General features: G+C 46.0%; 1 protein-coding gene, 1 long non-coding RNA gene and 2 pseudogenes across 2 annotated transcripts; 1 reads left to right on the forward strand and 3 right to left on the reverse strand.

Moving 5' to 3' along the window:
- Positions 1 to 136,791: 136,791 nt before the first annotated feature.
- On the forward strand, positions 136,792 to 137,333 carry LOC147718483 (uncharacterized). Its single transcript, XR_015309980.1, has 4 exons — positions 136,792 to 136,827; positions 136,916 to 137,016; positions 137,093 to 137,182; positions 137,268 to 137,333. It is a non-coding gene; the product is annotated as an uncharacterized LOC147718483 (long non-coding RNA).
- Positions 137,334 to 287,442: 150,109 nt separating this feature from the next.
- NEXMIF (neurite extension and migration factor) lies at positions 287,443 to 707,579 on the reverse strand. The gene is made up of 3 exons (XM_086966730.1): positions 707,432 to 707,579; positions 369,078 to 369,202; positions 287,443 to 291,777 (listed from the first exon to the last, which is right to left on the reverse strand). Exons 1-3 carry the CDS (start codon positions 707,446 to 707,448, stop codon positions 287,546 to 287,548), a joined length of 4,374 nt encoding a protein of 1,457 aa, XP_086822856.1. The 5' UTR covers positions 707,449 to 707,579; the 3' UTR covers positions 287,443 to 287,545.
- A 12,094-nt stretch (positions 707,580 to 719,673) lies between these two features.
- Positions 719,674 to 820,066, reverse strand: LOC147718485 (uncharacterized; annotated as a pseudogene).
- Positions 820,067 to 823,069: 3,003 nt separating this feature from the next.
- LOC147718486 (uncharacterized) lies at positions 823,070 to 825,083 on the reverse strand (annotated as a pseudogene).
- Positions 825,084 to 1,153,433: the final 328,350 nt, after the last annotated feature.

The following is a 1,153,433-nucleotide window of genomic DNA, read 5'->3' on the forward strand; positions in this document are numbered from 1 at the left end:
CCCCTACCTAATACCATAATGCACGCTTTATCATTATTTAGCTTTCCTTTCAACACACATATTCACTAGAAACCACAGTTAACAAGCATTTGCAATGCAATAGGCCTCACATTTGTGAGAGTTTAAGTTATTGGCATTGTAAATGATAATACTTTTTATTTCTGTTTTGATAATTAACAAATAAATAAAAGGCATTGTCATTTACAATGCCAATAGCTCAAACTTTTGTAAATGAAAGACCTATTTCATTTCAAAAAAGCGGCCGTCATTGTTCCAGGCTGCTTGAAAAGTGAAAGCGTGCATGGCGCAGTGAATGCTGGAGGAAAGCATGTCGTGCCTGCAGCAGGAGAAACTCATTAAAGAAAATAGTGCTTACAGACTAATAAGGCATTCCGTGTAACAGCAAAAGTAAAAGTGGCAAACATCAAACATCAGGTTACAAATGAAGACAAAGCGCAACTAAGGAGGAACTAACAAGCCTATTAATGAATCAGAAGCCGGCATTTACATAGGACAAGGACACAAGCTAATGAAACTTATGGGCGGGAGTGGGCGGAGCTTTAAGTCCATACTCGAATACAGCATGCCTTGCAGAGCAGCACATGCGCTGCCCAGGCTCAACCTAAAAACTGACTCAGGGTCTCAACAAACACGGAAAACTACTGAAACTTACCAGTTTTGGTAACCAACGCACACAACCCTGGCCATAATTCACACTGGCTTCCTGCTCAAAACACCAGTTACCCAACAAAACAGAAACAAAGGAATGGGCAGCAACATACTGAGTGGCGCACGTTATGCCATGCATTGTATGTTTTGGTAATCATAAGTGGCAAATTTGACTGGTTGTTAGCTTTAACCATAACTCAGTTTTTAAACTCTGTTGTTTCACTTCTTCTTTGACCATCACCATTGCTGATAGTTATATTAACAATGTATTAAAGAAATGCAAAAAAATCCTAAATATTCTAATTTCCTCAGCGTCCACTGTTAGGTGGAATTTGAAGAAAATAGCTTGTTTAGGCTCAGTACCCAAAAATCACCATGCAATTTAAAAAAGACTTAACAGTTCACTTATGATATGGTCCTCTATTGCCATCTCTGGGTTCCAGTGGAATTTACAAACCACTCGATCTTTGGCTTCATGATTTATGATGTTACCAGAACATCTCGATGGGAGTATTGGACCATATTACACAATTAATGACCTGCTATGTATGCTATATGAATAGCAAAATAGTTTTGGGGCAAAACATTTGACATTTTTTAATTGAGTTGATGACATTTCAGCTACCACCCTGTGAAGTTAACTGGGTTTCTGTAGCATTAACCAGCCCACTTTTTGCCAGGTTTCTGATGCACTTTGACTTGATGTGCCCTTGGTCCCTGCCAATCAGGTTCCCAGGGCATGTGTTCTTTCCCAAAACTTTACCTTTGTTCCCACCATTGGCATAGCTCTGGCCACAGGAAAGCCCCTTATAAAATGTACCATGGGTACTGAGGGCGCTATGACCGACCAGGAAAGGCCTCTAAAGGCTATAGCAGCTATTGTGCCAACCTTAGAGACCCTGCACCTTAACACACACACACACTGTCACTGCAGGATGTGTGTTTTGGTGTAGAGAAAAGTGAAGAGTCGACATGGTACACATCCCTGTGTGCCATGCTTACACCCGACTGACTGTGGCCTAGGTAAGTCACCCCTCTAGCAGGGTGCACTGGACAACAGGTAAGGGTGCAGTTGCAGGAGCACTGTACCCCTACAGTGTCTAAGTCCATTCTTAGACATTGTAAGTGCAGTACAGCCATAAAAGAGTATATGGTCTGGGAGTTGGTCATTACAAACACCACAGCTCCATAATGGCTTTACTGAAACCTGGGAAGTTTGGTAGCAAACCTCTCAGCACTTTAAACCCACACTGATGCCAATGTGGGATTTAATGTAAAATGCACTCAGAGGGCATTTTACAGATGCCCCCTGAAAAACGACCAGCCGTGGTACGGGTCCGGAATGGCTACCTCAGTCACTTCATGGTTCACTCACTCACTTGTTAATTCACTGACTTGTAAACTCAAACTCACTAAGTCACTATCTGTGTCTGAATCGTTCAAGAGTGCAAGTTACTGCCAGTAGAGTGCAGCAGAGAGCTGCGGACGCCAAGCTTCACAGCTGCCTGCCACCGAGTAGCCGCAAGGAGGGAGAAGCCACGGCGGCTTCGGCGGCATTGAACCTGTTTTTCCCGGCAAAATCTGCTGCGAATCTGCAGCGGCGGCAAGAGTAAGCCAGGGCCAGGGACCAGGGTCCGGGACCGGGAGAGTCGCGGGAGAGCCGCAGGAGAGCCGGAGAGCCGCCAGAATCGGTCCGGGTGAGCGGAGAGGTGAGAGGCTGTCCTGAGGCCGCCAAGAGGTACTACGGGGGAAAAACTGCTAGCAAGCAGATAAAACTGTCAACCTGGGATATTGCTTGCTCAGCAGCATTACTCGGTGCCTGATTGAGTGGCGGTAGATGTTTCCCCGCTGGAGTCCGTCGAGGGTGTTTCAAAGCCAATGCCGCCGAGTTGTGCTATCCTTGTTTCTGTGTGCTCTATCCCCAATCTGTGGAGGAGTTGAGTGGTTCAGACAAGAGCACAACTCCGGAGCGACTTCCCAGGTCGTGTTTCTTCGAGCCTTCAAGACGCTGTTATCACCAGCTGAGGACACGCACTTGTGCAGGGAAAGACAGTGCTACGAACAGGTACTAGTCGTTTCCCCTTGAGAGTGGAAGACTGCGCCTGGAGGCGCTCTCCTCTCGGGGACACGCTGTGTTTTCCTAATTATAACACCTTGCAGCTCATTTTCTATTTTCCACTTTATATGAATATTTGACTATGTGCCAGGAGTAAAGTGGTTCGCTTGTCTGTTTACCATAACAGTGCATTCTGGTACCTTGAGTACGTGAGTCCTCTAACTGGCACTTTTGCGCTGGGAAAGCTGTAATTCTTTCTGCTCTTTCATAGTGATATTTTGAAGATCCCGGCAGGACTGCCAGGATATTTGGTTTCGAATTTCTTCTCACGTTATTACAAGGTTATAGGAATGTTCTAGAAGAGATCTGCCAGAGCATGCTTTACCACGCTTCCGAGAAGATTATGTCTAAAATTTAATTGAGCATTTTATGGAAAGAGGTCTGACTTTTACACGAAGCGGCTACAGAAGCTGGATTATTGCCTTGTGGAGAGCAGTGAACGAGGGAGATCGAGACTTGGGAGCCGCGAACCGCGTACACCGTACACGTACACTGTATATTGGGACCTTCAGCAGCAGGACGGTGAGAGTGGCACTGGGGGTTACGGGGAAGGGGACAGGAGAGAACTAGAGTGACTGCAATCCCCTCACAAACAATCTCCCAGGACCCCCCCCCCCAGTGCATTACCCCCGCTACTGACCACCGCTACTGAGGCAACCAGAGTCTAGTGAGCAGAGACCAGAGGAAGGAAAACAAACAAATCCTCTGCCCGGTGTAAAACCCAAGTATCACCCGACCATCGGAAAACATACTACCAATAGTCCCGGTGCAGGGAAATGGCCTTCAAGAAACTGAGATCACGAACCATCTTTATGAAAAGAATGGGAACAGAAGAGGCAACCAGAAAGACCTCTAATAAAGCGGTGAAAAGTGGACGTGTAACAGGAACCCCTGAAATAAGAAAGTACTTTACAACATTAATCACTGATGGGCAAATAGCAAAAAATCAGTCAAACTCAGCTATAGTAGCTGTTATAAAGGAGGATGGGGAAGATAAAGTGGGAACTATACAAGATCACCCCAAAGAACACACACTAAAAACTCCAGAGGCTGATCAAAAAACCATTCTAACGGAGCGGGTGGACTCACCTCTGGAAATAGAATCAACTGGCCATATAGTATTGGGCCTATCAAATATTCAACACAGCCCAGACTATAATCCCATACGGCCAGAAACCATTACCAAAGACGGAGACATGGATCTCAGGCCACAAATAGAGCCCGATGACATACACAATAGCACGCTACTAAAATCCTCGGATCGAGAAGGCCTCCTGGAATATTCACCAGATCTCTTTATGTTTAAGACTGCCAGTTTAACGAACAATTATACTCCAGTGTCTAAATCTCTTTTCACATTGCAAAAAATCCTGGACTCGGTCCTCGCCCATTTAGGTGATATTTTGGAGAACTCGGATCAAACACTCGATGTGCAAATAGGAATTTTATAGTTCCTAGTAGAAGAAAAGAGGAAAAAAGAACAAACCGAGTCAATAAAAACAAAAGGAACATCTGTTAACAATCAAGAAGCAACAAGTGATATCAAAACCACCAGTACCCATCTAGCTCCGGGTAAAAGAGAATTTGGAACACAAACAGGGAATAAATCATGCAAGGGAACTATGAGTAACCAGCGTGAAACTATCGTATATTCCCTAAGGAAACTCTTTAAAGAAGAAAACAATAGAGAGCCTAACCTATATCCTATATATAGGAATACCAAAAACAAACATATCACGACCAGTCCTGCCGGGGATCAAGAAATAAAGGATAGCATTGCCTTAAATAGCGAGGACGCGCGGGATTTACAAAATAGAAAAAATATAAAAAAGAAACAAGTGGAGGTAAAGAAAAAAAGAGGAAAGCCGCTAAGAAGATTCAAAAAGAAGAAAGCGCATAAACTCAAATTCCAGAAGACAACTGCTTCCCCTGATATCCAGCTCGACAATGAAGAAAGTACAAAATCGCCCACGCCATCAAAGATAAAAAATCGAAACTCGATGGTAAAATCTGCAAATAAAAACCCACAATAAAGCTCCGCGTTAAACCCAAGGGCAAAAGACTTCCTTTACGACCCGGCTAGCCCAGCATTAAAAGTCTACTTCAAAGGACCCAGAGATCATCAAAATAAATACTCAGGTCAGGAGGAGATAATATCAACACACTTACAAATAACAGAGCTCTTTCCCATAGATGATGCCCCTCTCAATCGAGGCCGAATTATTAATCTCCTGCAACATATTTTGCCGCTACAAACCTTAACACGAAAAGAAATTAATCTAGTAACCTTCCCAGATAAAGAAAACATGAAAACCGCCATGGTAGAATTTTGGTCACCTGTGCTGCCTGGAATTATCTTGAAGGAACAAGAGACTCTCCACAAATGTGGCTATGATTTAACCTCAGTACAGAAAACTACAGACTGTAACTCGAGAAATCGGCATAAGGGATCATTACGAAAAATTCCCAATCAGCCAAATAAAATGACCAATTACATAGAAGATGCAGCAGAAAATCTATTTATTTCCGTAAAGGACGGAGAAAGGGAAATCTGGAGCCAAAGTACCCAAAAAAAGGATGCAGCAAGAGTAGATCAGTCATGGTTATGGATCGCAGAGACTCTGAACAACAAAAAACAAGCACTGAACAAGAATCACTCTGTTTAACAATGGCCTATTGATATCATCCTGGAATATAGCAGGGAAAACAAAAGAAAAATGATTGAGCTCGCAAAAAATCAACCCGCTATAATTGCGCTACAAGAAACCTGGTCAACAAAAAGTTTTTATCAGGATGGGTATTTCACCTATGATATTCCTGCGCAGGAAGTTGACCGAGGTCATGCGAAGGGAGGGTTAGCTATCCTACTAAGCGAAGAGTATAATTGGGCGCAAGCAATCATCACTACAAAATCTAAATACTTTCAATGTATTAAGATCAGGCTGGGGACAGACCCCTCAGATCTGCAAAAAAATCTTTTACTTTTTAACGTATATATTCCACCTGGACAAAAAAATGATGGTCTATTTGTTGACATCCTGGATGGTATCCAGCAAATAATAGAAGCCCTAGCCTATTTGCCATATATGATCATGGGCGACCTTAATGGAAAACTATCAAGTAGTGAAATATCAAAATGGGCAAACTGGTATAAAGAACAAGCTCTGGAAATTTCAGTGCCGTTGTTCCCGATTAGAAACAAGGTCGATAAAAGGGGGAAAATATTATTAGCATCACTCCCACTATTAAACAGAACTATTCTAAACGGGAACGTGGAAGGTGACATTCCTGCATCTTACACGAGACGGGGAACTAATACCTTATCAATCCTGGACTATATGATCTGCAGCTTGGATATATTTGGGTCTACCTCACATCTTCGAATTCACTCTGTCCAGGGAAGCGACCATGCTATTCTGTCATTACTTACGCAATGGAAAACAATCACATGTCCAACTAGCCATATCATGTTTAAGCACAGTACAGTTATGGTAAAGACAAATCAAAGGCGAATCTATTGGAATTCATCTACGCTCAATAAAATAACCACCTTAATAAACACTAATCAACTTCTTCTGATAAAACACTCCTCCAACCCAATAACAAACTTTGAGTCAATTCTTGAGATACTAAAACAAATTCTTCAATACAAATTGCAACAAGCAGTACCAGCAAGGCACGGAAACAAAACCATTAAGTCATCCACAACCGCAAAAATGCTAAACAAACTGATAAGAGCACAGTTCCTGGAACTCTCAATGCCAAGACAGGCAGAAATCAACACATTGAAGAATCAACTCAAGAGGGAGAAACAACGAATAAAAAGTACAGCAGAAGATAAAAACTGGGTCGATCTGCGGATAGCAGCAAAGCAGTACAACCAACGCACTTACTGGTCCTTAATTGCAAATGAGACAGGCACAAAAAGGCCCTGCAAGATATCCCAGTTCCCCCTAAAGAATGGGATTTATATATAACCAACCTGTATAAATTAAATACAACCTATGAAATGTCTAGTAACCCCACAAGTAATTGCGAAGGAAACCCCTCGCCTATTGGAACTGCTTCCCCCTTCTCTACGGAAATGCACATAAGGAAGGCAAGATCAACAGGAGCCACCGGCCCAGATCAAATTCCAATCATGGTTCTTCAGGCTGACCCCAAGGGATGGAGTACGGTGCTTTCTCCCCTCTTTAATTTCATTCTCAAGACAGGGGAAATGCCAAAATCTTGGAAGGGGAGCATCGTAGTACCAATACATAAAAAGGGACCGAGACACCAACCTGGCAATTATAGACAAATAGCGCTATTGGACGCCACGGGAAAGATCTTTGCTGCAGAGGTCCTGGACCAACTTAAAAAGTGGGCATTCTCACTGGGACTGATTGCGCTCTACCAAGCAGGCTTCAGGCCAAAGCACTCAGTCATAGACAATATCGCGATGCTACAAACTATCCTTGACAAATATGTGGTAGTTAAATCCCAGCCTGTGTATGCAGCATTTATTGACTTTACAACAGCGTTCGACCGAGTGGACAGAGCGTTGCTATGGAACAAACTGAGGAAATTAGGAATTCCAGAACAGCTACTACGAATTATAATTGCCCTGCACACAGACACTTGGTGTCAAGTTCGAATGGGGAGGGAAAAGGGCCTGACCAACCCGATCCCGATGCCAAATGGACTCAAGCAAGGATGTCTCCTTGCCCCCTTGCTGTTTTCATTATATCTCAGTGATCTGCCGCAGCGTCTACAACAAGTGCGAAGCTTCCCACCAAAGGTAGCAGCTCAAAATATACATGCCCTACTATATGCAGACGATATTATAGTACTGGACCTAACCCCCTTTGGTCTGCAAAGCGATCTGGATGCCCTGTATAAGTATACTCAGGAACATTTTTTAATTCCTAATTTAACCAAAACAAAAATAGTCTCTTTTTCAGGGAGGAAAAAAAGCAGCAAATACTGTTGGAGACTGGGCGACAAAAAAGTCGAAGAGGTTGAGGACTACACCTACCTGGGCAGGATCTTTACTAAGTCTCTAAAAAAACAATCAACAGCTTCTAAACTTGTCCAGGAAATCCGAGGTACATGCAGGAGCTCTGCAAAGGTTATAGACGGCCTCTGGAAATAGACACTTCTCCTCCCTGCTAAAAGTCTACAGTGTGAAGATACCTTCAGTTCTATCATACGCCTTGGAATACATTCCAATCAAACAGTGGTCATTCCTGGACCTAAAAGAAGGAAAAATACTAAGGAGAATGTTAAAGGTATCACAATCTATTCCAGTACAAGCTCTCCGCCTTGAACTTTCACTTATGAGCTCTTACTCTAAAGGTATCGCCAACGTGATTAGGTGGGCATACAACCTGCTACATGTGAAGGATGGGACTCTTCGCTCCCTGCTCAAAGCAGAGACCTTTGACTGCGACTCATCGAAACATGTATTCTTCAAAAACATGTCTATTGCCTTTAAACTGGCGGATAATAATGTCAATCTGCTGCTAACTTGGACACCATCTCAATTGAAACGTTTTCTGAAATGCTATACCCCAAGACTTAGCTTTGAACTTGACTCCTCGCATTGCGCCAAATTAACTTTATATAAAAACATTTAGGAAACAGTGGTACGCAAGAAAACGCAGAAATATATAGATTTTAATATCACGCATGGCGCTAGGAGATCAATCATCCTGCTTCGGCTGGGCATTTTACCCGTCCAAACTATAACAGCGAAATGGCATCCAAACGAAACCAAATTATGCAGCCTATGTAATGGCGGGGAGCAAGACTTAGAGCATCTACTGTTCACCTGTCCCAATCCAAAAGTAGTAGCGGCAAGGGCAAAACATCTATACCCCATATATGTCAGATGCCGTATTACCACCGTAAAGGAATTGATTATAGTATGCAAATCTCCCCCGAATGAACTAGTATGTTATAAATTTTATAAATTTTTAAAACCTTTTTTATCTTTGTACTAACATGAGAAGTTCTAAATGCTGTAGTAATTGAATTTTATCTGTATAATATTTGTGGTCCTCAGTGGAGTAGCAAAACAATTAAAAATAAACTTGACTTGTGACTTGTGACTTGTGAATGGCTACCTGCCATTTGCCACCACCAGACAGGTTTCGGGACCCCTGGATGAATATATGATGTTAAAACGCCTACATTTACAATGTATGCCTTTACAACCCAGTTTTTACATTGAAACATCCTTTACAACGCATTATTTTACATTTTCAGAAACTACCTTTACAACGCATTCCATTACATCACATTATATCTTTACAATGCATACCATTAGAATGCATACCATTACATTGCATTTAAGGTAAGTGTTGGATAGTATAGGGGTAATAATTACTATTCAAACTCCAGTGAGTGCAACAATAGGGTACGTGTTGGATAGTGTAAGGGTAAAAATTACTATTCTAACTCCAGTGAGTGCAACAGTAGGGTAAGTGTCAGGATAGTGTAAGGGTACTATGCGTTGTAATGGTATGCATTGTAATGACTTGCGATGTAATGCCTGCGTTGTAGTGATATGCATTGTTACAACATGCGTTGTAGTGACATGCAATGTAATGGCTGCGTTGTAATGGCATGCGATGTACAGGATGTTGCGATGTAATGATTGCTATGTAAAGGTAGTGCGATGTAATGACTGCGTTGTAAAGGTTGTTTCTCCCCTTGGATAGAGGCCCTCTGCTCTCTGGGTCCAGAAACAAAGCCAATTATGGGTAGAGGTGTAATGCCTCATCCCCCAAGTTGGGCTGGGTCCATGAAGGGGAAGCTTCATAGGCCCGCTGCCTTTGTGAGCTGACCCTGCCTTTTGCTGCTTCCAGCAACTGGTTCCCATTGGTTCTGGCCCCCACTTTAGACAGAAGAATCAGGGGGAACATTAAGTAGGGAAGAGAGGTGTGCCCACATTTACCAATTCCATCCCTCGGGTGGGGGAGGCAAGGGGAAGCACACATCTCAGTCCCCTCCATCTTGAAGATGAGGGAACACAGCCAATTTGAGAGGCTTATGCCCCCTCCCAATAGGGGGTGTACTCACCCAAAGGAAGGGACCTGTTGGTACCAACCTGCACATCCCGGGAACTACCCTAAATGTAGTATTTAGGGGCAACCCTGAACCTTGCCTACTCAGATTTGAGGAAGAAAGAAGAAGGACCAAAGAGCTGTGCTGACCCAGGAAGAATAGGACACCAACTGCTTTGGCGCCAGCCCTACCGACCTGTCCCAACTCCGACCTGCTCACAGCAAAACCCCAGCATGTCCAGCAGCAATCCAGAACCCAGAGGCCCTGCCCTGCGTTCTACTGAAAGACTTTGTCTTCCGTGAGCACAGAATTTGCTCAATAAAGACTCTAACACAGAACTAGGATCCAGGCGGCTCGGCTGTTCTGCACAACTCTGCACCCGACACTCAGGGCCCGAGTTTGAGTGGCCGAACACCACAAGGTGTTCTCCCCAGCAATCCTGACCTACCTCGAGCTCCATACCGGTGCCTGCAGCCTCAACCTGAAGGATCCCCCGATCACGACTGGAGCTGGTAAGAAGATCTGCGCCTAAAGACACCCCTGCACCTGACACCCTACGGCCCGACAGTGGGGGCCAGAACCGATGGGAACCAGTTGCTGGAAGCAGCAAAAGGCAGGGTCAGCTCACAAAGGCAGCGGGCCTATGAAGCTTCCCCTTCATGGACCCAGCCCAACTTGGGGGATGAGGCATTACACCTCTACCCATATTTGGTTTTGTTTCTGGACCCAGAGAGCAGAGGGCCTCTATCCAAGGGGGGAAACATCCTTTACAACGCAGTCATTACATCGCACTACCTTTACATAGCAATCATTACATCGCAACATCCTGTACATCGCATGCCATTACAACACAGCCATTACATTGCATGTCACTACAACGCATGTCGTTACATTGCATATCACTACAACGCAGGCATTACATCGCAAGTCATTACAATGCATACCATTACAACGCATAGTACCCTTACACTATCCTGACACTTACCCTACTGTTGCACTCAATGGAGTTAGAATAGTAATTTTTACCCCTACACTATCCAACACGTACCCTATTGTTGCACTCACTGGAGTTTGAATAGTAATTATTACCCCTATACTATCCAACACTTACCTTAAATGCAATGTAATGGTATGCATTCTAATGGTATGCATTGTAAAGATATAATGTGATGTAATGGAATGTGTTGTAAAGGTAGTTTCTGAAAATGTAAAATAATGCGTTGTTAAGGATGTTTCAAAGTAAAAACTGGGTTGTAAAGGCATACATTGTAAATGTAGGCGTTTTAACATCATATATTCATCCAGGGGTCCCGAAACCTGTCTGGTGGTGGCAAATGGCAGGTAGCCATTCACAAGTCACAAGTCACAAGTCAAGTTTATTTTTAATTGTTTTGCTACTCCACTGAGGACCATAAATATTATACAGATAAAATTCAATTACTACAGCATTTAGAACTTCTCATGTTAGTACAAAGATAAAAAAGGTTTTAAAAATTTATAAAATTTATAAGATACTAGTTCATTCGGGGGAGATTTGCATACTATAATCAATTCCTTTACGGTGGTAATACGGCATCTGACATATATGGGGTATAGATGTTTTGCCCTTGCCGCTACTACTTTTGGATTGGGACAGGTGAACAGTAGATGCTCTAAGTCTTGCTCCCCGCCATTACATAGGCTGCATAATTTGGTTTCGTTTGGATGCCATTTCGCTGTTATAGTTTGGACGGGTAAAATGCCCAGCCGAAGCAGGATGATTGATCTCCTAGCGCCATGCGTGATATTAAAATCTATATATTTCTGCGTTTTCTTGAGTACCACTGTTTCCGTAATGTTTTTATATAAAGTTAATTTGGCGCAATGCGAGGAGTTCCTGAAGAACCCAACATATCTCTCCTGCCGGGGGTCGCATTCAGGAAACCTCCTTGCACGAGCCCGCAGCATTTTCTTCGAACCAGAGATCTCTATTGAAACCTACATGGCTCCCGACATCTTGGTGGCACTCTGCATGCTGCTACCTCCGTGCAGCTGGTGGTGCAGCTCCTGTTCTGGTGGTTGGTCCCTGCAGTGCTGATCCTAAACCCAGGAGCTATGCTCTCACATCCGAGTGGCCTACTCATGAGCAGGCCCTTACCATAGATCCCTACAGTCCCATTGGCTAACATTGGGCCCCTGCACTCTGCACTTGGCCGCCCTAGTGCAGCTAGGGATGCAATTTGAGTGCCTAATTGAACCTTCGGAAGCTTGGTTCTAAACCCCAAAAACTATTCTTGCAGGTTGTTTACTTACCTGCAAACCCATAACTTTCTGTTCTCCCATAGGAACCAATACAATACTTTTTGTTCCCAAAATTTTCTAGGTGTTGACTTAACTTTTTGTATGAAAACCAAAGTAACTTTCTTTGAATAAAAAAGTGCATTACTTACCTCTGTATTGTAGATACATGGTGTGATATTTAGGCACCCCGAGCAGTTGATGTTATCCAAACGTAACCCAGAAGTAATCAAAAGTAATTTCTATGTATTTTAAACTATTTTAAAAGCAAATACAAACCTGTAACAAAGTCAATTCCATTCACAATTGCATTTCTTTGTACTGTATTGCATTTGAAAATATATTCTACTTGCCTGTGCCAAGTCCTGCTTGGTTCTAGAAATTAAATATAAGTATACCTTTTTTATACTTACCTAATTGGTCTGGATTCTTTCTCTGAGTGTGTGCCATCAGCCTTGATTGAGTAAATACAATAAATGCTAATCACACCCTCCTGATAAGCCTAACTGCTCGACCACTCTACCACAAATAGAGCTGTTCGTGATGATCTAATTTAGCCTCTGCTATACCTCTGGGATCCCCTGGACTGTGAGCACACTATACCTTACTTTAGTATAGTATATACAGAACCAGCTTCCTACACCCTGGGATATACCTTTGGTTACAAAAACGAAGTTAGGTGAACCTTGATCAGAGATTTAATAATTTATAGGTTAAAAAAAATCTTTAAAAAATATACCTTATTGAGTTTTTTATTTTTTTATGTTCATTCATACAATTGCTATATGCAAAAAAGGAAGGGGTATCCCCGACTAGAGTTCCTAATTCGGGATATATACAGTGGTTGGAAAAACAGAATAATTAGGAACAGGTTTAACTAAAGGACAAGACCTGACATTAGACAGCAATAACTATAGATAAACACCGTGCATGGTACAAAAATATATAGGTTTTATTTTATTAAAGAGGTTTCTTTATAGTTAAAATACAAACATTTTTACTTTGTTTTATGTTTTTCTGTGTGTATGCCTCCACTATACATGTGATGGTTAATCTACATATACAAAGTAATATACAATTTTGTTCATAGTACAGTTCAATACATTTCAAAGAATTTCATTATTTGGGAACTGTATGGAAGCTATTTAAACACACTGATGGTTGTAGTTTAAAAACATGGCTAAATGTAACTACGCGCGTTTCGGCTGAGGGCCTTCATCAGGAAGCCATGCAAATGTCCAAATGAACCTTGGTATAGATAGTGCAGATTCTCACGGAGACAAAGGTCAAAATGATCCGGGGGGTGTGTGGCAGACTTTCTTGAAATACTGTCTTAATGTGCCATAGAAGGTCTAAGGTGTGGATATTGAACAGACAGATTATCCGTATAAACGATCCTTAGAAAAATTGCGAAGGGTCCTACGAGGGTTGAAATGTTGATTGTTACAGATCAGGTGCTCTCATCAATTGAATGATATCAAAGGAGCCTGTGATAAAAAGTTCCGCTTGCCTTCTTATGATGGAGTTTTCTGATATCTGAGGATCCAACCAGGTTTGGGAGCTGTTAAGGTAGTCCTACGGTGATGGAAGAGCTGGAGGCTACTGTACGAGTGCCGTCATCAGGGGAATGATACGGAGAAAGTCTGTTGAAATATGTCCGTGTGCCTTCCGATGTTGGGGTCTGTCGGCGTCTGTATGGACGCTGGCAACTACGGGACGGGTGCCGTCATGGCGGTAATTACACGGAAGGAATCTGATAGAGAGTTTCCGTTTGCCTTCCGATAGGGGGGTCTGCCGGCGTCTCTGTGAATGAGACCAGGTGTGTAAGTATACCTTTTTTATACTTACCTAATTGGTCTGGATTCTTTCTCTGAGTGTGTGCCATCAGCCTTGATTGAGTGAATACAATAAATGCTAATCACACCCTCCTGATAAGCCTAACTGCTCGACCACACTACCACAAATAGAGCTGTTCGTGATGATCTAATTTAGCCTCTGCTATACCTCTGGGATCCCCTGGACTGTGAGCACACTATACCTTACTTTAGTATAGTATATACAGAACCAGCTTCCTACACCCTGGGATATACCTTTGGTTACAAAAACGAAGTTAGGTGAACCTTGATCAGAGATTTAATAATTTATAGGTTAAAAAAAATCTTTAAAAAATATACCTTATTGAGTTTTTTATTTTTTTATGTTCATTCATACAATTGCTACCTTTTTGTGACATTACGAAAGGAAAATGTGGAGTCTGCTAAATGTACCTATTAAAAAAATAACCAAATATGAATATAATGTAGGCGAAATGGCACAATAAACCACATGTACCGTTGTGAGCAGTTTCATCTTCAAAATCTTAATACAGGTTAGTTTATATTTAGCAGAACTATGATACACAACTACCCACTCCACTTGACTTGTTCTCCCCACTCAGCTACGGATTATCAATTGTAGTGTAGTTTTTAAGTAACTGTAACTACTAAGCATTTAGCTAGCAGTACTGCTGCACATAACTACCCACTCCACTTGACTTGCTCTCCTCGCTTAGCCAAGCCCATTATGTTCCTCCTAGATCTTCCACATCCACATTTTGTTATTAATTCTTCCAAATATGCACAGGTGAGTCCTGGTGTATTGCACTAGGTGGAACATTTTCGTTTGATGCTGATGCAATCGCTTCCTTCCATAACCAATTGGGTCTGTGTCTTTATCCGATCTGTTTTTAAATCATGCATTTTTCTTTTATCTGTTTTTTCCATTTTAGCCTTGTGTAGTCTTTCCCCATGAGTAGTGACACTTCCAGCATTCCCATCTCTCCCTTAATGAAATAAGTAATAACAGCATGCCTGAGCTGCTAGTATTGAGTTTTCTGTCTGTTTTGTAACATGTATTTGGTTTGCAAATGTGTAAATGGTACTTAACGTGCACCAAGTGATCAAAGAGACTTTGTTCAGGCAAACAATACTATGGTGCCCTGTACTAAACAAGCATCAACACATACATGCTTAGGCTGGGCAACACAATACTGTGCACTCCATAGCTCTGCTTGCCCATTCATTTACTATGAAAACTTCAACAGGAGCTGAGGGAACAACGGGTGTACACTATGAACCCTAAAGCACATGTCTTGAGGGCACCATGAACCCTAAAGCACATGTCTTGAGGGCACCATGAACCCTAAAGCACATGTCTTGAGGGCACCACGACCCTTAAAACACACGTCTTGAGGGTACTGAAATACGCCAAGTAAGGTGCGTTTGGAAAAAAACATAATACTGCATTACACACACCTACAGAAACAATGAATAATTTGTGTGTAAATCAATGTATAGAAAATGTGGCAAAAGACAAAGGGGACGAAAAGGTGTAGGATTCACATGTCGGCCTTACATGTATTCTTTTTTTAAGAGTGCTTGGTCAGAAGAAGCAGAAACTCAGGATTCAGAACGTTGGGCTTACTAATAAGAATTGATTTCTATTCAAACACACCCTTTTTGGCAACATTAGGTTGAAGAAATACTGGGAAAAACAACTCTTTCTAACATGTACTGTGGAATTTGCATCCAGCCTTTTTGATGGCAGCTCGTAGCTCACTGCGCATGATTACGATTGCAATTTATGAAGTGTGCAGTAAAAAAAGAATCTATGTGACAAAAGCAGTAACCCACTGAGCCATGCACATAAAATACTGTTCTGTGATCTGCATGGTACTTCCATGCAGCAAGCATATTAACACTCTGTGCTACCTTGGATGAGTTAAAACTGTCACTAAGCAAATCTCTCTCTCTCCAGTTGGTACATTAGCCACCAGAGTTATCTTGACACTTATTGTTGCCTAGAAACTGCTAGATATACAAGGAAATCCGCAGCAGATGCTTTTAATACTACCCCACTACTACAAAACTGGCCTCTAGTAACAAAACTGCCCCCCACCTTTCCAACCTCCCTGGGAACTGCCCGAAGCCTGGTACTGCCAGTCTGCCCTTGTTTACCATCACCCATCTCTTCACTTTTGATACCTATCCTTCCCTCTACAATGCTTACTTTGAGTTAGTGGTTGCTGGTGTCGGGGTGAAGAGGGGGATGGGGGAGGCCGCTTCACTTATTTTTGGGGACTAGCACTTATTTTTCGCCTCAGCTATTTTACCGAGCAGAGGAGAGGGAACCCCCATAGATCAAAAAGACAGAGGAAGAGAAAGATGGAAAAAACACCACAAAGGGAGAAAGCAGGGACCTGCAAGAGTAAGATGAAAGGGCAGGGAGAGTCTGGTAGTGGAATAAAGCGGCAAGAAGTGTTCTAGGACTACAAGCCTTGGTACTAGGTGCAAAGTATTCTAATGGCTCTGGCTGAGGGCTTTTGAGCATTGCTTCAGCATGGCATTCATTCTTTTTCAAATTAAGTACTGTCCTTCTCTGTACCAATTTCATGTGCTACCCTCCTCTTCACTCAATATTTACTGACATCATCTTTTTTTTGCCTTTTCCCTCCCCCCTTTCTGAATCTCTCACTTCCTCTGTGCGTTTATCCAGAACTATTTCCCTCCTCTTCATCCTCTATTTCTCTCTTCTCTCCCTCAATTCTTTCTCCCTCTTTCCTCTCGGCCAGTCTGTTTGTCTCTATTCCCCACTCTGTCTCTAATTTTCTTTTTTATCTTTCCCTCCTTTGCTGGTCTCTCGTATGCTTTCACCTCTCCTTTTACTCCAAGAGATAATGTAAATTCGTTTTTTTACAGCAACATTGTCAAAAATGTATTGCATTTTACCCGATTATTGTCATATTTTTCTTTAAATGTAAAGTTATTTCAGTTCTTAGTGTTTTTTAATGAAGTTCCGTCCCTCTTGAGTTGTGCACGGAACCCTCCTCTTTCCATAAGTGGATGGAATTAAAAACCCAATCTCAACCTGGCATGTCAATGCATACTTTTTAACACAGGAAGTCTGGCACTAGGCACTTGCAGCTTTTATAGACGACCGTTTTGACTAAATCCCATGTCCAAGGCTTGTTAAGTGTACTACCAAAAGTAGCAACTCCATGATGCTTGAAACTGGCGTAGGTGCCCCACATGCTGCGCCTCCTTGTCCGTCCCAGACTCTGTGGTTTGCTCAGTCACACTCTTCTAAACTGCAACAGTCTTTCGGGTTGTGCGCCAGAGGGAAAGTCAGCCCAGGTATGCAGTATTGCTTTTCCACTTCTCATAGATGGCATACAAAGTGCATTGTGAAGTGTGAAGTAGTGTGGCTCACTGGTTAGAGGCGGCAGACCCGAGAGCAGAGGACGGCCCGGGACCAGGGTTCGATTCCCGACGCGGCAGGTTTCTGGACCAGGGTCAGCGGACTCGATAATTCTCTCGCCTCGGTGCCCACTCTGATCAGTGATCACACTCGGCAACTCTGGGCATTAGCTTGCCTCATCTTCACTAACGGCCCCACCAGACCGCTGGGGATGCCTGGTCTCACCCTGGAGATACCCAATAAGGGACCATCTCACAGGGAAGCCAGGAAGGGTTGCGCAGCGGTCGAAGCGCGGAGATACTCCTCCGGGAGTCGATCCTAGCGCTATATAAACCTGCAATTAATAATTAATTCTTCCCCCTCCCCACAGCATGCTTTACGAGAAGGCCCCCCTTCAACATCAAACTCGGGAGTCTTGCTTGATTTTCTGCAGTGTGCTTGTTTATTAAAAATTAAATTCACAGGTCAATTACTTCATTGACCCCCATTTCTTTGTTTATTAGTAAAAATATTCCATCACAGTATTTAAGGAAAAAATTTGCACTTATATACAATATACACTCATTTACCGCCCATTCTCCAATGGGCCTTTGGTTTGACTTCAGGGTTGCGCCAGTAGGCCACAACCCAGATCGCCTGCTCTCTTTACTTTAACCCCCTTCCGGTCAACAGAGCCGCAGGTCAATAATGTGCCCCCACTTGGGCAACCAGCGGCCTCCGGGGTAGGGCTGAAGAGCCAAGGCCACCAGCAGGTCAGCCCCAACTCTCCCGCCAGCCCAGAGTCCAGAATGATTTATAAAACCTGTTCAGAGGTAAACTGTCACTAGACAAGAAGTTCCCGTGGTATTCTTGTCCCGAACCCCACTACTGCCCTGCCTGAAGTCCTTATTATAGGGATGGGTGGGTGTCTTCTTCACGCGACGTCCGACTCCTGGGCGGTCAGCGGACAAAGAGGGGGTCTCTAAGGTGGTCGCAGGCTTTTATGCCTCGCGCCCTATGACTACTTCCGGGGCGTTCCGCCACCCCCCGCTTCCATTGGTCTTTGCACACTATTCACTTCCGGATCAGCTGCCTCGGAAGTGAACCTCCTCTGGGTCGGCCCTTTGGCTGCCACTAACGACGCCACTCCCCGAAGGGGGGTGGCGCCTTGCATAGATGGCATACAAAGTGCATTCTCCCCCCTCCCCACAGCATGCTTTACGAGAAGGCCCCCCTTCAACATCAAACTCGGGAGTCTTGCTTGATTTTCTGCAGTGTGCTTGTTTATTAAAAATTAAGTTCACAGGTCAATTACTTCATTGACCCCCATTTCTTTGTTTATTAGTAAAAATATTCCATCACAGTATTTAAGGAAAAAACTTGCACTTATATACAATATACACTCATTTACCGCCCATTCTCCAATGGGCCTTTGGTTTGACTTCAGGGTTGCGCCAGCAGGCCACAACCCAGATCGCCTGCTCTCTTTACTTTAACCCCCTTCCGGTCAACAGAGCCGCAGGTCAATAATGTGCCCCCACTTGGGCAACCAGCGGCCTCCGGGGTAGGGCTGAAGAGCCAAGGCCACCAGCAGGTCAGCCCCAACTCTCCCGCCAGCCCAGAGTCCAGAATGATTTATAAAACCTGTTCAGAGGTAAACTGTCACTAGACAAGAAGTTCCCGTGGTATTCTTGTCCGGAACCCCGCCACAGGGCGAGGCGCTTACTGGCGGACTCGACCTCCCCCCACCCCGCGCTCGAGAGCTTCGGAGATGGCCCCTAGGACTGTTTCTATAAAAATCTCAGTGCCCGCCTCAGAAAGGTGCACTCCATCCTCCACGTATAAATCCGGCCTGGACGTCTGTATCAACTTGTGACGAATAGTTCTAATACTAGATTTCTGTAGGATTTCTGCCACCGACTGGTTCAACCTTTTAACCGATTTGTTCACTGCCTTCATAGGCGCGCCCCGCGACCAAACCAGCCTCGGGATGACTTCGGACCATATTACTATAGCTTCCGGGAAAATGCTTTTGACCGCTGCTAAGGTAGAGAACAAGAACTCCTTCACTCCTCTCCTTCCGGCCGGAATCATATTGTTGCCTCCGCAGTGCAACACGAATACATCCGGATAAGGCATGCCTCTGGCCAAGGCCGCCTTTACATCCCTCGGGACGTCCACTAGGCGCTGCCCGCCTATGCCCACCCAATGATGATCACATCCTTGCATCATGTGTACCCTGTTTTTGAGCGTCTTTCCGAAGTGCGCCCCCGCCCTGCGACTGAAGGAGTGGCCACACTAACATATTTGGATTCTCTTAGGGGAGGTACCTATAGTAAACATTAAGAGACACGGTGAGAATGATCCTAGGCAGAAAGTGACGGAAAATTAATGATACAGACTTGTTAAACTAATTGCGGGCGGACATAACGTTGATAACATGCTGATTTCCAGCGACCCAATCTCCTAATCGTCTGTTCGGGCAGGCCTAGGCCAGCAGCTGTTGTCGCTGCACCAATTCGGAATGAATGGGATGTAAAGTCGGTGGGATCAACCCCGATCTTTGCCAGGGTCATTTTTACTACCCAAGTAAACTGGAACCTGGTGAGGGGTAGGCCATCCTTGTGAAGCAGCAATCTATCATCCGCTCCTTGAGGCCTGACTTGCATGAATCCCCTCAGTAAGTTAACTGGACAGAAGGGCTCCCCTTCTACCCTACCCAATTGTAACCAGGCCCCTTTACCTAAAGGGTCCGTTTTTGATCTACGAACTCTGAGTCTCAGGACATCTTCTGACTCAATTATGTCTGAGCACCTTAGGCCCCCCTCCCTATCTGTCTTAGACGCTGGGAGTAATTCAGAGATCCGCAATGCTCCACAAAAAGCTAAGGCGTAGGCCACCCGGAATAATTGGGTCTCGTATGGGGAAAGACAAACAAACGGCAGAGCCTCCAAGATTTTTACCAACTTCCCTACATCTATAGGTCTTCTGGAATCTTTTTCCCCAGGTGTCAAGCGCTCCCAACCCCTCACTGCTCTTCTTACCCTCTGGTCTTTTGTCGGGTCCGAAACTCCCTGTAACCCTGCATAGAAAGCCAATGCCGACAACTGCCTTTTCATAAATGCCACTGATTTCCCCTTCTCTTTCTGTTGTACTATGAAACCTAACAGCTCTGAGGCACAAAGGCGTCCACTAGGCCCGCTCCCCTTAAGTATGTCTTATAACAATCCCAAGACTTCTGATACATACACTTAGTCTTGGGGGCCAAGGATGCAGCTATCAACTCGGCAGCCGTGGGGCACCAAACTTCCATAGCTCCGCTGGGAAGGCTGTCATTGTCATCTCTGCTTGCGGCCAATGCGCCCAGAATTCTGTCAACTTAAAACGAGACAATGCATCAGCCGCTTTGTTCTCCACACCTGGAACATGTCTAGCAGTGAAATGGACATTGTGGCTCAGGCATTTCAATACTAACTCTTTTAACAGCCGGAGCACCCAAGTGCAGGTTGCTCTCTGGTTATTGATCACCATCACTACTGACATGCTGTCCGACCAAAATACAATGCGCCTCTTTGCGAGCATATCCCCCCACAAGTGCAACGCTACCACTATGGGGAACAACTCTAGGAAGGAAATGTTATGGGTCAGCCCTCGTTCTATCCATTCGTCTGGCCAGTGCTGCATGCACCACTTAGGGCCCAGAATCGCTCCGAAGCCAATACTCCCTGCAGCATCCGTGAATAGCTCAAGGTCAGCGTTTGAGGTGCTGGCTGACCGCCACAACACCGTGCCATTGAATTCCTGCAAGAAACATTTCCAAATCATTAAGTCCTCTCTAACCTCGGCTGACAACCTCACTCTGTGGTGTTTTGCCCGCAGCCCGGACATTGCCCTTGCTATACTTCTGGAGAAAGCCCTGCCCATTGGTATGACCCGCAAGGCAAAGTTCAGTTGGCCCAAGAGAACTTGTAACTGGTGTAAAGTTACCTTCCTTGCTCCTAGACAGCTATCAATTGCGGCCTTGAAGGCATCTACTTTAGTCTTTGGCAACCTGCACACACCTGTTCTAGTATCGATTTCAATGCCCAAAAAAGTTAAACATGTAGTTGGACCTTCAGTTTTTTCTGCCGCCAACGGCACCCCCAGCGCCTCAGCCAAGTGCTGGAAGCCCAGAAGGGCCTTCCTGCATGACTGGGAACACTCAGGGCCCATGAATAAAATATCATCCAAGTAGTGCACTACAGCATGAGATTTGTCTGAGGTCAGGAACTGCTCCACAGCCCATTCCAAGAACCTCGCGAAAGTCTCGAAGACTGCACAGGCAATAGAACATCCCATAGGCATGCACAAGTCTACGAAGTAGTTACCATCAAAAGTGAAACCCAACAACCTGGTATCTTCTGGGTGAACAGGAAGTAACCTAAAAGCCGACTCAATATCAGCTTTGGCCATTAAGGCTCCCTCCCCCAGTGCCTGCAATCTTTCAATGGCCGTGTCGAACGTGGTATACCGCACCGTGCACAGGTCTGGGTCTAACTTATCATTCACAGATAACCCTGGGGGGCTTGATAGATTATGAATCAGACAGAATTTACCTTCCTCTTTTTTTGGAACTAATCCCAACGGCGAGCAAACCAGGTTGGGGTTAGGTGGATCTTTGAAAGGGCCCCCGGCCCGCCCCAAGGATACTTCTTTCATGATCTTGTTTCGCGCTGCCTCCATATTCCGCAGCACTGAGCTTTGATTGCGGGGCGGGACAGTAGAAGGAGGGGCTGAAGACGGGATGCGGAAACCAAACGTAAAACCGTGAAGCAGGAATTGAGCCTCCACAAGGTTGTCATACTTACTGAGGAGGTGTGTCAGGACATGCCGTTTAATTGGGGTTGGGAGCTTTGTCGGAAGCTTTAGGTGGCTTTCCTTTTTGGGTGCTATGGCTGGGCTGTTCTTTGGGATTTCCGGTTTTCTTGAAACATCTGATTTCTGGATGGGATGTTCCCCCGCAATACGAACAGCAGTGTTTGAACCTGCACGAGACCCCTCTAGTACACTCATTTCTGTTAAACTGCCAGCAGGCCTGTTTTTTATCGCCGACTCCTTTGTCACCCCGAAAGGACTGACTCTGAGCAGGGTAACCAGTGTTAGACGTTGAGGGCGAGGAATAAAACACTGTGTGCCATAGATTGATCTCCCGCTGGTCCCATGATATACCTGGGTGGACTGCTTTCATCTGTCTAAACATTTTATCATATTTTAACCACCCCAGGCCTGGAAACTCGGCTGCCGCGCCATGTATCAGGGATATGTAGCTCATCATTTGAGGACCCAACACGGGATACTTTTCCAATATAACTGCGGCATAAATAGCAAATCCCGTGATCCAATTCTTCATGGACCACTCCACCCACGACTTCTTCTGATTATATTCACCCTCTTTCCCACCCTTGGACTTCCCTGCCGCTACCCCTGCATTAAGGAGGTCAAACACTTCCACATATTCGCCTCTGAGTATCTTTTCTTACATATCTGCCGGAACGTGCCAGGTAATCCCTGTGGATGTCGATAGGGTCATCGAGGATGATCCAAACATTAAAGGGCTGAATGCTAACATTGGGTGACCTGTCGGTTGCCCCCCAGCCCCCCTTGCATCTGGCTATTAGGAGACCCAGACAAATCAACGGCGGTGTTAACCATTGGGCCCTGTGGTGGACACCCTAAATTCGAGTAAGCATTCATCATTAAGGGGGCCCCATTTGTCGGGTAGGACATGGCGGGGATCATCGAGCTTACAGGGCCGTTACCAATTGCTTGCCCGTGCGACCCATATAATTGCATCCCTGGTAACTGTGCGACCCCTCCGGGTTGCACCCACACTTGCGACACTCCGCTACCTGGTTGCGCCATTACTGGCGGTAACATACCCTGCGAACAGGGCCCCCCCACATGAGTGACAGGGGGCCCTCCTATTTGTGTAGACTTAGCAGTCACGTGCTGTCCTTCAGCATCGTCTTTGTCTTTATCTGCGACTGAATTCAAGTCAATTGTCTCTAGCACCTCCTCCTCACCTGGTGAGGCTGGTTGGGGGTCTGCCGGCCTAGGCCGCTTGTCTTTTGTTGCACCTTTAAGCCTCTCTGGGATACGCTTCGCTCTCTTGCCTCTCCCTTTTTCTTCCTGAGAATTCGCATCTGCTCTAGCCCCTTCTCTATTGTTCTTTAGGACCCAATCCACGCCTTTTTCTCTCGTGAACTCCAGTAGCTCCGTAAAAGCGAGGTACTCATCGTTTTTGGCTGAGGGTTCTTTGCCCTTCGGTGCCCTCTTTGGCGGCATCATGCACTCAAAGAAAACAAACGTTAAAACCTTTAACTGACATTACATGCATTTGGGCAAGCCGTGCCGCGGCTTGAGTTAGTTCCCGGGAATCAGGTTATACTGTATGCGCATGCGCTCACCACCCTGGGTATGATGACAAAAAAGGAGGCCTCAAAAGCATTTAAAGTTACCGCGCTGTACCCGATCACACCGCCCGCCATTGTTCCATTCCATCTCGGAAATAATGCACTTACGTAGGGATCCCAATCACACCGCGACTGCCACACACAAGTTCAGCTACCTTCCCACGTGCGCGTGATTCACGATGCCTGCGACCCGTTTCCTAGTCAGTCAACTCGCTCCCGGAGAGGTTCGTTCCCCACCTCCGTTCGCTCCCTCAAAAAATCGTTCGAATCACGAGGTATGCATGCATCCGTTTCACCACAACCACACAACACACTGCACGGCCCGCTAACCTAGCTCACAAGTCGGATTGACCCTCGCCGTTCACTTCCACGCGATGGTCCCGCGATGTCTTCTTCACGCGACGTCCGACTCCTGGGCGGTCAGCGGACAAAGAGGGGGTCTCTAAGGTGGTCGCGGGCTTTTATGCCTCGCGCCCTATGACTACTTCCGGGGCATTCCGCCACCCCCGCTTCCATTGGTCTTTGCACACTATTCACTTCCGGGTCAGCTGCCTCGGAAGTGAACCTCCTCTGGGTCGGCCCTTTGGCTGCCACTAACGACGCCACTCCCCGAAGGGGGGTGGCGCCTTGCAATGGCCGTGGGTGGGCCAGGATCTTTCTTGGGTGGCCCAGACCCACCTGACCCACCTTCTAAACCTGGGCCTGGAATGGTCCCTAAATCGGCTTCACAGTTTAGGCATCAGGCACTGTATTTATCCCATATACAGGCTTTGAAAGCTGTCTTACCGAGAGCAACACAAACAGCTCCGATACACAGTTCTGCAGAGCCCTACGCAAATGTACATTTTCCCATTTGAGTACTCATTTTTCACTAAGAAGGGTTTTAGTGGACACTATTGTTATATAGCCCCCTTTTGGGGTCATTTGTTTATTCAGGCTGTAAGGCTTCAGTGGCCTTAGTCAGGGCCACTGGATTTATGCGGCAGGAGAGGCCCAAATTGTGCGGCAGAGTTGGATAAATGATGTTTGTGTGACAATAAAAGGCAAATTATGAAGTACTTTTTGGGATATTACCACTTAATTATTTTGACAGTTTAAACTTGCTAACACTGTCAGGGCATTAATTGACGCCTGCCTACCGCTGGGTGTACTGAGTGACGCCGCTGCCTTCTGCCTGCTGCCTGCCTGCCTCGGAGGTACCGCCTGCCGCTCTCTGATCGCCGCTGCTGCCCCTTACTCACCCGCTGACCGCCGCAGCTGACCCGGTCACTTGACCCCCGTTCTCCTGCCGCCGCCCCAGTCTCCTCCTCCTGCTCCCGCCTCCGCCTCCAGTCCCGCCTCCCCTCCCTGCCCATTGGCCACCCCGCCTGACCCTCCCTCCCGGCTCCTTATTTAAAGGGACTATGGCGGACTGGTCAGTGTGACCCCCTGTGCCCCCACAGCCGGTCGCTCCTACCCACTGCTCTGCCGCCTGCCTGCTCGCTGCTGCCTGACGCCTGCCTACCGCTGGGTGTACTGAGTGACGCCGCTGCCTTCTGCCTGCTGCCTGCCTGCCTCGGAGGTACCGCCTGCCGCTCTCTGATCGCCGCTGCTGCCCCTTACTCACCCGCTGACCGCCGCCGCTGACCCGGTCACTTGACTCCCGTTCTCCCGCCGCCGCCCCAGTCTCCTCCTCCTGCTCCCGCCTCCGCCTCCAGTCCCGCCTCCCCTCCCTGCCCATTGGCCACCCGCCTGACCCTCCCTCCCGGCTCCTTATTTATGACGCCCCCCCCAGCGACCGCGCAGCGGACGCGCGCAGCGGGAGCGCCGTTTGAGCGCCGAAGGTGCGCCAAAGGTAAGCCCGTCTGCGCCCGTCCGCGCCTGGACTGCGCCCAGCGCCAGACCCCCTGGCCCCCGCGCCCGCCAGCCCCCCCGCAGGACCTACAACTTCGCCACACTCATCGCGCTCAACACCGCCCGAGCCCCCGGATGCTACCAAGCATCCCCGCGACACACCCATGGACCCTTCGTCTGCCGATCCTGCAACTTCTCCTGCCACCGATCCTGCACCGCACCTGCCAAGACTGGAAGCAACAACCACCTCAAGTGCATCATGCTCAACACCCGCTCCATCCACCGCCACGCCGTGGAACTCTGGAACCTCCTCGACACCGCATCCCCAGACGTCGCCTTCCTCACGGAAACCTGGATGAACGCCTCCTCAGCCCCCGACATCGCCATAGCCATCCCGGACGGCTACAAGATCATCAGGAGGGACCGCATCAACCAGACCGGAGGAGGCATCGCCATCGTACACAAGAGTGCCATTCGCATCTCGACTGACTCCAGCATCACATTCAGCGCCGCGGAATACCTCCACTTTCAAATCCACACCGACCCCAAGACGACCCTCAGAGGCACCCTCATCTACAGACCCCCGGGACCGCGTTCACAGTTCTGCGATGACATCACAGACTTCATCAGCCCACACGCCCTCCCCTCCACCAATTACATCCTCCTCGGGGACCTCAACTTCCACCTGGAGAACAACAACGACCGCAACACCACCACCCTGCTGGACAACCTCGCCAACCTCGGACTCAAGCAGCTGGTCAACACCCCCACCCACTACGCCGGCCACACGCTCAATCCTATCTTCTCCTCCAGCAAGCACGTCTCCTTCAGTCACTCCACCGTACTCAACTGGACAGACCACAACTGCGTCCATTTCAGCTTCGCAAAGAACACGGTCCGCCACCACCCGAAGCAGGTTCCCCACAGGAACTGGAGCAAGATCACCGCCGACCAGCTCGCCACCTCCCTCAGCCAGAACCCACCCGTCAGAACAACGGACCCTAACACAGCAGCCTGCAACCTCACGCAGTGGCTGACCACAAGTGCTGACGACCTCGCCCCACTGAAGGACCCACTCACCAGACCCAGAAGCAAGAAGGCTCCCTGGTTCACAGACGAACTCAAGGACTCCAAGAAGGCCTGCCGCACCCTCGAGAAGACCTGGCTCCTCAACAAGACCACCGACAACATGACCGCCCTCAAACTCGCCACCCACAGACATCACCAGCTCATCCGCACCACAAAGAAGAAATCTCTGAAGGAACGACTGGACAAGAACGCCCATGACAGCAAGGAGCTCTTCAACATCGTCAAGGAATTCTCCAACCCCAGCACCGGCAACAACGACATCACCCCTTCACAGGACCTCTGCGACTCCCTCACCTCGTACTTCCACCGCAAGATCTCCGACATCCACAACAGTTTCAGCGCTCAACCCCCGCACCCACCGGTCGAACCTACGCACCCAGCCGCCATCCTCCAGACATGGACCGAGGTGACCCCCGAAGACACAACAAGCATGATGAACACCATCCACTCCGGATCGCCGACCGACCCATGCCCCCACCACATCTTCAACAAAGCGGCCCCCACCATCGCACCCCATCTCCGAGACATCATCAACACCTCCTTCAACACAGCCACCTTCCCTGAGAGCTGGAAGCACGCCGAGCTCAGCGCACTACTGAAGAAACCAACAGCGGACCCGACCGACCTCAAGAACTTCCGCCTCATCTCGCTCCTTCCCTTCCCGGCCAAAGTCATCGAACAGGTCGTCAACAAGCAACTGGCCGCCTTCCTCGAGACGAACGGATCCCTCGACCCATCGCAGTCCGGATTCAGAGCCAATCACAGCACCGAGACCGCCATCATCGCAGCCACTGACGACATCCGAGCCCTGCTCGACAACGGTGAAACAGCGGCACTCATCCTCCTAGACCTCTCCGCTGCATTCGATACTGTTTGCCACCGCACCCTAGTCCAACGACTCAACAACACCGGCATCCCGGGGAAGGCCCTGAACTGGATCACCTCATTCCTCTCCGGAAGAACACAAAGAGTACGCCTCCCACCGTTCCGCTCGGAGGCCACCGAAGTCATCTGCGGCGTCCCACAAGGATCTTCGCTCAGCCCCACTCTCTTCAACATCTACATGAAACCACTAGCAGCCATCGCCCGCAACCACAACCTGAACATCATTTCCTACGCCGATGACACCCAGCTGATCCTCTCCCTCACCAAAGACCCCGACAGCGCCAAAGCGAACCTTCACAAAGGGATGAAAGACGTCGCCGAATGGATCAACAGCAGCCGCCTAAAGTTGAACACGGACAAGACAGAAGTCCTCATCCTGGGAACATCCCCCTCCGCATGGGACGACTCCTGGTGGACCCCAGCCCTAGGCACCGCACCCAAGCCAACAGACCACGCACGCAACTTGGGCATCATCCTGGACTCCTCCCTATCGATGACCAGGCAAGTCAACGCCGTCTCCTCGTCTTGCTTCCACACACTCCGCATGCTCCACAAGATCTTCCAATAGATTCCCGCCGAGACAAGGAAGACGGTCACCCAGGCCCTCATCACCAGCAGACTGGACTATGGAAACGCCCTCTACGCCGGAACAACAGCCAAGCTTCAGAAGAGACTCCAGCGCATCCAGAATGCCTCCGCCCGACTCATCCTGGACGTCCCCCGACGCAGCCACATCTCGAGCCACCTGAGAGACCTACACTGGCTCCCTGTCAACAAGAGGATCACGTTCAGACTCCTCACCCACGCACACAAATCTCTCCACGACCTGGGCCCTAGATACCTCAACGACCGCCTGACCTTCTACATGCCCACCCGCCAGCTGCGATCGGCGAACCTCGCCCTCGCCGTCGTGCCTCGCATCAAGAGAGCCACCGCCGGAGGAAGATCCTTCTCCTACCTAGCGGCTAAGACATGGAACTCCCTGCCAGTCCACCTGCGACTGACCCAGGACCACCTCGCCTTCAGGAAACAGCTCAAGACCTGGCTGTTCGAGCAGTAGCAGACCCCCCTCCCCATGCGCCTTGAGACCCTTCCGGGTGAGTAGTGCGCGATATAAATGCCATGATTGATTGATTGATTGATTGCAACTCATTAGTACAAGTTTGGCGACAAAACACATCAATAAGTTACAGAAAGGCGACCAGTCAACCTTTGCACCCTTCCTCTGCGCAACAACACGTATCACAATGTTTTTAGTAACTTTGTCATCTTTTTGAGCTAGAAACAATTTGTTTGTTAAAATTAGCATATTATGCAGCAAATGATGGATTATGTGGTAAAAGCAGCAAATCTATAATTATGCGAAAATCGCCGGGCCGCACAATCAATCATTTCCAGTGGCCCTGGCCTTAGTGTTGCACTAGCTCTGAGCACAACATCACTGCCCGGCATCCCTGCTATTGACACAGATGCAAGTGCTCCTCCCCCCCCATTTGTGACGTCGGACATGACATCATGCGCTCCACGTTGAGCAGAGCAGACGGGTGACGCACCGGAGGACATGCAAGACACCACGAATCTCTTAAGCCTAGACAGCAATCCTCATACCACCAAAAGCTCTCGCTGCCCACCTAGATTTCAGAAATACTGGGAGTGCTTTTATTTATTTTAATAATGTGGTATTTCAAACTCGAAGTAATGCTTTAGTTAGAAAGTGAAATGCCCCAGGAAAATACCTTGACAGAAATTAGTTTGAGAATAAACTGGCAATGATTTAAAATAGATGTGTACACAATCAACAAGCATTGGAAAAGCCAAGGGGTGTGGCTTTGGTGCCGGGCATTGGCTTTGGCAATGATTATTGTTGTATGCACTGTACTCTTTTATAAAGCGCTGAAGCAGCGCTGGATGGGGTTGTGTCTATAGTTGCATGCCTTGTATGTCTCGTATCACTTGTGTATCAATCTCACCCAGTCACTTCCGTCACTTTGTCACTTTATTCACTCAACTTTTTGTCACTGATGTAATTTGCTGCCTATTGAATTGTGACAGCCATATATGATTTACAGAAAAGAAAAAAATTAAAAAATAACTTTTATATCATATAATTCTTGGCAATGATGTTCCATTCTGAAATCTACAAAGAAATTCATTAGATTTATCAACTTTGTTTTTGCATGATTAATACCACACAATTTCAAAGCAATTGCTCTACCCGACAGAACCATTTGTAGTTTATCAACCGAAGTGCTCAGCGGTGTGCGTGCCAACTACAGGTCGCGCCAGCACGAGTCCATGAGTTACTGGAACCCTACGTACACCTGTTCCTTGACTTTGAGAATGCCTTCAACTCAGTGGACTGGGGCTTCATGAGATCAGTGCTAGTCAAAACGTGCCTGGGTCCATTTCCCGGATACGTAGCTATATTGACCTTCTCTATTACCACCCACTGCCCTAGTGTTAACTAATGGAGTGCTCTCAGTCCCCTTTGCTATCGGCAGAGGGACCTGACCAGGGTTTCCCCCTTTTCACCCCTTCTGTTCACCCTCACCATCGAACCCCTCAATGGTCTCGTGCTAGTGCAGGTCCGAGGAGTTAATGAGACAACACACTGGCAAGCGTCTATACTTGTGCAACAACTGAGTTTCAAGTATCTGCAAATCTATATCTCCCTTATCAATGAGCTGACATGGAACCTCAACATGACACCTCTCCTTACCCTGGCGAGAGCCGACCTGCAACATTGGGTGGACTTCATCTTAACGAATTTGGGTCATACTGCTCTGTTTATGATGATGTTCCTTCTACACAGCCTCTACCTTTTTCAAAACTTCCTATTGCTAATTCCAGACCGATGGTTTAGAAATGTCACTTCCGTGGTCATGCCTTCCTATGGATCAACCGCCAATCTGGCATTGCCTGGTCTAAATGAGCTATAGGTATATGATAGTGGGGTGGCTTTGGTGGATCTCCAAATGTACTACAGAACCACGCAACTACTGGTGATTACCGTTTGGATGAAGGGGGGATAGGATGGCCTTGCATACCAGACCAAACTAGTATTATCAAACCTGGATATCGTCATGGGCGTGCTCTATGAAGATCCTATCCCTACAAACCTCATCCAGGTGACTAATGTAGTCTTCCAGACCTGGCGAGTGGCACTACGGTCTATGAGACGGCATGCTACACTTCCCCAGGAGACCCTGCTGTGGCAGGGTTGCTGCCTTTGACATACCTCCAGCAACTTGGGCTTTTAAGCTTGGGACAATATAGGAATATCGACACTAGGTGACTTGGGAGGGGAACCACAGCCAGTTCTTTCAGGACCGTCAGGCACAATACACCATCTCCAAGACCCAATTTCATAAATATCTGTAAATCAGATGTGCATTTGATGTGTATAAAGACAGCCCTGAATCGCTCCCGGAATATAATCAGTTGGAAGCTCCGATATTGATTTAGAAGATGAGAAGTAAGGGGTGTCACATATCTATCGCACCATGGTTAACACTCCCCTGACGTCTTCGTCCTATTAAGAGGGAAGTAGGAAGCCTGGGTTGGCCCCATAGAGGACAAAGACTGGTGATTTGCTTGCATGGCCCCCGTAAGATAGCTGTGTCCACTCATCTACAACGTGTTCAACTGAACTACCTTCGCTGCACATACGTCACTCCCTTGAAACTGGGGAAAGCGGGGAAGCAGAACTCATTAGATTCTTTATTTCGGCTAATATGCCATAAAAGACAGTGCATACATTACATTACATTTCATTAGTAATTAAAAACTTGTTATCACTTACATACATAAAACACAAGGTATAATATACAATACAAGTTGGATGATAATTTTAGCAGGAACATACATTCGTAAAAGATACAATGGACCATCATGTCAATCCCAAGCATCGGTTCGGTTACAATTGATGCCCTATTTTTTTCCTTTGATAAAAGATAGAGAGTAAAAATCTACTAACACTAAATATTATTTGTTGAGATGTGTTTGTTGTTAGGATTCTCAGAGCCTGAGAGCATGACCTCAAGCCTAAAAGTAAGCATATTGGTTTAATCCACTTCTTTCTAGCCTGTAGATAGAAGGGACAGAAAAAAAGAATATGCTGTTCATTTTCGGTCTGGTTTTGGTCACACATGGGGCAAATTTCATCCATTACTAGGGATGCTGGGTCGCGGTTTCTAGCCCACCGTGCCAGAGTAGTTTTAATCAATAAATTTCCATACCGAAATTTTAGGAATAAAGTTTTGGCAAGTGGCGGCTCTATCTCGTCCATAAACATCTCATAGAGCGGTTCATCCTTAAAGTTTAGGAACTTTGCAACTAAGGTACCACTGGTTGTAATATTTACAGTCCTACTTAACATAAAACTCCAAAAGGCTCTTTTTAGGATTAGTTTGGGGTTAGCAGGTAATTGTTCGGGATTCTCCCAAAAGTGCTTCAATCCTATATTATTCAACCATGTCTTAATGTGCCTTAGCCATGGAGTGGTACTCTGGCTGTCAAGAATCATAATTTCCTTTAACCCGTCTCGGTAGTCTTGAAGTTCGGGCACTTGCCATAGTCTCACCCACAGCATTAGAGGTCGAATCAAAACTTGGTGATCTGTCCTTTTGAAGTTTAAGTCAAGCTCCAGGGGAACTAATGGGGTGCCTCTAGGGACCCTTACCAAGCTACGCATAAAATTATTGTCTAAAACACTAAAAGACTCCCTGGACCCAGGACCCCATATTTCAGCACCATAAAGAACAGATGCTTGGACCTTAAATTTGAATAATTCCATCACTGGGGATACTGCTTTACTAGTGCTCATACTTTGCTCCCTAAGTATTGGTTTAACATTTTGCACAAAGGTTAATTTGCTTTTATCAATTTGGGCTTTCCAAGTAAAGTTTGAATCCAAAGTCACCCCTAAAAGGGAAAAATGTGGCACTGATTCAAGCGTCACTCCTTTTAATGTTAAACAGCCCTTGTCTGGTTTAATAGGATTTAGGGCCATACATTTGGTCTTCTTACCATTGATCTCCAACCCCTTTTGGCTACAATATTCATTAAAGGTATTTAATAATGTCTGTAAGCCATTTTTTGTTTGGGAGATCAAAATGGTATCATCAGCAAATAGCAAAGATGTCACCTTTTCGCCATTCAGTTTCGGAGAATCGTTTTTACATCTCCCTAAAAAGGAGGGGATGTTGTTTACAAAAAGGGAAAATAACGTCGGGGCCAGAACACAACCCTGGCGTACTCCACGTTCGATGGGTATTTTTTGGGTTAATTCACCATTTGGACCCCATCTAACTCTCGCAAAGTTCCCTTCGTGTAACTCTTTAATCTGAATGACAAGATTTTTTGGCATACCTGCTGCACTCAAGGTTTTCCATAAGAGACTGCGAGGCACCAAATCAAATGCAGCCCTTAAATCTACAAAGGCAACATATAAATGGCACCTCTTAATCACTACGTACTTCCAGTAGAGGCAGCAAAATCTAAAAATTTGGTCTATTGTGCTGACCTTAGGTCTGAAACCGGCTTGGAATTTGGTTAAAAAAGAATTTTCATCTAGCCAATTACTCACTCGTATTAAAATGTGTTGTGAGTAGATTTTCTGTAAAATGTCCATTAGACTTATTGGCCGATAGTTACATGGGTCCATCCTATCTCCTTTTTTAAAAATTAAAACAATATCCGCTCCCTTCCAACTTTCTGGGAATTCTAAAGTGCAAGAAAATGTATTGCACAGATAATTAATATAAGGTGCCCATACTTCGAGGTTATGCTTATATAGATCCCCCGGGATTTTATCCAAACCTGGAGCTTTCCCGGATTTAATTTGTGATATTGCCAGCTCTGTTTCCCCTATAGTAAAAACCAGATGCTCGGCTGGGGATTCAGGATTTTCTACACTCGTATTCATGTATGGGTCGTCGTATTTTTTGTATAAATTCGTGAAAAGTGTGACCCATGTTAGCTCATCCAAAAAAACATCTTTAGTTACCCTGCCTACATGGTTCCCATTTGCGACCAGCCTCCAGAAGGCCACATTGTCACGTGACTTGGCGGCTAGCAGCAAATCAGCCCATTTATCTTCCTCCCATGCTATCTTTGCGGCCCTTTGGACAGATTTGTAATTACTCCTTGCTCTTTTTACGTCTGTTGGAGATTTGGTCTTTATTGCCATTAGTAATTCCTTCTTTGACTCTCTGCAGGATCTGTCATACCATGGCTTACTATGGGACAGATTCTGGGTCTTCTGCTGGGTTTGTTTTGGCATCTTAGTGACTAGTAACTTTAGGTCAGCAAAAAATTTTTGGTGAATTTGGAGAAATGAAATGTTACTTTCGTTATCACCTATTATTTCTAGATAAGGACCAAAAGTACCTGCCAAAAGCGAATATATTTCACTTAAAATGTCACTATGATCCAGTATAAATGGCCATTTTAGGGATCTTCTATTATTGCTTATATGGATCTCAGAGTTAACAACTTCACCTTCCTCAGATGTAAGTTGTTGGACCATGTCATTGAACAAATAAGCATCCAGCATCAGGTTTAAGGGAAAATGATCACTTTCAAACCGTTCCATTACTTTGAAGTCTAAAAGATGAGGCCAGAGGGGAATAGAAGCAATCACAAAATCTAAGTTGCTTTTATAGTTGTTCCTGGTGAATGTTGGTTTTTTTGAGCTGTCGGAGGGTAACCGTCCGTTACATGCCCTAAGGGAGTGTTCCGTACATAGATTATTCAATTGTAAGCCCAATGTTGTACATTTGACCTGTTTTACATTCTCCAGGATAGGGATTTTGTTTGCTTGATCTTCATCATTAAAGATTTCGCTAAGGCCCGAGACTGGCTCAAAATTACAATTTAGATCACCAGCCAAAATAACAAAATCCTCCCTGGGATCTAATCTACTCAGAAAACAATCTAAATTAGCAATGGTCAGTGATTCTTTTGAGGAGGGTAAAGGCCTGTTATAGACATTTATAAGGAATAGGTTCTTCCCATTACAAGCTGTGAACTTTAGAGCTAATATGTCTACGGAGTTAGTGGGTATCTCCTCAATATTTACCCTTAAATTTATTTTCACCCATATCAAAAGTCCCCCTGACGGCCTACCACTTCTAGAGGGTATCGCACCAATCCCATAAGTCTTGTAGCCCACCCTATGAGGCATCTCCACTGCCCAAGTTTCCTGAAAGAGGCAGAGATCAAAGGACTCCATATAGCTAGCCCACTCCGGGTCCCTTAGATTTTTATCAACTCCAGCTATATTCCAACAGATCATTTTAATCGGAATTTCAGGAGTAACTAGTCTCTCAGGGAAAGTCCTAGGCATCTCTTCCTGAGAACTTGGAAGCCTAGATTGAGTTGCCAAGGGCATTGCCTCTAAGAGTGAATTGTTATGCGGAATAGATATCTGCAAAACCTCCTCCTCTGGATTTTTGACGTCATGGGATACGTTAACATTGTCGTAGGCAATTTTACCCACACAAGAGGACGCAGTATTAACCAATACATCATTCCCATCATCAAAAATCACAGTATTGGCCAGTGCATTCTGAGTGGTATTACTCACGTCACCACAACTCAATGTGTCTAACCCCGCACACCCCCACATCACATGGCATCAATCACAATCGTCTAGACCGCTAAAGATGTCATATCTATTAGAGGTTTCTAGCGGTGTAAATGGTTTAAGGTTATCCATCCTACCTTTCTGGGTGTTATGTGTTTTTGCCGAGACATAATTCCATCCCATCGGGTCTGGTGCTATCATAGGGCATGGTATGTAATGCATATTGTTTACATTCTGCAGAGGGGGGGGATATGACGCATAACAATTACTCCCAGCATTCTGTACAATGGAATGATTGTTTGGTTGAGTTGTGGGTATATGCTGTAGTGGTTGATATTGCGGCGGGTGGTGCTGTGATGGAAACACCACTGACCTCGGATAAAAGTAGGTTAATGGTTTAGGGATTATTATGTTATTTGTACTTCCTGCCTGCCAGTTCAATATGAACTGGACAGCGTTTGGGTCCCTAAAATTCACCACCACCACGTCACCATCAATGTCTTTGGGTCTACCCCCCAGCCATTGAAGGCGACGAACATGAACAATTTCACCATTAACATGATTTGCAATAGGCCTATATAAGCTAAGCCAATGCATAATCTTATTTTTTAGTTGAGCAAAACCTTCCCTCTTATTTGGTCCAAGCACAGGCACCCCTGTTAAAACTACCACATAGGGTACTGCCTCTGGTGGAAGTTCGGGCAGAGGTGTCCTTCTAGCTTTCCCCCAAGCATGTCTAGTATCCCCCGCCTCCCTTGTTGGTTTCCCCAAAAATGGATTGGGTGTGTTACCAGTGTTTTTATTTGTAACATTTGATGATGTTTGAACAAGGTTTTTTGGGTGTGGAGGATTGGGGGGTGGGTGAGTTTGTACAGTCGTCATCAGCGTGTTCCCCGTAGATTTAGAGGTAGATGCAATAGGGGGAGGAATATTGATAGGAGTAGTGGTGGCTTTAGGTGCTTGGGCTTTAGCTGATATGTTTTGTGAGACATTGACTACAGTTGTTTTGGTCACATTATTCAAACCGGTGGTAGTTACAACATCCTTATTACCCAATACACGCTCAATGTTACACAGCCTACATTCCACCTCCATCAACCTCTCCAGTATACTTGCTGAGTAAGACTTAATCAAACTCTCTATATCAAGTAAGGACACAGGATCCCTGCTCACGGTAGGTGCATTAACAGCCGCAGTCATGTCCATAGAATCTTCATTGGCTGACGGGGTAGTTGGCAAGGCAGAAGAAGTTACTGGAGCAATACCCCCCTCACTGTCTATATGTGGAGTACAAAGTTCTTTAACAACATTACTTATTTTCTTGCCAAAATCACAACAACTTAGTTTGGGTTGGAAAGGATCTCCCCTTTTCCGCTGTTTTTTATTCGGTGGTGGACCATACATTTTTTGAGGAGGAATCAGTTTTTTAACCTTAGTACGGGATGTTTTTACAACAGGCGAGGCTTCTCCTTTTGATGTACTTTGGTTATTTAAAAGTGAAGATAACCCATTCGCATCTGGGGTAGGTAAGGAGCTTTGTGTGAGCACAGTTACATTAGCTTCCAAGGGCTGACTGTCCAATAAAAAGGACGAATCATTTACTGTTAGATCAATGTCAGTATCATTAGAACCATTAGCTGGAAGTGAGGGCAAAGGAACTAAACCATTTTTTATATTTTCCACGGAGCGACGTCGGTCAGCCCTCCGCTCAGCCAGGACAGACTCCCTTGCAATGTCAGGGGATGATTTGGAGAAATAATTGTCCAGGGTACCGTTTAGCAACACTCCCAGTTTGTCAGGTGCAGGCTGGTCTAAGTTTAACGACGCCATTAGCAAAGGCTAGGTAAAGGAACCAAGGCAGTCAAAGGTAATAAGGGGAGATGACAAAACAAATAGTACCTTAAAGGCCAAGATTTATGGCCAGTCCAGTCTCCTCGGTTCTCGGAGGGTCTCAGAGGGTCCGCCCTTAGTCCGGGCTTTGTCCCGGGGTGAGTCCCGCACACGCGTCCCGCTAACGTGTTGCTAAACCAGGTCTTATACAGGCTGTAAAAAGAGGGGGCGGAGTCACGGGAAGAGGCGGCAGGTGTGCTCGATGGGACACGCACAGCCTGGTGGGCCTCGCAGTCCCGTCCTCCTGCAGCAGCAACTCCCCCACGCAGCTTCCAATGCCCAACGGGGCTCCAGGAAGGCAGCAAACAGCACGGGTCACAATCTCCTCGGCGAGCGGCTCCCGCGAAGCGGGGGCCGCGAGGAGTTATCAGCAGCACAGAGCAGGGGGCGGAGACACGGGAAGAGGCGGCAGGTGTGCTCGATGGGACACGCACAGCCTGGTGGGCCTCGCAGTCCCGTCCTCCTGCAGCAGCAACTCCCCCACGCAGCTTCCAATGCCCAACGGGGCTCCAGGCAGGCAGCAAACAGCACGGGTCACAATCTCCTCGGCGAGCGGCTCCCGCGAAGCGGGGGCCGCGAGGAGTTATCAGCAGCACAGAGCAGGGGGCGGAGACACGGGAAGATGCGGCAGGTGTGCTCGATGGGACACGCACAGCCTGGTGGGCCTCGCAGTCCCGTCCTCCTGCAGCAGCAACTCCCCCACGCAGCTTCCAATGCCCAACGGGGCTCCAGGCAGGCAGCAAACAGCACGGGTCACAATCTCCTCGGCGAGCGGCAGAACTCCATTCGCTTCAGTCGCCCTAACCTAGATGCAGATTTCTTTCACATGACATGGATGTGCCCCCCTGTCATTGAATCCTGGAAACAAATAATGCACTCCCTCCCCTGGGTCCTGGTGTTCACACTCACACTGTCACAGAGAGAGGATCTGCTGGGAGTTCTGGACCATCTTGATAATACTAGAGGGGAAAGGTACCTCATTGGGATGGCTCCAATGGTGGCAAAAAGAGACATCGCCATAGATGGAAACTGGCTATCGCACAGGCGATGGCTGAATGGAGGAAAGGGATGGACTGGTGCGCATCACAAGAGAAACCTATTTATGAGACGTGGGGTTGCCCCCACAAATTGTCTGCGGGTCAATATGTAAATGTTACTGGCGTGAATTAACACCACAACAGTTACCATCTGTACTACTATGTCAAATGCCACATTGGGTGCAGTTGGTTTGCGATGCCATGATTTACATACTAGTATACTGTTTTGAAATCAATAAAATTGGTTATTCCAAAAAAATATGTTGGTATCCAGGATATATAGGAAAGCAACATCTGTAAATACAGTGCCCCATGCAGTTACAGCAGATTCTATGAAATAGAAAGTTAATATTCTGTATGGAGATGTGTTAAATGCAAAGAGGAAGAGGGATTGCAGCTTTGAGAGTGACTATGTCACGGAAGAACCCATTACAGCGAATACATTTCTTCAGAGAGGTTATACATTTGCCCCCAGATTCATCATTGTCATGTTTTGCGAGTCCTTAATAGCGATTATTAAGGAATCGCTATTAAAGACTCGCAAAACGGGATTCATGTAGAAATCGCAATATTTATTGCGATTCCTACAGCTTCCTTATTTGCGATTCGCTAATTGCTAATTGCAAATAAGGAATGACTCCCCATTCATTCCTATGGGCCTTTGGGAATGAATGGGGAGCCATTCCTTATTTGCGATTAGCAATTAGCGAATCGGAAATAAGGAATCGATTTCAAGGGTGCCAGGGTGTCCAAAGGACACCCTGTAGGACCCCTGAAATGGTAATGTACACTGGTGTACACTGGTGTTGCGCACACACATGTCCAAAGGACATGTGTGTGTGTAACATACAACTTAGAAAAATGCACTAAAGTGCATTATTCTAAGTTTTCGCTATTTACCACGTAGTCAGACTTCACGGTAAATAGCGGCCCCAGATTGCGAATTTGCAATTTTTAAATGGTTCATGAATTGCATTTAAGGAATCTCAAATTGAGATTCCTTAAATGCAATTCATCGCAATTTAGCGATTTCTATAATTGCGATTTTTGCATTTGGATGATGAATCCCAAATGCAAAAATAGCGCTCGCAAAGGGCCAGATTCACAGAATCTGGCCCTTTGCGAGCCGAATTTCCTTTGATGAATCTGGCCGTTCATGTGTTAGAAAAAGCCAAAACAAGAGCTAAAGCGCTTTCCAGACTAGCCTTAGTCTAAGAAACTCAGATTTATTATGATGTATATTATGGATAATGATTTCATTTTTAAATGCTCGAGAAAATATTGGCATAGACTTCATTTAGATGACGCTTTAAAAAAGTATGTAACAGAAGGTCCTGTGATAACATACTCTTGAGCACCTACTTTAAAAGCAATTTTGAGCCACAGTGATGTCATAAGATATACCACTTAGGTGAAAGAGATACAGACAAAAACTGAACAATGGCTCCTAAGGATTCCTAATAGATGATTTAAATGTGGAAAGTGCAGTTGTTGCAAATTTCTGATAGATGGAGCCAGGGAATTTCAATTAAATGAAATACGGAAAACATACGAAATCTCACCTTTTATAATTTGCAATTTGAAAATTTCTGTACATGTAAATGCTTGAATTTGTGGTCTACGGTATGTTGGTTCCACAATAAGAAAACTGATCGAAAGATGGAGGGAGCTTTTGAGGGCCCTAAAAATGGAGACCTGAAATACCCAGTAGAAACACATGCACAGGACAAACACACTGGGGCATATTTACAAGGAGCTTGCGCTGCTGGTGCATCACTTTTTTTGACGTACTTGCAGTGCTTTCTTTGCTCCATATTTACAAGGTGACGCATCTAGGCAGATGCGTCACTTGTGGTCGGGATGCGTGTTTTTTTTCCTTTGTTGGAATGGGTTGTGTCGTGTTAGAATATATGCAAATTAGGTGTTCCTTCATAAAATTGCCCATAAAACTGATGCAGTGGTATTTATGACTTTTTCCAAAAGTCACGCATCGTCTGAAAGTGGCCTGCTGCGCTTGAGATGTGTCAAAATTCCTATGCCTCTAAAACCCAGGCGAAGGAACCTTACAAAGTTAGGTATTTATTTTTACAATTGTTTACACTATTTGTACTATATTTGGCATGGATTTGGATATAGTATAATTTTGTTTAAAGATTGATTAGATTTGATGGGATAACCTAAAGGGTAACAGCCACGAAGTAAACTTGCAATATGCAATGATTGCAAATCTAATTAATTTAAAGCACTCACAGCAGGATTATTAGATAAAGCTTCTTAGCCAGCAAGCTAAGATTCTGAGAAATGTAAAACGTCCCCCCTTTTTAATAGTAATTATAATTATGACACTCTTTCATTATTATAAAGGAATGGGCTATAGCTGATAATTTGATATAGATTTATAGCACAGACTGTCATTTGCAGTAGTTCCAAATCGAACTAGAGGAGTTTTAGACTGAGGGGTCATTTTACAAAATTAATGGATTAGTAGGCCTGTAGCATTTCATTGCATAAGAAAATATAAGAAGCAGCAATGTGTCTGACAAAAACTCTTGCTTAAGAAAATGAAATATACCTTATTCTTAATATGAGTATTGATTGTAAATACAAATTCTCACATTAGGAGACGGTTGGTGAACTAGTATACAAGGATAAATCTTAGGGCCTGAATACGACTTTGGCAGTGCCACACCGGGTCTGCCCAGCCACTCCACCGCCAAAGCCGTGGTCACACCACCCAGCAGATTAGGAGTTTCCTCCTGTCTGGAGGGCTTTGTTTTTGACGCTCCCACGGCAGTATCCTGAAAATGGGCACAGCAAAGGGGACCCCAAACACAGTTCCTGCCTTGAAGGAAATGGTGTGCATTCACATCCGCATGCAGAGGAGGAGCAGGGGACCCTGCAGCACCCCCTATGTTTTCTCTGCGCCACGGTGTTCATGGAGGAGGAACCTCCATGATACCGCTGGCGTAGAGGAAACTCGTAATTGCTTGGTGGGACCGTGGCAATCCCGCTAAGTATGTATGTATTGTATGTATGTATTTGCATACTTATATAGCGCTACACTGTCACCCAGAGGGTATCCTGGCGCTTTGACTCAGCATAGCCGAAACCATTGATGCAGAAATCACACTACTCTTGGAAACAGGTGGGTCTTCAGGATAAGGATATTGCAGCCTGCCTACCGCTGCAACACCGCCAGAGAATGGCAGTTCTCTGGCGGCTGCGGCAGGGCTGCGGTAGTCCAACCACCCAATTCATAATAGGACTGTCGGGAGACTGCCAACACCACACCCGCAGAGTCTGGCAGGCTGTGGTCCCCCAGACTTGTGATAGGACCCATACTGTTGATTACAGCAGCTATTAACCAAAAGGTAAGGGTTTCGTACTGGGTTGTTATTCAGCAGTATCAGTAGATTCAGCATATTTTTTGTCTGTAACAAACTTTACTTGAAGCTAGCGATATCGTCTGTAACGATCTGTATCTTTTTTGTCTTTTTGAAGATAAATCCTTATTAGGTGTAACTAAATCAATTAAAGAACTTTGGGAGGTACATTCTTACACTGAGTAGAGGGAATATGTCTTCACTCTTTATGCTGCAAAATCTTCCAGGTCACCAAAAACGTTTGATGGGAGATTCATTGGGTTTAAATAGTCAAGGAAAAAAGGTGCCTGGTTTATTACCCGTGATCAGAGCCAGCCCGTGAGATGTAGATTACACATACTCCTGGTAAGTAAAAGCGGCTTTCTGAAGGAGTCCCGCCAAGATTCCCACCATCCAGTGCAATCTGCCTTTCCATCGAGGCATCTGTGGCAGGGAAACTTCCAAGTACGAGTTGGCGGAATCAAAGTAAAAGAGTTGAAAACTCCTATTGGTGGTGGTATTGGTGGTGGTGGAGGTGGTGGTATTGATGGCGGTGGTATTGTTGGTGGTGGTGGTATTGGTGGTGGTGGTTTTGGTGGTGGTATTTGTGGTGGTGGTATTGTTGTTGGTGGTGGTGGTATTGGTGTTGGTGGTATTGGTGGCGGTGTACTGGTGGTGATGGTATTGGTGGTGGTGGTATTGGTGGTGGTATTGGTGGTGATGGAGGTGGTGATATTGATGGTCATGGTGGTGGTGGTGGCATTGCTCATTTTGGTGGTATTGGTGATGGTGGTATTGGTTGTGATATTGGTGGTGGTGGTATTGGTGGTGGTATTAGTCGTGGTGGTGCTGGTATTAGATTGGTGGTCTTGTTGGATTGGTGGTGATGGTGGTATTGGTGGTAATGGTGGTGGTGGTATTGGTGGTGGTACTGGTGGTGTTGGTATTGGTGGTGTGGTATTGATGGTGGGTGTAGTGGTGACATTGGTGGTGGTGGTGGTAATGGTGGTATTGGTGGTGGTGGTGGTGGTATTGGTGGTGGTGGTGGTGGTATTGGTGGTGGTGTTGGTGGTGGTAGTGGTATTGGTGGTGGTGGTGGTGGTATTGGCGGTGGTGGAGGTGGTGTAATTAATGGTGGTGGTGGTACTGGTAGTGGTGGAATTGGTGGTGGTAGAGGTGGTGGTATTGATGGTGGTGGTGGTATTGGCAGTGGTATTGGTGGTGGTGGTGGTATTGGTGGTGGTGGTATTGGTGATGGTGATGGTATTGGTACTGTGGTGATGGTATTGGTAGTGGTGGTACCTGTGGTGGTATTGCTAGTGGTATTGGCATTGGTGGTTATGGTATTGGATTGGTGGTGGTGGAGTTGAGGGTGGTGGTGGTGTATTGGTGGTGATGGTATTGTGGTGTGGTGGTATTGGTGGTGGTATTGGTGGTGGTGGTATTGGTAGTGGTGGTGGCATTAGTGGTGATATTGGTATTGGTACTAGTGGTGGTGGTATTGGTGGTGGTACTGATGGTGGTCGTACTGGTGGTGGTATTGGTGGTATTGGTGGCAGGTTTGGTAGTATTGGTGGTGGTGTTGCTATTGGTGGTGGTGGCGGTATTGGTGGGGGTGGTGTTATTGGTGGTGGTGGTGATGGTATTAGTATTGTGGTGGTGGTATTGGTAGTGGTGGTATTTGCGGTGGTATTGGTAGTGGTATTGGTATTGGTGGTGGTGTTATTGTATTGGTGGTTGTGATATTGGAGGTGGTGGTATTGGTAGTGGTACTAGTGGTGGTGGTATTGGTGGTGGTGGTGGTGGTATTATTGGTGGTGGAGGTGGTGGTATTGACAGTGGTTGTATTGTTGGTGGTGGTATTGGTGGTCATGGTATTGTTGGTGGTATTTGTGGTGGTGGTATTGGTGGTGGTGGTGGTATTGGTAGATATGGTATTGGTGGTGGTTGTATTGGTAGAAGTGGTGGTATTGGTGGTGGTATTGGTACTAGTGGTGGTGGTATATCTGGGTGGTATTGGTGGTGATGGTATTGGTGGTGGTATTGATAGTGGTGGTACTGGTGGTGGTATTGGTGGTGGCGGAATTGGAGGCGATATTGGTGGTATTGGTGGTGGTGGTGGTGGTGTTGGTGGTGGTGATATTGGTGGTGGTATTGGCAGTATTTGTGGAGGTATTGGTAGTGGTGGTATTGGCAGTGGTATTGGCATTGGTGGTGGTGTTATTGTATTGTTGGTGGTGGTATTGGAGGTGGTGTTATTGGTGGTGGTACTGGTGGTGGTATTGGTGGTGATGGTATTGGTGGTATTATTGGTGATTGTGGAGGTGGTGGTATTGACCGTGGTTGTATTGTTGGTGGTGGTATTGGTGGTGGTGGTGGTATTGGTGGTCATGGTATTGGTGGTAGTATTTGTGGTGGTGGTATTGGTGGTGGTCTACTGGTGGTGATGGTATTGGTGGTGGTGGTATTGGTGGTGATAGAGGTGGTGATATTGATGGTCATGGTGGTATTGATGGCGGTGGTATTGGTTGTGATATTGGTGGTGGTGGTATTGGTGGTGGTATTGGTGGTGGTATTGGTGGTGGTATTAATGGTGATGGTGGTGGTGGTATTGGAGTGGTAGTGGTGTTGGATTGGTGGTGGTGGTATTGATAGTAATGGTGGTGGTGGTACTGGTGGTGGTGGTATTGGTGGTGGTGATATTGGTGGTGGTGGTATTAGTGCTGGTGGTGGTGGTATTGGTGGTTGTACTTGTGGTGGTGGTATTGGTGGTGGCGGTGGTGCTATTGGTGGTGGTGGTGTATTTTTGTTTATAAAACAGGCTTTTGAAAGCAACTCGTCAGGTGGCTTTAGTAGAGATGACATGTAACACAGATGTGCTGTAGTCAGCTTAAGCCCATTAGCACCGGATTATGTGCTACCTGGAATTCACATGACTTAATTCGCTAATCATTTCTAAATCCATTTACTTGGGGGGGTTGAAACAGGCACATTCTAATGATGGGTTAAAGTGATTAAAAGCAGGGACCCGTGTTCCAGGGACAGCCGTGCTGCTTAAAAAACACACAGGTGGTTTCAGCTGAAACAGCGCATGTAGGGCCTGCAGTAAGAGAAACTCAATAAAGTAAATAGTGCTTACAGACTAAATCATAGGTCCCATGTAACAAGTAAAGTAAAAGTGCCAGTCGCCATGGGGGGTACAAATGAAGACAAGGCCGTACTAAGGAGGGACTAAGAAGCCTATTAACAAATCCGAAGGCAGCATTTACAAAAGACAATGAGATAAACCGAAGAAAAATATGGCAGGAGAGTGGGCGTGGCTTCTCCCCCATACTCTACTACAGCAGTCTCGCAGAGCGAGTAGTGCACGCACGTAGCCGCTAGGCTCGATCTAAAAAGGAGAACTAAGTGACAGTGATTCAGATCAACCAGAAACATAATCAAAAAGACTGAGAAAAACTCAATTAAACATATTCAGGTCCTGACTGGACCTACTTCTTAATGAATGACGCTGATTAAAATGATTTCCAGACTGACACCAGTGAGCCTCCATGCACCCAGAGACAGTACGTGAGAACACAAAGACTTTAAAAACTTGAATAACATGGCTGACGAGAGATTTGAGACAATTTACCTTAGGCAGATGGTTAAAGGACCGCACAGCCTATAGGCATCCAGTTGACATAGTCAAATATCACTGTAGGTTTTCAGTTAGGGTAGAGACAGTAGGGTAGGAAGAAGAGAACTAACAAGAACTAAACTGAAGCAAAAGACAGATATTCTTGTTTGCCTTGATCTGTAATGAGATTAACAAAGAGCAGATGTGCTGCAAAATTGTCCTAGTAGTTTGGACTGTTGCCATAGTAATTCCTATAATTGCCTTGCTGTTGGATTTCTATTTGTTGATGGGAGATTTCTCACCTAATCATAGTAGAGAATAAAATCATAGTGATTAAGCCAGAAAAATCAGTAAGTAGAATGTCACATGGTTAGACATCTGAAAATATTTTTGGCTATAATGTTTATTTCCAGATGCTTGCCAAATAAGTTGGTGCATGTAGAAAATAGTTTTGTCTTCCTACACATCAGTTCCTATCTTCCTACATCTGCAGCTGAAGGCTCAATGTACTACAATCTTCCCTTGTCCTCTGCATTTTCCTGTAGTGTTTTCTTGAATCTGTTATCATCAGGCCTCGCTTAAGCTGCATTATTAAAATTATGACTTGCCATTTGAGAATGTACATGTACCAGTCCTATGAATATGTGCATACTACTGACTAATCACATTCCAGGATTTTCGAACTTTCATAAACAGGTGAGTAACTGGTGAAATCTTTCTTGCCGCTTGCACATTCTACTTAACTAGTATGTAAACTCTCATTCAAAATTAACCATGCTGAGAGTGCCTTTGTAGATTAACATAACAAAAGGATACAAAAGGAAAACAAAGCTGCAATACAGAGAGTCAAGGAAGAAATAAAGGACGGATAGGAGAAAGGTGGAAAGAAAGATTTACATCTTAAATTAAATCTGGATTTGGTGAAGAAAGGGAAACTATGGTCTCCACACAATGTCGGGTGGGAGGCTTTTGCGCCCGACATGGTAGGTTTACAGTCCGACTGCCGTATTAGGATGACAGAGTTAAACCTGCGGGAGTATTCCGCTGTGGTTCCGAGAGGCTCAAGGAGCCCGTCGGTGCATCAGAAAGACAGCATACTCCCTTAATGACACGGTTCTGCCATCGGTGAATAGGCAATCTAATACCATTACTGTTGAAATGAAGGAATTACGGGTCCGCAAACAAATCCTCGCTGCCCATGAGCATTCCGATCAATACGAAGCGGACCTTGATACATCCGGATATCTATGTAAAGACGGTCTTAGTTATTTTGGCCGGGTCCAATGTTGCCGCCAAATAGATTGCCTATTCACCTATAGGGAATAGGGGGGCATATTATCAAGGGGGTTTATCTCCGCTTTTTTGGCTTTAAAAGCCAAGAAAGCGGAGAAAAAATTATCTCCCTATTACCAAGCTGTCGCTAACACCAGTTAGTGACAGCTAAAAGGAGATAGCGACCATCTTGGGCCCCGCTTTGCATGTCAGTGATATTTATCACTAATGAGATGCAAAGTGGGCGTGCCAAGATCTTAGAGACTGGAAACAGTCGCTAACATCGCTATCTCCTATTACCAACTTTTGGAGATATTTGCGCTAAGTGCGAATATCTCCAAAAGCTAACACCTGCCCTGAGCAGTTCTTAGCCATGTTATCCAATGGGAGGTGGATAACATGGCTAAGAGCATTTGCTCGATAATGCATGAATATCGCTGACTTTTCAGCGATATTCATGCATTGCGGACGTTTTTTATTGCATTTGCGATAAACCTTGCTAATAGCAAGGTTTATCTGCGATAAAAATCGCCGATGTGCGGCGATAATTTTTGTCTCTAAACAAGTTAGAGACAAAAATTATCGCTAGTTGTTGGTAGGGTTCTTTTACCACTTCAAACGTTTCCGGTTTTTCATATTGGATATTCTCAACTACAGGATTTAATTTAATCACCAACGGGATTATATCTCTAAGCCTTGAAAAAGCCCTGCGTGCGAAACGTGTGTCAGCTGCTGCTGTGTCTTCGCTTGTCTTGAAAATAAAATGAAACAACCTGATTTTGGAGTGTGGCTGAAACATTTCTTTGAAGCTTTGAACTTGGGACCACATCTTGAGGACTTATTGGAAATCCATTACATGGGAGCTGTTCATACAACTGTTGCAATGGAGAATTGAATATTGTCTCACAATTGGATTATAGATATAGTGATCGGTGGATGAGAAATATATTTTAGAACTCATAGAAAATGTGTCCTGATGTTAGTTTTCTAGAACATTAACAATAACTTCTATGACAAAAAGAGCCTCCTCATTTTGTTCCTTTAATACATTCTCCTCTGTAGGAAATGCGGTCAGTTTTACAGCTTTGATTCTCCAAGATGGCTTTCAGGTGCGCCACACATTTGTTGTACATACAAGACGTTAGCACTCTAGATGCTACTTAACATTCTGTGGTGATGCTGCAGCTGTATTATAAACATCTGCTGGTGTTGAAAGTACATTTCAATCTACATGTCAGAATATTTTACTGACATGGATGAGAAAGTTATTTGAAAACTCGTAGAAAATGTGTCCTTATTTGAGCTTTCTAGAGCACTAACCATAATTTCTAATACAAAATTAAACTCTTCATTTTGTTCATTTCTACAGAATATTCCTTGGGTTTTACTGCCTTGATTCGATCAAGATGACTTTCCGGTGTATCACACTTTTTTACATTGTATGAAGCTGCAATAGAACACTGGGTAATTGAGTGACAGGCTGCTGCTGCTGCTGCTGCTGCTGTTGGAAGTATAGGTTTTACTCAGAATATCAGAATTTATTCTCACACGACTAGGGAAGCTAATGTGAACTTATAGAAAATGTGCTCTTGTTTGAACTTCTGGAGCACCTTCCATAACCTGTGTAAGAAAATCATGAGAGAAAACAATTTACTCTCAAACGTGCGTCCTCAAATCTCAGATAGCATTTTTTCACAGGATTAAGTAACATGAGCACTCACCAGCATTGCTAAAATGAGTATAATAACCAGCAACAAATGATTTATATTGTCACAAAATCTGTTACCGCTCTTTATACATGCTTCTTTTTTGTGACTCCTCCCACCAAAACCTGGCATTGACAACAATTCATTTCAATGGGTGCCATGTTACAATTCCTATAATGGCTGTCACAACATGTTGTCTATGTTAAGGCCAGCCAACAAGAGGGGGATCTTTTTTGACCCCGAACCACACATGCAATTGGAGGTCAAGGTGCGGTCACCCGTATTCTTTTTTTTATTTCATTTTTGGAACTCAAGGACTGTTTAGCCATTTTTGTGGTAATGGAGATCAACATTTCCAATAGGAATTAAAATGAGAAATCCGAATTTTGGTGTTCAACCTTTTCTTGCCTCTGCCTGAGGGATCAGCACAAAACAGCACAGAAGGAGCCGAGGTGGAAGAACATTTTTTGGGAAGGTTTTGTGTAGATTTGTCAAATGGCACCAAAGTTATTAGCAAAACAAAAATGCTCTTCATATGAACACCCTGCCTAACTGTAACTATTACTCTATTAGTTGGATGTTGTAATATTATGTTAAGTTGCATAACATAAATAATAAACTATGGGCTTCTTGGCGCTGCAAGTAAATTAATCACATAAACACAGCACCAATCCTGCTGAGGGTGATCAAATCTGCTGACTTACAATGATGGTTAAATATATATAAGATGTTTATGTAGCATCAATCCAGCAGGGGAGCATAGGAGCTATCAGCCTGATTCATCATTGGGAGGTTTTGCGAGTCTGAAATAGCGAATCATAAGGAATCGCTATTCCAGACTCGCAAAACGGGATTCATGTAGGAATAGCAAAATTTTTTGCGATTCCTACTGATTCCTTATTTGCGATTAGCAAATTGCTAATCACAAATAAGGAATAACTCCCCATTCAATCCTTTGGGCCAAAAGGCCCATAGGAATGAATGGGGAGTATTCCTTATTTGCGATTAGCAATTAGCTAATCGCAAATAAGATAGCGATTTAAAGGGTGCCAGGGTTGTCCAGAGGACACCCTGTAGCACCCCTTAAATGCTAATTTAAACAGGTGTTGCGCACACACATGTCCAGTGTGTGTGCAACATGCAACTCAGAAAAATGCTTTTAAAAGCAATTTTCTGAGTTTTCGCTATTTACCACGAGGTTTGACCTCGCGGTAAATAGCGGGCCGAAATTGCGAATTCGCAAATTTTAAATGGATGATGAATTGCATTTAAGGAATCTCAAATAGAGATTCATTAAATGTAATTCATCGCAAAATAGCGAAATCGCTATTACCGATTTTTGCATTTGGGATGATGAATCCCAAATGCAAAAATAGCGCTCGCAAAGGTCCAGATTCTGAGAATCTGGCCCTTTGCGAGCTGATTTCGGCTTGATGAATCAGGCTGTAAGTGGGCATAATGCAGGTCCCTGAAACCCTTGTGGCTCAAGGGAGGCCTTAGCCCTTTAGAGATCCATTCAGCCCAAAAGCCAATGAATATCTGAAGCTTAGGGGCCCCTATTCACTTTCTGCAGTGGGGCTCCATCAATTTGCATTACATCATTTCTATTAGGGTGTTAGAAGAACACACAAGATCATGTACATGTAACTGAGATTTACCTTTTGTGATTAAATTAGATTTGGAATATTAATATTTTGAAGCACTGGAATATTATGGGCCCGATTCACAAAGGTAATTTACATGTAGTAAAGTTATGAGCGCAGAATCTCCACACTCGGATGGAATCTCTGCTTTGCAGGCAGCAAAAGGAGCAAAGCCCACTCTCAGGATCTGATGCCCTAATCACCATGTACCGCTTTACAGCACATAGTGATCACTGTCCCTTAAAGGGATCAGGCTCAAGCGTGGGCGCATGGTGAATGCTGCGAGTGAGGTCTGCTGTCCATGCAGGTCTCTGTCCAAAGATTCACAGCTGTGCACTAGGAGGCACATAACCAGTTTCCAACAGATAAATATTAATGACTTGGGAGGTGTGCTCAGATCAAATGATGCTAAAGAGCTTGAGAAGACTGAGGCTGCCAGCAGTGGCCTACAGATCATTGCACTAGGAGCAACTCTGGAACTGTCTGGAAAGAATTCATAAAGAAATGTTCTAGTGCTTCTTGAAGCTGCTGCAGACACATTCAGAAGAGGTCAGTGAAAGTTTTTGTAAATAAGGGTAACAAGAGTGTAACCACAAGAAGTGTGAGTGTTACTGAGAATCTAAGTATGAACCATGTCTGCACTCCTTGAAAGTACAACATTAGATCCAAAATGTCATACATTAAAAGTGTGTGTATACTGTCCCCCAACACACATGGAAAACTCAGTGATTGTTCGTAGTGACCAGGCTGACCAGTCCCAAGATGCATTACTGTGAAGGGCTCTTAGGCTTTTAGAAATGTATCATGATGTAAACTACTTCAAGCCACTGGCGTAGCTAGGGGGGTCGGTGGGGGCGGTCCGCCCCAGGCGGCACTATTTTGGGGGCAGCCGCGGGACCTGTGTGGCACTGGATTTATTTGGGCACATAGTCGAGCAGCACTGCACACATCACGTGTATGTAAGTGCAAGCGCACCTGGTCCCAGGGTCATCAACCTTGTAGCTCCCAAAAGTGCTACCATTAAAGGCCCTGGGCATCATTTTGGGCCAGCACCCGCACTGTGCTGTTAAAATGCAGCAGTGATGCGCACCCGCACGCTCGTGCGCCACCACTACGCGCTCTCGGGGTCTCGTCAGTGCAGCTGATCGATTTTCTGCAGACAGTGCAGCTAGATTAAGAACACCAGTCTCACTTAGTATGAGACCGACCACCACCGCTCCAAGCCGCCTACATAAGGAGGCCCTAGCCGCCTACATAAGGAGGCCCTAGGAAACCTTTAGTTTGGATAGGACTGCAGTTGTTTTTTTTAAACGTTCCCATGCCCCATGTGCGACACTGACTGCTCCCAAATAGTCAAATAAACAGAAAGGCACTCACTGTGCTGAATATCCGCGCTGCTCCTATGTTCGTCCCGCCCGTCTCTCTGCTGTCGTCTCCTCATGTGCTCTGGTATGCGAGGCTCCCAGCGCCACAATATGCAAAAATTCGGGGGCATATTACCAACAACTAGCGATATTTATCGCTAAATGGGCTTAGCGAGGTTTTTTTTATCGCCAAGCATCGCCGGATATTATCGCAGAGATAACGTGCTATTAGCAACGTTTATCTCTAAAGCGATTAAATATCCGGCGATAGCGGCGAAATGCGTGAATATCGCTGACAATACAGCGATATTCACGCATTAACGACAATAGGGTCTTAGCCACCTCCAATTGGATATAATGGCTAAGAACTGGTCTGAGCAGGTGTTAGCTTTTGGAGATATCCTTGCTTAGCGCAAACATTTCCATCGCGACGCCTGCGTTAATAATAGGCGATAGCGATGTTAGCGACTGTTTTTAGGCGCTAACAGGTTGGGTACGCCCACTTTGCATGTCATTAGCGATAAATATCGCTGACATGCAAAGCGGACATCAAACAGCTCGCTATCACCTCAAAGCTGTCGCTAACATCAATTAGCGACAGCTTGCTAATAGGGCGATATAATAATCACCGCTTAGCGGCCAAAAACGGCAGCTAAAGCGGCGATAATCTAAAATTTCCAGGCTTGGTAATATACCCCTCAGTTTATTACATTTTGTGGACTAGCAAGAAGGACACCAAACATGTCTGATGTAGAAACCGGAAGCACTCCCACAGCCCAATTTCCAGGGGACTGCAAATTGCGCAAGCTGTATCCGCTGTAAAAAAAATCTGCCTTTGGTTCAGTGCATGGTACATAAGGCCCATATCTGTTGCTAACTTAACGCTGGGAGTGGGTAGCTACGCGCTTTATAAAACCCTACGAATGGAATAGAATCATAGCACGGTGCAGATACAACCCCATTCATCCTTCAATCTACGTCACTCTGCATCCCACCAAAGGCCTTCCACTGTCCGTGACACATTGAGGTACTCACCAGGTACCATCCACCACCAGCTTAACTCCACCCATCCACTTGATACCCAAGCCTCCTTTCCATAGTCAAACCCGTCAGGGCATAGAGAGGCCCTACCGAATCAGCAAAGTGCTGCAACGCCATACCAATGGCACTGGCGTGCTATATACAATTTGTAGCATAACATCAAATCATGAAATAAAGTAAGAAGTACATCCAAGGGTTGGATTGTAATCCCAAAACAGAGCCGGTTAGTATTTTAAACCTGTGCATCGTAAGAGAACTGAAGAGACTGTAGTGGTTGTATGCAATAATACCATATACAGAAAATTGTCTGGCATAAATATGGTGTCCTAAATATTGTATCCAACACTATTGTGCCACTGGTTGTACATTTTCTATTATTAAATCCAACTATTTTAAGACAGTATATAGGATACAATATATGTATCAAACAATATATTTACAACAATATTCTGGGACGACACCTTTGTGGCGCTTTGCACTCAGGGCTGAATGTATCACGACAAAGGTACACAGATATTTTTTTAAATTTAAAGTGAGTGCTACTTCTCTTTTTAATAGTCAGCACATACTGCTTTATTTGTTGGAGAGGCGAATCAGTTGGTTTTCCATGCAGTAGAACATTTTTGTTATAACAATTGCTTGCTGCCAGGGGCGTTGTGAACCCCCTCTTTAGCAGCTACATGTTGGGTGGGGGAGGGGCGTTCTTTATGGGCAACTCTGTCTAACACTCGGCAGTCAAAAGCTCATCCTTAATGCAGGATACAGACTGACTAGAAGAGCAAGCAGGGGCGACGAAAACCGACAGCTGGGTAAATAGAACAGGGAAAGAAAGAAGGAATGTTGGAAGAAAAGGGTGAAAAAAAGGAGATAGGGATGAATGAGTAGGAGGATGAATGGATATTTGGATGAATGAGTGGGTGAAAGAAGAAGTGAGTGATGATGGATGGATACATGAAAGGATAGTAAAGTAAAGGGACGATTGGATAGGTGAGTGCATGAATGGATAGGTGGATGGACAAGTGAAAGGATGGAAGAGCAAATGGATGAATCGTTGAGTGAAGGAATAGGTGGAGGGACAGATGAAAGGAGGATAGAGTAAAGGGATGGATGAGTGGGCGAAAAGATCTGTGAATGGAAGTCATAGCGGATGGATGATGAATGGATGGCAGGGTGAATATATGGGTGGCAAAGTGAATGAATGTATTGGTGGATGGCAGATTGAATGGATGGCAAAGTAAATAGATGGATGCGTGGCAGCGTGAATGGATTAAAGGCAAAGTGACTGAATGCATGATTGGATAGCAGAGTGGATGGATTGATGAATGAATGGCAGGATGGATGGCAGAGTGGATAAATGGATGGATGGCTGAGCGGATAGATGGCAGAATGGATGGATGGCAGAGGGGATTGATGCATGGCCGAGTGGATAAATGGGTGGTTGAATAGCAGAGTGGATGGATTGATGGATGAATGAATAGCAGAGTGGATGGGTGGTTGGATGGATAGATAGAAGAGTTGATGAATGGATGGGTGGCAGAGTGGATGGATGGTGAATGGGTGGTAGAGTGGATGGCAGAGAGGGTGAATGACAGAGTGGATTGATGGGTGGATGGAAGAGAGGCAAGGAGGGTGGATGGATGGATGGCAGAGTAGGCTGATGGATGGCCAAGTGGCTGAATGGAAGAGTTAATGAATTGATGAAAGGATGGCAGTTGATCGATGAATGGCAGAGGTGATGGTAAGGTAACAGAGTGGAGGATGGATGGCAAAGAGAATGGATGGCAGAGTGAATGGATCTATAGGTGGCAGAGTGGATAGTTGGTTCTTAGACTGTATGGATGGGCAGATGGATGGCATAATAGATGGACAGCAAATTGGATGGATGGATAGAATAGAATGGGGAAATATTGAATGATGGATGAAAGAATGAATGGATGACAGAATCTAAAGGTGAAATAGTGGATGCCAGTAGGTGGATGGAAGGGTGAAAGAATGAATAGATAGATGCATCGATGGAAGAGACAAGGAAGCTGTTCTCTGCGGGTTTGGCTCACTTGCTTTGCTTGCTTGAAGGCATCAGCACTTTAATTCAAAGTAAAGGCTACTTTAATTTTCTGCAGAAGCAATTGTTAGGACCAATTAATGTCAATTCCTGCAACCTATAAGTCGCCACATTTTGTCCCTGGCCACTGCTCATATTTTCTCTACATTTTCATTATCAGTGTTCGTGGTACTATGATTTTTTTAAGAAACACTGCAGTGTGCATGTCAGGTCACCAGTGTCTGCTTCAGATCACCAGCTTCCTCTGAAGCTGAGAGGAGGGTGACTGAGGGGGCTGAGGCAGACCCTGAAAGTACTGGAATATATTTAATCATCGCCCCTTTAGTACCTATGTTTTCTTTTTTTGTAGCTTTAAAATGCACTATTTAACCCCATTTTTAAAACCATTTTCAGGGTGAAAAACCCTACCACAAAGTCCCCACAAGAAGTCAGACTTGCTCGCCGGAGTTCAGGGTAAGTATTTTACCCCATCACTTTCAAAGACAACCAGCTGCCACTGCATCCAGGAAACCAGTGATATCTTTATTAGAGCAGCATTGAGTCAACTGATTAGGGTATGCTTAATTTCTTATTGAAAGTTCAAGTTCTTCCATTGCTGTTCAGATACACTCATCGCTAAATATACCCTATAGAACCCTTGTAATTTTTTATCCTTTTTAAGATGCGTTCCTCATCTGTTGAGGCTATTGTAGGTCGAAGAGCCCTGTAATAGCGGAAGAGACAACTGAGATATTCAATAGATGCTCCTATGTTTTTAGTCTATTTGTGAATGAACAGAGTTATGCAATTCACTAAATGACCGCCGACATATGGCAGAGTGTCCAAGTGGGTAGACCATTTTCTTCCAGCGCAGTTACCTCTTAAAGCATTTTGGTCAGGTAGTTTTATTCTTCGACCTGTCTGCATGGTACCTTTCCACCTAAAGTAGGATGGTCCACTCTAAGCGCTATTTATTTATTTATATAGTTTTATATAGCGCGAACCAGATCCCATAGGATATCAGAGCGCTTTACATTAGGAGGGAAAGGAAGGACAATAATGCAAATACATCAACAGGTCGGGATAAAACCAAGCATGATCACAGATTACAATACACATATGCCACATGGAGGTTATATGAAACAATTGTACAAGGGTAGCGAAGGAGGGGCATAATATGTCATAAAGAAGCGTAGTAGTAAATGATGGTACCATGGAAGTAGGAACAAAGTCATCGGGCAGGAGAGCCTAGCCCACTTACGGAAGGAATTTATTCATCAGGAATCTTTTGACTTCCAATTTGAACACTGTTGTTGAGGAGATTCTGCGTACTTCCGGTGGTAGAGAGTTCCATATCTTTGGGGCAGCGCCAGCGAAGGCTCTGTGACAAGTTCTCTTTTTGCTTAGGATAAGTGGTTTCAGGAGGAAAGTAGTGGCGCTTCTTGAGGCTCTTACACCACAGGATAGTTCAAGTTTTTGCACCAGGTAGCTGGGAGTATTGAAGTGGATGGCTTTGTGCATCAGGTACCTGGGAGTATTGAAGTGGATGGCTTTGTGCGTCATAACGTCAATCTTTAACTGAATTCGTGCTTCGTAGGGGAACCAATTTAGAAATTTTAGGACTGGCGATATGCGCTCATTGCATTTGCAGCCTGTAACCAGTCTAGCAGCAGCATTCAGAGATGCCCTTAGTGGAACCAGTGTGTATTTGGGAAGGCCACAGAGAGTAGCGCTGCTGTAATCTACCCTCGGTAGAACAAGTGCTTGGACCACCTGCTTGAAATCATTAAGTGGAAGGAAAGGTTTGATGTTTTTGAGTGTCCTCATAAAGTGGTTTGCACCCTTACAAATATTGCTGATATGATTTTTCATATTCAGGCGCTACGATGAGAGGAGCGCAGTTGAAAGCAGTGAGGTGACTCATCCAGAGGTCTAACTTGGGGATGTGGTTCGGAGGGGAGATGAGCAGGAATTCCGTTTTTGAGGTGTTGAGCAGGAGATGGTTCTCAGTTAACCAGTTTTGAGTAGACGTTAGGGTAGTGCTGAGTGAGATGATGTTTTCCGGGGATGAGGTTTTCAAATGGAGTTGCGTGTCGTCAGCATATATGTGGAAAAGAATACCCGTGAAGTTTAGTGAGTTAGCTAATGATTCTAGGAAAAGGTTTAAGAGGATAGGAGATGAGGCAGATCCTTGGGGGACCCCCATGAGAACTGGAGAGGACTGGGGGAGAGAGAGTGGTTTGCCTTGACTCTTTGAGTTCTGTGGTGGAGGAAGGACGAGAATCATTGTAGCACCTGATCACAAAAACCCATCCTGTTTTGCAGAATGGATAGGAGGTTGTCATGATTAACCGTGTCAAAAGCGGAGGAAAGGTCAAGGGGGTTCAGGAGGCAGGATTCGTTTTGATCAAGCATTTTTAAAATGTCATCCATAACATGGGGGAGAGCCGATTCGGAGCTATGCCCCTTCCGAAAGCCGGATTGATGCTGGTCTAGGAGTTGGTAGTTCTCTATGTGAGCATAGAGTTTGGATTGAATTCATTTTTCAAGAAGCTTCGCTAGGGTGGGGATGTTGGAGATAATTCGGAAATTATTGAGATCAGTCTTGTCAGTGTTAGGTTTTTTTTGTATAGGAGATACCTGAGCTGCTTTTAGGCAGTCGGGGATCGTGCCTTGCGATAGAGAAGCATTTACAATCCTTGTCCAGGTGGAGATAAGTGCATTCTTGGTTTCCTTGAAGATGGCCGGGGGTAATGGGTCACTGAAGCGGTTGGATGGGTTAACATTCAGGAGGATCTTTTTGATGTTTTGTTCACTAAATGGGGTAAAGGTGCCCCAAGACGCATTGTTCTTGGCATTCTGGGGGGTAGAGTTGAGCTTTACTAAGAGATTAAGGGGTGATGCTGCCCTGAAAGAGAGCAGTAAAGCCTTCTTAGAGGCGAGGTCAGTGGAGATGAGTTTTGATTTCTCAATGAAGAAAGCAGAAAGTTTGTCGCAATAAGGTGAGCTGCCTATAGGTTCAGAGAGCTTTGGACTTACAACTGATTGCTGTTTGACCAATTTGAAAAGTTTCTTGGGACGGTTTGCCGCTTGTTCCAATTGGTGACTGAAGTAGTTAGCCTTGAAGCTCTTGATTTGCTTGTAGTAGAGCTTCCTAACCTCTCTTAGGAGTTTAAGTTGGTCTGAGGAGGGATTTGATCTCCAGGAATGTTCAACTGCCCTAAGGTTGCGACGTTCTGTGTTTAAGTTTTCATTATACCAACTTCTATCTGAACGGTCAATGGGCTTGTTCTTATTTTTCAGGACATTTTCCTTACTATTGGATTCCTCAGCCTTCGTCTCTTTTCTGTAATTTGTTTAATGATGACTACTTCCTTGCATATTCCTACTATTGCTTCCAGTGGCGGCTGGCTTGTGCCAAGGATGGTGGGGGTCACAAAAACAAACAACTAAATAAAATACAAACACTTACCTCTGCAGTGCGACTTCCTCCTCCCTTGGGTGTCTTCCAGAAAACTCCTGATAAAGAAAATTGCACTACCTAATCCTGGCGCTGCTTTCACAGCATAAAAGCAGCACCAGGATTGGATAGAGCAGGCCCTCTCAGCCTTTCTAAGAGCACTGAAGGCCTGCACTTTCTGTAACCCAGCTGTCTAAAACCGCTAGGTTAGAGATCTTCAAAATGTGCATGTCTGGCTGGCCGAACCAAGACTGCTAGTCAAACAGACATGCACATTTTAAAGCGGACAGCACCCTGCTGCTGACACGCAGCAACACTAGCCTCACCTGATCCTGACATTTAGTTAGGGACGGGTTGCTGAAAAAGAAAAAAACAATAATAAATAAGCTGTATTACATTTTGTTTTTCAGCTCTGGGACTTGTGGGGCGACGCTCCTCCGCTCAAATGGAGGAGCCACCCCAGATTGCCTCATATGATCTTGCTTCATGTGGGGTCAAATTGCACATGTCTGTAGATGCCACCTTCATACACAAGTTTTTTATTTCCTACAGCTCTTCACTGTCAAGCACACCAACCAATCAGGGTTCTGCATTGGCATTTACCATCTGCTCAGCATGTACATAAGCAGATTGCATTGCAGTTATTGAATGATGTTGACTCTGCTCATATACTCCAGTTGCTATCAGCAGTCAGATTTCCAAAACCTGTACTTAGGACCAGAAAGCCATGTATACACACAAGGACCTAATGATACCTGCCAGCCAGACTAGTCAGTGGCTCAAATTTCTGAAGGATCACCATGAGGTCATAGAACTTTGCCTCCTCATTCTGGAGCGTATCCTGCCTGCTGCAGATGACGTGGTAGAACAATGCACGGCATTAGGAGACAATACGCATGGATCTGTATGTGGGTGTGTGTGTTGGGTCCACAAGATGTATTTTAAGGTACTCCTTAAATTCCAAATTTCAAGCCTGAGCAGCAAACTCTTCATGGGTCTAGAGCATCAATTGAATGTCCTCAGAATTTCATGCTGACTGTCCCCACCGCTTCTGGTAGGAATCTTGGGACATTTGGTACAGGGTCTGCAAAATGGTAATGGAAATGGCCGAGGGGGTGCTCATAAAGGATGTGCCCAAGTTGCAACTCTTGCAGGGTAACTCAAGTCTGTGGGACACCTGACTCCCTCAGTTATCCAACCTAACTTGTGCAGCACAGCAGAATGTGTGCATTTATATATTCTATCAGCTCTTGAATTCTGTCACTAACAATGTCTGAAAGTGGACTTGGAGGGGCCACTAACAGATAGTGCCAGAACAACCTGTTCAGAGAACCCCATTTCTTAGTTTTTTAGTTTAATTTCTCTCTTACTTATTCATTCTCTCCTTATTTCAGTTTTCCCACTCTTTTTCCCTACTTGTTTTGCTTTGCTCTCACCCTCACCCCTCATTTCTCTTTTCCATTGTATTTCCCGCTAATCTCCCTTTTCCACTACTTACTCACTGATTTTGTTCTCTTTCATCTTTTGCTCCTGCTGTCTCAAATCCCTCATTTTCATTTTATTCTTCTCAAATCAATATTCTCTCTTTACAAAATTACATGCTCTTGATTTACTTTTTTCTCTAAGTCCCTTTTTTATTTTTTCTGCCCTTTCCCATCTTCGTAATCTTTTAATTTTTCTCTTTTCTTCTCTCTTAATCCTCTTTGTACTCTTCCTTTCACTCTCCTTGATCTTTTTTTCGGCTTACCTGGATATTGTTTTGATGTCTACTTTGGTACCACCAACCTTTCCCTTTGTTTTAGCTTACTTATCTTTGGTATACTTGTTCTTTTCCACTCTTGGGTTTGTTTAGGGAGTCTGAGCCATAGTTGATAAGCAATGAGAGCTGCATGGCTAGGGGAGAGGATATAGCCTAATTGCTAGAGGGCCGACCTCGAAGGTGGGGAACTGGGTCTAAGTCTCGGCAGGGACAGTCAACATCCTGTGGTTCTGAGCAAATTACAAAATCTTCCCTTTCTAACAAAATAATGTGTCACTCTGTAAGGCAACTGATGCTCATGTAAAGCGCCCTAATACCTTCGGGTCGAATTTGTGCTATATAAAACAAAAACAAAAAAATAAGTAAGAAAGAGGCCATGACCACAATAACGACCACACATCCCACCACCCAGCTGTAGTTAAAGGCAGGTACTATAGAAGAAGGGAATGATGCTGAAACCTAAGAGAGGCATAAGGATAGCCTTCAACATTGCTCTGTGTGCTTGAACTGCACTTGCTACTGTGGGTGAAGAATAGTTAAAACCAAGGACACCAGGACCAGTTACTTTAGTGGGAGATGCATAAATGACATTGGGGCGAGTGTGAGATGCTATAAAACAGCTATACCAGCAGTAGATGCAACAGAAGCATAAGTACCAGTGTGACATGCTGCATGAACTGAGGGACCCGCAGGAGACAACAGGAATGCTATCATTGATTATAGGAGGAGGGAGGTTAATTCTGCACTAACAGCAGACTTAATAGGTCTGTTGCATACCTGACTAAAATGGTGATGCTGTCAAGATCACTGTACTATTTCTCAAACTTACCAATTCCCAGATCCAAGAGCCTCTTCCTCATGCTGGATGCCATGCTAGGGGATCTATTTTGAAATAATGAATGGTGCAGAGTAGCACTTCCCTTTCCACATTGAAACTACCCACTGGTCAGGGAGGCCTGGGAGCCCTGCACTTCAAGCACTGCTATCTAGCGGTGCAACTTCAGCGGCCTTCTCATGAGCAATATTTTGCAGTGCAACTTCAGTGGGCTTCTCCAGAATGACTGTATATAGTGTGGCCCATGTGACATCGATTTCATGCATACGAATCTGAGGGGTGTTTTTTTTTTAATTTTTTATTGAAGATATTTGCAGTCTCTTAAAACGGATACAAAAAATATAAGTCTCACAGATGTACTATTAGCAATATAATTCTTACCATTATAAGGCATATTATACAGAAAATTACTCAAAATACAATCCCCAGATTTTTTCAAACTTTTTTATCCCACCAACCCGTTTTGCATACATTTGCTCGCTTTTCCTGACCCTTTTCATTTTATCAAGCCACTCGTGAAACGTCGGAACCTGTGATGAACACCAGTTCTGTAATAACAAAGATCTGGCAACTGCCATTACAATATAAAGCAATTTTGCCAAATAGTCTGAAAGTTTACAATCAGGATCAAAGCCAAACAGTAATAATTTTACGTTGCAAGAAATCGGAATCACATAGTAAGTTTTAAGAAATGCAAAAATGTCATCCCAGTATGGCTTAAGTTTTGGGCAGTAAGCCATAATGTGAGACCAATTGGCAGGGTCGCATAGAAGACATCTAAAGCAATTAGCAGACGTATTATGATACATTTTGGCAATAACTGCAGGAGTGCGGTCCAAAAGCCATTTGCTAAAGAACAACATTCTGCGCCAATTGGCGCCACGTAATGTTCCAAAGTTGAAAACATTAAAAGTTTTCCAAATATCGATAGATAACACTAAATTTTCTTGTACATGCCATTTACATATAGCTTTAGAGCTCAATTCTCCCTCCCTACTCTGTGCCAAACAATGTTTCCATACCCTGGGTTTCCTTATTGAAACATTCACAAAGAGATCTACTGCCAACGGGGAGGAAGTGCTAATATAACTAAGGTCTAATTGCGCCAGAGTTTTATTAATCACTATATAGGACCCGATTAACAAGGGGTGTTTCTTAAATGACATGCATGGAGTGGACCAAAAAGGAGATAACTATAGCTTTGCTTATGTTTCTAAATACCGTTGTAGTTTGGTAGAGTGTGGGTGTAGAGTGTGACCTATGTGGTAGTTGTTTTGGTGTTGTGCTTGATGTGTAGCGGGTGGTTTTACTGCTGTAGTCTTGTAGCAGCAGTTCAGTATGGAGTGGTGTAAAGAGGAGGAAGGGATACATTTACTTATGTGTTTAGCTACCATTTTAGTGCTGGTGGGCCTTCATCAACTGAGACTTGACCTTCGAGGTTTGCTCTATGCTTACGCTGCAGTTTCACACCCTTTCTAATTCAGTGAAATAGAGAGTGGCGTGGTAACTTAAACCCTGCCAATCCACCCCTGCTGCTACCGTCATTTTTCCGCAGATTCCCCCACCTCCCCGCCACTACCTGCCATGGGCGGCAATCTGGGGGTAGCCCCGGGCGCCAGAAGCTCTCGCTACGCCACTGTTTGCACCATCTTGCCTATACCATAAATCGCTACTTCAGCCGTCCCTGGTCCTGTATCCTTCAATGAGAACTCTCCTCCCATCTTGTTGTCGCATGTCTTCGTACCAGTTGCTGCTTTACACACCTCCCTATCTACTAAAAACAAAAGACCCGTCTCTCTTACCAACAAAGCCTTGTCCACCTGCAGTGGGAATACTAAATACATGTAACATTTCGACTGCAACAAAGAAATAAGGATTCAAATGTTAACTGGAACGTGTTTTTGAATTCAAATACATCTCAGGCCCACAAATTAGGCTAAGTTAACATGTGCATGGGTTACATTATGTGCACTTCTCTACACACAAATAAGTCAAATTTTCAACATATGCTTTAGTAATTAACGCAGTAATAATATGATTCTTTTAGTAAACAGCTCATTATACCACTTATACCACAGTGGAGAAGTGTGGCTCACCGGTTAGAGGAGGCAGACCCGGGACCAGGGTTCAATCCCCGACGCGGCAGGGTCTTGAGCTCAAAATGTCCACAGACTCGATAATTCTCGCCTCGGTGCCTACTCGAATCATGGGTTCACACTCTGCAACTCTGGGCAATAGCTTGCTTAACCCCTTCGATGCTCATGACGAGCTCAGCTCGTCATGAGGTACACCTCTCGTACACTCATGACGAGCTGAGCTCGTCATGAACAATGGGAATAAATAAGGGCCAGCACAGGAGGGGAATACCATCAGCATTGATGGTGTTAGTCTCCACTACGGCCCCACCGCAATGGGATGCCTGGCTTTCACCTTGGAGATGCCCAGTAGGGGTTATCTCTCAGGGAAAAGCCAGGACGGGTTCCCAAAGCAAGCGCCTTGAGACCTTACGGTGAAAGGCGCTATATAAGAACATATGATTTACGATTTATATTTACGATCCATGAGCACATTCGCAGACATTTCTCATGAAATATTAACCCCTTCTATGCTCATGACGAACCCCAGCCGTCATGCACTACGGTGCTCGTGTGCTCATGACGGCTGGGGTTCGTCACGGCCCGCCCCTGTTCATGCTGTTTACAGCACACCAGGGGAATCGCGGCCGCATCGAAGGGGTTAATACATAAGCACCACAATTCTATTAGTTACATCTCTAAACACACGCACATGTCATTAGTTTGCGAGGATATTTTAAATATGCAATACCCCACTGTTATTTATAGCATTAGTCACACGGAATACATGTGAGTACGGACTATATATGAATATAATGCACGACAAACACATCTCTCAGGGTAGAGTAATTTTTACACTACTCCAAGATCACAGAGTACGTGCGGGTTCAGGGGATAAACCTATAGCCGAGGAAGAGCAGTCACTCATCACTGAAGGTCCCTCAAACAAGGTATAGCACTTCGAAAACCTTACACTGTATCAAGTGCAACCAATCTAGCTTAGGCAGCGCTGGGGAAACAGGTTTTGGGGGTATGCACAGGCAGTCTGCAGGCACTGCAGCTTCTAGGCGAGGCAGACGGGGTACATCATAGTCTTTCATAGTCCTATCTGGATGCCAAGTCGATTATTGCCTCCATTCTATAGGTCTAGGCCCGGGTCTGGTCTAGGCCCGGGGGCTTATGTCTGAGCCGGAAAAAGCGGACTAATCGACTTTGGGTGCAAACATCTATTCTGCACTGTGTTGGTCAACTGTGCAACAGTTCCCTCAGGCAGTTTCAGGAGCAGTCACTTGGAGTGCCCTACCTGTAAATATCGCCGTTTAACTCCAGAAGCCATATTGCAGAAATTTGCACTGGCACTACCCAAAAAAAAAAAACCCACAGCAAACATTCTTCTGTCCTACTTTTACTGCTTATGTAATAAGAAATGGAACAAACTGAACCTGTACCATAGCAAACATGGCACACACTGGTTTCATAATCTATACAATAGAGGTACAGCACACAACTTGTCTTATTTATCAAATGAGGGAGAATGGGTTGTGTTTGGAGGCCAAACCACGTCTGTACTATTTACATTCTGTAAATAGCAAGGTGAAGGTGAAATCAGTTTGCTAATTTTTGTAGAAAGGATTATTCATGGAATTTTGTTTGTTTGTTAAAATCTCTACAGCATGGAGGAGCTACGCTGGCAAACAAGATGGCTGCTTAGGCTCCCGGCTCCGCCGACCTCCGTATCCTGTACATTATCCTGATTGAATTAACTGTTCCTCACTACGATGGTAAAATCCGGAAACTTTTATCGGCTGGTTTGACAAAGTTACATCGAGTTGAAGATTGTGGCCTACTCCAGCGGTGAAGCCGGGGCCTTGAGTATCTGCAAAGCCAGGCTGCAGTGCAACAACATCGGCTGAGAGACCCAGGTAGGGTCCGGTCAATCGTAGTGGAGGCTTCTTTTACACCTGAATTTGGCGGCAATTGTTTTCTTTGCTCAGCATTGATGGAGGAGTGACTTTGCTTGATGCTGACTGTGGGTGGAGGTCCCCGTCCCGCAGACCCGGTGTTGGTCCCCGCCGGGGGTCGGTGAGTCGGGGCCCCGGCCTGCGGCGTTGATCCGGGTGAATGCGGCTGCAGATAACGACGGGTCACCCTCCACATTTGCCCTTTCGTGATCCTGTTTGCCCCCCCCCCAGAGATGCCAGATTCACCCGGGGAGGTGATTGTGATTGGTATCGGGCGTGAAACTATGGATCGAACGGTGCCTGAGCCATCGCTGAGGTCAATATTGGCAGAGATTTGGGCGTTTCACTCACAAGTGAATGTTTTATTGAACAAGTTGGATGCAAGCCTCTCTGAGATGCAACTTGTGGTACCGGACCCTGCCCCACTGTTGGAACAGCAATCTGCAGCCATCCAAGCCGTGGCCATTTTGACTCAGTGCGAGGACCCCGTGGGGAAGAGAGTATTGAAACCATCGGATGGTGCCCTGGAAGACGGTGTTCCCGAGGTCGTGAGTGTCCGACCCAACCTTCCATCACTATTGACTTTGGAGGTATCGAAAGGTGTTTCCCCCCAGAGACTTGTGTTGTAGACTCTTCTTTCATCTTGTGGTCGTCTTCTCCCTTCTTGGAGATTTTACGACTCCGGGGCAAGATACATCGGGACTATCCATCTAGGAGAAGGAGACTTTCTGCGTCTGAAGTTCTTGTGGACTTACTATCTACGAGTGGTAACGGATTGACTCTCAATGACTTCCTTCTCCTCTATGACTCCTTTGTGCTTTTGGGTCTCGTTGGGGGGGTTCGGTTGCTGGTTCGGAAGGGTCAAGGTTAAGATCAATTAGATCGGGATGGTTTGGAGTGGGTATTATGGATGTTCAATCTGCAATTGTTTGATTTAAGAGGCTGGGCGGTGTATCACGGTGCCCCCTAATTTCTTTTATAAGGGTCATTCTACATCAGTCTTTTTGCGACAGGGGGTGTCTGTTTCTAGCGGGGGGACTAAAAGGGCTGGGAGCACGTACGGATATGTCCTCCTCCATTCTTTTTCCTACTTTTAGGGTTTTAGTTACTTGGGGCGACAGGCACACTGCTAGTGGGGTTAGGCTGTAGCCATCTGCAGGGGTGCAGGGTGGGGTTTTTTTATTTTTTTATTTTGCCTTTATTATTTTCTATGGCCTTTTTCTTCCTTCCCTTTCTCTCCTTTAGGATCAGTATAGCTTGCGAATTATTCTGATTTTGACTGTGTTCTGGAGTTTAGTGCTCATGCTTCTTACGTCATCCGGATTTCCGGGTGGGCAGGCCCCGAGAACTGGTGCTTATAAAAACGTATATTGTATTGTGGTTTACTCCGATTCATATGCTTTGGCACCAGAGTTCCAATTATAGCTGTTCCTAGGTGCATATCCTGTCTCTTGGCCTGTCCCCCGTACTCTTTTGTTTGATTGTATGGCACCTGATCCGTTTATTTAGATAATATTAAATAAAACCTTTATCACATCCTGTGACTTATTTATGCGTTCTAATACAAGTTTTATCCTGAATCGCTGCCGGACATCAGGGTTGTAGGCTGATGAGCTGTGTCGTACTGTGATATAATGGGTCCTAATTATGTTTAGCGGCCGGCCCCTGCGGTTGTAGGCCCATGCTTGTATTTTATAAATGCTGCAATAAAGGTTTTTCAAAAAAAAAAAGAAAAAAAATCTCTACAGCAAACTTGCATTCATTATTAAGCAAACAATGTCCCCATATGACCTCTCCTCCTCGGATTCCCTCACTACCACCTTTTTATTGCTGCCTGAAAGCTGGATGCACATCAAACTCTGCAGCAGGTGATTTTAAATCTTAAGTTATTGCTAAACACAGCTTCCCCCCAAGGTCAGCGCCCAGTGCAGCCGCACTGGTCGCACCGCCCTAAAGCTGGCCCTGGTCGACAGTCACAACTGTTAGCACAATTCTGTATTGCGGGATTATCAAAATTGTGCCAGTTGGGGTTTCCTTGGAATTTTTATGCAGGAAATGTTTCTGTGATACAGCCCTGCGGGGTCAAATTATATTAAAGTGCACTGGTGCAACAGTGAAGCAAAGGCAGGCTTTTCAACTTGTGAAATAAGGAATGAAGCCTAATTTTGTGTTACACTTGTTACACAAAATTCTCAAAATGATGCTCCTACGCAACGTCACGTAATTACGTGCCATTCACAGTAAATATTTCCCGCGAATGCAAGCAGGCAACAGAATACAAGTGGCCAATATTTTCTGTGCTTTTGTTTTTGCACTACTTTTTAGCACAAAGTCTGTCTTCGTCTTTAAAAATTAGCACAAAGAAGTATCTCGAGCTAGAATATAGTGCTAAGCAACAGATTTGCATTTTGTGTCAATACACATACGTCACACACTCCTTCTTATAAATGCTTCTATGTAAAAAATCAGCACAGCAACAGCTGACCAACAAGTTCCCTTAGTTAACAAAAGATTTTTTCTTTTCACAATTTCTGCTGCATTCATAGTGGACAGACATTGGCAAAGCCAAAAGGTCAGGCTTCAAACACAGTCATGCACATGCAGGCATTCACAAATGCTACTTACATGTGTTGCATTTGAAAATGCAGTTTTTTACATAAAGCCTGCCCTGGTGGCTATGTCTATGCTGGGACAAAAAGTAGCAAAAAAAGGCTGCTTTTGAGAAGGAATGCAAATACGATCTAAATAATTGAAACTGACAAATAAGGTGTTGATTGTACATTTCAGATGTGAAGTAATCTCTTATGCCAACCAATAACTGTTTTTCCTGGAAGGTAGAATGATACTCTAAAGAGCAATTTATTAGGACTCGTCTGCAACAGATCATGAGCTGCATAAGTTTTGTGTTTGCAAGAGATATTGTATACAACACGGGGCTTGCACCCTGCCCATTGCTTAACATTTGTTGGTTTCATTGTCACTCATACTTGATGCCTTCTAATTGGAGAGCATGTGCTGCATTCACTTCCTTTTCTTTCGGATGGAGCATGGACTAAGTACTGATTGATTCAGGTGGATTGCTGTCTTGCCGCTAATCGTGCGTTATTATTTCTTCTCTGTCTTCCTTGTGAATCTCTTGCCATTTGTAGCTGCGTTTTACTCTGCCACATGCACTTCAAAGAAGCCCTTTTCTCCTTTGAGATGGATGTTTATTGTGACAACAGTTGTTATCTGCTTCCAAATGTATTTTCACTAAAGCATTTATTTGGGCGCAATTGCTTTCTTCATGTGATAGGATTTTGTGCCAATTGTCATATTTGTTTTCTGTTTTACACATGGGGAGGAAGATTAACAAATTTGCTCAGAAGCACAGGGGTGTTGTGCCAAGACCTAACAAGCATTTTCAAAGCCAATTGATTGCACATTTAAGACTATTGGCTAAACCATTGCCTTTTATTCATGCTGCCAGCATGGGCAGTGATGACTTTGGGAATTATTTGCTGTATAGCAGCATTCCTGCTGTCCGGCATGGATAAAAATAATAACAAAAAATGGACTATGATGCATCGAGCGCTAATGCCTTTATTTAAAAAAAGCACATTTGCCCTGGCTGTGTCATATCGCTTTATAAAATTAGTTTTAGCCACACAGCACTACTGCATAACATTGCTTCAAAACATTACCGAAGCCAAGATATTTGCCAATGCTTGGTTAAAGATTTGATAAGGGGGTGTGGTATTACGGCAGAGCTGCTGACTTTGGAACTATGGAACCTGAGAGTTTGCCCAACACCCTGTGCTTCTGGGCAAGTCACTTAATCCTCCGTGCCTAAAAAAAATTAATCTGACCTTGTGTAATGTAATTGGTGTTCATGTAAAGCGCTCCAATCCCCCTAGGCTGAATTTGCGCTATATATAACTGCAAAAAATGGTAGCAATACGACAGCAGACAGCTGTGCTATCAGACCTAAAAAAAAGAATCAAACTGATTTGGCTTCAAATGTGGTTTCTTTCAACGTATTTTAAAATCAGAGAAACCTATATTTGTTCTTCTTTGCTATTAACATAGTAAAAATAGAATAGAGGGCATAATATTTGTTCTATTTTTTCACTGTGGTTTCACATTTTTAGGAGGAGGAAACCCTGCTTGCTCTATTGCCTTATACATATTCAGCAAAATAGTGCAACACAGTATTTGCTCCATTTGAGCACCAGTACAATTGTAGGCAGTCTTACCATTCCCCCAGCACATAAAGCTTTACCTACCCACCTGTTTCAGGCAACGAGCACTCTATGAAGGACTTAATAGGCTTATATCAAAGCTTTAACTTAATGGATAATTTGAGTAGAAGTGATGAATGGTCTTTTTAATTAATATGTTTATTTGGGTTTACTAAACAATGAACAGCAATAAAGCTACAGACATCAACCTATATGCATAGAAATCACAACCATATTTAGACATAGCTCATGCAGTCCAAATACGGCATGGCTACTTCCACTAGTTCCGAAAATCCACAACGATGTCTTGGGAAACTCGGCTTCAGCAGTTAGGGACTTCCCATTGCTTGAATATTGATTTGTCCAAGAACTCATGGAGTTTTCAAAGAACTGAGACTCTTTGATGATGTTATTATGTCCACCTTTACGTCAAACTCGGCACCTTCAAGGTATAAATATGCCCACACTTGCCATAGCAAACACAAGGGAGGTCGAGGGGCTCTGTCCGACGTTTTTTGGTCCCCAATCGGCCGAATTTGACGGCGAGCCGCAGCGAGGCCTGGCCGGGTGGCGAGGCGGGAGAGACCGGGACCTGCGACCTCTGGAGGGGTGCGAGTGGCCTGGGCTCTCTTAAGGTGCAGCGGAGGCGGTGCCTTCGGTAGCTGACGAGTGCCCTACGGCCCACAGATTCTAGCACATGAGACAGGGAGAGCCTCGTTCTTGGCAGGAGTGGGCCGGAAGCACTGAGGCCTGGTGGTGCCGAGCGGCGGAGGCGGAGATCTGTGGCGCCCGCCCCAAATGGCTCCCGTCGGAGCTGGTACCAGAGCAGAGGTCCCTGTGAAGTCCATGAGAACTGCTGCACAACGCTGTGGACCTCTCCATCTCCTCGGACGCGGGGGATAAGCGGAGAGAGCGCTGGAGGTGAACGGAGGTCTTCGGGGCTTAATCGCAGGCGCAGCCATAGGCCTGGAGGAGTGGCCGACGGGGAGCAGCCCGGTCTCTGTTAACGGCTGGCTAGAAGGGCCGCGGCAAGGCATGGAGTGAAAGGCCTGACCGGAGCTGCGGCGAGCACAGGACCTTCCGTCGAGAGCAGCTGCGGAGGTGGAGATACCCGCTCAGCGGGTGAGTGCTCCTGCGCAGTGCCGCATAACTACGGGATGAGGTGCAAGTGAGAGGCGACTAATTGGCACCGGGAGCGCTACAAGCTCTCGGCCCGCATTTCGGTGGACGGTGGGACCGGGAGGAGGGCCCAGGAGACCTGTGTTAGTGGCCAGGGGTGTCCAGCACTTCTGGACCTGTGCAGGAACGGACATTGAAGGGCCACGCGGATTGGTCAGGCACGGGGGAATCTTGACGCCCCCCATCTCCTACCACTGCCTGCATATCAATCCACCTAAATCCTGAATTTCGGCGAGAAGAGCGCCTTTGGCCTTTGTACAGCCTGCCCCTCTCGCCCCGCGCCGGTGTGCGGCGGAGCCCGATTGCCCTGCGGAGGACCTGGGTTAGGCCTCTCTTTCCCGAATTCGGCTGGACTGGCCATTAAAAGCTGAGCACGGGGCTAGCTGGCAGAGGGCAATTTGAAGTGGCGGCTATCTGTATCGTCGTCCCTGCTTTCAAGTGAGTGGGATGAAAGCCGATTCCTTTGACCGGGACCCCACTGTGGCAGCGTGGGTTGACGTATAAGCAAGGAGCGTCAGAGCAAGAAGCAGGTTGCCGGGGTTGGCCCGACTGACAGCATTGACAGGCGACAAGGACAGCGAACCCAGCACGAGTAGCAGTCATACCCTCGCCTCCACTGCGAGCCCCCAGCGGTGAGAAAATGGCGGCGGCCCGCACCAAAAAAGACAAACTACGAAGGACAGTAGCAAGAGGCCCGCCCAGCAGTCCGCCTCGCCGGTCTCTAACGTCTCTCCATGCCAGGCTGACAACGAAGCACCTGCGACTAAGGCGTTCATGCTGGAGCTATTTGCCGCCATCAAGGAAGATATTACGGAACTGCGCACTCAGCTTGCCTCGGATATGAGAGAACTACGACGCATGTAGACAATGTGGGGGAACGGGTCGCTACTTTGGAGGACCATGACCTAGGTACAGCTGAGGATATACACCGACTGCAGCAAGACATGATCCATCTCACGGAGCAGAACATGGACCTACAGGCCAACACCGAGGACCTCGAGAACAGATCTCGACGAAATAACATCCGGATCAGGGTGGTGCCATGGAAAGGTGAAGGTACAGACCTGCGAGAGTTTGTGGAGGCCCTTTTTAAGCATATTTTGCATGAGGATGATCTGCAGGAGATTAAAATGGACCGGGTACATCGTGTGTGTTTACCGAGGGGTGCCAAGTCCCCCCTCCGGATATCCTCGTCTGTGTGCACGACTTTCAACTTAAGGAGAGGATCTTGAGGTGGGTGTGCGTGACCTCATCCCCCTTCACTTTCGCGACCACCACCAGGTGTTGTTTCAAGACTTAGCAGCCTCTACACTACTCAAGCGAAGAGACTTTAAGCCTATCACTACTTTCCTGAGGGAACAGGGGGTCCCCTACTCGTGGGGGCACCCGTTTAGGCTTATATTTAAGTGGAAGTCTAAGCTGGTTCAGGTTCGGTCATTGGGGGAGGCACGCTCAATCTTGGGTTTGGAGAGACCGACTACCCCGTCTGAGACTAGCAGCTCCCCTGAGAGACGTCATAGGCGCTCCGCAGAATGGCAGAAGTTGGGCAAGCAAGCGCCAGCTTTGAAACCGGACAGGTTGCTAAGCTTGAAGGAGAGGGGGATGCGGTGGCTTCGGTGAACTTGGTGACGGACGCTCCCGGAGATGCCTGAGGCTTTACACCTATAGCGTGGCCTCTCAGGAATTTGCCTGGCGCCGGGGGGTCCGGATGAGAACCTCCTGAGGTACTTGTAAGTGCCCGTGCTGAAGGGAATGTCCTGTATCAGGAAGTGGGAATGGTTTGGGTGGCTGCCATGTTTCCTTGCCATTAGGGCCTATTCAACGGACTGTTGTTTATTCCTCTTTCTCGTTTTGTTATGCACTGATTCAATATGGTTTTCTTTAGCTGGGTGGGACGGGTGGGGTGGATCTGGTGGGTTTGGGGGAGGGAAGGGGGGGCTCCGCATCAGCTACCGGAGGGTTTAGTAACGAAGGAGGGGGTTTGGTCCTCCTGTATGAATGCGGAAAGAAAGGCGATGACTGACAGGTCGCCCTTGTGGTACATGCTGTGGACTGAGGTGGACAGTGTGATGGTGACTGTGGCCCTCACCCTAGAGTGGAGTGGAATGGAGCCTGATAGAGAGAGGTTTATGGCCCGGCGGCGATGTGTGAATCGCCGACGGGATATGTGTCCTCGTTGGGGCAAACCGGGCTTGGACATCGCATGCCTGTTAGCTGTGTTTCTCTTAGAATACGTTGCAATGACTAGAGAATTGAGAGTAGTGAGCCTGAATGTCCGTGGCCTCAATAGTCCTATGAAGCGTGCTGCGATTCTGTCTCTTTTGGAGAACTCTGATGGTGATGTATGCCTGTTACAGGAAACCCACTTGCTTGTCAAAGATGCTCAGCATATGCAGGACAAGCGTTTCCCCGTGCAGCTCTGGTCCTCTGGCCCAAACAAGAAGAATGGAGTGGCATTACTGTTTAGTAGTCGTATGCATGGAAAAGTGCTCTCTCAGGTGGTGGACATCAGAGGTAGGCTCTTGGCAGTGCGGGGCCAATGGGGCACGGCGACCTTCAGAAATAGGGTCCATATATGCTCCGAATGCTCAGCAGGAAGCCTTCCTTCGCGCTGCTCTTGCACAGGTCTTGGCATCCCTGGATGCATTGATCTTGGTTAGAGGGGATTTTAACCTTGTGATGGAGGGAGGGACTGATAGATCGGGACAGCGCTCGCAGCAGACTGGGGCAGGGTCACAGGATGGGAAGCAGTGGTTGGCGGAGGGAGGACTACATGATGTGTGGCGCGTTCAACACCCCCAGGAGCGCGATTTCACTTACTATTCAGCGGCATGCAGAACATACGCGCGTCTTGAACACTTTTTAGCCACGTCAGCCTTCTTACCTCATTTATCTGATGCAGACATTGCGCCTCGCTCCCTTTCTGATCATATCAGTAAAGGTCACGCTATGCAACACTTGACCCCCATCAGCTGGGTGACGACTTAGAGATTCTATGCTGCACTCTGAAGACGTCCTAACTAAGATCCGGGACACTATCACTTACTACTTTGCTGAAAATCCGGTAGGAGACACATCCTTGGCGTCAACCTGGGAGGCCCTGAAGTTGGTGGTTAGAGGGGATTTCATTGCACTGGCGGCCACTTATGCAAAGCTACGCAGGGAAAACCGCACAGAACTAGAGAAAGATGTAAGAGGCTTGGAAGCTATCCACAAGAGGACAGGGGCCCCAAGGGTATGGAGAGAATTGGAAACGAAGAGGCGCATGTTTAAACACCTCGACGTTGACTGGGCGGCATATGCTTTGCTGCGTCTGTGCCATACATTTTACAACTGTGGGGACAAGGGGGGGTAGGATGCGAGGGCACGGGTGCAGTCCCATGCCATAACCGAAATCAAAACGGTAGTGCGAAACCACACAACACTGACGCTGACATCCTTGGCACCTTCCGCCACTTTTACCAATCTCTATACACAGGGGAGGGGTCCACGCAGGAGACCATAGCGGAATACCTAGCGTCTTCTCACATTACTCCCTTCCTTCCTGACTAGGTTGAAATGCTGGATTCGGCGATTCGTATTGAGGAGATTATATCAGCCATCTCTCGACTCAAGCTAGCTAAATCTCCTGGGCCAGACGGGTACTCGGCAATATAATATAAAACATTCTGTAGGGAGCTGGCCCCCTTCTTGACCCGTCTTTTTAATTCCTTCCTTGATACCGGAGTAGTCACCCCCTCCATGACTGAGGCAGCCCTAACGGTGATCCTCAAACCTGGGAAGGAACCGACTGAGTGTGGCTCGTATAGGCTGATATCGCTCCTCAACATTGATGCTAAGCTGTTTGCGGGAGTGCTGGCGGCGAGGCTTAGCCCCTCAATGGATGGGGTGATAAAACCTGATCAGGCGGGATTTATACCGACCAGACAAGGCGAAGACAATCCTAAGAGGCTGCTCCACTTACTGGATCTGGTTCAACGCTCCAAGGCTCAGGCTTTTCTGTTGTCCATAGATGCGGAGAAAGCTTTTGATCGCGTGGACTGGAACTACATGTTTGAGGTATTGAAAGCCTTTGGCGTGGGAAACAACTTTTTACGTTGGATTTGACGCCTATATGTGGAGCCCAGGGTGGTGGTGAGAGTCAACGGCTGTAAATCTGCCCCCTTTTCCATCACTAGGGGGACGCGTCAGGGGGTCCCCTCTCGCCGCTGCTTTTCGTGCTCTACATGGAGCATTTTGCCCAGCGCGTTCGAGCTCACGCTCACATCTCGGGTATCCGCTTTGGGGCCGATACCCATAAAATCAGTCTATATGCGGACAACGTCATTTTGGCGCTGACCGACCCCCATACATCCCTGCGGTGCTTGTCCACTGAGCTCCGGGCCTTTCATGCGGCGGCAGGGTTCAAGGTCAATTTTGCTAACTCGCAAATCCTTAACATCTCCATTCCGAACTCTGATGTAGTAGATCTGCAGTGAGATTTTGCCTTTCAATGGGTGCATTCGTCTATCACCTATCTGGGTATACACCTAGCTCCAACACTACCCAAAACCCTGTCACAGAACTATTCTGTGCTGGTGGAGCAGGTTGCTAAATCCCTGGTTGAGTGGTCATGTCTTAAACTGTCTTGGTTTTGGCTGGCTTACCGCAATAAAAATGATGGTGCTCCCCCGTGTACACTATCTCTTCCAGATGGTGCCCCTTGCGCCTCCGCCAGGCATGCTAAGACGATTGCAAACTCTTCTTAACAAATTCCTGTGGGATAACAAGAGACCTCGCTTTACATTTGCGGTTACCACCTCCCCGAAGGCATCTGGCGGCTTGGGTTTCCCCCTACTTTCCGCCTACTTCCAGGCAACCTGTCTTTGATATGTGGTGAAATGGAACAGACCCATATTTTGTAAACATTGGTTATTTATGGACCAGGCGGTGGCCGGCTGTAATCTCTGGAGAGAACTTTGGCTCCCGCGTAAATGTAGGGCGTGGGGGCTTTACTCCTCGCCGGTTACGTCCCCAACAAACAAAGCATGGGATCAACTGGCTCTACGTAAGGGCTGGACCACTTTTCCCTCCCCATTGACACCAATCATGGATAACCCTGACTTCCCTCCGGGATGCTCATCGCCAGTTTTCCATCGTTAGCGGGAGAAGGGATGCAAAAGGGTGGGTATGCTCTTTGACCTGGAAGGCCTGATCCCATTTTCGACTCTGAGAGCGGATTACTTCCCGCTGGGTCCAGAGGATGAGTTCTATTACGCACAGGTGGCACACTGGGTAACCCGCCCGGCTCATGTGGCCCTTATGTCTATGCCGCTCACGACCTTCGAGCGCTGGCTGGTTTGTAAAAAAGATGACCGCAGCCTTATTTCGGAACTCTACGCGATGATCGTGCACAACCCCAGAAAGGAACGCATGAGGGCACAGGTTCGATGGGAAATGGAATTGGGAGGCCGCCTGACAGCCAAAGAATGGGAGCATTGTTCTACCGGGCACACCACATGACCTCTAACACCACGGGACCGAATCCGCCTATAAAACAATCACCTATTGGTATTATAACCCGGCGCGTGTGCAAGCTTGGGATAAAGCGAAGTCGGGCCTCTGCTGGAGGGGGTGCAGGATGTCTGGGACCCTGCATCATCTGCTGTGGCGCTGCCCGAAACTGGAAAGCTATTGGGCAACAGTTCTTGACGAACTGAACTCTGCTTTTCAGATTATATTGCCCAGATTGCCCAAGCATGTTTTACTAGGACTCCCCCACCCGAAATCCTTCCCCTTGCGGTCACTGAGAGGGAAACATATAGCGTTGGCTCTACTAGCAGCGGGATAGGTTCTTCTGGCACAATGGGTTGCCCAACGCTTCCTGACCCACGTGACTGGTTCCAGCGGCTTTGGCACACCCTTGCTATGGAGCGCCTGTCTCTGGGGATGGATGGGAAAGGTGCTGTCTATGCGGCACTCTGGGAGCCGTTTGTGGAGCTTTTGTCCAAGGACCTGCAGGAAGTGACGTGCCCGAAATACCTGCAAATATTACAGCTTATCCCTCTGGACCCTGCTGGGGCCTTAGCACGCGCCTGAGGTATGTGTTTGTTGTAATTACACAAGGAGAGACTGGACCTTGAGAGACCGGTGCTAGGTGGTTGAGCTGATACGGAGGGGTGGGTGGGGGATAGGGGGGCATGGGGTGGGTGGGGGAGGTAGGTAGGTGGGGGGTTTTGTTGTGATGTTCTTTTGCTTTCTCTTCTCTAAAAAGCGGTCAATATGCTTCTGGTGCGGTGGTGGGGATTCCTCAACTGCGCGGGGTCGGCCTCAGGGATGTAGACCCGAACGCTGTGTGTAACCATTGTGTGCATCCGCCCTGCCGGTGAGTCGATGTAGGCAACTGGGCTGTGTTCTATGATTTTCTGCCGCACAATAAAACTGTTTGATTCTAAATTTGGGAAAGCTGATAGATGGAAAATATAGTAAAATGAACACAGCAAGTAAGAACATCAACTTGCTCCTGAAGCCACACAAATCATCTCATCGTGAACAAAGAGACTGTAATCAATAAACATCACAGCCTGGTGGTATAGTATGGGATAGAACTGATTATGACATTGATGGGCCTCTCGAGCTGCTGAAAATTCCACACCAATTTATGGTTTTCTTGAGTGATTTTGTTTCACCCAGCACATTTTCTGATGATTGGGACTTTGAGACTGTTAATAACATGATGGCAGACTTAGAAATGTCAGCTAAATTTGCAGAACATGAAAACTTAGAAGGTTAATCAAATTATGAAGAAATGTATCGTTTTAATGATTTTGGTCATAAATATTTGCAGAAATCTGCAAACCCTAGAAATGTTTTAACTTATAATCAATGGGAACATTGTCCGACGCCACCAAAGGGTAGCTCTAAAACATTCTATGTAAAATTTCCATACTTCTCAGGCTTCAATGTCACAAATCCAGAAACTTTTTAGTTTAAAAATGTTAATACGACAGGCATGAAAAGTATGTTGACTAATACTAAGCAAATTTATTCTGAAGCCTTTTATGCTCAACTGTCCACATTAGGTTTTGACTTTTGGAAAGACAACATTGAGACAAAAACTATCTGGGGCACAAAAGACTGGCCGGTGCAAGGTTTAGAAGCCTTATTTAGAGCCTGCATAATCCCAGAACAAATAATGTTTTTAAATGAAACTGTTCAACAGACATCTTGTCTAGGCCTGGCTAAGATAAAAGATTTAAACAAACCGTCCATACCTAAGCCCACACCTGATAGTAATACCACTACAGAGGAAGAAGACGTAAATTATATTCTACAACAAAACAGAACTAATCCTGAATGGAAAAAATGGTTAATCTGGCCCACAGACACAAATAACTGTGAAGATAGAGTCCTGAACAAGACACAAGGATTTACAGTAACTAGGCCAGATCCAAGATATATCCAGAGACAACATCCTGGGATAATAACAACTTACAGTGTAGGAAAACTGTGCCTTGAGTGGCTACAAAAATCTGCCCTGCTGGATATAAAACAACACTTAACTTTACTGAAAGATGGCATTGATTTGAGAGAATACTTACTAGGACCTCGCAAACAACATCATAAACGTTTTATATACACCGGTATATACGCTGCTTATAATAAAGCATTGAAAGTCACACAAATGGAAACTGCAGAATGAATATGAGAAATTGATCGTATTAATTTAGAGAAAGATCTCTCGGTAGTTGACAAAGGGTTAACAACTCTGTCATCCAGAATTTATTCTTTGGACAGCATCGTATCATCTGCCATAGACATAATGGAACAGGACTTGCTAATGTTACAACATGGCCAGTCTCAATTGCGTTCTATAATGCTGCTAGGCTGGACCTTACAAAACCGTCCTTCAGGCTATGTGCCTTGGCGGTTAATCAACACCACATCATTGTTTACTGGATTTAACCTTACAGCTAAACAAATCTCTTTGGCACAGAAGGGAGCAGACTATACGGTGCTGAGCATAGAAAAACGGGAAAGATTACCATTAACCATTTGGGACCTGTACCTACTCCTAGTCAAGAAGCTAAAAACTTGGGTGTCTGGATAGACAACAAGCTATCATATGACAGCCATATCAAAAAAACGGTGGGCAAATGTTTTGGAGTTATGAAAACTCTTAACCGCACTCTAGATCTGCTTCCCCTGAATTCCAGACGCACAATGACTCAGGCACTTATCACTTCCCGTATAGACTACGGCAATGTACTTTTGCTGGGAACATCGGATAAAAACATTAGAAAGCTGCAAGTCCTGCAAAACTCAGCGGCTCGCCTTGTGCTGAGACTTCCTCGCAGGGCTCCGTCTAAACCTTCCCTTACCTCCCTTCATTGGCTACCCATCCGACATAGGATACTATTTAAAGCCCTCCTATGGTGTCACAGGATCATCCATCTAAAAGCCCCGTCTTATTTGTCTGACTTAGCCATACCATATGAGCCGAACAGGACCCTACGCTCTATGGGAATGGGGCTGCTTAAAACCTCGCGCATAAAAAAAGCCAGGATGGGTGGAAAGTCCTTCCGCACCCTTGCGGCTAGGAAATGGAATGCCCTCCCTGCAGCCATCAGATTAGAACAAAATGAGGCTTCCTTCAGGAAGCTGCTGAAAACTCATTTATTTACGTTATAATGTACTGTCTCTCTGTTCTCTGGCCATGACTCTCTCTCCACACAGCGCGGGGACACGCCGGGAGGCGTCACCAGGCGCTTTATAAGCCCCTTTAATAATAATAATAACCGTTTCTGAGAAACCAGCCGTTGAATGGATAATACATGCACCATCACAATACCAGTGACGATTTTCCAGTTTCAGTATTGCTTAAAACACATTCCAGCAGGCCTGTATAAAAGGTTAGGTAAAGAGTACATAAAGTCGACCTGGGATTTACCATACACACACAAATGTAGGAGTGGGGAAAAGGAGGTATTTCTTAGTGGTAAAAATTGCAAATCCACATTGAGCGGTACACTTCTATGTCAAGGCATTAATTTACATGGAGCCTGTGATGGTTCTTCAAACAACTTATCATGCCACCTGCAGGGTTCCCCGGCAGCAGTAATAGATCCAATTTTTAGGCAGCTTTCCAATGGGAGCTACATAATGTTAAATGATCACAGCTGTTGTTGAATGATGTCAGGAATAGCTTATCTCGTTAGTGTGCCAGCCAGGGTCACTTTTTGTATGCAAGTATTGTTTCCTAAAACTAAGACAGACGGGGAGTCGTCGCTATGACCTTCACTGAATATCTCTTCTATACGAATTGATACTTTAAGCAGAATGAAAGCCATTCTTTTACAAAAAACTGTGCCACTTACCCCGTCCAGAGAGACGTATGATCTGCAAGCTGAAAGGTCCTCTGCAGAGATTCATTTTTTTTTTTTTTTTTTTAAATATGTCCTTTATTCAATGCAGAGGAGAAAAGAAGGATACAAACATTTTCCATACAGAGTCTCAATATATGAAGATTCAGTATCAAGGTAATGCATACATGGATCATGGAGCAGTCTGCAGAGTATATCGCAACAGTTCGCCGAGAATTTCAGCGTTCAAATAGTGCTTGATCATGCTGTCTTAGTTGTTGTATCCTGTCAATCAAGCTACTTCAATTAAAACGTAACGGGGTGGGGGTGTCAAACTTGGAGTCGTGGGGCGTGCGGTGCAGCAGCTGGTGGGGCCTACGGTTGGGGGGGGGGCGATGAAAATGAGGGGGGGAGGACCTAAGGACAATGCTGCAGCAGTCTCGTGTCTGATCTTGCATGTGTGGGAAATACGTTGGCGATGCAGAAGGGTGACGGCATTCCTGGCGTGGCAGCTGAGCCGGGAGGGGGGAGCAGAGGGGGGGGGTGCCTAGGGGTCAGGTGTGCTAGCGTTGTGTCCGCTGTCTGTGGCACCTGGGGTGTGGTGGTCATCGCTGCGCTCCCCATCTGGGGGTGTTTGTCTCTCAGGAGTACCCTGTGCCTGGGGTCCATTATGAAAAGAGCGGATCATATCGTCCCAAGGCGCCGCTATGGGGTATTTACGCAGTCCCGCTGTCTCCTCATTATGCAATGATATACTTTCCGCTTTCGCCCAGTTATCTAGCGATGCGCGCCAGTGCTCCGCCGCTGGTGGTGCCGCCCGCTTCCAGTGCTTCGTAATGAGTCTTTTGGCTGTGATGAGGCCAAGGTCCCAGAAGCGGGAAGTCACTCTGTTCAGTTTGGTCCTATGAAAGAGGCCGAGGAGGCACGCCTCCCACGAGTGCGGGATCGACACTGCCGTGCATCGTTTCAGTGTCGTGAGTATCGAGTGCCAATATGCCCGAAGTTGGGGACATTGCCACAGCATGTGGAGGAGATCTGCTCCCTCCGTGTCACACCTCGGGCATTTGGCTCCCGTGCCCGGGAAGTACAAGTTTATCTTGTCCGGGGATAGATATGCGCGGTGTAGAACGTAAAATTGGATCTGCTTGAAACGTGCATTGCGGGGAATGTTGCGGGGGCCTGAGAGTATCGCCGCCCATTCCTTGTCCGTCCATGCCTTCCCTCTGTCCTCCGCCCATTTGTCCCGGAGAGGCTGCAATGTGTGTTGGGTGTGCGAGAGTAGCGCCTGTGTCAGCCAGCGTACCACGTGCGTCCCGTTGCCCATCATGTGCATGCACTGCACTAGCTGGTGCGTGGGCGGTTCGTCAGTGATGCTCCCCCATTTCCGTGTAAGCGTCCGCAGTATTGCAGCATGTTGCAGGAATTGTCCCGCGGGTAGTCCCGTGTCAGCAGTCAGTGCCTCGAAGGAGAGCAAAGCGCCATCTGCGTACAAATCTGCCATGGTCTCTATGCCTGCTTGGGTCCACTGTGTCAGTGTCGCCTCTGTCACGACTGACGTGGCTTTGGGGGTGCCCAGAAGCGGTAGCGCTGGCGCATACGGTATGGTGGGTCTGGTGAGACGCAAGCATCTGTCATAACATTTCGTGGCTACAGCCACGTGTAGCTGCGGGTGCTTCCTGGGGCTTGTTAGCGGATGAAATAGGGTGAGTACCTGCAGTTGGGAAAGGACGTCTGTGGCCGTAGCCGTGTCCTCGAGATTCCTGCCCGAAATCCAGGCCACTGCCCATTGCACTTGTGCTGCTAGGTAATAGAGCTCTAGGTTCGGGACTGCTGCGCCGCCCTCAGTGACCGGGTTGTAGAGTTTCGTCAGTGCTACTCTCGGCCTGCCTGTGTTCCAGATCAGGTCTCTGAGCATAGATTCTAGTTCTCTAAATATGCGGACCGGGATGTAGAGTGGAAGATTGGCAAAGTAGTATAGGAGCCTGGGGAGTATTATCATTTTCGTTAGGGTTACCCTGCTAGGTACGTTGATGGGGAGAGTTTTCCAGAAGGCGACCTGTGTGCGAATAGATGTTATGGCCCGTGTCAGGTTGCCGTCTAAGATGTCTGGGGGCGTCCTGTATACATGGATGCCCAGGTACTTGAACGTGGTCTGGTACCACGTCAGTCGTTCGTTATTAATGTGAAGTGCCGGGTCCGGAGCGTCGGGGGTGAACGAATATGCCCCTGACTTGGCCCAGTTAACTTTGAGGCCTGACATCAGTTCGAATGTGCGGAAGATGTCTGACAGTTCCTGCGGCACATTCGCAAGGTCTTTGATATATAAGAGTAAATCGTCTGCGTATAGCGACACTGCATGTGTGCCATCTGCTAGCGGGATACCCCACAGCGCTCCGCTGGTGCGCAGCCGTTCAGCCAGTGGTTCAATCGCCAAGGAGAATAGTAGTGGGGAAAGTGGGCAGCCTTGTCTGGTGCCTCTTCTAACCTTTATGGGCTCCGAGACCAACTTGCCAGTGCGTACCCTCACCTCAGGTTTCCCATATAGCAGGCCGACCAACTCCAGAAAGTCATCACCCAGGTCAAACTTGCGTAGCACTGCCGATAAGTAGGGCCATTCGACAGAGTCGAACGCTTTCTCTAGGTCCAACACCAGGCAACCCGATCTTGGCCATGTCTGGGCTGCGTATTCCTGCACCTGGAACAGCCTCCGGATGTTCTGGGAGGTGCATCTTGTTGGGACAAACCCATTCTGGTCCTTGTGTACCAGGGCCGGTACCAGGGTCGCTAGTCTACGGGCCAGTGCTGATGCCAGGATTTTGTAGTCCGTATTGAGCAGGGCTAACGGCCTATATGACCCGAGGAGCATCCCGTCCCTATTTGGTTTGAGAAGCGATACCAGGAAGGCGTCATTCATGGATGTTGGTAAGGATGAGTCGTCTAGAGCTGCCAAGTATGTTCTGAGCAGCTCGGGAATCAGGATGTCATGATATGCTTTGTAGTATTCTGCAGGCAGTCCGTCCGGACCTGGGGTCTTCCCGTTAGAGAGGGCGAATATGGCCTCACGTAATTCCTCCGCTACCAACGGGGCTCCGAGCTCATCTCGTTGGTCATCAGTCGGGGCGGGAAGTGTGAGTTCCTCCAGGTATGCCTGGATGTCCGGCTGCGGATTAGCCATTCGCGACTGGTATAGTGTCTTGTAGTGCGCTACGAAGGCTGCGTGTATGCCCGCCTGGGTGTACACCACGGTATCCGCGGTTGGGCTTATGGCCGTTACCGGGGCGGAGCGGTCTTCTCGTCTTATCAGCCAGGCTAGGAGTTTGCCCGGCTTGTCGCCGTAGCGGTGTGTGCGTGCTGAGTGCGCTGTGTAGTTGACTTGTTTTAGCCTGCCTATTAGCCTGTCGTGTTCTGCCCTAGCCTCGAGCAGTTCTGTATCATCCCCTCCCGTCGCCTCTTGCTCCTTGCGCAATAAATCCCTCTCTATCTTTTTCAGGTCTGCTTCCAGCTGTCGGCGGGTGTGTGCCTGGGTTCCTAGGCATAGCCCCCTCAAGACCACTTTGAACGCGTCCCACTCTATCTGGGGTGTGGAGGCAGTGTTATTGTTCTCCTCGAAGTGTTGTGCTGTTTGCGCCCCTATCGAGGATCTGAATGTGCCGTCAAGCAGGAGGTCTGGTTGCAGTCGCCAGGTGGGGATTGGTGGTCGCGGCTGCTCCCAGGCGAGTGTCATGAAATGAGGGTTGTGGTCCGAGTGCGTGCGGCCCATGTATTGCGTGTCTCGTATCGCCGGTAGTAAGTCTCTGGACACCATGTATCTGTCTAGGCGTACATGCAGATTATGCGCCCCTGAGTGGAAGGAGTAGGCCCTGGTGTCTGGGTTGTGGCTGCGCCATGCATCTAGCAGGTCCCATTGCGCGGACCAATCTAGGAGGGCTCGCGCTGCGTGAAGAGCTGGGGAGTTAGGGCGCGGGGGACGGGAACGGTCCAGAGAAGGGTTTAGCGTGCAGTTATAGTCCCCGCCCAGTATCCATTGTGTGCCGTGCCACGGCGCCAGGGTGTTGGACAGTTGTGTTAAGAAGTCCTGTATCCCTGTGTTGGGTGCATATATCGAGGCTAGCACTATCGGGTTCCCATCTATCCTGCCCCTGACTGCTGCATGCCTCCCCCCGGGGTCCACCAGGGCGTCCTGCATTATCCACGGGGTGCCCGGTCGTATCCATACCAGCGCCCCCTTAGCGTAAGAAGAGTGGTGCGTGGCGTATAGGTGGCCACGCCATCTGCGGCGTAGGGTGGCGACTTCCTTCGCACAGAGATGCGTCTCTTGTAAGAGAGCAACATGTACATTATGGCGTTTGAGGTATGAGAATATTTGATACCGTCTAGACGGCGTGTGCATCCCTCTCACGTTCCATGTGCATATAGTGATCACGGACATTGCTTTGTATTGACGGTCTCCCCAGGGTGTCCACCCCGTCCCCCCCCCCGCCCGCCCGCAGTTCGTAAGGAATAGTGATTGGTCCGCACGCCATTGCAGTCTTGTGAAGGGGGAAAACGGGTAGGTAACATGGCCAATAAAACAGGTAGCCAATGAACATCGCAAACATGCGAAATACCAAGAGGTCGGTGGGCAAACGTGCTCCCGTCCATGCTCTCAAGGAGAGTAACAAAGTTTAGTTCAGTTCTGGGGGCGGCCGTGCAGTGCTAGCAGTAGCAGCTGACCAAGTGTTCGTAGTGACATCGAAGGGGGGTCGTTCCCCTTCCCGGTGGGTATGTGAAGGCCCTAGTCGGCCCCAACTGTAAAAGTCATAGGTATAAAACCAACATTTAATGCCATACGTTACGTGTCTTGGCTCATGTGCAGCAGGGTGGCAGGCCACAGGAGTGGGGGGCCAGCCGTCCGGCGTCCGCTGGGCCATCGCCAGGACGAGTTGCAGCTCTCAGTTGTCCGGAGATCTCGTCGGGCCATTCGTGCTCAGTTCTGAGTCCGCAATCTCCATGTGAGTGGCCCTCCGAGCGTTCCTGTGGGGGGCTCAGTGTGCATGCTCTAGGAGACAGTTAGCCAATGTATTCCGAGGTCTGGGGGGTGACGTCCGGTCCGGGATCTGTCTCTGGAGAGTCCGACCTCCCGTAGATTGCTTCGTCGTCGCTTGGAGGGTCCTGTGTGCCGCTGCCAATTGGGTCACTGGGCGCTGGGGAGTTGCTGAGTTCCCGCACAAGGCGGAGGACGTCTTGTTTTTCCTGCTGCGTGGCGTCGGCAGGGGGTGACATCCTCCCCGGTCTGGCCGCGCGCCCCTGCGCTCGCTGCCTCGGGCGCCGTCGTCTCCTGTTCCCGCCGGGTTGGTATCTGTTCGCGCGGGTCGCCGTGGTCCTGGGGGCTGTATCTGTGCCACTGTCCAGCCACGCTTCCACTTCATCTGGGTCTGTGAAGAAATGGGTTTTCTCCCCGGCTATCACTCTGAGTTTCGCAGGGAATAGTAAGGAGTACTGTAGGCCCTGTTGGCGCAGGCGCGTCTTCGCGGCTAAAAAGGATTGTCTCTGCCTTTGTACATGAATGGTGTAGTCCGGGAAGAACATTACTTTGGAGTTTTCGATTCTCACCTCCTCTAGCTTGCGTGTTTCTCTCAGTATGGAGTCTCGGTCTCTATAATTCAGGATGCGGAGGAGCATGGGTCTAGGGTTGGAGCCCGCAGCCAGGGGCGTAGTCGGTACTCTATGGGCGCGTTCCACCACGAATTGAGGCGAAAGTGAGCCCTCTGGCAGGATGGATGTCAGCCATTTTTCCATGTGCTCCTCCGGTGTTCTCCCTTCCCATTTCTCCGGGACGCCGACCAAGCGTACGTTGTTCCTCCGCGCCCTGCCTTCCGCATCCTCAGCCCGGTCTTCAAGGAACTCCACTCGGTTCAGTAAGTCTTGTATTTGGGTATGCGACTGGCTGGCTTGGGGTTGGAGCTCCTTCACGGTTCCCTCCAGCGTCGAGGTGCGGTCAGCGAGTTTTTTGTGGTCTTCGCGGAGATGCGTGAGGTCTATGGCCACACTGTCGATCTTAGTGGCTAAGGAGGTGCGCGTGAGTTGAATTGATTCCTCTAGCCGCTCCATGGCTGCCAGCATGACGTCGAGCTTCGCCGCCGTCTGATCCTGGTCCGTGGTTTTGCTAGTTTTGTTCATGTCGCCTTTAGGCCTCGTGCCCCCAGTGCCAGTCCGCGCCCTGGTCCCGCCAGACATCAGCGTCCTATGGGGAGTCCGCTCTTCTCGTCCCGGCACGGTTCAGTCCCGCCTGGCCAACGGCGGGGAGGAGGGTGAGGGTCGTCTGCTGCTGGTCCAGGCCCGGCTGCTGGTGTCGCCAGGTCCTATCTGCGTGGTGCTCTCAGTCGCTCCTGAGAGTGCAGACAGCTGCTGGGCGCCTCGTGCTTCGGTACTGCGCGATATATCTGGGTGTATGGCACGGCTCCGTGGTGTGCCCCCTTTGTGTTGTGAGCCCGTTTATGGCAAGGGGTTCAAGGTCTGTGTGGAACCCAGTGAGTCGGATATTGCGCTGTCACGGCGGCTGATTCCGCTCGTGTGGCAGCCGCTCGGTGTCGAGCTTCGCCCTGATCGCGGGTGGTGCAGGCCTCCGTCCCCTCAAGCCGTCGCTATGTCCTCGGTGTGCGCCTGTGGTAGCGCCGGTGGGCCGCCGACCTCGTTGTGCTGCGGAGTCAATGGGCGCTGCTTGCGACCGGGGTCCCGTGTGTCGCGGCGTGCGTGGCCGCCGGCGAGTGTCGTGTTGCGTGCCCCAGCCTCCACCGCTCTCTAGCTCCTCAGGCAGCCAAAGCCCAGCCGTTCTCCCCTCCTCACCGCTATGATGCAGGGCTGGTGCAGCCCCCGATGCAGGGGCGACGCGTCCAGGCCCGGCGGTCAGGGCACTCCCGCCAGTCCGCCTCAATGTGTATTCGGGAAGCCCATCCGGGTTCCTGAGGTCATCTCGCCCCAGTTCCTCACCGCCATGGGGGGTGGGCGGCCTCCTGTGCCTTGGCGCGTGGTCCGCTATCTTTTGGTGTCGGCCTCTGTTCTGGGCCTACCGCAGCTGTTGGATCCCCGGTGTTTCCTGGGTCCGCGCCCGGGCCGGCTGCAACTTTCGCGGCCACGAGCGGTCAGCACCTCCCGGTGCGGTTTCGCGGGTCCGATCCGCGCCAAAGTCGGCCAGGCGCCGCGTCGGGTCTGTTGGGGCACTCGCCGGTGGTTTTCGGCGGCCTCAAGATAGAACTGTCCCGGAGAACAGCGTCGGGAAGGGGAACTCGGCACGGAGCTCTACCCGCAGGCGACCATTTGCTTCGCGTGCTAAGCCACGCCCCGTCCTCTGCAGAGATTCATGCCCTATTAGCAACAAACTGTCCCATACATTTCGCTGAAATGTTAGGTCATATCTTAAACATGTCTGATACAAGTGGTATTGTACATGAATCAATGAATGAATAAAGTATTTAATAAAGCGCACGGTGGCCGAACGGCTTCCTGGCGCTGGGGACCTAATCAGAGCTAAGCAGAGGGAACCCAAGGAGGATTAGGAAGGGAATGCCTGAGAGAAAAGAAAAGTTTTAAGAGCTTTGCGGAAGTGAGTGTAGATGGGAATGGAACGGATAGAGAGAGGAAGACTGTTCCAGAACTGGGGGGCCAGGACTGAGAACCGAGTGCCCCCCGTTTTGGATTTACGGAAGCGGGGGATATGAAGAAGAGAAAGAGAAGAAGAGCGGAGAGTGCGGACCGGGGCATGAGAAGAAACAAGAAAAGTGATGAACAGGGGCGCAGAGCGGAAATGAGCCTGAAAAGCTAAACAGGCCAATTTGAAAAAGGATCTAAAGTGAACTGGAAGCCAATGAAGTGATTTGAGAACCGGGGTGATGTGAGAAGATTTGGGGAGGGAAAGGATAAGACGAGCAGCTTGATTTTGAATGGCCTGTAGGCGGCGGGATTCGTAAGCCGGTATGCCCACGTACAGGCCATTCCCATATTCAAGGCGGGAGATGACAAGGGCCATGACTATGGATTTAAGTGCATCGGTAGAAAAAAAGCGTGAAATTTTCCGGATTAAACGAAGAGAGAGAAAGCAAGAGGACACGACGGAGCTGATCTGACTGTGCATGGATAAGTCATGACTGACTTTAATACCAAGAGTGCGAACAGAAGAAGCGGGCACCCGGGGGGGGGGGCCAAAAGAAAGGGGCCAATGTGCAGGGGACCAAGGGTTGGAGGGGCCACCAGTGAGAACAAGTTCCGTCTTGTCTGGATTGAGCTTCAGATGGTTAGCGCTCATCCAGTCAGAGATGAAGACTAAAATGGAGCAGAACTTGGGAAGAGAATCAGGGGAAGAGGAAAGATCAAAGACGAGCTGGAGGTCATCTGGGTAGTTGTACACCGAGACCCCCAGCTCAAGGAGAGAGGTGATGAGGGGATGAATGTAAAGATTGAAAAGGAGGGGGGAGAGAGAAGAACCTTGGAGAACGCCGCAAGTGACAGGGCGGGGGGGGGAGCAGAAAAACCGGGGAGATGGACTGCCTGGGACCTGTCCCGCAGAAAGGATGCCAGCCAGGAGAAGGCCGCGCCCCAAATGCCCTCTGCGCTGACACGGTCGAGAAGGATGGAATGGTCAACCGTGTCAAACGCAGCGGACAGATCGAGATGGACCAGGGCTTGGGGGAGGTTAGAATGTATTTAAGACGATTTTTTTCGGGACAGTTAGCACCCTTTGAAGCAGGCCTAGGCATTTTTCCTAACTTCATGTACTCTGTGTTTGGCGGCCTGCCCCTCATCTTGGGACTCGTAGCAGGGATACTATTTTTATTCCTCCTGCTCTGTTATAGCAAGTCCGGTCACCAGCGATACCCAGATTACCATGAAGAACGCTCTTCTGGCAATGCAGTATCGTGAACGCATAACACAGATTCTTGGCTTGGCTCGTTTGAGAGATCTGAATACCACGTAGTTCCTGTCATTCAGACCAATCTGGCAAGATTGCATCTTACCTGTTCTACGATGCCTGCTTTGTGGAGAGGAATCCGTGTTGGATATCTGTCTAACACTTCCATCAGCACTGCCAACGGATGTTGACGCTTTGCTTCGTTCGGTAACGGCTCATCCATTGTGTTGCCCCCAACGGCTACCAATCCTGATGACGGCATTCATTGAGGTCTCACTGGCAATTCCAGCTGAAAGTGAGATAAGCGGACCATCAGGCACACAGGTACATCTACTTCGGACATTGCTAATGCGACTGACACTGACGGCGATGCCTCTCATCTGTGTACGATCGATCTACTTAATGAAGTGGTTCAACTTTCATCTACTGTGGTAGATGATTTCTTTGCCAGCCTAGACGACTTCATGTTTTCTCCTGACACCGAGAATAACTTTTGAAATTAGCACACAGCGTTCTATGAACTCTGATTTCGAACTTCACTTTTCAAAACAAACACTTCTAGCTTTGGAACTCAATTTTTCTACGATTTGATTGGACTTTTTCCCAAAAAAAATTTTTTTCTCTTTGGCACAAAGTAATCTGCTTAAAGTAGAACTATTCTTAGAGAACAAGAATTCTTTGAAATCTTCATAGAAACAATATTGACCTAATTAACAAACCAAAACAGTTTGTGTATTCTGCTATGGGATGGTCTCGACTTTTCTTCTGTAACCAAGATCCATTTCATAAATGTAATTTCGTCATTCATTCGGTTAGCATTTCCAATATCATATTATATGCTTACGATGAAATTATTGCTTTTGAAAGCGTACTATACAAATGCTCATTTTATGTGTACATAACCATTTTCAAATGCATTTTATGTATTTTTGGGTGGGATTGTAAACACATGCTTTAGACATGTTTGGTGCTTAAATTTAGTAATGTCGAACATAATAAAATGGAGTGGGTGTTGTATAGCATTTTAGGACCCAGGTGTAATTTCCCCGATTCATGCCCTTATATAGGTATAAATCACCATATCCTTACATAGGCATATAAATCACAACCATATTTAGACATAGCTCATGCAGTCCAAATACGGCATGTCCAAATACGGCACTAGTTCCGAAAATCGACAACGATTTCTTGGAAAACTCGGCTTCAGCAGTTAGGGACTTCCCCTTGCTTGAATATTGATTTGTCCAAGAACTCATGGAGTTTTCAAAGAACTGAGACTCTTTGATGACGTTATTCTGTCCACCTTTACGTCAAACTCGGCACCTTCAAGGTATAACTATGCCGACACTTGCCATAGCAAACACACAGTGGTTTGGAGAAGTTCGATTCTCTACTTGCCCAACACATCCTGCTGCAGCAAGTGCGGAAGGAAGCCGACCCTCCAGCAGACGCACTGAGAGAGACGCTGTCTTTTCTCCTGCCGAGAAATCCAGCGCCAGTGTTTCCAAGCTACCCTTGCGGGTTGCTGGGAAATCGAGTCCTGAGATTGACCTCCTTCATTCTAAACCAAGGTACGGAGCTGAAAAAACCCTAAGAGAAATCTTGGATAGATTCTTGGCAAAAGAATACTAGATTTATGCTACTCTTCAGTTACTTCTTCCCTCGTACTAGACTTATGTTAGGTACACCGGGGTAGGAGTATTTTAGAAGCACCAGTTGAGTACTTTTTAGCCTTTGTTATTTATGTATGTATTTATCTATGGTCTAGAAACCATACCATGCTTTTACAGTATTATTTTATAATACTCTTCTTGCTGTACGCATTATACTTTGCAGCCAGTATCACAATTGCAGCAGTTCATTTCTTCTGCTCGGGAAAGAAGACTGTTCAATAAATACTTTTATTGAAAACGCCCGTCTCTCTATTTCTCTGCACCTCTGGTGAAATGAAGCACGCTCGAAAGACTTAGTAAAATATCTATCTATTGTTTCCACGACTCTGAAGATCAGTTTTATCTTAGGGAAACAAAGGTATCATGTTTATGTGGTTGTCAGAAATGAAATCCCTTCTTGTGAACTCGGGAAAGTTTCTAGTGACCTCTGAGCTAGCTGGCACTCACAATTAAGGCTAATATATTCAATAGCGACCTAGTAGACATAAGTCCTACGTCAATTCTATAAGATATTTTATTCCAATGCGCAGAGCCTATTGGGAATATAGGAACTACACTACACTGTGCAGAATTCCATAGACACATTGTAGGAAGCTGGCTCTGTATATACTATACCAAAATAAGGTATAGTGTGTACAGAGTCCAGGGAGTCCCCAGAGGTATAGTAGAGGCTAAATTAGACAAGTACTAACAGATCTCTTCGTGGTAGTGTGGGCGACCAGTTAGGCTTATCCAGAAGGTGTGTTAGGAATTTATTGTATTCACTCACTCAAGGCTGATGGGACGCAATCTGAGACTGAATCCAGACCAATTATGTAAGTATAAAAAGATATATTTGTATAATATTTTGTAGAACCAAGCAGAACTTGGCAAAGGTAAGTAAGAGCACTTTTAAATGCAAAGCTATGCACAGAAATGAAAATGTGGAATTTATTGGAATTGCTTTTAGATTTGTATTACTTTTAAAACTGTTTAAAACACAGTGAGATTACTTTTGATTACTCTTGTATTACTTTTCAGTTACTTCTTGGTCTTAAGATGATATGCTGAGGTATCACACACTGGCTGTTGTCATTTACAGGTAAGTACGTCAATTCCTAACTTAAAGCACAGTTACTTTATTTTCATACAAAACAGTGGATCAACGCCCTTTTTAGGAACAAAACTCGAAACATTGGTTCATATGGGAAAAATAATGTTATCTGTTCTCAGGTAAGTAAACAACTTATTAGTAGAGGTTTTGGGGGATAGGACCAAGGTCCAGTTGGGCACTCAAATCGCACCACCAGGGGCATTAGGGCGGCCGGGTGCAGAGTGCAGGGGCCCAATGTTAGCCAACAGGTCTAATGGGGCTTTCGGTCAGGGACTGCTTACGAGCAGGCCACTTGGTTGTGGGAGCAAAGCTCCTTGGGTTAGGATCACTACTGCAGGGGTCAACAATCAGCACAGGAGCTGCTCCACCAGCAGCCGGGTGCAGAGTGCCAAGGCGATGTCAGAAGCCCAGTGGACTGCAATGGAGATCTTTAGTTCAGCCAAGATGCTTCAGGCTTGGGCAGGGATGCTTCCTGAAGGTGACCATCAGCGGGAGAGGTAAGGTGGGATCCTAGGTGATAAGTGGAAACTGTCAGTATGGCCACCCTAAGCTGTGGGGCATCGGGTTCAGGGGTGTCTTTTGGAGTCGGGTTGTTCTTATAAGCTTTGGTTGCGGTCGGGGGAACCCTTCAGGTTGAGACTGCAGGCGTCAACTTAAGGCTTGAAGGAGTGCGTCTATTGTATGCCAACCCTCTTGCCAGAGTAGTGGTAAATAATCATGTCTGCTGACTTTCCCCTTGGCAGAGGCATGAGGCAAGGATGCCCCTTATCCCCGCTCTTGTTTGCTTTAGCCCTGGAACCGCTTGCAGCGTGGGTTCGATGGGACCGATCGGAGGACTGCGATGGACATTGGATTGGGAGGATAACATTTCATTGTGTGCCGATGATATTCTGCTCTATCTCACCAATCCAAGGGGTTCCCTGATATGTTTCCTGGATGTGCTTGCCATATTTCGGAAGTACTCTGGGTTTGCAATCGACTGGTCAAAGTCAGTGCTCTTTGTCCTCAGAGGCGACCCGCCGGTGATCCCGGAAAACTGCACGATACAAGTTGAGCCATTGGGGTTTCGATACCTCGGTAACTATGTTACACTTAACCCGAAATTACGATACGATAATTATTTGGGTCGACCTATGGCTCGATTTAAAAGAGACGTGATGTGTTGGCGGGCACTTCCACTGCCTCTTCTGGGGAGAGCAGTGCCCTTCAAGATGATGGCCCTTCCCCGATTTTTATACGTGCTCCAGAACGATATGGACCCCGTACCAGCGTCTTATTTGAAGGAAATAGAGCCTCTCCAGAGACAGCTTCTTTGGTATGTTAGACCCCGTATAGCCTTTTCCGGGAAACATCCTTTACCACGCGGATTTTACTCTGCAAGGCTTTAACAACGCGTCCATTACAACGCAAGTTGTAACCACGACTTGCGCTGGAGGGCGCTAGAGGATTAAGAATAGTATATTTACTATTGCAACACCTTCCCTAGTGTCCACAGGGACTGGTGTTAGAATAGTAAATTATACTATTCTCAATCCGCGCCCCCAACGCAAGTCGTGGTAACGACTTGCGTTGTAAGGGACGCATTGTTAAAGCATGCGTTGTGACGGTACGCGTCGTACCGTCATATATCCGCCTTTTCCAAGCTCACCCTCCCCTGGTATGATGGGGGAATAGGGATGCCTGATCTTCGGAAATATTACTGGCCTCCCAGATAGCAGCAGTAAATCACGTTATATACGGGGCCCCAATGGACCCCAGCTATGCGATTTCACCAGGGCACTGTATGCCAGATCGGGACGGTTTCCCCTTGCGGGTCCTACGGCACATACAGTACAGGTGTGGCACGCTGCCAATAGACACCTCAAGTGGGAGGGGAGACTAACGCTTGCCACCCCACTGTTGATTTCGGAGAAATTAGGAAGCCTTTGGAAATCTAAGGGTTTCGACAGGTGGGAAATTATCGGAATTACACAGATCAAAGACGTCTGGGGAAAGACACAATCCACACGTTCGATTCCCTTAAGCAGCAATATCACCTTTATGACAGGGAGCACTTCGCTATCGCCAGGTCAGACACGCATTACTTACACATATCCCCGTAGGCAGGCTACTTCCAGATGCTTCTCCCCTTGAGGACCGTGTGTTGGATGGTCTTCTCCCGGATAGGACCATCTCCCTAATATATAAAAACAAATTAATAATACGGAAGACTCGCTGGTACTAATTAGGACACAGTGGAGTGCAGATGGAATTGAGCTGGATGACGAGGATTGGCGGGAGGCGGTCTCCTCACCATGGGTAGTGGCAATTCAGAAGAGGCTCAGGTTAGGGCAGTTAAAGAATCTTCACAGATCCTATGTCACGGGGCCTCATGTGGTTCTAATGGGTAGATCAGAGAGTGGGGAATGTCGCAGGGGGTGTGGAGAACTTGGCTCTTTCATGCATATTTTGTGGCACTGTAGGGATGTACAGTTCTATTGGGTAGAGATCCATGATAAACTGTGGGATCTCCTGGGGGTAGAGATACAGCCAAAGGTTCGTAGGTGTATTTTAAATGTTTGGGAACCCACAGATCTGTGTGCGGATAAGCGACAGCTGGTAACGTTAGCATGCATGGTTGCCAAGCGCGACATCGCTCAGCTGTGGGGAGTGGGACAGCCCCCCCAGGTCGGGAAATGGGCAGAAGATATAGATTGGTGCATGTTTAGGGAGAGGTCGGTCTACATTTCTAGAGGTTGTCCCCAAAAGTGGGGTAAGGTCTGGGCAGACTGGAACCGCTACCCTGGGGACATTTGTACGCCTCTGATTAGTCTGGGAGAAGAGGAGGCGCAGGAGTCCCTCTGATCCCTTGATCACCATCCTGTATGTATAGTTTGATATATGGACCTGTATACTTGATAACTGTGTAGCTGGTCAATGTTACCTGATGTCTTTTGTTTGTTAACTGTTGTAAAAAAAAAAAGCTTGAGGGAGGTCTAAGATCACCAGATCCCAAGTCAGAATCACTGGGGATACCTCCTGTCATGTTGGGCCACTCGAACTCGACCCTTAGGCTTCGGGTGCAGAATGGAGCAAAATTGCAGACCCACCTGGATCTGGATTCTGTGAATGAGTCTTTGTTTGAGCAAATCCAGTGCTCACAGGAGATGAGGTCTGTAAGATGGGATCTCGGGGCTGCTGGCTACTGGACACGCCGGGGTCTTGCAGTAGTCAGGTCGGAGTAGGGCCAGGTCGGTAGGGCTGGAACCAAAGCAGTTGGTGTCCTCTTCTTCTTGGGTCAGCACAGCTCTTCGTTTCTTCTTCTTTCTTCCTCAAATCTGAGGAGGCAAGGTTCAGGGTCACCCCTAAATGCTAAATTCAGGGGTGTTAAAGGCGTGTGCAGGTCGGGAACAATAGGTCCCTTTATTGGGGTGGGTACACCCCCTATAATGCTACCCTCCAGTAGGAAGGGGAACTGAGCCTCTCCCTAATTGGCTGGGTCTCCTCATCTTCAAGATGGAGGGGACTACGTTGGGTGCTTCACCTCGCCTCCCCCACCTAGAATGGATTTATACTGCCAGATACAAGCACACGATATCGTCAGGGGGGCCGCCCTCGTAAAGGAGGACGGAGAGCTAATAGCCCCACGGATCGGACTAAAGGCACGTAGGGTAGATTGGCGATAGGGAACACAAACAAAATAGTAAGTATACAGGTTATCAAGTTAGAAGGAATATGATTGGCTGGATTACTACCAATGATAGGGTTGCATCCAGTCCAAGGTCCAATAGCGGGCGGAGATAGATGTACACCACCCGATACGAACATACGTCATCGACTGGCAGGCCACCCTTGTAAAAGAGGGGATGAGGCATTAGATTGGCGATGGAGAAGAAACGAGACTGGAGGCGGACCACGAAGGGAACTTTAGGTTGAAAGCAGGTGCTGACAATGTGCGGTCATTCCATGAACTAATTAGCAGAAGACTAGTGATTCAAAGGGTATATAAGCACAGCATGTTTAAGGTAACATTGGAAATGGAACCAGGCTGAAGACAGGATGTAGAGGAAGGCGACGAGCTAACAATAGAAGAGGTGAGGATATAACCATAAGGTATTGAAGGAAGGGAGATTATAAATTTGGTGTCCAGTGGGTTAATGGAGTGATCTTTTTCTTTGTCTAGTCCACTTTATGCATAGCCTGGACACTTGGAAAACGAAAATGGAGAACTAAGAGATAAGAAGGGTGCATTTTTTGGAATATTAAAAGAAGGTGGGAAACCCAGGGAATACTAGGATAGTACAGGGGCCTGGGTTGAGATGAATTTGAGTGCTCTTGGTTGGAAGGAGTTAAGCTCCTTTTCTTCTGATATTGATGTTGGGTGCCTATTGATTGTTGCAGGAAGATGAATTTAAGTAGGAATATATTGGCGGAACTTTGGATGTGCAAACTCTTGGAACTGATTACGGTTGAGTGCAGGACATTCTATGAAGTAAGTTATTTAATACGGTTGCAGGAAATTTTAAGTAGGAAGGGAGGCCATGATAGTAATCTGGCGGGTTGTCTATCCTTTTTATACAGTTAGAAGTATACACTGGATACAGGGATTTGCAGATAATAAAAGAGGACTGATTGAGATATCATAAAGAGGACCAGGTAAAAATGAATGTGAACAAGTGAAGAACTGCCTTTAGGGGGCATCCCCTGGTTAATATATAGATGGTAATTTTTTAAAAAAAATTACATGGGACTACATTTCCTACCCCCATACTGCAAATAGTGGGTTCTGTTAGTTGATAGAGTTATTTCTTCTCCCTTCAGATCTTAAAAAAAATAAATAAATACATTCTTGATCGGGGATTACTGCAGATTTTGGGTCGCCTTCAGAAACTCTGTGATTAAAAGGAGAAATACTGACTCATCAGGTCATATATTGGGTGTATTACAACTCTAAAAGGTGAGCGATGTAGAAATGTTCAGCTTGTTTAAAATGCAAGTAGTTGGAACAATTAAACCTAACTTGACTTACAGGATAAAAAAAAAATTCTATAACCCATTTGGGAAGTTTAGATTGTTCATTAGGCAGGTAGTGATGGGTATAGCTACTTTGTAAAGCACTACAGACATTTTGCACATGTTGCTCTGAGAGGACACATGTTGTAATTAATCATTTTATTTAAAGACATATCATTGTATATTTGTGGAACGAACAAGAACAATTTTGTGATTATTGTTTGTATATATTTTTTCACAGCCCTGAGGACGTCCCATCACGGGACGAAATGCGTCGGCTGTTGGCTGTTGAAATTGTATTGTTAACTTTGAAAAACTCTCTGAAAAGAATAAAAAAAATCAATGAAAAATTGAGAAGACGTCTCTATGGAGAAGAATTATTGTGAAATTTTCAGTTATATTTTTTGTGCATGTATGATCAGTACGCTCCTTCCTAGTTTGTGAATTTAACTTGTTTGTGGGGAGGTTGACAGTACCTATGAAGGGAGTTGAGCGTAAACAACAGATATTTTGGCAGATTGCCTGTTTAGTGTGACCAACCAAATAACCCCATTGTCGCCAGATTCTTGTTAGGACCTTTTTACAAAGGGCTTACCTGTGGCCAGATATGTGCCAATTGGGGGTACCAAGTACAGTTCTGGGTAAATAACAAAGGCCTTGGGAACCTGATTGGCAGGGACTCTGCACATCAAGTCAAGTTGATCAGATGTAAGGCAAAAAGGTGGGGAACCATGCAAAAAGGGGCGCTTTCCTACACACGTGTGGTGATCCATGTGCATGCTTACATCGTCATGCTTGCAGAATGACACGGCCACCAGACATTGCTGCGCCTTAATACATTTTTTCTCCTTTCATTGCATCTGCTGCACAGCATTGGCATATACAGTTTTGCATTTTTCTGATGCTCCGCAGCACCAGCAAAAACATGGACAAAGGTAATCGGTCACAAGGGCAAGTCCTAATGGCTTTGCCAATGCTTGTTTTCTACAATATTCCTAAGGGTGCAATTTGCAAACGGACAGATTGATGCTTTTTCCATAAGAGAACAGCACAACACACTTTTATAAAGTAGTCTCCAAAATCTGACTCACAGGAACTCCAGTTTCCTCTATAAAGACAAATTAACCCCTTCCATGCTGCTGACGGCCCCCAGCCATCATATATCATGCATCACGGTGGGCGTGAGCTGATGACCGCTGGGGGCCATCATGAGCCCGCCCACTCATAAAAACGGCCGCACAGGCGCAGATTGGCGGCCGCACCCAAGGGGTTAAAGGTGACAGTACTGTCCTATTATACAAATAACTTTATCCTAGGCAACTATTGGTTCCTGAGAAAATAGCAGGTACTATAAAACATCAATTATTGTAGCCAAGGAGTAAATCAACTAATGCAGTGCACATAGTAATATCAACAATAAGAAAAATTATTATTCATGATCAATTTATTGATAGTACAAAAATGATTAATTAAATCATTGACATAATTAAAAATCACACAGTTAATACATCATGAATGCACAGTTTTACAAATGACGACAATTTAAATTTAGGCATATATATTAAAAAACAAATTAAAAACCAAACAAGTGGAGTATTTGTTTTGTCTCTACGCGCGTTTCGGCGTACACACGCCTTCTTCTGGAGAACCACTTGGTATTTCTAAAAATAAATAAAATATATTTACATCTATACATGGTACATTTGATTACAATTTACGTGCACTGCATTTACAAACTAAAGGCTACATTTGTTGCTATTTGCTAGAGGCTCTGATTTACATTTTTCAGATAGCTGGCTGCGTATTAGTTGGAAACAGAATATGGATATACAGTTAATGTGTAGACTACATATTTCCTAAGAAGAAGTATATCCTCTATAGAAGTGTAATTAAATAGTTTCAATGAGTTCCTAAATCATATAAATTGGAGTTGAAAGGGCATTGTAGGTGAAGTTGCTTACCTAAAATATGAGTTCTCCACCATTATATAGTGCTAAGGAATCAACCCTCCTCTCTGCCATAAGAGCGGAGGAGGTTTTAAGGTCTAACTAACTCTTCACTAAAAAGAAGCAGTAAATCCACTGCCACTGCGATGAGTGATGCGATTAGGGTGGCTCTTGGCAGTGTCGTTTTTCCTTAATGTGAAATGCAATGCCTAAGCAACAATGAGGATATTTACAAAAGCTCATCGCCATCAAAACGTCACTTTTTGTGACATTCTGTTGGCGATACGCCCTTCGTCTTATTTACAAGGGTAGTAAATAATGCCCCTTTTAAGCAGAACTTAGCGTGAAAGGGACGTACGATGGGTGTTGCAGTGGGCGTTCCGCCACAACACACATTGCTTTTTGACGCTGCCCCCTATTTACAAGGGTGGCGTACATAGGAGGCAGCGCCAAAAATAAAACTAGGAAAAACCTGGTCTTAATCTGGCAAAACGAGGAGAAATAATTAATTTCTCCTCGTTCTGTTTCTGTGTGTGCTGTATTCTGCAGCACACATAGAAACTGCAGATGACCATCAGTGATTGTTCATGTGCAGGAAAGTTTTCCTTCCTGCACATAAGCAATCAGTGAAAATGACGAGGTGCAACTTCTATGTGTGCTGCACAATGCAGCACGCATAAGGGTTATAAATCGCCATTACTGATTGTTTATGTGGAGGAAGGGACACCTTCTTGCACGTGAACAATCATTCCCCGCAACACAGGCGCCCTTGCACTATGATGCAAGGAAGCCTTCGTTGGCGCTAGGCAGCTAAATTTAGCCCTGGGGAAACATATGGGTGCGCCCCATTCTTGTAAATACGGCGCATCCCTGCATTTGAATACAGTTGGAGCGCGTCATTAGCAATCTTGGCTTAACACCGCGCTCCAACATTTGCCTTGTAAATATGCTCCAATATCTTTTATGTTTTCTTTTAAAAAAGAGAGAAGCAATGCATGTTGTTTTTTTCAGTGGTTTTTATTAATATGTTGGCTTATGTTGCGATGTACCGATCACTGGTACAGCAGGTGCAGCTGCACCAGGTCCTAGAGGCCTGAGGCCTTATCGATGTATTTCACTTACACAAACAGTCATCAGGAAGCTAATTGCTACGCCCATGTGCTTAGGTGTCTAAAAGATGAAGAGGAAATGTTGCTTCAATATATGCATTTTTTGCTTATGACTTAAAAAGTATTTCTGGATCAAGTCGTTCTTGTTCTGATCTTCCAAGCCAAATCCGAGAGCCCCACTGTTCATCGGGCATGGATTACAAAGTGTCAACTATACAACTCAAAACGTAGAAAGACTACCGCAGTTTGAAACACTTTTTTTTTAGACATAACTTTCAGAATTAAGCTACCTCTAGGTCTCCAGTCTCGTTCAAACAAACGTATCACAGATATGATGATTTGATTTTTATTTTTAACTTCTGTGACATTTAATCAGCACATATTGAGAAGGAAGGCTTAGTTTTTCATTAAGTTCCTTAGCAGTTTGAACAGGCAGCTTAATGCCGGACCGCATGCCCAGATGGCGGGCGCCACGCTGCTCACACAGGCAGAGAACCGCCGGCAAGGTGGCGAAAATGTCTGCTAAAAAGACGACATTCTGTCTTGTTTTAAGGAGGTGAGAAGACGCTGTCGCGCCAGCTTGCTCGTTATTCTTTTTCTCAGTACTTGAACTTTAGCTGCGCGGTCTGTTGAACACTGTCGGCCATAAATGTACTGGCTGTCCAAGATAACTTGGAATTTAACAGCTGTGGTGTGCACTTGAGAGGACGAGACAAGAGAAAAAAACGCAACTCTACCCCCAAACCACTCACTCAAGATCCAGGGAGGAGAAAAGGCTATTAAATGTACACTCATGTATTCCCTGAGGTGAGCTTGGGTATGCAGGGCGAGGGAAGAACAATGGGGCAAATTACCAACGATTAGCGATATTTGTCGCTAACTAGGCTTAGCAATGATGTTTTTATTTCTAAGCATCGCCGGAAATTATCGCTGAGATAGCGTGCTATTAGCAACGTTTATCTCCAAAGCGATACATTTTACAGCGATATTCACGCATTAGCGACGAAATGCTCTTAGCCATGTTATCCACCTCTCATTGGATAACATGGCTAAGAACTGGTCAGAGCAGGCGTTAGTTTTTGGCGATAGCGGGAATATTTCCATTGCTACGCCTGCCTTGCTATTAGGCGATAGCGACGTTAGCAACTGCTTTCAGTCTCTAACAGGTTGGGTACGCCCACTTTGCATGTCATTAGCGATAAATATCGCTGACATGCAAAGCGGGACCCAAACCGCTCGCTATCACCTAAAAGCTGTCGCTAACTGCTGTTAGCGACAGCTTGCTAATAGAGCGATAGAATTATCGCCGCTTAGCAGCCGAAAATGGCCGCTAAAGCGGCAATAATTGCCTATCGCCCTGCTTGGTAATGTGCCCCAATGTCCTTCTTTGCATGTCAAGATTTAGTACAAGAACAGGTCCTCGTGCTGAGGAATAGTTACACCAAGGGCCAATTCCTGTAATCACCAAGACAGAGCTCATTCAGGGTTATCCAACAGATTTTCCTTTCAAATTAATTTGTGATTACAAAATAGAAACAACCTAAGGCTATAAAACTTGGTCCTGAACATTCAGCCATATGTACTTTAGGTTTGTTTGAGTGGAAGATTTAACTGGGATTCATCTAAGCTAGTCCAAATTCTACAACTGACCACCCTCTGAATAATTAATATCCATGATCCAGCAGTTTTTTTACTTCTTCAGAGTTCAGCCATGTGTCAAAATACTTTCTATGAATTTACATGGACCAAACCTATAGAATTGATTAAGGTTTCTGCTCATGATGATAGATGGCTGAATGATGAATATTTTATTCATATACAATGAAACCTAACCCCAAGCAACATGTGTACCATGATCAATTCTGTATGTTCCTAATCAGTTAGGTGAGAGGGTATTTCCAACTTCTCTACCCTGATGACGACTTGTGCAATGACTTATAAGACTGAAATGCCAACTACAGTAACTGAAGTTGGCCAGAATACCTCACTAAGGGCCAGATGTAGGAAGCGTAATTCCGGTCGGTAACTGCCGAAATTACAGAATTTCGGCCGTTACCGACCGGAATTAGGCTACTGAGATGTAGGTGCCCAAATTGCTAATTCGGGGGTTGAACGCATCTTGGGGGAGCTTTGTTACCTGAGCCGACCGGCAGCCTGATTGTGTGGTTCCCCGTCGCCGCAGACCAGCGCGGCAGCCTGAGCGGGAACTACACATCCCAGCAGTCCCTGGGGCGTCGCCTTCTCCCGTCATCGGACTTCCGCGCCAGGAGGCGCTTAAAGCCCAGCTGTCCCCCCGGCAGAGCGGGGGTTGAACGCATCTTGGGGGAGCTTTGTTACCTGAGCCGACCGGCAGCCTGATTGTGTGGTTCCCCGTCGCCGCAGACCAGCGCGGCAGCCTGAGCGGGAACTACACATCCCAGCAGTCCCTGGGGCGTCGCCTTCTCCCGTCATCGGACTTCCGCGACAGGAGGCGCTTAAAGCCCAGCTGTCCCCCCGGCAGAGCGGGGGTTGAACGCATCTTGGGGGAGCTTTGTTACCTGAGCCGACCGGCAGCCTGATTGTGTGGTTCCCCGTCGCCGCAGACCAGCGCGGCAGCCTGAGCGGGAACTACACATCCCAGCAGTCCCTGGGGCGTCGCCTTCTCCCGTCATCGGACTTCCGCGCCAGGAGGCGCTTAAAGCCCAGCTGTCCCCCCGGCAGAGCGGGGGTTGAACGCATCTTGGGGGAGCTTTGTTACCTGAGCCGACCGGCAGCCTGATTGTGTGGTTCCCCGTCGCCGCAGACCAGCGCGGCAGCCTGAGCGGGAACTACACATCCCAGCAGTCCCTGGGGCGTCGCCTTCTCCCGTCATCGGACTTCCGCGCCAGGAGGCGCTTAAAGCCCAGCTGTCTCCACCGCCTCGCGGGAGCGCGCGGGGCCGCGCCGGGCTAAGCCCGGGCAAAGGGCGGGCCCTCTTTGGCCCTCAGAGGCTGGAAGAGGTCGGGTCGGGCCACGGATCCTGGCTCCATGGTCTAAGAAGTACAAGTAAGACTCTGTTTCCCTCATTGCTATATATTGCACTACTGAAGAGTAACTGTTGCTCGAGACTGTGTTAAGATAGTTGCCCTGCTACCAGCTAATATGCCAACCATCAGCATGGACCCATCTACGTCGGGGCTACGTACATTGGACAACTTTGTGCTTAAAAAAGTCACACAAATTAACAATGAACGCAGGGCCTCACTGGGTAGTAAAAATCTTCCACCCTGTATGGATATTACATCTAATGAGTCCACAGAAGTGCCAGAATGCAACTTAGCACAGGCTGCTTACAGTACTGAGGCCCCCAGCGTAGTTACACAGGTACAGGTGCACTCTGAGAACCCAGTGAATCCAGTGGAACTGCTTGTTACTTCAGAGGAGGACTCAGCAGTAGAAGAACCACCGGAGGTCTCTTCTACACAAAGACCAGTGAGGAAATGCAGAAAGACCCAGGGGAGGCGTGGGGGAAAGTCTGCAAAAACTAAAACTCACGTCAACCAACCTAATAACACTAGGGACACTAACGTTAATAGTGCAAGCATACAGGTGATGGAAGAATCCAATAAAGAGGGCTGTAGTAACGAAAGAAGTGTGTCCTTGTCTGACACCAAGTTAGAAGAATTAATAAACACAATAGTAGGTAAACTGGAGGCTAAAATTGTACATTTAATTACTCCAATAATGTCCAAACTGGACACAATAGCCTCAGAGGTGGAAAGACTGGGTAGTTTGGTGGCGGGATATATGACCCCAGCACCAGTCCCACCACCAGCCGTGATATCACCTACAACCATTCCTGGCGGGAGTGTGAAGGAGCACTTGCCCAGGGGTCAGAGTACACAACAGAAGAGGCAGTCCAACCAAGAAACCGTGGCTGTTACTGTAGCCGCGGTTTCTACGGCTCCTGTGACTCAGCCGATTCATCAGGCCCCTGCCCCGTCCCCCCTGGGCAATTGCCCAGCAGCCCCTCAGAGGGCTAGACTTAGGAACGTAAATCTCCCCCCTGAATGCGTCCCATTTGTGGTTGTGCTGACTAATGTTCCGCGTTATGAGGAAATTGCAGCACAACCTCATGAAGAATCACACGACTCACTAAAAAACAAAACGGTGGCATGGCTAAATAAAAACTGTGGCTTCCCATCTCACTACTATGATCAAATTATATCCACTGTAAGAGTAAATTGGGTTGGACCTTCAAGGAAATCAACTTCGGGGGACTGTGTAATCGTTAATTTTCAGCACCCACAACACGTTGCTACAGTCTTGTTACGCGCATCCTCACTGGTTTACAACACAAACAGTGTCTGTGTGCGACCCCTGGGTTATTTCTATGCGCCTGACCAAAACTTACCTAAAAACCCCCCTAATACTTTCCGTGGGCACAGACCTATATCACAAATTCAGACACCAAATTCGGCAACACCATACATGTATAACAATGACACTAGGGGGCTACCTGGGTGGCAAACGCCAGCAGGAAACGCCAATGGCTGGCGGATACCACCTGCAAATTTTAATGCCGAGAACCTGAACAACAGAGGGTACAATATTCCTACACATAACCAATTTGATATGCTTTCAGGACTGGATGCCTGCGACTGACTGAGGGCCTTGGAGGGTCAGGAATACGACCAGTTGCCTGTAGCACAAACGTTAGAGGTGATTCCATCAATTACACCAAAAAATAATGTTTTATGTTGGAATGTGGCGGGCTTAGAGAACAAAATGCAGGACGATAGTTGGTTAACCTATATTAGAGGCTTCCAAATCATTTGTTTACAAGAGACCTGGTCAGTGAAATGTGATATTCATATGGATGGCTACAAGGCATATTTTGTACCTGCTATACCAGTAACCCGGGGTAGATCAAAGGGGGGTATGGTAATGTTTATATCGGTAGCACTGAAATGCACAACTGTAAGTAGGCCTTCAAATAATCATGGCATACAAGGTCTAGTTTTATCGGCGGGTAACTGCAAGGTTGGTCTGATCAACTTTTATAACTCTACTAATAATGTTACTAATTATGCCCATTCCCTAAGTGAGTATATAGGCACGTCAATGAGGGATTGTTCACACAACTTGATGATAATGGGTGACTTCAACACTCATTTATGTAGTGATCCCCTAGACAAAAGCCTTCTGGAACTGTATTGTCCCAGAATTAACGGGCTACATTTAGAACATACTGTGGAAGGGACACTTTTTAATAATCTACTAAATGAACACGGTCTCACGATTGCAATGAGTCTATGTGATCCCTCAAAGCGTTTTTGCACCCCTACCTTTAAAGGGCACGGGAAGGGGACATTTATTGATTACATGTTGCTAACTGCACCCATGCAAGTGTTTGTGCGTTCATTCTCTATAGATTGCAATCCACTCAGTGATCATAATCCCCTGACTATACATCTAGGGGGCCCCTGGGTGGAAAGAGAAGGACGTAATTTAAGTCGGGGTAGGGTCACAGCTACGGACGGTAGACGTCGTCTAAAATGGTCTATGTGTACCCCGGCCCTCATATATCAGAATATTCAAACTAATTGCAGTGAAATCATTGCCAGATGCACCCAAGTTGATTCAGACCCAGCCCAGGTTCTATCAGATTTCAAAACCTTAACTGATAACATAGCTATTTCAATGACAGAACCCCAAAAATATAGAGGTAAGGAGGGCCCAAGGTGGTTCAATAAGGATTGCTCCAAAGCAGCCCGTGATCTCAAAGCAGCCTTACTGCTAAAACCTCGCAACAAGGAATTAGTTCAGAGATCACGTAAAGAATATAAAACAGCTATTGTATCAAGAAAGGAGGCACTGAGGAATGAGGCCTGGGCCGAGATCCTGGAACCACAAACACTGAAAAACAGTGCTAAATTCTGGGCGGTGTTAAAGAAACCCTTCCTGGTGGAAGATCCAGGGGAAGGGTTAGAATGTGTCATCTCAAAAGAGGATTGGGTTGCTCATTTTAAACAATTGTATGGGGGGGGAGATATTAATGTGGTACCGTACGAATGCACTGTTGGGGGTCCTTGCATGAATGTTAGTATAGGAGAGGTCGTGATGGGTATCGAGGGGCTTACAGCGGGCAAATCACCTGGCCCGGATGGGATACCCCCGGATCTCTTCAAATCGGATCCTAATTTTTGGGCACCAATTGTCGCGGCAGTTATTAATGCAGCCTCAAGGGCAGGGTGCCCGACGTCATGGGGTCTCTCCACAATTGTGCCCATATTTAAAAAGGGGGACAGGGACAGCCCCCTTTGTTACAGGCCTATCTCCCTGATCAATTCTGTGGCCAAACTGGTGGGGAGAATAGTTTTGCGGCGATTAATTGAGTGGACACGGGACAAAAACATCATGTCCATCGCCCAATACGGCTTCTGTAATGGCCGCTCGACTACAACACAATGCCTGAATCTCTTCTTATTACTAAGTAAATATACCATCGTTAAAAAAGGCACAGTCTACTTGGCCTTCATGGACCTATCCTCAGCTTTCGACTGTGTCAACAGGGGGAAGCTGTGGGGGTCCATGAAGGATAAGGGAGTGGACAATGATATTATAAACTTTCTGGCTGACCTCCATAATAATACCAGTGCAAATGTAAGGTATTCCCAAGATTTATCTGTAACTGAGGATTTTAGAACCGGGAAGGGGGTTAGGCAAGGATGCATACTCGCCCCTTTCCTTTTTAATTTTTATATAAATGAACTGGACGGTGTTCTACGGGAGGTAAAATCAGACAGCCCAAGGGTGGGGACTAGAAGTATTCCAGTCTTGTTATACGCAGACGATGCGGTTCTGCTAGCAAGAACTGAAAATGGCCTTCAATTGTTACTGAATGCATTTAAAAAATTTATGGAAGATAGGGATTTGTTAGTGAACAACTCCAAATCGTTCATCATGCAGGTAGGGAAACAGCCAAAGAAACAATATACTTTTAAATTAGATGAGACAGTTATACCACTCTCAAGCACATTCTCCTATCTGGGAGTACTTTTTGACTCTAAACTATCCTGGGCCCCCCAACTCGCAAAGAAAAAATGTGATGTTTCAAAGGTTAATGCCTCCATTTTTAACTTTGCGTCAAAGCTTGGCAAAAAACCAACGGCTGCTATGATCAAATTGTATGAAGCAAAATCTGTAGCTACCGCAGCATATGGGAGTGAGCTTTGGGGCCATATGGTGGGGGAACAACTTCAGACCACAGAAAATCTGTTTTTTAAACGGCTTTTGTGTGTTTCGGCCTCTACCTCAAACTTCATAGTACATGAGGAACTAGGAGTAGGGTACCTGAGTGATATCCTGACCCTACGACCTCTGCTATGCTGGCTGAAAATGTGGCTATGTGAGGAAATCCCCCTAACACACCTAATTGTTAAGGATTTCCTGGCTCTTGAGCATGCTTCACGCACTCCCTGGTTGAAGTACTTAAAATCATGTTTTACCGAGATGGGTCGCCCGGAATTATTTGAACACCCAGAAGGAATTGTGAAGGCGGATGTTGACTCAGTTAAGCTGTTGTTCTTCCAGCGCAAGAAGGCTGAGAGGGAGGGTGTTGAGCTACAAAAAGTTAGTGTGAGGAAATTCATTATGGTAAAAACATGTTTGTCAACAGAGCCTTATCTACTCGGCACTTTCAGCACCCATGATAAATTTTTGCTTACAAGATTTAGATTTAATCAATTTCAACATCTGCTTATCAGACCCAAAAAGGAGAGCTTCTGTAAACATCCTCTGTCCTGTGGCTGCGACGGTAAGTCTCCACAGGACATGATGCATTTTATGTTCTTATGTAAATACTATGAATTCCCCCGTAAACGCTTTTTAATTGCCCTTTTAAAAGAAATGAATTTTAATCAGATACGACCAGCCTTTTTATATTTACAATTGCTACACAGCAACAGTGTCCTTCAAGTTCTTGAATTTTTAAAACTGACTCTTAAACTACGACTAGGCCTGGATCAATGAATGAATCACTGTATGTAATGATCACAGCTTTTTTTTTTTTTATCCTCTGAATCAACAATGTAATTTGATGTATGTACTGTATGTTTTTACTGTACTTTTATGGTTGAAATATTACCGAATAAAGTCTGTTTTGATGATGATGATGCTAATTCGGTAATTTACCGATTCGGTATTTAAGTAAATTACCGATTCCTTAAAATACAGAATCTGTAAATTACTGAATTAGCAATGTAGGGAGCACTCAAATGAGTGCTTTCCCCTTTTTGGGATTTGTTATTTACCACCAACTACAAGTTGGTGGTAAATAAAGAAAAAAAAACAAAAAGCAATTTTATGCAAATTGCTTCAGTGCCATGTTGCAGACATACATGCCCTTAGGGCATGTATGTCTGCAACATGTGCACCCAACACAATTGAGGGGTGCAACTGGGTTTCAAAGTGACACCCTGCCACCCTTCAATGATTCCCCCAATTACCAAATCGGTACTTACAGATTCGGTAATTGACATTCATTCCTATGGGCCTGGAGGCCCATAGGAATGAATGGCAATTACCGAATCGGTAAATACCGATTTGGTAATTACTGAAACTTAGTATCGGTATGATTCGGTATTGAAGAATCGGTAATCTGGGATTACCTACATCTGGCCCTAAGGGCCAGATGTAGGTGGCCCAATACCGGTCGGTAACGGCCGAAATTACCGAATTTCAGCCGTTACCGACCGGTATTGGGCATTTGGGATGTAGGTGGCCTAAATAGCAAATTCGGTAATTTACCGATTCAGTATTTTAAGGAATCGGTAAATTACCGATTCCTTAAAATACCGAATCGGTAAATTACTGAATTTGCAATGTAGGGAGCACTTAAATTAGTGCTTTTCCCATTTTAGGATTCGTTATTTACCACCAACTATAAGTTGGTGGTAAATAAGGAATACCTTTGAAAATGCAAATCTGTCCATTTTCAACTGTGCCATGTGGCATACATACATGCCCTTAGGGCATGTATGTGTGCCACATCTGCACACAAACACGATTCAGGGGTGCAACAGGGTGTTCACGCGATACCCTGGCACCCTTGAATAATTCCCCCATTTTACCGAATCGGTATTTACCGATTCGGTAATTGCCATTCATTCCTATAGGCCCCCAGGCCTATGGGAATGAATGGCAATTACCGAATTGGTAAATACTGATTCGGTAAATACCGAATCTTACAGATGCAGTAATTTTTACAGAGAATTTATCTACATCCAATTTACCTATTCTTAAATACTGAATCGGTAAAGTTCGGTATTTTAGAATAGGTAAATTGGGATTACCTACATCTGGCCCATATGTTTTCTGACTACAGTTCATTGAATATTTTTTAAACTTTGCCAAGCTCTTTATTTGTTGAGCAAACAATTGAAAACTTCTTGGTGCTCTTGAGACTGGCATAACTGAAATGAACTAAATGATACTAAAACCAGCTAGAAAATCATACAACAGTGGGACAGGACATCTATTAAAAGGCAAATAATTTAGAAACTTTCTGAATTTCAGTAAGTTTTGTTCATTGTGCAAAGAATAGTGGTCAGGGAGCTCCATTGTTTTACCGCTGCCACTGAGAAAGCTGTTTTACTTTAAATTGTTAAAGACAAACAGTGTGGCTTACCATGGTTAGGCACCTCAGTTTCAAAGTCAATTTATAAGTCCTTGGTTTGTGCACAGCGTGTCCGGAGCTCGCCACACATATGCTCCACTGTTAAACAGATACCAGAATTTTTTTAAGACAGGGACGGTGCACCAAGTAACAAAATTCTGAGAGCTTCCAATTTAGCCAAAATGAAGTCCCTTATTCTTTTTAATCTTTTTAAAAGGCCTCAGTCTTCGATTCGAATTGTGCCATATGAGTTGATCTTCCCAGAACTCATGTTTTTGAGAGTATACTGCATTATGCACTGTTGTCATTGCCCTGAGTACTATCATCTGACAAGAAGGTCGGTGTACCGTTCTGTACAGTGTTAGACACTAATTAACCTAGCTATGGGATTCATCCCTAGATGGATCCTGCATACAAGTTTGGTTGGGGCTTCCAAATAAATGACATTCTAGTGATCTACTATCAATTGAATTAATGACATTTTTCACCTGATGTGGCACGTTGGGTCAATAAATGGAAGCATCTTTTTAAGTGTCTTTATTTTAAAAAACATTGTTAACCTGGGTTTCTCATGGCAGGTTATTTTGAAGATGAGTGGTCGCATTTCGCACAGATTTAGCAGGAGGTTTTCCATGACCATTATCTGGAGTCAGCCCACCTTCTTCCAGATATCTGAGCCATAAGGCCCTCATGATCAATGCCTCCTTACAATGCCTGGAATTTTCACCCCAGAATTATTATTACGGGGGATCACCGTAGTTCCAGGGGGTTAGAGGGATGAACAATGACAGTAATAACAAGTTATCTGGGTATAAAAATTAGGAATCAGTGTTTTATGTGGACTTCTGCATGGTTTCCCTAGAGTTTCATAGCCTTTAGCAGGAGATATCTCTGAGTGAAATCCCATAACCTATCATTCTCCCAGTAACTCCCATTACTAGGCCTGTAAGAATAACAGGCCACCCGTAATGAGGGCCTTAGCGGTTAGAAGAATTTCTGTTTTAATAGGATTTGATTTCAAAAAGTTATTTCCCACCCACCGCCATATGAGGGTCAGGCAGCCTATGAGGTCCCCCGTTAGGTAACAATGTTCCTCCGACTCATGTTGGGTCTGCCATCAGTATAGATATAAAATGATGCTCTTATTGATGAAGTAGGATTTTGGACAGTAGCTACATTTTCTGGTTAAGGAGTCATGGCAGCAGAATAGATCATTCTTCAAGCCTACAACAGATGTATTTGGGTTGGAAGACAAATAAATACTAATGTCTTGAAGAAATGATTTGACCCTAGCCTGAGCAGTTCCTTCTAAGCCTGCTTTTCTGTCTTTACAGTATTCTAGCAAGTAAGAACAGCAGAACCACTTTAGAGGGCCGAGGGGGAGGGCGCTGGACAGCGGACTCCAAGATGGCTGAGGCTCATTGAGCCAGGTCTGAAATTGAACACCATCCTGATTAAAGCGAGAACAGTAAGCTCAGAGAATGGATGAACTCCACAGATCAAGAGCAGAGGACTCATTTGAAATAATAAAAAGCATTTACAATGCAATAACTCTCACATTTGCGAGAGTTTAAGCAATTAACATTGTAAATGACAATGCATTTTATTTATCGGTTGTGATAATTAACACATAAATAAAAGGTATTGTTATTTATAATGCCAATAGGTCAAACTCTTGTAAATGCGAGACCTACTTCATTTAAAAAAAAGTGCCGCTCGTAGTTGCGAGGGAGGACTCTGGTCAGCAGGAGCAGATTGCCAGTTTGTGGATTACCCCAGCGGGAGCAGCAACACCAGGAGTGCGTCTCAGCGGCAGGCGGCAGGAACGGAGGGACTGCGAGTCCCAGGAACTCAAGCGGCTTTCCAGCTGCCGCACCTGGAGGCTCTTCCCCCCTGACCCCGCCCCCATCCCGGGTCAGCAAAACCACGACTCGCAGGCCCCCGCTTTGCGGGGGCCGCTCGTAGTTGCGAGGGAGGACTCTGGTCAGCAGGAGCAGATTGCCAGTTTGTGGATTACCCCAGCGGGAGCAGCAACACCAGGAGTGCGTCTCAGCGACAGGCGGCAGGAACGGAGGGACTGCGAGTCCCAGGAACTCAAGCGGCTTTCCAGCTGCCGCACCTGGAGGCTCTTCCCCCCTGACCCCGCCCCCATCCCGGGGGTTCCGCCCCATTCTCAATTACAAGAGGAACAGGAAGAACGCGCATCGCGGGACGAGCGCGGGCCGGTGCCGGGCCAAGCCCGGGCAAAGGGCGGGCCGTTCTAGGCCGTTAGAGGCCAGTAGAAACCGGACCGGGCCATCCCTCTAACGCCCTGCCCCTACATTACTTTCTTTTCCCTTGTCTGTGGCTTGCGTCCCACAGGCGCCCTACACACATGGCCAAGAGAGAGTCCAGAAGTAAGGCCGCCCAACAGTTTTCTGGAACCATGGAAAAATTTCTTACCAGGGCTAACGCTGTGGTTAACAAAGGACTCACTGTGTAGAAAACCAACCAGAGGAGGGTGCAGATAATTTGTCATTGGCTTCTCCAGGTTCCTCAATTAATTCTAGCACACCTCTACTGCTTGATGCCACCCATCTGTCGCTTATGGATAGTATTGACCAGACTATTGAGTCAGTCCTGCAACAACTGAGGACACCTTCAACTTCCCACAGGGATAGAGACTCACTACGCCTCTCTGGGGTTGTAGAACCCTCCCCCAATGCTGATCTTGTAGAGACAGAGACGCGGGAGGGGGGTCCAGTTGTAGCTCCAACTGAACATAAGAGCAAAAGGGGGGGACCATCCATCTAAAAGGAAGAGGTCAAGAAAGCCAAAAGGTGCCAAAAAGGCTAAAGTTGACCCAATAATGCCCGCTCAAGGCGACAACACAGACATTGCGGCCCGTTCTGGGGTTACACCCACGAGAACCAGGTCAGAATTTTCTAGCTCCCCATTAGCTCCATCTCTACCGGTGTGCACGGGGCCATTTATTTTTGGTGGGGTCCCTCCTAACACCACAGATTTGCTCACCAGCTCACTTACGGATATCTTTAGAAATCTCCTGAATCCCCTGTCTGTTAAATTAGACTCTATAGAGGCTAGATTGACGGCCATAGAAAAACTCTGCACGGCCAATAGTGTTGATTCTGGGTTGGGGGTAAACTCACAAAGGGCCCCCAGGGACAGTGTTAGGATCAGCCAACTACCTCTAGTTACAATCACCCAGCCCCCAAATCTTCCACCAGTTCAGTCGGGGGAAGCTTCTAGAAACAGTACTGTACCCGTCCCCCAACCGGGTCCCTCAGTGTCCTAAACAGGGAGGCCTCCGGTACCTGCACCCAGAAGGTCAAAACAACTTGCTCCATCACAACAACTTAAGACAGGAGAGACCACTCAATGGGCAAACCGACTGTCCTATTAGCCCCAACACCAGGCGTAGGACAGTTAATCTGCCCCCTGAGGCAGTAGTTTATACTTCGATCTTGGTGGGAGTACCGGAGCTTACTAGTGGCGCAACGGAATCGCAGGATTCCCTACGCAATAAGGTAATTAATTGGCTAAATATCCACAGGCCACTCCCACCCAATCTAAAATGAGATGTTCTCATGGTCAGAAGGGTTCCATGGATTGGGCTACTCCCAAAAAATGTGTGGGCGATTGTATAATTGTTAGCTGTAAAAGTCCGCAGGTTGCCCCATATATTTGTAACTGGCTTGGCAGTGCTGGTAACACCTCTATTGAAGTGATGGCCCTTTCATATTTTTATCCAAATGCATGTAATTCTGCCATGAGGAGGGAAGAGGGCTGGACTAGAGTTGGCTTTGCAGTGGATGGTTCACGATATAGGCCGAAGCACAATGCTTTCCCTATTTATGGTAACTTCATCCACCCAAACAGATATTCTTGCCTTGACCAAGTTGACTGACCACAAAAGGGTGCTACCCAGGTCCCCCAAAAATTTTTCACCGGGGAGGCAGGCAGGGGGACAATGAGACCTGCTCGTAAGCATAATACCCGGGTGCAGGACTCCCCTAATAAGAAAAGGATATTACTTGGAAGCCCCGGGGGACAAGTAGCCAATTCTCCAAAGAGATTGACGGGTACGAATTTGATTTCGGTGGCCGTGTGTGCCCCGCCCTTGACACTAGTACATTTAAATGTCCCGGAAAGCCCTGACCCTCCCCAAGTCATTGTAGCAACTACATATGATGGGGTAGGAACATCACGTACTCCTCCTATGAGGGTCCTCTCTTGGAATGTGGCGGGGATTGCAAATAAGGTGAACACCATAGATTGGGATCTTCTGATAGATGGCAGTGATGTCTGCCTCTTTCAGGAGACCTGGGCGAGGGAACCCCTGAGTAGAACGGGGTATGACATTTTCGAAATTCCGGCCAAGTGGAGTGGCATAGGGAGGCCTTCGGGTGTCTTGGCGGTCTGGGTAGCAAGTCACATTGGGTGCCAGGCGGAAAGTATGACTACGCTCTCGCAGGACATCCAGTGTGTGCTGCTCAGATGGCCTGGCACAGTAACCTGGGCAGTTATTAATGTATATTCGCGGCCTGTAGCCATGGCCTAGGAGTCATCCACTTTAGATGACCTCTCATCCTTTTTGGGTCAACTGCCAGGTGATTACAAGATAGTGATGGGTGGGGATTTAAACTGCCATTTTGAACCCCTAGCAGGATTAAAGGAGGGTGCCCTCACCACTAAGGACGACTTCTGGGGAGTTCCACCATCTTCATCTCCACACCCCAAAACCTGGTCCCCTCTGGCAGTACAGATTATGTCCCTCACTCTGAATTACGCAAAAAGGGCCTGTAATGGGCGTACCCCGTCCGATACCCCCTCAATGTGCACCTTCAATAGGAAAGAGCATGAGTCCAGGTTAAAATATATTTTTATAGACATTATCATGTGGCCCAAAGTCCAGGATTTTAAGGTGGTACCCAGAATAGATAGCAACCACAGCGCGCTTCTACTGGAGGTGCAACATCCTGCACCTGTAGATGGGTCTTTAACTTCCACTACCACCGATGACCCTGGGAACTTGCTTCTCACTACAAATAGGCGTCGTGTTAAATGGGGGAAGTTGCTAAAGGCGGAAGGTGCCATGAATAAGTTATACGAAATAGCACTCCCCAGGTTCAAAGAAGTGGATGATCTTATAGATCAACCGAGACCCATAGATTATAATAAGAAAGTAGCGCAAATTCATGCGGAACTCGTGAGTGGTCTTGCTGAGGTTTTCTATCCAGTGGTACTCTCATGTAGGAAAAAGACTCGAACCCCGACCTGGTATAACTCTTCCTGCAGGAAGATTAAGTCTGAGCTAATTGCTACTATAAAAGCGGGCTCAAATAAGGTCAAGGTTGCAGAACTTAGGAAGGATTATAAAGCGGCAATGAAAACTGCTAGGGTAGAGTGGAATTGGGACCGCTGGCATGATCTATCTGATGCCCTAGACGCTAAAGACTCGAGGAAGTTTTGGGCTCTGGTGAATAATGGGACAGGGGAACTCAAATCAGCAGTGGAGCCCAATATTGCCTCCTCTGTGTGGGAGGCCCATTTTGGGACACTCTATCAAGACACTACCTCGCTGCTTGATGGTGCGGAGTCCGAGGCTTCTGCTTCCTCGGATGCGCGCCTGGAACTTACGCTTGGTGAGGTGATGACTGCAATGGAGAGATTAGCGATGGGGAAGGCCCCTGGTTTAGATAGAATACCGGGGGATCTGTTTAGACACCATCCTGAGATCTGGGGCCCGTACCTCCTCATCTTATTTAATGCCATCCTAGGAGGCATGGCGATCCCCTGTTCTTGGCTGGGGGCAGAGATTATACCTGTTAGAACTGGCTATTTCTGGTAGGCTAAGGCTGACGCCAAAGCCAGGCAGAAACCACCATTCTAGTCAGGGCAAGGAAGTCACACGCCAAGATAACCTCTGCTCACCCCCTTGGTAGCTTGGCTCAAGCAGTAAGGCTAAACTCGGAGGCAATGTGTAAAGCATTTGCGCCAGCGCACAACAGCAACAACATACTAGGCACACCACAAAAGAGACTCCACACAAGGTTATTATAAAAATAACTTTTGTATTATAAAACCACATCAGATAAAATCACACAATATACATGGTGCCAACTGGCACGGGCAATATTCACAGGGATTATGTACACCAGACAGGGCCACATGGGCGCCTGTCAGAATCAGATATAGTACTTCTAGATAAAATGTAGAATATAAAATCACTTCTAGAATAAAGAATAAATGTAACAGAAAATAATAATCAAAGATAACAACCAGTAACCACTGGTAACAGGAACCAGGACCTTACTAGGACCACCTGTACTAAGAAAGAAGAACCACCTAAGTATCACCACATTTAGGGGTACACCAGAACACATTACCCATGATGCAGGAACCACATTCAGAGGAGTAATAAAGAAGAACACATGATGCCATAAAATACATTCAGAGGTGTTAAGAATAGAGCACATGATGCAATAAAATACATTCAGGGGTGCAGCGCAAGAAGACACATGATGACTAAGCATTCAGAGGTGCAGCGCAAGAAGACACATGATGACTAAGCATTCAGAGGTGCAGCGCAAGAAGAAAGACACATAATGCATAAACCTACACATTCAGAGGTGCCAGAACATAAGTCAATAGCGCAAAAACACACAGTAGGCAATTACTATTAAAAACATAGGAATCACATTGCGCATAACTTACATAAGCCACCACCTGTGGCAGTCCCTAGGCCAACTGGCCTTGTTGGGGCTCAGATGCCCTGAGTCTCAATGTCAGGGTGCGCTGCCATGCAGCGCCAGTCCAAAAGTACCAAAAGCCTAAACGTGGCAGCTGCCCACAAAGTGCTGGACAGCTGGGAAACAACAAAACTGCGCCAAGGCCCTCACTGGCCCTTAGGCGCCAACTGCGCCACTGCTGGAGCCACACAGGCTCTGGTACTGTAAATAGCCAAACGTTGGAGCTCTCAGGCTCTAAAAACAAGGGTGCCCCCATGAGCCTCACCGGACTCTAACCCTCACACTCTGAGGCAGGAGGGGGCAGGCACCGGCAATATGCCCCGACACCCCCTCTATCTAATGTGGCCCTCTCTGGAGCCAAACAGGCTCTCAAACAAATTAGGGCCCCTCTGAGCCTTTCTGGGCTCATACATGTTGGGGCGACCCACTGCCAGCTGGGGCCGCCCTGGAAGCCCTCATGGCTTCAAACAAACAAGCAGCGCGAACTCGCGCTATTGGGGGGGCGGACACCGACAATGTGTCCCGGCGCCCCTCCCTTCTCCTCTGCCATTCGCTCACCGGTTCAGCTGACTCCTGCGCCGGCGGACAGTGCGGTACCCGCGGGGCTCCCTCCTTCCTGACGGGAGCTCCGCGCTGCTGCCAGCGGCCTCAGCCGCTATTTCCCGCACTTCACCCGGGCCGGCAGGATCCCCGGTCTCCCTCGGCACACGGGAGACCGGGAGGGCGATCTCCAATCAGGGCGCGGCGCTTCAAACGAGCCCCTCGTGACGCGGCAACTTCTTCCCGGGGCCCGCCAATCCCAGCGCGGCTCTCCGGGACCCGCCTCCAACAGCGGCCCAATCAGTGCGCGTCCTAACAGGACGAGCCTCCCAGGCGCGCCAATCACAACGCGGCACCTTCGCTCAGCTTCCCTCGGCGGCCATGCACCACAGCTCGGGCCGCGGCGGTGAACAAAGGGGCATAACGAGGGGTAAGCACCCTCGAGGAGTATCCGACATTCAGAAGCGAGGTGGGCACTCGCCAAACAATCCAACAAACGGGGTGGCACCCGCAACGAAGCAAATAGCGATATCGGGCATGAAGCAGGGTGGCACCTGCAAAACGTCACGCAAAATGCGTGATAGCGACACGCTCGCTACGGGTCCAAAATAAAGCGCTCTCAAGCGCTATGGGACAAAAATAAAGCGCTTCCATCACGCTGGGGACACTGGCAGGACCCACAGGCCCCTGGAAAGGACCCCTATAACAAGAAGGGTCCCAGCATCCCAGGTTAGGGTCTCCAGGGCAGAACAAAGTCCAGCAAAAGTCCTCAAAGATGCAGCCAGGCAGGGGGACAGCCAGGAAGAGTCCCCCAGCAGTCCATCAGATGTCCAGGAGCTGGGCAGGGCCCAGGGATTCCCCTGGGCCCCAGCAGCAGCATGCCCCTGGCAGATTCAAGTTGAAAACAAGAACATTTTGGATGGGGCCACAGCCCCTTCTTATACAGTGAAAAGTCTTTGAAGCCTTTGAAGTCTCAGTGTGAGAACCAGCTGGACTGGTTTAGAGGGAAGTCCCCTTCAGTATCAGGGACAGAGGTGTCAGTCGCCCAACGGGAGGTGGAGCCAGCTTTGTAGTTAGGCAGGCACAGCCCTTCACTATCAGGTGCCATCTCCTCCCACTTCCCTGGCAGCAGATGCTGCCTTTCATCCATGGGCTGACTTCAGACAACCTCCTGGGCTCTCTAGCCCCTGTCATCCTCAAACCAGACAGTCAATCCACAAGCAGTCCCAGGCACTCTGGGCCAGGCTCACCAGCCAATCACACGCCAGCACCAACTTACACAAATATGCCAACTTCCAAAAGTAGTACTTCTAGACTAGACACAGTCATGCCGCATACATCATTTTGCAGCATTCATTCTCAAGAGTTCATACATACCAAACTCGCCCCTGTACTCCCCACACATCAGGAACTACCATGGGCATACATATTCCCTATTCATTCCTATGGGAGGGCAGGTCACTCACCATTCATTCACAGAGAGCTCAAGCACTTTACACTGTACCACAGTGAAAAAGTGCGCAGAGGCCTAAAATCACCAACACCAGGTTCCATAAACAGGCTAGGAAAAAGCAAAAAGTCTAGGGGTGAACCTGCCCAATGGGCCGGGTCCAACACAACCCCCTTCCAGCCAAAACACAGGGTAGACCAATCACTCCACTGATGGGCTTCCTTGCTTTGGGCGACAAAAACACGGACACGGACCCGCACAGCAGGGACACCTTCCGGTTCTACGCCACTCTGAACCTACATGGTTTCCTCTAAACAATAACTCTCTGACACAACTAGGACACCCCACTGGTACTCACTAGTCATCCACAGCCAAGACCAGGCCATAGGCCGTCCAAATTACAGGTCCTAACCAATCCACAGAGTGGGGGGTAGTAACCCCTGGCACACAATAGCCATTCTCCACTCTCTCTCTCAGTGTAGCTACAACTACCACTGTGGTACAGTGTAAAGTGCTTGAGCTCTCTGTGAATGAATGGTGAGTGACCTGCCCTCCCATAGGAATGAATGGGGAATATGTATGCCCATGGTAGTTCCTGATGTGTGGGGAGTGCAGGGGCGAGTTTGGTATGTATGTACTCGTGAGAATGAATGCTGCAAAATGATGTATGCGGCATGACTGTGTCTAGTCTAGAAGTACTACTTTTGGAAGTTGGCATATTTGTGTAAGTTGGTGCTGGCGTGTGATTGGCTGGTGAGCCTGGCCCAGAGTGCCTGGGACTGCTTGTGGATTGACTGTCTGGACCTGAAGTCAGCATTTGACCTAGTCCCACGTAAGAAACTGTGGGAGGTATTGGAAAAGTTAGGGGTACCCACTCAGATATTAAATATTATAATCAGGCTCCACGATAATAACTATGCACAGGTCAGGTGTGGGAGGGATGGTAGACTGTCATCTAGGTTCCCTGTGCATAGAGGGGTGAGGCAGGGCTGTGTCCTGGCACCGACCCTGTTTTGCCTCTTTATTAACAATGTTATAGCCCATTTAGAAAATGTTAAGGATAATGATGCCCCACGTTTGGCAGGCAGGCGGGTCCCGGCAATTATGTTTGCCGACGACACCCTCCTTCTTTCCAAATCCCCAATGGGAATCCAGAGAATTTTGGATGGATTTGGTCTTTTCTGTAGTCAACATGGTCTGGAGATCAACACAGAAAAGACCAAATTCATGATATTTAATCCACCAAAAAAAGCCAGACCCAATCCCACCCTGGGTAATGCCAGCCTTGAGAGGGTAACCACCTTTTTGTATCTCGGAGTAACTTTACAGGAAAATTTATCCTGGGACCCCCAGATAATAAGATCACGGCTCAAACTGTCCCAGCTATCGGGTGCAATGCTGAAAGTGGCAAACACTTCAACTTATAAGCCCATCAGCCCGGCACTTGAATTGTATCAAACCCAAGCTAAGGCAGCTGCAACATGTGGGAGTGAATTATGGGGGCACAAAGTATGCCAAGAACTAGCAAGAGTGGAAAATAACTTTCTTAGACGCCTCTTGGCCCTTCCTCGAGGCACACCGCTCTTGCCCCTGAGATTAGACATGGGCCTCCCCCCTATTACTGAGGAGCTCGAGTCAAAGCCGGTGAGGTTCTGGCATAGGCTATGGTCCACCAATGAACTTCACCATTATAGGCAGGACCTTATCCATGTCATGACTCTGAACCAAAGTAACAAAATCCCTTGGCTCGCTTTTGTTAAAAAAGAACTGCACTTCTTGAATCTATCCGAGCTTTGGGAGGACCCCGAACAGGGCTGCCGAAGAGTTTCACGTAAAAGCCTAGTCCGAATGTATAAGGAAAAAAGACTCTCACTCCTGCTGAACGCACAAACCAGCGGCACTCTTACAGATCGGTTCCTGGAATACAAAAATTCCTATGTTTTTGAAAGTTTTATGGACCTTATCTTTCCCATCCTTGCGAGGAGATTATTTGTACAATGGAAGCTAGGTACACTGCCCACTAGAACATTTACTCACAAATGGCACAATGGTGGCGATATAATGTGTCCAAGCTGTAATACTTATAAAGAAGATGAGCTTCATATTATGTTTGTCTGTCCTGCCTACAGCAAATCTAGAAAGTACTGGTTAGCGCCCCTCTGCAGAAACTTGGGGTTCAGTAACTATTCACATGCATACCGAGTAATGAAAACCAGCACTCTCGCCCATATTGTGTTTGCAGTAGCCAAATTTTTAATGGCAGTTTGGCAGATTAGGAAAAAAAAACCCTCTAATGTGCGGACATTGAGATGGCTTGCTTTTAACCTCCCTTTTCCTTGTTAGGTGGGAAATTAATTTTAAGACTGTATGAAATGTGTTTTTATTGCAAGCAATGTTTTTATTGTGTTATGTACTGTATCTTTTATGGTCTATACGACCGAAATAAAGAATTTTTGTATTGGATTGGATTGGTTTTGTTATTTATAATGCCAATAGCTCAAACTCTTGTAAATGCGAGAGCTACTTCATTTCAAAAAAGTGGGCGCCATTGTCCTAGGCTGCTTGGAAAGTGTAATTGCGCATGCCGCGCTGAATGTTGTAGGAAAGCATATCATGCCTCCAGTAGGAGAAACTCATTAAAGAAAATAGTGCTTACAGACTAAAGAAGACTGTAACAACAGACGTAAAGGGACCAGTCCTCATGGGAGGTTACACATGAAGACAAGGTGGAACTAAGGAGGGACTACCAAGCCTATTAAGGAATCAGAAGCCAGCATTTACTAAGGACGAGGACACAAGCCAATGAAAAATATGGGCAGAGAGTGGGTGGAGCCTCAAGTCCATACTCAAATATAGCATGCTTAGCAGACCAGCGTATGCGCTGCCCAGGCTCAACCTAAAAACTGGGATTTAAAAGCATGCTGTAGTGAAAGTAGGGCAGAGCAATAACTCAAAAGAGTAAACCTGGCTTAGATCAGGCGTGCAGCACCCATTGGGCTTAGGGGGTATCCCCACCCCAAATCGGAGTTTGTGGGCAGGGCTGGACCGGAGGGCCTGTAGGCCTGACACCTCTAAAAGCATCCCTCTGGTCCTCAAATGGACGTTTATAAACTTCATAAGCCTCCGTTTGTTTATATTCTTTAAAAGCCTCTGCTCTAATCTTTACAACTCAAAGTTAACAGGCAGAAAAGTTCAATGGTTAAACTGAGTAGGAGAAAGGTGCAAAATCACTAGAGATTAATCTGTTGTTATTACATTCTTCCCCGTTCACAAGTATACATTAGGAGTACATAGCAACAATTCCACAAAAACAAAAGAGAATAAAGTTCGATCCAATGGCAATTAAAATACAAGACAGGGATAAGACAGAGGGATGTTGCCTTCAAAAGCCCAAACATATAGATTTTGGGGATCACTGACATAATATCGACAGTCAAAATATCAACTTGCAAAAATATCAAGGTAAAAATATAGAATGCCAGAATATCGACTTCCTATCTACAAACAGGTAAGTACAAAAATATCGACTCCAAAATATCGATAGGAAAAAATATAGACTGTCAAAATATCAAATTTTTTAAATATCTTAAAAGTAATTTAAAAGTAATATAATAATAAATTTTAATTAATTTAAACATACTTAAAATACTTCAAATAAACTTAAAATTAATAAATAATTAATGTAACTTTAAAAAAATAATAATACTTAATTTTAAAACATATATATATATATATATATATTATATATATATATACGAGCAAATGTCCCAGGTGGGGGGAGCGTTCTTTAGCTGGCGCTGGCGGCGAGGATTGGGACAACCTCGCTATACTTTTTAGATCAAGTTCCTCATCAAAGAAGACGCCGCGCACCACTTTATAGTTGATTATTGTGCTTTATTTTTCTGTAGGTTTCTCCCACCTACGCGTTTCGGACTATACCAGTCCCTGATTATAATTAAATTACTTCCCAAGCTATTCCCCTATAAACACACAACCCACTACAGACAATAATGTAATAAAAGTAACATATTTATCAATTAATCAACTACAATAAATTTCCAATTATATTTTAATTAATTACCAATTAATAATTAATTAACAATGAATTCTAAATAAATACCAATAAATAAATTAACATATTCAATTAATTATAATTAAATTACTTCCCACCCCATTCCCCTATAAACCCACAACCCGCTACAGAAAATATATTACTAAAATTAACATATTTATCAATTAATCAATTACAATTAATTACAATTATATTTTAATTAATTACCAATTACCAATTAATAATTAATTAACAATTAATTCTAAATAAATACCAATAAATAAAATGCCATATTTAATTAATTATAATTAAATTACTTCCCACCCTATTCCCCAATAAACCCACAACCCGCTACAGAATTATATTACACAAAATTAAAAATTAATATTAACTTACCTTAAATTCGATATTTTTGTTGTCTATATTATGTCTAGTCGATATTATGTCCATTCTATATTTTTGATTCGATATTATGTCCATTCTATTCGATATTAAAATTTTCTAGTCGATATTTTGGTAGTCTATATTATGTCTAGTCGATATTTTGTCTATTCTATATTTTTTACTCGATATTATGTCTAGTCGATAATTAAAACTTGATATTTTGTCTCTATACCAGATTTTGGTGTATGCCCTTGAACATATATTTTAATAGTTGTTTGTTTCATTTCTTTGTACTGTGAGACACATCATAAAGTGCAGCATTGTTATTTATGGTTTATGTATACTTTGATGGTTTGTATAAAACTTAATAAAGTTATTATGATGATTGTTGTGTTTGGTGGGCTTGTCCCACCCTGCTAAGGTACGTGCGTCACTGTCGGCACCCGTGAATCGGAACGTGGTGGTAGAGACCATGTAAAGGAGGGGCAAGAATGAGGGGAGGAAATAAAGGGGACCTGTACCCGAGCCTCGTGGTTCAGAGCCATACTACCACACCAAGTGTACATATCATACTTTGAGGCTGTTCATAAGTGTGGGCCCAGAATCCCTTACGACTGTCCCCCACCATACCTCCTCAACCGGCCTGAGAACCTAGCAACTGGCGACGAGGGTGGTTGAGCCCTAGTGACGTGCAAGTGCTCCCATCTGTAATTGAAGATGGCGGTCTAGCTCCTGTGCTGTGTCTCCTGCTTCGGGCTGACCACTACTGCTGCGGAGATGTGCTGCCTAAGGAGCATAGCCTCATCGCGTCAGCACAGGACAGACTGTCGCTGGCCCACCTGCCTCACTCACAGTTAGTGCCCACGCACAACGACCAAGCCCCCACGATTGCATGTCCTGGGGCCCAGCTACGTGGCAGCAGCTCGCATGTGTGGCGTGCAACTATTCAGTGGCTGGGCGCGGCAGCCCGCCCCTACTACCTGCTGCAGGGCTGTCTTACATCTCCAGTAGGCCTTGTGCCTCCTGCGGTCCATGTGCAAAGGATCCAGCCAGATCAAAACACACCTAGGGCCATATGTATCAAAAAAGAGTTTTGCGATTCTCAAATTGCGATTTTTAGCGAATCGCAATTAGAGAATTGCAAAATGCAATGTATGTAGGATTTGCAAAAAATGTTGCAAATCCTACGTATTCCTTATTTGGGAATCACAAATTGAGATTCGCAATTAAGGAATACCTTCCCATTCATTCCTATGGGCTAGGAGGCCCCTAGGAATGAATGGGAAGACATTCTCAATTTGCGATTACCAATGAGAGAATCGCAAATTGAGAATACAATTTCAAGGTTGCAAAGGTGCCAAAAGGACACCCTCTTGTACCCCTGAAATATGCATGTGTGCACATTTTGCGCACATACATGACCTAATGGCATGTATGTGCGACATATGGTACTTATTCGCAAAATAGAGAATCGCTAATTTTCTTTTTTGCTATGGCCTTTTATGGCCTTTTAAGATGATACATCCCAAAAGGCTTTTTCCAATACGCAAACGGGCCGATTCTGAAAATCGCCCGTTTGCAAATAGGAAAAAGGCTTGATACATATGGCCCCTAATCACAGGTGAGGGAGCACTCAGGCCTGTCAGGTAAAGCAGGCCTGCCATTGCTTATTCACTCCCAAGGAAAAAGAAAGGGAATACGGCAGGAATTGCCATTAGCGGGGAAGCGCACATGCCCATACCAAGGCCCTTCATGCCTGAACACCTATAAATACCCACACTCTGGTGTGTGAAGAGTGGATTACCACCAGCATTCTGACCCATGGTGGCACCCAAACCGACTTTCTCAGTTTTCACCACAGCCAGGGCCCGGATGCAAGCGCCAAAGCATTCTTCTCCACCGTGCATGGTCGAGGTTCCAACACTGCATTCCCGGAACCATAGTCACTCCGTTCAGCTTCTGCCAAAGTTGTCTGGAGCCTGTCTGCCTCTGTTGAGGGTACACACACACAACATGGTCACCGTGCCACCTGTCAAATCTTTTCTGCTAGAATGCCTGCCATCTGCGCAGGCGGCCCAGTGGAAGGACTGTCTTGAGCATCTTGAAACATACTTTGCGGCGGTGGATCTGAAAGCTGAAAGTCAAAGCCCTATGTTATTACACTTGGGCCGCACTACACAGGCTGGAAAAATGGGTGGCTGAGGCTGGCACACCACATACATACGCCATGCTGAAAGTAGCCCTGACTGCAAATTTTGAAACTCTTGTCAACCCTTACTATAAACGCTTCCTACTGCCGCAGGCGAGACAGATTCCTGAAGAGTCCGTGGACAGTTACTACACCTGTATCAAAGAGATAGTGAGCATGTGTACATTGCCAGACATCAATGACGAGATAAGGGTGCAATTCATTCACGGGTGTGCCTCCACCAAGCTTAGGGAACACATACTCCAAGTCCCGGGAATGTCAATGCCTGTCATGTTAACAATGGGGAGGTCTAAAGAACTATCGAAATTGCGAGCAGTGCACATGAAAGCAGCGTTGCAATGCCAGGTGAAGACGGAGCCAGTTAATGCCGTAGCACCAGGAATTTCTGCAAAGAATCCGGAGCGCAGCAAAAACACAACCCACTTCCAGAACATGCTATGGATGTGGAGGACCTTTACCCCACCAATGCCCGTGCCCTGGCCAAGGAAAGAGATGCTTTGCATGCAACTAACTCCACCATTTTGTGAAGGTGTCTCGCTCCGCCACACGGAGGAGACAGCAGAACAAACAGGTCAACACCATGAACACCTCCCAAACCATGGAAGACCAAGAGGACATGGACGACGACGATCTCGAGGGAGCCGTACAGGGACGGACTGGGAAACACCAGGGTTGCATGGGGGGGAGGTGTGTTGCAGCCAAGCTCTTTGCCAGGGCCGGTTTTCGGCACTATTGGCTGATACCACCCTGGTGTATTTTGACGCGGCCCAGGAATCTGAACTGTCGGTGGATGCAAGTCCTTTTGGCCTTGGGGCAGTGCTGTTGCTGAGACAGAAGGATGGAGAATGGGCGCCTGTAGCCTATGCAAGCCATGCCCTGACAGATGCGGAACGATACTCGCACATCGAGAAGGAGGCAATCGCAGTCCACTGGGGATGTCAGCACTTCCATTTATACCTCTATGGCCAGCCATTCATGGTCCACATGGACCATAAGCCGCTCCTTCCACTATTCATGGGAGTCTCCTCGAAACCTCCACCAAGGATTGAAAAAAGGGTCCTGCAGTTGCAGGAATATCAATTCCAGGTTGTCAATCGCGCTGGGGCGCATAACCCCGTCAACTTCCTATCAAGACATGTTAGATCTGCCACTGAAGAGGAAGAATCGGCGGCGGACGAGGTGGAGGAGTATGTCAAACTGGTGGTGGAACGGTCCAGTCTGTGGCCCATCTCATTGGAGGAGATTGTGAGGGCCACAACGGAGGATGCGTGTCTGCAGATGACCATCTCTGCAGTGACGTCAGGGAAATGGCACCTGATGCTTGATAAGCTGCCCTGCAGGACCGAAGAGGCACGTGCAGCGCTGAACGCATTACACAATGTTCGTGTATACCTAGCCGTGTCTCCAGAATGCTGCCTCATGAGAGGGTCCCGTCTAGAGATTCTCAGGACACTACAGCAACATCTGGTCGATCTGGCATACATAGCCCATCAAGGGATTGTGAAGACTAAGTCTTGTCTAAGCTGCAAAGTGTGGTTTTCCAACTTTGATGACATCGTGGAGCAGACAGTTCATTTTTGCCCTCTGTGTCAAGCTACAGGCCCCACTGAACCACCACCTCCAATAATTATGGAAGAAATACCACCTCACCCCTGGCACAGGGCAAGTGCAGACTTTGGAGTCTCCTAGACGGGAGACACATGTTTATTACATTATTGATGATTTTTCGAAATATCCAGAGGTGGAGCTCCTGAAGTCAAGTACGGCGAGTAACACCATACCATGTCTGGTAAAAGAACTGTGCACCAACAATGGTGCTCCCTTCTCCAGCCATGAAGCTTCAGAGTACTTGCAGTCTCAGGTGTCCAGCATCGTAAGATCACCCAGCGCTGGCCGCAAGCCAAAGGAGATGCAGAGCGCTTCATGTACACGTTAAATAAAGTTCTTTGGATTGCTTTGGCTCGTGGGCAGAACATGGAATGTGCACTGTATGCTTTTCTGAGAGAATACCGACTTACACCCCATTCAACGACCCAAGTCAATCAGGGGTCCCTCTACACCAATAGGGTGATGGGGGAAGTCATTCCCCAAGTGGATCATCCGCTGAATCTACAGGAAGAAGTAGTGGTGAAGCTGAAACAACAGCAGGTCAAAAATAATCACATTTCCAGGACCCGAGGAGCATAGGAGAAAGCACTAGCTGTTGGTGATGTGGTCATAGTAAAGAATTGGAATCCAAGAGGAAAATTCACACTCCTGTTTGAGTTGGTTCCTCGGGCAGTTCATGCTATAAAAGGAACGATGGTAACAGGCTAGAACGCAGGAGAGACCATCACAAGAAAACTGCGGTTTTAAAAAGTACCAGAATCCTGTGAGCTCAGGCACTGGGACATATTCTGAAATAGTGGACAGAGATACAGGGTCTCATGGTGTCTATATGTCTCCAGAGCCCAGTGAGGGGAGAGTCTCCTCACCTGCGCCACGGGACCTGGCATCTGCAGGAAGCGCAGAGACTGTCATATGCCTAACATTGGAGACAGTTTGCAAGAGTGTCCCTGATGAATGTCAAGATCTACGAGCGATTCGAGGAAGTGATGGATGAGGCAGTGATGGCCATGATGGGAGTGGGAGGTACCACCTCAGACCCAGTCCAGTGGCATATTCCCATCTGAGGGATTTTATGTTACTTTAACCCCTTAGCTGCGGCGGCAATTCCGCCGCAGCGCTAGGGGGGAGGGGAGGCCGAGCGGCGCTCACATGCTCATGACGGAACCACTCCGTCACGAGCCTCGGTTGAGCTGTGCTCATGACGGAGCGGTTTCGTAATGGACCCGCCCGCTCAATGGAAAGTCCAGCGCAGGCGCGGAATTCGCGCCGCTCAGGCGCACCGAGCCGGCCATGACGGAACCGCTCCTTCATGAGCACAGCTCAACCGATGCTCGTGACGGAGCGATTCGGTCACAAGCATGGAAGGATGTGTTTCTGATATCTCTCTCTCTCTTTCTTTCACTCTATCTCTCTCTCTTTTTCTCCCTCTATCTCTCTCTCTCTCTCTTCCACCATGTGGGGATGTTTTGGTACTGTTGTGTTTATTTAATTCAAAGGAGGAATATTATGCGTGGTGGGTTTGTCCCACCCTGCTAAGATAAGAGGGGTGTGTCACTGTCGGCACCCGTGAATCGGAACGTGGTGATAGAGACCATGTAATGGAGGGGCCGGAACAAGGAGAGGAAATAAAGGGGACCTGGACCAGAGCCTTGTTGTTCAGAGCCATACTACCACACCACGTGTGCGTTTCATACTGTTCATAACTTGAGGCCCAGAGTCCCTTACAACTGCCCCCCCCCCCCTGCCTGAGAACCTGATAGTGATGATGAAGTGTAGCACTACTTTAAACAAGCATTGCCATGCCAACAGGTCTGGCTTTCAAGGAATGTTTATTTCAATGTGAAACATTATAAGTATACAGCATGGGAACCATGGGTGACTGCTTCAATGTGAAACATTATAAGTATACAGCATGGGAACCATGGGTGACTGCCACCGAGTAGCACTGATGGGGCAAGGACAGAGGCAGGGGGATTGAAAAATAAATTTAAATGTGACTTACCTTGCTGCCAGACCGCTGCTTCGCATCATCCTCTTCTGTTCCTGCTTTGAGCAGGAAGCACACCCAGGCTCCCCTAAGCCAATTATAACGCTACAATGCAGAGTTGTGATTGGTCTGAGAGCCATAGATTGACACTCAGAACGGAATAGGGAGCCTGTGCATGTTCCTCACCAGGCTGTGTATTTCAGCCTGGTCAGGAATATGCGCAGTTAAGTGCCCACCACTCCTCCCCTTGCAGGCTGTGACGACAGCCAAGCCCCACTCAGCCCCGTAAAGCTGCATGATAAAGGGAAAATAAAATCATAATAACGTAGTGTTAGTATCATTTTATTTTTCCTTTTACCACTGCAAAAATGCAGTGGGCAGTGCTACTCTGCCTTAGCGGAGGACCCGCCACTTATGGGAACGGATATTTATTTGCATGAAAGCAAAGAACTGTAGAATAACTCGAGGTGCTTCTCTCAAGTCTGTTATTTAGTGTGATGAGTCGAAGTGAGCGCACTATCCTGCCAAAGAGATCACTACCGTAAGGGGCCCGATGTTACCAGTGACAGCGTCGCCCCACTGCTTTCTCCTGGTAAAAACTACAATTTATGTTTCTGCCTTCTTGCATTGTGAGAAAGCAGAAGTGCCTCTGTGCCTGGTTGGGGGCAGGCAGGTAGGCGGTCCTGCTCGAGGGCAGTGGGGAGTGGCTTGCCCACAGGGCCGGACTGGCTACCGGGCTGTTTGGAATGCTGCTGAGCTGGGGGGGTGATTTCGTTCATGGAGACCTGCGTGTGCTAAACAAAATCCGTTTTGCTTTCATTATTTCGAAGCACACGTAGGTCTCCATGAACGAAAGCAGCCCCCACTGCAGTAAAATCAGCCCGCAGCTCAGCAGCATTCCAAACTGCCCGGTAGTCAGTCTGGCCCTCCTTGCCCACTGCCCTCGAGCAGGACCGCCCACTCTCCCTTTTTAGGTCAAAGCCTGCATTGCAGGGCATGGCCCTGCTGCAGGCAAAGACCTATTGTGAACAGGGGGATTTCAGTACCCCTTTTTCCATTGGCAGGCCTCTGGAAACGGAGGCCTGCCATTGGAAAAAGCTCCTGTTTAGCAGATTTGTCTGCTCTGGATCCCGCCTCTCGAGGACTCCATGACCTGCCTAATGGTAGCACGACAATATTATCAGAAATATTGCCTTGGCAACCATGAGGCAGGTCAGGGAGTCCTGGAGGGGCGGGATTCAGTATCCTGTTTCCTCGGCGGTGGAGCAGGCAGGGGAGAGGCGGTGCTTGTTAATTTTAACTTGCGATTTTGATGTCCTATATCTCTTTCCGTTAGCTGAGCCAAAGTTATCGTTTTTCGATTTCGGATTTATGCCTGGAGCAACAGCAAGCTTGGTGGTAACCCAAAACAATGGTAATTACATTAACTTAACTGGGCCGCTATTTTGTGGACCTAAATCTTGAATCACAGGCTGCTAGCGGATAGTTAAAGTGGTGCCCAAATGGAGTGCCATTCACTCGCAAGTGTAAATAATCGGAAAAAGATAAATAACTGTATAACGATGTACCTGTGTAATGCCACTACATCGTCAATAGAGGTCAGACGGCGGGCTTTCTCTGATGAGTTCTTCTGCACCTCTTTCCCACGTAAGGGATAAACCAGACTTCAATGCTGTACTGCTGCTGGTTGCTTAAAAAGTGCAATTGTGCCTGAGGGGCAGCATCGAGTTGCGAGCCTCACCAGCACTTCAGTTATATGCACGGGACTACACACAGTGCTCCATGCAGGAATTCTGTAAATATAATGACGCTGTGTTGAATCCTGTCCGAGGGGGAGTAGCAAGGCTACGCTTCGTCTGGGGAAAATCCTTGAGAGGGGGGCTTGTGTGTTCATCCCCGGGCTCTATCATGACAACTCCGCAGCAAACGTACCACTGCCTTTTTGGCTCCGATGAAGGACGTAATCACTGCGGGACGGAACCATTGCCCATGCGAGGTCAGAGACAGCTGAGCCCTTCCTTCGCTGTCAGTCCAGGCTCCGTTCGGTGGTTGTGGAACAGCGTCGGCACAATCCGGGTTGGAGCTGGGGTAGGTGGGAGGGCTTTGTGCTAGGAGTCCAAAAGCAAATATTCCAGTCAAGCTCCCATTCGGTGATGAAGATTGGCTACCTATGCTCCGTACAAGCTCCTCTATGATGATGAATAGCTGCAAGTATTCCAGTCAAAGCTCCACTTAGGTGATGGCGATCCGATTCCAGTCAGTCCCACCTGAGTCGGGGGACTCCATGTTCACAGCCTTTAAAGAGGTAGGAGCCAGAGATAAGTTGCCAAAGTAGCCGTAAATGCGTGATTTCTTCATGTTACTCTTTGTTCAAAATTTCTTCCTGTTACACTTAGTTCAATCATTATTCATCAGAAGACCTCCAAAAAATGCCCACATGTAAAGTTACAAACTTGGACAATGAATAAGTGAGTGATTTTAGGGCTGAACCACCATCTGCTGGAAGGAGTATACATTCTTATCTCTATTCAAGGTCATTCTGCACGGTTTCTGCTCCCACTGACGTATGAGTAAAACTCTGTGAACAAGTTGTTGCACAATATTGCGTAATCACTTGGGCCTACCTAAATCATCATACAAAATGGCTGCTAGCAGTCTAATGCCATGCTATTCGATAATCAACATTATAGCTCAGTGGGTTGTCTACATACACAACAACTATCACTATAGTTAGCATTATAATGCTAATTCTAAATAGCGTAACATAAGGGGCATAGCCCTATGATTATTTTGAAACCTACAAGGGGTGAGGTCGTGCAGCTCCGATTCATACAAAGTGCCAGGTCTTGAGGGTCTTCCTGAAAGTGTGTAGAGTGGGGGAATGTCTGATGTTGAGCTGGAGTTCATTCTAGGTCTTTGCGGTGATGTAGGCTCTTCCACCCATTCTGGCTCTGCCTATGTGTGAGGGGGGTTGAGTATGATGCAGAGGTTTTGGGCGTGGTCCGTGGGAGTAGGGGAGCTGCTGAGAGTCAGACTTTCAAACTTTGTTATGTACTTGGAGCTAAACCTTTAGAACACATCGGACAAAGTAAATCTGGTTCCTCTGTTGTTGTGGTTAAGCATGTGGCTTAATCCTGACGCCTCTCTGTGCAGAGATATTACCACTGACTGTCTCAGATTGGATAAAGGTCATAAAGTTCCATGGATAGATTATATTTTCTAAATCTTTTGTGCAATGGATTGCCCGCATTGTTCACAGTTCCTTCGAGTATCAAATGTGGTAATAAACCAGGGATTGAACATCTTTTCTCGGAGCTTTGTGAGGCTAATAGTGTGCACACAGAATCCAGAAAGTGTTCTGTGCAGGGTTATTTTAGGTAATTGACTCCCACTGAACCTGCATTTTAACTGACCCTAGAACTTACGCAGTGGGAGAGATCTCTTCTATTCCGCTTCAGGGCAGGGACGGTTTGGCGGCTTCTGTGCTTTTAGGTATTAGATCTTTTTATTATTGGTAGGAAAAACATGAGATACATCAACAGCCTACCTACATCCACTGGCCGGTAGTGAGTCACGGAACTATAAGCATGTGGTATCAATAAAGTAGGATAGCACAAAACTAATAAAGACAGAGATGAAACTACAACATGTGTGCTGGGGATAGGAAGAGGGTACAATCCCATTCAGGATGTGTACTGGCTGAGATGAATAAAATGGCTGACGCAGCTGTGACGATTATGAAGGAGTGTCAGCTGAAGAAGTTAGAGAATCTGCAGATAGAGTGGACAAGACAACTCGCGATATTCCTCCGACAGATACTGAATGCATGGTTACCACATCTTGTCAATTAGGGCAAGTGGGTGTCGACTGCTGTTAACTTCTCCATTCTTAGTATTTCTCATAGTTTATGTACCCAATCTAAATGTGTGGTTATGACCTTGGTACCCCATTTAGAAAGAGCCTGTTTAGCGGCACCCAGTGTCAAGGCAAACGCTTTGCCCCTACATGATTTCAATGGATATGTTAGCGGGTTGGTGAGATCCGGTAACACATAGATGGGAAATTTAGGGTTGTCAGTATTGAATATGGTTTTCACTGCCTATAGTACCCCATCTCAAAAGGTTTCCAATTTAGTACACTGCCAGAACAAGTGCCTAAGCTGCCCACACTGGCACCAGCAATGTCAATCTTTGCTCAAAACCCAATGTTCGATCCTAGTTGGGGTGAAACACAAGTAGTGGGCAATCTCCTTACTAGTTGTTTTAAGGGAGGAAGTTTGGGTGAGGCGCAAAACGTCATTCCAGTTTTATGTCCGTAAAGGTACACCCACATTCCCCCTCATATCAAGTTCATGCAGCATATTTTAATGGAGTCCGAAGAGTGAGAAGAAAGGCATATATGTCAAATAGAATCCTCTTATCAGAGAGGCGAGTAAGAAGCCATTTCTCAAATGGCGTAAACACCCGGCTAGCATGAGGATGAAGCCATGGCTACCCAGTGACAAACTGCCATATATTGCCAATGACCCATAGCGGAGAGATCAGATGCTGATTGGAGCATTGGAAAGTCCATAAAATCATCCATATCAAAAAGCAGTTGGCCTCCTTCCAGTCTGCATTCCTCTATAATTTTGGAGGGAAATATGAGTTGCCCAATATCAGTGTTTGTGGGGACAGAGGGATAGAAAGCCCTTGTTTCAAACGTACCCCATCCCAAATCCCCACCATGACTAGCACCACCTGGGTGATATTGACTCCCGCTGGTCTATGGAGCTTTTGCAGCCAGGGCCCCTTCAAAATGGGGATGCCATTGACTATTTGGTCAATGAAGCACTGATATTTTTCAGTACAGAGTCGAGACCATTCCACCATATACCGCAGCTGTGCGGCCTGAAAATACGGGACCCCCAGTACACCAGCGATTGTGGAAGATACGCACGGGCCTTGGCCGTCCATGCATGCTTGCCCTCTCAAATAAAGTCCCAGATAAGGGATTGCTACTTATCTAATATTCGTGGAGGGGCTAGTAGGGGAAGCGTTTGCATTATGTAAAGGATTTGGGCAGAGGCGTCATCTTGACTATCACTAGGTGTCCCAGCCAAGTTAGGCCATGGCACTACCACCTAGTGACTTTCAATCTCGTGGTCACCAGAAGACTGTAGTTATGTGCTTCCATTCTTTCAGGGGTGGAGTATACCTGCAGACCTAGATACGATAGTACACCCATCTAACAGGAAATTGGGAGGCAAGACGAGTATGTTGGTTTTAAAACCGTACACTCCTTGAATGCTTCCAGTTCTGCCATTATTGCCCCCAGAGAAGTATTGGGGTAAGTATTGTTAGGAGGACATCATCAATATATCATATAATTTTATGCTCCCTACCTCCCATTCGAATGCCCGCAATCTGGGGTGTGCTGCAAATCCATTCTGCAAAAGATTCCTTATACCAAGCGAAGAGCAGAGGAGATAGGGGACAGGCCTGGCTAATTCCACGAGTGTTAGCGAAGGATGCGGACAGCAACCCATTCATCCATACCCTAGCCCAGGGGAAATTGTAGCAGCATTGGACTCTGACGAAATTGCAGGCCAAAGCCCATTTGAAGGTAAGGCCAATTAACCCAGTCAAAGGCCTTACCAAAATACAGTGTCCAAAATATTGTGATGTGAAAATATTGTCAATTAAACACAAAATTACCAACTGCACATTTCTTTTTTACCTCAAGGTTTGAGCAAAACAAACTGATATCAATCTTGTTTGTAACTTAGGTACCCTTTATTCATACCTCTTTATCTTGTTATTTTTAGTTATTTTCATTTTCATCAGTATCTAAGAAAAACACTGTACATTTTAACACACGAATACAATACAAATCAACATGCATACAATACAGTTACACAATACATATAAATGCTATATACACTTTATGTCCAATTTTCATCAGCAAACATCAATTATGTAAGGTGTTATTTAATGACACCAACGACAAGGCTACGTCCAATTGCACTGAATATTCATCAACAACAAACTAATGCAGAGAAAGAAATTCTATGAATTAGAAAAAATTCAAAAAGAGGGTTTCAAAGGGCCACAAATAAATTCATTGGTCCCATGGACATTCAAAGTCATTCTCTTTTAAATATGCCGACGCGTTTCAAACCCTGTGACATCAGTTTTCGGGTTCTCTTCAGGGCTCTGTCTTTTGTGTTTGTCTGTGAAATATACATAAACAAGCATTTGCAATGCAATAGGTCTCGCATTAGGAAAGTTTGAGCTATTGGTATTGTAAATGCCAATTTTTTTATTTATGTGTTGGTTTTGAGAATAGCGAAATGAATAGCTTTGTCATTTATAATGCCAATAGTTTTAACTTTCGCAAAGGTGACATGTTTAGCATTTGTAATGCAATATGTGTTGTATTTACATGACTTAGATGTATTGATATTACAAAGAACAATGGGTTTTACTTTTTTACAATAATTAATAGTTAAATAAAAGTTATTGTAATTTATAATGGCACTAGCTTAAATTTTTGTAAATAACTTTTGGGAAGATTATGTTCTTGGATTTTCGTCACAATAAAATACAATGAACAAAAGTGAAATATTAACATTTTTTTGGTGACATATGTAATAAAGCGTGAAACATTGAGCTAACATATTTGAACCAGTTGTTGCGTACCAGACTTTAACATCAGCCAATCGCGCTGATAAAGAGGTTTTAATGCGCACGATTCCAACGATTGTAAGTTGTGTACGATCGAATTTTGAGCAATATGTTCCTGTGACGTGCAGCAAGTTTTCCCTGTTGCAAAACACGATAATGGATAATGGATGCCTACTAGTTTTAAACGCCCCGCCTCGTACTCCCTCAAAACCATTGTTGGCCAAACTGCATTGGCTTCCGGTAAGGCAGAGGGTGATGTTTAAGATCTGCTGTGTCATCCATAAATGCCTTATAGGTAAGGGTCCTGGCTACCTCACTGAAAAATTCATCCCTTATGTTCCATCTAGATCGTTGAGATCAGGAGATCAGGAATTGTTATGCGTTCCTAGGGCCATGAAAGCTAGAAAGGGGGGTAGGGCCCTTTCTGTAGCCGGCCCAAAGTTGTGGAACCAACTCCCTAAGGAAATCAGGGTATGCAGGGAACATCTCCCTTTTAGGAAGAAACTCAAAACTTTTCTTTTTCAATCATTAGCTGGTTTAGGGCTCTGAATTAGATCATGACGAGCTGCTGTTCTTTAGTTGCTGCCAAAGGCGCGGAGATACTCCTTCGGGAGTCGATTCGCAGCGCCATAAAAACATGCAAATAAATAAATAAATAAACTATATAATGCGATATGTAATATTGCTCAGAGCTCAAAACGGGATTTTTGGCCCAATCATAAAGAGAGCGTCGGGGTTCAATTTTTGGAATCCTGATTCTTTTGGGGGGAAAAATTTACTTCACCCGCAGATGTATTGTTATTTTTGGTATAAAACTAAAATGTTGGGATTATTTATGTGTGTAGACTGAAACCATACATACATACACACTTCACCACCGCCCACGTCCTGTAAACTGTGCCCCAACTCGAAATCTATACTCTAAAATTAATTTACTCTCCAATAGTCTCACGGGCATATTTGCTCTGTGACCGCGGCGGCTGGGACACGCTAGTAGCCAGAAGGAGGCGTGCTCGCGACAGGCTGGGGAGCGCGCGCACAGGTTCCAGGCAGCGACGGAGGCCTGGCGCGCACCGCCTCCCTGTGCCGTGGGTCTCGTCCCCTTTTCCTCTTCCCAGTGTGCGCACCGCGGGGGCCTGTTTCCTATGCTGGGGGCCTACAACCGCCGCTTCCTGCGATGTTGGCTGAGGTCTGGCGGGGATGCGCCCCCGGTCTGGGGGAAGCTGCCGGTTTTGCAGCCACTCTGGGTCCTTCTCCTGAAGCCGGGCCCGCCTTCCCACCACTGCCTCCTCCACCCAGAGCCTCCGGAGCTGCAGAGGAGCCTGACTCTAGACGGGCCGGAGTACGAGGAGGAAGAGATGGTGATTCCGCTGACCGCTCTGGCGCCTAACTAGTAAGTACCGAGATTCGGGGGGATGGCAGATCTCTCGATGCATGGGGCGGGGGTGTGTGTCTGTGTGTGCGTGCAGGCGGGGGTAGGGGGCGGCGGCGTGTGTATATGTGCGTGTCTGTGCGTGTCTGTATGTATGTGTATGTGTGGTGGGGGTGGCGGCAGCGTGTGTACGTGTGCCTGTGTGGTATGTGTGCAGGGGTGTGGGGGCTGGCTGTGTGCGCACGGGAATATGAGGCACGAGATGGGCATGGCGCCGTGCGCGCCAACGAGGTAAAATCTGCACTTGTGCCCCTCTCGTGTCTACATTCCCAGAAACGGGCAGCAATAGGTCTCGAGCAGACTCTGCTCGACCTAAAAACAACTTTGTTTTAGTTTTCTATCCTTCCTAATATTTCTCCCCTCATCTGTTTGTTAGCGTTCGAATTTACCTGTACTCCAGCTTTTGCCGGTCCACAGGGTCGCTTCAGTGTATAGTCACTCGTCTAACATACTACCTACAAGACAAGTGGAAGGTATCATCACCATTTGTAGGGGTAAAAAGCCAGGTGGCCGTGATGTTCAATCCTCTCATAGACGTACCTGCACGTGTCTTCGGTTTAACGTAGACACTTCGTTTTATTCTTTCAGGCTCACACTTTTAGTCGTTATCAATTTTGTGGCCAAACAATCCTGCAAGCCACAAAGAATGTTTTCAGTGACATGTCGTCATTATATTTCTCTCGCATTCACGCGAAGTAAGGCATACCTGTTTTATCTGTTTGGCGCTGTGTACTTTGCGCTCTTCGTTTAGTATTTAAATCCGGATTTAGCAGCTTCCTCCAAGTGGGGCCATAGTATTCTACGGTTCCTATACGTGAACAAAGGTTTTTTGTTTTTTTTTAAACGCGCGAGTCTAATATTCCAATATTTAAGTTAAGTACTCAGGTCATTCTTCTTACCTGATTGTTAGGCAGACCGGGGACCACTGATTCAGTCTCTGGGTGACGCGGCCATCTTTTAGTGTGTATTTATGTGGTTCAGCAATGTACTAGACTTCGTGTTGAAAATGGCGGCCATCTTGGAATGTATTCCACCGCATTTACTTTAATGCAGAGGGATGCATTCATACCACCAGGCGGGACAGTTTGCTCTCATCAGTTTTTAAAGTCTTGATATTTCAGACAGGGCATTAAGCTCAGTTAATGCGCTGTCAAACTTCAGGATTAAGTACGCTTCCTTCTTTAATAGTGTTTTTTCAACATCAGCAAAGCTTTGTTGTTTGTTGATGGAAAACAATACTGACCATCTAAAATCATTTTATTTTCCATCAATTTTACATCCCTCTGCATTAAAGTAAATGCGGTGGAATACATTCCAAGATGGCCGCCATTTTCAACACGAAGTCTAGTACATTGCTGAACCACATAAATACACACTAAAAGATGGCCGCCCCACCCAGAGACTGAATCAGTGGTCCCCGGTCTGCCGAACAAACAGGTAAGAAGAATGACCTAAGTACTTAACTTAAATATTGGAATATTAGACTCGCCTGTTTTTAAAAAAAAAAACCTTTGTTCAAGTATAGGAACCGTAGAATACAATGGCCCCACTTGGAGGAAGCTGCTAAATCCGGATTTAAATACTAAACGAAGAGCGCAAATACACAACGCCAAACAGATAAAACAGGTATGCCTTACTTCGCGTGAATGCGAGAGAAATATAATGACGACATGTCACTGAAAACATTCTTTGTGGCTTGCAGGATTGTTTGGCCACAAAATTGATAACGACCAAAAGTGTGAGCCTTAAAGAGTAAAACGAAGTGTCTACGTTAAACCGAAGACACGTGCAGGTACGTCTATGAGAGGCTTGAACATCACGGCCACCTGGCTATTTACCCCTACAAATGGTGATGATACCTTCCACTTGTCTTGTAGGTAGTATGTTAGAAGAGTGACTATACACTGAAGCGACCCTGTGGACCGGCAAAAGCTGGAGAACAGGTAAATTCAAGCGCTAACAAACAGATTAGGGGAGAACTATTAGGAAGGATAGAAAACTAAAACAAAGTTGTTTTTTATGTATATTTCACAGACAAACACAAAAGACAGAGCCCAGAAGAGAACCCGAAAACTGATGTCATAGGGTTTGAAACGCATCGGCATATTTAAAAGAGAATGACTTTGAATGTCCATGGGACCAATGAATTTATTTGTGGCCCTTTGAAACCCTCTTTTTGAATTTTTCCTAATTCATAGAATTTCTTTCTCTGCATTAGTTTGTTGTTGATGGAATATTCAGTGCAATTGGACGTAGCCTTGTCGTTGGTGTCATTAAATAACACCTTACATAATTGATGTTTGCTGATGAAAATTGGACATAAAATGTGTATAGCATTTATATGTATTGTGTAACTGTATTGTATGCATGTTGATTTGTATTGTATTCGTGTGTTAAAATGTACAGTGTTTTTCTTAGATACTGATGAAAATGAAAATAACTAAAAATAACAAAATAAAGAGGTATGAATAAAGGGTACCTTACAAACTAGATTGATATCAGTTTGTTTTGCTCAAACCTTGAGGTAAAAAAGAAATGTGCAGTTGGTAATTTTGTGTTTAATTGAGAATTTGAAGATCCAACCAACTGCATGTCCCTGGACCTAACTCCGTTAATTTAACAAAGTGAAAATATTGCCAGCATGAATATAGTTGTCAAGAATAGTGTCATTAATATCTTTTTCAAAAATATAGTTGTTTAAAATATCGTTTTTTTATTATTATGTATTCATGTTGAATGTATATGCCATAAATGTTTTGTATAATTGTTGTAAAATATATTTGTTAGATTTTTACTAGTTATTTAATTTAATGTAACTCTTTTTAGGTCTCGCATATGCAGCGTGCATGCGCTGCATAGGAGGAGACCTTTAGTAATCGATTTACTTTTTAGGCCAAAAACGTGTACGCTTTGCATTGCTTTCAATGGCAACGCGTGCATGTTTGCAGGAGCGAGCTTTGAAACCATCTGTTTGTAATTAACAGATGGTTCCTGCTCACTCTCACAAGGGAAACAGGTGCAGGCCCCCTCCTCTCTCCCCTCCCCCTGCTGCCTCCTCCTCTCCAACTCTCCTCCTCTCCTCCTCTCCTCATCAAATTTTCTTTTTTCTTTTTTTTTACTTTCAGCACAAGGCGTGCTCGCTTGTTTTTTTGGGAGGGGGTGGAACTCTGTTGTGCATGGTTCAATATTGACGGAACGAACAATAAATATGGTTAATGAACTGTGCACTTATCTTGTCAAGGTTCTACAGTAAAACATTTTAACCAACTTGGTATATTCGCAGACTCAGATTGCTATGCACCACCACCACTGAACACAGCCTTAACTTGCTGACCATGCTCGTTTAATTCTAATCCATTAATTAAAGTATCCTAGTGATCGTGTGTGAACACTATAGCCTGCATCGTCCAAATTGTGTAATAGGCTATATATAGCCAACCACTTCCCCCGCCGCCACGTCGGTGAGATTTGGAGACCTCGCAATCCTTAACCGGAACTATTGAGTGATATTGAGGTCACTGCCCAAGTCTGTTCTCTCAAGAGCGCTGCAAACATAAAAACCTTAATTATGCAAGACGGATCCCTCCAGCTATAATCTTCCACCGTTAGTGTAGATGGAGTATGGGCTGGGTTGCTTGGCCATAGTGACATGTGTCAGTTTCAAGTCCGCCTAGTCAATGCTTTTTCACCTGCAAGGGGGAATGCCTCTAGCGCAGCCAATGTGCAAGTTCTCCTTGTTGATTTTGTAATTTGTGGCTATTATGACTAATTTGATCTGATGGCTTATTTTTCTGAGAGAATAGTGAAATAGAACTATACCCTGTATGTTTTTATGTGAAATCCGAACCGTCCACAGTTCTTGAACGGATCTGCCCTATTGCAGTTCTAAATCTACATTTAATCACGATGGAGAGCTCATTCTTTCTAATTGCTTTTGCCAAACAGCTCCTTTTTGTATGAAGAGCACCTCTGTTCAGTGCATCTCCACGCTGTTTCGTTTTGGTATGGTACCGGAGTAACTCGCCCCATGAGTACCTTTTTGCGTTGGGTAGTGTTAAAGCGTTTTACGTACAGCGATGGGCACGACAAAATAATGATGGTAAACTAGATTCCGACATGCTGTTAATAGTTAGCGAATAACTCTCACTGCATCACATACTTTCATTTTTGACAGTTAAGCAGGGGAGAACTACTTTAATGAGGGGCAGCTAATTTTCCAAAAGCATTTGACATCTTTTTCAGGGATTACTTTGTAACTATATATCAGAAAACTATCAATCTGAAAACCAAAGTAGCTGTAAATTTAAAGAATCAACAAACCTCTTGCCCTTGAAACGTTTCTTACCAAAGATCATTGTGCCTTGGTTTCATTCATCTTTCGAGTATTTGTTGTTGCACAAGACCACCTCCGCACACCCGTTGCACAATACCTGCATGGTACAATGCCCCACACCCCCCAACTGAAGTGAAGCCCTCCAAATGGCGGAGGAAATGTACAAAAAAAATACTTGGTGTGCCAATCAAGTAACACATTGCAATATATTTCATAAGGTGGCGCTAAATGGCTCCATGTTAAACCTGTGTATGCCAGTGGAATTATGCATATCTGCGGCAGTGGAGGTTTTTCGCATACATGATGGATTTGATGCATAATCCATCATCTGCTGCATAATGTACAGATATTAAGAAAAATTAAAGTTACATAAAATGTAGCAATATGGTTGCACAAAGCGGAAGCACCTTTTCAAAGGTTAAATAATCATCTTTCAGTAGCTTAGTTTTGTGTTTGGGCAAAGATTTCACCTCTATAGTATCAATTTGGCAGACAGTATTACAATATTTAACCAGCATTGGCATAGCCAATGGGTCTCACCTATGGGACACTATAAGTGTTTAGCCATGCAACGTTTGATGTTCCTGCACCAAGGATATTGTGCTGCATAACTAAGTACTTATAAGGTCCCCAAAGCGAGACCTATTGGCTATGCCAATGCTTGTTCTCTATGCAGAGAAAATGTCCCGGCTGAGGCGCTCTCCTGCTGCGCCTACCTACGTTTTGATTGGCTTGCGTATGGAAGGGAAGCTGCCTGCTGGCTGCTTCCTGCAGCAGGAACACGCGGACCCAGTTGCCGCTGCACCAGTACAGCGTGACCAGTCAGGAGCGGAGGCGGTGCGGTACCCCGGCACTCAGGTACATTTTATTATAATTGTTTTATTCACCGCCCATCCCTCCCTCGAGCATGCCGGCCGCCGCTGCTGTATCGGTGTATGAATTGTGGTTCCAGGTGCATGTGTGATTGCCTGCCACCCATGCACGTACAAAGGGAGGGTGTGGGCACACACACAGGCCTCTCTGTACACGGAGCACCATGTGATGTGCAGTGCAGCATACCGTCTGCTTGTGTTTGTGGAGCAGGCATGCGACACTGGGCGTGGAGCCTCGGCGTAGTCAGAGTCCGTGCCAAGAAAGTCAGGTGGATGGAAAATATTCAGTATTTGGGAACAGGAGGGAGCCATAATGTGGCCCCACCACAAATGGTCATTAGGGGGTGCGAGATTAAAATGGTTTGGGTGGAAATAACGTGCCTGGATGCAGGAGTTCCAGGTATGCAGCCCAAAGCCAGGGTTGAATCCAGGTGAGTCGTCCTCGGTTTAAAACGTCCAACTGGCCTGGCCCTGTGTATCCCTTTCGAGTCCTATTGCCCGCATGGACTCGGTTGGTTAAAATGTGAGCAGAGATGGAGCCAGCCAGGGTATTTTACCCAAATTAACAGTGATGAGAAAGTGAAGATCCACTCTCCTTGGAGCACCTCTATTTCTGCCCCGCGTGATGTGCCGTCTGAATGGTCTCGGACACTCGGTGTGACCCTGTGCAGTGTAAGGCTCCGTGCAGTAATTCCATAGGCAGTCAGTGGTGTGTTTTGGAAGCAGGCTACTGTACAAGTGTTTGCTATTTCCTAGGCAGGAAGATGCGGCCTCACTCCGGAAGGCGTAGCCTACAAAGCACTCACCGGGCTCTGTTGAAGTGTTTAATAATCAGGTGGAGGAGAGCCGTGACAGGCTCTGTGCTGCGGACCCTCATTGCACTGTTTTGTAGCACTTCTGCAGAGCTTTGTGCCTTTTCCTGAGTCCACAAAGTGCTAGAAAGACTCTAGACGCACCTAGATGCTTCAAGGGATAATGTAGCTCTTGGTAGCACTATATTCTGGAATTACACACACCTGGGGCTCGATTCCGATCCGGTAAAAAGCGCTCCGAATTGCTGTACGGAGCGTTTTTCCCCGTACAAATCGAACCCGAAGGCGTCCCCGTACGAATGTGCAAGTACGATCACAACTTAATGCGTCACTCCGTACGTCTCGTAAAAAACGCAGTACGAATCGAAAGTCCGTACGAATAGCAGTCGGCTGACGCTCGACGCTACGTCTGTACGTACATAAACGGCGTCTCCCGAACCACAAAGTACGATCCGTGTTCCACACACTCCGTACGGCTCTTTTTCTACGACAGCTCAAAACTACCGTAAAACCAGACTTCGGCACGACCCGCACCCTGGTACGCGACAAGCAGGACATGGACGCCATCGTCCGTGTAATCCCTATCCTGTACGCCCACCACCTCGTACTGAGAAACCGACGACGGCACAGAAGGTGAGTACAACGAGGTTCTACATACCTGTACGTCTTGCTACACGCGCACATCTCCATTACACGATTATAATGTCTGCCCATGTTGCGCCACACACTTCCGTACTACACCAGTGCAATAAGGAGACCAGGGGGTACGGTACGTCACCGCACTACACCAGCGCAATACGCCGCACCTACGTCATCGACCACGGGGTACGGCAGGTCACCGCACTACACCAGTGCAATACGGAGACCGGCCGTACCTACGTCATCGACCAGGGGGTACGGTACGTCACCGCACTACACCAGCGCAATACGCCGCACCTACGTCATCGACCACGGGGTACGGCAGGTCACCGCACTACACCAGTGCAATACGGAGACCGGCCGTACCTACGTCATCGACCAGGGGGTACGGTACGTCACCGCACTACACCAGCGCAATACGCCGCACCTACGTCATCGACCACGGGGTACGGCAGGTCACCACACTACACCAGTGCAATACGGAGACCGGCCGTACCTACGTCATCGACCAGGGAGTACGGCAGGTCACCGCACTACACCAGTGCAATACGGAGACCGGCCGTACCTACGTCATCGACCAGGGAGTACGGCAGGTCACCGCACTACACCAGTGCAATACGGAGACCGGCCGTACCTACGTCATCGACCAGGGTGTACGGTACGTCACCGCACTACACCAGTGCAATTGACGTGTGGCACATACGCCTGCAATGTGATTGTAAGTGAAAGTGGTGAGCAGAACACCCCCCAGTGCCCACCAGAGCCCAGCATCAGAGTGTGTGTGTGGCTAACACCCCCACCAGTGCCCCCCAGTGCCCAGCATCAGAGTGTGTGCCTAACACCCCCCACCAGTGCCCCCCAGTGCCCAGCATCAGAGTGTGTGCCTAACACCCCCCCCACCAGTGCCCACCAGAGCCCAGCATCAGAGTGTGTGCCTAACACCCCCCCCCCCCCAGTGCCCCCCAGTGCCCAGCATCAGAGTGTGTGCCTAACACCCCCACCAGTGCCCACCAGTGCCCACCAGAGCCCAGCATCAGTGTGTGTGTGTGGCTAACACCCCCACCAGTGCCCCCCAGTGCCCACCAGAGCCCAGCATCAGAGTGTGTGTGTGTGGCTAACACCCCCACCAGTGCCCCCCAGTGCCCAGCATCAGAGTGTGTGTGTGGCTAACACCCCCACCAGTGCCCACCAGTGCCCAGCATCAGAGTGTGTGTGTGGCTAACACCCCCACCAGTGCCCACCAGTGCCCAGCATCAGAGTGTGTGCCTAACACCCCCACCAGTGCCCACCAGTGCCCACCAGAGCCCAGCATCAGAGTGTGTGTGTGGCTAACACCCCCACCAGTGCCCCCCAGTGCCCCCCAGTGCCCAGCATCAGAGTGTGTGTGTGGCTAACACCCCCCACCAGTGCCCCCCAGTGCCCAGCATCAGAGTGTGTGCCTAACACCCCCACCAGTGCCCACCAGAGCCCAGCATCAGAGTGTGTGTGTGGCTAACACCCCCCCCAGCAGTGCCCCCCAGTGTCCAGCATCAGAGTGTGTGTGTGGCTAACACCCCCACCAGTGCCCACCAGTGCCCACCAGTGCCCAGCATCAGAGTGTGTGTGTGGCTAACACCCCCACCAGTGCCCCCCAGTGCCCCCCAGTACCCAGCATCAGAGTGTGTGTGTGGCTAACACCCCCCCACCAGTGCCCCCCAGTGCCCAGCATCAGAGTGTGTGTGTGGCTAACACCCCCTCCCACCTGTGCCCCCCAGTGCCCAGCATCAGAGTGTGTGCCTAACACCCCCCCACCAGTGCCCACCAGTGCCCAGCTGTTACATAACAACATACCATTGTGAACATCATTACCATCAGGAGATTGACACATGTTAACATACCTACATTTGAACATCACATCAGCTCCCAGGCACATAGCAGTTACAGACATTATCACACAAACTCTACTTCAGAAAATTAACATAAATGCTTTATTTAGCTGCTCCAAAAAAGAAAAGCAAATAAGAGTCCTTGCTCATTAAAGGCCAATGGCCAGTCCAAAAAAGTCCGAGCAACAATATGTGCCTCCATGGGTGTGATCACACACTAACTTGCCTGCACATGGCGTTTAATCCGCAGTGGTAACTATGGGGGCATCATCTGTGGAATCCTCCGGCACTGCATGGACAGGAGAGGGAAGGACAGGCGGAGTGGGTGCAGGTGTAGTGGATTCATCCACACTGGCTGGTGCAGCGACAAAAGTAGCTACGTAAACCTGGCTGCACACCTCAGCCAGTGTGGAAAAACTACCCCCTGAACCCGGGGACACATTGGGGGTGGAGGTAGAGGGCTGTGAGTCTGTACTCCTGGGTGTGTGGATGCGTGTGTGCGTTGTGTCCCCCCTCCCTGTGGGTGTGCCTACATCCCCTTGAGATTGCGTGCGTGGAGCTTTGAGCTTTTTCTGACGTGTGGGTGTGCTGGGTGTGTGTGACCTGTGGCGTCTGCGTGTATGTTGTGTAGATATGGGAGAGGCAGAGGTGGATGGGTCTGAAGGATGGGGGGGAGACAGAGGCTGCTGGGAGTACATTGCTGCCATCAGTGTTGACTCTATGGCAGCCACACTCCGACGTAGATCAGACATGGCTGACGACATGCCCTCCATGAACGACACCAACTGTGTAATCAGTTGTGTATGTCCATGGAGGACAGTCAGTATGGATGTCTGACCTACTGCAATCTGTCGGAGTAGGTCCACAGTCTCAGCACTGAGGGCAGCAGGGGACACAGGGGCAGGGGCTGCGGTGCCGGTAACAAAGGAGACACGGCTGCTAGCACGGACCCTAGGGACACTAATGACTGGGAGGGTGGAGATGGTACTGGAGGAGGGGACGCCAGCCAAAGATGATGGAGAGACCATTGCTGCATATTCTCCCTCCTCCTGAGAGTCTGACTCGGAGTTGTCGGCATGGTAAGATGTGTCAGTCACATGTCGTCCGGCCAGCAGACTCTCATCACCCTCTGTGCCACTGCCTCCCTCCGACTCCTCAAAGCAGGTGGCACTGTCGGTGTGTCCCTCTTCGTGGTCCGCGCCTGTGTCCCCTCCAGATTCAGATGATGATGCTGTGGGCAAGGAGAAGAATAATAACATATCAGTCACCTGTACACATCAGACATGTCAGCTACAATTCATTAGGCTTCATTTCTGAACATGGCATGCATCATGAGTCACAGGAGACTGAACACTGCACAATGATAAGTCTAGTTGTGGCCAATTGCGAGAGACACTACGCATAATGTATAGTAGGATACAAGCAACAGTGAATGGAAAAATCTATCATGAGCGACACAATGATGATTGACTGCCTGACAACAGGATAGCTGATGAAGCATCACAGCTCATTTACACACCCAGCCACCCAAACCAAGACCTGCACATGTTGAATTTCCTTACACCTTGTGCCACATGGGAAAAGTCCTTCCTGAAGTGACATGTTATGCCATCCTGGGACCTGAACCAAGTGTAACATCACCTCACACTGGCATCACAGCTGTTGACACCCCAAGCCTCATTGTGTGACTGACCATCAATAGTAATTACAAAGAACATTTGACTTATGTGGCAACTATGCACACACGCACTGTCCAGTGTGAGTATGCATAAGCCCAAAATATTGCACTTGTACATTGTGCACCTGTAGCCAACACATGACTATTTTAAAGAGTACCATGGACAAAGGCCACTGAGGCTGACTCGTGCAGAAGACGCATGTTTAGACTCAAGATCAGTGCCTAAATATGTAGAACAGCAGACACAGTGCACATGTGGTGCCACATGTAAGGTTCCAACAGGTGTCACAGACCCCCCCTCCAACATGATGATGTGCAAAGGAAGATGCATACATAGACATTGCACCATAGGAGTACATGTGAAAAACAAACATCATCCAAAGCGCAGGTCAAAAGTGGATTAGGGCAAGGCATGTAAAGAAGCAGCTGCAGAAACGGGGACATTCTGAGGCCAATGCATGGAGTGCCTGTCTGACCACAACACTCAAACTATGGGAGTGTAACCATGCCTTTGAGCACTGCAGGGAGCATGTGACACACATCACAACAAACAGACATAAACCTACTCACTACTTGCTGCTGTCCCTCCTGCAACTGCCTATGGAGGTCTGGGAACACCACTTCCAGGACCCGGAGCATGTTGGGGGTGAGGTGGCGGGTGCCGCCATGCCGGCGTGGAGCTTCCAGATTTAGCTGTACTCTGGCAATGCGGCGGCTCCAGCACCGGATGTCCTGACACCTCTTTTTGATGTTCCGGAGCCTCCTGCGAGGCCCCCCTCGCTCCTGACAGCCCTGGCGATGTCCAGCCAGATTTCACCCTTCTCATAGGCAGATACCTGTCAAATGTAAAGTAAAACAGCATCAGTACACCTGGTCCATGTTCCAAACACACACATATGTGCACAAAAAACTTGATGATAACAGGGCATTGTAAGATAAACACATTTGCACTGTTGGGCCCGAGTATGTGGCGTGTGAGCAAACACCACTGCATGACATGCCATTGAAAGGCTACAGATGACATGATGGGTGCTAAACACTCTCCCAGCATGGCACTCACTGAGCAATGTATGCTACGTCTGGGTGCACTGCAGCACGTGACACGCTGTCACACACCCCACTGCAACAAATAAGCCTCTAGTAACAACACTGTACCCCCTGGCACTCACTCCCAACAACATTGCATGTAGACACTATACATACACAGTGGCTATAATGTCACACACAAAACAGGTGCACACTCCAAGGTATTGCACACATCACTCACCTGATCCTCTGGTCTCCCATACAGCTTGCTGTAGTTAGGCAGGAGGGCATCCAGCAGCGCCTTGTTCTCACCATCAGTGAATGCAGGTGCCCTCTCCATGCTAAGCCAATCAGGGTCAAGAGGATTCAGAGACAGCAGCTGTGGTTACCACACCAATGTTGTGCAGGCAAGTGCCCTACCACAGCCACATGCTGCCTTATATCTGTGCTGCAGAGGGGCTGTGAGTCCAAGGAGTAGTGTCTGATAGGCCACCATAGTTAGCATCCTACGTTCCATCCAATCACTTCACACATAAGGACATGACACACATATGCATGGTTTGAAAACTGAGCCTGAGCTGAACAACAACTTTTGCAACATTGTATACTTTTGCCCAACTGAATTTTCTCTAACACCTGTAGGAGGCTCAAACAATTCAGTATCCATGACAACCTGGTTGCATTTTGATCTGTCCACTGTTCCCCTAGATGTCCCCTATGTATTTAATCAAATACCCACACAAGTAAGGTGACATTGCCCTTGCTAATGCAACCCATTCAATGGTGTAACGAGGCGTACACACGCACGTACCATTGGGGTACGCTTTGCTCGCGGAAACGAGGCGTACACACGCACGTACCATTGGGGTACGCTTTGCTCGCGTGGGGCTGAAAAGCTATAGGTAAACAAGCCGTACACACGCACGTACCATTGGGGTACGCTTTGCTCGCGGGAACGAGGCGTACACACGCACGTACCATTGGGGTACGCTTTGCTCGCGTAGGGCTGAAAAGCTATAGGGAAACGAGGCGTACACACGCACGTACCATTGGGGTTTGCTTTGCTCGCGTAGGGCTGAAAAGCTATAGGGAAACGAGGCGTACACACGCACGTACCATTGGGGTACGCTTTGCTCGCGTAGGGCTGAAAAGCTATAGGGAAACGAGGCCTACACACGCACGTACCATTGGGGTACGCTTTGCTCGCGTAAGGCTGAAAAGCTATAGGGAAATGAGGCGTACACACGCACGTACCATTGGGGTACGCTTTGCTCGCGTAGGGCTGAAAAGCTATAGGGAAACGAGGCGTACACACGCACGTACCATTGGGGTACGCTTTGCTCGCGTAGGCCTGAAAAGCTATAGGGAAACGTGGCGTACACACGCACGTACCATTGGGGTACGCTTTGCTCGCGTAAGGCTGAAAAGCTATAGGGAAACGAGGCGTACACACGCACGTACCATTGGGGTACGCTTTGCTCGCGTAGGGCCGAAAAGCTACAGGGAAACGAGGCGTACACACGCACGTACCATTGGGGTACGCTTTGCTCGCGTAGGGCTGAAAAGCTATAGGGAAACGAGGAGTATGTACAGTGCGTCAGACATGCTCATGTGAACGTTTGTGTAGGCTGCGTTCCTGACCTCCTTCATGTCACCATTGGGAGAGTGACTCCAGGAAATCACATAGCAGGGATGTACTCTACCCTCATGTTGACAATGTGGATGCATACAGCAGCATGGCATTCTCACATCAGCATGCCCCAAGTGTGGCAGACATTGAAGAAGCACAGGGACTGTGACCTAGTGCCTCAGTTGATGTGTGAACAGCTGGCAAGACTTGTCATTACTCCTTCAGCACATGTGCATCACATGCATACAACACTTTGCACCAGCGTAACGTCTACAACATATTGCGATGCACATGAACACTGGACTGCCACACCAATCAGTACAGGGAACTGGCACATGATGACAGCAACATGCCCACTGTGACAGAGGTGTAATAGACGCACAGCATGACCCAGAGTCACCACGTCATGTGTGTGCCATATGTGATATTGTGCCAGCTGTTTGCATATGAAATGTTCAGGACAGTATCATATTACTCACCTTAGAATATCCCCACGTGTCATCCTGGACATGCCAATTTCCGCTCAGTAGTACACTTGTGTGTCGGTAGGCATGTCCTGCGGCCCACCGTGTGTTGTTGGCGTTGTGTGTGCCGTGATGACGTTGTCTGGGTACTCATACGTGACCTCAGCGTGCTCACGTCAGGTCCTCTGTATTAACAACACCTGCGCTGGTCCCGTATAAGTGTAACCTAACTCAATTTTGAAACAAGATCATAGTACGATCACTTCTGACCATTTCACTTGGATTGTCTGACTCAGGACGGTGCCAATAGGGATGTCCATTTCAAAGCCTGTGAGGATTGCAACCCTCTCATGTTGGTGACTGACCCTCACCGTCGGTGTCTCCACAGTGTTCACGTCAAGCAAGACAAGTAGAGCTGCTCCGACTTCTGGGACCAGACATATGAATGCAGGTGTGATTGGTCACACATGCCGCTCAGATTCCAGCAGTTGTCCCTGCAGCACAATGGCTCATGGTCTGGACATAGGAGGAGTGCCTGGGCGTGGGTGTTGAGACATCATTGCCCCTGGATTTGACATCAGTCCTCCAGGGCCGAGTCGTCAGGTAACCCATGTATGTGAAAGAGATGTCATCACACTTCAAAATCTACACAATGCACGTGCAATGCTGCATGGGATTCGGGTGACACCGCCCACGCGGCTCTGTCAAATTTGCAGCCGTTGTAGCCTGCACCACGACCTGTGGTCCTCATGTCCATGATGTCCCTCACACCAACAAAGGCCTACGCGGCGGATTCTGGCCCAGCGGACCCATCTGGGGGCACTTGCGCATCTGGTGATTTGCCCGTGACGCCATCACTCACTTCGTCCCTGACGCAGGCGGCGCATTTGTGCCAGACCCGCTGTGACCGAAAGGATCTGAATGTTGATCCTGGTCCTCGCTGGTTCACCTCACAACCTCACTGGCAACTGTCCCCCAGGTGCCAGCCTTTGCGGCGTTCTCGGGTGGTGGTGTCCCCAATACCACACCCTGTACGGCACTGGCGTGGGAACTGTGCGGCAGTATACCGCCATTAATGCTGCAGTGGGGGGTTCAACTCCTACGAGCCGGCCACAGCTCATGACAGGCCTGATTATCATGAAATGTGTGTCAAAGAGTATTGGGAGGGTCGTGAAGACCCACTGACACATGAGTGTCGGTCCCAAGGTGACAGGACAGGTGGACTGGGGCATGCAAGTGGTCTGGACACCTAGCCAGACACTGGTGATGTCTCTACTCCAAACCTGTTAATGGATGACCGGCCAACGTACAGTGTAATGTTTATGTGTGCGGCCATAGCCTTGCCCAATCATTTCCCCGTTGCCGCGGTGAGGACCAACCTCCTCACTGAGGTCCTTCAAGTGCAGTCACGCTCCGCTGAGCGTCTGCAGGCCTATCCTAAGGAATGTACTGTATCTATATTGTTCTGCATGTACAGGCACGCTGCATGTTTGGCTGTAGATAGGCACGTTGTCAGACGACCACACCCCTCCCTGGACCGGCCATGTGCCCTGTCCTCCCACCCCACCCCAGAGAGCATGGGCATCCTGCCCGCCAAATCACAGACCACATTCCCCCTATCTCTGCTGTAGAGGGTATCCAAGAGGTCTGAGCAGTACGGACAGATGTCATCATCCTCCCTGAGTCAGGGACTGAGGTCTTACAACATCACATGCCTCTTTGTCTGCTTCCCACACTGTCTGTGGGACATGGTTGTGTAACTGCTGGCAGAGTGTGCGTTGTAGGTACGGGTAATACTTGGCCAAGCACTTGTAGGATGCCAGTCAGCAACACCGTATTTCATCCAGTGATGGCTCAATATCCCCGACTCACATAGATGGCATCCAGGGAGGCAAATTTGTCTGAAGATTGGTATGTATTCAAAGTCAGGAACATGCTACTTACTACTGTTCCATTATGATATTTTGTTACGAAAGGTAAGTAACCAGTTCATAAATTTCAGTACATCTTCTGTTGGAGCATCCATATTGTGTCCTTGCCGTGATTACAGGGTTTCTAATGTACGCACACCATGCCACTTGTGTTAATGAAGCGCTCATATGTGTGATGGCATCACAGACCATTTGTGACTAATCAAACATTAATGCAGTATGATGATGTTCAGGTAATAGTTAGGGAAATATCACACCGCAACATGACTATGTCAGAACTGTGCAAATGATGCCACATGTGGTGTGTGTATTGCTGTAAGCTGTCTGGATGTGCAGACAACCTCCTACTGACATTCATATGCCGTGTGTCACTGACATGATACATTGTCATGCTCAACCAGACCTTTCCATCAGATATTTTGTATGCATGTCATATCCATTCCACAGACCACAGGTCTTGTACTGTTCACGGAGGAGTGGCTGGGAGTTTGAACATGTTACAACAGTGTGTCTCCAACGCCACACTCACACTTGTCTAGATTTGTTGAAGCAGTGTTGCTTGTGCCATGTACATTGTTATTGTTTTAGTCAGACAGTTGAACACATTTCCTAATATATGTGTTTTGCAGGGCACCCCCTCTGGAACGGCCGTTACCTGACTTGGAAGCCATGAGGGAACGCAATTGCATCCGTCGTTATCGCTTCACCAGACAGATGATCAAGGACCTGACGGACAGACTGGAGGCTCACCTGCAACCACGACACAGGTATCCAACGGCGCTGACACCCAAGGTAAAGGTGATGGCAGCCCTCCATTTCTTTGCCACAGGTACGTTCCAATTGACCATAGCTGATGTGGGAGGGATGTCTCAGACCATGTTCAGCCGTGTATTGACAGATGTTTTGGCTGCGATGTTGCTCCACCTTGATGAATTCATCACATTCCCTACTCCAGAACAGTTGACAGATGTCAAGGGGGAATTCTATGCCCTGGGACGCATGCCACATGTTATTGGTGCAATTGATGGTACACATGTTAGTTTGGTGCCACCACAGGCTCAGGAGCAGGCGTATCGCAACAGGAAACACTACCACTCAATAAATGCCCTGGTGGTGTGTCTTGCCAACATGATTATCTCACATGTATCTGCACGTTTTCCAGGATCGTGCCACGATGCTTTCATCATGAGGCGTAGCAGGGTGCCACAGATGATGCTGCAGCTGCACAACCACCGGGCATGTCTTGTTGGTGAGTATACTCGTCAGCTATGTATGTCAGTATGTCACACCTTCTTCATCTGAATCATATTACACACTCATTTCCATGATGTGGATTTGCAGGAGACGCTGTATATCCAAACATGCCGTGGCTCATGACTCCAGTACGCAACCCCAGGACAGCTGCAGACCAGGGGTACAACAATGCTCATGGTAAGACCAGGCGGGTGATAGAGCGGACATTTGGAGTCCTGAAGAGCCGGTTCAGGTGCCTGGACAGGACAGGCGGAGCCCTCCAATACAGCCCACGCAAGGTGTGTGACATCTTCACTGTGTGCTGCATGCTTCACAACATGGCAGTGGAGAAGGCCGTGCCGCTCTACCTTGACCCTGATGAGCTGGAACATCCGCCCGTAGAGGATGAAGACCTTGCCCAGGATACCAGTGATGAGGAGGTAGAAGATGATATCCGGAGTCACCTCATCCGCAACTTCTTCTCATAATGGTGAGTCATAGCTGGTTATATGTAATACATGTATTAGAGAGTTGCATGGGTAGCATGATGTGTATGCAGCAGACTGTATGCAATGTCACTTGGATGTCTGTAGTGATGTGTCACACAGGTGCAGATGTAATGCAACACACATACGTGCTATGTGTATACTTGGAATGTACAGGCGTACTACAACAACTGGATATTGTACAGGACATTGTCTGAATGACATTGTACAGAATTTGACCCCTTGTGTGCCACTCTCATCCACAGCTCACCCTGCCTGTTGTCCGTTTGGGTCATTGTGGTCACCCTGCTATTGCTGAAGATGATTGCAACGTCAGCCTAATCAACGGAGCATGCATGGACATGTGGAGAAGTCATTTTGGGTAAGGACTCATACGAGGCTGTTTAGCGTTGGTATGTGTAGAAACATGTGGTACATGTTCATGTGCATGTAGTGCGACCATGAATACATGCAACAACAATATGTTACTTATTACATGTATGCCCACTCCCATGACAGGATAGTCACCCCATCTGACAGTCATCTGTTGTAGTTGTATACTCTGGTGGATGCATCAATGTGTGTAGACATTGCCACTGCAACATTGCACATACCATGGTTTGACATTGTGTCAGAGCTCTCAAACACGGACTCTGTGGGGGATTGCAGCATCACTGTGTGCATTTGAATGTGACTGGATCCTCGCCTCCACCTTGTGGGACAGTCCAGTTTGGTTGCCATTCCACCATGTCGTGTAGGTGTTGCCCACTGTATATTCCACATGTCCTGAGAAATGTCCTGTGAATCTGTGGACATGGATGCATTGCCCCTTGTTGCACTATTTCATGTCACTGTCATGTTGTTACCTCCGTGCAGGTTGAAAATACTGCTCCACCAGCCTTCACAGTGAGTAGCACTTCTGTTTTGAATCACATGATGCCATGTATGTTTTGCTTGAGACATGACAATGTTGGGATGATGCATATCTTAATTATTGTGTTGCACCAGTGGAGTGCGGTCATGCACATGATTCTCGAGTCCCGTGCAGCATTCATGTGCAATGGTAGGGTATCATATTGTGGTTTGGTTCAACTTGACTTCCAGTTGATATTTCTTCTAACAGCATCTCATGTTTAGCTTAGTAATGCTATGTTGATAGATCAAAAGACTGGCCACAGAGTGCATTTGTAGGAAATGGGACCCCCGGCCGGCCAGGGCTTGCGCCACAGCCAGTCAGAGACCGCCACTCCTATGTAAAGTCGACCCCTGCTCACCCTCTAGGTAACGCGTGTGGGCAGTCAGGCCTATCTCGGATGACATGTGTGAAGCATTTGCGCACGCACCCACCAACAACAACATCCAGGGCCTCCCACAATGTAATTAACTAATGTTGTGCATGACGTGTGTTCATATTGAAGATTCTGCCGCCTTCATGTCAACGGACATGTCCTTCTAATGTGCATGTTTAGTATTTGGCATGTAGTATGCTTATGCTTGTTGTGTTGACGTGTCCAGCGGGCACATGCATGGTGTATGGGAAGGCTGTAATACTATATTTTGTGTAAGGTCGATGGCTTTGTAGCAGCTGTTCAGCTTTCCACACCCTAGCTGTAGTCTACACTTGCTGACGCTGTGTGTCCTGTGCCCCACATGTATGTAAGGGCCCTGATACAGTGACTGTGATCTTTGGTCATTACTGTGCCATTTTATTTGCATTGACCCCGAGTGAGTCAGACACTCCTGCCTTCACATTCACATTTAACTCTGTGGCTTGCAAATGCCCTTGCGGTATGTGCCCATTTGGCAAGTTGTCACAGCCCTCCTGCCGTCATGTCTTCACTCATTGCTGCTGCATGCACAGGCACGATGCAGCACACACGATCCAGGTACACAGACACCCACAGGATGACCCTCCTTCCATCCTTTTGTAGAGCATGCTCCTGCCACCCTACACACAGACAACACCAGACAATCACCCTCCTGGTATCACAATGCTTCAGACTCAGCCACTGCAGCTTATGTGTCTGTGTGTGCAGCACATACTGGCACAACTATGCAGATTCACATTACATTGGGTCTACGTACCACCAGGTCATGTGCCGTGTACAGCACACACACACCTTCCATAGGCACAATATTGTACATTGTTACCTTGGCAACACCACAGCAGGAAAAATCATCTTGCTAACAGTCACTTGGCAGTACACAACCTGGTCACACCACTTCGACATAGCTGTCACAGTCAGTCAAGTTGCCACACGGGACACACACCATGACCACATCTCTTGGGTGTGGTGTGATTTACCCAGTCTGGTGTAGGTATGTGTCAGACGTGGGTAGTTGTTCTGTATGCGTTGCTCCCATAACTGGAGTCTAGTACTTGTAGCTACATAGGGGTAGGCCACCTAGTCAGGTGTGCTTGTGTAGAGAGCAACAGCCCATTGCCCACAGTCTGTCCTGCCACCCTTGTCCTTTGCGCCATTCATTACATCCACAGTACTGCATCATGTTGATGATAGTTCACATAACCCTAGGACACAATTGTAGGTACTCCCTACGTGGACAACTAGTTTTGTCACAATGATCTGAACACCTCAATGTGACTCTCCTGGGCCTGGCTGTGATAGCAGTTTGGCATCCAAACCCCCCTCCAGCATTTACTATCCCACACAGTTGTGTCTTGCCATCCATGTATGTAGTTGTTAGTGATTTCTGACCGATGTGTGTCCTCACACAGAATCTGATACAAGTGTGTGGATTGCTGCTGTTTGTTGCATACCCTTGCATTGTATACATTTGCACACACATAACATTTTATGCTGTGGTTCAAAGATAAATCGACAAATGCGTATGTGGTTCAGTGTATTTATTTGGTGATCTTGTGCTGGAAACGTGAATAGGTGCTGTACATAAAGGGGTTGAATCCAAAGTTCAGTGGTGGGGAGATGAGATGCCTTACAGTTACTCTCATCAGAGTCCAGGCCACAGTGCTTGGCATCATCGGGTAGACTGTGACCAGCAAGTCCATGTGGGAGAGTCGCATAGGGGATACTGTTGCACCCAGGGGCAATATGCCAGGTCCTGTGTCCTGGGAGTCGTGCATGGGCCACTGCCCCTCAACGTCTTAGCCGTGGACGACCAACCTTCCTTGGGGGGCCTTCAGGTGCCGGCCTGGACGATGCATGGGAAGCTACGTCAGAGAGTTCCTCCTCCTCCGCCTCCCCCCTCCCTGCGGCTGGTGTCACACTTTGCCGTGATGTTGATGGCCTTGTGACACAGGGAGGGTGCTGCATGTTGGCAGCTATCTGACGTAGCGATTGGCTCATTTCCCGATGCACCGTCAAGAGCTGAGCCAGACTTTCCTCCACCCGTCCATAATGTTGTTGTTGCCTGGCTATTTGCTCTGCCTGCTGTTCTTTCACCTGGTTGAGGACCTCCGCAAGCTGGCCTACCTCCCTGGTGTCCCGCCGGTATGCCTCCAGGATGTTAGTGAGTTCAGGCATACCGGTCCCTGCAGCTGGCTGTCCAGATTCCCACCTCTGCCTTGCACCTCTGCCACCACCCTGACCCACATGTGCACCGCCTGCACTTGTGGGCACATCCGGTCGACGGGCTCCCCGAGTGCTGGCAGAGTGGAGGTTGTCAGCCACCTCAGGGGCGCCCGACAAAGGGTGTCCCTCATCTTGAGACAGGCCCTCTGATGGATCATGTGCAAGGCTCTGACCTGTCTGCTGTGATGTGTTGGGAATGGTTCCGGTGGTTGGCAGAGAAGTTTCTGGTACAGTTGCTGCAGGTGTTTGGGATCCAGAGGTGCCAGGTTGGTTGGGGTCATCCACAGTGCGTTGAGTGGCCTGGCTGTCGGTGGGGTCTGTGTCCGACTGAGCCTGGGACTGGGATCCTTCTCCCCCTGGGGTGGGTTGGGCTCCACACGTTGCCCTGTGTGTGGGAGAGAGAGACACTGTTAAGGCACTATCAAGTGACATATTTTTTATTTATCCATTATCTGCATCACTGTTCCACATGCTTTACATTGTTGTCATTGTTCAGTTGTGCATGTAGTGGTAGTAAATTGACATGTACTCAGGGGTATTTTTCATTCTTCCAATCTCTTGACAATGACGGACACAGCCATTGCTGTGTCTTGTATTGCCGGCACAACACATGTTAAGCATTGCTCAGGTTGACGCAACATCCAGGATATGGTGAAAATCCTTATGCCTGCGTCAAGCATGCACAGAGTTTAGATGCAGCATGTTGATGTAACAGACAGGGCATCATAAATTAGCATGAGATCAACTACATTGGATGTATTTTGCTGTTCCGTGATGGCCACACAATGCCAACACCCCTGGACCTGTACACAGACTTATCGATCATTGCTATTGAACGTGTCACTTCTCTAAGACGCATCACCTTGTCAATACCCATGTCCATGTTGTTACTTACGTGCATCCACATCAGTCATGAGATGGGGCAAGTGCATTGTTTGGAAGGCACAATGGACTGGAGCTTCTGCAATGTGCATGTCTTACTTGTATGCATATTCATATGAATGAGTGTTTAGTTGTGATACATGACAATTGTGACATTGTTGCACTCCTATGCTTGTCCCCAGGTGATGAGTTTCTGTAAGGGGTGTGTATGACAGGCCATGTCAGTAGTTTGCGTGTGATTAGCAAGCCTCCATTGTTAATAATTTGGCTGCCCCCTGATGTGGCATGCTGGCATATTTGTGATTTTGGGTTCATCCACAGGATGTGTGACCTTGTCCTGGTGTTTGTGTTTGCAGTGATCACATGAGAGACTTGTGGTGCCTACACCTGTGCCCATTGTGTACTACAGACCATTCCCAAATGTGTGTCCTGACACAGTACATTGTCCACTGCAAATGGTGGGTGTGTTGCAGGCTATTAGTAGATGACTGCTGTCCCTGGACATTCATGTCTATGGTGTTTTGAATGCCTGTGCAGTGCTTGGGTGCAACTGTCTGCGTGCCCAGGGGGCTGAGGTGAGGTGACTGAGGCAGGTAGACAGAGGGATGGAGGCAGACTGAGGGAGGGAGGGAGTGCAACAGGGTGAGGGGGCGACAGGGGGAGGGGGCGACCGAGGGAGAGGGCAACAGAGGGAGTGGGCCACAGTGGTAGTGGGAGAGAGAGGGAGACAGGGATGGAGCCAGGTTGTTTGTGCATGCTTGCTCGCTGCACTGCCTTACTGTGCCACAAAATGTTGCTTCTCTGGAATGCCGGGCCCCGGGGGCAGCAGAGTCGCAGACTAGCCTTCCCCCGGGGTCTTTAGCGCAGGGGATAGGCCAGGTAGGGGAAGGGGAGGAGTCAGGGGGTGGGTATTTAGGCACGGGGGAGGAAGGGAACTTCCTCTTTCTGCGCCTGGCACCATTGTGAGGGAGATCAAAAGGAGGTTAGTTTAGGGCTAGTTATTCTTGGAGTGACCGTAGTGTCAGGTTTGGGTAGGAGTTCGTCCGGAGCTGTTTCACGCCAGCTGGGTATTTTTTTATACAAGCCTGTAGCATGGTTTTTGGCGAGCTGTCGGGGGTATCCGCAATACAGGTCCGGGAGGCCTTGCTGTTGCTCGCGAGGGCCGGTCGGGAAGACCTTATCCAGCTGGGGGTTTTGGTCCAGGCCTGGGTGGGGGCCACCAGGGGCTCGCGCGCTGCCTCGGCCGGGGTTAAAGCTGCGGTGGTGGCCTGCCAGGATGATGAGCAGGACGCTGCGGGCCCGGATTGATGAATGGAGGGGGGGCGGAGTGCCCAAGGACCCGGAGCGAGGCTGGAAACGCAGTAGCCTGCCCCCGCGGGCCTTCCCTCTGCTTGAGTTTTTGCCTGGGGCCTCGGGGGCGGCCGTGAGGGCCGCGCCCCCGCGCTTCCGCCCCAAGGGCCTCTGCTGGTGCCGGCCGGCGCTACGCAGGGTGAGGGCAGGCGGACAGCCTGTCTGGGCCTGCCCTGGAGCAGGCGGGAACACCGGATGGGGGGGGGGGGCCTGGGTTTTCCGGGCAGCCGGCTCTCAATGATCCTGGGGAGGATGTGCTTGGGGACGCCTTGCGAGAGTCTGAAGGGCTGGAAGAGGAGGCCCACATTGACCTGTCCACCGGCTCTAGGGCTGGCACGCCGGCCATGGCGAGGCAGGTGGCGGTGGGGGACCTGGGGGGCCGGAGTGGGACCCCCACTCTGGTTCCCATTGCCGGGCCTGGTTGGGTTCCTGGTTTTCCGCAGGTGGGTTTCTTCCCCCAGGAGGCTGATTTTTTTGGCTACTGCCCGCACCCTCCCGCTCGGATCTGGGGTGCCACTTCCTGGGAGGACAGGGCCCGGGGACAGAGGATCTTGGAGCATGCACCCACCAAAAACAACATCCAGGGCCTCCCACAAAAGGACTCCACACCAAGTAAATATGAAAATAGTCTTTGTATTAAGAAGGGCACATAGGAACACACATTGTACAAGGGGCCCAAGGCACAGGCCGGGGTTACACGGAAGAAGATACAGGGCAGGGGCAAGGGGCCCCTGCCAGGGGTATGCACATGGTAGAACTGGCATTAGAACACATATCCATTGGGAGCTTCCTAGAACTAGCAGTAGAACTCACTCTGACCAGGGATCACATACATGGGACATCGGGTATTCAGGAGGGAAGGGACAAGGTACATAACACAACAGAGGCCCCCATCAGCAGGGCAACACAGAATAATTCTCAGCATCACTTTGATATTAGTCAGTAGCACCCCATGGGCCAGATGGCCTTCCTGGGGCAAGGGCGCCTTAGATTCTCGATGTTCAGAGTGGGCTGCAAGGGGCACGGGGCAAACGTAAACGTGGCAGTGGCCCACGAAGTGCTGGGCCGCTGAGGGGCTTTGATGTAGCCTTGCAGGCTCGGGGGAGGATGACTCCATGAGGGAGCCTCCAGGGCTCCAGAGCAAAGATGCCGGGTGGAGCCTCGCCGGCTCGAGGGAACAGGGGGGTAATGGTGGAGCCTCTCGGGGCTCATGATGAGCGGGGGAGTCCCTCTCGGGGCTCGGGAAAGGAACTGTGGGCAGGCGGGGCCCCCCTCGGGGGACCCGGCGTCACTGGGGGCCCTGCGGGCCTCTAAGCGCATGTGGGCGGGCACCGGCAATGCGCCCCGACGCCTCGCCTCCCCTCCTGCAGCACTCACCGGTCAGCTGGCAGACATGCTGGTCTCTCCTCGCTCTCCGGGGCTCCCTCTTGCTCCTGGGGCCCCGGGGGGGGAAGCAGCAGTCTCCTGGGGGGAAAGCAGGGGCGCGGAGTAGGCTCCCGCGGCTCCCTGCATTCGCTCGCTCTCTCCTTTCCGCCTCCTATGCTCCTGGGGCCGCCGTCCAATCCCAGCGCGGCCCGGGGAGACGTCAGCAGCAAGTCCCGGGTCAGCGGCCAATCCCAGCGCGGCCCGGGACAGACAACACGAAGGAACCCGGACCGGTGGTGGTGACCTCGGGGAAACTGGCGAGGGCTAGGTTCCCTCAAGGGAGAAGGGCAGTTAGTGAGGTAGGCACTCGCTGGGGGAATAGAACACCCCAAAGAACAGGGCAAAAGGCCGGGTGGCACCGGCTGGAGGAAATAGTACCCCCAGGCGCTAGGACAGGATTACGGTGCTCTGCAGGGGAGGTAGAGCACTCCCAGCGCGGGTAAACTCCATGAAGAGCTCCAGGCGCTCGAGGGCAGAAAGCAGCGCTTCCAGGCGCTAAGTAGGAAGAACAGCGCTCCCCAAGTGCTGGGGGGTCAGAAGTAAATGCTGGAGGAAGAGCAGCAGTCCAAACAGAGTCCAGGACCTCAGGTGGAGCTCAGCAGCCCCTAGAAGGGAAAAAGGTCATCAGTAGTCCAGGAGTAGGGCAGGGCCCAGGGAGGCAAGCCAACCCTGAGCCCAAGCAGCGGCAGCCCCTGGTAGATTCAAGTTAAGAACAATAACAAGTCCAGAGTGTCACAGCACCCTTTTCATACACACATTCCTGGTCTGAAGGGGCAGGCAGGGAGAGAACCAGCTGTAACTGGTTATGGGGGGATTCTTTACACTGGCCAGGCTAGGAAAATCAGCCGCACCCCAGGGGGTGGAGCCAGCATTGTCTGGGGAAAACCCAGCCTCATTCATAACACTCAAACTAGACAGTCAATCCACAAGCAGAACCAGGCTCACTCTTCCCCTCACGTCAGCATGCTAAACACTCCATTCACCACCGGGGCAGACCCTCCCAGATCCTGGGAGCCAGGCTCACCAGCCAGCCTCAGCCAATCATACGCCAGGCACACATTCCACAAATATGCCAACTTCTAAAATAGGGACTTCTACACTAGACACACTCATGCCACATATACCGTTGCGCAGCACTCAATCTCACAAGTTCATACATACCAGACTTGACCCTGCACACCCTACGCATCGGGAACTACCGAGGACTCATCCATTCCCCATGTATTCCTATGGAAGGGTAGGTCGCTCTCTCTTCACACGCACTCAGAGGGGGACTCACCATCCCCAGGTTACATATACCATAAAAACTTCAGGGGCAGACCTGCCAGACGGGCCAAGTCCAACAGCCTTCATTGCATGTAGGTCATTAGCTTCCTCATCATATGTGATTCTTACAGCTGTTGTGGGTGAAGTAAATATTGCCTACATGGCCCTTATGGGTACACATGGTCAATAACAGATATTACAGTCTGCGTAAGTAGCATTGCCAACTGTTTTCATTTGTTTGTGAGGTCCACCGCATCTGAGCCAGTGAATGTATTTCTACCAACATAGGTCACATTGCATGGTTGCTCACTTGTGAGCGTTTCACAATACTCTAATGGATCACAGACTGTCCTAGGTTTTATGTGTCTGTGTCATTGGATTGTATCTGATGTGATAGCATGATGACTAATGTAATGTTGTCTCCAGTCATTTTACTTCACAGGTGTGACTGGTACAGTGTATCACATGAGGTTTTTGTATTAGCAGTGACAATGGAATGTACTCCTAATGGTTATTTGCCTCTGTTTCAGGTCTCCCTCCCAGCAGTTCCCATCCTCTCCTTCCGTCGCCTGATCACCCTTTTGTGTCTGTCATTTGTACTCAGACCAAGGGGCTATTTGGAGGTGGAACCCTTTGAGCATCACACCACTCTGATGAAGAAAGGTACGGCCAGTCCTTGACAGGCTTCTACCCAATATTACTGCTGCATTACAGGTGACATCATTAATAGTGTCAATTTGAGTCCTTGCCAATGCACATGTATGTTTGACAGTGCTCCATGGGCTCACAATGTAATTAACTCATGTTGTGCATGACGTGTGTTCATATTTAAGATTCTGCCGCCTTCATGTCAACGGACATGTCCTTCTAATGTGCATGTTTAGTATTTGGCATGTAGTATGCTTATGCTTGTTGTGTTGACGTGTCCAGCGGGCACATGCATGGTGTATGGGAAGGCTGTAATACTATATTTTGTGTAAGGTCGATGGCTTTGTAGCAGCTGTTCAGCTTTCCACACCCTAGCTGTAGTCTACACCTGCTGACGCTGTGTGTCCTGTGCCCCACATGTATGTAAGGGCCCTGATACAGTGACTGTGATCTTTGGTCATTACTGTGCCATTTTATTTGCATTGACCCCGAGTGAGTCAGACACTCCTGCCTTCACATTCACATTTAACTCTGTGGCTTGCAAATGCCCTTGCGGTATGTGCCCATTTGGCAAGTTGTCACAGCCCTCCTGCCGTCATGTCTTCACTCATTGCTGCTGCATGCACAGGCACGATGCAGCACACACGATCCAGGAACACAGACACCCACAGGATGACCCTCCTTCCATCCTTTTGTAGAGCATGCTCCTGCCACCCTACACACAGACAACACCAGACAATCACCCTCCTGGTATCACAATGCTTCAGACTCAGCCACTGCAGCTTATGTGTCTGTGTGTGCAGCACATACTGGCACAACTATGCAGATTCACATTATATTGGGTCTACGTACCACCAGGTCATGTGCCGTGTACAGCACACACACACCTTCCATAGGCACAATATTGTACATTGTTACCTTGGCAACACCACAGCAGGAAAAATCATCTTGCTAACAGTCACGTGGCAGTACACAACCTGGTCACACCACTTCGACATAGCTGTCACAGTCAGTCAAGTTGCCACAGGGGACACACACCATGACCACATCTCTTGGGTGTGGTGTGATTTACCCAGTCTGGTGTAGGTATGTGTCAGACGTGGGTAGTTGTTCTGTATGCGTTGCTCCCATAACAGGAGTCTAGTACTTGTAGCTACATAGGGGTAGGTCACCTACTCAGGTGTGCTTGTGTAGAGAGCAACAGCCCATTGCCCACAGTCTGTCCTGCCACCCTTGTCCTTTGCGCCATTCATTACATCCACAGTACTGCATCATGTTGATGATAGTTCACATAACCCTAGGACACAATTGTAGGTACTCCCTACGTGGACAACTAGTTTTGTCACAATGATCTGTACACCTCAATGTGACTCTCCTGGGCCTGGCTGTGATAGCAGTTTGGCATCCAAACCCCCCTCCAGCATTTACTATCCCACACAGTTGTGTCTTGCCATCCATGTATGTAGTTGTTAGTGATTTCTGACCGATGTGTGTCCTCACACGGAATCTGATACAAGTGTGTGGATTGCTGCTGTTTGTTGCATACCCTTGCATTGTATACATTTGCACACACATAACATTTTATGCTGTGGTTCAAAGATAAATCGACAAATGCGTATGTGGTTCAGTGTATTTATTTGGTGATCTTGTGCTGGAAACGTGAATAGGTGCTGTACATAAAGGGGTTGAATCCAAAGTTCAGTGGTGGGGAGATGAGATGCCTTACAGTTACTCTCATCAGAGTCCAGGCCACAGTGCTTGGCATCATCGGGTAGACTGTGACCAGCAAGTCCATGTGGGAGAGTCGCATAGGGGATACTGTTGCACCCAGGGGCAATATGCCAGGTCCTGTGTCCTGGGAGTCGTGCATGGGCCACTGCCCCTCAACGTCTTAGCCGTGGACGACCAACCTTCCTTGGGGGGCCCTCAGGTGCAGGCCTGGACGATGCATGGGAAGCTACGTCAGAGAGTTCCTCCTCCTCCGCCTCCCCCCTCCCTGCGGCTGGTGTCACACTTTGCCGTGATGTTGATGGCCTTGTGACACAGGGAGGGTGCTGCATGTTGGCAGCTATCTGACGTAGCGATTGGCTCATTTCCCGATGCACCGTCAAGAGCTGAGCCAGACTTTCCTCCACCCGTCCATAATGTTGTTGTTGCCTGGCTATTTGCTCTGCCTGCTGTTCTTTCACCTGGTTAAGGACCTCCGCAAGCTGGCCTACCTCCCTGGTGTCCCGCCGGTATGCCTCCAGGATGTTAGTGAGTTCAGGCATACCGGTCCCTGCAGCTGGCTGTCCAGATTCCCGCCTCCGCCTTGCACCTCTGCCACCACCCTGACCCACATGTGCACCGCCTGCACTTGTGGGCACATCCGGTCGACGGGCCCCCCGAGTGCTGGCAGAGTGGAGGTTGTCAGCCACCTCAGGGGCGCCCGACAAAGGGTGTCCCTCATCTTCAGACAGGCCCTCTGATGGATCATGTGCAAGGCTCTGACCTGTCTGCTGTGATGTGTTGGGAATGGTTCCGGTGGTTGGCAGAGAAGTTTCTGGTACAGTTGCTGCAGGTGTTTGGGATCCAGAGGTGCCAGGTTGGTGGGGGTCATCCACAGTGCGTTGAGTGGCCTGGCTGTCGGTGGGGTCTGTGTCCGGCTGAGCCTGGGACTGGGATCCTTCTCCCCCTGGGGTGGGTTGGGCTCCACACGTTGCCCTGTGTGTGGGAGAGAGAGACACTGTTAAGGCACTATCAAGTGACATATTTTTTATTTATCCATTATCTGCATCACTGTTCCACATGCTTTACATTGTTGTCATTGTTCAGTTGTGCATGTAGTGGTAGTAAATTGACATGTACTCAGGGGTATTTTTCATTCTTCCAATCTCTTGACAATGGCTGACACAGCCATTGCTGTGTCTTGTATTGCCGGCACAACACATGTTAAGCATTGCTCAGGTTGACGCAACATCCAGGATATGGTGAAAATCCTTATGCCTGCGTCAAGCATGCACAGAGTTTAGATGCAGCATGTTGATGTAAGAGACAGGGCATCATAAATTAGCATGAGATCAACTACATTGGATGTATTTTGCTGTTCAGTGATGGCCACACAATGCCAACACCCCATGACCTGTACACAGACTTATCGATCATTGCTATTGAACGTGTCACTTCTCTAAGACGCATCACCTTGTCAATACCCATGTCCATGTTGTTACTTACGTGCATCCACATCAGTCATGAGATGGGGCAAGTGCATTGTTTGGAAGGCACAATGGACTGGAGCTTCTGCAATGTGCATGTCTTACTTGTATGCATATTCAAATGAGTGAGTGTTTAGTTGTGATACATGACAATTGTGACATTGTTGCACTCCTATGCTTGTCCCCAGGTGATGAGTTTCTGTAAGGGGTGTGTATGACAGGCCATGTCAGTAGTTTGCGTGTGATTAGCAAGCCTCCATTGTTAATAATTTGACTGCCCCCTGATGTGGCATGCTGGCATATTTGTGATTTTGGGTTCATGCACAGGATGTGTGACCTTGTCCTGGTGTTTGTGTTTGCAGTGATCACATGAGAGACTTGTGGTGCCTACACCTGTGCCCATTGTGTACTACAGACCATTCCGAAATGTGTGTCCTGACACAGTACATTGTCCACTGCAAATGGTGGGTGTGTTGCAGGCTATTAGTAGATGACTGCTGTCCCTGGACATTCATGTCTATGGTGTTTTGAATGCCTGTGCAGTGCTTGGGTGCAACTGTCTGCGTGCCCAGGGGGCTGAGGTGAGGTGACTGAGGCAGGTAGACAGAGGGATGGAGGCAGACTGAGGGAGGGAGGGAGGGAGTGCAACAGGGTGAGGGGGCGACAGGGGGAGGGGGCGACCGAGGGAGAGGGCAACAGAGGGAGTGGGCCACAGTGGTAGTGGGCGAGAGAGGGAGACAGGGATGGAGCCAGGTTGTTTGTGCGTGCTTGCTCGCTGCACTGCCTTACTGTGCCACAAAGTGTTGCTTCTCTGGAATGCCGGGCCCCGGGGGCAGCAGAGTCGCAGACTAGTCTTCCCCCGGGGTCTTTAGCGCAGGGGATAGGCCAGGTAGGGGAAGGGGAGGAGTCAGGGGGTGGGTATTTAGGTGCGGGGGAGGAAGGGAACTTCCTCTTTCTGCGCCTGGCACCATCGTGAGGGAGATCAAAAGGAGGTTAGTTTAGGGCTAGTTATTCTTGGAGTGACCGTAGTGTCAGGTTTGGGTAGGAGTTCGTCCGGAGCTGTTTCACGCCAGCTGGGTATTTTTTTATACAAGCCTGTAGCATGGTTTTTTGCGAGCTGTCGGGGGTATCCACAATACAGGTCTGGGAGGCCTTGCTGTTGCTCGCGAGGGCCGGTCGGGAAGACCTTATCCAGCCGGGGGTTTTGGTCCAGGCCTGGGTGGGGGCCACCAGGGGCTCGCGCGCTGCCTCGGCCGGCGTTAAAGCTGCGGTGGTGGCCTGCCAGGATGATGAGCAGGACGCTGCGGGCCCAGATTGACGAATGGAGGGGGGGCGGAGTGCCCAAGGACCCGGCGCGAGGCTGGAAACGCAGGAGCCTGCCCCCGCGGGCCTTCCCTCTGCTTGAGTTTTTGCCTGGGGCCTCGGGGGCGGCCGTGAGGGCCGCGCCCCCGCGCTTCCGCCCCAAGGGCCTCTGCTGGTGCCGGCCGGCGCTACGCAGGGTGAGGGGCAGGCGGACAGCCTGTCTGGGCCTGCCCTGGAGCAGGCGGGAACACCGGGTGGGGGGGGACCCTGGGTTTTCCGGGCAGCCGGCTCTCAATGATCCTGGGGAGGATGTGCTTGGGGACGCCTTGCGAGAGTCTGAAGGGCTGGAAGAGGAGGCCCACATTGACCTGTCCACCGGCTCTAGGGCTGGCACGCCGGCCATGGCGAGGCAGGTGGCGGTGGGGGACCTGGGGGGCCGGAGTGGGACCCCCACTCTGGTTCCCATTGCCGGGCCTGGTTGGGTTCCTGGTTTTCCGCAGGTGGGTTTCTTCCCCCAGGGGGCTGATTTTTTTGGCTACTGCCCGCACCCTCCCGCTCGGATCTGGGGTGCCGCTTCCTGGGAGGACAGGGCCCGGGGAGAGAGGATCTTGGAGCAGATTCTGGAGGTCAGGTGGGCCGAGGAGACACGAGCCAGGGTGGGGGCTGTGTGGGGCCATGAGGTTGAGGGCCCTCCCACCCCGACCTCTGAGGAGGAAAGGGAAGCGGAGAGGGAGGAGGAGTCTAGGAGGGTCAGGGCCAGGAAGGCAGTGCAGGTCCACCCCCGCCAGGGGGGGTATGGCAGGTGTAGGGACGGCCAGGACGGCTTTGAGGCCCGATGGTGCTGGGGCCCGCTCACGTTTGAGCGACCTGAGGGGTGTGTGGGGATCCAAGCCGGCGGCTGTTGGCAGAACCCTGGGGTGCCTGGCGGGGTGCAAGACGGCTCCAAGACGCAAGACAGAAGCAGTAGGGCAGTCCGCAGCAGCTGTCCCTCCACCGAGGGCTCGGGCACCTGCAACGTGTGGCGGATCTGGAGTGTGTGGGCGGGGAGGTGTGCAGAAAGGTGTGAAACGTGCGGTGAAGGAGGTGGACAATGTGGGTGTGGATCTGGAACCGGTGCTTGAGTTGGATTATGGTGCCAAGAGTGATGAGCTGGAAGACGGGAAGGTGTGGGATGACTTGGAAGGCGTAGGCGGCGCAGCGGCCAACGGCGACCCTGGTGTGTTACAGGTCAAAACGGCAACAAAGACAAAGGCCGGATCGGCGGCAGTCCAGGTGACGGAGTCCAGAGGACGGCCCCGGGAGCGGACCTCGGCACTCACAGGTGAGGGTGCCTGGTGGGCAGCTTGGGAGGACGCCCCGCGGGGGGGGGGAAGGTCGGAAGAGGACTTGCAGGTCGGTGGATGTGGGGGACGGTTCAGTGCGGGAGGCGGTGAGGCCATCGGGCAATCCACCCGGGGATGGTAAGGAGGTGGATGGTAAGTCGGTACTTTGGGGGTGCAGACGGACAAAGGGGATGGTAAGGATGAGAAGGGAGTGAAGGTGCCTGAGAAGATCCCATATATGGGGCTGGCGATGCCTCTGGGGTTGCATCTCTCGGAGAAACTCAAGGAGCGGATCTGGAAACATGAGTTTGTCGATGTCTTTAAGTTGCTCCATAGGGAGGTACAGGCTATGGAGGGGTCTAAAGAAGTGGAGTGGGAGCTGACGAGGTGCCCTAGGGTGCCGGTGACGATGGAGAATTGGACGTCAGCTTTCTTAATCTATGCCAGTGTTTATTGCCAGAGGTATTTGGACAGGGCGATTGCACTTTTTGAGTACATGGATATCATTCGCAAGGCACAGATGCAGTTTGGAGGTTTTGCTTGGTTAAGCTATGATGAGGAGTTTAGAGCAAGGGTTAGCGCAAATGCCGAGATGTGTTGGGGGGAGGTGGATCAGGAGCTTTGGATGCAGTGGATGGCGTTGTCGCACTCCACGGCATCCACTCACACGGCCAGCGGCCTACCGGTGGTGTGTCGGTCTTTTCTACTGCGTCCCGCCCAAGGCGGGGCGGGGGGTGGAACAGTGCCCAGCACCATTGTCTTGGGGCAGCAGTCCAAGCAGGGGGGTTATTCCACAGGGGCCTGTTGGAGTTACAATAGGGGGTATTGTTCCAGGTATCCCTGTAAATTCAAACACAAGTGCTAAAATTGCTGCGGGAAGCATGCCCTTACGCTGTGCCTCACACTCGCCACCCCCTCGGAGCAATGGGGGAACACCAGGGGGCGGGGCCAACCTGGACCGAAGGGCGCCTACACCGGTTAGGGTGGAGGCGATGGCCCCGTGGCTCTCGTGCTACCCGGATCAGGAGGCTGCGGCGCGGCTCTTCTGGGGTTTCACTGAGGGCTTTAGGGTGGCCTACCAGGGTCCCAGGGAGCGCCGTTGGGCCGAGAATTTGAGATCTGCCAAAGAATTGCCGGGGGTAGTGTCTGGTAAGTTGAGGAAGGAGGTTGAGGAAGGAAGGGTGGCTGGGCCGTTTACTGACTGGCCGTTGCGGGACCTGATCATTTCCCCGTTGGGGGTGCTGCCGAAGAAGGAGGAAGGGGAGTTCAGGATGATTCACCATCTGTCATGGCCGGAGGGCCATTCGGTGAAGGACTTTATTGCAGTTGAAGATTCGAGAGTGCTCTACGCGTCGGTGGACAATGCGATCCACCTGGTCAGGGTGTGTGGGACGGGAGCGGAATTGGCGAAGTGTGACATCAAGTCTGCTTTCCGTTTACTGCCTATTGACCCTGCAGTTTTTTTGCTCTTGGGCATGCAGTTTGGGGGGGCCATCTACGTGGACTAGGTTTGGCCCATGGGGTGCGCCATCTCCTGTGCTCTGTTTGAGCTCTTCAGCTATTTTCTGCAGTGGGTCTTGGTGCGGGTCAGTGGGTGTCGTGAAGTCACTCACTACTTGGATGATTTCCTCTTCCTGGGACGGGCGGAGACCGGGGATTGCGGCAGGGCCCTGTCGTGGTTGCAGGAGATGTCCTCGCATTTTGGGGTGCCTCTGGCGCCCGAGAAGACAGCTGGTCCCAGCTGTCGCCTCACCTTCCTGGGTATAGAACTGGATTTGGTGCGTTGGTTGGCGCACCTTCCTGCGGCCAAAGTGAGGGAGATTCTGGCATGTTTGGAGTGGGCTGTGGGGGAACGGTGGATTCCTTTGAGGGCAGTGCAGAAGCTTCTGGGTTTCCTGAACTTTGCGTGTAGGGTGGTGCGGGCAGGGTGGACGTTCTGCAGGCGGCTCGGCATGGCCATGTCGGGGGCGGTGCTTCCACATCACAGGGTCAGGATCTCCATGGGTGTGAGTGTGGTAAATTTTATATTACCGTATCTGTTTTTGCCATATAATTACAAGTCATAAGGATAGCTCAAATGAGAGGCAGAGTCCGTGGTATCTGAGTCATACGGGCTTTAATATAATGCTTCGAAGCATGGGACATCGGGTTCCATCACCACTCAGGTTCAGGAAGGGACATTCAACATTTTATTAGCATCACACAATATATATAGTAAAACAGTATACATGGAAGTGAATACAGTAGGCGTAACAGGTGGAAAGAGAGGTGATAAGAACACATGTGCGTAACAGGAGGCGTGTAAGAAGGCGTACACATGGGCGTGCACTGGACATGTCAGAGAATCGTCACATAAAACGTCACAAGTGGGTGGATGCATAGAGAAAGTTGCAGAATCAGCAGAAACTTATGACCTATATGCGCGCGCAGCTGAGCATGACGTGTAACCGGGGAGAACTGGGGGCTTTGACTTTTGCACGAGTAGAGGAGACTAATGTCTGGAGTGTCAAAACGACCTGTACCTATAGCATATCTGATATCGTATGCTTTGAGGATGTAGTGTCTGGATCAAAAGGTCTCTCGGGCAGGGGCCGTTCAACACTGAATGCTAGTGCGTGCATACGGATCTTCATGTAGAGTGCGGGGGCCATGGGCCTACCATGGTAACAGGAGCAGTAAATTACTTGCATGGAGACAGGAAGGTAGGCCCTTTGCTCTGCAGCCGGGAATATGTTTACCTATTTCACTAGATTAGAATGTGTTTTCGAGGAGGCTGAGCAGATAACTTGTAGGTAAAACATCATCTTGGCAAGCGAACCAGGCCGAGCCGGGCACCGCTTGTCTGAGGCAGGAAGTAAGGCAGAGGTCAGGGATGCATACCTAAACGGCAGCATTCAGAGGGAGAAAAGAACTCGGAGCCTCGTTTAGGGGCCTAACTCGACTGGGCCAGAAAACGTGGCAGGAAAACGTGAAAGTGCACCATGTAAAGACGTTGGCACCATAGGCCTAGAAGCCTAATTAACAGGATATTTATGCATGGCTGGATAGCTGACATATTAACGTTGGACGCAAATATATTTGCGTCTCTCTAGCATGAACAGAAAAGAAGTTACACAACATAAAAGGAACATGGGTGCATGGATAGGGTGCGAGTGGGGGACACATTGGTTACCTGGAAATTTCTATTACCTCATTCCCTCCTTGGCCCCTACCAAACCCTTTAAGATATATCTATATTCATAAGACCATCTATCTGTTCATATAATATCATTTGTTCATCTTTTATCATTCGGGAACTTGGACTTGGAATACAGGCCGTGGCGCACAAGCCGCAAATCGCTGGCCCACATTGCAGACAGAGACAACAACTGAATACTATGACCAATATAATTGCTATGAATGATAGCAATTTCCATCCCCAAGCGGATATCACACTCCAGAGCCAACCGGACCAAGTCCAGGAGCCTGGATTCTGGTGAATCAGGTGAGCAATTTCGTGAAGCCGTGTGATGGCCTTATACACGGACGGCGCGTTATTAGGAATAAACACGCAACAACTGGATCCGATGACTCTACAAGCCCCGCCCCTATCGGTCAGGATGACGTCAAGGACAAGGCGATTTTGAAGAACTACAAGTCTCATAGCAGATTGTTCTTCGGTTAGATTACCTAAAGCAGAAGTAGTTTCGTTCACTACCGCTTCAAGAGTCCTTGTTCAGTCAGTCAGTCAGTCAAAAAACTTTATTCGGTTAATTAAAACCATAAAAGCAGTACATGATACATAATATCAGATTTAAAAAACAATTAAACAGATGAAAAAGAATTGATTGCTACTCCTTCTAAAAACAAAAAAAGGGCACATTCATTAAGAAAAAGGGATTTGATAGATATGGGGAACACCTATATCAGCATATAAAAGACATTCTCGCCAGAGTTTATACAGGAAGTCAAATTTGATGGTTTAGTGGTGCGGCAGCTCTTAGTTTTTTCTGTCTGGCGGCTGCTACTAAAAAACAAGCTACGCCATATGCAACCAGGACTGAGTTCAGCATCTGAAGGTATAGTAATGCTGGCCGTACCTGAACGAAATTCAGAGGTTTCAAGATGGGAACAAGGAATTTTTTTCGCGGCACCAGGTAGTGCTCACAGAACATGACCAAGTGCAAAGTGTCCTGTGTTGAAAAACAGTCACATGTGCAAGGGGGACAATTTTCTGGTGTACCCCATTCTGTGTGCGTGCCAAGAATAAGATGGATCAAATTAAATCTAAACCTTATGAGCAGAAAGCGATGGTAGGGCTTTGTGACATATTTTAAATAGGGTTCCATAGCTGTGGTTGTGGAAAGTTGAAAAAGTAATCTGACCGTAGGTTTGCTAAGTTCAGCCGATTCTCTTTCGCATTCCAACAGAGTCCGAAAGTGCTGCTTCACCCACTTTGCGTCCTCTTTTTTGAGGTGTTGCGGTAGAGAGTACATTTCCGGACGCCCTAGCCTCGCACATGCCGCTCTAACATATGCCAGCCACGGAATAGTATGAGCTTTGTCCAGAGATATACAATCTTTAAGGATGCAGTGATTCAAGCTGATTTCTTCATTTGTCCAGGTTTTAATCCAGCAAAGTACTGGGGACATTTTTAGAAGATCAGAGACATAACCCATGCCTATTTCATTATGGGTTGAATGTGTGGGAGAAGATTTCGGGAGAGTCAGCAGAGCCCGTATGAAGTTGTTTTCAGCAATTTGTATGCCTGGAGTTGGAACATAGCCCCAAATGTCTGCCCCGTAGGAAGCGATTGCCATACATTTGGCTCTGTAGATCCTGGTCATAGCTTCCATAGGTTTCGAGCCCAATCTTTTGGAGAAGCTCAGGAGTGCTGTTGTGGATCTAATGACTCCGTTTTCCTTGAGTTTCATTTGTGGCTTCCAAGTTCCTCTCTCGTCAAAAGTGACGCCCAGGTAACAAAAGGAGGGCACCCTCGAAATTGGTGAGTTGTTAGAGCTGAAGGATCTAATCTTCATATTTTTCTTTCGAGAGCCAACGACCATAACATGGGACTTGACGGTGTTAATTTTTAGATCAAGGGCTTCCATGAAAAGGCCGAAATGGTCCAAAAGTCTTTGGAGACCTATGCCAGTCCGCGCTATAAGGACAGCGTCATCCGCGTATAGGAGGACCGGGATAGGTAGCCCCCCATACGTGGAATGTCCAGGGTGGCTGGGTTCAGAAATTTCCCCAAGGCATTGATGTACAGTGTAAAGAGAAGAGGGGCAAGGATGCACCCTTGTCTGACCCCTCTCCCTGATCTAAACTTTGCTGTACACCTGCCATCCCTTGATGCCCTAACAGACGCAAACAAATTAAAATGAAGGTCATGTAAAAAGCTAACCAAGGTAGTGTCCAAACCCAAATTTCGTAAGATGGTCCATAATTTTGAGCGATTAACCAAATCAAAAGCGGAGGATAGGTCCATAAACCCCAAATAAAGAAGCCCCCCCTTCACCACAGTGTATTTGCTAATGATTAGATGGAGGTTCAAACATTGGTCAATTGTCCCTCTGTGTGCCCTGAATCCGTACTGCAAATCTGAAAGGATCCCGCTCTCCTCCAGCCAATCCCCCATTCTGTGCAGGATGACTCTGCCTAAGATCTTAACGGCAGAGTCCAACAGGGAGATTGGTCTATAGCAGGCCGGGTCCACCCTATTCCCTTTCTTGAATATAGGCACAATTATAGAGGTAGACCAAGAGGGTGGGAAGCCAGCTGTCGGAATAGCATTAAAAAGAATTGTGGGTACTGTATATAGAGATCTGCTGGTACCCCATCGGGTCCCGGGGCCTTGTGTTTGCTGGTATCTCTAATCGCCCTTTCGACTTCCATGGTGTTGAAATCCATAACCAAGTTGGAATGGTCAAGGGTTTTGGCAGTTGAGGCAGGGACTGTAGACTCATAGATTTTGCCAAAATGGACTAGCCATCTGTTATCCTCTATGACACAGTCTAAATCCGTTGGCCCATTGTCAGAAAAAAAGGGCTGATTTACGATGGCCCAAAACTTTTTACTGTCTCTCAGCACATCCACAGATAAAAGGCTATTCCAAGCTTCCTCCTTAATTTGGGTTTTGCGCTTATGGATTATGGTTTTGTATTCCCTCCTTAGCTTGGCCACTAATAACGTGTCTCTGGGTTTTTGTTTAATGGCTTTCAGCAGAGCACTGTGTATCCTCGAACATTCCTTGTTGAACCATTTATGGGTCTTTGTATTCCCTTGCCCAGCTGACCTTCTTTCCAAATTCTTGCTGATCCTGGAACAGATCTCCTCATAAGCGGTCAAGACCTTGGGGCCCTCAGCAGTTGGGTCCAAACACACTGCCATACTGGCCCCCGACTCTTGGGCGATCGCATGAAAGAATTCATCTGGAACAATCATCTCCCATTTCAGGCGCCTTCCCTGCTCTTTAGATTTCAAGTCCTTTGGGGCTGCCATACTTGGCGGACTGCCAGTACGGAAGCAGTCTAGATCCAAGGTCAGGAGGACAGGGTAATGATCCGATGAAATAAGGTCAACCACGCTATACTCATGTGCCTTTGCCAAGACCCCATTTGAAACAAAGATATAATCTATGACCGTGTTGGCATCTCACCCAACAAAAGTTGGGGCTCTGGGCTCACTAATGCCTTGATCGAATTCGAAGAGGTTTAGGTTAGCTAGTAGGTACTCTAGGTACTCGCCTTCGGTTGTATGCTCAAAATGAGGAATGGCTTCGGATGGTATACCCCCATATCTATCGTTAAAACAACCTCCCTCACAGGGGTGAATGTTAAAATCCCCCAGAATAACCAGTTCCGGGAGGGTAGTGCAATCACGTCTATAGGCTGACAAAAAATTTAAAAGAGAAATCAGATGTTCATTTACAATGGCGGACTCCTTTGAATTATAAAAATTTATCAGCAAAAAAGTCTTTGAGTTAGGGAGGGTCCACTCCACCGCAAGGGCATTTGTTAATGCGGTATCTAGTTTTTTGAAAACCCCTACTAGATCCAGGGAACACAAGATGAGTAAACCACCCTTTGCTCTCCCTCTTACGCCTGGAACTGCCGGAGTAGAAAAGCTGCAGAATCCATCCAGGGAAAAACTGTGTGTTGTATCCCACGTTTCTTGAAGTCCTAGGATGTGATGTTGTTTAATGAATCTTTGCCATGTTGGGTCTAAAGCCTTAGCGTTTAGACCTGCCACATTCCAAGTGAGGACTTTACAGAGAGCTAAGTCTGTGATAGGGGCAATCGATGTACCCACGCCCCGGCTCTCTCTCATCATCGGGCTAGTTCCGGGTGTGGGGGATAAATTAGCTATTATCGGGTCCGCTATGCCAACATCCTTGCGGGGACGCGTTGGATCTGCACAAACACCACATTCCCCTGGTGAGCCCTGGGTATGTCAGTCCACCCAATCTGTAGATGACAGACAATCAAAGCGATTTGCTATAGGGAAATGCAAGGGATTAGATGGGCCATTTAGTGGCTGCTGGTAATAATAGGGATGGATGAGTTGGGAGCCATACGAGGGGCCACCTTGACGTGGTCTACCTCCTCTAGTCCCCACCAAATTCCACCCCCCATCCCAGCCCTCCTCCCTGACTGGGGGTTGTATGTCCCAGGGGAAGTTAAGCCTTTGTCTAGGGATGCGATCGTGTGAACCTTTAAGCCAGCTCCAACGATTATCCGCTTGATTGTGGGGAAGATAGAAATACGAAAGAGGTCTAGCAGTCACCCTACTGGCCTGGTATCTTGGGGCCCTGCTGTTACAAATAAAATCTACTACCTCCGGACTTTCAAAAGTAACCACCACGCAGTCCCCTTGCAAATTTTTTCTATTGCCTCCTACCCAGGGAGCCCTCTCTATCATTAGAATGTCGGTGGGTATGTTTGGTGGGAGGGGATAATTATTCGCTAACCAGTGACAGACTTTATTTTTGAGAGCCTGATATGATTCTTCTTCTGGCGAGCGAAGTTCTGTAACTCCAGTAAGGATAACCACATAGGGTGCGGCATCCGGGGGGAGGTGAATATGTCTACGCTACCTAACCTTACCCTTATCCTGAGTATCAAGATTTGGGGCCTGGGATAGACCATCGCCGGGTGTGGGCTGGGAAATTGTATTGTTTTTAGAAGAGGTCAGAGTAGTGTCTGTTTTCTTAGTTTGCTCTGCAACGGGGGGTTTAGGTTTAGAACCTACTTGATTTGAAGTATTACTGGGTTTCTTAGCCGTCGTATTATTGGTCTCCAACGCTTTATTAGGAACCGTTATAGTCTTTGTGGGTTTAGGTAGGTTAGTAACCTGAGTGGGCTTTTTATTAAGAGTGAAGCTAGGGGCACTTATGTCCTTATGTATATTTTTTAGGACCGTTTCCAAACAGCGTAATCTTACCTCTATGGGTTCTAGTAAACCTTTTATCATGTTAAAGATTACTGTGTTATTTGAACTAGAACCGGGTTCCTCCAGTGGAGGTGTTATTATTGGGTTACCTGTAGGACCACTAAGTTGCAAAATGTCTTCCAGACTTTGGTCAATTAAAGTATCGTCTGGGAGACTCAGCAGTAGACCAGGGTTGTTGGGAGGTAAGCCCTCTATGGGGATAGGTAGACTGACTGAAGGTTTTTCAATATTACGAGAGTTAGGTAAGGTAATAGCCTTCTTCCCTTTCGCAGCCGTTGAGGTGTTGGTTTTACGTTTTTGTTTAGGGATTGCCCCTTCTACCCGGGCTCTTTCTATTAGGTTAACTATAGGGTTACTAGTGTTTGTCTCGCTACATTGCGTTCCACTTTCAATCAATATATTAAGGTTAGGTGAAGCCTCCAGGTCCTGGGCAGTATTTGGGGCATCCAAGTCCTCATTAGGTCCGGGATGATGTACTAAGACCTGTGCTTCTCGACGGGAATCCGTTTTCGGTGTCTGAGCCTCAGCGATGAGGCCAAGGGAAGAACGCTTGGCCATGGCCAGGTCTTGGGAAACTCTCCTATCCATGAGAATTATCCCTTCGTCGATAAGTGCATGTGTGCGGGTGATGAAGTCGTCCAGGGTCCCTGTGAGTTTTTTAGCTCCTGCAGCGGCCATACTTCTTGTTTCACAGCAGGACATAACCCGTGTATTCCAGATGAATGAGAGGTGGGTTGGGTGCTATATATACTCGACCAGAATTTCTGGCCCAGTCCAGTCTCCTCGGGCTTAGCCCCGGGCGCTCCCGCGCAGCGTAGATCACTGCTTTTAATGAGTGATGGTTGGGTTTTGGGTGGGCGGGGCAGTCAGGGAGAGCGGGCCAGGTGACTCGGCCTGAGGATTGCCGGGACTCCAGGGAAAGCGAGTCCCGGTTCCTACACTCGCAGCCCTGTCTCGCGCTCACACGCCCAGCAGCTACCTGTGATTCCGGTGACAGCAGCAGCGATGCGGGACCCGCACAGCGGGTTCCACGAGTTGTAGCGGTCCTTCCTCCTTCCTCCGTGAACAGCAGCAAAGTAAGGTGATTTCAGCGTCCCCACAGGCTATGGGAGGCAGGGTCTCTTAAGGTGCTTCAGCTGGGCGGGGCGGTCAGGGAGAGCGGGCCAGGTGACTCGGCCTGAGGATTGCCGGGACTCCTGGGAAAGCGAGTCCCGGTTCCTACACTCGCAGCCCTGTCTCGCGCTCACACGCCCAGCAGCTACCTGTGATTCCGGTGACAGCAGCAGCGATGCGGGACCCGCGCAGCGGGTTCCGCGAGTTGTAGCGGTCCTTCCTCCTTCCTCCGTGAACAGCAGCAAAGTAATGTGATTTCAGCGTCCCCACAGGCTATGGGAGGCAGGGTCTCTTAAGGTGCTTCAGCTGGGCGGGGCGGTCAGGGAGAGCGGGCCAGGTGACTCGGCCTGAGGATTGCCGGGACTCCTGGGAAAGCGAGTCCCGGTTCCTACACTCGCAGCCCTGTCTCGCGCTCACACGCCCAGCAGCTACCTGTGATTCCGGTGACAGCAGCAGCGATGCGGGACCCGCGCAGCGGGTTCCGCGAGTTGTAGCGGTCCTTCCTCCTTCCTCCGTGAACAGCAGCAAAGTAAGGTGATTTCAGCGTCCCCACAGGCTATGGGAGGCAGGGTCTCTTAAGGTGCTTCAGCTGGGCGGGGCGGTCAGGGAGAGCGGGCCAGGTGACTCGGCCTGAGGATTACCGGGACTCCTGGGAAAGCGAGTCCCGGTTCCTACACTCGCAGCCCTGTCTCGCGCTCACACGCCCAGCAGCTACCTGTGATTCCGGTGACAGCAGCAGCGATGCGGGACCCGTGCAGCGGGTTCCGCGAGTTGTAGCGGTCCTTCCTCCTTCCTCCGTGAACAGCAGCAAAGTAAGGTGATTTCAGCGTCCCCACAGGCTATGGGAGGCAGGGTCTCTTAAGGTGCTTCAGCTGGGCGGGGCGGTCAGGGAGAGCGGGCCAGGTGACTCAGCCTGAGGATTGCCGGGACTCCTGGGAAAGCGAGTCCCGGTTCCTACACTCGCAGCCCTGTCTCGCGCTCACACGCCCAGCAGCTACCTGTGATTCCGGTGACAGCAGCAGCGATGCGGGACCCGCGCAGCGGGTTCCGCGAGTTGTAGCGGTCCTTCCTCCTTCCTCCGTGAACAGCAGCAAAGTAATGTGATTTCAGCGTCCCCACAGGCTATGGGAGGCAGGGTCTCTTAAGGTGCTTCAGCTGGGCGGGGCGGTCAGGGAGAGTGGGCCAGGTGACTCGGCCTGAGGATTGCCGGGACTCCTGGGAAAGCGAGTCCCGGTTCCTACACTCGCAGCCCTGTCTCGCGCTCACACGCCCAGCAGCTACCTGTGATTCCGGTGACAGCAGCAGCGATGCGGGACCCGCGCAGCGGGTTCCGCGAGTTGTAGCGGTCCTTCCTTCTTCCTCCGTGAACAGCAGCAAAGTAAGGTGATTTCAGCGTCCCCACAGGCTATGGGAGGCAGGGTCTCTTAAGGTGCTTCAGCTGGGCGGGGCGGTCAGGGAGAGCGGGCCAGGTGACTCGGCCTGAGGATTGCCGGGACTCCTGGGAAAGCGAGTCCCGGTTCCTACACTCGCAGCCCTGTCTCGCGCTCACACGCCCAGCAGCTACCTGTGATTCCGGTGACAGCAGCAGCGATGCGGGACCCGCGCAGCGGGTTCCGCGAGTTGTAGCGGTCCTTCCTCCTTCCTCCGTGAACAGCAGCAAAGTAATGTGATTTCAGCGTCCCCCTGCGTATTAATTTACTGTTTTGGACAGGACCTATAAAGAAAAAGAATCCTTTATTGAAATCTGTGTATTGGTTCCACGTTGTCTCAGTCTGATCGACAATCGGGGTCTTGATCTCTCTTCTATGTCTAATATTCACAAGCCGTGAATTCCTATGATAATCAGGTGGAGCTAGAAAAACAGGTGGCAACAGGAACGCAATATGACATGTCCCATCCCAATCAAGGGGCAGATATACATAAGCAGTGTGACCACAAATGAAATAAGAATGGCGAGAGGCTTTGAAAGTAGACTTGCCTTTGTCACTGAATTCGACCACAGTATTACAATCACTGTGTCCTAGATGTACTGAGCCATTCTTTCTGACGCATAATTCACCTTTCACTGGCAAAACTGAAATAAACGGCAAGTTCGAATTAGTCTCGGACTGGACGTTCAGGATCATAAGATTGAGGGAAAAATTACCTAATTTATACACTTCATTTTCTAGATCGGTCCCTTTCCTTTGGGGAAGACCGTCTGCATCTGGGAAACATGCTTTATTCATGACTGTATTTAGGTTCCCCCAAATCCAATTGCCTTGGGAAACCTTGGACTTACTGTCTATGGAGGACATTAAAGTAAACCATGCACCACATGAACCATTATGTGTGAACGGATAAGGAAAGAGAGGCAGAGCTCCCTTGTATTTCTGATAAGGCGGGAGTCGGCCACATACCCAGCAATTGGTGGCATTGCTGGCCTGATGAGTATGGTGTAACATACGAATGAATGTATTGTTGCGCATTGCTAATCGATAGGAAAGTTCATGTGGGGGCAGGTCGCTAAAAGAGTGCTCTACAGTGTCATTAGAAGAAGCATGTATACGTGAATCAAGAGGGAAAAAAATATGTAGCATTAAACTTATGCATATGATCGTAAGACTCAGAAGAAACATGAAAATTAAAGCAATTACACATCGACTGTGCAAATTTTTACAGTATTGTTCTCGTTTCTTGATACGCCTATCTCTCTGACTACTTGGGTCTATCTTATACATGTCAGAAACCTGTCTAACCGCTTCACCCGAGGGGACCTTAAACAATTAAACGCTGTCTGACTTACTAGACCTTAGCTTGGAACGGTACTCCTGTTGAGGAGTTTTCTCTATCAAGGGGAGTTTAGAGTCAGAGTCCGATAGGGGGCAGTCTTTAACCAAAATGTCTGGACACAGTCCGTGAAATTCTTTAACGTGGCTGGAGTGTAGCCACCCTTTTCTTCCTTCCAGCTTGACCGCGGTCCTTGTCGTCATCAAAACCAACTTAGGCTGTTTCCACCTCGGCTCCAGCGGACTTGAACGGTCAAAGTTCTTTACAAGCACCAGATCCCCCGGAACGACTTCGTGCGATTTTACTTGGGTGTTGTCCGGGAAGGCAGCTGCAACCTGTGAACGACATGATTGTAGTGCAGACATCAAGGAAGCTAGGTAATCTGTCAGCATATTACAGTCAACATCTGTTATTCTACGAGGCATAGGCGTACCCCACATATTGGGAGGCCGCCCGAAAACCACCTCATAAGGAGATAGTCCGGTTCTGGAATGAGCAACCATGCGCATTTAGAAGAGGGCAACTGGCAAAGCTACTATCCAATCTACGCCTATTTCTGCACAGATCTTGGCTAAGCGTGTTTTCAGGGTTTGATTATGTCTCTCTACGAGACCAGCTGCTTCAGGGTGTCGTACGCAGTGGAACCTCCACTGGTAACCTAACAGGAGTGAAACCTGCTTCATGAGCTCGGACGAGAATGGCTGTCCATTATCTGAGTATACGACACGGGGCAAGCCGTATCGCGGGAAGAATTCACGAACCAGCTGCTTGGCAGTGGTCGCGGCAGTGTAATCTGGGACTGGATATGCTTCCGTCCATCGGGAAAGAGCACATACAACTACGAGGACATATTTAAAACCTCTACATCTGTCCATCTGGATATAATCCATCTGGAGGACTTCAAAAGGATGGTCAGGAGGATGGAATCCACCTTGTTCCACGGGAACACCTTTGCCTGGATTGAACTGACAACAGATCATGCAGGTACGCACTTTCTGTTTTGCTGCTGCTCGTAAATGTTTATTGAACCAGAGGTTTTGAATACTGTCTAACATGGCTTTTTCTCCTAAGTGTGCTGGACTATGTGCTGTGTTAATGATTACTTGAACCATAGAGTCAGGGAGGAACCATGTGGCTCTTCCCTTCGTCATCCATCCCTGATCTGTCTGGATCCCTCCTTGTTCAGTCCATTTCTTGATTTCGTCGGGAGTAGCATGTGTCTGTATGTCGAGTACGTCTAGAATGGGATCCTTCACTGTCATACAATGTGTCTGTGATATTACGTCAGTCTTTGTCATGTCCGTTGGGATGTCTGTCTGAGCTGTGAGTTTAGCTGTTCGGTCTGCCAGGTCGTTACCCTGAGAAATAGTGTCGGTGGCTTTAGTATGTGCTTTGCACTTCATGATAGCAATGGATACAGGTAAGTGTATTGCTTCTAACAGAGCTTGAATGAGGGGACCATGCTGTATCTTGGCGCCGTGAGAAGTTAAGAAACCTCTCTCTTGCCAGAGGATACCGAAGTCGTGAACGACTCCGAATGCATACTGTGAATCGGTGTATATGTTTACTTTCTTGTTCTTAGCTAGTATACAGGCTTGGGTCAGAGCGATGAGTTCTGCTGCTTGAGCAGACAAGGTGTCAATACGATGTGTTTCTATGACTTCAGTTTCAGTGGTCACTGCATAGGCGGCCACTAACTCTCCTGTGCTTGTTCTCATACATGAACCATCCACGTAAAGTGTCAGGTCGGGGTCGGGTAATGCAATGTCTGTCAAGTCTTGTCTGGGCTTCGTTACAGTATTGATGACTTCTACGCAATCATGTGGCGTTGGATCAGTTGTGCTCGAGGGTAACAATGTGGCAGGGTTTAATGTGTTGCATCGTCTGATGTCTATGTGTGGCTGAAACAATGTCAATTCATATCCTGTCAGTCTTGCTATGGTCAAGTGTTGAGTCTGGGTACGATTCAGAAGAACTTCCACGGAGTGTGGAACTTGTACTGTCAGGGGATGTCCTAACACTATGGAATCGCTTTGTCTGATTGCTAGAGCTGTCGCTGCAACTGATTTGAGGCACGCAGGCAGAGCCTGGGCCACTGGATCCAATGTACTAGAAAAATAAGCGCAAGGCTTATGGTGTCCTGCTTGATCTTGTGTGAGTACAGATAATGCGGTGCCATCGCGTTCAGTAACAAAAAGTGTAAAGGGTTTTCTGTAACATGGTGTCGCTAAAACTGGTGCTTGACATAAGGCTTTCTTTAATTCGTCAAAAGCTTGTGTATGTTCCTGAGTCCAAGGGAGGACAGTCGAAGTCGCTGCCTCCTGTGTTGTCAACTGTATGAGTGGTTTAGCTAGATAGGCATACTGAGAGATCCATTGTCTGCAGTAAGAAGTGAGGCCAATGAAGGCCCGTACCTCTTTTTGTGTCTTGGGTTGTGACAGATGTGCGATTAACTGAATGCGGTCTGGTGTCAGCTGTCTCCCCCATTTGGACAGCAAGTGCCCAAGATATACCACTTGCTGGGCACAGAATTGTAGCTTCGAAGGGGACACTTTATGCCCCTTTTCGGCCAAGAAATACAAGACAGTCAGTGACGCGCGCTCGTAGTCACGTTCGGTCCGTGCTGTGATCAATAGATCATCGACGTACTGGAGCAGAGCAGTGTCAGCAGGCATGTGGATACTGTCTAGTTGTCTCTTCAGCGCTTGACTATAGATGCTAGGACTTTCCGTGAACCCTTGAGGTGCACGTGCAAATTTGAAACTTCGGCCATTTAAAGAGAATCCGAACAAATACTGGCTTGCAGGATGAATGGGGACACTAAAGAAAGCGTTCTTGAGATCGATTACAGTAAAGAACGCTGCTTCGGAATCGATAGCCGTCAAAAGAGAAGAAATGTCTGGCACTACCGGGTACTGTGGAACAATGCATTTATTCAATTCACGAAGATCAATCACCAATCGGTAGACTGGTGGTGCATTTGGGTCAGTTTGTTTAAGAATCGGAATGTTCGGGGAATTACATACATTGGAGTCAGTTTCAATAACCACTCCTTGGGCAATGAGTTCGTCAATAATTTTCAGTAAGGCTGTTACAGCCTCGGGTGGCAATTTGTATTGTCGGATTCGGGGCAGTACAACTCCTTGCTTGAGAGTGACACGATACGGTGTAATGTGCATACAACCTACATCAGTTGGACCTTGTGCCCATAAATGTTTTGGTACATTCTGCAATCTTGGATCAAAATCTCGTAACACATAATGGCCCTTAAAGTCACGTAGGAACAATCTTACTCCTTCCGGAGAACAACATATTACAGCACCTAGTGCTTTCAACGTTTTAATACCAAGCAGATTCTCAGGACATGCTTTCGTAAGTAACAAGTCTGTAGTACGGGACAGTGGACCAATTTCAAGGGAAACTGGCTTTGACACTTCATTAACAATAGGCTTTCCTGAAAAACCCAGGGAAACATTCTGTGAGCCTGAGAGGGGTGCCCCTGGAACCTCGTCATGACTAATGGTAGTTCTGCTCGCCCCTGTGTCAATCAAAAATTTTCTGTCTTTCCCTAATACCTGACTATGTACATAGGGACCATCTTGATCTACAGGAACCTCGATGAGGGGCAAGCCAACCTCCCTCTCTAGGCTGTTTCATGTGTACTGCTGATAGTCGGGATAATCTGACTGTGCATACTGGTACATTTGCTGTGTGACATGTTGCGTGGCAGCAATAGGCTGGGGTTGGGGCACAGCGACTGTCTGTTGTGCTTGCTGTGGAGGTTGCGTGTTCTGTGGAATATTCTGTGGAACGTGTTCCTGTCTAGGTGGCCGTGGTCTCTCTTTCGTTTTGCCTGAAGCAATATTGTGTTTCAAAACCAAACACTCATTTATGTAATGTCCTGGCTGCTTACAATAGTTGCAGTTCCCTTTAACGGAAGCTGCAGATTGACCTGGCGGTGCTGTACCCTTTTTATGACCATCAGCTGGAACAGATTGGGCAACTAGTACTTTCATTTTCGTGTCTCTCATAAGTCTCTGTTCATGATCATGTTCCTCTCTAATTCTGTTCTGGTGATACTGTAACATTTGTAACATCTGGGAAGGGGTATTTGCTTGCCATGTGCTCTCGACTTTCAATACTCTATTTTTAACTTGTGGTAAGGAATTCTCGACTAGTTTGGTTACAAAAAGAAGTGGATATGATTCGCTACTTGTTTTCAGGCCACTATTTATAATGAAACATTTTTCGAATCTAGAATAAAAATCACTAGTGTCTTCATCTTGTTTCTGTTTGCAGGCTGAGATTGCATCCCAGTCTTCCTTTTTAATTGTCAATAACCTCGGCAAAACCTGTACTAATAATCCTGGTAATGCTTTAGCTTTTTCCCCAAGACCTAAACCTGGGGTACGTCCATTTTCTTCGTCCTCTAATTCAGCCCAATTAATCTTTTTATCTCCCACCTCCCATTCTTTCTCTTTCAGTTTCTCGTAGATACCAGCCGGCAACAATACCTTTAACATTTTCAGAATGTCGGAATATGTATAATCCCCCATTAATAACATGTCTTTTATTTCACAGTGAAAACCTGCCGGATCTTTATCATGACAAGGCACTATTTTCTTCATTTCTAATAGTTCCATTTTGCTTAGGGGTGTGTATACGAATACTCGCTGAAGCGTACCCCCTGCGGCCTGGACGGGGTGCACTTCTCGTAAGGGATTCTGTCTATCCATATGAAACGGTTGTCTTACTGGGGGTGGGACAGAAACGAAGTGTGGAGTCAAGAAAGTTCTGTATTTGTGTCGTTGTTCTAGAATGATATTAATTAAATCGGTACCTAGGCCTCTCCATCTTTTTAGCAGTAATTCTTCCAATATATTATATAGGGGCCCTGGATCAGAATGCTGACTTTCATATAGTGAAATGAGATGCTGGATCATGTACATACCAGCAAGTCGCTGTTCGTCTGGGGAAAGGGTCAAAAACGTTTGTGCTACTGAATCATCTTTATATATGCTATCATTGCCAGCCCATTGGACTGCTGACCGTGCTAATTCCTGATCTCGCATTGTACTAAGTTCATGGTAACCTATTCTTTCTTCAGTAATTTATCAGTGGCTTGGAATACATGTTCAAGAGAACTTTGTTCTGGTATGGGAGAAAGGAAACGTTTCTTGTTTTCTAGGCGAATGGGTCTGTCAAAAGGTCTATCAAAAGAATACTGTTTGGGAAGTTTCACTCTACCTACGTACGCTATTGTTCCTGGCGTTTCTTCTTCAGGGCTATCTATCTCTTCCTCCTCGGTTTCACTCTCTTTCTCAGCTCCCCTAGCTTCTTTCTCTTTTTCGTGTATTTTCACTATTTCTTTACGGATCTTTCTGTACATAGAATCTATGCAATTTTGCTTATCATGTTTACCATCAGCTATGTTATTACTCCAATGTATCAACATGTCCTTCTCTTCTTGGCTTGTACCTGGTCGATCTCGTTCCCTTATCAAACAATTAATCAGAAATCGTAAAATCATACTTTGTGTCTCGACCTTTTGATGTGCCATGGCCTCGCGAATGCATTCTGGTCTCTCCCCTGTTCTTATAAAGTGATATTTATTGTCTAGATGGTTAGTCATTTCTGGTAACAGAATCAAATAATCCGTGACGCGTCGTAGACGTAGCGAAGATAACATCATGTCCCCCTTACCAGGTACTGGGTCATATCTACAATCCGTAATGTATTGTCTAAGGGTTTCGAATGTAGCTGCTCTAGGTGTACGCTGTAATGCCAATTCTCTAAGCGTCGTTCGTTTAACTTGTGGCGGGTTGCGAAGATGACCTCCTGCTGCGCCTCCTGTAGCGGAAACCTGGGCGTGAACTGACTGGACTGAAGCTGTGGGAAGAGGTGGCATATGTACTGGAGACGGACTCTGGGTCACATCTGTCGCGAAAGGATTAAGAGGACCAATAGTAGGTGGGACAGTAACAGTAGCAGTAGCTGTAGGGGAAGTAACAACAGGCGCGGGAAGTGTGACTTGGGAGCGTGGAGGGGTCGTGGCTTGAACAGTGGGTTGAACAGACGGAGCAGGCTGCTGTGCATTATTAACGGGTGGTACGGGTACGTTAGTATATGCTGGAGCAACATCATCTAAATAGGAAGAAAGGAAAATATCTGCTGCGGTTTGTTTATGACGGAGTTTAGTCGGGACCAATGGTGGTGGCAGGTTATGAGGTGCTTCCGGGGTCGCCTTAGGCAGGCCCTCGGCAAGAACTGGATACAGTCCTGTAATAAGTGCATTTCTCTGTCTGTCCTGGTGTTCTATTCTGACTCGTTCTCCTTCTTCTAGTAACTCTTTTTCTCTAGCTTTTTCGATTCTTCTCTACTTCTTTCGGCTTTTCTGAGTTCTTTTTCTGTTCTTCTATGCGCTTCTTTACGCCATAATTCTATGGCATCTTTCTGGGATTGTCTGGCTTTCTTTTTCCATAACGCTTCTTCTACTCTCATGATGCAATCAGCATCCCATGTCCCTGAGACAGGCCATCTATACTTCTCTTCCAGACCCTTAGTGTAGTCTGCCCATAAATCTAGGTACAGTATGGCATCTAAGCCATGCTTATTATACATAAAATGTCCAGGAGTGTCCCTAGGCGGAACAGGAACTGCTTCTTCTAATATCCCTTTCCTGGTTCCTATCTGACGTAACTTCGAGAACAGTGGCACGGATTGCTTTAAACGTGGACACAGTAAACACAATGATCAATAGCAAAACAGTCATTCATACCACAACATTAAAACCACATTAAAACATTTTACCTGATACATAGAAAACACATAAGCACTGAAATCTCGAGTTGCAACACTAGAATACTGAATTACTGAATTACTGAATTACTGGATTACTAGATGCACTGCTAAACAGTACAGACAATACCGGTCCCATAAAGAGACACGTCGGACCGTATTCACCTAAGTGAACACGTCTGGACCAGGTCTGTGTACCCAGACCTGTCTTGACCGGGCACAAATTAATGAACCCGTCTAGATGCGTTCCCAACAACGGTACTCACCGGGAAGCAGAACTGAAGGCCTCGGAAACTGGACTGGACTGGACTGCTACAACATCTGGCTGCTACTACGCCGCATGCGCTTCGGAACAGGTGGGCCTCTGAATACCTCGGACCTTGCTCTCTCGGCTAGGGGCTCTGGTCGGGATCCTCCGCATTCCTCACCGCCTCGTCTGGATGCTGGGTCGCAGTCACCGTCTCCTCCGTAGGCCCGAGGGAGAATAGGAGGAAAACCCGCAGAAGTGCACTGGTTCCGTCGCGGCTGTAGAAGGGGTCAAGGCCTGCGGGACATCACCGGCGAGTGGGGAAGGGGGGGGTCCCTATTCGGGCGCCAAATTATGTGGTAAATTTTATATTACCGTATCTGTTTTTGCCATATAATTACAAGTCATAAGGATAGCTCAAATGAGAGGCAGAGTCCGTGGTATCTGAGTCATACGGGCTTTAATATAATGCTTCGAAGCATGGGACATCGGGTTCCATCACCACTCAGGTTCAGGAAGGGACATTCAACATTTTATTAGCATCACACAATATATATAGTAAAACAGTATACATGGAAGTGAATACAGTAGGCGTAACAGGTGGAAAGAGAGGTGATAAGAACACATGTGCGTAACAGGAGGCGTGTAAGAAGGCGTACACATGGGCGTGCACTGGACATGTCAGAGAATCATCACATAAAACGTCACAAGTGGGTGGATGCATAGAGAAAGTTGCAGAATCAGCAGAAACTTATGACCTATATGCGCGCGCAGCTGAGCATGACGTGTAACCGGGGAGAACTGGGGGCTTTGACTTTTGCACGAGTAGAGGAGACTAATGTCTGGAGTGTCAAAATGACCTGTACCTATAGCATATCTGATATCGTATGTTTTGAGGATGTAGTGTCTGGATCAAAAGGTCTCTCGGGCAGGGGCCGTTCAACACTGAATGCTAGTGCGTGCATACGGATCTTCATGTAGAGTGCGGGGGCCATGGGCCTACCATGGTAACAGGAGCAGTAAATCACTTGGAGACAGGAAGGCAGGGCCCTTTGCTCTGCAGCCGGGAATATGTTTACCTATTTCACTAGACTAGAATGTGTTTTCGAGGAGGCTGAGCAGATAACTTGTAGGTAAAACATCATCTTGGCAAGCGAACCAGGCCGAGCCGGGCACCGCTCGTCTGAGGCAGGAAGTAAGGCAGAGGTCAGGGATGCATACCTAAACGGCAGCATTCAGAGGGAGAAAAGAACTCGGAGCCTCGTTTAGGGGCCTAACTCGACTGGGCCAGAAAACGTGGCAGGAAAACGTGAAAGTGCACCATGTAAAGACGTTGGCACCATAGGCCTAGAAGCCTAATTAACAGGATATTTATGCATGGCTGGATAGCTGACATATTAACGTTGGACGCAAATGTATTTGCGTCTCTCTAGCATGAACAGAACAAAAAAGAAGTTACACGACATACAAGGAACATGGGTGCATGGATAGGGTGCGAGTGGGGGACACATTGGTTACCTGGAAATTTCTATTACCTCATGAGGACGGACTTGAGGACATGGGTTACCTTCTTGCAGGACTTCAACGGTGTGTCTTAGGACTTTGACGAGGAAAGGGCGGTCTGGCAATGCCAAATTTACTCAGATGCGGCTGGGTCAGCGGGGTTTGGTGTCTTGTGGGATGGCAGGTGGTGTGCGGAGAGCTGGCCGGCCTCCTGGATCAAACAGGGCAGGAGCATTGCCTTCTTGGAATTCTTCCCTTTGCTGGTGGCACTGGCGGTGTGGGGGGAGGAATTTCGAAATAGGTCAGTGCTCTTCCACGTCGACAATATGACGGTGGTGGGGCTGGTGAATCATCAGAGGGCAAGGGACCTGAGTGTGCTGCGACTGTTGTGGAGGTTCATGTTGGTGTGTCTGCAGTTGAATGTGGTGTTTTGGGCTAAGCATGTCCCTGGGGCGAATAATGACATTGCGGATGCTTTGTCTCGTTCGCAGTGGCAGCGTTTTCGACACCTGGCACCGGGAGCGGATACGTGCAAGACCGAGCTGCCGGCCGGCATCTGGGCCTTGGGGGAGTGAGGATGATTGGGCTGGTGGAAGGATCACTGGCTGCGACCACAAGGAGGACTTATCGTTTAGCATGGTCTGAATTTAGCACTTTCATGGGCTGGACGGTGGATGGGGTAGTGAGTGGGGAGTCAACTGTGGTACAGGGGCTGAGGAGTTACGTGTTGGCTTGCATGGATCGGGGTTTGACTGCGGCTACGATATCTGGAAAGTTGGCAGGGATATCGTTCTACTGTGTTTTGTTCCTGGGCTTTGACCCAACTAAGGATGTGATTCTGGCCAGAATGTTGCAGGGTTGGGGCAGAGAACGTGGGGTGGGTGGGGGTAGGCTGAGAGAGGCGGTGACGTTTGAGTTGTTGGTCAGGCTGGTGGGGGTGTTGCTGGAATGCAGTTGTGACCTGGGTGAGGTGGGTCTTTTCCGCTTGTGCATGATGTGGATGTTTTTCGGGGCCGGTCCGGGTGTTGAGCTTTTGGGTACGAGAAGTGGGGCTGGGAGGTTGTTTGAGGAGGTTCGTGTGGATGAGGGGCGCCTGGGTATTTGGCTGTGATGCTCCAAGACGGATCAATTGGGCAGAGGCAAGTGGGTATGGTTGAAAGAGTCTGGCGTGGCGGTTTGCCCAGTGTTGGAATGGCGAACTTTCCAGGGGACAGGGGGGGTGCGTTGTGGGGAGAATTTTTGTCATGCATCTGACGCGAGAGTGACGACGGGCCAGTTGTTGGCCGTGTTCCGTAAGGCCTTGAGGCGTTTGGGCATGGATGAGGCTGGATTTGGGACACACTCTTTCCGGATTGGGGCTGCAAATGCGGCGGCAAGGTTGGGTTGGTACAGGGATAGGATTAGGAGGATTGGGCGATGGAAGTTGCGCTGTTGTGAGAGGTATGTGAGGAAGTAGGATGGTCCCAGGCAGGATGTTGGTTGTTTTGGACTGTTTTTCTTGTTCTGACATCTTTTTCTTCGTAGGTTGCGTGGGTGGACCGGGCGGTAGGACAGTGACTTGGATTGTTGGCCACTCCTTCGTGCATTGGGCATCCAAATATGCGGAGCAGCAGGTTTACGGGCGTAACCTGGGACTGAAAGGACACTTGCACGAGGTACAATGGTGGGGCAGAAGTGGAATGCGATGGGTGGCACTACTGCCCTGGCTTGCAAAAAGTGGTCCCACAGAGGGGATGGCCGGATTTGTTGATCATTCTTCTGGGGGAGAACGACCTGGTGCAACTGTCTGCATTGCCATTGTTACAACTCATGCAGCAGGACCAGGAGGTTTTGAAATAGAGGCTTGCGGGGACCTGCATTGCCTGGATGGAGTTGGTCCCCAGAAAAGTGTGGAGAGGGGCTGTGAAGCATGGAGCCATAGAGAAGGCTCGGAGGAAGCTCAATAGGGCTGTGAGACTCTACTGTGCGGACAAGGACATTGAGGTTATTGCACATGGCGGGATACGACTGGAGGAGCGGTTAGTTTTCAGGGATGACGGGGTGCACTTGCCCCAGCTGGGCAATGCGTACTACATGATGGAGATGAGAGATGTGTTGAGCAAGTTGTGGAATGAGGCTATCTGGTGTCGCAGGGAGTGAATGGTGTGTGTGTGGTGGATGGGCAGCCCTGAGGGGGGGGGAGTAGTGAACCACCCTACAGGGGGTTCACTGGTTGTCAGGATTTTAAGGGACAAGGGGGGCAAGAGCGGGCACACCCATCCCTTGGGGGGGGAGTTCGTAGGGCGGATAGAAGCGTGAATGGCACGACGCAAGGAGTGGGGCTGGATGACGAGTGATTGGGGGGCAAGAATAAAGGGTGGTTGGAGCCTCTAGGGCTTGGTGATGAAGCGGGACGAGTGAAACGAATGAGGGGGCAGTGTGAGTGGGGGTTTGTTGTTATTATTATGTTGCTGTTACTGTTATGTTCAGATTTGCAGTTCTGGTCTAATGAAATGACCTTTTACGCTGACACTGCGTGGTCTGTTTATTGCGCGAGGTGTGTCCACCACATGAAATTGTTTGGCAACTGTAGTATACTATGTAGTGTGATATTTCCCTATCCCTGTGCATTGGGCATGGTGCTTGGGTGTGTCCCTGGGACATATGGGATGGGAGTAGCCTCCTACCCTCCACCTTCCACCCTTTGTGCCTCCCCCTTGCATCAATCCCCATGGTGTTTAGTCATGCTGGGACTCAAGGCCACCCACCCCATGCTGCTGGGCACTGTTGTAAGTCCACCCCTGTCACATGTTTTTCTTGCACACTCACCAGGCTCAACGGCTCCTGCTATTCCGTGTACTCCCACCGGTGCCAGCAGCTGCATGGCTTTTTGCTCCCAGGGATGGTATACAGCAGGTCTGCGGGGACCACCACCTCCAGTGTGGTGTGCAGCGGCGTAGTACTGGTCCATCTTCCTCCTGACCATCCTCCGCAGATCGTACCACCTGTTCTGGCAATCCGCCCTGGTGCGCCTGATGGGTGCAACAGCATTGACCCGGTCTATGATTCTCTCCCACAGGCGAGTTTTTTCTGCCATGCTGGTCTGTCTGACCAATGTGCCAAACAGCTGTGGCTCGACTCTGATGATTTCATCGGTAAGGATCTCCATCTCCGGGTTGGTGAACTTTGGATTCTTGGGTGTGCCCATGGTGTGGTGTGTATGTGATTGAGGTGGTGATGGTGTGTATGGATGAGGGTGTGTGGTTGTGATTGTGAAGGGGGTGGTGTGGGTGTAGATGTGATAGGGTGTATGTGTGAAGGTATGTGGCTGCAATTGTTGGTGTGCTCTCAGTTTCTTTGCTATAATGGGTATGTTGCAAAGGATGATGGGTTGTATGTGTGGAGCCTTTTATAGGTGAAGATGTGGGTGTGGCTTATTTTGAATTGGTTGGGTGTGTCATATATGGGGTGGGTGTCAGTGTTGACCTCTGTTTAGCTGTGACCAGTTCATTCTTACTCAATGGTGTGTACACAGGAGACATGTTTGGTGTTGTTGTGGTGTTTTGGGTTTTGGCGTTGTGTGCGTGCGGTACTTGGGCGTGCGATCGAGTTGTACGGGCCGTTGGCGGGTCGGGTGCTCGGGTACGCTTGTTGGGGGGTGTGCGTGCGGTACTTGGCCGTGTGATCGAGTTGTACGGGCCGTTGGCGGGGGGGGCTCGGGTACGCTTGTTGGGGGGTGTGCGTGCGGTACTTGGCCGTGCGATCGAGTTGTACGAGCCGTTGGTGGGTGGAGGGGGCTCGGGTACGCTTGTTGGGGGGGTGTGCGTGCGGTACTTGGGCGTGCGATCGAGTTGTAAGGGCCGTTGGCGAGTCGGGTGCTCGGGTACGCTTGTTGGGGGGGTGTGCGTGCGGTACTTGGCCGTTCGATCGAGTTGTACGGGCCGTTGGCGGGGGGGGCTCGGGTACGCTTGTTGGGGGTGTGTGCGTGCGGTACTTGGCTTTGCGAGCGAGTTGTACGGGCCGTTGGCGGGTCGGGTGCTCGGGTACGCTTGTTGGGGGGGTGTGCGTGCGGTACTTGGCCGTGCGATCGAGTTGTACGGGCTGTTGGTGGGTGGGGGGGGCTCGGGTACGCTTGTTGGGGGGGTGTGCGTGCGGTACTTGGGCGTGCGATCGAGTTGCACGGGCCATTGGCGGGTCGGGTGCTCGGGTACGCTTGTTGGGGGGGGTGTGCGTGCGGTACTTGGCTTTGCGATCGAGTTCTACGGGCCGTTGGTGGGTGGGGGGGCTCGGGTACGCTTGTTGGGGGGGTGTGCGTGCGGTACTTGTGCGTGCGTGCGAGTTGTACGGGCCGTTGGCGGGTCGGGTGCTTGGGTACGCTTGTTGGGGGGTGTGCGTGCGGTACTTGGCCGTGCGATCGAGTTGTACGGGCTGTTGGTGGGTGGGGGGGGCCTTGGGTACGCTTGTTGGGGGGGTGTGCGTGCGGTATTTGGCTTTGCGAGCGAGTTGTATGGGCCGTTTGCGGGTCGGGGGGGCTCGCGTACGCTTGTTGGGGGTGTGTGCGTGCGGTACTTGGCCGTGCGATCGAGTTGTAGGGGCCGTTGGCGGGTCGGGGGCTAGCGTACGCTTGTTGGGGGGGTGTGCGTGCGGTACTTGGGCGTGTGATCCAGTACGGGCCGTTGGGGGGGGGGTGTCGCGGTCGCGTAGGCTTGCGTGAGGGGTACACGTGTGGTATGTATTGATTACGCTTGCTGTGAGGCATGGGATCCCGTACGAATCCATCTTCATGCGTGACTAATTTGGCCCGTACGAATCGCGTACAGGGTTCCCCAACTGGATCGTACTTGTGTGGTTGTACGGCAGGTTTACAAGTCGTACGGTTACATTTCCGACGCAGAGTCGTACGGGGGCTTCGACTGTTGTTCGTACGGATGACTGATATTCGTACGGGAATATGCGCCAGAGGATCGTACTACGAAGGTCGGATGGTTTTTTACAAATCGCACGGATTCGGCTACGAATACGATGCGTACGGGGGATTTTTTTTACCGGATCCGAATCGACGCCCTGGTGTGGAAACCCCAGGTGTGTCTCGTTATCCAGCTCCCTTCGAAACAAGACTCTAGTAATGGGCAGCAATAAAATGCGCGCCCCTTTAATTCCAAGGTGGGCCAAGGTAATGCACTGAGTCAGGGTCCGATGAGGCTGACAGGGAGTAGCTGATCAGAGTGGACCGGCTACTTTATGTTTTAAAGAGCTGCTTTCCTTCCATCATGTTAAGGGCTGCAAGAGAAATTAAGGCCAGAAGTTGTCTCGTGAGTTTATAAAAAACCCAAACTGCGTTCAACACATGTAAAAGTGAAAGTATTTTTTACGAGTTTAATTTTTTTAAATTTAAGCAAACAATGAACCAAATTTGTTGGGGGGCAAGCACTAACACATATTCAACAATCACAGCCGTGTGTCGCCTGCCTTTGGTGCTCATCTCGGGTCACCGAGGCATCTTGCCCCCACTAAGCATAAAGCAGAGGCGGCTGTTGATTTCGCCTTTCCTTTGACCAACTCACATCAGCTATAAATGGGCAGGGAATGTTCTCTGGCCATGGAGTGGAATGAAATAGCAAAATTGAACATTTGTTTCATGTGGCACCTAAATTTGCTTGTAGGTATTAGTATACAAGGGAACCCAAAGTAATGGCCAAGGACCATGGGTTAAGTTACTTATTTTTATATTACAAAGGTCCTCGGATTTTTGTGATATCTAGAGGATTAATTTTCACAGGCTAAAAATAAAGACTGTGTTTTTTTCTTCAGTGTCCAGCCGGACCTAGAAGTATTTATTTTTGAAAATGGTAAAGATAAACAGAATAAAGTGAAACAATTCGCACATTAATAACTGGGCACAAGCCTGTACCAAGTCAGAGGGAGGCAATACAAAAAAGAGAAAGACAAAGAATTCACAGGCAAACAGGGAGAACAGGGTGGCTTATAATACAATGCAAGAAGTTCTTGAATAAGCACAAACCCACAGTAACTGCCGAGAAAATTAAAAATCATACAACGAGCAGTACTGCAAAACAGTCGACGAACGTTTCGATCCCTATCTCCAATAATATAGTGGGATCATCTTCAGGACTAAAATTTGACTTTGCCTGATTTGTCGAGTAAGCCTGTAGGGTATAAACAGGAAGAGAAAGAAAAGAAAAATTTCTGTACCAAATATTTACAGAGTGAGTGCTAAAAAGCTAAAGTGCTCGTCAACAACCATTCTTGTCATGCAAAATGCAACATGTGCACATGCAGTTGTGTGTTCCCAAAGGGCACGGATCTCAATGTGCTCGTGTTTGGGGTGCAGAAGACCGAGTCAAAAAAGGCATACCGCGTTCATTTATGTGGCAGTGGTGCTTAGTGGCGGGGAATATAGTGTTTGGGTGAAGAATTATCGTGGTGAGTGAAGCATAGGGTCATGGGAGTGAAAATGGGAGCCCGGTAAGAATTTTGTAATTACCACGAGCAGGGCTGGATGGGCCGGTCGTGGATGAAAACACTTCCAAGGCCAATCAGTTCCGATTACAGTTGATGCCTGTATGGAATTGTTTTGGTCATTATTTGGCGTGTAGCAGATAAATAAGACACAGGAAAAAATTAAAAACCATAGTTACCGGGTAGCGATTCAGAGGGATCGAAAGGAGGATTAATACCGGCCAAAAAAGGTCGAATTGGTTGTGACCTAGAAGGGAGGTATTATAATCCAAAATTAAAAATTGCAACAGTGGTATCAGGGAGGCGACTTAAGTGCAGTGAAGGTAAAACAACATTACCGATGGAGCCTAGCATTTAGCGTGGGCTCGATGTGGGACTCCAGTTTTAAGAGTTGTAGATCTTGACCTTACATTGTAGAATGTCCTACATTCTTTCGGTTTGTTTGCTTACTTTAGGAGCAATTTGGCTAACGGATTGCTCCATTCTTAGTTATTGGTAGCTTTGCTGTTTTGTAATGCTTCTATGAATTTATAGAGTTAGGTTGGGTTCTGCTTAGTGAGGATTGCTAAGTTGCTGTCACAGACATTCCACCATGGTATTTGGATTTTGGGTTGGTGTCGGCGTCCAGAGCGATGCAGTTTGCCAACCCAAGTGTCTTATAAATAATCCATTAGGGCCTTAGTTTGTCTTCATTTTGTTGGTAGTAAGGGCTTTTTTGCATTAGCAAATTGTAGTGGTTGGCTACCTCTGAGACAGGTACATAGGCACAAGCACGCTGGTGGCAGCATAATGCATAGCGATCAGAATTCATGAACAGCATCTTTTTATCCTCTGTGACTGGAGTGAGAACACCTTTTTAAAAGTTCCGCTGCTATGTGCTTTACTTACCCTTGGCCTATATCAGGTAAGATGTGGAGTGTGCCCACCGCAGAAGTAGGGAGTCTGCATGAGCTGTGTGTATGCCTGGGAAAGGTACAGTACAAGGATGGAGCAGTAATGTGTAGTGCATGTGTGATCAGTAAGTGTGGGTACTGGGTGTACGTAGCCCTTAGACGAATAGATTGCATTAGAGATGTAGTGCTGTGCAGTGTGTGCGCAATTAAAGCATGTGTTGGGTATATGAGTGCTCGAGTGAAGTACAATACATGAAGGGTGAAGTGTTTTGCAGTGCGTACATAGTGAGTGTGTGTGCTGGCAGTGTGTGTGTTGGTAAAGAGCACATCCTCATTAAATATGAACATGAATGAAAAGGTTAGAGTCAAAATATTGAGTTTTTATTATCGACTAGACATAATATCGAGTAAAAAATATAGAATTGACATAATATCGACTAGACATAATATAGACTACCAAAATATCGACTAGAAAATGTTAATATCGAATAGAATGGACATAATATCGAATCAAAAATATAGAATGGACATAATATCGACTAGACATAATATAGACAACAAAAATATCGAATTTAAGGTAAGTTAATATTAATTTTTAATTTTTGTGTAATATAATTCTGTAGCGGGTTGTGGGTTTATAGGGGAATAGGGTGGGAAGTAATTTAATTAAAATTAGTTGAATATGTTATTTTATTTATTGTTATTTATTAAGAATTAATTGTTAATTAATTATTCATTGGTAATTAATTAAAATATAATTGGTAATTCATTTTAATTGATTAATTGATAAATATGTTAATTTTAGTAATTTATTTTGTGTAGCGGGTTGTGGGTTTATAGGGGAATAGGGTGGGAAGTAATTTAATTATAATTAATTAAATATGTTATTTTATTTATTTGGTATTTATTTAGAATTAATTGCTAATTAATTATTAATTGCTAATTAATTAAAACATAATTGTTAATTAATTTTAATTGATTATTGATAAATATGTTAATTTTAGTAATTTATTTTCTGTAGCGGTTGTGGGTTTATAGGGGAATAGGGTGGGAAGTAATTTAATTATAATTAATTAAATATGTTATTTTATTTATTGTTATTTATTTAGAATTATTTGTTAATTAATTATTAATTGGTAATTAATTAAAATATCATTGGTAATTAATTTTAATTGATTAATTGAATATGTTAATTTTAGTAATTTATTTTGTGTAGCGGGTTGTGGGTTTATAGGGGAATAGGGTGGGAAGTAATTTAATTATAATTAATTAAATATGTTATTTTATTTATTGGTATTTATTTAGAATTAATTGTTAATTATTAATTGGTAATTAACTAAAACATAATTGGTAATTAATTTTAATTGATTAATTGATAAATATGTTAATTTTAGTAATTTATTTTCTGTAGCGGGTTGTGGGTTTATAGGATAATAGGGTGGGAAGTACTTTAATTATCATGAACTAAATATGCTATTCTATTTATTGGTATTTATTTAGAATTAATTGTAAAATAATTATTAATTGGTAATTAATATAATTGTAATTCATTTTAATTTATTAATTGATAAATATGTTAATTTTAGTAATTTATTTTCTGTAGCGGGTTGTGGGTTTATAGGGGAATAGGGTGGGAAGTAATTTAATTATAATTAATTAAATATGTTATTTTATTTATTGTAATTTATTTAGAAATAATTGTTAATTATTAATTGGCAATTAACTAAAACATAATTGGTAATTAATTTTAATTGATTAATTGATAAATATGTTAATTTTAGTAATTTATTTTCTGTAGCGGGTTGTGGGTTTATAGGATAATAGGGTGGGAAGTAATTTAATTATCATTAATTAAATATGCTATTTTATTTATTGGTATTTATTTAGAATTAATTGTAAAATAATTATTAATTGGTAATTAATATAATTGTAATTAATTTTAATTTGTTAATTGATAAATATGTTAATTTTATTAATTTATTTTCTGTAGCGGGTTGTGGGTTTATAGGGAAATAGGGTGGGAAGTAATTTAATTATAATTAATTAAATATGTTATTTTATTTATTGTAATTTATTTAGAAATAATTGTTAATTAATTATTAATTGGTAATTAAAATATAATTTGTAATTTATTGTAATTGATTAATTGCTAAATATGTTACTTTTATTACATTATTTTCTGTAGTGGGTTGTGTGTTTATAGGGGAATAGCTTGGGAAGTAATTTAATTATAAATATAAGTAATTACATTTTTTAAATATTTTTTTGTGTCTAATTTTTATTTATGTTTATATTATAAATTAATTTATTGGTAATTGGTAAATAATTACTATTAGTAGGTAAGTTTTTATTATTAGTTAATTTTTATTTGTAATTTTAATTGATAAAATTGTAAAATATTTTAATTATTTTGTAATTGGTATTAATATTGATGTTATTTATATTTATATATATGAAGTATTTACTTTCCCTACTATTGCACTCACTGGAGTGGGAATAGTAATTTTTACCCCTATGCTATCCAACGCTTTCCCTACTGTTGCACTCACTGGAGTGGGAATAGTAATTTTTACCCCTACGCTATCCAACGCTTTCCCTACTGTTGTACTCTCTGGAGTTGGAATAGTAATTTTTACCCCTACGCTATCCAATGCTTTCTCTACTGTTGCACTCTCAGGAGTAGGAATAGTCATTTCTACCCCTACGCTATCCAACGCTTTCCCTACTGTTGCACTCACTGGAGTGGGAATAGTAATTTTTACCCCTACGCTATCCAACGCTTTCCCTACTGTTGCACTCTCTGGAGTTGGAATAGTAATTTTTACCCCTACGCTATCCAACGTTTTCCCTACTGTTGCACTCACTGGAGTGGGAATAGTAATTTTTACCCCTACGCTATCCAATGCTTTCTCTACTGTTGCACTCTCAGGAGTAGGAATAGTCATTTTTACCCCTACGCTATCCAACGCTTTCCCTACTGTTGCACTCACTGGAGTGGGAATTATAATTTTTACCCCTACGCTATCCAACGCTTTCCCTACTGTTGCACTCACTGGAGTGGGAATAGTAATTTTTATCTCTACGCTATCCAATGCTTTCCCTACTGTTGCACTCTCTGGAGTAGGAATAGTCATTTTTATCCCTACGCTATTGCACTCACTGGAGTGGGAATAGTAATTTTTACTCCTACGCTACCCAACACTTTCCCTACTGTTGCACTCACTGGAGTGGGATAGTAATTTTTACCCCTACGCTATCCAACGCTTTCCCTACTGATGCACTTTCTGGAGTTGGAATAGTAATTTTTACCCCTACTCTATCCAACGCTTTCCCTACTGATGCACTTTCTGGAGTTGGAATAGTAATTTTTACCCCTACACTATCCAACGCTTTCCCTACTGTTGCACTCACTGGAGAGGGAATAGTAATTTTTATCCCTACGCTATCCAACGCTTTCCCTACTGTTGTACTCACTGGAGTAGGAATAGTAATTTTTGTCCCTACGCTATCCGACGCTTTCCCTTCTGTTGCACTCACTGGAGTGGGAATAGTAATTTTTACTCCTACGCTATCCAACACTTTCCCTTCTGTTGCGCTCACTGGAGTTGGAATAGTAATATTTAACCTTACACTATCCAACACTTTCCCTACTGTTGCGCTCTCTGGAGTGTGAATAGTAAATTTAACCCTCTCGCTATCCTATATATATATACATATTATTAACAAAACATATACAATATTTTTTCCGTAGGATAGCGAGAGGGTTAAATTTACTATTCACACTTCAGAGAGTGCAACAGTAGGGAAAACGTTGGATAGCGTAGGGCTAAAAAAAAAAAAAAACAATTTTTAAAACATATATACATATATATATATATATATATATATATATATATATGTTTTACATTTTTTTTTAAAGTTACATTAATTATTTATTAATTTTAAGTTTACATATTTTAAGTATGTTTAAATTAATTATATTTATTATTACATTACTTTCAAATTACTTTTAATACATTTAAAAAATGCGATATTTTGACTGTCTATATTTTTTCCTATCGATATTTTGGAGTCGATATTTTTGAACTTACCTGTTTGTAGATAGGAAGTCGATATTCTGGCATTCTATATTTTTACCTCGATATTTTGGCAAGTCGATATTTTGACTGTTGATATTCTGTCAGTGATACGAATGAAAAGCTTGAGTGCTGACAGTGCAGTGCGTGCACGCTGAGTGTGTGTCCTGAATGCATGTGTACATGTAATGGTAGAATGCATGGAGGACGGTGCTGGACTGAGTGATTGCTGTGGACGTGCACCGGGGAAGTGTGCTTTGAATGGTATATTACATGGAGTACACTCGGTTCTGTTTTGGGAAGCCTAGACCTACCTGGTGGAGAATGAGGAGGAGAAGAATCCCCCAGACAGATTTGAGTATTGCTGCATTCCTGTGAGCTGGGTGGGGACACACTGGAGGAAAAAGCAAGAGACTCCATTTACACATTAAAAAACAGCTCTTTAATTCAGTGCTCGATCACAAGGAACACATCTCAGTAAGGGAGATGGGGCTTATGAGGGAATCATAAAGAATATGGTTGAGGGACTTTTGATGCACATATCACTGTGGCTGACATCCAGGTGTGAACTCTGGTCACTACCAGGAATTATGTTGTGGACAATCAGCTTCGGTGTCGAGGCCTGCTGTGACATCTTTTATGAAGACAGAAGAAAAGGAAAAGTGCCCACTTCAAAAGAAGTAGAACCTCAACATAAAACTTCAAAGACCCAGACCCTAAATCACATTTGATGACTATCAGAAGGGGAGGTTGAGTTCCTCAAAATTGGTCATATTCCAAGCAGCCAGACAGGCTGAGTGAGAAGGGTAAACCCTGCAAAATGTAAGCCTGTGACCAGGACTCGGGCCAAGGCCTGCTGATCTCCCTGCTGGGTGAGGGGACATCACCCTGGGAAACCAAGACCACCTGCCCTGCAGCATCGGGCACCAGCACCTGCCTGCTTGTTAAGACCAGTGTGCCTTGTGAAGAGCATTGGAGGGAGCAAGGTCCAGTGGAAAGCCCTACAGTAGTACTCCCTGTGCAAAGTGTTTTGATTCGGCTGTGCACAGATCGGGCCGTCGTCCATGTGCAGGACTGTTTTCGGCAGCCCCTGTATGCTAGTAGAGGGCTGTGGTTGACTAAGCAGTGGGTTGTGAGCCATGTGGGCCTCGTTACACCTATACCCCCAAGCTATGGTGATGCCATATACCAGAAGGGCCACTTGAAAAGTTATCACTTCGAGGAGTGCCAAGACGTATGCCCGTGTGGGCCAGGAGGCTTGTGCTTGAAGGGCTTACACCTGTATAACCATGTACCGCAGCAACCCTGTATGCCAGGAGGGCTGACAGAACAAATTATGGCAAAGCATTTAGGCTGCCTCCTTAAGTAGAAACGGCGGCTACGATCAACGTGTTGGATTTTCACTGCTAGGGAAATGATTCCCCGACTCGCCACTTAGAACTGCTGGATAGGTCATGGACGATGTCGCTCCCTTGCTGGCTTCAGCAGGGAGCTGAAGAAAGAATTATATTGAGCAAACTCAACTTACTGCATTTTTGCTAGCTGGGAGCTGCTCCAACATCTGAGAAACCTCCGGCAGCGCCGTTGAGGAGAGACAGCCTGCGCCGCTGGGTGATGACGCCTGGGCCACAACCAGCCCAACTTCTCCAAAATGAGCAGAATTTGCGTGGGCGCGTGGAGGGCGCCCGGTGCATCGCAGAACTCTTCCGTGTTGTGAGAGTGGGCAATGTTTGAACTGGGTCAATCTGGCCCAGGGGGCACTATTAAAGGTGCTGCAGCACCATAGACACTTTTGACTAAATTCTTAAGGAGTCAAAGGGAGAACTCTTGATGTGGCCACCAGTGAATGAGGAATAATCCTGAATAATCCCAAAGACGTTACATGAAGGAGGGTGGGATACGGGATTTCCCTGACAACTACTAGAGCCCTGACTTCAAGGGGACTATGTTGTTGCTTCTGAATGACGTACTTCTTTGCATGTGCAGAGTCATAAATACAATACTACTTTCTTACAAAAGCAAGTATCTGGCTGAACCTTGATTTATCATGTTTGCTGTTTGCACTTTGAGTTATGAGTCATGTTCACTGACCTGTATATACATCCCACCCGACAGAGCCTTGACTGCCTGATCACATCTACCACTGAAAGTCAAGAGCATAACGGGTATTTAGCCAGTTGTGCATGATCCATAGTAGGTTGGGCAAGGGACATCAGGAGTAAAAGGCTTCAACCACCACAGTTGGGCCCAGTAACCCCTTCATGACCCCCTGAAAGGGGTTATGATAGCATATACTTGCATTTAACCCCTTCGATGCTGATGACGAGCTCAGCTCGTCATCAGCCACGGGGGGCGTGTGCGGATGACGAGCTGAGCTCGTCATCTAACACGGCTTTTAGAAAAAAGCCGCATAGCCGAAAAATAACCGCCGCATTGATGCGGTTAAGTAACCTCAAACTGTACACATACTGCAAAAGGTTACATGTTCCCATACTGGAACCACTGTCAGTAATGCAAGCTGATCTCAAAGCTCACTGCATTTCCTTTAAGTGCTCAGTCCAATAATAGAGGCTTTGCATTAAGGAATAATATATAGAGGCCTGACAACTTAAATACATAGATGCAAAGCTTGCATGAGTTGCTAACATTCCCTTTTTCATAGATCCATACTGTGAATCTATTAACTGGCAGCTAAAGGGTTTGTTCTGCAAGGGTTGAGGCCTGCCTATCCAGTGGACAACATAAACATGAAAATGACTTGTACTTGCCCCCAAACAATATGCCTTGGGTGTCAGGCTATAGAAATTGCACAACCCTGTTTTATGTTTTTAGTTTGCCATTTATTCCAGATTGACGGCAGAGAGCTGACTGGCAGAGATGACAATGAGGAATTGGGCTGAGAGGACCGAGGAGCTATAGATCTTTCCTCCAACTGGGAATTACGTTTTTACAAGCATTTTATAAACACGACCTAGTAGACCCTTTATGGCCCTTTGGCAGGTATGGACTAATTTAGTAATTTTGAGCTGAGCAGACAAGTTACGATCCAGGCATGTTCCTCAACTGAGGGTTGGTCTGTCGGCCGCAAGAACCCTGAGATGGCTGAGGCGTACCCTTTAACTGTGCCAAAAGCAAACTTTTTGCGGGAGAGGGATAATGCAAACAAAAATACTTCAGATAAGGGTGCAGACAGAGGATCAATGGATTTGGCAGCACACCTAGCCACATATTTGTTCCATCAACAGGCTATACAGTCTTGGCGGAGACACGTCTGGCTGCAAGATGACATCACATACTTCAGGAGGCAGATCAAAAACTCTCAGATGTCACCGTTCAATCTCGAGGCATGGAGGTGGAAAGTGCAGAGGTTCTGCTGTAGAGGTTCCCAGTTGCTACGCCAGGAGATCTTCAAAAAGAGGCACTGAGACTTGTGCTCAGGATCTTGGGATACCAAACACTCCCAGGCCAATCTGGAGCAACTAGAATGACATGAGACTGGATGTTCCTGATCTTCTTGAGATCTCTGGGCAAGAGTGATATCGGTGGGAAGGTGTACAGGAGTCGTGAGTTCCAATCGAGACAAAATGCATCTCCAAGTGAGAGCCGCCTTGGAAACTCCAATGCAGAGAAGTGCCAATACTGTGCATGCTCGGTAGACGCGAAGAGATCTAACCAAGGTTCGTCCCAATCGCTGAAGAGGCCTTGGGTCACATCAGGGCGAAGATGTCACTCATGATCTGTGAGGCATCGCTGGCTGAGCTTGTCTGCCTTGGCATTCAGAGATCCTGCCAGGCGCTGCACAGCTAGGAAGATGCCCTGGTTTTCCAGCCATGTCCTGCGGCACAGATCCTCCTGGCACCGTGTCCAGGACCCCATTCTGCCCTTTTTGTTGCAGTGGTGGTTTTGTCCATGAATACTTGAGCCAGCCTCCCCTTAATGCAAGGCTTTCAATGCTCCAATTCTAACATGTTGATGTGGAGGTGAGATTTGACAGGAGATCGAAGTCCTCTGATCTCTATTCTCTACCTCTCCCAGATGGCCACCCCAACCCAGGAGTGACGTATCAGTGACAACTGTGAGTTGGGGGCGGGGAAGGGAGAGGGGTCTTGTACTGATCCAATCACGGTTTGTTAGCCATCATTAAAGGTCCTTTGCAGTTCCCTGATATCTGGACCAGGTCAGAGGGATTCCCCTGGTGCTGAATCCACTGGGCCTTAAGGTCCCACTGCAGAGCCCACATATGCCAATAGGCATGCTTCACCAGCAGGATGTAGGAGGAGTGCAGCTGCCCTGTGCAAGATACTTTTAAAAACGTTTACCTTTTTAAGAATTGTCTGTAAACTGAATTTGATGTAATTTTTAAATATCTCACCTCTTCAGCCTGGCTGCTCGGTCACTCGACGTTGCGGTGCCGATTTAGTCATTTCCTGGTTGACGCCCACCAGGGCGTCCAATCTCAGAGGGCGGGAGGAGGAGTTAAGGCTGCAACCGGCCACTTAATGGAGGTCGCAGTGCGGGAGTGCAGCGGGTGCACGCAGCAGGTGCGCCAAAGGCAAGCCCGTCTGCGGCTGTCCGGGGCCAGGTGCCAGCCATTATGCCCAATTTTAATTCTACACCCCATCTGAACTAAAGCTATTACATTCAGGAAATTACCCTCTCAATCCCTCTCCTCTGTCTTAGACTGATTAGGTGTGGGATTATGGAAACATGGGTTCCCTTTCTAGAAATTGCCCCCTTCCCCCATGAAACAGGATACACCCAGGGAAGGGTTAAACACAGGCCCTCGGAACTAAATCTCCTATTTAAACACTCGCTCCCTGGCAAAACAGAAGCTAGATATATTTCACTTACTGGACTCAACTAATCCGGATGTTCTCTTCCTAACGGAAACTTTGGTCTCACAGGATTCTGATCCCAATATTTTGCCTGCCCTCACCAACAACTACTACATCCTCCAGGCGAATCGCCCAGCAGGTAAAATTGGTGGAGGGGTAGCCGCCATTATACTACAGGATTTAAAATTGACCTCACTAACCATGGTAGATATAACATTGGCGGATAATCTAGTTATCAAACTGGAGTCAGTCATGGCACCCTTAATTTGGGTACTATTATACAGGCCCCCCCAGAATATGCCCCTGTTCCCACAATCACTGGGTGAGCAGGTAGCCCACTTAATAACCTACCAAGCAAAAATGTTATTGATTGGCAATTTCAATTATTGGACCAACGACGCACTGGGTGGTTCCCACTCCGCTGAATTGACTGATCTACTTAATGGGTTGAATTGTATTCAACATGTAACATCCCCCACACACATCAAGGGACACACACTTGATCCTGTCTGGACAGGCAATCTTACAGTGTCTGCATTGCCAGTTTCACCTTGCACATGGTCCGACCACTACTTAATAAAGTTTGTAATTAACAACATGACCACGGATAAACCCCAGTAATAAAAGGGTCCATGGCAAGGAACTGGAACTGGATTGACAGAAAAGTCTTTTGTAATTTATTGGCAAACACAGTCCCAATTAATCAGCCCTCCATCAACCTAAGTGAGAAAAACATCACAGCGTGGCTAACAGTAGCTAGCAACGAACACGCCCCCCTCAGGACAATTAGATCAGCCAGGCATCAATGAGGCTCAGAGATGGTTCTCTACAGAGCTAAAAACCCAAAAACTAGCCCTATGCCAAACTGAAAGGAAATGGAGACGTAACTACTCCCTTGACAAAAAAGAGACCTATTTAGCTCAACTCAAGGAATATATAAAATCAATTTCAACGACCAAGGCCACTTATTTTTCTTCAACGATCCTTAGCTCCACTAATAGGTTAAAAGGAAATATTTTCAATCATCAATAAACTGTCCAACCCTGACAGAGTCACAATAAAAACTATACCTTCTCAAGCACTTCGTAACTCCCTGACCACCTTTTTTTAACAATAAAATTACCACGATTAAAGCTAGTATTCCTACCAGTCGCACTTTTGAGCCACTACCATCAACGTCGAAAAACTCTTGTTCCTTTCATTAATTACCGGCAATAAGCAGACAAGCGTTTCTGGACCTTCTAGCCACAGTAAAATCTGGATCGCCAATGACAGCTGTCCACCTCATATTTTGAAATAAGTTTTTTCTGTACTCCCCTAGCCTGCCCTCTCTCTCCTGAACGAGTCACTGTCATATGGTTGTGTGCCTCGAGCCTTCAAAAAAGTGATCATTGTCCCTTTTTTTTTAAAACGGGGGTCGAACCCCTGACCCTGACCAATTACCATCCAATCTCTCTGCTTCCCTTCTTAGCCAAGGTACCGGAATCTTGTGGCAAAATGCCTCTGTTCCTTTATTGAACAGTCTGAATACCTCAACCCCATCAAGGAGGGTTCCGTCCTTCCCACTCAACAGAGGTAGTAACATTAATTGTGCTGAAAAAGCCTCGGGAGGAAGCTGATAAAGGTCACTCCCAGGCCCAGTTCTGTTGGATCTTTCCGCAGCATTTGACACAGTCAACCATGGTATTTTAGCAGGCCGTGTCAGGGACGCAGGACTCCAGGGTTCAGCTCTCAGCTGGATTATGTCGTTCCTGGATGACACTCCTAGTGTGTGCGCTTATCACATTTTACTGCACCTAATATGAAAACAACATGCAGAGTACCTCAGGGATTCTCATTATCTAAGCACTTGTTCAACTTGTACTTACTCACACTGATCCGGTCTTCGAAAGAAAGGAAAGTGTACACATTTAACTATGAAGACGACCTGCAAATGATGTTCTCCATTGATAACACACCCGACTCTGTGTCCAAATTCCAAGACACTATGCTGCACATCCGTAATTGGATGAACAGCAATCACTTAAAATTAAACCCGGACAAGACCGAACTGTTCCTGACAGGGAGCATTTGGAATCCGTGGAGTTCACACTTCTGGCCAGATGAGTTGAGTTCTCCCCCTACTCCATCCCCCTCAGCTAAGAGTATCAGGGTCACAATTAACTGTGACCTTATTATGAAATCTCAGATCGGATCTGTATTCTCTACCTGCTTCTTTCAGCTAATGAAGATAAAGAAAATCAGCGCCTCAGGAAGCGCTGGTGCAGATTGTTTGAGCCATGGTCATGTCGCACATAGACTATGCCAACTCTCCATACTTTGGCCTACCATTATATCTAATCAAAAGTCTGCAACTTGTGCAGAATCAGGCTTCTAGTCTGATATTCCGCAGCCCAGATGGCAACACGTTTCCCCTCTTATGAAGAAGCTGCATTGGCTTCCCATACCACAACGCTGTGCCTTTAAAGTCGGTTGCCTAATTTTTACATCCTTGCACGGCACCAGCCCAAACTTCGGCTCTAGCTTTACTCAGACATACACTCATCCGTAATCTGCATTCAGCCCACATGAACCTTTTGGTCACACCATCCTACAAACTTAAGCGACTAGGGGCCAGATGTAGGTAACTAAATACCGGTCGGTAATGGCCGAAAATACCGAATTTCGTCCGTTACCGACCGATATTTGGTGTTTGAGATGTAGGGGCCACAAAATCGTACGAATCGGTAAATTTACTGAATAGGTAAATTTACTGATTCGGAAAATTTACCGAATCGGTAAATAAGAAATGGTAAAAATGACTTTTGAGATGTAGGTAACCTCTAAAATACAGAATTTACATGAGAAATTCGGTATTTAAGAGTCTGTATTTACCATGGATTCAAATCAGGTGGTAACCAGGTGCAGGCTATAAAAAAGGGCCTAAAACACAACTGTTTGACCAGAATGGCGGCATTCTACGTGATTGCGAGGCAGCTACGGCTCCAGGCAGAAGGAGAGAGGGTCTGGAGAAGGGAGGAGCAGGTCTACAGGCAGAGAATCACCCTATTCCAACTGACTGAGCCAGAGATCATACAAAGGTACAGGCTACACCCCAAAACCACCCTGGAGCTGATCAGGGACCTCCACCCACTTTTGGAGCACCCAACCCCAAGGGCGCACGCCATCCCACCCCATGTGCAGGTGATGTGTAGCCTACACCTGCTTGCCTCTGGGTGTGGTTGCGGCGGTAGGTGGGGTGTCCCAGAGCTGCCTGTCACGTTTTTTTAGGAAATTCCTAGAGGCCATGATGCAGAGATTACATTATTACATCAGCTTCCCTGCAATGCACGCAGAACAGCTCAGTACCAAGACAGAGTTTTATCAAATGGCACATTTCCCCACCGTCATTGAATTGCAAACAATTTGAAAATTATATTATTGATTTTTCGTAAAACATGATTAAAATGTTATGATAGGAACACTGCTTTCTTTGTAGTTGCATGTTAGAGTCCCAGCAGCCACCTGGGGCTGAGCCACTTTCAATGTTATCATATCAATGCTAGCAGGCATTAATCTAACATAGCACACATACCAAACTAGCTAGAATTATCATTCAATAAAACAGAGTGCGATCTCCACACACATTCAATGATTCACTATATCCTGCAAAAGTGGAAATCAGCACCACCCTCCAAAATGTCTTTTGAAACGATAGCAAACATCACAGATAATCGTGCGTCCACCAAAGCTTACACAGCCGATGAAGCAACAGAAATCTATAATCTCATAAAGGAAACTAAAACATTCGATGCCCAAAGCGGATCAATCTCTCAACAATTGCGTCAACTTGAATACCTCACAAGACGTGAACTTAATCAACGTTTACACGCCTCTACGCTAATTCAATACCACCGCGTGAAGGGGATCCCACGTGGTTTCAGGCTAGCAATTCGCCCTATGCTTTTTAGACTCAACAATAATCCACAATTTAGGGAGAAATGGTATAGCATCCTCAATAAGTGCTCTCTTGACCTGATTCTGCTTCTAATTGAAGAACTATCCAAGATGATAAAAGAATTAGAAGAAGAAATATTCAATGCCAAGCAAGACTTATCAGCTCGAATGGAATCGGAACCATGGGAACATTTTTGGGAAGATCTCAACACTCGACTAGACAAATACGGCAAAGAGACACAATTGACTACAAGCTGAATGAAGCTAACACCTGGGCGGAGGTCTATGCCCAACGACGATTCAGTGGCAAAAGAGCACAACCAGCTTCTTCTGAGGAAAGTGTAGTTTCTGATCACGACACAAATATATCCAGACAAGCACTGAGTCATGCCCCAAGCCACAAATCATCAGAAAAAACAAAAGAATCTACAACATCAGAGCAAGAAGCAACTAATATTGCCACCTCTTCAACTTCTTTTTTAGAGAAGGGTGGAGCACAAGGCAGACCACCGGATCATGCAACCCCCAAGCCACTCGAAAAAAAACAAGACGAGGAAGAGGACAGAGAAAAAGGAAAGAAGAAAGGCCTAAGAAGCCAGGGGAAGATCTCGTAGTCAATATCTCTCAACAACATCTGTCTAAATTCGAAGAACATCTATTGAATAAAGGTACAACATTCGTCATCACCTATCACACTACAGAACTAGAAACAGAGGTTTCCTTCTTTAAATTTATGAGAATTCTTCGTCTGAATCCCATCGAATCATTTGATGACTCTACAACTCAATTCAAACCAAAGAGCATTTTTCTTGCTCCAATATCCCACAAAAGTCTCGATACCTTCGAAACTCTAGTGAAAGCTGACTTAATTAAAATTCAATGTAAAAGAAACCTAAAAAATCTTTCACAGGCAGAATACAGTGCATTGCAAACACTGGCCAAGAACGATAAAATCACAATTCATAGAACGGACAAAGAAGGATGACTAGTCATAGTGGACACAGACTTCTATCTGAAAAAAGGCACAGAACATGTTCTGGATTCAGATACATATGCAAAACTAGACACGCATCCAACAACTGATCTAGCCAAAACACTAAGTACCATCCTAGACCAAGCTGAGAAACTGAACTGGATTAATACAAACACCAAAAGATACCTATGGCAAACTTACCCAAGGAGACCTAAAATGTATTTTCTCCCAAAAATACACAAAAACCTAAGAAATCCTCTCTTCATGCCAATAGTATCAGGGTGCGAATCAATCTTTGAAAACCCCGGGAGATTCATCGACAATCATCTTCAACCATTCATTCAACAATGTTCAAGCTACATAGAGGACACATCAGACTTTTTAAGACGTCTGACAACTATTCACCTCGAGTCAAATGAGAACTTCACTTTATGCTCTATAGCAGAGGTCTTCAAACTTTTGGATGCCGAGACCCCCCTGTCAACATTTTCAAACGTAAGGACCCCCTCCTGACAAAAATGTCTAAACCTCTATATTATGAGGAAGGTGAGGACCAAATTATGCGACAGGCTTGCCTTAATTGTGCGAGTAGAAAATGTAAATAATGTTCTGTGATGCTGCGTATTTTGGGGTAGCATTGCTTTATTATTTAGAATTTTTTTAAACACAGTAATACTGAGGAAAGATTTCACCCCATCAGTACCAGTTTATAACCAAAATACAGCAATTAACATCAGAAAGATGTCTAGTCAACCTCTGTGAAGGGACTCCCAATCCGCAGGAATACGCGCTGCCACATTAGAAGCTCACCTGGCCATGGCCGGGAGCACCAAGTGTGCATTCAAACCGTGGCGGCCTTGTGCAGAGTTAAACAGTTTACCCATGCCCCTTTCCTCTCACCCCCTTCCTTCCATCCCTCTCTTCTCTCCTCTCTCAACCCCGGATCCCTCTCTCACATTGCAGGCAGATGGTTATTAGCCCCAGGACACCTTTTGGTAACAGGAGCGCACTACAAATGTAAATAGGCAGAAGCAGGGGATCCACTAGACCCTAACTTGGGGGGGAGGGGTTAACACTCCCAGCCAGGGCTTGTCCAAGCACTGGTCGCACACGGTGGAAAAGTCTTTCCACCTTCTCCATGAATTCCCTCACTACCACTCACCAACAATACACCTCATCTCTCTAAGGCACCTGTCTGACAAACATTTCATTTTTTTATAGCGTTACTCATAGTTTACTCACACTCAGTTCTGTGATGTGCATGGTACATCTTCTTTGTACCAGGCACTTTAACCTTCTGCACTGTGTGGGTGACAAGAGTGCCCATGTGACTGCACTGTGAGCAATGCAACAGTGTGAGAGTAGGGTAAAAGGAGTGACTGCAGGGTGAGTGAGGTGACCATATGAATTTGGGTTTGGCTGTAAGTGCAGAGTGGGACGAATTAGTGCATGGTTAGTGATGGCCTTGTTTGAGTGAGCTACAGATTGAGCAGTAAGGGGGGGACAGGTGAGTGGAGTGTCACATGAGTGCAGGGTGAGAAGTGAGCTCGTGTGACTGAAGGGTGAGGTACAGAGTGAACAATGCAACCAAGTTATTAGTGCAGAGTGATCACTGTGACAGCAGGGTGAGCGGGTGAATGATGTGAGTGCATTGTGATCAGTGTGAGTGCATTGTGATCAGTGTGAGTGCATGGTGATCAGTGTAAGTGCATGGTGATCAGTGTGAGTGCATTGTGATCGCTGGGAGTGCAGGGTGAACGTGAAAGTGAAGGCAAGAATGAGAAGTGAGTAGTCTGAAAGCAGGGTGCATTCCCAGAAACTTGAAGCGTAGGGTTTCAGATATAAGTTAAACTATTGCTATAATGGCATTAATCAGGGTTCGAGGGTGGAGAAAATAAATAATGTGCTGATCCTGCAACAAACTTCCAGTCCAATGATTAGGGTTACCAGCTCATTATTTTGATGGCCAGAAATAAGCAGTCACCTACAGCTGTATTTTTTGCACTTCTCTGTGAATACTTAGAACAGCAAATATGAATAGAAAGCACTTTTAATTGTGTTCTAGGGATGCCTCAATGATCCATGACTAATAATTAAAGAGAATAAAGACAGAAAAGTCACATGACTAAATACTTTTTTTATTTATAACTCAATTTAGTGTCAAGAGCAGGTCTCTGCAGGATCTTTAAACAACACATAGCAGGCATGTTTCTTTTGGCAACACAACTTTATATTTCTTTTCATTAAATGCCTTCTCACACTACAGCATTAAGTGTAAAAATATAAATATAAGGAATAGGGAGAGTGGAGGCCCAGGGGGTACGGGAACCATAAAAAAACTAAGCTTTGGTAATTAGTTAACAAAGGCATGTAAATATGCTAATGGTCTTTAATGACCTGTGAAAAACTCCGGCTGGAGATAAGACTACAGACACTGCCCAGCCGAGGCTCCAGGAGCGCGATCTGCACTGCAGCAGCCCGGGCTGAGACACAGGATGGGGGAGGAGGGGGGCTGAAGCCCATGAGGCCAGGGCAGAAGTGACACTGTGAAGGCGAGACCCCCTTTGCATCGCTCCACGGCCCCCTGGGGGTCACGCCCCACAGTTTGAAGACCCCTGCTCTATAGCCATAGTTGCGCTATATACTTCTATCCCACACGCCCTAGGATTAAAAGCAATTGAATGGGCCTTGCTACAAGACAAACCCGAGACATTGAAGTGTTTCATTATTCAACTCCTAGAATTTTGTTTAGAAAACAATTACTTCATGTGGCAAGATGAATATTACCTACAACTCAATGGTACAGCCATGGGCTTTCCAGGAGCCTGCGTATACGCCAACATTTTCATGGCCAAATTCGAAAATGACTACATTATGGCAGATCAAACATGGCAAAATGGCTCGATCTACTACAAAAGATATATCGACGATATATTCTTAATCTGGAAAAACAGCGAAACATCATTGACGAATAACATTAAAACCTTAAACCAAGTGGATCCAAGAATTCAATTCACTCATCACACTAACAAGAGCGCCCTACCATTTCTTGATGTACTGATCGAATTGAAAAACCAACAAATTCAAACCAGTGTTTTCAGAAAAACAACGGATAAAAATACAGCACTACTCTATGAAAGCTTTCTCCCTAAGACTCTGATTAACAATTTGCCTATCTCCCAATTCATGCGAATCAAACGCATTTCTTCAGAACAACCAACATGCACTAAAACACTAGAAGATCAGAAGCAAAGATACCTCACACGAAGATACCCACCGGAACAACTAGATATTCAATTAGCAAAAGTCAATGAAAAACCTAGATCCAAACTACTTGAGAAAAAAACAAAAAAACCAAGCAAAAGAATGGTGTTCGTCTCAAAATACGGGAAATCCTTGAAACAGAGAATGACTTCGGACCACTTTTCAAAGAAAAGCCACTTTTCGCCTACAAACGGGCACCAAATCTGAAAGAACTTCTCACAAACGCATTAAGCAGCCAGAACTTGGAAATCAAACTAACCACAAAGGCACAACTAAATGCTGGAACTGTAAAAATTGCAATAACGCAATCACAGGCAACATTCTTCCACACCCCAGAAGCGGAGAAAAGATCCAATTAAGACATTCAGCGAATTGTGATTCAGAACACCTAGTGTACATGATCAAATGCCCCTGTGGACTTCTATACTTGGGCAAGACAGAGAGAAAAATGAAAATACGACTCTCAGAACACAAGGGTAGAATTCGTAACAAAAGCACTACATCACCACTGGCATTACACTGGACAGAACATCGTCATACTATTGCGCAACTCAAGTTCCAAATCATTGAATTGGTACCGCAAAAACCAGGATGGACAACTCAAAATCCTCCTTTCACAATGGGTACAATATTCAGTAAGATATTGGACATGTTCATACATATTTCAATAATGCCTTGTTTATAATAAATTAGCTTAACTGTTCAAATTGTTCGAGTTTATGTACACAATGATAAAGCCTCGAGGTAAATAAACCCCTATAAATGATCCCAATAAATCCCACCATCTCAATACAACTTGTAATATTGAAGCAAACAATAAAGCTTTGCCCATTCATTTATTTCTCAAAAAAACCACCACCGTCACAAAACATCTCCTAATCCACATAGTCCTTTTTCTATGGCTACAGCCAGTCAAAATTCCTGCTCTTTTACTTTACCCAGACAGCACCAACCGCGCTTCATAAAATACATCATATATATTTTTTCAAAGTCGATATTCTTCAATGTCGACATTTCGTAAAACATTTACATTATTACTTCCAAAGGCGATTTAGTCTCGTCTTTTTCAATACTCTTGTTCGATACGCTACCAACACAAGTCCTTTCTCAATATCCATGAATATTGAAGAAACATAAGCTAACAAAGAAGAAGGACTTCGTTATCGCGTTGCCGTTATGAGTAAGGATTACTTCGCAGAGAGACCGAATCACTTTATAGAGAAGACCGAATCTCTTCCCGGTAAGCTCGCTGTACGCTTTTTGATAGCAACCTCAGCACGATATCTCTAAAAGAAATAATACCCGCGGCTTTCTATTCACGCAGCTTCTTTATTATCCCGAACAGGAAAAACACACGTTACTAACAGCGCATCACTGCCTGCAGGTAAGACCAGTTCGTTGTTACACTATCACCTACCTGCACTTCTATGTTTTTAAAAAAACCTTACATGAGCAAACTCTTTTTCATTAAAACAATGCCTCTACCCTCAGGTCATCTCAATCAGCTTTATCGTCGTCACTACAACAGGTAAGCTTGATTTCATAACTAGTTATCAACCGCTCGAAGCGCCATCTGTATACTAAAAACCTCATATATATTATTTGTATACAGAAAATTCTGCCACCACTGGACATAAAGCTAGATACATCTGGTACCCCCGAAAATCTAATCATTTTTGAATAGGTAAGGGAATTTTATTAACAAAGGTCACTTCTATCAATGAGTTTAAAACATCACTTTATCTCATACCCTCCGATTTACTACTACATATTACCCATCATAATGTCTAAAATTGATCATAAATACAATTTACCCACTGTATAAATAGTTAAAACAAATAATGAAACAACGGCATCCTTTAATATGTTTTCCTTTAATCTAATCTCTCCACAGAACCCCTGACGAAGGGGCATTTTGTCCCGAAATGCATTGGGTGATTTGATTTTGTTATACATGCTATATATGTTGTATTATTGTCAAAATTCATGTCATGTTATGTGAAATGCAAACAATTTGAAAATTATATTGTTGATTTTTCGAAAAATATGATTAAAATGTTATGATAGGAACACTGCTTTCTTTGTAGTTGCATGTTAGAGTCCCAGCAGCCACCTGGGGCTGGGCCACTTTCAAGGTTATTCTTTGCCATTGGCTGGATCCTGCCTCCAACCAGCTGTCCATGATGGTGCAAGGACATATTAAAGAAGCTTTCAGGCTGGGGCTACTGGGCGGTCATGATGGGTGACCATGGTGGCTTGGGTTCAAATGACAAGGCTGGTAGCCCCTAACGTAGCAACTGTAGGAGCAACAGGCAGCTGGCGTGGGCCATGGTGAGCGAATGTGACAGTCCACGCCGGGACTGTGTTGAGTGCCAGGGACCCTGGTTCTCGGACCTTCCACCGCCATGACGTCAGCGCACCCCTCACATGTCCATAACATTCACTAAAAAGCCAGTTGATCTCAACCAGGCATAGTGTCTGAGTGCCACTGGCGATGCAAGCACTCTGCCGAACGAGGTGGTCGTATCCAGTCTGCAGCGTAGGGTGAACTTGGCTATGTTTGGGAAATAATGGCGCAGGCCTCCTCCAAGACCATAAGCAGCATTCACAACCAAATCCCATACAGTATGAGAGTATCGGCCCAATAAGCATGCTGTGTTCACTATTCCCAGACCAGTGGACAGTCCACTAACCTTTTAGTGGACTCGCTCCTTTCACAGTCTAGCTCTGTCTGGTAGCTGCTGCTGTCCCTTTGCTGCTGCTGACCCAGAGGTCAGGAGTTTGAGGACCTCCTCCACCCGCAAGCTCCTGCCTACGACTCATCCCTGGTGGTCCATTGGTAGTGCATCACTTCTCTTCTGATTGACTGGTCTTCTGTCTCTCGTTCCGCTTTTCTCTTGCTCTTGCTGCTTTCCTGTCTCTCTTTCTGCTTTTTATGTCTCTCTTTCTGCATTTCTCTCTCTTCTTTTATCTGTTCCTGCACTCTGGCATTTGGCTTTGCTTTTTCTTTCCTTTTCCCTTCGTTTTTCTCCTTTGTCGCCCTTATTGCTGTTATCCTCCACGGGCCGCCCCCCTCCAGTGTCCCTTCTCACGTTTTTCCGCCTCCCAGTTGTCCAGCACCCCCTTCCCCTTCCTCCGCAGCACTACTTAACGGGGGCTGCTGCAAAGTGAAAGTGCAGTCCTCTAGACTTTTAGTGGACTTGCTTCTTTCACACATCAGCTCTGTCTTGTAGCTTCTGCTGTCCCAGTTGCTGCTGCTGACTCGGGGATCAGGATATCGAGGCTCCTGCCTGCGCTTCATTCCTGGTGGGCCAGTGGTAGAGCGTCAATGCTCTATTGCTTGACTGCCCTTCTGTCTCTCTTTCTGCTTTTTCTGTCTCTCTTTCTGCTTTTCTCTCTTTTTATTTCTGCCCTCCTGTCACTCTTTCTGCTTTTTCGGCCTCTCTTTCTGCATTTCTCTCTCTCTTTTTATCACTTCCTGCCCTCAGTCTTTTGGCTTTGCTTTATCTTTCCTTTTCCCTCCCGTTTTCTCATTTGTCGCCCCACCCCTCCTATGTTATCTCACCTCCCAGCAGTCCAGCCCCCTAGCAGCACTACTTAATAGCTGCTGCACCAAAGGAAACCCACCTGTGCCCGTCTGTGCCAGGACCGCGCTGGTCGTCAGGGACCCTGGTTCTCAGACTTTCCACCATTACGAGGCTATCACCCTCCTCGACCTCAACCCTGGACGCCACGCCACCTGGTGTCACCAAAGAAGACCCATGGAGCTTTCGCCTGCCAAAACTGCAACTACGTCTTCACCCACGCGAACATGCCAGCTCCTCTCAAAGCCCAGCCAACCAACAGTGCACCCGACCGGATCAACTGCGTCCTTCTCAATGTGCAAACCCTCCACATATTCGCTGCAGAAATATCCTCGACACTACCTCTCCTGACATCGCCTTCCTCACTGAAACCTGGCCCAACCCCAGTTCTGAACCGGACATCGCAACTGCCATCTTAGATGGCTGAAAAATCACTTGCAAGGAGCGCACCGACTGTCCAGGAGGAGGCATCACCATTGTCCACAAGAAAACCCTCAGACTGACCACGCACTCAAACGACCCAACGATAACCATGGAACATCTCCACTTCCAGATCCAGACCAACTCCAAGACCTCTCTTCATAGCACACTCGTCTACAGGCCCTTGATTACCTGCCCGCCGTTCACCGACACCATCGTAGACCTCATAGCACCCCAGACTCTCACATCCACCAAGTATATCCAACTAGAGGATCTCAACTTCCACCTAGACAACCCCAGTGACCAGAACATCACCTCCTATTGGAGAACCTCACCAACATCGGACTCAAGCAGCCAGTAACTGCACCAACCCACACAGCAAGACACCTTCTCGCCCCGGTTTTCTCCACCAGCGGGAACATCACCTACATCCACACCTCCGAGCTCCACTGGACCAACTACCAATGCATACATCTCGCCTTCACCACATCCACCGTACACCACAGCTCTTCATCGCACCCTGCCGCAGTTGGAAAAAGGCCACTGAAGAACACCTGGTCGACCTCCTCAGCACAACTACCCCGCCAACACCAGCAGACGCCAAGATTGCAGCTTGCAACCTTCACCGATGGACCTCCAACTGCTCCAACACTGGCAACCCTCAAGAAGACACCACGCAAGTAACATTCCAAGAAAGCCAGCTGGTTCACCCCCGCCCTCCACAAGTCCAAACGCACCTGCCGACGACTCGAGAAGAGATGGAGGAACAACAAAACACAGGAAACCCACGCAACCTTCGAAACCGCCGTCAACGCGCACCACCACCTTCTCAAAGCCACAAAGTAAACAGACTTTCAAGACAAAATAAACACCAACCCACACAACATCAAATACGTCTTTGCCATTGTCAAGGAGTTTGCCAGGCCCAAAGGCGAGACCACAGACATCCCACCCTCCCAAAACCTCTGCAACACACTCAGCACCTTCTTCCACAAGAAGATCAAGCAGAATACGACACCTTCAACACCCAAGACCCCACCACTACGCCCAACACCACCGCAGGCATCCACGCTGCACCCCAACAGACCGTGCTCAATTGGACTCCGCTCACCACAGATGACACATTCAAGACCATGAAAAGCATCCATTCAGGAGCCCCATCGAATCCTTTGCTCACACCACATATTCCAATAATAATAATAAAAGAGTTTATAAAGCGCCTGGTGACGCCATCTCGGCGTGTCCCCGCGCTGTGGAGAGAGTAGCAGGACGCAGAGGCAGAAATTATAGGGTGAACAGGTAGGTTTTTAAGACTTTCCTAAAGATAGTTTCTGTTTCAGCTAGTCTGATGTTCATGGGAAGGGCATTCCAGTTTTTGGCCGCCAGCACGCGGAAGGAGCGACCTCCCATCCTGGCCTTCTTTATACGAGGAATTTTAAGGAGACCAGTTCCCATAGAGCGTAGTGCTCTATTTGGCTCATAGGGTATGGCTAAGTCTTTGAGATATTCAGGGGCTTTCATAGAGTTGATCCTGTAGCATATAAGCAGTGTTTTGAAGAGGATCCTTTTTTTTATGGGAAGCCAATGAAGAGCATCCAAGGTGGGTTTAGAAGGAGCTCTTTTGGGTAACTTAAGGACTAACCGTGCTGTCGTATTTTGTAGGACTTGAAGCTTTTTCTTGTTCTTTTCAGTTGTCCCTAAAAGAAGCACATTTCCATAATCAATACGGGAAGTGACTAGTGCTTGGGTCAGGGTGCGTCTGGCCTCTAGCGGAAGAAGGTCTAGAGTGCGATTTAAAGTTTTTAGCACCCCGAAGCACTTCCCTACCACTTTGTGGACGTGACTGTCAAAGGAGAGTTTGGGATCAACCCAAACCCCCAAGTTCTTGGCTTCCTTGGCAGGGGTAGGTAAAGGTCCTAGACAGGAGGGCCACCAATCCTGAGTCCAGCTGGTGTCGCTACCACCTATCACAAGAACCTCCGTTTTGGAGCCATTAAGTTTTAGGCAGTGTTGGTTCATCCAACCTGCCAGCTCCTGCATGCAATTTTTGAAGTTGGTTGCAGCTAGAGTAGGAGCTTGGGATAGCGAGATGAGCAGTTGGGTATCGTCGGCGTAGGATACTAATTTTATGCCATACGATTGTACCACATCTGCTAGAGGGGCCATATACAGATTGAACAGGGTAGGGCTCAGGGCAGAGCCCTGAGGCACCCCCTGTTCAAGAGCAATGCTGTCTGAGAGGAATGAGCCTCTTTGGACCTGAAAACTGCGGCCCAAAAGGAAAGCTTTGAGCCAACCTAGTGCCGTCTTGGTGACCCCAGCTTTGTTTAGACACTGTAGCAAGATGGAATGTGCTACAGTGTCAAACGCAGCGCTGAGGTCCAGCATGATGAGTGCCATTGTGTGACCCTCGTCTGCTCCTGCCCGAAGAGTTTCAGTCGCTCTTAGGAGAGCTGTTTCCGTGGAGAAGTTCGTTCTGAAACCAGATTGGGATCCATGTAGGGATTCCAAAGAGCAGCTGCCTCCATCGTCCGCCAGCTCCCCACACCATCAACGGCTCCATCGAAACCATCAATTCTGACCTGCCGAACACAGTGAGTCAGACCACCCTGTTCCTCTCAGAACCTGTAGAGATCAGCTGCGGAGTGCCCCAGGGTTCCTCCCTGAGTCCCACCCTCTTCAACATCTACATGGCTCTCCTCGCAGCCATCGTCAGAAGCCACAGCCTCAACATCATTTCATATGATGACACACAACTGATCATCTCCCTCACCAACAAACCCTCAATTGCCAGAAGCAACTTTCACAACGGGACTAAAGGCAGTTGCTACCTGGATGTGAGACAGCTGCCTGAAGCTCAACTCGGACGAAACTGAAGGAGTCATCCTGGGACCCACACCCTCAGTCAAGGACGACTCCTGGTGGCCCGTCAAGCTAGGAACCCCTCCAACCCCCATGGACCACACACACAACTTGGTATCATACTGGACTCCTCGCTCTCAATGAACCGCCAAATGAACGCAGTATCCTCATCCTGTTTCCACACGCTACGCCTACTTCGAAAGACTTTCAGATGGCTCCCAACAGAATCCAGAAAGACGGACACCAACGCACTCATCAGTAGACTGGACTATGGCAACACACTCTACACCGGCATCACCCTGAAGCAGCTCAGGAAACTACAGAACATCCAAAACGCTGCTGCCAGACTGGTCTTCAATATCCCTAGCCAGGGCCACATGACACAACACCTCAGACAAATCCACTGGCTCCCAGTCGACAAGAGAATCAACTTCAAGCTCCTCACACATGCCTACAAAGCTTTCCACGATACAGGACCAGCATATCTCAACCACCGCCTCAACTTCCACACACCCCCCAGACAACTCTGCTCCGCCCAATTTTCCTGGGCCTCCGTCCCGCGGATCCACAAGACTAGAACAGGAGGAAGGTCCGTCTCCTACCTCGCCGCCAAGACCTGGAACACCCTGCCCATCCACCTCAGGCAAGCCGTGTCGTTGACACAGTTCAAAAAGGACCTCAAGACCTGGCTGTTTGACTGAACCTACACACCCAGACGGACCAGCAGCCTCCCAAACCCCTCAGCACCTGAGACACTCACAGGTGAGTAGCCGTGTTATACAAACACCAGAATGATTGATTGATTGAGCTCTCCCCTGTGCGAGGAGCACTGCCAGCCTTCACCTCAGCTGCCTGATCTCTGCTTCTGGCTTCACCTGCTTAAGACGTCTGCGCGCTGTGCTCTCTGCTCTGCTCCTTTCCTTACTTAATCTCTGACTTAGCTTGCTTTCTCTTTCTCCCTTCTGCTCATTCCTTGCTCTGTTCTTTTTCTGCTCATTACTTGCTTTGTTCTGGTCATTCATTGGTCTCACTCGCTCTTCTCCCACCTGTTTTCCTGCCTAACTTCTGTTCACTCTCTCTCCGTTCTGTCCTTTCTTTCGATCTCAATCTCTGACTTTTGCTCACTTTCTCTCTGTTCTGTTCTTTTTCTGCTCATTCCTTGATCTCACTCCCTATTCTCCCACCTGTTTTCCTGCCTTTCACCAAATTCCTCTCCCGCTCGCTGTGTCCTGCCTCCCGCCTAGCCCCACTCACAGCCTCCCAGCACCCCACCTCCCCCGAGGACCTATTTAATGGAGGCAGCGCAGGGCAGCCAAAGGTAAGCCTGTCTGCACCAGTCTATGCCTGGCCTGCGCCAAGCGCCCAGACTCCAGGTCCTCGTACCAAACAGATCCAACGCTGACGCCCTCCATGTCTTGAACACAGGACGACTCAGTGAACGCTGCTGCCACAATGCACTCTATGGTAAGACCATTCTCCTACGCCAGATACACCTTCTTCTGCACAAGCATGACTACCTCCACATCACAAAACACCACTTGACATCTCGTCACACCAGAAACAACACAATGACTCAACTGTCTACTCTCCAACACACGCTCCATGCACAAGCACTCTACTGTTGTAAATGAATCTAGGACCCTAGTGTACTTTTCCTGATTCATGCCCTTATATAGGTATACTTTATCATATCCTTATATAGGCATAGAAATCGCTACCATATTTGGCCTAAGTCATACAGCCCAAATAAGGCATGGCTACTTCCACTAAGTTCCGAGAATCAACAACAATTTCTTGGAAAAACCTGCCTTCAGCAGCTAGGGACTTCCCCCTGCTTGAATATTAAGTTCTGTTAGAACTCCTGATGTTTTCCAAGAATTTAGCCTTTGAGTGACGTCATTAAGTCCAAACATGCGTCAAAGTATAAATATGCCTAGGTTTGCCCAAACACACGGTGGTTTGGAGCAGATCGACTATCTATTTGCCCGACGCCTTGCAGCAGCAAGTGCAGAAGGAAGCAGACCCTCCAACTGACGCACTGAGAGAGACGCTGTCTTTTCTCTTGCCGAGAAATCCAGCTCCAGTGTTTCCAGCTTACCCCTGCGGGTATCTGGGAAATCGAGTCCTGAGAGAGATATACAAGGCCTCCTTCATTCTAAAACCAAGGTACGGAGCTGATTAGACCTCTTAGAGAATTCTTGGAATAGATTCCTGGCAGAGAACTACTGAACTTAGGCTACTCCTCACTTACTTCTTCCCTCGTACTAGACTTAGGTTAGGTACACCGGGGTAGGCGTATTTTAGAAGCACCAGTTGAGTACTTTTAGTCATTATTTATTACTGTATGTATTTGATACATTTTATGCACTTTATGGCTTAGAAACCATATCATGCTTTTACAGTACTACTTTATAATACTGTGTGTATTATATGCCTTGTACTTTATAACCAGTATTACAATTGTAGCAGTTCATTTCCAATGCTTGAGAAAGAAGACTGTTCAATAAATACTTTTATTGAAAACACCTATCTCTCTATTTCTCTGCATCTCTGATGAAACGAAGCATGCACAATTGACTGAGTAAAATAGTTATCTATTGTTTCCGCGACTCTAGAAATTTGATTTCTTATTCTTGGTAAACAAAGTTGTCATGTTTATGCGGTTGTCAGAAACTCATCCCTTCTTGTTTATTCGAGAAAGTTTCTAGTGACCTCTGACCTAGCTGGCACTCACTATTAAGTTTAATATATTCGGTAGAGACCTAGTCGACCTCAATCCTACGTCTAAACTACAGTATATATTATTCCAATGCACAGAGCCTATTGGGAATATAGGAACTACACTACATGGCGCCCAACATTTAGTAGGGCGATAATTTAACGCTAGATACTAGAGTAACTCTGTCGTGCTTTTCACACAGACCCCTTTTTTCCGGTAAAATACTCCAATAGACGTCTGGAGTGGGTAAAAGGATAATATTCGCCAGAACTGAGTAGGACGAAAATCCTTCGTATTAGTGTTTGGTTTATTCAACGTTGAAGGATACAGTGTTCCAAAATATTGTGCGCCTAATCTTTGTTTCCTTGAAACTTTGCTCTGCAAAAACTTTCAGTCGATAAAATGCCGGACATTGACGATGAAAGGGAGAGAGCTAGAATAGCAGCTCAAGCAGTCTTAGATGACACAAATCTCCAACAAAATGACGCGGATGCAACAATCATCCCGGTAAATGTAAAAAAAAACATAACTATAAAACTTATAGAAAATGGGGTGGTATCATCAAGAGGTGGTAAAGTAATCTTTGTTATAGAGGCACATGAATATCAGCTGACAGAGGTATTCTATTCATGGAAGAGAGCCGAGCGCCGATCAGAGCAGATACCAGAGACCAGACCAGAGAGCAGAGCTAAGCAAGTGGTGCGGATCGCGCCGATCCCGAGGCGGCCGTCCGAGCAGGAAACAGGAAACGGGAAGCGGAGAGCTGCTGCCCGGTGAGCACCCGGTATCCCGACCGCCCCCCCCCCCCCAACCCGATTTGCGTCGCTTCTCGCACTTTACACCGTTAGAGGAGCAGGGGCGGCGGGGGAGCTTCGTGCGAACTCGTGTTCTCCCGTTTCCACTGCCCACCCTCTGGAACCCCCCACGGATTCATTTGCCCAACCCATACCTGCAACCGGGAAAGGGAGAAAGACTTTGCTCGCCTGGTCCCAACCTCCTTACTTGCACCCTGAGGTGAGGTGAGTGGGGGCGCCGCACTGCGCCTGAATCAAGGTCAGGAGGGAGAGGGGGCAGGGGACACATGGCGACACAGGATCACTCAAGGAGCGAGCGATGTGTGTACGTGCGAGCGCGGCTGCCGATAGAGGCGGCTGCTGAGTAAGAGCTCGGGGAGTGACTGGGAGGTAGCTTGACTAGGTCCTGCTACCGGAGGTTCTCCCCGTGAGCTCCGCTTGCCACCACCTCAACCATTCTGCCCTTTCCGTGCTCCCCAAGCCTAACCACTACAGACTGACATCGGCCAGCGGCTGCCTGTATCTAGTCGACAGCAACTAGCCATCCGGCCATCCAGACATTTATCAGCCATTCATCAGCCACGACCTAATCGGATCACTACCACCAGATCATCACCATCAATGGGAATTAAAAAAAAAAACGACAAATTACCAAAATACCAAAATCTTGCAGGAAACTAGAGCAATAGTAACATATCCCTCCAGGCTCCATTAGAGGGGGGAGAGTAACACTCCCCTGCCTATCTACTTCTTATACCTACTAGCTCATAAAAACACAATAACACAATACGGCTACAAAAAAAATAGAGCAATGAGATCTTGCAGAGTTAGGCAACAACCAAAACCAAAATCCAACTCTACTTCGAAATCACGGAAAAGGAAACTGGGGAAACCGGAGCCAACATCTCCAATAAACTCAAATAATCCCCAGGAATTCGGCTCAAACGCATGCAATAAAATTAATAAAGATGGCTCAATGTTTGCAATAATGGAAACATCGACATCAGTAGCAAATCAAAATTCATCCTCAATTCAATCTATAAATAAAACCGACCAAGTTAAGGTCCTTGCAGCATCACCTTGCCTAATTACTGCCCTCCAGCAATCAGAAAAGGGGGTGGTGATGAACAGAGTGTCTGAATTAAGCAGACCACTCTTACCCAGTCCAAAGATCAGGGGTTGATCCATCACCCTTATCCAGCAATCAGAGCAATGACAAAGATCCATACAACCTTTAATATATTCAGTACCAAAGTCCCCATTAAGGGCCTCAGATAATCTTGTAAGCATCGATGGAATGCCAGCAAAGAAAAGGATATGCTCATACTAACCTAAGATTTATACCAAGTTCTCTTTCCTTAAAGACCCTGGAACAGTTATTTACTCAAAGACAGGGACCATTAGAGGTCTCCAATCACCGCTTTCAAAAGACAAGCCTGATTGCAGCCGCATCAATAGTAGCCAAGTAGGCTCACCCAGACAAGCAGAAGTCTTCCATTCATCCACCATCGAGGCTGCTGCTGCCATCTCAATACCAACATTGCTGAATTAAGAAGAGCGGCAGCATTCACTCTTCTGGTAGAACAAGAATCTACCAATTTCAATATTCCAGAAGTGGCGTCGACCAGTAACATTTCCAGCAAAGTCTGGACCTCACCAATGAAAGCTAAGTCACCAGAGATAACATACGACCCACACTCAGTGAATCTGGGCGACACTTATTCTAGTAAGCTTAACCCATCATACCGCGGAAATCAAGACGCGATTATGGAAACTAAGGTACTGATTCACAAAGAGGAGGAAAGTGAAGATCTACCTCCTCCCCAATCAGTCAGCAGCCCCCCAAACTCAACAAAGGAAATCCGAGACGCTCGAGTAAAACCATCACCGGCAACCAAAGAGCAAGGAAGTGGAATTCAACCTCTGCAATTGCCAAACACCCTCCCGACTCAAACCACGACACACCAGCTAAACTTGAGTAGCATTTCTGAACAAATAACATCAAATAGTAAGTCAGTAGCGCAAGGGGCACCCCCGGGCTCCACTTTACTACCTCACAACGACTCTCAGTCCACAAATAACTCTTTAAACAGTGACATGTCTCTATAGCAGTACAGGAGTGGGAAGAATTAGTTGCTACGTATAACTACAAACCATCTGAAAAGAAACCTCTGGTCGATGCCCCATAGAGACTTGAGAGGAGTAACAACCCAGGAACATCAGTTCCCGACTCCATATGGGTAACAATCTTAAACACACTGCAACATTTGGCTACAGCCCTGGAATTCCAATATCAAAAAATGGACTTGCAGCTTTGTGTTCTGCAGACAATGGCTGATTCTATTTCAGGAATCGATTGGAAAATCTCGGAACTAAATGGCCTCATAAGGAGGGGTCAAGACACCGTACTTGCGGCCCAAAAAGCTCCACTACAACTACTAACTTGTGACCCAATTTTAGATAAATTATCATCATTACCATCTATGTTAGGGCCGATCAGAGCAGAGACCAGGGCGGAGAGCAGAGCGAAGTAAGCGGTGCGGATCGTGCCGATCCCGAGGCGGCCGTCCGAGCAGGAAGCGGGAAACGGGAAGCGGAGAGCTGCTGCCCGGTGAGCACCCGGTATCCCGACCGCCACCCCACCCCCCGAACCCGATTCGCGGCGCTTCTCGCCCGTTACACCGTTAGAGGAGCAGGGGGCGGTGGGGGAGCTTTGTGCGAACTCGTGTTCTCCCGTTTTAAAATCAACAGTTTTACAAACCTTAATTCAGCAAATATTTGACCCCCTCCCGACCTTCCAGTGACACCAACAGGCCTATTAACCGAGCCGCCGGTCGAGCTTCGGTCAGTTACCATGGCACCCTCAACCCAAACATCATCGCCCAGATTACTGGAAACTGAGTTAACTATCACTACTGCGACTACAGTTGAACCTACTTTAACAAATATTCAGGGATCCTACAAGACCCGCAGAAAGAAAAAAAAGGAAAGGAAGGAATCGGACGCTAATAGGCGCAAGAGAGAACTTAGAAGTACAATCTAACTCCTCTCCTTTAGCAGCAACCTTCGCCCGACCACCGATAGCCAACGAAGAACTATCTCCCCTGCACAAGGCTCCCAAAAGTATACCATCAGTGTCCCCACCGTTATGCGTAAAACCGATAATCATCGCTACTAAGAAACTTGCACCAAAAAAACTTAAAACAGAAACTTCTACAATTTACAAAAACTCAATCCGCACACAATTCTTTTAATACTGAACCACCACCATCTGAAATCGCTCCAATAACAGGAAGAGAGGACACCGTCATGGCCATCAACACGGAGTCACCCCAACACTCAACACGTATATCGAATAGTATCACCCGGAATCTGTGGACAGCCACTAATCAAAGTGAGCAGCTAAATGCCTTAGATACAGCAGGCCCAAGTAATTTTCCTCAACCCGCTCAACAGGGCGACAAGAAACCACAACCTGACCCAACAATACCGCAGCATTCGAATAGTCCAACATCAATCCTCTTTATTCCTGAATACATATCCCGTGGCAGGGACGACATATTGAATAGGGGAAACATACTAAGACTCCTGCACACATTAACAAACTTAGTAAACATTAGCTCCTCTGACCTTTTGCAAATACAGTTTCAGTCAAACACCGAGCCCCATCGCCCAGAGATAACAAAAGCAACATGGCACTCAGTAGAGACAGCATACAAAATTATGGAAGAAGTTGTGACGTTTCAGCAATGGGGGATAGAACTGAGACTCGAAGAGCGACCCCGCTATCCGACTCCTCTTCTACCTCCTGCCAGACCCTTGGCACAAAAAAGTACCAACTCAATATTAAAGGCAGCGATAAGCAGCTCGCCCAGGATGCACCCTCGAGACATAAAAAACCTCCAATTTGGGCAATACCAAAATCACAGCAGTTATCTTTCACCAGTCAATCCAACGCACAATCGTTACTACGACTGTCAACAATTGACAAAAAGGGAAAGAACTTACCAACCCCTCAGTGGGGTGCAGGGCCATTAGAATTTGCTCCTGGAACATCAACGGTCTTGTCAGTAAAATGAATGATCCTGAGTTTTTACAATGCCTAACCACATTTGACCTTATCCTGCACCAAGAAACTTGGGAAGAAAAAGCATTTGAGCTCCAAGGGTTCACGTCTTGCTGCATCCCGGCAAATAAAAACTCAACAATTGGACGAAGATCAGGAGGTCTGATGTTTTTCGCATCAATACCAACAATAGGCGAAATTGAGGCAATGGATCTCCACATACCCCCCCCCCCCCAAGTGCAATCCAGGTGGCAAAGATCTTACTTCGGCTAAAAAAGCAGCTCCAGGAAGTAATTATAATTAACATATATATTCACCCTAAACATAAACAAAAAGGGGCGGAAGACCTGGCCAAACTGGTGAAAAAAATTATGGAAGAAAGGGTGTCCGATTCATTCATCTTGGCCGGCGACTTTAATATGCTTCTCATCAACAAAGAGCAACTCAGCGACCTTACCCAAGATTTGAATGCAGCATGGGGCGTGCCGACACAAGGCCCAATAAAAAAAAAAAAACCTACGAAGCATTCAAAAAACTTACTACGACATCTGGAACAACTTAACTTAAGGGCCCTAAATGGTCGCTATGTTGATGACGACCCACCAGTAGCCACCTTCCACTCCAACAAACAATCCTCCCATCTTGATTACATGTTCACATCTTTAAACATGTTTTACTGGGTAACTTCCTTTAGAATAGGGACGAGCGATCTCAGCGACCATCTGCCTCAAGAGGCCGAAATAAGATCTATTTCTCATCTGGAAACTGAACCCCTTACAGGCGTCGATACAGATGCCAGCTCAAATTTAAAACGGCTTCGGTGTAACTCTTGCAAAATTGACTCCATTAGCTCCATGGCAAAAATTCTCTTCACCCAAATTGCCAGCTCCGTAACCAAGGTGACGGATGTCTGGCAAAACTTCTATAAAGCCATCAGAGAGAAAATGGAAAAAATTGTGCCCAATAACTTAAGTCAAGGTCAGGGGTCTTCAAATGGGAAACACTCATTCCCAGAAATAAAAATACAAAAACGACTAATAAATCAAACATTGAGACGGCTGTGAAAGGACCCTACAAACTATAGCTTGCAAGCTGTTCTACAGGAAGCAAAAAAACAGCTAAAACTGACAAAATGGGAAAATCAGAAGCGAAGTAACGAAGATCTATGGGTAAAACTTGTTTATGAAGGGAAGCAGAAAACAGCTCCAGATTTTGGCACATGATCAAAAGAATACAGAATCCTGACCACCCAAGTCAAAACTCGCACATAACAGAGGAGGTATGGACAAAACACCTATTGACGCATTTCAATAACAACGGGACCACAGAAGAGGTTGTTAGAAAGGATCTCCGCTCAAAAGTCACGAAGGTACAAAACAGAAGGAAAAGACAACTACTACACCGGCACAAATACCTTCAAAATGTGGGAGCATGAGGCCACGAACACATCCAAACTTGATAAATCAAAAACGGAAGGAAGCCCCGCGAAGGCTCTCGAGTCAGGGATAAAGACAATTTTCCCATCCGACATCAGACAGCAAATAACAAGGGGGAGACCAACCGGAGCTCCGGGGCCGAATGGCATACCACCTATGCTGTACAAATCAGACATAGAATTTTGGAGCGCATCTTTAGCACCAGTATTCAATAGTACAAGGCTTACCCAGACCTTTCCTGAGTCCTGGCAGGGGTCAGTCATTAGCCCAATTTATAAACACGGTAACAAGAGGCATCCAAACAACTATCAGCTTATTGCCCTACTAGACTTGGAGGCAAAGTATTTTTCAGGTATTATCCTGAGGAATTAAAATCATGGGCAACTGAGAACTCCATCATCCCAATTAACCAAACGGGTTTCTGCAAAGGCCAAGGGACCACAACCAATCTCATGGCACCATCGCTGCTAATGGGAGCAGCAAAAGAAATTAAGTCATCTTTATTCCTCTTGTTTATCGATTATACTGCTGCATTTGACCACGTGGACCGTAACAAACTCTGGAAGAAACTGGACAACTGGGGAATACCCAAACACCTCCTAGACCTGGATTAAAATCAAATTTGGGGCGGGAACACACCTCTCGAAGCCCATCATGACAATAAAAGGATTAAAACAGGGGTGCCTACTCGCGCCCATTTTATTCAACCTCTTCTTAGCCGATCTACCGGGGAAACTCGACAAATGCCCCAATCACGCACCTAAATTAGAGAAAATCACACTTTCCAATCTGTTATACGCGGATGACCTGTTGCTGATAAGTCGGACCCCAATGGGCCTTCAACACCTCCTGAACGCAACTCAAGCTTTCTCAGCAAAGAATGCCCTTCAAATTAACTTCAATAAGTCAAAGGTTATGGCTGTGAATTATAGGAAAAAAAGGAACCCTGGCTGGCACTTGAACGGAGAAAAGCTCGACCGGGTAACCACATATAAGTAGCTGGGAGTAATCTTGGACTCAAATAATACGTCTAGGCCACAGTTCAACTCCTTACGAGGGAAGGCCACAATGACCTATTTGGCATTAAAATCACAAAAGGCCAAACTACCCGACCTTACTCTCAAACCTCTCCTTGAAATTTTGCGTGCCAAACTACAACCGACACTTACCTATGGGAGCAAATCACATCACGGAAAGGATGCGGCATTGCTAGACACACTCATAGGTAACTCATATAGGGCTAATTTTAATCTTCCCAAATATGTCTCACCTGCTCAGATTCGACTAGAATTCGGCTTCCTGAAACAAACATTAGAAAGGCGGAGTGCGTATGTAGCCAGCTGGCACAAGATTCGCAACGCAGAGGCTGGCTCTTTATGTTCTAACCTATGGGAAGAGTTACTTCGGCATCGCAACTCCCTGCCGAGAGTCTATTTACATGAATCACTTGAAGTTCTAGGCTTGACCGATATTTGGGAAACATCAATAGATCTCTTGTCTTTCAAAAACAGTATCCAAAAAATCAGCACCTATTATTTCAGCGATTGAAGACAAGAAGGACCTAGCAAATAGAGTGCATGGATGGTTAACGCTGGGTGATTATGGAAAAATGCACCCACAAGTATACTTCAACATTGGCATGGAAATAAAAGTTTAGGAAAAATTCCTAAAACTACTCCTCGGTGTAATTCCCATACTCCCGCACCTTCCTCCCTGGGAGAGAAATAACCCTTCCCAACAGTGTCGCCTATGCAAAACCGGCAACGAGGACATTGTCCATGTGATTTGCACCTGTCCTAGCTTAAAGGACCCGAGGTACAACTTCCTACGTCCATCCTTTAACCTACATGCCGTTCGGACCTGCAGGCAGGCAGTCAAACTGTGCTTTTCCACCAGCGACACCAAATTGATCTGCCAGGTCGTGAAGTTCTTCGACTTAACAAGAAAGAGACTTAACAACGTCTGACGAACATTTTAATGTTCTGAGGATAATCATGAACTGATTCCAACAAATCTTGTATTTTTTAATGTAATTCAATTTGACAAATTCAAGTACAAATGGTTTCTTTTAACAAAGATTTTATTGGTGTTTTTATAATTTTGTAAAGATTTTAATTAATCATGCACAAATAAAACATTACTTACTTACTTACTTACTATTCATGGATTCTGTTTCCTGCAGCAAATGCAGTAACACACGAGTTCCAATACTACAAATTAGAGGAACCTCCAGCGGAATACGTTCCTTTCGAGGACGTTGAAATTCCATTAACTTACCAGGAGCATCAGCTCTGCTTTAAAGGCGCCCCACAACATCAAAATCACATTACCAGGCTCGGTCCACTAGGTAGACCAGGAGCAACATGGCCGGTACTAGCCAGCTACACACCACATCCTGACATTAACGGAATGACAGGTCCAGAACTGTCAGCTCAGCTGAAACAGTTAATTAAAATACACAGACAATTGGTTCAATATGTCATGAGGAATTTAACGGTCCAACCAGCTATAAAAATTCCTCAGCACACCCCTCACCAGGGGAACACAAATAAAATAACACAACAGTCATTGGTAAATAACCCGCAAAGAGGGAACCCTAGAATCCCTACCTCCTGAGGCGGAAGCCGGGAGTTTTGTCTTTTGCTGCTAATCATTTTAAATTGTATTGTGTACTTGTGTTTTTAAAACTATTCACTTGCACTTACCCCTGGCACCACCGCACTGCAGATTCTAATGCTTCCATGGGTCATTTGGTTGGGTTGCCGCCTCCCTCGGCACGCTGAGGCCACGCCCACCAACATGTAGGCCACGCCCCCTTTTGCATTCGGGTTTTTAGAGCGCGCTGACTCACTAGCGCAACCCTAGAATCCCTACCTCCTGAGGCGGAAGCCGGGAGTTTTGTCTTTTGCTGCTAATCATTTTAAATTGTATTGTGTACTTGTGTTTTTAAAACTATTCACTTGCACTTACCCCTGGCACCACCGCGCTGCAGATTCTAACGCTGCCGTGGGTCATTTGGTTGGGTTGCCGCCACCCTCGGCACGCTGAGGCCACGCCCACCAACACGTAGGCCATGCCCCCTGTTCTTTTTACCACTCACACCTTACATAACATGTGCCGCTTCCGGAAGCGCAGCGGACGAGCGCAGCGGGCGCGCCGTTTGCGCTTAAGGCAAGCTCGTCTGCGCTCGTCCGCGCCGAGGTAGCGCCATGGGCCACCCTCGCTGCCGGACTTGACCCCACATTTCAGGTGCATCTACCTCCCGGACCACCCTATTCTAGAGAGCAGCAATTCGATTGGGGCAGCTATATGCAGACAAAGGAATAGTTTCTCTAGCTCCTACGTCTTATCCCCGAGCTGATATACTATGTGACGACTTTCTGAACTGCGGCCTACTAAACGTTAGGTCCCTGCCCAAACACTGTACGGAGATCCAGCTTCTAGTGGAATCTCATGAACTAGACATTCTGTTCATGACAGAAACATGGACCCGGCCAGACTGCTTGGTCGATCCCGGCTTTGCTTGCCCTGACGGGTTCAAATTTCTCCACTCTCCTAGGCCTACTGGCAAAGGTGGGGGCGTAGGAGTGATCTTTCGATCCTCCTGCAACATTAATGTCCTTAACTTAGACCCAACCCTGGGTACTGAGATGTTGGGGCTTTCTATTATAACTCGCCCTGGGACAATTGTCACTGGCTTAGTCTGCTACCGCCCTCCAGGTTCATTTAACCTGTTACAGCAACAAGCGTTAATTACCACCCTGACCAATATCGCCATATCCCATCAAAAGTTACTTATCATTGGGGACTTTAATCTTTGGCGTAATGGTACACTTGACTCAGCTCTTGGAAACCTACTTCAAACCTGTGTCAGCTGTGGTCTCTCCCAACGGGTTTTTACAGACACCCACAAAGCTGGTCACCTATTGGATTTGGTCTTTGCGGGTCCAGATTTGGTGGTTATGGGAGACACCTTGCCAATGGACTGGACAGACCACTCCTTAGTTCAATTCTTCCTACGTAAGAAACTGGATTCACATAATGTACCGGCCCCAACTAGAGAAATTAAATATAGAGATTGGAAAACGCTCTCACGCTTGCACTCGTCTGGCGAACTGTTCCATCTGGAGTTGCTTTTTGATATAAACAAGGGTGCGGATGACAACTATAATTCCTTTTACACCAGTATTTCATCGGTCGTTGACTCACGTGCTCCTCTAAAAAATCGTATCTTTAGAGGTAGAGACTCTGCTCCTTGGTTCAACGACGATCTCAAAATTGCAAAACTGGACTGTAAACAAGCAGAGAGGAAATGGAGACGCGAGTACAATGAATCCTCTAAAGAAATATGGAAAAATAAGGGGCCCGATGTAGGTAATACGCATTTTCCGATTTTAAAATACCGAATCGGTATTTTGAAATCGGAAAATGAGATGTAGAAAAAAAAAATTCGGATAAATACCGATTCGGTAGGAATCGGTATTGTGATTCGATACGTACCGAATCGGCATTCACCGAATCGGAATTTACCGAATCGGCTACAACCGATTCGGCAAATACCGAATCAGTAATCGCAATACACCCCCATGGCCAAAAGGCCCATAGGAACGCATTGTAAATACCTATTTGGTATTTACCGAATCGGTAAGATCCGATTCGGTAAAATCCGATTCGGTAAATACCGAATCGGTGAATGCCGATTCGGCACGCAAGTCAAACTGAAACCAAAGGCAACAGCCCATGAGGTGGAACCACACTCCCCCACCGTAGCAAGGAGTGGCTACCTAGGCAGGTGCAGCTCATTAAGAACTTTCTGGAGAGGCAGCCTGAGCTGAGCATTCACAGTGAGCAGCAGTGGAAGAAGGATCCAGAGCACTGTGAAACATGGCTAGCAGCACTGAGAGCCAGAAGGCTGGGCACAAGAGGAAACCAAAATTCAGCACCATGCAGCTGCAAGTGTTGGTGGAGGAGGTGGTGAGGGTACACAGGCAGCTGTTTGGGAGGCTGTCCCTCACTGTACCTGAGAGCACGAAGAGGAGTCTGTGGAGCGAAATAGGGGAGAAAGTCAACGCTGTCGGTGTCACCCCCAGGAGCCGTGACGACCTCAAGAAGAGGTTCTATGATATCCGCAGCCTCACAAAGCGGAAACTGGCAGAGCTGCAGAGGCAAGCAGGATTACTGGTGGAGGCAGGAACCCGGCGCCACCCCTCACTGACCTGGAGGAACTAGTGGCGACTACCATCGAGAGGGAGAGTGTGGTTGGAGTTGGGGACCTGGATAGCTCAGCCAGAGCTTCAGCTAAAGGTAAGAAGCATGCGCATCATGACACACCCTACCAGACACCTCCCCTTTAGACCCAATGCACAGCCAAACCCCAGCCTAGTACTGCTACCAACAGACATGAGAAATGCATCATGGTAAATGTAGTCAGCAGAACTAGGCACAAATGCCAGTGCAGAAGCATAATTAAAAGAACTGTGAAACTGAATCAAAGTATTTGAAATGATATGTGCAATGCTTTAATTGTAGTGACTGTAATACATCAGCACTCAATTCACAAATGCTTCTTTATACCTAGGGGCACCATCAGGCGGAGGAGCAGGAGATAGTCAAGCACCAGCACCAGCACCATCTGCCAGTGCGGTGGCAGGGCCAAGCACCAGTCAAGCAGCACAGGAGGAGGAGGCGGATGAGAACACCAGTGCCCTGGAAAATGAGGAGGACCTTGGACATTCCCTCACATTTCTACACTCCCCCCGACTATCTGGCACGCCCCCATTGCAGTTCTCCCCAGATAACTCTCCACCACAGAGCCACCCTGCACCTGCAACATCTCCTGCCAGGAGTATTATTGTAGCTCCATTGAACCCCATCGAGGGAGCAGCGGGTCAGGCCCCAGCTAGCAACACAATTACACCTGTGGCACCTCAGCCCACGCAGCAGGGCAGCAGCAATCCCCGGAGGCGCAGAACATCCAGCAGTGCTCTTCCAGCACGGGTGGGCAGCGTGTTTCAAGGGCTGGAGGGCAGTATGGTAAAGATCCAGCGGATGCAGGCTAAATCCATCTTGGCCTGCCAGCGGCAGTTGCGGGTGCATAACCTGCAGATGGGAGAGATGGCGCAGGGGTTTAAGACATTTGTAGAAAGCAATAAGGACATTGCTACAGGTCTTGGCCGAATGACCACTGCCATCACGCAGCTCTGTACCAAACTGGATGACCACGAGCACTCTCGCCGCAGGAATGCACGGATGCATAATAGGGCAATCAACCGCCTTGCTGCTGCTACCGCCCAGCTATGCCAACGTGGGGCAAATATGGAGGCCAGCCTGACCCAGAACACGGCTGAGGTCACTAGGGGCATGGCCCGCATTACGACCGCCATGAAGGCACTTATAATTTCAAACACTGTTGGCAATCCAGCCCTGGACCTGGGCGAGGCTGGGGACAGCAGCAGCCGCAGCAGCCCGGCCAGCGCAGTGTCAGAGCCGCGCCGGAGCAGCAGGCGCTCTGCTGAGGCTGCTGGACATGCAGAAGGGGGAGAGGCACATTCCAGTGGGGCTGCTAAGCGCAGCAAAAAATAAGCTTGCCAGGGCGGGTGAGGCAACCCGGACAATTGACATTTAACAACTTTTTGTTTACATTTTCTTTTGTTGCACATCAGTGCAGTAACGTTGTTGCAACATTATTAAATATTTCATTTCCTAACATCCATTGACCTGTCTGTGCATCTGTACTCACTCAGAAATAGTTTTCTGTAATCTCCTCACGTCTGTATCTGGCATCACTTGGCATAGACACCCCAGCAGGTTGTGTTTGTGGCACAGCAAGTCGTCGTCATGGTCCTCGTAGTCTGACAACTCCACCTCAGTGCCCTTCTTCACCGCAAGGTTGTACAACATTGCACAGACAGCTATGATCTTGCAGCAGGTGATGGGGGTATACTGCCTTGCACCTCCACTCTTGTGCAAGCATCTGAATCTGCTTTTCCAGATGCCAAAGGTCCGTTCAACTACATTCCTTGTGCTTTTGTGGGCCCGGTTATACCTCCTTTGGCTGGGTGTAGAGGGGTTGAGGTAGGGGGTGAGTATGAATGAGCGGAGGGCATATGCACTGTCGCCTAGAAGGAAAAGGGGTAACATTACTCACATGCATACATGTATTTCACTTAGCTACTTTGTGTTATGGGGGTCTGATGATGTGTCTCACCTAGGAGGTATCCTTCACCAAATTCACCAGCCGTCAGCCGTGCATAGATGCCGCTCTGTTGAAAAATGTAGGAGTAGTGGGTACTCCCTGGGAATTTTGCAACCAGGTCTGTGATGGTGCACTTCGCATTGCAGATCAACTGAACATTGATGGTGTGCGTAGACTTCCTATTGCGGTATATCTATTCTGTGTCAGCAGGGGGGCAAATCGGAATGTGCGTGCCATCTATACAGCCGATGATTTGGGGAAATTGTGCCATCTTGTAAAAGTCAGCTTTTGTTTGTACCAGTTCTGCGTGGGTTGCAGGGAAAGAGATGAATTGGTCCATCCTGTGTATCATGGCGTCAAGGAATTTGTGGAAAAACCTTGACAGGCTGCTCTGGGCACCCCTCCTACCGCAGCTACTCCACTTTGATAGCTGCCAGACGCAAGCAGGTGTAGGCTGCATAGCACCTGCACGTGCGCTGGGATGGCGTGTGCCCTTGGGGTGGGGTGGTCCAACAGTGGTTTGAGGTCCCTGATGAGCTCCAGAATGGTGTCTGAGTCCAGCCTATACCTCTGTAGGATCTCTGCCTCTGTGAGCATGAACAGGGTGATCCTCTGTCTGTAGACCTGTTCCTCTCTTTGCCATTCCCTCTCTCCTTCCTGTTGTAGCCGTAGCCGCCTTGCAATGACATAAAAAGCAGCCATCCTGCAAGTTGCAATGCATTTTGGGTCTATTTTTATAGGTTGAAGTTGGTTACCACCTGATTGTAATCCATGGTAAATACCGATTTTGAAATACCGATTTTGAGCCAAAATCGGTATTTCTGTGCTTCCCTACATCTCTCTCTCTGTCCGATTCGGAGATTTACCGAATCGGTAACTCTACCGAATCGGTAGGTTATCCGAATCGGAATTTTTCTGATTCGCTGTCTCTACCGATTCAATACATGGACCGAATCGGTATTTTTTCCGATTCGGTGTCACTACCGATTCGGTACATGTACAGAATCGGTATTTTTATCGAATCGGTATGTTACCGATTCCTTCTGTTACCGATTCGGGGTATTTCCGAATCGGATTATGTCCGATTCGGTAGCCATTCCGAATCGGTATATTTACCGATTTTGACGATTTTCATTGCCCTACATCTCGATACCCCTTTACCGATTGGAAACAGCCGGAAATCGGTATTTTCGGCCGATTCCGATCGGTAAAGGGCTACCTACATCGGGCCCAAGATTTGTGCCTATAAAAGTCTCATTAAAAGATCGAAAGCTGACTATTACTCCTCTTTGATCTGTAATACCACCAATAATGCCAGGAGTATCTTTAACATCTTAAACAGCGTTACCAACCCGGACGCGTGCAAGAATGTGATTGTCCCGTCCCAAGATCTCTGTGACAATCTTGCCATATTCTTTAAAGAAAAAATCGATTTGATTCTTAAAGACTTAGACAGCCCCCTTGACAGTAACTGCCCCCCGGAATCTGGACCTGTTCCACCGGTTACCCCGTTACCAAACTCGGTTTTGACTCTGGAAAGCTCGTTGCTCAGGTTCCTGCCGCTCACTTTTGAAAAAATTTCTAATATAGCGAGAGGGATTGTTTTCGGCTCTCCTTTGGATCCGCTCCCCCCTAAAATTTGGAAGGAATTTGCAGACAAGCTTTTCCCCTCACTCCATCTTATCTGCAATCAATCCCTGGTGACTGGCACCGTCCCTGCTCACTGGAAACGGGCGTTAGTCTCCCCCCTGCTAAAAAAACCCTTGTTGGTTCCTGAGTGTGCAAAAAACTACCGACCGATTTCACTGCTGCCATTCCCCGCCAAGATAGTTGAGCGGGTGGTTAGCAACACTCTTTCCACCCACTTGGAACAACTTCTCCTACTTGACGAGGATCAATTCGGGTTTCGGCCGGCCCATGGGACCGATACAGCCCTCATCACCGCTATGGATGAACTTCAGAGGCGTGCAGACAGAAATCAGGCATCTTTCTTGATCCTGCTTTATATGTCTGCCGCCTTTGACACAGTTAATCATAAGATCTTGCTGAAGCGGTTGACTGAGGCAGGGGTGAGAGACTCGGCATTGAGTTGGTTCCATTCTTTTCGGCAGGGCAGGCAGCAGGCGGTTTCAATGCCCCCTTTTCAATCACCCTTCTCCCCGGTCCTGCATGGTGTGCCTCAGGGCTCTGTCATCAGTCCTATTCTTTTTAATGTCTACCTCAGGCCACTAATCTCGCTTATTAAAGGTTTTGGCATTCGAATTGTTAATTATGCCGATGAGACGCAGATGATCCTCTCCTTGGAAGGATAGGAGTCCATCTCTGCGGAGGTTCTACATAACTGCCTAAGGAACACTGCAAGCTGGTTAAAGGCAAACTCGCTTCAGTTTAATGCCGGGAAAACGGAAGTGTTTTTTAGCGCTGGAACAAGGATCCCTCGACCGTTTCCCAACAATTTCTGGCCCCCGGAATCCGGTTCCACCGTACGGCCTGCAGACTCTGTCCGCAACCTAGGAGTCATGCTGAACCATGGGCTCAGTATGGATACCCATGTACAGAAAACATCGGCCTGTTGTTTTGCCATCCTTCGCTCACTCAGGAAGGTTCTGCCCCTTTTACCCTCCCATGCTCGTGCCCAGGTGTTTAGATGTACCATCCTGAGCAGGTTGGACTACTGTAATGCCCTCCTGCTCGGGTCCCCTGAGTATCTACTGGACAGACTCCAAAGGGTCCAAACAGCAGCGGCTAAATTGGCGTTGGGGCTGCCTAGAAGATCTCATGGACCATTTGCCTTGGCAAAACTACATTGGCTTCCTCTTAGACAGAGGATCCAATTTAAAGCCCTCTGCATAGTGTTCAGGGCTCTTCACGGATGTGGTCCAGCTCCTCTTAGGTCCAAGTTTGTCTGGTATACTCCTTCCAGACACCTTCTCTCATCTGATGCTAAACTGGTAGTCGTTCCCAGATTTAGGAAGGTTATAGCTGGTGGTAGATCCTTTCATGTGACCGCCGCCAGACTCTGGAACACTCTCCCCATCGAGATTAGGGCTATGAATGAACTTATGCAGTTTAGGAAGAGGGTAAAAACCTGGCTCTTCCCTGGCTAGCTTTTCTCCCCGGATCTACTCTGATGCCTCTGATTCTATCTGGTTTGGATTTCTGTTAGCGCCAGGATGCCTGCAATGGTGACAGTTGCGCTTTACAAATTCTTAAAATAAATAAATAAAATAAATAAATTCCGTTCTGGTTCGCTCAAAAAATTACTCAGATAGAGGCAGTATTTCCTGATAGTACACCTCATGAGAAACACAGAATTCTGACAATCTGTTTACCAATGGGGATAGCACCACATGTGGAGGACAGTGACACTTGGGGTACAGTCTTTGCTTCAATCTACACAAAAACACATGGTGTACCGTCCCTGGCGGTAATACCAGACGTTCTGAGGCAGATTCAAAATGAATACGGTCTAGAACCGGCCTTAAATCTAGGTATGAAATTACTGAAAGATTTCAAACAGGTCTCAGCTATATTATTAGCTAACATTATAGGTGAAGCAGCATCTGTGGCAATCCGTTAAAAGAAACAGATACAACAGATCAACCATATGAGCTTGCTAGAATTATTGAAAAATCTTATGAAGAATTAGGAAGAGATAGTTTGGGTGGGAAACTAGTAAAACCTGAATTAACAGAAAATCCTGAAAAGGTATTTATTAAAATAATCTCACTACTCCTAAAAAGAAGTGGGAAAAAACTAAACAGACTCTTCCTAGAGAGAAACATTCTCAGTCCAGAGGAAGATCGCCCCAAAGGGGAGGTAGATCCCCCCAACGGGAGCCCTCTGAAAAAAGGTATAACCTTAGGAATAGGGATAATTTGAAAAAACCTGACAGATATCAAGATAATGATACACATCCCTCTCGATCTTTTCAGACTTCCTCGCAGAAATCGGAAAGAAGAGGACGGTCAGAACACAAGGAAGAACGCGTCAAGTCCAAAGACAAAGAACCCATTCACCAAAGTAAAAAAACTCAATTTCCTAGCAAGCATAAAAATCAGACATGCCGAGGATCTTGAGGACACCACTCAAGAACGGGGAGTGGGCTCAAACAATGCTAGACAGCGCAGCAGAAGTCACCATAGTTCGCAGGATCCTGAAGGATCATCTGGAGACAGTGGACTTGAATGAATCCATTCAAGTTGAAACTGCAGACACCAGGGTTAGTGTACCCCACAAGTTATATGAAGTAACACTCTGGATGGAGGGGGACATAACTAGAAAATAAGAGCACTCTTTTGGGAGAAGCTCTCTAAGGGCTATGACATTCTTCTAGCTGAACAAGACTGGCCACCTGAACTTGTCAGGGAGTGCCCACATGGCGAAGAGATAATTATGCCAAATCATAATCCAATTCACAAAAAATACACATAAGCCAGAAAATGGGCAGTGGCTCATGCTCCAGCATTATATAAAAATCATGTAGGATGGGATGAGGAGTCTCCTCACCATAAAATCCAGTTAAAAAAATCAACCTGCTGCACAAAGGCAGTACCCAGTTAAGCAAGAAGCTAAAAACAAGTCAGGGAGATTTTAAATCAACTTGAATACCAAGGGGTGATTGAAACATGCACCTCATCAATGAACAATTCTTTGTTTCCTATGTCCAAACCAGACAATTCATATTGTCTAGTATTGGATTACAGACATTTGAACTCCAGTTGCAAAGCATTTGCAGTACAAAATGCACATAGTGCAGCACTGATGAATAACAAAATGCACATAGTGCAGCACTGATGAATAACATTGTGCGCAAAAAATATAAAACCACATTAGATATTTCAAATGTGTTTTTCTGTCAAAACATTGCACCTGAAAGCAGGCCTCTGGCCGCTTTCTCAATTATGGGGATACAGAGACAATTCTGCCGTCTCCCCCAAGGATTCAAGAATAGTCCAGGGTTATTTTCAGCCAGGGTAACAGAGTTACTACAAACGTACGATGATGAGGCATTATCTTATGTTGATGACATCTATCTTACAGATGACGACTTGGACATACACTTGAAAAGAGTGAACACCATAATATTTGGGTTCGCATCTGAAGGGTATGAATTCAGTTTTAAGAAATCACGAATTGCCCACCTCAACGTCCTATTTCTAGGATACGAGTTATCAAGTGAAGGCAAAAGCCTGGCAGCAAACTTTCTAGAGAAATGGGCGCTGCTCCAAGCTCCAAAAACGCTGAAAAACTTGCAGTCCATTCTAGGTTTCCTGAATTTTGGAAGAACATACTTTCTGAATTACGCTGAAAGAGTTAAACCTCTCTACGAACTAATCAAACCTGATTTCAAACCAACTAATTGGACTCAAACACACACAGAAATTCTGCGTTCAGTCCAACAGACATGTTAACAAAAACACAGTTACAGACACGTGAAAATGTGCGCAATCTTGTGATCCGAATCATCCCAGGAAGATGTGGATTCACGTACCTGACCTTTAATGAAGGAGAAACAGTACCAATAGCATACAAATCACACTTGTACACACAAGCTGAAATGAAGTTCACTTCTACTGAAAAAATTCTGAGAGCGGTTCAAACTGCAGTAGCAAAAGAGAGAGCTCTCGCGCAGGGTAAACGCATAATGAGCGTTACACCTGTACCTGCCTTTGAGGCAGTGACGAAAGCAAGCATCCCAAATGCAAAAGCTCTACATCCGATATGGATACAATGGGTTAACTCTCTTGCTGCAACAGACGTTGTATACGTTTTTGACCCCAGCTTGAAAACACAAGAATTTCTCCAATACGAACACGAATGTCCTCTGCCGACCGAAATTCTTCCTCTGGAACATTACGGCTGTATAATATATACAGACGGATCAGCACAGCCCGCTATTGGAGGTAAACAAGCCTATAGTGCTGCGTGCGCGATTGTTAAAGGTCACTGGCGCAAAGGCAAATTCAGACCTATGGTCACTAAAACTCAATCACTCGGAGACTGTACAGCTCAGCGAGCTGAACTACAGGCTTTCAAGATGGCGCTTGAAAATACCGATCGTAAATTCCCCACACTAATAGTGTGCGATTCGTATTTCTGCGCTGAATCATACAACGAAAATTTGCAGAACTGGGTTCAAAACGGGTTAAAAAAATCCAAGGGGTGGCACGATTAAGAATAAAACGCTTTGGGAACAAGTAGTTCTTTTACAAAAAGAACTACTAAATACTCACGTGATACATACACTGAGTCATCAGAGTGATGACGTTCACGTTTCAGGGAATTCATTGGCTGATGAAGCCGCAAAGGCAGCTGTGCAAACGGCTTCCGTAGCTACAATCGCTCGCTCAAAAAGAGTAATAGTTGGTGAAACGCTATTAGCAGTAAAAGCCTCAATGGATGGCAATCTTGCAGCGTTACCTCTAAACTATCCACTCACTTATACATACATAATTGATGCAAACTCTGTTCCTTTTGCTCGTTATCCCTGGAGTGGGGGACAGAGTAATTCCAAACAGGAAGCAGAGAGCTTACTTGGTTCAAGAAGCACATATGGGAGAGGGTCTGACACATCAAGGGATCTTGAAATCTCTTATAGAGTTAGAAGAGATGTACTGGTGGCCAGGAATGAGCATCCACGTTTACGAATTTGGAATAAACTGTGAAACCTGTTACATATATCATAGCTTTGACAACCACCAGATACTTGACTGCAGTGTAGCCAGCCCAGTTCAGATAACACTGTTAGACAGCATTCGGCTATCTACACGCAGACGTCCCTACAGACAGATGTGATCCTACAACTACTAGGACAAGATTTATTTGGTTATGGCCCCAGCGCTCGGCTGATGCCAGAACTGTTATAAAGGATGTGCGAGTCTTTATCGGTACATACGCAATCGGCAAGCTACATTCTGACCAGGGTCCAGCGATTAGCTCTCAAGCTTACAAGGAGGCTATGGTTAGCTTGGGCGTTGCATTACGGTATTCTAGTCCCTTCCATCCTGAGAAAAACTGTGACATAAAGTAGAGAAGTGTGGCTCAATGGTTAGAGCAGCAGACCCTGATGCAGTAGTCTGGCCGGGACCAGGGTTCAATTTCCACCTCAGCGGGTCTTGGGCTCAACTTCCTCTGACCTGATAATTCTTGTCTCGGTGCCTATTCTGATCATGAGCCCCACTCTGCACCTCTGGGCAATAGCTTGCTTAATCTCGGCAACGGCCCCAACAACGCTGAGGATGCCTGACTTCACCTTGGTGTGGCCAGGAGTGGGCTCCTCACAGGGAAAGGCCAGGAAGGGTTCCTCGGTGGTATTCGTACAAGCGCCGCGATGCCTCTGGGTAGTCGTGCACTATATAAGTGCGTATTTAAAGCAATACTTAACAGCTAAGGTATTAGGTTCGGGTGATGGGTGGGTCAAACATTTAATAAGTGTCCAACGTAGTCTTAACAATCTGCCAAGAAATTCTCTGGGGGGAATTACTCCTTATGAATTACTGTTTGGTACTAGAACGATAATCGAAGACCTCGATTGTCAAACTTCAGTGGTGAAACTAAAACCCTTTGATGTCAAAGATCGTTTGGCTGTTTTACAGGACTTAAATGAAACAAGAAGAAGTCTGAGTAACACAACACAAAAGCCAACAGCCACTGAAGAAAAACCACCTGTCCCAGCAAGACCTGTCTGGATTCCAAAGATTGGGGATCTAGTCAGGGAAAAGATAGCGGTAAAAAAGGAATTTGGGCCTTCTTACAGAAAAGCAGTACCTGTCTTAGCAATCCAAGGAACAAGATCAGTAGTACTACCGCCCCTTGCTGGTAAAAAGGAGAACCGAGTCGTGTCCATCGACCTGGTCAAACCACAACATGTGGCCAATAATAAGTAGTAGGCCCAGTGGACTCCCAAGATGTAGCAGAAGACCAAATCTTGCTACTATCCAAGAGGCTCAGACTGAAAGACTTATCACGTTTGATAAATCTGCAGTAAGAAAAGAAGGACTATGCAACAAAGCCATGGAACTCGTGCTACTTGAGACCCAAATAACAGTCAAGAAACACCTGTCTACAATGATGTAGCCTCTGACTATACCAATATGACAAAGGAAGAAGCAACTCCAAAGATTAATAACAATCCTGATGCAATTCCAACAATTGACAGAACTGCCTCTGGCTATTTCATCAACTTTGATATATTTTCTGAGGATCCTAGTGAACCCGAAGAAACGCCAGCAAATAAAACTCTCAAAGAAAAAACAACAGAACTCTTTCATCAACTTGAGAAAATATATCTGGTTTCACCATGGATTGAATTTTGGATTGGTTTAGGTGTATTTTTTCTCCTGCTATGGCTGATTTTAGTTTTAAGCTTGGGACAAATGATAGATGGAAAATACAGTACAATGGACACAGCAAGTCAGAAAATCAACTTGGTCCTAAAACCTCACAAATCATCCCATTGTGAAAAGAGAGACCTGTCATCAGTAAACATCACAGCCGTTCCTATACCTGGTGGTATCGCATTGGATAGAACTGATTATGACATCTAAGGCCCGGTGGAGCTGTTGAAGATTCCACACCAGTTCAAGGTTTCTTTAAGTGACTTTGTATCACCCAGCACATTTTCTAATGATTGGGACTTTGAGACTACTAATTAACTATTAATATGATGTCAGATTTAGAAATGTCTGCAAAATTTACTGAACATGACTATTTAGAAGAGTCATCAGATTATGAACTAATGTGTTGTTTTAATCATTATGGTTACCAGTATTTGCACAAATCTGCAAAGTCCTAGGAATGTTTTTACATATAATCAATAGGAACATTGTCCCACACCACCAAAAGGCAGCTCAAAAACATTTCATGAAAAGTTTTCGTACTTCTCAGGGTTTAATGTTACAAATCCAGAAACTTTTTATTTCAGAAATGTAAATAAGACAGGAATGAAAACAATGTTGACCAACACTAAACAAATTTATTCTGCAAACTTTTATGCTCAGCTGTCTACATTAGGTTTCGACTTTTGGAAAGACACCATTGAGACAAAAACTGTCTGGGGCACGAAAGACTGGCAGGTACAAGGTTTAGAAGCCTTGTTCAGAGCCTGCATTATACCAGAACAAATAATGTTTTTAAATGACACTGTTCAACAGACTTCTTGTCTTGGCCTGGCTAAGATAAAAGATTTGAATAAACCTTCTTTACCTAAAGCCACTTCTGAGAGTAATGACACTACAGAAAAGGAGGTAGACCTACCATATATTTTAACACAAAACAGAACTAATCCTGATTGGAAAAAATGGTTAATCTGGCCCACAGACACCAACAACTGTCATGATAGATTCCTAAACAAAACACAGGGGTTACAACTGAACAGGCCAGATCCAAGATACTCCCAGAGACAACATCCAGGGATAGTAACAACATATAGTGTAGGAAAACTATGCCTTGAGTGGCTAAAGACATCCACACTTCCGGAAATCAAACAACACTTATCTTTACTTAAAGAAAGCAATGATTTGTGAGATTTCTTAATGGGGCCTCGCAAACCATGGCAAAAACATTACATATACCCCTGTATATACTCGAAGATTGGAAAATAACGCAAATGGAAACTGCAGAAAGAATACAAGAAATTGATCGTATTCATTTAGAGAAAGCTCTCTCTGTAGTGGACAATGGGTTAACGACTCTGTCCTGAAGAATATATTAACTGGACAGCATTGTATCATCTGCAATTGATATAATGGAACAGGACATGCTAATGTTACAACATGACCAGTCTCAATCATGTTCTATAATGCAGTTAGGCTGGACGTTGCAAAATCTTCGTTCAGGCCACGTGCCATGGCGTCTAATCAACACAACTTCATTGTTTGCTGTATTTAACCTTACAGATAAACAAATCTCTTTGGCACAAAGAGGAGCAGACTATACAGTGCTGAGCATTGAAAAACTGGAAAGATTACCATTGACAGTCTCTGAAAAGCCTGTCATTGAATTGATAATTCATGGCACCATCATGATACCAGTGACCATTTTCCAATTTCAGTATTGTCTACAGCATATGCCAGCAGGCCTGTATGAAAGGTTGGGTAAAGAATACATTAAGTCAACATGGGCTTTACCTTACACATACAAATGTTGGAACAAGGGAAAAGAGGTATTCCTTAGTGGAAAAAATTGTAAAAACTCACTAAGTGGTACACTTTTGTGTAAAGGTATTAATTTACACGGAGCCTGCGACAGTTCTGCAAATAACCTCTATTGCCAGCTGCACAGTACTCCCTCCACTGTGATAGAACCCAATTTCAGGCAGCTATCCAATGGCAGTTACGTTATGTTATGTTGAAGGATCTCAGCTGCTGTGGCATGATGCCAGGAAAACTTTATCTCGTTAGTGTGTCGTCCATGGTCACTTGTTGTATGCAAGTATTGTATCCAACACACAAGACAGACAGTGGGTCGGCTTATGGCCTTCACTGAATATCTCTTCTATACAAATTGATACTTTGAGCAGAATAAAAGCTATTCTTTTGCAAAAATCTGTGCCACTGACCTCGTCTAGAGAAACATATGATCTGCAAGTTGCGAGGACATCTGCAGAGATACATGCATTATTATCAACAAACTGCCTAGTACATTTCGCAGAAATGTTAAGTCAAATCTTAAACATGTCTGATACCAGTGGCATTGCACATGTATTTAAGACGATTTTATCGGGACTGTTAACACCATTTGAGGCAGTCCTCAGCATTTTTCCAAATTTCGTGCACTCTGTGTTCGGCGGTCTGCCTCTCATCTTGGGACTCGTAGCAGGAATTCTATTTTTATTCCTTCTGCTCCGATATGGCAAGTCCGGCAACCAACGATACCCAGACCATGGAAGGGGCCCTCCTTGCCATGAGGTATCGTGAGAGGATTACACAGATTCTTGGCTTGGCTTGTTTAAGAGATCTGAACACAACCTGGTTATTATCGTTCAGACCAATCTGGCAAGATTGCATCTTACCTGTTCTACGATGCCTGCTTTGCGGAGAAGAATGCGTGTTGGACATTTGTCTTACACTTCCATCCGTCCTGCCATCGGATGTCGACGCCTTGCTAGGTCCAGCAACGGCCCATGCATTGTGTTGTCCCCAACGGCTACCAATCCTGATGATGGCATTCATTGAGGTCTCACCAGTAAGTCTAACTGAGGGTGAGATACGAGGATCAACAGGCACACAAGTACTATCTGATGTGAACACTGCTAATGCGGCACCTGGCGCTGACGGCAATCTTTCTAATCGGTGCACATTTGATCTGCTTGATCAAGTAGTTCCACATTCACCTACTGTGGTAGACAAATTCTTTGCCAGCCCAGGTTGCTTTGTGGGCGATGCAGCGACCCTTACATTTTGCTATCTGATGGGGAACCAGTGCAGCTTACACAGCAGCGGGGTAGCGGGGCAACTTCTTGGGAGCCTGAAAATCATCCCAGCTGTGCCATTCAGTACCACCTGCAGTTTATTAATACGATTCTGGGGGAGGCCGATATACAAGGCATGGCCATAGTCTAACCTCAAGACAATAGTGGCTGACACAATTGTCTACAATGAGGTGGTTGAAAGGAGGGGGACAATTTTCCGCAGCTGCCTCATGAGACCTGTACATGTGCCGACCACTGAGGTCACCTGGTTGACCACGGAAAGCTCAGAATCAACTTTTATGCTCAGGTTTATCACCACCGGCGCTGGTGTGGTGGTGACACCTAGCTCCTGGAGCCAAAAAAGGTCACTCCGGTGGTTGCTTTTGGTGAGGATAACAAGGACTTCTGTTTTATCCGGGTTGATTTTTAGTGAATTGGCTGTAATCCAATTCACTGTAAATCTGAGAATGTTTTGTGCCAGATCATGCGCATGGGAAGAGTTGTCAATACGGAGGATGAGCTGGGTGTCATCCGCATAGTTGAAGACTCTGCAGTCCAAGCTGGCTAGGGCAGCTACCAGCGGCTGTAGGTACACGTTAAAAAAGAGTGGGGACAATTGCGCTGACATCATCGTCCCTATCAAGAGAAACAACCAGAGCAACCCCCCAAAAAGGCCAGATGGTGCACCAAACAACTCAGAACAGTGAAACAGGAGAACAAGCAGCTAGAAAGGAGCAAGCATGCCAGCAAGGGCACCTCCGACAGGGCAGCCTTCAAGACGTTACTCAACAGCTACCACCACCTGCGGAGGGCAACAAAGAAGAAACCCTTAGCAGTACACATTAAAACCAGCATCAAAAAACTTTTCAATATCGTTAAGGAATTCTCCAACCTGATTGCCAGTGAAAACAACATCACACCCTCACAGGAGCTGTGCGACAACCTTGCCTAATACTGCTACCACAAGATCATAAACATACAGAAGCTTTGAACCCACACCCACACCTACAAACTTCCTTGACATACAAGCCACCACCGCAGCTGACATAATCCACACACTGAACACCTGGAACCTCCTCTCCACCCAGGAAACCACTTCCACCATGAAATCCATCCACTCAGGTGCTCCCACAGACCTATGCCCACACCACATCTTCAATCGCAGAAACCAAAACATCAGCCATGAGCTCACTACCCTGCTCAACACCTTCATCACCACAGCAACATTTTGCTATGCCTGGAAACACGTCAAAGACAGACTGCTACTCAAAAAACCCTCCGCCGACCCCAGCAAACTCAAAAACTATCAGCAAAGGTACTAGAAAAGATCATCAACAAGCAGCTTGTGACACACCTGCAGCTGAACCAGCTACCCGACACGTCTTAATACGGCTTCCGCAGAAATCACAGCACTGAGACAGCCCTGACGGAGCCACCGACGACATCTGAACCTACCTCGACCGAGGAGAAATAGCAGCCCTGATCCTGATCAAGCTCTCGGCAGCCTTCAACACTGTATCCACAACACACTGATCAAAAGATTCCACTACATGGGCATCCAAGGGGATGCGCTCAGATGAATCACCTCCTTCGTCACCAGAAGAACCCAGAGGATCCATCTCCTACCTTTTACCTCCAAAGCCAAGGACTGCGGTGTCCCCAAGCCTCATCCCTCAGCTCTACGCTCTTCAACACGTTAGAAATGTAAGTCTCTAGTTGGCAATGGCTTGCACCTTTGTCCAAGTAGGGACTCTTCTTTCTAGTCAAGGTAAGGTAGTTACACTCCTAAAATGACCCTTGCTCACCCTTTGGTAGTTTGGCACTCGCAGTCAGGCTTATCTCAGAGGCAGTGTGTAAAGCATTGCACATAACTAACAGTAATACAGTGAAAACACTACAGGAAACCACAGTAGTTTAGAAAAATATCCAATATTTTTATACATTCAAAACAATAAGAGTCCAAAATTCAGTACTTAAAAATATAACTTTGCAGAAATATCTAAAATAAAACACAGTTCTTCCGAGTTGATAACTCTGTCCGGGGCAACTGCAATAGTGAAAACAACAGAATACAACAGTTCAGTCTGCGACAGACAGAGATGTCAGCAGACTCGTAAACAGTACCTTTTTCATTGCGGCCGACACGTTGGTGCTAGCCGGCCGTGGCAACAGTTGCGATGTGAAGTGAAACGGTGCAGCATGTGGTGCTCTCAAGGCACGCGCAGACAGCGACTCAGTGACAGTCATCCAGGGGCGGCAGTGAGACCAGGGCTAGAATGCAGAGTGAGTTGGTGCGTGTTGCGGTGCCGTCAGGTAACGGTGCAAGCAGCAGAGCCGCTTAGCGGCAGTCTGGCTTCGGCTGGCCAGACTGCTGTGTGGGACGAGGCGGTGCATCGTTAAACTTACAAGCGGTGCCCCTAGCAACGATGTGGTCACGGGTGTCGAAGTCAACAGGCGTTGGTGAGACAATGGCGGCAAAGTAAAGTGAGGGGGTGCTGAGTGTGGTGCATACAGGTCACTGTGCAAGCAGCAGCTCGGTGGTGGCGGCGTTGGTCGTCGTCGGTGAGACCAGGGTTGTGGTGCGAGATGCGGGGGTGCCTTCAAGACACGGAGCCAGCGACGGAGTAGGTTGCTTTTCCCTTCTATGTGTCAAATGAAACAATAGTTTCAGAAGTGGTACCCAGAGGATGGTGAAGTCTTTGCAGTCCCTGAGACTTCAGACCAGGAGGCAAGCTCTATTTCAAGCCCTTAGAAATACTCAGCACAAGTAAAGAAAGTTCAGTCCAGTTCTTTCACAGCCCAAGGCAGAAGCAGCAACTGCAGGCCAACCCAACAAAGCAACAACACAGCAAAGGGGAAGTACTCCTCTTCGCAGCTCATCTTTTTGGCAGGTTCCTTGATTCCAGCGAGTTCTATGAAGTCTGATCAGTCTGAAACTTCAAACTTCAAGCCCTTGGAGAAAACTCTAACAGCAGGATGATGAAAGTACAATCCAGTCCTTTCCCTACTCAAGACAGAAGCAACAAGCAGCAGGCCAACACAGAAAGCACGCAGCAAAGTGGCAGTTCCTCCTGACAGCTTTTCCAGCCCATCTTCCTGGCAGGTTCCTTAGTTCCAGAACAGGAATTCCCCTTTGGATAGAGTTATATATCACACATACTTACATTCACAACGCTAAATTCACAATAAGCAAGATGAACAAAGAGGAAATGTAAAAATACCTTCATAAAAATATACAATTTATTCAAGCAAATGTTAAAAACACAATATACCCTATCATCAGTGCACTATTAATCAATTAAAATGATACACATATAAATATACAAATAAATTCAACATACACAATAAAAACATAAAAATGGGAAACTAAAATAAGGAAAAATGGTTCCTATTAAAATAAGGAGAATACAATAGTCAACAGTAATTAGCTCTGACACATGTCACTTTTGTAGTCAGAGTAGTTGCTTCACAGACTTAGCGTATTATCACTCAAATATGCATCAACGCATTTCGGTGGGCAAGTATATAAAGAGCCAACACCTTCTTCAGGATAAAATATTTGATTCCAACATGAACATATTGTATCTGTAATACAAGAACAATAAAATACATAAAATATATGAATGAAACAATATATGACTAAAACAGTATCACAAAACACAATGTACACTTTTACATAACCTCAATGCTCCAAACTTTGTTCATTAGAAATAGCCAATCATATTCATAGCTCACATCCTCGCACTTCATCTAATTAACATTGATACGAATAGATAGCGTATGGTTAAGAAACCTACAATAGCTGCCATAAAGTACAACTGAATATTCTAGTGGGGTTAGAAAAGCCTTCATTTCTTGCCAAAGACAATATAAGTATATCCCCGGGATTAGGCTGAAAAACATCTGTGCATTTATATGAGAAAACCACTGTACTGGGGAAAAATGACCCATTTCCTGAGGCTAATGCCATTACTGATTTCTATCACTGTGTTGGTCATTACTACCTGTGAACATAAAGAATCATTGCTCACATTTTATCACATCTCATATTTAGATCGATAAGGGTACACAGTTAATTCTGGTCATGTGTAGTATTGATTCAAACTAAATATTGGAGCGGTTGTTGATGGTTTATAGAGTAAAGGATATCATTACCTATTACCTTTTATAAAACCAACTGTTGTTAAGTGGGGATTCACATGTAATTCCCTTGGGTCTTAAACAACCTCCGATATCCTGAATTTTCACTGCATGTACCACTGTATAGTTTTCTGCATATAGGGAAAACGACAACAAGACACTATTCTAGTATGAACCAGTCTATAATATATTGATGAGAATAGAAGTTGACATAGTTCTAAAACACACCTTAGTTGAAATTATTAGCTCATCTGTTTTATCCCAAATACGTTATAGTTTGTCAGTCATGATCTTGGTCACGAACAGCACCAACAACAAATCTGTAATGTAAAACATACCATATTTTGTCTATACAGCACAACAAAGACAGTCATTGTGGTAGACATACTCTATTAAAATTATATTGGTAGAGAATCGGCCATATTTTCTTGATTATTACATTGTGCAATGCACATCACAAAGTATATGCCCTTTCCAAAAGGAAAATATACACATATTGCTGCATAACATCGGAGTGCCTAGCTCTCGTTATCTTACTCAGATGACAAAAATTATAATAAGCCACGTCTTAATATAATACACACCTTTGTTGCGGTTATTAGTTCCACTGCTGTTTCCAATATGCGAAAATTCATCAAGCGTAGCTTTTGCAATACACAGCACCAGCAAAAATCTGTAACGCAGAGCATGTTATTATACATAGTCTACGAATTAAATATATTTGTTATGGCGAACGTAATCTATCGAGGCTAAAATCAAAATGGACAACCCCACAGTGTTATCGTGATTGCTATATTATGCAATGCACATTACGAAATATGTATGCCCCTCATTAAAGGAAATACATTTCCACATCGTTCCAACTTGCCTCACTACAGTTATCCAAAAAATATATATGGCAGGTGTTACCTTAAAATACGGTCAATTGGTTCTAGCCGTACAATCCAAATAGCTTAGGCATCACGGGTTACTTCGTAATCCCGATGTGATTGAAGGCAAAACCGCCAGCAGTCTGAGACCAAACAGAGAAAGATACCAAGTTAGATCATTCCCTCATTTTAGTCAAAGCTCTATTTCACGAAGTATAAAGCCTAGTTTCAGCGAAATTACCTGCCTGGATACAAAAAGCGGGCATTCAAGGCATACGCCTCAGTTGTTATGTAGAAAATGCGCCATATAAAACCCGAGTTTAAATACCGTCACCAACGCACATTTGCATCGGACGCCAAACAAACACTTCCGGTTTATTCGGATCAATCCGTTTCCGAAAAACAAGGAGACTAGAACGTCACCCGACTGCAGCGGATAGCGAAAAAAGACAACCTAGAAACGACCTTCTGTATGGACAAAGCTGATACCTAAATCACAAATGTTGGTTTACGCTCATGTGAGCAAGTTTATTACGTAATGATGACACTAAGAAAGGCGAGCATAATCATTTCCAAGACAGTTCTTTCAGTAACGGTTCCTAATCTTATTTAGAAGAAAGTGCGCTGTCATTCTTTTAATCCTAGTAACGATCGGCAACACACCCACTTGTTATATTGCCGAATTATGAACAGCACTACCATTTCTATAGTCTTACTGGTAATCAGCAATAGCACATCTACCTGTGACAAAGATAAATATGAAGCAATCCACACGCATAGCGTGACTAAATTCAACGCACAGCGTGAATACAATCTAAAAATTGAGGAGTTATCCTACCTATTAGTCGCTCCCATTCTTTTGAATTCAAGCCATTCCTTACAGTATTGACCCCCCAGGATATAGCGGCATGGATTGGCAAACTTAGCGGCACAAAAATGAAAATTTAGCGGCACAAAAATGGAAATTTAGCGGCATTTATCGGCATTTTATTTTGGGTTTTTTGCAACACCAAACACAGATATCTTACTGTTTGAGTTATTTGACAACATGGAGCTATGTACATTTTGTTTATTTACAATTCAGCCCATTTGTTTTAGTTAAAAGTCATGTTAATCTTGGCCATGTGTTCAGTTCTTCTGAGCCCCCACAGGTTTCAGACTAGGCATGCTGGAGGCAGAGACAGGTCTCGGAGTGAGTCGGACGGGTATGCTCAGACGTGAGTCCCGTGCTCTCCATGCCACTGGAATCAAGCTATCCAGGCTGATGAGGGCTGAAAGCCCGAAACCTGTCCTTGGATGCTTGTTTCCAGTCCAGGGAGGACTTGGCTTGGCAGTTCGGGCTAGACTGTACCCATGGGGCACAGGGTCAAGACTGATTTGCATATGGCTGGGTTCAAACTTGAATGGCATGGTGAGCAAAAAAACGATGGATTTTGGCCCAGATCTCTGTACTGGGGTGAATGTATGACATTGTTCTGCATTCTGTCCATCACCTGTTGTTTTTACAATCCACAATGTTTTAAGGCAAAGGTCATGCAAGAGCTGCTATATTTTCTAAGGAATGATTTTTAAAACGTTTATTGAATTGTTTATTGTTATGTAATTCTATGATTTTCAGTGATAAGTCGAATAAAGTTACTTTGACTAACGTTTACTGACTAACCTTCTTATAATTTGTTGGAGGTAGCAGCCCAGCTACCACCTCTACTCTGTGTTCCTCGTCCCACCAGAAAACAGAGCAGGAAAAGCAGGGGGACGCTAAGCCATTTAAAGTTCCCCGCTGAGCGGGGATGGGGGTTATAGTTGTCATTTTCTGTTCTGCTTCCTGTTCTTTGCCAATGGTGCATTCCTCATGAAATTATGACAGGGACGGGGATGAGGGTCATATAGGTACTGGCTATAGTGAAGAAAAGGTGAAAAGTAGGATGGAAGGGAGAAAGAATGAATGGATCAAAGCATGAAAGATTGGGTAGATGGAAGGGCACAAGGATAGATGGAAGAATGAAACGATCAAAAGATAAAAGGGTGAATTGCCGGAAGGAAGAAGACTGGGCAGATTGTATGGATCGATAGTGGAAGGAAGAATGGATGAATGATTGGATTCATATATAAATGGGGAAAGCATGAATTTATGAATTGATGGAAGGAGGATGAGAAACTAAACAACATTCACCGAAGGGAATGTTTGCTCACTTGGCATGCTGGGTGTGATCAGCGTTATATTTAAAGTGGAGGTATTTTCATTTTCTGCCTCCTCCCTGGAACCTACCTCCACAATATTTTGGCAGTAGATATTTTTTGTTACAACATTCTTGCAGCCTGATATTTCTTAGGTCGATATTCTGACATACACGTAGTGAAAGGAAAAGTGAGCAAGAAAGGTAAAGCAAGCTAATGAGTGAAAGAAAGAGGCAGAATGCAGCATAAAACAGGGAAAGAAGCACTGACAGCAATGCCGTGCTGAGTTTTATTTTGCCCTTGATAGAGGAAAGGGTGTCACTGCTCTCGGCGCAGGAGGGTTGAGAGGTATGGTAAACAGCTGTTCTGAAGTCATTTCCGACCCACAGAAATACTAAAAATAAAAGATTAAGGTCCCCCGAAGGCCGCCGCACACGGGGGACGCGGCGGGCCTCGGGGGACATTAATCTTTTATTTTAGTATTTCTGTGGGTCGGAAATGACTTCCGAACAGCTTCTTGTTCCCTGCTAACGGGATCCTGGCAGGGACGGACGTACCTCTTGTCTGTGTTCGCCGGCCGGCTGTTCTCCTGCTCCGAGTCCGCTTCCCTGGAGAAGAGGAAGAGACTTTGTGTGTGTCGCTGCCGCTTCTTGCTGGTCTTCTCCCTCTCTCGGCCGCCGTGGTCTTCTCCCTCTCTCGGCCGCCGTCCTCGACCTCCTCTCGCTCCTTCTCTCGCCGCGAAATCCTGGGGAATGGAAAATGGGTGGGCATGGGGTGGCGGAAACGGGCGGAAAACGGCGGAGACGGCAAATTTCGCGGGCTTTTGCCCAAATATCGCGGCATTTCAACAGATCGGCCGATTTCGCGATTTTTTTGCAAATCGCGAAATCGCGATAAGCTGGAGGGTCTGATTAAGGTAGGAAATGTACCATTGTTCAGGCATTTTCCGCTTTGATTGCATATTTCCTCCTCTTTTTCCAATTTTCACTTTCTCGAGGATGAACCACATAAAGTCATTTTCACTGTGACCTGACTCCATGAAATGCTTCACCAATGGTGCTGTAATCTTCTTGGTTTTAATGGCAGAACTGTGTTCTTGAAATCTAATAGGTGCTTCCAGTAGCGGTCGGCAGTAGGTGTTTCTATAGGGCGGTGACGTGGGCAGGAGGAGGGGCAGGGTGGGGGGAAATAATGTATGGATTACGGAGTTTTACAGGTAAGTAAACATTTAAATACATAAAACGAATTTCGTTGCGCACACTGCATCACCAAATGTGATGCAGTGTGCGCAACGAAATTCGTTTTATGTATTTAAATGTTTACTTACCTGTAAAACTCCGTAATCCATACATTATTTCCCCCCACCCTGCCCCTCCTCCTGCCCACGTCACCGCCCTATAGAAACACCTACTGCCGACCGCTACTGGGTGCTTCCCTGCCTGTCTCCCCAACGTAGCCAAGACCATACGGGCATAATAAAAAGTACACAACATTCCTGCTCTTACAGTTGCTAATGGTTTTGAATTTTAACACTAAGCCGTTATGTGTTATTTCAGTGGCTTGTAGGCATTGTGGACAGATGTTACATGTTACACACGTAAAGTTCCCTATTGCCACAGTTTTGTCCATAGCTCTCTGGTTAGGTTGGTTCTCTTCTCTGTATGTATGTACTAAGAGATCACATAAATTCTTATTCTTTTTAAAAGCAAACAAAGGCTTCTCCAGTTTGACATTTTCATCATGATTCAATATATGCCAGTTCTCATTGACTACGTTCTTAACCTCTTCAATGCTAATGACAAGGGAAACTCCTCATGATGCACTGGTTGAGCTGTGCTGATGACAAGGATAACTCGTCATGCATAATGGCAATCACCAAATGTCAGCACAGGAGGGGGAAAACCCCTTAGCATCCAAGGTGTTAATTTGATTGCTTAAAGTTGAGAATTTGCTAACAAATACAACCTTGTTAAGAGGCTCCTTCTTTTTCTCAGTCTTGTTGATGAGGGCATCTCGGTCATAGAACCTCGCTCTCTTCAATGAATGGGACATATGTTTTTTGGGCTAGCCCCTATCTTTAAACTTGCTCTTAAGAAGTGTTTGTAAAAGTCATCAAGTTCTGAGCAATTTCTCCTAAGTTGGAGAAACTGGCTAAAAGGGATGCTTTCTCTTTGTGATTTGGGGTGAAAACTCGAGAAATGGAGGAGGGTATTTTTAGCCGTAGGTTTAGTGAATAACTCAACCTCTAAAACTCCACTCATTTCCTTAATGGATACGTCCGTAAAATCAACTCTCGAGGTACTATGGTAAGACATGAACCTAAGGTTAGGATCACCCAAATTCAACCACAACAAAAATTCATCAAGAAGTTCAACTGAGCCCTCCCAAATAAAGAAAATATTGTCAATGTAGCGGTACCAGCCCACTACATTTTCAAAAAAGGGGGCTAGTTCATTATAAACATGTTTTGCCTCAAACTGTCCAACATAGAAGCAGGCCAGGCTGGGGGCACAAGTGGCCCACATACTGGTCCCCTTGAGTTGCTTAAAGTACTCATCCTTAAATAGGAAAACATTATTCATCAAGATGAGTCTTACGCATTTGGCAATAAAATCCTTATTTGCCCTCACCAAGGTACTGGCTCTCTAAGATACCCTCAATCACCCTAATGGTGTCTTCTTGTGGAATATTCGTATAAAGAGACTCAATGTCCAGGGTGACCAGACACTGAGTCTCTCTACAGAATTCCTTGCCCTCAATAAGTGAGATCATATGTGCGGAATCCCTCACATAAAATTTAAGACCACAAACAATCGGTCTCAAAGAATGGTCCACATACTTGCTAATGAGCTCAAGGAGAGAGTTAATACTGCTGACTATGGGTCTCATAGGTGGGTCAATACTGTGCTTGTGAATTTTAGGCAGACCATAAATAGCCGGAATCCGTCTGTTTTATATTAAGAAGTGTCTTATTATAATTTTTGTCATCTGAGTTAGATAACTAGAGCTAGGCACTCCAATGTTATGCGGCAATATGTGTATATTTTCCTCTTGGAAAGGGCATATACTTTGTGATTTGCATTGCACAATGTAATAATCAAGAAAATATGGTGGATTCTCTACCAATCTAATTTTAATAGAGTATGTCTACCAAAATGACTGTCTTTGTTGTGCTGTATAGACAAAATATGGTATGTTTTACATTACAGATTTGTTGTTGGCGCTGTTTGTGACAAGATCATGATTGACGAACTATAACGTATTTGGGATAAAGCAGTTGAACTAATAATTTCAACTAAGGTATATTTTAGAACTATGTCAACTTCTATTGTCATCAATATATAATAGACTGGTTCATACTAGAATAGTGTCTTGTTGTCGTTTTCCCTATATGCAGAAAACTATACAGTGGTACTGCAGTGAAAATCCGGGATATCGGAGGTTGTTTTAGACCCCACACAAGGTAATTACATGTGTATCCCCACTTAGCAACAGTTGGTTTTATAAAAGGTAATAGGTAATGATATCCTTTACTCTATAAACCATCAACAACTGCTCCAATATTTAGTTTGAATCAATATTACACAAGACGAGAATTAACTGTGTACCCTTATCGATCTAAATATGAGATGTGATAGAATGTGAGCAATGATTCTTTATGCTCACAGGTAGTAATGACCATCGCAGTGATAGAAGTCAGTAATGGCATTATCCTCAGGAAATGGGTTATTTTTCCCCAGTACAGTGGCTTTCTCATATAAATGCACAGATGTTTTTCAGCCCAATGCCGGGGATATATTTATATTGTCTTGGGCAAGAAATGAAGGCTTTTCTAACCTCACTAGAATATTCTGTTGTACTTTATGGCAGCTATTGTAGGTTTCCTAACCATACGCTATCTATTCGTATCAATGTTAATTAGATGAAATGAGAGGATGTGAGCTATGAATATGATTGGCTATTTCTAATGAACAAAGTTTGGAGCATTGAGGATATGTTAAAGTATAAATTGTGTTTTGTGATACTGTTTTAGTCATATATTTTATGTATTTTATTGTTCTTGTATTACAGATACAATATGATCATGTGGGAATCAAATATTTTATCCTGAAGGTGTTGGCTCTTTATATACTTGCCCACCGAAACGCGTCGATGCATATTTGAGTGATAATACGCTAAGTCTGTGAAGCAACTACTCTGACTACAAAAGTGACATATGTGTCAGAGCTGATTACTGTTTGACTATTGTATTCTCCTTATTTTAATAGGAACCATTTTTCCTTATTTTTGTTTCCAATTTTTGTGTTTTTATTGTGTATGTTAAATTTATTTGTGTATTTATATATCATTTGTATTGATTAATAGTGCACTGATGATAGGTTATATTGTGTTTTTAACATTTGCTTGAATAAATTGTAAATTTTTTTATGAAGATATTTTTACATTTCCTCTTTGTTCATCTTGCTTATTGTAAATTTAGCGTTGTGAATGTAAGTATGTGTGATATATAACTCTACCCAAAGGGGAATTCCTTTTCTGACACTTGCCTTTTTCGGTACCCTACCCCTTTGGTTGTTGGGTCCCTCTCTTTTATTAGAGGTTCCTTAGTTCAGCAGTAATCTAAAATACTGTAATCTGGGTCCCAATATTTGTACAGCAAATTTCTATTAATTTCTGTCCTCTCTTGTCCAGCTTCCCGACAGGAGGTTGAGATAGCATTGTCCAAGGCAGACAGGGCCTATTCAGGTGCAAGGGAACTCTCCTCCCTCCACTCTAAATGCAGACCAGGCCTATAAAGGTGCAAGTGAAAACTCCTCCCACTACACTCGATAGGTAATACTCCTGAGGCGGAATCTGGGAGATAGACTTTTTTATCTGTATTAACATTGCTAACAATTTGAAAATTGCTGTATTTTATCCCTTCACTCTATTCTTCCCTGGGCACTTGAAACGATCTTTTCACTGCACTCACCTCAGGACCGATCCCCTCTTGGGACTCCTGCCGTCCTCCTTGGGCGGATTCACGGGCCCCGCAGGATCATACTCCCCTCCTCCCCAGGCGCAGACAGCGGCCGCCATCTTGGGTGAGGGCCAGGACAGCGCGCTAGTGCTAAGGCCGATTTGGGGCCAGAGCACTATAAATTAAGCGCGAAAGGCAGCCTGACACTCGATAGGTAATACTCCTGAGGCGGAAGCCAGGAGATAGACTTTTGTATCTGTATTAACATTGCTAACAATTTGGAAATCGGCGTATTTTATCCCTTCACTCTATTATTCCCTGGGCACTTGAAACGATCTTTTCACTGCATTCACCTCAGGACCGATTCCCTCTTGGGACTCCTGCCGTCCTCCTTGGGCCGATTCACGGGCCCAGCAGGATCATACTCCCCTCCTCCCCAGGCGCAGACAGCGGCCGCCATCTTGGGTGAGGGCCAGAACAGCGCGCTAGTGCTAAGGCCGATTTGGGGCCAGAGCACGATAAAATGAATCACACTTTCCGTCCGCGCAGCGGGCGCGCTGATGGTGCGCCAGAGGCAAGCCCGTCTGGGCCCATCCGGGCACTGCCGGGCTCAGGGCGAGAATCTATGCCCGTTTATACCGATAGCACCATCTTTTATTCCCGAAGTGAGCTCCTTTCCTTGAGACCACGTAGGAATAGACATGTCATTATGTGCTTAAACATTAACACACGTACACGCGCTGCGATCTTTGTAGCACAGATCCTTTTGGATCGCGGCATTACTACCCAGCCATCACTGACCTACGTATGGCTTTACTGAACTGTAGGTCCCTCCCGAAACACTCTCTTGAGCTCAACTTTCTGCTACAGGATCATACCTTGGACATCCTATTTCTAACAGAAACGTGGCTATCCACCAACTCCGAGGCCGACATTGTCCGCGCTCTTCCCCCAGGATATCTTATCCAGTCGCAGATCAGACCCTCTTGTAAAGGAGGTGGACTTGCCATACTGTACAAAAACCATTTAACCGGCAGGATTAAGGACGGTGGAATTTCGGACTGCGAAAATTGCTACTTCCACTTCCAGCTCTCTCCTACCACGTCCTTCTCAGGCCTCTTAGTATATCGCCCTCCAGGGAACTCTGGTCACTTTACCCGCTCTCTCCTAGAAACGGTTACCGTCTTAGCTTCTTCCGCGCCCAATTTCACCATTTTAGGTGATTTGAATCTCCATTTCAACAAACCCTCAGACAAAGTAGCCACTGACTTGCTCCTTGATCTCTCATCCTATGAGATCCATCTCATGAATACAGGAGCCACACACTATAAAGGACACCTCCTAGACCCGATACTTTCCAATATCAGGTCACTTCAAACCAGCCCCCGTCTCCCCTCCCCTGGACAGACCATTTTCTCCTGAATTTCACTTGTCAGGTTGAGCTTAAAACTGTACAAACGCTCAGTACCTCCACTCATGATAGAACGTGGTCGAAACTCTCAGTGGAGAAGTGGATTGGCATCCTAGAAGGCCCCCCCCCCTTAACCCGCTCTGGACCCCGTTGTAGCCGACACCAACTTCAAAAACTGGCTCTCTAACTCATTGGACTTAGTCCTACCAAAAAAAAACCTGCGGAAAAAGCAGATCAGACCTGGTTCTGCCCCCTGGTTGACTCCTGAGCTCAGAATCCTAAGGAAAGGCTGTAAGAAGCTTGAGCATATCTGGAGAAGAAACTGGGATACTGCTAACAAAGACACCTATCGCGACTCGATCAGAGCGTACAAAGTCGCCCTCAGAAATGCCAAAACAACATTCTATGATCACAGAATCAAAAACGCCTCTGAGTCTACGAGAGAAACCTACGAGATCGTGAAAGAACTTTTGAAGATCCCTGATCCCCCGCTACCCCAAGACCCTTCATGGTCCAAGTGCAACGAACTAGCCACTTACTTTGGTCAGAAAATAAAAAATATTATATCCATCCTACCCCAAATGAAGAGTCCTTCATGTAATGAGAATTTGCCCCTGGACACGGACCCTCAGCTGAACGCCTTTAATCTAATCTCCGAGGAGGATTTCCTCAAAATCCTATCCAGCATCAAAGCGGCTCCCCCAGCGACCCAGTCCCAATGCGTTTCTTGAAACAGATAGCTGCCTCCATTGCCACCCCGGCAACTGAGCTCATCAACCTTTCTCTCTCCCAGGGCATTGTGCCGCCCAGTTGGAAAGGGGCCATTGTCAAGGCCCTTCTAAAGAAACCCCATCTCGACCCTCTAGAGCTTGCTAAGTTTAGACCTATCTCCCTTCTCCCTGGACTCAGTAAGATCACAGAAAAAGTGGTGAACTACCAACTCTCCCACTTCCTGGAGTCCAATGATCGGTTGCATAACTCCCAAACCGGATTCCGCCCAGGCCAGGGTACTGATACCGCCCTCCTCTCCGTCATCGAGGAGGCTAGGCGCATTCTGGATTCAGGAGGATCAGTGGCAGTGATCCTCCTGGACCTGAGTGCGGCCTTTGATACGGTCAACCACCGTATCCTGATCCAGCGCCTGGCCGAAGCAGGAATACGAGGGTCTGCTTTGACCTGGCTGACATCCTATCTTTCCAACCGCACCTTTCAAGTTTGGGAAGGCAACTCACAATCTGCCTTAATACCCCTCCAATGTGGGGTGCCGCAGGGCTCATCCCTGAGCCCCACATTGTTTAATGTGTAGATGGCCCCCCTGGAGGACGTGGTTGCCCCTTTTGGGATTAAAATAGTAGGCTACGCTGATGACACCCAACTGGTCGTCTCAGTTTCTCAACTCGACCAATGCCCTGACAATTTCCATTGGTGCCTGACAAAGATCCATGCCTGGATGTGTGACTCCTCACTCAAGCTAAATGGATCGAAAACAGAAATCATGTTGTTAGGCCACAAGTCGGCCTCTATGCCCTCTTCCATCTGGCCGGCTTGTCTAGGGGACCCACCCACCCCAAAAAAAGAAATCAAAAGCTTGTGGGTCTGGCTTGAGCAGGACCTCTCGCTCAAGACACAAGCGAAAAAGACAGCAGGTACCTGCTTCGGTCTACTCCGTTCTGCCCGCAAAGTCCTTCCCCTCCTCCCGCATCACTCTAGGAGGTTATTGATACAAGGTCTAGTTCTTTCCAGACTAGACTTCAGTAAGGCAATTTTCTTGGGAGCCCCTGAAGCCACAATCAACAAGCTTCAACAAACCCAAAATGCCGCTGCTAGGCTCTTAATGGGTATCTTCCTCAGGTCATCAACCAAACCTGTTCTCAAAGCGCTTCATTGGCTCCCCGTACGAGAGAGGATTATCTTCAAATCCCTATGCATCACCCACAAAATCATGCACGATTATGAGAAGCCTAGTCACCCCCTACAAACCCAATAGACCCTTGCGTTCAGACAATGGGTTTCTGGCTACGGTGCCTAGAATCAAGAAAGCTTGCACCGGAGGCAGCCGCTTCTGGGTGAATGCGGTCTCACACTGGAATTCTCTCCCATTGAAACTACGTGCAGAATCTGGCCATCTTCGGCTCAGGAAAAACACTGAGAACCTTCCTCTTTCCTAAATGATCCCCTCTCCCCTTGCCCCCACAGAGTATGACCCTATCTCAGCGCTGGGATGCCTTCTGGTAACCACGCGCTTTACAAAAATGCCATACATACATACATACTCTGAATATAAAACAGGTCTATTCAGCCCAGCCCTGATTCACTCAGGAAAGGCAGGACACACATCAACAGCCCCCAGCCCTAGTAGCCATCTGAGAGAATGCACCTCCCCAGTCCCTGTCACTCCAGAGTCAGACAGTCAATCCACAAACCAGCAGAGGCACACAGGATGGCCAAGCAAGAAAATACCTACTTTCTAAAAGTGGTATTTCCAAACACAGAACATAACATCATCTTTACTAAAAGATTAATTTTACATTCTAAGTCTAGGCATACTAAACTCTATTGCTCTATCTAGTCCAAATGGGCATTTATACTAAAAAGTAAACTCCCATTCTATCCTATGGGACACTAGTAAATCAAATATGTCCATCATGAAATCACCGATCCATAAACACAATTTACAGGAAAGCATATACTCTTTAGCACTGAATAGCAGTGGTATAGTGCCCAGAATCCTAAAACCAACAAAAACAGGGTCAAAAACAGGAGGTCAAAAAGTCTAGGGGTAAACCCGCTTTAAAAGCCAAGCCTAACTTGCTCATATATGACCCCATTAACCAACATCATCAGATCCCACGGCCTCAACATAATTTCCTACGCAGACAACACGCAACTCATCCTCTCACTAACCGACGACCCTACCTGCACAAGAACCAACTTCCACAGATGTATGACAAGTGCTGCCGACTGGATGAAGAACAACTGCCTGCAACTAAACACAGACAAGACGGAAGTACTGATCTTCAGCAACAACAGAAACACATGGAACAACTCCCGGTGGCCTACAGACCTAGGACCCGCACCCACTCCCTTAAATCACACCAGATACCTAGGAATCATCCTTGACAACAAGCTCTAAATGAAATCACAGATCAAAGCAATCTCCTCCACCAGTTTGCTCATACCGTGCATACTACATAAGATCTTCAAGTGCCTACCCAAGAACACGAGATGCACCATGACATAGGCCCTCATCACCAGCCGACTGGACTACGGCAAAGCTCACTATGTAGGAATCACCGCAGACCTACTACAGAGACTCTAGATCATACAGAATGCTGCAACCAGACTTATCCTCATCTTTCCCCGACGTACCCATACCACACTACACCGCAGGCAACTCCACTGGCTCCACGTAGAGAAGAGGTGTCAATTCAAGCTGCTGACCCACACACACAAGTCTCTATACAACCAAGGACCCACCTACATTAACCACCTCCTGAACTTCCATCAACAATCAAGAAGACTATGCTCTACCTCCCTTTCATTTACATACAGTCCCCTTCTCCCACATCGCAGCAAAGACCTGAAACAGCCTCCCCATGCAACTTCGGACCATCACTGCTCTTCCGGTAATCAGGATGGCCCTCAAGACCTGGCTGTTTGATTGAGCCCTTGATTTGATTTAAATATTAGTAAAGCTCAGCTGTCGCTCAGGAGGGAGCATCCAGTTGCTATGCGGAAGAGGCAAATGAGTCAGTATGAAAAATGATCATGTTTATACAAGTGAGGAGCAGAATGCATCAGTGACCCCGAATATCCAGGTTTTCAGTGGGACCTTGTAGTGCTTGAATACCCTATCTAGTGATTAGCCATGCTTTATAAATCCTGATTGATTGATTGGGTGCAAGGCTGGTGGAAGAGAAAACCATGTTCCCAAAGGTGTCCTGCCTCTTGAATACCCTATCCAGTGGTGTGGTAAGGAAAGCGCCATGGTTAACTTTGGATTTAGAGGCCTGGACCAACAGGCTTTCAGGGGTGTGATGCTGGGTGAGGAAGGCTGGGTCCCCAGGAATGGTGCACAATGGTGGGTGACTGTCCTGTGCACAGGCATGCTGTGCAGGACTTGGCCCAGGCCCCAAGAGGACATCAGTGAGGGTTTCATTAAAAGAGAGTAGGGATTTTGAGGGGGATACTCCTGGTTGAAGGACCTTTGTCAAGATGTTTGTCTTAACTTCGATTGTAGGCAACGTAAGGTCCAGGACCTCAGCCGTTCTACATACCACCATTGCGAAGGAGGCGAGAGAAGGCCAGCGTCTGGTGAGGTATCCAGACCAATGGCATCAGCCATGTCCTCATACAAGTTATTCTTGGCCCTGGTCTCCTCTAGGAGGGCAGGATAACTACAGGGATCCTCAAATCCCCTCCATTCATAACTCCCACAGGGCCTTTCAGCGAAATAAGGGTCTATCTCCAACTTGTACTCTTTGGGTCCGGTCAGTGCCGGTATCGAGTGATGCTGGTTCGGCTCTATGTCAGAGTATGGGATCGGCATCGCCAGGAACAGTGCCACGGCAACAAACTCTGGCTGAGGTCCTGGAATTGTGGCTGAGGTCAGTCCAATTGGGGCCACTTTCGGAACCATGGGGCCCAAAGGTGCTTTACAGGTCTGACTCCCCAAAAATGAAGTGCACTGCCTCATAAAATTCTTTTAGTTGGGCAAGGGTTGTTCTAGCATTTCTAAACTCGGGGAGGAGCAGAACAGACTCGGGCTCCATGGGTATGACGTGGGAGCTGGGCCTTGATCTGTGATGCAGTTCCACCACCCGCCCATCCTATGACGGGGACTGGTACAGAAAAGACAGAGAACTTGGACTTCTTTTTGTCGGAAATACCTGATGAAGTCTGTAATAGTGACAATGAATGGCGTGAGCCCTTCAAAAAGCGGTCCCAAGACCTCCCCCGCGACAGGGACCTGGAGTGATGCAGAGTTGCGTTTTGAGAAGCCAGGAGATTCAAAGCTTGCTCTCTGGATTGTCTTCAGATGCATGGTTTTGCAATCTGTGCAGGCCTTAAGAGTTGTGGTCTGGCTCTAAAGACAGATCAAGTGGGGGTCTGTCACAGATATTTGCCTGTGACAGACCAGTAATTTTTCTTAGGGAACATTAGTCCAAAAATGTTTAATACAAAGGCACACTAGTAACTTGTGTGACTAAAAGTTGAAAAACTCCAGTCAAAAAATGACTTGGAGGAGCTCGATCCGGATCTGCGCTGATGGTGAGGAAAAGAAGGAACCAAGGTCAGTGCTCTGGGGTGGCACCCAAATAGGCACCACGCACGTCACTACAAGGGAGGACGATGCCACGCGGTATCGAATGATACCACCTACCGGGACACAAGGGGACTGCTTGGAAAAAGTTTCCAGGTCCAGACTGACGCCTAGGGAAGGTAATGAATCTGCAGATAGAAGTTTCCATCAAATTATTGTGATTATCTGATACACAGTATAGAGCACTCTGTCATGTTAATCTATATGAATTGATGACCATCCTTAACTTTAATGCCAATGTATGGTTAATGAAAATCCAATGTAACTATTATTTTAGGTTTAGACCATCTCAGTGCCTCCCATTGGTTTTTACTGGCCTCCTGTAATTATCATTGCTTCCTAATGTTTGATCAATTGTTTTTGACCTTCTATTTTACCCCTCCAAAGGTGTCCTTCACTGTTTCCTGTCCTGATGATAACCTCCTAAAGCAGTAGTTATTAATCTTTAGACTTCTGTGGACGCCCACTGAATCATTTCTGGAATTCGGGGACCCCCACTTAATCATCATCGGAAGATGAGGACCATGGACATCATTTGAAGGTAGTCAGGGGTCGCAGCTATGACCTCTAGCTTGCTCCTTGCTACTCCTGGAATTCCTTTGCGACCTCTGGCCTCAGGACGGCGAGGGTTGGCCCCCATCTGAGGCCAGGGCTAGCAAAGGAAGTGCCTGAAGTAGCAGGGAGCAAACTAGAGGTCACAGCTGCGACCCCTGACTACCTCCAAATGATGCTCATGATGTAGGCCCACTGCCTAAATAACTTCAATGATTTGAACCTCAAAACAGTACACAAAAACAAAAAGACAAGTATCACCTAACAAATGCTCAAACATGGAATATCAAATATGGAGAAAATGGTCAAATGTTCACGTTTGCTAATTTATTTGTACATATTTTATTCATTTAATGTATTAATTTTAATATTATTTAATTTTGTAACACAGTTGTGGATCCCCTGAATTGGCCCTGCAGGCCCCCAGGGGTCCTCGAACCACAGGCTAAGAACCACTGTCATAAAGCAATTTACGGGGTCGAAATGTTGCCGGCATCACATGGTCTTCTTATACTCACCAATAGACCGAGCTTGACAAATATTGATTTCAGGCTCTATTATCTGGACCATAGTAATTTGTTACTTGTAAATATACATATATATACAGACTCACAGTTTGTTACTGTTTTTACGCTTTATAGTAATTTTGAATTACTGTTTTCATAATTAAAGATATTTTGGTTTATGTCAAAAATTCCCTGAAGTGATTGTTTCTAGCAATAGAGTTCCTATTTAACAAAGTAATTTATATGCAACCCCTTCCATGCTCATGACGAGCTCAGCTCGTCATGCAGAACACTGGTCGTGTGCTTATGACGAGCTGAGCTCGTCATGAACAATGGGAATTCAAAGAGTTCAGCATCCAAGTAGAATTGCTGCAGCAGTCAAGGTGTTAATCAGTCCTTAGTGATCCACAGGTTTCACATTCAAGTCACAGTATTTAACAGAATTCGACACTCACAGATAAACAGATGTCAATAGCACTGCAAGCAAAAGAATGACCTAGGCACTATGAACTTGTCTAATATTTATAAATGACCTCACGCTGTATTGTGTTTAGATGAGATAGAGGTTGGCAGATTTAGAAGGAGTAGTCCTTCTTTTGGTTTATTCCTACTGTGGAAGGGAACTACAGGATCAAGGAAGACAAGAGAGACCATAGTTACGAACCAAGTACACATCCACATCATCCTTTCCTCAATAGTTCACTTGCACAACATATACATTGTTGGGCAAAACTGGAAAAGGAAGCGGAAACATACATGCACAGACGCACTAACAGTGTTGAGAACAAGGTTCAAGAACATTATTACTAGAGGTTTTAAGCAGAAAGAATCCTGGTATTAGGCCTGAAACAAGAACAAGCAACAGAAATCGCACAACTTGCAAGGCGGGTGCATTTCTTGCAGACATGCAAAAGTTAATCCAAAGGGGCGACAAGACACTGATTGCACCAGGTCATTTGGTGGATAATCTGGATGTGGCCCATCACTGGTGGTCTACAGCAGCTCCAAATGTGGCTAAATGGATTAAGGGCATGGACCACTACGCATGGGTGGGAGAATTACTTTACAAGTTACATACTAAGATCTGGGGGAAATAGAGGGATTATCATCAACCCATTCGTTCATCCATTTATACATAGTATAGAAGGGAGGGTTCTGGTAGGTCGGGGGGGGGATGGGAGGCAAAAATTCAAGAGCTTCTAACAGTAAAATAGGGTTAAAATCAGGCTGAAACCAATTACAAAAACAAGTGAAATCAAGATAAGGGTCAGTGACACGAACGTAAACCTATGAGACCCAGAGGTGGACATTCTGGAAGCCACATGTGGCTTAGGCTTTCTTTATGAAAGCAACTCCAGTGAAAAGCTCTGAGGGCATCTTGAATGAAACCGAGTAGCCAGCCACAAACTGGCCAAGGCACACCCACTGCGGTCAATACAAGTAAAAGCAAGCATTTAAGGGCACTCTAGCGATCAACTCATGTTAATGGTGAACTAGGCAGTCCAAGGCACTAACAGCTCTCAAGCACCATTAAGATCTAAAAACTTCTTGGTTCAGAAATCTCATACAAAAGGCAAAGAAATATTTTAGATGAGACCTGCACATGTTCTCTAGGAGGCAAAATGCCACAGATTCCTGTAGCCACACTGAGAAACGCCTGGGGTGAAAGCCTGACTAACCAAACGCATCTAGCTAGCAGACATTACTTCAGAAGGAGTGTCTTTGTGCTGCTTACATCTCTGTGCTTAATGGGATAGACATACCTTAAGGTGGCATTTTAACACTGCCAAAGTTGTAGCCCACATGTCCGAAGGGAGAACATTCCAATTTGCTGCAGACAAGGATGCCAAACATCACTTCTCACAAGAGGAAAAGTTGAAAGAACATATAGCCATGAGACAACTATGAGGAATACTTAGGATTTGTATGTGTATATACCTAGGGACGCATATACAGCACAGACCTAGCAGAGAAGCAACTGAGAGCAGAACAGAGGGGAAGAGCCTTTGTGCATTTTTGGGGCCGGAAACAACAAACAAGTTTAGTGTTTAAGTATGACTTTTATAAATGCGGCAACCAGTTGTAATCTGATTCACTCTTTTTTATTTTTTTTTATTTTTTATTTTAATGATTTTTATTGGTATAACAATAAAGTAAATAAATTTCCACAAACTCAAACAAAGCATCATGAGGGAATACTTTGCCAGTAAAATTAAATCTGCAGATAACTCAGCCAAGGTACTCTTTCAAGTTGTGAAAGACTTTACCAACCCCGCTGCCCACTTGCACAAGACAGAGCCCTGCCAGGAACTCTGTGATAAACTATCAAATTTTTTCTATGAGAAAATTCATCTAATCTATGCCTCTTTTAATGTAGCAAATAGTCCGGACACAGGGGGTATACCCCCCATCAATCCCATGCCTAAGGACTCAAGGCTAAATGCGTTCAAACCCATCACCCTTGACACGGCACTGAAGAAACTTCAATCATGTAAATCAGGTTCACCTTTAGATCCCATGCCTGCTCAAGTTTTCTCCACAGTTGCTCCTGCGATTGTACAACCCCTTCTATCAATATGGAACTCCTCTCTTTCATCTAGTCAATTCCCGGAAAATTGGAAGCAGGCCGTTCTCATTCCTCTTTTAAAAAAACCTGAGGCAGACCCTGCTGTCCTCAGTAACTATTGCCCGATATCATTGCTTCCAAAACCAGCCAAAATTCTGGAAAGAATAGTCCAAGAACAACTCTCTGACTATGTTGAAAGCAATGATCTTCTACATGACTCGCAATACGGCTTTAGGAACGGTTATAGTACGGAGACAGCACTTCTGGAGGTGGCGGAGACCGTGCGGGAGACTGTGGACCGGGGAGAGGTAACCATGCTTGTGCTCCTCGACTTGTCCGCAGCCTTCGACATGGTCTCCCATGCCATCCTCCTGAACAGACTCCTAGAGATGGGGATCGGTGGAACTCCGCTAGCTTGGATAACCTCCTTCCTAACTGACCGCACACAACAAGTTTGGTGTCGACCATTCTGGTCTAAAGACAAGAAACCGCTTGGCTGTGGGGTGCCCCAGGGTTCTGCCCTCAGCCCCCTTTTTTTTAACGTTTACGTTGCACCCCTAGCAAAGGTGATTGTGTCCTCTGGGGTGAGAGGAATCACTGACGACAGTGACGCACGCTTTAATCCCCTCGCACTTGGACTATGCGAACAGCCTATACGTGGGACTCCCCGCCTATCTTCTTCATAGGCTGCAGATCGTGCAGAACGCCGCAGCCAGGCTGATCTGCAAAGTTCCCTATCGACACTCCATTTCACCCCATTTGAGGAAACTGCATTGGCTCCCGATCACTGCTCGCGTCAAATTCAAGGCCCTGGTCCTAGCTTTCAGATCCCTTTATGGAAAAGGCCCCAAATACCTTAGACACAGACTAAAACCAGTCCAATCCTCTCTTAACCTCAGGTCTAACCATCTTTGCCTTTTACTCACCCCCAGATTTCGCCTTGCTAGAAAGGGCGGCAGAGCTTTTGCAGTGGCAGTATCAAAACTATGGAACTCCCTTCCCATTAGCCTCCGTCTCATTGACATCGAATCTCAATTCAGGGGCAAACTAAAAACTCTCTTGTTCTCAGGCTGTTAAATCTCTTCTTCCCCTGGATCCGCATTCCTCAGCGCCGGGACACCCCCGTTGGGGGTAGCTGTGCGCTCAATAAATGTAAATAATAAAATAATAAATAATAATAATAATAAATAATAAAATAAGTATGCTCCTGCTATATGTGTATACATGACGGTTATGTGTGCATGTGCGCTCAATACTTAATCTAAGTATAGCAAAGAATCAGGAAGAATATGACTGTAAGGGAGATATGTAACTTCTATACTTGATGTGGGGGACTAGAGTGGCAATGAGTGTGCTTTATTTCCTCTTCACAGACTGACTGTATGCAGCGACTATATTGAGCCCTGTGAGAAATCCATAGGGGACACATCAGTTTCTTCTACGGGGGTGCCGGTATGCTAATGAATGGTCACGACCTGGTAAATAACCCATATCGGTTCTCTCTGAGATCCTGGTCTCTTATCTGTTAATTCCTTCTTTTACTTTGTGTAATCTGATGGATGTCTGATTTGCATGGTGACTCAGTGTGGTATGATATGTCTCTGCAGGTACAATAAACGGAGAAACAAGGTGCATTGAGGACGCTGACCCTAATACCCTGATGAAATTGCCTCCAAAGTATGCAAGGCAAAGAAACATGTTGGTTTTAACTGAGCAGGCGCACAGCAAGGAATAAAATAGAATATTCAGTGCTGCCGTGCTCATTTTAAAATTAGGTAATACCGCATTTCTAAATTAGATGGTGGTTTTCTGGTAGGGTCACTTATAGCAATACACTACACACTTTTTTGGTTTTTCTTATTCCTGCACTATCCACTCTTTAGTTCTAACAGTAGGCAGATGCTGATGATGAGAACCTGAGGATGGAGGCGAGTACCAGCTTGTTAACCTCCCTTGGTGTTACTCCCGTGAGGCTCTGCCTACTTTCTCTCAACTTTTTTCCTTTCTTCCTCCTTCCCTGATACCTTGGGTACACAAGGGAGGGGGTACTAGCAGTTACTATACCACAGTCTTTTGATTAAAGTAGTGATCTAGGACACAATGACGCAGTTGTGAAAATAAAAGCCACTCTGGTGACCCTCTAAACAGGGTGTCTGTATTGAGAGATATGTGGTGGCAATATTCCCACACATATAGCAGGAGCAGATGGTGTTGTATTGTAGGATAGAGTGGAGGGCGACCTGTCCCGATGTATACCCCCTTAGGCTCCCATTTGTTGATAATAACAATAAAGTATACCAAAGTTACATAAGATATAACATTAGAATAATAAAACATATACTATCCAAAGATATTATGGTAAGGAGCAATCTATTATGGTGATAATGAGAAAAGGGGTAAAGAAACCATTAAATCCAGTGATAGTGGAATAAATATTTAAGAAAAGAAAGAAAAATGGCAAAACGAGAAAAAGAAAAACATGAAGAGAAGAGGAGAGGAGAGGGGTAGGGGAAACATGAGCTAATAAATTAAGGTGCAGATGGGTGTGAAGATAGGAAAGTAGTAAAGGGAATTCAAAATAAGTCAGATTTGATTTCTGAGATAACGTTGATGATGAGACCGTAGAGATTCTATGTTCATTGCGAATAAGGTTCCCCCACATTAAAGTACAAACTTTAGAATGATCTTTCCAACAAGCTAAAATAGCTTTAAATGCAAGAGAAATAAAAAGATCAAAGAGTTTCAACTTTAGTGAGGTGTTGGAAAAATCATAGGACATGGATCCAAGAAATACATTATGTATTGATAATGGGATATTACAATAAAATATCTTAAAGGACGTAGACCAAATGGACTTCCAGAATTTAAAAACATTGGGACAGTAATATATTAAGTGTAACAATGTGCCATCCGAGGAGACACAAGACCAACAAAGGGGAGAGGAAGAGGGATTTATCTTATGAATATGTACCGGAGTGCAAACCGCTCTGTTGTAGAGGAAAAATAAAGATTGAGTAATGTTAGCAGCTCTTGAGGTAGTGAAAATGTTATGCCCTTATTTGTTCCATCCATTAGTGGAAAGAGATATAGAAAGGTCTTGTTCCCAAGCTAATTCTATGGTGGATTTTGGTCTATCACATATGGGAGTAGACAAAAGCTTGTATATAATAGAAGCTTTAGGAGTGGAGTCAGGGAGGATTGTGTTAAAAGGGGTCGGGATGCAAATGAAATGGGGTCATCAGAGAAATTGTTGGATAACAAGAATGGCTTTAGAGCATTTGATTTTTGTGAGTGTATTGGGGAGAGTAGGATAGGGGTAAATTATAACGTTCCTGTAATGCAGTGAAGGGTACGACAGAGTTATGGGATACTAGTTGATGAACATAAAAAATACCCTTTTCTTTGTTTGAAGTGGAATGATTTGTGTCGAAACTTAATGAATTTATTATACCAAATGGAAGAAATAAGAAATGCTTGCTGAAAGGTAGCACCATCTGTAAACAGTGAATGTATCAAATGTTGGGAATATTTTAAAATATTGAGGACTGAAGGTACATTGGACCTAGAGCAAATGTCGGAAAAATCAATAAATAAAGCTTTAGACTGAGTGATGATAACCTGCACAATTCAGTTGGTGTGAGCAGTGTGTAAATAGGTATTAGCAAAGAGCGCTCAAAAGTAATCCATCTGGGTATCGGTGAATCTTGATCCTGCTCTGATTCACTCTTTAATAGAGAACAAGTGGAATTCTCTTGCAGCTGTGCAAACTTGTTTCTCAAATTCAGCACCCGTCATACAGCTGTATTTGAAGCAATTTACAGGCAGTGAAGTAAAGTGGTGTGTGGCCTGTTTAGAGGAGGTTAGCATCTGGGGCTTTAAAGCAGCCCTGACCACGATAACCTTCATATTCAAAAGATAGAAAAGGGAGAATCTTTTTTAAATTGCCCAACTGAAAGAAGCAGCTGGATTACAATTGACCTGTGTTTTTTTATGCCATTTCAGCAATATTATTATTTTGTTCTTGATTTTCATTGCTGTGTGCAGTCTGCAATGAAAAAGAGAAAGATAATAAACATCTTGAAGGTTTTTAACTCCACATCAAGCTGTGTCAGGTGCAGTATGGCTGGAAGGGTAGGATCCCAAATGTCTACACCCACAACTAGAACCTTGTGGAAAACCCCTCGTCATAGGTCCTTACATGCATCTGTGCTTTGGCAGCAGATACTCAGGCAAAAAACTTACATGGATGATCTGTAGCTCTTTTGGTGATGACCCTTGGACAAAGCCTGGAATACAGAGCTTAACTACACTTCAGGAAGAGTTCAGCGTGGGTGAAAGAAGGGGCCAAATGTAATTTTTCAAGGGGTACTTTGTGCAAAGTCTTGTGTCTGGACACCAAATATATCAGGGGTCAAAGGACCCTGAAGAAATGACTCATGGGTCATCAGGAAACCCCGGTCTTAGGTTCAGAGGCCACTGTTTAGAGAAAGACTCAATAAATGAAGTCAAACATGTACCACAACACTCACTAAAAATACAAAACCGATGCACTGAACATGAGGAAGGCTTACTAAACTTGAAATGCAAATGAACAAGAGATACTGGAAAATAGGTTTTTAAGGATTGTGAAAGCTAACTAAAAAAACACCTGCACACAACTGCATGAAGATACAGTAAAGGCCTCACATTTTAACCTTTTTTCTTCTGGACAAAACAAACTGAGGGCCCGATGTAGGTAGCCAAATACCGGTCGGTAACGGCCTAAATTACCGAATTTCGGCCGTTACCGACCGGTATTGGGCTTTCCAGATGTAGGTGGCATTTTTTAAGGATTCAGTATTTTACCGAATGGGTAATTTAAGGATTCGGTAAAATACCGAATTCTTAACATACCGATTCGATAAAATACCGAATCCAGGATGTAGGAAGCACTCGAGTTAGTGCATTCTTCAGTTAAGGATTCGTTATTTACCACCAACTAGAAGTTGGTGGTAAATGGGGCATGTATGTCTGCAACATGTGCATCCCATACACAATTGAGGGGTGCAACAGGGTGTCGAAGTGACGCCCTGCCACCCTTCAATGTTTCCCCCAATTACCGAATCGGTATTTACCGATTCGGTAATTACCGAAACTTACCGATTCGGTAATCTTTTCAGTAAAATTACCTACATCCCATTTGCCTGTTCTTAAATACCGAATCGGTATGATTCGGTATTTAAGAATCAGTAATCTGGGATTACCTACATCGGGCCCTGAGTCTGGAATATAAAGAGAAAAACATATTAGTCCTTGCCTACATATTTATAACATTTCATTCATGGTATTCTCAGGCGTATATGGTACCAAAATGAACTCATAGCGTTGGTAACACACCACAATAAAGGGCCTCAATTGCAGAACCTTGCATGCTCATGACGAGCTCAGCTCGTCATGGGCCGTGGAACGCTCAGGTGCAATGAGAATTCCCCTGCTGTGCTGAGCGTTCCACGGCAGCCAATGCACCTGTGACGAGCTTAGCTCGTCATGAGCACAGGAGCACTGTAGCTCATGACAAGCTGAGCTCGTCATGAGCATGCGGGCGCTTTGCGCGCCCCCTCACCCCCAGCACAGCGGGGGAATTACCCCCGCAGCGAAGGGGTTATAGTACTAAGAGAAGGTCAGCAATCTGATATGCTTTCTCCCCAGGCAAGAACTGTAAACTCCTATTTTTGAATAATTTCTCATAAATATTCATAGGACTTGCTTTTGAAAGCCAGTAGCTACAAGAGTATGGCAAATCATGGGACCGAAACCATTTTCTAAATGAACTTAACACGAAATGTCAGCTGTGCAATGTCTTCCAATTCAAACTGGCTTTTGAATGTAACTGGTGAATTAGATGATTTAAGCTTATAACAAAACATCAATGAATATATATGTGTGTGTGTGTATGTGTATATATATATATATATATATATATATATATATATATATATATATATATATATATATATATATTTTGTTTTCAAACATTTTGATAAGGTTCCACTGACCCCTAATCATAAAGCAAGAGAAAGGTATTATTTTTGTTATTTTTTTTATTTATTTATTCCATAAACAATATAACAAAACTCAGCAAGGTAACAATATGACATTTTCACCATACAGGATCAATCACATATATTTAAAACCTTTGCAACAGGAACAACAAAACCCAAAATCTTACAAGAATAATTTACAAGAGAATCTATAAAACAGCAAGGAGCTCACAAAGTTGTCAATTTTTCCTTTACACAATATCACTACACTCTTTCACAACATTGTCTTTTATTACAAAATTTCGAACAAAATGGTACTTTTTCATTTGTATTTTGGTTTTTAAAACCAGAGACCTTTAAGTATATATCCTTTAATTAACACACTTGTGTGTTGAAAAAAGGAAAACTCACATACGAACACTTCACAGCACTTTTCTAAGAAAAATATACACTTACAAAATATTTTACAAATTGGCACACTCAAAAATATACAAGATTTTGTAGGTGTCTTAGAGTAGTCCTCAAGATTTATTCTTCAATAGACTTCATATTTATAAAGCTCATTCTAAAGGGGGACAAGTGAACAATTTTCAACAATGATAAAACTTTAGCTGTGTAATAATGTCAAATGTAAAATCATGTTACATTCATAAAAAGGGCCAGTCAGTATTTCTTAACGCATGGGGAGGGTTGCTGGAGATAAAAGGTTGGGTAGCAGCACAAAACACTATCAACACACAAAGTGCTGGAAATGTTCTGTGGAGTCAAGGAGAATTACATTCAGATATATGTAGGCAGTGGTCGATTTTAAACAGTCAATGTTTTATACTGTTAAATTTTAATGCCTTCCATCCCTAACTCACTTACCACTGAAAACAAATAGAATTCAGCGCAAATCTTTTCTTTATTACTCTCTACCTTTGTGCTTCTGAAACATACATTTTATAATCTCTCTCATGACAGACATCTTTTGTGTCATGCACACTTGTGCACTAAGAGCCCTGTACCATGTCTAGAAAAATCTACAACATTACCCTGTGATATAAGCAGGAGAAACATCCCTCATCTTTCATCCATGTTTTGTAAGATGGCTGTTGCTCCATTTTCATTTGTGTCACTTATTTACCTGAGAATCAGACAGAGCCTTTAATCTGTACACAAATATTGTACTTTTGTTTCTTTTTTTTGCACATGCTGGTGTCCTAATATTTGGGTCATGAGCAGTCTGGGGCAGGTTAACTAGATATCAGCACTCTGCATCTGTCATTACACAAGTGAAATCTGCTTGAGAAAGAAGACTGCTTCAGCAAAGGCAGTAGCAGATCCTACTCCACTGATATTTTGCCAGTTGTTTTTGAAAGAGGCATTAGTAGATTATGTAAGAGAAAGAAATTGAAATCTGCACAGTGAGAAAATTGGCATGCTATAAAACTGACAGGCTTCCTTCCTGGGGTATGGCTCCTTTGTTAATATTCATAAAACTTCCACATGAATGTAAGTTGCAACAGACACCTGGGGTAGTTGGCAAAGAGGAACAGTTGCCTGCAGCACTAAATGAGTACATATTTATCAAAAAATAAATATGGTAAATGCTCCAGGCGAACTAAACGAGTCGTAACAGAATGCTCTCCCTCTCTATGGGTTCCAACGGAGACTAACCATTTCCATTATTGAAGATGAACCCAGAGTGATTGGGTTGGGACCCAGATGGAGTGATAGGGGATGGTCAACAAGTTAAAAATGGGAGTGAAAGGATGGGAGAGAAAGGGGAAGGCAAGGAGCTCTCATTTCCCCCAGCCCACTATTATTGAACAGAAAACACCAGTTACAAAGGATGTAAAGGAAAATAAGTAGCCAATAAGTATTGCCCTGTGGTGTTCTCAATTGTTCTGCATGATGTTGTAAATTGTAAAGTTTTTCATGCGCCACTTTGTTATGACTGAGAAATGTCCACTTGGTTGAGCCATGGATCTGCTGTAAAAACTGGGGGAAAGATCAATAATTTGCAAATAAAGTGACGTTGATACCACAGCACATGCAGCAGATCTTTTTGTTAAATACTTTATAGTTATGTTAGTTATATGCGTACCTGCTCGTATGTGAATTTTCTATTTTGTTGTAGGAGAGGTTGGTTGTTTTTCACATCGCTAATGTAAATAATTAATAGAACACCAAGATGTGTTTGCATACATTAAAAAGGCCTTCTTAATGGCTTTGTAGCTTTCTGCAACTTTATCATTTTCCATCAAAAGCATGCTTGTGATTTGTAGTTTATACTGTTATTAGTAGTTCAGAATATCTAATTGGTACAGTACCGGTAGCAATACGCCCTAATGCATGTTTAACATACATTACTGTCATTATTATCACTGAATGGGCCTTTCATATTGATGACAAAATCCTAACGACCCACCAATGGTTTTACTGATATTAGCACACTCCCATGTACCCAGAATCTACTGTAACAGGTGTAACTCAGCTTACCAAAGATGCGTTTCTCAAGGGTTATTTTACCACTGTGGAATCAATCTTCTTAATTTATGTGTCCTCAGATCCCTTAGTTTTATGTAAAGTTGGTAGTGATAGAAAACTAATGCTACAGACTAATCTTTACAACTGACTATTTAGAAATGACAGTAGACCATTATGGAGATTTGAACTGGAGATTATTTGTAAAAGTTTATGGCGCATTCCAACAAGATTACAAAATGGACATACATTTGGCTAGAGGAAAGGAATGAACTTGGTAAGGATGCAGGGGTAAGGGAAGTGCAATCACCTGGCATGTTGATGGGAGCACATGTATAAATGTTAAAGGGAGGAAAGGTGAACATCTAGTCTGTGAATATGTTGCACGGGAAGAGATTGTAATACTAAAGTAACAAAATAAGTTAGTGGATGGACAGAGAGGCTTAGAAAAGGAAACCTGGAGAGATGTTGAAGATTAATTGGGAGTAAATATAAGAAGAGAGGATAAAAGTGAAGAGAAGGAGTTTCAGCGCTGTGAAATGCTTGAACTGCTTTGAGAGAAATACATAGCTCTGGAACCTGAGTTTCTAAAATGAATGAATATGGAAGACTCTTGTGGTGTGCAGGGGGATGACATGTGCTGGAGATCAACAACCAAGCATGCAGGAAGCCAAAATCCCAAAGATCTGTATAGGATTCTGTGTAGTTTGCAGACCAAATAACTCTGCTCCTATACTTCTTTAACTCTTTCAATATAGCACTCTAATAAAAGTGTATGTTTGCAAAGTGTTATTTATACCTGATATCATCTGGAAATCTTAACAGAACCCATCTCAAGCTTAAAGTGATCACTGAGTAGATGTAAAGGAAAATGTAAAAACAAAGATGGATCAGTAAGGTAAGGCATCAAAGCATGCTTACAAAGATTTATATACTTTGCCCTATACACTGTTATTCCTTGTATTCTCTTTTTGAGAGAGCACATAACAAGTCAGAGAAGATTGGAATCATCTACTGAGAGCGAACTACTCTTCCAACAGATGGGGAACACATTCTAACAGTGATTTTTTCAGTCACCAGGTACAACCATATACAATTAAGTTACATTCTTTATCAAACCGACTGTTTAATGCCTTCCTTGGTTTACTTCCAAATTTCTATACAGGAGGCTAACCATCATTAATCTCAACAAACATTTGACAAGCATATATACGGGGAGCTTTCTTCATTCTTTTAGTAAACAATAAGACATTAGAGAATTTGCTGAATAAAACTACGCCTCAACTTTGTAGATTACGAAATCTTAGAATCAATCAGTGTTTTCTCCACTACTGATTAGAACCCCCGAATTGAATGGTGTTACTATAAAGGCTAGCAACAATAAGATCAACAAATTCAAAAGTCTAAAAATTCAAACTGTTTGTTGGGACTAGTTAAAATGCTGGTGATGCTTCTTCATTTATGAACTTAATAAAAACTCAGGGCAGAGGGTTTTTTGACGTTTGAGGAGCTAAGCTTGACAGCACAGATTGATGCATGCTAAACAAACATTGTCCTTCATTGTACCGGAATTTCTTTAATGGCACAGGTATTAAAACTCGAACTGCCAAAACTGTCTGTACCACGTAGTCAGTATTTAAAAGAAATGGTATGATTCTAATAAATGAGAAGATGGCACTCTATGTGCAGAGAGGTATCACTGTTTGTTTTTTACCAAATACTTTAAGCAATATAAATATGTCAGTTTTGAACGCAAGACGCATATGAAATTCAATAAAACAATAATGAATTGTAATAGTCTAGAGAACAATTTGACAACATTGCAAGGCCATTTGTCGTCTGACGCCAGAGAGAAGAAACTGTACTACTAGAAGATATATGCTTCATATTGTTGCTGATATTTTCTTCCATTGACTGAGAGTTTTGTCAGTTTCTCATATGGCCAAGTATGATTTTGCAAATATTCAAGAACATTTCTAAGCAAGAAAAATCAGAGCTTTCGATTTTAGAATTCTTTTAAAAAAGGAAAAGCATATACATTTTTTTAAAGAAATAATAAATGGAAAGTGAATTTTCACATTAAGTGAAGATATTAACAAGTTGTAGAAACTCAGCCACCTAGGGCAAAGACCAGAAACTGTAAACTATCTGTAAAATTCATGCACGCATGAAACTTAAAGACACGCTGGAACCTCTGGAAAGATGAAACAATACATATTCAGGGCCATCCTTTTACTGACAAAGACTTTTTTTGATTCAGTGGGACTTGGCATTAACAGATACATCTGGCAGAGGTGGTAAATACTAGGAATGTCACCTGCCACATTGTAGGTGCCGATTAATGGAAAACCGCAAGCTCTAAAAAAGATTTTGTCAATGTGGATCAGTGATACAAAATGTGAGAAAGTGCAACATTTATGTAAGGCTCCATACTAAATTAGATGCATGGAAAAACAAAACATGGTGCTAGGAGAAGGCATGTATGGTCATGGCATTTGCATCAAGCTTTTAAAAACGATTCACACAGCTGAGAATTTGGTGAAGCTGGACAACGAAGTACCACAAATATGTAATGGTATATTTAAGGCCCCGTTGTTTTAATGCCATTCTCACATGTGGCTCAGAACACCACCCTTGTTCTTTTAACAGATTTAAAAAGTATCTGGAGTAGCACAATTATGGTCAGAAATCCCATCAGATACTCCTAATCTATCAGTTCTCTAAGGTCCCCATATATAAACCACTCAAGGTCTTGCAATTTCATGTTGCACCTCTCTTCATGAATGCATAAGCATTTTAAAAGTTCTGTCTGTGGTATTGACTATATAGGAGCGTTATTGATAATCAGTATAGCTGTGCAAGCAGGGTTGATAAATAACTGACTCAAGCTAGCCTGGATAAAGAAGTAAACCAAGATCAGGAATGGTTGCTGCTGCGGGTGCAAAGTGGTGGCAACATGAATTCCTCATAACTCGGAAAAAGTTACATCTCTAAGTGGTAAGGGGACTTGTGTAATGACAACAGAATATAATGTGGGGGGGGGGGAGGGGCGATGTACATCAGTTAACCTGACACAGAAGTGCTTATGCACATTGGTAACTTGATGAGAGGATGATGGGCAGTTGGTTTGTCATGGATTAATAGTAATTGCAGGTCTCTTCCATGGAACACAATAGTCCTATTCTATAGACCTAAATTGCCCAAAGTTGGTAGAGGTGGTGGTCTTAAAGATGTTATAATGTGAAGTAGAGACTGATGTGCGCTCAGTGGTAGGAAACGTTTTCAATGCAAATGTGGCACTTAATTTAATGTACCAATTGCAGCATAATATTTGTATTCTAATAGCCTTGTAATCTGCTATTTGAGGTGATTAGACAAATAGTCAATGCTCCATTGTGTGATGAAGCAGAGCATAGATTTCACCCTGAAACAATGACATCACTGTTGTACTGGCATAGGTAAAAAAAGTATTCAAACTGAACACAGCACATGCTCAGTGTACATTTTTAAATATTTTAAATCTGTTGAATTTTTCAACACTAGACTTGCATCTGATTTGAAATTACATTTGGAAAGTTCTCAAGAACTCAAGATGCCATTTGGTTTCGACATGTATTGGTAGGATGCAATCTTCATTATTAAATGCCCATTTTTTTTATATTAGCTTAAATTACGTAAAAAATCAGCTTCATTATATGAAATGCTTAGGTTATGAAGGGTATGAAATAAGCAACATTTAGTTTTGCACTTATTTATGCAGAGAGTAAGAAGATGGATCTTTTCAGCAGCATGCAGCACACACTGTAATTGCTGCTGCACAAACAACTATGAGTAATATTTTGATAATGGCAAATGTGTTATGTTCTCAGACCTGTTGATGGGTCTGCGAAATGGAACTGGTGTGAATTGCTGAATTTGTGCTTTTTACATTAGATTAATTATTGTGGAATGCAGAAAAACACAGCAACTTTCCGAGTCGTTACTCTTTATAATACACAGCAGGACAATAAACATGGTGCTACTAGCAAATCCATTCCAATGGTCTGGTGTGCTCTGTTAGGGCCGGGTCTGAGCTGAGCTTCACAGCAAACGTCGTGAAAGGGCAAGAGTTGCAGGCTCGTACCGGAAATTATCTATAAATTGTCCATAGGTCGCAATCTAAATGTGCAATCACAATTAACAATTAATCGGGCAATACGACCTGGGTAAAGAAAGGGAAAACTACCAAAATATTATATCCCGCAAAACGTTCGTATTGGTGTCACTATCGTGCTCAAATTGGCCATAAATTCCGTTCAATGAAAGGGTCTTATGTTCAAGGTGGATGTATCCGCCCCCTTACCTCTAGAAAAAGACGTGTACTTCACAAATTGAAGGAAGAAACAGGAGACTGTCCACCAGACTTCTGCATTAACATGTTTGATCATCAAGGCTAAAATGCATCCTTTCAATCAAAGGAATTGGCAGCTACAAGGAAAGCATTATTTACACTACAATGTCCATAATTTGAAAGAAAAATATATTTTTGGACACCTGGAAATGCTCTTGTATGAAATATGAATTACTTTGATATTGTTTAGAAAAAGCATTCCAGTTCATATTTTTTCTGGAGAAGTGTAATGAAGTCCGCTCACGTCATACAACCTATCCAAGGACCTATCTGAACTGATCGACAAATAATTAACAGCATTCCTTTATTGCAAATGCTCTCTTAAGGCATCACATAGAAGTGGCACATCGCTACTTTCAAATTATCACAATGTAGCCGATACTGTCATGCACATCAAGCTTACAGACTTTTTGTTCCAAACCTTACACTGCTTTATTGTTTCTCACCAAACCCCAACAATTTCAAGGATAGCTTTTGACAACAAGCAATAACTCTTGTCATTGGGCCTTGTAGTCAAGGATTGATAGCTGCTGGAGTGCTCCATTCATGAGTGATTTAATATGCATTGTACATATTAAAATTGTAGCCTGTGGCTGAGGAAGCTCAAAGATGAGATACATTATTAATTTTTACCAAAAGGATATTTAATTTGCGAAGGGGATACTGCTAGGGGCCAAGATACTTTCTCTAACACTGTTACTAATAAGAAAGTGGAGAGTTGTGAATGGTGGATATACATGAATCTGGATGGTCTGCGCCATGAAACCAATCAATGCATCTAAGCACTGATTTCCCTAAAAGACGCGACTGCATTCAACTATCAGAACTTTGGGAATATGGTCAAGTGACGTAGCATTCAGCTTACTAAAAAAGCTGGTCAAGTTTACAATTTTCAAAGTCTTCCTAGAGCTTGGGAATTTTTCTGTATCAAGAAAAAATATGATTTTCATCCCTAAATAGGCTGATTTATACTTTACTCTCAGTGAGTAAACTGAAGAGGCATTACTAATTTCTTTTGATTCATAGGTTTATGAACTGGTGTTTGTTTTGATTTTCACTTTTCCTGGTTCTAAAGAAGCAGCTGGTCCTGGAGCCGAAGGCTCCCTAATTACAAGTTGGGGTCCCGTTGTGCCACTGCAGGTAGCCCGGCAGGCTCATTCTAGTTCCCGTTTGTTGGATTTCAGCGGCACAAGGTTAGTCTCAAGTCAGAGTATCTGTGACTGTGTACTGCTCCCATACTCTGCTGGATTTCCTTCATTATTTGGCTGTACACACGGATAGCGACAGACTCACGAGCAGCTGGTAACCTCAAGTTGCCCACAGACGATGGCTGGGAATTCTGCTCTCAACACAGCTACAGATAGATTCTCTTTTGCCGCTCCGCAGGTCTTCTCTTCCTCATATATGTCCTGTGCCTGTTCTTCTCTCTTAGCATACCCCTCATCAGTCCTAAGTGCAGAAATGTACTCCTCGCCTGCCATGCCTACGAGCAGATATGTGTGACAGAGGTGTTATAGGTGGATGTGCGTGGACATGGTTAAGAAAAATGAGAGCGATTGTGGAGTGACGGACTCAGAGAGCGGAGGGCATGGGTTGGTACGATGAGAGGCACAGTGTTCACTTTTCAGTACCATTATACTGCAAGCTTCTTTATGCTGCTGCATGGCCTAGTAACAAAAATACAAAGAGCCTATCAAGGTTCCCATAAATATGCCTTCATTTCTAACACTGCTTTATAGTAACAGAAGCGTCAGAGGACAACCTACTAAACGAATAGAACAGCTGATAATATCAAATCGGTATGCTCTTTAACTAGGTTCATTGTTTCCAAAATAACCAATACCCCCAATGTATGCAGTGATAGTGTCATTTGCTCTTATCACTATAATGTACACTAAAATGGCACTTTAGGAAATGGGTTTAACATAATTATAAAAAAATATGATTGATGAAAAGGAAAGGCGACTCAGATATGTGACACATCAGTACAATAGAGATTCTGAGGCTTATCTCCACCAGGCCACCTAAATATATTCACTTTCTTCTTCCCTGTAATTTGTGTTAAGACCCCACTTTCATCCTATAAACAGCATCTTGGCAACAAATGTCTTATGGGTTTCCTCGCTGTGCAAGAATAAAATACTGTCAGTAAAAGAGCACACACAACCAAAATGAGTATGTGGGACAGGTCCCTCTAACTCAAAGAGGAATCCCTAAATTAGAGCACGGTGGTAAGAACTCAAGACACACAGCACTGTCGAGGCAGAAATGCCAGTGGCAGAATGCTGGTCAAAAGGCAGTAGCTAAGAAGCATAGTGACCCACCTCCACACTACCATTTCTGCAGAATGGGAGATAAAGGATATGTGCTCTAATCTAACTCTTGTGTCCATGATTAAGATTCATTTTTACAATCGTGCCAGGGCAAATAAATGCAAATATCTTGAATACACTTCATGGAAGACATACTTACAGCAGGGAATAGTCGAGACCGGAATCTAGAAATACTCGAGGCGGGCATAAGTGAATTACCATTGTTTTACTGGTGAATCATCTCTGCAATAAGTTATTTTGTAAGGGGTCAGTGTTTGCATTTACGCAAATATAACTGCCTTAAAGTAATCCACAAAAAGTACATGTTCTGGTGTTTTTAACCTAATTTGCAGATATTTTTCTCTTGCAATGTTAAAAAAGAAAACAACACATTCCTAGAAAATTGGAAAATGTTCTAAAGAATTTCATAAAATGTGTGGGATATAAGCCCTACAATTTACCAGTCTTTCTTTCAACCTGTATGTAAGTTACTCTACCAAACCCATGAAAAGCTGAGGACTGTTTTTTTCTGCACAATAGGCTGTCTGAGTGAGATTAGAAAATCAAATACCATAATTGAGGGATGAAATTTAGCCACAGCAAAAACGTTATTGGCTTTGCTGTCCAATACTATGAAACTACTTAGACTGGCCCAAAGGATGTGGCGGTGGACTATGCTGTGGGCATAAATTATAAAAAAGAACAAAATAAAAACCCAGGTGGCTCATGCAACATCAATATGCCCCTAGGAACTCGCCAGCAGACGAGCTACTTGCATATGTTTAGTATCTATGGTATGTTATCTACGCAAAGGCCAAGCGTGCAAGCTCCCAGCAGCAACAGGACCTAAAGCATTGTTCCTTTATTGAGTATGCTGCAGCATGATGATTGTTATACCGAAGAAGACCCCAGTCACCTACACCTGGCTCAGACATACAGATTCGGGAATAGCACAGCATTCCCTAGGGCACAATGCACTCAGTCGAAGAAATCAGTTTTGGCACGTAAATTGATATAGCTATTACATACATACATATATATAAAGTATATATACACACATGTATAGATATGTGTATATGTGCATCCATATATATTCTTTAAATTAATAAAACATTATTATTGGCAATACTGGTTAAACACTTCAAAAACATCATCGAAACAAAGACAAGAAAATAATTTGAATCAAAGGTTACGAAAACGGCTCCAGGAAAAGTAAGCTGCAGTAAACAAAAGTAATTCTAAAATGAGTGTGATTCTAGGTGCACAGAGTAAAAGGCTACTCTGTTTCTCTGGCTGCATGATGGCAGGTAAGTATTATAAAATATATAAAACGAGATCCAACATATTTTCAATAGAACTTTACACTTACAATGATCATCAGCTACACATTTTGCTTTCAGGAGCACGATCAGAAGTCAGTGTTTCGCATCATCTCCCCAGGAGAGATGTCTGAAACGTGCAGACATCAACTCCTGCGGTACCCATGGATAGAACCCTCCCCAGCATCCTGCACCATGAACACAATGGAAAGAGCACTGGTCATTGGTCTTCCCCAGAAGAGGACTTCCAATGTTCATGGGAAGCCTTCACCAGCTTTAAACCATAGGGTGAATCCATGAAATGAGGTAAGTACATTTGGCACACGTTTAGTTATCCTGTCCGCCGTTTTGGTACATTGTGTAATCGAGCACAAAAATCTTCTTGTTAGCTACAGGTGCTTTTAAAGGGAGTGGGGAAAGTAAATGTGAACACTAAAAGAGTGGAATGTTGGTATGAAATCAATAAAGGCATACTTTCAGAAAACACGACTCAATGCTGATATAGTAAAAATATGTACAATTACTTGATCATAGTTTGGCACATTGTCATCTGGATAATAGTGCATAATAGTACTGTACAACAGTATGACTATACAGTTTTTTCACAGAGAATACCAGATTAAGCTTCTTCTCAAACAAATGGTTCCCACAATGCAAACCTTTGCACTTTTAGCACTTAACATTTCGACAGACCACAAGGCATTATATTATTATTTTAAAAAAAGAAACAGACAAAATAAATCACGTTAATGTTTTTTTTTTCTTAGAAAAACAAGTCTCTTTAAAAATAGGCCCAAAAAAATGTTTCTGCTTCAAGAAGAACGTAGTACGATCTTCTGGCGAAGAATGTGATGCCCTTTTGAATACATGGAGTTTGGTAGATTTACCAAAGCAGGGTCACGTTGATTCTTGCATTCATGTAGCTGGTTCTGTAAGGTGTAGTTTGAGGTTTAACCAAACAGTAGAGACAGAGGTGCACAGCTCACATAGAAGCCACATGAAGAATAACAACATTTTAATATCTCATCCTTTCGGCCTATAGTTCAATATGTTTTAAGAAGCATTTTTCGTAAAAATAACAAAAACAGGTTCGGAAAAGAGTCTTTCCCGTTTAACGTTTTTTTTATAAGTAGCACAGAATAACTTTGTTTGCAATAAATAAACAATAACAACCGAAGAAGCAAAACATCAAAAACCACTAGCCTGGTTAGTAATTTGTAACCCTTGCCAAGCCAGAAAGTGGTCATTCTTTAGGTAGCTTGCAGGTTTAATTATTCTCATGCATATCATTTTGCAAATATTTTGCGTAAAAAAACGAAACACAAAAAAGTCTCTCGCTCATGCAGCTCTCCTTTTTTTTGTTAAGAAAGGAAAAACAAGGAACAGCGGGCTTAGGCAGGTAGAAGAAATGAAGAGGTTGTTTTTGAGCCGTTTTGGTTCCCCATTACCTCAGTTTCTCAAAAGACGCAGTCACTGTTGAGTTCTTGTGCACCGGATCCCGCTCAGGTCGCTTTACCTTGCAGTTCTCTTCTCGCATTGTTTTAGAAGTTGATTTGTGACGGTACAACTTTTTGTGGGTTGGTGCATTATTGCCTAAAGTGCTCAAATTGCAAAAGTTTTTATCAAAAAAGGTGGAATGAATGTCAGTGCTGTAAACAGTTGAACAATTGGGACGGCTCGGGTCATAGGCAGCTAATTTCATGTTTTTATGGGAGCCCTTGGTGGTTGCTTTATGGTTCTTAGTGGAGCCCGGGGAGTTGCCGTTCACTTTTTTCTTGGACTCCTGCTGCGTACCTGCCAAAATTTTAAGAGTTTTCAGTTTCAGGCTGTTTGACTCTGGTGATCGCAATATATCGGGGACACTATTATGGCCTATGGGCCCCCACAATGGCTCTATAGAGGCCATCATGAACCTCTGGACATCTGCCATGCCAGAGGCAATGTTCGACAGAATGTTAGACGGCTCCTCAAACTCCCTTTGATCATCATCAAGAAGAATGTTAGCGTTCCCTAACCTAGGTTCCGTCCAGCCTGTATTACCATCTTTGCCCAAATGCCATTCACTGTCATGCCTCCCTATTTTTAAAGAGATTGGTCCACAATGTTGAATGCCATCACCCACAGACTTGTTAGAGACTATGTTAAGAAAGGAACCAGCTGAGCCTATCATTAAGGATTGGTCTCCATTGACTAAATTTGCATTCTTTCCTTTCTTTGGGGTTTTGGAAGTTTGCTTGCTACTTTTGCTTGGTGTTTTATCAGTAGCTTTGTTGGCTTTGGGAGTTTTCTTCTTGCTGTTTTTCTGAGTGGTGCTTTGGTTATTTTTGTTGGCTGCGCTTTTCTTTTTAGGTTTTGCTCCCTTGCCAAGCTGACTGGCTTGTTCATGAAATGCGGAAAGGCCAGCATCTTTCTCAAGAAGACTAACAGGATCTTCATCATTAAACATATGGAACTGAAACGTGTGATTATCCAATTCAAATCCATTATTACTTGTTTCTTGTGTTTGAAGTCCAGAGCAGTTCCATTTGATTTTCTCATTATTTAGACCTGCTTGGAAACTTTCGTGGAAGCTTTTTAAGTTACCTATTGGTTTGATTTCGGAGCCTGTTATTTGCGGGGAAAGGTTGGGGGTGTCCGGAGGAGACATTTCTGAGAGAGACGAGTGCCTGAACTTATCAGGTGTGAAGTTGGAAATGTCTAAGAGGTCGCTGGACTCCTTCAAAGGAGTTATTTCATCAATACTTTGTTGAATGACTAGTTTTGGACTGCAGTGGGCCAAGAAATCGTCGTTAATGTCATCATCCCCATCCTTCTCACAAGACTTTAAGCTTAAAGAGCTATAGGTGCTTGAACTAACGGACAATGAGCCTACTGAATCAAAACTAATGAGTCTGCCATTATCTGTGCTGACAGTCCCCCGTTGGAAGTTAAAGCGACCATCTCCATTATTAAAGTTACAAGACGTTTGATAAGCATCTTCAGACTGTAGCTGGTTTTCATGGACATATTTCTTTTGATACACCCTTTTGCTGTTATTTACAAGCATTTCATTGTAGCCAGATGCATGAATGTGGCCAGCACTGGGGTTTTCTGCAGGGACACCAAACTCGCTGTTTTGGAGAGAGCGGTCCCTCACGTTGGGGATAAACTCAGGCTGGTTATTAGTAGGTTTAGAATGCCATATGTTACCAAAGCCTGCCTCCATTTCTAAGTGGTGTGGGGACTGCTGTAATTCAGATTCAGAAGGAGGTGAGAGCACACAACTCTGAGCAAGTTGTAGTGAGTGAAAATCATTTTCTGGTTGGACCACACCAACTGATTGATGCGCAGGAGGATTGTGATTAAAGTACGTGACAGCTGTTTGACTTGAATCCGAAGAATCAAGTAATGTCTGCAGATAACCTCCAGGGATAACAGCAACATTGGTGGAAATGTCTGCAGATGCCACAGGTTTGTCAAGAGAGCAGGCAGCAGCTGGTAAAGCTTCTGGATTTGCAGCAACATTAACCATGGGGCATTCAGACAGACTGGTGATGTCTGTGGTACAGTTAGTCTCTTCTTTTATGGTCGGTACAGGGTCATCATTTTCTGGAAGAGGAGATGTCACCACGGCATCTAGGTCAGCTTTCTCCTCATCTTGCTCAGCTTTCATTTTCCTACTTTTCAATCTGGCCTCGCTTCGAAATTTGATCCTCCGTAGCACTTTCTTCCCAACGCCCATGCATTCTCTCATTAATGATCTACATTTCATGGAGGCAGGACCCGGTATGTGGCCAAGGTATAATCCACTTTCACAGCTGGATGTGGCTGAGGTTAATGTATGAATGCCTCCGAGGCCTGGAACATCTTTGCTGCTGCAGCCATGCTTCTGATCATAGCTGGAAGGGCCATGTGGGCTCACTGCCTGCTCAATTGCTTGAATTCTTTGGAGCCTATGTCTGTTCGCAAGCTTGGATTTTCTTTTCCTGGGAAGCAGTGCTCCATTAGCACCGTTGATATACATATTCTGCCCCTCGTACATGGACGATTTCAGAAACTCAAGCCTGCTCTGCCGTCTATCTTGCCAATAACCCTTTAAAGGAGCCAGTTTGTCATATTTGTCAAGCGCATCTTTGCTGAGGGTAACACTTGGTTCATCTGCATCAATTTTGCCTAACTTCACCAACATATGCTTTTCTCCTTTGAATCGGTTTACAATAATGTATTTAATGACAACTGGTGGCTCCTTACGGGAAACTTTCCGTCTTTTCTTTGGACACCAGTCATCATCGTCTTCCTTCTTGGGCAGTCCATCAGGAACACCCTCTTTCTTCTCGGGGAGCTTTTCACTCTCTATGGAATCCACATCATACAAGTAATCATCATTGTACCTTACTTTTCGCTTCGCCCTCAGTCCATAGTTCTGTTGAATGAAAGAGCTTGGATGTTCCTTGGACAAGTAGCTGGTACAGTCTTTAATTTCCCTCAATGCATCATAGGAAGATTCTGTGCATGTGCTGTCATCACTGAACTCGCCAGAGTCTTCTGTTGAATTCACTGAGTCCAGGAAGTGGTTTCTTTTCGCACTAATGTACTGGACAACATCTGTGCTGTTACAGTTTTTACTTAAGGCAGATTTATCTTCCTCTTCCACCCCATCCCACAACCCCCCCACCACCTCCTCAGTTTTGAACTGGGCAGGGTCACTGGTCCTCTTTATTGCACTCTTGCTCTCCTTTTTTGTACAACTAGAAAACATGTTGGGGAAAAAATTCAATTGGGCATCTTCTTGCAATGCAGTGGTCTTCTCCCTGACGCTGTCCTGGAAAGATTCATATCTAATTTTTAAGGAGCAAACATCACTGCCTAGCGTTGAGTCATCATCGTCGAACATATAATTGTCCACATCTTCCTCAGAAAAGAGATTGACAGAGAGTTCATTCTTGGAACAGAGGTCAAGCAGCTCAATTTTGCTTTCACTAATAAAAGATTCAAAATAACCCCATTCCTGGTTGGGGTTTGCCAGTAAGCCGTCATCCCCATTGCACTTGTCCAGTAGCAATCCTTCGTAGTAATTTTTCGGCGTTGGGTCCTCTGAATCACTGTCGGATTTCTCTGCATCCCTTTTATCTGCAGCTCTTGATTTGTGAATAGGGAAGCTTAGGAGCTGGTCTGACAGAAGTTGATCTCCATATCGCATGGTTTCGCCCGTGCTCATGCAGTGGATTCCTATATCAGACACAGAGCATGCGTCGTAGTCCCTGTTCACATCACCCACCTTCAAGCTTATCCCAGGCTCTGCATCAATGCCATCTTTGGCCTCAATGAAGCAGCCCAGGCAGGTCCTGCTCTGCTGCATCAGGCAGTCTCCAGTTAGGGAAGATATAGCACCAGGCTCCATGATGGTGAATGGGGCTTTCTCGCAGTCAGTTGGCAGCGACCATGAGCTCAAGCCCTTGGTCACGCAGGACGTAAGGGAAATGGCGTTCGCCGAGGAGTCACTCGAAGCATGCTCAGGGATGTCTGAAAGTCTTAAGGGAGATGGAGGGCTCAGTATGCATGATTCCTTCGAGGTAAGAGGATTCAGGACTCGCTGGCACACTACAGTTTCCTTCTGTGCAATTGACAAGGCTGGAAAGGCAACTTCTGGATCTTCAGCAGTTAAACACTTCACATTGTTCTCCAGGTCATCCGATGCTGGATAAAAAAAAGAATATGGAAACATTTTTAGGACCAGGGTTTCCTTTCACATTGAATATGCAAGTGTTTACATTCTGTGATGCATATCAGTATTGATTTATAAAACATAGGATTATTACAACATCTGGCATGCAAACCTCAGGCACAAGATAACTAGGGCTTCCCGATACATTAACCTTTGTCCCTCGAAGACGCGCATTCATTTCTTATTACATTTTAACTGTCATTTTCAGTCTGGACAGCAAAAACATGTTAACCCTTTTAGATGTCTACCCCTCACTCAAGTATCCATCCAGAAAATACCTGGCAAAATGTTCACTAGCAGGGCATGACATTTACTTATGTTTATTAGGGTGAAATGTCTCAGTTTGCCAATGAGGATGAATCTTTAAGAGGCACGTTTAGCCTGAAACCTCCTTTTGAAATAAGATTAAACTATGAAAATTAATTCTGTAAAACTTTAATTTCTGTGAAAAAAAACAAAAATCAAAGTAACGTTATTTAGGTGAATTCATAAGTGACAACATTAATGTTTTTAACTTAATAAAAACATAGGAATTTACCAGTTATATTATGTAGAGTTAACCATAACTTGTGCCCCTGCTGTGCAATGCTTATGACCGCACATATTACATTACTCAAGACATGTTCTATGACATCACTCATGACATCTCAAATGATATAACTGATGACATCATCCGAAGGAGTGTGTTAGTTTGTTTTATAGTTTACATAGTGGCAGGTAGCTACCATATTTATTTTTTGCCTAATTTTGTACAGTCTGCGTCCAGCTAATGGGAGTAAGTGTTTACAAAATGCATCTGATTCTATTGCAGGACCCGGAGGCGAGGATTAGGCTTTCCCTTTCTTCGCTTTCATCACAGCAGCCTTTATCAAAGTACAAAATATTGGAACAAACTACATTTTCTATGGTACATTGGGGAAATCAAAGAGAAAGGGAAAGCCTAATCCTCGCCTCCATTTCTTTAATAGAATTGAAACTTTAAGTTACAATAGCTAGGAAACTTTCCATTCTAATACATCTTAGGTGTGTAGAGGTATTGAACATGTTATAAATCTTTGCATTTAAGAGTAACTCTGTGTGTAGATGAAAGTTGATGAATTGTGTCCAGTATGTTCCAGACAAGTTTTTTGGTTCAGTGGGAAATGTTTTCAACGGGGAAAGCTTCTATGTAGTAGATCCTAAGTATTGTAAGCAGTCTTGAGTTATAAGAAAGAATTGTTTCAGTATGACAATTTCTACATAAGATAGAAGACTGTGAGCACCAGACACTAACCTATGCACATGTGCTTCTTTTGTTTCAGAAGATGGGTTATCTGTAAAGTTTTCACCATGGTATGAGGGCTGCAGTTAGTACGATCTTTAGCACGTTCAGGCCTTGGTTATTTTAAGCCAATAGTGTCTTTTTTGATATTCTGCATAGAGAGTATACTATTCTTAGTAGATAATTTTTAATACGATGTGGTGTATTTCTCATGAGTTTCACTGTCTTTAAACAGTGTGGTACACAGTAAACTCTCTCCATAGAGTAAACACTGTTTACAGTACCCACTTTTCTACTCATATCAACGTCATTTCTCAATGTAGGTATGGTGACTTTGAGGGGTTTGATACATATAAAAGATGTCCATAGTGGGACATTAATTTTAGAACAGATGTTGAGTATCTTGAAGAAGTTAGTTTTCTCTGAACAGTCGTCAACATATTTAACACTGTGTGCCATAAGGGTTTCCCATATATCTGTGTTTGATTGTTATACAAGGCTACATGTGAAGTGTACGGAATAGGGTCAATATTACATAACACATGCTTGCTACATCCAAGGTAGTTGTATCTGTGATGGCATTAATGATGCTTTACATTATCCTGAGTTAATTTGTACTTACTTTCAGGCCTCTGATGCCATGCTGAGATGATGCCATCAATGATGTCATCAATGATGTCATTTGAGCTGTCATCAGTGATAATTTAAATGATGTCAGAACATGTCATGAGTAATGTAATATGTGAGGTCATAAGCAGTGCATGGCGGGGGTGCAAGTACTAGTGAATTTTGGCGTTTTGTTTTGTTCAAAACTTCAATGACAGTCACCTAACTATAACGTTACCTTAAACTTTGTTTTTTTCCAGTAAATTTCTATGGGTTTTTAAAAAACATAAACAGATATTTATATCACAGCTAATTGTACATTTCTTTAACCTTTGTTTTTCTCAGTGAATTCCTAGGTATTTTTGTTTGTTTGTTTGTTCAGCCATTTTTATTGGCATTTAAATTACCATAGTACAGTACGAAAATGCATAGACTTTGTGTCATACAGGATGCATAGCCGAGTAGAAAAAATTAATTGTATTACAATACATAGAATAGAATATGTGTGCTAGTATAACATATTACCAAAAATAGCATAGTCCAGAAAATATATAAAACAGGCACCAAGGCACCAGTAGCAGCCCCATATAGAATTATAAAAATGGTACTAATATAAGAGGGAATAGTCATGGGAGACAGTAAAATGACGCAGAGGAATATAGAAGAAATTCCCATACAGCAATAAAGTATAAGGTTGCATGCCTTTAACAATTCCTTATACTAAGGCTATTTGAAATAAAACAAGAAAAGATCTGAGATCATGTCTAAAGTTGGTGTGATGTGTAGCAAGGTGTAGCACCCGACCTTGTCAAGTAAACCATGAACGTAATGAAAAGGTCAGAGGGAAAGGGGGGAGTGCACAGCTAAATCCTATAGATTTAATATACATAAATTCAAGAATATGATTCATAATGTTTTGTTTTTCCTCTTAGAGAGAGCAAATGTGTCTAAGGTGACTCAGATAGGGGACGTCTGGGGGAAGGACTGTCTGTTTGAATGCGAGTTAACAGCACTTGTTAGGAATGAAACCTATGCCCACCAAGTGTGATAGGGGATGTGAGTAAATGATTTCCATTCAAATAGAATAACCATCACATCAACCGAGAGGAGTAGGTTGAGTACAGCCATATCAGTAAAGGTTAAGGTATTCAAAGATTTAGATGCCCAAGGACCCAATATAGGGTAGGGTAATCTAGAACTATCTGGAAATGGAAAATTGCTGACAATTGGTACTGGACTTGCTCTCAATAGGATTTGAGAAGACGGCACTGGTAGAAGATATGCTGATGGGAGCAGTTTTGTCTCAACAATTCCAACAATTTCCGTCTTCACAAAGCTTCAGTTTATGTAGCCTAGCAGAAATCCAATTCATAGCAAAAGGATTTTGCCTGGAAAATAGATGGGGCAATATTGTCCCTCACGGATAGTTTATTAATGGTTTGCCATCCTTCCTCTAAGATGTGTTCAATAGTTTCAGTATTAAAATGACTGGGCCATATAATGACAAGCGAAGACTGTTGTGACAGGGGAGACCTAGATAGTGTCCTATTTTAGAGGCAATGTGACTGGATATAAAACAGCACAAGGAATGGCCTGGTAAGGTAGGAGGTTCTGGTTTGCTAAGTTTGGATAGTTTGACTTTTAACTTTAAGAAGCTATAGAGGTCTAGTGCAAAAAGATTTGGAGTGTAAGCTACACTTGATAAGGGTAAGGGGAATCATTATCATTGAATAGATCTTTAATTTGTGGTATGCTACACGCCCATGACTGGACAAAAGTCAGTTGTATCAAACCTGGTTTTGGAGTTAACTATTATGTTACTTTAACCTTTGTTTTTCTCAGTGAATTTCCAGGTATTTTGCTTTAACGAAAAGTCATATTTTATCACTATAGGTAAAAGCCAACACCCCGCCGCACACTGCCTTTGTCCCTGCGCGGCGGGGATTTGACCACAGTGCCTGGCCTGCCACATGGCCGTGCGGAAAACCTCCCACATGTAGACAACCCAACGCTACACACGGTCTTCAGCCATGGACAGCAGGGAGTTAGCAACAGGGCCTGACCTGCGATTAAGCATGTGGCTAACCCACTCAGAGGCAACCAGTCCCTCTGCAGGCAGCCAGCCCTATGCTCTGCAAGACCTCCCATTGCATGTGGCATGGGGTTTGTCGCAGGTAGCCAACCCCACACTGCACACAGCCTTTGGTTGTGCGTGGTGCTAGCTGCGGGGTCCGTCTTGCAGTCATTCTCTGCTACCAATGCCCTGCATGCAGCCAACCCCATTCTGCGCACAGCAGGGGGTTGGCCATAGGGCTTGGCCTGCTGCCAGGCCCTGCAGCCTAACCCCAAACAGGCTGTCAAATCCCCACAGTCCTTGGCGTGCACAGCATAAGGCAGGCCTTTGGATTCTGGGTACCCCATCCCCTAGGGCCAAAATGAACAAGGTTCTTACCTTCGGCAACACCGTATCTGGTAGAGACATAATCTAGCCACAGATTCCTTAGAATTTTTCCAGGCGTTCGACTGGATCCAAAATATCTTTCTTCGAGTAATAACCCTGCGCACCGGTATGTGGTGTCGGTCAGCTCCGCATGACGTTGTCGGCATCGTCTGCGCCATAATGATATATGACCTATATAGGCACCACTTTGGCACGCTGACAACAGTTACTTTTCACAACTTTCCATGCCAGGAGCAATGAGCCTTGAAGTGCACGACATTGCTTTGTTTCTGAACAACTAGGGCCCTAAAAAGGATTAGCTCTGTCCCTAGAAATCGGTCTGCAGTGCTGAGAGGATAGGTGAGTCGGTAACGAATCTGCGGCTAGATTATGTTTCTACCTGATAAGGCGTTACTGAAGCTAAGTAACTTGTTCATCTGATAGAGACATCTAGCTGCATATTCCTTACCTTTTATTAGATACTCAAGCAATACCATTCCCGGAGGAGGGGCTGCGGACAAGTTAGACCAGAAAATCATGCAGGACGGAGCAGTCAAAGAGGCTTTCCCTGCAGACTTGACTATCAAGGCAGTAATGCTTGGTAAAAGTGTGCTGGGATGCCCATGTTGCTGCCTGACAAATGTCCAGGACTAGAACCCCATGTTGCAACTCGGTGATGGCAGCCTTAGCTCTGGTGAAGTGAGCCCTTAAACCTTCAGGAGGCTGCCTTTTGGCCAGAGCGTAGAACATTTTTATGCAGAGGATGACTCATTGCAATATAATCCTCTTCTGTACCGCACAACCTTTCTTCATTCCAGGGTACCCCACGAAGAGCTAGTCATCCACCCGGAAATCTTTAGTGCGGTCAAGGTAGAACGACTACACTCTTTTTGGGTCAAGACGGTGGAGTCGCTCTTCTTTAGAAAGATGCAGAGAAAGTGGGCAAAATGACAGATTGCCCCATATAGAATTGTGTCACCACCTTCGGAAGGAAAGAGGCTCTAGTGCAAAGCACAAATTTATCAGGGAATATTGTCAGGTAAGGAGGCTTGGATGACAAAGCCTGCCATTCGCTCACTTTCCTGGCAGATATAATTGCCACTAGTTTGATGGTAAGCAGCTAGAGGGGGCAGTTGCGCTAAGGTCTGAATGGAGCACACATCAGGAAAGTGAGAACCAAATTAAGGCCCGACTGAGGCGTAATGAAAGGGAAAGGTGTTATGTCCAAGACCTCTGAGGAATCTAATTACAATGAGAGATTTAAATAAGGAGGGTTGGTCTGGCAGCCTCAAGAAAGCAGACCGGGCGGAAAGGTACCCCTTCAGACTGCATAGAGAAGAGCCCTGCTGGGCAAGGGTCAAAATAAAAAGCAAAACATCCAAAAGGGAAGCAAAAAGAGGGTCAATAGTATTTTCTGTACAGTAAAATACAATTTTGTTCCATGAGCAGGCGTACACGTCATGGTTGTGGGACGTTTGGCTGCCAAAATAACATTACAAACTTCAGGAGGAAGGTTGAATACTATCAACTGCTGCTGTTCAATCTCCATACAATAAGGCGTAGAGTTGACAGGTTCCGGGGGAGGACCTTCCCCTGCTGCTGTGACAGAAGATCCTCATGAAGGGGCAGCCTGATCGGAAGATCGATGCTCAATTAGAAAAGCTCAGGATACTAGGCTCTCCTTGCCCATTCCGGAGCACAAGAATGACTTGAGCATTTTAGCTCCTGATCGTCTTGAGCACTCTTGACAGGAGTGGTATGAGTAGAAAGGCATATTAACGACCTGAGCTTTACTCGAGCCTCAAAGCGTCTCAAAGCGAGAGCCACCTTGGAAACTCCTGCACACAAAACTGCTGACACTGCATGTTCTCGGCAGAGCTGAACAGATCTAACCAAGGCTTTCCCCACTGCTGAAAGAGACCTTGTGCCACCTCCGGATGTAGACATTACTCGTGAGCCTTTAGGTATCGATGTCTGAGTTTGTCTGCTATGGCATTCACAGAACCTGCCAGGTGTTCAATCACCAGGGGTATGCTGTGCTGTTCCAGCCAAGTCTAGGGATGCAGGGCCTCTTGACAAAAGGTCCACGACCCCACCCACCCTCTTTGTTGCAGTACCACATAGCAGTGGCGTTGTCTTGGACACTTGCAATAGATTCCCCTTGATGGACAGAAGGAAGGCTTTCAATGCCAAACGATTCACTTGGAGTGCCAACAAGCTGATGTGGAGTCCAGATTCTGCTGGAGACCAGAGTCCTCTGACCTCCACCTCTCCCAGATGGTCGCCCCATCCCAGCAGTGACACATCAGTCATTAGTAGTTGAGATCTGGGAGGCCCTTGTTTGAGACATCTATTTAGGCCGGGGGCAGTGAATGGGCCAGTTGAGAAATGAACGGCGGACCATAACAATTCGGGGCAGACAGTGGGCCTGCCTGAAAAATAGTTGTGAAACCCTCGCCCTGAGCATCCGTCTAGGCATGAGAATGAATGGACGAATGAATAGCCAATTTGTATAGCGTAAACATATACCCGAAGGAGTCAAGGTGCTGTAACAATTAAACTATCTGGTAAGAGCAGTGAATCTTGGTAGGTCAGATTTACAAAGCAAAAAGCCAGGTCTTCAAGACCTTATGAATGGGAAGATGTGGTTCTACCCCGGAAATAGATTGAGGAAGAGTGTTCCATAGCTTGGCCGCTGCGACTGAAAGCTCTTCCTCCCCATCGTGACCTCCTATACCTAGGGACAACCAGCCGATTCTTACTGGCTGAACGCAGTTCACTGGTAGGGACATATCGGTGAAAGATGTGCCTGATGCTCTCTGGTCCTGAGTTGTGTGGTGCCTTATGCACAATACACAAGTCTTTGAACAAAATTCTTTTTTCTGCTGAGAGCCAGTGCAATTTCTTGAGGGCAGCTGAAACTGAATGGTATTTTGGAACATCTACGACCAGTCTTGCTGTCGCATTTTGCACCAGTTGTAGTTTATTGATGGAGGCCCTATTTATATCTAATCAATCAATCAATCAGTGACACTTATAGAGCGCGCTACATACCCGTAGGGTCTCAAGGCGCTGGGGGCGGGGGGGGAGGGAGGGAGGGGGGGTGCCGCTACTGCTCGAACAGCCAGGTCTTCAGCTTCTTCCTGAAGGAGAGGCGGTCTTGGGTCAGGCGCAGGTCGGTCGGGAGGGAGTTCCAGGTCTTGGCGGCCAGGTAGGAGAAGGACCTTCCTCCTGTAGTCGCTCTTCGGATGCGGGGGACGGCGGCGAGGGCGTGGTTGGCTGATCGGAGGTGGCGTTTGGGAGCGTAGAAGTCTAAAAAAAGGGCATTGCAATAACCCATCTTCGATAAAATCAAAGATACAGAAGCTTGCTTCCGTGAGGCAAGAGAAAGAAATGGGAATATCTTTCTGAGGGTTCCTATTATCCAAAAGCAAGAAGACATAGTTGTATTAACCGGGAGATTGAAAGATAGAAACGTGTCAACTATGACAACAAGATTTCTTGTAAATTAAAGCAGAGAGGGACAAGATCCCAATGTTTCTGGCCACCATGAGTGGGTCCATTTGGATGATGATTACTAAACATCAAAACCTCTGTTTTGTCGCTGTTTAATTGAAGGTAATTGTCTCTCATCCAGAATGCCACCAACATCGTACAGTTTTTAAAATTGCCGGCTGAGGCCTCTATATCTTCTATGATAGACACAATTAGTGTGTGTCATCTGCATAGGATATAACCTCCAGCCCGAATGACCTATTCAGTTTTGCCAATGGACAGACATATATATTAAAGAGGGTGGGGCTCAAGGAGGATCCCTGTGGGACTCCACAACAATTGAGGATTGGGTCTGAGTAAAATTGGTCCATCTTAACTTTTTTGTGATCTATCAGTTAGGAAGGAATTCAGCAGCTTCAGTGCACAATATTTGACCCCTATTTCTTGTAGCCAGTTGATCAACTTATTTGGTAAGATAGTAACAAATGCTAAAGACAAATCCAATAAGATAAGCAGTACAGTTTGCTCAGCATCAACCTAAGTGCATGAATTATTTAGGGCAGTTATTTAAGCAGTTTCAGACCCATGGCAGCTTCTGAATCCATACTGCGAAGGTTCCAGTAGTTGTTGTTGCTCCAAATAAGAACTCAGTTGTGTATTAGGATGTTTCTCCAGAATTTTGGCAGTTATCCTAAAATCTGCAAGGTCAAGATTGTCTTTTTTTAATAGAGGCTTGATGTTCGCTGTTTTCCAGTTAAGTGGATAATATCCTGTGTTGATGTCCAGATTAAGAGTCACTGTTACAGGGGGTACAGTAATCTTCCTGCCTAACCTCATCCGTTTAGGGGAGGAAGACTCCAAAGGGTTGCCTGATTTAATCTCTTCTAGAAGCTGATCTGTCTGTTCAATTGAAAGGGGAAAAAAGGCAGAAAGGCAGTGGTTCCTTTCCATATTGTGGGAAAGGCTATTGGATGAAGGATTGATATTTTGGTCACCGTTGGGAGACATGGCATTAAGATTCTCCAGAGAGGAGTGGATTTTGGCAATCTTGGAATGAAAATAGTTAGCCATTCCATGACAGAGTCTGTGAGCTCTCATAATGGCCTGAGATGGGAGGGTTAGATAATGTATCAATCAGTCTAAAAAGATCTCTAGGAGACTTGAGAGATGATGTCATCTGGGTATAGAAGGCTTTCATTTCAGCTCTAATGGCTAATTTATAGTCTGACAACTTAGCTTTATACTTTTTTTCCCCAATACGTCAAAATGTTTACGCCAAATGCCTTCTTGGCGTCAAAAGGATTGCTTAAGTGACTTGAGTTTTTCTGAAAACCAGGTGGCTGTAGGCTTTTTTCTACCTGTGTAAATTTCTTTAAGAAGGGCGAGAGTGTCAACTGTTGCCCCAAACCAATTGGAATATTCTATGGCCACCAAACTGGGGTCACTACAATCCGTTCATTGCTTAAGGACCAAGGGGAAAGTTTCCTTGTTGAAGCTTTTGAAGTTTCTTTTAATCAATTTACTGCTCTCATTTCTGGCGACCTCTTTAGTTATCAGGAGCACCAGAGAAAACGGTATTGGATGATGGTCTGACCAAGAAAGAGGGAGGGATTCCCCTACCCTAATACGCTAATCATTGGTAAAAATATGTAGAAATACAAAATACAATCCAGAATATGTCCTGCATTATCAGTGACAGTGCTCACTATTTGCGCGTAGCCACAACTCAGCTTAGTTCCTTTAAAGCTTTGCGAGATCTTGCATGAAGCATTATCAATATGGTAGTTTAAATCTCACAAACGAGTAAGGTTATATTTTCCCAGATGAATTCCTTAATAAAGGCAGGCGTAGGTCCCGGTGCTTGATAGGTCAAAATTCCTGCAAATGAATGTGTAGAGGACATTTAGTGAAGGATAAAGCTTCACAGATGTCTGAAACAGTGGACAGTGCATTTGTATGACAGGAAAATGAATCCTTATGGATAATTGCAAGCCCACCTCCACCTTTGCCTATTCTATCCAGTCTGGAGAGAATATAACTCTGGGGGTCCGCATTGACCAGATCAGTCCTGAAAACTCCTTAGCCCAAGTTTCTGTGATAAATATCTAATTTGACTTTTGTTGAGAGACAAATTCTGAAAAAACGATTTTATTTTTGATTACAGATCTAGCATCGATCAAAAACCCTGTATAGGTAGTCCCATATTGGCCTGAAAAAAGGGATGGGGTCAGAACTCGTGTGCAGTCTGATTTAAAAAATGTAAATTCATGGTGGCAGCCAGTGCAAATGAACCTACCCTCCTTAAAAGGTGCTTCAAAATGTATAGGGAGTTTGCATTCCTTTTTTCCGCAAGGCAAGAAGTTGCTCTTTAGAATAGCTACCACACTGTTGGTTTTCTCGTGGGTAAGAGCCAGGGGTTCTGGCGCTGGGCGTAGTCCAGGCGTGGACGGGCACAGTCTGGCTTGCCTTTGCGCGCCAGCTGCGTGCCCACTGCGAGAGGCCGGCCCATTGCCTGAATTTTGTAGGTGGTGCACTAGGCTGCTAACCCAGCCGGAAGTGCGCTATGAGTGGCGGGTGAGTTCCGCTTCCCCCCGCCCAAACGGCAAACCGTAGCAGACCGAGGGGGTGGGAACTCAAGATAGCAGTATCCAAAGGAATCAAAGCGAAAGGGCAGTCAAAGTGAAACCCCACAGCACAGAGGCAAACAAAAATAAAAGTGCTAAATTAAGCTAAAATAATCGAGCTTTATCTAAAAATGCTTAGCTTATTAGTATACCTCTACATCAAGATGCGCAAGCACCCTACCAGCAGGCTCAACAAGGATGAGAGACCCCTACCTACCTGACTGTGAACTTAGACTCCTTGAACAGAGTATCCACATCATAGGTGAGTCATTACCCCCCTGTCTGAAGCTTGCTCCGCTCAGTTATCATCGTTATTAGGGGGGCAGTCGGAGGTGACCAGTGCCCTGCCGGATTGAAGCAGCTGGTGCTACCCGGCGGCAGGAACAGGGGGAGTTAGTGTCTCCTAGCTCTGACTCGCTGTAGGGAAATATGGGCAAGTCTGCCCGTAGGAAGGAGTAGGACCCCGGAGGTCTGGCTGATATACTGGGTGGAGAGGAGGATGTTATTCCGCCCGGTGGGCTGCCCGCGAGGAGCTGGAATCTAAGATCGGTTCTATTGGAACGGACTAGGGCCTCCTGCGGGATGATCATAAGTGCCTCGCAGAGCGAGTTACCATGAATGGATGGACTCTGGAGGAACTCCGCCATGTCATGGAGACAATGCAGAAGCATTTGAAGGCAGTAGAGGCTAAGGTTAGAACAGGAAATACGTGTGTAAGATGCTTGTTGGACTTGGCCTTGTTGGCTAAAGTTCACTTAAACTTTTTGCTTTTCCCATAGACCGTTTCACTGACAGAGAGCTGTGGAGTTAGATGCTGTAGGTACTTGCCACTGCTAATCAGTACAGATGTTCCCTGTATAAATTGTAGTGGTCTTTGGTAGTCTCTGATTGGTATGTTTGCCTTACTAGCAAGATCCCTAAGTGATGTGCACTGTGTGTGCCAGAGCTAGTACTAAAGAAATGCGCAGAGAGGGAACACAGGTCTTCAGTGTAGAGCCTGCGCGCATTATGCTAAATTAGCATGTTGTCCTGAAAAGTGCTACCACTTGTCAGGCCTTACATTCCCTTTTGCATACACATGGGGCACCCCTGTAGGACGTCCTGGGTAACCCCTAGGCAGGGTGCAGTATAGGTAAAAGGCAGGACAGGTGCCAGTGTGGTTGCAAGGCCCTGACAGTGGAAAATACTCCATTTCATTTTCACTGGTGAAAGGCCATCCTGCCCATAGGACAGAATGGGGGAGGCTGGGTGTAGTATTGTTAGCCTAGTTTCCCAAGAATTGGAAATAGAACAATGATGTTTGGTTTGTCTGACCTGACAGCGTCATTTTTAAAAAAATTCTTTATTTGCGACTGCAGAACAGGATATTATACATCAGTGTACTTTTCAGAAATTTACAGTCTTTTCCATTTACTCCCCAGGCCACTGTGACAGGGTGAAATGACTACAATTACCCGCCACTCCTACAATTTAGTGTCAAACGGGCCATAACTTAATAATACATTCAAATATCTGTGATATCGGGTCTCGACCCCACTGTGTCCGGTAGTACCTTCACATTCCGCCATATCAAACGCATTTGAAATAACCTTCAAACTTCCCCTGTTTCACCCAACTTCCACCCTCCCCGTACGTCTCCCAGTCTCTCGGCCTACCGTGTCAGCTGTCTGCATTACAAAAGAAAGGTAAATCAATCTCACCTAGGGAAGCTTGTCTACACTCATCTGGCCAACCTGGATATGCACTGATCAATTCCCTTCGGACACCTCCACTGCCACCCCCCTCTGTTCCTTAGGATGTATTGTCTGCTTGTGATGGTATCAAATCTAGTTCCTCCACCTCCAACAGCATTCGGTCCCATTCTTGTGCAATTGGATACTTTCGGAGGCCTCTCCCTTCCTCCCAACGCAAAGCCCCACTCTCTGCTCCGCCCCATTTTAACAGGTCCAAGCGCCACGTCTCTACTTCTGGGGGCCTGGCGGACTTCCACCTCATAGTCAAGACTCTGGTTGCTAACAACAATGACAAATCTAAAAACTTCAATTGGGCTTTGTGGGTCTTGGGACGTTTCCTGTTTCCTATCAGACAGTGTGTCGCTTCCTCTGGGACCTGCAGGAATGTGACTGTGTGCAATATATGACAAATCGCCCCCAGTAGTTACTCAGACCGGGATACGACCACATCATGTGGAGGAGGTTGGCCTCGTCCGCCCGACAGCGGGGGCAACACTGTGGAGAGTCGGGGAACATCTTATGTAGTCTCTTAGGAGTGAGGTATGCCCTATGTAGTATCATCGCTTGTATAAATTTGAACTTGCCGTTCCTGGACACTCTTATGGGGTGTTCCAGAATAATTTTCCAGGCCCCATCTGTCAGGTCCCCTCCCGTATCCCGGGCCCAAGTGTCTCTGAGCGCAGTGAGTGGTAAGGCCGCGTGTTCCCTGATCCCGGCGTAAAGCCACCTCACTAAGTGTCCCGCCGTCCCCATGTAATAAAGGAGATGTACCAGCTCATGTTGCATAGGCTTGATGCGCTGTGGGGCCCAGGTGGTCCGTACATAGTGTGACACCACAGCGTGTAGGAGGTATAGTCGTGGAGGGGCCCCCGTGGACTGTGTAAAGGAACCATGGTCTAACAATGTATCGTCCCCAAATAAATCACCCACCAGTTCAATTCCTGCCTCCGTCCAAGGTGTCAATCTACGCTGCGTCAGTCGCCCCTGCGGTGTTGGCAGCCCTAACAAAGGAATATTGTCTGCGTAGGGTTTCACCCCCGATGTGTACGCTAGCGCCTTCCGCCAGCCCATCAGGGCGGTGTACAATAGGGGATGACAGTCTCGGGGGATCCTAGCCCCAGGCAGAAGGAGGGAATGTAGCTCTCAGCGGTTCAATTGGTCTATTGAGTAGTCAATTTCGTGCATGTTTCTGCCCGCCACCCAGCAAGACAACCACTGTAGTTGACTTGCATAATAATAACCCCGTAGGTCCGGCACTCCAAGGCCACCTGCCCTGGTCCCGAGCTGTAGTTTCCTAAGGCTTATCCTTCGCCGTCCAGAACCCCAGACTAGGTTAGTCAGGATCGTGTTCAGGGTTGTAAAGATATGCTGTGGAAGGATCACCGGTAGGTTCACAAAATAATATAACATACGGGGGAGCATGACCCTTTTTGAGACCGCTATCCTGCCCATAACGGACAGGGGTACGGAGGTTCAGAAGGCCACGCTACTACGGAGATTGTTAATGGCCTTTCGGACATTACCTTCGATCTGATCTTCAGGCAATCTATATACATGGATGCCCAGATACTTGAATGTGGTCTGTGCTATCGGTATCTGGTAGCCGCCGAATTGCATGTGGTGGGGTCGGCGCGACTCTTGGAAGTAAAAACCTACCGATTTCGCTGGGTTAATTGCTAGACCCGACACCGCCTCAAATCGGTCAAAGACATTCACTATGGGCGTGTGGTCCGCCCTTAGGTCCTGGAAATACAACAGGATATTGTCGGCATAAATCGATATCAGGTTATGTGTCCCCCTTATGGTGATGCCCACTCTATCCGCTCTAGCCCAGAGGGCTATCGCCAGTGGCTCCAATGTCAGGACAAACAACATTGGGGAAAGTGGGCACCCCTGTCGGGTGCCTCTGTGAATAAAGTAGTCAGCCGAGATATATCTACCTGTGCGTGCCCTGGCCGAGGGGTTCGTATACAATAATCGTATCCATTTTGTCAAGGATTCGGGGAAACCAAAACGTCACAAGACTTCAAACATGAAAGTCCATGAAAGGGAGTCAAACGCTTGTCTAAGGTCCAGCGCCACACAGCCGGCCCGTGGAAGGTCTTGCGGCGTAGCGGACATAAGGGCATGCAGTCTTCGCGTATTTTGGGACGTACTCCTCCCGGGGAGGAATCCGCATTGATCCGGGTGTATGAGGCCAGGGAGGTGGACCTGCATCCGCAACGCAATAGCTTTACTAAGGATCTTGTACTTAGTGGAGAGCATCGAGAGGGGTCTGTAATTAGTCAGATCTAGGGTATCTCTTCCAGGTTTAGGTATGGATGTCACCACAGCCTGCATCGTCGAGGCAGGCAGGTGACCGGACTCATATGACGTCTTATAGATTTTCTCCAGTATAGGTACAAGGGTGGAAGAATAGGTCTGGTAGAATTCCACAGGCAATCCGTCCATGCCGGGCGTTTTACCTCGGTTGAGTGCAGTGATGGCCACCCGGATTTCCTGCTGCGTGATAGGGCCATCCATCCCCTTCTGCACATCCCTAGGGAGGACCGGTAAGGGTAAGTCTCTCAGGAAATCTGAGATTCCCTCCGCGTCTTCATTGTGGAAAGGGGCATGCAGCGCTCTCAGGTGGTCTCGGAAGGCCAGGTTAATATCGGATTGAGTGGTCACTATCCGTCCTAATGCATCTCTAACTTGGGTAATCACCGGAGTGACAGGACTGTCCCGTATCACGCGGGCCAATAGGGCTCCTGATCTGTCTGTTTCGGCTTGTTGGCGCTGTAAATAGTCCTTGTAGTCTATAACTCTCAGTGTTTCCAAGAGCTCTGCGTGTTCTATATTGCAGTTCTGTAATTCCCCTTTCCGCCCTGGTTCTACACTCGCCACCGTTTCAAAGTGTTTCAAGCGGTCTTCGACTTTGCAGAGCTTCCTGTGGATTTCCTGCCTAGCCCCCACTAACTGTCCTATGGCCGCCCCCCTAATTACGACCCTCATGGCATCCCACACCATTAGGTTGGATGTTGCCGTGTCCCAGTTTTCCCGGAAGTAATTATCTAGTGTATCCGCTATTGATGCACGGAAGGGGCCGTCCTCTAACAGTAGGGGATTTAGCCTCCAGGTAGGAACCGGGGACGGTACTCTCCCCCACATCAAATCGAGCATTAGGGGTCTGTGATCAGAAAAGGTTTTGGCTAGGTATTCAGGGGATGCACATTTGGACAATAAAGAGCTGCTGCGTAGAAATCTGTCAAGGTGGGTATGGAGATTATGCACTGGGGAGTAACACAAGTATTCTCTATGGTTGGGATGTAATGAAAGCCAGACGTCTACCAATCCCCACCCGGTGAGCCAAGTCCTGAAACAATCCGCTAGTCTGTGCACCCCAGTCATCTGGAGAGGTGGGTGTGACCTATCTAGGTCTACGTCTATGACCATGTTCCAGTCTCCGCCCAATATCCAAGGGATATCTGCCCAGTCCGCCAACGCCCGTCCCACCTTAGCAAGGAATGTGTCTTGGTCAAAGTTCGGGGCATATATGCTGCCCAGGACTAGCAGTGTGCCATCCAATGTAACTTTCACCAGTATATACCTTCCCTGGTCATCTAATCTTCTCTCCAGTTCCACAAAGGGGGTACCATGCCGTACCCATATAGTAGCCCCTCTGGAGAAGGCAGAGTACGAGGTGGAAAATACAGTACGCCTCCATTTTTTCCGCAACGTTTGTGCTTCGGACAGTGTTAAGTGTGATTCTTGCATGAACACTATTGGAGTGTGATGACGGAGTAAGAATGCATGTATCCGATGCCTCTACTGTATAGCACCAAGTCCCCGTACTTTCCAGGTTGCCAGCCTGTAGTTCCCTATGATATCAGTCATAATCAAACTTAAGCTCCACTAGCATCATCATCATGCTCTTAGCGGCATGTAGTAACAGCCCTAGCCAGGAGACGTACACCCAACCACCCGTACCCAGAACATTTGTGGCGCAGCTTGAGAACATTGCTGTGCCGAACAACTGACAGCATCATAACGCATCTTTTTGGGTAGATGGTTTTGTTGCTGTGTATCCAGACCGCGCTGTTTGATAAAAATGGCTGAGTTTGTCCTTTAGACCTTTTTGTGTGTCTCAGCAGAATGTGAATTGCCTGCCTGGATCTGGGAGAGGTGAGAAAGCTGAGGGAGGTCGTGCCCCAGAGGAGAGGTGGAGATGGCGCCAGGCTGCCCTGCACCTGGAGCGGGAGAAGGAGAGGCTTTGCTAAGGTGAAGAGGCCTGGTTCAGAGCCATAAAACAATAGACCCATCTCCCTCGGAGTGATTAAAGATCCAGGCCCCCACTATCAAAGAGAAGACGGTGACAATGGGAGTGGGGGAGATACGCAAGACTGATTTAGGGAGGGGCCGGGGACCCCTGAGCACAAGGAAACTTCAAAGACAATGAGGGGTATAACTGGAAGAACTGTAACCCCAAGATTTTGGATATGTTGATGATGTTGTGGAGAAGGAGTAGTTTCTGTCCTGTAACTCCAGTTCTGCAGTAGGGGTATCTCTGTTATAGTCATAATCTAGTGAATAGTCCCGCCCATGTGCGTGGACCCCGGAGCAATCAAAAATAATCTCTTGAAGTGTCGAAAAATGCAGAACTGCACAGACACTCAAGAGAGAATTAAAGACAGATAATGCAGCCTATATAACCAGGCTACACTGTCCAGTACTTCAACTAGAAATTCCACCAAAAATCCACAAACAGCAAAGTCTGTCCAGATTTCCCTTGCTTTAGCAGTAAAAACCCTCTGCAATGATAGAGAGGAAGACATGGACAGACAAGCCCCATAGGCTGCCATTATGTGGCTCAGAACAGGATACTGTGCCTTTAAGAGAACTTTCCAGAACTTCACAGTATCCCAGAATGCACTGCAGGTCCCTTTTACTTTCAGTTCTTTTTGAAGGCGTAACACGCCAGACCTGTAGCATTCCTTACATGAAGATCTCTCTCCACCGGGGAGGAGGGCGGGCTCTTATGACTATAACAGAGATACCCCAACTACAGAACTGGATTTACAGGACAGACACTACTCCTTCTGTAGTAGGGGATCTCTGTGTATAGTCATAATCTAGTGAATAGAATGGCAAGCCATCCCCCCACCAAAGCGGCGGTGGAGAAACGAGAAATAACACCACTATTGTGCGAACAGATTTCGCAGCAAAGCCAGCCCAACCTGAGCGTCTGCCCTGGCATCAGTGTCCAGGCAGTAATGCTTAGCGAAGGTATGGACCGACTTCCAAGTGGCCGCCTAGCAGATTTCTGCAATTGGAACATTACGGAGCAAAGCCGTCGTGGCATCTTTGACCCTGGTGGAATGAGCCTTAGGTTTACCCCCTAAGGTCTTATTAGCCTTTTGGTAACACAGTTGTATGCAGGACACAATCCACCTAGTGATGGACTGCTTAGAGGTAGCAAGACCCGTCCTGACTGATCCATAATTGATAAACAATTGGTCTGACCTATGAATATCCTTGGTCTTATCCAGATAAAATTTCAACACCCTCCTAACATCCAGGGAATGCAGCGACCTTTCCGCTGGAGAGGAAGTATTCCGAAAAAACGTAGGTAAAGTTATGGTCTGGTTAACATGAAAATCAGATATAACGTTTGGAAGAAATTTCGGGTGAGTACGCATAACAACCTTAGCAGCATGAAATACAGTATAAGGTTCCTGGCAACACAACGCCTGAATTTCACTCACCCTGCTGGCCGATGTAATGGCCACGAGGAATGCCGCCTTCCAGGACAGGTGCTGCAACGAAGCCTTATGAATAGGTTCAAAAGGCTCCTTCATCAATCTGGACAGCACCACATTCAATTCCCATGAAGGCGAAGGAAGCCGGACAGGAGGGAACACTTTCTTCAAGCCTTCCAAAAAATCTTTGATCACCGGGATCGGAAAGAAGGAAGTCTGTGAAGGGTATTTCCTGAAGGCAGTCAGCGCATCAAGATGAGCCTTAATGGAATGGACATTAAGGCCAGACTGCGCCAGATGCAGAAGATACGGAAGGATGACATCTTCCTTACACGTCGTCGGGTCATAATTCTTGGACTTGCACCAGATGCAAAACCTCTTCCACTTGTAAGCATAGGAAGTCCGAGTGGAAGGTCGCTTAGCCTCCTTCAGTATGTCCATGCAATCTTCAGGTAGATTCAAATGGCCATATTGCACTATCTCAGGAGCCATGCCGCCAAACTCAAAGACGAGAGGTTGGGGTGCAACATCTGCCCCCCGAACTTCGTGAGAAGGTCCGGCCTGCACGGCAGCCGTATCTGAGGAAGGAGAGACCGGTGAAGCAGGTCCGTGAACCACCACTGTCTGGGCCATTCCGGGGCAATCAGGATCATCCGCGCCCTGGACTGGGACAGCTTGATGAGCACCGCCGGAATCAGGGGAATAGGTGGGAAAGCGTACAGAAAGCTGTTCGACCAATTGATCCATAGAGCATTCCCCAGCGTCCCCTGCTGGTAGTACCTGGAGGCGAAGTCTCGGCATTTGCTGTTTTTGGCAGTGGCGAACAGATCTACGTCTAGAGACAGTGCCAAGTGAACAGCTCTGAGTTCCAGGAAATTGATGTGATACGTGGACTCCGTCGGGGACCACGTTCCTTGAATCTGTTAGTCTCCGGAGTGCGCCCCCCAGCCGTGGAGAGAAGCATCCGTCACGATAGTCTGAGTGGGAATGTCCTTGTGGAAGGGAACCCCTCTGAGGAGATTCTCCGCTGAACACCACCACTTCAGAGACTGAAGAGCATGCAGAGACAGTCGTATCTTGTCGTCCCAAGACCCTTTCCTCTGATCCCACTGATCTCCAAGCACTCCTGCAACCGTCTCATGTGCAGTTGTGCATGTGGCGTTAGGAAGATACAAGAGGCCATCGATCCCAGTAGAGAAGACACCGTCCTCACTGTTGTGGACGGAGTGGTCATAAGAGCCTGAGCCTTCCGAAGGAGTGATAATCGTCGCTCCTCCGAAGGAGACACGCTTGCTGACAGCGTATTGATGGTGGCTCCCAAGTACTGAATGCACTGGACCTGAGTCGGTACAGACTTGGACATGTTGATGTGCAACCCCAGCTTGTTCAAGAGAATGCATGTCTTCTGGAAGTGTGCTTGAGCTTCCGAGAAAGGTCTTCTAGGTCTATAGCACATAGCCAGTCTCCCTGTTGCAACTGAGAATAAATCTGATGCAACGACAGCATGCGAAACTTCTCTCTGCGAATCCACTTGTTTGCCTGTCGCAAATCCAGAATGGGCCTGAACTCGTTCTTGTCCTTCTTGCGAACCAGGAAGAACCGGGAGTACAGACCTCTTCCTCTTTGAGACAGAGGTACGTCTTCTATCGCCCTTTTCCTTAACAGGATATCGGCCTCCGCCTGGAGCTCGCGCAGCTGAAACTGCGAGCTGACCGGAGGAATTGATGGAGGCGGGCTGGTGAACCGAAGACTGTATCCATTGCAAACAATATTCAGCAGCCACTTGTCCTGAGTAATTTTTCTCCACTCTGCCAGAAAAAATTGAACGCTTCCCCTCACCGGAGCGGGTAACGGATGTAGGGGAAGTAACCGCTCAGGGTCGAGGCCGGGCCTTTGTTAGCTGTAGAGGACTGCTGGCCCCCTCTACCCTTCTGGCGCTTCTGGAAGGGTTTCCGGAACTGCTGCTGTTGTTGCTGCTGCTGTCCCGAAGTCTGTCCTAGCCCTCTGCCCTGTGCACCGAACCGTCTCTGGAACGGGCGGTAGGCCTTCTTTTCTTTGGGCTTCTCCAAGCCCACAGCCATCAGGGTCTCGGCCTCCGCTTTCATGCGGGCCATTTCATGGTCCGCATGCTTGCCGAACAGGGTTTCCCCCGAGAAGGGCAGATTGGCCACCCGCTGCTGGGCCTCCGGCTTGAGTGATGTGAGCCTGAGCCAAGCATGGCGCCGCTGGTTGATCCCATGACAGTATCCATGGGCCACCAAAAGAGAGACATCCGCAGCCGCGCTGATGACCTGGTTCGAAACCAGCATCCCCTCCTTGAGGATCTCCTGGAAATCCTCCCTCTTATCTCGTGGCAGGAATTCCGTGAACTGCTGAAGGGATTCTCACAGGGCACGGTCATACCGCCCTAGCAAAGCCGCATCGCTAGAGGCCTTCATGGCCGTGGATGCCATCCCACAAGCCTTCCTGCCAGCTGAGTCGATCCATCGGCTCTCCTTATCAGGCGGTACGGTTAAAGACGGGGAGGTAGAATGTAGCTTCCTGGCCGCCGTCACTATAACAGAGTCCGGAACCGGGTCTATCCGTAGAAAAGCCTGGTCAGAATCCTGGGCCCTGTACTTCTTCAGAAGCCGGGAGGGTGCGGCCTTCGTCACTGCTGGCATGAGGAACAGCTCCTCCGCGGGCTCTACCAACCCAGGTACTAGCGGTAGTAAAGGGCGTGACAAATGCTTCTTGTGAAGCCTCTCAAATATCACGGACGTCGTGGGTGTTGGAGCCGTCACCGTGATTCCCAATTTCGCTGCCCCCCTCAGGAGAACATCCTGGAACGTGCTGATGTTGTCCACTGGAGACAACCTTGTCCCCGGGGATTCCGCCAAGGTCGGTGAATAGGTCCTGGTCCTGGAGAAGTCTGTGCGGGACCGCGATCCGCGCCTCCCATGGGGCCGTCTTGACCTGGTGGAGGATCTATGCTGACTCCTCGATCTCCCCCTCCGTCCGCAGTGTGATCGTGACCTCCTTGGCGTCGGTCGTTCCGCCGGTTCCACAGGGGCGGGCGACTTTGGTTTGGCTGGGGCCCTCGGCTGAGGGGTCCCCTTGGGAGGAGTCGGATATCGGGGCAGTGAGACTGACCTCGGAGGGATCGGAGGCGGCTTGTCTGCTGGCAGCTGAGGTTGAGGTAGAGGTTGAGGACGTGGTGGAAGTGGAGGAGGAGTAGGAGCCCGCGGAGGGAGCCCCCTCGGTAACGGAGGCGGGGGCGTAACCGGCCTCTACGGCGGGGTATACACCATGGAGTACACCGAACCCGGTGATCCGCCTTCCTTTCCAGCCTGGGACGTTGGCGAACTTTCCATAGGTATCTGGCGCCTGCTAGTCTGACTCCTGGTGCCAGACCTCCTTCCTCGTCTCCTCGGCGTCGAAGAACGGCGACCGGACGGCGAGCGTCGGTCCCTCGACGGCGAGCGTCTTTTCCTCGACGGTGACCTCTTTGCCTCGACGGCGACCTCCTTCGCCTCGACGGCGATCTTCTCCTCGACGGTGATCTTTACCTCGACGGCGATCTCCTCTTCGATGCCAAGGATCCACTTGACGACGACCTTCTCCTTTTCGCCGATGGCGAACGGCGGTGTCGCCTCGACGACGAGCGCCGATGCCGGGCCTCTCGACATCGATCACTCGACGACGACTCCGACGAGGACGATGACGAAATCGTCACAGGAGATCTCGACGGCGGTCTGTTCAGTTCCCTCGACGTCGAAGTCGCTTCGACCCAGAGCCCTGGGGAGACGGGGAACAGACTGCAGTCATCCCTATCGACGCCGTAGTCGGTGCAATCGACCCAGACGGAGAATGGGGACGCTTGCTGGTCTTCCTGCCCCTGGGGAGCCCCCCAGAGGCCTCAGCATGGGCAGAGGAAGCCTCTCCAGACCCACCTTGCGCCTTCAGCCTTCTTTCCTCAAGGCCCTGAAGCCTGATCTTCTTTCTATCTTTCAGGGTCCTGCCAGAAAAGCCCTGACAAATGACACACTCCTCTGGGACATGGGAAGAGGGAAGGCAGAGGATACACACCTCATGTGGATCCGATTTGGCCTTCTTCCTGGAGCACTCTGGACATTTGTCAAATAATGCAGGCATATTGACAATCAAAGAGTGCACCAAAGGATTAACAAGAAGAAAGGCACTAAAGTACTTTAGAAAAGCACTCAAAGACTTGAACAAAAGTGAAAAATCCCCAATAAACCCTTGAAAAGGGAGTGCTCAATGCTCCAGGGTCCTGCTTGCAGGAGCCGGAAATAAGAACTGAAAGTAAAAGGGACCTGCAGTGCATTCTGGGATACTGTGAAGTTCTGGAAAGTTCTCTTAAAGGCACAGTATCCTGTTCTGAGCCACATAATGGAAGCCTATGGGGCTTGTCTGTCCATGTCTTCCTCTCTATCATTCCAGAGGGTTTTTACTGCTAAAGCAAGGGAAATCTGGACAGACTTTTCTGTTTGTGGATTTTTGGTGGAATTTCTAGTTGAAGTACTGGACAGTGAAGCCTGGTTATATAGGCTGCATTATCTGTCTTTAATTATCTCTTAAGTGTCTGTGCAGTTCTGCATTTTTCGACACCTTAAGAGATTATTTTTGATTGCTCCGGGGTCCACGCACATGGGCGGGACTATTCACTAGATTATGACTATACACAGAGATCCCCTACTACAGAACAGTCTCGGTATCGTTCAGAGAAGTGCTGGGAGCGCTTTGAAGATGCCGTGGACTGGTCGAGTCTATGGCGGCTTTGACCTGTCCGTGATCGAGAAGAAAACCTCTGCCTCAGGTAGAGTTGCTGAATAGGCTGCGCGAGATACTGGACCCTTGCTTCGTGATCTGAGGCTTGTGGCAGTTGGTAGCTCTTGACCGAGGAGAGACTGAAGTGCGCTGCAGTGGGTCGTGTCCCCCCTTCTTCCTGAGCAGGACTTTGCTGTGTGCTGCGTCCTGTACCCCAAGGGCCCGAGGTGAGCTGGCTCCCTGTCTGGAAACACAGGAACATAAAAGTTGCCAGGAAGTTTCAAGTGGCGCGGTGGTGGGACCGTGTCGTTGCAGCCTGAGACCTCTGAAGGGGTGCCTAAGGTGATCGTGGGCACCCGGATCGAATCAAGACTCTGACGCGCAGGGTGTGTGTCTTGGTGCGGCTACAGGTGTTGGAGTGCCTGTGGATTGTGGGCATCGTAGAAGAGAGACGAGATTCGGGATGCGCAGCAGGTGCGTGTCGCAGTGCAGTCCAGGCACTAGTGAAGAGTGCCGGGACATCATGGGCATTAAGAAGGAGTGAGTCTCTGACACAAGGGTCGGCGTGTGGTGGTGCAGCCAGGGCGTTAGTGGAGAGCGCCTGAAGACCATGTGCACCAGGAGACGGAGTGAGTCTCGGACGCGCCTGGGGTGTGTGTCGAAGGTGCCACCGGACGTGCTGGTGAGGAGTACCGAGGAGCGGTGAGCACCAGGGAGTGAAGAAGTCCTAACAGTGCTGAAGAGGAGGGCCAAGTGATCGGGCCCTCAAAGGCAACGTGAGGTAGCACCAGCATCATGTGGAAGGCTTTGTGGAAGGATTTTGTGCTGAACGTTGGCGGCCCAGACCGGCAGCCCTGCAGGAGCTAGCTGAACTACCGGCCCGAGCGTGCCTTGCCCGTGGTGACAAGGTTCTGGAGTGAGGCCAAGCCACTGCGGCAGGAGAGGAGAGTGAGGTCGTGCCCCCCCCAGTTAAGATGGATCATCGCCTGGGCGGGGTGCGGACGCCGAGGGACACTCTCTTGGCCTCACGCTGCTGGCAGCTGTGTTCGCCTGTTGCTTCGGCCCAGATCTCACTGCCCGGACGGGGCAGTACAGGGGGGAGGGCCCGGAGTGGAACTTGGGTGTCATCGCTGATCCGTGTTGGGGGCAACCGGTCGCACAACTTCTAAGAATAGTTGTATAATACTTTGCATATTTGCTGCCTACGAACTATCGAACTATTGGACAACGTCCGACACTAGAGGTGCTTAACGAACTCAGGGGTTAGTGCCCTACGCACTACGTTATGTTTCTCTTGCAGGATACAGGATCATAGCATAGCGCACCTCATTGGTTGTTTACTGCACTGTACTGAATTGACTGTGGCGCTTTACCTTATTCCTTCCTTGCACAGGGCATGCTGGTAGTGATACGCATTGCATTATTTTCCTATCGCACTGTACGTAATTGGAGCGTGACGCATTGCTGTATTCCTTCCTTGAACAAGGCATGCTGGTAGCGAAGCGAGTTGCATTATCTTGTGTTGACTCAGTACATGATCTTGACGCTACGCTTTGCATTGTTTCACTGTTGCACTGTACAGGAACCCATCGTATGTGAATCTAGTGATACGACGTACCTAACCTGTTGAGAACGGCTAAAAGTCAGTGCAACTGTTGGTTAGAAGCAGTGGGAGTTATATCGCGTTGTCATTTCGTATATCTTTTTATATAAAGTATACTCGTTTTATACAAACTCGTGTGGAGTCCATTTGTGGTGACATCATTGGGATTGCTGTGGGCGTGGTTGCACATACTGCACTCTCATGCCTTGGAGATAAGTCTGGCTGCTTGTGTCAAGCTACTAAGGGGGTGAGCAGGGCTGTCATGGACGGTGTCCTTTCTTGGCCTAAAGTGGGAGCAGGGAGGGGGGGCCGGGGGGGGGGTCCGGGTCGTGCACTTGACAACAATGGTGTGCGCGGGAATGCTGGCTTCTAACAATGCTAAAAACTGCACCGCCGCAACAATATCCAAGTCGTGGCCCTGCCCGCGAAAGTAGAGGGCACAAACATGATGGATTATCTGAAGACATGGCTGCGCACAGAGATTGAAACTGAGGGCCTCTCCACATTTTCTGCACTTGAGAGGGCGCACCGGATCCAGTCGAGACCCCCTCAGCCCTGCGCCCCTTCAAGGCCGGTGGTGGAGAGACTACTGTACTCAAAGGATGGCAATCCTATCCTGGCACAAGCGTGACAGAAGGAGAAGCTCCGGGTCGAAAATTCTGCAGAGTGGATTTTCTGGACTTCTCCAGAGCTGTCCAAAGACAGAAAGCATTGTAACAGGAAGCCAAGAAAAAGTTACGAAAGCTAGACTTCAAGTATGCAATGCTGTTCCCTGCAAGGCTGCAAGTGAAGCTCTTGGAGGGGATGCAGTTCTTTCATTATACACCGAAAGCCTTGGATTGTCTGGATAGCCAGCGAGGACTGAGAACTGATAAGGTCCACGGACAGTCACGTGGTCAACGTGCTGGTCTCCGCCGCAAGCACTTACAGAGAAGTACTGCTGCCCCTTCACAGTCGGAAGTTCAGCTTGGTCCGTGAAAAGTGATGGAAGTCGCAGCCAAGATGAGTGAGAGACAGACGGGCTTTATGTTGCCGGAGCCGAGCCCTCCCACTCATGTGCTGGATTCTGACCAAGGGTCTAATGCCTCGGAGGACTCGAGCCTGGAGATGCCCAATGTGACACCAACATCGGCAGACTACATCATATGAGATACCTGATGACCTGATAATGTGCGGGGGACTTGTGAATAAGATGACCATGGTTGTCCCTCCTGGAGGGCGCCTACGTAAACTACTGGAAGCTGTATCATGGGCTGACCTTGCAATACTATTGAAATAAGATGGGTGGGGATCTGCTAGTTGAGATGGCTCACTGACCACCTCCCCTCACTGCTGAGCACTGTGGAAGAGCTTCCATGGCTTTCAGTGGTTTCTTTTGTTGTTTTGATGGGTGGTATCTTTCTGCTTGTCCTGGGGTGGGGGGGGTTAGGTTACTAGTTTTTGTGTTACATATTGAGAGTCACAGTACATATTGACTAAACTGTGCATGCTGAGGTGGTGGGGCAGGAAATTACAAAGGGGCTTGAGTAATGTCTTTTCCCCAAATGACAGGGCAAATGGCATATAAATGCTTAACGTGGAAAATCCAGGGAACGAAAACCATGACAAAACGTTATGAAGTGTTTTCTTACTTTAACAGAAGAGGTGTCCACATAGCACTCCTGCAGGAGACACATTTAACAGATAAGGAAGGATTGGCACTGCAGTACTGCTGGAGGGGCCAGGCGTACTATACTTTAAACGTAGCTTATGCTAGGGTGGTCCTCATTTGGATCTGGGCATGGGTAACCTTCCAACTGGTAGACAAATTGGTAAACCCTGAGGGTACATTTGGGTTGGTGCTTGGGGGCCTGAGGGCAGAGACATGACTACAGTGATTGTGTTTGCCCCGAACGTAGACCAGAGTGCATTCCTTGAGAACCCATCCTGATGACTGGCACCAATTATTGACTACTGCGTCTATAATCGGGGAGACTTTAAACGTGTGTCAGACACCCAGACGTGGGTCACACCCTCCACTACGAGATTCTCAATCTGTCCACACAACTAGGGAATTCAGGGACTGGGAACAGCACTGGGCTCGTTGATTCCTGGAGACGGTTACACCACGGAAGTGAGACTACTCATTTCTCTTCGGGCTCCATGAAGTGCATGCCCGCCTAGACCTCTTTCTCTGTACCCCTGATATACATGGCATGGTGGCTACTGGGGAGTATCACTAAATTGGATCGATCAAAACCCTGTCCTACTACAGTTGTGTTGGGCCCAACCATGGCCCTTGAACCCTATGTGGGGGCTTAAACCGGAGTCACTGGAAGACCAGTTCTTCTGTGAGTCGATCAGAACCAAGATAATTCAGTATTTTACTGATTTATTATTTTTTTTTTTGAAGATGTTTATTATCGTTCAAAAGTGCAGTACAAATAGCAAAGCCTACAACCCCGCGGGCCGGCTGCAACAAGTCGGTGGATCGTTGGGGCAAAGGTTTACAGGGGGAGGCGCTCTGCAGCATTTTACTCGCCTTCTGGTGTGCTAGACATCGGGTATTTTATTCATATCACTCTTGTTCAGCACACAATCATCTCTATAAGTGACGTCTTATTTTACATTTTTTCTATAATTAAACCGTTAACTCTGCAAACAAAAACAAAGCAGTTCGTATCGGTGTGTCCCATTGTTTCTTTTGTGGCTGCGCTGCGTCGTGCCTCTCCGGCATGCATAGCACCAAAAACCCTTTGAACGGTGCAATGGGCACTGAGAGTGTGTTAGTGGAGTGGGGGGTCAATGGTGTGCATGCGCAGATAGCCGTAGACCTGATGAGGGACAGCCTCGGTGAGCGGTAGTGCCCCACCGACTGTCGGCTTAGTGTGTGGTGCGTGCAGCAGACAGATGAAGTACCCTAGCTGTAGTTTTGGCGGACGCTGCCCGCGCCCGGGCTCGCTGCCGAATGCTCTGCTAGCGGCATCCTTCTATCGTGTTGTGGTAGTGGTTATAGCTGCAGCTGGAAAAAACAGGAGTCCGAAACCGTAAACGTGGGAGTATGGAAGGGGTAAAGAATAGGGGGGGAGGAGTGTACTCGTGGGGACGGTGTCAGGGGTGCGGTGCTGAGGGCAAGATTCGAGTCAGTGTACGCTAGAGAGCCCTCGTGTGGGTGGCTGGCTGTGTCCGTGACCTGCGCGCCTAAAGATCGGTGGTACGCTCTGGGGGGGGGTGCGATGCGCGGTCCTGTCTATGGTGCTGTCACCCCTGGGGCGCCCGCCCGTCTCAGCGGTCTCTGTGTGAGCCCTCTGGCCTCGCCCTCCCCCTGTAGGGACCCCAAGATGTCATCCCAGAGGTGTGCGATCGGGAACTGCCTCAAACCCGCTATCTCCTCCCGGCGCAGCGCCGTGCCCTCTGCCCTGGCCCAATTAGTGAAGGATGCATACCAGTGTGCGGGGGTTGGTGGTTCCCTTCTCTTCCAGTGCCGAGTGAGCAGTCGCTTGGCCGTGATCCCAGAACCGGGCTTGCGTTTTATTCAGTTTAGTCCTTTTGTACAACCCAAGAACGCATGCCTCCCACGTGTCAGGTAACCCCGGGCCTGTGCTGTGTGTCAGGAGTGACGTCACCTCCCCCCAGTATGTGGACAGAGATGGGCAGTGCCAGAGCATATGTAGGATGTCCGCGCCTAGCAGGTCGCATCTGGGACAGGCGGCAGTGTCGGTCGCGAAGTATTTATTTATTCTATCTGGTGATAAGTACGCCTGGTGCAGTATGTACAACTGAATGGTTCGGAAGCGGGAGTTGCGTGGGATGTTCACAGGGCTGGCCAGAACCAGGTTCCATTCCATATCCGTCCTGTTCCTCCCACGGTGGGCTGCCCATTTGTCCCTGATCGGCTGCGTGGGCCTCTGTGTGTGTATGAGTAGTGCCTGCGCCAGCCAGTGTGTAATGTGTGAGCCTCTGCCCATTACATGCAGGTACTGAATTAGGTGATGGATCGGTGGCTCCTCCTGGATATCCCCCCAGGATTCTGTATACGCCCTCAGTACTGACGCGTGGAGCAGGAATTGCCCTGCCGGCAGACCCGTGCCCTCCGATAGTTCCGCAAATGGAAGCAGGGCCCCGTCCGCGTACAGGTCGCCCATTGTCTCCACTCCGGCTGCAGTCCAGAGCTCCATGTTGCGTGGTGTCACCATCCCACTCCTCCGGGGGGTGCCCATCAGGGGGAGGGCAGGGGCATACGGCCTGACAGTCTGCGTCAGCTTCAGGCTACGGACGAAGCATTTACGGGCCACAGCCATGTGCAGGGGTAGAGGGTGGGGTCCCTTGGTCAGTGGATGAAACAGGGCGCACACCTGGGGGTGTGTCCACTGGTGATCTGCGTTGGCTTGTGTCGTCGAGGTGTGAGTCGCTGAGCCAAAATGGGGACTGCCAACCCTCCCTCCGCAGTCGGGGAGTACAGTTTCGCCAGGGCCACTCGTGGGCGCCCCGTGTTCCAGATCAAGCCGCGGAGCATTGATTCCAGTTCGCGGAATATCCTTGTGGGGACATACAGTGGGATATCCGCAAAGTGGTAGAGTAGCCTGGGTAGTGCTATCATTTTAGATAGTGCAATCCGGCTGGGCACGTTCAATGGCAAGGTCTTCCAGAAGGTCATCTGGGCCCGCAAAGAGGAGATAGCGCGCACCAGATTGCCCTCCAGTATGCTCTGCGGGTCTCTGTAGATGTGTAGCCCGAGGTACTTGAACGTAGTCAGGTACCATGCAAGCCGAGCGCCCCCAAGGCGCACGTCGCACTCCCCCAGGTCCGGGCTGAACGAGTATACTCCGGACTTGGTCCAGTTGACCTTGAGGCCCGACACATCCTCGAAGGTCCGGAAAATGTCCGACAGCGTGGCGGGCACCGCGGTGAGGTCTCGCACATAGAGCAGCAGGTCGACTGCGTAGAGCGAGACCGTGTGCATCCCATCAGCCAGCGGGATCCCCCATTCCGCACCCTTATCCCGTAGTAGAGCTGCCAGGAGCTCGATGGCCAGAGAGAATAGGAGGGGTGACAGGGGGCAACCTTGTCTGGTGCCTCTGCGTACCCGCACCGTCTCCGATAGCAGCCTGCCCGTCCGCACTCGGACGCCGGGCCTCTGATAAAGTAGCCCGACCATGTCCGCGAAGGCATCCCCTACGCCAAATTTGTCCAGCACCGCCCCTAAGAATGGCCACTCCACAGAGTTAAAGGCCTTCTCTAGGTCCAAGACGAGACACGCCGATCTCGGCCAGTGTAGCGTGGCCGCTTCTTGAACTCGGAAGAGGCGACGCAGGTTACGAGAAGTGCTCCTCGCCGGCATGAACCCGTTCTGGTCTGTATGTACCAGGGTCAGGGCCTCCAGGGCCAGGCGACGGGCCAACAGGGAGGTAAAGATTTTGTAGTCAGTATTCAACATGGCTAAAGGCCTGTAGGACCCCATGCACGTACCATCCCTGCCTGGCTTCAATAGTGAAACCAGGTTTGCCTCATTGAGCGAGTCCGGGAGCGTCGAGTCCTCAATTGCATTTTCATACAGCTTGAGCATCTCTGGGATCAGCGTGTCTGAACAAGCCTTAAAGAATTCGGCGGGCAGGCCATCCGGGCAGGGGGACTTGCCATTGGACAGTGCGAAAATGGCCTCGCACAATTCCTCCTGAGTGAATGGTTCTCCTAGATCCCCCTGTTGTGTGTCCGTTAGGGAAGGCAGTTGAATGTCTGCAAGGTAATCCGCGATGGTGGCCGCGGAGACCCTCAGTTGTGACTTGTACAGGGCTTGGTAGTGCCCCACAAATGCTTGATGTATCTTGCTTTGTGTGTACACTATCTCCCCCTCAGCTGTGCGGATAGCGGACACTGGCTCCGTGCGGGCCTCCTGTTTGACCAGCCAAGCCAGTAGTCTCCCGGGCTTGTCACTGTGTTGGTGTACTCGCGCAGAGTGGGCCGCGAAATTAATGTGCCTCAGTCTTTCCAGTAGCGCTGCATGTTCCGCACGGGCCTCCCGCAGCCGTTCTCCCGCGCCAGCCTCCCGCTCCCAACGGAGTAAGTCCGCTTCCACCCTACGTAAGTCCGCCTCCAATGTCTTCTGTATACTTCCCTGCGTGCCCAGGCAGTGTCCCCGTATCACCACCTTGAAGGCGTCCCATTCCACTCTTGGGGAGGACGCTGTGCCGGAGTTGTCCGTGAAGTATTGTGCTACGCGGGCCTGCAGGGAGTCTCTAAAGGGGGCGTCGAGTAGCAAAGCAGGTTGTAGTCGCCATGTGGGGATGGGTGGGTGTGGGCGTTCCCAAGCTACGTTCAATGTGTGTGGGTTGTGGTCCGAGTGTGTCCGGCCGAGGTATTGGGAATCAGTGATGTGCGGCAGCATTTCCGTTGACACCATGTATCTGTCAAGGCGGACGTGCAGCGCGTGCGCCCCCGAGTAGTAAGAGTATATCCTGGTGTCGGGGTTGTGCGCGCGCCATGCATATTTCAGGTCCCACTGTGCCGCCCACCGTGTGAGAGCCCTCGTGGCTCCCAAGGATGTTGCGTCTGGCCTGGGCGGGACCGAGCGGTCCATCACAGGGTCCAGCACCGTGTTGTAGTCACCTCCCAGTATCCAGGGGACGCTGTGCCAGGGATTCAGTATTTTACTGATATGGCTTATTTCCATCAGGTAGAATGGGATGCTTTTAAGGCAGTTGTGAGGGGGTATTGTTTAACTGAATTGAAAGGTATCAGACAGGCTATTAGGCGATATCCAAATTGCTGAGAAACTCTTGAGGGAGGTGGAGACCCAATGCCTGGGTCATCCTGAGTTACAACAGGAACTCCTGGCAGCTAAAGAGGAAGTGACGATACAGTTAGAATGACTCCGATGCTTGTACCATAAGCAGTACATAGACAGAGCGCATGCTGAGCGAGATAAATCTGGTTCCTTACTGGCTTGGTTGGCCAATCTGGATAAAAATTTAGCTCAGCAATAGTGAAGTCGGAGGACGAAGAGGGTACCAGGATATACTTGATATATTCACCCGTTACTACTCCACCCTATATATCAGCTCCCCCATATGGGATACTGACTCAATGCAGACATAATTGGAGGCCTTGCCATTGCCACAGATCACAGCAGAGGAGGCAAGAGATCTTGGGGCGGGGATGTCACTCTGCAGGAGATAACCTCTGCTATCAAGCATGTGGCATGCAATAAGACCCCAGGCACTGATGGGTTCCTGGTGGAATTCAACTCCACATACTCTGCCAAGTTAACACCCCAAAACGTGGACCTATATGCCGCAACTATGGAGGCAGGCTTATTGCGGACACTACTAGGGAGGGGGTGATAGTACCAAACCTGAAACCGGGTAAGCCTGCTTATGACCGACTGGCCTATTGACCACTTTTGATGCTGAACATTGACTACAAAATCCTGAGTAAGATTCTGGCAGCTCGGTTTTTACCCCTCATGACTAAGCTGATCCATCCAGACTAGGCAGGATTTATCCCAGGCTGTAATAAGGCAGGAAACATCCAGCAGCTACTAGCCATCCTGGAGGCGGAAAAAGTAAACCGTGGAAGGGCGGCAGTATTCGCTATTGACATCGAAAAAGCACTCAACAGCCTGGAGTGGTGCTAGTCGTATGAAATGATGGCTCGCATGGGGTTGGGCAAGGGCTTTATCGAATGGACTTGATTGCTGTATACTAGACCTTCTGCTAGGGTAGGCAAGGGGCGGGTCATTTCCAAGAGTTGTCTGGTGGGTCAGGAACACAGCAGGGATGCCCTCTCTCCCTCCTGTTAATCACCCTCGCTAAGAAGCCATTGGCGGCTTCTGCCAGATCTGGACAATTGTACAGGGAATTATGTACAGGACGCAATTGATGCCGAAGAACAAGTTACTTGCCTTTGGTAACTATGTATCTGTAAAAGACATGCATTAGTTATAGATTCTTTACCTTAAAATTACCCCCAGGTGCCAGACTGGATCCAGAGAAATCTTTCTTAGTAGTACCTCTGTGTGTTGGTAGGTGGCATCGGTCGACTCCGCATCCATCGTCGGCATTGTGGTCGCCGGGATGATATTGCAGTGCATATTTAGACGCCGCCTCTGTGAGCTGACATCTCTTTTGACAAGACTTTCCATGTCAGAAGCGCCAAGCCTTGAAAGACACTGGCCACTGGTACCCCACATCTAAGGTCTTGTAAGGGAGTCCCTATCCCTAGAAATCTGGTCGCAGAGCGGGGAGGATGGGTAGGGCGGTAAGGAATCTTTAACTAACATATGTCTCTTACAGGTACATTGTTACCGAAGGTAAGTAACTTTTCCATCTGAAAGAGACAGTTAGTTATAGATTCCTTCCCTAAGAATAGATACCCCAACAATAGCATCCCCGGAGAAGGGACTGTAAACTAAGTTCAAACCAGAAAATCCTGGAGGCCAGAATGGGCAAAATAGCCGTCCCTCCGGACTTGGCTGTCCAGGCAGTAATGTCTGGTAAAAATGTGCATAGATGCCCACATGGCCGCCTGGCAGATGTCAAGAAGTGGGACTCCACGTGCCAATGCAGTGGTTGCTGCCGCAGCCATAGTGGAATGAGCACGCAGCCCCACTGGAGGTTCCTTTTTCGCTAAAGCATAACAGATTTTAATACAAAGGACAACCCATCGAGAGAAGGTACGCTTTTGAACAGTCCAACCTTTACTGGGACCTACATAGCCAATGAAGAGTTGATCATCCACCTAGAAATCTTTTGTGCGGTCAAGGTAGAAGGACAGTGCATGTTTAGGGTCCAGATGGGGGAGTCTCTCCTCCTCCTTGCAAGGGTGCTGAGGTGAGAAAAAGGTGGGCAAAGTGATCATTTGTCCTATGTGAAATGGTGTGACCACTTTAGGAAGGAACGAGGGTCTCATCCTAAGCACCACTTTGTCCGGATGCACAGAGAAGAAAGGGGGCTTGGAAGATAGAGCCTGAAGCTCACTCACCCTGCAAGCAGAGGTGATGGCAACAAGGAAGGCAGTTTTCAGAGTGAGGAGCCTGAGAGGACAGTTGTGAAGAGGGTCGAAGAGAGGACACATAAGCTATGTTAGAACAAGATTCAAGTCCCACAGGGGCATTATGAAAGTAGATGGAGGAAAGAGATGAGTAATGCCCTTAAAAAATCTATTTACAACAGGGGACTTGAATAAAGAGGGCTGATCTGGAAGCCAAAGTAAAAAGCAGAAATAGCTGCAAGATAGCCTTTAAGAGTGCCCAGAGTAGAGCCCTACTGGGCCAAAGAAAGTATAACAAGAGGACCTCAGAGAGAGAGGCAGAAAGGGGATCCATAGCCTTTGCTGTGCACCATGCCACAAACATTTTCCATCTACAGGCGTATACCGTTTCAGTGGAGGGACGCCTGGCTGCCACGATGACGTTACAGACTTCGGGTGAAAGGTCAAAAGCTGTCAACTGTTGCCACTCAATCTCCACGCAAGGAGGTTTAGGCTGGACAGGTTCAGGTGAAGAACCGTCCCGTTGCTGCGACAGTAGATCCTCCCAAAGGGGCAGTCTGATTGAAGGAACGATGCCCATGCTGAGGAGAGCTCGGGGTACCAGATTCTTCTTGCCCAGTCCGAAGCCACAAAAATAACTTGGGCCCGGTTGCGCTTGATCTTCTTCAGCACTCGGGGAAGAAAGTGTACAGACGGAAAGGCGTGCAGGAGGCCACTACTTCACTCGTGACAAAAAATGTCACAGAGCAAGTGCCGCCTTGGAAACTCCAACGCGCTGAACTGCTGACATTGCATGTTCTCTTTGGTGGCGAACAGATCTAACCACCTTGCACCACCTACGAGTGAAGACTGCATTTGTGATCCACCAGGCACAAACGGCTGAGTTTGTCTACCCAGGCATTCGGAAAACCTGCCAGGTCATGCCCTGATGTCCCAGCCATGTCCGGAAGCGACATAGGATCCACGACCCCAGCCCGCCCTGTTTGTTGCAGTATCACATGACTGTGTTGTTGTCTGTGAAAACCTGCACCACTTTCCCTTTGAGAGAGGGAAGGATTGACTTCAGTGCCAGATGGATCACCCGGAGCTTCAGCAGATTGACGCCTCAGAGCTCCACCTCTCCCAGATGGCCGCCCCATCCCAGGAGTGACGCATCTGTCACCACTGTTAAATCTGGTTAGAGAAGGGAGAGGGATCTGCCTCTGACCCAAGCCTGGTTCGTTAACCATCACTGCAGAGGGAGTCAGTTGTGACTTCAGCACATTGATACCGAACCACAGCAAGTGCAGAAGTTCCACCTTAGTCTGGAGGTGGGAGACAACAGCCGGGGGAGAGCCCGCCTTCAACAGCCAGTCGTCGAGATAGGGGAAGACTGGAACCCCTCATCTGCGCAAATGACCTGCGACCACTGCCATCACTTTTTTTGAACACCCGAGGGGCACTGGGAGGGCTTTGGTGTACTGAAAATGCTTGTGGCCTACCGTGAACTGTTGATAGCGTCTGTGGGCTGGCAGGAAGTGAATATGGAAATAGGTGTCCTGTAAGTCCAGCGCCACCATCCAGTCTCCAGCGTCGAGGGCAGACAGGATCTGAGCCAACGTTACCCTCCACTCTTGCTCTCGGCCATTCCTCCCTGGTCCACCGAGAGACTAGCTCGTTTGTGTGGAGGGAGTTTGGTCCTACTTCCGGCTAAGAGGGAGGTTGGTGCTCAAGTGGCACAACCCCATCTACATAACCGGAGGCTCCACTCGTCGCGCAGCGGACGCACGCTGGCTGTGTGGCTGGTGTGTTTTGCTTAAACAGCCTGATAATTTTAACTTTGCGCTTGCACAATTTTAGTTCATGTCCAGTTCGTGGGACAGTTAAATGTTCTTCCTGTAAATCATGTACAAACATCTTAGGGGGTGAAGATTTCACTCACAATGGTTTCTCCACTGAAGCACTTGATATTTGGAATTGTAAAACCACAAATACTGTGTATTTCCTCCTATGCCCTTGTGGTCTAGGTTATGTTGGCGTAACCTCCAGATCCATTCAGGTTCGCCTAACCGAACACAGATCTGCCATTAGAACAAGTAAGCTTGCAGCGCCTCTAGTTAAACATTTTCTAGATAAGGATCATAAACCAGATGAATTTCAATGGCAGATTCTTGAAAAAATTAGAACACCGGACAGTAAAGGCGGATGTGCTATTCGTACAAAGAAAGAGGTTTATTGGATTTTTGTTTTGAATACTTTTTCTAAGGGATTGAACAGTGAAATCCCTTGGGAGAATGCGATATTTTAACCATTACCAGTAATCCCTTCTTTTCTGTATATGGAACCCCTTCTTTGACCCATGAAATCATTAATACCTGCCTGTATTCTATGATGAACAGGCTTTTTTATTTGATAATTATTATACCTTTGTATTGTTCTCTACATCTCTCTGTTAGGTGTACACTTTATATGTGTATAGATAACATCTTCATATGTGTATCTCTGTATATTACACATTACACAGGCATAATATTGAGTTCCTCAAGAGTTGAGTTTTTATGACTATTTAAATTATGTTACATTCGGAGGCTACTGCCTTTTTCTAAATCCACTTTTAAATAGTTGCATCCTGTAGGTAGTTGACACCTTCTAAAGTGTATCTTTATTATCTATACTTTGCACTGCAATGCTGGATATATCTAACCCCTTGACATTCAAGTTTTCTCGACTATTTAAACTGTTGTTATATTTGGGAATGACTGTTCTTTTCCAAATCATTCTTATAAGTGGTATTAACGTTACGCTTACATTTGAAGTTCATTATGATGATCAAAGCGAGTGTAAGCAGATTCCTTTGTGGCTTCTTTAAGGGAAACGTGTCTCGGCCGTTATAGTTTCTTTTATTTTAGTCGCTGTACCTTTAAGACACACAGGTATCTAACCACGTGCCTAATATCCGTAGAGTATTTAAGATTCTGGCCAGGTGCGTTTCTGTTGAAACCATCGTGATCCAGGGTGAAACGCTGCCGGTAACCTTCTGCGTGAGCGCCGTGCCGATTTTTAACATAGCTGCTATCTCGGTAAGTTCAGGTTTCGGATATTGACTTCTTATATGAAGTCTACAATGTATCGCCTCGCAGCTAGTATTTATGTCAGTTCTAAACTCGCTTAGAGCTTTCACTATATAATATTAGCCGTTTCGTCTTATTTTTATTTTCCGACTCGTATATCTTGAGTCTGGCCCCTCGTAACTTGAACGGGTGAGAAAGTTGATTTACGGTCTACATCAGCACTTTAAACACATCCCTGAACATCAATTTCGGAGTCATTTTAAAACTTTTCCACCATATATGGACGTTTTTATTAACTTCTCGGTGAGTGCTACTTATTTCTTCTAGCAACTGAGATATTTGTCTTCTCCTGATAAAAAAACTGTTTAGATGTTACATCGTGTGCTATGCTTCACTCTTTTTAGATATATTTATTGCAACGACTTGAAGCACAACTAATTGGAAAGCGCACAGATTACCCTGATTAATTATATGGAGCAGTTTGCTATCTATGTAACTGCACTTCCTAAGAGAAAGGTGAGCCAGCTAGGTCCTCTCGATAGTTTGAATCAGATATAATCGACGTTTTTATTCTATGATTAGGTGAACGATTAGGGGATTACAGGATCATATTGAATCTTCCCTGACTAGTTTGCTTGGCTTAATGTTCTTCTTTGCACTGCCAATAGATTTGGGATTAGCTTCTCTTTTTTAAAGTAAGTTAGCAACCATTAATAATGTGCATTTTCATATTTCTAAAACCAATTACAGTTAACCAGAATCACTCTTGGTTATGTCAGTATACTATGGGGCAGATGTATCAAGCCTTTTGCGACTCGCAAAAGGTCATTTTGCATGTTTTGGCATGCATCAAAAATTCGCAAAATAAGAAATAGCAAAAATTTGCGATTCCTTATTTTGCCATAGCATTTAAGGAATTGCAATTTTGCGATTACTTAAATGCTATGCATGAAGAATTTTTGAATTGCGATTTTTGTTTAAGAATTCGCAAATTACCACCAAGTTGTAGTTGATGGTAATTTGCGAAGTCTTTAAAAAATGCACAATGTAGCATTTTTGATGGTGGCATGTGACGCACACACATGCCCATAGGGCATGTATGTGCGCCATATGCACACACATGTACATTTCAGGGGTGCAGCAGGGTGTCTTTGAGACACCCCTGCACCCTTGAAATAATTCTCAAATTGCGATTAGCAAATTGCGAATTCGCAAATTGAGAATCACTTCACAATCATTCCTATGGGCCTCCTGGCCCATAGGAATGCATGGGAAATTATTCTTTATTTGCGAATTCGCAAAATGTGAATTCGCAAATAAGGAAGATTAAGGAATCGCAAAAAAATAGCGATTTTTTTCATACATTCCATTTTGCGAATTCTAAATAGCGATTCCTTAAAAATCGCTATTTAGGAATCGCAAAATGGAATCTTGATACATCTGCCCCCTATGTTACATAATGTTTGATGACCTTTGTACATTTTACATTTTTGTAGGCTGTTGACACAATATTTAGTTTTTGGAATGACATTCAACCTTATTGTGACGCACAGCGAATTTCTTCTGTGCCTATATTGTTGGTACTTGAATGCAAATGTTTTTTATCTTGATGCTTAATTATATGTGTACTTTTTTATTACTTAATTATGTAAATAGGGACTAGGTTATTCAACTTAGGAGGACATTCCATATAGTTTAAAAATGAGAATTGAATGTTCTTTATTAAATGTTATATTTTGGTGTTAAATCTGTTCACATATTTAGATTATGAATTGTTATTTATTTGTCTTTTGTTGTTTATTATGCATTTCAGAATTTTTTTTTTAATTTTTTTTTAAAAAAACCTTTATTGTACAGTTCAAAAAATTACAAGCACGGGCCAACAACCGCAGGGGCCGGCCGCAACACAAGAATAAGATCCAATGTATTATCTAACGACACAGCTTCTCAGCCGACAACCCTGAGGTCCGGCAGCAAATCAGGATAAACATTGTATTGAACTTATAACACGTTGCAGGATAAGACAAAGGTTTAATTTTATGTTTAACCCCACCCCCCAACCAGAAAAGCAAGGAAAAAGGATTAGACATATCTGGTACCATACCTTCAAACACAATGATAAAGTGAGCGGGTGAAAATAGAATAGTCACAGATCAATTTAAAGGGAACGACCTAGACGCCTGCGCTAGCAAACACAAGACAGGATATACGACCAAGCGATCTATAACACAACGCAGCCGCCCGCACTCAGACCCCGCCCACCCATTGACAATAGGATAGGAAAGGAAGTACGGTTACCAGATACTGGAAAAAATAAGTTCCGGATAATTCGCCCACGTTATGCCTATAAAGAGACCAAAAGAAAATAAAGGACAGAGAAAACATAAAAAAAAAAAAAAGGAACACGGACAAAATAATAAACCCATCCCCCCACCCTGCACCCCTGCATATGGCTCTCGCCTAACCCCAACTAGCAGTGTGCCTGTCGCCCCAGCTAACTAAGTTCTAAAAGAAGAAAAAGAGAAAGAATGGAGGAGGATAGTTCCAATCAGGCTCCCGGTCCTTTTCCCCCCGCCAGAAACAGTAACCCCTGAGATAAAGCAACAGTCTAACCAATAATGAAAAGAAAACAGATCAGGGGAGCACTTGAAAACACCGCCTGGCCTCCCGTGTGCCCAACAGTATAAATCCCACTTCCAAGAGGACCCTAATACTAACCCTAGGCCATACATCTGAGCCCTGACCCTTCCGCACCATCATACGAACCCCTCCTTTTAGAACCACTGAGTCGACACAAGCAGCCGCATGCCAAGAAAGTTCAAAAAGTGTGTGTCCGAGACAAATCCAAAACCTAGAATCCTGGACAACCCCATCAGCAGCGAAACTCTCCTTCAACAAAAGGCAGTCTCGATGTTGCTTCCTCCACAGCCACACCGCAGCCATGGGGGAACAGGATGAAGAGAAGGCACCAATACAGTCAGCGACAGGAAACTCAAGGAAAAAAACGTCAGTCAAGTCTCGCACCCACAATGGAGACGATGCACACTGCAGAACGTTCCAGGTATTAGGGTCACAATCTTCCGATGCACTGACCAAGGGCTCCAAACACTCTTGTAGCACAGGGTCCTCATTGGGAAACAACATGGCGGTCTCGGGTGTCGTAGCCAGGTCCCGCAAATCCTTTATCCGTTAAGCCCGCAATCATTCCGCACATCAGGGCGTTCACACGAGCGTGAGACGCCCCGATGGCTGCCATTACTGTTGCAAGCGACGGCTCACGCTCCGTCCGGTTCATCACTCCACTCACCGAAGCGAACATTTACGTACCCTCCAGAGACCCCAGGCTCTCCGGGGGGAGCGGACAATGGCAGTGCGGACGGCTTTAGAGGGTGGCCGCACACTTCCTACTAGTGCAAACAGTACCCCGCTGCCGCAGGCGGAGACCCCGACCACCAAGCCCCGGCGGGGGCCAAACCGGGCCCACGGGACGAGGACCTCCACCCACAGCCTCAGTGTTGCTGCTGCACTCCTCTCACCAAAGTTGAACACTCCAAAGTGATTGCCGTCAAAATTGGGCTCACAATACTTCCACCGCTGTAGACCGGACCCTGGTCGCGGCTGGCAGCCGATGTTGTTCAACTGCAGCTCGGCCAGACTAAAACTCGAGACTCCGGCTTTCCAGCTGAACTAGGCCTCAAACTTTAATTCGACATAACTTCGTCAAATCAGCGAATTAAGTTTCCGGGATAGCACCATCAGAGCACACATGGATTCGTACACCTTGAGGTCGGGCGCAAAATCAGGATTTTCATCAGGATCATCTGGCGGGGGACGGAGGTCGACGGAGGTCGACGGAGCCGGGAGCCTAAGCAGCCATGTTTGCGAGCGTAGCTCCTCCCCTGTACTTCAGAATTTTAAGTGGCTCCTGAAGAAGGCGTTTTGCTAAACGCCGAAACGCGCGTCGACTATATTAATTGCCACATTTATTATTATTTGTACTGTTTTTCTTACAATTCTGTTTTTATATTATGGTTTGAATTTCACTGTATTTTTCATTTATTTATGTTTAATATGAATTATGACCTTATTTATATTTTATTATAATTGTCCATCAAACACTATATGGTTTTATTATAGAGGTTGTTCCTTTATGTCCTCCAGTCTACACTTGTTCCCTATGTTTATGTTATGATTGCCTAGGATTTGTTACACATAATTTGTTTTCCCTGTCCTAGGATCTGTTCTATTTTCTACTCCGGGAGGCCTTGTTTTTCTCATATTTTTAGTCCAGCGCCACCATCCAGTCTCCAGGGTCGAGGGCAGACATGACCCGAGCCAACGTTACCCTCCACTCTTGCTCTCGGCCATTCCTCCCCGGTCCACCGAGAGACTAGCTCGTTTGTGTGGAGGGAGTTTGGTCCTACTTCCGGCTAAGAGGGAGGTTGGTGCTCTAGTGGCACAACCCCATCTACATAACCGGAGGCTCCACTCGTCGCGCTGCGGACGCGCGCTGGCTGTGTGGCTGGTGTGTTTTGCTTATACGGCCTGATAATTTTAACTTTGCTCTTGCACAATTTTAGTTCAATTGTGTTTTTACTAATATTGCTGCTAACTCTACACTTACCCTGCACTCTTGCTCTCGGCCGTTCCTCCCCGGTCCACCGTGAGACTTTGTGCAGAGGGAGTTTGGTCCTACTTACGGCTAATAGGAAGGATGGCGCTCTAGTGGCACACCCCCTCTTTATAACCGATGCTCCACTCGTTGTGCAGTGGTTGCGCCGGCGGATCTAGAATAGGACACAGGCCTTTGTCCTTCTTGGGCACCACCAGAAAGTAGCGGGAATAGAAACAACAACCTACTTCTGGAGCAGGGACCCTCTCGATAGCTCCCTTGGCCAAGAGAGCTAAGACTTCCTGGCAGAGAAGCACCAAATGATCCTCCGACATGCGATCGAAAGACGATGGTATGGATGGAGGGGTAGTCTCCAAGGGGAGGGAGTAGCCCCTTCGAACTATTTACAAAGCCCACCTGTCTGACGTGATGGATTGCCATGGGGGAGGTGATGGTGAATCCTGCCGCCCATTGGCCATTGATGGGCCTGAAACAAGGACAAGGAGGGTGTGCATGCTGCCGGGGGGTGTGTGGGTGGACGACATTGGTCCGGCCACTGGCTCCCAGATCAACGAGGTTGCTGAGTTCCACATCCTCAGCCACGCAGAGGCTGGGCAGCTTGCGTGAACCAGTGGCTATACTGGGCCGGACGTAGCTGGGTGCCACTTTCGTAGCCACAAAAGGGGCGAAACTCAGACTGGAGTGAATGGAAAGGCACAGCGAGACCCAAAGATTTGGCCGTGCCCAAGAATGTCTAAGGCGCTCCAGCGCCGAGTGTGCTTTGTCGCTAAATAAACGATGGACATCAAAGGGCATGTCCAGTAAAGTTGACTGGACACCCCCAAAAAGCCAGATGCCCTTAACCAGGCGTAGCGCCTAAGGGCTACCGACGTGGCAGTTGTTCTGCCCAGTGAGTCGGTGGTATCCAGTCCACTTCTGACTGTGAATTTAGCTACATTTCTCCCATCCACCACTTCCTGGGAGAGAATGGCCTGGGCACTGAGGCAGCACCAGCGCAACCATATCCCAGATGATGTGGGAGTATAGGCCCAAGAGGCAGGTGGTATTCACGGACCGCAGTGCCAAGCTAGAGGAAGAGAACATGCGCTTCCCAAGGTGATCCAGCTTCTTGGATTCCCTATCTGGGAGAGCAGAAGGGAATGCGCCATTTTGAAGAAGAGGCTTGGACCACTAAGCTCTCGGGGGAAGGGTGCTGGGTGAGGAAAACTGGGTCGCCCGGTGCCGGGCGATGGTGGCGGGCAATTGTCCTTTCCACAGGGGCCCCTGTGCTGGGCTTGGACCAGGTGCCCAGGAGGACGTCAGTGGGGGCTTCGTTGAAGGCGCAGATGGGGCTCAGAGGAGGTTGCTGCACGCTGAAGCACCTCTGTCAGGAAGTTAGTCCTGACTGCCACTGAAGGGAGTGCCAGGCCCAAGACCTCGGCCGCCCTTTGCACCACCACAGCGTAGGACACTCCTTGCTCCGTAGCCACGGTATGGGGAGAAAGAATGCCAAGGTCAGGAGAGGTCCCCAAACCACCGGTGTCACCCAGGTCCTCATTCCAGTCTGGTTATTCTAGCTGGTCTGCTAAAGGGTCCAGCGACCCTTCCCAGTCCTCATCTCCACATTCTGGGAACAAAAGCACCCCTGGTTTCAAGTCCAACGTCGACGGACGTCGGTCCAGCTTCGGGTACATCTAGGGGGTGAGGATGGGGTCGGCGCCAACTGGGGGCAGGGCTGGTGCTGGGGACATCATCGTCGGGATTGGTGCTGGGGAATGTTGAGTAAGATCGACTGGGGTCGTTCCGGATACAGGCCTGGATCCACAGAGCCCTCTGGTGCCAGAACGGCTGGCATCGAAGGCCCAGGACCCCTGACCGACTCTGCAGGGCTCGAAGGGGTGCCAGCAGTCAGCATGCACAAATTTTCGAAATTGGGCAGGCGATGCTCCAGCTCTCGGAAACGGGGGAAGGCGCCGACTCATCCCTGAAGTAGGCACCAAAGACTTAGATTAACGAAGCTCCAGGTCCAGCGTTGCGTCGGCCAAACGACGGGGAGAAGGCAAGGAGCGCTGGTGCTTCTTTGCCTTCTTGTTCCCGAACTTACCTGATGACCTTGGGAACTTTGAGTGTCACGAGGTGTGGTGGCTTTGTGGGCGATCTCAAGACCTTCCCCTCGAACGAGACAGGGAACTACGCAGAGCCGACCACTGGGCCTCTAATAACTTTCAGGCCCACTCCCGCAAAGTCTTTGGATTCATGACCCGGCAGTCAGAGCACGACTTCGGGTCGTAGTCGTGCTCCAGATACCAAAGACACACGAGGTGCGGATCCGTCACAGACATCAGCTTGTGACAGGAGTCGCAAAGCTTCAATCCGGTCTGGTGTTGGGACATCCCTCGCGCACCAGGAATCGAAGACTTGAAAAAAAAGTCGACAAAACATCAAAAACGCTAATCAAAAAATGACTCAGGGGTAGCTCTCTCCGGATCTGCACTAGGCTGGCACGGAATAAGAAATGAATGATGTCAGCACGCAGGGGTGGTGTCTAAGTAGGCACAGTGACGTCATCCCGGCGACCACGACGCCTGAGTCGACCGACACCACCTACTGACGCACCAGGAAAATTCTCCGGATCCAGTCTGACGCCTGGAGGTAATTCTAAGGTAAGGAATCTATATGTCTCTTTCAGATTTCTGCTTTACGCAGATGATCTACTCCTCTTCCTGAACAACAGAGAGGAAAGTCTGAGAGGAGCCCGATTCATGCTGCAGGAGTTAGGCCTGTTGTCTGGGCTGCAAATCAACTGGCAGAAATCCAGGTTCTTCCCTATGGTGCGGACAGAGAGTCCCGAATCCGGACTGACCCAACTGCAGCGGGAATCACAGTATTTGACCTATCTTGGGGTCAGAATTTATCAAGATTTGGCCGACCTCTATGAGGCAAATCTGGGGCGAGCTCTCATATCGCTAAGGGCATCCATTGACTTTTGGATACCCTACCGCTCTCAGTGGCTGGCTGGATAGCACTCCTGAAAATGGTGGCTCTCCCCGTCTTTTATACTATCTTGGCACACTTCCCGTATGAATCCCTAATACGTTATTTAGGGAATAGGACTCCCCGATCAGTGCGTTTGTCTGGGGTCTGGGGCGTTGGCAAGTGGCAGAGGCGACGATGCAACACCTGGTAACAGCTTGTGGGTTGGCGGTCCCTGACTTCGAGATCAATTATATTGAGACCCAACTGCAGTGGCTGGTCCAGGGACAGGCGCAGGACAAAACCCAGACCGGACCCCTTTGTACCACCGTTGCTTGACCTCCTTCAGGAGGTCCTCAGAGTACGAAGATTGTCTAAAAATGATTCACGAGAATTCAAATTGCTGGCTAAATGCTGGAGCAGAGGCTTAACGAAGATACACGCTAGGACTCCCTATTCCTTTGACTTGCCTTTAGAAACACTGAGGGGACTTCCACATGGTGGCAGTTGGCGAGGTCTCGTTCTTTGAATTGAGGCTTTGGCAATAAAAGTGGGGGGATCTGTATACAGATTCCGAACTGCTCCAGTTCAAGGAATTCTGCGCCAAGTTTGACTTACCAAGAGGGCATTTCTTTCTGCATACAGCACTTACATCAGCACTACGTAAAGACTGGCATATAGATCCTCGTGAATCACTGGTAATGCAGAGCTGTTACTATATGGCTCTTTTTGCAGGAACCATAAAGGCAGTCTCTTGCTTTTATGGAGTCCTGCATGCAGATCAACAACGGCCATTGGGAAAGCTGCACTTTCAGTGGGAGAATGAGCTGGGTATTCCTATCGCAGTAAAGGACTAGGATAACAACTTAGCTAGAATGCCCAAGATCTCCACGAATGCGCTCGTTAAGCCTATTGACTACTATGTCCTACATAGGTCCAATCTAACCTGGAATGCATAGGTAGATACTTTCAGATAACTGACCCGGCCTGTCCTAGATCCCGGAGGGGGGTACACAAATACTACACATGTTTTGGGCATGCCCCCTGCTGCACACATTCTGAGAAGAGGTCTTACGCAAAATCGAGTTGTTTATTGAGAGGGTGGTCCCCCACATCCCGGATCATTGTTTGATGGGATGGTTCCCCCACCCGTCTAAGACAAAGTCACAAGCAAGTTCCAAGGCTTGGCATTTATCCTTGACAAATGTGAGATATCGAGATATTGGAAGGCACCTGGGGGCTCTCAACTGCACATTTGGAGATGAGAAATGATACAAGGGGCAGGGTGTGAGGGGTGAATACTGCTGAGAGAGGCTAGGAGAGGGATAAGAAATATTGATATAGCACTGGCCTGGGGAACCATGGTAGAAAGTTTATCCAACCCGGAAATGGACACACCCATGAGGTAGCCTGCTGTGTCACCCTGAGTTTCTCCTGGTGGGTGGGGTCCCTTTTGCCTAGGGTTGTAGTGTCTACCTCTAAGTGGCTACTGAGAAGGAATGCCTGACTATAAATGCCCCATACCTCCTTGGTCATTATGCTGACATACTTCTTGAACCAAAATGTTTTTTCTTATTTGTACAATGCAGTACTGACTCATGGGGGCTAAGTGGGGGGGAACAAGTGTTGATAGCATTGCACGATCATGACTTGCTGTATGCATAGGGACTGTAAGTTTCTAGATCCAGGATGGTCAGCAATAAATGTGATGATTGTACTTTTGAATTTTGACAAAAATAATAAAATCTGTTTACAAAAAAAGAGGGAGCGCATATGAGAGGGAGCAGGTGTGACTTTGGCACATTGATGGTGAACCCCAGAGAGTGCAGGAGGTCACCGTAGTATGGAGGTGGTAGACGACAGTCAGGGGCGAGCCTGCCTTCAACAACCAGTCGTCAAGATTGCGGAAATCTGGCATCTCTGTTCTGCGCAGATGAGCTGCGACCACCGCCATCAACTTGGTGAACACCATAGGGGCACTGGTAAGACCAAAAGGGAGCATGTTGAACTGAAAATGCTCATGGCCAACTGTAAACCGCAGGTAGCCCCGATGAGCAGGTAGGACGGGGATGTGAAAATAGGTGACCTGCAAGTTCATCCAGTCTCCTGGGTCCAGGACAAATAGAACCTGAGCTAGTGTGAACATCTTGAACTTTTAATTTTTGAGAAAGTAGTTGAGGGCTTGTAGATATAGGTTAGGGCGAAGACCATTGTCCTTTTTCAGGATCAGAAAGTAGCAGGAACAGCAACCACAGCCTACTTCTGGTGCTGGAACCCTATGCCCTCTTGGCCAAAAGAGTCATAACTTCCTCCTGAAGCAAAATCTGATGATCCTCCAACAGCCGGTTGTAAGATGGACGCAAGAAGGGAGAGATAGTCTCGAAGGGGAAGGAATAGCCCCTTCAGACTATTTGGAGGACCCACCAGTCCAAGGTAATGGTCTGCCAGTGGTGGAGGTGATGGCTGATCTTGCCACCCATCCTGCCGGGGCCACGCTCAGTAGGAACATCACAGACAGCTTTTTCTTGGACTATTTGTCTTTTGAGTACTAACTAGAACACGCCCTTGAGGAATTGACGCCTCTCCCTCCCACAGGAGTAGAAATGTTGTTATCTAGAAGTTTTTGGGACAATTCCAAACACAATCATTGCCCTGAAGAAGTCCTGTGGATTTTGGGACAAAACGCATTGGCTGTGTTTTTTTGACATTTCCTGTCTCTTTGTATAATGAATCAAGAACATACGAATAAAAAGAAGAATGAACAAGGACATTAATTGTTTTTGGTCTTTACAAAAAGTAATAATTGTGTTGTCTCATATGATAACGGGATATTCCTATTCAGGAATAAAGGATATATGCCTTATTCTGTAAGTGTATGGGACTCTTGTGATGATACTATTGGTTCCTGTACTCCTCTACCTCTGGAAATGGGCAATCTATTAAGCATATAATACCTTATTTCTCTATGTTCAATAATAAAAATAAAAGCAAAAAATAAATACGAAGAAGCAAAACCACTGATGAAATGCACACCAATTCAATCTTCACAGTCTACAATGAGACTATAGATTGAACTTTTAAAACAAATAAAGAAGCTAACATATTTTTTTTTTTTTTTTTTTTATTGAACAATACTACAGAAAATGCAGCAACAAATAGCCAAGTGGGCTTTAAACTTGTGAGTTAAACTTATCAATCACATTTAAAATTTTGATTGGTTGGATTAGGGATGTAATCTTTTTTATGAGCCACCTTGAAACTCTTGAATCAGCTCCGACAATCATAAGCTGCACTGTCTAAAAAACAATTCCACAGCCATATGCGCCCAGCCCCAATGGTGGCCGACCCAAGGAGCAATGGTGAGGGGGAACCAGACAAATTATGTTAGATAGTTTTATTGAGTGCTGGAATTACTGAGGATGACTTGGCGCCAGCTACGAATGCAAAAAGAAGACGTGGAAAGGAAGACACCTATACAGTATTAAATAACCAAGTCTTGAGGGTCGTCATGAACATCGTGAGATTTGGAGAGATTTTAATGTGCATAGCAAGCTTATTCCAGGCTTTAGAGGCTCCCAATACAAAGCTGTGGTCACTCCAAGCCGCACGTTTGAATCTGGACACAAACACGGTCTTGGCAGTTGAGGATCTTAAAGGCCTATTTGGAATATACCAGTTGAAACTCTCTTAAAATTTTGCAAAGTTTGAAGTTTATTGAGAACGTGTTGTCGTGCGTTCAGATACATACGACTGCAATAGTCAAGCCTGGATAGTACTTCTGAAAATGTGGACAAATAAAAGGAAGTAACTTCTTCATCAACCTGAGGGTGTTGAAAGCCCCGGACAAGACAGCATTGGCTTGATAGGTGTAAGCCAATTTGACAATAAACAGGACCCCCAGGTTGAGAGTTTTGCTAACAGAAGTAGGAAGGGGGCCCAAATCCTAGGGCCATCAAGAGGAGTCCAAAACGAAGGATGGGCTCTGAAGAGCAAGACCTCGTTTTTCCTGAATTAATCTATAAGCAGTTCTCAAACATCCATTGGCTGACGACCTGCAAGCAGTTGCAGAAACTGGTCCCTGTGCCAGGTTTATCGTTGGCCAGAGAGAAGACAATTTCAGTATCGTCGGCATAAGAAGTGAGGGAAAAGCCAAACGGTTTGATTAACTAGGCCAATGGGGTGACATACACATTAAAGAGCATGGGACTGAGCAAGGACTCCTGTGAGACCCCGCTAGGGAGAGAGTAGGAATGAGAAACAAAATTGTTCAGTTGAACTGACTGTTCACGTCCATGAAGGAAAGAACTATGAAAGTTCCATGCAGTGCCTGTGATACCGATGTAAGCTAGACTACCTAGCAGTCGTCCATGGTTGACGGGATAAAACCCTGCCGAAAAATGTATTCAGATCAGGGCTGCCCTGCCTACCTGATCGAGGGACATCCTGATCTCTTCTGTCGCCTTAATTAAGGATGTTTCCATACTATGGCCAGAGTGGAAACCGGGATAGCATCCAGTAAATTGTGCACTTGAATAAACTCAACTAATTGAATATTCATTACTTTCTCCATAGCCTTGGCAGGCATTAGTAGGCATAAGGTGGGACGGTGCCTGTTTGGGTCCAATGGGTCTAAGCAAGGGTTCTTTATAAAAGGGAGAACTGAGGCTTTCTTCCAAATAGTTGGAAAAGAGCCAGACAGAAACCTTAGATAGAATATATGTCAGTATCGGAGCAATTGTATTAGCAAAAAGAGCAGTGACCCTGGGAGGACAGGAGTCTCCTGGGGATCCAGATCTGCTGGATTTGATCTGCCTTGTAACCTCGTCAATGGAGGGTTGAGTGAGTACTTTAAAGATAGGGTCGGCCAGGGTAAGGCGACGGCAGATAGATCTGCAATGGGAGGGAGCCGTCATCATGGGAAAAGTTTTGTAACTGTTTTCTATTTTCTGAAGACAAAAGCTAGCCAGAGAGTTGCAAAAACATTGACTGGAATTCATAGATTGCTTAGCATAAACAGTTGTGAGCTTAAGAACAGTTTTGATAGAAACGTCAATGGAACTCTGGGAAACACAGCCATTTTCGGCACATAACTCATGAGCCAGTGCAAATTAGATGATGGATTAGACAAACATTTCTTGCCTGACTGAGTTTCGGTCAATGTTAAAAAAAAAACTAAGACCTGAAAGGCAGGAATTCGGTGTCTAAACCCTTTTGCACACAGTTGACGTTAATGCGCAGCATGGGTTGGACAACATGGAATGCTGGCCACAGGACCTTGCTGCATGCCTGGCCCTTCCATTAACTTTTGTTGCACATGGCTGAAGGCCTGGTGCCGTTTCGGTTGCACTGCCAAACCTTGCAGCACGCGGCCAAAGGCTGGGCATAGCGGTGGTTAAGAATTAATTAACTCATAAAAAATATATATAGTTAAGTTCAAAGGTAAAAAAAACACACTGGAATTAACCACTTATGTTTAAAAGTACAATACATGACATTACTCATGAAAGCTGCCATACAAATAATGTTCTTAAGCAATGCCGCACTTATACAGAAGTAGATAACTCAAGAACAACACGGCATAAGACTGTGAGTGATGTCATATATTGTGTGCATTTTAAAACATAATTGGTTAAATTCAGTGGTTTTGTGTGTTTGATCGTTAAAAAAAACCTCACTTTTTAACTGTATTTTTTCAGGGACAATTTATTTATATTTACCCTTCAAATCAATTGGCGTAGAGTTTTGACAAGTCATAACTTACAAATATGGGCCGGGATGCCCGCCACCCCTTCCACCACCAATCCCAATGGGAGGAGACAGACACAGTTTGAACTTTTGGAAGGCAGGGGGCCTCACGACCCCCTCGACCGTATTTATTAAAATATGAAACAAAATGTAAAACTTTAAATTAAAACGTTTCATGTATCATGTACAAATTCAACTTTCATTACATTTGATGAAGACAGGTATTCAGGCTAACCTTAACAAATATCTAATACAAAGATTTCCTAACCGAGTCTAACATCATGACATAATGCATTTCATATGAATTTGTACATCCTAACGTTAGGGGCCAACGGCAAGGTCTTAACCGGTGTCAGGTCCCTATCACCAAATTCCCGACCTCACGTGTGAGTGGCGCATGCGCAGAGGACTTTACCCTCGTAGCCAACTGTAACTTCCCTTGTCGTGGGGGCCCCCTTTCACTCGACGCCATCTTAAGGTCATCCGAGTTCCCGTGCGGGGTATCCGTAAGAAGGACAGCGTGGACTCCCCCCCCCTTTCCCCGCACTCTCTTCCGCCGGGAGCGGATATCCGGCCCCCGGGAAATTCTGGGGAGGGGCATATAGCCGTCTCCCCCTGGGAGGGGCCTATGGCAGTCTCCCCCTGGGTGACCCATCCGTAATGGGTGCCGCCCCCCCATGGGAGGGGCCAATGGCCGCCTCCCCCCGGGCGCTCCCATCCGTAATGGGTGGCGCCCCCCCTAGGGACCTTGAAATCACTGCTCACCGATCATGACCTTACCGTCCGACCGAAGACTAAATAAATACGACAGTTGGTTACCTACTAGGGAGAAAAACCTATGCTTACTCTTAAAGTACAGCTCGATATATCCAATAACTTTAACATTGCTACAAAGGAAGAAAGGTCCTATAGCACAGAACGTTCTTTATTGTATACATTCCTTAACATTTCTACAAAGGAAAAAAGGCCTATAAGCAAGTATTCAGTTACATGCATACTCTTGGTATCGACTTACAATGAAGGCAACGATTCCCACAAGACATGTTTTATTACCAACAAATTGCAACTTAGAACTTTGTTTATTACCAAATTTTTGCAACAGGGGCTGGTGGGTGGGTCAAAAACTGCAGCTTGTTCCCTTGAGGGCTCACGAGCGACGAGTGGTGCAGCCTTCAGAGCGCAGGAACAAGAGGACGCTTTCCTGGATTCCCGCGCCTTTTATCCAGCAGCGGGAAGGCGGGGCCGCAACCCCATTCCGCCCATCTGTGCACGGACTTGCGGGTGTTTAGGACTACCCTTTTAGGCGGCGGGGGCGTGCTCTGACCACGCCGCTATGGGCATACCGGCCAGGACACGCCCCCCGCCCGCAACGGTTTCCCGGGGGATCGGGGCACCCATCCATACTTTCGGGGTGACCGAGTGGTCTCCCCTTTCCATGTGGGCCGGGATGCCCGCCACCCCTTCCACCACCAATCCCAATGGGAGGAGACAGACACAGTTTGAACTTTTGGAAGGCAGGGGGGCCTCACGACCCCCCCGGCCGTATTTATTAAAATATGAAACAAAATTTTACACTTTAAATTAAAACGTCATCATGTACAAATTCAATTTTCATTACATTTGATGAAGACAGGTATTCAGGCTAACCTTAACAAATCTCTAATACAAAGATTTCCTAACCGAGTCTAACATCATGACATAATGCATTGCATATGAATTTGTACATCCTAACGTTAGGGGCCAACGGCAAGGTCTTAACCGGTGTCAGGTCCCTATCACCAAATTCCCGACCTCACGTGTGAGTGGCGCATGCGCAGAGGACTTTACCCTCGTAGCCAACTGTAACTTCCCTTGTCGTGGGGGCCCCCTTTCACTCAACGCCATCTTAAGGTCGTCCGAGTTCCCGTGCGGGGTATTGGTAAGAAGGACAGCGTGGACTACCCCCCCTTTCCCAGCACTCTCTTCCGCCGGAGCGGATATCCGGCCCCCGGGAAATTCTGGGGAGGGGCATATAGGCGTCTCCCCCTGGGAGGGGCCTATGGCCGTCTCCCCCTGGGCGACCCATCTGTAATGGGTGCCGCCCCCCTGTGGGAGGGGCCAATGGCCGCCTCCCCCCGGGCGCTCCCATCCTTAATGGGTGGCGCCCCCCCTAGGGACCTTGAAATCACTGCTCACCGATCATGACCTTACAGCCACAGGCCAGATAGTTGACCGACTATCTGGCCCCCCCACACCTCCTATAGGTCATGTCTCTCCAACCCCACTAACCAAGCTATCATGTCTCCTATCAATAAGTCATTCCCCACCCTGGACAGGTGTACCCCATCATCAGAATAACAGTGATCGCCCCAGATGCACCCATGAGATATGCTTTGAAGATGAGCAGAGCGAAACAATTTCTCCATTTTATTTTTGAACCTCTTTACCGAATGGTTCAACGCTGTTGTGGACAAACCACCCCGCCATACCCTCCGCGGAATCATGTGAGACCAAGCTAATGTACATCCCGGGAGCGTCTTTGCTAACCAACTAACTGCAGAAAGTATGTGCTCAATTAAAGCTTGTCTGCCCAACATTACCAAGTCATTGCCCCCAATGTGCACTATGACTACAGATGGCGGTGACCTGTGCCGCCCTAATAATTCTTCCACAAAACCTTGCAGTTGGTCAATACACAGGCCGCCCTTCCCATGGAAGGACACCCTGAAACCATATTCCTCAGATGTGTGGATCGCATCACCTGTCTTGAATATGCCCCCGGCACGCCTCACGTATGAGTGGCCCACGACCCAGACCACTCGTCTTCCATTCCTTGTTCCTGAAGTGGTGGTTAGCTGACACTGGGCCGGTCCCAATTTCCGCCCTGTGTCACAGGCTCGTGAAACTGTAATCCAAACAAAAGACAACAAGCGTAAGTGCACTTCATCAGTAAGTTACAACATGTGCAGCCGCACGTACCGTTTGAAACAAGTCGAAGACCAGCGGCCTAACTGTTTAACATTGTCTGCCTGCAGACCTTGAGCCGTTGCTTCTGTAGCGGCCCCTATCCTGAATGAATGGGTCCCAAAATCAAACGGTTTCAAGCCCGCTGCTGCAATCGTGATTGCCAGCACCCTCTGAAACTGAAACTTTGTTAACGGGGTGCCGTCCGCATGTCGCAGCAAGGACCCCCCCCACGTTGTCAACCTCTGTTTTAGGTAGGCCTCAACATGCCTCACTGGACAACAGGAACTACCTGGAGCAGCTGCAACACAATGCTATTCCCCTGGGCCTCATGATCCGTCTTTGACCTGGCTATCGTGATCAGCAGAGAATCCCCCCTCACTTGCGTGTGATCCCTGCGCAGACCCCCCTCCGTTTGTTGGCAGCCACTAATTCACTCACCCGCAGGGCCCCATAGAAAGCCAACGCGAACGCTGCCGGGAATAATACAACCTCGCTAGGTGAGGAGCATGTCTCCTCCAGTTTAGCCAACAAGGAGGTCAGCCTGTCAAATCCTATTGGGTGCCTGGTATCCCTTTTGCGCCCCTCTAAGAGCTGCCAGCCGCGCAGCGCCTTCCTGACTACGAAGGAGTCCGTCGGGTCCCTGATGCCATGTAGCTGATATGGCGGCCTTATACCGACTGGCGGTTGCCGCCGACCGGCCCTCCTCATGAAGTGCCACTTAAAATTGGGTAAAGGACCCCTCCTGACCCCATCTATGCTCCCATGCCGGGCCCAAAAAGGCGCAGTACGAGCGGAACGCCCCTTCATAAGCTTTCCTTGTCCTGGGCGCTAAGCTGGCTGCCACGAGGTTTTGTAGTCCGGGGCGCCGATTTGCCATAATGCTTCGGGAAATGGCGCTGCCACTAGCTCCGCTGAGGGTAAACAATCCCTGAAAGCCTGCATTTTGAAACGAGAGAGCGCATCAGTTGCATTATTCAGTACACCCGCCACATGTTTTGCCCTGGATTGTACGTTTAATCTCAAGCATTTCAACACAATTTCTTTCAACAATCGCAATATCCATTTGCAGCGTGCTGCCTGCTGATTAATGCACTCAACCACAGTCATGTTATCGGACCAAAATACCACAGAGCGGTCTCTGAACTCCTCCGGCCATGCCGACAGGGCCACCCAGATGGGGAATAGCTCTAGAAAGCCAATGTTGCTCGTTAAACCACTCGTTTCCCACCATGCTGGCCATCTTTGGGCGGACCAACGGTTTCCAAGGATCGCGCCAAACCCCACGCTGCCCGCAGAGTCGGTCCATAAGCCTAGTTCAGCCGACGAGGCCGGGGCTTTGCTCCAGACTACTCGGCCGTTGAAATCCGCCAGGAATGCCAGCCAAATGAGCATGTCCTGGCGAACCTCTGCCGACAGTCTTGTGCGATGGTGCCCTTCCTTGAGGCCAACCATGGCCTGGGCAATGGATCGTGAGAAAGGGCGAGCCATCGGTATAACCCTCAATGCAAAGTTAAGCTGACCTACTGTTTGCTGTAATTGGTGCAGTGTCACTTTCTCGTTCCGAAGACACTACAACAAGGAGGCCCTGAATTTGGCGATCTTCTCGGCCGGCAAGCGGAAGCAACCCTCCACGGAGTCTAGTTCGATACCCAGAAACTCCAGGGAGGTAGTCGGCCCCACCGTCTTACCTGGCGCCAACAGTACCCCGAAAACCCCGCATGAGCACGCAGAAATCCAGCAAAGCCCGTGCACAGTCCCGAGAGCCCACTGGGCCGAGAAACAGAAAATCATCAAGATAATGCATCACATGTTGGTGCCCTGTGGCCTTCGAGAATACCCACTCCAGAAATTAGCTAAACATTTCAAAATAGGCACACGAAATTGAACAACCCATCGGCATACACATATCCATGTAGTGTTTCCCCTGAAATGTAAAATCCAGCAAGTGCTGATCCCGGGGATGCACCGGAAGTAACCTAAATGCAGATTCAATATCTGATTTTGCTAACAATGCACCAGGGCCTAAGCGATTCAACATTACCACTGCGTCATCGAAAGATGCATACCTTACACTGCAAATGTCTGGATCGATCGCCTCATTCACAGAAGCCCCTTTTGGTGCCGACAAATTATGGATGAGCCTGTATTCCCCCGGCTCCTTTTTCGGCACTACCCCTAATGGGGAACACACAAAGTCGGCCGTTGGTGGGTCACTAAAAGGTCCTGCAACCCGCCCCAAGCCAACCTCTTTGGCGATCTTTGTGGCGGCCACCGCCGGGTTGCGCTGAACGGATAGTTGGTTCTTACATGAGGGGGGCCCCCGAAAATCACCCACCGGGATCCTGAAGCCATACGAGAAGCCATCTCGCAGGATCCCAGCGGACACATAATCAGGGTATTTGTTCAGCCAAGGGGTCAAAGCCAGAATATCCACGGGCGATTGTTTGGACCTCCACGGCACCGTATCAATCCTGCTTGGTACCCCCTTTTCCTCCGGTACCATTGGCTCTGGATCGGCAGCTAGTTTCGGGGTGGGAGGTGTTACCACAACCAGAGCACGCATGCCTGAACCTACACGTTCCTTGAGGCCTGTTACACGTTCCCTTATTGAAACTCCAACATACTCCTCGCTTATTTCCGTTCCCGCCCGATCTAGGCTGAGACTCCCCCCCGATGGTTGCTCGAAAGGGCTGAGGATGTTTCTGTTGATAGGCCCTGGAGCCGTTTGTGCTCGACCCTGATCCACCCGCAGATCCCGTCAAGAACTGTGCATGCCAAGATACAGTATCCAAACAATCCCAAGTCAGTGTTTCATTAAACTCTTTCGCTTTTCTAAAAGCCATGTCATACCCTTTCCATTCTTCTCCTCCATACTTCTCATGGAAGCCTGTGATCCTGCTCTGGTAGCAAGCCAGGTCACTCAACAGGTCTGGTGTTCGCTCAGCGATTATTGCTACAAAAATAGAAAAAGCCCTAATCCAGTTCATCATAGACTCTTCCACCCTGAATTCTGCCATTTTTGCCCGCCATACACTGGAGTGCCATAAATCTTTCTGAGTCTTGGCATATTCTAACTCTCGATTATCAGTCAACCATGAAAACATGTTTATGTATTTATTAGCCCACACCATTTCCTTAGTTGCTAAAGGAATATGTTGCGCCAAGCTTTCCCGCCTTGAGGGTACAGCGCCCTCCCCATCATTGGGAGCGATCTCTTACCGGCTTCTGCCGCACCACCAGCCGTGTCCGTCGACTTATTCCGATTTTCAACCGCGACTTGATTCGCCACCTGTGGTTAAATAGAAGGCACGTTCGCTGTCCCAGCACCCCGTGACTGCCTGAGCTGCTCAACAATCTGCCTAGCTTCCTCGGACGGGTCTTCCACAGCCGCGGATCCCCCCGCTCCCTTCTTCAACCAGGGTAAAACAACCGCCAACTGAAGCGCTAGTTCAGGAGGCATTTGGTCATTATCTAGCGGTGTGATAACTACAGGGATTGGCAATCCCCCATCCGGTGTGGGTACCGGGCTGGACGCTGGTGCTACTGGGACCTCCATCGGGACTGGGGCTTCGCTAGGACCCGCTTTCCCCTTCCTATTTTTTCCCCCATTTCCCCCTGGGGTAATGTTTGGCAAAGCAGGCCCCACGATCCTCTTAGGTCGCCCTGAGGGCCCTGCTTGGGCCTCCACTTGTTCCCGGAGGGCCGCTAAGCCGCGACCTAGCTGGCCTACTTTACCGAATTTTCTGTCCATCACCGACACTTGGTTCACCAGTGTGCGCAGTATTCGTTCCATCTCGGTGCTCTTTCCACTCTTCTTGCCAGGCATATCTGCGTTCTGCTTTATCCCTGCCTGTTTTCAGCAGCGACTTAGACTCCAGCTACGCCTTGACGACTGAAACAGAAAAAACAACGATTACACGTTCAAAAACTGCAGCTTGTTCCCTTGAGGGCTCACGAGCGACGAGTGGTGCAGCCTTCAGAGCGTAGGAACAAGAGGACGCTTTCCTGGATTCCCGCGCCTTTTATCCAGCAGCGGGAAGGCGGGGCCGCGACCCCATCCTGCCCATCGGTGCACGGACTTCCGGGCGGGTGTTTAGGACAACCCTTTTAGGCGGCGGGGGCGTGCTCCGACCACGCCGCTATGGGCATACCGGCCGGGACACGCCCCCCGCCCGCAACATTTTCCCCGGGGATCGGGGCACCCATCCATACGTTCGGGGTGACCGAGTGGTCTCCCCTTTCCAATAGCCACACATACTATACCTCGCACACCAACTGCAATGCCCATTTTCACTAACACTATCAATTAGATGCCTACAAACATATTAACATTCACTGGTTTGTATACAAATTGTTATTTAATGATACTGTGTTTTTAGGTATTGTTACTTCTCGGGAAAAAAAATTGAGAGCATAGGCACTGCATTTGGTGTGCGCATTAAGGTTTGAAATCCAGCACCAACATTTCAATTTTTTAATTTAAAACAATTGTAGGTCCACTTTGGGAACCTGTCCCCGTGTATGTGAGTGGGTCAAGGGATACTTCCCCTGTCCATTTATGGCTCGTCTGATTTTTTTCAATTAACAGGAAACAGATACCATGTAGCAAATGAATAAGAGCCATTGTTGGATCCGTGGACCAGAATTTGACAACAAGAGCAAAAAGCTCCCTCATTGAATTGGGACTTTTAGTTTTTAAATTTAGGTCACCGGACAGTCAGCAAACTGGGTTTTGGGGTGTCCATAAACTAACATTCAATCCTTTCAAGGCCACCGGACACATTTTCCTAAAGCTAATTTCTTGAATAGTACTGAAAGGAATTACATCACACCAAGAAAAGATATTCCCCTGGGTAAAGTTCTAGTTTCATGCCAAATCAGGTGTTATTCCACTCATCATTTTTTGTTTCAGTGGAAAGCAAAGAATCCATTGGTAGATAAAATTGGAAACGCTAAACATGCTAATTGTCTGCCAAGTGTTATGACAGTGTAAAACTTTCAAAGTTACTAGCAAATACAATTTTATTTTTGCCATAAAATCTTTGAAAAGCCAGCATGAAAATGGTATCCCAAAGCGCATGTGAGCCTGCTTGCTGGTCAGGACAGATTCTATGTTATGTTAATTTTTATTTATCAAGCGATTATCACCAGCAGGTCTCTAAGCGCTGTCAAAACAGAGATCCAGCCTTCACAAGAGGGGATTCAGTTTGCGCCCCATGCCTTCACAAAAAGTACAGTTCTTAATTTCTTCCTGAACGGGAGAAAGGGTGTGTTCCTTGCGTATATTCTCCGGCAAGTTGTTCCAAATAAATAAATATGGGGGATGGATGAGGAGAAAGCTCTTCCTCCTTTCGATTTCGAGGAAACTGCTGATAAAGCGGCGATAATGGGCTTTATAATATGCCCTTGAGAATTCCAATAGAAGCTCATGTTCGACCAGCACATGGGCTTCTATGGGAATTCACAAGGCCATATTATCAAGCCCATTATCGCCGCTTTAGCGGCAGTTTCCAGCCGATAATGGCTGCGATAACGTATCGCCCTTTCTTGATAATATGGCCCCACGTTTCTTCCGTGTCTGACACGCTCTCTTTCCAACTGTCACCTTTTGTGCTTTCCTGGAAACACGCTGAACTCACCGCCCTTCTGAAAAAACCCACAGCTGACCCCACCGAACTCAAAAACTACCGCCCTATCTCGCTCCTCCCATTCCCGGCCAAAGTCATTGAGAAAGCTGTCAACAACCAGCTCGCCGCCTTCCTCGAAGCCAACAAATCCCTCGACTCCTCACAATCTGGCTTCCGAGCAAAACACAGCACTGAGACCGCCCTCATCGCAGCAACAGACGACATTCGAACTCTACTGGACAATGGAGACACAGTCGCCCTCATCCTCCTCGACCTCTCTGCAGCATTCGACACAGTCTGCCACAGCACCCTCTTACAACGCCTCAATAACATCGGAATCCAAGGAAAAGCACTTGAATGGATCACCTCGTTCCTCACCGGAAGAACCCAGAGAGTCCGCCTCCCACCATTCAAGTCCGAAGCCACTGAAGTCATCTGTGGCGTACCACAAGGATCCTCACTCAGCCCCACCCTCTTCAACGTATACATGAGCCCCCTCGCGGCCATCGCCCGCCAACACAACCTCAACATCATCTCTTACGCGGATGACACTCAGCTAATCCTTTCTCTCACCAATGACCCCAGCACCGCCAAAACTAACCTACACGAAGGAATGAAAGAAGTTGCCGAATGGATGAAACAAAGCCGTCTGAAACTGAACTCAGACAAAACTGAAGTCCTCATCTTAGGTACATCCCCCTCTGCATGGGACGACTCCTGGTGGCCGGAAGCCCTCGGAAAAGCACCCATCCCGACAGACCACGCACGGAACCTAGGCGTCATCCTGGATTCTTCACTCTCAATGAACAGACAAGTCAGCGCCGTATCCTCTTCCTGCTTCAACATTCTTCGCATGCTCAGAAAAACATTTCGCTGGATTCCCACCGAAACAAGGAAAACAGTCACCCATGCTCTGGTCACAAGCCGACTGGACTACGGAAACACCCTCTACGCAGGCACTACCGCTAAACTCCAGAAAAAACTCCAACGAATCCAAAACGCCTCAGCCAGGATCATATTAGACATCCCACGCAATGAACACATCTCTGGTCACCTTAATGACCTCCACTGGCTACCCGTCAATAAGAGGATCACTTTCCGACTGCTAACCCACGCACACAAATCACTCTACGACATCGGACCAGAATGCCTCAACTCACGACTGTCCTTCTACACCCCCTCCCGCCAACTACGTTCTTCCAGCCAAGCCCTCGCCACTGTACCTCGCATCAACAAGACAACCATGGGAGGCAGATCCTTCTCATACCTGGCTGCTAAAACATGGAACTCACTCCCCGCTTACCTTCGCCTTACCCAGAACCACCTAGCATTCAGAAAGCAACTTAAAACGTGGATATTTGACAAGTAATACTCCTCCCCTTTCTAAGCGCCTTGAGACCCTCTGGGTATGTAGTGCGCTATATAAATTCTCTGACTTGACTTGACTTGACTTGGTCTCTTTCCGTGTTTTAGTAGTGGCAATACCTTTACTGCTTGTAGTTACAGCTAAAGAGAAGAAGCAGCCAAGTCGTCAAATTGTACCTCTTTTGTATCCTTCCTTGAAACTGCCTCATTATCAAGCACAAATTCCTTTTTAGGTCGCGGCCTGATCCAGCGCATGCGCTGGTCTCGGCCTAGACATTCAGTAGGTGCTCTGAGAAATGCTTACTTTGCTGGCGATCAGCTTGCCAGAACGCGCACAAGAGAGCACGCTATAGCAAGCTAATCGCCAGCACTCGCTTTTTTTAAAATTTCATTTTGGGGCCGCCAATGCTTGCGCGGCCGTCAATGCTAGTTATATTTTTTATGTCGAAGATTCAATTCAGCCACATCTAGGCAGATTGAGTAAGTGTTTTTTTTTGTTCATATACATTTTTTTTTCTCTAATGATTGAATTGTGGCGGTCAGTACAACTATTAACATACATTTTTGCCCGACTTGGGCACCCTGTTTTTAGGTTATCTTCATTTGAGGATTACCTCTGTTTCTGCTCTGCCATCGATAGCTTCTTACAAGATGGCGACTGTGATCCTTCAGTGGTCTTGGTCTGCTACCATGTACACACGCTTTTGTTTTGGTGCATTTCGGGTCCTTCAGAGATCGTTATTTGTTTTTTGGTGTTATTGACGCTTAAGTAATATATTTAATTTGGGTAGCGGCTTATCGGAGGTTATTTACATTTTATATGGCGTTCGACTACATGTGGACTTCGTATCATGTTATTATGAGGTGTCCCTGGGACATATTTAGCATGGGCATCATTATGAGGTATTTTGTATTTGTGTTTATTTATGGAGCAAGTATGTATCTTTGCTCGATTTCCCCATTACAAGATGGCGTCTGTGTTTCCTTTTATATTTATCTCACGGGACGTCTGTGTAGTCACACATCTTCTGTGACCACATGACTCCCTGATTCCAGTCTTCAACTATAAGAGTGCGGTTGAATTTGAATTGAGGTTGGTACGCGAGCATTATCACTCGCGGCATTTTGGCGGTGGCTTAGGAGCAGGCAAGGTGAGTCTCCGGTTGTACGATGACATGTTTTACGTCTAGGAAAACCCGTGTAAGGCGGCCAGTCCGTGCTTTAAGGTTACTCTGTATATATTGCAGGACTTGAAGTATCATGGTCGGGCCGTATGTTTTTCAACCTGAACTCTTAGCTACTTTGAATTCTACTGTCCTAGGAGGTGAGTGCTATGGCTTGTGCACGCTGAATTCGCTGATATTTTAAAGATTTTTGACATAGAGGAGACGCATAGGCTTTTTTCCACACAGGGCCTTTTCTGACAACTTATTTTTCACTTCAGTTTGATCACACCTCCTGGAGTTAGATCGTCAGATTTGGCATCCACTCATTGGAATTGTTACACCTTTTAGGTGAGTTTTATTGGTCTTAGAGACCACCATGTCTCTTTTCTTTATTTCTATTTTTCTTTGTCTTACTGGTGTATTTCCCTACATTATGGATTCGTGCATAATAGCCTTGATCTATATGCTTGCTGACATTTCCTCTCAGGTGGCATGGGTGATTAGGTCCTTTATTACAGCTATGGACGTTATGTATTTTTTGATTGGTTTAGTTCACGTGCCAGTAATATGTGTACCAGTCAAATATCGCCTGTCTTTGTTGAATTTGTGGAGTTTATTATACATGTATTTAGGTATAAAAATGTTTTTATTTTGTCTATTTTTCCTTCACTTAGCTTTCTGGCTACACCAGCCATTCCCCCCTTTCTTGTACATAATATCAAACTGTACCTTCAGCTCAACCTACTGTTGGTGGTGAGTGATTTACATGGCTTTATGAATGTTGTATTGACATAGACGTCATCACCATGTGTTATCTATTAGTTAGTCACAAACTATTGCTCACTTTTTAGTGGGCATCAGCATCTTTACTAGTTCTTTGGAGCTCCATTAGAGCGCCCCATGACTTTTTTCATACTATTTTAGCAAGTCTGCAGACTAGGCTATTCCCGCATATTTTACTATCACTTATTTGGAATGGCTTTGCAATTCGTATGACACTAGCAACATCAATTTAATTTTTAGGTCGAGCCTAGAGCAGCGCATGCGCTGTTCTAGGAAAATGACCTCTTGCAATAGATCAGAACTTTTAACACACTCGTGCATGTGTAATCCCCATTGCATTTTAAAATCGCTCAGAAAGTGAAGAATTCATATTTATGCAAATGAAATCCATAGCCTCTTTGGTTTTCTGTCTCTCTTCCTTGCCATCCCCTCACCCCCACCTAACAGCCTTTCAGTCAGAGGCAGGAATATATTCACTGCGATTTCACTTACATGTAAGGCAGAGCCTGGGTTTTGTCAGATTTTAGCACTGAGTGAGCCATTAGCACACACTATGCAGCTCAAAGACAGAGATTACTAATCTCATTACAGCCATATTCTGCATGCTCTGGAGTCAGCTGTATGAAACCTGAATGCGGTCAATAAAACAATCCGTATATTTGAGATTTTGTGTTTTTCTTTTGCTGTGTTTGACGACTATCAAAACAAGAAAGATTGCTTTTACACTACCTCTTTATTGCTATGTATTCAAATATTGGCCACCGCTTTTACCTTTAACCCTGTAAAAACAAGCATTGGCGTAGCCTATAGGTCTCACTTTTTGGACCGTATAAGTATTTAGTTATGAAGCAGAATATCCTTGGTGCAACAACACCAACTGTTGCATGGCTAAACACTTATAAGGTCCCAAATCCGAGACCTATTGGCTATACCAATGCTTGTTTGGATAACTTGATCATCAGACTGCACTTCTTTCGCAACATGTTGGATAAATATTGAAACATCTATATTTGGAGACCTTGAAATCTCACCTAGCAAATCTAACTTTTCTGTGTGGTAACTCTAGATTTTACACCTTTTCTGGATCCTATTTTTGTCGCCTTTAGGGCTCTGTACACTTTACCACTACTAACAGTTGTTTACTGCATTTGCTTCCAGCGGCGGTTCCTCATTTAGGACGGAGGGGCGTCACCCAGCCTACTGTGAACAGCAGTAAACCAAAAATGAATACTTTATGAAAACAGTCTCAATCATTTCTACGATGTGCTTAAGTTGCTTCCAGCAAGTGTGGGGGCAGGGGCTATTCCTGCTGATTGACAGCAGCAGGGGGGATGACACTACAAGTGCAGAGCGTACAAGTTGTATTGGCGGTCTCGCTTATAACAGGCAGCCTGACATGCGCACTCCTGTCCCACCAATCCAGCAGCTGTGGAAGAGCCGTTGGATTGCAGACACAGGCCCCAAGTTGTAAAAGGAGTGTTGGGTTTGCCTGCAACATCCATTCTGGATGCTTCTATCATGCTGCAAACAGCATGGGAGCAGCTGCAGGATTGGTTATAGGTTTGAGTTGGCATGCCCAGACAGCAGTGCGGCCTTGGAGGTTGAGCAGCATGCTGGCTCTTGGAGCACACCTCACCTCTTTGTGGGGAAGTTAAAATATTAACGCATCCTGGAAATCGCTGGACAAGCCCGTGGGGGTTTCACTCCGCCATGATAGCCTTGCACAGTGACTCTACCTGCGACGCCGCTGGGTCTCTGATCAGAATGCCTCCGGCCCCTCACGGATGAAAGACCGTCGTCCATTAGAGTTGAGATATATGGTGAAAACTAGTGGCCTCCAACTCAGTGGGAAACAATGTGCAAAACCCTCAGTTGCGATGTACCAAATGAACATTACAATGCAGCAATAGGTTTATGACTTGTGATGCACACATTGCGACTCTTTATAACTCTCACTGCAGATCAAACAGAAAGAGGGCATTGAAGTGCCTTCCCCTTTCCCATGAGACTTGGAGGACATGTGTCAATGGTTTGTGACCAACACTACTGTTGCAGGCCATTGATGCTGACACCCTGCACAGGGTGGTGTCTATTCTCAGAGTGAAAGTGACATGTGAGGCCCGCTTCCAGGTGTGGGCAGCGAATGTCAGGGGAGCACATCATGGTCCAGGGGACGGATACATGCTTCCGATGTCCCATTCTTCTAATTTCATTGAAGCTCATTTAAGGGCCAGGGATGCAATCACAGGGTGTTGTGAATGTGCATGGAGTGGCCGGAGGTCTGCTGTCCCACACCGGCCCCGATTAATGCATTCATAGCCATTCAAAGGGATTCGCAGAGGAAATCCAGTCTCATATATAAACATGCGGCAATAATTCTTCTAATAGAACCAAATGGGCACTTTGCACTGCAGCCCGTTAGTACAGCAGTCCCATCGCAGTAAAAAGATCACATTGCAACGCACAACTTTGCAGAAAGCAACAGCTCTGAATGTTAGATGTTGTGATCATAATTGTGTGAAACCGCTACCGAGTATTTGAATGGTAGGTGACGGGGACACAGCGCATTGTTATTCTGGACAAGTCACACTGTGCAGCTGAAGGAGACAGAGCACACTGCAGAGACTGGTCAGCCTCTTCCTCACATCTCAAGACATGCAGAGGTTGTGTCGGCCCGATGGTAGCAGCTTTCAGAGCGACCCTTCCACTTGTAAGCAGAGCTCTTGGACTCGCACTGCGGCATTACAGCGCTTCTAACTTTTCCATAGAAGAGTCGCTGAGCACAAAGACATGAGCAGGGAACAACTTCACACCCCGTTATCAAGAAAACCTTCCTGCTGTAAAAGCACATGTCCTTGAGCTACACTATGCCCAGGATAACAATGCACTAATGTCTCCGGCACTGACCCACTTTATCTCTCTTTCTAACACTCGCTTCCATTCTCCCTTCCTCCCTCAGACTCTCTCTTCCACTCCCCCTGCCCCTCTCACACACTCTCCCTCTCTCTTCACCTCTCTCAACTCTCTCCCACTCTCTCTACAAAACTATCTTCAATTCTCTCCCTCATTCACACTCACTCTTCCACTTTCCCTCCCTCGCGCAGACACTCTCTTTCCCTGTGTCCCTCTCTACTTCTGTATCTATCTCTGATTCCAGGCCCTCTTCTTTCTCCCACCAATTCTCCTCCCTCCTGCTGTCCAGTGCCCAGACGGATCAGCAGCCCCCCATGCCCCTCTCAGAGCCTTGAGACCCTCATTGGTGAGTAGCTGATCTTTACAAACTCTGATTGATTGATCGCGAAACCTATTGCGCCAATCTGGGACATCTGGTCGCGCTTGACCAGTACAAAGTCATATATTAATACCATTTTCACAGCTGCTGTCAGTAAAAGGTCCATTAGGTCTTTAAGGAATCTGACTAGACAGCCTGGTCTGGGGAACATGATTTGGCCTTATCCAGCAGGGCTTGAATTTTCATCGAATCCGGAAACTTAACGGAGCCTGGGAAGTGATCAGAGTACAGTTCATCTGAGTATACTGTGTTATGTCTGGTGACATTCCTTTAATTTTTAAACCCTGGACAGATTTTTTAAAATCTTTGATATGAAAAAGCTAGACAACACATTATTAAAAGCGTGGTTTTTCATTATTTTCATTATTGCACACTGAGGCATAACGAGTGCATGAAGAGAATTAAACAGATCTTTTGCTGGATTTTAGGAGGTGCTCGTCTTGTCACAGAAATATAAAGATTTAGCATTGAAAATGCCTTGCTTATACAGTTACTAGCAGCCCGCCCCAGCGTTGCCTGGGGCAGAAAAGGGCTGGGGGCAGCATTTGATGCTTTTGTGCCCGTCCCTCTGTGCACACCCGCTCCCAACCCCCTCCCTCCTCGACTCCCGCCCCGACTCCACCCGCCCGTCCCTCTGTGCACACCCGCTCCGACCCCCTCCCGCCCGACTCCCTCTCGCCCCCACCCGCCCTGACTCCCTCCCGCACCCTCCCACCCCGACTCCCTCCCGCCCCCTCCCACCCCGACTCCCTCCCGCCCCCTCCCACCCCGACTCCCTCCCGCCCTGACTCCAATGTGCATTTACCTTACCTGAGCTGCCGCTTCCTTCCCGCGCTCCTCACTTCACCATAGCTCCATGTCCGCCGCTCCTCATGACGCACCTGAGCTGCCGCTTCTCCCCGCGCTCCTCACTTCTCCGCCGCTCATCATCACGCACGTCGCCGCCAGCGCTACGTCCCGGCCAGCACAGCGTCGCGGCCGGCACTACTTTCAGGGCACTACTTTTTTTTTTAAGTTATATTTTTTAATTTACGTTTTTTTTTTTTTTTATCGCCTATGTCCATCTGCACAACCTGACAATTTCTACAATGTATCGGGTGTGTGGATTGGCGCTGTGGTTCCCGAGTTTACCTGGCTCAAAGGTGTGTGTTCTCTCTTTATAATAGTAGTATAGATAATTGCTGCTTATTGCTGAAGAGCATTCTCACAACACGATAAATGTAATTTCCTTTCTAGCTGACAAACCCTGAACCTTACTTTCCTCATCTTCTCGCCGAACCATGGGAATGGAGACCCGGGTTTACTGTAATTCCTCAAGGAACAGGGAATAAATTGGTTGACAACGTTGACCAATTCCTCTCCACATTAGGATATTTAGGGAAATCATGCAGTGTTCCTTCTAAGGCTGAATTTACAGTATTAGGCGTGCCAGGATAATTAATTTGGTTCCAACGGTTGATTCTTCCCGCGGGTTAGGATAAGCAAGGTTTAGGGGCCAAAGCTACCTTACTTGACCCAATCACAAACTTGAATTTAATTAGCTTGAAGTTAGACCAGGGTAGGAATATTCTCTCATCAGTTGTAGTTGATATGCTCTCAGTCCACATACGGTCTCCTGTATGGCCTGTAGCATTATGAGGGTGGTGAATGATCTATTGCATACCAACTAAACTCAGAGTCATTTAACTGCAATGCTTAATGGTCTTTACCCTAATTATTTTGTAAATTAAAATCACCATGGCCACATTTTTAAAATATAGGCAAGAGTTTTCCAATAACTCAAGCAATTAATTAATATCCTGGTTGGGTGGATGATGTAAGAGTAAATAATAAATTGGTTGTGAATTTCTACAAATGAGTTCTTCGACAGAACCCAACATGTGTATAGGCACAACTGAGCAAGGAAACTGTTCTCGAAAAGAAAATCGCTATTCTCCTCTCTGCTAGCATTATGAATTGTATAGGCAGCATAATAACTGCCACAAAATCAGGAGCAGATTTATCATGTAATCAAGGCTCCAGAAATAACAAGAAGTCCCAGTTGTTAGAGAGGAGGGAATCTGTGATATGAACAGTAAGAGACCGAACACTGACTAGGCCTGCTAAAAGGAAATAAGCATCAACCAGAGTTGTTTAAATACTCAACTGCTTAGCATCTTGCTTATTCGGTTAGTTCTGCCGGGTCGTTAGGCCATTCACGCCCGGGAATGTATGAGGATACCACGCGTACCATCACAATGCGGTATTTCACATCGCGGTTTTGATAAGGCAAGTTCTTACATAGACTTGCATTGGAGGGCCCTGGACTTAGAAATAGTGTAAATTACTATTCCAACTCCAGTCTACGTACAGTAGGGAAGGTGTTGGAATAGTAATTCACACTATTCCTTAGTTTAGAGCGCCCTCCAGTGCAAGTCGATGTAACGACTTGCGCTGTGAAAACCACGATGTAACCATTACGCGTTGTAATGGTTGCGTGGTAAAGGATGTTTCCCACGCCCGGGTTTGCCATGCACAAACCATTCATTTACTTTACAAGGATCACTCCCTAATTAGAAGTATATACCTGTTATTCATAAGTGTACTTTCAAAGCAATGGCAAAAGTGGTAGAAGCATGAGCAGAGCTTAAAAGTTCTTTCTGGTGCAACATTTACTCCGGATCCACCTGGCCACTGGAGAACTGACAGCAATTCAAGCCTCTTCCACCAACTCTGCACAGACGGGCACATAGAGGCGGGCCTTTAGCACACCACTGGTGCAGGGTTGCAGATTACCCACATATTGAATATTTGGCCTGCTTGCACATGCTGAGTATTCATGAAAAATGTCAGACTGCTAACTTGCAAAATAGCAGTTAAGGTAAGAGCAAACGCATTCTCCTGCACCAACAAGAATTGGTGTGGGCAGACGGGGAAGCTCCGAAGATTCTATAGAGTAATTACACCCAAAAAGATTAAAACCCGGCAGTTTCCCCATAAAATGATAAGTACCATTAATAGAAAAACTCAAAGCCCTATTTATTGCAACAAAATCAATAGTAAAGCAAATAAAAACAGAAGTATTTACTGCTTTCACATGCTCAGTATGTAGGGGCAAGACTATACCGTTAACTTTCAAAATGGTGATTAAGGTAGGAGCTTACTCCTTTCCTATGCACTAACACCACTAGGTGTTGGAGAACCAGGGAAGATCTGGAAATTCTATAGAATAATTACCGAGCAACAGGATTAAAACTGAGAAGTTTCCCCCCAAAGTGGCCAGTGCTGATAATTTAAAAGCTCAATGTTCTATTCGTAGCAGGCATCTTACAGTAGAAATTCCTTGAATATTATGTAAATATACTGTCTCGTAGGAGTGAAAGGCAGAATCAAAGTGTTTTAGTAGTAAATATGAGTGCTTCATGAAAATGGCAAGCTGAGCTTGGAAAAATGGATTTAATAACAATTAAATACTGTCTTTTTTAGGGAAAACATAGTGCTTTAGAAAAAATAAACCGATGATAGGCTTTTGTTTGAAGGAATAGAGTTTCTGTCCCAAAATACAAAACCTGTCTGTCAGCAGAATGTGCAGGTTTTTTTAAACTAAAAAACCTGATATTTGGGGAAAACAACTGAATTTCTGACGGTCAATGTTTAAGTGATAATTCATGCTGAGTTTGGTTCACTTAGCGCTGCTTTTTTCATGTAAAGCAAACCATGTTAGAGAATGAATGAATTATATCTTATAATGCGCTAACTTAGCCCAATGGGCGTCAAGGCGCCTAAATCAAATAAAGAAACTAGCCAGGTCAGACAGCAGTATCTCATTGGTAGGCTCTGATGAAGTACCAGGTTTTGAGGGCTTTTTTAAACAGGTCGATGGAGGGTAAGGTTTTGATCTCCATCGGAAGAGAATTCCAGAGCTGAGGAGCGGCAACAGAAAAAGCTCTCGCTCCCCATCTGGTCAACCTAGCGCGGGGCATTACCAGTTGATGTAACCCGGCCGATCGTAGGCATCTTGTGGGTACATAGCGGGTGAGCAGGGTACCAAGTGCGTCTGCAGGGCCAGCCGCAAGTGCTCTATATGTGAGACATAGGAGCTTAAAGGAGATTCTAAACTGGACAGGGAGCCAGTGAAGGTTTCTCCTAGCAATGGTGGCAGATGATGCTATGCGTTCTGTACAGTTTGCAATCGATGGATAAGGCCCTTGTTGGACTCCACATAGAGAGAGTTACAATAATCAAGCCTGGAGCTAACAAGAGCAAATGCAATCTGTTTGCGCGCCTGGAAGGAGAGATAGCGGAGAATTCTTTTTAAGATCTTAATAACGCCCCAGCAAGAGAGGGAGAAAAGAGAGAGGAGAGGGGAGAAGGACATGGCGGAGAGGAGAGAGGGGTGGGGGGGATGCAATGAGCGATAGGGATTGAGTTGGAGGGGCTGGTTGGAACATTTTTGCCAGGGCGTCTATTGTTCGCCAGTCCAGCCAGCCCTAGCCACAATTTTCCATGGTATCAGACTCCCTGCTCGAATATGTCTTCTCCCAAAAAACCTCTTCTGAAGCTTTTTTAGCTAAATTTTACTTAGTGAGTGCTCTATTGTGAAACACCCTACCGATATTTTTTTATTTGATCTGGATGTCATTTCTTAATTAGTTTAAAATTCCCAATCTTGATTTAAGCGCTCAAACTGGAAAGGTCACCCCGTAATTAGCCACTCCTCACTTTTATAATGCCTGTAAACTACAACATTCTGTTCCACACCTGATTTTAAGATGTAAGCAAAGATCCAGAACGTCCTCATAGCTAAAGGATTTGCATTGGTTGCCGATTAGTCAGCGCTGTCTTTTCAAACCTCTCTGTCTTTGCTATTGTCCTGTGAACGTTTCTGCTTCCTCTTCCAGGTTGCTCTGCTCCTCATCTGCCAAATATGTGCAAATACTCAAGATTCGCAAAACGAGAATGGGTGACAGATCTTTTGCTTATCTAATGGCCAGAGTCTGGAATGATCTTCCTATCGCCATTCAGTTAAAAGATCTATATTTTGGCTTTATAGCCACAAAAGCGCATAAAAGAATCATACAATGCATAGATAAAACACGCTTTATTAGTTAAAACACACAAAGCAAAGTTCCCAAGAACATTTTTGTTGCAGTTGTCTTTAGTCAATGCAACCGTACATGCATCAGTTGCCCTTGGTGCTATAAAGCTAAAGGTGTAAATAAGATGGATAAAAATGAGATTCAAAAGTGGGCAGTGCCAATCAGGTTTTAGGCAGCAGGACTCCAGCGAAGAGAGTTAGTGCGGGGTGTGTGAATCATACGTCACGCATCAACCCTTTGACACTTGATTGCTTCTCAAGCAAGGCACATATTTTTAGATATCGCTGGCAAAAGCAGCGTGCATGCGCTACTTTCGTCGTATGAGAGCTTCTTGGAATCAATACAGATTCCAAAGCTCTCGGAGGCGGAGTTAAAGCCCCGCCCATCTTCCTCATTCGCTGGCATCATCCTGCATGCAAAACGCAGGCTCAAGATTGAAAAGGAGGCTTCTTAGTCCCTCCTTGTTGCCGCCTTGTCTCCTTTTAGCCCCGCCCACCGGGATTGTATCTCTCACTTGCAGCATTACACACTCTCCTTCATTAGCTGGGATGCACTATGTTTTTCACACAACGCCGACAGCTTGTTCCCATGGCCATGTTTAATCAATGGTTTAGAAGGTTGTGAGCAATTTTCTTGTACTATTCTTTCTGTACGCATTTCCGTGAGACACAAAGAATTCACTGCAAACGTAGAAAAGACACACATTTGCCAACAGAAAGCCTGGCACCACCTCGCATCAGATCCATAAAATATGAGACATCTCTCAGTATGGAGTGGGGGTGGAGGGGCGAACATATAATTAATCGCAAAGTTGAGCCTGAACCGATATAACTTAGATGTGGGACTAGAGTCTCTTCTCAATCCACCATTCCGTTTGTATAGTTCCACTTAAACCCCTGTCGGGTTCTGGAAACGCAGATGTTAAGACAGGGATTATAGGGGCAGCTTCTGCGTAGGCCCCTGTTTGCCTCTTGTGATTCTACAAAGACCGTGGCAGTGTAGGAAATCAACATCGGCAGCCATGGCTCCTATTATCCGGACCCAGGCGCAGCGTGAAGATGGGCACAGGTGAGTCCAGCGATAGTTTAATCACCCTACGAATAAGGCCATAAGCGGCCCGCAGATTGCGTTACAGCCCAATACCTTATGGGAGGCTGCATTTCAAGGCTTGCCCCCTAGTGAAGTCATGTTGTTTGCGTCAAAGCAGAAGTGTGACTTAAGTACATAGGTATATCTTTGTAAACAGTACTCTGCCTCTAGGCATAACAAGCTTTTGCAATGCAATAGGTCTTGCAGCATTAAAGTTTGAGTTATTGGCATTGTGTATGACAATGCGTTGCATAAACTTTTTAGCAAACTTTGAATTGGTGAGCAGTTTCAGTGTGTGCAAGAGTATGTTGTTGCTCACAGCTGTTATTATTCACACAGCTCTAATGATGTACCTCACCACAGGGCTGACGCAGTTATTATTCACAAAGCTCTGATGATGCACCTCAGGCACGGGCTCACAGCTGTTATTATTCACACAGGTCTGATGATGCACCTCACGCACGGGGCTGATGCAGTTATTATTCACACAGCTCTGATGATGCACCTCAGGCACGGGCTCACAGCTGTTATTATTCACACAGCTCTGATGATGCACCTCCGGCACGGGCTCGCAGCTGTCATTATTCACACAGCTCTGATGATGCACCTTAGGCACGGGCTCACAGCTGTTATTATTAACACAGCTCTAATGATGCACCTCACGCACGGGGCTGACGCAGTTATTATTCACAAAGCTCTGATGATGCACCTTATGGACGGGTTCACATCTGTTATTATTCACACAGCTCTAATGATGCAACTCACGCACGGGGCTGACGCAGTTATTATTCACAAAGCTCTGATGATGCACCTCAGGCACGGGCTCACAGCTGTTATTATTCACACAGGTCTGATGATGCACCTCACACACGGGGCTGACGCAGTTATTATTCACACAGCTCTGATGATGCATCTCAGCCACGGGCTCACAGCTGTTATTATTCACACAGCTCTGATGATGCACCTCACGCATGAGCTCACAGCTGTTATTATTCACACAGCTCTGATGATGCACCTCAGCCACGGGCTCACAGCTGTTATTATTCACACAGCTCTGATGATGCACCTCACGCATGGGCTCACAGCTGTTATTATTCACACAGCTGTGATGATGCACCTGACGCACAGGGCTGATGCAGTGCCAAGGCAGTGCAGCATGTTCGTTTGCTGCGATGCATGAACTCTTTGCAAATATACCCCTAGTTAAGTATGCTGCGAGGATTATTTGCGAACATCGCCTAAGGCACCATTCATTTGTCAGTTGTTTAAACTTGAGTCTTGGTAAAGTTCTGTGTGCCTGGTGGAAGCGTGCACTGACGGCTGGTGGTGTGTGTGCATGGTAAAAGAGTGCACTTGTGGCTGGTGGCATGTGTCTGATGAATGCGTGCATTGACGGCTGGTGGTATGTGTGTGTGCTTGGTGAAATTGTGCGCTGGTGGTGTTTGTGCCCGGTGAAAGCGTGCACTGATGACTGATGGTGTCTGTGGTTGGTGAAAGTGTGCACTGACGATGTGGTTCTGTGTGCGGCTGTATGTGGTGTGTGTGTGTGTGGTTGTGTGTGTGGTTATGTGTGTTGTTGTGGTTGTGTGTGTAGTTGAGTGTGTGTGGTTGTGTGTGTTGTGTTTGTGGTGGTGTGTGTTGTTGTGTGTGTGTGTGTGTTGTTGAGCGTGTGTAGTTGTGTGGGTGTGTGTGGGGCGTCCAAAAGTACAGCTACACCAGGAGACCTACAATAGATGCAAAGAGACAGAAGGGGTCAGAGAGAGGGAGATCATACCGTGGTGCAGAAGAGAACACAATGCGACATGGGACACACATGGTAAAAGTGACGAAGAAGAGACAGGGACATCTTGGTATACAGACTGGCAGAGAGTAGACACTCCGAATAGAGACACAACAGGGGTCGGACACAGGGAATACAATCAGCGGACCAGCAGAGGACAGATTATAGCACAAGTGAGACACAAACCTGAAGACATCCTGACAGAAATAGAAATGCCAATTTAAAGCGGTGCCCGTACTACAGTAAGTGGTTCAGTCCCCAATATATACTACATGCATGCAGTTAGATCCACTCCCTTTCACAATAGATTAGGCCAAGGCCCTTAAATGCAATGTTCAAGTTTGGGGAACTGAAACCATTCTATTTGTTAAAAATGCAATATCAATAGCAGGAATGAATAGGGAACTAACATTTTCTGCAAAGGAAGCGCTTGAAATAGCCTTCTTAAAGTGCCAGTAAAATCCTGAGTTCTTACTGCGGTCACGGAGTTTTTGCTGTGAGGAATCGAGCCGGCCATGGTCATTTTCGCCCAATTCCGTATTTTGTCTGCGAGTGGAGCAGGAGGTGTCTGTGGATGCCGGTAATGAGCGCCGTTGTGTCACAGCAAGGCACCAAGCTCCGAGGGGCCACAAGCTGTTCTGAGTTTGCATCTGAGCTCCTATCTGGACAGAGAGGACGGCGGAACGAGACGGGAGAAGCCCCGAGTTGCTGACACGGAGGAGGACGCTACGGCGTGCGCACTACTGAAAACGAAAGCTATGGTGGGGGCGGGACTTCCGTCTTGTGCGCGAAGCCCGCACCCACGAGTGCCTGGCCCGAGGAGCAGTGGTGACGCTGGGCTCCCATGCCCGAGGGAGAGCCCCGCGGAGGCTGCAGATCTCCGGAGTGGCGGTAAGTGCCCTTTCTTGTAGGGGGGCGGCAGGGGGGGTGCGCTCGTGTGTGTGTGTGTGTGTGTGTGTGTGTGCGCGCGTGTGTGTGTGTTTGTGTATGTGCGCGTGTGTGTATGTGTCCGGGGGTGTGTGTCTATGTATGTGCGTGCGTGCATGGGCGCTCGGGGGAATTGTCAGGAGAAGAGGTGCGGCGTAGACAGAGTGTGAGGCGAGGTGGGGGAGGGGTGGGTCTGGGGTGGGTGCAGTATAGTGGGCAAAGGAGAGAGCGGGTGAGGGCGAGGCACTGGGCAGCATGCGAAGGGGGGCGAGAGTGCCGGGATAGTGGGCAATTGAAGAACATCAGCGAGGTGAAGAGTGGGGTGGCATAGCGAGCGCTGAGCAGGGCTGCTGCGGAAGGGACATGAAAATGGTTGATCACTGCATGCATTATGACTGTCGACGGCAGAAAGGGGCTTCCTTGGATTGCTTGCCCAGGACGGTGGGGGGTAGACATGGCGCTATTGGGGGTTGGGTCCAGGGGGGGAGATAGACGGGCAGCTGCAGGGGGTTAAGCGCTGTCGGGTGATCGCAGAGCTGCACAATGGTGCATCAACACTGGCTTCGGCGGGGGGGGGGTTGAATTACGCTATTGGTGGCTTTATCTTTCAAAATTACCTTTGTTATGCAGGGGGAGGGAGTTGCGGAGGCCAAGTGGTGGAGAGTGATGTGCAGGAAGAGGGGGGATCGGCTTCGTGGCATTAGCATGGGTCCTGCTAGCTGATGGGGCAAAGGAACAGGCGAAGAACGGGAAGCGCGCAGAGTGGGTAATGCTGGTAAAATTTTAAAAGAAAGGGGGGCCTAGCAAAGGCTGAGCAGGGCTGTGGCGGAAGGGAGAAGAAGTGTGTTAGTCATTTCCCACAAGATTAGCGGAGTAGCAACGGCATAAGGGGCCCGTTTGCGGGAGAGTTTTTGAGAGGTGCGCATCTGTCGCGGGGGGCGAGGGTCGGCTCTCGTATTGGTGGCTCTGTTTTCGAAGGAAGGACTCGGGTGGAGACACGAGGTGGATGTGTGTGTGTGTATGCGCATGCGTGTGTGTGTGTGTGTCTGCGTGTATGCGCATGCGTGTTTGAAGCTTCCCAGGAGACAGCAGCTGAGCGCGTTCGCGAGCGCGTGGCCCGCTCAGATCGCCTCCTTGAAGAGGCAATGCGCGCGGCCAGGTGCTGTCTCCTGGGAAGCAGACCCAGTGACAAAAGATCTCCTGGCGGACACAGCGCTGACGCGCTGTTACGCCACGAGACCTAAAAAATGGTCAGCTCTGTTGCTTACGCTTTCGAAAGAACACTATTGGTGGGAATATATACGCTCGATTTGATAGCATCCTGGTTGAACTGGCATTGGTAGCCTTTAGGACGATTGCCTGGGAATTTTATATCCCTAGTTGTTTGATTCTTTATCTACTTTATATTGTTTGCCTTTGTAGGGTTAAGAGCCAGTGTTAGAGGCTGGCACTTTTCCAAACTGAATCTAAGGCTGTGATGAGTGCATTACTCAGAAGTACAACAAATGGGCTTTCAAACTAATGAAATATATGTTGAAATGTTTGTACAGTCGACTTATTAGCAATTTAAAGCTGTAAGGAAAAACGTGATACCCTACAGTCTTTCATTTCACACTTCGTACAGCAGGTTAGACAGTTCACTATACAAAATCCTGGAATTCTGCAGTCTGTGAAGGAAAAGTAATTGCAGACTGACTTCTGACCTCTGTCTCTGAACACAGAACAAATCCGACAAGATAAAAAAACAAGATTTAAAGTCATCTTTATGCTCCTTCATTTTGTGACTTGACAGACCGCCTGTTGTTTGTCAACTCGCTCGACCTGATAAAATCTGACACGCCATAGTGAGTAGATTTTTTGAGCCCTGGTATGGCTTGGCCTGTCATTGTAAAGCAGGGTATGGTATGTTATGGCTTGTCACTGTATAATATGGTATGGCATTCTATAGTCTGTATGGTATTGCCTGTCATTGTATGGTATGTATGCTATTGTGTGGCCTGTCATTGTATCGGATGGTATGGCCTATCATTGTATAATATGGTTTGGTATGGTATTGCGTGTCAGTGTATGGTATTGTATAGTACGGTACAGCACGGCCTATCAATGTATGGTATGGCCTGTCATTGTATGATATGGTATGGCATGTCATGTTATAATATAGTGTGGTACAGTCTGTCATTGTATCATATGGCATGGTACGGTTTGCCATATATTATCATATGGTATATCCTGTCATTGCACAGTATGGTATGGCCTGTCATTCTGTTGTAATGCATGATATATTATGAGTCGGAATAGCATGATCTGGTCTCATGGATGTATGAAGTTACAACGCATGCTTTTACCACGCATGCTTTTACAACACGGTTTTTACATTGCATACCTTTACAACGCATAGTGCTTTGGGGTGCTGTATAGTGAAAAGTTTAATTTTCTATTCCAACTCGAGTCCCCGTGGACACTAGGGAAGGTGTTGGATAGAAAATTAAACTTATTCCCTATCCTAGAGCGCCCCCCAGTGCAATGCGTTGTAATGGTTTGCGTTGTAATGCCTGCGTTGTAATGGTAGTGCGTTGTAAAAGTTTCGTTGTAAAGGTTGTTCACCTATAGTATGGCCTATCATTGAATAGTATGGTGTGTTGTGATATGGTATAGCCATTAAAAATGCAATAGATCTTGCCTTTAATTAAGTTAAAGCCATTTGCTTTTTTATACAATACCATTAGCAAAGCAAATAGCTTTAACCTAATCAAAGGCAAGACATATTGCATTTTCAGTGCTTGTTTGCCTAAATCTTCAAAGTGCCACAAGGAAACGGGTGAGAGCAAATATCAGCGGCTAGCTAGTGTCAGTTCTTAGTGTCCTTAGGGCAGCTTGATGCTCTCTAGTGCCCAGATTCCGGCACAGCGGAAGTATCCAGTAACACCTACTATTCATATAAGCCTTTCATTTAGCCGAGACTCTGCTTCAACTTAGAAAGCTGTTAAAAACTCATCTCTTCTCTTCTCCAACAAACTGCTATTTGCCTCTCACCAATGCTGTCTTAGTATCTAGCACGAGGTCATATGGTTCCCGAGTAATAATGTGCTTTATAAACTCCATAATCAATCAATGAATCTATCAATCCAACGAAACTATAAAGAGGTGGTTCTGGAAACAACTGCTTCAGTAGACAATTTCATAGCCAGAATTGTGAAATGCTCCCTTTCTAACAGATTTCTAGTTCGACAAATTTAACATACAATGAAAAGTCTGTTGATTGTAGGAATTAAGACTAACATACTAAAGCCACATTTACAGAGGAGTAAGGCACATTACATACGGGATAAAGTACCCCCTGTCAAACACTATAAGGATACTGCAATCCACAGACGAGTTCTACAGCCATATAGGTCAGCGTGGCCGAAGATCGAGGTCCATTATCAGGCAATGGAACTCTAAAGTGACTTGCGATATTCTTTTAGAGAGTTGACACAAAAAAGCAGATTCACAGTTCCTATAATGCACATGGATAGCAGCTGCGATCCAGACTCCTCGAGATAGGAGATGCGCAGAGACGCACACAATGAGAGAAAGGTCAGTTACATTTGAGGCTACCTTACCATTTTCGTTTACCCCATTAAGCAGGATTGCACTTGGCTCTGGTGTCACAGCATCCTTATCTTGTTGGTCATCCATCAATTTAACTTCTTGCTGTTCATTCCATGCCCCGCTGCATCTGTCCAACCTGCGAGATTACAAACGCAAAGGGTCAGTGTACTACAATCTTCAAGATCAGAGTGTAAATTCAGCAAGATTAAGGAAAAAAATCCAATATGTCGATTGCTAAAAAATATGTACCATTCGTTTACATATGAATATTACCATGAATATATTTTCAACGTTAGTCAATGCAGCTGATCATAGTCAGGACATCATACAAGCAGAAGATTAAAAGTTATCCCTGAAAGAATTGCTGTTCCTGGTGGATCGTGTTTCAGTGGAAGGTTGCACAGTTAAAATAGCTTCTAATTAAGCCAGATGTGGTGATTCAGTGGACAAATGCGTACATTTCAGGAATATGTTGGACTTCATGGTCACAAGTTAGAATTCTGACAGACCCGCTAAATTTTTAATCTTCTGAGGTTACTCAAACGAGCACCACTAAATTAGGTAACAAAAAACGGTCTTATTCAATGAAAAGTTACCCGAAGTGGTTAAAGAGCCCTTTACAACTTGTGTTATGTGAATTTCACTACGTTATTGTAAAAGTACCTAATTTTTTCTCACAATAACTGAGACATAATAGTTTTTGCACTTTAGACATATGAAGAAACATTGGATTATTACAGGAAAAATATAGGTTTATTATTCTTATTAAATCTTGCCTTAGGGGATGTCCAATACCTGAGATGGGTAGTTAAGGGCGCCTTACAATCAGTGGCAGCTGATGATCTTTGAAAGCAGTGTGGCATACAACCTGCCCCAGTGATGGAGGGAAGCGAGCGAGCCCAACTTCTTCCATGAGGATTCCAGGGCTTCCAGGGGGTTTTCCCCTCAGGACAATTTTGAAAAAAATGGGGTCAATAAAGCAATGGTTCTTAAACTGTGATCCGCTACTCAGGACTGCTTAGAAATTAAATACTGTTAACAGATTAATAAAGTGCATATAAATAAAAAAGCAAAATGTAAAATTGAAAACTTAAGGAACTTTTTTATAAATTTGAAGGAAATACAATTGGAGGCTAAAAGTTAAGTTGTATCCTCAGATTAACTTGTGGGAGCTGTGCAAATGCACGTAACTGTTGGAACCGGCCTCGTGGCGTGGTCCCGCTCCCCCCGCCTGGCGGGCCCTGGCCTACATCGCCCCTGTCCTTCGGGCTGAAGAGACCCTCTCCAACCCTGCATGAGGGCCGCCACCATGGGCGACCCCCGCTCTCCCCCCATCAGGACATGGCGACTCCGACTCGCCCACACTACGGGCCCGATACCTATCCTGGGCCACCCTCACAGGCCTCGACTCCATCTTGGGCGTCCCTCATCCAGGCCTCGTGGCCTCGGCCCGACCCCGGCCACGGCCCCAACGCAGCTCCGACATCGAGGCACCAAAAGCCGCCCAGGTGGTAAATCGGCCACTTGGCACCTCACGGAGGACAAGAGTTTCGATGGGCCACCAGCCGCCCCGGACGCCGGGTTTCGAACGCCCTCCTGCCTCCCTGGGCGCTGGTTCCACCCCCCTGCTAAGTGTCTGGTCGCTCTCATCCCGGCCCCTCTGGCCCCCAGGTGCGAGGGTCCGGACATCAAAGGACGTCAGACCTATATCTGGGGCAGCCCTGGAATGGGTCGGGAGTTGTATCCTGGAGTCGAGAGACACTGAGAAGAACTCATTTGAGACCTGCTGGCGCTACCGCGGTCCATCCTCGCTGAAACCACCTTTGGAGCCCTGCTGGAGCTGCCGCGGCCCATCCTCGCTGAAACCATCTTTGGAGCCCTGCTGGCGCTGCCGCGGCCCACCCTTGCTGAAACCATCTTTGGAGACCTGCTGGCGCTGCCGCGGTCCATCCTTGCTGAAACCACCTTTCGAGCCCTGCTGGCGCTGCCGCAGCCCATCCTCGCTGAAACCATCTTTGGAGCCCTGCTGGCACTGCCGCGGCCCATCCTCACTGAAACCTTCTTTGGAGCCCTGCTGGCGCTGCCGCGGCCCACCCTCGCTGAAACCATCTTTGGAGACCTGCTGGCGCTGCCGCGGTCCAACCTCGCTGAAACCATCTTTGGAGCCCTGCTGGCGCTGCTGCGGCCCAACCTCGCTGAAAACATCTCCGGAGCCCTGCTGGCGCTGCCGCGGCCCGACTCTAAGTAACCCCCCGGCTCGAGGATTGAGAGCTGAGCGCAGGGTATCCCGGTACCCGACTGGTACCAAGACTGTCCCACTACCCTACTCCCTCAGCTACCAAAGACTTAGAGGATCCCTTGATCCCCTTGTATTGTATTGCTAAAGATAATCTGCCTAGTTTACTGATAAAGACTTTGAGAACCTATCTTTTTGTGGTGTCCGTCTGTAGTGGCGTAGTGTTCGACCTGTACGATCCTAAGAGAGGAACCTCACTCGGAGGGCTCTCGACCGCGCTCGGCCAGTTCTCAGAGGAGGGGTGAGACTCGGGGTGGTCTGGCAGGGAACCCCTGCCTTCCCCCCTAAGGTCGCCTTTCTAACAGTAACAATATACACTGGACAATGATTGGCATCAATTGTATTTAGAAAAGCTCCAACCTTCCCAATAAATTTAAAATTAAGATTTAAAAAAATATTTGTGTGAGAATTAAAGACAATATTTCATCATTTGTATATTTGTTTGATGAATTCTTGATTGTGCATTTTTTGTGTATTATTTTGCTGTTCAAATCATTGAAAATGCTTAGGTCGGGATCTCCAGCTTCCAATAATGACTCAGTGGGGGTCCCCGGATTCCAATAATGATTCAGTGAGGGTCCCTGAGGTCCAGTAATCATTAAGTGGGTGTCCTCAGAATTCAAAAGGTTCAAATCTGGCAGTATACACAGATGAGAGCCATGAGGCCAAGATCTATTTACCAGGTCTTCCCTACTTCAGAGGATGATGTGAAGAATGTGGGTGGCAGAGTGATGGTTTTTAGACCCCTGTGCTCCTCCCTCCCTCTTTTCTTACAGGACGACTGTGGATGTGCCACTTGACCCCTGCATGGGCCCACACTGACAACCCCTACGCTGCAGGACACTGAGGTAAACAGAAACACTATGTTCCCCTTTCTCAGTGTCACTAACTTGATTTCGCATGTGAACTTTATCGGTTGAACCCAGGATGGACATGTATACAAGGTCTTGGTTGCTATGAAACACAGATGTAGATTATGAGAGCTTGTTATCTATGATCACCACCATACACCAAAATGTGGGATGCTGGACACTGCAGAAGAAGTAGGACTCTACTTGGCTGTGGGAGACATTTGTGAGTCCATGACAAATAATGTACATTGTGTGATGTTCACACTATAACTGCATTGCGGGATGGTAAACTCATATCATCTGGTACTTTCTGTATACACTCTCAAACTTCAATAAAGATCTACTGTGGAAAAAAAGGGTTAAGAGCCATGGAAATAGACAATTTAAAAACAATTTTCACAGATATTTGCTGAAAAGTCATTGGTGTCCAAGCCAGTGAAACCAGATGTTCCCCAGGAATTCACCCCATTTTTCCAAAATGTGCAGTTGGTGCCCTCATACTCCTGTATGTCAATAATTTCTCCACTGTAACAGAGTCAGTATTTTGCCATGCTACTGGTACTCCCTTCTACAAAGAACAATGGGTGATCCATATGTCAAAAATGATATCTGGTATGCAAGGCCAGAATTTGTTATGGTTGGCTTCCCTCCAAAACTTTGTGACCTGTTGCCAAGAATTATTTTCAGTATGCCAACACCAGCATTCTGTCAATGGTGCCCCATTTGGCAAGAATTAGCTAAGGTGTGCCAGGAGTGGCATTTTGCCATAGATGCCACTTATGTGATGGAGTATTTCTAACATGCCAACACCAGCATGTTATCATGGAAACGCCACATGGCAAGCATGACCTCCAATATGCCAGGTACCCCTTATTCCAAGAATTATGTTCGGTCTAGCAATCCAAAACATTTTGTCATGGTTATCCCTTATAGTACGAATTACTTCTAGAGTGCCTGTGCCAGCATTTTACTATAGGTGCCACTTATGTCAAGGATTACCTCTAGTGTGCCTGGGTCAACATTTTACCCCAAGTGCCACTTATGCCAAGAATTACCTCCAATATGTCAAAGCCAGCCTTTCGTAATCTGTACATCATATTTCAATTATGACCTCCATTATGCCAGGGCCGGAGGTAGCCTCACAAGCTGTCACTCACTCATACTCGCTTAGAGTCACTCACTTACACTGATTCTACGCAACTCACTCATTCTCTCTCATTGTCATTCACTCATGCTCACTTGAACTCACTCACAGTTTCATACTGGCCCACTCATTCTCGCTCAGTTACACTGTCACTTATTCTCACTCACCTTCACTCAAACACACACATTCTTGACAGATTTTTTTTGTTTACTTATATTCATCTGCCTATCTCAATATGACTCACCTCCTCAGCAGCTGGTGCTGGGACCCTCGGAGAAGAACACAGCTACCCCCTCAAGCCTCAAGCACTTAGGCGGGAAACTGAAAGCTGAAGTCTGCACACCAAATACAATACTCACTATTCAGGCTTCAGCTTTCAACCTCTTGGATTTTTCATTTCATTCTCTTCCAACTCGTCACAGGTGGGGTGAGATCAGAGAGGTTTCTGCACTCCCCCCCCCTATGACAAGAACGGATAGTGTGGCCTTAGCGGAGGAGCCGCCACTGTGCCCATGTAGGTGAATATGCAAAAACTCATAAGATGTGATTAGATCACTGGAATTATTTTTAATTGGTCAACTTGACTATCCATTGAGACCTGCTTCAGATCAGTAGTGAATGGTTACGTTCATACCACTGGCCATTACATGAAATTAGTATGGCCGTCTGAAACATGTTGCTGGCTAGTGCAAAAATAAGACTGCTAAAGGAAACAATTTAGTGAAGCCATCATCGTTAAGCTGGTGAAAAAGAAAACCTAACCGCTAAATCATACTTAATGCGTCTTAACGTTTTAACTGGCGTTTGAAAATGCAGAGTGGTGTAAAAATAATCTATGCCCAAAATCGATGTTTGACTGAAGCTTGAATTAAATTGGCTGCTACATTAACTGCAGCTTTGTGAAGCACATCCAGAACAGATTTATCTTTCTATTTAAGAAAACAGATGCTTGGGCTTTATGGATACGAACGAGTTCCAAAAAAGTGACTTAATTAGTATTGCAAATTGTACAGAACTATGGTTTATCTGCGATCATTTTTAGTACTGCAATTTTTAAGGCTTACCATTAAGAATTGATTGCACCACTGCCTTGAGTCATCAACATACCAAAGCCACATTTACAGAAGAGTAAAGCACATTACATATGGCATAAGGTACACCCTGCTATTCAGTATGGGAACTGCAATTCACAGAGAAGTTCTACGACCATATAGGAGAACAATGTCGAAGGTTGAGTACCATTATCAGGTCATGGAACTCTGAGGTGACTTGCAATATTTTTTTAGAATGTGGCAGAGGGTATTTTATTCCTTATAATACATAGTCACTCCATAACCAAAACCACAAACTGCTTAAATACTTGGGGGTCTATTACGATGGCGGGCGGACATCACCCCGGGAAATGGGACTGCCCGCTATGTTTGCGACGGTCCCGCATGTGCAATTGGGATGCACCCGTCACACTGGCGGGCGCATTCCGCATTTTTTGCATTGCGGCGGGCGGTGATGTCAGCAGCACCCACTGCAATTCAAAAAAGGCACTTGTGCATTTGCATGCACAATGAAGCAGGCACCGTGCGGTGCCTGTCACGTCGTCCATGAAAATGCAGGGGGGTACCATAGGTACCCACAATGTGCTCCCCTCACACCCCAACATCCGCCCCCAACTGATAAAATCTGCATGTCTTTCGGTGGCAGCAACGCCGTCACGGAAAGGCTGCTTCCCGCTGACCCTGTAATATGGATGGCGGTCTCTAGCAGACACCGCCACCATATTCAACCCTTTTCCGCCTGGTTGACTCAAGGACCGGGCGGAAAAGCGGCAGATGGTCTTCCCATCCGCTGCGGTACCCCCCGCAATCATAATATGGTGAGGGGAAAATGGGAGGCGGGCGGAGGATGAGGTCAGGCGGATCGCCAACGCCATGTGGGCGGTGGCGATTCGCCCGGCATCATAATAGACCCTTGGTGTCTAACTCCTTCATGTGAAAGAAATTGTATAGTTGCAGACAAGAATAATGAAAGCAGAATCTTTAATCTGAAATTAAGTACATCAAAAGACAGCTATCTGAACTTCCCGCTTGACTTCAAGCTGTTCTTGCTCCATAGCATGGAGGAGATTGGTGGGAACTGCTACAAACAGCAACTTTTGTTTTTGGGCCTCACGCTTGCCAAACAGGACTTCGCCCACCTGTCGAAAAGGACATCCCCGCCAACAAAGGGCGGGTGGAAGCCGGCTATGGACAGATGCATGGGGCAGAAGTTGCGGTTTATCAGGTGCACGGCTGCCCACAGAAACATAGGAAAATATGGTCCTGCTGGGAGACATACCGGGGTATAGACTTGCCCCCCCACCACCATCAGACCCCATAGAAAAACAGCCCATACATCTCCCTGACACTTAGATACCCTAGGTGAGCAGCTCTGTCGTCACAGCATACACACGTGGACATACTACGTTCAGTGAACTTGGTGGTAACCTGTGCCAAGTTTTAGTTATTGAGTCTGCAGGCTCACAGGTTATCGTGCTGTTTAAAAGTAACTGGTACTATCTCATTCGAAATGTATCAATAATGTATGCTTAGAGCTTCGCCCACTATGTACCACTAAACTAAATACATTTTATTATTAGAAAAAAAGACAGCAATCTGTTGCAAAAATATATTCAAATCAGGTTTATGTGAGTCAGAGTTAATGAAATGCCATAGCTCTGAATGTGTAGAAATATGCAGAGAGGTTCTATATTTCATGTAAAGACATATAGGGCCAGATGTAGGTAAATCCCTTTTACCGATTTTGAAATACCGAATTTTACCGATTCGGTATTTCAAAATCGGTAAATGGGATGTAGGTCCCAACATCTGGATATGTTACCGAATTCTTAAAAATTCGGTATTTACCGATTCGGTAAATACCGAATCTGTATTTGCTATAGAATCCTATGGGCCTTGAAGCCCATAGGATTCAATTCAAATACCGATTCGGTATTTACCGAATCGGTAAATACCAAATATGTCAAGGGTGCAGGGGGTGTCACTTTGACACCCTCTAGCACCCCCAAAACGGGCATGTGTGCAATGTGGCACACAGACATGCCCTAAGGGCACGTCTGTCTGTCACATGGCACATGTGTACATGCACAGATGTGCATGTACACAGGAATCGGTATTTTACCATGGATTTGTATTCCATGGTAAAATACCGATTCTGTAAGCCATGTGCCAATGGAAAATTGGCTACCCACATAGCATTTTCGGTAATTTTACCGAATCGGTAAATATTACCGATTCGGTAATTATTACCGATTCGGTACTTATTACCGATTCGGTAATAATAACGATTCGGTAAAATTACCGAAAATGTGCCCCTACATCTCCATAGCCCTTTACCGATCGGAAACGGCCGAAAATCGGTATTTTCGGCCGATTCCGATCGGTAAAGGGCTACCTACATCTGGCCCATAGCGTGCTTTCCATTAATATCCCCTCTCTGCTGATCCCGGTTTATTTTAGAAAAACAGATCTCATTTTTGTTGCTTAAACTGTAAATGTAATTAGGCTCTGTGACCTCCCTTCCGCTTTCAATAGTGGCAGCAAGACAATGCAACACTACTGCAATAACTTAATACATTTGAGAAGCTATGTCATTTTGTTATTAAAGGAGACTAGAGATGTCACAATTCAACTGCAATAAGGAAATTAGAGACAGGATTTTATAAAGCGGTGGGAGGTTCACATGAATTAGAAGAGATTAGAAATGCAAACATTGGTTCATCATGTGCACAGCACCTACTCCCATGCCACGTTGTGGACGCCTTAAGTGTGATCCTTTAGAAAAGGCAGGATAGTCCAGGGGTGAGCGCCGAGGTACAGCAAGGGTGGAAGATGTAAGAAGAACTGCTGAGGATAACAGGCATAGAGGAATCAGGCGACAGGCATTCTCTGACAGAAACAGTCAAGGTTGGGTGGAGGCATCACTCTGGAGTAGGGGAGGGGTGGAATGATGGGATGAAAGCAACGTCCACTGTGAAGTATGGGCAACTATCTGTGAGAACAGCTGGGGTGGGACAGAACTTGAATGAAGAGGTAGAGTTCAAGGTCATTCAGTAAAAGCAAGGTATTGGAAAAACAACAGCAACGTCTGTTGAGGAAATCCGGAAAGACAGTCACATTCAGAGGTATATAGGTCGACCACGTGATCTAATAACCATGTGTCAGATTTCAACGTGCCAGTCCAATTGTGGCTAACACTCAGTGGTGGAGAATCTCCACCCAATCATATGTACTTCAATAGATATGCATCTCAGTGTCCCGATGTTTACTGGCGAACTGTTTCCCTGGGCAAAAGTTCAATATATGCTGCCTTCGTGGACCTCAAGTCTGCTTTTGATTTAGTTCCTCGCCAAAAGCTTTGGCTCTCCCTTTCCAAACTAGGCATGCCTCTGGATATCCTGGCCTTTGTTATCAAACTCTACACGGATAACTATGCCCAAGTTAGATGGGACATGGCAGGCAGCACCACAGCTGAGTTTCCGGTGCAGAAGGGTGTAAGGCAGGGCTGCGTACTAGCGCCCACTTTAGTTTCAATCCATATAAATGGGGTTTTCTATTACTTTGAAAACTATACTACTGACGCCCGAGTTTAGCAGGAAAAAGGATACCCATCCTGATGTTTGCAGACGACACCCTCATTCTATCAAAAACAAGATAGGGACTTCAATGCGCCCTCTCAAGATTTGAGGTGTTCTGTGCGGACCCTGACCTCACTGTAAACGTAGACAAAACTAAGTTTATGGTCCTCCAGAATTCTAGCAAACCCATTGGCGAAGTCAGAACGCAGGAGGGCATTTTAGAACAAGCTGAGATTTTTTCATATCTGGGTGTACCGATCGACAAAAAACTCAGTTGGACGCCCCAAATAGATAGCCTGACTGTGAGGCATGCCCAACTCTCTGGAGTCCTACTCAAGGAGTAAAGATGTTCTTACACTAAACCCGTAGCTCCTGTACTACAGATCTAATAATCTAGAATTAGTGCTTCTATCCTGTATGGTGTAGAGCTGTGGGGGTATGGGAATTTGGAACCCCTAGCGGTGAGTCAAAACAAATGTTTAAGATCGGTGGTTGGGCTCCCGCAATCTACCCCCTTTATATATAGATCTGGGGTGCCATTCCATCAAAGATATTGCACTTTATAGGCTAGAGTATATTGGAGGAGACCCTGGGTGACACCAGAGCTGGCTAATTATGCCCAGGCTCAGTTAGAAGTCAGAGAGCGTGATGTAAACAAGAAGCTCCTCTGGTTCAGTTGTGTCAGAAACATTCTTTGTGAGTTGGGGCTGAGTTGCCTGTGTACTTCCCCGGCAACAAGCTCATTTCCAAGTAAAGCAGAACTAAAGGCTGCCTTTTGGCATATTGAAGTAACTCGAAATGGAAGCGTGAAATGTTTTCCTTAGTTTATTCCAGGTACAGTAGAAGAACAGCTTGTACAACCACCATGCTACAGTATCTTCACACACTGGCTCCCAACCGCCCATCCATAGAATCCCCAACAAGAATATAGAACATAGAATACAAGCCCAAGATAAACAAGTGAAAAGGAAACCCAATGAATACAACACACCTCCCCCTCATTAAAAACAAAAAAACAACAAAAATAAAACATGAAATTCATCAATATTTCACAAAATCTTTCATTTTTAACGGAGCATTCCTAGTACGACAACTCCTTCTAGGTTCACACACGAATTGGTATGCATCTTTAGAGGTACTATCAGCAACTCCCATTTCCCCAATCATACTATTCTGTCCCACAACAGGAGAAGGAGTTTGCTCAGAACCGTTCTCAATTTGGCCCCCTGAAACAGAACCAGGAACTAGACCACCATCTGAAGTAGGTTCATTTGAACTCTCTGATCCTGCCCTTGATGCACAAATTTATACTTATTCATTTTCCCTTGATAGTTTCATAAACGTTCTCTTGCTTGAGCAAAATCCACACCATCATCCTGTGAATACCTTCCTTTCAACCACCAAGGCAGAGGTTTCACCCCAGGTTTCCGGCCTCTCAACATTTCAAAAGGAGAATAACCAGTAACAGCACTCGGGGAAGTGCGATAAGTAAGCAAAGTAGCTCGCAAAGCTTTCCGCCAATCAATATTACTTTTCACAACCAGTTGAATAGATTCTTTGATAACTCGGTTGAAGCGCTCAACCTGACCATTCGCCTGTGGGTTATAATTAGAGACCCTATTGTGCACAATACCGTAAGTCTTTAAAAACAGTTCCATCTCCTTACTTGTAAATTGGGTACCATTATCCGAAACCAACTCTGAAGGTAAACCCTCACAGGAAAAAACATTATCAAGAAATTCAATTACTTGCGAAGAAGTAATTTTCTCTACAACTTTAACCTCTGGCCATTTAGAAAAATAGTCTAATAAAACCAAAGCAAAAACTTCCTTAGAAGAAGGCAAACACAAAGGGCCAATGATATCAATCCCCAGTTGCTTCAACAAACTCAATAGGCGATGTGGAAGTAGACAAAGGTTTGACAGATTTATCACTCTTGGAACAAGGAATACAGTCTCTAACCCATTTGTCTACAATACTGTCAATGCTTGGCCACCAGTAGAATTCTCTTAAACACCTCTTAGTACAAGACATACCTAAGTGTCCCTCATGAGCAATGGTCATTAATTTTTCTCTAACACCAAATGGAGGAACAATTTTGTCACCTCTTGTAACAATATCTTGTGAAGACATAAGTTCGTCCTTCACCTTAAAAAACGAACTCAACTCACCATTCAACTTCCTCTCTTCTGGCCATCCAACACGCAAAAATTCAAGCACTCTACACAAAACATTATCCTCACCCATAGCTTTTCTCCAATCATCCTCTGAAATAACTCCAGAAAAAACAATTCCGTTGACATCTTGAAAAGTATGTGCAACGCCAACACACTCTTCCCCAGAATCATTAGAATCCGCATCAATGGGTAGAGGTAACCGAGACATACAGTCAGCGTGGACATTCATACGGCCAGGAATATACTCTTGTAACTTAGCAGCCAATCTAGCCAAACGTGCAGTCAAAGTTCTTCCACCACCAGCATCTAACATGTTAATCAACGGTTTATGGTCCGTCCTTAAACAAAATTTCGTTCCCCACAAGAATTGTCTGAAATACTGTGCAGCCCAAGTACATGCCAATAGTTCTCGCTCTATAGTGGAATAACTGCATTCTGCACCACGCAATGATCTCGAGGCATATGAAATGATATGTTCAATTCCATTATTTCTCTGCATCAAAACTGCCCCCAAACCAGTCCCACTCGCATCAACAGCTACTACACATTCCTGTCCAACCACAAATGGTTTCAAAAACGGTGCTGAGCAAATCTCCTTCTTAAGAATCTCAAACTCAATTTGTTGATCTTTACTCCAATCAAATTTTGCATTTTTCTTTAACAACAATCTAAGATAAAATACTTTTGAAGCATTGTTCTGGATAAATTTGCTATAGAACACAGTAAGACCCAAAAATGAGTGTAACTGTTCTTTGTTTGTAGGAGCAGGTGCTTCAGCAATACTTTTAACGTGGTTAAGCTTAGGTTTGATGCCCAGGCTAGACATTTCATGTCCCAAGTATTCAACCTTTCCTTGTCTAAATTTGCATTTAGAATATTTAAGAGTCAACCCTTTATTCTGTATACTCTGCAAAACTTTCATCAAGTTGTTATCATGTTCCACAGAATCTTTGCCGTAGATTAGTATGTCGTCCTGAAAGGCTATCGCACCAGAACAACCTTCCAAAACTTCCTTCATCAATCTTTGGAATACAGATGCTGCGCTAGCTAAACCAAAAGGCATTCTTAAAAACTAGTGCAGATGGTTCAGCCTGGTTCGACAGCCTCTGAAGGTCATTTACCACGACCAGCACAGCTGTTTCAGTACTGTATAGGGGACGAAAGCCTCAATGGACAATGACCAGCACCTAACTCTGTGCCAATCCACATTCGTATTTTAGGGCTGCAAGACAGCTGGTAACAGCGGACTCCCTGAGTCTCACAATCCTGATAGTTTTAGAAATGAAGATATTGGCCATTGACAACACATCAGGATCTATGGTAAGGAAACTGTACATTTACCAATAAGTAACACAAGTACAGATAAGGATTCAGGCACCACCGTCATTGCAGAATTTAGGAACCCACAGCACAGAGAAAAGATCCTGAAAGAAGCAATTAACTGATGACAGGAAACCATTGAAAGCAAACATATTTTAACATTCACAGACTACAAGCAATTGCTGCAGATCCGTCATCAAAAGCGGCAAGGAATCAACAAGGAATGACCACATTGGGACTGACGGCGTCTTTATGGCACCCTACTAGGCTGAAAGTAGCTTGTCATGCTTTTACAAAGGTGGAAGGGGCAGAAGTCCTTCTTGCATAAAAGGATGTGAGTATGTTTTTCATGATGGGGTTACTCACTCTGAGATCTGAGATCTCTGACTGCTGTTTAATGTTGTTGGAAAGATTGCTCAAGTGCGATATAATGACTGAAACATACAGTGCAGTATCATCAATTATCCATCACTAGGTCACTTATTAGGTCATATAGTAGCTGTGGCAACAGAGCATATTATTGTGAGTTGCCCTAGAACAACAGAATTTATATTTTTGAGAGCTTCTTACCCCTGAGTCGACCAGAAAGATATCAGGCTTTCATTTCTAATTAGACAAGCACTGTTCAAGCTTGTATGTTCTACTGATTGGTTTGGAACTGTGAATACGTGTTATGGGCCTATAGTAGTGTTTTATTTTTTTGACCAGTATGGTTTACTCTCAGTTCTATTGAGATCCAATGATGGTTGAACTCTGCTCTGAAGGAGTTGGAGTTGTCATTCTAGTACAATTTTCATTAGCCATAAGGCTCTGATATGAATAGTGTTTGCAAATTGCACACAGACTTTGTAACCTGCCTGGGGTGGCATGGCTGAGCAGAGCATGGTCCACTTTGAGTGAATCAAGGTCTCAGTGTCATGCAGACATCTACACTACACAAATATACGCAATACCCAGAGGAAAAAAAAGGATGACCCTAAGGCACAGTAGCTGCATGAAATCACCAGAGATAAGCGGATTACAGCAGATTCGCCCTGAGTGACTTAACACCTACCTGTTCTATTATGGTGTCAACTGGGCTGTGCACTGGAAGAGCATAAGACTGAGCGACAAAGAGCCCCTTGGCCCAGGCTCTGAGAGAGCGAGGGACAGAAGCCCGTACACTGAGCAGAGGCACAGTTGGAGGAAAAGACACCCAGAAAAGGGCCACACTAGCCCGGTATTGCATATGCATGCCACAAACTACTTCAGAAGGCCAGCATGATTGATAAAATGAAGTCAGCAGTCGAGACGCGACCAGGGCTGTAGGAGGAGAAGGAGGTGCTGATCGCCACGCATCAGCACACTAGAGATGGACAAACACACTGGGCCTCAAGCACCAAGCCTGGTGCACAGTGGCAGGATGGTGGGATTGAAAATCTGAAGCCTCAACAGATTATGGTCTGCCAGTGGGGCCTAGCACCTGATTTGCCCCATGGCACGCCCTGAAAATACACTGCACAAAAAGCGTGTACCAAATCTCTGCAGTTGCCAGCATCTGAGTGCCGGTGGGGGACGAATCCAGGGGCCCCCACCTAGAGAGGGCTTCTAGCCTGTCCCCAGATCTTGGGCCCCCTGAATACAGCAGAAGGCTGTGAAATCCACACAGCAGTGGCTCAGAATTGTCCAGCATGATAGCCTCTGAGTTTGAAAAGGCAGCAAAAGCCTACTGGGTGGCTAAAGTAAAGTTTAAATGCAGAATGTTGACACAGCAACTCCCCCTGAGACAGCTTCAGCATTCCTAACACTTTGCACACACTCCAGCGTGATTAATGACCAAGAAACTACCCAGCATATTATTAGTGCCTCACAGCTCAGTGCACTGAGAGAAAATGTGAACATGATCCTAAAAGCCATTGCTTTCACGGTAGGGGCACTAAAATCCAAAATAGGAAATGCAATCATTGACACTGAGCTACTCCTAGAATGTATCCGGAAATTAGCTGACGGGGTAAAAGGATGGTAAGTACTGTTACACATGCAACATAGCATAGACAAGCTCAAATCCCCAGCACAAGAACTCACAGAAAGAATATGCTTCCTAGAGGGTTGGGCAGAAGACTTAGATGGCCTGTCTAAGCGCAACAACACCCATGTGGTGGGATTCTTGGAGGTAGCAGAGGGCTGAGACATGCTGGGATATCAAGACAGGTGACTTGAGACTGAGATTTCTGCCAGGGGGCTCACTAGATTTTACGCCCAGGACACAGCTCACAGGGTGCCAGTGAGCAAACCTGCCAGCTGCTCACCCCAGACTGGCCCTGTAAGTTTGCTGCCCTGCAGGGAGAGAGACATAATCCTGCTGACGGCCTGCGAGCTGGGCATCCTTAAGTTCAAAAGCTGGGCATCCTCAAGCTGTGGTGCATATAGTCCCAAACTACATGGTGAATGTTCATTGTCTACAGGCATAGAGCAGTAAAGAAATGCCTAAGAGAAAGTAACAGGAAATGAATGAACAACAAGGCAATACAACCTGGGGTTAACAATAACCATGGGCATATATCAAGCGATATAGAGACAAGGATCAACCACATGGCAATGAACACGACAGAGGGGCAACCAGCAAGCTAAACTGGCAAAACCAGACACTCCTTCACAGACTACACCCTGAGCTAGCATGCAAACTCTTTCTTATGTTAAGTTTCTTTTTTGATCAGTGTGCGGTTGCATTAGTCCCTTGGGAAATGGAAGTGGTGGCAGTATTTTTAAAGCTCATAACTGAAATATAAACCGCTGTGAAACAGGGGATTTGAAGACAGTGCAGCATCTAGAAAGATTCATACTGGTAAGGGGTGGAGCCCCGTTGGCATGGGAGACCTGAGTAGTACGAACTGTAACCATGGCAAATCCTACTAAATACAAAATAATGACATAGAACATCAGGTGCATACGCATGAGCACTAAATACTTCAAAATCCACTTGAAACGCAAGAGGGTGAACATAGCATTTCTTCAAGAAACGGACCTCACAATGCAAGAGGTGGTTAAACTATAACACAGTTAGAGAGGTCAGCTATTTGTGACGGGGTTCTTGTCCTATGCCACAGGAGCCCTAACTGGGATCAGACATTGTACACCATTCAAACCCTCGAATACGCACATACAGATGGAGGACAGATATGCTCTAGTTAAAGGATGGCTACGTGGAAGAGACATAATACAGGAAGCATATGTTTCATCAATGCAAAATAAATGGATTTTTTTGTGCTGCTAACCATGAAGTTGACCCAACGGCCACCCATACCAACACTCCTGGGGTGTTTCTTTAATTGGGTATTAAATGTAGGACTGAACAGCTCACACCCACACCCACTCCCACTTATCTCGAGAACCCAAGTAGAGAGGGAATCCCAACCCCTGGCTACTTACATGGCCCATTAGGGACTAACTGATGTGTGGAGGCAACTGCACCTGAGCATGTTCATCCTATTCCCAGGTACACAGCCTGCAAGCCAGACTGGACACGGTGCTATCCTCACACAACATTCAGCACAAGATTACAATTTCCATATATCTGTGCAGAACAATTTCAGATCATAACCCATTATTACTGAACTTGTCGTGGGACAACACACACACAACGATCCCTACTTGGAAACTTAAAGGCTTTATGTTAGATGACTGAGCCTACAAGGAACAACTGAGAGAAGTCATCCAAAACAACTTCGAAGAGAACAAAGGCACGGACACTGATGGGCTAGTAGATTGAGAGCCTTCAAAGTGTCATCCAAAGACACTATAAAATCACAGGTGTGGGTCATAAAACCAGAGAAAGGTAACTAAACAGACTAGATGTATCACTTTGAGCTCTGAAGGAAGTGGCGAAGGGAGATTCAAATAAACAGAAGCTGATGCTGGCTATGAGGGGGAAATATGCAAAAATTACTGAAAAGCTCCAGTGACTCAATTATAAGGAGTATCTGGAGCACTCCCACTCTCAAGGCGATAAGGCACAGCAATTCTTTGCATCGCTTATTAAGCTGGAGAGGCTTGGGCAATCAAATGATTAACTGGGTTAATCTACTCATCATTAACCCCTTGGCCAAAGTATGAATAAGACAAACGATTTCTAAACAACTTAAATGTACATGGGCACCTAACAGGGATGCCCTTTGTCTCCAATGTTATTTTCCCTCACTATGGAGCCACTATCGTAGATAATGAAAACAAGAGGAGATGGGGAAGAGGACATACTGCTGAAAGACAGTTTGCATAAAATATTGACTTATGCAGATTATGTGTTGTTATCTCTACACATTGGAAGGCCAGAACTAGATGTTATAACTAGGGTACTAGTAGAATTTGGCGAAATATATGGACTGCATGTGATCTGGGCTAAAACTCGCACGTTCGTGGTTAGACCAGATGATGCTGTCCTAAGTGCCCCACTGATGGTGAAGGGAATTGATGGGAATGGTGGCCATTGAGGAACCTGAAAGTACAGGCTTATCAAGCAGATGCTGCCACACGAAAAAAAAATAAAAGCTGTGTAGAATTTTGGAAAACACTACCTCAATTAGTTATGGGCTGCATTATCCAAAACGGTTATGCTCACTCAGCTGTTATACCATGTCCCTGTATTGCTGATTTGGGTCCCTAAATCCTACTAGAATTTGATGTACTGCTGCCTGACTTGACATGGAGTCCACATAGGTGTAGGACTGCACAGAATAAATTGAGACTGCAAGAGGAGGAGGGAGGCCTAGGCCCCATGATTTCGGATTATACAATTTGGCTACCCAGACACAATGGATCACCAAATGAGTGAACGTGGCCTGGATAGTGTGTACTGAGACACAAGAAACAAAAAGAGTCTGACCCACTTACTCACCAACACCCGACTGCCAGAGAACGGTCCAGACTGCTATGTGCTGCCCTGAGTTGTTGGAGAAGGGAGGCGAACGGCAAAGATGTATGCACTGGCCCTCCCTCTAGCTGCACCACCCAGCCCCAGAGGCTTCTACAAGGCAACTCAATTTCAAACATTGAAAGAAGCAGGACTGGTGATGGTGTAGGTTGTTACTAGTCAGGCACCTTTATGACTCTACAAGACTTAATAAACAATAAGGGCCTCCTAAGGGGACAATTTCTGCAATACAGTGCACTATGAAAAGCATTCCGGAGGGAGTGGAACAGAGCAGTCAGAACAGCAAACACAGGCAGTGCTGCTTTTGCAGTGGAAAACGAGTTATTGCAAGAGACTTGTGACGTGGATTTACAAAGCACATCAGCGGCGGCTCGGAGGAGCTTCGCCCCACTGCTCTGTGAGCAGTTCAAAAGGAAAACATATCATGATAATAACAAAATGTTATTATCATTTTATCCTTCCGACCTGGCTCAGCTGGTTTACATTTTAGGTGTGGCAGGGCTTGGCTGGGCTGTCGCAGCGGAAGGAGCAGTGGGCATTCTCCTAAGTGCGCATGGCAGTTTGACTGGCCGTCTTGGGCTGGCCAGACAGTCATTCGCACTTAGCATGTTCTCCACCTAGCTGTATTGCACAGCTTGGGTGAAGAACATGCACAGGCTCCCAGTACCTGTCTGAGCACTGAACCACAGCGCTCAGACCAATCAGGACTCTGCTGCCATGCTGGTGAAAGTTGTGTTGTGATTGGCTAGAAGAGTCAGGGAGCCTGTATGGAGGGCTGGTTCTATGATTTGCGAGGCCCCGGACCAAACGTCAAGGCGCAAGGCCCCTCTAATTTACTTAAGTGGCCCCTTGCAAGGAAACTATTCAGAGACACCGCGGGAGGCCCATTGTACAGGATTTGACCGCCCCCACAATTTTAACTTTCAGCCCACAAGCAAGTCTCACACCTCCAGCCTGATAGGTGTAAGAATTGCTTGTGGGCTATGAGTTGACACTGTGGTGGCGCTAAAATACTGTACAATGGGCTTCCCGCAGTGTCTCTGAATGGGTTTCCTTGGAATTGGGACATGGGGAAGCGTCTCTCTCCCCTAGGCCTTCAGACACCATCCCTGAGAGGTCCAGGGAGGGGACCCCTCCCATAGACCCTAATTGCAAGGAGACAGGGAAACAACAGGGCACACGATCGGTTCGGGCCCCATGCTGGTGGGCTGAGTGCGAGGCCCGGCAGCTGCCCACGCTGCCCATGCCTAGCGCCGGCCCTGCCTAGGTGCTTCTAGCTTCTGGAGTCGACTGAAGAGTAGCAAGAGGCAGCGCAGCGGCCAGCCCGCACGTAAGTGATTTTTTTTTTAATAACCCCCCTCACCCCCCACTACTAAAGCAAAACCTGACTTGAATAATTTGAATGCAAAATGGGAAGCACACACAGACAATAAATGTAATAGGTCACACAAGGGGTACATCTTAACGTACATGTATTATGTATCAAGGAATGCCTCCCTTACAAATACACAATTTTGTATGTTACACAGAACATATTTGCCACCCCAAAGGCTCACCAGGATACCAATATCACTATCTTCGACATGCCCCAGATGCTTGCAGAATGATACTGTGCCCTTTAACATAGTATGGAGATACCCTGAACTAACTCCTTTCTGTGTTTTTTGTTGAAAGTTGGTTCGTTGACAGGGTAGTGGAGCTCCAAGAGGAAATACACCCTATCCTAGTGCTACGTATCTGTGGTGTGGTGCTGGGGATTGTTTTGTCTTAAAGAATTTCTGGGTTGGGATAACTCATCACCGTGAAATCTCCATGGGATGAACTGGCCTGACATACCAGAATGTTGCTTGTTGGGCTGCTTTATGTGCCCGAAAACTAAGAAGGTGAGCACCTGATTTTTTTTGTTAGCACTACTGCTAGCAAAAGGGTCCTTAGCGCCATTGCCAGGGAGTTACCCAATGCCCCCACCTTTAGAAAAATGGAGGGTATGTGTTTGAATATACGAGGAACCTAAAAGTGTAACCCTCCATTGATAAGAAGCCAAGGCACTAAGAACAACAAGTACAGCAGCAGCCAGTGCTTAATTAGTAACAAAAAAAAAATATGGACGCCACTGCAGCTTAAACCAGTGACTGAATGACAGTACCAACACAACTGCTAACCATCACACTCCTACAAGTGTGACAATTCAAGGCCTTCAAAAATATAAGGATGGCAATTAGTAATTTTTAATGTATACTAAATTAATAATTAACTTGTTGTTGTGCTCATCTCTAAATGCTCATCTCTAAATTAGACAGACAGCACCACCATGTGGCAGACTGTCATAAGGGCCTCTTGTGACAATTGCCAGTGCTGAGAACCGAAATCCACTGGCTCAAATTAAGAACTGAGTACAGCCACCTGTGGGAGGAGGTATTACCATCCTTTCTTTATGAACCCGGTAATACCAGTCACAAACTGACTGTGACTTAAGTTCAAAACGGGAACAAGCCTGCTGCACAGAGATGGAGCAGCTCATGCTCTGTAGGACACAAAACACAACAATGACCGCTTTGCATAGGCAGTAGAATGGTGAGGGATGTGAAACTAAAACCGGACTCTCGCAATTAGGCAACAGGACCCCTGTTACGCCGACAGACGTCTGCCTCCACACGTCCCTCCCTCCACCACTGACACAGCAATAGAATGTCAAGCTACTTTGTACACACCACAACGCCAAGTTGTGAACAAGACCATGGTAAAAGTTTATGGTTTACATGTTAAGTTTACTGTACTCGGGACACACTATGCTCCAAACACAATCCCGTAATAAGAAAACGGATTACATATAAGTAAACATTTGAAGCAACAGAAAGTAAAAGAACACCAACAATATATTATATGGAACACTCAAAGTAGTAAACTCTGGAAAAAATTAAAGACAAGTGTTAAACTAAGATGTTAATCTATACTTTTGTTGACCTTGAGCTATTCATGACTTTTGTTGTAACAACAAATGCAAATTGTAACCTATAATGCAATACATTTCAATATGGAGTATTAAAAAAATATATTATATTCTTTCTGTGACCTACCTTTCATTTTGCCATGAGACCTATGTACTAATAGGTAGAGCAACAAAAGGTCCTGTCGCAACGGTTCGCAGAACGACCTGCCTAATGAATATTATTAATTAGGGACGTTGTTAACCTCAGTCCTATGTGACAGGCTATGAATACAGAAATGCTGCCCTGCAAAGAACAAGTAATGCAAAAAGAAAAATTGATGGACAGAATGTTGAACAATGCAACCATTCACCCCAGTCACAAATATCTGGGTTTAATCCATTGCTCTTTTGCTTACCACGCCATCCCAGTTTGGACCCAGCCATATGCAAATTAGTCTTGACCCTGGTCCTTAGGGGAACAGTCCAGCCCGAACTGCCAAGCCAGGTCATCCCAGCACCGGAAACAAGCATCCTGGGACCGGTTTTGAGGCATCACCCTTCATCAGCCAGGCCTGCTTGAATCCATTGGTGCAGCGAGCATGGGACCCACGTCTGTGCATACCCTTCCCACTTAGGGCGACAAATGCAAAAGGAACAATTGATGGACAGAATGTTGAACAATACAACCATTCACCCCCAATCACACAGATCTGGGTTTAATCCATTGTTCTTTTGCTCACCAAGCCACCCCAGTTTTGACTCAGCCAAATGCAAATCAGTATTGACCCTGTTCCTATGGGAACAGTCCAGCCCGAACTGCCAAGCCAGGTCCTGGACTGGAAACAAGCGTCCTGGGACAGGTTTTGGGGCATCATACTTCATCAGCCAGGCTAGCTTGAATCCAGTGGTGCAGTGAGTACAGGACCCAAGTCTGGGCATACCCTTCCCACTGTCCATCAATTGTTCTTTTTGCATTTGTCACCCCGAGTGGGACCAGTAAGCCCAGACGTGGTTACCGTGCTCTCGATGCCACTGGAGTCAAGCTATCCCGGCTGATATGGGGTGAAATCCCGAAACCGGTCCTAGGATGCTTGTTTCCAGTCCAGGGATGACCTGGCCTGGCCGTTCGGGCTGGACTGTTCCCATAGGGCGCAGGGTCAAAACTGATTTGCATATGTGTGAGTTCAAACTGGAACGGCATTGGGAGCAAAAAAAAACGATGGATTTAGGCACAGCTCTCTGTACTGGGATGAATGTATGACATTGTTCTGCATTCCCTCCATCAATTGTTCTTTTTTGCATTTGTCACCCCGAGAGGGATGGGTATGCCCAGATGTGGGTCCTGTGCTCTCCAAGCAACTGGAGCCAAGCTATCCTGGCTGATGAGGGGTGGAAACCCCAAAACTGGTCCCAGGATGCTTGTTTCCCGTTCAGGGAGGGCCTGGCAGTTTGGGCTGGACTGTTCCCATTGGGCACAGGGTCAAGACTGATTTGCATATGGCTGGGTTCAAACTGGAATAGATGAGGAGCAGAAAAACGTTGGATTTAGGCTCAGATCTCTGTACTGGGGTGAATGTATGACATTGTTCTGCACTCTGTCCATCAATTGTTCTTTTTGCGACCTGCAAAGAACAGCAGACCATCATCCCTGTCTTTACATTCCCAAACAAAAAAAGTATTATTTTTTAAGGCTGTGTTTGTAGTCCCTCACCCTCCCTTCACCCACCCTCAGTCCTGCCACCACAATTCCCACAGGGGAAGTTGGTGACTTTTCAATGGTTTGTGATTTGGACGGTGTCATGAAATCTATTTTGCCATTTGGAAACACTTTTCCAAATCACAAAAGGAGTTTAGTAAAAAAGCACTTTGCACTCGCAATCCCCGTGATTTTGCCAAACACGTGGTTTGCGAATGCAAAATGGCTTCGTATGTCATGCCCTGTACTCCTTATTTTAGGAAGAATTTAGCATTTTGCAGGAAGACTGGCATTTCAGTAGTTTATTTGCCTGCTGAAAGGTCCTGAATGTCATGCCATTTTACCTACTTACATTTCCATGGCTGAAGGCCTCTAAAAAGCCCACTGATGACTGACCTTCGTCTTCAGCTAACAGTCCCGCTTAGTCTCCTGCTATTAACCATCATTTATTGCTTTGATTGAAGGCTCTGGAGCAGTCTTCTATTCTCGACCCTCCTCTATTTCTATAGCTCTAGACACCAATCAAAATTCTGTGATCGAGCTTTGCCTGTTTCTATGATTGTGGGATCCCACACTGCATGACTACTGACTGCAAGTTCTTTCCAAGGATGAATCCAAGGAGAAACAAACCTTGTGACTGCCAACATTCTAAGTGTTGTGAATGTATCTATTTAAATTATTTAACTGCACACTTAAAAGAGAAGGCATTTTGAAAAGCTGTTGTAGCTGGGAAAGGAAGTTTGCACATAACCCTTATCACAAGGGCAAGACTGAGAACAAGTGGCAGCTCTGTAAAATGCTCAAACCAGCCGGATTCCTTCCTCCTCTCTCATCTCTTGCCTCTCCTTCTCTCTCTTTCCTGAAGAACACCGTTTCTCCTCTGTGCCTGCTTTAATTACCTGGGGAAGCTGGAGATAGTGGTAGGGGCGCCAGCTCTGGATCTAAAAAACAGCTTCAAGTAGCTGCAGCCCACCGGGGAAATGCCGGATAAAAAAGCTGCCAGTCTGGGCCTGCCTACCACCAAATGATATCTTCATTATGTGATAAGAAAGCCTGTTGAATGAATATATTTTCTCTTTTTCTTGAATAAAGTCAGGTGAGGTCTACTGCTGAGGTCTTATGGCAACGAGTTACAAAGTAGAGCAATCAACTTCTATTTCAATCACTGTCTGTGCCTCATTTGGTTGTAACTGGTTTATGCAATCAGGTTTGCTTTGCTTGATCTCAGGACAAAAATGGGTGTATAAGGAGGAAACAAGGCATATAAGTATTTTGGGGAAAGGCACTCCTGTGCTCTAAAGCCAGTACATAGAAGCCTGAATTCACTGGTTTGCACAACTGGCAACCAATGAGGGTCACTTAGAACAACAGAGATCTGATCTGATTTCTCTTTTAGTTTGCCGCAGTCTGGCTACTTGATTTTGTAGGCCCTGTAGTTTTCCAGTCTTTCTCTTTGTGGCCTTGTAAATGACGACACTACAACAGTTGAGTTTCAACTGCAAATAATGTCCTGGTTAGCTCACTCGAAAAAGGTAACGAGCAGGAACAGGTTCAAAGATCACATCCATCTAGTAGGCAATCTAACTGATATTTGAAAGCGGCATCATCGGGATTGTGTTGTGAAACTTCCAGTATATAAGAATGAAAGCAAAATGTAAGGCCGTTGCTGCTAGGAGTGTGATAAACAAGGGAAGAAAGGTAGCAGTGAGTGGATGTGAAGTTTTGCAAGTATTTAATAAACCAATCAGTAACTGCATTTCTAGAGCGTAGGGCTACTCAGAAAGAGTTTTCCAGTGCTTTCAGTATAGCAAGGGACAGCAACAATGTCATAATGGGTAAAGGCCCAAGATTGATGGATCCCCATTGAGGACTCCAGAGTTGATTAGAAATGTTATTTGTTGTTGTCATTACACAGTTAGGGCCACGGGCACTCTGCATGTTGGGGAGGCGGGAGGTTTTCTACTCACCGACCAGGGATGCAGGGAGGGGGATTGGGATATTGCTTAATCTTTGTTATTTTTTCTGATGTTCATAGCTCAGGACCAAAAGAGATTCACCACGCATGCACGGATGGGGGAATGGAGAGCCGGAAGGAGGGGCGTGAAACAAATTCTGGGGACCATTACTAAGACAGTGGAGAGGCCAGCACCACTCTGGGCCTGGACCTGGAATGTGAATATTCTGGGAAATAAAATCAAGCGCACTCTTGTCCTATTTTAAGAGGCATGCCCCAAGCGTCATAATGATGCAGGAGACACACCTCAGAGGGAACAAATAAAAGGCGCTGGATCGCTTTGGATATAGATTAGTGGCTCAATCAGGGTACACATCTGACGCCAGGGGAGTTGGGATCCACCCGGGGACTGCATGCCCGTTTATTGTAGAAAGGGTCGGGTCTGACGAAGCTGGCTGCTGTGTGGCTGTAGCGGGTAAATGGAAGGGAGAAGTGTAAACTTCTGCTCGTTTTATGCACCCCTGAGGCTCCAGAAGATTGTCTTCCCAACAATTAGTAAAATCCTTATAGGGCTCCAAGTGCGCACTCTCCTGGTTGGAGGCAATGCAAACGTAGTCTTAGATCCTGAGTTGGACCGCTCGAGTACTCCAGTGGGGCAGGGGGGTGAGAGCTTCCTCTTCAGTTTCCAGACAGCTCTGGGGTTAGTGGACATCTGGCGAGCTCAGAACCCCCAAAAGCCACAGTACACATACTATTCAGTGCTTCATGGATCGTTTTCTATGATAATTTATTCACGCAAAGCGACAGGATGGGAGACTTTCTGGCACCTACGCATTTGGCCAGAGGCGTCTCTGACCATTCCCCGGTGGGAGTCACAATCCAGGGGTCACCCGTTAATAAAGGGTCGTTCCCGAAGATAGATCCATGGCGATTGCGAGATCTAATGTTGAGGGACAAACCCTGGGACGGTACAGACTTATACTTCCAAGAGAATATTGGAACAGTAGACTCACAACAAACAATCTGGGAGACTTACAAAACGGTGGTGAGGGGTCAAGCTCAGGCACTTATAGGGGGTCAAAAGAAAGAAGAGGCGAAGCACATGAACTCCCTAGGGCGTGAAATATTTTATTTTTATTTATGCGTTTTTATATAACGCAGACTTTACCCGAAGGCGTCAGAGCGCTTCACAAAAGGAACAGAAAATTACAAATGAACAAATTACAAAAGCAGACGATAAGTTACATGAGGTAAAAGTGACAATTGTGAGCAAACAAAGATACATGAGGTAGCAAAAAGTGAAATACAGGAGGAGACGCAGACTTGTATAATGCCTTGGCTCTGCTTCAACACGAACTCAGAGCAGGGGCTGAGGGTGCAGCACGGGCGCATGCACTGGCAGTGCAATATCGCCTCTACGTGGTGGACAAGGCATCCAGACTACTTGCCTGGCTGGATAAGTGCGATAGGGAGAGGTTGTGGAGAGGTTGTGGATAGCATGTATTCAGGATAAGGACGGCATTCTCCAGGCCTTCAGTGTGGACATTACGGACGTCTTTGCTTCATACTACAAGCGTCTATCCGCCAGTAAGCACAAGATCTGAAAGTGTCTGCACTGGGTTCCTGAGGGACTTCTCATTGCCGGTAGTGTCGGCTGAGGCCTGTGAGGCTTTAGAAGCGGAGATCACGGATGAAGAGTTGTCAACTGCGTTGGGGTTCTTAAAGGTGGGTAAGGCGGTGGGCCCCAATGGCCTCCCAGTTGAGCTGTACAAGGGTCTAGCTTCAAAAATAGTCCCACTACTACTTAATATGCTGCAAGAGGCGCAAGTTGAGGGTCAGCTGCCAGTTGATCAACGAGGGCCCACTATTGTGGTGTTACATAAGCCAGGGAGGCCCCCAGATAAATGCAGGTCATACAGGCCAATTTCCCTCATCAATGTAGAGGTTATGGTCTTAGCAAAGACCTTGGCAAATAGGCTGATACCGATTATCACCAATTTAGTCCACAGGTACCGGTCAGGCTGTATGCCCAAAAGAAGTACCTGACATAATGTGCGCAGGTTGTATGGAGTGTTGCACAAGATACGGGATCCTTTCGGTCAGCAAAAATCGCTCATGTCACTCGACGCATCCGTGGCCTTCGACAGTATTGATTGGCCCTACTTGTTTGCAGTAATGGCTATGTTGGGCTTTGGTCCATATTTTTGTAAATGGGTGAGACTGCTCTATCAAGATCCGTTGGCTCAAGTGCGAGTCAATGGGGTGTTGTCACAGCAATTCCACTTGCGGAGAAGCACGAGGCAGGGCTACCCCCAGTCTCCCTTATTATTTGCCTTGACCTTAAAGCCATTGGAACACTGGATCAGGAGGGACCCTATGATATGGGGAATTGAGGCACCAGGGGGCTGGGAAGATCACATATCCCTATACGCTGATATTTTATTGTATCTCGCGAGACCCTATTAGTCATACGCCAGAGTACTCCATCTTTTTGACCTATTCAGGAGTTCCTCGGGGTATACCATCAATTGGGCCAAATGGGTGGTGTTTCCGCTGGCGGGCCTCCCCCATGAGATTGCTAGTGCAGGGCACGGCGCCCATAGTCAAGGAGGGCTCAAATACTTGGGCATTCAGATTGTTTGGAATCAACAGCTGTTCCTGGAGAGGAACCTCATCCTCCAGCTGGAGAGACTCCACATGGATGTGCAAAACTGGCGAGCCCTGCTGCTGTCCCTTGGGGGAAAGCGGCTCTTTTTTAAGATGATGGCCCTACCGCGCCTGTTATACATTCTGCAAAACACCCCCTGTCCCATCCCACCGACGGTTTTTAAAAAGATTGCTCAAGATACACAGGAAATGTTATGGCAGGCAGGTACACCCAGGATAGCACTGCATAAGTTGCAAAGAGGGGTATATGATGGAGGCTTGGCTATAACAGATGTTCGGCTTTATTACTGGGCATCACAGCTGTTAGTAGTAAAAGATTGGGTCTACGCAGATAGAGACGAGCCAGCGTACAGGGTAGATTGGGACACCATGCCAGCAGGAAACTGTGAGCCGCTGCTACACGCACAAAAGCATGACCCTAAATGGCCTCCACACACAGCAGTAATGCTGGCATGTTGGAGGAGGCCAATAGGGCACTGGGGTGGCAACATAAACTGACCAGCAGAACGCTGCTTTGGTCAAGTGCCGGGCTGAAAGAGGTGGCATCCTTACAAGGTTTTGCAGGCTAGAAAAATATAGGAATATAGGGGGCCCACTTCCATTTGAGGACCTGCATCAGGAATTTGACCTGCCTGAGACACAGAGATTTATTTATTTATTTATTTATTTAGCATACTTATAGAGCGCAGACCTGTCACCCAGAGGGCATCCTGGCGCTTTGATCAGAGAACCCCCGCACTAGACAAGCACAGACGCACAACCATTACTTGGGAAAGAGATAAGTCTTTAAAGCCTTCCTGAACTGAAGATAGTCCTGGTAGCTCCTGAGAGTGAGTGGGAGAGAATTCCACAATTTGGCTGCCGCCACTCTAAATGAGCGGCCGCCCATCCTCACTCTTTGAAACCTAGGCACCACCAGAAGGTGAGCCGATGACGACCGCAAAAGCCGTGGGGCAGAATACCATGCAAACATGTTTTGTAACGGGATAGGGCCCAGGAGGTGTACCGCTCTAAACACCAAACAGGCCGCTTTAAATTGGACCCGTAGATCTACCGGGAGCCAATGCAGATCACAAAGCGCAAGAGTAGAAGAGCTAGATCTGGGTCGTGAGAGGGCCAGTTTAGCAGCCATATTCTGCACCCTCTGCAGCTTCCCTATCAAGTTTTTTGGGGCCCCCAGGAGAAGACCATTACAATAATCGAGCCGACTTAAAATGGTCCCACGGACTATTTCCGGCCTGGACTGGGCGGGGAGCAGAGGCAAAACTCTGCGTAGCATACGGAGCAGCATCATACATGTTCCCGTGGTTTTATTGACATGTAGGTCTAGTTGTAAGTTAGGGCCAAACATGACCCCTAAATTACGAGCTGACTCCGATGCCAACACTGGTTCGGAAAAAGTGCTAGGCCAGAAATCGGTGGGTAGAGCCCGCGGGATCCGATCAGTGGAACAGTGGAGCACCTCCGTCTTCGAGCTATTGAATTGCAAAGAATTTGCTCGAAGCCAATCCGCTGTGGCTGCCATACAGCGATGGAAGGTGCTCAGCGAGATCGCATTGTTCCCTTCCAAGGAAAACACCAGCTGAGTGTCATCGGCATAATTAAATGCCGAGACCCCAAAAGATTTTATTAGCTGGACAAGTGGATGAAGGTACAGGTTGAACAATATTGGGCTGATGGCCGAGCCCTGTGGCACCCCCTGTCCGATTTTCCTTGGCTCCGAGCTGAAAGGCGGAAGTGACACCAGCTGTTGCCTGCCCTCAAGATATGAAATCAGCCAGTCTCTGGCCCCCTCGCAAATCCCGCACTCTTCCAGCCTCCGAGCCAGGGTCCGATGGCAGACCGTGTCGAACGCGGCCGACATGTCGAGCAGCACCAAAAAGGCTGCCCGACCACTGTCGACACACGAACGCAGATTGTCCAGCACGGTCACAAGTGCGGTCTCCGTCCCATGACCAGGTCGGAAGCCAAACTGGTCCTCATCGAACCACCCAATATGTTCCAGGTAGCCGGAAAGAGAGCGAGTTACCCACTTCTCCAAGATCTTAATTGGAAAGGGAAGTAAGGAGATCGGCCTATAGTTGGAAAGGCCGGCTGGATCCAAGGTTGGCTTTTTTAGCAGAGGCGACACCACTGCTAACTTCCAGCAATCTGGGACAGACGCCGATTTCAGAGATTGCAGACAGATTGAAAACAAAGGCGGAAACAATTCTTCATGAAAAGTTTTCCAAAATTTGGGGGGCAGTGGGTCAAGCGGGGATCCAGATGACACAGTGAAAGCCGTTTTACAAAATTCTTCAAAGGACGGGAGGGGGAAAGAGTTCAACCGTGGTGGACTGGGTGAGGTGCTCAAGTCCCCCGACCCAGAGGCCAAGACGGCCGTCTGGGGTCGACTGGGTGAGCAGCCACGAGCTCCCAGATCAGAGACTCCAGTGTGCGTCTGGGGTCGACTGGGCTGCTCCCCCGGAGCTCCCACACCAACCGGCTGGGGTCGACTGGGTGAGCTGCCCGGAGCTCCCAGATCAGAGACACCAGTATGCGTCTGGGGTCGACTGGGCTGCTCCCCCGGAGCTCCCATACCCAACGGTTGGGGTCGACTGGGTGAGCCGTTCGGAGCACCCAGATCGAAAGCGCCAGTGACCGTCTGGGGTCGGCTGGGCTGCTCCCCCGGAGCTCCCACCACGACCTGCTGGGGTCGACTGGGTGAGCTACCCGGGGCTCCACGCCCCCTGTCCGCGAGGCTAGCAGGGCAGGCCTCCTCAGTTGCAGGAAGTGTTAGGCCAGCCAGGATCTTGGCGGTCTTCTCCTCGAAAGCCAACGCCAGCGAGTCGCATAAAGCCTGAGAGGCCCGCACTGAGTTAGCCGCACAGACCGGATGGGACAAGTCCTTGACAATTTTAAACAGGGCTTGAGATTTATTAGGCGCCTGTAATAAGGACGTTTGTATAAAGGTCGCCTTAGCCTGCTTGATCTGCTCCTTATAACCTCTCAGTGCAAGTCTAAACAAGACTTTAGCCGAGGGGGAATACTCCCTTCTCCATGCTCTCTCTGCCCGTTTGCAGCTCAGCTTCAGGTGTTGTAGCTCCACCTACCTGAGGCTCACACATGCCCTACTGAAACATTTGCATGGCGACACCTTCCTGACCATTCTCTCCTCCAAGACAGACTACTCATTGATCCTATCCCTGAAAAAGCAACCTCAACAATATACCGGAAGCTTATGACCTGCCTGACCCTCTAACAACCGTAAGGGCTGCTTGGACTGACGACCTGGGTAACATCGATGATGAGGAGTGGCAAGAGGAACTCCATGGCCAAATGTAAATAGCGATAAGAGTACGGTTCCGACTGGTCCAGCTCAGGATACTACATCACTCCTATTACCCCTCGACGCTTTTACATAAGATTGGAAAGGCATCATCACCACAGTGCATCAGAGGCTGTCAGGGCGAGGGTACTCTCTTTCATACCCTGTGGGAATAACCTAAGATTTTGGTGCAATGTCACAGCAATAATGGCCAGAGTAATGGAAACTGATATTCTGCTAGATGCAAAGTGGCTTCTGCTTAGAATTAAGGCAGAGATAGCCTGGTCCAAATATGTAAACATCTGGCTCACGTTGGCAGCGGGAATCGTGAAACGTAATATTGCCAAGGGATGGGGAGCGCCGCTCCCCCCCTCAGTGACGGAGTGGGAGAAGGACCCGGATTGGTGTCAGAGGGAGGAGGAAACGGTGTATAAAAGTAGAGGGTGTGCCAAGAAATGGGAGAAGGTGTGGACACCATGGCGTATGTATAGGGGGTAATTGGAGAGCCATGAATCAACCAAAGGGGCCCTAGCTGACGGTAAAGGGGTGGTCCCTTAACTGTACATTTCCATCGAATGCATAATGTTGTCCGCTCCACCCATCCCCATATTCTCCTAAATGATGTAATTGAAATTCAACTGTGCATGCTCTGACGCATATTATTGTACTGTCTATTGAGCTTGTTTAATAAAAAGTTATAAAAAAATAAATGGTATTTGTATAATGTTCGCCTGTGTTCTGCATCAAGCATTCGAGTACTCCTTAGCAGCTACCTTCAGTTTAAATTTGGCCTCCACCCCATAAGACTTATACCACACTCATTCTAGCTGCTTGCACTTTAGTAGTAATAAAGAATCATTAAACTAGAGAGGAGGCACACTATGACTTAAATAGCTCTTATCCTACATGGCAAGATACTATCGAGGAAGGCACGAATTCAGGTGTTGATGGCAACAGCATCCCTATAATACCTATAGTAGTAGGACTTTCCTCCTGAAAATTGATTCTGAGTATTTCTACATCCAGTTTTGCCCATAGTGAATCGCTCCACATAGGGATAGCTAACGGTTGCACTAACCTATGAATCTGAAGTAGTAGAGGAACTGCACAGTGGTCCGCCCAATGTAAAGGTCGAGGATTGGCCGCTGAAAAAAAGAGTTCACACCGGAGAAGACCGAATCAAGAATAGGCCCCGCAGAGTGAGCTTGAGTATGCACTAGAGGCAATAAGGCGATAATACGAAAGTCCAAGGAGCGATTATCTCAGCTATCGCAGAGTACCAGCAGCTTCCTGGACCAGGTGGACGATATAGTAAGGCTTCTGACATTGTGTATTTCTCTGTTCATTTAGGCCTTCGTAATCAGGAGAAGTTAGGGTATTACCTTTGCTTCAGCGGTTGTGGATTGGAAAGGCATACTTCACAATTAATTACTTAACAGTTTTAATGAAAAGGTGCAGCCATATTTATGCTACCTCAAGAGGACTTGAAGGGGTGAACAATAAAGAAGCAACATCTATTGAATAGACTGAGGTATGGAGAAAGGTCTGATGTGGCAGTACAAGGCAAGATGGCAATTCACATTTTGAAAGAGCCTTCTGTGCAGGAGCCCAAAATCTGAGCAACAAATGTGAGGCCTCTCACCTCTGAAAGCTGAGAGATGTGCAGATTGATTTAAACACCATGGTATTTGGTCTTCTGTGACTAGTGAGCAGGCTCTGCTGAAAAGGTGCGAAGTGAGCTTCAACTCCCAAGGACATAGAAAGGCCCAACATAGATAGGTCCAACAAGCCTGCGGCTGGGCTAGGGATCTCATCTGACCACTCATGCACACCAGCTTCGTTCTCCATCCACCCTGCTTCTCACTACCATAGTTGATATGAAAGTTCACACTAATCTCCACCCTGAGGGTGAGTGGGGCAGTCTGATTTCATGGACGAATAACTTTGCTCTACACAATACTCTGAAGTAGTCTCATCCCTTCTTATCTGTAATGAAACCAGAGAGTTGCAAAGATGACATTCACAAAATGTCAACATTAACGAACATTTCTTCACTGATAATAAAAAAAACACACACAACGCCGGAAGCCTTAAAAGTCTAACCTGTGTTTAATGAAAAAATATCGAGCGACACAGCAAATAATCAGGTAATAACTATCATTTCTACCGACCAGAGCTCTCTCTCCCCAAAGATGAGAATCCGAGTCTGGCACATTGGGCAGAGATGTTGTCCTCATTCAACATAAGGACGGGAAGTCAAGCATATGTGCCCCTGGTTCAAATAAAGTGCACATAGAGAGGTATGGAGAGCGGGTGTGTTTAAAAAGACACCGTTTACATAGCCCGCCTATATGTGAAGAATGAAATAATTTTGGCTACTATTTGAAGCAGTGGAGAGCTTTCGCCTAGGCCGAGGAAAAGTAATGTCAACAAAAGCTGGAACTGGTGTGGCCTCGGGCCATTTTCTGCCATTGTCTTCTGTAGCTGCCCAGCCAATCCGCGATTGTACTACTGTGTGCTCCAGTGACACAACATGCCACCAAACACAGCTATCTGCTGACAATGACCCAGATCCTGCCTGTGATGTATCACCTGCTACTTTGGAGAAGAGCTTTTATGCAGACCTCTATGCCAAAAAATTTTTATGCAAAGAACATCATCAATTAATATATTTTCTTTAAAGGTAAATATTAGAACATCTAGGATCAAGTCTCCAGCGGCAGCCAGATTAACGTCTGTTAAGTACGGTCATCTTTCCCTTTGTGCACCTCTAGACAATAACCCTCAGGCCAGTCCAAGCGCTGTGCCTGAAAGCCAGTAGTAGGACATCAGCTTGATGCTTAAACAGAGAGAGCAATGCCTGGGAGCTGCCAAGGAAGGAGCATTTCACATTTTTAGGTTGGGCATTCAAGACCATTATATATATTTTAGTATATACATATATACACACACACACACACATATACATATATATATATATATATATATATATATATATATATATATATATATATATATACACATTTATTCAGGGCTTTAAGTGGGATGAAAAACTGCGGGGTCTCTCAAAGGGGCGTGGCCAATGTAAATAAGGGTGTGATTTGAAAACACATACGCTAAAAATCTGTGATTAGCATAGTGTGCTGCCAGACTTCATTTTGCTGTTTCTGTCATTGCATCCAGATATCTGATGCAACAAGTAACATCATACCTGCAACAAGTCAGGACTATTGCCTTTGTAAATGGTTGTTAGGTGCATAAGATAAATAAGTAGCAACAATGGATTGTATATAATATTGAAAAAGCTTCCACTTAAAGCCCGGGTGACACCACAACAATGTTGCTGCTCCCGAGTTTCAAAAAGAGAAGGGAAATCCAGAGAGTAAACGACTCTCTTTAAAGGATTTCCCTTCCCCTATAACGCTCACCTGGCATCACGTCAAGCTGTAACTTCTCCACTAGTGAGAAGTGAGCAGTGTGAGCACGCGCACATCGATGTACCTGCTGTCACTGCAGTGTGGAAAAAACGGACCGCCTGTGCACGAATAAGAGCCCGATAGAGACCTGTTTCAAGGCTCCCTTTTAAAAACTGCAGGTGCTCAGCACTGGTAAGACCCGGCCTACTTAAAGCCCTGTATATGTATGTGAGGACCTCAGGACCCAAGTGGACTTCATCCCCCGAGCAGCAGTGCATCAGGAGGAGCGTTTGTAGAGTGGTGTAAAAAGGGGACGTGGCCTCGCGCCACTCTCAGCAATCCAGCTGTATGGGGCTTACTGGAGGTCTCAGAACGGCTAGTTGGCCCCTAGGGACCCTCAGGAGGAAAGGAGACTTAATCCCCCAACTTAGAACACGCCAGGAGATGCGTTTGCAGAGTGGTGAAGAATGGGAGCGTGGCCTGTGTCCACCTCTCAGCAATCCTGCTGTGTTACTTACTGGACTTAGGAGGGGTAGTTGGCCCCCAAGGATATCCTTGGGGGCCAAGTACCCCTCTTGTTACCTCCAGTAAGTCCCACACAGTAGGTTTGTTAAGACGTCTCTGGAGGCCATGCCTCCTTTTTCCACCACTCTACAAACACTCCTCCTGGCAGACTACGGGATGGGGGATGAAGTCCACTTTACTCCTGAGGGACTTTGAGGGCCAAGAAGCCCTTCTGGTACCTCCTGTAAATCCTACGCTGCGGAATTCCTGACCACTGGTCGGAGGCCCAGCACCCTTTCTCCACCATCCAGCAAACGCGAATACTAGTTAAAGAAGTGTTTGCAATGTAATAGGTTTCGCATTTGCAAGAGTTAGAGCTATTGGCCTTCTAAATTTAAAAGTATTTTACTAATGTTTTTTTTTTTGTGGAGTGGATGTATGTTGTGTGTAGTAGATATATGTGGCATGTTGTGCTCTGAAATTATGTGGAAAGAAAGTATGTGCTATTTAGTGTATAGGAATTATGTAGAGTAGGATTATGTGTTATGGAGAGTAATTATGTGATATGGTAGTCTGTGTTGTGGAGTGGTAACCTCAGGTTTAGTCTTCCTCATTTCCATAGAAGCTCAACTATGAACTCAGTGAGACAAAAAAGAAGGAATCACTGAGGAGCACTTGCGGACCTACTCAGAGGAATGAGCAGGGCCATTAGAATTATGCGACTGTTTGGCTGCACTGACTTTCGCTCAATTATACATTTTCTGCATAAGCCACAAAATGAATCTGCTCCCTAATCTGCAGATTTGAACCAAAAAGCCTTGTTTCTAGCTCACGTTACCAAAAATGCAGCGACAAGTGTTACAGCGTGGTGGAAGGTCCTTTCTAAACCTAGAATGGTCGCCTGTTATTTATTGCTAAATGTGGGTGTTAAATTTGTACAAATGGTGTGCAAGACACTCTTGCTTCCTTCTGCGCCTCTCTTGCCTCTTTCTGCATTTCTGTTGCTTCTATCTGCATATTTCTTTTTCTGCACTTCTCTTGCCTCTTTCTGCAAATCTTTTCTACTTTCTGCACCTCTCTTCCCTCTTTCTGCATGTCTGTTGCCTCTTTCTGCACCTCATTTGCTTCTTTCCGTACCTCTCTTTCAGTACCTCTGTTGGTTCTGCACTGCTCTTGCTTCTTTCTGCACTTCACTTGCCTCTTTCTGCACTTCTCTAGCTTCTTTCTACACCTCTGTTGCTTCTTTCAGCAATTCTCTTGGTTCTTTCTGCACTTCACTTGCCTCTTTCTGCACTTCTCTAGCTTCGTTCTACACCTCTGTTGCTTCTTTCAGAAATTCTCTTGCCTCTTTCTGCACTTTTCTTCCTTCTTTCTGAACCCCTCCTGACTCTTTCTGTACCTCTCTTGCCTCTTTGTGCACCCCATCTACATTTTTCTGCACACCTCTTGCCTCTTTTTGCAATTCTGTTGGTTCTTTCTGCACTGCTCTTGCTTCTTTCTGCACCTCATTTGCCTCTTTCTGCACTTCTGTTGCTTCTTTCTACACCTCTGTTGCTTCTTTCATCAATTCTCTTGCCTCCCTCTGCACTTCTCTTATTTCTTTTTTGCACCCTCCTGCGTTTTTCTGTACCTCTTTTGCCTCTTTGTGCACCTCTTCTACCTCTTTCTGCACCCCTCATCAGTGATGTCACTGACCATGTCATGAATGATGCAATATGTAAAGTAATCAGCAGTGTCTTGCGGGGGCGCGAGTTATAGTTAGCTCAACTAACTATAACGGCCGAATTTCTCTGGTTTTGTACGAGTGAAATGTCCAACTAACTATAATGTCCCTGAAACCTATGGTTTTTTCAATGAATATATATATATATATATATATATATATATATATATATATATATATATATATATATATATATATATATATATATACACACACACACACACACACACACACACACACACACACATACATACATGTGGGCTATACTTTGTAGGCTCACAGCCCGCCCAATGCTTTCATTTGTCTGTCTTAGTGCCCTTTAAGAACCCTTACTTGTTAGTGGTCAATCCTTACTTTTGTCCCTCCTTTTTGTCTTTCATTTCCACCAACATGGAGCATTGACCTATTATGGTATCCTTACGCTTTTGAGGGACTATTTTTTGTTGTTGTACTGTTTGCCTGTGTTCATGTTTGGTGCCCATAGCTGCTTGAATTTTAATGCAGCATTCGTCCCTCCCAACTCCTTCCAAGGCGCTCTTCACACAAATGTTCCTGTGTTTCACTTGATTAGCGCGGCCCTGCTTCACAAACGTCACATTTCAACTTTGAGCAGGCTCCCACTTCGGGAGGCCACGCCCCTTTCTCGATTTATGTATGGCATGATGCCGCTTGGGCCGCCCACCAAGCCATAAAGATTAAAAAAGTTGGCAAACCTATATTTGTATTATTTCCTAGCAGTCAAGGGGTTAAATCACCACAGCTGCCCCCGATTGCCATAGGGCTCAGCGCTTTTGTTGTGTATTCGTGCATTTATTCGCTCCGATCAAGTGTGCACTTTACATTGCCTTTGGGGCACAAGCAGGGACCGATTAGAGAGTTTATGTGTCAGCACACACTCCACGGTCCCCCTGGGGCACAAGCAGGCAGTAACTCTAGTCTTAGAAGGGTGGTAAATAAAGCCTCGCTCCTGGATTGGTCCTGGTGTTGCCACGTGGTCAGGATTATTGTCTACAATTCACACAAGGTGGTGCTGACCCTCAGATCAGGCTCCCTCACAAGCTTCTTTAGGATTTGTGCCCTACATATCTCACTTTACCATTTTCATTTCTCAGGATTAGAGAAGCTACTCTGCAGCAGGTGAGGCCTCTTAGCCGTAACCATACGGATAACTTTCAAGATAGTTTATTCATTTACTTTCGGTGAAGATGAGATTGAAAACATTATAGATGGTGTATTGCACTTGTAATTTCACATATACAAAATTAATAAATTCATGTGCCTTAGAGTCCAAGCCCTTTAAAGCGAGTTTGTGGTGCAATAATCTTCTTACCACATGGGCACTTCATATTTCAAACACTTATTGTTTACCGTTTTGCTGCGTCTCATCCTCGTTTCCACGTGCCTTGTGTGCACTGGAAAATGGGAGTGATGAAAGTATTTAATGTTCTTTGCTGACCTCATGTGGCTGCTGTTAATATGACGTTATGTACACATTTTAACTTTTAACGGCATCAGGTCCTTGTGGCTTCTTCCCCGCCCACTCCCCTGACCGTTTTCCTTCGTCCTTTCCCATCTCTGCATTTGGCATTATGGTTACAATCCAAAATTTCAAACACCCACATTTCGACATTTATAATTATCCAAGCAATTATATTGCCACATTGTTATACTTGGCATCAAATGAGTTTTCATATGTGGCCTCTTTGATATTATTGAATAACTCATATACAACATCACATCGCACGTCATTCATGGCATCTCTACCAATGATGATTCCTGAGAAAAAAAATATTGGCATTTCCGCACATAACCTAATGTGTAGACTTCGCTTCTTGCCTCACCTAGGGTAGCCTCACGTATATTAACTGTAACTTAATTTTAGATACCCCGGTATGTTGCAGAAGATTCCTGGAGAATTCTGCTGCCATTTTTGTCCTTGATTATCTCTCTCTACAGAAACATGGGCAGGTGTATTTAATGAGAAACAAGGTTGTACAACTAGCATATATTCGTCCATACAGCGTTCAGTGCTAGTTCTTTTGTTTAGCTTTTATGTCTCTGACGGTATAATACAAAAGCCCACTCCATACCACACAATTCCACTCCACAGAATTCCTAACTAACAAGTCCAATCCAACCCACATCATTCTACGACACACCACACACACACAGTCCATAAATATGGGTAAAAGACATTGCCATTTACAACGCCAACAGCTCTAACTCAAGTAAATAAGACCTATTGGATTTCCAATGTTTGTTAATAATCTCATACTTTCTTTTGGTTATAATGAAGATCCAGCACTCACATTTAAGTGAATAGGGTGCAGTGATAGGTGAGTGAAAGAAAAAGTACATCACATAAAAAAGACATATGATTCCTTAGGTTAATTTTATACAATGCAATATGAGTCTATATAAGTCTACTGTCAACGGTGTTTCGACCTCTGGCAATGTGAGGTCATCATCAGGACGGGACGTGTGCACTCAATAACTGGTAGGTAGATAAGGGGAGTCAATCAAAAGAAAGCATTACCTAAGGAATGTGGGCAGGGAGGCAAGGGAGTCCCATTGACCCTGAGCGAAGAACAATGCTGGTGAGAATATTGGATGGTAGGCTCAAGCCAGCCGGTTAGAGCGTGAGGGCGAAGTGCGCTCATTGCTGGTGGGGTGGGGTGTTTGAGTAAGCCCTTGGCAATCTGGTCCTCATGGTCAAGGGACCTGGCGACGGGTGCTCCAACTAAGCAGCGAGATTCTGACAGAGTGAATCTTGCTGTTTGGTTGGTCCAGGATCTGCGCTTGACGCAGTGCCATTTATTGTAACCCTTCCCCCAGGACACGTGCCATGGGTTGCTACTCAATAGAAGTCACCGTACACCACGAGTAATTCAGTGGTCACCTAAGCAGCTCCCTGATGCGTCAACCCCTCCTATACTGACTTAATCTGCAGTAATTGCATTCTTCAAGCCCTAGTTTCCAGGACAGTGTAGCTACTTCTACACCTCCCTGTTTTCTACCTATTGGAGCACCCTTTGTTCAATCAGTCACTCATTTCTTGTAAAGCATGACTACTCACCCGTTAGGGTCTCAAGGTGCTGGGGGTGGAGGAATCTGCGGTTCATTCAAAGAGCCAGGTCTTGAGGTCCTTCCTGAATTGTGGCAGCGATGTGATTGCCTGAGGTGGAGAGATGGGGATGGGGAGGGGGGCGGGGGGGCGGGGGGGGGTTCAGGTCTTCACAACAAGGCAAGAGAATAATCTTCCTCCATCTGTGGTCTTGCAGATCCATGGGATGCTGGCCACGCCCAGTTGGGCAGAGGTTTTGTGTGTGGTCCATGGGTGTGGGAGGGGGGAAATCCAAGCGCTGCGGTCCAACAGGAGTCATCCCAGGTGGAGGGGGTGGAGCCCAAGATTAGGACTTTGGTCTTGCCAGAGTTGAGCTTGAGGCAGCTGTCCTTCATTCAGGTGGTGACTGCCTTCATCCCGTTGTGGAAGTTGCTCTTGGCGGCTGTGGGTTCATCTGTGAGGGAGAAAATCAGCTGGGTGTTGTCAGCATAGTTTACTATGTTGAGTCTGTGGCTTCTGACGACGGGTGCTAGCGGGCCACGTCGATGGCGAAGAGTGTGGGGCTCAGGGAGGAACCCTGAGGCACTCTGTAGCTGATTTCTGTGGGTTCTGAGTAGAACGGTGAATGACTGACTGTCAGTGCTCGGCCAGTGAGGTTGAAGCGGATCTATTCTAGAGCTTTGACGCAGTTGCCGCATCATGGAATCTTGTGCAGAGGGTGTGGTGGAAGACGGAGTCAAATGCAGCTGAGAGGTCAAGGAGGATGAGGGCAGCTGTCTCACCATGGTTGGGGAGGGTGTGGATGTTTTCAGTAGTGGCGAGGAGAGCAGTCTTGTGTTGTGCTTGCTTCTGAAGCCCAATTGGGAGAAGTGCAGGATGTGGTTTGTTTTGATGAACTCTGAGAGCTGGGCGTTGATTGCTTTCTCAATGACTTAGGATGGGAAGGGGAATATAAGAGATGGGTCTGTAGTTCTTGAGATCTGTCGGGTCGGCAGAGGGTTTCTTCAGCAGGGGGTTGATCTCTGCGTGCTACCAGCCTTCAGGGACGGTGGCGGACTCAATGGAGCAGTTGATGGTGCCGCAGAGTTTGGGTGTGATGGAGGTGCAAGCATGCTCTGCTGAAGATGTGGTGAGGGCAGGGATCTGAGGGGGCTCTTGAGTGGATGCTCTTCATGATCCTGAGGATGTCATCAGAGGTGAGGGTGGTCGCTCACTAGGTGATGGCCTCACATAGCCAGAGGTCGAAACTCAGTCAACAGTAGACTTATATAGACTTGTATTCCATTGTATAAAACTAACCTAAGGAGTTGTGTTGCTTTTTTAAGAGATGCACTTTTTTTCATGTACCTATCACCTATCACTGCACCCATCTTCAGTTAAATGTGAGCACTGGATCTTCGCGATAACCAAAAAAAGCATGAAAATATTGAAAATGTGCAATGAATGAATTAATTGCAATACAGCATTGGTTATCTGCCTGCTTTTACTTGCCTTGGTAAATTGATGTGTTTGTCTTTAATTAATTAAGACAGACTGGTTCTCCATTGAGACTATTGTCTTAGTGGACCATTATTTCCTTCAATATATAGTATTAACCCAGGATCTCAAAAGTTGTGGGGTCACCCTTGCTGAAATATACAAGGAAGGAGAAGGCGCAGCCCACATGTATACCCAGGTGAACAGTGAGTGTAGTCAGGGCCGGGCTGGCGTAGTGGGCACAGGGCATTTCCCAGGTGGGGGGACGGTTGTGTACCTGCAGGGGCCGGCTTTGTTACTGGGGCCAGATCAAGGAGAACTTGAAAGCCTCTATATGAAGGGCATGGCGGGGCAAACAGAGCAGAAGTGGAAACAGGGGCAAGTGAACATAAGGCATGCTTCACAGCAGAAGAAGCCATCAGTGGCAGAAAGAAAATATACTGAGTGACAGGGCAGGAGTGCAGAGCAGAGAGGTTGAACAGTCTGGTGCAGCGATATGGGGTACGAGGTGTGGCTTTGATAGAAATGTATTGTCCGTAGATTAGGTACTGCATAAGGTGTTAATCAGCCTTTCTCCTTCTATATAGGCAATTAACAGTTATTATTGCTCAGAGCACCATGCAGTAGAGCTTAACTACACCATTTAAATGTTAACGTATTCACTGAAAAAACGGAGCAGCAAAGGGCAATACTTTCTGATATAGGCCTTCTGCCCACTCTATCTCAATGATTTATTTAGCTTTTACGGATCTTTACAAAGGGCAAACAATTGGACACTAATAACAGCGTCGTTCTGTTGTATTATGAAGTACCTTCCACTGCTACAACTTTCACATGTGCATTTAACACCTGCTACAGCTCTCGGTGGTAAGTGGTAAAGCAGTTACATTCACAGCCTGTGGCCTGTGAAGTTCTGCTGCATGTCACAGTGAGGCTTTTGGTAGGAGAGGACATGTATCAACATTTACTAGAGACTTCTGTGTAAATTAAATATGCCAGTTAGGTGAATACCAATTCGATGGCTACACGGTGTAATACAAGCAGTGTGCAACAACGTTTACAACTGAATAGGCTATCAGCCTCACTCCACTGTACAGAAAGAGTACAGAAGCATCAAGGGAAGAGCTTATGAAATAGGGTCCTTAATTGCTACTTGGATTAATAGCAATTGCGATAGACTTAAGATCTTCATATCGTTTGTTTTGAGAGTTGAGAAAAGAGGGAAATGAATGACCACTAATGAAAAAGAACACATGGCCAGTGAACATGGGCAGATATTTGCTAGACTGAAACATTGCCACTCAGAATTGCAAAATCCGTAGATTAGTACTGAACCTGCCCCTTCCCAGCAGCAGACTCAGGATTTAAAGTTAAAGTATGGCTGTAAGGCCTCTGGGATCCCAGGTTCCCAAACAAATGTGTGCCCATTCGTTTTTGGTTTGAAGAGAGAGTGGCATGCCACACAGGTTTGTTATAGGCACAGCTCCCTCCTCGTGTCAGAGGACTCCTCGACCCTGTGCGCTAGGCACCGCTCCCTCCTAGTGTCAGAGGACTCCTCGACCCTGTGCTCTAGGCACCTCTCCCTCCTCGTGTCAGAGGACTCCTCGACCCTGTGCTCGAGGCACCTCTCCCTCCTCGTGTCAGAGGACTCCACGACCCTGTGCTCTAGGCACCGCTCCCTCCTCGTGTCAGAGGACTCCTCTACCCTGTGCTCGAGGCACCTCTCCCTCCTCGTGTCAGAGGACTCCACGACCCTGTGCTCTAGGCACCGCTCCCTTCTCGTGTCAGAGGACTCCTCTACCCTGTGCTCAAGGCACCTCTCCCTCCTCGTGTCAGAGGACTCCTCGACCCTGTGCGCTAGGCACCTCTCCCTCCTCGTGTCAGAGGACTCCTCGACCCTGTGCTCGAGGCACCTCCCCCTCCTCGTGTCAGAGGACTCCTCTACCCTGTGCTCGAGGCACCGCTCCCTCCTCGTGTCAGAGGACTCCTCGACCCTGTGCTCTAGGCACCTCTCCCTCCTCGTGTCAGAGGACTCCTCGACCCTGTGCTCTAGGCACCTCTCCCTCCTCGTGTCAGAGGACTCCTCTACCCTGTGCTCGAGGCACCTCTCCCTCCTCGTGTCAGAGGACTCCTCGACCCTGTGCTCGAGGCACCTCTCCCTCCTCGTGTCAGAGGACTCCTCTACCCTGTGCTCGAGGCACCGCTCCCTCCTCGTGTCAGAGGACTCCTCGACCCTGTGCTCGAGGCACCTCTCCCTCCTCGTGTCAGAGGACTCCTCGACCCTGTGCTCGAGGCACCTCTCCCTCCTCGTGTCAGAGGGCTCCTCGACCCTGTGCTCGAGGCACCTCTCCCTCCTCGTGTCAGAGGACTCCTCGATCCTGTGCTCTAGGCACCGCTCCCTCCTCGTGTCAGAGGACTCCTCGACCCTGTGCTCTAGGCACCTCTCCCTCCTCGTGTCAGAGGACTCCTCGACCCTGTGCTCGAGGCACCTCTCCCTCCTCGTGTCAGAGGACTTCTCGACCCTGTGCTCTAGGCAACGCTCCCTCCTAGTGTCAGAGGACTCCTCGACCCTGTGCTCTAGGCACCGCTCCCTCCTCGTGTCAGAGGACTCCTCGACCCTGTGCTCTAGGCACCTCTCCCTCCTCGTGTCAGAGGACTCCTCGACCCTGTGCTCGAGGCACCTCTCCCTCCTCGTGTCAGAGGACTCCTCGACCCTTTAGCTCGAGGCACCTCTCCCTCCTCGTGTCAGAGGACTCCTGGACCCTGTGCTCGAGGCACCTCTCCCTCCTCGTGTCAGAGGACTAATCGACCCTGTGCTCGAGGCACCTCTCCCTCCTCGTGTCAGAGGACTCCTCGACCCTGTGCTCTAGGCACCGCTCCCTCCTCGTGTCACTCCTCTACCCTGTGCTCTAGGCACCGCTCCCTCCTCGTGTCAGAGGACTCCTCTACCCTGTGCTCTAGGCACTTCTCCCTCCTCGTGTCAGAGGACTCCTCTACCCTGTGCTCGAGGCACCTCTCCCTCCTCTTGTCAGAGGACTCCTCGACCCTGTGCTTGAGGCACCTCTCCCTCCTCGTGTCAGAGGACTCCACGACCCTGTGCTCGAGGCACCTCTCCCTCCTCGTGTCAGAGGACTCCTCGACCCTGGGCTCGAGGCACCTCTCCCTCCTCGTGTCAGAGGACTCCTCGACCCTGTGCTCTAGGCACCTCTCCCTCCTCGTGTCAGAGGACTCCTCGACCCTGTGCTCTAGGCACTGCTCCCTCCTCGTGTCAGAGGACTCCTCTACCCTGTGCTCGAGGCACCTCTCCCTCCTCGTGTCAGAGGACTCCTAGACCCTGTGCTCTAGGCACCTCTCCCTCCTCGTGTCAGAGGACTCCTCGACCCTGTGCTCGAGGCACCTCTCCCTCCTCGTGTCAGAGGACTCCTAGACCCTGTGCTCTAGGCACCGCTCCCTCCTCGTGTCAGAGGACTCCTCGACCCTGTGCTCTAGGCACCTCTCCCTCCTCGTGTCAGAGGACTCCTCGACCCTGTGCTCTAAGCACCTCTCCCTCCTCGTGTCAGAGGACTCCACGACCCTGTGCTCGAGGCACCTCTCCCTCCTCGTGTCAGAGGACTCCACGACCCTGTGCTCGAGGCACCTCTCCCTCCTCGTGTCAGAGGACTCCTCGACCCTGTGCTCTAGGCACCGCTCCCTCCTCGTGTCAGAGGACTTCTACCCTGGTCTCTTGTCATAATCCCTGTTCCTCAACTGAACTGTCAGTGCAGGTGGTCAGGGTGTCCTTGCTTGTCAAAAAATGATTCAATTAACCTCAATTTGGAAGATCATTAGGAATACAAAGAAATGCGGCCACCGGACAAATATGCCGAATTGCCTTCAGTATAAATGTAAAATACACCAAAAGGCTACATGGAATGGGGAAAGCACGGACCGGCCGGCGTTCGTTCTCCAGGCGCTTTAATTCCTCAACTCTGCTCCCTGCTGACTATTTACTGAGACGTGATTTATTTCCTCAGGAGGAAGGATTCTGGGGTGGCCCTGAGCGCACAAGGCGGCCCTGGCTTCGCTGAGGGCGGATCCAGCACAGTGTTTCGTTTAATCCGAGTGTGGCGTTTGCCTGCAGTTTCCTCTTGCCCGCACTGAAGCCTTTCTGATGCTTCAGGCGCGTCAAGTCTTCCTAATGAAACAATTAGAGTCGTCCTGCTGCAGAGCGCGGGAAGGCTGCTGCCGCGAGTTCCTAAAATTCTCTTAACGCTTTAATTGTTGTGTTTTTCTCCAGAGCTACTGCACGGAAACCTTGCGTGTGTGGGGTGAGGACGGAGGGGCCTACTGGCTCATTAGCCGGAACGAGCCGGGGCTCTAACGATGACTTGATGCCCACTAGAGTGCCAAGGCGAGCTGCCCACATGCGTGAAGCCATGCGGGCCCGAGCGGTCCGACTGTGCACTGGAAGCCTGTCAGATCATTACGCCGCCTCCCACTCCCCGCCAACGCCCGCGAGAGGCGCGCTTGCACCCATTAGGCCGCTAATCGCATCCTGCCAGCGCCGGGCTGACAGCGGTACAGCCTGTACCCGCTGTTCATGAGGACTGACAAGGTCAGGGCGTCAGATGGCTCCAGCTTCACGCCTTGGACCTCTGTGAGGCGCCATAAAGCAAGCAGAGGGGACGCCATCGCTTCTGCGCTGCAGACTTGCTGCCTGCTCTTCCCAGCTCCAGGCAGCTGGCCAACTCGTGGACTCCTGCCTCGCACATCATGCGGAATTGCTTGCTGCCTGCTCTTCCGAGCTCCAGGCAGCTGGCCCACGGACTCCTGCCTCGCACATCATGCAGACTTGCTGCCTGCTCTTCCCAGCGCCAGGCAGCTGGCCAGCTCGCGGACTCCTGCCTCGCACATCATGCGGACTTGCTGCCTGCTCTTCCCAGCTCCAGGCAGCTGGCCAGCTCGTGGACTCCTGCCTCGCACATCATGCGGAATTGCTTGCTGCCTGCTCTTCCCAGCTCCAGGCAGCTGGCCCGCGGACTCCTGCCTCGCACATCATGCAGACTTGCTGCCTGCTCTTCCCAGCTCCAGGCAGCTGGCCAGCTCGCGGTCTTGCTGCCTGCTCTTCCCAGCTCCAGGCAGCTGGCCAGTTCGCGGACTCCTGCCTCGCACATCATGCGGACTTGCTGCCTGCTCTTCCCAGCTCCAGGCAGCTGGCCATGGCCAGCTCGCGGACTCCTGCCTCGCACATCATGCATATTTATTTATATCTAGGGAACTACTCTGTTATCGGACAGACGACCGGTGAAACGCGATCAGGCGTTCCGAGTTCTTAGAGCAGGCATTTTCCTGTCTTCTGCATCCTTACATTCAAGTTCACCACGGATTCCATCGACAGTGGCATTTTCCTGTCTTCTGTTGCCAATACCGATTGCCAGCCTTTTATTCAAGATTACCACGGTATCCACCGATAGTGTGCCCGGCTGGGTACACTGTAAGTCAATTCCAATTTTTTATCACGCATGGGTTGCATTAATAAAAGACTAAGCATGGGCGAATTTTGCGAATCTCGCGTTCGCGAATTTTGCGGATTTGCGAACTCGCAATCCGCAAAATCCGCGAATTCCCGCGAATTTGCGGATTTTTTTTTGTGTGTTCGCGCGTGTTTCTGCCAGTTCGCGAGGGTTTTTACAATTTCGCAATTTGCGAACTTACCTGTCGGGTCGCAAGTTTTGCGAACTTGTTGTTTCTACGTGTCCAGCCTGTTTGGGACACTCTTCTTCATCACTGCCACTCTCTGTCACCACTGCCACTCTCTGACTACTCATGCCACCCTCTGGCCCACCCATGCCACCCTCTGTTTCATCACCACACCCTCTGGTTGTCCAGTGTACATTATTTTCGGCAAAGCAAAGCACACCTTCCCTGCCTCAAGTGACCTGAATTAATTTGGGGCTGATTAATGTGTCACAGAATATTTTTTTAGCTGGCACCTGCTTCCTTAGTGCTTCCTGATTAGTGATCTTTTGCACTTGCTAAGTGCTTTCATTGTTGCAAAATTAGTTACAACACCTGCCCTGCCCCAACTGACAATAATGAATTAGGGGCTGATTAATGGATTTTAACTTCCAGCCTGGCTCCTGCTTGTCTCCCTTAGCTGTAATTCAGGACCTTTGTGGCATATGTGTAACTATTCTGAGGTTCAGAGCAGGGTCACATAATAGTTGCAACTGGCAACTGAACTCTGGAGGGGCCCCTCAGGAAGCACTACAGGAAATGGCTACTAATGATGAGCCTGAACTTTTGAACCTGGTAAGTAGTTTCAGTTTTGCTAAGATCGTATTTCTGCAATTTAGCACTTACTCGCGGGGTGCGAAGTTGTACTGGCAAGCCGCGAACTCACGCGAACAGTGCGAGCAAGCCATAAAATCCGCTGCTCGCGGATTTGCGGATTTTGCGGGAGATTCGCGGATCTCGCGGATTGCGAATTTACCGAAAATCCGCAAAATCCGCGAGCGAAACGGATTTTCCGCCCATGCTTATAAAAGACACCACAAGATGTCCCTCACTGTCTAGTCCTGACGAGACCTTTACTGAGCAGGTCGAAACGCCGTCGACGCCATAGGGAATGAACCTTTTCAAGCACAGTGTTCTATGATTGTAGATAGTCACTGTTAAGAATTGCTTTATTATTGCGCTTGGTCATTTTCCCTTTGTAAATATTCATAATAACAAAGTTGTACAGATCACTTATTATTTCATGTTCTGTTTTTTGTTCACAAACCACTGGGGACACATTGCACAATTTTTTGTAAATATGTCGCTGTTATAACTATTAGACTGAGTGTCTGAAAGATTGAAATACAAAGAATAATTTCTTATAAAATTGGTATATATGTGTGCTTCTTTCTTTGCCAGACCCTTTTCTGTTACAATTTAATAGTGCTTATCTAAGCTGTTATATTAAATATTGTGTTAAATAAATATGCCACAGGAACCATTGTTCTTTGGATAAACATATTGCCCTGGTTCCGCTGTGAGTAGGGTTCCCTTGTTTCCCCCTTTCGCACATCATGCAGACTTGCTGCCTGCTCTTCCCAGCTCCATGCAGCTGGCCAGCTCGCGGACACCTGCCTCGCACATCATGCGGACTTGCTGCCTGCTCTTCCCAGCTCCAGGCAGGCAGCTGGCCAGCTCGCGGACTCCTGCCTCGCACATCATGCGGCCTTGCTGCCTGCTCTTCCCAGCTCCAGGCAGCTGGCCATGGCCAGCTCGCGGACTCCTGCCTCGCACATCATGCGGACTTGCTGCCTGCTCTTCCCAGCTCCAGGCAGCTGGCCAGCTCACGGACTCCTGCCTCGCACATCATGCAGACTTGCTGCCTGCTCTTCCCAGCTCCAGGCAGCTGGCCAGCTCACGGACTCCTGCCTCGCACATCATGCGAACTTGCTGCCTGCTCTTCCCAGCTCCAGGCAGCTGGCCATGGCCAGCTCGCGGACTCCTGCCTCGCACATCATGCGGACTTGCTGCCTGCTCTTCCCAGCTGGCCAGCTCGCGGACTCCTGCCTCGCACATCATGCGGACTTGCTGCCTGCTCTTCCCAGCTCCAGGGAGCTGGCCAGCTCGCGGACTCCTGCCTCGCACATCATGCGGACTTGCTGCCTGCTCTTCCCAGCTCCAGGCAGCTGTCAAGTCAAGTCAAGTCAAAAGATTTATATAGCGCGCTACATACCCAGTGGGTCTCAAGGCGCTTGAAGAAGGGTGGGGAGTTACTTGTCAAATATCCATGTTTTGAGTTGCTTTCTGAATGCTAGGTGGTTCTGAGTAAGGCGAAGGTGAGTGGGGAGTGAGTTCCAAGTTTTAGCTGCTAGGTAGGAGAAGGATCTACCTCCCATGGTGGTTTTGTTGATGCGAGGTACAGTGGCAAGGGCTTGGTTGGAGGATCGTAGCTGGCGGGAGGGGGTGTAGAAGGATAGTCGTGTGTTGAGGCATTCAGGTCCTATTTCGTAGAGTGCTTTGTGTGCGTGGGTTAGGAGCCGGAAAGTAATCCTCTTATTGACGGGGAGCCAGTGGAGGTTTTTCAGGTGATCAGAGATGTGTTCTTTACGCGGGATGTCTAATATGAGCCTGGCTGAGGCGTTCTGTATGCGTTGTAGTTTTTTCTGGAGTTTTGCGGTGATGCCGGCGTAGAGGGTGTTTCCGTAGTCCAGTCGGCTCGTGACCAGAGCGTGGGTGACTGTTTTTCTAGTTTCGGTAGGGATCCAGCAAAATGTTTTTTTGAGCATGCGAAGAATGTTGAAGCAAGATGAAGAAACGGCGTTGACTTGTCTGTTCATCGAGAGTGAGGCATCCAGGATGACGCCCAGGTTCCGTGCGTGGTCCGTCGGGATGGGTGCTTTTCCAAGGGCCTCTGGCCAACAAAAGTCGTCCCAGGCGGAGGGGGAGGTACCTAAGATGAGGACTTCTGTTTTGTCTGAGTTCAGTTTCAGACGGCTGTGCTTCATCCATTCGGCTACTTCTTTCATTCCTTCGTGTAGGTTGGTTTTGGCCGTGTTAGGGTCTCTGGTGAGTGATAGGATCAGTTGAGTGTCGTCGGCGTAGGAGATGATGTTGAGGTTATGTTGGCGTGCGATGGCCGCGAGGGGGCTCATGTAAACGTTGAAGAGGGTGGGACTGAGTGAGGACCCTTGGGGTACGCCGCAGATGACTTCAGTGGCCTCTGATTTGAATGGTGGAAGGCGGACTCTCTGCGTTCTTCCAGAGAGGAACGAGGTGATCCATTCCAGTGCTTTTCCTTGGATTCCGATGTTTTTGAGGCGCTGTAGAAGGGTGCTATGGCAGACCGTGTCGAAGGCTGCGGAGAGGTCGAGGAGGATGAGGGCGACTGTGTCTCCATTGTCCAGTAGAGTTCGAATGTCGTCTGTTGCTGCATGAGGGCGGTTTCGGTGCTGTGCTTGGCTCTGAAGCCGGATTTTGAAGAGTCGAGGGATTTGTTGGTTTCGAGGAATGCGGCGAGCTGGTTGTTGATAGCTTTCTCGATGACTTTGGCCGGGAATGGAAGGAGTGAGATAGGGCGATAGTTTTTGAGTTCGGTGGGGTCAGCTGTGGGTTTCTTCAGGAGGGCGCTGAGTTCGGCATGTTTCCAGCTTTCCGGGAAGGTTGCGGAGTTGAGGGAGCAGTTGATGACATCTCGGAGGTGCGGTGCAATAATGGAGTCTGCTTTGTTAAAGATGTGGTGAGGGCAAGGGTCTGTGGGGGATCCTGAATGGATAGAGTTCATCAGACGAATGGTGTCCTCAGTGGAGATTGGCTTCCAGTCATTGAGGATGTTCAGGGGGGGTGGGGGTCCTGCAGTGGATTGGGTGGGTTGGTCTCCGGGTTGGTTGTCGAAGCTGTTGTGGATGTCTGCAATTTTGTTGTGGAAGAATGAGGCTAGGGAGTCGCAGAGGGCTTGAGAGGGGGTGATGTCGTTGGAGTTGGCTGAGGGATTGGTAAATTCCTTGACGATGTTGAATAATTCCTTGCTGTTGTGGGCGTTGTTATCTAGACGGTCCTTGAAGGCTGTTTTCTTGGCATTTCGGATTAGTTGGTGGTGTATGCGGGTGGCGTTTTTGAAGGCGTCTTTGGTGCTGGTGGTTGGGTCTTTTTTCCAGGCCTTCTCGAGGGAGCGACAGAGTTTCTTGGATATCTTAAGGTCATCGTTGAACCAGGAGGCCTTCTTGCTGCCTAGTTTTATTTGGCCAACTCGCGGACTCCTGCCTCGCACATCATGCGGACTTGCTGCCTGCTCTTCCAGCTCCAGGCAGCTGGCCAGCTCGCGGACTCCTGCCTTGCACATCATGCGGACTTGCTGCCTGCTCTTCCCAGCTCCAGGCAGCTGGCCATGGCCAGCTCGCGGACTCCTGCCTCGCACATCATGCGGACTTGCTGCCTGCTCTTCCCAGCTCCAGGCAGCTGGGAAGAACAAGGCAAGTCCTTCTCCCATCAAGCAGCAAAGCTATGGAACACCCTGCCCGTTAAGCTTCGGCTTCAACCTAATAAGAATAGCTTCCGAAAGGCACTAAAGACCTGGCTGTTTACCACGCTCTAGCTAATCAGCAGAAGCCTCACTTCTCTCGCAGCGCCAAGACGCCAGGGCATAAGTGCGCGTAACAAATAATTCAGTCAGTCAGTCAAGAGACACGAGAAGGGCTGCAAGAATGGCACAAAAACACAATGATGAAAGTGCACGTCTTGGGGGTGGAGCATGCTGAATATAGGGTCTGGGCAAGCATGGGTATGTGCCCCATGACTACATCATTTTATTTTAGTCCTTTGCCAATGGTGTACGTTTCAGTGTTCATTTCTAACCAGCAAATATTTGCATGAACAAACTATTCAGAGTGCTTAGCTAGCCAGCAAACTTACTATATATGTACCGTCGCTGATAATGTCTTGAAGGGAAAATAAACACTATAGACATTTCAATCATAGCAGTGCCAGCCTCGTTTGAGACTCGCTGTAACCCATATAGTCAGAGTCTGGGTGAAGAAGCCAGGGTCGGTGTCAGGCTCCAAGTAGCACGTGGGTCTCTCAAACATGAGACAACCACGGAAAGCAGTGGATGAACACGGACCATGGCGAACTCAGCATGCACATGCACCACAGTCCACTCAATGTGGGCCAAAGTTGAAATCCCTCTTTGGAGGACCAGTCTGATACACACAGGGGAGCATAGGAAATCTCGCAGGAAACTTAAAACGAAAAGTAGCTTTTTGCATTGGCCTGGGGCTGAATAGGACTCTCCTTTTCATGTGATGTTTGGTTTTCAAATGGTTTTATCTCAGGCAGCAGCTTGATTTCAGAGTTACGGCAGCATTTGATAAGTTGGCGCATTCCATATTGGCAGATCGTCTTGAAGCTTCAGGTATTGAGGGTGTGACTTTGAGGTGGCTGATCTCTTTTTTTAAAGATTGCTCGTTCTAAGTTTTAGAGAAATCAATGGGAGAGCGAGGGTATATGGGGAGTGTCCTGTTTCCCCAGAAGCAAACTATATTTTAAACAATGTGGACGGGCCCACTATGTGCGTGTAGTTACTTTAGTCACTGTTTGTGGCATGAGCTTGGACCCATTAGGTGTTATTAAAAGACCCCTCACACAGGATAAGGGGGTACCCCAGGGATCTTGTCTCAGCCCCACCCAATTTAATACTTACTTAGCTCCCCTCGCCAAGGTGATTCAATCCTTCGGCTTTGAGATTATCTCTTACGCCGACGATACGCAGCTACTATTCCCAATCGGTAATAACATCACTGAAGAAAAACAACGCTTTATGGATGGTATGCTCGCGATCGAAAACTGGATGGAGGAGCAATGTTTACAACTCAACCCGGGGAAAACAGAGCTAATGCTGCTAGGGAAGTCTGCAGCCCTTTGGACCCCAGACTGGTGGCCCCCCCAACTGGGATCAGCACCAACACCGTCTACCTCAGCAAAAAGCCTGGGAATCCAACTGGATGTCAAACTAGATATGAAGGAAAATGTGACAAACATTGCAGGCTCATGCTACTACAATCTACGCCTATTACGCAGAATTATTCCCTATCTACCCCTGGAACACCGCAGAACTGTAGTTCAGGCAATGATAGGAAGCAGGCTAGATTATGGGAATGCCCTACTGGCAGAAGTAGGAATCACCACCCTAACAAAGCTACAAGTAATACAGAACACTGCGGCCAGAATGGTCCTGATTTGCCCCCCTTGAACCCTATCCCTCCCCTTGCTCAGACAACTGCACTGGTTGACAATTCAAAAACGTGCCATGTTTAAAATCTGCTGTTTGTCGTTCAAGGCTTTAAGATGTGAAGGTCCAGCATATCTTAAGGACAAACTGGTCAAGCACGTTAGTTAGTGCAACCTAAGATCAAACGCTCTTGCCCTCCTAAACATTCCCCGGATACGGCTAACCCGCACAGACAGTAGAGCATTCTCATTTGTACCACCAAAATACTGGAACTCCCTTCCAGTGATGCTACAAAAATCTCCAACGTACCTGATCTTCAGGAAACAATTAAAAACCTGGTTGTTCTGAACCTCTAATCACAGGTCCTTTCCCCTCTCTGGTAAGCGCTGAGATGCCCCTGGGTGAGTCATGCGCGATAAAAGAGTCATTAACATAACATTAACATAACACCAACTAGGTTGGTGTCATGCTTCATCATTGGGGTCCCAACCGGGCGGCCGAATGCCCACCAGTTGTGCTACGATGCCTGATTACAGCGGAGCTGGTGTGGGTGCGAAGATGTGATGTGATATAATACAGTTAAAAATACCTCTGGGAATCCTTTCCTTTATATTTAATTTGGCGCCCAGGATATCATTAAAATATACGTGTGGTGCAACTACTTAAGGGGTAATTTACTTATGAGTTGGCTTATGTGTCGCGGTCTACATGTTTCAGCCCCCGCTGTGTGATAAACGGAGCTTTCTTCAGGACCTGAACAGTGGTAAGTGAGTGGCGAAAGGTGAAAATAGCCACGTGAAAAACCAGTGTTGTACCTACACACGCGCTACGGTGTGTGGTAGGAAAAAATGTCGGCGTACTCACAGACACAAATTCAATGCAAAAAGTATTATGGCAGAAATCGGGGCTCGAGGGAAGAGGCTCATCCCGGATCCAATTTGGTATCGATGAGTCCTCTGCTGCAAACCTAGTGTGGTCCCCCATGGTCACCCATGATCCTGGCTGGTCGTTCTAAGTTTTTTCACACACCACAAAGTCAAGTCCCGTAGCATTATCTTCAGGAATGCTGCAAGGTTCGAATTTAAGTCCTCTCCTTTTTAATCTCTATGTACGCCCTCTGGTGGACATTGCTGAGAAGTCAGGACTGACTATTTTTTCCTAAGCATGTGAAACCCAAATCATCTTTAATCTCTCAGCGCTCAGCATCAGGAACCTACCTTGCTGCAGCTTGGACTGAGTATTATCTCGGTGGATGACCCGAAATGCCTTGAAGTTGAACGGTACTAAAACAGAGATATTTGTTCTGGGAAACAACCCCGAACTTTGGTAAATTAACCATTGGCCCGACACTTTTGGATCTTTACCTGCTCCGGTCCCTAAAGTTAAGAACCTGGGTTTTACTATTGGTAACAACTTCTCCCTCAAAGCCCAGGTCTGTGGAGGCATTGCAACCTACTTTGTGTTTCTCTTGTGGTTTAAAAAAAAATTGCAGGTTAATTCCACCTGCAGCCCAGAGAACGGTAATGCAAGCAATGGTGATTTCCAGACTAGATTATGGAAATATATTGTACATGGACGCAGAAAAACTTCAGTCCATCGCTTGCAACTCATACAAAATGTGGCTGCACGCCTCCTTTTCCGGCTACCTCAACATGCTTCAGTCTCACCTTTGCTTCATAAACTCCATTGGCTCAAGGTGAACAAATGCATCAAATTTAAGGCCTTATGTTACGTGTTCCGGGCCAAACCTGGTTTGGCGTCTCCTACATACATAGTCTGGTCAAACCTTACGTGCCCACCTGACGGTTTACTCGTATGAGAGGCCACTGGTTTTCTTACTTAGGACCAAAACTGTGGAACTCTCTTCCAATGGAACTTAGGATGTGTCATTCACTACTAGCCTTTCGTAAGAATTTAAAGACTTTCCTTTATAGCCAAATATAATTCCTTATCCTGTGCTATCATTTGCAGTCTGTGGCTTGATTGTTGTCCTTGCTCAGCGCCGGGAAACCCTGTTGGGTAGCTGCATACTCTATAAATCTATATTAATAATAATACATAAAGGAGAAACCCTGACAGATATGACATTGTATAAAAAGAGACAAGGTCCAAAAAAGGCAGGTGTAAACATGCCATTCCAGAAGTTAAAAGAGGGTTGACTGGAGAAATCAAATGCAGAGTGCGCACTGAAGACAGTATTGTACAATCAATATACATAGATTGCATCTTGGGAATATAACATCAGAGGGTGACTTCATTGGCAAGAGGTAACAGCAGAGTAAATCTAGAAGTGATGAAATGTGCAAGATACAAGGGGCTTGGTAAATAACTGGAAGAGAAGGGAGCTGGGCTGATGGAAGCGATGCCTGGTGAGGGACTGGATAATATATAAGTACAACGTTTCATTAGCCAAGATAAATCATGATGTGCAGATGACACATTTAGAAACATGAACTGTTTGGAATTCAGAAAATGAGCTCGTTATATGAGAAGCAAAAGATTTGTATACTGGCAGCTGGAGCTTTGCATAAAATCTAACAGCTTCATCTAGCAGAATCTTTCAACAAAGGTAACTGTCCTAGCAGCTGTCTTTCTCAGTTGTCATATCAAGAACAAATTGACAAGCATATGCACTGAATTCTGTGTGATGACAGGTTCCAGACTTTTACTGCTTTTGGCCATTGTGCCCTTTAGAGTTTCCTCTTTTGGCTAAGGCAGCTCTGAAGTTCTCCAATCGCTCAAATTTCTAACATGCGGGTCTCAACATACAAGACTTTCTCTTTGAATTGTACCAGAGGACATGTTCAATGCAGCAGCAAAGCACTTTATGGCAAGACCTGTTAAGTAACCACGCAGTTGGATTACTTTAGTATCTTTATTCAAGTTGAAGATAGGAAGAACAGGTAGTGCCAGGAACACATCTAGAAGGCTTCACAGTCAGTCAGCAACTGCCTGTTAACCTGGAACACACTTGTACATTGCTATCAGTTCCAAGATTCAAGAGGAAGAAGCATGGCGGCCTCAGGTTTTCATTTTTAGCTCCCTCTTTTTGGAACACCCTTCCCTTTCCTCTTAGGTTGCCCCCCCCACACACTACGTTCAGATCCCTTCTCAAGACTTTCCTCTTCATTGAGGCCTACAATTAGTTCTCCCCCTCACGTTTCTTTCACTGTCCTCAGCACAAGCGCCAAGAAACCTTAAGGTGTTAGCTGCGCTTTACAATTTTTTTTAACATAACATAACATAACATAACATAACATAACATACATTCTAATGCTCTAATACACGAGCCTTAAAGAGCAAGGTACAATAATAAAGCAACAACATAACACATTCCCCCCTTTACAGAATACAAAGAACTAAAGGAAAATAAAAAAAATAAAACTAACAAAAATATAATAACCGTAGAACAGTCATTCCAAAAGGCTCACATGACATAGTCATTTAACCACAAAGGTGGCGTCCTCTTTCTCTTGGTACAAATAGTATCTTCCACAACACCAGGCTGCATGTTCCCATTAGCATCACAAACACCATCCTCCAAGGTTTGGTTCACACCACCATCCTTATCCACCAACACATCCCCTTCCTCTAATTGAGAAGGCACAGCCGAGACATCCCTACTACAAGGGCCAAATTGAGACTGTACATCATGTCTCACCTCCAAATCCAAACGAGATTGCAAATCACTATTATCGAAATAATCCTCCACCCAATCAGAGTCCTTTACCACATCATCACTAGATTCTACTCTATCATGGTCCAAACTGATATCAAATGCAATATCCTTGAGATTCCATACTTTCCCGTCATCCAACCTAACTGAGTTTCTAAAAACTTCAACCACCTGTTTAGCCACATCAAATTTGTTCTCACCCTTCTGAACTCTAAAAGTCTTCTTAACACGAATCCAATCTCCAATTTTGACATGAGTATCTTTGGTACTATGAAGTTTGTCATAATAAACTTTGCTTTTAGAATGTACATTCTCTAAATTCTTCTTTACTTCATCAATAGACCAATTTTCCAACTTACCCTCAAACATCCATCCCGGGCTAAACTTACACCTTGGTGACCTGCTTCTCAAAATCACGAAAGGAGATAACCCTGTACTATTATGCACAGTAACTCTGTAAGACCATACAGCCTTCTGTATTTGTATCTTCCAATCTAACTTCTTGTTAATTGCAGCTTGCAGAATTCCTTTAATTACTCTATTGAACCGTTCCACAGTGCCGTTACCACTAGGATTGTACAGAGCTGTGGTCTTATGTTTAATTCCACATCTTCCAAAATATTCTTTTGCCAAATTCGATAAAAATTGCACACCATTGTCCGTCAAGATGTTAACTGGTAACCCTTCCATTATAAAAAGCTTGTCCAAAAACTTAAGAACTGTTTGGGTATCAACTTTCTCTACAAATTTAACCACTGGCCATTTTGAAAAAAGATCAATAGCAACCAATCCATACTCTCTGAGTTCCCCCACCGGACCAAAAATGTCCACAGCAACTGTCTCCCAAGGAAAACTAGGAATTAAGCCTTCACTCATCATAGGTTTCAAAGTCCTCAAAGACTTGTCAGCAGAGGTACAAACCAAACACGCCCTCACAAGATCCTCTACCTCCTTATCTACCGTGGGCCACCAAAACAGCTTTTTAACTGCAACTTTAGTCCTGACAATCCCAAAATGCCCTTCATGACACATTTGTATAATCCTTTTCCGTAAACTTACCGGTGGAACAATCCTGTCACCTCTGAGTAATACATCTTTCTCAAAGGACAACTCCAAGCGTACTTCCCAAAATGGTCTCAATTCATTGGTAATAAACTTCTCCTTAGGCCAACCTTTGCAAATAAACTTAGATACATCAACTAAGATCTTATCTTTACCATGCTCTCTAGCCCAGTCCTCCTTATTGATAGCAGGAACACCAGAATCCTGAACTAGAGCCACACTAAAACTTCCCCATGGATCATCTACACATTCCTCCAAGGGCGTAGGTAACCTGGATAAACAATCTGCTACTACGTTATCCTTACCTGGCATGTAACTTAACTTGTAAATATACTCTTTCATACGCATCGAAATTCTTGCAAGTCTGGCTGATGCTTTTGCAGTCCCTTCTGTAGATAAAATATGAACCAATGGTTTGTGGTCCGTTCAAATATATACCAACTTGCCCCACACAAAAGCACGAAAATGCTCTAAAGCCCAGGCACAAGCCAGTGCTTCTCTTTCTATGATAGGATATCTTCCCTCAGCTGGTGACAAAGCTCTGGATGCAAACAGAATAATCCTTTCTCTACCATCCTCACCCATTTGCGAAAGTACTGCACCCAAACCCTTATCACTTGCGTCAGTAGTCAGTAAACAATCCAAATTGGGGTCAAAACTTGAGAGTGAATTCACTTTCTGCAAATCCATCTTAATTTCAACAAACTCCCTTTCACATTGCTCGGTCCATTCAAATCTCGCATTTTTCTTAAACAAGGATCTAATGTTATCAACTTTCGAAGCAAAATTTTTAATAAATTTTGCGCAATATTCCGCCATCCCTAAAAATGATTTAATCTCATCTTTAGTTTTAGGAGCTGGCGCAGCCAAGATATTCTCAACCAAGGAGACTTTAGGTCTGACACCATCCTCACTGATCACATGACCCAAGTAAGAAACACTTCTTTCACCAAATTTACATTTTGTCAACTCTACAGTCAAACCGGCAGAGCTCAAAACCTCAAACACTCTCATCAATTTAGCATCATGATCTTCCTTGTTATTTCCAGTAATGAGAACATCGTCCTGGAAAAAACCTACACCCTCCATTTCACCAAATAACTTGTGCATCAAACGCTGAAAAACAGCTGCCGCTGACGCCAAGCTGAAAGGCATCCTCTTAAATTGATAGCACCCAAACGGCGTAATGAACGCCGTAAGGTGTCTTTATTCTGGTTCCAAAACTACCTGATGATAGGCAGCAGAGAGGTCGATCGTAGAGAACCATGTTGCCCCTCTTAGAGATGAAACCATCTCATTTATTTTTGGTAAGGGGAACCTCTCTACCACAATGCTTTTATTTAAATGGAATAAATCAATGCACAAACTAATTTTTCCGTTGGGCTTCCTTGCGACCACAATCGGAGAAATCCATTCTGACGTGTCCACATCCTCTATGACCCCCTTAGACAACAGTCCCTGAATTTCCTTCTTCACTTCTTGCCTTATTAATAGGTCTGACCTTGTGTACTTTTGGTTGAGCATCTGCCTTAAGCATAATCCTGTGTTCAAATCCTTTCAATTCCCCCAATTTTTGACTAACAACACTGGCAAACTTATTCTTTAAAAGATCTTCTATTTTACTGCCCTCATCTAGTACCAGCACCTTGTCTTTACTATTTGGATCTAGGATGATGTGAAGGTTTTTCTGATCATACCATCCTAATACAGATGGCCCCTTATTTGCTATATATAATTTCCCTCTTGTCGTCCTTCCTTTAAATAAAAACGAAAGCCATCTGAAACCTAACAAATTTATCCTCTCGCCTGTGTATCCTACTGGACTCACATCAGATGCATTCAAGTGATCTCCTATTTTGTGTACAAATTTCTTTTTCCACACCTCTTCATTTACAATGGTATACGGGGAACCAGAATCAGCATACACCTTGACCGTTACGCCACCCAAAGACACATCACACATTGGTTTCCCCTCCATTGCCTCATCAGTAATATTGAGCATATAGTTTCCTCTTATATTCTTTATACACTCATCATCATCACAATCACTTTCTCCTGCATTCGATTCCTCACTCCAAATACATTTAACGTTACTACGTCTGCGACACATTTTACTAAAATGTCCAACTAATCCACATATGCCACACTTCTTCTTTAGAGCAGGACACATCTTGCTGAAAGCCAAATGTTCCCGGCTGTCACAATGGTAACATCTCCTTTCCTCTGTATTCCTATCTCTCCCTTGACTTTTGAATGGTAGGCTAGTTGATTTCCCTTGGAACTGTCTGTTAAACACTGCTGAAGTTGATTTTTCGGTATCCTTCACTGTGTCTTTAATTACATTTGCACATCTACCTGACATCTCAGATTTTCTCATAATGGCAAGTATGTCATCCAACGGTGTGTCACCATTCACCCATAATCGGTCTTGTATAGGTGAATTGTCATTATGCATGACCAGTTGGTCCCTGATAAGATCATCATGAAGATTACCAAATTTTCAGTCAATAGCTAATTTTTTAAAATCATCTAGCCACTCATCTACTAATTCCTCCTTCTTTTGCTTCCTTTGGAAGAATTTATGTCTTACAACACCGATGCACACCTTAGGTGCAAAATACCTGTCCATATCACTCAAGGCATTTACAAAGTCACTTAAATCTGCATTCACCACTTTTTGCATACGTGAAAAAGTCTTCAAACCCTTAGGACCAAGTGAATGTAATAATATTCTCTTCTTTTGTTCAGGCTTCATTTTCCCTGCTTCATCGATAGCACAAATGTAATTAGTGAAATATTCCTTCCATTCCACCCACTTGATCTCTGGTTGTGATCCCGCGGACCAGAAAGGCTGTGGAGGACTAATGGTAAAATTGTTTTGAGCCATTGTCTCTTCAGTTTCAGCCCCTGTCTGATCACCTCCGTCCATAGAACAAGTTTACAATAAAGCCAAGTCTTTAGACTGCTTCCTTTAATCTTTCCTTTTCTTAATCCTTCTTTTTTTTTTAAAGGTCACACAAAAAAATATATAAATTTTACAATGAATTTTTTTTTTTAATAAAGTGTCCCGACTTCCTCACCTGTTCTTCCCATATACATATGTATTATATTCGGTAAATTTTCCTCCAAGAATGACATTTCCACACTCTAATCCAGCTTGAAAAGATCGTGTCGGTGAAAATCTCTCTTCCGATGTAAAATGCAATTTCCTCTGCCTAAAATGGCCGCCACGCAAGGGTCACGCTACGTGACCTTCGCTATGACATCATCACGCAAGTCGATCTTTCAATGTCCGTGATGCGAACGTGCCATCATTCGCGCAGGAATTGTTTACTACGTGCTGTAACACTCGCGCCGGAGGCTGTTTACACTCGCGCTACAACGACAACTTCAAAAGATGCAGGTCAGTTCAATTGACCTGAAAATATACAAAATATTTTTTTCCTACCTTGCGAGTGTCATAGCCGGCGCGCGCAAAGCTTAATAAAGGATATGATGAATTCTTGAAGGAAAACCCCGTTTTCTTAATTTTCTTTAAATTCAACGATTCCTTTGGAAAAACTCCGTTTCGTTTTTCTTTTTAAAATCCTTTGCTTCCAAATAAATGCCGGTTTCCCTCGTCGCCACTTGTTAAGTAACCACGCAGTTGGATTACTTTAGTATCTTTATTCAAGTTGAAGATAGGAAGAACAGGTAGTGCCAGGAACACATCTAGAAGGCTTCACAGTCAGTCAGCAACTGCCTGTTAACCTGGAACACACTTGTACATTGCTATCAGTTCCAAGATTCAAGAGGAAGAAGCATGGCGGCCTCAGGGCCTCAGGCCTTTAGAGTTTCCTCTTTTGGCTAAGGCAGCTCTGAAGTTCTCCAATCGCTCAAATTTCTAACATGCGGGTCTCAACATACAAGACTTTCTCTTTGAATTGTACCAGAGGACATGTTCAATGCAGCAGCAAAGCACTTTATGGCAAGACCTGTTAAGTAACCACGCAGTTGGATTACTTTAGTATCTTTATTCAAGTTGAAGATAGGAAGAACAGGTAGTGCCAGGAACACATCTAGAAGGCTTCACAGTCAGTCAGCAACTGCCTGTTAACCTGGAACACACTTGTATGATACATTCTAATGCTCTAATACACGAGCCTTAAAGAGCAAGGTACAATAATAAAGCAACAACATAACAAGACCAATGAAATATTACTTTCCAGATAACAGCAGTCAGAAAACAGAGCTGGTGTTGGCAGTTCAATTGACTTTTCATAAATCACTTTTTAACAACATTAGGAATCTCCACTCCTGGGTGATGTGCTGTTTTCTCAAAGGTGAGATGGCCTGCTACAACTCTTTCCAACTTCTTGTCTTACTGAATTAACCCACCAATTGACTCCTTTGTTGATGGGTGCAAAGTATGCTGCAAGTCCACAAAAACTGATTCAATATTAGAATCTTTTAAATTTGTCTGCGGGTGCCCATACTCTTGATATTATAAAAAAAATTACATACATAAATTACTTAATCTGTTACTTAACTTATATCTGATCGATTTGTCAAATAATATGTTATTCATTTTTCATTTATTTATATTTTACGACTGCCTTATAAATCGAAAAAAAAATGAAATGAAGTATATCTCTATATCTTTCCCCTATTATCCCATCTCGAGAATATTACAGATCTTCATTTCTATTCTCACATACCACTGCATAAAGACTCGCTGATTAATTCAGTTCACAAACTCTTAAGAGCGTCCAAATAGAGCATCCAAATATCTCATCACCTCGGTGGGCATAATCTTTGTGTTAGACCAGTATTTACAACCCCGAACAGAGTACCCCATTTATTTTCAAAATCCACAGCTTGTCCCTCCAATTTGTGCGATAAATGTTCCATTATACATATTAATGATGATGGATTAATACTTTGTCGAACTATGTCATAGTTATCATCAAATAGACTTATTCAGTCAAAAACTGTAAAATCACTTAAAAATTAGGACATCCTCCAGTGTTGCAGATCACATGTTAAACAAGCATTTGCAATGCAATAGGACCACAGTATGTAGCGGCGGCAACCTAACAGAGTGTAAATCTCTCTGCCGCTGTGGGGGTCGGTGGGTGATGTCTGTCTGTCCAAGGAAGGGATCTTCACTTGCAGGCAGGTGTGAATGACCCCTTATTGGCCTGGGCAGGAAGCAATCCGATCTGCTGTACTGATTTTAAACCGTGTATTGAACTGCGTCCAATGATTGCCGCTAATGAAGTGACCCGTAGTGGGAGCTAAGTGCCATCTTCCAAGACCCGCTGCGGGCAGTGACCAGAGTCGGAGGCTGGGGCACCGCCCACCCGTGTCCAGCGTGACTCCAAGCCAGGGAGACGGGCCTGACTAACGCCAGGGTCAGGCACCTCCAGTAAAGAACACTAGACACGCGAGGCCTCAGTCAGATCGAAAAATCCTGGCAGCATACCTACTTTTCATCGCCTTGTGCTATCTTTATGTCACTGCTCACTAAGGCTTCACCATGGTGAAAGACAAAACAGTCAGATGTACTTAGAATTGTAAGATAATACAGTATGTGGTGACTATGGAAGACAAGCAAACCCATCCATTCACAAGGTCCCCCAGCCACCGACCAATGAAACACAACCACGTGCTGTATCTGTCGGCCCTGCAGCTTCAGATTCAATAAGCACGAAGAGAGATTCACATTCTGCCCTGAAATGCAGAATTGATACTATCTCGGGTTAAGGCGACTTCTAACACCAAGTGAATATGTAATCCGATCACCCTGCTACAATAGAGCGGAAATAGCCATCATGGTGGGACTTGGTGAGGAAATCTACAGTATGTAGAGTCGGGAACCTAACAGAGAGTAAATCTCACTGCCACTACTGAGCGAGAAGGGGCGTAAACCACGGGCAGAAGAGGTGTGGGGAGGGGATCGGAGCACACGGGGAGGGAAAGATTGGAATTTAACCGTTCTGGAGGTTGGGCAAAAAAACTGAAAACATCCATCAACATGCGGTGCAGAAAGGGAACCCGCAGTGGCATTAAAAAAGGTATGCGCCCACCACAAAGGAGCGGAGGAGGGAGCACGGCAGCGAGGCGAACGCGTGCTGCTGTGCGTGCTAGCCACTGTCGAGAATGGGCATTGCAAAGGCGGGACATGCGCCCGGCTTTGCCCAATCGCATGCCTTGAAAAAAAAAACACATGAAAGCCAATGCCTGACTGCGAAAGGCTGATCACAATCACAAGCGTGTGGTTAGCTTTCAAAACCCCATACAAAGGGGCTCTCGCTGCGGGACACTGCTGCACACTGCTACGCAGGCGCGAGCCCTAAAAATACACTAACCAACAAATAGCACTTTACAAATCATACATTCGCTGACAATTAACTAGTGATGACTATAACATTAATAGTTCTTATAGCCAACTTCTCATTAAAAGTGTCACCTATATTCAATTATTATTAAAAATACACTAAGGGTGGCTTGATAAATAAATTGGGAAAGCAAAATCTAGAATAAACCCCACCCAACAGAACCATAGTGATGCCTACAATATTCCCCACACACTTCGACATCTCTCCCGAAGAAATTGTGCAGCAGGAAATTGAATGGACGCTTCACGGCTTTGGCAGCGGGGACTACACGCCCAGAATCCCGGCGAAGGCGGCCGGCGAGGACAGCAGCCCCTCCCCCTGACACCGGGGGCTTTATCAATGCTTCGCGGCTTTGTCAGCGGATGACCAGCGGGGACTACACCCCCCAGAATCCCGGCGAAGGCGGCAGGTGAGGACAGCAGCCCCTCCCCCTGACACCGGGGGCTTCATCAACGCTTCGTGCCTCCCGCTCCGCGGGAGATGCTTCACGGCTTTGGCAGCGGGTGACCAGCGGGTACTACATGTCCCAGAATCCCGGCGATGACAGCAGCCCCTCCCTCTGACACCGGGGGCTTAATCAACGGTTCGCGCCTCCCGCTCCGTGGGAGACGCTTCACGGCTTTGGCAGCGGGTGACCAGCGGGGACTACATGCCCCAAAATCCTGGCGAAGGCGGCCGGCGAGGACAGCAGCCCCTCCCCCTGACACCAGGGGCTTTATCAACGCTTCGCGCATCCCGCTCCGCGGGAGACGCTTCACGGCTTTGGCAGCGGGTGACCAGCGGGGACTACACGCCCCAGAATCCCGGTGAAGGCGGCTGGCGAGGACAGCAGCCCCTCCCCCTGACACGGGGGCTTTATCAACGCTTCGCGCCTCCGGCTCCGCGGGAGACGCTTCACGGCTTTGACAGCTGGTGACCAGCGGGGACTACACGCCCAAGAATCCCGGCGAAGGCGTCCGGCGAGGACAGCAGCCCCTCCCCCTGACATAGGTGGGGTATTAATCTAGAAGGACCATCCCGCCCCGCGGGACGCGCGCGGGCGTGCGCCGGGCTAAGCCCGGGCAAAGGGCGGGCCGTCTGTGGTCGTCAGGGGCCAGAAGAGGCCGGGCCATACCCAGTAAACCGACGAAATGGGTGAGCGGAAACAACTCTGTAATGGAGGGCAAGAGGGCCAAAAGACCAAAGTACCCCGGAAATCTGACTCAATTATCTCTTACCTAACATCTGCCGTGAGTGTATGAGTAAAGAAATTGCTAACGCTGAGAAGGAGCTAGGTCTGTCCTCTCTTGCAGCGCTGGAGGATGGCTCGAGAAAACCTGAACTTACTATGGATGGGGGAAATTTAGATATCCAGCAAGCCCAAACAGACTCTCTAGTAATAATAAATGCTGATGATACTATAGTGCATGATTTAAGCGTAGATAACCTGGCCTCCCGGCCTCGTCAAGAGGAGATACCTAGCTCAAGCTCAAGCGCCCAACAGACTAAGGGTAAACGAAGCACCAGGAAGTGCACAAGAAAGACTAAACATGTCACCAATCCACCTAGGAATATTGAAGAAGTTATTTTGAACAAATTGAGGGATAAAATAGAGGAAATGTTTAACTCTCGCCTAGAGCCTGTTTTAGTGGGCATTGCAAAAGATATTGTGGACACGTTAAACACTTGAGTTTCTGGATTACTTAAGAGATGTGACGCTATTGACACTTTTGTTCAAGAATATCGCGGGCAGCATGATTTAGTAAAGTACCCCCAGAAACCACATACGTCAGGTATAGGGCTTAAGAAGGGCTATTCCACTAATGCCAGGCTAATCGATACTCAGATTACAGTAATTCCGTCTAATGCTAGTAAAGTTTCAAGTGCTACCCCCATGCTCCCATCACCCAACGCATTGGCCGTAGAAAATGGTAATAGTCCAAAATTGGTAGATGGCCACCTAACCGTAAGTAAGAATCCCTTAGCATCCTGTGAGACTAAGTTGCATCTTCTCCCTGAAGCAGCCCCTTTGGTGGCTGTATTAACAGGGGTCCCACCGCTGGTACTGAACAGTAAAGAAACCACCCAGGAGCTCCTAAGAAAATCTAGGAATTGGTGTAGGCAGTATTCTAGTGGTGATACAGACATTTCCTCAAGCATTAGCATGGTAAGAAGGGTAGGATGGGTTGGCCCTTGCCATAAGAGTCTGGAAGGAGACTGCATTGTTATAAATTTCAATAAATATAATGTAGCCAACAGATTATTTTGGGATGGATCTGACTTGCCTAACACTGGCATTAGGTCGCTACCCTTGGGCTTTTTTTACCCACCACCATTAAAGCAGACATGGTACCCTGCCCCCCGGATAAGTAAAACTCTTGTCTCTCATCATACTAACACTCACCCATCACAGATCTCCCCAATGATCCGGACTACTCAGACAAGGTTTGAAAGTTCCCCGGGTGTGGGCTTAACCCTGGCCAATCGTTTCTCTCCTCTGTCCCATCTGGAGATGAACAATTGACTAGGAGCCACCCCAGGGTCAGAAGAAACAGTCCAGACCCAAGTTCCGCCTGTAGAATCCTAAACTGGAACACTGCCGGAATAAGGTAAAAAATCGGGGATGACAACTGGGTGGTTTTTAAAAAAAAATTATGACATTATAGCTCTCCAAGTAACTTGGGATTCGTCAAATAGTTTCTTTTTAGATGGATATAGTCGCTTCTGTATCCCTGCAAAATCTGGCTCGGTGGGTAGAGCTAAGGGCGGCTTATTAATTTTTTTCACACTTAAGTTAAAAGGTACCCTTAAACAGCTCGACTCAGGCAGTCATAATTGCTTAATAGTGGAGTTGACAGCTTTACAAACATCTAAATTGATATTCATTAACTTTCATAACTCCTGCGAGAGAGTTACTATATAAATCAACATTTAGTTTTACTAGAGCATTTTTTGTCAGTATATAGTTCTAAATCAAGCACTTTTGAGGTCATCCTTATGGGTGACTTTAATATTCACCCATGTGGACAGCACTGTGTTGCTGATGAACATGAAGGACCCCTTTACTCGGTGCCTGCACACCTTGAACACACTAAGCAAGGGGAGGCACTGGAAAATTTCTTGGCCACCATAAACCTCTACGAGTCAGGGTGCGTGGAGGATTATCCAAGGGCTCCCACGTTCAAAGGTAAAGACTCGGGAACAGTCATAGATTATATTTTTTGTCAACTTTTGTTTTAACTAGGGTTTTAATGTATAAGGTTGAGGTCTCTGCTTTTTGTGACCACAATCCTGTGATAATAGAGGTGGTCCCATGGGACATTTTGGGCTTTATGGTAGTGTTGAATAGGGGCAGTAGTGATATGACACTTAAAGATCAGGGTAGAAGACTTAAATGGTCAAAAGTGGTACCGGACACCTTCCTGAAGGAAGTCTTGACCATGGTTGAACCTGAGGTAGCTACTTGTTTGGACAACAAGGCATCAAGATTAGAGATAGTTGGTGCTTTTGACACCATCTGTATACAAATAAATAACAGTCTGAAGAGCGGAAATAAACAGAATAGGCACAAAGACAAAAGATGGTTTGACAGTAGCTGTTCTAAGGCACACTCTGCTCTACTTAAAGCCTTGAAAGTATGTCCCAGAAACAAGGAGCAGATAGCAAGTTTGAGGAAATTATATAAACAGGCTATCCAAGTAAGGAAACACCAAATAAAAGAGGAAGCCTGGAGTAATCTCCTATCAGCGGAGGTTCTGCGAGAAAGTGGGAAATTTTGGTCGACCATAAACCAGCCTCTGTTTTCGAATGAAGAGAACTCTCCTTTAGATTGTAATATAACAGATGATCAATGGATAGCCCATTTTGGGAATATTTATGGGCACCAGAGACATGAGATTCCCCCAGAGGCTACCACGTCCCGAAATGTAACCGCTCCAGTAGTTTTCCAGGTAACAGACGTGGAAAGGGCCATAGAAGAGACACAGAAGAATAAGGCGCCAGGACCCAATGGGGTCCCCGCTGACCTGTTCAAGTGTGCCCCTAAATTCTGGGCCAAAATCCTGACAAATGTGCTTAACGCATCAGGTCCAAATAGTTTTCCTGTATCTTGGGCTAAATCTATTATTACCCCGGTTTTTAAAAAGGGGCATAGGGAAGACCCCTCTTGCTACAGGCCTATTTCCTTGATAGACTCCGCAGTTAAAATTCTGGGAAGAGTCATCTTGCACAAACTGACGGAGTGGCTGGAAGACAGAGGGGTCTTGTCAAATGTCCAGTACCCTCGACCAGTGTCTTAATTTACAACTTTTAATTAGTAAATATACTATAGCTAAAGAGGGGTCGCTGTATATGGGGTTCATGGATCTCTCTTCAGCTTTTGACCTGGTGAACAGGTCAAAGCTGTGGCAAATTTTATTGGACATGGGCATTGACCTCTCCCTAGTCAATTTTTTAGCTGACCTTCACTGCGGTCTTTTAGCTTCGGTTAGGGTTACCCAGGAAGGGCGATGCACTAGTCACTTTAGGTCAGAGAGGGGGGTCAGGCAGGGGTGCATCCTGGCCCCTCTTCTCTTCACGCTATATATCAATGCTTTCGAGCCAGCTTTAAGAGAGGCCTCCCTTGATGTGCGGTTATCCCAGTTCTCCTCTACGCAGACGATGCCGTTCTTTTAGCTCGCTCGGGGGTAGGTCTAAAAAAGCTGCTGGATACTTTTGGCACCTTTATGGAGACCCTGGATTTGAAAATTAACATTAAAAAGTCCCAAGTTATGATTGTAGAGCAATGTTGCAGAAAGAAAAAGGTGAAAACCTTTTTTTTGTGGAGGAGAAGAAGTCAAGAGGGTGCCCACTTTTACCTATCTAGGGGTCCTTTTTGACGAAAGAGGGAATGGGAACTGGGGTCCGCAATTAAATAATAGAAGTAATGTGTTTGCTAGATCTACCTCAGCCCTCATGGGATTTACAAAAAAACTGGAGGCCAGACCAATGGAGGCAATCTTGAAGGTTTATAAAGCTAAATGCTTAGCGATTGCCACATATGGTTCCTCAATTTGGGGCTACACCCCCCCCAAGATAGAATCCAGGTGACTGAAAATAAATTTCTAAGATCAGTATTAACAGTGCCACAGTCCACCGCCCCTTTTACTATTCACACAGAGTTAGGGGTGGGGTATGTTGCAGATCTAATAAAAATTGCCCCCTGACCTGTTGGCTGAAGACCTGGCTTAACCAGGAAATTTCTCTGAATCACATGATCCTTAAAGATTGCCTTTCGTTGTATAGAGCCAGCAGGATCCCATGGTTGGCCTACAGTAAATCAATATTTTCCAAAATAGGGAGACCTGAGCTTTTCTCCTCCCCGAGATTATAACAAGAGAAGATGTCGGACAGACAAAAAACACATGGTTGAATCTGTTGTCTCTAGAGAGGGAGGAGATGGAAATGAGGAAACTCACCGTTAGAGCCAATTTTTTACTTAGCTCCCCTGGACTCAAGCCCTATCTTATCCTGGTGACCCGTCCTTTCCATCGGCACTTGTTAACAAGATTTCGTTTTAATTTATTTATCTGACATTGGGCTCTTTTCCTACCTGGGGCACCCCAGAAAATTCCAACCCTTGTACCGTTGACCCTGTCACCAGGTAGGTCGCCCCCCCTAGCCACCGCGTGGTCCTCCTCGTGCTGTGTGCTGCGCTCTGCCCGCTGGTTTCCTTCTGCATTTCTCGTCTTCCCTGTGCCTGTGAGTTCGCCGTTTTACCCCTCTGTGAGTTTGCCGTTTTACCCCTCTGTTTTGTTTCATTAGTTTTCCCTTGTTCCCCTTTTGCCTTCTGTTACCTGTTGTTGTTTTAATTGTTTATTGTTAATTGGTCTTTCCCCTCGCTCCCCCTTGCCTTCTGTGCCCTCCCGCCTCCCGCCTCGCCCTTGGCTTCCCGCCCCTGCTCCCAGCGGCCCCGCCCCCCGCAGCTCCCATTCGCCACCCCGCTCCCGCCTCGCAGCAGCTCCTCCCTCCCTCAGCCCCTCATATGGAGGCCGCACGGTGGTAAAGGGAGTGACCGTTGACCCTGTCACCAGGTAGGTCGCCCCCCTAGCCACAGCGTGGTCCTCCTCGTGCTGTGTGCTTAGCTCTGCCCGCTGGTTTCCTTCTGCATTTCGCGTCTTCCTTGTGCCTGTAAGTTCGCCGTTTTACCCCTTTGTGAGTTCGCCGTTTACCCCTCTGTTTTGTTTCATTAGTTTCCCCTCGTTTTCCTTTTGCCTTCTGTTACCTGTTTTTTTTTTGTTTTAATTGTTTATTGTTAATTGGTCTTTCCCCTCGCTCCCCCTTGCCTTCTGTGCCCTCCCACCTCCCGCCTCGTACTCGGCTTCCCGCTGCTGCTCCCTGCAGCCCCCCCCGGCGCTCCCATTCGCCACCCCGCTCCCGCCTCCCAGCTGCTCCTCCCTCCCTCAGCCCCTCATATGGAGGCCGCGCAGCGGCCGCGCGCTGCAGGTGCGCCGATTGTGCGCCGAAGGCGCGCCAAAGGAAAGCCCGTCTGCCGCTAGCCCGTGCCTGGCCCCGCAGCGCCAGTACCCCTGGTCCTCGTCGATGCCAGCGCACCCGACGAACTTACGACGCCGCAACCCTCCACGCACTCAATGCTGGCCGGAACCCCGCCTGCTATCGAGCCACCCCAATACGCACCCACGGACCCTTCACCTGCCAAGACTGCCGATTCACCTGTCTCCGAACCTGCACCACACCTGCCAAGCCGAGCCCCAGCAACAAACACCTCAAGTGCATCCTGCTCAACGCCCACTCCGTCCACAGGCACACCGTCGAACTCTGAAACCTCCTCGACTCAACATCACCAGACGTCCCCTTCCTCACAGAAACCTGGATGAACGCCTCCTGGGCCCCCGACATCGCCATTGCCATCCCGGATGGCTACAAGATCAGCCGGAGAGACCGCGTCAACCAAACCGGAGGAGGAATCGCCATCGTCCACAAAAAAACCATCCGCATCACTACCAACTCCGACGACACCCTCACCGCCGCCGAACACCTTCACTTCCAGATACACACCGACCCCAAGACCACCCTCAGAGGCACCCTCATCTACAGACCCCTGGGACCGCGCACACAATTCAGCGAAGCTAATGCAGACTTCGTCAGTCCACACGCCCTCACCTCCACAGATTACATCCTCCTAAGGAACCTCAACTTTCACCTGGAGAACAACAAGGACTGCAACACCGCCGCCCTGCTGGACAACCTCGCCAACCTCGGTCTCAAGCAACTGGTAAACACCCCCACCCACTACGCCGGCCACACGCTTGACCCCGTCTTCTTCTCCAGCAAGCACATCTCCTTCAGCCACTCCACCGGACTACACTGGACAGACCACAGCTGCGTCCACTTCACCTTCAGGAGAACCACGACCCACCACCACCCGCAACAGGTTCCCCGCAGAAGCTGGAGCAAGATCACCGTCGATCAGCTCACCTCCTCCCTCAGCCAGATCCCACCCACCAACACAACGGACCCGACGAAGCAGTCCACAACCTCACACAGTGGCTCACCGAATGCGCTGACGAACTCGCACCACTGAAGAACCCTCCCAGCAGACCCGGCAGCAAGAAAGCCCCGTAATTTACCAACGACCTCAAAAACTCCAAGAAAGCCTGCCGCACCCTCGAGAAAGCCTGGCGCCACGACCAGACAGCAGAACGCATGACCGCCCTCAAGAACGCCACCCGCATCACCAGCTGATCCGCACCACCAAGAAGACAGCATTCAAAGAACGACTGGACAACAACACCCACAACAGCAAGGAGCTTTTCAGCATCGTCAAAGAGCTCTCCAACCCCAGCGCCTGCAACACCGACATCACCCCCTCGCAAGACCTCTGCGACTCTCTCGCCTCGTTCTTCCACAGCAAGATCGCCGACATACACAACAGCTTCGGCGCGCCTACCACGCACCCAACCACCGAACCAGCGCCCCCCACCACCACCCTCCGCACCTGGACCCCTGTCAGCACCGAAGACACCACCCGCATGATGAACACCATCCACTCCGGCTCCCCTACAGACTCTGCCCACACCACATCTTCAACAAAGCCGACACCGTCATCGCACCCAAATTCCGGAACATCATCAACAACTCCTTTGCATCCGCCACCTTCCCGGAGAGCTGGAAACATGCCGAGCTGAGCGCCCTCCTGAAGAAACCCACTGCGGGCCCCACGGACCTCAAGAACTTCCGCCCCATCTCGCTCCTCCACTTTCCAGCGAAAGTCATCGAGAAGACCGTCAACAGACAACTCTCCGCCTTCCTCGAGACCAACGGTTCCCTCGACCCCTCACAGTCCAGCTTCCGAGCAAACCACAGCACCGAGACCGCCCTCATCGCAGCCACCGACGACATCAGGTTCCTGCTCGACAACGGGGAAACAGCTGCCCTCATCCTCCTGGACCTCTCAGCAGCCTTCGACACCGTATGCCACCGCATCCTAATACAACGCCTCAGCAACACGGGAATCCGAGGAGCGGCCCTGGAGTGGATCATCTCGTTCCTTGCCGGAAGAACCCAGAGAGTCCGCCTCCCCGCGGCCACCGAAGTCATCTGCAGCGTCCCGCAAGGATCCTCACTCAGCCCCACCCTCTTCAACATCTACATGAGCCCTCTCGCAGCCATCGCCCGCCAACACAACCTCAACATCATCTCCTACACCGACGACACCCAGCTGATCCTCTCCCTCACCAACGACCCGGCCACCGCCAAAGTCAACCTCCAGGAAGGAATGAGAGACGTTGAGGAATGGATGAAGATCAGCCGTCTGAAACTGAACTCAGACAAGACGGAAGTCCTCATCCTCGGACCTTCTCCCTCCACCAGGGAGGACTCCTGGTGGCCCCTGCCCTGGGCAGCGCACCCAAACCAACGGACCACGCACGCAACCGTGGCTTCATCCTGGACGCCTCCCTCACGATGACCAAGCAAGTAAACGCCGTCTCATCATCCTGCTTCAACACCCTGCGCATGCTCCGAAAGATCTTCCGATGGATCCCCACCGAAACCAGGAAGACGGTCACACAGGCCCTCGTCACCAGCCGTCTGGACTACGGGAACACCCTCTATGCTGGAACCAGAGCCAAACTCCAGAAAAGACTCCAGCGCATTCAGAACGCCTCAGCACAACTCATCCTGGACATCCCTCGCCGCAGCCACATCTATACCCACCTGAAAGACCTTCACTGGCTCCCCGTCAACAAGAGGATCACGTTCAGACTCCTCACCCACGCACACAAGGCTCTCCACGACATGGGCCCGAAGTACCTCAACAGCCGCCTCACATTCTACACACCCACCGCCAGCTCCGATCCGCCAGCCTTGCCCTCGCCTCCGTTCCACGATTTCGGAAATCCACCATCGGAGGAAGATCCTTCTCCTACCAGGCAGCCAAGACATGGAACTCCCTCCCCACTCACCTTCGGGTGACCCAGGACCATCTCTCCTTCAGGAAACAACTCAAGACCTGGCTGTTCGAGCAGTAGCGACCCCCCTTCCCTCAGCGCCTTGAGACCCTTACGGGTGAGTAGCGCGCTATACAAATTTTGGTGATTGATTGATTGATTGATTGATTGTAAATGTGATAATTTCTCCGCACAAGACACTTTACATTTTATTATGTTCTGCAAATACTATTCAGACATCAGGAAGAAGTTATTGTTGCCTATCCTTAGGGAGGCAGGGTTTTTACAGGTTAGGCCAGCCCTCCTGTACTTACAACTGCTAAGTAGCCCCCCGCATCATATTTCACGTCGCCAGTTTCCTTGTAGCTAGAGTGTGCCCCAATTATCTCAGCCCGATTTTTATTGTTTGGAATGTCTATTTTAGACTTATGATGCTAATGTCTTGTCAATTTGAATTCGATATCTTATTTTTTCACATTATGATGAATTAAAAAAAAAACTTGTAACATTTTTTAAATTTACAAATTTTTTAATCGTAAAACTATTGTTTTTTTACTTTATCTGTATATGATTGTACCTGTCTCTATTTATGATATTAATTTATCGAATAAAAGTGTTTGACTGACTGACTGACTGAATGGACTTGCTATGCATTTGGGAAAGATTCAAAACATCAGCTTTTTCGTATTCCCAAAATTGCTGTAAAGTAAGACTAGCCAGCAAGTTTTTATATTAACATAAAAAGTGCAAAATAGGAGAATATCAGGGACTGTCTTATGATAGTGACTGTCTCAGGAGAGGCTAGCCCCGACCTGTTGGTCGGGGCTAGCCTCTCCTGAGAAGGCAAGCAAGTGTGAAGGTACCCTGTCTCTGCTAAACATATCCCCGCCACAGACCAAGGGATTCAGTCCTTTTAAGTAACCTCCTTTGATCATTGCATTTTGACTTCCAGAGAGTTGAGCCCCACCTGTGGTATATTTGTCACTTGCAAAGACTACAAATATGCCTGTTTAAAAATAATGCATGCAGATTAATCTCCAAGCAGACCCAAAACAATAAAGCCAGAGTGTAGCTATAACTTACAGGTTTCAGTTGCAAAAGAAAGATAAGTGTACACAACAATTCATCATTTCCAACGTTCTGCCCCATACTATGCACTTGCTATTCACCGCCTGTGCTGGAGACACATTCTTGGGTGCTGAAAGCAAATATTCCTCAAGTTGATTTGAAAGCCTATTACTAAGCAAATCGCTTCTCTCAATGAAGACTTTTCCAACTAGAAGCAAAAACATTTAAGCAATTTGGGTTGTAAATAAAATGTTGTGGCGTTCGCATTACAGGCATTGACTGTAACTATGTCTAATGGGAACTTCTGTTACTTTATGAATGGTTGTTTCAGCATTTACTGTTTTAGTAAGTCTTTTGCTTAGTATTACGTCTGCAGGCGCAGGGTTGCCAGAGCAGCTGGTGAGCCAAGCTGACACACAGTCTCCTGATTAGCCCTCCCTAATCCGATCCTAGTCGTTGATATACCCGAGCCAGGCTCAGATCAATAGTCAGCACTCAACCCTAATCGGAAGATGGTCACAGACCCAGCCGGGGCATCAGGCAGTAAGGCAACTGCAAACAGCACAGCGTGTGTGTGGAGGACTCCAGGGGTAAGTACGCCTATCAGCAAAGTACCCAAGGCAGTGCAGTCCTAGATTATAACATCAACGGTCCTGCAACAACACAAGTTAGTGGGTGGCAGGGGTATAACACAGGCCCCTGATTCACAGTCGTCACCACCCCTTCTTCAGGGGCCCCCACTCAGCCAAACGTCTATTGATATCTGTGAGTTCTGAAGGCTCAACTGGCCCAGTCATTTTGGGTTATGCCACTAGTGGGTGGTGAAAGCGTGCTATGGTCTCTTGCAGAAGGCAAAACTTCCCGCCGGCAGCTTAAAGCCAGTCTTGAATGCGACCAGACCATAGAGGTTCATTTTGCATCTCCTTCTGGCCAACCTGAACAGGAAACATGTGAGAGGAGGGATTGGGGGCGATATACTGACAAGTTATGAAAGAAGCCCTTGGTATGGACTTCATGCGACAAGCAACATACACTAACATTACAAAGTTAGAAGGGGCAGGGCCACATACAAACTACATGGAGCCCCACGCCCCCCTCTCGACTCAATCAGGACATGTCACGCTAAGGTTCTGTGCTGAGGGCCCCCCCCCAGCACCGCAGGAGCTGAGGGGACCTTTAATACGCCACTGGAAATATATGTCTTTCAGGTAATAGAAATCAGACCTACAGTCAAGGCAGGAATACATTACTATTTTTCAATGGTTGAATATCTGTGATTTTATCCCTGAATGTGCAACCATAACACCCAGCAGGAGAAAAAAAAGGAAAAGGGATTGTTGGTGCCTGGTATTTGCTTAGTGCACGGAAGACTAACCAGTACCAAGGAGTTTTAGAGGCAGAGGCAGCTACATAATGGCACTCTTAAGGTTAAATGCAGCATGGACAGTGTGCAGTGAAATGGTATAAAAGGATAAATGCAAGCACATGTGGCAGCAATGTCAGAGGGGAGTCAAGACCAGTGGCTTCTCTTCCGCTAAGGCGGAGGAGTGTCGCCCCACTGAGCAGGTCAAAGAGAAAAAAAAATAATAATAATAACTCATTGTTATTCTCATTTTATTTTTCCCCTTGCTCAGCGTTGTAGGGGCAGGACTGCTCTGCTCGCAGGGCAGGGGAGGAGTGGTTTGCCCACTCCAAGTTCGCAGGAACCTTTGGCCGGCCATCTTGGTCCAGTCAAACCGTCATGCGCACTTTGTATGTTCTTCATACAGCCTGCATTACAGCCTGCATGGAGAACATGCCCAACCTACCATTCTCTGTCTGATTGTCAATCCATGGAGCTCAGACCAATCACAACGCTGCATTGCAGTGTTGTGATTGGCTATTGGGAGGCTGGGAGCCGGGTGCAGAGGGAGAGGAGGCCTCCAGGTAAGTGTTTATTTATTTCTTCATCCCCCTGCCCCGGCCCGCCCTCCTATTGCCTAAATACCAGGCGCTACTGGTCAAGACATGCAATGCCTGGGTGCCTGAGGGTGTCTGTTCCTCGCTCCATTTTCTGAACTTGTTCTACTCCTAGTGAGGTTCTTTTGGGCCATCCAAACATCGAGGTCTATCTATTTTGAAGGTGTTTACGACATAACTGTATGATTTTACTAATTTTGTCTTTGGTTTCAGTTTGCAGTCATTCCTTATAATCACTTACTGTGGGCCATGTTCATTAGTCACTGTATTAGTAAGGTGCCATCTTATTGATAAACTGCCTCTTGAACTGTGAGAATTGAAATGATAGTGGTCAGATCTATTGCTTGTACCAAGCTTGTTCCATCACTCGTGTCAAAGGTAGCTTTGACATGAGTGATGGAACAAGCTTGGAATGGGGTTGAAGGTCCAGCTGCAGACATAAGGCTACCTCACCAACGTCAAGACGTGATTGAACACTTACTTCCTCAAAAGTAAAGTCAAGGAAAACACATTCCTGAGTATCAATGGTGATGTAGATGGGAAACACATAGAAAAACCCAAGTATACCATCATCTACTGACTGTCCTTAGTTTTCAAAATAAATGCCTTCCTGAACAGTTCATGGGCATGTTCTATTGAAAATGGTTTATAGCAAGACGCTCATCAAAACCTTCATCAACCAACACTAATTCTATGGAAAAATAATTTTCAACTTGGCAACCAAACGATCATTCTCATACTCTGAAATAGAGTCCAACTTCCCATTAAAACAATAGTATGTTTATAAAGTTTATGTATTATACTTGGATGCTTTTCCTAAGGTACCCCAGACCATCTTGTGTCAAAAATGACCACACATGGCTAAAACTAACCTAGTTTATGCTTACTATCATTTTTCCAACCAAACTAATAAAAAACACAAGTTGCCTCTTTCAGAGCAGGCACAAATGCAACATCCTTACACTCAATATTCAAAACAACTGATGACAACGATTACCCAAGAAAAGTAAACCCCTCTGAGGAACAATAGATTATTGCCATCTCTATAGGGAGAAATACTTTTATTTGATTTGTTAAAATCGTAAAAGGGTGGAACATACCACTATGTGGTAAACAACAACATATAGAATAAAACATTCCCTGTGTGCTGGCTAGCATTGCACAAATGTTCATGATGAGTAAAAACAAGGAGAGTGCTTTTAAATATACAAGGAGAATAAAAACAGGAGTAGCACTTTATAAGGCAATGGCCCTCTCATTGGAAGATTGGGGCCAGCAAATGACTATTATAATAACTATTATAACAAGGGATGCAGCACATGTTAGGGCTTATATTTGACTAAATGTGTCTGTCCCCCCTGTCTCAAGTAGAGTGCTTGCAGTGTCTTAGAATAAAAGAGAAGAGGGAGGAGAGTAGGCTGTGAAGTGCATCAACGAGGATCTGGGTCCCGCTGCAAAGTGTCCATATGTCCCAGTTCCTGTTTTGCTGCTGCCTTTTCTTTTAAGCTCTTGAGCCGCAAATGTCAAGAATTTTATCGTTTTGCAGGAAAGTTGTATCGTAGACCCACTGAGGCATTTTATCACAGCCCACAGGTCCTGACTTGTGTTTCTCTTAGGGTTGCCTCAGGAGGATATTCCTTAGATTGTGTAAGGCAAATGCATAATAGGTGTGATAGCGACTCTTCTCCCTTGTCACAGAGGGAACAATCCAAAGATGGCCAAGTCCGTAACCATTTTGGGGTAAGATCTTTGATCGGAAACCACCCCAATCTCAGTAACCTTAGTTTCCTCTTATAGTGATCCCTGAAGCATTCTTGTAAATAGTATTTTTGTTTCAGTTGTTTATACGTTGGCATCCCAATCCAGGCATGACTTTTGCCAGCACTAATGCTTTGTCTATTTGCAACAATGTTTGTTTGATGGCTTTGTGAGTGATTTGTTTAAAAGCAAGATATGACATTGGTGAATGCCAAGCTTCTTCCAAGTTTAGCAATAGAAGCGCTTGCCTAAGAGTCTAGCAAGTGGAATTGGTCTGTCTAGCCTGTTTTTAGACCTCTACGCAGCAGTTATGGGCTCACGTGTTATCTTCAGCGGCCCTCATATGCCAGTAATATTTGGCCAGGACCCCATCTGGCCAGTATCTGGTTTGTTAATCCGTATTCCAGGCGTATTTGCGCTTGGGAAATATGGCGCAGAATTAAGAACAGTTTTGTAAGCAATCTTGATTAGGCAAGATTTACCGTTTTAGAGTCCTTGGTGTCCATCATTTCCGAGCCATATGTGATTGAGGGCAGAAATTTTGCTGCTACAATCTTTAGTAAGTGAATATGTCGGTGATGAGTTTAGAATAATACCCAGGAAGTGATGGCGCTCTTGCGGATAAGTGTAAAGGATATGGTAGTGAAAGTAAAGTATACGGTGCAAACAGGTCAGGGGAGAACAAACCCAAAACAAAACAACCCCTGCGTTTGTGTGGCTATTAGTCCACACGTACAAATGAAACAAAAGTCCTGTGCACCCATGTGTATGTGAAGGGTTTACAGTAAAACCGGTTTTTCAACACTTGAGAATGTCCAAATAATGCAAGATGAGACCTTGAAAGTTTCAGCAAATGGATTTATAAGTCAATCCAGATCAGTACAACGTACATTCTACCAGCCAACACATGTATCGTCAGAACATGTACAATTGTGACTCTTCAGGGCTGGGAAGGACAAAAAAAAAAAATGAAAGGAAACTCAACAAAATAAACAAACTGTAAAGTGAAAATAAAATAAATAAAAGGCGCGAAAAACGGAAACACCCTGTTGACAGTGGGAACCCTATAGTGAAAAGATGCATACTGATGGTGACTGTCATAGAGAACCAAATGTGTCCCGAGCACGTAAAATATGAAGGATGTATGAAACCAAATGCTGTTATGGCAGCGCAATTTGTTAGACCATCTAAAAGAAGACAAAATATCATCTGCACAGTGGCTTAGTGGCATGAATTTTAGGGTAATTATGAGGGTTTGAATGGTGAAATGTCAGTATCTAAGAGAAGACCAAGAAACAAGGTATCTACCGTATGAAAATTTAGACAATCATGATTTCGGTACTGAGAAACAAGGTATCTGAACGCCTGAAAATATAGACAATAATGATTTCGGTACTGACACATTATGGCTGGATAGCAATTTTAAAGATTTTCTGTTCTTAATAAAAACAAGAAACACCATAAGAAACACCATAACGGTATAGTGACCAGTGGCGTCACTAGGGGGATGCGGGGGTGCGGACCGCACCGGGTGACACCATCCAAAGGGGTGACACCATGGTCCGTGCCAACAATAATCTTGGCCGGCGGCCGGGTAAGGTTTAACAGACAGTAATATTATTTTGCATTTTGGTTTCACGGAGTCCATGACACCAAAATGCAAAATAATATTTCTTTCTGTTCTGTCAAAATTATTGCCCCAATTAGCATCCGGACGTCAATGACGTTCGAAACGTCACTCACGTCATGACGTGACTCCCGGACCTGACGTTTTAAAAATCCAAATGCTACAAGTAACAGCGCGGGCTGCTCAGAAGCCCGGACTCTTTGCTCATCATGCCAGGCAACGAGGGCTCCAGTTTCCTGCCCTGGGCAGTCCGAGCACAGAGCAGCATATTATTCTGGGAGGCGGAATGCTGAAGCAGAGGCAGCGCTGCCGATGCCTGTCTCCACAGTGACTGATGGCTTTCTCCGAGTCCTGCCTGCCTCTCCTAACGCTTCAGGGTGAGACATTCAGAGGGCCTCTCCCCTAACCCTTCCTGCAGTGGCGATCCTCGAGCCCCAAAAAGTTTATTTATTATTTTTTATATAGCGCGGACTTTACCCGAAGGCGTCAGAGCGCTTCACAATAGGAACTCTGTTACATGATGATTAGAAAATAACAAGTGAACATATTACAAAAGCAAACGTTAAGTTACATGTGGCAAAAGTGACAATTGTGAGCAAATAAAATACATGAGGTTGGTAGCAAACGGTGCGAATACAGGAGGAAAAAGTGACATGTGTACAGGTTACAAGAGAAACAGTACAATTAGAGGTATAATACTGCATAATCTGGCAGACACTCAAGCACAAGAACAAACGTTACGTAGGCAATGGTGGCACTTGTGCAAGTATCTAAAGCAAACAAAATGTGAGAGGTAGCAAACAGTGTGCTACAAGAGAAAAGTGGCGTGCTAAACACTCTAAGGCCTCAAAAATCTTACCCGACCCAACACCAAAAAAGGGGAGGATGGATTCAGCCCCTGAGATTCTTGCGAAGCGGGCAAGAGGAATCATTTCAGGAAAACCAAAGGAAAAAGAAATGCAGGCTGAACTCTGGCTAACCGACCCAGGGAAGTGAACCAGGGTTTTGCAGCGCCAGGTGCACGCTTGTCTTTCTCTGCAGCTGGTAAGTGGCACCCCCGTTCTTCCCTTCGCTGTGTTTGAAAGTATGCCCTTTGAGGATTACAACCTGTGCTCCTTGTGTCTGAGCGTGCGATATACGCAGTAAACTGCTTTGGTCTGTAGTTGCGCTATTGTGTGCAAGTGTAACGTACTGCCCACTGGCTATGAGTTGCACATGGGTGTCATGTTTCCATAAGTTACTGTGCGCATCTTTCTGAGTCCGTGCAGACGTAACATGCTATGCCCGGAAACAGTGTAGCCCTGAACGGGCATGTAGGGTTCTTGTGCTGCCAGTAAACCTGTGTCTAACTGGGCATGGGTAGACTGGTGCCATGCGTAGTGTGTGTGTCCTGTACTGTCCAGGACATGTGTGTAGCTGCACATGACACGCGGGTGCCATGTGCATTTTAGTCCCTTTGTAAAGCTGTGTAAGGGTATCTGGGGGGCATCATGGATTCATGATGTAAGTCATGAGGGGGTGACACCATGAGTTACCCGCACTGGGTGACACCAACCCTAGTGACGCCACTGATAGTGACCAATTGTCAGCAGTTACTAAAGTGAATCAAAATGCGATAGATATCGGTAATGGCACATAATGGGAGGAGCGCGATTGTTTAGGATTGTCTGCTGTAAAAAAAACAAGAAACATCATATCTGTAAATGTGACCAAAATTTCCACAGTTACTGTAAGAATCCTCATGCGATAGAATGTTCGCTAATTCCTGAAGTACATATACAAACCAAGAGGAGAAGTCATACATGCATATAGAATGAAGACATAGCCATATGGCTGGAACTGAATGTTATGTCTAAGCACTTCATAAGACTGCAGAGGTTGTAATACAAGCACGATGCTACCAGGCGAAATTCAACCATGAAATACGTGCAGAATACAACAATGTGAAAAATCATAATGTCCGCCGCAGTGAAGATGCTATGAGTAGCGAGCATGAGAAAAGGTAGCGGGAAAAAGTAAAGACAACAGTAAGATTTGTAGCCTCAAGTGCGTGTTCTAGCTAGGTTTGAAAAGGAGTGAAACAGTTAGTGACCTAATCACTGTAGCGGAGGAATGAGGTAGAGAGCAAAATGAATGAAACAGATTCCTATGGGCCTTGAAGCCCATAGGAATCAATGGGAAATACCGAATCAGTATTTACCGAATCGGTAAATACCGAATCCTGGCAGGGGGAACGGGGTGTCACTTTGACACCCTGAGGCACCCCAATTACAGGCTTGTGTGCCATGTGGCACACATACATACCCTAAGGGCATGTCTGTGTGTCACATGGCATAGGTGTACATGCACAGATGTGCATGTACACCAGAATTCGGTATTTTACCACCCAATAGGATTGGGCGATATGAATGTCAGCAGCCCTACATGCCAAGAACAGATGCATACTGGTAAGTAGCATATTCCGTTCGAGGCATGTGGGCTGCTGAATTCATATCTGTGCATAGAATGAATAGCAGTTACCTCCTTAACGGCGGTTGCCCGTGCCAGCTGCAGCAGTCTGAAAGAGAGTTCTGAGAACAGCCTGTCCTACAGCAGCTTGCTGTTTGGAGTGTACATCTACGCAGTAGTGTTTGGTAAATGTATGTATGGTGGTCCATGTGGCTGCTCTACATATATCCTCTAGAGGAATGTTCCCTAGGAAAGCCATGGATGCCCCTAGCTTGCGTGTGGAATGCGCTCTTGGGGGAACTGTTAAAGTGCGTTTAGCCATTTGATAACAGATTTGTATGCATTTAACAATCCATCTGGCTATACCTGATTTGGAAATAGGGTTGCCTTTGTGTTGTGGAGAGAAGGCAACAAACAGTTGTTTAGTCTTTCTAAAGTCTTTTGTCCTGTCGATGTAATACAGGAGAGCTCTTTTGACATCTAAGGTGTGCAGTGCTCTGTCTGCCACTGAATCTGGGTTTGGAAAGAAAACTGGCAGTTCTATGTTTTGATTAATGTGGAACTGCGAGATTACCTTTTGCATGAACTTGGGGTTGGTGCGCAGAACTACCCTATTAGCATGAATTTGTAGGTAGGGCTCTTGAATTGTCAGGGCTTGAAGCTCACTGACTCTTCGTAGCGATGTGATGGCTATCAGAAAAGCCACTTTCCATGTAAGAAACTGTATCTCACAAGAATGAAGAGGCTCAAAGGGGGGGGCCCATGAGCCTGGTGAGAACGATGTTTAGATTCCAGACAGGCGAAGGAGGGTGTCTGGGAGGGATTACTCTTTTAAGGCCTTCCAAGAAGGCTTTAATGGCAGGCACTTTGAAGAGGGAAAGGTGCAGTCTGTTTTGAAGATAAGCGGCCATGGCAGCCAAATGTATCCTAATGGAACTATACGCTAGATTGCATTGATATAGATGCAGCAAGTAACATATGATGTTTTGCGTGGACGCATCTAGCGGATTAATGTCATTGTTGGAACAATAGATGACAAAACGTTTCCATTTGGCTGCATAGCACGCCCTAGTTGTAGTATCGCCTTGCCTCCTTGATGATGTTCATACACTCAGGGGGCAAGTTGAGGTAGCCAAACTCTATGACCTCAGGAGCCAAATAGCTAGGCTCAACTGTTGCGGATCTGGGTGCTGAATGTCTCCATGTCTCTGAGTGAGGAGGCTGGGAGTGAAGCGCAGCCGTTGGCGAGGCACCACTGAAAGTTCCAGGAATGTGGTGTACCAAGCCTGCCGTGCCCACGTTGGAGCAACCAGGATGAGCGTCATGGAGTGCTGCCGCAGTTTGCGCGCCACCAGCGGTATGAGTGAGGCTGGGGGAAAAGCGTACGCAAATTTGCCTGACCAGTTCATCCATATCGCATTTCCCTGAGACTGCGGGTGTGGGAACCTGGCGGCGAAGCTTTGGCATTTTGCGTTCTCCTTTGTGGCGAAGAGGTCGCTCTCTGGATGACCCCACTGCTGGAAGTATGGTTGGAGCACTGAGGGGTGAATCTCCCACTCGTGCATCTGATGACTGTGCCTGCTGAGCAGGTCCGCCATCTGGTTGTCTTTGCCCGGGAGATGTTCCGCCATGAGGAAGATGTTCCTCTGAATGGCCCACTTCCACATGCTCTGGGCTAGGTGAGATAGCTGCGGGGAGTGTGTGCCTCCCTGTTTCTGGATGTAATACATGGCAGTCATGTTGTCCGTCCGGATCAACACGACCTTGTTGCACAGGTGCAACTTGAACGCTTTCAGTGCCATGAAGATTGCCATCAGCTCCAAAAGATTGATATGCATCTTTTGCTGCTGCGCCGTTCATAGTCCTTGCACAGTGTAATGGAGGACATGCGCTCCCCAACCCTGGAGAGATGCGTCTGTCGTCAGCACTATCTGTGGGACAGACTCTTGGAACGGTCGTCCCCTGCAAAGGTTTTGTGGATTCCACCAATGCAGAGAGTTGTATGCACGACCGGTTACCAACACTAGGTCTTTCAGATGCCCATGAGTCTGGTTCCACTGTCGTGCTAAGCATTCTTGAAGGGGACGCATGTGCAGCCTCGCGTGCGGGACTATGAATATGCAGGAGGCCATCATACCGATCAGCTGCATGAATACCTGCACTAGGAGCAATTGTTGAGGCCTGAAGTTCTGAATGAGCAGCTGCATGCTGTTGACTCTGGCAGAATTTGGCTGCGCCGTTGCCGTCAGAGTGTTTAATGTCGCCACTAGGTACTGCTGCACATGGGCGGGCTGAAGGTGCGACTTTGCGTAGTTTAGTGAGAACCCCAGACTGTGAAGGAGGTGAATTGTACGTGACATGTGGCTGGCACACTGCTGGGCTGACTTTGCCTGAACAAGCCAGTCGTCCAGGTAGGGATATACATGAATGTGTTGTCTCCGAAGGTGCGCAGCCACAGTCGCTAAGCACTTGGTGAACACTCTGGGGGCAGTGGTGACCCCGAAAGGCAGGACCTTGAATTGGTAATGCTGATTGTTGATGGTGAATCTGAGATATTTCTTGTGACTTGGGTGAATGGGAATGTGGAAATATGCATCCTTGAGGTCTAGGGTCGCTAGGAAGTCGCCCTGACCGAGCAATGGCAGGACCTGCTGTAAGGTTAACATATGAAAGTGTTCTGACAGTATATATTGGTTGAGGGGTCTGAGGTCTAGAATGGGCCGCAGGGAACCGTCCTTTTTTGGGAATAAGAAGTACAGAGAGTACATCCTGTACCTCGTTCTTCTGCAGGCATGGCCTCTATTGCCCCGTTTTGCAGCATGGAGAGTACTTCTTGCTGCAATAAGTGCATGTGCTCTGCGGACATAGGACGGTGCTTTGGGGTAGGTTGGGGGGGGTGGAGGTTAGTTCTAGACAATAGCCGTATTGGATAAGTTGTCTCACCCACCTGTCCGTGGTAATGCCTTCCCAGACTGGCAGGAACTGCTGGAGTCTTCCCCCGACAGGTGTTAAATGGTCGGGGGGCAGTGACAAGGCGTCACTGTTTGTTGGGAGAGGAGGATCTGGCATTGTTATTACCACGTCCTCTGCCCTTGGCGCTGTTCCCACGATATCCACCCCTGGTATTCTTTGTATAGGTGGTTTGCTTGCTCCCTTTGCAGTACTGGGCTTGTTGTAAATCTTGTCCTCTAGAGGCTCCCCTATTACCGGAGCGACGAAAGGAACTGCCCCGAAACTGCTGTGACTGCAGAGCCCCCATGGATTGTGCTATCCCAGTGTCCTTTTTAATTTTTTCGAGGGTTGTGTCTACCTCGGGACCATAAAGGAAGTCTCAACATTACACTAGTGTTAATGGCCCTAGCTGCCGTGTCTGCCGCATCCAGTGCGCATTTGATGGATGCATTAGAAATTAACTTCCCCTCCTGTATGATCATTTCTGCTCCCTCTTTGTAAACATCAGGCAGGTGTTGCAACAACTGTTCCAGTGTGTCGTAGTGAGCCCTATCGTATCTAGCCAACAGGGCCTGTGTATTTGAAATCCTCCAAATATTAGCAGCCTGTGCTGCCACTCGCTTCCCTGATGCCTCCAAGATCTTTGATTCTTTGTCCGGAGGAGGAGCGTCACCACTAGTTTGTGAGTTTGCCCTTTTGCGAGCATTGGCCACTACGAGGGAGTCCAATGGGAGCTGGCCTTTGATGTAGGTGGGGTCCACTGGAGCAGGCCTATATTTTTTTTCAATCCTAGGGTTGATAACCCTTGCTTTTGTGGGCTCTTTGAAAATGTCCGCAGCATGCTTGAGGACTGCAATGTCTTTGTAGATCTTTCAGAGGTGGAGAAAGTATCAAATAAGAAATCTTCTTCCACAGGTTCTGCGTGCATTTCCACGTCATGGTTGAGGGCTGCCCTTTCTATCAAAGCGTTAAACGCCGCCGTGTCTTCAGTAGGCGAGGTTTTGACATTGTAGGACTGAGTGTCCGGTGCAGCTTGTGGATCATCAGGGTCTACAGCATCAGTCCATTGCTGAGGTTCTTCCTGATCAGTGTCAGCCTGATAAGTGAAGGCCGCCTGACCGTATTCATCACCCATGTCCTCCTCGCTTTGTGCTGGAGAATATGCCATTTGTTGTGAATAGCTCTCAACGTGTTTAAAGAGAACTGGTGAGGTAGTCGAGTCTTTTTTCCGTTTAAGAGGGATTTTATACGCCTCCAAGGGATGTTCAGGTGCGATCTTCCTTTTATGGATGGTAAGCCTGCCCGATTCCGAGTCGATGAAGAGTTTCGACTGGTTGTCGTACGAGGGTTCTTGGAACACAACCTCCTCAGGGGTGGACTTCGAAGGCGCGGACACTGTCTTTGATGGGTCGGTGCCTTTGTGGTGCTCGAGATGCTTGGCTCGAGCCGTCGTGGTAGACCGTATCTAATCGGAGGGTGTCCTGTGGACGGGCCGACCTTCTAAGAGCTTGCCGTAGTATTCGATCCGAGCTGCTTCAGCGACTCACTAGTATGCTTGCTTCCTTGCGTCGACTCGAGCTCACGGTGCGTAGCATGCACGGCCTTGGGCGTCGATGCAACCTGCTGCTTCGGGTCGGCTTTGGACTTCGACTCGAGAGGTTTGCCCAGTAGCGGCTTGAGGGCTGAAATCTTCGGCTCAACAGCCTTTTTGGTCTGGAGGCCTTTGGTCTTGTCGTCCAGCTTGGGCGTTGACGTCGACGCCGACTGCGTCGAGGCGACGTGCTTGACTGCAGAGCCTGGCTTCGACAATCCAGTCATCGAGGCGACGCCCCCTTTCGACGCCGAAGGGTCGGCGACAGTCTTCGACTTGACTGGCGTCGACGTCGATCCGACGACCACTTTTAGTAGTTTCAGTTTCGGTTTTGGCTCTGTAGGTTTCGGTTTCGATCTTGAAAGATCGACCGATGGCTCTTTTGAAGTATTCTTAGCCTGGCCTGGACGCGGGGCTAAAGAATGTGGAGTAAGATCTTGGCTAAGGCCTTTCGGCGATGCCTCGACCTGAGCCGTAGGGAGCGTATTGTCAGTAGTAGGCCCTGCTACTGCAGTTGGGCCCGGCTCATCACTGGAGTCGTCATCGACGGCCCCGATGGCCTCATCGTCGTCCCCTACCTCGACGACGTCTTCTTCATGGACGTATTCCTCATCCCGCTCGTCCACGTCGCAGTTGGAGTCACACTCCGACGCTGGGTCCGACTGCTCGTCAGGATCTTCTTCTTCGTCGGCGCCTTCTTCGTCACCGGCCTCGAAGATGTCGACCGGCTCGAACTCGAAGCGTCTTCTTGGAGCGGAACTTCGAGCAGGCCATACAGCTGGCCTCGTCGTGCTCCGGGGATAAACATTTATTGCACACTGGGTGCACATCAATGTGGGGGTATTTCGAATTGCAGACGGGGCATCGTTTGAAGGGGCTCCGATCCATCGTCGTCGTAGTTTGGGCCTATGGTGTCGAAAGCGAAAAACTGCCTTCGACGTCCGGTTCGAGAAACTGGAGAAGAAACAGGCACCGAACAAGACAATACCGACGCCCCGAAGGCATTTTGGCCTTAGTAAAGAGTTATAACAAAGTTTCCGAACTAGAGTCCAGAAAGTACATCCGAACCCAATGGCGGAAAAAACAATCTGGGGATGGAGAGGATGCCCATGCGCACTGTAGTCCAGGGGAGGAGCCACCTATCTCGTGATACTTAGAAGACTCTTCCAGGACAACAATGTGCAATCATCCGGACCCAACACTATGTGGCGATCTATGCACATATATGAATTCAGCAGCCCACATGCCTCGAACAATAAGTTCTAAGCACCCAAAATTAACACGTAGCAGCCGGTGCTTAACTATGCTTGAGACGCCGGTCTCCTCACTGGTTCTGTTGTATCCGCACGATACAATACAAACCGGAAGTCTATATGGGTGAGCCAGCCCGGAACACTAGACAGAAAACCACCAATGCTAGCGGTGACCCGGAAGTGAGTAGGAATCATCTTTTTTTGCCGACTCATTATTAAAATGAGTCGGCAAAAAAAGATGATTACGTTCCGGTGTTGCCGATGAAAATCAAAGCAAAAAATAGTGTGAATAAAAGAAAATAAAGAAAAATTATCTCGGACTAGCACGAGAATAAATACTGATGGAGTCAAACAAATGGGCCTGACTATCATGTAAGTGGTGCAAGGAAACAGCACATCGGTGCGAGGAAATGACAGTAAGATGACATAAAGGTGAAAAAGAAACGGATGATTAAGACAATATAGCAAGTTCAATTAAGAGAAGAGAATGACAGTGCAAGGGATAAACAGATGACATGCTTGGTGGCGGACACCATACCGCCTGTAACTCAACATTTTAGTGATTACATTAAGAACACTACAATATGATGCATCATGTCAAAATAAACAGTTATGCATACAATCAAGATATACATATAGATGTTTGTGGTAGGTGGATACCACTGTGTTTGAGCATGACAGTATTGCAAGATACATTAAATAATCAGTAGTGTGTTATAACGTAAAGGGAAAATAGAAGGAAATCCAGTAGCCATGTTATGGTTTAAGATCCTAAGAAATATTGCAGTTCCTGGTCGATGTTCTGAGTACTGTTCTCCAGGAGAACTACTTTGAATTTAATAAATCAATGTACAAACAGATACTCGGAGTGAGTATGGGCGCGGCATGCGCACCTAGTGTGGCAAACATTTTCATGGGCGCATTTGAGGAACGATTTATTTTTAAGGAGGTGGCCCCCTTCTTTGAGAATATCTATAAATTGCATCGATTTATAGATGACATTTTTTTCATTTGGAGGGGCCCAGAAGAACAACTAAATGAAATTATCCTTTCGATTAACCTGTGTGACCCGCATCTGAGGTTTAGTACGAAGACAAGCAAACATAGAATAGAATTTCTTGACATCTGGATTCAAGCTATTGAGGGCCATATTGAAGTCACATTATATACTAAGCCTACAGCACGTAATACACGTTTGCAATACCAGAGCTTTCATCCCCGCAGTCAAAAGGATGGTATTCCTTTTAGCCAGTTTTTAAGATTGCGTCGGAATTGCACTAATTTGAGAGAATTTGATATTCATGCTGATCAATTAAAATTAAAAACTACTCTCGCGTGGTTATCCGGCAAGACTGGTCCGTGACTCCTTTAAAAGGGCAAAATACTACGATAGAGCTGCCCTCTTACAGAACAGTAAAATAAACACTGACCCCAAACTGGTATGTGTGACTCAGCATTTTAACATTAATAATGAGGTACGCAAAACCATTTGTTCCAATTGGCACATCTTGAATGGAGACAATGACGACTGTAACTTACCCAAACCGATGTTTGCATTCCGTAGGAATAAGAACCTACGTAACCATCTGGTACATTCCAAGTTCACTAAGGATGAGAAACTATGTCAGAGATCAATCACAGGAGACAATCCTGTTACGGGTACGCATAAATGTGGCAACTGCCACGCATGCAGCTCAGCTATTACCTCCAATGAATTGGTGTGGGGTAAGAGTAAGTACTTCTTTCATGATATGACCAACTGCAGATCCTCTAATGTCATATGCTTGATCATATGTCCATGCTCTAAAGGCTATGTGGGTGAGACTAGCCGTGAATTTAGAGTCAGACTGAGTGAGTATAAAGGGAGCATAAGTCCTCTATTAGAAACAACAGGAAAGGAGCCCCACTGGTATTGCATTGGCAGGAAAAACAACATACCCTTACTGACATTAGATGGATCATTCTGGAGAAGGTGCATAATCCCAAAGACAATAACATCAATGGTTTTAGAGGCAAGAGAGAGGTGTTTTGGATTTACATCCTACAAACTGCAGAGAGTGGATTAAATGAGTCTATACCATGGAACAATGCCATTCTCTAGTGGCTCCTCCCCCCCTCTGTACCCATGTGCCTCTATACGAGTTCTGTGGACCTGAGGGGTGAGACTTGTCCCCCCGGGTATATTTATCTGAATGACTTTGCCCGTTTGTTCCGTTTTTTGACAGGACTACATTAACTGACCAGGATTGGCCCCCCCACATTTATATAATTCTTCTTGATGCAATGTTCTATCTCGCTCTGACCGAATTCGGTGGATTTTGACCTTTCCAATATGGCGCAGGTTTTCTCAAGTTACAGTCCTTCCTCTATCTCTTGGCTGTCCGTATTACCAGGTGATCCATGTTTCGGCCGGTGAGGGCGGACTATAAGACCCCGATCGCGATAGGAGTGGGTTTCCGATCATTTGGCATCCCTTTTGAACTATCGACGGACCGCTGCTCGTTTTCCAGGTATGTGGTATTACTGGACCCCGTGAGACCCGAGTGAGGTGGAGGCTGGGAAGTTTATAGAAGCCCAGTATATCCTGTGCTAGCCCCTTTGGGTACTCGTGCCGGCTTAATTCAATCTTCGCTTACTGAAGGCTTTTTGTCCTACGTGAGTGGGCTGTTTCCTCTTTTTTATTTTTATTTTCTTATCTTTTCCGTTCTAGCTTTAAAATTGTCTGACACGTTATCCGACGTCTTGGAAACTACTCTGACCCCGTGGAATTGATTCTTTGGGAGGCTGACCCCTGCCCGGTGGTCGTTTTGATTGAGGACCGACATTCGCTCTACCTATTAAATAGTCGGGTAAGTGTCCCGTCTACTGATTGTACGTGTGTACTTTCTTTATCATCAGCCATTTAGATCTTGGTTTCGAATTTATGGGGGTTACTCTCTTCCTCTCTTAGGTCCAGTTTGGTCTTAAGTGACCTGTTTCTCATCGTACTGTCAGTAGTTTGATTGTTGCAATCATTAGATCATCTTGTAAACGAGGAAGCGTCTGCCCGTTTTTTGACCTAGGGTCTGTTACTTTTTATAAAATAGGTAGCACGTTCACGACAACTGTTAGCTATCTACTGCTCTCTTGGTTCCTGGTCTGTGCTAGGTGACCTGTATCCCACTGTACATTCAGTAGTTTGATCGTCCGCACTATTAGACCCATTTTTTAACTAAGAGGAGACTGCTCGTACTATGCCTAAGGGTCTGCTATTTTTTATCAACCTACAACTGTGAGCCACTGACTGCTCTATAGACTGAACGTCTGAATTTACTAGACCCGGTTTTCGTTACTCGTGCCATTCTTCATTAAAATGGGGTATGTTATGTATTCATTATGTTGCATACGTCACTGACTTTCTTACCATAACGGATAACGGACTCACTACTGGGTGTGGCATAAGGGTCTGTTTAGTCTATTTCCTTCCATGTTTCTGTGTGACACGGCCATGTGAGAGGTTGGACGCTGTACACCCTTTTCTGTGTCTGAACACACACAATTTTCTGACTTATCCCTTTGGAATATTCTCTGAACACTTGTGATATCATGTACTTTCTATACTTATATTTCTGCCCATTTCAGCTACGCCTAATAAGGATGTTTTAGTTATATACTGTGATTTATAATTTTGGTTTCATTGTCCCCTACAGATATGAATTCAGATTATTCCTTTGAATTAGGATTGTACCGCCGCATGACCATTAATTTGGAGTATTAACTTGGTACCTATAATTCCAGAACAAGAAATACATATATGGAACCTATGATTTATTTGCGCCCTGACGAAGGAGTCTAGGACAAAAATTCCTTCACGAAACGAGCGTCGGCGCTTCTTTTGCTTTTCCTATGTTTTTGTACTTCATATTGATGTGAATTGTTATCTGGAGCTTTTTTCTATATTTTTGTATTATATATTGATATGAATTGTTATCTATGTTTACATTTTGAATATTGTCTGTTGTGAGTTGGTGATTGTGGTGAAACTGGTTGTTCGGATGAAATGTATGATTGATTCTGACTGACTGGGTATGTCTGCCGGTGAATTTGGTTTTTTGGGGGGTTCTTCTTTGTGTATATAATATAAATATGTATATATAGAACAATTGTAGTGTTGTGTGGTCACGAGTATGAGTTTATGTTGCTATTATGTTCAAAAGTATCAGAAAAATATGTAAATAAAATTTGACAATATTTTTTGAATAACTTCTGTTTGTGGGACAATGTTATTCTTCATGCGAATGTAGGATGCACCACCGACTTTAAAGTATTTCTAAGTGAGGGGCCTGTTCTTGCTGTTCATTTTTTCCCTGCCTCCCGATCACTGTATCAGTTATCAGGGACCCTCTTGTGTTACTGTTGAAGACCTGGTCGATGTTCAGCCCATAATTGACGGACTGAAGGCACATAATCCAAGTAGCTTCTAGTCTTCTTAGTCGCAATTCTCGATTGCCCCTCTCAAACTGGGATCGCAGATATCCATTCCAAAGAAAGCCAATGTCTTATTGGTGGTTTGTGTGGGACAAGAGGATATATGGGACCTTTAGTAAGTGACAGGTTGAGCTTCCACTTAGTTTTTTCTGCATAGTTTTGAAAGCGAATTGTAGTTGTTTCGATTTTGTTTTCGCAAGGTCTAAATGATGTTTATAGTCAAATTGGCGATCTAGTAGGATGCCCAAATATTTATATTCATCCACCTGGTTAAGAGTACGAGAATTTATTCTCCAAAAAATTTTGATCGTTTTTTGCGAGTACTGGAAAAGCATAGGACATTGGATTTTTTAAGGTTTATTGTTAAATGTGGTTTGAGATGTACAGCGTGAGTTGTGAAATCAGCCATTGTAAGCCATGTGGAGTTTGAGAGAGAAGCATAATACCGTCCACATATTGCAGGCTCGCTATAATGGTTTGTCCCAATTTCGGTGGGTCACCATGGATTGTGCGTAGGTTGCTCTCTAGGTCGGCAGTATATATGTTGAATAGGCTAGGAGCCAGCACACATCCTTGCTTTAGCCCATTTATTGCTGGAAATTTCTTTGTTAGCCGCCGACCGCCCCCTTTTTTTATTTGGACCCAGGTATGCGAATATAAGTTGATGATTGCTCCCAATAGGTTAGGAGGGGCACCCCAAGCTTTTATTTTGGCCCATAGTTTGGCTCTTGGTACTTTATCAAAAACTGCTCTGACGTCTTGAAAACATGTAAATCTATGGGGCTTCCACTTGCATAGACATTCCACCTACAGTCAATCTCAACAATAACCATCATGTCTATATTGCTGTTAGTTCCAAGCTGCACTGCAACCAATAAAAACATTGGGGATGAGAATGTCTTGTTAAACTGTCACAAGTGTAGATGGTCATATCCAGCTACTTGATCCACCGCGGTGGAGAGCGTCACACATTTCTCCACTCATTCTAAATTCCTATTCTGTTAAATAATTAAGATTTTATAGGGTTCTGCAAGTATACAGCACTATTTTGTGTGTAAATTCTGACTCTCTTGCTCAGCGTGCTGATGTCATAGAGGGTCTTGCCCATGACATGTAAACAAATAAATAAGTATAGAGTGGCAAGAAATTGGCTTTGTCACTATACAAGAAAATATATTCCAAAAATATAAACAAACAAAAAACTTGAGTACATGACTAATACAGAAATAAAACAGGATGAGGCAACCACTTTTATTTGACGCTGTCCATGAATTGTTCTTTTTGCATTTGTCACCCCGAGTGGGATGGGTATGCCCAGAAGTGGGTCCCGTGCTCTCCATATCACTTGAGTCAAGCTAGCCTGGCTGATGAGGGGAAACCCCTAAACCTGTCCTAGGATGCTTGTTTCCAGTCCAGGGAGGACTTGGCTTGGCCCTTCGGGCTGGACTGTTCCCCTTGGGAACAGGGTCAAGACTGATTTGCATATGGCTAGGTCTAAACTGGAATGGCATGGGGAGCAAAAAAACGATGGATTTAGGCCCAGGTCTCTGTACTGGGATGAATGTATGACACTGTTCAGCATTCTGCCCATCAATCGTTCTTTTTGCATTTGTCACCCCGAGTGGGACAGGTATGCCCAGACGTGGGTCCGCGCGCTTCATGCCACTGGAGTCAAGCTAGCCTTGCTGATGAGGGGTGAAACTGCGAAACCGGTCCTAGGATGCTTGTTTGCAGTCCAGGGAGGACGAGGCTTGGCAGTTCGGGCTGGACTGTTCCCATGGGGGACAGGGTCAAGTCTGATTTGCAAATGGCTGGGTCTAAACTGGAATGGCATTCGGAGCAAATAATTGATGGATTTAGGCCCAGAGCTCTGTACGGGGGTGAATGTTTGACACTGTTCAGCATTCTCTCCATCAATTGTTATTTTGGCATATTTAGGTAATGGCATGTTTTTTATTTCGTTTTATTTGGTAATTCTATTTAATTTTTGTGGCATATGGTTGCAATACATTTTCTTTTAAAAAATAGCCACCACACTAGATTGCCTAGTAACACTGCAGCTAACTGATTTGAGTACTTGGTCAGGTGGTGATTTACGTTTGTCCCCTTGGTTTTATGTGTATTTCCCGTCGAGATATTAAAAAGCACTGTCTTTTGTTAGTGGAAGTATTTAGGAACAGTTAAGTAATTGTGTCATGCCCCCAGTTGTCATAAAAAGATAATTTCATAATGAAGCAATATCTTCTGCTACGATGTGAAAAATATTTTTAATACACTATATGTGCTTCTGTTTTACTTTACAAACAAAAAGGCTGTAAATCCAACAATACGAGAACATGACCGAAAAGTAGAATAGCTGAACATGCCACTGTGATTAGTAAATAGCCCTGTGTCTTTATTACAGGCTAGGGCTGTCAAACGACATGCTCTTCCTACACAAAAAAGCAAAAAAACCCAGAATTTTTAATTCCATTGTGTGAGTAAAATAAATACATCAGCTAGCACACATTGGCGTTAGTTTATTTGATGCCACATCCTAAACCCCTAATGAGAACACAAATGAAACAATGTAACTATCCACACAGAGCAATTGTCTTGAAGGACATTCAAGAAATAACAATGAAAAACACATGAAAGCCAATGCCTGTAGGGGACTTACCCACAGTCTACTCTCGCTTAATTATGATTGTGCTTTTTTGAAAAATTTATGACATATGGTCTTTCTACACCTAAATATGTATGTATATGCATATAAAAAGGAAAAAGTACAAAGTACAAAACCATCACATTAAAAAAAAACTTTGTTTCAATAAGTGCCCTCCTTAAATTATTACCCACGATCCTTCGTTAAACAATAATCTGCCATCTAATCTCTTCTTTCATTTGGACAGCTGCACTACCTACCTCAGACCATCACAATTTCTCACCCCCAAAATAATCTTCACTAGGGGAAGAGATCCATTAAGGCCACAGAAGCAGCTGCATGGCGCCACCACATGTCACAAGAGGAAAACGGATTGCAACAATTTGTCGCAAACCGGCCTAATTACTAGGGGGAAATGGAGTGCCCAATTTGCAATGTCTTGTTTTGCCTGGGGCTCCGAAATGTCTTACATCACAGCTGGCATTCTCTTATCTAGTATGTGAGCTTTATAGACCGAATATGTCCACTGATTACATTTAAAATATAACAGACTTACACAATTTGTATTTATTTTTAATTTTATTTATTGAGTGGGACAGATATACCAATGACTGTTACAGCATGATATAGCATTTAGCATACAACCATCGCGTACATACATTTACAAGTTGTAGTCGCAATCCATAATAACTTCTATGGAGACCAAGCCATCTAGTCACAGTTACTTGGGAGTGATACACATCTTACAGCCATAGAGTTTCAGCCACCGCACCTCCCTTCACCGTAGCTCCAGGATGGGTCTCCAGTGACACCCTGACTAGGCTCGTCTCAGCACTAATAGATTCTATGGCAGGACCGGAGGCTTCTGATTATGCTTTCTCATTTCTTTACTGCAACAACAGCAGCCAATGAAAATGAAAGTACACATGTAAAAAATAACATTTCTCATGAGGCTTTGAACCACGCCTCTCTTACAACAACCAATCACAAAGGTATCATGTCTATAAATCCTGGAGACACTAGTCCGGCCTCCTCTTTTTTTGCTGCTCCGCAGCCCAGATAAGTGCTCTTTTCTTTCATGTTAATTCTATTACTTGTGCTTGATGCCTGTACATTGGTTGATGCCATTGACTATTGTTTCTTATTATTCATGTATATTGCATACTTTGATTGATCGCTTTACGCTTTCTTGGCACTGTTTATTCATACATTGTCCGCTTTGCTCTTAGATTGGGGCCGGAGCTTCGCTCTGTTCCCCGCTTCCCCGTGGTGGCGCGTGTTGCGCACCTAGGCCCGTCCGATCCCTTCCCTCGACTTCCAGTCGTCGCTGCCCGCGGCGCAAGCTTTGGCTAGCCGCACTAGTGAGGGGTTAGCCCCCCCCTCGGGGACGAGCGTATGTAGGTGCCGTTGAGGCCTTACGCACGTCTCGGGGAGCCCGCGCACGCCGTGTTGGCACGCGCAGTTCTCGAAGGTGCCAGAACGACGCTCTGCCCCCGGCTGAAGTGGGGATCGACGCAGCTTGGGCCAGGAGCCGTGGGCGATTTCTGTGCTTTTGGGCAGCTTATATTGGTTCAGGCGACACCATTGTTCCTCCATTAGTCCTAGAGTGGGACTTGGCCTTGCTCTTGTTTTTTCCCTGGTATTTCCGGCTCCTGCACCTGGCACCCCCCACCCTCGACGTCCTTGCTCGGGCTGGTCTTTGCTTCCCGCTGGGGACTAGAGTTGGAATTTCGGATTCCTGATTGCGATGGCAGACACTGAGTACTGCGAAGAGGAGGATGCTGCTTATGGTTTTCAGGGACAGCAGGAATTCTATGAAGGGGACTCCATGGAGGAGATCATAGACAAAAAACTCGATGCCAAATTGGATAAAGCCCTTTCCTCGGCCCTCTCCCCTCTGGCCAAGAAGTTGGATCTGCTGGTCCCGGGTAAGCCGATGCCCGTTCCGGGCAAAAATCCCCTTCACCCCCCTCCCCCGAAGAAGGCGGCTCTTGACCTTTCCTGGCCGCATGCCCAGTCTTACGACAAACTTTATAGGTCCCAGGAGTCTCGATCCCAAGACAAGCCTGTTACCCCTCCCCCCACTTCCCCCTGGTTATCACCACAACGGATACTGGCACCGATACCGATTCCTCGGATGCCGCTCAGCGCAAATGCACTAAAAAGCGTAAACACACTTCCCTGGTCATTCCCACTCCCTTTTTATTTGATCCGACGGACATTGTCCACCCCAGATCATCCGACTGGGTTCCCCCTCCGGCGGTGGCGACCTATCTGGAGACTCATCTCCGCAAAGGGTTCGACAAGGAGGTTCGTGCCCGCCTGAAATCTGAATGCCCGCGCCCCGATTTGCCCCACAAAGTGGCTCTCACTCCGGACATAGACCCTTCCATGACCACTTTTCTTAAAAAGTATAAAAAGGACCCGAAGAAAGGGATTGATCGCGCGCTCAGAGCGTGCCAAGATAAGGTCCTCGACCTTTTGGGCCCGTTGGCCAAGATCCTGGAATTGGCCCTGCAGGCGCAAGAGACTGGTGCCGCCATACACCCTGAGGTTTTGGCGGGTTGGGCTCAGAGGGCCATTTGTATGCTGGGCAACGCGAATTGCGCCCTTGCCTCGGAACGGCGGAAGTCCGTCCTTCTCCGGATCGACCCCCAACTGGTGGAATTGGCTTCCTCGGAGCCGGGTCCTTTGGCGGAAGGACAATTGTTTGGGGATAATTTCGTTAAGGATATTGCAAAATTTGTGAACACTTTTGCTTCTTTGGACAAGTCTCAGGCATTGCTGAAACGAGTTCTGAAGGTCTCTGGTAGGGCCGTGGTAGGGCGTGGTCTCTGGTAGGGCGTGGTAGAGGACGCTCGACCGGCCGCTACTCAAATCCCAGTCCTCAAAGAGGCTACGCCCCTAGACGGGGTAGAGGGTGCACGCAAGAACCGGATCAAGCCGGATTTTATCCGTCTCGATCACGCGGCTTCAGGGGCCGCTACAACAAAGGAATCAATCGAGGCTACAAAAACTTCGGTAACCAATCTTCCGGTAAGTCTCTCTCTTCCTTTACTTCCGTTAGGGGGAAGATTGCGCCATTTTGTCCAGAATTGGGCAGCTCTCACTTCAGATGTGTGGGTCCTTCGGACCGTCCAGGGTTACGAGATAGAGATGGTGTCTTGCCCCATTCAGCCCTTCCCCCCCCGTCCTCTCCTTTTTTCCCATCTCGAACAGAGTTTTATAGACTCAGAACTGGACGAGCTTTTGGCAAAACAGGCCATTGCTGCAGGACCCTTCCTGCCGGGAGGCTTCTGCAGCAACGTCTTTCTTGTTCAAAAGAAAGGAGGCGGTCAGCGCCTCGTGTTAAACTTGAGGGATTTCAACCCCTTTGTCACGTATCAACACTTCAAGATGGAGGGCATCCCTCTTTTGCGAGACCTTCTCTTGGAGAACGACTGGATGGTCAGACTGGACCTGAAATATGCCTACTTGATGGTCCCAGTCTGCCCATCACATCAAAAGTTTTTGCAGTTCCCCTGGAAAGGGCGTTGGTTTCGTTACGAGGTGCTTCCTTTCGGGCTGTCCTCGGCCCCTTGGGTGTTCACCAAACTACTCAAGCCGGTGGTCTCCCGCCTCCGGGAGATGGGAGTTCGGTTGATTGTCTATCTAGACGATATGCTGATCCTGGCACAAGACCGGTCCCTCCTTCTCACGCATTTGGAGTGGACGACGTCCTTATTGCAGAATCTGGGATTTGTGATCAACACCAAGAAATCGGTGCTGATACCGGATCGGCAGATGGAATTCCTAGGTTTCCTGATAGACTCGGTCTCGGCCCAGCTTCTCCTTCCTCTGCCGAAGATCAGGTCGATCAAGAGAGAAATCACAGCTACCCTGGCCAAAGAGAAGATTTCTTTGAGGGCTCTGGCACGGATTGTGGGCCTTCTGGCCTCGTCGATTCAGGCCATTTTTCCCGAACCTTTGCATTACAGAGCCCTGCAGAGGCTCAAGATCTTCTACCTACAGAGAAACATTCACTACGACCATTTGATCCCTCTCTCCTCCGAGTCCAGGGAGGAGCTTCAGTGGTGGTTGGACCACTTGTCAGCCTGGAACGGCCGAGCTATATTCGGCACAGCCCCGGATGTAGTGGTGGAATCCGATGCCAGCCAGTGGGGCTGGGGCACTCGCTGCGGCGAGTTTGCCACAGGAGGACGTTGGTCTGCAGACGAACTTTCACTTCACATCAATTGTCTAGAGCTTCTAGCAGGGTCTTTTGCCATCAGGTCTATCTCACCGCTGAAGAGCAATTGCTGTATCCTCCCTCGGATGGACAATGTCTCCGCGGTGCGATACATCAATCGATTGGGCGGGACGAGGTCCCGGATGCTGGTGCACATTGCGAAGGAATTCTGGCACTTCTGCCTGGATCGCAAGATCTCCGTGGTGGCGGAATACCTTCCCGGGAAACTCAATCAAGTAGCGGATTGGCACTCCCGATTTCTCCGGGACTCCAGCGATTGGAGGCTTCATCCATCGCTGTTTTCCTGGATCATGTCGCTACGAGGCCTGTGTCGGATCGACCTGTTTGCCTTGCGCCTCAATGCCCATCTTCCCCTGTTTTACAGTTGGAGACCGGACCCAATGGCCCTGGGGACGGACGCGTTCCTTCATCATTGGGGACAACAGAGGAATTATGCGTTTCCACCGTTTGCACTGATCCCGAGAGTGGCGGCATTGCTGCGCCGACAGAAAGCGACGGTGGTGGTAGTAACGCCTTATTGGTCGACTCCGTCGTGGTTTCCCACACTGTTGGAATTGTCAGTAGACCTTCCCTTCCGGCTCCCAGTCTTCCCAACGCTTCTGCAGGACCCAGTGGGGACGTGCCACCCTCTGGTCCTGCAGAACCAGCTGTCACTAATGGTATGGACGCTCTCCGGAGACATGAACGCCTTGCAGGCCTTTCACGAGAGGCTTCCAGCTTTATGCAGCAAGCGTGGGCTCCTTCCACCCGAAAACGATACTCTTCTTCGTGGAAGAAGTGGGTGGGTTGGTGCCTTTCAAAACAGGTGGATCCCGTGGGATCAAATATAACAGAGGTACTGAATTTTTTGTCAGAGTGTGCGACTTCTGGCCTGGCCTACAGGTCGGTGAACAACTTCAGGTCTGCTATTTCTGCTGGTCACGACCACATAGACGGTAAACCTGTGGGGATGCATCCCTTGGTATGTAAGTTACTTAAAGGCGTGAGTGTGGCCAACCCTCCTCGGCCCAGGTATTCCACCATGTGGGACGTTAATATGGTGCTGAATTTGTTGGAATCCTGGCCCGATAATGGGGATTTGTCTCTGAAACAGCTTTCTGCCAAGCTTACTATGCTATTGTGCCTTATTTCATGTCGGAGGGTTTCAGATGTCAGAGCTTTGGATTTGGCTGGGAGGATGTTTTCACCCCAGGGTGTATCCTTTGTCATTACTAGACGTACTAAGACCATGTCTCGTTCAGTTGATTATCCTGCCTTTCCTCATAACGGCAAGATGTGTGTTCTTCAATGTCTTAAATGTTATGAGGAGCGTACTAGTGTACACAGGGCGGATCCTCTGGGGCAGTTATTGATCTCTATTCAGAAACCGTTCAAGCCAGTCGCTGCTGCTACTTTAGCCAGATGGGTCAGGTGGATCATGTCAGAAGCCGGCTTTGATATCTCTGCTTATGGGGCGCACTCTGCGAGGGGTGCGATGGCTTCTAAGGCTTACCTATTGGGTTCCCGCTTGGAGGACATTCTGAAGGCAGCTGACTGGTCCTCAGATTCAATGTTTAAGGTGTTTTATTACAAACCGATTCCTCATGTTTCTGATGCTGTGATTGACGAGCTTTAACGTGAGCTTTGAACCAGCATAATCAGAAGCCTCCGGTCCTGCCATAGAATACAAAATTTTCTAGCTATCGCGACAAGAATTTTAGATTCTATTAAGGACACGGAGGCGAGGATTATCCCACCCGTTGGGACTGTTATACAACTGTTGTTGTTTACGTGGTTTTATCTAACTGTTTTGCCCACCCTTACAACGATCTAGGTTGTGGTGGAAATTTTTCTCAAACTTCCTTTTTATGTTCTAGGAAACGACTCCAACAAGAGTTGAAGATCGCCGGTGCTTTGGTTGCCGCTCCTTCTGGATGGAGGTTTTCCTTTTCTGTTCAAGATTTCTCCGTTGGGACTTCTGCTGGATCTGTTTTCCGTTGCAGTATTAAACTTTTCAGTGTGTTGAGACTGTTACTGACTTTCGCGCAAAGAAAGAGGAGGCCGGACCAGTGTCTCCAGGATTTATAGACATGATACCTTTGTGATTGGTTGTTGTAAGAGAGGCGTGGTTCAAAGCCTCATGAGAAATGTTATGTTTTACATGTGTACTTTCATTTTCATTGGCTGCTGTTGTTGCATTAAAGAAATGAGAAAGCATAATCCTCGCCTCCGTGTCCTTAATAGAATCTAAAATTCTTGTCGCGATAGCTAGAAAATTTTGTATTCTGTTCACTCTGCTTGCGTTGCCTGCTCGAATGTCTCAGGAGTCCCTATTTCGTTACTATCCTGTTCGCCTTCAGCCTCCTTGTCTCCTTACCAACTAAGTACATTTGGTATGAGCTCCAGTAATTGTTGGGACGACTTTGGGGTGTCAATAGTTTGCAATATTCATCCGACTGCGTATTACAATATATTTCTGTGTGCAATTCCTTTATTGTTGTTGTAATTAGTCTTAAAAGCAAGGCTCACAGTGCACTTCTGCTTCTGTTATTGCTGTGTCCTGTTTAGAGGAGCGTAACTCAAGTTTCAGAATGTTTTCAAACTTGTCCTACAGATACAATTGCTTAGATCCCCTGAGCTCACTGCGGTTGTCTACAGTTCTGGTTCCAAGGGAAATCGAAATCCTAAGCAAAATAAAAATGGAGGTTAAGCTTTTACCTGTCTCCTGCAAGAAAACATTGTAAACTCTGTTCATGTATTTCTATTTACATTTATGGTATTTCTAGAGTACATTAGACCAGGAGGTATCAACGCGCTATACAAGAAGAAGAACAGACTGGTGGAAGCCTGTGGCTGACAAAACCCCTTGAAGAATATCCCCTAGCCGACCTAATCCGCCAACAGACAATTTTTTATTTGCTTGTGGAACATCCGGTGCGAACTCTGGCTCCTGATATGATCAGGCGTGGAGTTCCATAGCCAGGCAGTCGCCACCGTAAAGGTGTGTTCCCCCCACCTGACTCGATACAACTTTATCTTCCGGCCTTTGTAGTTACCTGAAGGTTTCTTTCCATTAACGTGTTTACAAAATATGTTCTATATACATGCACCAGGAATATTCGGATCCAGTTTTGAGCCTATCGCATTCCTCCGGAAGGGCTACTGTAAGATAGTCATGTACCAATTATCATCCCTAAAACTTTAAGATGACTGATTCTGGCTGGGCCCTGAGCCTCTTTTATTTATTTATAGAATTTATAGAGCGCACTGTTACCCAAATAGGGCATCCTGGAACTGTAGAAGATCAGGTCACCCAGTAGAGGTAGAAGGGAGGATAGTGGTAATAAATTGCCAAGCTCTGAGCTGTTTCCTAAACGGTAGCAATAAAGATATCATGCACAGTTCAGTGAGCAAAAAATTCCAATATTTTGTGGCAAGAAAGAAGAAGGACCCTCGCTTTTAATTTTCAGCATATTAAGCTTTAAACTTCTGGTCTCCGGCATGTTTGCAGAAATAGTATCCCCAAAAGTCAAGGCATTGCTGGAGGGGGTTGTATGAATACAGGGATCTTTGTGCACCTACTATGGCAGTGCCCACAATTGTACCCTATATTGGAAAAAGGTATCAGATAGCCTCAAAAAGATCATGGACAATAAAATCCCACGCTTTCCAACTTACATACCACTACGTCTCCCCAAGAGATTGACATACCCTCTGCATTTACTCAAGCCTAAACATATTGCTCTTGCACTATGCACAGCAACCCAGATGAGTCTATCCCTATGGGGTACAGGTAGAATCATGGAGCATGGCTCCACAAAATATGGGGTTTGTTGGATATGGGGAAGCTTACAATGTCAACTGATGCTTCAGATACAAACTTTCAAGAATTTGGGCCCCCTTCCTTTAATTTTTGTCCACAGAATTTAGAGAACTAACATGCCCCCGTTACCAGAAAATGTTGCATATACTTAAGACACCACCAGAAAATAATTTGTAACTGGGTACTAGTTATAAGCGGCCTCTAGGCCCCCACAAAGGAATAACCAAAGTAGCCTTCTTCACATTGCCATGGTTTTGGCAATGCCATAATCGATTGTATGTGCAGATGATAACAAACAATGCTATGTTTCTGGTTAGGCTGGAGGATAGTGGAATAAGAGTGGTGTGATAACTCAAGACATCCGATTGGGTTGTAGGCAAGAATCTTGTATTTATCTGTCTGAAAATGATAATTAACAAAAATGATCCATACATTTCTGATCTCAAAATATTACTGAATTATTTGCAGCTCTTTTCACAACCATCTCTTGCTGCACCAATACCAAAGTGTCTAAATATGAAATTCAATTAAGGTTATCAAGAAAATGTCTCTCCTGAGTCAATCTAAGGTCGCCATAATTTAGATAGATTTACATAGTCGAGAGCCTGACAAAGATTAAGGAATGGCATAGAGAGGTGTTATTTATTCTGCTTCATGTAATAATCAACCAAAGTTCTCAAATCCAACAGTAACCTATGCTTGGAAATCCCTCTCAAAATAATGCTTGGCTATATTTGAGTATCCTCTTATTTATTTCCCACTCACTGTCACCAAACCCCATTCATTTCGAGTGCATTGTCTTTGATATATCTAACAGTGATATCAGTTTTAATGCAGCTGGTTCCTGTTTCTCCATTTTAGGTTTTGCCTGTTTCTCCATTTTAGGTTTTGCTGTGCTAGCAAAACTCTAAAAAAATATATAATAATAATCTTAAGGCTTGGAGCCCGCCCATTACCTACCATTACTTTTCATTGGTTGCCGTCCACGTCCCTCTCGTTTTCTTGCTTCTTATTGGTCAGCACCTCCTCCTCTCATTCGACTTTCTCCTGCATCTTCTTTTGTATGCCTGCCTTGGAGCATGGACCAAGTACAGCTACCTGTTTGCAGTTAGTGTCCTTTTACCAACTGCATGTTTCTACAGGTACTCTTTTTTACATGCACTCTTAGAGAGTGTATGTGTCTGCAGTCCCTCTCCCTCAACCCTCACCCTCCTCCTACTGTCCGTTGTGTTTCCCCACCCCCTGCCCTCCCCCTACTGTCTCTTGTGTTTAACCTTCCAGCTGTCCACTCGGTTTATCCAACCCCTCCCGCTGTCTGTCCGCTGCTGCTGCCCACACTGCTGTGTAACATGTTAAAAAAAAAACACATTGACAAAGTTAATTGATCTTGTGTAGGTGAAAAATATTGACTTTGCCAATGCTTGATTGGTCTGGCCTTTGAGAAGGCCTTAGCTGTTTCGCCAGAAAATTATTTTTTATTGGTCTGCCTCCACACACCACAGCATCCAGTAAGTGGCAGTGGGCCCTCCGACTTTACCTACCAACTCCTTTCACTTTAAGTGACTGCACAAAGTATGGGCAAATTGTTCACATTCTCTTGAGTGACAAACTGGTTCAAAGTATTTTTTTAATTAACTTTCAATACTGGCTATTTATTTTGTTCATGTTTTGGACGCCCAGTTAGATGGTGAATTATTTTCCAGGTCTTTGAGGCAGGGTTGTTTAGGCCAATGGCTTCACTCACTGGTCTGTTAAGCTGTTCTACACATTTTCGCTAATGCCCACTACAGCATAGAGCAATGGGTCAGCTTAATCTACCCACTAGCTCCCTCCACTTTGAATAATGCACAAAGCCTGTGCACACTGATCACACCTGCCAAAACAAGTTCTTTTCCCTGCAGTATCAAAGCTGGATTAAAGTATTGTTTATATTTAATTTTATATTAACATTAAATAGAGGCTTGGGCTGCTCTTTTACACATTTTATGTTATAAAGTGAAGTGGCTAAGTGACACTGTAACACTGTAGCTGCCTGATTTCAGTGCTTTGTTAGTTTGGTGGTTTATTCTTGGGTCTTGCTGTTTTAAAAGAGTGTTAGTAAAACTGTTGCATAGGTGATGATTTTTTACATTTAATTTTATTTGTTTATTCTATTTTATTTATAAGATATAAGATTGCAATGAAAATGTTAAAAAACATAGCCATCATATCAGATTGCCAAGGCAATATTGACTTTGCCAAAGACAATTAAGGTTGCTGTTGTAAAGTGTTAAGTAACATTGTAGCTGACTGTGATTAGAGTGCTTGGTTAGGTAGCAATGTATATGTGTACCCTTAGTTCAATGTGTATTCAACAGAAGACCTACTTGAAGAACTGGTTTTGTTGAATCAGTTATGACATTCTCCAAGAGTAGCTTAGGCCCATCTTGTTTTGGAGGAAGCGAAGAGCTACTGCGGAACTAACCCCCAATGCGGATGCTCTGCAAGAGATTACAGAGTGGATAGGTTCCAGTGGCGGCTGATGAAGTTTGAGAGTGGTAAGGCTGGGTTAAGCTAGGCTGGGGGTAAATGGGTCACTTTAGGGGGACAAGCCATAATTTGGGAAGCTAGTCGCTATTTCCTGTGCAAATGTTATTTAACCAAAATGAGATAAAATTATGCAGCTTGTTGGAGTGTGCTCATTTATAATATACACTAAAAAATTAGGAACAGTGACATGCAATCACACTATACTGTACAGACAATGTACACATACATTGGGAAAACACAATGTGCAGGCACAGTATGCCACCCAGACTGTACAAACCCTGTATAATATACAGGCACAGCAACAAAATAACTGTACGTTAATAATATGCACACATACTGTACTCATGCACAGGTCACATGAAAATATACTGTATAGTGTGTGTGTGTGTGTGTGTGTGTACGCACTAACTAAATAAACCAATATTATTATTCTGAGCACAGATAGTATTGTCACTATATATACTCTAAAAAATCATGTACAAGCTAATACTGATCACAATATGCTGAACAAGTAGGGCATATAAACACACAGCAATCTCAAAACCTGCAAGATACACACTGAGCGAGTTACGCATGCATGCCGACTGTTCAGCACTTAGAAAATGCAACAAGCAGAACTAAATAAAAAAAAGACCTTTTTTATTTTAATGTGCACCCACAAACTGATGTGGGTTTCTGCACATGCAGAAAGCGCTCACAGCATTCAACAAAGAGGTGGCAGGAGGCTGAGGTACCCAAGCTGCTCTTGGAGAAGACAAAAGTAAAGTATTTTAAAAGTCAATAAAGAACATCACCTACACAAATCAAAAGTCTTTATAGAATCCCCCCAAGAAAAAAAATGGAAGTTTTATTTTCAATCTGATATTAATTTAGGGTCTTAGTCAGAGAGATTGAAAATAAAATGGGAAACACTCCATTGCTCAAACGTAAAATAAAATCCCAACTTGTCTCGCCCAAGTACGTGCAACCCAATACACATATTGCTTAGACACTGAAGGGCACAGCTTTCAGGCCCGAGCTATTTACACCTACTGGCTGCTGGCTAAAAGAAAATAGATAAGTGACATTAGCATGTGTCACGTCCACATCAAAGACATCCAATAGAGCTGAGCAACAGATAGAAATAAACAAAGTTTACTTGTTGCAATGCCCCATCAGAGAAAGACAAATGTAATCCGATATCCTGCCGCTTGAAATTAACTGCAGCACAATTATTTTTCTTACTTAATATGTCTCGTAAGTGGCTAAAGGTACCCGGAGGTTAAACTTTGACTGCTGTCTCTATATGGAAAATGTTTTCAATATACGTGCCGTCCCCAGCCTCCCATTTTAACTCTGTGTTGATTAGAGTACAACAAATTATTATGCTTTTTGGGAGTCACAAATATTTATCCAAATAATCCAAGTGATTCAAAGTGATGTATTTACGTCATCCTGCTCACTGACCACATTTTTTTGTAGAGTTCAGAATAGAAACTCGTCAAGCGTCTCTGCAAATCCCACAAAGATAGTTCAATAAAAACAGCTGCTGTCTTTCAAAACCCTCCAAAAAGCATGTGAGAGGTAATAATCATGCAAGCAACGAGGCATTCATTTTAGCAGGCCAGGCCTCCAATAATTACAACGAATCAAATCGCCCAGCTGGCATTTTTTGTACCTCACCTAGTGACATGGAGGGACGCTTCAAGACAGACGAGTCGGCGATGCGGACTCCTTCACATAAACACAGACACCTCCAGTGGGTAACACTTTGTCCTTCGTTCCACGTCCCCATGAGTCTGTTGCTGGCAATAAATCTGAGGACATGTACGGGCTCAAATGGCATCTTACTGCAGCAGGGGAAGCAAGACACCTTGAGTCTGCACAGTGTGTCTTCAAACCAGACGACAAACTGCGCAGACTCAATTTCTTGGCTTCCTACCTACCATTAGGCTTGTACCATACCATTTTCCACCCTGTGGCGAGTTAAAAAAGGGTGTGGTGGGGGGCGTGGCTAGCAGCCGATCATGGCGGCAGCATAAGTGACGAGCTCCGCAGCGGAAGCGGCCTCTTCGTCTATCCGACAAATAATCCGGCACAATTTTCAAGCCCCACAGGAGGGTACCAGAGCCCAGGACCGGGTGGTGTAAGCAGCGACAAGCGGCGTTACAATCCGACGTCTGGAGACCGAGAAACGTCGTGGCTGCGGTTTGGCCTACTCCGACATCCTGAGCCGGGGTCTCCCTTGGTCGAGTGGCCCAGCAGGAAGTGCAGGCGGACCTGGGAATCTGGACCGGAAGTGCCCGCAGACCGCGCAGGACGGCAAAACGAGTGCCTCCCGGACAGCCAGACGCGACGAAGCACGCAGGCCACAGGAGAGTGGTGGACAATAGCGTTATCACCGGTGCCCCGGCCGTCCCCGATATCGAATAGCCGGCTCTAAGTGTGAAGAATCCTGTGACGGCGAGGGGCATCCGCCATTTTCTAGAACGAGGAAGGTGCTGCGCACTTGGTGACTACTGGCACTCTTAGCCCTACGGAACACCCCACCGAGGCTTGAACACAATATATTTGGTTTGGGTGGAGCGACCACACCGCTCCGGACACCCTGGAGCGGAGAGGTACGAGGAGCACGAAATCCAACGGTATGGCGGGGAAAGGTCCCAAGGGCGGCGCCACACAGACCGGCATTGAAAGGTACACCTCCGACAAGCCAACCACCTCCCCGGCAACGGGGAAAGATCCGGGAGGCAAGACGGTTGACACCCCGGGAGGTAAGAAGGCGACACTGGACGATGTAATGCATGCTCTGGCTCAGCTACAGACGACAGTGGGTGCGATTTCCACGGATGTCACCTTGCTCAGAGCAGACCTCCACAAAATGTCGGAGAAGGTTAAGAACATGGAGGTGGTTACGAAATCCCTGGTGGAGGACGTCTCCGAACTTCAACGGGAAATGGGGAAGATGGCACAAGACAATAAAATGCTCCGGGAGAAACTTGATGAACAGGAAGGGCGTTCGAGGCGGAACAACATCCGTATTATTGGGGTACCGGAGTCGGAAGGAATTAAAGCCATGGACCTATTTGTGGAGAGCCTGATCACGGACGAACTTAAGCCGAAAGGCTTGTCAACTTTTTTCTCCATTGAAAGGGCCCATCGAGTACCGGGAGGCCAACCAAAGCCAGGGGCAACTCCGCGGCCCATAGTAGCCCGTTTATTCAACTTCCGCGACCGGGACGCCATCTTGCAGGCGGCCAGAACTTCTCCTCCCATTAAGATACAGAACGCTACTATCGCCATCTTCCCCGACTACACGGCGGAGGTCGCACGGCGGCGACGAACCTTCTTTGATGTTAAAAAGGAACTGAGGTCACGAGAACTACCGTACTCCATGCTCTTTCCTGCAAGACTTAGAGTGGTAGCCGAGAACAAAACATGGTTCTTCGACAACCCGGAGACGGTACAGGAATGGCTGGAAGGCTGGAGGCCGGGACAAAATCCACGACGGACAAATCGACCCAAGAAGGATCGAAATGCAGGTCAACGCCAGGGCTCCCAGGCTTCGGGAGATGGATTAGAGAGTAGCGGATCCTTGGGGGCAGACAGCGGCCAAGAAGAGAATGAGGAACAGTGATCTTCAGACTTTATTACCTTTATAGACATTTAATGCTGCACAAGCGCTTCCCGCCATTGGACACTGGGTGAAGGGCCTCCCAGGGTGTCACTGAGAGACTGCCGGCAGCGGAGAGTCCCTCACCCCAACGCGCAAGTACACTGTTTTGGGGATGGGATATGCACTCTGCTCAGTTGGGGGGGCGGGCAGTTTTGAGTCCGTGCAGCAGGGGGGCAGGGAGGGGGGTGGGTAGGGACTGGGGAAGGTTTGCAATACAGGGCCCTTTGATCTTGCGAGTTTTTGTTCTATGCACACATATGCTTATTGGTATGTTTCATTTTTCTGGTAACATCTTGTCTATTTGGAACAGTGAAGAATGGGAATGTTGGAAGGATTCACATCTACCCTGCACTTGCCTCCGTACGCCACCTCGTTCACGGCGGGAGGGCCTCATGGTTGTTCACCACTTTTCTCATGGCCGGAATAGATAACCATACGACACCGACCCCTTTGCACGTCATGTCATGGAACGCCAGAGGTCTAGGGGATAAGATCAAGAGGGGTCTGGTGCTACAGGGAATTAGAAGACAGGGGCCTGCCCTAATTCTTTTGCAGGAGACACACCTTACGGGGGCGGCCACGAGGGCTCTGGATAGGCGAGGTTATCATATGATAGTGCATGCGGAATTTACTTCAGGGTCTCGTGGCACGGGTATTTTACAGAAGAAATCCTCCCAATTTATAGTGAAATCAACAGCAGCCGATGAGCAAGGCCGCTTTGCAGCTGTCCATGGCCAGTGGGAGGGGAAATTGTTAAATGTAGTTTCCGTATATATACCGCCGGCACTACACTCGGTAGCCCTGCCGGACCTTGGCAGATTTTTGCTGGATCTCCCTGACGGGGACTTGCTCATAGGTGGGGACTTCAATATGACACTCACAGACACCCTCAACCGATTCCCCTCCCGAACAGACACAGTTGGTCCCAGCAGGTTACAAACTTTTCTAGACGTACAGGGTTTGGTGGACATATGGCGTACATTACTCCCAGGTCAGCAACAATATTCCTATTACTCGGCCACCCACAATAGTCTTTCAAGGATCGACTACTTTTTCACATTGGGCAACGGACATCTTACCGTGGCCGAGGCAAACATACAGCCGAGGGGTATCTCGGACCACTCACCGATCACTCTGACAGTCACCACCACAGGCACTAAACGGCGACGGATATTCCCGATATTCCCGGGATGTCTTAAAGTCCCGCAGATAAGTAAGGACCTGAAGAAAGCTACCCGGCTTTACTTTGAGGAGAACCGGTCCTCGGTGGACTCCCCCTCTACATTATGGGAAGCGTACAAAACCGTGCTTAGGGGCCAAGCCATTGCCATTATTGCGAACCACAAGAAAACACATAGGAAGGAAGCCTTAGATTTGGAGTTGGGCCTCGAAAGGGCCAACACCGCCCATATGGCAAGCCCATCGGAGGACACACTTCACAATTTACAGGTTCACCAGCGTCGCCTCACCGACCACTTGAGAAGGGTCACTTTGGCGGACATTGCCGCGACCCAACACAGAGTATACGATATTGAGGACAAAGCTAGCAAACTCCTGGCGTGGCTGGATAAGAAGCAGGGGGGAGGGAGGAATATTCTACAGCTCACTGACTCATGTGGCGTCGTCCACACCCACCCAGGCGACATAGTGGAGGTCCTGGCTGATCATTTTAGTGAGGTATATACTCCTGCGACAGTGGTGATGGAGGATGAGGCTCGGGATGCCCTCGAATGTGTGCCTCTGCCGAAATTGACGGACGAGGCGTCGAAGGATATCGACGCACCCTTGACTGTCGATGAAATCCAACTGGCCATCGGCTCCCTTCATTCGGGTAAGGCTCTGGGCCCCAACGGGGTACCCATTGAATGGTTTAAAACTATGTCAGACTCCCTGAGTACGCCCCTTCTTCAGATGTACAAAGAGTGTAGGTTGAAGGGAACATTACCGCCGGACCAACGGATGGCGACTATTGTGGCCATCCCGAAACCGGGTAAACCCCCCTGCAACTGCACGTCGTATAGACCTATCTCCCTCCTGAACCCAGAGGCCAAAATAATAGCCAAAGTACTGGCGAACAGACTCCTGCCGTGCTTTACTCAATTGATCCACCCGGACCAATCCGGCTTCATGCCGCATCGAAGTACGGCCCTAAACCTTCGCAGGGTACATGGGGTTGTGGCGAGGCTCTCGATGCTGCGGGAGCCGGCCGCAATCCTATCATTAAACGCCAAGATGGCGTTCGACATGGTAGAGTGGAATTACCTCTTCGCAGTGCTCGCACGTATGGGCTTTGGTTTGGTGTTTATCTCCTGGATACGCATGCTTTATAAAGACCCCATAGCCAGAGTGGTAGCTAATGGCCATATTTCTCGAACCATACATTTAGGACGTGGCACGCGGCAGGGATGTCCACTTTCGCCCCTCCTTTTGCTCTGGTTCTGGAACCGCTGGCGGTTACCATTCGTACCACGCAGCTCCTGAAGGGGATCCAATGGGATCCGCAATGGGAGGATAGAGTGTCCCTTTACGCGGACGACATGTTGATATACCTCACTGACCTAGAAGACAGCCTCCCCAACCTCCTGGCTCTATGTAATTCACATGGGCGAATTTCGGGGTACACCATCAATTGGGCAAAATCGACAATCTTTGAGCTCAAGGGGCCACTTCCGCCACTCCCGGACTCCTGTCCGCTGGAGATAGCACCCTCTTCCTTTAAATATTTGGGTGTCCATATTACCCGCGACGAGGCGGAGTTTGCACGGCTTAATTTACAGCCTCCCTTGCTCCGACTCCGTAACGACGTGCAGCACTGGAAGGAACTCCCACTAACATTGCTGGGAAGGGCGGCGTTATTTAAAATGATGGCCCTGCCGCGCTTTTTATATATTCTTGAGAACGCCCCACGCTTGATACCGGACAGCTTCCTCCAAAAGATAACGGCACGGATCACAGGCCTGCTCTGGGGAAACCGGCCAGCCCGGATCTCACACACAAAGCTGAATAGGAGTTGGTACGATGGGGGCATCGCATTGCCCAATATACGACTGTATTATTGGGCGGCCCAACTTAAGATCCTTAATCAATGGATACATGCCCCGCAAGAGGATCCAGCATTCAAGGCAGACAGGGCACAACTGGGCACGAACAGCCTGTTGGCCCCACTGTATCACCGCGGTATTGCAGCAAAACTCATGGGACCCACGAAACACACAGTTCACCTATGGTACAAGGCGCAAGCGAAACTGAAATGGGATGGGACCATCACAAAACTTACACCTTTATGGGACACAAAGGCACTGGGACATCTGCGGCGCACTAAGGGCTTTACCCAATGGGACAACATCGGGATTTCAACTGTGGGGGACATGTGGACTAGAGAGGGGGTGGTTTCCTTTGCAACCCTTCAGGAACAGTACGAGCTGGGGGATAACGAACTATACAGATATGTACAGATTAGACACGCCCTACAGGCGGCAATCCCACCAGACACATCCCCGCCAGAATCCTCTCCGCTAGAAGACCGTCTGCTCACGGACTTCTTACAGGAGGGTGCAACCTCACTGACATACCGCAAATTGATCAATAACCTACCTGACCCACTAGAGAAGCTGAAAGACAAATGGATGACTGATGTCGGCGACCTAGACGAGTCCGACTGGAATGCAGCCATGGCGTCTCCCCGTGAGGCGGGTATATCCTCCAAATTCCGTCTAGTGCAGTTAAAAATTCTACATAGGATTTACTACACCCGCACGACACTACACAAATTGCAAAGGGCGGAACATCCCTATTGTCTCAGAGGCTGCGGGGCGGAGGGCACGTTTATACACACGCTGTGGGAATGCCCATGTATTGTTAGTTATTGGCAGCGGGTTCTACGTACCATCGCACAGACACTTCACACCTCACTCACACTGGACCCGCGGATGTGTCTACTGAATGTGTGGGGCCCTACTGACCTTACCTTTTACGCAAGGGCGTGGACCACGATAGGGCTGATCACGGGCAAACGAGACGTAGCACAGAAATGGGGGTCGGCTGACCTTCCCACATTGGCGCAGTGGATCCGGAATATGGACATGCTCATGCTGACAGAAAGAGCGGTCTACAAACTACGGGACAACCCTCGTAAATGGAACGGGGTCTGGCAACCTTGGAACTCCTACAGGGGGGACATCTGTGAGCCGCTGGATGAGGAGGATCTTGAGGGTTCTGATGATGAAGAAGAACACTGAATGGGGATCGGGGCAAGATGATGGGCGACACATAGGGAGGAATGGGATGGTTGAGTAATGGGGGCAAATGGCGGGAGGGATAAGGCAGGGCTTAGGGTACGGAAAATGTATGACTGGTCCTTCACATGACAAATATGATGCTAGATGCTATATCGAGTCCAACTTAACGACATGCTGATTCATGTGTGCGATTTCTCTTAGTTTATGTTCAATGTTACACAAAAAACACAAAACGCAAATTGTAATTTTTTACGGTACATTTATACGCTCCATTCATCTGATCACTTTTGATAAATGATGCTGCTACACAGTCAGAAAAGGCCCGGAATCATACGTACTGTTTGATATTTACCTTGTGTCACGAGCTGGCCTCAGGGATGTAAGCATTTATGTGATTGATGATGATGATAATATTTCATTTTTGCAACAAAAATTAAAATTAAAAAAAAAAAAAAGGGTGTGGTGACAATGCGTTCCACTCCCTGATTGACGTGGAGACCTAGTGCCACAGGTCTTGAGACTTAAACGCCCAGGGCTAACTTTACCCACACGTCATCAGGGGGTGAAGCCTGGTCATGGTTCCAGAGTCTTTGCCGAGCTGATGACCTCACAGGCCTCAGGGCTGTGAGATTTCCAGCCTGGAAAATACTCTAGAGTTTGAGCTCGCCCAAGAGAGTATAATTAGGGAAAGCATCATGTCACTGTCATCACTGCAACGAGTACGGTGAGTGGGAGTGTACAGCAGCTCACAGCAAGATAATTCAATGTGTAGTGGGTATACGTTTTTATTTGTATTTAAAGAAGCAGTTTACCATTGCTTCAAAGCTTTCTTTTGACCGTGAATGTAAAGGGGGCAGAGCCCCGAAACCCTGGAAAAGAAACCGCCACTGATAGGTTTCATAAAATGGAGTGGCTCAGTAACATTAATAAACTGTTGAGTTCTTTGAGCTTTCATGATTTGTGGGACTTTTCCTCGACTGATGGCTTCCCGTCTAAAGAAATAATAAAAGAACTATACTGGTCTTGGAATGATGCCAGTAACATAAATAGGGGCACAATTAATTTGCTACATTTAAGACCCACAGCACGTTCGTACCCTATCTGGACTTCATCACTTACCCTATAGACAGGAAACTATACATCCACTTTAGGCTAGGAACATTGCCTCTTAACACATTCTACCTCTTCTTTGCCAGTGCTACCATATCCAGCCTGCAATGCCTTAAAAGAAACTGTAGCTCACGTTTTGTTTGCTTGCCCTGCCTATACCCACCCAAGACTGTCATGTATCAAACCAGTTTGTTATGAGATGGGCCTCCAAAGATATGATGAAGCTCTAAGAATTTTAAGATTGGACCCCAGCCCATTGCATGCTTGTGCAGTAGCGACATTTCTGAGAAGGGTTGTAGTTAATAAGATGGAAAACTAAGACAACACACTCTTAACATCTGCAGCTTATGTGTTTGCCAATAGCTTGTAGAGACGGAATTGTTATCATCTGAAGAGCATCTACAGATTTATTTACATCCGGATGGATATCACCCTTATTATACATAGCAGACCCGTGAAGTGATTTTTGCAGCATGAGTGAGCACGCTGAATCCAGATAGTCTTTTGCCCACCTAGTCTTTCTGCCCCTGGCATCAAAACAATTTCATAATTGAGCATTTAGAATTTTACAGCTTTTTGCCCTCTGCCTAGGCCCCTAGAAACTTGAGTATGTGTTGGACCTGGTACTTTTTGCAGGATTATCCTCAAGCGCTTTGCCTTTTTCCTCCTATTTTGTCTGATCTGTTTTTGTTGGCTTTAGGACTCTGGGCACTTTACCACTACTAACCACTGCTAAAGTGCATATGCTCTGTGTGTAATTTGTATTGGTGATTGGTTTATCCATGATTGCCATATTTGCTTTACTAATAAGTCCCTAGTGAAGTGCACCTGGTGTGCCCAAGGCCTGTAAATCAAATGTTAATAGTGGACATGCGGTACTGATTATCACAGTCACATGAATAGCAAACATGTCTTAGTACTGCCACTGCACTGTCTGTGAATGCAGTTTTAAACTGCCATTTCGACTTTGCAAGTGCACCCACCAAACCTTATATGCAAAATGGCCCAGCACACTATTGTACATTAAATATGACAGTGATGTGATAATCAAAGAGCAGAGTAATTTCAAAGATGAGTCGATGTTGTATTCAGAAAAAACCTTTATTCATTCCTTGTTAAAAAGCTTTTGAAACCGCCAACGCGTTTCGTCCCATCAAGGGACTTCTTCAGGGCTGATAATGTGTAGGAAGACAAGTTTTCTGCATTGTATTGTTCATCAGATGTATAGATATGAAAGAAAAGTTTGGATTTCCAGAAAAAGTGTTTTATCTCCATTAGTTAAGGATTTCCATATTATTGCCCACGATGATTCTCATGGAAAGGCAAAGTATCCCAATTCCGAGAATCGGTTCCGTGCGTGCATCGTAGTGACGTCTTCCTACACATTATCAGCCCTGAAGAAGTCCCTGGATGGGACGAAACGCGTTGGCGGTTTCAAAAGCTTTTTAACAAGGAATGAATAAAGGTTTCATCTGAATACAACATTGACTCATCTTTGAAATTACTCTGCTCTTTGATTATCACATCACTGTCATATTTAATGTACAAAAGTGTGCGGGCCATTTTGCATATTTGGTTTTGCGCAAGCTGGTTTTGACCTGCTTCCCAATTTTTGGGGGTATAGGGGATTGGGCCTCCAGCCCGTGTTTTGCACCTTTTTTCAAGCTACTAAAGAAATAAATTTTGGACTTGTGCAAGCATTTATGCTTTGACCCACCAAACCTTCCCTTTTATGACCTGTAAGGCACCCCTAGGTAGTACCAAGTCCTAATAGTGAAATACTGCTAATGTAGTGTTTCCCAATTCCAAGGGGTGTCTCTCATATAGGTTATCACTGGAGCTGACTAGTACCTCATACAAGTGTAACTTCCAATTCGGAAGCAATAGAGATTTGGAGTTTGGGGTCCCTGAACTCACAATTTAAAAAAAAAAACATCTTTTAGTGAAGGTGGTTTTTAAATTCTGTGTTTGAAAATGCCACTTTTAGAAAGTGGGCATTTTCTTGCTTCGCCAATCTGTGCCTCTTCCTGCCTGTGGTAGGGTGGCAGTTGGGCTGTTTATGAATTCACTCCAGACAGTCACACAAAGGGAGCAGAGGTGAGCCCTGCATATCCTTGTGCCCCATCACCAGGATGATGGAACTTCCTGAGCTAGAGTGGTGGGAGGAGTTGTCACTAACACCAGAATATGGCTGTGCCTGTTGTCACACAAAGCTATCTCAACCCCCCTCTAGTGTGTCTGGAGCGGATGAATGACGGTACAATGCGTGCTTTTATAACGCGTACCGTTATGACGCACGTTTTACAACGCAAGTCGTTACAACGACTTGCGTTGGGGGGCGCTGGATAGTGAATAGTTTAATTTACTATTCCAACTCCAGTCCCCGTGGATAGTAGGGAAGGTGTTGGATAGTTAATTAAACTATTACCTATCCTAGAGCGCCCTCCAGCGAAAGTCATTGTAATGACTTTCGTTGTTTAACCTGCAACGTAACGGTACTTCGTTGTAAAAGTTCCGTTGTAAAGGACGTTCCCCATCTGGAGCCACGTCAGTGAAAGGCAGGGTCTAGTGCACTAGAGAGACTTTCCTTTGAAGTTTGCCTACTTCAAAGAAAGCAACTGGTTTAAGTACTGATGCTGTGACACAATAACTTCAGAACACTTCTGAACTAAGAGGACATTCTGCCAGGAAGAAGAGTTGGATGCTGTAGGAGGAGACTGACACTCTGCTTGTTGCTTTTTTGTTCTGGCCTGCTGCTTGCTGCTTTTGTCCTGAGAATGAAAAGGACTGGACTTTGCTTTCTACAGCCTGCTTTCCAAGTTTCTCCAAGGCTTGTGTGGGTTTGCCTCCTGTTAAAATTGTCTTAGGGCCATCAAAGACTTCATCTGCAGGCCCCAAACTCTTCTGCTGGGATTTCTAACCTGCCAAGTGGTGTCAATTCCAGTCTAAGCCATTGGAGGTGGTTTTGGTGCTAAGAAACAAGAAAATCCACATATCGACTCTAAGTGCCTGTATTTTTCTGACGCTGCACCGCTGTGCAGTTGAAAAACCAACGAATCGCCGCCTGCGGCCAATTAAGTGACACAGCACCAGCTGTGCGGATGAAAGATCACCGAAACCCGCGTTCCGAGCACCGGATAATATATGGTACACGCTCCAACTACGGCGCAGGCCCTGCTGTGCCGCTGAAGAGGGCGGCGCATCACCTGCTTCGTGGCACGGAAATCGATGCAGCACCTGTTCTACCGCAGCATCAACCCAGCATGTCTGGATCTTTGGTCGTCCCTGTGCACCAAGTTCTTCATCGACGTGGCCCAGCAGTAAAGAAACGAGGCTGTGAGTCCGGAGATCGACGCATCACCTCCCCTGACAGTAAGGAACCGAAGTGTCACCTCCCCTGACAGTAAGGAACCGACGGATCACCTCTCCTGACAGTAAGGAACCAACTCATCAACTCCCCTGGGAGAAAGGAACTGACTCATTGCTTTGCTTTCGAGACACCTCATCTCCCATGTGCCTGTTTTTGTCTTTGATTTTGACGTATCCCAGGTACTTTGTGGTTTCTTATGGACTGAACTACTTTAACCTTTGTAAGTGATATCTTGATTTGTGTATGTTGGATTTTTGGTCTGGTTTTATTCAGATAAATATTAGTTATGTTTCTAAACCTGTCTGGTGTCCATTTGCAGTGTTTTCATTGTGTTAATGTGTGTGTTTGTAGAAATGCTTTACAAATTGCCTCCGAGTAAGCCTGACTGCTCGTGCCAAGCTACCAAGGGTGTAAGCAGGGGTTATCTTGACTTTGTGACTCCCTTACCCTGACTAGAGTGAGTGTTCCTACTTGGACAGGGTGCAAACCCCTGCCAACAAGAGACACCCTGTTCTAACAGATGCTTTACACAGTACAGAACGTTGTTGGCAGAAAGGGGCTCTGATCTATTGCTCCTTGCACATCTGCAAGTGAATGCTCAGTGCACTTTTGATTTTATAGTCATTGAGTTTTATGAAGCGCACATATCCCCCGGAAGTGTCTCAAAGCACTCTAGCGAATACAGGTGAAGGCAAAGATAAAACAGCTGAAAGAAAAGTGAGGGTGGACGGTCAAAATAGCCAGGTTTTAAGCTTTTTTCCAAACTGTTTATGATCCGAAATTGAGAGAAGCTGCATGGGAGTGCATTCCAAAAGCGGGGGGCTAGATGGGAAAATGATCGGCCATTGTGCCTGGCGGTACGCACCCTGAGTAGAGTGAGAAGACGTTTAGTTCCAGACTGGAGGTTCCTGTGGGGGAGATACCAGTTCATTTTTTTGGCCAAGTAGCTCGGCCCATTTCCATACAAGGTTTTATGTACCAGACAGCTGATCTTAAAACAGATCTGTTTCCTAATTGGGAGCCAGTGGAGAGTTTTCAGACTTGGCACCGACGGAGACCAAGGTGGAAGGTTTAGTACTGGCTGGAATCCGTGTTCTGCAAGACTTGGAGTCTGGTGACAAGCTCTTCGTTAATTGAGGCCATCAGAGCATTTCCATAGTCTAGACAGCTGATGATTAAGCCTTGAACAAGCGGTTTTCTTGTCTCTAATGGAATCCATTGGAAGATCTTAATAAGACCGCTCATCAGACTATAACAGGTGCTAATTATTTGGTTTACCTGGTCTTTCATAGATAGTTTGTCGTCGATTTTTACTCCAAGTTGCATACCATGGGTTTAGGAGAAGGACAGGGGCCAAGGCTTTGGGCCACCAGCCTTTAGACCAGTGTTCATGAGCCTTGCCAAATAAGATGATCTTGGTCTTACTGGCATTAAGCTGCAGATAGTTAGTTTGCATCCAGAGGTTAATATGATTCATATAGTTTTTGAATCTAATTCTGGTATCAGTTGGATTGGGACAGAGGGTGATTAGTAGCTGGCTGTCATCAGCGTATGACAATATGTCAATCACATATGATCTGATCACCTTGGAGAGGGGTGCCACATAAAGATCGAAAAGCATGGGACTAAGTATTGACTCCCTTCTCTACCATCCAGCTACGAGAAGTTAGGGTGCCCGGTTGTACGATGGTGGTTTAGTCTTTTAAGTAGCTTTTGAGCCAGCTTAGGGCTGTTCCTTTGATACCCATCTCCCACAGTCGTCGTTCTAATTTTATGTACTATATACATCATGTTTATTACTTGGCATTGACAGCCTATTCCAATGATGTGACCTGTGATAATTCCTTTTGACCTAAAGCAACCAAAGAGCTACAGTGTCAGAAATTTCCAACGAAGCACCATTCTTGAAGTGTTTGGGAGCAGTGACCAACCGCAGTCCATCCGGTTGAGGGAATACATCAAAGACTGGATCACAGCTGTGCTCAATAAAGTAAATAGAAAGAATATGGAATTAATACAACCACTTGCACGCAGAAGACATGCAACATCTGAAATGAAAAGGCTGTAAACTATAAAGACACTAGCTTCTCCATTAATAAGGACCTCAGAACCTTGCATCTGTGAACACAAGGAAGCACTGACCAGGGTTACAAAGGTGTATACATAGTCTCTCATAGCAAAAGAAGGAAATTCATCTAAATATAAAGTCTCCATTTACCACGAGCTCTCTTATCTACTTCCTCACCAGCTACTTCTTGGAAGCTGTGGTAATCCAAGTCATTCATTAAAGCCAAATCAGACATCTTATTAGCCATACCAATCATGACTCCGAAGTGCATTAAAAAACAGTCTGGGAAGTGAGCATGGGGAGAGGTCAAAGGCGTGGATACAAACAACTCAAAATTTTCTGTAACTATATTTTTGGTCCTTCGCCTTCAGGTATGTGCATATAAAATAGCATTTTCAATGCAATAGATCTCGCATTTGTGAGGGTTGGAGCTATTGCCATTGTAAATGACAATGCCTTTTATTTATGTGTTTGGAAAAGCTGCATGCGGTGCATTAAAACGCTCTTTGTACTTATAGTCCTTGCTTACGAAAAGGAAAGCGGGCAGTAAAAGAGGCCTAGTTACTACCAGAGTTGCTTCTCGCAAGCAATGACTGCAAGTACAAAGAGCATGTTTACGCACCTCTTGCATGTTTTTTAAACTACACAAATAAAAGGTATTGGCATTTACAATGTCAATAGCTCATACTCTCACAAATGCGAGACATTGCATTTCAAATGCTCGTTTTCTTACTGCGTAGTAGAATTACCCTTTGTGGAAAACAACAATCATGCCCCCAACTTGCCTAATCTTCAGCACCCATCATTCACCCTTTTTCTGCAGTTTTACAAAGCATGAACTTGACTCAAAGTTATTGGAGCGATTTACATAAGCACCAGTTAAGTTACACAAGGACACATTCATTTTGGTAGGCCCAGGGGGATTTAATGATTTGCCCAGAATCACAGGATGTTGAGCCAACCTGTTGCCCCAGCTCCAAAGTCGGCAGCTCTGGCTTTTATGCCACATTGCTGCTGTGAAGAGAAAGTAGACCTATCTCCACACACGTGGCTTGCTGCTAGAAGTAGCGTCACTGGGCCAACATTGCTGGTCATGCACATGAACAGTGCGTCCCTTACTTGCTTTTTGTCCCTGAGGGTTCACTCATAAAGTTACCAGTTTAAAAATGGAAATCGAAGACAACTTTAAGTCTCTTATCATCATTTACTTTTAAATCAGGCGGTACAGCTTTGTGGCACAAGGTCAACTGTGCTGAGTTTTAACACAACATTTAAGGTCTGATTTTAAAATGAACACAATTATGTGCACTAATTTCGTACTCGGTAATATTACACATGGTAAATGCTGGCACAGTGTATACGGTCTTTACCAGATGAGGTATTACTTTATGAGATTGAATTTGGCACCACTGAGTGTTAGATAATTCAATAATATTGTGAGATCTCCCCGAAGGACAAAAGCATGAATAACGATTTTTTTACTATTTCTATGGTATTCTAGATTTACAAATTGCTCCATTCAGCTCACTGAGACACCATATAGCAAACCTTGTATGAACCACCAAGAGCTGTTTGGGAGCTGTAGTCCCGATACACCTCAATTAATAAAACTGCACCGAAGTTCCACATTACAATTACTTGCATATGGAAAGCCCAAGGACGGTCCACGTAGCATAGAGTCAGGTGGTATCCGTCTGTTTAAATTAGGTGATCGTGTGAGGGCATTTGTTTAAAGAGTGTCCACTAAGTCAGTTTTTCTTTTTGCGTTGATCAGAAGTACAGAGGGGATTCAGATTACAGACCATTGTTTAGATAGTTTAGAGACATTAGCCCTGCTTATGTCATGGCAGCCCCTTCACATGGAGTTTCCCAACCTTGTATTCGTATAACATCATGTATTTAGAGGAAACTACGGAATCATCTGAAAATGCACATCTCACATATCTAAATACTCTAAAGATCTCAGTGTGCATTGTCATAATGTAAAACTGCAAAACAAAAGGAAATCAGAGGCAGTGAGCCTATATAAATGCAATTGCAATTACGTTGAGTGACGGGGGGTAGAGGGGCTCACACATATTGTGGCTGCTCGCCTTGGATTATGGCAGAGCCTAGGTTACGGCCCTGAATCACGTGGGACAAGGGATCGCTGCATAGCCTGGATCAGAAGTAAAGAGTGGATTCAGAATACAGACCTTTGTTTGCAAGGTTTAGAGACACTATCCCTGCTTATTTCATGGCAGCCACTTCACGTGGAGCGCCCCAACTCTTTATTCAGAAACATCAGGTATTTAGAGTAAAACCAGGAATCATGTGAAAATGTGCAACTCACATCTAAATACTATAAAGATCCCTGTGTGCCATGTGTGTCACAATATACTACTGCAAAATGAAAGGAAATCATCTCGGACTCGCTGAAAAAGCGCTACTACGCCTCGTCAGAGGTAGTAAGCGCTAAATAAATAAAATACAATTGCATTGTGTGACAGGGTGGGGGGGGTAAGAGGGGCTCACACACATTGCGGGAGCTCACCTTGGATTATGGCAGGGCCCAGGTTACACCCCTGAATCACATGTTTAAAGGGTTAGCTGCAGCGCTCAGCCTGCCACAGTAGCGTTTGTGGCCAATTAACAGCATCAAAGTGAGACGCCGACTAGGAGCCGGGTCTACCTTCCCGGGTGCAGTGCGCAAACAGAAGGCTCCGGATGCTGCCTGGGCTGGCAGGGACAGAATTTAGACGGCAACAAGAGTTTACCAGAGCGGGCAGTTATTTCAGGAATCTCCCTTAAAGACTTTGACGAAAGGATCAATAAGAGGAGGTGGGAGGCGAAGAGGGCACACAAGGAACACCAGTGTACTTGTTGGAGGAAAAACCGAGAAGCGGCCGACAATATTGTTACAGCGACCTTCGTCCCCATGGCGTGAGTGCGTGCCAGCAGGAAGATCACCAGAGACAGACAGACAAACGGAAGAGTGGTGTGTGCACATCACTTCCTGTTTTGCATAGTGTGATACTTTTGGCGCATGCGTATAACATAAGTTAGCACGCTTATGTTACTGCGCACTATTTCTTTTAAAAAACAATTGGCGTGATGAGATTGTAGTTAGGCTATGCTGCTTCCATTTTAAACGGAAGTTACATATTGGATCAAAACCTAATAGTGAGCAGGCTAACAAAAAAAAGAGAAAAGTTAACCAATGACAAGCAGGGAGATATTATCCGGCAATAGGCAAAGTTTCGGTACCCATATAGATTACTAAATTTCTCGGAGAGACAGCGCCTGCGCGCTGCCTAGCCGAGACCTAAAAATTATAGGAAACAAATTTGATGTTTAACTAATCAGTGAGACAGGCACTTAGGGCCGGCTTTAGGGCAGTGCGACTCGTGCGGCCGCACTGGCCAATGACCTGGAAGGGGGGGTGGAGGGGGGAATGGCGGGAGCTGTCTTTAGCAATAACTTAAGATTTAAAAACACCTGCTGCACAGTTCCTTGTGCATACAGCTTTCAGGCAACAATAAAAAATGTCAAGATAACTCTTTTGATTAATGTTCCTGCTAGAGAGAGATCGGAGATTTGCCTAGTGGCAGTTTTGACTTGTCATAAAGTAGCGCAGCGGGTTAATATGCCTGCTGCAAAGAACAGATCTGTGATTTATGTGGATAGTTGAGTGGATTAGTAAAGGTAGCCTTTACCAGCACTTTAGCACAAATGAAATGTATGTTTGAGAGGGGCAATAGAGAAATGAGGAGCACTTTTGCCAGGTGGTAGTGATCAATCCACAGAGGTCGCCATGGCGGGGGGAAAAAGATTGTCGCACTGGTCGCCATAATTGCTAATGATGGCCCTGAATGCACTGTTGCACACAGTATAAGATAAGCTGCCACAAAATGAACAACAAGATTTAGGTTTAAAATACAAGTGCTACAAAAATGCAAATTTCAGTAAAATGCAGATTTTACCCCAGTACAAACATTTTTTTATAACTGTCCATGGACAGCACTCCCTCCGCAGATCAGCTGGTAGCATCCTTGCAATACCTCTCAAAAAGAATACGTTTGTCAAGTGAGTCCATCAACTAAAAGCCAAAACTGACTTCCATTAGCTTATCAACCGAATGCACACATTCATGTTTCTTTCAGAGAGGGGGCACCCTGACAAGAAGGCTTGTTCCTTGTTTGGCTCCTCTGTCCTCTTCTCTGCTTCACAGCACAGGAGACTCCCTACCTTCTACTTCAACTGCCGCGTCTCAACTATAAATTAACCGTACCAGGACGGTTCTCTTAATTACGCCACGCCTTGATTCCTTCTCCCCAATCACCAGGAAGGGATTTCTTAAAATGCTCGGATCAATAAAAAGCGGGTCCCCGGTCGACCAGGCACCAATGAACATCATGAAATTAGTGTCACCAACCATCACTCCATTAGCCACTGATCTAATCAACTACTCCTTCTCCCAAGGTATTGTCCCGCCTAGTTGGAAAAAAGCCATAGTAAGAGCCCTACTAAAGAAGCCACAGTTGGACCCCTCAGAGATGTCCAACTATCGACCCATCTCCCTACTACCAGGGATTAGTAAGATTGCGGAACAATTTGTCAACCAACAACTGTCCGCTTTCTTGGAAGCAGATCAATTGCTGCGCAGCTCTCAGAAAGGCTTCCGCCCTGGTCAGGGCACAGATACTGCCCTGACAGCGGTGGTTGAAGAGGCTAGGCAGATCTTGGACTCAGGAGGATCGGCAGCGGTGATCCTCCTGGACTTAAGCGCTGCCTTCGATACGGTTGATCACCGTATCCTTATCCAACGCCTCAGAAGTTTAGGAGTTTCGGGCTCAGCCCTGGCATGGCTAAAATCCTTCATAGACAACAGAACCTTCCAGGTCTCTGAAGGCAGCCAGCGCTCCAAATCTATCCCCCTCCAGTGTGGCATACCACAGGGCTCATCCTTGAGCCCGACACTCTTTAATGCTTACATGTCCCCACTGGAAGACATCGTCACCCCTTTTGGGATTAAATTGATCACCTACGCAGACAACACACAACTGGTCGTCTCTAATACCCAATCAGACCACTGCTCCCTGAACCTTCGATCCTGTCTTTCAGAAATCTTCGGCTGGATGAACAAATTCCTCCTTAAACTGAATGGAGATAAAACGGAGCTTATGCTTCTGGGACATAAGACCACATCTTTTCTTAACTCCATGTGGCCCACATGTATGTGAGCAACTCCCCTACCAAAAAGCGAAATTAAAAGTCTTGGAGTCAGGCTCGACCAAGATCTCTCTCTCAGAACCCAAGCTAAGAAAACTGCTGGCGTGTGCTTTGGCCTACTCCGTACTGCACGGAAAATCCTTCCTCTCTTACCTCCCCATTCCAGGAAACTCCTCATACAGGGCCTCATCCTTTCTAGGTTGGACTATAGTAATGCCCTATATCTGGGTGCCCCAGAATCCACCATAAATAAATTGCAACTTATTCAGAACCCGGCAGCAAGGCTGTTAACAGGAACATCAAATAAACTCTCAGCTAAACCCGCCCCTTCACTGGCTGCCAATACGGGAAATAATTAAATTTAAATCCCTGTGTATCATGCACAAATCCTTACATGGCAAGGGCTCCCCCATCCTAAGAAGTCTGGTTAGGCCCTACAAAGCCAACAGGGCACTCAGATCCGACCACCTTTACCTCTCAAATGTCCCTAGAATAAAGAAGACACGAACAGGAGGACGTCTCTTCTCCGTCAATGCCGCAAACTCTGGAATTCCCTTCCCCTCAATATCCGCATTGAGCCCAGTCTTCTGAAGTTTCGGAAGCTCGTGAAAACTTTTCTTTTTCCCTAAGGTGTCCTTAAGCTTCCATCAACTCTGCTGAAATCTCTACTCATAGCGCTGGGACGCCAACGGGTAGCCATGCGCTTTATAAATCCTCATCCATTGAATTCCATTTCATTCCAGGAGAGAGAGGAGACAGAGAGAGAGGTATATACAGAGAGCGAGCACAGACCCCAGAGTGCTGCTGTCGGCACTCTTCTGCTGAGATTCTATTGTGAGCGTCACTGTCAGGCACTCCTGCAGCCCAGGCAGAAAGGGGGATGTGCAGAGAGAGAATGGAGGGAGCAAGAGAGAGAGAGAGAGAATGGAGGGAGAGAGAGAGGTATATACAGAGAGCGAGCACGGATCCCAGTGTGCTGCTGTCGGCACTCTTCGGCTGGGAGTCTATTGTGAGCGTCCCTGTGAGGCACTCCTGCAGCCCAGGCAGAGAGGAGGATGTGCAGAAAGAGAATGGAGAGAGAGAGATAGATGGTGAGACAGAGAGAGATAAATGGGGTGCAAGAGAGAGTGGAGAAAGAGAGAGAGGCATATACAGAGAGTGACGACAGACCCCAGCGTGCTGCTACAGGCACTCTTCTGCTGGGAGTCTATTGCGAGCGTCCCTGTCAGGCACTCCTGCAGCCCAGGCAGAGAGGAGGATGTGCAGAGAGAGAATGGAGATAGAGAGAGAGAGTACTAAAAGGGGTGCAAGAGAGAGTGGAGAAAGAGAGAGAGGTATATACAGAGAGTGAGCTCAGACCCCAGAGTGCTGCTGTAGGCACTCTTCTGCTGGGAGTCTATTGTGAGCGTCACTGTCAGGCACTCCTGCAGCCCAGGCAGAAAAGGGGATATGTAGAGAGACTGGAGAGAGATAAAAGGGGTGAAAGAGATGGAGAAAGAGAGACAATTATATACAGAGAGCGAGCTCAGACCCCAGAGTGCTGCTGTCGGCACTCTTCTGCTGGGAGTCTATTGTGAGCGTCACTGTCAGGCACTCCTGCAGCCCAGGCAGAAAGGGGATGTACAGAGAGAGAATGGAGGGAGAGGGAGATTAACGGGGTAAAAGAGAGAGAGGGAGAGAAAAGGGGTGCAAAAGAGAATGGAGAGAGAGAGAGTGGTATATACCGAGAGCGAGCACAGACCCCAGTGTGCTGCTACAGGCACTCTTCTGCTGGGAGCCTATTGTGAGCGTCCCTGTCAGGCACTCCTGCAGATAGAGAATGGAGGGGGAGAGAGAATGACAGAGAGAGAGAGAGAGGGAGAGAGAGAGAGGGAGGGAGGAAGAGAGGTATATACAGAGAGCGAGCACAGACCCCAGAGTGCTGCTGTAGGCACTCTTCTGCTGGGAGTCTGTCGAAAGCGTCCCTGTCAGGCACCCCTGCAGCACAGGCAGAAAGGGCGATGGGGAGAGAGAGAGATATAAGCCGTGCAAGAGAGAGTGGAGAAAGAGAGTGAGGTATATACAGAGAGTGAGCTCAGACCCCAGAGTGCTGCTGTAGGCACTCTTCTGCTGGGAGTCTATTGTGAGCGTCACTGTCAGGCACTCCTACAGCCCAGGCAGAAAGGGGGATATGTAGAGAGACTGGAGAGAGATAAAAGGGGTGAAAGAGATGGAGAAAGAGAGACAATTATATACAGAGAGTGAGCTCAGACCCCAGAGTGCTGCTGTCGGCACTCTTCTGCTGGGAGTCTATTGTGAGCGTCACTGTCAGGCACTCCTGCAGCCCAGGCAGAAAGGGGATGTACAGAGAGAGAATGGAGGGAGAGGGAGATTAACGAGGTAAAAGAGAGAGAGGGAGAGAAAAGGGGTGCAAAAGAGAATGGAGAGAGAGAGAGTGGTATATACCGAGAGCGAGCACAGACCCCAGTGTGTTGCTACAGGCACTCTTCTGCTGGGAGCCTATTGTGAGCGTCCCTGTCAGGCACTCCTGCAGATAGAGAATGGAGGGGGAGAGAGAATGACAGAGAGAGAGAGAGAGGGAGAGAGAGAGGGAGGGAGGGAGGGAGAGAGGTATATACAGAGAGCGAGCACAGACCCCAGAGTGCTGCTGTAGGCACTCTTCTGCTGGGAGTCTGTCGAAAGCGTCCCTGTCAGGCACTCCTGCAGCACAGGCAGAAAGGGCGATGGGGAGAGAGAGAGATATAAGACGTGCAAGAGAGAGTGGAGAAAGAGAGTGAGGTATATACAAAGAATGAGTCCAGACCCCAGCGTGCTGCTATCAGGAGTGTCCCTGTCAGGCACTCCAGCAGCCCAGGCAGAAAGGGGGATGTGCAGAGAGAGAATGGAGGGAGAGGGAGATTAAAGGGGTAAGAGAGAGAGATATAAAAGGGGTGCAGGAGAGAGTAGAGAAAGAGAGACAGGTATATACAGAGAGCGAGCACAGACCCCAGTGCGCTGCTTTGGGCACTCTTCTGCTGGGAGTCTGTCGAGAGCGTCCCTGTCAGGCACTCCTGCAGCACAGGCAGAGAGGGGGATGTGCAGAGAGAGAATGGAGGGAGATTAAAGGGGTGAGAGATAAAAGGGGTGCAAGAGAGAGTGGAGAATGAGAGTGAGCTATATACAGAGAGTGACCACAGATCCCAGCGTGCTGCTTTGGGCACTCTTCTGCTGTGAGTCTACCGTGAGCGTCCCTGTCAGGCACCCCTGCAGCACAGGCAGAAAGGGCGATGGGGAGAGAGAGAGATATAAGGTGTGCAAGAGAGAGTGGAGAAAGAGAGTGAGGTATATACAAAGAGTGAGCCCAGACCCCAGCGTGCTGCTATCAGGAGCGTCCCTGTCAGGCACTCCAGCAGCCCGGGCAGAAAGGCTCACGTCAATAGAAATGTTATAAAGATAAATTGGCTGCTGTAGGCAGCAGAAGAGCACTGCAAGTTATCTCATGCTTTGCTATCTCACAGCCATAAATCCCAAAGGATCACAGAATAAATGGGACATTACACATAATAAAGCAGAGATTAAGGTCTGTATTTATAATTTTAAGGCTTAAATCAATGGCGATGACAACGCAGCATCAGTGAAGTCAGAAAGAAGCAAACCCTGTGTAAAGATATGCTGGAGACGACTCAGGCATGAAAAATGTATGTCATTGGCATGAATGGGAGAGAGTGGCCACACACAAACACACAAGACGGGTTAGTCTTCACTCATGGGACTGGTAATAGCTGCTTTTTTAGCACAATGAATTCTAAGGCTTGGGACCAAGTACCCGATGTTTGAGGTGCGACCAAAGGGTGTCAGTAAGTGTCGGTTTCATTGTACTTTCCCCTAACACCTGGGGGCCCATTACGATAACGGGCGCTAAAAACCACCGCCCACTCCTAAATTCCCCCCGCCAGATTACCATGGCGGGGGGACCTCGGCAGACGTAAAGACCGTCCGCCGGTTTTACGGCCGGTCGCAGAGTCGACCGGGCGGAAAAGCAGCTAACATGGTGGCAGTGTCTGGGAGACACAGCCATCCATATTAGCATGTGTGCGGGGATGTGCCTTGCCGCCACGTAAAGGCAGGCGGTTCTGTCATTGGGGGCCCGTTGCGGTGAGGGGTGAGGGTTGCACATGAGGGGTACCTATGGTTTCCCCCAGCAGTTCCATGCACAACATGCCTTCCTGGCATTGTGACCCTGTTAGGGCCCCATTAGGATGGCGGGAGGACTTTGTCCGCCCGCCATCCTGTCGTGAAATGGGACCACCCGCCATAAGGGCGGGGGTCCCGTGGGGGCCATTAGGATGTGCCCGCCATAGTGGCGGGCGCATCCTGCATTCCTGACATTGTGGCGGGCGGTGCACTCAGCACCGCCCGCCAGAATGCCAGGAAGGCATGTTTTACGCACTTCCATGTACAACATGGCAGGCACCGGGCGGTGCCTGCCATGTTGTGCATGGTACTGCTGTGGGGTACTCTAGGTACACCCCATGTGCACCCCCCACCCTTCTGAGTCCCCGGGGACCCACAACAGGCACCCAATGGCAGAAACCGCCTGCCTTTCCATGGCCGCAAGGCACATCCCCGCACACATGCTAATATGGATAGCGGTGTCTCCCAGACACACCGCTACCATGTTAGAATTACGTCCGCCGGGGTCCACCCCGCCATGGTAATCTGGCGGAGGGAATTTGGGAGCGGGCTGTGGTTTTTAGTGGGCGGATCGCCACCGCCATATGGGCGGTGGAGATCCGCCCATTATCGTAATGGGCCCCCATCTGTCCAACTACCGCCAATGGCTGCTTGTGAACTCGGAAAGTCTTGAGCTATACACATTCACTAAAAAGGTTAGTATTTGTTCAGCCTACACAAAGCCGAAAAAGCCTCGACATTCACCAGCTGGCAAGGCACAACGCATACCATAGTTCATGCCATCAGCGGATGGTGAGAGTTATGGTGCGCGTTGTATTTCATAACTGGTGAATTTTGGGGCTTTTTCGGGTTTATGTTCGGTCAACAATAGGTAACCTCTCCTTTTTATTGATAAAATTCACACTGATCAGAAACCAATGAGGACAAATGAATCATACAGAAGTGATCTACTCTCTACGCTGCACCCCATGGGAGGCGATTCAAAGTGTTGGGCTACAACACTTGGCGCCCTCCTTCCCAAAGAATCCCACAAAAGCCTGTGTGTAGACAGCATTATCAGTACAAAGCGGAGGACACTGGTGCAAACGAGGCTGTCCTATGGGTGTCAATTTACTAAATGTTAGGGGTAACAGAAGCGTCATCACAAAATCAACCTTTACCCAAATGCCACCCATCTCATGATATCTGACACTGAACCTTCAAAGCTAGCGATGTCAAATGACCTTAATCCTGATGAAATCACAATAGCTGACTTTACTGAAGTTAGAGCTTCTTAACCCCTTGGGCGCGGCCGCTATTCTGCGCCTGTGCGGTGCTTTTATTAAGTGGGCGGGTTCATGACGGCCCCCAGCCGTCATCAGCACACGCCCACCGCAGTGCATGACGGACGGGGCAGTCATCAGCATAGAAGGGGTTAAACCCACAAGTACATAATAAGACAACAGTTACCGACAGAAAAATTTCCCTTTTATATACAATCTACATTTTAACTAGGGAGCTGACGTGATAGGAACATTACACATTTCTCTTTGAAACTGAATGACAAAGTATTTGTTTGTTGGAATAGGAGCATACAAAGTGCCACAAAAACATAAAACACCTCTGGGGAGCCAGTGTTCCAGTAGAAGGCTGTGTGCCGAAATGTATAGTCCCTCCATTTCACTTGCACTAATTGCACCTTAAACTTTGGAAAACTCCTAAGAATGATGAAAATGATGAAATAAAAATATTTATAACCTGAGGCTAAGAGTGCCTTACTTCTCGTCAGAGGTGACGAGATTGTGAAAGTATATATATATGTATATATATATATATATATATATATATATATATATATATATATATAGATATATTTGTGATCTTTATCACAATTCTCACGATGTAATGGTTCGCCTGGTGTAAACCACAAGCATAAAATGTACGGAATTAAAAAAAAAACAATAAAGGTTTTGTCCACGTCTTTTTCTTCATGTACACCTAATATCGAACCTGAACTAAGTTATTAAGATAAATTATTGCTGGACCCACCTTCCCTGCATTGCCTGAGTACTCCCGCCGCCGTGCTAACATCACAGCCGGCCGCTGAGAGGAGGACTCGGCTACCCAGGTTACCTTGCGGCGGCGCAGACCTTTCCTGTCACCATCGGCGCCTGGAGGCGCGATAAAGGTCAGCGTCCCCCGCAACGCGGGACGCCGGGCGAAGCCCGGGCCAAGGGCGGGCCCGTTTAAGCCCGTTCAAGACTGGGCAGGTCTGGACTGGGCCACGGTATTTTCCTTTTAATTTTCAAACTGTTATTTTTACCTGCGATCCCCTGTTAGATACCGTATTGACCCGCACTTATCACTGAACTTGTTGTATTCTGCGCAACAATGAATAAGAGTACCAGAAGCAAAAAGACCCCTAAAGTTACCGATATAACTGGCCCTATAGACTTATTTATCACCAAGACCAATGAGGTCATAGAGAAAAGTATACATATGCTAGAACGTAGGGTATCACACGAATTGGAGGTTGCAAGAAGATCGTCTATGGGCCCCTGGCTTCTGCCCAAACTCCTATCCAACAGGGACCAATTATACCACTGTTTAATCAAGCAGAAAATACTAACGCACTAATACACACGGTCCCAAATATTGTGGATCTATCCGCCACCCAACTGTCATTAGGGTCTAACTACAGTGAGGATTTAGAAAAAACACCAGATTTACAACTCTCCCATAACCACGTGGATATCTTAGACCCCAATTCCACGGGCAAGCGGGAGGGCGCCATAGCTAAGAGGCAAAACACAGAGATGACCTCACATGAGACCACACTTCCTCCGCATAACATTACGACCTCCCTCAATCCAATTAGTGCTACAATTCCGTTAGACCAACCGATCCCTACCAACAGTAGTGCTGATTATATCTTGACCTCTCAAGATACTGGTCTCCGAGAGTTGACAGAGGACCAGGGATTCGGGGGTGGCACACAGAAACAATGCACTGCATGTGTAACAGTACACGATTTCCTCATAAAAAGCATGGGGGAGTTGCTAAAACGCCATCTGCAACCCATGGAAAAGAGCATTATGATTATCGAGAAACAATTAGCAAAATTAAATACCCCAGCATTCACACAGAAATCATTAGGCACACTTGCAAAGGGGGCGGGGACATCTAAAGACTCAAATAAACCGGCCCAACCTTTGTCCTTACCAGTCACCCGACCGAAGCCTCCGTCGCTCGAAAGAGTTGTAAACTCCGAAACTTCTAAAAGTGACAGGCAAAACAATCAAAATACCTCAAAACCCGCCCTAACAGAGGGGAATGGAAAATCAAATGGCATTATTGATAATTCCCAAAAAACCCCGGCTCCTGTGGAGCCAAACATTCAGCCAGTCAAGCAGAAGGGCACCCCACAGATAATACACAAAGCTCAACCATCCCAGCCACAGGCCAACGAGAGGAAAGGCGCTAGGTATAGGCGTACAATACATCTGCCGCCTGAGGCGACCCCATACACCGTCATTCTTACTGGGGTCCCCGAGTTGGCAGATGGTACAGACGAACCCCCATGGTCACTGCGTAACAAGGTATTGCAGTGGTTGAGCCAAAATAGACCTCTCCAACCATCTAATCACAGTAGAATCAACTCAATGAGAAGAGTGTTTTGGATTGGCGATACCAAAAAAAGTTTGCAGGGCGACTGCATCATACTCAACTGTGAGGACCCTGCTACAGCTGACTATATTTCCTCATGGCCAGCTTTGGAAAAAGGGGGGGGGATTGACGTACAGCGTCTCTCCTTCTTTTACCCACCTTTAAATACTTTTAACTATGGCGACTCTACCAGTTGGGAGGAAGTCCAGGACTGGCCTTGGACACAGGTGGGGCACTACAATAGAAATAGAAATAGGAACAGCAATAACTACTGGAATAGAGGGTGGGATGCTCGTCCCTGGTTACCTAGAAGAGAAAATCTAAATCCTGACTATTGGAGGGGGGCCCCAACAAGGAATAGGTATGACTGTTTAGACATGGTCGATTGACCAATAATGACAACAAATGGGAAAGGAAATAACTTAGTCACCTCAGCTGAGACCCACAACGATGATCCCCAGACTCTTAACGTTAATATCCTGCCAATAGGGAATATACCCGATTCTCCAGCGGGGGAAGCACTATTACTAGTCCAGCAATCACCAGATCAATTAATTAAGGTCTTAAGAGGGGAAGGATCTTTAGCCCAAGAGAAATTCAATGGTGGGTCTATACTCACAAGCTTGCGGGACACTACACAAACCCAAAAGGAGGTAGAACATAGCATAGAGGGCATTGAGATGTTAACTCCTCAGACGCTGACGGCAGAAGCCAGCTCACATAAACCCAATTTAAAAATAACTTCCTGGAATATTGCAGGGCTAAATAAAAAATCAAGGGACCAGTTATTTTTAACCTTTATGGAAAAGCAGGATATAATTTGCTTACAGGAGTGCTGGGATCAGGAGGAGACCCATATTGAGGGCTTTAGCACCTTCTATATACCGTCGATACAGGGCAATCGAGGCAGAGGGTCTGGGGGTCTGTGTATTTTTGTCTCTAGTTTGTGTAATACAAAACTGACCACACACGAGGCGAGTGGATCCAAAGTAGGTGTAGGTAGATCACTACAAGGACTTATGATTAAAGCAAATGGGCGGTCCCTTTTTCTGATTAACATGTATATTAACGTGCCAAAAGCAGATCTCAAAGCCTTAATAGCTGAGCTCACTACAATGCTTAAGAGAGGCGGGCAGGACGCAGATTGTACCCTCATAGCAGGAGATCTTAATTGTCATCTATGTCCTTACAGTGCCACAAAAAATTGTGGCATTTATAATTTAAGAGGGGATCCCACCACACATTTTGAACATTCTACTCTGGGTAACATGTTAAATCAACTTATGCATGATTGGGATTTGGGTTTTGCTAACGAACTCTGTGAGCCACCTGTAACATTTCAGACAACCTTTTTTGGTCGAGGGTCAGGCACTGTAATCGACTACATCTTAGTGTCAAATAGGAACCAGGGCTGTTTGGAGGAGTTTAATACGGAAGATCTGGCATTAAGTGATCATTTTCCGATTAGCGCCAGTATCTCTGTAGGAAAGCCCGGGAGCCTTACAACAAGTACATCTAGTATCCTTCACGGTCACTCGGTGTCGTTGGCAAGGAAAAATGGATACGTCATAAAATGGGCAAAAATTGACTCCACAAATTTCTTGAAGGACTTAGTCCAGAAAGAATTGAAACAATTCTCGACCTGCTTAGAATTTAATATTAATCCCCAGCTAATTATAGTGGCCTATGGCAGGATAATTGCCACTATAAATGACAAGCTAACTAAAAAACAAAAGACAGGGGTAGAAAGGAGAGCATGCGGCTGGTTTAATTCCGCCTGCACCAAAGCCCATAAAGACCTGCTACAGGCATTAAAGACTGTCCCAAAAGACAGTAGCTTGGTTAAGGACGCCAGGCGAGCCTACAAGCAGACCCTTCGAAGTAGACAGGACGAACTGAAAAATCAAGCCTGGGAAGCCCTGATAAAGGCAAGTGCCTTACGGGATAACATCTCTTTTTGGAAAGAAATTAATGCCCCCTTCTTCGCGGATAGCAAGGCTGACTCTATGGAGATAGCCATAACGGAAGATGTTTGGGTTAATTACTTTACCTCCCTATATAAGAAAGATTTAATAGCAACGACCCCACAAGATGATTTGAATACCAGGCAGGTGGAACATGCACTGATGCAAGGTAGTTTCCCATTAAATGTAGTTATTACCCCTCTAGAGGTTGAGCTAGCAATTACCCAGAGTGCTAATTTAAAGGCCTGTGGCCCAGATGGAGTTCCCATTGATTTATTTAAAGAAAATGTAGATCTTTGGGCTCCTCTACTAGCAAATGTAATAAATGCGTATAGTAAAATAGGTTTTCCCCGATACATGGCACGAAGCTATAGTAATCCCAATATTTAAAAAAGGGGACAGGCAGGACCCAAAATGCTATCGCCCTATTTCCTTGCTAGATACCCTGATGAAAGTCGCAGGTAGAGTGTTGTTAACTAAATTACAAACCTGGTCCAAGAGCAAAGGGATTCTTTCGAAATTCCAATATGGCTTTAAAACTGGTGTAGGCACTGTAGAGCAGGGTTTAAACCTGGCCCTAATAATGAACAAATATATTGGAGTAAAAAAAGGGAATCTGTTCCTAACATTCGTCGATTTAACCTCGGCTTTTGATTGTTTAGACCATAGTGTGCTATGGAAAACCTTGGTTAAATTGGGGATAGATAAAAACATTTTTATATTTTATACAGGAATTGTACAGAGATGCAGGTGCCACGGTCAGATACGGCAAAAACGGAGAGCGAACTAGAAAATTCCCAATAGAAAAGGGTGTTCGACAGGGCTGCATCGTTGCGCCATTCCTTTTTAATTTATACATTAATGAGGTAGCAGACTTTTTAAATGATCTTGTAGTGGATTACCCTAAAATAAATGGCATCTCAGTACAACTACTATTATACGCTGATGATGCGGTGATCATGGCTCGCACACAGCTGGGCCTCCAGAAGGCCCTAACGGGATTCTCAACTTTTATGAGCACTAGAGGTCTAAAAATAAATGAGGGAAAAACATTCACAATGTCATGTACTATGAGAAAAAACATACCAGACTGTAAAACCTTTGTCAACAACACAAAGATAGCCATGACTAAAACATTTTCTTATCTAGGTATCATTTTCAATAATAGGGGCACATGGTCATCAGCAATAACCTCCCGGAACCTGGCCTTTTCTCGCACGATAGGTGCTGTTAAACAATTTGCTAAAAGACTGGGCGGGAAACCTGTAGATATATTACTCAAGATCTACGCAGCTAAATGTGTGTCCACTGCTGTATACGGGGCTGGCATCTGGGGACTGGCAGATTGCACACAAATACAAACAGTGGAAAATGCTTTCCTGAGGCACCTCTTATCAGTCCCTCGTTCTACATCTACCACCATATGCCATAACGAACTTGACAGAGTTCATATCACCGATTTGATAAAGATAGCGCAAGTTATGCTGTGGTTTAAGATCTGGACATGTGAAGATACAGGTTTCAATAGGGAAGTAATTCAAGACTGTTTAAATCAATCCACTTCTAGTAAGCAGCCATGGTTAGCCTATGTTAAAAAGTTCTTGAACTCTATTGGTAAACCAGATCTCTATCTAAATCCCACATCATGCTCACGAATATCAAAAAAAGCTTTAAAAGTGGCATGCCTTGACTTATTGGAGGAAAGGAGATGGTATCTAGATGGGAATAAGTCTACCATTGTAGCCCACCGTAGCATCCTTCATGGTTTGGGCCTTCATCCATATCTGGCGCCAACCTATTCGCGCTACCATAGAATGCTTTTGACACGAATGAGGACTGAGTCTTTTTATAGGTTAATAACATTTTCTGCTCCGAATGATTGGTCTGTTAACTTGATAAAATGCCCGTGCGATGATCTATCTAACCAGTCAAACATACACTGCATTTTTTTCTGCAAGTATTATCAGTGGGGGAGAAAAAGATACCTGTTACCACTGCTAAAGACATGGGGCTTGAGAAATTGCAAAACTGCACTGATCAGACTGTATATGATGCAAGATGAACTTACCATTGTGACAGCGATAAAATTCTTGACCTTCACCGTAAAATGCAGAGGGACCATGTGTAATGATTAGGACCTTATGGATAAAAATGTATTACATGGTGCCTAATTACATCAAATAATACATAATTATGAAAATGAAATATGTATCCCAGGAGATTGTATGAATTTTATGAACTTTTTAATGAATTTTAGAACTATTTTATGCATCTTAAGAATTTCATCTGTTTTGTGTATATGATGTGTATTTCTGTAATAAGTTTTTAATGAGAAAGTTACTTAGTCTGCCCACGTTTGTATTTTGTATTTATGTCTGCTTTTATGTTTTTTTTGTCAAAATACCGAATAAAGCTATCTTTGAATTTGAATTTGAATTTGAGATAAATCATTAAGTAGTGCCTACATTTTTTTATTCGCATCACTTCTAATACTTTATCACTTACTCAAGCACAGAGGTGAGAATTTTATTCAAACATCATTTTCCTTGGGTTCACAACAATGAAAATTGTCTATATATTTTTTAGAAATGTGTACTCTATTTATTTTCTTAATTGTATTCAGTAGAGTACAGTTTCTATTGCTGTATGTATTTCGTGTGCGGAGCCAAGAGGTTAATGCCTAATCGCTTGCGGAGCTGTTTACCTCCTTTTCTTGGCATTGTCTTTGCCACCTCTGAGGGCAGGGGTCGCAGAAGCAGTACCTGGGGTCGCAAGGGGCCAGTGAGCAGTCGCAGCTGCGACCCCTAAATGAGTCCATGGGCTGTATGAAGATGAAGGGCTGAACACAAGTCTTTTGGAGCAGTACAAATCTTTTCTCTTTGGAGTCCTCATAAAAACAGCCTACCGACGGTTTATCACACTTAGACAATGCCCAGATTTAAAAAGGGAATAAATTATGTACGGGAAGGAAAATTATTCAAAGACAGTAAAATTATGTTCGCATAATTGCATGGTCCCCTGGGGAGTTTCGGCACGCACGCAGAGTCATCTTTTTCGCAATAAAGTCCCAGAACCATCCTAATTAAAGTGCCCTTTGTCAGGCAGGAGGCGCTACCTCAATTCAGAGGTCTGTCAGGCAAAAGAAATAACGAGGCTTTCCGCTACTCTGTCTTTTTATTCGTAACATGCGCCAAGATCCATTTCTACCACACTGGCTGCAGAACAAAACACTGGCACAAACCCCAGAACAACTTTTCAAAGTACATCTCCTTTTCGTAATGTTGGCTTCAAGTGGAAGCTGAGCAGTTTGCCTTTTTGAATATTGCATGGTCACAACACGGTGAGAATGCCTGGAAACCAATACGTGTGGCTATTCTAGTTCACCTGTTACAGAAGCTTTTTTACTGCATCCAGTTGCGAATATATTAGTTTTTGGTGTGTCTACTCAATTGTTATGGGAAATTCCAGTTATATCTTAGAAAAGGATAATAGTTTTAAAAGATGTGTATTAAATTCCTTTGGTGTCTTAAACGTTGCACACATTATGTATTCGGCATGCCACACTAGTTTTCATATATGTATGCACAAAGGCGCTGAGCTGTGTTTCAGAGTAAATGCAGTAGTCTGCTGAGGAAAGGAACCCTGAGATAGCTTACGCACTCAGGCACCTGGAAGGCGACAATGACATTTAGGGGCGAGTGTGGTGTTGTGGCCCTTCATGGGCTTTTCTCAAGTCTTCTCACAAGGTCCCTTCAGAAGATTTAAATGGTCTCAACTATATGATTATATTTGATGTTCTTACAAAAGGGGGAAAGGGGAAAGAAACCAAGAGCGAATTAAGGTCCAGCCTACATGCTCCAAATTAATACTAATAATCTGATAGGTATGCAGTTCTTGTAGGAAAGGGGGAAAATAATATATAGAGAAGTCCTAACAAGTCGAGTTGTTCATGGAACCATGAAGGTGGTTCCCTTTTGGAATTAGAGCCCACACACACCCTAACAGAGTGTCATGCTTCATTATAGGGTCTTTGCTCCTCATCAAACCGGCGCTGAAATCCTCAATGGGCACCCTCTAGGGGGCTCTTTAGCGGAAATCTTTTATTCAAAGCTGTTTGTGAAGTGCCTGTGTGGAGCCCTAGGTGTTGATGTGTGCTGGAAGTGTAGGTTTGAAGAAAAGTGGAGGTAAGTGGCTAAAAAAGATCAGGTAGTGTACAAGACAAATTTTTTTAATTCTGTGTGTCCACCTGTTTTTTTTAAATATGAGAGTGTCTGGCCTCCATCACACTACTGAAGAGGAAGGACTTTAGAGAGGTGACCCCTCATCTGAGAGAACAGGGGGTGGCCTATTCCTAGGGTCACCCTTTTCGCCTGTTATTCAAGTGGAATGGCAAGCTGTACCAACTCAGGTCCCTCCAAGAAACTTGCAAGATCCACGGATTGGAGTACCGGAGCCCAGACGAGACACCCAGCATCACACGTAGGTCATCGAGGGAAGGATGGCAAAGAGTGGGCCACAGACACTCGCCCACCCTCTGACCACCACCGGACTCTGACACTATAGCACTGGAGAGACAGTCATTAAAGATACCACCGCACCGGTTCACCCGTGACTTTAACAGGGGTGTCGGATGGCATTGAAATTGAGCTGACCGAGGTGGGGAGGCCGGGGGCGTGGGGCTAGAAACTCTTGGACCACACGTACTCCCCAATTTTCTATTCCCCACATGCCCACGTCCTTGAATGATGGGCAATGGACTATGTTGGAACCCTGGGTGTTTCCAGTTGGTATTAGGAAGGGAGAGGGAGGGATCCGGGAGGTCATGGTGACGGGGGGGGCACGCAAGGGATGGGGGGAGGGTGGGAGAGAGCGAGACGGACTTGGGACGAGCACCAGGGGAGGGGGAACTGTTTCATGCTTGTTTGTTGGGGTTAGGGAGGGGGGGAGGGAACCGGTGTGCTGTTCAGGGCAGGATCGAAGCAAGGGCCTGGTTCAACGAAAAACGACGTCAGGGCATGTTGAGATCCACACTTCAGATAATCACCCTTAACCCCTTGCATGTTCATGACGGCTCCACGCCATCATGAGTGACGGTAGGCGTGTGCTCATAACGGCGTGGAGCCGTCATGCCGCTGCCGCTCCGCCCACGCTGCACTAATTCCCCACCTGTGCGGGCGAATTAATGAGGCACTAGGCCGTCATGAGCACACGCTACCCGTGACTCATGACGGTGTGGAGCCATCAAGAGCACCGAAGCACCATGCCCGCCCCCTAGCCCCCCGCGCCGTGGCAGAATTTGCAGCGCAGGGAAGGGGTTGATGTGATGGAGCTAAATAACCCCATTAAGAGGAGAGCCATTCTGTCCCACCTAAAAGAACTCAGGGGCAGCTGTGTGCCTCTTACAAGAGACCCATCTCCTCCCCAAAGACTGGCACCGGATGAGGTCCCGAGCCTTTCCCCAACCATTCTACTCCTCCGCACCGAATAAGAAAGCAGGGGTGGCCATACTGAATGCCAGAACGTTCCAGGGTACGGTGGGTGACAAGGTGGCGGAAGTAAAGGTCGTCTACTGGCCCACAAACTATGGGTGGGGGGTGCTACCCTGGTAGTGGGCACCCTCTCTGCCCCCAACTCAGGACAAGAAAACTGCTTTAAGGCAGCCCCGTCGGATGTCCTACGCTCACAAGACAGGAGACTGGTGGTTGGAGGAGACCTTAAACTGGTTATGGATGCAGAGAACGACAGGTCAGGCCAACGTTACGGCAAAACGGGAGCACTGTCCAAAACAGGGAGGGAATGGCTGAGAGACAGGCGCTTAGTGGACATATGGTGGGTAGCTCATCCTCAAGTCACACAATTTTCCTTTTACTCCAATGCACACCATACATACGCAAGACTAGATCATTTCATAGGCTCTACAGAACTGAACACACTGGTAGATACAGTGAACATTACACCAGTAGCGCTCTCAGACCACAATGCAGTGACATTGATTCTTTCTATGCCGCCGACTCACAGACTGACAGGGACGTGGCAACTCAGGGAGAACCTATTTCAACAAGCGGGAGTGCCTCAACAACTCCACAAATGCATTACTGACTACCTAGCGATGAATGACTCCCCAGACACTCCTCTAGCAGCACTATAGGGGGGCTCTCAAAGCCGTTGTGAGAAGCGAACTTATCGCCATTTCCGACGCCGAAGCCAGAGAGCATAAGGAAAAGACCTTCGCACGGCACAAGTGGTAGAACTACTAGAGAGGGTCGAACTTGCGCGCCTAGGGCATGGCGCCAATTGAAAGCAGCGAGGGCGCAATTAGCTAGTCTTGACCTAGACAGAGCCCAATACATGGCCCTTCGGCTCAAGCACTCCTACTATATAGGGGGCGACAAAACCGGGCGTCTCCTAGCAAGTAAACTAAGCCAGTGCCCGATGCTAAAAAATTCTAGCTCTTCAGAATGCCAAGGGGGGGACAGCTGAACGTGACAACGAGATTGCAGAAGTCCTCCAGGACTTCTACTCCACATTGTATGGTAAAGACTCACAGCTGAGCGCAGACGGGGATGCCTACCTTCAGGGAGCCGCCGCTACGGCACTGAACACAGCGGGGGCGGAAGCTCTGAATGGACCTATTAGGACTGAAGAAGTGATAGGGGCAATTTCTTGCCTCAAGCCTCTGAAATCGCAGGGGGCCCAATGGCTTTTCAGCGGGTTTCTATAAATCCCTCTGCCCACTTCTTGCCCTGATCTTAACGCTGCATTTTAACTCCATTCAAGGTCCTGGAACCATCCCCCCTGATATGCTGGCCGCTGATATCGTAGCCATTCCTAAACCCAGGAAGGACACGACCCAATGTGGCTCATACTGCCCGATTTCCCGTCTAAATTTGGATTTGAAGCTGTTTACAGGGGTTTGAGCGGCCAGATTGGGCCCACGTATGCCCATTATCATCGAACCAGACCAATCCGGCTTCATTCACAATCGTCAGAGCAGTGACAACACCAAGCGCATACTGCACCTTGTAGACAAAGCCCACTGCACCAAGATGGATGCTCTACTGTTGTCGGTTGACACCAAAAAGGCCTTCGACAGAGTAGATTTTTTTTTAGACAAAACACTAGCTCAATTTGGCCTTGGGGACCGATTCAGGGCCTCGGTGGCGAGCTGTTATGATAAGCCCAAGGCTACGATCAGGGTAAATGGGATAACCTCACAGCCTTTTGAGATCCAGAGGGGTAAGAGACAGGGATGCCTGCTTTCGCCCCTTCTCTTTGCACTTTACGTGGAGCACCTAGCACAAGGGATCAGGGACAATCCTGACATCTTAGGCATCCCATTCGGAGGAGAGATGCATACGGTGAGCCTGTAAGCCGATGACATTCTTGCGACCTTGAGAGTCCCCGGAGTGCTCTGTGCCAGCTTTTCTCCCGGAATTAACCTCTTCTGGCCAGGTCTCCGGTTGTAAGATAAACGTGGGGAAATCTATGGTCCTGCACCTTGGCTGAAATGAGGACCTGCCAAGGGAAGGACAAACGTCCTACGGAGAGCTCCAGACCCGAGACACAATTATCTACCTGGGGATAGATTTAGCTCCTTTTATCATGTGACAGTAACGCATAATTATACCAAACTCCTCTTCCAAATCCAGAAAGATCTCCGACAATGGCAAAAACACTCATTGTCGCTAATTGGCCGTAGTTGCAGCTACAAAAATGTCTATCCTGCCCAAAGCACAAATGGCCAGATGTAGGAGGCCAAATAGCGATTGAAAATGTCAAAAGTTGCAGAATTTCAGCCTTTGCGTTTGCAATTTAGCTATGAGCAATGTAGGTAAGATTAAACCTACTCGCAAAATAACGAATCGCAAAAATTGCGATTTCCTATTTTGTGATTGCAATTAAGGAATCCCAAATTGTGATTCCTTAAATGCAATGTAAGTAGCACAAAAGAAAGTGCACTTTAGCCTTAAGGAATCGCTAATTACCACCAACTTCAAGTTGGTGGTAATTAGCGATTTCCTTTAAAAAAGCACTTTTTTGCTTTTTAAAAGTGCATGTGGCACACATTCATGCCCTTAGGGCATGTATGTGCGCCACATGTGCACACATACACATTTCAGGGGTGCAACAGGGTGTCCTTATGGAACCATTGCACCCTTGAAATTGTGCCCGCAATTTGCGAGTGCCTCTTGGTTACTCGCTAATTGCGGCGCAAATCTTATTCATTCTTATGGGCCTCTTGGGATGGTATTCCTTGATTGCGAATCTCAATTTGTGATTCGCAATTAAGGAATATTAAGGAATCGCAAATATTTTTTGCGATTCCTACCTACATTCAATTTAGCGAGTCCTTAATAGCGATTCGGTAAAAATGGCTATTAAGGACTCGCTAAATTGAATTTACCTACATCTAGCCCTAAATGTTTTCCAGACCGGGGACCCTGCACAAGTTACAGAGAGCAGTGCAACAACTCATTTGGGCAGGGGTGCGTCTTCGCATGCGTAGATATATTTCCCATAGACCTCCGGACGAAGGAGGGATGGGTATCCCAAATTTCCTGGAATATTTTAGTGAGACGCAACTTTGGCATCTGGTGGAGTGGAGCAGACCTGAGTCTGAAAAAAGGTAGCTGTTACAGGACCGAGCGCTAGCAAAGCTCTCTTTATGGAAGGTGCCCTTCTTGAAGAGGCCGGATAGACCACCAAAACTCAAGAGTTCTCAAATCACAAACACAGTGCTTCGAGTCTGGGACGCAGTTGCAGTCAAACACGGACTCACATCTTTCCCCTCACCATTAACACCACTATTTGATAACCCAGAGTTTACACCAGGGCTAGAGGAGCGAGCGTTCTCGCAGTGGCGGGTCACTGACTGCAAGTCAGCGACCATCTGTTCGATTTGGAGGGGTTCCTCCTGTTCTCTGAAGTGAAGCAATCCTATGCAATAACAGTACCAAACCGATTCCAGTACTTCCGACTCCGTCATTGGCTCCTCCACCCCGAGGTACGGCCGGTAGTGAGCAGAAAGCTCAGGACCTATAAGAAATGTCTCATAACAAAATACTCTGACAAGAAGATGATGTCTGAACTACACAATATGCTACGTCCACCAGCCTCCTCCTTGCCCTCAGCTGGGCAAAAAATGTTGGGCGCTGGAACTGGGGAGAGATCTGACGTAGAAAGAATGGCGTGATATCTACTTCAGGGCCAACCACATGGCCCGCAATACCGGCAGTAGGGAATCGTGGGTCAAAGTGGCCACATACTGGTACTTCACACCAGCCAGACTGAACAAAGGGAACCCGGACCGTAGTCCGACATGCTGGCGAGGCTGTGACGAGGAGGGCAATCTGACTCACCTACTTTGGGGCTGCAAGAAATTGACGGGGCACTGGGCCGCCATCCTAGACGACATTGACAGACAATTTGAGGCTGAAGTCCCCCGCTTTCCCGCCTACACAATCCTGGGGCTTTCTAACCCAATCACATATCCACTGAAGTCCATCAGGGGGAAACAGATGGGCCTGGCGCTAGGAGCAGCTGTCCAAAATATCCTCTCCCTATGGGGTACATGGACTCGACCGACCTACACAGGTTGGCTACATAAATTATGGTATATCCTAGGCATGGAACAAATTCAAGCCACTTAAACAAACTCAGTAGATTCATTCGGAACCACCTGGCATGCCCTACTGTCCCTGCTAGCACTAGAACTGAATGAGGTGACATGTCCCAAATACCTTCGCCTTCTCAGGCTCACCGAAGAACAGTCAACGATCGCGACCACCTGATCTGCTACCCAAAGACAACCCTTTACGTAGGGCCCTAAAGAGGCGTTTACCCAGCACACCAGTTCTGGGGTGGGGGGGAGGGGAGTTGTTTTGGGGTTCTTAGACTTTTATTAATGCTTGACCGGGTCAGACCCATGTCTTATATCAACAGTTACTGCCCCCCTGATCGCACCAAAAAGACTTCCTGGGGCTCCTACATGTATATGTTGGTCTGGCCAGATTGGGGGTGAAGGGATTTCCTGATGACGAGATACGGGAATGCCCGATGCATGCAATGTACTTTCTCATATGCTGGAAAATCAATCAAACAAAGTTAACCATAAAAATATGGGGGCCACAGGCAGAGGCAATGATCTCTGGTGGCTGGTTTATTGTAGGGTCGACATGTTTCTTGCCTTATCTTTGTCAGTAAATGATCTACGGCAATTCTTCAAGACAAATGTGAAAAGCTAATTAATTGAAGCATCTACACAGTACCAGGACCCAGAAGTGTAATCACCGTGGTCCAAGCAACAAACTAGAGCTAGAAAAATACTCTGTTACTGGGAAACCCTGGTTAGGCTTTTCCGATTTAGCGCCCAATGAGGAAGACCTGTTAGGACAAGGGAAAACGAACAGCAACGATCAACACAGTTGAATGGGTGTGTTGGGCATGGGAGGGTTTGAGAAAGTGGGCCGGACTATCGCTTTTATATGCCCCCTCCATCGCACTTGCTAACAATCTCACATTACCACTGCTAGAAGATTAAGTAGCCATAATGCGTGCGAGTAAGAGGGATATCAGTGTTTTCGGACTTGTACCCCAATAATCAGTTATCCCATAGGTTGATGGTGCATCATCCCCGGTCCCTGCCTTATTGGACACATTATTATACTATCAACTACGTGCTACATGCCGCACATTACATGCCACCTTCCTTGCCTCCACCGACTCTCCCTGCACTGGAACACATGTTCACCTACCCATCACGGCGCAAACTATTCACTCGCCTATATAATAACATGCAAAGCTCTTCACCAATCACCTCCACAAAGGCTCGGGAGGCATGGATCTCAGACTTAGACTCTCCCCTGTCAGATGTGCAATGGTCCTTTTGCTGCAGCCAATTAGAACAGCTATCACCAAACTATCGGCTGCATCTCATACATTTTAAATTTCTACACTGATTATATCACACTATTCAGAACGGGGATGATCCCTAACTCCCGATGTCAGCGTTGTCACTTGCCACAGGCCACATTTCTAAATCTCGCATTGGATAGCCCGACAGTGGCAGACTTTTGGGAGGAGGTCTACACTATTGTACAGACGGCCATTGGTTCCCCAACCCCCTAAACCCCTGTGGTTGGATTACTCAGGTAAGTAACAGACACACCGACTATGCACCGCCGACTAATGGCTCCTGTTGGCTAAATGCAGAGTGACCATTCATTGGGGTAGAAAGGCGGCACCCACCATCGAGGCATGGCTCAGCAATTTGTCCTAATGTCAGGAGCAATTAACTAACTATTTGGAACTTATGCCGAACTGATCTAGGCCCAAAGACATATGGGAACGTTTCACCACTTTCCACTGCAAGACAGACTCAAGACTCACTGAATGATGGGCCTGGGGATGAGGAGGGAGGCGCTGGTAGGGTTGGCCGGTCATTACCAGCTCCGCCAGTTTAGGGACCCTACGAATCGTACTGTTGGCATGAGGCCCTCAGCCATCCTGGGCGCCCTCTAGGTGAGTGTCAGCTACTTCTGATTTCTGTGTTAGTTTGCTAGCCTAGTGATTTTCTGCTGCCATTATCATGATGATTTAAGGTCTGCTCTTGGTCCTACCTTAAGTGTGATAATGTTGGGGTTACCACATGCATAATGTATATGGTTCAGATGGGTGCAACGTGTGACTGCTCTTCAATTCAGCATGACAGTTGTGTTATGTTATTTCTTTTGATAAACACCAATAAAATTAATTTAAAAAAACATTTTGTGAGCCTCAAGCGCAACACAGTGTTTAGAGGGAAGCTGTGGTAAGAGTGATAAAGGATCTCAATGGGTGGAGGGGAAGGACGTGGTGAATGGCCTTTGGGAGAAGCTGTATGAATGTGAACAGACATTGTTGAAATGGAGAATGCATTGTTCTAGAGTGTTATACAAATTACAAAGTTCCTCTCTGAAAAAGGGATTAAAACATCTCTTGTAAAATGAACACTAGCAATAAAACATCTAAATACTAACTTCTGAGCTTTCATAACAAGGTTTCACCATGCAATCAAACACAAATTTAATAATGCTCTACTGAAGAACACCCAATGTTTCCCCAAGTCCTGCTTCCAAGGGTGTGTCTTTTGCTTAAAGTTGTGTCACCTTTACCTGGGTTTTCTAAAGCTGTGCACTGTCGCGCGGCCGGGAAGGGGGGAATTACAGACCAATGCCATGATGAGTTATATTATGTACTGCTGTGTGGAGGATGCTGCCATATCTTGGTGCATGAGTAGGGTGACCAGATTTTAAGAAGCGAAAACTGGGACAGGTCAGACATAAAAGTAGGACTAAAGGCTTTCATACTACCTTTATGTCTGGCCTGGTTTTTGCGTAGCCGTGTAAATGCATGTGTGTGTGTGTATATATATATATATATTTGGATATTTGTAGCATATATATATATATATATATATATATATAATATTTTCACACACATTTACAGGGCTACTTTATAACATTAACTGTGGCTGGACCTCCACCCCGAGTCCCCCTGCCGTTCTCCCCACTCTGTCTTCCCTCTGCAGTGAGCTTGCAGCCAACCTTCTCCTGTGCTGCCTGAAAAACAGATAATAAATTACATCACTTTTGAGACGTCTCTTGAAAGGAGAGGACTGTTTCATTTCTGCTTTGCAGAATGACTTATTTATATATATATATATATATATATATATATATATATATATATATATATATATATGTCAAGAATCAAGACGAGACAATCTAACAAAAACGCAAAGAGCAGCTCTGAATGCATGATCTGCAGATCAAAGCAACATTGTGAAGCCATCAGACAAGGGTGGCAATATTGTTGTTATGGATGTCCAACAATATGATCAGGAGGCTAAACGACAATTACAAGATACGAACTGTTATGAAAAAATTGGGAGGGATGATTATATTTCATCAATCACAAGGTATCATGATTTACTGAGAGACTGGTGGACTAATGGTTTATTGGACAAAGATGAGTATTTATTTCTGAAAACAGTTAATCCACGCATACCTTGTTTCTACCTATTGCCCAAAGTGCATAAACACCCCACTAGACCACCAGGGAGGCCTCTAGTATCCTCCAATGGAGGCCTCCTGGAGAATACATCTATTTTTCTCGATTTGTTTTAAGCACCCTTTGTTGTAAAATTACGTTCCTATTGTAGTGACATTTCCGATTTTTTGAGATGCATACACGCTGTCATGTGGGAGGATTCCCACCAAATGATAGCGTTAAATGTGTGTTCATTGTACACATCGATAGATCAATAACAAGGGGTAGATTCCTGCAAATACTTCTTCCGTGAACGACAAATCTTATTTCTTGATCACACACTAATGTTGAAGAACATGATGCTCTATTGTCTGAAGGAGAACATTTTTCTTTATGAAAAGACTCTGTACCGCCAAATATCAGGCACAGCGATGGGCACCTGTTTTGCCCCTAGCCTGGCAAATCTTTTCCTGGGCTGGTGGGAGGAATAGGTGGTCTGGACCGATGCTAAGGAGAGGTTCACGAGCACATCCCTATCTAGATCAGGTATATTGATGACCTGTTCCTGATATGGGATGGGCTGGTGGACCAAGCCCAGGAATTCATCACGGAATTGGGCAGGAATCAACTGAATTTGAAATTCACTCATAAGATCAGTTCCACCGATTGTGAGTTCCTGGATGTAGCAGTTAAAATTGATAATGGACATATTGTGACCAGCCTCCTCCGCAAAGAGACTGCAGGCAACACACTACTTCACGCCAACAGTAATCATCTCATCCCCTTGTGCAATAGTATTCCGTATGGGGAGTTTCTACGGGCCCGCAGAAACTGTAATACAGATGAAAGCTTTGCAAGGGAAAAGCAGGTTATGAAGGAGAGGTTCCTGCAACGTGGATACAAGAATAGTATAGTTGCAGCAGCCAGCGACAAAGTTAGCAACCTCACACAGAATGAGACTTTTTTCTCACTAGAACAGAAAAAAGCCAGGTATAGCAAGAATGTAACTAAGGCACCTTGATTGATCACTACTTACAACACCCAATCCACGGCCCTGAAGCAAATGATGAAACGACAGTGGGGCCTACTGTTAACTGATCCTGTTATAGGATCTTCAGTGGGCACAACATCGTTGGTGACCTACAGGAAATCCAAATCACTAAAAGATCACCTCGTTCATAGCTATCGAGGTACACCCAACCACACTACTTGGCTAGGCATGCTAAAGAGCTCCAGGAAATGCAATTGGTGCAAAGTGTGCAAGAATAGCTGCAACAGAGATAGCTATAATGCAGGCAAAGGTAAATTTAAGAAAATCAATAAACTGATCACATGTACCAATGACTTTGTCATTTATGTCCGGCAATGCCTGTGCGAGCTGAAGTATGTCGGCAGCACAAAGTTGCAATTTAAAACTCGGGTCTTGCAACATATGAGAGCCATCTTTAATGTTGATTTGAGCTACCCAGTGGCCATACATTTTCAAGAATAACACCAGATTAACTGCAACCTCTTGGGGTGTTTTGGCATAGATAGAATCCTGGCACACCCTAGAAGAGGGGATCGAGAGAAACTCCTGAGAGTGACAGTAACACCAAATGGCCGTGTGGGATCAACTCAGGAGAAGAGCTAGCAACCCAGATTGGGCAGAAATTATGGAATTGCTTTTACCATCCTTCCTGACTACTTACACGTATGACTCTATTCAGCTTTGATCTGATTTTAATGTCATTTTATTTTAACATGGGAGGGACGATAATACAGTCCTAGTAGTGAATACATTCCATAAAATCTAATGCTTTGATACTAGTGGTATTGATCTATCACACTATCGTGGGAAGCTTACTGGTGTCTATATCAAGACCAGTAACCTCATTCCCTCAATATTGTCTGCCATCACTCCCCTTCCATTGGAATTCCTGTTCGTAGATTTAATTTACTTTAAGTTCACTTAGGTGCATCACATTTATTTGGTACCAGCCCATTATTCGCCATGCGTAATAAAGAAGGATAATTTGATGATTTGGAGTCGATCAGGATGCAACTCTGATCAGTTGATCAATGAAATGTTAATGCAGGATTTATCAATTAATGGTTCTGTGATTTATGTTATGACGGCTATAAGTTTGTAAACCCAAATGGTCAATCATGCGTATGTAGCAACATTGTATGCCTTGGGCTGTTTATAAAAATTACTTATAATTGGTAAGGGGTACATTACCCACAACACAATTGAATGAATTATGTCTATAGGATTGATTTTATGCTTCTGCCTATGCAGCAATAACACTGTGGTTTTGAAACGTATTTCTGAGGGGGTACATTACCATAAACAAAGCTGGAATTAATTATGCAGACCGTCAAAAAAGGTATGCCTTCGCTCACCTAGGAGACATATTTACCTACTAGTACATACTTTCTAACTCGAGGCGAATTAATATTAATACCGGTGAGGACATGATTGGTAAGGTCTGTTTTCTATGTTTATAAACATCGATGTCACTTAACAAAATGAAACCAACTTTGGATAAATCCCGAAATGTTTGTGCGATACTACAAATTTCATTTATTATGAATGTAATATTATTTGTTTTCGTGTTGCACTAGAAACTACTAATATACAATGACAAGCTGTCTGATATATATATAAAAAAATAAAAAACGCTGCATTTATAGAAAAGTAGGCAAAGGGGCAGGTATCCAGGACTGTCCTCCAAACTCCGGGACTCTGGGGAAATCCGGGACGTCTGGTCACCCTATGTATGAGCCACTTGGTTGTTATTGTATTAAGTGATTGTGCATCGCTACAAATAAGGGGAAATATTTTCGAAAAGTGCACTGCAGGACTTGTTTCCTCCTGGAGAACTTGGATCTGATTGGGAAGGCGGGAAGTCGGGTATTGGGCGATGGGCCGTTGCCTAAAGGTGACCTGTGCGCCGGTGAGTTTTAAAGGTCCTCTGCTTCATTCCTCCCCTGCCCGGCCACCGCAGTTCAGGCTATGGTGAGTGGGAGAGAGGGTGAGTCCGAGAATGTACCTTGTTCCGAGGCACTCCTGCACGCTTTGCCTGTCACCATTGCACATGTGGAGCTGCGGCCCAGAAGCACTGTATTTCACCTGACCCTTCCCCCACCAGATCATTGCATTTAGGCAACGGTGAGCGGGGGAGGGTGGAAGTATGCAGGGGCATCACTGGGGGGCCAATATACCTTGTGGCCAGGGGCCATCTATAACTTACACCCCCCTGGAGCAGCAGTATCTGTGTGCTTTTTCTTCACCTCTTCCCTGCCAAGCCATCGCCCTGAAGCTATGGTGGGTTGGGGTGTGGTGGGGTGAAGTAAGAGAGGGAGCATCGCTGGGGGCAGGTGCTGTCATCTTAGTGCCAATGTCTTTCAGACCTTTCCGGAGGGGGTGTGTGTGTGCGCATTTAATTAGCCCTCCTTGAGAAGCAACCCTTATTAAGCCTTTATTAAACTAGAGAGGATGTGTCATTACAGCCAAAGCTGGCAACTTTGGAACTGGGAAGCCAGCTTCCAGTCCCAACGTCGGCTCAGCACCCTGTGATTCTATGGCAATTCCCTTAATCTCCGCCTGCCTAAAGTAAAAATGTATTTGATCTTGTGTACCTTAAGTGGTGCTCAGGTAAATCGCTACAATGTGCTTGCGCTGAGTTCACCCTATATAACACTACAAAAAAGCAATAAAAAGGCAATTTATTAATGTTTTAAGAGTCTGCTAAGGCCAGAGCATGATAATTAAAGTGCACTCTTCATATAAAAAAAGTCCATATTCATCTTTTACCATGGCTTTTCTGTCTTTGTTTAGTTTAACTATTAGTCACGGATGAATAAGGTTGCTTTAGAACACCTGCCCTAATCAACGCCTAGATATCCTCACAGGTGATTAGCCTCGCTCTACAAATTCACAACACATTTCAAAGTGCTTTCGCATCACGTTGACTGTTTAAAATACTGATCAGAGGAAAATAATATCGACTGTGGGTGATTTTCTTCATTTTCATACAAGTCCAGATAATAATATACTGGCCATGTGGATAAAAAAACAGTCAGGTATACCCTAGCCAGATCAGGTATTGTGGCCCTAGGGCTATTCTATTCGACCTTGCCTGCCTGGCCGAAACACAGTGCTTCTACTTTTCACCAATCTTACAGGTTCTGTTGGCTTTAAACTGTTTAAGTTACCAAACATTTCTCTAAAAATGAGTTCAATGAGACTAACCAAATGATGCTTCATGAAAGGGTACAATATATGAATGTGGGCCACCTTTTGGGACGGCCCGGGCGTAATTGCAATCCCAATCTGACCCAGCGGACAAACTACAACTTGGGCTTTGAATCCGAACAGCAGCCTTTTCCCTGAATGGGTTAAATGTAACTGCATGCTCAGGAACTTCTCATTGGCCAATGATGTCCTCTGATATTGAGGGTTCTGCATTCAAGTAATAGTATGTGATGTTAGGGAAAGTGGCTGCAGAACCGAACGCAGACTATTGTTTTCAGTAAATTTGCCGGGCCTCTAAATATTGCTACACAAACAGACTGCTAGATATAGAACATACTGAGAGCGGGCTGCTATCATCCACACATAGTGACTTCAAACACATACACAATAAAATAAGGAGAAACTAGACATGTATTCAGATAATCACACGACTAATGTCTTATTTAGTGCCATCTCAAATCCTACCATTACTGTTTTCCTGTACTTTGTAAGATCAATTAAGATCTGCATTTAAGGATGTACTGTTAATAAAAACTCAAAGTCACAAAGAATACATCGCCAAGTTGTATTTAGGAAACTGGCCATAAGGAAAAGTAGCTACATTGGAGAACATCGAAGAAAATAGTTTTCATGTGGGCTTTAGAAAGGAGAAGACGGTATAAGCAAAAAGGCACACACCTGTAAGAAAGGTTTAGCAGAGTGAAACTATACCGGATTCAAATGCTGTGCATTATTCCGGCGCTTTGAAAAACATCTTGACGTTTCTAGGCGTCAACCACCAGCATAGTTTCTGGCTCGTGATGACACCAACCCTAAGCACTAAATACTTCATATCATGGAGACCATCTCCAAATTCTATATTTCCTGCAGGCCAACGGAGAGGACTCTAATCCACCAGAAACTGAATAGTGAAAATATCCTGCACCAGGTGGCAGGCCATTCTAGACCGGTCTGAAGAGGCAGCACTATGTTTACAGGAAGAGAAGCATGCATACCTCAGAGAGGCACTTTCACCAATGAAACCTGAAATTAACTCAGTGGGTTCAATTGTGAGAAGAAGAGCAGCATTGCAGAGTGAACAAACGTTTGAGGTAGTCCAATAGCTACTGAATTCGTTTAAAATCCTGCACAATAGATGTATTGATGTATTTTAGCAAAGACAGGTTCCTGAAGCCATCAAGCATCTTCATGTACAGCAACAGAATGAAACCAGAGGCAGGGCTCGGCTCTTTGCTTTTATTTTATCTGTTAACTGTCTATTTATATAAAGGTGAGATGTATGGACAGGATTGAAAAACGATGATACATTAACAGGACGAAGTAGAAGACAAGCAGGGAAAACTGGAAAGGCACTGCTGAGCCCACTGTAGTGCAAGGGGGTACAAATAGCCTTTTCTGATGTAGTGACAGGACAGTAGTGTTTTGGCTTCCTTCCTGAATGATAGATAAGAGGAATGGCTCTGCATTTGGTAAATAAGGGAGCAGGTAAAACATTTATGTTCCGTCGAATCACAAAGATTCCACAACTGCTTATTAGATTTTTAAATTCAGTATCTTAGGATGCTGCGGCTTCTAGAAACACTGCACAATTTAAGAACTTATGGGAGCTACATTTCAGTAGGCAAAGTCTTAAGTTTGCCTTTATAATTATTAGCCTTAAATCGAAGGTTTAGCTGTAGTGGACATCTAGCACAAAACCAATACATCTAGTTTGAGAGGCTGATGTAGCTGTGCTGTGGTTTTCTCTACTTAAAATAATTCACTCAAAGTTATCTCGCTTGATGGTAAACCCTGGGTGAGATTGTGCGGTATCCGGTCTCTTGAGCAATACATGTCAGAAGATTTTCCAAACAGGCAACTGTAGTTCATTACACCCAGGTTTCTGAACACTGTGGTACTGATTTAAATTGCATTCCAAAGGAGGGGTTTACAAAGAGCACTGCTGCAATTCTGGATCTCAAAAGTCAATACAATATGAACTTACCCTTTGTCGAACAGGTTTTTTGTATGCATTTAAAGTCACCTAAAATGGACAATCTTATGCACAGAGCAGCATAATTGAGCTGCAACTCTGAAACATTTGACACAAATTTGACAAGCCCCTAAGTAGTCACGCAACCAACACCACAACCCATCATCCCCTTAATTCCTCTCTCTCACCCACTAGCAAAAAGACAATGTATCTATAGTTCTCTTTGTAATACTCTCACCCGATAAAAAATACTACCCAAACCACAATATGTCAACTCTTCACCGCTTACCATTCCCACACCTAGTTAAGAACCTGAAAGACCAAGCCGTTTCCAGCTATCACCCCCATTCGAAACCATAACCCATCCATAACTAGCAAGCATCTCATCTAGTGCTATAATTCTTCCTTTGTTACTCAATGGTTTGTCAGTTTGATACTGTGCTTCTATTAAGGCAGTCTGGCAAATTACTGTTGATCTTGCTCATCCAAACTTTCAGCGATTCTTCATTATCATACCTAGCTTACAGCACCATTTTCCCTATTATGAATAAAAGACTACATCTACCTAGGAATCATGACCTTCTCATGTTGTTCCATTTTGTTCTATGCAGTATGCCCGGTCTTATTCTCTCCTCATTCTACTCGCCACCAGAGGCAGGGCCTTCTCCGTTCTTCGTCTCTCCTTATTCTACTCGCCACAGTGGGACCAACTATGTAACATCATGGGTTTCTCCGTTCTTAGTATCTCCTCATCCTACTTGCCCCCAGAGGGACCAACTATGTATCATTAGGCATGGGATGCTCCAGTCTAAAGGCCTGATTTAGAGGTTGCTGGACAGGTTACTCCGTCACAAACATGACGGATATCCTGTCCACTGTATTACAAGTGCCATAGGATATAATGAATGAAATATAACAACAGTGCCCCCACCAACCAAAATTTCAAACAATTATTTTAAGGGTCAAACCAAAAAATTCATTTCAGTTTTGGCCGGGTACTTTTATTTATACCCCTCCAATTTACACAATTCTTTTTATAAACGTTTTTTATCTCATTTATGAATGAAAAAAGAAACATATAAACATTCAATGCTATTTACACAAATATATACAACACATACCAACTACATACCATTACTTGATACACAAAATAAATACAGTCCATACATCCTACGTGCAATACAAACAATATCTTAATGCATTTATATTCAAACAATCAATATTCAAAAATTAATTATAGACAAAGTCAAAACAGTTGACAATATCACCAAACGGTGACCTATTTTTTAGAGCTAGCAGCTGCTAGTTCATCCAACCAATGATATTAATTGCTCCTTAAGTTTTTGCCAACGCGTTTCGAATCCAAGTAAAAAGCTTCCTGGATTCTCATCAGGGCTTTGTCACTTATCTGCAATAAGTGTAAACAACAATAGAATATTTACTTGTTGGTTGCAAGATGCCTCTCTTGTACCCCCACACTTTTGTACCCAAGAGTTGTTCTATATATCTACCTACAGGGATTGGGCCAACTATATCTTCTTGAGACTCGGATATAGCTTTTACTGGCTACTCGGTTGTGTCAATGATTCCTGTAAAAAAGGGGGAGGAGTTTTTATCGCAAGGGGACATTCAACTTAGGCTACGAAATCCAATTGAAGTGGCACCTGTAGTAGCAAGGGTGATCGTACCTTTATATTGATGGAGGCGGGCTCAGGTTATTCAAGATCCCCACACGTGGTCTATGGAGATCTATGGAAATTAATACCATACGATCACTTATAGAGTCCCATTAACAGCATATTGCATGTCTATAGTTTTGGATAAGGCACATAGCTTCCTAACTTAGATGAAGGCCGTCTTTTTCACACACCATTTCTTTGAATATTTATTCTTTCTCTGGCTGGTGGGCAAAAAATACGATGAAAACAGTCAGTGTCTGCCCTAGCTAGAACAATTTGGTTGTCATCTAAACTGCAATATTACAAAACCTGTTTTAATTTATATTATACACCCAGTAGTATTATTAAATGGGGGGGAAGGTAAAGGGACGCTATGTTCTAGGTGTCAGCTGCACCGTGCAGATCGTGGTCACATATTTGCTACTTTTAGCTGGAGTGAAAGAGGAGACTTCTAGATATTGTAATAATCTTTTGCAGTTAAAGATTCAGCTAATCCCAGCACTAACTCTACTCAGAATACAAGCAGGGGAGGGGGACAAAAGGGGTAGACCCTTTCTATTTATAGCCATGACAATCTGGTGATTATGTATTGCTTCTGCCTGGTTGGATCCAAAATCCCCCCCACCCTTCCCCCTCTCTCTACCCCCCCTCCCTCCACCCCACCTCCCCCCAGCATTTCAGCAATGGCTAGCCTGGGTGCTGTCGATTTATAATTGAGAAAAAGCCATATATGCAAGGAAAGGGTCTCGAGCAGGGCAAAACGGTTGAGGATATGGACACCCCTGACTGACTGGCTTGGGAGGGGCCAGCATCCCGTGGACAATGTAAATGCTGCTAGTTAATTTGGCTTTTTAGCTTGTATTCTAATAACTTGAAATACATTTTAAGAACTATACCGATTAAATATTATGATAAATTGTTGTGTTGCATTTTTACAGATCTGGAATTATGTTATACTGTCTTAGGATGGGCCATTCAATGTGTAGGGTGGGTGGGCAGGACGTTGCTGGGTTGTTGTATATTTAAAACGCATAATAAAAAAATATATATATATATATTTTTTTAAATGAAGACTTTCATGTAGCTCGGAAGATTCTCGCCATTTTGACACTTATTAACGCATCTGAAAAGAACGTGCTGTTTACCTCGATGGATCCACGGATAATAATCAGATGGTAGTGCCTCATCCTCAAGGGCATCGGCTTATTAAAGACCAAGGTCAAACTCAGATTTCGAAGAATTTACTAGACCTTTTACATTGAAATACTGTGAAGTAACATCTGTAATGAAAGACTGCTGCTTGGTTCTTATGGAGAAGGTAGCATGCTCTGTGGTAACGAGGATAGCTCCTCCATTCAATAATTTTTTTTTATATACAGACAAAAGGGAACCATTGGTTTACTTTTCAAAATATCACTTTGTCATTTCCCAATCTACAGGTTCTCTGTTTACAGCTTTACTGAGTGCACTGTTGCTCACCGTATTCTCTCACTTTTAATTTCACCATTTCCTCTTTCCTCACCATAAGTTCTTTAACCATGTATTTCTCTTGCTCATGTAGGTCTACTCAGGTCTTTTTTAGGTCTCGCCTGCGTAGGGCGCATGCGCTGATAGGAAGAGACCTTTAGGAATCGATTCCGTTTTTGGCCCAAAAACGTACACGTTTTGCATTGCTTACAATGGCAACACATGCACGTTTGGCGATTCCCGTGCGAGAGCGAGCTTTGAAACTATCTGTTTGTAATTAACAGATGTTTCCTGCTCGCTCCCGCAAGGGAAACAGGCGCAGGCCCCCTCCTCTCTCCCCTCTCCCTGCTGCCTCCTCCTCCTCTCCTTGTCTTGTTTTTTAAAACTTTCTATGAGAGGCGTGCACGCTTGTTTACTTTAGCCTGATCTCCATTAATTTCCCCCTCATTATCACCATTTCTTCCTTCAGGTAAAATCTCCCCCCCCCCAATACTTTAATACAGGTCTCTCATCTATTCTAGTTGTCCCTCTCTTTTATGCTACATTTTCTTTGTGCATCTCTAGCAATGTCTACCACTGCAAGTGGCCGTTCTTGCACCCGCCCCCTCGTGCTCTGCCAATGTATTTCCAAAGTGCGGCACGTTAACCTGTCAAGAGGCCATTAAATGACTCGTTACCCTTTGCCATAAAATGAACTCTGTGGAAATATTTCACAATCTGAAAATAATTGGGGGCAAATGAATGCCCCCTCTCCCACTTCAGTCCCTGCCTCCCCCTTTCTGTTAGAGCATGGAAGTTAAGCTGCGGTCCTTACCTCGCAGCGCCAGCAGCCCTTGCTCTGAGTTCCTGGTACAGCGAGTGCAGAGCCGGGCGAGCTAGCCACGTGTCCCCCAGGTGCGAGCAGCAGTCCAGCGGTCCCGGCTCCCCGTTAATCACTGAACACGGATCACACCAATTTCTGCAGAGCCACTCTCAGCTATACTGTAAAAGTAGGCGCCGCCACACAGGATTAATGCACAGCGCCCGGAACACATTTCCGCTGCTTCTACTCAGCGATGCTGCTCACATCGTGCCCAAGACAGCTACTCAAGCACATTCATGGGCATTACCCAAAAAACAATATGCTAATTCGGCATCTCGAGCTACCGCCTGCTAAACTGGGTCCAGCTGCATATGAGAGCACGCTGGCGAGGGGGACGTGAGTCAATGACATAGCCTATTTAAGATCATGAATAATGCAACCAAAATAAAATGTGTTTCACAATGCTCGTAAAATAATACGGGATCAATCACACGTTCGGATTCCTGGCGGTGGAAAAGGCGATGGAGTCAGAACCTCTGAGCCCTGATGGTATTGTAACAAGCCCGTTGTCTTGTTTAGACTCATCAAGGTGCTGAACCCACGGTGTTAAATGGAGCCCTGAAACATTCTCAGCAGGATGCGTGCACTCACTGCGCGGCATTTTTATTACGAATTTGATTATCTGCCTTTTTCATTAGGGAGGAGGGGTTGTGGGGGTGAGGGGGCGGGCAACCATGAATATCCCCTGTTTATTTACAATTTACCTTCCCCTATTGGCAAAAAGCGTCATGGGGAGAGGGTTTTTTAACCAGAATGTATTTTATTTTATATTCTAAACACTGCAGGCTGCAGGTGACAGTAACTTGATGGCATTTCAGGGTTTGCGACTGATTTTACATGTCATGCACGACAGCCCACCGTCGGAACCAAGAGCAGCTTCCTTGATTTCGGTGGTGGCTACTGACATTTTCATACTGGCAAGAAATACATTCCTGCAGTCTGTATGTTAGGCTACGCCATGCCCAGGCCCCGTTCTCTCCAATGAGAGGCAAGCAGGAGGCGTCGGGGCATCTTACAACATCTATCATCTCGTTGCTCCATTAACAGTTCGGAGTTACATCCGTATATAACATTGTCGAAAACAAAACAATGCATCCGCTCCACGTCTTTACACACCAGAAGTCGAACACTCTGTTTCTAAATATAGCCAGTGACAAGGCAACAGCCATTGGCCATTCCATTTGTGGGAGCTCTTCAAGACCATCACTTGTGAAGTTATTACTTCCGCCCTCACCTGTTGCAAGGAGGTGCAGACATTGCAATAAGCCAGCACGAGCAGCATTCTCCTCCTGCATTGGGGCGTTATGTTAAACCTCTGGGATTGAGCCCTCGGATAATGTACATTGAACCATTTTGCAAAATATTACTTGTATGAATTTGCCTTATCCATTTGGTGGTAAAATGAATCTCAAAGCTAAAACTAATAGCAAATCTGCGAAAGATACTCACACATGACTGGATTGGCATAGCCAATAGGTCTCGCCTTTGGGACCTTATAAATTTAGCCATGCAACTGTTGAGGTTGCTGCAACAAGGATATTGTGCTGCATTACTAAATACTTATAAGGTCCCAAAAGCGAAAGCTATTGGCTATGCCAATGCTTGTTTAGTAATGCCCTGTGTGGCTTTACTAGGATTCCACAGCCATCCCTAGACTCAGGGGCCTTTAACCGTGCGGTGATGCATCCTCCACATGGGCGGCTGGTGCCTGATTCACAAGCTTCTCAAAGTTCAACACCCCAACAGAAAGCCCTTCCTGCCACTGCCAAGGCCGCGGACTAGTCGCTCATGTTTTTTCTCTGCATCAACATTACTACCAATTAGCCCAGCTTTAATAAAACTGGATAAAAATTAATTTTGTGTAACTTGGGCAACCAAAGTTTTTTGCACTGCCAAGTTATCTTACCACCACCTCTACAGAATTGAGTCTGCTTCTCGGTTTATAATTGTTCATTAGCAGTTTTCTGTAGCAAAGGACTAGGTCCAATGTGTGACACAGGACTTTACAACATGGCAAGTTACAAGATAATGGTTGTGAGAGTGCACACGTCAGAAGCAAATAGGTGGAGCCAACAGGGATATAATATAACCAAATAACAACAATAATGCAAGTGACCTTCCAGATTAGATGGAGCTGCGCACACTGTAAAAAACTGGGCAAAGAGTCCATTTACCTAATCAAGGGCGGCTCCTCCGTTTCAGCGGAGGAGCGTCGCACCACCAACCAAAGTGCCCCCAAAAGCCCAGAGATGAAAAATAAAATGGTAATAAGGTTAATGTATTACCATTTTATTTTTTATCCGAGTGTCAGGATGGGGTTGGGTCGGCTGAGTGACAGCAGCCGGGAGAAGGTTGGAATGCCTAGGCACTTCAGTTCAAAGTGTGCAGGTCCCTTTGGCCATCGGTCTTGCCGCCGGCCACGCAGACATGCGCACTTTGAGAGTTTTAACCCAGCTACAGCTGAGTTAGACCAAGCCCAGGCCTCCAGTGCCCTTGTGAACACCAAAGAAGGCCGCTCCATAAATGCTGGAGCTGCTCTTATGCTGGTTAACAGCATGAGAGCAGCGCCAGGATTGGTTAGGAGAGTTATTAAGGGCCCCACGTTGGAGGCAGAGGTGAGAAGAAGAAAAACACCAGACCGGAGCGAGGAGGATGTTTGTGCAGGTAAGTGTCTATTTTCTTTATTTAATGTGTAAAAAAGATTAACATTAAATTATTGTATAAGAATAGGTATTGTATGGATGTGTGGCCAAGCCGCCGAAGGTGGTGAAGCTCTCTGCACAATGCACATTTCCAAGGTTCAGGAGGAGGGGCTGCGAGCCACAGGGGCACTAGAGGACTATCCCGAATAGATAAGAGCTCTCCTTTGCGGGCATGTGCTGATAGTTCCAGCAACTGAGGTCACTCTCTGCCCTGCCCACTGCTTCGGATGTTCTCCAGATAACAGGCTGACAGTGGTGTGGTGGTGTGAGAAGGCAGAATTGAGCAGAACTGGGTGGGCTAAGAACAGCAAGAGTACATGGCGAAAACAGCAGCATCTGGGACCGAGGGCACAGGAAGGTCCTGAGACTGACTGCCACTTGCAAGAGGAACAAGATCAACACAGAGGAAAATAGCAGCATTGGGGACCGAGGGCACGGGGAACCCTTGAGAGGGTATGCTACCTGAAAGAGGTAGAGAAACAAGATCACATAGCAGTCACCCATCCATTTGCCCACCTCACCACTCTCTAGTGCTGCCAGCCGCCACTGACAATAACGAGTCTCTGGGCAAGTTCAGATACTGTGGCCTAAATCTGTCAGGAACTACAAATAGTTCACTTTATTTATTTATTTATTATTTATTACATTTATAAAGCGCCTGACTCACCCCAAATGGGGTATCTCCTCGCTAAGGACAGAAATTACAGCAACACAAGGGGAGAGGAAGGTTAGAAGAGCTGGGTCTTGAGTTTTTTCCTGAAAGACAGGTAGTTGCCTTCCTGACGAAGGTCTAATGGCAGTTGATTCCACAATTTGGGGGCCAGATAAGAGAAGGATTTGCTTCCTAATCTAGTCTGCCTAATGCGAGGAATAGTGAGCAGGCTTTTGCCTTCAGATCGAAGTGAGCGCATAGGGGAATATTTAACTAGTTTTTCTGTCAAATATGTTGGGCCCATAGAATTAAGGCCTTTAAACACAAGCAGCACACTTTGAAATTAATTCTCTTGCGGATAGGAAGCCAATGTAGGCTGTGCAAGAGAGGAAGGGAAGGGGCACGATAGGGAGCGCTAGTCACCAGGCGGGCCACAGTATTCTGCATCACCTGCAGGCTTTGTAGGTCAGAGTCCTTAGCGGATATCAGCAAGGCGTTGCTATAATATAGTCGACTCAGGGCCAGAGCGTGAATTAACGTTTTGCGTGTTCTCATCGGCAGAAAGTGGAAGATCTTCCGGAGCAGACTCAGAGCATAGAAACAGGATCTTTTGACTGCTGCAATGTGACCCTCCAAGTTAAGGTCTCTGTTGACTAGCACTCCTAGGTTTTTGACTTTCGAAGTTTAAATCTATTGACAATGCCACCTGTCACTCAGGTTTTTTTATGACGCTGGAACAAAAGAGAATTTAACTCTTTCCAAATAGGTCATACGAAAACAATGACCTGATGTCTGGAAGGATGGATCTCCAGGCCATAGGCTCAAAACCAGCAGACTGCAGATGGGCTTGCACATCACAGCAGCAGTCGATTCGCAATGAATGTACATACAGTAGAAGAAAGCCGTAATTCTCACATGTTTCAAAAAACACTTAAGGTCAATGAAAAAATTAATCATATACCATGAAATTGTATGCTGATATCAAAGCAAGACAGAGCCCAATTCCCAATGGCCAAATATCAGTATCAGAAGGAAGTCAGGCCAAAGGGGATATTATTCTCAAAGAAAGAGGTAGGGGTCAAGATGAGTGCCCAGAAGTGCGTTAAATGACATATCTGATCAGTTACTATCAGAACATGGCTTTCTTTTTAAAACCCAACATAGCTCTTGCCTTCAGAGTTAAGAGACACACGTGATGAGGTATGTGAGGTGTTACTCTGAGAACCGGTAGCAGGTCGTGGGTGTGCCTGCATGTTACATGTGCCACGTCTGTGTGTGAGTTTCGATACCAGACTTCGAATATTCTGAAACCATCGAATGGAAGTGCCTACAATTCCGGATGTACCACTGGAAGGGCTGCAATTCCTTCTGAAGGGTCGCACATAACTGGGGTCCAGGGCAAGTCTGGCTCTGACACACGCAGTGGCTCGTCATTGCTTGCAGTGAAGAGGAGGCCCTTTGCTGTCAGCAAGACTTCAGATCCACCAGCCTGGAAGCCACTGGTATGTTATGTTTATGGAGAAAAGGCCTATAGTAAAAGTCTATTAGTCCAGACAATGCACACCTTCTGACTTCTGTCCCCAAATAAGCAAAGATCTGGACCTAGATGTGTACCCAGAAAGTGGGATCATTGACAAGATGTGGGCACAGTGGCTTGCAAAATATTGATTTAGATGTTATTAACCTCCAAGATGCACTCATCTAGTTGCTGCAAAGTCTTGTAACACTTTACTTGTCCACATATAAAACAAAACATTTTGAGGAGTCTAGACATTTCTGAAGGGTGGTTGTATGGAGGTGGATGGATGCCTGAGTCACAGATTCGGAGGATGTTTGTTTCTTTGCCACCTAACTTGCAGCTAATCTTAAAACCAGTACTTAGAACAACGGGGCCACATTAACAAGACAAAACAAAAGCGGACTGGTCAATCCAGCTGATCGAAACTGTCCGTAAATAATTCTGTAGTTTCAAAAGTGTGCATTGAGTGTGCTTTATATACACCAGTGCTGCATTCGAATTGTATTGCACAATCAGTGTCAAATGACGGGCTTTGCTTTCTGAAGTCAAGTGGCGGCGCTCTGCGCGCAGTGCCAGAAGGCAGGCAGCCTTCCCTTCTCCCCAGCAGCACACACATCACATCATGCTGTTAGCAAACGATAAATTGACTATGCGGCTGGAATAAATACCCGCCGTTCAGTCGGCTCTTGGAATGCATATGTCACTTTCTTGTGTATTAAGTAGGCTCCTTGACTAACTATTCCAATTCTGTGTGACAGAAATGCTTCTCAGGGAAATCCATTGTCCTTAACCGGGGAAGAGAGACAATTGGAAACGTACATTAGGCGGCGACTTTTACAAACGTGATTTATATGAACAACTTCGTGGCCCAGAGTAGCTGAGCTAAGTGCATTATGAAGCTGAAACGGGTCTGTGTGACAGGGGGGAGGGCCCAGGCTTCTTCTTCTAAAGAGGCAACTAAATGCAGACTTTATCAAAGAAAATACTGATAGAGTCGGGAGGCGGTGCTTAGTCTGGCCGCACTATTACCTAATGCTTGGGGCGTCACTGCACAGGTTTGCAGATAAGAGGGCTTAACCCTAGCATGGATGTGAAAGAGTTACAATTGGAATTTGTGGATGGAAGTGAAGAAGGAGTGTGACAGTAATGAATTATAGAACTCTGGGGGCACCAGTGGTCCTCAGTCGTGATCCAGGCTAATGAAGGAAACATAAATGTTCACCATTATCTGAACAACAACTTAAATGAAGGTACAAAATACCATAGAGCTCTTTATTTGCTGCCAGAAGAATGGTAGACAGTGAAGGAATGTGACAGTGCTTAATTTGAGCCAGTGGTTGGGTGGGGACCACGGACGGTAATTTTTTGGAACCTGCAGTTGTTTTTTTTAGACTTTGATCCAGAGCAAGATAGAAAAAAACACACAAGAGGAAAAGAAAAAAGCAAGAGCCAGATTGAAAAACTATATTAACAGGAGAAAGCAAAGAAGAAAAAAGAACCAGCAAGAGTAGGATAAAGAGGCAATGAGGTGAATGAGGTGAAATCAACAGTACGTCGCATTAGTGTTCAGCAAGCCAGTACTTAATTTGAGCCGGTAGTTTCCAGTGCTCAGCACCCGCACTTAATCACCAACACCGGCGCTTTTCATTAGCACACATTTATCTGAGGTAGGCATGAGGAGAGTAAGTGATTTGCCCTGAATAACAGGATGTTGAGCCAACACCGAGACTCTAACCTGGTTCCCCAGCTCAGAAGTCAGCAGTTCTGGCCATTACGCCACATCCTCTCCCCAGTTTTATGGCAAGTAGTTGGCTCTGTTTTAGGCGGCGCTAACAGGAGAAATGGGCTGGTACAAGCTGCCTACTTACGAGAGCTCCAGCACTTATTTTATAAATTAATGACTCCAGCAAGCCAATATTTATTAGTGTGCAAAACCTTGGGCCCCAGCACTTATTCTCTCACAAATTAAGCACTGGCAGGGTGAGTGATTGCGTATGGCTCACCTTTATCTGACCAGACCTCCTCTCCTCCATTGAAGAAGGCTTAAATTAGGAAAGGCAAAGAAAGGTAACCATCTTTAATCTAGAGACCACTTGCCTTATGAGTATAAGCCAACCAAGGAGGAAAGCATATATGGAAAGGGGCGACCAATCGGTCCCCCCGAACGTATGGTTGAGTACCACGATCCCCCCGGGAAGCCATCTTGGGCGGGAGGCGAGTCTCGGCTGGTATGCCCGAAGCGGCGTAGCCGGGGCGCGCCTTTTTCCCGCCCTAGAGTGGGCTGGCCTAGACACCAACACGGCCGGCCACGCCCTTGGAGGCAGGCGGGGGCAGGTTCACGCCCACCCCGAAGACGGATAAAAGGAGCGGAAGCCAACAAAGCATCCTCTTGTTCCTGTGCTCTGAAGCTGCACCTCCCCGCTGCACGTGAGCTCGAGACGGAACGAAGAGCAATTTTGAGCGTTGTAATCCCTCTTTTTGTCTTACAGATATCCCGTCTAAGAATGCCCAAGAAGGTCGGAAAGCGGGTCGGTACCGAGGAGATGCTCCGCATGCTCATGAAGGAGATAGCCGATCTGAAGAAAAAGGTTGAGGCTAAGGACGGGGAGGGAGGACCGAAACAGCCTTTACAGGGAACAATTCCCGGTGGAAAGAGCAAGAGGCCCAGAAGGGGAGCACTTGGGGGGGAGACCCCGGTTCCCGAAGCGCCACGAGAGGAGCCAACCCCGGCGCAAAAGGAGGGGAACCCAATCCCTGTGGTGGTCACCCCTGCGAACAGGGGGGATATGCCCCCCGAGTTAGCGGCGCAATTGGCAGCGTGGTTGGGAAACGATAGCGAGGGCGCCACGGCTGACGACGCCCGGGCAGTGATGAGGCAACTGCGGGAATCTAGGGAGGCTGCGAAGACTCCATCTCCTGTTCCCCCGCAGGTCCCAGCGGTTGGAAGTACAGCAGGCCCAAGTTCGGCGACAAGCGTGGGGTCTACTTCGGGTAAGCGGCCATTGCCGATTGCGGGGGGGGGACTCTGCACCTTCTCGAAAGGAGAAGATTGCCCAGCACGTCCCACTAGAAGTCAAGGAATTGATTTGGGGGGACAAATATGTAAACATGTTTTCATTGCATACCGACCATTACGAGATCGAGCATGTAAAGAGTCAAAAGGAGCTCATGCATCCGAGTGTTTGGCGCGCTAAAATGGCCGCCTTTAAGGTTGATGAGACCATTGGTACTTGGGGCAGAGCGTGGGGAATTTTTACTTCCATCATGGGGGAGCGCAGACCTGAGTTACTGACCGAGTTACCCATTTATCAGTCACGTATTATGGAGTATTCTGTGGCATATGGGGGCAATCAGTGGTTCTGCTATGATAATCTGTTTAGAAAAGCTAAGGAACACAACCCGTTGTTGTCCTGGGACTGTTACGACTCTGTGTCTTGGCAAAAAATGGAGAGTACAGGGATGTTGAAGGTGCCATTAGTAGGGAGTAACGGGGGGGAATCCTCCCGCCAAAACTCTGGGACACCCTTTCGGACGGGTACAGGTAACGAGTCCCACACGAAGCCGAGTGGCAACACAGGTAAAAGGGGGATCTGTTGGAATTTTAACAGGGGCAAATGTACCAGGCCCCAGGGGTCATGCAAATTCAGACATGAGTGTGGGGGATGCGGGCAGCCATCCCATCCTGAGTCCATGTGCAGAGCCAAAACGGGTGATAACGGTGGTAAGGGAGGCGCCAAACAGGTCTAATATAGTCCGAGGGGCGCCTTTACCGACCCCGATTGATACCATGGCAATGATTCCTTGGCTCAGCGAATACCCAGATTATGCTTCCGCTGGGGTGTTGCGGAACGGGTTTTCATATGGTTTCCGCATCCCAGTGGGGGATTTTCAGGGGGTACCGGACTGTAAGAATCAAATGTCGGTCTTACAGCACACGGCGGTGGTGCAGGTAAAGATTAGGAAAGAGGTGACTCGAGGTCGTGTCGCCGGTCCATTCGATTTGCCACCAGTTGCTAATTTTGTGTGTTCTCCTCTAGGGGTGGTTCCCAAGAAGGACCCGGGTGAGTTTCGGCTGATACACAATTTGTCAGCCCCACATGGTCTTTCCGTGAATGACGCGATAGACCCGGAAGTATGTTCGGTGCGGTACGCATCTTTCGATGAGGCCGTTGCCATGTTGAATCGCCTGGGGCCCGGGACGCTGATGGCCAAATCGGACATCGAGTCAGCGTTCCGGTTGCTCCCGGTACACCCAGACGATCAGCGTCTCCTTGGTTTTCAGTTTCAGGGTCGCTATTACATGGATAAATGTATGCCTATGGGATGTTCGATTTCATGTGCCTATTTCGAGAAATTCAGTTGTTTTCTGCAGTGGGTATTCACGAGGAAGACAGGTTTTCAACATGTTATGCACTATCTCGATGACTTTCTGTTTCTGGGGGCAGCCGGGGATTCTGAGTGTGGACAGGCCTTACATGAATTTTGTGTCCTAATGAATCAATTTGGTGTGCCATTGGCGCCAGGTAAGACGGTGGGTCCCTCGACCTTAATCGAGTTTCTGGGGATCGAACTCGACTCAGTGGAAGGTTGTTTTCGTTTACCTAAAGAAAAGGTGTTAAAATTCAGGTTATTCCTTGAGACATGTATTCGTGCAACGAAAGTGAACTTACATCAATTGCAACAGGTGGTAGGTCAGTTGAATTTTGCCCTAAGAGTAATGCCGATGGCACGCCCCTTTTCCCGCTCGATTGCACAGTCCATGGTCGGCTTGAAGGAAGGACATCATCGTACGAGACTCTCGGCAGAGGTTCGCCAGGACATGCGCATTTGGATTGCGTTCCTGGCGGATTTCAATGGTCGAATTGTCTGGAATAAACCAGCAGTGTCTTCCGAGGAGTTGGGACTATGGACAGACTCGGCGGGGAGTGTGGGTTTTGGCGCCATATTGGGTACACAATGGTCGGCTCAAAAATGGCCGTCATGGTGGCATGAGTGCGGGTTGACGAGTAACATTGCTTTTCTCGAACTGTTCCCTATTCTGGTGGCCTTGAAAACATGGCCAGAAGGGTTTAGGGGTCACTCTGTGGTTTTCTGGTCTGATAACATGACCGTGGTTGAGTGTATCAATAGTCAGGCAGCACGTTGCAAATTGATTCTAAGACTACTCAAGGAAATTGTGTTGTTGTGCATGCAACTAAATGTACTGTTTAGGGCGCGGCATGTGCCGGGGGTGATGAACCAAGCGGCTGATGCGCTCTCTCGTTTCCGTATGCAGGCCTTCTGGGGTTTTCTGCCCACAGCGGACCCGGTGGCGGCACCCTTTCCCGAAGCTCTCTGGTCTCTCGGTGCCCCGAACTACAAAACCTCGTGGGAGAGAGTTTAGCACCCAGGACGAGGAAGGCATATGAAGGGGCGTTCCGTTCCTATTGGGCCTTTTTGGGTACTGCCGGGAGGGAGCTTTGGGGTCTGGAAGAGTCTGTAGTAAAATTCCTGCTCTCTTTACGTCACGCAGGCAAGTCAGTAGCTACGGCCCAGAGGCATCGGGCCGCCATTTCCTTCATGGCAAGAGCTCATGGGATCCAGGACCCGACAGCGTCTTTCGTTGTGCAGAAAGCGCTACGGGGGTGGCAACGCCTTGAGGGTCGCAAAGTAGACGATAGGCACCCGATAGGTTTGGATAGGTTGACCCTGTTATTATCCGTGCTACCGGTAACATGTTCATCCCAGTACGAAGCAGTGTTGTTCCGAGCCGCATTTGCATTAGCATTCCATGGGGCTATGCGGGTAAGCGAATTAGTGGCAAAGAACAAGCAGGATACGATGGGGGGACTGTGCCGGGAACACATTCAGGTCAGAGAGGAGACGATGACGGTCTCGTTTGTAAAGTCCAAATCCGATCAGGATGCAATCGGGGACTGTGTAATCATCCAGAGGATCCCCGGGTCTGCCATGTGCCCTGTTGGGTGCGTAGAAGCATATTTAGCGCAGAGGGTGGCAGCATGGGGGGGGACCTTGTTAAGACACGCTGACGCCACCCCACTGACGAGGTTTCAGTTTCAGCGGGTGCTTGCGATGTCGATTTCTGCCGCGGGCTTGAACCCCGGCGACTTTGGGACCCATTCCTTTCGGATAGGGGCTGCTACGGAGGCTACAGCCAGGGGTCTGAATGTTGATCAAATAAAACGTGTGGGGCGTTGGTCCTCGAACTGTTATAAGAGGTATGTACGGTTGCACATGTTGTGAAGCTGTAACGATGTACTCACGCTTCTTGTTTTTGTTTGGTTTTCAGTGGCGCAAGCCTACGAGGCGGGGCGGACTGTCCAGTCGACCCGACACCGGGGGGCCAGCGGTCAGACATTACCGGCTGTGAAAAAGGAGGTGTGGGTCGTGGGCCACTCATACGTGAGGCGTGCCGCGGACGTATTCAAAGCAGGTGACATGACTCACGTGGCTGGGGAATACGGGTACAGGGTGTCCTTCTACGGAAAGGGCGGGCTCTGTATTGACCAGTTTCAAGCATTTTTCGAGGTTTTGTTAGGGCGGACAAGGTCACCGCCGTCTGTAGTCATAGTACATCTTGGGGGCAATGATTTGGTGACCACTGGTAGACGACTTCTTTTTGAGGCGATGCTTTCCACGGTAAGTTGGTTAGCGAGAAGAGTTCCAGGGTGCACAATTGCTTGGTCCCATATGATCCCACGGAAAGTGTGGCGGGGGGCTATTTCTGTTTCTGCACTGAATCATTCAGTAAGGAAAATTAATAATAAAATGAGTAGATTGTTTCGTTCAAGTACACTGCATTCTGTTTCGCATGGTTGTATTAAAGGGGACAGTATGTATTTGGGGGACGGTGTTCATTTGTCCCGGGTGGGGAACGAATTACTCATAGGAGACTTCATAGCATGGTTAAGGAGTTTACAGCATGACCTTTAGGTAGGAGTGTTTTGTGGGGGGTCCGGATAGCCGGTCAACTATCCGGCCTGTGGCGGTAAGGTCATGATCGGTGAGCAGTAATTGGAAGATCCCTATGAGGGGGCGTCACCCATTACGGATGGGAGCGCGCGGGGGAGGTGGCCAATTGGCCCCTCAATGGGGAGGCGGTCCTGTCTAAGGAGAGGCCGCCGGAAGGAAAGGAAAGGTGGTCAAGGCCCCTTCCTGGATAGGAGGGGCTACGGCCCCTCCTGGGGAATTTCCCGGGGCCAGGACATCTGCGACGGCAGATGGGTAAGTTGTGTGGGGTGCGGGAGGGGGTTTACGCTACCTTTTAGACACCTCACACGAGTCCTCGAACGACCGTTAAATGGCGTCGAGTTTATTTGGGCCCCCGTCAAGTACAAAGGGAAATTGGTAAATGCACTTGAGGTACGCCTCTGTGCGGTCGCCCCTCTCACAAGTGAGGGGGGTATTTCTGGTTTAGGGATCTGACACCGGTTACGACCTTGCCGTTGGCCCTTAACGTTACGATGTACAATTTCAAGTCAAATGTTTTGTAGGATGTTAGTTCGGCTAGGAGAACCTTTGTATTAGAGATCTGTTAAGGTTAGCCAACATCGTAATGTGGAAATGAAATTGTACATTATATGAAACTGTTATTTTAATGTTTTCTTTTGTTTCATATTTTAATAAATACGGCCGGGAAGGGTGACTCCCTTCCCGCCTTCCAAAAGTTCAAGAACTGTTTCCGGTTTCCCAATTCTTGGGGATTGTGTTGAGAGGGGGTGGCGGGTATCTCGGCCATATGGAAAGGGGCGACCAATCGGTCCCCCCGAACGTATGGTTGAGTACCACGATCCCCCCGGGAAGCCATCTTGGGCGGGAGGCGAGTCTCGGCTGGTATGCCCGAAGCGGCGTAGCCGGGGCGCGCCTTTTTCCCGCCCTAGAGTGGGCTGGCCTAGACACCAACACGGCCGGCCACGCCCTTGGAGGCAGGCGGGGGCAGGTTCACGCCCACCCCGAAGACGGATAAAAGGAGCGGAAGCCAACAAAGCATCCTCTTGTTCCTGTGCTCTGAAGCTGCACCTCCCCGCTGCACGTGAGCTCGAGACGGAACGTAGAGCAATTTTGACCCACCCACCAGCCCCTGAGGACAGCGATTCGTTGTAAATACAGTTGATATAGTATCTTTGGTTTTCTCTGCTTTCTTACAGGTTGTGATGGTTGTCGTGAAAGTTCTTAGCGATGCAATAAAGATTGATTATTTTCAGTATGTTTTGCTAATAAAGTAATTTTGAACAAGGATCGATCAGTATTTACGCTTGGTAATAAATGCTGTTTTGCTTTAGAGATCTTAGTAACTTAGGTAGAACTGTCGTATTTATTTTTGGTCGGGCGGTAAGGTCATGATCGGTGAGCAGTAATTGGAAGATCCCTATGAGGGGGCGTCACCCATTACGGATGGGAGCACGCGGGGGAGGTGGCCAATTGGCCCCTCAATGGGGAGGCGGTCCTGTCTAAGGAGAGGCCGCCGGAAGGAAAGGAAAGGTGGTCAAGGCCCCTTCCTGGATAGGAGGGGCTACGGCCCCTCCTGGGGAATTTCCCGGGGCCAGGACATCTGCGACGGCAGATGGGTAAGTTGTGTGGGGTGCGGGAGGGGGTTTACGCTACCTTTTAGACACCTCACACGAGTCCTCGAACGACCGTTAAATGGCGTCGAGTTTATTTGGGCCCCCGTCAAGTACAAAGGGAAATTGGTAAATGCACTTGAGGTACGCCTCTGTGCGGTCGCCCCTCTCACAAGTGAGGGGGGTATTTCTGGTTTAGGGATCTGACACCGGTTACGACCTTGCCGTTGGCCCTTAACGTTAGGATGTACAATTTCAAGTCAAATGTTTTGTAGGATGTTAGTTCGGCTAGGAGAACCTTTGTATTAGAGATCTGTTAAGGTTAGCCAACATCGTAATGTGGAAATGAAATTGTACATTATATGAAACTGTTATTTTAATGTTTTCTTTTGTTTCATATTTTAATAAATACGGCCGGGAAGGGTGACTCCCTTCCCGCCTTCCAAAAGTTCAAGAACTGTTTCCGGTTTCCCAATTCTTGGGGATTGTGTTGAGAGGGGGTGGCGGGTATCTCGGCCATATGAAAAGTAGTAAGCACAAGGGTGCTCTTTTTGTGCATTTTATTTAAATCTGGAAGGTTTTAACTAAAGTTTTGTGTTAAAAAGGGGAACAATTCAATAAAGAGTTTAAATGAGTTTATTTAACTGTGTATATTCGGTTTCAGGGTGCTGAATCTGTTTCATTTCATATACCAGTGTTTTTAATGTTATAGGAGAAGGATTTCAAAGTGCAGATGGCCATTTAAAGTTTGTACTTTTGATCTACCCAGCCTAGGAGCTAAAAGTGTATTGAAGCGCCTCTGTCCTAGCAAACAGAGAAGGCCCGAGTAGCGCCCAGGTTATCTCGACAGGGCCAACAGTCACCTGACCAGAGGGTGTCTTCCCCCCCACTGAAGCAGGCCTTAAGTTTAGTGCACCTGGCGAATAGGGCCAGTGTTTCGATTGGCCATAAATCACCAACACTGCACTACATAGATCAATCTCGATCTTTGGATGTGTATCTCTGCACTCCAAAAATATCTAATCTCTTCTCACATAGCCATTCACCCCACAAGCCATGAATTAACATAGATCTCGCTAATAAAGACATGTAACTCTTAAATGAATCTACCACAAACAAATGCAATAAATGCATGGGCTGGCTTCCTTGCTAGCGCAATACTAATCCCTAAACCAAAAATAAACAATAATAATCAGTCGAGCCAATAACCAACTGGTAACCAATAATAACCAATGGGTTAACCTCAATTGTTGGGCTCCGGAGTAAAGAGCTATCTGCCATAGGGTGTTTTAATGCCCCATCAGAATGAGAAAATGCAACATAAATGCAATTACAATACAATACAAGGATTGTAAGAAATACTATCAAAAGGCTTAACACAGGTTGGAAATGGCTTGAATGACGGAAAGTCCTTACTATCAGTTTCTATGAGTTGCTGCCTATTGACATGGCAAAGGCGGTGGCAGCGCTCGCACCCTTCATCGCTGGACCAAGCAGCTTGGTTATTTATCTGTGACTAGATACATCAAGACAGTAGTGTTGATACCAGAGACGTGTGGCTCATCTGTCACTAACATCACCGAGGGCTCTGGCTAGAGGCAGCAAGGTGATTGTGGGTGAACACTCTAATGTAGACGAAAACATGAGCTCAGTTATTGCACAGGCAATGTCTTGGGCCTGCAAGCAGCATCAAGGGTTCTAAGACAGTTAGCAGCCCTAAGTAACAACTTTTGTTTTGGGTTTTCGAGAACTATTATTATCTTATTCTGGTCCGAAAGACATTTCAACTGGGCAATCTGTCAGATGGCTAGACTTTCCTTGTTAATGAAGTCTGCCTCTTTTCTGCAATTAGTCTCGGTTTCAACCCCTCCTGAGGCATGCATGGTTCGCTTCACTATTTGCAGTTTCTTGAATACTTTATAAAGCAGGAGATGATTCTATGGTGCTGCCGAGGGCATGACCATTTTACATTCTCTTTCCTTGTTCTGTGTTCTTCTGTACTCAACACGCTTGCATTCAGCTTTACGCACTCCAGCATTTACAAATATCCTTAAAAAATCCACATGGGCTACCAACTTTATGGTGTAACACACAGAAACACTTTCAGTAATCAAATTATCTTTATTTCGATTGAAAGAATCATAAAAGAATATTTAGAAATGTGATCATTCAGTAAAAACATATCAAACATTTTCCAATGGAGACTAAGTAATCAGTATTGCACCTTCAAATTCAGATTATAATCTCCAACAGATTTTCAACCATTCACAAAAAATATATTATTAACAATTGAAGAAAACGAAAACGTACTCAACTGAGTTTTTTATTACCTTTATGTGTGAATCTCTGAAAACTTTAGCTATAATGGTTGTGAATTCATGGGCCAGTGACATATGAAAAGGCATAGCTCTGTCTCATTCGGATAAACCAGCAGCATTTTCTTATCAAACTAGGATAATTGAAATGTTCATCTATTTGGGTCTGTACTGACCAGTGAATGACGGACTAAAGATGTTACCATGCGCGTAATCTGCACAAGAATCCCTTAAAGGTGCATGACAACATTAACACGGAATAGGAAGAGAGGCCCACTCAGGGGCCTTATGCCAACATGTTGAATTGGCAAAGCCAAGTGCTCTAGTAATAAAACAGCACAGTGATTCTTCATTGTGGCATACACGCGAGTGCTGAGTGCTCCCCTTGTTTACACAAGTGCATCTCCTGGTAGTTTGCATTGGGCCATTTTAATAAAGTGCAACAGCCAAAATCCATGCTTTGAAAGGGGCAGGAGGGAGGTGGTTGGGGTGATGACCAGTGGAGGCCCCCTTGTGTTGAGGTCTCTGCAAACCAACAACATCATGAAATCTAATGAGAAGAATATTGGGAGGTCTCACAACTTGCTTTTGTTTTGCTTTTCTATTATACATCCAAACGCAACATGGCTACAAAGCTCCGCCTGCAAGAATAATATCCCGAGAATGAGATCTATGGACATGTTCTCCAGTAGGAAGAACTTATGCCCATACACAGTATAACCCCATGACAGATTTTCCTGCAGCACTAAGTTTAAGAGTAGTGAACGTGTGTTTTTATGGCAGGGTAGAGAGACTAAGAAACACCCAAAAAACAGCCAGGAGAGCCCAACGTTGTTTGCAAGGTTCACCCAATCACTAATTCACGGTGTTTGCTCAACAGTGTTTAAACACCACATTAAACAAGTCTTCTGAATTGATCTTTTTAGCTAACAAAAAAGGTTACTATGTATTTATTAATCTGATTAACATTATGGACAATGGTACGAGGAGCAGAATGAAAGCAACTAGGAAAACATCTGTATTTTGAAAATAGCTCGCGCAAGCCAAGGCCGCCCGCCCCTTCACTGCTCTGCAGACACAGCAGACTTTCTCCACATGTACAAATGTACATGTAAACGTACAGGAATTTATATAGCGCAAATCACCAACCGGTCTCTAAGCGCTTGCTTAGGGAACCCGTCCTGGTATTCCCCTGTGAGATAACCCCAGCAGGGTATCCGCAAGGTGAAAGCCAGGCATCCCGCCGCAAAGGGCCGTTGTGGAGATTAAGCAAGCTATTGCCCAGAGTCGCAGAGTGTGAACCCGTGAATGGAGTAGGCACCGGAGCGAGAATTGTCGAGTCCATGGACATTTTTTAGGACTCAAGACCCCGCCGAGCCGGGAATTGAACCCTGGTCCCGGGCTGACCTCTGCTTCCAGGTCTGCCTCCTCTAACCAGTGAGCCACACTTCTCCACATGCACTGGGCATTAGGGAGCTACTGTCCCAAAATGATAGAGCTGGTCTCCTCCATCGCTGTAAAACATTTCAACCCTAATTAAGGGGCTGTGGCCCTTAAAAAACCACAAAGTAGCATCCTGCTTTGTCAATCTAGCTCTCTGTACAGCTAAACAAACTATTGCCAAAAACTGGAAGGGCAGCCTTTCTTTCGAATACTGGCGTAGTGCCTTCATTGAGTGGATAGAGTGGGCAAAGGCCGATAACAAAGCCTTACATGAGGAAAAATCCAGAAGACTGCACGGAACCTCATAGCGGCGGCCCGGGATACTCTTCTAGAGAACCTGAAAGCATCCTTTCCAGTTGGTGCACCCCCCGTAGTTTCTCTTTCACCCACAGTTCATCCACAAAGCAGCCCCCTTCCCTGCTATTCTCACAGTCAGGCAGATCACCACTCCCCCATCCCTTGAGCCACTGTCACTTTGACTATGTATTAGTATGCTAAACTCAGCCCAATCTTCCAGTTGCCAATTTCTCAGCCCATCAGGCTTAACGTTGACAGAGGACCCCTCTCTCTCTCTCTGTCCCCTTATTAATATCTTGCGCTTACTCAGTTTTTAGGTCGAGCCTAGAGTCAACGCACATGCTCTGCTCTAGGGGAAACTTGTTGTAGTGGAGTATGTAATGGAAGATCCGCCAACTCTTTGCCCATATTTGCCATTGGCGTGCGTCAGTGTCCTTCGTAAATGCTGGCGTCTGATTTGTAAAGAGGCTTGTTAGTCCCTCCTTAGTACTGCCTTGTTTCCATCTGTACCCTCCATTGGCGACGGGCCCTTTTACTTAGGATGGTACACGGTCCGTCCTTTTTAGTCTCTGAGCACTATTTACTTTAATTAGTTTCTACTGTAGGAATTAGGTGCTCTGCTTACATTGAGCAAGCCATGCGCGGACAATAGCAGCATAGGTCTCGCATTTAAATGCGAGACCTATTCCATTGTAAATATCTTTTTTCCTGCCTGCTGCGCTCTTCCACATTGCTTTTAATTTATTTATTTAACGAGAACGGCAAGCCTCAGTTGGATTACTGGCAGCCGTGCCTTTCGTTTGTTAGTTGTAGACAGGCATTCCGAGGGTGCCTTTTCCGTGCACTTCCTCCTCCTCTATCACTTGTTTACGAGATGCAGAGGAGCGCCTGAGACCCGGGGCGCTGTGGACAAAGTGAACTTTCTCGCCATATTTGTGTAACACCACCGAAACTCGTCGACAAAACTAATAGACTAAATCTGTAGAACTTACTGGCATGCTTGAAGAAAACTCCAATCAAATGCTGGTTATGAATATATACACGGATTAGTTAACAAACTGTATTTGCTTTATCTCTCTTTTCTTTTCATTTCCGTTCTTTCCTTCCATACATCTGTAGGCTTTTTATTGTATTATTAATATGAAGTAACATATACGCTGACTCACCGATTGATGATTTGCACCCTATAGAATTTTTTTGGGGTGTCTTTCTTTTTATGGATGAAAAATTATCATGTTTTAGAATTTATATAAAAAAGTTTTCCATTGTAATTTTTTTTAGCATTTAAGTGTGCCTAATAGTGTCACACTATTTTTAATACATTGATAAAAATGTTCACTCTATCTGTCTGTTTGCGGCACCAAAGTAAAAGTGGAGTTTAGATGTATATATGAAATGTGATTGATTTATAACTGTACGAATGGAAATGTTTGGCTAGGTTAAAAACCAAAGGGAATACCAATTTCACATTACAGTGAAAGAGTTGTTAAATCTTAAAAAATTAAACCACTGGATTGTATAAACTTGGATCATATTTCCCATATCCCTTGGCTGCATTACATTATGAGTAATCTGAGAGACTTTGACAGACTGGACCTTTTTTTTTTTACCCCAACCACATTGTTAAAGCAGATATTGATTGGGTCAAGCAGGCCTTAAATGCCTGGGTGGGAGCGGAGCATAAGGCTTTTGCTTTGACTAAGCGTTCTACAAGCCACTTTATTCTAGTCAAATCAGTGAGTGGCATGGAACCCTATTAGACTCCTGACATGTCCTGCTATCATAAAAGACTGCTGACCCTCTTCAGAATTAAATTGAATCTGTGGGTATTTACAAGATATCAAAAGCCTCTGCCACACTAAACGTGGGCACTAGGGGGGTGAGTGTGGGGAGTGTACTATTGTAATCCTCACACATCTATCACGAAAATCCAGTTTATGGCAGCCACTGTACTCCCAATAAACCCAGAGATAGAAGTCTGGTGGAACAAAGCAGGGATTTCCAACAACCAGACAGTGGATTAAAAAGACTTGTTTTGTCATACTGTTTCCATTCCTTTCAAGTACGTCTTCAGTGTTACATGTAAAGACCCAGCAGACATGTCTAGCAGGATTTGATACTGTAACGTCAAAAAGAGGTCCACTGGTTGGGACAAATGAAGGGCCTTTCACATGTGTTTGCTAACATTTGCCTGTCACGGGGGAGGCCTCTTTAAAGTTAATCCAGTTTCTGGGCTCAACCCCACTGGTTATCCCGTCAATAAAAAAAAAATCACCTACACACACCCAGGTCTTTGTTTGATGATTTGGGGGCAGTTTTCACACCTCTTCAAATGCCAAATAACAGCTAGCAGAAGTGGGGGTACAAATGCAAATTGTGCCTCCAGGAACTTAGGCAGGGAAAAGGAAACCTTCTAAAGTATTTGGATTTCTAATCTGTACTCTGGTTTTCTACGTAGGATAGCTAGGCCTCCAACTGTGAAAAATAGATTTTGGGTGCTAGTCACTATAAGGACCTGGTATCATTACATTTCTGCGTGTCCTACTTTGCACCCTGCCTTGTGGGTGATAGGTCTATATAGAGGTGACCTATTAAAATTAAAAAGGGATGTCTTGACCTGTCAAAAGAGTTTATTTTGACAGGCTGAATTGCAGATTTTACACTGCTACTATCAGGCTACACAGATATTTCAGAAGCCATGCTTTGCATTGTCACTGTAGTGGATGGCATAATAGGTGCTGCAGTCCATTACTGACATTGACCTTACCATGCCCTTGGTACATTTTGTACCATATAATAGGGACTTACAGATAAGTTAAATACCCCCAAATAAAAAATGCCAATTTGACCATATTTAAAGGGGGAGCACAGCACTTTACCACTAGTTTTATGTGCACCGAGGTCTAACACCAGCAAAAATATATGGTACACAAAAAGGCGAAAAATATGAGGGTAGCCTACAGAAAAGGTGGATTTCTTACTCATGCCACCCCAGCCAAGATCTAGGGTAGAATCATTATTGTCTTGATGGACTTCCATGCTCAGACGTTATTGTTACCATGCCCTTACAGTAACTAACAGGAGAGAGGGTTTCATAGGAGAACTGACCACTTAGGATCAGGGTTAAAGGGAAGAACAAGCCCACAAACAATAGATATATTAAAACAAAGAGAACTCACCCATATAATAGCGAGGGTTTCCAGCATTCTATACCAAATGTCTCAATTACATAAAGTCATAACCAAGAAATAGCAAAATATTGCACCACTCGGGTCATCTGGATCAAAGAAAATACATATTCCGAGCTCAAGATACAGCAGGCATTTAACAGGAATGCAATATTTTCTCCCAGGTACAACTGATCAGTGACATGCATGTGAGCATATATATGAGATCTTTAAACTATATTGGGTTTTATAATTCTTCTGTAATACAGAGTCTGCACAAGAACAGAGAGATGAATTCTTTGATAAAGCCACAGGATTATTTCAGGTAGTCGAACTGACCACAAAAAGTTGACTATCACTCGCAGTGAGTCCTTATGTTTCAACAATAAAACTATCAAATACTTTGTAAGTTTGCATTAATTTCTGCAGACTCAAAATTGACAGCTATCTCTGTGTAAGATGGGGCAAACTCGTTCGGTGAGGTGGTATTGCTTATATCTGTACATACTTTACATTATCATGTGCTTGATCCTCTGTAGTGCAAGATACCTTACAGGCATTCACGTGCTTTATTTATCCAGTCACCATCGGTCAGAAATAACCATACATTAGCTCTCTGGACTCAGTAAGCATAAAAATACAACACCAACTATGACAACTCATCGAAAGTACTTTAAATGCAGAAACTGCCACCACAATTAATCTCCAGCTATTTTACTGGCAAAATTATCTGTTGGACCATGAAGCTGCGGTCACATGATAAGCACATGAGCAGGGCCCTGGGTAATACTTCAAATAAGTCCTACTCATAGATTTCCAGAGATAAAGAGGCTTCCACAGGAGCAGCCAGTCCTACATGACATGCTGCTTTCTTCTTCCAACTCCAGCTATCACTCTATCACTCAAACAATGAACACGGTATGTGTCCAAACACACATAAACACTTTACTTAAATGTATGTAGCTCCCAAGGAATAAAACAAAGCAGCGACAATGTACCAAAATCTGAAAGAAGCAGTGAACAAAGGAGACAATATATTTGTAAGCCCTACATCAACATCTCCAAAAATGTTCACAAGAGCAGCAATTATATGCGGCACATTTTCACACAGGCTGCATATATATAAACATTTATTAAACTGTAATGAGTCATGATTCCTTGAATTAAGAACCTATTCTCCTAAAGTTCATCCCAAAAACGCAGGGTGCATACCAAAAGCTCATAAACAATACATTATTTGGTGAGCTCTTATACTGCAGGGGTAAGCACTAGTATCAACAGTACCTATGCACTGATTCTTAAAGATGCTTTTCTTTCGGTTGCCTAGATAGGATGCTTGTATAAGAAAGTAATGAATGCTTCACAAGAAGCTGAAATTGACGTTATTATCTCTAATAAGCACACAGATTTGAAGCATTCAATCCTGATCCGTGAGGGCCAGATCCATGTCTGAAATCTAGGATTTCTGGATGATACACATTTACATTTCGTGAATCGAAATGGGAATAATTTGTACACTCACGGATTATGTAGAGAAAAGTGGTGCAGTTCAGCCATTGTGGTCCAACATTCGAAAATCCTGTTTTGGACTGTCAGGTTATGTTTTGTGCAAGCAACAATAATGATTAGATTAGAAACCTTACAACATATTTTTGTCTACTATTTACAATAAGGAAGGATGCTGGGCAGTACAAGAATGCATCTGAAGTTAAATAAGCAGACTAGCACACAAAGTTGGTCAATGAGGGAACAGGTCGCCACTCCAACTGAGCGAGTAGCAAGAAATGCACAGAAGAAATGGCTGCAAAAAATGTTTCATGCAGTACTGACTACATATTTTTTGAAGCAGTGCAGTGTATGAACTACAGATCTATGTGAATGTTATTCACTATCATCTGCATTACAAATTTCCACATCCATTAGCCAACAATTTGAGTATAAGCAAGCACTATAAAGAAGGATATTCATAAGAGATTCAGAATAAACAGGGAACAAGTCTTGCCTGTGATTTGGACGGCCAGATTACCCCGTGCCTGAGGGACACTACTTATTGTGTCCTGAAATTGAATTTTAGAAGTCAGTGAATTCTTGCAGTTCTAGTCTTCATTCACTTTTTTTCTGAAGCAAGTGGACTAAGAATCCCAAACAGAACGAATTGATAAAAAGACAGCCCAGGACTGTAAAAGTGATGTCCTACTAGCATGGGATGATCATGCAACCTCCCTAGCTAAACAGTTGATTATCTCGATTTAGCCACATAAGGGCTCTTCATTACTAAAGTAACTCAGGTGGCAGCTTGTTGGAATGTATGTTTTGCGTCCGTGAACTGCAATCTTTCCAAACCAACATTCAGTTAGACTATTGTATTGCTGAACCTATATCATAACCCTCAAAATACAGCCCAAACCGCTGATGGTTCCCACTGGCATGTGAGTGACATAGAGGCGCAGGAGCACTATGATAGCTTGAGCTAGTATTTATGTTCATGCTGAGTAGGAAGATCTGATTAGCTATAGCTGATATTCCGGAATTTTTACCAATTAGGTGCCTCGTTTCATTTTCTATCTTCTTTTGCAATTTCCCCATGGACATTGCCCTGTAATATTGGCTTTATGTTTAGCTTAGCATCGCCCCGAAGTTATGCTGAAATTACCTTTCCTCTAACGTATTTCATTTTAAGGTAGAGTTCTTTGTACCTGGCAGCATTCTCCTCTCAGCGTTCAAGCTCACAAGATGGATTTTTCTGAGGCAGCTAGATATTCATAGTCATCCTTTCAGGAAGAAGCATACCACTGTCAACATCACGGATTAGCGAGAAATGAATACGGTTGGATGGCTGACCTCTTCAGACCTTTCCATGGATTTGATCATTCCTGCACTCCTGGAGGAATGACCTTTTGCATATGCCTTCTGTCATACATAGCCCCTAAATGAATCCTGACTGTGCATCCCTTCCTCAAATACAATGAGGTTTTTCAGAGTACGACGTTTATTCCTGCTAAAATCTTGGAGAGCTATGGAAACGCTTGAGCTTCAGTAACAGCTGAAGCTCCGAGGAGTAACGCAATCTGACAAGTCCCTCTTAGAACTGCAGCGTATTCGTCGGTAGCAAAACATGAAGGCGATCCGGAACTATTGCTAAACAATCTAGCGTAGAAATGTCTGGAAGCACGTATGCATAGTGTAGCTCTTAAGAGTGATGCTCATCAGGAGCCACCCAATGAAATACACAATTGCACCAAAGCAACACAACTGGTGGCCTTGTTTCCTTCACATTCACGTCTCCCACATTTCCCTTACCTTTTGGATTTAATATTCTCACCACTTTTATCTACTTTACTTAGGAAATAGCACAGCCATCCTGCTCCTCCTCCTGCTGCAATACGTGAACCATAGAAGCAACCTACTGCAGCTTTTGTCTATTACCTAACTTTACATACGCTTGCTAGCATAGTAAATATTTCTTTTCTGGTATGTTACTTTCTGCATACAAGTACAGTTAATCAAACTTTAAAATGTTGCTGATGCATTTTTAAAATATAGGAGAAATTGGAATATAGAACATGCCAAAGTGTTTGTGTTCCACCTTAATCACCAATAGGTGCTTAAATATTCAATGAATATATTTATAATTTTAAGGTGGAGGCTATAATGCTTCTCCTCCCACATTCATGCATGCTAATGTTGTGCAGGGACATCTCTGTAAAGCGCTCCGATATCCTTCGGGATCTTGTTCGAGCTATATAAAACTTTATAAATAAATAAATAAACGAGTATGAGCCTAGTCTGAAACACCATCTTTGTGATAGTATATTTAGAGTAAGACATGCTGAGTCAATTTAACATTATGCCACAGAAGCCTTACCCTGAGGAAGGATTGCATTGATTCTTACGAGACTCTTACTATCAGACTTCACATTAGCTAATTTAATGAATACACATTTTAAAATGGTTTTGTATTTTTCTATTGCAAAATACGTAAGGCCTCCTATTAGAATGACTATGTCCTGTGATTGAAATAGAATACCCTTTATTCTATGAATATATTCTTGATCATTTGAGTTAAGGAGTGATTTTGTCAAATTATGAAGTATTGATTTATTCACTACATTTATATCTTGCAAGTTCATTCTCACTCAATAACAATTTTTTTAGAGTGTTATGAGGACAAATGGAATTCCTTATTTAATAATTGTCATAGTTGTTGTACACCAGCGGTGGAGTATATCAGGCCACCTGACCCGGATCCCCAAGACCTAGAGAAAGCAGACAGGCAGGGTTGAACAGGAATTGAAGCTGCAATTTTTGCAATGGATTGAATATAATGTTTCTACATCTTTTCGAAACATTCTGGATGTGTCAGATACTTTCTGATGAGAGATTCTAATATCTGAGAAGTAAGAGGATTGACAGGGTGGGGTTTGCTTTCCTGATTCGATGGTATGCAAGTGCTTTGCTGCATCTGAACGATTGTCAAAGGCTGCCAAAGAGAACGGATTTTCAGCAAAGAACTCAAACAGTATGTTCTAATAGGATGTAAACTACCGTACAACACAAAGAAAGTCAGTAAAGAGAATTTTCGATGAATTTGTGGATGATCAAAGCTTTTTGGGTTTACCGAAAGTCAATATTTTATGGGGCAGGTGCTATAACTGGGCGGTGCAATAGCTTACCAGATGAAGGACCGGAGGAGACACCCTGCAGCCAATTTTCGAACAGCTACAAACATAGGTGTATGCCCCAGTCTTTCAGAGATTTTTATCTTATCCGCTTCATAAAGCTGCAGTGCATACCAAAGAAAATATGATTATAGTGTGTTTCAATGGCATAGACGTGCTTGTCCTCACCCTTACGTTTGTGGATTATTCTTATAAATGCAACAGGTGTAGGCTTTAGGTTACGCTAGAAATCTTCAGTTACTTTTCATGATTCCTTCAGATGGAGTTAAGATTTAAACCCTGTGCTGCAACAATAGAGTTGCTTACATGTATCAGGTCTAGTAAGGTGTAAACTCAGAAGCACAGAGACGTTGAGTGCAAAGTCAATATGGCCAGAATTTTCGCACACAAGTTGCTTTTTTGTTTGTTTAATAACGTGCAGCATTTACGATCTATTATGGGTTCCACGCAATGACTCCTTATACTTAATGTGATACTTTACATGTCAATGCTATGTTACTATAATCGCAACTGCCTTTACCTAATCTGTTACTTTACAAGTCAGTGCTATTTTACTACAAATTGTACGCGTCTTTTACCTAATGTAAAACTTTACATTGCAACTCTGTCAGACCTTTTTCTACTGTCTTGAAGACACTCAAATACTCTTCCGAGAATGCTTCTAACATCTATCACCCTACTACCATATGGTGATAGCTGCCACCTCCCCAGCACCTCAAAACACTAAGCCTGAAATCTTTAAACCTAAACAAAGTCCTATATTAACAATATACAACATTACACAGTTCTCTATGAAACCCAAACGATATTTACCAAACACAACAAAATATCCTGAAGTGTAAAATAAAAAAAATAAAGAAAAAATAAAGAAAACTCAACGCTGGGAGCGGAAAAATTAAATGATACTGTTTAGTTATTATAGTTTTATTTTTCCTCTGCACTGCTCGTAAAGCAGTAGGGCAATGCTTCACCGCCTTAGCGGAGGAGCCGCCCCTGGGCTCACAGCACTTGCCCTAGTATTCTGGTTCCAACTTGGAGAGATGTGAATGATCTCAAGACGTGCGTTTCAATGAAAATGTGAGCTGAAGACAAGGTTCTCGAACATTCTATGCCATGGTCCCAACTTTTAGAGAGTGAGCCTACAGAAACAGGGCATAAATAAAATATAGCCATTTAACATCAATTTCCCCTCACATTTGGCTAATGGATTTCTGTGGCGTCTACCCTAATTTTGTGTGACCACACTAAGGTCACAATCACACCTTGTAAAATACTGAGCAAAAGGAAATGTGCCATGGCTAAAGAGGGTGAACAGGGTAAGAGTAGCTACAAGGGATTTTGTTTTGAATCTTACTCTATTGATTTTTAGATTCCTGGTTCTTACAATGGAACCAAACGTATCCTCAGGATAACTCCACAAATTTCTAAACACTACGATGAAAAAGTGATACATTCATTATTGAAAACTTTGATAAGTAAAAAGGCACACAGCAGGGAGGGTATTATATTAAAAAGAATTGTTTATATAGATATAAATCATAAAAAATCACAGAAGTAAATTTCGATGGGGATACAGATTGAGCAAAACTATACAGAAACTATTATGAATGGCAGTAAACAAAAATTGAAATGACAATTCATAACAGTAACATCAACTCCAACAGATAAAAAAGGAAACTCAAATTCATAGATGCATCTTGATGTCCTATGGCAACAATGCTTATCAAAGTTTTCAATAATGAATGTATCACTTTTTCATTGAAGTGTTGAAAAATTTGTGGAGTTATCCTGAGGATACGTTTGGTTCCATTGTAAGAACCAGGAATCTAAAAATCAATTGAGTAAGATTCAAAACAAAATCCCTTGTAGCTACTCTTACCCTGTTTACCGACCTCCCTAGCCTACAAGGGTACATTGGGTTTCCACGTTTGTATAAATAAAGAGGGTAAAAGCAGAGCGCTGGCACCGCCTCTACTTCCGATGTACACAACCCCCTCCTGTTGCAAATCGACGGTGCCATTTGTGTGCTGTTGTGGTGGGGAATACGATTTGCATTATTACTCACTGATGCCCTTCATACAGCTTAGACGTTCATGCGCACCTCGAACTTCTGTGAAAATGAAAAGCTACAACTCGGTCTTATTTACATGAGGGCAGGAAACCTTGTAGAGACCAGCGCTGCAGGGTGGCTAGGCGTTGAACCTACTATTCCAGCACTCCAACTTACAGCTCTTCCCAAGTTTCTTTCTTTTTATAGCAATTAACAAAATGTTGATATTGCAACACCTGAAATTAAAAAATCCTACTGTGCTTGTGTTAAACGGATTGTTTAAAACTCAGTGTGAGGTGACATACCCGAGAAAATTAACCTTGTGCAGTGGCGTTTGCGACCTTTCGGCTACCACGTGCCTAGTTATGCAGACGGTTAAAATATCACAGGAAGAATGAGGACTTTTTTCAGGAAGAAAAAGCAACAGAAAGAACCCAAAACACATGTTATCAGCATCCAGAGACAAGGCCAATGATTATTGTTAATACATGCAACATACTAAACCGAAGGAAGAGGACTCCATCCGTTCACCCGGTGATCTCCAAAAGGACCTCCAGTCAAGATCCAACAGAAGATGCCAATTCAACTATTGTGAACGCATCTGCATACGTGGATTCCTTCAAGGTACCACTCTGGGACTCATGGAGTTTGCGCTGTAGTGTAAAACACAAGGATGCACAAAGCAACTCTAATTCATATATTCATGTTTCCCTGATCAGATTCCAGTGCAACAAGCTGTCCATTTTGGATACTGACCTACATTGTGCACTTACTGCCCACTATCCTGGAGCAGGGGACATCGAATGTCCAAATCCAGCAAGACCAGGTTAAGTAGAATACATTTTGTTTGTAAGTAGCTATTCTCCGATCTACTTTCTCACAGACAACAGACATCTAAAACCCTTTTGTTGCAAAACTGGACTGATGGGTGACTTCATCATCCTTGAATCTGAACCAAAATAAAATGTAATCCCCTTTCCTATATTTCGACCAATATGCACTCATGACTGGTGGAATATAAACCTCTGGACATTGAGCCCATGTCAGCATAGTCCTTTTTATCATTAACTTGGACCTAAACTTGTAAATTCAAAAATCAGCTCGGTTACCTCCTCAACTACTGAAGACAATATAATTAGTCATCCTGTCAGCAGACTTCCATTGGATTATCTGTTACTTTCAAAGACTCCTCCTCCCCCGAAGTTTATGAGAGTCAAATCCAGTATTGTCATTTGTGCTCAGGAAGGTTGGAAAAAGGTAGAGTTGGGTTGTATGGTAACTCCTCTAAAATTACACAGACTGGCCAACTGAGTATATTTTAGCCTTGAAGGAAAGTTATATCAAAAATCCTTGTGCACGAAGGCCTAGCTGAAATTTATAGTGAAAAAGATGTCCCTGGCATGGATAGGAGTACCAATATGTGAACATTCTGAAAGCTCTCTTTAAGAACGCTTCCTGTGAGTTACAGAAAAGGCCATCAGTGGGTTAGCAGATGCAGCCATGTCAAAGAACTATCCTTCAATAGAACACTGGAATGTTGGGGGCTCCATTGAAGGCAATGCAGTGCTCCGGGCTTCTGATGGCCAGTAGAAGCCCGGCGCACCATCAGTCCAATGCTGTCCTTCACAGCAGATGCTGTGGAAAAAGGCCTCATCTGTGAGGTCTTTATTTTATTTGTTAGAACATTCTGCCTCTAGTGGTGGAATGTTCTAATAGCCTTATAGCCCTCCATAGCTGGGCTATACTGGCATTAAAGTCCCGCTCCCTTGTTAAAGGCCCTCGCCTTCGGCCAGGCTTTTAACAGTGGAGCGGGCCTTTAATGGCTGCATAGCCTGCCAAGGCGGGCTATAAGGCTATATTAAAACATTGGAATGTTGAGCGCTCCATTGAAGACACTGAAGTGCTCTGGGCTTCTAATGGCTGGTAGAAGCCCAGAGCATCAACATTCCAATGATTGTTCACAGCTGTTGCTGTAAACAAAGGCCTCAAGAAGCCTGAGGGGTTTTCAACTCCCTTGGACTCCTTGAGGCCTTTGTTTACAAAATTGCAACATTCTGTCCTAATCGAGCAGAATGATCTAATAGCCTTAGAGCCCGCCATAGAGGCTCTACCAGCCACTAAAGGCCTGCTCCCTTGCTAAAGGCCCGAGCCGAACGTTGGGGTGGGAGAACCCGCTATGGTGGGCTCTAATGCTATATTTTACTCTCGGAGTTCTGAACTTACTGTAGATTACAGAGCTCCCTTCCTTCCAATTTCGGAATGTTATACTTAATCCATATTACAAAGCAGTTTCTGATTTAGAATAGAAGGAAGAATTCGGAAATCCAGTTCGTGAAGGTGATCAACACAAAAAAGAAGTTGCAACTGCTCCAATATTATAGGCACTCAGCAGACTTTCTTGCTACCGTATATAGTCTTTCGTACATAGTTTCTCACCCTGTCGGAGTCTTTTCAGGGCAGTTACTAGGTAGGAAAGCTTAATCTTTATAGTTTTTCCCATAATTAGGGGCGAGCTGAGATAGTCTGCAAAAACCTTAAAACATCACAGGTCCGGTTTGTCATCTTATAGAAAAAAGTAACAAATGCTATTCACAACACAATACTTACCATCTCTAAGCACTGCAAATTACAGATATTACTATTACCCAATTCAGCACCACTAAATTTTATCAGCATCGGTTGGATAAAAGATCCAGTCATGATTCGAATTTGTATACGTCCAGTCACACGACTGTTAGCAAGAAGCTTTTAACTCAATGGGCCATCCTCCTAGATAAAATCCAGGTCATCGAGTATCTCACAACGATCAGGAAAGGTCAGACATACTCTGGGCTCTTTCTGAACCATTTAAGTGACATTACCATAAACCCATTGTTGCCCACTCTGGGCACAGCGACTGCTCAAGGACAGATGGGGAGTGTGTGGTGGGAGGATGCGCATTGTCTGGTTATTGACTCTGCAGTTCCTAACAAACAGAACAGAACATCCAGCCTGTGCACATTTTGTACCTTCAATGCTAAACAACATGTATGCGTGTATAAAGGAACGCTACCTTTGTATAGCCGTTGTAGCTGTTGTAAAATCTCTCAACAGCGAATGATGCATCTCGCAATAAACCCTTTGCAAAAAAACTCTAAAACCTGCAAGGACGGGAGGGCTAAAAACAAATTAATAAAAACCAAAAGGAAAACTTAAAAAAAGAACGTAACCCAAAAAATATTTATATTCAGGACATAAACGTGCTATTGTGTTTTAGACCAAGACAGACACAGTCTTAGCACAGTCCTATCAATTCTTCCATAGAGAGGCTTATAACGACCAGGGGCCATATTATAGAAGATGCCCGGGTAGGCTCTATTTGTAATGAGGTTGGTGCGCCCGTATGATCTCAACGCGGGATGTGGACATCACTACATCGGATCATTACATTTTCTTTTACATTTTCATTATAATTTTTAAGTGTATTTTACTTAACATTACTTTTTGCTTTTCAATTACCTAAACTTTGTTCCTACCTATTGCATTACTACCCCTTTGGAGATGTAATCGCCCATGATGTAGTCAATGTGAATGTGATGTAGTAGCAGAACATGTGGTGCCTCTGATGTAGTAAGGATGCACCGTGCAACTGATGTAGGCACCGAGACAAAGGCTCTGTTTAATCGCATAGAAGTGGCGCACAGTTAATGCAACCCCTGAAGGAAGCGCTTGTGAGGAGGCACTGGTGTCCCCCTGAACCTTCACACTGCCAGCGGGGAAGAACCCCTCACCTTTGTCTATGTCTAAAGTCCATCTGCGTGTACAGACAGTCCAGTCGTAGAATGTTAAAAAGGTATAGATGCCAAGATGAGCAGAATGTAAATTGTGGAGTGTATGGGACACTTTTTTCTGTTTGCATACACTTTATAGCAGTAGCTTTATTGTTTATTGAGGTCCTGATGAAAGCACAAGGTTTATCTTTACCTCCAAGTCCTGAAACATGTCGACTGAATCTTGGTCTCTGGTGAGCTATTCCCTATCTTTCTCCGCTTTCTAGACAGTGGGATATATCATGTATTTATAAGTTATGATGGGGCTGCATATCCCGGTTAGTCTTTAAATTTTGGCCTCTGACCCTATTCAAAAAAATGTTTGTGTGTTTTGAAAAATAAAATAACTCACACATAACGGATCGATTGTTCTTAATATTAACTGTAATAAGAAGAAATTCTAGACCTGGAATCCAGTTCTTGGCTATTGTGGAGATTGCAAAGCCATCCGTATAGATAACTGCCAAGCCACCACCTGTCCTATTTTGACAATCTAGGCATAGGATTTAATAGTCCTAGTGATACCCAGTAATAGGCTCAGCTTGAGTTCCTCTTACATTCTTGAGCTAAAAGCGAGTCGAGCCAAGAAGCTTCAGCCTGCCCTGAATCCACCACATTCATATAACTCTCCAAGCCAGCCTGCGTGCAGCAAGAAGGGGTAAGGGGCTATCTAACAGTGAGGCTATTTTCATTTCTGAAATGAAATTGCAAAAGTCCCATGGAATTGGCTAATGCCTCCTCTGCTGCACCCAGTAGGCTTGCAAAATGATGAGATGTACACAGGAGGGATGTTGGGTAGGTAGAAAAGAAGAGCTGTTGGCCTCTGGGTAGGCAGAGGAAGATGACTGAAGGCATTCCCACTGAACTGGAGATCGCATTGCAGAATGGAGCAATAGAGAGGGAGAAAGGTAGAGGTTAAGATATTGGGGCATATGAGTGAAAGATGGCAAAGAGAACGAGAGATAAAGGGATAGCAAACAGAGTAAGAAAGAAAGAGAGTAAAGAGAACGAAAGTGGAACCGAGAGGGGACAGAAGAGTGAAAGAAAGAAAGATGCAGAGGTAAAAAACAAAGAAGGGGAAGCAAGAGACAGAAAGCAGGAAAACATAAAGATAAGACATAGCAAGATAGAAGATGAACAAGATTTACATGCCGATTGTTTTTCTGGCTTGGTTTTTAAAGCCAGCACGGATTCCAACTCAGCTCTGTCTCAGTCCTTTTAATTAATTCCCTGTACTTGCCCACTCAGGGGTGTAGCTTCGTGGGGGTGGGGGAGGTGTATGGGTTGGAAGACCCACCCCCTCCCCAAATAACTGCTCTGTCGGTTACGAACCAGCGTAATCGGTTCTGCTGCCCGTAATCATGTCATGTATTTATTTTACTAAGATTACTGCGCCCAGTAGGAGGGAGACCGTAAGTGAGAGCAGAGGCAGGAAGGGCCCGAGCTCAAAGCGCACATCAGACTGAAATTGGCAAAACTGCACCTGAGCAATGGGCCTCTCTCAGCCGGTCACTCACTGCTGGTGCTGGGGTGACCCCTAAGTGGCCTTTGTCAGCCAACAAATGTCTCTGCATGCTGATTTCATCTACAACTGGAATTCGACTTAAGTGTATTCTGGGACTCAGGAGTCCTGTGCTGCTAGTGAGAGGGCAGGTGGACCAGGCAGGTGGGGCAGACTGATAACGGTCTTCAGGTGTGTATTTGTTTTACAGTTTTATCTACCAGAGGCCGCATGTGCAGTGCACCGTTCATGTTTATGTACTTAACTGACTTGTTCGGAAACTCTGATGCATGAGTTTCATGTTTGTATGTATTGTCCTGCCAACAAGTGCTTGTCAGGCAATAAACACCGAATTTTAACATGATTCTGGTAACGTGCATCATTTTAAAAACTGGTGCATGTCGTGTTGGGTGACCAACAGCTGGACATCGGACAGGGCCGGCTTTTAGGGTGGTGAGCAGTACACCTGGGGCTGAGTTCGGTGGCACGGAGTTGGGTGGGCACTGTCTGTGTTAGAAAATAAGTTGGTTTAAAAGTATCTGCTGCAGCAGGATACCTTGTGTGTTCCAGCAGGATTCAGGCAACAACAGAAATGTCAAGATAACACTGGTGATTAAGCTCAAGTTCCTGCTGGAGAGTGGTTTTGCCTAGTCTCAGTCTTGACTGTAGCGCAGAGCGTTAATGTTGCTTCTGTAAAGAACGTGACCCATGCAGATCCCAGAACTGAATTTATGTGGATAGCTCAATATGTTTCTGTTTTTGTCACAAAGATTATTTTTTTATTTACTGATCATAAATTACAATCCTAAGTAATAAAGCACAGTGACCTATGGAATGTCATCAGGTAGCTTTATGTAAACTGCATTGTATAAGGTAGCATGTTTTGGTTTTTCCCCAGTCTTTCATTATCCTAATGTTGCTAAAAAAAAAAGGGTTGGTTTGGATAGAAATACATTCTTATTAGTAAAGCCAATCGCAAAGGTATGTTTTAAATCCTACGTTTGTATTTCTTAAGACCAATCACTCTTAAAATATTCTGGCTATTAGTTTGTAGACATGATTCCTACACCTTGTAATCGTCATTGTTTTATATACCATTTCCTACAGGCTAATTTACACGCGTAGTGTGATGTCAAGTGCTCCAACGCCCTACACTGGCATGAATAGTGCTATAAAACATATGAAATGCATTTGCCAGAGTGGCTATGGAGAGATGAAGTCAATGTTGGATGACTGTAGTGAGAAAATCCATGGAGTAGGAGGTCATTTGGGGCACAGTGAGCCAAAAAAGATTGTCGCACCAGGCGCCACCAACGATGAAGCCAGCCCTGGCATTGAAATAAGTGGCATAAACAAGAGACAAAAAAAAGAGACTCAACCCTTTTATAGTGTACTTTTTCAATTGTAACTTTTCATTCTCTTGTGACAGGGTGACTTGAGTGTAGGATGGAACTTAAAACACTCAACGTTTAACTCCCAGTCACTAAAACTGAGCTTCACAAAATTGGGTCGCATTTGAAGATCTAGTATCTGCACCCATGCACGGCCTGTAATTTTTGAAAGAGTCCCAAACAATGCAAAAGTTTGGGCGTTGCAGGTTTTAACTAAATGCTTTATTTTTTTAGGTCTTCTAAAATTGGTTGAACTGTGTAGCTATAAATACTATGAAGGGGCAAAATATTTGTTTGTATAGATATGTATAATTAGTAATTATTAGTGTAATAACAGGCCCAATGCTTTTGTTTGTTGCATGACCTACCTTTTTCACAATTCCTTCTGTCTGATCTAATCTGCACAGGGGACAATGGACATCTGATAGCATTGCCCTTGCCTCCCATATTGTGCTTGGGCCCATGTTTAGCCGTCTTTGCTTACACGGGTGGAGTGGGATTTGGTTGTCATTACTTCTTTCCAACACTTTAACTAGCTGGAGTGGGCCAAGGTGATGAGCTCCAGCCATGTACAATGTCCATCTTGATGAACTTTGTTCCACTTGCTGCTCTCCTTTTGCATTTACCTAAAGGCCATTTATCATCTGCTGCGGGGCAGTGGGGGAGTGTGGGGGTTGACTTGGACTCAATGTTTCTCTTTCTCTTCCTGCTTCTGGGTATTTTTTAAATACCCTCACTATTGTAATGTTTGTTCATGCCAGGCTTGTAGTGTCATGTGCTTGCATCAATGCCTGAGGTGGAAGAGACACCTCTTGGGGCTATCATGCACATAAATTAGATACTCGCTATCCGACCGACTCAGTGTTGTCTAGCTCATTAGAATAACTAGATCAAGTCATACATACTCATATCCCTATAACATAAGTATACATTAGACATAACTTCCAGTATCATCACACAAAATGGCCCTAAATTATACTGTTGGCTAAGTGTGTGTTTCCTCAACGGGCACATAAGGATCAAAACGTGCTTATCCATCACCACACGGTAACCCACATCCTGTCACAATCATATGCACAATACAGCTTCAAGCCTTAGGGAGGATAAGCATTTGTTGTCTCATCCTGTAGAAGTAAAAGGGAGCCTGGCACACCCACAACCACATTCATTGGCATAAAAGCCACATAATTAGTAAAGATACCTGAAATCTTAGCAACCAGTAAAAGTTGTGCTAAGGTCATCTATAAACCCTAGTAGCATGAACGAAACGTCAATGTTTTTGTTCACACAGATCCATGCACATATTCTTTATATTTTTCAATTTGTGATATAATTTGTATATTTTTTTATTAAAAGGGGCAGCAAAGAGGGTTTACTGGTCAGTCCTGGGCTTTAGGGTGCCTTTATCATTACACATTGCTAGGTATCTTGCATAATTTTAGTCTGTTTCAGTTATTTCACCTAGTTTGCATTCTATGACCCTTTTATCTTCTTAAGCTGCGAAGCATGACTTTCTGCAGGGCTTGGGATACTATAAGGTCTGTTCTTGCAGCCCTTCCTTTGCCTGCTGTTAGGTCTGGGCTGGCGCTGGGCCTGCTTTTCTTGGCCTCCCTGCCTATGTTACTGTGCATAGGAACTGGACCACAGTGGCCAGCATAGTCCAGACTATCTCACTGAGGCCCTGCACTGACTGCCTAGACTGTCCTCACTCTCGGATCTTGGAGGTGACCTGCCCAACAACAGACTGAGACCAGATAAGCTATGAATTCACTCCCCAGTCTGCTAACACATCACTTGCTAATCTCAGGTAAGGCAGAATGGTGGTTTTGAGGTTAGGATAAGGGTTTCAGCGATCAGATGTTTGCTCTTGTTGCTTTTTTTAAAATTTCTCCTGTTGCACATCTTGGCCCGGCAACGACTTGCTAAGTTATGTTGCAGGAGGGTATTTTTTTTATTTAGGGCCAACTTAAAAAAAAACACTTAAAAAATGCACAGTTGACTCAAGCCAAACAAGTAGAAGTGTCACAAAGCAAAGCCATTTATGAGCACATATAGGGCATATCATGTGAATTTTGCTTGCATTATGCCACTTTGTAATTGCAACACTTAGTCATCAGTGTCACATTTGGCATTGTCTAGTGTTTATTTGTTGTTCACCTCAATGTTTCTTCCTTTCGAGTTTGGTGTATTGAGTAATATTAAATTAGATAACATTATTGTTTGTATTTACGATGCTTAGAAAACAACAGAAGTGCAATATGAAGTGCTAGGCGAAAGAAAAAAATGATTCTTTTTAATTTTTATTGTTATTGTCTATATTAATAATATGCATAAACATCATCATCATTATTTGCGACCGTGATTAACCAGGACTAAGACAGACTTTGTGCCTTTCTAAATAAACCTCCTCACTACCAAGAAAATGCCAAAAAACAAAAGAATTAAAATTCAGTGTTTACTGTGCAACTCCATTTTTGACAATGACTGTCTGAATCGGCACCATGAAACATTTCATCCTGAAAGACAAGGGCACCGTTGTCTGCTATATTGAGTTCATGGAGCTGCAGCTAATTAATTTGAGGTACACCAAGTCCACATACAAAAGTTATTGCTCCTGATGCAAAATGTACCAATTTCCAAACCCATTTTTCTACATGAAAAACTATTTCTGTACAATCATTGAGGCTGGTAACATTGAATCTTTGATAGGCACTTCTTGGTTTAATAGAACTTTGCTACCAATTTAGAAAATAATTTTAGGTTATTTTACTTGTTTTACGGTTGTAGCAGCAAGTATCACTTCTAGGCGTACAGCTAAAATGTCTCTAACAAAGTTTCCATCTCCTAAGCTACTTCAAGAATCAACGACCATCAAGATTTTTCATTCTGAGCCACCAACCGTGACTGCTTCTCTAGAAGACACTGCTGAACCGACGTTAGGTTAGAGTAATAACAGTATAGTATTAAAGAGCAAAGTAATAAATGTGAAAATGTATTTGTAAAAAACCTCAGAAACTTCATTAGAGCCGTTTCAAGCAGCCACAACCTCATAGATGGCCCAAACTGAAAAAGATGCCGCTCAGTGTGTGGAAATAATACCTTTTGGGTGTACTATGACTGTGGATAACTGAGAAATGCCCGAGCAAAATCATGATCCACAAGATAGGACCGTTCCTGCCTCAGATTCTGTTATTGAGGTAGCTGCCCTACTGTATGACTTGCTTACAGTAATGAAATAAGGAACTGAATTAAAAAATCATAAACCTTTTCAATTTGTGTAATGGATGGTGTTGCATACCTTCACTGTATCGGATAAGCCTTGGATGCCATTGTAAGCTGTGATCCAGCAGATCAGAAAACACAAACGGTGACTGAAAGGCAAAGTTTATCCTTGAGTGAAATGGACCTCATCAGCCATGTAAACAGCAGTACCCCAAACATTCAGAACACTTTCAGTGCAAAATGGTTTGATGAGTATCCCTATCTCAAATATAGTGAGCAAGTTGATGCAGCATTTTGTTTTGCATGCTATGTCTGCCCATCTTCAGTTGGACAAGAGAAAGATACTAATGCATGGATTCAGAATACTGTACAAGAGTGGCACAAAATTAAAAGTCGAGGATTAAAAAGTGCTGGAAAATGGTCTCTCCATTTCAATAGTGACAGACATGATAGCTGTTGTAAAAATTCATGTCTTAAGTACAACAGCAAACAGATAGATGCCCCACTAAGTGCTCACAAGATACATGAAATTGCATTTCAAGAGCGTATCCGTCTCTAAACCGTGAGGTAATACTAATTCTGTTGACTGTACATGCTTGCTCAGTAGACAGGCACCTGCACTTCGAGGAAGGGATGATGACAAAGATGGCAATTATCATCACTTGGTGAAGCTGATGACTTACTGTGAGCCATCATTAAAGAGTTGGTTAAATAATGCAATCCTTCGACCACACCAAGTTAGATATATGAGCCCCACAGCTCCAAATGAATTCCTAAACATTTTGGGAAATTGCAACTAGGAGGAGGTTGTCAGCTGGAAGCAAGAATGTTGCCTGTTTGTTGTGATGGCTGATACTACCCCAGACGTGTCTCAACATGATCAGCTCCCAATAGAAATTTGGGAGGTCTCTTCAATTCCAGCTTGAATCATTTTGAAGAAGCCTTAAAAAGGTTGGCAATAGGCAGCTGCCAAAATTACTTTCAAAAATTCACACTGGATTATGAGATGTGATTCTGTTAAAGCAGTATGGGCTTCTTTTTTTATTCAGGTTCTTCACTACATGAAAGAGGAGGATAAGACATTTGATAAAAGAGTTAAAGCTAACTGCAAATAATGTATGGGATCAAATGATCTCGTTTGAATTTGTGTTGCCCATGCTGCTGATGAAAAACCTTGTGACTAAAAACAAAAATTGCTGTTGAACTCTTACAACAAGAGGAGCTTGATATTTTGCAAGCCAGGGATGTGGTGCGCCAAGCGGCAGTGGTCCCGCAGTATATGTGAGAAAATGAGGACGGCATAAAAGGCCTTATACAAGCTGCTTCAACCATTTGTGAAAAGGTAGTTGTGGATGCTGAAATGCAATTTCGCATACACCATAGACCACGTAAAATTCTAAAACGCTTTCATGGTAATCTAGATACTACTGTGCACTGGACTTCGCAGATGTTTTACAAAGCTGAGATTTTGAAAGTAATTAATTGATTGAAAATAGAGTACCATGCCACACAGCAGCTACTATCTGAGTGTATCAAGTTCATGCTGGTATTATTTCCTACCAATGTTCACAGGGCAACTTCGGATGATATCAAGAATTTATGTTGCCTTTTCCCTGACTACTCAATGGAATCTAATTTTGATGTTTGTGAGACAGAAATCGAAATGAGGAGTAGAGACATTACTAAATTAGGTAAAACGACTCTCTATGAAGCAGCAGAGCTCTTATTGGCAAAGCTAACATTTACTCACATCATGCTTCGGCTTACAAATTGGCACTGCTTGTTCCAGTTACTGTTGCCAGCAATGAGCGTAGTTTTAGCTTACCTAAACTGGTAAAGAATCACTTAAGCTCCTCTATGACAGATGAGTGCTTAAATCATTTAATGCTCATCACTTGTGAAGAAGATATCACGGATTAACTGAACTTGGACAGTATAGCTTCAAAGTGGAGCATTTCAAAGGATCGGCACGTTTCAGTTTAAGGTCCCAATTTATTTTGCTCGGATCCCCAAACAATGCTTTATTTTTAATACAGGTTCTACGTTTTATGATTTCGGTCCTCTGCTTTTTTGTGAATTGGGGTTTATCTGGCCTAAAGGATTTATCATGGCAAAGAGAAACGGATCTATAGAATTCTCCAAAGGACACACAAACTAATATAGAATGATAACAGACTATTGAATGCTAATAAACAGCGTTTTGATAATTCGAGACCTATGGAAAAGAATCAATAACATTAATTTTTCAGGTAAAATCTGTTTTCAATTATGTGTTCTATTGCGCCTTTTAAGTACATGCTAAAAAAACGTCATTTATACTCTACCACAGTTTGCAAATACATAGTAGACACTTTGAGTTCTATGCTAACTCGTATGGTGGCTAAAGAAGTCCTTGCTTAACAAATAACTTAAAACGAATGCCCTTAAGAGTGCCCATTGTTGGCGGTCATGGACCTCAGTTAGGTCCAGGATGCTGCTATTAGGAAATCTCAGACTCACCCCCTTCTAACGTTTTTGACTACGCTGCACCCCCGTGCCCACTTCTAACTTGCAGGTGCAGATACCTGTTTTGGTGGCACATACGCTTTACTTGGGCATGACAAATGTTTTGCGAGTAATACCCCCAGCATACAAGATAAGCCTTTAAGCTGTAACAGAAATCCTTATGTGCTAGTCTCCTAAGCTGTCTGATGAGCAATTTAATACGTAGATGTTATGGGACTTTTATTTCATATTATTTGTCAAAATGACTCCATCATTCTGTCTTTGTCTCTGGCTCAACCTTTACTAACCTTCCTGTATTTAACCCCATCTATGTCTGCATCAGGGTCCCTTCTTGACAGTGCTTGTGTGCCTCGACTCTACTCTGAACTACGCTATAGGCAACATATGGCGTCTAATATAGAAGGGAATGAAGACGCCCTGCAATAAATATCTTCTAAGCCACAATATCACTGCTCTTTATAGTAGGAAATATATTTAATGAAACTTAGGCGCATACTATTTATTATATGCGTTCTGAATGACACATTAGTTATTTTTGGATATTGTTTTATTGATAAAGCACGATCTACAGTTCATGGTTTCAGTGCGTAGGCTGAATTGAAGCATGATCATTGAAGGCAGATATTATTACTAAGTCTACAAACATGCACACAAAAACAAAGCTCTCCAGCTCGTGGCGTTAGAAGACCGCACAACCGCACCTGCTCGACAGAAGCGAAATGCGCACAACATTCAAAAGAGGCTGCAAAGTTCAACGTCTCGCCATCTGATTCGCTGGCAAGTCTCTGGCACTTTATAATTGGCTTGGTGTTTAATTACATAAGGTCATGGAACATATGTTCACATGTGCTTTTTAATTGGGCAGAGTTTAGTCATACAAGGTCAGAAAACAGCATGCCTCTGCCGACTAATTGGCAACTACACCTCATTTAGACAAGAATATTTCAGCACAGAACGAATTGTTTTCTCTTTATGACAACGTTTGAGATCATCGTTTCACTTTCAATCGTAGGTTCTTCTTTCAACCCCCACAAATGTTAGGTTTCAGAAAGATCAGAGAAAGCTTTTCACCTTACATGATAATCTGATGCAGGATTGGAAATATGAGAGGGAAAACTTCACTGCAACATTATTAATCCTCGACATCTCCTGTACGTCTCATACAGAACAAGATCTTCACCAACAAGTAGAGTTAGCTCCTCTGATGTTGTTGGGAATGTTGACTCTCCTATATGTCCTCCTGATTATCTACTCTGGGTGCCCTGCAAGGCCCGCTTACTGTATAAGTTGTCAATAATAAAATTATGTTATGAAAAGTAAAAGTATAGTTGGCGAATGATTGATGAACTTATCAGACAATCTATTTAAACATTCCCGTCTACCATTTCTTCTTTCATCGGTTTGTTAAATCAGGTGTCTGGCCACTGTCATGTCAGTGGACGAGGAGTAAAAGGGTGTGGGAGGATTTTGGGCAAGTCACCATCTATTGAGAGGAGAATGGATCAGTTTCGAAGGATTACTAAAACTAGTAGGATAACCTGTAAGAACAGTAGAGATTGAACAAAAATGTGTACAGCAGTACCAGGGGGCAAAATATTTTACAAAAAAACATAATCTGCTATTTCTTTTGTCAGATGACGAAGCAAAATTATTATTTAAAAACTCACCAGTATTCACTTTGCATGTAAGGCATTTTCCAAGCCAGCAAAGCTGCCTGATTTAGGCGTCCACACTTCCCTGCACCATAAAATATGGTCATACTTAAAACCTCATGTAGCCAGTAAGAATCTAAATGCCAACCCAGAGCACAACAATTTCAGATTTTTTTTTGCTTTTCTTGGTCATAACGCACCAGTTACTCAGGAAGACCATAACTGGTCAACCAGACAACTGTTATTCCAGCTACTGTTTTGGTCCTTTTTTCAAAGAATTAAAAAAATATGCCAGTTTTAGGCTGGTTCTGAGTGGCTATTTTCAGCCTCTCATAATGGCACTCGGTTGAACTGCCCTGACTTACGTGTGGAATAGTAGTTCTCAGCAATGGGTGGACCTCTGCAAGATTACCTCCTGCTATTGCATGTTGCTAGTAGGCCATGGTAGGCAGTTGGAATCTCCTGACGAAAATGCAGACAGAAATGAAGAGTTACAGTGGAAACCAGGTGTACGAAATACAACTGTCCCACTAATTGCTAATAGTATTCTGGCATAATTCTCCAAAAATATAGACTAGACGATATGTATCAAAACAAGAATGACCTTCCTAACACTACCTTGCAGCACCCCTGGAAAACAGGCTTCTGCTTAACATGTCTAAATAGAGAGGAAAAGAGTAGCCTTGTAGACTTGCATTAAAAAAGACTAATAAACACACTGTCCCTGTAAGAATTCAAAGGCTACCGCATTCCATGATGCCTTGTACTGCTTTACAATATGTTGTTTTTTCCAGCTCATTTGAAAAGGATCTTAGAACACTGGGTGATTTCAAGCCTGTCTTTTTTCTCGAAATTCCTGTCAGAAGCTACAGTTTTCTACTTCGCTCAACATCCTTAAATGTTAAAATAACATTTTAAGGTGTTTGCCTTTTAGTTCCATCAGTTTTCTACGATGTCTTCATGTTTTGTAAAGTGCCCTACTAGTGCAAGGAAATAAGCTGTCACAGACTATCATAAGGTCTATGTGGTCTGTCTCCAAGCGCCATATTTGATCGAATTCTGTGAATTTTACCAGAAAATGTTCAAAACTTGAAGGGCAGAGAAGGCAAAGGAAGCTGGAAGACCTTACGACTAAGGAAAATAGTAACAAAGCTGCCCCTGAAGTCCCAACTTCTACTATTACTTTACCTTCTTCTGGTCATAGGGAGAGCCAAAGAGAGAACGTTGCCAAAAGACGAAGAAAAAATCCATCATTAACAGTGCCATTCGAGGTCAAAGGTATCAATGTTGGAGAAGGAGACAAGACAGATTTGCTCACTGTCGAGGATGGAGTCATTATCAACATCACCCCTGTCACCATCATCACTCGCCAAGTTTATGCCATAAAAATTCTCAAAGCCATATTATTTGCGTCAGCCATTTTGACGTCACCACACCCGTCAACGGCATACCAAGAGATGTCTAGACAACACTACTTGTCAAAGCTACATTCACTGTAAAGGTGTCACTCGATGTGAGGCCCCACTCACTAGCAAGGCTTTACTCAACCTCAACGCACCACTTGACATCACTGCCAAGGTGACCCTGACATTGGCGCACAATTAAGACGTCACATGCCATATCAACGGACACCACGAGCAGAATCACATACGCCGAGAAACAGAGAGACGGGAGCGTTTCTAATAAGAAGCCCCTTTTGAGACAGCGGAATGAGCAATGTGAATCAGATGCACGCACTTTAAACAAGCCTGGATACACCACAAAAGAAAAAAAGAAAAAAACAGACGACCCATAGCGATACCCACGAGCTATACCGGCAGTGAATCTCCATCAAGAGTACCCTGCCATAAAAGTCGATTGAACACTGTCCTACCCCATATCTACCTTGCCCTGATGAAGACCTTTATAAAAAGTGATGGTCCAGAATCCACAAGGTCTAAACGCGTTGGCATAATTTTTTAGCGGACCAGAGTTGAAAAAACATCAAGGGACACTGTTTATTTGGGCTCACTCTAATAAGCCCTATTACAACCTCTGACCCCTAATAGGACCCCAAATATAGAAAGTGCCTAGAAGGAAGAAGTTTGGTTCAGGCAGGAAAACAGTAGGATTCTAAAGAAACTTGGGGAACACATTTAGATTTTGGCGATTCCCCAGATACGAGTGTAGTAACGCCAGGATTAAATTAGAACCTAATATAGCAAAAGTGAAAATCAAACCTTCGAATTATTCTTTCTGTTTATGCATTATTTTTTCTGTGTATGTATTTTGACTGTGTACAAATTTGTTAATAACGGTCTTTTTTGTTTAGTAAAGTTTATGTTTTGTACATGTGTTGTGCATAATTGTGACATGAAATACTGTTGAGATCACTATGTATTAGATGTATTAGATGTAGCGTTAAGAAAGCTTTGCCAAAGAAAAAGAAGTAAGAAGTACAATCGCAGAGTCAATTAAAGGAATATCTGTGTTTGAAAATTTTGCGTGATTTATGGTGTCAGAGGTAAAACTGTTGTTAAAGCCATTTGACATCACAGCCAAGCTCGACATCTCAAGACGAACTGATATCAAGATATCAAGATCGACATTTATGTTTTCCACTTTGAACCATTCACCAGGTTTGACCACTCAACTGGGGATTAAGATTCACTCCATCACTTGCTCAGTCATTGAGTGCAGTGGGGTTTTTGCATTTAATCATCCCAGTGGAATACCCATTGCATCTACAGCGTCTCGATTTACTAACTACTGCCAAAGTCTGCACAAGTAATGAGACACGAGTCCATGTCTCCTGCTATACTTCACGGAAGAAACCCACTGCTTAGGTACTCTCCTACAGCTGAGCCTGGTAAAAGAATGTGTTACAATTGAGATGTGAGACTTAAAACAGTCTTTGCCTAAACCTAGGTGTAAAAGATCTAATAAAAGCCATCCACCAAAGACCTCTGGTTCTGAAGTGGACAAAACACAATCCCAGTTCTCAGGCAGCCTCTACCTCTAGGATTTTGCCTGTTGATTACATTAACACTTTTCAGGACTTGCTAATACAGACAATGGCTTCACCCAGACCTTTGTTGCCTCTCGTTCCTGGCTTATTAGACACTGCAGAAAAAACATTTTGACTTTTCCTATGATAAAAATAACCGAACCCCTCACTTACTGTAAAAATGCAAGACTCCTAGAGCAGCTCCAATATTTTTTTGTGATCAGATCCGAAGTCGTATTCACTACCTGTGTGTTCAGTTTACAGAAAGCACTCTTCATTTCCGGAAAAATCGATACTACGAGATGCAGGGCTCCACCTAAAGACATTGCAAGAAAGGAAATGTTTGGGCTGGCCTCTACCACAACAACAAAAAAATGGAGGCAGTCACCTTCACACTCAAAACAGTAAGCGCATTGGCTCTGTTGGGCACATATGGCAGAGAGCAGTGGCAGAGTGTACAGAGGTTTGCAAAAGATTAACCCTAAGACAGTTTGAGTTGTGGGGGGTGGGTTGTGGTTATGAGGTTCTGGCTAAAAAGAGCATCATGCTGATAACTCCCGCATCAGCCCCACTCCCTCGCCCTTTGTGTTCCCTGCAAACAGTACCCGTCTCCTTGTAAATAAGCCATCATACACATTTCTTGTGGTGGTCATTTGTTGGCCGCAGTTTTTATTAGGGGTACATATCATTTCTGGGTACTCAGTACCGCCTTTATTCGGCTGTCAATGGCAGTGTGGCATGACATATTTGCAAACATTACTTTTTCTGACAGGTGATTCGGTTAGTTTTGCTTTGACATCTGCGTGAAGGGGGGGTGTAGCAGCTGTCCCGGAGTTAAGCCCAACTCTCTACCTTGTCGGACTCCTGTTGTGCCCTGCCAACTGGCTAGGGCTGGGCTGCGATCGCTGTCTCTGTTTGCTACCCCTCTTGGTAGGCCGACTCACCAAGCCGTGAGGCATCATAAGGTGAACGGTACTACCCGCCGTCCTTCAGTCCCCTCGCCCAGCCGTGAGGCATCCTAAGGCAAGTGGTCCTGTCCCGGCACACCGCCCTCCGTTGTGCTTCTGTGCCAACCATTTTTCCCCTAAGCCACCAGGGGGCTTCCGTCTTCCTGGGGGCTCCCCCTCACCCCGGGGAAAAGTCTTATCTGCACCCTGCCATAGTCTTGGCGCCCCACAGGTTACTCCAGAACATGCGCATGCCCTCCTCGGACAGGTGCACTCCATCCTGTGCGTAGAACTCCGGGCGGCCTGTGTGAATGAGCCCATGCCTGATTGCCTCCAACCCGTTGATCCTGCAGAATTTGCTCACAGTCAGGTTCAGTTGCTTCTGCGAATTCTCGACTGCTTTTGGGGATTAAGCCCTACGCCATTCGCGCCGGGTGATCAGCTCTAACCAGATCACGGTGGTGCTCTTAAAGGCTCTGGCGGCCTCGGTGAGGTCCCTCTGAATGTTGTGGAGGAGGGCTCGCCTCCCCAGTTTGGCCAAATCATTGCCCCCGAGATGGATGATCAGGATATCTGGGCGCCGAGCCGCCTCGCCTGTAATTCAGCCAGGGTCGCCGGGAGCTGGTCCCATCTCCAACGTACCAACGTACGCATATATCCACTGGCCGTCCCTTCCGCTTGTGGCCCCCATGTCGCCACCAGGTGGGCATCCTGCTTATGTATGAGTGGTCCACCACCCATACCAGCCGTCGTCTTCGTCCTGCTGGAGAGAGGACAAACACATCCATCACTTGGTTGTCCGCGTGCCGGAGGCGCACTGCATCTCCCTCCCCCCAGCAGGTCCCATTGCCCTATAGCAGTTGCGGCCGTACGTAAGTGCTGTACCCCTTTGACCGCCATCTCCCTACCGCTTGGATCCCTGCCTCGCTCATGCCCTGCTGTGCCGCTGTTGTGGCTGCCCCTATCCTGAATGAATGGGACCCGAATCCTGCAGGCGGCAGGTCTGCTTTGCGGAGCGTGAGTCCCAGGATCGCCTCAAACTGAAATTTGCGCAGGTGTGACCCTTCTCTGTGCCTGAACAGGGGGCCCTTGCCGGCCGGGCGTATGGCCATGTAGGCCAGCAGGCAACAAACTGCACAACAAGCCTGGTCCCTGATGCAATGCAGTCTCACTAATGCCCCCTTGCCAGCCTGATCTGTTTTAGATTGAGCAGGATCTCGACTTCCCCTGCCTTTGGTACCACATCGCCCACCTGCAGGCAGCACTTCGCCGCCCCTATCTTGGCTGGTGCCACCAGCTCGCTGAGACGGAATTCCCCAAAAAAGGCTGTCAAACATGCTGCCCTCAATAGGCAAAGCTCAAAGGTGTCTTTCGCAATGCATTCCAGTGCCCCCAGCAGAACTCCCAGCTTGGTGTAGTCTATTGGGCGCCTGCTATCCTTCTTTGTACCCTCGGCGCGTCGCCATCCTTTCATAGCCGTCTTAATGTAGTGTGAATCTGTCGGGTCCTGCCCTGTCACTAGCTTACTGTAATGTGCTATTGCGGATAGCCATATGAATGCCTCGGCTGCCCTGCTCGCTGCCCCCGCGTCGCTCAGTGACCGGATGCTGCCTACTTGCATCACTGTGGTGGCGTACTTCCTATACCTCCTGGCTTCCTATGGGGCGATAGCTTGACTGATCAGTTCTGACAAGTCGACCCGCCAGGTCCCGCAGTTGGTCCGGAAAGGAGGTCATGTTCTGGTCCGCGCTGGGGGCTAGCTCCCTGAACTTCGCCATTCTTGCTCTGGACAGGGCGTCCTCCACTTCGTTGTCTACTCCCGGGACATGACGGGCTCTCACGTCTATGTTGCCCTCCAACTGCAATTTGATCAGTTGGCGCATTAGTCTCACAGTGTCAGGGCACCTGGCTGTCCCCCTGTTGATTGCCTGAACCACCCCCTTGTTATCTGACCATAGTGTAAGCTTCATATTTCTCAGTGAACGCCTCCATATCGTGAGTGCAACTATGATGGGGAATATTTCTAGGAAGGTGATATTGTTGTTCACCCACTCCCTGTGCCATCTACTGGGCCACTGCTCTGCACACCACTTGTCGCCCAAGATTGCGCCAAAGCCTGTGCTGCCCGAAGTGTCGGTGAACAGCGTGATCTGCTTGTTAGATACCCAGCCTTCCCTCCATATCAGAGTTCCGTTGAAGTCTTTTAGGAAGGTGTCCCACATGAGTAGGTACTTCTTGACCGCTCCCCCTAACCTGACGTGATGGTGTTTATGGGTCACTCCGCATGTTAGCCGTGTCAAGCTCCTGGTAAATGCCCTGCCTGCCGGGATCACCCTTGCTGTAAAATTCAGCTTACCTATAAGACTCTGTAGCTCCCTAAGTGTGGCTTTCTCGCACCCGCAAAGGCCCTTGATTTCTGCCCTGACGTTCGCCACTTTTTCTGGGGGAAGCCTGGCTGTCCCGGCAAGCGAGTCTAACTCTATTCCCAGGAATGTCATGGTTGTCGCTGGGGCTGCTGTCTTATCTGCCGACAGGGGGATGCCTAGTTCTCCTGCCAAACCTTCAAATGCTGCCAATGTGCTCTCACATTCAGTCGACCCTGCCGGGCCTGTGAAGAGGAAGTCGTCTAGGTAATGCAGTTTCCCACCCGCCGGGTGTCTGTCATGTAGCGCCCACTCTATGAAAGTGCTGAACATTTCGAAGTAAGCACAGGCGACTGAGTACCCCATTGGTATGGCCTTGTCGAAATACACTTGTCTCTCCCACTGGAAACCTAGCAAATGGAAGCTGTTGGGGTGGAAGAAGAGTAAGCGAAAGGCGGACTCTATGTCTGCCTTTGCCATGAGTGTCCCATTTCCCGTTGTCCTAACTAGGTCAATGGCGTCATCTATTGAGGAGTAGCTAACGGAGCATACTTCGGTATTAATCCCGTCATTCACTGACGCGCCGTCGGGGAAAGATAAATGGTGTATTAGCCGGTATTGCACCTCCTCTTACTTGGGCACGGCCCCCAACGGGGAGACAACCACGCCCTTTCACCCTTCGGGGGGGAGGGGGCCTTCTATTCTGCCTAAGGATCTTTCCTTCTCCAATTTCTTAGTCACCATCCCTGGGTGTAGTAATGCTGATTTCAGGTTCCTGGTGCTGTCCGGGGGCAGGGGGGGGGGGGGGGGGGGAGGAAGGGGGTGACCGAGAAAGGGATGGGGAACCCTGCTTCAAAACCCTGTACTAGTGTCTTTGCTTCTGTTTTGTTGTGATACCTGTTTGCTAGCTTGCGTAACTGGTGGGTTCTCCCCCCCCGCCGCCCCTACGGCCTCGCTACTGCTTCTTTGCCTCCTTCTTGTCTCCTTTCTGATCTTTCCTACGCTTGCATGCTGCTGCTGGATGCCCTCCCCAGCAGGATGAGCACGTGTGCTGAAACGTGCATGCCGCTCCATAAGTACATTTGTTCATTTCAAACTTCCAGCATATTGCTGGTGCCCCGCTAGTATGTGCTGTCCTCCATGTGCTGGCCTGTCTGGACCTCTGAAAAGGCCTCCCTCTCCCTTTGTGGAAGGAGGTTCGAAAGGGCTGTTCGCTCCGCCCAGCCCATGACCTAGCCACCAGCGTGTTGTTCTTCCTGAGGCGAAAAGCCGGGAAGCATTATTATTTGCACATCGGAATAGCGTGTTAAAAGTGTGACTTTATTTTTCAACTGTGTTCTCTATTTTTAAACTTTTAAAATTTGCCTATTTGCACATACTTAATTGTGACACTGTTCACACTGTTTTCTGCTCCCTCCTCGGACCGCACAGCAGATTGAACGCTGTGGCGGCTCGAACCGGGGTCAGCCGCCATCTTAGGGAGGTGCAGGGATCGCGGTCTAGGCTTTCAGACCCTCCCGCCCTCCCGGGGTATTTAAACGCTCGACTTGCACTGTCTGGTGATTGACACCAGCGTGTTGTTCTTCCTGAGGCGAAAAGCCGGGAAGCATTATTATTTGCACATCGGAATAGCGTGTTAAAAGTGTGACTTTATTTTTCAACTGTGTTCTCTATTTTTAAACTTTTAGAATTTGCCTATTTGCACATACTTAATTGTGACACTGTTCACACTGTTTTCTGCTCCCTCCTCGGACCGCACAGCAGATTGAACGCTGTGGCGGCTCGAACCGGGGTCAGCCGCCATCTTAGGGAGGTGCAGGGATCGCGGTCTAGGCTTTCAGACCCTCCCACCCTCCTCCTGTATAAATGTGCATCATTTCCCGTCCGCGCAGCGGGCGGGCGCAGCGGGCGCGCCGATGGCGCGCCGAAGGCGCGCCAAAGGCGTGCCCGTCTGCGCCCGTCCGCGCCCAACCGGGCCCCGGGGCCATAACCCCTGGTTCTTTTCCATCGGCTTCGCTTCCTTATTCCAGAAAACAATTACTTGACTTAAGATCTGTCAATACGCATATAACGCACTCTTTTGATCTGCTCGGTAATTTTCCTTTGCACTGCCCTGATTGTCCTTTCCTTTTGAATACTCCTGACTTATGTAAAAGTCAACAACACTCAGTTACCAATCTTTCTCCTCCTGGTTTTACCTTCATCAGCCATAACTGTCGCTCTCTACCCAAACATAAACGCAATCTCTTTGATTTGCTTACTGATGAGGCGCCTGATGCACTATTCATTACTGAGTCTTGGCTCAATGATAATTCTGGCCCTGATATTGCCGAAGCACTGCCCAGTGACTATGCTATTGTCCGTTGTGACCGACCTGTAAGGACAGGTGGCGGTGTGGCAATAATTTTCAATAAAAAATACCAATGCCATGCTGATTCCATTACTTTGAGCAAATGTGAGGCTCTCCACTTCAAGCTCACTTTAAACCCCAATTTTACTATTACCGGACTTTTAATGTATTGTCCCCCTGGCACTACTAATTCCTGGTATACTCAATTCCTGGATTATATGGCTTCTGTGCTCGTATCTTCCAGTAACTTCTTCGTCATTGGGGATTTAAACTTACATTTGGACAACCCCAATGATAAGGCTGCTGATAGCTGCATCACTGATCTTGCTGCTATGAATTTAACTCTACATAACACGGGCCCCACCCACAGGGATGGACATCTTTTGGATCCTATTTTTTCAAACTCCTCATTTATAACAAGTTTTCCTGCCTTACCTGTCCCTTGGTCAGACCATTATCTAGTTAAATTCACGGTAGTTACCAATAAGATTCAGGCCACATCCAATTCCTCTTTCAATCTTAAAAGGAGAATCTGGAAGAATTTGGATATTACAGCTCTCAACTTAAAACTGCTTGATCTTTTGCCTAAATATCAACTCAACTTAGACAATATGAACTTAGCTGCTAATTCGGTGAACTCCTGGCTCTCTGATGCTATAAATATTTGTCTTCCTCTTACAGACAAAAAAAATGTTGTCCATAATTCTCCCGCCCCTTGGTTTAATGAAATTCTTCGCCTTCATAAAGCCCAATGTAAGAGACTAGAACGGGCTTGGAGGAAAGATTACTCTACTGCTGCCGGGCTTACGTATAAAGCCGAACTGAAGCTATACCACAAGGCCTGTGCTCACACCAGAGCCACCTATGCCACAAATTTGATTACAGAAGCCATGAATAAATCTAATGTTTTATTTAAAGTGGTAAAAGACCTTGCCCGCTCTCAGACAGTCGCTATACCCCCTCCTCTTTCGAGTAAGAAATGCGACGAACTTGCTCAGTATTTTACATCTAAAATCGACATAATCTATAGAGATATTAAATCTCTCGAGGAATCTACTGACTGCCCTGGGCCATCTCCTATTACTACTGTTCCTCCCTTGGCCTCTCTGCAGACCTGGCCTGATCTTGTACCTGCCACTCTTTTAGAAATTTTAAACAATATCAAATCTGGCTCACCCATGGATCCCGTACCTATTTCGGTTCTACGCCAGCTTGAATCCTCCCAACTTGAAGTGATCTGCTCTTTGCTTAATGCTTCCCTTGCTTCTGCCACGGTCCCCCATTGCTGGAAGCATGCAATGGTTACTCCGCTCCTCAAGAAACCCACTGCAGATCCTAATGTCGCTGCAAATTTCCGGCCTATTTCATTGTTGCCAGCTTTTTCAAAAATTTTGGAAAAACACATTCATCTACATCTCTCACGTTTTGTCACCTCTAACAATCTTCTTCACTCATCCCAATCTGGCTTTCGCCAAGGCTTTTCTACAGAAACCACCCTATTAGGTGTTACTGAGAACATTCGCCAATTATTGGATCAGGGTCAAACAGCTGCACTGATTTTGCTTGATCTCAGTGCAGCTTTCGATACTGTCTCCCACAGTATTCTTCTCGATAGCCTTGCCTCCTTTGGCATTTGTGACAAAGCCTTACTCTGGTTTTCGTCCTTTCTTTCTGATAGGACTTTTCAAATCTTTTCAAATACTTCCACTTCGAACATCCACTATTCCCCTCACGGTGTTCCCCAAGGTTCTATCCTTAGCCCTCTCCTCTTTAATCTGTATGTCGTTCCGTTAGCCCATGTTGCACAGCTTTCTGGTCTTAATCTTTTCACTTATGCTGATGATTCTCAGATTGTTTTTTCTTTATCTCAAGCTGATCCTTCTTCACCTTCCTCTTTGCAATCCGGTCTCAGCGACATCTCTCGTTGGATGAGCCGTAATTTTCTAAAACTTAATAGTGAAAAGACGGAGGTGCTTGTCTTCGGTAACAAGCCTGACCTTTGGAGTCCGAGACACTGGCCATCAACCATGGGCGTTCTACCTACTCCATCTGAACGTGCGAGGAACCTCGGGGTTCTCATTGACAGGGATCTGTCGATGAAAGACCAAGTCAATAAAGTCTCAGCCACCTGTTTTACTATTCTTAGATGGCTGAGAAAGATCTTCTGGATTCTGCCATCTGACACCCGGAGATCTGTTGTGACGGCCTTGGTGACCTCTAGATTGGATTACAGTAATGTGCTCTATCTGGGGGTTACCAAGGCGGTCTTGCGTCGTCTCCAATTGGTCCAGAATGCTGCTGCCCGACTCCTGTGTGGATGTCGGAAATATGATCCTATCACGAAACGAATTAAGCAACTTCATTGGCTTAATATCGAAAATCGTGTAAAATTTAAGGCACTATGCTTTATGCATAAGATTAAAATTGATGTTGCTCCCACTTATCTTCGAGCACTCGTCAAGCCTTATCTACCCATCCGCTCACTCCGTTCTTCTTCCCAACATTTGTTCTGTGTACCTAGATTCAGACTTTCTAGAATGGGAGGCCATTCCTTTACTGTACTGGGACCCAAATTGTGGAACTCTCTTCCCATGGACTTACGAATGGAGCAGTGCCATCTCCGTTTTCGAAGAGCCTTAAAGACCTGGCTATTTGCCCAATAATTCTTCTCTTCAGGATCAACTATGTGCTTACTGTTAATCAGCGCCGGGAAACCCTTATTGGGTAGCTGTCGCGCTCTATAAGATTAATTAATAAAATAAATAAAATAAATTGGCCACCATCATCTTATGGATGAAGCCCGATAAGTCTTCCTCATTCCACTCCATTTCAGGGTGTGTCTGCATCTTGAGCCTAAAGTCCTTGTCATACTCAAGCCAGGCGCCGCCAGGAAATTGCATCTGGGCCCTATGAATGTTGGCCTCATAAAGCCAAAGGTCTGCCGCGCATCGCAGGAATTTCTCTACTATTATGCACGCCATGATTCTGAACTCATCTAGCCAGTTGTCGAAATTCCTTTCCTTGCGCTCCCTTCGCCTCTCCCTTCTATCCTCATCCTTCTTATCGCATGTTGTCAGGTCAAGCCCCTCTAGCTGTATTTCCAAGAGGGAAAATATGTCTATGAACTCTTTCCTCCATATTCTCTCCTTTATCGCTAGTGGTAGGAGGCAAGCCAGCCCTGTCGCTCTTGTCATGAATGCTGGTCCTGGGGAAGGCCTTGCGTACGGGTCAGCCGCTGGGGGGGCTGTTGCATTGCTGCCTAGTGAGTTTGTGTCCCCCCAGGTTGCCAGTGGTGCCCTGCCGTCCCCCCCGGGCCCTGACCCCCCTAGCGCAGGTGCTCGTGCTTGTCCTGAGTCTAAGAGATGCCATGGCCGCCCAATCACATCCCCCTCTGGAGCCGCACCTGCACCGCCTGCCCTGAAGCTTTTTAACAACAGCGGTGTCATAGATTTTATGCATTCCTTCACCATCTCACTAATATGCTCATGATTCGTTGCCGTGTCCCTGGTCACTGCGCTTGGTCCCGCCGTCGCCGTTGTGGCTCCAGATGGTCGGGCCTTCTTCTGGGGGCCTTTTTTGCGGGTGCCGCATCCGCAAACTTGGCTGGCGCCTTCCTTGACCTCTTAGTGGCTTGCCGGATGGTGTCTGCCTGGTGCTGCCCACTTGACCCCTCGTCGCTGTCGTCACTCGACGCAAAGCGGTCCATCCAGTCGCTCCCATGTTCCTGTGATGCCGCCCGCATCCTCTTTATCAGCTCTCCTAGTTCTTCCTATTGCCGCTTGTTGCCCCTCCGTTACATCCTGCGTGCTCCTTGTGATAGCCTCCTCGCAGATCCTGCTTGCTGTGCCCTTGACCAAGAACCGCGGGGTATTGCCGCCTCCAATATGCACCAACCAGTGTTCCCAGCCTGCTGACTTGTGTGGGGTGCTGCCACTGCGTGTTCACACCAAGTTTTTTTACCCCCGTTCTGTTGGGACAGCCTGTGCTTGTTTGCTTGCCCCTTTCCTAGGGGATGGGGCTAACGAGCCGCCTGTTCACCCGCTCCCCTCCTGTTTGTCCTGTTCGTTTGGTGCCTGGTGGGGTGCACCGCTGTGTCCTCCTGCACCAAAATGTAGCCTGATGGAAGGGGGTGAGGGGGGCGAGTAAGGCGCAGTTGCTGTTGTTGCGCCTCACCCATGCTGCTGCCCCGCTGCTGTGCCTCCTCCGCAGGGGGTGTGGGGGGTGGGGGGTGTAGTGGAGCTACCCACGCTCCTTGCGCTGGCCCCAAACAGACGGGATCCGGCTGCCCCGCACGAGGCGCGGTTGTTGCTCTTGCCGCACCTCACACGCGTTGCCTGGCAACCGCTCCCGCCCGGGCCTGCCTTGGGGTGACACACCTCCTGAGCCGAGGCCGCGGAGCAAACCCGATCTCCACGCTCGCTGCGTTTCCCTCGTTGCCGGCAGTCCTCAGTCTGGTGAGTTGGGGGGGGGGGGTGTTGTCCTTGGTGTTGCTGCCTTGGTGCGGGGGGAGGTGGGGGGTATCGTCGCCCCAGCGCTCGACCCCCGCCCTCCCGGCCTGGGAGATCGTTATTACTGGCGCCCTTGCTGTTCCTCTCCTCCCTGGTCTGTGCGATCTGATCTGATCCGCCGCTGGCCTCGTGGTCCTGATGCCCCGGCGCTTTGTCACCATCCTGGTCCTAAGATTGCGGGCAACAACTGTCCTCTCCTCTCCGGTCCAGTAGCGCGGTAGTTTCTCTACATTTCTCCAGTTCTCGTCAACGATTCCTCAACGCAACGATTCCTCTCTCTGCCCGGGTCCCCCGCTCCAAAGATAGGAGCCACCCTGGGGAAAGCAGGCTTATATCCCCCCAAACGAAGGTTGTTGCGGTTCGCGCTCTACACCCCCATTGGGCCGTTCGAATCGTGCATGGGGGCCCATTGGCCAGTGGGGTAAGCGCCGCTGCGGCTACCCAGTGGGGTGGTGGGGGCTCCTCCCGCTCTCTGCGTGCTCTTTCGCCACTAAAACTGATTCTGGCTGGGGGGGGGGGGGCTCAGCGTCTGTTGTGGCACCAGCCTCTTATGCCCCCGTTGGGGGCTGGCCTCTGCGATAACAGGGCTTTGTTTGAAGTAGGGAAAAATTACCTGCAGTAAATGGGCCATCAATTTCATCTTTTGTCATTTATATCCAAGCTGGGAGTATGTGTTAAAGGGGAAGGAACTCCAAATATTTTTTAAAACCTCCACCCCCTTTTCTAAAAATCACAGTTTGGATACTTTTTCATATTAGTAAGGCTTGCCTGACCAGAATAGTATGTTTGGCAATAATGTATCTAATTGCATTTTTAAAAAGGCAACACAACTTAACTGCAGTGTTTAATTACGTCTAGGCATATTTAAACATTGCCAATTTAATAGAATAATTGGGCAAAATTCTGAGGGGCTGATTATTGTTTTGGTGGGGGCATGGCATAAAAGAGTTTGAAGATCACTGCTCTACAGGATTTGTAAAACAGGCACACCAATCTTGGCAACACAGTAAAATGTCAATGCAATAGAAACCACAAATACAATCTATTTAAAGCACTTGTTTGGGAGCATCTGAAAAATTCTACTCATTGTTTCTGATTTATAAATAATGATAAAGTCTTGTCAGCCCTACAGCTCAGTCTGCTCTTAAACCTATAGATACATATATATTGAATAATAATAAAAAACTGTTAACGCTGGATTTAGCAAACCTCTAAAATGCATCACATAAACTTCTACGAACAGAAACAAAGCATCATAGAGAAATAAATACTGCACACAGGCTCTGAACGGGTCTTTTGGAAGAAAACACTCTGCAGCAATGACTGCCCCCTGGATGGAACGCCAGCTGTGCGCCTCATCTTGGCGCCATTCCCTCCCTCCATGATGCACACTTGCAGCTCCTCAGTTAGGACATGAGCATGCTTCTGTATCATTTGGGAAGGGGGCAGCACAACAACAATATCTACACACGAACCGAACTGAACTCTTGACGCATATATTTTTAAAACCACGCTATCTGACACAGTTAACAGTAGCGACGAGGGTGGCTTCTGGGACACGGCTACATTGGACAGACAAAGGATGCTCCAATACAAAGAGGGAAAGAGCAAACGCTGGGGAGAGAAAAGCCAGCGTGGGAGGCAGCAGAGCATGGGTAGATTCTCAGTAATGACTACCGTCCTCCTATCAGTGCTGCTCCCAGCGACAAACACCATAAACTATCTAGCTGTCTAAGACACTTTAATAGAATTTCAATGTAAGGTTTGTGCCCTGAAAGTTCAACCTCGAGCAGCTGGCTAAATAAACAAAATGACCACAGCTGTGTTGACTTCAGGTACTTTTTTGTGGAAGCACACAACTTCTGCCTAATCAAAACATGCACTCTTGGTTCCCAACATGAGGGCGGAGCCAAAGCCCATCCCTTGGTGGTTTTCTCATAATTGCCTGGCGACAGCTATGCTGTCAGGACAGACCATAAAAAGGGTTCTGTAACTCATAAACCCCTGCTCAATAAAGTAAATGTCTTCAGATGTGATGGCTCTGCATGTGCGTGACATCTTGCTTGCAGTATCTCGCAATATTTAAAGATGTGCATTGTTTCATAAAAACAAGGTTGAGTTCCATACTCTGTGCACGTACCCTTGCCATGCTGTGAAGACCAGCCTTTGATTTAGAAACATGCCCCCCCCCCTCTTCCACATGTCCTTGTAGGGACATTACTGAGACATAATGCTGAGGAGCCGCTTGATGCTCGCGGTACCAGCATCTTCCTGCGCCTACAACGTCCTTGCGTTCGCCAGATTCTTCAGTGCTGATCTGCAGGACCTCTGTACGGTTTGTTGACGAGTGTCCCCTGCACCCAGATAGCCAGTTGCAGATGAGAAGATGGCAAGTCCTACTTACAGAGGCAGAGGACATGGGGCAGCAGCTGATTCCTTCAGAACAATAACAGGAAGCTGTGATCTGCCTGGAGGCCCACACTGAAACAGCTGTTTGCCTCTAAAAAACTGCTAGAGCGGGTCATAAATCCATTGTCATCGCTTTCTTTGGTCAGGAGGAGAGGAGCATCGTAGTGGATCTGGGAGCCCGCGGAAAGAATGCACTAACGAATATGAACTGCATTTCAAATGCTCAGGGCTGGGGCAAGGTGGCAAGGAGATGCCAAGCATTAACCTACATGGCTTTTTAGGTCTGACTTAACAGTGCATTCAGAAGCCAGAACTATTAGCATTGACAATACTTGTTCAGATCAGGCCTCTATTCTCTTTAAGTGGCCCATCCAGTGTACAGAGTGTAACATACTACCTCCAACTTGAGGAGAACAGCATACTGGTTGTGGAATACTATACATGCTATGGACATTGTATCAGGTAAGCTGAACAACCAGGGTATAAAGCATAAGCAACTGCGAAGCCCGGACGACTGCGTATTTGTGCAGGAAGGACTAGAAAAATACGAGCATGCAGTAAGAGGCAGAGAAAAGGATGCAGGTGAGCGTTCTTTAGTTAATCTAAGTGTCAAAACTGGAGTACAGGACTGCAAAGACGACAGTAGGTGCAACTGACACCGGGACACATGGACAAAATCTGTCTAATCTACCCCGCTTCTGAGCAGTAACCCAAGGGGAATGTCAACCTGAGTAAAAACGAAACAATACAAGTTGTATTGTGAACACAAAACTAAAAATAATCACGAGGATATACTGTAAGTATCTACTATATATACCCTGGTCGTGCATGCTATAGGACGTGTGCACATTTCACTGGTCCTCACGAATGACACGTTGACCCTCTAGGTCTATGCAAGTGGCTGAAACATGTAGACCACACCCAGGATAACCTAAATAAGGATGCATGAGATCAATCTGATATCCCATATACATATCCACCATCAATTGTTAACATTGACCGGGAATCCTCAATCCCCAAAATAAAGGAAATTTCGTGAGCCTCCAGAGCCAATTTTAACTTTTCACCACGTCACTTGCACACAAGTTAAAAAAAACAACCAGCTCTGCAGTAATTTTGGCGTTGCAGCACACCCTGGAAGCATTCAGCAACCAGGGTGGGAACCTAATGATGGAGCATTACACCTACTAGGTAGGTGAATGAGGGTTCCTTTAAAAAACCCTCCGGGTTTCTGTGTCCCCCCAGAAAACAAACACAAGAAGGGACATAAAAGGATCAAAGAATAAACGCCAGGTGGCTGATCCTTTTTATTTTTGTTGTGAAGTATAAAGCATAATCAACTGCGAAGCAAAAACGGAACCGTGTGCACTATATCAATGTTAGCACTCACCACCTCAGGTATGAACTGCGTGCATTATAAAAAATGTCAGTACTATCTCGGGTATGAACCATATGCACTATATAATGTCAGTACTATCTCAGGTATGAACCGTGTGCACTATATAAATGTCTGTACGATCTCAGGTATGAACGTGCACCCTATATATCCAGGATCTTTGTCTGAACCTCGGGTCTAAAAGTAGTCACTTTAAGCCAACTTTGGCGCCAAAGAACTGCTGCACCAGCTAACTGCCGAAAACTTGTGTTGGCGATGTCCAATGCACAATCAATAGTTTCGGAGGCAGAACACTCACCCGCTAATAAAATCTTCTGAGCATCCTCTCTTTGATCCTCTGGGATAAGTCTATCAATCCTGCTATATCAGATATCAGACCACATTTGGCCGTCATAACGGCCAGTAATTGCCAAGGCATTAGCAGCCCTAATTGATGCTGCAGCCATGGAAGAGAATGTCTTCCCCAAAAGGTCCATACGGCATCCCTTTTTGTCTGGAGGAGTGGTAATGGGTGTTGCAGGGCTTTTTGAAAGCCGATGTGCAGCCTGAGATTTGACCGAATCTGGCCTTGGGTGACCTACAAGGCAAGATGGACTGTTCTCTGGAGCGCTGTATTTTTTCTCTAGTCGAGGTAGCACAGCCGTTATGGATGCTGGCATTTTCATGATTTTCACGCCCTCCTGCCAGATATAATCAATGATTGGGATAGAGCGTATGATCTTTCTAATATCCTCCTTGAAGTCATGTAAGAAACAGTCTGTTTCTTTGACAGTAATAGGGAGCTGGAACCTAGTGGATGCTCCCTGCATCAAATTATGAAATCCTCCAATGTCTTCAGGAGGAGAATCAGAGGGTAAATGCGGAGGCGGTGTTTCGATGATATAATCGTGTCAGCGTTAGGTAATTTGCCTTCCTCAACTTCTCCATCCGATGAGGAAGTGTCTGTGAAAAACCAAAGGTTGAGCATACCCTGCCAACTTAGGGCGAACAGAGAAAAACCAAAGGTTTTGGCAGGGTATGCTCAGACGTGAGTCCCTTGCTCACTTTGCCACTGGATTCAAGCAAGCCGGGCTGAAGACGGCTGAAATGCCAGAAACTGGTCCTCGGTAGCTTGTTTCCGGCCCAGGGAAGGCATGGCTTGGCAGTTCGGGCTGGACTGTTCCCATGAGGCACAGGGTAGACTGATTTGCATATGGCCATGTCTGAACTGGAGTGGCAGAGTGGGCTAAAGAACGGTGATGGATTAAACCTAGATCAGTTGACTGGGTGTGAGTGCTTGTATTGTCAACGCTCCGTCCATCATTTCCTTTGGTTTTTCTTTGTTCGCCATAAGTTGGCAGGTTAGGCTCAGACGTGAGTCTCTTGCTCACTTAGCCACTGGATTCAAGCAAGCCGGGTTGAAGACGGCTGAAATACCAGAAACCGGTCCTCGGTAGCTTGTTTCCGGTCCAGGGAAGGCATGGCTTGGCAGTTCGGGCTGGAATGTTCCCATGAGGCACAGGGTCAGACTGATTTGCATATGGCCATGTCTGAACTTGGGTGGCAGAGTGGGCTAAAGAACAGTGATGGATTAAACACAGATCAGTTGACTGATGGTGAGTGCTTGTATTGTCAACGCTCCGTCCATCATTTCCTTTGGTTTTTCTTTGTTCGCCATAAGTTGGCAGGGTATGCTCAGACGTGAGTCCCTTGCTCACTTTGCCACTGGATTCAAGCAAGCCGGGCTGAAGATGGCTGAAATGCCAGAAACTGGTCCTCGGTAGCTTGTTTTCTGTCCAGGGAAGGCATGGCTTAGCAGTTTGGGCTGGACTGTTCCCATGAGGCACAGGGTCAGACTGATTTGCATATGGCTATGTCTGAACTGGTGTGGCAGAGTGGGCTAAAGAACGGTGATGGATTAAACCTAGATCAGTTGACTGGGGGTGAGTGCTTGTATTGTCAACGCTCTGTCCTTCATTTCCTTTGGTTTTTCGAAGTGTCTTTGTTTTCAGTGTCAGGTGGACCTTGTGCAGGAACCAGGTAGAGTAGGTTCTGGTACTGGACCAGGAACCTCTACCTGCGGAAGTGGGTTCTCTGTTGGAATTTGTTGCGGAGAAAATCTCTGAAAATAATCTACCAACATAGCCTATAGGTCTTGAATACGTGCTGGAAGATGAGCCATTTCCCTTTGACGAGATTCCTGTCTTTGATGGAACTGGTATGTATGACGTGGAGCCATATATTGCTCATGGTAATAATGCTTCTCTTGGTAATTATCTTCTCGTCAGTGCCTTGGCACTTAACGTTGAGCTCAGATGGACTATGAGCCCCTCTGTATGGATCCTCCTCCTCTTCCTCATCATAATCCTCATCCTTTACGAAGCCCGCTAACAGGTGGGATGGTGGTAGAGGAGAAATTTTAATATAGCCCTGAAAAGGCCTCTGAATTGTCTTTATTTGATAAACTCTTGGCGACTGGGGAGGTCAACGGTGCGGAAATATGGATGTAGGAATGCCTCTCGTCGCCGGTTCTGTCGTTGATGGTGGTAGGATCACAGGCACCTTCTTAAACAATGTCTGCGGTATTGTCGTTGATGTCTGTCCCGTCGACCGTGTCGTCGTCGACGGCGTAGTTGGAATCTTCGTCGATGGTAGCCTCGTTGTCAGCTTCTTCGTCAACGGTGTGTCGTCGACAGGCTTCGACGATGGTCTCGTCAAAATAGTAATCCTTGTCGGCGGGATGAGAGATAAAATAGCTGTAGTCAAAATAGTCGCTGTCGACTATGGCGTTGACGATGTAACACACCATCGACAATGTGGTAAAAGTCGTTGTCGACACAGATTTTTTGGTTTTTTTACTCATGGTTTCTGAAGAAGATGATCTTGGACGCTCTGTGAATGGAGTAGAAGGCGAATATGATGCTGGCTCAGAGGAGTGTTTAGAACTCTTCTCTTTGTTAAGAGATTTTTCCTGGGAAGTTGTCAGATGTTTTCTTTCCTCACACCTGAGGAGCCTTCTTGAGACCTAGCACTCTTGCTAGATGTGGAAACTCGGTCCTCTTCCTCAGCCGAAGAAGAAGGACGTTCTTTAGATTTGAGCCATCTTGCCTCTCTGTCCCTCTGAGTCTTGCTGGGAAAGGTACGGCAGATTTAACAGTCATTAGCCTCATGTTTTGGGTAGAGGCAATAAAGCCAACCTTTATGAAGATCATCAACATGGACCCTCTTCCTCCCACAAGTCCTGCAGGAGCTGAAGAGGCCCTTCCTGTCAGACCTACTTGCTTGAAGAGCTGAAGAGAAGAAAACTGAGTAGCACTTAGGGTGACTCACTTCCACACGACGTGCAGTGAAAATCTGAGGAGAACTGCTTCTGTTGGGAGTGTTCTAGAAGGTGTTAATGGCTGATTGGTTGGAGCTGACTTTTGGTCCTTTTCCTATAAGGACGTAGATAGACTACTAAGATATGGCCTTTGCCCTCTTTTGGCTTATTTGTTATTTATAGCACTACTGTTGTATTTTACAGTGGGACTCATATCTCGGCGACGGGGAATGATTCAGGCATGTGAATCTATGAAAAATACCCCAATACTGGATAAATGTCATTATTATCTCAGTTATGAACAGAGTGAACTATATAAATGTCAGTACCATTCTGGTATGAAATGTGCGTATTATATACATGTCAGTACCATTCAGGTAAGAACCATGTGCACTATATAAATGTCAGTGTTACCTCCGGTATGAACTGTGTGCATTATATAAATGCTAGTATTCACCATTTCAGGTATGAACAGCGTGCACTATATAAATGTAAGTACTATCTCAGGTATGACCCGTGTGCACTATACAAATGTCCGTGCTACCTCCGGTATGAACCGTGTGCATTATATAAATGGTAGTACTCACCATTTCAGTTATGAACCGCGTGCACTATATAAATGCCCGTGCTACCTCCAGCATGAACCGTGCGCATTATTTAAATGTCAGTACTCACCATTTCAGGTATGAACGTATGAACGGCGTGCACTATATAAATGCCTGTGCTACCTCCAGAACCTTGCTCATAGCGCATTAGCTGCTGCGCCTTTTATTCATAATTTTATAGTGTTTTTTGTGCTTTTATCGCGGCGCTTAAAGCTACTTATTAGCGCATTACTGCTCATCTTGCTAGCGCTTTAAAAACTCTCCCTTGCTAGCGCTTTCTGGTCAGTATTCCCCGAGTAACTTCATTTGGTCGGCGTCCGTAGGCCGGGGAAGTTTGGGAGGCTCACCTGCATCTAAGTTTACATCTCCTCGCACTCGGCGAGGACAGACAGTCTAGCTGGGTCCGTCATCTTGGGTTGGGCTGTGAGGCGAGGCACTCCGCGGCCATCTTGCGTAAGGCAAGAGGCTAGTAGGCGGTCCTCCGCACTCTGAGGTGCTACATAAGGATCTTGAGGTAAGGTCAGTTAGAACCTTGCTCATAGCGCATTAGCTGCTGCGCCTTTTATTCATAATTTTATAGTGTTTTTTGTGCTTTTATCGCGGCGCTTAAAGCTACTTATTAGCGCATTACTGCTCATCTTGCTAGCGCTTTAAAAACTCTCCCTTGCTAGCGCTTTCTGGTCAGTATTCCCCGAGTAACTTCATTTGGTCGGCGTCCGTAGGCCGGGGAAGTTTGGGAGGCTCACCTGCATCTAAGTTTACATCTCCTCGCACTCGGCGAGGACAGACAGTCTAGCTGGGTCCGTCATCTTGGGTTGGGCTGTGAGGCGAGGCACTCCGCGGCCATCTTGCGTAAGGCAAGAGGCTAGTAGGCGGTCCTCCGCTCAGCGTAATAGTACTTGAAGATGGATGGATCGACGCGCAGCGCTCGCGCGCAGCGGGCGCGTCGTAGGCGCGCCGGAGGTGCGCCAGAGGTAAGCCCGTTTGCGCCCGTTCGCGCAACGGACGCGCTTAGGGCCGCTACCTCTGGCCCCTCAAGTTCAAGCAGCATAGCTTACACTCGGAGTGAGCTCCTCGCTCTCAGACCTGGTCAGAACCCGGTCAGACTCTCCACTCCCAAGCCAATTACCTGTGGTTTGCTTAATGTCAGATCCCTCTGCAAGCACCACACGGAAATAGCCTTCCTCATTGAGTCTGAACAGCTCGATGTCCTCTTTCTTACAGAAACGTGGACTCGGGAGGACTGTGAGGTTGAGCTGGGCTTAGCCTGCCCATCAGGCTATAAAATCAGCCATTCACCGCGCCCACTCAATCGAGGAGGGGGTATCGGATACATTCATAGAGACTCGCTTTCCCTCTCCCAGTTAAAGATTCGAGAGGTACCGGGATTTGAACTGATGGGTTTCTCAGTCAAACAGCAAGAGTCGATCTGCTGCTCAGGTGTCCTCTGTTACCGTCCCCCGGGACCAGCACCATCCATTGCTCTTCTCATTGACCTGATTTATGAACTTGCCAGCTCCCACTCCAGGTTATTAGTTCTTGGAGATTTCAATCTGTGGGCAGGCAGCTCGCTGGACAATGCATTTTTCTCTCTTAGCCAAGCTGGTACAGATCTCAATCTAGTACAGCTGGTGAACGCCTCCACGCATCAGAAAGGCCACATTTTGGACCTGGTGTTTGCGGATCCTCAATGGGCATCACTCGTGGATATCAAGTGCCAATATTGGACGGACCATTTTTTGATTAGGTTTTCCCTTTGGCCGGAGGATCCTACTTCACGTAAGGCTGGACTACCTCTAGCTAAGCTAGAGAGACCTTGGTCCCGCATCCTAAACACGGCTCCATTGCCGAACATCTTAGACGAGGACTTCGAATTGGGCAATACAGTCGAAGAAAGTTATACCCTATTCTGTCAATCTATAGCTAGCTCGCTGGATAAGTTAGCGCCCCTTCGGAAGTCGCGAGGGAGGGTGAACCGAGCTAGTCCTTGGTACACGAGCGAACTTCGCCAGCTCAAACTTGATTGCAAACGCGCGGAAAGGGTCTGGAGGAAACAGTACCTAGACTCTGAGAAAACCGCATTCAGGTCTGCGATGCACAAATATAAAGCTCAAATTAAGATAGCGAAAGCGACCTTTCTTGAACTTACTCTGAATCAGGCCCCAAACAAGGCTCAGGCCCTTTTTAAAATCGTTAAGGACCTGGCTCACCCTACGTGCGTGGCCAGTGCTGTCCCCTCGTCGCAGGCTCTTTGTGACTCTCTGGCGGATGCCTTTGAGGAAAAAATCCGTAAAATCCTAGCTGGTCTGCAAGACCCACGGAACTCCACCACTGAGGCGGGAGCTCCGGAGGAGTTGGCCAGTCGACCCCTGCAGAGGGTTATTAATCTCTGTCAGGAAGCTCCGGTCATGCCCTCCAGTCGACCCCGACCTGATGAGCAGCCCCCCAGCTTGGGAGCTCCGGCGGCGGAAGCCAGTCGACCCCTGCTGAGTAGCCCTCCTCTCTTTCTTTTGGATCAGGCCCTCAGCTTGGGAGCTCCGGCGACTGCGGCCAGTCGACCCCAGCTGAACTGTTCTCCCCTTGCTGCCCCCGATCCGGCTCCCTGCTTGGGAGCTCCGGCAATTGTAGCCAGTCGACCTCAGCAGGGTAGCCTTCTTCTTCCTCCTGTGGAGCCGATTCTTAGTCTGGGAGCTCCGGCGAGTGAGGCCAGTCGACCCCAGCTGAGTGGCCCCTCTGTTTCCACTCTGGATCAGGCCCTCTGCTTGGGAGCTCCGGAGATCGTAGCCAGTCGACCCCAGCACAGGAGTCCTTTTTCTTCTTTCTTGGAGCCGACTCTCAGTTTGGGAGCTCCGGCGAGCGAGGCCAGTCGACCCCTGCTGAGTGGTCCCTCTGTCTCCACTTTGGATCAGGCCCTCTGCTTGGGAGCTCCGGAGATCGTAGCCAGTCGACCCCAGCAGAGGAGTCCCTTTTCCTCTTCCTTGGAGCCGACTCTCAGTTTGGGAGCTCCGGCGAGCGAGGCCAGTCGACCCCTGCTGAGTAGCTTCCCCCTTCCATCCCTGAAGGAGTTTGGCGACTTAGCCTTGACGATTTCTTCCGGTTCGCCTTTGGATCCTCTCCCTCCAAGACTATGGAAGGTGTTTCAAGAGGACCTCTTCCAACCTTTGCACGCTATCTGCTGTCAGTCATTTGAGACAGCTACTGTCCCAAGCTGCTGGAAGAAGGCAGTGGTATCCCCGCTGTTAAAAAAACCTACGCTCGACCCCGCCTGCCTTTCTAACTACCGGCCAATTTCCCTGCTTCCTTTTCCGGTTAAAATTATGGAAAAGTTGGTCACCCGCGCTCTGTCCAGTTTTCTAGAAGGGAACAGCTGGTTGGATGAGACGCAATTCGGCTTTCGCCCAGCGCATGGGACGGAATCCGCGTTGGTGACCGTGCTAGACAATCTGCGGGCGCGAGTCGACAGTGGTCGGGCAGCATTTTTGGTGCTGCTCGACATGTCGGCCGCGTTCGACACGGTCAGCCATCCCACCCTGATTTCTAGGCTGGAGGAGTGCGGGGTCAGTGACAAAGCCAGGGATTGGTTAATCTCCTATTTGGACTGCCGTCAGCAACGGGTTTCGTTACCCCCCTTCAGTTCAGAGGAGCGGAGAGTGGGACAAGGAGTACCTCAGGGCTCGGCCATCAGCCCTATACTCTTTAATGTCTACCTCCGCCCCCTAGTCCAGCTCATCAAAACCTTCGGTATCTCCGCATTTAATTATGCGGATGATACCCAGCTGATCTTTTCTCTGGAGGGACAGGATGCAGTCTCATTGGAGACCTTTCACCGGTGCATGCAGGCGACAGCGGATTGGCTCCGGTTGAACTCGCTACAGTTCAACGGAACAAAGACGGAGGTCTTACACTGTTCCGCGGATCGGGTTCCTCGCGATCTTCCAGTGGACTTTTGGCCTCCGTCCTTCTCAGAGACAGTGTCTGCGGCACAATCAGCGCGCAATTTGGGCGTCACTTTTGGGCCCAACCTGCAGCTGGATCTACATGTGAATAAGATCTCCTCAACATGTATGATGTTGATCCGCATGTTGCGTAAGGTCCTTCCTCTCCTCCCTGTGCAAGCCAGACCAGAAGTAGTGCGTTGTACCATCCTAAGTCGACTTGACTATTGTAACGCACTACTTCTGGAGGCCCCGGTAACACTTCTGGGCAAGTTGCAAAGGGTGCAAAATATTGCTGCTAAACTCGCCCTTTCTCGCCCCTACCACAGCTCTTCGACGGCAGCATTGCGAGAACTCCACTGGCTGCCAGTTCACCTACGAGTGCGCTACAAAGCAGCGTGTATTGTGTTTAGGGCTGCTCATGATTTGGGCCCCATTCCTTTGCGGCGAATGTTTGCCTGGTATTGTCCAGCTAGAGCTTTACGCTCCTCGTCAGCCAGGCTACTAGTAGTTCCCCGATTTCAGAGAGCGAGGATGGGGGGCCGCTCCTTTAGAGTAGCGGCATCCAAACTCTGGAACTCTCTGCCTATATCCTTGAGAAGCCTTGGAGATCTCTTATCCTTCAGAAAGGCTCTAAAAACGTATCTTTTTCCTAGGATAGGCTGAGCTATTGCTTTCTCTCTGAGTACGGGTCAAAGCGCCAGGATGCCCTTTGTGGTGACAGGTTGCGCTATACAAGTATGCCACAATACAATACAATACAATAAACTGTGTGTATTATTTAAATGTCAGTACTCACAATTTCAGGTATGAACCGCGTGCACTATATAAATGCCTGTGCTACCACCGGTATGAACCGTGTGCATTATATACATTTCTGTGCTACCTCGAGTATGAACCGTGTGCATTATATAAAGAGCAGTACTTGACATCACAGCTTTGAACTGCGTGCGCTATACACGTCAGTACTCATCATCTCAGGTAATGGACATGCACACTTTATAACTGTCCCGCTCCCAGTATGACATATGTACCTAAATGCCAGTAACCACTATCTCAGGGATGAAATGCGTGCTTCATATAACTACGTAGCTGAGACTTTGTTGCCAGTCGCGTCTAACAACAGACTCCTTTTCCCGAGGGCTCGAATGGTACGCAGCAGATTGACTCCCGCCTCTCTGCCCGGATCTTTCCGCGGCTCGGCCGTTTCCCTATGAACTCAACCCGGGTTCAGCCTTCTCAAAAATTACACTGTCACAAAGAAAACGAACATGCTAGCCGTTTCCTGAACAGCGCACCGTGATCTGGGCGCTCGGTATCCAGACACCCCTGATACCACAACAGAATACTCACTTGATGCCCAACTTCCATTCCTCGTGCAGCTTCTGTGCTGTCTGACAAGGCAAACGCTTAACCAGTCCCTGTCCTGAGGAGAACCTATACTTAAGACGGTTCGAAACGCGTTGACCCCCAGCCTGTGTCAAGAAAGAAGGGTGCAGTTAGGGATTAACTAATACCACCTGTGTGGGCCCTTTCTGTCAATCTATAAAATTTCCTACCACAGGTGTTGTGAGACAGGCAGACAAATCCATTCTTGATCCGCCTGTCCATTGGTTTTTTACTCAAAGGACTGGTGCTCTTCACCTACAAATTGTTTTTCTCTGTAAAGACTGTTGATGTTGTAATTACTTTGCAATGTAATTTGTTTCAAAGGCTTTTGTTGGTGTCACCTAAATCTTGATTTTTCACCTTAAATGTCTGTTTATTTGTATATATTGTACATATTCTTGAATGTTTTTGAACTGACTGTTTAGATAGAAAGTTCTTTTAATGTCATACCTCCAATGGAGTAATGCAAACTGATTATAAAAAAATAATAAATTTGTTTGGAAATATAAAACCATTGGCTACGCAGTACGGTCTGGCTGTGTGGACCTTGATTTCTCTTGAAACAACCCTGATCAGCTACGTTGTTCTGTTTTTCAATTGTTGAGATCCAGGCTGATTAGTAGTAGGATCCAATACCTTCATTTGTACACTGCTTCATATAACTGCCTGCGCTTGTTCACCATCTCAAGTTTGGTACTTGTGCTCTGAAAAATTCATACTCACTCTCGGGTATGAAATATGTGTATTACGTAAATAGCGGTACTCACTACTCCAGGCATGAAATATGTGCACTATATAAGTGTCAGTACTCAATAACTATTCCGGGTACACACTATGTGCACTATTTAAATATCACAACTAACTCACTATTTGAAGAATGAAACGATTAACCATTGTGGTGCAGAGAGGCAATAATGTCTTGCACCTCAGCTAACCTTCCGGTTCTTTGTTAATTCAAGAAATCATACTTGCGCCTGGGTCTGAACAGTCATTCAAATATTTCTACTAATTGTTTGAGCCAGGCTCTCTCCTCGGGCTAATTTTAAATGAACTCCTAGTTGAGAAATTGGAGTATTAAATCTTTCACATTTATATTGATTTATCTTTTAATATTCGCGTTGTATGCCCATGCACATTTGCTTCCAAGTTCCTTCACTGTTTAGCCAACGAATTCACCTGTGGGTACTACATAATGAATTTACCCAATATTCATCAGTAATGCATTAATTTCATCCTGTTCATTTCCATTCACTTAATCTAATTTTCCAGCTCATTTGTGTTTGATTTATGCCTTAGGTCTTCTCCTGCGGGACTGGCTAAATCTTTTTTTTTTTTAACTCTCTGGCACTTGACTGTCAGAAAGAAGGGTCTGTGATGCGGAAGGAGCTGAGCTCTGGACAAGGCCCACCCTCCGAGTACTATGGGGTGGGCGGACTTGGTCAGGCTTGGCAGCAGTCCTGTCTGTACCTCTCATTGCAGACGGGGATGTAATGTCAATGCAGGGACCACTCCTACTGGCTATTCACAAGTTGGTAAAACGAACCAAAAGTTAACTTCTTCACCAGAGGCGTAAGTCAGACCTTTGCAGGCCCTCAAGGAACATATCCTGCCTGGTCCTGTCTTTGAGCCCCAAATTCCATTTTAAGTTCAACCCAACTCTTTTATATTTGCGAGATGACAGACTCTATGGGGGCTTCATATTTTGCAGGGTTTGGGGGGAGGGCAAGATGATCATCATTTTACATTAAATGGACTTTCCTTCATGCCCTCTGGTCCGCGCCATCCCTCTCGAAAGTTCATAGTGAATAAATCTCATTTGTAAAGTGCTGAGGCTGGCACACACCAAAAGCCCATGTGAAGATTTGAGGTAAGCAAACAAACATAAATAAATAGTGCAGATAAAATGAAGGTTCAATGACGTTACTAGTAACTTAGGATGTGGGACTTGTAACAGTAAGGGAAGGCGGCAGAGACATAACCATTTTAAGAGATGTGGATGAGATGTAGAATCAGCCCCCTAATCCAAACATTGGTTTAACTAATGCTGATGTATTCGTATCATGCGTACCCCTAAATTACATTGTTCTTCACACATAACACCCCTTCATGGAAAGTTGTCTTCTGCATTATCTCCGATATGTCTTCTGCCCTCAATTAATCATCTCACCATCATCCTCATTACATCTGACCCTCCCAACTTGCAGCAATGCTCGCAGTACCTCTCAAATTCAGAGGACTTTTATCTCTGCCTTGGTGACTGCAATTTCTGCCCCTCAGTGTTTAACTTGGTATGATGGCCACGTAGAATGAGCACGCAATCAGAGACCAACAAATCACAGGCTAGGAGCTCAGCAGCATCTAACTCTACATAGTATCCTTCTGACATCGATAGAAAGAGAAACCTTAAGAGCTTGGTGGCAATTCAGTCTCTTCATTTACAAAAAGTGAGTACAAAGACATCAATGGGTCCTCCTAATCTCTTAAAGGCTAGGGGGTCAAATTAATCTATAGTATACCAGATTGTCACTGGTTGAAGTAGGAGACAAAAACACACGCTAACGGCTGGTAGACACAGCCTTGTTGTAGAGACTGGACCAAATGGCAGATGGTAAAATGTCACTTGAACACACACATGGCATCTAAGCTGCATAAAATGTTATCCCTTTACACATATACAGCTCTACAAAACAAAACACATGAACATGGCGAAAACTGCTACCCTCTCCTCCCAAAAATGATCACTAGGTTACCATGGACCATGCGCAGGAGGTACAGTCAACACATGAACACACAACTAACTAAAGCCCTTTTTTTATGACCTTGAGAAAACTCGACAGTTTGCAACAGGAACTTAGCAGGCCTTTTTTAGGGGGGTTTGGGTGTTCATTTACTGATAACTCAACATTAGCATGAAAAGGAACATAAAGAGCTAGCAAAGGTCAAATCTTAAATGACCGTGATTAATTTTGCTGAGCAGCGGTGTGCCATCCATACAAGCTTTACCTCTTGGAATGTTCCTCACCATCACACATTTACCAATAACGCTGGAGCAGGCCTTTAATAGCCGGAATAGCCCGCTATGGCGAGCAATAGGGCTATATTGTTCTCCACAATTCCTTCCTCCAAAAAGATCTGGAACTACATACAAGTCAACATCAGACCTACTTATAGCCTCCTGCAATTCAGGAAGGTAGAAAAGACACTATTTCCACCACCTCTTTGTGTTTTTAAGAATCAGAGGTTGTTCTTTATGTGCCATTCTTGGATAGCTCAAGAATCTTGAGATTTATATTCCAAGACAGCCTCATGGTCAGAGTTCTCCAAGGGAGCTGCCTCTGCCTTGAGTATATGAATGGTGTTAGCTATTCTGCTGCAGCAGAGCCTGCACTTTATGGCTTTGTATTATCAAACAGTCTGCTGCATCATAAATGACCTCTTGCAAACCCTCTTCCAGATGGCGAAAGGGAGTATTCGCCTTCCAGTGTCCTTTCTGCCACACGGGTGTGACAAATGCGGACACAGCTACTCAAAGGGAAAGGATTTTACAAATGGGTGTTAATATATGCTTTGACCTGGCTCATTGCATAGGAAGAGGGGTGGATACGATTGGAGAAGCGTCAGTGTTCATATCACAGCTCGTGCACGGTCCGTCTGCCGGCTGGCTGCTCCAGAAAGTCATCTCACCCTCTCCAGGTAAGTACATTACGAAGCAGGAAAGTGGGTGTAAGCTCTGTGGTAAGAGACCTTTACATTGTCTCATGGCAAAACGTTCCACGAAGCTCAATCCATGTGTCAAAACTGGTCAGAAAGTGAGAAATTGGAGAAAAAGTAAGAGCGCTATCAGTAGCTCATGTTATTTGGGGGGAACTAAGTGTTATCACCTGTAGGGCAGTAGCAGGGGTGAGCAACAGGGTTCTGTGGCAACGTTGTGCTTAGACTAGTGGGCAGCAAAATATAAGGCTCCAGGTGAAATGCTGCACAGCGCACATCTCATCCAGGCAATGTGTTTTTGGGCTAATAATCTGACGCTAGAGATAATCATTAGTAGGACAGTAGAAGCAATAAAAGGTGGCAGACAGACAGGAATGTGTCAGATGGAGCAGACGATTAGTTCACATATTCCACAAAGAAAGCACGGTCGAAATCAGTTCTATGATTAAGTACAGTTGATGGGCTTAATATCAGACTTGGCATTTGCAGTGGAAAGAAAAATTATGAAGTAAATCAGAGCAATTCTGATGTGAATAAATTGGCTGGGACTCAATTTGTCTGAACTGAGTTGGAAGAAGGACTGCGAGCTGTGGGAGGGAGGATGTAGTTCAAAGTAGAAAAAATATGAGAAATAATGTAATATTTAACTGAAATTAGATGTAGTGTCCACTGGGTTAAGTGTAGTTTACAAGAGATGAAGAGTAATAACTCAAGTACATTGGGAATTGCTTTATATTGCATCCAGTTGGGGCATAGGTGGGAATATATGTATCAACACTTTAATATGCTAATGTATGCATTTATGAAAATGAACTTATATAATTGCATGGTAGAGTCATCCCTCGCGTACAACATCATTAGATTCAAGAAAAGACAAATATCGTAGACTAAAAGAGGCCATCTTTAGGCCACAGTGGATTCACAGATGGTGGGTGAAGCCTGGTAGATGAAATAGAGCTTTATGGCCCCATGGTTCCAAAATCTGAAGCCAAGATGTTTCTGTGCCCAATACCTCAATATGGTATTTGCTGTGTCTGCCTCCATGATCCTGATGTCTAGCGGTTCATGGTGCCTTTTACACTGGGTCTATTTGTGTCTAACACCCAGATGTCTTTGGAGCCCCAGGCCCAAATGTCCATCAGTCTACTATCAAGGTGTATGTTGTGCTCCAGGTTCAGATGTTTACTGTGCCTGACACACAGTGGTTCACTCTGCTTGCTGCCCTGATATTTACCCTGTATAATATCCAAAAGCCTTGAGCCTGATGTTTAATTTTCTGTGGAGCAGGAAGCTGCTGTAATTTGCCAAAAGCACACGCTCAGTAAAGTATGAAGCCAGGATTCAACACCGCAACTCCAGCCTCCAATTACTCTAACTGCCAAAGCAAAACTTCTGCCAAGGCTACGAGGCGCCTTGCAAAATCAGCGAATTTACAGCCATCATTTCTACACTAACTTTCCGAGTTAAAAACAGCTTTTTGATGCATCATTTATATGCGGATAAGTCAGCCAACTTCTGAGATAAATATGGATTTGAACATTATGAGCACGTATTCCTTCATTCCAACTAGTACACAGAGTTCAGTTTGAAGAAAGAACCATCTGACGCCCGTGGTTTACCTTTCTCGTGCCTTATTGTAGGTCAGCTGTATTACCTCTCCGAGGGACAACGCATAACCACTGAGATCCCGCTCGTGGTAGAAATAACTGAAGCTAACACACTAGTTAGCTACCCTAAAACTAATACCCGCATTTCAGTAACTCAAAAAAATTAGAATAATATTTAGGACTGCAATTCTAAAAACATAATTCTGAAAGGCAGAAAAAAGTAAAAAACTGAATGAACCTATGGTAACCTGGGCCCAGCTCTGCTTGGACCCTGATCCTAAAGCTAATCCTAAATCGATCAGTAGTACTGAGCCCAAGGCTAATGCTATTAAAGTAAGTGAAGTTCTACTTTCATGCTAAGTTTTAAATAAATGCATTCAGCAATGCCTGCTCCATCATTGGCCAAATTTCCCATGCGAGCTAAAATTGGAAATTATACACTTTTCACCCCCTCTTAACTTTTTTCCCCTTATGGATCTTTATGAAATGTGCCATACCAAAACATAGGTTAAAGAGTAAGAGGGTGGCCAAGTTTATTGCAGATCTGTCCATGGAGATAAATGTTACATTTTTATCACATATTTTTCGTGGCATTTGTTGCCTAATTTCTATCTTTTTCTACATGGTCATCCCAGATTGCTCACCTTTTCATTGACTCTTGTTGCTGGCTTTAAGGCCCTGTGCACTTTACCGCTGCTAAACAGAAATAAAGTGCCTGGGCTCCCCTCTCTAATCCATGTGCAGTACATTGGAACTACGTATTTGGCCTACCTCCTTATAAATACATTGTAAATGGTGCCTTAAGGGCATCTATAGCATGGAAAGTTAAATGTCATATGTGGGCTGCTGCAGTTTGTTTTTACACCACTCACATATATGACAAAAATATATTTTTGCCAGGTGCACCACTGTGCTCTGCTAGGCTGCAGTTTAAATGCACTGCAGTGAAACATGACAGGAAAACATGCGTTTGCCATGTAGTAAACATCTATTCTTATATTTTAATAAGTCAATGCCAAAATTGCTTTGTAAGCCCACAAGGAGGGTGCTTACATGTAAAAATAGGGGACAGCACATATTGGGGTTAATGTGCCCTCATAGCGAAATACAACTCAAAAGATATTTCATGATGTGGGCCAGGCTAGAGCTTCCCTAACGATCCCAGGTGGGATTAAACTCTTTATTCTGCACTTAGAAAAAGGCTAGAAAAAAGTTTAAAGTTATTTCCTGCTTCGTTTTTACATTCTCATTGAATGTTGAAATTGGATTTTTGATAATTTAAGTAGAAAAGTAACTATTTTAAAAATGTACCCAAGGCTACCCGAGTCAGAACTAGCTTACAACCAGTATGTCATTCATCACATTTCCATAGCTGGAATACATTTCCCTGGCTAGGAGAGTCAATAACTCTGGCTCAGAGGACAATGACTTGCCTCTGGGCCCAAGAAAGGCCAACAGCTGTTAACAGATGACCACTTAGCAGGGTTTAACTATCTAGATGTGGATAGGAACAGATAGCAGAATAAAGGGATGCTTCAGCACTACCTTTATTGACTTGGAGATAACAATTAGGGCTTAATCTATTCATGGTCAGGACCCTCCTTTACAGTTGGGCTCCAGCCACAGTAGGAGGAAAAATTGGTTTTGACCCTCTGTCAGATTAAAGCACGGCACAGAGGTTGAAGACAGGACTGCCAGGAGCAGCTCAGTTCCACCATGTTGAAACAGGGGCTCATGGGTAATTTTTTTAGTAAGGCAAAAAGGAAGTGCTGCAAAAGGAAGTGGGAGGATTGTGAGAACATTGTTAGGGTTGGGCGGTAAAATCCCTCTGATCACTGGCTGGTGCACAGGATAAATCTCACACCTCCACCACTACCTCCTCAGGACATTCCTGAACCTGTGAAGACTTGTTCTGACGAAGTCGACCCTGCTAGAAGCAGAATCGTGGCTTCTGACTCCTGGTTCCTTACGTAAGAAGAGGACTCACATAAGGACACTTGAGTCTAGTTGTCACCTAGGGACTGAAACTGCTCTACAAGGCTCAAGTGGTTGTCCTCCCATTTACCTGCTTTTGGGACACATACAGCAGAAGGACTTCAGACTCCAAGAGGATCCAGGTGACTAAAGAAGACTATGCGCAGCAGGAGATCGAGCTAGAGAGACCTGGTGCCCATAAGCCTTCCCTAAGGAGCTAGATGCTATGAACTGACCAAAATAATCCCTTCCAGCAATTGGAGACAGAGTATGCAGATAATTTTGACTGCGATAACCCACTTGGTGTATCCTATCTCTTCACCATTATGGGCGGCCTGAAATTGTGCCTAAATGCTGAAACACTGTAAAATGTTTTTCCATACTGCTTAACTTTTCATCTGTGCTTTCTGCCTTTAAAAATCTGTATTTCAGGTTCCCCTTAACCTATTTTGTGATCTTGCTGTTTTTTCACTCATTTCATCTTTCTCTATTTTTCTAAATTGATTTAGGAATGTTATTGTGTTGTGTTCTTTACTTTAAAAGTGTTGGTACTGCTTGAACTTAGCATGCACTTCTCTAGGAACTGCCTGCTGATTGTGCCATAGCTATAACAGGCTTAGCAGAGATTCTCCTTCAGAACTGTGTTTGACCTAACCAGTGTGGGTTTGTTGAGTTAAAAGGGGTGCCTCGATCTCAAATTAATACCCCATTTCTGACAAATTCATTGCTAAAATCAAAAACACAGACGCACATGTTCAGGTGGCATATTGCCAACAATCACTGTATGTGGCACCAACTCCAAACTGCCCACCTCCAGTCTTATTAGCCATTTTTCTGTGCATAAGTCCCTTGTGAATGTGCGGGCCTCAGAGACGTCTGATATACTGTGGGTAAATCAAACTACTGCTATTCTCTCTACTGTTTACATGCAACTAAGGTATTCACCTGTTACAACGCAATTTTCACAACGCACTACCACTACAACGCAGGCATTACAACGCATACCATTACAACGCATTGCGCTGGGGGGCGCTCTAGGATAAGAGGTAAGTTTAATTTACTATCCAACACCTTCCCTAGGGTCCACGGGGACTGGAGTTAGAATAGTAAATTATACTTACCACTATCCAGCACCCCAAAGCGCTATGCGTTGTAACGGTATGCGTTGTGAATACCGCGTTGTAATGGTATGCGGAGTAAAAGTATGCGTTGTAACGTCATACATCCGCAACTAACAATAACAATCCTAACAATTATAATAAGGTCGTGTTAACTTGAAATATATATACTGGGCTGGCATTTTCAGTTCTTCATACATATAAGTGAACAGTCCCACACCACAAAAACAGGTGAAAATTCCTGCGTGTGCCAGATGTACCAGTACACTGTTATAATTTACTTATAGCCGATTCACAACATTTTCCTGCCGTGCTATTTGTAAATTAAGAATGTCTCATGCCGTTTTCATAGCTTTCCACAAGTGTGTATTCATGGCTCTAGAATACCTTGAAAAAGTTTTATCGTTTTGATATCATTTTCCTTATTAATTTTTTTTCTACTATTATCCATGGTTCCCAAAGCAAATTGGGCACAGTCCGATTAAATTATTTTATGAGAAAAAAACAAAAACTGCATAGATAAAGCTGCAGCGTCTGCGTCCTTGTGTGTTTTTAACTAGTCTTTATCGCTTTCATTGCATTCATCTGCAGCTTAGCTGCATTTTATAACTGTACTCACTGAGCAGTAGTGGCGGTTCCTCCTAACAGGTGGAGGAGTATCGCCCCACCTGCAGTGAGCGCCACAGGTAAACACACAGAATAATAAAATAGTCATTACCATTTTTTTATTCTGTGTGATGCAGTGCAGGTCCGCCCTGATGTGTGTGAGGGTGGGGCTACAATAGCAGCATAATGACTGCTCTGCAATAGCAGCATAGTGACTGCTGCCAGAGCGCAGGCCGGATAGGCCAGCTGTCTACGATCATGGTGAAAACAGAGTAAGAGCAGCTCCAGGATTGGTTGTTTGCAAGCCAGAAAGTCGAGCACCACCTTCCTGTTCATCACCCGGGAGTCGGGACATGGAGGAGGAGAGACATGCAGCATGGGTGAGTCTTTTCGACATCAAGCCACGACTTGCCACTCCATGTTTAAATAATAGTAGCTGCCACTGCTGAGCAGTCTCTCTTGCCTCATCACCCTTTCTTGCCCTTGCGGCCAATTAAATCTCACCCATTCACACTTTCTCCATACACTCTCTTGCTTTCGTCCTCCATACAGGCATCCTCTCACAGAGATAGTGTATGTACCACTATGATAGTACTTCGGTGAGCGATTTCCACGCAGCCATAATAATAACTCCTTTTATATATAGTGCTTCATACCGCAATCCACAGTTTCTAAGCACATCAAATAACAAGTATTGCTATTACTCGGTGTAATGGTTCTCAATTCCCTACCTTGGGAGAATAAAAGGTTGGGTTATCCTTACTGGATCGCAATAGGTGTCAGCTCACTGCGCCACCTTCACAGATAATGACCCACCCTCTCTAGCCAGTGGCTTGGGACTCAGGATCACATGAAATCACAGTCCCAGCAGACAAAAGAACTTTCATAGGGATTTGAAAAACAGGCCACACACCTGGAAAGAATACACGCAAATCACTACCAGTGCTGTGGTGTCACGTGGTGAGGTCCCGACTCCAGAAAACACTTGCGGCTTTCTCTTGGCGGTCCTGGCAGCAAATGTTCCACGTATTTCGTCTGCCTACTACAGCTGTGCTATGACATTAAATCCTAAACTTAAGATCTTCAATTCCAAAAGAAAGTGCTGCCAGCTCACATTCATTTGCTGGGTGCACGGCCCCCATTCCCATCTGTTGCTACTATGCACCTCCTCACTGGACTCCCAAGTCCCTTTACTATGCCTTGCTGGAAGTTGCTACCCCTGGATGGAGAGTACTATGCGTTGCACCATGACTGCGTGGACTGACTAGAGCAAGTAACATGATGGCTTTTGCATTGCTCTTTCCCATGTGTTGGCAGGTCAAAGTGGCACTGTGGCTGATTGCGTAAGGATCGCCACTTTATGGTATGCCCACAGTGAACCCATTAGATCGTATAACATGGCCATGGCCACTGGAATTATGCAGCAGGGGAGGGCCGAATTATATGGCAGGGTTGAGTAAATTATGTGGCACGAAAAAGCTAATTATGCAGCGTATTGCTGCACATTATGTGATCGTAATACTTCATTCTTTTCGCATTTTTATGCTTATTTACACTGTTGGGTGTTGGTTGCATCTCACTATACCAGTTTAACACTCAAATATAGCAATAAGCAACAGAAAGGTGGCCAATTAGTCCTCGCAAATTCCCATCCACTGCATGACAACAGGTGTCGCTGCGTTATTAGTAACTTTTGAACTGTTTGAGATAGAAACAACATTTTTATTTTATTAACATCTGCAGATTATGCAGCAGATGATGGATTATGTGGTAAATGCGGCAAACCTATCAATATGCAAAAAAACACCATGGCTGCCCAATCTCATAATTCCCGTGGCCTAGACTACGGCTAGCTGTATAATGCCTGTTTCCAAAGGTGGCTCCCAGTCACTCTTGGTTGAACTCCTCAGAGCAAGTATACTATGGCCAGTTGCATAATGTTCATTTCCTTGGGTTGCTACCCGAACACACCGGAATGGACCCTGAGGCGTATAATATGGCTGAGTACATCAGGGTTGCATGTCTATCGCTCCATGGTGTACTTATTAACAGAGCACTTACTATGACTGGCTGTACAATGCCTGTTCTGATTGCCTGCTACACCAAGTGGACTCCTCAGACTACATACCATGGCTGGTTGCATACTGCCATTCCAATGGGTTGCTCCTCTGCCTGTGAGGCTCCATAGAACATTTAGTAGATTATGCAAGATAGCACCCCTCCCCCCCCATCACTCCCCTAACCCACAATGGTAGCATCCTATCACCCCAGAATAATTTCTAGGCTCATATTCAATGTGATTTAAGGTGGCATGATAAAGATCACTCGAAAAACTGACAGGTATCCGCATGCATGCAGAATCTAACCTACTGGCTTTTCGTAAACTACTAAAGACCCTTCTCTTCTCAAAACTCAGTTAGGTTTCCAGCCCACCTCTTCTGCTCACAATGTCTGTTAGCGCTAGAACGCCTCAGGGTAACTATCGCGCTCTATAAATCGTCTTTCCATTCCATTCCATGCACAACCACATTGTCATAAGTGGCAGGGCTTTCCTGGTATTACATATACATCTTACATACTAGTCAGATATGATTGTATGGCAACATGGGCACACAAATTATATTATTAGGGTATTTGGTATTACTCTTTGACGGCGATGCGAGCAAATGTCTGTACAACTGCCATGTTTTTATTTTTGAAACCCCACAGTGTTCACGTAAGCATGACATAGAGTGATTTCTCGTCTTTGAGCGCGTGAGGTGTTTGCAGCCTCTAGGCCAACTCCTCCTGTACAGATTTAGCTATTAAGGAAGCAAAGTTGTTACATCGCTGCCTTAGCAGCATTATTTACATACAGAAGTAGCTTGAACAGGAGGGTCTTTGTCTCCATCTCATAGGAAATCACTGGATACACGTTTAAAGAGACAATAGAAAAGGAAGGAGTTAAACACACGGACTAGATGCTGAGGAGGACAGGCTGAAAGATCATATTCCAACTGCAGACCCAGCCGGATTTGGTGTGCTGGAAATTGTTTAGGTCATACAGTCAAGTAATTATATGGATGGAGATACTTTAAAATAATAGGTGCGCATTTTAGACTAATAGAAATATAAAGGTTCAATGCGACATGCTGGAGTCTTTCCTTGGGTTGCCTGTAGCTTACGTTATGAATTTTGTGATTTTAGTAATAACCATCATAATTCACACACGTTTTATAGATGATTTGTACACATAAGTAACCTTCCACCTTAAAATACCAATAGCTGTGTATGGCTTCTGTTTCCAGGTGCCAGGGTGAGGGAATCTAATGTTTTATTGCGTCAAGTCACCTTTTCCTTCATTATCGCATATGAGAGCACCTTCAAATATGTGAGTTCAGCAAGTCTGCTGTACAAAAGCTTTTTTGTTTAATTTAGTAGACTAAACGTTTGCTCTATGTATAATATCCCACATACAGGGTGCGTAGGTCAACCCCTGACTTGCATCTTAGTTCACTTAGAACATTTTCATAAGGGCAGGAATGCTTCTCAGGTCACGTTTAAAAACTCTCACTTTTAATAATTATATTACTAAAGGATGATGTGATATGGCACTGTCATTTACATTCAGCATATTTTCGATTAGAATGGCCACAAACTTTCCCATGGACCAGCCGCGGCCGGTAGTGGGAGTACGGGCTGGGCGGTGACTTGGGGAGGGACAGGGTGGGGGGTAGTAATGTGTGGATTACGGAGTTAACCAGGTAAGTAAACATAAAAATAAATCAAACAAATTTCGTTGCAGTGCACGCAACTAAATTCATTTATTTTTTATTTTTATGTTTACTTACCTGGTTAACTCTGTAATCCACACATTACTACCCCCCACCTTGCCCCTCCCCCTCCCCACGTCACCGCCCAGCCGGTACTCCCACTACCAGCCGCAGCTGCCATGGACATCCATTTTTACTGATGAAACTATGTAACATACCAGTGATAATTTGTGGAAACCAGGTTTCAGCAAATATTTATAATTTGCACATCACAAAGTACAATGTTCTGATTTGTGTTAACCCTATACATTTTTTAATAAAAGGGACTTTCCTAACTGCCGATATATTTTGAAATATGTATTCAGTTCATTTACAAGCTATTTAAAAGTTGTGAGAAAAGATAACTGATGTCCAACAGCCTTTCATTTTACACTCCTTGTTTTCCAGACGATTGCCAGAGTCCACTTTACAAAATCCTCTAACTTTGCAGTCACAGTAAAACAAAGTAAAGATCAATCTCCAGGATAAAATATGCAGCAATTGTAAGAAGACATTAGCTGAAATTTGACTTCTGGCTTTGGATGCACAGCAAATGTGACAAGATTAAAACAAAGTTTGAAGGCATCTTCATTGCTCATTCACTTTCTGAATCAACAGAACACCTGTTCTTTGCCAGCTCGAACTCTTGCCAGAACGGGATAGTAGGCCTTAAAAAACGTGTCCTAAACTCTGACCCGCCAAAGTGAGTTGGTGAGTACATTTTTGGAGGCCTGTAATAATATTTATTGCACAGTAACGGTTGCCAATGTGTACTTATGGTTTAGCCTCATTTCCAACTGAAAAGTGATTTTTTGATTTGCCTATAACTTTTGACCTTGTTAATAGATATACATGAAACTTCGTAATCTACAGTCAGGCAACTTTTGGCATTCCAAGTTTCACAAAGATCCGTCCAAGGGGAGAAAAAGTTAAAAGAGGAGGTGGAAAGAGTATCATTTCCCATTTTAACTCCTTTAGGAATTTTTGATGAAACATGGAACAAACACCACTGAGCAGATTTGCACCGAATTTGGCATGAAAGTAGAACTTCACCCAGAAAGCATTGTTTGGTGTAAATCCATTCAGTATTGTTGGACATATTATTGTTTAAAAAAGGTGCTGGGTGACATTTAAAAGGGTTAACACTTAGTGTTGCTCTGTCATTTAAACATGCAAGTTAATCCTATAAATCACTGTTTTAATTCTTTATACAGTGTGATTGGCTGAATTATTTCTGGTCACTTTAAAACTCACAAGTCGGTGCTTACTCAAGAATTTAGTGATGCGTAAAAAGTTTCCACAGTCATGTAGGTCCAGCCCCAAAGAAGACATACCCCTGGGCAGTAACGAGGTATACACATTACCCACAACACAAGTTACGTGTTTCTAGAGGGTTAAAAAACAGAAAACATGCTGGGGTATTTCCTGGGAATCTGTGGATCTGTGTGGGAGTGGTGCACAAAGCTCCCACTCCCGGCTGGTCGCAAAACCCCCATTGAGGACCAGGGCCTTGAGGGTCACAAAAGGAGTAGCGCCAATGTACTTCCGAGTCTGAAGGCTCCTAGGCAGGACCAGAGCAGAGCACCCTGCCCCCGCCCATGCAAATTGTGGGCAAGAGAGACAAGACCTGCTGGCTTTTGCGATGATCCTAAAAGGTGGGATGGGGGCAAGGGAAAAAATAAGAGCCAGGGCTTTTATCAGGAGGCCACTGCACCTTGCACCTCACAGTGCACCTATCATGCTGCCAATGATAGTAACTGTAAAAACCACAGTTGATCGACAGAATGGAATGGAACAATGGAAACTGTGTGTGACAATTTGGACTATTTCAGGCCCCCATAAGCTATAAGAATGGCTTGAGCAGCAGGTAATAGTAATTTTAAATGTATATTGAATTAATAATTAACTATTGTAGTCATCTGTAAATTAGCCAGACAGCACTATCTTGTGGCAGACTGTCACAAGCACCAGTGTTGACAATTAAGTGGCAGTGCTCAGCACCAGAAACAACTGGCTTAAATTAAGCACTGCCTATAATGCATTATTAGAATATTGGAATGTTGGGAGCTCCATTACAGACAATGGAGTGCTCCGTGCTTCAGCGGGCCGGTAATGGCCAGCGGAGCAACATTCGAATTTTTACAAAGACGTCTCGGAACTCGAGGGGATTTAAATCACCTCGAGCTTTGAGAAGCCTTTGTTTTATTTATTAGAACATTCTGCCCTCTAGTAGGAGAATGTTCTAATAGCCTTATAGCCCTTCGCAACAGGGCTATACCGGCTATTAAAGTCCAGTCCCTTGTTAAAGTCACTCGCCTTCAGCTCGGGCCTTTAACACGGGAGTGGGCCTTTAATAGCTGGTATAGCCCGCGGCGGCGGACTATATGGCTATATTACTAAAGGGAACAATGATTCATCACGTTTAATAATGAATGCCATTCCATAAGGGTAGCATCATGAAATATTTCAATGTTGCTTGCAATGTGTTTGATTGTTGAGGTGACACCCAGACAAAGCTAGAAGGCCTGAATTTAATGAGTCTACTTCATTTTACTGTATATAGTGTGGGTGTGGGGTATTGTGGTTTTGGAGTTTATAGCATACTGGGATATCAGCTGCCGGAGGGGGTTCACAAAAGGTATTTCCACCTGTCATGCCAACTTGTATATGGTTATGAGTTAATGAGTAGTATTTAGCAGTATGTTTGTAATAAATACCTTTGCATTTTTAGATAAAAGCACCATCTGTGCAATGATTTTAGTGTTGTTTGTTGCCTGTCTAGGGACTTTGGTCCTAACCCACACCACCTTCTCAGAGTAGGCCTTGCACTGATTGGACTGCTCTGATGTGCTACCCTGAGTGGTGCTACAAAGGAGTGCTTGGTTCGCAGTAGAAGGGAGATTGCAGACTTATTAATTGTGAAGGCCCCACATCCTTCACAATTAATAACCCCAAATATCCTTGCACAGGCCATAGTTAGTTGGTGAAAGGCCTGCGTCCAACCACTGCTACGCACCAGGGATTGAAAATTAAGAACATTAATTAAAAAACTATGAAATTCACTGAAAAAACACTGTAAACAAAGGAGTTATGGTTCTGGCTCAAACTCATAAAACCGCTAACATTGCAAATTATGGTTAGCATCACACACAAAGTACACATCATAACTTGTGTCACTTGCCAAATTGTTGTTTTGAGCATGGCTGGTAGTTATGGTGTGAGTTGTGTGCGTTTTTTAACCATAACTGGTAAATTTCAGTGGTTTTCTGAGTTTGAGCCAGAACCTTAACTCTGTTTTTCCAGGGATTCTATCTATCTATCTATCTATCAGGGTGTGTGTGTGTATCTTCCCTTGAATACAAGCAATTCTCTAGCAGTGTTGTCTGACTCATACCATTCAGAATCTGGATTAACCTAACTCATCACAGAGGTGAGAGGGAAACACCTTTCCATTCTGCCTTTCTAAATAAGGGCTGTGACATGCAGTAGTCCTATGTGACTGATGAGATCAAGGCAGCGGTGTATTTCCCCTACCCCCCAAACTCTGAGGTTCATAAGAGCATCTTTTGCCACACTTTTCTTCTACACATACGCTTAACTGAAGGAACATGTTTGCTGCGAGACAGTTTAAGCAACGTCTGTCTTACAATACAACCAGAATAGTAAAACACTTCCCACATAGATCAACTGCAGTCACAAACTTTCTGTCACTTCATGCACTAGCATTCACGCTTAAGAGTCCTACCTCTCACTCCCTTTTTGCTTCAATTTTGTGTATAGGAGCATCAACAAAGCACAATAACTGTACAACTCTAGTCCTCATAACAATTGACGGACATGCAACAGCACTATAGGGCCCTGGTTACAGAGGAGGCTATAATGCAGACGCAGGTGACTTTCCATAGACTTTATGATGTCGGAGACAAATCTGGCAAGCTCCTGGCATGGCTTAGTCGCAGGGAGGCGGAAGCCCAGTGGGTAGACTATGTGGTGGACCACCAGGGGCGGGAGTATAGAGGGGATGCGCAGAAAGAATGGAAGTTCGCCAACTATTTTAGAGTTTTTTACGACCACCCGGGAATTGAGTACATCAGCAGCGGTATCAGCGTACCTAGACACTATCCAGACCCCAAGACTAGATGTTATTGAGAGAGAGGCGCTGGAAGCGGATATAAAGATGGACGAACTGAAGGACGCAATCACTAACTTGCGTCCAGGAAAAGCCCCAGGTCCGTACGGATTCCCAGCTGAATTTTACATATATATATATTTTAGAAAGGGGCAGACCTCCTGGCGGTACATCTCTTAGCACTGTTCCAAGACGCGGTGATCATTCCCATTCATAAACCGGGAAAGCCCCCGGAGGAATGGGCCTCCTACCACCCAATCTCACTCCTCAACATAGAGACAAAACTCCTGGCGACCATCTTAGCCCTCCGTCTAGGCCAAGTAATTTCAGACTTAGTCCACCCCCACGAGACGGGTTTCCTGCCAGAGCGGGTGACCAGACAGAACTTGGGGAGGGCCCCTAATTGGCTCATGGAGGTGAAGGGCCGTGACGATCCCCATATGTTTCTTTCCCTAGATGCTGAAAAAGCGTTTGACGCTGTACATTGGCCTTTTTTAGAGGCCGCTCTGGTCAAATTTGGTATTGGACCCACATTTCGAAAGTGGGCCGGACTTCTTTACAAGGACCCCCGAGCGCAGGTTAAGGTGAATGGACTGTTGTCGGATGACTTCCCCATCCGACAGGGATGCCCCTTCCAGACAGGGATGCCCGTTCTCCCCCCTACTATTTGCCCTCACAATCACAATAGTGGCGTGTGAGATCAGACAGAACGGGGAGATACGGGGGTTTCAGATCACACCGTCCGTCACGGGGAGGAAAAAAATCTCATCATACGCAGACGATATATTGCTATATGTCACTTGACCGGAGGAAACGGTCCCCGCCCTGTTTGAACTCCTGGACAGATATGGGCCCTTCTCGGTCTATGCCATTATCTAGCACAAATCGGTCATATACAGCCCAAAGGACAGCGAGCCGTGCCCCCCCCCCCACCCTCACCCCCCTCCCGGTGCACTGCAGATAGCACAGACGGGGTTTAAGTATCTGGGGTTACTTTTAACCACAGATAGACTGTCATACCAAAACAATATTCAACGGGTCGTAGCGAATTTCGCAAATGACACCCAGCGGTGGAAGGCACTCCCCCTTACGTTCCTCGGCCATGCCGCGATGTTCAAAATGATCACCCTACCCCGCCTCCTCTATGCTCTCCAAAATGAGTACTTCCCACTCCCCGGGCGGACGTTCCGGGCAATTGACGCGGAACTACGCTCCCTGTTGTGGTTAGGGAAGCATAGCATAGGTTCCTTTAATGTAAGTTCCTTCCAAGATATTAAGTACAGAAGAAAGATAGATAAAACCCCACCAGGAGCTAGCTCTCATCAGCTCAGCCTGAGTAGATCAACTGACGTTAAGAGCCAGAGAGTCACCCCAGGCATTCTATGATGTCATCAACATTCCAATCAGTAGAGCACCACAGAGAAGTAGTTTACTACACACACCATGTCTAAAACACATTGGCAAAGTCAATAGCTCTCATATAGGTGAGACCCACTGGCTTTGCCAATGCTTGATGATAAAATGGGCTTGAGCACTTTCACACCATCCTTTGTTGTGACTGTAAGGTTCTGAGTCTTGAAAGCGTAGTTTCCTCTGTCTGCTTCCCTCGGTGCACTGCAGGTAAAGAAGGGTACATTTACTGTCTGTCTCCCTTTTAATATACATGCCCCTCTTGTATCAGAATATGCCAAGAGTACAGAACGCAAGCGGGCAGCAAGTCGTCTCTTATTAACTCTCCAGTCAACGTGTGCTGGCCTTTTTCCCCTCCAAAGCTGATCTTTTCAGCAGGCTGCCAGGTCCCGCGGGCTCGCCGGATTGAAGGGGCGGAGAGGATACCTGCCATGTATTTCCGCCAGCAGCCTGCAGCTAAGTGGAGTTTAATGCCAGGCCTGTCGAACCACTAATCATATTTCAGCTGTCAGGTCCCGCCAATTCAGGGCACTCGTTCAGGAGAATGGGAGGAAATCTCTGCTTCGTGGTCGGCCGTCCAGTCCACAGATGGCGCGAGGTGGCGAGGCGGCGGACCCGCGGCTACCTTTAAATGTACAGCGAGGCCGCGCCTGAGAGCGGTCATATCCCTCCGCTCCTGCATACAGTGTACTTTATCCCTCCGCCCCTGAACACAGTGCACTTTACTTCAAAGAAAGGCTCGTTCCCATGCCGTCAAAGGTCGGTGACACGCGTGTCCAGGGAGCATTTGGTGGCAAAACCTGGGAGTTACTCAAGGACAAGACAGACTAGCAGAGGCTGGAGGAGCACTGACCTCACAAGTGAGTGTCTTACTTTCGCAGGGGTGAATCCAAGTCCATCACATCGGGATGCGAGTATGAGATTCCCAACAAGAAATGTGGCAGGCTGAGCAGCAGGGAGGGAGCTAAAGGTTAGAGTTTGGGTGCACAGATCTAGGAGCAATCGTGTGGAATGAGTACAGAACGTTTCAGGGATCAACAATATGTAGCTGAAGTTGTAAGCCACACCACAAATCAACAAAGGACATATAGAGATACATGTATTCATTGTGTTAGCCATGCCAGGCTGCAGAAGGATTCCTCTCCAGCGTGACCTGCCTGCAAATGAACTTTTGTGAACAATCGGGCTTTCCTTTGCTGATTTGTACCCTGGCTGAAACCATTTCAAGGTCTAGCAAAGCAGCTGGACCCTCACTCACATATTGCCACCAGGCTCAGCAGCCCATCAAGGGAAACAAAGATGCACTCACTGTTTACCTTCACAAATTATTAAGAGATAAACTAGGAATTATTTGGGTTTACTCTAAGATGTAAGCTTATTTGTACTCTTTATGAGGGCAAAATAAGCCTGTTTGTGTGTGTTCATACACTAATAAAAATATATATTGTGCACGATACAGGCTCACCTTTTTGGCACTCATTACTTCGCAAAATTAATTTTATAAACCAAAGAATAACAAAAAGTAACCTGTCACCTCATTTTACATACAATTCTCTCGATTTGGTACATTAACTTTCAAAGCTATATTGTGATGTTTCAAACCTCTAACCAGATATCACACACGGATCTCCCCAGCAACTGCATTCCCCCCTCCAACTCCCCTTATTTATCTTGCTACTGTTATGCTCTAAAATTGCGCTGGATAAACATAGAGCCCTGGGGCACGTGCCTTAATTATGCATATTACAGGAAGAGAAAAAGCAGACTTTGAACTCTTTAAATCACATTCGCCCTGTTGCCAATTTCTCTGGTGGGCAGGGCTTGTAAAAATAGAACTGATGCCACTTCTTTGCCCTGACCTCCATTTTGTGGATTTCCGGGCCGAGTACGATTGTTACATTTTCTATCTGGGTGAGAGCGATGGGAAGCAAGTCTTCAGTGTGTTAAAGAAGATTTGAACGACTCTGTAAAGTGTTCAAGGAACTGAAAATTAGACCCCAAGCAGGGGGCATGGTACTGGATGGCCATGAAGGATGCAGAGCATGGGACTACTATTGCCAGCTTTAAAACCACATTAGCAGGCCTCTGTGAGCTAGTCTAAGGTCACAGGCACATGGCCTAGACTGCAGTACAACAAAACAATAGGAACAGCTGCACTATGCAATGCAAATGTTGGTAACATAAGCTAATCCGCGAGAAGGCCTCTTTTCAGAGAGCTCTGCTTGTTATTGAAATTGGAAAATGATGGGCATCTAGTCAGGGAATGAGGGAAGTGTTTACATGAATTTGCTCCGAAGGAGCTACAGAGGTGGCTCAATAATACCCCATGAAATGCCCTTGCACATTTTCTCTCTCCTTTTTCACAGCTGGATGCGCACAAGACTAATTTCCTTGTCAAAGATAGATTTTCCATCTCTCAGATATTTTGCTTGTGTGTGCCAGTGGCTCTAGCCTGGCCTGGCCGATGCTCCCGACTTTCTCTCAATGATCCTCGGATTAGTAGTCGATCCCTTCCTGAAGTGCTATTGTACAGTGTGAGGTTTATCTGCCCTGAAAGGCGTGGTGAATAGCATAATGGTTATGCACTCCATCCATGTATAAGAATAGATCTCTGCTCGCTGCAGTGACGGTAGCTACCAATCCCCAGAGTTCCCTGCTGCGGTGTCAAGATGCTATATGTTAGTAATTCTCCCAGACTGCCGTAGCACTGACAGATCCAGAATGGAGTTTCACTACACGCTGGATACCTTCAGCCCTGATAGGTATAGTAGGCACCTACTACCATGAGCTCGCCGGGGCCCTGACATGCACAATATAGGATGCACAACATGGGCTAGCGGCAACCCTAAATCGTTCTGTGAAGCCCTAATGGCTTCTGCTAGAGCCCCGGGACCTCTGCTGTCTTGATGGTTGCAGTGAGATATTAATACTCTAGATCTTTACAGGTCGAGCACATACAGGATGGAGATTAAACGCGGAGATTTACAGAGATGCGTAGAAACATGACGGCTACAGAGAGAGGTTTATAAAGTGAGCTATGCAGCTCAAACTGGCTCAGTTTGGTTGGGGCAGTTGAGATCTCTACAAGGTTTTTACTGTAATGAGATTGTACCCATGTCATGCACTGGGGATACCACATGAGGCTCTGCAGTAAAATCTCTGAATTTGGGGTGTTTGTTGAAGAGGCTTTGGACTATCATCTGCTGAAGTGGGGACATTTAAGGGAATGATGTGGAGTCCAGTCTCGTGAGACATCTCACAGATGAAACGTTACAATGACATACATAAGCCCCACCACAGCTCCTTAAACACGAAGGACGAGACATACACATCCTCCGCATCACCTCGTTAATCCAGAGGACATGAACGTCTCATCCTCTACATTGAGCGATAAAATCCTTCTGGTGCAAGGACCAGAAGGATTTACCTTTTTGGAACGGACTTCAGAATGCGAGGGAACAGTTATGTTTTTTCATTGTGTGATGACCAGAACACTCCACGGGCTGCCATCACACAATGAAAGTGGAAGAAGTCATAAAGTGTCAACTGCTTTCACTCTGATCAGTTCTCGGGGGGCAATGGTTCCAGCCCAATTGAAAAGTGCCCAAGGGAATAAAAGGCCAGTCCAGCCTTGCACAGTACCAACTCTAAAAGTCCCACGGGCGCAAAGCTGCTATGCTATTGCCATCAGGTTGCTTAAAGACCGGCTCATTAGATCACCTATCCTAGCAGCCTGTAATCAGTGCCTGACCATGAATTGCTCTTCTGTCACTTCAGGGTGGACCAAAAAGGGTATACACCTGTTACAACGCAACTTTTACAACTACCTACCGTTACAACGCAACTTTTACAACGCATACTATTACAACGCATTGCGCTGGGGGGCGCTCTAGGATAGGGAATAAGTTTAATTTACTATCCAACACCTTCCCTAGTGTCCACGGGGACTGGAGTTGGAATAGTAAATTATACTTACCACTATCCAGCACCTCTAAGCGCTATGCGTTGTAATGGTATGCGTTGTAATGGTCGCGTTGTAATGGTAGGTAGTTGTAATGGTATGCGTTGTAACGTCATACATCCACCAAAAAGTGTATTACTATTGGCTGACTGCAACCTGTGCCAGGTGTGCACTGTTCTTCTCTTGTTCCTGGGCTGGCTCTTCATGGCATATATCCTAACAGCTTGTATCCAACTGCATGCTACTGGCTGCTTCCCTGTCGCTTCTGGGTGGACTTTACAGGGCATTAATACTGCCTTCCTAGCTGGACATAAATGGGCATTTATCCAAACTGCATGAAATATGAAATCTGTTAGGCATTGCTAATTCTCGAGAAACTTGTGTGTGCTATTTGTAGGTGCTCGGAATTAGGCCATATTTCAACTGGCTGGTGTAATTTAGATCGCTTGTGGGCCTGCATGCCTCTGGGGCCCTATTGTCTTGCTACCCAGGCATGCATACGGGTTGCCACACCTTTGCTCCAATGCAGTCTCTTAAGAACAGCCACTATGACTGCATTTCTCCTGTGCATAACTGTAGGTTACTCATCAGTGCTCCTGGACATACGCTTATCACTCTCCTGTCACTCCTGATGGACTCTATGCAGTTTTATTCAGCCTTTTTGTAACCACTGATTTCCTATAGAACTAAGTATAGAGCCTCAGCTTTTGACTAAACATATCGAGTGCATGCCATAGGCGGCTTTTCTTTCACTCCTGGGTGGATTGTAAAGACATCAGCACAATCAGGCACAACAACAAATTAATCGGAAATGCATCCACTCCTCACTCTCTACTTCTTGCTATCAAAAGCCTAGGCACATCAACATAAGACAGGATAAGAGCACCACTCGAGTCTATCCAGCATGACAGCAAAACACTGCCCAACTAGGCCACACAGCATCTCAGCACACTTCCAACAAAGCATTCCCCAAAGCCTATCATGCTGCAGATCGGTAATGCGGGTTGGTGTCTGGTAGGGAAGCATTAAGCTCTACATAAATGCAATTACTATGCATTAGAAAAGATGGCGACAGTAGCTGATGTGTCCAACTACTTCATTATGGACACAGAAAGAATTCATAGCCAATAGCCTAGGGCCTACCTTCGACCTATGTTTTTCCCTTTCTCTGCTCACGGATACATACACCCTTCTTCCCCAGCAGTGTAGAGTCCTTTTTAGGTGGTAAGTGTGCAACGGACTAACAGCATCAGGCTGTTTATATATATATATATGATTATATAGGATACTACAAGTCACCAATACGTTTTGTGGCAGTTGAGAGGAACACTGTGCAGGCCGAAGGTCATTATAAGACCAAGACACTTCCAGGTGACTTGCAATAAATATAGTTTTAAATGTATTATTGGCGGTAGATTATTCCTTGATATTAATATTTTTTTTCAGTAATGCACAGAACTCTCAAGATGTCACAGGTCACAGTACTTTTTTATCTTTCTTTTAACATAGAATTACAAGCCCCAGAAAATAAAGGAAAGGAAGACTTGAATGCACTGCTGAATGAAGACAAATTGAGTACATGGCATCCTTTCTTTGCTCCTTGGTATGTTTTCTGAAGGAGAAAGTAAAAATGGCTTGGCGTAAGAGGCAGGAAAAAGTAGGCGAGCAGAGTGCAACCCAGTGCTACTGAAAGAGCTACCTTGTCCCCTGGGTGAGGGCAAAGAGTGGAGCCCAAGTACAGAGGCACTGCAGGTCATCTGAAGCAGCAGGTAGGGGACAGGAAGCAGGCAGGTGTCAGCAGAAGTGTCCTTCATTACAGAAACGGCTCTGCCCTCCCACAGGGGAAGCAGAGGAAGGGCAGGACAGCATGCCTTACAAAGCAGTCACGCAGCTTCACTGAACGCAGAGGATATCGTGGCAGGTAAGACCTACCTGCAGAACCGTTCCCAGCTGAAAGTGGTCCCTGTTTCTGTGGATGAGTTCATAGAGGTGGCGAGATGCGGCGTAGAAGGCAGATGCTTGAGTGATGTCACTACACACTTGTAATAAGTTAATACTGCGAGGAGTGGTGTAATTTACATATACAGGGATGCTCCAACATCCCGAAGGATCTAGAAATAAAAATTAAACTCCAAGTGACCATAAGAAGAGAACAGATTCCTACGTCTTGTATACTGTTTCACCACATCTCTTTTATACTCTAGGTCTTTCTTGCCTTTCCTTCCCATTGGTTATCTGGTTTTACATGACTGCATCAGTTCTCCCCACACATGGGTGGATGCTTTGAGTCCCCCCTACTTTTTATATGCTTGAAAGATGGGACTGCTTCTATTTCAAAGAACTTAGCAGAGTGTGCAGACTCAATTTTAATTTGTATATATACTTTCGACCTTGCAGAGTTTTTTGGCCGAATAATAAGATACTTATTTTAAAATTGAGATAGAGATTTACTGAGAGGCTGCTAGTTGAGCGCTCAGTCGTTTTTAGCTTTTAAAATTATTGCTCTTGATTTTTCCTTTGTGTCCGATCCCCCCCCTGCATTTGCACTACATTTAGGATTCAGGCTAAGAAATTTTTTTAAATTCTTTTTAAAAATCTTTTTAATTGAACGCTCCTACCCTCATTTGGGCTTAGACTTCATCGAGGCATTTCCCTCGATCCCCGATCCCTGGGTGGTGAATTTCTACCAGGTCCCGGGCTCGATCCGGTTTTGGCGGCCATCTTAGGTGGGGTCACATTCGCCGAGCGGTCTAGTCGCCCTATATAAACGGTCCCTTATGGCTCCGCGCAGCGGACGCGTTCAGCGGACGCGCCGGATTCGCGCCGGAGTTCCGCCAGAGTTAAGCCCGTCTGTGCCCGTCCGGGCCCAGACGGGACTAGGGCCAGCTGCTATGCCTGATGCGAGCCCCCAACAAGCCGCTAGGATCAGGTACACGAAGAATGATCTTTTATCCTATAGACTACCTAAGTTTGACACATGTAGCTATATTGCAAAAGGGGGAAAGCGCTTTAGGGGATGTAGAGTTTGTCAACCAGGAATAGGAGAAACTACCCCTACCATCTTGCGTCGTCTCGCCCTGCTGAATTGTAGGTCTCTCCCCTGCCATGCTACGGAGATTAACTACCTAGTCTTGGACCACAAGGTTGATGCCTTGTTTCTTACTGAGACTTGGCTATCTGACACCTCGGGTCCGGACGTGGTTACAGCATAGGCCCCGGGATATTTGATCTACCATCTTGACAGAGGCGTAGGGAGGGGGGGGGGGGGTCTGGCCATTATCTACAGGGATTCACTGGGTTGCAAGGCACGGGAGGCAGGGGTGAAAGACTGTGAGAGCTGCCAATTCTCCCTTCAATTCTCCCCTACCAGCACGCTGACAGGCCTCCTAGTCTACCGGCCACCTGGGAGTGCGGGTGATTTTATATCTTCACTAATGGAAACTACCACGCTCCTGGCTTCGGCCTCGTCCAACTTCATCCTGTTGGGAGACCTCAATTGCCACTTTGATGAAGCAACTGACCCAATGGCAACTAATCTGATGAGCGAGCTGAGCGCCCTGCAGATTAAATTAATGAACACTGGGGCCACACATGTTAAGGGTCACCTTCTGGACCCTTTCTTCGCGAATATGGCGGGTATATCAGCTATGCCCCCCCTCGCTCTTCCCTGGTCCGACCACTCATTGATTATGGCTAGTTGGGAAGTAAAGTGTGACGACACTCTCCCATCCAGGAAATTTAGAATAGACAGGGCATGGTCAAGGCTCCCTGTAGAGGCCTGGAATGCCCGCTTGGAGGTCACCCTGCCTGAGAAGGGTCGGGATCCGGTGACTGCAGATGCCACTGTGAGGAACTGGCTGACCAACGCAGTGGACCATGTGCTTCCACTCAAGAAGATGCTTATCAGGGATAGGAGAGTGGGGTCCGCCCCATGGTATACCCTAGAGCTCAGAACCCTGAGAAAGAACTGTAAAAGGGCTGAGAGGACATGGAGGAGGAATTTGGGGACGGATAGCAGGGAAAAATATCGCATGGAACTAAGGACATACAAACTTGCAATACGTGCTGCAAAGGCCTCCTCTTATGGGGAGAGAGTTAAGCACGCTGCGTCCTCATCCAGGGAAGCTTTTCTAGTGATGAAGGAGATTCTTAAACCGCCTGATCCCCCACTTGTCCACGACAGACCACAGGAAAAATGTCTGGAATTGGCCACTTATTTTAAGAATAAAATTGACACCATTGTAAGCTCTCTTCCCCCGGTTATGGGGACTCCGGCCTCGTTTGGGGACTCGAGCATCTCGGAAAAGCGACTGACGTCATTTGGCCCTGTAACCTCAGGCGAAGTACTGAAGGTCATCGGGAGCCTGAAAAGTGGCTCACCCCGGGACCCTGTCCCAATGCGGTATTTAAAGCAGGCCGCCTTGTCGATAGGAGAGCCCTTGACCGATTTGGTCAATCTCTCCTTCGCCCACGGGACTGTGCCGCCTGACTGGAAAAGTGCGGTTGTCAAAGCGCTTCTGAAGAAGCCCGGCTTGGACCCGCTGAACCTGGCCAACTTCAGGCCCATTTCCTTGCTACCAGGGGTTAGTAAGGTTGCCGAGAGGTTGATAAACCGACAGCTATCCAACTTTCTCGAGGAGAATGGCTGGTTGAGGGACTCCCAGACGGGATTCCAACCGGGTCATGGAACAGACACGGCTCTGCTAGCAGTGGTAGAGGAGGCCAGAAGCACTTTGGACGCAGGGGGGTCAGTGGCAGTGATCCTCCTGGACCTTAGTGCGGCCTTCGATACGGTCAATCATGGAGTGCTGATACAACGTCTAGCAGAGTCAGGTGTCACAGGAGTGGCCCTGGAATGGTTGGCCTCCTTTCTGGAGGGGCGTACCTTCGAGGTTTGGGAAGGAAACGCAAAATCTCCTCCCCTCCCACTTAACTGCGGGGTGCCCCAGGGCTCATCCCTGAGCCCCACATTATTAAACGTGTATATGGCACCCCTGGAGGGTGTGGTGTCTCCGTTTGGCTTCAAGACCATAAGCTATGAGGATGACACCCAGCTAGTGGTGGGTCTGACTCAGCTGGAGAAACAGCCTGAGATGCTCCACTCATGCTTGGGAGAGGTGTTTGATTGGATGTCCAGGTCATCGCTCAAACTGAATGGCTCAAAAACAGAGCTGATGATCTTGGGCCAGTCAAGTTTCGCCTTCTCGCCGAGCAGCTGGCCCAACTGCATGGGCACTCCGCCTGACCTCAAGAAGGAGATCAAGAGCCTGGGGGTCTGGCTGGAGCCGGATTTGTCCTTTAGAACACACGCCAAGAAGACCGCTGGCGTGTGTTATGGAATGCTCCGGTCGGCCCGTAAGGTTCTCCCCCTGTTACCAGAACTCTCTCGGAAGCTGTTAGTCCAAGGTCTAATCATCTCGCGCCTGGACTACAGTAATGCGCTCTTTCTCGGAGCGCCGGAGTCAACGTTCAAGATCCTGCAACAAGTGCAGAATGCGGCAGCAAGGTTGCTGCTGAAAGTTCCGGCCAGGCAGTCAACCAGGCCTGCTCTAAAAGCACTCCACTGGCTCCCTATCCGAGAGAGAGTCACCTTTAAGGCCCTCTGTATTGCCCATAAGAGCATACAGGGGACAGGACCAGCCATCCTGAAGGATATGATCCGGCCTTACAAGCCTACAAGAGCTCTATGCTCTGACAACAAACACCTCCTTCAGACGAAGAGAGTTAGGAGAGCTCGTTCAGGCGGCAGGAGCTTTTCCATCCATACAGCGCGGGCCTGGAACTCCCTCCCACTCTTACTACGTTCTGAACCAAATCTTCTCAGGTTCCGGAAACATTTAAAAACCTATCTATTCCCGGTATAACTTTAGCTCTTTTGCTCTGCATGTGCAGCTCGCTCTAGGTCTATATAAGCGCTGGGATGCCCCTGGGTAACCGTGCGCGGTACAAAATTCGTTAATAATAATAAAAAAAGGTAATAAACTGTGCTATGGCTAAAAAAAACAACAGCAAAGAAGAAAAGCACGGGAATCAAACAGACAGAAATGCGGGCTTTGGAGCCCTAGATTATAGTCACTTGCTCGCATAAATGTCCAAGTCTGGAATTACAAGCTATACCTCGCAGATCATTCTAGTGCAAAAGTAAAGTGTGTTCCAAGAAGTATACACAGGGGATGCAGCTGCAACACAGAGCGAGATTAAGGAATGGCTACAGCAAGATAACCTTCCAGTGTGAGCATAGACCAAAATGCATTTCTAAATCAGGAAATTGCCAAGGAAGATATAGATGAGATCATAAATAATCTCCGAATTGGGAAGGCCCCTGGCTCAGATGGTTTGCCAAATGAGATATATAAGGCATTAAGGGTGGAACGTATCCGCCATTTATTAAAGTTAATAAATGGGATATACATGGACCATCTTCCCCTGCCCCCCTAATGGAATTAGGCAATAATAACATTAATACCTAAACCTGATAAGGACCGCAAAAAATATGAGGCATATGGACCAATATCCTTGCTAAATTTGGACTATAAAATGTTTACTCAAATTCTTGCTAAAAGGCAGGATAAGGTCCTGGGAAGTATAATATATACCAGAAAGGTTTCATGAGGAGAAGACGATTGGCAGAGCTTACCCAAGATCTGGTATGTGCAATTGACGTGGCCTTGGTTTCAGGAACTCCCTTAACCATAATAATGCTTGACGCCGCTAAGGCTTTGATAGAGTCAGTTGGCCTTACTTATATGAGGTAATAGAGGAAAATGGATTAGCGGGAAATTTCCTTGGGGCAATTAAAAGCATCTACCAAGCCCCAACAGCAAGGATATTAATTAATGGGTCATTAACCTTGGCTTTTGGGATAAGCAGCGGCATGAGACAACGGTGTCCGTTATCCCCGGTACTATTTAACATAGATATAGAACCTCTAGCTAGAATATTAAGAACAGAAAGGAGAATTCTCCCTTTACATTATCTTGAATGGACTAAGAAAGAAGCCCTCTCTCCCAATCTCTATTCAAGGAAGAACTAACATTGTAAAAATTATGATTTTACCAAAATCTACATTCCTCTTTAACTCCCTACCTCTATATTTTAAGCCAGAATTATTTAGAAAATTACAGGGAGAACCTAGCAGTTTTATTTGGAGTTGTAGAAGTGTAAGAATTGCTTGGTAAAAGCGTACAAAGAAAAAGTTAGATGGTGGTATCGTACTGCCGGATTTTCAACTCTACTATTGGGCTTTCGCACTGAAAAATGTAAGGAAACTGTTGATGGATTCTAGTGACACCCCAGCATACCTAAGGGCTCTAACAAAAAATTTTGCGGAAGAAGGAAACTTCTTTTTACATACATTTGTACATCCCAAATATTTTAAAAAGAAAATCAAGTTTAAAATATTTATTACAGCATGTAAAATATGGATACAAGTTAAAAGATTACTGGGAATCTCATATTACAGTGCAAAAGCGCCGATTTGGAATTCCCCAGTGACACCTCTCTGCCTCCAAGACAATTTAGCAACACCTTTGTGGGTGGCTGGTATTGAGAGATTGGGCCAGTTAGCTGAGGATGGTGCTCTACTATCATGGTATGGATTACGGATAATCACGGAATGTAGACTATTTAGATTCAAATATTACCAATTAGCAGGCTGGTCTCGAACCCAGTCGAACTGTTGGCAAGAAACAGAAATTGAAGATGAGCAACAAAGTACTCAGAAATACAAGAAGAAGTTGCTAGATGGTACTGGGCGCTGGTACAGGGAGAAGATAATTCACGGGCTTTGCTGGAGGTGATTTGGTAGATGGATATTGTTAGACCTGTCTGGCTTTTTGACGTAGTCCCTCTTATTCATTATTTATTTTGTCCCCTTTTTGCCCTTCATATCCTTAATCATTTTTGTCCACTGACTTTTTATAGGTGTTGGCCAAGGGGATAGGTGTTCTTTTGTCCCTCATAATTTTTCACCTCAGGCCCAGAGGCCTGTTCTGACAGGAAAAGTTGGAACCACACAAAATGGTGGCTACCTACTGCCCTAACTGTCACACTCAGAACTTGGCCATAGCCTAGCATAGGGCGTTCCAGAACCTTCTGGTCCATTCTGGACCACTGAGGGTCAGCCTATATAAGGCGGAATGCGGGGCAGCCATTTTGTCTGTCAGTGAGGAGCAGCTAGAGTGAAGGCTGAGGTCTGGTAGGGGTAGGATCCTGAAGGGTGGTTTCCTCTACAAGAGTAGCCCTCTGTCAAGGCTTTTCCACCACCCATTCCTGTTGTCCTAGCCAAGCTAGTTCATCCTGCTGACCCTGGACAGTTAGTTAGGGGTTAACTTTTGGGATCTAAGAACTGAACTTTGAAGACTCCTGTCCCCCTTTATCTGCCCAGTAAGGAGGGCTGGTGGACTAGTGCGGAGAAAGTGCACTGTGGCCGTAATCTGTGGAAGCCCCCTTTGTTTCCCCCTCCCTTCTGAGGGTAAGAAGAAAGCTTTTGGCCTGGGTGGCGCTGGACACCCCTTACCTGTGGAAGAACTGGTAGCGAGCCGACCCTCTTCTTATTGTTAAGGTGGTGAAGGGTGGAGAGAGGTCCCATCTGATCTGGGAAGTCCTGTAGGCTTCCGCCGTGATCGGGACCCCGGGGGCGCCTTCCGCGCTGTAGTCGCATTGTTTTGAAGCGACCCGGTTGCCAGGGAAAGCCAGGGCGAGACGCTACAAAAAGGCGCCTTCGCGCATGCCCAAAGCGGTTTATTCATTCCCTCAGGAGGGGCCTAGGATCGGGCAGGCCCGTGCGTGAAGCGTCCTTCCTGAGAGCAGGCGCTGGGTGGGGAAGCACCAGAGTGAGCGCTCCCGCGCATGCTCGCGGGAACAGTGGCCCCGCCGATCAACGCGAGGAGGAAGCACCGGAGCGAGCGCTTCCGCGCATGCCCGCGGGAGCAGTGACCCCGCCGAACAACGTGAGGAGCCGGCTGCAGCCCGAGTGAGTGTCTCCCTGTTCCCTCTGCTCGCGCGCCACGCAGAGAAGCTGGCCGAGCCGTGAGAGGGAGCTGAGGGACTCGGTGGCTTTTTGGGGGCATTGTGTAATCGGCCCTGCCCTTCGCTCGAGCGCCCAGCAGAGGAGAGCTGGCCCGAGTGAGGAGAGAGCAGGGGAGTTTCAAGAGAGCCTTCGCCCCATTCAATTGCTTGGCCACCTCGGTGGTGTATTCAGCCCCCCCCCCCCCCCTGCTTCTGACACAGAAAAGGACCCAGCAACGTGGTGGAAACAAGTAAGGAGGTGAATTGCAGGGGAAAGTGGCGCTAGAGCCTACCGTGGAGCGAATTAGATACTGGTCATTCAATCCCTGCTCAACACAGGTTGGGGAGTAGCATAAAGAAGCCTGTTGGCTAAGTGAAGGCATAGTTCCTTACAAAGATTGCTGATTATTAACTAAACTTCAGGGTAAACTGGAATTCCTCACTGAAGCCAGATTTGGCCAATGTTGTGAACTGATTAAATGTATTATTAATGATAAAAATTGAGATAAGTTAACATCCCTGAAAGTAGAGCTACTATTTATATGTCATCTACATGTAATGAAAGATACTATTGATGTGGATTTTTAATGCCAGTTCACACTGCTAAAAAGATCTCTATTAATTCCATGAAATCTGCATTTACTTATATTGAGTTGTAGTTTTCTCTCCCAAGGCTTTAGCGGATTATTATTTCACCTGATTGATTATAAAGTACTGAACTGTGAATCCTAAAGTAATAAGTTTAAGAGTACTGAAGAAGTTAATTGATAATTTGCTTAGCAGTTTAAGTGATATAATTGCTGGTACTAAAATAACCTGAAAAGTCCTAAGCTGTATATTTTGAAAACAAAGAGTATATTATTTTTATAAAGCAGTACTTATTTTTCCACATTTTTGGTGTAGCGTCATCTTTTTGTGTGTTATTGCGTGGTTTTACTGTTGGGTGGTCTGCAACCTTCACACTGTGCCTCTGAAATGTCTGTCTTGCCCTAGGCCAGGCTACCCCAGGTTCTAACAGATTGGTGCCTAGCGGTGGGATACTGACTTGGTTGCAGCTACTCAATAGTAATTCAACGTAATACACTAAACCTACACCAGGAGTTTTCTCCTTGCGGCCCTCCTAATTTGTCTTTTGATTTTTCCAAATTTGTTTCTGGTGGTGGGTGGAGGTTAACCTCAGGTCACTGCTTGGTTTTTCCCCGTGTGTTAGTTCTATTCCATAATAAAAGATGGAATTAAATTTTGAGGAGCTGGAATCCTACACCGTGACCCAACTCAAGGAGTGGTGTCAGCAACAGGGGGTATTCTTTAAGAAAGGTGCCAGGAAAGGCGAGTTGCTGACCAGCATAAGGGCATGGGTGGAAGCTCGTTCAAGGGAGGAACTGGACACGGAAGGAAGTGACAGGGACACTGTCCTTGAGACTACCATGTTGTACCAAGCTGGAGGGGGGAATCTGTTAACAGGTCCCAGGACACCTTCAAGGGTGAGCAGCAGCGTCTCAGAGAGGGGTTTTACTGAAGCTGAGCTGGAAGATAGGAGGGAGGAGAGGAGGATGAGGTTGGAACTAGCTAGGATGGAGATGGAAAGGGAGGACAAGAGGTTAGCTCATGAGCGAACCATTAAAGAAATGGACCTCCAAGCTTTAACCTTAAAGTCTCCCAACCCAGATAATGGTGGCAGCGAAACCAAGGTGAACACCAGGGAGTCCAAACCCTATTTACCCAAAGATGTTGTCGCCAGTTACACCACGGGCGATGACATTGCCAAATGGTTGGCCGCCTACGAAGTTTCTTTAAGGGCTCACGGGATCGCAGACACTCACTGGGGGGGGTGGACTGTATAAATACATGCCCCCGGCAGGCAGGGACACCTTGTTGGCTCTGGAGCCGGAGGAGCAAACCCACTACCCCACGATGAAGGTGGCCCTGGTGAAGAAGTTTGGACTTACCCCTGAAAGGTACAGACAGAAATTCAGGGGAAGTCAAAAACTGAGTACCCAGAATTGGGTAGACTTCTTAGACTATGCCAAAAAAGCTTTGGAGGGTTGGGTCAAGGGCAGCGAGGTGAAAGATTATGAGGGGCTGTACGATCTATTTTTGAAAGAACACCTCCTCGAGAAATGTTTTCCCGAGCTGCGCCAACACCTGGTGGACAGCAAGCTGACCAATCCCCGGAAGCTTGCAGAGGAGGCGGACACTTGGGCAAGTACCCGGGTGTCCTCAAAGGGGACTGGAGGGGATTCTCAAAAAGCCGGACAGGGCGCCCCCCAGAAGAAGGAGGGGGGAGAGAAAAAGAAGGAGTTCTCTAAAGGTCCCCAAAATAACTTCCAAGGGAAGGGAGCAGGTTTCACCCCTAGGGCAAACCCGCCCAGAAACCCTAATCCTGGCCAAAGCCAGCAGCCAAGGGTTCTCCACTGTTTTGAATGTGGTGGTGTTGGACATTATAAGGGGGATGTCAGATGCCCAAAGAGACCACCCCCTCCCACCGGAGGAAAGTCACCGGGAGTAGCTAGTGTAGCGCTCGGGGAGGAGTTGCCCTTAGATAAGGGGGGTGAGTGGGCGGGTGTCACCTTAGTGTCCCTGGGAGAGCGGGAGATGGTTCCAAAGATCCAGGTGCCCCCAAATACTACAAAGTATGGGCAATGGGTTACCATCAATGGCCAGAGAGGGGAGGCTCTGAGAGATACAGGAGCCAGTATGACTATGGTGAGAAGTCAACTGGTGTCTCCAGAGCAGGTTGTTCCTAATGTACTCCACCCCGCCGCGATGGCTGACGGCAGAATGGGCCACTATCCAGTGGCTGAGGTTCCCTTTGAGTGGGAGGGGGTTGCAGGTTCACTTCGAGTTGCCGTAAGCCCTGCCGTGCCAGTCGATTGTCTGTTGGGGAATGACATGGAACACAACACTTGGAGAGAGGTGGAATACTGGACGCATTCTGCGATGCTGGGGACACCTGACTGGGCCTGTGCAAGCACACGGTCTGCGACTGCCCGGAGAGGGAGTTCGCCTGGGTTGGAGCCTGGAACAATGACCCAACCCGCTGCTAAGAAGGGACAGACCCGGAGACAGAGAGAGCCTGTTCCGGCTTCCACACCCCATGTGACAGATCGGCCACCTGCGGTGGTGGACCAGGAGTCCGTGGAGGGGGAAGTAGGCTCTCTGGAGGATTTACCCATCCCCGCTGAGTGGCATGTGGAGGGAGGTCCTACCAGAGAGGAATTCTGTAAGGGGCAGAGGGAGTGCCCCACCCTTGAGGGACTGAGGCGACAGGCTGAAGCCCAAGCAGCAGGTGATGTTACGGGACACTACCATATTTACTGGGAGGATGGACTCCTCTACAGTGAACCCAAGGTACCCTTGCCTGGTTCATCAAGGGCCTTGGTAGTCCCGCAACAGTACCAAGCCTTTCTTTTGGAATTGGCTCATGCCATACCCCTGGCAGGACAGTTAGGCCAGGACAAGACCTTTGCACGGCTTGTCCTCCACTTTTACTGGCCTCAGATGAAAGTGGCGTCCAACACTTACTGTCGGACATGTGTAACCTGCCAGGCCAGTGGGAAAACAGGGGTGAAGCTAAAGGCTCCCCTGGAACCACTTCCAGTCGTTAGCACACCCTTTGAGAGGGTGGGCATCGACATTGTAGGGCCTTTGGATCCACCAACAACAGCTGGTCACAGGTTTATCCTGGTTCTGGTGGATCATGCCACACGGTACCCAGAGGCAATTCCTCTGAGGACAGTCACTGCACCTGTAGTGGCAAGAGCCCTAATGGGAATCTTTACCCGAGTGGGATTTCCCAAGGAAGTTGTGTCTGACAGGGGGACCAACTTCATGTCAGCTTACATGCGGGCAATGTGGAAGGAGTGTGGAGTGACCTACCGGTTCACCACTCCTTATCACCCCCAGTCGAATGGACTGGTTGAGAGGTTTAATAAGACCTTGAAGGGCATGATCAGAAGTCTGCCCGAAAGCCTGCGGAGGAAATGGGACGTCCTCCTACCCTGTTTGCTCTTTTCCTACAGGGAAGTGCCCCAGAAGGGAGTGGGCTTCAGCCCCTTTGAGCTTCTGTATGGGCACTCTGTACGCGGTCCTCTCAGCCTGGTGAAGGAAGGTTGGGAGAAATCTCCCAGGAAACCCCCCCAGGATGTGGTGAGCTACATGCTGGCCTTCAGGAGCCAAATGGCGAAGTTGTGGAAGCAAGCTTCTGACAACTTGGAGGCCAGCCAGGCAGTCATGAAGGAGTGGTATGACCACAATGCTCACCAGGTGGAATTGGAGCCTGGCCAGAAAGTGTGGGTGATGGAGCCTGGAGAGCTTAGTGCCCTCCAGGATCGCTGGACAGGCCCCTTTGAAGTGTTGGAGAAGAAGGGAAAGGCCACATACCTGGTGGATCTTAAGACCCCTCGACAGCCCCTACGGGTGCTGCATGCCAACCGTCTCAAGCCCCACCATGAGAGGCCCGAAGTCATGTTGATGATGGTGACTGACGGGGAAGAGGAAGCGGAAAGCGAACCTCTCCCAGATCTATGTTCGTCTCAAGAGAAGGATGGGTCAGTGGAGGGAGTGATTCTCTCTCCTACTCTAACTCCTGAGCAACGGGAGGACTGCCGCCAGATCCTGGAGCAGTACTCTTCGTTGTTCTCCCTTGTCCCGGGAAGGACTCACCTGTGTACCCATGACGTGGACACAGGGGACAGCCCACCAGTGAAGTCGAAGACCTACCGGCTGTCTGACAAGGTGAAGGCTAGCATCCATGGAGAGGTTGCCAAGATGCTAGAGCTGGGAGTTATTGAACCTTCCAACAGCCCTTGGTCCAGTCCGGTGGTGCTCGTGCCAAAAGCCGCACCACCAGGCACCACACCTGAACTGAGGTTCTGTGTGGATTACCGAGGACTGAACTCAGTGACAAAGACTGATGCTCATCCGATCCCTAGAGCGGATTAATTAATTGACCGGTTAGGAGCTGCCCAATATTTGAGTACCATTGACCTCACTTCAGGGTACTGGCAGATCTCCTTGACAGATGGAGCAAGGGAAAGGTCAGCCTTCTCCACGCCTGAGGGACACTTCCAGTTCTGTGTGATGCCCGTTGGGCTCAAGAACGCCCCTGCCACATTTCAGCGGCTGGTGAACCAGGTCCTCTCTGGAATGGAGAGTTTCTCTGCTGCTTACCTGGATGACATTGCTGTCTTCAGTAGCAGTTGGGAGGACCATCTGCAGCATTTGCAAGCAGTTCTCCAGGCCCTGAGACAAGCTGGATTGACAATCAAGGCCAGCAAATGCCAGATTGGGCAAGGGTCGGTTGTGTACCTTGGACACTTGGTGGGTAGGGGGACTGTGCAGCCCCTGCAGGCGAAGATTGAGGCAATCATGGCCTGGGAACCCCCCAAGACACAGACTGAGGTCCGAGCTTTCCTGGGCCTCACAGGCTACTACCGTCGCTGTGTGAAGGGGTATGGCACTATTGTAGCGCCCCTCACAGAGCTCACCTCGAAGAAACAACCTCGACGGGTAGTTTGGACGGGAGCTTGTCAGCAAACTTTTGAGAAATTGAAGCAGGCGATGTGTGCGGCACCGGTCCTGAAGGCCCCAGACTTCTCCAAGGAGTTCATTGTCCAAACAGATGCATCAGAACATGGCATTGGGGCAGTGTTATCGCAACTAAATGAAGAGGGCCTGGATCAGCCTGTAGTCTTCTTATCCAGGAGACTGCTTCCCCGGGAACAGAAGTGGAGTGCCATTGAGAGGGAAGCTTTTGCGGTGGTGTGGGCTCTGAAGAAGTTGCGGCCATACCTCTTTGGCTCGCACTTCCTGGTTCAGACTGACCACCGACCCCTTCGTTGGCTGATGCAAATGAAGGGGGAAAATCCCAAGCTGTTGAGGTGGTCCATCTCCCTACAGGGAATGGACTTCCGGGTGGAACATCGACCTGGAGTGGACCACGCCAATGCAGACGGTCTCTCCAGGTATTTCTGCCTTAGTGATGAGGACTCCCAAGGGGTTGGGTAGTTCTCCCCACTTTCAGCTGGGGGGGACGCGTGTTAGACCTGTCTGGCTTTTTGACGTAGTCCCTCTTATTCATTATTTATTTTGTCCCCTTTTTGCCCTTCATATCCTTAATAAGTTTTGTCCACTGACTTTTTATAGGTGTTGGCCAAGGGGATAGGTGTTCTTTTGTCCCTCATAATTTTTCACCTCAGGCCCAGAGGCCTGTTCTGACAGGAAAAGTTGGAACCACACAAAATGGTGGCTACCAACTGCCCTAACTGTCACACTCAGAACTTGGCCATAGCCTAGCATAGGGCGTTCCAGAACCTTCTGGTCCATTCTGGACCACTGAGGGTCAGCCTATATAAGGCGGAATGCGGGGCAGCCATTTTGTCTGTCAGTGAGGAGCAGCTAGAGTGAAGGCTGAGGTCTGGTAGGGGTAGGATCCTGAAGGGTGGTTTCCTCTACAAGAGTAGCCCTCTGTCAAGGCTTTTCCACCACCCATTCCTGTTGTCCTAGCCAAGCTAGTTCATCCTGCTGACCCTGGACAGTTAGTTAGGGGTTAACTTTTGGGATCTAAGAACTGAACTTAGAAGACTCCTGTCCCCCTTTATCTGCCCAGTAAGGAGGGCTGGTGGACTAGTGCGGAGAAAGTGCACTGTGGCCGTAATCTGTGGAAGCCCCCTTTGTTTCCCCCCTCCCTTCTGAGGGTAAGAAGAAAGCTTTTGGCCTGGGTGGCGCTGGACACCCCTTACCTGTGGAAGAACTGGTAGCGAGCCGACCCTCTTCTTATTGTTAAGGTGGTGAAGGGTGGTCCTGTAGGCTTCCGCCGTGATCGGGACCCCGGGGGCGCCTTCCGCGCTGTAGTCGCATTGTTTTGAAGCGACCCGGTTGCCAGGGAAAGCCAGGGCGAGACGCTACAAAAAGGCGCCTTCGCGCATGCCCAAAGCGGTTTATTCATTCCCTCAGGAGGGGCCTAGGATCGGGTAGGCCCGTGCGTGAAGCGTCCTTCCTGAGAGCAGGCGCTGGGTGAGGAAGCACCAGAGTGAGCGCTCCCGCGCATGCTCGCGGGAACAGTGGCCCCGCCGATCAACGCGAGGAGGAAGCACCGGAGCGAGGGCTTCCGCGCATGCCCGCGGGAGCAGTGACCCCGCCGAACAACGTGAGGAGCCGGCTGCAGCCCGAGTGAGTGTCTCCCTGTTCCCTCTGCTCGCGCGCCACGCAGAGAAGCTGGCCGAGCCGTGAGAGGGAGCTGAGGGACTCGGTGGCTTTTTAGGGGGCATTGTGTAATCGGCCCTGCCCTCCGCTCGAGCGCCCAGCAGAGGAGAGCTGGCCCGAGTGAGGAGAGAGCAGGGGAGTTTCAAGAGAGCCTTCGCCCCATTCAATTGCTTGGCCACCTCGGTGGTGTATTCAGCCCCCCCCACCCCCCCTGCTTCTGACACAGAAAAGGACCCAGCAACGTGGTGGAAACAAGTAAGGAGGTGAATTGCAGGGGGAAGTGGCGCTAGAGCCTACCGTGGAGCGAATTAGATACTGGTCATTCAATCCCTGCTCAACACAGGTTGGGGAGTAGCATAAAGAAGCCTGTTGGCTAAGTGAAGGCATAGTTCCTTACAAAGATTGCTGATTATTAACTAAACTTCAGGGTAAACTGGAATTCCTCACTGAAGCCAGATTTGGCCAATGTTGTGAACTGATTAAATGTATTATTAATGATAAAAATTGAGATAAGTTAACATCCCTGAAAGTAGAGCTACTATTTATATGCCATCTACATGTAATGAAAGATACTATTGATGTGGATTTTTAATGCCAGTTCACACTGCTAAAAAGATCTCTATTAATTCCATGAAATCTGCATTTACTTATATTGAGTTGTAGTTTTCTCTCCCAAGGCTTTAGCGGATTATTATTTCACCTGATTGATTATAAAGTACTGAACTGTGAATCCTAAAGTAATAAGTTTAAGAGTACTGAAGAAGTTAATTGATAATTTGCTTAGCAGTTTAAGTGATATAATTGCTGGTACTAAAATAACCTGAAAAGTCCTAAGCTGTATATTTTGAAAACAAAGAGTATATTATTTTTATAAAGCAGTACTTATTTTTCCACATTTTTGGTGTAGCGTCATCTTTTTGTGTGTTATTGCGTGGTTTTACTGTTGGGTGGTCTGCAACCTTCACACTGTGCCTCTGAAATGTCTGTCTTGCCCTAGGCCAGGCTACCCCAGGTTCTAACAGACATGCCGGGCTGAGACGTAACAAATTTATGGCATGTATCTGTATCTATGCTTTAGTCCTCAGTGAAGTCTGCCCCACTCAGGAGTAATCACTTGTTTACACTATACAATACAGGGTGTATTGGTCGTTAAAGAAGCTAGCAAAGATGGGGACGGCAAGAGGAGGTATTGTCTGAAGTGTGCTATGGAAAATGCGAACAACGTTCATCTCTTCTGGCAGTGTCCGGCTATACACTCATTCTGGCAAGAAGTTGAGGAAGTATTAACCAAAATTATGGGTATAAACACTACGGTAAGCCTCCCTTTAGTCATCTTTGGGACACAGCATAGGGAAGGGGCTCGTCTGGGAAGGCTTAGAGCACAGTCAATTTTTAATTTGATGGTTATAGCACGGACAGAAATGTATTTGAAATGGATTTCAGAGTTACAACCTACCTGTGAAGGATGGAAAGCCTCCGTCGTCATTTTGCTAGACTTGACTGCCAATCTGGCTCAATAAAGAGGGAAAGAATGTGGGCACCTTTTTTCTCACTCTAAAATGTTTGATTGAAATAATTTATAGTATGGGGGGAAGAGTACTTTAGGGAAGGATACAGAAGAAAGTCCAAGGTTTAAGACAAACTTCAACCGGTTGCTGAGGATATTGGTGCATACCACAAATTACTCTCCAACTATTGGTTGGAATAAGGAAAAGGATGGGTAAAAGAGTCTGCTAAGGAGGTGTTAAACTGTTCTCCCTTGACCATCCCTTAGATATGACTCTTACCTTTTCTCTGATTCCGTATGAGGCCAAAAAAAAAAAAAAAAAAAAAGTAAAGTGTGTTAACTGTCAGACAGTGCACTCTGCTCCGGACAATCCCCAGGAATCAACGCAAGTCTTGCCACTACCATGCGAGCCAGCTGGACGAACCACTGGTCGGGGGTGCATGTGAACCACAGACAGGATTCTCTGCTCCAGACAATCCACAGGAATAGATGCAAGCCCGGTCTTTACCATGCTAGCTGGATGGATGAACGACTGGACTAGGGGGTGTGTGTGAACCACAGACAGGATTCTCTAATGCAGACAATTCACAGGAATAGATGCAAGTTCCGTCTTTACCAAGCTAGCAGAATGGAAGACCACTGGACCAGTGGCGTCACTAGGGTTGGTGTCACCCAGTGCGATAAATCATGGTATCACCCCCTGCTATTTACTACGCTAAGAAACATGAGTTGTACAAATGTGGGTTTGTCTTGTGCAAACTTCTGGTAATTTAATGCCACTCAATAAATGCTGCCAGATTATCAGTATAAATGTATTTGTTTTAAAAAAAAATCCACTTACTGCTGCACAATCTACAAATGCAAAATCTACTGTTGCACAAAATAAGGCATGGAGCTGAGGATAGTCTTTATTTTTATATTTGCATAGCAGTTGACACATTCTGTCACAAAGCATTGATAAGTTGTTTACAAGCTAGTGAAATAAAGGGAGACGTCCATTACATGTTCCGTTTCCTTTCATATTTTATGTGGGTCGTTAAGTGTGCTCTGCAAGTCAGTCACTTTGACAACTTGTTTTTTCATCTGAAAACGTTTTGCGAATGGCACACCCACCATGCCACCCCTCTCTGACAAATGCGTGTCAGTGTGCTGAAGTGCGAGGTGGGTGCTGTTGGGATAGGATTTCCTGTGAACTATCAGGATTGTTTAAGGGGTGATGAGAGTAGATAAGATGGATGAGGGTGAAAATGCTCTCTGGAGGGGAGGGGGAGCTCAGAACTTCAATAGTGCGAGAAGAGTCCTGCTCGGTTTTATTGAAAGCCTGTGGAAACAGTGGCATAGCTGTGGGGGCATCGGCAAGTGCAACTTGCCCATGGTACGTTAAAAAAAATAAAAAGTATTCTCGCTCGTCGTCTGTCGCCTAACCGGCACTGTCCCTCCAGACCTTCCCCCGGGTATCACCCCAGGTGATGGAGTCACCCGGTGCGCTCCGCACCCAGCACCCCCCAAGTGACGCCACTGCTCTGGACTGAGGGGTGCGTGTGAACCACAGACAGGATTCTCTGCTCCAGACAATCCACAGGAATAGTTGCAAGTCCTGTGTTTACCATGCTAGCAGAATGGATGAACCACTGGACTAAGGGGGGAGGGGGTGGGGGAGTCAACCACAGCCAGGATTTATCTGTTCCAGACAATACACAGGAATAGTTGCAAGTCCTGTGTTTACCATGCTAGCTGGATGGATAAACGACTGGATTAAGGGGTGCGTGTGAACCACAGACAGGATTCTCTAATCCAGACAATCCATAGGAATATATGCAAGTTCCGTCTTTCCCATGCTAGCTGAATTGATGAACCACTGGACTGAGGGGTGCGTGTGAACTACAGACAGGATTCTCTGCTCCAGACAATCCACAGGAATAGTTGTAAATCCTGTGTTTGCCATGCTAGCTGGATGGATGAACCACTGGACTAGGGGGTGGGTGTGAACCACAGACAGGATTCTCTAAACCAGACAATCCATAGGAGTAGATGCAAGTTCCGTCTTCTACATGCTAGCTGAATTGATGAACCACTGGACTGAGTGGTGCGTGTGAACCACAGACAGGATTCTCTGCTCCAGACAATCCACAGGAATAGTTGCAAGTCCTGTGTTTACCATGCTAGCAGAATGGATGAACCACTGGACTGAGGGGTGTGTGTGAACCACAGACCGGATTCTCTGTTCCAGACAATCCATAATAGTTGCAAGTTCAGTCTTTACTATGCTAGCTGGATGGATGAACCACTGGACAAGAGGCTGCATGTGAACCAGAGGCAGGATTCTCTGCTCCAGACAATCCACATGAATAGATGCAAATCCCGTCTTTACCATGCTAGCTGGATGGATGAACCACTGGTCAGGAGGGTGAATTACAGAGATAAATCTCTGCGCCAGACAAGCCACAGGAATTGATGCAAGTCCTGCCACTACCATGCTAGGCAGCTGGACGAACCGCTGGATGAACAACTGGACTGGGGGAAGGTGAGGAAGGAGGAGTGTCTACTGCCTTCATGCTACCCAGACAATCTGAGTCTTGAACCGAAGAGTTTTGTCTCCCACATCTTCATCCATATTTTGTTGTGGTCATGGCTTTCACATCTATTGTGCAGGAGAGAGGGATGACAGGGTTGTCCTTGATGGGATCCTGGGACACTGAATTCAATAGGAGTTCAAAAGCTTCAAACAACTGCAATAAAAGTGCATGAATGACCCAGAGTCAATGTTATATCTGAATCACTGATTCACGCTTTCCATGTATCACAGCATGGATCCGATGAGTATCAATATCAAATACACTTTCAGGTACGGTGCATACTTTGTGCTATGGTTCATCTGTGCGCGTCCCTCACAGATCCATTACCAAACATAGATGTTTCTTTATTCTAGCAGTACCTCCAATAGGAAACGGCATATTGTACTTAATAAAATTAACAGGCTCCCCCAGCTCTCTCTCTTCTCTTAACTCCACAGTGATCCTGCCAGACCCGCCAGGAAAAACTGAGGACCGACATGTTGCTTTTAATTCAGCCGTTTGCAAGTTATTCTCTCCTCCTTTCATTCTCGGCGACAGTAGTTAATTTTTTGCCAAAGTACAGCAGCTCAAAAGTCACTGTCCATTGTTAACTGAAGGACATGTAAGCTCTGCCTGCCAAACATCTGCAAAAGAGATCTTTGCTTAGCTCTCAACACAAAGATCCCCATGTGGCATTACAAATGAATGCCTGCAACTAATGATGAGGAGTTCAGCCTTTATATATTCCGACTGCAAATGAGCTACACAACTGTCATTATTGAAAATGGATTTGGCTTGGGAATGCAGCATTCGGGTCATAGCTTCGTTTCACTCAAGTGCACAGAAGAGGAACTTCTCTTCTCCTGTATCGTTAAAGTATGGGGTTCCACAGCATAGACGTCATATGTGGGGTTGCAAATTCTATGTCAGGACCGGAGATTCCGATTATGCTTCTCTTTTCTTCACTACTCATTAACAGCAGCCAATAACAATAAAGCTTCAACCTTACTACATTTCCCATGAAACCATAGTATCAAACGACTAACCATAGAGCCATTGCCCTATAAAAACACCACACATCATCTCAGTGTCCTCTTTCCTTATTATCCTTTATTAGGGGATTGAGTATGTACTTAGTGCGTATCTGATATTTAAAAGGTGTTAATGTTGCTAGCGTGACTCACGCTGTCTAGTTTCTGTGCAAGGGTTGTATAATAAGGCATAGGCTCTGCCTAGAGTAAATGGCAAGCCCTCCCTCCAATAAATATTTCTCTTATATACAGTCTTCTGAATTTGCTTGCCTGGGGCTGGTTCTACTCCCCCTCTGTTGCTCCTGATTTGGGTGTACTCACCTTAACCTTTTCCAGCAGCCTGTTGTTCCCTTCATCACTTGTAATGTATTTTGACACATTTGCCCCCACCCCAATATAATCTGTAAAAATCTGGATGACAGTGGGGAGCACTGTGCAACTTTAACGTCAGTTGACCAAAATGCCAAAGGTAGCGGATGTGACATGAAATGCGCTTTCACCCCTGATGACATCACAGGAAGTGGTATGCCTCAGCCTCTGAGGCCAGGAGTTGAAGTACGATGCCAAGGGTCTCGAGGGCAGCGTCTGGGGTAGCTGAGGTGACATCACCAGCGCTTTCACCTATGATGACATCACAGGAAGTGGCATGCATTTCAGCTTCCAAGGCCAGGGGTCATGAGGGAAGTTCCAGGGGTAATTAAAAATTTGCAAACATTCGTGACTAGAATTTTCAATTCTATTAAGGACACGGAGGCAAGGATTATGCTTCTCTTTTCTTTCCTACTCATGAACATGCTTCTTTAATCAACTGCCAGAAACTCCCCTCCCCTTTCATTCACTCTTGCAGGTCCCCGCTTTCTCCCTTGAATACGGGTTTTCCGTCTTTCTCTTCCTTCTTTCATGTTTGTGTGTATTTCTCTCTCTTGCTCTCGGGAAATGTCGGATGAGGAAAAATAAGTGCCGGTGGCCCACAAAGACTCTATTTAACTACTGCTCCCAGACAAGAACAAAGTAACCCTTTTGGAAATGAAAACACACATTTTTTTTTTTACTATTATAGCAAAAGAGAAGCATCTAAGAGTGCTCGGCGATTTGCTCAAATTGTAACCCCAATTAGGACAATGCTATTGTATGCTAATATTCATAACACTACTATTATTTCCACACTCTTTAATTTATACAATTGTTTCCTGGCACACGTCTCATCATTTCTACCACACTGGTGATCGCCAACATTAGCAGACACAAAAAATAAACATTTTCTGATCAAAGTAAAAAAATAAAAATCATAAAGAACATTTTTGCATTCCCCTAATCAGTTTTTTATTTATTACTTCTTTTTTTAGTTTGAGTTCGCTCCATATCAGCCCAAAAACTGATCAAATTAGTGATGACGTCTCCTTTTCCAGTATCTGATTCCAATCTGCACCACCTGACATTTCTTTCCTAGCAGGCCTTTTTCCACATCTATACTCCATTACCCCCAGGTCCATACGTCCTCGACACCTTCCTCACTAATGAGATTATTACTATCTCTGACAGAAAAAAGAAAAAGAAGGAATGCTGGACCTACCCTCCCCCTCCCGCCGGGAGTACAAAAGGGTACATGTCCCAGCATTCCCTCTGTTTCTTTTTTCTGTCATTCTGACAGGGATTGCTGTGGCGCGTGGAGCATGGAATCGGCTCCTGCGTCGAACTTACCTCCGCTGGGGCTTCGTTGTCCTCGGCGGCGTGGATGGCCTCTCCCTCCCTGCCGGGCTTAGGGGAGTGGCGCAGGCTTCTTTTGGCGCTCCTGGGGGCCGCGCTGTGATGTGGGACCGCGTGGGCCTCGCGTCTGCCCGATGGCCGCCCCTCCTTCCTGCCGGGCTTGTTAGGGGGCGCGGCCGACTTTGCGTCTTGGGTTGGCTGGTTGGATGATGCCTTCCTGTGACGTCGATGCCTGACTTCCGGTTTGGGACAGGGTCAGGCGTTTCTGCCCGGTCGTTTTTTCCTGATTATAAAAACGAGGGCAGCTGGTGAGTACCGCGTAGCGGTGTTACTTTCCTGTGCATTTTTGCTGGTTGCTACTGCCTCCTGTGTTGTTCCTTGCTGTTCAGGATGGGGAAGAGTTCGAGGAAGAGGTGTCACAGGGAGAGGTCCTCCTCTTCTTCTTCTTCTTCCAGTGTCTCACGTTCTCCTTCTCCTGCCCGGTCCAGACGCCGTGGTGGGGGTGGGGATGCGCGCTTGAAGCGCTTGATCAGGGAGACCCTTACAGATATGGGTTCTGGTGGTGCCGGACGCAAGGTGCCTGCTGCGGCTTCTGGTGCTTCTGCTTCTTCTGGTGACGAGTCGGCTGGGGCTGGTGACTCTGAGCTGAAGGGGAAGTATATTGAAAAGGACGCTCTTCCGAGTATCCTGATGCACGTGAAGCAGAATATGGGCTTTGCTGATGACGCTGTTCCCAGTACTTCTGGGGGTTCTTTGCTCCGCCAATTCCAGAGTTCTGCAGCGGTGGATGTTCCTGTTCATCCCTTTATTAGGGATGTCCTGAAGAGGGAGTGGGCGGATCCGGATCGCATTATGGTTCCGCGATTTATGGCCCGTCTTTACCCCCTCCGGGATATGGCTACGGATCTTCCTGATTCGATCCCCATTGACTCGTTTGTTGCGAGTTTGGTGGGTCGCACTTCCTTATCTGAGGACGCTGTGCTGAAGGACCCTGTGGATAAGAAGGCTGACGGGGCTCTGAGGAAGGTTTATTCTGGCTCTCATCTGGCCTTGAGGGCCGGTGTTTATGGTACTTATTTGTCGCAGTCTCTGCTATCAGACATTAAGTCTCTGTACCAGTCAATGGACGATGCCACGGACTGTTCTGGTCTTCTTGAACACATTGAGCGGCAGGTGAAACTTCTGTCCGATGTGTCTTTTGATGTGGTACGAGCTGCTGCACTTTCTGGTGGGGCCTGTGTGGCGGCTCGTCGCAGTCTTGTTCTTAAGGACTGGAAGACAGACTCTGCGCAGAAGGCTTGTGCCTTGCGTTTGCCTTTTCAGGGTTCTATGCTGTTTGGGGGGGAGTTGGAGACCAAACTGCACAAACTGTTTAAGGAAAAGAATCATTCTTCTTCTTTTAAGGGTTCTGCTTCTGCTACTGCTTCTTCTGCCCCCTCTAAGTCTAAATCTTTCTTTCGGCCTTCCTTTCGTGGGAAGTTTGGGAAGGGCCGTGGGAGGTTTTCTTCTGGCGGGGGTTGGGACCGTAAGGCTAGGTCTCCTCCTCCCCCGAAGCCTCGCTCCTGACTCTTTCGCTGTGGTTCCCGGGTTGTTGGTAGGAGGGCGGCTGCGCTTCTTCCTAGATGCCTGGGTTCAGTCATGTTCAGACGCTTGGGTGTTGGATGTTCTGCGGGAGGGTTACGAGGTGGAGTTTTCTGTTCCCCCTCCAGATTCCGGCCTCCGCCCGACTCCTTGGCCTGCTTGCCGGTCCAGGAGGGCCCACCTGGTTCAAGGGGTGGAGGATTTTCTTCGGAAAGGGGCCATTCAGGCGGTTCCTCCTTCGGAGGTGGGGTCGGGCTTTTATTCCCTGATTTTTCTGGTGCCCAAGAATACCGGGGGTTTCCGCCTGGTCCTGGATTTAAGGGTCATGAACCGATGGGTGTTGCGGATTCCCTTCCGCATGGAGACCTTGCAGCGGATCATTCCTTTGGTTCTGCCGGGTCACTTCATGTGTACCCTGGATCTGCAGGACGCCTATTACCATGTTCCGGTACATCCCAGGTCCCGTCGGTTCCTGAGATTTTGTGTTCATGGGTGCCACTTTCAGTTCCAGGTTCTGCCCTTCGGCCTTCGCTCTGCCCCGAGGGTTTTTACGAAGGTTGTCGCCCCCTTGGTTGCCTGGCTTCATCTCCGGGGGGTGATGGTGTATCCCTATTTGGACGATTGGTTAATCCATGCTCCCTCTCGGGACCTGTTGTTGGAGGCGAGAGAGTTGGTGTGCTCAGAGTTGAGGCGGCACAGGTTTCTGATCAATCTGCCGAAGTGCCGCCTGACTCCCTCGCAGGATCTGATGTTCATTGGGGCTCGGTTTCGCACGGACCTCAACCGTGTGTTCCTGCCGGATCCTCGGGTTGTGACCCTGTTGTCCCTTGCTCGAAGATTCCGGGCGGGGGGTTCCTTTCGAGTGCGCCTCTGGTTGCGTCTTATGGGTCTGATGGCGGCGACTGTCTTTACGGTGGCTTGGGCTCGGTTTCACCTCCGCCCCATGTGGTGTTACCTTCTGTCTCTCTGGGATCCGTTGTCCCGCGATTGGGAGTGTCTGGTGCCAGTGTCTCCTGTAGCTCTGCCTGCACTGCTTTGGTGGTCGGATCCGGTCCATCTGTCTCAGGGGCTCCCCTTGCAGCCATCTCCGTCGCTGGTTTTGACGACGGATGCCAGCGCTTTGGGGTGGGGGGCGACCTTGGGTTCTCAGTCCCTTCAGGGTCGCTGGTGCCGGATGGAAAGTCGCAAGTCTTCCAACTGGCGGGAGTTGACTGCTGTGTCCCGTGCCGTGATGGGTTTTCGGGTGTGTTTGCTGGGCAGGAACGTCCTGGTGAGGTCGGACAATATGGTGTCGGTGGCCTATCTCAACCATCAAGGGGGGATTCGTTCGGCTTCCTTGAACGCAGTGGTGGTTCCATTGTTTTGTTGGGCGGAGGGTCATCTGCTGTCTCTGACTGCGATTCATATCAAGGGAGTGGACAGCTGTGCGGCGGATGTCCTGAGTCGCTGCTTTCCGGCTCCTCTGGAGTTGTCTCTCACCCGGGTTGCGTTTCGGCTTGTGTGCGGGAAGTTTGGGCGTCCCTTTCTAGACCTCTTTGCCTCCCGGCTGAATGCGCAGCTTCCACGCTTCTGCTCCAGGTTTCGGCAGGAGGGTTGTTGGGGGGTGGATGCCCTGTCGGTTCCCTGGCCATCCCGCCTGCTCTATGCCTTTCCCCCCCTGGCGCTGATCCCCAGGTTTCTGTCCCGGCTGTGTCTGGAGGATCGGGAGGTGGTTGTGGTTCTGCCCTTTTGGCCTCGGAGGTCTTGGTTTCCGACTGTGCGTCTTCTGGCAGTGCAGGGCCCTTGGTTCCTCCCTCTGTCCCCCTCTCCCCTGCGGTCCTCCCCGCCCCTGTCTCTTCTCCGCTTGCGGCTGTCGGTGTGGAGGTTGAGAGGCAGGGGTGGCGGCGGCGCGAGTTCCCGGAGCATTTAGCTGCTGCCATCCAGGGTTCCCGTAGGCCTTCCACTCTCCTGTCCTATGATCGCCACTGGGGTAACTTCAGTCGTTGGTGTTCGGCCTTGGACCTTTCCCCTTTGCACTGTTCTTTGCAGGCGGTGCTTCAGTTTTTGTGGGAAGGTTTTGAGAAGGGTTGGGCTGTGTCCACCTTGCGTGCCCAGTGGGCGGCTGTCCGGGCTTTTCGTTCCCCGTGGGGTAATCTTTCTGATGATGAGGATTTGGTCTCCAGGCTGCTCCGCGGTTTTTCTCTTTCTCGTCCGGTTTCCCGGCCTTCCTTTCCCCTGTGGGATTTGCCCTTGGTCCTTCGGGCCTTGATTGGTCCTCCGTTTGAACCTTTGTCGGAGGTGGATTTGAAGTTTGTGACCTTGAAGGTGGTATTCTTGGTGGCCATCACGTCTGCCAGGCGCCTTGGTGAGTTGGGGGCCTTGATGTCTCGGGAGCCTTTCCTGTCCTTTTCGGGGGGCGGGGTGGTGCTCCGCCTTGATTCCTCCTTCGTACCTAAGGTCGCTTCACAATTTCACCGGTCCCAGGAGTTGGTCTTGCCTGAGTTGGGTTCTGTTCTGGATTCCCGGGTGGTTCATGTTGGTCCTTGTTGGATGTGTGCCGAGCTTTGCGTGTTTATCTGGAGCGCACGGCGGCTATCAGGTTGACTGACTCCCTGTTTGTCTCTTTTGGGGCTGCTTGCCGTGGGCGTAAGGCTTCGTCTGTGTCCATTGGTCGCTGGCTGAAGCAGGTCATTTCCTTGGCCTATTCTCTTTCTGGGTCCCCTCCTCCTGTGGGTGTTCAAGGTCGATCTACGAGGGGGGTGGCGGCCTCCTGGGCTGAGATCCGGGGTGTCCCTCTTTACGAGATTTGTAGGGCGGCCACTTGGGCGTCTTCCAATACTTTCATCAGGCATTACCGTCTCCTCAATTTGCTGGGTGATGAGGGCGGTTTTGCTTTGGGGGTGTTGGGTTGTGTTCGCCCGTGATTTCTGTTCTGTGCTCAATAAATGCCTGGTTTTTGCTGTACAGGTTGTTTGTTGTGTTTTGTGGGATGAATGCCGGAGTTTGCTTTGGTATGTCTCATTAGTGAGGAAGGTGTCGAGGACGTAGGGACCTGGGGGTAATGTCCTATTACTTACGGTAATCTTCATTACTCCGGGTCCCGTAGTCCTCGACACCTTCATGACTTCCCTCCCTCCCGCCCTGTTTGCCGGCCTTCATCCTTTGGCTTGGTATTTCAGAGGGAATGCTGGGACATGTACCCTTTTGTACTCCCGGCGGGAGGGGGAGGGTAGGTCCAGCATTCCTTCTTTTTCTTTTTTCTGTCAGAGATAGTAATAATCTCATTAGTGAGGAAGGTGTCGAGGACTACGGGACCCGGAGTAATGAAGATTACCGTAAGTAATAGGACATTTAACACGGATTCCGTAACAGAATTGGTTTTAGAAAAAACAATGATAATGCGGAGTTCAATTAAGCCCTGGGGCATAAAATTCATTAACAAATTCTTGTTTTAACAGATTTCTACTGACAACCACAGGAACATAAAATCTAAGTTGAGTAATGTCACATTTATCTTTTAAAAATGGCTTGCAACTGTAGATTTCCGATTTTTAGACCTTATATCAAGGTTAAATTCAGTGGCGGTTCCCCCATTGGGGCATAGGGGCGTCGCCCCACTGCTTTCTCACAGTGCGAGAAGGCAGAAACATAATGTTTCTGCTTCTCGCACTGAGAGAAAGCAGAAGTGCCTGGTTGAGGGTGGGCGGTCCTGCTCTCTGGCAGAGGGGGGGGTGGCTTGCCCACCGTTGTGGGTATTGACTGTTTGGTCAGCCCTGGGGCCGACCAAACAGTCAATACCCACAACATTGGGCAAGCCACTCACTCCTGCCCGAGAGCAGGACCGCCCACTCTCCAATTTTCTATGTAGGCTGCTTTATAGCAGCCTACATAGAGAAAATGGTCCCGGTGGGGCCCGGTGGGGCTCGCTCCGTTGCAGTGTTGTGATTGGGGGAGGGGAGGGAGGGAGGCTGCCTTTCTGTGATGATGACGAGAGATGCCCCCGGAATTGAAAAACGCAGGATGGCCGGAGTCGGGACACATCCAGAAGTTTAGGACGGTAAGTTTTATTCTATATTTTTTTTATTCAACCCCTCCCCCTTCCCTCCTGCAACAACCCTATTTCCACCCTCCCTCCCCCATGCTGTTATTCCGGCCACGACTACGTTTCTGGTACGGCATTACTTCCATAAATTATTAGATCGTTATTATTAGAATTAATTTCTGTTTGAATTAGGTCAGATCCTTATGATGACTTGGACAGTGCTTTCTTTACCTGGTTTTGTCTTCCAGTATCAGTGCATCAACTGTGTTTTTTGCAATTTTCACCCCGAGTGGGCTGGGTATGCTCAGACGTGAGTCCCAGGCTCTCCACATCACTGGAGTCAAGCTATCCAGGCTGAAGAAGGCTGATAGCCAGAAACCGGTCCTTGGATGCTTGATTCTGGTCTAGGAAACACATGACTTGGTAGTTCGGGATGGACTGTTCCCATGAGGCACAGGGTCAAGGCTGATTTGCATATAGCCAGTGTCTGACCTAGGGTGGTGTGGAGTGCAAAAAAACGATGGATTTAGGCCCAGATCTTTGCACTGGGGTGAATGTAAGACATTGTTCTGCATTCTGTCCATCAACTGTGTTTTTTGCAATTTCCAGTATCAGTGCAACAATCCCTTGCTCCTTCTGGGGCGTGTAGTATACACAGAAGCTCCCCTTGTGAGCAGGGCTTATTATTTCTCATGTGATGTGGAACGTGTATTTGAGACCAGACCCGCAGTTGACTAAATTTTGGCCTAAAAGAAGTGGCCCACCTGAATTGGGTGTATTTCATGGAAGCAAGGTACCTTTCTAATCCTGCCTGGCCTTATTGTAACATTTGATACCAGCATCACCAAGACGATGGAAAGGCGTGTTTACTTATCCATTTGCTTAATGACGTGCTACATTTACCTTTTTAGTGCTTCACAGCACTACAACAGATAATAAGAGTGATTTTAATTAAAGTGAAAAGGGAAGTTGGAATACAATCAAATGCTATTGGTACCCATGTTCAGTGTTTTTCAGTCATTTGACCACTGCTCAGTGCCGAGTTAAGGTTAATGGCCAAGGTGCATTGTGGGGGCCAATTTCTGTAGATGTTCGAGACCACAGCCCCAGGGTTCTTTTTAGACAGGACAGATAACTTTCAATGTAAATACAACCAGAGGACAGCCTTCAGGGCAGACTTCACGTGCTCGTGTTTGCAGAGGTTTAACTAGCATCACACTGTGATCACTGATTTGATGCGTATATTTTTGTGGTGTTATAATTTTTTGTGCCCTGTGACAGGACAGTATCATGTACAAAAATGTCATGCGGCAAAGACCATTAGAAGCACCAAGATTCTACAACCAGACTCCATCATGCAACCGCCTTTGCAAGGCTGTCACCTAGAGATTGTATACTTCTGTGTGTGCCAGATTTGTGAAATACTGCTGCTTCTGACCACATCCGGTGGAGATATTTTTGTGTATTTATAACTGAGAAACCAGACAACAAAGACGCATTTCAATTTGCCACCTTCCATCATTTACTCTTTGTTTTTACTCTTCATTGCATTGCCTAGATTTTGAGAATCACGTAGCACGCATTGTAGGATTATTGTGTGAAAAAGCATGACAAAAAAGGCCCAAAGCCTATCTTTTTACTTTCACTGTAATGGACCATCGATCGTTATTCTTTATGTTTTTGTTGGGGTTTACTAGAGTAGATGAACTTTCATTAGGCAAATTACGTTTTCTTTCGACAAACGTAGGGATCTGTTTCCGTCATTTCCTTAGTATCTGTGTGACATCCAATCAAGTATTTCCATAAGAGCAGACTGACTTCCTATTTGAATGCATCCACATTTTGTCATCAGGTAGCTAGCTAGCTCTGTGTGTTAAATCAAATACATTCCAAACTTCGAATTAAGCAACATGTTCTACACTACATGTCAGTCATTCGTGTTACAAATTCTCTAAATGTACGAATCATGAGGTGAACAGTCTTATGTATAACCAGGCATTTCCTTTGTGTGATATTCTGCTATGCACACTAGGGCTATTTAAGCGGAATGGAACGAACTTAAACACAAAAGGAGAAAGTCTTCATAACAAAGCATGCTGATGACGAGGGATTTCGAGAGGGAGGCCAGGATAGTTCAAAGGGTGGGAAATGGAGTACAATACATCTGTTCATGTATTTCGAGTCGTATATTTCATTTCACTCTAATCAGACTCTGGCCTATGAGGAGGTACCAATTTCTGTGACGTTTTGCTTCTATCGAGGGCCACTTTTGACCTCTGTAAACTATAAATTCGGCGAACCACATGGAATTACAGCACAGGTGAGATGATATCTTTTTGAAGATACCTTGAGAAACTTAGAAGAAAACACTTTGAGTGAATAAATATACGAGAGATGTCTGTGTTCTGGGTGAATGGTGTAAACACCCTAACTTCCTTTCCAAAATTGTACACACATCGATATATGCATACCAGTTCTGTGTGTTTGGGAAGAATATGCTATAGCTGTTGTATATTTTTATGTGTGAGAGAGAGCGAGAGAAGCTTGCACTACCGCATCTGCTTGCGCTGTTTCTTGCTGTTGGTGATGTTTTGTCTGCTGCTGTGCTCCCTGTTAGTGAATCTAGTTAAAACCCTCTGACTGATGTGGGGTTTTATGCAAATACCTTGTCTGCTATAATTTTAATCCTCTTAAAACTGTCCAAACCAAATGAAACTACAAGTCCCAACATGCACAGTGTTGTTCGCGCAAAAGCCAGGTATAGTGCCATGGTATGACAAGAGGCTCTGACAGGTCTCTTAGATGATTGTTTATAGCCATGCTATGTCTTATTTCACAACACTCTACTCATCCCTCACAGCTGCCTTTAACATGGCCTTCCAATCACAATACTGTACTGAATCCCTTCCTTCTGCATTTAGCATAATCATCAAAAGATATACTGTGCTGTATCCCTCACAGCTGCCATAAGAAAGGTTCTCATCACTATTCTGTGCTTTATTAAATGAAACGACTTTTTTTCCATGGTCTTCCTCCCCCATACTGTGCCTTTTCTATCACAGCTACCATTAGCATGGTTTACCTTTACCTTACTGTTCGTTATCCCTCTCCACTGCTTTAGCATAGTCTTCCATCACCAGGAGCTTTGAGGGGCAGAGAAGGAGCTACCTAAGACTTTAGCTCCATGTGCCTCTAGTGATGGTCGGCCTTGCTTGCTCCGCTCCCTCTCCATAGGGCACACATCCCGAACCTTTACGCCCTACCACTTTCAAATGTCAGCAGCCGCCACTGGTTATATTCATTTATCTGTAACTTAAGTTTTCTCATTGTTTGGCCGATTCCGGGTTTACGGCGTAGCTTCTTTAGCATGCAGAGTACTCACTCTGTCTCAGAGATTGCATAATCCTTTCAATAGTTCACTTCTGTTTGCTGATGTCCACAAACCATTAATAACCTTGCCTCACTTGCTGCACGCGGAACATGCACAAGTCGCCATCGGTTTGCTGTAATGAAGTCAAGCAACTTCTTTGAGTGTAGTTGCTTTCTGGTGCCCCTTTGGAGTGTTAATTTATGTATATTTGAACAATGCCTCTGTAGCACTAGAAAAGGAAGTTCCCAAACACAACACGCCTAAGAGCTGGAATTCCTGAAGGGAATTAATTTTCTTACTGTGGGTAAATCTGGCGGCTGACATGGGGTTAAGAATAGGGATGGTTGCCCCTATACGCATTGTCACTGGCATTAAATGAACATTTATTATTAAGAGATGTGTCATGAAGTTGATCAAAATGGAGACAGCTGCATTGTTTTCATACAGTGTTTTCTTCAAACGAGGGATGTTTATTTAAGACAGTAGGTGAAATAGTTGACTTTGGTTGGTAGTAGAAAAAAAGGAGATGGCGAATTATGTTGTTACAAGGTAGATTTCCCAAAATACACCCTCTATTTTGTTACACACATTAAGGGCCAGATTTTATTCCTGGCGTTTGGAGTATTCTCCCTTGGCCCAGCGGAGGACTTAACGTCCGCCAGGCCGAGACTACTCTGCTCACCAGATTTATAAATAACTGCCTAGTTGGTAGTAATTTATAAAGGCTTTGGCAGAAACTGCTTTTACGGCGGTTCCTGTCAATGCATTTTACTCTCTGCTACGGGGCTGCATCAGCTGGATGCAGCCTTGTAGAATAGAGTATTTCATTTTGGGCTTCAAAAAGAAAATCACGTAACAGAATTTTCTTTTTAAGAATAAACAATACAATGCTCCCTTCATCATGGGAGCCTTGATTTTGCTGTTTCTTCCTGGCGGTAAGAAACAATAACAAATGACCACTTGTCCGCCCACCAAAACTGTGCAGGTGGACATGTAGCCGTTTCTCTGATGGCCTTTATTCCCTAGAGCTGTCATAGAAGTTTGGCCATGCTGGAGACAGAGTAGTTTCCACCGTGGCTAAACTGAAGATCCGCCATATTTAAATCAGACGGGCGGCCCTTCAAATTGGTGGTATGTATACTCTGTTGCCACTGTGATGGAGGTTTTAGTGGAAAGCTATGTCACAATTCACTCCCTGAAGACATTCAATGGTGTATCCTCCACCCCCCCATTAGAGATCATAAAAGACACCATGTCTACCTATCCCACAACATTTTTTTAATGTTTTAACCCCTTCGTGGCTACTGTGCTCTGGGAACCATTCTGTCATGTGCAAAGGCGCACAAAATCCCTCTGCTGCAGACAGCAGAGGGATTTCTTTTTTTCATTTTTGCCTCAGGAGGTGAGGAGAGAGCTTCCCCAACCTTCCGAGGCTTTTTTTTCCCAATGTAATGACGATCGCGCACAAGGCGCACAAACGTCATTACATTGAGCTATCTCAGCCCCCGCGCACTGAATTACATGGGATAGATATCGTTGGATGGGGAGAATGTCCCCTTTCCACTGGTACCCTTCCCTAGTGGTTCCCTGCTTGGAGGGGGGAGAGACCCCTTGGGCAAGGGCCTTTGCTTCCCGCTCAAAAAAGTGGCATAATCAGTCATTCTTATTTTTTTAGGTCGGGGGGGTGAGGGTGCCCAAAATGGGCATGCTAATACCCCCACCTTTCCCCACCAAAAAAGGCACACAAGTGAGGGATCATTTTGCTCTGGAGACTGAGGGGAACGCTGAATGGTAGGACATTTGTGCCGGCGCGGTGATTCCAGCCAGAAAAGATGTATTTGAGAGCCGCTTTTACCATTTAGACATACAAGCTATCACACACACTTCCCGTTTACAGTTTCGAGTAAAGTGTCTGTTTCGAGAGGCAGTCTCCTGAGGTGCCCTGATTAGACATCACTGAATATTAATTGATTTTTAATATTATTGTAACAGAATGTGGGTTTGGAAAGTCTTCCCCCCTCAGCAACAATCGAAAAGAACCATGCCTATTGTACCAACTGAATTAGGCTTGAGAGGATGGGTTACTCCGTCACAAATATGACAGATATCACATCAGCCGTATTACAAGTGCATTATATCCAACGGCACTTGTAACACAGATGATAGGATGTTTGTGGTGACTCGGTGAAGTTGACATCATCTCTAGGATGTAATATGAAAATCACACAACTTTCAGATCACTGCTCTAACAACTGCTCTGGAACATCTCCTTCCTACTATCCCTGCTCGCTCACAAAAAAACATTGCGACTGAACAAATGCAAATACATCCATATGTTACTCTCCAAAAAAACTGCTTGACAAAGTGTTATGCCCTGCATAGTTACTGTATTTCCTACACCTAGGGGCCCGATGTAGGTAGGGCGTTACCGATCGGTAACGGCCGAAAATACAGATTTTTGGCCCTTACCGATCGGTAAACAGCCATCGAGATGTAGGGAACAAAAAACATAAAGAATCGGAGTGAAAACTGAATCGGAATGAGTACCGAATGGGAAAGAATCCGATACGTACATACCGAAAATCGGATATGTAACGAATCGGAAAAACACCGAATCGGATGCAAACACCGTATCGGTCCATGTACCGAATCGGTAGTGACACCGAATCGGAAATTCACCGATTCGGTCCATGTACCGATTCGGTAGTGACACCGAATCGGAAAATCACCGATTCGGTCCATGTACCGAATCGTTAGTGACACCGATTCGGAAAATCACCGATTCGGTCCATGTACCGATTCGGTAGTGACACCGAATCGGAAAATCACCGATTCGGTCCATGTACCGATTCGGTAGATAGACCGATTCGGACATGAGCCGAATCGGAAAACATGCCGAATCGTATGAATCGCCGATCGGGAAATTCCCCGATTCCGACAGATGGGGAGATGTAGGGAGGCACAGAAACACCGAAATCGGCTCAAAATCGGTAGAATTCACTCGGTATTTACCATGGATTGCAATCAGGTGGTAACCAACTCCAACCCATATAAACAGGCCCAAAATGCATTGCAACTTGCAGGATGGCAGCTTTCTATGTCATTGCGAGGCGGCTACGGCTACAGCAGTAAGGGCAGAGGGAATGGCTAAGAAATGAACAGGTCTACAGACAGAGGATAACCCTGTTCATGCTCACAGAGGCAGAGATACTACAGAGATACAGGCTGGACTCTGACACCATACTTGAGCTCATCAGGGATCTCAAGCCATTCTTGGACCACCACACCCCAAGGGCACACGCCATCCCTGCGCACATCCAGGTGCTATGCAGCCTACACCTGCTAGCGTCTGGCAGCTATCAAAGTGGAGTAGCAGCAGCAGGAGGGGTGAGCCAGAGCAGCCTGTCAAGGTTCTTCCACACATTCCTTGACGCCATGATACACAGGATGGACCAATACATCTCTTTCCCTGCAACCCACGCAGAACTGCTACAAACCAAAGCTGACTTCTACCAGATGGCACAATTTCCCCAAATCATCGGTTGCATAGATGGCACGCACATTCCGATTTGCCCACCAGCGGACACCGAATACATATACCGCAATCGCAAGTCTACACACACCATCAACGTGCAGGTGATCTGCAATGCAAAGTGCACCATCACAGACCTGGTAGCAAAATTTCCAGGGAGTACCCATGACTCCTATATTTTCCAACAGAGCGGCATCTATGCACGGCTGATGGCTGGCGAATTTGGTGAAGGATACCTCCTAGGTGAGACACATCATCAGACCCCCATAACACATAGTAGCTAGGTGGAATACATGTATGTATGTGTGTAATGTAACCCCTTTCTCTTCCAGGCGACAGTGCATATGCCCTCCGCTCATTCATACTCACCCCCTACCTCAACCCCTCCACACCCAGCCAAAGGAGGTATAACCGGGCCCACATACGCACAAGGAATGTTGTCGAACGGACCTTTGGCATCTGGAAAAGTAGATTCAGATGCCTGCACAAGAGTGGAGGTGCAAGGCAGTATACCCCCATCACCTGCTGCAAGATCATAGCTGTATGTGCAATGTTACACAACCTTGCGGTGAAGAAGGGCACTGAGGTGGAGTTGTCTGACTACGAGGACCATGACGACGACGAAGCTGTGCCACTGACACAGCCAGCTGGGGTGTGTACGCCAAGTGATGGCAGATACAGACGTGAGGAGATTACTGAGAACTATTTCTGAGTGAGTACAGATGCAAAGACAGCTAAATGTTGGTTGGGAAAAAAACAAATTTTAATACTGTTGCTACACAGTTACAGCACTGATGTGCAACAAAAAATGGTGTATAGGAAAAAAACAAAAGTCCAAGGTTCAGGTTGCCTCACCCGCCCTTGCAAGGCTATTTCTTAGCCCGCTTGCCAGACCCACTGGGGTGTCCCTCAGCCCCCTCTGAATGCCCAGCAGCATCAGCGGAGCGCCTGGTGCTCCTACGTGGCTCAGACGCAGCGCTGGCCGGGCTGCTGCGGCTGCTGCTGTCCCCAGCATCACCCAGGTCCAGGGCAGGATTGGAAGCCGTGTTCGAAATAATCATGGCCTCCATAGCAGTGGTGATCCGGGCCATCCCCCTTGTGAGCTCTGCCGTATGCTGACTCAGGCTAGATTCCATGTTCGCGCTGCGATGGCACAGTTGTGCCGTCGCCGCAGCAAGGCGGCTCATGGCGCGGTTCAGCACCCGGGCATCCCGCCTGCGCACCAGCTCATGCTCCTCCTGTCTGTTAGATGATTGGGTTATGGCAGTGGTTAGCCTGCCTAACCCTGCTGCCACCTCCTTATTCGATTCCACAAATGCCTGAAATCCCTTTACCATCTCTCCCATCTGCAGGTTGTGCTGCAGGAGCTGGCGTTGGCAGGCCATCGTGGATCTTGCCTGTTGCCTCTGAATCTTCACCATCTGTCCCTCGAGGCCCAGGAATACACTGCCCTCCCGTGCTGGTGCAGCAGTGGTGGTGATGGTACGGCGCCGGGCACTGCTGCTTCCGGCCTGCTGAGTGGGCTGGGGTGCCACTGGTGGGGGTGTGGTGCTGGCCGGTCCCTGAGCCCCTGCTCCCAGGACAGGTTGTACAGGTGGCAAGGCCATGGTTGTGGCAGGAGCTGGTGTAGGCGGAATGGTGTCCCTTGTAGGGGAGTTCTCTGGGGAGAACTGCAAGGGGGGTGTGCTGGCCATTTGTGGGGAGTGCAGTGCATCGAAGTCTATCACCAGGTCTCCCTCCATACCTAGCCCTAGGGTGTTTCCGTCCTCCTCCTCCTCCTGGCCAGCCTGGCTGGTGCTCGGCCCTGCGAGTGCAGTGTCAGACGATGCTGCTCCCTCTGATGTCAATGTTGTTCCGCCTGATGGTGCCCCTAGGTACAAAGAAGCATTTGTAAACTGAGTGCCGATGTATTACAGTCAGTACAATTAAAGCATTCCACATGTCCTTGCATCTCCTTACACTGTGTCACACTGTTTCCTGTCTTGTGATTCTGCACTGCCATATTTAGCTAACTTCTGCTGACTACATGTACCATGATGCTTGTCTCTTGTATGTTGGTGACAGTACTGTGCTGGGGTTTGCCTATGCATTGTGTCTAATGGGGAGGTGTCTGGTAGGGTGTGTCATGATGCGCATGCTTCTTACCTGTAGCTGTAGCTCTCGCAGAGCTGTCCAGGGTCCCAATTCCACTGACACTCTCCCTCTCAATGGTGCTGGAGACCAGTTCCTCCAGCTCGGTGAGGGGTGGCGCCGGGTTCCTGCCTCCTCCAGTGCCTCCAGCCTGCCTCTGTATCTCAGCCATCTTCCTTTTTGTGAGGCTGCGGATGTCGTAGAATCTCTTCTTGAGTTCTTCTACAGACCTGGGGGTGACACCCGCAGCATTCACCTTTTGGGCGATTTCCGCCCAGATCCTCCTCTTGGTGCTGTCTGGCACATTGAGGGACAGCTTTCCAAACAGCTGGCGGTGCACCCTCACCACCTCCTCGACCAGCACCTGAAGCTCGGTGGTGGTGAACTTCGGCTTCCTCTTCTGGCAGGACTTCTGGCTTTCGCACTGCTCTGCCATGTTCTTCAGTACAGTTGACAACAACCTCCTACTCCCACTGCTGCTAACTGTGAGTGTTGAGCTCAGGCTGGCTCTCCAGAAACTTCTTAATTAGCTGCACCTGCCAGGGTTGCCACTCCCTGTTTGGGTGGGGGAGGGGGAGCCACCTCATTGGCTGAATCGGCTTTTACCGATTCGGATATTACCGAATCGGTAAAATCCGATTCGGTATTATCCGATTCGGTAAAAGCCGATTCGGTTTCTTCAATGCATTCCTATGGGCTTTTTCGCCATGGGTGTGTTTTCATGGCTACGAATCTATGATTGCCGATTCGGATTTTACCGAATCGGCTTTTACCGAATCGGTGTTCGCCGAATCAGGACTATCCGATTCGGTGTTAGCCGATTCGGTAATTTCCGATTCGTTGTTAGCCGATTCGGTACTTCCCGATTCGGTCCGTGCCGAATCGGAACGTACCGATTCTCATTACCGATGCCGACCGAATCGGTATTCATTCGCTTTTTTTCCCCTACATCTCGTTTTCCGATTTCAGAATACCGATTCGGCCCGCCTCGGTATTTTGAATTCGGAAAATCGCGTTTACCTACATCGGGCCCTTAATCCTTTCTTCCTGCTGCTCAGCCAAAGTGCATGTTTACTATAGAATGTTGATAATGCAGTGATGCATGGAATGTTGGGTGTCTGTGTGAGTGAGGAATGACAGTTCGAGAGAGAGAGCAAGCTGCTCCTGGTGGGGTTTCCTACTACAAGGGGATTCCTACTACCTTGAACTAATGGCTTGACTACTGGTTCATCTACTTATACTTCGCCTGTTACCTGGACTACCTGTCTGTTGTACTTGCCAACCATCTGGATGTACTTGAACCCACTACAGATTAAAGGTACATGTTAAATCTACTTGGCTACCAGTGTCTACTTCTACCACAGAGCACAACATATTTTGGCGACGAGGATGGGATGCACAACACAAAGCAAAAGAGTGCAATGCTACTAGTCACACATTTGGTCTACTTGACCTAATATAGAACAACCATATCATGTTCTCCCAGGGTCCCAAGTCGAAAAGAGATTGTCCTTCTGGAGTCTACAACATACAGCTGGACACCAGGTTGCAGAAAGCGGAGTCTCGCGACAATAAGTTGTACTTGGAGGGCCAAGACTAAGTTGTATTGAAGTTAGCAGCTTCTGGTGGAAAGCAAAACAGGATCGCCCGACAAGGCGTTCAGGGCATCACATTTGAGGGTTTTGGCAATTCACTCCACCGCTTTACAGAAGGGCTCTCTTAAAGAGACTATGAAATCTTTCACTGCTCATCTATATGTCCGAGACTGTCCCATATATTAAAAATATAAAAAATGCTAACAGCCTACAGATGCAGAAAGGACTTGACAATGCAAATCTAAAATGGGGTGAGTGGCTGTGGCGGCGATTCGTGGAGGTGCGGCACGACAAGACCCAATATTTAAGAAAGCAGCTATCTGAAAATACATACATACAATTTTGGGAGAAATGTCAGAAGTCAGTCACGCCACCCAGCCCTAATGACAGCAGCTTCAAGATCGTAGGCAAGACTTCCTGGTTCAGAGATGTCCGATTCCATAAGAAGCCCTGTCAAGCTGAAATTGGTAAACGGAGATGCATTATTTATCTTTACCATAACCAATGGTCGAAATGTTATGTGTAATTATTTCTAATGATAGTAGTAACTTCTCCTTACGTTTTTTCTCTCCAATATTCCTCTCTATTTTGCCAGAACTCTCACTGAAGCCACGTTTAATGGCAGTTTGGGACAGGGAAGTGTATATTTGAATGGGTTAGTATGGATCATTCTGTTATGGCACAAGTGACAGCGCTTTCATATATGTATTTCTCCCTCTGCCTACTTTCCAGCTTTTTTCCTTTTCTTTTCTTAGCTTCCAAATCCATTATTTTGAGTTGTATTTTATACCATGGCAAGTGAAATGTAACCGTTTAAGAAGAATTGTGGGTTTTTGTGGAGCTCGAGTTTCCCTTCTGTTGAAGGCTAGTATAAATTATTCCTGTCTCTCCCTTGAAGGTATTTCTCTTGACTAAAACGCAAATTTGACATTCCAATAATAAAAAAACAAATATGTTGTATCGGCTACCAAACTGACACTGTGGAATACTCATATAGATTCATCAAGCAAAATTGCGATCGCAATATCTGCGAATTAGCTATTGCGATCGCAATTAACAGAAAAGCAATTCATGATGTCAAAAACACAGAAACTGCGATTTCGCTAAATTAAAATAGCGAAATCGCAAAATAAATCGCAGAATCTAGGAGGAACCCCTATAGCGAATCGGAAATAGCGAGAATCCATGGATTCTGCGATTTATTGTGCGATTTTGCTAAATAATCGCAAACGCAATTCATGAAAACTCGCAATTACCGAAAAATCGGAAAATCGCTATTTGCGAGGCGCAATTTAAGGAGAAGCAAAAGCAGGTGGTAACCATGAAGGAAAATAAAAAAAAAAAAAATTTAATCTAACGAGCCACAGGTGCAGTCCTGAACAAACACACTTAAGGAAGTAGGAGCATGAGGACTCTCACAGTGCCAGGACTCTACATGGTGGTCAGGCGGCGAAGGCTCCAGGCTGCAGCACGGAACAGACGCAGGATCCAGGAGCGAATATTCCGGCAGTGGGTCACCCTTCTGGGCCAAACTACGGAGCAAATTTACTCCAAGTACCGCCTGAATGGGGCAATGATCATCAAGCTGATCTGGGACCTAGACCCCCTGATGCAGCACCCAACAAGGAGGACCGATGCCTTGCCCACACATGTCCAGGTCTTGTGCAGCCTGCACCTACTGGCCTCCGGAAGCTTCCAGGGGATAGTCGCTGTTGCAGGGGGATATCCCAGAGCACCATGTCTCACTGCCTAAGGAGTTTCCTGGAGGCAATGCTGACCCGGCTACACCACTACATCTCATTCCCGACCACCCAACAGGACTTGAATGAGACCAAGCTTCAATTCTACAACTTTGCGCAATTTCCACATGTAATAGGATGGATTGACTATACCCACATCCACATCTGCCCACCAGCACAAACGGAATACATGTACCGCAACCGCAGGTCCTACCACTCCCTCAATATCCAGATGGTGTGCAACGCTAAGACTCTCATCACGGACATAGTGGCACAATACCCGGGGAGCACACATGACTCCTTCATATTCCGGCACAGCGGCATGCACACACGACTGGCCAGGGGAGACTTTGGCGAAGAACACCTACTAGGTAAGTACACATGCCCCCAAAGAGTACACTGTGATCATGTAGCTGCGCAGAACAGGCTCTCACCCTGTGCTTCTTTTATTCAGGTGACAGCGCCTACGGTCTCCGTGAGTACCTCCTCACCCCATACCTCAACTCTGCAACACCACAGCAACTGCGTTACAGTGCTGCACACATACGCACAAGAAATTGCTTTGAGAGGACATTTGGCCTTTTGAAGAACCGATTCCGCATACTTCACAAGACTGGTGGGGCCATCCAATATGAGCCTGAGGTCTGCTGCCGCATCGTGGCCGTGTGTACTATACTCCACAACATTGCTACCAAGCGCAGGATACCTGTCGAGATCTCTGGCAGTGAGTCGGAAGGGGGCAACCGGCCACCTGCACATGTGCATCATGCACGCGGGGAAAATCCTGCAGAAGGACACAGGCGCCGCAACCACAGCACTATTAACTGTTTCTAGTGCACCCATTCCCCTCACACAACATTGCACTCATGCATGACAAATGTAATAATGACATGAGTTGGATTTTCGTGAGACCATACATTTTTATTGTTAAATCACAATAATGTGGCCTTTGTTGTCCATGATTTCACATGAGGACAGTATTACGTCATACGTCCCCGTGCAGGGGTAGAGGGCTTCCTTATAGATCCAGCATGGCCCTGCAGAGTGCAAGGTGTCACTGGCGCCTCCGTACAGACACACCGAGTCGCCTCTCAGAGTCCTCTATGACAGTGTTGGCCTGTGATGCTGTAGTGGGCCTGCTGCTGCGGCGGCGTACAGTCACCGGAGGCAAGGACATGCTGCTGTGGCTTGACGTGCCCTCGCTGGCATCATCACCCCCCCCTGTTTCACCATGGGCAGTCGGCTGCAGACTATGCACTGCTGCTGTCACCTGTTCCAGTGCTCTGGCAACGTCCTGGCAACACTGGACCATTTGAACCTGCATTGCAAGGGACCGGCCGGAAAGTTGTGAGGTTGCATTGCCAATTATGTAATTTGACCTGGTGTAGGCTGACAGGTGGGTCAGCAACTTACGGTGGCGGCGGGTGATATTCTGCTGGGATACCAGGATCTGGCTATTCTCTCGAACAGCTGCGGTCATCTGTCCAACATTTTGCGTATTCTGCAGCTGCAGATGTATGGCTGCCAGGTGACGGGCCTGTGTCTGATGTACCGCGAGCATGCGGCGTTCAATGGCCAGGCCAGGATCCTGTACATGGACAGCCCAGCCCCCGCGTGTTGAGGCATCACGCTGCTGGCGCCTCAGTCCGCTAGACTGCGATCTGACTGCCACTGTGCGCCTCGTCTGCCTCCTGGCTGCTGGTGGTGTGGCCTGTACCACTGCCGTGGGTATCAGTTGGGGTGGTTGCTGGGCACCTGTGGCTGCAGGGGTGGCCCTGTCCACATGGGGGGGTAGTGGTGGTACTGCTGCAGGTGGCTGTGATGGTCCTGGTTGTGGTTCAGGTTGGCCCTCACCCTCGGTGTCCTTCGGGTACTCCTCAATATGTAGGGCCTCGCTGTCGGTGCTGGGTTGTTCTGCAGCACCTGTGATGTAAATGGGTGCATGATTAATGATATGTATCTTGCACATGAGATGTTGCTACATGCATGCAGGCTTGCTTTCCCTGACTGGCTTTTGGAATTACTTTTGGAATTACTTTGAATTGACAGGTCTGGCTGTGTTGGTCTATCTGGGAATTTTGATTACACTACAACTACCACAATGCATTAGGGCATTTCAGGTGTGCATGGCCTGCATTACTGGGGTTGTGATATTGCTAGCTCAGGAGTCATGGGCATTGTTAGGGGACGGGGTCGCAGTCGCATGGCACTTACCTTGGGATTGTTGGGTGGGTCGGGACGAGTCAAGCTGGGTTACCCCCACGCAGGCTTCTGGAGTCAGGGTGTCCTCCACAAGGTCCTCCAATGGAGTGTTGGGTGTGGCAGTGGGGTCCCCTCCACCGGTGGCAAGTCGCTCCCCAAGCCTCTCGCCGATTCGCTCTTTGGCACGCCCTCTGAGGTCGTACCACCTCTTTTTTAAATCGTCTATTGACCGCTGGGTCACCCCGACAGAATTGACTTTGGCGCGGATGCGCAGCCAGATGCGGCGCTTGTCAGCCTCTGGCACCCTCCGGGAGTCCTTGCCAAACAGGCGTGCATGGTCCTTACAGACCCCCTCAATGAGGAACTCAAGTTCTTGCTCCGAAAACTTTATCTTCCTCTTCCTCGGGCACTGCTCCCTGCTGCTTCCTGGGAAATTTTGATCGTGGTTAATGTCCTGCTGTGGTGCTGCAAGTTGACTGTAGTGGAGCTCTTCCCAGTACTGCTTCCACTTTCAAGCTCAGTGATCTGAATGAGGGAGGGAACAGCCTACTTCCTGGTTGTGATGTCATCAATGGGCTCGAAATGTGACTTCCCGTTTTTGCGATCTCGCAGTTAGCGAGATCGCAAATTACGATTTCGGTAATCGCGAGATCGCAATTTCAACATGGAAATCGGGCGATTCTGCGATTATTATGCGATTGGGGCAAAATCGCAATCGGCAATTGCGACCGATTGCGATTCGCTTTTTTTATCGCATTTCTTCATGAATGCCATTCTGCGAATTCTAAATTGCAATTCCGTAATTATCGCAATTTGAAATTCGCAGAATGTTGCATTGATGAATCTATGTGACCGTTCCGTATACTTGGGGTGTGGAGAATGCTTTTTAAAGTTCAGGCGAGATCTGAAAACATGGCTCTTCCCCTCGGCTTGCAAACATGACCCTCCCTCCTTTCTTGCCACTAAAGATCCAAGCCGGACCTCTGAGTCAGTGGTCACCGGTGTAGACACCAAGATCCCTAGGGCAAACCTTGACTTCTAAAATCTAACCACAGAAGCGTTTACTTCAAGTTGGCATGCAGGGGTTCTTATGCCACTTGCTGACCCTGGCTGTAGCACAACTGTGACACTCCTATATGATTCTATCAGTAGTACTTTAGTATTCCAGCAGACCACTTTACCATGAACCCAGGACAAGAGTCTCTGGACCGTCAAGCACCAAACAACTGTTCCACAGTCACGGAGCGCCAGTATCTTTCTGCATTTTTATACAGCGCCAGTCAGGCCCGAAGGCATTATAGGGCTTTACATGAGTACCAGCATATATTATACATATTTAAGGCACAGGGAGAACAAGTGATATGAGCGGGATTCAAACTCGGCCCCCCAATTCGAAAGTCGGCAGCTCTGCTGAAAGGACAGCTCTCTTCCCCTACCAGAGAAGACGAGGCGACGCACGCAGAACGTGGGCACGCACCAGAAGCAGGGGACTTTAGGGCACGCTCACGTTTAGCATTCTGTCTCGGCCTCACCCACTGGGGAAATAACCCTTTAATCCGGCGCAGGATATTTCATTTAGAGCTGCGTTATCTGCTTCAAAAATGTTATGAAAGAGCCCCCCAGGGAGAGGAAAGATTTTCAAAAACAACAGCAGTTTGAATGCAATGCAGCCGTTCCAAGGAGGCGGGAGCCTTGGAAGGTGACCTTTGCGGGCCTCCCAATGCCAGGAGCTGTTGTTTCTTAGAATGTCACACCGAATTAGAATACCCTTCTCCCTACTTTTACTTTAATTAAAGCATATGTCAAAGCTAACGACGCTCTGGCGGAAATCGATACCAGAAAAGGGATACTCCTGTTCCTCACTAGCTCCTTAAAGCTGCTGTCTGTGTACAGGTACAAATAGAGACTGGGGAACCACAGACTCCTCTCAATAAAGAAACTCATGTTCCCACAAAGCCTGGATGCAGCACTTGCAATGTAGAAATCACTGGCATCTTCCCAATATCCGGAAACAGCTATTTAAAGGATACACGTATGTCCCAGTAAATGGCGTCAAGCTGTAAAAGCATTCAACCTAGAAGTAATTGACAGGTACAATGATTTTCCGCTCACCTACTCAGGATTTCCTGACAGACTTCTTGGATGCTTCAATAACTGTTCTTTCTCCACTTCTAGAAGGCCTAGAAATATCTGCAGACCTCTGTAGAGATTGTACACAGGCAGCATTCCACTATTACAGAACACCTGTTATGTTAATAAGATGTATACAGTGCACCATTACCCAGAAGGGTATCCCAGTTCTGAACAGATGAGTCTAGCCACATCTAGGTCCTAATGAGACTACTCAGAAGCTAGTTCTTCAGCGTTTTGCAGAATTCAAGAAGACAGAAAGATGCTCTTACGTGTGGCAGAAGGTCGTTCCACGTTTTAGGAGCAATGTAGGAGAAGGCAGAAGCTCAGGATCTGGTTTTCCATATGCGTGGCATTTGTTCAAGGAGGAGTCCAGTTGAGCGGAGGTGTCTGGAACGTTGTTAAAGGTATGCTGGGCCAGTGTTATATAGTGCCTTAAAGTGTGAGTGAGAAGTCTGACTTTTGAGAATTTGTGAATGGGGAGCCGGTAAAGATCCTTTAGGTGTGGTGTGGTGTGATGAGAATGCGGCGTGGGAGTCTGAGAGTGATTCTGTGGCCAAGTTCTTAATGGTCTGCAACCTTCTGGTGAGTTTTTTTTAATCCTGGCATACAGGCTGTTCCTGTAGTCCTGATTGTTTGTGGCAAGATTAGTGTGATGGTTTGAGACCATTTGAAAATCTTCCTCAGCATCTTCAGAATATGGAGGCATGGGGTTGGGACGGCAGTGACTTGGGTGGTCATGTTGAGTTTGCTGTTGATGACGACCCTGAGGTTCTTGGCGTGGGTGGTGGGGATGGGTGTCGGTCCTAGCTCTCAGACGCACATGGGTGGAGTCCTCTGGTGCTCTTTCCAAAGATCATGATTTTGGTCTTGTCAGTGTTCAGGCAGTTGTTATTCATTCAGTGGGTGACTTCAGTCATGCAGGCACTGAACTTGCATCAGAACTTGAATGGATACTAGCCGTTTTGTTTGTGAGGGAGAGAATGAGTTATGTGTTGCCGGCGTAGGAGAGGATGTTGATGTCGTGGGAGCAGATGATGTAGGCTGGAGGGATCATGTATGCATTGAAGAAGGTTGGGCTCAGGGAGGATCCTTGCGGAACGCCGCCGATGAGGCCATGGGCGTCCGGAATGTACAGTGTTAGGCTGACTGACTGCGTATTTCCAAAGTGGAAATAACAGATCCATCAGTGTGTTTGCCCTTGGATTTAGATGTCGTGCAGGTATTGAATGAGAATGGTGGGAGGCTGTGTCAAATGCCGCTGAGAGGTCCAGGAGGATGTGCAGGGCGGGACTGGGTACCGGGCGGTTGTGTGTGATGCGAGCTGGGGGCTGATTTCGTTGATGGGGACCTGCGTGTGCTGAACAAAATTCGTTTTGCTTTTTTTTATTTCAAAACGCACGCAGGTCCCCATCAACGAAATCAGCCCCCACTGCAGAGAAATTAGCTCCCAGCTCGGTAGCACACATAAACGCCTGGTAGTTAGACCGGCCCTGAGGATGTGGGTCGCCCAATCTCCTCTGTCCAGTGTCATGCAGATGTCATCTTTGGCGGCAATAGGGCAGTTTCAGTGCTGTGGTAGTGTTGAGGAGTTGCCATTCGTTGAGGTATTCCGTGAGGTGTCTGTTAATGATTTTCTCTAAGACCTTGGCATGAGATGGTGGCAGGGAGATTGGTCTGTAATTTGCCAGCGTTGAATGGTCTTCCGAAAGATTCTTCACAATGAGAGGACAGTTGGAAGTTTCCAAGAATCTGAGGTCACGGAAGAGGTGGAGGCATTCAGAAGGGGTTTGAGCATGGCTATGATGGGTTGCAGTCCTCTGGATTAGACATGTTGGGGGCAGAAATCCAATGGAGTCGCTAAGGGGATGGACTTCATGGTGGTGGTGGTTTCTTCTGGGATGATGATACGACATGTGGTTAACATTGGTTATTTAGATAAAGTTGCGAGTTTTTGGCAAGGTCGGTCGGATCCAGTTGCAGGCTGAAGTTGTTGTGGTGTTGTTGTGGTGATTTCGTTTTCTGAAAAATTGAAAGAGACTGTTGCAGAGGTCCTGAGAGGGAACAATTGATTTGGGAAGGGCTGATAGGGAGGCAACATCTTTCACAATGGCGAAGGTTTCTTTGTTTCTGTTGGTGCTGTCATCAATGTGGTCCATCAGAGCAGCACGTTTGGTGGTCTAGATCATTTGGTGGTAGAGTCTGAGGGCGTATTTGAACATGTTCTACTCTGGATTGTCCTGGCTCATTCTCCATTTGGCGCTCCAGTTGTTTGCTGTGGTGTTTTATCAGTCTGAGTTCCTCCATGTACCAACTGGCTTAGGGTCTGGAACTTGTTATATTGCTGTGTTTAAGGGGTCCAGGGATTGGTGCAGGTGATCCAATTGTTGAAATTCTAGATGGCTTTGGGGAGGATGTTGCTATTTGCGGGTTTGTGGGTGTCGAGAGTGGTGTTCTGGTTACTGTCAGTGCTGCTTGTTAAGTTTTGGTGGCCTGGTCTGGTGGTGGTGCCTGTGCATTGGACCAGGATGGGTATGCTAAACTTGACAAGGATATGGTCTGTTCGGGGGACTGATTTGGGCTCGTCGATTCAAATGTTGTCAAAGTTGGTGCAAACAGAGTCTAGGAGGTGTCTGGTGATGTGGGCATGTCCCTTTACACGTTCTTCCAAGGTCTTCATTGAGTGCTTTTGAGTTGGGGTCGGCAATGAGTTCAGGTCTCAATAGGATGTAATTGCTAGCATTGATGGAAAGAAGTGCAACAAAGTCTGTGATTGTGTCAGTGGAGATGGTGCATTGTCCTTGTGGTTTTGTAGACGAGAGTGCCACTTAGGGTGAAGTTGGCTGTGATGTGGAGCTTGAACGATAGGTCTTCATGTTGGAGAATGACTTGCCCGTGGACATGGTGCAGCTACTGGTGTTCTTGTGAATGATGGCAATTCCACGTCTGGACTTGTGAGGTCTGTCTTGACTGGCAATCTCGTAGCCGGGGATGTCTGTGGCGATGTCAAGTACTGATGTAGGGATCAACCTGGTTTCTGTGAGGGAAAGTAGGTCAGGAGCATAATCGTGCAGCAGGTTCCAGATCTCTGTGGTGTGTTTGGTGAATGAGGGGTGTTGAGGAGCAGGCATGCGTGTGTGGAGTGTTGTGTGGGTGATTGTAGGACTGTGTGAGAGAGTGGGGTGTTGAGTGCTGTCGCAGTGAGTGTTGGGTGTGTGTAAGTGCATGAAAACTTGCAGGACGCATAGGAGAATGCTCCCTTTGTGCTGTGTGGTGTGGTGCGGCAGCAGCGTGTAGTGCAGTGAGGCAGAAGCGCGTGGGAGCGGCGCCCAGGTGTGAGGGCACATACGGTCACAGTTTGGTAGCGGCGGGTAGGACCAGGGTTCCTGGTGCTGGGATGGTCCAGGAGAAAACAGGCGCAGAAGGGCTTGCCTATACATCTTAGAGGCAGGGTTTTGTCTAGATGGGATGTAGATTTGGCTTGCCCTTGTACTATATCATCTCTCACAGATGAGGTTAGAAGGGTATAGACCAAAATAACGCTCTCAGTCAAAATAAAATATAGGACGTAGTAACAAACAATATTTTAGAATGCATTTTTTGGAAAGCAATCCAACAGACATGGGGTCTGTACGGAGTATGCGAAAAAAAAGAAATTCTCCTAAGATTGGTAAACAGATGTATGCAGTGCTTTTTTTGTAATATAACAAGTGACAGTAACCAAAGTTTTGTTTAGAAGCCGTGTACGGCATTTTCTAAGTTTATGGTGCCAAATACCAAGGCTACATTGTCTTATTTCCTCTCATTTCTTCTTCAATCAGGCACTCCATCACTCTTTATCTCACATTTTCAGGTCCTTTTCATACTTGCTATTCCTTTTATCACTGTTTTGCTGTCTTTTCCTACCTCCTTTCCCATTTCGTTTTTTACGTCTGTCTTGTTCTTGGAGACAGTTTGATGAGGAAAAGTAAGTGCCAGTCTCCAAAAATACTTACCGCTGGGCCACACCTGCAACCACCGGCTCAAATTAAGCAGTGAATGTATGTACAGCTGCCAAAACTGATATTCAAGGCCAAGTATACTAAGAACTTCAAGACTCCACTGGTCAACTTTGCCTCGTGTAGTAGGTGCCAGGGCACAAGTTGGGGGTGAATGCAGGTGGACAAGGTTGGGACTCTATTGCCCTTAGCCTGAGACTGAGATGTGGTATCTTGTGCTCCAGCACTGCAGCTGCTTGCATTTGCAAACCTCCATCCCATTGGCAGCACACCCTTTCTTTTTGAGAATGGCCAAGGAGAGGTTATCTTTTAATCTCTTATCAGAAGGACGGATGAATGGGCATAATGAACCCTTCAATTGCTTAATGCACTGCGAATGGTAAACACGTTTGTACTTTGGAACTTGATAAAGAACACCAGCAGGAAATAAATACAAATCAATAGTAACATTATTTCTTCACAAAAAGCCATTGAAACATTAAAATATCAGGTTCCACATCTGTTTATAAATATTGTCACTTTCAGCCATTTCCAAGCTTAGTTACAAATTAATATGTGGAAAAATACACGTGATGTATAAAAACTAAAACCAAGAATGTTCTTTTCACATTCTTTTGTGACTATGTTTATTTGTGGTTTTCGTAAAACAAACCCTTGACTTTTTAAGTGAGAATGATTATAAGGGCCTGACATCTCTTCTTGTGATGTCATTGTAATTGCATATGATAATTAGTCTCCTCACTATTTTCCTTAGGACTTGTGCCATGGTTGGCGCACACTGATGCCACTGTATCCATCTCATTTAAAGAAACATGGATTGAAATAGCTAATGCACTGCAATTGAAGGCAATGATGTAGCCTTCATTATGCAGGTCTTTGACCCTGGATTCACAGCTTGTTCAATATTCTACACTTAATGAGGTTGCCTTGCAGTAACTCTTTGAAGACATCCCGTTTGGTCCGACTTTGTTTTATGTAGGCACTATTGTGCAAACATTGTGGAATGGCGGGATGATGCAGGGTTAGGCTGCATTATCTTTCCAGGAGACATTACTGTCACTATTTTTGAGCGTTTCCAATTGACTCCTGCATCACCATAAAATTCTAGACGGCAGCGTAGAAGATTCCTGTATCTTCTGAGATTGTTCCACAATGGAATGCTGTGGCTTCCTCTATCTTTGCCGAACCACACAGGACAGGTCTTTCGGATCATTGTTCAATGTATAACCAAAGATATTCCCGGGATGAAAGGAAGGAAGGTACTTGATGCTTCTGTAATGGGCAGGTGGGAGAGTTGCAGCTGGGATTCTGCAGTTCTGGGAAGTAACTACAACAGATCAACAGATACTAACACCAAGTGTTACCTCTCTACCTATTTCAGGCCAGAATGTTCCCTATTTTAAATTACCGCTACCATAGTGACATCCCACTGAAGGATGAGGCTGCAGCGGAAACGCTATATACAGATTAATCAAGACCAGTTGTCTTAACCTGGGGTCCCAACACCCACTTGGAGTCTGCAACTTGTTTAGAAAATTAAATATTAGCAGATTAAAAAGTAAGTGTACATACAAAAGCAAAACTGAAGACTTAAATTTCTAAGAACATTTAGCAATTTGGAAACAGAGTATACAAATTTACATTGAGGATGACATGAACCAAAACAGGGAATGAGTTGAGAGGGCAGTTTTTCTAATAGACACTTAACCATTGTAGACTGGGTTATCACTTCTATATATTGCCATGGCAAGATCAACCTTCTATTTCTACTGTACTTGAAATGCATGATTTACCTGTATCTGTATGGGATTGATCGGATCGGGGACCGCAATGGCCGCTTAGAACTGTTGCTCCGTGCCAACCCTGTGCACCACATCCCAAAATGATATTTAAAACCCACCTAACACCTGCAAGAAACAGAGATTCCGGGATCAGAAGATTCACAGCAACGGCGGAGCCGTAAATCATGGGAGGAAATCGACGTTAGCACCCATAATTAACCTTGGCAAAATCCAGGGACCTCACAACAAACAAGCCTGCTGCTTGCTAAATCGGTGTGAACGGCGCCGAGAGCTGCTGTTCAACCCTACACAGGATCGGGCTCCAGAGCGGCAACAGGTACAAATAGTCTTGGGACTAAAAGGCGATCCCCATTTGCGCACACCACCGGAGCCTGAGTCATTGTGTGCGGCTCCGAGACCGGGCTAAACTAAGATGCAGCGCTACACCCGTGTCCGCTTGTATGACCCGTCCGCTGCGTCTGATAAGCAACCCTTGGCCACAGCGGACAAGCCAGCTAGTTTGCCCGGAGCCCAGAGGCACTTGTTGCCGAAGATCGAGGTGAGCGGTCCCCCCTACGCCCCCTGCACGAGGCAAAATGGTGGCTCCTACTGCACTGCCCACCGTAATGCGAGATGTGTCCCAGCGCACCTACAGGGTCTACGCTTCGCCACAGCAACGCCGGGGGTGATCTTTGTGGCCTGTTTTAAGAACTAATGGTCGTCCGACCCTTCCCTCCCTGTAAAGCTCTGTCACACTCGACACACTCTCTGTTTGGAACAGGGTCCAAGGATGCCTGACCCCAACATGGCCGACAATGATGACTTTTCCCCCCTTGCTGAACTTTGACTTACTCTACCCGTCCAGGACTGTGCCTGACCTCAAGAGGACGTCTGGAATTCTTTCGGACCATGGCTCCCACACCACACTTTTCTGACAATCCCTGAGTACACATGACCTTTATGCTGACAGCGGAGTCCGAGCATTATGTCTGACGCCCGATGGAGCTGCTCTGTTTAGCTTATGAGGAGATTGGCCTTGGTTCACCCCCTGACCGTCACCTGCCCAGCCGGACCTTGGGCACAGTTTCTCCCCTTCTCCCTGTCTCGCCCCCTTCGTATTTCTGACGCCCTGCCTTTGCCCTATCTCCTTTCTATCCACCTTTCTGACTGATGCCCATTGGAGCTTCCTTTGAGAGCTATAGGGGAGACTGGCTTTGGACTACCTCCCTGGCCGTCACCTTCGGTCTTTGGGCTGACTTTCCCTTGTCTCTTATTCCGTCCTCCCCCTCGTCCTCTCCCTTCTCACCCCCCCTCTCTCTTCCTTCTCTATTTGTCTCTCCTTCTACCCCGTTATTGTGTCTCATTTATTTGATGTAACGTGAACTTGGTATTATTGTTGTAACTTTGCCCGTAGGTATCAGAGCGCTTTACATAAGGTATGCAAAGTGCTCTGATACCTACGAGTCTAGCCAGCGCTATATAAAACTGTTTAAATAAAAAAAAACAGTCCCACATACAAGTAATGTTCAAGTAACATTCCCTGTTAATCTTCTCTAGTAACACCTACAAGTTGTACATTTCATGCCCCCTATAGCTTTCACAGTAACTCTTACCAGGGTATGTAATGTTTAGTCTCTTCGATGCAGTCTGGCAGTACCCCTTTGAGAGGGCCGCGGGGCACGCAGGTGCCACTGGGCCCAACCGTGAGGGTCGAGGCTTTTACTCCTGATGTCCGGGGCCAGCCCTACTATGGATCCTACTCAGCTGAGCCACGTACCCCTTCTACACATCTCTCACATCTCCAGACCCAAGACCACCACCCTTGAGTGCAACACCACCTGAACACCAGGCTGAACGATGGCAAGAATTTCCTGCTCTGTAAATATGTAATATATAATTGTCCAAGCCTAATCGCAGTTAAAATGCCATCCTGAGTGAATTTGCTATTTGTGTGTCTGTATATATATATATATATATATATATATATATATATATATATATATATATATATAGATATATATATATATATATATATATATATATATATATATATATATATATATATTCACTTAGAAAACCATAATAAAAAAAAACATAGGTTTCAGGCCTTATATAGTTAGGAATTAGCATTTAAAAAACCATTGAAATTGCTCCTATATAGTTAGTTCGTGCACCTGCAATCCACTGCTGATGATGTCACATATTACATCATTCATGACATGGTCAGTGACATCACTGATGACATCTCAAATGACATCACTGATGACATCACTGATGACATCTCATTTGACATCACTGATCACATCACTGATGATATCATTCATGTGATAATACGATGCACCTCCTCACACTCTAATATAACCTTTGATACACCCAGTGTTAAATACAGACTACCATTCTTGAAACCATTGACACACCAATACCAGTTACTACATATGCACTCACTGATTCCTAGGTCTACACACACATTCACTCATTCACCCATAGAATTACTCATACATACAGTCACTCATCAATACAACACTATCATATGCACTCATACTCCTACTCAGCTGCATTACTTGCATTCTGAAAGTAAGTTTTTAAGATTACCGGTTCATTTAAATGAAGGTCAGATGATCCCGTAGAAATAAAATAAGGGTCAGTTCATGATATGACTATAATCTCTGAATTTTAGAAAGGGTTCTCTGATCATATAGGCTGTGCTTCGCTTACCTTTCAAGCAGTAGACAGTCGGAATTCAGAGCCAACAGAAGCACCGTCTTTCATGAAACAAATTTCAAATCTGCCTTGTGAATTGGTTAGAGAGGACTAGGACAATTAGGATAGACGTATATTTGAAAGAAACAGGTTAGAATTAGATTCCTTACCTTAGAATATCCCCAGGCGTCAGACTGGAACCGAAATTCTTTTCGTAGCAGTACCCTTGCGCGTCGGGTAGGCGTCGTCTGCGGTTCCGCGTCCGTCGTCGGCGTCGTGGGCGCCGTGATGACGTCATCGGAGTACTTAGAAGCCGCCTCCTCGTGCTGACGTCAGTTCTTCTTTTTTCCGCACCAGCAGCGCAGATCCGGAAAAAGTGGTACCTTAGTCACTTTTTGACTAAACTTTTTTGAGATCTTTTTGATCATTCTTCGAGTTTTCGACTCCGATCGGTGCCGGTAGGGATGCCTAGTTTTAAACCTTGTGAGGACTGCGACCGGCTGATGTCGGTCACCGACCCTCACCGACGGTGCCTCCACTGTCTCGGCGTCGATCATGACGACAAGACCTGCTCCGACTGTTGGGCCTTAACATCGAAAGCTAGGCGGGAGCGGTCCCGCAAGCGGCTCGATCTACGGCAGTCGGCCCCGCGCCGTGAGAGGTCCTGGTCCGGACGGAGGTCGAGGGACCGGTCGCGGGGGCGGAGCCATCATTACTCCGAGAGTCGACATCACTCCTCAGGTTCGAAGTCGTCAGGTAAGCACAAGAAGTCGAAGAGACGTCATCGCTCTTCCGACTCCACCCGACGCTTGCGCGATGCGGCCGGAGTTCGGGTGACACCGCCCACGCGGCTCCTTCGGAGTCGCAGGCGTCGCGACCTGCCCCATACCCTCCGGTCCCTGAGCAGCAAGCGACGCCGGAGGAGATTGAGCGCTTCCTCATGGCCATGAGGTCCCTCATTCCTCCGGCGGGCTCCGCCACGCCTTTGGGCCCAGCGGACCCGTCTAGGGGCCCTAGCGGGTCGGGTGCTTCGGCCCCAACGCTGGCGGGTGCTTCGGACCGACGCCGCCGGCGCCTTCGGACCCGGCGCTGCAGGGCCCCACTGGATCCGCTTCTGGATCCGGATCGTTGCCGGTCGACCTGACGACCTCACCGGCGCCGGTCCCTCAGGTGTCACCTCCGGTGCCGTCCTCGGGCGGGGCCGTCCCCGATGCCTCCCTCGACCCCGTATCTGGCGCCGCTTGGGGAGTTTTACTTCAATGAACCGGCCCCATTATTTGACAACCCTGATTATTAGGGGATGGGTGATGAGGAGTATTGGGAGGGGTCAGAGGACCCTCTGACACGTGAGTGTCAGTCACAGGAGGACTGGACAGGTCTTGGGGATGCCAGTGGTCTGGACACTTCACCAGACACTGGCTTTGTCTCACCTCCTACCGTGGCTACGGAGGAGGGGGCATCATTCAGTGTGGTGTTGACGCGGGCGGCCAAGGCCTTGGCCCTTGAGCTCCCCGTCGCGACGTAGAGACTAACCTCCTCACTGAGGTCCTTAAACCGCAGTCAAGCTTGGCTGAGCCTCTGATGCCGTTTAATGAGGCCTTAACTGACGTCCTTTTGGGCACCTGGTCCAGGCCCGCAACAGGACAGCCTGTAGATAGGAACGTGGCCAGACGCCACCGCCCGGCCCCCGGGCGACCCTGCTTTCCTGTCCACCCACCCCACCCCAGAGAGCCTGGTCATCCTGGCCTCTAACTCCCAGACCGCATTCCCGTCGGCTCCACCTGATCGGGAATCCAAGAGGTATGAGAATTATGGAAAGAAAATATTCCCCTCCCTTAGTTTGGGACTGGGGTCTTCCAATACCGCATGCCTCTTGGGCCGCTACACCCTCTCCCTGTGGGACACGGTCGCGGACGTGCTGCCACAATGCCCGGCGGAGGTCAAGGCTAAACTCGCCCATGCCCTTGCGGAGGGTCGAGATGCAGCACATTTTTCAATCCGGTGTGGACTGGATACCACCGACTCACTGGTCAGAGCGATGGCAACAACAGTGGCGATTCGTCGCCACGCCTGGTTGAGGTCTGCCAACTTTTCTAAGGATGTCCAGAATACACTCATGGACATGCCGTTTGATGGCCGTCGCCTTTTCGGCGACAAGGCAGACCATGCGCTTGAGCGCTTAAAGGACTCCAGGGCTACGGCCAAGTCCTTGGGCCTCCTTGCCCCTCGCCAGCAAATGGGTGCCTTTCGCTCCTTGCTCTTTTCGTGGCCAAGGAAGGGGCGCTCCCACACGTGCTGCCAGCCAAGCACCGCAGACTAACATCCAACGTGGTGGCGGCCGTGGAAACCGCCATGGAGGCGGTCGGGGACAGTGGCGAGGCCAGTCCACACCTTCCCCCGCAGCATCCGCCTCAAAACCTTCCTAGTCCGTGCTTTCAGGCCTAAGTGACGGGCAGGGTTCGCCATCACCTCTCCCATTAGCGCACTGTCACATCGGACAGGTGGGTGCAGCAAATCATCCGAAGGGGCTACTCCCTCCCCTTCGTGACGACCCCTCCAGCCATGCCACCACAATACCACCGCGTATCGGGGGATCATTTGCGGCTTCTGCAGGAGGAAGTTACGGCCCTCTTGGCCAAGAGGGCCATCAAGCACGTTCCTGGGCCAGAAGTAGGGTGTGGTTGCTACTTCCACTACTTCCTGGTACCCAAGAAGGGCAAAGGGGGCCTACGCCCTATCTTGGAACTACGGAACGTTAATGGCTTCCTCCGGAAGGAGAAGTTCAAAATGCTGACACTAGCTCAGGTCTTGACTGCCCTGGACCCAGGAGACTGGATGGTAGCGTTGGACTTGCAGGACGCTTATTTCCACATCCCCGTCCTGCCGGCCCACCGGCGCTACCTGCGGTTCACTGTAGGCCACGAGCACTTTCAGTTTACCGTACTCCCCTTCAGCCTTACCAGCGCCCCTCGGGTGTTGACAAAAGTGATGGCGGTGGTCGCAGCTCATCTGCGCAGGTTAGGGGTTTCAGTCTTCCCCTATCTCGACGACTGGTTGTTGAAGGCGGGCTCGCCCCAGACAGTCGTCAGCCACCTCCAGACGATGGTGGACCTCCTGCACCTGCTGGGGTTCTCCATCAACGTGCCGAAGTCACACCTGTGTCCCTCTCAAAAGCTTCTCTTCATCGGAGCGGTTCTCGACTCGGCGCAGTTTCAGGTTTATCCACCCGAGCAGTGGGTTCGGGAAATTGAGGCTCTGATTCCGATTTTTCAGCCTTTACCCCGAGTCTCGTCAGGTTGACGCTGCGGCTTATGGGTCTGATGGCTTCCTGCATCCTTCTGGTGCAACACGCCTGTTGGCGGACCTGAAGTTTCAGTGGGCCCAGCATCAGGGCAACCTGACCGACCATGTCCTGATCTCGGAGGGCACTGAGAGACAGCTGCAGTGGTGGCTCACGGACCGCGATTGGGTCAGAGGTATATCTCTCTCCCTTCCCTAACCGGAGCACGTAGTTGTGACGGACGCGTCCCTCCCAGGCTGGGGAGGCCACATGGGAGAGGCGGAGATCAGAGGCCTCTGGTCCTCGGCGGAGTCACGGCTCCATATCAACCTTTTGGAGCTGCGGGCGATTCGTCTTGCACTGAAGGCATTCCTCCCCTCTGTCCGGGGGAGTGTAGTGCAGGTGTTCACGGACAACACCACCGCCATGTGGTACTGCAACAAACAGGGCGGGGTGGGGTGGTGGACCCTCTGCCCGGAGGCTCTGCGCCTCTGGCAGTGGCTGGAACATCAGGCCGTGACCCTGGTGGTTCAACACCTGGCAGGTTCTCTGAACGCCAGGGCGGACGAGCTCAGCCGCCGGTGCATGATGGATCACGAATGGCGTCTAAACTCGGACGTGGCGCAAGGTCTTTTTCTGCAGTCGGGAGAGCCTTGGTTAGATCTATTCGCCACCGAAGAGAACGAGCAATGTCATCAGTTCTGCGCGTTGGAATTTCCAAGGCGGCACTCGCTCGGAGACGCTTTTCGTCGTGAGTGGAGTTGCGGTCTGTTGTACGCCTTTCCACCTATACCACTTCTGCCCAGAGTGCTGAAAAAGATCAAGCGCGACCGGGCCCAAGTCATCCTTGTGGCTCCGGACTGGGCACGAAGGTACTGGTAACCCGAGCTACTCAGTATGTCAGTCGATCCCCCGGTTCTTCTGCCTCTTCAGGAGGACCTTCTGTCGCAGCAGCAGGGGACGGTCCTCCACCCGAACCTGTCCAGTCTCCACCTCCATGCTTGGAGATTGAGCGGCGACAGTTGAGGCCTTTTGACTTGCCTCCTGAAGTCTGTAATATCATTCTGGCAGCCAGACGTCCCTCCACAAAGTCGGTATACGCCTGCAGGTGGAACAGATTTGTGGCATGGTGCACAGCAAAGGCTGTGGATCCTCTCTCTGCCCCTCTTTCTGAGGTTCTTCTCTTCCTTCTTTCTCTTGCCCAGCAGGGCTCTGCTCTGGCACTATCAAGGGCTACCTTTCTGCCCTTTCAGCCTTTCTAAGGCTGCCTGATCAACCATCTTTGTTCAAGTCCCCTATTGTAACTCGTTTTCTGAATGGCATCACACACACGTTTCCACCTGTTCCATTTGTGATGCTTCAGTGGGGCTTGAACCTGGTTCTTACTTATCTGATGTGCGCTCCCTTTGAGCCACTTCACAACTGTCCTCTCCGCCTTCTTACTCTGAAGACTGCTTTCCTGGTTGCCATCACCTCTGCCAGGAGAGTGAGTGAGCTCCAGGCTCTTTCCTCCAAACCTCCTTTCCTTTCTGTCCATCCGGACAAGGTTGTGTTGCGGACTAGACCCTCTTTCCTGCCCAAGGTTGTCACGGCCTTCCACATCGGGCAGTCTATAACCTTGCCCACCTTCTTTCCGCCTCCAAATCCCTCAAATGAGGAAGAGCGGCTCCACCGTCTGGACCCAAAACGTGCGCTCTCGTTTTATCTCGATCGCACTCGCCAGTTCCGGGTGGATGATCAACTCTTGGTTGGTTACGTGGGCGCTAAGAAGGGACGGGCGGTACACAAGCAGTCCATCTCTCGGTGGGTTGCGTTGTGTATCAAGGCATGCTACTCCTTGGCTAAAAAGGAACCTCCTGTTGGGCTGAGGGCCCATTCATCTCGGGCCACGGCGGCTACTACTGCCCTGGGTCGGGGAGTCCCCTTGCAGGACATTTGTCAGGCAGCTACGTGGGCCTCGCTGCACACGTTCGCAAGACACTACTGCCTGGACAGTCAAGTCCGGAGGGATGGCTTCTTTGGCCGTTCCGTCCTCCAGGACTTTCTGGTGTGAGTATTGGTTTGCAGACCCACCATCGGGGTTGGTAATGCTGGGGTATCTATTCTAAGGTAAGGAATCTAATACTAACCTGTTTCTTTCAGATGAACAAGTTACTTACCTTCGGTAACGATATATCTGTAAGAAACAGTAGTTCATATTAGATTCCTTACCGCCCCGCCCATCCTCCCCGTTCTGCGAACCGATATCTAGGGTTAAGGTCATCCCATTTCAGGGCCCTAGTTTCAATTGCACCAGTGTTGGTTTTTAACATGGCTCTGCGTTTCTGGCGCGGAAAAGCTGTGTCTAAGAACTGACGTCAGCACGCGGAGGATGCGTCTAAGTACTCCGACGACGTCATCACGGCTCCCACGACGCCGAGGACGGACGCGGAGCCGCAGACGACGCCTACCGACGCGCAAGGGTACTGCTACGCCTGGGGATATTCGAAGGTAAGGAATCTAATACTAACTACTGTTTCTTCGAAGGTAAGTAACTTGTTCGTTAGTTTCCTATGGTTTAGGAGGATGTCTTATTGTTGGAAAGACTCTGAAAAGACCTTTGAAAAATTCCTTAATGAGCAAAACAATTGCTAGTTCAGTGTCCGAAAGCGTGAAATGGCATCCATATGGACTTTGACTGCTGCAGGACTTAGGATGCTAAGTGAAGTAGGTATGGTAATACTTGCTGCAGAGAAGACGATATTGGGAGGAAACTGTGCTGCCACAGAACCACTTCCATTTTGCCCCATAGGTCTTATTTGTAGAGACTGTTCCGACTTTACATAGTATATCTCTGATGTCCTCCAAAATTTCGAAGAGGTAAAATTTGTTGACTTCGGGAGCAAAGCCATCAATTTCCGAGAGCTTGAGCCCAGATGCAGGATCTGGGCGCTGCTGAGAGACAACAGATTTAGGAGCATATTACCAACAACTAGCGATAATTATCGCTATGTTGGCTTAGCGGCAATATTATTATCGCCGAGCTTCGCCGATTTTTATCGCAGATAAACCTTGCTATTATCAAGGTTTACCTCAAAAGCAATAAAAATCGGCCGAAATGCATGAATATCGCTGAAAAGTCTGCGATATTCATGCATTACCGAGCTAATGCTCTTAGCCATGTTATCCACCTACCATTGGATAACATGGCTAAGAACTGCTCTGGGCAGGCGTTAGCTTTTGGAGATATTCGCGCTTAGCGCGAATATTTCCAAAAGTAGGTAATAGGAGATAGCGATGTTAGCGACTGTTTCCAGTCGCTAACATCTTGGCATGCCCACTTTGCATGTCATTAGCGATAATTATCGCTGACATGCAAAGCAGGCCCCAAGATGATCGCTATCTCCTACTAGCTGTCACTAACTGGTGTTAGCGACAGCTAGGTAATAGGGTGATAAAATTATCGCCGCTTTAGCGGGAAAAATTCCCGCTAAAGTGGCGATAAGGCACTTGGTAATATGCCCCTTAGTGACTATTTCAGTAGAATTCAAAGCTGATCTGAAACGATTAGCAGATCTGTGAACCAGTGCTGTCTGGGCCACCCTGGAACAATCAGAATGAGACACCACAAGGACCTCCTCATCTGACAAAACTCCCACAATCAGGGAAAGTGGAGGAAAAGCATATGAATAAGTTCCTGATCAACTGCGTGCAATAGCATTTCTCCACTGCTGGCGTAATATTGGCATTTCCAGCGCAGATTGGTTGTGAATAGATTCGGATTTGGGTTGTCCCGGCGGTGGAAGACGTGGCACAGTTGTGTTTGATTCAGCTCTTAGTCGTGACACTCTTTTGGTTTTCTGTTGAGGCTGAAGATCCAGGAGTTGGTTATGCCTGTTACATGCTCCACAGTAATTTGGATATGATTATGTATGGCTCACACCCATATGTTCTGTGTTTCCTCAAAAGCAGATAGGAACATATTCCTTCACACTTGTTGACGTAGTACCTTCTTGTATTTTCTGTGCGCACCAGCACTGAGGATTTCTTTATTCTTGCAAAATAGTAGTACAGACCCAGTACTATGGCTCCAGTTTTGAGGACACTCATATGTAGTTATCCCTCTTTGGGTGACCACTTGCCTCTGACTGCTAGGTCTGGTAAGCACACATCCTAACCTTCTAGGGAGGTATCCGTCATAGCAAAGCAAGCATTCACCATGAGAAAAGGCAATCTGAAAATGATATTTTGTGTTGTATCCACCAAGGTAAGACTTTTTTCACTTGATTTGTCACCTTTATGAGGTAGTCGAATAAGCCTTTGCTTTGGAGCTACTGTTTGTCAATTTCTTATTGTAAATAGCCTCTTGTAAAGAAGGTAGGCAATCAAAGGAATGTAGGAGAAATTCATCGCTAAAAAGGATTTTAAGAGTCGGACAGTAACTGACGTTTCTTTTTCTAAAGGTTTGGCCAACATAGTTAGAAGTACTATTCTGTCCTTGGATGGAAACACTTCTTCTTTTACATCTTAGTCTTACTCCCAAAAATTGGATTATCCTGCCAAGAACTAAAGACGATTTGCCTTTGTTTAAAGCAGTCTCTGGTAGCCATTGTTGTGACCATAGGAGACAATTGATGGCCTTCCTTTATTAAATGTGCCATGCACTTTGTGAAAATTGTCTGGGCTGGTTTGAGGCCTAACAGGTCACTTTGAATCGCCAACATTTCCGATTACTGGGATGGATTGGTATACGGAAATATGCATCCTATAGGTTCAGAGATTTCATGTCATCAATCTCCTCGCCGGAGAAGTAGGTGAACGTATTGCAATGTCACTTTCAAAATGTTAACATTTTGAGAAACTTGTTAAATATGTATTTCCAAAATTGGTCTCTACTCACTTAATTGTTTTTATAAAAGAAGAGAGAAGAATAAAATCCTAAAATTCGCTGGAACCTATTTGGTTGCCTCTTTCTTTGACCTGAATGAGAAACATGGCTTGTAGCAGACAACAAAGATGCTTATGGGGCCTGTTGAATGGTGGTATAGGCAGTGGTTCTGGATGAACTCTAGTGTGTGGCCAAACTTTATAAGGTCCAGGATCAGCGATCTGATGTTATATCGGCTCACTGTTTTTAGCAAGATGAGATTTTCCTTCCTACAGGAATATCTGGATTATTTGTGATTGTCACCTCTACAGAATCACTGTTGTCAAGAGCAGTCCTTGCCTCTTGACTGATTTCCAGCATTTTTACCAGAGGCCTGTCTATGACTGGACATTGGTGGTGGCAGTATGTACTGTTGCGTATAACCATAACCTTGGGATGTCGGCTGAGACAGCTGGTATGGTTGTTACCTACAAAGCTGGTGACCTCCGCAGTAAGAATATTGGCCCCTTCCATAGGCTCCATCAAAGGGCTGCGGTAACATTTGTGGAATGACTCGTGGAGATCTTTGCTGTGTCTGATTTATTAGACTGGATAGCTTCAACTAAATGTCATCCAAACAAGAATTTTCCATCATGCAGCATGTACAGCCAGTCTAATAGCAGTGGAACGTTACCACCTCTGCATGTTTAGGACAGCTGCATCTGCCAACTGCCTAAATGTAGTTGTTGTGATACCTATTACTGTATCAATGATTACAAGCAATGTTTTTGCAATCCATTGAATATTGCCTATGTTTCTGCCTTTTTCGTGGGTGGTCCAGCTATGGTCCAATACCTGACAGTCATATCAGGTAAGAATTGCCAGTGCCTTGGCAGACTTGACAGATATTGATGCAGTTACAGAACACCTTTTACCAATGGTGTGATGTCTCCTGCCCTCTCTATTAAGTGATGCAGGACATGGAGATGTAGGGTCTCTTGATAGTCGTTGAGCCACCTGCATCAATACCGAATCTGCACGGGGTGACCAACGAAGCAGGCTGGGGTATTTTCAGGCACCAAAGCTACTGTGACAGGATTATTTATAACACTTAGGTCTTCAGACCAAATATGGTCAACTATTAGTTTGGCTGTACAGATGTTGGTGCATACGTCATAAAGACAACAGTCATTTGCTTTCATTGGTAATGGCAAATCAAATCTCTTAAGACAATCTGTTGATGAGTTGGTCAAAGCCTTCAATGTCATCTGGAGGAGAGTTTTGTGTAGGAGGGGTGAAATGGGTCTTCCATATTTGTCCCATTCTGAGCCAGTAGACTATGGAGTGCTGTGGCTGCTAATAGTTGACCTTTTTCCTGATCGTCATCTTAGTATGGGTTATTCCTAATTGGTGGTATGGATTTGTTGCCAAAGAGAAGTATTGTGGCAAAGGAGTTGAAAGACCTTGCAGTAACAGCTCATCACAGCACAGGCAAGTGCTTATAATAATGTGCAAGGTTAAGTTGTAGATCTCTTTCCAAAGCTATAGCGACTTAGATGATTGATTCCTGTGAGATGTGAGTTGTCTGATCATCAGGGCCACATGCATACTGCCACATATCCTCTACATTATCTCATTGCTCTTCGTATCAGAGTCTTCCATCTGACCAGGATCAGTAGAAAAAAGCCCTTCCATTTCCTTATTTTTCCTCGTCTAGGTCTTGGTATTTTACTCTTAATTACACTGAACTTTATCCATGTCTGCATCAGATCCTTCTGTATCCAGAAGCTGCTGTGGTGGATCTGGAGATACCTTGTTTGGTGATTTGTGTTCAGGCAGAAGTGACATCCGAATGCCCTTTTCTGATATTGAAGTAATTTTTGAAGATCTTGGCATCTTGTGCAGAATTGGTTTGATGAAGGAGTCAACATTGACAGTATAGATGGGATTGTCCAGCATACCATTGTATATGGTATTGTTATTTAACCAGTCCTAAACAGTGTTGTCATCAACGGAGTCTAAGTCGTTGATGGAGGTCTCATTGGCGGTGTTATCTTCAATTACATTTTCCCCTAGATAACTGGACTTCAGCTTTCTTCATCAACGATGGTGCCATTACTTTTGCGGTCTTCGAGTCATCCCTACAATTTGGCGACGTCTGGAGCCCTGACACCATCACAAACCCTTTGGCGTGCTTCTGACTTTTCTGCTACACATCTTCTGCGGAGGGTCGTCTTCCATGAACCTGCTTCAGTGGTTTCCTCGCCATCCTGCTGTTTCCTGCCGGCGTTTATGTGCGAGTGGTCATTTCCTTAGACCTGCTTGGCGAAGTGCTGGCCATCCTGTTGTTCCAGTCCTGTGGGGCATCTGCGTGTAGGCAGTTTGGTCGTGCCGTGGTTCTGTGGCGAGGTCAAGGAAGGCTGCTGCAGCGACGCAACTTCGCATTGCCGGTGAGATCGTTCTCACTTTATTCTGCTTGACTGTTCGTTGCAATTTTTTTTAAGTGATTGATCTGACGAGAAGGATTTTCCTCGGGAGCAATTCCACTGCGTAGTTCCCGCCTCCAAACGTTCCTGTCAGTGCCTTTCCTCTGCTGGATTCCGTCACTGGAACGCATACGTCAGGAGACGTTGGGCGGCCATTTTAAGGTTGCAGTCTGCAGATTCGACGCGTGTCAAACTTACCGGTGACACTCACACCTACACACCAATTTAATTCTATGGCGATCATCTTGCTTTGGGGATAGCGATTTCCACGTGTGTGACCTAGCGGTGACACGCACTCCTGATATATATTTTTATATTCATCCCTTGTTAGCGCTCAACCTTTGTGTTTAATAACAGCTGATTCCACATTGCTATTCATCGGCATATTCTACGCGTGTCAAGCCTAACGGTGACACGCACACCTGTTCATTCTATTTGCTGTCTGCTTTATATTTGTTGTCAGTGGAATCTATGCGTGTGACCCTACGATGATACGCACACCAGAAATATACATATATTTTTTATTCTTAGTGGCACTCTATTTTAGTGTTGGATACAGTTGGCTCTTCATTGCCACACATTACGCGTGCCACACCGGTGACACGCACACCTGACTATTCTAGAGCTGGATTTCACGCGTGTTCTTCATTACAGTGACACATGCACCTAGTTGGTTTCAACACTATTCTGGCTTGTTCTGGCTAACGCTATTCCTTTGCTTTATTCCAGTTTATATTAGTCTTTTCTGCCAGTTTGTGAATATAGTACAATAACATTCATTTTCCTCTTCTATAGTAGTACATCCCTCTAGCCTATTATTATTTTTTCTCAAGCCTCCACGTTTTTTTTTCTCTTCACTTTTCCTCAACATGGCTTCGGGCAATATATGGAACCTTTCTCCTCCACAGCCTTTTAATCCATCAACAGGTGATGACGCACTTAAATGGGAAGAATGGCGAGAATATTTTGAAAATCATATTTTAACTTTTGAGGATGAAGAGGAGCTCACCCCTGAGAGGAAGAAAAAAATACTTCTCTATTGTTTAGGTGCTAAAGCAATGAAAATCTACAATCGTATAAATAAAAAACCCAGAGAAGGAGATGTATACACAATTGCATTAGAAGATCTTAATATGTACTTCAAACCTACAATTTCAATTTCTGTTAACAGATTCAAATTCTTCCAACGCAAACAAGCTCTGGAAGAATCAGTAGAGGACTTTGTTGCTGCATTAAAGAATTTGGCACTTACTTGCAGGTTTGGCTCGTTGCATGACGAATTTATTCATGACCAAATTGTCATGAGATCTTCCAATAAAAATATTCAAGAGAAATTGTGGGCGAAGGGAGAATTGCCACTAGAAGAAGTCATTGAGATTGTCAAATGTACAGAAATAACTGGTAGATGCGCTAAGGCAGTGTTGCAAGAAGAGAAATTCACCACGGATGACAAATCCACCATTACCAAAGTCATTCCTTCTAAGAGTTCTTACAATAAACCCCGTTCAAGTTACGTACAAAAGAAAGATACGGGCTCTAAGACAAAACTATCTGATGATAGGAAATGTTTCAGATGTGGTAGTAGATACCATTTGGCAAATGGCAAAATGTGTCCGGCATTAAAGCAAAAATGTTCTAGATGTGGGTTAATTGGGCATTTCCTAGCAATGTGTCAAAAGAAACAGAGAGGAGGGAGGAATGCAAAAGCGGTGGTACCAGAGGAACATGATGATGCATTTTCTTCGGATAACGAAGATATGAATTTATTTGTATTGAATATTGATGATGTGTTAAACAAAAAGAAGAAACCAATATGTCATTTAAATATTGGAATTGTGGATATTTCGATCGTTGCTGATTCGGGGTCTCCTTATACTATTGTAAATGAGAATGTGTGGTTGGAAAAATTTGTCCCTGTCATTGGCAGAAAATGACTAAGTCCTAATATTTTTCCTAAGACATTCACAGGGGAACCTATTGAAATGCTGAGTTTCAGGGAGCTTCAGTTTCAATTTAAAACTCATCAAATGTTAGGAAAGCTGTATGTCTCTAAGGTTGGTCCTTCTGTTTTAGGATGGATCCACCAAGGAGAGGTGGGTATAATTCTGGACCCTAACAGCCCTGATCCTGTGCTGGTATTGCAAACTGAAGAAGATTATAACAGCTTTATAGTCAAAAGGTATCCCAATGTATTCTCTGAAAACATAGGAAAACTCAGAGGATTTGTTCATGAGATTAAGCTTAACACCTTAGCTGCGTGTAAACATTTCTCCCCAGTGCTGCGCTGTCCATTAGAACTAGTGCTGAATGGACGTTCAATGGTCGTGTGCAGCACTGGGGAGGTAGCGCTGCTGACGACCATTGGCCGTCAGCAGCACTTAAGGGGTTAAGGAAAATGCTGCCCCTTGCATAGATAAATCTAGAAACATCCCGTTTTCCATCATTGGTGAAGTGGAAGAAGAACTTATGAGGTTACAAAAGGCTGGTATTATCGAGCCTGTAGAGTCAGCCGAGTGGGTTTCGCTTTTGGTAATCGCTAAGAAATCCAATGGCAAACTCCGCCTATGCGTTGATCTATTCAACCTTAATAAAAACATTTTGGTAGACCAATTTCCCTTGCCAAAAATTTGTGAAATGCTGTCCTACACTAATGGTGCCAAGTGGTTCTCCACAATTGATTTAAGCTCGGCCTACCACCAGGTGGCGTTACATCCCAAGTGTAGAAGTCTCACCACCCTTGGGATGTTTTAGATTTAAAAGAGTACCATTTGGGCTTGCCTCAGCTGCAGCCATGTTTCAAAGATTGATGCGCACGCTCTTTAGAGAAGAAAATAATCTCCTCATTTTTCAGGATGATATTATGGTAACGGGCACCAACAGGAAGGAACATGACGAGAAATTAAATAGAGTTTTGGGCATACTTGACCGTCATGGTCTTACTGCTGATGTTCGAAAATGTAAATTTGTCACCAAGGAGGTCACATACTTGGGGCATGAGATTAATGGGAGTGGCATAAAACCGAAAAAATAGCTACTATCCGCTATTAGAGAAGCCCATCCACCCAAAAACAAGGAGGAAGTTAGGGCCTTCCTAGGCCTTTCTGAATTTTATGCCAAATTTGTACGAAACTTCTCCTCAAAAACTTTTACTTTAAGGAAACTTATTAAACAAAACAACAAATTTGAGTGGAATACTACATGTGAGGAGTCTTTCGAAAGGATTAAAAATGACATTTGCAAAGCCCCACCTCTCCAAGGATTCAATCCCTCACTCCACAGCATTGTAACCACGGATGCTAGTGGAACTGGTTAAGGCGCTGTGCTTAACCAGATTACGGAGGAAGGCAAATAAGTAACTGTGGCTTTTGCCTCTTGCTCGATCACACCTACTGAAGGAAGGTACTCCGTGATCGAGCGTGAGGCCCTTGCATGCGCCTGGGGTTTGGAGCACTTTAGGCAGTATATATAGGGGTTTCAGGTTACACTTAGGAGTGACTATAAACATTTGATCAAGGTGCTTTCTTCCAAAGGTCTACAATGTGCTTCCCTGGTATAAAGAATCGGGTAACAGACTGTTTGAGTTAGTTAACTTTACCCAACACTAATGATCAGACCTCGGATATAGAAACATTTTGCATTGCCAACATTATCGATGAGGTACCCTGCATTTCACATTCTGATTGGGCATCAGCTATGGAGGAGGGTGCTACCATTCTTGAAGTAAAGAAATATATAAAAGCTGGATGGCCTTTGAAAAGAAGTATTCCCAAACATCTGTATACCTTTTGGGAACTCAGGGATGAATTATCCATTGAAGGAGATTTGATACTTAGGAATGGTAAGGTCATTCCTCCCACCTGTTTACGTGCAAAACTCCTAGAAATTTGTCATGAAGGCCACCTTGGCATAGGGAAAACCAAAAGTAGAGTTAGGAACTCGTATTGGTGGCCTGGGTTTGATATCGAAATTAAAAGGAATGTCAGGAACTGCGTTGCGTGTGAGAATTCTGACAAATCTCAACACACACTTAGACCACCCCTTCAGCCACTTTCTTGTCCTTCCATGCCATGGGTCAGACTAGGCATTAATATTTGTGGTCCTATTTGGGAACATGGGGAACAATTGTATTTCATTGTCCTAGTGGACCATTTTTCGAAGTGGCCTGAAGTGGAGGTTGTTCAGAACGCGGATGCCAAAACTATTGTCAGTTTCTTGCGGAAGTTGTTCCTTAGAGAAGGTCTCCCAATTTGCTTAGTGTCAGACAATGGCCCGCAATTTGTCTCTACTATTTTCAAGTCATTCCTAAAGGAAAATGGCATCTCTCATAAGACTACTTCTTTATACCATCCTGCAGGGAATGGTGCCGTTGAGAGATTTAATTGTGTGATTAAAGGAGTGGTCCAATTAGCAAACCAAAATGATCTTTCATGGAGAAAACAACTCATCCACAATCTTTGGGCTTTTCGTGTGACTCCTTGTGAATGCACAGGTGCGAGTCCTTTTGTACTATCAAGAGAGAGAACCCCCATCACTAAAGATAGTGTGGGTTGGGTCACCCCAAAAAGAGTTTGTTGGTCCCCTGTTAAAGTGAAAAGAAGTTTACTACATTCACAGATGATCAGTAAGAAATATTATGACTCTAAACATGCATGCAAAAAAGCTTTCATTCAAGTGGGAGAAAGAGTCAGAGTGAAGAAATCTAAGTTCACAAGTAAAGGGCAGAGTCGTTACTCTCAACCCATGGAAGTTAAGAACGTTTTCTGTAACTCTGCCCTCTTAAGCGATGGCAAAACTTGGCACTTTTCATCATTATTGTTGTGTAGGGATGGTGTTGTTGCTTCGCCTGCTCATTGCATTTCTGATAACCAAGGTTTTTCGTTTCCTCAAGACTACAATTGGATTCTGGATGGTGATGCTGGTAGGAGTTCTTTCCCACAGGGGACAAGTAATGCGTCTCCTGATGGTGAGAGTGCTCCTGGTGGCACACCCGTTCGTGAGTACAGTGGTAGTAGCTCGAGTGAGGAATTATCGGAAGTTGACAAAGATGATCAGAGCACTAGCAATACAAATGATGAACTAGATGGTTCAGTTGAAGAGGACGTAATGTCTCAAAACAGCATTGTTCGGAATGAACCTACGGTGAGCAGATACGGGAGGGTTGTAAAGCCACCAGCTAAGTTACACGATTTTGAGTGTGATTAGTCCTTTGGTTCTGTTTCCTTCTTGATCTGCCTCATCTGGTATCATTCCTATGGTTCTCTATTTTTCATTATTGAGAAGGAGATGTGCTGTGTTTTATCTATTTTCTATTTGCCCATCATATGTCTTTCCCTCGCGCTGCTGCCGCTGCCACCCGCCTTGCCCAGGCTTCTATGACGTCACTGTGTTCGACTGTAGAACCTTGGGCATGGGTGACAGTTGGTTTGGCAGTTGCGGCGAAGAGTTTCTACAGGTGGTGTTAGGGCTGTATTTGAATAAACTACGCTGAACCTACCTTCTGCCTCCGAGTCATCTCTACAAAACGCAAATGGGGTTCTGTTAACAGCAATGATGTTGACATTTTCATTTCTGGTTCTGAGTCCTCAGAGATCTTCTTTTTAGAAGTGGGTGACACAGAGGACAGCTTGCGGGCTGACTTTGAGATGATTTATTTAGTCAGCATAACTACCTCATGTGTGACTTTTTGTGAGCTTTTCATGGAGGTTCCTGAGAAGTTGAGGATTTTTCTTCTGATGTTGATTCTGAAGAGCACTTAAGAGTGTGAATGAACCCTTTTCTGAGGACTTTGATATCTTTCATAATTCCACTTCAGAAGTGTTAGTTTCGCCTGATTTTGATTTTTGAGTCCTAATAAAAGCCTACCCTGTCGGTCTATTAGCGGTTTTGAAGAAAAAGTACAAAAAGTTTGCAATGTTTTGCTTTGTAGTGAATATATATGAACTAGCATTGCAGCACCTGCACTACTGCTAATAGCCTAGATGTTTCCTTTGAGGGCATATGAGCCACTATACAGGATTGTGTTCCATGGCTGATGCAAACCAATCTCTGCATTGAAAGAGGACTATGGGTAGCCTCACAACTGGTAGCTTCAGACCCAAAATTCCTAAACAGGATATGGCCTCCACCAAGACAGTGTTTCAGCACCCAACACCACCAGACTGGGGCCACAACAGTACTCCAGGTATAATGCTGCTTCACAACCTGGTCCTATGTCCGGCAATTGCCCATATATTTTTTTGTACATGATGCCAATTAGCACATAGTACATATGGGCTAAAAGAGAGTCTTAAGCAATGACATATAGTCCTTGCCTGGCTGTAATACATGGTCCTGTCTCACCAAGATATGCATTAAATATTATGTGTCATTATGAGTCTCCGTTTATAGCTCCCAAGAGGTAAAGGAGGAGATTAGTGAGAGAGCGTATTTCCAAGTTGGAAGTTTTCGGAAATAGGTAACCTATTGCCTCTACAGTGAGGTGGTCATATTTAAAACATAAAAGGAATTATTAGGGAAGGTAAAGCCGAACTCATACTTTCGTTTTCTGAAGAGCAGGCAACCTTCCACGGCCTGACCACACTGATCCCCACTCCATTCCCTTTGGAGCAAAACCACAACCACTTTCTCATAACAAGCCTCTTACAACATGGTATAACCATTATGAGGTTTCAATTAAACTGCTTTCTAAACAAGACAGGCAATTTGGTTCTTTATTTTCATTCAACTACATGTGTTGACACTAACTATATTTTCATATCATCTTAAACAATAAAAGCCACACATGTGAATTTTACCGTTTACAGTTGGTACTAATCGCTTATTTTGGACCAGGCACTCATCACCAGGCTTAACTCACACCGGAATCGAAAACCATTAACTTGGCTTAACTGTGCCAAAGAAATGTGTGGGAAGCAAATATCAAAAGAATCAAACAATTGCAGAGTGCCCTGGTAATTCATCATCTGACATTATTAACAGCAAGGGGACTTACTAAACAGCCGTGAGGTGAACGGCCAGCGTGTTCAACGTGTCCTTGCTCCAGCGCTCCTGCACCGCCGTGAGGGAAACGGCCAGCGCTCCAAACTACAATACCCAGGTGCCCCGGCGGCGGGAGTAACGCCGCACGAGCGCCCGGAGGCGCCATAAAGCACGGAGCGGCCAGAGCTCCTTGGGGGGACTTACTAAACAGCCGTGAGGTGAACGGCCAGCGTGTTCGACGTGTCCTGGCTCCAGCCCTCCTGCACCGCCGTGAGGGAAACGGCCAGCGCTCCAAACTACAATACCCAGGTGCCCCGGCGGCAGGAGTGACGCAGCACGAGCGCCCGGAGGCGCCATAAAGCACGGAACGCCCCTCGCATCCGCGAGTCGCACGCGGGAGCTGCCCGGGAGAAGCCCGGGACAAGGGAGGGGCCATCTGTGGCCGTCCGGGGACGACCAGGGACGGGATGGGCCACCCCTCTTGGCTTTAATTGTGAGTACGAGCCCAATTTTGGCCGGGCTAGTGGCAATTTGTTTATAAAACTTTGATTGTGACCTGATAACTGTCCGTGACTTTCGAAATACCCCCAACATGTCTATTCAATCTACCCTACCGGATAACTATCTACTGAAAGTAGTCACTAGAATTAATAGCGACAGAAGGAAATCGCTAGGTAAAGGTAATTTACCTGACCTCCCTTTGGTTTCATCTCTGGACCCTAATAATGCGGATATTAATATCACCAACGATACTATTATAGCAGCTGAGATCGATAACACCTGTATTAATGTTGAATCCACCGAGGCCCCTGATGATCTTACTGTGGTGGAAGATATATCGAATCCATCTGAGACTCTTGAAGGCACCCCTCAACAGTCTACCAGGGCCACAACATTTATGAGAGCATGTAGGAAAACAGCTCCTAAACGGGGAAGCCACTCTGCCAGGAAAAAAAAAGAAACCATACATAAGGAGAGTATTGGTGAAAAAGGGGCACCAGCTAAAGACAATTGTGTTTCCATTAATACTAACCAAATTGATCTGCTAGTGAGTACTATTGATGATAAATTGAAGTTGGCTGTGGAGCCTTTGTTAGTTAAAATTGATGAATTGTGGGCAGAAGTACTGAGACTGAGGGGTGTGGTGGATCAGCATGTAGTTAATTTGGACAAATCCATACCAATTATAAAAGATACCACATGCCCTCATCCTGCACCTAAACAAGATAAGGGAAGGCCTCGCCACGTTAATAGCGCCCCTCCTGTTACTAATGTAGGAAAACAACCACCAAAGGAGACACCTGTATTGGCACGCCCATTAGTACATGATAGGGGTCGACCTTCGCAGGTACCGGCGGTTGCGTCAGCAGCCGTAGTGCCTGTAGGTTTAAACTCTGATGTAAGAACACTACCAGCACCAAATAGAGACAAGACTGTGTCGGTGCCAGCTGTGTCAGCCATACCAGCTGCCATAGGGGGCACTGATGGGGTACCTGTAAGGATATGTAGACGACCAGTAGACCTTCCCACTGAATGTGTACCCTATGTTGTAGTCTTAACTAACGTCCCGGCCCTAACCCAGGCCCCGTATACCCAGGAGTCTGGGGATTCCTTAAAAAACAAAACAACTTCATGGTTAAACCGCCATTGCGGTTATCCAGTTGGCTACTCTGATCAAATTATATCTATCAGAAGGGTCAATTGGATTGGTAATACCCGGAAGACCTGCGGGGGTGATTGTGTGATCATTAATTTTAAACACCCGCAACATGTTGCGACGGTCTTGCTCAGAGCAGCTGCATTAACGCAGTCAGAGACAGATGTCGTCGCAAGACCATTGGGCTATTTCTATAACCATCTTAACAGGTTGCCTTCTGCTAATTGTAGGGAGGGGGCTAATAATTTTAATTTTTCATCTATTGGAAATAGACCTGTGTTGCCCACCTTTAGCCCTGGTTTTTCGGATGGCAGACCCATCCTGCCTATGCCTATGTTGAACCCTGTTCCCGGTGGGAATAGATTTATAACACACACCCCCAATTTTGTACCCACTTGTGATAGCATTTTTTCATCTGCTAATGGGATGGTGTACCAAGTCCCAATCCAGAACAGGTACCAGTCATTGAGTTTTCTGGACCAAAACGACTTACATCAGATGGGCCCTGGAATTGGGAGGGATGTTAACAAAAATTATAATGGAGATTCAACCATGTCTGAAAATGAACTGATTAATAATGTGACTATAGATTGTATGTCCACTGGAGGAAAAGATGAGAATTTTAGGTATAACATTCAGCTTTCTAATTCAGATGAGAACATGTCCATATTTAGTGATGGCCCACCTAATGTTAGCCACTGTAGGAAAAGGGAAACTTGCAATATCGCCAGTTGGAATATTGCAGGCTTGACGGCCAAGGAGGATATTTTAGGATGGAAAGAATTTATTGGTCTATTTGATATCATTTGCCTACAGGAAACTTGGTGCAAAAATTTCAAGGGCAGTGATGGCTTTGTATCCTATGAACTTCCCGCCTTGGCATCGCCCTTTGGCAGAGCAAAAGGGGGGTTGTTGGTTTTGATTTCAGTCAAGTTACCAATTTTGGTGAAAAAGCATGTATTAGTGGGGGCTCACTCCCAAATTCTATGGCTAACACAAGAAGCGGGTAGAAATATCCTCTTGATTAATTTTTATAATAATATATTTGATGGTACCAGGCACACAGTAATTAACGACTTAGAAAATGCGCTAAGTAGTATTGTGAATAATTTTAATGGTGTTTATGAATTTATTTTTGTGGGGGATTTTACCATTTCAGTTTGCCCCTTATCATCTCAGTAGTTATGTGGTGTCTACGATCGTTCAGGGGATGCCGATGTTCACTTTCCCCATAATTTGTATGGAGAAACACTGAATAGCTTTCTGATAGATTATGACATGGAAATTTTGGAAAATGGAAAGAATGACTTGGAAGAAAGTTTACCGACTTTCAAAGGGAGGGGGGCTAATACTGTCATTGATTTTATGTGCATGTCCTCTAACCTAATCACCTTGTGCTCAGAACCGAAGGTGGTTGATGTTATGCTAAGTGACCATAACTGCCTACCTATTGAAGCCATGATCTGGAAACCTGCCCCCGTTTCCGATATGGGTACTGTTGTTAATATTGAACCCCATAGACCAAATGGTTTCAGGTTGAGGTGGAAAGGAGATAAAGCCGAAATAACATCTGACTCTATCATTAATAGCTGTATGACAGAAATTACGGCGATCCTCGAACAGGACGAAATCATGGCTGACAGTATTGATCACTTTGGTAGAATTAATGCAATCATCAATAAGAAGTTCACCAGAGTAGCTGGGCACAAGAGTAGACAAAAAAGGGGGTGGTTTGACCATGCCTGTTCTACCGTCCGGAAAGACCTCAAAGAGGCCTTAGCAGTTAAACCTAGAGATAAAAGTCTGGTGACACAACTTAGGCTGGATTACAACCTGACCCTTAAGCGCAGAAAGGCCGAACTCCAGCAGGAAGCGTGGGATAATCTTAGCCAAGCAGCAGAACTGAAGAATTGCACACTGTTTTGGGCCACTGTGAACTGTCCATTTCTTAAGGACGAGAAGGTACCGGAGCTAACATCAAACGTGAGTATGGAATCATGGATTCAACATTTTTCCATTATCTTTGATTCTGGTAATGGACCGGTCTCCTTTGGAGATGGTTGGCCTATTGTTGCCTTAAATATCACCATACCAGTGGTCATGGATAGTATTAGAGCTAGTAAGGGAGGGAAGGCCCAGGGACCAGATGGGGTGCCTATGGATGTGTACAAGACTTCCCCGGAGATATGGGGCCCATTGTTCGTTAAGATTTTTAATGCAGCAGTTAGTTGTGAGATACCGTCAACATGGGCAGAATCAATAATTGTTCCCATCTTCAAGAAAGGTGACCGGGGTGATGCAAAAAATTACCGGCCAATATCCTTACTGGATTCATCCGTAAAAGTTATGAGCCGGGTCCTTTTAGTCAGATTAGAGGAATGGGCAGAGACCAACGGGATTTTAACCAACAGTCAGTTTGGGTTCAGGAAGGGCCGTGGCACCATAGAGCAATGCTTGAATTTAGAACTTTTGGTAGGGAAATATACCCAGGCCAAAAAAGGGTCTATTTATTTATGTTTCGCTGACCTAAGCAGCGCTTTTGATATGGTAGACCACGCTATACTCTGGGCCAAACTGATTGAAATGGGAGCTCCCAAAGGTATAGTCTACTTCTTGGCCCGCAGGTACGAAAAATTATGCACCAGTGTTCGGTATGGACCTAATGGGGAGTGTACGAGCAAGTTCAGGATCGGAAGGGGAATAAGGCAGGGGTCTGTTTTAGCACCCCTGCTCTTCACACTCTTCATTAATGAGGTGGATTCTGTTCTACAGACAGTTGCGGCAGACGTCCCGAGAGCTAACAACCTTAACATTCCTGTGTTACTCTATGCGGATGACGCCGTGCTGCTGTCCAGGACCCCATTAGGTCTTCAACGTTTGATGGACAGGTTTGTACAGTTCATCAAAAGTAGGAAGCTGGTGATTAATAGGACTAAAACTTATGGTATGGAGTGTGGGTCAGGACGATCTAAAACGAAATTTAATTCCCATTATTCCATAGAAGGTGAACCGGTCCAAAAAGTTAATAACTTTTGCTACTTGGGTATTACATTCTCTAAAAACGGCTGCTGGGATACAGAACATAAAGCCATTAAAACAAAGATGACGAGGAGTGCTAATGGGGTATTTGTATTCGCTAAGAAGTTGGGGAATAGGCGTATTAAAGACATGTTAAATATTTTTCAATCCAGATGTCTTTCTGCGGCCCTCTATGGGGCTGGAGTATGGGGTGTATCACCAGCCGGGAGTCTGCAGGTAGAGGAGAATAATTTTCTGAAAAGGCTCCTGTGTTTACCCAAATCTACCTCCAACAACTTGGTTCATAACGAAATGGGGATTCAATTTTTGAATGACATGATTATGTTAAGACCCCTATTATTGTGGCGCTCGGTATGGCTGAATGATGGTACCTCCCTGAACAGAGCCATCATCGATGATTGCCTTTTCTTTGGATCAGCATTTAAAGATCCCTTGGATCAAATATATTATTGATAGTTTTCAGAAGGTTTTTGGGTTTAATATGTCCAATGATCTATATTGTGCCTCTGACATTTCCAAGTCTAATTTGAAAGTCACTTTCTTGAACTATTGTGCAGAGAGGCGTGCTTTGGAGGAATCAAATCTCTCTACTTGTATGCTGTATAACAGTATGTATGACTTTATTGGACTCCAACCGTACCTGACACAGGTGACCAGAGTCTCGCATCAGTTTGTGCTGACCAGGATGAGGATGGGAACAGTACATTATCTGGTAGCGTGTCCCAATGTAAAAATGCGCACATCCGGACCCTGTGCTTGTAATAATGATGCTGAGCAAAGCACTATGCACTTTCTTTTATTGTGTCAATTGTATGGTGAACTACGGAAAATTTTCCTAAAGCCTATGCTGAAAAGATTTGGAGTAAGAACAATTAATGACTCCATGAAACTGCTTTTTAATCTGCACCACCCGGACATCTGCTTTTTTACGGCTACTTTCCTGCTTAAGGCAATCGGTGCTAGGAAAAGTATGCATTTTTAATTATTTTAATTATTTATTCCATCCCCTTCTGGATAATAATGTATTTTGTGTTTCTTTTTTAAATCGATCAAATGTTCTGTATTTATAACTGTGTGTGCTTTTATGGACATGTTTTCTATGCTCCGAATAAAGCTTTATGAAATGAAAATGAAACAACAAATATCCAACTAAAAGAATTCAGACTGTCTTCAAGTAAATTAGGCCTAGTTTCTTATACTTTGATTTCGAACCAATTACTTCTCCCTAGTCTCTGCACTTGCATTGTTGAACTGAGCCTACCCAGGGGCGTAACAAAAGCCCCTGCAGTGCGGGGGGCCCTAAGCTCCAGGGGGCTCCCTCAGCACAGTACCCTGGCCTGAGAGCTCCTGAGTGAGTCCGGGGGTGGGGCGGGGGTCTCCATGTACTTTGCAGGGGGACCCCTAACTTCTGTTACACCACTGACCCTATCTCTTAAAACAAGTCCTACTTTGCCAATGTAGAATCAATTAAATTGCTCTCTAATCCATCACGCCCTTCCCCTGGTCAGGGAGAAACCGGAAAAGGAGACATAGCTGCAAATCCATCTTGTATAATAGCCATTGCTGATGCAGGGCTGAGAGGCATGACTGAACTCATTCCCTAGTCGAGTACAAAGCAAATTGCAACCTCAACTTGGTTAATGTCACCCTGGAATGAAAAGGCAGCTCGATCATAATGCACTGAAGAGAGCAACCTGGGTCTGAAATTCAGTGTCACTCCCATCACTCCTATCCAGCTAGAGGACAAACATGGAGGGTTCCTCCCTTATAGCGCTAATGTAGACCACAGAGAAAGATGCACCAAAGCCTTAGCCCAAGAATTGGACTTTCCCCTAGCAGACCTCCGCTGCACCAGGCTAAGAAGGACAAGCTCTGCCTTGTCCTAGGCCAACACGATAAACATCTTGATACAAATATTCCTTGTACGAGGGACACATTTCCACACATTTTTGGCACATTAAAGTTCACAAACAAGTCATTGTAGTGAAGGTAGGTGGTCATGCTTGGCAGATACAATACCACTGACCCTTACATTCAGGTGATTAACCCTTTCACTGCCAAGTATTATGTGTATTTTTAGATGCATTTATACATCAAAAGGCAGTGAAAGGGCTGTGACAATGATCAGCATCTTCATCCAAACAAGGAAACATTATGGAAAAACCACAATCTTCTGTTTCAGATGTAAGGAAGGTCGCACCCGTAAATAAAGCTGGAAGCACAATGCAGAGCTGGATGCTATTGAAATGTCCACTTCTGGAATATGGAAGACAGACAGGCATAGGATATGATGCTGCAAACCAAGGCCTGCAGGGATCCATAGGAGTACCACTAAAGACAAAGTACAGACCACGTCAGAGCGAATGCATAGCAATGCTGGCTACGCCAGCATGCACACAAAACATAGCAAAATTAAATGACCCTCGTCCGGTACCGTCTTATAGAAACAGACAAAAGATATGGAGGGGTGGGGACTTTTTCATGGTCCGCTTCTAGGAAACTGAATTATCTTTACATTTTGCATGAATTGAAGTGCTTGTTTTGTAAAAGGCCCACCTCAATGATACAAGGACAAGAACATGGAGGGTAATGGGGAGGTAATCCCATCTTTAAGCAAAGTGACACAAAAACCCACAAGGGTGAGGTCAATGGACTTGAGAAAAGGAGAAACATCAAGCGGGTTTGGAGTGTTGACATAGTTAGGTACAAAGTTCCAAAACGGGTAGAGCTGCAGGTTTTTTTCAGAGAACATTGCCATCCAAAGACTAGTCCTGACCCAGCAATCCGTGTGCCAGAAAGAGTTTAGGAATGACAAAGTGTATGAGTAAAAACTAATTCCTCCTCTTTACTTAGCCTCTCCTGTATCCTGATACACTGCCCACAGAACACAGCTGGCATCACATTCAAGAAAGCAAGAACAACTCAAGTGCTCTAGGGAACGCTACAAGCACATGAAACAGCTACTGCAAAGCACTGCCGTCAAGCCAACTCACAGTACGCAGCAAAGACATACCAATTGCTATTTCGAATAAGACCAATACAAATATCATTTACGAAACAATGAGCAGCAACTAGAGCAATAAAGGGCGTCTAAATAAATAAGTAACATACAATTGTATTTTGGAGACTTTTAAAAACTTGCTATTTGTGAATCATGATAGAACCTTTAGTAACTAACAGTCCTGGGAAGGTTAGGTAAACACCCTTAGTTCCACATCGATGAAGATAGGATGCTTAGTGGCTCAGAAATTACCCATCCCCTTTACAAACATGGCGCGAGGGAGGTTGAATTCTTTGTTGTATAGGCCATGCCATAAGACATGCACAAAATATATATATATATATATATATATATATATATATATATATATATATATATATATATATATTGCCGCTCTCCACACACCAGTGCGTGGCACTCCCAGGCGGGTGCTGACAAGCGAGGGTGCACTCGCTAATCAATTGACGCTCCCAACTCCAAAGTAGACAGTAATCCACAGGAATAAAGCACTCGCGGGGGCCGTTTGAATCAGTTTATTGAGACAAACACAGCAACCAGCAAACATAAAAATAAGTAAAAAATGTTCCAAAAAACAATAAAAAAAATATAAAACAACAAAAAGAATAAAAAAAACAGTTCTTTTTAGAACTACCTCCAATTTATAAAAAAATTCTACATTTTTTAAAAACTGTCATTCTTTTTTCCCCATGGTACGCTCCCCGGTACGCTCCGCGGTGTGCGTACCGGGCGCTCCCCCCGCGCAAATCGAAAAAAAAAAAATAATTGTGGCCCCACATCAAACCTAGGGGGTCAGGGGGGGTCTACCCTGCCCCCTTTTGGTCATTTCCTCCTTTGTTTTTGCCAACTCTTGTGTCTCGATCCTACCGAGACACAAGATGGCGGCCGCTCCGGACTGTTTGGAATGTTGACAGACACCCTGAGAGCCAATCTGCTTTCCGCTCGCGAACTCGCGTAGCGCGCTGGAGCGCGCCCCGGTGCGCGTACCGGGGCGCGTTTATAGATATATATATTTTTTGGAACCTAAATTACTCAAAATCCACTGGAGCACATATCTTGAGACATAGCAAAGGCACATCAGGCTACCAGTCCCTACAATTTTGCCAAGTTTTGTGAAAATCCATTCAGCCATTCGAGCTAAAAGTGAGTCCAACCGCCCTATGGAAATTAACATGGGGAAAACACGTTTTGGGACCCCTCTTTTATCTCTTGACGAATCCCCCCCAAACTTTCAGGGAAGGAGCGAAGCGCAGCGAGGCAAATTTAAGGAAAATTACAGTATCAGTGATGTCATGAGTGATGTCACTGACCATGTCATGAGTGATGTAATACGTGACGTCATCAGCAGAGCATTGCAGGCGCACAAGTTATAGTGAGTCCAACTAACTATAACGTGGGTCTTTCAATGGTTTTATGTCAGTAAAATTTCCAGCTAACTATAACTGGTGTCAAACCTATGTTTTTTTCAGTGAATATATATATATATATATATATATATATATATATATATTCCACAACTCCCTTCTTCAAAGAGAATAAGTCAGCACTCACAAAAGGTTCCTTTTCCCAATCCTTTATTTCGTTGTCAATACTCCAGCATCGCAAAGTACAAACCTACGCGTTTCGCAACCAGCAGTTGCTTGATCACGGTCAGTGTGATAGTGTTCATACTCCTCCTATATTTCGAAGGACCCGCCAGAACTTCTGATCTCACTTCCTGTTGAATTACAGGAAGTTAGATGGGAAATGTAGTTTTTTGTCAAAATTCACAGATTTGTGTTTTTTATGTGTATGTATGTTTCTAGACACAAAGTAACTGGTGTGGCAGGCGGTAATTATGTTTCTGCGATATTGCCTCGCATATCTTATGCCCTCATTTTGAATACGCTATTTCGACATATTTATGCAAATTATACATCATTTGCGTCAATCAATTATTTGCAAGAGACAATATAGCTCTCCAGTGGGCAAACATTTTGCTATTCGACCGTATTGAGCAACATTACAAGGCTTACATAAAAGGAGCGACATTCTCATATTAGAGCCCTCTGGTGGGCATAAATTACTGCTATGAAAATTTACAAGCCCTTTTGTGGCGGCTGTGTTTTCACTTATACGACCTTCTGTAACATATCTTAACCACTTTGGTAATCGTAATTCGATTTACATTCTTTTGGGTTATGTTACTGCATCAATCGCTATGTATATGTAGCCACCCATTCCACACGAATTCACTGTGTCCAACATAACATCATAAAACAGTTTATCATTGTGTCTACATTTAACATTTCTTTGTTTTCTATTTCTACTATTGTCTCTTTTTCTGTTCCAAAGGACCATCTGTTCTCAGACACAACCCTCCTTAGACGACTTATAAATGTACATAAAGTTCTTCACTCTGATTTAATCCCCAAAGGGTCCTTGTTCGGAAATTCAGGATTTGTCTTGATTCTCTACATCTCAATTGTCGTTCCTGATCTCCACCCCTTTCATGTGGCAATATACACTCGAGTGCATATGCTTTCAAAAGTTTCCAGTCGCTGTTATGCGCCACCTCCATATGTTTAGCGACTGCATTACTCCTGTCTTTGTTAGTCGTCGCAATGATGTGCTCTAGGATGCGCTTTTTGAATTAATTTTTTGTGCTTCCAATGTATTTAAGCGAGCATGGGCACTCAATTACATATATCACATGTGTGCTCATGCAGTCAATTAATTGTTTTATCTGCCACATCTTTTTATTGGGTAACATAACTTCTTTTCTGTTTACTGCGATTCGGCAAACCTAGCAATGTTGACATTTTATAAATCCTTTGGTGTTAAGCCATTGGATTCCTTTTTTCTTTTTTGTATAGTCTTGATGGTGACTCTGAATTAGTCTATCTCTTAGATTCCTTGCTCTCCTGAACGTGACCAGGGGATGGTTTTCCATTATTTTTCCAGGTATTTGGTCTAGATGTAACAATTTCCAGTTTTTCCTTAGAATGTTTATGATCTGTTTGGATTCCCTGGTGTAGTCTAGGATCATTCTTACTTTTCTTTCCTCCGATTATGAATCCTCCGTGGTATTTCTTATTTCCTTTTTGGGTTAAAGCATCCTTCCGATTTTTCTTGTTTGCTCTTTGCCATCCTTTCATTATGATGTTTTTGTGGTATCCTCTGTTTTTGAATCTTTGGGCCATAGTTTTACTGGTTTTCACCCATTCACTCTCCTCTGAGCATATTCTCCTCAATCTGAGGAATTCCTCATATGGTATGTTTTCCTTTAAAGATGGTTTATGGAAACTGTCAAAATGTAGAGTAGAATTAGTAGCAGTTTTTTTCCTGTGTAATGTTGTTTCTACTTTGTTGTTACGGATATAGATCTCTGTATCACACACACATGTAGCTACTCACCAACCCATGCAGCCACTTATACACAAAGTGAAACACTGATACAAACATTTAAATATTTAAACAATACTCGCTAATATATGTATTCACTAAGATACACTTAATAAGCCAGTTAACCAATCAATTTAAAAAAAAAAAAAACCATCCATTAAGACACTTATTTAAACATTTATTCTTCCATCGACCTTTACATATACATATATAAAACATATTTATTTTTCAGAAAGACACACATTCACTGGATGGTGTCATCAGTGATGTCATGAGTGATGTCACTGACCATGTCATGAGTGATGTAATATTTGACGTCATCAGCAGTGCATTGCAGGCGCGCAAGTTATAGTGAGTCCAACTAACTATAACGTGGGAATTTCAATGGTTTTATGTCAGTAAAATTTCCAGCTAACTATAACTGGTCTCAAACCTATGGTTTTTTCAGTGAATATATATATATATATATATATATATATATATATATATATATATATATATATATATATATATATATATATATATATATATATATATATATATATATATGATCAAGGGTGGGAGCGCCCGAAACGCGTAGTGGCAGAAGTGGCTGTATAAAGGATATTGACTGCACAATACTTTGGGTCCACGCTCGTTTTTTTTCTACAAACGAATTGTAAGTTCGAGCAAGAAGCTATATATATATATATATTTTTTTTAATTATTATTTTAACTTTATGGTCCCAGTATACAGTACATGCATCATAGTATTTGTTGAAGTATAACAACTTAGCACAATGTCGGCTTTTCTCGAGCAGCAGATAATGTATACATTCCATCTCTCAGCTTTTACGCCGTTGCCAACCACCCAGGGCCAATTGGCCGTACTGCCGTCTACCCATTCCAACTGATCTAGTTCGACTTCATGAGATACAGTTAAAGGATGTATGCACTTATGTATAGTATGAACAAACGTTTAGTCCGGGTTTTGTTGTGTATTCAGTACATCTTGCTTTCTTAGGAGGCATGCGCAATATATTTTATTTCCACAGCACCTGCACTTCTTTTCTTTCTATCACCAGGCTTCAAGTTAAAAAAAGAATAACATTTGTAGTCAGTTTCGCTTTTACCTCTGAAAAAATAGGTATCAGAAGAAAAGAAAGTCTTTACTTATTATTTGGCTCAACCAATAATCACTGTCTAATATTTATTAAATATAATAACTTCAAGGTTGAAAGATAAATTCACTTAAATATCGCAACCCTAGTTCGTGTATAGGGATATTACATATTTAGATGGCATTTACGTTGGTATGGCAACTGGACATGTTACGAGAAAAAAGAACACATTCTCGAAGATTTCTTCTGACATGCAGCTCTCTTTACACTACCCTACATGTGGGTGATTTGAATTAAGAGGCTTAAAGTAGGTTTACACACTATTTCGAGTTGGAGCTATTTAATTTCTGTCTCATTACAGCTTACATTGCTATGAGAAAATGGTGTTATAGCTGAAGGCTCAGAACAAAACAGAAAAACTCAAATTATTACGTGGAATACACCTTTTTCACAGAGCCTGTATGGGAGAGTAACTTTCAGCCAACTTAAGGCCATTAGCTTTCTGGGAATTTGTCATTTTCAAGAAACATAAAAAATTAAACACACTAACACATCTTGACGTATATCGCGGTTGATGGTACATGCTTTTGTACACTGCACGCCAGTTTGTTAGCCTTTGAACTGCAGCGGTTCAGAACCACAGCGATGCAGTGTCCTCTCTTGAGCTCGGCCTGTGTGTCAGTGCGGCTCACCATTTTATCAAAACATATTGATGATGAAGATGTGAGTTTCACTCAACCTTCACCTGGTCTCCGAGGATTGGCTCTCTTTGCACAATATCCTACTCTTCCAAGGAATTCGTTGACATAGACCATTATCAGCTCTACAACGACCAAACCAGCTGCAATGCTTGGCAGTTTATAGCCCAATTTAACACTATGCAATGGTGAGACTAGGTCTACGTCACCGCTGATGCATGCTCTAAGTTGGAAAGCAACTGCTGTGGACTAAAGAGCTCACTCTAGGTGCTGTGTTGAGGCCATCAGTGTCAATATACTACATGTGTGCAAGGTGCAGCTATTTTAAATGCACAAGTCCATGTTTCTAATATATGGCGCAGTCAACCAAGCGTGTTTTCAATGCATCCCACTGGATCCAGTCAGCCGTGAGACCGACCATGTTTGTTGTCAACTAAGAAGTTTGGAGAAGTATCTGCATGCAATCATGAGAGTTTCACCCAAAGAAAAAAGGCTTTCTTATTTATTGATATAGGACAGTGGCTCTTCACCTGGAGTCCACAAATCCTGCGAGATCGGAAACACCAACTCAGGGAATCGTGATTGTTCAGAAAACTGAGTATATTTAGCAACATAATGAAGTATATGTACATAAAAAAATGTTACATCGAAAATTTTAAAACGCTCTGTAAATATAAAGGAATGTGAAACTAGAGTTTACAAATTGAGTGTGGGAGCAGCCAAGTACATAAAAAAGAGTGTGGCGGATTGGTGGCTAGAACTAAAGCACTGGTATGTGCCAACAAAAACAGAACATGTGTTAAGAGCATAAAAGATAAAACGATGTTTGAGAGTCTAGCATATTGCTATGTCTTTTACAAATAAAAGTAAATATTAAAAAGCTCCAACTTTCTCATTAAAATTCCGATTTTAGTATTTTTTAGAGAATTAAATAAATGTTTTCATAATTTATGTGTTCGATCTATATTTGTTTCTGTATTGTGGTGTATTGTTTTCAGGTTCAAATCATAAATATTGCTTAGACAGATGTCCCCCGCTATCGGTAGTGATTCACTGGGGTATCCATAAGCCGAAAGGTTAAGAACCACCAATCCAGGAGATGGTGGTCAACTGGTATTTGACAATTCACCCAAAATCGAATCGCCACAAAACCAAACTGATATTTGGAATGAGTATAAAGAGGCTTTAGCAAGCCTTGAAAAACAATTTACAAGAAGAACCCGGCATGTTCCAGAGACACAAGCTCTTCACCCCTAAGCATGAAACAGTGATGGAGTACATCGCGGCACTTCACCTACTGGCAGCAAGCTTTGAATTGAAGCACACTTTTACCATTTTGTTTTTGGTTGCTTCTATTAAAAAAATCTAGGAGAGACTGCTGGGTTGCCCTAATCCCTTACATAACTAAGTCTTAGACATAGCTAAGAATACAGAAAGATCCATTGCATTTTTGAAGGCTCTAAGTGGTAAGGATAGAAGAGAAGGTATGCCTGTCTGTGCAGTCAGTTGTGAATCTGAGCCTGTTTGTGCCACTGCTAACACTGCTTGCCTGTCCGGGAGACTATAAGAAGAGGCAGGTTTTCAGAATTCTCCTGCAATCATAGTTTGAGCTGAGGTTCAAATGTGGTAGGGGAGTTTGTCCAGGCTTTTGGGGTGGGGTAGGAGAAAGCTTGAAATCGGCTCTAGCTCGGCAGATGCCGGAAAGTGAGCGAGGAGGAGGCTGGCTGAGCGGAGGGAGTGAATGTCTGGCAGGGGAGTGAAAATGGCTGTGGCTTTGGAGGTATGCTGGGCCTGGTTGCATAGTGATTAGAGAGGTGAGTGAGACAAGTCTGAAAAGGGAGTGTTTGTGGGTAGGAAGCAAGTGGAGGTCTTTGAGTTGTTTGGATGCAACCTGGTAGTTTTGTGAGGTTTGGGATTATGTTTTAGATTAGTAAACTATGGATTCACTTGGTTGAAGTTTCAGATGTATTTGTTTTTGTATTTTATTTAGTTTAGGGAAAATGTGTTGTAATCACAATGTGTGGCACATGCTTAAGTACAATTATTGCAAGTCAATAGCGCTTGCCTTTGTTGGTCTTCGAATCACCATCTGTTCCTTGATAGTTGAGTTGTTCAGGCCACAGATGCAGCGTTCTGAGCTTTGCTGGTGTGAATTAAAACTCCTGTTTCTCAAGGCATTTGCATCTGCATGGCTCACCATTTCGATCACAGCAATACCTTCCTTTTACAAAGCCATGTCAATTCAGAGAAAATAGCAATAGTGCTTTGCATACTCACAGTATTTTCCCTAGGTGGTGATTTATGAATGTATGTATGTATGTATGTATGTTCTTATATAGCGCTCGATCACCCGAAGGGTATCTCGGCGCTTGCCTTGGGAACCCGTCCTGGCTTTTCCCTGTGAGATAGCCCCTACAGGGCATCCCCAAGGTGAAAGCCAGGCATCCCGCCGCGGGGGGCCGTTGTGGAGATTAAGCAAGCTTAATGCCCAGAGTTGAAGAGTGAGAACCCATGATTAGAGCAGGCACCGAAGCGAGAATTATCAAGTCCGTGGACATTTGAGCTCAAGACCCTGCCGCGTCGGGATGCAAGATCCATGTTTTTTAAGGGAGCCTCGTAGGTTTGACAATAGTATTTTTTGGTATTCTGAAAAAAATGCTATCACTCCTGATTTAAACAATTCTCAACACTGTCCACCTTCATCCTACTGCACCTGGCAGTCATGTCTGTCTCTCCCATGCTAACCTATTATACTGCTTGTGACTGGCTGCCTGTCCTTCACCTCAGGAGCTATTAAGGTAGGAGCCAGCCTACACCTCCATGCATGCTGCAAAGGACAGATTCGCTGAATTGCAGGAAAGGAACCCCAGATTTAAGCTACTTTTGAGGTCTAATCTTGAGAACCGGCTACAATTGTCAGTACTTATTCTGCTCCTTTTTAAACGTTCCTCTCATCCGACTGCCTGCTCTTCAGAAAAATGGACAATGCCAAAAACGAGCGTAATTAAATCTAAATGATGCTTAAAGTGCTTTTTTTTACTATTGCACTGCAACATTTTTGTAGCACTTACTATCCCCTTTGTGGGGCACTGAAGCGCTTCAGAAAGGCTTTACGAAATACATCCATGGCATCGAGTGCCAACTTGTTTCCATGACATAAGCTCCGAAATGCAAAAAAACAATATCCCACTTCACCTCCTATTTCTTCAGTTATGCCTATAAGGTGCTTGGTGTTCTGATTAAGAAAACGCTACACAATAATTCGTAAGTACTCAAATCCTTCAGATACACCAGGAGCCTACGAATTATGCATCACAGATGGACTATTTTGTGGATGTCCTGCTTTTCAATGCAGAACTCAGTTTAGTCACGACCTGATGTTAGGGCGTGATTCTAGCAATAGGAGAAGAGAGTATAAATACCGTAGAAAAAAATTCTGACTTTGAGTAATGCCCTATCAGACTCGAGGAGTATATAAAGAACTAGTAAAGTGTGTACAAACGTTGGTATCTGATCCAGACAGATCTGGATAATGGTACTATCCTCCACTTGGCTACCCATTGAAGTAGTTGCATTTTTGTGTGATCCAGAATCGGGTTTTTGGATGAAAATAATTTCCACACCAAAACCTGTGTCGACAGTTTTTAGAAGTGAACCTAGCTCACAACACCACAACAGATGAAACTGAACACCTTTTCCCGTTGGATTTCTTTCTGGGTATGTGTAGGGTGGCTGGGTCTGGTCTTGGTTTGTATGGATGGCTTGATAAGTGTTTTTAGAATGATGTATGAGTGAGTGGATTGTAGGATGGGGAGTAAAGAATTTCAGATGTATAGGAATTTATTATAATGTGTCCAAATAAAGCTGTGTATAAAAAATATATGTTAAATGATTTGAAATTACAGTGGACAGGTAATGAATACATTTATTGGTGATAAGTAACAGAAAAAGAAAATATAATAACGGAAAATATATAGATTTATTTTTACCTAACAAGTATGCATGTTGTGTAGAGTTTTCTTGGTCAGGCACTATGCACTTTGTAGGCATATTAGAAGAAATAAGAAAAGCAGGTCAAGTAATATATTGTTTTTTGCATTCCGGTTCTGATTTCCCCTCGTCCCAGACCTTAAATCATTAGGGGTTGCCTTCCTTGTTCTATTCATGACATACGCTCCACCCTTGAATTCAGTATGTGGTGAAAAGTGGACATGATGATTAAAGAAGAATGGAAAAGGGAGTACTTGTTAGTACAGGTCCACCTAGAGCAGAGGAAATGCAAGGTCCCTGCGAAGCTCACCAGATGGTTCCACATCACTGCAGATACTATGTTCTACTTCTGGGTATTCATTCATAAGCCCAATACATCAGCTGACTTCAAGAGACCAAAGTATTAAATTACAAGGGCATACCAAAGGAAACCTAGAACATGATGTCTCAAGGGACGTTAAAACATATGGTAAGTCTGGCTAATGTACCTTTCATTAAAACACCTGCTCTTCTCACAACTCAAATCTTTTTCAATGAGTCAACAGTGGATAATACCCACAGGACAAATAACTATTTTGTGATACTAGATTGGAGCTTGCCCATTTATGTCCTGAACTCTAAAAACAAAAAATAAAATAAAAAAGCTGCCCCCCCCCGCCCCAATCTTCAAATCATTTGCACTGTGCACATACATTATTTCTTTTAAGTGCTTATGGCTCCTTGCTCATGAAAGATGTGTGCCCTCTGAATGCAACAAAGGTAAGTTGTCTATGTCTCCATTTCACCCACTTACAGTCTTTTAGCTAGTGTTGCTGATGGCTTTTGATCCCATTTCTAGTCATGCATAGTGTAGTTGAACAAACTCCCCTTGCTACATCTTCTAACACACACTGCTCACTCTAATCACACTTACCTTCCTAAAGTGCCTTCAACTCAGAGAGACACCTGACCTGGGAGCCATCAGTCATAATTTGAGAGTTGTTAATTAGCACGCCAATGAAGATACAACCACTTTTGCTCTAGTTGATATCTACCAAGTATACACTGTCCACAAACGAAATCATAATTAGTGCTAGGTTTCAAATGGGATCATATGTTTTGCTGTGATAGAAGTGAAAGTACCCTGAGGGCAGCACTATTCAATAATTAGATTAAAGTATCAATCACAGAAAGATTTTGGACAAAATATCAAAGATTTTAGTACGATGCTCCTTGGGGCAAAAACATTTTCGATGATCCTCTGAACCTTAGGATGCTAGATGAGATCCTTGGCTCTACAAGGAAAGCATTCCTCTGATTCTCTCTTCTACTATAAGTAACGGAAAGAGCGCAGACAAAGAATCAGAGTGATTTGTTAGAAAATAGTAATTGTTTAGAACATTTTTTATCTACTGCTGAACTTAAGATGTTAGAGAAGCTGCTTGGTTCTAAAAGGACCACACTACTGTAGTTCCCTGTTTATACCTAAATATGTCCCATCTAAAATGAATTGTGGGTGAGACAAACTTGATCAGACTAACAGTAAATTTCACCATGTTCAGGTTTTAACCAACAATGTGAAAATAGTCTCCCTAAACGTCTGCTGACCCATAAGTCTTTTACATTTAGTGAATATAAAATGTGTAGAGAACAAACTGGATGCAACTTATCCAAGGAATTCATAAAAAAGTTAACTTCATCTCAGTCTGGTTTTCCAGGATAGAGTGAAGACTGTAATTTAACACAAAATCTCACTTATGTAACCAGAAGCAAACTTAGCCACAGAAATAAATAAAAAGTGACAACTTTTGTGGGTTTGAGAAAAGGCATGACAGGCTTATCTTCCTCAATCCAATGAAATGGGCACCATTAACAGGAATAATAGTGACGTGTGTGAGCAACACCTAGGGAATGCTCAATTCAGAGTGCATTAAGTACATTTTTATTATCAATTATACCATTAATGAAAACAGATGTAATAATGAGCTCTTAACCTCAAGGTTACATATCAATATAGATCGTAAATATTTGTGCTCTACTTTCACTTAGATCTTTACATCAGCTTTCATGCCTGTCCCAAGCCTACGTGGATACCTCATTTTGAGTAATCAATGGAATGCACAGCTGCTTCTTAATAATTAATTATTAAAGACATTTGTTGGCAAAAAGTCAGAAGATAGAAGTAGTCCCTACATTCTGAGGTACTAGATCAAGAAAATAGCCCTGCCTGCTCAGCAGGAACACAACCTGCTGTAGAAATTCAAAACTAGTCTGGCTGTTGATAAGAGAACAGAAAATGGTAGGTAATAGAAACATTCACAGTTAACAGCTGGATGTGAGCATTACTGAGAGCAATTTTAGGTAAGTGCTTTAAAAAAAGCACAAGAACGCTATTGGAAAAGATAGCATTTTGTGGCAAAAATAATTGATTTAGACATTTCTAAAAAACTGAACATAAGTTAACTTTCTAAGCAACTTAATTTAAAGGTCAGATCCTTAGAAACCGGTCCCAAACGTCTGATTTCCAGTTGACATCAGATTTCTAAATAGATTTTCCATTTAGTCCTAAGAGCTTTAAAACTTTTTTGTCATACTTAAGAATACTTATATGATATTTCCCCTCAGTTCCCTCAAGATCTTTCAAATCTACTTTCATAAAATAAACTGATATTTAAAATACCAGTTCTTAAAGAGCTGCAGACAACCTTATTGCACCGCAGGCGCACTGAACAGCACCACGGAGACAGGTCTCCATTTATAATCCTATATTCCTCTTTTAATCAGTATGACATTTTGCATAAGTAATCTCCTTACACTTACGTCTTCACGTCAAACATTTTCTGTTGATATTCGTGACCTGGTGGTTTGCTGCTGAGGGATCACTTCCTTGCTTGTGACCGAAGGCATTTATTTGACCATTACTGTTTGAAGCACTGCAGGCAGAGCAGCAACTGAAACCTTAGTTTCTCTGTAAATCAGTAAAAACCATGAAAGAACATAAGGCGATTGCTTATGAGCAAATACATACTGGCTTTAAATTGGGAATAAACATGAAAAAATGATGATGGGAAAGACTGCAAGCAACAGAACACACTAGGGGCCCCCCTGTAGACCAACATCTGAATTCTATAAATGCAGAAGTTCCTTCCTTTGTAAGCAAACTTATCTTCCACTCCTAAAAAATACACTTTCTAACACTGTGCGTTTAATCTTTTTATTACAGTTTTTAAAACAATTGCTTTTACAGGCCCGTACTCTGTAATGAATTCTCATCTGCTATTCTATTGTTGAAAATCTACATACCACCTTTTCCTGTAAGTGCACCCACTCAATCTTTCATACCAGTAGTTCTTAACCGTTTGACTTCGGTAGATTCCCACTGCAACATAATTCGAATCCGGGGACCATAATGAGACATTATTGGGAGCTGGGGACCCCTCATCTAAGCAATTTCTATGATTTGAGCTTCAAAGTAGTACTCAAAACCACAAAAACAAGTATACACCAAAAAAAACTCAAATGCTCAACATTAAATACTTTGTTTATTTCACAATTAAATGTAGAAAATGTTTTCAACTTTCCAAATTTGCTGCCCTATTTGTAAATACTTTATTAATTGTAATTATATTCATTTTAATATTATTTACATTTGTAAGGCATCGAGGACCCCAGGAGTCCTCAGACCACAGGTTAAGAAACACTGCTTCATACTAACAAAGTATATGCACACATACTTACACAACATTTATATTGTCTTTCTTTATGAGCACTGGGATGGACACAATTGGGCATTATGAGCTGAAAGAATACACTTTTATTAATACACTCTTCATAAATAGCATTTGAACTCCAAATTACTTAAGTTGGATTTTTTGAGGGTGATGGGGACGGGTAGATCTGGGTTGTCGTTAGCACTCGGCTGATACCTCATGTTCACTGTTGATCTGTCCTGATTGTAATGTCTGGTTCTTCTTGTGGTCCCAATGTCCGATTTTTGCCCAGCGATATTTGTGTCCCTAATGTGCCAAAATGAGGTTATCGTTCTGTATGCAACAGTTCATGTATGATGCCGCAATTGGGGGGGAATGTTTATGTTCGATGCATAACCAAAAATAAAGTTAAATTAATTTTTTTAGATTTTTTGAAATGTTTTAATAAAGCAAAAGTACAGTAGTAAATTACAAACTCTGAACCAAACAAGTGGCTCCAAAAGCAGACACGTTTGTTCCTCTTAAACTATGAAGAATTATCATGATTCACTGGATAATGATGAGTAACATGAGAAACTCAAGGGTCAAAGTCTGGTTAAAAAGATATTGTGGAGGCACCACTCGTTTAGCTGGAAAAGCAAGTAGGAAACTAGTTCTGTCCTGGCTTAACCTAAAAATATGACAATACTAAGGGACAAGAAAGGGCATAAAAGGAGCAGAAGTGAAGGTGAGTGGCAGAGTCAAAGAGGGAGCATGGAAGAGTAGAGGACAAAAGAGAAGCAGGGCACAGAGGGAACAGTGCAACAGCATTCAGGCTAAAGTCAAGGGGTCTTTTATTTTCTAAAGTTTCGAAATCTTTAGTTGCGTAAGCTTGGATGCTGTGCCAGACAGATATGGCTTTGTGCATTGGATGTGTTATTTCAATAGCCTCCATGGATTCAAAATCCCTTCCAAAAACAGTTCATTGCCGGAAAAAACCTCAACACTGAAGTAGTTGAGGCTGAGCAATTGTTCAGGGAGTCTAGACAAGCTGTCCATGTTCTGCAAGAATTAAAGTCTATACTATTCCATCTAGTTCTGGTATTACTGCTACTTGTAAGCAACGTTCGCAAATCCTCAGGCTGGCTGCCTGGCTCCTGAGATTCCAGTCCACGGTTCCTCGTAAAACGTAGCCAGTGGTCCACTGGAGGTATTTCAGGCTAGTAAGAGGGATTGGGAGGGGTCCACAGGAAGGACTGTGACTCCCTTTAGCCCTTCAGACATAGAATGGCAGCACCAGTCCCGGAGCAAAACACTAGAACCATGAGATGGACACAGGCCTCTCAAACAGTGGTGGTTCCTCCATAGTGGTGTGGGGGCATCGCCCCACTGCTTTCTCGCAGTGCAAGAAGCAGAAACATAAAATGGTAAAACTTCCATTTTATGTTTCTGCTTCTCACACTGCAAATAAGCAGAAGTGCCTGGAGTGCCTATTTGTGGGCAGGCAGGTGGTATTGCTCAAGGGCAGGGGGGGAGTGGCTTGCCCACTGTTGGGGCCGACCATAGCAGTCATGCGCACTCTTACTTTTCTCTATGTAGGCTGCATGCAGCCTACATAGAGAAAAGGGCCTCCCATTAGTTGCTCGGCTGGGACGCTGTGCCATTGCAGTGTTGTATCGCCCGCAATTCCAGAGGGTTGATGTGAAGCAACCTTTACTCTAGAGACCAAAGTCCCTTGACCTCCAGATCCCCCAGATGAGCACCCCACCATAGAGTGGATGCATCCATTATCACTGTGGCCACAGCTGGAGGCAGATGAAAGGGCTTCCCTTGAGACAGGTTGCCTTCCACTCCCCACCAAGTCAGATCCGCTGCAGTTTCTCTGGAGATCCTCGCAGACTCCCTAAGATCTCAATTGTGTTGATACCACTGCCTGCGGAGGCACCACTCGAGTGCCCTCATGTGCCAGCGTGCATTGTTGACCAACAGAATGCAGGAAGCCATCAGACCGAGCAGGCGAAGGACCTTCAGGACTGGAATGACCGCTCCATTAAAAAATAAAGGAATCAACTCCTGTATGTCGCGAATCCTTTGAGGAGGAAGAAACGCACAACACACAGTTGTATCCAGTACCGCACCTACACCTATGAACAAGTTGCGCTGGGATGGCACCAGGTGAGAATGAAATGCGTTACTTACCTGTAACAGCAGTTATCCAGTATTGGTATCTTTCATAGATTCACATGCCTGAATCATTCCCCGTCGTCGGGGTAGGAGTCCCCGGTAAATAACAATAGTAATGTCACATAGACATATACTTAGTACTAGGCCAGAGGCCTCACATTAGTAGCCTATCTAGGTCCTTATGTAAAAAGGACCAAACTTTGGCCAGGAGCCAATCAGCTACCATCACCCTTCTCACCTTCCTGGAAGGAGCCCTAGTCCCTCAGATTTTCGTAAGCACAGTGCTACTGAGAGGGAGAAGGTGAGCCCTTCCAGGGGAGGTGGGTGGGTTGCATGTGAATCTATGAAAGATACCAATACTGGATAACTGCTGTTACAGGTAAGTAACGCATTTCTTATCCAGTATTATGGGTATCTTTCATAGATTCACATGCCTGAATCAGAATAGCAAGCAATAATGAGCACATTTCGCATAATACATTCGTAAAGACATAGCAATCTTATCATAAGTTGTTACACAGTTTACATGATACTCACAACCTGATAAGAAATGTGCGATAAATTACCTGGAAGGTGGGATGATAGGAAGAAGGCTCACCACTAATGAAATAGATGACGTAAGACAGCCTGTCCCACTGCTGCATCCTTCATAAGTTCAGAGTCCAAGCAGTAGTGCTTCGTGAACGTATGTGGTGTCTTCCATGTCGCCGCCCTGCAAATGTCGACAATGGATACCCCAGCAAAGAGCGCCATGGAGGTGGAAACCGCTCTAGTGGAGTGTGCTCGTACTTTTGAAGGCAGAGGGTGGCCCGCCTGTTGGTGACAGAAGGCGATGGCCGCTGAAATCCATCTGGAAATGCTCTGTTTTGTTAAGGCTAAGCCTTTCCTGGGTCTGCTAAATGCAACAAACAATTGGTTGGACTTTCGAAATTGCTCCGTCCTGTGAAGGTAAAATTTGAGACATCGTTTGAGGTCCAATGAGTGAAGAGATCTTTCAGCCGCAGATGATGGATTCGGGAAGAAAGATCGTAGGACAATAGGTTCGTTGAGATGGAAAGAGGACGGAACCTTCGGTATAAACTTAGGGTTAGTCCGTAGAATGACCCTGTCGTTCTTGAACTGGATGAAGGGGTCTTGCACAGAAAAGGCCTGCAGTTCACTCACTCTCCTTGCTGACGTGAGCGCCAGCAAAAGAGCTGTTTTCCATGACAAATATTTTAGATCTGCTCTGTGGATTGGCTCAAACGGGTGTTTCATTAGTTGAGCTAGAACCACATTTAGTTGCCATGTAGGTGGAGGCGCTCTAACTGGAGGGAAAGATCTGAATAATCCCTTCAGAAACTGTTTGATTAGTCTGTTGGTCCATAATGAAGCTCCACACGAAGATCGTCTGAACCTGGATATGGCCGCCAGGTGGACCTTTATTGAAGCATGTGCCAGTCCAGAATTGGCTAAGTGGAGCAAGTAGGGCAGAATTTGTGCTGGAGTAGAAGTGAATGGATGCAAATTCTGAGCTCTACACCACAAACAGAATCTTTTCCACTTGAGGGAATACGTCTTATTAGTACTTTCAGCCCGAGCCCGGGCTAAGACGGCCCTGCATTCCTGTGGAATATCTAAATCCTGGAACTCTCTGAACTCAGGAGCCAAGCTGATAATTTTAGAGATGTTGGATCCGGATGCTGGACTTGTCCCTGGTTCATTGTGAGGAGATGTGGGCATGTCCTGAATAGAATTGGAGGTTCCAGCGATAGAAGGTGTAGCTCCGTATACCAGTGTTGGCGCGGCCACGCTGGGGCTATCAGGATTATGGTACAACTCTCTGCTTTCAGTTTCCGGAGAACCCTGGGGATCAGGGGAAACGGTGGAAAAGCGTAAGCAAAGACGTTGCACCATGTCATCGAAAAGGCATTCCCTAGGGACCTTTTCTGGGGAAGCCAGCTTGCGTAATGTTGGCATTTCGCGTTCACTTCCGTCGCAAAGAGATCCAGGTGAGGTTTGCCCCAACGGGAGAACACCGAGTCGAGCGTCTGCTGGTCGAGCTCCCACTCGTGGCAAAGTGAACGCTGCCTGCTTAGCGAGTCTGCCAGGGTGTTGTCTACTCCTGGGACATACTCTGCCCGCAGAGAAATGTCGTGTTGTACCAGCCAGATCCAAATTTGCTGAGATTCTCGAGACAACGTCCTGGATCGAGTACCCCCCTGCTTGTTCAGGTAGTGCATTGTGGTGGTGTTGTCCGTCCTCACAAGCACTGGGGAGTTCCTGATTCGGGGCAGAAATGCTCGAAGTGCCAGGCGCACTGCTCTCAACTCTAGCAGATTGATGTGGAGTTGTTTTTCTGCCACTGACCATTGACCGTGTACTTGCAGTTCCTGCAGGAACGCCCCCCATCCTTCCAGTGAAGCGTCTGTGGTAATCACATGAGGAGAGACTGGGAGAAGAAAAGGGAGACCCTTGTTTAAGTTGTCGCCCAGAAGCCACCATCTCAGAGCTTTCTTCATGACCTGAGTGATCCTGATCCAGTCGTCGAAAGACCCTGTAGATTGGATCCACTGATTTGTTAAGGCTTCCTGTAGAGGCCGCATGTGTAGGCGACAGTGAGGAATGAGAAAAATGTTGGAAGACATCATTCCTAGCAATGATTTGAATAGTCGAACTTTGACTCTCTGTTTGGCCTGAATGTGGACAGCCAGGGTCTTCAGCTTGACCTGACGTTCTCTGGAAGGAAAGGCTTTCTCTTGTTGTGTATCCAACGTTGCTCCCAGGAAATTGAGACGTTGTGACGGTTGGAGAGTTGACTTTTCCTGGTTGAGTGTTAGGCCCAGATTTTTGAATAGATGAAGGCAGGCCGAAGAGGACTTGGCTACGCCTGACCGAGTCGGAGCTTTGATGAGCCAGTCGTCTAGGTAGGGAAAGACTTGGTGATGATGCTGGCGAAGGTATGCCGCTACTGGTGACAGACACTTCGTGAAGATGCGTGGAGCTGACTTCAGGCCGAATGGTAAAACTCTGAACTGGTAGTGCCTGCCTGCCACTGCAAACCTCAGAAATTGTCGATGACTCTTGTGAATGAGGACATGAAAATAGGCATCCTGGAGGTCTAAGGATACCATATAGTCTTTTGGATTGAGTAGATGTAGTACCTCCTGGAGGGTAACCATACGGAAGGACTGCTTCTTGAGGTATACATTTAGGTTTCTCAGATCCAGTATTGGTCTCCATTGCTTCTTCTCCTTTTTTCTGACCAGGAAGAATCGGGAATAGAATCCTTTCCCCTTCTGACCTCGAGGAACTCTCTCCACTGCTCTTTTCTGGAGCATTAGAGAGAGCTCTTGTTGAAGTAGGCGTAGATTCTTGTGCTGCATAGGACATGGTGGGTTCGGAGGAGGATGTTCCACAAACTCCAAAGTGTGTCCGAAGCGAACTAATTGCAGCACCCAACGATCTGTTGTAATTTGCTTCCAATTGTGAAGGAAGTTGGTAATTTTTCCTCCAACTGCGAATTGTGGAGAAGAGGTGCAGGCATGCTGGAGAAAGCAGTCATTGGCGTCTGTAATTATCCTTCTTTCCTCCTTTCCCTCGAAAGGACGACTTGTTGTAGGAAGCTCGTCCTTGTTGCTGTCGCTGCTGATATTGAGGCTTGTACTGCTGAGAAGAGTTATAAGCGGACTTGTAACCTTGATAGCTGCCTCGATTCTGCTGCCCTCTACCTCTGGATCCTCGAAAGGAATTAGTTTTGTATTGTAGGGTGCCTAAGGCTTTCGCCGTGTCGGTATCCTTCTTAATACCTTGCAGCATATCATCGATATGTTCACCGAAGAGCAGTTCTCCATCAAATGGCATGTCTAGAACTTTGGCTTGCACATCAGGCCGGAATGCTGTGGCTTTGAGCCAGCCCTGGCGTCTCAAAACCGCTGCTCCTGCCAGTTGACGAAATCCTGTGGAAGCGATATCCAAGGCCACATCGATCATTTCTGAGGCAGAGCGTTCGCCCTCCAGTAAAATTTTCTTAACCTCTTCTTTCTGGTCTTCTGGGATTTCCTCTAGATATGGGGCTATATCTGCCCAAATCTGTCGATTGTAGCGACCTAGTAATGCTAGAGAATTTGCAGCCCTGACTGATAGGGCGGACATAGAAGAAAATCTTTTGCCGATGGCATCAAGTTTTCTTCCCTCTTTATCAGGAGGCGCTGTTATTGCCGCTGACGGGTTGCTAGACTTCTGCTGAGCGGCCTGTGATATGACTGAGTCCGGTTTAGTTTGGCCAGTTAAACATGCGGGAGCAGTGTCTGGGGCTTTGTACTTCCTTTCAAGTCTACCTGGCACTGGAATGAGAGAGGAAGGATTTTTCATAATTTTAAGTCCTTGCTCCCATATATAATCGATTACTGGGATGGATCGAACAGATCTTTTGAAGGATTCCTTAAAGTCATGGAGGAAACAGTCCTGCGTTTCCGAAGCTATTTGGATGTTGAATCTTGCAGCCGCTCTCCCTACTATATTATGGAATCCCCCTAAATCTTCAGGGGGTGAATCATCCTGTACTTGCTCTGGGGATGCCGGATCCTGGTTGGCGTTGTCATCAGAATCCTCATCATGTATTTCACCTTCCTCATCTTGGACTTCATCATGTCTCATTTCTTCCTCATATTCATCCTCATCAGAAGAAATTTGAGGAGGCAATTTCTCTTGCTCCTGATGCACAACCAGCGGAGGTGGTCGCTGGCGACGTTGAGGGGTTGGAGCTTCCTGCTGCGCTGGCACACCTGAAGCAGGAGCAGAAGACGGAAATCTTTGCCTATAGTCTGAAATCAGAAACTGTAGGTCAGAGACAATTGACGCCGGAAGGCATACCATAGGCTGAACAGTGGTATGCTGTCGAACTTCTTCTTGAATCGTCACCTCTTCAAGATCTTCACAGTCTGAACTCTCATGAACCTTGATGTTAAGATGAGAGGGACTGGATGCTATGGGAAACATGTTCTCCACGTCAGGGTCTTCTGCTTCTAGAAACTGCGTTGGCAGCAGTTGCTGGACTTTGCTAGGTGAAGTCATCTCTGGTGTCACCATGCATGATGACATCTTAAAATGGGTATAGGAATACTTCAGTGATGGAGAGCCCTTTGAGTGTAGATTCATTGTAGCGTCTGATGGAGCGTCTACAATAGTTGACATTTTATCATACATTTTCATCGTCGACTGCATCGACGTCGATGATGTCCTCGTCGACGTCGACGACAATGCCCTCGTCGACGGCGGCGTCGACACTGCAGAAGTCGACGACGATGGCTTCATTGACGGTGTCGTCGTCGACGGGCTCGTCGACGATGGGGTCGTCGTCGACGGTGTCCTCGTCGACGGTGTCGTCGTCGACGGTGCCCTCGTCGACGGTGTCCTCGTCGACGGTGTCGTCGTCGACGGTGCCCTCGTCGACGGTGTCGTCGTCGACGGTGTCCTCGTCGACGGTGCCGTCGTCGACGGTGTCCTCGTCGACGGTGCCGTCGTCGACGGTGTAGTCTTCGTCGACGAGGAAGTCTTCGTCGACGGTCTCGACGTCGACGGTGTCTTCGTCGACGGTGGCTTCGACGACGATGAAGTCTTCGTCGACGATGAACTCGACGTCGACGATGGGTTTTTCGTCGACGCTGGAAGCCTTGCCTTCGTCGATGATGAAGCAGACGTCGACGGGAGCGTCGTCGACGGTTTTGTGAGAGGAATAACAGAAGGTATTGACCTACCCATCGTCGACGACGTTGTGGCAGTGGAAGCCATGGAGAAAGTAGACGCCGTGGATGTCGAAATGGATACTGTCGACATCGTCACAGGCAGGCCAGAAGATACCACAGCAGGCTTTTTGAAGGTTGTCATCTGAAGAGAAGGCTTGACCTTAGGATGACCCTCCATAGATTTTGGCTTCTTGTGAGGAGGCACAGCAGACTGACCTGGAGATGTCTGTCGAGGCCTTTTAGGAGAGGAGTGGAAACTTCTGAAGGAACACTCACTCTCACCTGAGGAGACTTGGTCCTTGTCCTTCAGTCTCTGGAGCCACAGAAGCAGTCGCCCTTCCCTGTCTTTCAATGTCTTGACCGGGAGAGTGCGACAAATCTTACATTCCTTGGCAGAATGCTGAGGATAGAGGCAGTACAAACATTCTTCATGCTTGTCCTCTATGTGTAACCTCATTTTACTACATGAGGCACATGGCCTAAAAAGACCTTTTTTAGGAGTAGTAGACATATTAAATACTAATACTCCTTTTCCAACTAACTCTGAAGAAATAGTAGGCAAAAAACCAAAGATATAGGAAAAAACCTGAGCAGAGCTCAGTGGAGACTCCTCTGCACGACGTGCGGTAGAAAATCTGAGGGACTAGGGCTCCTTCCAGGAAGGTGAGAAGGGTGATGGTAGCTGATTGGCTCCTGGCCAAAGTTTGGTCCTTTTTACATAAGGACCTAGATAGGCTACTAATGTGAGGCCTCTGGCCTAGTACTAAGTATATGTCTATGTGACATTACTATTGTTATTTACCGGGGACTCCTACCCCGACGACGGGGAATGATTCAGGCATGTGAATCTATGAAAGATACCCATAATACTGGATAATGGGTACATTTATCGAAAAACCCAACCTGTGTAACAACTGAGTTGTCTCTAGCAAATGATGGAGCACTATCTCTGGAGACTCTGCTTTGATCAGCCAGTCGTCCAGATAAGGGAATACCGGAATCCCTGACCTTCTGAGATGTGCAGCCACCACAACCATCACCTTGGTGAAGACTCGAGGCGCAGTAGTAAGACCAAATGGAAGGACCGCAAACTGGTAGTGTTGCGAGCCCACCGTAAAACGGAGATACTTCCTGTGCGACTTCAGGATTGGGATGTGAAAATACGCATCCTACAAGTCGATTGACACCATCCAGTCCTCTTCCACCAGCGCCTGAAGAACCTGTGCAAGGGTGAGCATCTTGAACTTCTCCTGCTTCAGGTAAAGGTTCAAGATCCTGAGATCCAGGATTGGACGAAGTCTGCCATCCTTCTTGGGGATCAGGAAATACCGGGAGTAGCACCCCTGACCCCTTTCCTGCTCTGGAACCACCTCTATCGCACCCTTTCTGAACAGTACCTGTACCTCTTCCTGAAGGAGCAACAGGTGGTCCTCCAAGCAAAAATCCTGGCGAGGAGGGTAATTGGGAGGGAATTCCCGAAAGGGAAGAGCATACCCATTCTCTACGAGATTGAGAACCCAAAGATCTGATGTAACCGATTCCCAATTCCATAGTAAATAAGTAAGCCGACCTCCTACAGGACCCACATGATCCGGAATGGCGGATCTAGGGCTGCTTTGCTGTTGTAGGTGGGGGGGTGGGTATTAGAGAAGGAAGTGGAGGAGGAGGAGGCTTGACGTCCACGAGGACGACCCCTTTGTCTACCCCTGTAGGACTTGTACAAAGGATTTTGTTGCTGCAGCTGCTGCTGGTCCTGCTTATAGGTACGAAAAGTAGACCTTCCAAAACCCTTGTACTTCTTGGTGAAAGAGCCTCTAGTCTGCAGACCTAGAGATCTTGCTGTCGCTCTGCTATCTTTAAACCTTTCCAAGGCAGCATCAGCTTTCTTTCCGAAAAGGCCTGTGCCATCAAAAGGCAAATCCATCAGAGCAGCCTGGACATCAGCTGAAAACTCAGAAGTCTTTAACCAAGCAGCTCTTCTAGTGACAATTGAAGACCACGTGATCCTAGCCACTAAATCTGCTGTGTCCATACCACTTTGTATGACCTGACGAGCTGCAGCCTGCGTTTCAGATATCACTTCACTAAAGTTCTTCCTATCCTCCTCAGGAAGCTTAGATGATAGCTGCTTCACTGTGTCCATCAAAGCATGGACATATCTGCCTAGCAGACAAGTAGCATTCGTGGATTTAAGGGCCATACTACTTGACGAAAACACCTTTTTCGCATTTTGATCTTGCTTTTTAGAGTCTTTATCTCCAGGAACCTGGGGAAAAGCACCAGCCGATTTCTTTGAACAAGCAGCTTGGACCACCAAACTTTCTGGCAGAGGATGAATAGACAAGAATTCAGGATCTCCAGGTGCCACCCTATAGCGCCTAGCAACTGATATTGACACCGCAGGAGCAGTAAGAGGCCTGTTCCAGACTTCAAAGTAGGTTCAGTAAGTGCCTCAGTAAATGGTAGAGTTGTCTCAACCACAGAAAACGGAGAATGGAGAACCTCCTTAAGGATGTTAGACTTGAACTCCACAGATGGTAAAGTCAAATTTAAGAGTTCAGCAGCTTTCTTAATTACCACATGGTAAGGAGCCACATCCTTTGAAGGTGCATCAGACACAGCAGGTAACTCCCATTCGGGAGAAAGGTCCAAACCACTTGCATCCTGCAACTCTTCGAAGTAATCCTCCTGATCCTGAAGTTCGCCTTCTTCAACCTCAGGTTTCTCATAATTTCTCTCCTCCATAAGGCGCTGCGCTCTACACCTCGACCACTCCATTCGAACCGATGTCGTCAGATCCGGTAACAACTCCGACGGAGCCAGGGCCGGCGTTGAACGAGGAGCTGGAGCCGCCTTAGAATGGGAAGCTGGAACCGGATTTGACTCCTCTTGTTCCTCGAGTTGGTGAACTGGAGCCGCCGAAACCTGAGGAGCTTCAACTTTCTCTTCTTCATGCACCGAAGACTGGTACGGATCCGGAGACGGATTCGATTCCGGATTCGGAGTCGGCTCCTGAGACTGTAAATGCGAGGCCTCACCTTCAGGCTTACGAGCTGGAGAGGGAGATATCATGCCCTTATGATGTCTTCGAGATGATGACTTCTTTTTCGAGTCTGACTCTCTCCCGGAATGGTGTCTCGAACTGTGCTTCTTCCTCTTATGTTTCTTCTTCGAGGAACCCGAAGCATGCCCCGAAGCCGACTTCGAAGCCGACTCCGATCGAGACCTCGACCTCGTCTTTGACTTCGACCTCGATTGTCTTGATCTTGACCTCGAAGTCCTCTTGGCATCCTTACCCTTAATTTTGGCAAGAAGGAGTTTCGCCTCCCGTTCTCGAAGAGCCTTTGGATTAATCTTTGAACAGGAACGACAGCCCTTGACATCATGATCCGAGCCCAGACACCACAAACAGTCACCATGTGGATCAGTAATGGACATCATTCTGGCACACGAGTCGCATGGCTTAAATCCCGTCTTCTTTGATGACATCTTCGACGGAAGACAGCACTGCAACAGATACAGAATTAAAGTTCACAATAGTAACAGAGTTACTATCCACACAATAGAAGATCCCAAGAAACCGTTAGCGTCGACGACGCGGAAAAAAGGGAACTGATGTCATTACGTCGACGTAGGCCTAATAAGGGATCGGTGATGCCAGTCAGAGTCGCGCGCGATGCCGTGCTCCTATGACGTCGTCCACGCCGGCGTGCTACAAAAGAATTTTCCGAACGTTGCTGACGCAGGGGGATATTCACAAGGTGAGGAATCCACTGGCAGATGTATCTATCAGAATGCCAAACCACAAGATGAGCCATAAAACGAGTCGGCATGTAAAGGATACAAAAAACGAGATGTGAAATATGATATTCTTAAAGATTAAAACAGGTTATTTCTTGACCGCCTGTATTCCTTTAGTATATTAGATTATATCACTGCATTGACAGATTTTAAAATTAATAGTTAATTTTAAACCACTTCCAGTGCCCTAAAAACGCTGCCACGAGTGAGCCAGCTGTCAGTTTGCATATTCGCTTTATATTGGTCCATATTGTTGTCATAGGTGGAGCAATACATACACAGCAACACACACGCGCACTCATCGTATCCCTTGCACGTACTAATTTAAATTATTTTGGAATATGTGTTCAACACAAGGAAACCGGCAATAACACCCACTGTGCAAGTACCAGAGAAATATCATGTGTTGCACCTCAGGCCCATTCAAGGTTTGATTGATAACTACCATTTTAACCATTTACATAAACACATGCACTTTACTCTTCACAGTCAAAAAGGAGGTGAGCGTTGGCCTAGACTAATTATTAATGAATAGTAAAGTGCATGTGTTCTCAAATTTGCTTGAAAATGCCCCATTTTCCCACTCATTTTTCAAACTTTTCTCGGGGGAGAACACCCGCCCCCCCCCCCCCACCCCTCCCAAACCCTCCTTAGATCATTTAGGCTCGCTCGCTTATCACGGTATGCTCCACCACAAATTTTACACCACCACCACTTTCAAATCTCACCAGCTGCCACTGCCTAAGAGTGATGGGAGCAGAAGGGGACCCTAAGCGTGATGGGACTTGGAGAAAGGAGCCACAGATGGGGACCCCGAGAACGATGGGACAAAGCACGGGCCTGAGAACGATGAGTGAAAATGGGAGGCACTGGTGGCAGGGACCACTGATATAAAGTGAGCAGTGAGTGCAAGAGTGTGTGAAAGCAGAAACAGAGGGGGTTGGAGACAACTGATTAGAAGTGAAGCCCTAAAGAAAGAGCCACAGAAAGAGAGGGAGAGAAAACAGTCTCTCCTGCACTGTGGTGCAAGAACTGGATAGAGGTTTAAAGACCATAAGTGCATGAGACAAAAGAGGCTAACGCCTGTGGGTTGTGGGATGATTATCAGTATCCAAAGCCAGTGGCTGAAACTGGAGGCCAAAATAAGCCAAATCTTTATGTGAGTCTCTCTTCGACCAATTCAGTTGGACCCAGGTGACACTTGGGCTCTCCCTCTCTCTCAAATTGGTCAGGAAATTCCATCATGTGAAATACAGGTTTTCCAAGTAATGATCAGTCCTGTTCCCAGTCTGCATCCTCTCTATAAAGTCCCCACACTAGCCTAAAACAGAGATTTCCCAGATAAGGAGTGGTTCTGTTCCCAGTCTGCACCCTCAACTGACGAATCCCTACCAGGCATTTATAAAGATTTCCTCATCCTTCCCTTTTCCCTTTCTCCTCTTTCCAGGTATCCATTGGCCGCCACCCCCCCTCTTCCCCAAATAATCTCCTCATTTAGGCTCACTCGCTTGTCGCGGTGTGCTACACCACACATTTTACACCACCACCACTTTCAAATCTCACCAGCCGCCACTGCCTAATAGTGATGGGAGCAGAAGGGGACCCTGAGCGTGATGGGACTGGGAGAAAGGAGCCACAGATGGGGAACCTGAGAACGATGGGACAAAGCAGGGGCCTGAGAACGATGAGTGAAAATGGGAGGCACTGGTGGCAGGGACCACTGACATAAAGTGAGCAGTGAGTGCAAGAGTGTGTGAAAGCAGAAACAGAGGGGGTTGGAGAGCACTGATTAGAAGTGAAGCCCTAAAGAAAGAGCCACAGAAAGAGAGGGAGAGAAAACAGTCTCTCCTGCACTGTGGTGCAAGCACTGAATAGAGGTGTAAAGACCCACAGTGCATGAGACAAAAGAGGCTAACGCCTGTGGGTTGTGGGATGATTATCAGTATCCAAAGCCAGTGGCTGAAACTGGAGGCCAACATAAGCCAAATTTTTATGTGAGTCTCTCTTCGACCAATTCAGTTGGACCCAGGTGACGCTTGGGCTCTCCCTCTCTCTCAAATCGGTCAGGAAATTCGATCATGTGAAATACAGGTTTTCCAAGTAATGATCAGTCCTGTTCCCAGTCTGCATCCTCTCTATAAAATCCCCACACTAGCCTAAAACAGAGGTTTCCCAGATAAGGAGTAGTTCTGTTCCCAGTCTACACCCTCAACTGACGAATCCCTACCAGGCATTTATAAAGATTGCCTCATCCTTCCCTTTTTCCTTTCTCCTCTTTCCAGGTATCCATTGGTCGCCAGCCCCCCTCTTCCCCAACTAATCTCCTCACTCTACTTCTATTGTTTCCTGCACCTTTACGCTCTTTCCCATACAAAATACATGAACTCGCAGCACCTACAGTGAAGTTATGGCTTTCCCGATGTTTCCTCTGCAGTGTGCCTGATATTCTGGCTTCCTTACAGGTACGAAATATTGCAATTCACTGTCCCTGCATTTCTCTGCCCTGCACGCTGTCCTGGAATTATGCACTCAGTTTATGCCTGTTACTCACTTCGCCAAAACACTGGTCTTATTCTGGGCTCTCATCCACTCATTTACTGTAATGCTACCTACTACAGGAGCCTCTGCCTTTTCTGAAAACACCTGTTGTTGAGGTCGATCTTTGGGGATATACTGAAGTGCAACTCCTTACAGTGGTCCTAACCGTTATCTGACATATCAAAGATGTTCAGAATCAGACTTGAAGTTCTTCCATCTGGGCAACTCTCTAGGCCCTGCTCATCAAAACAGGCCTTAATTTTCTCTTTTGCCACTTAGATTAATTCAGCAGACTACAAAGGCTTTGAACGCGGCTCTTTAGATGGTGTCTTGGGTGGCAACAAATGCACCGGAACAGTGCCTTGGAGGGCACTGACTTCTTTTGAGGCTTTGAACCAGATGGTGTCATGGTGCTAGGTTGCTTGCTGTTGGGGTCAGAGTCACCAAAGGATCAGGTTCACTCTTGGGGAATGGACCAGAGGCTAATGGAACCGTCCTGTATACTCAACCTGTGCATGGTTAGCTGATGGGCCAGAAATCCTGGCTCCATTTTTTTCACAGTCCAAATTGCCTCAGACAACGAAGAAGAAGCCCACGCTGGGGACTGGTGTGGAGGCTCCAAAGGTTCCAGAGTTTTCTTGAAGTAGATGATTTGTTCTTCCTGTGATCCTTTTTGTGAGACAATCTCTTGGAAGATTATTCCATATAAGGGGACTTACCTGAACGAAAAGGGTAAAACTTTGGCATATCACTACTGGTATTGCCTACAAACAGCATAGTGTTCTTCTCCCTGACAGCCTTCAGGTGGTTTATGTAGGAGACATTTGATATAATCGTTGTTGAAAAGCTGAGGAATTTGTTTGAGGCACCGAGAAGAGCTCTAGACCTGCATCGATGAAGTGCTTAAATACTTCGTTGTCGTCACATCCAGCGCTGAATAGCGCCATATGATGATGCAGGAGAGCTATTGCTGGGGAAGTAGTTTCTGAATTTCTAAGGCTTGCAGGAAGATATATTCACCAGAACTCATTTAACATTATTTACATTATTTCTTACGCAGCTAGAAGCATGATTTGTAAGGAGGTGAATCGCAGTGTGATCATCTATTGTTCCACTTAAGGTACAGCATAGTTATAAGTGAAATGGCAGATCTATAAAAAGCAGCGCTCCTAGAGAGAAGGAACGTTAACAAGTTCATCCTGACAGTCTAAAACTGTCACCGCGACAGAATGATCTAACTTACTAAGCACACATATATGACTCGTATCAGTAACCTCATTTGCATATGTTCACACTGCCTTCTTCACAAATGCTCAAACCTTTATGAGCAAGATTTTATGAAGTCTCCCACAAATCTAATTTTGTCTTTATGCTGCAGCTAATTGTTTCCTGGGCAACCAATGCACTTTGCCCAAGAAGAACTACAAATCATGAGAATTCTCGATCACACAGCCCTGCCCACAGCACGCAATGCAAAAGGATGCCATATTGACCACGAATGGAGAATCTCGATCGCCCGTTAGTTCTAGTTTTGTGGAAGAGAATTACTGTCAGCCTTCTTTCATGCCAAGAGAGCATTGCATACATTTAGTCAGTTCTTTTGGTGCTGCCTCCTCGAGGAGCTGTTGAAGTCTCATGTTCTGAACATTGGTTAGGTTGAAGGTAAGAGACTTTTATAGTACCCTGTGCAAGCATTTTGACATACTTGGTTGGGTTTGATGCCAACTATTGGCCCGGTTGAGAGAACCGTGGAACTTCGCAAACCCATACATTTATCAGCAAAAGGAAAAAGAAACAACTACAATTCTAAAGGAAAGTGACTGGTAAATCAAACCTGTGTCTGCTGGTTGTCACAAAGAAATAAGTGGCCTACTCATATTTACCGGTTCACAATCTGACTGTCACATTTGTCACCAGAGGCTACTTCCATGCCACTGTGCAATCTCCATCACTAGTGAGACGCCCATCTCTTGGGGAGTAGTAAACTACACGTGTGGCCATGGTTCTACAACAGCTGCCAATGATGAAAGTGTGGGGTAAGGCCCAAAAAGCCTCCTGGGCACATCGAGGTGAGACTAATGTCCTGCTACCTGTTGTGTAAAACATTATTCCGGTTTGATACAACGAAAAAACAAATGCATCTTTAAAATCTATAAGGCAAAGTGAAGCAGGGTTGCTCAATGATACAAATGTGCTGAAAATCAACAGATCAATAAAAAGAAGAATAAGAGTCATTCTAGATCAAGGTGGCACAGCAGCAATCATTTTGCTGGATCCAAGTGCTGCCATCTACACTGTTTCTCATGATAAACTCCTAGTCAAACTGCAGGACTGATGAACCAGAGGACAGGCGTTTAACTGATTCTCCTCATTTCTTAAAGAACGTTGCTTGCATGATTTTGAGACGACTTCCTACTCTGATATTATTCCCATGGAGTGCAGAGTCTAGCTGAGTCCACACTGTTTTATATTTAACTACATCCCTTGGCAGACATCGTACAATCTATTGCTTCACACTCCTCTCCTATGCAGTTGGTCTTCACTTTGTCCTCAGTCCAAGGCACAAACTCCAGCCAGCTATGAAATTGCCTGGTTGCCGTCCACCTTAGGCTCCTTTTCACATCCTAAAGCCTCGATAAAAGACTTGGGGGTATGTTTCGATAATATGCTTTCTTTTGAATCTCATACTGGAAAGTTAACCACATGCTGTTTTGGTCGTTCAAGATACTGAAGGCAAATGCTTGGCCTCTTCCCTAAAGCACACAGAAAACTAGTGCGGGTGCTGATTATACAGTGGGAGGACTATAGAAATGTTCTCAATTTGAAATTACCCAAAAACTCCTAACTAGGTTACAGATCATTCAAAACGCAGCTGCACGGGTACGTCTTCACACTCCCAAGAGACAATTGGTTTCTGGTCATCTGTTCAGTCTTCATTGGCTTGCACTTGGTAAGCAAATTGAATTTAAACCTTGCTTTTTGTCCAAGGCAAGACACTGGACCAGGCTACCTTAGGCATTAGGTTAAACCATATATGCCCTCAAGACAATTAAGATCTTCAAATGGCAAGCTAGCCTCTGTTCCCAGAACTAATAAAATAAGACAAGGAGGTTGTTCCTTCTCGTATTTGGCCTCCAGACTCTGGAACTCTTTCCCCTGTCAGTTTTGCTCCACTCCTGATGAGGCTTCATTTAGGAACAAGTTAAAAACACAGTTACATTAGCCCATTCAGAGACCCACATTTCAGGTTAGGATGATTTTAGCACTGGGAAGCTTCGTTTTGGTGACCCATACGCTTTATAAAAAATATAAATAGATATAAAAATATGATGCCTAATAGGTAGACTCTTTAAAGTTAATACAGTGACAATTTAATTGTTAGCTGGCTGATCATGTGTGAAACACGTAAAAATCCACATTGTGTTTAAATGTATTTAACAAGGAGCAACAGTTCATTTAGAGTTTTAATTAAATTTTCGATTAGTTGGGAAAATTAAAAAAAAAGAAAGACAAAATGCTGGATGAAATATAGACCACACAACACTGCCTTCCTAATTTTAAGGCTACGTGGAATATCGATGCTCCACCTTCTACCATCGGATTGCAAAACCACGCATATTTATTTTACTTAGTCACATCTATTCCTGTTGGCAGAACTTCACATTCTTCACCTTCTAGTGGCTTCTTGGACTGTGACAAACAGCACGGCTTTCTTAGGCACAACCCCATTCTAACTGTACTGGTGACTGTTATGCTCCTCCGATGGTTAGTGGTTAGTCTATTACTTTCCTTTAATTCTTTCACCCAGATTTTCAGCTGATATCTTTTAATCTTGTCTTCTTAAAATGAGCCATTCCATGCATTAAATCTATGCTCTTGCTCGAGGGGACATAGTCATGACCAATGTTGCTCTCTAATTTATTTCCTTTATGTGTAGCAATAAAGGTGATTCGTGCACTGCAGACAAGGCTATGTGCACTGAAGACAAGCAACAACTTAATATGCAAGTATGTGCTGCGTGCAAGATACCAAAATCAGTGGCATAGCAAGGGTACCATCTGCCCTAATATAAACCAGAACAAAACTGCCCTCCCTTCACCTTTGGGAAGGTATTAAAAGACACCCATTACAGGGGCGCATTGGGCTCCTTACACCTATAAACCCAGTGACACTGAATATATTTTCTAATCATTCTAGATATCATTCCTCTCTCTTCGCTATCCTCATGAATCTTTATCTCCTCCTCCACCTTTTCGTATCCCTATCCACTTCCACTCAACCTCTCTCGCTTTTCCTTATCTCGTCCCTCCCTTTCTTAAAGTTTTTGTCTTCTCTGCATGGCCCTCATTAGCTTTCCCACTTTTCTTTTTCACTTTCCGCTCTCCTCTATTTCTCCCTCATCCTGCTTCCTCTCTTCAGTCTACATCCTACCATGCTCTCTTTTCCAAACTCTCTCTAATCTCCCTGTCCTCTCTCTCTCATTCTACACTTTCTCTATCAAATCTATATCTTGACTATGCTTCACTTCTACTCATCTCGTTCATAATCTTGGAGCTCCTTGGTTGTCTACTTTGTCCACCTATCCCATTTAAAAAAGAAAAACCTGTTTTATTCAAGTTTTCAATTTGTTGCATTTGAAGAACACACCTACACTACAACCCATTTCGGATGACAGATTCATGTGCAAAGCCACTTAAATAATGTACTAGTGAATTTCGTTCCCAAGGAGATTAACCCATTGACCTAGTTAGTGTGTGTTGCTGCCCTGTTAGTCTTCTAATTGTCCATTTCAATCCTTTTCCATGCCTCTCTTGTTACCTATCGCCTTTTGTTCTTGTCAACCTTCCTTCCCCTTTTCTCTCCTTTCTATGTTTCACACCCCTTTCTTTTCCTCTGCATTTCTTGATTATTCACTTCTTCCTTTTTACTGTCTCACTCCCTTATTTCATCCTCTCCATTCATGCACCCTTTTCTCTCTACACTCAAATCTCCCCTTTCTCTCGCCCTCTCCTACAAATATTCTTCTCTCCATCTTTCTATTATTTCTATCATTCCATTTATTACGCTTTTTTATCCTGCACCTTTTTCTCTTTCCAGTCCCGTTCCTCATCTTTTCTCCTTTTCCCTACTCTCCCATGTTTAATTTCATTTTGTCTTTCCCACATACGTCCTTTGTCCATTTTCTAATGCTCTGACTAGCTTGCCTTTATTCCCTATACTTCATACTCTATTCTCACCTTCCCTTCTATTTCTTCCTTTATTTCCATCACTCTTAGTTTGTTGCCCACTCCTCCTCCCAACCTCTTTCTATCCCGCTCTATTGAGTTCCAAACTTCTGTTTTTTCTTGATTTCCGTTGTGTTTTCAACTCATCTATCAACTTGCAAACTGTACCTCTAGTGCTGAAATGGGTATGCCTAGCTAATCATTCTCATGACACTAACAAAACAAGCATTTGCAATGCAATAGGTCTCGCAGCATTAAAGTTTGAGTTATTGGCATTGTAAATGACAATTCTTTGCATTAATTTTTCTTTAATTTGCAATTGGTATATAAACATTGTTTGTGAATGGCAGAGGGAGGCAGAGACAACTGCACATGAGAGAGGCTGAGAGGGTCAACACGAAGGAGGGGGCAGATTGGTGTACACAGAGGGACGGAGACAGGGGGTGTAGAGGAGGACACAGGAGGGCATAGGGAGGCACAGAGGTCACACGGCAGAGGGAGAGAGGAATGCACACAAGCAAGGCTGAGTGGTGCAACACGAGGGATGGGGCAGATTGGGGCAGACAGAGGGACTTAGACGGGGGTGTATAGGTGCACACAGGATACAAGAGAGTCCAGGAGGAGTGCATAGGGAGGCACCGAGGTTACACAGCCGGAGGTACAGAAGAATGCACACAAGAGAGGCTGAGAGGTGTCACACAGGCAAGGGGGAGCAGATTGGCACACACAGAGGGAAGGAGAGAGAGAGATTGAGCACATGGGGACAACCCAAGACAGGGGATGGCCCGCCGCGGGAGGGGAACCCGGGTGCCCCTAATCCAACCAACGAGGACCACAGAGGCAAGGTGGCAGTGGAACTCCCCTGCCCCCAGGGGGAGTGACTGCTTCCGCTGGAACATATCGCATCAGCTTGCAAGTCTGGATATTTGCAACATAAATACTGCACCAATTGACCATACTATTATAACATTCCAAACAAATGACTTACATCAAGGAGGAACAAATAAGAGTAAGGAATCCCAAAGGAGACAGGACACATTTGTAACATCCAGGAACCCATGGTCACTCGTGGTACTGTATCTGTCTACTTAAAGCTAGTTTTGCCCACCATACTTTCTCCCCCTCAAGGTTCGTAGGGGCAGTAGCAGTACCTTGTGGAAGCCAAGTTGAATACTGCTGAGACCCATCATGACTACTAAAGACAAGTTGTTCATAGGTCCTAGCAGATCACCAGCCCCACAAAATAATGGAAATTCATAGTCATAACCCAGTCTGCAACACAGGTGCTGACCACAGACTACTTTTTTTAACATGTCATTTCTGGAAGCAATAATTATGTACCCAACATTTTTTTCTAAATGTCAATTAAGTTTAACTGCCACCTATAGTGAAATTAAGAACAATGTATATGAGAGTCCGGTTGTTGCTTTACAATGCAATCTGTCAATGGAAAATGATCTGCAATGATCAAGTTCCACGCAGGGTGAAATATGTTGGGGCTGTTTTTATTAGTCCTCTGGCCTTTTTGATAGCTTTATTCAATAATAAAGCTTTTGATATGTTTTATAAACCTGGCTTTTCAAACTTTGAAACTACTTGCTTTGAGGATTGTGTCAGAATGGTGGTTTAGCCTGCAGCATCAATAGGGAAGATTTCCTTAATTGGATTAAAGACACTTGGAGTGTGGGATCCATGAGCAAGTCATTCAGGCCCATGACATCGCATCATACAGGGGTCATAATGCAAATATGAGACATCTGTTTAATACAACTTCTGCCCATCAACGAAACAGTTGAACAATAAACTCCTGCAGAGATATAAAAACAGGGGCAGTCATTGTTAATGAAAGAGGATGGAAGATATGCAGTATGGTAGACAGTGAACCTTACAAAATGAATTGCAAATTGAACTACTTCAAGTCCCCCACAGCAAATGTGAATAATATATGGTGCTTCAGCCAGACACTTTCAAGGGTTCAGTTAGTCAACAAAAACTTCAACGGTACTATTTAAAGTGAGTCTCTTACATTACCTTGCTGCAAAGCTATTTACCAAACATTTTAAATGTTTAACTTAATAAATTCAACTTGTTGATTGGACACCATATAGTGCACATACAAAACATTCCTCAGCAAGCCGACGTGCTGTTTGGGACCACGCATAGTTCTGCATCTTTAAGGTACCGGTCAGTTAAACTCTTTAAGGAGTAAATACTAAATACTACGAACCGTACATAGTTTTGAAATACGCCATGTTTCTCAATAATAATCAGTTCTAAAAATTACATGTGCATATTTACAAACAGTAAAGTAAGAGTCATGCCTTGCAGCCAACTGCAAGTAGGGCATGAAGAAGAACTATCGTCACTACAGTTGCAATCGCAATTCGTCGGTTGTCATCTCGAACAGCTGGCCAAAAGGTCAGGACCAATACAGACCCTGAAATGCACATTGTAAGCACAACTAATATCCACCGCATCGATTCAAAAGGAAAAATCCACAGCAACTAGAACAAGCTTGGTGCAGGGCAAATTTAAAGCAGTAGCATCCTAAATGCCCCCGAAAGCCCGCCGTGGCCGCCCCGGAAGTCAGGCACGGTCGCCTGTGACGGGGGCGGGGCCACGTCCAGACCGGAAGAGGAGGCAGGCAGAGTCGATGCGTCTCGCGGCCCGGGGCTCCTGTGAGCGGTGTAGAGCCCCGGGGCCGCGCCAGCAGGAGGTTGGGCGCCGCGTGCTGAGAGCAGAGTCCCCGACATTGGCCAGGTAAGTTCCAAAAGGCTGGGGGGGCTTGGTGCACTTGTGTGTGTATGCTCGTGTGTGTGTGTATGCATGTGTGTGACGATGACGGCGGGAGAGGGGGGGCCTCGGTGCACTTGTGCGTGTGTGCGCACGTGTGTGTATGTGTGAGGGGGGTTGTCTCTGTATGTATGTATGTATGTGCGTGCGTGCATGGGCGCTTGTGTGTGTGTATGCGCATGCGTGTGTGGTGTTGCTGCTTCCCAGGAGACAGCAGCTGAGCGCGTTCGCGAGCGCGTGGCCAGCGGAAATCGCCTCCTTGAAGAGGCAATGCGCGTGGCCGAGGCTGTCTCCTGGGAAGCACAGTCCATGACAAAAGATCTCGGCGAGAACAGCGCTGACGCGCTGTATCGCTACGAGACCTAAAAAAACGTACAGCTAGAAGTTCCAGCTTGAGTAACTGTTATCCCAGGCCAACTCCTCCACTTGGGTGGAGGAGCGTCACCCCACTGCTTTCTCGCAGTGTGAGAAAGCCAAAACATAAAATGGTAATACTGAGTTATTACCATTTTATGCTTGCTTTGCACAATGCGAGCGGGAGTGTGGGTGTTGCTGCTCTGCTCTTTGAGCAGGGGAGTAGTGGTTTGCCCACAAATGAGTGCACAAATTCTGTCTGGCCCAAAACAGTCATGCGCACTCTGCTCTTCTCTATGCCTGCATGGAGAACATGGCCACTCCATTAGCCCCTGGCTTGCGCGGCGTCCCGAAAAATCACAACGCTTCTTACAGTGTTGTGATTGGCTTAGGGGAGGGAGCCTGGCTGCCTGCTCCCTGTTCCAGGCAGAAACGTATGAGCCTAGAAGACACTGTACCCAACGGAAAGGTACGTTTAATTTTTAATATTTTTTTTAATTTCCCCCCAACCCCCACTTCTTCCAATCTCCCCCACCCCACCCGCGAGCAATGCCGGCTGGTCTGTTTATTGACCTTAGAAGGATGAAAGGCTTACCTTAGATACTGAGCTCAAAATTCACCTTAATATGGCTCATTATTCCAAGAATAGGGCCAAAGGCGCGCCAAAGGAAAGCCCGTCTGCGCCAGTTCGCGCCCAGACGGGGCTAGGGGTAGGAACCTATGTCGGATCTGAGAGAGGAAAGATGACCTTCTAAGCGGCAAAGATTCATGAGGAATAAGGTATGGATGAATTGTGCACATGTCCTGTTGGCAGACATTAATTCGCATTGTACTAACTGTAGATTTCATTTCCAAAAATCCCTCCCCACTTCAGCCACCTCCTACAATGGCAGAAAGTTCATTATGAGCCTACTCAATTGTCGCTCGCTTCCTAAGCATTCAACTGAAATCCATCTGCTTTTTGAAGAGAAGAATTTAGATGTTTTGTTTTTAACTGAAACATGGTTGAGTAGGGACACTGATTTTGATGTTGTACAATCGCTCCCACCTAATTATGCCATTCATAGGTTGGATCGTAGATCAGGCAGGGGAGGAGGCTTGGCCATAATCTACAAGACAGTAGAATAAATGAGAATCCAGTTCCTGATTGCGAAAGCCTTTCCTTTGTGATTGACTTAACATCTACGTTCACCTTCTCGGGCATTTTGATATATCATCCACCAGGTCCTCTTGGTCGGTTCAAGAAAGACCTGCCAGAGGTGGCAGCTAATTTAGCTAGCTCCTCCCCTAATCTTACAATCCTGGGAGATTTTAATTTGCATTTAGAGTATGAGTCATTAGCCTCCACACAAGGATTGGTGGATGAATTGGCTTTATTGCAACTCCAATTGAAAGTGAACAGCGATACTCATTTTAAAGGCATCTGTTGGATCAGATATTTTCCAACATTAGTCATCTTTTAGTTGGAGATGCTGATCCTATTATATGGTCAGATCACTTTATACTCCCCTTTGTGCTGATGCTATTAGAGGCGAATATATGTACGGCCAGAGGCACGAAAATCGCTCGTCGGTGGTCCCACGAGACACTTTCATTGATAAATTGACCAACACTGTTCCCATAGGCCATCCTAACCCGATCGTAGCTAATGATCATTTTAATAATTGGATTGATCAGACTCTTAACTCTGTCCTCCCTAAATCAGAAATCTCAGAAAAACTGGGAGAGAAAAATAATCCTTGGTACTCCCGTCACCTAGGCCAGCTGAAACAGATATGTAAAAAATGTGAGAGACAATAGAGGAAAGATTTTTCTGCATTGAGCAGAATTAAATATCGAGAAGCCATTAAAATATATAAAAAGGAAATTAAAAACGCACAAGATCTTTACTACCAGGGAAAGAGTCTCGCGGCGAGATCTTCGCGTGAGATATTTAAAATTGCTAACAAACTTCTCTCTACTGCCATTTCCTCTGTGGTTACAGAGAATATCCAACTGCGATGTGACCAAATTGCTGATTTCTTCGATGAGAAGATACAAACTATTTATAATTCATTCCCCCTGCTACTGTCTCTCAAAGGCCCGTACCAAGTGGTGGAGCCGACTCGCCCTTCCCCAGCCCGCAACTTGAATTTTTTCCCCTCTTGGATCTTGAGACCTTGGAAGGACTACTTAAAGAACTTAAATCGGGCTCTCCTTTAGACGTCGCGCCCCCCAGTGTTCTTCAAAAAGTCTCTGAAGTAGTGCCACCTGTTATACGTGATTGTATAAATTCTTCATTGAAAACTGGGATTGTGCCATCGCAATGGAAACATGCCAGAGTTAAAGCTTTTCTTAAAAAAACCTAACCTTGATCCCGAGAATTGGGGAAACTACCGTTCAATTTCCTTGCTTCCAGGGTTAGCAAACTTACGGAAAAATATACCAACTCAATTTAATCCGCATTCATGGAAAATAATAAACGGTTACATGCCACACAGACTGGATTTAGACCCCGACAAGGAACAGAAACAGTCGTGCTGGCGGCAGTAGAAGAAATCAGGAAGACCCTTGACGGTGGAGGCTGCGCTGTCCACATCCTGTTGGACCTCAGCGCAGCCTTCGATACCGTCAATCATCACCTCTTGATACAAAGATTGAGGGCTGCTGGAGTGACTGGGATGGCACCTAGGTGGCTCTAGTCCTTCCTTCAGGAGAGGCTTTATTCGGTTTTTGAAGGAGATTGCTCTTCGAAAGCTATCTCATTGACTTGTGGTGTTCCCCAGGGATCTTCCCTGAGCACCACGATGTTCAATGTTTATATGAGTTTGTTGGCAGAAACAGTACTCCCACTTGGGGTACAGGTCGTTTCCTATGCCGACGATACTCAATTGATAGTCTCCTTAAACCAATCTGACCTGGACTTGGCTACTTGTCTTCAGAAAGTCTTGGAATGGATGAGCAGCTCCTTCTTGAAGCTTAACGGAGCCAAGACCGAGCTCATGCTCTTTGGAAAATCTTCTCCTGTAAACATTGACCATCTGTGGCCTCATTGTTTGGGCTCCACCCCCGGTCCCAAAAAATCGTGTCAAGAGTTTAGGAGTATAGATTGACTCCAATCTAGATTTTGGAGATCAATCCCATACACTGGAAGCACATTGCTACGGATTGCTTAGAAGGTTTAGAAAGATACTTCCTATACTCCAGTTTGCAGCAAGACGATTATTGGTTCAGGCCATTGTATTGTCTCGACTCGATTACGGTAATGCATTATATTTGGGAGCCCCCTAGGCTACCATTAACAGATTACAAATTGTACAGAATTGTGCAGCACGTATGCTAATGAACATCCCCAAACGCACGTCTGCTAGGCCAGCCTGTTCTTTCTTCATTGGCTTCCTCTCCAGCAAAGAATACACTTTAAGGCTCTCTGTATTATTATTCATAAATCTCTAGCAGGTAAGGGCACGCCCATAATTTGTACTTGGAGTCAACGGTATGTACCTAATAGGACCCTTAGGTCAGGTGAAAAAGGCCTTCTGTGTGTGCTGAAAATCAAACATGCGCAAAGTGGAGGGCGACTGTTTTCATATAATGGTCCGAGGCCTGGAATAGTATTCCATTGTACATACGCTCTGAACCTGACCATCTTAAGTTTAGAAAACTTGTGAAAACGTTCCTCTTTCAGTAGCTGCCTCATGGATCACAGGGTATCTTAGAGCTGGGATGCCCCAGGGTAACCAAGCACTCTACAAATGTCTTCCCAAGACAACACATGCATCCTCTCCCTATCCCTCTTTTGATGCCCTTGAGTATGACATACTCCGAACAGTGGAGAGAAGGTAGTGCATCAGTGAAATGCTGCTGGTAGAGGGATAAAAGGGGTAGCGGGGTGAGGCGGCAGCAGGGGGCTGAACTGAGGGCACCCTCAGGAGAGAGACTGGGACCAGAGCCTCAGCAGTAGTTTAGAAATACAGAAGTGCTCTAAGCTGGGGCTGCTCTATCAGACCTACTGAACTACTGCCTCATGGCCTCAAATACTGTACAGCTGCCTTTATTTGCTCTTCTGTGATAGCTAAAAGTCGGACTAGGGGAGGAATCTGGAGTTCTTGACTGACAATGACTAGACTCCTGTTCTTCTGGGTGACTACTTTGGGAAACATGATTCAGTTTCCAGGCAAAACACACACATTTTTCAACACTGACTGATTACACCTCCAGGCTCCTTCCAAACAGAGGCAAACAGATCTTGAAGCTGTGCTTTTCTAGCCCTACCTGTGGCTGCTGAAGTGCAGGGCTTGGCCTGGATTAACACCAAGTACAGTGATAACTTTACATTAAGATAAAAAGTTATTCAATTTTAAATTTGAAAAAAAAATGCCTAAGGTAGCACATGTAACAAACTGTTTTTCGTGACCCCCAATGATGTCCTTATCCATGGATTCCCTCACTATCACCCTCCAACAGTGTCCATCTCTCAAACGCCCCTTTCTCACAAACCATAAATTTGTTGTATAGCACTACTCTTACCAGTGTAGGGTGTCAGAGCACTTTACAACACACACATACATTGTACAGAGACAATGAATCATATGTGTGTAAATCAGTCTATAGAAAATGTTACATAAGATAATGAGGATTAAAATATATAGGAATTGCATGTCATCGATACTAGTAGGCTGTATATTTTAATAGTGTTTGGTCAGTAGAAGCACAAACTCAGGATTTAAAACAAACCCCAGTGGTTGGAGTTACCATTACTAATAAAACTATTTCCACCCAAACAAACCCTTTTTTAGCAACATTAGGATAATGAAAGCCCAGGAAAAAACACACTTTTAACCTGTACCATGCAGTTTGCAAGCAGCTCTTTGATAACAAAATTCATAGGTGACTGTGCTATATTAGGATTGTAACTTATGAATTGCAAGTAACAAAAGGATCTCTGTGACAAAAGATAACAACTTGAGCTATCCGCATAAATACAGTTCTGTTATCTGCATGATGCACGTTCTTCGCAGCAGGCATATTAAACCTCTACACTACTTTATAAGTCAATACTACTACTAGACAAAGATCAATCTCTTTCAAGCAAGAACATTAATCACCAGTTATCTTGACATTTTATTGTTGCCTGAAAACTGCTGAACACACAGCACAACTCTAAAACCAGACTTGCTCTATAGCCATCCTAAAATCACATATTTGAAGGAGCTCCAGTATGAAAATGAAAACTAAGCTTGAGAAAAAAAGTATTGCATAGTCTTTTAAACAAAACAGTTAAATGTGTTTATTTCACACTGCCCTGGATTGGCCTCTTGAAATGCTCCATTCTTTAATTAAATGAAGCAGCAGCCCCTTTGACTTTGGTGCACATCCTAGGACCCCAGCAGCACAGCCTGCCACACAAGAAAGAGTATTTCACATCTGTTGAAAGGGACAATAAAAGGACATTTAGTTGACGCCAAATGGGCGCTTTAAAAAAAAAACACACCTTGCTGCAGCCGCTGCCGGGTCCTGTGTCTTCTCTCCTGCGTCTGACTCCAGGTCGGAACAGGAAGCAGGCAGCCAAGCTCCCACCCCTTAGCCAATCACAATGCTCTAATGGAACGTTGTGATTGGTCTGAGCGCTGTAACACTGCGCTTAGCCAGGGGCTGGAGGGGTGGGCATGTTCTCCATGCATGCTACAGCCTACATGGAGAACAGGGGGGTGCGAATGACTGTTTTGGGCCACCCCATAGGACCGACCAAACAGTAATTGTGCACAGGAGTGTTCTACTACTCCTCTTCTGCAGCTCCACCCTGCCTCCCCATGCGCTGCTGCAGCAGGAGGGCAAAATAAAATGATAACAACATTCCGTTATTATCTTTTTTCAAACAAATTTGTATTGGTTTTTCAAAATGATGCCATAAAAAAAAACAGTCCAGGGGGTATTACATTCTGTTATTATCATTTTATGTTTTTTCCTTTCTTTGCTGCTCCTGGCAGTAAGACAACGCTCCTCCGCCTTAGCAGAAGAGCTACCACTGGTCTGTACACACGCTCACAATCATACAGCTGGTTTTGTACCTTGTATATGAGTCTTCCATGAGAGGCCCTATGCACCTCTACAGGTGTCACTGTTGCCCTGTGCCAGAGTAGACACTCCTTTGCCACTGTATGAGATTTGCCAATCTGCCTGTGCGAATAGGAGTGTTTTATATTAAACAGGGTTGCACCCAAATTATGTCACTGGGACCTGGGTAGATAAGTGTTATGGACAAAGAAAGGTCCCGGACTGAAAAACACGAGATACATAAACAGAAATAAAGCCCCGATTTAGGGGGACCATTTCAGGATTGTTTATATGAATATTGGATAATGAACTTATGTGTCACGTAAATGAATATTGTTTTCTTCACCAAACTTCACTGAATTCCCTCACATCACTTTCCCCCTCCCCTCATCTTTTCACTCCTATGTGGGCACAAAATATTTTGAAAAATATAATTTCTCTTTGATATGCATTCCACAACCAATGATAAGGTGTAATAAGTGCTTTGTGAATAAAAACATAGCACTCTGGATTTGTTTTCTTCCGTTTTTCTTATCTGTGCGAATAGGAGGTCACAATGTTAGAGATGTTATGCAAGGCCGCTAGTACTTCTGAAGGCATAATCATCTATCACCCGAAATGATTTGCTCACTGTTTGCCAAAGTGCAGACCAGCAACATTCGAGATTGGAACATGCCTAGAGCAAGTGGATCAAGTGATAAGTTTAGTGGCAATTAATCTGGGCTTACGCCTGCCTTCTGAAATTCGGCAGGGATCCAGTACTACTCACAAATCATTTTCTAGTATACTGACTTCAGTCTGGTCGGAGTTAACAGGAGGGCTGACCAAGTGTCGTTGTTGTAAGGAACTGGCTTATTAGTTGGGGGGACTAAGTATCCAAATCAAGTAAAAATTACAATCCTTGTCAGGGTTGAATCACGAAAAGCATTAAACAAACATGAGCTCAATCTCCTGTTAGCTGTGAAACAGAACAGACAAGCCCAACTCAGAGGCAATGTGAAAAGTATTTATGCAGTACTGAAACAGTAATAACGTCGAAATGCAAAACAATAAAAAAAATCCACAAATAAATTACAAAAATTGAGTAGAATTCATTAAACAAAATGGCACTAAAATGACAAAAATCCAATAAGGAGAACCGGATATAAGACCTTTTATTATTTCAAGTAGCTATAGCGGGAAGAAGCATAAACTGCAAATGATAGCCTTTGGTCGTGGTAAAGCATGACAGGCGCAATTTGATACTGACCCTGATGGAGTGCGGGTAAAACACTACCCAGGTTCGCCATGGTCAAAGACTTTACCCTCAGACTTTAGCCAAACTTTAAGTCCCAATCCACCACAAGAGTACACATCTAAAGCCACCCAAGATCTCAGGGCAGGCACATAGAGACTCACTGGTTGGCAGGCAGAGTCCAGCCCAGAAACCATTAGTGACTGATCAGGTGCAGAACAGGCCTCTTGTAGTTTGCTGTGCCCTGTAAATTTAACAGGGGGTCGGCCTTGTGACCTTTGGAATAATGGTTCCTGGGGCTAACCCTACCCACTTTGGGCTTTTTCAAGATGGCCAAAGTCTTCTGCCACACTAAACTTGGGCGCTGAGGGTGTACATATGCTGTGTACTATGGTAAATCTAGCGTCCTCCCACATCCTACACCAAAATCCTGTATGTGGCAGTCCCTGTACCTACAACAATCTCTGAGACAGAATTCTGGTAGAACGAAGGTGAGCTTTCAGCAACAAGAAATGGGATGCAAAAGAACTGTTTTGGCCTCCTGCCTTCACCCTTCGAAGGGAAAATCCAGCAGACCTTTTCAAATAGGCAGTAAATGTAATGTAAAAAAAAGGAGCCCACTGTGATCGGCGCCTGTCTAACTTTTGGGGGGAGGTGGGGACGGGGGAAGGGAGAGACACAAAGGGGAGCAAAAAAGTCCCAGCTGAAGTGTCAGTTAACATTTGCTTGTGACAGGGGAAGGACTCCTTGGAGTGTACTCCAAGTGTTATATGAAAACCTCAGTAGCCCTGTCAAGCATTAAGTGACATTTAAGCAGAGCTTTACTGTGAAAAGGGACCACCCCCCTTTACATATTCTGTCAGGTGCAGATAGGTTATCTCTGCCCATTCAGGTCAGCCTACTGTTTGCTCCTAGGAGCAAGCTCACACTTTATTCACACCTATTTAAATGCTAATTAGTGACTGACTGAAGTGGAAGAGCAAAATGCAGATTAAGCTTCCAGGGATTTCTGGCAGGGCAAAGGAAACTTTCTAAAAGTTACTTTACCGTAATATTATTTTAGCAATCTGAATTCATCATTGTATTGGAATGTAATTAACTATTAAAATAGCTGGCTAATTATTTTTCTATAAAGTGCCATTCCTGAGATACAGTATTAGTATTTAATATTGCATTCCAATAATTTTCTATGCAACAGCCAGCCTTTCTACAGTGAAAACAGTTTTGAGGTGCTAGTCATTGTAAGGCATGTTTAACATGAAACATTTATATGTCCTACTTTTAAATACCATGCACCCTACCTTATATCGAAAAGGCCTACATTGAGGAGGCATAAATATTTAAAAAGAATGTTTATGCCTGTCAAAAGGGGTTATATGGACAGGTCGAATTTACAGTTAAAACCTGTGAAGCTAGGCCACTGGAAGCAGGCCTGCAGTCATGTTTACATTGGCAACGTAGTGGATGTCACAATGTGTGCTGCAGCCCATTAGTGGCATTAAAGTCATGGGCCCTATGTACACAATGGTATTGTTTAGTTGGGACTTATTGGTAAGTTAAATAGGCCAATCAGTTGTAAAGAGGAGCAGAAGCAATTCACCCCTGGTTAGCAGGGGTAAAGCGCACAGTTCTAAAGGATTCAGCAAAAAGGCAAAGAATCTGGAGTGACACTGCGGAAAAGGAACATTTCCAACAATCATGTTGCCCAGCACAGTCAGGTAAGTTCCTCAACTTGGATGAATATAGTTATAGAATTAAATGGCCTTAAAGTCCATCAATAGCAGGATAGGTCATCTATAGGTGTTGAATGACACCACTGATGATGCAAGGCACAATTGGTGATAAACAAGGTGTCTGTGACAGTCCATCCTTCAGACAGTGCTTTGAAAGTATGTACTTTCAGTGCATTAATTGAAATGAGCATTGCTTACAGAGGGAGGAGTTGATACAACCACCCTTGAAAAAAAATCAGAGAAGTTAGACAAGATTAATATACTGTCTTATGAGGGTTGTAGGAGAAAACCAAAACCTCTGTAACTGGTATGAGTATCATACTTCAACTTGTAAAAGAGCAACACATTGACATAAAGCAATCTGGTATCTCAACCATTGTCTACACTCCCTACTTAGACACAAGGAGTTATGATTTCAAGAGAGATATGGCACCTTTGGGCACTTTAAAAGCCACCAAGAATGCAATGCCAGTAAAAATAAGTGTGGCCCCACAAACATTATTATTTGGAACAAGTATACTAATAAATGAACATTCATATATTCTACATAAGCCACATTCAATGGTATTGCTCATGCTCATACTAAACAGATCTGCTATTTCCAGATCCTGTGTTATGGTTGAGATTCAACTCCTGTTAGGAGTAATATGTTACCATTGTTAAGGGAGAAGAAGACCATCATAATCCAGTCAAGACTTCACTTCTTGCTAGTCATGGCCGCTCCCCGAACACAACATTAAATATAATATTAGGGCTAGGCCTTGGTTAAGACACGGAAGGAGGTGGTCTCGCAGAGCTCCAGAGCCTGGGTCCCATTTTTGCAGAGGTGGCTCCACTGATCCTACTGAAATGGTTGAATGGGAAAAAGTGTTAGTAAACTGAGCTAATAAATAATCCTCCATCTGCTCCTCTGCAGAACCCAACATGGCTGCCGAATCTTATAAGAAATCCAACAGGCAGAGGACTGCAGAAGGAGGATGCTTGGAGTTGTGCAGAATACCTCTTTCAGCCTCAGGTGCCAAAAAGCTGCTTGGGTCTGAGCAGCAGTAGGAGATACACTTAAGACCTGGGAGGTCGCTGTCAGTGTGGTGGGCGTGTTGAAGCTTTTTCCAAATGTGCAATTTTGGGTGACAAATTACCTTTGAATACTGATTATTTTTAAGATAAATATAGTCTTAACCGATTAATATTGCACTTTAAAAGTTTAATTTAGAGGATTAGAAGTGTGTTTATTAAGTAGTTTAGTAGTGGCACATGTTTGCAGGGACTTCATTTTATTGATATGGGTGCTGTTTTGGTGTTCTGCTCATTTTGCTTGGTTCATTATTACTCCCCATTTAAGGCGCCCTGCATGTCTTCTATCCCCACAGTTTTCACAGAGCACAGGGCACTATGAAGCAATTGGCTATTTTTCTTAGGGAGCATGTATTGTGAATGAAGCTTTTCTTTGTGTGTTGGATGTAACAGATTCAACGACACTTGCGCTGGAAGTTTTGATGTGGACCTACTAGAACACTGTAGTGTATGAGTCTTTGTTTGAAAAATGTTTCATATTGTGTTGCACATCTCTAGACTATGCTGTTGTTGTCGGAGCTAATGGAGTTTTCCTTTCCTTAGAAATAGGTTAGTGTTATATGTGTATTTGTGACGATCTATTCTGATTCTAATCAATGTGTTATCACTAGTCATGCCATACTGAATTTGCAGTTTTGCCCATTTTGAATTCATAAAATGTGCATAAAAACCTCCTTGGTTTTGGGGATGAGCCAGAGACTTTCCATTTGCTTCTAGAGATACTCTTGGTGTTCCTTGTGAAACTGACAGATTATTAGAGACTGTTCCCGTTCTATTGGGGAGGCTGTCTATTTATTTAGAGATTTCTTATCCCATTACAGATGTTTTTTTAATGCTTTTTGCTGCATATTGGATCCTAGAACAATTCTGATTCCCAACAACGTACTCTGTATCTGAGCTAGCATGGAATTTATTGCATTTCTCTGTATTGCCTACTTTTTAGATTTTTTATTAAACCATTTTTTATTGCTCTGGAACACGGTTATTGATTGGTCCCAGATACAATTTCATGTACTCTGCTAATTTATTGGGCCTGATGTCAAGGAGAGGGGTGACTCTTATCCCTTGATCAAGGGTTCTGGAGCTGAGCTGCTAGAGGTATAATTTGGGGTGATTGAAACATTGGGGTTCAGTGAATTACTGGGATGCAGCTCCCACAGACGCATCCTACAGCAGAGCAGCACCTGCGGTAGCACTGTTAGCGGACCCCTGGTGTAGTAAAGAAGTCACCTTGAGGAGTCTCTGTTGAATGTGGGGTGCCCGCGACATGAGTCGTCATGGGACAGCAGCACGAAGTAGCAGATATGTGGAGGAGGAGGCTAGCACACCAGCAGAGGGGCAGCTGAGATGTGGAATGTGATGGCTGGGGCTCTGAGAACATCTCAGACCTGCTAAAGGGGTGTCTTTCATGCACTGTTGGAATCCCCTAAAACCCTGCTAAGCCTACAAGTTCCCAAAGACAATTATTTACAAGGATGACATCGATTTAACACTGGATATATGTAGCGAGTGCAACTTTTCAACTCTTGGAGCACAATGAATAACTGGGAGTTTTGCTAAATGTCTTGAGTCTTATGGTGACCCCCTCTCTTTTGGCACACAATTTCAGGATTACCACACAAGTGGCACATCACGTCGTCATGGGTTCAGCTAACAACAAGGTGGCCAGGAACTCCTCAATAATACTCAATTATAAAAAAACATTCTCCAATCCCTAGGCAGACAGTAAACTGCAGACACCCTCCTCTGGCTCATCTGAGAATGCTTCAAAACTATTGTTGGACACAACTGTTTTGCAGACCCCTCAGCAAAAAGGGACATACAACTCCAAATGCAAGAGTTCAGAAAGGCTATTAAGGAGCTGTGCATTGATTTTGTTAAGGCCTGCCTTCCAAAACGTAGAAAAAACAAGTGGGTTACCTGGAAGTATCGACAGCTGAACAAGTGCACAAAAGGACAGACTGCTACCGTCTTGACCAGAATCGGTGGTTACTGCTGGAAATGGTCGATGAGGAAGAAAACACATTGATGCAGCGATCTGTAAACCAGAGGAATTAAGACAGATATCCAGAACTCCACTATTGAATTTTAATCACAGACCTTGTTTCGGAAAATAATGAAGGTTCAGGATGACAATTTAATCGTGTTGGATTATCTCATGAAGCCTACTCGGTATTCCAACAAAAGAAAAAATTGCCCCCAATCTCACAGGAGTCCATTGTTTCCCACTCAAAGAGGACTATAATGAATGTCTAATGTAAGATGGATCACATCCAGTTTGAAGGTAACAACATTAAAGGTTTTTAGGACGTCAGCACTTCCCCTCAATAAATGAAGGAGCTAAAGGAATGTTAAGTTTCAGTTACAGAATGAGCAGACTCCTTAATGAGGAAGTTTTCCCATTTGCCTGATCTTTAACTTAAGTAGGAAACATCATGTAGACAAGACATGTGAGGAAGAGAGATACCTGGATTCTTCTGTGCCTCCACTGCAGAGGAGCAAATGAGTTCTGACCGATGGCAGAGACAACATACAAATTGAGAGAAAAGGAAGAACCAATGACAAAGGAGTTTAGAGACAAAAGAAACTGAGGCTTTATTAGAAGAAGGCTGACTTCAGTACGAAAGACCTTGAGCAAATATGAGCCATCATTTTATTCCTTGAACGTCACTGTGACTCTGGTGCCTCGTTTTGGAGGTCTGCTTTATTCTATGTGGTTGACACTTAGCACAACAGGTTTTAATGATAGGAGGTGGATGAAGGATTGTGTAATGAGACAATATACCCATTAACACATGTGGCAGTGCTGACCCGGGCCCGGCTACTGATCTGTTCAGGCGACCCCCCCTTGGTTTTTTAAACACCTCTTATAATGAATGTTTTGTTTCGCTATTGTTTGGGGGTCACTACACTTAAAACCTATAAGTCACCCCATAGCAGGCCTTTCAGTCCTGAAGGCAGGGTGCTTGGTTATAAATGTGATGGTGCCTGTGCCTGAGCAGGACATCCCTACAAACCCCGGGGTCGATTCTCCAGGCTTTGTAAGTGTGGTCAGCTATTTTGATACATAAAGTGGATCAGTCATTAAGAGTTGTCTAAGTATATAGCGGCTGCACCAAAAACGCTGACTTCCATTTAAATGTTAGATTTGCATTTTAGTGCAATACATTTTCATTTATTTAGATGGTGACATACCTGGTCAGTTCTGAGTACCTGCACTTCTGTGCCACATTACATGTAATGGGAGAGTACCAGCACTTGTCAGAAGCAAACAGGTACTCCGGATAGTGAGTACCAGAACATCTCTATTTCTATTTAAAGCCCTGAATATACCACAATTTCATGGTTTTAATATCGACTGGCAAAGTTATTGATTCAACAATCTCAACTATCATTACATCATCAAGGTAAATAGATATGGAGTTGAAAAGACTAAGGGCCAGATGTAGTAAGTATTTTACCAGTCGCAAATGGCCCAGCTGGCCGTTTGCAACTAGTAAAATAAATGTTGCCATGTACAAAAGGCAAAATGCAACTCGGTAACTTGTTACTCAACCAGAATTTGCTTTTGCGATTCGGTATTAGGGAAGGACATGTTTAGAGCATCCCTTTCTAATACTGAATAGCACATGTATGTGTGAATGTTTTGCGACTGAAATGCGGTCGCAAAACATTCATAATTTGGTATCAAACGTGTTGGAATAACACCCAAACACAGATTCCAGTGTTGGAAGTAAAATCTCATGTTCTGGGGTGCTCCCTTGGGGTACCCCACAGTACTCCTGGTGCCTATCTTTCAGGGTCTGACAGCAAGCAAGTGCTGCTGCCGACCGCAGACATGATTCTGCCCTCTTGCTGCTGAACCAAGCTCGAGCAGGAGAAGGTAGAACAATAGGTTTCCTGTTGCAGGGAGTTGTGATCACCTACTAGACAGGACTTACTGTATTGGGCTGGGGGTGCTTGCCAGCACCACCAGACTGCTTTGAAGGGCACATGTTTTGCCCTCTTTTCATTCTCCAGTTTGAGCCAGTTCAGGGAGCACTTGGCTCCAGCTCTGGTGCAAAACTGGACAAAGGACATGGGAGTACCCTCCCCTCTGTCCAGCCCCTCCTCTGGGAGTGACCCTGAGTCATCCTAAACACTTTCGTAGGGTATTTAGGGGCTTACCTATGGGTGGGTCCTCAGATTCGTTGTGGGACAATACTCAAGCCTGAAACCATGTCACTCTTCAACCGTGATCACTTGGACTTCGCCTGGAACCAAGATTGCATCAAGGAAGACTGCTGCTGCTCCTGGTGTCGCTGTTCTGCAAGTATTCTTAATCATCTGTGTTTCTTCCAGGGTCCTCAATAGACCTGTGGGCATCAAGGATACCAAAGTAATCTCCCTTGGAGTGAAGGAGTCACTCTCCTGCATCTGCAGGCACCGCAATGAAATTGACTGGTCTGCTGTTCCTGAGGTCCCAGTTACTTCGAAAGGCTCAGCAACACAGGTGGTGGTATACCTCCCCGGAACTGCTGGGATCAACCCCCCGCGCATGGCGTCGACTTGCCATTGACAAGGCTTGTTGGCTCTGCACTTCAAAGATCTTCGGGCTACAAGAAGCTCCAGCCTCTCTTCCTGCCAAGTACAGCATCCTCACCACATCCTCTACACCGCGAGCCTTCTTGCTTGGTGAGCATCTCAAGGTCCTCTTGGCCTGTGGGTCCTGTTGAGGGTCTTCTTCTGCTCCAGTTGGCTCCCCTGCTTGCTCGGGCCTGCTCTGACTCTCCTGTTTGTGGTGAGTCCCTTGGACCTTAAAGGTCTCAATGTTGCTCCTCCTACGCTCTCCATGCCTTTGTGCTGCCAAGGCTTAATGGTGCTCCTGCCGGACACCGACGCCCTGGTTCTCGACTTCCGCCGTGGAACAGCTCGTGCACGGCTCCTTGTCTTCCACAGCATCACCTGGTCCTCACAGCTGCAACAAGATCACTGCCTACACTTCTGAACCATCCTACTTCGGGGGGCATTGCTCTTCGGTGCCTCCTGGTCGCCTGCAAGTGGCATAGACCCTTTCTCCTCTGGTTACAGGTTTTCCTCTTCAATATTCCACCCATGGATTCCACAAGACTCTTGCACAGTCTTTTCCAGCTGCATCTTTACTGAAGTTCCCCATTGCGGTCTACAGCGGTTTCCGACATCAATCCAACCTTCTGTCTTCCACAGGTTTTCTTCAGGATCCACTGGGAAGGGTCCTTCTTAAAAAACTGCCACTGTGACTTCCCCATTGACTTCAATTGGACACGCAGTTGTGTTTCCACTCTGTACACAGCCTCCATGGGGTTCCTGGGTACTTACCTTGAGTGGTCCTTTGTGTCCCCGGCTTCTCTGAGTCTCATGGACTAAATACCGGATTTGGTCGCAGTTAGCATTCCACTTTCTTATTATAAGGTTTAGGCTCCCCCAGGAGACCACTCTATTATGTGCTACTTACCTTGTTACAATTTAAGTATTATTGTGTATTTGTGTTTATATCTCAGGGTAAGAGATATACCAATGTGTTAGTGAGTCTTCTTTAACAAATAGACATATTTTTAGGTCTCGGCCTGCGAAAGACTGCGCACATGCGCAGTCGAGCTGGCGGGATTTAATGAAGTTAAGCCCCGCCCCTCTTTTCCATTGGCTGGCGTCACCGTTCATGCTAAACGGTGGCCAGCCATTGAAGAAGAGGTCCTAGTGACGTTCTTCTTTCCCTTTTAGCCCCGTCCTTTTCAGACGGGGTTCCTTGACTTCCTTCTGCTGTAAAAGATTTGTTATCTTTATGGGGCCTGTCCCATAAAGATTAGAAACCTTTTACAGCAGAAGGAAGTCGGGGGATGAGAAAAGTCTATGTCGCTGCTCCTCCTCCTCTCCCTCGTGTCACCTCCCCTGTTTGCCGTTTTCCTTTCCTTCCCTGCTCCTGCTACGCCGCCCACCGTGCTCGGGACTATGACAGTTTCTGCAGCGCCTCCACCTATCGTCCGTCAACTGCGTGGCTCCCTACCCTAATAGTGCGTAACTTTTGCAGGTCTCGCAGTCAAAGAAATGCCTGTTCAGGAGGCTCTGCCCCATTTTGACGTCACGCCACTCTGGGCGGATCCCTTGTAAGGGTGCAGCCCGAGCCGGCCGCCACATTAGAGCTTGAGCTCAGAGTGCGGCGCATGGACATTGTTTACTCTCCGCACTTTAAGGCACTTGAACGATCCAAACGGCCGGCAGCGCAAGCACCAGGAGAGCAGCATCGGCTCTATTCCGAGTCCTAGTAGAGGCGGACAGCACGGGGCTTCAGAGGGCGGCTTGCTACGGGCATGGAGTAAGGTAAGAGTCCAGTGGGCACAGATGTAGAGAATTGGATGGGGCAGGGGCGCTTTAAAACCTTTGAGTAATGATACATTTTGAATTGACTGTAGCATTTCCTTTGCTTACCTTCCTCCTTACGGATGGTCTAATCCCTGGCTTATTTTTGTAGTATCGTGGGTGGCGTATTCGTAATTTTATTTCGGCTACATCTGGTTACTTGAACGTGTAGCTTTAAGGCCTTGCGTGTAATGGTGATTACTTAGGGGTGAATACAGGCAAGTTTGAGGTGACCGTCTTGTGGGAGGGCCTCTGTCATGTTGGGGCGTCTCTCTCATATTTTGTGAGTCGTGGTTTATTAGTGGGGTGAAGTTATTAATACAAGTGTTGTTACACATTTGTGAGGTGGGAGTAACAGTAGGCTTGTGGGGCAAAATGACCAGATGTTAGGGTGTGACAAGTGAGTCTGAATGACGGGATGACACTTCGGTTATGTTGTGGAGTAGCATTCCATGAGGGGTGAGTCTTTCTGTGGGGTGAATCTGATGGCTGTGTGATTTTTTAGTGGAGATTGAACGAATACCTTGCAATGGCATTGTCAAGGTAAGCGTGTCACTGGATGGTAGGTGCTGGCTTCAGCCTCCGGCATCTTTTGAAAGAGACCCAGTGGAGGGGAGGAGTCTGTCTCTCAGTGGGGGATTAAAGCCCCTCTTTGTGTGGGCTTTGGCGCTCGTCAGGTGAATACCGCGCTCTTTCTCTGTGAAGTTGGCGGCGTTGTGTGTGATGTGACCCTACTGGAACATGTTATGTTATGTTACGAGGGGTTTTATAAAGTGCTCAGCTACTCGGACAGAGTGCCCCGGCGCTATCAGACCTAGCGGACAAAGAACAGGAGAACCGGACGACATTATTGACCAAACAGCCATGTTTTAAGTTCCTTCCTAAAGGCAAGGAGGCTGTCAATCTTCCGCAAAAACAAAGGCAGTTCGTTCCAGAGTTGGGGTGCCAAACGTTTGAAAGAGTGACCCCCGATACGGGCTCGCCTAATTGCCAGAACCGAGGCCAGAGCTAACGATGCAGAACGTAGTGATCTAGAGGCGTCATATTGGCGTCTGGCGTCTGATAGTCCGTTTCCCTGCTGGTCTTGGTAGGCAGACCGCGCTTGGTCTACGCCTTTACGATTGCTCCGTGCTTAATGTTTTGTGTACTGGGGCCTTGGAACATTCATAAGTTGGCTGTGTTTCTTGTACAGACACAGGCCTGGCTACAGCTATTAAACTAAACTGAGGCTCCTTTACGACGCCTGAATGCTTTCTGGCCCCTTCCTGCTTCTTTTGGAAATTCCACAGATTCTCTGGAATTTCCTAGAAACTGGCATTTCAGAGGCCTGAGAGGGGGCGGCGGAAGCTTCCCTCTCCGGGACCACCCACAAGCTGCAGGAGGGGCCTCTGTCTGGTGGTGCATTACTTTCGGACCACCCCTTTCACAAGCTGTCTCAGCGTGCTGCATTTTTTAAACACTCCACCCTAAATGAAAACTGGACGTAACCTGTTTGTAGGCCACCAGGGCTAGACTTACCCATAGCGCGCTGCCGAGCACTACAGTTTCTGAATGGTCGCTCTCGTCTCTCCCCTGGTTACACAGTGCACTCTGCGCCCCCTTGAATAGAAGAAAAATCCATATTTTTGCCTGCCCTCAATTTGGTCAATATCTTGGTTTTCTGCTGCGCCCAGTGCTCTGCTCCCATACATGTAAGCTTGACTTGAGGTGGGACTAACACGTGTGAGGGGGATTTACAACTTTGACAGGTTGATGTGGCCTACGCCACACACTTGTTGCCGTGTTAACCATTCAATGTCCCTTCCCACTACACACGCGACGTTGTGTTCACTACAGAACACCCGCACTAAAACGATAAAATGTTTGCACTGCTTCCGTAGGTCCGCCCGGGTCAGCCAGATAACTGTTAGAAGTGCGCAGAGCTCCACCAGATAAGTGAGCGGGTTGAGGAGGCAGGAATCTCCCTCCACTTTGGTGGCTATTGTGTCCCTGGGGTCATCAGTTTTATTCTCGGTCACGGGCTTGGAGCCGGTATGTGAAGACCCAGGGCAGGCCTCTCATGCACTCCTGTGTACCCTTGCTGCCCCGACAAGAACAGCACATTCCTCTTCTCTTTTGTTTTTCCAGGAAAGAAGTTAGTCATCTGAGTTTCTTGGACGCAGCAGCATGAATCATGAGAATGTGGCACTTGCTCGGGTGATCGTCCCTTTGTAGTCTTTCTACTTAAATTGTTGCTCTGTGGCAATAGCCAGGTGTGCATAACCGCGCCATACACGAATTAGTGAAAATCTCTTGCTCAAAGTACGTGTAAATCCCCCAGGGGTGGCGGGGCACTGTCTGTAGTGTGCACTGGGTAGGCAGCGGTTACAGTGCCGCCGTGTAGAACCTATGCAATCGTTTTGAAGGCATGTGTTTTGCTTCATGCCAGGTTACGGCCCGTAACTGCATATCTATATAAATACCAATATTAATGCATACATACATATACATACATATGCATGGTATGTACATAAATGTTTAAAACACGCCGTTTCCCTGTGGTCGCTGCTGACACTGCTTTTCGCCAACAACTAGCCGCAGCCGCTCCGCGGGTGCCGCGTCGCAGTTTTGGGCTTGTCTGGCTGTTGGGAGCACGTTTGCTCACAGCCCACTTGAAGAACTTGAGGGAGCAGGGATCACGCTCGCACCATCAGCGCCGCTGCAGGGACTCTCCTAACCAGGAGCCCCTGCTTCCCGGCACACCTGCTGACCTGTTGCCCCTCCCACCCCTCGCTCAGAGGGTGAAAAGGATTGGAACTCCTCACTCCAGCGGGACACTCACACGCCGAGGGCTTACCGGCGTTTCCCTGTGGTCGCTGCTGACACTGCTTTTCCCAAACAACTAGCCGCACCCGCTCCGCGGGTGCCGCGTCGCAGTTTTGGGCTTGTCTGGCTGTCGGGAGCACGTTTGCTCACAGCCCACTTGAAGAACTTGAGGGAGCAGGGATCACGCTCGCACCATCAGCGCCGCTGCAGGAACTCTCCTAACCAGGAGCCCCTGCTTCCCGGCACACCTGCTGACCTGTTGCCCCTCCCACCCCTCGCTTCACGCCCCCTTAAAGGGACGCCCCTTCCCCGCTGTGCGGGAGCACGCGGGAGCATCGCGGGAGAAGCCCGGGACAAGGGCGGGACCATCTTTGGCCATCAGGGGCCAGAAGAGGCCGGGCCGGGCCACATCTCTTGGCTCTGCTAGGCGGGCACGGGATTTGTAAGAGCATGGCCACAGGCACTAGAGCAAGCAAATCTAGAAAAGCTGCGGGAGACGTAGTTATAGGTACAATGGATCAATTTATAACTCGGGCTGTCTCCATTGTAGAAAAGGAGATAATCTTAGCTGAACGAAGACTATCCCGGGGTTCCAAGGGCCTGTCTCACAAGCGCTCATCCTTGGGCGCCCTTGCCCTAGCACCTAGTCCACTAAATGTACCACTTACACCACTTGTGGTAATTGACTCTCCGGATATTGATGAGAGGGTGAGTCGGATCAGGGCAAGCTTAGAAAGGGTATCGACCATTGCACTGGACATTGCCCATGACTCAACACACCCTAACCCACCCGATCCAATTGATCCTTTGCTGGGGGCCCAAAATCATGATCCCGATCGTGATATCAACAATGCCCAAAGTCCTTCTGTCACGCCCAACGTAGCATTACATCCTCCCCCCACAGCTGCACCTACTGAAGTCAGTACTTCCCTAGTAGCAGCTTCAGTAACTTCCCCATCAGGGAAATCAGCATCAGGACTTGCTGCACCCAGGAAAAGAAAGCGCCCTGTTAGCCTACGCAGGGGGGGCTCTCTAAAACCATACAGCAAAGTAAGTAGGCAGAATGCGACTAAAGGGGGTATTCCTTCAAATCACATTCTACACCCAAAAACAACTAACACCCACACTAGAGTCATACTACCTAAGGGTCCTGTTTGCCCGCCAGGCATATCAGGCCCGTTAGCGTCTCTTAGTCCCACCCCATTCCCCAGGCTGAGCACACCGACACTGCCACTCTACCCCTAGATGTTGAGAGCCTAATCAAGTCTGTGGTGATGCCCCTTGCAGATAAGATCGATTGTCTCACACGAAAATTAGCCACCCTTGAGCAATCAATGCTGGATAATTTTTATGCTGTGAAGTCATTGGTTAAATTTCACTCCAAGATGCAGGGAGAAGACAATGGAGGGTCAAGGAGAGGTACTGCTACACTAGTACCCTCGGAGCCAATGTCTCGTCAAAAAGTGCCTGTACTGGGGGAGGCCCCACAGACACAGACACTACAGTCTAATACAGGAACCAGCCCCGCCCCACAAACATCAAATCCTAGACCGAGTTCGGGCCCTCCAAGGAAAAAATCTAATACCCAAGCACCGAAGGCCCCCAAGGTTAACTTTGCTCCTAACCCTGAGCCTATAGCGTCAACCTCTAAAGTAGCTGAAAATGCGCCAACCAAGCCAAATGGAAATATAACTCCATCTATTCCCATTCCTGGCAGCCAGGTTGCGCCTAAACCTTTAGCTAAATCTCCAGCTAAACTATCATCAGACAGGGCAAAAACAAATACACCCAATGCTAGCCTCCCCCCTGGGTGCCAACCGTATGTGGTAATTCTCACAGGGGTACCGGAGCTTGAAGAGGGTTCTTGTGAGTTGTACTCTGACCTCAAACACAAGACCCTCTCCTGGCTCAGAGCAAATAGACCCCTCCCAGGGCATATTGATGGCAGAATAGCCTATGTCCGTCGTGTGGGGTGGATTGGCAATAGACGCAAGGATTTAACTGGGGACTGCGTGCTGATAAACTTCAACGATCCTAGAGCAGCAGGCATGATCTGCAGCCAGCAGTCGCTATACAACTTTTGCGACATCCAAACCAGGGACCTGGGGTACTTCTATCGTCCTCCCCCGTCATCTAGGTTTAAGAAGTTTTTGCCGGATGGGGGTAGAGGTGCATGGCACCCCCACCATCCAACCCTGGATGTTAGGGCAAGGGCATGGACGCCGACTCAAGCGGCTCCACCCCAGGGATGGGGTTGGTGACTTGGCGATCAAGTGGAATCAAACGCCCCCCCACCTAAGGTTAATGTATCATACACAGTCGAGAGGGTCTCTTCGATACTAGTTACCCCCCCTGCGTCCCAACCCACGCCCACCTCCCCCACTCCCTCCCCCCCAGGCTGTGGGACTGTGTTTACTGAGCCCACGGAAGGAGCAGAAAACCTGGGGGCTCCGAGTGGGGGTGCTGGATGTGCTGGGTCTTCGACTAGCCCTACCCTGAAGGCTGTCAGCTGGAACGTGGCAGGCTTAAATAATAAATTGGATGCCCCGGAATGGGTGGCGCTTACTGAGCCCCACGCAGTCTGCGCATTCCAAGAAACGTGGTGTGTGGAACCAAGGCACAGAGTAGGGCATGCTACCTTCTCTGTCCCGGCAGGTATCCCAGTATCAGGAAGAGGGCGCCCATTTGGAGGTCTTTTAGTCTGGGTTGATATATCACTAGGATGGCGGGTGCACCATCATCCCCAAAAATCACCAGATTTGATGTGGCTCACTGTAAAATGCCCAAACAAAGTTGAGAAGCTGGAGATTTTTAATATTTACACACGAGGGGCTTCAGGGAGGGCCTCGTCACCAACCCTCCTGGCTCTAGAAGCAGCCTTGGGGGAGTGCCGTGGAGACTCTCTAATTTTGGTAATGGGGGACTTCAACTGCACATTCGAGCCGTTGATGGCCGATGAATCCTTGGACCTGCATGACGAAGACTCAAGGAGAGGCGTTCCGTCCCTCGATCTCCCAATTGTCAAAAGATGGACACCCAAAATCGTACAATTAAATTCCCTTACACTAGAGTATGGCTTGAGAGCAGCCAACGGGAGAACACGGTCAGACCTAGAGGGGGCACACACGTATAATAGGGTGGGTCACTCATCTAGGATAGATTACATTCTCTTAAACTTTCCTTTGTGGGCTTACATGGATGACATGATAGTTCTGCCTTCCTTGGAAAGTGACCATAATGCACTTTCATTATCCCTAACTCATTGGTGGAGGGACAGCGGTTCATTTCCTGGAGCTCCTGACACATCTGAGCAGAGGTCGTTGGGGGGGGTGGTCCCCTCAAATTGTCTCAGACGCCTAAAATGGGACAAAGTGGCTATTGATGAAGAAAAACTATCCTGCATCAGAGCCGTTATTGCTGCAGCTTCTGAAATCCGGGAAAATCATCCCCATAGCCCGCCCAAGATTTCAGCTATGTTTAGCGAGGTTTCGACATCGATAGGGGACTTGTTCTTGGTTAAACTAAACACTAAGGGAAATAAAAACCACGATAAGCGACAGGGCAAATCAGGCTGGTACTCATCTGCGTGCCGTACTGGGAAGAGAGCCTTAATCATGGCAGTAAAGAGTGGTGATGCATTAGCAATAGCTGCTAAACGCAAGTCCTACAAATCTGTAATAAAGGCAGCCAGGAGAGACTGGGAAGACGCCTTCTGGCAGGAGCTTCGTGCAGCTAGCGCAGAAAAAAATGCAAAGGGCTTTTGGGACTTGTTACGAAGAAAAAACAGACCTTTGGACACTGTCATCACATGTAATATAACCGAAGATCTGTGGCACTCACACTTCTCAAAATTGTATACTGCACCTGCTGTAGAAGCGTTGGACTTTCCATTACCTCAGATCCACCAAGGCGATGGCAGCCATGAGGAAATCTTATTTTCCAGGAAAGAGGCTGAAACCGCCATAAAATCCCTGGTACCCCGCAAAGCAGCTGGACCTGATGGTCTACCTGGCGACCTTCTCCGTATGGACACAAGTGAATGGGCTACACTGATTGCATCGCTACTGAACGCAGCTATGGCAGGCGCCCCCCTCCCTGCTTCCTGGATGGCAGCTGAGGTGGTCCCCCTGCACAAGAAAGGCGCAAGAGACGACCCAGCTAATTATAGACCAATTAGCTTAATAGATTGTTCCCAAAAAGTGGCGGGGAAGGTCCTCTTATCTAGGGTCCAGCAGTGGGCAGACGAAAATAAGATACTTTCGGACTTTCAGGCTGGGTTCAGGGCCGGTACAGGGACGATAGAACAATCGCTAAGGCTACTCATGATCTACTGGAAGGTCGTCACGATTGGGAAGGGTACCTTATATCTGGCCTTCATCGACCTCCGGACGGCCTTCGATTTGGTGCCTAGAAACAACTTGTGGAAGGTGCTGTGTGACCTCGGCATGCCACCCTACCTGCTCCATCTGATCATGAGGTTCCACGAAAAAAACTACGCCCAAATACGCTGGGGGCCAAATGGACAAAAGACCTCGAGAATAGAGGTGTGCGGCAAGGCTGTGTACTTGCCCCAACCCTATTCTCCCTATATGTAAATGGGGTGGTGGACTTCTTGACCCAGATACCAGCAGACGCGCCCCGTCTGGCAGGCCGCTTAATCCCCACCTTGCTCTTTGCTGATGATACTTTACTTTTGTCAAAATCTCCTATGGGCCTCCAGCAGCTTCTGTCTCTTGGTCCTTCTGTCCCCATCCTACCCTTACAACTGGACATGGGCTGCCGGGCGATCGAAGATCAAGCAAAATTACGCCCCCTGCTACTGTGGGCCCGCATCTGGAGAGTGCCAGAGCTCTCAAGCTATGCGGATGGCCTACGGGAGATAATTAATTCTACTAGTTGGGCAAAAATAAAATGGCTAAGGGACATCAAGGCTCTACTCGCCAATCTAGGGCTGGAAGAAGCATGGCACCAACAGTCAGCCCCACCTAAATCCATGCTAAAAAAACTCTACTGGTCATGGGTGGCCAGCAAAAGAAACTCTTCCTCAATGTCTTGTAAGTCCACCAGAAATTTCGTGGAGTTTAAAGATGTCCCCATCAGAGAATTGTATCTGGACATTATCACTGCCCCATGGGATAGATCCCTGTACTTCAAATTTAGAGTGGGTCTTCTCCCCGTAATGGAGCTCACATGCCATTGGAAAATTCCATACCAGTCTGCGCCATGGTGCCCATTTTGCCCTCAGCGTCGTGAATCTGTCCCCCATCTGTTATTCGAGTGCCCTGCCTATAAGGTCCCTCGCAAAAAATGGATTAAACCAATGTGTCTCACCTTGGGTACCAGACATTGTAACGTGGCACTACGAATTTTAATTACAGACACTCGTCCATTCTTCGCATGCGCCACCTCGAAGTACCTAGGTTGGGCATGGCGAATACGGTCAAAAAGACTTAGGCAAATTGTTTAATCACGATTTTAACATATGGTCTGTTTTTGACCCATTACCTTTTTTAGCTAATTTAAATAATTTCCCCTTCAGAAATTGCAGAAAAAACGCTGAGTCGTAGTATATTAAGGGTTTTTTTATGCTTTTTATCCTGTAATGTTTTAAATGAATTTATCATGTATGTATGCTTTTTAAGATATTTCTATGTCGAAATAAAGCCTATTTGACTTGACTTAAAAAAACAATAATAAAAGCAAAGCTAAAAGCAACATAATTACATACAGAATTGCTTAAGCTTAACTAAAGCCGAGACCGTTGCATTGCAAATGCTTGTTATATATACACTGTGATGTTCTTTTTCATTTAAATTACACTACATGATTAGCCTGGTAAAACAAGCTGCTTAACACCCCTTCAAGATACGCCTGAAGCCCGCTTCCCACGGCTACCACTTTGAGAGCTTTTAAAGGTTATCAAAGACCACTAAAATTACCATAAGGGTTGCCTGGATTAGTGCAAGGTGCATCACTTAAATAAGTGTGGACCATATACTAAGCCAGCTTTCTACAATAGGTGATCACAAAGGTACACAGGTTCAAGTTAGGAAGCACCCTTCGGGAATGCTACATCAATATGTTCAGGAAGTGGGGGGGGAGTAGGGAGGGTACCTGCAAATTGTTAGCTAGGAGGTAGGAACAATTAATACATTATGATGTAACATTATTGCTCTAAGAGATATCCTTACACTCAATGCCCAAGGCTTGAACTCTCCAATCAAAAAGAAAGCCTTCTTAGCTAGCTGATGCTAAAATAGGTTACAAAAGCGCTTTTGCACGAGATCCATATGGTAAGCTCAGACAGCTCACGATTGGTCACCATTTACCAACTGCAAATTCACTCTTTAGCTTCCCCATAACTAACGGATTCTTGATTATCTTTCACAAAAGTAGACGATTCAAAGTAGAGGAAACCTATCGAGATAGGGAGTGACAGGTTATGGTTGTAAGGGACTAGTTGGAAGGAAGAATGCCTTGCTAATTTGCTGAATGCTTCTTGGAGGCCCTGTAGAAATAAACACACATCATAATTCCGATCAAGGCTGATCATGAATCCATTCACAACGTTAGTTTGATTAATTTATTAAGAAAAATGTTAAATTGTGCAATTTTAAATACATTAGTCGTCAAATGCAACTTTAATCTTTGCACTATTCTACAAACGATATTTCTTCAGCTCTAGTGTAGAGCTAAAGTAACTTAGGAAGTTATCAATACATATCCATGGGAATGTTTAAGATATCGAGTAGAAGGGTAGCTGTGTGTAAAAGTGTCCTGTTGGATCTGCTTGTGACAGTGACAAGGAAGGAGTGTGCATCCAACTGGTCTCCTGCCATTTCGGTCCTCTATGCAGTGGCAAACACTCAAAGTACAGCAAATGCGGAGGTCAATAAAAAAGCCACCCCAGCCCCAAGCTACCAATCACTGCCCTGCATTCAAGGCTCTGCGCTCAAAGCAACCTCCAGCCCGTTTTACGCAGTTGTAAAGGCGCTCTGAAGTCAGTATAGAGTGGGAGGATGATCTTGCAAGTGCTGCAATTCTCGATTTCTTGCACTTTCACTGGCTCCACTTCTGTAATTACTGGTAGAGGTTTTCTGCTCAGAGCCGATCATTCATTCAATCACGTATTTATTAATTTCAATGGGGGTGAAGCAAGGGAGCTCCACAGTGCTAACAAGAAAAGAAAACATAATATAAACCGTGGTCGGAGAACACTGTGTTCTAGGTGCAGGGGTAACACGACACCACAATGATTTTCTAAAATGCTTATCCTAGGAGGAGACTATTATTCGAAAGAAGCAGGAGTGAACCCCTAATAACGGCTACAGGAAAGGAACGTGTAGCTCCTTATCTAACCACCATAACCAGGCCTGCCAAGTGTCACTCAACAGGTGTGACACTCACGCATTTCAGTGTGGTGGTCCGCACCACCGCACTGAAATGCATTGTCACGCATTTATAGCAGACTCAGACTGACTAGCTAGTACCGGCAGGGTGGCAGTGCGCGCCGCTGGTGCTGTGCCCCGGCTCTGCTGCTCCAGTCCCGGCACAGGTGCTGCCAGCAGGGATCAGAGTGCCATGCGCTCTGTTTCAAGCAGGGTTTGGGGCATAGATGAGTCCGTCTGCTACACTGTAGCAGAATTCACTACACGCACGCAGCATGATTGATGACTTTACATTCATGCGTCATGACGCTACAGCGCTGGGAGCGTGAACGGGCGGCTACACTTCAAAAAAAAAACTTGTGGCAGGCTGCATACAATGGTAGGGCTGCTCGCAGCATGACAAAGTTGTACAAGGGACGGTTATTGTATCAAGCCGGGTACGGACCCAACTGGCGGCAATACTCCCCCTACCCCCCCACCAATGCAGAGGAGTCAGTGATGACCAGGGTAATTACCGCGGCCCGCGGTGGCTCAAGGCCTAAGCCTGCCTTGCACACGCTGGGTGTGAATGGTCTGCAGTTAATTGAGCGCCACCGTCCTCCGGTCCAAGTAAGTACCAGCCTGAATTTTAAAATGACAAATTTGCAAAACATATGGCTGCCTGCGAGCGATCAGGCAGCACACTGTGCCTCGCGGTGTTAGTTCCTCTTAGCCTAGGTGACAGAAATAGGCCGTTCGGTTTACAGACTAACTATAAAGGTGATTTATAGTTTGACATAGGAGTCCCCGATAATATTACCTTCTCTTTTTTATCTACTACGTCATACGTCCGTGAGCCTCAATTCTACCTCGTGAGGAGGAAAGTATGTAAGGGAGGCCTGACCCGATGATGTTTGCGAGCGCCTTCACTCACTGAGCCATTTTACCACGCTGAAACCGGATCGCCCGAGTATGCAGATCCTGATTTACAAACACGACAGAGTTACAGCTTGAAGGTCCAGATGCTGCCAGTCCAGATGCAGCTGGTGGGGAAAGTGGGGGAAGGAGTAATCATCACCCCAGGTCTCACAGGGGTGAGGGGCAAGAAGGGCAAGCTGGGGAAAAGTAGTTTTTAAATGAGAGAAGATAGCATTTCTACACTAATAATAAGTTGTTTTTTGTCATAAGTTGTAGCTTAGTGAGCAGTTGTGCAATACCAAGCTACAACTTATAACAAAAACAGCTTATTATTAATCACATAAACGAAACCAGTGTATTACTAATGCTTGTTAGGATATGGCTGCACACTTGTTTTTGATAAATTGATTGTTTGTCACACTAATTTATTTGCTGCACACACGTAGCTGGTTCATTCGTCATGATGTCAAACACCTGATGTGAATGGTTCAAGCAGGACTGAGAGGTCACGCTACTAGTCACATTACTAATAAAAGGGAGTGAAAAGAAAAAGGAAACTAATGTGATGGGTCTTGCAAGGTTGGCACACACACTCATACATCCTGCAGTGTCCTTAGTTCCCAGGTGCTATGCAGCAGTTTAAGATCTTTAATGGTTTTTTGTTGCTCAAATGAGTGTAATTTCTTATATTTATATGTTTACCGTTTCCTCATTGCTTCATTTTGATCTTGAGAAAGTGTCACTCATAGTCGTCGAATGTCACTCATAATTACACTGAAAATATGGAAATGTCACACATAAGCAATCTTAAACCTTGGCAGCTATGCATAACCGATATGTTGTTGGCATGCAGAGAGGAAAAATGAAAGCAGGTAGGGGAGGGCCTGCTTCCCAATCTACCCAAGGATGGCCTGACATGAAACGGTTTCCCGCTTTTTTCAGCACTGCTTCACGTGGATTCCAATTATCCAATTAGACCTATCTAAAAAAAGCAATCTGATTTGATTGTCAGGAAACTCCTTTTTGAACCTAAAACCGATTCCATTTAAACAAGCAGTTTGACTACTACAACGGCCTTGCAACATCTGCCACCACAAACTACAACCCAGACATTCACTTTATATATTTATAAATAAGACCGAAACCTCATACAGACACAACAAAGGAATAGTACCTTTCCATCACACGTAGTAGCTGTGTGATGTGATAATTCTTTATTGTTCAAGTTATTTAAAGCCATAACACTATACCAATAAAACTAAGTGTGTTACAACAGATAAAGTATACATATTAAAAGTTGTTGTGATTTGCCAATGATATTAAAAGTTTTGATTTGCCAATGATACAGTAAAAAGAAAGGAAGAGGTATGTAATCGGTTTTGTGCAGCATGATCTTAAGGTGCTATTGTGCTTTTCCCATTAGTCTGTTTCTTAGTAATTTCTCGTTCAGAAGTAAACATTTTACAGAGTTACAATTAAGCTGTGGGTTATTTGGATAGAGACATTTTAATACTGCAGATCTACAAGTGCGGATGCCCCTAATGTTAAAAAGTGTTTTTAATATTAAACGCCGGTATGAGTTTAACACTGGGCAAATGCATATTAAGTGGATGAAGTCTTGCTTTGACGCTCCGCAAAGACTGCATACATTTGGTCCATTATATTTCCAACTTGGTTGGTCTGCATTGGACGGTAATGATCCAAGACGTATTCATAGTAGCTTTGTTTTTAAATAGAGGGAGTATGTCAAGCAAAAGTATGTTATAGGTTGCAGTTTTGTATACGATTGCAGGACCATCCATGCATGGGCGCGCTTACTCAGTGTTTTTTCGTCTTACATTAACAAGTGCATTCTTGCCTCTTTCTTCAAAGTTTGTTGAAAAGATGAGAACTGTAAATTCTGTTGCCATGGACCTGTTGCGTTTGTGAGCTTTAAAGATGCCTGTAAATACTTTGTGTAAACAGACTGAGGGTCATCTTCTTCTGCCCCCCAGAGGGCTTTGTTGAGTGGGTTTTGCGATTTATCCAGATTTTGTATCATGTTTTTATTGATACATATCTTCTATCTAAATACTGCTGCTGCAATCCGAAATCCAAACGAACCTGCACCTACTGTTTTATATGTCTGTATTTTGAGACTTTCCAGGATTGCTACGTCTTTCCCATGCTGGGCCTCACTTGCGTAGGCTACAGTCTGCAAACGTTTTGCTTTAATGACTGCTAGTAATGGTACAAACAACGGTCCTTTTAAGCTCTTTGCAACTGAACAGAATGCAAATATTAGGCCATTTCCTTTTTTCATTAGATTCTTGTTGTGTATTTGGAAAGTAAGTCAACTGCCTATATATAAACCTAGGTGCTTGTAATTGCTGACCGCTTCCAGTTTTGTATTGCCAAGTTTGAATGGCAGTCGTTTCTGGGCACGTTGACTTATAGTCAGACTTTTGTTTTTGTTGGGTAAATTTCTAGCATATTTGCCTTGGCAATGTGCCCCAGTTCATTGATCGCTCCTTGAAGGTCTAAATGACATTATTATTGTTTTTAGGACTTATACATTCTTGATCCTTAAATAGCATGTGGAATACTATCCCTCATATTGGCACTGTCACTCTTTTTTTCTCTCTCTTTGATGTAAATACACGTGATATTTAGTTCCATTCTTTCAAAGGAAAATCTGAAGCTTCCCTTTGGAATTTTAATCAAACAAAAAATGAGAAAATATCTTATCTAAATACTTCATCATATAACCTTCTTGTTTCACTGATTTTCTTGCACTCTTGTTTTTTTTCATCTTTGCTCTTTTGGGGTCAACTGTTCCTTTAATACAAAGTAATTTTAACAAAATACACTTTACTTTTGTTTGCAGCCTTGAGAAAGCCCTGACGTCACTCCCAACATAGGGCGAAACACGTATCGGCTGTTTGTGTTTAATGTCGAATCAATAAAGGAATTTTTGGGAAAATGTCATTGAAGATGGAATGAATTCTTAACATTCGAATGGTGTTTGCAACTACGAGAAAAGGATTTAACCTTGAATTAATCCGCCTACAGAAAAGGACATATACTCATACTTATCCTAAAACCACATCCTTAACCAACTTGCGCAGAACTTGCATTCATCAGAACATGTTTGGCTACAAGTGTTGGACAGCTTAGTAAAATGGATAAACTTATATGTAATCTAAAAAATTCCATCCTTGTGGAATTCTCACTAGAGGAGTGAACGTTAAATCGTCGCTATTGCCAGTCTACCCCAAGACTGATGGATTTCACTACACACAAAAGTGCACAACATGGCCCAATTTGGCATATCAACAAATTGGCACCACATCCTACTCTGTTCTCGCGACCCTCTGATGCCTTACTGATGGTATCAAAGTCTCTTTAGTATATAGCTCGTACACCTGAGCTTAGGCATGCATGCTCCTAGTTCATCACTTCCCTGTATTTAGGAACACCTCGAAGTCAGGAGACTCATTGTCAGAGTACACTGTCTGTAAGTGTCACCGGAGGAGGCATTTAATACCACTACCCGGAACAAGATCTGCAGAGCCCTTTACAGCCCTTTAAACCTCTGCTAAACTGGGACCTGGGGTTGATCTGACTGTGGACAAATACCGTGGATAAACGATCCTTCTCACCCCAATATGCACTTTTTCCAAAGCAGTGGTTGAAGTGGGCAGGATCTGAGGTGCACGACGTGCCATACTTTTTAACTTTCAAAAAATCATAGTTTCCCTACTTTTTTCTAATTAAAAGGCCACTGTGGGAGGGCGGTTGGATAAACAGGCGAGGAGGCTGTATACGTTTTCAAAAAGGAGGATTTTTATTTTCAGTATTTGAAGGTAGCGGGTGGGTAGATGGTTTTTCCTCTGGTTCCTCTTCCGAACTGTCGGGTGATGAGCTTGCTCTTGACAAGGTTCTCAGGCTGGGTGATTCTTGCTCCTCTTCCTCTTTGTCAAGGTGATCTCCCCGGAGGCTCATAGGAGGAAAGAAAAGAGGAAGCCTTGAGATAAAAGTTTGAGGTAAGGCTTTTGTGAGGTATACCTTCACCACACCCTTGGTGTTGAAAGAGCTTTCTTTGGTGATAAGTTTTAGTTTAGTGAGGGAAGGGACTGTATTTAGTGCCTAAGGAGTTTTTGGGCGGTGCTTGGGGAAATGCTACTGAGGTTGTATTGGTATCGTAGTACAGAAACTATTATGCACTAGTCCCTACAACCTTCCTTGATCATATTGCCACGATGTTCCTGCAAGTTAGGGTGAAATTACAAGAGAACTCCCCCGCTACCCGTAACCCGCCCGGTACCCCTCTCTCTTCCCACAACCCCACTCCCGGTTCCCTCGAGCCGCTGTCACTCACCGGCTCCACTGCAACTCTCCAGAGTTGCGGCCGCTCCCCAGCATCCTCCGGGCCCCACCAGTCTTCATACCAGCTCACCTCCGGCTCCTCTGTGTTTCCTGATGGTCCCGCGTCCTGCAACTCGGGTGCCGCTGCTTCCTTCTCCGGTCCCATGTCTTCTTTCTCCACTCTGTCTTCCGCACTCTTCCGTTCGTTCGTCTTCCATCCTGGTCTTTTCGCGACCCGGTCACTGACTCCTCCCCTTGATATCGGCCGTCTTTTATTGGGCCGTCGTGAGTGTTTCCGGGATCCCTCTGGGTTGCTTCCCAGTTACCCTCAACGCCTGCGTCTCTCTGTGGATAAACATGAGAGGGGCATGGATGTTGTAGTCCATGAGATTCTTGGTTTTGACACTCAACTCGCCTCGGTGACTCCCCCCATGGCGACACCTCGGTAAGTCCTTCTTCTTTTCCCCGGTCTTCTTCACAGCCACCTTCCCAGGACCTTTAATTCCGCAAGTTGAAATGCTTCAACTAAAGTGTAGGGCAGGGCGTTTCCTGTGCTGTGAAACAGAGTGCGGGCAGACAGCTAAACAAGCCTTCATACCAGGGTGCCTGCTTGCCTGTAAGAAATGTAAATGTGCACAACTTAATCTGCAATTGTAAAGGGTGCTTGGAAGCCAGTATTAGCTTTCATTGATTAAATCGCTTCAAGCATTCTGAAAATACAGATTTACTCTTTTTGACCTGTATTGCAATGGAGTTACCAGCTGAGCTTTGAAGTGTGTGCTTTTAAAGAACAGTTATTAAAAAAAATGGCACTATAGACAGTTTGAGGGATTACTAAAATTTATATTTTGGAAGCTTTTTTTATCTTAAACCTTTTTACACATTTTATTACAGCCTTTCTTTGACTATGTGTAATGCAAGTTTAAAATAATGACTTACACATTTATAGTGCTTTATGTCACAGATTGACTAAACATACACAAGTCACTATTATCCACTGCACCAACCAGGGCTCCATTCTGTGGCTCTTTGTTTGCAGGCACAGACCTCTGTAGTGCATTAACTGAGAGAGGTTTCATAATGTACGATAGTGCATTTCCCACTGATTATCTTTACTTGCATTTATTCTTCATTTCATGCGGTATATTTTATATGCAGTTACCTAAAGGTGAAAGACTGGAAAAAATTACAGAATATTTTAATTTTTTTAGCCATGCCTTTGACCCCGCCCCCACTCTCACTCACCCTGCCCCAGTTTGCATGCAGACTCACAGTACCCATACTTTTTTGGTCTCGCCTAGACAGCACTTGCGCTGTCTCTTCGAGACATGCTGTATTCAGGTATGAACTGTAAGCTCCACCCATTTTCCCGCCCATCTTTTCAATTGGCTCCTGTTACTGTCATTTTTAAATGGTGGCAATGATTTGTTAATAGGCTAAGTAGTCCCTCCTTAGTACCTTCTTTTCTCATGTTGTAACCTCCCATGAGGACAACTTCTCTTACATGTGTTAATTTACACTCTGTGTGCACTATTTTCTTCAATGACTTTCTCCTATCTGCTGTTACAGGCATGACATGCTCTCCTGCAACAAAATGACTATTTTTTGCAACACAGAACACCATGCATGGATTTTAACAATTGAAGCCGCACAACTTTTCTATTCTTGCATGCAGTTCACCCAACTCTATTTCTGCAACATTGTATGTTTTTTTTTCCCCAACATGGCAAGGCGCACTACATTTTTTACAATGGCGGCCATGCGCCTTTCTTTTCAAAATGCCTGGCTCGTCCGACTTGCACCTTTGCTGAAACTTGTTGGTTTATAAAAAAATATATTTTCTTTTTGCAGCATGGCATGCCATGCCTTAACAATAGTGGCCACGAGCCTTGCTTTTCTTCAGCATAAGCAGGGGCTGGGACCGGTACCTCGCCACAGCTTGAGAAGTCCTCAAAACGGATCCGATGACGCCCCTACTCGCTCTCCTCCAGGGCAGCTGATGTCGCCTCAGACTCCCGCCAAGGCTCTAGTTACGCGGCTCGCCCAACTTGCACCTCTGCTGAATGTTGTTGTTTTATAACAAATGCTTTTTTGGCCAGAACAGCACGCTTTAGCAAAAGTTGCCGCACACCTTGCTTTTCTTCATTGTAAGAAGGGGGGTGGGGCTGGCTCCTCGCTATAGCTTGAGGAGGAGTCCTCAAAACGCACCGAGGACGCGGCTCCCTGCTCTCCTCCAGGGCAGCCGGCGCTGCCTCATAGCCCCGCCAGCACCTAGGAGCACGCTAGCGCTGCAGTTGCTTGGCACTGTGTGACCATGCACACTCCACCCGCAATACCCCAGCTCTGATTCAGACATCCTGGGAACCACAAACTGTTCAAATTTTCAAGTTAGTTGGCAGGCGGAATTTGCATTTTGTTCCAAGCCTGCATCCTGACTGGGACTGCCTGTTTCATCAAATGGTAGTCATATTTACTTTTTTATTTACAAAATGTGTTTACACAACAAACACAGAGCACTGCAGTGCAGGCAGCAAAGTGTTTCCCTTTGTGGCAACGTGACAATACTTCACACACACAGCACTGCAGTGCTGGCAGCAAAGCCTATCATTTTGTGGCGACGCAACAAAACTTCACTGTCAAGTGACAAAAAGCGCCCGGCTACATGGTGCTAGCACCCACCTTTATGTTCAAAAACAAGTTTTCTTTTTTGATTAGTTTAAAATAATATATTAAAATATAACTGCATGAACCTGGTCTTATATTGTATTTTTTAAACTTTGCACAACACGTATGTTATGTTTAGGGGCTGGCTTGTGCTCTGCGCACACCAGTACATTATCTCCAACTTTTTTTAACTGTTTAATGCACCATAACTTTTGATTAATGATTTCATCCCTAATGTTTGCTTAGCTTTGTGGCCCTGCACCATATACCATTGTTGTTGTGTTGTGGCTAAGCCAAATCTCTTTACTTTTTCAAGTAAGGTAAATACCGTAATAGCCCAGTATAAATATCAGATTTGTAAAAAAAAAAAAGAAAAAAAATACCTGTGTTAGGCTACACTTCATATGTGTATGTCTAACACGTATAAGGCCCCAAAGGCACTCCAAACCAAAACATAGGTAAAAAAAATGTCATTTACAATGCCAGTAGCTCTAACACTCGCAAATGCGAGAGAGACCTATTGCATTGAAGATGCTTGCTTTTTAATGCACTTCGACCACTGTTCCAGACATGCCTCACCTTCCACCCTCCGGCCCGCACCCCACGCTGCATGTTTTTGCACTGCAGTAAACAGACTCATCCAGCACGATTCTTACATGGGGGGACAGGCACTGCAGCAACCAGATCGTTGCTATCGTTTAATTTTACACATTTCTACAATGAAGCCCAACCATTTAAGCAGATAATAAAGGACGGGGTGGGGTGGGAGGAGGGCAACTGGGAGGAAGTAGAAGACAAAAATTGAATCGATGAAAAAACGGCTACTTGTGTTGATTTTCCGAGGCATGGCAATTATGTAAAAATATATATATTTGGGTTCCATTGTGTGCTGTGACAATGTCAGCGCAATCTGCCAGCTTTTTTAAAGCTTTCAGCAGAACATGCATTTACTCGTGCATTCTCAAGCACCAGAGGCATCTATTTAAACACGGCATCTAATTATGCCCGTGTCCCTTTTTTCAATACCCAATCAGAATGGAAACAAGACATAATTTACAGAAGGACAAAAATATGGACATGTAATCTGAGGATTGAAAAAGAGATGCTCCTTAATTGGGGCTTAAAGCATACCTATGAAAATGTATCAGAGAGCTGCAATGATCCCGAAACACTTGTCAGACTAAGCAAAACAAGCACTAGCAAAGCCACAAAGTCTGGCGTTGGCTACCAGCATCTTGCCTTTTTCAATGCTTGTTTTAGTTTGTCAGATTTTTAGTAAAACTTTTTTGTTGGCAGAGCTGAGGGAACCTTGGTTAAAAGCAACGATATTTTTTGTGACTCAAAAAGCACACTTTGCCATTTGCCATAGTACTGCCTGACATTATTCTTCCTGCTTAAGAGAGCCTTCTCTACATTAATGGAGCCAAGACGAGGTCACGAAGAACAATAAGCAACCAGCACCTGTTAGCGGGTATCCCCTTCTCACTATACGTCTACCACAGTCAACCATTGAGAAAGTAAATAATTTAGGAATCCATTTCAAATCTGAGATTTCTGTTTCTTTCCCCATGAATGCTGTGGTCAAGAGTATTCATTTTCAACTTTTCGGCTCTGGAAATCTTTCCCTCTCTTCCAAACGAATCACACAGTTGAGGTGATGAGTGCCCAGGTGAGGGTTCGCTTTGATCAATGCAACATAACCTAAACCGGTCTAACACAGATATTCCTCAGCAGACAGAAAGGCTCCAAAACCAAGTTGCCAGAATGAGCCTCATCACACCAGACCTTCCCTGAAGGCACTTGAGAGGCTCCCAGTCAGGAGAGAGTCAAATTTAGGTTTTCTTTATCTTACAAAAAATGCATTTTGTGTCAAGATCCCAGTGTAGTTACAGACAGGGGGGGGGGGGGGCATCTCCCCACTACTTTGAAGCAGTGGGAAGCAGAAACCTAAAATAATGACTTTGCATTATTATAATTTTTCCTGCTGCTTTGCCGGCGGGTGACTGGGCGGGGCTTCTCTGCTCTTAGAGCAGGGCAGGGGAGGAGTGGTTTGCGCAATCCTAAGTGAGCAGTGACTGTTTGGTCGGCCCTCTCAGGCCGCCCAAACCAGTCAGGTGCACTTTCCACGTTCTCCATGGAGGCTGCATTACAGCCTACATGAAGAACAAACCCAGGTCCCTAAACACTTTTCAGACTAAGCAAAACAAGCAATAGCAAAGCAACCAAGTCTGGGCTCCTAGATAATCTACTCCAAAATCAATCACCTAAAGACCCTTTAAGCGACTGAAATATGGAGGGAAGACCCTTGGGTTTCAGGGTTCTAGGTTGTGGAACACCTGAGGTTCATTTATGAGGTCATGACGGTCAAGGCTTTGAAAATTAAAGCTTTACTTATCATAAACTAGTGGACTCCACCTTTTTGGGGGCTGGGACGAAGAACACCAGACAAAGCCTTCATTTTTTAGGTCTCGCCTGAGTCAGCACACTCTTCGAGACATTTAGTAAGCGGCTTTTTAAAGTGCTACCACAGGCTTTTAATGGCCTTCAGCTTGCGTTCAGGAGCTCGTGCACGTGCACATCTGCCATCTGTGTTTTTATTGCTGTAATCACGCTCCTCTGCTTGCACTAAACCCTCCCTTCTCCCCCTCCCTCCTGGTCAGTTTCATTTGTGTCTTCTATCACTGTGGGTGCTCCTGCTTCCACCCGCACACACACTGTCTTCTAGCAGTGAATCATGCTCCTCTACTCGTACTCCCCCTACCTTCTCCCCCTCCTCTTCCTCAGTTTCATTTGTATCTTCTATCACTGTGAATGCTCCTGCTTCCACCAGGCACACACATCATCAGTCGTCAGTGCATGCTTCCACCAGGCCCACACACCACCAGCCATCAGTGCACGCTTTCACCAGGCACACACACCACCAACCGTCAGTGCAAGCTTCCACCAGGCACACACACCACCAGCCGTCAGTGCACTCTTTCACCGGGCACACACACTACCAGCAGTCACACGCTACTGCTCGCACTCCCCCTCCCTTCTCACCCTCCTCGTCCTCAGTTTCATTTTTGTCTTCTATCACTGTGAATGCTCCTGCTTCCACCAGGCACACACACCATAAGTTGTCAGTGCACGCTTTCACCAGGCATACACACAAACAGCCGTCAGTGCATGCTTCCATTAGGAACACACACCACCAGCCGTCAGTGCATGCTTCCATCAGCCACACACACCATCAGCCGTCAGTGCACGCTTCCACCAGGCACACACATCACCAGCCGCCAGTGCATGCTTCCACCAGGCACACACACCACCAGCCATCAGTGCACACTTTCACTAGGCACACACACTACCAGCCGTCACACACTACTGCTCGCACTCCCCGTCCCTCCTCCCCCTCCTCCTCCTCAGTTTCATTTGTGTCTTCTATCACTGTGAATGCTCCTGCTTCCACCAGGCACAGACACCATCAGCCGTCATTGCACGCTTTCACCAGGCACACACACCACCAGCCGTCAGTGTACGCTTGCACCAGGCACACACACAACCAGCCGTCGGTGCACGCTTCCTCCAGGCACACACACCTCCAGCATTCAGTGCACTTCCACCGGGGCACATACACCACCAGCCATCAGTGCACGCTTTCACCGGGCACACACACCACCAGCGGTCAGTGCAGGCTTTCACCAGGCACACACACACCACCAGCCGTCAGTGCACGCTTTCACCAGGCACACACACCACCAGCCGTCAGTGCACGCTTCAACCAGGCACACACACCTCCAGCATTCAGTGCACTTCCACCGGGGCACATACACCACCAGCCGTCAGTGCAAGCTTTCATCTGGCACACACACCACCAGCCGTCAGTGCACGCTTTCACCAGGCACACACACCACCAGCCATCAGTGCACGCTTTCACCGGGCACACACACCACCAGCCGTCAGTGCACACTTCCAGAACGCTTGAAAGGCTGGGTTTTCACTAACTAGACAGAAAATTAACTGAACAATGGGTAATAAAATGAAGTGATGTACATGAAAACATTGATTAGACATTGTATGAATAACAGGAGGTAACCAAGTGAAAAGATTTTTCTGGAAATGCGTTAGAATTTGAAATAGGTGTGTAAAAAACGATTCATAGATTGCCATAAACTATGTGAATGGACCTGTAAAAGTTTTAGGAAAGGATTACATATGAAAAATTTTGATGGTTTTCTTAAATGGTGGAAATTTACAAAGAGGCACTATATAACTGTGCTTATGGGTTGCCCTGTTATTAAGGAAGAGAGGAAACTTTGTCGCAAGTATACGATAAGAGTTGAAACATTTACAGGCGAGATTCCATCATAATGACAAGCTCAAAAATTTAATGGTAGCACTTGTAAACGATGAGTCAGTATTAATATTTTACTTTATTTTATTGTTAGTAGGCATATACTAGGAACTAAAGCTATGTTTTATTCATGTATTAGGTGACACACAGTGTATTGGAGAAAACAAATAGAGACTGTCCTGAAGAAGGGGGCCACTATCATCTAAGATTCCCGAAACGCGTCGACGCATTTAAAAAGAGTCACATTCGGAGTTGCCAACAAACTTTTTTGGTCATAAGGAAAAACTATTCCTCCCATTGTTGTCAAACTAGGGCCCGAAGTGACTAGATTAAGACAGATACTAGTGTCTTTCCCCATCTTTTCTCCATTTCCACATTAGGTGGTTTTAACTTGTCTCACTAATTGTTTTTAATTACAAATGCATAAGAATTCATATGTTTTTTATTGTAATAAATTGTATATTTTTACATACACATTGTTTTTTCCTTCTGGTAAGTGTCTCCCAAGCCAACAGACTGAAAGTGTAGTGAATGTTGTGGATTGAGTATGATAGAACTCTGAATCTGGTTTGGATCTGAGAAAACTGGATCTCCCATAGGGAAAACTCTTTGTTTACTTGACAGTATATTGGTGCTCCATTTCCCTTTGGGTAATTACGAGCCCCTCTCTTTTGATTACAACCACTTCCACCAGGCACACACACCACCAGCCTTCAGTGCACACTTCCACCAGGCACACACACCACCAGCCGTCAGTGCACGCTTCCACCAGGCACACACTCCAACAGCCATCAGTGCACACTTTCACCAGGCACACACACTACCAGCCGTCACACAATACCAGCTGTCGGTGCATGCTTCCACCAGGCACACACCACCAGCCATCAGTGCATGCTTTCACCAGGCACACATACACCACCAGCTGTTGGTGCACGCTTCCACCTGGCACACACACCACCAGCCGTCAGTGCAACCTTTCACCAGGCATACACACCACCATCTGTCAGTGCACGCTTCCACCAGGCACACACACCACCCGCCATCAGTGCATGCTTTCTCCAGGAACACACACCACCAGCCATCAGTGCACGCTTCCACCTGGCACACACACCACCAGCTGTCAGTGCAGGCTTCCACCAGGCACACACAGCAGCAGCCGTCAGTGCACACTTTCACCAGGCACACACACTACCAGCCGTCACACACCACCAGCCGTCAGTGCACGCTTCCACCAGGCACACACACCACCAGCCGGCAGTGCAGGCTTCCTCCGGACACACACACCATCAGCATTCAGTGCAGGCTTACACCAAGCACATACACCACCAGCCGTCAGTGCACGCTTTCACCGGGCACACACACCACCAGCCGGCAGTGCAGGCTTCTACCGGACACACACACCATCAGCATTCAGTGCACGCATACACCAAGTACATACACCACCAGCAGTCAGTGCACGCTTTCACCGGGCACACACACCACCAGCCGTCAGTAGACGCTTTCCCCAGGCACACACACCACCAGCCGCCAGTGCACGCTTCAACCAGTCACACACACCACCAGCCGTCAGTGCACACTTTCACCGGGCAAACACACTACCAGCAATCACACACTATTGCTCGCACTCCCCCTCCCTTCTCACCCTCCTTGTCCTAAGTTTCATTTGTGTCTTCTATCACTGTGAATGCTCCTGCTTCCACCAGGCACGCACACCATCAGATATCAGTGCACGCTTTCACTAGGCACACACACCAACAGCCGTCAGTTTATGCTTCCACCAGGAACACACACCACCAGCCGTCAGTGCACGCTTCCATCAGGCACACACACCACCAGCCGTCAGTGCATGCTTCCACCAGGCACACACACCACCAACCGTCAGTGCACGCTTTCAGCAGACACACACACCACCAGCCGTCGGTGCACGCTTTCACCGGGCACACGCTCCACCAGCCGTCAGTGCACACTTTCACCAGGCACATACCACCAGCCGTCAGTGCACACTTCCACCAAGCACACACACCGCCAGCCTTCAGTGCACACTTCCACCAGGCACACACACCACCGGCCAGCAGTGCATGCTTCCACCAGGCACACACACCACCAGCCGTCAGTGCACGCTTCCACCAGGCACACACACCACCGGCCAGCAGTGCATGCTTCCACCAGGCACACACACCACCAACAGTCAGTGCACCCTTTCAGCGGGCACACTCACCACCAGCTGTCAGTGCACGCTTTCACCAGGCACACACACCACCAGCCGTCAGTGCACGCTTCCACCAGGCACACACTCCAACAGCCATCAGTGCACACTTTCACCAGGCACACACACTACCAGCCTTCACACACTACCAGCTGTCGGTGCATGCTTCCACCAGGCACACACCACCAGCCATCAGTGCATGCTTTCACCAGGCACACATACACCACCAGCTGTTGGTGCACGCTTTCACCTGGCACATACACCACCAGCCGTCAGTGCAACCTTTCACCAGGCATACACACCACCATCTGTCAGTGCACGCTTCCACCAGGCACACACACCACCCGCCATCAGTGCATGCTTTCTCCAGGAACACACCACCAGCCATCAGTGCACGCTTCCACCTGGCACACACACCACCAGCTGTCAGTGCAGGCTACCACCAGGCACACACAGCACCAGCCGTCAGTGCACACTTTCACCAGGCACACACACTACCAGCCGTCACACACCACCAGCCGTCAGTGCACGCTTCCACCAGGCACACACACCACCAGCCGGCAGTGCAGGCTTCCACCAGACACACACACCATCAGCATTCAGTGCAGGCTTACACCAAGCACATACACCACCATCCGTCAGTGCACGCTTTCACCGGGCACACACACCACCAGCCGGCAGTGCAGGCTTCCACCTGACACACACACCATCAGCATTTAGTGCACGCTTACACCAAGTACATACACCACCAGCAGTCAGTGCACGCTTTCACCGGGCACACACACCACCAGCCGTCAGTAGACGCTTTCACCAGGCACACACACCACCAGCCGCCAGTGCACGCTTCAACCAGTCACACACACCACCAGCCGTCAGTGCACACTTTCACCGGGCAAACACACTACCAGCAATCACACACTATTGCTCGCACTCCCCCTCCCTTCTCACCCTCCTTGTCCTAAGTTTCATTTGTGTCTTCTATCACTGTGAATGCTCCTGCTTCCACCAGGCACACACACCATCAGATATCAGTGCACGCTTTCACCAGGCACACACACCAACAGCCGTCAGTTTATGCTTCCACCAGGAACACACACCACCAGCCGTCGGTGCACGCTTCCATCAGGCACACACACCACCAGCCGTCAGTGCATGCTTCCACCAGGCACACACACCACCAACCGTCAGTGCACGCTTTCACCAGACACACACACCACCAGCCGTCGGTGCACGCTTTCACCGGGCACACGCTCCACCAGCCGTCAGTGCACATTTTCACCAGGCACATACCACCAGCCGTCAGTGCACGCTTCCACCAAGCACACACACCGCCAGCCTTCAGTGCACACTTCCACCAGGCACACACACCACCGGCCAGCAGTGCATGCTTCCACCAGGCACACGCACCACCAACAGTCAGTGCACCCTTTCAGCGGGCACACTCACCACCAGCTGTCAGTGCACGCTTTCACCAGGCACACACACCACCAGCCGTCAGTAGACGCTTTCACCAGGCACACACACCACCAGCCGTCAGTGCACCCTTCCACCAGGCACACCCACCACCAGCCGTCAGTGCACGCTTCCACCAGGCATACACACCACCAGCCGTCAGTGCACTCTTCCACCGGGCACACACACCACCAGCCGTCAGTGCACGCTTTCACCGGGCACACACCAACAGCCGTCAGTACACGCTTTCACCAGGCACACACACCACCAGCCGTCAGTGCACCCTTTCACCGGGCACACACACCACCAGCCGTCAGTGCACACTTCCACCAGGCACACACACCACCAGCCGTCAGTGCACGCTTCCACCAGGCACACACACCACCAGCCATCAGTGCGCACTTTCACCAGGCACACACACTACCAGCCGTCACACACTACCAGCTGTCGGTGCATGATTCCACCAGGCACACACCACCAGCCGTCAGTGCATGCTTTCACCAGGCACACACACACCACCAGCTGTTGGTGCACCCTTTCACCGGGCACACACACCACCAGCCGTCAGTGCAAGCTTTCACCAGGCATACACACCATCAGCCGTCAGTGCACGCTTCCACCAGGCACACACACCACCAGCCATCAGTGCATGCTTTCTCCAGGCACACACAGCACCAGCCGTCAGTGCACACTTTCACTAGGCACACACACTACCAGCCGTCACACACTTACAGCTATCGGTGCATGCTTTCACCAGGTACACACTACCAGCCGTCAGTGCACGTTTTCACCGACACACACACCACCAGCCGTCGGTGCACGCTTTCACCGGGCACACGCTCCACCAGCCGTCAGTGCACATTTTCACCAGGCACATACCACCAGCCGTCAGTGCACGCTTCCACTAAGCACACACACCGCCAGCCTTCAGTGCACACTTCCACCAGGCACACACACCACCGGCCAGCAGTGCATGCTTCCACCAGGCACACACACCACCAACAGTCAGTGCACCCTTTCAGCGGGCACACTCACCACCAGCTGTCAGTGCACGCTTTCACCAGGCACACACACCACCAGCCGTCAGTACACGCTTTCACCAGGCACACACACCACCAGCCGTCAGTGCACCCTTCCACCAGGCACACCCACCACCAGCCGTCAGTGCACGCTTCCACCAGGCATACACACCACCAGCCGTCAGTGCACTCTTCCACCGGGCACACACACCACCAGCCGTCAGTGCACGCTTTCACCGGGCACACACCAACAGCCGTCAGTGCACGCTTTCACCAGACACACACACCACCAGCCGTCGGTGCACGCTTTCACCGGGCACACGCTCCACCAGCCGTCAGTGCACATTTTCACCAGGCACATACCACCAGCCGTCAGTGCACGCTTCCACCAAGCACACACACCGCCAGCCTTCAGTGCACACTTCCACCAGGCACACACACCACCGGCCAGCAGTGCATGCTTCCACCAGGCACACACACCACCAACAGTCAGTGCACCCTTTCAGCGGGCACACTCACCACCAGCTGTCAGTGCACGCTTTCACCAGGCACACACACCACCAGCCGTCAGTGCACGCTTCCACCAGGCACACACTCCAACAGCCATCAGTGCACACTTTCACCAGGCACACACACTACCAGCCTTCACACACTACCAGCTGTCGGTGCATGCTTCCACCAGGCACACACCACCAGCCATCAGTGCATGCTTTCACCAGGCACACATACACCACCAGCTGTTGGTGCACGCTTTTACCTGGCACATACACCACCAGCCGTCAGTGCAACCTTTCACCAGGCATACAAACCACCATCTGTCAGTGCACGCTTCCACCAGGCACACACACCACCCGCCATCAGTGCATGCTTTCTCCAGGAACACACCACCAGCCATCAGTGCACGCTTCCACCTGGCACACACACCACCAGCTGTCAGTGCAGGCTACCACCAGGCACACACAGCACCAGCCGTCAGTGCACACTTTCACCAGGCACACACACTACCAGCCGTCACACACCACCAGCCGTCAGTGCACGCTTCCACCAGGCACACACACCACCAGCCGGCAGTGCAGGCTTCCACCAGACACACACACCATCAGCATTCAGTGCAGGCTTACACCAAGCACATACACCACCAGCCGTCAGTGCACGCTTTCACCGGGCACACACACCACCAGCCGACAGTGCAGGCTTCCACCTGACACACACACCATCAGCATTTAGTGCACGCTTACACCAAGTACATACACCACCAGCAGTCAGTGCACGCTTTCACCGGGCACACACACCACCAGCCGTCAGTAGACGCTTTCACCAGGCACACACACCACCAGCCGCCAGTGCACGCTTCAACCAGTCACACACACCACCAGCCGTCAGTGCACACTTTCACCGGGCAAACACACTACCAGCAATCACACACTATTGCTCGCACTCCCCCTCCCTTCTCACCCTCCTTGTCCTAAGTTTCATTTGTGTCTTCTATCACTGTGAATGCTCCTGCTTCCACCAGGCACACACACCATCAGATATCAGTGCACGCTTTCACCAGGCACACACACCAACAGCCGTCAGTTTATGCTTCCACCAGGAACACACACCACCAGCCGTCGGTGCACGCTTCCATCAGGCACACACACCACCAGCCGTCAGTGCATGCTTCCACCAGGCACACACACCACCAACCGTCAGTGCACGCTTTCACCAGACACACACACCACCAGCCGTCGGTGCACGCTTTCACCGGGCACACGCTCCACCAGCCGTCAGTGCACATTTTCACCAGGCACATACCACCAGCCGTCAGTGCACGCTTCCACCAAGCACACACACCGCCAGCCTTCAGTGCACACTTCCACCAGGCACACACACCACCGGCCAGCAGTGCATGCTTCCACCAGGCACACGCACCACCAACAGTCAGTGCACCCTTTCAGCGGGCACACTCACCACCAGCTGTCAGTGCACGCTTTCACCAGGCACACACACCACCAGCCGTCAGTAGACGCTTTCACCAGGCACACACACCACCAGCCGTCAGTGCACCCTTCCACCAGACACACCCACCACCAGCCGTCAGTGCACGCTTCCACCAGGCATACACACCACCAGCCGTCAGTGCACTCTTCCACCGGGCACACACACCACCAGCCGTCAGTGCACGCTTTCACCGGGCACACACCAACAGCCGTCAGTACACGCTTTCACCAGGCACACACACCACCAGCCGTCAGTGCACCCTTTCACCGGGCACACACACCACCAGCCGTCAGTGCACACTTCCACCAGGCACACACACCACCAGCCGTCAGTGCACGCTTTCACCAGGCACACACACCACCAGCCGTCAGTGCACACTTCCACCAGGCACACACACCACCAGCCGTCAGTGCACGCTTCCACCAGGCACACACACCACCAGCCATCAGTGCGCACTTTCACCAGGCACACACACTACCAGCCGTCACACACTACCAGCTGTCGGTGCATGATTCCACCAGGCACACACCACCAGCCGTCAGTGCATGCTTTCACCAGGCACACACACACCACCAGCTGTTGGTGCACCCTTTCACCGGGCACACACACCACCAGCCGTCAGTGCAAGCTTTCACCAGGCATACACACCATCAGCCGTCAGTGCACGCTTCCACCAGGCACACACACCACCAGCCATCAGTGCATGCTTTCTCCAGGCACACACACCACCATCTGTCAGTGCAGGCTTCCACCAGGCACACACAGCACCAGCCGTCAGTGCACACTTTCACTAGGCACACACACTACCAGCCGTCACACACTACCAGCTATCGGTGCATGCTTTCACCAGGTACACACTACCAGCCGTCAGTGCACGTTTTCACCGACACACACACCACCAGCCGTCGGTGCACGCTTTCACCGGGCACACGCTCCACCAGCCGTCAGTGCACATTTTCACCAGGCACATACCACCAGCCGTCAGTGCACGCTTCCACCAAGCACACACACCGCCAGCCTTCAATGCACACTTCCACCAGGCACACACACCACCGGCCAGCAGTGCATGCTTCCACCAGGCACACACACCACCAACAGTCAGTGCACCCTTTCAGCGGGCACACTCACCACCAGCTGTCAGTGCACGCTTTCACCAGGCACACACACCACCAGCCGTCAGTACACGCTTTCACCAGGCACACACACCACCAGCCGTCAGTGCACCCTTCCACCAGGCACACCCACCACCAGCCGTCAGTGCACGCTTCCACCAGGCATACACACCACCAGCCGTCAGTGCACTCTTCCACCGGGCACACACACCACCAGCCATCAGTGCACGCTTTCACCGGGCACACACCAACAGCCGTCAGTGCACGCTTTCACCAGGCACACACACCACCAGCGGTCAGTGCACCCTTTCACCGGGCACACACACCACCAGCCGTCAGTGCACACTTCCACCAGGCACACACACCACCAGCCGTCAGTGCACGCTTCCACCAGGCACACACACCACCAGCCATCAGTGCGCACTTTCACCAGGCACACACACTACCAGCCGTCACACACTACCAGCTGTCGGTGCATGATTCCACCAGGCACACACCACCAGCCGTCAGTGCATGCTTTCACCAGGCACACACACACCACCAGCTGTTGGTGCACCCTTTCACCGGGCACACACACCACCAGCCGTCAGTGCGAGCTTTCACCAGGCATACACACCATCAGCCGTCAGTGCACGCTTCCACCAGGCACACACACCACCAGCCATCAGTGCATGCTTTCTCCAGGCACACACACCACCATCTGTCAGTGCAGGCTTCCACCAGGCACACACAGCACCAGCCGTCAGTGCACACTTTCACTAGGCACACACACTACCAGCCGTCACACACTACCAGCTATCGGTGCATGCTTTCACCAGGTACACACTACCAGCCGTCAGTGCACGTTTTCACCAGGCACACACACACCACCAGCTCTCAGTGCACAGTTCCACCAGGCGCACACACCACCAGCCTTCAGTGCACGCTTCCACTAGGCCCACACACTACCAGCCGTCAGTGCACGCTTCCACGGGGCACACACACACCACCACCAGCACGCTTTCACCAGGCACACACACCACCAGCTGTCAGTGCACGCTTTCACCAGACACACACACCACCATCCTTCAGTGCAGCAGGCAGGCTCTTCTCAGAGTTTTTGGTAAATATGTGTTTGATGCCTGGGAGGGAGTGGGTTGAGTTTCCCTAAACCATGCTGAGTATGCAGGTGCAGTGCATGTACTACTGTGTGAGTGAGTCATGCTGCCTGGGGCTCTCTCACTTCACACTTGTAAATTGCGCCTGCACCATGCTTTTTCTCATTTGCAAAGTTTGGCGCATGCGCACAGCTAGGCAGCCGCCCACCCCCGGGAATGACTGCTTCCTACAACCCGAATGGAAACAACTTTTAGAGCAATGAAAATAAGTTCATTATGTGCAAAGAACTGTTAACAAAAACCATGTCCAGCTATTGTAGATCTGGTAACTTAAACAAAACAGCAACAAAAAACAAACAAGCATTGGCATAACCAATAGGTCTCGCTTTTCGGACCCTATAAGTATTTGGTTATGCAGCAGAATATGCAACACCAACTGTTGCATGGCTAAACACGTATAAGGTCCCAAATGTGAGACCTATTGGCTATGTCAATGCTTGTTCTTATTGGAGCTGAATCTCTTTCTCACACCGCTTCCTACTGCACCTCTTCTATTCAGCATTGTGCTCTGAAGTAACCACAAGGCTACAAATAGCACCTTTCAAAATTTCTGTAAAAATAAGTAAAGCTGGCATTTAGTGAGGCGAATTGCAATCTACACGAAAGTTCAAACACTGGCCGCTCTATAGATACAGCAGTCAGGAATACCAAGAGTTGAAAATAACCATCTTATGCATGGCATTCCCCCAAAATTTGGCCTTCTTTTGCGGAATCTGTTTTTGTTGACCATATGACCCTGCACAATTCACTCCTGCTAACCAGTGGTAAAGTGTATGTGCTCTCCCTTTTAAACCTAGTAAAATTGACATATACCTAATTGGCACCTCAAAATTACTTCTACATACCTAGGATATGGTACCATATGTACCCAGCGCCTGAAAATTTAATTCTACTAGTGGGCTGCAGAATTCATTGCGCCACCCACTAAAGTATCACTGTAAAGTGTGTCTCAAGGCCTGCCTCTCCAGCCAGGCTGTGCAGTTGTAAACTTAAACTGCCATTGCGACCTGGCAAAACAAATGTTTTGCCTGGCCTAAACCTTTCTCTTTCTTACCTAAAGTCACCCCTAAGGCACACCCTACTTGTCAACAGAGCAGGGTACGTGGTATAGGACACATATATTTAATATTTTACATTTATTTTATTTATTTTAATTTATGGGTTTTATATAGCGCTGGCTAGACCCAGAGGTATCAAAGCGCTTTACATGAGGTTCCACAAAATTATATCAGTTACAATTTAAATCAGTTGCTAGAAAAAAACATTACAAGAGCATAGAAGACGAGAATAGTGAAGTGTAGAGGGGAAGGGGGTAAGGTTAAAGGGTAAACAGGTAGGAGGGAGATAAGGCAGAGAGACGAAAGAAAGTCTTCCCAAAGTCCGGGTGGGTAGGTGACGGTCGAGGGGGAAGTCCAAAACCCATCTCCTCTATAGCTATCAGGTAGCTCCACCGGGCATTGGCCAAATAGCTAGGTCTCAATGGGAAAACATTTAAAGAATATAGAGGACAAAATAAATGGAGCGTAGAGGGGTAATGGGGTAGGGTAAAGTAGTAGGAGGGAGAATACAACAAAGAAACGCAGCAAAATCTGCCCAACGCCCAGCTGGGTAGGTGACAGCCGAAGGGGAAAGTCCACAGCCCATCGCCTCTTTAGCTACCAGGTAGCTCCAGTGGGCATCGGCCAGAAAACTAGGTCTCACTGGTCGGGGGTAAGGTTTATTTATTTATGTGTTTTTATATAGCGCAGACTTTACCCGGAGGTGTCAGAGCGCTTCACAATACGAACAGAACTGATACATGAGAACATTACAAGTGAACAAATTACACAAGCAAGCGTTACATTACATGAGGCAAAAGTGACAATCGTGAGCAAACAAAATACACGAGGTAGCAAACGGTGCATTACAGGAGGAAAAAGTGACGTGTGCAGGTTACAAAAGCGTACAAAGTACAAGTAGAGGTATAATACTGCAATAAATGGAGGACACTCAAACACAAGAACAAACGTTACGTAGGCAATGGTGGCACTTGTGCAAGTATTGAAAGCAAACAACATGTAAGAGGTAGCAAACAGTGTGTTACAAGAGAAAAGTGACCTGTGCATGTTACAAAAGAGTACCAAACACAGGTAAAAGGGTAATACTGCAATAAATGGCAGATTCTCATACCACAAGAACACACTGGGAAGGCACTTCCAATAGTGATGGAGAATAGAAATTTTCTATACTAAAAGTTCTTCCTTCAGATAATAGAGAGGGCATGAATTAACTTTGGAAGTGTCTTTGAAGGAGGAGAACTTTGAGGTCAGTTTTGAAGGCCTGGCAGGAGGTGGCAGATTCAATGTCCTGATGGGTAGGCCGGATGGGGGAAGGGTCAATGTCAAGTTTAATATCCCATAGTAGGAGCACAACGTGGAAGGGACCACTGTGGCAGCCATCTTGGGGTCAGGCAAGGAGTTCTGACCTTGGTGTTAACATTCAACCGGTCCCCATTTTTATCTTTTGCTCAACAAGAAGGGGTGAGGAGGGGAAGTGGGGTTTGGGGGGGAGAGTTGTTGTGCAGAGGAGCAGCTTGAGGTCAGAGCCAGTGTGTTGGACCTGGGCCTCTTGGCAGGGTCATCCCTAAACTTTTTGCCTTCCTCCAATACTCTCTCTGACCTATTTTGTTTGGTTTAATGACTCTGGGCACTTTACCACTGCTGACCAGTGCTAAAGTGCATATGCTCTCCCTACTGAAAAGTGTACATGTGATTGATGTCCATGATTGGTTCATTGGATTTACTGTTAGTCCCTAGTAAAGTGCACCAGGAGTGCCAGGGCTTGTAAATGCCAATACTGCTAGTGGGCCTGCAGCGCTGGTTGCGCCACCCACAGAAGCAGCCTTAAAATGTGTCTAGGGTCTGCCATTGCAGAACCTGCGTGCAGTCTCGTACTGTCATGCTGGCTGGGCAAGTGCACCCACTTGCCAGCCCCTGAACCTTCCCTTGACTTCATATTAGTCACCCCTATGGTAGGCCTGAGGGCAGGGTGCATTGTAAGTGTAAGGTAGGACAAGCCCTGATGTGTGTGGCATGTCCTAGTAGTGAATTACAACTAAATTCGTATTTCACTATTGTAAGGCTACCTGCTTCCCTTAGGCCAGAATGGGCTGCTGGAATTATTACACGCTATAATCCCAGCAGGCTCAGGGAGCATGGTAGAGAGTCATGTTTAGTATGCCTGAACTCAGAATAATAAAATATTTCTTTTAGTAAAGTTTATTTTAATATCCTGTGTTTGCAAATGCTACTTTTAGAAAGTTAGCATTTGCTTGCCTAACCATTTCAGCCCGCCTCTGCTGGTATGTGTATCTGACTGTCTGGGTTGTGTGAGTGACAGGGCTGGGGGATGACAGGTGGTGAATGCGAGGATTACACCTTAGTGGGAGGTAGGAGTGGCTCTTGACTCTGAATCTAGCTGTGCTCTGCCACCACAATGCTGGCTCCACCCTCCTGGGGAGCGACTGATGCCTCGGCCGACACCTGGCCCAGGCAGGGCGAAGCCCCATCAACAAGGTACTCCTGGCTGCCCCTGTCCACACAATGCTGGCTCCACCTCCTGTGGAGCGTCTGATGTGCCTGCCCCTCACACTGAAAGCAGAAGCCGGATTGCACCCACCAGAGTACTCAAGGACTGAAAGTGGCTATGCAAAGGCCCCCCTGGCCTGCAAGAACAAAAGAAATGCAGTATAAAAGTAGGAGCCCTGCTCCTTGTAAATTAGATCCTGTTTGGGCTACAGAAGGAACTCTGCCCGACGAGAAGGACCGGGAAGGACAAGGCGGAGTGCTGTCTCTGGCCTGTGTCTGGTGCCTTGCTGCCGAAGGAGAGGAAAAGAAAAGACAACAAGAAGACTTTTGCTTTTATTGAACTTTGTGCCAAACTCTGCTGAAAGATCTCCAAGGGCTTGCTGCTGAACTTGCCCCCTGACCAGCGCCCCAGGACCAGTGGGCGCTACACCCTGAAGGAAGCGACTGTGTGTGCTGCTTATCGCTGCAGCGCTGACTGAGGAGTCCGGGAGCGCTGGGCAATCCTGCCACGCTCCCCGTAATCCAAGGCATCGACATCCCCCCAAGCACCGTGACCGGGGCCCCAAGCAACCGCGAGAGCAACGTGAGGTCCAGCCGCCGCTGGCCCGAACACCGTGACCGCCTCTGCGCCGGGAGCCCGAGAGCAACGTGAAGGAGGACCCGTCCGGTCCAAGCTCCCGGATTGACTGCGCTTCGAGCCGTCAAGCCACCTGCGAAGACGGACAGCCGCCCTGTGATAACCCCCCTCTGGTCGGTATCCTGCCCGACAGCTCAGCTGTGAGCGCACAGCTGCAACCGGCACTTTGGCTGGGTACGTCCTGCACTTGGGGACCGTACTGCCACTTGCCGCCACCACACAGCCGCCGACTCCAGGGTCGGAGCGAACGACAAAGGAAGGACCCTGCCGCCACTGAGCACCGCCGCCCCGGATGACCCGTGACCTGCCCGGCTGAGAGCCGCAGCGACCAGCGACCCCGGAGAAGCAACGCGACGTGGGACAGCTCCCCTGGAAGCTGCCCGCTCCACAAGAATTCGAAAGGTACTGTGTTGTATCCTCACGGTGCGAGCGTCCTGCAACTCGAGCTCGCACCACGCTATCTGCTCCCAACGCGAGCCGCCTCTGTAACCAAGGCTCGCACAACTCCTGGTCCTCGGAGCCCACGCGGAAAGCGTGAGCTTTGGCCGGCCGGGCCCGATCTCCTCTCTGAAGCACGCGGAGACAGCGGAAAGCGTATTGAGGCGCTACAAGACACTGAACCTTGTTGAACCTGGGCAGAAGGCCCAAAAGATTGCTTATTGCTAAGAAAGAACTGTGGCAACCTGAACTTAAGTAACCTGGAACCGCTATTGAAAGTTTGACAACTGTATTTACAAGCCTGCTTGAAATTTATATAAAGATATATATTTTTACAAATACAGTTTGGTGTCATTGTGTTTTGGGTTGGTTGTGATGGTGTAATATTGCAAATGTTTAACCCTATGTGCCCCAGAGATTAGCCTAAGACTGCTTAAGCCACACTACCTAGAGGGTAAGCAGAGGTTGTCTTGAAGGTAACCCTCAGCCCTGACGAGGAAGAGAGAGTCCCTGCTTGTCGCTAGTGTTGCACTGCGCCAACTAGAGCCTCCCCCTTCCTACACAGTGTCCGCTTGTCTTCCGAAGTGAGTATTTCCGAGTTGTAATTGCTAGGGGGAAAGACAGGCGCCATTTTAGGATCAGGCTCAGGTGTCTTACTCGGTTGATCTTAAAGCTGACTGTCGTCTTCCCTAGAGGTCGGAGCTGTTGCTGCCATACCATCCACCCCGTGGCCACTATGCTGTAGGTGCCAATGGGGGCCTCCCTTGGGGTGTCGCACCCCTGGCGACGATCTTCTGTAGGTGCCATTTAGGGGTCAAGTGCGTTAAATAGAGGCTTTCGAATACAGCTTAATGCCCTAAAAGACCAAGGAGGACAGTGTTGGGAGCCCCAGCCTCGTGGGCTCACCACCAGGACCCCTAGCGCTCCCAGCGATGTCAACAATGTCCCCGCTCACTGTCTCTCACCTCGCGGTGAATGTCTGCAATGGAGAGCGTGATCCCCATAGGATCGGTACTATCTCCGCCCCGTGCTGTGTGTGCCCTCTCTGCAGCGGCAGGCCTCTCACTTCCCCTCCACTGTGTCACTCCTAGAGGGTCGCTGCGGTCTGTGCGGGAAGGTGTTGAGCCTCAACTGATCTGCTTTCTCGGGTCAGACGAGCCCGGGGAGTGCCGACCCCGTTATCTGCTTGTTGTGACTGTGCTAATAGGCTGGCTCTCTCATAGGAAAACACTGAGTTACATTATAACAAATTATAATGCTCAAATCTAGTTTGAGAGCAGCTAGAAAAATTATTCATGAACTCATTTTAATAGCAATTTAAAATGTAACTTAACTGTCAAATTGGATTTTATATTACTATTTTAGAAATTAATTCCATTAAAAAGTTGTCATTTTCCTGCCCAAGTCAAAAGGGCCTTTATGCCAGTGTCCATTGTTACCTGGTTCCGGATGGTTCCCCATGCGGCAAGAAACAGCCAGGAGTTTCACCCCCCCACCCCCCCCAAGCTTGCACTGGGCATAAAGGTGGCATCCCCAGTACACTCCTCAAAACACTCCGAGACATGTGAAGATAGGAAGCATGACAGCCCTAGTGTCTGAACTCTGAAGGAAGACTGGAGCTGCTAACCTTGAATCTAGGACCCCAGAAGTGGCTCTAATAATCAGTTGGCTGACCTCCTGTTTGAGCTACAGGAGCACAACGAGCTTCCAGAGGTCCTTCTCCTTGTAACTACCCAGCTGACCAATACCATTCGGACATGCCCTGGACCCTGCTGTTGGCCTCTGTTGGAGTGAGTCCTAACTCTTAAGTACTGCCCCCAGGTCCTGCATCCTTTGCTGGTGTTGGAGTGTATTCCTCCTTTTCCCAAACTGCAAGAAGTGGGACTTGGAAATTTTTTCCAACTTTCTGCCTGGAGAACTAACACACACTGGGATCACCAACAAAACCGCTACTATTGACATCAAACCACTGGTTGGCCTCAGGTTTCTGGGTTGCTCTGCTTAAGAAGATCTGAATTCCACAAACGTTTCTGAGTGTGAACATTGAGGGCTTGATTTGTACCGATGCTGAAAAGTATCCGATCAACGTCGAGGCCTTCTGGACTTCCAGATTTCACTCACTCTGAGCTTTCACACCTTCGAGAACAGCTACACTAGGACTCCGTGCTTCAGCAACCTGCAGTTGTCAAGCCCTGCCCTGGGTCCGGCCTGCAGCTTGCTCTATCAACAATTCACCATTGACCACATTTTCTTCAGAAAAGTTTCGAAGTCTAAAGGTAAACTTTTCACCATGACGAACCCAGTCCCAGAATCCGACCAGGGCTCCATCACAGTTGGCCTTAGCCTTTGACATTGTCTAGCATTACCAGATAACCTTGGTTGGTGCTTTGTGCTGTTGGTGCTATTTTAATTCAAAGTTTTAAAATGCATATCTCTAGCTCTTGGATTTTTACCATTTTTGCATCATTGTATTGACTAAAATTGACAGTATTTTCCTAAATCGGCGGATGTTTGGGAACATGAATATGACAAAAAAGAGCAACAATGAAAAGACAGCACATCAACAGATTCATAAGTGACTGTTGTCCTCCCTTTCAGAGACACCAGAAAATACCACTTTGGTTGTATCTGCTTTCCAATAAACCGGTTATAGAGGAAGACTCTACTACACATGCTGGATGCACCATTCTTCAAAATGATGCGCAATCATTGAAACGCTTTATTGATCGTTTAGGGCCATATATAGGTAAATGGCATTTACCGATTCGTAAATACCGAATTTTACCGATTCGGTATTTACAAATCAGTAAATGCTATGTAGGTATTTTTACCGAAATACTTACCGAATCGGTAACATTCGGTAATTACCTAATCGGTATTTACCGATTCGGTAATTGCCATTGATTCCTATGGGCCTTGAGGCCCATAGGAATCAATGGCAATTACCGAATCGGTAAATACCGATTCGGTAAAATTACCGATTTTACAAGGGGGACAGGGTGTCACTTTGACACCCCGTTGCACCCCGGATTCAGGCTTGTGTGAATCTTTCCTACAACTTGCTCAGGTCCTCACTATTTCATTGAAAGGGATTACCAATGTGAGAATGATGGACCAAGGCGCTCTGACACACCGAATCGTGCAAAAGCCACAGCGCTGTTGAAGACATACCAGGAATAACCCCATTTGACTCTAGTCATGGTTAACGTCACCTGGTTAGAGCAGCAAATATGTTTCACGCTGGGAAGAGACTAAGGTGATCAGTGTGGCCGAAAGATAGTGGCAGTGAGATCTGGCGCCTCTTACTTGTGTTAAGTGCAAGATCTACAGAGACCCGAGGAAGCCAGGGGGTGATATAAAGTCCGTAGTGACCATTGTTGAGAAGGTTCATGTCCTCAGATTCATATCTGCAATGTGATCAAATACAAGCCCTTAGGGCATGTATGTGTGCCACATTGCACAGGTGTACATGCATAGATGTGCATGTACACAGGAATTCGTTATTTACCATCAAATAGAATTTGATGGTAAATAACGAATTATTTAGGGCCTGTGGCACTGTTTTCAGTGCCACCTACATCCCATATTACCGAATCTGTAAAGCCAGGGGGTGATATAACATCCGTAGTGACCATTGTTGAGAAGGTTCATGTCCTCAGATTCATATCTGCAATGTGATCAAATACAAGCCCTTAGGGCATGTATGTGTGCCACATGGCACAGGTGTACATGCACAGATATTTACCATCAAATAGAATTTGATGGTAAATAACAAATTATTTAGGGCCTGTGGCACTGTTTTCCGTGCCACCTACATACCATATTACTGAATCTGTAAATTTACCGAATTGGTAATTTACAGATTCGTTAACATTTTGGCCCCCTACATCTGAAACTCCAAAAGCTGGTCGGTAACGGCCGAAATCGGCCGTTACCGACCGGTATTTGGCCTCCTACATAAGGCCCTTAATAATTTATTTTGTTAACGTTCAGACAACAGGTTGAATTATTTTGAGCACCATCAACTTTGTGCCTCAAAGCTATAGCCTCGTCCTATACTGCTTCTCAAAGCATTACCTTTCACACTGGCCCGTTTTTTAATTGATTTAAAATAAATAAAATGTTTGTTGCACTTTTCAGAAACAAAAGATATTTCGATTGTAATGGTTGACCACTGTGCCACGTGGGCTTCTTTGTTCTTTGCTTAAAGTGGAAGGCAAAGGAGGGAGGGAGTAGGACAGTGATAGGAAGCAAAGAGGTAGAGACAGAAAAAAGTGTGTGTGTGTGTGTGTGTCTGTGTGTGCGTGTGCGTGTAGTATGTCATGTAAAATAATATTTGATATGTGCCTCAGAGATGGAGGATTCATCTCCGCGTCTATGGATCCCACATCATGGTGGAGCATACATGTGTTAATATATTAAATATATATGTCTGTTGTCTCTGTAATGAACAAATAATAATTAAGAATCTTTCCTACACCTTGCTCAGGACCTCGCTATTTCATTGAAAGGGATTACCAATGTGAGAATGATGGACCAAGGCGCTCTGACACACCGAATCGTGCAAAAGCCACAGCGCTGTTGAAGACATACCAGGAATAACCCCATTTGACTCTAGTCATGGTTAACGTCACCTGGTTAGAGCAGCAAATATGTTTCACGCAGGGAAGAGACTAAGGTGATCAGTGTGGCCGAGAGATAGTGGCAGTGAGATCTGGCGCCTCTTACTTGTGTTAAGTGCAAGATCTACAGAGACCCGAGGAAGCCAGGGGGTGATATAAAGTCCGTAGTGACCATTGTTGAGAAGGTAATGTCCTCAGATTCATATCTGCAATGGGATCAAATACAAGCGAGACAATTCAGGTTTGACCACATCCTTTCTGCACCGGCCTGTGTGTAGCACCTCCTATTAATGACAGTGTTCTTATTCTTGGAGGGTCCGCGCCAGATGACAGAAGAGTGAATATTGGCATTCACAGAGCGTTTTTGGACGTGTGAACAAGCTCCTAATTTCTTTAGCATGCAAGGACTGCTACAGGCGCAGCTTTGGTAAGAGGCGCTGCAAGAGACAAAAGTGTACATGAGGCACACTTGCCCATCCATGCAGCACAGCAAAGATATGCACCTGCTTAAAGTGCTTGAATGCACTTACCCTTTTGTCGGCTGCAATAAGTAGCTCTACCAGCTCGACAGCTGGGCTGCTGGTGTATCTTTAATTGACACCTTCGGGGAAAGCATCCAGAATCATATATGTTGCACTATACTTTAAATAAAGTATCAGAGGGAGGTGACCTGGAAGAATACCAAACTGTTGACATTGTGTGTGTGCCTGCCTTATGGTCGTGCCAGAGATGGACAAACGTGGGGGCATATTATCAACAAAGTGGCTTAACGCCTCTCTCCGCCACTTCGGAAACACTAGGCTGCACCATATCTGTGCTGCTTTATGCAACACACATGTAAGTTACAAATTGGCATTTTTAAAAAGAGGTTTGTAGCTTTAAGCCACGTTAATTGACTTAACGCTGCCTTGATAATAGGGCGATGCAAATATTGCTGCGTTATCGGCGGAAAAGTGCTGATAACGCGGCGATAAGGGGCTTGATTATATGCCCCGTTGTGTCTGAAGAGACAAAAACACGTGGAATTTGCCATGGAGTCCAGTATGGACTGAAGGGTGTGAGCCCAGGGCAATGCCACTGGAAATTCAGCAGACTCCTTACAAGGAACAGAGGGGCATATTATCAACATCAGTGCGTCTATAATTCCTACAGGTTTGGTTTTAAAAAATGAGAATTTATTCTATAACAATGTTTAATATTTATGTTGCAGTGCTTTTGTTAGGAAAATCAAAACAAATGGGAAGGGGCAGCTGAATCATTCTTCACTTTTTGCTCCGTGGGTGTGGAATTTTATAAAATATCTACTTGTCCAATGCAAAGATGCTTCAGAAATCTACCTGCGTAGTAAAATATCCATTTGGTGTCATGCAGCAAGCTGTAAATGTATGGCTGCATTACCATTATATGAGAGCTTTGATAATGCCAGGTCTCACATTAGGGTCAAAGGCTGGATTATAACTAGGCTCTGATTAAGTCACCTTGATGACTGTACCAGATTCTGAATATACCGGGGATCTATTAGCTCATGTCACTAAGTATGGACAGGCTCTGGGTAGGCAGAGTTTAGGATAACTTTTTGATGATGCTAGGGCTCTGAATAAATTAGCGCGTTCATTAAGCTGAAGTGCAGATTACAGAAGAGTTCAGAATATATAACTGTTCTAAATGCATCATTGCTCTGTTTACGTCTATACATGTTGAGGAAGCGTCTTGTGAATTGCTCTGATAAGTTTAATTTTAAGCGTTCATTCAATTTCACAAAATATTATTTTAAATAACCCCAGATTATACTTGTGGTTCACCACATTGATTTCCAGGTGAGGATAAATGAAACCACTCACAATCGGACTTTCTTTACTGTAAAACACTGTGTGCGGTTTGGAAAAATAACTTAATCTCACTGTGCCTCAGGCCCTTTGTCAACCAAGCACTTTGTCAATGACTGGGATTTATATTTTCATATAACTGAACTCTGCGAGGTCTTCTTAAGAATCAAAATGTTTTGGGCCTAACTCTGAAATGTATTTACACACGTATGTTTGGGTGTAATGTGCTAAACCTGGTTTTGGACTCATAAAAGGGATTTATTCACACAAAGCTTTTCATGCGAAAAAATCTACTCACGCGCTGGAACGAGATAGGAGGTAGCAGTTCCAATGCAGGAATGCCAAGTGAGAATGTCCACACATAGGGCTAGATGTAGGAAGGCAAATACCGGACAGTAACGGCTGATTTCGTCCATTACCGACCGGTATTTGAAGATGGAGATGTAGGGGCATGTTAAAATACAGATTCGGTAATTTTACCGAATATGTAATTTTACCGATTCTGTAAAATACTGAATCGGTAAAATTACCGATTCTGTATTTTGACATGTAGGTAGCACTGCAATCAGTGCTACAGGGGTTTAAGAATTCGTTATTTACCACCAACTAGAAGTTGGTGGTAAATAATTAAAACCCTTTAAAAAGCATTTTTTTTGCTTTTTAAACAGTGCCATGTTGCAGACATACATGCCCTAAGGGCATGTATGTCTGCCACATGTGCACCCATGCACAATTGAGGGGTGCAACAGGGTGTCAAAGTGACACCCTGCCACCCTTCATTGTTTCCCCCAATTACCGAATCGGTATTTACCGATTCGGGAATCGACATTCATTCCTATGGGCCTACAGGCCCATAGGAATGAATGGCAATTCCCGAATCGGTAAATACCGATTCGGTAATTACCGATTCATACCGATTCGGTAATGAAATCGGTAAAATTACCTAAATCCCGTTTGCCAGTTCTTAAATACCAAATCAGTATGATTCGGTATTTAAGAATCGGTAATCTGGGATTACCTACATCGGGCCCCTAATGCCTAGGACATATTGTTTGAGGACTAAAACAACACATTTTCATGTTTGTTTTGTCCACTGGGCAAATAGACCCAATCCAAACCTGTGAAGCACTAGCCCTTTGGCTGTCAGTTTACACTGCCAAAGTGTGGTTGTGGGAAAAAAGATTGCCTGGAGCAAAGGAAAGATAGGCATCCTTATGTGAGGTTTTATGCATCCTTATGTCAGGTTTTCAAAATGGTGTATATGATTTATTAATGAAGCTTTTTCTGCTGGGGTGAGTGCTCGAAGAAATGCAGTGAGCTGTGAGCTCAATTTGCATTACTGATAGTACTTCCAATATAAAAATGTGTACAGGGTTCCAAAATGTAATGTGTGGCAATTCATAATGCTCCGACAATGGTCCTTTATTATATATAATTAAATACAGAAGAATTGAAACTAGAGTGGTAATTGTTTTCTTTCAAACGAAAAAGTATCTACCTAGCGCCAAGAAACCAATCAGTGATAGTGCGCTCAATAAATAATTTAATAACATAACATAATAGTTGCAATTTGAAATACAAAACTTATGAAGGTTTCACTCTTTTTTGCTAAACTTTTGTGCAATTTGCTTTAAAAAAAAAATACCCAGAAGATATTTGCAGTTTGATAAAAATGCACAAATGTTATATACACTTTTGCTAAACTATTATGCAATTTTTAAAGACAACTTTAAAGATCATTGTTAAGGCATCGTTCAAGAAAATGTGTTGGATGGCGATACTTAAAAAAAAAAAGAAATCGAATTAAGAACCAGTGTAAAGGCATTATAGGCGACATGTAATAAAACAATTAAGGGCGTCCTTCTTAAAGAATGTCACAAAAGTGCTCCCACATCACTATGCAGATTTACTACTTTGAGGAATTCATGATAGTTTATTGTTGCAGGTTTGTTTTCAGTTGCAGGTTTTTAGACATACTCATAGCAAGCGTTTATGAGTTTCTTTTTTACATGACTAAAGGCCAGATGTAGGTGTCCATTTACCGACCGGTAACGGCCGATTTCGGCCGTTACCGACCAGTAAATGGTCATTCCTGATGTGGGGGCCCTATTTTACCGAATCAGTAAATTTACTGAATCAGTAAAATACCGAATCAGTATTTTTACCGATTCGGTAAATTGGAGATGTAGGTGGGACTCTTCTGAGTCCCACAGGCCTTACAGAATCGGTATTTTGCCACCCAATCCAATTGGGTGGTAAAATACCGAATCCAGGTGTGCATGCACATGTGTGCATGCACATCTGTGCCATGTGACAGACAGACATGCCATTAGGGCATGTCTGTGTGCCACATGTCACACGTGCCTGAATTCGGGGTGCTAGAGGGTGTCAAAGTGACACCCCCTGCACCCTTGCAAAAATCGGTATTTACCGAATCGGTAAATACCGATTCGGTAATGACCATTGATTCCTATGGGCTTCAATGCCCATAGGAATCAATGGGCTTTACCAATTCGGTATTTACAGAATCGGTAAATACCGAATCTTAACGATTCGGTATTTACCGAATCTGAAATACCTACATCCCCCCCCCCCCTCCATTTTACCAAATACCGAATCGGTATGATTCAGTATTTAAGAAGTGGTAAAATGAATTTACCTACATCGGGCCCTAGGTATAGTAATTCGACACCTCCGGTCGCTGCCCGTGCAGCCTAACTGGGACACAATTTTCCCCCAACTTTGCAGGAGTCCAGGCACCAAGGTAAGGTAGTGTGTGGCTGACGTGTGGAAAGATTCACCTGCTTCGGGGCTTGATTGCGCTTGTGACAATGATGCCTGCTCATCTGCCCTGCCTCTGCATGCTGTCCTCACACACAAGAGGATCATGTGGGTACACTTCTACTTCACCCTAACATAAAAGAAATGATAGGGGTCCATACGGATGGTTGGCTGCCCACTTTGCCCCTCTATTACATACTAATGAGGTAATCCAAAATGCGTCCAATGACCTGGGTTCAATGTAGTAAGAACAACAAGAGGCCCTGACGTCCCCCTTTGGAATAGCCAGAGGTTGTGACTCTAGAAATTAATGAGCTCATACGTTTTATCAGCCCGAAAGTGGATGATGCATTCCGAGTATTATTCCAGCATCATTTGTTTATCTGTGATATCACTTGCAAAGTGCTGAGGACTGGATGGGTGCAGAATGGTACGCATTGAGTTGCAAAGCTAAACATACCAAGCCATTTCAGTACTTTTTAGGTTTGAAAACAAGCACAATGTCACTTTAACTGAAGCATTTTCAAGGAGTTTCGTTCTTTGCTTACATACGCCAGTTTGTGATTTTACGAATGAACCACAACGTACCTTTAGCCAGGTTTTTTTGTAGGCAAGACGTCACAGGGTTTGATGTTTAATGACACGCGGTGCTCAGGCCAATTCCAGCAGTGGGCACTAGGCTTATCCTGAAGCATTAATCCATGTCGAGTGTTAAATTACACGGTCTGCCTTACACACTTGATACGACTAGAGAAGACTGAGCACGGGCAAAAACCCATACCTGTGGCCGTCAAACTTACTGAACAAAGTTAGATGGACCCATTTTGTTTCTGGAAAGTTTTGTGCAGATTTATTGAATGGGACCACGGTTAAAAGAAGGTTGAAAGCGCTCTTTCTGTGGGTGAGTGCAGCACCAGTATGCACCATGCAGGCACTAGCAAAAGATCGGTAGCAGGGCCTGGCCTGGTCCTGCTGGATATAGTATAACTGCACAGAGCAGTAGGGTCAAGATAAAGGAGATCATTGGCAAATTGTTGCGTGGAAGCTGGTGCTGACACACCCGGAGGTTTTAGGTCACTTCCATGCAATACTTCAAATTGGGAATTTGAAAGGAACAAATAGGTTTTGAGACCCCTATTGCGGTTCTAGCTACACTACTGCTACCCTGTTAACCAATCAGAACTACGCTTTACAAAAATGTATAGCTTAGGTAAAAAATGTCGTTAAGATATGACAATAAAACGCTTTCCCTAGACTAATTTTTGAGTTTGAGTTTGAAAGGTTTTCTAAAGCGCTCATACGCCCAGCGGTTTCTTGGCGCTACCTGGCTACTGCTACTCAGGGGGTCGAAAGGATGGGGAGTCTGACCATTTTAAGATGGGAAGGATTGGGTGAAGAGGAAGGTCTTGAGGCCTTTACGGAACAAAGGGTACTGGGTGCAGGTTCTCAAGGAGGATGGGAGGGAATTCCAAAAGGTTGGGCCAGTGGTCGAGAACTTGGAGCCCCCCCACTTCTTCCGTTTGAAACGGGGAACCACGAGGAGGTGGTGGGAAGAGGATCTAAGATTTCTCGAAGGAGTGTAGTTTTGAACAGCTGAGTTGATAAAGGCAGGGGCAGCACCTGTCCGGGCTTTAAAGATGGTACAGCCTAGCTTGAATAAGGCACGTTGCCGGACAGGGAGCCAGTGCAGGGAGTGGAGAAGCGGTGTGACGTGCTGTGATTTTGGTAAGTTGAAGACCAGCCGAGCGGCTTGGTTTTGGACCAATTGCAGACGCTTCATGAGGTAGTCGGGCATGCCATTGTAGAGGGCATTGCCGTAATCCAGGCGGGAAGTTACCATGGCCAAAAGTATAAGCTTGAGCGCCTCGGAGGAGAAGAACCGTGAGACTCTACGTATTGTCCTGAGGGAGAGGAAAGCTGAAGATACCACGGCGGAGACTTGAGAGTGTAGGGAAAGTAGGTTGTTGGTTTTAAACCCAAGAGTTTTAACGGAAGAAACAGGAGTAGGTGGGGAGCCTAGGGAAGGGGGCCAAAAGGAAGGGGACCAAGGACTGGAGCAACCACCTGTCAACACCAACTCCGATTTATCAGGATTGAGTTTCAGGTGGTTGAAATTCATCCAGTCCTGGATGAAGGTCATGACGGACTGAAAATTGGTTATTGTGTCGGGGGAAGAAGAGAGGGAAAAGATGAGCTGGAGATCGTCTGCGTAGTTGTACACAGAGACCTCCAGTTGCTGTAAAGCAAAAATAAGGGGGGCAATGTAAAGGTTAAATAAAAGGGGGGATAAGGAAGATCCTTGGGGGACCCCACACTGGATGGGTCGAAATTCAGCTGAGTACTCTCCCAACCGAACTGCCTGAGTCCGACCTCTCAAGAAGGAGGATAGCCATAGCAGGGCTGACCCTCCGATTCCCGCCGCCTCGACATGTGAAAGTAAGATGGTATGGTCCACCGTGTCGAATGCGGCGGAGAGATCCAAAAGGATCAGGGCCTGAGGTTGATTGGTATCCATTCCTTGTCGCAAGTTATCCAGAACGGATATTATTACGGACTCAGTTGAATGAGCCGGGCGGAAACCGGCCTGTCTCGGGGCCAAGACACCATGCTTTTCCACAAACTCACTCAGGATTTTTACTATGTGCCGTTCCAATACCTTTGCCAAGAAAGGCAGAAGAGAGATGGGGCGGAAATTGGCTGGATCTGAAGGATCCGGCCCAGGTTTTTTTAGGATCGGAACGATCACTGCCGACTTTAATGCTGGGGTAACAATGCCCTGGGACAGCGAACTATTGAGAAGGGTTAGGGGTTGTGAGGGACAGTGAGAATAGATCTGTCTCAAAATATGAGCAGGGCAAGGATCCAGCGGAGAGCCGGATTTAACCAGTAGAAGGATGGAAGAGAGTGAATCAATCATGAGGGGCGAAATTGAATCAAGATGTGCTGTGGCTGGTGGGTAGCAGGGGTCGGTGAAGGCTACGGAAGGCGGGGGAATTTTGGCTTTGATCTTACTGATTTTATCTAGAAAAAAAGAGTTAAGAGAATCGCATAGTGGTTGTGACGGGGAAGGTTTGAGTGAGGCTCTGTCAGAGTAAGCGAGTTCTTGGACGATGGAGAATATTTCTCTTGGCCGGTTCTCCGCGAACTGGATTTTGGATGAGAAATAGGCTTTTTTTGTTTCCAGAATGGATTTCTTGTATTGTACAAGAAGATCAGTGTAGTGGGTTTTGGAAACAGGGCAATAGTTCCGTCTCCACTGTCGTTCCGCGCGGCGGAGGTTAAGTTTCTGGGTCTTTAGATCATCCGAAAACCAGCGGTTAGCGTCTTTGAGGCGTTTAGACGAAATGCGCCTTAGAGGGGCGATGGTGTCACAGCCCGCTCTCAGCCAGTTGCTAATAGTTTCTACTTGTCCAGAGGAGGGTAGTCCAGTAAGGTCAGGGCTAGAAGAGGAGAGGGTGGTAGATAGGGCCTCAATATCAACACGGTTCCATGAACGTGCCCAGATGTTTCTCGCCGGAGTGGGTTTAGGTAATGACAAGGGGGATAGGGAGAAGGTGATCAGAGAATGATCTGACCAAAGACAAGGGGAGATGGATAGTGAAGTGACCGGGCAATCGCGGTGCCAGATTTGGTCAAGAATGTGTCCCAGCCTATGCGTGGGGGCCTTAACGACTGAGGTGAAATTGAGCGATTGAAGTGAGTCGGAGAACTCTTTGGAAGTAGCACATTCCGCTGGGTCAGAGGGCCAAAAGTTAAAGTCTCCCAAGACTATAATGGAAGAATGATTGACTGCCAGAGTCGCCATTAGGTCTAGGAAGCTGGGGAGAAACGTCTGAGGGGGTGATGGAGGTCGATAAATAAGAACGCATGTGAGTGGGGGGGGTAAGAGAAGTTGAGCGTACAACTAGACAGTCTGATGTTCCCATGGAAGGGGAGACTAAAGGATGGAACGTGAGTTCTTTACGGGCGATCAAAGCGACCCCTCCCCCAGGCCTGCCGGAGGTGCGGTCGGCACGAATGGCGTAGTAAGAAGGAGGGAGTATAGCCAGCAGGGAGGGGAGAGAACTGTCCGAGAACCAGGTCTCGGTAAGGAATAAAACGTCGGGTTTCTGGGAATCGAGTAACGTGAAAAGGTCGAGCTGGTGTTTGACTGCCGATCTGGTATTGAGGTACATTGCTGTTACTGCTTTGGGGGAAGGGCCAGCCGAGGATGTGGTTGGGGAGTGGTGAGTTGGAGACGAGGCCGTGGGGTTAGTATAGCCCTGGTTATGAGAAGACAGTAGTCCCAGATTGGAGATGCGGGCTATGGTGGTAGCAGGTAGAGACCACTTGCCTTGCAGATCGATGAGTTGCAACGGGGAATATTGCTCGGGAGAGGCAGAATGAGTGGCCTCTGGCCTCGGAAGGTCGCGGAAGGTCGCGGACGGGCTTTCCCTAGGCGCGCCTTCGGCGCGCATACGGCGCGCCCGCTGCGCTCGTCCGCTGCGCTTCCTGGGGAGGCACATACTTATGGGATAGTGAGTAGATGGGCGGTGGGCGTGGCCTCCAAGGGGGGCGTGGCCTATCGATCGGTCGATGCGCTGGCAAGCGTTTTACACGCCGGTTTCTGCTAAGCGGAGGGTCCGCTTGTCAAATACAGAAGACTGGGGTGAGTGAAAGTGATTTTAAAACACAACACAAGATAACAATTTTAAAAATAAAGCACTCTCCCGGCTTTCCGCCTCAGGAGCAGCGTGGTAGCAGGTGGAGACGCTAGTGATCAGCGTCGCTTTTAAGCTGTGGGCGGTGGGCGTGACCTCCAAGGGGGGCGTGGCCTATCGATCGGTCGATGCGCTGGCAAGCGTTTTACACGCCGGTTTCTGCTAAGCGGAGGGTCCGCTTGTCAAATACAGAAGACTGGGGTGAGTGAAAGTGATTTTAAAACACAACACAAGATAACAATTTTAAAAATAAAGCACTCTCCCGGCTTTCCGCCTCAGGAGCAGCGTGGTAGCAGGTGGAGACGCTAGTGATCAGCGTCGCTTTTAAGCTGTGGGCGGTGGGCGTGACCTCCAAGGGGGGGCGTGGCCTATCGATCGGTCGATGCGCTGGCAAGCGTTTTACACGCCGGTTTCTGCTAAGCAGAGGGTCCGCTTGTCAAATACAGAAGACTGGGGTGAGTGAAAGTGATTTTAAAACACAACACAAGATAACAATTTTAAAAATAAAGCACTCTCCCGGCTTTCCGCCTCAGGAGCAGCGTGGTAGCAGGTGGAGACGCTAGTGATCAGCGTCGCTTTTAAGCTGTGGGCGGTGGGCGTGACCTCCAAAGGGGGCGTGGCCTATCGATTGGTCGATGCGCTGGCAAGCGTTTTACACGCCGGTTTCTGCTAAGCGGAGGGTCCGCTTGTCAAATACAGAAGACTGGGGTGAGTGAAAGTGATTTTAAAACACAACACAAGATAACAATTTTAAAAATAAAGCACTCTCCCGGCTTTCCGCCTCAGGAGCAGCGTGGTAGCAGGTGGAGACGCTAGTGATCAGCGTCGCTTTTAAGCTGTGGGCGGTGGGCGTGACCTCCAAGGGGGGCGTGGCCTATCGATCGGTCGATGCGCTGGCAAGCGTTTTACACGCCGGTTTCTGCTAAGCGGAGGGTCCGCTTGTCAAATACAGAAGACTGGGGTGAGTGAAAGTGATTTTAAAACACAACACAAGATAACAATTTTAAAAATAAAGCACTCTCCCGGCTTTCCGCCTCAGGAGCAGCGTGGTAGCAGGTGGAGACGCTAGTGATCAGCGTCGCTTTTAAGCTGTGGGCGGTGGGCGTGACCTCCAAGGGGGGGCGTGGCCTATCGATCGGTCGATGCGCTGGCAAGCGTTTTACACGCCGGTTTCTGCTAAGCGGAGGGTCCGCTTGTCAAATACAGAAGACTGGGGTGAGTGAAAGTGATTTTAAAACACAACACAAGATAACAATTTTAAAAATAAAGCACTCTCCCGGCTTTCCGCCTCAGGAGCAGCGTGGTAGCAGGTGGAGACGCTAGTGATCAGCGTCGCTTTTAAGCTGTGGGCGGTGGGCGTGACCTCCAAAGGGGGCGTGGCCTATCGATTGGTCGATGCGCTGACAAGCGTTTTACACGCCGGTTTCTGCTAAGCGGAGGGTCCGCTTGTCAAATACAGAAGACTGGGGTGAGTGAAAGTGATTTTAAAACACAACACAAGATAACAATTTTAAAAATAAAGCACTCTCCCGGCTTTCCGCCTCAGGAGCAGCGTGGTAGCAGGTAACCATAAATAAGTGCATTTATAGATAAATGTTAAGAGGAGGTCCAATGATTGGTTTTTCATACTTGTCGAGGTACTGTTGAGGACTCTAATATCCACGGAAATGTTTCCTCAATTTTGTGAACCCGATATGTTATAAATTATAATCTACGTTTTCTTTGAAAGGTCACATAATCTATTGGAAAGGAAGCCTTAGGACTAAATCATAGCACTACACAGATATTAACTGAAGTCTGGGTGATGAAAATCTGCTACTCCATTCAGCACAGATGTTTCAACAGGATTGTTGGGCTGGCTGTAAGAGCATGCTTAGCAGATTTGCAGAGGCCGCCCCCGCAGGGGGCCTAAAGGGCCGCGCCGGGCACCCCCCCTCACAGAGAAACCGGTTCGGGGCACTCCCTGAAGCGGGAAAGTCCGTGCCACCCCTCCAGAACCCCCCGCTAGCTGCGCCAGGTAGGCGCCAGCCAATGGGGGCATCGCAGGGGGGCAAACCCCCAATAGGAGAGAGGGGCCAGCTAGCCGGGTATGCAAAAATGGGGGCATAAAAGAGCCGCGCCCGAGTCCAATAGACATCTCGGACCCGGGGCGGCAGCAGCACGGCGTTGGAATCTTGACCCACCCACCCACACCGAAGAACAGCAATGTCGCAGTGCTGGAACACGGGCAGGGAAAGGGGCAGCAATATGGCGGATAAGGAAGAAGCGATGGCGGAGAATAAGGAAAACAATGGTTGCTACGGAGGGCAGTGTGTAAGAATGGGCACCCTCACACTGGGATGCCGAACGGCAGGGTGAGGGGCCACCCACGAGAAAGGGGGTAGCAAACGGAGACGGCACTCGCTGCCCAGCCCCCGCCGGTTGGCAGGGCACAACAGAAACCAACAAGGTGGTGAGTATGGTCCTAACTCCGGGAAGGAAGCTACCCCCGCGCAAAGCAAGCGCTGAGACAACCCAAAAGAACTAATGAACGAATTGCCAGTCCAAAGGGAACGGACGTCAGATGGGATCAGCAAACACGGACTGATGATTTATGACCATGTATGACAAATTACTAAATGATATTTTATGGCAAGAACTACATATGATGTATGACAAACAGTATTTCGCATGTATTGCAATAAAACTGCGGCCAACACTGACCACTAAAGAACTAAAGCAGGTGTTGGCTTGTTCATTCAAGGGACCGGGGTAGGTCCTATGCATGTGTGTACAGACGCTGGTGGGGGCTGGGGCACAGTGCGAGGGTTAATGTGTGCTATTAATGTTACGCAGAACAGCCTAATATATGAGAACCATTTGGCACCGGGCAATCCCCTGGTGCGCCGCACGGGTGGGGGAGGGCGGTTTTTGGAACCTGGGGGCCTTTTTTGTTACAGGGCCGTTTTTGCAGCGCAAAATCTGGCCTGTAACAAAATCAGCAAGAAGTCTGCAAAGCTGCGAATCCGGACAAATCCAGGCAATCATGTTGTACTTGGATTTAAAGGATATAAGAAGAGCCGCAGGAGATGCTCATTCCGCAGAGCGTGGGGCGGACCCCATACCAGGCCATGCCTTGCTTGCAGAGGGAAAACCATAAAGAATATCTCTGCCTGATCCGACCCGATGCTCAGAGCAACTCTTGCAATGGTGAAAGGAGGCGTGGCTTTTGGGGACATGCAGCAAGGGCCGGCTTTGCCCAGCGCCATCCCCACCCCCATGATCTCTTCTTTGATTCTATCACTTCCACCGGGCAAAAGTGCCCCTTATCTCCCCACTCATAAGTTACTGTTAAACACATCCAGCCCCTAAGGTCAGCGCCCAAGCCCCCCACCCCATAGGGCAGCGCCCAGTGAGGCCGCACAGTCATGAAGCCGGCCCTGAATGCAATGGCATAAGCAGCTAAGCACCCGAACATGATCAGATCGATCGCCCGCCCCCAACCCACGAGCCCGCATTAAGAAAGCGGAGGACGTCAGGGCTCTGTGATGTTCATTGCTGGGATGCAGCCAGCAATGAGATATGCAATTCCAGCATTTTTTCAGGAAAGGATGAAAAAAGAATAAAAAAACCACAACAGAGAAGTGCAGTGGTAATACAGATACTCTATGCTGTCAGAAGTAATATACTGCTCTGGCAATAAACAATGAACGATATATGTTTTCCTCGAGTGATATTTAGGAATCCCAGTAAAGTTCCCAGAGTTACGCTAGCAAAGCTATAATATAGCATAACCCTATGACCATTAGCAAAACTTTAATGCTTTACTCTATAAACTATTAGCCTGATTGTGAACATAAGGACAACTATAGCATAACTTTATGATCATTAGAAAACGTTATAGCATAACTGGGAACCTCTACCATAACTCTGTAAGCACTAATACAACTACAGCAGAACTCTCTATTCATTATCAAAACTTTATGGCATAACTCTAGCAACATCTAGCATTAGAAACACTTTATAGCATAACTCTCTCAACTTCTAGCATTAGAAACACTTTAGAGCATACCTATAGCAACTTCTAGCATTAGAAATACTTTATAGCATAACTCTACAACTTCTAGCATTAGAAACACTTTATAGTATACCTATAGCAACATCTAGCATTAGAACCATTTTATAGCATAACTCTCTCCACTTCTAGCATTAGAAACACTTTAGAGCATACCTATAGCAACTTCTAGTATTAGAAACACTTTATAGCATAACTCTATCAACTTCTAGTATTTATCTGGCATGGTCCGGATCGCATGGAATCAGGCCATGGTCAGAGCCCTATTGAAAAAGCCCAATTTGGACTCCAATGACCTGAGCAACTACCGCCCCATATCCCTGCTCCCATGGGTCAGTAAGATCCTGGAAAAATTTATAAACAAACAACTAACAATCTACCTGGAAGATCACCATCTACTGGACCCTACCCAGACGGGCTTTAGACCTAAACATGGGACCGAGACCGCCCTCCTCATGGTTACTGAGGAGGCTAGAAAAATCCTGGATCAGGGAGGATCAGTAGCAGTGATCCTCCTTGATCTCAGCGCGGCCTTTGATACGGTCAGCCATGACACTCTGCTGCACCGTATGTCCCAGGTCGGGATCAGGGACAAAGCATGGTCTTGGTTCCAGTCCTTTTTAGAGGACAGATCCTTCCGTGTGTTTGAAGGCGAGTCTGTCTCCACCAGTAGACCTTTGAAATGTGGAGTCCCTCAGGGATCATCTCTAAGCCCCGCACTTTTTAACCTGTACATGAGACCACTGGCTGATGTCGTTCGCCCATATGGGATTAAGATCATCTCATACGCGGACGACACGCAGCTGGTGGTCTCCTTGACACAGGAAACTAATCCATCTGTACCGGGCGGGCTTAGAGAATGCCTTGAGGAAGTGAAGACCTGGATGTCCCTTCGTCTTTAAAACTGAATGGGGACAAAACTGAGCTGATGCTCCTGGGCCCCCCAGACCTCAGCATCCCCCCGTCCCTGTGGCCGCCTCGCTTGGGTCCCCCGCCAACTCCCAAAAACAGCATCAAGAGCCTTGGAGTCTGGCTGGACAGATCTCTGTCCTTTAATATACAGGCCACAAAACTCTCAGCCACATGTTTTGGCATCATGAGGATGTTAAAAAATATCCTCCCTCTCCTTCCCTCGGATGCCAAACAAACAGCTGTACAAGGTCTAATTCAAGCACGACTTGATTTTAATAATGTACTCTACCTTGGCGCCCCTGAATGCACTCTGAGAAGGCTTCAGATAGTGCAGAACTGCGCAGCACGTATTCTACTCGACCTTCCCCGCAGACAGTCAGTGAGGGCCGGATTGGCAACCCTCCACTGGCTACCGGTGCGCCAGAGAGTCCTGTTTAAGGCTATGTGCATAGCTCACCAGGCCTTCTGGAACACTGGCCCCAAAATCACTCGGGACTTAATTACTCATTACTTGCCCAACAGAAGCCTCTGCTCCAGTCAGACCTTTCTTGCAAAGGCCCCCAGAATAAAAAGATCTAGATCCGGAGGTAGGACGTTTTCCTACAATGGCGCCAGGGCGTGGAACGCCCTCCCGCTACACCTCAGAGCCAACCCCAATCTCTCGGCCTTCCGCAAACAGCTGAAAACCTTTCTATTCCATCCAATCTAGTCAACCCCTACTTTTCTCTCCTCTTGGGCCTTTGTGTGGGGCCACGGTATTTCCAGCGCTTGGACGCCTCCGGGCAGCAATTCGCGCTTTATAAATGCACATCCAATCCAATCCAATCCAATCCAATCAACACTCTATGGCATGCCTATAGCAACTGCTAGCATTAGAAACACTTTATAGCATAACTCTCTCAACTTCTAGCATTAGAAACACTTTTTAGCATACCTATAGCAACTTCTAGCATTAGAAACAATTTATAGCATAACTCTATCAACTTCTAGCATTAGAAACACTTTATAGCATATCTCTATCAACTTCTAGCATTAGAAACACTTTATAGCATACCTATAGCAACTTCTAGCATTAGAAACAATTTATAGCATAACTCTATCAACTTCTAGCATTAGAAACACTTTATAGCATAACTCTATTAAACTTCTAGCATTAGAAAGACTTTATAGCATACCTATAGCAACATCTAGCATTAGAAACATTTTATAACATAACTCTCTCAACTTCTAGCATTAGAAACACTTTATAGCATACCTATAGCAACATCTAGCATTAGAAACATTTTATAACATAACTCTCTCAACTTCTAGCATTAGAAACACTTTATAGCATACCTATAGCAACATCTAGCATTCGAAACATTTTATAACATAACTCTCTCAAATTCTAGCCTTAGAAACACTTTATAGCATACCTATAGCAACATCTAGCATTAGAAACCTTTTATAGCATAACTCTCTCAACTTCTAGCATTAGAAACACTTTAGAGCATACCTATAGCAACTTCTAGCATTAGAAACATTTTATAACATAACTCTCTCAACGTCTAGCATTAGAAACACTTTATAGCATACCTATAGCAACATCTAGCATTAGAAACATTTTATACCATAACTCTCTCAACTTCTAGCATTAGAAACACTTTATAGCATACCTATAGCAACATCTAGCATTAGAAACATTTTATAGCATAACTCTCTCAACTTCTAGCATTAGAAACACTTTAGAGCATACCTATAGCAACTTCTAGCATTAGAAACACTTTATAGCATATCTCTATCACCTTCTAGCATTAGAAACACTTTATAGCATAACTCTATCAACTTCTAGCATTAGTAACACTTTATAGCATAACTATAGCAACATCTAGCATTAGAAATATTTTATAGCATAACTCTCTCAACTTCTAGCATTAGAAACACTTTAGAGCATACCTATAGCAATTTCTAGCATTAGAAACACTTTATAGCATAACCCTATCAACTTCTAGCATTATAAACACTTTATAGCATAACTCTCTCAACTTCTAGCATTAGAAACACTTTATAGCACAACTCTCTCAACTTCTACCATTAGAAACACTTTATAGTATAACTCTCTCAATTCTAGCATTAGAAACACATTATAGCATAACTCCGTGTACGCTGGCACAACTTTATACAAAAGCAGTTTGAGGTATAAGACAGATAAATGAAAAAGTACACACGACCAAACCATAACGAAATACATACACCTGTCATGTTGATAGATTTCTTGCAGCAAATTTGCATACAAATATTATATAGGTTTCGTATGAGATTCGCAGACATTACCCCGGGATGAGGTATTTACCGGCTGTGCTAAATACCTCCTCTTCGAAGTTTTCAACTAAAAAAGGAGGCATAGCATGAGGAACTGGCATTTAAAATCGCCAGATTTTGCATGTTTTGCCTTTTTTCCAAGCAAGCACACTGACACCCTTAAATTCGGCAGGTTTGACCGGCCGAACTCTATGAGCGGAAATCTGTTGTGTTAATTATCACATAACTTTTAATTACAATCACCACACAAACTCCTGTTTGCACAGGGGTAGGAATTTCGCACTAAACTTGCAACGAGGATCAGTTTTTCTGTTTATAGTGAAAAGTCTTGGTGTGGTGAACATGGACAGGTGTTTTGTTTTATTCTACAATATAGTAACTTGGAACGGACAGCACTGTTAAAGAGGCTGATCGTTCAACAAATACAGCATATGACTTCATAACAGATGTACCAAAAGATATTTTACAATTCTAATGATGCCAGTAATTGTCAAAGAGAGACAGGAAGGGTGCAGTACATACAGAGCTGGGGACTAAGGTAAGTCCACAATGTTGTTCGGGGCAAGGTAACAGGCAGAGAAGTGAGGCAGGCAATGGCTATTTCACAACTTATCAAAATTAGTGCAACTGCTTTACAACTCCATTTATCACACATCACAATTATGGGGTTTGTGATAATAAAACTGGTTCAAACCTCACAATATTTAAATACCCAGTATTTACCTTACATGCATATTTTGGTGCAGTAAGCACCAAAATCCACGTTGTATTCACCTCAAAGGCATATTTGGGTGATGCATGTGAATTAATGGAAAAACGAAAACTCAGAAAACACCACTGGAAGAAACCAAATCATGGAAAACCAACTTTAAGGATAAGGACAAAAAATACCGAAAAATAAAGGAATCCTTTTAGAAGAAAGATAATTCTAATGACACATTCAAATTTCAAGACACTTTTGTGGAGTTTAGAACTAGTGTGGGGTGCTTGGGTTGAGGGATGGGTAATGTTTAGGGTGATGAGTAGTTTTTAGGGATCAAGGATAATTGGAGTTTGTGTATAGAAAGGGGTTTAGGGTTCAGGGACGGCTGAAGTGTAGGGGTAGTGCAAGTTTTTTTATGTCTCAGGAATGGGTGGAAGTTAGGGATGGTGATGGATTTTAGATGTGAGTTGTGTTTTTAGGGTTCAGGGATGTGTGAAGTTTAAGGGTGGTGAGAAGTTTTAGGATTTATGGATGGGCAGAGTTTAGGGCTTGTGAGAGTTTTTAAGGATTCAGGGATGGTGGGATTTAGGTGAAGAAAGTGTTTTTTAGGGTTCATGGATGGGTAGAATTTATGAATTCTAGAATTCTATGACTCTTTCCCACCAACCTTTACGATTTTGGTGTTTTCTCTCAGTCCAGTGAGTCTTCTTTTTTGCACACCAGTTCCTTCCCATTAATCCACTTCCAATTTGTCTCTCTTCACCATTAAGCCCTAAATGCAATCATTGCTGTGTAAATTAATTTCTCTCTCTTCTCGGCTCAGAGCCGTGGCTTCATCATGACCGAACAAAAAGACAGCAGTTATGCTAAAGAATTGTTTGGACCTGTACAATATCTCACTCTCCCATCATTCAATTCTCTCCCCAGTCTCTCTTTAGCTCCAATTTTCCCCTTGCATTTCTCTTTGACTTTTTTGCTCCCCTTCTCTTTTACCCATCTTCTTTAAAAAAGCTTGCATTCCCTTGTTTCTCTAGTCTCCAGCTCTGCTCTGTCCCCTCTCTTATGGTCCGATTCCTTTGCTTTCTTTCAACCTTTCGTTGCTTCTGCACGATTCTGTTGAGCACTTTTCGAAACCTGGACCCAGATCCCTCCAGTCTACATGTGGAAAGTACTTTTGTACTGCCAGCCTTATGGGATGTTCGCTAATACCAAGACAATGAACGAGTGGTGACTGCATTCCCAGGGGGCATAGTTCCCTGTGAGCAAGGGTCCCAGGTGACTTTGCTTAGCAGGTTGGTTCTGCTTGTCTTATTTCCTTTCTGTGAACGCCAAAAGTAGTGTAAGCAATGCCAGGATATTTACTTATCTAATTTTATAGGGACTTCCATCAAAGTCTACAGCCTAACTAAATGATTTGCTGTGTGATTTGCTATGTATATGTTAGTAGAATAATTGCAGGGTCTCTGCTCATGCTTCTTCCCCGTTGTCGCACCAACCGTACTCGCTAAACACAACCTCTGACGTCATCATGTCCATGATGTGACTCTAAGCCATATATCTGATGAGCCTTTGCCTCCTCAGCAGCACACCAGATCACTTTATAGTCACACAGGGGCTACAAAAACAATCCACATTAAAAACACCATCATGCTCATATCATGGCTCCAAGCTATCTAGATGCTAAGTATTTGTCACCCTCTCTAAACATACTCCTAGACAACCTTGTCTTTTATGCAAAAAAACAACTTGTCTCTCATCTCTGTTTTATTACCTATAACACTTTACACCAGTACCTTCTGAGCAGCGGGCAAGCCCATGCTAGAAGTATAAAATCTACGTCAAGATTGCCACATCTCGCAAAGAGGGAATCTGTCGTCAATATATATTTCAAATACTTTTTAGGACTGCTGTAGACTTGATGTAGAAACTTGATATGCAGGAATTTGGACCAACCAACAAGTAGTCAGAGGTCCCATCGGTCGGAATCATATCTTTTTCCAATGCGGCTTGTGCTGCGCCCTGAAAAGCACAAGCCACAATGGGCAAATGGATGTTGGCAAACATCCATGACTAGGCGGTGGCTGGAACACAATGCATGGATGTTTGCTAGAGACCCTCAAATTCCCTTTCCAGCTGCCTTTTCATGGTGGTCAGGCCGCCATGAAAAGGCAGTTGAATGGGCCATTGTAATCCCTACGGCGGTGCCTGAGCAGGCCCCCCCCCATTGTAGGGTATTACGTTGTGATCTACGATTTAACGGGCTCCTTGAGCCAGTCGAAAGTGTTGTTTGGGCTCTCTGCGCGCTGCCTCTGAACGCCAAACATCATAATGTCGGACCACAGCACCCGATGCCGGATGGACCGTGACCCACAGGCTGTCGCTCGTGGTCCGTCCGATCTCATAATCAGGCTCAAAGTGTTTATTCGATATGAGGGTGACCATCACAGTTAGGACCTTACTTAGAGCTCTTAAGGAAACGGCAGATAGCAAGCCAGGCACAGTGCTCCATGCTGGAAGCATGTTAAAGCGTCTAGAATAGAGTAAACACTCCTATTTGCAATGTGAACATTCAACTAATTGGCCAGCAATGAATGCATCTTCTATTTTGGTTAAATCCCAGCCTTGCAGTCCATGGAGGGACGATTTTTCAATGAGACATTGATAAAATGGGTATTGGTCAAGTGATCTCCATGGGCTATAAAGAATAGGGCAGGACATCCTTTTCCAAAACCCATCTCAGGCAATCTGTGTACTAGCAATTGAATTGATATCTGTGTGAATGTGAAACTATTAGGAATCTTTCAGCTGGGAACTATGCTGCAGAGTCTCTGCTCAACTTAGTGACCAAGCCTTGCATCCATAGATTCTATAACACTAGGACAGAGGAACAAACTTATAGAGCCTTATTTACATTTTGGCGAACAGGGTGGATAGGGTACTCCGTTACATATGCTCTGGAGTTCCCTACCCACCTTAACTTAGGCCCATCTGCTACATTTAGATGAAGTAGGGTCAGTTGGATGAGGGTGGATGATGTAATGTCTTTATTTTTCTGTCCATCATCCCCACAAAAAACGTGGCGGACAGGGACCGAAAAAAAACCTGATGCCTGAAACCTGATACAACCAGGGTGTGGAGGTCATTAGTTTATTTGCTTTTCAGAAACTACTGTGCAACTTTTTTTCCGAAAACAAAAACTTTGGAAAAGGTTTGGTGAAAAGATGTAAAAAATGATGGCAGATGTCCACCAAACATTTTGAACACTGAAGGGAACAGAAGTGAGAGTGGTGCCTTTCAATGTACAGAGATGGCAACTGGGCTGTAAGTCATCTCTAAATCTGAAAGATGGTTGTCCATCAGGGTGGTAATGTCATCTGCCACCATGACAGGCAGAGTTCTGTACATCAAAGAGTGAATCAGGCCTATAATTTCCAAACAAGGTATATTACATTCCTCTGTCTGGCACCTCTCACTCATTACATAACATAAAATAAGTGTTTGTATAGCGCACGTTCACCTAAACTGGTATCATGGCACTGAATGAAAGATGTTTATTTTTACCCAACTCAATGGTACTCAATTTATCGACCTCAGAAGGATAAAAGACTGAGTGGACCCACTGGGATATGAACCTGTGGCCATGAGGTTGAACAAAGGCCCCTATAGTGGGCACATTAGTCTACTGAGCCACCAGACCCAGCTATAGGTAAAATGATTATGGTAAACTGGACTACCACCAAAGGCAGCAGACTACAGCTGCACAGTTGGCCATATGTTATCAGTTTATACGGGCTCAATGGCAAAATAAAGGTTTGTTTATATATAAACAAAATAAGTTAGAAAATTACATATCTCCACTATTTTAACTGCCTTGTATTCCCCACCTGCAAATAAATTCCAGTTCCTCTTAGAAGTTATATCAGTGGTTGAACATCTACTTTATTGTTTTCTGTTTACACTATTATGATACATCAGACTGTAGAAACCCTATTACTTTCAACAGTAATCTGGACCCTTTAAAATAGCTATTCCTGGTGAGTCAATAGGCGGTATCCTGCATAATCACTAAATACACTAGCACTTGTAGCCCTTGAAAAACGAGAGAATGGGCCCAGGAACATGGATTCCCGCCAAAAAAGTCCCCAAGTGCATGTTAACAGGGAGTACTAATCCCCCCAATTAATAGTGCTAACCTCTGAGTTATGTGAAGGGAAGTGGGGCCATTTATGGTACATTTGCATTTCCACCCTTAGTTACCGATTTACCCGAGCAGTTCCCTACTTTGATACTTGCGAGATGTAGGCTTTATCTTTCCCAAAACAGCAAGAGATATGTTCTAACAAGGATACATTATTTGTTATACAATAAGCTCAAGAACCTCTGATCTTCCATCTTGGCAGGTTATGTACCTTTCCCTGGTTTGCTAAAATCACAAGCTTCTCCAAATAATATTAATTTTAAAACACTATTGATGACTAATAAAATAATTCACAAACACTATAGATGATTGCAATTACAGGTGAACTTAAAGCACATGCAATCTTACACCAGAGTATAAAATGTCCTCCTGTCAGAAGGGGCGTTTAGAGTCGAGACATAAACTCCAGCAGTGAGTGAAATGAAACAATTGTGTTTGCATTGTATCACTGACAATACCAATTTTTGTCAACTCACTTAAGAGAGATCCAGAACGAAATCTGGAGAAAAAAAACGTCATTTTTCCTTTAATTGTTGATAGTAAAGTTGTTGCATCCTTTCAAATTCTATTATTAGCAATATTCCATTCTCGGTCATTCACTGCTCATATGAGCTTGAGCTCCTGCCAGGCTGGTTCCCAAGCCTGGTAAGAGATTCACTGGGTGGAACATGACATAGATACAAAACGTCCCAAAGTATCAACAAGGTATCAACAACCTGGCTGAACCAACATAAAAACATGGATAGGACCCTCTCACCTCTTTTCTTTCATAATATCCCTTATGTACATTCATGATCTCAATCTCAAATGCAGAGCGCATCACTCTGCCCCTTTGAGCCCATCTGTCCAACATTAAGCACATATGCCTTGGTAAAGAAGGTTTGGTGTCCTTAAAAACTGGCTAATATCCTGCCTTCTTGAAGTACTGAACAACTCACTAAGGTAACTCTCTCAGAGAGTGGGCGTGGAAGGGAATGTGAAAAGAAAAAACTACAGAAGTTTAAAAACAACTAAAAGAACAATAACCCATTTTTAGATTATAAAAAGATAAAAGAGGTGTAATGTCAAGTTTAGGCTAAAAGCCTGTGGTATGCACTTCATTACATTTGGCATCAAATAGTCTGGCTGTCTCATTCCTCAAGGGTAGCCATCATTGGCTAGGAATCAGGCACAGCTTTCTTGATATTTGCATTGTCACACTGATAAAAGCAGATTGCTTTACCATGTTCACTGTGAACTTTTAAACTAAAAAAATTGCTGCAGACAATGTAAAGTCACATAACGTGAGTGTCCATAATGGTAATTATTCGTTATAAGGACATCCGGTTTTAACCAGGAGAACGAAGCTCTGATCGTGGAAAACATTACCAAAGCTGAAACTGTTTAGTAGTAAAATCACGGGTCACCTGAATCTTCAAATAGGGTGATCAAGAAATGAGGCCTAACGCGAGTCTGCCTTTACCAAGGTTTTACTGGCTACAGCAAAGCGAAATTAAATTGCGTGTATATTTAGCTTGGTTCAGTTGAAGGCCCAAAGGTGACAGTGGATGATCAATCCGGGGAATAAGTGATCACCAATGGCACTGATCCTTCAGGCACATCCATGACGGATGCTTCATTAACCAGGTTTCTAACAGGCATTTTGGTCGAAAAAAACTTTTTTCCTCTGTGATAATGAATGGACAGGCTACAGGCCATTGCTTTTGCTATCGGCCTCGGTCTGGTCATTAAGTGCTGGAGGATTTCTTTATAATGGTCAATAATGATTACCAATTATTGTAACATTTTAAACGCCTGCCAAGCTTAAGTGTTTACTATGCGCTGCTCTGCATACGAAACTGCTCTCCTGTTAGTATCCCTGCTTTCAGCCTTTCTATGTTCCCAAATACTCCCAATCTCATATGGAAGTTTCTATTTATTCCAATCAGCTTCTTGAAGCCAGGCTGGTGCACTGACTCAGCCTGTGTTGAGGCCCAAGTGTGACTGGAAACATGTCTGTTGTGCCCTAGGCCCATAACTCTGCTCCCCAGGTTACCGTGGAGTATCAAATGGCTGGAGCATTTGTTCCAGTACCTAGTCTTGTAGGAAGTACATGGAAATAATTTTCCTTTTAAACCTGACACCTCCTCTGACAGATATTATGCTACAAGCTAGTCCTTTGTGTTATTTGTAAGCTAGATAAGGTGAAATAGGCTTTTTATATTCTTTTCAGAGTTTACTGTGTGACATTTCCTACATAAACCATGTCCGGACTGTAAATATTAGGGCCTATTCATAGTATTACGAGTGTAGAGTAACTTCTCACACTTAGGTTTAAATCTCCCTATGGGAGATGAAGGGGAAAACTATTAAAGGTTATTATTCATTTAATATAAAAGTGTAAACTAATGTTAAATATTAAATTGTAACTTAGAGCTAATAAAATAAGAAGTCACAGCATATTAAAGCATCAAACTAAAAGAATATTAAATAATTCATTTAAAGCCCACTTCAGTATGGAGCTAATGCTGTGGGACTTGGCACCCTTTAGAAATATAGATGCTGACATGTCCATGGCGCGGTGGCGGAGGAGCAAATGCCAGGCTGTGGTGGATATATACTCTAGAGCATCGTTGATCACATTTTAGGAGGCCCAGGACACATTTGAGATCAATCATGCTCACTTCCTGCAATTTACCAAATTGGAAAGTGTTGCGTGGGAGGTTTGGACGGATTTTCCAGATGCTCTGAAGCTTTCCAGGGTGCTTGACTGTCTTCTCCAGTGGGGAAAGGGCAGACACCTGATCACTCTCTTCAACAGAGACCTAAGGGGTGAAATGGGGCACAAACAGTTTACAGCTCTTGGGACGTGGGACTTGGATCTGTGCTTACTTATTTTGGATCCAGTTTGAGAGAAAGCAGAGGTACTGGTGTGCGCAGTGTTGTGCAATAACAGTTTTAATATTTGTATTTTCACTTCTTATACCACACTTATATCTCTCCCCATAAATGTAATTAAAATGTATCCTGGTAGGGCAGCGAAATGTTCTAGACGCGGGGAAGTTGGTGCTACTTTTCAGCATCTGGCCTGGGAATGTGGCCAGGGTTTAGGAGTATTGTGGAGAGGTCCTACCATTTATACCGAAAGCCACTGGCCTGCTGATGCCTAGAACACCACTTGCTTGTTTTCTGGGAGCGGTAACCAGACCAAAAAGTCGAAAATCACTTATAAATTGTCTCAATTGGCTATATTGTTGGCCAAGCGCTGAGTGGCTACTAGGTGTTTGGGGTCGAGGGTCCCAGGTCTTAAACTTTGTTTGAAGGATCTAATTTAGTGGGGGAAGGGCAACACTTACAGATGAGGGAGCAGCTGACGAGATAATGCTATGGGCCCAACTACTTATTAGGTTTAAGGAGGGTGATGTCTCAGGGACCGACAGTGGCTCTGAACCACTGGAGTGAACGTGGGTTGGCCATTGTTTGAAGCGTTTATACCAGTAGACCGACTATGTCAACGTGGAATCCATTATTATGTCTGGTATTGGCCTCATTGTGTTTCTGATTGATATACCCTTTTGTATATTCCTTGATGTAAAGCTGTATGAGGACCAGATCGTTTGCACTGTATGTTTTATGCAAAGTCAATAAAATGCAGTAAAAAAAGTTCAATCAATTTTTTACGTTTATTATTAACTTTTAAAATACAAAAGGAATTAGTTACTTACCTGTACACTATAGTTCTCCAGTATTATCTTTCATAGATTCACATGTTTGTATCTTCCCCGTCGTTATGGTGGGAGTCTCACGGTAACAGAATGAACAAAGCAGTATCATAGAGAAGAAAACTGCATAGAAAAGCCCATAGGGACTGTAGTATTTAGTAACCAGACCTCCTCATTGTTTGGTCCAAAAGTCAGCCAATCAGCATTGCTGCCCTGCCCTCACACTCCTCAGCAGAAGCTTCCTGCCTCAGATTTCCGTCCCCGAGTGAGAGACATGGATAAATACCGAGAAAACAGGTTCTGGCTAGAAACGGGGAGGTGGGCGGGCGCATGTGAATCTATGAAAGATAATACTGGAGAACTATAGTGTACAGGTAAGTAACTAATTCCTTCTCCAGCATTACATCTTTCATAGATTCACATGCTTGTATCAGAGTAGTAAGTAGTGCTCACAAAACCTGCAGCGTTTCCAGGATAGAACCCAGAAGGAAGTTCTGCAGCTGAAGCAATGTTAGAATAGGATCTTAAAATACACAGGTCAGACAGGAATAAAAACCAAATTCCCCTTTATACCATATTGTGCAAGTTCTTGAAAGAAAACATAATAAAACCATCTATAACGATAGCATATTTTATATATATATATATAGATATATATATATATCTATATATATATCTATATATATATATATATAAATGCACTGTATAGAATATTACCAGATAACCAAAGTATACCTTATTGAAATAGACGTTTCAGAACAGCTTGTCCCACTGCCGTGTCCTCTTTCCACGCAGTGTCCAGACAGTAGTGCTTCATAAATGAATGCACACTCTTCCACGTCACCGCTCTGCAGATGTCGGGCAGCGACACTCCTGCAAACAAGGCCATTGATGTTGCCATCTTCCTTGTGGAATGAGCCTTCACTCTGGAAAGAAGTGGCTTTCCCGCTTTTTCATGACATTTCATGATAGCCGATGATATCCATCTGGCAATACTCAGTCTTGACGGAGGAAGCCCTTTCCTTTGTCCTTCAAATGCAATAAATAACTGTTTGGATTTGCGGAATGTCTTTGTTCGTTCAATGTAGAACTTTAAACTTCTAGCTATGTCCAAAGAATACAACGCTCTTTCTGCTTCAGATGAGGGATTGCTGAAGAAAGTAGGCAAAATAATTGGTTCGTTGAAGTGAAAAGAAGTAGGGACCTTGGGTATAAATGTAGGATTTGTCCGTAATACAACCCTGTCCTGGCGAAATTGAAGAAAAGGCTCTTCCACCGAAAAGGCTTGAATTTCGCTAACCCTCCTTGCCGATGTAAGAGCGCTAAGTATGGGCGGAAAATCCGTTCCGCTCGCGGATTTTCGGTAAATTCGCAATCCGCGAGATTCGCGAATTTCCCGCAAAATCCGCAAATCCGCGAGCAGCGGATTTTATGGCTTGCTCGCACTGTTCGCGTGAGTTCGCGGCTTCCCAGTTCAACTTCGCGCCCCGCGAATAAGCGCTAAATTGCAGAAATACGATCTTAGCAAAACTGAAACTACTTACCAGGTTCAAAAGTTCAAGCTCATCATTAGTAGCCATTTCCTGTAGTGCTTCCTGAGGGGCCCCTCCAGAGTTCAGTTGCCTACTTGCAACTATTATGTGACCCTGCTCTGACCCTCAGTATAGTATCACATATGCCACAAAAGGTCCTGAATTACAGCTAAGGGAGACAAGCAGGAGCCAGGCTGGAAGTTCAAATCCAGTGACACATTAATCAGCCCCTAATTCATTATTGTCAGTTGGGGCAGGGCAGGTGTTGTAACTAATTTTGCAACAATGAAAGCACTTAGCAAGTGCAAAAGATCACTAATCAGGAAGCACTAAGGAAGCAGGTGCCAGCTAAAAAAATATTCTGTGACACATTAATCAGCCCCAAATTAATTCAGGTCACTTGAGGCAGGGAAGGTGTGCTTTGCTTTGCCACAATAATGTACACTGGACAACCAGAGGGTGCTGTGATGAAACAGAGGGTGGCATGGGTGGGCCAGAGGGTGGCATGAGTAGTCAGAGAGTGGCAGTGGTGACAGAGGGTGGCAGTGATGAAGAAGAGTGTCCCAAACAGGCTGGACACGTAGAAACAACAAGTTCGCAAAACTTGCGACCCGACAGGTAAGTTTGCGTTTGCGAAATTGTATAAAACCCTCGCGAACTGGCAGAAACCCGCGCGAACACACAAAAAAAATCCGCAAATTCGCGAGAATTGCGCCAAAACTGTATTGAAGTGCCAGGGCACTGGCGGGCGCTGAATGGGTGGAAAAACTCTAAAGAACCCTCTAACAAACTCTTTTATTAGTCTATGAGACCAGAGAGACGGCTCATCTGGCACTCTCCTGAATCTTGATATTGCCGCCAAATGCACCTTCAATGAGGCATGTGACAGACCTGCCTTAGATAACGACAACAGGTAAGGCAGAATACCTTCAGGGGGTACCGTCAACGGGTGTAGATTTTGACTGGCACACCAGTGGCAGAAACGAGTCCATTTTGCTGTGTATGTCTTGTTGGTGGACATAGCTCTAGATTGCGATAGAATTTGTCTGCAGTCCTGCGGAATGCTCAAGGCTTGGAATTCCCGCTCATGAGGTTCCAAGCAGGTAATTTTAGCGATGCTAGGTCTGGATGCAGAATCTGGCCGTTGCTCATTGAAATAAGGTTCTGGAATGTCGGGAATTGCACTTTGTTGCCTTTTGACATCTGCAGCAGATCTGAAAACCATGCCTGTCTCGGCCAAGCTGGTGCTATCAGAATGACATGACACGGTACTGACCTCATTTTGCGAAGCAGTCGCGGTATTAAGGGAATTGGTGGGAACGCGTAAGCGAACATTCCCGTCCAGTCCATGTGAAACGCATTTCCCTTGGAATCTCGCTGAGGATACCTGGACGCAAACTGGACGCATTTCGAATTGTCTCTGGTTGCAAACAAGTCGAATGTGGGTGCGCCCCATTTTTGAAACACTTTGTGAAGCTGAGTGTCGTGCAGTTCCCACTCGTGCGTCACACTCGCCGTGCGACTCAGGACATCTGCCCGTGTGTTGAGGATGCCCTGTATATGTTGTACCTGAATTGAAATGACGTGGCTTATCAGCCATTTCCAGATTCTTTGCGCCAGCGCAGAAAGTTGTTTGGATCTTGTTCCGCCTTGCTTTAGAAGATAAAACATAGTCGTGGTGCTGCCCGTTTGAATGAGCAGCGACGAACCCCGGATTCTGGGCAGGAAAGCTTGGAGTCCCAGAAACACCGCTTTGAGCTCCAACATATTTATGTGAAGCTGTGCTTCCCACTCTGACCAGCGGCCCTGGATCTCCAGCTCTTGAAGGCGCACGCCCCATCCTTGCAACGAAGCGTCCGTCGTCATCACATATTCGTGATTCGGAGGTACAAAATTCAGACCCTGATTTAAGTTCTTCTGAACCTTCCACCATGACATGGCCACCTTCATACGGTGAGTGATGGTAATCCGATCTTCCAAGGTTCCTTTGGACTGAACCCACTGCTCGTCCAGATGCTCCTGCAAGGGTCTCATTCGAAGACGGCAGTTTGGAACCAGTGGGATGCAAGAGGACATCATCCCCAACAAAGATTTGTACATCCTCACAGAAGTGAACCTTTTTGTCTGAAGGGATGTTGCTAGGCCCATTATCTTCTTCATCCGTTTCTCGGACGGGTATGCTTTCGCTGCCTTGGTGCATATCCATGCCCCTAAGAAGTGGATGCCCTGAGCTGGAGTCAGTGAAGACTTTTCCAAGTTGGTCCTTAGGCCTAAGCGATGGAACAGCCGGATGCAGCACTGAAGGGACCTTCTGGCCCCTGTGAATGATGGACCTGTCACCAGCCAATCGTCCAGATATGGGTAAATGCAATGCCCTCTTAACCTTAAGTGGGCCGCCACAGGGGCCATGCATTTGGTAAACACCCTCGGGCCGATTTTAGGCCAAATGGCAACACCTTGAATTGGAAATGGCGACTCTCCACAGCGAATCTTAAAAACTTTCTGTGCTTCTGATGAATTAGGATATGGAAGTACGCATCCATGAGATCCAATGAAGCCATGTAGTCTTTCTCTTTTAACATTAGAAGGATCTCTTGCAATGAGAGCATTCGGAATGGAATTTTCTTTATGTATTGATTCAGATCCCTCAAATCCAATACCTGTCTCCACTTCAGAGTTTGTTTCTTTTTGATGAGAAAGAAATGCAATAAAAGCCTTTCCCTCTGTGTTGTTGCAGTACTTCTTCTATAGCCCCCTTCTGCAATAGTGAATGGACGTCCTTTTGCAGCTCCTGACGATGTTGGTGGTGTCTGAGCACCGGGGGGTGATCTGGTGGCATTTCCACAAACTCTAGGGTATGGCCTCTGCTTATTACGTCCAAAACCCATTTGTCTGAAGTTTAAGGACATCCAATTGTTGAAGTATGGAGACAGATAGTGGTCGTTTTCCGGCATCTGCTGTGTGGGGAGCGCCGGCCTGAGATCAGTCTGTTAGACTGTTGATTCTTCCCTCTATTGGAAGACTTGCCTCTAGACTGCTGCTGGAAAGAGGAGTTGGAGGGCCTGTACTGATTGCCTGTATTGTATTGCCTATATCCTTGTTGGTTATAAGGCTGATATCTGTTGGTCTGATATGAAGACCTCTGATTAGATTGACCCCTTGCACCTCTTTTACGAAAGGACTGGAACCGTCCTTGCTGAAGGAATCCCAGCGCTCTAGCTGTATCCGAGTCTGATTTGATACCCTGTAGTGCTTCGTCTACGTGCTTTCCAAATAGATTTTCACCATCGGATGGCATGTCCACAATCTTCGCTTGCACCTCCGGACGAAAGGATGTTGCCTTTAGCCAACCCTGTCTCCGAAGCGAAAATGCTCCTGCCATCTGCCTGAACGCCATAGAGGAAACATCCATGGCAATGTCAATAGATTCCACTGCCGACTTTGCCCCGTCTCGGAGGATAGCTGCTGCCTCTTCTTTCTTATCCTCCGGTAGTGCAGACAGAATGGGTGCCAAATCCTACCACATTTGCCTGTTAAAACGGCTAATAAGGGCCATAGCATTGGCTGCTTTAATCGTAGAGGCTGCCATGACGGCAAACCTCTTCCCGGCTCCATCCATCCTCCATCCTTCTTTGTCTGGCGGCACCAATGAAGTAGCAACTGGATTCTTTGAATTCCTCTGCGCCGCCTGCGTCACCACCGACTCCGGTCTCGGGTGTCCTATTAGACAGGCCGCAGCAGACTCTGGTGCTCTATATTTCTTTTCGATTCTAGGAACCGAAACCGCGATGGAAGCCGGTGTCTTCAAAATTTTTAGGCCCTCTTCCCAAATGTGAGGGATAATCGGGATTGAGCGAGCAGATTTCCTGGTGTCATCTTTGAAATCATATAAGAAACATTCCGTTTCTTTAACCTCCATTTCCAAATCAAACCTCTTAGCTGCTTTCTCCATAATGTCATGGAACCCTCCAATGTCCTGATGAGGAGAAGAGGTTGGCGGCGGAGTAGGTGAAGGGGCCGACGGCAAGATGTACTCATTCCACTCCTGTCCCGTAGAATCTTGTACAAGCTCACCTTCCTCAAGTTGATCATCATCATCAGAATCCGTTAGATCGTCCCTGATTGTTATCACTGGTGGTGATCTCACAACCTGCTCATGAGGAGTAGATTGGGTCTTTGGAGGTTGCGTTGTAGCCACCGGCGTAGATGACGGAGGCGCATTTGCCTCTGGAAAACTACCATAATAGTCGTTAATCATGAACCTCAGGTCAGAGACAAGAGAAACAGGTATGGAGAGTGACTCTTCTCGCGACTCCTCTCGCGACTCTTCTTGTTGCTCGTCTTCCTCATTATAATTACATGTTTCCTGGAAAGATTCATATCTTGTAGATTGAGCTCTCTCTTTGAAGGAAAACACCTCTTCCTCGTCTGTGTCCTGGCTCTTTATTCTGAGTTGTGAAGGGCTGTAGGCCGCTCCTGACGACTCCTCTCCTTCTGAATCCTGTTCCAGTAAGGAAGATGGTGGTAGAGGCGAAATCTGCGTCCAAGACGTGAATTCTGCAGATTTGCTTATGGTCTCCGAACCCCTCGACGACTGAAAAGAGCGAATAGAGATCAAAGTCTTCGACTGTGGTGATTTAAATGCCTTTGCCGTTGAAATTCCAGTCTTCGTCAACGGTGTCGTCGACGACATAGCCATCGTCGACGGAGCCGTCGTCACCAAAGCCATCGTCGACGGGATCGCCGTCGACGGGGTCTCCGTCGACGGAGTCATCGACATCTTCGTTGCTGAGCCTTTCGTCGACGGGATGGTCATACTGGTCGACGTAGTCGTCGTCGACGCTGCCTTAGTTCCTGTCGTCAACTGAGCCGCCGTCGTCGAAACAGTCGTCGTCGACGGTGAGGTCGTCGACGGGGCTGAAGACTTTACCACAGATTTTGCAGCAGAAACCAGGGAACTGGTCGACGGAGCAGACCCTGCCCCTTTCTGACCTGACGGCTTCTTGAGGGTAGTAAGAGGGAGAGATGACGCCACTTTCTCCTTTGATTTAACCTTTTTAGGCTCCACCCTTTCCTCAGAATGTGAGGCCTTTCTCTTTTTCGGTGTTAGGTTAGAAGATTCCTCCCCAGAATCTGAGCCTGATGCGGCCTTCTTCGTTTGAAGCCACAACAGCAAACAAGCCTCTCTGTCCCTCAGAGTTTTAGCAGAGACGGTTCTACAATATTTACAATCCTTGGCCACATGCTTAGGATGAAGACAATATAAGCAGTCCTTGTGAGGATCTTCAGAGAAAAGCCTAGCCTTTCCACAGGATCTGCAAGAGCTGAAAAGCCTCTTTTTAGAGCGTTCAGCCATTATGAAAGAAATTAGGTACACACAATACCTTAATCCAGATGAAAAGATAGGTGAAATAAAAGGTCAATAGTTCACTCAGGAACAGCAAACTGAGCAGAGCTCAGGGAGACTCCTTTCTCACACGAAGGCAGTTGGAAATCTGAGGCAAGAAGCTTCTGCTGGGGAATGTGAGGGCAGGGCAGCAATGCTGATTGGCTGACTTTTGGACCAAACAATGAGGAGGTCTGGTTACCAAATACTACAGTCCCTATGGGCTTTTATATGCAGTTTTCTTCTCTATGATACTGCTTTGGTCATTCTGTTACCGTGAGACTCCCACCATGACGACGGGGAAGATACAAGCATGTGAATCTATGAAAGATGTAATACTGGAGAAATCCTTTTACAATGATATATAATTTTCTAACATTTGAAGTGTTTATATAAAACTTTAAATATTAAAATCATTTAATTAACTTATTATTAGTTTCTATAGGTGTTAGTTATAGACTGCCACCGTTTTTCAGTAGCGATGGTTGGCTTTAATTACTTCAAAAGCTAGAGTAGAATGCCTTTTCACCTATTTTTATACCTTTAGGGCTGCAGTAGTATAATTTGTGATTAGCAATGGTGTTACTTTTTTGTGGGTGTGTGTTTATATTAGCTTGTCCTCCCTAACTTTCCCTAAATCTCTTGCATATTGGAATAAATATGTCCCCTTGTCTTTCTCACATTTACTTCTAAAACGTATACCTAAGTTTGAAGCTGTGTCTGCATAAAAAAGATAGGAGAGGCAGAGATCTCTGCCCATAGGTTTGTAAATAGCATTTTATAGTACATTAGTGATTGTAGTACTAGTTTATGTATTACAAAATGCGGGTTATGAATTGGTCCCATTGAATTGAATGATTAATTTTCAGCTACGTTAAGATATGTGTCCGCTTTTTGTCCAAATTTTGAATTTTTTTAAACTATACTTTACAAACTATACTTAACAAACAAGCAATGGCGCAGACAACAGCTTAGCAATTGCATTATAAAGGCAAGACTAATTGGCTTTGTCAAGGCTTGTTACCTATATAAATCTGCCAAAATCTACTAATATCACTGGGCTACAAAGCACAAAAACATACAGATACAATAAGCCAAATAGTGTAGGTTCCCTAAAACATGCACTGAGTGTAAATTGATCTGAGGGCGAGGGTTTGGGCCAAAATCAACCATAAACATTTTCTCAAATAGTGATTTAGCACCCCAAATGTCAGTGTGAAGCCTAAAAGTGCCATATTTGGGAAATAACTGCTAATAGTCAAAGCAAATAATAGCCCGGTTTGAGTGTTAAAAGAGGTAATGGAACCTTGTCCAAGAGCAATAGATTCATATAACAATGGGCAACTTCACTTGGCTATCCTCCTAATTTGCAGAATATTTATTTGTCTTCTTGGCTGATTCAAGCGCATTTGCTTTGCTAATCCACACCAAGAAAGATGCTGTTATTACTAACATGAACACTCAGCCGAGTTTGTGTTGGGTTAGGGCAGATTTTTGTTAATAGACATAGACATCAGTGCTTCAGCTGCAAATCACTTACCTAGGCCGGAAGCAAGCACTAAATCCATTCCTGCTTACGCACCACCCACAGGGCAGCTGCAGGGCTCTGGCATACAGCAAGATCGAGCTCCCAGTAGTACCAGCGTCGCCTGGCCCAAATAGGACCCTTTAACAAATTGTATGTATTTAACTATATTATTTTTGATTACCAATCCCAAAGCGAGAAATCTGGGGATTATGTCAGATTTATTTAGGAATACGCGAGGAGATGTTAACTGATGAATTGGTCACCATTTCACTAACAGAGAGACCTATTATGTGTGTGTTTCGTTGCACAGTTTTCGTTTATGAGAAGACTGCTTGCATGTGTGTGCTGTGTGTGAGCTTGGAATCATGTACTGTGTTGCGATGGAACAGCCGGATGCAGCACTGAAGGGACCTTCTGGCCCCTGTGAATGATGGACCTGTCACCAGCCAATCGTCCAGATATGGGTAAATGCAATGCCCTCTTAACCTTAAGTGGGCCGCCAACGGGGCCATGCATTTGGTAAACACCCTCGGGCCGATTTTAGGCCAAATGGCAACACCTTGAATTGGAAATGGCGACTCTCCACAGCGAATCTTAAAAACTTTCTGTGCTTCTGATGAATTAGGATATGGAAGTACGCATCCATGAGATCCAATGAAGCCATGTAGTCTTTCTCTTTTAACATTAGAAGGATCTCTTGCAATGAGAGCATTCGGAATGGAATTTTCTTTATGTATTGATTCAGATCCCTCAAATCCAATACCTGTCTCCACTTCAGAGTTTGTTTCTTTTTGATGAGAAAGAAATGCAATAAAAGCCTTTCCCTCCATGTTGTTGCAGTACTTCTTCTATAGCCCCCTTCTGCAATAGTGAATGGACGTCCTTTTGCAGCTCCTGACGATGTTGGTGGTGTCTGAGCACCGGGGGGTGATCTGGTGGCATTTCCACAAACTCTAGGGTATGGCCTCTGCTTATTACGTCCAAAACCCATTTGTCCGAAGTTTAAGGACATCCAATTGTTGAAGTATGGAGACAGATAGTGGTCGTTTTCCGGCATCTGCTGTGTGGGGAGCGCCGGCCTGAGATCAGTCTGTTAGACTGTTGATTCTTCCCTCTATTGGAAGACTTGCCTCTAGACTGCTGCTGGAAAGAGGAGTTGGAGGGCCTGTACTGATTGCCTGTATTGTATTGCCTATATCCTTGTTGGTTATAAGGCTGATATCTGTTGGTCTGCTATGAAGACCTCTGATTAGATTGACCCCTTGCACCTCTTTTACGAAAGGACTGGAACCGTCCTTGCTGAAGGAATCCCAGCGCTCTAGCTGTATCCGAGTCTGATTTGATACCCTGTAGCGCTTCGTCTACGTGCTTTCCAAATAGATTTTCACCATCGGATGGCATGTCCACAATCTTCGCTTGCACCTCCGGACGAAAGGATGTTGCCTTTAGCCAACCCTGTCTCCGAAGCGAAAATGCTCCTGCCATCTGCCTGAACGCCATAGAGGAAACATCCATGGCAATGTCAATAGATTCCGCTGCCGACTTTGCCCCGTCTCGGAGGATAGCTGCTGCCTCTTCTTTCTTATCCTCCGGTAGTGCAGACAGAATGGGTGCCAAATCCGACCACATTTGCCTGTTAAAATGGCTAATAAGGGCCATAGCATTGGCTGCTTTAATCGTAGAGGCTGCCATGACCGCAAACCTCTTCCCGGCTCCATCCATCCTCCATCCTTCTTTGTCTGGCGGCACCAATGAAGTAGCAACTGGATTCTTTGAATTCCTCTGCGCCGCCTGCGTCACCACCGACTCCGGTCTCGGGTGTCCTATTAGACAGGCCGTAGCAGACTCTGGTGCTCTATATTTCTTTTCGATTCTAGGAACCGAAACCGCGATGGAAGCCGGTGTCTTCAAAATTTTTAGGCCCTCTTCCCAAATGTGAGGGATAATCGGGATTGAGCGAGCAGATTTCCTGGCGTCATCTTTGAAATCATATAAGAAACATTCCGTTTCTTGAACCTCCATTTCCAAATCAAACCTCTTAGCTGCTTTCTCCATAATGTCATGGAACCCTCCAATGTCCTGATGAGGAGAAGAGGTTGGCGGCGGAGTAGGTGAAGGGGCCGACGGCAAGATGTACTCATTCCACTCCTGTCCCGTAGAATCTTGTACAAGCTCACCTTCCTCAGGTTGATCATCATCATCAGAATCCGTTAGATCGTCTCTGATTGTTATCACTGGTGGTGATCTCACAACCTGCTCATGAGGAGTAGATTGGGTCTTTGGAGGTTGCGTTGTAGCCACCGGCGTAGATGACGGAGGCGCATTTGCCTCTGGAAAACTACCATAATAGTCGTTAATCATGAACCTCAGGTCAGAGACAAGAGAAACAGGTATGGAGAGTGACTCTTCTCGCGACTCCTCTCGCGACTCTTCTTGTTGCTCGTCTTCCTCATTATAATTACATGTTTCCTGGAAAGATTCATATCTTGTAGATTGAGCTCTCTCTTTGAAGGAAAACACCTCTTCCTCGTCTGTGTTCTGGCTCTTTATTCTGAGTTGTGAAGGGCTGTAGGCCGCTCCTGACGACTCCTCTCCTTCTGAATCCTGTTCCAGTAAGGAAGATGGTGGTAGAGGCGAAATCTGCGTCCAAGACGTGAATTCTGCAGATTTGCTTATGGTCGCCGAACCCCTCGACGACTGAAAAGAGCGAATAGAGATCAAAGTCTTCGACTCTGGTGATTTAAATGCCTTTGCCGTTGAAATTCCAGTCTTCGTCAACGGTGTCGTCGACGACATAGCCATCGTCGACGGAGCCGTCGTCACCAAAGCCATCGTCGACGGGACCGCCGTCGACGGGGTCTCCGTCGACGGAGTCATCGACATCTTCGTCGCTGAGCCTTTCGTCGACGGGATGGTCATACTGGTCGACGTAGTCGTCGTCGACGCTGCCTTAGTTCCTGTCGTCGACTGAGCCGCCGTCGTCGAAACAGTCGTCGTCGACAGTGAGGTCGTCGACGGGGCTGAAGACTTTACCACAGATTTTGCGGCAGAAACCAGGGAACTGGTCGACGGAGCAGACCCTGCCCCTTTCTGACCTGACGACTTCTTGAGGGTAGTAAGAGGGAGAGATGACGCCACTTTCTCCTTTGATTTAACCTTTTTAGGCTCCACCCTTTCCTCAGAATGTGAGGCCTTTCTCTTTTTCTGTGTTAGGTTAGAAGATTCCTCCCCAGAATCTGAGTCTGATGCGGCCTTCTTCGTTTGAAGCCACAACAGCAAACAAGCCTCTCTGTCCCTCAGAGTTTTAGCAGAGAAGGTTCTACAATATTTACAATCCTTGGCCACATGCTTAGGATGAAGACAATATAAGCAGTCCTTGTGAAGATCTTCAGAGAAAAGCCTAGCCTTTCCACAGGATCTGCAGGAGCTGAAAAGCCTCTTTTTAGAGCGTTCAGCCATTATGAAAGAAATTAGGTACACACAATACCTTAATCCAGATGAAAAGATAGGTGAAATAAAAGGTCAATAGTTCACTCAGGAACAGCAAACTGAGCAGAGCTCAGGGAGACTCCTTTCTCACACGAAGGCGGTTGGAAATCTGAGGCAGGAAGCTTCTGCTGGGGAATGTGAGGGCAGGGCAGCAATGCTGATTGGCTGACTTTTGGACCAAACAATGAGGAGGTCTGGTTACCAAATACTACAGTCCCTATGGGCTTTTCTATGCAGTTTTCTTCTCTATGATACTGCTTTGGTCATTCTGTTACCGTGAGACTCCCACCATGACGACGGGGAAGATACAAGCATGTGAATCTATGAAAGATGTAATACTGGAGAAATCCTTTTACAATGATATATAATTTTCTAACATTTGAAGTGTTTATATAAAACTTTAAATATTAAAATCATTTAATTAACTTATTATTAGTTTCTATAGGTGTTAGTTATAGACTGCCACCGTTTTTCAGTAGCGATGGTTGGCTTCAATTACTTCAAAAGCTAGAGTAGAATGTCTTTTCACCTATTTTTATACCTTTAGGGCTGCAGTAGTATAATTTGTGATTAGCAATGGTGTTACTTTTTTGTGGGTGTGTGTTTATATTAGCTTGTCCTCCCTAACTTTCCCTAAATCTCTTGCATGTTGGAATAAATATGTCCCCTTGTCTTTCTCACATTTACTTCTAAAACGTATACCTAAGTTTGAAGCTGTGTCTGCATAGAAAGATAGGAGAGGCAGAGATCTCTGCCCATAGGTTTGTAAATAGCATTTTATAGTACATTAGTGATTGTAGTACTAGTTTATGTATTACAAAATGCGGGTTATGAATTGGTCCCATTGAATTGAATGATTCATTTTCAGCTACGTTAAGATATGTGTCCGCTTTTTGTCCAAATTTTGAATTTTTTTAAACTATACTTTACAAACTATACTTAACAAACAAGCAATGGCGCAGACAACAGCTTAGCACTTGCATTATAAAGGCAAGACTAATTGGCTTTGTCAAGGCTTGTTACCTATATAAATCTGCCAAAATCTACTAATATCACTGGGCTACAAAGCACAAAAACATACAGATACAATAAGCCAAATAGTGTAGGTTCCCTAAAACATGCACTGAGTGTAAATTGATCTGAGGGCGAGGGTTTGGGCCAAAATCAACCATAAACATTTTCTCAAATAGTGATTTAGCACCCCAAATGTCAGTGTGAAGCCTAAAAGTGCCATATTTGGGAAATAACTGCTAATAGTCAAAGCAAATAATAGCCCGGTTTGAGTGTTAAAAGAGGTAATGGAACCTTGTCCAAGAGCAATAGATTCATATAACAATGGGCAACTTCACTTGGCTATCCTCCTAATTTGCAGAATATTTATTTGTCTTCTTGGCTGATTCAAGCGCATTTGCTTTGCTAATCCACACCAAGAAAGATGCTGTTATTACTAACATGAACACTCAGCCGAGTTTGTGTTGGGTTAGGGCAGATTTTTGTTAATAGACATAGACATCAGTGCTTCAGCTGCAAATCACTTACCTAGGCCGGAAGCAAGCACTAAATCCATTCCTGCTTACGCACCACCCACAGGGCAGCTGCAGGGCTCTGGCATACAGCAAGATCGGGCTCCCAGTAGCACCAGCGTCGCCTGGCCCAAATAGGACTTTGACAAATTGTATGTATTTAACTATATTATTTTTGATTACCAATCCCGAAGCGAGAAATCTGGGGATTATGTCAGATTTATTTAGGAATACGCGAGGAGATGTTAACTGATGAATTGGTCACCATTTCACTAACAGAGAGACCTATTATGTGTGTGTTTCATTGCACAGTTTTCGTTTATGAGAAGACTGCTTGCATGTGTGTGCTTTGTGTGAGCTTGGAATCATGTACTGTGTACATATGGGGGTGTGGACCCAAGAATGTGAGTGATATGTGGGTGCGGATTGCATGGCATCAGCTGGATGAGATTTGTTATTGTTTAACGTATGCATTTCTAGGAAGCAGGTATAGGATTGTAATATGTGAGGATATTTATGAATATATTCACATTTCTATGTTATCTCTCAATAGTTTAAGGCAGGAATTAAATGCATGTGCACTTGTCTAGAGTAACGCATGGGTGCCAAGGTTTCAGATTGTTATATGTAACATTAAAAAAAAAAATCAGTGTGATTATGAGTGACATTTCTGTAGAAAAGCAGATTTTCTCTAGTTATCATCAATCACTGCTTTGGCGTTATTCGCCTCTGATCTACTCGATTATTAGCTAATCAAATAAAGAGGCAGGCGCTGGGAACTGGAAAGCGATGAACAGGTTTATTTCTCCGGAGGAGAACACGTCAATTCGGACAAACGAAATGTCTTCTCGAGGTGCTCTAACTGTACCTCTGTGGCATAGCCTTTTATACACAATATTGACTGTTTATTGCAGGGTAACACATTCCTGATAGTGGTTTATTACATCCCCGGAATCCCCGCTTCCAAGTTGTTCCCACACATACCCAACAGCAAATGTCCCCCACCCCAGTCTCAGCAGGTGATTGTTATCGCGCAGCTGGGCATTTCGGCAGGGTCTGAAGAATGCAGAATCGGTCATATTTATGAGGGTTGTGTCATTGATTAATTCCGACCCCTTTGGTGGGGAGCGAGTTTCTACTGTATGGGGGTAATAAACTGTATCCGCAGGGGCTGGTTATTGCCTGGGACCAGATCGAACAGCCGGGTGCAGGGGAGGAGGTTATCGATGGGCCTGTTCATGCGAGGGGGATAAAAGGACATGGGCGTTAGGCATAGGAAGTGGCTCCGGGGCTGGGTCACGCGGAAGATTGCTCTATGACTCTAGCATGTGTGCTTGTGGGGTTGGCAGAGCGCGGGGGATGACTGCGAGGTCAGAGTGACGCGCTGGTGATCGGCAACGCACGAAAAGGCCGCGGTATCTAAAATGGGTGCCGTTTACGTGCATACGATGGCTCTTGTTAAGCAAGATGGCTCCGGCGATGTTCACGTCTGTTGATTATATTTCAACACAACGACTATGAGTGACACTTTTTCGCAAGCAAAACTAAGCAATGAAAAAGAGGGAAACATAAATATCAGAAATTACACCCATTTGAGCTACAAGAAAGTCTAAGAAGATCTTAAAACTGCTCCAAAGCATCAGAAATAGAAAGGCACTAACTGGAGACAGACTGTGTGACTGCAGCTCTCAGTAACAGAGGGCAAGCAGGCACTGCAGCTGCTCAGAAGATGATCGCATTGATCTGATCATTCATGACCACGCACTAGCTTGAAAAGCAAATTTTAAAGCATGGCATAGCAAGTGCAACTAGGAGATTATACCGTCACTCAGTCTCACAGCAGGCTGAGTCACGTCAATGCCCCTGAAAGGCTGTTCCACTCACCTAGGACGGACAACGGCCACTGCAACCCAGCTTCTGCTCTCACAATACATGTAGAGGGCAAGAGAAGGGTTCATTGCTTGCAGGCCCCATGCCGGGTGGTGATGAAATGCTCTTGGAAAGGTGACTGCTGAGGCTAGGGTTACCACCTGCCTGGTTTTCTACCGGCACCACTGGTATTTTTGATATCCTGGTCGGTACAAAATTAATCAAAATCATTTTTAACAATTTTCTGTACAAACTTCAAACAGCAAATATAAGTAGAAAGCACTTTAAAATGTGTTCTAGAGTTACGTTAACGATTCCTGGTTAATAATTAAAGCAAAAAAACACATAAAAGTGAAGTCACAAATAAATGTATATGATTTTGTTTCAAATCCTATTTAGTATAATACACGGGTATTTCAGTCTCTAAAACAAGAACTGGCCAGTATTTGTTTCGTGAAACGGGAGCGGGCCTAGCACAAACAACAAGCATTTGCAATGCAATAGGTCTCGCATTACTAAAAGTTTGAGTTATTGGTGTTGCTTTATTATTTGCAAAGCCAATAGCTCAAACTTTCAGTAATGCGAGACCTATTGCATTGCAAATGCTTGTTTTAACAGCTGACTGTACTGTACCCCAATACCGAACCAGGACTAGGTCCTGGAAGAATCTAAAATGCACTTTACTACGGTTAATAGGTTATTAAATGTTCAGCTCTTTTTATCAGCATATGTATTAATTGTACAGCTATGCATTTATCATAAACTAATTGTGTATAGTCTTTGTGTTTTTTATGATAATCTGCATTTATGGTCCTTGAGACCGAAATAAAGTTATTAAATGGAAACTATTGGCTATTAACCCACTGTAAACTGATAACGCCACAACAATGTTGTGTAACTAGCCCATCTCAAGGAAGCATCATGTTAAACAGGAAAAGATGAAGGGTACCTGCACTCTTTCAGTTCCGAGTCCTAGGTTAGAAATATTAGGCTAGAACAGAGTTGTCCAAAGTCAGTCTGGGGGAACTAATCCACGCCAGATTTTTAGCATATCTCCATTTAGATAAATGCAGTTATCGTCCAAATCTGGCACAGATCCGGCCCTCCAGGACCGACTTTTGAGAACCCTGTGCAACCAGAAAGTCCACCCTTTTTTTTAACACAGTACCACTTGAAATCGGGTTTTGTGTCCTGGATGTGTCTGTAACGTGTGAAGTTTGCTTTTGCCAACTTTGTGTTGTTTTTTTTAAACCTCTGCAGGCTTGTAAAATTTAAAAAGTTAATACAATAGGTGAAAAATCAAGCAAACTGAATGTTTTACAGTAAAAATGCAGCCAGTTTTGGTGGAAGAATGCATTCCCCGTTGGGGTGGAAATGCCCCTTGCTTGGAACGGGAGAGCGTGCCCCCCATCCCAGTGGTTTCTTCATGTCTGATCAAACATCTCACTAAATGGAGGACGCCCATTTGGCGCTACGATGAGATATCAGGTGCTGGTCTCCGGCACTTTGTAATTAGAGGGTTAGAGGTGTGTGTTTCCAATGTCACGGTTTGGCCTACAGCTGTCCGGGGTGTGGTGTCTGTCTAGTGTCTGTTTGTGTATATTGTCTAGAAGCCCTGAGCCAGCAGAGCTGGGTATTAATTACATAAGAGCAGTGACACACAGGTGGGTAACATACAGCGTCGGATTGGTAACGCGGGCATTCGGGCAATGCCCGAGGGGCCGGCGTCCGAGTTCCGCTGTGGGCTGCTTTTTTTTAGCGGTCTGGGGGGCCATTTGGGCGAGGTCTCTATTGTTAAAATACAGCCAGCGGCCCAGTGGGTGTCTGAGTGGCCTTTCTAGAGGCGATGGGCGCTCATTACCTCCGTTTAGCAACAGGCAGATGTGTCACTCTCTTTGTCTTGCTGGCCGGCCCATTAATGTGTGCATACTGAGTGGGGGCAGGGGGCCTGAGCAGAAGTGTCCTCACTTGTTTCACCAGTGTAAACTAACGTGTGCATTATTTTCCCCCCCTCCTAAAGTTTTTTTTATAAGATTACGCCAAAGCAGTGATTTTAGGAGTGATTATGCAAATGTGGGCCGATTTTATTTTTGAGTGCCCGGGCCGATTTTCAATCCCAATCCAACCCTGGTAACATACACGTGACCTGGTGACCCTGGAGGCGTGAGTGGTAGGACATTGAGACACACGCACACATGCTAACAGTGACGCCAGCTGCATCATGTCACGGGGACCATTCAGGATGAGTTGTATATAGAAATGCACTTCCTAGTAACAAGAGGAAGGGTTGGAAACATGACAGCCAGGGACAAGTTGTACCTAGATTCGGGTGGGAGGCTGCTGGGCATGTGTGCCTGTGCGCTTGTGCCTATGTGCTTCTGTGTGTTGTGTCCTTGTGCGTGCCTGTCCGTTTTCACGTGCATTTCTTCTTGGAAGGTCTGTGTGTCTCTGTCAAACTTTGTTAGAAAATTGTTGAAGGGACATCTGTTTGTTGAAGTGTTTATGTGAAACTGTGGGTGCGTGTGTTTGCCACTGTTTCCTTGTGAATGGGTGCCTGTGAGTGTTTATCATCTTCTGTGGGAGGGGCATTGCAAAACGACATGTATGTTCGTGGGTGTGTGTGTGTGCTCGCGTGCTATTGAGTGCATGTGTGTGTCTGTGCGTGCAAGTGTGTTTCTCTGTATGTGTCTGCGCGCGCGTGTTGCACCATTGGGTACGTGGGCGTGCATGGGTGTTGAGCTAAAAAACGGTTCCCAATCTCAATGTGCAATTTATTTGAAAATGGTCGAGATTTGACTGGCTGCAGTGAACCCCAAGGCTTTCACATTTAAAGCAGAACGTTTAATTCACTGGGTGCATATTTTAACACAGCATTCGAAGTCCAGTTCACTTTGCAAAAAGCCAGTGTGTTATGTAATTTCACCACCTCTATAAATCGCCGAGATCTGCCAGCGCAAACACACAAACCGGACCTCGCATCATGTGTGCATCTTGTGTAATTGTACATATGACAATCCACAGTGATGAATGTCGACAGATGTGGAAAAACACCACATTTTTGTTCTAGAAAAAGCAACCTAAAAAAAGTTTCTAATTCAGCACAAAGCTTCAAACGCCGCAGAGCCGAGGAATTCACAGAAAATATTCCAGATGGAAACTTTAAACAAGTGACAATTCATCTAAAAAGTAAGTAATCAGTGACACCAGAGCACACACAGGGAACATTGACAAATGCGCCTGTAGGATCCGAACAACGCGAACGACTAACCAAAGGATCGTTCGGTACAAATTTACATCTTACTGTTGCATACTAAGTAATGCCGCTGGTAGTGTGCCACTGCATGCATTAAGAGTTTCTGAGATACAGTTAGAGGGAGCTTGTTGTTGCAAGGGCAGGAAAACCTTCTTAACAAAGCATCAGTAACTGATAAAGCCAACCATTTTAGCCATCAAGCCCTCCAAAGTTACGTCCCTCTTTTTGGAAATTTCAGAGCCATATTTTCTTGGTCTCCATTCTGCTCACTTCCTCCAGGCTTCATTTGCTGCTTTACAACACTATCTATCGGAAGGGCTGAATCATTTCAGCCGTTGGAGCCCCCCTGCGGAATTCCCTTACATTACCTCCATGTGGGAGGCATTATGACTGCCTAACTCAAAAGGGCCGCAAAAGCCTGTTTTCCCCCCAATGTGAAAATGTTTGTGTGTATTATTCACGGGCACACCACAGAAGAGCGGGGCAAAGGCACTCCCATTTCCACCGGTGGCCAGCACGCGCTTCTGCGCGTGCTGGCCACCGGTGGGAATGGGGGGAGCAAAGGCAGGACATGCGCCCGCCTTTGCCCAATCGCGTGCCGTTTAAAAAAAAACCAGCAAAAGCCAAATACAGACAGGCAACAAACCCACACGCACAAGAGTGTGGGTAGCTTTCTGAAGCCCTTTCAAGAGGTCTCGCGCTGCGCGAGCAATGCTGCGCACTGCAACGCTAGGCGCGAGACTTAAAAACAGCAGAGTTATTGTGGATTATACTAAAGCCTCCGCAGTTGGAGATGAGAGGCACCAGAGGCTAGCGATGAGCTGTCTCCCTCTGCCACAAGTCCAGAAAGTGAGATGAGATGGGGCAGTGGTGAAAGGAAAGAAAAGCAACTTGTGCTGCCCTGAAGAACCCTGGCGGTGTGCACCTGCAGAGCCAAGCGTCCACCACATGTCTAGTTATCAGAGAAAAGTTCCTGCCATTGTATGTGAGACAGACGTGGTGGCAGAATGACTGAGCATGACCATGTGCTAAAAAAGCTAATTTTATTAAGCATTAATAGCAGCAAATGCCAAGAAGCCCGTAACTAACTACACTACAGGAACGTACTTCTTTGCAGTGAGCGGCGAATCAGTAATGCGCTTGCTAGTAGCCACTGATTGCAACTCTGACTCTCCCGGCAAGTCTTGCCCTCGGCATCAACACCCGCTGGACATGATCAATTCTGAAGGCTGCTGGTGGGCTCTGGACAGTCTGCAGATGAGGAACCACTCCAGCAGCAGGTTCCCTCAGCTGCCAGTGTTGGGTTGACTTGGATCCGGTCACTGGATTCATTATTAGATTTCCCGCTGCAGTGCGTCACTCAGGTATCAGTAAAGCCGGGTGAATGTGTTACATTGTATCAGCAACTAGGGCTGAGAGCAGCTGAGCCAACCTCCAAGCCTGCCTATGACACTTAGCAGTGGGCACTGTGACCACACGTTTCCACTACAGCTCAAATGTAGTCAGTAATAGTGCATTAGCAGCGCTCCCACATTGACACCTGAGGAGGCGCTATAATACGTGACTTTATATTTCCGTGCGGCGATGCGGACCACCACACTGAAATGTGTTAGTCTAATGACTGATACGTGGTACTTGGCAGGGCTGGTAACCTTTGTGGGCTTTTGCATACAGGTTACAGCCAGAGGCATCCTTGTTATGTGTGTGTGCTAACACTTCCAGGCATCTGCGTACTTTTGTGTAAGGGTTGGATCTATTAATTTATCTTCTCAGTTCCTGACATTGTGAACAAGATAGGACCACCCATCACATGGTTCTCCGGTATGTGGCTAAGCAGCCCAGGGCCTTTTCATGGCAGTTCAGTTCAGGTGCTTTATAATGTATTTACAAGTCGGGAAGGCTTTTGCCCAGTCCAAATTTGTACAATCAGGCAGACATCAATACTGTCTGTCAGGTAGTGTCAGAATATGGACGTTCTATAGTCACTGGGATATGCTGATTGGTTTGAGTATTAGCAGTGGGCACTGTGACCACACGAGGACTATAAAAATGCCAGGAGACTCTATCACTTAATGATTAAAAACGCAAAGAAAACCTACTTCACCTCCTGCATTGAAGCATCCAAAAACAAACATAAGGACATCTTCAAAATAGTCAACAGCTTCAACAAACCTAAAGCTCTATCGCGAGAAATCCCACCGTCCCAGACCCTGTGCAATGACATCACAAACTACTTTGCCCAAAAAATCGACACTCTGACGAAAGATTTCCCACAACCGATCCTAAAAGACTTTGAGGCAAATCCTAGCACCAATCCAGCCCATCCTAGGTGGACAAAGTTCAGCCATATTACGCTGGAAGAATCCCACCAAAGGATATTGGCCACCAAATCGGGTTCCCCGTTTGACCCCTGTCCTCCAACACTTCTGAGAACTATAATACACGAGGTCAACCGTTGCATTAATTCTATAATTAATGCGTCCCTGCAAACAGGGGATATTCCTTCACAATGGAAACTGGCCGCAGTCAGACCACTACAGAAAAAAGTAATACCTGACCCCACGACACTGTCTAACCTGCGCCCCATTTCCCTCCTCCCCGCAGTATGCAAAATCACCGAATCCCTTGTCAATAAACAGCTGATTGCCCACATAGAAAACAACAATATATTACATCCGTGCCAAGCCGGTTTCAGGGCTCACCACTCCACCGAGTCAGCGCTACTATCCTCAGCTGAAACCATTCGAGCAGCCTTAGATCAGGGAAAAATGGCTGTCCTGATCCTATTAGACCTCTCTGCGGCTTTCGACACGGTGTCCCATGCTATCCTGTTACACCGCCTGACTAAAGCTGGCATAGCAGGAACCGTGTTCGAATGGATTAAGAACTATCTGGAGCAGAGACGGCAGGTTGTCATGCTAGGCAACTTTCTTTCTGAGGAGAAGCTCCTGACATCCGGGGTGCCGCAGGGCTCAAGCTTGAGCCCAACCCTTTTTAACCTTTACATGGTACCCCTACTGAAACTTATCTCCACCTTTAACATCAGTACTATTGCCTACGCCGATGACACCCAACTCGTGCTGACCCTTGACAAAAATCAAACTGATGCTGAACAAACTCTGAAAGAGTGCTTATCAGCAACCTTTGAGTGGATGACCCAAAATCATCTAAAATGTAACTCAGCTAAAACTGAGATTGTTCCTTTTGGCCTTAATAATTGTTTCTCTCCAAAGGACTGGTGGCCGGAAATGGTGGAAGCCCCCCCCAAGACAACTAACTCTGTTCGTAACTTGGGCATCAAGTTCGACAACACCCTCTCTTTCAGTCTACAAGCCAAAGAAGTAGCTGGGGCCTGTTTCAGAACCATCAAAAGCCTTAGGAAATTCTTTGATTTCCTTCCCCTAAGTGCCAGGCGGACAGTGGCTGTAGCGCTCATAACGTCCAGACTGGACTATTGTAACAGTCTGTATGCAGGGCTGAATAAATCGGCCCTGCACAGACTGCAAATGGTCCAACACGCAGCAGCCAGGCTTGTACTGAAACTGGCCAGAAGGTCCTCAGCATCGGCAGCACTGGATGCTTTGCACTGGCTCCCGGTGCATAAACGCATCCTTTTTAAAGTACTCACCATCACCTACAGAGCCTACCACAACCTAGGCCCTCTGTACCTGAGGAAGTACTTTCAAGCATATCAGCCGAAACAAACCCTCAGGTCATCTACCACTAATCAACTTCAAGTCCCTAGATTCAGGTTAACGACCAAGGGAGGAAAATCCCTTGCAGTCATCGGAGCAAAGGCCTGGAACAACCTCCCTTTGTCTCTACGCCAAAATAAAACGGAACTCAGTTTTAGGAAAAACCTAAAAACCTGGATCTACTCCCTGTCAGAATCAGATTATAAAGCACTGCTATGATCCTCTCCCCGCACACCCAACAAATCTTCATTACCTCTTATCTCTATTAAACATCTTGGAGTCGAAGCGCCAAGATACTCCTTGGAGTGGTAGTGCGCTATACAAGAACCCAATCACAATCACAATCACAATCACAGTATTAAATAGGGCAGAGAGCATCCAGGGAAAGGTGTGCGTTTGAGCATCTGTAATGGGAAGACAGTTTATCACAGTACATGTAAATGTGTTGGGCAAAGGATAAAGGAGAGTTCTACTGGGCCACATTTATTGGCTAACATAAAGGACACTCTGGGATATACAATTCCTCTGGGTGCACCGAATGAGTCAGCTTGCTTTCTCGGATATGTAGTTCAGATTTGGCACGGAGTGAGGCATAGTTCAGTCGGTGGGATAATTTCTGAGGAGTGAAAAAGAATGTTTTCTCCCATAGACCTACCTGTTTAAGAGAGTGAGGTTCTATCTATTTATGAGGCCCTGGAATGGGGGTTGCGGACCCTGTCACACCTCTACTTTTCCTTTGGCCTACTTGCTACACTCTGCCCCGGTTTTTACCCTTTGTGTGGAGAGAACAAGAGCAACACCTTTACACTGGGTAGACAATTACGAACCCCATCTCTGTTCGGTCAGCAGTCAAATGTTCCTCCAGCCATTAGAAGCCGGTTGGTCTACTTAAGCTACATGGAAGCGCAGAGGTGCAGATGATTAGGCAAGACACCCTATTTTAAGCTGCACTTTGTACTTTGATTGCTTCTTGGTGAAACATTTTTGAAATCCTCATGAAATAATATCCAGATTTTTATATTTTATGTGTTTTTACTCGTTTTACTTTGCGCCTTAGCTCAGCCTTACGTGTTTGGTAGCGGGTGGAGGTTACAGACTCGGTCACACCTCTCTCCTTTTCCTTTGGCCAACTTGCTCCTCCCTGGCTTTTACCGTTTGTACAGCAAGAGCACCCACTTTACACTTCTGGGTAGACAATTATGACCGCCATCTTTGTTCGGTTAGGAGCCAGTTGGTCTACTTAAGCTCCATGGAAGCTCAGACACGCTGCTGGCATGCCAAAGACAATCCTGTCTGAGCCCATCCATACCTGAATATCACCAGTTGCCAGAACCCCTGCATCTTTTTCCAGCGAAGCCAGAGCAAGACATATGCAGTATTACAATGGGGGAATTACGTTTGATTAGAGGCATGTCTCTTATGAGAAGGTTTGAACTTTACTATCCATTTATCTATGTCCACTTAAGGAGGAGAGTCCATCTTCCAGCCCTAGTTGTGGCTTCTTATGCACAGTCCAGACTTGTAATGAGTACGAGAGTGCTGGTGGAGGTAACCAGTTTTCTGACAATAAGTTGGAGAAGTGCATACCGATAGAATCCACAGGGTCTCATCCCACTAGATATAATTCATGTACAACAATCAGAGGTTTATAGTGTAACAACAGATAAATGCCCAAACATGCACTTGAACTATGCAACCTCCCACAGCCCGGACATTTGTTTCATCACACAAACGTGGCTTCATCCCCAGGCCCTTCCTACTTTTCCTGTTGCTTTTCAGGAGAAATGTAAGGTGATTAGGCTGGACACAGAGCATAAAAGGCCACTATTATTGACACGCTCTTCTCAGACTGGGTAGAGATGTGTGTATTAATGTTGGAGGCTACCTCTGGGGAATTTTAGAAAGGAGTCTTGGTTTATCGTTCATCTGGCCTAAGAAAGAATTTAGCTATAAGTTAGTTGAGCGTCTTACGCCATATTCATTGGTGACAAAAAATGTATACTATTGGGTGATTTAGATTACCATAGGGAAAATGTATTGGACCCCAACTTGTGCCAACTTTTTTCCGACACACATGATCCCTGAAACAGGACAAGACAGAGTAAGAGAAATGATTGTGAAAAGTCACAACAATTTTTGATGTTTCTCCTGCATGCTTTTTTTTTTAGAGTTGGTTAATATCATCCCTGTGTTCAAAGTATTTTGGTGGATATCTTTGGTACAGATTATGGTGGCAATTAAAAAAACATTAAATACAAAGGAAGTTTTATAAGGAAATAGTGTGATGCCATTTTCCACTAGATAAAGAGCCGCAAATTTTCTGCGGATTAGGGGTCACAGTATTTATATAAACAAGACCGACAAGAGAATTATGTTGTACACAACCCTACTGTATAGTCTTCATATCAGAAAAGCAAAAGAAAAAATTCAATTTTTATACATCCACAGGTAACCCTGAAATACAGAAGGACCCTAGCCGGTCAGGTAAGAGTCTTATGCCTCATTAAAATTGCATGGAACGTATGCTGAAACAGGCAGGGACATTAATACTTAGCCTTGAGGAAGGCCCCAGACCCAATTGGGCTCTTTGTGAGGGCCGAAACATGTCACTAGTAAATCAAGGGTAGTTGAGACATTAACGCTCAATCGGAACCATATACTAATCTTTTAACTAACCCACGGTACCCTACTGATAAAAGTAGTTCTGAAAAGGGTATACCTTGAGGTTATTTTAAACACTTCTTCACTCTTCTTAAACTGGATCCCTGCTTTGTTCAGATAGACACTTCATAGATAAGAACTCCCAATCATGGTTGAATCCGCCCTGATGGTATTACCCTATCAGGATGTGGATAGGCGCCAATGATGAAACATGCCACTATTTAGTGGGTGAGGCATCTAATCCAAAATCAGTGGGGTCTCAAACTGTTTCCCTCGTCTCTTTTCTTTTGCTTTCCGCCCAATATGCCTAGTTTCTTGATGTGTGTACATACCTTGGATCTACCTTTACCAAACTCTCAGCAGTTGAAAATAGGCAGCCCTAGTTTGGACTGACCACTGTGCTGTCAGCTTTCAACTACCTGGGCCCGCTGCTGCGAACAGGATCAAAATGAATGGTGAAAGTACGACTGGACCCTGGAGACAAATTAATCCCCTGAATTTCCAAATTGCGTTTCGCTCTCCAAAAAGACACACATTTTACAATGTTAACAATGTTGTAGCCAGCTTTCATAACTCCCTCATCAAAGCTTTTGAATTGGTGGCTTCTTCTAAAGGCACTAATAGATAATTTAAACTCCAAGCTCCCTGGTACTCAGCTAAGTTAAGAAACAGAACCACCAGCAAACAACTGGCTTATAAACAAGTCCTTCTTATGTATCATAGGAAGATTAGGGAGGCACGCAGGTGTCACATTATTAAAAGGATTGAACATGCTGGCAATTCTACAAAATATCTATTTAAAGTCCTTAATGAATTTACCAAAACTGTAGCCTGTAAGCTAGCAATACCGATATCACAAGAGGTTTGTGACTCTCTCGCAAACTATTTTAAGAATAAGTACTCAAGGATCTATAAGGATTATCCTGTATCAATATGGAGATCCAAGGATTCGCTTACTTGGAATTTTTTCCTACTAACCACTCCAGCCCTGTTGGAAAAGGTTGATACAATCTCCCAAGAACAGGTGCAAGACATGCTGAGGAAGGTTACATCTGACTCTCTGTCCGATACGTGCACAGCCTTCTCATTTTCTCTACTCACTCCCTGCCTGTCAGACATCTGTTTCCACTAAGAAATATCCTACCACATACGCATACTGATGTCCCTTGCACAGAAATAAACACAAACAACTGCACAACCTCGGCGTGGAGAGCTTTGGAGGAAAGGGCTCCCAAGATCCCACTATACGCCTGTACTGCCACTGAGGTATAACCGAGCTATATCCGTAACACAGGAGGATGGAGCACAGATCACTGACGGCGCTCCGCTATTAAAGTCCTTCTCCCTATGTTCCCAGATGAACCCCCCACGTTGAAGGCACTGTAAACCCTACTTGCCAGTGTCTCCTGTGTACACTTTGTAGTATGTGGTTATTGTTAAGAATGACGCGCGTGAACGCACGCGCGTCATTCACAACAATAATATTCCGTGTTGTTATTTGAATGTGAATCGCTGCGTGTTGTGTTCGCGTGAGGTGTGTTAGTGTGTTGGTATCGCGTGTCTGCATGTTGTCTTTTGAATGTGGATGCGTGCATGGTGGTCTGAGTCGCGTGTATGCGTCGCGTGTGTGTGTTATTACTTGAACAAGCATGCCTCGGTTAAATAAGTGGACCGTGCGGTTTAACAGCACTTAAGATTGTACGCTGCGACGGCAGGATGTCAATAAAGAGTCTCCTTACCGGATCTTCATAAATCTATTCTCCTGGAGTCCTTATTACTTTTTCTACACTGGCGACGATCGGAAACACGTTCCCATACGTGCAACGAGTGCATTTTCAAAAGATTTAACCATTTTCTTAAATAAATCGTGCTGATTGGCTGCTACACGAGGAAGTTTTACACGAGTACTTTCCATTGGAGCTTGTTCAACGTTTCCCATTGGATTATACCAAATGTACCTATGAGAGAGTTATTTTCATTGGATATTCTCTTGGCTTCAAAAAAAAAAAAGGGGAAACTTTATTTTTCAGTTTACTTTGAACTTGGATTGCAAACTACTGGATGTTTCTTGCCTTGGAAAGTATTTACCAAGAAGGAATTAACCGTAAGTAACATCTGTGATTCACACACACTGTTGTGAGTTATACTTATTTATACTTTTCTTTCTTGAATTATTATTATATTTGTTCTTGCTCATTTTTATTAACTATGACTGGAATTCAACCTCCTCCTTCATTTTTAACTAGTAAAGGTGATCCTCCCATTGAGTGGGATATTTGGGAACCCATGTTTTTAGCATACGTTGAAGTTTTAGAAGAAGAAGAATGTGGAGCAGAAAGGAAATTAGCTTTATTAAAGCACTGTCTTGGTGGAATAGCACTTAAAGAGTTCAAGAGTCTTCCTCCGTTAAGTGACACATCTAATTTGGATGTATATCAAATTGCCACTAGACAATTATCTATTAGATATGGAAAAAAAATCAACATGGTTATGGAAAGATTTAAATTTTATTCGAGGAAGCAACAAGCTGATGAATCTATTGACAACTATGTATCCTCATTGAGAGCACTAGCAGTTACTTGTGATTTTGAGCACATTAACTATGACCAAGTGTTAAGAGATCAAATCCTTATGTGTACAAACAACAAAAAAATACAACAAAGACTATGGACAACTTCTGATATGACCTTAAATGCAGCCATTGAAATTGCAAAATCAATAGAACATTCAGAAAAATTTGTAGACGAAATACGTTCACAAAATAACAGTAAGTCTGATATTTCAACTATAAATAAAGAAAATGAGAGATTTAGAGATCCAGGAAAATATGGGAAATTTACTAATACAAGAAATGACAACCAGTATAAGAATGAAAACAGAAATAGATGGCAAAAACCTGATCAGAGAATAAATACATGGCAAAGACCTGATCAAAGGGCGAATATGTGGCAAAAACCTGATCCTAGAACTTATAACATGTATTGTTTCAGATGTGGTAGTAGTTACCATTTGGGAAATTCAAAATTGTGTCCAGCTATGGACAGAGTTTGTTCAAGATGTGAGAAAAAAGGGCATTTTTCAAAAGTTTGCAGATCTGCACCAAGAAAAGTCAGTTTAATTCAAGATCAGGAAGAAGGGAATTCAAGTGATTGTGAATTTGATGTGAATACTATAATGTGCATAAATAGAGAACCAAAAGTAAGGAAGTTTCCTTCATGTTTCATTACTATCAATGGAGTCTCTACCAAAGTATTCGTTGATTCTTGCTCATGGTATACAATCTTACCTGATGTTTTGTTTAAATCCAACTGGCCAGATATTAAATTGACACAACCAGATATTACACCAAGTGGTTATACAGGGCATAAATTACAACTTGTTGGTTATTTCATTGCTGAACTTAAATTTAAAACCTACTCCACATACGGGAAGGTGTACATAACAGAATCTGGAGATTCACTACAGGGTTGGCCACATGCAGAACAATTAGGAATGAAACTTGATCCTAATGCTGATCCTCCTGTTTATTGTATTGAACCTGAATCTAACAAATCTGCACAAAGTAAAACTGGTGAAGACTTAATTTCAAAAATCAAAGAAGATTTCCCTAAATTATTTAGTGATGTTCTAGGCAAATATAAAGGATTTGAACATCGAATAAAAGTACATGCAAATGCTTTACCTGTCCGGCATAAAGTGAGGAATGTTCCTCTTTCCTATAGAGAAAAGTTAAAGGAAATTCTTGATGACATGTGCAAAAAGAATATCATTGAACCCATCGAATCATCTCCATGGGTTTCTCCCATCGTAATTTCAATCAAATCTGGAGGAGATCTTCGTGTATGCATAGATCTACGCAGTTTAAACAATGCTATTTGTGTGGATTCACACCCCTTGCCCAATCTACATGAAATGGTTTCCACATTGAACAATGCCAAAATTTTCTCATGTTTAGATCTAGCGAGTGCGTACCACCAGGTCGTTTTGCATGAGGATTCAAAAGATTTGACTGCCTTTATTACGCCTGAAGGGCTATATAGATTTTGCAGGATGCCTTTTGGATTAGCAAGTGCAGCTGCCGTGTTTCAGAGGCTAATGAAAGAGACACTGGAGGGATTAACCGGAGCAATTGCATTCCAAGATGACATTTTAGTATTTGGGAAAGACATAATGGAACATGACAAGCATTTATTTAAAGTGTTGAATGCCTTATCAGAGAAGGGTTTAACCCTACGTGCGTCCAAGTGCAAATTCAGGAAGGAAGAAGTAGAATATCTTGGACATTGCATTAGTGCTAATGGCATCAGACCCAAAAACTCACATTTGGAAAACATCAGCAAAGCTCCCATTCCCCAAAACAAAGAACAGTTAATTGCCTTTTTGGGTCTTGTGGAATTCTATGCAAAATTTATTCAAAACTATGCAAGTGTAGTTGAACCTTTCAGGATGCTGTTAAAGAAGAATGCAAAATTTGTATGGACAGAAACTATGACTAAAACTTTTGATGCTGTGAAGTTAATGATTACCAAGGCGCCTTGTCTTAGACCATTTATAATTGGAAAAAAATGTATTGTAACAGTAGATGCAAGTAGTTGTGGTTTGGGTGCGGTATTGATTCAAGAGGAATGGGGTAAAGAATGGATTGTATCTTACGCCTCAAGAACATTGAGAGAGTCTGAACGTCACTACTCAGTGATTGAAAGAGAACTTCTGGCATGTGTTTGGGGTGCTGAACATTTCCGACCCTTCTTATGGGGAACGAAATTCACCATCAAAACTGACCACAAACCCTTGGTACATATACTATCACCAGGGGGAGGACGTACTCTTTCCTCAAGATTGGCTAGATTGTCTTCAAGATTACAGAATTTTCAGTATTCCTTGGAATATATTCCTGGGAAGTCAAATGTTCATGCAGATTGCATGTCAAGACTTCCATTGGCTTGTAGAGACTCAGATGTGGTTGACAAAGAGGAATGTGAAGTAGCACATGTCTATAATGATGTCAATTTAGTGTTTGGGGAGCACTCTGTAGTGGATGAGGGAACATGGAATGAAGAAATGAGCAAAGACTTAGAACTCATGAAAGTTAAAGAGTTTGTATTGCAAGGTTGGCCTGAAGGGAAGGATTTCGTTGGTGGTTTAATGAGTTATCACAAAATTAAGGATGAATTGACCATAGAAAACGGGATTTTACTAAGGAATGATAAATTTATTCCGCCTTTTGGTCTCAGAAAAAGGTTTCTGGATTTAGCTCATGTAGGGCACTTTGGAATATCTGTCACTAGAAGACGTTTAAAGAACAATTTCTGGTGGCCAGGTATTGATTATTTTGTTGAGCAACAAGTGAAATTGTGTGAATTATGTGCCAATAGTGACAAAACAGCCAAGGCCTTGCCCAGTGTACCACAACCTGTTAGTTTACCAGCTTCACCATGGAATAAAATTGGGATTGATATCATTGGACCTTTCAGTGTTCTACCACAACAACATTCTTTTGGTATTGTACTCATAGATTATTTCTCAAAATGGCCTGAGATAAAGACTGTCAAGGAAGTCACTAGTGATACTATTATACAATTTATGGATGAAGTTTTCTGTAGGGAAGGAATTCCCCAAGAGGTAGTGACAGATAATGGGCCGCAATTTGTCAGTAAGCAAATGGAAAGATATTTTAGCAGATGTGGTATTTCTCACAGAAGAATTGCAGTATTCCATCCTGAGGCCAATGGTCAAATAGAAAGATTCAATAGAGTTGTCAAAGAAGCGATACAACTAGCTGTTAAAGGTGGATTGTGTTGGAACAAAGCACTACAGTCCATGTTATTATCTTATAGAACTGCTCCCAATGCTATTACCTTGCTATCTCCTTTTGAGATGTTAAGAGGACGTAAACCCAGTACTAACTTACTGCCTTGGTGGTTAAAAAATAAAGACAGTAGTCGGGTTGACTTTGCAGAAGTGGATTTTGAGGAAATTCGCAAGAAAGTTGATATCTATAAAGAAAAGATGAAGAAAGAATTGCTAAGAGATAGAACAGGGAGTTGCGTGCCTATCCATGTGGGTGATTTAGTGAGGTTGAAAAAAGGCGGCTATGTACATAAGGGTCTGGCAAAGTGGTCTGATCCTGTTAAAGTGATTGAGGTGTTTAAAAATGCTGTAAGAGTGACTGATGGAAGTGTGTGGCATTTTAGCAGAGTTTCCAAATATAATATTGGCAAGGGAATTCCTGAAATTCCTTCACCTAATACTGTTTTGAATGAAGATGATTCATCCAATGTATTTTTAGATGTTGATACTAATGATTCAAAGTTATTTGTGTCTCCCACTGTTTCCATTGACAATGAATCATCTCCTGCCCTCATTGATGGTGATTCACAGGAATTGTTGAGAAGCTCGAGGTGTCGCAAGATTCCTTCAAGGTTCAATGACTTTGTTCTTTCTTAAAAAAAAAAAAAGAGGGAGGTGTGTAGTATGTGGTTATTGTTAAGAATGACGCGCGTGAACGCACGCGCGTCATTCACAACAATAATATTCCGTGTTGTTATTTGAATGTGAATCGCTGCGTGTTGTGTTCGCGTGAGGTGTGTTAGTGTGTTGGTATCGCGTGTCTGCATGTTGTCTTTTGAATGTGGATGCGTGCATGGTGGTCTGAGTCGCGTGTATGCGTCGCGTGTGTGTGTTATTACTTGAACAAGCATGCCTCGGTTAAATAAGTGGACCGTGCGGTTTAACAGCACTTAAGATTGTACGCTGCGACGGCAGGATGTCAATAAAGAGTCTCCTTACCGGATCTTCATAAATCTATTCTCCTGGAGTCCTTATTACTTTTTCTACACTGGCGACGATCGGAAACACGTTCCCATACGTGCAACGAGTGCATTTTCAAAAGATTTAACCATTTTCTTAAATAAATCGTGCTGATTGGCTGCTACACGAGGAAGTTTTACACGAGTACTTTCCATTGGAGCTTGTTCAACGTTTCCCATTGGATTATACCAAATGTACCTATGAGAGAGTTATTTTCATTGGATATTCTCTTGGCTTCAAAAAAAAAAAAGGGGAAACTTTATTTTTCAGTTTACTTTGAACTTGGATTGCAAACTACTGGATGTTTCTTGCCTTGGAAAGTATTTACCAAGAAGGAATTAACCGTAAGTAACATCTGTGATTCACACACACTGTTGTGAGTTATACTTATTTATACTTTTCTTTCTTGAATTATTATTATATTTGTTCTTGCTCATTTTTATTAACTATGACTGGAATTCAACCTCCTCCTTCATTTTTAACTAGTAAAGGTGATCCTCCCATTGAGTGGGATATTTGGGAACCCATGTTTTTAGCATACGTTGAAGTTTTAGAAGAAGAAGAATGTGGAGCAGAAAGGAAATTAGCTTTATTAAAGCACTGTCTTGGTGGAATAGCACTTAAAGAGTTCAAGAGTCTTCCTCCGTTAAGTGACACATCTAATTTGGATGTATATCAAATTGCCACTAGACAATTATCTATTAGATATGGAAAAAAAATCAACATGGTTATGGAAAGATTTAAATTTTATTCGAGGAAGCAACAAGCTGATGAATCTATTGACAACTATGTATCCTCATTGAGAGCACTAGCAGTTACTTGTGATTTTGAGCACATTAACTATGACCAAGTGTTAAGAGATCAAATCCTTATGTGTACAAACAACAAAAAAATACAACAAAGACTATGGACAACTTCTGATATGACCTTAAATGCAGCCATTGAAATTGCAAAATCAATAGAACATTCAGAAAAATTTGTAGACGAAATACGTTCACAAAATAACAGTAAGTCTGATATTTCAACTATAAATAAAGAAAATGAGAGATTTAGAGATCCAGGAAAATATGGGAAATTTACTAATACAAGAAATGACAACCAGTATAAGAATGAAAACAGAAATAGATGGCAAAAACCTGATCAGAGAATAAATACATGGCAAAGACCTGATCAAAGGGCGAATATGTGGCAAAAACCTGATCCTAGAACTTATAACATGTATTGTTTCAGATGTGGTAGTAGTTACCATTTGGGAAATTCAAAATTGTGTCCAGCTATGGACAGAGTTTGTTCAAGATGTGAGAAAAAAGGGCATTTTTCAAAAGTTTGCAGATCTGCACCAAGAAAAGTCAGTTTAATTCAAGATCAGGAAGAAGGGAATTCAAGTGATTGTGAATTTGATGTGAATACTATAATGTGCATAAATAGAGAACCAAAAGTAAGGAAGTTTCCTTCATGTTTCATTACTATCAATGGAGTCTCTACCAAAGTATTCGTTGATTCTTGCTCATGGTATACAATCTTACCTGATGTTTTGTTTAAATCCAACTGGCCAGATATTAAATTGACACAACCAGATATTACACCAAGTGGTTATACAGGGCATAAATTACAACTTGTTGGTTATTTCATTGCTGAACTTAAATTTAAAACCTACTCCACATACGGGAAGGTGTACATAACAGAATCTGGAGATTCACTACAGGGTTGGCCACATGCAGAACAATTAGGAATGAAACTTGATCCTAATGCTGATCCTCCTGTTTATTGTATTGAACCTGAATCTAACAAATCTGCACAAAGTAAAACTGGTGAAGACTTAATTTCAAAAATCAAAGAAGATTTCCCTAAATTATTTAGTGATGTTCTAGGCAAATATAAAGGATTTGAACATCGAATAAAAGTACATGCAAATGCTTTACCTGTCCGGCATAAAGTGAGGAATGTTCCTCTTTCCTATAGAGAAAAGTTAAAGGAAATTCTTGATGACATGTGCAAAAAGAATATCATTGAACCCATCGAATCATCTCCATGGGTTTCTCCCATCGTAATTTCAATCAAATCTGGAGGAGATCTTCGTGTATGCATAGATCTACGCAGTTTAAACAATGCTATTTGTGTGGATTCACACCCCTTGCCCAATCTACATGAAATGGTTTCCACATTGAACAATGCCAAAATTTTCTCATGTTTAGATCTAGCGAGTGCGTACCACCAGGTCGTTTTGCATGAGGATTCAAAAGATTTGACTGCCTTTATTACGCCTGAAGGGCTATATAGATTTTGCAGGATGCCTTTTGGATTAGCAAGTGCAGCTGCCGTGTTTCAGAGGCTAATGAAAGAGACACTGGAGGGATTAACCGGAGCAATTGCATTCCAAGATGACATTTTAGTATTTGGGAAAGACATAATGGAACATGACAAGCATTTATTTAAAGTGTTGAATGCCTTATCAGAGAAGGGTTTAACCCTACGTGCGTCCAAGTGCAAATTCAGGAAGGAAGAAGTAGAATATCTTGGACATTGCATTAGTGCTAATGGCATCAGACCCAAAAACTCACATTTGGAAAACATCAGCAAAGCTCCCATTCCCCAAAACAAAGAACAGTTAATTGCCTTTTTGGGTCTTGTGGAATTCTATGCAAAATTTATTCAAAACTATGCAAGTGTAGTTGAACCTTTCAGGATGCTGTTAAAGAAGAATGCAAAATTTGTATGGACAGAAACTATGACTAAAACTTTTGATGCTGTGAAGTTAATGATTACCAAGGCGCCTTGTCTTAGACCATTTATAATTGGAAAAAAATGTATTGTAACAGTAGATGCAAGTAGTTGTGGTTTGGGTGCGGTATTGATTCAAGAGGAATGGGGTAAAGAATGGATTGTATCTTACGCCTCAAGAACATTGAGAGAGTCTGAACGTCACTACTCAGTGATTGAAAGAGAACTTCTGGCATGTGTTTGGGGTGCTGAACATTTCCGACCCTTCTTATGGGGAACGAAATTCACCATCAAAACTGACCACAAACCCTTGGTACATATACTATCACCAGGGGGAGGACGTACTCTTTCCTCAAGATTGGCTAGATTGTCTTCAAGATTACAGAATTTTCAGTATTCCTTGGAATATATTCCTGGGAAGTCAAATGTTCATGCAGATTGCATGTCAAGACTTCCATTGGCTTGTAGAGACTCAGATGTGGTTGACAAAGAGGAATGTGAAGTAGCACATGTCTATAATGATGTCAATTTAGTGTTTGGGGAGCACTCTGTAGTGGATGAGGGAACATGGAATGAAGAAATGAGCAAAGACTTAGAACTCATGAAAGTTAAAGAGTTTGTATTGCAAGGTTGGCCTGAAGGGAAGGATTTCGTTGGTGGTTTAATGAGTTATCACAAAATTAAGGATGAATTGACCATAGAAAACGGGATTTTACTAAGGAATGATAAATTTATTCCGCCTTTTGGTCTCAGAAAAAGGTTTCTGGATTTAGCTCATGTAGGGCACTTTGGAATATCTGTCACTAGAAGACGTTTAAAGAACAATTTCTGGTGGCCAGGTATTGATTATTTTGTTGAGCAACAAGTGAAATTGTGTGAATTATGTGCCAATAGTGACAAAACAGCCAAGGCCTTGCCCAGTGTACCACAACCTGTTAGTTTACCAGCTTCACCATGGAATAAAATTGGGATTGATATCATTGGACCTTTCAGTGTTCTACCACAACAACATTCTTTTGGTATTGTACTCATAGATTATTTCTCAAAATGGCCTGAGATAAAGACTGTCAAGGAAGTCACTAGTGATACTATTATACAATTTATGGATGAAGTTTTCTGTAGGGAAGGAATTCCCCAAGAGGTAGTGACAGATAATGGGCCGCAATTTGTCAGTAAGCAAATGGAAAGATATTTTAGCAGATGTGGTATTTCTCACAGAAGAATTGCAGTATTCCATCCTGAGGCCAATGGTCAAATAGAAAGATTCAATAGAGTTGTCAAAGAAGCGATACAACTAGCTGTTAAAGGTGGATTGTGTTGGAACAAAGCACTACAGTCCATGTTATTATCTTATAGAACTGCTCCCAATGCTATTACCTTGCTATCTCCTTTTGAGATGTTAAGAGGACGTAAACCCAGTACTAACTTACTGCCTTGGTGGTTAAAAAATAAAGACAGTAGTCGGGTTGACTTTGCAGAAGTGGATTTTGAGGAAATTCGCAAGAAAGTTGATATCTATAAAGAAAAGATGAAGAAAGAATTGCTAAGAGATAGAACAGGGAGTTGCGTGCCTATCCATGTGGGTGATTTAGTGAGGTTGAAAAAAGGCGGCTATGTACATAAGGGTCTGGCAAAGTGGTCTGATCCTGTTAAAGTGATTGAGGTGTTTAAAAATGCTGTAAGAGTGACTGATGGAAGTGTGTGGCATTTTAGCAGAGTTTCCAAATATAATATTGGCAAGGGAATTCCTGAAATTCCTTCACCTAATACTGTTTTGAATGAAGATGATTCATCCAATGTATTTTTAGATGTTGATACTAATGATTCAAAGTTATTTGTGTCTCCCACTGTTTCCATTGACAATGAATCATCTCCTGCCCTCATTGATGGTGATTCACAGGAATTGTTGAGAAGCTCGAGGTGTCGCAAGATTCCTTCAAGGTTCAATGACTTTGTTCTTTCTTAAAAAAAAAAAAAGAGGGAGGTGTGTAGTATGTGGTTATTGTTAAGAATGACGCGCGTGAACGCACGCGCGTCATTCACAACAATAATATTCCGTGTTGTTATTTGAATGTGAATCGCTGCGTGTTGTGTTCGCGTGAGGTGTGTTAGTGTGTTGGTATCGCGTGTCTGCATGTTGTCTTTTGAATGTGGATGCGTGCATGGTGGTCTGAGTCGCGTGTATGCGTCGCGTGTGTGTGTTATTACTTGAACAAGCATGCCTCGGTTAAATAAGTGAACCGTGCGGTTTAACAGCACTTAAGATTGTACGCTGCGACGGCAGGATGTCAATAAAGAGTCTCCTTACCGGATCTTCATAAATCTATTCTCCTGGAGTCCTTATTACTTTTTCTACACACTTGGTCTCCAGACTCTAAGATGCAGCCGAGCAGGACAGATCGACACAACCAAACCAGGCACTAGAATGTTGGAACTCCTCATTAAATCGCCCCTTGACCCAGGAGAATTGGAGTTTCTGCTGCACACTGACTGTGAGACTCACAACCAATTGTAACTTCCGTATTATTCATTTTAAGTACCTCCAACAGATGTATTACACGCCCTCCTGTCTGATCCGATACGGATTAAGAGGGGATGCAAAGTGCATTTAGTGCGGGGAACTGGATGCATATTTCTTGTACATGGCCTGGGAGTGTGGACATAATCAGGGGTACTGGCACCAGGTTGGTCAGGCCTTACAATTCATGCCATCAGACTCAACTGACCACACACCCCCAGATGTGCCTACTGGTCCTGGTCCTATGGCTACGACCAACAAATCGCAGGTTTACAGCTGTGGCATTGCTTCTGGCCAAAAGAAGAGTGACAATACACTGGGGAAAAAGTACTGAACCCAAATATAAGAGCAATCTGCTCGATATGGTGAATTGTAAAGAGAATTTGAACATATATGCAGAGGAGCTGCCAATATCTTCAGGTCCCAGAGACATATGGACACCCTTAACTTACCTATTGTCTAACTCGAAAGACCGGACTCCTGAAGATGATGCAACTAGGTATATGTGCACCTCGACTATGTAATATACCATATGAATTTGTGTCCAGCGACTGCACGTTATGAAAGGGAAAACTTCCTCCAGTCACCTTGAATACCCAGTATGCTGTGAGGTCAAAGATATTGCCACACATTGTTTTATTCAATAATTGTTGTTACCCTTCTCTGAGTTACTGGCTACAGGATTTGAGGAGAAGCATGTGGTCCTAGTTATGGGGAAAATGCAAGGCTGATAATAACGATTGCTTGGTCAAAGCACTGGACAGCTTTACAGTAATCAATGACACAATCAGTTATCTGAACATTTCTCCCTAGTGCTTCCTTTTCCTGGATTTTCTAAGCTCCCTTTTCTAAGTATCTATTGTCTCATGCTTTTGAAAATAACGTTCTTTGCATGAAGGGAGGGTTTCGTTGGAAGGCTGAATGAGTGTAAGGGCCCTCATCAATGTTCTGAACTATCTCACTAATGCAGCAGTTTAGAAAGAACTCAAATTCACAGTACCTGAACTCCCGACTAGAGCTTTCATAGTTTATGCAAAGTCTTAGAGCATATGAAACAGAATAAAAGCGTACACGAGTCCGAGACTGAGCTTTTCGCGTCACACCGCGCTATGGTACGTCTACCAGTGACAACTAGTGGCAGGGTAGATCTCAAGACGCAGAGGTAGGCTAGCAGCACAGTAAATGTCAATGTATCAACCGCCTACTTCACATTCTAGGCCCAGCCTGACAGCTGTGAATGCAGCTTGGTACATGGTAAACATTTTAACAACACGTTACAGCTACACTGATCGCTACCTGTGGCCTGAAACATTTTTGACCTTCATCAGACCATTTCATTACCCATTTCAGTTTTGTTTTGATCACGTTATTTGTTTATGCTACAGACGTTCGTAATTTGTGAACAAAACAAATATTTCAACAGTAGCTAAACATGCCACCAAGGTAGCTATGCACTGCTGGGAATACTTGGTTGCCAGGCATGGAATTTTCGTGGGGCTCAGGTCAACAGATGGAATCGGAACACTTTATAGGACAGATCCCCGTTTCAAAGTCTTAAAAAACTTATGTCCTGTGGGGAAAGAGAAGCACAGTAGATCCAGCACCTGCTGCCACCTAGGGGGATTAGCTAGTTTGTTATCAATACATAGGGTATCTCTGATTTAAGATCTATAAATAAATGTAGCAGCATGGGCCCGGAAAAACTGTGGGGCGTGCGGACCAATGACCCCTTTGACCTCCGTGCTCCCTCGTGTCTAGTCACATACAGCCGTCCACTAGAATGGTCAATACACCTCATTCTTGATTACACTGATTTTCAAGGAGTCTGAATGTATGGTGCGCAGGCAGCCAGCTGTAGTACTCACATAGAAAAAATTCAACAAACATTGAGGCAGAACCGCGGACCGGGATCTCTTCGACAATGACAACTGTGAAAAAAAAAACATCCTGGAATGTCGCATGAATGAGTTAATAATGGGTACAAAAGATTCACATATATGCCCAAATACATCATAGCAGTGCTTAATTTGAGCTGTGGTTTTCGGTGCTCAGCACCAGCACTTAATTGCCGGCACTGACACTTAATTGCCGGAATCTGCACTTATGACAGCTGCCACATGGATGAGCAGAAAAACAGTTGTTTGTTAATTCAATAATCATTAAAAACTACTAATTAATACCTGCCACCAAAGCCATTTTTAAAGCTTTGGCAGTCTTGAACAGTCTGAATTGTCATACTTGTAGCAGTGTGATTGTTAGTAGATGTGTAAGTACAGTGTGCAATGTGTGGTGCAAACTGTGGTGGCCTCCTGACGAGGGCCCCACCGTTTACATTTTATTTTTTTACAAATGAAGCAGTGGACTGCATCATAGCTATTGGGCTCAAAGACTGGGGAGGGCTAGGAGGGGAGGTGGCATTTGATACAGTCTGGTAGAAGAAATTTAACAAAACAAGTTAGTTTTGAGGGCTTTCCTAAATGGTCTATGGTAAGATACCCAGCATAGTTGGGCAGAACTGTATCAGAAAACTATCTCTTCCAGAGGTGAAATTGGCAGTTGTGTATATATAACAACTGATAGTGCTTGATATGAATAATAGCTTTATTAATAACATTTGTATATTTTATTATACCATTGGTATGTTTTCGTCTTATGAGATTAATTGGTAACTTGCAGTAACACAGACCTAAAAATATTTAGTAATGAATTAGTTTGCAAGAAGAATCAGCAAAAGGCTGTTATTTTAAAGTTGCATTACGATATTGAGTGAGTTCATAAAAATTCAAAATAAATTGTGATAAATGAATTGGACACCAAGCACAAAAGCACTTGTGGTGAAAAATGATTGGTAAAATAATGGAATCAAATATAAATATATAGGTACATACAAATAAGTACATGCATACACACATATATACATCTATACAAGTGATTAGTGATACTAAAGAGGGGAAATAGAATAGCTTTTTGACATTCCAACCCATTAGATGGATTCACAGTCAGTGCTCCACTCACATCAGGTCTTAATAAACTTGAATGCGAGTATCCGCACAATGTCATGAAAATCAAGATTCTGTAAAGCAGTTGGTTACAGAATCTGTATTCTATACTAATATATTAAAGTGAGAGCCCAAACCTTTGAGGGGGGTAATCTCCGGAACCACAGCACCAATCACATCACCCAATACAGCGTTGAAAAGGGCAGTTGCAGCAGAAGGACTTAGGCTATGCAGACACCCACCATATACATGTAAAAGGTAAAAGAACCATGCCAGCAAAGTAGTACCTTGTAGGCGTGTCTGCGTTGTGCTGTGGGCGTGTGCTGGGGGCGTGACAAACGCTGGGGGCGTGTGGTACGTTCCGCCCTTCATGCCATGTCTCATATCGTGTGCTAATCCCACCCTGCTCCTTTTAAATACCCCTGCACCCCATAATCATAACCCACCCTTACTCCTTAAAATACCCCAACACCCTTAAACACTAACCCATCTTAACCCTATACATTTACCCTGTACCCCAAAACCCAAACCTAGCCCTGAACCCTATAAATACCCATGTACCTTAAAACCCAAACCTACCCCTGAACCCTAAAAATACCCCTGTACCCCAAAACCGAAACCTAGCCCTGAACCCTAAAAATACCCCTGAACCCCAAAACCCAAACCTAGACCTGAACCCTTAAAATACCCCTGTACCCCAAAAACCAAACCTACCCCTGAACCCTAAAAATACCCCTGTACCCCAAACCCTAGCCCTGAACCCTAAAAACAACCCTGCACCCCAAAACCCAACCTACCCCTAAACCCTAAAATATCCCTGTAGCCCAAACCCAAACCTAGCCCTGAACCCTAAAAATACCCCTGAACCCTAAAAATACCCCTGTACCCCAAAACCCAAAGCTAGTCCTGAACCCTTAAAATACCCCTGTACCCCAAAACCCAAACCTACCCCTGAACCCTAAAAATACCCTTATACCCCAATACCCAAACCTAGCCCTGAACCCTAAAAAAAACCCTGTACCCCAAAGCCCATACCTATCCCTAAACCCTAAAACTACCCCTGTACACCATAACCCAAAACTATATCTGAACCCTTAAAATACCCAAACACCCCAAAACATATACCTCAGTACCCCAAAACATTTACCCCTATACATGTACATGTACCTTATCCAAACATTAAAAAAACATGCTTTTACCATTCATGCTTTTACAACGAATTTTGTTGTAAATGTATGCGTGGTAAAAGCATATAAAATGTAATGCCATGCGTTATAATGGCATTGCGGAGTCATGGTACTTTCGTAATGAAAGTATGCGGAGTGATGGTAGGCGGAAAGAAAGTTGCGGAATAATAGATGTTTACCATCCCCCGGTAAGTACATTGGTGGCACGGCGGCCCACATCTCCAGCAACATACTCATATTTTTTCACCACCCATTTGAAAAATGCACAGGTCTCTCTCATTGATGGCCAGCACCGACATACCCTTTTAGACACACCTCCCACCACAAGTTCTAGAATTGCGAACTTTAGAGCTGGGGAGCTACGTTCGAATCTCAGTATCAGCTCAACATCCTGTGATTCCAGGCAAATCGCTTTGTCTTCCCGTGCCTACCACAAATTTTCTTCTGTAATGTAAATTGTGCTCATGCCATGTTGTCGAGTTCGCGCTACATAATATTGCAAGGAAAAATAAAGTAGGGAAACTCGAAGTCACACACTACTGAACGCGCACTCTTAAGTGCATCAGCAGTGCACTGTGAATCGGAGCGTTTCACAGGCCTGTCACAGATAAGAAAGGCTATCAAAACGAAATCCTACAGAACAATATACTACTGGCCGGCAGCAATTCATACCCGGAGAATGTCGGGCCGGGCTGCTAGTAACAGATAAAGGTCTTCACAACGAAGGTGGTACGAATCCCTTCTCTGAGAACTCAATGAGGTTTGATAAGAGTCATTGTGGCTTAGCAAATTCCTCAATACATTAGTGTTGGAGTGATTCATTTTCAACCTTTTGTTGCCAGCAGCAATTATATGCTTTATATATATTTATATATATATAGCACAAATCTAGCTTTATATATATATATATATATATATATATATATATATAGAGTCGCGTTTCCCTTGCTTTGGGGCATTTGGAATAATTTAAAAGCGGCAGGCTCCGTGCCGCGGGAGAAGCACCGTCCGGAAATTGAAACCGGGTCTGCGAGGCTATGAGTATTCATAGCCGGTCAGCGCGAGGATGGCATTATTGAAATCACAACACTAGCCCCGAGCCCACTGGAGGGCTGAGAACTTTGTGGCTAACAATGGGGCAAAAAAATGAGGCAAGGCTAATGGACCCTACTGAAAGGGAAGAATTATGGACTTCAAATCCCAGCAATCATCGTGGGTAATGAACTTTGAAAAAAACCGGATCCCTGCCTACGCCCCTCCCCTTATGAATAAGCTGCAGGTGCAGCGAAACGCGTCAAGGGATGTGCAAATACGAGGGCTCCTGTGGTGATTTTGCAAATTAAAGAAAGGTTTTTCTCATCCTCCTGGAGTCGCGTTTCCCTTGCTTTGGGGCATTTGGAATAATTTAAAAGCGGCAGGCTCCGTGCCGCGGGAGAAGCACCGTCCGGAAATTGAAACCGGGTCTGCGAGGCTATGAGTATTCATAGCCGGACAGCGCGAGGATGGCATCATTGAAATCACAACACTAGCCCCGAGCCCACTGGAGGGCTGAGAACTTTGTGGCTAACAATGGGGCAAAAAATGAGGCAAGGCTAATGGACCCTACTGAAAGGGAAGAATTATGGACTTCAAATCCCAGCAATCATCGTGGGTAATGAACTTTGAAAAAAACCGGATCCCTGCCTACGCCCCTCCCCTTATGAATAAGCTGCAGGTGCAGCGAAACGCGTCAAGGGATGTGCAAATACGAGGGCTCCTGTGGTGATTTTGCAAATTAAAGAAAGGTTTTTCTCATCCTCCTGGAGTCGCGTTTCCCTTGCTTTGGGGCATTTGGAATAATTTAAAAGCGGCAGCTCCGTGCCGTGGGAGAAGCACCGTCCGGAAATTGAAACCGGGTCTGCGAGGCTATGAGTATTCATAGCCGGTCAGCGCGAGGATGGCATCATTGAAATCACAACACTAGCCCCGAGCCCACTGGAGGGCTGAGAACTTTGTGGCTAACAATGGGGCAAAAAAATGTGGCAAGGCTAATGGACCCTACTGAAAGGGAAGAATTATGGACTTCAAATCCCAGCAATCATCGTGGGTAATGAACTTTGAAAAAAACCGGATCCCTGCCTACGCCCCTCCCCTTATGAATAAGCTGCAGGTGCAGCGAAACGCGTCAAGGGATGTGCAAATACGAGGGCTCCTGTGGTGATTTTGCAAATTAAAGAAAGGTTTTTCTCATCCTCCTGGAGTCGCGTTTCCCTTGCTTTGGGGCATTTGGAATAATTTAAAAGCGGCAGGCTCCGTGCCGCGGGAGAAGCACCGTCCGGAAATTGAAACCAGGTCTGCGAGGCTATGAGTATTCATAGCCGGTCAGCGCGAGGATGGCATCATTGAAATCACAACACTAGCCCCGAGCCCACTGGAGGGCTGAGGACTTTGTGGCTAACAATGGGGCAAAAAAATGAGGCAAGGCTAATGGACCCTACTGAAAGGGAAGAATTATGGACTTCAAATCCCAACAATCATCGTGGGTAATGAACTTTGAAAAAAAACGGATCCCTGCCTACGCCCCTCCCCTTATGAATAAGCTGCAGGTGCAGCGAAACGCGTCAAGGGATGTGCAAATACGAGGGCTCCTGTGGTGATTTTGCAAATTAAAGAAAGGTTTTTCTCATCCTCCTGGAGTCGCGTTTCCCTTGCTTTGGGGCATTTGGAATAATTTAAAAGCGGCAGGCTCCGTGCCGCGGGAGAAGCACCGTCCGGAAATTGAAACCGGGTCTGCGAGGCTATGAGTATTCATAGCCGGTCAGCGCGAGGATGGCATCATTGAAATCACAACACTAGCCCCGAGCCCACTGGAGGGCTGAGAACTTTGTGGCTAACAATGGGGCAAAAAAATGAGGCAAGGCTAATGGACCCTACTGAAAGGGAAGAATTATGGACTTCAAATCCCAGCAATCATCGTGGGTAATGAACTTTGAAAAAAACCGGATCCCTGCCTACGCCCCTCCCCTTATGAATAAGCTGCAGGTGCAGCGAAACGCGTCAAGGGATGTGCAAATACGAGGGCTCCTGTGGTGATTTTGCAAATTAAAGAAAGGTTTTTCTCATCCTCCTGGAGTCGCGTTTCCCTTGCTTTGGGGCATTTGGAATAATATATATATATATTTATATATATATATATTTTTTTTTTTATATAGCACAAATCTAGCCAAAAGGCAGCGGAGGGCTTTACATGGTCAAAGACAAGCATAATGTCAGCAAGGAAGAGGGGAGGAACCTGGATTGTACATGGTTTATGCATTGTGAACTTTTAAGCACTAAACTAGAGTCATTAATTATGTTTTGGATTAAATATTGCGAATTTTGTCAAGCTCAGAGCCAATATTGAAATAGCCTGCCTCTGCTTTTTTGTCGATTAAATCTTAAATAGGGATTGTTTAGAGACCGTTGTCCTGCATGTTATATATGGATTTCATTAGATTAATACATATCAATTGTTTAGATGTATTTTGTACAACTATCAAAGTATTATCCTCATAAAACATTTGCAGCTTTTTAAGCAAAAGGAGAGAAGGCCCATTCTAGCAGCAAGCACCCAACACAGAGAAAGCCCTGCCTGCACAGCAAGCTTGCTTAATCTGATGATCAGGGGGAAAAGTGAGGGACTAATACTGGAGACACCATGCACGAGCGTAATGATGCAAGCAATTAGAAACACATTTTGGACCAGAACCATAGAAGGCTTGGTGATCCAGACAAAGGAGTTTAAAAAAATGATCCCAGAGCGGCTGTAAGCCTGTGAACTCTGACACAATTCCGAAACCGCTTAAATCCAAAGAAATCACCCACACTGCCACATTTTGGACCTGTTTCAACTTGCAACGGTTCGCAGAGAGGCCTAGAGGCAGCAGGGCAGAGAGTTCAGCATGAGGGGGCATAGCTGCATTAGACGACAAAATCACTCTCTACAGGGTAGATAGCCGTCCTAAAATGCTGCATCTTGCCTGACTGCATGTTTCCACATATGCCTAATTCTGAGTGGGTTAACTCAAATGAGAAACACCCCTTCGTGCCTTCAGTGGATTAACGGGTATAGAGAACATGGATAGCTAGATAAGTACCTAGACTTGGAAGCAAATATCCTTTAGACATCAGAAATTAGTCAAGAAAACAAAGAGGAACTTCTCCAATGTGTGAGTAAAAGTTCAGCTTCCTATCCTTTTTGCAGACCAGAGAAGAACATCTCACTCAAATAGTTTAAAAGAATTTTAATGTTCGAACATGTCACTGCCTTTATCCACTGGTCAGTGAGAAATAAAGAAAGTGTAGTTTAGAGTTATGATGACATTTACACACATGAGTCTATGCACATATATTATAATCCTGTATAACATAATTTTATGGATCACAGATTGCAGTTTTTTGTAAACTATGCACATGTGTATGTTATATAAGAAAGTTGTTGCAGACAAAATACTGCAGTTAATGAAAAAACAATATATATTGTTATTTAATTCATTTTAAGGGCCTTATTTAAAGTTGGGTGGACTGGAACATCTGCCAAAAAGTGACAGATGCCACGTTCACCGGTGACATCAATGCACTTTTAAAACAATGCATGTAACATATGGTAAGTTTTGACAGATGTCCTGTATCACCTAACTTTTAAATAAACTTTTACGTTTCCAATTATATATTCGACCACAAATATCAGCAGAATTGTACTCTTCACCTGCATAAACCAATGTAACAGGCACAAGCACTGTACAGTAACGAATGTATGTATGTATGTATGTGTGTATGTATGTACGTGTGTATGTATGTATGTGTGTGTGTGTGGTCTTTTTATAGCACAAGCTTAGCCAAAATGTGGCAGAACACTGTACAGGGTCAAAGAGTGATAAAATAGGTAGGCGATTCGTGGACTATTAATACATTGTAAAGTAGTGCTCTTTAAAGAAGTGTGTCTTCAACACTTTCCTAAACTGAAACAAGGTTGTGGTGGTCCGGATGGATACAGGAGTGTTCTTCCAGATCCTGGGGCCATAGATGGAGACGGCCTGTTACCTTGTTTTTATATTTTTTACATTTCTTAACCTGCAGTTTGTTTGTGTCCTGGTGGCGGGTATGCGAGGAACGACCAAAGATGGTGAACTTACCTGCAAAATAAGCGGGCATGCTGGTCCTGATGGCTTAGTAAATAATGCAACTGGATATAATGTTTGTGCGTGACAGCAAGGACAGCCAATGGAATTCAACCAGGAAGGGTTTCATGTAATAATATTTTTTAGGGCCCTAGATAAGGCATACTGTGGCGTGTAGGATGCCCTTAAAAGGTGCGAGTGTGGAGTCTAGGTAGGAGAAAGCACCCTATGCTAGGTGGCATATATAGAACATGGCAAGCTATACCTATTGAGGCCTCAATGAGCACTCAAGTCATTTCTAATATTTCTGATGTATTGGATCAAAAGAACACTGAGAAAAAATACAAAAAGACAGTTCCTTGAATATATGTGAAGGTAATTAGCACTCCCAACTCCATACTAATGAGTTAAGCTGTGATTTTCAGTGCACACATTTTGATCTGGGCACGCTGTCTTCCATCCTTATGAGGGTGGTAAACTGAATAATAGTAAACTGGGTAAAAAAACACTTGTTATTTACAGCACTGGTGAGGTTTGAAGTATTATATAACAAATGCATGCTTTTACTATTAGATTATTATTAGACAATGACTCTGCCTGTCTTTTCTTATTACTGTTAGAACAAACCTGAGGACATCCACCATCAATCAGAACACAGTGCAGCTTTGCTGCATAGCATGTGCTTAGCAGAGCAGTCAGCTGCAACGCAGTAATATGATAAAAGGCTTGAAGACAGCTGGTTGTGCTGCACGAACATAACAAACTACCTTTCAGAGACATGCTCACAGAAGAATGCGAAATGTAGAAAGGGTGGACCGCTCAACATCGGGCTCATATTCCACTGTATTATACTCCTTTAAAATTATCACATTCTATACATTATTCTTCTCATACAATGCACAGAGGCGTTTTTTCAGCTAAATGTACACGAACATGTTACATTTATACAGATGGTAATAAAGAATAAAGATACCTCTGATATGCGTAAGTGTCTATAGTTGCTCATTTGTGCAGTAAAAGGTTTTAAAGCTGTGTTGATTCTGCAAGGACGAGGGTCCCTTTTATTGTGCCAATGCAAATAGTATGTAGATTGTGCAATCATGGAAGGTTTTAGGTAGAAAAAGAACCTCAGAGGTCGTTAATACTTCTTTCGAACGCTAATTGCATTTGTTCAATCAATTGTTACTTCCACTGTTCACATATTTCCAATACGAGCAAAAACTCTTTTTAGTGTAAAATGGATTTTGGCTCAGGTTCTTTCTATCAGTTTAATCACTTTAGATGGGTTTGCAGGTTAATAATTTTAGACTTGGCTTCTCAGAATGAGCTCTTCGTAAGACACTTTGCAAATAATACACAGAGTGGGCTTTGGGTCAGACTCTTTCAGCCGCTGGCTTGTTTGGGTCAGACAATTTCAGCCACAGCTCTTAGGAAGTTTCGATTACATCCTGATCAGCCCAGTGGACTATTTATATATCTCTGTCGTTCTATTGGTTGTTTGGTGTATTATTGCGCCTCCTAGTGAGTGCTTCCACTGGAACACAGGAGAAGCAGTGTTTTCAGAAGCAGCTGCAGATGGCAGTCACTATTTGGGAATGCAGAAGTCATCTTGGAAAGCAAGTTTTCCCCACTACAATGCTATTTCTCATTTTTACTCACTGCAAATCCTCCTTCTTGCCATTTGGAACGAAAGGTTCAGTGGAAGGATGCAATATTTGCACTCAATGTGTTAGCAGACGACTCATAAAAAAGGTTACAGGACAAATGAGTGCAACTACAATGAATGCATATACAATGTTGTCAACAATACACACTGACATTGGGAACACAAATACATTGACATGGGGTATGTCAAATCTGCAAAAACAGGGAATATTCTGACACACACACACACACACACACAGTTTGGTGAAAGCTTGCACAACAGACACTCCACTTCACACAAGTAAGAGCACCACCCATTGCGAATTCCTGCAACTATGTGTCCAAATTCAACATTTCAAGAGATAGTGAAAATTGATTATGACGCACTTTACAGAAACCCAGTAGAATAGATAGAGGCAGGAAGACAAAGCGAAAGTTAAGGCAAGAGAACGAAGATTGGTCAGTGAGTAAAATATAAATATGGGAGAAGGACAGTGTATGACAGTTGATATCCCTAATCGAACAAGCATTTGCAATGCAATCAATCTCGTCTTTAGGACCTTATATGTATTTACCTATGCGGCACATTAGTCTGGGTGCTGAAACATCTACTATTCTTTAACATAGAGGGAAAGTAAGCACCAAAAAGCGTTACACGCCAGGTATGGGAACACATGGAGAGAAATATTGGCTTTCAGCACAAAATGGTATAGTTCAAAGCTCTGTTTTTAATTTAAAATCAGGGTCTTCGGTGGTCACTGAAAATACATGATTTGAAAAAAATATTATTGTCTATGAGTGCTTGTGGAAGCCAATTTCTATGGACTGGATTATAGAGAATGCTAAAGTGATTCTGATATTTTACTGACCTCTGCTGGTCGTTTCCTATCAAGAAAGTTATATAGAGGCTGTTGCCAGAAATATTAAAAAAAGAAAGTCTCTCAGTAGGAAGCAATTCTGGTATTTTACTGACCTCTACTGGTAATTTTCTATCAAGACAGTTAAATAGAGGCAGCTGAAGAAGCAGAAAGCAATTCTGGTATTTTACTGACCTCTTCTAGCTGTTTACTATTAACAAAGTTAAGTAGAGGCAGTTTAATAAAAAAAAGTCCTTAAACGGAAGCAGACAAGTCCTAGGGCTGATCCCCAGAGCCCACAAAGTACATACACATCTAAGTATATACTAAAGAATATACAAGAAGTCTCAAATGCTCGACCTAAAAACTGAAATGAAATGGGAGGAGAGCAAGAAATAGTATTTATGATGATAATTGCATATAAGAAAAACAATAGATGGTAGAAGACAGAAGAGAGATAAACATATACACAAAGAACTTCAAAAATGCCCTAGTAATAAGCTGATATCTGATTAATGGAAGACCAGAAACAACATGCAGACAGGTGATAAAATTGGAAGGAAAATGCTACTTGTCCCACTGTCTACAAAGCATGACATGCTGGAGAAACCCCCTTGTTAACTAGCATTTCTATTGCATTGCTAATAGGTTACCTACAAATCTACATGTGTTACAGAAAAGGTACTTCTAATTAAGGAGAGGTTTGAGGAGCTGAAGATATTAGTAGGCAGGGATGTCAACATGTGAGAGTGGAGTCCTGTGATTCAGGAAGATATGTGAAAAAGGATATCCAGTAACCAGAATGAAAACAAACTAATCCATATAATGGCCACTAAGAAGCAGGTTTTGTAGGTTAAAAGATGGACAGAAATCTGCCAACAGGTTCAAACGAAGCACTTTGCAGAGTAACACCACGAAAAGGAAGGCTCACTCTCGGCCAAAAAAATAGTACAGATGAAGTGGAGAAAACCTACATAGATGGTAGCAAATCCTCCTTCTCACCATTTGGAACGAAGGGTTCCCGGAAGACACCACATTGCGGATATTGCCAGCCCGAGGGAACCCATCCTGCAGACACTACAAGGCAAACTGATAACCATGGCCCCACTGTGGCACCCTCTTTCCTTGCACAAATCATGGAACACAGTCCAAGCGCTTGAACATCAGAGCCTAAGGCACATCGGGGAGCTTGAGCCTTCTGCCCAAGCCTTTCAACCATCACAATATCCAGTATAGTTGTCTGAGAACCTCTAAGAAGGGCGGCAAGAAGATGGCAAGTGAGAATACTAATGGAATGACCTACTATCAGACGCTGCCATATGCTGGAGGAGAGGAAACCAAGACATTTTCCACGAAAGTGATACCAGCATTAGTACCCTTTCCATCTTGATGCAGGTCAGAAGTTGAGGGATAAGGGCAATGTTGAGATGCACAAAGACGACTTGGGACCGAAGCCAAGAAGGTTATCTACGCTTGAACAAGAAACCGAAGCCTGATTGAAGAAGCATACTGAACCTCTAAGAACCCTCAATGAATGTATCATCAGTCAGATGAAGATGACTAGCTCTGCTCAAATCACCCAACAATGATCTCCTGTCCCTCCAGGGGCCCCAATAAAAAGAAATATGAAGTGATCATGTTTAAGTTCTTGCAACCTACAAAATGATGGTTTGGTCCTTTATTGTTTCTCTCCAATTCAACATGTATATTAGACAAGTGTTTTCAAATGTATTAGTATTGTGTTCAGTATGATAGTAGTAAAATTATGTGATCCGCGATCACAGCGGTGTGGAATTCCTACTGCCCAAAGCCCGGGACCTATTGTTTGGAGTCAAGAACTTTTCATGTTTATTGTGCCCAATAAACCATTGAATTGCCAGTTTACTGCACAACAGTATGTTTATGAGAAAGATGTTTATCTGCTGCTAAGGCAAGGTTTGCATGCATGTATAAGATATTTGAAACTGTAGACAATGTTCATTAGAGCAAAGCCTGTTCTACTAGGATGAGCACTGGAAGGAAATAAAGTGAGCTTCAAGCTTAAGTTACATGCGTTTCTCCCGCCTTCTCCTACCTCCACTGGCAAGCCAGTTTAGCACTCAGGTAAACAGTATCAAGCAATAACTGATTAAGTTCCTTTTCTCACAAAGCTGTATGATAAATATGAACTAATCATGCCTTCAATGTATTCACTGAGAGTCAAACCTCACCTCAGCAGAGGAAATGTGGATTGCTTTTTGTGTTTATTTTAGCTTCATTACTATTTGCTTTCTAATTGTCTCCAACCGCTCCTTCCTAGTCAGTCTCCTGTATTTCCCTTCCTAGTCAATCTCTATCTCTTTCGTTACCCCGTCCTTCCTAGTTTCTTCCCTTTCCTCCTGCCTTTACTTGCTTCTCTCTCACTTGTCTTGCTTAAGCCTCCAAGTCTGACCTGTTTTACTCTTTTTCAACCCACCTTTTCTGTCAGGTATTTCCTCTATTCTGTCTCTTTGTCTCTATCGCCATGCCTGTGTCTTAAGTGAGTCTCCCTCTCCATCCTTCAGTCCCCCCTTGTTGCATCTTTATCCTTTTCCTTCTTTTCTCTGTAAATCCCTTATTTTCTCTGGCTCTTTTCTGTCGCTTCTTTCACCATTCCTTCCTATCTTTAATTCCTTTTCTATAGAGTCATTTATTCCTCTCGCCAACTCACCACTTTTTCCTGTCCTATCTTGCTTCTCATCTTTTCTCGTATCTTTCATTCTTTAATTCATTCTCTTTTCTCTTAACTGTCTACCCATGGCCTCTCTCTGCGGAGTCTCTTTTCTCTCCCTTCGTCTTGCTCCATTGCCCAGTCTTGTGCTAACCACCCTTGTAAATGTTTGTTCCTCCATCTGTTTTTCTTAATGTATTCACCTCCCTGTTGTATCTCTCCTGGCTCCTTTCCTTCTCGGTTCAGTGTCTCTGCTATGTATCTGTTTAAACATCCCTTCTGGTATCTTCCTCTGTTATGTTTCTCCTCTCTCGTAACATTGTTATCCCTATCTTTTATTTAATACATCCCCTCTCTGCTGCTCCTTGACCCTTCTCTCTGATCTGCCTCTGGTCTATTACCCTCTGTTTTCTTTTCTCAGTCTTACTCCCCTCAATGTCTTTCACTCTAATTTCTTTTCCATTTTCCTGTCTTCTCTACAATTATACATTTCCCTGCATCTCTATTCTGTATCCTCTAATACATTTCTGTACGGTCTCTGCTTCCTCCTCCTCTATTTTATGCCTTTCCCCTGTCTGATCTGCTTTCTCAGTCTTTGGTTTTCCCATCAAGGTTACCAATTCTTCGTTCCTGCTCCTATATTCCCCCCAACACTCAATTTCTTCTTTGTCCTTGCCTTTCTTTTCTCTGATTCCTCCATGTTTCACTTTTGGGTCTTGGTAACACTGTAAGCAGCCCCAATCTTCGGTGTACTAGGACCGTGGAAAAACAATGCCTGTGGTAAAACTGCAGATATAAAAGGTTCTAATGGCCACAAGGATCGCGGTGGTGCAACACACTGGATGGAATTTGAAGGAGCCTGGTGGTGTGTCACATTGAATGGGATTTAAAGGATTTCACTAGTGCATGTAACATAGAATGAAATCTGAAAACTGACTGTAATACACCATGATGGAAAATCAAAGGAAGAAATGCAAATTGTATGATATTTGAAAGAACACAATAGTACATCATATTGAATAGAATTTCAATGAACTTGGTTGTACAAAAAGTGGTATAGATTTTGAAGGATCTGGCACTAGGCCACACTGGAAAGAATTTAAAGTACTGTGGTTGTCTGATACATCATTTAGAATTTGAAAGATATTCATAGTCCACAATTTTGGATGGAATTTGAAGGATTCTCATGGTAAATTAAATGGAATATGGAATTATTCATATTCAGCTTTATTTGGTCACAGACCATTAAAGTAAAATGCACAACCAGTCATAAATTCCAATTGCCATGGTTAGGTGAACTTAAAGTGCGATTGTGCATTTATTAAATACATTTCCGTTGATTTTATACAAATTTTAAAAAAGGTAAAAAGTTAAATACTACAAAAACATGACCCAAACGTGAGTGAAATAAAACATGATCATTAATTACAATATGAGGGCTGTTAGACCTGTCAGCCCTTTGGGTGGTCCCTCCTATTATTTATTTATTTTTGTCCCCTTTCTGCCTCACAATTCCTTTAATTTTTATGTCCACTGGAATTTTTAGGTGTTGTCCCAGGGGCTAGGTACTCCTTGACCCTATAATTTTTCTTAGGCCTAGAAGCCCAACTGTTAGCATGAAAATTTAGCTTTACAAAATGGAGGCTTGTAACTGCCACAAATGCTCACCTCAGAAAATAGACCCATAGGTTAACATAGGGACACTCTAGAACCTTCCAGCTGGTTCTAGTAGCTGGAGGCTAGCCTATATAAGGTCAGAATCAGGGCAGCCGTTTTGTAGTGACTGGTGGTTGCACGGGGTGGAACTGGTGAGGAGAGAGGTGGCTCGAAGAAGAGGATAGCGCACTATAAGGAGACAGATCGACCTGAGGATTGTCTGTTCTCCTGTAATGACCTGACCCTTCTTGTGTTGACCAAACCTTGCCAGGGCAGTCCCCAAGTAATTTTTCATAGTTTTCCCCGTGTAACTCTTAATTCCCCTGGGGGCTTGTGCTGTGTCGCTAGTGTGGAGCTGTGGAAACCTGATTCCGAGAGGTCTTCCAAAGTGACTGTGGAACTTGACACTCCCCACGTATTGCCTGAGGAGGGTTAAAACAGCACATCTGTCCGAGGACTCACCGTGTGTGGGACTCGTGGGTACACCCGGCGTCCCTGTGGTGCCGCAGCGTCCCTTTCCGGCGGAGGTACGGCCCGTGTGTTGACAGAGGCGGGTCCTAGTTGAGGCTACGTGTTTCCTGAAGGAAATTCGACGTGGCGTCAGAAGAGGCGGGCCAGCGCTGGAAAAGGGCTGGACGAAGGCGGAGACTTGCTAGCATGAGCAGACGGCAGGGAGGAGCTGCCGGGAGCGCCGCCTGACGCCACGAAATCTAACGTGGCGGAAGCAGAGGAAGGTAGCTGTGGCCGGGCAAACGAGGTAGAGCGGCTGAGAGTATAGCCGTTCCTCAGCCCCAGACTGCAGTTCTGAGCCGCGGCGCTACTGTTCTGACTGAGACTCTCGAGAAATACAGTAAGCTGGGGGTTCTTGGCTGGAGGGAGGTGAGGAGCGAAGCTGGGACTACATCGGGTCATCAGTCCTGACTGCGATCTTTTAACCAGGCTGCCGGATAGACCTCGTGAGATGAACTGAGTCACTATATGACCCTGCAGAAACGGGCCTTTGGGTTTTTCAGGGTTTCCCTGCTGGTGTTTTGTTAAATTGCCATAAACAAGAACCCTGAAGTCAAAGCGGTGACTGGTCTACTTAATTGTGGGCCCGAGAGGAGAAAGTAAGGGGTCCTAGGAGTTTAGTGAGATTCCAAAGCCAGTTGGTTAATTTGATTAAAAGGAATAGCAATCTGACTGTCTCTATCCAGAACCCTAGCTGCTCGCACTGTGAGATAAGAGTGCTGTTACTGAAACTGTACCATCCTGATTATAAAGTTCTAGAGACTTTAGGGGTAATGTGCAGCTCTGCCTTCCTGTAGAGAAACTTGACAAGTGCTGAAACATTTACTAAGTTTGTGAAATGTGTGAAATGTTTACTTAAGAGAAAGAATAGATTGCACAGCTCCTTCCAATTGAACAAAGATAAGGGGATATTGTTAATTACCCACAGAGTGTGGCATAAGTTAATAACTGAATGTAGAGATAATAAGAGTACTGATACTGAAAACTGTTGGGAACCATAAATCTGACAAAGAGTTTTATAAAAGTGAACCGTATTTTTCCAAACTGGTGTAGTGTTATTTTTTGAATGGATGGACGCTGAGTTATTATAGGGTGTGATGCAAGCTTAACACTTTTGCCTTTAGTTTTGACCTTCCTACTCTGCGCCAGGCTACCCTATGTGGTCTGGAGACCCCAGGTCCAACAAGGGCCCTTTAGCACACTCTCCTGAATCGCATGCTCTGCACTAGTAATAAAGAAGTCAATTGGTCCTTGTAACTATACCACGGATCTAGAAAGTAGCAGACGCCGCGTACAAATGCAGTTCCAGTGGAGCACTAGAACACCTTCAGGTAATCAATGCGCTTTAAAAATGTCATTAACATAACATGACATAACCACTGTTGTGAACATTATGTTTACAGCATGATACAGGATTAGGAATCTCCGCCCCTTACAATAGTTTTCTCCTAATGCCCCATATACGGCCCAAGAACTTAGCAACTGAACAGGCTGTGACTTATCTGGGGTCAGCTCTAAGTATGTGCATGGCTTCTGTGTGGGCTCGGGTCCCAATCTGTTTGTATGGGGGCATAAGCCACTTGGACCAGGGGCAGGAATAAGCAGGACAGGCGAAGAAGACATGTGCTGGGGATTCAGGAGATGTGATGCAGAATGGACAGGAGAGTATGGATGTGCTGGTGTTACACCATGAACAAGTGTGGAAGTTGAGCGGGAGCGTTCCAAACCTGAATAGCATATATAGATACCTTCCAATCTAGTGGGTTTGTAATAAAATCTAACAAGCACTGGCATAGCCAATAGGTCTTGCCTTTGAGACCTCTTAAGTGTTTAGCCACGCAACAGTTGATTTTGTTGCACCAAGGATATTGTGCTGCATGACTAAATACTTAGAAGGCCCCAAAAGCGAGACCTATTGGCTATGCCAATGCTTGTTGCATATAGGAAGTGGGAGGCGGGAGACTGGGCTTGGAGTCTGATGGGTGTCAGGTATGTCTTGAAAGGGTGGCAGGTATGTCTCAGGAGGGTGGCACGTATGTCTCTGTGAACACGTTTGGACCTTCCTTCTCGCCTAGAGATCGCATCTCAACCAAGCTCAAACGGACACCGAGATAGGCCGTTTGACGCTCACATATGCCACTGTGCAAACAATCCTTGTTCATTTTGAGGTGAAGTGACACTTCCGTATTAAAAGAACTTCACACAACATGGGCTATATCCTGTGTGGTGAACGTTTCTCCCGCATGGCCCAGCTGCTATGCGCAACGGCAGGAAATCGGAGGCTGCAACCTGATCAGCTCGGTTTCTTAAGTTACCTACATTTGAAATGAAGACTAACAACCTAATCAACTAATAATGTCAGTTGATTAGGTCAAGCTGCAGTTGATGTGCGCATTGCATTGTCCAGCTCCAGCAAGAGAGGTGCGGTCATTGACATTACCGGAGCCGTCTCAGGGAGCTAACCTCTGCTGCAAAGATGTGTGCAATCTGAAAACCTATGGCTTAGGAGTGGATTAAAAGTGCATTTCACCTGTAATATAAGTTGCGAGGAGAAAAGCACTATCCACATCGCCACAACACACATCTGTGTAATGCACTCGGGGTGGGTGCGGGTGGGAGGGGTGCGGGGGTCTCAAAGTAACAAAAGGAAGGTTTGGGTTAATGGTGGTGGGTGACTGGAACAAGCACAACAACTCAATAAAGAAACCCAAGTATCGTCAGGGGCAACTAAAGAATCCCAAAAGAAACACAAACCCGATAATCTTTCCGAAAAAGGGTTTAAAAGAAGCATATGTGACATATAACATAAACCATCAAAAAAATCAATTCACATTTAGTTGTAGGCAGCACATCGTCCTGTACTCTGGTGGTTCATACAGGCGTGGAGGAGGGGGTGTGGTATCCACAAGTAGCCTCGTGCAGGGAAAGAGGTACCACGTGTGAAGAAATCGGTGGGGGGGGTTCAGATGATTCAGAAAAGGGGTTTCAGATGAGCACCTCGCTCACTGGGGAAAAGGAAGGCTCACTTTGGAAGAGCGCCAAAGTAACCTTACGCACGGAAAGAGGTGCGTGTCTGAAGAAATCGGTGGAGATGGGTGGGGGGGTGGGGTGGGGCGGTCAAATGAAGCACCGGTCTCGCTGGGGAAAAGGAAAGCTAACTTTAGGAGAGCACCAAAGTAATATCACGCACGGAAAGAGGTGCGTGTGTGAAGAAATCGGTGGGGATGGGTGCAGGGGTCAAATGAAGCACCGCTCTCGCTGGGGAAAAGGAAAGCTCAGTTTGGGAGAGCGCCGTAAACAAAAAAAAGAAAGCAGTCAGAAATGTTATTAGTGAAAATATTACACACATTGACTTCTACCGAGCGGTGCCGGTGTCACATGAATAACCGCGATCGCTGGGGAGAAAAATCTCCTCCCCCCCGTTCCACTAATTTAAATAAAACAACTCCCCCCAAAAAATGACATGTGGCCCCATTCGCATTGCTGATAAACAAATGTCTGTTTAGCCACAGTAAATAGGAGACAGCTGGAGAAAACAAGTGACTTGGAAAGTGAAAGTGCACATGACGCACTGAATGTTGCAGGAAAGCATGTCGTGCCTGCAGAAGGATCAAGTGTGGGCGACACTTTTACGACACTAATGCAAACGGGAGTTGTGAGCGCGCGCGCAAAAGTGAAAGAGATCGAGCATGCTTGTGCGCGTGAGAGTAAGCTGGTAGCCGCTTTGGAATCACTTCCAAAAGCCAGTTACTAAATGTCTCGCTGACAGCGCATGCGCACTGGTCTTGAAAATGAAAGAGATCGCGCGTGCTTGTGCGCGTGAGAGTAAGCTGGTCGCTGCTTTGGAAGCACTTCCAAAAGCCAGTTACTAAATATCTCGCTGACAGCGCATGCACGCTGGATCAGCGAGACCTAAAAAGTGTTCTAGGAAGCTGACAGACTTAAAGTCTGTAAAGTCGATGGATAGCCGACCCTCACTAGTCCCAACAGTAGCTTGATGGCAAATCCAACCCCAGTACTGCAGTTTTATCTGGTTTTTGGTGGGTAAAGATGCAGGGTCCCTATTCTCCCAGACATCCCTAAGCTCAATGTCCGATAGAACATGCTTTATGTTCTTTAGCCACCCTAGTTTTTTCTGTTTGTCTAGCAAGATAACTTGTTCCAGAGCCTTAGCATGGGAGCCTAACTCAGGGGTTGTCATAGTGTCTGCCAGAATAATACAGGGAAGAGCTTTGCCTTGTCAACAATCGATTTTTTTTCCCCAAGACAAGTCTTAAAGGGTGAAGTGGAGTATTCTGAGGGAGTTGGACTAGATTCCTTAAGAATATGTTCTCTACCCTGTAAAGAACGTCTAGCTTATCAAAACCCCACATTTCTGCTCCGTAGAGAGCGGCTCTTGCTGCTTTCATTTCATAAATCTGTAACGGCGCAGCCACTGGTTTGCTGTGGGAGAACTCTGCTCTTTACTTGTGGCCCTTGCTAATTGTGAGAGTTTCAAAGTAGATTTAGCCACTTGGTGCTTTCACGAGATGGTATCAGAGAAAGTGATTCCCAGATACTCAAAGGTCGTTGCCCTCTCTAACAAGGTCCGGTCCAAGGAGGGTCAGACCTGAAAGGATTTGTGGGGAATAATCATTAAAAGGAGGTGTTAATCTCGAGACTGAGTATGTCACAAAAGTCCTTAAAACAAGAGAGTAGTTTCTGAAGGCCCCCAGGTGTTTTAGACACCAAGAGGATCTCATCTGCAAACAGTAATGTCACAATTCTGTCACCTCCCAGCGATGGGGCGTCTGACGGGTCCTGCGGCAAGAATTGAACAACACTATTCATGTATAATGAAAAGAGTGTGGGAGCAAACAAGCATCCTTGACGGTCGCTTCTGTTAACAGCTATGAGATCTGTCAATTAGGCATTGCCACAGTGTGTACCTAAGGACAAGATCAAATGTTGTTTTAAGGTCTATAAAGGCCACGTATAACCCCAGCTAATGTCCAGAGTCTTCCACAAGAGTAGTGTTAAGCGGAACACTCGATCGACTGTTCCCCGTTTTGGCTCTTAAACAAGCTTGATATGGGAAAAGGATGTTATTATCTTCAATTCAGGTCTGAATCTTGTTCAGTAGTACTCGGCTGACCACTTTTTGGATGGAATCGATAAGGCTTACCGGTCCGTATTTGCTGGGGGATGATCTATCACCTTTTTTGAAGATCGGTATCACCTCAGCTCCTTTCCATGACTCAGGAACTGGAGCTCCTGTTGCAATGGCATTTGACAAAATCGTGATGTAGGAATATTATTATTATTAATTATTATTAACAGTGCAGCGTTCACCCTACAGGTCAAATGGCACTATCATACAGCCTGAACACAATAAGGCCTCCTAAACCCGCAACAGTTATCCTTAATGTCAAGCCTCTCAATTTGGGAAGAGGCACGTTTTTAGATTCTTCCTAAAACTAAATAGGTTTCTATTTGTTCTAAAGGGGCTCATAGTTTGTTCCATAACTGAGCTGCCTTGACCTGAAGGATCTTCCGCCTGACCTTGCTTTCCTAAACCTTGGCACACATACGAAGTTGGCCAATAAGGACCGTAGATACCTCTAAGTTCTGTAAGAACTGAATTTCCTTTGTAATAACAAAGGACCTGTTCCATTCTCAGCTATGTAGACTATACACAGTGCTTTTAAAACGGTTCTCTCCCTTACTGGTAGCCAGGGAAGCCCCCTCAATGTGCACGAGGCTGAATCATGTCTTGATTTATTCAGGGCAAGTTCAGCTGCTAGAATTTGTATCCTGCACAATCTCTAGAATAAGTATCCTGGTATGCCTAGTAGAAGGGCATCGAAGTAATCAATTATGCTTAATACAGTACATTGTGACTCTTGTTCCCTGGCTGGCTGGGATAGTAATGGAACAATTTTCTTAAGATTCCTCAGGACTCCAAAACAAGTGGCCACTGTTTTATTAAAAGACTCTCCATAGATAATTTTTCATCCACTACTACTCCCAGATTTCATACTGGTTGAACTGTCTTAAGGTTCTCAGAACTAGTCCATGGTCAAAAATTAATTGGGGTGAGTATGGCACTTTAGAGGGGGAGCAACACAAGAACCGAGTTTTGCTTCATTCAACTTCAATCTATTCCTCCTTTGGCATCTTGCTATCTCTTTGAGGCAGGCATGTAGTCCTTCTATCTGGCTTTGGCTGTTGTTTAATACTAGGATTTGCTGGGTGTCATCTGCATAATTAACGAACTACATCCCAGGAGTTCTAATCAAAGTCAATAGTGTGCGTAAATATGCATTACAGAGAATGGAACTTAGAGCTAATCCCTGGGACTCTCCATGTTTAGTTTCCTTAAACAATAAGTGAAAAGGAGGGAGTGAGATGGCTTGACATCTGCCTGACTGGTAGGATTCAATCCATTCAACAAAAATGTCTTCCACTTCCCTTGCAGTCTAAGGATTGGTATTTGATGGTTGACAGTATCAAATGCAGCTGACAGATCTAATTGTATCAGCACTGCAGCCTGGCCACTCTCAACCATCATCCTTAGTTCATCCATGGGCAGAATTAGTGCTGTTTCTGTACCATGGGCTGGTCTAAAGCCCATTGGCGCATTCTCCAAAAAATAATGGGTTTCGAAATAACCACTTAACTTTTTACTGACATACTTCTCCAAAATTTTCGCTGAGTATGGAAGCTGGGGAATTGGGATGTAGTTACTGGGGCCATTTATATCTGTCCATGGTTTTTCAGTAGAGGAGTGATTAAAGCTTTCTTCCAGGCAGATGGTACTTTACCAGTAGATAATAATTGATTGCATAGTTTTAATAAACCTGGATACAATATAAAATGAAAAATGAATTTGAAACCTCCTAGTAATAAACCACGTACAATGAAATTCGAAGGAGCATGATAGTATGTCGCATCAAACTCAACGTGAATTTGAAAAATCCAAATAATACACCACACTGGACGGAATTTAAAAATAGCTATCAAGAATATAGCTGAATAAAATGCAAAGGACACTGGCAGTGTGTCAGGTTAGATGAAATGTCAAAGATCCTCGATGTGTGTCAAACAGCATTTTGGTAGAATATCTAATTGGATAGAATTTTGAAGAGGTAGGTAGTATGTCACAGTGGATTGATTTTGAAGGAACTTAGTAGTACTTTGCATTGAATGAAATGCGAAGCATTATAGTAATGTGCCCAGTGGGATAGAATTTCAAGGATCCGAGTAGCACATCATGTCTAATAGAAGCCTATTTTTTTGCCTTATTGGATGGATTTTCAACTTGCCTTTTAGTACTTCTCAAAAGATAAAAACTGACCGAGGTTGGGATTACATGACAATATGAAACATGAAGACTTCTGGAAGTGTGCCACATGGGATGGCATTTCAAAGATTCCTATAGTGGCACATCTACTGACCATACACCTATCAAAACTCATTCAGATATACACACCTTGGACGCAATCTTCATTCCCTCGAGATCCTACAGTAGCAGCAAACTTTCCTGAAACTAAAGCGACTATCACATAAATGTATTCTTGGTGAACCTTCAGACACAAACAACTGCAAAAGCTGTAGTGATCAACAAACATTCTAACACATTGTGGAGAAAGCTCAACCTCTGAGCACTCAATTCCAATCTCACTTATGACCTCTCCCATCAAACAAATAATAGACATGAAGCAGTTCTCCATTTGACTATTTGATAAAATAATTTTTCTGGGGGGCTGCTAGGTCTTAACATCGATCTATCCCCGACCCTGATAGGGACGGATGAGAAACTTAAGGTTGGGAGGGACGCGCAAGCTCTTGTGTTTATTTCAGTTGCGGTATTACGAATTCTTATTTCTGCAGGGTGAAAGTATACCACCGCCCGACCTTTCAGATGTGTCTCGCCAGGCTACTTGGCTTACATAACATAGAGTCATGTTTATACGAATTTAAGGGCAAGAAATCTAAAGAATTGGGAAGAAATATTTGGGCACCCCTGAAGAATGGGAGGGATTCAAAATATTAAATTATTTTATGATGTACATTTTTTTTTTTTAGGAGTACAGTTATTACCAATTTCTCGGCCACGCTATTAATGTTTGTATGAACTGTGTTTGAGCTTTGACTATTTTTGTTTTACACTATTGTTCAATACCAACTCATTTATTGCATTTCAAGAACTGTGTAGGTTTATATCTGGATCAATGAACTGTATATGTATCTACTTATTATGGAAATACACCTTATGTCTCAATAAATATATTTTTAAAAAAAAGTAAAAAATATAAATAAAAATAAAAAAATTATAACCATGATGGTGACCACATCATTTTCACACAAAGAGGACCTTGGAGCTCACTAAAAAACTAAGGAGCATATGACAGAACTAGGTGCTTTATAACAACAGCAGAGAATATCAAACAACTAAAATGAATGCCACCACACAATAGAGAAATCATCCATCCATTTAAGAAAGCAGAAAGCAGAAAGACTATATTGCTTGAAGTGGATCTCCAAACCAAAGTGCCCTACCAAAAAACAACAGAGAAGCCTCTCAATATTCAGCAACCCATAATGCACCATCAGCAAAATTCTACACTCTCAGGCTTCCTGTGAAATAATTGCAAACTAACCAACTGTAAAATAAAAAAGTAAACTATAACCTTAAGAGCAAGAAGACAGATAACCAGTCTATGGACCTGACATCAAAATCAATAAAAGAAACAGTAAAATCAACTAACAACATATAACAAACAAGTCTGTAGCCTGAATGCAAGATAAACTTCCAGCTTCAGGAACATGAAACTCAGCCATCCAGACCTCCAACATTATCCCTCTGATTAAGATAAAGAATCGGGATGAGAGCAAACTGGCCTCCTCTCCTTTGCGCCATCTTTGAGGACCTCTTGAGGTCGCAACCCCTGCCTATCTTGTGGTTGAGAAGGGCCAACGGTCTCAAAATTAACATTTTGCTGCAGGTCCTTTATTTGTTTTAGACCCTACCTACCCTAATTCCACAATATGACACTGCACAACTGCAGAGTGACATTTGTGTGTTTATATGGAACGGGAGGCGGCCTAGAATATTCAAGGAACTCATGATGCAGCCCCACGACTGCTGAGGTCTAGCTTGCTCAAACTTATTAGAATAGTTTTGGGCAGAACATTTGTGATTCATCTCTGGCTGGGTAGCTTGAGGGAGTGAGGCTCATTAGCTCCATATGGACACAGCTATTGCCTGTAGACACTTTGGAACCTAGCTTGGACACCCAAACACGCCCGCCATCAACTTGAGTATATCACCACCCCTAATAAGACTATCCTCAACATCTGGGATAAATTAGCGCCTACAAAGGGGTTGACCACCTACCCCTCTCCTAGCACCCCTATTGCATGCAAACCCGCATTAACACCTCCACTGGCCCCCAATGCTTTTAGGACTGGACTGACCAAGATTTGTTTATTGGGACAGAAATGAAAACCTTTGACCAGTGAAAGGCGGAACACCACCTACCTGATATGGTCAGGATACAATATCTCCAGCTGTGACAATGGGCCCTCCATCCCACTATGTATCCCAAAGTAATTCGACCGTACACTGTTTTTGAAAAATGTGTGCGTACCTATGATGGATTGCATGGGCTCATCTCAAACACTTACAGTACAATTCAATACGCCACACAGGCTCATACCCACCCATATCAATTTCGGTGGGATATGGTTAACTCAGAAGAGATATCCGCCTAAACAATGGAACACCCTGTGGCGCGACACACAACAAAAACATACTGAACGATCTTCCTCACGAAAACGCATACAAACTCATGATTCAGTGGTATTACACACCATCCTGCCTGTCCACCATCCATGCTAAGTCCTCTGACCTTTGCTGGAGAGGACTGAATGTTGGCGGAGATTTTTGATCACATTTGGTGATCATGCACTTTGATCACTACCTTCTGGAAGAAGGTTCTTAGCCATATTAAAGCTGCAGTGGATATCCCCTTCCTACTTCCTATGCCACAAAACTCTTAAAGCGATAATGCAGGCTGAATGGATGTTCATTAGCTACATGCGGATTGACATTTGATTGCATTGTCCTTAAAATAGCCAACCCCACCCACCTTGGCACAGTGGTTCACCTAACTATGGCATATTCTAGCCATGGAGCAACTCTCACATAACCTAACTAGAACTGATACCAAATTCCAAGTTGTATGGAGTCACCTTCTTCAATACATCACCTGCATCAATTTCACATGCTTTAACCCTATCCGCCGTAGGGCATTGAAGTTGTTACTTTGACTCTTAACAGGTACTTGAGACTTCAACTCAACATTCGCTCCCCAAAAGAGACTTGAGATGCACCGGTCACACGTCATGTGACAGGCCCATACAGTTATGGCATGATATTCACACAGTGGTTGCAGGTATGCAGTGTAGACAAAACCAAATGGTTTGATGTGAACCTCCCATGAAGCATTAATTTGGAACCCCACTAGCCCTGAAGAAGTTGCTCGAATTGGTTTTTGGCAACTAAACATGTTGGCTTACAATGATTGATTATGGTTTTATGGGAACCATCTTTAATTTGGGATAGCTTACAGCACTGAATAAAGTTACTTTGAGCCAGTAAGCTTTATCAATTTTTAACGGTGAGGATTATTTGTTCATATTCTCACGGGGTCCAAGGGGCATGCATCATAATGGCATGCATAGATAGTACATTCACATTTAGGTTTTTCTATCTTGTTTTGATTTCATTTGGTTGAGATTTCTTTATAATAGCACACACATTTCTTTTCTTCAGAGAGAAAGTAACCAATGATGATAAGTGGGCCTGCTAGTGAGTACCAGCCAGTGGCCCCCTTGGTGTTGTGACCGTGAGGCGCTTTCTCTCTTTTACACACCTTTTTTCTTGTGCATGGGTGGGTCTATGATGGTAGGTTATTTTAATTAAGATACACCACAGTACCTCGACTAAAATGTCTGCGAGGGAGTTATAAATATTCATCAGACACCTCCAGTGTTGGAATTACAGATTTGGGTGTAATCCGGGTGGGACAGGCCTTGTGTTGATTTACAGTGCATAGAGTAGGGGGCGGCCTGTCCTCTTTATCCCCCTATAGCTCCTAGTGTGTTGATGATATTCACACAGGCCTGTACATTGTTTGTAGAAAATGATGTTGTATTTCAACTGACTGTTTGTGCTCTTTTTTTTGTCTTTTCCTCTTACTCACTTTCTTTCTTCCTTCATTATTTCCTCTCATGGCATCTGCCTAATAACAGTCATTTCTGGTATGGTACTTGCCCTTAACCCCCCTCCCTTAATTTGCTCATGTTATATGAGTCGAGAGGATAAATATTGTTGAAATTATGCAGTGCCAGATTCTCTATTATGCACCGGTGCTAGGTTTTTGTTGTTGTTGTACTGCAAATATGTCCTAAAATTATTTTTCCCCTTTTTTCCTCAATAAAGAGATTCAAACAAAAAAAGATAAAAAAGATACTCATGAATAAAGATAAAGCAAGCCAATCTCAAAAGGTCTATTTATATTAAAACTCATTGGAAATGCTGCCTTCCATTAGATCTTTGACTTCATAAACGGGAACAACCTACTTTCTGATCACCAAAAAGATTTTCGCTAAGGCCAAGGCACTGATTCTGCCCGGGTGTTTATTTTAGATTACTGATCTGGAAACAACAAATGGTCACCATACTCTGATATTCAGATTTGAATAGCCGGAAACCTAATGAAGCATCCTTAACTGTATCTCCTCCTATATGTAAGGCAGTTGCAGATTCATCTCTCTGACCCAGTCACACCTGCTAGATTTACAGTTGAATGTGTCATACAGCAAGATTCAACGATGTCACAACTTTTGTTCAATCTCCACCTTACCCCAATATCGGAACTGATCAAGTCTTTAAACTAACTTGCTACAACTACGCCGACAACACACAGAACATCATAAAAGTGGGAAACACATAAGGGATACAACCTAACCACTGCCCCTCCAGTCGTTGATGAATGGACTGAGTCGGCACTCATTACGGCTACGGAGGAGATCAGGGAAGCAGTGGATCGAGGAGGCAGGGCCAGCCCTGATCCTATTGGATCTGCCCGCTGCATTTGATACGGTCCATCGTGACATTCTGATGGACCTTCTCAAGGACTGTGGGGTCAAGGGTAAAGTTTGGGATCTTCTTAAATCTTTTCGATCAGCTAGAGGACAGATTGTATCCCTAGGTAAATTTCAATCCACACCCTTTGCACTGCCATGTGGTGTACCACAGGGGTCATCACTGAGCCCCACACTCTTTAATGTGATTGGCTCCCGTTATCAGTGCATTCGGGTTTGGGATCACTTCCTATTCTGATGACACACATATTGTGGTGTCTCTGTTACCCGGCCAAGAGTTGGGAATAGATAAACATTTTCAAGTCAGCATGGAATCAGTTAGTAGATGGATGGCAGACAATTGCCTAAAGCTGAATACAGGTAAAACTGAAGTAATGCTGTTTGGGAACGATCTTAACTTCTGGACTCCTAACTGGTGGTCTGTCACCATGGGGTCACCCCCTACGTCCTCTAAAAAGGTGAAAAATTAGGGAATAATACTAGATGAGAAACTCTCCTTTGGGGCCCAAGTAAATGCAGTAACTTCAACAACAGCACATGTCCTGAGAACTGTTAAGAAGGTATTGCGGCTTCTACCTTTGGGGAGCCGGTAAACAGTGGTTACAGCATTGGTCTTGTTGAGGCTGCACTACTGTAACCGCCTCTATCTAAATATACAACCAAAACTCCTGTATAAACTTCAGCTGCTACAAAATGCCGCTGCCAGATTACTTACGGGCACATCCAAGTTCTCCCCAATTTCCAAAGAGATAAAAAAAATGCACAGGCTCCCGGTGAGGAACCGGGTGCATTTTAAATCTCTTTGCATGGCCTTTAAAGCATTTCAAGGCCTGGGACCAGATCATTTAAGATGCCAGTTTCAATGGTATAGACCAACAAGCACTCTTAGATCACTGAGAGCCAAACTGGTTGTAGTCCCACCAACAAAAAAAGCTCAGTGGGGTGGCAGAAGCTTCCCTTCATGTGCAGCAAAAGCCAGAAATTACTTGCCATTCCATCTGAGAAATGCCACCAATCTTCTAGCTTTCAGGAAAGGGTTGAAGACCTGGCTTTTTGATAAATAAACCCTCTTTTTTTTCGAGATCTGCATTAAGGAGAAGTAACTAGCACAAGGATACCTCCGGGTAATCGTGCGCTCTAAAAATTTCCAAAACATAACATAATTAAAACTGAGAACCTAATCTGTGGATAATGGAAGAACTTCTAACCTATAACCATGTGGCCCCAGACATGCTACACACCACCAACATTAAATGAAGACATCTAGGAGTGATTGCAGTTTCCAATATTTCTCTAATACCTCATGTGATTTAAGTCACATGAAGCACCTTCTACTCCATGAAAAATCTTAGCTGAAATGTCTCCTCTCTATGCTACCTACAGAATCTGAAGGTTTCTACTACCCTTATGATGCCTCGATCAGACTACACAAAGAATTTTACATGGAGCTTACTTTTCCTACAGCAAATAATGCACAGGATATACAACTTAAAAGCAAGACAGCTTCTATATTTTTGCCAATTGAAATGCATCAAACTACTCCTCCAAGTACTTCCCTGACCACCCTGAATCCAGACACTCCACCTACAAGACACAATGCATTGTATGCAGGGCTATTCGAGATAAAAGCTCACTTTAATCCAAACAAAGTTTAAAATTTGATCTCATTATGTGCACATTCCCTTTCCTTTCTTGTAATTTGTACCACGGGTGGCAGATTTGATGAACCTGTGGAACAATTCGAGGTAGTTATGAAAACTGTTCGCCCACAGCATAGCACAATATATCATATGCTCTCTTCTCTTATGCCACCTCCTAATGTAATATTTCACAAGCTAGCTCCCATGGCTGTTTTTTGTATTATGAATGTTTACCAAGCATTCGACCAAAACAAAACCTGTTACAATCTTTACCAGACCTCGGAACTAACTCATGATGTTAAATGGGTCTTCTCACACAATATACACTACTAAACCATTTTAAAACAATAGATTAATCAAAACTTTTATTTCAAACATTTCAAGATGTTCACAAGATGTTTTGACTTGTAACAACCCCATCACACTTTTGCCTTTTGTGCTAATGTGCGTTGAAATCAGGATACATGATGCACCACATATGCAAAGGAGAGAGTAGTCCTCAATACCTTCCCATCCCACATAACAAAATAGAAATACAATTGCTAATACGCCCCTGATGAAATAACACAATTACATTTCTGGACTGTCACCTGCAGCAAGGATACTTCAAAATGAAATGCAAGGAGGGGAACCTTACAATATAGATCCCAAATGTGAATTTTCTGGTATATCCCATAAGATCTGTACTGTGTGCAAATAGGGTGTAGAAAGCTATCAAAAGTAACGCAGCCTACTACCAGAACATCAAACAGGGAGACAGTGGCACAGCCGGGATTCAGAATCTGTATTATATTTTTCCCACTCTCAGTCTGGCTTCCAAAGACAGATCTCTATAGGCAAGAAATACATGTGATTCTCACCCTGCGCTCTACGATGATCGAAAGGAGGTGAGACATTTAAAACAGTACATTAATCGCAAGAATGAAAAAAAAATGCATATAGGCAAAGCAACACAATGCCCGTCGTCTTTAATTGCCGGGCAGTGTTTATTGAAAATAAATAGGAGCAACTCACATTTTTGATCCTTTTTGAAAGCCAGCAACGGTTTAATTAGCTTGGTCTCATTATATGCTCTGAAATATAAAAAAAGGCACCATTAGAATTACACCCCACTGGCAAATTACATTACTTTGACACTTATTAGGAGGCTGCCTTCAGTGAGGTTTTATTGACAGAGCCGTAGGCCATATTACATAACATCAATGTTTCTCTTTTCTTGTAGCAACCTTTATAGACGCTTGAGAAAGAAGATTTTGCCCTAGTGTAAATTACAAGTTCTTTGTACAAAGCCAGTCCGAATATACGTCCACAGGGCACCCACAGCCAGTTGTTTACAACAATGACCTCACGTTTATATCTGCTGGGTAATGGGCATGGCAAATACCCTAGGAGATGAGTAAGAACTTCAGTACAGCCCTCCTATGTCACCGCCTGCAAGCTAAATTAGACTTCGATCTGACTGAAAACAAAGGAATCGTTTTAAAGGTCACCAGCGCACTACCAAAAGTGCTGTGATGCCATGCCAATGATAACTGGGCACTACACAAATGCCCATGACATAAAAATCATAACATAGCAAATAAAGTATTTTATAGAGCACTTCCTACAGCACCTACGAGACATGCTTTACTATATCCAAATCAATACATTTGTAAGAACATTCCTATTTAGTTGCTTCTACACAGAGCTGCAATGGAGTAATACCGTTCTTCAATAACAGGTAGAAACTGGTATGAGAACAACCACTACCTAACACTGAACATGAAGTCAATACACATCCAAAAACTACAGTCGCCTAGGCCTCCTTATTACCTTTATGTGTAGAGGAACTTGATAATATATTCAAATCTCTAAAGCCCACAAACTACTTCCAAGACCCCATCTAAGCAGAAATCATCAAATCTAATTTCCACCTTTTTGAGAAATCATGCTACATACTGAGAGACCTGTCACTCTTGAAAGGCCTTGTCCAAGAAAACTTGCCAAATTACGCCCACATTTAAAACCTACCATGTTTCTTGAAAACTGATTGCATTTGTGAATGAAAACATGTTTTTCACTCCTTGCCAATGCAGTCTCAGATCTGATTTCGAATTAAGCCAACTATTTTGAGGATTCTTTCAACGTCTACCACATGACTGATGGGTTACTCATGCGCTTCCTGGATCTTTCAGCATCATTCAACACAATTGATCATGTCAGGCTGCTAAAACAACTTGAACACAGAATGGACTTTCTTGACTAAGTCCGGAGCAAGTTTTTTATCCTCTTCTCAATTGCAGACATCCGGTAAAAACTCGAACCAACTGCTCCACAGTGGCCAGCATGAAAGGATCAATGTAAACCCCATTAAGATTCGACAATAGGCTTGAACCCCTACCTGATATACCAATAGAGTTTGACATCTGCCTACACCAACATGCTACGAATTCAATGATACGTGAAGACACTATGCCTGAAAGACATCCTCGCAATCAAATTTCCCCCTACTAATGCCTCAAAAGACAGAATTTTTACTTATTAACTGCAGAAATAAATAGATTGAACAAAGTCCTACTGAATGAACTCTTCTTTGACAACATACTTACAATTTACTCACCATCTGTAAAATCCTTACAGTCTACTGTTAATAGCACACTGACTAACTCCACACATCAAAAATTGGGTAAATGCAAATTTGGTCTTTCACGCTCTGAAAAAAATAAACATCTACTTTTGTAATATCATAAATAAAATAAATGCACCTCGGTTTCTACACCTCAAAAGGTTAAATGTTTAATGAACATGCCAGTATTAAAAGTAGCTACTAACAGATCACTGTAGTATATAATAACTTTAATTTTTTCTATAACGCACAAACATGTAAGTACCAAATATATCTAATTTCATCTCCTTAAAACCTTTGAATTGATTAAGAAGGGAGGACCTGAGGAGGAGCTTCGCGGGCAAGCAAGATGGCCGCGTAAGCTCGGAGCTCCGGAGACCCTCCGATCCTCCACATAAATCCTGATGAGAATCCTGATCCACGATAGTGGAATATTGTGGGTGAACGGTTGCTGCGGCGGGACTCGTTGTCCGATTCAAAATCCGACACTCCTAGGTGGAGTCACGCCGTGTAGAAGATTCGTGCTAGGGACGTGCCCGTGCGGTGGTTGACGACGGCGACATTGTCGCACGGAAGCGGTGTGGTGTGAGAGAGACTACTCTGCTGGCCCAACGAAGCACGCGGAGTTGCGGAGTGGGACGGTGCTGATCAGCAACTGGTGTTCGCGGCGCCCGATAGTCGCATCGAAGAGCCGGTGTGTCCCCGGTGTGTGATCCATTGTGCTGGTCCCCAAAACCATCATGGCGGGCAGAGGCAAGTCGGACAAGGCGAAGGTCCGTGGGAGTAGGAAAACTACGTATTCCCAATCGAACAATATGGATCGCTATGCCCAGCAGAAGAGCTCGCCGGGTGCAACTGCCCGACCTAAGGACTCAAATCGGGACGAGTCGCCAGACACGTCGGACCCGACACTCCGGGACATCATGGGCGCCATTGCGGGCATCAAAACGGAGATGCATAAACAACATGAGGTCCTGACGCATAAAGTCGACACCCTGGCGATTGAGGTCAACTTGATTAGAGCCGATCTGGGCAAGACCAACGATAGGGTCAAATTGTTGGACATTAAAACCGTGAGCCTCCGAAATGATGTATCGGACCTACGAACAGAGGTCCGAGACTTGAGATCGGCCAACGATCTTTTCGCGAGACGGCTGGATGATTTTGAAGGACGTGCCAGGCGACGGAACGTCCGAATCATCGGCGTGCCAGAAGGGGCAGAGGACTCAGCCACCGATCTTTTCGTGGAAGACCTGATACAAACTCATCTGGCCCCTGCGGGCCTCAGCCGTTTCTTCTCAGTGGAACAAGCTCATAGACTGCCAGGGGGACGCCCGAAAGTGGGTGCCCCGCCGAGGCCCATTATAGCACGGCTGTTTAACTTCAGAGATCGGGATGCTATCCTGCAGGCTTCAAGAAGAGACGGGCCGCTTAAGTTCCAAAATTCGGACATAAACTTCTATCCGGACTTTACTCGGTCGGTACAGCGGCGGCGACAAAGCTTCACGGGGGTGAAGAGGCGACTCAGAGAACTGAGGATGAAGTACTCGATGATGTTCCCCGCGAAACTACGCATTGAACATGATGGCCGTGCCATATTCTTTGATTTGCCTGAAGTGGTGAGCGAGTGGTTGGACACTTTGCCGCAGAGACATGATGAACGCGAGGAACAATCGGAGGGCGCCTCGGGAGGCCCTGAGCAACAGGAGTAGAGTCTATCTTCGGAACATTGTCAGACAATGGGACTGCTGGTGACAACCGGTATCACATTCTTGCACTTTATAATGAATATCCTTCACTTGGTTATGGAGGGTGGCGGGGGGGCCTGCGTGATCTCCATTCTCCTCTAGGGTCTTTCTGTAGCGTAGTTTTCTGGGGCGACAGGCACACTGCTAGTTGGGGGGGCTACTTAGTCTGATGCAGGGGTGCAGGGTGGGGGGTGGTTTGGTTGTTGGTTGTATGTTTTTTCCTTTTTTCCCTTTCTCTTCTCCAAGGCAATGTAAAAACTGTAATTCTTCTGGTTCTGTAACTATGATACCTGCCGGGACTGGCGAAGGCCCACAATTCAACGATGGGGGGTAGGAACCTAAAAGTATTGTGTTGGAATGTCAATGGGCTGGGGGATCGCATAAAGAGAGGTGTGGTTTTGCAACTGTTTAAAAGATGTATGCCCGACGTTATTTTGCTACAAGAGACACACTTGGTGGGGAATACGTGCCAAGCGCTTAACAGGAAGGGTTTCAAGATGGTGGCACACTCGGGGTTCTCTTCGGGATCCCGGGGGGCGGGGATCATGGTGCGCGCGTCTCTCCCATTTGAGATTGACTCTAGTGTTGCCGATGAGAGGGGGCGGTACGTCGCCGTCTCGGGGAGATGGGAGGGACGGTCCCTGGTTTTGGTTTCGGTTTATGTTCCCCCTGGGTTGCAAAACAACACGTTTCAGGACATTGGGGGCGCCATTTTAGGTCTCCCTGAGGGTCTGCTTATTATAGGAGGGGATTTCAACGCAGTTTGTTCGGGGACCCTAGACAGACATCCATCCAGAGATCTCCGAGGTTCGCAATCCTGGCTTCCTGACTTCCTGGAAACTATGGGACTTATTGACTGCTGGCGGCTCATGCACCCTACCCAGAGTCAATACTCATTCCACTCAGGTGCACACGGAAGCCTCTCCAGAATCGATTATGTTCTGGCTCTAGCGGCCCACGCGTTGGCAGTCTCTGAGGCCCGACTACTGGCGAAGGGCATCTCAGACCATTCTCCGGTCTGGGTGTCCTTTGGCTTCGACATCGTGGCGACCGAGAGGGTGGTGTCAATTAATCTGTGGTACTTCCGCAACCCCAAGAGTCGTGTACTCATGGCTAAGGCTATTGAGCTTTATTTCTCTGAAAACTCGGGGTCAGTTACATCGGCTATCTCCCTATGGGAGGCCTTTAAGACGGTCTTGAGGGGTGAGGCGTTCTCCCTTATAGCTGAGGTTCGGAGACGCAGGGATGCGGATGTGGTGCGGATTGAATCTGAAATTGAAGATCTGGACTCCCAATTGGAAGTCGACCCGACACCGGACCTACTCCATGTTCTCTCACTTAAACAGTCAGAGTATCGAGCTACTGTTACCGATGCTGCCAAGGTGATGGGTAGAGAGCAACAGGGTAGGATCTATGATGTCGGGGACAAGGCGGGCAAACTCATCGCTTGGCTGGATAAAAAAGAGAGAGCCAGCCGTGTGGTCCCGGAGGTGCTGGGGGAGGACGGCGTGACTGTCACCGACCCGAGTGCCATAGTCATGGCATTTGCAGACTATTTCGAGACCGTTTACACCTCGGTCTCCGACATGTCCGAGACTGACTCTGGGGAGCTCTTGGCAGAAGCGGAGCTCCCGTGCCTGTCGGAAGCGGAGCGGGATGACATGGATAGGGATATTACCGCCGATGAGATTGCCCTCGCAATACGTTCCCCGAGATCTGGCAAAGCGCCCGGCCCCAATGGTATACCAGTGGAGCTTTACAAGATTAAGCCTGATGCCATCTCCCCGCCCCTGCGGAACATGTTCCTGGAGGCGCGGGAGACGGGCATGCTTCCCTTGGACCAGAGACTGGCCACCATTGTGGTCATTCATAAGGAAGGGAAGCCCAGAGACCTGTGTTGATCGTTTCGTCCCATCTCTCTGTTGAATGCTGAACCCAAGATTCTGGCTAAACTGCTTGCCAACCGTTTCGTTGAAGCGATTAGCGACTTGGTTCACCCGGACCAGTCGGGCTTTATTCCACACGCAACACTGCCCTTAACCTCAGGAGAAAACATGGGGCCCTCGCGAGGGTCCACACGCTCAGGGAGCCTGCCGTCTTGCCGTCTTTGGATGCTACAATGGCGTTTGACTCCCTCGAGTGGAACTATCTGTGGGCAGTGTTGGCAAAGTTCGGATTTGGTCCGGAATTCATAGGATGGGTCAAGCTCCTGTACGCTAGCCCGCTTGCCAACGTAACGGTTAATGGTCGTGTATCTGCTTCCTTTGCTCTCCGCAGAGGCACCAGGCAGGGTTGCCCCCTGTCGCCCCTGTTGTTTGCATTGGCGCTTGAACCGCTGGCGGCGTGGCTGCGACTCCACCCGGATATAAACGGAATACGGTGGTCCCCTGGATTCGAGGACCGTGTGTCGCTGTATGCAGACGACATCTTGCTATATCTCACCTCTCCTTGTAAGTCACTTTACGTGGTGTGTGATGTGCTACGTCTTTTTGGTCGGCACTCTGGCCTGGTTATTAATTGGTCGAAGTCACACCTATACGTGCTGAGAGGTGGGACACCTCGGCTTCCAAGGGAATGCAACATACAGGTCGCGCGGCAGGGATTCAAATACTTGGGGATCTATATTTCAACGGATCCCAAGGTACGCTACACGAATAACTTTCTCCCCCCTCTCGCACGTCTCCGACGTAACGTAGAGGGATGGCGGAAGCTCCCACTTTCCCTGCCCGGGCGTGCGGCACTGTTTAAAATGATGTCCCTGCCCAGATTCCTGTATGCTCTTCAAAATACCCAGGATCCGGTCCCATCCAGTTACTTTAGGGAGGTCGAGGGTTTGCAGCGAGCCCTTCTCTGGGATGGCAGGCCACGCATCGCTAATACGAAGCTTACGCTCCCATGGTATGACGGAGGCATAGCGTTGCCTGACATCCGGAGATATTATTGGGCTTCTCAGCTAGTGGTCCTTAATCACGGCCTCTACGGTCCAGCAGTAAGCCCAGGTTATGCCATGTATCGGTGGCTCCTGGACAACGGGAAGTATCATAGAGAGCTATACTCGAGATCTCTGGATGGTAGGATGTCGGGGCCGACGAAGACAGCTGTACATATATGGCGGGCAATCACAAAGTCACAGGGGTGGAAGGGTAGGCTTACGATGGCAACTCCTCTCTTTGAATCTGAAATACTGGGCAAATTATGGCACACGAAGGGATTCGACAGGTGGGACATGATAGGCATATCCAAGGTGGACGATATGATTGTTAAAGGGGAGATAAAGTCCTTTACTCTTTTACAGACAGAGTTCCAGTTGGGTGAAACGGAATATTTCCGGTACGCCCAACTGCGTCATGCCATTCTGGCAGTGATGCCGGAGGGCGAGAAGATCCCTGAGTCTTCCCCGTTGGAGGACAGGGTGCTGGACGGCCATATGCCGGACAGTGCCATTTCCTTAATATACAAAAAACTCATCAATGTCCGTACGGACCTCCTCCTTGGGGTGAGAGACCAGTGGGTGCGTGATGGGATTGAGCTGGATGATGAAGACTGGCAATAGGCAGTGTCCTCCCCCAAGGAGGTGGCGATCACGGCCAGGTTGCGGCTGGTTCAATTAAAGATTCTCCATAGAGTGTACGTGACGGGTCCCAGGCTGATACACATGGGTCATTCAGTGGACGGCCTCTGCAGGCGTGGCTGTGGTGCATTGGCCACCTTCATGCATATTATCTGGGAGTGCCAGGTGGTCGCCTCTTACTGGAGGCGTGTACATATGATCATGAGCGAGGTGACTGGGGTAGAAGTGATGGCAGAGGCCCGGCGCTGCCTCCTGAATGTGTGGGGTCCTACTGATTATAATAGTGCACAAACACAATGGGTCACCTTGGGGAACATGGTCGGGAAACGAGATATTGCTCAGATGTGGGGTGCTGTTACAGCCCCAAAGGTGGTACAGTGGAAGGCCAACATGGATTGGTGCATGTTCCGAGAAAAGACGGTGTACATGGCCAAGGGTAAACCCAAAAAGTGGCAAAAGATATGGGGGGCCTGGAACGAGTATAGGGGTGATATTTGCCTGCCGCCTGACACCGCCCCCCTGGAAGAACGAATGTCCCCGTAGCCTATGGCTCCAACATACGTCCTATTAGCTGATGTCTCCTGTATCCTCCCCCCCTCCATGGTCTTGCAATTGGTGCTGTTCACATTGTTTTTTATGTTATTGGGCCTAGCTTTTCCTATGATCGGGCTCTGTTACACAAATGTTTAATTGCCTTGTTTCCTAGCACTAGTTTGGTGCTTTTCCCTTTTTCATCTTAGTTATTTTTCAAAAAAGTTTAAAAAAAACCTTTGTAAGATTTGGTAATATGCTCATTGTACACCAGCCGATTGACCGATAATATGCTGCCTAGCCTCCGGGATGTAAGGCTAAATAGCTGTGTGCACTGATTTGAAAATAAAGGTTTTCCCCAAAAAAAAAAAAAAAAAAAAAAAAAGAAGGGAGGACCTACGTTGTCTAGCCACGCTCCTCTGTCTACAGCATCTCTCCTACAGGTATGTGAGGTGGGTGTAGAAGCGCCCTTATGACAAAAGATCAAGTGAACTGCAGCACTTCAGTTAATGGGACACATGTATTGGCAACTTGGCGTTACTGTCGTGCTACAATTTCTCTGCTCCACCCTAACAGGAATTGTGGAGAATACTCGAGGTCCCTATAGGGAGGATTAATTATTTACCACAAATGCAGAGTGAAGGTTATTATGACTTTAAAATGCCTCACAAAAAAATTCTTTAATCTGTGCAGTGCTGACCCTTGTTTTAATTGGAACAACTCTTTTATTTAACACTTCCTGCTAGCAGAGCCTTTTGTTGTATCAATATACACGTGAAAGCTACTTTTCCAATGACCACATCAACATGTGTAAATTCCATTCATCATAAAATCTCACAGCACCTCTTTGGACAACTCTCCCCTTCCATTGTCACCCACTATCCTTGCAATCGGCCTTATGATACAATCAGGGTCCCCCATTGGTCCAGCTAGCCCACCAAAACACAGAGCAGGGTTGCGAACACTTCTTTGCAAATTAGAAATGCGTGTGTTGAAAGTACTCCTCCCAGACCCCTGACAGTGGAAATTATTGTACTAGAATGAGTAATTGCCAAGGCAGTAATGACATCGAGCCATATCCGACAACTGACACAGCCAGAAGATGCATTACCACGGCTACGTGGGGGGAAGAAGTACAAACTATCACCCTGTGCTTATTCAGCTTATAATACGCAATATCTCCATTTATCCCATCACTCTGAAAACCTACAATCAGCAAAACAGAGAACAGATGCAGAACACACAGGCGGCCATTTTGTTTCAAAAGCCAGGCCGTTCACAATGTCATTATATGGCCTGGACGGAAACTGGAAGCAAAAATAAAAAATGAAAGCACTTGACTCTTTAAACACAGTGAATTATGAGTTCGCCATTAGTGAAACAATGCTGACCTCCCAGCATGGCACCCAGCGCAAATTACAGTTTGCTTTTTACATCACATTCTCATTAAGACCAGCCTCGCATTTGATGCGGACCAGCGCAGGGAGGGAGGCCACTTCATCTTGGCTTATAATTATTGCAGCATCCATTATAGACTCCAGACACCTTATTTGGGAAAAAACGCACTGCCTGACTGTTGCATACCAAAGGTTTTACAGCTAATTATTGATTTTTTTTCAGGCAAGTTCAGTCGAGCAGACAAATGGGAGTGTTCGCGCCAATCCGCGGGCAGTGGAAAACAGGAACCGAGAGAGACACGTTTGCTGCTTAAAGTGGCGCCTTTTAAAAAAAAGCCACAGAGGATCCCTCTACTACAGCTGCTATCTAATCACCTTGTGAATTAATGGTCTCTCCCAGAAAGACAAGTGTGCCTTTATCCATTATAACCAATCCTATATTAAATATCCTCATTAACGCTACATTGCCAGTAGTACTAAATACATCACTAAGGGGGACATAACAGTTCAGGGGTCATAGGTCACAGTCATGTGGACTGGAAATGGAGGGGCGGTGTGCAAGGATGGCTGCACGAGCTGCATTACAGAGCAAACGTGCCAACTTTATGCTCTCCCACTACCACCATGGAATTACAAGCGACTTCCAGTCCTCTCTTCATTTAATGTTTAAACACTTCTTTACACATCAAACACAATCTTAGTGTGGTCAATGTACAAAGAATGCTCACTACAGTTCCCTAACTGGTGGGTTGTATTGGCAATGGTCATTCCCATCAATGGTTTCGTAGGTTTTGTCCGTTGATAACACTTTTAAAACAAACCATGATAGTCTATTTGCAGCCAGCATGAGAACACGCCCAGAAGAGGCCTCGAGGTCCTCACATTCGGCCACAGTAGGGCTGTTAAGTATAACCATTAGTAAGACTATGATGGTTTGCCCACTTGGGCACATGCCCTGAAGAGGTTTGACAGTCTGCCAAAGTAGAGACGAAAGGATGAAAGCCTCTCCTAACAAAGAATCCATTATCATGTGCTCAGATGGAGACAGCAATTCAAGTCAAGAAATCTCAGAATTTAAGACCCAAGATTTAGTATCCAGATAAAAAAGAATTGCTTTACCATCATTCTGCCTTCAATAGGTAAAGTGCTCTATTAAAGCGAGCAAACACATTAGGATAGAGGGGAATGAAAACTTGGGGAAATCTGGGATTAATGTTAGTATCTAAAATATCATTAGGACATGGAGAGTTTTCAATAAGGTCAGGGATCCTTGAGTTATAATTACTGTCTAGCATTTAGTAAATTCAATCAGTGGCAGCACATCCAGCAAATGGGTGACAACTATTGCAAAAAAATAAGAAATGTCTTCAAATATTTACACATACACCAAGAAGTTTAAATCTCCATAAAGGGTCACACTACTTTCCATATTACATGTTGTCCAATTTCTTCTACCATTGCAGCCAATTTTGAGACTGGGGGAATCAAAGGGATGGTATATTAAAATGAAGTAGTGGGAAATATTAGCATATTTACAAGACAAGGACGGGTAGTTGAAAGTAGGATCAAAATCAAAAGGTTCACATAAAGTAGTCAGATGTGGATGGGCAATTACTGTGACACAGCTTCCTTGTTTATTGAGGCAGTAAGCTTGATAGATTTCTGTGTGTGTGTGTGTTGGGGGAGTGGGGTGGGTGGTAGTTCATCCAACACAGCGTTAGTTTACAAAGCCACTTTTCTCTCATACATATCAGCCACTCTCTTTTCAAAGAGGTCTGCAATCTGACGTTGGCGGGCTACTGCTGATCTGATATTACATACTAACATCTTTAATTTAAGAAGACTCTAGAGACATACACGAAGGAAATTCTTTTTTCCTGGAGTTAGGATAGTTTCAGTTTCGAGCAATTTTCTAATCAAAAAGTTAGCACAGAGGTCTTCTGAGGGGTTGGGAGAAGGGGTATGTTAGAGAACACTTACTTGACAGTGGGTGCGTGAGACTCAGAGTTCAAATGAGCAGCTTGGCTGGCCTCCAGGTGCATTACCGTGCCAACAGGCTTCAAAGTAAGCAAAGTTTATGTTTAAAATCTCAAATTTACTCCAAAAGTAACTTGCGATTTTCTTATTGAATCATGAGCATTCTTAACTTCAAACGATAAAATGGGAAATGACCACAGTGCTAGTTAGCTGAAAGGCAATGTACCCGGAGCATAGAGAGAAGTTAACATGCAAGGGTCACAGCAATAGGAATAGGGCATCATCAACTAAGCAACCGTTTCGATCTTCGATTCTTTTGACTGCCCAGACAAAACGGAGTTCCAGCACTCTTAACAGCAGCTGCACACTTGCCTAAAGTATCTCTTAAAACCACTCTTAGTTGTATGCCGATTTTTGTAACTCAAGCTAAACCTGAATGTTTTATTAAGTGCATCAATCTCTTTATGCAGGGTCACAGTGGAGAAGTGTGGCTCACTGATTAGAGCGGCAGACCCTGAGGCAGAGGTCTGGCCTGGGACCAAGGTTCAATTCCTGAGGCGCCAGGGTCTTGGGCTCAATGTCCACGGACCCGATAATTCTCGCCTAGGTGCCTACTCTAATCATGGGTCCCACTCTGCAACTCTGGGCAATAGCTTGCCTAATCTCCACAACGGCCCGTAAGCGCTAGGATGCCTGGCCTCACCTTGGTGGTGCCCAGTAAGGGGGCATCTCACAGGGAAAGCCAGGAAGTGTTTCACAGCGGTATACAGCGCCAAGATACCTTTCAGGTGATAGTGAGCTTTACAAGTATACACACACACATAACATACACAGACAAGAAACCTTAATGGCAGATAAGTACCATACTTAACGAATTGCCTCAATACCATAAGACCTTAGTACAGTCCTCAGTTAGGTCTCGATTAGACAACACAACTGCTCTACTTAGAGGCACACCAAAACCAAGTCTTACACCTCTGAAAACTTTCTTAAACACGGCAACAAGAATGATCTAACATAGAAACATCTGCTCACATCTCTTTAGTTTTAAAATATCTTACTTTGCTCTCAGTAGCACAATGATGCATTCTCAAAACATCACATATAAGGTTGTCATCGTACCATGCTATCAAATCTCACACTAAAAAACATGTTGGGAAAAAACTGTAATTCCAAGAACAAGGTAATGCACAATCTAGAAATCTCGAAATTCAAGTAGAAAAAAACCCTCAGAGTCTGCATAAAGAATCTGGAATACCATCATCCGCCTAGTGCTCGCAACAGCCTATTACAGCGTATTTAAAAGAGGGGTAAAAGAGGTAGAAGTCCATCCAATAACCGTGGACATAGTCTCCTGACTTGAGCACACCCCTACTTAACAAGAAGACGAGGTTTATTAATATTTTAATGGAGTCACCCGTGTTGTAAAGTAACACAAATAAGAACATTAGAATGTTGGAAGCTCCACTGAAGACAAAGAGTGGCCCAAGGCCATTAAGGACTGGTATAAACCTGCTGCTCCAACAGTCCAGTGTTTGTCTCCATTGCCAGCCCAAAATCAGTGCCAGGATGCTTGTTTTCCGGTCCAGGAAGGATCTAGCCTGGCAGTTTGGGCTGGACTGTTTCTATGGGGAGCATGGTCAAGACTTATCTGCATATAGCTGGGACCATACTGGGGTGGCATGGTGAGCACAAAAAAAAGGATATAACCCAGATCTATGATGGGGGTGAATGTTTGACTATGCTCAGCATTCCGTCCATATTTTGTGTATCTATAATGTTACCTTTAGCTTAGGTGGGTGATAAGACATCACTGTTCATATTTATTTGCTCTGCCCTGACCTCTATTTTTTTGTTTATCTGTTTGACCCACACACATGTTGGCTTAAAAATGAATTCATGTTTCTAGTATGCCTTTTTCGAAATAAAATATTCTGTCATCGACAACAAAGCATTCAGTGCTACACAAAACCACAAAAATAAATGATAGGCAAGTGCCCTTCTTAACAGACTACGCTACAACATACAACTTGCCAGATCGTAACTATATACTTGACACACTGAAACTATGTACCTTTGCAGGGTCAAGATTTAACTGGAACCACTGGAACCACGCCAGTGGCGACCTTAATGAATAAACCATGCATGGCCGTACATCACTATTAAGCAATAAAGTAGGGTCGTCTACTGGTCTAATACATCATATTCTTCCATTTGACGAAGAGGTTACTTGAAGTTTGATTTTGATGGGACCGGAGATGTTGTTGAAGATTTAGTACTGATTTTGATTAATGGCATTTTAATGGTATTCAGGTAATTTTCAGATTAGTAAAGAGCTGCCCAGACTATGAGATAAAGATAAATAATGCATAAGACTACATGGTGGAGTAAAAAATAGCCTGGTGTAAAAATTGTAGACCCTGAATAAATGATTTTCTTAACCGCATCCGCGCTGGCAGAATTCTGCTCCTTCGCTGACTTTTTAAAAAACACACTTTACATGATGAGCTGGGCTCGTCATCAGCGTGCGAGGAGGCTACGCCATGACGAGCCCAGCTCGTCATGAGCGTGGAAGGGGTTAATCAGGCCTAAACAGTGCTCTCAGTACAACAAGGGGAAGCTTTTTTGTAGGTGAGGAGTGTTCAAACGGAAACATGTTCTAAGTGGTCGAGTTGGAGACTTAGGATAGAACACTAAAGAGGCTTTTTTTGTACTGCGAAATTCCTTATAATAAACTGTATCCCACACACAAGCCCTTTTAGGACCATGGCCTATAATGCAGAAACTAGCCATTGGTACACCTTTACTAGAAACCTCTCATCTAGTCACACATGACAATCTGCTGCCACATGATAACGTAGAAGCTGTCCAGCCCTGAAACTAAGTTCTGAAGACATCAGAAAAATTAACTATTTCATTTTGCCAGCTGCAAATGGTTTTAAGACGTGTTGTACCATCAAAAATATATATTGACGCAAATAACTGAATTATTATGTGCTCTATCTGGCATGTAAATTATTCCCACCCCTGGTCTGCCAACATCAACCAAATCTTCTCGGGCACTGTCTCTAAAAGTAAACTTACGTTCTCAGCATAGGGAATATATTTCTAAATTGGTTTATCAATCCATACGTGGACACCCCTCACGGGGTCTAAAATGCTGATTTATTGATGGTGACACAAATGTAAGAGATTGTTGGGTGTGTATTTACTTCATATCTCTTACAAGAAGATTTAATATGCCTCCCGTTTTCTGCTTTGTTTTATGACATGTTTCATAACCCAGTGAGTTACCCTTGCACAAAGGGCATGGTGCTACCAATAGCGCCACCATGGTGATCCTGGATTCAAAAATATTTGTTAAAGCAATACGATAGCAAACCTAATTTAAAACATACCAGTCACTTAGCATATATTCATCATATTGCTGACCCACAACAAATTAGTAACCTGGTTTCATAATTTGAACAATTTAAATTTTGCTAGTGTTTGGCATACAAAAACCATTTCCAATGTGGTTAACCGTTCAAGCAAACCATGAGCCACAAGTAAGGCACTGATCAGAAAAATAAAATATAAAACACTGGATCTTGATAGTTGGATAGCAACATTCAGAAAAACCTGGACCTTGTGTTATCTACAATCCATCACAAACAGGATCCAGAAATATGTTTTAGGCTGTCTGGAAATAAGTACATGAAAGTTACTTTATAAATACTCCTTTCATTCCACCCCAGCCTCGCAGAGATACTAAGGCAAACACGGTGTATGTACAACTCCCAGATTCAACTCAAAATGACATTAGGAGGCTAGTAACGAGCACACAGATCTTTTTTAAGAGGCTATATAGCTATAATGAGTGAGAATCACCCCTGTCCTTAACTCATTCTAATCACTGGACAACACTGTTAGGGCAAGCACCATCACAAACACAGCTTAATCCCGACACTGCCAGACATCTGGGATTAGTATGAGCAGCAGCTGCTTTGGCAGTCTGTTATGGCAAAGAGAAGGAACTAAGTTGTGAGGTTGTTAATTAAGCTCACAGCTCTGCTTCTGTCACATAAACGTATCAGACGGCCTGTCTGCAACTGAAACAGAATTTGTAGGAATTATAATATTTGAAGGGAAGAATATTCGCAAAATAATTTGTTAAAAATGTACTCCTATTTTCAAATAAAATGACTGGAAATACACTAGACTAATAAGATGGATAAAATGTGTGTGCGGGCGAGGAGGAAGGCATATGTTGGGGTCAGACCACTGCTATTTATTCCTCTATAAGGGCCTCTAACACACCTCTCTCCCTTAGCAAGGGGCAGAGGGTCAAACCATGCCACAGTGAAGTACATATATTGTGCGTTTGGCTATTGTTAGTTCATACCAATGTTATTACCATCCATTATTTCCTATATTTCATTGAAATAGTATATTTCCCATGAGTTTCACATTTTAAACAATGTGAATCCTAAACCTTTTCAATGTTACCTATCCCAAATAAACCCACTACTGAGCTTCACAATCTGTCTAATTAGACTCATATCTGTCCTTCCTTGTGCAGCAAAGCTGCTTGAAACTGTCAACAACCAGCAGTTGTCCCTCCCCACCTTGTATCAAAGGACCTGTGTGACTTTCAGTCTAGCTTTAGACCCTGTCAAGCCAAAGAGACCTAATGGTTTGTGTTGTAATGGTTGCGTCGTAATGGTAGTGCGTTGTAAATGTTTCGTTGTAAAGGCTGTTTACCCTCAAATAAACACCAGGTAAGAACTACTCCTGGCAAAGACCAAGGTCTCTCTTGCATCTTCATCCCATTAGACACCTCAGCAACAACCACCAAGTATCAATAAAAAAAGGCTGATATTGGCTGGCATTGGAGGAACAGCGCTGGCCTGCTGTGCTTCCTTCCGGCAAAACTGGCCACACCATTACGACCTGGGCCTATTCCTATCGAGAATAATCAACATAAAGTGCAGTGTACCACAGAGTTCTGCATTAACACCAGTGCAATTCACTTTGTACATGACCACCCTTGCTGATACACTAAAACGTCTACAGATTGGCTATAACATGTGCCAACAATACACAACTCCACCCCATACTTTAAGTGAGGCAGACAACCTCCCCCTGCCTTTCACATGCCCACACTGAATGCTTCAATCTGGCCTTTTTTGCATGGTCACTCCAGATTTTTACCTCTTTCTGGACCTTATTTTTGTTGGTATTATGGCTGTCTGCCCTGTGACACTGATATTTAGAGCCTAATTGTGTGTTCATTAACCCTAAAATAGTAATGGAAAATTTGGTTTCACCCATATGGTCTATTTAACTTTTCTGTAAGGCCGTTGTAGATAGCACAGACAATGCAACCATTGAATGTAAGCTAAATATTTTATGTGGGTAGCAATGTGTACATATAACAACGACAATGATAACAAAACTCTATGGCTGCCAGAAGCCCTTTCTGGCTGGACTGCAGTTTAAAGGCACTACATTAACCCACAGAAAGGAAAAGTGCATCTGCCATGTTAGAAAACCTATTTGTTTATATTAATAAATCGCCCTTTACAAGTTCCTTGTAAGCTCACAGAGCAGGTTGTCTATTATATGAAAGTAGAATACTATATATTCGAAATAGGTACCCTCATAACGTTTGATGGCCTAAAGCTATTTCCTGAGTATAGGCCCAGCTACATGTTCCATAAGACAAGTGCAGGTTCGTTTGAAATATCCAATCTTAATCTTTGATTAGGAAAAATATCAAAGTTTTCTATTTAGTTCAACATCTGATTGAATGGTGATATCATATTTTTAATAATTTTAGTGGAAAGTGCTTTAGGTTGCCAAAGCCAGAACTGACTTAAAATCAGTTCTGATACTCATCATGCCTCCAGAGCTGGAATACACATATTTAGCTGGTGGAGTTAATGACTTTGGCTCTGAAGACAACAGCCTTCTTGGATTAAGGATTAGGAGCGCCAGTTTAGAACAACACTAATAGTCCACATAGCTACAGTGGGTAGCAAGAAGGAGGGCAGAACCCCAAGGACACAAGCTAGCATACCTGCAATCTGAGCTATGAGTGGAGGCAGGGTAGGAGCCAATGCTATTATAACCAGCAAAGTATTGCTAACACATAATGAGACACAGAATCACGTCAACAAAGGCAGATGCATCATGGCTTCAGTTATAGGGTATGCCAGAATTAGTGACATTAAACGACATCTAAAAAGAATAAATATGGATATAAGCAGAGGTGGAAATGGTGGGAGACCTATATGATAGAACAGTAGTACAAATATTCAAATCACTGCAGGAAAATATCCATCCATCCCAAGCAATTCTTAACCAATAATCAGGGCCGCTGGTATTTTGCGATTCTGCGGCCGCTGCAATTTTCGCATAATCATGGATTTGCCTCATTCGCCACACAATCCATCATCTGCTGCATAATCTGCAGATTTTAACAACAAAACAATTTTGTTCCTAGCTCAAATGGATCAAAAGTTACAAAAACATCAGGGTTGCACCCTGTCACCGCTACTAATTGCTCTGGCACTGGAGCCCCTGACACACTGGATTAGAATAGACCAGATGATATGGGGTATCCCAGCACCTTGCGGATGGGAGGAAAGTATCTCCCTACCCCGATGATATGCTCCTACTCCTATCAAGAACATCCTACTCCTTAGCAAGAATCCTCTACATTTTTGAGATTTTTGGAAGCTACTCTGGCTATACCATGAATTGGAATAAATCAGTTGTACTGCCTTGTCAGGCCATGCCCGAAGACTACCGATAAAATGTGCAGATCCAATTGTGGAAGAAGGATTTTAATAACTGGGCACATATATAAAGCGCAGCCACCAGATATTCTTCCAGAAAAACCTCTTCCCTCAACTACATAGACTTTGCACCAACACAATGCATTGGCGCACCCTTCCACTGTCCTTATTGGGCAGAGCAGCCCTATATAAAATGATGACCCTGCCGCACCTACTGTATGTGCTACAAAACACTCCCTATTCAGTTCCTATCGTCTTCTTCAAACAGGCAACCCAAGAACTCCGAACTCTGTTATGGCAGGGAGGTGCGCCCCATATAGCCCTAAACAAACTACAGAGGGGGGTCTAAGACTGTGGGTTGGCAGCCCCGGGCATTAGGCTATACTACTGAGCCTCCCAATTGATGGTAATAAACAATTGAGTCTATGCTAGTAGGGAGCAGCCAGTCTACAAAATGGACAGAGACGTAATGCCAACACTGGCTAGCACACACAGCAAAAATGGTCCGATGTTGAAAAGAGGTAAACAGATATCTGGGCTGTCATGATTGCTTGACAGCCATGACGCCACTATGGATAGGAGACCAATTGAGAGAGGTACTCAACTTAGTGGGCTTCTCAAGGTGTCGGACTACAGGCATTGTGCACATCTTGAATTGTGTAGAGGGATAGAGCGCCCCTCACTTTTGACGATTTAAAGCAAGAATTCGATCTAACACTCGCTCAGATTTTCCCCTACACACAACTCGTGCACACTCTAAAAAGGCACCTACAATGAGGAATGACCCTCCCATACCATTCACCCGGAAGACAGACTACTGGTAGTCCCCATTCTTCGACAAAGGGAAGTCCACGATATACAAGAAAACAATAAATGATACACCAGACCCTTTAGCAGACCTTAGAAGTGCCTGTACAGACGACCTGGGTAATATCGAGGATGAGGATTGGGCGGAGGCGATACAGAGCCCTAGAAAAATAGCAATCAGAGCAAAATTCAGGCTGGTACAACTCAGGGTCTTGCACTGCTCATATTACCACTGCACGCTGCTTCACAAAGGGGGCAAAGCACAGTCACCACAATGTGCAAGAGGCTGTCAACAGAAGGGATCCTTCTTTCATATTTTATAGGACTGCCCAGCCATCATTTCATTCTGGCAAGGGGTGACAAGAGTGAAGTCGAAGGTACTGGGAGAGAGGATGCCCATGGATGCCAAGTGGCTCCTATTGTTGATCAAGGGAGAGGGAGTCTGGCCCAGACAAAATAGACTCTGGCTGGCCCTTGCGGCCGGGGTGGCAAGACGTAATATAGCGTGACGTGGGCTCGCCCAACCCCCCGTCAGTGGCAGGATGGGAGGCTGACCTTGACTGGTGTCAACGAGCTGAAAAGGTGATATATGAAAGTAGGGGTTGCTACAAGAAATGGGAAAAATATTGTCTTCCTGGGAAAAATATTGAGGAATATGAGAGGGTATTGAGGAATATGAGAGGGACTGATAACCTACAGGAGTGAGAAAAGCCAAACTAGATGTGGCTCCCTCTCCGGACATGGTCGATTTGGGATGTAATTCACCTCGTATGAACCATCGTGACTATTGTCGGTTTTTTTGACATGATGTAACATGATGCTTTATACATGCCTAATGATGTACATGCGAACGCTTTCGGTCTTATTGTGTCTAATGAGCCTTTTTAATAAAAACATTACATTAAAAAAAAAGTTTACAAAAAATATGGCGATTCGGGTTTCTGCACACAGGAAGGCTTTTTTGCAAAGGTTGACTGGTCATCTTCTAGCTGCTAATTTTGGGTGTTAAATTGGTACTAGTTAATGTGAACTCTTTTCTCAGACACTTAATCAGGTGTAAAAATGACAAATAATACCATCAGAAAACGTGTTGCATTATGCTGCATATTTTGCTTTTTCTTGTAACATGATTTAGTCAACCTTTCTGCATAATGTGCTCCTCCTTGCCGTATAATTCCAGTGGCCCTACATATAATGCCTTATTTAGAACATTGATAAAAACCTGGGCAAGTAGCAAAGACATACAGCAAACACACTGTCTTAGTAATAATATTGCAGTATGGTATAAGCAGAAAGATGATGACCCATTTATATACAGGATTGAGAAGCATGACCATCCACATTTTGTAATCTTTGAGCTACATTTGGCCATGGGATTTAAACACTGAGATGGCAGATACAGAATGAAAGTGAATAGCATACCCCAGAACTGTCTCGTGTAATTCCAGGTTGAAACTAATTCAATTTAACATACTGAATCAAAAATACCTAACACCAAACCAAGCTGAGAATCATGATAAATACCCCAGGTGTCACTAAGAAGTCACTAAAAACAACGAGGTTCTGATGCATATGTCCAGGTCCTTGACAGATCTAACAGGATACTGGCATGAGATTATCAGCACTTTAGGTCACCTGATGGGACTAGGGCCTGAAAACTGCCCCAAAGCTACCAGTTAGGCTTGCAAAAACACAGCAAAAACAAAACGGGAAAGTGCAAATTTGCAGACTTGCAATGCTGTTGGCCAAAAGACAAATAACCATGTTTTGCAAATCTGCATGAGCATGCAGACAGCGCACAGTAAAAGCAAGTTACAGAAATGGCAGAGGCTTAAGATACAACAATGAAAACACAACTAAGAAGGGGAGGCATGACAACACACCTGATGGGTTGGGGCGGCATATTACTCAAACACACAGAGCAAATCAAAGCAAAGAATAAGCGAAATGAAAAGCACAATATACATTTAAACAAACTGGAAAGATACTCAAAAAGAAGCAGCCATACTCTCTAGACTTCACTGCTTATTTATGAACAGATGAGCCCATTCAGTTCTGTTAATTAGGAACCAACGCACAGACCGGGTATGCCTGCTGCCCTGCTACAGCTTCTATCTTCCCCCCACTGGGTTGACTTTGAAAAACAAAAACGAATTCTGAAGGTAGACCTCGGGAAATGTATCCAAACCACAAAGCGGTCTAGGCAGCTATGAAATACAGATTTGTCCCGCTGTAACCTACTTGGTTTAAAACCAAAGGCTTCAGAGGGAGCGCAACAACAATGTGTTGGACTTTGAGGGACCCTCTAAAACTGAGTCTTGGAGCTAGCTCCGCTTTAAGATCTTAACTTCCATTTCCGCAACTAAGTCAGAAAGAGGGAAAAACATTTGGCCAGGACGACACACTTGATGTATCTGCCCTCTGCTCCATCCAGTGTTTTCAGCCTAAAGTTGCATTCATGTCTCAATCAACCGCAAATTGTTGTTTTTCAATGATGCTTTTCTTTTCGAGACATGTTTTACCTTCAAACATTAAAAAGTCCCACGTATCCAGGTCAATGATAATAGTGTATTTGTATTCATTATTTCCTCCTTTTTTAGGTCTCGCGCCTGCGATGCATATGGCGAAGCCATATGCCATCGCGCAGGCGCGATACTAATGTTGCTGGGTCTGCTTCCCAGGAGACAGGAGATGTCACGAGCACGGTCTGGAAAGCGATCGGCGCCGGCCGCGCGCGTTTCCCAATCTCCTGTCTCAAGCCCGCCAAGGTAACTTTGATATAATCTTTATTTCTTAATAAGGTGAGGTGGACAGAAACGAAGGTTTACTCGGAAAACACTCGATGTGAAGTTCCTCAGTCATATGAGGGCCGGCCATTTTAACCTCACTTAATCTAGTGACTAGTGGGTGTAGATTAATCTATTGACTGCTGGGCAAATCGCATCGGAGCTACGGCTTGTGATTGTAGTGTAGCCTGTTGCTCTGATGAAGCCCCCCTCAGATGCTGCGGCAGCCTCGAGTCGCTGCAGTGTTGTCCCTGGACATCTGCGAGAGGAAACTCCAGACGCTATAATGCAATGCTGGCGAACTAAAAGTTTTCACTACGACGCGCGCTATATAAAGGTCTCATGTCGAAATATTTTACACCAAGGGTGACTTTGCAGAGGAAGGCCCACTGTTCATGGACTCTGTGCTTTCCATCCCCAACTTACAAACATATCACTGCACGAGCAGGAGCACAATTAAACAGAATAACCCAGCCCAAAGTAGCAGTTGCACACTATGGCATTATGGGTATGCAAATGAGCCCAGGAACGGCTTCTTTCTCCACATTGCAGTATGCGACCTGTAAAAATTGAAGGCAACATTTCAAGTCTAGTGGGAAAAAAATGACAATTTTGCAGTGAATCTCGCGTTTATTCAAAGACAGTTAAATAAGTCGTGCACACTTTCTTTGAGATATTCAGGACCGGCGCAAAATATAATTCAGTATCAAAATTCTGTTCGGTTTTCATAAGTAGATGTGCTCCATTGGAATTCATTCACCTTGACCCATCCCCGAGATGAAAGTTAACATTGAAATGCTTAAAAGTAGTTTGTCAAAGGCCAGTGCTGCTGTACGGGACGCACTTTAAAGCCAGCCAGCCAGCAGACACCACTGAAGTTTATTGTGGCCACAATCTGTATATTTCACAAAGTTTCCAGCAAGCAGAGCCTGTGACTCTGTACAGGGTCATGAGAGTGCTTGCACCCCACCTGCTAGGGCTTTAATCACAGAAATGTAGGGCCTCAGTCGCGGCAAGAAGGTGGGTGTGATCTGTTCTGTGTTGCCACCAGCAGACCCCTCTGAAGCTCATTGCTGCCCCCATCTGTACATTTCAAAGAGATGCCTGCCAACAGAGCACACAGTCTGCAGGGCTAGCGCCACATCTCTTACGACTTTAATCACAGAATTCCACATCTCCAGTTCCCGCAAGATGGTCTCAAGGGCACCCTGGGGGGCGCTGGGCATAATTTGGGTGTGGGGGTGATTGTCCCTCCTCTGTCTCCTGAAGGGGCAGGGCTCTCTTTGAGGGCAGCTGCGCGCCCTCCTCCCCTGTCTCTTCCCCATGTTTGGAAGGCTAGCTCCTTACAGATGACACTGCGCAGCGCAGCTCTAGGCGCTGCTTGGGTGAGGGCAGTTCTCTGCAGACTGCTGTTCCGATGACAGTTTGAGGCCAGTGATTGACTCGGAGGCAGTTCTCGGTATTTTCCACAGGTACAACAGTAGTTGTGTGATTGTGTTAATAGATTTGCTTTCCCTTCAGGAGGTCGAAGTGAAGTTCTCGGGACTCACTGCTACAACAGTAGTTGTGTGATTGTGTTAATAGATTTTCTTTTTTTTCAGCAGGTCGAAGTGAAGTTCTCGGGACTCAGTGCTACAAAAGTAGTTGTGTGATTGTGTTAATAGATCTTCTTTTCCTTCAGCAGGTCGAAGTGAAGTTCTCGGGACTCACTACGCACCTTCCTCAGTCATATGAGGGCCGGCCATTTTAACCTCACTTATGGTGAGATTAATCTAGTGACTGGTGGGTTTAGATGAATCTATTGACTGCTGGGCTAATCGCATCGGAGCTCCCTCTGGCGGCTTGTGATTGTAGTCAGGAAAAGAAAATAGCCAGAGAACTGCCCTCACCCAAGCAGCGCCTAGAGCAGTGCTGCGCAGTGTCATCTGAGGAGGGACAATCACCCCCACACCCAAATTATGCCCAGCGCCCCCCGGGTGCTCTTGAGACCATCTTGCGGGAATGAAGGCCTGGACTCGACAAACTTAATGTGGAGAAAATGGAGGGGCATGATTGAAATAGAGAAGCCCGGGAAACGAGGCAGATTGATTGGAATGAGAGGATTCAAAGCGCAGTAAACTCCAAACCATTATGGATGTCCTGTAGCGCTTGAAACGGTGTAATCTTCAAAGAAGCCACCAAAGAGCTTTGTGCAAGTTCAAATGAAGACAGGGGGCAGAAAAACAGAAATCTAGGACAAAAGTTTGGGAAAGGATATTAAGAATGAGCAGAGTGGGAGGAAAGTGAAGGCAGGTTGGGGTGCTTGCTAGAATTTGAGGAAGAAGTAGACGTGTGGGTTGTAAAGAATAAAGGAAGGCAGGTATGTTGTACAGAAAAAAATACTTGGTATTGGCACTTCACAGCTCGCGTAATTATTAATGGCATTTGTGTTATTGCTCATGCTGAGTTCCTGGAGTAGCAGATGTAGATGTTTGATCACTGCCTGCATAGTTATGATATGCAGACTCAGGACTCGAATCCAAGCCCAGATCACCAGGATCCAACCTTCTCCGGAGTTGAAAACTCATGTATACAAGCAACTTCCATAACTGTGTAGCCTCTTCAGTGCTATCTGCTCCTAAAAGGAGGAGGAGGTAGGGTAGACATGGTCCTTTCCAAGGGCAGTGGTGTTATGGGTTAGTCCACCGCTGTGCTCAAAGGCAGTGAGGTACATTTATTTTCCCCCACATTTTCAGTGGGTACTTGCTGTCCTGCAGCAACGTTTGCAATTGTGAACTGGGCACCGGGGCAGTTGTCCTCTATACCACATTGAAAACAAAATGAGGTGAAGGGTCCTTGTGATAGCTGCAGTAGCACCCTCTCTGCTTCTGAATAGGGTGCTGGAGCATGTTTAGCTGTCCTGGTCCTTCTTGGCCTACAATGCTTTGAGGTACTGTCACCGTCTTCGAAATGTAGGGGCAATGGATTTCAGGACACTTGATAGTTATCAAACCAGTACCATAAGATCCAACATACATCCTTAGAAATCAATGACATTTCCTGAAAAAAACTAAAGTTTAATACAAGACAAGGTTGAGCATGGTTTTAATAGTGGCTACAGTGCAAAACCAAATTGTCTGCCAGGGTTTCTGTTGCTTTGTCAAGCCTCGCCAAAGTTACCAGCAAATTAAACAAGCATTTGCAATGCTACAGGTGTCACATTTACTAGAGTTTGAGTTATTGGCATTGTAGATTACAATGCCTTTTATTAATGTGTTGGTTTTTTAAACAAATAAATAAAAAGCATTGCCATTTACAATGCCAATAGCATAAACTCTCGCAAATGCGAGACCTATTGCATTGTAAATGCAGAGCGTGCGCGTGACATCTCCTATCTCCGGGGAAGCAGACCCAGCAACAATAGTGCTGTGGTGTGTATCTACTTTTTAGCCATATTGCAAGGCAGCAACCACAACCCGCCGATCTTGGAACTGGCGAACCGGTTGGTGTCTTGAGGTGGATCAACATCGTGTGATTCTGGGGAAATCACTTGCTCTCCACACGCCTAAAAACAAAAAATGAACGTACCTGTGTGTAATCCCCGTGGTGAGGTGCATCATTACAGCTGCGTGAATAATAACAGCTGTGAGCCCGGGCATGAGGTGCATCATCAGAGCGTCAGAGCTTTGTGAATAATAACTGCGTCAGCCCCGTGCGTGAGGTGCATCATTAGAGCTGCGTGAATAATAACAGCTGTGAGCAACAGCACTCTTGCACACACTCAAAGTGCTCACCAATTCAAAGTATGCTAAAAAATTTATGCAACGCATTGTCATACACAATGCCAATAACTCAAACTTTAATGCTGCGAGACCTATTGCATTGCAAATGCTTGTTCTAAATTGGTTGGTGAATTTAATTGTGGTCTGGACTTTGTAATTGTTGGTACTGCATGCACTTTTATAGGAATTTCCTAGTGCTAGTGCCACAGCTACCTGGAGATGAGTCGAGATTCTGTAGGAACTGTGTTTTGGGAAGATTGTTGTTATTTTGTTTGATAAGGTCACCGCCTCCCAAATTAGGAACCCTATTTATAACAATGGAACAATTTGCTCTACCTGAATGGTGAAGAACGAAACTCCTGCCACCTTCTAGTTACCCTGGCCTAATGAACTGGGCTCCGTCCAAACCCCAATGATTAAGGCATGCAACTTGGGAGTGCTGTTTGACCCAAATATATGTGGTCTCTGGAAAATTATTCAATTTGCATTGCTAAAAAGGGTACTGCTGTTCCTCATAAAATGTCCGTGATCCCCGCCATGCCTAGCTGGGCTTACTGTATCAGCCTATGAACAGGCCTAATCACCCTACTGCTCTCAAATTCCAGTGATTCAAAAACTGAGCAGTGTTTTTTGTTACGAATTAGCACAGTCGCCACACTGACCCTAAAAACACACACTTCACTGGCTCCCTGCTAAAGAAAGACTGAATGTTAAACCTCTTTGCCTTATATGCAGGGAGCTCAACGTTTTTTCATCAATCTATTAAAGCAAATATAAAAGACCAGTAGATCTTAACCTTTTGAATTCTCTTCTGTTGATCTTAATAATAATAAGTGCTTTAATAAAGCGCCTGGTTACACTGAATCAGTGTGTCCCCCTGTCTTCACTGAATTACTACTGGAAACCATGGAATACGCCCTAAGCAACTTCAAGACTTGAGCCCTAAAACAATACATCAAATACAGAAGCAAATGTACATAAGACAGATAAACCAATTATGAAATATTTTATTAAATTCACAATCTCAAAATATACACAAATCTAGTTTTTTTATAGTAATGTGGAGGGTTGAACTTTTCGAAATATTTTATTTCTAAAAGACAAAGCAATAAGGGACTCTAGAATACCACTCCTTGCTCTTTTTGTAGAGCATAACAGTGATTTACTTGGGCCACCAATCATCCATACTAGATTCTGTTTACTGCTACGACGCAAGCTTTGTTGGACAAGTGTCGCATTTTCAACTTGCATTGAACTGAACTATTTCTACCATTGAAGAACCTATTTTAGTACTTTATTGTGGATTTCTGTCGTTTGGTCTTGTTTAGATAAAGAATACTTATTTTTCTAAACTGGTGTGGTGCCAATTTGTACTTTTTCACTGTGTTACTGTATGTGTTCACAAATGCTTTACACACTGCCAAGATAAGCCTGTCTGCTCGTGCAAAGCTACCAAGTGGATGAGTAGGGGTTGTTTTAGGAGTGAATCCCCCCCTTTCCCTGACTAGAAGAAAGGGACACTATTTGGACAAAGGTGCAAGCCATTGCCAACTAGAGACCCCCATTTCTAAGAAGCTGCCAATATTTCATTTTCTAAACAGCTGAAGATCCATTCCCACCAGTAGGTGTCACAGAACCCAAAATAATCAGTGGACCACAGGTTAAGAACCATTGTGAAAGTCCCTTAATATTGATGATACAATTGACTGCATACAAAAGATTTAGTGCTCTTAGTTCCAGGTTCAAAGCTCTTCTCTTTGTGAATCGCAACCTAACAGTTGGGACTGGAAATGACTAGGTCAGTTTCGGAAGTTCTTTAAGGAGCCACCTTTACACTTGCCATTTTGGGTACTCCAGACTCCCCTACGCGATCCACTTGCTCAGTCTCTACACATTGTACAGTCAGATGTACACGATCAGTTTTGCCTTCTTTACCCTGGCTCTCATGAATTGTTCTCTTTTCTAGGCTTTGTCATCATGTGGGAAATCATTCAAACAGTCACAGGGTGGTTAGGAGTGCTTTACACATATATAATAAAAAATAATGGCATCTACTCAGCGCTCCGACTGAAACTCACAAACAGGTTCCAAAGTCTGCAAAGCCATTCAGACGGAGTGTGACTGAACGTTGGCAAATGCGAACATGTGAAACTGGCTAAAGTTCTACCTCATCAATCAGACTCAGTTTACTTTACCAGCACCTAAAGGGAATTTTTGATCTTCAACAATTTCAGCTAGGAACGCACCAAACTTGAAATGAGTAGCCATGTGGAATTTTTATTAGAAAGGCAGCCCCCAATGTGGGTCAAACAAACTCTGCTTCTTGTCAGGCATATTGCCTCTATTAAATAATAGCTGCATGCCTTGTGAGCTGAATGGCTTGCAGCAATGTTGGAAGATGCGAGGTAAGAGAAGCGCCTGAATATATTTTTATATATAACATTGAATTGGTGCATGAACAATTAACTATGTATTGCTTAAGCATAACACATTGAAGCTAACCCATATATGCATTGAGAGTGTACAAAAGAATCTCATGATGGTTTGAAAGCTATAGCTACAGCTTACCTTTAAGCCATATAAGGGTGTTTAATTTCCATTGCCGGTAAGCTGACATTAATTTCATTTGTGTTATATACATTAAAAAAGATCCGAGCCTAGATAGGGTAGTGATATACACCACTTGCACTACAAAACATTTTGAACATAAGAACGTGAGTTAATAGTTTCAGAGTATGTGGGTCCTTCACTAGAATCTGTATCAGCCTACTGGGAACCAAGTATCGTGTTACAGCACTTGACTGAAATGAAATGAAATGAAGGTTTTGTAAAGCACCTGTTTGAAGAGCCATCTTAGCGCTAGCTGTCATTGATCTATACCAGAGGGGGATGGTAATGACTATGGCTTTGAATCAAAAAGCCATGTTTTGTAACCATTTTCTAAACAATTGTCTGTTGGTTTGATTTCTAAGACTAATGGGCAGTTTGTTCCATAGTTTCGGGGCCAGATGGAAGAAACTTCTGCCATCCCATTTTACGGTCCTCACCCTGAGAACGAGTAGAGAGACCGACGATGACCTGAGGTTGCGTTGCGGGACGTGCCGTCTGATATGCTTACTGAGATAGGCAGACCCAGCCCGTGCTGTTTCTTGTGTACAATGCACATTGACTTGAATTGGATCCTTGCCAGGACTGGGAGCCAATGCAGGTCTTGAATACTTTGGGATACAGGACAGAATTTGGAAATCTTAAGCAGTAGTTGTGCAGCTGCATTTTGTAGTGTTTGCAGCTTTCGTATAGTCCCCTTGTTTGCCCCCAAGTAGAGGGTGTTGCAATAATCAATTTTTGATAGCACCAGAGCAACGATGACTGTTTTCCTAAGATCTATGGGAATGAAAGGTAAAAATGTTCGTAGAATCTTCAGCGTAAAGAAGCACGATGAAGTTATGCAGTTGACCTGATCAGATAATGATAGGTGGTCATCTAAAGTGACGCCAAGGTTTTTTTCCCACCTTATTTACTGGCAATAGGCAAGGCCCGGCTGCTTTCAGCCACCATGAGGAGTTTCAGAAGGAGATATCCTCACCAAACAATACCACTTCGGTTTTGTGGGTATTCAACGTTAAGCAGTTATCAAGCATCCACCTGATAATGTGAACCATACAATCGTTAAATTTGGTTGCCACATCCTAAATCTTTGAAGATTGAGACACCACTATGTGAGTGTTGTCAGCATAACAAATGGCAGTAAAGCTGTGAGAAAGTATGAATTTGGCCAATGGGGTGACATAGACATTGAACAAAGTTGGAGATAGTGCAGATCCCTGGGGCACCCGCATGGCAGGGCGTAAGGTTGAGATTTATGTTCTCTCGTCACTATAGTTTGTTCTTGTCAGTTAGGTAGGATCTAAGTATATTGTAGGCGTTGCCTGTGATCCCTATTTCAGACAGGTGATGGATGAGTATTTAGTGATTAACCATGTGAAACGCGGCTGAGAGGTCAAGCATAATCAATATAGCTTTTCCTCCACCGTCTAATTGGACACAGATCTCCTCAGAAGCAGCAATCAGAGCAGACTCTGTGCTATGTAGGTGCCGAAATCCATGTTGCACAGGGTCTAGTTTGTCATTACGCTCTAGAAAAAGGAGCAGTTCTTCATTAAGAGCTTTTTCGAGAATTCTAGATGGGAATGGCAGACAGGAGATGAGCTGGTAATTGTTAACCTTTATTGGATTGAGGCAAGGTTTTTTTCAAAAAAGCCTAACCAGGGATTTTTTCCAGTTGGTAGGGAAATGTCCAGTATCCAAGATGTTGTTAAGAAGGGATGCTAAGTGGTCTGCAATAATGCTACCCCCCCCCCTGTCCTGATGAAGACCCGCCTCTGATGCTGAATTAAGACCACAACAGTCTAGGGTCGAAACGTCGACGTTATTGTCGCAATTGGTCCTCGCAATTTCCCTGACTTGAATAGGAATTCATAACTATTGTTGGGAGTTATGCTTTGAAGTTTGGACTTGCTTTTTCAAAAAACCTTTTGGTTTATATGTGTTGTATATATGTTATTTATGTCACCTGTGCACAACACTATGTCACTTACCACGATCAGTCACCAATCACATACTATCGTTCTTTTGCCCCATTTGTTATATGTCACGTACAGCCTCTATGATGTTGTATTGCTTATCTATGAACATTAAGTAAAGAAATTCAATTCCATACCTTAAAGAAATTGTTTCCTTGGTGTGTTACCTGGCTGCATGATTAATACTTTTGTCTGCAGGGTATCCAATACCTATTACAAATCAGTTGAATTTACAGGCAGAACCACTGTTTTTATATATTGTAATTACCCAGGTTCTGAGGTCCGCTGGGTTGCCCCATTATCTTCAATGTGTAAAGAAACCAGGCTGTGCTAGATGGTGGTCTCACACACTCAGCCCACGCACATGCACATTCGTGCTCATGTGCAGCCGGCACAGAGCCTCTTACCCTAGCAGAGAATCAGTAGACCTTGTCTTAGATACTGGTGGTTATCACTTCCAATCCATTTTACAGAGCTTACAGGGAGTCAGACTCAGATAGTGAGACTAACCACCGCCACCGCAGAAGTCCATAAACCAGGTAGTCTACAAAAGTAAAAAATCCAAGGGGATTAAATGTGCAGAATCCGTTTCTCCAAGCTAGCTGTTCTGCTTTGCTCCCGAGCAGGAAAATATGTCTATATTGTTTTGCTTCTCATATGAAAACTTGGGATACCAAAGAACTAGAGAGTTCTTGGTGTGCATGTTAAACAGCCTCATACCACAAGGATAAAGTCCTACTGCTGGGCATTCCAAAGCACCGCAAAGTGAGAATACCCTTCACAAAGGCACCTGGAAAAAGGCAGGCTTTGAGAACAGACTCTCTACTCCATCCCTCAAGTACTCTAGATCTGAAGTTTCCTGCTGGGAATACTGAACAAGTGAATTTGGATTACACCATTTAAGAGCGAGAAATGTTGAGGGAATGTACATTCGATTTTCATCTACGTTGTTACATTTTTTCTAATTGCTTTTAACATACTTCCTCCACCATAGTCGTCACGGCTTAATTACTCCAGGGCATACTTTCTACAATTTAACAAATGCTCAGAATCAAAATGAAAGCTAACTACATTACACTGATGTAATTGCCAGTGGCCTTTCTATCCGAGGCATCAGAGGCATACATTTTTTTTTCCAACGATGATTACCTTCATCAGACCCTTTGTACATTATTTCACTAACTAGAAGTGCTGGGGAAATGACCTGAGTTGTATAGATCGTAACACTGTCAGACAAACTGTAGTGCATGTTGCCTAATATGGTGAAAAGAAAACTGCCTAAGAATTTAATGTACATTAGCGGTGCTTCAGTGTAAAAGCGGCTCTGTTCTTTCACATTTTAATGAGCACCAGTTGTATCATGTCCTTGGTGTAGATGGCCAAGCTTTAAATCACCACAGTATTTGCATCGTGTACTCAGTGCAGGTAGGAACACACACAGAGCATGGCATTTAATATGCAAAGACTTTCTGAAAGTGAAAAATTGCCTTTTAAGACTTCCTGGCAGGGATTTAAACAGATCCCGTGAGCTACCCTCGTATTACTTCATAATAAGAATGTCAGAGTAGCCTTCTAGCCAGACCATAAAACATTAAAAAAAAAACAGACTGGGGGAAAGTGACAAGAAAGAACAAAGATCCACCCAAGCATTCATAAAAATTAAAACAGTAGCTAGATATTTTTTTATTTATTGGCAGCAAATGAAAATTCTATTTCAAAACTGCACAAAGAGGATCCAGTTACTTTATTACTCCAAAATTGTTTGCTCTTTCTTTAAACCATTTCGAATCTAAAGCACTCTGCAGTACATGTCTGCACCGGAATTACGAGTTGTGTGATATTATGACACACTGACAGCTTTTCGTTCATGGCTTAAATTGGATCAAACCCTTGGGAATGTTATTGGGGGGGGGGATACGGAATTTCCATGTTATGCCTTATTTGCACAAAGTGCTAGGTTTGGAAAAAATTTACTCCAGGAATCCATGAAGTGGATGTCAAGGTGTAGCAAAGAAAAAGGGAATGGCGTCACAAGGGGTGAAGCTTGACAGTCTGGCAGTCAACTTATATATATATAAAAATTGCCAACAAGGACATACGTGACAGTAAATCTATTCTAGAGTACTTAATTGGACATTTTAAAATATTTTACAGGGTTAGAAAACCCACTGCAGACATCAGCAATTTAGGAGGATTATTATAACAGTAAGGTAGGTCTAGTGGTTCTGTGAGAGTTCTGTGCTTTGTCCAGTCACAGTTTTGACTCGCAAAGCACCATGGAGATTAATGTGCCTACTGCAAAACACATCATGTAACATGCAGATCACATGTTAGTACTTTATATAGATAGGTAAGTGGGCTTCTGCTTTTGACACTGAGATCATTTTGTTACTTGCAGTCTATAAAATGCAGTCCTTGTAACATGACACAGTGATCTATTTACCAGTATCAAGGAACTGGGTTTAGAGCCTTGTTTTTTTTCAATCTGTTGTTATTCTAAAATTGCACAGAAGGGTTCCTTTTGGAAGTAATGAATTCTTGTAAGTACAGACAATGAAAATCACTTTGCTATGTTTTATATCCTGACATTGTGTTTCTCATGTCCATTCGCTTTTGACAAATAATATCTACAAGCATGGATGATATATGATTCCTGCATTTTATAACGCTCAATGTGTAATGTAACATTCCATCTCTATTGACTCAAGAACTTCAATGATTTATAGTGCCTCTGTGTTTGATGTAAAGTGCTCTGACACCCTACATTGGGACGAGCAGTGCTATAAAAGAATTACATTTGAAAAAGAATTGTCGATGTCAATGAAATCAATAGTTGTGTAATTACTCATGCAGACAGGCACATCTTGCATTAGCAATGTGCAACCAGATCTCTTACATAGGAATTTAAACAAACTTAAAAACTTGCCTCCAAATCAGAGTTTTACTTAATTACTTGTAAAGTGATATGAGGTTGTGTGCCTCAGTTTTTTCCATTACATTGGAGTCTAGGTGTTAGGATCCAAATGGCTACCAGCCAGGATGATACTTGATAGCCCTTTAAATACAGCCTTTTGCATCCAGCAGGATATCAAAATAAAATCAGAAAGTTTCCTTTGCTGCCTCAGTTCACTGCTGCGAATGGAATGCGACAACTTGTGGGTGCCGCTGAATAGTACTTAACTCACTCTATTCCACCTAACATGTTATGAGGACCAAATGCAGAGCTTTCCAAACTTTTTATGTTGGTGAGATACTTTTAAGACATGCTTCATTTCGCAACACAGTAATTCAGTTTTACTAGCAAACTGGAGGTTAAACTAACTGCATATGAGAGCTACGGACAAATACATAAAATGTATGTCATATAAATTGTAATAACGAAATGTATGGGGACGCAACATATTTCACGGAAACCTTTCATGTATATTTCTAAAAATATAAGGTTTGTAAGATAATAACATACATACATTTCCAAGACGGGTGTCATTTATGAATAACAATATGTAAATATGTGCAAGAATAAAAAAAATGTAACCAAAAACACTTACACAGCTGATCAATATTTGGTGAAATATTAGATAAAGACACTCACATTTCGCCATCAAGCATTTTCAAGTTCCCATGTTTCAGTGCCTTTAAGAATTTTTAACACTTTTTTCTTACCTATGTTTGGATGTATTTTCGAAACATGAATCTAAAAATTGTCTAAGTCACCCTCTTCATGCATCACTAACAAACTTCGATCATTTTTTATTTTAGCTAATTCTTCTTCTTCAATAAGTGAAAAGTTCCCAGTTGCAGTTGAAAGAAATGGATTTCTGAACTAATCATAATATTGGATTCCAACATTTGGGAAGTAATGATGAACTTTCTCTCAGAGCAATGTAAAATGGTCAACAATTAGCGGGCTGATGTCACATTTCATATCACACTCAGCAGTTTTGGTAAACATTTCAAAATTGCCTTCTTAAACTTACCTTTTTCAAATTTCTATTTTGTCTCTCATAGCACAAATGTTATCTACCGCTGTTAAGATATTGTCTCCTTTTCCTTGCATACTGGTCTTAATTTTATTCAAATGTTCAAATATGTCAGCAATATTTGCCAATTTTGCACACCAAAGTTTGTTTTGAATTACATCGCAGAATTCGTGTTGCTGATTTTACTCAAAATGTTAAGCATTGTTTCTCGCAATTCGTATACACGACAAAGCACTTGCCCTCTAGAGAGCCTACTTACTTATGTGGGAGGTGGAAACTTTTTAAACCTTACCCCCTTTTGTTCACAAATATGAGCAAGTAATCTTGATTTAAGAGGTCTGAATTTTAATGTAATTGACCATTTGAACCACTTTGTCCATAACTTTTCGTAATTAACTTCCAATTGTTTGCACGACTAGTGCTTCGCGATGTAAAAAGCGATGAGTACTATAGTATTTTCATTCTCTTTCCTCGCTAAAGCTATAAAACGTTTTGTTGAGCCGACCACTGAGGGTGCGCCATCCATGCATATTCCTACACAATTTAACCATTACAAATCATTTTCCTTCATTAAGCAATCTGAAGTTTTAAATAAATCCTCACTGGATAACACAGCAAGATTCCTTTATGGTGGTTTTGGCAATAGTGTGTGGTTCCTTGTTTTTGGCAATTATTTAAGCAATCAAATAACTTGCCTTTTGAGCTTTCTCTGATGTCTTAATTCTCTTTATGAATGATGCAGACTGCTTCTTTATAGATTTATAGATTTTGAAAGCTCACTAAAGTATATTATTAGTTTTTCTGACAAATGGCTGTGTTTTGAGATAAAATGTTGCGTTAATTTATTTGGTACCATACATTTATTTGCAAATATATCCCCCACAAACTAAATACAGGGACAAGGATTGTTTCATTACCAGAAAATGCAAACCTCACGACATCTTCAACAAGGCAAGCTCCATCATCGCACCCCAACTCCGAAAGATCATCAACAGCTCCTTCGAGACAGCTACCTTCCAGGAGAGCTGGAAACAGGCCTATATCAACGCCCTACTCAAGAAACCCAAGGCAGACCCAAAGGTCCTCAAGAACGTTCGACTCATCTCCCTGCTCCTGTTCCTGGCGAAAGTCATTGAGAAGATCGCCAACAGACAACTGACTCACTTTCTGGAGGAGAACAACGTCCTGGACTCCTCCCAATACGGCTTGCGCAGTAATCACAGCACCAAAACTGCCCTCATCACCGCCACTGACGACGTCAGGACCCTATTGGACAACGGTGAAACTGCAGCCCTCATCCTCCTGGACCTCTCGGCCGCCTTCGACACCGTTTACCACCGCACCCTGCGCACACGCCTCCACGACGCAGGGGTCCAGGAGAATAACCCTGGACTGGATCACCTCCTTCCTCACCGGCAGAACCAGAGAGTCCGCCTCCTCATCTGCGGAGTACCCTAACTCAGCCCCCCCTATTCAACATTTACATGGCACCGCTTGTCAACATCGTCCGCGCATACCACCTCAACATTGTCTCGTATGCCGACGACACCCAGCTGATCTTCTCCTTCACCAAGGACCCGGCCACCGCCAAATCCAACCTCCACGAGGGAATGAAGGCCGTCGCAGACTGGATGAAGATCAGCCGTCTGAAACTGAACTCAGACAAGACGGATGACCTCATCCTCGGATCCACCCCTCCCACATGTGACGACTCCTGGTGGCTGGCCATGCTTGGGAGCTGCCTGACACCCAACAACCACGCATGCAACCTGGGGTTCAGTCTGGACTCAACGCTCTATATAACCCAGCAAGTTAACGCTGCTTCCTCTTCCTGCTTCAACACCCTCCGCACGATCTACAGATGAATCCCCGCCGAAACCAGAAGGACAGTCACCCAAGCCCTCGTCAGCAGCAGGCTGGACTACGGCAATGCAGTCTACGCAGGAACCAAGGCTACACTCCAAAAGAGACTCCATCGCATACAAAACCCCCCTGCCTCCCTCATCCTCGGACTCCCTCACCACAGCCAGATCACCACCCACTGTTGTAAATCATCTTAGGACACTATTGTAAATTTCCCGATTCATGCCCTTATATAGGTATAAATCACTATGTCCTTATATAGGCATAAGAATCATAACCATACTTAGTCATAGCTTATGCAGTCAAAATACGGCAGGGCTACTTCCACTAGTTCCGAAAATCTACAACGATTTCTTGGAAAACTCGGCTTCAGCAGCTAGGGACTTTCCCATGCTCGAGAACTGACTTGTCCAAGAACTCATGGAGTTTTCAAAGAACTGAGAGTCTTTAATGACGTTTTTATGTCCACCTTTACGTCAAACTCGGCAACTTCAAAGTATAAATATGCCCACACTTGCCTTAGCAAACACACTGTGGTTTGGAGCAGTTCGACTATCTACTTGCCCGACGCATCCTGCTACATCAAGTGCCGAAGGAAGCCGACCCTCCATCAGACGCACTGAGAGAGAAGCTGTCTTTTTTCAAGCCGAGAAATACAGCTACAGTGTTTCCAAGCTACCCTTGCGGGTTGTTGAGAAATCGAGCCCTGAGCCTGACCTTCTTCATTCCAAATTAAGGTACGGAGCTGATTAGACCCTAAGAGAAATCCTGGACAGATTATTGGCAAAAGAATAGTAAATTTATGCTACACCTCGGGGTAGGCGTATTTTAGAAGCACCAGTTGAGTACTTTTAGCCTCTGTTATTAATGTATGTATTTATCTATGGTTTAGTAACCATACAATGCTCTTACAGTATTATTTTATTCTACTCTTTATACTGTATTTATTATATTTTACAACCAGTTTTACGATTGTAGCAGTTCATTTCTTATGTTTGAGAAAGATGACTGTTCAATAAAACCTTTTTATTGAAAACGCCCGTCTATCTATTTCTCTCTGCACCTCAGGTGAAACGAAGCATGCACGATTGACTAAGTGAAATATCTATCTATTGTTTCCACGACTCTGAGGATCAGTTTTAAATAAATGATAGCGTGTCCGCACCAAAAGTAATGGACTGAAGGGTACGATGCTCGTATTAATGACAAAGGCGGGTAATGCCTTTTGTTCTGATCACGAGCGGCGGTGTGCCGAGTAGTAAAGATGAAGGGTATTGCCGGATACAGGAAAAACATCTGTATCCATTACTTTTGGTGCGGACACGCTATCATTTATTTAACCCGACCAGGACCGGGTTGGAAGTATCACCGGTCCCCCGATACAACGATATACCACACCCTAACAGCCCTGAAGAGTCATTAGGTTAACGCCCTTACTGACGAAACACGTGTCGGCTGGTTTTCTTTCTCAGTGGTGTCTCCTGGACAGGAGGACCAATCATACACCAATTAAAACTAAGATAGAAAGAACATCGTGTGTGACCTTATCCTTGAACGCCTTACCTTGATCACTTATACCCTTACAATTGTTGTGTGCGCTTGACAGCTGTTGCGCTCTACAAATGATTGTTTGATTGATATAAGCTTTATTGCATAAACGAGGATTGGAAATTTTTTCTTCACATTTCTTACATACTAAGACAGACCGTTCAGTTGATTCTTGCGTAATTTCCTCAATAGCTCCTACATTTTGTTCATTGCAAACGTCATCTTCACCAGCTTTTCGTTTCTTAATTATAAACTTATCCATGTTGTGTTTTTGTTTGCCTTATCTAACTCCCAGGGCTGGATTCTCCCAAGGGCCTCTGCAAGTGTCAAGAATTGGACTGGTCCAAAAACGGCTACTTGGAACAAGATCACAGAAAGAATTCAGATGGTAAGGAAAGGTAGGAATTGGCTGCACTTACTATCACACAATTAGGAAGTTTTATTTTTTTTACTTCTTCATCTTCAATTAGGTGGCGCCCTGGCTCTGGTTGGAAAAGAGCCACAGGGCATGATGAGCGCGGGTGTTAGAAATAGTTTTCATTTGTTCATGCCTTTATGATGGCATTTAGTCTTGGCTAGATTTTATGACGGCAAGGCAAAGGAAAGGAATATAGTCCTAGATGGCCACCGGATCTTCTTTTGTGGCTCAATGCTTTTGCTTGTCAGGACGCACCTCAAGAGAATACGGCTGTACAAGAGTGTTACCCTTAACCCATTGGTCCTGCCACAAAGCTCTGGTGAGGTAGTTGAAATGAAAGGGTAGTAGTCTTTCGGCCAACTCATGCTTTAACCTCCCAAGCCTACTCCTGTGGTGTTCTAACATGGAAAGAAGCTTGAATAGTACTGCGGGGGCGGCAGGAGCCGCAAGCATATGGATCCCCAGGAGCCTCCGGATGGTGATACTCCCCGCCACTGGCAATGCTTCTGTTGCCCCGTCTCTTGCCGAAGCTTGAAAGGGTCCACGGTGGGGGGGAGGAAGCAGCAAGTGCTTCAGGAGTCGCTGCATTCTTTACTCACCACTGCTGCCTGATGCTTCCACGGGTGTGTGAGAGGCCAGCAGCAGTGAGCGCTAGATGGCAACACCACGTGGCACTGGCGATACTGCTGGCCTCACCCTGCCGCTGCTGGTAGATTGAACAGAACTGCGGGGGTGGTGCATTTAGCATTGAACTGCAGGAGCCACCGGCTGGAGACCCCACAGTCTTTACTCACCGCCATTGCCGCTGCTTCAACGGGTCTGCAGGAGAGTGGCAGCGAGCAGCAGCGATGCTCCGACTCCAACCATGGCCTGTTGCCCGCCACAATAGACTCCTCCTCTTACGCCTTCCACAGGAACAGGTAATGCATCAGTAGCATGTGCATGATGACTAGACAGTGTTGTGTGGCACACCTATACATGGCAGCCGACACACTAATGTGTCATGACACACAGTCTGTAAAGCTCTGACCTAATGTATATTTTTAAGTAAAAAATAGCAAATTTTGATATGTAGAAATTGTTAAGAGTTTGTATTGTATACCCATCTAACTCTATTTTTAAATTGACTGCTCTAGGCAGTAGCCTGCTCCACGCATGAGAGAGGTACAAGTCCCAAGTGACCCAGCAATAGAAGACTAAGCAGTGGTGCTTAGAAAAGGCACCATTTACTGCAGTCAAACGATGTATGTTTTGAGGAGGAAGAGCCAGCCCCTGTGCCTCAGTTGACCGAGGGCAAATCAAGATGTGCTATTATCTGTTAGAAATGATGTTGTGGAAAACGTGTAATATTTTACTTGGCATGAGTGACAGCCATTTTGGCTGTGGTGTCCATTTAAGTTTCCTTCGTAATTCGTTTGTCTTTTCACTCTGCTTGTGCTATCTATTTTAGTTGACTTCTGACTCAGCTAAAAGCAATGCACATGCTGTGGGGTTTGTAGCTGCCAGAGCACCTGGTCTCAGATGTTAACTGTCAAACATTTACTCCTGCCATAAGCACGCCTGATCCTCCTCCCACTTTGCTGACCAAGTGGTTATTCACCTGCCCTTGTTTGCTGAAAACTATTTCTAAAACTGGTTGTTCCTATTTCTGTTCACATCCTTACAGTGCAGAAAACCGGTATAAAAGGGACACGGTTTCTGAATTCAGTATACTACCTCAGGCAGCACTTGAGAGTGCTGTGTGGATGTGGTCCCACTCATGAGTGATTAATAAACTTGATATTGATTTCCAATTGCAGTGCTGATCTCTATTTTGTTGGTCTTTGAACCCGTGGACAAAAGGGTGACCCTGCAACAGTGTATCACTAAAAAAAGGTACATTTCCACAATGTGAAGACCATTCCAACATTGATCACAGTATGATAGGCAATGCTCGGTTAAAAGATTACAAGATTACAGACTTTTTTAACACACTGACATATTCACCTTGCGGTCACTTTGAAGTACAGGTAAGATTGGGGTTTAGCTAGAACAACAAAGTTAACAGAAAGTGTGAACAGTGGCAAAAGTGCAACTGGAAGGGAAGTTTCCCTATCCAGTATTGTGCACAGAGATTGTACTTAAAAGAAGGCCTGGAATAAAAACTCAGTTACCGCAAGTTCTCTATGGTGCACATGAATTGAATGCTGCCCTAAGAAGGGGTTTCAGCTTGTTCAAGACTTTGGGCAGTGACTTAGACAAAACTTCCCTCAAGCTTCAGTTGATTGAAACCTCTGTTCAAGCATTAACGTTCGCCAGAATGGACATCATGACAGTCCCTTCTGACCCTCCACAAAATATATGATTCACTGGCTTCTTGTTCATCCTGTTGCAGGAAGAAATGCAATATTCTGTCTGTGATCCTTTTCAGATCATGTAGCCCATAAAGGCTACTTCAGTTCCACAGGTTCATCTCCTCACCAGGCCCTAAGTAGCAGTCACCCCAAGCTTGCACTGTGGACTGATTTTGACTGTTATCGACTCGCTACATGCACAAAAACTGACATAAACAAGCTGGATTCCAATAATGGTTGGCAAATAAATAATGTGAAAGGCTACACAAGGAACGCTCCTTACTAGTGGTCACTTGGAAAGAGACACCACACCCCCTTCTCACCGGGGGACTTATGTCTCTATTTTCTCCCAGGAACGTTACACTTGACTATGCCCATGCCCGAGAGGTTATCTCAGTCTGTGCTCACTATCTTTGTGATGCTTCCACAAGGCAACCCTGATTCAGGTGTATGGTTACAACTGGAACGATGAGTTTTGTTCTTCAAAGGGCTAAACTGTTTAAATGAAGTAGCAAATTCATGCTGACAGCCTTCACAGTCAAAGTCTGTCTCCCTTCTGGGTACACACACAGGTTCAGCTTGTGCCTCAGGCCCAAACAGGTTCTCCACAGCAAGGATCATGCAGCTGACATTCTTACAGGTCCTAGGTCTATGCTTGGAATTCAGACATTCAATTCTCTTCTAGGGAGAACCACCAAAGTGGAATATCAATTATAAGGGCATACATTATATATTCTCTAGTTGCCATGGTCGTCCAGAGGACCCACCCTCTTTCTTCCCCTACACAATTAGCACTTCTCTGTACCATTGTACACAGTTGCCTTTCTGTCCTCTTAATCTACCTGGTTCGATATCTACTATACCATGCTAAAGCCTTAAATTTTTTCTTTGAAAATATCTTTACTTAGTATGCCACTCTTCAACAAATACTGAGTATTTAAGAGCATGAATTTCATTAGCCATGGTAAATTACCACCTTAATGTTCTAAATGTTATGAGATTGATTAGAATAGGTGGAGTTAGAAATACAAATCACGAGCAGCTCGGTGAACTGGTCAAACGACAGTGAACACTGTCTATTCACACTATAAAACCCACTCTCCCCGAGCACCTGCAATCCTATAATAATTTCCACAATAAAAATCTCAAGAGCAAAGTGGTCCTTAGAGCAGTAACCAACAGTTTTCTAAATTAAATAGTTTTTCTCATTGCAACAGGTATGCTCAGATGTGGGTCACGTGCTCACTGCACCCTAGGACTGAAGCTACATCTACTACCAGAGCCCAAGACCGCTGAAACTGGTTTGGTGTGCTTGTGTTCCTAGTTCTGGACCAGAACGAAGACTGATTGTATATGGCTGGTTCCTGTCTGCAATGGCAAGGTGGGCAAAAAACAAGATAGACTGGATTGCAGCCCCAAGTAATTACCAGAGGCTGAGATTAATTTAAGAAATACACCTATAATTGTTCTGTTTTCCTCAGTGAAACACCCAAGGCTGAGCGGCATAAGGCTGTTTCCTGCCTCAAGTGGCATGGTGGGGAAAATAAAACAAAGAACTGGATTGTGTCCCAGAGTAATTACCAGTGGCTAAGGTTATTTCAAGGAATCCATCTATCCATCACCTTTTTGTTTTCCTTAATTGAGTTTAGTCAATGTGTTGATTGACATTAAGGGTTTATGTTTTTCTGGTCTTTTGATATTGTGTTGTAGGTACAGACCAAGCTCAAATCAAACGGCCAGGAAGAAAAGCAAATAATTTTTTTCTTCTTCACTTACTGTAAAAAAGGATTATATATCTAGTATTGCCACAAACTAAAGGTTAAAAATAAAATAAAGCTTCAGGGAAAAAGATTATCTCCTTTTATTTTTGTTGGGAATATTGCTTTTCCACTTTCCACAGCCATTTTTTGTACTACCTTCTGAGTTTCTCAGATTGGGTTCCCCGCATTGAAAATAAGATTGGTTCAAGATGAGTGAATATCTCGGACTAGGCTCAGAGATAGCAAAACTCGCACCGCACACAATGAATGACCTAATAATACATAACTGCATGTCAGCCTGTCTGCCACTGTTACTTGCCTTTGTCTCATTTGCTCCAAGCCGTCACACGATCTGTGAATTAGAGCTCATCAGATAATTCCAAACAAACTCAGACCGGCAGCACTGGAATTCAGCAAGGCACATCAATAGGAGCAACCCGGGGTATAATCAACAATTAAGTATCACTCACTGAGTACCACTGATCTGGGATCAAAATAGCGCCGGGAATGCCCAGTGCAGCAAAACTACTAGTATATGGCTATACAAGGTATTTAAATACGTTTTTGATATAATAATTACCATTACAAGTCCAAAAAGTTTTAGATGACGAGATTCTGGGCACAATTCAAAGATCATTCAAGGCAGTGGCAAGTGACAAAAAAGGAACTCTTTACTTACCTGCCATTAGAGACTGTCAGAAGCAAGGGCAATGCAAGTGCGAAAATGTGTTATCTTGCTACGTGGACACAGGTAAATAAATACACTGCCATATTCACATAGGATCAATCAAACAATTAATGCTTGATTCGATAGTACAAGTCATAAAGGACTTCTCATAAAAGCAGGACCCCTCCCAAACCAGAATCAGCTATCTAATCTAAACTAGATGCTAGCCCTACATAAGAACTCACCATGCAGAAGCTTGATGCTCTACATATCTTTGCAGAATCCACTAAAGCTAGCACAGATTGATAGTGTGTTGTTGTGAGGTCCTGAGGCGGAAGCGGGACTTGGTGTGTGCGTGAAATTGCGTTTTTAATCTGCACTGTGCGACGTTATTGGCACTCACTTTGCACGTTTTTAAAACCTGTACCCCTGTACTTTAATATTTGCACGACCTGTAACGGATGGAGCGATCTGAAAATTGATAGCACTACCTTACCGATAGCCCCCTCTGCAGCCGATTAGGTGCTGCCGGGACCCTGAATACAAGCCGCCATCTTGGGTGAGAATTAGGGCGAGCAGTCAAGCGCTCGGCCCCTCCCGCCCTTGACGCCATAAAATGGCCCCCCTATCACGGACACGCAGCGGACGAGCGCAGCGTGCGCGCCGGAGTCGCGCCAAAGTTGCACCTAAGTTAAGTCCGTCTGCACCCGTCCACGACCGCGCGGGACCCAGGGCCATACCCCCATAATTTAAGCCTACAAAGACAATGTATTACAGCTCAGAAGCCCCCCTTAGTATGAGGACAACAGGAAAAAAATGCTGTCTGCACTCAATCCTGGCCATAGATCTGCCAGCGGTCTGCCCAGTGTGTAAACAGACCCTTAAATCTAATCAGCTACACGATGTGAAACAGGACTACAGTATGCTTCTGTTAAATTGCAGATCCCTACCAAAACATAGGACGGAAGTCGCTCTCATGCTAGAAGATGCGCATGCCAGATGCAGCTTTTCTAACAGAAACCTGGCTTACGCCAGACTCCGATCCTGACATACTGACAGCCCTTCCCCCAGGCTTCCAAATTACTCGGCAATACCGCCCTGAAGGGAGAGGAGGAGGCCTGGCAATCATATATAAGGAGCAGTATCGCTGCTGAGCAATCTCTAAATCAATCCCAGAGTGTGAGAGTTTAGCATTTAGCATTGAATTCTCCCCCAACGACTGTTTCTCAGGTACCATTGTATACCGCCCTCCGGGCCCCTCTAAACAGTTCCATAAGTCTCTCCCAGCCATTGTAGCCGAACGGGTTACAGCCGCCTCGAATTATACACTGTTAGGTGACCTCAATCTTCATTTTGATGCCACCCTCGATCATACCGCCACGGAATTGGCGGTTGATTTAGCGGCCCTACAGTTAGATCAATGGGTCGAGACACCCACCCACATTAAAGGTCACCTCCTGGACCCAGTTTTTAGTAATTGTACCGAGCTCATGGTCGGGCGACCAATTTGCCTCCCTTGGACTGACCACTCACTTGTTCCCCTCTCCAGGACTACACGTAAGTCACCCCCTCCCACCCCCATCGTAAGGAACTCCAGAAATTGGGCCAGACTACCAGTCGACTCCTGGTCCAATAGACTTGTGACCTCCTGTCCCTCCCACAACGGGGACCCGTGTGTGGCCAATCAAGAATATGAAGAGTGGATTGTAAAATCCCTCGAGGTCACCCTCCCCCTCTGTAAAGTCACATCGAAACGGTCACAAAAAACTCCCCCCTGGTTCTCGGAGGCCCTCAGGGAAAAGAAACGTCACTGTAGGAAACTAGAAAGACGGTGGCGCATGGACTATTCAGTGGATGAGAAGACCGAATATAGAGAGGCAATTAAAGCCTACAAGGACGAGGTAAAAACCGCCCTGTCAATCTACTTCTCTGGAAAAAACCTGCGAGCCAAGTCTAAACCGAAGGAAATCTTCCAAATAGTAAAAAGCCTCACCAAACTTCGCCCTCCTGCTACGTATCCGGGTAAAACCATAGCCCACTGCAATGACCTGGAAGAATTTTTCCATCATAAAGTCAACCAAATCTACTCCTCCTTTCCCATCGTAGCACCCGATCCCAGGGTTCAGGGACAGGCAAACCCGGGGGATCTTCCATCGCAACCCCAGGCAATTTTGGAACACTTCCCACTGCTAGATCTCGAGTCCCTAGATTCCCTAGCTCGCCAAGTAAAATCTGGGTCACCATGCGACCCAGCACCACCAGAGGTAATGATGTTGGCACCCCAGGCTGTTCTGCCTACCATCATGAATCTCCTGAACGCCTCCATCACCTCCGGCACCGTCCCGCCTGCCTGGACGCGGGCCATGGTCCGTGCTCTGCTTAAAAAACCAAACCTAGACCCAGGTGACTTTAGTCGCTATGGCCCGATCTCCCTGCTCCCCTGGGTGAGCAAAATTCTCGAAAAGCACATCAACATCCATCTGATGGACTCTCTCGAGAATAATCAGCTGTTAGATGCCACCCAGACGGGCTTCCGACCTAGACAGGGGACGGAGACTGCTTTGTTAGCGGTCACCGAGGAAACCAGAAGGATCTTAGACCAAGGGGGATCAGTGGCAGTGATCCTCCTCGATCTGAGCGCTGCATTCGACACGGTCAGCCATGACACCTTGCTGAGCCGTCTCTCGAATGTCGGAATATCAGGCAGGGCATGGCTGTGGCTCGAATCATTTCTGAGCAACAGGTCCTTCCAGATCTTCGACGGAGACATGGTCTCCGCGAGCAGGCCACTGAGCTGCGGGGTTCCGCAGGGCTCCTCCCTAAGTCCTGCACTATTTAACATCTATATGAGACCACTGGCTGAGGTTGTCCGTCCGTTTGGTTTTAAAATCATCTCTTACGTGGATGACACTCAGCTAGTGGTCTCCTTGGCGCAGGAGGATGGCCTATCAGCACCATCGGGGCTAATGAATTGCCTGGAGGAAGGAAAAGGATGGATGACGACATCCTCCCTTAAACTTAATGGGGATAAAACGGAGCTGATGCTTCTGGGCCCCACACCTCCCATACTTTTTAACTCCTGTCTGGCTTGACAAATCTCTATCTTTTAACATCCAGGCCACTAAACTCTCGGCAACCTGTTTCGGTCTCCTTAGGATGCTGAAAAAAGTTCTCCCACTCCTACCTATGGAGGCCAAACAAGCGGCCGTTCAGGGCCTGATCCAGTCCTGATTGGACTTTAGCAATGTCCTGTATCTCGGTGCCCCTTAATACACATTGGGCAAGCTGCAGATAGTCCAAAAATGCGCGGTCCGCACATTGCTCCAGCTGCCTCGTAGACTGTCAGCCAAACCTGGGCTCAGCGGTCAGCATTGGCTACCGGTACAGCAAAGAATTGCCTTTAAGGAAATGTGCATATCCCATCAGGCCTTTTGGCACACAGGACCGGCAATCAGCCGCAAACTAATAACACAGTACCATCCCAGTAGACACCTCCGCTCAAATCAGGCCTTCTTGGCCACAGTCCCTAGAATAAAAAAGGCAAGCCCGTCTGCGCCCATCCGCGACCGACCTGGACCAGGGCCCACGACCGCTGGCCAAAATAAATCCATCCATTACTCTTCCAGCACTTTACATCAACTACGAGGCCCCATCAACGACCAATGCCCAATGCCTTGCGTCCTGGAATCCCACCTCAAAACTCTTCTGCTGCCCTCAGTGCACGTATCAAAGTTGCCCAAAAACACCCCCCCCCCCTCATACCTTATGTTCCTGCTGAACTGCAGGTCTCTCCCTAAACATGCTGCAGAAATATCTCTGTTAATCTGCGACAAAGAACCCAATGCCATTTTTCTCACGGAAACATGGCTACAATCTGAATCTGACCCCGATGTCATTCAAGCTCTCCCCGCAGGATACCAAATACTTCGGGTCAACCGTTCATCTGGAAAAGGCGGCGGCATAGCCATCATCTACAAGAATTGCTACACCTGCCGCTCCTCTCCAACTATCCTATCCAGCTGCGAACACCTTACTTTCTCGCTGGACTTCTCCCCCACATGCACATTCTCAGGGACTCTTATCTATCGGCCACCGGGCACTCCGACTAACTTTATAAACCAACTTGCACCGGAGGTAGCCAATTGTGTCTGCTCCTCACCTAATTACACCTTATTAGGCGACCTGAATGTGCACCTAGATGACCCCCTAGACTCGGCTGCCGCCGAACTACGCAACAATCTGGAGGCACTAGAACTCTCCTAGCGAGTGCTGCAACCCACCCACGATAAAGGTCACCTCCTGGACCCAATCTTTACTAACTGTACCCATTTCACAGTTAGTCCATCCATTCCCCTCCCACGGACGGACCATTTTTTGATCCCATTTATCTGGGCGCCGTCCGGATCACATCCTAAACCTTCCACCGCCTCCTGCAGGGACCGCAAATGGTCACAACTTAACACCAACCTGTGGACAACCACTCTGGAAGCCTCTGTCCCAGTAAACAACCCCGATCCGATTATCAATAATGACAACTTCAACAACTGGATCACCACCTCCTTAGATCTTACTATCCCATTTAACCCCCTCTGTGCTGCGCGAATTTTGCTGCGGTGCTGAACGTTCCATTGGGCCTATGGAACCATGACGGAACGGTTCCGTCATGAGCATGGAAGGGGTTAAGGACATCAAACCCAAACAGAGAACAAAAAATGCTCCTTGGTACTCAAAGGACCTGCGCATTCTTAAAAAAGAATGCAAAAGATTGGAACGGAAATGGCGCATCGATTTTTCACAAACCAGCAAAAATGAATATCGGGCCGCCATAAAAATCTATAAAAATGACATAAAAAAAGCTCAAGCTACCTTCTACAAAAACAAAATAAACAAAGCAGCATCTAAACCCAAGGAAATATATCAAATCGCGAAGAGCCTGCTCAAACTTCCCGATAAACCACCAGATCCTCTAACTGCTCAAACTCGCTGCAATAAACAGGCAGACTACTTCTTCAACAAAATAGCCACAATCTACTCATCCTTCCCCCTACCCCCTCACCCCAAAATAGAACAGAAGGACATCAGTCCACCTCCACTTACCACCCTAGAAAACTTTCCACCACTGGAGTCCACCAGCTTGGAAATCATAATACTCCAGGTAAAGTCCGGATCTCCCAGCGACCCAGCCCCAGCTCAGTTTCTCAGAACAATCACCCCTACCATCCTGCCCACCATTCTGAACTTAATTAACAATTCACTTTCCTCAGGACTCGTCCCCTCAAAATGGAAGCAGGCAACAGTCAAGGCCCTCCTGAAAAAAAACAATTTAGATCAGATGAACCCGGGAAATTACCGCCCAATCTCCCTGCTACCTTGGATATCCAAAATCGCGGAAAAGCACGTTAACCAATCCCTCACAGAATTCCTGGAAGCAAATAAATTACTGGACTCATCTCAAACTGGGTTCCGCCCCATGCACGGAACAGAAACCGCTTTACTAGCTGTAACAGAAGGAGCAGGAATGATCGTGGATCAGGGCGGCACTGCGGCCATTATCTTATTGGACCTCAGTGCCGCCTTCGACACTGTGAATCATGACATCCTGCTTCACAGAATCTCAGAACTAGGGATAACATCTACAGCGGCGGCCTGGCTACGATCATTTCTTTCAGAGCGCTCATTCCGAGTCTGCGAAGGCGATACCACCTCGCCCAGTAAACCACTCAGTTGTGGTGTTCCCCAGGGTTCGTCCCTGAGCCCCACACTATTTAACATATACATGCACCCTCTCGCAGAAATAATTCGCCCTTTCGGCGTCCAAGTCGTGTCCTACGCGGATGACACGCAACTGGTGGTTACCCTAAATCATCCCTCTTCATGCCCTAATGATCTCAGAGGTTGCATGGAAGCAGTAAGTACCTGGATGAGCCAGTCATACCTGAAACTAAACGGCGACAAAACAGAGCTAATGGTACTGGGTAACTCCCCTCAAAAATCCTTTGAGTCTCTGTGGCCACTGGATCTAGGCCCAGCACCCCCAGCCAGGAACACCATCAAGAGCTTAGGAATATGGCTAGACAGCACATTATCCTTCGGACACCAGGCAACCAAATTATCTGCCACCTGCATGGGCATTATAAGACTGATCCAAAAAAATCCTACCGCTTCTCCCTTACAAGGCCAGACAGATCATGGTCCAGGGCCTAATCCTCTCCCGGCTGGATTTCGGAAACGCTCTTTATCTAGGCGCCCCTGAATCAACCTTGAAAAAACTCCAGGTGATTCAAAACTGCGCTGCCCGCACACTTCTGCGCATTCCCCGCCGCCAATCAGTGAAATCTGAACTAAAAGCCCTCCACTGGCTGACAGTAAAAGACAGGATCAATTTTAAAAGCATGTGCATTTCCCACCGTGCCTACTGGAGGAAAGGAGCAATCCTGAACCACACCTTGATTACCCCCTACCAACCCAACAGACAGCTTAGGTCGACTCATACCTTTCAAGTCATCAGACCCAGGTTCAAAAGAGAATGGAGTGGAGGAAGAATGTTCTCAACAAACGCGGCAAGGCTCTGGAACTCCCTCCCAATCTCTATTCGTTCAGAACCCAACCTTCTGCACTTTCGGAAAAAACTAAAAACCTTTCTCTTCAGCAGATAAAATTGACCCGCCCCACACACCTGTATTTGGCTAAGCGCTAGGATGCCTGCGGGTAGCTATCGCGCTATACAAAAACCATATCCAATCCAATTCAGAGGGCGTCGACGATCAGGCCTTATCTTGTGCTGTCTTCATAGATAAATGGATTCCACAAACTCTGGATTTGAGCTTTTCAAAAGCCTTCGAAGTAACTAGAGATCACAGAGTCTCTAACTTTCATCCGAAAAACACCTAAACACCCAGAGTCATGATTTTCCATCTTCATCACTACTCACACACAGATCTAATTCTCTCCCATTTGAAGAAAGTGCAAAGGATAATCTGACACAGCTCCTCCACTGGCATCTCCCAAGACTATTCCAAAGATACACTGAAAAGAAGGAAAGCCTTCCTGCCCCAAAGAAAAGTTCTGAGATTCTCCATCATCGTTCCTGCTTGGCTGAAAGCTGTCTACAACGGGAAAAATCCCATCTTAGATCACCCCAGGTATTTGAATGCCTTCATTGCAGAGATTCAGGAGTAGAAATGAACTCTTAGGTTATTCACTATCTGGTCCAGTTACTCTTTTGTAATCCACAACTCACCCTAAACAACTAGTGATGTATCAATAAGTTACTAACCCTACCATAAGCTCTTAAACTCTTAAGCACTTAACACTACACTAAAATAGGATTAAAAGATCTCCTTTTTTTTGTTTAGTTTTATGTAGCGAGAACTAGACCCGAAACATCAAGTATCAGAGCGCTTTACATGAGCACCAATTTCGTTACAGATGGACACATTCATTTTTTTGTGTTAGGCACAGGGAGATTAAATGATTTTCCCAGAATTACAGGATGTTGAGCGTCGTTACCGAGACTCAAGCCCTGTTCCACAGCTTCGTGGTCGACCGCTCTTGCAATAAGGCTACATCCTCCCCTTGACCGACTTACAAACTATCTCCATCCCTACTACTATAATCATACAAAACTACCACACCTTCCCTTCACAAACGTGGTAACGACGCTTTGGGTTCCACTAACCCCAAGTAACCTTTGCTAACTTCCCTACCAACACCTGACATTGAAGACTGTGCTGCTATTAAGGTGCACAGTGCTAGTACACACGTACATACAATTCTAACAATATGAAAAAGTACTAATATTAATCCAAACTCATGCGCTTATCACCCTCATTCAGAGCACTAGCTCGGCATCTAAGCCCTTAGAACCAGATGTCTGATACATTCTCTACAAATACTGCCATCTCACACACTCATTCACTTGATCAATTCCCGTTGGCTAGTATATTCTCATCCCACAACTGATATGATCTCCAAAGGAGAAGCCCCTACGTTGAGACGACTATAAACGAAGGACTTTCACGAATAATATATAACCCTATACCTAACCGGCACGCCTAGAACAAGAAGTACACTAAGTGCACCATACTCACCTTATCTCACTAAGTCAATCAGATTTGAACCGTATTCTATGCTAAAAAACTCCTGATGTGTACTAGATGTGCACCAAATATGTACTGGACCATAACAGCCTCTTATGTCATGTTCCTCAACCAATGTAATAGTTTTAATGGTTGCAATAACCATATGTAGGTATAATGTGTCACCGTTATGTTTGCCACTGCTATGAACAATGGGTTTTCAATAAACGTACCTGTTACATCTCGAAAAACAGCTACTTTAGGCACACATTGTTCACTTCCAACACTGTGTTCACTATTCTCTACCTAAGCCAGTTGGATTTAAGTGTTACCTTTTGCCAAATATTTTTCTTGTGTAGTAGACCAAGGTGAACCACCTTTGTTAGGTTATGCCATGTCCCTCGACTAGTGTTTACAGCTTCAGCGTTACTCTATCTAGGTACTGGTGTAATGAGTGTCCTTTGTGATCGGCATGTGATCTGTTTAGCTACCCTGCACACCATCTACATCAGATACACCAGAGGCACTAAGCGCACTGTGCTCACAATATTCACCATATCTACCCAAGTTTGTTACAGATACCTAAAATACAAGCTGTTTGATACATATTTATACTGGACCACAATGGACCTCATATTCAGTGTCTCTCAATCCGTTTTAAGATATCTACAAATACGTGATTTCTCGTTAAAGTGTATGGTTTTACTATATCACTTGGCAGACTCTTTTGCTAATCCCCACACAGAAGCCTATATCCATCATATCACAGGCTAACATCTCCCATCAATGCTTTGTCCCTGTTAAAACATGACCACATAGTCATGGCTTGCCATGTTCAGGCACCGCACAGAGCTACCTGATGCCCCCAATGCCCCCACTCCTCTAACAAACTAAGGGGTAATGCAGCCGCTGTCTCCACTTTCTCATAATGCTACTCTACCCTTTAATCTGTCTACCCAACCCTCTCATAACTAGGTTTATAAGATAAGCCCGCCTCTACTAATTCACAGACCAATAACACTCTTAGAGAACGGCGTTCTCCCTTTTGACTCTAGGTTCAATCCCTCGTGGCCTCCATCGTTTTACCTCTTGTTGCAGGCAGCACTCCACCCGACCCGAGAAATATGGATTTCTGCTCTTATTTTACCTTTCTCCTTCATTCTTCTCTCTCTGTCCTTTTTCTCCTCTCCTAATTCTCTTGCCTTAACACCACTTTCTCATCCTCCACACACTTCCCTACACCCCCACCCTCCATTCCCCCTCACACCCTCCATCTGGTGTTCTCCATCTCCTAATCCTTACCTTCCTTTGCCCCCCCGCCCCCACAATAGGTGCGATCAACATCTTCACTCCAGCCTAACTCATTACTACACATTTACAGACACTCATTATATACCGCACATCTAAAAATGCATACTATACAGATATTATCCCTTGATGTGGTATGGTTGAACCACCCCATGAAAAGCCAGAAAATTTTAGACTGCCTACACAATCTTAAAGGGGATCTAACCCTGCTACAGGAAACAAAGTCTGTCCCTCTTGCATAAACTATGCGTCAATGACCTATCTTGTGCCCAGCAAAAAAAAAGAAAAACGGAATCATTACCCTTAATGTTAATCCTTCTATCCAACTCCTCATGCACAACATCACATGCTCTGAAGAAGATCCAGAAGGAAGGTGGCTAATAACAAATCTCCAAAAAGATGATAAAGAGCTTGTCATAATTGACATCTATGCTCCCAATTGACCTTCCTTCCTTCTAGTTACAGCTGCACAAAAAAGTTCGCAAACATCCCTCCAAAAAGCAGACTTATCATGGATAGTGACTTCAACCTCCCTTGGGATTGGACCCTAGAAAGGAACTTCTCCTGCCCGTTTAGACTCAGGAAATCTCACAAGCAAGTGCGAAATCCATGCAAGGCTCTCGAGCTGAAAGTTGTATGGAGACTATTTAACCCTACAGATCAAGACTATACTTTCTTTACCACCCTGGAAGTGGGCCTGAAGGTGATCGATTGGGGGAGGGACCAACGCAGCACTGCCTCTGTGCAACGCATCCCAGACTAAGGACTTTGCATTGCAGCCCTGGAACAGCTGCTGCACAACACATTCTCGTTGCTGGGTTTTGCGTCTCAAGCCCTTAGTTGACGGCATCCTTGACGATGATGCAGGGATATGAATCATAGTCGCACAGCACCTCAGAACTGCCACGGGATCTCATAATGCTTCGCAAACCAGAATTCATGGTACTTTGTTCAACTGGCCTAACTTGGTGCCTGTGCCTGACCTGCGCTGCATCGCAGTAAGCCTGAACTTCAGTGGCGGCTGCCACCAATGTTCCCTCTAATTTTCTTCCTCTGTCTGGGGCAGTTCAAGATCTCTGTGCGCTACAAACAAGGTTATGTGCACCAAGCAACTGATCATACATTTGCGTGCTTCGCTCAGCAATATAAATCTGTGGCAATCACCACTCCAAACCTTTTTTTACAATAAGTGCAAAACACATGCATTACACACATATATAATTCTATTTAATAAGATCTTGAGCCAGTTTTGCAATGTAGATACACACCCTCGTGACATGATTTGTTGACTCATGTAGCATCTACACCCCAGATTTCCAAAAGGACAGGACACAGAAGGTGTTGCCATTATATGTTTTAAATAAGCAGCAGGGTTGATGCAAGACATCAGAAGAATGAGGCAGATGTTATTGAGCTCGAAACGGGATCAGGCTGTTCCAAGTGAAATATGCTAAAAAATAATCCCAGTGTTATTCGCCAACACAGGAACAAATTGAGAAGGGCCCACGGGTTGTCTGCTTTCGGTTCTGAGCAAGGATCAGCAGGCAGTCAAGGGACTTTCTTATTTACAATTTACGTTGGTCCAAAACAAAGGCCTCCTTTAAAGGGCCATTTTCAAAAATGATCCAGGCTGAGAGCCACCTGGAGCCTAATACCTAGATTCCAACACCATGGAGGGTAAACAAAGGCACACAAGTATCACTTTAAAGGCCAAGTGCTTAAAAGAAACATTTGAGGCAGGTTTTTGACTTTGTTTACCCTCAGTTTATCAGCTACATGCATGTACTCGAAGAAGGTAGGCATATGTTAAGAGTGCACAACTGGGAGAAACAAAAGGTATGCATTTAAAATGTAATGTGCTGGGGCTGTCTCTAGTCATAAACGTATTACTATGCAAAGTAATTCTGTTCAACAGCACTATACAACAAATTGAGAAAGATAACAATAAGGTTCTATACCCATGCTGTGCCGTTTGCAAGAGGCTTGTTGATGCGGGTGCATAGCTCACTGTGCTACACTAGAATTGCAATTTATGAACTGCATGTAATAATGGATGTGGGTCAAAAGCAGAAAAGCTCTTACCTATCAACAAAAACCTATCAACAAAAAAATAATAATTGTGATTTGCATGTTACACCAGGAGATGCATTAACCCTCTATGCAGCATTATGAGTCAAAACAGGATCTAGACAAAACACAGATCTCTCCAGCAATTGCATTAATCCCTAGTGTTATATGATCATCACTATTAACCCCTAAAATTTCCTGGGCACACAAATATCTCTGGTGTCTTAACCCCATAAGATATTTTAAAATGCAGCCTTTGCGACCATTTAAACCAGAAAGGATTTACTGTAACATTTGTCCTTGTTGTCATTTCTTTGCTGCAGAGTTTTAAAAAGAAATGTATAAGTTGACAGCCAAACTCTGATTTGCATGACTCAGTTCCTCGTGACTGCAACCCCCTTTCTATTGTCACACATTGACCAACAATTTATGAGTTTGCACATCAATGTGGTCTCTTTAGTGGGTTCTTGGTAAACTGGCAAAAAAGTGCATGTGAATCTAAGTTCAGCACCCACTGGAAAAAAGCCCAACAGAGACATTCATTCACCTAACTCCCCAAATTCTAACAGCACCATATGTAAAGGGTTGCACTCATATTTTTCCGAGCAGAACCTTGAAAATATTTGAAATATCATTTTCTTATATGTTTGTTAAATATTTTACAAGGTTGCAATCAATATTCAAGAAGTGTATTTCTTTAATATGTGGGAGTGTTTCACTTTAATACATTCAAAATATTTTGAAAGTATTTATTAAAAGTTAGTTCTTTTAAACATGAACTGAGAAACAGTCTACCACATAACAGGGGCAGCTGCGCTTCTGTGGATAAAATGCAGACCTGTTCCACTACAAAACATAGAAATATACTGTCTACAATACTTTCATTCCTGCTTTCTGCCCCCAAATGTTGCTAGATTTCCCCCAAATGTTGTTTTATATTTTTTATTTGATTATTTATTGATTTTCAGCAATAACAGCAAATATAATAGACATAGATCACAGATAAGTACATGCAGAGCAGCAACATCAGGGTCTTAGGACGATATGATATAGGGTCTAGCATAATACAAGTACATTGTTAGTCTATAGCACATAGCAAAGGAGGTTAACAGAGAAAAGAACAATTTATCAGCTGGTAGTAAATGAGTATCACAAATGTATAGAACGGCCTGGATGGTTTGTGAATGAGAACAAACTTGCACGGAAAAACACATCAGTGCAGCATAGGAGTTGCCAATGTTTAAGTCATGAGAAGTGACGCGTGGGGAGAGTGAGTATATCGATCTACCTCTACCGGAGATACATTTTAAGTGGATCCCATATATCTCGGGGGTGGGAGGTCAGGGGGAGAAGTTCGGAATAGATAAATGTCTGGTCTTGCCAAAAAATCATGTCCTTAATCCATTCTTTGCCGCGACCCAATCTGCATGCTACTCGCCTCCTTTCCAAAAGTAGGCTAAAGGAGACGAACCTGCAATGTTTTGCGGCAAGATCTTCTGTGCAGCCCAAAAGAGCAAAGAGAGGAGAGGGTGTTAATGTAAAGGATATCATCAGCTCTAAAGCAGTAATCACTTGCTTCCAGAGCTGCAGTCCCAGGCAAGATGTAGAAAATCAGAGCCGCATCTATCGCATATGTTTGTGTCTATGAGTTTGTATTTGTGTAACTTAACCGGGGTATAGTATGAACGGTGTAGGAACTTATAATGAATGATCCGCAGGCCACTGCTAGAGACTTGTGCAATCTGTTTGCAGCAATATTCCCACTGCTGATCTGTGACTTCCTGTCCCAGCTCGAAGGACCACTTGTCGCAGGTAGTATAGGGGGGATATGTGATATCAGTGGAGATGCTGTGATAGAGGGTGGATACTAAGTGTGAGGCACTGTCGGTGCGCAATATGTGGCGTAAAGGTGGGACATCGGTGGGTTCGAGAGGGTAAGTGGTGGTATATTCCTTGAGGCCCTGACGCAGTCCGACATACATAAAGATGTCCATGGGAGAGGGTGTTGACAGAGAAAAAAGCTGTTGTGACGTGCAAAATTTCCTGTGCCAATAAAGATCCCCCCCAGCAAATGATGTTGTAATTGGTCTTAGTTTTCTTAAAAGCGCCCTCTTGCAGAACTGGCATTTTTGGATGATGAGTGAGGGGGAGCAGAGGCAAATACAGCATAGGGGCCTGCAGGCGGGTAGAAATACGTTGCCAGGCCCAAACAGTGCAGCCTACAGAGGTCGGAGTACGAGCACGCGGCGGAGGTGCAGTTAGTATAACCCCATCCAACGGAATGGGGTCTGCCAGCCAACATTCGGTTGCCACATGAGGTGTGTACCTTGGAGGGTGAAACCAGTAGTGAGCATAATGAGCCTGGGCACAGAGATAGTACAGTTTGAAATTAGGACCGTCAAATCCCCCCTGGGAATAGGGGTGAGCAAAGTTGTCCCATTGTAGTCTAGGGTGTTTACCACCCCATATTAATGTGGCAAGTTCCTTGCGCAAGGAGGAAAAGAAGTGGCGGCCAGGGTCGTAAGGAATATTTAAGAACAAATACAATAGTTTGGGGAGGATGACCATTTCAATGAGGGAAATGCGACTAGCCATAGTGAGGGGGAGGACATTCCATCTTGTTATGCAGTTGGTGATGTGCTCCATTGTCTTCCCATAGTTGAGCTTCATCAGCTCGACGCGATCGGCGGTAACATGCATCCCCAAATATTTAAGGTCTGTGCTGCACCATTCAATGGGAAAGTCCACATCATATGGCGAAACAAAGGCAGTAAGTAGGAAAATTTGAAACTTGGCACAATTGATATGGATGCCAGAAAGCCCACCAACTCGGACAAATTCATGAGGTAGTGGGTTAAGATGTTGCATAGGTGAGCGGAGAGCTTTATCTTGATGAAGTTGTTTTCACGGCCAAGGCAAAAAGAGGCGGCGAAAACGGACAGCTCTGCCTGCTCCGGGTAATGTCAAAGTAGGGGAAGTGTGGCCATTGATGAGGACCTTAGCTACTGGGGAGGCATATAGGAGGTGTATCCATGCTAAAAAGCCTTTGGGCAGTCCCACACATTGGAGAATGGTGAACAAGTAATCCTTCGTAGCATCTAGGAAAACCGCCACTAATTCCAGTTGAGGGTCAATATTTTGGAGTATGAAAAAAAGGGTGCGGAGATTGTGGGAGGTTGCCCTACCGGGAATAAATCCAGCCTGATCAGGCAAAACCAGTGTGTCCATCAGAAGGCCGAGTCGTTGGCTATCATCTTGGCAAAAATCTTTGTATCAGTAATAATAAAGGACAGGGGCCAGTATGAATAGGAACGATCTAGAGTTTTGCCAGGTTTCAGTAATAAAGTAATAAGGGCCTCTCTCATCGAGCCAGGTAAAAGCTGCAATTACTGTGCCTCTAGATAAACCTCCTTCAAGACAGAGAGTAACTGGTCGAGATAGGTTTTGTAAAAATCAATGGGAGCCTGTCAGAGGCCCGGGGCCTTCCCGGATTTCATCTGCATTATGGCAGCCCGCAACTCATCGTCCTCAAATGGTGCTGCCAAGAATTCTCGGTTGAGGTCCCAAAGCCAACCCAACGCAATATCCTCAAGGTAGTGAGCTCAGTTCTGAGAGTGCTGATTAGGTTAGTGTAAAATTTGGTGAAAGTGTGTAATATATCGAGCCTATCCCTATGACGTACTCCAGCTTTATTGACTACGTCAAGGACAAAGTTGGAAAAACGCGTTGGCGAATCTCCATCGCAAGTGCCTTGCCGGGTCTCTTTCCCTCCCCGTATTTGCCAGCTATAAAATATTTGCAGCAAAATCAGGCTGCATGCTCCGCTGTGTCCTTAAACTCAGTTAGTTTATCTCTCAGTGCGACTCCATGAGCCCCAGTTGCATCCTGCCACATTCCAACTGCCTCAGTTCCCGTTCAAGTTAACGCAGGTTTCGACGGATGTCCTGTAGGACACCAAAGCTTTTTTAAATGCATGAGTTGCACATCATAACCTTAAAGGCCTCCCACATTGTGCCCACTTGTGTAACTGACCCTTTGTTACGCCTAAAAAAGTCGGCTATTTCCTCCCCTAATTTCGCCATAAAGGTGGTGTCTAACAACGCCTCAGGTATGAGACGGGGTGGCAACAGAGTTTGGGGGGAGATTGTCAAGCGTACAGGGGAGTGGTCGGAATAGGCCCGGGCTAAGTATTCCGCCGAAATTATCCAGGAGGCAACCCCACGGGAAACCACCCAATAGTCCAGCCTGGACCAGGAAGCGTGCATGGCAGTGTAGTCGGTGCCTTCCCTCCCATCGGGATGTACATAGCGCCAAACGTCAGTGAGCCCATGATCAGGGAGCAGACGTCTGAGCGGGTCGTGAGTCTTGGTGTACTGATGAGGGAGTGGATGTGATCTATCAAGATCAGGGCATAAGGTAGTATTAAAATCACCCCACATCCCCCCAAATGATGTGCGTGGATCCCACTTTGAGAATTTGACCCCAGAGAGTAGTTAAAAAGTCTGGGTCATCAATATTCAGTCCGTAGCAGCAAATGAGCGTGACTGATTGTGTACCCAGTGTGCCCCATAACATACAGCTTCTACCGGAAGCATCACCATAAGTCCCACCTAAGAGAGAGGGCTTGTTCTTTTTTACTAATATCAGTGTCCCCCTTGAATAGGTAGAGTAGGAGGAGAATACCCAATCAATGTCCCATTTGTTCCTAAAGTGAGTAGTACGACGGGGATCCATGTGTGTCTCTTGAAGCACAGCTATGAGGATCTGGTGCCTTTTAAGATATGTGAGAATTTGTCTGCTTTTCCGCAGATCCCCAAGGCCTTTAACATTCCATGTAAACAAATGTATGCGTAGTGTCTCAGTCAGAGGGGACATAGTTAAGGAAGAAAATGCTGGTGTGAGATGTAGCAAAAAGAATTGTATGTGCAATAATTACGACGCTTGCTGGCATGTCCATCTATAACTGAACCAGAAAAAAAACATGAAGAGAAACACAACAATACCCAACCCACCCCCACCAACAACAGCACCCCAATTGTGCTGGCATTGCATACCCCACCCAGAGACCGAGAAATCTCTAACAGTACAGTCCAGGTCGAACGTGACCAACAGAAAACCAGATTGCGCAGGGGATCAACCATAGGGTGGTGGGGTGTGGGGGGAAATCGCTGATGGGCCACAGAAACCTCCCTGCTCCCAAAACTGCACAGCAGCTACTTCAATGGTAGGGGAATAGAAGGGTGGGAGGGCGAGGGTGCTCAGCACAGGTAGGTGAAAAGAAAAGAAAAACAAATGTCAGTTTAATACAGTTAGCCCATTATGCGAAGACATGCTGCACCAAAGGTGTCAGGCCCACTTATCTGACGTCAGCGAGCTGCATGCCGTACAGGCCGTTCGTAGAGGCGATACAGTTCCTTGCTGCGTATGTGTGTGGGAGTTGTTGCAGCGTCACAAGGAGCAAGTGGCTGGGCAAAAGAAGAGTGTCAAACAGGAGTGCAGAGGCCTCCAGGCGTCTTTCTTGACGGTGGAAGGCCACCTGTGACGGGGGACTGAGATCTGGCGCTGCAATCGTCGGAGTTTCTTCTAGGCGAGCAACGCTTGATAGTCTTAAGAACGTTTTCGACCTGCTGCGGGTTCAGGATGGTGTTTTGCTTAACTCTTAGGTGTGCCGGGTACATGAGGGCATATTCAATTTGTGCCTTTCGGAGCATTTGTTTAGCCGTCAGAAATTTGCATCGTGCCTCCTGAACAGCGATGGTGAAGTCCGGATAGATGGTGTATTCCATGCCTTCCAATAGTAGCGTTTTCTTCTCGCGCGCAAGCCGGAGCACAGTGTCCCGGTCGCGATAATTTAGTAGACAAGCCACAATGGGTTGGGGGGTCCTCCTGGGAGGGGGCCTGGGACCAAGGGAATGGTGAGCCCGCTCCACTATGAGTTGGGGAGAGAAGGCTTCCTTACCAAAGGCATCTCGCAGGAGGCACTCATCAAAATCTTCCACGCAACAGGTATTGGTACTTTCTGAGATGCCTATCACATGAATGTTATTCCGGCAGCTGCAAGCTTCAAGATCTTCATTTTTGGCAGCAATTACTTTCAGAAGCTTGTCCATCTGTGTTATTTGCTGTTGTATCTGGGACGTAGTGTCTTCCTTGTCCAAGATATGGCACTCCGCCTCCTTGCATTGTCCATCATGCTTATCCACCTTCAGGATCAGGAAATCTAGGCGACTGTTCATTGTGTCCATTTTACTGGATAAGGCTGTAAGACTGTGTTGCATAGCCAACAGCAAAGTTTTCACCTCGTCATCCAAGGTGGATGATTGAGCCTGTGTTTGTTCTTCATTGGTTTGTACAGGATTCTCCGAGCAGCGAATGCGTGACTGTCTTTTTTGCGTCAAAAACAAGTTTGGGCTGCCGGCTGTCTGGCTTGCCCATTACAGGGTGGTAGAGCCAACCAAACCAGTGTCTTTGACCATAGTCAGTGTCACCTTAGCACCAGTCTAGCCAGATCAGGAGATTCTCCCAGAAGCACAGGATAAGGCAACCGTTACTACCCCGTAAGGATGCATGTAGGGGCAGTGTTGGCGTCGCTGTGACTAATGTCTGGCAAGAGAGGTCCAGCCAATGATGGTTATGGAGGCATGTGATGGGTCAATGACTGTGGTTCAAATTACAACGGGTCCGCCGAACTTGGGATGGGTATAAGCCCACCATCCGGGTGGTGACATGCAGGATACCCAGATAATGAGTAGGCCACAGCACATCAACACTATTCCGTCTCAGTGGCCTCTGATTGATGAGGGAGATTGACGCTGGGCAGAGAGTCAAGGCCACAGAGCTAGTGCAATTAGTTAACAGTACCTTTGTGGTCTGGACATTGCAGGGATGTTCAGTGTGCTGCTGTGTCCCCGGAGGAAGAGAGAGGAGAACAGTGGAGTAGCGGAGTTACAGTGCACCGTGCCTCTAGTCACATCAAATAATGGCGGTACGACTTATGCCCGCGCAGGGCCCTGTAGGTACCAGGGACGACAGTGTGAAGCACCAGACCGGGTCCCCAAATCTGTGCACCAAATAAGAGTAGCAGGTATAGGAGGTCAGTAGAGATTGGCAGTGCAGGGCAGTAGCAGCGCCGGTGAGGATTTGCAATGCGTGGACAGTTTTTCAATGGCATCTGTCATGTGGCGCAAGCCAGGCTCACCACGCGTTGCCTCCACCTCACAGTCAGGAACGTTGTAGATGTCCGGGGGGGGGGGGCGAGGGGGCGGGTTGCACGCACGGAGAACCAAGAGCAGCCGGAGGATCCAATGTCCGGCGGTCAGCATCGCAAAGTTCCAGATCAGTGCTGGTGCCCGATTCAGCAGTGGGGCCCAGCGCCACGTGGAAGCCACAGGGTTTGCGTAGTGGCAGTGTAGAAATGTAGGATGTTTTGGCTGAGCTCTCAGAGCCTCACAGCATTGCGGCCATCTTAAATGTGCACCACCTAGCGCCCCCAAATGTTGCTAGTTTTTGTCAGTTTTATATAGTGTAAACGTGGCCCAAGGGCACTGGAGCCCTCTGCATGAGCACCAGTTACATCACACAAACACTCATTAAGATAAATTTTTAAGATATGGGGAGATTGAGAGGGTTGCCTTGAGTCACAGTATCAGTGCTGGCTGGTGACCTTTTGAAAGTGGTGAGGCGTAAATGTTGAGCATGACTTTTATATAGTGAGCGATGTGAACAAGTTCAGTGTAAAAACACGGGGTCCAGGGTGAGTCCCTCTCCCGAGAAAGAAATGAAAAAAGATTGGCAAATGTTGCATTTAAAGCAAATGAATACAGCGATAAAGCAAGGTTGATAAAGCAGTATCGTCTTGAAAACACATTAAAAACTGCCCATATCTTCCTGCATTAATATGTTCAACAGTTACTGTAATGTGTAAATTGTACAGCATGACAAATTTAGCACTTTAAAATGTATGCACTTACATGCAGCATTAATTTTGGACAAAGATGCTCTAACCAGACTTCGAGAAGCATCCACAGCTGCTGGCTGCAACCAGTCATATAGGAGTATGTGCAGGCAGGTCTTTAAATGGGATGAAAAAAGTGGGAGCTCCCTAAAAGGGAACATTTCTGTGATTCCCATAATGTGCCATCTGACCGGTATTTTGGTTTCTCTCTGAGAAGCAATTGTATCCAGATAAATGAAACAACAACTGACATACACCTAAAGCCTGTCAGTATGATTGGCTTTGTTAATGGATGTTGACTGTTTAAGATAAATGAGCAACAACAATGATTTGTTATAAATAATTAACATTGGAAATGTTTCAATTCTTAAACTGTGACTCTGTGAATTAAAAATTATTGAGGCCCGTGGAAAGAGTTTTGGCCTTCAGTTATGTGTGCTTATTTTAGATATGTATCCTCTTTTTTCTGCGTATGTTGTCCATCTGCACATTTTAAACCACCTCTTTTCCTCTTCAGCATCCTCTTTTCAAAATTCCCCGAATGCACTTCTTCTCATCTATCACTTCAACACTCCCAAACATGCACTGCGCTCCCTAAAATGTAAGCACTTTAATTTTTTCTTACTTTTGCAAATATTTTGGCATCTGTGTACCCCCTTCTCACACACATCCACGGAATTTAAGTTGCAAATGGAATACATAAAGATTGTTGTATGTACTCTGTAGAGGCAAACCCACTGACACACACTTTTTGTTTGGATTTAGTCTTAGCGCCTGCATTGTCAATCAAAGCCCCTCATTAACACCCAGCATGGCTCAGACTTTAAAGTATGCGCAGAATAAATACAGATAAACAACACAATTATAAAATAGCAAACTCTTGGGGAGGGCAAGATTAAGTAAAGCATGTGAAGTAAAACTTTTAAATAAATAAAAATCTTTGCCTGGATTCGAAACCCACCACCTGTATTTAGAAGTCAGCAGTGTTACCATTGCACCACGCCACCTTTCCAAGATATTTTTTGGCTCCTATTATTAACAGAGCAAGCATCAAGTGCAGAAGCTGTGAGTTCCCTAATCTGCAGCGTGTCCATGGAAGAATTGCTGCTTTTCTGTCTGATATCGCAAATGCGCTGCCACTGCTCCACCCATTTTGCCCATGTTGATTTACTTATGTGGTTGAGGAACGGAGAACAAACTTTTGGTGTTGTGCGCGCTTTTCAAGTGTGTATGCGATCTGGAGGAAAGCCTGGTGTGCGCACGCGCACCTGTGCATGTTAGAGGGAACTATGGTTGCCACTTACACACAGTGGTGGGACGTGGTGAAGGGGGCGCATGAGGGGGGCACAGGGTGGACTGAAGGGGAGAGGGTCTCGAGGAACTATAAAAATAAAAAATAAAAACTATCTGCTGCAGGCGCCTCCTGCATTGCGCCTCAATGCTGTGTCTTCCGTGTCCCAGCAGACACTGTGACTACATCACAGACTCCCTGTTCAATCCCCATACAACAGAGCAGTGCAGGGATTGGCCTGAGCGGACTGGAAAGACGCTCCACTCAGGTCAGGGAGTCTGTCGGGTTTCTCTAACCTGGCTGTTCAATACAGCCGGGTTGGAGAAACCTAAGTGCGCATGTGTGTTTTGGTCAGCCTGAGACGGCCAGACAAACACATCTGCACACTTAAGGAATGCACATAGCACTTCTCCTCCCCCCCTTCCATGTCCCGGCCTACCCATTCATGCAAATGCTGGCTGACCCAGCGGCTTAATAATAAAATAATATGGAAATATCCTTTTTATTTTTTTGCTGCTGGCTCTGAGACAGTGGGGCGACGCTTCTCTGCCATTGCGAGGAGCCGCCCCTGCTGAACCTGTGACATTGCCCTGGTTCAGGGCGACCAGATAACCACCATTGGTGCTTGTGCTTTTAGGCACTATTCTTGCTTAAATCTTTAAAATTGCGTATCTCCGCTTCTATCGATTGGATTTTTGTCATTTTGATCTCAAACAAATAATTTACATTGTACCCTACTTTTCCAAATGGGTGTGAAATTTTCTTGTGTTGTTTTTTTCTCTTTATTACTATTTGAAATGTTGCATTAATACTTTACACCTTGCCTCTAAGTTAGGCCTGTTTTGTGACAAGCTACCAGAGGGATAAGTACAGGATAATTTGGGGTTTGCTTGTGTTTCACCCTGACAGAGATTGTGGTTGCTGCTTGAGTAGGGTTTCATCCCCTCAATCAGTAACTAAATTTTCTACACAAACTATGAGCAAACAATTTATAAAATAACTGACCAGAAAAACACCATCCAAGATTTTAGGACCTGCCTTATATAAAACAATTAAATTGCTAGACCTGCAAGGGAAGATATTGGCCTATGTGATTGCGGCAATAGAAGGATGGAACAACAAAGAAATTATCCAATACAAAACGGTCCTCAATTCAATCAGACCTATTGGCTGTGACATTACCTGCCTAACGGCCCACGATAAACTTACATAGGCATGATTGCCTCAGATCTGCCAGATGATTTGAATGTGGGCTTGGGAAAGACTGGTCACATCTCAGACACGTATGGATATAATAAATTGAAGCATACCATAAACTACGTCTTGGGTTAGCAGGAAAAGTGTGTTCAGGTAAAGTCGGTGGAGGATAATGGAACTCCAGGATAGGGCAGCTTTAGAGGCATTTACACTTCTCAGAGTGAAGCTTACCATAAACTACGTCTTGGGTTAGCAAGAAAAGTGTGTTCAGGTAAAGTCGGTGGAGGATAATGGAACTCCAGGATTGGGCAGCTTTAGAGGCATTTACCCTACTCAGAGCTGAAAGACTCCACTTCTACAAGATGGATTCTGGTCCCCTGATTTTTATAGACACCAATGTATATTGTAATGACTGTTCACAAGTAAAAGCCTGGAACATTACCCCGATAAAGACTCCACAATATATGAAAGGGATTGTTAAGGACAACAACATTTTTAAATTAAATAACTGTAACATTGACCTAACAGGGCCTACTGCTCAACCATCTAGGTAGGGTGGGGAGTGAGGCTCTACAAATGTGGTTAATTCCAGCCAATAGCTCATGTGGTTTGAATGTGGCACTGACTGGTCAAAGATCTGAGAGAGACGGCATACGTGTAACATGGGGCATTCAACTGGGCAGTCAGTCTGAGCACGGTGGTATGAGGCTTGCTATTCTTCTAGCATGACAATAAGTGTTGTGGATTTCTGCATTGAACAGTCTGAGCTTTTATTCGAGTCCCTGAGGGCAGACAATGGTACAAGAGAGGAACTTGGGCACAGAGAATACCTCATAACTTGGAGCATTCTCCACTGTAAAGTTTTGAGGGCACCTTGGCTGACCTCTAGTGCTTCATGGTGGGCCCAGGTGTTGGGCCGAAGGAACACCTCAGATGTATCCACATTGTTCAATTTCAATGCCATCTCAAGGTCAACCCAGAAATAAAGGTTCAGAGTACGTAGATACATGGTATTTCTAAAGCAAAAAAGTACATTTTCAAAGTCAACTAGTAACAGAAGAGGGAGGTGGGTTGTGGATGGTTAATACATAGTAATGCAGCATTCTTTAACAAAATAAGTCTTCAAGTCTTTCTTAAATTGGAACAGCACTAAGGCAGCCCAGACTGATTTGGGGATGTTTTTCCAAACCGTTGGTGTATTGATGGAAAGGCCAGTCTTTCATTTTTTTATACTGAGAGTGCCAAGAAACACCAGAGATAGTGAGCTTGTATGCAAGCTAAGCAGGTGTACTGCTTGTAATAGCTCTCTAACAAGTGATCATCAAATTATTACAAGAACAATTCAAATGATGAACATGATTTCAATCAAAATACAAATGCATTTGTATTTTGATTGAAATCATGTTCATCATTTGAATTGTTCTTGTAATAATTTTATGATCATTTGTCCATTCATTGTTTGAATTAACAAGCATTAAATTGTTAAACATGAAAATTGTTTAAATTTGTTGTTGCGTGTTGGAGTCCTAGCAGCCAGAGTAGGGCTAGGCCACTTTCATTAGATAAGTGCTGGACATTCAGGTATCGATGATGTGCAAGCAGTGTTTGAGAATTTGATGTCTGAATCCGAGGCGACTTCTTATTAGAGTTGTATATCATCAGCATATTGATGAATCATGATGTTGTATCTTTGAGTAGAGCATCAAGTGGCGCCATTCAAAGGTTGAAGACGACAGGAAGTAGTATGGAGCCCTGGGACTCCACAGGTGAATAAGATCTTTTATGACTGTGGTGCCCATGTGAGCAAATTGATGTTAGTTAGGAAGATAGGAGGAGAACCAGGGAAGGACACTGCTGTTGAGTTGAATCCCATTCGAGACTCCAGGGTTATTTGAGGGTGGGATGGACAAATGTAAAACATAGTGTGTGACTCCAAGTGTCCTTTCCAAATTAAGAGAGTTTGTTCTGAATGGACAGTTCAAAAGGAGAAGGAGCTAATTGAAAATATGTCTACTTGGCTTCGTGCCTAAAATGCTAAAGTTCCAGAGCTCAAGAGGAGCACATAAAGCAGTATTTAGTTTAAGAGACCTGGTGAAAACATTAACCCCTTCCATGCTGATGACGGAATCGCTCCGTCATCAGCTACAGTTGAGCTGTGCTGATGACGGAGCGGTTCCGTCATGGCCCGGCCGCCGCGCCTGCGCGACGCTGATTTCGCGCCTGCGCGGGCGTTCTAAAGAGCGGGCGGGTCATGACGGAACCGCTCCGTCACCAGCACAGCTCAACTGTAGCTGGTGACGGAGCGGTTCTGTCACCAGCATGCGGCGGCCGCGCGGCCGCCCCGCCCCTTTAGCGCTGCGGCGGAATAGCCGCCGCAGCGAAGGGGTTAAATGAGTGGAGAGGCTCGGGGCACTCCGGAGAATACATTTTGATAAGCTTTTGGTAAATGGAAGCAAGACTCTCAAGTCCTTAAAACTAGCCAATTAAAAGGGTCCCAAAATAGGAACAAAAGCAATGGAGGGAGCTAGATAGGAATACACAAATAAATAAAACACAATGTAGTTTGGAATACAGCCACATCTTGGAGAATTTTTATATGTGTACACTGAGGTGGCAGAGCTTGACCACAAGTTACAAAAATGTGATGTTCAAAATAACATGAATAGATAGCACTTAAATTCATCTTGGGGTTAAAAAGTGAGGGTATAAACTCTGAAAGATATAGTGAGAATGCAACACTGCAAGATACAACTTCCAAGCTCACAGAATCGAATTTTGCATTTATGAAAGACGCTTTTACAAAAGTTGCATCTATGAAAGACTAAAAGGGGAGCTAGTATCCCAAAGAAACATCTTTAAAAAAACACTGTATTAAAAAAAAATGTTAAATATAACTGTTCCAATGCACTTTCTCCGTGGAATCTTAGAGCAGATGTTCTCCCTTTGGCCTGAAGTTAATGCAAGTGATTAACATATTCATCATCGTAAACTTTATTTTAGTTTATATCGCAAAAAACCATAAAAGTACAGCTATACAATTTCAAATGGAAAAGACAAAGAAACAAAAAAGATAAAGATACAAGACATAATGCATATCGGGCGCCTGAATAAATGCACTTGGGATAGTAATGAGACAGAAAGACAATGTGGGTACTTCACACTCAGGCGCTGTCTCTATTGTTCGGGATAAGGGCACCAGTGCCCTTGCAAGGGATGGTCAAGATAGTTGATCAGAGAAGAGATTTGTTTGTTAAGGGTTGAAATTGGTCAGTTCTCCCTCGACCATTGTGCGGAAATGACAACCTGCCAGCTTCCCAGTACATTAGGAATGAAACTGGTGAGGAGCAAACCTCAGGGATGCTGGCGCCAGTGCTTTCTTTCACTAGCTTGCTAGTTCCAAGGGATAGCCTTCATTTGCCTCCACAGTCAACTCCTCAGATTATTGTTCTCACCAATGTTACCTGTCTGCATAAGGGGGTACTTGAAATCTTTCCCTAAGTAAAAAACAAGGTGGTCCATTGGTGAAGAGCCAGAGTGGGGCGTGAACTACATTTATTCAAACATTTTATCATGGCTATGAAATAATGGTGGAGGCTCGAAAACAACACCACTCCTGTCAAGATCACCCACGTTAATTATTGAATTTGCATTAGGTGCACATGGACCCAGGAATGCATTATCCCCTTAATTGAAGAATCTTTTACAACATACGGTCCAGCACTCTAATTTAGTATACAGATCTAAAATGTCTTGCTTTCAGATAAAGTGCATTTGTCCTGTGATCCATAACTACATCATATCACGCTGACAGCACGACACTTGTCAAGAAGCATCAGACTCTGAAACAGAAATTGGTGACTATGCCAATATATGCGATATGATGGGGATATGGACCACAGGAGAAATGCAGTTCAACTGAAAACAAGCAATATAAGCCCTGACGTGGTCCATAGAGAACGAAACGCGTTGGCTCTGACTATGAATGAAACACTTTGGAAAATTATTCAACAAAGAATTACTCATTATTGAAAATTGGGAATGATCGTGAGGTTTTTTGAAAATTACATTACATAATTGAATGTGTAATGTTCCTCATCCAATATATTTGGACTATATAAGATATTCCGTTACTGGATACGAAATTAGAGTGCTGGACTATATTTTGTATAATATTATATACTAGAAGGTTGAGTTGAGTGGGGAAAGGACAACAAGCATTTGAGGGAGTCGTAAATTCAAGTAGTAGTGGGGGGTGTGAGGGTCTTTTGAGCCTGTTATCTTAGTGAGATCTGTCCAACTGTAAAATTCATGCCTTCTCACTGGGCTTATTTTTATCCTCCACACCTACCCCAGAATTAAAAAAAAACCAGACAGTTACTGACAAGACCCCTTAGCTTTTAACGTGCCATTGAACAATCGGTTTAATGTGTTAAACAACTTTGAATGTAATGACTGACAGCGGACTTCAGGTGTGGATTCCCAGGTGACTCTGCTGTAGATTCTGTAATTGCGGGGATACCGAACTACAGTGCTACGAGGGTTCATCACTCACATATATCTGTAGGAGCAGGGTCAGGGAAAGATATTCCTCTCAGGACATACCTACAGACATGTGCGATTCTAACATGGAGTATGGCAGGCATTTATAACAAGATCTCCTATGAATGATTTTTTTTAAAGAATTTAATAGCTCTCTACGAAACTTCATTCTCTTTCTGCTGACAACAACTCCCAGCATTTAGTAGCCCTGCACTGATTTTTTGAGCTTGGTAAGGACAGTGCATTTTCCTCTCCCCCATTTTTCTGGGCGGTGAGTTTTATGTACATGTGTTTTTAGTCATTTGGATGATGAGGATAAGGAAGGCATACCACACATGGAACAAACGCCACAAAAGGCGTACATCTAAATCAATTTTTTTGGATTTCAATTTGTCCTCCCCATGAGAACAACACCGGGACGATGTTCCCATATCTGAATTTCCCTCATTAACAGGTATGGGGCAAATACATTGATTGACTACATTTTGGTTTCAGCTACTTTGTCTTTGTGTAGTAATCACAGTCGATTATCTGCATAGTTTTAATAATGATATTTGCTCTAGGATATAATGCACGTTCTTAAAAGCTGCGATCCAAGCAGGGATCCACCCACAAGACACCAGGGATTTTGGGGAAGCGGTCTCTTGGGCAAGGGCTTATGCTCCCCCTGTCCTAACACTAGGCCTGCCCACACAAGTGAGGTTTCCATTTTATTGGAACTTGCGGGAATGCTGAGTGGAAAGATGTTTTTGCCTCCCCACAGGTTCCAGAACTTTCCATCACAGAAATGTTAGGACAATTTGTTTTTTAATCAAAGTTCGAGGTTTTTAAGGAATTCTGGATTAAAAAAAAACCTGCTTAGAGCCACGCAAGTCACCCCACTCTGGGTTGCCCCAGGTGTCTAGTTTTCAAAAAAGTGTATGTTTGTGAGGTTTCTTTAGCTAGAGCACAGAATCCACAGCTACCTACTTTGCAAAGAAAGGTCTGTTATTAGTGGAAAAATGTGATCTCTGAATTATGTTGCATTTGTGGCTGTTTCCTGTCACAGGCATAATGCATACCCTCACTAGTGAGGTCCCATTCTTATTGGGAGACTTGGGGGGTAAGCTGGATGGATGGAAGGAAGTGGTTCCCCGCAGATTTCAGAACTTTCCATCACAGAAATGGAGGAAGATGTGTATTTTTAAAGTCAAAGTTAGAGGTTTGCAAGGGATTCTGGATAAAAAAAAATTTGGTGAGAGCCACGCATGTCCCCCTCTGGCAAGCACACATCTAGAATCTTAATATATCCGGTTGGTTCACCGGTCGTGATACTTTGTCACTGTTCGTGATAGTTCTAGCGTCTCTCCATGAATATGACAATCGAGACCTACCAAGTTGCATGTCTACTTCACTAACCACACTCGATCATTCATACGTTACCTCCGTTTTTTCCGTTATTCTCCTTCTGATTAATTTTAGTGATTGCTTTCACGATTGTTCTCCACTGGTCACCAGCATTATACAGCATGGATTAAGTACTAAATATTGGATGTCATAATGTATTTTATTATGATGATCATATGATTAGTATGATTTTTGATTGCTATATCCTTATGTTTCAGCGCTCCTTGATAAAGGGCAAGGTTGCCCGAAATGCATTGGAGTATTCAGAAATGCGTATCATGAAATAATGATTTTGAATGATGAACTATGTTGAAAGTAAATAAAGATTGATATGAATTGGAATATCATGAAATACAATTCTGGAATAATAAAACACATAAAACTCAAAGAAACCTTCTAAGGAGTCTTTTTACAGAGAACCCACTGTGTGTCCTTCTCAGGGATGCTCTCACAATTTGGTGTTTGCACATTTTACTATTATAATCCGACGTGTGTGGATGGACACGCCTCCTGTAGGAGCACCCTAACTAGTTGAACTTCTAATACGCTCCAAACAAATTAGTGGAAATATATTGCAGTGCACCCCCTTGCCAATCGTTTGTCAGTATCGTGAGAGAATAACACAGATCCTTGGCTTGGCTCGTTTGAGAGATCTGAACACCACATGGTTCCTGTCATTCAGACCAATCTGGCAAGATTGCATCTTACCTGTTCTACAATGCCTGCTTTGTGGAGAGGAATGAGTGTTAGATGTCTGTCTAACACTACCATCGGTTATGCCAATGGATGCTGACGCATTACTGGGTCCAGTAACGGCTCATGTGTTGTGTTGCCCCCAGCGGCTACCAATCCTGATGAAGGCATTCATTGAGATCTCACCAGCAAATCCAACTGGAGGTCAGATACGCGGATCAACAGGCACCATCTGATATGAACATTGCTAACGCGGCTGACGCTGAAGGCGATGCTTTGCATCTGTGCACAATTGACCTTCTTAATGAAGTAGTCAAACTTTCATCTACTATGGTAGACGATTTCTTTGCCAGCCTTGATGACTTAATGTTTTCTCCTGACACCGAGAATAGCTTTTGAAATTAGCACACAGCATTCTTTCGAACTCTGAAATTCGACCTTCACTTTTTCAAAACAAAAACTACCAAGTTTTGAGATTCTATTTTTACAACAGATTTATTTGACTTCCCCCCCCCCCACCCCCAAAAATAAACTTTGGCACAAAAAGTAATCTGCTTAAAGTAGAACTATTCTTAGAGAACAAGAATTACTTGAACACTTCCTTAGAAACAATATTAGCCTACTCCACAAACGAAAAAAGTTTGTATATTCTGCTATGGGATGGTCTCGACTTTTTCTTCGGTAACTAAGAGCCATTTCATAAATGTAATTTTCATGGCTCATTCAGTTAGCATTGCTAATATCATATCATATGCTTACAATGAAGTCATTTCAGTTAAATGTTTACTGTACAAAATGCTCAAATTTTCGTGTACAACCAATTCAAATGCATTTTATATGATTTTTTGGGGGGTTGTAAACACATGCTCTAGATTATATCTTTTAGTGCTTGAATTTAGATTAACATAATAGCGTGGAGTGGGTGTTATGTATCATTTTAGGACCCTATTGTAAGTTTCCCGATTCATGCCCTTATATAAGTATAAATCACCATATCCTTATATAGGCATAGAAATCAGAACCATATTTAGGCATAGCTCATGCAGTCCAAATACGGCAGGGCTACTTCCACTAGTTCCGAAAATCCACAACGATTTCTTGGATAAACCCGCCTTCAGCAGTCAGGGACTTCCCCTTGCTTGAATATTGATTTATCCAAGAACTCATGGAGTTTTAAAGGAACTGAGACTCTTTGGTGAGGTTATTATGTCCACCTTTATGTCAAACTCGGCACCTTCAAGGTATAGATATGCCCACACTCGCCTGAGCAAACACACGGTGGTTTGGAGCAGTTCGACTATCTACTTGCCCGACGCGCCCTGCTACAGCAAGTGCCGAAGAAAGCCGACCCTCCAGCAGACGCACTGAGAGAGACGCTGTCTTTTCTCCTGCCGAGAAATCCAGCTCCAGTGTTTCCACGATACCCTTGCAGGTTGTTGGGAAATCGAGTCCCGAGACTGACCTTCTCCATTCTGAAATAAGGTACGGAGATGATTAGACCCTTAGAGAAATCTTGAGCCGCTACTTGGCAAAAGAATACTACATTTATGCTACACCTCACTTACTTCCTCCCTCGTACTAAGTTTAGGTTAGGTACACCGGGGTAGGAGTATTTTAGAAGCACCAGTTGAGTACTTTTAAGCCTCTGTTATTTATGTATGTATTTATCTATGGTTTAGAAACCATACAATGCTCTTACAGTATTATTTTATTCTACTATTTATACTGTACGCATTATATTTTACAAACAGTTTTACTATTGTAGCAGTTCATTTCTTATGCTTGAGAAAGAAGACTGTTCAATAAAACCTTTTATCGAAAACGCCCCTTCTTTCTACTTTCTCTGCACCTCTAGTGAAACGAAACATGCACAATTGACTAAGTGAAATATCTATCTATTGTTTCCACGACTCTGAAGATACGTTTTATCTTGGGGAAACAAAGTTGTCATGTTTATGCGGTTGTCAGAGACTTATCCCTTCTTGTGAATTCGAGAAAGTTTCTAGTGACCTCTGAGCTAGCTGGCACACACAATTAAGTCTAGTATATTCAATAGAGACCTAGTCGACCTCAGTCCTTCGTCTAATCTATAGGATATATTATTCGAATGTGCAGAGCCTATTGGGGAATATAGGAACTACACTTCATCACCACTTATCAGTTAAATGGTGGGCAAGAGCAGGGCTTTGCCCAAGTACCCATTGGGTTGCCAGCAGGGCTTTATTAATTGGGAGTAAGGGCTCAGGCGAAACTTCAGTAAGAACATTAGCATTGCCTTCCACTGAAAGTAGCTATTGCATCTTATCACTACAGCAAACAGTGTGCTCTCCTCCATAGGGGATCCAATGGGCAACACCAACCCTTTGTCTGGGGAGGTATCCTGCCTACTGCCCTCTTGCAAGCCCATGCAAACGTCGTCATCAATATCAGTGTGGGGGTCAGTAGTATCCAATACAGGCCTGATGACATGTTTTGCTGTATCCTTACCATCCTGTATGATATAAGCTAAAGAGGCCCAAAACTCCCCTGGGACTGTCTGCAAGTTCTCATTAGACATACCCCGAACAGCATGCATTCGCATGTCTTAATAAGTAGCCTGCACTGATTGAACTCAACGTCAAGCTGGTGGAGAAGAACATCTGTTTTCCGAATGCCTCAATCCTTTTCAACGCCGTGTCCTGTGGGGTCCTACAGAATGCATTCAGTTTAACCTTACTGGTGAAAGCTTAAACCACCAAACTCTCTGGAATTGGTGCTGCGTAAGAAAGTCTAGGTTGTCTTGTGAGGATGTAAGAAGGCAGCATCTGCTCATATCAAAAGTGCAATAAGACGCGCAGACATACAACCAAGTGCCAGATAATAAGAACATTATGGTGAAGTTGTGGATCTTCAAATTCACCCATAATGTTCTTAACTGATACCTGGTCGTCTGCCTGTGCTTTTTATGGAACTTTTAATTTGAGCAGATGCTGCCTTCCCACATCCTGTGAATCCTGTACCCTGTGAAAGATATGGGGGTTGGTTTTGTAATTGTATTTTAAGTTGTGGTCTTTTCTTCTGTTTTTTTATAGGGACTGTCCTTTGTGTTGCCTTAAACTGTTCTTTGTGACTGGCTGACTTACGGGAAGCAGGTGCTGCTGCAACTTAGTGTTCAACAGTGCTTGTTATATCAGGAGGCAATGGGGAGACAACAACACTGCGTTGTGCTTTAAAGCAGGCTCAGGTCTACTAGTCCTCAGATGGTTTTGTGTGCCAGTAGTGTCTTTCCCTGACCTTTACATCTCTGTTCTTGCTCTTTGCTTTCCATCTTCTCCCCCACTTCACGCCCCAGGGAGGGAGATTGCTGCTCACCTTCCGAGCAGGGTGGGTGACTCGGAATGCATCACATATGAGTAGATTCACCTCAGCCTAGGGTATGGCCTCATATAGCTGTGTCACTCTTCAATGTTCACATGCAGACCGCACATCAATATCTGACCAGTGCATCCCTGCTCCCTAGGTGACTTCAGTACACTCAGGGACTCATATTCCACTGGCCAAGAATCTCCAACAGTGCGGGTAACTGGTGGGTATTCAGGAGCTTTACAAAGAGACGATTATCTTGACTCCGGTTAAACCAAGCTTTTTAATATCTGTTGTAGTATTTTTACATATACTCTGTACTAGAATGATTTCTAAAAAATCATATAAACTGCTAATATAATACTTCTTTTGTGCTCTCTTGAGAGAAAGGGTGACGGGAACATACTAAAATAAATGTGTCTCTTACAGCTAAATTGATGTTCCTTTCAAAAACCCTCTCTGGGTAAGTTCACTGGAGTTTTGCATGACACATTCTGCCCATTTTCACGTCTCCAAATGATGAGTTGGTAGACAAGTACTTCCTCGGACCAGGGAAAATTTACTGGGTGTGGTCAGGAAAGAATGTCCCACAAAAAACTGACCCAGAGGGCTAATGAAGAGTCTCTAGATTCACACCATATATACCCTAGACTTGACAGCCCACTCTGGAAAAAACCCCAAGCCAATCAACAAGGAGGACAGCAAATCAACAAGGAAGTAAGCACATGGCTCAATGAGAAACTAATAATGTGAAGATTGAGGGGTAAACATGAAGGATTGGGGAGTCAACATAAAGGATTCGGCAAAATAATTTAAAGTGGGTTTAGAAAAAACAAAGATGTTTAAAGAGGTTTCAGAAAGCAGATATCAAGCAGTGCAAAATGGGAATTCTGCAAAAAGGTGTGACTACCAAAAAGGTGTTCCCAAAGCAGAGCAATTGTGTTACAATTTAACACATATCCTCTATTTGACATACAAAAAAACACTGTAAAGATGATCTAAACTTTTTCAAACCAACTTACAAGACAATCTAGTCGGACAATTGGGACAATTAGTTGCAATCCCCAAAGAACACAATCTGACAGCTGTGGATCCGTGCCTAACTGGATGCATTCATACCATGAAAAATTCAACAAGTCTACTGAGCTTTAGAAAAAAGATAAAAGAGACCAATTTGCTAACCAAGACATGCCCAGCACCATTGATTAAGAACTGTTTCAATTCCCTAAAACATTCCCAAAGTCACAAAAAGCTCAATAAATATCGCTCAGTGAAGGAAATTCATCTATTGTTGACTGGATTGACAAGTCCATGAGCCTCTTGCTGACCATTGCTGATACATGAGAAGAGGTGAAGATATAGCAGGAAGAGGCGCCAGAAGGTGGTGGGTCAAGGCAGGGTGTACTAAGAATGAGGATAAAGTGGATCTTTGCAGATGGTCATCTAGTGTTGCCTGATTAGATTTATGGCTCTACCCACATAGGCCGAGATGCAATGATTCGGGTCTTTTGCACATATTGGTTCAATCCCAGGTGCTGTGTAACTGCAGCCAAGTTATGTCACCAGTATGTTACATACCAAGAGTTGAATGCAGGCAGGAGAACCACAGTTTAGTCATATATGGAGATCAAGTGGTATCTTTAATCACATGCAGTTTGACTTTGTTGAGATGCCGGTCTATAATGGGCTCATTAAATTTTGGTGGTGGTTTGCCTCTTTTCCTACAAGAAGTGACAGTCTTAATATTGCTCAGTGAGTTGATCCCTCATTGTGGGATCCTAGTTTCTCTTGAATCAGATCATGGCAGTGACTTCAAAAAAGGGGTGATGAAACTTGTGTGCAGCTTTGCAGGTGGAAATCCTTATTTTCAGTTGCCTTCAAATTGGGTAGGAAGTAGTTACAAAGAGTTTGCTTTTTCAAAGGTATATCATGTACAGAAATTAGAAAGGTAGAGCACAGTTGCACATTGGAGATCTGTTCATAGTGCATCACAAATTATATATAATATTTTCAGTACTAGCATTCCTTCTGTAGGTGTCGTTTTGAATGATGTGAAAATTAGAAAATTGTTCACTTTAGTTGACAGGCTGGCGGCTGATACTGCGAGCATGTTAGATGTCATAAATTCAGAATTAGTAGAAATGACAGCCATGGTTCTTCATAACAGGCTTCCTTTCAACATTTTTCCCACAAAAGAAGGAGGAGTTTGCAAAGTTTTGCACGTCCATCATGTTGAATTTCTGTGCCAAATAAAAGCAAGGAGATAAACAAGTATGTGACGAGTATCACACATCTGTCGAAAGATTTGAAGGTGTTGAAAAAGACAGGTCTGAAGGAAACTTTTTAGGGAGGATTTTCTGCTTTGGGTAACTGGCTTAGGTTGCTTGGTAGCTAGCTTTTAGGAGTTGTATTAAGGCTTATTTTGATTATTGGCGTTTGTGTGATTTGTTTGCTTTTGATGATACAGGGGTTTAGGTTGGTGAGGAGGGAGGAAGTTCCAGACAATAATGGTGGAAAGGAAATCAGCTGCTGGTAAGGGAGTGAAATAAGGAGGGAAGAAAAGGAGATGGAGGACATATGGTGCCTGATTCACAAAGGTAAGTTTACATTTTTGTGTAAGTTTACAATTGTTTGCTATTTACACAGCGATTTACGAGTAGCATCTTCACGAGGGTAGAGTCTCTGTATATAAAAATGTGTGCAAACTCCGCCCTCGAAAGATACAAACCGTAAATAGCAAACAATCGTAAACTTACAGCAAAGTGTAAATTTACCTTTGTGAATCAGGCCCTTAATGTTATGTCTATTATGGGTTGGAGGGATCTAGAAGTAAGCAGCAGCCGACAGCGAATGGTTTCTGAAAGTGTCTTGAAGGAAAATAGTGGATGCTTTGTATGATGGATCCTGGAGCCATCAGAGGGAGAAACTGATTACACAGTGTCACCGTCATTTATTTTTGTTTAATAAAATGTTAATCTGTGATTCGCAATACCATAGCTTCCATCATTTGTACATTTTTTAACACATTATTTTACATTTTGCTTTATAGCTAGGTTTGATAAATTCCATGAATCACATTTTTTAATACCTTCTTTAAAAACATATTTGTATTGATTTCTCTGTTGCACAACAATAAGCCAGCAATCAAAGTCAACAATATCACATTATTTACTTACATCGTAGTCCATCTTCTGTCGCCATAGCTGAGCCCCGCCACTCACCAATGCTAGATCATATACATAAGCAATCCTTTCTCTCCATCTGTGGAATTACTAGACAACTCCTCACCTACCCAGCCTCATCGCTCCTAGCCTCTTAACTACCTTTCTATTGCAGCAGGTTCTACCATATCCATGTTGTCATCCGCTGTTGCCATGTCTGTGGGTTACATACTAGTGTCTGCGTTCTGTGCTGTGCTGACTGCCCTCTTCTGCTTCCTGAAATGTATCCAGTATCAATGCTAAGTCTACCCTCACTTAGTCATCCTTTTTAGTCTGTCTCGTATCTGTCTCCTCTGCTAATGACTACTCAGATGTGTCTCTACTCCACAATTTTATTGAGGGGACTCTTTTTTTCCAGCCACCTCATGGCTACACGCCTATTAGCAATTACCAAGGCAAGTAGTACATTCCAGTGCCTTTTCCCCTTCTGGGATTTCTTAATTAAGCCCAGGAAGCAGTCTTGGGGCATCCTCCGGCTGAATTCCAGTTGCCATACCCAGTCTTGTTGCCACAGTTGCTCAAAAAGCACGCACTGTTGGGCACAGCCAGGCCATGTGCATCTCCGGCAGGTCACTGCCCGTCCCACATACATTATACTTAGCACCAGATAGGTTCGGCAGACACAATTAAAGTGTATCGATTTGAACCTGGCATTTTATGACATCTTTTTTATCAGCTCACACGTTGCGATCATTCTTTATCTGTCAGCGGATCGACTACGTCATCTTTCCATGCCAGTTTGGCTTTAAGGCTCTCCCTAACCCTTTACTTTTTAAGTGCTTTATAGAATATGGACTCCAAATATCGAGTAAAGCCCGTCAGTATCTTCTGCAGCGTATTAGACTGCTGGGAGGTTCCAGGGAACCCTGTCCATATTTCCCATGCTGTACCTGAGAATTTAGCATACTGTAGGATCCAAACAGAACCAACTGAGAACTCTTCACAGGCTTCTTCAAATGTAATGAATCGCTCTCCCAGGTACACCTCTTTCAGCCTCAAGCATGTGACTGACATATCCTCACGGATACGTTTAAAGAGTACCAGTGTCCAAAAGTTCAACTCTCTTGGAAAAGGGGGTCGTTTCATAACACAGTTAAGAGGGAAAGGGCGCTCTCCCACTAGATAGAGGAAGTGCCCTGTCACCCTCGAACCACTCCTATACTCCATCAGGAGAGTGCTCCCGGAAGCGCCCTTCACCAGTCTCTTCTCCCAGTTGTCATGTCGCCTGAGCCTCGTGTTGCAGCCTAGGTGCATTATGATATATCTCAACGTCGAGTGATCCCATGGCTCCTTCTTCCAGATCCAGTCTGAGGGTGGCAAGAACTACTCTGCTTCTCTTTCCGCCCACTCTAGGGATATCAGCAGGCTATCTTGTGCCCTGAACGTTTCTTGGGAGAGAGTGCATAACGAGTTCTGCACCATATAGAGGTATCAGGGGAGAAAAAACGTGTTTGCATAGAAATCTGTCCCCCCACTGAAAACGGAAAGCGGTGGTCTGCCCTAGACCATCCAGCATCTATTCTGTGTTATGGTGGTGTTAGCCCTCTGTGGTATGTGCCACCAAAATTTCCAAATATCTACATGCATCTGTTTCCAATTTCAAACCCAGATTAAGCAGGCTAGGCCCCGGAGTGTGGCGGTTCGGCCCATTACTGTATTATGAGACTAAAAGCCCAATCGATTCAAGACCTTCGGGGAGTTGACAGATAACATAGGATTGAGACGGGGGCAGCGGATTCCTGACAAGGAGAAGCATGCAGCGCTACCAACAAGAACAGTATTAGTTTATGTCTGTTAATCTTGAGACCAGCTAAGCCCCCAAAGCTGGCTAATTTAGTTAACAGCTGTGGCACAGACTCTTCAGGTCTCCTAGTGTAAGAAAGAATATCGTCCACTTTAGGTACCATACAGACCACTCCTTCTCCTTGTCCTACTCGTAGTGTAGGGGGCAATCCTCCTAACCTCCAATAGTGCTGCCGTCCACTGTGGTGCAAAAATTGATAATACTACGCTGGGTATTTGTCCCGCCTGTCGTTTTTCCTCCAAACATCTTCCCCAGTGCCTCCCTCAGATCCTCCAGCATGATCTCCACTTCCAGCTCATCTCACAGGGCAGAGGGACAACAGGGAGGTCTTTTGTGCAAGATAGATGATAACAAATTCCTTATCAGACTGATGCTCCCCGCCATGCAGCCCTGCTAAATAATTTCTGAGCATGCTATTGATCATCATCTGCTTTATCGCCAGTGTCCACCTCCCATTTCAGTATCCAAGCCAGCAATTTAATTGATTTCTCACCCTCTCTCAGCAGTCTCTGTCTGTACTCCCGTTGGGTAAACTTGACTCATGTTTAATGTTCATAAGTTCTGTCCTTGCTACTGGGTTTTCTGTTTCTTGTTTTCGGCCCCAATTCCTTGATCTGTAGTCTTAACGCCATAGATCATACACACACACTCTCCCCTCATTACTGCCTTCAACACCTCCCAGTCAGTGCCTATACCATTGGTCGAACCCCAATTCCCATGTAGGTATTCTTTCAGTGGCTCATCCAATGTTTCCCCACATGACGGATCAGAAAAGGCCTCAGGCGGCAGTCTCAAGAGAGGGCGGGGGCCAGCACTCAGCAAACTCCTGCTAGTAAGCTCAAGGAGCAGGGATTAATGATCTTATGGATATCATCCAAGGTAATTGGCTGCTTGTACTTCAGAGGCCTTCTCCATCGTCCCCAATGCTCTGTCCAGCCTACTTTAAGTAAAAGGAGTGATGGAATGGCATGAGTATTCCTTAACAGTCAGGGCCATTTCTCTCCAGGTATCCAGGAATCCCATATTCTGCATTACTACGAGTAATATCTCAACCATGCCCGGTTTTGTTTAGTGTTTCGGGGGCAACCATTCTAGGCCTCCATCCAACACACAGTGAAAGTCCCTAACCCACAGTATCCTGGTTGCCATACATCATTTTAAGATAGAAGTCTTTATCATCGCTATTGGGGTGTAAACATTTAAAATACATATTTCTGCACTATCTAGTGTTCCCTGCACCAGAACCTGCCGCCTGGGTCCACCTCAGAGTACCTCAACTTGAATGGTATCCTAGGGGCCACCCATATGGAAACACTGCAGGCATAGGGAGATTAAGTAGATGAGAATAACTGACCTCTCCAATTCTTCTTTAGTCTACTATTGTCCTCATCAAATAAATAGACAAGCTATGCTTATCCTCGGTCTGCAAAGATAGGACATCACCCTGTGCCTCTTCACATATCCTCTAAGTCTTCTGATATTCCATGTCATTAACGTATATCCTTGTGCCAACTATTTACGGACATTGTCCCTTGGGGCACTCGCCATGATCTCATCCTTGATTGAGTGTCTCCTCCCCTCTCTTGCGACTTGCGCCACCCACATCCAGTGCCAGTGATTACCTCTTCATTTTCCACTTTAGTTAACTGCAACATAACAAAAGTATGCAGGCAAAATTCCCCTCCACCCAATCCCCTCTCCGGGTAAATGCTAACTAACAACAAAACATTGTGCTTACCCATCTTATTAGGTCAGAATATTTTTCCAAGCCTATCCCTACAAATCCCACGGTGCATAAACAAAAAACTAGAAAAGCTTACAAATGCTTACGCATTAGCTAACTGATGAAATACACAGGAGCAAGGCAGCAGGTCTCTGGTCATGAAGGGAGGAGACACCACCAGGAACCCCCCTCCAGCTGTAGCTGCCCTATTGATCCATATCTAGTATACTCAATGAGTTGCACTGTTGCATATTAGATAAGTTCTCCTGCTCCTATATACCCTTAACCCCCCCTCTCATTGAGCCCGGGTATCAGGCACATTCAGCAGTAGTAATGGCAAAGTACCTCCCGATCAGTTAGTCATTTTACTGTCTATTCTCTCCATCCACTCAATGTTCTCCCACCGTGCAATTATCATCTGCTCCTTCTCCCTGCTACTTTCCAGCATCCTTCCTCGTGTGCCATGCTGTTGGGCTAGCACCTGTGGTGTAAGCCAGGTGTGCAGTGTCTCCAATATGCAGGACCTTTGGTTGCCACGCGTCTAGATCGCATATTTCTGCCACCTCGACCAGCCCTAGGCGCCCTGCCCCCTCGTGCCTAGGAACTTGGTCCCACAGTTCCAACCAGGACTACACTTCTTCCGGTTTGTCAAAAAAGTGCGTCTTTCCATTGGTTATCAATCTGAGCCTGGCCAAGCACATCAGCATGCATGAAAGATTCACAACGTTGAGTTTCAGTGTAATGTCCATAAATGATTTCCTTTGCAACTGTACCTTGCATGTATAGTCCAGGAAGATAGCAATTTTATGATTTTCATAGTGAACGTCTCCCGCTTCTTGAGCAGCCCTCAAGATGCTGTCATGGTCCCTGTAATTGAAGATTCTGGCTATCATATCCCTCAGTGGTGCCCCCAGTGGTGGCCTCGTCATTAAGACCTTATGGGCTCTCTCAACTGTGAACATGGCCAATACACTTTTCGGCTTCAATATATTTATTATCCAGTCCTCCAGGAAACAATCAGCAGAGTAACCCTCTGCTCGTTCCAGGAAGCTCAAAAATCGTAGGTTGTTCCGACGTGATCGGCCATTTGCATCTTCTGCTCTGCTTTCCAGTGTTTTAGTTTCTACAATCACCTATGTTACCTGTTCTTTGAGTGGCATTAGTTTGATAAACATATCAATAATTGACTGTTCCGCATTTGTGACCCTGTGGGCCACTGTACGTAGATCTGTGCAGAGCAGGCTCACTTCTACGGAGCTCACATCTATTTTTCCTTCAATGCTGTGCGTGAGCCCTGTATGGCCTCCAGTATTGCTGTGCGAGATGGCTCTTCCTCATGCTCAGTGGCAGTTTCTCTTTGAGGGTGTCGGGGCTCCGCCCCAGGTAAATTTTTCAAGAGAAGAGATTTAGAGATTAGATCACATTTTATTGTATAAAATAAGAAAAATATCCCAAAGTAGAACACGGGGCACTCCACTGTCTCACTCGAAGTCTGCAGTCTCACCAATACAGCCGCAGCTCCGCTGTCACATCACGTGACTGATTTGCTCCCGGGCCCAAAGAAGCCTGCTATGTGTTTGTCGGACAGACAACCTAACAGCCCTGAAGGCTGTGATGTCATCAGCTCGGCAAAGACCTAGCTGGAAGGCCCAGACTCCACCCCCTGATGGCGTGGAGGTTAAGTTAGCCCCAAGCGTTTTAAATACAAGCCCGGGATCGCTAACTCTCCACATCAATCAGAGAGTGGAGTAGAGCCTTTCATGGTGTCACCCACCCCTGACCAACTGCGCAGGCTCGATGACGTTGATCTGACTGATTCCCGCGTGCGTGAGTCAGCAGTTGGAGTGGCAGCCATTTTACACTCCACTCCAGGCGGACGGACTGCAATAGAGCGGAGAGCCGAGGAGGCAATGTGTCCTGAAGCATCGTCGTGCAACTCGTGCCATTGCCAGCAGCAGCAGCTAGTCCATGTTGCATGCTGCCAGTAGTGCAGTAATAGGTGGAAGGACTGGACTAGACTTGTGAACTCGGACAGTTCACACCAGGTAAGGCCTAAGCGGGTCGTTTTTAACTTATAGGCCCGCCGCGTTACAGCTGAAGCCTGCTGCCTGAGTGATTTGCATCGTTTAGTGACTGTTGTACGATGCCATTGCAGCATACTGAGATGAGATTAAATTAATAATGCATTCTGAAGCATCGCACATGGGCACCATATGTCAATACGTTTCTGATAAGCTATAAAATGAATACATGTGAGAGAGGGGCTAAGGCAAGATGAGGGCACCACTGAAGGGTGCTAGAGAATCAGTGGAGGAGGTCATTGTGGGTGAGAGCAGCTGCGGTCCCTGCGCATCGTAAAAGAGGAGTAAACCTGCCCTTCATTTCACAGACCAGACACTCATAACATCGATATGGATGACATGTGACTCGTACTGTACACCCTGGAGTCCTTATTGGCCTTAGTAACACTTCCTATACAATGATTTACACACTTGCATTGATTTCATTGCCTCTGTATATGTGCATGATTTAAAGCGCTCGGCCACTGTAAGTTACGATGAGTAGCGCTATGAAACAAATACATGTGAGAGAGGGGCTAAGGAGAGATGAGGGCACCATTGAAGGGTGCTACAGAATCCGTGGAGGAGGTCATTGCGGGAGAGGGGAGGGCTGCCAACCCAGACTGTCGCCTAGGGCGCCTCCAATGGACAAGTCGTCATTGGGGTCACTGAACTCCGTGCATCCGAGCTCTGCCTATGCTTGTTCATTCCACACTATTGCTTTTTGAAGATCTATGTTCAGGCTTTACATCATTGCTCTCTTAACAATTCCTGTGGCTCATTTTCAGTTTCCGGCGACCGAGGCAGACACAGCTCTGCCTGCCAGGCCTCGTGCTCACTTGCTTCACATCCTGCACGTGGCTGTGTACTTTACTGCCAGTAAACAGCTGGTTGACCCGCCCAGCCACGGGTGTACAGCTTAATATTTCAAACTGATGGAAGTGAAAAACAACATTCATTTGCCACCTCTTCTCTGCATTCTTGCACTGCTCGTTTCTGCGCTTTGTAATAATAATTATAGCGCTTCCCTGCCAGGTTCTTAACTTGTGCCCTGTAGACAGCTGCAAGTGTCATTCAGCTCACTGTGCTACCAGCGCATTTCTCTATTATACATGATTTACAAAGCGCATGGATGTCCTAAAAAGGTTTCCCAGCGCTAGTTCTAATTCGCAGCGGATGCTCACTTCCACAAGAGGTGTCAGTGGAGGCTAGCGCTCACCTCATGGCCCATCTTGAAATGACATGAAATAAAGCAACAGTTGTTTCAGCTCACTGAGGGATCTGCGACCAGCTAAGTGGGTGGAAGTGAAAAGCACATGTAAAGGCCACGGGTTTGCTTTACGTAAGCTATAGGTTTCGCTCTTATGCTCTCTGATTGAGCTTTCTGACCCCAACAGCTGTGCCCTGTCTGTGGCTCCACCTCAAGGCTCGGCCCACCCCACACCTGTAGTACTGGGCAGCTTCTCTGCAGCAGGTGCATTCAGTAGTGTGCGTCTATCTTTAGGTAAGCATTTGTGTTATAACACCAAGCATTGGCATGGCACAGTTTCCGTGAGAAAATGTTAATGTTTTTCTTCGCACTGGAAACGCTTTGCTCTCGAATGTCATGCTGTGGCACTGGTGACATACTTTTTTTTAAGGCGACCCTTCACCCTTCTATGGTTTAGAATTCAGCAATCGTTTGCAAACTCATCTATGTGTTTTTCCGCAGTGGGACAACCCCCACCCCCCAAAAAAAAACATACTTTGCGGCCTTCCCTGTCCATTTAATATACAAAGAACGCTGCTGAATTGGATTACTTGCCAAATATATGTGTTTTTATTCGTACATATGTTGCTGTCTCCAATCAATTCTTTTCACCTGAAAACTAGTGTTCAAATGCCTTTAACATCTCTAGTACGTTCCCTGGTTGACTGCTCTGGCATGTTTGTGGTTATTACCGTAAGCTGGGGATGGTATTCGTGCTGAACTATTTGTGCGGGAGCCACTCGCAGCCGTCTTGCTGAACTGGGGACTCTGGTTTCCACGGTCTTTGCCTGCACGGAGCCTTGGGAGGAACTACTGACTTCGGGATTTCACCGCAGTGTGCTGCAAGGGGCCGGGACTGCGAGACCCAGGGTTCAACGCGCTTTACCAACACAGCGCACCTGGTGCCTCTTCCCGCCCCCTGCTCCCTCATCGCTACTTAAGGCTCGCGGCCCGCCCCCGCGGCCCCCGCTCCGCGGGAGCCGCTCGCAGCCGTCTTGCTGAACTGGGGACTCTGGTTTCCACGGTCTTTGCCTGCACGGAGCCTTGGGATTTCACCGCCGTGTGCTGCAAGGGGCCGGGACTGCGAGACCCAGGGTTCAACGCGCTTTACCAACACAGCGCACCTGGTGCCTCTTCCCGCCCCCTGCTCCCTCATCGCTACTTAAGGCTCGCGGCCCGCCCCCGCGGCCCCCGCTCCGCGGGAGCCGCTCGCAGCCGTCTTGCTGAACTGGGGACTCTGGTTTCCACGGTCTTTGCCTGCACGGAGCCTTGGGATTTCACCGCCGTGTGCTGCAAGGGGCCGGGACTGCGAGACCCAGGGTTCAACGCGCTTTACCAACTCAGTGCACCTGGTGTCTCTTCCCGCCCCCTGCTCCCTCATCGCTACTTACGGTTCGCGGCCCCGCTCCGCCCTCGCAGCGGTCTTGCTGAACTGGGGACTCTGGTTTCCACGGTCTTTGCCTGCACTGAGCCTTGGGAGGAACTGCTGACTTCTGGATTTCACCGCCGTGTGCTGCAAGGGGCTGGGACTGCGAGCCCCAGGGTTCAACGCGCTTTACCAACACAGCGCACCTGGTGTCTCTTCCCGCCCCCTGCTCCCTCATCGCTACTTAAGGCTCGCGGCCCGCGCTCCGCGGGAGCCGCTCGGAGCCGTCTTGCTGAACTGGGAACTCTGGTTTCCACGGTCTTTGCCTGCACGGAGCCTTGGGAGGAACTGCTGACTTCGGGATTTCACCACCTTGTGCTGCAAGGGGCCGGGACTGCGAGACCCAGGGTTCAACGCGCTTTACCAACACAGCGCACCTGGTGTCTCTTTCCGCAACCTGCTCCCTCACCGCTACTTACGGCTCGCGGCCCCTGCTCCGCGGGAGCCGCTCGCAGCCGGCTTGCTGAACTGGGGACTCTGGTTTCCACGGTCTTTGCCTGCACGGAGCCTTGGGAGGAACTGCTGACTTTGGGATTTCACAGCCGTGTGCTGCAAGGGGCCGGGACTGCGAGACCCAGGGTTCATCGCCCTTTACCAACACAGCGCACCTGCTGTCTCTTCCCGCCCCCTGCTCCCTCACCGCTACTTACGGCTTGCGGCCCCCGCTCCGCGGGTGCCGCTCACAGCCGACTTGCTGAACTGGGGACTCTGGTTTCCACGGTCTTTGCCTGCACGGAGCCTTGGGAGGAACTGCTGACTTCACCGCCGTGTGCTGCAAGGGGCCGGGACTGCGAGACCCAGGGTTCAACGCGCTTTACCAACATCTGTTACACCTACATAACCACGCCCATCACCGCGATCGCGAACGGTCGAGACCGGGACTGGGCCATCCCCTTTTGCTCTTACTACCATTTCTTGCCATCTCTTCTAGCCCCCACAATCATCGAACAATGACTGCTACAGAGACAAGGAGCAAGAGCACGCTGGCAGCCGGACCAGCAAAAGGTACTCTGGACAATTATTTTGTCAAAGCGGGGTCTCTCCTGATTGATGAAATTTTGGTTCTTGAAAGGCGTATATCCCAGGAAATCGAATGGGTGAAAAGATCCTCTCTAGGCCCCATAGCTCATACCAGGACACCGGAAAATTGACCAGAACGCATTAAGCTAGACACAGAGGAAAATGGGGCTAGTGGGACGTTAGCCATGACCAATATAACCAATTCTACTCTTTATAGCAATGCTAGTAGTCCTGATGAGCTAAGTTTACTAGCCCTACCGAGGTCTCAAGAAAACCCCCCTCCCCCTACACCTTCTCTCACCATAGGCAACACGGTCGACACTAACAATATAACTGGTGATCCTACACAGGGGGAAAGGGAATGAGCTATACTAAAGAGGAAAAGAGGGGCACAAAACACCGGGGGGCGCAAGGCTAAGGTTGCAAAGCGCAACCCAGTAACTGTAGGTAATAAAAAGGGTTCAACTAATAAGGGACCAGCACAGCCAGACTACACTCAGGCCCCATCTACCACGAATTCATCCCCTCAGGCATTAGATAATGTAAATCCTCCTCGTCCAAATGCAACTAACGGCGACGATGACATCACTATGTCTAACATTGCCGCTCTTCTGAAGTTACTAATAAGCCCCCTAGAAGCACGCCTAATAAAGATTGACGCCAGGCTTGTGAAAATAGAGAAAGCAACAGTGCAACTAGTGGACAATTACAATAAAGATAGTAAGGTAGCTGGAGGAGGGGTGGAGCATAGGAATAAGAAGACCACATTAGCACACCCAGTGAAGGATGGTAATTTAGCTCCCATAATATTACAGACTCAGCAGCCCACACCACTTACTGCTATCCCTCAGTCAACTGACTGTGCCGTACCTCCCAGTAACACCGAGAGGAAAGCTACAGTCACACAGGGAGCACATGTCACCACTAAAAAAATTAGGTCAGTTAACTTGCCTCCGGAGGCAAGTCCATATACAGTTATTCTAGCTGGCGTCCACGAGCTAAAACCTGATTATAAAGAACCTGTTCTGGCACTAAAAAATAAGGTGGTTAGTTGGCTCAGTACATACAGACCTCTTCCCCATGGAGTTATGAGCGAGGTTCTTACGGTAAGGAGTGTCCCATGGTTAGGTAACTCAAGGAAATCAATCACCGGAGATTGTGTCCAAATTAACTTTAGGGATCCCAGGACCGTCTCCCATATATGCAGTTGGTTGCACCAGGACCAGGGGACATCTATCCAGGCCCTACCCCTTTCCTTTATCTACCCACCAACGGCGTGGATACACGAGGAGGCGGGATGGGAAACAAATCCTTCGGCGGGGGGATGGACGGGTCGGTAGAGAGAGAGAGGAGCATTCCACCATTCCATACCTCAGCACTTTGCCCACTTTCCAACATTTAACAGGTTTAGCTGCTTAGATATGGTCAACTGACAGTATCTGGCCGGGACGGGGGAGGCCGGCGGTCGATTGGGGGGTCCCAAAAAAGGAAAAATTACACACCCCTCCGAACTCTGTGATAATTCCCCGAGGGAGACTCACCGGGACGTGAAGGAAAAACCATATCAAAGCGGCTCAATCGACTATTGCAGGGTTCCGATCTGTTTTTGCTGACATTATAGTTGAGCAGGAATTACTACCAAGTATATGCGGGACGGACACTCCTTCATTAAATAACATTAAAAACCTCGGATCACAGATCATCCTCTATAAAGATAATATTGTGGAATGTGGCTGGCCTGGGGAACAAATTGAACTGCCCGAATTGGAGCTTATTTATAGAAGGTATGGAGATATGTATGTTCCAAGAAACCTGGGCGAGAGAGGATGCCTATCGTCCAGGCTTCGCGACATTCTCCATCCCGGCGAAATGGGGGGGAAAGGGGCGTCCCTCAGGAGGCCTTGCACCGTGGGTGGCGGTCGACCTGGGTTGTAAAGCCACATTACTTGACACAGCCTCAGAGGATATTCTGGGGGTCCTGTTGGAGTGGCCTAACCTGAGTAGACTGGCCCTAGTAAATGTTTACTCCAGGCCGGTAAACATCACAAAGGAGTCGCGTACCATCGACGAGCTATCTGTTTTCCTCAGTGACATTCCCCAGGGTACACCCTTTCTGGTAGGAGGGGACTTAAACTGCCATTTTGAGCCTCTCCTAGGCCTACTGGATGGACTCTCCCTATAGGAGGATGCAGCGTGGTCAGTACCCCCCACGTCAGCCCCCCCAGAGCTTGGACTCCTCTTGCCGTCCAGATCACTGGCTTAACCCTGAAACATGGTGTGCGGGCGTGCAATGGTCGTATAACCTCCGACATCCCACCCAAATGCACATACAATAGAGTGGGTAGGGAGTCTAGACTGGACTACATGCTGGTCCAACTCGCTTTATGGTCGCATATCATTGATTTTAAGGTGATCCCAAGGGAAGACAGCGACCACAATGCGCTTGAACTGGAATATGCACTCCCCGGCTTAGTTGATAGAGGGGTAGCGGCACCCGCACCAGCATCTGCTCTGGCACTGACGAACAATAGATGGAGAGTCAGGTGGGAGAAGCTAGCAGTGAATGCAGAGAAGATTTCAGGGCTTTATGCCTGGGTCATTCCTATACTTGATAAGGTGTGCGCAATAATGGAGCTTGTTAGCACCCAGGATATACATGAGCAACTGTGGTTGCCGCACGAGGATCTTATTAAGTCCGTAGCGGAAGTCCTATTTACCACAGGAAAGAGAGGGGGCTGTCCCAACCGCCCAACCTGGTATAACGCTACATCACGTAAGGCCAAATCAGACCTGCTGATTTCAATCAAGGCGGGCACTGATAGATCTGAGACTCAGGCCAGAAGGAGGGATTATAAGCGCTTGGTCACCCACGCAAAGAATGAATGGGAGCAGGAGAATTGGGAAAATCTTGCCACCTTAATAGTTGGCAGGGATTCCCGCAAATTCTGGCGCATCGTCAACACGGGGTCCGAGGAGCCAGTTTCAGCAATCGAACCCAATATTTCAGCAGAGGCTTGGCAGGACCATTTCCAGTCACTTTACATGGTCGATGATGGGGCTTCAAATCAAGCACAACTGACCCTTGGTGGCTCACCGGATGTGGAACCCTTCACAGAGATGGAGGAGCGAGCCGCCATTGCAGGGCTGACACCAGGCAAGGCGCCCGGACTAGACGGTCTACCTGGCGACTTATTTAAGCAGGAGCCTGACGTGTGGGCCCCTTACTTAGTGCTGTTATTTACTGCTGTCCTGAGGGGTATGGAGGTCCTGAGTACTTGGCTGGGCGCAGAGATTGTGCCGATATTCAAGAAGGGGTCACCTCTGCTCCCAGCCAACTACAGGCCCATCAGCCTCATAGACGTACCCCAGAAAATATTTAGTAGGCTGTTACTTGACCGTATTCAAAGTTGGATAGAGGAATTTGCAATTTTGAGCCCCTACCAGGCAGGATTTAGAAAGGGGGTCTCAACCATGGACCAGATTTTTTGTTCAAATCTTCTGTTTTGGAAGACAGCGGTAATCGAGGGTGGCAGTTTGTACACAGTATTTGTGGACTTGCGAGACGCCTTCGACTTAGTGCCAAGAGCTAGACTATGGACTGTGTTGGCGGAGTTGGGCATCCCAGCTGATATCCTCTCGATCTTGATAAGATTGCATCAGGGGAATTTTCCACGTGTCAGGGGCGGTAGGAACGGGGCACTTTCTGAAAGATTCCTAGTTGACAGGGGGGTGAGACAGGGTTGTGTGCTTGCACCAACCCTGTTCTGCCTCTTTGTCAACGGGGTAATCGCCCATTTGACTGGGATAGGTGACATCGATGCTCCAAAGCTCAACGGGAGCCGGGTGCCAGCCATTATGTTTGCGAACGATACCCTGCTGCTGTCCAAATCCCCTATGGAATACAACGGGTCTTGGATGGGTTCATGATTTTCTGCGTGGAGCGGGGCTTGAGATCAATGCCCTCAAAACTAAATACATGATTCTCAACCCCCCCCTCCTCAACACGCCCCAATCCCACTATAGGCACCCTGAAACTCGAGAGGGTATCTAATATTGAATACCTCGGGGTGAATATCAACCAAAACATGACCTGGGATACGCACCAGACCAAGGCGAACATGAAATTAGCACAGTTAACGGGAGGCATCTGCAGGATGGTAAATAGGTCAACCTACAAACCCCTTGGTCCTGTGCTCCAAATTTATAAAATGCAGGCAAGGGGGGCAGTCACCTATGGGGGGGAATTGTGGGGTCACATACCAGCCCATAACCTGCTGTCCACTGAAATTAAATTCATTAGGCAGCTGGTAGCCTTACCCTCAAGCACCCCGCTTCTCCCGTTGAGGTTAGATCTGGGTCTAAGATCAATTACAGAGGAGTTGGGACTGAAACCAATCACTTTCAGGCGTCGAATTTGGAGTACACCTGAACTCATGAATTATAGGACTGAGCTCCAAGAGATCCTATCTTTACCAAATGCCTTACACATCCCCTGGTTGAGATACATTAGACAAACTTGTGAGAGCCTAGGAAGACCAGAATTTGGCTAGACCAGGGAAATGCATGCTCTAGGATCCCACGTAAACTCCTCTCACAGGATTTCTATGAGCGTAATTTACATGCATTAGTAGAGACTACACGGGAGGGGTCCCTCACTAATTTGTTCATCAAATTTAAAGACTCATACTATCTAGAGCACGTCCTTGATGGCATTAGTCCCGTTTTGACCAGGAAATTGTTTCTGCAGTGGTGATACGGCACACTTCCCCTTAGGGCTTTCACCAAACGCTGGGGTCAGCCCTCGCCCACAGAACAGTGCCCGGTATGCACAAATCCTCAGGAAAATGATTTGCACATTATATTTTTTTGTAAAGCTTACCATAGATCCAGGAGGCACTGGCTTATCCCCCTTTTAAAAAACCTAGGTTTTAGACATCATCTTCCAGCATACAGAATTTTAAAGACGTATTTATCACCCCCGATTGTGTTTGCGGTGGCAAAATTCCTAACAGCGATGTGGAACACCCGCACTCGTTACATTAAGTCAGTCACTGATTCGTGAAAAATGAAATGCACTGTTGATTTTTTACTAGAATGCATTGTTATTCTTTTAAAATGTTTACTGTAAGGCTTTTATAATCTCTGTTTTATTGGCTATTGATTGCAAGTTGATTTTAAATTGTATGTATATCTTTTATGATCTAAGCAGATCGAAATAAAGATTGAAATGAAAATAACGTTTGTATGAAAGCTTGTGCGCACCGCCACAGGGGCCATACTTTAGGTGTCTGTTGGGTGCTGGGAGTGTTCTTCATAGTAAGGGACTGCGTTGGAAAGAGATAAGAGGTACAATTCATACAAAAATCTCGAATGGAAAAAGTAGCTGCAGTTAATTGTTTTCGATCACCCCCAGTCCTATATAATAATACAGTTATTTTTTCTTAAATGTGTATTATGAATTAGACGGTTATGTTGTGTGGCTGTATGAGTACACTGGATGAGCTGTATGCCCTCATGAGTGAAGGTTGAGTTTAGTGGTTTAAATACACTGGTTGAGTGGTGTGCCCTTCTGAGTGCAGGGTGAGCAGTCTACTTTTGTAAGTTTAGCGAGAGCGAAACAGTGCGCATCTTTTAGTGCAGTGCAGCAAAGGGTAAGTGATGTCTGTGTGAGTGCAGATTGAGCAGTGTGTCTGTGTGAGTCCAGGGTGAATCATGTGGATGGGTGAATGCAGGCTCAGTGATCTGTCAGGAAAGGGTGAGTAATGGGTCTATGAGTAGAGCGTGAGTAGTGTGCTTATGTGAATGCAAGGAGAGTGATGTATCTGCGCAAGTGCAAAGAGACTTGTCTGGCTACTCCCAGAGATGTGTTCGCAAACCACCTCTTTCTCAAATTTGCTTTGTAGTTCGGGCGCCGTCACTACGCTCGCGAGCCACAGTGCAGTATTTTCGCTATGTCACCAGCCGCCACTGCTCATGCTCTGTTGCTTTGGACCCCATTTGTCTAGTAGTCCGTGGGGTGGGAGCCTGCGGGTGGTGTACTGCATGAGGTTATTGCCCTGGAGGTCGTGTCTTTACCCATGCCAGGGGTGGGGTGTAGGAGGGATGTCACCGCTACAATGGAGGTCGGTCCATCTCAGCCCCGGCGCAGTGCCCCTGCTGAGGCACAGGAGGGCATTTCAATCTCTATATGCCTGGTGTTTCAAGACAGACCCCTGCCACCACCTGTGTAAAGTGGTTCAATACTTGCAGTGCACAAGGGAGCGAGGGGGGCCTCGAATCACAGCCCCTACCTCACACTTGCGTGCAGCACAGCCTCCCCTGCAGCAATCGTAACCCACCAACTGTGTCATCCGTGCAGCACCAAGGGAGGTTTGTGTGCTCAGTCCAGCATATCCAAGTTGCCACACAATCGTACCCTGCATAACGTCACATGTGGGTAGCCCATTCAACCACCCTAATCATGGGTGCTTGGAGTCAGTTCAAGTGCCTTGCTGTTCTCCACCTGGCACTGCTCAAGTAGGTGCAGGGGTCCGCCGGTGAGAAAGGAAAGGGGGGGCCGCTCGGCCCCCCGCACGTATGGCAGGGCCCGGCCTCCTTCTTCCCCTATCCCGATCGGTGGTGGGGCGTGCCCCACGCCGTGTCGTGATGACGCGGCGAGCGTGCCCCACTGCTGATTGGTGCCGGCTCCCTAGTTGACCCGGAAGCAATGTAATTGCTTCCGGGTCAAAGGGGGAAAGCCAAGGGGGCGGACCGGTATCCACTGGTACGCCCCCAGTGGGGTTAAAAGGCCGGGGGAGAACGGGAAGCGCCCTCTTGCTCCTGCGCTGCCCAGGCTATCCCCCCGCCTCAGCGCGAGGCGCCCCATAATTGTATTTCTTTTTTCTATTTTCAGAAGCTTTGTTTGCAGCGCGACCCGGCAGCAATCCCCTGCATCGACCAGACCGGAGGAGGGATCACGTAGCCGTCTCAAGATCGGTCTGCTGGCGGCAGGAGCGAGGCGGGAGAGCGCCGCACGGTCGTGTGTACAGGCGCGTCTGGATGAAGCGTTGCTGTGCCCTCGGAGCTGGAGTTAGCTTCCAATTGTTCGGTATTAAGGAAGCGTGTGTGCGGGGGTGCCTAGGGCCGAGCGGGGCACGGTGGGACGAGGGGGAGCTATTCTTCTGAGTGGAGGCCAAGTTTTAAAGGCGAAACAGGGTTGGGCCTGGTTAGTATGTGGATGTGAGACCGCATGGGAAGATAAAGCCCTGAAAGCAGTTTTATTAGCTACGAAGCTACACAGGCCGCGAGGGGTTCTTATAAAACGGCCAGTGAATGTGAATTAATATGTTGGTTTAATTGTCGCGTGTCAAGCTGGCTTGAGAAGCACTCACCTTGAGGAGTGTACCTTTGCAAGGGCTGCACAGTGTACATAGTACAACTGTAAGCCTGAATTATTGAATGAAAATCAGTGTTTTTAAAAAATAAAGGGGGGACTGTTTTAATGAGCAAAGTTTGAATAAGATTGAGGGTGCTTGACAGGAGGTGGGAACTGTTTTTCTGGTTAAATAATATGTTTTAATTGTTGCACTGACGCTCAAGTAAAGGGGGCCTGGATACAGCAAAGTAAAAAAAATTGACTATTTGCTTTAAGATTGTGTCAGTGCTGTATGTTAATTTTCTTTTTACCGTAGGAAGTCATTGAGGGGACACTATCGGGCTGAGCAAAGCGGAGAATGGTGTGGTGGCCATCGTTATCTGAGGACACAGGCAGGCCTACACTTCACTGCTTCTGTTGGGCCGCCAGGCTAGAGTGCGCTCGCCCAACACCCAGGCTAGCTGGTGTGTTGGGGTCATAGTTGCGAGGTGCTTACGGCCTGCTTGTGTACCTCCAACTTGTAACAGGTAGAAGCCGGGCAGGTCCTGGTGGGTGCAGTAATACATCACGCTCATAAGGTAGTGTAGGTGATTTTACCTGTTGCAGGGCAAAAAAGAGGATGGCTAGTTGGCGGGGCACAGTGTAACATATGCTGCAGGTCATGATGCGCAAGATGGCAGCTATGGACAGGAGATGGGGGAAGGTGGACCAGATGGGGAAAAATATGGCTGAGCTCACGCAGAGGTTGGATGCTCAGGGTGGGTCATCTGGGAGACCCAAGCGAGTAATAGTGCCCCAGCAGCCTTGGGGGGACTTGGGTGCTTTGCCCAAGCGGGTTAGGGCCGGGAAGGGTCCTAAGCAGCGGGGGGAGAGGGTCCTCATGGGGGGGTCCCTGATGGGGGGCTCACACCACCGGGGGTTCCTATGCCTACTCCCATAACCCCGGCAGGTGTGCCAGTGACACCGGCTCCTGCCACACCGGCACCAGCACCAAGCACTGTGCCTCTGGCGGTCCCAGCGGTAGCCCCTGTGGTACCTGCATGTAACCCGTCACCTGTCCCAGTACCCGGCGCAGCACCCCCATTGCAGTGGCAGCACCTCCAGTGGCAGCGCAGATAGCGGCAATACTCCCTTGGCTGGGGATAGGGGGGGATGTTGCCTTCTTCAGTGGGCGAAAAAGAAGTAGGGGAGGACCCCTTAGCAGAGGCACAGAAAATAGTAGCAAGGATCATGACTGCCCGTAGTGGCGGGGGGAGAGGCAGTGCACCTATCACTCCACAAGCAGCAGGTCCGGGCAGCGACTCCGGAATAGACAATAATGTTGAAACAACCCGGGTCGCAGAGAGTGTTAAAGAGGTGGCATTACCAGTACTAGGTAGGCTCAATACCATCAAGGTGGGAAAATCTGAGGCAGCATGTGACACAAGAAGTAAAGGAATTGATCTGGGCGGGCAAATATGTCAATAGGTTTTCTTTGTTAGTGGATAACAGGGAAATGAGTATGCTAGGAAGCAGAAAGACTGGATGTTGCCTAGCGAATGGCGGAGAGAAATGGCAAGATTCAGGGTGGAGGAGACATTGATCAATTGGATCAGGGCCTTTTCAGTGTTCATGGCAATTACAGTGGAGCGTTCCCATAATTTACAGGCAGAAATGGCATGTTACAAGGGGAGTATCACAACTTTCAGTGATAATTATGGAGGGGACAGGTGGAAGGAGTATGACATGAGTTTCAGTAAGGCTAAAGAGTTTTACCCCTCACTGTCATGGGATCGTGTGGATTCTATTTCATGGTTTGGCCAGTTTACAACAGGGCAACCAGGAAACGCTGGGCCAAGTTGGTACAAAAAATCACCCCGTCAAACCTCAGGAGCCCTTTCGGCCGGCACGGCCCCTAAGACAGGGAACAGTGGGGGGCGAAAAGGAGGGTGCTGGGATTTCAACAAGCGTTCATGTACCAGGGCACAAGGCACTTGCAAGTTCAGGCATGCATGTTCCATCTGTAAACCAACCTTCCCACCCAGAAACAACTTGCCGTAATAAAGGTAACGCCTCTGGAAAAAGGGGAAGAAAGAAACAGGATTAGGGAGGGAGGACGGCTGGTGACTCATTCCCCCATTGAAGTTCTGGTTATGACTCCGTGGCTGAACAGATACCCAGACCATGCCTCTGCGAGGATGTTGCAAGAAGGTTTTTGTCAGGATTTTAGGATTCCTGCGGTGGGATATACTGGGACGGCACAATCTAGAAACCAAGTATATGTTAGGGACAACCCAGATGTGGCAGCGACTAAAATTGCTAAAGAGCTGCGCCTAGGCAGGATAGCTGGTCCTTTTAATAGCATCCCTGTGCATAATTTTGTTTACTCGCCTCTTGGTGTGGTACCAAAGAAGGAGGAGGGTGAGTTCAGGTTCATTCATAACCTATCAGCACCTAAGGGCGAATTGTTAAATGATGCCATTGATGAAAACATTTGTAGCGTAAGGTATGAGTCCTTTGACAAGGCAGTGGATATGTTGAGGACTCTGGGACCGGGAGCCTTGCTGGCAAAGTCAGACATTGAATCTGCTTTTCGGCTACTGCTGATTCATCCCCTAGATCAGCATCTGCTAGGCTTCTCTTTCCAATATAAATTCTATATGGATAAGTGTATGCCCAGGGGTTGTTCTGTTTCATGCGCCTATTTTGAGAAATTTAGTTCTTTTCTGGAATGGGTTTTTAGGTAAACGGTAGAACACCTACATGTCATGCTTTACCTGGATGACTTTCTCTTTCTGGGGTCGGCGGGCACGAAGGAGTGTGCATGGCCATTGCAGGAATTTTGCGTGCTCATGCGGGCTTTTGGGGTCCCGCTGGCGCCAGGGAAGACTGTGGGTCCAGCAACCACATTGGAATTTTTAGGTATAGAATGGACTGATTGGAGGGTTGTTTCAGGTTACCCAAAGAAAAAATCAGGAAATTCAGAGCGGCCCTCCAGAAATGTCTGGCCAAAAACAAAGTGATACTACAACAGCTACAGCAGACTGTGGGCCAGTTGAATTTCGCGCTAAGAGTGATACCCATGGCGCGCCCATTCTCCCGCTCAATCGCACAGACCATGACAGGCCTACGGGAGAAACACCATTGCACTAGGCTGCCAGCTGAGGTCCACCAGGTCATGCGTATTTGGATTGCATTTCTGGAGGGCTTCAACGGCAGAGTAGTGTGGTGCAGGCCCCTCCACTACGTCTGCAGAATTGGGTCTATGGACTGACGCTGCGGGCAGTGTGGGGTTTGGCACCATACTTGGAAACAAGTGGGTGGCCCAACGGTGGCTGGAATGGTGGGAGGAGAATGGCCTGACAGCTAACATCGGTTTCTTGGAGCTATTTCCAATTTGGGTTGCATTAACAGTTTGGCCTGACCAATTGTGTAATCGATCTGTAATCTTCTGGTCAGATAACATGACGGTAGTGGGATGTATCACCCAGCAGGCAGCACGGTGTAAACGTATACTTCGCCTACTGAAGGAAATTGTGCTGCGTTGCATGAAACTCGATGTACAGTTTGGGGCCAAACATGTCCCGGGGGTTTTGAATAATGCAGCTGATGCACTCTCTCGCTTTAAGATGCAGGTATTCAGGGAACATCTACAGTCGTCAGAAGCGGCACCTGCACATTTCCCAGCAACTCTCTGGCAAATTGGTGCCCCCAACTACAGAACCTCGTGGCAGCTAGCCTAGCGCCCAGGACCAGATCTGCTTATGAAGGGGCGTTTTTGTCTTACTGCTCATTTTTGGGACAGGACTGGGCGGAGACATGGGATCAGTCATATAAATTTACTCAGTATCCAGATGCACTGCATAGAAAAGGGCGCTCCGCATCAATGGCAGGCAGGCAGGCACATGGCAGCGATCTCTTTCTTTGCACAGATTAAAGGCGCCAAAGATCCCACGAATAGTTTCATTGTGCGGAAGGCACTAAAGGGGTGGCGGCGTTTGCAGGCAGCCACTATAGACACCAGACAACCGATAGGTTTAGAACGGCTGGCGGCATTATTAAATGCCTTGCCTGACATCTGCAGTTCTTTAGTGGAGGTACTCCTGTTCAGAGCCGCATTCACACTGGCCTTTTATGGGGCATTCCGGGTGAGTGAACTGGTGGCTCGCAGTAAGTAGGACATGCTGGGTGGGATACGGATGGAGAACACAAAACTACTGGGTGACATGCTGCTGGTTACCATACGTAAATCAAAGACTGATCAGGAATCTCGGGGATGGGCTGGTACTCCATCAGGAACGGACTAATCCTTGCTGCTCAGTGTCCCACGTAGAGGCCTTCACCAAACAGAGAGTAGGCGCAGCTGAGGGCGCTTTGTTAATGCATGCTGACGAACCCCACTGACCAGGTTCCAATTCCAAAGAGTACTGGCAATGACAGTGGACAGGGCTGGTTTCGACCCAAAAGACTTTGGGACGCATTCATTTTGGATAGGGGCTGCCACTGAAGCATCGGCTAGAGGGTTGCACGCGAGCATTGTGAAAAGGATTGGTAGATTGTCTTCCAATTGTTACAAGCGTTATGTGCGGCTGCACATGTTGTGAGGTGGCAGGATGATTTACGCTGACCCCTGTCTTGTTTGTTTGCTTATGTTTCAGTTTCTCGGGCATGTCACGCAGGGTGGAAACTGTAGTCGGTTAGCCAACAGCAAGTACCTTCATCACAACGGACCCAAGCACAGAAGAATGGGACACAAGTTGTATGGGTAGTTGGTCATTCATTTGTGAAACGTGCTAAATCTGTTTTTCTTGCAGGTAACTATAGACAGAGGGCAGAACAGGGGGATTTCAAGGTCTCCTTTCATGCTAAGGGAAGCCTCTGCCTCAGTCAGTTTAGAGGGTTCTTTACAGAGTTGCTAGATAGGCACACCCCTCCGCCCACAGTGGTTATCTTACATCTGGGGGGTAAAGACCTGGTGAAGTTGGCCAGGAGGGTCCTAATGAAAAACATAATCTCAGAGGAGAACTGAATGGCTAAAATATGCCAGGACTGCACCATTGTTTGGTCGCAGATGATTCCTAGACTCAGATGGAGAGGGGGGGGGGGACACTGTCAAGGCGCTGAATCACTCGGTAAAGAGGATCAACAACAAGATAGAGAAACTATTTCGGTCACCTCAACTGCAGAACATACCACATGGGTGTGTCAGGGGGGAACAGTTCTTACAAGACGGGGTCCACCTGACTAGGGCAGGAAACAAACTATTTCTGGGGAACATTTTGGCATGGCTGGGGGGGGGGTTTCTAACTAGACATGACCTTTCAGAAGAGGTGGTTAGGTGGGGGGGGCCAGATAGTTGGTCAACTATGCTGGCCTGTGGCGGTAAGGTCATGATCGGTGAGCAGTCAATTTAAGGTCCTTAGGGGGCGGCGCCATTCTTAAATGGGGTCGCACAGGGGGAGGGACAAGTGGTCTCTCCTAGAACTCCAGGGGCGGTTCATCCACTTGGTTGGATGGGTGCGGGTGAGGGGGGAGTCACATTTTCTCTGGGCTGGTTAGCCACCCCGCAAGTGCACTAGGACGTCATTAAACGGCGCCGAGTGCAAGGGCCCCCCTTTTGGTTAATGGAGTTCATGGAGCGTACAGGGGTAACCGGGAAGGGGGGGGGGGGGAGTACCCTTTTGGTAAACGGGCCCTCTGCGCATGCGCACTCATACGTGAGGTCGTAGCTTGCTGATAAGGATTTCACACTGGTTAGCGACCTTGCCGTAGGCCCTAATTAGTATGCAGAAAATTCATAAGTGTGACATGTTAGATTCGGTTAGGAAACACGCTGTTTTAGACATTTGTTAAGGTTAGCCCTTTGATACTTGTCTACATTGTTTGTAATCTAATGTCAGTAAATTTTCTGCATGAATGCTTGTGTAAATAATGTTTATTTCAAATTTTAATTTGTTTTCATATTTTAATAAATACGTCCGGGCGTTTTGAGACCCCCGCCTTCCAAAGAAACTCCTCTCACGTGAAATTTCTATTAGATATGGGGGTGCACAAGACGGGGAGGGGGATGGACGGTAGTCCCTGACCATATTCGGAGCTCCAAAATGTCACAGGCGAGGCCACAGCAGGGACCTCCCGCTCCCCGGCCTCCGCATTGCCTCAGCCCAAGCACTCGAACCCCCAGGGCAGGCCCAGGCATGCAATGGGCTCAGCGACCCAAACAGCGTCTCTCAGCTGATGGTCTCACCTGTTCATCACAGGACAATTCACAGGTGAGTAGGCCCTGGCCAACAGCCCCAGGCAGCCGCGAGCCAGAGCGCTGTCCCTCACTTGTGAACCTCCGTCACGGGGCAGAACACAAGGAGACTTGCCCTGCACGCCCTCCAATGCCACCTGCAGTGGCGGGGCAGGCAGCATTGCAAGCAACCGGAACGGCAAGGTGAAACCAAGCTCTTCACTGTGGCCCAAGTCCTGCATCCCAGCAAGTGTTCATTAATATCCCACAGGGAAGGCTCCTAGTGCAGCAGGTCTGTCAGTGTCCTATTTCAAGCTGTATGGGTCTCAGTCTAATAGGATTGTGCAGCATTACTACTTGGGGCGGCGGACCATCCTGCCTAGCCATGTCCCCATATTTGAATAACTTTAGTTAGCATACGTGCATCTTAACATTGACGTGAGTAGGCCTAGGCACTGAACTCCATGTTGAAAATGAACAATATATTTCTGCTTGTTGTGCATAAAACTTTTCTGTTTCAGGCTCCAGAGTCACCGTGAGCTCATTTTGAAATGTTATTCTTCATTGGCTTACATTTTGAAGGTCGTAGACTGGCTATTAGTTAGTTTACACAGTGATTTCAGCACCTGCATGGGATGAGAAACTGAGGAGGTGAATACTCCTTTAATGAGATATTGTGAAGGTTGCAATGAGAGAAGAGACTGGCATTGTGTAATCCATGAGAATGAAGCCGACACCAAGTTCGGAGAGAACATTGGGTTTTGAATGGTTCCTGCCCAGTGGGAATCTGAGGAATGTATCACTTGTGTAGAACTTATGCTTTACCTGTGTTAAGCTTGTTAGTTAGATCACTTGTTATTGTTATGTTATTAGGGATTTATAAAGCGCGCAGCTACTTAATAGAGCGTCCTGGCGCTAAACCTTCTGGGTGGGGCTAACAGTGAGCTCTGGCTGGCTATTTAACACTATAGCAGGAATAACCAGGTTTTCAGTAGCTACCTGAAAGGGAAAGGATCCTGCATCTGGCTTAGTGCCAGGGGAAGCTTGTTCCAAAGCTCTGCTGCTTGTACCTGGAATGAGCGACCACCAATTCGAGCATAGGAAAATGTTGGGATGCAAACTAACTGAAGTGCAGCAGACCTCAGAGCACGGTGCGGGTAGTAGAAGTGCACTCTCTTCTTAAGGTACGATGCCTCCGTCCCATGGAGAGATTAAAGGTCAGGCCCAAGGCCTTAAATATTATCCTCTTGCGGATCGGCAGCCAGTGCATGGCTTTAAGGTGGGTATACATTCGTGTTCACCTATGCAGGCGGACACTCTTTCCATTTTCTTGAGGCCAATGCTCCTTGTTTTTTTGTTCAAAGTGCTGCTTTCGGGAACAAATACATTCCTTTTCATTCTAATTTGAACCTTTACTTGGTTCTTATTTCGATGCTATATTTCCTGACACCTGCTGCTTCTGAATTTCCCCGAATTGTCCACAACCTTAGCTTAGCATTATGGCATTTCCTTTATGAATATAAGACTTTGCTTTGATTCACAAATGTTACCTTTAATAACGCCATATTGGGATTACTAATGGAATTACTCCTCTCTGTCGTTACTGTGGGGTCAAATTTGATTCAACGCCATTGCCCTGTTGTTGAATTTGTGATTTCAGCCTCAGTTCGAGAAAAAAGTCCGCATTGTGGACATAGCGGTGTACCGAGTTTGTGCCAAGTTTGAGTGGTGCAAATACTATCCTTATCTATTCCGATACAAGTAGGCTCTCTTAGGGAAGCCACAAGTTGTTTATCCAGTTCACCGAAGATGTGTATTACCATCCCAAGCCAGTTCATATTCTTCTTACTTGTTAATGTGATATATTTTCCTCTTTTGGAATCGTTGGCACCACTTCTGGTGTGGCAGCATGCTAGTGGTTTGTCAGTTTTCATGCATATTTTATATTTTAATTACCTCTTAACTTAGAACCTTGCTTACAAGCAACAATTTTGCAAGTTTTATTTATTGCCCGGGTTTCACTGTCTATACAAAGAGTTTCCAATCTTGTCGAACTAAACCTAAAGTCGCTTCTATACAACGTTCTGTATCTAAATCTACATGGACACAATGATGTGTGTTTCATCCCTGAGGGAGAGGCAAGCTTAGGGATTGCTTTTGATTTTCAAACTCACACATATAAAAAAAAAAGCTCGCCATCTGCTTTTGCGTATGCCCGCTGTTGTACTACTCAGCCTTTTCTGGCATTTCTGCCCCTTTTTCAGGCATTCCTTATTCTTGGGAATGACATTCTGCTAGCCTATGTTCTGGCAACTGCACTGTTCATTGTGCCTTGCACCTGCTGTAGTTGTGTTGTGCCTGGCTGTTTTCTCTCTGTGAAATAATTGCCAAGACCTGTTTTTGCCAGTTTCTTCTCTTGTTGCACATGCTCCTGTTCGATTGTGCTCTTCCCCCTGGGCATCACAAGCAAGTCGTGTGCCTGGCAGATCATTTATGCGCCAGTCTCCTGTGCTTGCTCGAAGGCTTCAGTCTATGTTTATTGTTGGTCCGTCCCTTGCTCTATGCTCCAAGCCTTGCCATAGTGCAATTAGTGATGGTACCTTATGGATCCACCTTGCTGCTTGTGCTTACTTTTGTGCAGACTGGAAGACATTTCAGATTATCTCTGCTTTCTCAAGTCCTCTCTAGATTTTCACCTACAATGTGTGTGCAGTTGCACATCTGAGTGTCCTAAAAGCCTTCGTCACATTTATTGCTCCAACGTTTGACAATGAATCTTCACGCCCTCTAGTTTTCACAGTGTTTTCCAGCAGCAGATACCCTTGGCGGCCAGTTAGATTTTTTGGGGGGGCTCTGTAAACATAATGATTAGCACCGCCATCCAGACGCCTGCTTACTGGCCAGTTATAACCCACTAGTGTACGTTTTATGTGCGCTTCTGTGATTTTTACATCTATCTTCCAGTTGCAAATATAGAATCTTCACTCCCCTAAAGTTGGGGAGGGCTAGGGTGACCAGCCTTAGCAGGTGAGACTTTACAAATGCTTTACAATGACTGCATTCACTCTGCGCGCTGCCTGCTTCCTTCTGTTGTGTATGTTCTTTATACCCTGGCCTCACATATAGTGATAGCAAGGAGTCAGTAGTGCTGTTTTTTATTCATCCCATTCTTCGCCTGTACTTGCACACCTCTTGTGCCCTCCATGATTTGCAAATAAAGTGGCAAACATAAAAATAAAGGTGTGGCCCGCGACAGCAGCCTGCCACTGAAGTGCACGCCTTTTAAGGCGTCTGTGCATATGTAATAAGGAAAAAAACATCACTGCCGGGACATGGCAGCCAATGGATGAAGTGGGCTGACCCACTGCTGTGCTGTGATGGGCAGAAGCTAAGTGTGAATGACTCTTGAACAAACCAATCCAAGAAGAGGGCTGTATGTAATGGGCTGTCTGTATGCATTTTTATTATGAATTTTGGGGAAAACACGAGGCTGGGGAAACAAATACTAATGGGCCAGATGTATCAAGATTCCGTTTTGCGAATCCCGAATAGCGTTTTTTTGCGAATCGCTATTTAGAATTCGCAAAACGGTATGTATGTACAAAATCGCAATTTTTTTGCGATTCCTTATTATTCTTTATTTGCGAATTCGCATTTTGCGAATTCGCAAATAAAGAATAATTTCCGGGGGCGCTAGAGGGCGCCGAGCAAGATGGCCGCACGTATGTGAGGCTCTGCCGGGACCGTTCATAATTTGCTATAAAATCCTGTATATCCTGCTGCTTTTTCCCCCCGACTCGATGGAAAAACTCACCTGAAGCGCCTGGGACTCGAGAGTGGTGCTCTCCCTTGGGTGAGAGGGTCGTTTGACCCGTGTTTTCGGACTCGCCGACCGCTGCCTGCCAGACGACCGGAGGCGCGCGATCCAGTGGCGAGTCCCGCCCAACGGCTTGGAGCTTGTGATCCGCTCCCTCTGCACGGCTACTCCGGTTGGTGCCCTGCGATCCGTGCTGTGGGAGGTGACGGAGCGTGGAGAACGACGAGCCAGTGCCTGTAGCCCAAGCAGATTGGAATCCGGCCCCGCTGGTGGTGGTGAGTGGGGCGAGGGCCTACGCGAGACCGGGGCTGCGGAGGCGGCGCTGGGCCGCACTAGGCCTCGCCGCGCTGCTTCGACTGGCTGGGGTGCGCAACGGCGTTGAAACACAGCGGATGAGCGTTGGGGGAGTGCTACTGCCCGGCGTGCTTGAGAGGCCCTTTGAGCTGCAGATCCGTGTGATCGGACGGATTTCTGATAGACCTGATGCTCTTGGCCTACCGCCTTGGGTGCCCTGTTGCTCCCTGAACTGCGGCTGCTGGGGAGAAGGACGACTAGGCCCTTTGAGTTTTGGCGCTCGCCCTTCTACATCGCCTTGGGAATAATCTCCACGACCAAGCGGGCTGTTGCCTCTGGGACGGGAAGCATATCGTGGGGGCGCCATGGGCAGGCCAGAGCGCAATCAACCCAAGATCACCTTTGAGGCGAAAAAAACGGCGCTGTCCTCCTCACAATCGCCGCCGGACGCTGAGACCTCGGGGGCGGTTGGCGGTGCCCCGAACCTGGAGACCACGCTGGTGGCGATGCAGAAAACGCTGCAATCCATTGAATGCACCATGGAGGCGGTCAATCACAGGCTCGACCATATGGCGACGCAGTTCGACCGGCAGAACGAACGGATGGGCGAGGTGGAACAGAGGGTGTCTGCTACAGAGGATGGGCTGGCCACGGTGACCACTAAGGTATTCAACATGGAGAGGGTGCTGGCGGTGATCCAGGCGAAGAACGAGGAGTTGGAAGGAAGGTCCAGACGAAACAACATTCGCGTCACGGGCCTTCCGGAGTCCACAAATGTGGGTCGGATGGAGGACTTTATGGAGAGAATGATAGTGGACATTTTTGGCTCGGATCAGTTGTCAAAGGTCTTCATTGTGGAACGGGCACACCGTACCCTGGCAAAGAGGCCTGTGCCTGGAGCCAATCCACCCCCCATTATCGCTCGTATACTTAATTACAAGGATCGTGATGTTATACTTCGGCTAGCCAGGGAGAAGGGCACCATTGAAACTGGAGTTCTTCCCTGACTTCACTGTGGCGGTGCAAACAGCGCGTAAGGAGTTTGCCCCGGTGAAACAACTGCTCCGAGACGAGAACATTCCATACGCCATGTTGTATCCTGCGCGTCTTCGAATAGGGCCCCCGTCGGACAACAACATTTTTGCTACCCCTAAGGCTGCCATGGATTACGCGTAAAAACTGAAAAAACGTAAAAGGGACTCTAATGTGCAGCAGGAAGGGGAAGGGGATCTCATGGAAGATGTGGAGTAGGCGTTTATCGTCTTGCGGACTCCTCTGTGCTGGCGGAGATGGTCCTACTGGATACGTTATAGCTTGGTACTGTGTAATTTTTTTAGCTTGCTGTGATATTCACCCTGTTTTACTTGGCGGGCCACTGCTATTGAAGGTTTTGTTTGGTACTCCTTCCTATACTGCATTGCGATTCATCTATGGGGCAGATGTGGACTAGCTCTCTACTAGCATGTAACTCATATGCTTAAATTGACTCGGGTTATGGACAACTGTAACTGTACATAGGGTGCTATATGACTGTTATGTAGTTACTTGTATGACCTTTGATATTTGCTTACTGGTTTTTTGATGAGGTTCTGGTGGGAGGGCCAATTATTCTGTTGAACATGCTGGGCGACCATGATTTGCAAGGATCCTTGAAGCTCTGAGGGTTGGGGGAAAGGGCGGGATGTTTTTCATCGCTTGCACGGTCCGCTCTCTCGTCAGATTTCTGGCGGGAGTTGTGCGCCACTGCGTCCCCGCACATGGGAGATCCCCACACACTTGTGAAAATGCGGTTGGGGTTGTTGGGGGTGGGAGGAAGGGGTCAGCTTTGGCAGGTTGGGGATGCTGAAGTGGGTGGTGGGAGGTGGGGGGTCTTTCGTTTTTCCTGGGTACGGTCACAGTATTTCCTTGAGTATGATGGTGGGTGTGCAGGGTCTGGGCCGGGGTTAGGGAATAACTGGGCATTGTGTTCCCTTATGAGGGTAACTCTCCTTACTGGAACTCGGAGGTTGTGGGGCTATGTGCTCCTTCTGGCCAGGGGGGATGGTCCTGCAGCCTTTGGGATGTATGTCAACTTTGGGTGGATGGACGGGGGGGGGGGTGTGGGGGGTAAAATTGCATGTGTTACTTGGAACGTGAGGGGGTTGAACCGCCCTCAAAAGACTAGACAAATGTTGGCGTTTCTCAATAGGCATGGTACGCATATTGCTTTCCTGCAGGAGACACATCTATGGGGCAAAGCTGCGGAAACTGTGGGTCGAAGATGGGCGGGAGTAAGACTGGCGTCGAACTACTCCTCATATGCACGTGGTGTAATGATACTGATTAAAAAATCTGTGCCATTTGTTAAAACACATGAAGACATTGACAAGGAAGGGCGATATATTATTGTGCATGGTACTCTATGTGGTACCCCTGTCACGCTCCTTGATGTGTATGGACCAAACGTGGATGACCCTGATTTCTATGTTGCACTTTGGAATAAGGTATACATGCTGCCACAGTCGGCTGTGATTTGCGGTGGGGATTTTAATGTGATCTTGGATGGGGAAATGGACAGAAAACAGGACAAGCCCTGGGTACGGAAGAAAGCGGCTGCTGAGGTTCATGAGGGTATGTAAGGACTCGGTTTGGTTGATGTGTGGCGTCTGAGGCACCCGGGGAGGAGAGAGGGTACTTGCTATACCTCAGCGCATGACACTTGGTCGCGACTGGATTACTGGCTGGTGACCTGGGATGTGAGTGGATGGGTGTTGGAAGTTGACCATTTGCCGCGCACGCTCTCTGACCATGCACCGGTCCGCTTGCTGTTGCGGGTACCGTCGTGTACGCCTGCTCCGTTCACTTGGCGCCTATCGCCGGGAACCTTGACCGATCTGGTGCTACGAGAACGGCTCAGAACTATCATTGAGGAGTTTTTTGAAAAAAATGTCGGCACGGTTGATAGTATGTGCACAGTGTGGGAGGCCTTCAAAGTGACCATTCGTGGGGCGTGCATTGGCCTTCAATCCGGAGTCCTGACATCACTAAGAGACTCCATGTCTAGGTTGGAAAGGGAGTTGTTGGTATTGGAGCGACAGTTGGAGGACTGTCCTAGAGAAGATCTACTAGCCGACATTAGATCGAAGGTTTCTGAGTACAACGAATTAGCCGAGCAGGAGGTGAAGTTCTTATCCAAGCATACCAGGGCGCGCTATTATGGTGAGGGGGGCAGACCGGGGAAAGGGCTGGCGGATCGCATAAGGGAACCATGGGCCAAGCATTGTGCGGTGCAGGAGATCGTAGATGGGGGGGAGGTCGTGACTGACACGCCTGGTATCCTGAGTTGCTTTGCGAAATATTATGAGGGCATGTACGAGTATCGGGAGACGGCGACGGAGGAAGAAATAGCTCAGTACTTTGAGGATATAGCTCTAGTTTGGCTCTCGAGAAGTCAACAAGAATTCCTTATGCACCACATCACTGAGGAGGAGTTTCAGGAGGCGATTGCTGCTCTTCCTAATGGGAAAGCTGCTGGTACGGATGGCTTGCCGTCCGAATTCTATAAGGAGTATATTGATCTTTTACTTCCGCACTTGGCGATGGTGCTGGAGGAAGCTGTGGACCGAGGCCAATACCCGACCGCGATGAGAGAGGCGCTGCTGGTTGCATTGCTGAAGCTCGGGAAGCCTCCCAACCAATGTGAGTCGTATCGACCTCTTTCACTACTGAACACTGACGTTAAGATTATAGCTAAGGTGCTTGCTACTCGGCTGCGTCTGCTACTTCCGGTAATGGTACTACCTGATCAGTCGGGATTTATACCGCTCCGGTCTACCACCCACAATCTCAGGGCTCTTTTTGCAGTATTGCATTTGCTCAAACCGGAATTGGCTGTGGTGGCTGTCATGCTTGACGCCGCGAAGGCTTTCGACTCAGTTGCATGGCAGTATATGATAGCTATTCTGCATCGTATGGGGGTGCCCTTCTTTTTTACATCGTTGGTGACTCTTCTTTATACTAACCCCGTAGCACGTGTGAGGGTCAACGGCCATGTTTCGAACTCGTTCCCGGTGCGGAGGGGCACTCGGCAGGGTTGCCCTCTCTCACCTTTACTATTTGCCATTGTGATGGAGCCCCTGGCCTGTGTTTTGAGGCAAAGGTATGCTGACGCGGCTCTAAAATTTCCCCTTCGGTCGTTGGCTGTGTCCATGTATGCCGATGACATGGTGCTTTATGTGAGCGAGCCTGCACGCCATCTTGAACCTATCCTTCGGGAGTTCATACGGTTTGGCCGGCATTCTGGATTGACCATCAACTGGGATAAATCTGTTATGCTGCCCCTCACTGACGTCACCGTTCCTTTCCCTCTGGAGTTTCCACTGGAATGGGCGGTGGACTCGGTGCGCTATCTTGGAATCCAGATTCATCGGAATAGTCAGGAGGTTATTAGAGCCAATTATGGAGTGGCTGTCTCCAAACTGGAGGATCAGGTGGATCGTTGGATTAAGCTCCCTCTCACCCTAGCTGATCGTGTGTCTTTAATCAAAATGGTTGTACTTCCGAAATTTTTGTATCTTTTTGTAAACATACCCCTTCAGCTGACGTCGCACTTCTTTGCACGGCTGCGCTCTTTGCTGACCACCTTAACCTGGGCTGGTAAAAAACCACGAGTGACGTGGGATGTGCTGACTAAACCATATGCACTGGGTGGTTTCGCTGTGCCGGATATGAAGCTATATTACTTATGTGCACAGGCGCACTTTGCTGCCTATTGGGTGTCTGCGCCCCCGTATACCCCCCATGTGGCACTTGAGGCCAGCGCTGTCCTGCCGTACCCGCTGAGGGCTATGGTGGGTAACAATCACTCGGTGTTTGACAAGGGCGAGGTGGATACAGTCCGTTCCACGGCTAATGCATGGCGGGAGCTTGGTAGGAGAGCAGGCAGACTACCGCTATATGCTCCGAGCATGCCGCTGTTGTATCATTCGGACATATCAGTGTCGAGTGAAATTGGTGGTCTGCAGGTCCTTCAGGGTGCTGGTCTTCACACTATGGGAGATCTCTTCCCAGGGGCCAAGTTCCTTTCGTTGCAAACTGTGACGGAGCAGTCCACGAATGTGGTCATGGCTACCTTCATCTGTGTCAGACTCCGTGCGGCCATACACTCCTTATATCCTACATATCCGGAGGAACCCTTAGCACTGGGGGCCTTGCAACTAATCTACACCGCGACGGACAGAGTTAAATTACTCTCCAGACTATACCGCGCTGCTCAAGAAGACGAAGGGGGGGGGGGCTATTCTGGCTAGGACCAGATGGGATAGGTGTCTGCCTGAGCCATTAACGGATGAGGAATGGACTGAATGCTGCTCCATGACTGGGGGCTATGTGGCTAACGGCAATTTCCGCCTTCTCCACTTTAAATGTATACATCAATGGTATTACACACCTACACAGCTAGTTAGATATGGTCTTCGAGATTCTGCGCAATGTGTCCGGTGTGGTGAGGATGATGCGGATTTCGTGCATTTGGCGTGGGGGTGTGCGGGTGTATGGCTTCTGGATGGCTGTGACTGAGGCGCTGACTAAGATGACGGCCACGGAGGTTGCGATGGACATACGGCTGTGCTTGCTGGGGCTCGCATCTGGAGTGCCACATAAGGAGCGGAGATTGATTGCCCTGGCATTACAGCTTGCTAAACGGAGGATAGCTATGGTGTGGGGTGGCAGGCGGGCGCCTGATGTTCAACTGTGGCTAAAGGACCTGGCCTACTGCAGGGATCAGTTGACTTGTTATGCTGAAACTCTGCCGGAGAAGTCACGTCCGCGAGACATTTGGGCTCCATATACTGCATATATGCTTTCCCTGGCAGGGGACGACAGTTCTGATGATGAGGGCGGGGATCAACTGCCTGGTGTGGGTGTGTCTGAGGGTTTGCCTGACTGAATGCTTGTGCTGTGCTATTATCGCTGCTGGGATATCTATTTCCTTTGATATGTATGGACCCTGGGGGGGCTGTCCTGTCCGTAGTTTTCACTATTCTCACACAACGACTGCTGGCACGTGCTGGGTTTCGGATCTGAGGTTGCACTGCTCGTGCGAATCGCTGGCGGTGCCTTGCGTGCCCTCCACACTGTTTTACCATTCAGCATTACTTCTATGGACTTTTACTGTGACCTGGGGCTGATTGTTTGGGCTGGGGGGGTGGGGGTTGTTGTTGTTCCATATAATACTATAAAATAAGACCTAGAGGTGATGAGCGAGGTACTACTGTGGAGGATGACCTTGACTTGAACTGTGGACTCTTGTCGCCCTCTGCACTATTCGACTGTCCTTGCCTGATATCCTTTTATATATGCTTACAGTTACTACCTGTTGATTTGATAGCAGCCGGCCCTGTACAGGGTTGTAGGCGCACTGCTGTGTATGTGAGCATATTTGAAATAAAGGTCTTGCAATAAAAAAAAAAAGAATAATTTCCAATGCATTCCTATGGGCCAGGAGGCCCATAGGAATGATAGTGCAATAATTCTCAAATTGCGAATTCACAATTTGCTAATCGCAATTTGAGAATTATTTCAAGGGTGCAGGGGTGTCTCAAAGACACCCTGCTGCACCCCTGAAATCTACATGTGTGTGCATGTGGCACACATACATGCCCTTTGGGCATGTATGTGTGTCACATGCCACCCTCACAAATGCCAAATAGGGCATTTTAAAAGAAATCGCAAATTACCACCAAGTACAAGTTGGTGGTAATTTGCGATTTCTTAACTCAAAATCGAAATTTCAAAATGCGTCATACATATCATTTAAGGAATCGCAAAATTTGTGATTCCTTAAATGCTATGGCAAAATAAGGAATCGCAAATAATTGCGATTCCTTAAATTGCGATTTTTTCATACATCTGAAAAAATGCAAATCGGCCGTTTGCAAGTCGCAAAGGCCGAAATTCTGAGAATTTCGGCCTTTGCGAGTCGCAAAAGCCTTGATACATCTGGCCCAATGTCTTTAGTGGTCGGACCTACCTAGCCGCTTCTGTGAGGCACAGCTTGCAGCCCTGCTCTATTCTGCCCTCTTGGCCTCCCCAATGATTGACTATGGACAGGCTGCTGACCTATGGCGTGCCAGTCTCCACTTGTTGGTAGCTTTTGGAAATGTGTTAGACCTGCTTATGTCCTCTTGGCCCAATGCCTGCCTTTCATTTGAACTTGTTGGAACCGGCCCTCCTATGGAGAGCTCTGAATGATCGGGGACTGGTGGCAGCACGTCTACGGTTGTCACAGCATGTCTCCCCATCCCCAAGTTCTGTCACTGGTGTTTTATGTGTACTTCCCTATGGATTATCTAGTCTCGTATGGGGCTTTGAACCAATAGTAACACTTTACCGCAGTACAACATACTTTATCATCAGCCCTAGTAGTGCTTTGTGAGCAGGTTACTGATTATACATCCTCAGACCTCGCGGCGCATTGCAGGCTGGTTACACCTTCTATCCTAATATCTCGCAGCACTGTGCAGACATCTCACTGGATTCTGCACTTTCTATCAGATTAGCTGACATTGTAGACAGATTACCTCGGATGTAGCAAGCCCTAACCTCTATGCAGCACTTCTAGCCTTGGAGCATGTAGTGATTTATGGGCAGATACAAGTACCTACCATCTCGGGCATCGCAGTGCTTTACAGGCACACTGTATCTACCTGCACTATGTATTTTCAGATATCAATCCACTTTACAAACACTGCCATCTATCACACAGTGTATGCCACCACCCTGGGCCTCACAGCTTGAAAGGAGACGCATTGTTTACCTTTGTGTCTAGTTTAATTAACCTCACATAAATGGGTCGGAAGCCGCTGAGAAACAAGAAGGTTTCACACAAACCTCCCGAAGTATGCAACGCTAAAGAGAGAGACGCCCTTGTAACACCTAGCCTGTGCGTTGGAGCTACCATGCAGCCCTCCTAACTCTTGACGTCTACAGCAGCTGTATTGGTACAGCTGCTGTAGGCGTCAAGAGTTAGGAGGGCTGCGGCGTTCTTGATGATCTGGCGAGTGATCATGAAATCTGCTCCATTCGGAATCATGCTAACTGATCAAAGAGGCCACAACTGTCCTCGAGACAAGCTTTGTGCTAAGTGGCCTCCACACACTCCAGAGAAGGACCAAGATGGCTTCCGCGTGGATCTGCACGGTCAGGACTCGGACGTCTGTATAACAAGAGCACTCAAATCTTGACTTCCTGGAAACTGATCAGGAAGACTAGTGCACTCTTGCCTTCCGGAAATTGATCAATAGGAACTCAGGAATGGGGGGGCCGCTCAGCCCCCACGCACACATGGCTGAGCCCGGCCCCCCTCACCCGCCCTGATTGATCCGTGGATCCCGCCATTGACCCGGAAACCGTTTTGCACTTCCGGGTCAAGGGGGCGGGACTCTTAGCAAAGGGGGGGTTTAAGAGCCTGGGGAGCGCGGGAAGCGTCCTCTTTGTGCCCGCGCTCCCCAGGCTAATTTTCTTTCCTTTATATTTCAGGTCTCTACATGATTTTAAAAGACGGCGTTTCGAATCGCACTGAGGAGCGGGAGTCGCGTTCGGAGACTGCATCAGAGCCGAGTCGTCGCGTTCGGAGACTGCATCAGAGCCGAGTCAGTGGCGCGGTGTGCCGTAGTCGGGCGCAAAGGGAGCTGCTGGCACAGAGAGCGAGCGTGTAGTGAACAGGTTTTTTGATCACAAGGTACGTGGCGGGCTCCGCGGTACGGCCGCTAGAGGTCTGGCCCATCGGAGCCTGTGCTATCATCTGGGCATACGGGAGAGAGACGAGTTTACAAGGGCGAAGCAGGGTCGGCCTCAGCAGTGAATTGAGGGGAGACCGGTGCAGGGCCTTTTTGAGCATAAAAACGGATCACTGTGTATTTACGTGGGGGCAGAGTTTAAATTGGGTCACAAAGCCTGAAAAGGCATTTTAGGAAGCGGGGAAAGTCGGGATAAGGTGTGATTCTGGGTAAATCACTTAATCTCACTGTGTCTAACAAAGTAAAGTGTCCTCATGAATGTATTGGTGCTAAGTGAAGCGCTGTGTTAGCTGATTCAGGTCAGGTTTGCACTATATAAAATTAACTGTAAGACAGCTTGTTTTACACTGGCATATTGTTTATCACGGCCCAGTGGCAGCCTTTGATAAGGTGATCAGTAAGGAGCTAATTGTGTGTTTACATCTGGCTGTGTGATGTACTAGCAATTGAGGCAAAGCATTTAGTGAGCTTTTTGCACAGTCTTTGGACTTAAGAAGTGGTAGGGGTACTGGGCCTATAAGGGTAAAATACTAGCGGCAATCTTTGTGGACAACCACCCTCTAGCCCCCCCTCCCCTCCCCCCTTCAATTTTTGTACAGCCAGAATTCGGTTTTAACAATTTTTCTCATTTTAGGCTTCAAGTCAAGGGCCGCTGCGGACCGGGTAGCTGAGGAGCTCACGGTGGTCGGCGGAATCCGAGGACATGGGCAGGCCTGCATTTCACTGCTTCTGGCGGGCCGCGGGGCTAGAGTTCGCTCGCCCAAACACTCCAGGCTAGCTGGTGTGTGCGGTCACAGTTGCGTGGTGCTTACGGCCAGCCTGTGAGCCTCCGACTTGGACAGGTACAAGGCACATTATGCCAATAATAAACGCATTGTGCAGTGTAGGTGTAAGAGCAGTATGTCTGCCAGATGGAGTGCAGGGAGTTCGGGCATGGAGTTAATGAATGAATGAATGAATGAATAGCATTTTTATACCGCGCAAAACTTATCCCCAAGAGGCATCAAGGAATGATGCGCAGAATATCAGCAATGGACAAGAGATTGGGTAAAGTGGACAAATTGGGTAAGACTGTCGCTGAGTTGGGTGAGAGGGTTGAAGCACAGGCAGGACCGACGGGAAGGCCTAAACGGACCATAGTGCCACCCAAACCAAGGGGGGTTTTCGAGACACCACCGAAACGTAGCAGAGCTAGGAAGGGTAGTGGTCACCCCCCCAAGCCCATGGTTGGAGGGGGGTCCCCGAGGCCAGTACCAAATAGAGTGCATGTTGCACCTGGGTCACCCACGCTTGCGCCGCAAATTCCAGTAAGCGTGCCGATAGCGCCAGTCACGCCACCCATTAACCCAGTCCCTGTCGTTGTCCCGCCGGTACTTCCAGCAAGCCCATCACCTGGGGCGGGTCAGGTGCCACCAGAATTAGCGGCACAGATAGCAGCAGTGCTTCCATGGTTGGGGATTGGGGGAATGTTACCTCCTGCAGCTGACCCCACGTCAGAGGCACAGAGAATGGTTGCACAAATCATGGTGGCTAGGGGCGAAAGTAGCATGCGGAGCACACCGATTTCTCCCCAAACAGATTCAGCGAGCAATGGGGGCACAGTCAAGACTGTGGAACCAACGCAACCCGCCGAAAGTGGTAAGGAGGTTGCCCTGCCGTTACTGGGCGAAGGCGCGATTCCCTCCAGGGGGGAGAGTTTGGCGCAGCATGTATCTCAAAGTGTAAAGGAATTGATTTGGGCAAATAAATATAAAAATATTTTCTCTTTGCTGATTGACAACAGGGAGTGGGAATATGCTAAAGCTTAGAAGGAGATGATGCTGCCTAGTGAATGGCGATCTCAGTTGTACAAATTTAGGGTAGAGGAGACACTCATCAACTGGATCAGGGCGGCGGGGAAGTGGCCAATAATGCCAGAGGTACTAAGGGTGGGAAGGGAGTGTGCTGGTACTTCAATAGGCGAACTTGCAACAGGCCACCGGGCACTTGCAAATTCAGGCACGCGTGTTACATATGCGGCCACCCTTCCCACCCAGAAACGGCATGCAGGTCAAAAGGTAGTGCGTCTCGTAACAGAGGGAGGAGGAAACCAGAATAGCAGAGGACACCCCCAAATGGCGCATTCACCTATTGTCGTGGCTGCTATGATTCCTTGGCTTAATAGATCTCCAAACCATACTTCTGCAAGGATGCTCCAAGACGGTTTCACACATGGTTTCCGGATTCCAGCTGGGGGTTATACCGGGGACACCGCAGTGTAGAAACCAGTTGTCAGTTAAAAACAATCCCGGGGTGGTAGCAAACAAAATAGAGAAGGAACTGTGCTTAGGTAGAGTAGCGAAGCCTTTCCCTGACATCCCTGTACAGAATTTTGTCTGCTCACTTTTAGGAGTGGTCCCGAAGAAAGAAAAGGGCGAGTATAGGCTCATACACAATCTGTCTGCACCCAAGGGTTTATCATTGAATGATGCGATTGATGAGTCCATTTGTAGTGTGAAATACGCGTCTTTTGACCAGGCAGTTGAAATGTTGAGAGTTTTGGGTCCTGGGGAACTGATGGCGAAATTAGACATTGAGTCAGCGTTCAGACTACTCCCAGTGCATCCAGCAGACCAACACTTGCTAGGTTTTCCCTTCGAAGGCAAATACTACATGGATATGTGTATGCCCATGGGTTGCTCTATTTCATGTGCTTACTTTGAAACATTCAGATCTTTCTTGGAGTGGGTTCTGAGACAATCCACGGGCCACCAGTATGTCATGCATTACCTAGACGACTTTCTTTTCCTGGGTCGGGTGGGCTCACAGGAGTGCGTGTGGGCATTGCAGGAATTTTGCGTGCTCATGCGTGCTTTTGGGGTCCCGCTCGCCCAAGGAAAACCAGTAGGGCCATCAACATGTCTGGAATTCTTGGGAATTGAATTGGATTCTGTGGAAGGCTGTTTCAGGTTACCCAAAGAAAAAAATCAGAGCAACCCTTGAACTATGTTTGCTGAAAAAGAAAGTCACCTTACAGCAGTTGCAGCAGACAGTTGGCCAGCTAAATTTTGCATTGAGGGTCATCTCTATGGCACGCCCATTTTCCCCCTCAATTGCGTAAGCCATGAAGGGTTTGCATGACAAGCATCATCGCACACGAATGACAGTCGAGGTTCGCCAGGACATGCGGATATGGATTGCATTCCTGGAGGATTTCAATGGCAGAATACTATGGGGTGCCCCCACACTGTCCTCAGCAGAGTTAGGATTATGGACTGACGCTGCTGGGGGTGTGGGGTTTGGCGCCATACTTGGCAAAGAGTGGGTGGCCCAAAGATGGCCCAACTGGTGGGAGGAGAGCGGTTTGACAACAAAAATTGGGTTCCTGGAATTGTTCCCAATCTGAGTTGCGTTGAAAGTATGGCCCGAGCAATTGGCGAATCGGTCGGTCATTTTCTGGTCAGATAACATGACTGTGGTTGAATGCATCAATCAACAGGCAGTACGCTGTAAGTTCATACTGCGCCTGATAAAGGAGATTGTGCTGAGGTGCATGAAATTGAATGTACATTTCAGGGCCAAACATGTTCTAGGGGTCTTGAATAACGCAGCTGACGCCCTTTCTCGCTTTAAGATGCAGGTATTCAGGGAACACCTACCAGCTGCAGAGGCCTCCCCAGCCCACTTCCCATCGACACTTTGGCAGATTGGTGCCCCCAACTACATGACCTCGTGGCAGCCAGCCTAGCTCCCAGGACCAGGACAGCTTACGAAGGGGCGTTCAGGTCTTACTGTAAATTTCTGGGACAGGGTTGGGAGAACAAATGGTATCAGGAGGCTAGTTTTAATGGGTACATGGACACTTTACACAAGGAGGGGCGCTCAGCGGCGACAGCTAGCCGACATAAGGAAGCTGTTTCCTTTTTCGCACAAGCAAGGGGAGCCAGGTATCCTATGAACAGCTTCCTAATACAAAAGGCGTTGAAGGGGTGGCGGCGCCTACAGTAAGCCACCGCCGATAGCAGAAAGCCGATAGGTCTTGAACGGTTGGCAGTAGTATTCCTCGCCCTGCCGGACACATGCAGCTCTTCGTTAGAGGTGATATTATTCAAGGCTGCTTTTTCCCTGGGTTTTTACGGGGCCTTCCGGGTAGGCAAATTAGTGGCTAGCAACAAACTCGACAGGAAAGGTGGCCTTCAGCTGAGAGATACCAGTATACGGGGCGACACAATGAGGATTACCATCCGGAAATCCAAGACTGATCAAGAGGCCAGGGGAGAGAGTTTTGTACTACATCGGGCACTGAATAACCTGTGCTGCCCGGTGTCAAATGTGGAGGCGTTAATCAAACAACGGACGGGTGAAGCAAGGGGTGCATTGCTAATGCATGCGGATGGTACCCCTTTGACCAGGTTTCAGTTCCAAAGAGTCTTAGCTATGAGTATTGCTAAAGCAAGCCTAAACCCCAAAGAATTTGGGACACATTCTTTCCGTATAGGGGCAGCCACCGAGGCCACTGCAAGGGGATTGAATGTCAATAGTCTGAAAAGGATTGGGAGATGGTCTTCCAATGCCTATAAGCGTTATGTGCGGCTGCACATGTTGTAAGGGTCAGTTGACACCCCTGACGCCTGCGTTGTTTATGTTTATCTTCTAGTTTCTCGGGCCTGTGAAGCAGGGCGGAAATTACTACCGGGTCATCAGAACCAACCATCAACATCTCGGCAACAGCAGGAAGACAAAAGGAGGACACACGTAGTATGGGTAGTCGGTCATTCTTATGTGAAACGTGCTAAATCAATTTTTCTTGTAGGATCGGGTAGACGGAGGGCGGAGTGTGGGGGTTTCAATGTTTCCTTTCATGGCAGAGGGGGGCTTCGCCTGAGTCACCTTAGGGGCTACATGTCAGATTTACTCGAAAGACACACCCCACCGCCCTCAGTGGTTATTCTGCACCTGGAGCGGAATGATTTAGTTGATTTGGGCAGAAGGGTCCTGTTGGAGGAAATCATTTCAGCAGCAGGTTGGCTGGCGAAACTGTTACCGGATTGCACTATAGTGTGGTCACAGTTGATACCGAGGCTTCAGTGGAGTTGAGGTGAATCAGTCAGGGCGTTGAATCACTCGGTAAAGAGGGTCAACAATAAAATAGACAAGCTATTTCGAACTCCTCACCCACAGAGTATACCTCATGGTTGCATTTGGGGGGAACAGTTATACTTGCGGGATGGGGTCCACTTGACGGAGTCAGGGAATGCCCTATTGATAGGGAACATACTAGCATGGGTAGAAGGCTTTGCTAGGTGGGTATGACCTTTCAGTGTAGGCAGTTTGGGGGGGTCAGATAGTCGGTCAAATATGCTGGCCTGTGGCGGTAAGGTCATAATCGGTGAGTAGCAATTTAAGGTCCTTAGGGGGCGGCACCATTAGCGAATGGGGCTGCCCAGGGGGGGGGCAATGGTCTCTCCTAGAACTTCAGGGGCAGGAGATCCGCTTGCTTGGAAGGGTGCGGGGAAGGGAGTCACGCTTTCCTCGGGCTGGTAGCCACCCCGCACATACACTATGACATCAGCAAATGGCTCGAGTGTAAGGGCCCTCCTTTTTGGTTAAATGGAGTTCACGGAGCGTACGAGGGCAACCAGGAGAGGGACGTACTCTCCCGGTAACCGGGCCCTTGCCGGTTAACGACCTTGCCGTAGGACCAGAAATTATTAGAATGCAAAATTGATACGTTGTATTAGACATTTGTTAAGGTTAGCCCATCATACCTGTCTAACTTGATGTAAATCTAATGTCTGAATTTTGCATTTAATAATTATGTAAATAATGTTATTTTTAATCAATTTTTAATTTGTTTTCATATTTTAAAAAATACGGCCGGGTGTCTCGAGACCCCCTGCCTTCCAAAGAATTCTGTTGTTTGACTGTTAAGTGTTGTTAAATATTGTTTGCATGTTAAGGCGGGGGTGGCCAGCAGTCCCAGACCATGTGCATTTTGCACTGCTTTGAGACTGACGCGATGACATATGATGCTGTTCATCACGGCCGATGCATTCTGGAAACGGACAGAAGTGAGCCTACTCCACTTCTGCAGCAACTCGTCTCTAACTAGACATAAAGGACTTCATGCGAGAGTCATAGTGTCCAAGTTTACTTAGGACAAGGGAGGCGAAGTTGACGCTGACCCTAACGACCTCTAATTTACACAAATTTGCTTCGTAGGATCTACAGTGGAAAGTATGGCTGTGAGGCGTCTAATAAAAAAACAACGAGGATTTGGTGAACTAAAAGAAAGATTTCTATATTACTTGTCGTTTAGGAATTGGATGTTGTCTCCTAGTGCATGTTTTAAAATTTTTAAAAGAATGCTCCTTTTGTGTGATGTTATTACTTGCGGCCACTAGACTCCATCCAAGTACAGGTACCATTTCAGCAAGCCCTGCTCCATCTGAAGCCCCCTCCTCAGACGTGCAGCAGCTGCACCGTGGACTGCCGCAGTGCACATCAGCGCTGGCCTCCTGGGAGCTGCAAGGTCCTTGCTCGTCACAGCGGAAGAACGACTCCCACGCCGCGTGGGAGCACGTCACTGCCCCCACCCCTTCCGTGCTTGACTATTTATGAGGTTCTGGTTTCACGCCTGACACCATCCACCTTGCCAACAGGCACATCATCTGCAGCAGGTTGTAAAGGCAACAACAGCTTTCACGATTCCCAAAGGGTCTTGTTTTTCTTTCTCAATAATAACGACATTTCACTGCCTGATGGATTCTGAGGCACAGGCATCCAATTTAGTAAAATACAGTTTGAAATATGGTGATCACATACACCATCAAGGAATATTTGATGAATAAACATTAAGATGAAGCTATAGCTAGGAGAACGTTGCGACAAAGGTGACGTGGCATGGGGCGCTGAGCCTTTCATGCCAACAACATGTGGGTATTGGCATTAATAAACCGGACAAGTTCATGCTACAAAGAGGAGGGCCCTTGTATGGACAAAGAGGCTGAGCAACATTCCAAAATCACACCTTACAGGAAATCCTCAGTACCTTTAAGAAGTTTATAAAACAAACAAATATATATATATATAACATTTGTACCTTATTTCACAATAAAGCCCTAAAACTTACAATAAAATGACCATCGACAATCAGTTTCATCATCATCATATGTAGAAATTCTAAAACACAATGGACTAAATTCACTATGGTACAGGTACACTGTTGTAAGTTTACGACTGTTTGCTATTCGCAAATGTATTTTACAAACTGGGAAGCAAAAAAAGATAGGCCTGTCCTATCCTTTAATGTGCGGAGACTGCACAGTTGTAAAGATTCTGCTTGAAAAATATTTTTGTGAATAGCAAAAAATTGTAAACTTACAAAACAGTGTATATTTACCTTTGTGAATAAGGCCCTACAAACGTACAAACAAAATAGATTCATATTTCACAATAAATCCGTGGCTATAGCACAAAATTCACAAGTATCAATTTCAATTTTTTTTTATAAGCCCCAGTTTAATCATCTTTGCTACCGAACAAAGATAAACTTTAGAATATTTATTACAAGCACTGTTAAGGTCTAGCCCTGATCCACGTGATCCACATGACAACAGTAGGAGAAAATGATCACACTCTCCATAAGGCGACACAATTTAGAAGTATATGCTGCACAGATTCAATCTCTGGCTCGCGCAGATGATATCTAACTTGTGACAGGGACGCTAACTTCTAAGAAAGGAAGCACCCCAAATCTAAACAGCATTCACAAGTAACTTAGGGCCAGATGTATTCATACATTAAGAATACCGATTTCATAATGCGACTCTCCCCAAATCGCAATTAGGAAATCGGTATTAATGTATGGAAATCACGGATTTTCATTTTGGGATTCTTTGTGGGTCACAAAATAGACCTAACTCATGAAAATTATTGAGGTAGGTTGCAATTTGCGACCCATTAGGAATCACAGCTATCATAGGGATCGTGGCATGCTGAGGTCAGGAGACCGCCATGTCTGTGATTGCTTTTAATAAAGCAATTTTTTTTCGCTTTTTTAAATGCAATACGTTTTCTTTAAAGGAAAACGGGATGCGTTTAAAAAGAAAAAAATGAAACCTTGAAGTTTCATTTTTTAAGAGTAGGTAGTGGTCCGTGAGAGCACTGCCTGCTCTTCAAAAACTCTTAATATTTAAATTCTTAAAGGGGAATGGGTAATTTGGGGACCCCTTCCTCTTTGCGAATTGGTTGCCACCAGTTTTAAACTAGTGGTCTAGTATTATTGTTTTGTGAACAAAATTTGGTCGTAAAATATACCGTACCGATTTGATATTTGGAAGGAACACCCATAACACGCCTGTTCCAAATACCAACTCGCAAATGCAAAATACAATTTGGTAAAAAGTTACCTTACATTTTAAAAAGGCATTTTTCGGGTCACAAACAGCCTGTTTCTGCAAATCAGGTCATACATCTGGCCTTTAGGGTCAGGGCAGTTCCTGTCAATGACTTAAAAGTTTGACAGATGGTACAATTAAAATGATGGTGCCATCCAAATGACAAGGCTAACTTGTGCTTGTTTTTTCAAAAACAAAATCCCAAAGAGGTATTTTTTGTTGAATAAACAATAACTAATGACTACTACACCATGGGAATTGTCTTCTATGGTGTCAAGGTCATTTAAACAGTTACTGTTTCTTACCACCAGGGTTTTTACACTAGTAAGGGAGAGTAAAAACTGGCCATTCAATCACCCACTCTAAATCATGCGGGCAGTCATCAGGCAAAACCACAGACTGCTTGTAAGAAGTCGGGCGTGCGAGCAGTATGTCAGCGATGAAGACTGAGAAATCTGCATCACTAATATTCTTAAGGTCTTCCTGATTGTAAGACAGATCTTCAGTTTCGCAGAGCGGGTACTCCGTCGCCAATGCAAACACCACCAAGCTCTAAATCAGCCTCTTTTGATTTTCACTCAAATTGGGCTGTGGGCTAGTATCTTCAAGTTATCCAACTTGTTTAATGTTTAACAAAAACACACTAGTGGCTCCAGATCAGAGGTCCAAAACTAATTTCTATGGGAAGTTATATTTCAGATGCCGGCATTCCAAAAGAAACTTCAAACTCCAAATATTTTCCCCGTTCTTGTGCAAGAATTTTGTTTTGCTATTCTTCTTGTATAAAGTTGAAAAATGTTCCAGGATTTGCCCCTGCAACTTCATATTGCCAATTTTGCAACTCTCATTGCCAAGCCCCAAAATTGATTTAACCTATATTTAAAGACTAACACTTGTGTAAACTGATGTGATAAACTCTGGTAGCTGCTCGTGAGGAAATCACAGAAATTACCGTTAGCATAAGCTGAAGCCATTTTGTTTGTGGCATCCATTTTAGTTAGCCATGTGCTTCTTCCGTCTTCACTGTTGCCTGCTTTTCTATTCTGCTTGAGTCATCAACTATCATTAACTTTTTCAGTACTGAGCCAGAGCACTGTGCATGCTCAGAAAGGCCTGTAGCTGCTAGAATACTCCTATCTTAGAGTGTAGCTGTCAGGCTATTTTAACTGATGTAAGCAGAAATGTCTCCCCTCCCACTTTGCTGACCAAAACTATTTGTATGCCCATGTTAGTCAATAACTATTCCTGTATGTGCCAGTACCTCCCCTTTGAGTCTCCATGCTGACTATGCAACAAATGGGTATATAAATCTTGTGGCTTCTTTATTTCTTGGACTACATCATACAGTGCCTGAGGGTGTTGTATAGACATAGTCCCACTCAAGAGAGATTAATAAATCTATTTCTTCGATATTACAGCTTCTGTGAAAATCTCTCCTTTGTTGGTTTAAGAACCAGTGGACAGATAAGGGTGAACCCCTGCACCGGTGGGCCTCTAAAAAGGCACATTTCAACAAATTGGCACCTAACTTGCCAGGCTCATTGGAGACGCGGTTATCCAACGGAGTGGTCATGATGGAAGTCAGGAATCTACTGAGGAGGTACCCTGCATGAGGAGACCCTTTGTCTTTGCAGACCAAAATGCTTTCCGGTTTTCCCGATCTGACCGTCCAGGTTTTGGCCGGTCCCGAATTAGATCTCCCTTGTTGTAAATTTTTACAGTGACCAGTAGGTCAACCCAGAGCTTGGCAGGTGGAGGCTGGAGACTTTCTTTGGGTAAGGTCGCTTAAGCGACACTCTTGTTTTGGATCTGCTTGGCCAAGATTCTGGTTTGATTTTGTTTGTATATTGCAATAGACAAAGGCAGGTGATGAGGAGATGTTGTGTCTCTAATTTTTATATATTTGGGTTAGTACTATATTTGGGATAAGTACTACTTTAATTATAATATTATATTTTCTGCTCCTAGCACACTTCGTAGAAAGTGTTGCTGTCTTGCAGGTACCAATATGGATCTAGAAAGTAGTCAGCCCGTTCCCCTAGAGGGGACACTTAATAGGTTTATGTATATTAAAAATGGTATTTCTTCCATAATGTATAGTACACTGTGGAACGAATATACGGAAAAAAGGGCTTATGATAATTGTAACATGGAACAGTCTTTGGGCTGTTTACTTTTGTTTGTAAATACGATTTACAAATGGTTTGATTTGAGTACAGTCTGTGGGCTGCCTCTTGCTTTTGTCCTGGTGTTGATTTGTGGTTTGATTGTGCGTTTCAGTGTCTATGAGGTTTGTGGACTGACACCGTTGGTAATGCTTGTGAAGTACTTGTTTCAGTGAGTAGCAACCGCACTCTTTGTGTAAGAATGGTTGTCTTTGTAAACTGTGTTGTGTGTTATGACTGTGTGGCCCCTTCTTGAATATGTCTGGAATTATCTCAATTTGGTTTGTTGTCGTCATTATGTTCTGTTGATGCCATTGAAAGAATTACACTTTGAATTCAAAGAATGAATTATTTAAGATATGTTAAGTAGCTGCAAACTACTATTAAAAGTAAAGCGGTAACAAAGTATAGATGTGTGAACATGTAATTATTATATTGCCATAATGGAAAAAAAATTAGAATTAAAACTAAATATGAAAAAGTAGGCCTCACAAAAAAAATGTGTATTTTAAACAACTAGGACTCAATACAAAATGTTACAGCATTATCCTTAGTTAGATACATTATAATAAATATTAAACGGCATTCACATTATATGAGTAATTGGTTGCTGCTAAAATAAAAGCGCCTTATTTTACCACACTGCCGATAGATTTTGACTGGTTTGGAATGCCTGGTTTTTAGCTAAGCCTCACTCCCGGCACCAGAAAGAGAGCTTTTTAACAGCTGATTAAGTTGTCTGTCTGAAGGAAGCTGTCTGTCAGAGCAAAGGTCATAAAACACAGCTGATGCAGTGGCAACCAGGTTTTAAACTAGTACAAAATGGCCTAAAAGCAAGTGCATTAAAGTCTACTAATGTTGAAAGATAGAATTACAGATTCATTATTGTGGATAAAAGAGAACGGATAAAAGTAAGGACTTTCTTTCTTGTTGCTTTCCTAAAAAGCACATCTGTGGTTCTGATGGTAAATAATTACTGCTTTTTAAAAGACAAAGTGAAACAAATTTTCTATGTTTCAGTTAATGTTAATGGGCATTTATAGAGCGCAGTTACACCGGGTGGCTTCATGGCGCTGACAGGCTTAGTTAGCTACCAGAATAACTATTCGTACGCTTGCTGAAACAATCAGGTCTTAAGGAGCTTTCTAAATTGCAGAATGTCAGTACTGGACCGGATTTCCAAGAGAAGTAAAGCTTCTGTGCTTAGTTTCAAAGAAAGTTTTGTGAGTTTTATAAATAAATGCATTTAAAGACAGAATGAAAGGAATAGAACTTGCTTTTCATATGTAGAAAAACGAAAGGGTTAGTGATCATTATTCAAAAACAAAAAAGAGTACATGAAAACATTTTTTAATAATCAGTACACTAAAATCATTTTTACATTATTATGATCTTTATACTGTCTAATAACACTAATGAGTAAATTCAATACTTAGCACTGTATAAAATTACCCTGTGTAAAGTATGTATTCAGATTTCATTGTGCACATTAAGATTTCTATTTCCAGCTGGTTAAAATATGTTGTTGCACCAAAATAAAAGGGTCAATATGAGTTTATCTAACAACGCCAATATTACTATCTCCTAGTGACAAACTTAAAATGTAGTATGGCCTAATGGCTGCAGTGTCAAATAGAAAGGCTATTAAAAGTTATGCAAAGACTAGCTGTACAGACATGTGAATTACAATGCACGCCTTAAAGCACAAACGTTCTGGGTGCATTACGGCATTCTGAAAACTAAAATTTTGAGCCAAATTTTTAGGTGCTAGAAAAGCGCAGTGCACAAGAATAAAAATATAAAGAGTAAAAGTTGCATCCTACCTTTAAAAATATCATCACACAGGCACAGAGCAGGGATGCCCTTCAGTCATGTTTCTCAAGAGTTACTATGAACTGTAAAGGCCGCATGGAAATAGCCTTCCTCAGGCAGGGGACAACAAGTTTAAGGGTCAGAGGCCAAGTTCTGTATTTAGAACTGACCACCAGTACTGAAAGCAAAATGTCCACGCAGGGAGTTTTTGGAGAATTATTTTAATCTGAGGTTAGCCACTGTGACAGTGTGTGATTTCCACTTTCAGGGGCCTACATTACACTATGAAACTATCACAGCATTTCTTGTTGTGTACATGTATATATATAATTGTGTAAATGCAAGTTGTACATTTGGTCTATAGCCCTTGTAGTAATAATATGAATAAATAAATAAACAGGGCTGTATTTGATTGAACGGGGAACATATTCATTTTCAGGAGATTTGCTTCTATTTTGGTGTACAGCAAATAACACATGTTAAGCAAATGCAGACTTCAGTGCCACTTGTTCTAAATAGGAAAAATATAGATTTAATACCTGCTTGTAATGTTGAAGAGTAGTTTAACAAATTAATTCCTTTGTATTCTCAATTTATGTTAGTAATATTTAGGATATCGTCATTTGTAATTTAACTACATTTAAGAAATGGAAGAATTTACTTAGTTGTTTCAATGAACTTATGGCATTGATTAAGCCTTCCTGGAACACGATTGGACACTACAGATCTGGTTTAGGTAACATTTGCTAAAGGAAATATTGCATATTCTGTTAGGAGCAGATGGGGATATCACTGTTTCCTTGAAAAATAATACCAGTGTAGGAGATATGCAGGGTGGGGTTTATCCTATTGAATAACATTATCACGGGGTAGCAGCATCTGTGGGCCATGTGCAGAGAATAGCTCTGCCATGTATATAGAAATAATGGTTTCCACTTAAAATTGTTGTGCTAGGGCCAGATAAAAAGGTGATGAAATAAAGTTTGCATTAATGCGCTATTATATTACACAGCTCAATAAGCTAAAGGAATTGGTAGTTGGTTATTGGATTAATGTTTTCTATTTAGCCCAGTGTGCTAGTATAACAAAATTTAGAAAGTGGTACAGTCCAATAGTATTGGACATGGCCTCTTTTGTGTGGTGTCTCCTAGTTATCTATCTCCTACAAGTCTGTCCGTGCCCAACTGCCAAAAGCGGTGTGTATTGACGACAGGAGGTCACCTGCTTAGGTTACCTACTGTGTCAAAGGGGATAGGAAACGAGCTCCTGGGCATAATAAGGGTAAGCAAAATTAATTAACACATTGTGCTTTTTCTTGGTTTTTGTGCCTATTATGTGTATTATTGTGAGCTATTCTGCGTGGCAAGTACACAGGGCAGCTTGTTGTTGTGTTCTCTCTCTCCCTCTCTTGCCTGTCTAAGCTGTCTAGGAACAGCCATGAGACAACTGGTTGGGCTCGCTTTAGTCACTCATTTCACAGGATACTGTGAATATGTTCTTAAATAATTAGAAAAAAAGCACCTCACCAGTGCACGTCTAATTTGCTATTAAGTAATACTGTTTGAAAAAATTGTTAGAATTAACACAATGAATAAATAGATATGCAATGTTACTGCCCTTCCTATCTGTAAACTGATGCAATATGGAATTAGATAAGAATAAAAGGATGGGTAGAATAGACTGATATTCCCTTATTTGACCTTTAAGGAGAACTATATTTTAGTAGTTTTTGTTCTAAAATTCCCAAGTGGCAACACCATTATTGTTGCTGGTATTACAGCACTACATAAGTGGCAAAGGCATCATGAGTCCCTCATTAGTTAGTCTATATAATAGAGCTGACAACCTTTATTAGAGCTGGCGAATTGCTTTTTCCACTGAATATGATATTACATGGCCCAGATCATGAAAAGTATGATACATATGTGTCACTATGCTAGAAAAGAAGCCCATATGCCCTTAGCACATAAATTTAAGAACAACATTTTCTTTGCTTGTTTTCTTGTCTGTACAAACAAGTTCTGCTGGAGAGATTCATGTACTTACTATGTTAAGATTAATTAATCAGTTATTCATGTAATATGGATCTCTGTCTGTTACATTCATAATTCTAGAGTTTCCAGCTACACCTATAATATGATAGCATGGTCATAAAGGGCAAAACATGGTTGTTCTTATGCAAGGAAAATAATTTTATAGGTGTCTGCAGTTTTGCACAATAGTGAAGGTTCACAAAGTAGCTACTGTATTGTGATGACTTATAAGTCCATGTTTGTTAAAATAGTTGTTTTAAAATTCCTTTTCTTTGAGGTTCTTCAGAAAAATAATATAGGGGCATTTCTGAAATAGAATATCCTCTTTTGATTATTTGTATGCCTTGTCTAAAGCTCTCCGTTCTGTTCACCAACAGATATCTGCTGCCTTAAAACCATTGCCAGAGGGGTCAGGACATCAGATCCAGCCTGAGGATTCAGCGCAAGTCCAGCTTGGAGACGAGGTAAAGGGAACCAGCATACGAGCTGCTGGCAACTATAACAGCAGTGAAGGTGGAAGACCGGAAGAAGTATGTACCCCTGCCACTGCCATATGACTCTTAGGCGAAAGACGGGGTCACAAATCAGGATGGAAAGCTGATTCCTTGCTTTGTCCCTTTTTTCCTGATGCCTAGCTGAGAGAAGCAGAGACCGACAAGAACGGTAAGGAGGTTTTTGCATGAGGTGACCACCTCTGAAACAAGGGTTGCTTCGGGTCTGTGCATCAGGCCTCTGAATTCCGACCACCAAGTGAAAGCAAGTCTGCACCTTAGTTTGTTGATAAGGAGGTGCCTCAGCACACAAGGTACAATTTGTGGCTCCGACAAAAGAGCAGTGCGCCAGCGAAGCAACACAGGAGTTAGAGAATGACCTGAGTTCAGGGTACAGGTGCTGTGCCTCTGGTGCCTGTTAGATTAAAGTGAGTAATACTGGTGCACTGCCTGAAACACTGGACAGGATTGTCGAGGGTATTTGCACTGGAAGGTGATTGCCCTATCCTGAAAGAAAGTCTTTTCCCTCAGCATGGGCTGTGATTGTTTTCCTGAGTTGCAAGTCTCCATTGTGGGAGAAGTGAAAATTTGATGAACGATAGGAGCCTGCCTGGGAGGCTCAGAAGGGCACAGTTAGAAGACTCCCCCTGGTTGTACAGCAGCTTCTATTCTCCAAGCACTTTTTTAACACTGTACCCCTTTGGTCGTCCCATTTTTGAGGAGGAGCAGCCCTTTGCGGCTCCTAGTCTTAATTCCCATGGCCCCGTTTGGTCCTCCTGGTTCCCCAACATAAAAATTGTTTTTGTGACAATATGTATATTTGCTTTAATATTTGCATTTGGAATATTGTTTTTTCTGCAAGAAAAATATTTGGTGCACACTTTGATAAATACTACTCCGTTCCCCCTGAACATATCATTGGTACCCCAGCGATCAGAAAGAACACCTTTAGACATGGCATCAAACATATGCTGTTGGCTATTTCCAAACTGAATAAAATAGCAACTGAAATCCACTCAAACTCAGGGACATGGACTTGGACTGGTTTGTTTTGGACACTGTTTTCCGTCTGGGGCTGAAAGCTATTATCAGCCCTATATATAATTGTTGTGATCCTTTTTTTTCAGTTGCCTTTGTATTTAATGTGACCTAATGCTCTGTTCCCTATCTATTTCTACTTGTATCTCACCAGTTAAATGAAATGTTCAAAATGTAAATGCCCACCTAGAAATGGATCAGGATAGTAATGAATTTATGAGGATAGATGTGCAGGAAAACTTTGATGCTTCTATTAACTCATAGCGGATGTCTTCAGCTAATGCTAAAACGGCCATCTGTGAAAATCACAGAAATTACTGTTAGCATAAGCTGAAGCCATTTAGTTTGTGGCATCCATCTTAGTTAGCCATGTGTTAGCCATGTGCTTCTTCCGTCTTCACTGTTGCCTGCTTTTCTATTCTGCTTGAGTCATCAACTATAGTTAGCTCTTTCAGTACTGAGCCAGAGCACTGGGCATTCTCAGAAAGGCCTGTAGCTGCTAGAATGCACCTGTCTTACGGTGTAACTGTCAGTCTGTTTTAACTGATATTAGCAGAAATGTCTCCCCTCCTACTTTGCTGACCAAGACGTATTTGTATGCTCACGTTAGTCAATAACTATTCCTGTATGTGCCAGTAGCTCCCCTTTTAGTCTCCATGCTGACTATGCAACAAATGGGTATGTAATGGGTATATAAGGGCCATGGCTTCTGCCTATGGACTGCCTAATACAGTGCCCGAGGGTGTTGTATAGACGTAGTCCCACTCATGAGAGGTTAATGAATCTATTTCTTTGATATTACATCTTCTGTGCCAATCTCTTCTTTGTTGGTTTAAGAACCAGTGGACAGATAAGGGTGAACCCCTGCACCAGTGGGCCTCTAAAGAGGCTAATTTCCACACTCCCATATGTGTCCCCTCTCCTCTCAAAATCATGATTGCGTTCCATGAACTGTCCTACATGGCAATACACAGGAGTGGACTTAGCCACATATGTCTTACTTAAGGTTACAATTGAGTGGCCATCATACATCCTAATGAATCAGTCTAAACCCCCAATTGCAGTAGTTATGAAACCCTTCTTTTCAAGTACATGAGTTTACATAAAAATGTATAGTCAATTAGGAAACTTAGAAATGTATATTTGGGAGCCAACTATATTTTGTTAGAATGTGAAAGCCAATATCTCTTAGCCATACCCTTCTCAAAAGAAATCTTACTGGTTCTGGCAAAGTTAATTTAAAGTTTACTATGTTTTGTATGAAATGCGTAGCCCCATAGGGGTCACATCTAATAAAAAAACATGCTATCAGCAAAATACAACAAAAATATATGCTCGCATCCTAACTTAGTTGGAAACCCACCATTGTCCTCAATGTACCAATAACACTCAAAGTAAAAAGTTAGCTCAAGCAGTGATTTCCTATTTATGCCAGTAAGATGGTTCAGCAGGTCAAAGAGTCTGATTAAGGGATACATGTGGAACCAATGGAAACACAGGTTTAAATCTCTTCAGGTGTGTTTTGAGGGTCGACATTTGTTCCTTTTCATGCTCATCAAAAGGGATGTCCCAAAGTTAAATAATAGGAATATCAGTCATCATCTTTGGAGGGTTTCCGAGAGTTAATCCCCTATATCAATACCAGCTGCTTTTCTCATTATTGGTGCTAGTGCTATTATAAATTCACAATTAATTTGGCTACGATTAACACACTTCCACAAAACGAAATAAAGTAAGCCATTTTAATCTTATACGTTCTTTTTTTAAATATCAAAATAAAATAATTGTACTGGACAATGACTGATAAATGTGGGGTCTCTTTCATTGGACAATGACTGAGATATGGTGCCTCTTATATTGAGTGTAACAATTCTTATCATACAAATGAAGGATTAATAAAGTGATGTCACAAAAACAGTTTTATTTCTGTAAGAGTAAGATAACATATTTTATCCTCTGGAGGAAAGGGATCATGGGCGTCACCAAATTTCAACTAGTGATAAAGATTTTCATCCCTTGGCGGTTAAAAAAAAGTCTCAGCTCAACCCATGGGAAGCCCTATTCATGTTGAACACATTCCAGTCTGTGTAAATACTGACCTTGAGGCACTGATGAACAAGTTACTTACCTTCTGTAACGCATTATGTGGTAGAGACTATCTAGTTGCAGATTCCTTAAAGTTGATTTTTCCATGCGTCAGGCTGGATCGGGAAACTTGCTGAGCAAAACCCTTTGCTAGCGCTGTCGGTTGGCTCCATTTGGCTCCAAGTGACGTTGTCGGAATCGTTAGCGCCGGTTATGAGGTTGAAGGATATACATAGAAGGCCACCCAGGTCCGCAGACGTCAGTACTTTTTGTATTTTCCACACTAGAAGTGCAGAGCCATGAAGTAACTGACGTAGTCGTGTGCAAAACTAGGGCCCTGAACAGGAGAGAAACCCTAGCTCTACAACATTATTCCACACAGCAGGGATGCATGGGTGGGGCTGTAACTAATCGGCAGCTAGATAGAGTCTCTACCAGATAATGTGTTACCGGAGGTAAGTAACTTGTTCATCTGATAGAGACTTCTAACTCCAGATTCCTTACCTTTGAATTAGATACCCAAGCCATACCATCCCGACGGTGGACTGCGGACCAATACCTCAAACTAGAAAGTCACGCACGACTGAACGGGCAAATGTCCATCCCTGCGAAACTGACTATCAAGGCAGTAATGTTTAGCAAACGTGTGTAACGATTCCCACGATGCTTACTGAACGAAGTCTAGGACTGGGATACCCGAGACAAGGCCATAGTTACAGCTTTTCCCCTGTTAGAATGGGCCCTTAATCCCTCAGGGGGCTGCTTCTTTGCCAAGGCATCGCAGATCTTAAAGCAGAGAACGACCCAGCGAGAGATGGTCCTTTTATGCACTGCCCTTTCCAGCTCACACATACCCTACAAAGAGTTGGTCGTCCACCTGGTACTCTTTGTGCTGTCAAGGTAGGACGACAATGCTCTTTTTGGGTCTAGTCGGTGGAGATGCTCGTCATCCTTAGAGGGATGTGGGGTAGCAAAGAAGGTGGGCAATGTGATTGATTCACCCAGATGGAATAGGGTCACTACTTTTGGCAAAAAGGAAGCCCGAGTGCGAAGCACCACTTTTTCCAGAAAAGACATCAGATAGTGAGGCGAGCAAGATAACGCCTGCAACTCACTCACTCTCCATGCAGATGTATTTGCCACTAGGAAGGCTGTTTGGATGGTCAGCAGCTGGAGGGGACAATTATGTAAAGGCTCAAAGGGGGCACACATCATATAGGTGAGGACCAAATTATGGTCCCACTGTAGCATAACAAAGGGCGTGGGTGGAAACAAGTGAACCAGGCCATTTAGAAATCTATGTACAATAAGGGACTTAAAGAGAGAGGGCTTGTGTGCCAGCAGCAAAATAGCAGACAGAGCAGAAAGGCAACCCTTGAGAGTTCTCATAGCAGAGCCCCGCTGGGCATGGGTCAGAATGAACAAAACAACAGTATAAAGAGAAGCAGAAAGAGGGTCACTAGGCCTTTCTGTACAGTATAATACACATTTCTGCCAACGGAAGGTTTTTACCGTTTTAGTGGAGGGCCGCATGGCCACCAAAATAACATTGCATACTTCGGGAGGAAGGTCAAAAGCCATCAACTGCTGCCACTCAATCTCCACGCATGGAAGCGCAGAGTTGACAATTTGGATGGAGGACCCTCCCCTGCTGCTGCAACCTATCAGGCTGCCCCTTCAGGAGGATCTTCTGAGGATCAATGGTCATTTTAAGAATCTCTGGATACCAGCGTACTCGCCCAATCCAGGACCACAAGACTGACTTGGGCCCGTTAGCTCCTGATCTTCTTCCGAACCTTAGGCAGGAGTGGTATGGGCGGAAAGGCATACAGCAGGACTTAGCTCCACCCACAACAAAAAGCGTCACTGAGTATTAGCCGCTTTGGAAACTCCACCACGCAGTACTGCCGACATTGAGAGTTTTCTTCGGAGGTAAACAAATCTAACCAAGGTTCTCTCCACTTCTGAAAGAGACTTTGCGCCACCTCCGACTGGAGAGGCCATTCGTGATCCCCTAGGCATCGACGGCTGAGTTTGTCTGCCTGGCGTTTGGAAAACCTGTCAGGTGTTGAACTACCAGGGTAATGCCCTGCTGTACCAGTCATGCCTAGAGATGCAGGGCCTTTTGACAAAGGGTCCATGACCCCACCCCTCCGTGCTTGTTGCAGTGCCACATGGCAGTGGTGTTGTCCGTGAACACCTGCGCTAACTTCCCCTTGATAGAGGGAAGTAATGCCTTCAATACCAACCGAATTGCTCGGAGCTCCAACCAATTTATGTGGAGCCCTGACTCAGCCAGAGACCAGTGTTCCCTGATCTCCACCTCTCCCAGATGGCCGCCCCATCCCAGAAGTGAGGCATATGTCACTACTTTGAGATCTGGTTGGGGTAGGGAAAGGGATCTGCTGTTGACCCAATCGCGATTCGTCAACCACCACTGCAGATCTTTCGCAGTCCCTTCTGATGATGTGCCCATTGGAACTTGAAGTTACACTGCAGAGCCTGCTTACACAACCTGGCATGCTTCACTAACAGGGTGCAAGAGACCATGAGGCCCAGCAGCCTCAGGGTCAGTCTCACTGAAATCCAGGATAGCGGCCGAAATATCGGTATCATAGCCTGAATATCCTGGACTCGCTGCTCGGGAGGATAGACCCTAAACTGAACTGTGTCCAGAACAGCTCCAATGGAAGGAGCGTCTGAGAAGGAATCAGATGCAACTTCGGTACGTTTAGAGAGAACTCCAGAGAATGCAGGAAGTTTGCCTTAGTCTGAAGGTGGGCAACAAGTGTCTGGGGCGAGGATGCTGTCGCAGGGATTCCGTGCTCATACAGAACTGTGCATAGAGACTTGGAACCTCAGTGAATTAGGTTGTGCCAAAACTCACCTCAGTACCCAAAATCCCCTACCAGATTAGCTACAGTGTCTCATTGGTTATCACAAACTCCCAATGCTTAGACAAACCAGAACATGGACTTAGTACACCTCAGGTAACGTGGAACACATGTACACTCTTTCGTTATACAATCATTTCAATCCAGAACAAGGAATAAAAGAGGACACGTGCATATTTGAAATGTTTATTCACTAATGCAGTGTTCTCAAATGCAGTATCTTAGCTAATACAAGCAAACATATTATAAGAAACAAAGTAATCAGCATAGACACTAGTCCATAGAACACAAACGGTGAAAGCATGGTATTATGCTAAAACGAATAGGGTTTAACAAAACCTAATTCGCACCCTCCCTAGCTAGTATATTATATTATATCTAAGAAGGTCTCTTTGGGTTTTAGGAGTGCGGCCCCATACCTCAAGATACTAGTGGTAAGGGATCACATCATCTTCCACCAGCTCTCTGCATGCGAAGCACCATCAAGTGTGTTTGTGTGCTCTTGTGCAAAAACAATATAAACCCGCCTAAAGCCAGAACTTGGCCGCAGCTGCATGTATGTTATGTCTAGGAACGTGCGAAGATCAGACCTCACAACAACCACTGTGTTGAGATATCCTTGAAGGTTTCTGCACTCACTGTACAGACACAGCTCGCCAAGAAAGGCCGATATCAGAGTAACAACATATTATTCTCGCATGAATCAAAACATTCTACAAAGCTCAAAGCTAAAGCAACAGCTATGTGTCGTGTGCAGAAGCAGCAGAAAGGTAAAATGGCCTTAAAACTCCTAATAAGCTCATGCTAACTTAACACAGCATACAGGCAATATATATCTATATGACACCCTCCCTTGAACCGAGCACGGATAAGATAAGATAAGATAAGATAAGGAACCCAATTTTGAAATGCAGAGTTCAATGAAGTAGTCAGTTCAAATTCGAGTCAGTGAGGAAAAAAAATGTAGTCCGCCAAAAAATCCAAAATTTCACCAGCATGACAATTTAGTGTTCACTGTTATTAAAGCCAATAGGTCCGATACAAAAAATTGTCCATCACAATTTAGAAAAAAATTTGGAAAAAGTTTCATGATATCAAAGGCCTCGATAGAACTCAGCCTAATACTGAGTATGCAAAATAAGCAGAAACTGCTTCCAAAAGGAAGTCACTGTTATCATCCGAAAATAACTCAGCCATCCAATTCAATAGTGAGAAAGAACATACATGCTCTTCAATTACCGGAGCCTCTAGTACCATCAATGAAGCTGTGTGCCAAGAAGTCTTGCGCCTCTGCGAATATATTCCAACGACCCAGTACTCCATGCATCGCTGCAAATGCCATAATCGCTCCGTCAGAACAAAGCAATTCATGAGTAACTAAGGGACTCATGAGATGATTAAAATCCGCCTCAGGAGACTCCAAATTGCAGAGACACAAATCCAGGGCCCAGTCGAAATCGCAGCTCAGGCAATGAAAGACAGGCTGGACACAGGTGAAATAGGAAAATTGAAAACGATAATCCATATGCTGCACTTAAGGTGGCGAGTGGCAGCGCACCATAGTATTCAAGCATCCTGTTGCGAAACAGTGCTAACTGCAACAGCTCGTCTGCAAACACAGGACGGGCATCCATTTTGAATAAAACAAAATAGCACCAAAAAGCCAGCAGCCAGCACCAGTAAAACGGGAAATCCACCAAATAGGCTGGAAAAGATCGAATGGAAGAAAGCAGGAATGACTCCAAATATCAAGAATTCACTAGACCATTGCTCACTACTTTAAAAAAATGAGCCAGCCCCGAAGTGGAGGACGCGTTAAAGATTGTATGAATCAGCTCCCCGAAATGTAAAGGCAGGTCAGTGTTTAATAAAGCATGCACTTCTGTGCGGGTGTTAGCTACGTGAAGGACAAATGTTTCACGAGCAGATGTCAGGGCAACTTCTTTTTGTGACAATAAGGCTCTTATTCTACTCATCTTATTGAACTCTGCCTTCAAGGTCGGAATCCTCGGCCAGATGGAAACATCTAAGTTCCCATGCGTGGGTGGATACAACACATTTTTACAGCAAACCACACGCTCACTGACTGTTACAACATAAGCTATGCCTTTCAATAACCCACAGCAATCTTCATTATTTAAAAGCAAATAACTACCGTTTGCCAATAAAGTGAACGTGGGGACAATCGCGGGCACGGGTGTACCTTTTAAAACACATGCTAAATTAGGCCGTTCCTGATTACAAGAGCCATGCAATTGTATGTGTCTACACCATGGGTACTCACAAACTTTCTCTCGGGGGCCAAATTTACAGTTTGGTTTGTGTCCGAGGGCCGCATCGGTGGGGGCGGGGTCAGTGGGGGAGGGGCGGGGCTAGAGCAACAACATAAAACTGACCATGAGGTTGATCACAGGTCCCTGCAGCGGACGCCTTCGTCCACTGAACCGTCCCGGCATACACACATCTCTTTCTCTTTCTCTCTCAGTCTCCCTCCCTCTCTATAGCTCTCTCTCCCTCTCTAGCTCTCTCCCTCCCTCCCGCCCTCCTGTCTTCCTCTGTCTCACTCTGACTGTCTCCTTCTCTCTCTCTCACTCCCACTCTCTCTCTCCCTCCCTCTCTCGCTCCCTCTCCGTCTCCCTCCCTCTCACTCTCCGTCTCACTCCCTTTCACTCCCTTTCCCTCCCTCTCCCTCCATTTTCATTCCTTTACCTCCCTCTCCCTCCCTCTCACTCCTTCTCCATCTCCCTCTCCCTCCCTCTCCGTCTCCCTCCCCTTCACTCCCTCTCCGTCTCCCTCCCTTTCCCTACCTCTTACTCCCTCCCTTTCCCTCCCTCTTCCTCTATTTCCCTCCCTTTCCCTCCCTCTCCCTCCATTTCCCTCCCTTTCCCTCCATCTCACTCCCCATCAGTCTCCCTCCCTTTCCCTCCATCTCACTCCCCATCAGTCTCCCTCCCTTTCCCTTCATCTCACTCTCTATCAGTCTCCCTCCCTTTCCCTCCCTCTCACTCCCTCTCCGTTTCCCTCCCTTTTCGTCTCCCTCCCTTTCCCTCCCTCTCCCTCCCTCTCTATCTCTACCTCACTCCCTCTCCCTCCCTGTCCGTCTCACTCCCTCTCCGTCCCTCACTCCCTCCCTCTCACTCCCTCCCACTCCCTCCCTCCCTCCCACTCCCTACCTCACACTCCTTCCCTCACACTCCTTCCCTCCCTCTCACTCACTCCCTCCCTCTCACTCCCTCCCTCCCTCTCACTCCCTCCCTCTCACTCCCCTCCCACTCCCTCCCTCCCACTCACTCACTCCCTCCCTCCCACTCCCTCCCACTCACTCACTCCCTCTCACTCCCTCTCACTCCCTCACTCACTCCCTCTCACTCTCTCTCTCTCCCTCTCTGTCCCCCTCCCCCTCCCCCTCCCTTTCCCTCCCACTCCCTCTGTCATCTCACCCTGCCTGTGTGCCAGCCGGGGCGCACACACACTCACAGCCGCACCCAAGCTCTTAACAGGTCTTTAAAAGACCATTTGCATGTTAATGAGGCCTTGATGTATTTCACCTTTCTTAGGCCCCTGCAGCTTTACTCTGGCCATTGCTAGGATCGCCCAGCCGGCAGCTCCCACAGAGCAGCAGAGTCTCTTGCGCTGCTGCAGACACTTAAAAAAAAAAACGTAAAACACAGTGACAGGTATGATGTCTCGGGGGTCCGCGGGCCGCCAGGAAAGGCTTGCCGGGCCGCCACAGGCCCGCGGGCAGTACTATGAGTACCCCTGGTCTACACATTAATGAGTGATCTGGTGTTTCCGTGCATTCCTAACCTTTCAGATAAACTTCTTTTCCGTCCCTAAGGCATCTGTAAGTGAAAGGGAGTGACCAGGCTTCATGTAAATAGGAGCTGCCTAGAGGCTCATACCTACCAATGGCAAAATATTTAATGCAATTTGTAAACTGGAAAAGCGCAAATAGTAAAGTTATTAACCCGTGGATAAGCCACGTAGCAGCAGTGGCCTCTGCCACTGAAAAGGGCAAAGACTCCAATCGTTCAATGTGTAACATGGAAAAAGAAGCATCTCTCATTAAAAGCAAACGTTGTTTTTCAGTCAAATTAAAAGGGGCAAATAGAGATGAGACATTAATGTATTTCAAAGGCACTTTTCCGTTTTTCAGTGTCTGCAGGGTCCATGCAAACTGCATAATAGAACGCAATTGATTTTGACCATGGTACAAAACAGACACTTCATCCTGCACAATTTCAACAACAGATGACACAATATTATCCAACGTGTAAATACGGGAGGAAGGTGTGTTAATACTGTTATCCACTACTGCAAGCAATTTCTCCAAATTAGCTTGATCAATAGCCCTAAGGCGGGTAGCCGCTTCAATCTGTGATGTTTTCCATAGATCATTATAAACGGCATAGATCCATCTTTTAGACCTACCTCTAGCCGGGCCCTTTATGAAGTCAGTCAAGTTAACCTCGTCAGTCAGTTTAGACAAATGCAGTTTGACTGACGCCAATGTAGAGTGTTTGAGCCAATTCAGACACAATTTGCCTACTGAATAAGTGGTTACAGAATGGTCACTCTCAAAACGGGGATCTACTCTGACATGTGTAAAAACCCTCAGCCAGACCCAAAAAACAATGTTGGCCCAAATCTGCACTTCTGTGCCACATCAACCAACCCTTGGGATCCAAACTGGATATGTTAAAGGATGAATTTAGCAATAGAGTTTGCAACTCTCTAATCGAGAATTTTGTTGAATTTTCCCAACCTGAGCAGTTGAAGGCTTAATCTGCTGGCAAATGTCACTTTGAAGGACATAGTCAGGCGTCTGTTTGTACAGTCCCCGCCACCAAAAACTTTGTTGTAATTGAGACACAGTGGATGAAACGCCCACATGCGCAGACGCAACACCTTCATGGGCCGCTGTGATCAGTTTATTTCTGCGATCCAAGTTGGGAATCAATCTCTCTCCAACATCAGGAATTTTCACATAAGGAACCTTATCAGGACTTAAGTGGTATGTGTACTTCGAAGGGAATCCCGTAGGATATTTACCTCCCTTCTCAGTGGCAGCAACAGCCGCCAAGATATCATCATCAATCTTACTTTTGAACCGTGTAACTGCTGCAACTAAATATGTCGATACTGCTGATTTCGCTGCTTCATCAGCAAGCAAGTTGCCAACAGCGTGGACTCCCACGCGCTGGTGACCGAGAGTATGAATTACAAACACGAGTGGCAACTGCTCTCTAAGCTCAGCCACTCGGACCCAGATCATTTTATGTTTTATTGTGCTACCCTTGGAATCACAAAAATCATTCTGAATCCAAAAGAACAAGTTCTCATTGTAAGACTGGACACAGTAGTAAGAATCACTTACGATAAGTGTTGTCACACTAGGATCAGCGTACTCCAATGCAAGCATCAGAGCACGAAGCTCTGCCAATTGCGCGGTGCAGTCCCCTAGAGTCTGCGTGTGCACGACTCTGGACTTGAACTCATTGTTCACCTTGGCGCCTACCACAATGGCGCATGCGGAAACGTAGGCATGTTTAGAACCATGCGCAACCTGCGCCGAACCATCAGTGTATATGATGCAATGAAAACCTCCAAAGGCAGCATAGCCAAAGGTGCAGGATGAACAAACTCATATTGCAAAAACTCCTGCGACGGTAAGGAGGCATCAAAAATGAACGTGACATCTGGAGACGTCAATGATGCTGCCCAATGTATCCACTGAGGGTGCAAAGCTGTAGAATTAGGTACTCTGGCTTTCGTAACTGCCTCCAAAGCAGGACACGGGGTAACCACCAACATGCGTTTTCCCTGTGACAGAGAGCGTTCCTTCAGAATCGCCATCTGTACAGCCGTCAAAACTTTCTCCACAGTGGAAAATTGAATTTCAGCCGAAGTGTACAAGTGTGACTTGTAAGCAATAGGTACAATAAAGTTGGGGGCCCATCAGCCTCCACTAACAAAATGTCATAGGTAGTCATAAGATTCTCCCAAAATGCCCCCTCTATGGTACGTTGAATGTCACCTTCAATGAATAAGACAATTTCATAGAGTCTGTCAGGGGGAGCTACTCTAGTGTCAACTGTCTCCACAACAACATAAAGGTCAGTTGCTGTCACCTTCAGTAGTGGACGCAGGGCCTCTCGCACTATGGTAATCTCTGCCGCGCTGTCCAGCAAGGTCAGAGCCCATGTCAGATTCCGAAGCTGGGTTCTCACTATCTGTGGCATACCTGTGTGCATTTAAAGCAGCGACTTTCTTTTTCTGAAACTGGGGTCTCTTCGGTGTAGAATCGTCAAGCTTGCCTTTACCGTCTTTCGGGCGGCGCTAGTCATGTCCTTGCTGACCACCTGACCCCTGCCGCCTCCTCCACCACCGGTCGCAAAGGCCGATGACTCCTGAAAAGAACGAGGAGAGCGTTGGTCAGAAACCTGAAAACGATCAGGTGATTTTATCATCATGCGATCGCGCAAGTCATAAACACGTTCTGTGGGCGCAGGCAATGGAGACGCAGGACGAGAGTCCTGTTTCTGTTGTTGTTGTTGCTTTCCCTGTTTTTGTTTTTTAGGCCAATTTTGTTTTTTTGTCTTCGGCTGGTCGTCAGTTTCCGACTTCTGCCCTTGGGGTTGTTTTTTCTCTTTAGTAGAAAAAGGCTTGAGACCCCTACTATGGCGGCCCACGGTTTTATAAGCTGCCACAATGATCCTTGCCAACTGCCAGGGTTTTTCGGCATCTGGAACCGCCTGCAAAGCATTGGCAACCTGAAAGTTCACCGCATCCCCCTTGACATTCGCAAGTATGAGATCGGAAACCATATCAAAGGTGCCACAGAGGCGCATACCCAATTCAACCGCAGCCTCAGGTCCCTGCTCATCCTGAACACGTTTAAGGACCGTCGGCAGGACAGTCATAGACGGAGTGCCGTAACACCTTGTGTAGACCGCCGCAAACGTCTTACCCCAGGTCTCACAGTCACTGATTTCAGGGGTCAAGTCTTTCGGTAAGCTAATTGTCAGAATCCAGTGTTTTTCACCAGGAGACGTGTTAGGAAATACTGCTTCCAGCTGGTCAAACTTCTCGGCAAGCCAGAAAGGAAAATCATCCTTTTCTTGGGGGCGCTTGTCCATTACAGCGTTGACCATAACGTGACTGAGCTTCATTCCGCCCTGCCCGGCATGAAGCGCCGCACCACCCGGGGCCCCGCCCGGGAGATTACAGGTTATGTATTGCACCAACGACCGAATAACGCTAATGGCAACTACATGTAGTCGTCTTAACTCAACCACGGTACATGCCCCGTGTTGAGGGTGAGGTGTAAATCGAGCCAGAACAGGCCAATTTGCGCCTGGAATGGACAAAGGACCTAACCTCGGAGCTGCTAAAGTATGGGGTAGGGCGCCATCAAACCAAACTCAATGCTGCCAAGTATCAATAGGAATCTCCTGTGCCCTATACGGGGTATATTCCAGTGGCACAGCCGAGGGAGTGTACGTGTCGAACACACGAATATCAGCATTCACAGCCGGGAAGGTCACCCATGAGTAGAAAATCTCATACAGGTAAGCCACCTCTGCACTCACCACCATTATCACTGCCATGCCATCCACGGGAACATTATAATTCTGCAAATGATTGCGCACCGCAATGCGGCTATATTGCGCAATGTTCAACGCGGCCATAGTGACATAGAAAGAAAGAGGTACAAAATAAACTTTGTAACGCAACTGGGTAGTAATTCAAGGAAACCGTTTAGAAAGATTAAAGCTGGAAAGGACCTATGTAAATATAGGTAGGTTTGTACGACACTACCGTTAGACGGAAACAATAGTGAAGGGGTTAAGGATTGAATGATGTACTACTCAGGTATCATGTAATAAGACCACCAACGATTGGGCGCCATGTCGCAGGGATTCCGTGCTCATACAGAACTGTGCATAGAGATTTAGAACCTCAGTGAATTAGGGTGTGCCAAAACTCAGCTTAGTACCCAAAATCTCCTACCAAAATAGCTACAGTGTCTCATTGGTTATCACAAACTCCCAATGCTTAGACAAACCAGAACATGGACTTAGTACACCTCAGGTAACGTGGAACACATGAACACTCTTTCGTTATACAATCATTCCAATCCAGAACAAGGAATAAAAGAGGACACCTGCATATTTGAAATGTTTATTCACTAATGCAGTGTTCTCAAACGCAGTATCTTAGCTAATGCATCCTAGTGGTAAGGGATCACATCATCTTCCACCAGCTCTCTGCATGCGAAGCACCATCAAGCGTGTTTGTATGCTCTTGTGTAAAGCAATATAAATGCGCCTAAAACCAGAACTTGGCCGCAGCTGCATGTATGTTATGTTTAGGAACGTGCGAAGATCAGACCTCACAACAACCACTGTGTTGAGATATCCTTGAAGGTTTTTGCACTCACTGTACAGACACAGCTCGCCAAGCAAGGCTGATATTAGAGTAACAACATAATATTCTCGCATGAATCAAAACATTCTACTAGGCTCAAAGCTAAAGCAACAGCTATGTGTCGTGTGCAAAAGCAGCAGAAAGGTAAAATGGGGTTTAAACTCCTAATAAGCTCATGCTAACTTAACACAGCATACAGGCAATATATATCTATACGACAATGCCTTCAACATCCAGGAGTCGAGGTAGGGGAAGACTAATTCCCCTAACCTGCACAGATGAGCTGCACCCACCATCACCTTGGTGAATACCAGAGGGGGGCTGGTGAGGCCGAAGGGGAGCACGGTAAACTGAAAGTACTCGCGGCCTACCTTGAACCGTAGGTAACGTTTGTGGCCCGGCAGAATGGGGATATGAAAATACACATTCAGCAGGTCCAATGCTACCATCCAGTCTCCTTGGTCTAGCGCAGACAAGACCTGAGCCAGAGTGAGCATCCTCAATTTCTCCTTCTTGAGGAGGAGATTGACGGTCGGAAGATCTAAAATGGCTGCAGCCCTTTGTTCTTCTTTGGAATCAGAAAGTAGCGGGAATAACAGCCACTGCCTACTTCTGAAACAGGGACCCTTTCTATAGCTCCCTTGGCCAAGAGAACTGTAACTTCCTCCTGGAACACTTTTAAATGATCCTCTGTCAGCTGTTCCTTATTTGGCAGAGTGAGAGGAAGAAAAGAAAAGGAAACAAATAGCCCTCCTGAATGATCTGCAAGACCCACTTGTCAATGGTATGGACCTCAGGTGGGGGAGATGGTAATGGATTCTCCTGCCAAATGGAGTGGTGTGGTCTTGCTGAGTCAGACTAGGAATGCTTGGAGGCTTCGGATGCCGAGGGCAGAGTGGCCGACGACTCTTGGCTTCCAATCCTATGTCAGAATGAACTGGGTACACATACCCATACAGCTTGGGAAGACCACGCAGGACGGTGGCTAGGAAAGAGCTGACGCGGCTGGAAACCCCTTCCGTTGCCATAAAAGGAGCTAACGGTAGAATGGCCACGAGAGGAATAGTAGAGAGGCCCAAGGATCTGGCCGTAGCTTAAGAGTTCTTCAACCTCACTAGGGCAGAATCTTCCTTTCCCCCAAAAAGGTGGGTCCCATCAAAGGGCATGTCCATCAGATTTGCATGGACATCCCCCGAGAAGCCAGTTGTCCTAAGCCAGGCGCGGCGCCTCAAGGCTACTGTCGTGGAAATCAATCTGCCCAGCGAATCCGTCGTATCAAGGCCAAACATGATGGTGAATTTTCCTGCATCTCTCCCGTTCTAAACAGTTTGAGAGAGCACAGACAGGGACTCCTCCGGAATTTGTGGCAGCACTTGCGCAACTGTCTCCCAAAGGGATTCGGAGAAACAGCTTAATAAGCAAGCGGTAATACCCGACCGTAATGCTAGGCTGGAAGAAGAAAACATTTTCTTACCAAATGAATCCTGCCTCTTGGATTCCTTATCTGGAGGGACGGAAGGGAAAGCACCCTGGGATGTAGAGGCATGCACAAGCAAACTTTCTGTGGTGGGGTGTTGGCTGAGGAACTTTGGGTCACCCAGAGCTGGGCAATGGTGGCAGGCGATTGTCGTATTCACAGGAGCACCTGTGCTAGGCTTTGGCCACGTGCCTAGAAGGACATCAGTCAGTACTTCATCAAAGGGCAAAAGCCCCAGGCTGAAGCACTTCAGTCAGGAGGTTATGCCTGCCCTCTTACGCACCATGGCATAAGATGCCCTCTCCTCCGTAGCCACAGTTGGCGAAGAGAGCATGTCAATATCTGGAGAAGTGTCCAGTCCACTGGCCTCCCCAAATTCCCCATACCAGTCCAACTGCTCTGCAGAGTTATCCTAGAGATCTAGAGGGTCCACAGACCCCTCCCATTCCTCTCCTGAGCCTAACACATCCACAAAGAGATCAGTCGACAACATCGAGGCTCTGGGTTCAATCGACGCCGCAATGGCGTAGAGTGACGTCATTTCGGCTCTGGGTAGTCAGGGATGAGGATGGGGCTGGCACTGCCGATGGGCACCGATGGCGCTGATGGGCACTGACAGCACCGACTTCGGGTCTGATGCTGGAGGAGGTTGCAGTGGCACGACCGGCCCGACCTGGTCGGATCCGAGGCCCCACAGGCACCGTGGCTGGAGCCGACAGCATTGAATCTGCCTGGGCCCCTCCCAACCCTGCGGGGCCCAAATGCTCACCAGAGGGGTCGGCCCAATCAAATACGCCTCTCAAGGCTTCATAAAACTCTACAATCTGAGCGGGAAGTCGACCGTGGCTCCGGCTCTGCAGAACCGTGCTTAGAGCATTGGTGCTCCTTACCTCCTCCGTCAACGGACGGCATTTGAGGTGAAGACGAAGTCCACTTGGACTTCTTCTCCAGGAGCGATCCAGCGACCTCCACTTCTTCGATTGGGACTGGGACCTCCATATGGTCTCGCTTGACGGAGTCAGCTGTCTAGCCTTAAGGAGCTTCAAAGCCCTCTCCCTCAAGGTCTTATGAGCCATGGTCCAACAGTTTGAGCATGACTTCGGGTCATGGTTGTACTTGAGACACCATAGTCAGACAAGGTGGGGATCGGTGACCGGCATCGTGCGGAAACAGGCCCCGAACGGCTTAAACCTTGTCGTCATTGATTAAAAAATACAGAAGTCGACAAAACGCAGAGAAAAAACCTGTCAAAAAGCGACAGAGTGGTGGCTCTTCCCGGATCGGCGCTTAACTGTTGCACAAAGAAAAGAACGAACGTCCATGCGTCTGGGTTGTGCCGATATAGGTACAGCGACTTCATAACCGATGCTTAGGATGTCACAAGGAGCCTAATGGAGTCCCCCTGACGGCGCGCACAAGGGGTATTGCTCAGCAAAAGTTTTTGGATCCAGCCTGACGCTTGGGAAATTGAAAGGTAAGGAATCTGCAGCTAGAAGTCGCCATCAGATTTAATGTGTTATAGAAACCCAGTGAGTGGCAGTGCTACATCTTTCTGTAGATGGTCCGCATCCTATGGGATAGAAAACAGTAAGAGAGAATGCGCTTGTACATGATGCTTCCAAGACAGACTACCTTTAGGCATCAGCCAGACATGTGATTACCATTTTTATGTATCCCATATGCAAAGGAACAGGGTATCTGAGGAAGATTGCTAAGGCGAGGATGGCAGATAGACAGAAGCAGGCCAGCAAAACAGGTGGAGGGAGGAACAAAGCACCTGCACCAACTGCTCAGGAGCTCCTCGTTGAGTCCATCCTCCAGCCGGAGAGTGTGAGTGGGGTTGGCGACGCAGACAGCTCAGCCAGAGATGCCAACAAACAAGGTAAGATGCATGCACAGCATGCTGTGCACCCCCCTCCTTACCCCCAATCCCCAGAGAGGCATAGGGACTCCCACTCCAGTGCATGTTTTACTCATAACCAGCAATGCATTATGGGAGATGTAGTCAGAAGTGACACATGTCAGAACAATCAGTCCAGCATGTGACACCAATTAGCAATTAGCAAGCAGTGGATAGTCAGTGTGATTGGCAGGCATTACATTTATTACAATGCAAATGCTGCTAGATAAGTGAGCATATCTATATTCTGTCTTCACAGGCGAGCCATCTCGCAGTGCAGCAGAGGGGAGACGAGGAATGGCAACCCGGCCAGAGAGGAGACTAGAGGAGGAGGACCAGTCGCCTGCAGGACACACCACCCCACCACCACCACCACCATCAACGCCACCACCACCACCAACACCACAGCTACCATCAATGCCACCACCACCACCATCCCCATGACCACCGCCACAATCAACACCACCACCACCGTCAGGCAGGAGGCAAGCAGTGGCCATCCTCCAGCAGATGGAGGTGTCCGAAGAGGACTGCACAGGGGGCCAACCGTCTACAGTGGCTGAGGATGGCAACAGGGCAGGATCGCATCCCCAACAGAGCGTGCCCACACATCTTCCAGACGCCGCAGGGCAAGGGCAGCCAGTCCTCACTTCCAGGGCGAAGATGACAGTGAGTTTGCTGGGCTGGAAGGTAACATGCTGAAGGTCCAGAGCCTGAAAGGGAGAGCAATCAGGTCAGTGCAGCGGGAGATGGCACATATGAATGCCTACATGCATCGCATTGAGAAGGGAATCAGTGCCATGAACACCACCATGGCTGAGGGCATGAGTGACGTGGCGGAGGCTGTGAGGCTGCTCTGCATCAAGTTAGAGGAGGACCGTCTGTCTAGGCACAGGGAGAGGCAGAAACTGGATAATTACACCAAGGCGGAGAACCGCCTGTCCACTGCAACCTCTCTCATGTGCAGACGCCCAATAGCCATGCAGGAGGAGATGGCACACTGCAATCGGGATGTGGCTAGGGGGCTGGTCACAGTGACCACTGCACTTGAAGTGCTCCAAACAGACAAGGTGGCCACTACAGCTGATGGGGGGAGAAGTGAGGAGGTTACTAGCCGTAGTAGCATTACACCCTCTCCCACAGAGACCAGCAGGCGCAGTGAATGTCACAGCGCTGACCCTGGACAGACTGGCAGTGCGGACAGTGAGGCAAAGGAACGTGGCAGTGCAGCGCGTGGGCGCAAGAAGTAGAGCCAGCCATGATATGGTTGTACTGAAATGGGTGATGTAACCCATGTTTGTATGGACACTGATTTTGATCTTGGTGGTGTGCTCTGATCAATAAACCTTGCTGCTGGGATTACATACAGGATTCATTCCTTACAGCGTCCACAATTTATCCAGGTCCTGTTCGCTCAACTTAATCGATTTACCCGATCGCCTTGGCATTCTGAGACGTCCGACTCCAGCACTCTGATCTGCATACTCATAACACCACAACTAAAGACAACCTTGTCCTGATGACGATCCCAAACAACTGAGGATCGAAACGCCATCGACTCTACTGCGTAATAATAGGCACATTCTCTACTACGGCTGCTTTTAAATCGTGATTTGAACTTATAAGTCACTTAATTTGTTTTCTTCACTCCGCCACTCACTGTATGAAACTTTCACCTATGTTCACATTGCGCCGCTCAGGCTGTCCACCTTATCACTTGCGTCGCCACTGTTCACTTAAACATATTTGAGCACCAAGTGCATATCTGGTTGTCATATGATGTGTCTAATACAGTGCTGCTATAACTGTATAAATATGACTCTGCATAATAATTCTTCTCAAATATAAGATGAATAACAACACAAGACCAATTGAATAAGAGTCTCCTTTATTTTCGTTCTTGTAATGCTTTTAGCATACATAAGTAATTGTCTACCAAGTATTACCTGTTGGGATATTGTACTTTGTTTTACCTTCCTACCCTGATCCCGACTAGGTTTATGGGTCACACTCTTCAAACTCTCTTCCTGATCAATAAACACCATCACTCAAATACAGTAACTGGCTATGTCTCCTTACTCACTCGGAAATAGTTGCGTGTTATCTGAGCCCGTCTGTGTCTCCCATCAGGTGCTGCTGCCACACCTGCTGCGCTGTGCTCTGGCTGTGGACTATCCTCACCCTCATCCTCAGAGTCAATGAGTTCCACTGCTGTTCCTTTCTTTGTGGCAAGGTTATGCAGCATTGCACATGTTGCTATGATTTTGCAGCAGATGATGGGGCGGTACTGACGTGCACCTCCACTTTTGTGGAGACAACGGAACCTGCTTTTTAGTAGTCCAAAGGTGCGCTCCACAACATTGGGAGAATGTGCCACATTGTATCTCCTCTCACTTGGGGTGAATGGTTTGAGGTATGGTGTTAGGATAAATGACCGCACAGCATATGCGCTGTCACCTAAATGGGAAAGAAAGTGCTATTAATTTGAGTCACCAATACATTCATCCAAGGTATACATCAGGGTGTGTCACATTGATTTACCTAGCAGGTATCCTTCTCCGAATTCACCAGCAGCCAGACGTGTATAGATCCCACTGTTCCTGAATATGTAGGCGTCATGGGTACTCCCTGGAAATTTGGCCACAATGTCAGTAATGATGTAGTCTGCATCACATATCACCTGCACGTTGATTGAATGAGTGGATTTGCGGTTGCAGTATATGTATTCTGTAGCTGCAGGTGGGCAGATTGGTATGTGGGTCACATCAATGCACCCTATTACATGTGGGAACTGTGCCTTTTGGTAGAAATCCAACTTTGTCTTCTGCAGTTCCGCCTGTGTGCTGGGGAAGCGTATGTAGAGATACATTCTCTGCATCATGGCATCAAAAAGGAGATGAAGAATCGGGACAGGCAACTCTGTGACACACCACCTGCCACAGCTATCACACCCTGGTAACTTCCTGATGTGAGTAGGTACAGGCTACAGAGCACCTGCACATGTTTTGGTATGGCATGCGCCCTTGGTGTCTGATGCACCAGGTGTGGGTGCAGGTCCCATATCAGGTCTAGGATGGTTTGTGGGTGTAGCCTGTACCTATCGTGTATTTCTGCCTCAGTCAATTGGAACAGTGTGCCAAGCAGTCTGTACACATGCTCTTCCCGTCTCCAAACCCTCAGTCCTGCTGCTCGCAAACATAGCCGCCTTACAATGACGTAGAGGGCCGCCATTGCGTTCACACTGTCACATTTTGGTGCTGTTTTTAAGCACCGCACCTGATTACCATCTGTTCTGGGTCAGTGGTAATTACCGATTCTTAAATACCAATTTTTGACAAATTCGGTGTTACCGATTTTTTGTACATAGCATTAGCGATTTGTTACCGATTCCTTATTTACCGATTCGGTATTCTGGTGTTTGGGTGTCGGCCGATCGGTAAATAAGGAATCAGTAACTGCTTTCCCTTAAATTTACAGATTCGTTATTACCGATGGCATTTTGCATAACCTACATCTCACATGGCTAAATACCGGATGGTAACGTTGAAATTTACGAATTTCGGCATTACCGACCGGTATCAAGCCACCTACATCTAGCCCTAGTTAGTTAGCTTTCCTTCCCAGCCTAGGAACCGAGTGGTATTTTTCCATACACTGACCACCACCTGTGTGTGCATCGGTAATACCAGTTTGCTCGCCGATAGAGGGCCTCGACCGGGAATCTGTAACCCGCAGCTTCTCTGTCCATCCTGTAAGCTTGCTCTGTGGGAGCTGTGAACATCCAGTCATTTACCACCACAAGCTGTGATGGCCAGTAGTACTGGAGTATATTCTGGACTGTGAGTCCTCCATCATATACTCCTCTCTGCAGTTTGCGTAGCGCTATGTGGGAGCCGGTACCCTCCCATAATAGTACTCTGAGTTTGTGGTCTACGTTTCTGAAGAACTCAGCGAGGTTTTGAACAGTGTGTTTTGAAGTATGTTTGAAAGGTGTGTTCAGTCATTTTAAATAAAGCTGCTCTACCCATTATGGTTAGTGGCAGATGCCTCCAATGTCCCATGTAGTTCTGCAGTCTGTCCAACTCCGAAAACAGATTTTTATTTAAGGCATCGCTCAGGTTACGAGTGCTATATATCGCAAGGTATAAGAAGCGGTCGAGCACCAGGAATGCTGTAAAACATGGGGGAAGAGCCGGGGCTCCCCCACATTGGGAGTAGACCAAAGATTTAGTCCAATTTATTCAATAGCCCGAGTGGTCCCTGAAGAAATCTAAAATTTGAAGTATTCTGTCTATCGAGAAAGTGGGCTCTGTGACGTTTAGCAGAATATCATGGGGGAGAGTGGGACCCTTGTCTTGTGTCCCTCTCTACTGCAAACTGCTCTATTGACCTTCACCCCCACCAGTGGGTTTTGGTATAAGAGACTTATCCATCCTCAAAATGTAAGGCCAAATCTCATCCTTTCTAATGTTGCAAAGATGTAGTTTCACTTAATGCTATTGAAAGCCATCCTGCGTCCAACGCTGCAAGTGCTGCCTACGTGGGATGTATGGGCCCTGTCTTGTGTAATATTCCATAGAGGCATCTTAGGTTGAGCCATGTGCTTCTGTGCGGGATGATATAGGTATTGATAATGGAAACAAACTCTCTATAACTTGATCTCTTGATGCCCGAGTGAGTGGTTATCCGCGCACTTGCTTTCTGTTTCGTACCACCATATTAAAGATGAATGTATGTGCCAAGTCGATTAGCAAGCTTCTTTGCGCTGAGTACAGATGCGCCTATTGGCTCATGGGTAACGACATAATGGTTCCCATCTCTATTCCTCGCTGCAACGTCTCTGCCTAATGTTAAGAAAGCATCAGTTCTTTCTCCCCTGAACTGTAAGCTCTTTCTTAACTGAACAATCACCGTCCAGATAACTTCCTAGCCATCTGCTTTTCCCAGGACCAATAGCAGTCCTCGCTCCCTTTTTAGGTTTTGCCTAGCCAATGCGTACGAAGTACGCATGTGCTAGGAAAAAGCTAATGAGTATAGTATGGGGGCTGGGAATCCGCCCCCGTCTTTCATTGGCTAGCTCCATAAATGGAGGCTAGCCATTGGAAGACACGTTTGTCCGTCAATGCAGGACCAGATTTGGGGGCGTTCCCGAGAATTTTTTGGCTTTTGGCGACGTCAGCCGAAAGCCAGTTCTCGGGAACGCCCCCGAGTCTGTTCCGGCATTGAGGGCACCCGCCCTCAATACAGTTGCCCCGTCCCTTGACGATTTTTTGGAGCCCCCTGGCAGGTGCCCACCCTGCCAGGGACATTGCCGCCTTTGAGCGAGTGCCACCTCGCTTTATATTTTAATTGAAGCCGGTGCCCACCCAGCATTGCCCCGTGTTTACACCGCCGCCGGCACGGTGGGAGATTAGGAGGCGCTGTCCGGCCTCCCGACCCCAGGGCCGCGCTGCGATTGGCCGCGACCCGGAAGTCAGGCAGGCCGGGGGCGGGACAAGCGGAAGTGCCAGAGAAGAAGAGCTCCAGGCCTCCAGCGCAAGGAGAAGAAGCCGCCTGCCGTGTCCTTCCCTGGGCTCCCAAGTGAAGGGGGAGCCCCGGAGTTCTGGCCAGTCTCGAGGGAGGAGCGGGAGTCCTCCAGCCCCTGGCCGCCCTGTGTTGCGTAGGTACGTGAAGGTGAGGGGAGGACCGCAGGGGTGGGGGGCTGTCGCGCTGGAGGGGAGGCTCCGCTTCTGAAGGCTCATCTCCCGCGGTGGTGGTCCTCATTTTCACCGAAAGATACTGAGGTGTACGGTTGTGATGTCCCGTTAAATACGTTACATTTTTAAGTTTTGTCTAGATCAGCAGTTCCATGTGCAGGAGATGCTCAGTGCAACCGAATGATAGAAGTTATGACTGAGGGCTTAGGCGCTCATGTTAATATTAAAATAGAAGCTAGCTTTTTTGTGGAAGGAGACGGCGATATCATTTATTTTTTACAGACACCCGTATTTATTTCAGCGCTTTAATAAGGCAAGGGGTGAGGGCAGTGGCCAAAGAATTAACTCTTGCGACAGTTTGGTGGCGACTACAGAGCAGAATGATTTAAGTTTCCATTGAGAAAATGTTTAGTGTATTTTAAATGAGTGTATCTGTACCAATACATCAGAGTCAATGCCAAATCATAAAGGCAATGTCAGCGTAAGCGCTTAATCGAAATCTTCGTACTACGTTTCCAGTGCACACTGTTAGTCAGGACCGAGGAGTATTGTGAGAGTTTCCGTAGTGGTAGAGCTTTATACGGTGCAGATTAGATGTGTGTTGTAGGAGTGCTGGTTAGTGCAAGTACTCGGACTGGTGTGCATTTTGTAAACTCTACCTCTGAACTTCAGGATAAGTTTACTCTGCAAATCGGAATCTAAGTGTATTGAGGGAGGCTGATATGACTCAGTACTGAAATACGCTCATGTAGCAGGTTAGGGTAGAAGTGCTTTGTCATGGCTAAGTGGACGACTCACTGCTGCTCGGATACAAGTGTGTACTGCGTGTAGGTGCATTGTGAGATCTATGCGTGTGTTAGCACAAGGAAACCAAGGCATGATGCAAGTCATAATAAAGGCGCATTGAGAGAGCGCTTGGTGGCTTAGTCAAAGACACGTAGGCATAATGACAGATACAGAGGCAAAAGACTGATGCATGTAATCCTAGTGGCATTTAATCTCTCACTGGGAGATCAGTTCCAGCATAGTGCCAAAGGGAGAAAGATGCTGAGGGATGCGTCTAGAAAAGAGACTTGTGAGCAAATTGAGTAAATGGAATGTGATTTGAATGCCTCTTTCAATTTTCACTCATTCCTGTCATGCTCTGACCCTGAATGTGAAACCACTTGCAGAATAGTTGCAAAATATATTTCCCCTCTGTTTAGGGACATTATCCATCTTTCTTCCAAATGAAGGTAAGTTCTGCTGTGAAGGTTTTGTTCTTGCCAATGCTGCATCCGTGATCCGTGATACACCAGCTTCAGGGTAAGTAGGCTAAGTGAAAGCCTTGAAATTGATATTGTATCATTGCATCGAAAGACTGGTATCCTGTGGAGTAGTGTGTTTGAGCCAGGAGCATAGGATGAACAATTCTGGGGACAAGGGTCACTAAATAGTGCGGGCCCGTTAGTTATGTTCACTGTGGATCTGAGCGAGATTTCCACTGTTGTTTCGGCACTCAGTAAGGTTTGTGGGAATGTACTAACTGCAGAGCTTTAACTTGTCGCTGCAGTAAAATGTTATACATGGCTTTTAGTTGATGGTGCTTTCTTTGGTTTAGTGAGTGAATAATCTGTTGACATACAAGCGAAGATTGTCATCTGAGGGCCACTAGGTGCAAATCCTAGGAGCCAAAGATACAGCATACACTTGCCAGCCATCTTCTTTTGTGTAGACCTTATTGTGTGTGCTCTTGGTGTTATGTGAATCAAGTAGAAACTTTGATCTTTCATCTGCCTCAGTTGTTATCATAAACAGTAGAGGTATCACGTGTGCACTGATTGAGCTCTGCTTAGGATCCCTGTACTAGTTCCCACTTCCAGAGTAGCAATTGTCTTAAAATGTAGACTGATATGTGTTTATGTGGTTGCGTGCATTGTCTGTGTTTACGGCACTTTTGGAAAATATCATTTCTTTCACTGGGCCAAGTGATTATAATGATGCATTGGCACAAAGCTGTCTTGGATCTGAATTTTGAAATGAGAACTAGGATTCAGATGGGTCAGGCTGACAGAGCTCATAGTAGATCCATTGCTGGAGTCAATGAAGGAGTGTTGTGCTGGCTTGTATTGTAAAGCAGAGTCAGGTTGCATTAGTAGAAGCTGTGCTGTGATCTGCTTAGAAATCCTGGTCGGGATGCAGTGCCTGCCTTCTAAGCAGTTTCTTTTTTTTGTAGGTTCATTATTGAATCAGGAATTCAGAGTGGTTGCCCTCAAAATAATGCATAGAACCCTTGTTAATGAAAAGGAATCCTACTCCTCCCCCAAATACTTGTTTAGGACCTTCCAGTTATGAAAGTTCACAGTTCACTGCAGCTCAAGTTTGCAGCACACCACTGCACCAGCCGCACTACTTCCTTACTGACCGTTCTCCACTTCAGCCCAGTCTAAATTACAATTCCTGCTTGTGACCCTTTTGCCTGCTTGTGCTTGTTTTCGTGACCCTTTTGCCTGCTTGTGCCTCCATGTGCCCCTGTTGCCTGCTTGTGCCTCCGTGTGCCCCTTTTGCCTGCTTGTGCCTCAGTTTTGTGCCCCTGTTGCCTGCTTGTGCCTCAGTTTTCGTGCCCCTGTTGCCTGCTTGTGCCTCCGTGTGCCCCTGTTGCCTGCTTGTGCCTCCGTGTGCCCCTGTTGCCTGCTTGTGCCTCCGTGTGCCCCTGTTGCCTGCTTGTGCCTCCGTGTGCCCCTGTTGCCTGCTTGTGCTGTGTGGCTGTGTGTGGAAGGCTCTGTGTGGGTGTGTGGAGGGCTGTGTGTGTGGGAGCTTTGTGTGGCTGTGTGTGTGGGGGGCTTTGTGTGGCTGTGTGTGTGGGGGGCTTTGTGTGGCTGTGTGTGTGGGGGTCTCTGTGTGGGTGTGTGTGGGGGGGGCTATGTGTGTGTTTGTGTGTGTCATTTGCGAGAGATAAAGCTAGTGGCATTGTAAATGACAATGCCATTTATTTATGTTAAAAAAAACATAAATAAGAATGTCAAGAGCAATGCCAATAGCTCTAACTTTAACAAAGGCAAAACCATTGCATTGTAAATGCTTGTTCCTACTTGAGTCCGTTGTTGATGCACCCAGATAAACTCTGCCCATTTCCGCAACTTGCAGAACCTGAAGTCTGCCATGAGGTGGCCCTCCATTAGCCACAGAACGTATACCCCAAAACCGCTCTGTCCTTCGGATATGAAACTCAAAGCCTATAACCAGCTCTCCTTGGTCCAACAAAAGCTTGGCTTCCAGAGGCGCTGCGGATGCCTGCTCCATCTTCCTTAGCTTACACATATCCTGGGGTCATTTCAGGATGTGAGAAGAACCCCTTGAAACGTACAAACGTACTGCCCGTAAACAGGAAGGTGTCCCTTGAAGCGGGTCTACACGCATCTGCACAGCCTCTGCCATTTCACCCACGCTACATCACAAAGGGATGGATATTGGTGACTGGGGTGAATAGAGAGGCTTGAACCGCTTCAAAGTTGAATGAAGACTATAATGACCACCACTGCATTAATGGGTAACAACCTCTAAGCCACTACCCTGAATAATGCACACAGCACACACTATTTGTATCAAAGCAAATGGCCTCATTCTGCTGTTCAGAACCCGCATTAAAACAGAGACTGAAAATATTCTCAATTAACGTTTACCCCTGCACACGTAAGGAGGAGGAGCCGCAAAACTGATATAGAAAAAAAATAGATTGGTCCATATAGAATGATGCAAATAAACCTTGCTTGGTGTAGGATTATTTATTTATTTATTTTTGTTATAGGTGCAAAGAAAGAGCATGTTAACCCCACTTGTAGCACTGCCACCCCAATACCATAGTTTTGCAAGTTATAGAGCGCAGCAGGTGAACCTAGCTCCTGTCTGGTGGTTGCATTTAGACGAAGATAGAAACGACATTTCACAGAATAAGGCAGTTTTGGAACAACAGTCAGATTTCTCACTTCAATATACTTCTCTATGTGTCACCATTACCTGCTGTTACTGTGACGCTTTTATTAAGAAACAGTGCCCATTTTTGAGAGTGTCTATAGTAAAAGAGTATGCTGCTTTTAGGTTTTGTAACACAAACACATCAAAGTACATACCTGAACATTAACGGGGCAGGTCGACTTATAAGCAGCCAATTCCATTCAGGTAATAAATAAATGAAATCAAATAAATGAAAAAAACTCACATTCACTAACAGGCAGCCACAAATGACCCACACCGCCCCCTCAAAGTTGCATGCAGGAGGCACAAGGAGATGGGCATAACCAGTAGAACAGCCAGCCACATTTGAATCAAGCCTTCAAATTCAAAAAAGTCTGAATTTGTGAGTGTGCTTAGGTCACGGAGGACCAATCAATTTCCCGCTGACCTAAGTAGTAACACAAACTTGTTCCGCAAAGCATATTATCTCGGTTTCCATGTTTCCACAATGCAAGGAAGGCCTGACTGTGACTTGGAAACAACAAGCATTGTCAAAATCACTGGGTCTCACCTAATGAGAGGCAGAGATGCTTACTTTACCAATGTTTGCCTGCAAAAGATTGTTTAAAAATCTTGGAAAAAACATTTAAAAATACTGGAGGAAAAGCAAACCTATCTTAAGGTATTTCAAAACTGTACTGAATCCATTGTCTTTAAGCTTTAGGATTCACAGAAAAAACTCTTAACAGAATGTAAAAAGAATACATTAGTGCCAACACCTAATTTACTTTCCACAGGATTTAGCCATTTGGTCCTCTGCAGTAGTCCAGGGAGAAGATTTATGGACCTCCAAGAGAAGTGTCCAGCTTCGTACTCCTTCTACCTCAGACGCCAGCTGAGTGAATGAACAAGCCTGTCTGCCAAAGCTTCAGCTTTCATTTAATATGTAGAATTGAGGAGATAAAACAAAAACAAACCTTAAAGTCTACTCTTCAGTCATACCCCTGCAAAATATCCCTGTTGCTGTGCTTTTAAAGAAAAGCTGTAGTGGCATTTGAGAGCGGGGAAAGCATACACAAGAGAGGTAGGAAACACATGCACGCTCATGGATGTTGAATGAAAAGGGAAAAAAAGTAGTTCTTCCCTTAATCTGAGCAGTGCAAGGATACACACCAGCCAATCAAAAAGGCTGTAAAGAAATTATGCTTGAGGGGAGGGACAAACACAAGCAGAGGGAGGAAAGACATTGACTAAGGAGCAAGCACATGAGAGTAACAATAAGCCCAACCTATACTAAGCAATGAGTGGGATGTAAGCCCACAAGCTGAAAAGAGGCCTGTCGCAACCAGACATTTTGCATAGTCTGGTTGGCAAGGGTGAAAAATGGGCAGTGCCACAGGGAGGTGCACCAAGTCCATCAACTGTAGAACTGGGTAGACAGCATGGAGGAGTGAAGTTCATGTAAGCCAAATGACAAAAAAAGAAGATAAAAAAAGGAGGGAGCATCATCATGCTTCAGGGATACCCCTCAAAGCAGGGTTTGTGGGACATGTGGAAGGCACTTCATGCAGACAAATAAAACGAGTTTGGGTGTACGATTCATAAAGCTCTGTATGGGAAAATCACTGGCATGGATGCTATAATTGATGTTTCTATGCTCGAATAACCTGAGTCTGATTTTTAGATCTATAGATTTACAGCCATATATTTGCCCTTCCCGTTCTGCTAATGTCTTAGAGTGGTGGTAAACTATCATGTGAATTTCACTGTGGAGTTGAGGCGTACGTGCACATCAATGAATCAAGATTTGGATAAATAAGTCTAATTTACAAAAAAGCACTTCAGGCAGGATTTCACTGACAAAAGTCACTTCAGAAGAAGTAACATGGTTTAACTGTCAGAGGTGCCAATATTGGAATGGTGAAGCAAGTTCGAGTCCCACCCTCAGTAAACTTCGTGTGATTCTGGGAAAATCAGTTAGGGAATCATCACGAGTTTGGTGGTCCACCTATCGGGCTGCCACTGCCACGCTAACAGAAGGACCGCCAAGCCAGTCGTGTGCCTGGTCGGGGGATGACTAGTGTAATTCAGAGCAGGTGGTGCTGCGACGGTCTAACGGCTGAGACTGTGCAAGGCTCATAGGAGAACCTTAACTTCAGACTGCTGAAATGACAGCGCCTACAGCACGTTCATGCATGGTGTGGCATGCATGCCACACCATGCAGGAATGCGGGGTGCAATTTCAGTGGAGCACAGCATGTGCCCCCGTATGCACCCACAGGCCCAGATCTGTCTGGGAGACCTATTAGGGCCCGCTCAGTTGATTCTCCATTCATAGCGGGCACACTGCCATGAAATGGGTGGTGGAAAGCCAACTCGTAATATGCTTCGCAGTGTCGGCATTGGCACCACCAGCATATTGAGGCCGGTTGCAGACCGCAGGCGTAGTGGGACCCTTGATTCAGGTGGAGCCTGTGGTCTCATGGCGATCCGACCAACACACTCAGAATACTGTGGGTGGACCAGCAGTGGAGGAGGCAGTTAGACTGCTATCGCGAGTATAGCGGTCCTGAGGCCCGCCGTACTCATAAAAAGGCCCTTAATCTCCCTGTGCCTAAAAAATGTATAAAGTAATTAGGTTCTGGTGTAATGTGCTCTAAAGCTGTTGGGCCAAGTTCTCAGTATAAAAAAAACCTTGCAAAATCTATATTACTATTATAAAGAGAGAACTTGCACCTTTGGGCAAGGTAATCTCGGGAACCACAGCGCCAATCTACACACCCAAGACATCTTAGAAAACCTCAGGGCAAGCAGAAGGACATAGGCTACATAAAAATAAAAAATAAACGTTGTTTAAAATATTAATAAATGAAAAAAAGTAGTCCCTTGCAACTAGCTCCGGCCGCGACGTCTGCGTGAGGGGAGGAGCGGCGTTCACCAGACCAGGAAGAGCAGATGACATGAGCGACGTCTGCGTGAGGGGAGGAGCGGCGTTCACCAGAACCAGGAAGAGCAGATGACATGAGCGACGTCTGCGTGAGGGGAGGAGCGGCGTTCACCAGAACCAGGAAGAGCGGAGGACAACAGCGCCGGTAGGAGCTGCGGAGCGGCGAGAACCGGAGGAGCAGTGGCAGCGCGCGGAGGAGCGGCAGGAAGCGGAGGAGCAGTGAGAGGTACGTTGCTGGAGATGTTGCTGGGGCGGGAGGCGGGAGGGAGGCGGCGGGTGCACCGCGCGGGCTGCTACTTAACTTAAATCGGATGTTGCTGGAGTCCAGGTGGGAGGCGGGGCGGGGACAGGAGGGAGTCGGTGGGTGCACCGCTCGACAACATGCTGCCCCAGCCACCTTCTGCCCCGGGGTAAAAATGCAGCCCCCAGCCCCCTTCTGCCCCAGGCAACGCTGGGGCGGGCTGCTAGTAAATAAATAAATAGAATAAAAAGGAGACAGGAATGTTCTCAGTGTGCCAATCGATGATTAACTGGGAGACTCCAGTGAGTCGACAATCAGAGTTGAGTGCTTATGAGGTATCATACAAGATCAATTTTCCTCCTTTCCATGGGATCGTAATAATAGTTGGAACAGTTGGGTGATTTACACGTACACCACAGTAAAAGGCAACCTACATTTTCAATAGAAATAAGGGTATTTGAATGAACAGAAAAGAGCCTTAAGCTCTGGCGAAAACCCCCAAATAAATAAAGAACTGGACTGAATCTGTAACAAATAATTTTTATTTGCATATGTGTTACAAAGATGAAAGATGCGTAGACCAGGTGATGTAGACAAGTTCCCAGCTTTATTCACAGGATCACTTCTTGGTTACAAGTATTAGATATGACATGTAAGATCCTTAAACCGCATCCGTGCGGCGCGAATTCCCCGCCCATGCTGACTCTGCCTTGCGCGGGCGGAGTCATGACGGAACGGTTCCGTCATCAGCACAGCTCAGCCGATGCTGATGACGGAACCGTTCTGTCATCAGCATCGAAGGGGTTAAAGTGCCCCACCAGGAGCAGGCTCTTCACTGCTCAGCCCATCCACACCAACTGATTCACTCTTCCAATCCAAACACAATCAACATTCTATCTGACCTCATCGTAGGCTGAGCAGCAAAGGAGAGAACTTCTGTAGGGAGAGTGCATTGAGTAAAAGGTACATTACAACACATCTCCCCCTTATAGTGATGGAAAACATTCAACATGTGTGAAGGTGATAAAACACACGTTTCAGCAAAGGAGGATGCAATAACAACAACATTATACATCACCCCCTTGCTATAATGATCATAATAATCAAATGCATGAAAGTTGCCAAACATACAAATGAGGGTAAAGGAGGATGCATGAAATAACTAAGAACACCACACACATCCCCCTTCATAATAATCACAAACAACAAGATTGCAAGATAAATAAATATATTCTTAAAAACTTACAAATTGGTGGATACTATCCACATAACTCACACCTCATACTGCGGGAACAATGCTGTCACACTTCACAGAATACCCAATGCGCCACATACTAAAGCAGCACAAAACTGCAGCAGAACAGGGATCTACAACCCTCAACTGCACAAACTAATGGCAGAACAAGTCTACCTCAAAGAAGAGTAATAAGACTCCGCCCATACTAAGACAGGGTAATATAAATCCAAAAATAAACTAAAAACTAATATGGGTAGTTTCAAAACCAAAGTAAATTCAGGGTAACCCTCAACCCAAAGCAAACATTTATGAGTCTACTTAAACCCAAGGCAAACATATTATGGGTTTCTTTAAACCCAACTCAAACATATTTTGGGTATCCCTAAACCAACGTGCACAGCCAAAATGCACAGTCCAAACACCTCCATGAGGCAATAACCACATACAGGGTAACCGCAAAGGCAAACTTCTCACGTGGGTACCCGTAACGCACAATCCCAGTCCATAGTCAAAAGGTAACCACATACAGGGTATCACCAAAACCAATAGGAGAAGCTACACCAAAGGTAAACTTCCCATGTGCGTACCCGTAACGCAGTCAATACAAACTCAAAAGATAACTCTCCAAAACCAGACTCATAATAAAAGAAAACCTTTTTGCAAAATGAGATTTACAACACCATGAAGCATCATACTAAGAAATACTGAAAAACGAAACACCACAAACAAGGCATATACATTTAAAACCCAAGGTAGAAATGAAAATGAAAGGCAGTCTCTTACTCCGATGAGCGATCTCTCACCCAAGCTCCTCACCAAAACCATTTACTCCAATATCGCCGCTGAAAAATAATTTCACTAACTATTCCTCAACACATTGAGCTGGAAAAAAAAATATTACAAAGATAATAAGAAAGTCTCTTGCGCTGATGAGCGACTTTTCACCCGAGCCCAAGTGTCCAAAAGAATGCAAGCACAGCAAATCCAGGTTGAAAACTCTTCACAAAACGGAGCAACATGTGCCTACGACTGCCATCAAAACAAGACCTCAATAAGCCCAATAAGTTGGGAGTCCGCAGGAGACGCATCCAAGTAACTACTGGCACATGGTTGGCAAGTATCGTGATTGGCAGCTGCATGAAGATCAAATGTAAACTCAAAATGGTGGCACGCAGCACAATGGAGAACCGTGTGGCTCTCGGCACGTCTCTGCTGTCAAACATCACAAAGCAGCAACTAAAACCTCCATCGGCGTCACAGAACTTCTCCTGATGGCAGACAACGGTGAGTTCCGCGCGCATTTCCAAACCCGTGCACTGCTTTAAAAATTGAATGCGACAGTTAAACTGCCCACAGCAGGGAAGCATGCGGAGTATACAAAACAAGGCACAGAATTTGATCGGTCTTTACATCCCATGTAAAATAATTGATATCAGACAAAGTCAAAGTGAAATTACACAAAGTCCCATCATGGCATGCACAGTACCGATATCCTTCGTAGCGCGTCGCTCCTTTCCACTGGAGCACTGAGGCTCAAATTTCCACGTTGCACCCTTTCCTCTGGAGCGGTTGAGGTACAGCGTAGCTCTACTCACAGAATGCAGATACTCCCCCTCACCGATACTCCATATGAGTGTGAAGAACTGCCAAACACTCCTCGGGGCTCGACTTATGCCCCCGACAGCGGAATGTTTTGAAAAGCTTGCTGATACAGCAGTTAACTCTTTGCACGTGCATGTAAGGCAACTTCAAAACACGCGGTGTTGGTTCACTGCACATCAAAGGCTGCATGTGATGGTGAGGGCTCTTAACGCTGTAGTCTCACTAGATGCTCTCAACACTGTAGTCCCACTTGACGCTCTTCCCCATCAACACATTTAAAACTCGCTTTAAATATCATTAAGGCAAATCAGTTACATGCTGACACTTTTTCCCAGGCTGTAGACAGTAAACAGAAGTAATGCTCACTCAATACAGATTACAGCAAGTTAAATAGCCTAATACAGGGAAGGAACTGGCACCTTGCGTTGTGGGCGACTGATGACAGGGTCACTGGTGGGGCATTAGGGGTGCCAAGTTTCTTCCAATCCATGAGTGATAATTGACTTACTTGAAGTTCCTTTAGTTCCTTTAGTTTTCTAATTCCAAAAGTCCATTTCAGTAGCACGGAGGCTCTTTAAATCGTCGCCAGTGTTACAAAGATGAAAGGTGCGTAGACCAGGTGATGTAGACAAGTTCCCAGCTTTATTCACAGGATCACTTTTTGATTACAAGTATAAGATATGACAAGTAAGATCCTTTAAAGTGCCCCACCAGGAGCAGGCTCTTCACTGCTCAGCCCATCCACACCAACTGATTCACTCTTCCAATCCAAACACAATCAACATTCTATCTGACCTCATCATAGGTTGAGCAGCAAAGGAGAGAACTTCTGTAGGGAGAGTGCATTGAGTAAAAGGTAACCCGGTATACATCTCTGAAAGTTTATTTTATTAAAAGGTGACAACCGCTTACATTAATAAAAGTACAATTGGTTACAGTTGTTGGTCTTTTGTACAACTACAAAACATAAACTGGACATCCACAGCGTGGAGTTACAAAGCAACATGCCATTACCTCATCAGTGCAGCACTGCCAAATCAGTGGTGCTCCAAAGTGGTGCTGATCCAAAGGATAAAGATGTGGTAGCTCACTGTTGCCAGATCTGAGGGCACCTGATACTGAGAAACCACCATCCTACTTCACCATAGAAGTCACCATAAAGCCTAGGCAGAGTACAAGACATTTATGGTGTAAATCGAGTGACAAAGGAACAGAGCTGACTATGATGAGAGTGTTACCGTGGGTGGTGCAGAATGGAGAAGTACCCACAGATCTCTGCAAGAAGCAACATGAAGGTTGGGAGTGTAGCCGGCGAAGGACACATGATGTTCATTCTGAAGCTGCTGAAGGCACGACATTCAAGATTGCGAGGATCTTAAGCATCGAATCAATTTTGGACATATATAAACAGAGATGCAATGGAAACACAGAACTGGTGTTTCAAAAATTACAAGCAGACATTACACGCCAAATCTTTTAGCATCTGCCGAATAGGGACCTGCCTATAATGTGGAGCATGCCAAGAGAACTTGGTCACACCCTCCTCTAAGAATCTGGATTGTGACCAGGTTGGATTTCATTATTATAATAGCAACGGGCATAAAAATTAAACACCGCGGTAGAACAGATAAATAACACCATTCACTGATCAATATGGCGCGCTTAAAAGTCTTCATCTTCATCAGGGACGTATGTACATGTCTAGGCACTCTAAATCACTGCTGACCAAGAGCGCTATGGACGACAATGACAAGTGTGAACTTGCATCATGCACTCTGTATCACTGCTGACCAAGAGTGCCATGGCCGACAATGACAAGTGTGAACTTGCATCATGCACTCTGTATCACTGCTGCCATGGACGACAATGCATCATGCCCTCTGTATCACTGATGACCAAGAGCGCCATGGCCGACAATGACAAGTGTGAACTTGCATCATGCACTCTGTATCACTGCTGACCAAGAGCGCCATGGCCGACAATGACAAGTGTGAACTTGCATCATGCACTCTGTAGCACTGCTGACCAAGAGCGCTGTGGCCGACAATGACAAGTGTGAACTTGCAACATGCACTCTGTATCACTGCTGACCAAGAGCGCCATGGCCGCAATGACACGTGTGAAGTTGCATCATGCACTCTGTATCAGTGCTGACCAAGAGTGCTATGGACGACAATGACAAGTGTGAACTTGCAACATGCACTCTGTATCACTGCTGACCAAGAGCGCCATGGCCGCAATGACAAGTGTGAACATGCATCATGCCCTCTGTATCACTGATGACCAAGAGCGCCATGGACGACAATGACAAGTGTGAACTTGCAACATGCGCTCTGTATCACTGCTGACCAAGAGCGCTATGGACGACAATGACAAGTGTGAACTTGCATCATGCACTCTGTATCACTGCTGACCAAGAGCGCCATAGCCGACAATGACAAGTGTGAACTTGCATCATGCACTCTGAATCACTGATGACCAAGAGCGCCATGGACGACAATGACAAGTGTGAACTTGCAACATGCACTCTGTATCACTGATGACCTTGAGCGATATGGACGACAATGACAAGTGTGAACTTACATCATGCACTCTGTATCACTGCTGACCAAGAGCGCCATGGACGACAATGACAAGTGTGAACTTGCATCATGCACTCTGTATCACTGCTGACCAAGAGCGACATGGCCGACAATGACAAGTGTGAACTTGCATCATGTGCTGACCAAGAGCGCTATGGACGACAATGACAAGTGTGAACTTGCATCATGCACTCTGTATCACTGATGACCAAGAGCGCTATGGACAACAATGACAAGTGTGAACTTGCAACATGTACTCTGTATCACTGATGACCGAGAGCGATATGGACGACAATGATAAGTGTGAACTTGCATCATGCACTCTGTATCACTGTATCACTGATGACCAAGAGCGCTATGGACTTCAATGACAAGTGTGAACTTGCAACATGCACTCTGTATCACTGATGACCAAGTGTGCCATGGACGAATATGATAACTGTGAGCGTCCATCATGCACTTTACCTCACCAATGTCCAAGCAGGCCAAGGATGAAGATGACAAGTGTGACTTCCATCATGCCCTGGTTGACGGTGACAAGTGTTAACTTGCATCATGCACTCTGCATCAGTGCTGACCAAGAGCGCTATGGACGACAATGACAAGTGTGAACTTGCAACATGCACTCTGTATCACTGCTGACCAAGAGCGCCATGGCCGCAATGACAAGTGTGAACTTGCATCATGCCCTCTGTATCACTGCTGACCAAGAGCGCCATGGACGACAATGACAAGTGTGAACTTGCATCATGCACTCTGTATCACTGATGACCAAGAGCGCTATGGAAGACAATGACAAGTGTGAACTTGCATCATGCACTCTGTATCACTGATAACCAAGAGCGCCATGGCCGACAATGACAAGTGTGAACTTGCATCATGCACTCTGTATCACTGCTGACCAAGAGCGCCATGGACGACAATGACAAGTGTGAACTTGCATCATGCACTCTGTTTCACTGATTACCAAGAGCGCCATGGCCAACAATGACAAGTGTGAACTTGCATCATGCACTCTGTATCACTGCTGACCAAGAGCGCCATGGACGACAATGACAAGTGTGAACTTGCATCATGCACTCTGTATCACTGATGACCAAGAGCGCCATGGCCGACAATGACAAGTGTGAACTTGCATCATGCACTCTGTATCACTGCTGACCAAGAGCGCCATGGACGACAATGACAAGTGTGAACTTGCAACATGCACTCTGTATCACTGATGACCAAGTGTGCCATGGACGAATATGATAACTGTGAGCGTCCACCATGAGCTTTACCTCACCAATGTCAAAGCAGGCCAAGGATGAAGATGACAAGTGTGACTTCCATCATGATGACCAAGAGCGCTATGGACGACAATGACAAGTGTGAACTTGCATCATGCACTCTGTATTACTGATGACCAAGAGCGCTATGGACAACAATGACAAGTGTGAACTTGCAACATGCACTCTGTATTACTGATGACCAAGAGCGCTATGGACGACAATGACAAGTGTGAACTTGCATCATGCACTCTGTATCACTGATAACCAGGAGCGCCATAGCCGACAATGACAAGTGTGAACTTGCATCATGCACTCTGTATCACTGCTGACCAAGAGCGCCATGGACGACAATGACAAGTGTGAACTTGCATCATGCACTCTGTATCACTGATTACCAAGAGCGCCATGGCCAACAATGACAAGTGTGAACTTGCATCATGCACTCTGTATCACTGCTGACCAAGAGCGCCATGGACGACAATGACAAGTGTGAACTTGCATCATGCACTCTGTATCACTGATGACCAAGAGCGCCATGGCCGACAATGACAATTGTGAACTTGCAACATGCACTCTGTATTACTGATGACCAAGAGCGCTATGGACGACAATGACAAGTGTGAACTTGCATCATGCACTCTGTATCACTGATAACCAGGAGCGCCATAGCCGACAATGACAAGTGTGAACTTGCATCATGCACTCTGTATCACTGCTGACCAAGAGCGCCATGGACGACAATGACAAGTGTGAACTTGCATCATGCCCTCTGTATCACTGATTACCAAGAGCGCCATGGCCAACAATGACAAGTGTGAACTTGCATCATGCACTCTGTATCACTGCTGACCAAGAGCGCCATGGACGACAATGACAAGTGTGAACTTGCATCATGCACTCTGTATCACTGATGACCAAGTGTGCCATGGACGAATATGATAACTGTGAGCGTCCATCATGCTCTTTACCTCACCAATGTCAAAGCAGGCCAAGGATGAAGATGACAAGTGTGACTTCCATCATGATGACCAAGAGCGCTATGGACGACAATGACAAGTGTGAACTTGCAACATGCACTCTGTATTACTGATGACCAAGAGCGCTATGGACAACAATGACAGGTGTGAACTTGCAACATGCACTCTGTATTACTGATGACCAAGAGCGCTATGGACGACAATGACAAGTGTGAACTTGCATCATGCCCTCTGTATCACTGCTGACCAAGAGCGCCATGGACAAAAATGACAAGTGTGAACTTGCAACATGCACTCTGTATTACTGATGACCAAGAGCGCTATGGACAACAATGACAAGTGTGAACTTGCAACATGCACTCTGTATCACTGATGACCAAGAGCGCCATGGAAGAATATGATAACTGTGAGCGTCCATCATGCGCTTTACCTCACCAATGTTCAAGCAGGCCAAGGATGAAGATGACAAGTGTGACTTCCATCATGCCCTAGGTGACGGTGACAAGTGTGAGCTCCATCATGCACTTTACATCACAAATGACCAAGTGATACACGGATGAAGATAACAAGTGTGAGCTTGCATCATGCATTCTGCATCACTGATGGCCAAGTGCGCCATGGACAACGATGACACGTATGACCTTGCATCATGTGTGACATAAAGACCACACACTGATAGTCAACCTGTCTCACAAACATCCTCCTGTTCACCAGCTGTCCCCCCTGTGCTTGTAAAACCAAAGCACAGGAAGGGGTGATGGAAAGAGGCAGGGCTCAGCTCCCAGTGAGATCAAGCGGCTGAATGCAAGAATCCAGCTTTCTTCAGCTCATCAGGACGTGTCCAGGCAACCGCAGTGATGACTGTGGATTCCTCGCATCGCGATGAGCGTTATTTTTGTTGCCGAGATAAATATACAGTAACATAAGATAATGACTTGCTCCTTCGCCTTCCTTAATTGGCATCACAACAAGACACCTTTCTGAACTCAGAACGTAGGCATCGGGTGCGTTACTCACTTAACCCTTTAAAGGGTAACTGCGCTGCATGACAAGCGAAGCCTCCAACCGCAGCGGAGTGAGGCACAGAGCGGCTTTCTGCGTCCCCAAAGGTGTGTGTGGTAGAGGAAGCGTGATGTTAATCGCCAGCCCCTGCTTATACCAGGATCAATTATCCCGTCCTCTCAATCCGAGTGTTAAAACTCATTTGCTATCCATCATGCCTAGTTATGCATCCACTAAGGAGGGCGCATGGGTGGCTGGATGAAATAATATGACTTACTATATATAGCTTTGGTTCCTACAAGGCACGTGCCTACGGTTCAGAAGATTTTATGAGGGGAAATAGAGATGCTAATGGACGATGAATTTCAAACGCACTCATTACAAGGCTAAAGGCACATTATGGGAAATTGAATGAAAAAAACAACAGGTTAAGAGCACAGGCACTGTCTGAGTTCTTCCACATAACCAGCCGCATAAAAAGATGATCTGGAAATCTATGCTCTTCTGAACTCAGTTGTTGTCAACTCAGTTTGAAAGACTCCAATTTTTGAGACGTTCCTTTTATACTATTTCTTGAAAGGATACAGTGGAATGTGAATTTTCAAAAGGTAATACTTTTTGCTCGACCAGTCAAGTGGCAGAATAAAATGGCACAGTTTAATAAAGTTAGAGGTCCTGAAATAACCTCTCATCCTCCGCTAACCTACAGCTAACACATTCAAGGCAGGCACCAGCAACTTATTGGCATTGCCCAAAGCCAGATACATGACCCCTCGGCAGTAAAGAAAAGGGCACCTAGAGACACAGCGTGCCCAAAGCCAAATAAAAGACCACTCAACACTATAGTAAAGGGCGCCTACAGACACAGAGTGCCCAAAGCTAGAAACACGACCACTTGTCAGTATAGTGAGGGGTGCTTACAGACACAGGGTGCCCAAAGCTAGATAAGCGACCACTTGTCAGTATACTGAGGGGCGCCTTCAGACACAGGGTGCCCAAAACCAGGATGCCAGACCACTTATCAGTATAGTGAGGGGCATGTAGAGACTCAGGGTGCCCAAAACCAGGATACAGGGCCCCTTGTCAGTATATTGAGGAGCACCTGCAGACACAGGGTACGCAAAACCACGGCACAAGACCACTTGCCAGTATGGTGAGGGACGCCTACATACACAGGGTGCCCAAAACGAGTATACACAGTACAGTGATTGGCTAAAGTTCCCTAAACCTTTTGCTTTCCCCCTAGGCCGTTTTCCTGACATAGTGTTGTCAATTTAGATGCTTTGGGTACTTTGTCACTGCTGATCAGTGTCAAAGTACAAGTGTTCCCGATGTAAAATGGAATGGTAATTGGTTGGCCATGATAGGTATGTTTGCCCTACTAGTAAAGTCCCTAGTGATGTGCAATGTGTGTGCCAGGGCTAGTAATGCAGAGGCGTGCGGAGAAGGGAACTCAAGCCTGCAGTGTAGGGGTGCGAGCAGTTTGCTATGTTAGCATGTTTTCCTGACAAGTGCAATCACTTGTCAGTCCTTACTTTCCCTTTTGCATACACATTGGGCACCCCTGTGGTAGGTCCCGGGTAACCCCTGGGCAGGGTGCGGTGTAAGTAAAAGGCAGGACATATACTGAGGTTTGTGATATATCCTGACAATGAAAAACACTCCATTTCGTTTTCACTGGTGAAAGACCATTCTGTCCATAGGACCGAATGGGGGAGGCTGGGTATTGTGTTTTGCTAGCCTAGTTTCCTGTAAGTTTACAATGGAGAGGTGAAGTTTAGTATGTATAAACTCACAGTGTCATAACACCTCTTTCTATGAAAGTGGTGTTGTCACTGTGTGTTCAGAAACCGCTCTTTTAGAAAGTGGCTGAGTTTTGTGCTATAAGCCTTTCTGTGTGTCTCTGCTGCATGTGGATTGACTGTCTGGATCTGAGAGGTGAGAGGAGCTGGGAGAGGACTTGACCCAGGGAAGGGTTGAGATGGCACCAGGCTGCCCTGCATCTGGAGAGTAGGGGTAGGAGAAGCCCAAGAGGTGAAAAGGCCTGGGCTGGTGCTATGAACCAATTGACCCATCTCCTGCTGAGTGATTAGGGATCCAGACCCCCAGCATCGAAGGGAGAAAGGTGACACTGGGAGGGAGACACCCAGAACTGATTTAGGGAGGTGTCAGGGACCCCTGAGCACAACAAACTTCAAAGACATTAAGGGGTATAACTACGAGAGCTGAAACCCCTGAACGTTGGAATGAAACAGAAATGGATTGAGACTGAAAAGGCTTGGACCCATTCCATGGTCATAAGGAACCTCTGCTAAGGAAGGAGCAACTGAAGAGACTGCTGGGGAAAGACCAATCCTTGCTTCGTGATCTTGGGCTGGTCTGCAGTTTGCTGTTCTAACCAAAAAAGAGGCTGTTGGGACTGTGCTTGGAGGCGCAGGGTCCCCCTGCTTGAGGAAGACTGTGCTTTGTGCTATGTCTTGTAACTCCAAGGGCTCGAGGTGAGCTGGCTCCCTGTTTGGAATCACAGGAATGAATGAATGAATAAGAATTTTATTTGTGGTTACTCAAAACCATTAAATATAGTATCACACAACAATAAAACTTTTAAGTAAAAGTAATTAAAAACAAAACAATAATTAAAAACTTGATTCGTTAGTCTATTTCTGCCAATCACAAAGGTTTAAGAGTCATTGTTCCAGGCTAATGAGCTAACTGTGTGGGATCATCAGTTTCTGGCGTGCCTGTTGGATAAATTTACTAAACACAGCCATGTCCTTCACTGTTTCCATTGTGAATAAATGGTAGAATGCTTCCTTTATAGATCCAATTCCGTGTCTAAGTAAAATTGGCTTTAAATAGCGGGTGCGCTCAGAAGACAGCCCTGGGCAGCAAAATAGGATATGTGCGAAACTCCCTTGTTTATATTTGCATAGGCGACACTCCAACTGCCTTGTCACATTTGGCCTTGCGGGATAAAGGTCTTTAAGGGGGAGAGGATGTAATCTGGACGCTAGGATCCTATTTACTGCTTGTTTGCCCACTGCTTGGGTAAGATGGAGTTTCGAAGTCTGTGCTGTCTGCGGGAGTATTAGGGACTCATGGAAGCATTTTGCTTCCAATGCTTCCAAGTCAGTTGAACGTGAGCAAAGCCAAACCTGTCTTTTTGTCGCGCTTTTAATGGCAGCGTAATTGATTAGTTCGGGATCCCAATTATCCACTGCAAGATTCAAGGCTTCTTTGGCGGCGGCGAGGCTGCTTGACCACGTATTTCCTGCTTCCAGGAAATTGTTCTTTATACTAAATTTCAAGGAGTTCACTGGTGCCGCTGTAGTAAGGTAAAAATATTTGCTCATTAGGGCCAATTCTTCTAATTTTTGTTGCCTCAGGTCAAATTCAAGCCGCACTAAGGTATTTCTGGTGCAAGAGGGTAGATGGAATAGTTTTTTATAAGCCGAGCAGTGTAGTTTTTTCCAAGGTATTGGATCATTTTCCCGGGAAGGCCTGCTGTGCATAATTCAATGACGGTATTAGCTTAGCCCTTACTACTCTTTGAATAGCTGTTGTTGTAGGGCTATGTAGAGTTGCATGCAGCTTCCCAAGGGCATATGAGATGCATTTCCCTTTTGCCCGTATTTTGTCCAGGTGAACTCCCGGTCCACCTGTCTCGCTTAGCCAAACTCTCAAATAGTTATATTGTTGTGTACAGTCTAACGTCAGCCTTCCTATCCTCCATTTTGTCCGTTTTTTTTTCAGAAAAGACCCAAAGATAATTATTTTTGATTTGGCTGCATTCACAGTCAGTTTGTTTTTTGCATTGTAACTGTCCAAAGACGTTAGCGCTTTTTGAAGCCCAATTTTAGTATGATCTAGTAATACCAAATCATCAGCATACTGCAATAGTTGGATCTTAGTGTGGGCAAGCCGAGGTGTTGCAAGTGATGCTCCTGTCAAAGCTTTTCCCATGTCTGCAGTATATAAGTTGGGGCTAAGACGCATCCTTGCTTCAGTCCGCAATTGGTATCGATTTTCTCTGTGGCTGCTGTATTTGAGAGTCTAATTCTGACCCACGTTCCGGAGTATAGAGATATGATGGCTTTTAATAGATGAGGGTCGATGTTCCAGTTTTCCAATTTCTGCCACAGAATAGAGCGGTCAACGCCGTCAAAGGCCGCCGTGTAATCGATGAAACAGGCAAAGATGGAGACATGTATAAGTTAAACAGGGTAGGACTAAGGGCAGAACCCTGAGGCACTCCCTGCTCCAATTTAATGTAATTGGAGTAGTGTACACCCTGTCTGACCTGAAAACTGCGATCTACTAGGAAGGATTTCAGCCACTTCAGGGCCGGGCCAGAGACACCTCCCTTATACAGACACTGCAGCAAGGTGTAGTGTGCTACAGTGTCGAAGGCGGCACTGAGGTCTAACATGATCAGAGCCATGGTGTGCCCCGCATCAGCCTCCTGTCTAACGGTTTCCGTGGAACGTAGTAGAGCAGTTTCCGTAGAATACCCTGCCCGAAATCCTGTTTGCGACGGATGTAGGAGACTCGCATCTTCCAAATGTGTCATGAGTTGACGATTAGCCACCTTCTCTGCAACCTTTGCAGAGAGTTCCACGTTGCTGTCTGCCAGATGTCAAGGACAGGAACTCCGTGTGCTAACCCAGTGGTCGCAGCGTTTTCTCTGGTGGAATGAGCACGCAAACCGTCAGGGGGGTGCTTTTTGACCAATGCCGTAGCAGATTTTAATGCAGAACACGATCCATCAGGAGATGTTCCTTTCTGCACGTCTTCCCTTTTTTGGCCCACACTATGGCCCATGAAGAGTTGATCATCCACCTGGAATGTTTTTGTGCAGTCAAGGTAGAATGATAAAGCTGTTTTTAGGTTCAGCCTGTGGACTCTCTTCTCTTCCTTAGAGTGATGAGGCAGAGTGTAAAATGTAGACAAAGTTATGTACAGGCCTACGTGGAACTGGGTGACTACCTTCGGAAAGAAGGATGCTCGAGTTTGAAGGACCAATTTTCAGGGAGATACAATTGCCACCAGAAAGGCCGTCTTGATGATGAGGAGCCAAAGAGGACAAGAATGAAGAGGCTTAAAAGAAGAGCACATTAAAAAAGTAAGAACTAGTTTAAGGTCCCATTGAGTCATAACTAAGCGAGCTGGTGAAAACATGCTGCAGACCTTTAAGGAACCTATTTACAATAGGGGATCAACATGTTTCTCAGCATACCATGCGACAAATGTGTTCTAATGACTGGTGTATACCATCTTGGTTGAGGGACGCTGAGCTGCCAAGATAATGGTTTGGGTGGAAAACCCTCCCCTGTTGCTGCAACAGCAGATTCTCCTGATGGGACAGCCTGATCAGAGGACCGATAGCCTTTCTCAACAGCTCGGGATACCAAACACTCGGAGCCCAGTTCGGGGCCACATGCCTAACATGCGCCCGTTTGTCCTTGATCTTCTTGAGACTCTGGGTAGGAGTGGTATGGACGTAAAGGTATACAGAATGGCCTGAGTCACACTCAACTCTTGCATGCAAAACTACTGACACTGCATGTTCTTGACAGTGGACAGCACATCTAACCAAGACTGTCCACACTGCTAAAAGAGACCTTGCATCGCCTCTGGGTGAAGACACCATTTGTGATCTCCTCAGCATCTTCGGCTGAGCTTGCCTGCCCTGGTGTTCAGAGAGCCCACCATGTGTTGAACCACCAGGGATATTCCTTGACGTTCCAGCCATGTCCAGAGCCATCTCTGTTTGTTGCAGTACCACATGACGATGGTGTTCTCCGTAAACACCTGCACTAGCCTTCTCTGAACCGAGGGTAGAAAGGCTTTCAATGCCAGACGGATCGCTCAGAGCTCCAGTAGGTTGATGAGGAGTCTGGATTCCGCCAGAGACCTGAGACACTGCTCTTCATCTCTCCCAGATGGCGGCCCTATCCCAGGAGAGAAGCATCTGTCATTACTGACAGATCTGGTTCTGGTGAGGCAAGGGAGAAGGGTCTGCTGCTGATCCAATCATGGTTCGTTAACCATCACTGTAGATCTTTTGCAGTGCCCTCCGAGATCTGGACCATGTTGGAGAAATTCCACTGATGCTGTGTCCACTGGAACTTCAGGTTCCACTGATGATCCTGAATATGCCAGCGGGCATGTGTCATAAGTAGGATGCAGGAGGTCATGAGGCCCACCAGCTTCAGAGTCAGTCCCACCGAAACTTTGGACAGAGGCTGAAACATCAGAATCTATCAACATAGTGTGAATAATCAGGAGGATCTGCGCAAAACTGCACTGTGTCCAGAATAGCCTAGATAAAAGGGAGCAAAAAGGGGTAAGGTGTGACTTTGGCACATTTATAGTGACCTCCAGCAAGTGCACGAGGTCCACCGTAGTCTGGAGGTGTTAGAGAACTGCCTGGGACATCCAGTTGTCAAGATAGGCTAAGACGGGCACGCCTGATCTACACAGATGAGCTGCAACCAACATCATCAATAAAAACCATGACCTACTTCTGCTTCCATCTCTCTCTTTATGGTGCCCTTGGCCAAGAAAGCACACACTTCCTGGTGGAATTAAGAAAGATGGCCCTCCATCATCTTGTTGCAAGTGGGTGGCAAAGGTAAAGGGGTGGTCACAAAGGGGAGGGAGTAGCCCCTTCAGACAATCTGGAAAACCCAGCGGTTGGATGTTATCCACCTCCAGTGGTGCAGGTTATGCTGTATCCTGCCTCCTAATGGTCAGAGGGCAAACTAGAGAGGCTCCAGCTGCCGGGAACTTGGGAAATGGCCTGACCTCTGGCTGCCTGGCCCATGGGGTCTATGGGTACTGCGTCCTCAGCTACACAGGGGCTAGGAAGTTTGAATGCAGTGGTGGCTAGTCGGGTAGAGACGCAGCTGGAAGTAGTCATGAAAGGAATGGAAGGAAGATTGGCATTGGCAAAGAATCATGGAAAGGCCCAAGGGCCTGGCTGTAGCTCTGCTATCCTTTAAGTGCTCCTGCACCAAGGCCACCTTGTCTATGAAGAGACTAGAACTACTAACGAGTATATCCATAAGCCAAACCTGGATATCCCCTGAAAAACAAGTCATCCTCAGCCAGGAGTGGCTCCATAAAGCCACTGACAAAGAAACTGGTCACCCTATCGAGTCAGGCGCTTCCAGCCCACATCGGTTTGTCAACTTAGCTTAATCTCTCCTGTTGCAAAGTCATCCTGTGCCCTGGGCACCCCCCAGACTGATACTGGTGGTAACTGACTCTGACTGACTCTGGGCTCTGCCTGACCAGGCCCAGGGCCAGTGCTATGCTAAAAGAGACACATTAGAATACAGTTAAAACACCTACATACACCAGGGTACACACTGGTATGGTGGGGGTAGGGATCAGATATGTATAAGGTACCCCCTTATAAAATTAGATTTCTATGCCCTGGGTTAAGTGAAATTTCACATTTCACTCCCCCAAATTCGACTTTAATGCTAGGAGCACTGTGGTGGGCGGATTTGCAATATTTCTACAGATTCAGAACCCTTAGTTGCAAATGGGGTGGGGTTCATGTAGATATAAGACAAGTACTTATAAAATATGTTTTTGTAAGTCCTGGTGCTGGAAAAATGGCCCAAGTCATGTTTCCCATTGCAAATCCCTTGTTACATACGTTAACATGGTAGGAAGTTATTGATTAATAACTCTTGATAGGAGAGGGCTAGAAATGCCATTCAAAGACTTCCCAGAATGGTATTAATAAATCCAACAATATCATATTGTTGAATTTATCCTAAAGTGTACATACAAGAAGTTATAAGATTTTCCTGTTTGTAAGTCTGAATTCAGACTTCTAGTGGTCTGCCCTGATTGGTCAGAGTTAAGTGAATTAGCCAGGCTTCCTTAACGAGGTGATAAAGAGCACCCCGGTTCAACAAGCTCTGCTGGCAGGGCAGTGTGCTGCTCCTTGGGAATGCCAGGCCAGGGGGAGGAGTCGTAAACTATGTTCTTCAAAGAGGAGAGCAGAGAACAGTGTCATTTACAACCCTGAACTTCCCACCTTAGGCAGATTGTAGGATTAAGGAAGGTATGCGCAGATGCAGGGGGAGAGTCTAAATAAATTAGCCATCCCAGGTGTGTGTTTAGCCAGCTCTTACCTCCTTGCTGGAAAATCAGCCATTAGAGTTCTGGAACATTTGATGCACTCTGGGACAAAATAATCCAACATTCTCCAGGATGTGGTCATATATTGGAGGAGTTACCCTGCTCCCGTTGGTCAGAAGTGACCTCCTGCTTGACCCAGAGAACTTGGAATAAGTATCTGAGAGTGGCAGCACCCTCAGATCTGCTGCTTGAAAATTACTGAAGCAAAAAGTGCTCTGTTGAGAGGTTTTGCTGTGCAAAGATTTCTAAGGCCTGACCTCTGAAGACTGTACCATCTGATACTACAGCCCTGTGGATTATCTTGCTGAAAAAGAACTAAAGAGTGGACTCTCTGAAAGCTACATGTTAAAAGAGATCATCTGGAACATCACCAAAAAAATCTACACCTTGGAGAACTACTAGTGGATTTGTAGGGGTTTTTTACCAGTGAATTGTGGAAACTGAAGCCCTCAACTTTCAAGGACCATCTTGGAACTTCCAGACCCTTGGAGTGACTTTGAGGCACTTGTCACCCCTTAAGGAACTTCAGGAAGAAGTTCAAGAAGTTTGGAGAACTTTGAAGCAACTTTGAAAAAAAGCTCCATAGGGGGACCGACTCAACCTGGCCAGCCAGACCGCCTGCCTTCAACCGTGAGCCGGCCAAGCCAACCAGGTTCATCCTGCTAAAAGCTTCATCGCTCCAACTTCCAGAGATTGACAGGGACTAGAAAAAAACTGAAGCCAGAGAACCCTCAGCAGTTCCGGCAACATGAGGAGCATCGAGAGACTCTGCAAAAAAAAAAGCTCCAGAAAAGTTTATAAGTGCACTCGTAGAAAAAGAAAACCGGGAGCAACCGCGAGAGCCAAGCCACCTGCCTTGCACCGCGTGCCGGCCTGGATTCCTGGGTTGCCCCGCTGAAGTGTTAAAGGAAAATTGTCTAAATCCGTTCCAGGGAAGTTGACTGGGAGATCGTCGAAAGGCATGCCAGCGAATCATCACCCGATCCGGACTGGTTGGGAGCTTTGAGGGCCCTCTGGAAGAAAAGCTCCAGAAAAGTTTCTAAGTGTGAAGGTAGAAACTGAGACGGGACGTGCCGCGAGCTGTAGCCCATCAGGGCTCCATCGCGGCCTGCCTGAAACTTTGACTTTGGGCCTGTCTATCGCGAGCATGTATCACAATATGGTTCTATAATCTTTTAAGTGCTATATTTTGCTAAATCTTCAAAAAATCATATCTCCGGTTCCCTACATTTGGATTTTAGTCGTTTTGGTGTCATTTTAAAGATAAAAATATTTCCTATTTTTATAAATTGGTATTGGATTTTTATTATGTGTTTAATTATTTACTGAATTGGAGTTTTAAATCCTTTACATACCTGTCTTTGAAGTTAAGGCGGCCTGCTCACAGCCAAGCTACCAAGGGTTGAGTATAGGAATAATTTTCTAAGACCTATGCTGAGTCCTACCATGTGTTAGTGGCCTTATTGCCAGTGGCAGACCTACATTTGCCCCTACCAATAACCCACATTCTAACATCTCCCGTCAGCAATAGTTTAGGCGAGTATAGCCCGGGCCTCCTCCAGGACCATTGGCAGCACCTGCGCAACCAAATCTCAGAGTGAATGGGAGTAACAGCCCAAAAGGAATAAAGTGTTATCGACCCTACTGCCAGTTGGGTGGTAGGGAATGCACCAGTACTTACTCTGGAAGTGGAGGCTTGGAACACCAAGCTCTCCGGGGTCAAGTGTTGGGTGAGGAAGTCGAGGTCCCCTGGAGAGTGGTGATGACAGCAGGCAATTGACCTGTTCACAGGAGCGCGTGTGCAGGACTTCGACCAGGCCCAGAGCAGGAAGTCATTGAGGGCTTCATTAAATGGGAGAAGCGGTTCTGAAAGGGTGACTCCCGGCTGAAGCTCCTCCGTCAAGACGTTAGTCTTGAAAGTCACTGAGGCAGCATAGGGACCAAGATCTCAGCCACCCTCCTCACCTCTATAGCAAATGAGGCTCTCTCCACCGTAACTACGCACCAAGCCAATATCTGGAGATGTGTCCAGTCCACTGGCATCCACCAAATCCTCACATTAGGTGTCCTCATTGGGGTCTAAGGGCTGATAGTCATAAGGCCCCTCCCAATCTTCCCCTAGTCATAGGCCACAGAAATAGGGCTCAGGCTTCGGCCTGGTGGGCAAGGCTCCAGTCAGAGTTGGATGACCTCCATCTGGCTCCTTGTCTGAGTCAGGGATGAGAATGGGGACGGCGCTGGCACCACCAGCAGTGGGGAAGGCGCGAGGGAAGGTCGAGGTGATCGACCAGCACCGATCAGGATCCATCTGTGGCTCCAAGAGGCCCAACTGTTGCCGATGGTGAACCTGTCGTTGGAAGATCTGTAGGGGTTCTTACCTTACCCCAGGGCACAAAAGCCCTCTAGGAGGGACGGGCAGCCCAAATATGAGGTGCATGGCCTCATAAAATTCTCAAAGTTGAGCTGGGTCACTCCAGCTACCGGAAACTCAGAGGAATGGAGAAGGCCCAGGCACTGGATCAACCGCAGAGCCAGACATCGATGGTCGATGCTCCCTTGTCTGATTGGATTACTTTGATGAATAGAGCGAAGTGAATGACCTCTTTGAATTCTTGCTCTTCTTTTTTCTTTTGGAACTTACCCGAATGGGACATCTTTGACTGCGACACAGATGGATGGCTCTGCGACTGATCCCGGGACCTTCCTCTCAACTGGGATCGAGACCTATTCGGCTTCACATGTTGAGAGGCAAGGAGCTTGAGAGATCACTCCCTCAATGCCTTGAGGTGCATGGAGCAACAACGAACACAGGTATTGGTGTTGGGATCGCGCTCAAGGCACCAGAGACAGATGAGATGCCCGTCTGTCACCAACATTTCTGCATGTCAGGTGGTGCCGCAGGGCTTAAATTCAGCCTTCCTCATTGATTTCCCAGCTACACCAGGAGGCAAATCTCATAATACTAAAAAATCACAGTCAAAACGTGGCTGAGGGTAGTTCTCTCCGAATCTGAACTGACTGGCGACGAAAGAAATGAACTGTTGTCAGCATGCTAGGGTGGTGCCTATATAGGCACTGCGCACGTCACTTCTAGCATGGACGCCGCCAAGCATAGCCGAACTACGTCACCTACCGGCATGCAGGGGTACCACTCACAAAGTTTTGTAGATCCCGTCTGACGCCTGCGGATAATTCTAAGGTAAGCAATCTACGGATAGAAGTCTCTTTTCCATACCAGGATGTAAGACCACTTCGCAGTAGAGTGAAGGGTGCCTAAAACCAGGATACACGTCCAGTCAGCAGTACAGTGAAGGGTGCCCAAAGACAAGAAATGCCCAAAGCCAGAAACACCACCACTTGACAGCATGGTGAAGGGAGCCTAGATGCAGCATGCCCACAGCCACATACAAGACCACTTGCCTGTGTAGTGAAGGGATGCATAGAGGCATGGTGTGGGCAAAGACATAATACAACACAACTTGGCGGAACTGTGAGGGGAGCAGACACACAGTGTGCCCAAGAGATGAGGTCACTTGCATGTGTATTGAGGGGATGCATTGAGACATGTACTGCCTACAGTTAGGGAACACACCCACTTGATTGTTTACTCAGTGTGAGCAAAGAGACATGGTTTACTAAAAGTCAGCACAGTGTGGAGACACGCAGAGTGGTAAAAATACTTGAGTGTGTAGTGAGGGTGAACGTACAGGCATATGTGGCTGTTCTGATGGGGAGTAGATGCATAAAACATGCAGTGTCAGCATATGTAACCAACTGGCTGCGTAATGATTTGGACAGAGAAGCTACTTAGCTATGTAATACTGCAAAGCAGAGAGATGCAGCACTTTCCAGAGGTGAGATAAAGCGGCTGTGTAGTGAGGGCAGCAAAGAGGTAGTGTCCAGAGTGATAGGTGAGGCCACTTTACTGAGTATATGGATAGTCCTGCTGAAATTATCTCTGACCAGGTCACAGATTCAGTCGTATGCAATAGCTGTTGGGTCTCAACGGTAACCTACAATGGCGCTTGTGGGTGGTGAGATACATTGGAGAGTTCCAAAATGGTTAAGGAAAGGTATGTGGTGACCTGGATGTTAAATGATTTTTGAGAAGTACAATATGACAGGCAAGTGTTGCAAGTTTACTTGTTTATGTAAGAAGCTACAAACGGAAATGTGTCAAGCAGATAAGCACAAGCTGGCACTTCAAGGAAAAGGCATCATTATTTATTACTAGGTACATCCTGTTGGAGATTCTCTAGTGCGATGGACCACATCAAAGTGAAGTGGGTAATCTGTGTAACAGTTCCTCTATCTACAACAATTGAGCATGCCTAGGAGTACTCCAACCAAGCACTTAAGTCATTTCCACAGATAGACAGATGCATTGTAAGACCTTGAACCCACTCTGTTACTTCTCAAGAGATATCAAATCAGACTTTAAATTAATCATTGTGAAGTACTCATCCATCCCTACTCATAAGCTGTGCACGTTTTCTAAAATCTGGCATAAGCTGGTGCTCGATGAGACTTGGATAGTGTCCGGGTGTCAGTTGCAATCATACGAATACCCAAGAACTGCAGGCCCATAACCGGCTTTATCAAAGGAGGGTGGGACTGCATATTCACGATCTCTGAAGGAAAATTTACAAGCGCATGTGCTTCTGAGTGCTAGTACCTTTCTACAAGCCTTTGAGAAGCGTATGCATGAATGTAAAAGTTAGGCGTCTCTTTAGCCAGCGTTTCAATCTATTATGTATACAGCAATAAATGTATGTTTATGCATTTCATATATATATATTTAGGTCATAGAATGTGAATAAATGTGTGTATGCTTCTTTTTATGATAATACATATATGTCGGAGTATGTTTATAGGAAAGGTACCAGTAAGGGTATTATCACAACAGAGAACACCTGGGGGTCAAACATAAGGGGTGGATCATAAAGCCAAATGCAACACAAAAGACACCAGTGAGTGAGCTTCGATAGTGAAATGCAGGCCAGGTTAAGGCTCAAGAGCAAATGGAGAAATAGTTCCCATCAGAAGCCACTCTGTACCGCCCTTATTCTCATCATCTGGGTTCTCCTTGCCCAGGAGACTGAACGGCCGGTCAGATGTTACCGTGGCCGATATGTGCGAGATAAGGGAAGTGAATGAAGTACAAAAAGTTAAGGTGGCTACTGTAGAGGCAGTGTTGTGGTAGGAAAAGTGTTAAGTGAAGGGAGAGAAACTAAAATTAGGTGATCGGGTGGACAAACAACATTTATTAGTGTCTCCCAATCCCTAAAGTTTAAAAAGCAAGTGTAAGTGCGGGTTCCAAATAATCACCGTACTATATGATGGTCAACATGTTTCTGCATTATTATGAACAAAGTTTCAAATGCATTCGTCAGGACCGAAACTATAAAACACTGCTGCTTAGATTTAGTGAAATTAAAACCAATATCACCTGATCTTCAGGTACAAACTCAACCGAATACTGTTGCGTCGCACGACATTAGATCCACACAAAGACAAACAAAATACAAAAGAGAACATGGATGAGTCACATTCCCATGATTGATATACTGTTACAAAAAAACATGTATAAAGGCAAACATTGTCGATTAGCGGACTCACCCAAATCTTGTGGTTGAGAGGCTTCACCCCACCTGGCCACAGCGCAGGTATGAGGAGCACCGCTCTACAAAGAATTCATAAGTAATATCTTTAGAGCATTCAGTCAAAAATTAAAAATGAGTTTACATGGTGGTTTTTAGAAGTTAAATACGTCCTTCTTACTCCTCATTAAAAATGCGGAGCATCCCACTACTACTCAACTCCATCAATCCAAAAATGGCTGGCCAAAAGGAGGACCGCCTGGTCACAGAGAAGTTACTCGTTATAAAAACTACGCTTGTCAGCGTGTGTTTTTGTCAATAGTCAATGCCCCTCCAGAGTCAGACGTCTTTAAGCCACATATTGTTAGTAAAATATTGGGCATTATTCACTTAGGACAGCCAAACTATAAGGCACATCATTCTAGCGCGATCGTTATCAATATAACTCAAATGTCGATGTTAGCCGGGTAGAAATACCCCATTTACTCATAACGCGCTCGAATTCTGAAACACACAGGGAGTGCTAAAACGCGATGGCTACACCAGCGCGTGTACCTGGTAGCGCGATCATTGTTTAGCAGCGCGTATACCTAGTAGCGCGATCTTTTTCTAACAGCGCTGCATGAGTTAAGCTCCGCGTCCAGGGAGCTTCGCTCGCTTACCTAATCCGTCGATGTCTCCAGGCAGTCAGCTGTACTGCTTGGGGGGGCACCGACGTCACTGTAGGCAGAACTGATATGCACTTCCTCGTTGTGCAGAGAATCATGACGGTCACATGGTAAAGTCACATGACCACAGGAATGCTGGGAAATGTAGTCCCGACTGCAATCAGTGGATAGCGTAGTCATTACGGCAAATATATGCACCAGTGGATATCTGGGGGGTTCAGATAAACAAGTCTATGGCCAGAAAGGCGCCGAGGCAGAGTTAAAAGACTAGTGAAAACCCAGTGGATGACTTTTTTACTCTGTGTATGTTATAGTAGGGAGTCATAGGGACATCCACGGAATAGGTTCGTTTAGTCCCTCTTTGTCACTGTTAAGACGGTATACCCACTTCTGTTCTATTTTGAACAGGAACCGGCTGGTGTCAGTGCAGGACAAGGGTATTAGTGGTTGCTCAAGAACAGTCCAGCAGAAATCTTCCGGGCCATGTCCCTTTTCCAAAAAATGCGCGGTGAGGCGGGTGGCTTGTTTTTTACACCGCACCGTGCTTTTGTGTTCCTGTAGCCTCGTCCTGATTTTACGGGTCGTCATGCCAACGTATCTCAAAAGGCAAGGGCATGTGATCAAGTATATTAGGTTGCTGCTGTTGCAGTTGGTAAATCTCTTTTGTATCCAAGGGCGATTAGTCCCAATGTCAACCTCGGTGGATTTCCTGGTTTGGGGACAGACGCTGCATGCCCCACAGGGGTGGTGTCCAGATACTGGGGGTAGATCCCACAACGTGCCAACTTGCCTGGGTTCTTTGTTGCGTGGGCGTGTGTGGACCAATTGGTCTTTAAGATTTTGTCCTCTTGCATGCAGCGTCTGTCCCCAAACCAGGAAATCCACCGAGGTTGACATTGGGACTAATCGCCCTTGGATACAAAAGAGATTTACCAACTGCAACAGCAGGCATGACGACCCGTAAAATCAGGACGAGGCTACAGGAACACAAAAGCACGGTGCGGTGTAAAAAACAAGCCACCCGCCTCACCGCGCATTTTTTGGAAAAGGGACATGGCCCGGAAGATTTCTGCTGGACTGTTCTTGAGCAACCACTAATACCCTTGTCCTGCACTGACACCAGCCGGTTCCTGTTCAAAATAGAACAGAAGTGGGTATACCGTCTTAACAGTGACAAAGAGGGACTAAACGAACCTATTCCGTGGATGTCCCTATGACTCCCTACTATAACATACACAGAGTAAAAAAGTCATCCACTGGGTTTTCACTAGTCTTTTAACTCTGCCTCGGCGCCTTTCTGGCCATAGACTTGTTTATCTGAACCCCCCAGATATCCACTGGTGCATATATTTGCCGTAATGACTACGCTATCCACTGATTGCAGTCGGGACTACATTTCCCAGCATTCCTGTGGTCATGTGACTTTACCATGTGACCGTCATGATTCTCTGCACAACGAGGAAGTGCATATCAGTTCTGCCTACAGTGACGTCGGTGCCCCCCCAAGCAGTACAGCTGACTGCCTGGAGACATCGACGGATTAGGTAAGCGAGCGAAGCTCCCTGGACGCGGAGCTTAACTCATGCAGCGCTGTTAGAAAAAGATCGCGCTACTAGGTATACGCGCTGCTAAACAATGATCGCGCTACCAGGTACACGCGCTGGTGTAGCCATCGCGTTTTAGCACTCCCTGTGTGTTTCAGAATTCGAGCGCGTTATGAGTAAATGGGGTATTTCTACCCGGCTAACATCGACATTTGAGTTATATTGATAACGATCGCGCTAGAATGATGTGCCTTATAGTTTGGCTGTCCTAAGTGAATAATGCCCAATATTTTACTAACAATATGTGGCTTAAAGACGTCTGACTCTGGAGGGGCATTGACTATTGACAAAAACACACGCTGACAAGCGTAGTTTTTATAACGAGTAACTTCTCTGTGACCAGGCGGTCCTCCTTTTGGCCAGCCATTTTTGGATTGATGGAGTTGAGTAGTAGTGGGATGCTCCGCATTTTTAATGAGGAGTAAGAAGGACGTATTTAACTTCTAAAAACCACCATGTAAACTCATTTTTAATTTTTGACTGAATGCTCTAAAGATATTACTTATGAATTCTTTGTAGAGCGGTGCTCCTCATACCTGCGCTGTGGCCAGGTGGGGTGAAGCCTCTCAACCACAAGATTTGGGTGAGTCCGCTAATCGACAATGTTTGCCTTTATACATGTTTTTTTGTAACAGTATATCAATCATGGGAATGTGACTCATCCATGTTCTCTTTTGTATTTTGTTTGTCTTTGTGTGGATCTAATGTCGTGCGACGCAACAGTATTCGGTTGAGTTTGTACCTGAAGATCAGGTGATATTGGTTTTAATTTCACTAAATCTAAGCAGCAGTGTTTTATAGTTTCGGTCCTGACGAATGCATTTGAAACTTTGTTCATAATAATGCAGAAACATGTTGACCATCATATAGTACGGTGATTATTTGGAACCCGCACTTACACTTGCTTTTTAAACTTTAGGGATTGGGAGACACTAATAAATGTTGTTTGTCCACCCGATCACCTAATTTTAGTTTCTCTCCCTTCACTTAACACTTTTCCTACCACAACACTGCCTCTACAGTAGCCACCTTAACTTTTTGTACTTCATTCACTTCCCTTATCTCGCACATATCGGCCACGGTAACATCTGACCGGCCGTTCAGTCTCCTGGGCAAGGAGAACCCAGATGATGAGAATAAGGGCGGTACAGAGTGGCTTCTGATGGGAACTATTTCTCCATTTGCTCTTGAGCCTTAACCTGGCCTGCATTTCACTATCGAAGCTCACTCACTGGTGTCTTTTGTGTTGCATTTGGCTTTATGATCCACCCCTTATGTTTGACCCCCAGGTGTTCTCTGTTGTGATAATATTGTATTTTTTGGGGCATACACCTGGTTGGTCGGTAAATTCGCCCTTCGACCCTACTCCCACTGTTTGTTGTGAATGAAAACCAGTAAGGGTATAACAATATATTTAGATAATAAATACTAAATACAAAAAAGCTATGTAGATTTATGAACAACATGCATGTGCATGTCTGACAATGTAAATATTATTACATATATGTGTGCTTATGACTTGCACATAAATATTACTGTGTATATTTACGTTTGTATATATTTAGATGTGTAGGTGTGTCTGTATACACATATACAGTCATTTTTTAGTTATTTTAAAAAATATTCCACCAGTGCTTGTCCACCCACTCAGACTCATCCCAAACCTTTTTGACTACTATGGGCTTCCAAACATCCTTCCAAACTCTTCACTCCTCCTATCCAATTTATCCAACTAATAGGCACACATGCCCAACCTACCAATAATATCTCATATCCTGCCTTTGGGACTCTTCCCAAAGTCATTTATCCCTCTTCTAAAACACTAGAGCAAATGCATGAAATTGCAAGAGCACACATGTAAACTTACCTCAAGTAATTCTACAAGGGACAAGGAATCAAATATTACTAATCTACTACCTATTTACATCTAACCTTCGGTTCAGCAGTAGCGTGCTACTCGCCGCAAAACTCTTAAATGCCTGATCTGGGATAATAAACACTATATAAATACAATTTACTGTCCAGATAAAGCCAGATGACCAAATTATTAAAAGCAACATCAGCATTTGGCATGCATGTGTTAAATAGATATCGCACCCTTTTATCCTTGGACTGTGATAATGTAATGGGAGTTGTTTTTTTTATGCTTCGTTCACATTTTAGCTGTCGAATACCTATTGGGGATTTATACTGGCTTGTTTCTTATTCTATGGCTTTGTTCCCCGTTTCTTGTTTAGATGACATCTTTCATCTGCTCACATTCAGGGAACTACTTTTTCACTTTTAAAACTCAGTGTACTTGCTCTTCTCTTGCCCTTGTGTGCTTCTTGCCTCCTGAAATATCCAGGCCCCATCACAATGCACTTCGTGTTGCTCCCTCCTTCCACTTTCCAGCTTGTCTGTTGCTTAGCTTACCCCACAACTCCTGGTGTTTTTTAAATGTATTTCCTCCTTCAGTCGCATTATTTCTTCTCCATATGCATTTTCCCTATCAGCTCTCGCTTGCCCACATCGCATCTTTGCATTGATTTAAAAAAAGAAAAGAAAAAAAAGGTTTTTTTTCCTTTTTCATTCTTGGAGGGCCTAGCACTTCTTATTTTCCGCTGGGCTGCACCTTTTTTAGTATGTGCCTCCACCCACATTTAAACTATTTTTTATTCACACTGTCAAGATTGGTATCCGCTATCTTGGAATGCTGATTAAAAAAAAAGGACAGTTTTGTCATGGGGCATGCCTTCAAGTACTCCATGATGCATGCATGCAATAGTGACTTGTGTCATTAAGCTTTTTTTTTGCAGAGCATTAATATTCATGAGATAGGTTAATTTGCTACCCATTAGGAATCGCTACTGAAAACTTTTAAGTTTTCAAACATTACAAATTGCGATTTGCTAAGAATTGCAATTAGGAAATCACAGTTCTGAAGTTTTGTACATGCGGCCCCTCGTTTGTTCCGTCAAGATTGTTATCTGCCATCTTGGAATGCTGATAAAAAAAAAGGACAGATGCGTCATGGGGCATGCCTTCAAATACTACATGATGCATGCATTCAATAGTGACTTGTGTCATTAAGTTTTTTTTTTGCAGAGCTGAATAGCATCGGCATAAAATATGGGCAAAGCTAAAAAGCTAATAGGGCTGCATTGGCAGTCAAAAAGCAAGTCTACTAGTTTTGCTAAAGGGCTAATGGTTTTACATAGAGAGAAGGGTTTACACCGTCTAGCCGTGGAATCCTGGTATCACGGTATCTGCTGCTCCTCTCATGGACACGTCACAGGCAAACATTGACTTCTCCCGTTCTGTCTGAGAACAGCAGCAGGTGGTGGCATACCAGCTGTGCTGGAGACAAAAGCGAGCCACAGGATTTCACAGTACAATTCTTTGGCGGGCTTACCCCCTACCCAGCCATTGCACACTACAGGAAGTGTGATATCTATCATGGATAATATCACAAAGCCTTTGATACAACCCCTTCACTGTTGAGGCTTCCACCCCTGTCTACCCATATGGCCGGGATGCCTGTTACCCCCTCCCAACACAAATCCCCAAGGATGGGAAGACGGACGCAGTTCTGAACTTTTGGAAGGCGGGAGGGAGTCACCCTCCCGGCCGTATTTATTAAAATATGAAACAAAATTAAAACATTAAAATAACGTTTCATATCATGTACAATTTTCATTTATTACATTTCGATGAAGACATGTCTATTGGCTAACCTTAACAAATCTCTAGTACAAAGGTTTTCCTAGCCGAGTCTAACATCCTGCCAATGCATACTTTCTAAATTAAAATTGTACATCCTAGCATTAAGGGCCAACGGCAAGGTCGCAACCGGTGTCAGATCCCTACTACCAAAACTCTCCCCCTCACGGTGTGAGGGCGGCCGCACCGAGGACTGTACCCTCTGTGCCAACTCCAATTTCCCTTGTAGTGCGGGCCCCCCATTTAACTCGACGCCATCTTAGAGGTCGTCCGAGGACCCGTGTGAGGTGCCTGTAAGAAGGCAGCGTGGACTCCCCTCCCACCCCACACTGTCTATCACATCCGCCGTCGCGGATATCCGGGCCCTAGGAAATTCGTAGGAGGTGCATATAGCCCCCTCCTCCCCTGGAAGGGGCCTATGGCCGTCTTCCCTTAGGCGACTCATACTTAGTGGGTGCCGCCTCCCCGTGGGAGGGGCCAATGGCCACCTACCCCCGGGCGCTCCCATCCATATTGGGTGGCGCCCCTCTCTAGGGACCTTGAAATTACTGCTCACCGATCATGACCTTACCGCCCGACCAAAAAATAAATACGACATTGATTACCTACGAAGGAGAAAAATGACACTGTTTAATTGCAATATTTGTGAATGCTACGAAAACAGTACATTCAGACATTCATCATATCACTAACTGGACCTTCATATCCTGCTAAACAAAGGGAAGAAGATGTTATCAAGAAGAGAATTCCTTTATTGCAGTACTAGCCATGCTATAAGGGACTGGTGGGTGGGTCAAAATTGCTCCTTGTTCCGTCGAGGGCTCACGTGCAACGAGTGGGTGCAGCTTCCAAGCACAGGAACAAGAGGATGCTTCTTCGGATTCCCGCTCTCTTTATCCGTCTTCGGGAGGGCGTGAACCCTCTGCTGATACGCCTCCTGGGCGTGGCCATCGGTGTAGGTGTCTAGGACAACCCCTCTTGGGCGGGAAGAAGGCGCGCCCCGGCTACACCGCTTCGGGCATACCAGCCGTGACACGCCCCCCGCCCAAAATGGTTTCCCGGGGGGATTCGGGCCCCCAACCATACGTTCAGGGGGACCGAGTGGTCGCCCCTTTCTATACTCATCGCCATCCTGCGGTGCTTAATCATTTTTTTCCAATGTTTGGGGCACATTGAGCTTAAGGCTTGACTTTATAACTCTTTTCCACAAAATGCATTCAGGTCAAATTTGTTTAGTTTTTTCCCCCATGTCTAAAGATACAATTAGTTTGTGTATTCCACTAGAGGGAATCAGGAAAATAGACAAAATGTAGCATAATTTGGGATTTTCTTTGGAGAATTGGGAACAGAGATGTGCAAGAAAGTGAATGGTTCCTTTCAAAAATGGCTTTAACAACAGGTTTGCTGTGCTAAGATTACCCTCTTCCCAGCTTTCAAGATCAGGTACCGTTGTACAGAAACACTTTTATCATTGTTTTTGTATTCTCCTCATGGAACTCAATTATTCCTATTTACTATTTCTCCAGTTTGTGTTGGAAGCAGGTGAGAATTCCATGAGTGTACCAGAAAGCAGTACGTTTCTGCAAAGTAGACACCATTCATAATTCATCAAGGTATCATTTGGGAAGATCACTCTTAAAGGAACTAATAGTTAAAATAAAAAATTATGAAAATAAATGGGGGAAAAAATGAAATAGGTGTCAAAAGTTTCCAGAGATATATAGCATTGCCAAAAACTGAGCTGTGGCTTATAATAATTTTCCATTATGTAATGACTATACATCAATTCATCACTAGGCAGGAAAGAAAGCTAAACATTTTTTAAATGTGCCCACGCTACTGAGTTTAGGAATAGAGGTTATTTGTATAACTCTGAATTTGAAGATACCCACACTGCGATGTAATTCAGAGAGTATTTTATATATATTTTTTATATTCACTTGACAATTACATAAGTTCTACTATTTTGTATTCCTACATTTCCACACAATAAAAATGGTACCCTGACTAGTGAGACTTGGCCTATCGCCGGCACAGGAAAGGTACCAAAATGTAATGTGGACGAATGCAGATTTAGCCTTGCAAATTGATCCATTTAGGCAAGCTGGGTAGTGGAGATATTTAGGCCCAGGCTCAGCCGACACCCAGGAAAACCTAACAAACCCAACCATTTCTGAAAACTAGACACCCTGGAGAGTCTAGGGTGTTTTGACTTAGGTGGATCGCTCTATTTTTTCTAACCCAGAATACCCTGAAAACAACAAACACTGTTTAAAAGCACACATTTTCCTCACATTTGTGTCAGAACGTTTCGGAATGTTTGGAATGCACAACATTCTCAGCATTCTCACACCTCTGATAAAAACAGCAACCCACTAAGTTGCTGGACCTATTGCCAGTGACATGAATCGGTCAAAACGTGGCCCATACAAAGTCAATGTGGCTTCAATGAAGTTTTAACATGAATATAGTTTTGATCAGAGCCACTGAAGTGAGCTGGGTTCACCCAGACATGGGAGACAGCATTTCAAGTGGGAGCAATGTGGAGGGGCAAAATTCACAAGACTTTGGCCGCTGACTGGAACTGTCTACTTTGAGTTTCACATTGCGTGATGTCAGTGTGCTGCTCGTCACACAATGTTAAAAAAGTTGTTCCCTCATTTCCTATGATTCCTTTGTAGGTTTCGCCTCGCCGAAAGCTGCGCAAGCAGACTTTCGCGCAAGGCGAAATCTTTTGTTTACTAGTATGGACAAAAGTCCCGCCTCTGTTTCCCATTGGCTAGCTCCATTAAATGGAGGCTAGCCATTGGAAAACAGAGGCGTTCGTCATTCTGTGAGGCGACTCGTGGGCGTTTCTGAGAATTTTTCTCATCCGGCCCCTTTTAGGACGTCAGTGCGGCGGGGTTTATTTTTTTGGTCGTCAACGTTTGTTTGGGTCATTTTGCGGCCGACCGCCGCGGAGGAAGTCCAGGTGAGTGCCTTTCTTGCTGTTTCCGCCCCCCTCCCGCTGTCCGTGCCTTTCCCGCCCCCCCCCTCTGTCCGTGTCTTTCCGGCCCCCCCTCCCTCTGTCCGAGCCTTTCCCGCCCCCCCTCCCACTGTCCGAGCCTTTCCCGCCACCCCTCCCACTGTCCGTGCCTTTCCTTGTTTTGCTTCCTGTCCCTTTAACCCGGTGATCCCCGGCGCCCTGTCCCTCTGACCAGCTGCCACCCACAGAATCAGTTCACAGGCACACTTTCCCCTTTAAAGCCGGGCTGCCCCCATCCCCTCTGACCAGCTGCCACCCACAGAATCCGTTCACAGGCACACTGTCCCTTTAAAGCCGGGCTGCCCCCATACCCCGTCCTCCAGCCCGCCTGCACCTGCAGCGCACAGGCATCACCGACAGGGTGGGGGTAGCAGGCAGGGAGGGAGGACAGTAAGCAGGGAGGGCAGTAGAATGGGCCTCTGCCGAGGGTCTAAAGGCCCTGGGGACGGGGCAGGGCGAGGACCGGGCAGCATCCATCCGAAGCATGCATGCACCCCAGCAGGGCCCGGGGGTCACTTAGCAGCCCCTACCTGAAGAGATCTTGGACCCCCCCCCCAAACACCTGCAGAGGGGACGCGGCATCATGAAGAGGACTCCTGTCACAGAAAGGAGAGATTTTAATGATTTCTAAAGCGTCCACAACACGCGGAACTGTGCATTGGCGCTTTAAAAAGCACCTGTTCTCTCTCAGAAGAAGCTCTCGGGTGCAGGAGCTCCCTCTGAACGGATCGCCAAGCCCAGCCTAAGAGGAGGGAGCCCCCTCCACGCACCCGCCCGCCCGCCCATCATCCATCACTGCCAGGGAGGGAGGCTGCCGGTGATTAATGGCGGCGCTGCCACCCTGACCGAGCTATCAGAGCCTGGCATCAGTCCCCCAGGAGCCGTCAAGGCACCCGCTGCCCCAGCAGCAGCCTGTCCCGCTGCAGCAAAGCACCCCCTGCTGCCCCAGCCCCCACCCCTTCCTAGCCCCCCCGCATCCGAAACCACCATCCGCTATCACCCAAGCACCCACCGAGCAACTGGGGCACCCGCTGCCCCTTTATCTTTCCTCGCTGGCCCCCAGTACCGCAGCCCTGACACCCCCCAATCACCCCTCCCGCCCCAGCATCCACCATTCCCAATAGCACAACACCCACCTGTTGCCTCAGCAACCCCCCTGCCGCCGCTGCATAGAGCCCTCCCCGGACCTCTGTGACCCACCCCCTTGTCGCACCCCCCCCCCACAATACCACCCCCACCTGCCTCGACAGAGCAAGAGCCCGGGAACGCACTCTCACCAGTGACCTGCAGGGGACCCCCAGATGTGCACTGCAGGCCCTGCGCTCATTCAGCTGTTTTACAGGAATTCGAACCTGGGACCGGCATATTACACATGCACAGATCTCCGCAGTCCGTGCATCAACCCGCTCAGCTATCTGAATTGGGATTTTTTACCAGTAGTTAGCGGACAGAGGTCCGCATCAGGTGCACAACCCACTTGGCTATCTTACCAGGACTGGAATGGTTTTACACGTGGCATTCAGACCTCTGCTGTGAACAGTTGTGCGGTCTGAATGTAGTGGAAACCTGGGAGCTGATACTGCAAGCTCCAAACCTGCCGAACTACCTTGCTAGCACTGGGCCCGCAAATGGTGCATGCATTTCTGCAGCTGGCACTCTTGATTTGCACCGACGCAGTTGAACCCCCTCAGGGCACTCAAAGCTAAGACCTGCACGTTGCACTCGGACCTCCCAGTGGCAGGGGCCTTAACCCACCAGCCTGTTATACCAGTGTCATCTACCACGACCCCCTAAGCCCCTTTCACCCATCCCTTCACTCTTGTCTCGGCTCTATACTTGCCAAACCTTCATTCCAAGACGCCTTCCAGTTACCCCAATCTCTCAGTCCACCTCCCCTTCATTTCCTCCTCCCTGCCTGTCTCTCCTGAGTCCGTCTTCTCCTCTGGTGCCCCTTCTTCCCACCATCAGTTCACGACCCTTCGCCTCACCTACCCCTCCATCACTCCACACAGACCCCCGCTGCATCCCGTCTGTTATTCAGCTCCCGGCCCTGCCGAGCCTCAGCCAGGCTCCCTTCCAACCCTCTCATCCTATCCTTCTCACATCTCCTTCACTTCGTCCCTCCTTCTCTCCACTACCCGGTTTCACTCAGCCATTCTTCCCTCTGCAGCCAGCTTGTCCGGCCCCCTTCCTTCAACTCTCCTGAAGTTTCTTCTCTTCATCTCCTCCCTCGTCTCACCCCTTCCATTCCGGCCCCTTCCCTTCGTACCCACTTCCTACGACCCTCCCTATCCCTACACCCAATAACTCTATCCCTCCCTCGTCCTTGTATACCACGTCCACCATCCGTCCTTGGCGCCCCACCCCCCTCCCTACGACCCCCTCGTCCCTCCTTCACCCCATCTCTTTTTGCCTGCCATCCCCCATTCACAGCATAATCTGAAAAGGTGTGGGCAGAAGGTGAGGTGGGGAGCAAGAAGGGGGAAGGAAGGGAGAGAATCAAGAGCTAGAAAAGTTTACGCTATATAAAACTGCATTAAGTAAAATAAATACTTGCACCCATTCACAGCATTATCTGAAAAAGTGTGGGCAGAAGGTGAGGTGGGGAGCTAGAAGGGGGAAGGAAGGGAGAGAATCGGGTGATAGAAAAACTCGAGGAAGATTACTTCATATAATTTTTTACACCTCGATTTATTTTATTTTAATTGTAACGGATCTTTGTGTAGAGTGCAGAGTAGTGAGTGTGCAGAGTAGTGAGTGTGCAGAGTAGGGAGTGCAGAGTAGGGAGTGCAGAGTAGGGAGTGCAGAGTGACTAGGGAGTGCTAGAGAGTGCAGATTGACTAGGGAGTGCTAGAAAGTGCAGAGTGACTAGGGAGTGCTAGAGAGTGCAGAGTGACTAGGGAGTGCTTGAGAGTGCAGAGTGACTAGGGAGTGCTAGGGACTGCAGAGTGACTAGGGAGTGCTAGGGACTGCAGAGTGACTAGGGAGTGCTAGAGAGCGCAGAGTGACTAGGGAGTGCTAGAGAGTGCAGAGTGACTAGGGAGTGCTAGAGAGTGCAGAGTGACTAGGGAGTGCTAGAGAGTGCAGAGTGACTAGGGAGTGCTAGGGACTGCAGAGTGACTAGGGAGTGCTAGGGACTGCAGAGTGACTAGAGAGTGCTAGGGACTGCAGAGTGACTGGTGAGTGCTAGGGACTGCAGAGTGACTAGGGAGTGCTAGGGACTGCAGAGAGACTAGGGAGTGCTAGGGAGTGCAGAGTGACTGCAGAGTGACTGCTAGGGAGTGCAGAGTGACTGCAGAATGCTAGGGAGTGCAGAGTGACTGCCGAGATTAAGCTAATGGCAATGTAAATGACAATGCCATTTATTTATCTGTTTTCAAAACCAACACATAAATACAAATTTTGTCATTTATAATGCCAATAGCTCTAACTTTTCCAAAGGCGAAACCATTGCATTGTAAATGCTTGTTTTTCTTGTTTTAAAAGACTTTCTGGTGCATGTACCACAAGCATTTCTCCTGCTGTGTGGCAGAGGATGAGACATTCATGTCCTCAACACTAAGAAAGTAATTTGGAGGACATGAAATTGTAATGTTCTAATAATATTGTGATAGGTAGGTAATTTCACATCAGAAAGTTAGTTGAGGCCTTCATGGGTCATGCAGGTCATTTTCACTGGAAACCTTTCTGCTTCATTTAGGGAGCGCAAAATTAGAGGGGGACTGGCCATTCAGAACTGTACCTGCAGGAACTTTCCCTAGTGGATGCAAATGGACTGTGCAAATGTGCTTATTTATTGCTGAGATCCTAGGCGGCCAGATGTCATTTGCGAGCACTTTGTAGCTCTGTAGATAAACTATTAGGTCTATTAATAATTTTAGGGAAGCATGAACAAATGATTTGATTGATGTACATATTTCGTAACAAATATTCATTATTATTCTGCACAGTTTCATTACATATATAGACTTCCTCTTTATTGGTGTATGGTTTACAGTTGGCCAAATTAAATTTAATTCAACTGGAACTACTTAAATACATAGCAGCAAAATCTCAAGCCACATGTATGAACCATTTTTATGGTTGCAAATGGAACAATTCGCAAAAATGCCTTTTGGCATGTACAAAGCGTAAACAGCGATTCAGTAACTAGTTACTGAATCGCAATTTGGGATATGATATTAGAAAGGGGCGTGCTTAGGGCGGCCTTTCTTGATACCGAATCACAGTGGTGGTGGGAATGTTTTGAGACCGAAATGCAGTGTCAAAATATTTGAATTTTACCGCCATTTGAAAAAATTTTGTAAACCATTCGCAAATAGGAAGGGTCCCCAAGTGACCCCTTCCCCTGAGAGAATAGTTGGGAAAACATTTTGTAAGAGCAGGTACTAATCCCACGAACCACTGCCTACTCTTAAAAATGAAAAGAACATTTTTCCTTTATTTATTTAATGGATCATATTTTCCTTTAAGGGAAACAGGCAGCATTTAAAAACAAAAGATTGCTTTATTTAACAGCAATGAAAGACATGGTGTTCTGCTGACCACAACAGGCCTTTTATCCATATGATGGCTGTGATTCCTAATGGGTCGCAAATTGCGACCAACCTCATTAACATTCATTAGGAATCGCTATTGAAAACTTTTAAGTTTTCATGCATTACAAATTGCAAATTCCTAATTGCGATTTGCTAAGAATCGCAATAAGGAAATCACAGTTCTGAAGTTTTGTACATTTGGCACCTCGTTTGTTCCAGAGAACTATCCTGTACCACTTTTGACATGTGTGCACTCATAAAAAACACTAAATTGAGCCAATATTTTGCATTGGAGGACCGCCCTATACTTTAAGCTAGGGTAATGTCTTCTACATTAATCGCGCACACGGACCTTGGAAGAGTAGGAATCCACTTCATGATAGCTCAATGATGCTAAAACTGCCAAGGGGCGCGATCAATCTAGAAGACCATAAGAAAGACTATTCTTCAAGATTAATCTGTAGCCCAACCTTGGATAGCCAGTGCAAGAGAGCACTGAATGATCAGCTACTGTGTGAGACAAGAGGAACATCCTTCAATATATTTCAGGTATTGACAATAAAATCGCTAGTGATGAAAATGGTTCTTGAGTGAGGGAAAACTGTCTTGCAGTAATATAAACCTGCAATAGTACATGTGATGAAAGCTTTGAAAGTTGCACATATCCCCTTTTCCCACACCTCGCAAAATATTTGCTCTGAATTGTAAATGAATTAAATTCACAGAAACCCCAAGGATTTTACAAGAAGGAGCTCAAAGGGCTGTATTGGAAGGACGAAGCTGGTGAGCATCAATTAATGGAATAACACCACAACATTGTATTCCAAGTGAGAAAGAGGGAAATATATACATTTACTCTGCAATCACCGTGGCTTGCGATGATGTGGTTCCATCTACACGAGCAGTAGCAACTAATATGTTAATAATCATCTACACAAACGAACATGCCGTCTTTTCTTCTCGCTTCCCTCATATAGAAATGTTCTCAACCCGGTGACCTTGTGCTGAAAAGTGGAATGCATTTAGCACCACTCAGCCAGCCTTCATGAAAGAGCACATTTAATCAGCACAGCCCTGCTCCTCGTTTGCTTCCTACCACACGAAATCTCCTAAATTGAAATTGTGATTTGCTATCGCAACCTTTAAACTTGAAGTTACAGAATGGCATTTTTTAATGTCGGCAATTAAGCCTCGCTGAAGGAAGAATACACGAGTCCAATGCGGCAGCAGCACTCACATGCTGCTTTGGAAGAAGGATAAGAACGCTGCTGAGGCTGCCCTGACCAACCAACCCTTGGAACTCTAGCCCACGGGCTGCCTTACAGCTCTGGTTCATTTCACCCAGACCACACACATTGTCTGACTATTTCTCACAATCCCTATACAGGCCCTAGCTATACAATAAGGGAGCAAGAGAGCTTTCACAGTCAAATTGTTGGAAGGTATGTGTTAAATCCAGTTCAAGGGGGGTCACAGGGCACACAGAGGCTACTGAGTCCCAAATGTGACCGTTGAGTGCACTTGCCACAGTTGTCCTGAGGTCTGTCTTTCTATGCTTTGCAAACTGGGACAAGTACAAACCTTTCCACACTTAACTCTCAGGGTAGCGAGGATGAGTAGTCAAAGGTTTTGCAAAAGGTAGCGTGGGGTACAAAAGCTCAGAACTCAGCATTCAACCGAGAAACACAATAATGTATTTTCTGGCTTAGTACTTATCTTTTTGTAAAAGAAAGTACTTTACTCTCAGAGCAACACAAAATTATACAGAATTCAGCAGAAAACACAATTACAAAATTGCAATCTCAGTTATGATCTCCAGTAAGGTACTACATCTAGTCTCATTTTATGTGATACATGGAAGGAAAGCACGGTACTCCATAGCCCACTTTAGGGAATGCTTGGTGTGTCCCACAAGGTCACATATCAAGGTCTAGACCTAGCATAACTAGTGAGACCCCATGGCCTCTATGCACACTACATCAGTGTGATGCTAGGGCACACAAAGAATCAGAATACCTGTTTCTCATGGAGTTGGGTACTCAGGAGCATATTTACCGTACCGGGGCAATATCGGTCTGAACAGAACTCATAGAGTTCTATTTGAATTCCACTTTGAGATTTTGGACAAAATTAAGCCAAAGGTCAAGGAATATTATTGACTGCGAAGACTACAAAAACAAGTTTACCCTACATCCTCAGAAAGAAGCAGGACAAACGTAACAATAGCGATTGCTTTCGCACATTCCCCACCAAACTACCTAAACATATTTTCCTGCAGAGATCAGACTCCATGTTAATTTCATCCTTCCTCATTCACCACAGAGCAGGAAATAATCCGATGTGGGTGGTGTTGCCGATATTATATTTTTGCGTGTTAAGAATAGGCCAGAAACCAATAACACACCATACAGGCTAGTGATAAAGTACCCAAATGTCAATGGCCATTGACCATGAAAGAGTATACAAGACTGCCTTGGCTTGGTGGATCAAGTTTGAATGCTTCGCAAGCCTTTTCTGTAACAGCACACACAGTAGATATCAACTAGCACTGTTGGGCTGTTGTTGACGTCTCACATAAATAGATAATAATGTTAGGGTGAAAACCATTCAAAGAAACAAACAGTAGACAGAGGTTGGAGGGTGCATTTTAAGTAATCCATGTCATACAAAGTCTAGAATTTAATTTCAATTGGAAAGGAATACTATATGTGAAAAAAACTCCAAAAAATACTCAGCATCCCCTAACATATTGCATCCCTTTAAGTGCCTGCATTATTTACTAGTATCCATCAGAATGCAATAGGGATATGTCAAAGAGAGAGAGCTATGGTGCCACTGTACAACTCAACGCTGTAGACAATAGTGCACAGTGAGCTTCTTATCATCTCTAACTAACGTTTGGCTTTATGAAATTTGGCTTCAAACAACTAACGTGACAAAGTCTGGGACATTCCCTTCTAGGCTCCGTTTTTATGTGAAATGTGGCTCTTTCAAAATAAGATGTTCTTTTTAAGGTGAATCTCTATTTGAGCCTGGATTTATGATATACATGGTGCAAAAGTCAGAATTAGAAAAAAACTAATGCCTTCGTAGCAGGAGACCGGAAGGACAGAAAGGTCTTCTGTCAAAATGGGCACCTCAATAAGAAAAAAACTCTACTCTGAGAGAATTGGCCCCAAATTGACCAGGTTTACACCTGAAACTCAGGAAACACCATACGAATCACATGTGACAAAAGCCCTGATTCAAGAATTAAGGGCTACCTAGCATGGTTAATAACAGAAACTCAACAATTAAATAAGTGGGATACCTACGAAGTTTAAAAATCACGTTGGCCAGCCTTCTTTGAACAATCAACACAATAAATAGGAGACCAATGTAGTTCCTTATCATTAACAATTCAAGCATTGGAAAATGTCGATGCTTATGTAAAGCATCCAGGCAGTTGGGTACAGTCATGGCTCTTTGAATGCTGGCCTCCACTCAAGACAAACATCATCATCCAGAAATCGCCTCTCTGAACCTTACAACCTGAAGAAAGGCATTTCAAATGTCTGGGAGAGGGTGGGATAGGAATGTATTTTTACTAACTGGTGTGACCTCAATCAGGTTCTGGGAGAAGCATCACATATTCTGTCAGCAATGTACAACCCACAATGAGCTTGTTAATTGAAGCAGGTGTGTCACCGGAAGAATCTCCAATGACATCTACTTTCTGCAAATTACCTACAAGAGGGGCCTACCATCCTCCCTCGGAGTTGGAGCATGGCCTTTCCCATTTCCCAGACGTGTCAGAGCTGCCCTGTGTTGTGGCCGTGCCTACAATGCCAGATAAACTACTGTGCAGCCGTTGGTGTCCTCATCTACTTGAAATGCAAAGAAATTCAAATTACTCTCACACCACCTCGTGACACGGTATGAGCTGCACATTTCATTAAAATCCAACTAATTAAAAAGGGACAGGGGTGGTATTTCGGTGGCAATACACTGTCGCCACCTCTAGGCTGTAGCAGGTTAGTCCTGGTCAATGACTTCCGCTTTTAATACTTCCGAGTTCAATATCATGAGTGGATCATCCCGAAGAACTGTACCCAAACCTTAAACTCACTATAACGCACGGGCAGACTGTGCCCGCTACATGAATGAAGACAACAGAAGAGATGAATAACACAAATCAACACTCTTTATTAAGAATTGTGCTGACAAAGGAGGTGAACAATATTATATACACCAAAACTTTGATAAATGTGATCATTAAAAAGATCCTTCATTGTTAGACGAGACAAGCGGAGCCAGGGAAGAGAAGGAAAGGAAGCTGGGCGAGTCTACGCATACAGCACACTCTGGAAGCAGAACATCCCAATGCAAACAATGGATGAAGGGAGGGATTCAAAAGCTCTTCTGTTGTTCAGTGATGGGCTCCATTCCTCACGGTCGAGCACCTAGTGCAAGCCTTGGACTAAGAAGCCAGGCTTGTCTTTAACAACAAGACCACACATGGAGCGCGCACAAAGATAACTACACGATGTCACCTCACTCTACTCTACAGTCAGAACTCTCCTTGATGCTTCACAAGGTCAGTGGCATTGTTTGACCACCTTTTTTGGGGACCTCAGATGTGCTCTTTTTGCAAGTGCTACCAAAACGAATACTAGTGAAATTAAATGTTCTTTCTCTTCACCATCTTGTTTTTCCACTCTAGTAACAATTTCCATTTATCAGTTCAATTTCATGTAAAAAGATTCTGCCTTTGAAATGTGTGGTAGGCATTCTTCATCACAGAGCTCAAGCTTTCCAAAATGTCTTCTTTCTGCACCTATGCCCAATTTGTCAACTGTTTCATACTATGGGTGTTTCTGCCCGACCCAAGGTGGGGGTCACCTGTTTACACACCAGCAAGGTGAAGTGATTAAACACAACAGACGATCAAAAACAGACATTTTCCATTTTTTTTATTTTCCATTTTTTTTATCCACGGTGCTATCTATTTCTGTAAAGAAATACACATTTATCAATGTACTGGTTGAGTATCGGAGTCTTCGTTATTATGGATTGGAATAAAAAGAGTTACAAGAGATGCTACTTAAAAATATGTTTATCTTTTTTATGTGACCTCAAGCATTTGTTAATTTGATTTGCCTTCTTGGAACTCTTTGAATACACTACAAAGACAAGCATTTACAAAACAATAGGTCTCGCAGCATTAAAGTTTGAGTTATTGGCATTGTGTATGACAATGACAATAGTTATAATTTTTGCAAATGTGACACCTATAGCATTTGTAATGCAATATGTATTGTATTTATGTTACTTAGATGTATTGATATTACAAATAACAATGGCTTTTAATTTTTTTAAATAATTAATACTTGAATAAAAGTTATTGTATTAGAGTCGGTGGAAGGGTGAAGTGAGTGGGGCAGCAAGTTGTAGTGGAGAGAAAGGAGGGTGAAGTTGGGAGAGAGGAAGGTGAGACAGAGAAACAAGTTTGAGCAATTGGCATTGTAAATGACAATGCCTTTTATTTATGTTTTGCTTTTAAAACATAAATGAAAGGCATTGTCATTTCCAATGCCAATAGCTTAAACTCGCGTAAATGCGAGACCTACTGCATTGCAAATGCTTGTTTACTATTGCATTAATTGGCGATGTGACAATAAAATACTGATTTAAATTTAGACACCTCAGATATTTCAAAAGATTCAGTTTGACACATTTTGCATGACACACAGATAAGGAACCGTGCTCACCTCCTTAAAGTGCAAAGAACTTTAAGTAACTAAAATAGATGGCTGTGTTAAAGGTAAGGGGTCTGGTAAAAATTAAATGTGTGTCCTTAAAACAAAAAAAGCCCTATCACAATCTGTAGATTTTATGAAGATGCCGCAGGAGTTTTTGCAAAAACAGGACAAGTGCTTGCAGTTTTCAAACAAAATATTCTATGCCCCACTCGGTAACCAATGACACATTTCCATCTGTGACTAACAGGCCTTTCATCCATTATAAATCGATGAAATTAAAATGACTATTAAAAATAAAAAATCTGTTACTTTTGCACAAAAATACTTTTTGGGTGGCACGTGGCTTATAAATAATAACCGTGCTTATAGTATAGCTTGATGTCAGCTTTTGAAGCTAGCTGACAATTGAATATGTGATCAGACATTTTTATTTAATTCATAATATGTATGATGTACTTGAAAAAGACACTTGTAGTGACGTCACGCGAAAGCTACCAGTGCTTTATTTTCCCACTTTTTTGTTATCATTGTATTATTAGTTCTAAATTTGGAGCATTTCACGAGTGGTGCATTTTATCGGTGCAACATTGCTCGGTACAATATGAACAACCTGCAGGAGAGAAGCAGCGTTGGCTCTGCTTATTGCCAATGACATCCAAACCAAAGTGGAATGCCTGGTAAAGACAGCTCGGCCTCCCATCTTCCCTAGGTCAGTAAATTAAATACCATCACGTGCAACAGTAATACTGCCTGTAATGTATAAATTCGAGCGAGCACAAAAGCGTGCTACGAAGGACCTTGTAAAAAAAGAAAAGGCAAACCTACGGCACTGGAAGGCCTGCCGCCTTTGTTCCTGCAAGCATGACGTGCAGTGTGTGCAGGATCAGAGTATGGTGTGTCTGCGCAGATTACAAGCCAATTGAAACTTTGAGGATTATGGGATTCACTTATGCACAATAAATAAATGTGACAAATTGTGAATGGCGTCTGTCTCCAGGGTGGTGGGAGAAGAGGGGGCTTGGATTGGGGGGATGGGGGGAGTGGGGGGGCCGCGGGCGCTGAGGTACGGGACGGAGGCCGGGGTGGACATTTGAATAGTTTATCTTAAGACTGGTGCGGGGTCGGGCAGAGTGTAGTGTGGGGGTGAGGGCGCGCTGTGACTGGGGTGCTGACTTCGGGTGAGGAGAGGACAGGAGGCCCTGAAGTGGCGGGGTGGCACCCCCTCTTACCTCCAGCAAAGGCAGGTCCGGATCCAGCTGCGTAAAGCTGTGCAGCACCACGGGCCCCCGTCGGCCTCCACCTCCATGCGCACCCCGTCCCACAAGCTCAGCATCCGCCGGGAGCCCTCGAACATCTTCCGGGGGCTCTGGGGGGGTTCATGGCAGAGCCTGGCGGGTGGCGTCAGATGCACCATGGGTGGGCCGGGGCATCCTCCTCATCCGGGCAGCGCCATCGGGGGTCCCAGCGCAGGGCAGCTTCGGCGGGTGATGGGATCCTTATCTGTTCCGGAGAGGGGCCAGGAGCAGGGGTCCGAGTACAGAGGGGGTTCGCGGATCCAAGGATACTGGTGCGTAAGGGGTTCGCAGATCCACTGGTACGAGTACAGAGAGAAGGGGGGGTCTCAGGTCCGAGTACAGAGGGGGTTCGCAGGCCCAGGGAGCAGTGGTCCGAGTACACAGGGGGTTTGCAGTTCCAGGGGGTCCCCAGGTCCCAGCGGTGTGTGGGGTTCCTAGTTCGCCTGGGCTGCACGTGGGTCAGATGGCATCATGTCCCTTGTTGAAAAGCTTCGGGTGCACAGGTCCTCCGGTGGTTACTAAAAGGGGGCAACAGGTTTCGAGCGCGCAGCTCCCCGGGAAGACATATACTGTAGGGGTGCGCGTAACGTTACAGTTTTAGGAGCGTTGGTCTACGGAGACTGCAGTATTTTGGGGGGGCCAGGTCCCTGGCAGACCGTGGTGACTGGCGTTGCAAATGTTCCCGTGAGGCTGCAGTATTTGGGGGGTGCCCAGGTCCCCAGGAGACCGATGTTGCAAATGTTCAAATGAGGCTGCAGTATTGGGGGGTGCGCTGGTCACCAGGGGGTCGTCGGGTGTATTTTGCAAGGGGGGCGCCACGAGACCTAAAAAACGTGCACTAGGGATTAGCAAACATCACTGTCTAGTTATGACAGGCTAAGGGAAACAGCATGCACTTCCTAACCAAGGCATAAATATCAATTCAAATGTGATGCCAGCAAACTAAATATATCAAAGAACACACACTGGCTTGGAATTGCAGGCTACACTTTAAATAGCTTCTGCAGTCTAACAAAAATACTGCTTCGTGTCCATCCAGAAACGTAATGGAAACACAAATAGGACAAAAGAACCATGTATAAAATGCTCGGATGGCAAACTAACAAAAACACACAAAAGTCAAAGGCAATAGAGGGCTGACCCCAAGCCCTTTCTCTCGGTGGTCTTCTTCCTATTATATATTTTTGGAGGAATTGATGTCATGAAGTCGCCAAACCACTACACCTCTGCTTAGCCAGACCAAAAAAGTCCTGAGAAATAAAATGACAATCTTCATCAAAATAACAAACAAGACGTGCGCGCGCACTCCCAAAAACGAAACCTATCGTGGGGCGGGACTTCCGTCTTCTGAAGCCCGCGCCCACGGAGTGCTTGGAGGAGCAGTGGTGACGCGGGACGCGGGACTCCCATGCCCGAGGGAGAGCCCCGCGTAGGCTGCAGATGTTCGGAGTGGCGGTAAGTGGGCCTTACTTGTAGGGGGGGTTCAGGGGGGGTGTTGGTGCGCTTGTGTGTGTATGCGTGCGCGCTTGTGTGTATGTGTGCGACGGTAGGGGGGGGTGTCTCTTTATGTGTACATGCGTGTATGTGCGCTTGTGTGTGTGTCTCGGTGAGCGATGGCCGGGGGGTTTAGGGGTGACTCTGTATGTGTGCGTGCGTGTATGTGCGCTCGTGTGTGTCTCTGTGTGTGCGCATGCGTGTGTGTTTTTGAGCTTTCCAGGAGACAGGAGCTGGTCACAGCGAGCGCTTTCTTGTGCGCGTGGCCCGTTCAAATCGCCTTCTGGCAGAGGAGATGCGAGCGGCCAGTTCCTGTCTCCTGGAAAGCTGAGCCGCTAACTATAGGTCTCTGGCGAAACAGCGCTTCGCGCTGTAAATCGCCATGAGACCTAATAAAAGGGCTTGGGAGGAGAGCACCTCACTCTTTAGTCCTGCCAAAGTGGTCTCTTGTAGGGTGCAAAATATTGTGCATTCCTATTTCCATCAAATGTATTGCACTACTTGGCAGTTACAGTAGTTCAGTAGCCCATACATCCAAGATTTCACTACTTTTTTGATGCACACATTGTGCTAATATCTATGACATGCTCCACAAGTCACACATCTGAAAAACATGTTCAGGTGTTTAATGTAGTACTGACTAGCCAAATTGTAAAGCGGGTGTGGGGGAGGTATCCATTTGGAGTTCGGTAGTAATATTAATGCTACTGATTGGGTCAGGTATTGTTGCACTATAGACGGCACTTATGAGCTTAGTTTAAATCCTAATAAAATATTTGCAAATGTTCCTATCCCGTATCCTAAGTTAGTAGTTGCTATTGAGTAGTGGATGATGCCATCCCACAAAGCGCCAGAGCCGCTACCTATTGACCTGGTCAAATGTAATACAGAACTCTGGGCACCACTATTGACTCATGTTTTTAACAATCTGCCCCCAAGCAACCTTCCGAGGCCCTGGTCCCTTTTCACGATCGAGTCCATTTTTAAGGAGGGCAAAAGATCGAACCCTAAGTGCTATATACAGTTGCTAGGCGCTGCCCACTGTACCTGACATTTATGGACCTACCAGCAGCATTAGATAGTGTGAACCGTGGTTAGCTATGGAGGGTGCTTTTGAACATGTGACAGGATGTTACCCTGGTCTAATCACTGCATTCCGTGCATGAGCATTTGGGGGCCAGGGTGTGGTTCCGTCATGATGGAGGACTCACAGAAGAGTTTAGTCTTGAATGAGGGATTCGGCAGGGTTGTAAGATTGCACTGCTGCTGTTTATTTTGCATATTAATAACTTGGCCCCAGTTCTCATGAATGCTGTAAAAGATGTGCCAAAAATTGGCAGCGTGGCCTTGCTTGCATTACTTTAGGCTGCTGACGCAGTCCTCATGGCTCGGACACCCAATGCACTTAGGAGGTTGGTGGACTCCTTTGTTGCATTCATGACTAAACTGGACCTCGACCACTAATTTTAGTAAATCACACATTATGGCATGTGGGCCTAAGAGGCGTAATGTGCCCTCTCTAGTATGTGATACAAAGCGGATAACTAGTGTGAACACTTTCCCTTATTTGGGTATAGAGTCTGACAATTAGGGTGGATTGGGTGCTCCATGTTTCTACAAGTACTTTGAAGCTATCAAGGGCAGCCAGGGCCCTCTTGAATCTCCCAAGGCCAGCAGGTCATTAGGCTCTGTTCGCCACTGTATTTCTTTATTTCTTTATGTCATTTATAGAGCGCATGAATCACCCCGACCAGGGTATCTCCGCGCTGTTACGGCTATAGACAACTAAGCCCAGTAATTAGAACCGCAATGTTTTTAATTGCCTTCTGAAAGATAAGTAGCAAGGGGAGAGACAAATGTGTATGGGGAGTTCATTCCAGAGAGATGGTGCAACATAGGAGAAGGATGCACCCTCCAGCCGGGTTTGTTTTATGCAAGGTACACAGAGAAGCTATTTGGACCCAGAGCGTAGGGTCATGGAAGGGTTGTAGAGGGTCAATTTATCTGTGCTATAGTTGGGTCCTAGGTTATTCAGGGCTTTATATACCATGCAGCAGATCTTGAAATTGATCCTTTTCCGAATCGGTAACCAGTGAAGTTTGGGGAGTAGAGGGAGTGAGAGTGTTCTGGGGGGAGCATTGGTCACCAGGCGAGCAGCTGTGTTCTGGACCACTTGCAATCTATTAAGGGAGGATTCTTTAGTGGAGATCAGCAGAGCATTGCAGTAGTCCAGACGGCTAGTGACCAATGCTTGAGTCAGAGTTTAACGTCAATTTTTACCCCTAGGTTCTTTACCACCGGTTTAGGGGAGGGAGATGGGCCCAAGTCTCCCGGCCACCAGTTTGGAGACCAACTTGTTACTGCATCTCTAAAAAGCATTATTTCCATTTTCTCAGCAATCAGCTGGAGGAAGTTATTGCTCATCCATTCAGTGATGGATCTCATTCCCTCTGAAAAGGTGTTCTGAACATTGGTGCCGTTTTTGTCAAATGAGAGGAGCAGTTGTGTGTCATCGGCGTAGGAAATTGGGACAAACCCTAAGTTTCTTATTAAGTTAGCAAGTGGGGTGACATATATATTAAACAGGGCAGGGCTCAGGGAAGAGCCCGGGGAACCCCCTTAGTGACCATGGTAGTTTGTGATATGAAGGGGCCTAGGTTGACGGTTTGTGTTCTTTCAGCTAGAAAGTTTGTCATCCACTTTAAAGCTTTCCCCTCAATGCCTATGTCTCTGAGCATGCCTAGCAAGATCTGGTGAGAAATGGTGTTGAATGCAGCAGACTGGTCAGGCAGTATGAGGAGTACTGCCTTACCCCTGTCTGCTAGCCTTCTGATGGTATCTGTGACTGTCACTAGTGCTGATTCTGTATTGTGTCTGGGTCGGAATCCTGACTGTGAAGGATCAAGGCTATTGGAGGATTCAAGGAAACTGGTCAGGTGTTTATTTATGTGTTTCTCTAGTAATTTACTTTGTAGCGGCAGTAGAGAGATGGGTCGGTAGTTAGTGCCGTCTTTAGGGGGAAGTTTGGCATTTTTCCTGATGGGCAGGATCTGAGCTGCTTTCCATTCCTTCTGGAGTTTGCCTTCCCTTAGTGAGCAATTTAGGATAGGGCAGATCGGGTCAGCATGCTGGTCTGCTAGTAGGGCGGAGGTTTTGGCTGGGATCAGGTCTCCATGAGACCCAGATTTGGTAGTTTTTAACAGGGTTTTAGTTTCTTCGGTGGAAAGCAGAGGAAATTCCTCTAGTTTGTGCAAGCAGGGCATGGTGGAGGGAGGTGTGTGATTATCGTTTAATTGAGTCCCTTTAGGTCTCATGATCTTATTGCCGTTATTGTAAATTTTGGAAGTAAGGTGACTTGCTATGCTATCACATAGTGTCTGGGAGGGTTCTTCTTCCGTATTGTATGCTTTTGGGCTGATGAATGTGTTGAGGACCTGAAATAGTGCTTTGGAGGAGTTGTCTGCCTGATCAAGCAAGTTAGTTATATGCATTTTCCTAGCTTTCTTTATGCTGCTATGGTAATTAGAGAGGGCAGATTTGAATCTTTCTCTATCGAGATGGTCGTGTACGCTGCCAGTGTCGTTCTAGTTTCTTGTATTTGCTTTTTTCGGTCCTGAGGTTGGTAGTGTACCAGGGTGCATGTGGGCGTTTAGGGGGTCGCCCTCTGTGTTTTCAGGGGTATGAGCGTATTTATTGTGGATATTATGGTATCTTGGAATTTACTAAGCAGTATTCAACACTGTCTAAGTTGGTGTACTGTGGAGAGACAAAAATGTCTTGGAATAGAGTGGGGGTCAGTTTATGCCAATGTCTATTTTTTTTAGGTTATGACACTTCCGGATATTTTGCTCTCTGGGTCCTGTAATGCAGAATTCAATTTTGGAGTGGTCTGACCAAGTTAGAGGGTAGGTTGTTCCACAGAGGATGTTAGGTGAATTTGAGAGGATTAAGACTAGTGTGTGTCCTGCTGTGTGAGTTGGTTCTTTATTAATTTGGGTCAGTTCAAGCGTCTCGAGTTCTGTTAGAAGGGAGAAAGCGTTGGGATCATTGGGCTTTTCACTATCTATGTTTAAGTATCCAAGGAGCAGGAGGTTTTTAGATGCTATAACATATGGAGAGATTAGGTCCATGAGTTTAGTGACGGAATCAAGGAGAGGTCCTGGAGGGCGGTATACAAGGGCACCTTTCCAACTGAGTTGTCCATGTAGATCAATTCTGAAGACAAGGGATCTTTATAAATGATCGCTACCCCACCCCCTGTTTTTAGTGGTCTGTCGAGTTTTTGGATGTGGTAGCCATCAGGTAGGGCTATGGCCATCACTGCATTATAGGTGGGCTTAATCCATGTTTCTGTTAGAAACCCTATATCTGGGAGGGAGGAGGAAAGCATGTCCCACATATTAAGGGCGTGCTTAGGAAGCGACTTCACATTGGCTAGGAATGCAATCCCAACTGCCCGTTTTTATGGTAGCGTGTGCCTGACATAATTGATTATTGTTGGACTGATGCGAGGTGTCATTTATGATGTTCAGACCTGTGGAGTTGCTTTTACGTTGTGATGGTAGCCCACACTGGTGGCCACATTTTAGGTAGGAAAAAGGGCCTTCCTCAAAAATTGAGGAGGTACAGTGGTTGGTTACTTGTAAATCGGTTCTGCAGCTATTATCCCTGATATTTTGTAGGTTGCATCTAGTATAAGTGTAGTGTTTGTCCGAGCTGGTTACCTGGCTTCCAGCGGGACAGGCAGGGGTTTCGGCTCCTGGCGACGTCCAGGAGCAGACGGGCTTGCCTTTTATTTTATTATTATTATTTATTTAAACTTATAAGGCGCACAGCTACCCGCAATGGGTTTCCCGGCGCCAAGGGATAGACTGGAGAAGGAAGAACTGCAAGGCTTTAAAGAATAGGACAGCTAGAAATAGACTGTTCTGAAAGGTTACTGCTGAAAAAGCCAAGTTTTTAATCCCTTGCGGAAACTGACAAGATCAGTTTCCAACTTCAGCCTAACAGGTAAGGCATTCCATGTTTTGGTGGCCAGATGCGAAAATGAGCGGCCGCCCATCTTCACCAGCCTGAATCTCGGAACGACAAAGTCTCCTTTACCTGAAGATCTAAGGGTACGGCTAGGAGTATAGGCATGAAGAAGACTTTGAAGGTACCTAGGGGCAGAGCCCTGTTTTATCTTAAAGATATAACATAGAGCCTTAAATTTAATTCTATTTTTGATTTCTAGCCAGTGCAAGTCGCGAAGGGCTGAGGATGCGGATGCTTTCCGGGGAACATTACGTAACAACCGTGCGGCCGCATTTTGAACAACCTGAAGTTTTCTCACAGTTGTCAAATCTGCACCAAGATACAGTACGTTCCCGTAGTCCAGGCGAGATGTTATCAAAGCCTGGACCACCGTCCTTTGAGTGGCAATCGGAAGCATCCACAACATTTTTTGAAGCCATTTTAGGGTAGCAAAGCAGATAGCAGCCACTTTAACGGCCTGTTGTCGCATCGTAAGTTTTTCAGCTATTAAAAATCCGAGATTGCGAACCTGGGCCACAGGCTTGGGAGTAGGACCCATACTCTCAGGCCAATGTTGGGGGCCCCAAAGATCTTTGTCCTTGCCCAGGATTACAATCTCGGTCTTGTCACCGTTTAGCCGGTCTACCCATGCGTTTTATACTCCAGGCAGCTAGACTGCTGACCGATGGCTAGGATCTACACGTCATTTCCAGTCTCCCTCCACTCAATCGGAACACTCCCTGGTGGAACGGGGAGACCCCAGATAACGTGAGAGGTGAGTGAAAAAATGGTCGAACTGTGAGGTTTTTGTACAATGTGACTTTTTTTAAAACAGTAGTGCACATTAACAACTTTCAATTCTTTAAAAGCGGTTGAGAGATTTTTCTCGAGTGTATTGGGTTAAGCAGGCAAGCGCATCTGCATATCACAGGGTATCAGAGGAGCCCTTATCCAGGCACTCCTTAATCAGCAATTAGTAGACTTACTGAGATTTTTACCGGGTTGGTTCCTTCAAGCGCGTCAGCTGCATGCCGGTCTACCCATGCGTTTTATACTCCAGGCAGCTAGACTGCTGACCGAGGGCTAGGATCTACACGTCACTTCCGGTCTCCCTCCACTCAATCGGAACACTCCATGGTGGAACGGGGAGATGCCAGATAACGAAAGAGGTGAGTGAAAAAATGGGCGAACTGTGACTTTTTTTTAAAATGTGACTTTTTTTAAAAACAGTAGTGCACATTAACAACTTATTAACACATTAACACTTATTGCTGTTTATAATTCTCAGTGCATTCCTCTCGCTTGTTGTGGCACAGGGGTCTGGCTCTATTCTACCTGCTATCCCCTACAGGTTAAAGAGAATCGAACTTGAAGGAAAGTTGTGAGCCAACCTCCGCTAACTCTAAAGTTATATGGCATAGTGAACTGGGCTCATACTACCTGGAGGATCGCATCAAACTGACCCCTATTCTACTGTGGATGCCAATCTGGACCAACCCAGCAGCCAGACTGAATAGAGATTATTATTATTCACTGCCTCCATGAGGACAGGGGCAGCACTATACCTAAACACCTACAGTCCTAAAAAACATAGGCCGCTCAGAGATTTTTTGATTCTCTTGCTTCCATATACAGTTAAAAAGGCAGTTGAGTCCCCTTTCCAGAAAAAAAGACTGCTTCTGAGGGAGGGGTAGGTACGTTACAAGGTGACAGTTTCTAATTACCTGGCCCTGAAAGAGACAATGGGCATGGCGCTGGAACAGACCGAGAAGCAGAGAAGATGGGAAATATTTCTTCTCTTCCCTTTAGGTCCTGTACGCTCCACTATTTATTTTGGTCCCCTTTAGGATACTTGTTAGACCTGGCATCCTTGGCGTTGTTTCCCCCTATCTTTTTGCCTCTACCTCCTGTATTTTTGATGATGTGCTGGATTTCGTTTTTGCGGGTTTAGATGCATTGGGTACTTTGCCACTGCTGATCAGTGTCAGAGTGCAAGTGCTCCCTGTGTATATTGTTATTGTAATTGCTTATCCATGATTGGCATATTTGTATCACCAAAAAGTCCCTGGTAAAGTGCACTGGGTGTGCCAGGGATGGTGATTCAAATGCTACTAGTGGGCCTGCAGCACTGATTGTGCCCCCAGATGTGTAGCCCTAAAATGGTGTCTCAGGCCTGCCACCGCAGTGCTTGTGTGCCATTTGTGAACTGCCATTTCCTCCTGATCAGTGCCCCCGCGGACCAGGCCTAACCCCTCCCTTTCTGTGCACATCGGTCACCCCTATGGAAGGCCCAAGGTATCCCCTTGGGCAGGGTGCAGTGTATGTGAAAGTTAGAGCATGTACTAGTGCAGGTGACATGCTCTGGTAGTGAATTACAGCCATTTTCGTTTTTCACTATTGTAAGGCTACCTTGCCACATAGGCTATCACGGGGAATGCTGGCTACAGTGGATACTAGCATATCTTCCCATAGGAACAAGATAGGACATAAAAGTCTGGTATCCCTGAACTCAGAATGTAATAACACATCTTTTAGGAAAGGTTGTTTTTAAATCCTGAGTTTGAGAACAGCACTTTTAGAAAGTTGCTGTTCTCTTGTCTGACCTTTCTGTGTGCCTTGGCCTATTTGTGAATTGACTGTCTGGTTTGTGAGTGACAGGGGCTGGATGGCACTCAGAGGCTGAGTGGGCCATCCCTGGGCTGAATAGCTCCATCTGCATCTAGATACCACTCTAGATGCAGATGGAGCTATTCAGCCCAGGGATGGCCCACTCAGCCTCTGGGAGCTACCCAGCCCCTGTCATCAGGTAGCACCAGGGCCTGAATAGGGCTGTGCCTGCCTTCCACAATGCTGGCTCCACCTCCTGCTGGGCGGCTGACAACCCTGCCCCTCTCTGTAAAAGGAAAGGAGAGGCCAGGAAAGTAAAGTGCTCAAGGAACACCCAGAACTTGTTCAGACCGGGCTCAGAGCCCTCCGGCACAAAGGAAACAAAGACTTTTAGGGGTATAAGTACAGGATCCCTGACTACAGAAAATTAGATCATCCTGGAATCAGAAGGAATCTCTGCCAATGAGAAATCTGAAACTGAAGAAAGAAGACTGTCCTGCTGTTGCTCTGCTGGACTGACCTTCCGTTGCTTTGCTGCCAAGGAGAGGGGAATGACTTTGCTTTGTGCTGTGTCCCCTTGCTTGAAGGTATCTCCAAGGGCCTGAGAAGAGCTGGCTCCCTGTTAAGAAGTCCCATGAACAAAAGGACTTCACCCCCAGCTTCCCTGAACTCTGCTGAGAGAGTTCTGTCCTTCCTGGAGTGCTTGGCCCATGTGTGGTGCATCTGGAAGTTGTACCTGTGTTGGGAAGCTGGAAACCAAGATTTAAAGAACTTTCTGCAAAGTTTATAGCATCGCTCGCTTGCGGAACGCAACCCCGACAGTGCGAGGAAATTCTTGCCGCCGCGAGGGTCAAGAACGTCGCCAAGCCTGTTGCCGCTGCTAGAGTCATCGCATCATTCATTTGCGGGACGCACCAATCCGGTGCGGGAAAACTAACCTTGCTGCGAGTATCGTCGCAGAGCCTGTCGTCACTGGGTGAGATCGTCGCACCGCTTGCTTGCGGACCGCATCACATCACTGGGAGAGTCGTCACAGAGCCATCGCATTGAGGGGCCGCAAGAGTAGAAGATTGTTGCTGAGCCGCGCATCGTCGCTGCACCGGAGATCGTCGCCGCCCCGAAGATCGTCGCATCGTACCTTTTGTAAGTCGCTTCCACCGAAACCTGTGCACCGGAATCCACGCAAGGTATTGCATCCCTCACCATACAGAACGGAGTCAACGCAACACGCCCGCTACATCCAACGGAGTTGTCGCATCGCCTCCCCAGGGTCTCAGGAGTGACGCATCGCTTGCTTTTCAACGCTACAGCTTTCACTTGGAACTTTTGTCACATCTAAAGGTACTGTTGGCTAAAACTTGACACAACTGTGGATTATTTTAACGTAACCTTAAGAAATCTTTTGCAACCATATTCTTGAACTGTGTTTGTTGGATTTTTGTTGTTTTGGTCTTGTGTAGTTTAGATTAAATACCTTTATTTTTCTAAACTGTTGTGGAGTCAGTTTGTGGTGTTTTCACTGTGTTATTGTGAGTGTTGGTACAAATACTTTACACATTGCCTTTGATAAGCCGGACTGCTCGTGCCAAGCTACCAAGGGGGGGAGCAGGGGTTATCTAAAGAGTGTATCCTCCTTACCCTGACTATAAGCAAGGGTCCCTACTTGGACAGTAGTACCTACCTCTGCCAACTAGAGACCCCCAGTTCTAACAATACTTCAATGATTCTCAGAGGGATGCCTGTCCTTGTGATGGCACCCCTGAGCAAACGTATTTATTTTGTCTTTTTTTTGTCCATTTTATCAGCTATATTCCAGTTGCATTTTAACACCATATCTGGGAAAGAAATCATTTTTGATCAATGTAGTGTGGCCTCGAAACATTTGCAATTATTATGAACTTAGAAGGTATGTTGTAGAGTTAGATTATTTCTGAAGTTAGCTGTCAACGCAAAATATGTTATGATGTAGCATTGAATTTTACTGAACGAATTTTAATGAACTGCTGTAAATACCATACTGAACAGCACTTTTAGAGCCGATTTAAGAGGTGGCCTGTTTTTACGTGGGTCCATCTTTGAAGTTTGTTGTTCAACCACCAGAGCAGTACGTTACACTACAACTGATTTTAACAACATGCATTTTTATGAATTGTTAAAAGCATTTTACTGAAGCTAGTTTTATAATTAGCGGGTAATGTGTTTTATGTGCATCACTGGTATGCAAATAAAGATGAAATGATGTACATCTTCTCACAGCATCGGGCTTAGGAAGCAAGCCACACAAAAGGGGGGCCCCAATAAATAAACAACGCTTGTTGTTTTTTGTTGCTTGAGCAAACTAGTCCAATCCACTAGGCACCAGGATCATCACAACAAGTAAGGGGCTTATTTTGCGATTGGAGAAGGTATGAGAACAAAAAAAAAAGATAATTTATTCACTCTAAATGCATTTCTCTTTTCCAACAGCAATATCATAATCATTTTAATGTAAATTTCGCAAGAGATTACATAGTCATAGATAGTGCTGTTCACATCAATGGGTGACTTCTGAAACACATAACCATGACTTCCTATTTTCAATCAATTAATTTAATTCGTTGCCTAGGATAGGAACGAGCATGGGTCAAACTAGACAACAAGTTACAAGACAGAACCCTAAACCAAAGTACTTATAAAAAATACCAATAGAAAAAAAAATCAGATAACTCAAGTTAATTCTAATATTGGCTAATCTTATTCAATCAGAGCACTTGATCTCTGTGTACAATCCCTAAAAATGTACTCGCCGACCATCAACTTTACCATCTCCGTCTCTTTAATTATACGCAAAATATTTGCTGCTGTAATGGTTATAAATGTAGAGGTCTTGTCAGCCTGAGAGTCAAGTGATAAAAAGAAGTGCTTAGTTCACAATAAAGGGCCCATTACCCATGGCTGCCCTATGACCCTCATTCCCAGATTCCTGACATCCCTTAACAAGCATTGGCAAAGCCAATAGGTCTCGCTTTTGGAACCTTATCATTGAATAGCCATGCAACTCTGATGTTGTCTAATCTAGGATATTGTGCTGGATAACTAAACGTTTATATTGTCTCCTTACATCTATCTACTTATAGAACAGACCCTTTGCTGGAGGGAACAACAGGCATGAAATAAATACTACATTCAAACTCTGGAAGATTTCTGCCACATTTGTTAAACCAAAGTCTGCTACTGGCTTGAATGGCAAGCAAGCTCGTGCCTAACAGGTATTCTGTCTTCATATTATACAAGATTACTTGTGAGATGCTACTTAGAATGTACAGTGGCATTACACTTTTCTGCAATTCTAATATTTACTTATTTAAAGGTGATTTCTAAAGCACCATATGCAGCAGAGCCGCTTTAAGAGCTGAACAATGTGTGTGTGTGTGTGTGTGAAGGGGCGGGAGATGTCTTAAGATGGAAATGAAAGGAAGGTGAAAGGCAAGGAACCAAATACAAGGTATGGCAGAGATGTAAGCAGGGTCGAGTTTGATTTACAGCCCGAGCAGACCATTCCATAAACAGACAGTAATGGAAGGGGAGAAAGTCATAACAATCGAAGGAAAGTTCTTACTCGAAGGAGCAAGACTGTGACACTGCTAAAATTGTGGCTTCAATTGTAATATCAACAATAAGCAAACAGTGACCTAGTGGATGCTGTAGGATCGCACCTTCACAGTGTGCTAATGAAGCAACGACACAAAAGACTTTCATGAAGCATCAAGTATTCTGTGACCCAGCAGACACCCTACCTTGCCCCTTCCAGAATGTCAAGGAAGCGAACTTTTTGCTGACCTCGCGACCCAACGGCACCGAATGGCATCAGAATTCGCGGGTTCAGGACACAACGGACTCTAAGACCAATGAAACGACAAGACACAATGCAATACACGTTGCTTTGCTGATTTACATGTGCCCTCGGGAGGGCTTGATGAACCTGGTATAGATAGATATTGGTTCTCTCTTGCTTCCACCAGAGCTTTAATAACTCATTGCAGTTTGGACCACCTTTGATTTCCTTCTTTGGATCGATTAAATGATAATCTGAGCCTTAACAACCAATTCCGAATTGATGGGACGTTCTTTTCATTATCTTACAACCACTGCTGCATTTTGCCCCGTGGCAGTGACATCGTCAAAACAGGACCCGAATGAAGGATAGGGCACCGTGCCCAACTAACATTGAAAGAAAACACCATTTAGTTTTGTTGTATAGTATCTGTTCTTATAAAAACTTCGTTTTAATCTTATTTTAAAATTCGCATTTGCGATCGATAAAGTGTATTATCTTGGAATATGTATCCCCTGAGTCTGATTGACAGGTACATGCTAATGGCCAGATTTTTCTAGCACCACACTCTCCTGGCCCAATACGAAGCCACTACGATAACTTGGGTCTTGTCATTCTTGATCTTTTTTAGAATTCAGGGTAGGAGAGGCCAAGGGCGAAAAGGCATATTTTCACCCTTGTGTTTAATCTTGTGTTATATTCGAGCCTGAATGCATCTCCTAACGACTGTCCAAGCAGAAACTCCAACACGCTAACGCAACACCTGCGGCACTGAGTGGTGGAGAAAGGATCCAACCAGGGTTCTACCCACTAACAGAACAGGTCCTGTGTGGAAGCCATTTGTGATCTACCTGCTGTTGGCTGAGCTTGTCCACCCTCACATTCAAGGTCCCCACCAGGTGGTTCACTCTCAGAGGAATGCCCTGAAGCTCAAGCCAACTCCAGAGGTGCACAGACACTTGGCACAAGATCCATGACTCCACTCCTCCCTGCTTGTTGTTGTACCACATGACAATGTGTTGTCTGTTAGAACTTGTACCACCCTCTGTTGTACAGTAGAACTTGCCTCAGCCTCTCCTTGATGGATGTCAGGAAGGCATTCAACGCTAGAAGAATGGCCCATAATTTCAGCAGAATGATATGGAGCCGGGTTTCTACTGGAGTCCAAAGTCCCCCGATACCTACCTCCCCCTGATGACCTCCCCAACCCAACAGGGACAGGTCCATTTCCACCGTCAACTCCAGGTGGAGAAGGCAAAGGGCTCCGCTGTCGGTCAATTTTGATCGAGAAGCCATCATTGCAGACTGTGTGGAGTTTTCTCTGAAATCTAGATGCCTTCGAACAGGCTCACTTGATGTTGGGCTCACTGGAACTTTGGATTCCATTGAAGAGCCAGCACAATACATCTGACATTCTCGAGAAGGATGCAGTAGACTAAAGGTTAAAAAGCCTCAGAACTGCTCTCACAGAAACCCAGAACCAAGGCTGAAACATCAGGATCATAGCCCAAAAGTCCTGAACTTGTTACAAAGGAGAGAAGCTCCTGAACTGAACCATGCCCAGGACAGCTCCGATGACAGGGAGCCTCTATGAAGCAGTTAGGTGCGACTTAGGCCTTAGGCTTGTCGATCATGAACAGACTTAGGCCTTAGGCTTGTCAATCATGAACCCCAACAATGGCAATAGATTTGCCATTACCTGGAGATAGTGGACTGACTGAGGCATGTCGACCTGAAAAATAGCCAGTTATTGAGGTGAGGGAAAATTGGTATCACCAACCGCCGAAAGATGGGAACCGACCGACTTTTGTAAACACCAGTGGGAACTGGTATGGACAAAGGGGGGCATGGAAAATAAAAAATGCTCCTGTCCTACCCTGAACAGCAGGTATCGTCTGAGGAATTGCAGGATAAGCATACGTAAATATGTGCTCTACAAGCCCACGCACACCATCCGGTCGCTTGGTTCCTAATGGATTGCCACCCTGCAAGAAAATGCTGGATTCTGCCTCCCACTGGGTGTTTTTGAGCCACTAATAGCAAGATAAAGCAGCATGGCGGCTATTGCCACAGGCAGAGGGGAATGGTTAGACTGGAGCCATTGATGGCCTGCATGTTGCCTGACTGTCGCCTCTGGTTTCAAAATGACTGATTGCAGCAAAGGCTCAGGAGAATGATGTTGCCTACAAGTCAACCCCCTAGAATAGCATCTGAATTTCCAGAACTGGTGAGGAAACTGGAAGGGGCCAAGAGACCGAGAGAAATTGCTGTGACCCTACTTTTCTTAAACCATTCTAAAGCAAAAACAGATTTGTCGCTGAACACGTGTGATCCATTGAAAGGCATATTCACGAGGGAGGACTGTACGAATTCTGCGGAGCGCATACACACATAGCAGTGGAGAACCACACTATTGCTAATACCCCTTTCCAAGCCAATCAGCAGTATCACGGCCAGCAGGAATCATACATTCTGGCTGCATCATGACAACCCTGAATGGTTTGGGCCAGTGATGCCCTAAGGTCTTCAGGAACCTCCACAATATCTCACTAGCCATGTCGACGAGGCAATGCTTTTATCTGCCCAACAAAGTGAGTTGACTAACTGCAATGCCAGGCTAGAAGTAGAGAAAATTTCTTTCCCAAAAAGCCTCAGTCTTCTTAGATTCTCTATCTGGGGGAATTATGGGGAAGGATTTGGGGTTCACCTTCCTGGTTGAAGGCTGCACCACCAGACTTTTGGGAGTAGGGTGTTTTCTGATAAAACAAAGGTCGCCAGGCACTGGTTTCAGACATCCTGTCTATTCAGGAGGGTCAGGGGGAATAGGACGTTGACCAGGTGCTCATTAAAATGTCGATGAGGGTCTTGTTGAATGGGAGCAAGCGCTCAGACGTGACTGGCCCAAGCTGCAAGATTTCCATAAGGACATTTGCCTTAGTTGTGTGTCAAAGACCTCAGCTGCACGTTGAATTACCATGAAATGAGGCATTCTTTTGTGTTGGATGGCCAAAGGGCAAGACCACCCTTGTTTCAGAGGAGGTATTAAGACTAATCTCCTATTGCAAGTCCATGAAAAAATTAACATTGTCTTAATAAGAGGGGTGTGAGGGTGAAGGGGGAGGGGGAATACATCATCTCAATATACTCTCCATCATCATCTCAGGGTGTTGGCAAACTTTGATCAGAATCTGAAATAAAAAGCCAATGGAGCCCCTGAGGGTGCTTCTGTTCTAGAAGAGGAATAGGAGTGGAATAAGGTTATATTGTGACTGGTTACACTTTTGTGATTTTGCAATGCAACTTCAGTCAAGATCGTGCTTAAGTCAGTTCAGGGTTAGACATCAGAACCTGCACCAGATCATCCACTGGTGACATTGTTCCTGGTGTGGACAAGGCACTGACAAACACAGTTAGTGGCACTGGGGTGGGTGTCTTAGTCAGAGCCGGTACAGAGTCTGTGACAGGCTGAAGGGATCCGATGGCACCAAGGACAGATCAGTCAGAGGTAACCCAACTGATGGCCCTGCAGAACATTGGGGCCTGAAGGTGCACCAGAGGAAACCAGAACAGTGCCCAGTATCTGCAGCATGCCTTTCATAAAGGCTTCGATCTGTTGTGGTGTCACTAATAGCCCGGAGAATTTGGGGCATACTAGACCAACTGGGGAATGTGCTCTGCAACTGGAGAACCAGAGGGAGCAGACTGGCATCTTGAAGCCCTAGCGCCCTCTGTTTGGCTCGAGAGTGGCGAGAGGGGATCGATTCCCCCTTCACCTTCCTGCATTTATATGTGGAATTACACTTCCCAGAGAACTTCCACAATGAAGCTGACCTCTTGCAGGAACAACCTCTGGAAGGGGAACGGGTCCCTCAACTTGGAACATGATCATAATCTACACAAGACCTGCAACAACTTTGTATGTTTAGCAACATACAGCTGTGCTTCCCGGTCCCAGACCGCCTTCGGGTGCATGTGGGGTGCACTTGTCTCATGACTTCCAGTTCCGAACTCAAGCAACCGAGACGCACCTTGTGGCTAACGTCATCCATGCACAATATATCAACATCCTCACCTATGTCAACGACATGCAACTAATACTCTCCCTCTCGGATAAGACCCTGAACACAAGAAACAAGTTCACCGCCTCCATGACCGAAGTCGCTAACTGGATGAAAGCCAATTGTCTCAAGCTCAATACTGACAGGACAGAAGCAGTGATCTTCGGTATGTAAACCGCACCATGGGACTTCAACTAGTAGCAGGCTACCCTCCGACCCACTTTCATGCCAGGAACCTTGGAATAATTATTGACCGCAGATTGAACATGATCGCACAAGTTATCACCACACCCAGCTTCGACACCTTGAATATGCTGAGAAAGATCGACAAGTGACTCACAAGTAACACTAGAAGAACTGTCACTCACACCCTAGTCACAAGCAAGTATGACTACGGAACACCCTCCACACCGGGATCACCAAGCAACTCACTAGAAGACTACAAACCATCCAGACTCAGTAGCCAGACTCATCTTCAACATACCACATAGAGCTCATATCACACCACACATCAGAGAGCTCCACTGGCTATCAATATACAAACACTCTCACCACACACATTCAAGGCACTACACAACTTAGGCCCCACCTAGTTGTGCAGTTGCATTTCCTTCCACCAAATAACCAGACACCTTTGCTCCGCAAGACTCCTACTTGCCCATTCCATGCATACACAGAACCAGATCAGTAGGACGGGTGTTCTCTTACATTGCTCCTAAAGCACATAAAAGCCTCCAACTCCACATCAGAGCCTCCTCCTCTCTTCTTGAATTCTGCAAGGTGCGGATGCCTTGGCTTTTCAATCAACCGACCTACCATAGGCAGGGCTAGGCATATCCAGTTGTTCAGAGCTAGGATACCCTTTGTGGGTGATAGTAAGATTTCCAAATACACATAACAGAAGCAATACCACTTACATGATCCCATAATGATGCAATTATACATGTGTATGTTGCCAGTGCCATGAGGGGAAATCTAGTTGTGTCAATCACCACGAGCAAAGATTGGGTTCAAAAAGACCAAACACCTAGGCACTTCTATTTGTATTTTTCTAGACTCTGTCTTTCTCCTGCTCCAACCTCTCCTCACTCTTTTGCCTCTCAGCTTCTTCCTCTCGTTGCAGTCCTTATGGTTTTTACTTGTCTCCTGGCACGATACTGAAACAGACAGGTGTGAAAGAATCGTGTCTGGCTCATTGACAGGTCTGGGGATGCGACTCAACGCTCCCCTCCCTCTACACCCTGGCGGCTCTCCGATTCGTCTAAGCCAAAGGAGGGAGGTTGGTAGAGACTTCATGAAATAAAAAAATGTGTTTGTGCAGTTTTGGAAACTAACAGCAGCATCACCGTCCCAGTGGTGCTGTGGGAGCCTGCTCTCTTAACAGAAGACAGTGACAAAACATCAGCCACTTCAACTACTAAAGATTCTGGGCCGAAGCGATGCCTAGAAAGCATTCACACATTTTCACTTCTGATGGGATTAATGTGAGTCAATGGTTTATATTTTATATCCCTGAAGATATAGAATTACAGTGGCAGGGGTGTATAAGATGTAAGGGAATACTGATTGAACTTCACTGTGGCACAATATTTAATATTTAGTTACATGAGGGGATATCTGCATTGCAATGCAATTAGAACTAAAGGAGAGTAGAGAAATCAAATGTTTAGAGGGGGTATTTAAACTAATGGGGCCATGGCAAGTAGTTGAAAAGGAGCAACTGCATTAGGAGAAGCAGAAATTATAAAGAGTTTACTTAGAGGAACTTCCAGAACTCCTGCCCCTATGCAAATTTGGCCAAGAGAGGCTTTATTCTAATATGGCTTGCACCGCTTTTTATTTTGCGAAGAAGATTGCACACAGTTGTCTTGGACTTCAATCGGGGGCGGCATTAGCGCTGGTTGGCCCTGTGCGACAATCTTTGATGGCACCCTGAGTGAGCTGCTTCACCACGGATCCCCTCACCACCATCCTCCAAGGGTGTTCCTCATCTCTACATAGCCCTTCTTTCACATGTATTTAATTTCTTTTATAGCTCTACTCAAACCAGTGTAGGGGGTCAATGAACACTCTATTTTAGCCTAATAATCTGAATTCAATGACCCTTGGTCTCTCCCCTCAGTCGTGTTCCACTTTATTTCTCCTGCATTTCCTGTTCTTCAAGTTGCATATGGCTTTGCATGGCTGATCTGAGGGAAGCAGGCCTCATTTATGACCCAGGGAGTGCTGCTGATAAGTCTATAAGATGGAAACAACAGTATGCCTCCTGAATAATCATTCCATATCTTCAGGCACATTTTTGTCTTCAACCCCAATTCTCATCTCTGTAGATGCTGAGCAAACAGCAATATTATTTCACGTCCCACTTATTAGGGTCCCAAAATCAGGGATTTAAGACAGTCGGCACACTAGGAGCCATACGGACTTCCGCATGCTCAATTTAGTATTTTTTCTTTTCAAAACAAATTTTATTGTGTCAGCAAGTAGAGGCACTTCATTAGATATAGGATATTCTTTGTGAGAAAAAAAACATTAAGACGCATGATCCGTCGGCACCTATTATATCAATACAGAGTTTATGAAAAAGAAACACAAACAAATTGAGCTTATATACATTAGCTCGCAACAATTCAACGTGTTGTGCCATGTCTGTTATATCATTCCGTATATGGTTTCCCCCTTGCCATCTAATCATACTTGGCCTTGCCCCATTTACAAATATTGTCCAGTATCTCCTTATTCCAATACCTCGGTATCTACTATCATTGGGGTAAGGGGCTCCAAATAGAGGCCTCTGTATTCTGCCCTGGCCCATACAGAAATCCTTTCTTGTTTTCCAGGCTCCCAGCGTGGGTGGGACTAGGCCTTCCATGCTTTGGTTATATCCCTTTTCGCAAGGGTAAGACCTAGGAACAATAGAAGGCATTTATATTGATTACCGCCTATCCCCTCTGTAATATGTAGTATGACAAGCTTCGATGACATAGATATGTCCCACCCCAATATCTCAGAGATAGGACGTGACTCCTCTCCAGTGCAATGCAATGCCAGATCGTATGAATAAATGTACCATCCACATTCCCACTGCGCTAACCGATAGGGAAGGGTATCAGTCCCGCCCTCCACAGCCTATGTTGGGTAAAATATACTCAATATAAGTATTTGAATTGAATTAATCCTTACCGGGAACCTATTGTGGCATCACTTGGGATTCCAGCTCCTCTGTCCACTCTTCGTTTGCTAGGGGGCCTAGGTCTGTCTGCCAAGTATCCCCGAGTGTATCCAGTGTGGTGGGAATACCTTAATGTCCTCCCTGGTGTTATCTAGGGTGGATTATTGCAATGGTTTATTGCTTAACGCACAAGAGCAAGTTCTGAGCAAATTACAGCTTGTCCAGAACGCTGCTGCAAGAATTATCATGGGTATACCTAAGCACGCTTCTATTTCTCCCACAATTCGTGAGCTCCACTGGTTACCAATAAGAAGCCGGATAAAGTTTAAGGCCATGTGTATTATTCACAAGGCCTTAAACAATAATGGACCTGATTTTTTCAAAAGAGCATTCAAACTGTACAAACCCAGCCGAACACTACGTTCTTCTTCGGCCCAACAGCTTCAAATCCCATGCACAAAAAAAGTATCATGGGGAGATAGACGCTTTGTAGTGGCAGCATCAAAATTATGGAATCTGATCCCCTCCTCTGTCAAAAATCAATCCTCACTACTCTCATTTCGCAAACACCTCAAGACCTGGCTCTTTAACCAGTAAGACGTCAGTGGAACCCCTGCAATCTGCAAACTCCAGCGCCGAGACACCGAAAGGTATTTGCGCGCTTTAGAAATTTAAAAAATAAATAAATAAATATTTGTCCCTAGGGACTGATATATATATTAGAGGCCAAGGTGTTCATGGGTGATTTGGGAGAGCATAAAATATCTATCGGGTTGAACTCCGGTAGGGTCTCTAGTTGTGAAATGTATGGAGTCAGTGCATGACGGAATCGCAAGTATTTATAGAATTGCGAGTACGGCATGTCAAATTCCCTCTGGAGGTCTTGGAAGGATTTCAATGTGCTGCCATGCATGACAGCTCCCAGTGTGGAGATACCAATATCGTTCCAACCTCTGAAACTGGACAGTGTAGACAACTGGGGTAGGAAGCCACTTTGCCACAGGGGTGAGTCTCCCGTTAGTCGGCCCCACAATCCCATTCTGTACAGTGACTGTTTCCATATCCCAAACACCACCCTTGCAGACTGTGGTAGTAGTCGAAGTTCCCTATATTTATTAAAGAGTGACTGAGGTAGCACTTCGCCCATCAGCAATTGCTCTAAGATGTATGCCAGGTCAGGCCTGCCTCCGTACCACAACTCATTCAAGACTAAGAGATGTGAGGCGGCATAGTACGATTCTATGTCAGGGGTTGCTATCCCCCGCAATATGTTAATTGAAAGCATGTTTTAGAGCGACTCTAATGGCTCCATCAGGAGGCGACTCAGCCAAGTATTAACCTGACGAAACCATGTAGGCGCAATCAGGAAGGGGTGATTCTGTATCTGGTACAAGATACGAGGAAGACAGATCATCTTGAATATGGCCAATATCCCAAGGATAGAAAGCGGCAGGCATGACCACGCCTTCATCTCGGCCTGCGCTTGTAACCATGTGGGGGTAAGGGTTTACTCCCAGGATGTAGGCTAAGACGTTGACAGGAACACCCCCAGGTATTTAAACCCTGTTGTGGCTATCATGACATTCTTTGAACCGCTACCTATTTCTGTTATGCCCCGCAAAGGCCAGAAGGTTGATTGGTGAGTATTCATGTAGAGCCCTGAAGTCTCCCAAAATATCTATTATACGAAGTAGCCTCGGTCCTGTCCAGTGTGGATCGGTCAGAAAGAAAAGGACATCATCTGCGTACAGTGCTATACGTTTGGAAATCCCTCGAGCCACTCAAAACCCCTGACCTGCGCGTCGATCCTGAGCCACGGCGCTAGTGGTTCCTTGGCCAGCGCAAATAGGTATGGGGAGAGAGGGCATCCCTGACGGGTACCACGCCCAATAGGAAAGGCACAAGAAACCACACCTGTCATCCGAACTGAGGCCGAAAGATCTGTGTATAACAAGTGAACATAGGAAATATAGCGGGCCCAATATTTAAATGTTGTAGTAGCTCAAAGAGGTATGTCCAGCTCAGTGGATCAAATGCCCTGTCAATGTCAGCCAGTAAGAGTGCTGCTGCGCCATCTAGGCGGTCGATCGCTGCAATGGCATCCGGATCAAGCAGGGTTCATGCCCCATCATGCTACCCGCAAGATGGGACATGAATCCTGCTTGATCCGGATGTACTAAGTCCACCATATACGGTAGGCCTTTTGCAAATATTTTGCCCTCACCATTTAATAGCGATATGGGTCGATAAGCTGTGTGTTGATCAGGAGGTAGACCCGGCTTGGGGAACACAGCAATCTTAGCCTGTCTCCAGTCAGGTGGGAGTCTTCCCACTACGAGGGTCACGTCCACTACTGTGAGGTAGTGGGTGCAGAGCAGTGACTGAAATATTTTTTTACATTCGCACGGGAAACTATTGGGGCACAGGGCCTTACCTGGGTGCAAATCTGTGAGTGCAGCGCCAAGTTCCTCAATGGTGAGGGGTTATCTAATTCTTGCTTGATCTGTAGACAGAGCCCCAGCGCCCGTGTACCAGTCCATCATGTTCTGGTTAGTTCCCTGCAGCTTGTCCCGCATTATCCTTAGTATGTGTGATGGAGCAAGGATTCGCAACTTGCTTGTATTCATGAACCTTGAATAACGTTAATAAAATTAATCAACATGTTTGTTTTACTAATATCACATTTTACATGGTACCGCGCTGTTTTCAAAGATTGAAGTTATCTGGGTCGTTTGAACACCACTAGTTAACAGAGGATGTGAGTATCTGGGTCGTTTAAACACCACTAGTTAACAGAGGATGTGAGTATCATGTGTTTCAGCTGTGTTAGTCAGTATTACTATAACGTGGCACTATTGAAAGACACTAATTATGAATTATTATTCTATATATTCAAGCTGTAGAAGCTCATCTCGTATCATCCGGTGCTATCTTCCTTTTTGATGATATCTCACATTTGCCAAGGTATACTTAGAAAGACTGGCATACTTTCTTATTATTTCCAAAAGCGGCATTAATAATTGAGGCTAAAATAGATGTGCTGTTGTCCTCCTATCTATTACAGGAAGATATGTTTTTAATGGATATTTGATATCTCGCTGGACGAGAACTAATCAGAATGTATCTGTACAGAGAAGGAGGTAAACACCCCTGATCTTGTTTGATCGACATATTTTAGAGGTATGTAGCCTATCGAGTTTATTTTGAGATGGAACTGATTAATGTTTTCCCCCCCCTAGTCCTTCTTTTCCATAATGAACCACACCACACACCCAATGTGGAGTATTGTCTTTTGACAAACAATCAAGGGTAATTGCACTAGCCATGCTAGTGAGTGTATGAGTTATGTTCTCCAATGCTTGAATATTTATTGACTTTTTCATCTAAAAATATTATGCCTACAGCAAGTGTGCTTTTGCATATGAGAACTATATAGGGTCCTTTGACCGATTAGCTAAATGTATTATGCTACTGTGAAATGTGTAAAATTTGTGGTGTTCAATGTATTGTAATGTTTATGATATTGTCTTGATTTGTTTAATGTGTAATATGGAAGCAATGTAAATGTTAATGCAACTGCATAGGGTTAGTTCTCTTTGTATGCATTGAAAAATACCTTTTTGTCTTAAATATTCTGTATTTAAGAATAGTTTTGTTTAATTTTCAGAACTATTGGGAGACATTTATTGTATTCCTGATGAAGGTGGTTAAATGCTAATGACCGCCGAAACGCGTCGATGCAAAAGGAGAAATACAACTGATAAAAACTAAGGAAAATTCTGACTTTTCGCTGAATTTAGTTCCTGTTTTGTATCTCCTTTTTAGTAATAGGAATTTTTGATTAATTTTATGTAATTTTTCCTTTTTTAACAATGTTTGTTTCCCAATTTTAATTAAGTTTCTATGTATACCGATAAACTGTGCGGAATTATTTTAATATAGTGTTTTCACTGTATTCAATATATCTTTGTATTGCTTCCATATTTTGACTTTGTTGTTGATGAGTCTATATTTAAGTGCTTGTAAGAATTTGTGTCTCTACGTTAAGGTGCCCAAAGGGAATCTTATTTTGACTAAAGTCAGTTGTGGAACCCTATCACTTTGGCCTTGGGGTCCCTCTCTCTTTTATTAGACATTCTCTCCCGTGGCCAACAGTTCTAACAAACGCTCTCCCCACTGCCGAAATTGAACTTGCACCACCTCCAAGTGAAGACGCCATTCCTGAACCATCATGCACGGGCGGCTGAGTTTGTCCACCCTGGCATTCACGGAACCTGCCAGGTGTTCAACCACTAGGGATATGCCCTGATGTTCCAGCCATGTCTAAAGGTGAAGAACCTCTGGGCATAGAGTCCACAACCCCACCCCGCCCTGTTTGTTGGAGTACCACATGGTGGTGGTGGTGTCTGTGAACACCTGCACTACTCTTCCTTTGACAAAAGGAATGAATGCTTTCAGTGCAAGACGGATCACCCAGAGCTCCAAAAGGTTGATGTGGAGACCAGACTCTGCTGGAGACCAGAGACTCCTGATCTCTGCCTCTCCCAGGTGGCCGCCCAATCCCAGGAGTGACGCATTTGTCACTACTGTGAAGTCTGGTTGGGGAAGGGAGAGGGATCTGCCGCTGACCCAACCCTGGTTTGTGAGCCACCACTGCAATTGACATGGAGTCCCCTTTGAGATCTGGACGGCATCGGAAAGATTCCCCTGATGCTGCGCCCACTGGAACCTCAGGTCCCACTGCAGAGCCCGCATATGCCACCTGGCATGATCCACCAGCAGGATACAGGAGGCCATGAGACCTATCAGCCTCAGGGTCATTCTCACAAAAATCCGGGATAGAGGCTTAAACATCGGTATCATAGCCTGAATATCCCTACCTCGCTGCTCGGGAGGATAAGCAGGAAACTGCGCTTAATTCAGAACTGCTCCAATGATAAGGAGCTTCTGAGAGGGAATCAGGTGCGAATTCGGTATGTTGATAGTAAACCATAGCGAGTGCAGGAGGTCTGCAGTAGTTTGGAGGTGGGAGACGACAGCCTGAGGTGAGATCGCCTTCAACAGCCAGTAGTCGAGATAGGGGAAGACTGCAACCCTTGATCTGCGCAGATGAGCTGCGACCACCACCATCACTTTTGTGAACACCCGAGGGGCACTGGTAAGGTCAAAAGGGAGCTCGACCAACTGAAAATGCTTGTGGCCTACAGTCAACCGTAGGTAATGTCTGTAGGCTAGCAGAACGGGGATGATAAATAGGCATCCTGCAAGTCTAACGCTACCGTCCAGTCTCTGGGATCGAGGGCAGACAGGATCTGAGGAAACGTGAGCATTTTGAACTTCTCCTTCCAGAGGAAGCGGTTGAGGGCCCTGAGGTCTAATATAGGACGCAGGCCTTTGTCCTTCTTGGGTACCAGAAAGTAGTGAGAGCAACAACCACAACCTACTTCTGGCACAGGGAACCTTTCTATAGCTCCCTTGGCCAAGACAGCTGCAACTTCCTGGTGGAGAAGGGCCAAGTGATCTTCCGAAATGCGATGGAGTGCTGGTGGCATGGAGAGTGGGGTAGTCTCATAGGGAAGGGAGTAGCCTCTTGGGCTATCTGCAAAAACCACCTGTCTGACATGAATTTTTGCCAGTGGGGGAGAAGATGGCGAATCCTGCCTCCCACTGGCCTCTGGTGGCCCTGAAAGGTCAGACTAGGAGGGTTTGGAGGCTTCTGCGGGGGGGGCATGGATAGACTGGCTCGCCGGCTGGCCTCCAGACCTCCGTCGCTGGGTCCCACTTCCACGACCAAGCAGAGGCTGGGTAGCTTACGTGGACCTGTGGCCAGATTAGGTGGAACATGGTGGGACATCCCTGCCACAGCTATGAAAGGGGCGAACGGCAGACTGCGTGGGGCGAGACATTGCAGCGAGGCCCAAGTATATATCCGTAGCCCTAGAATATTTGAAGTGCTTGAGCGCTGAGTCCGCCTTGTCACCAAACATGGAAAGGCCTTCTAAGGGCATGTCCAAAAGGGTGGATTGGACATCCCCAGGGAAACCAGCCTCCTCAAGCAGGCGTAGCTCCTCAAGGTTGCTGACTTGAAACCATTCTGCCCATACAGTCGGCGGTATTCAGCCCACACCAAATGGTGAACTTAGCTGCGTCTTGACCCTCTGCCACTCCATGGGTGAGAACAGCCTGGGCTTCCTCCGGGCACTGTGGCAGCACTAGCGCAACCGTATCCCACATGTATGGGTACAACGGCCCAAATGGCATGCAGTATTCACCGATCGCCGCGTTAAGCTGGTGGAAGAAAACATCTTCTTCTCAAGGTGGTCTAACCGCTTGGATTCACTATCTGGAGTTGCAGTACGAAATGCGCCCTTCGAAGCCGAGGCTTGGACCACCAAGCTCGCAGGGGTAGGGTGTTGGGAGAAGAAAAGTGGGTGGCCCGGGTGGTGGCGTCGGGCAATCATCCTGTCCACTGGAGCCCCTGTGCTGGGCTTGGACCAAGTGCCCTGAAGGACGTCGATGAGGGCTTCATTAAAAGGCAGCAGAGGATCCGAAGAGGCAGCTGCCGGTTGAAGTACCTCTGTCAGGAGGTTAGTCCTGACTGCCACCGTATGAAGGTCCAGGCCCAAAATCTCAGCTGCCCTACGCAACACCACTGCGTACGAAGCTCTCTCCTCCGTAGCCACAGTATTGGGGGAGAGCATACCAAGGACTGGGGAGGTATCCAAATGACTGACATCACCCTGTCCTCCTCACACTCCTCTGGCTGACACCCAGGGCGGTAGGGAACGCCAGGGATGAACAGCGGTACCAAAGTACCATCCAGCGCCAGTACCTATGCCGAGCGACGTTAGTCTGGCGCTGTGTCCAAGTCGGGAGGGGCAGGGGGGGCCATTGGGGTGGACACCATTTGGGGACACAACCGACGTCAGGGGCGTTGTAACTAGAATTGGCGCCGGAGAAGGTACTGTGAGGTCGACCGGCGTCGATCCGGATCCAGGCCTGGATCCTAGGCGTCCCTCTGGGATCGGAGCCACCAGAATCAAAGGGCCCTTAGCCGAGTCTGCAGGAACCGAATGTGCACCTGCGGAGTTAGGTTGCCCAAAAATGCTATGAAGCGCTTCATAAAAAGCTCCGGCTCCGGGAAAGGGAGGGAAGCATGGAGCCGTCCCAGAAGCGGGCTCCGAAGATGGAGCTGGAGAGTGACGACGCTCGGGGACCCAAGACACGTCAGCTGATGGCCAGGGAGAAGGTGTAGAGCGACAATGCTTCTTCACCTTCTTCTTGTTCTCTGATTTACCCGAGGAGTGTGGAGACTTCGATGACGAGTGGTGGTGGCTCCGCACACTGGTCCAGAGACCTTCCTTTTGACCGGGACCTTGAACAACGTGGAGTGCACTGCCAGACCGGCAAGAGCTTTTGGGACCGCTCCCGCAAAGACTTCGGATTCATGGCCCGGCAGTCGGAGCACGTCTTCGGGTCGTGGTCGCGCTCCAGGCACCAAAGGCACACGAGGTACGGATTCATCAAGGACATCAATTTGTGACAGTAGTCACAAGGTTTGAAGCTGGTCCGACGATGGGACATCCCTCTTGTTACCAGAAGTCGAAGACTCAAAAAGTCGTTAATAAAAGTAAAAAAAAGTTTTGTCAAAAAATGACTAAGGGGAAAGAAAGCTGCTTTCCGGATATGCGCTGGCTGGCGTGGAAAAAGAAAGAACTGACTTCAGCGCGCATGGCGGGCAGCTAAGTAGACACTGCGACATCATCCTGGTGACCACCACGCTAGCGACGGATGTGGCGTCAACCGACGCCACCGACTGATGCGCAGGGGTACTGCTACAGAAAAAATTCTCTGGATCCAGTCTGACGCCTGGGGGTAATTCTAAGGTAAGAAATCTATAACTAATGGTCTCTTTCAGATAATCCACTTCACACAAAGCTTATGAGAAGATTTCTCCTTTGAAATTAAGATTGAAACAATTGCTGCTAATTTTTCTAAACTGACTCACACAGAAGAAACATTGTTTTTCCTTTTTGAAGTGCCTGGTTCCCCAGAATTTGAATTTAAACCCATTACATACAAAGATTCTGCTCCAGAAGAAACGCCTCACTGTTCGACCCTTGCCTCCTCTTCATTCTCCACACAGTAGCAAATGTGATCTCACCAGTGTTATTAGATTTATGCAACTTTTCATTGGTCTCTGCTACTGTTCCACTCGATTGGAATAAAACTATTGTAATTTCGCTAGTGAAGAAAGCGGAGATGGAGCCCTCTATGTTGTGTAATTGCAGGCCAGCATCACTTCCAGCTCCTCCATCAAATATGTTTCAAAAGGAGGTGAAGAGTTAGCTGACTCAATGCATTGAAACCAATGATCAATTGGATACAGCCCAGGCATTATTCAGACACATAATCAGCGTTACTTGTTGCTACTGAAGCTCTATGCAAGACTCTGGATCAGGGAAATAAGGCTGCTTTTGATACTCTTCTAAAATGTTTGAATCAAAATGGAATTAAAGAGAAGGCCCCGACGTGGCTGGCCGCCTTTTTAGAACATCTAGCTGAAACAGTGAAACACAAAGAATTATCTTCAAAGCTTTGTGTATTTGCACTAGCGAATAGGGGTCCTCTGGTAAAAGAATCTCCCTGAAGGTTTTATAATACTCTCTGTTCCCTTTGATCTGCCTTCAAGATTCTGAAGGAAGAACATAGGGTAAAAAAAAAAGAAATACGAGAATTGGAGGGAAATCCTTCTTTGACCAGGCGATCAAGGCTTGGAACACACTGTCATGATGTATTCATTAAGAATCCAACTTTCTCATGCTTAGAAAAAAAATAAAAACTTGTCTGTTCACTTAAGACTTTCCATGAGCTTAACTTTTTCCGCTTAGCACCAGGGGTTGATATTTGCATTGTGTTTTATAAACCCAGTTCGCTGTTCAGATGAGCTGCTTCTGCACAATAATAAAAATATATGAGAGACGCAAGGGAGAATCTCCCTCACTCACAAATACATTGTGTAAAATAGTCAATTTAGGCTAAAGGTGGACCCCGCTCTCCACCCAATATTCCAGCTCCTGATGCCTGCACAGGAAGAGTCGGGAAGAGATCATTGTGCTGTCAGCAGACAAGGACCACAGAGAAGTTCAGAGGGAGTGCAGAGTCCTCTCAAGCATCAATGACTAACCCTCCAGATTAGAGGATTCTGGCCAGCCTTTGTGGTACATGCTGATTCATCTGTGACATGACAAGTTACACATGACTTGCCTGTATTGAGATACTGCTATGAATTTAGACTTGTGCCATCTCCAGGAGCTCGTGGGCGGGCATCAACTATGCAGGCCGGCCAAAGGGACTAGGATTGTATGACGTTTTAGCATAGTTCACTTTCACGATCAGGAACATCAGTCTAACCTTCTGCTGCCTCCAAAGAGCCCTGCTTACTCGTCAATGCGTGCACCACAAGCGTCTTCAGGATCTATGGTAGGAACTCCGTGAAGAGTAGACCGGTCCAAATGCTATTTATGAAGCTTGTTAAAGTACTTAGGAAAGTGCAGTATCTGCTGTTCCGCAAAAACGAAGGGACCCAGTTTAGCCAGAGGGGGCAGCTTCTTTCCGCTGGGCTGTTAAGCCCCATCTACGGCAATCGGTGCTTATGCATTTTAATGGCTTCTCCTTTCCTTAGGCACAGTTTTGTCTCGTATTAATAGTTCTTCAAAAGACTGAATCTGAAGTTAAAAGAATAACAGTTCAAACAAACTCCATACTAGTAAATATTCCCATTATGAATAATGGTGCATTTTATTTGCAGTGTCAATCTAGGGACAGTTGAGAAGCCTATATTTACCAAGTTGAATATTCTTTTTTTCTATGGTTTCACAGAACGTTGATTTTGTGAAACACACTACAAGGCAGTCATAGTTACATCTACTTCAGAGTACATGACACAGGGATGTATAGGAAGAGTATATATAAGACACAAATAAGGAGATAATTAGGAAATATTTAAATAATGCGTAGCCAGAGAAAGGAGTTTTGGCACTCCTAGAAAAATTATATTTTGACAAATGTACATTTACATATGCATAAATATTCATAAAAGTTAATTTTCACTTTCAAACGTTTATTTTTCCTGAATAGGAAAATAGCTTTCCCCTTGGAGAAATCCCTTTTGCTACATCGCTGCAAATGGCATTCCCACCCTGGATAGGGATTTCATTGTTGGGGGTGTTCTAACTGGATTGCCCTTGGATATAGATTTCAATGTTGGGAGTTTTCTAATGGCATTCCCACCCTGGATATGGATTTCAATGTTGGGGGTGTTCTAACGGCATTGTCACCCTGGATATGGACTTCAATGTTGGGGGTGTTCTAACAGCATTGCCCCCTGGATACAGATTTCAATGTTGGGGGTGTTCTAATGGCATTGTCTCCCTAGATATGGATTTCAATGTTGGGGGTTTTCTAATGGCATTCCCACCCTGGATATGGATTTCAATGTTGGGGGTGTTCTAATGGCATTGTCTCCCTAGATATGGATTTCAATGTTGGGGGTTTTCTAATGGCATTCCCACCCTGGATATGGATTTCAATGTTGGGGGTGTTCTAACGGCATTGTCACCCTGGATATGGACTTCAATGTTGGGGGTGTTCTAACGGCATTGTCTCCCTAGATATGGATTTCAATGTTGGGGGTTTTCTAATGGCATTCCCACCCTGGATATGGATTTCAATGTTGGGGGTGTTCTAACGGCATTGTCACCCTGGATATGGACTTCAATGTTGGGGGTGTTCTAACGGCATTGTCACCCTGGATATGGACTTCAATGTTGGGGGTGTTCTAACGGCATTGCCCCCTGGATACAGATTTCAATGTTGGGGGTGTTCTAACGGCATTGTCACCCTGGAAATGGATTTCAATGTTGGGGGTGTTCTAACGGCATTGCCCCCTGGATATGGTTTTCAATGTTGGGGGTGTTCTAACGGCATTCCCACCCTGGATATGGATTTCAATGTTGGGGGTGTTCTAACGGCATTCCCACCCTTGATGTGGATTTCAATGTTGGGGGTGTTCTAACGGTATTGTCACTCTGGATATGGATTTCAATGTTGGGGGTGTTCTATAGGCACTGCCCCTTGATATGGATTTCAATGTTGAGGATGTTCTAACGGCATTCCCACCCTGGATATGGATTTACTCCTGCTCTGGTAATGTGGCTGGCAAATCTTTGGGAATATCCACAGCTGTTATCTTTTGGAGTATTCACATACTCTATCAGACTGCTCCGACACAGAAAGTCTGCTCCCTGCACTGTGAATATATTTTCTCACAATTAAAACTGTGCACTTCAGTTGTAATTCTACGTGTGACTAGTTCCGATAGATTGTGTAGATTCACTTTGTGTGAATACCACATGTAAGTTTGTGCACACTTTGATGTGCAAATAAGGTCTCAAACCTGGGAATGAATTTTTATCTTTACAGTAAACACATTTCCTGTTAGAAGTGTTAAAGGATACTTGTTGACAGATGCCAGTGATATTTCAGAAGGCGTCCGCCTCTCCAGAACAACTGACAGTGATTGCACATTCCAGACAGACTTTTAGAATAGGTCTAGTTTCTGCTCTTGCATCAAATTCTACAGAGGGATGAGTTTATAAGGCTTTGGGTGTAGTTCGAAATATTTTTGCTTTGCTCTAGTAGCCCGTTAGGCCAGCTGTCATAGTTTGGCAGACCTGATACATGATGTGTGTCGCGTCAAACTATTGTAAAGGTCTGCAAATGTATATCAATTAAGAATTGTGCCGCAAAAATAAATAAGTTAAGTGAATATTGATTCACGAGTCGCACAGTTCAAACACTGGACCTTTTTGCAACATTTGTTTAATAGGAAAAAAAAAAAGGATTAACATGCATGCAAATTCCTTCCTATTGACCCTGTGTGGAAAGTGCAGTGGGTTTGCACAGCACGGCTGGGTAGAACCGTCCGCCTCCATCTGTTCAGTGAGTGGTGTTAATGACAGTAAAGAGCTTATGGACCGTCGCCAATATAAAAAAAAAATATTGTCTAAAAGCAAAAATCTTTTTTTACCCCAAAAGGGTACTTTGCCATAGTAGTCCCTGGCATTAAAGGAAATGTGCTTTTTGAGAAAGAACAGAATTCAGTCAGTTACAAAGAAGTGAGCCAATGGCTCTCACATTTCTGTCACATATATTTAAATGGAGGAGGCCACGGAAGCGGGAGGGGGGGAACTTTTAGAGATAGAATAGTTCTGTTGCAATGTTTTATGAAGAAATATATTATTTAACCGCGACTCTATGTACACTGTAACAGTCATTTTGTGTGGCATAAGATGTACACCTTGGACATTGCTGAAGCTTGTAAATCTAAACTAACGAAATGCCCATACATATGTATATGTCATCAACCGATAATGTCATGTGTATATTATTTGTCTGTTGTAAAAACAATACAAATTATGTTTAAAAAAAAAAGAAATGAGCCAATGGCTTAATTGGGTTGACCAATTGCCTCATGCTGCATGCTGTTGTGGGAGGGAAAACGAAGTGACTGGCACAGCAACAGACTGATCGTTGAAGAGGGCTGGCTGAAAACTCCTATAGCTAAGTATATAATTTAATACAATCACAAGGTCTTCGCTAATGAAAGACCTACAAAAGTTCGAGTTAGCAAGCCTTTGCAGCACAAAAGCAATAGTATCCTATAATAGAGGGTGAGGGAAAGGATTTCACCACATGAAAAATATTTCCTATGTAGGGATCAAGCAATAAAATTGCACACTGGCCCTAACTCTAAACCTGCAGATAAACTGGAAAATATGGTTCCGGGGAGGAGACCTAGCACAGTCTCTCGTGTACTTCAAGGGTCACGCTCCAGTCTTTTCATACATTTTCAAAAACGTGAACATGTACAAATATCACAGATGCAATCTTACAGCTCTTGGACTTACTCATTTTGTTTCTAGTAGCCCGTTAGGCCAGCTGTCATAGTTTGGCAGACCTGATACATGATGTGTGTCGCGTCAAACTATTGTAAAGGTCTGCAAATGTCAACATATTACTATGCCATATTTGTACAATCAATAATGTATAGAACGGTATAGGTCACATCCTTTTCCATGAAAGAAAACGTTTTTCAATCACCTTTTGATAGTTTTTTCCTAATATTAGCCCTGGGCAACACGTGACAGGTCTGAATAGCTTTAACTCCGATTTCTCATAATTTTTTAAAACAGAAATGAAAAGAGTGTCAAGCATACTTTTTTCAGGACCTCCCATTTGCTGCTCATTGTAACTTGATACATTTGGACTTCTTGGAGTGCAAAGCTGCTGAATCCTTGTTATGAGGCTTATATTAAGCTTAAATATCGCATTCTACAAATCAAACTAAATCATAATAAAGAACGACCCGATAGCATACCCCATAAACATGTAAGGGGGAGGGTCCCAACACGTTTGAACATCGTGCATTGGAGCTTTAGGTCTAGAATTTGAAATCTTTGAGTGCTCCTATAAACATAGGCCGTATGTAAAAATATCGCACACATAAATACCACCCAACATGAATATCGTTTTCTAGATAATTTTTACAAAAACATCTCATTGGGAGTATATTTTCAATAACTCCAATGTGGACATATTTTTGTAAACAATATTTAGAACCCAATATTTATGTCAGACGATAGTCTGACAATATTATTTTATAACCACACCCCAGGGAGACGATGATTAGATAGAGGATTTTGCAGTAGAGGTTCTGTCAATCAATACATCCTGCTTTCTTGCCCAAGTGATTGCTTCATCCCAATGAGATCTTGCTACAAAGTCCAAAGGTAATGCAAGTTAGTTAGCAAGTTTGTAAATAAAAGCACGGGATATTGGAGCTATTTTATAAATGCATGTGGCTATAAATGTATTAGATATAAATATGCATAAATAAAATGTAAATATATTAATGTAGGGCCATGTATGTACATACTCACAAATACATATAAATATATGCACAGCCAAGTGATAAATAATGTAAAATACAGAATTGTACAAGAAACACGCAAGACAGGAAGGTGTTAGGCCATCAAATATGCCAGCTAAGGAAAGTAAAATCATAAGTGATCTACAATCTTCTCAAATTCTTATTGCCAATTTAAAACAAGTATTTGCAATGCAATAGGTCTTGCATTACTGAAAGTTTGAGCTATTGGGGCTGCTAATAATATTGCAACACCAATAGCTCAAACCTTCAGTAATGCGATACCTTTTGCATTGCAAATACTTTTTTTTTCTATTGACTTATGAAGCAATCACGGCACGCATGCTTTAACTTAAGATGCTCAAAGCTAAAGAGCGGGTGCTGCCATTGCGACAAAAGTAAACAAATGGAAAAGAAATGGCGGATGCACACTTTTTCTATTTATTTACATTTGTTACAATTGCGGCACGCCCCGATTTAGCTTTAAACATCTCAAGCTAAAGCGCGGGTCACACTATTGCTTCAAAAGTAAATGAATAGGGAAAAAAAATCATGCAGTTGCAACATTTTTCTATTTATTTAGTTTTCAAGCAATCACTGCACACCAGCTATAGCTTAAGGTGTTTAAAGCTGAGGGGTGGGTGCCGCAATTGTAACAAAAGTGAAAATAATATAGAAAAAAAGGCGCACACCCGTATTTCTTTCCGATTTATTTACTTTTAAAGCAATCGTGGCACCCACCCTTAGCTTAAGATGTTTAAAACTAAAGTCGGGCATGCTGCAATTGTACCAAAAGTACAGAAATAGGAAAAAAGGTGTGCGGCCGAGTTCAGCGAGCCACAAATAAGAAAAGAAAGAGGTGGCCGCCATTATTGCAGATGAGGCGTGCTGCGCTTAAAAAGAAAAGCAGTGGGGGACAGCGTGTACTGCCTGCAACAGCAGGCAGGAGATTGTGGTTTAAGAAAATAGTGCTCACAGGCTGTAATTAGAACATGCAGAGTAACAACACATGTAACAGGGGTTGTCCTCATGGGAGGTTACAACAGGAGAAACAGAAGTACTAAGGATGGACTACTAGGCCTATTGACGAATAAAAAGTCACCATTTACAAAGGACAAGATCAGCAGCCAATTAAAAAGATGGGCGGAGCTTTAAGTCCATACCTGAATAGAGCATGTCTTGCAGCGACAGCACAAGCTCTGCCTAGGCGAGACCTAAAGAAGGCTACGATATTCATCAAAAAGTTAAAAAATATATATATTTCATAGAAAAAACCCACTATTAATGTAATACAAGGGAATAGAGTGCAACACTGAAAATAAGTTGATTTACCCCCTTCTTGTAGTTCAGCCTGTGCCGCCTGGAAGACTCCTTAAGTTTGAAATTCATGAAACGTTTTGTGTGTTTAGGCCATTATGAGTAGAATGTAGAAGTCAATCACAGTGAACGAATCACCAGCACCACATGACACTGATGAACTTTCTATGCGGGATCGGTAGCAGAAGCCAAACATAAATGTGATGCTTTCTACTCAGAGGAGTGGAGAGAAATCCCATTTTGTACTTACTGCCCATGTTTTGATGACTAAGAGTTTCCCAGATTTTGGTGCGGTAGTAAATACAAATACCACAGGGTGCAGTGTTTCCCAGAAGCAGTCTTTTCTCCTGAGTTCTTCTGGACAGAATTTATGAAAAGCTGCAATATGGGAGTAAAGTTCCCCCAAAACTGAAGATGTTCCATCTTTTCCAATAGTTTCACATTTCAGGTCTGCAGTCAAGTCCACTAAATTTGGAATCACGATTTGAACACAATTTCTCATTTGCTCCTGATTCTATATGTATTGTTAAATCTTTTTATTGAGATTTTCAGACATAACTGAACAAGAAAATGATAAATATAAAAGAAAACAAAGCAGACTCACATCATGGGTAAACAGCCTCCCAGGAGGGAAGCAATAAAAGAGAAAAAAGATAAGATGACATTCCTAACAACGTCACTTGTTTGGCCGGAACCCCAGGCCCAGACCAGCACTGTGATACCTTATAGACCACACTCTGTCAACAAATGTAAATTAGACATACATTTTACTGAGGTATTATAATCAGCGTCCGAGGTCTGCTCACCAGAAAAGAGGTGAGCATTAGTCTTTTTTTTCCCAGCCTTGTAGCATCCAAAGTGTGTCCAATTATTGTGTACCTGCTCAATTGTGCTGCGCTGCCTTGTCAATTCCGCGATCGCTAATTAGCATATTATCGTAGCGCTAGCCTCCCAAAGCGCGCTGCAACGCTCCGCTTTATTGTGCTGCCTGTATTTTGACTTTGTGCCCGATTGTGTGTTGTGCCGGTTCCACTGACATTAACATCGCCTTTTCCACATATTGTGCCCCAACCCTGTTTCGCTTTGGCTGACTGCCATTTTGTTTGGTTGTTGTTGTTGTGCCTCCCCCCTGGCTCTCCACCCCGCCTCCCGCCTCCCAGCTGCTCCTCCCTCGCCCCTCCCCTCCACTATCCGCATATGACAGATGCATTTTCGCGCAGTGGTCGCGCCCCATGCGCGCCGAAGGTGCGCCAAAGGTAAGCACGTCTACGCCCGTCCGCGCCTGGACCGCGCCCAGCGCCAGACCCCCTGCTCCTTGCAAATCCCACTCCACCCGCATAACGTATGACGCCGCTACCCTCTTTGCCCTCAACCCCGGACGCACATCACAATGCTGCGAAACTGCCCAAGAACAAACCCATGGACCCTTCGCCTGCCACTCCAGCAAGTTCACCTGCATCAGGACCCACACCAAATCCATTAACTCGAAACACAGCTCCGACTCTAACCACCTGAAATGCATCCTGCTGAACACCCGCTCGATCCACAGATACGCCACTGAACTCTGGGACCTACTCGACACTGCATCGCCGGACGTCGCATTCCTTACAGAAACCTGGATGAACACCTCATCAGCGCCCAACATCGCGATAGCCATCCCGGACGCTTACAAGATCATCCGAAAAGACCGCACCAACCATACAGGAGGAGGCATCGCCATCGTCCATAAGAACACCGTCCGAATCACGACCAGCTCCGACGATAACCTCACGACCGCCGAACACCTTCACTTCCAGATCCACACCCACCTCAGGGCCACACTTAGAGGCACCCTCATCTACAGACCACCAGGAACCCGCACACAATTCAATAAAGACATCACTGACTTCATCAGCCCACATGCCCACACCTCCGAGAACTACATTCTACTGGTAGACCTCAACTTTCACCTAGAAAAGAAAAACGACAGCAACACCACCACCCTTCTGGACAACCTGGATAACCTCGGACTCAAACAACTTGTTGACACCCCTACCCACTTGGCCGGACACACGCTCGACCCTATCTTCACCTCCAGCAAGCACATCTCCTTCGATCACACCACAGCGCTCCATAGGACGGACCACAGCTGCGTTCACTTCAGCTACAAAAAGTCCACGACCCACAAACCCCCACAACCTATTCCTCGAAGAAACTGGAACAAAATCACCACCGACCAACTCTTCCCATCGCTCAACCAAAACCCTCCTGCCATATCATCGGACCCAAACCAAGCTGCTACCAAACTCACACAATGGATCACCCACAGCGCTGACGACTTAGCACCCTTGAAAAACCACCAGATCAAACAAGTTAACAAAAAGGCCCCCTGGTTCAACGATGACCTTAAGAAATCCAAGAAGTTATGTCGTACTCTCGGGTTGGAGGATAGAGGAAACAGAACCCCACGTTACGGCCATTATTGTTATACTAGCAGGCTGCGGGCGGTCTGACTAGAAACGGAGATAAACCGAGTCGGTCGGCCGTATTGTAGATGTGATTTATGACGTCTTTTGAAGTTTGTGCAGTACATATTTTACGCACAAGACAACTAATTTAAAGGTACACTCTGAAGGTGGCCGACTATTGTAAGCAGTTGACTGTAAGCAACGCTGCTTGATATTTGTCAAGATATTATTTTAAAGTGGGATATCATTATTTTAATCCTGAGGAAGGTTTTTGGCCTTGAATATCTGTGTGCCATAACCGAAACGCGTCGATGCACTTTGTGTGGAGAAACATTAAGTTATACAAAGAAGAAGCTTATGTGACTGTGAAACTTGATTAACCTTCCTGGAGCATATCTTATTGAACTATTGAAACTGGTGTTCCTTTTCTCCCTTTTTAATTGGAATTATTTTCCTTTTATATTGTCCCATTTATTGTGTAATGAATTTATGATGTATTATAATGTGTTCATTTAAATCTGGTTTTTAATTTACTGAAATAAAATGAACATTTTTTCTGTATGACTATTGCATGTTTTTTATTAACTGCTCCTGTCTTGTGAATGTGGGTGAATTCTTTTCACGTCTAGTGTAAAACTGTGGTTTGCTTTTAAGTTCACCCAAAGGGGAAAACTTTATTGACAGTACTCTCGAGAAAACCTGGAGAAAAAACCCAACCACTGACAACCTGACCACCTTCAAGGACGCCACCCGCAAACACCACCAATTGATCCGATCCACCAAGAAATCAGCATTCACGGATCGACTCGACAACACCGCCCACAACAGCAAGGAACTATTCAACATCGTCAAAGAATTTACCAACCCCACCGCCGGCACCAACGACATCACTCCCTCCCAAAACCTCTGCGACTCTTTATCCTCTTTCTTCCACAACAAAATTGCCGACATACATAACAGCTTTGAAAACCAGTCAGAAGAACAGCCCACTCCACCCACCTCCGAACCAAAACAGCACTCTCACAACATTTGCGCCGGGAACCCAATCACTACTGAAGACACAATCCGCCTGATGAACTCCATCCACTCAGGATCGCCAACCGACCCTTGTCCCCACCAAATTTTCAACAAAGCAGACTCCATCATCGCACCCCATCTCCGCAATGTCATCAACTGTTCCCTCAACTCCGCTACCTTCCCGGAAAGCTGGAAACATGCCGAACTCAGTGCCCTTCTGAAGAAACCCACAGCTGACCCCTCTGAACTCAAGAACTACCGCCCCATCTCACTCCTCCCATTCCCTGCCAAAGTCATTGAGAAAGCCGTCAATAATCAGCTCGCCGCCTTCCTTGAATCCAACAATTCCCTCGACCCCTCACAGTCCGGCTTCCGATCCAAACACAGCACCGAAACCGCCCTCATTGCAACTACAGACGACATCCGAATGCTATTGGACAACGGAGAAACAGTTGCCCTCATCCTACTTGACCTCTCCGCCGCCTTCGACACAGTCTGTCATAGCACCCTCATACAACGCCTCAGCAACGTCGGAATACAAGGAAAAGCTCTGGACTGGATCATCTCGTTCCTCACCGGAAGAACCCAGAGAGTCTGCCTCCCCCCATTCAAATCAGAGGCCACCGAAGTCATCTGCGGTGTACCACAAGGATCATCTCTCAGTCCCACCCTCTTCAACGTTTACATGAGTCCCCTCGCATCCATCGCGCGACAACACAACCTCAACATCATCTCCTACGCAGACGACACCCAGCTGATCCTTTCCCTCACCAAAGACCCAAACACCGCCAAAACAAATCTACACGAAGGAATGAAAGAAGTAGCCGAATGGATGAAAAACAGCCGTTTAAAACTAAACTCGGACAAAACGGAAGTCCTCATTTTAGGATCATCCCTCTCTTCCTGGGACGACTCATGGTGGCCACCGGCTCTGGGTACAGCACCCATACCTACAGATCACGCACGTAACCTGGGCTTCATCCTCGACTCCTCCCTCTCGATGACCAGACAAGTCAACGCCGTCTCATCTTCATGCTTCAACATCCTACGCATGCTCAAAAAAATCTTCTGTTGGATCCCCACCACCGACTGGACTACGGAAACACCCTTTACGCCGGAACCACAGCCAAACTACAGAAAAAACTCCAACGCATCCAAAACGCCTCAGCCAGACTCATACTGGACATCCCCCGTCAAGCTCACATTTCCGGTCACCTGAAAGACCTCCACTGGCTCCCCGTCAACAAGAGAATAACGTTCCGCCTCCTCACTCACGCATACAAGGCCCTCTACGACCTAGGACCCGAATGCCTCAACACAAGACTGTCCTTCTACACACCCACCCGCCAACTATGATCATCCAATCAAGCCCTCGTCGCAATTCCGCGCATCCATAGATCCACCATGGGAGGAAGATCCTTCTCCTACTTAGCGGCCAAAACCTGTAATTCTCTCCCCACTCACCTCCGCCTTACACAGAACCACATCTCCTTCAGAAAGCAGCTTAAAACCTGGCTTTTCGACAAGTAATGCACCCACCCTCCCTCAAGCGCCTTGAGACCCTCTGGGTGAGTAGTGCGCTATACAAATCCCTGAACTTGAACTTCAGAGGCTACAAAGTTGCATCCGTTTAAGCACACTCATTACAAACTACAGCTTCTTGGTGCCAATCTAAAACCTTTGGTATCGGCTTTTTGATCCAGGCCATAGCCACTCAGTGTTGGGCAAGCAACTATAGTAGTATGACCAATGGCTGTGCTGAGCAGTGCCATGCCAGGTGCATTAAGTCTGCGGGCCATATATACAGGGCATCAAGCGCACCTCAAGATGCGAATGCAGTCCATAAGGTACAGTCATTTAGGGGTGTAGTACACCGTATGTTTATACAACGCTTGGAATGAAACTCTAAATGTAATGCTCAAAACACTTAAAGTAGTTCCAATAGTGATATAACAAAACATAAGATATACATGAGGAAGAGATAAATAATGAACAGGTATGTTTAAACAAGGTAACATATGAATTGAGACTTTTTCACACAAAACAAAATTGGCTTCAATGAATTCCCATCATTGATACATGTGCCAATTTGAAAAATGTTGCAATACAAGAAAATAGGTAACAGTTTGACAAGAGCGCGCAGCAAATATAGGTGAGTAGTAATGTCCAAAGTCTGAAAATAGTGCTCCAGGAAGATGGGGCCGGTTACCACAGCCCAATATCCAACCACCCTCTGGCGATCTTAAATTGCAACAATGATTCCTCCGAGCACTTGCAGTAAAAATAACAGTCCTCCACTTGTATTTCTAGTTGTCTGTATCCAATTTTTATTTTCTCCAACAAATTCAAAGCCCATACACTAAGGGCAGTGCATCCAACACATGTTTCGTCTAGTCAGTTATTGACTTTTAGACTTCTTCAGGGCAATCTCGTGAGCGTGCAGTCATACCATGCCGTTTAATTCTGGTCATTAAAGCACTTTAGTCTATTTCTCAAAGACGTGTACGCCATTCATCGTAACTCCTTCACAGTCCTGTGAACAATTATTCCGTATCCTCTGTTATATAGTCCTACTTCGTAATATATCGATAGTAATTCCCAAGGCAGGTGTCCGTGTCCTCGGTATATTGCTCCCTATCCGTGTATAATCCCGGCGTGCTACCGGGATTATACACGGATAGGGAGCAATATGACCAGAATTAAACGGCATGGTATGACTGCATGCTCACGAGATTGCCCTGAAGAAGTCTAAAAGTCAATAACTGACTAGACGAAACACGTGTTGGCTGCGCTGCCCTTGGTGTATGGGCTTTAAATTTGTTGGAGAAAATAAAAATTGGATATAGACAACTGGAAATACAAGTGGAGGACTGTTATTTTTACTGCAATCGCTCGGAGGAATCATTGTTAAAAAAAAGTTGCCCTCATAATTTATTTTGTCTACATAGTGTTCCAAAAGGATTACACCCGTGGACATTCAATTCATCTTATTGCCTTTTAAGTTTTGCATTTCACCTTAGTTAGGAAGGTGACTACAAAATGTATGTCTATTAGGCGCAGTAAGTATATAACCAAGCAAAAGATAGCTCAGTTTTCAATAGAATGGACTGTCTGACACGACATTAGTCCATGTTCCATGCAAACTGTCAAAATAATATATCGCAAAGGTTGTGTCACTTTAAAAGTGAATTTGTCTGCATAATTAAATCTTTATTGAAGATGTCAATCACTCTAGATAAAAGTGAGCGTTCTTCACACTAAATTTGCATAAACACTGCTTCTTTCTACACTGTGCTATCTGCCGAGGAAATTCTTTGTCGATGTATTCATGGTGTTTTTCATAAATAGCCTAAAGTACTATGGGCCTGGTTTAGAGTTTAGTGGAAGGGTTACTCCGTCACGTCACAGATATCCCATCCTCCTTATTGCAAATGCATTTGGATATAAGGCACTTTTAGTAAGGTGCACGGGATATTCGTCACAGAGTAACCCTACCACTAAACTCTAATCCAAGCCCTCTAACTATAAGGGCTGTCACTTTTTGTAGACAAAAGGGAGGAGCCATAGACAGTATTCAGAAAGTGGGCCTGGTGTATAAACATCATCACGTATTTATTCTGTTTTAGAACGTGGCAGAACCCCCAACAGACAGAAGTTGGATCAGTTGTTAATGATTTAGCCGTTATTTCCGCTGTCAACAATATCCTGTTGGGCCAACACTGCACATTTAACAGACAAGCCCAGACCATATCTTAAAGTCGGTTTCTGAGCATGAACACCAAGGGCAATTAGAGTTTGACCCTGGGTAAATTTTCTTTATGCGCTTCGGGGTTAGGTAGGGTTAACGCAAATAAATGAATTGGGTATATCTGAGTTGAGAATTGTGAAGACCCTCTTAACATATTCTAGTGTGGTCGCCATTACTTATTTGACAAATCATGAATGACATTCATTGACCACTTCGCTCTGAGTGATGGGTAAGTGGTTGTGCGCATGCCTAGAAACGCCCCATATAGCAATGTGACTGTTCTCCTGCCTAGGCTAAGCATTAGAAATAGGTGCAAAGTATTGGTGGTCATTGGTACTTGGTGTACCGGTTCCGCAGTTGGCTACTATTGTTTCCAACATGGCGTTTTATGTTAGGAATCTGCACTCCCTAATTTATATTTGACCTCTAGTTTTTGAAAGGAGTTACGCATGTTGTGTTTTTATAAATCCCCTAAAACTACAAGTCCACAGTTTTGTGTTTTGGTGTTGAGTTATGTCACCGAGCAAGGGATGTGTCCACAAGAGTCAATCAATCAGGGGGTTTATAAAGCACGCTACTCACCCGAGAGGGTTCCAAGGTGCTGGGGAGGGTGTGGGGGGACAGCTCCGGTTCAGTCGAAGAGCAGAGTCTTGAGGTCCCTCCTGAAGGCGTGTAGGTTCGGGGAGCGTCTCATGCTGACTGGGAGCTTGTTCCAGGTCTTGGCTGCGATGTAAGAAAAGGACCTTCCTCCTGCTCTGCTTCTACAGATGCGGGGGATCTCTGCTAGGGCGAGGACTGTAGATCGGAGATTCCTTTTGGGTGTGTGGAAGCGGACTCTCTCGTTGAGGTATTTGGGTCCGATGTTGTGGAGGAATTTGTAGGTGTGGATGAGAAGCTTGAAGGTAATTCTCTTCTTGACGGGGAGCCAGTGTAGGTTGCAGAGGTGATGCATAACGTGTTCGTGCCGAGGTGTCCCGAGCACAAGTCTGGCCGTGGCGTTCTGGATGGTTTGGAGCTTGTGTAGGAGGGTCATGTTGATGCCGGCGTAGAGGGTGTTCCCGTAGTCCAGTCTGCTGGTTATGAGTGCGTGGGTGATGGTTTTTCTCTGCTCGGGGGGGATCCATTTGAAGGCCTTTCAGAGGATTCAGAGGCAGTTGAAGCTGGTAGAGGCGACGCCGTTGATCTGGTGGGTCATGGTGAGGGAGGAGTCGAGGATGATGCTGAGGTTGCGTGCGTGGTCTGTTGGGGTGGGGTGGTTTACAAGGGCAGATGGCCACCAAGTGTCGTCCCAGGCAGAGGTCGACGGTCCCAGGATGAGAATCACTATCTTCTCTGTGTTGAGCTTCAGGCATCTGTCCTTCATCCAGGACGTGACATTCTTCATTCCTTTCTGGAAGCTGATCTTGGTGTCATCGGGATCCTTTGTGAGGGAGAGGATGAGCTGGGTGTCATCGGCATAGGATACTATGTTGAGTCTGTGCTGTCTGACGATGGCGGCGAGGGGGGCCATGTAAATGTTGAACAGCGTGGGGCTGAACGATGATCCCTGTGGCACTCCGCAGCTGATCTCTGTGGGTTCAGAGATGAAGGGGGGGGGGAGGAGGGGAGTCTGATCCTCTGGGTTCTGCCGGAGAGTAAGTTAGACAAATAATGTGCAAGATCCCCTCTGAGTTGTGCATATCTATGCCAGTAGTACTTGGTTACTTTTAAGAAGGGCTAACTGGTACTCGTGCCCGGTCTAGGAGGACATCACATCCATCCAACTGCGTCTTCCCTCTCAGGTTCAGTATCATGTGAGCCACTGCTCAATGTGATTAAACAACATCCCTAAATTCTTCACCTGAAAGAGGTGAGATAAATCTAGCCCTCTTTCTTTGCCCTGGTAGCTATTTCTACTTCATGTTCTATAGGCTCCTCGGGACTCTTTCAGTGTCTTCTTTCTTCTCCTTACCTTCCCCAAGGTACCAGCCTTCATATTCTGTGCAGATAACATTTCTTGTGCACTGATGGACGCGTCTCTCCACATAAAAAAAAAACAGGCAATAAAAACGTGCAAAAAAGGAATAAAGGCAACAGGTTTCCCCCATCTATTCCTCTATGATCTGTATATATATATTCCCATATCCATAAGGACTGTCCATGTCTGCTCAAACCCAGAAAGATATGAAGAAACAAATGTAAGTAACACTACATCATTACACTACCTGCCAATCAAATGTTAATGCCTTTGCTTCTGACCCTGTAGAGTGCTCTGTCGCCTTTTGGCTAGGTTTGTGATACATAAATACTACATTCGCACATACACTCACTCAACTTCCTCGTATCTAGCCAATGATTTATTCTTATGTCACTAACCCTCAGGGCTGCCTTTAACACTATAGACCACAGTTCAAAATGTGCTTTTGTTCTTTCTCTTGATGATAGTTACCATCTGTCTCCGTTATCACCTCCTCAATACTTGCTGCATGATACCATCCTCTTCATATATGCAAATCCATTGCTACCTCTCCTTCTACTCCACAAGACCCTTATCAGTGCCTTGGTTGTGAGGAAGTTAGGATATTATAACAGCCTCCTGTGGATTCTCAAACTTCACTGTCATCCCTTTAGGCCAATTGGCTTACAATTGTGGTCCACAGGACCATATCAATGCTAGATTTTCAAAATATGCAGCACCTACATGAATTACCATCCATCCCCCTGGCCCCCACACATGACCTAGTTTGCAATCCTTCCAGCCGCATATACTGCACCACTTGAACAGTGAACTACCAGACATGAGAGGTTTTCCATAGCTGTCAAAGTTTACAGAGTAGCATTTAGAGCAACATTTTTCTTAGTCTAACCACTAAAACAAGATCTATGTGTTGTGCTGATCTAGAAGGCACAGATGACAGCAAGAAAGCAAGAGGTAATCACTGAAGTATGAATGTACAGAAATACAATGACACGAGTAGTATTACTGCCTCTAATGGCATGTACCAGAGGAGCTATGTCACAGGTACCCAGCTTGGTTATCGGTTTACCAACTTGGAGCTGATAGACAGGATGCATGCTACGTCACTGGGACGTGGTTCAGGAAGCCACTAAACATGTATGAAGAGGGATCCTATGAAGGCTGCTCAAGTGGAGGCAAGTTGGCCGAATTCTTAGCCATGGGCATCTTGGGTGGTCGATTACAAGTCAGCTAAACACAAAATTGTTGAAAAATAATATTTGTATGGCTCTCACGGCAGCTGAAACCTACTGAAATAGGCACCAGGTGTGATTAAATGAGAGGGCAGGCAAGTGAAGAAACAGGGGGGTAAAGGACCATATTTTAAACTGTTTGATGGCTGACAGCGTTTCTGTTCTCAACTCTGATGTCAGTTGTGCTCCTCGGACTATTAAACAAACAAGCCCTGGTACTCTATGTGCAGTAAACAGTAAAAAATGCATAGAATTGTCTAAAATGGACCACCCCATCCCTTATATGGTAAATATGATATTAAAAGTGGTATACACTGAAAATATCGAGTTTTTAATATCGAGTTACATTAATATTGAGTTAAAAATATAGAATGGACACAATATCGAATGGACAGAATATAGAGTACAAAAATATCGAATAGAATAGGATTAATATCGAATCAAAAATGTAGAATGGACAAAATATCAAATGGACAGAATATAGACAACAAAAATATCGAATTTGAGGTAAATAAGTTAATATTAATTTTTTAATAGTATTCAATTTTTTAAAGTATTTTTTATGTTAGTATATGTGTGAAAAGTATATATTTATTTTATAATTTATTTTAATTAATTAATTTTATGGTATTTAATTTTTGCATAATATAATTCTGTAGCGGGTTATGTTATGTTAATATTTGGTAGAGCGCGACAGCTGCCCCAGCAAAGAGGCGCTCCGGTGCTAAGGAACCACAAGGAGCTCTACAGAGGAAGAAGAAGAAGATGGACAGGAGACCTAAAGAGGGGGGAACAGGTAGGTTTTGATGGCTTTCCGGAAGGTAGACAGATTGTCCAAGGAGCGAATGTGCAGTGGCAAGGCGTTCCAGAGTTTTGCTCCCAAAACCCTAAAGGAGCGACCGCCCATACGGCAAAGCTTTGTACGGGGTACAATCAGTAGGTGCTGGCCTAGTGAGCACAAGTTGCGCTGTGGCAGATACGGAGTTAGGAGTGGGCGTAGAAGTTCTGGGCGTCCGGTTTTAAGGATTTTATATGTCATGATGAGGGTTTTAAACTGGATTACAGATTCGATGGGTAGCCAATGCAATTTTCGGATAGTAGTTCTGGCCGAGCATCTGCAGGGGAGACCGACTAGGGCTCTTGCCGCCGTGTTCTGTACGCATTGCAGTCGCGCTATCTCCGTTTTGTTGGCACCCAGGAGTAAGACATTGGCGTAGTCCAAGCGGGAGAGAATTGTGGCTTGGACAATTTGTTGACGAACCTTGGAGTCGAAAAAGCCGAGTATTGGGTTGAGGCTCCTCAACAGGCCCACACAGGTAGCTGCCACTTTTTTTGTGTGGGTCTGGAAGCTAAGCGAGGAGTCCATCCAGACGCCTAGGTTTTTGACCAAGGATTTAGGTGGTGGGATTGTGCCTAACGACGAGGGCCACCAGTGATCATTCCAGAAGCTGGTATTTCTTCCGAGGAGCAGCACCTCCGTCTTGCCTGAATTAAGCTGCAGGCAGTTGTCCGTCATCCACTGGGCTACTGCAGCCAGTCCCTCCCTAAATCTTGAGGCCGAGGTAGAAGGACCTTCGGTGAGAGTGACGACCAGCTGCCTGTCATCTGCGTATGACACCAGCGTAAGGTCCCACTCTTTAGCCACTAAGGCGAGTGGCTGCACATATAGATTGAAAAGGGATGGGCTAAGTTCAGAGCCCTGAGGGACTCCCTGTCCGATGGGGTGGGATTGGGAAAGGAACGGGTGAGCTGACACCCGGAAGGATCTGTCTGTCAGGAAGGATCGGAACCATTCCAAGGCAAGACCTGAGATTCCTACTGTGGCCAGACGATTTAACAGAATGTTATGAGAAACCGTGTCAAAGGCTGCGCTGAGGTCAAGAAGAATCAGCGCAGCACTCTGATCGGCATCGAGTGTCGTCCGGAGATGTTCAGACGTGGCCAGGAGGGCAGACTCTGTGCTGTGGCCCGGCCTGAACCCGTTCTGGGATGGGTCCCAAATGTTGTTAATATCCATATGTTGGGACAGGACGTTGTTTACATGGGCCTCTGCAAGTTTGGATAACCATGGGAGTAGCAAGATGGGTTTAAAGTTCTCCGGTTTGGAGGGGTCTAGCGTTGGCTTCTTAATAATGGGGGAGACCCAAGCTTGTTTCCAAACGGTCGGGACAGTGGCCAAAGAAAAGGAGAGATTAAGAATAGAGGCCAGGGAGGGCAGAAAGAATTCTAAGGATTCAATGAATTAGGCCGGCCTCATCGGGTCTGTTGGAGATCCAGATTTCACTTTTCTGCAGATTATAGTTAGGTCCTCAAGCGAGATTTCAGGTATGAGCATCATGGGGGTGCCATTGCTGTTGAAGTTAGTGGTGTTAGGTGGGTCACAGGAGTGCTGTGGGAATGATTTGTAGATTTTTTGTACTTTTTGTACAAAGAACGTGGCAAGGTCCTCACATTGCTGCGCGGAGGTGATACTGGAGGAAGGGGATCTGCTACTTTGGAGTTCTTCTACCAGTTTAAAAATGACTTTAGCAGGGTTCGGACTGGAGTTGATTTCTTCTGCATAGAAGGAGACTCGCGCGGAGCAGATAGCTTTATGGTAGAGTTTTTGTTTGGACAAGTAGAAAGCTTTATCTCCCTCATTATATTCCCGTCTCCAGACTCGTTCGGCTTTCTTGCAGTCCTTCCGCATGGATTTCAAGGTGTCGTTATACCATGGGTTGGATGGAGAGCTACGGCCCTGTAATAGCCGACTTTTTCGACCCTCTTTTAGAGGGAGGATGATAGAAGATGACTCCAGCCTATTACCCTTGTAGTATAGGGATTAGGACTATAAGTAGGACCTATCCATGAGGCACAGTAGTGCATTTTCGTACCCTTTTCTTTAGATCAGGGCTTATAAACTTAAGCTAGGGGATAGATATATAAGTGTTAGTGATGATCCATCCTTTTGCAAGAGTGTTAGTATATCTTCCGTGGAGTTATGCATATTTTGGGCCTTGTAGGCCTTAAACGGGACAGACTCCATCTTGCTCTCTGCCTGGTAGCTTGAGAGGCTTTCTAGGTCAAGTGTAATGTTTTAGTTTCGAGGTGTTGTTCGCTTGGAGAGAACCGGTTCAGGCTGGACCTTATCGAAAGACTGTATTTTTCTCCACTCCGAAGACACAACTCCAGGCCGGCCGGCTGGGAACGTGCCCTTGGTACGGGGAGGTACAAGAATTTGGTGGGCAGCAGGTTACTGGCCGTAACTTTCCATGAAGGGACAGGTTTTGATATTAGCGAAAGTGTTAGGCAATGAGTCAGTCAGTCTGTAGGCGGCAGCTAGCCGTTAGCATCTATGCCATTAATTATTTCCAAGGCAGACAATCGCCATTTTGAAGTCCGAGAAAGATCCTGAAAACGAGACTCTCTGAGAAAAACTGAAGGAGAAATAGCGCGGTGCGCACAGAGACAGAGAGAGAGAGAGACGGTAGCTAATAGCAAGCAAGGTTCCAATGACTTGGAGGGAAGTAGAGGAGATTGAGCCTAGCGGTGCAGACGTGTACCCGTGACGGCTGAGGTGTGATTCCGAGACGAGCCAAGACACAGAGACGAGAAGGGAACCTAGATGACTGCCGAGCCCCGACTTCATATTAACCAGGTGATCTCTGCCCTTTCCTTGTTAAGCGCGCGTTCTAACCTTTACTTTTCTTTGCAGCATATATATTGTGTAGTATTGTGTTTATTTTTATTGTAATAAAACACGCCAGTTCTTAGTGAACCGACATGTGCCTTGTATTCTTGTTCAATCAGGGTAACCTGGTCTTCTAGTCAGGCATTGTTTGCATGAGCGGATGCGAATCCCGAACAGGTAAGGAGTGACTGAGCAAGTAGGGAGAGAGGGAACATTTGATGTCAGGAGCAGAAGGTACATATTGTAATTTGGAAAGCCATACCAATTTCTATTGTCGTAGTTCTAATCCAAATAGATAACAAAAGACTTCATCCTTAAGTGTTCATAGGAAAGTGATCGTCGTTGGTACACGGCGTTAATGAGAACACCGGAGGGACACGGTGTGGAGGTCTGCCGGATTGCGGACCGTGTGTAAGTGAGAGCACCGGAGGGACACGGTGTGGAGGTCTGCTGGATTGCGGACCGTGTGTAAGTGAGAGCACCTAAGATAGAGGGGTGTGTAGGTCTGCCGGATTGCGGACCGGGTATAAATGAGAGCACTGGGACTGCAGGCCCATGTGTGTAGGCGCGCCGGATTGCGTGTCGAGTGAGCACTGAGAGAGATCAGTGTGTGAGAGTATATTATCAGACCTGCCCCAGGGTAGATCAGTCTGGGCCTAAGTGGCCGCAAGACTAGTAGGTGTGAATAGGATATTGTAAAAAACCAATGCATGTTTATTGCTATTTTCCCCATCCTTAGGTACGAGATGTACATACGTATATATCTATACCCATTGTAAATATGTTCTAAGGAGGGAGGTGATTACGTTCCGGCTGGGTTAGAGGGGCCCCTAGGGGCTGATTCCATCTGGTCCGAAAATCTGGTCGGTACATCTGGCGTCACGAACTGTTTACGTAGCCTGTGTGCGCTGTATTGTTTTGATCTTGTTGATTTGCGCTCGGCTCGTACGTATTTTCTTTGTTTATAATTGTATATATATATTTTTTGTGTGTTACAATGTTTTCGAAAAAGTCAAAATCTACTTTCAAGTTGCCTATAGATATTCCCGGCTGGGAATCAACGCCTTATGAGGCTTTGGCCCGTGAGTGGGCCAATTCTACTGGTTTGAGTGAGAATTGGACTTCTTGTTTGGAGCAGGCGGAGCCCGCTGATGTGGTTTCTTGCTTGCAAAAAGCGCCAGTAGTGAAGGGTGATGAGCTTCCTATTTTAGGACGCAGAGGTTGGATTGTGCTAACTGCATACAGAATGCTCATGAGAAGTTTGTTAAATTGCAGAAGCGATTTGTGGATATGGAAGAAAAGTTTGTTGAAGTACAGAATGCGCATACTCTTTTGCGATGTCAGAATAAGTTGCTTGCCGACAAACTTGAGACTTATCAAACTATAGCCGAAAGGGCTGCAGTGCGCATTGCAAAATATAAATACAGACACCGTCGTGGTCGTGTGTCTACACGGAAAGTGCGTCTGGTCGTGGCTAAAGCCGGACTAGATTGGAACCCTGACGAGTGGGATGGTAATATCTGGGACTCAAACGAATCTGGCTCCTCGGCAGAGGAGGGTGACAAGCACGAGTCTTCTCGCTCCGGACGTGATTGTAAATCTGCTTCTTGTGACAAAGACGACATTTCTGGCTACCGTGGTCGCTCTACCAATTCTGATGACGTATTACGCTCTGATTGTTCTTCTAAATCTAAGGACCGGGCTTCCTCGGAGGCTCTTCCGGAGGTTTCTGCTCACCCTGTGTTTCGACGCAAATTACAACAGGCTCCTGGTATGCCAAATGGTATTCAATTGGATAGTATTGAAGATTTTACTCAACAGGAGGTTAGTGACATTTTACAACGATTTCGACAACGACCCGGTGAAACTTTGCTTACTTGGATGGTACGCCTTTATGAACTAGGTGCTGCCGGTATTATGCTTGATGCTGGTGATTGCTTACGTTTTTGCTCTTTGAGTTCCGATTCTACTGTTCAAGATCATTTTCGTAATTATAATGGTGCTGGCCAAATTAGCTTGCTACAGTTTGCGAATGATGGCTGTAACCATAAATACCCTACCGAATCTGATTGGCCTGTTAATGACAAGCCATGGAACACTTTGCGCGATGCGTCTGTGGAATTTTAGTTTGCGATCTGAACATCATCTGCGCCAGCTTGTCACCTATGCACTACGTGCACGGCAGCCATTCTAGGTCACCTATGTACTACGCGCACGGCAGCCATTTTAGATATCATGGACTCCCTGTCCACGATCGATCGCCAGCATGCCCCTCTGACCTAGCAAGCATCCTCCGCGCACCCTGGCTCCCCCTCCCTCCTCCTTATGAGCACGACCCTTCTGCGTGACCCTGTCCTTGGGAGTCACGCCAGCGCCTGACCAACACCTCCTCTCCTCCCATGAATGCCCCTCTGTTGATAAACCTCCCCTCTGCGCTGGATTGTCCACACAGTATGAATACCACTCCATTGATGGCCCCTCACCCCGTGTCCGACTGTCCACACAGGTCCGAGGCCATTGCCTAAGCCGAGAGATATCATTTACTGCCCTTATTGTATGAGGTCGCTCTCCTTCAAAGGACCCTCTATTGATCCAGACCTCCCCACCCCCTGTGACATGATCAGGCGCACACATCCTAAGACTCGACGAAACACTCAGCTGCGTGATGACCCTCTCTCTTATCAGCAGATTGAGGACCTCCATTGTGAATGTATATGGGGGTGGGATTAACACGAGGATTACGGGGATGTCGTTTCCCATGCCCTACAAAGTTGTGATTGTATTGAAGGAAGGTCACATGCCATAAACCAGTGTATAAGAGGCCAGGCCTCTGAGTGGCTGTTAGAGCACCTCGAGACGATACCTTGTTGTCTGATCTGATGTGTTCTGCTCCGTCGGAATAAACTTCTGTTTCCTGCCTTCTGGTCTCCGGCGCCTGCCTCATTGCTTGGTAAACTTGAATGGTACAAGGGCGGTTAGCGCCGGGCAAACTTGAGAAAGGTCCTAGCCCTACCTTTTTTTTTCTACAAATTGGCGTCCCAAAGCGTGGGGCCCATCAGCGACACGTGGATCCAGTGGGAGAGGTCCCGATGACAGAGTGAACGACTGCAACGATCGGGAAGAGCTCATGTCCGATAGACCCTCGTCTGACAGCCGATCATCCGACCTTCACTAGTTCTGAACAGACCTCTCTCGAGTGATCTACGGTCCTGACTGGGAACCATCAGGAGTGCCACGGACATCACGAAGGAGAGAGGACGATCGGGCGCTGGATCCAGAGGACAGGAAACCGTCCATGCGGTCCGGGTAAGGTCGTGTAAACACGACGAATTGAGGAAAATTGTTTTTGTTTAGATAATACTAGTATTACGCTTTGTTGAAACCCTCTGGAGATTCACTGTCTGCAAACGGGGAAAAACAAACAGGCTCTCTCTTTGCAAACAGTGAAGGATAGGTAACGCAGACTTTTGTCCCCATTGTAATCCGTCGTGCCTATCTTTCTCCCCCACTGTTTCCCGAACTGTCGTTCGTGGATTATTGTCTGGAGATTCTTTGTCTGTAAACAGAGAAGAACAAGGTCTCTCTTTGCAGGTAGAGAAAGAGTGGGTAGCGATAACTTTTCGTGCCCACTTATTCTCCCCACTGAATTGTTTGATTGGCCGATTGTTCGGTATTGGTTCGTTTGAGGTATTCACAGCCGCCAAACAACGGAGAATAGAAATACTCTGCCTAGTCTTTGCCCGCTGTGATAAGATAGGTAGTGCAGATTTTTGTCCCCGGTGTAAACCGTCATGCCTATCTTCTCCCCACTGGTTGGTAGCCTGTTTAGCCCGGACCGCTTGTTAGAGATGAACCATCCAGCTCCACTGGAGGGCACCCCTAATAAGGACATGTTCACTAAGTATGGACTAGTCGCTATAGCCTACACTAGACTATGGCATAAATACACGAAAAAGAACCCTGAAAGTCAGTGGCCACTGATAGGTTCCTTTAGTGAAAATAAAATAAAAACATTAGAAATAGCGCTCCAGAAAAATAAGACCACGCCCACCATGCTCGATAGTATCGGCATGTGGCGCAAAGAAACGGAACAACGGAAGAAAAGAGAAGAAGCGAAAGTAGGGAAAGAATTACGAAAGGCAGCCCACCTAGCCGCAAAGCAACTAGAAGAGGAAATAAAAGAAAGAAACGAAGCTACACAAAACCAAGAATCAGGGTCAACAGGCCAATGTCCTGTTAGGACCCCCTCTGCGCTCTACCCTGAACTACCCTCCAAACAACGGGCAAACGATGAGTTATTGCTAGGTCCCCCAATCATCTACATGCCCCCTCCATATGCTCCCAGCCAACAAAACCTGCAAGCCCCGAGTGTGAGTGAAAGTGACCCTAGTGCTAGTGCACCGGCCCTCATGGCCTCCGCACCAGCCGCATTAACAACTTCGTTAGACGACCCCGAGGCTAGCAAACAATCATCAGCCAGGTTAAATAGGTTAAGCAAAGATGAGCGGGATGGGATCGACAAAATAGCGAAGACATTGGTAGAACGAAGGGAGAGCGAAGAATACACAATGAGCGTGTATAATTCATATGCCGACAGCCACAGACGGCATTTCATTTTGCGATTCAGCTTCCACACCCTGAACGCGTATGAAGATAGATACCAGAGTAAGGGTCCCGCTAAACTAACAACACTGTATAGGAAGATTGATGTCGGAGATGGGACTGAACGTGAGGCGACGGAGCTCTTCATACAAATGCTTGAGGTCTTCCGCCACCTCGCAGAACAGAAACCAGAAACCAAGGTTACGGCCCCTGAAACAACCTCGGCAGAAGTAGCCAATACTATGATGCCTATCAGAGAAGCGGCTCCTTACTGGATCCCGCCACGGGGCCAGGGAACGAGCGATGATATTAATAATGAACATGCAAAGGGAAGGGTTGTGTACAATTGGGTTTACCAACCATGGGACCGACAAGACATCCTAACCTTCAAGCAAACCTTGCCCGACTTAAGAAAGAACCCGACGGCATTTTATACTGAATTAGGCACAGCCTTGGGCTCGACAATAATGACTTTAGCAGATATTGACTTGTTCTTTGGGTTGTGCCTGCCAGCTGATGTGTGGAAGCAAATCCGGAAAGTCGACCACACGGATCTGTTTGGACATACCTGGGACCAACTCGGTAAACTAGATAGACAGCGAGAGCCGGGGAGTAAACCAGTGAAGGACATACTGGAACTCCCAGATAAAATAGTCCAGAAATTAAAAACACTGGTCCCGGAGAGAAAAGTAGACTGGTCGATAGTCACGGCCTGTCGACAGAAACCCCAGGAAGATGTGTCAGAATACTTCTCCCGATTCGAGACCGTGTTCTCCGACTACAGTGGCCAGGACATGACCACTGCAACCGGACAGCACCTGTTCGTACAAAATTACGTAAAAGGCCTAACACAAGAGGTCTCTCAAAAACTGCAGACGAGCGAGAGTAGTTGGGGAGCCTCCAAACCTGCAGCTATCCTTCAGATGGCTCAGTATTACGAGCACCAAAAGAATGAGAATGATAGGGTGTCTGAGAAAAAGAAGAAAGATTTGAAGGAAAGGGTAATGATAGCACAGATACAGGGTATAGCCCTAGGACGGGAACATCAAAGGGGGAACTACCAATCAGCCACCCCCAGAGATCTACCTCCTAAAGATCACTCTCCCACACCCCACACTGGACGTAGAGACGTTAGCAATGACCAATGTGCCTTCTGCAAAGGGTTTGGACATTGGAAACACCAGTGTCCGGTTCTGATAGAAATGAACAGAAATAGGGAGTCCAGGGATGTGGCGGGTGGTCCGAGGAATAGAATACAGGGACGAGGGAGCCCCAACGACACCAATAATGACAGATCAGGAAAACTGAACACATTTGACCGTCCCCGACAGAACCAATATCAGCTATCCGAAGGTGAACATGCCCCCGACTTTGCATAGGACTGCCAGGGGCAAGGGAGGGATCCAGTCGAGCTCTGTGTTGACCAGCAAGGTCCTTATGTCACCGCTAAGGTCTTGGGTACAGAGTCTCCATTCTTGGTAGACACTGGGGCGACACGTAGTGTGTTATCAAAACGACTGATTCCAAGGGCACCCTTGTCTGGCTCACACATAACGTCGATAGGTTTCGATGGGACGCCCTCCACTAACCCCCTGTCCGTACCTATTACCTTTGACCTAGAAAACAACACTACTGACGCGACATTTCTCCTCTCCTCCAACTCCCCTGACGCCATTATGGGCATTGACTTACTGAAACATTTTCGAGCTACCATTAGGTGTTCCCCAGATGGAATACGAGTCATCCTGTACGACAACCCAGGCCTGTCCAGATCCCGTCCCCCACGACACATGTGCACCATAACTGACGCTGACATATCCTTGCTTGACACCCTGCCTCCGTACCTATGGGCCAAAAATGACTCTGATGTGGGGCGAATGATGATTGATCCTATTCACATAACTGTACGACAGGACGCTATGCTCCCGAAACTCCCGCAGTATCGGATATCGCCAGAGGGTGAGAAGGCACTGGTAGCGATCATTCAGTCTCTGGTAGACGCAGGAGTGGTTGAAGAAGTGGTTAGCAACGTCTGCAACAGCCCAATCCTACCTATTATTAAGAAGCAAGGTGAAGGAGATGAGAAAGCGTACCGCTTCATCATCGACTTGCGAGAGATTAACAAAGTAGTTGTACCCCAATACCCTGTGGTATCTGATATCACCACCATTCTAACCCTCATCCCGTCCACTGCCACCACCTTCACTGTTATCGACCTTAAGAACGCGTTTTTCTCTATCCCCATCCATCCAGACAGCCGATATCTCTTCGGCTTCACTTTAAAATCCCGTTCGTACCGATTTTGTAGAGCTCCCCAGGGGTACACTGAAAGTCCCAGCATTTATAGCCAGGCCCTCAAAAGACAGCTGGATGCCTTCCAGCTACCAGAGGGAGTGGTGTTGATCCAATATGTCGATGATATCCTTTTGGCGGCTGACACCACCCCGCTTGCAACGACAGCCACCGTTCAACTCCTACACTTCCTTGCAGAAAATGGCCATAAAGTCTCCAAAAAGAAGTTGCAGTTCTGCCAGCCACAGGTGACTTACCTGGGCCATCTCCTGTCCAAAGAAGGGAGAAAACTTACACCCGACCGAATCCAAACCATCCTAGATACCCCCATCCCGAAAACACAAAAGCAGGTCCGCTCTTTGGTTGGCCTAACCTCTTTTTGCAGACAGTGGTTGCCTAATTACAGCCTCATTGTGAAACCATTACTTGCCCTACTGACCAAGGATGCCCCCTCCCCGTTCCCTTGGACCGCTGAGTGTCAAGCCTCCTTTAAGGAATTACGGGATGCACTCTGCTCAGCGCCCGTCCTCGGAACGCCGGATTACTCCAAACCCTTCTCCCTCTTCACCCACGAAAGGGAGGGATGTGCATTGTCCGTCCTAACTCAATCGATTGGTCCTAAGCAGCGCCCTTGTGCCTACTTCTCCGCCACTCTTGACCCTGTAGCCAGAGCTTTGCCTGCCTGCCTTCGAGCAGTAGCCGCCGCTGCTGTCTCTATCCGTCAGAGCGAGGGAATTGTACTTTCCAACTCCCTCACAGTGCTAGTACCCCATGCAGTCGACACCCTCTTGAATCAGACAAAGACCCAGCACCTGACTAGTGCACGACTGACAGGGTATGAACTGACGCTACTTGCACCCCACATCACCCTAAAAAGGTGCACGACTTTGAATCCTGCCACATTGTTGCCCCTGCCTGAAAATGACCCTGACATCCCCCCCATCCATGACTGTGTGACCCTCACGGACGAACAAACTAGGAGTAGGGTTGACCTCCGAGACACTGCTTTTACTGACCCCGATGGAGAGCTATGGGTAGACGGCTCATGCATCAAACTCCCAGATGGCACCACCTCAGCTGCCTATGCAGTAACAACAGCCCGAACAGTAGTTGAGACAGCCTGCATCACACAACGATCTGCCCAAGCAGCAGAGCTGATAGCCCTCACTCGAGCATGCATCATAGCCGAAGGGACCACCACGAACGTATATACGGACAGCCAGTATGCCTTCGGAGTGGTCCACCATTTTGGGCTCCTGTGGAGGGAGAGGGGATTCCTGACGTCCCACGGCACCCCAATCCTCCACGGAGATTTAGTCTCCGCCCTGATTGAAGCAGTTCTCCTCCCCAAACGATTAGCGGTGATAAAATGTCAGGCACACAAAAAGGTGACAGACTTAGTTGGACAAGGGAATGCATTGGCTGACAGTACTGCACGAACCACAGCTGAGAATAGGACGGTGACACGCATGTACGTGACCAGGTCACAAGCAGAAACATGGAGTGACACAAGGACAATGATCAGAGACATACAATCGGCCAGCACCCCTCACGAGCTGACTAAATGGGCAGGGGTGGGTTTGAAGGATGAGGAAGGCTGTTGGCGAACGAAGGATGCAAGCAAATGGATGCTGCCCGACTCATACCTGATTCCCATACTGACAATGGCTCACTCCCCCGCACACATAGGATCTGCACCCATGATCGAACTCATTTCCAAAGTCTGGCATAACGACAAAATCCCTGACTCAGCCAGACGCCTAGTTCAGCAGTGCCTTATCTGTCTGCAACACAACCCCGGGAAAGGGACTGTAGTACCCCGGGGAGGGTTTGGGACCCCCAATCACCCCTTTGAGGTCCTTCAAATGGATTATATCCAACTAGAGAGATGCCAAAACCTGAAGTATGTACTAGTCATCGTATGTGCCTTCAGCAAATGGGTAGAAGCCTATCCAACCCGTGACAACACTGCCATGACTACTGCCAAAGTACTACTGAAGGAATTCTTCCCTCGCTATGGCCTTTGCCGAATTTTATGGAGCGACAATGGTCCCCACTTCATAGCTGAGGTTATCCAGCTAATCCTGAAAGGGTTGGGGGTGAAGCAACGATTCCATGCGGTCTTCCACCCCCAATCCGCTGGTCTAGTGGAACGCCACAATGCCACACTCAAGCTGAAACTGGCAAAAATAGTGGCCACCACTGGACTTAACTGGCCGGATGCCCTCCCACTGGCTTTGTTATCAATGCGCTCCACTCCCACTAAGCACCATTTGACCCCCTACGAGGTCGTGTTTGGGCGGCCTATGAACCTCTGGACTGCTCCCAAACCGACCTCCATTCATGACGTCCCAGACGTCCTACTATCTGATTATTTGTGCAAGTTGACTAAAACGTTGTCTGTCATTCATCAACAGGTGCAGCAGGCCATCCCCGATGCTTCCAGGGGCCCCGGTCACGACATCCAACCGGGAGATTTCGTATTGATACGAAATTTCCAACGAACCAAGAGTCTGGAACCTCGGTGGACGGGCCCCTGGCAAGTGCTGATCACCACCCGAACGGCGCTCCGAGTGGAGGGGAAGAGGCACTGGCTGCACGCGCATCATTGCCGAAAAGTCTCTGCAAACCTGGTCACGACAGAAAACGTCAGCGCCCAAGAAGAGCTCCTGAACAAAGACCGACCGATATTGGACTGTTATCCAGATACTGGGGCACTCGAACTTGCGAAATTCTCTGATCCTACTGTGCCATCCAGAGAAGGGTATTTCCTGCGTCGAAAGGAGGGAGTCTCGGCTAAGTAGGCCACGGACTAAGTTAAATCTCAGAACGGTGACCTAAACACAATCAAGGGTTGCCGGGAGAGAAGCTAAACGAAGTCTGTGGTTCTGCCCACTACCGAGCCCCTTGAAGGTGATGGAAGCGCCAAATAAGAAGATGATGGAAGCGCCAGATAAGAAGATGATGGAAGCAACGGGAAATACCCAGTATAGAAATCCAAAGACTGACAACCTGCACAAATCGAAGACAATTGCACTCTTCATTGTCTTCCTCTTCTGCCTCCTCCTCATGACCTCCTTCTGGATCCTGGAGGAGAGCACACCGGCTCATGAGACATTGCTACCTACTGCACAGCCAACACCCCTGAAAGAGCATCACCTGATCTCTCTGTCGCCTCAGCTCCGAGAAAGGCGCAGGGAATTCTGGAACAATTCCTTCGTGCAACTGTTGCACCAACACAACCTTGCTGCAAATGCTACGAACTGTTGGATCTGCGGGTTGCTCCCGCATGCCACTGGACACTCCATCCCCTTCATCCCTTCACCCTTCTCGATTCACGGCTCTTGCCTCGCCTGGTTGATCCTTATGCAAGAAAGCCACAGGGACAATGCCACCTCCAGCCGGACAGTGTCACTCTTCTACTCTGGGTTCTGGCTAAACAAAACAGGAAAAACTCCAGCTGCCCTGTGTCCTGCGCTCGCAGGCGCCACCTTCATCAAAGACATTCCAGCCAAAGAACGCGTCGAAGTACAGGTGCTCCACAATCCGGCCAGAACCACCTTCACTCATCTGCAAAAACAAACTACCGCCACTCTAACTGTGGCCCTGTCTGTCATCAATGTCACAGGTCTCGTGTGTCTCGAAGGCCAGGGAACACAACTGGTGGGTCACAGCGCCTGCCGAATCACCAGAACATTGGACTCAGCTGACCCCCCTTCCTTTGTTGCTTCTCCAAACATGTACTTTGTGTGTGGCACCAAGGCTTACACCTGGCTCCCGAAAGGCTGGAAGGGCACCTGTTATATTGCCTTCGTTCTTCCACCCACATATGTAGCCCCTGCCAACCACCACCGGCAGAGGCGTGCAGACGACCTTGGACAAGCCGACTCCACTGGAGCACAGTTCCTGGATGCAGCAAAGGGACTTGTTCCTCTGTGGGGCCCAATGGCAAACAGCCGTGCTATCCGACACCTGACCCAGGCAGTAGAAACAACGATCAACATCACGGCTGGTATCCTCGCCAACAACACTGCGGAGCTTCAGGCGGTCCGCCTCGTGACCCTTCAAAATAGACTTGTCCTAGACGTGGTCCTAGCCGACCGAGGAGGAGCATGCCGCATCATCGGATCCAGCTGCTGCACCTACGTGCCAGACAACTCGCCTTCGGTCTACAAAGCCATCGAACACCTCCACAGACTGTCCTCAGAGGTTCACCAAGAACAGGAAGGATGGTCGCTTGGGAGTTGGTTTTGGGACACTTTGAAAAATTGGGGTTGGAAGTTGTTTTCCTTTGTACTGATACCTATTGTGATATTATGTGGGTGTTGCCTAGGTATCCAATGTCTGCCACCCTTGTTCGGCCTCGTTTCTCACTGTATGTGCCCAAAGACTTTGGACTTCCGAAATGAGCACATGAGCCCCCTCTATGAAGTAGAGACACGTGGTCTTATGGGGATAAATCCGAACTGACAAGTTGGCGAGACATGTTAAAAGGGAGGACTGTGGAATTTTAGTTTGCGATCTGAACATCATCTGCGCCAGCTTGTCACCTATGCACTACGTGCACGGCAGCCAATCTAGGTCACCTATGTACTACGCGCACGGCAGCCATTTTAGATATCATGGACTCCCTGTCCACGATCGATCGCCAGCATGCCCCTCTGACCTAGCAAGCATCCTCCGCGCACCCTGGCTCCCCCTCCCTCCTCCTTATGAGCACGACCCTTCTGCGTGACCCTGTCCTTGGGAGTCACGCCAGCGCCTGACCAACACCTCCTCTCCTCCCATGAATGCCCCTCTGTTGATAAACCTCCCCTCTGCGCTGGATTGTCCACACAGTATGAATACCACTCCATTGATGGCCCCTCACCCCGTGTCCGACTGTCCACACAGGTCCGAGGCCATTGCCTAAGCCGAGAGATATCATTTACTGCCCTTATTGTATGAGGTCGCTCTCCTTCAAAGGACCCTCTATTGATCCAGACCTCCCCACCCCCTGTGACATGATCAGGCGCACACATCCTAAGACTCGACGAAACACTCAGCTGCGTGATGACCCTCTCTCTTATCAGCAGATTGAGGACCTCCATTGTGAATGTATATGGGGGTGGGATTAACACGAGGATTACGGGGATGTCGTTTCCCATGCCCTACAAAGTTGTGATTGTATTGAAGGAAGGTCACATGCCATAAACCAGTGTATAAGAGGCCAGGCCTCTGAGTGGCTGTTAGAGCACCTCGAGACGATACCTTGTTGTCTGATCTGATGTGTTCTGCTCCGTCGGAATAAACTTCTGTTTCCTGCCTTCTGGTCTCCGGCGCCTGCCTCATTGCTTGGTAAACTTGAATGGTACAAGGGCGGTTAGCGCCGGGCAAACTTGAGAAAGGTCCTAGCCCTACCTTTTTTTTTCTACACGTCGCAACGTTTGAAAGAGGAGGTGATGAAAACTGCCATTTTTCTCAGTACGTCTGACAGACTGTTGGATGGTCTTTTAACATCTTCTGTGCGTAATCGCATTATCCGTTCTTCGCCTGTTGCTTATAAACAGGTTATGATGACTTTGTTGATCAATCAAACTGGCAATCCTTTGTCTATGGTGCTTGAATCTGTTCGTCAGCTTGGTGAGTTGGGTGAATGGTTTAAACCTGAGAGGCAATCTCGACCAGGAGGTCGTACCGCTGGGGATTATAAATTCTCTAGACGTGATATGTTTCTTGCACTTTTGGCTGATGGTATGAAAAAGGAGGACATTGATGGTGAACCTAATAATCGCTTGTGGGACATGTTTCGTAAGCGTGGTTTAGATCGGAAGGAGGGTGCCCGTCGTGTACGAAAGAATGATTGTGACCGTGGGTCCGATGACAGTGGTGATGAGAGGCGTCGTGTGGATGCTGATCGCCGTGATGACCGGCGCTATGAACGTGATGTTTCCCCCCGCCGTGAGAGCATAAGGGTGAGAGAGGGAGAGAGAGACAGGGGAAGGGATGTTCGTGTCCCTAATAGACGCAGAGATGAGAGAAGTTATTCCCCTGATGTTAGACGACGGGAGGATCGTCACAAGCTTTCTGACCGTAATTCTCAATTCTTTGAACATGACAATAATCCATTTCGTAATAGAGATGGATATGAGCAAGACATTCTGATTCCAAAGAAAGTTGAAAGCATTTATCCTGATTTATCTTGGTTGGCTGACCACGGTAAAAATGACTAGGAAATAGGTCAAGCTCCGGTACGCAGGTGGGCTCACAAAGACAATAGACCCTATGTAGATATTGAAATTTTTTGGAAACATCGTAATATCCAAAGGGCCCGAGCATTGGTGGATACTGGAGCGGAGGCCACTTTAATTCATGGTAAATCGAAAAAATTCAAAGGACAATTTTTTACAATTACTGGTTTAGGTGGTAAAGAAACGCCCCGCAGTGCAAACAGCACTTGAAATGAAAATTGGCAGAATTCCCCGTAAAGAATATTCTGTGTTAGTTGTGCCTCTCCTGGAATATATAATTGGAATTGACATTTTGAAAGGAATGACTTTGCATCTTGATGATGGTTGCTATCTATTTGGAACGAAGCATTATATTTCGTCCAGACCCGTACGAGTTGGTCGTTTGCGGATGCCCCCCATTAAAATTCCCCAAGCTACGAAAATTGTTTCTCTGAAACAATACCGTATTCCAGGTGGTCATGAGGAAATTAGTGCCACAATTCAGGATTTGATTGACGCAGGGGTTATAACTCCAAGCACTTCTGCCTGGAATAATCCCGTGTGGCCTGTGCGCAAGAGTGATAATTCTTGGCACATGACGGTTGACTATCGAGAATTGAACAAACACACTCCACGTTTAGCTGTTGCAGTGCCAGATATGGTTACTTTGATTCAGAGAATTCAGAAGCATCCAGGTACATGGTATGCGTCTATTGATATTGCTAATGCTTTCTTTTCAATTCCAATTGCCCCTGAGTGTCAGGAACAATTCAGTCTTACCTGGCATGGACGTCAAATGACGTTTAGGAGTCTTCCTCAAGGTTATGTACATAGTCCTACGATCTGTCACCGGCTGGTGGCGGAACATTTATCTGAAGTGCCCGTACATCCACATATTCAGGTGTGTCACTATATTGATGACATTTTGATTCAAGGTGAAACGCAAGACCAAGTCCAATCCCATTTAGATCAGATTCTTGACTGTTTACGTGCAAAAGGTTGGGAGATTAATACCGATAAATTGCAGGGCCCTTCCCAGAATGTTAATTTTTTAGGAATTAATTGGCATGAAGGTCACAGAGAAGTGATCCCGCAGGTGAGGCGTAAAATTTTGGATTTTGCTGTTCCGAGGAACAGAAAGGAGGCTCAATGTTTCATTGGCCTGTTTGGTTTTTGGCGTCAGCATATTCCCCATTTGAGTCAGATTTTAGCTCCTTTGTACCGAGTCACCCGTAAAAAGAATGCGTTTGAATGGGGTGAACCACAACATAAAGCTTTTAATTTGGCGAAAGAAGCAATTCAGTATGCCTTGGATTTGTGGCCTGTGGGCGAAGGTGATGTGAATTTGAATGTTTCTGTGGATGGTCTGTATGCCAATTGGAGTCTGTGGCAAAAGCAAGGCAGACGAAAAGTGCCATTAGGTTTTTGGACCAAAAAGGTACCTGAGGCTGGTGAGCGTTATACACCTTTTGAAAAACAATTACTTGCACGTTATTGGGCTCTGGTGGATACCGAGCAATTGACATTGGATCATACTGTGATTTTGAGACCTGAAATTCCTATCATGCAGTGGGTTTTGAGTTCGCCGAAATCCCATCGAATTGGACATGCTCAGGAGGCGAGTGTCATTAAATGGAAATGGTACATTCAGGACAGAGCGCGTGTGGGTCCGAAAGGTGTGGCTGTGTTGCATGAGCGAGTGGCGCAGGCGCCATCGAATGAGACTGGAAATTATTGTTCTGTGCCTGTAGTCCAGGAATCTCCTGTCAGGTGGGGTAAGCCATTTGATGATTTGTCCGTGGAGGATAGAAAACATGTGTGGTTTACAGATGGTTCAGCGAAGTTCATTGGTGAAAAACGTCATTGGAAAGCAGTGTCCTATAATCCGATCACGCAAAAATTATTGAGTACAACTGGTGATGGAAAGAGTAGTCAATATGCTGAATTGTATGCAGTTTACCAAGTTTTGAAACAGGAACTACCTGGCACATGTCATATTTTCACTGATTCCTGGTCCACTGCTAATGGACTGGCGGTATGGTTACCAACTTGGCATACTCATAATTGGGAATTGCATTCAAAAGAACTGTGGGGAAAAGAATTATGGCAAGAAATTTGGGAATTACTCCCACAGAGTACTGTTACAATCTTTCATGTGGATGCTCATACCCCGATTGACTCCCTTGACAAATTCTTTCATAACATTGCAGATGAAAAGTCTAAAATTTCTGAGGCAGTGGTGGACTTGCAGGATTCTGATTTGGCGGGAATGGCGAAATGGGCCCACCAAAAAGCGGGACATTTTGGAGAAAGAGCCACTAGCAGGTGGGCTTCCGATCGAGGAATTCATATTCCCTTAAATTTGATTAAAGACGTCATTCTGCATTGTCCTATCTGTCAACATTCTAGAAAAAGAACAGTGCCTAATATTGTTAAAGGCCATTTACATCGAGGAAAAATGCCCGCCCAAATTTGGCAAATTGATTATATTGGCCCGCTCCCTATGAGCAAAAATTGTCAGTATATTTGCACAGCTGTTGATACTTTTAGTGGCCTGTTGGTCGCTTTCCCTTGCAAACAAGCTACTCAAGTAAATACCATTAAGACTCTGGAATTACTTATTTTGTATTATGGTGTTCCATTCCAAATTTAATCTGATAACACATCCCGTTTTCGTGGAAGATTGGTGCAGGAATTCTGTGTGGAAAATAACATTGAATGGATTTTTCATATTCCTTATTATCCGCAGGCCTCGGGCCTCATTGAGCGTATGAATGGTTTGCTAAAAGAACAATTACGTAAATTGACTGATGTGCATTATAAAAACTGGAGAGATTTTTTGCTCCAAGCATTGTTGATTTTAAATAATCGCCCTTTGTTGCATGCTGAATCTCCTTTAATGCGTTTGTTTCCTCCAACTGTTGATGCAAAGCCCAATTCCATGTCCAATACTATTATGTACTGGGAAATTACCCCCGGAGCTTTGGCTCCATGCAGAGCGACCCCAGGTTCCGCAGGCTTGGACCTGCATGCTATGAATGATGCAATTCTGAAAGGTAGAGACCGAATCATTGTTGAAACCGGCGTTGGTGTCTGTATACCAGCCGGTAGTTTTGGACTGATTGCCCCTAGATCGGGCCTTGCCATGAAAGGTATTCAAGTTCTCGGAGGAGTGATTGACAGCGATTATCAGGGAGAGATTAAGGTTCTCCTGCTTAATAGCAGTGAGATTGATTTATCAATTAAAAAATCTGACCGTGTTGCTCAGTTGCTGATTATGCCTGTTTTCAGTGGTGAGATTAAGAAAGGCACTGCCCCGACTTTGCTGACAATACGAGGCCAAAAAGGCTTTGGTTCCACCGATAACCCTGGTGCGAAAATATGGGTGCAATCGCCTAAACATCCCCCTGAACAGGCTGAAGTTATTGCGACCGGTCATGACAATACCATTTTGGTAATGAGACCAGGGAAAGATAGCTGGGAAGCTGTCCCAGCTGACAAATGTTACTTACGAGAATGATTAAGGCCTGTGTTTGTATTCTTTCAGATCATTCTCTGGACTGCTGCTGCAGGATGTGCCGGCGTTGGACTCCTTTTGGTCTGCTACGCCGGGAGAGGAGAGAACCCACCGACTTCGGTTGATTGGAGAACTCGAGTTCCGCGATCCTTCGCTGCGTGGGACTCTTCGTCGAACTTTTGGATTACCCTTGCTAAACGGGTTACTAACTCTCCGCATTTTTGCCTCACTCCCATGAGGTCTGTGACTGATATCCTAGCGACCTGCTTGGTTGCTGTCCCTGCTTCCACCGAAACGTTGCAGCACATTTTCAATATTTCAAGTGCCCGACCCAATATTATTCTGGGCGATTTTGCGGCTCATGAATTTTGCCCTTTGTGTACTGTCCTTTCTGACTCCATTCCCCCAATTCATTCCCAAATCACCACCTACAATATTTCACAGGGTGATTTATGCTTCATTTTGACATGTGATCCCAAGGCGATATCTGAATGTATAAAATTGAATTTGCAGGCTGCCACTTCTTTTTCAGCTCATCAACGATTATTGTGTTTACAAAGACTTCCAAGTTCATGTATTTCCGTTAAAAACAATATGACATGTAAACGTGTATTGGTTGCTCCTAGTTATTACCGTGCAATGTTGCTGCCATCTGGTTGGCTGTTCTCGTGCGGGAATTCCTCCTGGCCCTATATTCCCGCTAATATTTCTGGAGGTCCATGCGCTATTACTAGATTAAGCTTGTTAATGTTTTCATCGCACCCTGGTTCCCATTCCCGTGTAGTACGAGACTCTATGACATTACATGAAGACTGTGATTCCTCCATACACCTTTACTCTAAATCTGAGTATCTTAGTTTAGCTATTTCTATTATTGGTGTCCCGGCGCTAGCCGTTTACAATACTAAAACAATTGGCAAGATGGCCTGCTGGATGGTTAAATCCATTAATCAAACTTCTACTGTATTATCTGACCTGTTATTAGATGCCCAGGGTGAACGTCGAGCTATTCTGCAAAACCGCGCAGCGATTGATTATCTCCTGTTAAAACATGGCCATGACTGTTCTGACTTTGAGGGTCTTTGTTGTTTTAACCTTTCTGACCACTCTAAATCGATTCAGGCCCATATTGACAAACTTCACGATTTGACTGCAGAAGTTAGAAAACATATCGACCAGGGCTGGTTCGACTGGCTCTTTAATTGGTTGCCTGACTTACATTCTTTACGACAGATTCTAGGGGGTGTCATTATTTTTATTTGTATTTTAGTAGCTATTTGTTGCTTTATTCAGTGCATTCCTTCTCTATTACAATTTTGTAGATTTGGTAGGAAGAGTAGGTCAGTTAATTTTGTTTCTTATTATTCTTCCACTGATGTTAGTTCTATATAGGATATGGCTAATAGACTGGAGTCAAGGGTGAAGTGTAATAGCCGACTTTTTCGACCCTCTTTTAGAGGGAGGATGATAGAAGATGACTCCAGCCTATTACCCTTGTAGTATAGGGATTAGGACTATAAGTAGGACCTATCCATGAGGCACAGTAGTGCATTTTCGTACCCTTTTCTTTAGATCAGGGCTTATAAACTTAAGCTAGGGGATAGATAAATAAGTGTTAATGATGATCCATCCTTTTGCAAGAGTGTTAGTATATCTTCCGTGGAGTTATGCATATTTTGGGCCTTGTAGGCCTTAAACGGGACAGACTCCATCTTGCACTCTGCCTGGTAGCTTGAGAGGCTTTCTAGGTCAAGTGTAATGTTTTAGTTTCGAGGTGTTGTTCGGTTGGAGAGAACCGGTTCAGGCTGGCCCTTATCGAAAGACTGTATTTTTCTCCACTCCGAAGACACAACTCCAGGCCGGCCGGCTGGGAACGTGCCCTTGGTACGGGGAGGTACAAGAATTTGGTGGGCGGCAGGTTACTGGCCGTAACTTTCCATGAAGGGACAGGTTTTGATATTAGCGAAAGTGTTAGGCAATGAGTCAGTCAGTCTGTAGGCGGCAGCTAGCCGTTAGCATCTATGCCATTAATTATTTCCAAGGCAGACAATCGCCATTTTGAAGTCCGAGAAAGATCCCGAAACCGAGACTCTCTGAGAAAAACTGAAGGCGAAATAGCGCGGAGCGCACAGAGACAGAGAGAGAGAGAGACGGTAGCTAATAGCGAGCAAGGTTCCAGTGACTTGGAGGGAAGTAGAGGAGATTGAGCCTAGCGGTGCAGACGTGTACCCGTGACGGCTGAGGTGTGATTCCGAGACGAGCCAAGACACAGAGAAGGGAACCTAGATGACTGCCGAGCCCCGACTTCATATTAACCAGGTGATCTCTGCCCTTTCCTTGTTAAGCGCGCGTTCTAACCTTTACTTTTCTTTGCAGCATATACATTGTGTAGTATTGTGTTTATTTTTATTGTAATAAAACACCCCAGTTCTTAGTGAACCGACATGTGCCTTGTATTCTTGTTCAATCAGGGTAACCTGGTCTTCTAGTCAGGCATTGTTTGCATGAGCGGATGCGAATCCCGATCAGGTAAGGAGTGACTGAGCAAGTAGGGAGAGAGGGAACATTTGATGTCAGGAGCAGAAGGTACATATTGTAATTTGGAAAGCCATACCAATTTCTATTGTCGTAGTTCTATCCCAAATAGATAACAAAAGACTTCATCCTTAAGTGTTCATAGGAAAGTGATCGTCGTTGGTACACGGCGTTAATGAGAACACCGGAGGGACACGGTGTGGAGGTCTGAAAGATTGCAGACCGTGTGTAAGTGAGAGCACCGGAGGGACACGGTGTGGAGGTCTGCCGGATTGCGGACCGTGTGTAAGTGAGAGCACCTAAGATAGAGGGGTGTGTAGGTCTGCCGGATTGCGGACCGGGTATAAATGAGAGCACTGGGACTGCAGGCCCATGTGTGTAGGCGCGCCGGATTGCGTGTCGAGTGAGCACTGAGAGAGATCAGTGTGTGAGAGTATATTATCAGACCTGCCCCAGGGTAGATCAGTCTGGGCCTAAGTGGCTGCGAGACTAGTAGGTGTGAATAGGATATTGTAGAAAACCAATGCATGTTTATTGCTATTTTCCCCATCCTTAGGTACGAGATGTACATACATATATATCTATACCCATTGTAAATACGTTCTAAGGAGGGAGGTGATTACGTTCCGGCTGGGTTAGAGGGGCCCCTAGGGGCTGATTCTATCTGGTCCGAAAATCTGGTCGGTACAGGCCCTTAGTCCATTTGAGTGGGATGAGGGCATCTAATCCACTAGTAATCCAATCGTAGAAGGCAGCATATGTCGTGTTGATATCCATATGTGCTTCATGATGGAATACTCCTAAAGTGGAGTGCAGGTCGCTGGTTATAAGTTTATGCCAAGGTCTCTTTAGGCGGCGAGTAGGCTCAGCCTTGTTAAACTTTTCTCTAACCAGTATAGTAATTTTAATTAGGTAATGGTCTGTCCATCCCATAGGTTTGGGCGTCTCTGTCCTAGTCTCCGGGATGTTAGTGAAGACAGGGTCTAGTATATGCCCGGCCGAGTGAGTGGCGGCCTGAATTAAAGGGTATAGTTGTAAGGCTGAAAGGTTGGCCAGGAGGTTTCTAATGGTAGAGTCTTGAGTTAGGTCGAAATGAAGATTGAGGTCTCCTAGTATGGTGAAATTTGCCGAGCCCACCACTAAGGAGTTTGCCACTTCAAGGAGAGCTTCGGTGAATATGGAAGCGGGTCCGGGGGGTCGATAAATGTAGAGGCCGGATAGGGAGAAATGGGGGCCCGTTGTGATCTTAAATCGAGCACTTTCACAGCCCGAGATATTTTCCTTAATAAAGGAGCAGATAAATTCCATTCTATAGATAACTGCGATTCCGCCACCTCTGGCGTCTCTATTTAGCGCTTTCATTAAGTAGCTCTCTGCTAGCGTGAGGTTAGGTAGACTAGTCATGTCATCACGAAGCCAAGTTTCACATAGAAAGAGAATGTCAGGGTTCTCTTCAAGTAGGAGAGTATTTATTTCTAAGTGGTGTTTTACAAGGGGCCTAACATTCAGTTGCAGGACGGTAAGAGGGGTTTCTTTAGGTATGCCTAATTTGTGCCTAGCAAGGCGGGGACTGCGTGTAGCGAAATGGCAGGACTTACATTGAAGGCATGTCTGTCCGAGGTGGCCTGATATCTCCTCACAGCTCTGTCCG

Source organism: Lissotriton vulgaris, chromosome 4_1 (genome assembly GCF_964263255.1).
Source record: "Lissotriton vulgaris chromosome 4_1, aLisVul1.2, whole genome shotgun sequence".
NCBI classification, from domain to species: domain Eukaryota; kingdom Metazoa; phylum Chordata; class Amphibia; order Caudata; family Salamandridae; genus Lissotriton; species Lissotriton vulgaris.

Excerpts from the sequence above, each read along its gene's own strand:
- NEXMIF (XM_086966730.1), bottom strand. Across the intron at positions 291,778-369,077 it reads TAATGGGGTAAACGAAAATG|CATCGGATGACCTGGAGAAC; the intron begins GTAAGGTAGCCT and ends TTTTTTATCCAG.